Below are 1,153,433 nucleotides of genomic sequence, written 5' to 3'. Positions count from 1 at the left end.
TCAGCTATTCAATACTTTTTCTTTATTCTTAGATGCCAGGAAACTCAGAATTTAGATTTAATACTAGACTGACAACTCACTTCAGGTTTCAAATAACATCTAATTTGCTGTTCCTTCAAATTAAATTGACTGTCTTTTATCATTATGGTATTGTTTTATACCTTAATTAATTTTATGTACATTTAAATGCCTTCTATAGACAGAATGTTGATTAAAAATTATTCAAGTGACTGAAGTACATTGGATAAAGATGTCATATGCTGATTATTGACCTTGAAAAAATATTAATAAGAAAAAGGCAGAGGTCATTGGGATTTAGTTTTGTCTGAAACTGAAAGGAATATAAATCTTATAACAACATAATTAAGTTCCTAATATAGAAACACATAGGATTGTTTTGGTTTAAAAAAAAAAATTTAAATAAAATATAAGATTCTTATGTAGGAGGAGAAAAAAAGGAACTGACAAATTCTGACATATTTTCAACTAATTGTTTGACCCTGGTTTTGCCAGCTATTCTATTGGGGGTCTCAGTTCCCCAACTCCAAAATGAAGGGTTTGGACTAGATGATTACTGATGATTTCTCCACCAGCAAAATTCTCTAACTCCATGACACTACATATTTCTGTAACTCCATGATACAACAAACTTCTATAATTCCAAGACATAGCAAAATTCTGTAACTCCAAGATGTAAAGAAAGTCTATAACTCATGATACAACAAACTAAAACTCCATGACACAACACACTTTTACAATTCCATAATTCAACAAACCCCTCTAACCCCATGATACAAAAAATTCTAAAAGTCCATGCAATAGCCGTACTCTTACATATGGATCCAACCGCAGCAAATTTTAATGGTTCATTCCGGGACAGATCTACTCTTCTCCTCATGAAATGTACAAAGCAAGTTGCTTCCCTACTCACCAGTATTTTGGATAATTTCTGTTCATTGCCTTTTTTCATGTAATGATGAAAAAGAATTTTTCACATAGGGAAAATAAGATATGGTTATTCTCTAGTTTGATCATTATTCAGAAATACTATTTAATTAATTAGATTGTCCAAGATGAAACACTAGGAATAGTTACTAGTCAGCCTGGATTAATTTAGTTTTCTGCTTTTACTTCTGAAAGGTTGTATGTGTCATTCTTTTACAACAGTTGCATAACGATCCTCTCTGTCCGGATGTTGGAAAATGCATTCTTACATGTAATTTACTTAGATTATTTTTAAAGAGCAGAAAGATGAAAAAGGATAAAATAAACACACAAGCCAAAAAAAAAAAGCTGACTATAATAGAAGTCCTTTCAAATATATAAGTTGAACTTTTAAATGGAGATTTAAAGACTCACATTTAAGTTCACCTCTTCATTATATTTTCTCCAGTTTCTCCAACTCATAACTTTTTCTCTTTTGTTTAATGTTTGTTTACCTTAAAATATAATCTACAGTGTTCAGCCTCTAATTACTCTCCAAATGTATCACAGGGGTAGTTCTGGCGCCCCTGTTTTATGCATTCATTTATTTGTCATTTATCATGTACTGATTTAATAAATATTTACTGAATACTTGCTAGAAATTCAGAATATATACGATAACAATGCACATTTTCCATGCTCACAAGTTCATAATTGTGTAGGCTTTGCATCTTAGAAAATACTTAGTTAATATAAACAGCTTTTACTTTTAATTTAAAAACAAGAATACATATATATCACAGTGTCACAAAATGATTTAGCAAATAGATAAAGTGTTGCTTATCCTTGTACAGAAACCTTTGTTCACATCTCTGATTACTTCCATTGAATAAATCCCTAGAAATGGAGATAACTGGGTAAAAGGAGATATTTAAGACTTTTGAGAATATTACCAGTGGTCCTCCAGAAAGATTGAATCACTTGACATTGATACCTGACCTGTATAAGAGGGTCTATGTCTTGCATCTTTGCCAACTCTGGGTATCATCTGTTAATTTTAATCTTTGGTATTTTGATGGATGAAATAGCCTCTTATACTACATTTCTATAGTATATCTATGTACATATTTCTATGTATCTATATACATACATTGTATACTTATATTATTTTGCATCTCTGATTTCTAGTGAGTTTGAAGATGTTTTAAAACACGTAAGCCATTTAAATTTTATTCCTCAGTGAGTACTTTTTTTCTCATTGAGTTGCAAAGGCCCTTACATATTAAGATTGACACTATATCTGCCGTACCTACTAATGGCAACTTTTTTTCCCTGCTTGACAGAAATTCCTGGAGCTCATACTAAGATGAGAAGCAACTGCTCCAAATTAATTACCAAAATTTGGGTTGATTTGATAACAAGAAATTCAACAAATTTTGATCTCCTTCTATGTGCCAAGCGTCACACTGAGTACAGAGTTAGAACACATAGACCCTGTGCTCCAGTCACACTCAAGACACAGGGGGATGCAGGTACATAAACAGTTAATTAAGAAATGGTGCTGAGGCTTGAGACATTTACATGCTGTGTGGTTTCCCTGGGGAAGTGAGAGCAACCGGTATTGTTACTGAATTCCCTTCCAAACCTTATTTTGCTCTGAAGAAAGACTCACATACACACTACACAGACATCACACAGATAGACATAACACACACACACACACACACACCCTCCCTTCATATAGTCTTTTTACAGATGTTTGCAGAAAAGTCAGCGTGGTAGGTGAAGATGGAAACAGAAGACAAGGCAGGTCTGTTAGAATCATAACTTCCCGCATGCAGCCCCTTTGGAATTCGTGTCCCGGAGACGCTGTTCATGCAAATAAAGCTCTTTGCTTCCCAAGTTCTCTCTGGCCCCCCGCCATGCAAATTACAGAGGAACACAGGCCAGGCTCAGCTGTGAGATAATCATTCCACGTCCCACTGACTTCCTTGGAATTTCCAAAGAAGTGAACCAAGGGCACAGCTTGGCTAGTTGGCAGATTAAAAAATAACAATGAAACTTGTTTCAGACAAAATGATAAAATGGAGGCGTCTCTGTCAAAATAAGAGACACTTAAATACTTTCTAGGATTACAATAAAATAACCATTTAGTGTTCGGAAGGTAAGCAACATTTGTCCCTGGAAAAGGGATAGACACCTTCTTTTCTGACATTTTCTGGCCTTTTCAAAGGTACCCTAATTTACACGGGAAATAGACTATATTCATAAAGTGACTTTCATAAGTGACACAGGTAATCAAAAGCGATACTGGAGCTGAATCCAGATGCTAGGGTCCTTGGCCTAGTGCTCGTCTCATGCACAAGGTTGCCTTCCCTTTTAAGTATATGAAATATAGGCTTGATTTGCCCAAGAAAATCCACTTACCCAAGAAAAGGTATATGGGCCATATGGGGGTATATTAGGTAGATGCTGGAAGAAGGTGAGTGAAAGGCAGGGGATTCAGTGTGGCCTGGAGGGGACAGTCCACAGCAGGCCTTGGCAGAGATAGTGATGTCTTAGTTCAGGCAGGCCTTTGTCATCATCATCACCATCATCATCACCACCGTCAGCATTTTCACTATTATCATCATCACCACCACCATCATCACTATCATCATCCCCACCGTCAGCATCATCACTATTATCATCATCCCCACCACCATCATCACCATCATCATCACCACCGTTAGCATCATCACCATCATCATCCCCACCATCAGCACCATCACTATTATCATCATCACCACCACCACCATCATCACCATCATCATCACCACCGTCAGCATCATCACTATTATCATCATCACCACCATCAGCATCATCACTATTATCATCATCGCCACCATCAGCACCATCATTATTATCATCATCACCACCACCATCATCACTATCATCATCCCCACCGTCAGCATCATCACTATTATCATCATTACCGCCACCATCATCACCATCATCATCACCACCGTCAGCATCATCACCATCATCATCCCCACCATCAGCATCATCACTATTATCATCACCACCACCATCAGCATCATCACTATTATCATCATCACCACCATCAGCATCATCACTATTATCATCATCACCACCACCACCATCATCACTGTTATCATCACCACCACCATCATCATCATCATCATCATCATCACCTATACACTGCCACAACCTCCCTACACCTTACTGTTGTGAACTCATTCTCTTCAGATCATCCTCACACAGATGCCAAGGTGACATCTGTAAAACTCTTACTTGACTGGCTCACCCTGTAATTAAAACCTACTACCTATATGATTAAGTTTAAGCTAACTAACATGGCTCCTCTGTGATCTGTCTCTGCCTACTCTCCAGCCCCCTTTTCCATTGCCCCTGGCTTGAACTTGTTGCTCTAGTTTTAGTTCATCCTTTTAGGAGGCCTCCCCTATTCCCTTTAGCTGGGTTAAGTGCCCATCTTTGGAGCCCCTATATATTACTCCAAAACTATACTTAAATTTTATTAATATTTTCTAAAAATCAAAGTCTTATTTTTGTGTTTGACTATAATAGGTGCTGGGACACGTTTGTTAGGAAAATCTACTGAATTTGGTAGTTAAGAGCATCAGACTCTGAAACCACATCTCTGGGTTTGAAACACAGTCCTGACACTTGTTAATTGTATGACTTTGTGCAAGTTACTTAACCTCTTTTTTCCTCAGTTTTTCTGTCTATAAAATGGGTCTAATAAAAGTCTATAGTGTTTGGGGGAGGGTTAAATGAGTTTATATATATATAAAGCACTTAAAAGAGTCACTGGCAAATCCATGCCATATAAGCTATAGAAATATTTGCTATCATGATTGCGATTAAAGGCACATATTACATGTACCTGACCTCAAGGAGCATTAAAAGAACTACTAGAAAGACAAAGAATGTATGTAACAAAAAAGGATAACTAATAATGGTATTCAAACTACATTGGCATTAAACATACAGACTAGTAGATAAGAAATCTTTCTGCATTTCAGAAAAGGGGCAAACCATCTCAGGTCCAAGGCAGTTGGACATCAAAAAATTCATGGAGGTAATAGGGCTGGAGGGATGAGCAAGATTCAGGGTCTGTGCTCTCAGTCGGGCTTGAGGGGCATTTGGCACAGAGCAGTTCTCTGTCCTCTGTTGTGTGCAGCCATCCATACACCATGGCATTGCAAACTGCTAACAACCCCAGCTCCGGGCGCTTATCGCCAGTAGCACCCCCATTGTGACAACCATAAATGCTGTACACATTTCCAAACATCTCCTAGGAGAGTGGTACTGTACCTGGTTTAAAACCTTGCAGGTGGAGAAGAGTAAACATGGACATTCCAGGCAAGAATAGCATGACCAAAAGGATGACTATAAGAATGCTCATAAAGGGTTATGGGTCAGGGTGTAGGGCGAGGTGTAGCAGAGATATCATTCTGATAAAGACACCAGGGACCAGAATGTGAAGAAACTTGATGCTTGATTGAGAAATGAGATTTCTCACGTTCTCTTCTTATGTCTCAGTTGCTGGAACTGAGTGGAAGGAATATAAGCTTTAGAGTCAAAGAACCATAGGTTTGAATTCTACTTCTACCATTTACTTGGTGTATAAGTCATTGCATCTCTCTCATCATCCATAAAAGAAATATATAAATAGATCAATGTGAAGAATTAAGAGGTACATTAGTTAAAGCTCTTAGCAAAGTGTCTGGAACATATGACGTGCACCAAAAATGTGAGTTCGCTTTTTGAAGTTCCTCTCTGTCTGCCACCACTCCAGGTTAATAACTTTCCACTTCATTTTATTTTTAACTTTAACTAAACACACTTAATTATCAAGTTTACAGATTGGGAAAGGATGTATTCTGCTCAGAGTGTCTGCAACAAATTATAGTTTCAAGGCTCAATGGTATTCTTAGGGGACGCTGCTCTTAAGGGGGCCACTTGAGAGCGGTTTATTTAGAACTCTCATAACAAAGCATCACGGAGAGGCAATTATCCTGCACCTTGAATCTGGTAAGAGGAAGGAGACGGTTACTTTGGCAGGCAGAATGAATGTTCTTTTTTATATATGGCCTATCATATTTTTTTTTCAGTTTCACTGAAAAGAAAACCTTTAGAGGCAGATTTTTAAAACCTATTTTGAGGTCTCTTCAACAAGCAGAAATGTACCTATAATTGGCTCTGCGGCTTCTATTTCCTATTTAATATGAAGCCTCCACTTTAACTGCATCTCCCTGCTTACAGTTTGTTCTTTTAGAGGATGCTTTGGGCGCCCACACTGTTTTGTATCAAATGGGTAGTTGAATGATGGGTACAGCTTTTTGCATCTTTGTAAGCAGTGTAGACAATGGAAAGCAATCTGGCTACTGAAAAGAAAAACAAAAAACAACTCTTCATTTGTTTGAATGATACGATTGTATCCAGTAAAACGTCCAAGGTAAGAAGTCTCAGAAACATAACTTTCCAGCCACTGTCGGAAACTCAAGCTTTTGACTGTTTGGAGACTAAGGTGTCTGAATTACTGGCTGGAAATTCCGTGCCTTTCAGCTGCCTGCCTTTAGGGTTTTGCTCTGCTCTTTGTGTTTCCAGGGGAGGACATAAAGAAAAGAGAAACTCAGGGCGTCATTTGCAGGACTGGGCAACAGATTGTTGGGAGAGGTTAAAGTGAAATTTGGGAATTAATAAGGCCTTTCATTTTCCCTTCTATTTAATCCAATTCATTCAATTGAGTTGTTTAAAATTATGGAGATTTGTTAATAAATTTCTGATTGGATTTGTGAATTGTATTCACAAATGCAAAGATTATTTTTAGGACACATTTTTTGTAATTCATGTATTTCATCTATAACCTTATCTAGGAAGCATGAGGTAGGCTGTTATAAGCTGAATTGTGACTCCCTGCAAAAACAAAGGTATGTCAGAATCCTAACCTCTAGTACTTCAGAAGGTGACCTTATTCAGAAATTGAGACTGTCATAGAGCGAAATAAGTCAGAAAGAGAAAAACAAATATCGTATATTAACGCATATATGTGGAATCTAGAAAAATGGTATAGATTACCGTATTTGCAAAACAGAAATAGAGACGCAGACATAGAGAACAAATGTATGGACACCAAGAGGGGAAAGGGAGGCGGTGGGATGAATTGGGAGATTGGGATTGACATATATACACCACTGATACTATGTATAAAATAGATAACTAATGAGAACCTACTGTATAGCTCAGGGAACTCTACTCCGTGCTTTGTGGTGATCTAAATGGGAAGGAAATCCAAAAAAGAGGGGATATATGTATACATATAGCTGATTCACTTTGTTGTACAGTAGAAACTAACACAACATTGTAAAGTAACTCTACTCCACTAAAAATCAATTTAAAAAAAAGAAATTGGGTCACTGTAGATGTAATGAGTTAAGATGAAATCATTAGAGTGGGTCTTAATCCATTATGACTGATATAAAAAGGAAAAATCTAAACAAAGAGACAGATACACATAGAGAATAGAAATTGTGAAGAGGAAAGCCGAGGAAAGAAGCCCAGAGCAGATCTTTCCTTCACAGTCATCACAAGGAACCAACCCTGCTGACACCTTGATTTCCAGGCTCCAGAATCATGAGATGATAACTTTCTATTGTATAAGCCACTCAGTTTCTGGTACTTCGTTAGCAGCAGCCTTAGGAAACTAATACATAGGTTTACACTTTATTTTTTATTTATTTATTTATTTTTTAACATCTTTATTGGAGTATAATTGCTTTACAATGGTGTGTTAGTTTCTGCTTTATAACAAAGTTAATCAGTTATACATATAGGTATATCCCCATATCTCTTCGCTCTTGCGTCTCCCTCCCTCTCACCCTCCCTATCCCACCCCTCTAGGTGGTCACAAAGCATTGAGCTGATCTCCCTGTGCTATGCAGCTGCTTCCCACTAGCTATCTATTTTATGTTTGGTAGTGTATATATGTCCATGCCACTCTCTCACTTTGTCCCAGCTTACCCTTCCCCCTCCCCGTGTCCTCAAGTCCATTCTCTAGTAGGTCTGCGTCTTTATTCCCATCTTGCCCCAAGGTTCTTCATGACCATTTTTTTTTTTTTTTTAGATTCCATACATATGTGTTAGCATACGGTATTTGTTTTTCTCTTTCTGACTTACTTCACTCTGTATGACAGACTCTAGGTCCATCCACCTCACTACAAATAACTCAATTTCATTTCTTTTTATGGCTGAGTAATATTCCATTGTATATATGTGCCACATCTTCTTTATCCATTCATCTGCCGATGGAGACTTAGGTTGCTTCCATGTGCTGGCTATTGTAAATAGAGCTGCAATGAACATTGTGGTACATGACTTTTTGAATTATGGTTTTCTCAGGGTATATGTCCAGTAGTGGGATTGCTGGGTCGTATGGTAGTTCTATTTTTAGTTTTTTAAGGAACCTCCATACTGTTCTCCATAGTGGCTGTATCAATTTACATTTCCACCAACAGTGCAAGAGCGTTCCCTTTTCTCCACACCCTCTCCAGCATTTATTGTAATATTTGCAAATGAAGCAACTGACAAAGGGTTTATCTCCAAAATTTACAAGCAGCTCATGCAGCTCAGAAAAACAAACAACCCAATCCAAAAATGGGCAGGTTTACACTTTAAAATTGCTATTTCTTTCTTTAGACATCATATTGTTTCATTGACATTAACTGTGTTACTCTAGATATTTATTATAAGAACAATTTCAGTTGAAAGATCAGAAAGAAGACACTTATTTTACTTATAGTTTATTTTCAGTGAAGTTTCTAAAAAGCAAAATTATGTGCCAACATCTGTATCTGTCCTTACTGATACCACCCTGTACTATATTCAACCTATTTAAGCATCTTCCTGATGTGGTTTTTTAGTTCCCACCAAGAAGCATTGAACAAATGGGTTCTTGACTTCAGATTTCCTCCTGCTTCTTGGCTGGGACAGCAGTTGTGTCAAACTAAATTTCAGATTTCTGAACACTCCCTGAGACACACCTACATCAACTTACCCATCTCTCTCTTGCCAAATCATACCCCAAAATACCCACCATACCTTGACTAATTGTGGGTAGGCAGAAGTGATGGAGTTTGTCAGGCCTTAAACAAGGAATGAGAACATCCAGTGAGACCTACAAAAGACTGTGGGAATACTTAGAAACTGTGGCCAACACACCCTGCTCTCCAAGCCTCAGTGCAGGGACCTTAACTCTGAAAAGCAGTGAGTAGTACCTGCTTTTTTATGTACCCTTGGTAAATAAATGCCCGAATAAAGGAATGAAAGAGTTACATAGAGATAGACATGAAGCAGCATGAAGAAGTATGGATGTAACTGTTGAGTCTTCTATTCATATCACCCTCCTTTCTTACTGGCTTTAAGATATATAGGAGGGTTAGAGAGAGGTCAGGATGAATAACAAAGAAGAAAGTGGAGAAAGAGGCCAAAGAAGGAGGCACAGTGGGAGGTACCAGCTTTCTGGGCTTTAAACTAGACTAACTTCCCAGGCCCCCAATCAGCTGTGTAGTGCTTCCTGGGGCGTCCTAGGAAGGGACTGAGTTACATATACCATTGCTTCCTATTAGTTGTGTAACCTCAGAAAAATAACGAAATCTCTTTGAACATTCCAGCTTCTTAATCTAAAGTTTGTGAAAAAATAGTCTTGATCTCATAGACTACAATGAGGGTTAAATAAGAATGTAAGGACTTCCCTGGTGGTGCAGCAGTTAAGAATCCACCTGCCAATGCAGGGGACATGGGTTCAAGCCCTGGTCCAGGAAGATCCCACATGCCACGGAGCAACTAAGCCCGTGTGCCACAACTACTGAAGCCTGAGTGCCTAGAGCCCGTGCTCCACAATGAGAAGCCACCGCAATGAGAAGCCCGTGCACCGCAATGAAGAGTAGCCCCTGCTTGCTGCAACTAGAGTAAGCCCATGCACAGCAACGAAGACCCAACGCAGCCAAAAATAAATAAATAAATAAATTTATATATAAAAAATAAGAATGTAAAACATAAAACACAGTGCCTGACACAAAAGCTCAATAAATATCAGTTGTCCATGTGTGCTATCTTTTTCAGGAAGAAAGAAGTTAATAGAGATTATTCCTTTCTAAGACTTTAGGTTTAAGGCTCTTAAGTGCCAGGTATATCCCTCCCACATACCAAAAATAATAATAATAATTTACTTATTCAACAAATATTTTTCAGCATCTTCTAACACTATGCCAAAACTGAAAATGTTGAGTAAACCAGTCTAGCAGGTAAAGAAGATGTGGTACATATATACAATGGAATATTAGGCAGCCATAAAAAGGAACGATATTGGGTCATTTGTAGAGACATGGATGGACCTAGAGACTGTCATACAGAGTGAAGTAAGTCAGAAAGAGAAAAACAAATATGGTATATTAATGCACATATGTGGAATCTAGAAAAACGGTACAGATGAACCATTTGCAAGGCAGAAATAGAGACACAGATGTAGAGAACAAACGTACGGGCACCAAGGGGAGAAAGCGGGTGTGGGGGGGGCGGGTGTGGGGTGGTGGTGGTAGGATGAATTGGGAGATTGGGATTGACATTTATACACTAATATGTATAAAATAGATAACTAATACGAACCTGCTGTATAAAAAAATAAAATTAAATTAAGAAAAAGGTCTATCAGGTAATATGGATTTATGGCAGAGGTTATAAAGGATGAAGACCTCTATGACTCACTCATTTATTCAGTCATTGTCTCTTATGTGTTATTGCTACATAATGTGCATACCTAAGGATAATTTAAAAATCCCTAATCTGTCCAACACACTTATTTAAAAAGTCACAGAAGCTAGCATCTCCACTTAAAACGTCAAAATGTTTGTGGCACTGACGATAAACATCACATAGAAATTTTTTTCCTTAAACAGCTCAGCAGTCGTAAATTGTGCATTTAAGAATTATTAAATCCACAGTGTTACTCAGCCAAACAAATATTGACATGATGTATCATCACAATATGCTCTCAATAACAGCTTTTACATTGCTAACGAGTTTTGCCAGAAAATCACGGATTTATGCCAAAAAACTGGCTCTCAGTGCTTGTCTGCCAACCTTGGCCAGAGTTTTGCATCCAGACAGAATTTCCACAACACCCCCTATATAGCAAAGCAGGTAACAGGGCCATAAACCTACTTTTCCAATGTTCACAATTCTCTTTGTAGTTATAAATGTATATATATTTACTAAAAGAGTCTTAACTGTGTAGATTATTGAGTGTTCAACTTTTCAAAGTGAGATCACAGAAATGGTCAGTAGCAAGCTATGAGGCCCTCCCCAGATGTATCCTTTTCCTTTTTGGAAAATATTGCAATATAATTCTAGCAAAAATCATGGCCAACAAGCCACAACACGCGGTATGGATTTAATAATCCCATTAAAGGTTGACCTAGGAGCCAACCTCATTGTTGTAACTTTGAACACATTAATTTAAATCTTGGCTCCCAGTAAAGAAATGAACATGGCAGTCTGTGACAAGATTAAGGTTTAAATGAGATAATGTAAATTTCCTAGCTGTGCTCTGCCCATTAAAAAATGGTTTGAAGTATATCCTTCCATATAGTTACCTCAGCTGGCAGATTTTGCTGGTTTTGAAATGTATAAATTTTTGAGAGCTCAAGAAAAAGGAATTAATCTTAAACACATTTCATCTCCAGTATTTACCAATATTCATAATACAGTCTGGTGGGAAGAGCAAGTTACTAGGGAACTAATCTTGTAGCTGCATCTGCAAGATACACAAGGTTAAAAAACATAAATTGTCTGATGGGGCTGATGAACGCGGGGCCATAGTCCCACTCCCACCAAGCCACCCTATGGGGTCACACCAGACTCATAATTACCTTTATTTGATTGGTTTTTACTTAATGTCCTACAATCATACCATATTTACACCATTAGTAAGTAATGCCATTCATGATTACACACATATTTGGTACTCTGAAATAAGAATTTAAGCCTGACATATTTCTCTTATATTTTTAAATTTATAATTCAATATAGATCTAGTATATTGTGAAAAAGATACTGAAAAATTCTCCCAGTATGATATGGAGAGTTCCAAAGTCAAACAAGGAGTCAAATTTTAAATCTCAACCTCTTTAAGCCTCTTTCTTCTTCAGTAAAATGGGAATAATTTGGCATTGTTGTGAAGAATGAGACATGTGAAAGTAAATATCAAAATATTTGATGTTCAATACATATTGAAACTGTGTATTCATATTCAATACATATTTGTGCAATACATTTCTTTTAGATGAGTTGCATATGTAAATTGTGTGTATATATATATATACCCACTAATTCCATAGGTAAATACATAAAATAGATATATGTATACATACACATATATATGATTTACATATGTAATATGCAGTTTTATAAATAGCCTTGGGAACACTAATATTTGGTCAGTTAATTTATAAGTGCTCCATTACAGTACATGAATGCTTTCAAGTTACAAATATTTCTAGGTCTTTGGGTAAAGACATGGTGGGTATTTTTAACGTCTTAATTTGGGGACCGGGGAGCTTAAATTGGACTGAGTTTTCTTCCCACTGGCTTTTCTTTTGAATAACTAATCTTAAGAAATAAAATATCCAAAAAACTATTGGACGTGGAACACTTTAAAAGGAAGCTTTACTACCGGTGAGTGAGAGAGACTGTTATAGCATCTCTGCACTTAGCTACCGGAGGAACAAGCAGTGGGATGTACACTCCCAAGATTCTAGAACATATTCTAGTTACTCTGACCCCTTACACTGCATTTTGTTCATCTACGAAGTGAAAAGTTATCATTAATTCTCAAACTGAGTTGCAAAGCAGAAATCATCAGGACTGCTTTTATAAACAGAAATTCTTATACATCATTCCAGATTTAATGAGTAAGAACTTTAGGAGTGGCTTCCAGAAATCTGTATTTATAATTTCCGAGGTGATTCTGATAATCACCCCAGGTTTAGGACCCACCAACCTAAACACTTACTATAGACACTGTAACTTGAATTTTTTTCCAAATGGACTGGCATTTGGAAATATATATTCATTTCTAAGACCTATAGCCATTAATCATTTTTGCCCTTTGTTTTATTTTTTGGCTACATTTGTTATATACTGGCTCAACAGGTGCGCTAACTAAACACTAATAATAAGAGTAGACAATATGGTTTATGGTATAAGAAAATGTATTTTCACAAGAGTACCAATAAAGCATTTAAACTAAATACAACACTTCAAAACATTCTGCACAAAGAAGTTACAGATCACATTTATTTAATAACAAAATGTCTAGTTCTTTAAGAAAATAGTTTTTAAGACCTTACTGCAATACAATTTTCCAACCAAAGAACAAAAATATTAAACAAATTACGGTAGAAGACATCATAAAACTTATTAATGTAACAAATTAGGCAGAATTTTGTGCTAGAAACAGAATGGGGGAAATCTAAATAAAACAGAAAATTCAGAAACTGGGTATTCATAAATTTCTGGTTAACTGAGGCTTAATGTTGTTAAAGACCAGGAGTCTTTAAGCATCAGACTTTGTTTATAAAAATAAAAAATTCCCCAAACATTAGCAACATACTACCTCAGCACAATTTTTTTTCCGCTTACAATTCAGAATCCTGCTGTTCATTTGTCAAATATATGAACAATATCTAGTTACTTCCTTAAACTTAACCAATATTACTTTTCGGATACTGATTCTGTTGCATTATTTTTTTCCCAATGAACCTAGAGCCTATGCACACTTAGATAAAAATTGGTTTTAGAAATACTTTATTCATGAATAATTCTACACATATTCATTGAAGGCCTACATTTCCAGGCCTAGAAAGAGCAAGACAGATACCAGGCCTGCCTCCAGAGCTTACCATCTAGAATACAGCAAGTCAAACACTGGTTCTCAATCACTACGAGCCTTCGTTTCACCTTTCAAGATGTGCATGGATATTGATGTCCTGTATAAGGTCAAACAAAATCTTCCCTTATGCACGTCATTCTTTAGATTCTTTATGGGGAATTGTGAAACCTGTATGTTGACAAGGCCTCTGCTTTGCTTTCTCTGATTGCCTTCTGCTCCTTATAACAATGTCAAGTATTTTATTTTCCTTTCAGTTCTTCCCAACATAGCCGCTGCAGTTTTGTCTATCCAGTTTGGCCTTCTCTGTGACACTCTGTTACAGCTTTCTGCTCCCCTTCATTTTTCTTTCCTTTTTTTTTTTTTAAAATTAATTAATTAATTTATTTATGGCTGTGTTGGGTCTTCGTTTCTGTGCGAGGGCTTTTCTCTAGTTGTGACAAGCGGGGGCCACTCTTCATCGCGGTGCGCGGGCCTCTCACTATCGCGGCCTCTCTTGTTGCGGAGCACAGGCTCCAGACGCGCAGGCTCAGTAGTTGTGGCTCACGGGCCCAGTTGCTCCGCGGCATGTGGGATCTTCCCAGACCAGGGCTCAAACCCATGTCCCCTGCATTGGCAGGCAGATTCTCAGCCACTGCGCCACCAGGGAAGCCCTCTTTCCTTCTTACTAGAAGCCTGGTCATCTGGGCTTCCCCATCTTCCTTTCCTAGCTTCTTATTCACTCCAGTAACTAATCTTAACACTTCCTTAAATGTTGGGTCTTCAGTAAGTAGAATTAGTGATCATTTCAATTAGCATTTCCTTGAGCTCTGTTGTGAATGTCAGATCCTCTTTACAACAATACTTTCTCCCTGAACACTATTTAGAAATATTATCCTCAAAAAGATGGTTTCTTGAAGATTCCTGTTTTAAAGTTTTTTTTAAAAAAGAGATCAATAAAGGAATGCATAATTCAGCAGCTGATGCTTCTACTTTAATCTCAATTAAACTCTTTGGCGTGGGATACCAATGTTACATGTAATGGGCTAGATCGAAAATTCAATTTTTGGATCTTTGATTTTTAAATTAAAATTTATAAGAACTCCAGAAGTCTGAAACTTCAAAACAAGCTAAATGATAAAAAGATAGTTATTCATTGATGTGATCCTTTATCATAAACGATATATAATGAAGAATTCAACTATTTTTGTGTCTGCAGGTCAGATGCTACCAAGCAAACTACCACGTACGGATTGAAAATCTTTTTACATTTTTAACTCAAAGACAAACAGGAAGATTCAGTAAACTTTAATTTTCCAAATGTTCTCAGAAAGAATGATCAGAAGTATCCTCCAGTTATAAGACACAGCTGGATAATCCATTTACCCCCAATGAACTACCTGTGTGTGCTGTGAGGTAGTAATGTGATCTTCCGTGGTGATGACACCCTCAACGCAGAAGCCGCCCCTCTTCACGTGAAGAGCGTGAATAATAAGAAGGGACAGACAGTCACCTTTCATTACTTCATCAACTATTGGTGTCTTCATAGGATTTCAAATGCCTGATTCCAATTTTACAACAATAACAATACCAATATTTATTCTGGAAGGGGATTTTATGTTCCAAGCAGCAGATATTAACAACTTCCGACACGATCTCTAGGAATTATTCGCAGTTCTGAACCGTGCTTTAGAAAAACATTTCCTATACAAACAAAACAAAAAGTTAGGTATTTAAAAAACGACACACTATCTTAACATTTCAACAATTATTATGTAAAAGAAACAAAGGAGCATCAAGTGGGTACAAAGCTCAAAGATCATTAGAACCCGAGTCCAGGCTTAAGTCTTGTTCCTACTCCTCTCACATCTTCACAACAAAACAAATGTTTGAAAATTTTAAATAAGAACACTACCCAAAGAACTACTACCAAAACCAATCATCAAATAAAACATAAGGTAATTTAACCATCAATACTCACTTTAATATACAATAAAATACTGAGGGGCAGGAAAAATAATAAATCTAAATCTACCCCAAGTGACAGAAGTTTAGAAACCCTGACCTACTTTGGGTCTGTGTTGCCTGCTGAGATTTTCTTCACACCTCGTGATACCCACAATTCAATTTTATAGGGTAATCCAACAAGCAACATGTCAGAGTAAGCAGTAATTCAAATTAATATAACTACCAAGCATTTCTAGAGTAGGAAAAGGAAAGCCTTTAAATCTAAGTTTAAAGGCATCTATACAACAAAATGCCTCATGATTCTCAAAAAATAGCCTTTTTAATTTAATAAAATTATATACTTAAAACAACTGATTTATGTAAAAAGAAATTATTTAAAACTCCTCTTCATTTGCTGTATGGCTAAATTTCAAGCCCAGGACCTAGGAGGACAATATAATTTTGTAGAAGTACTTTAGAATAGTTTAAAAATAACTACTTCTCAAGATTGAGGTTACATTATATTAAATCATGATTAATTTCAAAATATTATAATTAGACTATAAGCTAAGGGAGGTACATCTAACACAAATATACACTGTCTGTTAAAAAGTTTACTTTTATCCTTCCTGCTTGTTAGGACATCAATATTTGGCACTGTATAATGTTAACAGCTTGAAACTCTGAGTGTAGACTAGGCCCCATGAAATTTAAATGACTGTACTTCTTTAAAATAATAATAGCCAGCACCTATTGAATGCTTACTATAAATAATGCAAACTTTTAAGCACTTTACATGTACTACCTCACAACTACCTTACGACGTAGTTCAAAATCATTATTCCCGTAAGAGCACAATATTCAGACTTTTTGTTACATGTATTAAAATACCTTTAAAGCTTATTGGTCAGGTTTTCTCTTTCTTGTAGCCAAAAGCATACATAACTGATACATAGAAAGAAACAAATTACTTACACACATAGGTAAAGACTGCTATACAATCCCTAAAAATCAACTATTACCTTTGTTAAATTCTATCAAGTCTAATGAGAATGAATTAAATATTCAGTATCAATTGATAAATATAGCCTCACCACACCTCCATGAATTTCAGATAGATACTCACCAGCAGTCTGTGCAGGATTTATTCCTATTCCATCTAGAAAATAAGTTGTAAAATCATCTAAGTTATTTCTAAAGCTAAAAGGCTTTACTAGTAACAAGAACTATGCCAAAAAAGTGCTGCTGTGTACACAGGCATAAGCCAAACAGTTATACTGAGAACACGAATGACAATCTGTCAGGTGAGTTATCTGTTGAAATCTCTCACTATTATGTATTCACACATATTGCTGTATTAGACAAGAGCATCTGTCAACACAATGATCCTGGTAAGTTTTACAAAGAAGATAGTTTTTATACTATTTTGCCACATCCAGTGAAAAATAAAGCCAAAATACCTTAGGTATGTTATTAATCATTTAATATTGCTCTGAGGCATCAAATCCTAAGGCTGGAGAGCCCACGTAGTAATGTAAGTTCCACTGACACTTGATAAAAGTTTACAAAGCACTTTCCCAATAGCTATTCATTTGTGAATTTAGAACTTTCCAGAAAAGTTAAGGTAGCTTTCATCTAAATACAGACACACTTCAATGTGACAGCATGCAGAATGTTTCAGAATAAGAAATTCTGTCATATCTAAACTAAATCATACTACTTACTGCACATTAAAGCCACCTTCTTGGGCTTCCCTGGTGGTGCAGTGGTTAAGAATCTGCCTGCCAATGCAGGGGACACAGGTTCGAGCCCTGGTCCGGGAAGATCCCACATACCACGGAGCAACTAAGCCCGCGCGCCACAACTACTGAAGCCCGCGCACCTAGAGCCCATGCTCCGCGACAAGAAAAGCCACCACAATGAGAAGCCCACGCACAGCAACTAGAGAAAGCCTGCGTGCAGCAGCGAAGACCCAATGCAGCCAAAAATAAATAAATAAAACATTAAAAAAAAAAGCTACCTTCTTTTAGTCTGTCTTAACTACTAACGAACCACTCACCAGTACCTGTGAATATTACTTTGCATTCTTGAAAGATAATAAGCCTTCCCTCCAATCTTTATTCGTCATCTTGTTTCAGTATTTTCTCATAGGGCTAGTTCCATCAAACTTAATTATTAGTAGTATCCTACGATATTCAGAATTTAATTTATATATCTAACTGGATAAAATCCTCATTATTGCAGTCTATAAGAAATTGTTTTCTATCAGGAAAGCAATAACAAGGTATAGCAAAGGTACATTCCTGCTTAGCTTCCTATATTCTAAAAGCATTTACCAATATAACTTATTAAAAAAAAACCCAAAAAACCCCTTATTAAATAAAATGACAAGTTATTTTAAATAATAATTTGTCATGAAGTTATAAGGACACAAAATATTATAAAGTGCTGTACTATATAACAAAAGCACAAAAAAACTGAAAAGAGACAATTATGAACAATAACTTTGATTTAATATTTACAATTAAGTATATCATTTATCTTGATATAAGTTTTAGCCTTTTATATTTAAGTCAATTTTAACTAATTTGGTTTCTTTTAAACAATTTCTGTAACTCAAAGTTAATACATAGTTTTAAAATGAATTCTTACCATTGGTAATAATTGCACTTGTTGCTGCAGGAACTTTAAACTAAAAGGGAGTAAAAGATAAAAAATACATATATATATAATATTAACTACAAAAGATGGGTAGCAAGGATGGGGTACATATAATCAACTCTATAATTCTAAAATGTGATTTATCTTTAGGATAAGTAACATCATCAAAGAACACTATAACTTGCTTTATCTTTAAAGGACAACACTGTTCTCTAAACACTGCATTTCATTGTATCTAGGACACCATACATTGTAAAATGCATCTTTTTTATGCACTACAAAAAAAAGAAAAACACTGTCAATGAATCTATGACCCAATGTTTACTCTTTCAGACTTAGATATGATTTACTTTTGTCATATATAACGCTCAGGCATAAGCAAAAATAAAAGCAAAGCAACTGCTTAGAATATTCCTCAAATTTCTCTGTGGAAATAGTAAGTTCAAACAAATGCTCTCTTGTGTTTAATGGGAGGCCAACCAAGGCTCATATTCCTTCCTCAAGTTCTCCTTAAATGATCTGCTGACTTAAACCTCATGGGACTGCAACAGTCCAATTATGCCACCAGGAAATAACTCTAAGTACAAGTAGGTGCAGGTGATGTCAGCTAGACAATTACGTAACTGCCAAATGGCCAAGCATGACAGGAAGACTCCACTGAGATGTAAAAAGAAGAGCTTTCTGAATCAATGAAATGTGCTATGGAACTTATCGGTAGCTAAAAGGCAGAACTCTCCTCTTAATGCTCTCGAGACCAGTATTTGTCAAAGTGTGTTCATGTCCTCACAGTTCATTCTTCCAACAAATATTAATTAAGCACTTCTATGCCACGGACTAACTTTATAAATATTATAGTTGAGTTTTGTGATTAAATAAGTTTGGAAAACATTAAGTTAAACTACTAGTCTTTTCAAAATCCTTTAATATGAGGCTAATATAGTTTATTTAACTCCAGGCAAAAAAACAGTCAATAATGTGTTTCCCATACTTTTGGGCCACTGCTCCCAGTTTTTAATAATTTTTTTTTTTTTTTTTTTTGGTGGTTCTGGTGGTCCGGGGAAAACACTCTCTCTGGGAAATGCTGCTCTCGGTATTTATAGTGGTCACGTATCATAGTTGAGAAAAACAACTAAAAGCTTATTTTAATTTATGAATTGAGCAACCAAGTTTTAAAATAAGAACTTAACTATGCATAAGAACAATTACTTGTTACAGGTTTATGTACTTAAAAAACAAATAATTTTACTGTTCATATGGCACATTCTTAAGTGTAAATTGTCCTTTTAAAGTTTTAAAAATTTTAAATAAACCTAATTTAAAGTAACTTCAAAATGCACTTTAATAAATTTAAAAATACTTCAAAAGTTTTTATAGAGGTTGTAATACTTATTAAAATTTTATCAAAAACCTAAATAAAAGAAAAACCTAAATTAATTATAGGCAATTTCAGATTTCTAAAACTTGAATATGACGAAGTTTCTATTTGTTATTCTTAGTTATGTCTATTTTAAGATAAGCTATGCGTTTTCTTAGTGGTAACATATTTTGTGACATTAAAAATCAAAAGCAACTGCAGACATAATTTCTTCCTTTTCCAGCATGTAGCAGCAATGGTTAAACTGACATGTGGGGAAGCATTACCAGTGATGTACATACACTAACTACCACTTTTCTACAGTACTGACACGTTTTTTTCCCAGATGCAAAGTGCATTTTATGTTCCTCAGTTGTCATTCATTTCTATCTCATATCCCATATGTCTTATAATTTAGGATGTTAAGAGGCTCTTTCAGGCTTTGACAACTCGTTCTTTAGTTAAATTAATTCCCAGTCATAGGCTGGGGGATTTTATTTTTTATTAAGAGAATTTTACTGGGGATTTATATCCACAGACTTCTGGTTTCTTAAGTCAAATCTTATTCTTCCTGGAAGAGTCTACAATGTCATCTTGTGAAAGGCCTTCTCACTGCTGCCTTAAAGCTATATCCTTTCTAAGTGTGTATCACTCGTGATTCATTATAATTAAAAGGTACACTAAAACCTTAATCAATACATGTGGTTGCGTGAAGTTTGTTCATTTTCTGTTGCACCTCTGTTAGGATTTTCACAAGCTTTACTAGAAGACCCAGATCACAACAATGCCTTTGCCTTGTAAAAGGACACACTATAAAATAATTACAAAATTTAATAATAAATATTAATTATAGCTTGAAGAGATCTACTTCTTAAATTGGAATCTGTGGAACCTGCTAGGCCACAAACAAGGAGTATTTCAACCAAGTGATCTGTGTAGCAAAAAGTAATGATGCTGTGTTCAGATTTGTTCCCCATCTCTTTTTAGTTATTCTTTCTGCATGAAGGATAGATCAAAATTGACAATAAAGCAAGTAATACCACTTTTCAGTTTAACTCTGAATGAGTGATGAACGATGGCAGTGGACCCTGACAATTGTTTATAAGGAGCCGGAAGCACTAATGGGCTGGCTGATTTTCCATTAATTCCTTAAGTACAGGGCCGGACTATGGATTAAGCCGGTTTCTTATTTATTTAATTACTAAATTTTTTTCTGTGACTGTAAACTTGTAAGATTTCGAATGAAATATTCTGAGTTGGGTTACTCTGTACCTGCACTGCACCTTTAACTTCACAAAATTTTAGTAAATGCTATTATATTTTTACACAAAATCACTTAATCAAGTAGGAAGGGTAGGCATTAACTATTCCCATTTTACACATTAAGAAATTTAAGAAAGAGAGAAATTCGTGGGCTGGCCCCATGTCAAACAGATAATTAATGACACAGTTAAAAGAGGAATGCTAAGTCTCCCGAATCACATTTTCAGGTCACTTCCACCAGACCAAGTTTCTCTTCCAATTGTCAGGTCCAAAGAGTTACTTTACAGATGCTTCTGATAAAAAATTCTGATGAAAAAGTTTTATTTCTTAAAAACAGAAACCCAAACATATCTTTAAAAACACTTTTAAAAACAATAAATTTTACTGACAGTCCACATGCTTTATGGAGAAAATGTGAAAAATAAGATAAATATATAATAAAATTGTACTTCTAGAATCAAAGCTAGTAAAAACACAGGCGTACAGATTACAGTGTTATGTAATGTTTTTTTTAAAAATTGACATATCATCACTATCTTTTCAATTTCAATAAAAATTCTCCTTATAATTTTCAATGGTTACATTAAATAGATGTGTCAATTTGTTTAAGTCATTCTTTTATCGGTGAGTCTCAACTTTCACTCTACTTTTATCTATAAGTGAGGCTTAAGTTTTTGACCGCGTAAACCTAATAATGAACCCATGTGGCAGTGGTGGGTCAAGATGCATGCAGATTTTTGAGACACGTCACTAAACTGCACTCTCTACAGGTTGTTCCAATTTCTATACTTACTTCTTCTGCTGCAAACTTTAAGACTGCTGTAAAAGGTGTACTTTCAGGAACACTGAGTCTGCAAGAATTAAAAAGAATCTTTTAAAAGGCTGAGTTTTTTTTTTCAGGTCCTTTGTTACTTATTTCGGCTATTGACAAAGCTGTCTTTTGAGTCTGAGGTTGGCTATTATGATTGCACACTATGTTCATTAACTCTACGAAAAAAGAAAGCAATTATTAGCCTTATTGCTGAGATGGTGCCCTCAGCTCCACTTGAAAATGAATAACCTACATAGGTGTGGATTTGTACATGCTTCATACTTTGATACAAACAGGTCTAGCGTGTAGGTTGCTTCTTGTTTCTAGAGATGGATTTCAAAAAGTTGAATCTCTCCTCAGTCTTCAGTACACTTTGCCGCGTCCAGTTCATCCCAGGCAAGAATGTGATCATTTTCATTAGAAGAAGAGGCTACCTGGGAAGCATCATCAGATCATAAGTCTTTTCACGAAGCCTTCTGTGAACTTTCAATCATCAAGTCTAAAATAGTAGTCCAAGTTGATGAAAATGAGTATGTTTACTATGGCAAAATGTTAAGTGATTTTCCACCTTTATGTCATTTGAAAATGGGCTCACTCAATACAAACATTTCGGAGAGTGATGTGTGATTCTGTTAACTGACCTGTACAGTGGCAAGTATATTAAACAGCACCAATAAACAGTCAATCCGCATCAATTTTCCAACTTAAACATTAAAAAATAATTGACATTATACCTTAAGAAAGCACTCAAAGACACAGAAATAAGTTAAAAAAATAAGATAAATAAGAATCCTAATGTAAAATAAATTACTATGATTAAAGATAGAAAAACAGATCCTCTTTCAAAGTAGGGAAAGCTAACATTTCTCTTTGAAACTTCTCTATTTGTCACCACTGTATTGTTCTCTAACGACTTAATACCAACTACTACTATGTAACACCCTCAGGTGTATGTACCATCCCCTCACTTAGTCTACAGATGTATTGCTGAATATAAAAATCATTATATCTGACACAGCACATTACAGTGACTTTCAGTAAGGAAAGTGTTAATAGATTTCTCAGCTGCCCTATTCCACTCCCCCCAAATACTGCTAAAGAGTGAAAATTGATGTCATTTTTTTCCCTTTCCTTTTTTATATGGAATAAAAAGAGAGAAAAACAAAATTCTAAAGGATAGCCATTTGATGAAAAAGTATCTAATAAACTGGCAATGTAAAAGTCTACAAAGCTGGGAACAGTACTTTGCAAGTATTTCTGTAGTTTATTTATAGTTTAGAACCTGAGACTCACTGTCCTAAAACTCTAGAGGAGAACTTCTAAAAGTTTGGGGTTTCAATTCACTTTTGGACTAGAGACTGGAAATGTCCTTGTATCGTATAATTAAATGCCATGTTGATATTCATTAACATAAGTTTCTATCTGCATATTAAATTGGTGAGACTGTCCAAAGAAAATCCAATAAAACAGAAAATAAAAACATATTTTAGTGCATGTTCTAATTGGCAGAAAATTGCCCAGGGACTGGGAGTTACTGCAACTCCAGAAACCTTATCTAGGTTTGAAGCTCTTGTGTTTGCCAGTCACATCATTTTGTAAAACTTACGCTTACATTATATTGGTGTTTTGAAAAAATAGGAACTATCCTGCATATTAAAGTGAACTTTTAAAGTAAATTACTGGCAAAATTTGTTTTTTTAATAAATATTTCACATAAACAGAACTATGGCATAACATGACAATCGTTATTATAAAGAATAAAAACAAAGTTTCTATAGGACACTAGGGAAGGGTGAAATGAACTCCCTAGATCATCACAGAAATTGTCTCAGAGGTGAAATTTTGATCATTAAAGGATGTTGTCAGGAAGTGGTAGTCATGAAACTACATTAGAAGCACACAAGAAAACGTGTGCCAGACAGGGAGGATCCAAAAAGACTTGCTTGTCAATCTGGGAACAGGATGGCTGAAACTCTGATTAAGTGGTGGTGGTAGTAAGGAGCCGGGGGTGTGGTGAGGGGGAAGAGGTGGGAAGTAAGACTCGAAAGACTGGAATTAGACTGAAAGAGTCAAAGGTGCTTTTTAACGCATCCTGTATATGAAAGAGAATGTTTGATTTCAACGTTTCTATAACCAAGTAGCAAAACCAACAGGGAATCTATCAACAAACAAAAAAACAAAACAAACAATAAAAACTCGGACATTCCCCCTGAATAAATCCAGGACTGAAACATCTTTTCTAGAATTCAACTATTAGCAACTCAAGGAAAATTTCTCTATCGAAGTGTGTATTTACCTGCCTGACAAGTGAAAAGTGGCCTTAAAAAGTTAAAGCATGTTTTCCCACAAATCTCAGAGTTGCTTTTACTAGTACCCAAATACTAGATACCATTACTTTGAATAGGAAACATAACATAATTACCCTGACACACCCATACATGTGTTATGTCTGTTTTATATACACATACCCGTACACAAATTATACATACATACAACTACACACACACTGAGCTAGAAGTGTGCTGCTAAATTCACTCAGTCAACACATACTGAGTGAACTGGTACCACGTTCCAGGCACTCTTATAGATACCGAGGCTGCTCTACTCCTTCATCTTTCTCCCTCCCTCCTTCTTATTCTTTTTTCCTAGAGCCAACTTACACGTTGATGAAAATAATCCAATGTAAAGGGCGAAATCAAAGATGAGAGAGGGAGTAATCTCTCTACTTCGTGAAGCCCAACTATCGAGTGAGTCACTCTCAACGAGTATCAGGAGGCTCACTGTTCTAGTAATTTCGGAACCTGGACTGGGAAGCTTTCCCTTACTTCCTCTAACAGCTGGTCAAAGTGGTGAAAGGCCTGTCTCATCACGAGCAGACTGAGACTGTTTTAAGGATGCCAGCAAATCACCAGAGCCCCGTCCACACCTCCTCCCGCTCCATCACCCCCCCAAAGAGAGATCGCAAATTACCAGCAACGTTCCCATCACACACACCCGCACAGCCCCGCGCCTGGGCAGGCTGACACTTATAGGATATCTCAGTTCGAGTGGGATGTGGGAAGCTGCGGGGAGAGAGGAAAGGAACGCGGACCGTTGGTGTGGAACCTGCGGGGAAGGCTCACATCGCCCAGCCCAGAGCGACCCCCCTACCCCCCCGCGACCGAGCTACTCACACTTTGTACGGCAGCCGCGGGTCCGACGTCAGTGTGATCTTAAAGGAAACCTTCGACCTGAGGAAGAGAGAGGGAGAGTTAAGGTCGGGCAGCGGGACCGGGGACTGGGGCGGGTGGAAAGCAAACACTTACATGGTGCAGCCGGTCTGGACACAAACCGCACGCCAACTCCGTCCAGCAGGCCCACTCCCTCTGCGGCGTCTAGCCCCACTTAGGCCCACGTCTCCCTCCGCAAGCTGGGGTCCTCGAAGGTTGCTGTTGTCCAAGGCACTGCCTGAAAATCGGGTCCAGATGCTCACGCTGGGCGGAGCCTACAAGTTACAGATAGCTACTGCTTTTGCATGTATATCTCTGAAACAAAATTGCGGATCGTTTGGAAAGAATATTCTTCTAATTGCAGTTATTTTCTTCTGTATTTTCAGTCAGGCACAGGCATAGACAGCAGGACCCCAGGGCCCAGCTTGCAGGTTGGGGCGGAAGTAAGGGTCCTGGGAGGCGGGCGAAGAGCGGGCTGGAGGCGGGCGCTCTCCCAAGTTGCCGAGGCAACCTGAGCGCGGAGAAGCTCGATTGATGCTCTAGAAGTTGGAATCGTCACCTAGCTTTAATATTAGTATTTTATGCCTGTCCAGCAACCTAATCATGTTATGTCTTGTAGATTTCTCGTATTTTTTTTTCTTTTACGTTTTTAATTTCAACAGCTAAGGGACTTATCAAGCTGGTGAGAGAAAGACAAGATCCCTGCACTTGAGGAGTCCAGTTGAGAAGATTAATCCGTGAACAGATTTCAATAGTTTGTTATGTGGGTCTAATAGGATTAAACCAGGGAACTAGGTTGCCTATCACCGGTCACATTTATTCAGCTTAATAAGAAACTTGAATCCTTTCTAAGTGTCAGGCGGCTAAAGCTAAATGCTGGCTATGCCGGGATGAGTAAGGTAGGTAGGTGCCAACCCTCCAGGATCTAATAGTCACAGGTTCTTATATAGTGAGGGAAGACGACTGTATGTCCTCTAAATTTTATTACAAATCTAAGCGTCTGTGTCTAGAAGACAACATTCTCTTACGATGTCTGTGATTCCCTCTTTAAGAAACATTGCAATAAATAGACAAAATGGGAAACACGTAGGCACTAATATAATAGAGAAAAATTGTTAATATTTAGCATATTACGTTAGATTCTTGAGGAGATATCTAAGAGAGGAATAGGGAAGCAACTGTAGTGGGAGTGCTGAAAACCAATTTCATCTTTGCCATAATTTTGTAGCAGACTACTTTTCTATGGTGGTATCTCCCCATGCAGAGAGAGATGATTCTGACTGTGGGAAAGTAAGCCCTCAATATTCTCATGACAGTCATTGTCTTATTCACTCTTAAAAATGTAAGTCTTGCCATATATGTAGAGGGATGGAGGCAAATGTCGATTGATAGATTTGGGGATCAACAGTTATAGCATTAATAGCTGAAACTGTGGGCTTTGTTGGTATGACTAAGATTTTTGAGAATAGCAGTAGGGAGAAAACTACTGATTGTGTCTACCTGGTGTCTGCTAGCCAAACAGCAATGAAGAATTAGAGTACATACATACAGTCTCTATTTCTAAGAATACATGTCATATGATTTTAAACAATATTTGCATCTTGATATTTATAGTTTTGTTTCTGCTCACATATAAAAACATGGGGCAAAATCCTGAAAAGACAAACATATTTTGGTCAGCATTTTTTATTGAATGTGTAAAAATAGTGAAGACAGGATTCAACCTCAGGCAGTGTGACTTCAGTTCACATTTAGCTGCCTCTTCAGAAAATATGTTAATATATTATATCAAAAGTACACTGGAGGGCTTCCCTGGTGGCGCAGTGGTTGAGAATCTGCCTGTCAATACAGGAGACACGGGTTCGAGCCCTGGCCTGGGAAGATCCCACACGCCGCGGAGCAACTGGGCCCGTGAGCCACAACTACTGAGCCTGTGCGTCTGGAGCCTGTGCTCCGCAACAAGAGAGGCCGCGACAGTGAGAGGCCCGCGCACCGCGATGAAGAGTGGCCCCCGCTCGCCGCAACTGGAGAAAGCCCTCGCACAGAAACGAAGACCCAACACAGCCAAAAATAAATAAATAATTTAAAAAAAAAAAGTACACTGGAAAAACATTGTGTTCCCAAAAGACATTGAAAAATACATGTTCCTAAATGTTTAGAATTCTTTCTCACCTCAGTCCTCTAACTCTCCTCCCCCATAAGTTTGTCTCCTTAGAGTCATAGCATAATTTCTGTTTATTTTATGCATAAAAAATGGTAAATGAATCCATGAATACTCAATATTTACTCTTTTTTTAAACGTTGCTAAGACATTTAGCAAAATTTGGCAAATATTTTAACAAAAGAAGGACCTTCTTATTTACTGAAAAGTTAAAGTGTTGAAATATATTTAACGACTGTAAAGAGAAGCAAACTCTGGATGTTAGGAGGTTATTGGCAAATGTAACATTTTAAGACAACAAACAGCATAAGTGGACAATGTGTTTTGCAAGGGGCCCAATTAGTGTCATGTAGAGGCAGAAATGATTGTAGACGTGCACAGTGTGCCCATATTAGAACTCATAAATGTCAGTGAAACATGGCAATATTCTGTTTGCAAAAGCATGTAAAGTTCTCATTATTAGAAAGGAATTGGAGGGAAATTAAATTTACTTAAGGACAAAAGAAATTTGCTAACAGAGTCATAAAATTCTTCTTACCAGTTAGTTTTGTAGCCAGGTTTAAATAAAATAGAAAACATGTCAGATTTATTATTATTATTATTTTATTTTTTAATTTTTATTTATTTATTCATTTATTTATTTTTGGCTGTGTTGGGTCTTCGTTGCTGTGCGAGGGCTTTCTCTAGTTGCGGCAAGCGGGGGCCACTCTTCATCGTGGTGCGCGGGCCTCTCACTATCGCGGCCTCTCTTGTTGCGGAGCACAGGCTCCAGACGCGCAGGCTCAGTAGTTGTGGCTCACGGGCCCAGTTGCTCCGCGGCATGTGGGATCTTCCCAGACCAGGGCCCGAATCTGTGTCCCCTGCATTGGCAGGCAGAGTCTCAACCACTGCGCCACCAGGGAAGCCCTATTTTTTTATTTTTTAATAAATTATCTATTTTATTTATTTACTTTTGGCTGCGTTGGATCTTCGTTGCTGCAGGCAGGCTTTCTCTAGTTGCGGTGGTGAGCAGGGGCTACTCTTCGTTGCGGCGCTCAGGCTTCTCATTGCGGTGGCTTCTCTTGTTGCAGAGCACGGGCTCTAGGCACGCGGGCTTCAGTAGTTGTGGCACGCGGGCTCAGTAGTTGTGGCTCTCAGGCTCTAGAGCGCCGGTTCAGTAGTTGTGGTGCACGGGCTTAGTTGCTCCGCGGCATGTGGGATTTTCCCAGACCAGGGCTCGAACCCATGTTCCCTGCATTGGCAGGCAGATTCTTAACCACTGCACCACCAGGGAAGTCTAACATGTCAGATTTAGAGGCTTTTTTTTTTTTTTTTTTTTTGTCTTTCTTTTTCACCCTAATTTGACTGTATTTATAATTATGACTAAAATCACCTGATAGTCAAAGTTTTTAATCCTGGAAGGTTTACACTGGGATAAATCTTAGGGTCTTCTACTCCAAACACTTTATATTACAGGAAACAAATTGTAGGCTGACCAATTAATAATAAATGGATGTTTTTAGAGAGGTTTAATTTGGTCATTTTTTTCCTATTATTTTTCTTCCCCCTGCAATCCTCTAGCAGACCTTGGTATCATTGGGGCAACGATAATAGTAATAGCTCAAAATTCATCAAGATTTACTGTGTGCTGGGTATTATGTTAAGCATTTAGTATAAGTGGAATCACAAAATATAGACTTTAAACTTTCATAGACCTTGTCTGTAAGTTATAATTCAATGACAAGAAGCCTTATGCAAAGAGGAGAATGATCTGGTAGACAGAAGTATGTGAAAATATGTAAATGCTGTGTTGATCCTAAGGTAACTACTCTAAGGATAGGGAGTGTTTACATCCTTGTACGCCCGAGAACAAAGAAATATAGGTAAGATTAGAGCCCAGCAAGGCTAGGCAATGGTCTTAGAGGTGATACAGCTTAAAATGTGCTGCCTCTGATGATTATGATTACATACCCTTCCCAAATATTTCCTGAAATTTAATGAGAAAAGAAAGGAAAATAAAATGAACAAGGGTTTTCTAGAAAGGTCATTGTTTGACTATAAGCCTTATAGATGTGAGACTTAATCACAAAATTTGCAATATTTTAAATACAGAAATTATAAAATACCTTTATTACAAAAAAGCATTTTAAATTGTATGAAGTAGGAATTTACCAGTCCTGCATAATTAAATTTTCTCTCTAAATACTATATGAATTATTTGTTTAATGGGAATATACTTGTTGGAAAAATTAAAGTCACCTCTCACAGATTTATTCCAACCACAAGGTTGTGTTTCTTCTACATACATATTTACTCATTTTTATCCTTTCAGTAGCTATATGAGGTCAGTACTAGTAATACTGTATTTTCAGGAGAGGAAAGTAGCACAGATAAATTAAATAGCTTATCCTAAGTTTAAGTAAGTGGCTGAAAGGAGATTGAACTCAGATATCTGATATTAAAAACTGGGTTTTAATCACTTCAAGAGGTTAAGGATCTAAGTCATATCCTTAACTAGTGGCAAACAATTCTTTGAGGTAGGAAATATTATTATCCTTATTTCACAAATAAGGAAGTTAAGACACAAAGGCACTAAATAATTTGTTCAAGGTCACACAACTGATTACCATTAAATATTAATATTATTAGTATTATGTTAATTTGATATTGTTGGTCTTAAATATATTTTAAAATTATTTATGACTCTCTTGCCTAAACAGAGCAAGAAATAGTCATTGATAATACTCTCTTATATTTATACAGCATTTTGTTCCTTTGAAATGTTTTACATTCACTGTCTTATTCAATGTCTAAAATAAAATATACAAAGCACTCAGGATGTGTACTATTATCTTTTTTAAAATGAAAAAATGGACAAAAGAGGTTATGAACAGGCCTAAGGTCACACACATGGTTTGTGAGAGGATAGTGACAAAACATAGTTATTGATGTTTCTTTACGAAATTCACCTAATTTGACCCTATACAAGTTTATTTTTAGTAGTTACTGTTTAAAATACAAATAGTTGAATGGTAAATTCATTTGATGAGCTTCTCAAGGAGTTCTTACTCAATTTTTCTGTCCCAGCACCTAGAAGAGTATCTGGCATATAGCAGCTATTCAATCAGTATTTGTTGAATTAATTAATGTTACTTTAAAAATGTTGTAGATTGGTAATGCTTCCTAAATGCAGTAATGTTTTTACATTCCATTAACTGCAGTCATAAATGTTCTTAATGCAGTAGATTATACACTTTGATTCTTGCTTTGTTCTTATTTTAAGGCTTATCTGTTCAAAGGACAGTCTACTCACTCAATTCACTGCTCCTGGTGAAAGCAGAGGTTAGAAAAGGCTAATTAAAGATTCTTATCAAATATTATTTAATTATTAATTATTAAATTAATTATTAATTATTAAATAAAGAAGCCATTTGAATAAAAGATTATGTGAATATCCTCACATGTTTCCACACCATTACTTTATGTGACATGTTTACTCTGAATCAGAGACCCTGTGCTAGAAATCTCATTACTGACTTTTCTAGGACTATATACTTCTTAGAGATGAGGAATTGCTCATTGATATTAAACTTTCTTGTATGGTTGTGGTGGGAAAGCAGAGGTTGTGAGCTGGTAGCAAATGGCCCAGGAGAGTTTGGGGCTTGGTCTGTATAGTACAGCTAAGTGAGTATTAACATTTGGCACAGATAACCTGTCATCCTAACCACACTTTCATGTTTTCTATTGATCCCCTGCAGTCATTTGAGCTTATGACCCTTGGTGTAAATGATATGATTTAGGGAAAGCAACCCAGGTGTCAGGCAACTAGAGACCACCCCTATAGCCCAAAGCACACCAGAATTATTCCAACTAGCCAACCCTACCTAAGCTGTTTACCTGGCCCTGCCTTGCCTTTCCTGCAGAAATTCCAATAAAGGCTCTGACCTAGGCTTTCCCCCGTACTCCTGCTTCTGCCTCTTAACCCAAACCTGGTGATTTCCATTAGGCCCTGCGTGGCTGTTGTGCCCCTTCTCTTGGGAAATGTGAATTGAAAATTTTTTAATGGCATTAACCTCTTTGTGTTATCACTCAGTCACCTCTATAAATGAAAATCCCATGAGTACAATAATTGGTACACTGTGTGATAAATGAGTGAATTTACATTGTCTTTAGTAAAGGAATAACATAATTGATTATCTGGTAAAATTACCAAAATGGATTTCTGGGTTCAGAAAGTATAATGCCAATTATCTCTAATGCAGCCTTTCTAAGATCCCTTTGAAAACACTGATGAAGGCATTAAACAAAACCTGAAAAATGACTGCATAGCAACAGGGATAAACAAACAGCCTCCCAAGAATTTGAAGAATTAGATTAAACAAAAATATCATTTTAACCTTAAAAGAAAACGATGCATTATGAAAAGAGGAAATTTTGAAAAAGAAAAATGATAAATTCTGAAAATAAAAATATAGTGATTAAACTGAAATTTTAAAGGGCATGCAAAATAGAAATAAAATAAGTTGAAATCGTAATGAGTAAGCTACTGGGTGGGCCAAAAAGTGCCTTCAGTTTTTAAAGTAAAAGTAAAAGACACATTTTTCATTTTCACCAAGAACTTTACTGAACAATGTATTCACCCTTTTGTTCCACTACCTTCTGCCATTTTTCAGGCAACTTCATAATTCCATCTTGCCAAAACTTTTTATCTTTTAAGCAAAGAACTTTACCAAGTGCCTTTTACAGTCTTCCAGGGAATTGAAATGTTTTCCATTAAGAGAATTTTGTAAAGACCGAAATAAATGGAAACCAAAGGTGCAATGTATGGTGAATACAGCAGATGAATCAGAACTTCCCAGCCAAGCTGTAACAGTTTTTCCTGGTCATCAAAGAAACATGCGGTCTTGCGTTATCCTGATGGAAGATTATGTGTTTTCTGTTGACTAATTCTGGATGCTTTTCGTGAAGTGCCACTTTCAGTTGGTCTAATTGGGAGCAGTACTTGGAATTAATCGTTTGTTTTTCCAGAAGGAGCTCATAATAGAGGTCTCCCTTCCAATCCCACCATATACACAACATCACCTTCTTTGGATGAAGACCGGCCTTTGGTGTGGTTGTTGGTGGTTCATTTTGCTTGCCTCACGATCTCTTCCATTCCACATTATTGTACAGTATCCACTTTTCATCGCCCATCACAATTTGTTTTAAAAACGGAACGTTTTCATTACGTTTCAGTAGAGAATCTCATGCGGAGCTATGGTCAAGAAGGGTTTTTTTTTTTTTGCTTAACTTATGTGGAACCCAAACATTAAAGTGATTCACATAACCAAGCTGGTGCAAATGATTTTCAACGATTGATTTGGATATTTTGAGTATGTCGGCTATCTCCCACGTGGTATAACGTTGATTGTTCTTAATTATTGTTTCGATTTGATCACTATCAACTTCAACTGGTCTACCCGACCGTGGCACATCGTCCAGCGAGAAACCTCCAGCATGAAACTTCGCAAACCACTTTTGACACATTTGATCAGTCACAGTACCTTCTCTATACACTGCACAAATCTTCTTGTGCATTTCAGTTGCGTTTTTACCTTTCTTGAAATAATAAAGCATGATATGTCGAAAATGTTGCTTTTTTTCTTCCATCTTTAATATTAAAATGGCTACACAAAAGTTTACCAATTTTGATGTCTTTTTTTAAATGCACCCTGATATGACAGCTGTCACATACAATCTAACGAAATTGTTTCGAATGAAGTTAAAGACAACTAAGTGCTACTAGAGCCATCTTATGGAAAAAACCGAATGAACATTTTGGCCCACCAAATAAAACTTCTGAGCATAATAGAACAACAGAAACCAGATCTACTCCCCTGCATTACATGACTAGAAAACGAGATAAAACATATGAGACAACTATCTTCAAATATTAGAAAAACAAACAAGGTGAGTTCTATGAATGCCACAGCTTACTGCTTATGGACCACAGCACAGGAGAGAAACTCAAGCAGAGCCCAGTTGTCTCAATGTGTTCAGGAGACCAGAGATTAGAATTTAAGGAGTCAAAGATGGATAGAATTTACATGGCAGAAATCAGAGAGGAGAGAGCTGAAGATGAAGTCTGTAAGATATTCAGAGGGTCTTTCATTGAGTTTTCATTTGCATATGCATGAGAGGAAATTCCTCAAGGCTAAGGATAGATGCAGAGGGGGTTGGAACTGAAAAGCAGTAAGCCTAATAACTGCCAGTGCTCACAAAGAACTGGAAATAATTTGTTTCTACTCAGCAACTGAAAAGACCTTAATACACAGGCCATTAATTAGAATCTTCTAAAGGGTTAGGGTTAGGGTTATGGTTACTTACTTACTTACTTTAGTAGTAGTAGCAGTAGTTCTAAATTAACTATAGGCTAGATGGTGTACTTTACCCACGCCAACAAGCCTTAAAAGCAAGCCTCAAAAAGTTCAAACTGATTCCAAGTAATGTAATTATGTGTCATAACATCACCCTGTACTATTTAAAGGAGTACAACAAAATCTGCACCCAGAAGGTTTAGCATCCAATAAAAAACTAACAGGCATTCAAAGAAGCTGGAGAAAAATCAGTCATTAAAAACAGACCAAAATGACAGAGATAAACGATTTGGCAGATGATGATCTTAAACAGTTGTTATAATTACCTCTGTAAGTACAAGAAGATAGAGGAAAATTGAACATGATGAGAAGAGACATGGAATATATAAAAAAGACCCAGATGGAACATCTGTGTGAAAATGACACTATCTAAAATGAAAATCTTACCAGTAATGGTTAACTGATTAGACACTGCAGAAAATTTAGCAATAAAAACTATCCAAAATGAAACACAGAAAAAAAAAATGAATGAAACATCAATGACCTATGGGAAAATATCAAATATATTTTATATATTAGAGAAAGGGTGATATCCAGAAGGTTATGGGTACAAAAATGTATTTGAAGAAATCATGGCTAAAAAATGTTCCAAATCTGATGAAAATTTTAAGTACAGCAATTCAAGAAGTTCAACCAACCTAAGTAAAAGAAATATTAAAAACAAAAACAAAAAAAGCAATTTCAATGAGGTACATAAAAATCAAATTGCTGAAAACCACTAATAAAGAAAAAAAATATTAAAAGAAATCAGAGGGAAAAAAGCACATTATTCACATAGGAACAAGAATGAGAAAAACAGTCCATTTTTTTTGCCAAATAGTTTGCAAGCCAGGCCATAATAGAGTGACATCTTTAATGTACTGGAATAAAAAACTGTCAATCTGGAATTCTATAACTATGAAAAATATCTTTCAAAAATGAAGATGAAATAAAGATTTTTCTCAGATAAACAAAAGAGCTTTCATGGCCAACAGTCCTGCATTATAAGAAATACTAAAGGAAGTTCTATGGCAGAAGTAAAAAAATACAAGATACCAGAATGACATTTGGATCTACACAAAAGAACAAAAAGTGCTAGCAATGGTGGTTATGTAGATAAAAATACAAGAGAGTTTGTCTAATTTTTTAAAGCTCTTTAAAAGATAATTGTTCAAAGCAAAAATAATAAAAATGTCTTGTGGTTCAACATATGCAGAAACAGAATATGTGACATCACTAGGACAATGAACTTTAAGTAGGTGGGGAGTAGAAGTGTAACATTGTTAAGTCTCTTTCAATAGAAGTGAATGATAAGTATTATTTGAAAGTAGAATATAAGTAAAAGATGTATATTGCAAACAATCGAGTAGCCACTAAAACATAAAATAATTTTAATAATAAACCAGTAATGGATATAAATAAAATCATAAAAATTCAATCAGTCCCAAAGGAGGCAGGAAAAAAGGAAATAAGAAATAAAGAAGTGACCAATGGAAAACAATAAGATGGTAGATTTACCCATTTTACCATGTTGATAATTACATTGAATGTAAATGTTCTAAACACAACAATAACGATGCAGAGATTAAGATAAACCTCCAAAGAGAATAAAATGGGAACATTTGGGATAACTATACAGAAACCTGCTTAAGAGAGTATATATTTCTTCATGTAATAAATTTCTTCCTTTACATGAAGGAATTTAGCAATTTTAGAAAATTGCTAAATTCATGTGTAAGACTATATAGCCCTAATACAATGACAGTTAGCTCAGGAATATGGTTTAAGCTTTTTTGGGGGGAGGAATTTACACAAACGTTAGAGAATGAGAGATCTGAAAACTTGGAAGGAATGCAATTGTTGTTTTGTTTTGTTGTGATTTTCAGCATCATAATCTGTTAAGAACTGTGTGGTGATCACTTTTACAGTTTTAGATTTTGCCTGTAGCTAAGCAGGAGAAAAAAGAAATAATTCATCTGTTCCATTGTTGGGATACTTTCCAGATATGTTGAATACCCAAGGCAAGGCTGTTGATTGAGAAAAGCTTCTAAAATTGAAATTTTTTGGACTTAGCATTTCTTGACCAGCTGCTTGGTAGCTAATGGGTGATAGATTCAAAAATTTAAAGATTTTCTGAAGGACTTTTTTTTTTGGTAGCAAACAGATTTAAACATTTGGCTTAATAGTATAATTTAGACTGAATATATGTGACACAAAATGAATTTTAATTTATTTTATATTCTAGGAGCTATGGAAGTGTGGTCTAGCAGTCTGAGATTAGGAATGCAAGCCAAAATCACTGAAATTCTTTGGCTATAAACATATTAATTGCCTTCCCTTCTAACACTTTCTTATTTTCTTTTTTTAAATTTTCATCTTTCCTGAATGTTACAAAATTTAATTTCTTCTGCCCTGAAAAATTTTAATGTGGATATAATCACGATTCCAAATTTTCCTTCTCAAAATTTGAATGAAGTTTCTCTCCATTTAGGAATCCTAAAATGACTCACAATTTTCAGAGGAACGAGACTACAGTTCTTGACTTGTTCATAAGCTTTTAACAAGTTGTTTCCTGCTTTTGTAAAGAAGTGCCATATTTACCTTTTAAATATTTTTTTAATCTCCTATCATTGCCAGCCATTATATAGGTATGGGTAATTACATATCAAAGAAGTGTGGTTTTTGCCACAATTGGTATTATACGCCACTAACCCCTTTAAGGCAGTGTAGCACACAGGACACCAGGCAAAATGAGCCTTCCATGTTTTAAAATGCATTTCTTAGAGTCTTATTTTTAAAGTGTAAATTTTACAACTTATTATGCCTTTAACCAAGTTCTTAATTTTAAGAAAATTTACCATGCTTTTATTAATGCTTGGGTTTATTAGAATAAGATCATAATTAGTTAATTATCACAAGGTTTTTGGGTAAAATCAACCTCTATAAAAACATACTATTCAACTTTGGATGAACAACCCAGTTTTCTGCAACAAACACTCTAACACATGTGATTTCCGATAACAATTATTTTTAGTAATAAGTTTCAAGTAGCAGTTTTTGGAATTTTCATTAAAAAGGAAACACTTTGGCTTTCTTGGGAAGCAGACATAGACATATGGACTTGAAACATATTTATATGTGTACATAATATATAGACACACATATTACTTTGTTAAGAGAAAATTTTAAAAAATAATTCTGTAAGTCAGTCTCAGTTTTCATAACCTTGAATAAAAGAAAACTAAAAATGAAATAAAGAGCTTTGATAGCTGATCATCACCTGTACAGTTGCCATATATGAGTAAATTTAAGTACATCTTTTTTCAACACTAAAACTGACAGCTTTCCTTTCTCTGTGAATTCTTTTCATTCAGTGCAAAGTGATAACAAGGTAAGAAGATGACACTTTTATTATTAAAACAGTTTCACTAACTAGGTGTTTTGATATGTAACTTTTTAGTGTTTAAATTTGAACAAACTGTTTGGAATAATAGAACATTAAAAAGGAAACAGTCACAGTTCGTAAAACACGTGTGATTGTTTTCTCTCATATTGCAAATGTTATCACCAGTGTAGTTCTTATTTCATTTTTTGTTCTTCAAGAAAGTATAAGAACTCAGAAAACTTTAAATATTTTAGATGTCTTCTGTGATATTTTTTTCTCTCTCTCTCTTTTGGAAATTTAAATATGGTGTTTCTGATCAATTCAGATTAGAGAAGGAAAAAAAGAAACAGAAGGACCGAAAGCCATCACTGAAGATACAAATTACAAATAGATTTAAGTGCATGGTAACTAACATATAATTATTCACTAAACTTTTTCCTAACTGCTAACAAGTCTTTATGGCTAGTGAGTGTTTGTCTTCTAAAAACACTCTATTTCTTAGTAAATGGGGAATTCTGGCTTGAAGTTTTTGGCTTTTGTTAAATGTCTAGTTACGACTGAATTAAAGAATATAAAGTTGGTAGATTTCGCTTCCATCCTACACCGAGTATGACTGCAGCCTCTGGAACCAGACGACTAGTTTTCAAGGCCTATCTCTAGGGCAGAGGTTTTCAAAACATACTAACAGGCACATGAAACCTATCTAAGAATAATGCTATGAGAATAATGTTCAATACATTTAAATATACATAAGGTAAAGTTCATTTTATTTAATTTGCTGATTCATAACTTACATACGAAATGCACAGATGTTAAGAGTACAATTCAGTTAGTTTTGGTAAATGTACACATTCATGAAAACAGCACCTCATAAAGATATAGAAAATTTCCATCATTCCAGAAACTTCCTTTGTTTTCTTTTCCAGTCAATTCATCTCACCCAGGGTAACCATTAACGTTTTGTGCCCATCATCACAGCTTAGCCTTTGTTGTTGTAAACATCACATAGTTGGAATAATACAGTATATTATCTTTTGTGTCTGGTTTCTTTTATTTGGTATAATGATTAATCCATGTTATCAGCATATTGCTGAGTTGTGTTTCATTGTTTGGATATACATAATTTGTTTATTCTTTTGTTCATTTGGGTTGCTTTCAGTTTTTTGACTATTATAAATAAGGCTGCTGTGAATATTTTTTACAAGTCACTTTGGTTATATATATTTTATATACCCTGAAGAGAAATTGCTGGGTAGCCGTATGTTTAGCTTTAAAATAAATTGCTTAAGAGATTTCTGAAGTGATATTACCATTTACAATTCCGTCAGCTACATGTGAAGTTCCAACTGTTCCTTCCCCCCGTGAGTACTTGGCATTGTCATTAAAGAAAAAATTAGCCACTCTAGTGGTTGCATAGTGGTAACTTATAGTGGTTTGTAATTTGTATTTTCAGGATGACTTATGATGTTGGAATTTTCTCATGTGCATATTTTGCAATTACATATCCACATGAGTGAAATGTCTTTTCAAATCTTTTGCCTATTACTTTGTTGGGCTATTAAAGTCCATTTTTTTCTTATTGTTAGCACTTTATTACCTGGTATAAGAAATCATTGCCTAACCCAAAGTCATGAAGATGTTCTCTTATACTTCCTTCTTTAGAAGCCTAATAATTTTACCTTTTACATTTAGGCCCATAATCAGTCTCAAAGCAGTTTTTGTGAGGGGTTTAAGGTCAGGGTCAATGTTAAATGTTTTTTTCATAGAAGTATAAAATTGCTCTAGCACCATTTGCTGAGAACAAAACAAATGAAAAGAAAAACTAATCAGCCTATCCCCCTCTGTATTACCTTGGCAACATGGCTGAAGATCAGTTGACTGTATATGTGGAGGTCTACTTGTGGACTCTGTCCTGTTCTTTTGTTTTATGCATCTGTCTTTATGTCAGTGCCACACCGTCTTGATTACTATAGCTTTAGAGTAATTCCAAACATCAGATGATGTAAGTATTCCAGCTTTCCTTTTTATTTTTCAAAATTGTGTTGTCTATTCTAAATGCCTTGAATGTAAATTTTTGAATTAGCTTGGACATGTCAACAAATATCCCACTGGGATTTTAATTGGGATTGTGTAGTTGGTAGAGGAATGTAAGGAGGCTAGCATCTTAGTAATATCAAGTCTTCCAATTGATGAATGTGATATATTTCTCCATTTGTTTATGTATTTTTACAGTTTCTCTCAGAAACATTTTATAGCTTGCAGTATAGAGATCTTTCCCACTTTTCTTACCTTTATTCCTAGATATTTTGTTTTGATGTTATTTTATATTTCATTATTTAAATTTAATTTACAGGTGTTTGCTGCCAGCAAATAAAAATACAACTGTTCTTCGTATATTGATCCCATTTACTGTGACTTTGCTAAATTTGCCTATTAGTCCTAGCAGGGTTGTTTTTTTTTTTTTTTTTTTTGTATGTTCCTTGGGATATTTGTATAAACACCATGTTCTTTGTGAATAAATATAGTTTTACTTCTTACTTTATGGTTTCTAATGCCTTTTACTTCTTTGTTTTATTAGCTAGGACTGCCTATAATATGGTAAATAAAAATGCTGTTGGCGGGTAATCTCACCTTTTTCTCAATCTTAGGGGAAAAAAATTCAGTGTTTCACCATTGATTTTGATATCAGCTATAGCACTTTGCAGATATATTTTATCAGTTTGAGATCATTCCTTCTATTCCCATTTAAAAAATAACTCAACTGATGAAGTTTCCTTTTATTCATAGTTTGTTGAGAATTCTTCTTTCCTGAAAGGGTGTTGGTTTTTCTGCCTCCGCTGAGACAATCATATGATTTTTCTCTTTTATTCTATTAATGTGGTGAATTATATTGATTAATTATCTAATTTTGACTTAGTCTCTCATTCCTGGGAAAACCTCTACATGGTTATGAGGTAATACTCATTTTATATTTTGCTTGATTCAACTTGCTAACATTTTGTTGAAGATAACTGCATTCTTGTTCATAAAGTAAACTGGTCAGTAATTTTCTTTTCTTATAATGTTCTTGTTAGGTTTGGCATCAGAGTTATTCTGGCACCCACAAAACAAGTTCAGAAGTGAGGGTGCACATTGAACATTGAGGTAGTTTTGACAAAGCCACATGTATGTCACATTGGACATCCAATTCATTTTGGTTTTGTATTCTGATGGTTACATGTGTTGAAAATCCAAAATTCCAAAGGTATGTTAAGTAAACTCTTGTTTATATTGTGCAATATAATCCAAATACCTTTTTCTCTAGGGTAGAGTAAACAAATATCTTTTTTATAATTAGGAAGTTATGTGTTTTTAAGAATAAGAATATATTCGAAATCTGTCTGAAACATGATGACATCTAAAAACATGCCTTGGACTGCATTTTAATATATAAATTTTCTGAAAATAGTAATATTAGACCAATGAGAACTAGCCAGCGAGAGGATTTATGACAGAGCAGCTTCACGGACTCTGCTGCCACCAGACCCAGCATCCATTTCGGTGTGTGTTCCATTCCGGCACCTTCCCTGACCAAGTGGATTGGGAGCTAGCACTTTAAGTGCTCTAATTCATATAATAAATATGTTATATATCTAGACCTGTCGTCATCCAAAATGGAAGCCTGGGGATCTGAAGATAAATTTAGGATGTTGGTAATAAGGGATGGATATGGCAGATATAGAACAAATACAAAATATATACACACAGCAGAAGTGTAGACATTCTAGAAACAAGCCAGTTTGAATTTTTAAATGGAGGCAGTTAGCATAGTGAGATTTTACATTACTAAGTGATGGAAAATGCCTAGTTGTGTTTTAGTGTACTCTGAATAAACCATACATTGTTCATACAAAGAACCAGAAGTTGAAGTTTTCAATAACCAGGGAAAAGGGAATGAGGGAACTCATGTGACTTAATCATATGCAATCACATTATTCCTTTTTTTTTTCATTGACACAATAAACAATATGTGGACACTTGCTATGCTCAGTTTCTTTGCTGGTATTATTAAAACACATACAAGCACAAATAAAAATGCAACAAAAACTCTATTTTAGGTTCCTGTCAAGGAAGTTCTTGACAAACCCACTATGTAGCTTCCTATACATTTGGAATAAGATGTAATGAAAGAGTTTTATAAGAGATGAGGGTGGGGAGAACAGAAAAAGTTTGATGGAGAAAGAAGCTTATGTACAGAAGCGTTGATGTTTTCATTATTACACTGAATGTAGGGATTTTATTAACTATTCACTTAATATAATTGTATTTGATAGAGTATATATACTGTTACAGTATAGATTCTAGTTGTTCAGATCATGGACCCTAAAAAACATGTTAAAACTATATATGTAAAAGAAATTATTTTTTTACATCTTTATTGGAGTATAATTGCTTTACAATGTTGTGTTAATTTCTGCTGTACAACAAAGTGAATCAGCTATATGCATACATATATCCCCATATCCCCTCCCTCTTAAGCCTCCCTCCCACCCAAAACTATATATTAAACATCTGTTTAATAACATCATTCTGGAATGAAAACCATGAAGTGTTAGATAAAATTCCTGGCCTTAAAAATTACTATTAGTTAGAGATTCAAAGCATACACCTTAAAATATAGAATAGAACGTGTTTTTTTAAATGATGAACTAGTTACCACAGTTTGACATTACAAAGGATCTTTCTCACCTTTTCCCTCTTCCTGAATTGCCTTCTTTCTTTTCTGTTCACATTTACTTGTGAAATTGTTTCCATCAATCAATTTGAGAAAGGTGACTGTCACTCTGAAAACGGTTCTAGTACTTTCTAGCAGAAGTTGCTGCCTCCAAAAAAAGCATTTCTCGACAATATAAATGCAAGTGCATCCGTCTCCCTTTTTTTCTTGCACCTTCAAATCTCATTTTTTTCCAGTCCCTATCCCCAGCCTGCAAATGTTCTCAGATCTCTTTCATTCTTAAACTTTTTTTGTTCCTAAGAGAAACTTTGTTCTTAAAAAAATTCTCAGAACATACTTTTTGCTTGCTTTCTCCTTGCAATTTCTCCTACTTACTGCCCTCAGTCTTTAAGGAGTGCCATATTCTTGCTGCTTTCATTTTTCCTTCCTTCATTAATTCTTCAACAAGCGTGTGAATTTCATTCTAGTGAATTTCATTACTCTGTTGAAACTCTTTTCTTGAAGTACAACAATGATCTCTTTTACTTATGACTTCCTCAGTTACAAGTGAGAGAAACTATACTCATCCTAGACAGAAACTATATTCACTTCAGTTACAAGTGACAACAACTATATTCACCTAACAAAACAAAACGAAACTAAAACTAAAACAAAACCAAAACAACACAAACCTACAAAGCTGAAGCTACCACCAGGGTTAAAATGTGTTCCCTCTCAGAAAAATCTTTCTTTATGCTGTGGCAGGGTGACCCCTGACACATCGCAATTTACAAGACTTTCGCAATTTTTAAATCCCAGAGAATGATGTCTTATTCCTGATAGCTACTGCTATCATGTGCAAGGGAGAATCCCATTGGTTCAGCTCAGGTTGTGTATGTTTCTGAATCAATCCCTGTGGCCAGTGTCATACTTTTAGGGCTGAACTGAGAGATGGAGTAAGTCCTACTTATAACCACATGGATTGACCAGAATTACTGTAGCACATGGGAACTGTGGGTCACCAAAGAAAGAGACACATGGTAGGGGTGGGAATTTATGCCTCATATTCCTACTGAGAGCCCAGGCCAAAAGCTTCCTCTCAGCCTCTCCTTCAATCCAGTGACCAAATTCACCTTCTTGGAAACATTCTCCATTAATTTCTATGACAAGATGATTTTTCATTTTCATCACTACCTCTTTGACTGCCTCTTCCTTTTGTTTTCTTTCTCTTTAACACATAGAAAATATCTAAGGGTTTATTCTTGTACATTCTATATTTTCTTTTTATCTCTATCTAAAGTTATCTGCATCACATTTCTATTATCAACTCAATGTCATTAACTGCCAAGTTTTAACAATTGTGTATTTGCCAAGAGCTTGACCTCTTCATTTGAGCCATTTGGAGAGTCTAGTAGTCTCTCCAAACCCAGAATTATCAAAACAAAATTTGGAATCTTCCTCTTGTCATGTTTGCCTCTTTTCTATATTTTCTTATCTTATTGAGAAGAATTGTCTAAACTTCAGTAAGAAATTTTCAAGCTGTCTTAGGAATACTCCTCCTTTACTTTGAGGTCGTCAACCTTCCCTTACCCATCTGATTGAGGAGGGAAAGATTAATGTTGCCTGACATGGTTACATGAGCTTTTTTATAGAAGGATAAGTCATTTTTAAAACATATAAAAGTCATTTGTGACAAGGAGTCTGGCAAGGTGGAGGATATTCTAGGCAAACTAATCAGCATGAATAAAGATATTGAATTATTCATTATGTTCAGAGAATCACAATTACTTCATAGGACTAAAGCATATGTTGCTTTAGTGGTTGAGGCCAAAAAGGTAGGCATAGAGCTGAACTCTGATAAGCCATGTCTACCACACTAAAGAGGTTGAGCTTTATTCTGCAGACAGTGGAGGAAGAATGTTATAAAAAGGATGCTATTTAGTTTTTGTTTCTTAGGATATCTTATAGCAGAGAATTATTCCCAATTACTCCCTCCCAACCTGTGGGACATTGCTGTAATTCACTTAACCTATCTTTATGCCATAATTACCTAATACATTGTTACTTTTTATTATTACTTTACAGTTATTTTTAAATCAGTGAAGAATAATAAAAATAAAAGATGCTATTTTATTTTTATTTTTGCCTTTTCCAATGTGCTTCTTCTTTTTTTTTTTTTTTTTTTTTCTTTTTGAAAACCTGGAGAAAAGGGGTGGGAAAGGGCAGGAATTGAAGTAGATTTGGGGATCCATGTAGCAGAAACAAGTCAACTGTCTTTGCAGGGCCCCACTGCTGGAATGAGTGAGATTCAAACATTTTTATTCTATCAAGATTTAAAGTCCCGGGAGAGCATGTCTGATTTTCCAAGCTCAGGTCAGCTGCTCACACTTTGTTTGGGGCAAGAGAGGCTCATTGATTTACAGCTCCACCAGGACTAACAGTGCTTCCTTTTTTTATATAGACCTAAGTTTCTGACCAAGTTTTCCTTCTGCCTGAAGGATTTCTTTTAACATTTCTTGTGGAGCAGGTTTGTGGGTAATGAATTCCCTCAGTTTTGCTTTTCCAAGAAAGTCTCTATAACTCCTTCATTTTAGAAGAATAATTTCACTAGGTACAGAATTCTAGGAATTCTGATTTTTTTCCTTCAATGCTTTAAATATTTCATTCAGTTTCTTCTTGTTGGTTTGGTCTCTGACGAGAAGTTGGCTGTAATTTTTAATTCTTGTTCTTCTGTATATAAAGTATTTTTCTCCTCTGGTTTTTTTTCAAAATTTTACCTTGCTTTTGATTTTCTACAATTGGAATATGTATAGGCATATTAAAATTTTTTTTGTTTATTTTGTATTTATCTTGCTTGGTGTTTTCTGAATTTCTTAGATCTGTGGTTTGGTGTTTGCCATTAATTTTGGAAAGTTCTCAGCCATTATTACTCCAACCGTTTCTTCCACATTGTGCTCTCTTTCTTCTCCTCCTGGTGTTCTGGTATTCCAACTACAACTATGGTACGTACACCTTTTGAAAATGTCCCACAGATCTTTAATCTTGGATGGCCTGTTCTGTTTTTGTTTCTGTAATTAAAAAAATTAAATACAGGTACAATAGCAAATGAGGTGTAGTATTATCTCATGGAAAAACATGTAACTATATAAGGTTTATGAGATAATTTTCTACACCATACAGAACCTGGGTCCTATTTTTATTCATTGACCAGCAGATAAAATGTACTAGTAATCAACTTCTACATGGTGGTCTGCTTTTCAGAGGAGAAATTTCCTAATTTGCAAGGTGCCATTCATGTGAGTGGTATTGCATTGAAGAATTGTGGATGAGGTCCTTTACACTTTGATTGTTTAGTCGTATCATAGACTTATAAGAAATAACTACTAACAATTTTAGGTTAAGAAATCATCTCCCGTATGTTTACATTAATTCCTAGATTTTATGTACGAGATAAATAAAACTTGGAGAAATTTGATGACTTGTCAAAGTTTCAGAGGGGATGAGGAAACCTAGATATCTTTTTTAAACAGGTGGATTGACATTTTAATTTTTTTTTGAGATATAATTGTCATATAACATTGTGTAATTTTAAGTGTACACCGGTTGATTAGATACATTTATGTACTGTAGTATGATTACCAAGATAGCATTAGCTCACACCCTATCACTTCACATAATTATTTCTTTTTTTTTTTTGTGGTGAGAACAATTAAGATCTAGTTTCTTAGCACCTTTGAAGTTTTTAATACAGTATTGTTGTATATAATCACTATGTCGTGCATTGGACCTCTAGGAATTATTTATATACTAGATGCAAGTTTTTACCCTTAAACAACATCTCCCCTACACCCTCCCCCCAAACTCCCGCCCCTGGTAACCACCATTCTACTCTCTGTATTTATACATTTGGCTTTTTTCAATATTCCACATATAAGGAATATCACACAGAATTTGTCTTTCTCTGTCTGACTTATGTCACTTAGCATAATGCCTTCAAGCTTCATCCAAGTTGTTGCAAACAGCAAGATTTCCTTCTTTCTCATGGCTGAACAATATTTCATTATACACATATACTGCATCTTTTACATACACTCCCATGTTTACTGTAGCATTATTCACGATAGCTAAGATATGGAAACAACTTTGATGTTTTATCTTTCAGTGCAGAGCTGAGACAGGCAAAAAGCAGCCTGTTATAGCAGAAAAGGCATATTTTGGAGCCAGACGGTATGAATGAAAAATTCCAGTTCTTTCATTTGCTAGCTGTTAGGTCTTGAGTGAGTAAGCTCAATTTTCTCATCTTTAAAATGGTGAAAAATCATATCTAATCTCATGACTTTTGGGAAAGATGGGAGGTGATTCATATTTGACATGTAGAGAGTGTTCAATAAACTGTAGCTATAATTATCAGAATCAAAGAAGTTACATGTAAAACCAGGTTAAATATCTTCCTGGTTGCCTGGAAGGGTGGTTCACTGCTTTAGTCAAGGATTCTTCGCCTTCAAAGAACAGTATCTAGCGAAATTGGCTTAAGAAAAAATAAAATTTTTCTTAAAATTTAGAAGATTCTTGGATGTCTTATGGAATATGATGATTCTGCCAGGGCAAGGATTTTGCTGCTTTGTTCTTTGCTATATCCTCAGTGCCTAGGGCAGTGCTTGCCGTGTACATAGCGGGCCATAGTTACTGTTAACTGCAGGGAAGAGGAGCTATAGCAGAGTTCCTCAACTTTTGTTCATTACCACCCTCCTAAGGAGCCTTTTTAGATATTCTGTTCCAATCATTCTCTTCCCTATAAAATTACATACTAATGAGTAAGATTTTAAAGCCACAGAAACATGAGATAAATAAACCATTGCTGTTTTAAACCACTATCTTTTAGGGTGGTTTGATTTTTCAGCAAAGGCTAACTGATATAACTTCCCTCAGGAGGGCTTCCTAGATTATAGTGCTATTGTTATCCATTTTGATGGCATCTTGGCATACATCATAAATTAGTTCAGTATGTCTTCTAGATGTGGAAGTTCTCCAGGCAACTTAAAACACCATCTTTGTAGAATTTGGAGATTTTGTTGATAGCTGATTTGCCGTTCCCTTGTTATCAGTTTTCTCCTAGGTTCTAGCTGCCTGAATTTTTTCATCCACAAGGTTATCTAATTTATTCTGTTTTCATTTTTAAAAAATGTTTATTGGAGTATAGTGAATTTACAATGTTGTGTTAGTTTCTGCTGTACAGCAAAGTGAATCTGCTATCCATATACATCTATCCACTCTTTTTTAGATTCTTTTCTCATTACAGAGTATTGAGTAGAGTTCCCTGTGCTATACAGTAGGTCCTTATTAGTTATCTGTTTAATATAGAGTAGTGTGTATATGTCAGATAACCAATCAATTCTGTAGTGCCATGCAGAATTGCATCTCGGTAAAGTAACTTCACTCTCTTCATCATTAAGGCCTCACCAGGTTGAGAAAGGTGGGGAGAACAGGTGGTTCTGAGGATGTGGGTTAGAGAGCATTGCTGTGAGATGTCACTTCTAGATTTATTTTAAAACCATGGGGAAGGGACAAGAAGGATCTATGAATAGGATAAAAAAATCTTTGGCAACAAATGCTTACACACAGAAAATAATATATTATTCAAACAAGAACCAAACTATCTTACATCTACATAACCGTTGCCTAAAATAGGCTTTCTGTGTTGGCAGTCACCTGCCTCATGCAATGGATTTATCCGTTTTCATTCTGTTTTCTTCTCCTCTATAGTGACTTCCTAGTAGAGATTTTCCCAGCTTACACTTGTCCTCTGATTTGTAGTAATAGAGTTCTCTCTCCCAGCTCCTAGTCTTTCTAGGTCATAGCTTTGTTTCTGCTCCATATTCATCTCCCATATTGGATTTCAACCATCTCTAAGCCAGTACACTTGAGATAGGTTATGTATCTAATGCCCTGATTAAAACCCAATAAGCGGGCATTTCTTGTTCTAGGTCCAGTATCCTAAATTCCTCTTCTGTGACAAGGAGTCATTCTTCATAAACCTCTCTGTCTAGAGCTTTCTTTATAACTTCTGTTCTGTCTTATGCCTTATGGCCAGAACTGTCCATCAGTTCTCAGAGTGCACTTAAAAATCCTAATGTAATTTCCTCTAGAAATCAGTCCTTTTAGGCGAGTCTAATCCTTATAGTGAGCTCCTTCAAGCTGCTTCCTTGATCACATTACCTCTAGTGGTTGCCAATGTTTATTCTCCCACCTAGATAGATTTTCTGGAATCAGGACAAGGATACTTATTTGACTACAAAATTACTGATTCTGCTTGTATATTCCTGCTGCTGTGACCAAAATTGATCAAATTATGATAAAATTTCCTTAGAAATTGTTATAAACCTAAGACTATTCTTCCACCTTCTCTCCGGTTATTATAATTTGGACAGCCAACACCCCCCTTTACCTTGGCAGTATCCTTGACATGCATCACAGATGAAGGTGGTTGGACTTGAAGTCTAAAGTATGTACATGACTATTTCCATCTGAGACATTGTAACTACTATTAAACTATAGCTTACTTTACTCTCTAGCTTTTGTTTGGTCCGGTTTTATTTTGCATTGCTTGCTACCAAGGCCTATTTTTAATTAGTTTCTATTAATTTCCTATTCAGATTTTATAATTGTACTTCAGCAGACTCTGAGGTGAAATTTGCTTTGTTTGATTCTATGTATTTAACAGGATAAATGTTTTTAAATGCTTTTGTTAATCATTAAGTTAAATGATTAAGTAAAGCCCCTTAGTGGTAGTTATTTAAAGGCTGCTAACATTACTGCTTTTTTTTTTAGTATGTTTTCCTTTTCTTCTTAGGTTAAAACCACCACAAAGGAATAAATAACATGCTTTGGACTCTGTGTCAGCTTAGAAAGTGTAAGAAGAAAGTAAAGATTTTGACAATGAACCCTTCTCTGAACTTCGAGATTGAGGGTTTTTTTCTACATAAGCAGCAACAAAATAACCATTGAAATCTGTCAAAGTAAGAAAACTGATTTTAAAAGAAAATATAATTATTTCTAAATAAAACCCTAAATCTGGATAAACTTAAGAATATACACTTGTTGAAAGAGTCATCTTTTTTTTTGCCTCTCCTGAATCCCCACTGCAGTACTGCATCATGATAAAGTAATTCCACTGTCTGTTTAGTGTTGTATATAATCATAGGCTCACTCCCGAACCCCCTTCACAGTGAAGTAGGTCCCCTGGTCAGATGCTGTATTGTGTAGGATTCTATGCCTGTGTACCAGGCACTCAATAAGACTCTGGATAGTAGTATTTGCTGTTGACAGTCATAGCTGGAATAGGTTTCTCTTCCTGTTTGGATCAACCACTGGCCCTTCCAGTATGAAAGGGACATAATATTGTCAACCTGTCATTAAGTGACTGGTTGGTCTCTTGAGAACAATTGTGTATCAGAGGCTTAGGTACATTCAGAGGCTTAGGTACTAGCACGGGCTTAGAAAGTCTATTCTGTTGGACCATGTTTAGCCTTCAATTATTGCCCATTATACTAATTGTAGCATGGCTGATGATGAAGGCTGGGTTATGTCAACTTACAAAATCACTTTGTCTACCTAGTGGTTTAGTGCCTCTACTATGATAGATGCTTTTTGGCGGGGATTAACATCTGATATAAAAATACTCACACTTTGTGCCCACTTCCATTAATCAAACCACATGCCTCTACTTCACATCTTATCTCTCATCTTCCAGTCATTTTCCTTTTGGGCAACTGACCAGCTACCCCTGTCCATAAGTCCACATGCATTATTACCTGAGGCCACTTTTCCTTCCACACGAAGTGGTCAACACAAAATGGACAAGCTGCATTGCTTGAAGTCCCACCCATTGTGAAGATTTTCCTTCAGTACTCTCTTTCAAGGCCACCCCTTGGTATGATTTTATTGCAGGCACCATCCATTTTCAGCTGTGTCTGCAGACAGACTGATTCACTTATAAATTAAAATTAAAATTAAAATTCACTTATAAATCAAACGATATTATTCCTTATCTTCAAGGAAAAACTTCACTTGTGATTCCTCATATAACCACAGGTATGAGCTTGTGTAACCATGGTGGGTGATATGGAGGTCTGGGCTACCTACTCATACAGCTTAGTTGTGCACCCTGAATCTGCTTGGACTCCATCACATACGTACCATTTCCATCCTATGATGGACCACAGCCAGGTCTGCCCAACTTGACAACTTCATGGTCTAATAGAACTCAGTTCATAATGGGATGTATTATCACCTGGTGCCTCTTAGTTAAATGTTCCATCTGTCCTAGGGCCCCATAACATGTTGGCGTCTGTTTCTTGAATACTGCAAACATTTCTGCTACAGAAGGCATGCCCTTGCTTCAGAACCCTAAGGGTCACATGATGATTCTCCTACTGGGGCTTGCATACTACACACTGCATCTTTTCACCCATATGATCCTTCTAATATTAGAAGTACTGATGGTTTGTCTGGTAAAAGAGGCAGGCAGCTTGGACCACAACTTGACCCTGCTTCTGGGCTGTTTCCTGCTCCAGGTTCCACTGAAAGCTGACAGTCTTCCATACACCTGGTATACGGACCAGAATAAGCCCATATTCCTATCATGGAATGTGTTACCTCTAAAATCCACAAAACCCAGACGGATTTAGCAGCTGTTGGGCTTGCTTCTTTTTTACTTCCTTCTTTTTTAGAGGGTGGGGTGGGGGCAGGTAATGAAAGGTACAAGATGCAACAATTTGCCTTTTACTTTGGGGAATGACGCTGACCACTGGACATCTAAAATCTTTACTTAATGGCAGCTCTTGGAGCCTGCAGAGAGTTTATTTCTCACTCTTTGGTCTCTGACATGCTGTCCTGCCCTGTCAACATGATGCCATTGATGGATGTAATGGATCAGTGTGATGTTCTTTGGGCTGTCTAGACTACCAAGATCTCTCTAGACTGTATTATGACAGAGGACAACACAGTTAACACATGTAGAGCAAATGAATATTGCTGTTAATTTCATGTTAAAGCAAATTATTTCTCTTTCCTGATGGGGATAGAGAAGAACACAACACCAAATCAATAGCTGTGTACCATATGTCTGAGGCCCTAACTAATCTGCAGTCTCCCGTATTAGAATATTATATCAGGTCACTGTATTAGCATAGTCATGTGATCTATCTGATATATCAGCTCAGCAGTTTCAATCAGGGCTACTACTTGTTTGAGCTTCTGATAGTCTACAGTCATTTCTAAGGACCTGTCTAGTTTCTTTAGGGACCATGCTAATAAATTAAATGGAGATATGCAAGAGACCTTTCTTCCTGAAAACATTAGATATTTAAAGGTGACCCTAATCTCTATCATCTTCCCCTAAATGTGATATCTTGGCCTGGATGGGGGAAGAGTGATTCGTTTTCAGAGGTTTCTTCTTGGCCTTCCGCACTATGATAGCTCTTAAAATATAGGCCAAAGACCCAAATGAAGGGGTTACTCTAACTGGATGAGTGGTTCTTCAGACCAAGTAACCTCAGGACCCCATTTATTATATTGCCCTCATTTGTCTCTACTCTAATGATGCTTTGGATCTTTAAGTACCAACTTAGACAATGTTTCCAGTAATCCTTGGAATATCTGGGTTATGAAGTTATGTTCTGGGTTATCAAGTATGTTCTGAGGTCTGTGGAAAAAACTATGCTCATAAAAGATATTATTTGCCTAAAGGTGGGGTGGATATCTGAACACAGGCTACTCTTAGAATGGAATAAGAGAGTAACAGATGCTGAAAAGGTAAACATGAACATATAATCTGCTTTCTGCCCTTTATGTACATGCATAGGAATGAAACTTTTTGGAATTATAGCAATAGCTGTTTCTGGGTAGTAATGTTTAGAATTTTTTTTCCTACATACATTGCAAAATGTTTGAATTTCTTATAATATACTCACACGAAAAAAGTGTCTTATCTGAAGATACTATTAAGAAGAACACTGCTTTTTGTATACCTGAAATTTCAGAAAACATTAAAGACTTATCATGAGACTACCAGTGAAGTAAGCGCTTTTCTGCCCTTTACCTCTAGACCATTTTAACCTCCAAACTCAGAGGACGCAGAAGCCAGCATGGGATTGAGGGCAGAGGAGCTTCATATAAGGAGAATAGAACAAAGCTTACCGTATGCCTCTTCCCAATACAGGTTTTCAACTAAAATAAGATCTGAGGAGAAAGAAGGGATAGTTTCATCTTGATGAAATGTTTAGTGTTACTATCTCATTAGACTAGGTATACAGTTACCAAAATGAGACTCTTATGAGATTAAATGATTGGAATTTTAAGTGAAAGTGGGCTGAATAGTCATGTCATCTACCTGAGACTTCAGCCAAAGGGCTTGGAAAAAATATCAGATTTGATCGGGCCCTGGAGGAAAAAGAAGAGAGTTTATTTGTTTGCCATCACACTATGAAGTCCCACTCTTTTAGCATAATGGTTAGGTTTGTGGAAGAGTAAGAATCACAAATGGGCGTAGATGGGGGTGCAATTTACAAAAATAAAAGACTATAGGGCTTCCCTGGTGGCACAGTTGTTGAGAATCTGCCTGCCAATGCAGGGGACAGGGGTTCGAGCCCTGGTCTGGGAAGATCCCACATGCCGCAGAGCAACTAGGCCCGTGAGCCACAATCACTGAGCCTGCACGTCTGGAGCCTGTGCTCCGCAACAAAAGAGGCCGTGATAGTGAGAGGCCCGTGCACCGCGATGAAGAGTGGCCCCCACTTGCCGCAACTAGAGAAAGCCCTCGCACAGAAACGAAGACCCAGCACAGCCATAAATAAATAAATGAAAATAAATTAAAAAAAAAAAAAGACTATAGAAGAATCAGGTTTGAAGAAGAAAAGATAGGTTACTTCTGAATATGTTAAGTTTGAGATACCTGTAAGACATTTAAGTAAAGGTCTCATATGGGCAAGTAAATGCATGTGTTTAGAGTTCAGAAAAGAGGGAGTGTGGCAGATCTAAATTTGGAAGTTGAGAGGGATAGTATTACAGTCGAGGAGGTGGATAAGTTCCATTAGGACAAGAGCGAAGTTGGAGAGAAGAGGACTTGGAACAAAGCAATGCAACCTCTTACATTTAGAGATCAGAGAGAAGCAGCTGCCTTAAGGTACTGAGCAGAGATATTCAGAGAGGTGGTGGGAGAATGACTAAAGCTGGGTGCCACAGAAGTCAAGATAAAGGCCAGAGATTATTGATAAATATGTCAAATATTGCCAAAATTCAAGAAGAGATTTGTAAATGGTTCACTGGTAGCATGAAGATCATTGGTGAAGCTAACAAGAGGTGTTCAAGTGGAACGGGGGGGTCAGGGCTCATCAGAGCAGGTTAAAGGGCAAGTGAGATGCGAGAAAAGGGAGAAAAAACTGTAACTGTGCAGCCAACTCAAAAAGTGCTCTTGTGAAGGGGAGTAGAAAGGTATGAAAATAGAGCGAAATGGATATAGGCTCATGAGTTTTGTTCGAGGAAGGGAATTATGAGAGCATATTTGAATGATGATGGAAGGGATCAATTAAAGAGCAAGAATTTAAAGAAGAAAGACGAAAATGTGTAGCTCTTCGTGGATTTTGAGAGGGCATGAGAGGATGGAACCAGAGATGCGTGTGGAGAGATGTTCTTTTGATAGAAAGTATACTCGTAAAAATACCATCATTAATTGAACAGAAGTCATCACAGTTTGCAGGGTCCTGTATATTCTTTTTTTTTTTTTTTTTAGAAATTCACGTTCTTTTATTTATTTATTTATTTATTTATTTATTTATTTATTTATGGCTGTGTTGGGTCTTCGTTTCTGTGAGGGCTTTCTCTAGTTGCGGCAAGTGGGGGCCACTCTTCATCGTGGTGCGCGGGCCTCTCACTATCGCGGCCCCTCTTGTTGTGGAGCACAGGCTCCAGACGCGCAGGCTCAGTAATTGTGGCTCACGGGCCCAGTTGCTCCGCGGCATGTGGGATCTTCCCAGACCAGGGCTCGAACCCGTGTCCCCTGCATTGGCAGGCAGATTCTCAACCACTGCGCCACCAGGGAAGCCCATATTCTTTTTTTAAAAAAATTTTTATTGGAGTAGAGTTGCTTTACAATGTTGTGTTAGTTTCTACTGTACAGCAAAGTGAATCAGCTATACGTATACATATATCCCCTCATTGTTTGTATTTCCTTCCCATTTAGGTCACCACAGAGCATTGAGTAGAGTAGAGTTCCCTGTGCTCTACAGTAGGTTCTCATTAGTTATCTATTTTATACATAGTATCAATAGTGTATATATGTCAATCCCAATCTCCCAATTCATCCCACCACCACCCCCCCGCCCCCCCTGGTATCCATATGTTTGTTCTCTACGTCTGTGTCTCTATTTCTACTCTGTTAAGATCATCTATACCGGTTTTTTTCTAGTTTAGAGTTATATTCTTTAAGGAAGGAGGTTGGAGGGTGACTAAATTGTTGTAAGGGATCCGATAAGAGGTAAATGAAAGAGCTGTGCTCCTGAACTAGAAATCAAGAAATTTAAAATGTATTATTACATTGGGACTTCAACATTCTATGTTCAACTTCTTCATCTAAACACCAGGAGTTCTTTAGTATTTTCTGAGCCTCTGCTCTATGCCCAGTCTTGGGTTACGGCTATATTTATTTTGGTTTACTTACAGCTTATGGCAGCCATAATGCAGAGCCATTGATCTCTTTACTTTATGGGTGAATAAAATGAGGTAAAGAGACAATAAGTTACCCAAGGTCATAGGGCTAAAAAAGAGGCTAAGAAGAACTAAAAATGTATGTCTGCAGGATTCTAGTTCCATGTCTACATTACAGGAGTGCTGAAAAATATAAACATATCATAATCAGTTAAAGCGTCTTATACTCTTTTCAGAAGAAAGTCCCATTATGTGTTTAGGATAATTTTTAAAAATATGATAATAGCTCCACTATTATATCTTTCATGTATATCTTGAAAATTTATGTAACTGGAGACAGGAGTAAAAAAAAGTCATCTGCAAATATTCAGTATTTCTTGCACAATTTGCATTGACTCTATTTTCCAGAGCCCTCCCTCCTCCTAGTCACGGCCATCTGGTTTCCTTCCAAATCCTGCTCTCTCAGTAAAGCTAAAGGAACAAACTGAGCTGCCGGGAGCAAATCAATTTCTCATTATCCTTAATGTGTGAAGACGAGACTACTGACAGCGATCGCAGTCTTTGTCTGATTGGTTGAAAACTCGTGTTTACATAACAGAAAATGTTTTCATGTAGAAGAGAAGGAATGGGCATACATGACTGTGGGATGCTGTGTCTTCATATGGGAACTGATTCCTCTCAACATGTAAACTTGGCATTTCTCTGTGTAGAGGGCTAGGGGGCCTCTTTCTGAGAATGTGGAGGGATTTGAAAGACATGTGTACTTATCAGATTCTTCAGAGTGCTTGAGAGAATCTGTCCAGCAGAATTTAGAGGTGGGAAAATAAAAGCAAGGAGGACGAGATGTGCAAAGATAAAGAGCCCCACTCATCCTCCCTTCCTCCCTCCCTCCCTTCCTTCCTTCCTTTCTTTCTTCCTTCCTTCCTTCCACCAGTACTCACTATGTGACACACTGTACAAGATACTGTTGTTGACCAGTGGAAAAAAGAGCTAAGGTTCCTATTCTCATAGAATAAACATTCTAGTGGAGGAAGACATAATACAAACACATTCAAAAAATGAGAAGATGCCAGCGGTAAGTACCATGTGGAGAGGTAAAGTAAGTTCTTGTGATTGAATATGGCTGGGTGACTGCATTATTTTGGTGGTTATGAAAGGCTTCTCTGAGGAGGTGACATTTAAGTGAAGAATGCACTTACAGGAATAACTCAGCTGTGCACAAATTAGGTAGAAAAGTGTTCCAGGCAAAGAACCAGTGTAAAATTCTGAGCAAACTTTGGAGCTGGGAATGACAGAGAAAGTAAGTGAAGGTGCCCATAGCTTGCAGAGAGTGGGTAGATAGAATGAGATGAAATTAGAGAGATTGGCAGGGAACAGATCACATGGGGCTCTGCAGGACACAATAAGATGTCTACATTTTATTCTATTTGTATAACAAACCTATTGGGAAGTTCTAAGTAGAAAAAGAAAGTAATCTGTTTTACTCTAGGAGATACGTGGAGAATGAGTTCTTGGGATGCAGGAATACAAGCAAAAAGAACCTGTAGAAGTCTTACACACTTACCTGTCATCTAGTGGAGTGTATGTAAATTTTTACATAAAAATTTTTGGAAAGGTTACTCTACAAAAGAAAAAATAATGATTAAAAAAATCACAATTCTGGTCTATGTCAGCATTATAAAAATTACAAAAACATTGATCAGTCCACCCAAATTGTCCTGCTGTGCATTCCCATAGGTGTCTAAGTTGTTCCCTGGATCAGATATGTGAACATTTGCTAAGCTGGTCCACAACACTCATACTCTTGTCGTTATTGCTCTGAAAGTCTCCAATTCACTCCATTTCTTAGATGCATTATAAATTTCCATTTGTTCCCTTTCCTGAGGCTGTTAATATTTTAGTGACATAATTTTAAGAATGTCGGTGTGCAGTACACACTGTATAGCCTCAGGAACTTGTGCCCAGCTGTAAGAAGGAGTAGGCTATTATAATTTTTGTAATTCTTAGTGAGACTTTTCCATTTTACAAGAATGCCAACTGAGAAATGTCTTTGTTTAAGACACATGGACACCTGGAGTCTGAAAAAATGTAACAAATCTGAAAACTAGAGCCAGAAAAAATATGTTTTGGATATTGTTAAAGTTATATAATAATTGTAAGAGATGCAAAATATTTTAAGGCTTTTCTTTTATGTTTATCCTTGACAATCAGCAAACATTTAATCACTGCCAACTATAATAATAAGCAAACATTACCGAACGTTCACTATGTACAAGGCGCAGATTTTGTAATCATTATTTTTTAAATTTTTAAATTTCCCAGCATTGTGCTTTTAACCATTTAACTTTTTAAATTTCCCAGCATTGTGCTTTTAACCATTATTCTAATCCCTATGTGCCAGTCATGTGTTGTACGCTTTAGGATATCGAGAATACATGAAGTTGTCAGTTTTAATGAGCTCATACCTGCAAGACAGATAATTACTTTGCGTTCTGTAAATACACTAATAGCTCTCAATAGCAAGGATCTGGGTTTCAGTTTAGTATATTCCATGGCTGGTTCATGAATGTTTGGAAAATTTGGGGAAAACAGAACAAATCTGACAGAAGTTAATATGCATGAGAGGTTTTGGATTTTGACCTAGGGAGGAAAGAAATATTTGTGCGTGGGTGTCTGTAGGAAAGAACAGAGTAGTGAAGTGGGATGACCTGGTGTGTTAGCCTCATGAGTTAGATATGAGCCTTATGGAGAGACATGGCGTAGGCAGAAGGAAAAACCTCTACATTAGCAAAGGACTAAATGAGACACAGGAACCAAGAAGGGAAACTTCGGGGGCCAAACGACAAAGATAGCTGAATACATAAAGGCAATCGGTAGCCCCCATGCTAAAGGCTGCTTCTAAGAACTGAGGGAGACAACCCTTGAAGGACTTAGTTTGAGGCAGTAGAACTATCCCTGTTACACCTTTTTTTCCCCTTCTTTATTAGAAAATTGGTGAAGGCAGGAAGGGAATACTGTGAGTCATCTATTGGCTTTACGGGGAAAGCAGTGTTTGCGGTTAGAAATGGTCAGAAACTTTTTCTTTTCTCCTTGTGGGAAGGGAAAAAGAAAGGGATGCTTTTCTCCATTACAGCAATTCCCCTCCCCCTTCCGAAGCTAAGCGAACACAGGAAGCTTCCAGTTAATCATTCATAGATTCATATGAAAATCTGCAGGTCCACTCTGGGACAGAGGGAGCTTACAGTGGTGACAGCTTATCCAGGCAGAGGGTGGAGGTGAACAAGGAGATCTGTTAAGACTTAACCGGACAATGTGACGCCTAAGCTCACATTTAAACATGAGAAGGGGTCCAGGTGATGAAAGTAAAGGGCATTTCCAGCAGGGAGAACAGTTTGGCTAAAGCAGTGGAATTATCAGGGAAGTTACTTTCCAGGAACATAATGTGGTTCAGAAGAGAAAAGAGGATGAGTGCAAATCAGAGGCTGGAGAACAGAGAGTGTTCACATCATGACAGATCGTACATGCTATGCCAAAGTTTTGAATTTTATCATATAGGATAGGATCACTACAGATTTACGTCTTTGTAATTATTTTGGCAGAAGTTTTGAGAATAGTTTAGTGTAGGAACTATTAACCTATGGTCCAAGAATTGCTTGGAGGATTAAGAATGGGATTCAAGGATATATGATTAATTTACAATTGTAGGCAAAATGTCCTGTGTAAGAGCATATGTACCTTTTTGTAGACAACGTGTTCTTTATTCTCATCTGAGAAAGAGTTCTATGCTTCCAATAAAGGTCAAGACACATTGGATTATGGGAAATACTTTAAGAGTCAAGGAGACAATTTAGGTCACCATAATAGAAGAAATAAATGATCAGAGTCTAAACAAATGAAAAGCACATTTGTTGGGAGAGAGACTTGAGAAGGAATCAGGTAAAGGATACCAGTTTTGACATACTGAATTTGAGATTCCTGGTGAGATCTGCAATTAGAATATTCAGTTAGCACTTGGATATATCCCTTTGGAGTCTTTTAGAGAGAGCTGGATTGGGAAAATATATTTTGGATTCACCAGAGTACACACTACAATTAAGTCCATGAAGTTGGGCATGCAAAAAATAAGTGATAAAAATTTATCTGATATCATATCCTGAGGTGCTTTGTTAACCAAATGTATTGTTTTCTTCTGCTTGCCTCTTAGTTGGTCATAGTCTAAGGCTATTTATTTTCCCATTCTCTCCTTCCCTGCCCTGAAGATTTTTAGTTTTGTTCTAGGTCTAAACTTAAGACTTATTTCCTTTATTGATGTTCCTTTCTCTCAAAGTAGATGGAGCCTGAAGAAAATGAATTTTATTTTCTGGAGTGCTCTGGGATTTATTTATTAACTTCTTACTTTGACAATGGTGTTAAGGTTCTCACTTGCTTTTACAGCTGACATGTGAAACTGAGCATGAACTCCTCTAAATACCCACTCTTTAGAAATGTGGGAGATTGTATGGTTTCCCCAGAGAGCTAATCTTCAGAAAATTGTTTGCTGCATCTATGAATAAGTTTTGTGAGCACACATAATACAGATTTATTATTTATTATTTTTGTTCATTATTGCACACTGAGAACATCAAACTCTTACTGAGGATAAATTTTTAAAAAGGGCATGAGGGGGCTTCCCTGGTGGCGCAGTGGTTGAGAATCTGCCTGCTAATGCAGGGGACACGGGTTCGAGCCCTGGTCTGGGAAGATCCCACATGCCACGGAGTGGCTGGGCCCGTGAGCCACAACTGCTGAGCCTGCGCGTCTGGAGCCTGTGCCCCGCAACGGGAGGGGCCGCGATAGTGAAAGGCCCGCGCACCGCGATGAAGAGCGGTCCCCGCACCGCGATGAAGAGTGGCCCCCGCTTGCCGCAACTGGAGAAAGCCCTCGCACGAACCGAAGACCCAACACAGCCAAAAATAAATAAATAAATAAATAAATAAATAAAACCAGGTGTTCAACTTATAAAAAAAAAAAAAAAAAAAAAGGGCATGAGGAAGAAAGCATGCACATGTTTCCTTAGAATATTAAAACAAGTAATTTTAAGAGGAAATAAATATATAGCTTAGAAATTTGAAAGTAATGACTTAGAAAAACATTTCAAAAATGTAAAACTATTCAATATTTATAAGTGATTTTTACCACCCCTTCATGTCTTGGCAATAAAACTGGGTGGTATATAAAATATTTGGTTGGGGTCATAACTTGAAGCATCAATCTTTAGATCTCACTTTCCTCCCTTGGGATCATTTCCCACCAAGATCACGTAGGACAGACACTAGATTACCAATGTCAGTACTTATTGGAGATCTTCATAAGGGTGATGAAACTTGAGTTAGAAGGTCTACACTGTCTCTTTCTAACCTCAAGCTATTAGAAAAAGTCACTTGTCCTTTTCTTCTTTCTTATATTTCTTATTTGTCCTTTGCTTCGTGTTTTTTATATTTATATACATGAGGGTGGTTCAATATATTTTCCCATGAAAGAGAGTCCCCAGGACAATCCATAATAAAGATAAGTGGTATCTTCACTTTTAATTTCAATCATGCTGAGTGGCAGAACTGATAAATACATGTGGAATTGCTAAGTGTTGGGAATAGCAGAAGAGATATGTCAACATAGCACAGGAGATCAGGAAAGAATATGGATTATCTTCCTGTTTTATTTGACATTTGGGATTTTTGTTGCCTTTTCTTTTGATTTTAGGGATGATGATGAAATGTACATGGGGGATGGATTGATTCATCAGCTCCCCCCAAAGACTATATAATAGGACAATTAAGTCCTCCCATAGAGATTTTGAAGTGGATTGCTGGCTAAGGGTAGGAAGAAGGAGTGTGTTAATCTTCAAATTCAGGAAGCATTGGAGAGTGTGTCCAATTTAGTGCTTGTAGGCCGTGCAATATGTACAGCTATAGAACTAGGAGTTACAAACTTTAGAATGAGTAAGAACACAAGCTACAGTGGAAAATCAAACACAAACCAGTGTGCAACCTCATATTTTGCAGTTACAACCTTTTTTAGTAGACTTTTCTTCCTTCCCAGATGCTGTCACCGTGAAGAACAAATGTAAGACTCTTTCTGTGTTCTTCTGAAGTTATATAGTAAAGGCAAGGAGGGAAAGCCCAGAATGAATTTTTTTAACTGAAGTATAATTGACATATAACATTATATTAGTTTCAGATGTACAACGGAATGATTCAATATTTGCATATATTGCAAAATGATCACCACAAGAAGTCTAGTTAACTTCTGTCCCCATACATAGTTCAAAATTTTTTTCTTGCGATGAGAACTTTTAACTTTAACAGAATATGTATTAGAGTAATTGTTTTTATGGCTCACATTCAATCTGTTCAACCTGACTCATCTTCTCAATTAAAGACACTAATGCTAGAAATAAATTCCTTGAACTCCTCGCCTTCAATTACTGTGCCCTCCTTCACACCGTCTCAGCCATTCACCCCACAGTAATATTCTTGCATGGACCTTGTCATTATAAATAAATTCAACTGCTTCATAGTCTAAAGGGCCATTCACTGATCTTATTATCTTTTCACTCCCTCTCACTTCTTTGATATATTCTTTGCCTTCCTGTCTGACTTAAATCCCACAGTCCATCATTATCATCACTCCATTGCATTAATGCTCAATTCCCTGGTCCTTCCTTCCCTTCATTGGCTTGCTTGTCAAAACCACAACCCTAGCTAAAAGCAAATCTCTGCTTATTTTGCATTTGCGACCGTGAAACTGAATGTGACTGGAGATAACCACACAACCAGAATGACCATTCTCAGTTCAAATTCATCCCTATAAATTTCTAATGGGTTCTTTAAGTCCCAGACAATTATTCCATATTTCCTAATCCATTGACTCTCTTCTTTTCCTAGAGAACTATTTTAAAACCACCCGTCATACATCACCATCTCCCCAGTCTTCACTAAACTGATGATCTTGCTTCTTACTTCACCCAGAAAATCAGAAGAGAACACCCACCTATTAACATTTGCACATATACTCTCTGCCTTCCTGCCTCTTATACTGGAGGTGAAAATATTCATGGTTCTATTTAAAATCAATCCTCACCTTTTGCACTGAGGTCTAGTCCCCTGTTGCATCCAAGGACATCAGTCCAACAATTTTCCCATCTTTCTCCTAGTTTTAATTCTGTAAGGTTGGATTAGTCCCGTTAGTATAAAAACAAGCGATTATCTCTCCATGTTAAAAAGAAGCTTGTCCCGAGCTCACTTCTCATACCAGTTATTGCCTCATAAGCTACAGCCACACAGGTTTTCTGTTCCTCAGACATAACAAGCCCATCTTTAAACTAGGGCTTTTGCACTAACCCTTCTCTCTGCCTTGAATTCTCTTCCCTTACAGTTTAGAATGGTTGCGTCTTATCGTTTAGATATCTAGAAAGCCACTCATTTTGAAGGTTCTATCAGTAGAGAGACCAATCAAACCTTCCAATTTAAAGCACCTTTTCTGTTAATCTATCACAAAACCCTCACTCTGTCCTATTCAGGACATTTTCCACTCTTTCATCTGTTGCTTGTATAGTCATGTGTTGGTCTGCCTTTCCTCTCTACAACATAACCTCTGTTGGAGTAGGTATTTTACCTGTCTGTTCTCTACTATGTGTCTAGTATAACGTCTCTTAACTTTTAAAAAGTTGCACTCCATGTGGCGTCTTTAAAGATATTTTCTTAGTCATCCACACCCTATGAAATTTTAATACTACAATGTATTATGGCCCTTTGGAGGTTTACAAATCACATAGCGCTTAAGTTTCCCCCCTCCTCCAGACCAAATTTGTCTCCTTGGGGGCAATGTTCCCTTCCTTGAGCATGTGTGATCTAGAAGAATGTTTAATATGTGCTTGGTGTACATATATATATATATATATATATATATATATATATATATACACTATATATGTATATATAGTATATACTAACTATATATAGTATATACTTACTAATATATAAACACATATACATATTTACATGTTTTATATATAAAAATATATATGTATTATATATATATAATACATTTTAATTAATTTTTAAAAATACTCCCTTGAGAGAAGAAAACCCTCATTTCCAAAGCAAATGTATAGAGGATTATTCATTAAAGCATTATTGAACATTTATAATGTACAAAGTACTGAGGAGTTGGGCAGGGATGCAAATAGTGAGGTAGAAATTTTGTAGGAGATAAGAGTGCACAAGAAACTGAGTGGAATACACGATAGGATAAAATAAGTGCACAATAGAGGCTGAAACAGTTCCGAGGGACCGAAGGGGAAGAAGTGATTGACTCAGAAGAATAAGGAAATGCCCAATGGAAGGAAGGGTAGATGAGTAGGATTTCAACAGATAAGAAAATGGACTTTGCCTAGACAAGAAAAGGAGTCTTGAGGTCCTTAGATTCAGGCTTGAGAAACTCTGCACCAGCAAATAAATGATCCTGGAAAAGAGAATGGAGGACTTAGAGATGGCAAGGATCTTTTTTTTTAATGTTATTCTGTTGGCACTAGTAAGTCTTTGAAAGTTAAACTACACAGAGATTCAAAAAATATAAGGAGAAATTATCACTCTAGTTTTTATAGCTTCTTTTAGAATGAGAAAATCTGCTGCTGTTTAGCATTTCATATTTAGGCTTCCACATTGCCGCCAGCTTAATTTACCTAAAATGCGCATCCAACCGTGGCAGTTTTCTGTTTAAAAGGATTCAGTGACTTCACAGCACGTGCCAGGCGAAGTGTTAATTCCTGAGTTGAGAAGAGGTTCTTGATCTCCATAATCAGCCTCTTTCTTATCTGTTGAGTCTTCACTCTTATCATTTCATGCCTCAAACTCTATTCACCGGGAAATACTAATTTCTGGTAGTTGGCAAGTTGGAACTTGCTGATTCCCATCTACTTTTCCAGGGATGAGAGCTCTGTTAAAATCTATGGAAAATCAATATTTCCTTCTGGTCAAAACTTTAATACAGTCCTTCTCTAAATAGTAACTTTGGTAGTAAGAAGACCTTTTATAAAGATATCAGAGAATTTGGAATAGCTTCGAAAGGCATTCAAAATTTTCTTTTATATACAAGGAAGATGTGTTTTTTACTTTGAAAATGTATAAAATATGACTATTTTTGTAGAAAATTGTTCACTTTCTTAACATTGTTTCTAACTGTGAAACATACCGTACTTGTGAAAGAGTAAATAGAATTGAGCACTTTAAAAGGACAATTAGAATGCTACCAAAACCACCAGCAAGATTGATAATTGACATAATACTTGTACTTTTGAGCACCCTGAGTCCCTCTCCTTGACCAGTCTTGGATTTTGTAATATTTCATTTAATTTTCTTTAAAATTTTAGTTTCTATGTATGAACATGTAAATATATAGTGTTTAGTTCTGCTGGATTTTGCAATGCATATATGCAATCATGTAATAAGTACTCCCTTATGTTGAGTTCCTCTGTTCAATATTATGTTTTTGAGGTTCATCCTTCTACATGTTCATGTTGTTCCATGTAACTGTGTTTATTCATTCTCAATGCTCTGTAGTATTCCATTGTGTGAATATGCCATAATTTATTTATGAGTCTACTATTGATGGATTTGGGGGTTATTTCTGGTTTTTGGCTATGATAAATAAGTGCGGTAACGGACATTTGTACATGCCTTTGTAATGTAAATATGCATCTTTGCTTGGTACTAATTTTGGAGTGGAATTTTCTGGATGATAGTCATGTACATGCTCAGCCTTAGTAGGTGCTGTCAAACAACTTTCCAAAGCTGTTGAACTAATTCCGGTATTGTACTCCACATGTTCAAATTAGGTACTATTGTCTGCATTTTTAATTTTAGTCACTCTTATCAGTGTGTAGTTGTATCACATTGTGGTTTTAATTGAATTTCACTCAACTAAAGAAGTTGAGGAACTCTTTGTGCTTATGGGCCATTTAGATATCTTCTTTTGTGAAGTTCCAGTTCAAGTCTTTTGCCATTTTTTCATATTGAGTATATCTTATTCTTATTTATTTCCTATATTGTATGCTTGTTCTTATTTTTATTAATTTTCTTTGCTATTCTCTATACTATTTCCTTGTTTTAGATTTCTTTGAGTTGAATTTGCTATGCTTTTACCGTGCTTCTTAAAATGGAAGCTTACATCACTAATTTTCAATATTTCATGTTTATAATATATCCATTTATTTTGGAGTACTCCTTTAGATATGTTGTACAATATTTCCTTTGCTATATTTTTATTATTATACATTTAAAATATTTTCTTATATCTACTGTGATTACTCTGTTGGCCCATTAATTATTTAGAAATGTGCTTTCTATCTTACAAATATTTTGGGATTTTCTAGTTGTATTTCTATTCTTTACTTCTATATTAATTCCATTCTAGTCAAAAATTTCGGTTGTTTGAAATTTATTGAGTCTTGCTTTATTGCCCAACTTGTGGTCTCTCTTGGTATATGCTTCATGCACACTTGAAAATCTGTACACTTGACATTGTTGCTTCTTTAAAGGTAAAGTGTCTTTTTTTCTGTGGTCATAAGTAAGATTTTCTCTTTATTGTTGGTGTTAAGTGTTTTGCTCTAATGAACCTTATTGTTGTGTTCTTTCAATTCACTGACTGTTTGAACCCATTCATAGAAAAATCAGTAGTTCCTGCCTCTCCCACCATGAAAGTTATGCCCTCTGGATATTTTAAGTTAGCTTTTAAGCCACTCATGTGAATTCAAAGTGTGACAAATATCTTGAGGAAGAGAGCTCTGGTGGATTTATTGCTATTCCCTCTGGTGTGAATTTGTCTCAGTTACATGTTCAGACTTTACAGAGGACTTACTGTTTTGGCCATAATACCTGTAATATTTCATGCTGTTAGAGAGATCTGTGGCATATAAAGAAAAAGTATTGAATCTCTGGAAATACTTAAAGGAAAATTACAACATAGACACCTAGAATCCTGCTGAAGGGTCATGCCTCAAGACTGTGGGACATTTGGCCTTACATCTTAGGCTCACACTCCCAGTCTCCTGTGCCACCACAGACTCAGCAAATGTCCTAGTTGATAAAATAGGCAATGTATTTGTGCATCCACTAGATTTCAGCCCAAATGGCCATCGAAATCCCTGTTGGTTTGTCTTCTTTTTAGAGCATTTCTCTGTGTATAAAATGCTTGATCACAGATCATGTCCAAGAATGGCAAATTTGCTCAGGAAATAAAAGGGCCAGCAGTTATCAGCTCATATAGGTAAGTATTTTCCCTATTTGGTATTGGAGGTCATCTAGTGCTTTTTGATTTCACACCTCTTTGATGGCTTTAAAATATGATTTTCAAACGTATACAAGTTTGTTGTTACTAATGGAAAGGCTGCCACTATCAAATACATTCTACCAAGAAGGTGAAATTCTAGACCATTTACATTTTTTAAGTTTTTCATTTAAAATAATTTTAGATTTACAAATAGCTGAAAATGGTGTGCATGGCTGCCTTACCCTTCACCTAGATTTCTCTAATGGTAACATCTTACATGACCACAGTAAAATCATTTAAACCATGGAATTAACATTAACACAATTTTATTAGCTACTCTATAAACTTTCTTTAAATTTTGCAAGTTGTCCTACTAATACATTTTCTTGTCCAGCATTCACACCTTCAAAGTTCATTTAGTTGTCAAATCTCCTAGTCTCCTCAAGTCTGTGGTAATTCTTGAGAGTTTCTCTGACTTTCATGGTCTTTATATTTTGAGGAGTACTGGCCAGTTATTTTGTAGAATACCCATTAATTTGTCATCATGTTTTCTCATGATTAGATTATTTTGTAGAATGCCCATTAATTTGTCATAATGTTTTCTCATGATTAGATTGAGGTAACACATTTGGTAAGAAAGCTACAGATGTGGTGTTGTACCCTTTTTAGAGTATCATACCAAGAAGTGCATGATTTTAAAATAAAGGATTTTTCATTTTGTAGCCAGGTTTATAGAAGTGTAATTCACACAAAGTAAAATTCACTCTCTTTAGCAGTGTACAGTTCTATGAGCCTGGATAAATGTCTACTGTTGGACAACCAGCACCACTACCTAGATATGGAGCAGTTTTATCATCTCTCAAAAATTCTCTGTGTCCCTTTTTCATCAAACACTCTACCTCACTCCCTATTCTCTAGCAAACATTGATATGTTCTCTGTCCCTGTCTTGCGTTTTCTAGAATGTAATATAAACAGAATCATATAGCACGTAGCCTTTTGAGTTTTGCTTCTTTAACTTTGCATATTGTATTGTAGATTCATCCATGTTGTGTGTATCACTAGTTTGTGCCTTTTTATTGTTGAATATTATTCCATTAGGTAGTTGTGCTACAGTGTGTTTATTTGTTGACTAGTTTTTGACTAGTTGAAAACCTTTGGGCTGTTCCAGTTTTTGTTGATTATAAACAAAGCTACTGTAAATTTTTGCATATATCAGATTTAACTTTATTCTTATTTCGAATTATTCTATTGAAGTTATTTGTAGTTTACACAAAGGACATTTTCTCTACAAGACTTAGAGATCTAATTCATGAATGTATAACAGATGATATCCCTCTGTTATACGATCTGTGTAGTCATGCAATTGAAACGAACTTAGAGTATAGTCCGTTAATCATATCCATAACTTGTAAAAAAGTACCCATTAAATGCTTTTGCTAGGATGCAAGACATAGAAAGAAAAATTTTCATGCTTCAAAGTGTGTGATAATATTGTTCTCAGGGACCCCACTGAATATTCTGAGAACCACGGCCTGAGAAAGAAAAGTGAAAAAATAAGACTAAAGTTGATGAACTGAAAATTAGAAATTTAGAGAGCTCTTTATTGGTTCACTGGAACTAGACTGATATCCAGAAGGTGTTGTTTAAATCGTTTTGTGAGTATTCTAGTTAAGAAAAGTGTATGTCTACACTTTTGTAAAGTGGATAAGTATGTCATACTAAATTAAGAAAAATACATTCTTTGGATAATTTACATTTATAAAACATTTGTAAGTGAAGAATGGAAACTAGAATTATGGATGAAAAAGAACACATTGTATCAAATCTCTGAAATAGACACTGTGATTGAAATATACAGGATTTTTGATAAAATTGAGTAAAAAGCATCAGACGAGCGACAGAATACTCATACCTATGATGCTCAAGTTTACACTTGGAATTTGTCACCATTAATGCCATTTTTCTAATTTTAAACTGTGATTTCACATTTTTCTAAATATAAGCTAGTATTTATGACAGATCATCAAAACTATTCTTTTCAAAATATTGCTTATGGAATGAAGTTTTTTTTTCTTTTGTTTATTAAAAACAAAACCAAAAACCTGGCTTCATAGATTCTTGACCTAATCAGCTCATCTACCTCCTCTAGATTTCATTCACCCACCAATATGGTAAAAATAAATATATTTATTACCATCTGAAGGTGTTTCACCTAGAGTATCTCAATCTCTGACCATAATATCTTCAGATTTTTCACTCTCCAGCTCCTTCTTTCTCCTCTTGAAGACTTCTTACTTCTTAGGTTGGCTTTATCACACTCTCTGCCCAGCTGGCATTTTCTGAAATTTCAATTGATTTCAAATGTAACATATGATATAATTAATATTAGTAGGCAATGATTATAGTTCAGTTTGACATTTATTAAAATCTCAGAATTCCTTATTCCCTGATGTTATAATGTACGACACCTGGATTATCTGTCCTCTGCTTTGCCTGCTGTGTTTTCTTAGATAGAAACCCAATCCTGAAGTCAGTGGAGTACCTTGCCCGTGAGATTCAACCCATGTTATCAAACCTAAGGTAAACTCTTAATGAACTTCAATAGTCCTTAAGATCAAATCTTATGATTTGTCCTTTACTTTATTGAACTTATTCCAGATCTCACCCACTGTTCCTGCACCCTCAGTTCTACCTGTGACCTCGTTTTCTCTCAGTACACAACTCCACATAGTCCTGATAAGAACTTCCTCAGTTTCCCTATAACTAATCCTCCATCTTTAATGCTCCTTCTGTTCCTTTATTTCTATCCTTGAGGAAGAAATTTCACTCCTCTTTGGCTAGGCTAACTCTCTTCTTGTTTTAGTTTTCCTCATCCTATTCCATTCTATGTGTCTTGGGACCTTGACCCTTCAATAGTCCAGACCTGTACTCCACATCTTTATATTATCAGTTTCTTCTCTGACATTTCATTGATTTCTGAGGATGTAGTGTTCAGATTCATCAACGGGACATGCCTGCCTTATCACAAAAACACAAAAGATTGAGCAAAAACTTTGGCTCTACTCAGAGCAGAGATACATCTTGTCAGGTAAGATATAATACAAGAAAATGGGCTTTTGTAACTATGAATGTGATTGTACACTCTGACTCTTACTTCCTAAGTACTTGTCAAGTTGCCTAATTTGTAACAATTATGGTATATTTCAGTAAAAAAAAATAAAAATTTTAAGCAAGAAAGGTATTCTGCTTTTCGTAATGAGAGAAACTCAAATTGTACTATCCTTACTGCTGAAAAAATTATCAAAACTGGACAAAATATATTTTTAAAAACAATGGTTTAGGACCTCCCTGGTGGCACAGTGGTTAAGAATCTGCCTGCCAATGCTGGGCATACAGGTTCGAGCCCTGGTCCGGGAAGATCCCACATGTCGCCGAGCAACTAAGCCCGCAAGCCACAACTACTGAGCCTGCATGCCGCAACTGCTGAAGCCTGCACATCTAGAGCCCATGCTCCACCACAAGAGAAGCCACTGCAATGAGAAGCCAGTGCACCGCAACGAAGAGTAGCCCCCTCTCACTGCAACTAGAGAAAGCCCATGCACAGCAACGAAGACCCAACGCAGCCAAAAATAAATAAATAAATAAATAAATAAACAAACAAGCAAACAAACAAACAAACAAACAAAAAACCCACAATGGTTTAAGGGCAATGGAGAGAAAGAAAAAGTAGGATCTGAAGCGATTAGAGTCCTTGAGTGGACAGTGTACCATGTCATTTCCACATCTGTCTTAGCTTTTTCTCCTTAGGGAAATTTCTAGTTTACCCACTGGGGGAAGAAACACCAAGCAGCAATCAGCAACCCTACTTAACTGAGAAGAAAGAGATTGGAGTTTGAGGCTTCCAGACTGATTGAAACTAAAGCAACAGAATTCTGGAGAGAAGGGGATTGCAGAGAAATGAACCCCAAAATCTGTATACAAATTGTTTGTAAGTTAACTGCTGATCCTCAGCTGTGCATGCATGGAGAAAAACCCTAGGAAACCCAGCAAAGAAAAACAGCTGGGAGGCTAAAGATCCGGACCAAAATATTAGCAGCTGTGTGGTCCAACTTTGACCTTAGACCCCAGAGGAGTCTTAAAGTAAGTACCATGGTCTACGAGTGAGTATGACAGCCTATAGGTAAATATAAACCTGATGTATAACAGCTATTATAAAGCCCAAACTGATGCTTGAAAATATCAAGGTGATTCATTGTTTATCTGCCTACCAAGAGAAGATTTTAAGTTCTTTGGAAGTAGATAACATCATCCAGAATCTCATAAATATTGTACACAAAATGTTCATCTTCTTATCCAAAATTACATAGCATGATTAAAGCAAAACAAACACACACGTAGGCTCACTGACTGAAAATGAAGAGAAAAAATGTATTTTATTTACAAGAAGCTGACCAACTAGTGATTGATATTTTGGGTTACCATACAGAGACATTAAAATAATTTTGATTAATACGTACAAGATCATAGAGAAAATTATGGAGGATTTTAGTAGAGACCCAAAACTCATACACACACACAAAGAGTAAAATAGTAAAAGTAAAAAAAAAAAAATTAATAACCAAAGTTAAGAATTCAAAAGTTGTAATGGAAGGTTAAAAACATCAGAAGACAGGATCAGTGATCTGGAAGGTAGGTCAGTAAAAAAGTATCAAGATGATGCCGGGAGAAAAACAAAATATATAAAAGAACATAAAAGACATAAGGTCACGGTGAAAAGTTTTGACATACGAGCAATGAGTCCCAGAAGAGGAAGAAAGAAAAACTGGGTAGAAACCATATTTGAAAATATACCACAAATCATCAACACACATTTAAGAAGATTTCTGATTGTATATTTAGAATATCCAAAAGAATTTACAAGTAAATTATTAGCATTATTAAGTGAATTAAGTAGTTATTGGACCCAAGGCAACACACAAAAATTAACTATATTTCTGGATGTCCTATTAAGGAATAGAATTTATACCTAAATGATTTTCCTAAAGTCCTATTTGACTTTTCCCCTTTCTAACACCTACCTTCCCCTTATTCTCCCTCTTTTCCTCCTTTCTTCTCTTTCCTTCCATGTCTTTCTTCCTTTCCTTCCTTCTTTCTCAACCTTCAGCATTTGAAATAGATTGAAAATGTTGAAGTTCTATTTATCCATTTATTTAGTCGTATAGTATGTAGTGATTGGATAATTGTTAAGATACTGTCTTAATTGAACTCTGATTGTCACCTAACCTTACAGATTATTTTTAAACCGACTTAATTCTTACAAGAGTTAGTTGAAAAAATCTTCTTATATAACTTTAAATAAATTTTATTTATAACAAATTTGTTTAGTAATCCATAAGAATATTGGAGACATGATCCTTTCACTGTTCCTAAATAAGTGAATTCTGGGACTCAAAAAACCCCAGATAAACCGGGTGGCACCAGAGGAAGGCAGTATCAGATCTGCGTATATCCCAAACCACTTTCTTAAACACTAAATTTGGAAATAATAAATCAAATATGAGTTAAATTGTCAGTTGCTGAGAATTGGAGGAGAAAACACTGTCCAGTTTAAAAAAAAAAAAAAACCACTCAGCTACTCAGGAACATTGCTTATTTTCCTAACAAGGTTAAATTATACTTTTCTCTCTTTTGCTCATCTTTCCTTTTCAATTCTCACAGTTCTTCCTGTGTCACAAAAATTCAGACCATCTATAGATTTCTAGTCACTTCATGTACATAAATGTTTTGCATAAGTTGATATTAGGAAAACTGTAGGAATCTGAACAGCAATGGATGTGGGAAAATGCTGCCATATCAGAATTTTACTTTTGCAAATGTTAATGACTTTGCCATTAAAAAATACTGGGAGTGCTAGTCTTGAGTTCCATATGTTGTTAGAAGTTTTCCAGATGTCTGAGAAATATAATACCATTCATTTGAATCTCTCTATAGTTAAGCCATCTGGTACAGTTAAGTACAAGAAGCTTTGCAATCATGATTCTGTTACATAGAATGCCATTTTTGCTATTGGAGAGTAAACTGATACCACAGATACGTAATTAGTAAATCTGAAAAAGTTCCCCCATAATGGAAATAGATGCTGATGTTCCCATTAAGAGGTTGTGTCAATTATTACTGTCCACATTCATCAACACATAGATGTTATAAATCAGATGGTACTTTAAACATCCACAATTTCATTGAGATCTGGATTCCACATATTTTGTAATATGCTCATCATATTGTATTACAACATATACATTTATATCCCTTCATAGAAGTCATGGGTTTGAGTACAACCTGTGGTATTGTTACCAGAAAAAGGTTCAGGAGTTGAGTGAGTCCTCAAAAACTTTTATGGGTTGTTCATTATAATAGTTTCAGCAACTGGGAAGGGACAAGAGTATCAGAAATTCAAGACAGCTGGAATAAATGATAGAAATATAAACTCCATTTTTTAGCATGTCTTCACTGGCAAGGGAGTACCTGCTATTTGATGCTAATTCTTCTTTACCTCTGAAATTATCACAGTCGGTGTAGGATTTAAAATCCATTTATTAAATCTTCATTTAACATGTAAAATGTACCAAGAACTCTTTTAGCCACAGTGAGAGTTATAAAGTCAAACAAAGTGTGATTCCACCTTTAAGGAGTTTGCTTCAGTCTTACTATTGTTCCTGATCACTTCCTTTATCAGCTCTATGGACTTCTGTTTGCTTCAAGCTTGACAGGTGCCTCTGAGGGAATTAATCTCCAGAATCAGGTGATAGAAGTTTCAAACTTCCATATGTTCTTTTTAAAATTTTTTTTATTTTTTATATTATTATTTTATTTTATTTTATTTTTTATTTTTTGGCTGCGTCAGGTCTTAGTTATGGCACGTGGAATCTTCACTGAGGCATGCGAGATCTTTCACTGTGGCGCGTGGGCTTCTCCCTAGTTGTGGTGTGCATGCTTCCTCTTCTCTAGTTGCGGTGCACGGGCTCTCTAGTTGAGGCGCGCGAGCTCAGTAGTTGCAGCATGCGAGCTTAGTTGCACAGCATATGTATGTAGGGTAGATTGAAGGGATGGTTTTGGATGTAGGTGATATAAGTGATATAGTATCTTGATATAAGTATCAGGTAGGAGGTATAAAGACCCAACTAGGGTATTGTCTAGAGAGCAAGAAAGAAGTCTGTGGGAGGGACATTATGGAGCTACAGCAGGATCCCACGCCTGGGCCTTCCCTCCTCTACTTCATCGTTATCCAAAATGCAGAAGTTCTTCAACCTGTCTACTCAGGACCTGCTCTCTGCTTTACTAATGTATTATGATGATATCCAATCAAAATACTTCTTTCAGGGCAAAATTATTGCCTTTAGTAGGAGCTTACAGAAGAAGATTTTTTTTTTTAATCCAAAGGAGTGATAATAATAGTAGAAATGCAAGCCTTGTGGCACGTCTGGGAGCTGATATTGAATTTAGATCACGATGTTTATTTGTTTTTGTGAAGTAAGCTCTGGTGTGGGAATTATTTCACATGAAGGAATGGTATGGCATAAAGAGAATAGCACAATAAATCTCAGAAAGATGACAAATAATACTAGAAAGTACTAATAAATACAAACAATGCATAATGAGTCTCTATAACTTTCCCTTTCCTTTTGACAAAACTAAAGTATTGAAAATAATATATTTTAGTAAGAATTTAATTAAATGAAAAAGTTATGAAAGACTGAATAAAAGTGCCATAAAATTAGCAAGTATGGAAGAAGAAAGAAAAGCAAACACACAACATAATTTTTCATTTTGTTTCAGAATGACTAAGGTGGAAAATAAAAATGTGTGACCCTATCAAAAGAGAAATGTAAGGCTTTGATTAAGCTAAACACAAGGTGTACAATGACTGTCTCGTGCTTAGACACTGCCATGCACCTTCCGGAGGCTTGATAAATATTGTTTGAACTTAACAACCAATCGACATTTTAAAAATGCACTCATTTAATTTTCATAATGAGAAAAAGTTTTTTGTAGCTATGTAGTTTGGTGAAAGTTAACTAGACTTATTGTGGCGAATATTTTGCAATACATACAAATATCAAATCATTGTGTTATAAACTGAAACTAAAATAATGTATACGTCAATTATACTTCAATTAAAAAAATATAGTCATTCTATATGATTATATGATAAAAGTTTAAAATGTGTATATGTATTATGTGGTTGGTAAAAGAGTGCTATAGCACTCACGTAGCCCAATAACTTCATTTCATACTTGAAAAAATGGAGACCCTGAAAGTTTATGTGACTTAACTGAAATCACAAAACTAGTTAGTGAATGATACAGTAGTCTTGGCTCTGCACATGGGCCACTATAAACAATCTCTCACCATATGTTGTCTTACAGTGTTTCCTCAGATTATACTGTTCTGATCCAAACTCTAACATTCAAGCTCAAACTCTATATATCATTTTCTTCAAGAAAGCCTTTCCTGACTGTGGTAGGCAGGGTAATGAACTCCAAAGATGTTCATGTCAAAATCTCCAGAACCTGTGAAAATGTTACTTAACAAGGCAGAAGACACTTTGAAGCTGTGATCTAGTTAAGGATCTAGAGATTAGGCGAGCATCCTGGATTATCTGGCTGGGCCTCATGTACTCACATGAGTCCTTTAAATGTGGAAGAGTGAGGCAGAAGGAGTGTCAGAATGATGTAACATGAGAAAGACTTGACCAGCTATTGTTGTGTTTGAAGGTAGAAGGGGACCATGAACCAAGGACTATGAGAAGCCTCTAGAAGCTGGAAGAGGGAAGGAAATGGATTGAGATCTAAACCTACAGAAGGAATACAGCCCTACCAACACCTTGATTTTCCTTCCATAAAATCATTTTGGACTTCCGACTTCCAGAACTGTAAGATAATAAATTTGCGTTGTTTTAAGATACCAAGTTGTAGTAATTTGTAACAACAAAGATAGGAAACCAATACAGTGACTATTCTAGGACTCTGGTCATCTAATTATACATAAGCTTTTCACTGTCTATTATTAGTTTTTAATTTGAGTATCTTTTTACAAATAGGTAACAAGTCCTTTTGAAGCTGATGCCCTGTCACAGAGACCTGGACACTTAGGCTAATAGGAAAATTAGCAATATGTGCCTATGGGCAAGTTCTGTAATCTTTTGCAGTTTTAATATTATAACTATATAACAATAATTATAAAACTTAATCTTGGGGAATTTTGTGAGGATTAACAATAATAAGTTTATTCCAGGCAACATTTTATCACTGGTGGAATAAAACTATTTATTTAAACACATCCATTAATATAAAACCCATTGTGACTATACTGCTGAACTGAATGAATAAGCATTTTCAGAACTCTAATGGAAAACTGATGAATTCATAAAAGTGCTAACAAAAGATCAAGATGAAAAAAAATTAATTATATGGGACTGAGTGAACTGATGAGAACGACATAATTTTTGTGACTTTCTGTTTGAATAAAAAAAAAAAATCCCACAAGGACTCAGAGGCAAAAAATATACAAATCAATTTTCACTGCAAAGTAAAGGAGCTGTTACAGTGGAGGATTACTGGACTGAATGTCAGTATTATGACATAGTATGAGTGTGTTTCGTGTTTGGTAATTGCAATCATTGTTGCTTTTGTTGTGGTCATCCATTTACAATGCTTGGTGTCAGTCTATTTATCTCCTGTAAAAAAAAAAAAAAAAATCTGTTGTACCATTAAGTAATACACATAACCTTTTCATTACTAAATTAAAAATCATGCTAATCTTTTTATAAAACATAATTGGAATCCTAAAAATACTGTAAATAATATAGTATTAAGCCTTCAGAATAACCATAATATAACCATTATTCTTCTGTTTATTGCCTATAAACTTGATTACAGTTTTATACTACGGACCCATCCCTGAGGTTGGAGACGTTGTTGGAAAAGAGGTCAAAATTAAATGGGATTATGGGAATCAGAAAAAAATGTATGTTACATATATCTTAACATTTATAGAGCTACATATTAGCAGTTACCCTCTGTATCACTATTCCCCAGCTCCTAACAATTATTACTTTATATTGCTACTAATCTTTACATGTGAATCTTCTGTGTCTGTTAGTAGATGTAATACATGTAATATGCATGCTGTGCTTTGCATGCTAACAGACATATGGAAAGAGCTTTAGGTGGGCTACTAAAATAAGCTTTGAATCCTGACTCTTACTGAGTATATAAACTCAGGTCGTTTAATTAACACATAAATTAAAATGAGAACATTTACTGAATATTCAAAATAACTAAGATTCTGTATGTGAAAGCATCTCTGTAGCATAGAGTCTGGTATGCAGAACGTTAGTTTATTTTCTCTCTGAGGTTTATACTTCTTTTGACTCCTCACTGCCCCCTCTTGGGATAAGCCCCTGAGAAACTCTGAGTAAAAATTTGTTGCAGTTGAGAACTATGAAATGTCTAATTAAGGTAATAAAATAAATCAAAGAAACCCACCATGAAATATATTTTAACATTAAGAAAGAAATAGGGGAAAATCTATATTTTGTCAACATTCAATTTTTATACATTCAAGGTCAGAAATATTTTGAAATACTGGTATATTGTACTTTTTCTCAAAATGTATTTCAAGGCAGGGAATTTGATATGGCCTGGGAATACAATGTTTAGAAAAGCTGCTTTTTCATTTAATCTTTAAAAGAAATTGCATAGAATAAATATCTTTAAATATCTTTAAAGAGATGAATAGGCAATTCATTTTTAAATACTATTTATTTATTGAAAAAAATGATTGATGCTCATTTTCTACAGAATAAATTTTGGTGTTTAAGGCATTCAAAATATACAGTCATTCTAGAGTCAGAGGTGTGGTTCTCTTAAGTCTCAGTTACCATTTTGGAAACAATATGACCCTACAAAGACACTTTCCTGGAAATAAACACCATGCTCTAGCAAGACCAGCTTTCTCTGTGTCCCCAAATATAACATATCTGCCATTACCTCAGGTGGAATAGTTTTATCATCACCTTTTCACATTCTGTAGAACTTATTAATCAAAGAGTACATTTTAATTCTTTATCTTGTTCAATTATGATTATATATTCTCATAGATGATGAATTTCTTTTAAGTCTCTGTAAATAACTTATATTCTGATGTTAACTCCTTTAGACTAAATGTGACAAAAAGTAATTACTTAAGTGGGAACAAATGAGGTACTTGGTATTAATTTAAATCACAACTCTTCTTAATAGATGTAAACATTACAATATGCAAGTTACTTAATCTAAGACACAACTTTCTTACCTGTAAAATGATGGTAATACATACCTTTCAGAGTTGCAAGAAGATAAGGGATAATACACGTAACAAGACCGCACTTAATAGGTACTTAATAAATGCTAATTGATGACAATGAGCAAATACTATTAAGTATTTATCATATGGAAACTTTCATTTAATTCTCATGATGTACCATACATTCTGTTATAATTTTATCTTTTCTGTCATTTTACAGATATGGTTTTACAAAAAACTAGTCCATGACATGTTGTCAGCAGTAGAGTAATGAGATGATTCAGGCATTTTGACATCAGAACATACGTCCGATACATTTTATGTATTGTCTTTCCACATCCACATTCCCTGTATTGGAATATTACGCAGGCTTTAAGCATGATATTTTATATTGTATTTATTTATTGATATATAAATGTGATTATAAAACACTGTGCGTATATCTGTATATCTATAAGTCTACCTGTGTATCTACCTATGTTGTATGGTCCATTCAGCTGCTGTAACAAAAATACCGCAAACTGAGAGACTTATAAATGACAAAAATTTATTTCTCACAGCTCTGGAGGCTGGGAAGTACACAATTAAGATGATTAAGGTGCTGGCAGATTCTGTGTCTCATGAGGACCTGCTTCCTAGTTCACAGGCAGTTGTCGTTTCACTGTATCCTCGTATGGTGGAAGGAATAAGGAAGCTGTCTGGGGCCTCCCTTATAAGGGCACTAGTCTGGTTCATGAAGGCTCCATTCTCATAACCTCATATCCTTCCAAAGGCCCCACCTCCCCATCACATTGGGAATTAGTAACAACATATGAATTTTGGGAGGACACAAAATTCAATCTATAACTTATGCCTATATCTGTGTATCTATATTCATTCATACAGATATACACATTTATATCTAAATGAGAAGGAGTAACTATAATCCAAAATATTAGTGGTGCTGTCTCTACATGATGGGGTTAGTCATGATTTTTAAATTTTTTCTTTTGCATATTTTTATTACCTGATTTTTATGTGATGAACATTCATTCTCATGTAATAAAATTATTAAAATAGGCAGTTCTGTTAAAACATGAACTGAAAATTTTGAAATGCCTAAAAAGTATATTTTTGAATTATATCAAAATATTATCAGTGGTAGAAATCTGGTTAATTTCATTTTATGTTTGTCTTTTGATATTTCCATATAGTATAAAATACTGTAGTATGGTGTAATGAAATAATACCTTTAAAATTAGCACATACTCCTAGAAATATAGCATTTATTCAGCATCATTAAAAATACATATATAGCCAAAGAATCAAGGGAAACATGGCAAAATGTTGAAGGAACTCTGTTGTGAATTAAGGATAATTTTCTTAATATGTGTTTTCAAAACTTTCTAAGAATGATTAGATAATATTATTAAAATAAAAATGAGTATTATTCAAGCACAGTAAATTAATATTGACCTGAGTAATATCCCTTTTGTATCATTTTCATTTTGTTTTCCCCACGATATGATAAATGATATGGTAAACTTGTTTTTTAGATGTTTATACCATATAGATATTTTGATTTAAATTCTCCATCAAGCCTTACATTATCTGTACAGTTATATCAGTAAGGGTATTCTGATTTTAGCTAATGCCTTTCAAGTTTCCAAAAGCTGAGTCCATGCCTTTGAATACCTAAATCTCTTAACATTTAGTAAAAATCATCAAATTTATCTTTCGTGAACAAGTTCATAAAACAAATCTTTGGAGACTTTTGGCATAGCTTTTCTAAAATGCCAGTATTCATAGAGCTCTAGAACAATGATCTCATGAATTTCTCTCAGAGCCCTGAGAGGTAAATGGCAAATCTGACCTGTGAGATGGATTAGTGAGTATTTTCATTAAGTTCGCGGCAGACACTGAGGGAGGTGGCCAGCACTTAGCCTGATGGAATTAAAAATTAAAAGACATTTTATAGGAGTGACTAGATGCTACAGAATGGAACTTTAGAGAGATTACTTCTGTGCAGTAACAAGAATAAACATGTACTGCAAATTGGGAACAAAAAACAAAATGAGAACTGGAAGTTGTAAGTGAAAGACAAAAAAGAAAAAGCCATACACACTTTTTTTTTTAAAGTTCCATACACACTTATTTTTTTTAAAGTTAGACAGAGATCAGATTTTCATAAGGCAAAAATTTAGCTTTGCAATATATTTAGTGTTTGATACAGTCCACCGGAAGTGCATTTTCTAGTTTTTCTCCAACCTGAGAGAAACCAGGAAAAGTTCAAACATAGACAAAGAAACCCTGATATAAGAAAAAGATTGAAATACAGGATGTTTTAGAAGTGATTAAAACATTTTGTGCTGATTTTGTATGAGAGTCGATATTTGCAATACACTTTAAGTATGAGAAAGGTTATAAGAAGATGGAGATTATAATTTCATCTTCTACAAAGGTTGGGCAAATGTAAATAATTTTAAAGGGCAACCTCAGTTATTTAAGACGGAAAGGAGAGCTCTTAAATATTACTAAGTGAATGACGCTGGAAAGGCTCAGAAGAGTTGGGGGCAGGGGCTTTTTCGTATTTTTTCTATTGCATTAAAATATCCATAACATTTACCATTTTAACCATTTTTAAGTGAACAATTCTGTAGCGTTAATTATATTCACAATGTTGTATAAACATCACCGCTATCTATTTCCAAACTTTTTCATTACCTTAAGAGAAACTCTGTACCCATTAAGCAATAATTCCCCACTACTTCTCCCCTAAGTCCCTGGTAACATCTACATTCTCTCTCTATGAATTTGCTCATTCTAGGTAATGCATATAAGCAAAATCATACAATATTTATCTTTTATGTCTGGATTATTTCACCTAACATCATGTCTTTAAGGCTCTTTCATGTGATAGCATGTATCAGAACTTCACTCTTTTAATGGCTGAATAATATTCCATTGTATGTATATACCACATATTGTTTATCCATTCATCAGTTCATGGACATTTGGGTTGTTTCCACCTTTTGGCTATTGTGAATAATGCTCTTATTAACACTGGCATACAAGTTTCTGTTTGAGACTTTGTTTTAAATTCCTTTGGATATATAGCTAATAACAGAATTGCTGGATCATATGATAATTCTGTTTAGTCTTTTGAGGAACTGCCAAACTGTTTTCCATAGCAGCTACACCATTTAAATTCCCCCAGCACATGAGTTCCAATTTCAACAAATCCTCACCCACATTTGTGCATGGTATTCCCTTTAACATAGATTAAAAATAATTGCTTGACGCGTTTGTCTTTTAAATCCTGTAGGAAATAAAAAGTGGAGTTATAAACCAAAAATAAAATAACACTGGATTTTATACAGGCTTACCTCTTTTTACTGCACTTTGTTTTATTACGCTTCACAGATACTGTGTTTTTTACAAATTGACGGTTTGTGGCAAGCATGCATTGAGCAATTCTATCAGTACCATTTTTCCAACAGCATTTTCTCACTTCATGTCTCTGTGTCACATTTTGATAATTATCTCAGTATTTCATACATTTTATTGTCACTGTATTTGTTATGGTGATCTGTGATCAGTGATCTTTGAGTTACTGCTATGACTCACTGAAGGCTCAGATGATGGTTAGCATTTGTTACTAATAAATTTTTTAATTATGTGCATTGTTTTTTTCAGACTCAATGCTATCGTACACTTAATACACTATAGTATAGTGTAAATGTAACTTTCATATGCACTGGGGAACAAAAAATTTGTGTGACTTTATTGTGGTTGTCTGGAACTGAACCCATAATATCATTGAGGTATGCTTGTATTTACCTATGCATTTACCTTCACTAGTGTTCTTTATTTCTTCAAATGGCTTCAAGTGACTCTCAAATATCCTTTCACTTCAGCCCAAAGGACTCCATTTAGCCTTTCTTTGAGGGCAGGTCTACTAGAGACAACCTCACTCAATTGTTGTTTATCTGGGAATGTTTTAATTTCTCTTTCATTTTTGAAGGGCAGTTTTTATGGATATATAGTTCTTATGTGACAGTTTTTTCTTTTAACATTTAAATATGTCATCCCAGTGTATTCTGGCCTCCACATTTTTCTTTTGTTTTTTTTTGGCTGCACGGCTTGTGGGATCATAGTTCCCCAACCAGGGATTGAACCTGGGCCCTCGGAAGTGAGAGCACAGAGTCCTAACCCCTGGACCGCCAGGGAATTTCCTTAGCCTCCACATTTTTAATGGGAAATCAGCCATTAATCTTATTAAAGATTCCTTGTGTATTGCAATTTACTTCTCTCTTGCTGCTTGCAAGATTCTTTAGCTTTGGTTTCAGACAGCTTGATTATGAATATGTATTGGTCTAGACATCTTTGAGTTTATCATAATTTGAGTTCTTCAGCTTCTTAGTTTTGTAGATTCATGTATTTCATCAAATTTAGGAAGTTTTTTTGGCTATTATTGCTTCAAGTTTTATTTCTACCTCTTTCTCTTATTTCCTGTTGTGAATCCTATTATGTGTATGTTGGTACAATGTTAGTGTCCCATAGGTCCCTTAGGTTCTCTTCATTTCCTTCAATATTTTTTTCTTTCTACTCTTCCAACAGTATAATTTCAACTGTCCTGTCTTCAGGTTCACTGATTCGTTCTTCTGTTTCCTCAAATCTGCTATTGAATCACTCTGGTAACTTTTTTTTTTTTTTTTTCATTTTGGTTATTGTGCTTTCAGCTTGAGAATTTTTATTTGGTTTCTTGTAACAGTTTTTATGTCTTTATTGATAGTCCCTATTTGTTTATACATTTGTTCTTTTTTCTATGGTTCCCTTTAGTTTTTTGGGTATATTTAAGACAATTTTTTAAAGTCTTTATTTAGTGAGTTCAATGTCTGGATTTCTTCAGTCTTGGATTCTGCCAGGTTTTTTTTCCTCATGAATGGGCCATACCATCTTGTTTCTTTGTGTGCCTTGTAATATTTTGTTAGAAACTGAACATTTTGAATAATATTATGTGGTAACTCTGGAAATCAGGTTCTCCTCTCTACTATGTTTTCCTCTTGTTAATTGTTAAGGACTGCAGTAATCCTTTTGTGTACTGAGTTTTCTAAAAAAGGTTGTGTATTGACTTTTCTAAACTATCTTTGCAAAAATGTATTCCTTGTATTGTGTTGCCACTGAAATCTCTGTTCCATTACTTCAGTAGTCAGTGATCTGACAGATTTCCTTAAACACATAGCCAGAAAGAAAAAAATAATACTTTCTTGGCCTTACATCTTGACTCTGAGCTGAGGCACTTCTTCAATGATCAGCCAGGCTGCCTATAATTCTACCTTAGCCTTCACCTCCTGCTTGCGTGAAGCCCATAGATCCATCAGAAATTCAAGCCTAGGGTCCTATCAGATCTTTCTTGAGCATAGGTCTGACCCTGTGCATGTGCATTTCATTTCACCCCAAATGGGCAAAGCAGAGTTCATTTTCTTTTTCAGTCCCTCAGAGAACTATCAGGTCAAAGCACACAACAACAGTATTTTAAGAACAAGGTCCATATTAGTTTCCTGGCAGCAGCAAGTCATGCCAGAACAGCAAACTGCATGCCAGAACTGCAAGATGAGTTTGGAGCTCCTAATGAAGCTTTTCCCAGAGCATTGTCAGTATTTGACCAGTCTCACAAGTCCTTGGAAAAGCTCCATTTGCAGGATGTTGTTGTTATTTGACCTAATTTTGGAGCTTGTGTTCCCATGATCACAGCCACATTGAGGTGTGGTGGATGTTAGGTAGGTAAGAAAAATGCTAGAGCACTATCTTACCAAAATGTGGCTGACTTTATCTTTATTAAGTACCCCTCCAATTGCTCTTAAGTTTCTGATTAGATTCCAGAGTTCCAAAATAGTTAATTTTATATCAGTTTTTGCCACCTTAGTGGTTGTTTCAGTGGAGGCACAGATTCTTTGAGCACCCTATTCTTCCAGTTTCCCTAAACAACTCTTTCTTTCATTTTCAAAGGATGTTCTTTCCTGGATTTAGAATTCTTGTTCGACAGTTGTTCTTCCTTAGGACTTTGGATATATCATCCCCATGCTTTTTGGTCTCCATTTTTTTCTGATGGAAAGACAGCTTTGAGTCTTATTGAGGCTCTGTTGTACATGAGATGTCATTTTTCTCTTGCTGCTTTGAAGATTATCTTTGGATTTTGACAGTTTGACTATGATGTGTCTAGATGTGGATCAAGACACATTCTTGTTTTGACTTTGTTTTATTTGAGTTTATATTACTCCTTGAATTTATATTACTTGGCATTATTTGAGCTTCTTGAATGTGTAGATTAAATATTTTTAATCAAATTTGGGAAGTTTTCAGCTATACTTTCTTCAAATATTATTTCTGTCTCTTTCACAATCTCCTCTTTTCTTGCACTCATATTATGTATATGTTGGTACACTTGAGAGTGTTCTACATGTCTCTGAGGCCTCTTCACTTTTGTTCATTGTTTTTTTTTTTTTCTTTCTGTTAGGCAGATTGTTCTCATTTGACTTGTCTTCAATTGTTTATTCTGCTAACTCAGATCTGCTGTTGAACCCTGCTTGTGAATTTTCTTTCCAAGTATTGCATTTTTTAACTCCAGAATTGCTACTTGGTTCTTTTTAATATCTATTTATCTTTATTGATATTATCTACTTGGTGAGACATCATTGTTATATTTTTTCTTTAATTTTTTTAGATGTGATTTCCTTTATTTATTTAATAGCTTCTTTAAAGTCTTTATCTTATAAGTCTGGGCTCCCTCAGGGACAATTTCTTTTGACTGCTTTTTTTTTTTTTTATTCATGTGTATGGGCAGCTCTTTCTTTTCCTTTTTCTTTGGCTGTCTCATATTTCTGTTGTTTGTTGAAAACTGGACATTTTAGATAATATTGTGTGGAAATTCTGGCAATCAGATTTCTCTTCATCCTCAGAGTTTTGTTGATGTTGTTTAGTGACTTTCCCAAAATAATTATGTACAGTCTTATATTCCTTGTAGAGTGTGGCTGCTTAAATGCGTGTTCACTTAGGTTAGTGATCATCTATTGATTCGTTAGAGGTTTCATTTAATTCCTTGAAACATTAAGTCTTACATCTTTTGTTGAGGGGCTCTTTGTGTTGGGATACACCTTCTGTTCTTAGACAGTTAAAAACTCTGATGTAGCCTTTTCTTTCAGTTTATGCAGGACCTCAAGGTCAGCTAGCAGTGGTAGATGCAGATCCTCTACTCCTGGCATGTGCATAGCCCTGCATATATATACTGTCCTCTAGATCACCAGGAATATGTCAGTGCTTTTCAAAACTCCCTATGGGTATCTTGTTTCACAGATCTTCCTTGTATGTTTTGGCCAACCTCTTATTTGTTCCAACTCATATTTACAGCCTTAGAGAGTTGTGTGGTAAACTATTGCCTTTGATTTTTTTCAACAAGTTTCCTGGAGATGGGGTTTCTCATGGAACAAGCTCCAAAATTAAGTCAAATAACAACAACATCCTGCAAATGGAGCTTCTCCAAGGACCTGTGAGATTGGTCACTGACAATGCTCTGGGAAAAGCTTCATTAGGAGCTCCAGACTCATCTGCCCCCTCGGGTGTCTGTATAAACTGCTGGTTTATACAGCTTAGTGGTCGCAAGGCTACCAGTTTTCAAGGCAACTCTAAGTTGGGGAGTTGGAGATAGGAATAGGTCAAATTAAAATGACGTAAACTGCCATTCTAACTTAGGTTCAGCAGCTTTTCTTGAATAAATGTTCCTGAGATTGTTGCAAATCATTGGTTAATATTCAGAGTTCCAAAGCATTGGTTTTAACAATTTTTTCTCAGTGTTTTTGTTGCCTTTATTTGCAGAGGTTCCCCACTCTGTCTTTTCTGAAAGTAAATAATGTGTTTTTGACAGCCTTTTAAGGCCCGTTGAAACTCAGTAAACTGCTAAACACATATCCCCATGGCTTGGAGAAGAAAAAAGCATATGAATTTTTTTTCAGTTAGACAGTACAGTTGCAGAATTAGTTTTGCTCAAAATTGTATCTCTTTACCAGTTTAGCATATTTTGAAGTATTATAACAACTGACTCTTTTCCAATAACTAAAGAAAAGAAAAGTCTGATATTTCACATGAAGTCTATTTAAGGTCCCAGGAAACATAACTCCTTGAATATGTGAAAGGCAGCATTTGTAGGTGTCAAGAACATGAATTTTGGATTTCAAGTGTTTAGATTCAAATCTTGGCTCTGTCACTTGCTAGCTGTGTGATCTTAGCTAAAGTGCTTAAATTTCTCTATACCTGAGTCTTATTAATATGTAAAAGTCTGATAACAGTCCTATGTACATTATGGTGTTTTTAGAAGGATTAAATGAGTGAATACTTTCTGTGTGCCTAGGATATTGCCTGGCATATATGAAAACTGCATAGGCATCTTTAAACTAAAACTTAAAGTGGAAAAAATGCTATGCGGGATACATAACTATGCACATGGATCACCATATAGTGTTCCAGGATCAGAAAAGAATCTTTGGTCTACTTCTCATTCTTTTAGCAATCTTGAGAATGTGACCTCACCCTTTTCCAGCTATTCTAGCCTAGTTAATGGCTTGACCTAAATGAAAAATTAGGAGTAGAATCATTTATCTTTTTACTGTGAGACAGAAAGAAGTGACTGAAATCCCTGTTTTGTTTGGCACAATCCTGTAGTCTGAGTTCTCTTTCTGTGCTTAGGGCCAAAACTTTAAAAGAATTATCAAACAACTTTACATAAGCAGGGATCTTGCTGTTTTCTTCATTGCTGTATATCAGCACCTAGAATATTACCTGAAAGATATATTTTTGTCAATGAAAGTATATTTCAAGTGAATGAATAAATTAGTGATTGAGTAAATCAGTTAGTTAAAATAGTTCCCTTTGGCAGTTCAGTGGTTGGGGACCTAGTAGCGTCTGATTTTAGCCATGTTTGACTCATCAGGGCAACAGAGACATGAAGAAGTTTATTACACAATCAAGTTTATAATAAACAATAGAAGAAACCAAAAGTTAATGTAGATGGAATAAAAATCAGGTATTCAAAATTTGATCACAAAATTTTGTAACTTTGGTTTCAAGAAAGTATAATTCCTATAGATTCCTCTGTCATAGTCAAATGTAAAACAGAAAATTTAGTGAAGTGTACAAAATCCTTGAATAACTTCCACTATGTTTATTTTCTTCATTTTTAATTATAGGAATTTTGCAGATGTTAAGCCAGATGGGTCTTGTGTTTTTAATAAATGGTATCTTAGAAAAGTATATAATTAGTTGGTGAGCAGTGTTTTCTCTCAATTACTCTTTTCAGTTACAGAGCAAAAGCTGAGGTTACATTTTTAGTTTTACTGTGTCAAGTATACTCTGTTTTGGAAGAAAGATTTGTTTTCTTACTTATAGACAACTGCCTTATATTTCCCATTACTTTTAAGGAATAGATAAATTTGTCAAAAATATATTAGTATAGAATATAATTTATCTTGGACAAGTTTATATTACCTATTATTTTGAATAGAAATAGTTATTAAACTATTTAAACACACTAGAAACTTTGCATATATAATCCACTCTGTAACAATATCAAAATTATATTTCTAATAAAAATGTTTGAAATACACTATTTTAACAGTAGTAATTAATTTTTGATGCTTTGTGTGAATTTTTAAAGAAAAATTTTAAACAGAATTAGTAAAAAATTCCAAACAACTTATTATTTTGTGACCAAGATCTGTGGAGGTTAAGGAGTCCTCTGACACTATTGGTAGCTTTTTAAACATTTCAGTATTTTCAGAGTAACTCTAATTATTTTTGTCCTTATTATTTCATTTCTCTATTTCTTTTTTTTTCATTTCAAAGGTGAACAATGAATATCAGTTTTATGGATGACCAATACAATAACTTTAACTTTGATTGCTCTTTTGTTGTGGAGACTGGAGAGAGGTCTACATTTAAAAGCATAATTGAATGAAGAAAGAAAAAGTTGATTCGCATCAGTTCTGCATCAGCTTATAGCATTAAAAAAAAAAGTGTTAGAGTGTCTTCGTTTTCCATCATGATGTAGACAATATTCCTTTGTGATCTATGCTTTTAAAATTTGAATCAAGAAAACCTTCCCTAACCATACACAAATTGCCTCATATTTTTCCCGTAAAGGTGTTAAAGATTTGCTTTTAAACCTAATAGCTTTATATATTGGAATGGACTTTTGTTAATAATGTAATCTAAGATATCTATTTTTATATCAATAACAAACCTCCAATAGCGGTAATAACACTTACTTTATGGAACCAATGGGCTGATTAAATATAATTAAAGTTTAAAGAGAATGTAAAGTGTTAAGACTCAGCCTAGAGAGCCTTAGAGATTATTATTAAATAGAAGCTACAATGATAACGTTCATTGATATGATGAAGCTGCCGCTACCCACTGCTGCTGCTGTTGCTTATTAAGTTGTTATTGTCTTGTTATTTTAGAGTCAGTTTCCTGATTTAAGATTCCCAAAGGCATCATCCCAACAGAAAGGAACGTGAAAGATTTAACCTGTTCACCTTCATTCAGTGTTGGTATGAATAAGGTCCGTAGTTCTTTACACTCAATATTTCTCACCTTTCTGCGGCAGTCTAGAGTAAGAAAAATGAATATTTTGGGTAAAGTGGGGACTGCTTTGGGCAGGAGCTCTGTGACAATCATAGTTTCTTGCATTGTGTCTCTGATCCCCTACTATGTGTGACTCTAGGACCTATTCTAAAATCTTTTCTTGCATGAGAATTTGAAAGGGTTATCAACTATTCTGCAAGAGGTGCTAGTGCATAAAGACCCTCATGATAATTTTTATATTCATAAACTGGCAAAGAAATGGTGGGATTTTATAATGTATAGTCTTCCAGAAGGCACAAACTCACTTGGAGTAAGTAAAGAAAAATATAAGTATATAAATAAATAAGATTGTGTGCTTAATGAACACCTGTTTGATATAAACAATAACAATGCATCTAGACACAGGGATTTGTGTTTACAGAACAGATTTAATTCAGCTGAATTGCTAACTGGGGGAAAAACTGCATCTAAACATCACTTAATAAATATCCTTGTTATCTCAATTTCTGTAAGAAGGATTTTAATGAGGTTTGTTTATGACAAGACCTTGTAGCTGAATAGTCTGGGCAGTAAAAGGGAAATGATATATACGTTACAGAAAGAGATCATATCACAATGACCAAACTGGAAACTCTTGATAATTTCTCACTCATCTGCAGCTGTCAGATAGGTCTTCTGGGCCCTGGATGTCTCTAACAAGCTTCCATTCATGGTGGGTGGCTTGTTACAGGCACATGTCCTCTTAGACAACCAAGCAACTCCCTATGAATATTGACATATCTTGTAAGTGCAGCAGACTCTCCTCTGGGTATTGTGGTAATTAGCTAGATGAACATTATTTTTAATTAAATGGTTCTCTCTTTGATTCTCAGTTTGGTAAAAAAATTTCACTCTTTAAAATAATTGTGGCGTTATCTTTGTTGTGACCATATGCCATTACCCTTTCTTGACCAGCTAATTCAACTGTAAGGCGTTGCCAAAAATTCACTCTCATTAAGGTCCTTCTTATGGACATTCAGATACATTATTCCAAAATACAGCTGATTTCCAGAATCATTCGTGCAGCTTTGGAAAATACCAAATCCTGGGCACCACTCCAGACATAACTGAATCAATCTCCTAGAGAGGCTCTCAGGAAAAGATATTTTATTTGTGATGATCAATAGAATTTGTCAATGTGAGCTACAAATGAACCCCCCCTCAGGCTCCTAAAATATTGACTATTTTGTTTCATTGATACTTGAAGGAAAATTTCATTGCTAAGATTTTATTTCTTATCTGAGCGCCAACAATATGCCCTTTTGGAATAATTTAGGGGTAAAAGGGGGAAAAACAAACCTTAAAAATTAAATTTGGGGGCTTCCCTGGTGGCACAGTGGTTAAGAATCTGCCTGCCAATACAGGGGACACGGGTTCGAGCCCTGGTCTGGGAAGATCCCACATGCCACCGAACAACTAAGCCCGTGCGCCACAACTACTGAGCCTGCGCTCTAGAGTCCGCAAGCCACAACTAGTGAGCAGTAGTTTTCAAACTGCTTTCCGAAGATGCCTTTGTTTCTACACAGGTACCTCTACCACAGGTAGCTGTATCAACGGTAAAGAAAGTGCCCAAAAGATGGGGCTTTAAGTCCACAGAGAAGATTTATTCTTACCTTAAAAATGATCAATTTATTTCTTCAATAGTCAGAACACATAGATCTGGAAATCAAGAGACGGAAATGGGAGAGCTTTCTGTCATTCATTTACCTAATCACTCTTTCACAAAATTGTTGGTTTCCATTTTTACAACTTTGAAGTCTGCTGATTTGGAGGTCCTCATTTCCAACGGAGGAATATTTCTGCCAAGGGGCCCAACAATAGTTGAATTGGAAGCTGAATTGGAAGCTGATACTGTCACCTGGCCGTTTTGTTCTCCTCATGACACTGAACCAATATGGAAAGAGAGTTCCTCTCCCTGGTTGGGGTGATGGATTTTGATTACCAATGATAAATTGGGCTGTTGTTAAACAGGGAGACTAGAGGTCCAAAATTTTCTCTCAGGTGGTGCCTTTTGTTACTTTCATGTCCTATGGCAGTCATAAAAGAGCTGTAGTCAGACAATTGAAAACTGAAGGTCTAAGCCATCGCACAAGATAAAGAATCTTGGGGAAATCTGAGGTCCTCAACAAGGTAAAGAAAACATGGAATGGGTAATGCAGATGGAAGTAGGAAGTAGAAATAGAAAGTTACTAGTGTCTGTTATGACCTCATGACCAGTTAGTTACAGGAATGAGAACAGTAGCGGCTATGAATTTTTTTTTTCTATTATTATGTACATATTTTTGTTAATAAAACTAGTATTTCCTTTTTTCTCCTGCTATTTATTATCTTAAATAAGATTGTTGTGATGGTGAACTTTATAATTTAGTGTTTACTTTCAGAACATTCAGGTGAGACTGCTACTGAATTTTGGGAATAACTCACACGTCCCAGGGATGGATGCTGTAACATTACCCAGTAATGAGTGCACTCAGGAGTTTGTGTCTCCCCTTTAGCAGGAGAGGGTGAGAATGTCTTCATTTGTTCAAACTATATTAGTAGGAGAGTTTGTTAGTTGAAAGCATGAAGTTGTTACTATTACGTTGAACCTTAACTAGATTTAGATGGGATACCAGGTAGTGAAAGAAGTGCACTCTATTGGTTATCGAGCTATTGTCACAGCTCCACACCCCCCTTCCCCAGGTTAGAGCCAAGAAAGTGTGGACCAGAGTAGGATGCTGCAGCCTCCAGAACTGCCTCCAGGCTGAAAGGTATCCAATAAAACTTGAATGGAGCCAAAAAAAAAACCCCTAAAACCCCAACAAACAAAACTCTTGCCCAGTCCCATGTAGAGCTTTGGGGTGTATATCGTCCATCAGAATTATCCCACAGTGAGTCAGAGTGGCTCGGTCTTTATACCCTCATGGAGAACGTAAGGTTCTTAGACATGAGTTGCCCAGGAATGGGCTTTCTGTTGAATGAGGCAGCTTTCAGCAGCCAAGGTGAGCTCTGAAGACGCTAACAGACTAAGACTATTGCCAACGCCTCCATCAGCGGGTCTGGTCAGTGCGACCCCGCGTCACCACTCATCACTCTCATACGCTGCTTTGTGGAGCTGGGGTTAGAAAACCAGATACTTTTCTTTTTCCAGATGACTCCCAATTAGTTTCTAATGAAAAAAAAAAGCAGGAGGGGGAGACTGGAGAAAGAACGGTTCCTTTTTATTTTGCTCGCTGTTTCATTCAGCATCGCTCAGCTGAGCTGCCCCAGCAGAGCGAGTTGGATCCAGGAACGGTTGGAACTAAGGTCCATTTTTCCCATACTCCTTTAAACAGCATCTTTGCAGAAATACCAACACCAGCTGGGCAGTGCCTTCGCCTCAAAATCTGAGTCCCAGGACTGGAATCTGCCTGCCAATGCAGGGGACACAGGTTCAATCCCTGGTCTGGGAAGATCCCACGTGCTGCAGAGCAACTAAGCCCATGCGCCACAACTACTGAGCCCGCGTGCCACAACTACTGAAGTCCGCACACCTAGAGCCCGTGCTCTGCAACAAGAGAAGCCACCGCAATGAGAAGCCCAAGCACCGCTGCGAAGAGTAGCCCCCACTAGCTGAAACTAGAGAAAGCCTGCATGCAGCAACGAAGAGCCAACGCAGCCAAAAAAAAAAAAAAAAAAGTATGAGTCCCACAACTGAGTTTTGAGTGGAAATACCAGTAGAAGGAAGACTTCTGCTCATGATGGAGGAACAGGAAATGGATTTACACTCCCACCTTAAAAAATAAAACTAAAAAACTGGACCGAGAATTCAAAACAATGTTTTCCAGACAGTGAAAAACAGGCCACACAAAATTAGTGATTTTTGATAGAGGGAATTGGATGAGTCCTATGAATGCCCCAACTCACTATCTGGAAAGAGTTTGTAAGGCCCATGTAAGGGAGACCATGGGGCAGGCAGAGCTGGTGGTCTGCTTGATTAAGGAAGCCCACCGAGAGTTGGCGGCAGTCAAGGTAGCTTGACTTTTCAGGGCAGAGTACTGGAAAGGAGAGAGCGGCATGGAAAGGAAGGAGTTGCCTGGAGAGAGCTCTGGAAACTTGCAGAGAGCGTTGCTATTAGCACATGTCCGTGAAGAAATAACATTAGGCAAGACTGCTGCTCTGGACCTGCCTAGTAAATGTAAGCAAGTCTTGAGGGGTCCCCAAAACCTCAGAATTAACAACGCCTAGCATCCAATACAAAATTATTTGGCGTGCAAATAAGCAGGAAAATATGGCCCATAATAAGAGAGACATTAATCCTCTAAAAGTCACAGAAATGGCGCGAATGAGAGAATTCGTCAATAATAGCATTGAAAAGAATTGTTCTAGACAATATTAAGAGGAGACGGTTTAAACAATTTAAGAGGAATTTGTTTTACTTAATTATTTTATAAGTATCTACACCTCTTAAACATATGTTACACACCTTGTTTGTTCAAATATTTTCTCCCAATCTGTGACTTGTCTTCTAATTATCTTGATATTGTATTTCACAGAGCAGAAGTTTTTCATTTTAATGAAGCCCAGTTTATCAATGATTCCTTTCATGGATCCTGTCTTTTGTGTTGTATTCAAAAGGCATCACCAGGGCTTCCCTGGTGGCGCAGTGCTTGAGAAGCTGCCTGCCAATGCAAGGGACACGGGTTCGAGCCCTGGTCTGGGAAGATCCCACATGCCGCGGAGCAACTGGGCCCGTGAGCCACAACTACTGAGCCTGCGCGTCTGGAGCCTGTGCTCCGCAACAAGAGAGGCCGCGATAGTGAGAGGCCCGCGCACCGCGATGAAGAGTGGCCCCTGCTCTCCGCAACTGGAGAAAGCCCTCGCACAGAAACGAAGACCTAACAGAGCCATAAATAAATAAAAATAAATAAATAAAAAGGCATCACCATACCCAAGGTCATCTCTGTTAACTTCTAGAAATTTCAGTTTTGTGTTTTACATTTTGTCTCTGATACACTTTGAGTAAATTTTTTGGAGGGTGTAAGTCTGCGTCTAGATTCACTTACCTTTTTGCTTAAATGCAAACACTGCCCGTCTCTTCCTGCACACTCTCCACTTTGTCTATTAGAGCCCTTAGCGTATTGATCATACTTGTTTTAAATTCCCAGTCTTATCATTCCAACATCCCCGCCATGTTTAGTTCTGATGCCGGCTTTTCTTTTTTCTTTAATAGTTATTTATTTTTTATTTTTTGGTATATCTTGTAAATTTTTCTTCATAGCCACATAGGATGTACTGGGTGAAAGGAGCCACAGTAAACAGTATTTCAGTATTTTTGTGATGAGGTGTGAGGGAGGAGAACCATTCTCTAGTCCTATGATTTGGTCTCAGTCTTATCATGAGCCTCTGCCTCTGAGCTGTGAACTTCCATGTATTTCTCAGGATTTTTTTTCCTCTCCCCTTAGGTGGGAAAGACTGGGTAGAGTGGGCTGGAGTTGGGTAGTCCCCTCTCCCAGGTCAGTTAGTCTCTGATAATACCCCAGCTGTTTAGGCTCTGGTTAACTGGTTTCCACTGAGGGCAGGTCTTATTAAAAAGAATTAGAGTGCTCTAGCATATTTTAAAATTGTTCCTTTTCCCCTCCCCCTGTCCCAAGCAGGAGGGGATTTTTCTTCTGTTTTTACTGTGGGAATCTGGTCGAGCTACTGAACATAATTCACAATACTGTGCTCCCCTCCCCTCCGACGCTGGACCTCCTGGTGTTTTGATCTATCAGCGTTGTCCGCACTGAACCTCCAGTAATTCAGCAGTTATGGTTCAGGTTTTTCCTACCCCAGCACTGACTCCCACTGAGGTTTCTATTTGTGAGCCTCTGCTCGGGTAAATTGTTATTCTCTGCATTTCCCTGTTACTGTCACCCACCTTGGAGGTAGTGGTTTGCCCTGTGTCCTCCTGTCTCTTAAGGATCCAAGAGGAGTTGCTGATTTTTCAGACTGTTCAGCTTTTTACTTGTTAGGACAGAGTGGTCACTTCCAACTTCCCTACAGGTGGAACTAGAAACCAGAACTCTCCAATTCTTGACTTTTCAAAGCAAAAAGTAATAAAATGTATTGTGGGGTTAATCGTATGTGTAGAAGTAAAGTGTATGACAAAGTAGCACAACATCTTGGAAAAGGAAAATGGAAGTATACATTTTATGGTTCTTCTATTGTAAGTGAAGTGATATAATATTACTTGAATGTAGACCAAGCAATGATTTTTAAAGATGGCTGCTGTAAACCTAAAGTAATCTCTATAAAAACAAAACAATGAGGCATAGTCCATAAACCGACAAAGGACATAAAATTAAATAGTAAAGAATAGTCAATCCAGAAGAATACAGAATTTTCAAGAAAATTCTCTTCTTGGCAGTAGACTAAACTCAGAGAGTCAAGCTGTGAATTGGTTAAGGCTAATTGCTAGCTTTATGGTATGAAGCTAAGAAATGCAAAATGCAAAAATTTTCAATCTAGCTGCTAGCAATTCTAAAAATGAGATACTTCAGTAAAGACCTATAAAACTATTAGAAGACTTTAATACTAATTATATGCAGAAGAATTATATACAGATCCAAGTTAGTGAATATCCCAAAATAAGATAAATCCTGGGATAAATTAGATCACTGTATTCACTTTTGTTTAAAAGACAGCTATATTATCTTTTCGTAATTTTTTATCTCATTCTGAAATGTTATGAAGCATAATATTAAGTTTATGTGAGGCTTGGGTTAACTTTCTCATAGAAAGCCTAATTAATTTTTTTTGGTGCTGTTGGAATGTAATTGCTTTACAATGTTGTGTTAGTTTCTGCTGTACAACAAAGTGAATCAGCTATATGTATACATATATCCCCTCCCTCTTGGACCTCTCTCCCACCCCCCCATCCCACCCATTAAGGTCATCACAGAGCACCAGACTTCACATATTTTTCGATAGCACTTTGGTGGTCAGATATGTTATTACTTTTAGTAAATGTAACTAATGTGACATTAATTACCTTTAATCTTTCAAAATTAATTAGGAATCTGAGAAATTAATTTTGTTGGCATCAAAGAGCAACACAGTTTAAATTAAATTAATTTGTAATATATGAAAATCATACAACAAAGAAAAGATATATGCTTACTTGCAAAGATAATTAGTAATTACATTGGATTAATTTTATAATTTGTTAATGTATTTCATTATTAACATAACTAATTTATTAATTAATTCTCTGTGGAGATGGGCAAATATCTTTTCTACTAGTACTATTTCAATATTTTATATGCATAAAATAATCAAAATCTATGACATGCTAGGAAGGAGATTTCTATCCATTTCTCTCTCTCTTTTTTTTGGCCCTGCCGTGTGGCTTGTGGCATCTTAGTTCCCTGACTAGGGATTGAACCCAGACCCTCGGCAGTGAGAGCGCAGGGTCCTAACCACTGGACCACCATGAATTCCCTCAATTTCATTATATACTATTTTCTGTGGTACCTTGTTCAGAATATTTGTTGCTCTGTCTCTAATCCTTAAATTAGATCATAATTATGCAAACCAGAATCAATTTTTTGAATGGTGTGGTGCTTCAATTGACCTAATTTCATTGAAAGAATAATATGACAAACCAGAGTTTCCAAATTTATAAAGGAGTGAAATAAAATTCTCAGAATAATTTCACAGTTGAGCTCCATGGTGTTCTGACTTTAAGGTGACCTTCGTTATCCCCACCTTCTTCATATCCTGGCTTTTATGTAATTCCCCCCACTTGTGTGCAGGTTGTACCTATGACTTGTTTAGAATCAACAGATTGTGGCAAAGGTAATAGGCTGTAGGCATTGTGTGTCCATGAACATAGCATAGTGCTTATCTTGCTAAAGCCTCTCTGTGCGTGTTTGTGTCTGTCTGTCTCCCTTGCTGGTTTTGAAGAAGCAAGATCCCATAAATACTATAGCCACAAAGAAATAAATTCTGCCAACAACCTGAGGGAGTTTGGAAGTAGATCTTTCCCCAGTCAAGCCTATGATAAAATCCCAGCCTGGTTGATGTACTGATTCCAGCCTTATTAAATAGTAAGCAGTGCCTGCATTTCCGACCCACAGAAATTATATGAGATAATAAACATGAGTTGTGTTAAGTCAACTAATTTGTTGTACAGCAGAGAAAACAAATACAAGCCCATCCCTACAGAACCCACCGCAATGGAAAGCATTATGTAGGTAATCTTAGTAGATCAACACTTGCAACTTCAGGTAAGCTAATAAAAGCCTCAGGGCAATTTACAGGTAATGGCTCTAGTAACTGAGATTTAGATAAGTACTTTTTGTAATAGGTTAAACTTAGAGAAATCATAACTCCTTTAACAAGTGACTCTAAATTTGAATTTTGCTAACCCTAAAAATATCCATAAATAACTCAAATTTTTAGATAGCCTCACTGGTGCAGTCTATAATTATTATGCAAGAAATCTGAATGGTAACAATTGACTTTTCAAAACACAAAACTACTTGGGATGATGGTAGATATTATATTGAGTGTTTTTCAACATCCCTTTATTTTGCATAGTTTCAATAAGAATCAATCTTCTTTTCTACCAGGATATAAATGGGCAATACAACTATGCAACAAAGGCCTTATTAAGTGTATTATATTTAAAGATACCTCTTCTTTAATTAGGCATAAATGCCTGCTGTTAGGGAGCAGATGTTGTACTTCAAGTGTGGGAACAAAGACTATTATGGTCTGTTAGTAAGTAGCACAATGATAATAGAGTCACCCCTTGGGAGTAGTAAACGATGTCATTTTCTGGGGTGAAATTTGTAGACTTAAAGAAATGAGATATAGCCCACATTACTGTTACAGCAGACAAAACCTTAAAGATACACATTTCCTGTTCTTGTTGACTATCTTCAGATTTTGATGCATGAATAAAGACTGGTAAAGTAAATTTTTGAAATGTTATAAGCCATAGAGAAAGCACCCTGTATTTCTTAAACTTATCTCCAGGTAAGTGTAACATCCCTTGGACTTAGAGACTGTCATACAGAGTGAAATAAGTCAGAAAGAGAAAAACAGATACCATATGCGAACACATATATATGGAATCTAAAAAAAAAAAAAAAAAAAAAAAAACTGGTTCTGAAGAACCTAGGGGCAGGACAGGAATAAAGACGCAGACCTAGATAGATAGATTAAAAAAAAAAGTACACAATAAGTGTCTAATTTCAGAGATTCACAAAAATAGCTGTCATTTAAAGTTATTTGACTTAATATTTTATCAGGAATTTTTTCCGTAGAATTGGAAACTTAGTTATAAGGAATAAAATCAGTGAGTACTTAAATCTTGCATTGAATCCTGTTTGCTATTGTATTGTATAAATAAAGCTGGAGTCTAAATTTCACTGCTGATAAGAATTTTAGTAAGCTTTTTACAAGCAACACATTCCATATATTTCTTAACGTAAAATTGTAATGAAAATGAAAATGACCAAAAATGGGGAATGGAGAAATAAAATGAAGTTACATGTTTGAGAACATTCTGATAGCTACTGGAGAGGTGTCTCTGCTTAGCTGACCTTTTTGTTTTTTGTTTTTTTGATAAATGTCTCTATTAACTGACCTTCCTTTGACACATTTGGCACCTCTGGGCTAATTGGCTGTTTAATAGGCTGTGAAGCCTGGTTTGGTTCTTTTGATTAACATCCAAATTCAACATGCTTATCATGTCCTTCTCAACTGTGTTCCTCATCATTTCTGATTCCTTTCATCTCTATATGTTGGAGATTATTAGGGAGGTATTTTGGTTGTTTTTAATTTTTGCTGGGAAGGGAGATCTGAAATTGAAAGGGATTACCAAGTATTATGAAAAAAATTGCACATGTCATCTGACCTCAACACCAGTGTTTACTCAACCACCATAATCACCTGCATTCTAACGGAGCTGGGGAGAGTTGTCCAACATATTTCATTATTCTGAAGGTGAAAATCAAAAGTCATGCAGCACAATGTTCATTGCAGCTCTATTTACAATAGCCAGGACATGGAAGCAACCTAAGTGTCCATCGACAGATGAATGGATAAAGAAGATGTGGCACACATATACAATGCAACATTACTCAGCCGTAAAAAGAAACGAAATTGAGTTATTTGTAGTGAGGTGGATGGACCGAGAGTCTGTCATACAGAGTGAAGTAAGTCAGAAAGAGAAAAACAAATACCGTACGCTAACACATATATATGGAATCTAAAAAAAAAAGGTTCTGAAGAACCTAGGGGCAGGACACGAATAAAGACGCAGACGTAGAGAATGGACTTGAGCACATGGAGAGGAGGAAGGGTAAGCTGGGACGAAGTGAGAGAGTGGCATGGACATATATACACTATCAATTGTAAAATAGATAGCTAGTGGGAAGCAGCTGCATAGCACAGGGAGATCAGCTTGGTGCTTTGTGACCACCTAGAGGGGTGGGATAGGGAGGGTGGGAGGGAGATGCAAGAGGGAGGGGATATGGGGATATATGTATACATATAGCTGATTCCCTTTGTTGTACAGCAGAAACTAACACAAAAATGTAAAGTAATTATACTCCAATAAAGATGTTTAAAAAAAAAGAAATATATATATATAAATATTGGATTTAGAAAAAAAAAAAGGCAGTTCCCTGTATTGTTGCATAACCAAAAACAATTACTTGCCTTCTTACATATATACACGAAGTTATGTATTCTCCTTAGTGAGGAACAGGCTGGAGAAATATAGTGTTATCATAGCTGAGAAACAGATGGTTCTTGTAGTAGGAAAAATAATACCCTAATCTCCAGAACGTGTAGATATGTTACCTTAGATGGCAAAGGGGAATTTGAAGATGTGATCAAATAAAGGATCCTGAGATGAGGAGATTATCCTGAATTATCCAAGTGGGCCCAATGTGATCAGAAAGGTCCGAATAAGAAGTAGGCAGGAAGGTCAGAATCAGAGAAAGAGAGGTGATGACGGAAGCAGAGGTTGAGTGATGTGGCCAGGAGCCACAGCATGTGCAAAGTTTCTAGAAGCTGGAAAAGGCAAGAAATGAATGGGTTCTCCCCAAGTGCCTCCAAAGAAAACCAGTTCTGCCATCACCTTGATTTCTAGCCCATTGAGACTGAGTTTGTATTTCTCACCTCCAGAAATATAAGAAAATAAACTTATGTTGTTTTAAGCCACTGAGTATGTGGAAATTTTGTTACAGCAGTAATAGAAAATTAACACAGTTCCTTTTTAGCCGGCCAAACACAAGCCTTCTCATGTGTGACTTGCCGGTGTCTGAGAGTATAGTGCAAACAAAACACCATTGACTTTTTATCAACTGGGTTGTAAAATGTATTTCTTCTTCCTGTTTACCCCCTCCCAAGTCTTAGAAGTTTATGAAGTCTTGTTCATAAACTTCTAAGAGCACCTTTCATATCTTTCACGATTTTTTTTCTCCCTGTGTTTAAGAGCTATGTCTGCAGACCATGTTTGTATTGTTTTATCAGCCTGAGAGGTGAAATGAGCATATCAGTGAGCACAGAAACTGTAATGATAAAATGGAAATTAAAACAGATTCTCCCTCATGTTCTAGAGGTCTTGGGAACTCTGTGAAACAGCAAAAATGTGTTCCATGAAGTTCCATTAGGTGTGTTCCATGAAGTCCCCAAAGAATAAGGAAACCCTCATATCTTTTATTGTAACACTGAGATATTTCTCAAAGTGAACAAACACAATGTGCATAATGATGGGATTCTGACTCTTAGTCATCACGAGCCAGAATAATATTGCCTTCTTTCAAACTTCTAGAAAAGTTATATTATGGTTGGTCATTTATTGGCACTGAGGAAGGCCAAATAACATGATGGAGAGCAACTTTGACAAGGAATTATGGGTCCTGAGTTTTAACTTCGGCTCAGAAAAGACTGTATGACTTCAGGCAAACGTCAAACTCCTGAAGAACTCAGTTCATACAAAGAATAAATGAGGCAAGGAGGATTTGATACTTTGAAGGTGTTTCTTCATCTCTTAGGATTCTGAATTCGTATGATTTTTGTAGACTGCTTTATACTATAATTTCCTATCATTTTCTATTTTCCATCTAGTAACATACCATGTTTACTTATAACTGCTTTGCAATTTTGCAAATTTGTTGTGAGACTTAAATAAACATATCTAAAAGTTTGAAACAACTAGCTCAGGGCCTGACATTTGTAGGCACTCCATAAAATGCTATCGATGGGTAGCTAGCTAGCTAGTTAGATAGATGACACAGACATAATGGATAAATCATGCCTAAGTACTTAACAGTAAGAGATAATATCAGAAACTTCTTTAAATTTCTTATAGGTACACTAGCTTCCAGAAGAACACAGGAGGTGCATGGCTCAAAAAAACCTTTTTCTCTTTGTGTCTTTGGCACTGCAGGAACCAGTTGGAGACAGATGTTAAGTGAAAACTGCTAAGCATTAAATGGAAAACAAACTAGATAATTTTTTTAAAACCTGAAAAGGAGTTAGAGCAATTAGATAGTGTATGTGTATTACATATTATAATACAGTATAATATATAGCATATATAGTACGTATAATGTGTGTGAATATTTTACATATACATTTATACGTGTGTGTGTGTATATATATATATATATATATATATATATATATATATATATATGATAATCTCTTTCAAGATGTGAGGTTCTATTCTAGTCTTTCCCATTAATTCTAGACAACTCCTCCCAGAGGATTAGAACATATGTTTGATAAAGCCCTTTTTCAAGCTAATGTAATTTTACAAAGTCCCTAGGGCTTTCAATTTTTCTATGAGAAGAAGGGCTCTGATCTCATTTTCTTTCTTCAGTATCCAGAAAAAAGAGAAAAACACAAAGACCAGGTGTGTGATCCTATCTGATTTATGTAGTAATTACAGCAAAGTACCTCACAAAGCATGAAATGGAAGCATTAATGGAAGAATAACAATAACAAAAAAGCTTTGGGGAAAGAATCAGCAGGCAGTAGGCAAGGGCAGTAAAGAATCTACTGAAGCTGGTCAAAGCTTAATGCAGAAACACCACCCAGATCACCTGTGAGGAGGATGTCAGGCCTGTTCTCTGTTGGGGGTAATTAGTTTAGAACAAAATATTAGGGAGACAGTGTTTATTATTTTTTTAAACAATCTATAATATTTAAAGAAATTTTAGTGTATAAAATTTTCTTGATTGTTTTTGAAACTTGGGGCTTTTATATGCCATTTACAGGATTTAGTGTAGTAATTACCCTTAGGAAGAATGATTTTAAAAGAGAAAAATGTGTACATTATTATGAGTCTGGAAAACACTGCCTAATTTTCAACCTGAAATGATAAGGTTAATATTATATACAAACTTCTTTTTTCTTCTCTATTTCTGGTATTGTACGTGCTTTTACTTTATAATATTAACTTTATCATTTCTGGATTTTTAAAGAGAATTTCTGTATTCAATTAGCATTATGGTTAGGATAACCCCAAATACAACACTTCTTTGTTTAAAATATAACTTCCTTTTACAGAATCAATACTCCAATTTCTGAAAACGTGGTGGCACAGAATATCCTTGCCAACGTAACAATAATATATTATATATCAATAATATTTAACAGCCTTCTTAATGTGGGTTGCCTCAATTCTATAGATCAATTATCTTCATTTTAGAAAAGCTATTTTGGGCAGTGCCCAGGTGGTTCATAAGTGGTAAAACCAGGTCTAAAGCACAACCCTCTTGGATAACTGGATATCGTATCTAACATCTCATTCCCATTTATTCAGCACAGCGTTTTTGTCTCAAGAACATTAGATTCTGGAATCTTAACTACCTGATACTTGAGAATACTATAGCAAGAGGTCAGAGCATGTAAGGGTCACAAGATTAGTTCAGAGCTCTCAGGATCGGAATCAGAAAATCATTGAGATGCAAGAAAGCTTAGGAATTATCCAATTCAACTAGCTAACCCTTTCTTGTACTTAAGAAACACCATTGAGAATCTTATATTTGCTGTTTTGCTAACGTGCAGACAGGTGCACACACACATAATTGTGTACAAACATTATGAATAACAGACTAAAGCCCTCACTATTAATCATCATCATTATGCCATTAACCATAAAGAATTAACTGTTATTTTTCACCTGTCCATATATGTCAGGTTCACTGAGTTTTAAGTCCTTAAAAAAGACAATTATGTTGTGGAATCTGAGAAGCTAGTTTTTTAAAATTGCAGTTATTCCTGTGTGGGTTTTTTGTATTTAAATAATGTTTTAAGATAGTTTTAGGTTTACCAAAATGTAAAGATAATACAGATAATTCCTGTATATTCTGCATCTATTTTCCCCAATTGTTAACATCTTACATTACTATAGTACATTTGTCACAACTGAACAGCAATATTGACTCATTATTATTAACTAAATGCCATACTTTATTAAGATTTCATTAGTTTTCCCTAATGTCCTTTTTTTCTCTTCCAAGATTCCATCCAAGTTACCTGATTACATTTAGTCATTAAGCATCCTTAGGTTACTCTGGTCTCTGGCATAGACTAGGGTTATGGGCTTTCAGGGGAGAAGACCACAAAACTGAAGTATCATTTTCAAGACATCATGTAAAGGGTACATCCTGTCAACAGGCCTTCATGACTTATCACTGATGAGGTTAACCTTGGTCACCAGCTTTCTACAGTGTAAAGTTATTCAACTCCCTCTTTCCATATTGTATTCTTTGGAAGCAAGTCCCTAAGTGCAGCCCAAAATTTAGGAGTGGGGAATTTTGCTCCACCTCCTCGGTGGGGAGATTTACATAATCATTTGGAATTCTTTTGTATAAAATAGTTGTCTATTTTCCACCAGTTCTTTACTTATCTGATAATTTATTTATATCAGTCTGGACTCATGAATATCTATTTTATACATACTCTGGGTTATATTCCAATACTTTGTTATCTATTTTGTTCCTCAATTTTTTTCCAGCTTTGGCCACTAGAAACCCTTTCAATTGGATCCTGTATCCCTTGGAATACCCTCTCACTTTATTTTTTGAATACTTCCTCCTTTGCTAATACTACAGGATGCTCTAGGTTTACTTTGTAGACTTCTTGCTTGTGTCCTAGATTCAGCCATTCCTCCAAGGAGCGCTGATTCTTTTTACTGAAGAATGGTATTAGGAACTAAGATCTGGGCACTGGGTAACTCATTGCTATTGGGGTGTCATTGTGCCAGGCCATCTTAGAAGACAGTGCTAGGAAGTATAAACCACATGTTTACCAGCACGGCTGTTATTATGTCTCTGTCGATCCAACAGTATCTATATTAATTTGAATAAGTTCATCCTGATGTCTCCAGCTCTAATCCAGTTCCATGTGGTTCATTCTAACCTCTCTCTCCCTGCGCATCTCTTACCTCCCACTCCAACAGGGAGGATCAGTCTCATCCACTCACCATCCACTTACTTTTTTATTCAATCCCTGTATATATGTACAGTGGTTTCAGAATAGTCAGCCCTTACCCTCGTGAGAAACGACTTTACCGACTAAAGTGCTTATATCCATTTTTTTTTTTTAATCTTTAGCCTTAGAGCTTCCAGTCATTTCCAAAGTTACTTAGGTCAGCACCTCTCTTTCCTGATCCACTTAAGTGAGATTATGCTATGGCATGTGTTTATAATATAACTAGATTATTTTGTCACAGTTTATCTACATTTTATTCTCATTCTTGATTTTTTGAATATGCACAAGTTTTATTCTTTGTGACTTAAAATTGTTTGGGTTTTTGACACACAGAGAAACTAAGATTTTTAAGCTCCCTATGAAATCTGGAAATAAAAACAGGTAAAGCTTATGTAAGATAGGGTAGGATGCAAGCTCTGCAAGGGAAAATATCTTCCTTCTTCACCTTTGGAGTTCTGCACCTAACATATTTCCTGGCTTATAGTTAAGTGCTACTATAAGATATTTGACTTAAGTATATTTCTTGATGCCAGCAAGTTTTTATATCACTATTGCCCTATATCACTCTTCCTTATCTGGATAATTTGAGGTTGTACAGACAGAGCTATGGTATACACATTGATAAGTATACCTCCTTTCCTTAATCGTGTTCTGTGTTGGAAAATTTAAGCTATTTTTTTAAAGTTTTGCCTTTGCAAAGTATGCCTTACAAGTTTGCAGGTGCCTATCCTTTACCTTTCCCAAATTAAATGCTTAGGTGTTTCTGTTTCCACCTTTACAACTGCCATTGTTTCTCTTGATGTTTTTTACAAATTTTTCCCATTTGATTCAGAATTAGGTTCCTCTAGTCACTTATTCTATTCTTGGAGAGAATAAACTATTACCCCAGGAGTCAAAACCACTTTTAGCTGAAAAAACTGTTAGCAGGAAGCAGGAACCCAGGGAGCTAAAATTTCCCAGTGCTGCTTTATCTTCCCTCTGGGTCTACTATAATTTTCATCATACTCTTATTATAATAACAACCAATGTTGTTAACATTATTCTTTGTAATTTATAAGGCACAGTGCAATTTCATTTGATTATCACCACGAATCTAGAAATAGATCTACAATTCATTTTGTAGTTGAGTTTCAAAAAGGTGAAAGAATTTGTTCATGATCTAAAAGATAAACACAGATTTTTCTGTATCTAAATTTTATGCTCCATTTTATTTTATTTTTATTTTGACGTAATTTGAGACAGAGAAGTTGTAGCCATAATAAAAAAAAATCCTATATATCCGTATGTATGTTTCTCTCTGCAAAAATACAGATTTGTTTTCTTAACAGTTTTAGAGTAATTGCAGACATGTTGCCCCTTTACACTACATACGTCAGTGTGTATTTCCCACAAACACATACCTTCTCTTACATAACTGCAGTACAAAATCAAGGAATTAACACTGATATAATACTATTTTTAAAAAATCTATAGACTGACTGTTAGATTTTGCAACAGTTCTCCTGCTCTTTTGATGACACCCTTTTGATTTTAGTCTTATTCACAGTCTCTCTAGGATGATTTCACTCTTAAGTTCCTGTAATTTCTGGAACTTACATCTCTGTTTTTTGACCAAGAACTCAGTTCTCTTCCTGTCCTTCTTTCTTAACAAGGCTGTTTCTTTGCAATAGGCTCTGTTCCACATTTTAATACATGGTCTAAATTCATCTAAATGCTTTCTAGAGGATAACATGAGCAGCGCGGTGATGGGCTCTCCAGTGTGTGTATTATCCATTCTCTGCTTCTAAGTGTGTGAGTTTCCGGAAGTTGCCTCTCTGTATGCAGTTAGTATCAGGTAATATTGTGTTCTTGCGTGAATCTTTAACCACCTCCTCCATTTTTCTGGCCATGTTAAACTTACTATTTGCATACAGACCGACTAGGATGTTTACCCAGAGTATTTTTCCCCATCTGTCTACAAATTCAGTGTAAACTCCTCATTATCAAGCCGTCTATCTCTGGAATAATACTTTCCCCCTACAAATGACTTAACTTATTGGCAAAGGATAAAATGTATCAACCTGGTATCTTGAGTCATAGTTTGGAAATGCACATTTTTAAGATGCCATTTTCATCCCCAACGTTTTTATTCCCATGTATTTCTTTCTCTTCCAAAGTTCCAACTGCCAGTGTGAACAAAGACTAAAACACCACCTGTGAATATTCATCTTTATTAATTGCCGTAGGGTTCATAATCTGTAAAAAAATTATTTTACCTTATATTTTACTCAAATCATAAGGATGGCAAGCAATTGATGGAATATAAATATCTCAAAAAAGGTTCTCTCTCAGATCTAAACGCCTGTGAAGACAATGTACCTATGGATTGACTATTTGGGGTCTTCATTCATTCATTCACTTACCCATGTGTTCAAGAAATATTTGAATTCTTGAATCCATATATCTGCCTGACATTTTGAAAAGTGCATTACAGAGGTAAATAAGACAAGTGATTCGCCTCATTGAGCTTATATTACAATCAGAGTTTCAGACAGTAAAGAAAGAGGAAAATAAATAAGTAATAAATAAGTTGAAACAGTGCCATCTGTACCAATTGAAATAAACAATAGATAGAAAGTGATTTGTGGGGAGGGTCTCTTTAGGTAGAGTGAGCTGAGTAGACTTTTTCTGAGCTGATGGCAAATACAAGCAAATATCTGGAGAAGAAAGTCAGGTAAAGAGGATTTAAAAGCATGTTTGCTGTTTCCAAATATGAGGCTGTATAGATGTGTAGGTATTGTGATTTGATCAGATAAATAAATGCCTATCTCTTAATAGCAGTATGAAGATGGTAGCGAAGTTATTATGGGTAGACTAAGAAGCATGTAGTCCAACTGGTGACCGGAGAGAGAGGGATGTGAGACTTCGGGACTTAATCTGAAGACAAACTCTTAAGTAAGATCAGTCTGATATTTTTGAATAATTCACCCAACGATATGGGGTTTCCGGATATTTTTCCCCTTTCCATGATACAGTGGTGGTGTGGCGGAGGCACTCTGCTATTTGTTGGACAAAAAGGGACTGACTGTCAAAAGTGAATTGCCTACTGTAAACACATGGCTTTTCCTCCAAATTGCCTAAAGAGTTTTCTTCTTGTCCTACTTGTTTAACAAAGACTGGCATTTCCCTAACTGGAGTCTGGTCTTCATATTCCAAAAGTCTCCAATCATGCCGAGTGTCTCCTCTCTTCCTCTTTTCTCTTATTATTTCTCTTGACTCTGGTTTGCATTCTTCTCCACTACTAATAATCTGTGTAACTATGGGAAAGCTATTCAACTTTTTGTGGTTCAGGTTCCTAAACTGTAAAAACACAATCATAATACTACCTACCATTTGGGCTAAGTCAGGGGTCACTCAGATAATCTTTGTAAAGGAATTAATGCAATCCTATGAACTAAGAAATGCTCGAAATGCATTAGCTATGATTTTTATTATGAGGCTGTTGTACTACTTAGATTTCTTTTTTTCCCCCTAACATTTCGTGCATTATCATTTTAGGTCATATTCTTGGCTTTGATATTCTGGATAACTGAGTGGTTTTATTTAGTCCCTTCAATCCTTCATCTTTTTTATTAATCACATTTTAACTATATCTTGAAGCATACATTCAAAGAGTGCACACATTTTGAGTCAATAGATAAGTTAATTTTCATAAAGGGAAAAGTCATATAAACATGACTTACATCAAGAAATACAATAGAATGTTACCAGTATCTCAGACGTCCCCCTTTTGGCTCTTCTTAGTCACTACCTCCTCACAAAGGTAGCCACTATTCTAACTTTTATAACCACAGGTGAATTTTGCGAGTTCTTGGATTTTATGTAAAAGAAATTTAGCAGTCAGTATATACTCCTTTACTTCTGCCCTTTTGCTCAATATTGTATTCACAAGGTTCTTTAGAGTGTTGCATGGAGTGCTAATTGGTAAATTCTCAGTGCTGTAAAGCAAGGTGAGCCAACTACACCCCATGGGTCAAACCTGGCCCAGTGCCTATTTTTGTAAAATAGTTTTATTTGAGCATAGCCATGCTCATTTGCTTATGTATTGTCTATGACTTTTTTCACACTGCCTTGGTAGAGTTGATTAGTTGTGATAGAGACTGTGACCTGCAAAGCCTGAAATATTTACTTTCTGGCCTTTTTTTGTGAAAAGTTTGCTGACCCGTGCCTTAGTTCAACGTGGGCTCAGCTGCGACTTCCATGTCCTTAAGGCAGGAAGTGTTACTTGGGAGCATTGAACCCAGCCCCTACGAACAGAGGACACAACATCAAGTCAAACTCTGCCACTTAGTGAGTGTGGGGAGGTTACCCAACCTGTGTGAAACTTAATGCTTTTTTGTTGTTGGCGCCAAATAGTGATGATCAGAGTACCTTTCTCATATGGTGTTTTCCGAAGGGTTGTAAGGTTTAAGTGTGATATTGAGAGCTCTTCTCATCTGGTGCATCTCACACTAGCTGGAGACCCAGAGCAGATTTCTTAAACTCATGTCACAACATCCTCATCTGTAAAAAGAAGACAATTACAGTTGTACCTCTAGGAGTTGTTTTGAGGACTGACGAGTTTCTTCTTTAAAAAGCACTGATAAAAGCATTGATAAGAATGCCTGCCAAAGAGCTGGCACTTAGTAAATGCTAGACATTCCTGTCACAATCATTGCCATCAATATTATCATCAAGATTATTACCAATATTTAATTAAATAAAAAATAACTCTAAAAAAAAGTATAAAGAGAATGATTAGAAAATTATGACATAGAATCTCCTAATGAAGAATGGAAAGATTTCTCTTGAGTACCAAATATATCAGAATTATTTGCTTTAATTGGGAGATTGGAATTGACATATATACACTACTATGTATTGATATAAAATAGATAACTAATGAGAACCTACTGTTTAACACAGGGAACTCTACTCAATGATCTCTGGTGACCTAAATGGGAAGGAAATCTAAAGAAGAGTGGATATATGTATGCGTATAACAGATTCACTTTACTGTACAGCAGAAACTAACACAACATTGTAAAGCAACTATACTCAGAAGAAAATTATTTCCTTTATAAATTATCATCTGCTTCCATTGGTGGGCTGAAACTTGAACTGAAAGGTAGACCACAGAGAGCAACTGAAAATGCTGGACCTGCCTTGCCTTGATGTAGAGGAAGAAATTCAAAGACTTAAGGGATCTTTTAGATGCCACATGTAAGTGATATCAGACAATTTTTTACTTTCTCTGACTTACCTCATTTACCATAATGCTTTCAGGGTCCATCCATGTAGTCACAAATGGCAGGATTTCATTATTTTTCATGGCTGACTAGTATTCCATTGTGTGAGATATATATATATATATCCATTCATATGTTGACAGACACTTAGGTTATTTGCATATCTTGGCTATTGTGCATAATGCTGCAGTAAACATGGGAGTGCAGGTATCTCTTCAGTATCCTGTTTTCATTTCCTTTGGGTATATACCTAGAAGTGGGATTGTCGTATCATATGATAGTTCTATTTTTGCTTTTTTGAGAACCTTTGAAAGTTGCTAAGAGAGAAGATCTTAAAGAGCCTCACCACAAGAAAGAAAGGGTAATTATGTGACATGATGTTAGCTAACATTATCATGGTAATCATATTGCAATATATAAGTGTATCAAATCCACACATTGTACATCTTAAACTTAGTAAATTATACCTCATTAAAGCTGGGGAAAACATAAATTCATCCTCTAAGTCTGTGGATAGTTAGGGAGTTTGGGATTAACGTGTACACACTACTATATTTAAAATGGATAATCAACAAGGACCTACTGTATAGCACAGGGAACTCTGCTCAATATTATGTAACAACCTAAACGGCAAAAGAATTTGAAAAAGGATAGATACATGTATATGTATAACTGAATCACTTTGCTGTACACCTGAAACTAACACAACATTGTAAATCAACTATACTCCAACATACGATAAAAAGTTAAAAAGAAAAAAAGCTGGGGAAAACAACGTTAGGGAGATTGGAATGTTAGGGTGGATTTGTCATTTAAAACCTACTCACTCTCCCTGGGCAAGTTCAGAAGACACACATTTCACCAAGACTGTGAGTAATACGGCCATAAAAAAGAATGAAATAATGCCATTTGCAGCAGTATGAATGGACCTAGAGATTGTTATACTGAGTAAAGTAAGTCAGACGGAGAAAGACAAATATTATATATCGCTTATATGTGGAATCTAAAAAAAAGATACAAACAAACTTATCTACCAAACAGAAATAGACTTACAGATGTAGAAAACAATCTTATGGTTACCAGGGGGTAAGGGGGAGGTAGGGATAAATTGGGAGATTGGCATTGAAATATACACACTACTATAAATAAAATAAATAACTAATAAGGACATTCTGTATAGTACAGGGAACTCTACTCAATACTCTATAGTGACCTATATGGAAAATAATCTAATAAAAAAGTGGGTATATGTATATGTACGGTTGATTCACTTTGCTGTACCCCTGAAACTAACACAGCATTGTAAATCAAGCATACTCCAATAAAAATGAATTGAAAAAGATAAAAGACTGTGAGAAATTTGTGAAGGAGTCTCAGCATCCTCTGTGATTGCTTTTCTCTCTAGACCAAACTTTCCAGTGGAAAGCGCATTACTGGATTGGGAAACATTAGTGCAAGGAGAGTAATTGGGTCCTGGAGTGGCTGGGGCTAAGTGGTAGCACTCAACCACTGAAGGTAAGGTGGGTGTGGCTACCGTAAAGAACCATAGAGTTAAAGAAGCAGTCAGAATAATCTGACTCACAGAGACCTGTGGTGTTAGCTCATTGATCATAGTGTTCCTGGAAGTGAAATAGATAGAAAACCTATCAAATTCTTACTGGATCTTTATGGGCAGAAAAGTTCTGGGTCAAGTGAATAAAGTTTAACTTGAAACATAAAAACCCTGTAACATTTATACTGTTAATATTTCTCCCAGCCTTTACCAGGTTTACTGTGTATTGGGGAAAAGGAAGTGGTCAGACCTTTTGGAGATCACTGGGCACCGGTTCTGAACCGACACTGATTCCGGGAGGTCTAAAACGTCACTGTGCTCTACCAGAGTAGTGGTTTATGACGGCCAGACTATCAATGGAATTTTAGTTTAGGTCCTTTGCACAGTGCATCCAGTAGATCCTTGAACCCATTCTGTCATTATTTCCTCAGTTTCAGAGTATATAATTGGAATGACCATGCTCATCACCTGGCAAAATCCCAACATTGGTTCACTGGCCTGTGAGGCGAGGGCTATTACAATGGGAAAGGCCAAATGGAAGCCATCAGAGCTGCCTCTACCTAGGAAAATAGTAAACCAAAAGCAATACTGCATTCCTGGAAGGATTGCAGAGATTAGTGCCACCATCAAGAACTTGAAAGATACAGGGGTGGTAATTCTCACCACATCTCCATTTTCCTTTCTTATTTGGCCTGTGCAGAAGACAGACAGATCTTGGAGAATGACAGTGGATTATCATAAGCTTAGCTAGTTTGTGATTCCAATTGCAACTCCTGTGCCAGATGTGATCTTATTGCTTGAGCAAGTTAACATGTCCCCTGGTACATGGTATACAGCTATTGACTGGGCAAATGCTTTTTTCTCTATCCCTCTAAAGACCACCAGAATGAGTTGGCTTTCAGCTGACACAGCCAGCAATGCATCTTCATTGTCCTATCTCGGGGTATATAACTCTCCAGCTTTATGATATAATTTAGTTCTCAGGGATCTTGATCACCTTTCCTTTCCACAAGATATCAGCCAGGACCATTATATTGATGACATTATGCTGATTGAACCTCATGAGCAAGAAGTAGCAACAACTCTAGATGTGTGTCAGAGGTTGGGAAATAAATCCAACAAAAATCCAGGGACTTTACACCTCAGTGAAATTTCTAGAGGTCCAGGGGTATGGGATATGTTGAGTTATTCCTTCTAAGGTAAAGCATAAGTGGTTGCATCTTACCCCTCTTACAACTGATAAAGAGGTCTTGTGATCTGAGTTTAACACAGATGCTATCAAGAAGTCTTGTCCTGACCCAGCATGCAACCAAATGGGTAACCTTCTCCAGACCCATCTACCGGGCATATGGTAGTCCTCTGGGAAGTGATTCAACTTGTAAGTGTGATGTGAACAACACAACATCTTGAATCTCGGCATAAATCTGGCACAGCCAGTGTTTCGTCTGTGCAGGGTAAGCATCATTATATTATGTAGGGCCAACATTCAACATTACTTGTGGCAAGAACTGATTAAAAATTGCTAGGGGACTGATGAGACATTCCTCTCCTCTTGCTTCACTTTGCTATTGAAAACATGACTGGGGCAAGTAAATACAAAGTGTAAGTGAGCAAGCACCTGTGGTACTCAGACAACTCAATGAAAGAGAAAGATGGATGGCCAGATAGAAATAGATTAGGCTTTTTGTTAAAAAGGAAAAAGAGTTGCTCTTGAAAGCTAAGTGATTCATTGGAAAAATGAAAAAAGGAAAGAAGTATGGTCATATTTGCCCACCAGACTTATTAAGCAGTCCCATTACATAGATTACTACCATAAAACACAAACATGTGAAAGCATCCTTCTGATTTTTTGGTATTGCCCATTTAAAAATGAAATCTATAAACTTTATGGATAAAATAAGATAGCCAGTCCCCTTAAATAAATGTAAATAAATGAACATCCACACACTGAAAGTAACACATATCCAAAGACATCATAAAGATTAAAAGGAATATAGAAAAGTGGTTATATTAATAATTTTTAAAGTAAATATAAACAATCATTCAGTACATGTTAAATGCATTACTTTGTTAGTAATCAAAGGAATTCAATTAAAACAATACTCAGACACCACTTCACACATATCAAGCTGGCTAAGATTTTGTAGATGGTACTCTAGACAGTGAGACAGACATTCCTATCCACTGCTGGTCAAAATGAAAGTTGGCCCAACCTGTAGGGAAAGAAATTTTAAAATGCAAAGACAGATTTTTGACAACTCACCGTCCTTAATCCTAGAATTCCCACGTTAAGAGCATTTCCTAGGGAAATAAATAAGCATTTGTATAGAAAGTTTATACAAACATATGCATTAAATCTGTATCCATAATAGTAAAAATATTTATGAACACAAAGGAAATAATCTAAAACCCCATAAATAGGGATTGGTTGAGTCAAGAATTGTGTAGACATCGCTTGGAAAATTATACAGTACTGAAAGAACTTTTTAAAGCTTAAATATAATACCATATGTAAGCATTATTACCAAATGATAAATGGAGAATATAAAACTGATTACAGAGTGAAAAATTTTGAATCAAAATTTTCAATAAAAAGTTATATTGATCAATAGCCAAGTATTTTTACATATCCATACCATCCACAAATCCATATGCACTTATATGTAAATAGTATATATATCTGATGGTGTACAATCTTATTTTTCTCAACATTTTGCAATTTCCAAATATTTACATTTTCTACATTGAACATATGTGATTTTATCACTCAGAAAAAACAAAGTAAACAAAATGCTACGAAAAGAAATAGCTCGTAACAAATTTACGTTGGTGTTTGCATTAATTACAATAAAAGCTGTCTGTTTTGCTTTTAATTTTTTAACAAATCCTAGGTTTGATAGTCAAAAGCCGTTGCTTTAGTTTCAAAACAGTATCCAGATTAAGTAAATCTAACAGAAACTGACTGCTCTTCTTTGCCAAAAAGTAGAACTCTTGCAAGTGGCAGCTTGTGACACTAAGTTACTTGGTGAGCAGCTATCTTTTCACATAACTCACCAAATGGGCCCAGAGCTTTGCATCTGGGGTTTACGATGCATGAAATGTCACTGCTGGTTTTTGTAAGAGATCCATATTGCAAAATGTTCCTTCTCAGAGTTGGTCATGGGACTCTTGTCCTGCAGTTGTATATCAACTGGATGAGCATAGGCTGAAACAGTAGGAGTACACATTTCCAGTTTTGGGCAGATTCATGAATTTGTCAGCAAGAGAGATAATACCTTCAGCAAAAGCCATGGAGAAGTCATGCTAAGAGGAAACAGTATTCACAGTTCCCTAAGCTGGTTCCCCCTTCATTCCTTGGACGTTTTTGCTTTTATTTCACCTGTTGCTACTTTTTAAAGTAGCCCTAGATGATAGACAAAAAACATAACTGTCACAATTAAATTTGCAATATTACATATATATATATACATATATCACTATATTTAATATGACTATTTAATATATGTGCTTAGTAAAATCCTTTGGGGAAAATACAAAATTAAAATCTCAGACATGGAAGGCATGAAAAGTCATTGTATACACATGTAACCTATGTGTGTGCACACATACAGGTTTAGAGGAAATTACTTAAAGCTGGAAAATTGGTTAGGAGATTTTAATTGGTGACAAATATCACGAAAATGTTCGTTGTCACCTCACAACCAATTAATAGTAAAAAGTATGGGCAACATAAAGACCAGCTAGTGTAAGTCGTTGACCCTTTTATTCTCAACAAAGGCTAACACATGCCTGCCAATTCAGTGATCTCTATGGTGATTTTCATTTAAGGTGACTGGCTCTGTTTTATAATTATCTATCTATCTATCTACAGAACTGCTGTACTTCAGCACATCTCGAATTATTTTGGTGGCAATCTTTTTAAGGGTTTATTTTGCTCCTCAGACAGTTGTCCTATAAATAATAGTGTAATCTATCTTATTGGCAGAATTCTTCATGTTTATGCATTAAGTATCACGAAAAATACATTGCACATTTTCATACTGGAAAAAAATTAACCTTTGACTCTCTTAGGATATAATTTATAAATATAAACATAAATTTTAAAGAAATAGAAGTTTTAAATATAGACAAATATGGAGTCACTAATAGTTCAAATAATAAGTATCAGATGAAATCAGATTTACAGAATTAAAGATATCTGCCCTATTATCTAGTATTTGTGATGAGAAAATGCTTTCTAAAGTTATATAAAGATAATATACATTCTGTCACAGGAACTAAGTTTTGCCTTAACAAGCTTCTTTTTCATGTTTTGACAAAATTTGCCGTTGCTTTAACTTGTTTTCATTAGCACCACAGTCTTTAGACCTATCCTATTTTAATGATAGCTGCTAATACCTTTTTAGTCTTGAATAATAAAAAAATACATATTGAATCCAGTTTTATTGTTTTTGGCTCTTGATTGTATAAATGACAGAAAAAAGCATCAGTAGGTAGGGGAGGTTATTTGACAGTTATTGAATACAGAAAGAAATAATCTGAAAGGTGCTTTAGGTATATGTGTGAGGTGACCTTAGGGGAAATTGTTGAGATGGGCAACTGTTAAGAGGAAATGACAAAATAGCAAAAGCTTAAACAAAGATTTGGCAATGGAATATGAAAGTAAGGGGAATGTAGCAAAAGCAATCGGGTGAAAAGACTTGTGTCCAAAATCTTTTTATTCTCCTTTGTATCCCCTGAACCTAGAACAGTGCTGTCAACTGGGGCTCAACCTATGCTCATTGACAGAAAGGAAACAGTGAATTATCTGTGAGTGACTAAGGAAAAAAGCAGCATTACTCCTGTCTAAGCTACCGAAATCAGGAATGGGATGGCTTTTTAAAACAAGGGTTTTATTCAAATCATTTGGAAAGGAAATGATGGCAGGCTAGTTTAGAGAGGAAATTATTTGAAGAGAATGCCTATGGTTGAAATACAGAAAGCAGTTTTATAAATGTCAGAAAAAGTGGAAAATAAATGATTGCCACATATTCATCTTTTCCCACAAGCACAAACATAGCCCCAAATATTCGACTACCCATTAAACACATATTACACAATGATGAAAAGATGTTTAAAAGGGTATTCTATAGCTTATAAATCACATTCATGCTTCCATGATTTACATTATCTGAAAATTAAGGCAAGATATTTTTAGATGGAGCAGATAGAGGAGGCAGTTTTATTATCATTTTATAGACGAAATACATGAGGATAAGAGAAGATAATTTTAAAACACAGCTGATTAAGAAGCAGAACTATATTCTAAAGGTTCTATCTTTTTCTTTTTTGTCTATATAATTTAAATTATATTTATAACTATAACTATAAATTTATTTATAAACTATAAATATAAATTTTATTTGTATTTATAATTATATTTATATTTATAAATTATATTTATATTTATAATTCTGTAAGATTTCATACAATAGAATTCACTAATTTTAAGAGGGCAATTTGGTGAATTTTGACAAATGTATTAAAGCAGTGTAACCATATCCACAAGTAAGGTGTCGGGGAGGAAGAAAATTTTCCTCCACCCTTCTAGGTTCTTCACTGCAATTTTGTGTTTGTGTGATACATTTGATACAACCTATGAACCAGTACTGATATATTATTATTATTTTTTGATATATTATTATTAAAATAGAAGTTCAACCAGTTTACGGTATGATTTATTTTTTGCGTCTATAGTTCTATGGGCTTTTGACAAATGCATAATGTCATGTATTTGACATTACATTTTCATGCAGAATAGCTTCATTGCCCTAAAAATTCCCTGTGCCACACCTATTCATTCTTCTCTTTCCTACCAACCACTGTCAACCACTGATCTTTTATTTTCTACAGTTTTGCCTTTTCTAAAATGGCATATCGTTAGAATCAGAAAACCTTTTAAGAATGGCTTTTTTCACATAGAAATGTGCATTTATGTTTTATCCATATTTTTTCATGGCCTGATGGCTCATTTCTTCATAGTGTTGAATAATATTCCATTGTCTGGATGCACCACAGTTTATTTATCCATTCAGCTACTACGGAACATTTGGTGCTTACACATTTTCACAACTATGAATAAAGTTGTTGTAAAGATTTGTGTACAGATTTTTGTGTGGATATAATTTTTATTTTCTTTAGGTAAATACCAAAAAGAAGCATGATTATTAAATTGTATGATAAGATTATGTTTATCTTTGTATGAAACTTTGGACTTTAGCCTCCAGGACTGTAAGAAAATAAATTTCTGTTGTTTAAGCACCTTAGTCTGTGGTTCTTTGTTATGGTAGCCTAAGCAGGTTAAAACATTGGGTTTTAGATCTTAGTCATTCCAATAAACAGGTGGTGGTAGCTTATTAATTTTAATTTTCCCTTCTCTCAGAGTTTACAGCCATGTATCATCTTTATTTCAATGTCAGAAAACACTTTTTCATGAATTTTGTCCATGTTTCTTGATGTTTACAGTGAAGAATGTATCCCATGTAATCTTTCATGGGTGGTAGTGGAAGTCCTGTCCATTTGTTTTGAGGCATTCTCAGTGCTGTCAGTTTGTAGGTAGTCACTCAAACCTTTTATTTTGACTTTACTTAGTGTACATTTTTTAATATAGATATCATCTGTGGAATAAATTAAATAACATTGACTCAGCTTCATTCAGAAACAAACAGAAAAATTCAGAAACAAACAGAAAAATTTAAAAAAAGAATTAACTTCCACTTTCTTTCTCCTGACTTTCACATGATTAGAAATCTAAAATATTCTGTGTTTCACACAGGAACGATCAAGATGTAACATTTTAGAGTGGCATGCTTTGGCATGCTGACATATTAAATGGTCAGAAAGGAGGCTCCACCTCAAACTTTCAAGACCAAAATGGCAAGAACAATATTATCCAGACATGACATAAGAACATACAACAAATTACAAAAGGGAATATATACTTACTGCAGTATTTATGGAAAACGGATGAAAAATATTACGGAGATTGAAGGAGAATCTATTAATGATCATTTTCTACACTTAAATTCTGAACCAATTCATAAATATGACTAAAATATAAGGTGCACGGAGAAACAGTCATGTTCGATACTAAAAAAGTGCCAATGGTGACATTTCCTTTATTGGGAGGCAAGTGGGCTTCCTAATATTGAATTCCCAAAAGTACATAGAATTTTTTTCCAAATTACTGGTAGAACTGGATCACCAAAGTTCCCACTACAGGAAGACCGGTCTTTGCAAACACACAGCTTAAAGGAAAGGCCCTAGAGTGTGTTCCTTGCCATACCCACAGGCTCCCTTGAGCAATTAGAGGAAAAGGAGTTTGGCTGCATGTGCAGTTTCTGTCCCAAAGTCTCAATTTACTGCTGAAGGTGGGGGAAAGGCTGGAGAGAGGTCACTGCATTATATTCATGATACAAATGGTGTCACTCAAAATAATGGAAATTTGAGAAGTGTTTGTATTAGATGTTTCATGCTTCCAATCTACAATATGGAGTTCTTTTTCCTTATTCCATGTATCTGCAGATACAGAGGGCCGACTGTACTGTAAGTTATCTACAAGAAGGGTCTGAAGCTGTATTTGGGAGACCTGTAACTGAATATGTAACTGTGGAGGACTTCTTTCACGCAATCTTAAATGAAATTACCTGTTCTAAACCATGTCACCAATTCACTGGCAGGTGAAAGTTCAAAACCTGCCCACAAGATCTCAGCTGTCTCTGTTTGGCATGAGTGGGAAGAGGCTTACCTTCCCTTGCCCTATACTACCTATCAGTTCATTTTATAACTTTTTGTTTTATATAATTTTGAACATTACCTACAATGTTAATATTTAACTCTGAAAATAATGTGGTGCATATCACGTCATTGACAATAACGCCATGGCTCTAATACAGGATATTTTGAACAATTATGACCTTAAGTTGAAAAAGCAGGAGTTAACATCACTATACAATTTTTTTGTTTAAAAATGTATTAAAATACATTTACTTTGTGAGTACACTCCATATACCCATTCTCTCTATGCTTGAGTCTCAATGAAAAATTCCTCAGTTATTGTCAGAGAAAGGAAGAAACCATCAAGAAATCATAAACCGATAGAATAATTTCTTGCTTTAAAGTGAAAATATCACGTTGTTAGTTTGAAAGGAGAGGAGAGCTGGGAGGTATATTTATGGAAGTCTTTCTCTGTTAATCATAATTCAACCCAATTCTGAGTGGATATTGCCATTCAAGTCCCCAACCGTAGTTTTTTGTTTTGCTTTGTTTTTTTGTTTGTTTGTTTTTTAATTTTAGGGAAAAAATATACAACCTTAGAGAAAGAAAAAAGGTAAGGAATTCCACCATAAGAAAAAAGTCTCAAGAGAAGAAAATTAGATAGTATATAAAGAAAACTCTGTGACTTTGGAGGATTCTTTGGTGATTGTACATTTAGAAAAAAGCACTATTCACAATAGCCAAGGTATGAAAACAACTTAAACGTCCATTGACAGATGACTGGATAAAGAAGATGTGGTATAGATACACAATGGAATACTACTCAGCCATAAAAAATAATGAAATAATGCCATCCGCAGCAACATGGATGGACCTAGAGATAATCATACTAAGTGAAGTAAGTCAGAAAGAGAAGGACAAATACCATATGATATCACTTATATGTAGAATCTAAAATATGACACAAAGGAACTATCTACAAAACAGAAATGACTCACAGAAATAGAGAACAACATTTGTGGTTGCCAAGGGAAAGGGGAAAGGGGGGCGGGAGGGACTGGGAATTTGGGATTAGCAGGTGCAAACTATTATATATAGGATGGATAAACAACAAGGTCCTACTGTATAGCACAGAGAACTGAACTCAATATCCTGTGATAAACCATCATGGAAAAGAATATGAAAAAGAATGTATACATATATATGTATAACTGAATCACTTTGCTGTACAGCAGAAATTAACATAACATTGTAAATCAACTATACTTCAAGAAAATAAATTTAACAAAAAAAGAAGCAAAGCAGAGGAGAAGGTGCTTGAACTTAAATACAAATGTAATAGTTGCACAAAACTGTAACAGGAAAGCTAACAGAAAAAATTCTGAGCCTTGCAGCATATGCTGTGGACAATAAAAAACACAATTTTGCTAGGTTCAAAACAGGAAGAGAAACAAGGAAGAGTGAGTTCCAGTCCTTGGAACAGATGGCATAATGTTAACAGAACAACTTCACTGCTGTTTTGCTTTTGTCCTATTCACAAGGAGAATTTGTCTCCCTGAAACTGCTGGAGGAAGATAAGATGCTGTTTACATCGCAATGTAGCTGAGCAGGTAGGGAGGTAGCACACAGCTCCAGCACCTCCAGATGAGAACATCTCCAGGCCAGAACAATTACCAGAGGACAGAAAGAAAGAATTTCCAGAACCAGGTTCAGCAATCATTGTAAAGCAAGGAAAATGAGATACGTGACTCGGGAATAATTCCGTTTTTTTAAAAAGAGGTAAATGACCCATGAGACCTTGACATCAATTATTTAGGTTGCCTCAGTATTGTATACAGAAAGGAATGAAGCAAATACTAGGTTCCAGTAAGAATTTATGAAGAACAAACCATGGTATGAAGTGCAATTTCCTTTTTTCTTGGGAAAATAGGAGAATGCCATTACTTTGGTCTCAATTAACTTTTGTGAAAGACTTCTTTTACTCAGTATCACGTTTAGGAGATTCACCCTTGTTTTTGCATATATCAGTAGCTCATTCCTTTTTACTCCTGAGTAGTATTGCATTGCATGGATATATCACCGTTTATTTTCTGATTCTTCTATTAATAGATACTTGGACAGTTTTAGTTTTTTATTACAAAGAAGAATGCTGCTATGGGTATTCTCATCAAAGACCTTTTTAAAAATAGTCTTTCAGTTTTCTCGATTAAATACCTAGGCATGAAATTCTGGTATATAATTTAATTTATATATATATTAAAATATGATTATGTATTTATTTATCAGACCCCTTTTTCCAAAGTGAAAGGGAATTGCTATATTACATTTCCACTCACATGAGAGTTCCTGAGTCTCCACATTCTTGCCAGTGTTTGATTTTGTCAGTCATTTTAATTTTAGCCAATCATGAGTGTGTGAAGTATTGATTCTAAAAAGTATTGATTCTTAACACATCATTGACAGATAGTGATAGAATAATCTGGAGAATTATAACTAGTGGAATAATCATATCTTAGGAACGACAATCAAAGGATCACCTTTGATTCTCTCAGTCCACCTACTAACTGCATGACCTTGGGCAAGTTACCCATGTCTCTGTTTCTTTTTTTTGTGAAATGGTCTCATCATGGACCCCCTCATAGGTTTGTTATGCAGATTAAATGAAAATATCTGTAAGAGTCTTAAAAGGACTCCTGTCACGTATCACTCACTCAATACATCTTAAATAAAATCATTCCATTTTCCATTTGTAATTTTGGGGCCAATGGCTATGAGGAGACCGAGAGGTCAGGACACACAGGAGGACCAGTCATAAGAACATGAAACCCTAGGTCAATCTGGAAGGGCAAAGAAAGATAATATTTGATGGACATATTTTTAGTACATAGAGAAGAAGGAAAAACTTCAGAAGATGAAGAGGTGACCAGAGCAGGGTCTGCCAGGTGAACTACACACTATAAACAGGGCAGAAGTAAAAGAGACATGTATTTAAAAGAAATTAACAAACAAAGAGAGACTAGATGTAATACGGAATAAGATGGAAGTGGAAGTGTGTTTAAAGCAGATTCCGACTTTGAGGAATATTGCCTTCTTGACTGGAGTCTTGGGGACCCCTGTAGTAGATCTTTGTCCGAGTGGGAGCAGGTTCTTTGGCAGTGGACAGTCAGTAAGTATTTCCCTGGAGACATTTATCTTATGCTACACTAGAATTCCAGAAGGCCCTGTTCTTGACCTTCTATTGATTAGCAATTTTATTATTGCCTGGATGAAAATTGAAGCAATGCTAATCAAATCTCTCAATCTGATAAGAGAGTTAAAATGTTTGGTATCAGAATTTAGCTTCAAAATTTTGAACAGATTGAAACATGTACCATAATCTGATAGGGTATTTTGTTTTAAAGCAAACAAATAAAAATCTACTGCATTTACATGGCCTTGCTGCATTTAAAAAATAAAGGAGAGAAAAATTGGTTGAGTGTAGCATTATGACCCTAACTACCAAAAAAGTAATGATATCTTCAACTATGTTTATAGAATTATATTATTCATATCATAACATAGTATCGTGTTTACTTTGGATAATTATATTTTAAGGAGGATTTTGAAGCAAAGAGTATATTAAAAAATAAATAAGATGCAGACTTCTTTTTATCTGAGAAGCAGTTGATGAGATTTAGGAGGATATGGTGGCATTGGTGTGTCCAATTAGGTCAGAAGAGAAACAAACAAACAAATAACCAACAGGAACAACAAAATTTAAGAACTTGTCATGTAGAAGAGATGTTTGATTTCCTATAGACTAAAATGTATGAGTAGATCCAAAGTATGTACATTTTGGGGAAGGTGATTTAGCTAAAAGTGGTAGAACCTGAACTCCCTTTTCCCTCTCCATCCCATTTTTACTTCTTTCATAGCACTTGTCAAACTCTGTTGTAACGGGTACTTTTCTGTCCGTCTTCCTGAGTGAGTTCTTTGAGGAAAGAGATTATGTTTTGTTGTCTTGTTCAGCCATAACAAACATCAGGCCTGGTACATATGCTTGAGAGATGCGTGTTAAATGGGGAGGTATAGATTATTTAATAAAGACATCCAAAAGCCTGACTAGACACATTTGCAGGTAGAATGCACCCTATTCCTGGCAATCATCCCACAATTGAGAAGGCAAATGATATTGATAGTTTAGAGAGAATTTCTTTTGTATTAACTGGGAGTTAGTTCTAGAAGCTCTCTATGCTAAGTCTCCATGTCAATTCCATGACGAGTCAATGAATGAGATACGGCTGTTTAATTATAAATACTTCATATGTGAATAAATTTTCACAGATTCACAAGAATTCAAAAATGATAACAATAAGATTGAAAAACTAGGAATATCAGTAGTGCCTCCTGCAGTTAGGCCAGAATCTATGACTAACTTGGCACAGAAGCATTTAATATCCTGGAAGTGCTAATAGATTTTGCTGGGGTGTGAATCACTCATTTTGTTTTTCTGGAATGTCAGTTTCTGCTATGTTTTTGAAAACCATATGTCATTATCAAAAGAATCATACCTCAAGTTTCAGGCTCTTTCAGTACTGAACATGATTGATTATTCTGAAATTTTTAAATGACTTAAACCGTAATCATTCATCTCTATTACTTAAAAACATTTTGCCTGACTATGGACAGAGGTATTAAATGAGGCTCATTAAGACCCCCTTTCATACTGGCAGAAGTCAAGTTTGCACTGTGACATTTAGTAGATAAAATGAGGAGAGCCTGGTGTTTCAAAGATAAAAAGGATCCCTAGCTTTTTCACTTTAATTATGATTGTCATCTTTTATCCGCTTTTGTTTTCTACCATCAGTTTTATGAAATATTATATAAATGACTTCATCTAGTACTGAAATCCATGCATCACTTTTCATTGGCTACTTACTTTATAAAAATGCAGTCTCCTTTTTTTTGTTGTTGCTGTTGCTGTTTATGTTTTTCCCTCAGAGTTTTGGACCATTGTCTTAAATATTTAAAGTTTTTAACAAAAACATTCTACAAATAAATTAATCAAGTAATTGAAACTCCAACATCTATTTTTTCACACCTGCACTAAGAATAAAATGAAATGATTTCCAAGATATATTGTAAGTTACTTATAAAAATACAAGCTTTCATTATGGAAGCTGAGACACTGAGTTTGTTGAATGACAGATAATTATTATTTTGCTCTAAAAAGCTGATTTATAAGTAATTTTAAAATCATAGAATAGGAAGAAAAAGTAGATAGAATCAAACAAAATTACTTTAAGTTCAAAAAAATAAAAATGTAAGAAAGAGAAAACAAAACAGTATCTCAAACCAAAATAGAGATTATACCATTAAAATGGAATAAGATCATGTCTTACAAGTATTTCAGGAGCGACAAGACTCTGGGGTCCAGACTGTCTAGCTAGCAGCAGATGGAAAATTTACACCCACTTCAACTGGGGTGTAACTTTTTCTCTACTGTGCATTTTGCAAAATATAAACTTCTATCACTAACTCAAGGGCCTTTCCTCATAACGCTTATTATGCATTTCAAAGTCTTTCTCTTTTGGGACAATGTTGGTATGATAGTCACAATATTTTGTCCTAAACTATAGCATGCATAAAAGTTAGGGAGAACCTATGCCCCAGTTTTTGGGGGAAAGGTCCTGTTTATGCCTTGTGGCCAAGCGCATTTATTAATTTCAACTCCATTTCATTCCCTAATGTGTCCCAGTTGAGTGAAAAATCCATGGTCACCCTACTTATGGATTACCAGTTGAGTTCCAGTTACTCCAGTAACGCATGGCTTGGGGCCTTATTCCTCAAAAAGCAGTCCTTGGACTAACAGCACAGAGCACAATCCCTTGCTAGACTCTCAGGCCCCAGCCCAGATCGCTGAGGCAGAATCTGCATTTTTAACAAGATCCCCAGGTGATACATATGGACAATAAAATTTAAGAAACACTACCCTAGAAAAACAAGCTGATCTGACGTTAGCTTCAGGACAGTTAGTTTTTGTAAAATATTATAAATATCTATATACAAAATACCAAGCAAAACAGAAAGTTGACTAAAACAAAGAAAAAAATGTCAAATATTTTTCCCACCTCTCATTTGCAATTAGATTGCTCTCCTCATTTGCAATTAGATTGGTAATTAACATAGCATTAAAAAACTTCTATTTCTTTACAATCCTACTTTGTTTTCATTTTAATAGCTTAATATATCAAAAACGCAACTGAATCATATGTTTATCTATATAAAATTTTATTAGATTATTATGAACCTAAAATCTATGTTACCTATTCATGGTAAGAAAGAACATAATTAGCATCCATGATGCCCCCCAAATTCTCTGCAAATTTCTCTTGGATGTAACTGCTTTTCTGAATTTGTAAAAATCAAATTCTCATCTTTCTTTATAGTTTCAACAAACGTGTATGGATTCCCAAATTATACAATTAGCCTGGTTTGAAACTTCATATGAATGAAATCACACTGCCTGTATACTTGCTTTTTGCCTCTTTTTCCATTCAACATTAAGTTTCTGAGATTAATACATGATGCTATGGGTGATTATGATGTGTTTATTTCATCCCATATAATTTTCTATTATATAAATATAATTTAATATAATTTAAATATAATTTATAAATTCATTCTATCATTTATGGATTTGTGGTTTGGTTTTTTGTCAGTTCTTGTGTACTAAAAACAATGCTGCCAAAAGTATTTTTATAATTGTATCAAGGTGCAAATATAAAAAAAAATCTATCTCTAAGATATATATCAAGAATTAAAATGTAGCTTTGTAGGATATGTGTATCTTTACTTTTGCTAAATAATGACAATCTATTCTTCAAATTGTTAGTATGAATTTATAGTTCCACCATTAGTGCATTTGTGTTATATTTTCATTCCCATGCTTGCCAATTTTGCTAATGTTAGCGAACCAAACTTGGGTCCACTCACCCATGCACAGTAAAGCCAATCTACTGACACCGGATTGTGGTGAAGAAAAGTGCTGTGTTTATTGTAGGGCGCCATACAAGTATTCCAGGGACAGCTAGTGCTAAAAAAGACTGAACTCCCGATGGGTTTCAGGAAAACATTTTTAAAGGCCGGATGGTGGAGGGGGGTGCAGGGCACAGTTTATGTGACCAGCTTGTACACAATTCTATAATTGGTTGATGGTGAGGTAACAGGGCAGTGTCACAGGGGTTACCATTATCAATCGTTAGGCTCCAATAGGCCTGGGGGCTATGTGCTCATGGTCATCTAATAGTTATTATCTTCCATTTGGTGGGGTTTTCACATCTGCAAAACAACTCAGGAAATGTGCATCAGATACTATTATCTAGATTCTTTAGAGAGGAGCTAAAGCAGAGGATGTGGAGGAAGGGTTTGTTCTGGGAATGCCCCAGAGGGTCCTGCTTGGTTACACTAATTTTTAGACTTTTAACTTTTGCCCATCTATCAGATGTGTTTTTTTTTTTTTCTTTTTTTTTTTCACACACACACACTGTATTTTATTTTTACAAGAGATAAATCGACTGACACCAAGCATTGTACATGGATGACCACAACAAAAGCAACAATGATTGCAATTACGAAAAAAAAATTCCACAAGGACTCAGAGGCAAAGAATATACAAATCAATTTTCACTGCAAAGTAAAGGAGCTGTTACAGTGGAGGATTACTGGACTGAATGTCAATACTATGACATAGTATGAGTGTGTTTCATGTTTCGTAATTGCAATCATTGTTGCTTTTGTTGTGGTCATCCATGTACAATGCTTGGTGTCAGTCGATTTATCTCTTGCAGATGTGTTTTTAATTCTCATATCCGTGAACAATTCAACATGGTTAAGCATGATTTCTTGTGGGTTCAGAACATTTGAATAGTTTTCTTTGTAAACTCTAGTCAAGTTAGTCCATTTCTCTTGTCTTTTTACTCTCTTTATGGTATGTCTTAATGACGAGAAGTCCCTCATTTTTATGTAGTTGCATTTATCAATTTTTTCATTAACATTAGCATTTTCCATATGTTCAAACATCCTTTCATATTTTGAAGTCACGATCTATTTACTTATATTTAATTTGTAAAAAACATTTATAATTTTGACTTCTACATTTAAGTCTTCAAACCACAAGAATTATTTTTCGTGTGGTGTCAGATGTGGATCTTCAAATTTATTGACTTCATTTATTTGGTGTATTTCATTTCAGTTTTCATGTATCAAGTATCCAAATATGAGTAGATCTGTTTTAGAGTACACTATTCCATTCCATCAGATATTTGCCTATCCTACTAGAAATGCCAAGCTGTCTTAATTACTATAAGTATGATATCTTTGTACAGGTATATACAGTTAAGACTGCTTGAGCAGTCTTCCATTTGCTCTTCTTCAATGGTATCTTGGCCATTGCATTTCCATATAAATTTTAGAATCAACTTATCAAGTGCCATAAAAATAAATCTGTCTGTATGTTAACTTGGGATGCCTTAAATACATACATCACTTTTTGTTGTGTTTAAACCATGAGCATGGCCTATCTTTCTATCTATTTATGCGCCTCAGTATTTGTTTATGCAAACTTCATCATTTTTTCTCAGAGGTCTTACACATCTTCTATTAGATTTGTTTCTATGAAGTTCATTTTGGGTGTTACTGTAAATTGAATCTTTTTATTTTACTTTATAACAGAATTTCAGTGATATTTAAAAATATAATTGATTTGTATATGATAATTTTGTATATGGCTATCTAACCCTTTTATTAATTCTAATAATTTAAGGTAGGCTTTTTTGAGATTTTCTGTTCATACAATGATATCATTGGCAATTAGTGACTATTTCCATCCTTTGCAATATTTTTGCATCAAATTTCTTGGTATTTGCCTTTTTTCCTGAAGGACATCACTCAAAACTGTTTAAAAAACATGGTGATGGGGCCATTCTTTTTTTATTCTGGATCTCAAAAGGAAAGATTTCAAGATTTTGTCAGTGTAATCTCAAAGGGAAAGAGTTCAGTGTTTCACGGATATGATACTTCTTGCAGAGTTTCTTGTAAATAACAGGAAATTCTCTTCTGTTATCCATTTTTTAAATTTTCATCATAAATTGATGTATTTCATCTATTGAAATGGTTAATTTCACTTTTTCCCTAATATGAGAGTGAAATAAAAGCTATTAATTCATTTTCTGATGTTAAATGTTTCACTTCTGTAGCAAACCACTTCTTGATCATGATATATTATAATTTTTATATATTTCTGAATTATTTTTGATAATATGTTATCATTTTAAGTATATTTATATGTGACATTGACGTACATATTTCCTTTTTCATAATTTTGTTCTCAGATTTTGGTAACAAGGTTATAAAAACCTCCAAAAATAAATTGGGAAACTCATTTTTGCCTATGTTTCTAACTATTCTTCTGACTGATTGGTGTATGAAGATTTCTTTGTGGGCAGATCTTCTGCTACTGCTTTAATTTCTTTAGTGGATCTAGCATTATATGGGTATTCCATTACTTGAATCATTTTTAGTAATTCTATTTTTTTCTGGGTATTTTCTAATATTCTCAATTTTTAATACTTTGGAATAAAAGTGTTAATTATCTCATATTATTGTAATATTACATCTATTTATGTGCTCCTTTTTTATTCCTATCATTTATTTGAGCCACCTTCTTCCCCTCCTCATTAGTCAGATTAAAGATTTGTCAGTTTTACCTGTCTTTCCAGATTGCCAACTTTGGGATTTTTTTCTCCTGTTTTTTTTAAAGTGTATATTATACAAATATCTAAAGCTCAGGACATGTATTAAAATAACCCTGTATCAACAGCAATTTATGTCTTTGTTGTTCTCAAATTGTCAGGTGTGCTAGTATTTCTTAGTTTGTAAAAATGATATTAGGTAAAAGATAAAAATTTATTAAAAGTTGGAAAGGCAATTAAATTTTCAAATAATGGTATGCTTAAGAAATTAGTCTCTCTCAACCAGCTGCAGGTCCCAGAAATATGTAAAGATCTATAAACCATTTTTTAATCCTTAAAGTATGGATTTTAAAATATTTTTTGTATTGCAGACTTTGAGTCAATTTTATTTAATCCAACTACAATTTATTGACTGTGTAATCTACACTGTGTATATTGTAGCAGCACCATGTAATGAGTTCACCAAAATGTTTTTATTTTGCTTGTATACATATATTTAGGTCACATACCCAAGGCCCCTTTTAATCAAGGGAGACTATTTGACTAGTTCTGGCCAATAGGATGTGTATGTAATTTCTGTATGTTAAATCTATGTTTGGTCTCTAAAGACTCTTAAGAGACTTTCCACACATTTTTTCTTTCTTATTAGTGCAGCTGGATGCAAAGGATCTCAGTATTTTGGAAACACGTGATGGTAGGATCCCAGATTCCTGAGTCATACATTGGAGGAGATCTGGCTTGATGATCTGTTCAAACTGCTTTAACCTGTAATGTGAGACAGATATAAACCTTTACTGAGATAAACCACTGATACTTCAAAATGCAATTGTTACCCTTCTATGTCCCATCATTACCTATATAGTAATCGCTACGTTGAATTGGGACGCTGCTATTGGGAAAAAAGTAAAATACATAGCATTTGTTATAGCCAACATATAAGATAAAATATATGGTATTAGTCACATGGAGGTGGTAAGTAAAAAGATGTAGCAGAACAGATGGCTGGATATTTATTCATCTTATGTTGCTGCAAAACATTTAATAAAACTCTTACCTGCTATAACTTGGAATGTAAATAATGTCCCTGCTCTGTAGCTTAGGGGGAAAATTTGGAAAACAGTGCCATAATAGTGTATAATGCTTTTTGCTAGCTGCTTTTGGCAAGGTATTGAAAGAAAGAGGAAATGAGCTTGGTAAAAAATTAGCTGCTCTGAAATCAGAACCGAAAGGCAATGGAAAATTTCCAGAAAATAAGTGCCTTGCATATTTTGAAATAGATTACTTTTATCCCCAAAAAGGTAAAAAAAAAAAAAAAAAAAAAAAAGGAACTTAAAAAGACCTTGATTCCACATATAAGTGATATATTTGTCTTTCTCTGTCTGACTTCACTTTGCTGCACACCTGAAACTAACACAACATTGTGAATCAACTATACCCCAATAAAACTTAAAACAAAAAGACCCTGAATGTCCAGGGCTAATAAAATTTCTCAATTGTGTAAGTTATTCAGAGTAAATATTAGATCAAGGTGGTGGCCTCCCCAGTTGCTGTTCCAGATCACCTCAAAACAGTCACCCTTAAGTTTAAAGAGTGATCCTTGTGCCAGGAAGCTTAGAAATAAGCCAGATACACTATACTGGTTATTTAATTGGATAATTGATTATCTTCCTGCTTAGTTCAGTAATAAATTCCTGTCTATTAGCACATAGAACTAGTCTTCCCCTTCATTTTCTGGTTCTGACTCCCATGGATACTAATTCATTCCTTCAGTTGACACTTTACTAATCTAATCATAGATTCAATCTAAGATGTCAAACATCAGAAAAATAGCAGCTCTGGGAAGACATTGAATATCAAAATGGTGAAATAATATCGGGAGAGAAGGGAAGGGATTATGTGGCGGGGGATGGGTAGTGTAGAAGTGCTAAATCTTGATCTCAACAATAAGAATTAAGTGGATGATATTTAATATAGAAAACTAGGAAATAAGATTATGAGGAAATTATTTAGAATTACAGAGGTGAAGTCAGGAAAAAATGGAAACATTAGAAAGAGATTTTTGGGGGAAATCAGAAGTATAGTTCGGAACAGTTGATATTTATTATAATACAGGTACAATTTCGTTTTTAAACTATGTACTTTATTTTGAAAACAAATAATAAATAAGTAAATAAATAAAAAACAAAGTGGAAGTATTTTGCATGTGCGCAGGATTTTCAAAAGTTCCGTGAGCGTGGATTACGGTGGATCCATTTTGACACATTGAAGAATGTGTTTGGACTACGTCATGAAGAGCTTAGTGTACGATACTGTGTTTTGATTCTATCTTGAGGGGGATTGGAAATTAATGAAGGATTTCAATTTAAACAAGATTAAATCTGCATTTTTAAAAAGGTCACTGCGTCATCTCATGGACGATCCTTCGGTCACGAGTGCTCTAATAATCTAGTTTTGATAGCTGTTTGGACACGGCTCCTAGACCAGTCCTGCTTGCTTTTGCCTCATTTTGCTGCAGCTCCTTTTCATTTATTCTCCTCGTCACGCTGTAGCCGAAGCCTTGCTAACTTGCCACAAGTACTGGAAAAACCTTGAGTCTGTCTAAATTCAGAGACTTGGCAAACTTACTCTGTAAAAGGTCAGACAGTAAATATTTAAGGATTTGGGAGCCACATATAATCTTTGTCACATACTCTCCCCCAATCCCACCCCGCCCATAATTCTTTAAAATCATTCTTAGCTCACTGGCCCTACAAAAACAAGCCACATGCAACATTTGGCCCTTGGGGTGGAGTTTGCTGACCCCTGATCTAATTCATACTTCACCATACATCTCAAAGCAGATTTAACAGTTATTTAGTTGGTGCTATTGATAAATATATCTTACATTCTATTGTTTTCACATCACATTGCGTTTTGGGGCTTTTCACTGCCTTTTGGGAATTGGGTCTCCCTGTCATTCATCCAGATAGAGCAGAGATTCCTTACTGGAAGCTTCAAAGCACTTTATAAACCAGTTTCCTTACCCCAGTTTCTTACTTTGCCTTTTCCCAATGGTTCCCAAAGCAGCTCCATATACCATAAGCTACCTGCATAGAATCACCTGGAGTGCTTACCACAGTACAGATTCCTAGGCCCAGCTAAACACATGAAAGCAGTTTCAGGCTTATGATTATTTTTAAAAGGCTCCTTAAGTGATTCTAATATACTTCCTGTTTTGAAAGCACTGTATCCTATTAATGCATTTACCTCAATCCAACCTCTGAGTACAATATCCTCCCTGCAGGCGTTCTCTTGGCATTCACAACAGGTCTTCCTAACAAATTTTGTCCCCATTAGTATGGAGCAAGTTATAAATATGCTAAATTGTATCTCATCTCACCATCTGACTCTCTTTTGCATGTATATATTATTGTGTGTGTGTTTTTTATGTAAAGAGAGTTTCAGGCCCATGTGCAGAAATAAGCCTCATTGCAAATTATTCTGTGATTAGGGATGATGGCATCTACCCAAGTATAGAAGAAAACCTGCTTTAAAATAACAGAGTAAAAATAAATTTGTCTGATTCTGGCAAAATGGTAGACCAGGATAGCCAGAATCTTTCCCCATATAAATAACAAAGGATTCTGGAAAAAGCAAATATATGTTTTTCAATAATAGTTCAAGCTCACAATAAAAGAAAGCAAATGTGTAGGGTCCAGAAATGAAGAGGAAACTGAACCACACCGGTAGCAGCAGAGAATGATGGCCCTGGCGGGCCTGGAGGATCATTAGGCCACCAGGAGAAGAGGGGGTAGATGAAGAATGGCATCACATAGCTAAGAATTATAGGCCGCAACCCTAGTGAGAGGGGGCTAATATACTCTATCTTCTTATTCAGAGAGATGACAGTAAATATGCCTCCCCCTAGCACTAGGTGAGAATATTTCTCTCCTATGAAAAACAAAACTCTTAATCTATTTGAGGCCAGAATTTACACAAATTGCACAATATAGGAAAGCTCAAACTGAGAAATGAACATAAATTTGTCAAGGGCTAGAGCCTCTGACAAAAACAAAGGGAAAAAAAATCTATTTGGAAAGAAACTTCAACAACTAATGCTGCATAGGAATTCTGCAATGGAAGAAAGAACCTATGTCAGACATAAGATGGGATCATTTAAAAGTATTGCAAATAAGAGAGGAAACAATCCATTGTAAACAAAGGTAGTAGTTACTGCAAAGAGAAATGTGTTCCACCAAAGCTTGAGATGTTGAAACTTCAATCTCAAGGAGATTAAAACATAATTACCTTTAAAATGATTGGAGAAATACAAGGTAAGGATCCCCTAAGTAAGTAATAAAGCAGTGTGAAAATAAAACAAAGAGACAGATAAGAAACTTGGAGAACATATAGAAATTAAAAAATAATAGTTGAGCAGCAATTGAAAAATCACCCCAAATCAGCACAGAGAGTTAAGGAGATGGGAAAGGAAACATAAAATATAGAAAGACAATCTGTAACTTATCTGTAAAAGAAGTTTCAGAGAAAAAGAATAGAAACAATGGAAGAGAAGCAGTATTTGAAAATATTTTCAGAACTGAGGAAAGATCTTAAAATCTTAAAAGATCTTAAAATATAAAAACACTCCAAATTTTGAGCAGAATAAAAAAATATAGTTGATCACATGATAGTAAAACTGTAGAACACTACAGACAAGTAAATAAGGCTAAAAAGCACCCAGAAAGAAATGAGACTACCTACAAAACAGCAATTAGATTAATGAAAGTCTTGATAGAAACAGGAGAGAACAGAAAAACATGGGGTGCTATTTCCATGTTGTGGGAGAAGGTAACTAAACTATCATTGAAAAGTGACAGTGAACTACATACAATTTTGAGGAATGAAGCAGAGATTTAAAAAGAAAAATTGAATTATATGATTTTCATGAAAAACTTACCAAATATATACTTCAGGAAGAAAGACGTTTGAACCCAGAAATCAGTAAGATGTAAGAAACTATATATATATACACACACACACATACATATATATATATACATACATATACATATACACACATATGTATGCATATATATGGTGTGTATGTGTATATACATATATACTGCCAAGAATGGATTCCAAGATTCAATAAGGCAAATAACACTGATTAATTTGAAGAGTCTTTAAAACTGGTCAATACTAGAAAATAATAACAAGAAACAGTAAGATAATTGTTAGCCTTTAATGCTGATATGATGGTCAAACAATTTAATAACTAGTTTAAAATTTTAACTAATTTAAAAGCAGCAAAATGGGGCTTCCCTGGTGGCTCAGTGGTTAAGAATCCACCTGCCAGTGCAGGGGACACGGGTTCGAGCCCTTTTCCGGGAAGATCCCACATGCCGCGGAGCAACTAAGCCGTTGCGCCACAACTACTGAGCCTGTGCTCTAGAGCCCGCGAGCCACAACTGCTGTGCCCGCGTGCCACAACTACTGAAGCCCATGCGCCTAGAGCCCATGCTCTGCAACAAGAGAAGCCACTGCAACGAGAAGCCAGCGCACCACAACGAAGAGTAGCCCCTGCTCGCCGCAACTAGAGAAAGCCTGCGCGCAGCAACAAAGACCCAACGCAGCCAAAAATAAATAAATAAAATAAATAAATTTAAAAAAAAACCCAGCAAAATGTGAATGTTGATTCCATTCCTGCATGATTTCTTTTAAGGAACAACACTGACCTTTTCAAAGACCCTCCTCTCTGAATTAAATCGATAGTTATTACATGCTAAATAGTTTCAAGAAAAAAAACTTCTCTGAAAATCAATGACATTGTTGATGCCACTGCTTCCTCTCTCTGCTTCTGCTGAACTACAAATACATAAAGATAAATAAAGAAGTCCTAAAAGCACCCAGAAACAAGAGGTTACTTGTAAAAAACAATTAGACTGATGGAAGACTTCATCAGTTTTATAACACTTATAATACTGCCTGAGATCTTTATATTATCACTATCTCTATTTCTGACCAATTCTTGAGAGCCATGGATTGGACTCTTATTTAATTCATCAGGTCAGATGACATGTGGCATAAGAGGAAAACTGAGAATATGGCTCTATTGCTGGGCCGCCAATGACAGCTCTGTCACCCAGTGTGAAATGACTAATCAGAGTTTCAGTTTCTTCACCTTTAAAATGAAGAAGATGATGAACATCATATCCCTCTAACAAGTTAGTATGCATTTTATCACAAGAAGAAAAAAATTGTAACTATATGTGCTGATGGGTGTTAAGTAGACTTACTGTAGTGAGCATTTCTCAGTATATATAAATGTCATATCATTATGCTGTACGTCTTAAACTAGTATAATCTTATGTCAGTTATATCTCAATAAAAAACTAGTAAGTTGAATTCAGTAAAGACTTGTTTTTTATGATACATTTTGACCACATATGATTTTCCCCAGATACAATAGCACAAAATTACTTGACTTTTTAAATAGTAGAACTTAGCAAATATGTGTTATAAATAATTAGAAATAATTTGTACTATGAATAATATTCATATATTGTATAAATAACAAATATGTACCCTAAATTGTGAAAATGATGAATATGTCGTGAATATTCTGATGTATTCATTTTTAAAGACACATATTTCAAGAGTTTTTATACTTTTATAAAACCTCAGAATTCTATAGCTGTATCATATAATTGGGTGGGAGGAATGAATCAAGAATTTAATGTTAAAAATTACATGTGGCCAAGATTTTACGAGTTGGGAAGAGCAGAATAAAAGACATAAGCTGATTGCCACATTAATGCCAAGATAATCAGGAAGGAAAAAGAAAAGGACTTTGTAAGCATCTGGTAGATTTTGTGCTAACCAGAGAAGAAAATATACTTTGGGAATTATTTCTATTATTATGTTCAGAGCTAAACAATTCTAAAATGTAGAATATTAATCCCAGTTGTCTGTGTCTTCTTTAATTTTTAATGGCTTAAATGATAAATGGTAGATTCATAGTGTGAGGGTTTTGAAACTTCTTTGGGTTACAAGCCTATACAAAGATAGTTGACCACTTAGTTCAAACAAGGGGGATTTCAAAACTCCTATAAATTAAAAAGCCACAAAATAAAACAGTTGATAATAAACTAGAGAAAATCTCTGACATTCAAAATTCACAGTCCAATATATAGGAGAGCGGATTTCAGTAAGTAGTTCTATACCATTGAAAGTTGAGAACAAGTCATGGAGGCAGCGACTGAGCCTTGCTTTCAACATTTTGATTTCCACGAGAAGCGAAAATGCCACAGACAGAAGGGTCATCTATTATAGATTTTCACCTTTGATTTTTACCTACAATATCTTCTCTTGCTGTTGAAATGGTCCATTTTTTAAAAGTGGAAATCCATTCAATAACGTTTGAACCCATGTGATCTGAGTTGGATGAGACTGATGTCTCAAAGGAACCATTCCATTCTAACCAGTCTGCTTCTCATACTTTTCATTTTTATCTATGCTAACCATTCAAAAATCTCAGTAGTAAAAAGTTTTAAAAGTTATGTGATCAGATTTGATCGAATGAGCAACACAATTACAGTCCCAATAACACTTGGTTCACACTAAATTTTAAATATATATGTGAAAACTGTATACTTTGGTAAGGATAACACTGTACTGATTGATTAGCTGGTCACCTACCTTATATGAATAACCTTTTACTAGCCCAATACCGACTATTAGAATTATGTAAATACCCACAGTTCTCACTTATATGAACTTGGGAATATTGAAATGCTACAGAGGTATTCATTTCTCTGTGCCCCATGATGTTTTGTCTATAATTCTTTTATTGCTCTTCTTATTATGATAGTTTATTAGTTTACAAATATTCCCTTCTACAATATTGCATGCTCATTGAAGTCACAGAATATGTAATATTCATCTTCGTGTTTCTTGAATTCTTTATGTTCCCAATGCATTCTAAATGCTCAGTCAGTGTTTGCAGGATGAAAATAAAATAGGAAAAATTATACAATAGTTGTAGAATGAATGAAATGTCCTCCTATAGAATAGATAAAATCTCATTACCGGTTTCAACACTTTAGCTTAAATATGAGCTCTTTATGGAGTAGAACCACAGAGCAAGTGGACATAATGATGTTGGTTCCGTAGGCTATTAGTATAGGGCACCCTCCCTTAATGCTAGGAGCACAACAAAAAGAGTACAGGAACGGAATTGAAAGTTGCCAAGAAAAACATATCACTTTGTGTCACAATTTTAACTAGATAGAGCCTGTTGGTTTCTGGAGAAAAAAATGCTTGAAGTTTGCTTTTGCCTTCATGGAATTCACCTCAAGGGAAAGATACTAATTAATATGCACTACATCTAATATCAGTGAATCATTCAGTATTAATCATATACACAGAAAAATCTGTTGTGTCTGAAGGGACTGTCATATTCATTTGATAGCCAGCAATTTTTAGTCATACAAAGGTAGCATTAAATATGAGAAATGACAAGTCAGTGAAATTGGAAGGAAATTAAGCATTTTATGAACAAGAAACTGACTCAATAGTGAGTTATAACCAGTGGAAAGAAAGTTTCATTTTTTAAAAATTTTTCCAAAACAAATCTGGTAAAATGATCCTGCTGTATATGAACTTTTCCTGCATTTTTCCCATTTTATAGTGAGATTCAGCTTCGAAATTTCCAGGCCAGCACCAAATGTTCTCTGAGACACAGGATTTTCTGACAAAGAGTGCTTCTGAATGACTTTGTCATTACTCTTTACTACACAAGAATACCCTTCCCTTCCTATAAAACTTGTCTCAAACTCTTTTATGAAATCTTCCATAATTGATTCCATAATATGTTTTTTTTCATTCATGGGATAACACTGTTATCTTTTTAGTGGTAAATTTTGTACATACTTTTATCTAACTCAGTCATTTGGTACTTATGTATAGGTTTCCCTGTCTGAATTTCCCATTGAACAATAGGGCTTAAAACATATGTTTACTTCAAAGTCAAGATATTAAAATAAAAAAACACAATAACTATCAATATCTTAACACCCTCAACCAACTACCATTACCACGCCCCGTTCTGTGTTTCATCATATCAACATGGGAGAGCCAGTCATTCATCACCTTGTTTAACTTGAGCAGGCTGACCTGCTGTTAAATAATCTTAGTTTTTCCAATAATGAACTTAACGGATGCATAAAAGCAGAAGCAACGGAAATAGGAAATTTCTAGAATCTTCCGGCCTATATCCCATGAGGTTAGTTGGAGCGCAGAATTTGGAGTAAAAAGAAGTAAAAGGTGGCAGGAACCAGCACTGACTAAGCCTTTTATGTGTCAGTTTCTATCACAGGAGCCTGACACCTAGGACATCACTAATCAAGGCAATGATCCAACTAAGGAAGCATGATTTACATTTTGTGCCTGAGGAAGTTGCGAATTCAAAGGGCCAAGTGCCTTGGACAGAATCACTGAGCTAATACCTAGTAGAGCCAGGATTTGCACCCATTATGGTGTGGTTAGATTAAAAACTCATCTCCATTCAAAACATGTGTGCACCTCAGAAAGAGAAATATTTTAATTTGTATTGCAATTGAGAGAATATAATTGAGACTTTGGGAAGAGAATGAATTAAAAATTAAGGTTTTGTTTTTGTTTTTAGTTATAAATATCACTTACAGATTTTTTTCACTAGAAATTTCCCAGCCAAAGTTTTTAGAAATGGTGACAATTGTTTGCTTTACCAAACACATATCAAATTTCTCTAGGCTTGCTCTTGGTTTACATTTTAATGGAAATTTAATTCATTCAAAAACAAACACTGTTGTAAATCTGAATTACAATTAATCACTAATTTTCTTTACAGCCTGTCATACTTTTAGAATTTGGTTTGATTTAGCTGTTCGGGGGCGGTTTTTTTTTTTTTTTGCAAATAACCAGGGAAAAATATAGAAAATGTAATTGAATCAGCGTTGCTTTCATATCTGCCACCTAAACTACCCTACAACTCTTAGAAAAGAGCTCAGCAACAAGATAACATGAGGGATAAACACCCCAGTATTCCATACTGAAGACAAATCTTAGAGCCAACATACAACATTTGTTCTTTCCATAAATACTTGTATTTATCTAAATTTTAGAAAGAAAAATGCAAATTAATGCAATAACTCTTGTCTCTTAGGCAGATATTTTCAAATGTGTTGTTACACTATCATTTATTCAGTGCCATAAATAAACTTCAGTGTTAGCAAGCATAAATTAGACCAAGGTCTCTGACCCAGGATCTAGCTATCAAGTAAAACCATAACAAATCATAAAATGTAATCACATATAAACACTTAATTGTTAGAAACATTCCACACGGAGTAAATAAAGAACAATGTGACTCGTGTTTTTATTAGGTAGAACACTGGGGTAATTTGTGACAATCTTTTAGATAATTTTTTAATAGATAGAATTTCACAACTGAAAGGAAATTGGTCATTTCTTATATATATATAATCCAACATCCTTGTTTCTTTGTGGCTGTTGTTTTTACAGAAGAGAAAGCTGATGTCTGGAGAGGTTTATAATTTGCCTGAGGTTACACAGATTTTTCTGGCAGGGCTGGAACTATAACAGAAGTCAAACTTCTTTCCTTCTTATATGTATATTTTTAAGCATATTACAGAAAATAAAGGTAACTGTATAGATTTTAGTTAAAATATTTTATAACTTTTTTGATTCCTCAGTTTTTAAGTGGTGAGGGAAAATTAAAATAAAACTAAAGTCAATTACTCTGCTCTTTGATGCTGAGCTATTCTTCAGTTGGGGGTGTAATTGTAGGACCAGATAATCAATGAGGTTGGAATTCAATGAGGTCAAATATAGCAAAGAACATTATCTCGAATACTTTGCATATTTCTAAACCAAAGGAAGGGAATACACTATTAAAAAAGGAAACCAAATTGAGTCGTGACTGACATTCGTGACAAAGTGGAGAAGGTGACATAAGAGTGACTCAAAGCTAAACCAAGGTCAAACCATAAGGATAGTAGGAAAAGTGTAGACCTTATGTGGACCCACACTTTCTTCCCTGGTCTTGGATTGAAGAAGAGATATTGGGAGTGATTTATGGGTTGAACTGAGCTGGGCACCTTTACAGTTTTAAGACTTGAATATGCATTTTTTTTTTTTTTTTTGAACACTATTTAGTGAACACTAGCTGTGCTAGGTACTCCTCTGGATGTTTGGGAAACATCAGTAAAACAACACAGACAAACGTCCCTGCCCTCCTGGAGCTGACATTTTAGCAAAGGCAGACAGTACACATGGCAAATGAGTAAGTTATGTGCTAGTACTAAAGATGATTAATACTATGGAGTTAAATAATATAAATTAAATAACTGAATATAAACCAGGTAAGGGGGATGGGGAGGATCAGGGGCAGGAAGCTACTTTCAATGAAAAATAGGGAGGCCAGATTAGACATGATGACAAGTCATATAAAAGCAAAGACCTGAAGGCAGACAGGTCCACAAGAATTAGAGGAGGTGAGAAGTATAGCCACATACATCTCTAGAGAAAGGGGACTTCGGCAGTGGGAACACCCAGTGTGTAGGGTCTAAGGTGGAGGTGTTGTGAGTTGTTGGGAAACAGGTGGGGCTGGAGTGAGTGACAGGTACAGTAGTAGGAGGTGCGGTCAAAGCAGCAGTGACAAGCCGCACAGTGCAGAAACTTGGGGATCATTGTAAGAGCCTTGGTTCCTATTCCCAATAGGATGTGGACACCCGTGCAGGTTTGAGCAGAGATGTGACACGCTATGACATTGAGTTTAAAGGTATTTTTAAAATGTGCAAGAAAGGAAGCAAGGGCATCAGTGAGGAAGTTATTGCAGTCATCTAAGTGAGAGGTAATGATGGCTTGAACCAGGGGTAAAGCAACGGAAGTGAAAAAAGTGGGCAGGTTCATGGTATATTTTGAAGGTAGAAGAGATATTTATTTAATCATTTATTTGATTTCATATATACAGCAAATGTGTGAGTCTAGTAGACAGTTATTAGAACCAGTCTAATTGGCCACCAATAAAGAGTCTTCAACTGCCTTTAAACAAACATCTCATGGGTGCTCACATAAACAATTTAATCTTTAAATTCAAAGGATTGCAGAACATACATGAACTCTAGAAAATCCTTCGACTGCCCAACTTGTGTTGTGATTTTTTTTCTCTGTTGTCTCCTCTGGGCATTGCTCTGTCATTTATCAAATGTCCTTTCTTATATTTCATCTCTCTCTTCTACCATCTCATTAGATTCAAACTTAAAAGCACTTTTCTTTCTTTCCTAATCCACCATTCATTCAAAAATCTGCAAAATACATGTGATATTTGCCCTTCAAAAATAAAAACAGTCAAAACAAAGAAAAAACACTCAACATTGTTTTCCCATTTAATTGTTAGCCGACTAATCTTTCTGTAGTAATTAAACTTCTTGAAACAGTGCTCTATGCTGAATCTTTTTTATTCTTCACGTACTGTTTATTCCTCAAGCCATTTTAATATTGCCACCACAGAGACAGGTCTATCTGGACTTTTCTTAACATAGCGAATGATAATCTACTTTTGCTAAATCAAATAACTCCTTTTATGTTCTCATTATTTATTGCATTTTTTGTCCCTAATTAAACTTTCCAAATTGCAGTTCAAATTAATGTTTGTGAATTCTTCTGAGACCTATTTAATACTCTTCTTTTGTCTCTTTCACTAGCATTGCTTCCTTCTAAGTCATGAAGTACTTTAATGCCAGTCTTCCTCTCCCACCAGGAATCTCTCTTTTCTCCTCTCCTTATCCTCTTCTTTTTTTTTTTCCTCTTCTCTTTGGTGTTTTACTTACAAATACAGACACCTCCAAGAAAACCCAAACCATTCCATTGGCTTCATCTTTGACCTATATGCTGACTAAAACCAAATCCGAGATTGCTCTTAATTAAGACAGATATTTCTTTCTGGACCCAGTTTCTGATTGTCCTGGAGGCAATTCAAATAAAAGTTGTCCAAAATAAAAACCCATTCCCTCCCTCTCAACACACTCATATTAATTAAAACCATGTCAACATTTGTGTTTTCTATCTCAATAAAAGACACCACTCAGTTACACAAGCTGGTAACTTCCCTCTTATTATTTATCCCAATTTCTTCATAATGGTAATAGTATTAAAAATTATATATGTCTAGTAAATCCCTTTCTTACCATATATTTTCAGTGTCACTGTGTTATTTTTGTTCTTCAATATTCTATTGCCTCTATTACCTCAGAAACTCTTGACTTGTATACTTATATCAACCATCCTTTCCTGAAAGCTGTTTTTCTTAGTCTGAGTTAGCTCCCTAAAGGATAACATAGACGTACAGCTCAACATGGCAGATTAAATGGAGGCTTCTATTTTCTCTTCCCCATAAAAATCTCTAAAATCACAGTAAAAAGACATAAAACATAACAGCCCACAAAATGAAAAGAATGAGAGAAGAGAGAACAATGTGTTATTTATTTAAGAATACTCAGGGAGATAAAATTTTGATGAGACAAGTTCATTTCTGTCCCAGAGAGAGTAACAGGGATTACATTCACCCTGCAACCTGAAGCAAGCACAAAACAGACAACATATACGAAATGATGATGTATAAGACATTGGACATCAAAGAAGAAGGCACAGTGATCCCCAGGAAAGAGGAAACAAACCAGGTGAGCCCACGATTGTCCCAGTTTAGTGACTGGAGAGTGTACCCAGACTACAGGTCGGGAGGGAGAACCCAGTCAGAGCCTGATGGATTCGCTGAGTCGAGATGGAGCTAAGAGTCCAGGGGGATGAGGGAAACTAGACCTCAAAGGACGGAATGCCTGAGAAGAGGAAGCTGCCCGAACCTGGAGAGTCACAGCAGTTCCCACTCAAGTACCCAGGCGAGCACTGCTTAGTGCACACGTGTGAGGAAAGTACTTTGGCCAAGGAAAGAACCACCCAGACAAACTGAAGAACCTAATAATCCATGGGTTATTGGGTGGAGTACACAGAGGAGTTTTTCTTACCTCGGTAGTAGAGAATAATTAGGCCTGGAGCAAACACTAGCTCAACTGATTACGACTGCTGCATTCTAGACCCAAAATCAAGAATATTTACGGAAATAAAAAAACAATCTATCACCTGACAAGGTAAAAGTCACTATGTCTGACATCCAATAAAATAATTATAAATAAATTATCAGACATGCAATGAAGCAGAAAATTATGATTTGTAATGAGACGATAAATCAATCAATTGGATACAATCTAGAATTAACACATGTTGGGAGCAGCAAACAAGGATATAAAAACAATTATAACTGTACTCTATGTGTTTAACACAGTAAATGGAGACAGGAGAAGCAGGGGAGAGTGTGAGGGATGGATTAGACAGTGTCATGAGGAATCTTTAAATGGTGATGGATGTGTTCATTATTTTGATTGTGGGGTTGATTTCACAGATGTATATGTTGTCAAAACATTAAATTTTATACTTTATATATGTGCAGTTTATTAAAAGTCAATTACATCTCAGTTAAAATATTGAAGAAATAATTTTTACAAACAAAAAAACAATTGAATGACTTTCTAGGCAATGAGGCAAGATGGAGCTTGTATTATGGGGTGGAGTCATGGTCAAACAGTGGTCAGGCCAGGCCTGGAATCCCCATCTTGGAGTTCCTCCCTACTGGCAACTGGGCAGAAGCATTGTCCACAGACATTTGGAAGGTAGTGTCCCAGTTCAGAGTCTAATGGTATAAAAAATTTGCTCTTCATTATCGTTCCCTACTAGGGAAGTCAGATGTAATTTGTTTTCTATCACAATAGTCAGAAAATAGAAATAATTTCCCAAAGGGAGTCTGCTGTCACATGTAGATCTTCTTTTACATCAGATAACATGGGGAATTCAAGGTCCGCCTTTCCAAATTGTAGACACAGGGATCTCTGCTAAAGATGACTGACTTTTCCTGAGGATTGAGGTGCCACGGGGAATGTTCAGGCAGTGTTGACCACCCTTATTAGCCCTTCTACAGGTGGAGGTTGAGCGCCCATGCAGAGTCTAGAAGAGTGAACACCCAGCATATAGTCACTCCACATGACGGATACCGCTTTCTGGGTTCCCTCTGCCACGTCACATGGGGTGACCTTACCTCAAGAAAGAGTTTCTACTATGTTTGGAACAGGCAAAAAAAGCTATACTTTTCACCTTCTTATGCTTCCCAAAATATTTCCAATGCCATATTTCTCAGTTTGTGATTATGGAAAAAGAAGATTGTGATGGTCCCAAAAAGGGTAAGAGAGACCATGAACAACACTAAATAGAACAATATGTAGCACACCGGACAGGGTCAGCACTGTGAATACTCCCTTCGGCTTCTGCCAGAGGTTCATCAGCAGTGCCAGGGCAAGGAGGAATTAGACCCCGATAGAAGAGACAATAGATAACCTTTAATAATGTGTTTTATTATGGGATACAAATCTCGGAATATAGACTTCATTATTCTAAAAAGTTGATTCTGAAATATGAAACTCCTCTCTGTCTGGTTACATTTTAATGGGAACTTGTACAAATCTCAGTTAGGAGCCTAAATGTTAGCACTTCTATATTTGGGAAGATCTGCTCAAGAAGATACCAATTTTTTTTATATAATCGTAAATATTAATAAAGTTCTCAGTTGACAGATTCTGAAGGATAAAACTATTAAATGCAAAAGTATGGTCAGCTACAAACTCTGGAAAAATTTATGTTCAAAGGGAGTAGGCTAAGGGAACAACTTCTGCAGAACTTTGAAACACTGATGTAAAACATTTTATTCTAAGTGAAGTATCTCATATGATAACTTTATGTGAAAAGTCTCTCTCTTATGAGTGATTTAAGAATTAGTAAACACATTCATGCTCAATCTCCCTTTAAAAGCTTTGGGAGCAGTTAATGAGACCACTTGGTTCACTTTCCAACGCTCTCTCACATCATTGTTAAAATTTGCCAAAACCCGTTAAAGGAAAAATAGGAATTTGCCAATTATTGGAGGCAACATTTACTATTATTCTGTATGGTCCATCATGCATTTTGCATATTTAATTCAGGATGATCTGGTATGAATCTGCACTAGTGAGATCATTCACAAGACTTTTAAAGGCCATCATTTTCATTTCTCTGTTTTTTAAGGACTTCAGGTGATCAGGAGACAGAAACTAACACAGATACCAACTTTTCCTCAACTGTAGGGAACTAGTTTATTATTCAGTAAGATTCAGAGCAAACACTAGTAGACAAAGTGAAAGATTCAAGAGTCACTAGTAGATAAGGTGAAAGGCTGAGGTAGAAAGAGTTTTTGCTTTCCTCCAAAATAGAGATAAATATTACTGCAACTACCACTACGACGAATAGTAGAGGACTAATAATAATATTATCTCAGTGCCAGGCTCTGAGCTTGAGCTCTGCTGAAGAAATATGAAGTTCTAACCATATTTTTTACTGTGGCTGCTTCTATTCCTTTTTCCTAAGAACTGATGATTGGTTTTTTTTTTCCCCCAAGAAAATAAATTTAATAGAAGGATTCTGTTGACTTCGAAGTAAAAAATATGCAGCCATAATAAACAAAAAGAATTATTTCAATAAAAATGTGAAATATACAGCAATGAGAAAGGTGAGTAAAGGGGAAAGATGCTGAAGAGTTTATTTTTAATTTTTAAAAAATTTTAACAACATTTTTAAAGGTTACACTCCATTGACAGTTATTACAAAGTATTGGCCATATTCCCCATGTTGTAGGATACATCCTTGTAGCCTGTCTTATGCCCAACATTTTCTACCTCCCTCTCCCCCACCCCTATATTGCCCCTCCCCCCATGATAGGTTATTTTTATTCTTCAAAAAATTCTGTGGCAGAGAGGCAAAATAGGTGAGGGGGATTAAGAAGTACAAACTACTAGGTAAAAAATAAGTTACAAAGATGTAAAGTACAGCACAGGCAATAGAGTTAATATTTTTCAGTAAATTTGTATGGAGTATAATCTATAAAACTATTGAATCACTGTGTTTTACACCTGAAGCTAATATAACATTGTAAGTCAGTTATAGTTCAATTTTTAAAAAGTCTATTTATTTCCTTTTGCTTTTATACTTTCTCTCCATTTTTTAACAATAACATAGATTTGAGGTGTTACAGATGAGCAATCACACTTAGCTGGAATCTGTGGGCAGAAAAGACTGTGAGAAGGTAAGTTCTTGGGACCTTTGGGCATTTTTGTCCTTCCACAGGGAGTAGAGTTGGGGCTTGTGCCATCTTATCCCTATCTTGTGAATGAAGCAGATTCCCAGGAGAATTTTTTTTGGGGTCTGAAAATAAATCATATTGATGTCAAAGGAGTAACACGAACTGAAGAAGAGATTGACAAGGGTGAAGGAAATTGGAGGATTAGAGCAAGAAGCTTGTTATCGACTTGGTCAAAGGCAAGAATACAATAAAGTTTCAGTAAAACAGTAAGTAAACAACTTTCACAGTTTTCCTGATTTAGTTGAACGAAGAGGCCACCTTCTAAATGACAAGAAACAGTTTCCACAAGGGTATTTGGTAATGTTGTATTACATACTGTCACCCAGTCATTAAAATATGAAGTCAGTAAATATATGAGACCATTGGCCGTCTACCATAAGTAGTAAATTCATCAACTAGAATTTTGTTCCTGTGTCTGTTATAAAGGGAAATCATGTATGTCATGGACTGAATTTTTGTCTTGGTTACAGTTATTAGTGTCTATAGTTAAGTTCAAAAACACTTGGACATCTGGAAATATATTTTAATTAATCATATTTTGCATTTCTCAGTATGAGTTTCATGACTGAGATGAAATATTACTCGAGTTTGCAAGTGAACTAAGTTCTGAATTTAGAAATAATAGTTTATTATGCATGTTTCCAGTACCTGAGGTAGGAATGTGCTATTTTTGACAACTGATGGGTTATTAATCTTCACCTAGACACTATTTATCTTTGTGTCGAATCATAGCTTATCATTGTGTACTTACCTCTTAAATATTTACTATCTATCTCTTGCCCACAGTGTCGCATTTAGATCCCATCAGCGTGAGTAACATGAATTTTGGAAAGCAGACAGAGAAACCGTGCCGGGGCTGTGGTGAGGTGAGGATTTGCCAATAGCTTCCAGGAATTATCCTTTGACCTGAAGCTGAGATGATTGACATTTGTCTCCTGCTATTCCCTTCTCTATTGCATTCTTAGAACCAGCAGAAGCTTTTCCTGGTAATTTCTCCTTTATTCCTTTCAACGATAACGTTGGCCTCCAATTTCCTGCTTAGATTGTCTAGAGTGGTTTATTCTCCTGATCAAACCCATATTGATATAGTCCCTCTTACCTTGGCCCCAGCCATTCAATTCATTCTTTCCCTATTTACATCATCAGTTGAATAACATTTTGCCTGATCTTATATTTCTTTGCAAATGGCATAAAGAAATAACTATTTCTTCTGGGAGACTACTCCAAGTTCTTGCTGGTTTGAATTGCTCTTAGTAGACAAAATAGGGTTTTTTTTTTCCCTCCCCTCAAGGCCTAATACTTGGCTGTTACCTTTTTCCCCCAACCTCAGCAAAACAATTAGCACTATAAACAAAACATATTTTCTATGATCAAATATCTCCTGCAAGATAATAAATTATATTAGTAAAGACACTTTTGACAAATATCTGATGATTTTAACTTGTTAAATACTCAAAGGTAAATCCATTTTTTTCTGTATTTTAATTAAAACTGACAATGGTATTTCTAACCATTTTAAAACAGGTTGTGATGGTATTTGAATCAACTTTTTGTAAAACAAAACAGGTTTTAATAAAGCAGAAAGACATGGGGTTTTGCATTGCTTAATGAACTGTTACTCTTCCTAATTAGACGATTATGTGCTTATGCAGAGGTCAGTCAGAATAATTAAGTTTATATCTACTTACCAAACTGTGATAGTATGAGTCTATGGCAATAGTTGATTGCACACATTCAAAGAACTGTGAAAGATAATTGGAAAAGAATTCACCCTTCTAGTGCAGAAAATGTTCTAAAATATATGATGTAACCTTTTTTTAAAAAAATGAGTAAGCGTATTTCTTAGAAAAATTATAACTATTGAATACTATTGGACCTGGTTATACTTAATATTCTCTCCCTCCTTACATGTTCACCATCTTCTACTGTTCTTCATATATACTTACTTAGTGCCTGGAAATAAAAAATATATATATCATGCAAATTCACATACATGACACAAATAATGGAAGAAAACACAAATCTTAAATAGATTAACTTTTATCTCCAATAGATTTTTTTTGTGTGTAAATGTAACAGCCAGTACCTACTTATAATTATCTTTTTTACAGACTTTATTTAATATAATTATAGAATCTAAAAAAAAGTGACATACTTTACTAGCCTAATTTACCTTCTTTACTTTAATGGCAATAGAAAATGGGTCGTTTTTAAAAATTATTTTATATTGGAATAATTCATACATACAGACAAGTGTATGAATTTATAAGCACTTTTTTCTCAGTAAGAAGGTGTTATTTTTATTTTTTAATTAATTTTTATTGGAGTATAGTTGATTTACAATGTTGTGTCAGTTTCTGCTGTACAGCAAAGTGAATCAGTTATACATCTACATATATCCACTCTTTTTTAGATTCTATTCCCATATAGGTCATTACACAGTATTGAATAGAGTTCCCTGTGCTATACAGTAGGTTCTTATTAGTTATCTATTTTATATATAATAGTGTGTATATGTCAATCCCAATCTCCCAATTTATCCCTCTCTAAAAGCATTTTTCAATTGATTTATACACATACCTGCTAACCAGGTTAAGAAGTAGAATATAACCAGTGCCTTAGAAGCACTTGGACCTTTCCTAATTACATTCCTCTTCCACTCCCAGAGGCAACTAGCAACCTAACATTAATCATTCCTTTGCTTTCCTTTATAATTTATGTCCAACGTAGTTATACCTGCAAAATATGTTGTTTTGTTGTGAAAAGCTGAGTAGCAATCCCAAATTTAGCTTTGTAAGGATAAGCCAAATAGAGTATATGGATCACAGTCTGACTTGAGCTTCCCTGAGACCTTATAAAAGCCCCTTCTGGGAAACTTAATGGTCAATGTCATAGAGGAGTCCTGTGAAACGTTTGCCACGTCACAGTGGAAATATTTATCAGGGCTATAGTGCCAGGAAAATGCTGCACATTCAGCCCTAATAAGTTCAGGCAGGGCGGGCTACGGGCTACTCTCTGTTTTGCTTCTAAGTTTACCATGGTGCACATCAAATCTTAGGAGGAGGTCGAAATAAAAGAGTTCTTTTGGATTAAAGGAATATTTTCAGCTGATCCAGGCTTCGTGGAATGGAAAGACACAAACTTTATTCCCACATTGTCAAGACTAATGTTCCCAGCTTAAAGATGATGCAAGGACCTGGGGCATCAGGTTACGACAGCTCCCAATATGACTTTCCTGAAACATCATTTGCAGACTAAATTGATTATCCTCCTTGGTGTTGATTGTTTCCACTCCACTTATCTTTTCTCTCTTTCAGAAAATGTTCTTTTTCAGACATTGGTTATCTAGATAAGCCCTATATTTTCTTAAACTCTCTCTACAATTAGTTTAAATCTCTTTATATTTTTGCTCCACTTTCTGAAATATATCCTAAAACTTGATCTATCAACACCTCTTTCCATTTTTTGTATTTTTGCTTTTTGGGTTTTCCTTCGAGTTGGCCAAATGAGTTTCCAAAAACTTATTTTCTCCTTCTTTTTTAAAAATGAAATTCTCTTTTTAGTTTCACTTATGTGATAGTTCCTCTCACTTTTCTGTGGATATTAATGCCTTGAAGGATAAAGGTCTATGGGCTTCGTGGGAGCTCCCTGGAGGCAGAGGACCAGAAACCACAGAAATCAAAGCAGAGTCACGCTCTTCACTCCATCTGGTGCCCCAGCCCAGGCAGGGGAGAAGCAGTCTGAATGATTGTGCGTGGGGGAGGGCATCTGTGGAGCTAACTCCTGTCAATCATTTTTTTTTTTTTTTTTTTTTTTTTTTTTTTAATTTTTAATGACTGAAACAAGACAGACCTAAAACCGCAGCTTCTGAAAGAACCATTTGTTCTTGCCGGTCTTGTACCTCTCCTCAAACTTGACCTTGGCCTCTCGTCGGGCCTTGCGTTTGAGAGCAGGGTCTCTGAAGACATCCTTGTTGACAACAGTTTTGTCCAAGGGGATATCCACAGAGTACCTTGTGGGCATGAGGTGATTATAATTATAAACTTTCACGAAAGACTTGATCTTTGACCTCTTGGCAATTTTCTTCTTGCCCATGGCAGCTGTCACTTTGCGGGGATAGCGATCAATTCCAGCCACCAGAGCATGGCTGTAGGGTCGGTCTGAGGTGCCATCATCAATGTTCTTCACGATGACCGCTTTGCGTCCGGAGTAGCGACCGGCCAGGACCAGCACCACCTTCCCGGGTTTCATGAACTTGCCCATTTCTTTCACCCCGGGGAGGGTGACCTCACTTCCTGTCCCGCCCCCTCGGGCTTCTCCCCGCCTCTTGCGTGGCGCTCAGAATCTGTGTTGAGGGCGGAAGAAGCTCTTGACTCCTGTCAATCATTTTTTAAACATTTACATTTATTTCAGACCCAACTTTGGATCCTCCAGTTTTGGATGACTCAAGCTGTTATTTCCTAAGGCTTTGAGAATTCTCTGATCAATTTGGTTTGGTTTTCATTTTTTCCTGATTTCTAGCTTAGGATTTAGCTTTCTCGGGTCTATTAAATAATGTACATTAATACATTAGCTTGCACTCCTGTTTCCAGAATTTTATTCCTATTGTCTGCTCTTCTGTCATCCCCCTCCTTCTGAGTTTACTCTTTAAAAACATTTTTGTTGTTGTAATTTTACAGTGAAGATTTACATTAGATGCCTATGTTTAAAATCCTAATCTGGAAAAACCATAGTGCCTCAATTTTAAAAACTATATTCAATGTCTTGTAATAACCTATAATGGAAAAGAATCTGAAAAAGAACATATATATATATATATATATATATATATATATATATATATATATATGAATCTCTTTGGTATACACCTGAAACTAACACAATATTGTAGATCAACTATAAGTCAGTTTAAAAAATGTATAGGAATGAAAAATTTCTAATCTGTTTATCTCTGTGAAATGTGTTTTCATGGTTGATGTAGATAAGATAGAATTTAATGTACTCTATTAAGACTGATATTTTTTAATTGAAGAAAAGCTTAATAAACTCTAAACATATGCTACTTCTGAGCAGATTCTTAGCAAGAACTGCTTCTCTTTTTTTGTAGTACCTTTAAGAACCTAATAAATACTATGCTAATCTCGCTTAGCAGGTCATTAGTTTCCTCACAAAGTTGTCAATTCCTACAAATAGAATTGTTTCCAGAATAAAACATTCAGTTTCTACAACATCATAAATGGAACACTGGTCAAGGAAAAAGCAAATAGCAGGTTTTCCTTAGGTTAAGAATATTGTACATATTAAACATTACTGGTCTTCAGTATTCCTAAGTCTGGAGCCGTGTAGCTCTGGACACCATCTCTAATACCCTATAAGACAGAGAAACTTGAGAGCATATTTCTGCAATTCGAGAACTGCTAATGTGCTGAAAAAACTGTTGTGAAAAATCAAGATAATGTAATAATAATAATAATACCCTCAACACAAGATAGAAATCATCATCTTGTCAAGAACTGTAAAGTGACTGAGATTTTTAATCTACTTGCAAACTAGCAAGTTAACTAACAAGTTAACCTGCCACAGTTGCATGGATGCTGGCAGAAAAAACACAACTCCTGGGTTAGAAACAAAGGATTTTATTACTCACAGCAAAAGCAGTAGCCAGAATATTAGCGTTTTCTTGTACAAGTTTGCCAAGCCCAATTCTCACAAGGCGGCATGGAGATGGCCAGTTAACACCTGCATATGCAATGGGTTGTATTACAGGAGAGAAATCGTGATCCCAAATATTTGTTTTTAATGGACAGCAAAAAAGACTTGACCTTTCCTCCAAAAGGAGTTATTACATTTATTATCACGGGCAGTAAGTATACTTGCCCTTTGCTCCAGAGGGAGACACTATCTATAGCTCTAAGGCTGTAAACAAACCTGCCCTTTGCTCTGAAACGAGGTGTTATTTCTTTCTTCCAAGATTATTTGCTATACGAATATTCTTGTAATGGGGAGCAACACAACTACTTTCCTTGCTCATAAGATGTGCAGAAATGTGAGAGCGACTGATGGAGAATTTTTCCCCAACATGCCTCAGCACACTTTCCACGGGCTAATCCCATTCTTTCTCTTGGATTTAACCTTAAGTCATCAGATGTAGTTGTCATTCTTAAATAAATTTATTTATTTATTTATTGCATTTTTTTTTTTTTTATATTGGGGCATAGTCGATTAACAATGTTGTGTTAGTTTCAGGTGTACAGCAAACTGATTCAATTATACATATACATGTATCTAGTCTTAATAAATTTAAAGGGAAAATTATTGCTATATATTTTTATACTACATTAGCATATTACTATGGCATCAGGAGAGAATGATTTTATAAAAGAATGAATTTAGACGTCACTTTACATGTTTAAAGCTCATAATCCCTTTTGGGTTAGTGTATTTTTGGTATATTTTGGAATTTATTCCATAAAGAAGATTAATGGTATCTTCGTGTGCTCTTCTGTTCATTGCCTTTTAGAATTACTCCCTAAAGCTGTTATATGAAAATTAATTACATTGGCATAACAAGGCATATTGTATTCATTGCATAAACAGAGCAGTATTTCTGCTATAAAATACAAGATCTTGTTTCATCAAATTCCTGTGATCTTAAAAAATTTCTATGAATTATAATTTTGTTCTCCAAGGTAAATATTTTGGAAAATCAGGTTGGAAAATATCTACATTACAAAAACACTTATCCTTAAGCAAAGATTTTAAGATTTCTCTGCAAACTTAGCAACTCACCAAAGTAATATTTCCTGTAATTGTCACTATTTCTACCTAATTTACCTTGAACAGCCACACACTAATCTTATAGTGAAAATGTCAAAACTGACAAAAATGTATGACAAAATTAATATTAGCCAAATTTACCCTTGAAAGTCATTGTGTTTCCAGCCCTTCATCTCTGCAAAACTTCTGCATTTAATATGCTTTTAGCTCATCTATGCCTAGTGAAATCCTACATATATTGCAAGTTTCAGTTTGAATGCCTCCCCCATGAAGAATTGCCTATTTTACTCTGTTAGAATTAATCTTTTTTTTTTCCTGTTTTTTCCATCATAGAACATGGTTGACATCTCTTAGGTCACATCCATATTTTGCTCTATCGCTTTTTTCTACTTTTATTTTCTTCTCTACCAAAACGTTGTTGGAAAAAAAGTTCTGTCTGGAACATCTTGGTCTCCCTTATATAATATTTATCATGGTAGGTTGTTTGTTTGTTTGAAGCCCTTACGCTCACAGAGAGATTTGCTGGAAACACACAGGTGTGGGGAGTTTGTATGATGGATTTTATAAGGACGCCTGTGGAAACAAGCAGAAAAGGAATCTAATGGGAAGAGCAGGGGCTTCACAGCACATTCACTGGATCTTAGTCTGGAAACTGGCAGTTGGTTCAGGATAAAATCAGTTCTGGATTATAAGCATCCTGTTTGAATTTCTCACCTCCCTCCTTTTAACTGCCCCATTTCATACGGAGAAAAAGCCAAAGTCTATATGGTATTATAGAAAACACTATGTGATCTAGTCTCAGCTTCCTCATGACCTCAAATCCCGTTATTCGGTTCCTCTATCATATTTTCCCAATCACACTGGCCTTTTTAGGGTCTTTACACATGCTGTTCCCCCTCTTGCTGGAATGCTCTTCACACAGAAAGCTCCAGAACTGACTCCTTTACTTTCTTTTTTTTTTTTTTTTAACATCTTTATTGGAGTATAATTGCTTTACAATGGTGTGTTAGTTTCTGCTTTCTTGAATTCATTACTTAGATGCCACCTTCTTTGATATTTTTCCTTCATTTAATATTGCACCCTAACTCTTTGTACCCTTGAACTTATGTCTCTATACTTTTTATGTCTTATTATTAATACTTACCTTGTTTTAACATGCTAATATTTTCTTCATTCATATTACCCCGCTAGAGTGTAATATGTCTCTATGTCTATAGGCATTTTTAAATGAAACTTTTAGTTTTGATACAATTGTAGATTCACGTACAGTTGTAATACAAGACATAATACAGAGGGATCCCATGTACTTTTTATCGGTTTCCACAATGGTAACGTCTTGCAAAATAAGATATTGACGTTGGTAATAGCCAAGATACGGAACATTTCCATCACCAAAAGTAGCTCTCTTGTTGGCCTTTATAGTCCCACCTACTTCTGCCCGCCTCCCCTCTTCATTTTAATAATCAATTGTTTACAATGATAGCATAATAAATAAAAATGATCTATTAAAATGTACTAATATGAAAATATAATACATGACAGGCACTATTCTTCAGAGCTTTACACATATTAATTTACTTAATCCTCACAATAACACTATGAGATTACCCCTACCACTGTCCTCATTTTACAAGTGACAATGTTAAGACAGAAATATGTGGTAATCTGCTGAACTTGCGAGTGGTGAGCCCACTGTACGGGTCTGGGCACTATGCTTTACATTAGTTAGCTTCTACTCTTCGCATTTCAGGGTTATTTCTGCTTTATTGTTCCTGTGTTTATTTTCACTTCTTATATCATTTACAACCTATTACACTCATATATTATAGACATTTTGTTATAATAATTAATTAACAGTGCTGGTACTTTAAAATGGGGAAATTAAAGATGGTTTTGTGTAAACTTTTGTATTCTTCAACATTTTATACCTGGAGAAAAGTGATGCAAACTGAATAAGCAGTAAAATAACACATCACAAATCTCTCTGTGACATATATGTTGAAGAAGGAATTCATTATAGCATCTTTTACATTTCTACCTTTGCCAAATAAAAGCTGTGAGAAACAGGTTCGTGTAGTCTCAGCATTTTTAGACTCCAATGGGAAAAAATAATTTTGCTGATCATTAACTTTTGGCTCCTTTTTTCTGATATCTCTCTAAATGGCTTTTTTTGGTCCATGAAAAGTAACTATTTTACATTTTTACATAATATTTACAGAATATTATATCGCCAGTTTCCAGACTAAGATCCATATATATATAGGTACTATATATACACCGTTTCTGCAGATTTTATTACCTCAAACATATTTGATACTCTTATTAATTTTGATAAATATGATGATGAGGAGGAAGATAATTTTTTAACCAGGCTTTTTTTTTTTTTTGCAAGTCACAGAGGCTCAACTGGCTGAGGAGGAGGAAATGTATTAACTTACAAGGTAAACAGAGGAGTGAAGTAGCAAAGTTATGGGAAGGGTAGGGGTGCAGCTAGGCCTCCACATCGATTAGACAAGAATTTCAGACACCATAGGCTCAATCTCTTCATCTTTCATCCACCTATGTCTTTGCTATTGTTTAGTAATCTATCACTCTGGGTGTTTCTTCCATGTGTTAAGCAACATATATCCAATGACCCTCAGATCTCATACCTCATAGCATTTGCCACCTTGGAAGGGCCATTGTTTCAGTTCTAAAAGATTAAGAAAATTACATGATTATCTTAGCTGGGTCTGGGGTTCAGCTCTGGACAATGAATAGTGCCCATGTAATAGGGTCATATGTTAAAATGAAACAGCCCATGGGAACCAGCGGACTGGGGTGGCATAAGAAACAGTGCCTAAAAATGTGGGACTGCTCATCCGAATATGAGGGCAGGGTCTCTGGCTTAACAAATCAATGGGTATCTATTGTGAAATAGACCTTGATGATCATAATGATGGTGGTGGTACAGCAACATTTAGTTGATTTAGCTACCATTGTTACTGAGAACAATGCCTAGGGAGAATTTGGTAAGTTTTTGTCCTCCAGGTAGTTACAATCTAGTTGAGAGATAAAAATATATTGAAGCATTGAATAAAATAAAAACCTTTAGTGAAAGAATATTATATAAAAAAATAGAATAAAATCCCCAAAGTTAAAATTTAAAAATTATTTTCTGTTAATTGAAAAATGTCTTTCAGTAATTTTACAAATCCTATACCATTATTTCATTTTTATGAAGGTATGATTAATATTTCATTAAAAATATTGTTATGCTAATATCCTGTTCTTCATCAAATGTCTCCTCACCACCCTTAGAATCCATTGATGACTCCCATGTTTATCAACTACTACTATGATGGCTGTCAAGTAGTAATTATATAATTTCTAACATTTTTTTCTTCTTGTATTAGTTGATTTTCCTGAAAAGCTTCTAAACAGGAGTTTTCATACACACACACATTTACACATACATATATATTTAGTTTAATGGATTCTTACTTTATTTAGTGGGTTGTGGTCTGATTTTCTCATTATTTATTTGGTGCTGAAATTGTCCTAAATTTAGCCAGTGGGAGCCCCTTCAAGCTGGGTCTTATGTTCTTTTCATGTGCTCCACTATTCCTTGAATGTTTCCTATTCCTTATTCTTTAATACAATACAATATTCCAGGCTCACCTGGTACTTTTCTGATTTAAGTCCTGTTCCTTTCAATAGAGGATGGTATTTACCCTGGCACCCGATGAACTCAGTGCTTCTAAGCCTTCCCAATAGACAGAGCTAAGAAATAGGTACCAGTATATAAACATATAGATATACAGTTGATCCTCTTTATTCATGGATTTCATTTTTTAAAAATTTGCCTACTCCTTAAAATTTATTTGTAACCCCCAAATCAATACCTGGGTGCTTTTGCTTCATTCATAGAATACACAGAATGGTAAAATATTTGAGTCACCCTACACACACATTCCCAGCTGAGGTCAAATAAGACAATGCTCTGTATTCCTGTTTCAACTCTCATACTCTAAACGAGTGTGTTTGTGTGTGTGTGTGTGTGTGTGTGTGTGTGTGTGTGGTTTACTTAGCACTACGTGTTTGTTGCATTTTGCTTCTGTTGGTGATTTTTGCTATTTACAATAGCCCCCAAGGGTAGTGTTGAAGTGCTGTCTAGTGTTTCTAAGTACAAGAAGCCTGTGATGTGTCTTACAGAGTAAATATATGTGTTAGAATAAGCTTCAGGCATGAGTTACAATGCTGCTGGCCATGAATCAACCATACATATTAACTAAAGTGTCTTTAAACAGAAACACATTTAAAACAAAGTTATGTATTGATCAGTTGACGAAAATATGACCAGAGGCTTGCAGGAACCTAACTGTATTTTCCCTAAGAGCAATGGTTCTGTATTTGCTAATTCCATGTTCACAGCAATTCTATAGATCATAGCTACCAATGATAACAAAAATTGGCTGTATATACACATATACACACACATATTTTTATTTCTATTTGTATATGTATAAATAAAATCCATGAGTTCATACTAATCTTTCCAATACCTCCAATTTCCATCCAATAACTTAGGATTCTTTTCAGCTATTTATTTATTTATTTTTAAATTTTATTTATTTTTTTTGTACAGCAGGTTCTTATTAGTTATCCATATTATACGTATTAGCGTATATATGTCAATCCCAATCTCCAATTCATCACACCACCTTACTGACGAATCCCTTCTTAACCACTCAGAAGCTTGACTTCCACAGTTGCCAATATACTTACTTATCTGCCCAGTTTCTCCCAATTCACAACCATGTGGGCCCTCTGCTCTGCTCTTCCTTCACAGGTCACATCTGTTCCTGGTTCGTCTGCCCTTCTGCTTTGTTAGCTACAGGGCATTACTTCCAAAGCCTCCGTGGCACGCCTTCCTCCTCAGCATCCAGCTCTCCTAGGCCCTGGGACATGGTGCTGAGACTTTGAAGTGATTAACCAACTGGCCCATTGTTCTCCTGTTTTAAGTAGAACTGCTGAGATCTGGAAAGATTTAGAAGTACCACTTGGACTCAGAGGAACTGGTTTAGCGCAGCATCATACAGCAGTTCATTTCAGTTCAATAAACATTTCTCATTAAAAAAAAAAAACAACCCTCTGCTGGGCTTTCAGTCTGACATCATCCCCAGGAGTGAAAGAGAAGATGGGAAGGGAAGAGAGGATGTTAAAAAAAAAGATCGGAAAGGAAAATAGAAAGAAGGGCATGTAGGGAATATTTATGACATATTTACATCCAGAAGAACACCTTGAAATTTTTGTAAAGAGAGCAAATATATTTATCTGTCAATTGTGAAGATATAAATATATATGAAAATATATAGATATTTCATATATAAAATATATGTGAAAATGTGGAAGCAATAAGAGGTAGGATGTGCATTGAAAGGTGAAAAATCATAGAACACCTATAATTGTGCAGCGTAACTGTGCTATTTTAAAGCCCCCTATAAGCCTGAAATACAATGTATATGACCTAGTGACATATGATGTAACCACCAGACCTAAGACCTAATTGTCTACTTCAATGGATCATAATCTCTTAATCAAATATTGGTAATTTTTTTAGTAATGGTTTAAACTATGTATTGTAGTCTCTATAAAGCAAGTAAACTCTTTGTTACTTGTACACTTATTTATGCTTGATTGATATGACTTCTTTGAATTTTCAAGACCTTGGTTAAGCATAAACCAGTATATACATTCATGCCTTTTTATATATACAAAACCACACTCACAGATGACAGTACACTGACTTAAATAAATGAAATCCTAAGCATTTATCTCAAAATGGCATTGAGATTAAGTACACATTCTGTCATAACTAGAATTTTTCAGTTAGCTTATTATAACTTTAACTTTAAAAATAGCATGAAATATTAGCATTCATGTTTTCTCAAAATGTATGAGCTATAATGGAAAATTAAACTCTGCGGTAAGAGAGTGTTTGAAGCAAAAGGAAAATAAATCACCTTCTTGAAAAGATTAATATTCATTTATACAAACCATCTGAGATGTTAGCAATATTCTCAAATAACTCTACTCTCTGCATATGCCAGAAGGAAGTGATTTTATTTTAGGGATGTAAAAAAACCTTTACTTTTCATAGTTAGAACACTTTGAGTTTCTGTTCCCTAGAGAAATTTCTCATACTTAGTGCTTTGGTGGTACTAGAAGCAGTAATAACAGAGAGTATAGGAGTAACTGATATGAACGAGCACTTACTATCTGCCAGGCATTGTTCTGAACCATTTACATTACTACCTCATTTAATCCTCTGGACAACATTACGAAATAGATATTATTTTTGCTCCCATTTTACACATAAGACAATTTGAGGGTTAAATTGACTTGTCCAACTCCACACTGTTTGTAAATGGAAAAAGTCATGTTTCAAACCCATCAAGTAACATTCAGGAGCCAACTCTGCTGTTCTTCTCCTCCTGTATCATTGAAATGTAGGGAAATCGTAGTCCTTTAAAATACACTTAACCCCGCTTTATACCATAAATATTTTTAAAATATTGAATAGTCAATTTTTAAACAGATTCATTGCATTTGTGATGTACCAGGAATTCAGAATAGTCAAATAAAGCAATGATTAAGTCTCTGAAAAGGGTGACTTTTTTCTTTATGATTTATGTTTTGTATTTTTGAGTTGAAATACAGACAATTTGTTTAAAACGAGACACATCAAAGAAAATGATACATATAATGGACTAGTCAGATCATTAATAACTAATACTCAGAGCCCTCACTGTTTTAGAGAAAAATGAAAAGAGTGACACAATTAGCGAGTGTTTTTGACTCGACTTGGGATGCAATAGAATAACAAGCCTTCATTACTGAGGTGATGAGGTTTGGGGCTGTTTCAAATTTTTAAAAAATATTTAAATTTCAAGATATTTTTAATCTTAAAGACCGTATTTCTGACTTGTAAAAATGGGCGGTGAGGACCCAAATTGTTACCTAGCTTCATCCCTGGGTTTTGTTTTTTTTTTTTTTTTAACATAAATTTTATAAGAACCACACAGCTTTTAACAGACAAGCCTTTCCTTGGGAAATATCAATTTTGCCCTGTCATCTTCTCATCTCACTTTGTTCTTCGGGAGAGAAAATGGAGTACCATTTTACTTTGTTCCTGAATCTCCTGTAAATGCTTGCACATTCGTCCATTATTTTGATCGGGAAACAATTTTTAAACGTTCATTTATTTCTGCTTTGGTTACCTTCATTCTGGAACAAGAAGAATCCTAAAAGATGAGTTATATATTTCTATAAGCTTTTTTGTAAGAATTGATAATTGATGGGCACTGGCAAACCATGGACCAGGACCATGAACTGCAGGCACCAGAGCTCCTACTCTGGCTGAACTACTAGAATATCACGTCACCAGCCAACTTTTACTAGTTTGTGTGTGTGTGTGTGTGTGTGTGTGTGTGTGCACACAAAGTTCACTTCTTAATTTCCTTTTTTTTTAAGGAAAGAAAAGCATTGCTACATGAATGCAATGTTACTAGGGCGTCCCAAAGCACCTGTTACTTTAAGTAGCCAGAGGGCTCTGCCAGGATTCTAATTACATGCTGTAGAATGTGCCAATTGTGTTGTCTCTCCTCTCATAGATCTATCTCTCCAGCACACTGGATTACTTTAAAACAAATCCAAAGGAGAAAGACAGGGAACTCCCTGGTGGTCCAGTGGTTAGGGCTCTGCAGCTTCACTGCAGGGGGCAAGGGTTCTATCCCTGGTTGGGGAACTTAAGATCCCTCATGCCATGCCGTGTGGCCAAAAGAAAAAAAAAAAAAGGAGAGAAAGACAAGATAAATACCGAATGATCTCACTTATATGTGCAATCTAAACAAAAAACAAACCATAGACACAGAGAACAGATCAGTGGTTGCCAGAGGTGAGAGATCGGGGGGGCGGGGGGGAAATGTGTGAAGGGGCCAAAATGTACAAACTTGAGTTATAAAATAAACAAATCATGGGAATGTAATGTAGAGCATGGTGATTATGGTTAATAATACTGTATTGTATATTTAAAAGTTGCTAAGAGAGTACATATTAAAAGTTCTCATCACAAAAAACAAGTTTGTAACAATGTATGGTGACATATGTTAACTAGACTTATTGTGGTGACTTACATATACAGAAATATTCATCCACTAATATGAGCATTTGACATTTGCTTCCTTCTTTGAATTATCCTTTGCATATTTATCCTATAATTACAAATTGATTTTCTGCTAGAAGAAGAGCAAAAGAAAGTCCTTTTCCTTGTCTATTTCCAAACTAACATAGAAGGTACTATTTCCTAGAGTTCCCTAGAAATTAATAACACCTACAAATCATATATGTCAAGTTGTAACTAGAACTTCTTATGGATAAGTAAAGAAATACATGGAATAGTCAGTGTGCAAGTTTTCTTTTTTCCTAATTTGCAATGAATATAAAATACACTAGAAGATAAAATTTATTCTCTAATTCATACTTGGGAATCAAAATATCTACCACCTCCTTTAAAAGAAACTACATATTTTTCTTAGTAAGTATTTTTCCACCACAGTTTTTGACTAAAATAGTCCTCAACTAACAATTTTAATTATAATAACAATAGTAATAATAAGTACATTTATTGTGTGCCTAGTATGGCTGGACTTTAAATTTAATAATTATCTCATTTGATATTCACTCAATATACCTGTAAGCTAATTCTAAGAAAATTTGACTCTGCCCAAAATCACCAACTCAAGTGGCAGCCAGAAAAGGCGGTTGGTACCATAAGAACACATCTTCCCTCCTTTTTACACCCAGGCATTTGTTGACTGGCCCAAGTGTGGATTTGAGACTCGACATCGAACCCAAATCGTAGCAAGTCACCAATAATGCCATACTTTGAATAAAATATAAGCAGGTACAGTCACATTTCTTTGTCTTGGAAATTGAAGTAGGGCATATTAAGAGAGAAAGACAGTTCCTTGGGACAAGCAGCTTAAAATCATGAGAAAAACTGGGAAACTTATGTCACATTATACACGATATAAAGTAAGGTAAAAGTTGCAACTACAAGTAAGTAAGAGTTATTTGGTGGAAATAGAATAAATGATAAAACTAATTGGAAATAGAAATGAAAAAGAGAAAATACACAGGAATAATCCAATCCCCAGGTAATGGTCTCACATAAGACTAGCAGTTCATGAAGTCAAGATTGCATTGGATTAACATTAGCTTCTTATTCATCTTCCCCACTGAAGACAAGAGACCCTGCAACTTCCTTCCATGGATTTTGTACCTTTTTCATCCTTTTATTATTAAAGGATTATTTTACAAGACAACCCTGCCCAGACTCAGCCTTAAGGCACACATATTATCATCCTTATTTTACAAAAGAGAAATTGAGATATAAGTATTAACAAAGTTTTCCAAGGTTATGTAATTCATAAGTGGCAGAAATAATTTGAGTTAAAATCCTTCTACCTCTAAATTCTACACACTAAACCACAATTAATTTTTTCCCATTATCAACCCTTCCTACTCTTCTTTGTTGAAACTTTGGTTTAGACCGTTGAAAATGAGTTTGAAAATTAATTCTAGCTTTCCGCAGAATGTTACTGAAATTTAATCGATCCACTGTTGCTTATATACAAAAAAGTATCAAAGCTTATTGAATGCAGAATGTACTAATTTAGCTGAATTGTGAGATTATGAGTTACTGGTTTTTTTTTTCTCTCCTAAGGCATAAGTACATTGACTTGGGGTTCTTATTAATGTCACTCAGTACCGTCAGCCATCACCTCACAACACCCTGATGAGCAAATATAAAATGTATTTCTATTTTGAAAGGAGAAAAGGAAGCTCAAAGAGCTGGTTTGCTTGCGTAAAACATCACACACAGTTAGTGGTGAATAAAATAGTAAAAAACACATTTTAAAAAGTTTCCATTATAGCACTCTTTGCAATATACCACACTGCTAATAGTTAACAAAGTTGTGTACATGCCTGTGTGTGTGAGAAAGAGAAGTGAGGGGCGGGGATCAAGGTGAGGAATTAAAGGTTTATGGTTAACCAGATAACTAGGAAATACTGTCTAAGCAGTAAATTGCCAAAGATTCTCATTAAGCTGGGTTTTATAGGAAATCTTCTTTTGAGTCTTTGGCCCACAATCTAAACAGGAGTTCCAAAAGCTGCTTCAGGGGTCTCCCAGAAGATTTCTACGTAGTTCAAACTAGAGGCTACAATGGTAAGGGGCTAAGGCTTGTTTTCGATGAATGATGTTACCTTCTTAATTTTGAACTAGTTCTTTCATTTTTCTTTATGGTATCGTAAACTTTGTATTTTACCCTTATAACAAGAATAAGTTGAAGAAGATTTTTTGACTCCTATTCTTTCCTCTCCTTGAGGCATTAATGAGCTGAAAAACAACCCAAATTCAGGCAGCAAAAGGATAATCAAGACGTACATTTCACCACCCTTCAAGCTTTCAGTTGCAAATTTTCAGCATGAAAATTATTACATATGCAAGATATTGGTGTGTTTATTAGTATAGTGATGTGGCAGATTTAAATAGCTTTGTTTAAAGCCTGATTTGTAAACAACAGAAGAAGATATTTGGGGGTTGAATTTAAAGTTCTCTTTAATAAATGCATGTCTTCTTCCCCCTTTCCACCACCTGAAATTAGAGATTCTTTTTATAGCAGCCGAGGGCATGAGGCAACATGAAACATATCACTGTATGCACAATTGCATGCACGTTTATTTTTTTCATCCCGTGTTAGTGGGTAGACACATCCTGCTGCTATAGCTCCTGGGGAAGGTGGCTGCGTTTCTTAGTTGGAGGCTTGCAAAATGAAGGGATTTCCGAAGTTCAAAAGTTGGGTTTGCAGCTGCGGCATGCCACCTTTCTATAAAAATGAGAGCATGAGATGCTTTTCATTTCTCTGGAAGGCAAATGCCACCTGTCATCGAATGCTGCAACCCCTGCTCAGATTTTGATAAGTAATTTCCATTTAGGTTTTCTTTTCCTAATGAGAGGTCTAAACTGATTGAAAAGGTTTTTTAGCCAATGTACCTAGGGGAGTAAGGAAAAAGAAAACTTCAATTGTGAGAAACTAAAAAGACTATTTTAGGAAAGTATATTGAATCATCAAACTTTTACAGGCGGAATGGATGTTGGAATATGTCTACTTCTCTCATTTACAGAGAATGAAGCTGAGACTCTTACTAGTTCAACATCGCATATCTACAGAGTGACAAAAACAAAGCTAAGACTCAATTCTTCTAAATTTGTTGATATTGTTCTTTACTTCAAAAACCAAACAAGTTGCAACAGGATCATGTCCCAACTTCTTCTTATTTTGAAAAATAAAAATACTTGATGTCACCTATAAAATATCCTTGAACATTTTGTTCCATTAACCAATTATATTATGTTTAATTTTGGTGAATTCTTAATGAATTTTTCTAATAAGTTAAATAAGCATTCAACAATTATATTCCATAGAAATAGATTAGGAACTGCAAAGAGACAGTCATGCTTACCTTTTAACCTATTATATATCAAAAACATGTCAAAGTGCATAGGACACACTATAAATAAATATATGTTAACTATACAAATATATGTTAACTATGTATATATTTAGTAATTAAATATATTCCACGTTAACTATAAATATATTTAATAATGAAATATATGCTATATTTTGAAGAAACTTACCTGAAACATTAAACCCGACTTTCAGGAACTTATATTTCATTGAGGAAGACAAACATTTAAACAATTAAATATAACACAAAATCCAATAAAACTAATTTATAAACACACCATTTATGTGAAAGTTGCAAAAACACTGAATTGAAGATGGTGATTTTCAGAGCATCTACATGTAATCATAATTATGTTCTTATAAATGAAGCATTATTTAACCATTCCAGCTCCATACAATTACAAAATATATTTTAAATTTTCTCAGTTATTGATGGAAATGCTAAGTTATCTGAAGCTATGACCAATTAGTGAAAAAGTTGCTAGGAAGTATATATAGTTTTCACAATATGGCACAGCTTTGACTTATATGGAACTGATGAATAATCAATGAATAAAAACAAATAGGCCAGCAACCTCTAAGGACCCATATAAAAGTATTCTTTTAGCACACCAAAGGTCATAGCTGGATAGATGACTAAGAAGGAAGTCAGTTAGAGAGATTTTGGCTTAAGTCCTTGGAATTCTACAGATGTTACTGTTTGGGTAGATTTTATGAGGTAAATCTAGAATTCAGCTTGGTCCACAGTGAATAAAACTGAGCGTGAAATGTCCTATAGAGAATGGAATTTTTTGTACTGGACAACCTAGTCACTGAAGATTTTTCTTTTGGGATGAAAATAATTATCTATTGAAGATTTACTCTTTTCCAGGTAGTGGGGTTATCTCAACTAGTCACCATGATAAGTCATCAAGATAAGTATTATTATATCCCCATTTTATAGGTAGTCACACAGCTAACAAATGGTGGAGGTGAGATCTATAGAGAAAAAAATAGGGAAAAAATAAATGGATACTTGCCTAGTTAATTTTTACCTTAAAGATATCCTTAACACTTAGCTCAGGAGCAAGAAAATAATACTGCCTCTTAGCTGTCTGACTGAGGTGCCTATATTGATTTTATATCACTTTTTATATAATAGATCTATTACTAAAGGGTATAAAATATCCATTGTTTAAATCTGGTCATATACCTCATCCTCAATGATCTATCACACTTCTAGAAGGGATCTTGGAAACCATGAAGTTTAATCTACTCATTTTTCATTTGAGTGGACTGATGGAGCAAGAGAGACCTGCAAAGATAAATATAAAGGCAGTTCAAACAGTAAGCGGTGAAGCCAGGATGAAAAAAACAAAGTTTCTCTACCGCAGATGAATGTTGTGGTTTCTAGTCATGATGTTAATCGTATTTAGAGACACAGGATTGACTCAAGAATATAAAGATGTGAATTGAGTCAAATAGCCATGATGATGAGGATAAGTTCCTTGGAAGATTTGTGGTGGTTACTCTTTTTTCTTAAATAACGGTTTTATTGACGAATATTCACATACAGACAGTTTACGCATTTAAAGGGTAATATTTAATAGTTTTTAGGATACATAGCTTTTGTGTATTCAAAAAGCTGTGCAACCATCACCAAAATACATTTTAGGACATTTTCATTACCCCCAAGAAAATCTCATACCCATTAGCAGGGAATCACCACTTACACCCAACCTCTGCCCCTAAACCTACGGAATTACTAATCCACTTCCTCTCTTATATTTGCCTATTCTGGACATTTCATATAAATGCAATCATACAATATGTAGTCTTTTGTCACTAGCTTCTGTCACTTAGCATACTGTTTTCAACGTCCATCTATGCTGTAGCATGCATCAGCATTTAACTTTTTATTGATGAATAATCTTCCACTGTATGGATATACCACATTTTTGATCAGTTGCTCAGTTGATGGACGTTTGGGTTGTTTCCACTTTTTGGCTATTATAAATAATGTGTCTATGAACATTCATGTAAAAGTTTTTGTGTAAACATGTGTTTTCATTCTAATTGGTTATATATCTAAAAGTGGAATTGCTGAGTCATAAGGTAACTCTATGTTTGAACTTTTGAAGACCCGTCGGACTGTTTTTCAAAGGATTGGATCAGTGTGCATTCTCATCAGCACTGTAGGAGAGTTCCCATTTCTCTACTTCATCTACAACATTTGTTAATATCTGTGGGGTTTCTTTTTGGGTGTGGGAGGTGCCCTGTGGCTTGCAGGATCTCAGTTCCCTGAAAGTGCTCGGCCACCAGGGAACTCCCTATCTGTGTGTTTTTAAAAAAAATAGCTATTCTAGTATCAAACTTCAGAATTTAAACTCATACACACATATGTATACATATATATGCAATGTAGGGAGAGAGAGAGAGAATATACTCACAGAGAATGAATTGAGAATTAGCTGACAAAGAGAGGCAAAAGGACTAATAACATATAGCAATGCACCCCATACATCTCTGCTAGAGATATTTTTACTAGGTATCTTAAGACCAACACAACGTATAAACTCAAGAAAGCTATTTACTGCAACTAAAAGTCCACTCATTTTCTTGTTTTCTAGGTTTAGGTGATACCCTCCCTCCTAGCTCTGATATTTGAATGTAGGGACTTCAATACCCAATTTGAAGGAGTGGAAATAAACCGGGGATGAATGAGTGAAAAGAGAGCCTTGATTACCTCTCCTTTTAAGGTACCTCAATTCTCTCAGCTTTATTATTTTGGGTTAGATTCCAAGTAGTCAGACACTATTATCTTGAACAAATTATTTCTCAATATGGGTCAATACTCAGCTCAGAGAAGAATTTTTTTTTTTTAAAAACTGGCATGAAGCATGTGTGGTCCATTACTTTTTCTATAGAATCTATACTTTGATCAATTCTTGTCAACCAAGATGAGGGAATAAAGACTACAATGTATTGGCACCCCATGAGGGTTTTTAAAAAAAAAAAATTTTTTTTTACCGAATTGTATCTTTGATGTATCATGCCTGCACTGAGGGGGCTATAATGAAAAGACCTTTAAGTAATGGTGTGCTGGTGAATATTTGACAACTAGTTCTCCAGGGGACAAAGTCCTGATTTGTAGCATGCACTGATTCCCATGGTTTAAACCCTTCCACAGTGGGTGATTTCAAGATACCCATGTGACCTCACTAGAGTCAGAGTTGAGAAGGGATGTGTATAACTGAATCCCACGACATGATTTGAGCTAGTGTGAGTCAGCCCCTGAACACCATTACCTTCGGAGTAAGCATACTTCTTACCTTATGGATATGGTAAATTACCTACGGGATCAAATGTTAATTCTTGCATTTGTACTGCAAAGTTAACAGCCAAATTAAAAGCTAATTTAAAACAACATATATAGGTCTTCATGGTATACTTTTTGTCATCTCATTTCTGTGTCCATTTGTAATGCAATCTTTGTTTTTCTTTCTTTTACTCCTATTTTTAGTTCATTCCATCTTTAAAAATTCTATTTGTAAGCTGTCTCAGTTAGTTTCTAGAATGAATTATAATAGACTTAAATAAATAAGTGGATAATCCTTATACAACTTCAGGCACAGAGAGGGGGATTAAAGATGAAGTACTGGATAATCCCTGGGATGAAAGTACAAGCAAGAAGATTGCATGCCAACCCCATCTCTATCCAGGCAGGAGCAGTTCTCTTCTCTCTTTAGCTCTCAGAGTCCTTACCTCTGCAACTAGGTATGTCAGGATGAGCTCTAATGTCATAATTATCCATAATTTTCTAACTCTGAAAGCCTCTGGTACACTCTAAAGCTAAATTCTATTGATACTCAACACAGTTTGAATAAACTATGTAATTTTATGTGTATGTTCAAATGATTTTAATATTATACTCAATTTTAGCTTCAGCAGATCACTATTGGCTCGTTGGTGTTGACAGGCAAACTTGTGGGTGCATATTATTAACTTTTTATAAAATGACATTTCATCTGTAGGCAGAGTAACAAATTTTGAATTTTATGCATGAAAAGATTGATAGCTGGCACAATTATTAATTTCTGCAGGCTTCCTGTTGGTGGTATATGATTTGGAAAAGACATTTGCATTTATACTCTAATAAAAGAAGGCTCTATCCTCTCCTTTAATTTTGGGTAGCATAATACTTTAAGCAACTCTAACTTAATAGTCCTAATACCTAGGGATATGTTAGCAATTCATATGAGCAGGTGCCTATAGCATGGTAGAAAATGTTCTGGGTTTGTCAAAACTTGGGTTTGAATTCCAGCTATGTCTTAATAACCACTTGACCTTGGAAAATATGTGATAGCTGTAAGCCTCAGCTTCATGCTGTAAAATGGGCCAATCGATTTACCTCTCAGGGTCGGTTTGAAGATCAAATGAAATAATAAGTTAAATATCCCTAGAGTGGTTCCAATGTGGCAAACGTGAACATTTGTGAAAACCCTCTCTCTGGTCTTTTCATATTTTCTTTAGTGCAAAATGGCTCAGTCGCACTCAAGGGCTTTGTTTAAACCGGATGGCGTGGGAATTTTTTCCTCTCGAATTCCTTAAAGCAGCTATATTTCTTCTCAACTTTTCTCACAAACAACAATTTAGGTAAAATATTTTAGTCACAGGAATCTAGAAGATAAAAAATAAAAATCTGAATCATTGCCCTAAAAGGCAAGGACTTTGTGCTACAGATATTCTAAATTAAAAAGACTCTTAGTTCTACTGTTTTCTACTGCTTAAATATGTGAAAAATCACATTTCTAAGTATCTTACACATGGGAAATATAGCGACCTATTATACATTTGAGAATAATTACATTATACCGTAATTCTATATTATAAGAAGACATAATATAGATGTTCTTAGAAGTTAGATTTAAAGAAAAAAGACTAAAAGAAAATCCTTTAAAAATTCTTCGGGTCTGAACATTCAAAATAAAGCTTACTGTGGAAGATATTGCCATCACCTTATTTTTAAAATGTGTTGAGAAAGGAAAGTGTCAGATAGTGAACTTGTGAAAGTATCATTTAAATGCATTGATAGGGTACAAAATACACCTTATTTTTAAAAAAGTTATCGAATTCTTATTTTCCATTAGAAACTTTTACCTTTAAATCCCAAGTAAACAAGATATGAATGATGCCATATGTATTAGCTAAAAGGCCATAACAAATATGATATTGATGTCTCATTATATGTCTATTTCAAACATACAATATACAAATGTACCATGAACAGATATAGTGGGGCAAACATGCAAAAACTTTCTTGGAACAGAGTGGACTGTGGCATTACAAAACAATAAGGCATCTTTCTAAACATATAAATGAAATTTAGGAATATATAAAGCTAATTGCCCCTTTATCTTATGGCTTAATGTATATAAGCATGTAAAACAGTATTAACATCTGGACTCGATAGCTCACAATTATCATTACTCGTATGCAAACACAGTTATATCCATTAAAATTTTTAATGCATAATATATTATATTGAAATTTTCAATAGATCTCATGTCTATTTACAGACATGATCTGTCATTTTCAACCTGAGTGTTTTAAGCCCCCTTTAATATGTGTAGAGAAAAGAGCAAAATGTCTTCCTTTGCACCCATGTTCTCAGGGTCACTTGAGCCTCTGCCCAGATACCAGTCTAATGTGCTCCAGGCTCTGAGATGCCTGGGATGGGACCTCATTACTATCAACACAGAGTGTGTATAGCTCTGAACCTCCTTTATTCCTAGGAACACAGTCAGAGATGCAAAAACTCTATCTTCCCTTGTGGACTTCTGCATCCTCCCTTTTCCATACTTGAAGCAGAACATGAACTGAGCACTTTTACCCCTGGGATTATTAACTCCCTTGATATTTAATTTGTTATTTTTTTCTACGGCAATTATACCCAGTACTTAGTAGTCTCTCAACAAGTTTTTTTTTTCTTTTTTGAAAGACTGGGGAAGATAGCACCTACCTTTCTTACCTCTGAGATGATGTCTGTGAGGTCAATTCAGTAAGCTATACAAGGGGAAGAGGTATTGTTATTAAAGGTTTATATTATTTAGCCCAAAATTTGTACATGACTTCAAGTAAAAACTTGTTTAATTATCTTATGAGCATGTCTCAGTGCCAGCTGCCACTGAAAGGATGAGGAAAGAGGAAACAGTGGGTAGGAGATGATCAAGGGCTTTCACACTTACAACAACAGTTTCTATCTGCTTTCAGAACAATCTTTCTCAAAGAGAATGTAGAGACTAGAAAATAACTGGCAAAGCTATTCCTGTGAGACCATAATGACCCCCTGATCTTGGACTTCCCAGCCTCCAGAACTGTGAGAGATAACATTTCTGTGGTTTATAATCTCCCTGTTCTGTGGTCTTCTGTTACAGCAGCCAGAATAGACTAAGACAATCACCTGATAGTCTCCAGTCTTTTCCAGAATTCTCACTAGGATGTGGGCTAAAAGTGTGCTTTCCAAGATGACTGAAATGTATAAAATACAGATTTTCCTCATGTTTAGTATTCAATGTTTTGTCTGCTTATGACAAACAAGGACATGACATGAATTATTGCCTACCAATGGTTAATTAATTCAATAGTTAGCTTTCAAAGAAGCAAGATATATTGATTTGGTAGCCACTTTTCTCCAGGCACTGTTCTAGACACTAAAAGATGGTGATGAATAAAACAGACCCACTTTTCTCTCTCTCATGGAGTTAACATTCTAGCGGGATATACAGCTACACAGGTGACTTTTGGATTTGAGATGACTTTTCCAAAGTATGTCATATGCTGAATTTAAGCACCCTTTGCCTTAAAAGTCATTCCAATGAAAACTCTGACATTTCAATATATTGATTGATTTTAAGAGAATAGATTTAATATATTTACTTAATACAGAATTTTAGTGCACAGAGGGTACCTTAAAGTTTATCAAACCAAATCTCTCATATTATATATGATGACACTAATAACCAGAAGCATAAAGTCACACAGGTTTATTCTGTAATCATACTGAATTTTTCTCTGGTCCTCTGCTCAGTATTCTGACTTCAGAGGGATACACTTCATATTCTTACACTCCTGGAACTAAAAATGGGCCATTGTATATCAGCCTCACCAATTTCAAATCACTAAGTCAGTATGGCTTTGAGGAACATAGGCTCTGGAGACTAATTGCCTGGCAATTACCTGGAGGTAAATCTGGCCATTTACCTCCTAGGAAGTGTGTGTTCTTGAGCAAACTACTTAAGCTCAATCTACCTCAGTTTCCCTATCTGCAAAACAGTAATAATGCGAAAATTAAATGAACTAAAACCTGTAAAGTGCAGGGAACAGTATCTGGCACACAACAAAGAGTTTATAAGTGTTAGCTCTTGCTATTATTATTGTAATTACTTTAAAGTATAGTGATTATATTATTTGATCATATATCTCTGTTTATAGAAAATAAGACATATTTTACATGATGTTAGAGAGACCTGGGTTCCCATATTTCATCATCTTATGTAGTCTGACATTCTGAAAATATGGTACTAAAATGTAAAAGCATAGAATCCACCAAGGGGGGAAAGTGGGCGGGGGGGCGTGGTGGTGGTGGGATGAACTGGGAGATTGGGATTGACACGTATACACTAATATGTATAAAATAGATAACTAATAAGAACCTGCTGTATAAAAAAAAAATTAAATTAAAAAAAAAAAGAATCCACCTGAGGCTCATATTTCTTATTATTGGGTAAATAATGGTATAATTCACCAAGCTAGAGAAAACACACTGGTATGAGGAGAGGTTAAACATGATGAGATGGTTTAGGACATATTTATTTTGAGCCACCTAAGGCATTGTAGACAGTTTTAACTGTTGGTATATGGGTCCTGAACTTAGGAGAAAAAGACATTAAGATATAGGAGTAGAAATACCTATTTTAAAATCTTAGCTCCGCCCTTTACCAACTGTTTGACCTGGGACACAGATAACAATTTCGGAATTTTAGTTTTCTAACTCGTTAAAAATAAATGGAAGTGATAATAACAAACTAAGTAATGAATAATAAAATATTGTATGTGAAATTGGCTAGTGCTGCACATTAGGTTTTCATTTTACCCTTTATCTGTCTTTCTTTCCATCCCATTCCTCCCCTTCCTTTCCCCATACAGTACAGTGGAAACATCAGGGGTAATGGAGACAGAACGACCTTGTTTTGAATCCTGATTCTATCACCTTTGATAAGTGACCTTAAACATATTACTTAATCTCTACGAAATTTAGTTTCATAATCATCTGTAAAATGGGCATATAACTATGCATTTAATTCATCATTTAGGTAATATGACAGGAATATAGAAGAGTTGGTAGTGTCAGTTTTCATTATTATTTCTTTTTTGCTTTGTATCATTTCTACTTTCTTCCTATACTCTTTCCTTATTCCTTTTTAATTACCTTGAGAAAATGTAGAATAAATACACTTTAGAAATATACATAAGATCTTGACTTTGGTATTCTATTCCATCCTTTTGCATGGGTTTTCTAATATTGGTCACAGCAAAACTTAAATGATGTCCAAACGCAGTTTTCTATTCACAAATGAAGGCAAAATACAATGTTATGCATGACTTACTTGGTTGACACTTTCTCATTTCTTGAAATAAATAAAACCTTCAGAAAGATTAAAATATTGGTGAGAGTGAAATCTAAGGATTTCTGAATTCCCAATTGATCCTTCTAATCCTTTCTTTAACTGCCTCCAAGCTTTGAGCACCACAAAATGTATTAGAAAGAAATCATGCAGAATAATCATTTTATTTTAATAATGATGGACTAAGATCAAAGAAACCAGAAGAATTAGTCTTTCTTTTCGTTCAACAACTTGCTCATTCTATTGTTAGCCATTTTTCTTCCTTCATCCATAAGGCATAAATAATATCTACCCTTGCTTACATCTTGGGATACTAAAATGAGGAAATGATCTATATGCAATTTTTAAAATTCATAAATTAGTAAGGTATTGATAATAATACCTTAAGGAATATTAATAAACAATAAACACATTAAAAGATAACAAATTATAATGTTGTCTATCTGACAAAAACCTGTTGTTACTAATGAATGTGTACAATCCAGCAGTGATTTCTATACTACTTTTTAACTCCAAAAGTAAAAATTTCAGGGAAGATACCATTTAGATGAGTCTTAGAATGTTAAACATATTGTTGGTAGAAGAAATGTGAATGCTGTTGAAAAATAAGATTTTGGGCAGTTCATTTTCAAATGAAACACATAAAACTAGAGTGTCTACCAGTTGTATAGTACTAAAATAAACCTATCCTTATTTTTCAAAATTTTATCAATAACCTTGCAGCTGTGAACTGCACATGCTAAATTAAATCAACACGTTGAAGAAAAGAAGTTGATGATGGCACTAATCACTGAGTATTTAAATGATGTAAGAGCTGAGAAGGAATAAAAAGAGGAGAGAGGAAAAAATAAATCATAGAGGGCAGACAATTAGTAACTAGGGCAAGTCAGTGGCTTTAATGAACATATTCTGTAAAGTAGAATGAAAAGTGATACTTAAAATATTGTACTGACAGTAATGCTCTTCTTACCTAGAGGATAATATGCTGAATTTGTAATTTTATTGTTCCAAACAATCCGTTTTTGACATGATTCTGACAAATTCCTTTAATGTCTTCATAAGATTTAGTGCTAGATATAATCAAGTGCTATAAAGTGACTGGAGGTACTGCAGGATGGTTCTAAGTGCCATTACTAAGATAGCAAGTGTTTTCAAGAATACTCTTGTTTAAATCCTAAGTTAAATATCTGTCAAGAATAGTTTAAAATTGAAAGTAAATTATCTACATTATTCAACTCAGGAAGCTAAAGAAAGGATTTAAAAGGGACTAAGGAATTTGGCAAGAAAAAATTATAAACTATTTTATAAGTAGTTGAAGTAAACAGTTGAAATAAAAAACCAAAGGAAACCAAAAATTAAACAGAAGGACAGCATCCAACTTTATAGATAATCCCATTAAATTTAATTTAGTCCATTTTACAATTATGGTTGGAGATTTTAGCGCTTCATTCTCAACAGCTGAAAGAAAAATAGGCAAAATAATCATTAAGACATAAATAATATAAACAAGACTACTAACCACCTTGCATCCTAAACCTATAGATCTTTTTTTTAAGAGCACATAATGTACTCACCAAGAAAGTCCGTAATCCTAGCCATAAAACACATATCCTTAAATTTAAAAGACTGGAATCATACAAATTAAATTCTCTGACCACTATGAGATAAAATTAGAAATCAATAATTTTATACTATTTTCAGTTTTAGTATTAAAATCAATACTGCAGTGATATTCTTGCAAATGCCTCCTGATGCCTACTTATATGAGATTCTCTTTGGTACTGTCCTGAGATTGAAAATGCTTGGTCACAAGTATGCATATCTTTTAAATTACCTAGATATTGTCACATTGTTTTCAAAAGTGTTTAGACCAATATACTTCCACAAATGCTGTATATAGAATTCCCATTGCTGTATCTCCTCACCAACATTTCGTACTTTGCAGACTCTGCCTTTTGTAAAAAAAAAAAAAAAAAAAATGGTTATGAAGAACCTAGGGGCAGGATGGCAGTAAAGACACAGACCTACTAGAGAATGGACTTGAGGACACAGGGAGGGTGAAGAGTAAGCTGGGACAAAGTGAGAGAGTGGCATGGACATATATACACTACCAAATGTAAAATAGATAGCTAGTGGGAAGCAGCCACATAGCACAGGGAGATCAGCTCAGTGCATTGTGACCATCTAGAGGGGTGGGATAGGGAGGGTGGGAGGGAGGGAGATGAAAGAGGGAAGAGATAAGGGGATATATTTATATGTATAGCTGGTTCACTTTGTTATAAAGCAGAAACTAACACACCATTGTAAAGCAATTATACTCCAATAAAGATGTTAAAAAAATGAATGTAAAATTATATTTCAGTTGATTAGAATTTCCCAGATTTTAATGAAGATGGCCATTTTTCATGCACTTATTACATTTATATCTCCTCTTCCATGAAATTTTTTTTGTATCTTTCCACACATTGTATTCATGTTTTAAATTTGTCTTGATTGTTCTATGACTTTTTTCCTTCTTCTCTTTTTCTATTGTTTATTCATAGTATTATCCCAGTGTCATTTTCTTTCCTCTTGGTTTATTTTTCTCACTCATTATTGATAGATAGTTTTGAAAATGATTGGATAGGTTTAACAATAGATTGAAAACTAGGAAAAAATCAGTTTATTTGAAGAAAGAAATAGAACCTATCAAAGCTAAATCACAAAGAAAAGAAAAAAGCAAATAAAAATAAATAGTTCCTCAGTGAATAATGGGACAATGCAAAGAGGTTTAACATACATGCAAAAGAGTAAAAAATAAATGGAAAAAGACTTGGACAGAAAACATATTTGACAAAATATTGGTTGAACATTTTCCAAATTAGATGAGAGATAAATACAAAGACCTAAGTAACTCGAAGAACCTTAAGGGGATAAACATAAAAAACAAAACAACACACACACATATGCCAAGACACAACCAAATCAAATTGTTGGAAACCAATGATAAAGAAATACTCTTAAAAGTGACCAGAGAAATAAGACACATTTCTTATCAGAAACAATTCAAACTGGAAGAAAAAGAATAGAGTTTATACTAACACAAGTATCTTGAGTAAAATGAGAAGTCATTAGAAGATTCTGAACAGAGAAGTGATGTAAACTACAGTTGATCCTTGAGCAACCTGGGTTTGAAATGCATGAGTCCTCTAATACGTGGATATTTTTTTCCTTCCAGTTTTATTGAGATATTATCGACATACAGTGGCATATAAGATTAAGGTGTAGAGTATTACTATTTGACTTACATACATCATAAAATAATTACTATAATAAGTTTATGAACATCCATTATCTCATAAAGACACAAAATATAAGAAAAATTAAGAATAAGATAGTTCTGCTGAGTATAAAGTTCTAGTTGGTAGTTTTATTACCTAACATTTTGAATGCGTTATTCCAATACAAGTTAGCTTTCTTTGTGATTTCTTTGCATGTGATCTTTCTTTTCTTTCTTGCTGAATTTAGTATTTTCTCTTAGTGTCCTGCATCCTCAGTGCAATAGGACTAGATGTGGCTTTATAAGGTTAACAGCTGATCTTTCAGCAGAAACTCTGCAAGCCAGAAGGGAGTGGCAGGACATATTTAAAGTGATGAAAGGGAAAAACCTCCAACAAAGATTACTCTACCCAGCAAGGATCTCATTCAGATTCGATGGAGAAATTAAAACCTTTACAGAGAAGGAAAAGCAAAGAAAATTCAGCGCCACCAAACCAGCTTTACAAAAAATGCTAAAGGAACTTCCCTAGGCAGGAAACACAACAGAAGAAAAAGACCCACAAAAATAAATCCAAAACAATTAAGAAAATGGTAATAGGAACATTTATTGTACATACATACAATTAAAGAAGTTCTTTGGTCTTTCTGAAACATCTCTATGACTATTTTTGATAACCTTTTAATCCATGATTCTTTTGTTTCAACTTCATCTTTTATTCAATAATTTTATCCATAACTAATCATTTTCATGTGTTATCTCTGATCACTTCTTCTGAAATTCTTGAGAGTTTTCCCCTTATATTCACTTATATTGTTTTACTTCTTTGTTTTTTAACACTTTACTTTCAGTTCATTTTGCCTAAACATTAGCTTGAGGGTCTTTATATGAAGAGGTTTTCATTCAGAAGATCTGAACTTCACTCTGAGTGTGCCAAGGAATGCTTTAATTTAATTCTTCCTTAGAGATCTTGCAATCATGTACATAATACAAATTTAAATTCTACACCCAAGTGAGGTAGGTCTTCACCACAAAATCTCAGCAGAAATTATTTTAATCTGGAGCTAAAACACTGTTTTCCCTTAGGGTCCTTTTGCTCACAATTGTATCTGAATCCCTTCATTTGCAGTATTTCTCTGAAGGAGTAGCTCTTTACTATCCAATCTATTAAGTTATTTGTGAGAGATTTAACCCTTCTCCTTATGCAGAAAAATTGTTTTATTTTGTCCTAACACTGATTCAACTTCCTATTTCTTTTTGTATTTGATTTTTTCTTGGGGATTTTCATTAATATTTTGTGAGCTTAGCTAGACATTTAAAATTATGTTTGCTAATTTATCCAGAATCAGGATATTTTTAAGCAGAATAGCTAGTCCATGATACTTCTAATGCAGAAAAGTCAATTAGGTAATATTAGTATTATTTGTGATTTTTGCTAATATACCATAATTTGGTGATAAATTATAATTAATATTTGACATGCTTCCTGCCCTAGGGATTTCTAAAGAAAATGGTATAGTCTTATTATAGTCAGCTTTTATGTGAAAATGTCATTATTCATCTCTTCTAACTTTCTTTTTTTTTGTTTTTTTCTTACCACCAGGCATCTCTTGTAACTTTCAACATTCAAGATAAGACTCTCTCCTGGTACCATTCAAAAGCACATCCCTGGGCTTCCCTGGTGGCGCAGTGGTTGAGAATCTGCCTGCTAATGCAGGGGACACGGGTTCGAGCCCTGATCTGGGAAGATCCCACATGCCGCGGAGCAGCTAAGCCCGTGAGCCACAACTACTGAGCCTGCGCGTCTGGAGCCTGTGCTCCGCAACAAGAGAGGCCGCGACAGTGAGAGGCCCGTGCACCGTGATGAAGAGTGGCCCCCACTTGCCACAACTAGAGAAAGCCCTCACACAGAAACGAAGACCCAACACAGCCAAAAATAAATTAATTAATAATAAAAAAAAAAGCACATCCCTGACATTTAGTCCAAAAGATTTAGTCATTTGTTTTACAGGGTGACATTGGGCTTCTCCATGAAATTGAAATGAATGTGAAAAGCAAGGCAAAAATATGCTTCAGATAAGCGAGACTGAGAGAGAAATTATTTTATTTCAAACACTCCCACTTATTGGGGCTCAAGGAAGGCTCTGTAGAAGGCAAGCATGCTGGAGCAGGGCAGGCAGAGGGAAAAACGAGAAGTTTCATTTTATGTGTAACTGACTGAAAATTCGTTTAAAGAGAGAGGTTAGAAACTGTAGCTGGGAAAAACAAAAAAGACCAAGTTTTAGATATGTTCTAAAATTATTTCAATTTCAATCAATTTCAGTAGAAAAGTATTCACATGAAAGGAAAAAATCAACTACTGTCTTAAGAGCCTTCATTTTTATTTCTCTCTGTTGACTTAAAACTAAGAACTAGCTGGGCAGATTGAAACATACGTGATGTCATTTAAAAACAGACACGTCATGCAGGAGCGTGCGTCACACTTTTAAAATTTAAAATTTTACTTCTCCACTTGCCTTTTATCATTTGCTGAGAAAAAAAGACACCCTTTATACTACATACAATCTATAGATGATTTTATCTTGTTACAGGGATAAACCTGAAAGAAATTTTCACTAATATTAACGTTCCCATTTTTTCCTCAAAATTGACTTTGATGGAGGATCGCTTACAAAAGCTATTTAATAATAAATTAAAACTTACTACGTGTTATATTGATCATTGAGAAGAGTTGATCACAATTTTCTTCAAATAAAGAAGTATCTCTCAGTGTACCTAGGTAATTAAAAATTGTTACTAAAGGTAAATTGTATCCACCATATATGATATTGTGAAGGATGAATCTGTATAGTATGTATAATGTATTGGCTATTTGATTCAGTTTGGGAAGAATTACTTACATTTTATCAGATAATCAATAACTTATTTTATAAATTTTGGTAGTATTTACAAGTTTGTTTTTTTAGCAGTTAATAAATATGAAATCCTTTTAGAAAAGACTAAGAGGTTTCCGTGTCTTCTTAAAATAAAATTGCAAAACAGTTTTCTCTTTCTGCATCTATAAAATGAAGAAGTGTGTGCTCTGTTGTTTTTATTTTTTGAGAAACTGATTAATTGTCCACTTGTGGAATTTGCTAGTTCTGTACTTTCCACATAAATGTGTAGCTATGGAATGAGGTTACTAAAAAATTTTACTTTAAGCTTTGTCTTTCCAGCTTAAAATAGGAAAAGCAAAAACTGCCTCAAATCCTAAAATGACTGAAATTAAAGGCAATTACAGGTTATGTGTCTGGTTAGAACATACATTAGCTTGAAATACAATTGAGTTAGCACAGATGGTTAATAACAAAAGTGAAAGAAATTATAAATTATCCCATTTGGCTCAAGGACAAATAGGTGTCTCATGTAACACAAAAGCAAAAACAAAAGCACTGTTTGGCTTGTACATGCACACTTACAAACTTCCTCATTTGCCTTGGTTTGGAACCCTAAAGCGATCAGCCTGATGCAAGAAAAGAACTACAGCTAAACTTACTGCTCACAGACTGTCTAAATAATGATACAAATCGACCCAAATAAAATTTTACAAATCCTGTTCATTGAAAGATATCATAAACTGGAAGCATATGCAAGGGTTGTCCAACAAAGTTGGACAAAGTTGGACAAATTATATTTGTCCCACAAAGTTTTAGCTTGCAGAGTATAAGGAACTCCTAAAAATCAATCTAAATTAAAGTGTGAAACAGCCCAATAGAAAACACGTCAAATAGAAACAGTCCAATAGAAAATAAATAAAACAGCCCAACAGAAAAACAGGCCAAACACAACTGGCAAAAGAAGACACATAAGGCCAGTTACTGTACAAAAACTGCTGAAAATCGATGTTAATTTTAGATAAAAATTAAAACAAAAGTGAGAAACCATTTTATACATTCTAGATTTTCAAAATTAAGTCAAATAATACAACCATGATCTCATATATTTCTAATGTGAATTTGTAAGCAATACAACCATTTTGGAAAATAATCTGGCACCATCTCATAAAGCTAAATATTTACATACCTCTTTCCCATAATTTCATTCATAGACCTGTATCAAAACCTTAGCCTGTTGAACAGTGTACAAAAGCATGTTCTTATCAATACAGTTTGCAATAGGAAAAAAGCCTGGAAACAATCCAAATTTACAAATTGTGGTACATTAACACAACAAAACATTAGACAGCAGAGGAATTAATAGATTGCATGTGCACAAAACAACATGAATGAATTTTGAAAGCATAATGTTGGTAAAAGCAGTATGTTCCACAAGGTTATCTATTGTATGTTATCTTTTATTCACTAATTTAATAAGAAAAACTAAGCAACTTATTGTTTTAATAAATATATATGATAAAATATAGAAGGAGGGAGGGAGACAGAAAGCTGAAGTAGGTAATGCAAGTTCCAGATTATATTCTAATTATTGGATTGGGTAGTAGGTTCATGGTTGTTCGTTATATCATTTTATTTTGTAAGTCATATTAATATTACTTATGTCTATTTGAATTTATTCAATATATTGAAATTTGATAAAGAAAAAATAGAGAAAAAATTAAACAGCTATATACAAATATCGTTGTTTCATACTGAGACAATGTCAGATTGCTTCATCTGATAGTTTATTTCACATGCTGTATGAGACAGAGGAAACTCCACATTATTTTTCTCAGACATTTTTGTATTTTCTTGTGATTTTTTTATTAAGCGATCAAATAAGAAAATTTTCGATTGGGATTGACATATACACGCTACTATATATAAAATAGATAACTAAGAAGAACCTACTATATAGCACAGGAAACTCTACTCAATACTCTGTAATGACCTATATGGGAAAAGAATCTAAAAAAGAGTGGATATATGTAGATGTATAACTGATTCACTTTGCTGTACACCTGAAACTAACACAACATTGTAAATCAACTATTAATTAACAAAAAAGAAAACATTCATTGTAGGATTAGAGTTCATACCATATGGCTTAATACGTTAAATGATATGTTGAAAAATAAACACTTTAATGTTGGACAAAGTAAAAGATAATTCCATTTCCCTTCATAGAGAGTCATGTAGAGCATGGAGGATATGTTTGAGTGCGTGTAGTATCTCAGAGAAGAAAGAAGCATGAAGATGAAGTCTATGTGTACATGGAACTTTTTATAAACCTAATAAATATATTTTTAAAGGTCAAAATTGAAAATTTCTCATATTCATTCAGATCTTTAGACTGCTTTTTATAGTCATGTAAAAGATTAATGAAATATCTGTTTTACGCACTTCAATAAGCCTTCAAATTGACAATGGTTTTCGTGACATTGTTGGTTTCTTCAATCATGTATTCATACCGTTTACAAATAGATTCATTTTTCTTGGGAAATTTTAAGTTGCCACTTTCGTGTAAGAAATATTTAGCATTTCCAAAACAGCCAGATGTATCTTAATTACACCATAGCTTTAACTAATTAAAGAATATCACTCTGCCAGTTTTAGGTGAAGATTAACCATTTGGATGAAAGGCGGTATAAAGGTCCTATCTGTGGCTAATGGAGCTGACATGATTTAAAAAGGACAAAGTCCAGCACTGTACAAAGACACCAATGGTGACCCATATTATAAGACTGCAGCATGAAAATTCGAGTATCTTAGAAATGGAAAGGGTTTAGACGCAATCCATCCAAGCAAGAGATTTTCTTTCTGCAACATCCCATAAATGTTAATTTGTTTATCAAACTAAATTAATATCTTTTGTTTAGTTCAAACCTCTTTTTCTTAAACATAGTACAGTAATTTTGAACCAAGTAACTAAAATTAGAAGCGTATTAAATTAAATACACCCATCAAATATAGCCTCGATTTTCGTGTTATTTACCAGAAGATAAAATCTACTATGGTAGAACATGTACACAGATTGCCCTGATATTCTTACTTTGGAATCACTATGCTGCGTGGCAACTAGTTATTAGTTATAAGTAATGAATTGTTCTGTAACTCATCAAAATAAGCATTGCTGCTATACGATCAAACCAGGTGTTAGTAATTGCCCTCTTCTTGTTTTATTTATTTTCATATGTTTTCACTTCAACTAGATAATTAGATAACAAAGTAAATGTTTATTCTTACTGCTACATTTTTGTTTTTGCAAATAGAAGAGGGAAATTTGGATTTAGAACTCTGAGGAAGAAAAGGAAGGCGTACTTGAATAAGAACAGGAATTGAAAACGATGCTGCTGAACACAAACTTAGCAAATCTGCACCATGAGACAAGTAAACCTGCAGATGGAGCACCTAGTCATACCCTATAGTGTGCTAAACTAGCATTTCCAATTATAAGAAATCTGTGCTGTTACTGTCATAAATTATTTACAATCTACGATTGCAATCTCAAAATCACTTTCCAAGATTGATTCTCAAACTCTGCACCCCTCACTGCTTGGAATAACACAAATAGGAAATGAAAAGCACAAGTGTGTGTGTGTGTGTGTGTGTGTGTGTGTTGTGTGTTGTGTATGCAATTGAAGTAAACGAAGTTAAGCATCCATCAGAGGAGAAATTTTTAAGTAACTTATGCTAAATTTATACATTAGAGTAAAACATATTTATTAAAAATATCTAAATCATATTATACATATTAACTTGATAAAAGGTCTATGATGCATTAAAGGAAAATATAGTATTTCAATGAATCCAATGAAAGTGATTGGATGAAAAGAATGTGTGTGTGTGTGTGTGTGTGTGTGTGTGTGTGAGAGAGAGACAGACAGACAGACAGGCAGAAATTAAATGTAATTACATTTAGAAAAGCAATATAAAAATATTTATGTCCCAAATTTTCATTCAAAAATTTGTCCCACTTTTTGGTTCAAAAAATAAACATATCTAGACTATCCCACAATGTATGTTGCAAGAAGAGTATTAGAATGGGTGTATTGTGATATTCTTCCCTTTACGTTCTAGTTGTAAGAATGTTCTACTAGGTATTCAGCAAAACAGTCTTAAACAATGTAATCTGTACTCCTCAAGTTGCTCATAGTTTAAAATTCACAGTGCTCCAGAGCTGATTAATTACATATAAATTATATTTTCTTTGTGTGCAACTCAATAGATAATTATACTTAATTGCACTGTGAGAGAATAGGAGTCGTGTGTCAGAGAACAGGAACTCCTATTATATGAAATTAAGAATTTTAAAAGTTTTCAAAAATAATTCTAAAACAAATATTTGACTTGTAAAGACTCCTAATTAGCCAGCAAATTTTGCACTGGCTCTGTCCACATTTAATAATAAAGTACATCTGCTCTTTAATTTGATTTCTTCTGAATGTTTTTCATGTTAGAAAAACAGAAGAACCTGCATGATGTAAATGAATTCACATATCTTTTCTCACCCATCCCTACACCCAGAAAATAACCCTGTGCATAGATGGTCTATATTCAGTTTTCTCAATAATTTCTCTTCTAATTTTTTATTTTACTGTAAGTATTCATTTCTTTTAAACCTTTCATGAGTTATTTACTAATATTTTCTAGATCTATAGACAGGTTTCGTTTAGAGCTTTTAAACTTTTTGTGGCATTTTACAGTCAATTTCAGGAAAAATTGAGTTTCTTTCCATTCATGTGAGATAAAGGTTCAGCTTTTCTGCTTCAGTGACAGAACTCTGGGAGACCGAAGTAATCGCTATTTACCATGAAATTGCTCACCTGCAATTTACCTTTAGCTTTAGTTGCAAATATATATGAGCTAATTTGGTGGTGGACTGGTGGGGGTGAAATAGAATGGAAGGTGGGTTTTTTTTGCTGTAAATATATATATATATATAAACACATATTTTGGACCTTGAATTGAACTGTTAATCCTGAATTAGACAGAGGAAGCAACCTCATTATACAATTAATATTTTCTCTCAAATTGCCAGTTCTTATAGCATCTTTCCCATTGAAGCTTTTCACACGCAAGGTTGAACAGGGTAATATCTGTCCCGTTATCCCATTGTCTTTATAAAATATATGCAGCCTGACACCTAGGAAACTTGGGTGTAGGAGGAGCCATTCTGAGCGATTGCACATGGCTCCAGTTGCCAAGGAAACCCGTGCCTTTCTTCCTGTAAATGTGCAGAGCAGTTTCCTTATTAGGAATTGGGTTAACACTTCTCAAAGGAAAAGCTGAGTGAGGAAGGCAGTAGGATTTTTTTTCATACATACGAACTGAATTGTAAACTCTGTATAAGCTGTGATGAATTGTTTTCAGCATGTAGGTTTCAGTGATAAAAGTAAAGTCTTCTGGAGTTTTTATCTGACATAATTAAAAATATTCTAAAGTGCAAAATCTTGCCCTTAAACAAAGCATGGAAGCATACAGAAAAGAGAATTTTTTTTGACTAACAAACAGCAGATATTGACAATATACGATATTCATAGAAATCCTTGCTGTTGAATGTGCATTTTTTGAATGACCTTACAGAAAAATATTTTCCATTAAATACTTTTGTAGGTAGGAATTCTAATTAATTCTTTACGTTTAGCCCTCTTTTGAAAATCACTCTGTTATTATTGTGCTAAAAATTGCATTTATTTTATATTCCACTAAAATTCTATGTTTTAAGTTTTGGGTTAATTAAAATACTTTAAAATATAAAATCCCAAGTCACATATTATAAATATTACATCAGCATGATCTATCACAATCTGTTATTATTTATTAAGCCCTCACCTATCAACTATATAAAACAACTGTAGTCACAATTTCCTAACAATATTCTTCCAAATAACATAAAAAAGCATGTACTATGGGAGAAAAAACAACCCCAAATGTGGGAATCTCTGCATACTTAGCAAGGAGGTCATTTCTTGAAAACGTTAGCCTTGTTTTCTACGTTGAAGTATAATCACTGTGTCCTTAAGCATCCAACCTAAATGCAGACAGAGTTATATGCAAGTATTTTATTGCAAAAATAAGGAGAAAAGTTTAAGTTTCTTCCTCTTGGGAAATAATTCATGAAGAAGGATAATTCTTTGAATATTCTATCGAGCATCCAAGGTGTGTGAAAGTAGGCACCCTCAAATATTCCTGGTGAATTGTATATTGTAACAGCTTGTGTAGAATGCAATTTGGAAAAATGTCTTAAATGCCTTAAAATGTTACAGTTTTCACTGGACTCAGTAATATAATTTTAAAGCAAATTTCTAAAAAACATATGTACAAGGATAATCTTCACAACTTTTTATCTTTTAAAACATTTAAATTCCAACACTTGATCATTGATAAAAATATGGTAATATTCAATAGTATACAATAGATAGTATGTTGATATTAAGCCATCAAAAAAATCACAGTGTGAACACAACATTGTAAGTAAACTGTCCTTCAATAAAAGATAATCATTGTGTGAAAAACACAAAATCACATGAACAGCATTCATTAAAGAATGACAAGTGAAAATAAATGACATGAAAAACATAACATAAGAAAATACTAGAAGTATATACACCCAGGTGTTAAGCCTAGATGCTTTTGGGTGTTACTTTTTCTTTGTGCTTTTCTACTTCTACCAAGTTGCTTAGATTAAACATTCATTACTTCAGTATTTAGAAAATGTTTGAAAATGTTATAAAAGGCAAAGTTTTTGAAGAGTTTAAGTGACATAGAGGGATACTTATGGTATAATGTCAAAAGAAGAAAAGCAGTTTTGCACAATATATAGATACAAATGTCACAGTGACAAAGCCCCGATGTCGACACCCACCTTGGAACAGCTGAGCAGCCTGTGCTCAGCCATTGCCCAGAGATAAGGGGGACCACCTGCAGGACGAGGGCACAACTCAACACCAGCTATTGAGCTGTGGGCAGAAGCAGCTACAAGGAGTAGATATGACAGAAGCACTAGAAGTACAGAACACAGAAAAAAAGTAAAAACCAAAAACCTCTTGTAGCCTCCAGTTGAGAACAAGGTATTATTGAATGAGAAGCACCCATCTGTTACTTAAGAATTTCTATAAAGGGGAATAACTGTGTGGAAAATTCAAATGATAAAAAGGCAGGCTTATGCTTGAGAACTTGGGGAAGTGTGGTGTGATTGGTTTTGATGTCCTGTATATTTTTTTATGCGATTTATGCATAAACAAATGCATTTCACTAAGATCTGAAAACCCAAAATATTTTCTTAATGAAAGCAACATAAAATTGTGGGATGTGGGGATGGCACCAGAGTTCGATAATCTATAGATGGCCACCAGGCTAATTGATACATGAGTCCTAAACAGTCTTATATGGCTTGTAATAGATGAGTCCTAAGTGGTTTCACATACATGCTGCACCTATAAGACATGTATTTGGAATATTAGTTGCTGTGTTTATGAAATATCCCTCTCTCCACCAAGTGTGCTGGCAAAATACATATACCCTTGAATGAAAGCATCTACCAAAAATTATAGTCTAGCTGATAGAACAGATGAAAATAACTTTGAGCAGAAACCCAAAGGAAAGATACTTTCAGGGATACTTTCTATGGCAGATATGGCATAAAATTTCAAATCTTTGTTTTTGAAGTCTGCAGACTTAAATACTAGCATATAATTTTTGAAAATTCAGTAACTCCAAATTCAAATGTGCAGCCCAGTAATGTCAGTAAATGCTGAAAGCGGTGACAAAATCACACCAACATTATTTTTCAGAAGTTCCAAAACAAACAAAATGAGAAAATACAATATTTACTCCATGATATATCTGTGGATCTCTATCTGCCAGAAATACCTGGATAATAAAAGGCACCCAGCAAGGAAGACATAAATACTGTTTAGTATTGGAAAAAATTAGCAGTAACTCCGTGATGGGAGGAACTAAAAAGCAAGTGCTTAATTCACCTTGATTGACCAAGAAATCACAGTGGATCTCATAAACTGGAAGAAATATGTTTCTCCTGTAAAGTAGGAGGACTCAGTTTAAAGCTAATTCTCTCAGCTTGACAATAATGTTCCCAGACACTCTTGCACTGAAACCACTGGGGAAGCTTGTGTAGCCCTTCTGCAAGTCTCTAACAAAACAAGAACAAGTTGGACTCCTAGGAGGATACTAAAGCTAGCAGCTCTCATTCTGGAGGAGGAAGCCCTGCTCTGTAGTACTTGCCAATGTCAGTGGTGTGAATTCTCCCAACACAGCCAGTTATAAGCTATCAATTGGACATCACTGAATGTAAAGGGAAGAACAAATGTGTGCCATCGGCTCTTGCCAAGTGTAAGAGCCAGTGCCGCCCCACTACTGAAAGCCATTTGTCCTTGAAGCTCTTAAAGAAGGCACTAGAAAAAGGCAAAAAACACACACACACACAGAGTAAAATCAACCCAGCTGGATTGCCTCATAGTTTTATGTTAGAAATACTCCTCTTTTAAGCAGTAAAAGAAGATCAAATTGAAAGTCTTTACCTAATTAGGAAGTAAGGAATTTCCTAGACCTTAGTGTTCTCAGATTGCCAGTAACCTGTGATAACACACAGATGATGGCAAAAAGTAACTAATGTCTGCAAATAATTTGAGAAGTATGATAGTCTTAAAAAAATATATCACTATAAATAAGACAAAAAAGTGAGATGATTAAAGCCTCCCAGGAAGAGGTTTCTAATTCTTTTTCATGTATTTTCAGGAGGTGGCAACTCTGAGTGACAGCAGGGCTGGCCAGACAGCCTCATGTGCATTTCAGATTTTAATTTTGTTTAAAGTACTTGTTTGATACTGTTCAAGGTTTACATCTATTCTCCTGAAAATTCAGCTGGATAATCCAATGAGGTTTCTTATGAAGAAAAGGGTCATACAAAATAAAATGAATTATATGATACAGTCAGTTAAAATATTTTATGCATATTAAAAACAAATCCAATGACAAATTTCAAATTTTATCAGAAAGATTGGGACATACTTATATGACATGAAAAAGGCTGCAAGTAGCAATAACTCAAGCTCCAAGAGCTTTCTCTAACTATGGTGCCAGATTTAAGTATCAAAAACAGGAAATCTCTGTGATCTTAAAAACTATAGTGATTTAGTGATAAACTTTGCAGAGATGAAAAGAATTAAAGAAGAAAGGAAAGGAAGAGAGAGATGTATTTGTGACTGTCGCATTGAGAAAAGTAGAAAAGTATAAAACAGTATGAAAACTTTCCAGCTGAAGTCCTTTTAAGCACACATAAAAGTTTCAATACTAGTGCTAATCTGTTTCTAGAATTTACACCAGGTTTACTCAACTATGGCACTATTGATATTTTAAACTTGATAATTCTTTGTTGTGGAGGACTGTCCTGTGCATTTTAGGATGTTTACTAGCATCCCAACACTTCATCCACTCTGTATCAGTAGCTCCTCCCCCCCATCCCTATAAATGACAACAAAAATGTCTCCAGATATTGGTAAATGTCCCTTGATGGGAAAAATTGCCCCTAATTGAGAACCATTGACTTGTGTCTAATTGGAAGGATTTTTGTTCATTTGTGTTTGTCTGAAAATATTATTTATATGGGAATGTAACAGATTAATAGCCATTCGACTTGGCCATAAAGATTTCTCTAGAAATTTTGTTGTGAGTTTTGCCTGAAATAAGCACAATAATAATAAGCTAACATTTACATAGCACTTTCTGTGTGTCAGGCACTACTGTAAGCACTTTACATAAATAAATTTTTTATTCTTCACAATAACCCCATTTGTACATGAAGAAACGAAAGCAGAGAAGTAAATTTTAAGTTGCTCATGATCACACAGTGAGGTTCTAGAGTTCTCAAATTCACACAGTATGCAATAGAAAATTACCATCCATGAAATCAACTGACCTCTGAAATCCATGCTTTCTTATTTTAAAATATTAGAATTATTCAGTTACTCTGAGCCCTGGGTATCTTTTGCCTGGATTGTTTTCATAGTGTCCTAAATGTCTTCCTCCTTCTTTCCCTCTTCTTCCTCCAGACTCTCTTCACAAAAACAGCGACGCAGTCTTTTTAAAACATAAGTTAAATTATGTCACTTCTCAGAATCTTGCTGTGCTGCCCACATCACTCGGAGTACAAGCCCAAATCCTTACCATGACTCTAGAGCACCTCCTGTCTATGTCCTAGAACCCCCTCTCTTGATTTGTTTTGCCACCTCCCAACTATTATTTTAGCATTTTCAGTGCCAGAAAGCATTCTTAGTGCTTACAGTTATTAATTCATTTAAGCATCATAACTATGTAATGAATCAGGTCCTATCATATTCCCCACTTTACAGATGATGAATCTGATGCATGAAAAATGAAATATTTTACCCAAGGTCACCCAACTAATAAGTAGCAGAGCTAAAATTGCCACTTAGAAAATCAGGATCTTAAACTTTGCTTCTTTTCTCTGATTATTCCTTCTGAAATGGGAATCTGAGGGGGAAAATAGACATATGCTATGAATAGTGTTTCAGAAGTTGTTTTTCCAATCTATTTTGAATAAATATATGTTTTCCCCATAATATACTATTGCGTTAGGAGAGAGAGATTTTTATTTTTCAATTCTTGAAATTTTATCTCAGATAAAATAATAATGCACTATAGAATGGGGAAAAGGGCATTTTTTTTTCTGATTCTGCATTTCTAGTCATAAATGAAGGTTACTATTTGAGAGCAGATGGAAGAGTACATCATTAAAATAGATAATATTCACCGCAAACATATATAATTCAGAAGGTTAAAATTCCAGTTAAGATCAGTCTTTAAAATGTAGCCCTTTTAAAAAAATTAATCTAAATAAATTTATGGTGCAAAGAAGCATTAAAATAGCTTCTTGAAACGAAGGAATTCATGCATCAAAGAAAATGACGATAAAGTGCTCAAATGCAAATAAAAAGTATTGATTCGGGGTAGTAGCTTCTGTGTAAGAAGGAAAGAAAAAACATGCTACTCTTCCAGTTTCTATTTTATAAGAAAATTAAGTGTTTCCTAATCAAAGTGTACTGATTAATAAATATTTAACAATTTAGGTAACAACTAGAAAATGATTAAGTATAGGTTGCAGTTTATCATTGAAAATTACAAGCATTAAAAATAGGAGGACAGAATAATTTGCCAAGAGGTATATCTGAATATCTAGATGTTTTATGTCTTAGTCATATTTCTAATCTCTTAGGAAGAAGACAGTTACATGATGAACTTAAACAGATGGAAATGACGGATTTTCTCAGATTTTGGTAGAAAACCTTTCATTTACTTAGAATCTAAACAAGTAGGAAGTAAAAATAATTAGAATATTTTGCTGCACATTCTTTTATGTGAAAAACAAAACAAAAATTAAGCTTTCAGTTATCAAGATTTTCCTTTTTAAGTGCCTACTGTAGGCAAACCATTGGCAAAATAAAGTCAGTATATGAAAGGCTATCTCCGAAATGTATTTAATGGTACAAGACTATCAGAATGACTCTGATACTCTTTTCCAAAGCAGGACAATGTTATGGTTGAATTTTAGCCCCTAAATAAAATTTGTATTAGAGTTGTATATGCAGCTCTTTTGAGATGCTAGCTTCACCTTCTGTACCTAGCCCTTCAGAACTATGCCTAGACTATTTGCTTTTCAGTCAGGAAAGAGGCTTAACTGGATCAACAAACATGCATTGCAGTATGTGACTGACTTGAGTCACCTGCTCTTTCAGATAGTGAAATGAAATCTGTCAATTCCAATGCAACGTTCTGCCCATGGCATCAACATAAGTTAATCATTATTCATATACATTTACTGTTAGGTGTATCTCATTGTGTTGTTCTTGGAAAATTCACAGTTTCATATACTTGAACTTCCAGTCTAGCAAGATAGCCAATGTAAACCATTTCTTGAAACACTCAATGTGTAAGTCGAAACTAGTTTGGAGCAATGATGTGTCTTGAAACGAAAGTCTCCTGGATTTCCTTCAGTCTCTATTTTCTCTGCTCCTTTGCCAGCTCACTGTTCTCTGCCCAGGAGCTAAATGAAGAACATTCTCAGCTCCAGGTCCTAGGCACTTTTATTTTTTAACTCTACATTCCCAACTTAGGAAATATCATCAATAACCATAGTTCCAATTACTGTGTATATGCTAACAAATCCCAAATTCATATATCCACCCAAAAATTCCACTCTGAGCTTCAGACTCTAATATAGAAGTGTCCATTAAACATTTTACTTAGATGTCTCAAAAATATCCACTCTCAGCCTGTCTGGATAAAGTGTGAAAAAATTAATGTAAGCATATTCTGTTCATTCCTCTTTTTCCCTTTTGTAGTTCCTAAAAAAGAATCCGAATCAGCCTGCTTTTATCTTAGGACTTCTTTTAGTCTAATTTAAATAAAGGAAAGAGAACGATAACCAGAAAGAACCAAATTTGGGTTAAGATTATTTTATATTGGGTAACAGAGAATCTAACCAGAGAACATGAACTGATATAGAATTTGGGGTGGTGGAGACATGAGACAAAAGTCAACATACCCATTTTGGGAGAAAATTTTGTTCGGATATCAACAGTGAGTTTGAGAGAGATTTGGGGGTAGTGGCAACTACTTTGGTGAAGGATATTGTGAGTGGCAGAAATCTGGGTATAAGAGACATTTACATGTTTTCCTGGACATTACTAAATCACGCTTCTCCCTAAATTAAAGATTGAATTTTCTTTACATTGTATTGTTTTTGGAAACAATGTTAGCTCTCCAAATCCAGAGCTAAGGTCATTATATTTGAATCATGTGCTTTATTAGTTAGGATTCATTTTAAATTCATATAAAAGAAAACTCAAAGTAGCAATATCTAAAACAGATAAACATTTAATTCTCTGTTATGAAAAACAAATCTAAAGGTACATAGTCCAAAACTGGCGTGGAAACTCTAGATATATCAGGGATCCAGGCTTCTTCTCCCTTGTCTACCTCACTAGCCCTGGCTGGAACTGTACTCACAATGGCCTCATTTAAGACAGCGGGACAGGATAAAGCTGGCTACTTTCAAGTACATACGTAGCCCTACAGAAGTCCAACACTTATAATGTCATCCATCTCATTGGCCAAAATCTAGTCACATGACACCTCTGCCCCAGGTGAAATGAAAGTATCTGGTCTTTCCTCCAAGAGACAAGATGCTCAGCTAAGAACTGGGGTTCAGTTACTAAGGGAAGAAAGAACAGATCTTTAGTAGATAACCACTTGTTTCTACAAACCAGAATCCATTACCTCTCCTACCCTCAAACCAGCTTTTCTGTCAAGGTTCCCTGTCTCAGGAGAACTATTCAGCTGCTCAAGATGGAATTCAAGAGTTATCACTGGCTAAATTTTTTATTACCCATCTCCCTCACCCCTAAACCCAATTAAACTCCATGGCTTACTCAATATCTCTTTCATTTTCTGTCTCCACTACAACCATCCTAGTCTAGGCCATAATTCCTTCTTCTCTCATCGGGATTTTGAATGCAACCTTATAAATGAACTTGTGTTTTGTGGTTTTGCTTTCCTCCCTGAGTCACCTAATTTCTTTCTACAGAGCGCAGACAGCATACCTTTGTCTAAAGTTAAGTCTGATCATTTTACTTCCCAAATAAAATCACTCAAGGACAGACCATTGTTTTAGGATAGTGTTCCATATCTACAAAATATACTACATAGCCATGCATATTATGAAACCCACTGTACTATTGTGCAGTGTAAAAATTATCTTTTAAGATGTTGAAAACTAAGTTTTACAAGAAAATAAATTGACAAAGCATCTTATTACTTTTCTATTTGGGGGAGCTAAGAGGAAAAGAGGGATCATGTTTATAAGTCCATATTTTTAAGCAATTAGGGGGAGAATCTGAGGCCTAAAAATACTTCAGAGTTCTCTCAGAAAAAGCTTAACAATATTTTCACAATTTCTCCATTCATGTATTCAACAGAATGTTGCACAATCACTGCCTCACATCTTAAAGATGGTAGACCGTGAGGGTAATTATCAATAGACAATTAGCCTTAAGTGAACATTTCAAAGTGTATAATTAGTTGAGGGGGCAATTTCCATTCTATTTGGGTGAATTTGGATAGCTGAATCTTGCTGGAAGCAAAAGATTTATTTTTCTAAAAACAACGACTTAACAGCAAGCTTGCCAGTCATTTTTATATGTGCAGCTTACAATCCTTAATGCAAGCTCTGAAAGGAAGCATTCTTACATGGGCAGCAAGTGCACAGCAAGAAAATTCCCATTAAAGGCAAGTGAACATTGTGAAGTGCATTTAGGCATGTATTGAAGGCACATTCTGGAATTCTGAAAGAAGATTCTAAACTTGTCTTTCATAAAGGAACACACTAGTTTAATGTAAGAAGCCAGATCAAAATGCATATGCCCAACCATAAGATGATACATCCATCCCCATAAGCATTATGATAAAACAAGACAGAATTAAAATATATGCCCTCTTCCCATGCAAAGTACATACAAAAGAAGGGAGAGATAAAGAAAACAGGTTTTTCTAACACAGTGTGTTATAGTGACTATTATAGTACTTAAGAATTGCCTCAAGCTGCTGGTAACAAAGATCAGAAACGAGACTGGGTTTTACTTTTCTCTCAATTAAATATAAAAGTACAAAGGTGCACAGTCCAGGGCTGATGTGACAGCGTATGATTTTTATGTTTTTTGCTTCTTATCTTGAGGAATGACTTTCATTCTAAAGTCATCTTGTTGTCCAAGAGAGCATCTGGAGCCCGAACCATATGTATTAGGGAACAAGAAAATGAGGAGAGGGGAGATGGAAAGAGATCTATGTCATTTTTCTTCCCCTTTGTAATGAGCTTCTCCAGAAACCCCATTCCAAAGGCTGGGAAGTTTAGTCTTTGGGCTGGAGCATTCCTTCCTTGATAAAATCTGAATTTTTTGCTTGAAAATAAAAAGGAGACTAGATATTGAATCGACAAACTTCTAATGATAATAACAAAGTGCAACCATCAGTCTCTGTCACAATAGGAACTAGGCAAGTGCAAAATGCTATGTTCCTTCAGTTATTCATTCATTCATTACCGCATCCTTTCCAAAATACATACTAATTCTCAAATATATACCAAGTACTACACTAGAATATACAGAGACAAATTCCTGCAAAGAATGGATAATATAGAGATCAATAAACAGAACACTACAATAAAATGCAGAACCATGTCTGTGAAATAGTTACAAACAAGTAGCTGAATTTATTCATTTATTCATTTCATCATCAAAATATCCAGTAATTGCCTAAAAGAAGTGTCAGGTTTTATTATGTTCTAGTAATATTCCGTAAATAAGTTTGAGTCCTTGCTTTTGTGACTTAAACAAGCTAAGGGTCAAGGTTTTTCTTTTTCTTTTTTCTTCCTTTTTTTCTTATTCTTTATTCTGAATCCTGGTTTGGTTTCATCTCAATCCAAGCCAATTCAAACAGAATCTCTTGAGTGAGATCCACATACAGATTTTATTTAATTACCCAGGAAATTCTAATTAGCACCCAAGATTGAGATCCACTTGTCCAGAGCCGTGATTCCCAATCAAGGGCAGTTTTTCTCCCCAAGGACATTTGGTCATGTCTGGACACATATCTGGATGTCAGAACTGGGGATGAAGGTAAGTGCTGTCAGTATCTAGTACTTAGAGGCTGCTGAATGTCCTACAATGCACAGGTGAGTTCCCTCCCTAACCCCACCCCCCAAGTAAGAATCATCCAGCCCAAAGTGTCAATAGTGCTAGAATTGAAAAAATCACTCGTTTAGAGGGTCCAACTGACAAGTGAACTGGCGATTATAAAACAGGTCATCTACGGAAGTACTAAACGCTGCTGGGCGCTCAGGAGGTACGTCCTCTCAGCAGGCTCTTTGGAGGGAGTAAGATCTAGTTGATAGGCTTCAGTCATGCTAAGGTGGGAGGAGGTGCACAAAGGGAGAGAGATAAGTGTTACAGGCCAGAGACCAGGGTATCTGTAGACCTAAAGGTGGAAGAAAGCAGCAAAGTGCAGTGCCATAGATAAAGAGGCTACTGAATTGGACAGAGGAGGGGTTAACTCATGGGATGGTGGCTTTGGAGGGCAATTAACACCTAGAATTGACAATGTTGCCATACTTTTCTTTAACTTAAAATCCATAAGTCCCTTTGATTTTGTTGATTACTGAGTAAAAAAATGAAATACTATTGAAGCTAAAGTATTGATGTTTTCTTCATCATCAGGATGAAGAAAACATCAATACTTTAGCTTCAATGGAATTTTCACTGGAGTAAAGGTCAACTGGAGTTTCCTTTTAAAAACTCCTCTGGCCATGTCTTTCTTCTTAAAAAATCACATTTTACACCTGCTGGTATTCCGTTTTTTCAAATACCTTTCTTGAGAATTTTCTGCTACTTTGAACATAACTCTAGTAATAATGTCATTGATAATAATAGCTAACATCTTTTGAGTACTTATAATGTACTAAACACTCTACTTGTATAATGTTATTTAACTTTCACTCCGCTCCCCAAAAATAAACAAAAAAAAGCCAACAACAACAACATGATGACTGTTAGGAAGGTTAAATAATTTTGTAAAGTTCCTATAGCTGGTAGGTGATAAAGTCTAAATATGAGCCCTACCTCCAAAGTGTAAACATTTAGGGATTGTGTTGTATTGCCTCCTACTCCATAAAAGCATAAAAGCTTAGGATCGTGTTACTATAAAACAATAAAAAATTCATGGTGCTGAGAAATCTAAGTAGATCCTATTGCCTTTAGAGAAAACTCAAGAAATTCATAGTTAGTTATAAAGCAGAGAAATTGCTGCTCTCCTGGTGCTGTTTTTCATAATTAAACTCATGTGACTCTAATAGCTTTCAGGATTTATGTTCCAAAGAATTGCGTCCAGATAATCTTATTCTCATCAGAGATATATGAATTGTATGTCTTTTCCTCCTGCCAAACTCTTCTATATTCTTATTTTCAATCCTAAACCCACCTTGTTTAATTGATTTATCCACATATAATAGTTTGGATATGATATATCAGACCTAACTTTATGCAACTCATTTTTATTACATCTTTAAAATTTTTTTTTCAGCTTTATTGAGGTTTAATTGACAAACAAAATCGTAAGAGAGTTAAAATGTATATTGTGGTGATTTTTTAATTCAATTTTTAAAGGTTACTTTCCATTTACAGTTATTACAAAATATTGGCTCTATTTCCCATGTTGTGCAATACATCCTTGAGCCTATTCTACACCCAACAGTTTGTAAGGTAAATCTGTTTTTATAGATGCTGTCCATTTCCTTAAATAACTAAAGCAACACTATTATTTAGCCATCTTATTGAAATTATTTTAACGAAAAGCTTATTTTGTCAACATCATAATAAATTAGTTTATTTGAAACAAATTTTGACAACAATTCTAATGCTTTCTATTTTCACTTAAAATAGCTTATTATGGGTGATTATCCTCAATTATCTGGGTGGTCCCAATGTAATCACAAGGGTCCTTATCAGTGCACAGAGAATCAGTGTCCAAATGATGTGCTATGAGCAAGACTGATCAGCTATTGCTGGCTTTGATGCTGTAAGGAGATCATGAGGCAAGAAATGAGGCCAGCTTCTGGAATCTGGAGAAGGCAAGAAAATGAATTATATTTTATCACCTCTGGAAAGGAAAATAATCCTGCCAATACCTTGATTTTAGCCCATTCAGACCCATTTTGGAAGCTTGACCTCTAGAACAATAAGAAAGTAAATGTATGTTGTTTTAAGCTGCCATGTTTATGGTAATTTGTTACAACAGCTACAGGAAATTAATACAGTACACATGTATATTTCCTTGCTTTGACAGCTGAGATGACCTGGGAGCAACCATACTCCACTAGCAATAAGCATACCTAGTCCACAGATCTCGGTTTGAGAAAAACACTATAAAAAGCTTTACTGAAGGACATGTTACCAATTATCTGACCAGTACACTTCAAAGCTGCAAGCTCATAAAAAACAAGATACCACTGAAGAGCCCTAAGAAGACATGGTAACTAGCAGAAGACATGGCATCCTGGATGGGATTCTGGAACAAAAAGAGATGTTAGATAAAAATTAAGAAAATATGCATAAAGTTCAGACATTAGTTAATAATAATGTATTAATAGTGGTTTACTAATTGTGACAAATCTGCTATACTAATGTAAGATTTTAACAATAGGAGAAGCTGGGCGTAAGGTATATGGAAATTCTCTGTACTATCTTAGCAATTTTGTGTAATCCTAAAATCTTTCTAAAACAATAAGAAGTGTAATTAGTAAGTTAGGAAGTGAAGGAGAAAACGGACATTCAAGGCAAAGGTAACACTAATGATTAGTGACGCTGATCATAAAGTGGCCAGAACACACGGTTTTTAGATAACACTGAAAATTTTTGCATGCACACACTGCTATATTTAAAATAGATAACCAACAAGGACCTACTGTATAGCACATGGAACTCTGCTCAGTACTCTGTAATAACCTCAATGGGAAAAGAATTTGAAAAAGAATAGATACATGTGTATGTATAACTGAATGACTTTGCTGGGCACCTGAAACTAACACAACATTGTTAACCAACTCTTCTCCAATATAAAATAAAAATTAAAAAACAAAAACAAACCAAAAAAAACACTGAGAATTTTTGTATGAATAGAATAGAGACTGTTTAAAGATTAGTGTTGAAACATAAGGCTAGGGAGGTAGATTTGCGGCTTGATTTTGAAAAGTATCACATGGTGAGACTTATATTTGAGAAAAAAATGTACATTGGTGGTAATAAAGGATAAAGCCAGAAGGAGCAGTGGGAGAGGAGAGAAAGGAAACAGGATAACTAATCGGGAATATTTCCATTACAGCCTAGGAAAGAGCTGATGAGAGCCCAAGCACATCAATATATAAGGTGAGAGACTGTTAGGGATACAGGGCCTGGAAATTCACCAGTCATATATTTCAAAGTACCTTTTGTCATTATTCATCAAATACAGCTGTGCTTGAAAATATTCGAGCAGCGGTTTCCAATTTTGTGTGTGCATCAGAATCATCTGGGGAACTTGTTCACAGTTCAGAGTCCCAGGTTCTATCTAAACAAAATACCACATGGAATGACAGAGGTAGCGCCATGGTAAAATGAATTTCATATCCTTTACACAATTTAGAACGGAAATTTGGAGAAACAAAGACACCAGGTTGGGAACCATGTCATAAAGTGATGAGAAAAAAATAAGAGTATAACCAATATAAACTCTATTTAAAAAAATTTTTTTATTGAAGTATAGTTGATTTACAATGTTGTGTTAGTTTCTGGTGTACAGCAAAGTGTTTCAGTTATATATATATATTTATATAATATATATAATATGTATGTATTATATATTTATTAAATATTCCTTGCCATTATGGTTTATTACAGGATATTGAATATAGTTCTCTGTGCTATGCAGTAGGACCTTGTTGTTTATTTATTTTATATATAGTAGTTTGTATCTGCTAATCTCAAACTCTTAATTTATCCCTCCCCTGCCCCCTTTCCCCTGTGGTAACCATGTCTATGTCTGTGAATCTTTCTGTTTTGTAAATAAGTTCATTTGTATCGTATTTTAGGTTCCACACATAAGTGATGTCATATGGTATTTGTCTTTCCCTGTCTGACTTACTTCACTTAGTATGATCATCTCTAGGTCCATCCTTGTTGCTGCAAATGGTATTATTTCATTCATTTTTTTATGGCTGAGTAGTATTTCATCATTCATATATGCCACATCTTCTTTATCCATTCATGTGTCGAAGGACATTTAGGTTGCTTCCATGTCTTGTCTATTGTAAATCGTGCTGCCATGAACACTAGGATGCATGAATCTTTTCGAATTAGAGTTTTCTCCGGATATATGCCCAGGAGTGGGATTGCTGGATCATATGGCAACTCTATTTTTAGTTTTCTGAGGAGCCTCCATACTATTTTCCATAGTGGCCGCACCAACTTACCTTCCCACTAACAGTAAATTCTATTTTCAACCCTTGCTTATTTTTAAATTTTTGGTTAAAATGAGAAATATAATTCAAGAAGATCTAAATTAATATTCTGCTATTCAATCCAGAAAAATTAATCAAGTCCATCAACACATAGGTTCTTTTATTCTGATTGTGGCAAAATGCTAAAATGTATGTTAAGTGTTTTTATGTACATTACGTCATGTTTTGTAACATGAAAATGAAATGAAGAGGATATATTCATATTGATTCATACTATAAGCCACAAATCAGACACAATTTCTTGTTTGAAATAATGAATGTATTTGGATTTTGAATATAAATGCATCCTAAGTGGTTTTTAAAAGCTAATGATATGAAATAGTTCATTTGTACTTTGTTAATGTACAACATTAATGATGTCTGCAATTTTAAATGCATTAGACTGTGGTTGACTATTTCCCTGTGTACACATTCCAGCTCTGAAATTTAATTGAAGCTCAATAATGTACTATATTTCTGTCTTTTTTTTTCAGTTATTCTATTATGCAGATCTAATGTGAAGGCAGATCAAAGTTGCATTTGAACAAGATTTCTGCCTTTTAAAAGTAGAATTATATTGGGTTTATAATGGGAGAGATTTTCTAAATGGAATAACATTCAGAAAAAAAATGTAGGTTTCTATTACTAAGAATTAAGCTCTGAGAAAATCTCATAGAAAAGAAAAAAACACTTCACATGTACTATTAGAAGCAAAGCACAAGATGGAATCTTAGAAATCATCCATTCCAAATTGTTCATTTTTCAAATAAGGTTATTACCTTGCAGATAAACTAAGCATCTTTCTAAGATACTGATCCTGTTAGTGATTACATGACAACCGTAATTCATGTCTTCTAAAATCTTGTAAAATAGGCTTATAAAACTTCTAGTTAAGAAGGAGGCAGTTAAAGTGAAGAGAATAAAAAAGTTCAAATATCTACTTTTTTATTTGAAAAAATCTCCTATGCATGTTCACATCTATGGGGGTTTGGACTCTGTCAGATCGGTTAGTCTGGGGCTTTATTTACTGGAATATGCTTCCCTGTAAAGTTCTGGATTGGTGTAGACCATAAGAGACGTGGAGGAGATTAACGAAGCAACAGTCAATATTCTCTGAATGCCATCATGCTTAGATGCAGAGACAGACATGTGTAGAGTTTTGGTAGCTTCTGGTTTGCCTGCACTCTCCTTTGTCCCACATCCAGCTATTTTTGCAGCCCATTAGCCCTGATGACTAACTGTGACCCCAATATCTGGTGAACTGAGAAATAGAGATTGCAGAGCATTTGAGGATCAAATTTATACTCCGGAAGCTTTTGATGGGGCCAGTGTAAGGTGGACTTATGTGTTTAGTTTTGGACTACATGTTTGTCTTCTTTATTGCACATTAATATCTACTTTAGAACAGTTTCTGAATGTTGGCTGTTCACTTGTGTCAAGTGAAGAGAGTCATCCTTCTATTGTGTTCTCAGCCAGAACTATAAGCCAACAGACCACATTTTTTTTGGCCTTCCTAGTGTAAGGATTTACCAGGGCCAAGGGTAGCTTGACTCATCTTCTTGGCCTTTGTATCCTTTCTGATTGCTTTTCTTTCATCAGGTGCTAATTAGTTCTGTCAATTTGGGAGATCCAGTTTGCAATTTTTACCCCTAAAAGTGTGGTGAACTTTATGATCAAACAAAGGGAAATAGGGATGGTTCCAACCTTGGAGGTGGCAGGGATTGCTACTGTCCACTAAAATCCATCCTCTATTTTTTCATAGTAATGAACTCATTCCCCAATATCTCCTGCAATTGATCATGGTCACATGACTAAACTATCTCCAGTGGAATACATGCCATTTCTGGGGCAAGGTAAGAGCATGAGTATTACTACCCTACGTACCCCTCCACTTTCTCCCCTGGATGGGATGATAGCTGCCACAGCATCCTTGAAAGTCACTACTGCGGATAACAAACCCAGCATTTGCATGGGTTCCTGAATGGCAATAAGATGCCCACCTTCCTCAAACACTCAACTCAGAGAATTGGCAACGAACTTCGACATTCTTTGAGCCACTGTTTTTTGAGGACACTGTCTTACAAGTTAAATATATCCTAACTAAATCAAGAGATGTAACCTCCATTTTGGTAGATGGCATAAAGAAAAGTGAATGAAATTATAATGATTCTGAAGGTCCCAAATGTAAATAAAGAAAGCTTAGAGTAATGAACCCTTAATTTGAGGAATTATGCTTGCATAGAAACAGACAAAGGTCTTAAGAAAGAAAAATATCAGGATGCTTTAGATGAGGGGTCAACAAACTATATAGCCTGTAGGCCAATTCAGGCTCACTACTTGTTTTATAAATAAAGTTTTACTGGAATACAGCTACAGTTATTCATTTATGTATTTTTTATGACTACTTTCACACTACTGTGTCGGGCTTGAGTAATTGTAACAGAAACTGGACAACACACAAAGTCCAAAATATTTACTATCTAGATATTTAGAGAAAAAGTTTGCTGCCCACTGCTTTAAATGAACAAAAGAATTTTGGCTTAGAAAAAGTTTTATCTCTGGAAATGAGAGAGACTAAACCATGGAAGTAACAAGGAAGTACTTGAATGTATTTTTCAAAAAGATTCAAGGTTTTCAAGGGTAAGTTTAAAAGTTTATGGAAGAGAAAAAAGAGAAATATGTACCAGGAGCTCATTGATTTGAAGATGATATGAGGGGGACTTCCCTGGTGGTCCAGTGGTTTGTACTTCGCCTTCCAATGCAGGGGGTGAGGGTTTGATCCCTGGTCGGGGAACTAAGATCCCACATGCCTCGCGGCCAAAAAACCAAAAAATAAAACAGAATCAATATTGTAACAAAGCCAATAAAGACTTTTTAAAAAAATGGTCCACATCTAAAAAAATCTTTAAAGATGACATGAGAAAGAGATGAGGCAGTTTAGTGGTTACCAAACTAGGGAAAGTTGTTGGAGCCCAAACCCAGGACAACATAGAAGTATTTTAAGGATAAGAATAAAATTACTTTTCTGGAGGATTTCAAAATCCAGAAAACTTTTGAAAACCTCTCTAAAGATGGAAAAAGACTCCACAGGTAAAAAAATAATAATAATAATAAAAAATGGAGGAAACATAACTGACAACTGAATAAATACATGGAAATATATGTGTGTGTGCGTGTGCATATATAATATGCATATCATCCATCTATCTACCATTTCTAAATGTACTCACTGAGAGGACCTAGAAGCAATGAGAACAACCAGCACACAAATACTTTTTATGTGTACCATTCTTCACTAAATGGAGCCAGGGTTCTTTGGAGAAAATGTTGATTCCAGCGTTGGGGCTGAGGAAATAAATTTAAGATGAACTTGGAAATCTAAGTGTTCTAGAAAGTAACAGATGATCTAAGAATAATGGGGACATGGAAAAATAAAGCTAGTCAGCTTGATGGGGCACTCATTGTCCAAGTATGGGGTGATTTGCATATCAAAATAATTGTAATAAGTTATAACCAGTTGTAAAGAATCCATGAGTTAAAACTCATTTAAATACGTAAGTCTACAATTTTGTTAATAATTAAATGCATATAGGGACTTCCTTGGTGATCCAGTGGTTGAGACTCCATGCTCCCAATGCAGGGCGCTTGGGTTCGATCCCTGGTGGGGGAACTAGATCCCGCATGCATGCCGCAACTAAGAGCCCACATGCCTCAACTAAGGCCCGGCGCAGTCAAATAAATAAATAAATATTTTTTAAAAAACTAATTAAATGCATATATAAATAAATAAGAAAGAAGGAAAAGCTCTTCCTTCACTCATTTACCAGCACTCCCCACCCCAAAATTCTGAAGTTAGAAAGCAATATTAATAATTGATTCAGCAATAATCATCATTGAATGCTAAATCTAGTTGGTGAAAATCTGATGAAAACCAAGATACTTCCTTAGGCTCAAATGATATCTTCACAAGCTATTTATTATTTAAAAAGAGAAAACGGTAACTTTACTCTAGAGAAACTTGTCAGACACCACCTTATCAATGGCTCAAGTTAACATTACAAGTAGTAGAAATCATTATCAAATGCATCCTAAAATGACTCAGTGAGAAGGACATGACCTTGGTAGTGTAGGATCCCTGATAAAAATTCACAACTTGGATCTAACCATGTGGACACATCATACACACCCAAAGCAAAGGACATTATTCAAAATAACTGTCTGGATTCATCAAAAAGTTAAGGTCATAAAAGACAAAGGAAGGCAAGAATCTATTCCACATTAAAGGAGATTGAAAATAAGACACAACAGCAAACTTCAACTTGCAGTATAGATAAAGTAACAGGGCCTAGATTTACTCTCCCTTGAAACAGCTGAATAGGTAGATAAAGTAAAAGAAATAATGGCACTCAAGGTGTTGAACATTAGGCAAAGAAAGGCACTGATCCATGAGAGAAGAGACACAGATGAGGAGAGGCCTATGACTGACAGTTTACTGCCTGGAGAAAATTTCCAAGTTTCAGCATAGAGAGCAAGCAGCCTGGAATAGTTCAGAAATCTCCCTGAAAGGATGAAATGGGACTCTGGGGGAGGTAAGGTCGTGTGAGGTTTTTTGTTTTTTGGGGTTCTTTGGCCACGCCGCACAACATGTGGGATCTTAGTTCCTTGACCAGGGATCGAACCCTCGCCCCCTGCATTGGAAGCGCAGTCTTAACCGCTGAGTTTGTAAGACAGATAACCAGAAAAGAGAGAGCTGACTCTAAAGAGAATTCCAGAGATCTTCAGAGTCCCCCTCGAGTATTCAGATGAGTATTGATCAGCTCATGCTTATGAGGAAAGTACCCAATGATGGAGAAGAACCACCTGAAAGGATTAGTGACCAAGGCCCACAAAGGACTAGGAATAGTATCTGTTCAGTAGGTGCCTTTCACATTCAGTTCAGCAACTCTGATCCTCAGGCTGGATTGTTTGCAGAATGATTCTCAATAATGGCTTAGTATTTGCAACTTTCACCTGCCAGGCATTCCCATCACCAACATTTCTCCTCAGGTGACATGATTTCCTTCTTGGGAAAGTACTCTACCCAGGGCAGAAGTGGGGAGTCTTGATGATATGCTCATCTATGCATGAGTAGCGGGTAGCAATGGAATGAGAAGAGTACAAATGTAATTTGATAAAAGACCCAAAGAATATTCTGAACTGTCCCTCAGTAGAGATATTCCTCCACTTCGATGTTCTTCCCCCAAGCAGATTAGAATTCTGTCAACACCAAGAATGTACATTTATCTCTATTTATCTCTATTGTTACCTTCTCCTGTCACTGTCTTGACTACTCCTTCACTTTCTGAATATCTTCACTCCCAGAAGCAGAAAATACAATCATCTCTTTCCTAGAATCTCTATTCAAATCCTGGTCTCTGCAAGCATAGCGCACATGGTCAGAATTCCAGAGAAGACACTGGGGCCCAAGCTGGGTTAGCATGCGGTGTGCCTTTTATTATTTATTGATTACTGGACCCAAAAGATATATTCAATATACGAGAACATAGAAGTTATAGTAAGAACACAGGAACCAGGATACAGGGAAGAGATGAGGAAAGAGATCCTTACAATTAGATATGCTTGGTGAATTACCTTCACAATTATTATATAAACCTAATAATACTCTACTCTGTGGGTTAAATTAGAGGCAAAAAAAAAACCAAAATGATTAAGGTTTTCACTGGGTGTTTTTTTTGAGAGGATTCTGGTAGGAAGTTTACTGTTAGTAATGGTTGGACCAGCCAGACAATAGCAACTTCGGAGTAGAATTAACTTTTTAGTGAGAATACAAGTTCTTTTATAACTAAGTAGTTGTAGGTGTGTGCAAGACAGTACATCCTAGAGGTAGCACACCTTCTTTGGAATCAGGCACACCTAGTTCAAATCCATACTGTATTATTAATAAGCATGTGTCCTTGAATGAATTGCTCAAGCATCCTGAGCCTCAATTACCACATGTTTAAAATTGGTACCATAAGATTATGGTCTCGGACTTCTCTGGTGATTCAGTGGTTAAGACTCCGTGCTTCCACTGCAGGGGGGGCGTGTTTGATCCCTTGTAGGAGAGGTTCTGCATGCGTGAGTTGTGGCCACCCCCCCCCCCCAAAAAAAAAGAATATGGTCTCATTTCATTTATGACACTATGAAGCAACCTATGAGAGGTGCTTAGCATAGATTTGACATGAGGTAAGAATTCAAGAAAAGCTGCTATCATCAACTTGGAACTATTATATGTGACAAAGAGCTGTGGCTTTTCTCACATAATCATACAGAAATACATGTATCCACTTGCAGCAATGTGGAAAGATTGGATTAATAGATGACAAAGTTTCAAGGTCAATAAGCCTTTATAAACCACTCCATGCCCCTGGTTCCCTCTATTAGAAATGAAATAACTTATGGATAGGAATGAAAAATGTATCAAGCGGCCTGAAAGCAGCAATAATTCAATTAAAAAAAATAAAAAGTAAGACTGAATAGTTTATAATTATCAGTTACTAAGTTAAAACTCATTACATTCAAGGGCCTCAGGGGAAATTTCAGATAAGGAAAGGAACATAAACTCCTGGAGAAAGAATAAAATTAAAGATAAGCAATTACATAAAGGTTTTTCTGTTTTCATTCTTGTGTTTCTGGTCTATGCAATCCTTTTGCATTATTGGATTTCCATTAATCCAATAATTAATGGAAGATATAATTAATTATAATTATAATAATTATAATTAACTATTCCTAAATAAGTCACCCCGAGAAGCTTACTGAATTATTTCTATTGCTAAATGCATAGAGACTTTGAAGTCATATGGTCAAGAAAATCCTCCAATTTTCTTTTAAATGTGACTTAACAATTAGTGATTCCCTCTTAAACACTAAACACTGAAACACAAATAGTATAACTGAAAGTCAGTAAAAATAGACATATGATTTGGGACCATCTTAAAATGATCCATGATCTGAAAGTGAACTAGAAACCTCCAATGTTTGATTTGATTAAAAACAATGGAATGTGTTTGTATTTTTTACTTTTTAAATAAATGAACAAGTTTAATCATACCATAAAAATTTAATTTTAATATGGAAGATTTCCCCACTATCTGTGCTAATGATTGGTGGTTTCCCTAAAACCAAATTCAGCACTTTTACTCAGCACTCAGAAAGTTCCATTGTCAATAAAGAGTTTCAGAATAGAACTGAAACTGACAAAGAATAAAACAAGGCCAGAAAAGCTATTTGACTTATGTTGTAAGTCTCAATGTCAGAATTTTCTAGACCATAATCAGATTAGATTTACACACTTCAATTGTAATGCCTCCGAGTGAAATTGAGAAGGCAGCCTATTGATCTTGAATGTGCATTCCATTATATAACTTGTATTTTATAAATACCTCGTATTTTATGACATGATATAGGAATATGAAAACTGATTTTTACTCTTCCTATTAATTTAAAAAATTCTTAATTACAACTAGGACCTCTTCTAAATACCATTTAAAGTCTTAAAATTTAAAAATAATTATACTTCTTGGAAATCTTTTAAATTCACATTGCTATGAATATGACTTTTATTCTGAGAGTCTTTGGAAAACTCCAGATAAGGACTTAGAGATAAAGTTAAGGGTTAAATATTCTTTTTCATAAGCTTTTATCTTTTAAGCCTAGTGTACTTTGAATGCCTTAGTGTAGATTGTAAAGATTGTGAAAGACTCAGAAAAAATACGTTGAATTAAATAATTCCTAATTATTTTTAAGCTTGAGGTGTTAACAACTAAACTTTATGAGGCCAAAGATATGCATGACTTGTTCACTAGCTTTAGCCTTTGCCTAGAACAGTATCTAACCCAGAGAAAGATCTTCATCACATGTCTGGTGTGAGAATATAAATGAACGGATTCTGCAAGTATGACTTAAAACATGGTTAATCTGATTTATTTTGTTATATTCATAGCCTCCAAAATCAAGCAAATCTCAGTAAATCAGTACAATTAATCCTATATATATCAGTATTCTTTCATCTGTACAGTTCCCAATACCTGAAGTGAAGTATCTATTTTATTGTTGATGCCTAAGATACTTGGACCAAGGCAACTCGGATACATCAGTTCTTCTGTGTTACAGGAGTCCAGGAATATCCAGGGGTTCTCAGAACAGATACTTGCTCCCTTGATTCTACTTTTCTTTCTCCCTATTTCTCTCCCTAGGGAAAAATTATACCTAGACTGTCACACATACTATGCACTCCATATATATTTGATTGTTTGACTGATAGGATAGTTTCCCCATCCACAAATTTCTTCCCATCACTTTCCTAAAATCTCACTAGTCAATTGGTCAATAACAAAATGAATGAACGAATGTTGCACCTGTCATCTAACCAAAAGGTCCTTTTAGATTAGATTGTTAGATAGAATCTGAGTAACCATCTGCTTCATTCCACGTTAAAAACAAAAACAAAACTGAAGCCCAGAGGTAAAATTACTTGTTAAGGTCATTGAGGTAGTACTTAACCACACTATCTAGCACTAGAAGCAGTGTTCTGGAAATTTCTGCTGTAGGTGGGTTTACCCAACATTTTCTCATATTGACATTGATTAGCAGAATAAGTTATCAGGAACTCAAAACGGTTCTAATAACAATGGTATGGCTGGATCCCAGAACTCATTTCAGGGGATATCCTGGTGGTGTCACCCAGGAAGCTAGAGTTCCAGCTTGCAGATGGCTTTAGCAGCCCTGAGTAAACTTTTCTTCTAGTTCCTAGGACTCCTGGTTTTCATGTTCCATGGAACGTGACTTGTAAAGAAGTAGCAGAGACATTCCAAATTGCTATTTAGAATCACTACACAAGGAAAGCATGGATAGCAATGGGATAAAGATGTCCAGCACAGGGTTGGCATATAGTAAATACTCAATTTACATTGTTTTAAGAAATGTGGAAAGAAAAATAAGGCCACAAGGCTTGACTCAGGAGCCTTGTAAACACAAGTTGATCTCACCTCTGACAGGGTACTAACCCAGACACCCCTGAAACAAAAGGGAGTGCCCATTAGAAAGGAAGAGATTTAGAAAAATATTTGTTTTGTAGGTTACAAACATTAAACCTGCTATGATTACGAGAAATCGATACATCTCGACACCTAAAGTTTTTGTCTTCTCTCAACATAGAGTAGATTTTTCAAGGGAAGAAAATTCTGAACATTTAAGAGAAGATTCTAAAAATAACCCCCAAATTTGGGTTGCTTTGCTGCTCAAAGTTTTGCATTTTCACTTTTATTATTAGGTTTCCAAATGTCTCATGCTTTCTTTCTGACACACTAACACTTCTGTAATCAGACCCATGGACACATTCCTCACTTGGTGCCACCACTCAAAGCGGGCAGTGAAGTAAAGCCTGCGTGGAGACCAGAGGGCAGAGCTTCATTGGAGGGGCAAGGAGAGGGAAATGACGAGCTACCTTCGCTGACGGAAGGATAATGCCCTGGATTAAGAGCACCACAGCCCCACCGCCAGATACAAACACACTCAGTTCCACGGCGTCCATGGAAAGGCAGAATTTCCCGGGGGTGATTGCCTTGTGTTTAGTGACTTATACGTATGAAAATTTGGATACACCTCAAAATGCTGACCATAACGGTGGAAAGAAATCTAAGAGGAGACAGTTCGTTGCTTTTGATGTGTAAAGTGCGTAGATTTGATACTTATCAGGGTTCTTGGTGCGCCCCAATCACTGGAAATTGACTAGACGCCAGACAAGAAATTCAGGCGGGGCTTTACTGGGGCCCCTGCGCCCGCTGCAGGAGGGAGCGAGAACAGGTCGCAGGTTCACGAGCTCGCTCCCCACTCCTTACATGGGGTGAGGGCAGGGGTGTGTGCAGGGGTCGGGCCGGAGGCGAGGCTTAGGTGGTTTGCCCACCCCTTTGCGGTGCTGAGTGCACGGGGCATGCGCAGTACCCTGCTTTTTGCTCCCGACGCCCAGTTTTTGCTCCCGCCTTTTCAGAAATGGCTGTTGGGTTTGTTTGTTTCTTTCTTTCTTGATCTTTTGGTGCAGAATTTGCCCGAACTGCACACACAAAGTTATTTTTAGTGCCATGTAGTTTCTTTGTATTTTGTATCTGGAGGAGTGGTGTGTCCATGTGCAAGCTTTGCAGCCCTGCAGGAAAGGGGCCCAAGTCCCAGGCCCGTCTCAGATTTAACATCTGAGAGGCTCCAGAGAAGGACGCGTGCTTGAGGCAAGAACTCACGTAGCGATTACGTTCATTTACGCTGATATTTGCCGTCTGATATACCATGAGGTCTTTGGCCTCAAAGCTCTGTTTATATTTTTCAATGTCTGTGAACTGAAACATGATGCTTTGGAAACACTTAAAATATTTTTTGATCAATTTTCTGAAAAATCAATGTACGTGACCATATAAATCTAAAAGAAGAACTAGCTTCACAAGGGCTGTTGTCTATTAGGCTCAGCATCTGACACATCCAAGGCTATAAATTTTAATAGTTGAGGAAGCTTGGCTGGATTCCTTTTTGTTGTGACCGCCAGAATGGCTAGCCAGGAAATAATCTAACACACTCAAGAACTAACAAGCAGAAAAAGGTTAAATGAAACACACCATTGGCAGAACAAAAAATGGCGAGCAACTTTTATTTTTTTGCCAAAACTGGAAAATATTACTGATGTTCAGGTAAGACAGGGAAGCTGTGTATATGTTCCTTTTAAATTACACATCAAATTTACAACTTTGGTCAAACTGCCGGAGTGCTGTTTTTGAAGCCTTATGAAAATCCTTCCTTTGTATTTAGAATGAAATGACTAAAAAAACCTGTAATGATGTTTATGTTTTAAAAAAGAATGAAATCATAGAAATAGCTGGCATCTAACAATATCTCACTTCTCCAGGAAGTGGAGTTTCTCTCTGTTTCTTCTAGGGACTAATCATTTGCAATCTTTCTCTTTCTTTCTTCTTTCTTTTTTTTTTTTTTTTGATTAGTAACTACCAGAATAATGTAACTGCATCTAGGCAAGTCTTAGTTAAGGCAATGCATTTAATGTAAACATCCATTTCATTCCAAAGTCATGAAAAATAATTAGGGAAGATATTTCCTGCAGTCTCTTAAAGCAGCAGCAGAGGGGATGGGGGTGAGGAGAATAACATTTGCCAACATTCAGCAAAATCCCTAAAAAATCCTCTAAGCATCTATTTTACTCCATCTCCGTCTTCTTTCTCTGAGTTTCCTATAAGAGCACCTGGTCCCTGCCACCACTCTTCCCAATTTCCAGGAATGGGAATTTTTCTAGTGGTTATGCAATAATCTTTTTTCATAAAGATTCGTTCACCCTTCTCTTTTGATTTGTTAAATTCTAAGCCTTGACCCATTCAGAAGCCCAGAAAGCCCAGCAGAACTGAGCAGTAAACAGAGCCTTCTCTTTTGAAGACACGGGCAGGCAAAGGCTATATTTAGACCCCTATCCAACTCCCATCCTACAGAGCTCTGCTTTCTGTCTCCTCACCATACAAGCAAAGGCTTTGAAATCGGTCAAACAAAGCTCTAATCTGTCTGTTGCAATTGCCTGACTTGTTCAACTTAGTCTTTAGATGACTCTGCTTTAATTGGTAAAAGAGGGGGCAACAGATATAAAATTAAACAAATCCTAACATATATAAGTCCCTCAAAGTATGCTTTTTCCTCTTCAGTAACAGAAAGGTAGGCACTCTTCTCATCAATTGGCATTCTGTCATAAAAATGTTAGTTATGGAGAATCTTGAAATAATCCACTTATATGATTAACTACTCTCCATTTAATGACATAAGACAAGCCTGCCTTAACCATCAAAGCATTCTTTGAAATCTACTACATTTGGAAATGTCCACGGACTTTGTGATATAATATGCAGGACTCTTATCTTCCTAAACCTCTATCTTTTCATCTCTCATAGGCTATAAAAGGGAATGGTATTGGCTGGAGAAAGTAAAATTGGTTTCATAAAAACTGGCATGCCCTGAAGTAAAACAATGGAGGAATTGGAAGAACCAGTATTCTCATAATGATTGTTTTAAAACTCTCTCCACTAGGATTCAACGAATGTTTGCTGCATAACAGTCTGTGCTGGGCCATGTGTTACCCGATGATGGTGCAGAGATTCTGTCCCAGCCAGTCATGTGCTGGAGCCAATGGTTAAATATTCAGGAATTTTGTGAGGAGGTTGTTAAACCCTTGGTAACTTGAAACCGGTGGTGTGGAGCGTATTTACACTGATCAAATTGGAATATGGGACAAGTCAAGCTCCCACACTCCAGAACAGATTTACGAGAACACCACTGACTCAGCACTCAAGATTCTCAGCCTTGTTGACGGTCCAACAGACTCAATTCAATTCAATGTCATTTCCATATAACAAGTCCTAAAATAAAGGACCCACTAGAGGAGTTCAGAGATGAGGTAAATGTAAACTTTGTTTTCCATTTTGATATCAATACCAATTTGTACCTCTTAAGTTGACATTCTCTGAAAACCAAATTCTTCTGGAATTTTCTGTTCTTCCATCTTAATCTGTGGTAAACAGATTTGACTTCAAACTAACACAGCAACCCTTAGACAAATTGAGATAAAACTTCCTTTCTCCGTTGACTAGTTTCTCCTTTTGTATGACCTAAAAATAGCTTCCCTTCATATGTTTTTTTTTTTTTTTAATTTTTGGCTGAGCCACATGGCATGTGGGATCTTAGTTCCCTGACCAGGTATGGAACCCGTGCCCCCTGCAGTGGAAGCATGGAGTCTTAGCCACTGGACCGGCAGGGAAGTCCCATATATTTTATTTTAAATAAAAAATCATTTATCATTCTGAATGCTATGTGAGGTGTTACAATAACAAAGCTTATTTTTAGTGTGCACATCTTCATTCTGCCAAATATGGGCAGCTCGGAATTCTCTCCATTTACTCAAAAATGCCTGATCCCACTTGCTATCAGTGGGGATTACCCACACTTCCTCGCACCTGCCATATCCTTCTCTCTCTCTCTCTTTTTTTTTTTTAACATCTTTATCCGAGTATAATTGGTTTACAATGGTGTGTTAGTTTCTGCTTTATAACAAAGTGAATCAGCTATACGTATACATATATCCCCATATCTCCTCCCTCTTGTGTCTCCTTCCCACCCTCCCTATCCCACTCCTCTAGGTGGTCACAGAGCACTGAGCTGATCTCCCTATGCTATGCAGCTGCTTCCCACTAGCTATCTGTTTTACATTTGGTAGTGTATATATGTCCATGCCACTCTCTCACTTCGTCCCAGCTTACCCTTACCCCTCCCCGTGTCCTCAAGTCCACTCTCTACATCTGCGTCTTTATTACTGTCATGCCCCAGGTTCTTCAGAACCTTATTTTTTTCAGGTTCCATATATATATATGTGTTAGCATACGGTATTTGTTTTTCTCTTTCTGACTTACTACACTCTGTATTACAGACTCTAGGTCCATCTACCTCACTACAAATAACTCAATTTTGTTTCTTTTTATGGCTGAGTAATATTCCATTGTATATATGTACCACATCTTCTTTATCCATTCATCTATTGATGGACACTTAGGTTGCTTCCATGTCCTGGCTATTGTAAATAGAGCTGCAATGAACATTGTGGTACATGACTATTTTTGAATTATGATTTTCTCAGGGTATATGCCCAGTAGTGGGATTGCTGGGTCATATGGTAGCTCTATTTTCAGTTTTTAAGGAACTTCCATACTGTTCTCCATAGTGGCTGTATCAATTTACATTCCCCCCAACAGTGCAAGAGGGTTCCCTTTTCTCCACACCTTCTCTAGCATTTATTGTTTGTAGATTTTTTGATGATGGCCATTCTGACCGGTGTGAGGTGACACCTCATTGTAGTTTTGATTTGCAGGTCTCTAATGATTTGCATTTCTCTAATGATTAGTGATGTTGAACATCCTTCATGTGTTTGTTGACAATCTGTATATTTTCTTTGGAGAAATGTCTATTTAGGTCTTCTGCCTATTATTGGATTGGGTTGTTTATTTTTTTGATATTGAGCTGCATGAGCTGCTTGTATATTTTGGAGATTAATCGTTTGTCAGTTGCTTCGTTTGCAAATATTTTCTCCCATTCTGAGGGTTGTCTTTTCATCTTGTTTATGGTTTCCTTTGCTGTGTAAAAGCTTTTAAGTTTCATTAGGTCCCATTTTTTGTTTTTATTTCCATTTCTCTAGGAGGTAGGTCAAAAAGGATCTTGCTGTGATTTATGTCATCGAGTATTCTACCTATGTTTTCCTCTAAGAGTTTTATAGTGTCTGGCGTTACATTTAGGTCTTTAATCCATTTTGAGTTTATTTTTGTGTATGGTGCTAGGGAGTGTTCTAATTTCATTCGTTTACATGTAGCTGTCCAGTTTTCCCAGCACCACTTACTGAAGAGGCTGTCTTTTCTCCATTGTTTATTCTTGCATCCTTTATCAAAGATAAGGTGACCATATGTGCATGGGTTTATTTCTGGGCTTTCTATTCTGTTCCTTTGATCTATTTTCCTGTTTTGGGGCCAGTACCATACTGTCTTGATTACTGTAGCTTTGTAGTATAGTCTGAAGGCAGGGAGCCTGATTCCTCCAGCTCCATTTTTCTTTCTCAAGATTGCTTTGGCTATTCGGGGTCTTTTGTGTCTCCATACAAATTGTGAAATTTTTTGTTCTAGTTCTGTGAAAAATGCCACTGGTAGTTTGATAGGGATTGCATTGAATCTGTAGATTGCTTTGGGTAGTATAGTCATTTTCACAATGTTGATTCTTCCAATCCAAGAACATGGTATATCTCTTCATCTGTTGGTATCTTCTTTAATTTCTTTCATCAGTGTCTTATAGTTTTCTGCATACAGGTTTTTTGTCTCCTTTAGTAGGTTTATTCCTAGGTATTTTATTCTTTTTGTTGCAATGGTAAATGGGAGTGTTTCCTTAATTTCTCTTTCAGATTCTTCATTGTTAGTATATAGGAATGCAAGAGATTTCTGTGCATTAATTTTGTATCCTGCTACTTTATCAGATTCTTTGATTAGCTCTAGTAGTTTTCTGGTAGCATCTTTAGGATTCTCTGTGTAGAGTATCATGTAATCTGCAAATAGTGACAGTTTTAATTCTTCTCTTCCGATTTGGATTCCTTTTATTTCTTTTTCTTCTCTGATTGCTGTGGCTAAAACTTCCAAAACTTTGTTGAATAATAGTGGTGAGAGTGGGCAACCTTGTCTTGTTCCTGATCTTCGAGTTAATGCTTTCAGTTTTTCACCATTGAGAACGATGTTGGCTGTGGGTTTGTCATACATGGCCTTTAATATGTTGAGGTACGTTCTCTCTATGCCTACTTTATGGAGAGTTTTTATCATAAATGTGTGTTGAATTTTGTCAGAAGTTTTTTCTGCATCGATTGAGATGATCATATGGTTTTCCTCCTTCAGTTTGTTAATATGGTGTATCACGTTGATTGATTTGCGTATACTGAAGAATCCTTGCATTCCTGGGATAAACCCCACTTAATCATGGTGTATGATCCTTTTAATGTGCTGTTGGATTCTGTTTGCTAGTATTTTGTTGAGGATTTTTGCATCTATGTTCATCAGTGATATTGGCTTGTAGTTTTCTCTTTTTTTTGACATCTTTGTCTGGTTTTTGGTAACAGGGTGATGATGGCCTTGTAGAATTAGTTTGGGAGTGTTCCTCCCTCTGCTATATTTTGGAAGAGTTTGAGAAGGATACGTGTTAGCTCTTCTCTAAATGTTTGATAGAATTCGCCTGTGAAGCCATCTGGCCCTGGTCTTTTGTTTGTTGGAAGATTTTTAATCACAGTTTCAATTTCAGTGCTTGAGACTGGTCTGTTTATATTTTCTATTTCTTCCTAGTTCAGTCTCGGAAGGTTGTGTTTCCCTAAGAATTTCTCCATTTCTTCCAGATTTTTCATTTTATTTTCATTTATTGCATTTATTTTCATTTTATTTGCATTTATTTGCTTGTAGTAATCTCTCACGATCCTTTGTATTTCTGCAGTGTCAGTTGTTACTTCTTTTTCATTTCTAATTCTGTTGATTTGAGTCTTCTCCCTTTTTTTCTCGATGTGTCTGGCTAATGGTTTCTCAATTTTGTGTATCTTCTCAAAGAACCAGCTTTTAGCTTTATTGATCTTTGCTATCATGTCCTTCATTTCTGTTTCATTTATTTCTGACCTGATCTTTATGATTTCTTTCCTTCTGCTAACTTTGGGGTTTTTTTGTTCTTCTTTCTCTAATTGCTTTAGGTGTAAGGTTAGGTTGTTTATTTGAGATGTTTCTTGTTTCTTGAGGTAGGATTGTATTGCTATAAACTTCCCTCTTAGAACTGCTTTTGGTGCATCCCATAGATTTTGGGTCATCGTGTTTTCATTGTCATTTGTTTCTAGGTATTTTTTGATTTCCTCCTTGATTTCTTCAGTGATCTCTTGGTTATTTAGTAGTGTATTGTTTAGCCTCCATGTGTTTGTGTTTTTTTCCTGTAATTGATATCTAGTCTCATAGCGTTGTGGTCAGAAAAGATACTTGATATGATTTCAATTTTTGTAAATTTACCAAGGATTGATTTGTGACCCAAGATATGATCTATCCTAGAGAATGATGCATGAGCACTTGAGAAGAAAGTGTATTCTGTTGTTTTTGGATGGAATGTCCTATAAATATCAATTATGTCCATCTTCTTTAATGTGTCATTTAAAGCTTGTGTTTCCTTATTTATTTTCATTCTGGATGATCTGTCCATTGGTGAGAGTGGGGTGTTAAAGTCCCCTACTATTATTCTGTTCCTGTCGATTTCCCCTTTTATGGCTGTTAGCATTTGCTTTATGTATTGAGCTGCTCCTATGTTGAGTGCATAAATATTTACAATTGTTATATCTTCTTCTTGGATTGATCCCTTGATCACTTTGTAGTGTCCTTCTTTGTCTCTTGTAATAGTCTCTATTTTAAAGTCTATTTTGATAGACTATATGAGAGTTGCTACTCCAGCTTTCTTTTGATTTCCATTTGCATGGAATATCTTTTCCCATCCCCTCACTTTCAGTCTGTATATGTCCCTAGGACTGAAGTGGGTCTCTTGTAGACAGCATATGTACAGGTCTTGTTTTTGTATCCATTCAGCCAGTCTATGTCTTTTGGTTGGAGCATTTAATCCATTTACATTCAAGGTAATGATTGATATGTATGCTCCTATTACCATTTTCTTAATTGTTTTGCGTTTGTTTTTGTAGGTCTTTTCCTGCTGTTGTGTTTCCTGCCTAGGGAAGTTCCTTTAGCATTTGTTGTAAATCAGGTTTGGTGGTGCTGAATTCTCTTAACTTTTACCTGTCTGTAAAGGTTTTAATTTCTCCATTGAATCTGAATGTGATCCTTGCTGGGCCGAGTAATCTTGGTTGTCAGTTTTTCCCTTTCATCACTTTAAATATGTCCTGCCACACCCTTCTGGCTTGCAGATTTTCTGCTGAACGATCAGCTGTTATCCTTATGGGGATTCCCCTTTATGTTATTTATTGCTTTTCCTTTGCTGCTTTTAATATTTTTTCTTTGTAATTAATTTTTGATAGTTTGATTAATATGTGTCTTGGCATGTTTCTCCTTGGATTTATCCTGTATGGGACTCTGTGCTTCCTGAACTTGATTGACTATTTCCTTTCCCATGTTAGGGAAGTTTTCAACTATAATCTCTTCAAATATTTTCTCAGTCCCTTGCTTTTTCTGTTCTTCTTCTTGGACCCCTATAATTCGAATGTTGGTGTGTTTAATGTTGTCCCACAGGTCTCTGAGACTGTCCTCAATTCTTTTCATTCTTTTTTCTTTATTCTACTCTGCAGTAGTTATTTCCACTATTTTATCTTCCAGGTCACGTATCTGTTCTTCTGCCTCAGTTATTCTGCTATTGATTCCTTCTAGAGAATTTTAAATTTCATTTATTGTGTTGTTCATCATTGTTTGTTTGCTCTTTAGTTCTTCTAGATTCTTGTTAAATGTTTCTTGTATTTTCTCCATTCTGTTTCCAAGATTTTGGATCATCTTTACTATCATTACTCTGAATTCTTTTTCAGGTAGATTGCCTATTTCCTCTTCATTTGTTAGGTCTGGTGGGTTTTTGCCTTGCTCCTTCATCTGCTGCGTTTTTCTCTGTCTTCTCATTTTGCTTAACTTTCTGTGTTTGGGGTCTCCTTTTCGCAGGCTGCAGGTTCGTAGTTTCCGTTGTTTTTGGTGTCTGTCCCCAGGGGCTAAGGTTGGTTCAGTGGGTTTTGTAGGCTTCCTGGTGGAGAGGACTAGTGCCTGTGTTCTGATGGATGAGGCTGGATCTTGTCTTTCTGGTGGGCAGGTCCACGTCTGGTGGTGTGTTTTGGGGTGTCTGTGGCCTTATTATGATTTTAGGCAGCCTCTGTGCTAATGGATGGGGTTGTGTTCCTGTCTTCCTAGTTGTTTGGCATGGGGTGTCCAGCACTGGAGCTTGCTGGTCATTGAGTGGAGCTGGGTCTTAGCGTTGAGATGGAGATCTCTGGGAGACCCCTCGTGATTGATATTATATGGGGTTGGGAGGTTTTGGATGATTCAATGTCCTCAACTCGGCTCTCCCACCTCAGAGGCTCAGGGCTGACACCTGGCCAGAGCACCGAGAACGTGTCAGCCACACAGCAGCAGCTCTGTCCCTCACTGCGCCTCCTGGATCATGGCCTGTTGGCTGCTGCTGAGCCCATCTCCTGCTTCCACCTGTGGTAACTCAACAGGAGCAAGGGCAAACAGACAGTCTCGAGAGGGTCTCCTGCTGAATGGTGGCCAGCCTCGTTCTCATCCCTCAGCCTTGTAGCAATCCAGCAGTTGCAGTCAGGCTTCCTTTCTAACAAGTCCTTCCAATACTAATTTTGCTTTCTTTTGGTGAATCTACCCCCTTGCTTCTCAGTGGAATTAGCTCTTTCTTCCCCTGGTTCCTATGGCCCGCTCTTCATACACAGGGTTACTCTTTGTCCCAATTCAGCCTGCTTTTTTAAGCTGGATTTTCCTTTGGGTCAGGGAATATGCTGGAACTAATAAAGTGCCTGGTACATAGCAGGTCTCAACAACTTTCTTGAGACTTGAATGTCCGGAAAGACTCACGTCTAGCGATGCTGGACCACATCCCTGGAGACCCAGCCTTCTTGCCCACACAGCCTGGGACCACCATTGTTTTAATCAGTGATAACATCACTGTCAGAAGTATATACATCTCTTAAACACAGTTGTTGATTTGACATGAAAGACCCTCTTTCTGGGCCCTGGGGATGTACTGATGAACAAAGCAAACCCCCGGATGTCAAAGAGTTTACATTTTGTTGAGGAACTATTTTAAATAGGGTAGTTGAGGAAGGCCACTTTGAAATGACATTTAGGTAAATACTCAAATGAAATCAATAAAACATCTATCATTCAGTATAATTAAAAATGTCCTAATCCCTATAAGGTAAAATGGACTCTGTGAAAGAGTTTTATAAAACACGTGTTTTGGAGGATATAGTTTTGTTATGATATGTTTATGAAAACCTAATGAACCATTTTATTCCACCAGAAGCAATTTGATTTACTTCAGATAAATGTGTATTCAGTGACAAGGCCACTTTAAAAGCAAAGATTATCTTTAAAAGCCTCTTGAAAAATGAAAAATACAAGTCCTTAGAATTTCAACTATGTTTCTAAGACTAAAATGATAACATAAAAATAGCTCAAGCTCTAAAATTATATTGTATGAAATTATGGATGCACAAGAATCAGTTTCCTCTGAGCTTTGATAATTACATTTTAAATAGAGTACTGACATGCTGTAATTATAATATTAAAATACTAAGATAATCAAAATCTCAAAAGGGGTATTCTGGGCTTCTAAAGATTTCGTAAATGTCATTAAGATTTTTACTGTATTTCAGTTACATCATAGGAAGACTATTATTATTTGTACGTTTCTGTTCACATCTAACTGGCAATCTTTTTTGACAGATAAAATTATTGCCATGGTATCTATCTAATAACATTGATTTTTAAAATTCTTATTTTATGCAATGCCCTCAATTTTTCCTTTTAACAGAAAAATAAATCCCTTTACTTTCGCTATTTCTTCTTTCCACCCATTTCAAAGAGCTACCTTCCTTTTTTTCCGAAACCAATTGAATCCCCTCCCCACCTTCATTCGTATTCCTCTCCTCTCCTACATGCTCTGAGATACTGTTCCATTAAGTGTCTCTTCTCTTGTAGTTTTGGCCTCTTATTTTACATTGGGTAGCTTCTTTTTTTGTTTGTTTTTGTTTTTTGTTTGTTTTTTATTTTATTGAAGTATGGTTGATTTACAATGTTGTGTTAATTGCTGCTGTACAGCAAAGCAATTCAGTTATATCTGTCTATCTATCTATCTATCTATCTATCTATCTACCTATCTATCTATTTATATTCTTCTCCATTACGGTTTATCACAGGATATTGAATATAGTTCCCTGTGCTATATAGTAGAACCTTGTTGTTAATTCATTCTATATATAATAGTTTGCATCTGCTAATTTGGGTATCTTCTTTTAAAGAACATAGTATCCCAGTTCACCTCTGTATTGAAACTAAACTAAGAATACAACATCTTTAAGGATCCTGCAGCTGTTTGAATAATTATTACATCTCTTTTCATCATGCCCTTTTCTTTTTGGAAAGACTGCATCTTCTGCTCATTATTATATTTCTCTTATTCTCTCTTCAGTCTTGATTCTATCCCTTTTATTCTACAAAACAGTTGTCTTATAGGTCACTAGTGCCCTGCATCACTTAGAACTCAAGGGTCTTGTCTCTGGCAATGTACTACTTGACTGTTTTTCATGTTTTGACTTATGTAGCACTTTGTTCTCGAAGTCTCCTTCTATAAGAATTAGCAATTCATTTTCTTGTTTCATTTCCTACCCCATTGCTCCATCTCAATCTTCTTTATGGTTCTCTCTTTATCAATCATAAATTCCATTTCTTCATCCATTTTAATATAGCTTTCCCTGGTGTTCCAGTGTCAGCTTCTCTTCAATCTCTTGCTTACTGATTCCACATACAGTGTTCATTCATTCAGCTATAAAAGTGCTCGTTACTTTAATTAAAGTTATTATTCAATGATAAATATGTCCCTTGCCACCACACTTAGCTAAGTATGTATGGACATGAGGATTAGAGCAGACAAGAATATAATTTATTGTTTGTAATGCTATGCCATAAGTGTATTACTGTGTTCAAGGAATAATATAATGATGGTACCAAGGAGAAATGGCCAAATATCCTTCTGTCAATTAGATTTCCCAAATGAGAATACCATTGATCTGGACCATGAAGAGCAAATAGAACATTTGTCAAAATATATGAAGAAAAGGAAATTATTCTAGGCAGAAGAAATAATATATGTAAACATTTAAACCATGAGTTATATGACAATAATATTGCAATCTACTTTTCTCATCAATATTTCTCTCCTAGACTTCAAAGTTGCCTTTCTGCCTATCTAATGGACTTCCCCACGAGGACAGCTGGGCAGGCTCTCAAAATAAACACTTTTTCTCTCCTTTCTCCCACCTTCACCTCAAATCTGCTTTCTATCTCAGTTAATGATAAACTCATTATCCCAATCATCTACTGATTTCTGGAGATAGTGCAAACTTTATCTCGCCTTCTCTATACAATAAATTACCCAGTATTATGAAATATCCATCTTAATGTTTCTTACATCTGTTCCTTCCTTTCCTTTCAAACTATATGTATCAATTCATTTATTCGGTTTTTTATAAAGTACTTATTGAATGCCTTCAATGGCATTCCCCAAGGTAGCTTCCCAGAGCTATAGCAATGAACCGACCAAAGAAACTCCTACTCTCATGACTTTACATTTCACAATAATCAAGTGAACAAATGCAAATGTAATTTTAGGTATGGACATATTCTGTGCAGAAATATCACTTATTTGGCATGGCTTTGTTAAATAGGTTGGGCAAGGAAAGCAGAAGGGTAAACACAGAAGGAGGAACACTGGTTAAGACCGTGATAGATTCATGGCCATGCAGGCTAGTAAGTATCTTTAAGTACCTATATGTGCACGGCAGCACCATATTAGGGCCTGGGCATGCCATGATGAGAAGGACAGATAGCAATCACAGAGCTATCACAAATAAATATTTAGTATATTACGTCTGCCCATTCTTCTTCTCCAATATTTTCCCACTAGTGTCAGCTTCAAGAACTCTAAAGAAGGGCTGACATTTAAGCAATGCTGAAGGTGTAGAAGGAATTTACACACTCACTTAAATTTTTTTGATAAATGTACGATTCCTTTGATTATCTAGGGATAAAATGCAAGATGAAAATATGTCATTATTTAATGGGAACATTAATATCATGGATGTTATTTACTTGTTTTTTTAATGAGGGATTAAAGATCCCAGAAGACCAGTCTAGCTTGCAAAACCCTGAGAAAATATTTCATTAAATGAATTCTGACAAGTGACTTCCCCAAAACAGCACTGACCTTAAACTTTACAAAACATTTGTTTAGAACTTATTATAAAGGAGCATCTATCTTGGACAATAGAGAAAAGCCTAGATATATTATCCATAGCAAAGAAAACTACTATTTTAAGAGTAATTATAAATTAACAGTTCAACTATCTTCTTCCACACTATTCCTGATTCACAAATTGGGGGGTCACACCACAAGATAATTAACAGGCTTAATAGAGTAAGAACTTTGCTACTGAATGTTTTATTCAGAGGTAAACAAACTGATTTTATGGGTAAGAAAGACTAGTGCTTAGTTTTGTGTTTCTTTGTTTGTTTGTCTCCCTACTTTTATTTCCAGCCTGTAAAAGGCACAGAATTAAATGTTTTTACTAGTAGAATTACATCAGTGTCATAAGGACATTGAATTGTATTTACTGTGATTGTTTAGTTCTGCTACACACTTAATCTGGTATAAATTTTAAAAAATGCAATCTTCTCAGAAACAACGACTTACTTTCAAGACACTATGTTTTCACAATATTTTTTCATGTACAAGTACAATACGATTCAAACTAGTTTTAGTAAAAAATGAAGGGAGATTATTTTAACTATCTATTAGTTAACTCTGAAGGGCAGGAGTGATGTTGGTTTTAAGAAACCTCAGGATCTGGAGACTTAGAAGTGTTTTAGCTTCTAACCAACTACTCTTCATTCCTATCCCTACTACACTCGGTATTGATTATATTCTCTTTTACACAGAGCTTTATACCCTGGGGTTGGAATATGTCTGTAGGGAGCCCTAGGGCTGCATCATCCTAGGTAAGCAACAATGCATGTTCAACTCTATGTGCGGGTATCAGGTGGTGGGTTGTAGAAGATTTTCCATTCCAGTGTCAGTATGGAAAATATAGAGTAAGATCCTGACTGGCCTGGCTTCCATCATAGACTATCCACGGGTCAATTATTGTGGCCAGGGGAATAGAATATTCTTAAGTCACATGGACTAACCTAAATTAGTGGTGGTGATAGAGCATTGTAACTGGCATCCAGAACTACCTGGATTGGGTTGTAGGGATGGATCAGGTTGCTGATGTGAAGCGAAACACCAACTGAAAAATTATATATATCTTACAGATACAATTTTAAATATTATAATGCATATTTTCTAAACTTATTAAATACATCCATATTTGCAGCATTTCATATAAATTCACTGTTTATAAAATTTAAAATTTCTGACGAAAGTATGGGAGAGAGAATCTCTAACATTTTAAAATCCTATCCTAGTCCAACCGTTTTGTACTAGTTTTCATTAAGAGCTACCACATGTGCAGGGCACTTTTTGGCCTCTTGCCCCAAACATAAACCCACTGTTCCTCATGTAATTTAGAGTATAAAAGACAGAAAAAGAAACAATTCACCTTTGACATGTCTAGCGCTGTTTCTAGTCTTGTTATTTCTCTGAGATTTTTGAAGTTGGACCTTTCCTTATCCATTGATATTCCCTTGGTTTTTTTCTGCTTTAGCTACTTTCCTGTATTCTGTCTCTTACAGATATTATTCTCTGGCACCGATATAATCTCTGGAGCCATTTTTTTTCATCAGGATTCAAATTTATTCTTGGTAAAACTATATTATCCATCAGATCACTCTACTAACGCAGACTCCAGAAACTGTTTTCTCCTAAAGAGAATTATTCTCCACCATCCAGTCCTCTCATAACAGAACCTTGGAACATTATTGGTTAGTGCCTCTCCTGGCCTTTTATTTTATTTTTTTAATTAAAAAAAATTAATTAATTTTTTGGCTGCATTGGGTCTTTGTTGCTGTGTGCAGGCTTTCTCTAGTTGCGGTGAGTGGGGGGCTACTCTTCGTTGTGGTGCGTGGGCTTCTCATTGCGGTGTCTTCTCTTGTTGCAGAGCACGGGCTCTAGGTGCACGGGCTTCAGTAGTGTGGCACGCAGGCTCAGAAGTTGTGGCTCACGGGCTTAGTTGCTCCGTGGCATGTGGGATCTTCCCGGACCAGGGATCTAACCTGTGCCCCCTGCATTGGCAGGCGGATTCTTAACAACTGCGCCACCAGGGAAATCCCTCTCCTGGCCTTTTAAATGGAGTCAGCCAGCCAAAGAGAGTAAATGAATAAATGTTTGGGAAAGAGCCCGCATCTGGCATTCAACCTCAACAGCATCCTACTTGCCTAGTCCCACTGCTGGGTCTGCTTTTCGTTTATTTTTTTTTTAATCTCTGGATTCATATTCCAGTTACAAATATCTACCCCAGATCCTTACTCTTGTATTGGTAATGCATATTGCCTCTTTTCTGTGTCTTTTCTGTGTCCCTGATTTTGCTTGGTTCTGTTTCCTCCCCAGACCCAACTTGGGGATTTGTTCACTTTCTCTGTTTTACCTCAACTCTGGCTCCCACTAGATCTAAAAATATTTCACACTCAAGAGATTTTTCTCTAGCCATAGTCTTTCTGTCACAGTTTGGGACAAGATCAATATGAATTTTTGGTGGTGTTAGCACATCATCTTAGGGGTTATAATCTTTCTAAGAGTCTCTGAGGTAAATTTGTGAGAGGATTAATCAGTATGGCTACCAGAATCTTAGAAAAATTACTGACTTCATGATGCCTATCACTGTCATGGAAATAGGAGACACTCTGGTCTCAACGTCCACTTCATTGAGTACATTTTATTGAAAAAAATATATACACACACACTGGATGCAAAGAACATGGTAAAGGAGCTAAGCTCTGGCCATCTAGCCATCCTGTAATCATAAAAAAGGCTTTAAAACATTCATAGGGGGCTTCCCTGGTGGCGCAGTGGTTGAGAATCTGCCTGCCGATGCAGGGGACACGGGTTCGAGCCCTGGTCTCGGAAGATCCCACATGCCGCGGAGCAACTGGGCCCGTGAGCCACAACTACTGAGCCTGCGCGTCTGGAGCCTGTGCTCCGCAACAGGAGAGGCCGCGACAGTGAGAGGCCCGCGCACCGCGATGAAAAGTGGCCCCCGCTTGCCACAACTAGAGAAGGCCCTCGCACAGAAACGAAGACCCAACACAGCCAAAAATAAATAAATAAATAAATAAATTAATTAAAAATAAAAAATAAAAAAATAAAACATTCATAGGGAAATGCAAGTTATCTTTGGAAGGTACTATCTGTGGGAAAAATATACAAAATATTAGAAACTTTCAGAAGATTTAAGGAGTAAAATGCAGAAGGAAGTCAGACTCAGTCAGGTGTGGGATATCCATCAAGTTTAAAGCTTCTGCCTTAAGTAAAAACCAAATACAGCTCATTCCAATTCCAATTAAGCATCCTTCTTTTTAAGTGTTCCCAGCAAGGAGTGTCACTTCTTCATCTGGCCAGTGGCCTTTCCAGGAGGAAAAGCATCAGGACTCGAAAGGAGGCATGCTTCTCATGGCCTGCTCTACTCCCCTTGTGCTCAGATGGTTGCCTCCTGCGCCCAATCCCGTAAAAGGAAGGATGCTTGTGACACTTTGCAGTTCCTGGCATTCCTGGCTGATTCCCTTATACATGAAGTTAAGAAGCCCAGTCCAAATGTATTTCAAAACTACCCTTATCTGAGGATTCCAGATTCCAAATCCATCTGTTTGGAACTGGTAATAAATATTCTTACCTAGACAGCTAGAAGGGCAGTTACCACAGTGGCCAAATATGCAACTAACTTGCTAATCCAGAAACGGTCATTAAAGATTACTTAGCCCAGGTCCTTATTTTATGGGTGAGACGACTGAGTCCCAGAGTAGTAAAATGATTTACTCGAGGCCATTTTGGAATTCAGCTCTTCAGTGTCTGTTGCACTGCGTTGCACTGCGTGCCACATGTTTCTTGTAAACAAACGATCCGAGCAGATTCGTTTTTGAAATAAAACCCTTCCACTGGCTGACATTTTAAGAAACATGAAGACATTTAAATAATAAAACACTGCTAAAGCCCTCAGTGAGGTGGCCTTTACCCAAGAGCAACGGCCGGTAAAGGATAATCCCTTCCTGCTGCACTTTATTCATAACTCTATTAGAGCCTTTATCACACTGTAAAGGATAATCCATCTGCATATCTATTTTCCTACACTTGACTGCTAGTTCATCGAGGGCATGTCTTACGAACTTATAAATCCATAATGCGTAACACTACAACAGGTGCATAGGAGTTCAGTACGCCAGTGATGCACAAGTAAAGGAGTGGATAAATGCATGAACGCATGAAAGGATTGAGAAACAAAGTTGCATATGGAAATGGATCCATGTCATGTGACGCAGTAAAAGCCAGACTAAAGTGCTTGAATTTGATGTCGCAAGACATAGAATAAAGAGACTTGATGAAAATAATGCTTAAGAACAAACCTGGCAGGAATAGGGAGAATAGATTGGGAGGACATAGTATCAGGAAGGTTACATAACTCAAACTCTACTAGAATACATCTAGTCTAAAGAGAGGGATTACCAAGATACAAAAGCAATCAAGTCTAAAAATGCTATTGCTGCATAATCCATGAAAGATGTCCTAAGTGCTAAAAACCATTTTTGACTCACATCTTGAAAAACACAACTCAGATATCACTTCCTCATAGGAGTGATCCATGGTCTCAGGCAGAGCTTCTCCACTGGCGTACAGAAGCCTTCAGGCAGCCTGAAGAGCCAAAGGTGGAGAGAGACCTACGGCCAGTAACCTGTCACTGCAAGAAACCTCGACTCTTTACCCCATATGCTATACAAATCTTCTCATTGCTATGAGTAAATGACATGAAAATCAAGCACTATCAATTTTTACTATGTTATCTTTAACTCCTGATGTAATTAATGATTCAAACAGTACCACTTTAGGCAAAAGATGAAATGGATATTAAAAGATTACCTGCAGGGTATCCAATTCCAATGATCTTCAGTTGTACAAGGCATCGCAGATGGAGCTGGATACAGCCTGATGCTCAACGGCAGCAGAACGAAGGTTCAGTTACCTAGGGGAAGACAATATCATAAGAGGAGATTGAAACTCTGCAACCACAGGAGATAAGCCATAGACTGTCTATTCGATCAGTGATTGAGTGCAGATGTTTGCCAGTTATGGCCAATGATATGAAAGGGACAGTGGCTAAACAGGGTTTTCAGGGAAATAATTTCTTTCTGATTAAGAGAAGAGAAAGAGAGGAAGGGGAGGACCAGAAAGGTAAAGAGGAGGAAGAAATGAGGAAGAAGAAGAGGGAAAAGGAGAAGGAGGAGAAAGAGGATGAGGAAGGAGAGGAGGAAAAGTCCTTGATGCTTTCTGCATGCTCAGGAGGTCACCATCTTAAATTGCTGCAGTTAATCTGCAACCATAAGAGCACAGCATAGACAACAGATACAAACTACTATACACAAAATACATAAGCAACAAAGGTTTACTGTATAGCACAGGGAATTATACCCAATATCTTGTAAAAACCTACAATGGAATGCAATCTGCAAAAAAAAAAAAAAAAAAAAAAAAAGAGTCACTATGCTATACACCTGAAACTAATACAATATTGTAAATCAACTATATTTCAATAAAAAAGAATACAGCCTAGAGGATCCCAGAAGAGCTTGCTGAAAACCCTCAAATCAACCCCAGAAGAGCTATCTTCATAATTTTTTTATGTGAAACATATAAACACCTTTTTAGTTTAATTTAACCTTGCATTTTTTAGCTGCAGCCAATACTAACTTAACAAGTACAACTAAGACTTAAGAGAAATTCCAGAAGTTTTGAAGGGAAAGGAATTGGAATGAGATGGACATGAAACTTCTTGTCAGGATCACAAGATACTTGATGACAATGCAATAATATTCGAGATGTTTTGAGATCAGTGGGTTTGAAACTGGGATTCTGTAGCTTGCTAATCCATCAAGTATGAGGGTATTTAAACCTTTCTATCTCTCCTACTTCTTTATTGATATAATTACATGAGGATATATATCAGCAAAATTAAAAAGGAATCTAAGATATGAAGATATCAAATCTAAGAAAGACTGGGGAGGGGCATGAGAGAGAGAGAGAAAAAACAAATTCCCTGAATGACAGCTATGCACAAGTCATAAAGAACAGCTTGTCTAATACTGACCTTTTATCAAGAAGCTGCATAATCCTAGTTATATAATTTAAAAAAAACAGCATATACTTCTTTCTTCCATGAGATTAAAATGAACAATTAGAAATTCCAAGAATAACAAAAATGTACAAAAAATCATGATCCAATTAGTAAGTGATGTGGCACGATTTCTACTGAGTGATGAAATGTAAGAAAATGGATGTCATTCAGCCTTGGTGCTTTCAAATTTCTTCTTTGAACAACACAGAACCTGCTACCTGGCTCTTCAATGGATTCTCCTGCATGATATTTTAAAAATTATCCCTTGAGGATTTCACTTTTCCAGAATAACCCTAGAGAGCCCATGGTTTCTCAAAGTCTGCACTGTTCACATTTGGGCCAGATAAATTGTTTGCTGTGGGAGGCTGTCCTGTGCATTGTAGGATGTTTGGCAGCGTTCCTGACCTCTACCCACTGGACGCCTTTAACACTCCAGTTGTGACAATCTCACATGTCTCCAGTCACTGCTAAATGTCCCTTCAGATAAGGTGGCAAAATTGCTTCTGAATTTTGAAACACTATTATAGACAAAGCAAGAAAATATTTTTAAATATAAAAAAATTGTATGTGCTATAAATTCTGAATACAAAGTAGGGGTACAGCTGAATGATGGTGTGTAGGGAAGGAAGAGATAGATAGAATTGGATGGACATTGTTTCTTCTTATACAGGAGGAAATTGAGATACTATCTAAAGTTCGTGAACCTATAAAAAAAAAATGTTAAGGTTATTTTTAAATTTACAGACAATAACAGACCCAAACAGCTATTCATATTTAAAAAGATATTGGGAGGAGGGATGACCGCAGGGAATAGGGTGAGTAAATTATTTTCCACACTAGATAATAAATAAGTATACATACAAAGCTATAAATCAAGAATTAATGGCTTATATACATTACTTAGAGTTATTGAGTTTACAATTAGGAGTATTAGAAAAGAAACAGTCAAGGAAGTTTTCTCTCACAATGAAAAGTTCTGACTTTTCATTTTATAGCTCTCTATTATGTTTGCATTTATATATACATACATTACTTTTATTATAATTTGAGATATCTTTTAAACAATGGCTTTTATTTACCTTTAAATATGTCTCAGTATCTACTTTACTCAAATGACCTTTGAGATTATGAGTTTACATGGTGAAGGGGGTTCTAATAGTGAAAAGGGGAATTTTCAGTCACTCTTGGGTAATTTTTCCTTTTTAGAATGATATGGCCAAATTTTTCTATATTGGGTACTCAATAAATATTTATTGAACATTTCAATTCAATTTCTTGCCTGTTTCACCTATAGTTAATGTGGAGACCCCCTTTTTTTTTTTACCCACTTAGCCTGGCTTGACTTCCTGCCACCCATTCTCCAGATGTCAACAAGATAACCAAAGTTCACCGCACATTAGACCTCTTAGAAAACCATGAACACTCATATTTAGACCTCACGTTAGGGGTCAATTCAGCTTAGAGCGGACAGCATCTGAGAGCTCACTGAATGAGACGTAGCAATAATCCTAAAGTGATTATTCTCTAATCTTTGCTGGCAGAGGCTTTAAAGACCGTTCAGAGACTTCATTATGCAAATAGAATTGTCTGGATCTGCTGACGGTAACTGAACTGAACAGACGCTCTGCATAGATATCCGCCTGACATCCTCTTCCATGTGCAAGGAGACACCAGGACAGGCTTTCTCTCATCTGCATGTATTTATACTCGATTAATGAAGGGCAAGAAAGTTCATCTTGAAGATGAGTCACAGATAACTTTAAAACTGAACAGACTCAAAAAGCAGGGAATCTTCTTTATCATAGCTAGTCATTAGTGAATGCAGGAACATTTCTGAGGCTCTGAATATATATTTGTATATATATTGTATTATATATATTACATATTAGAATTATATATTATAAAATATATACAAACACAAACATACAACACTAACACACATGTACACATTGGAACTCATTAAACACTTAATTCATATGTATACATATATTTGTACACATATTTAATATATATGTATTGTGTATATACGTGTGATGTGTATGTGCATATACCTATATATGAATATGTATGTATGAGTATATACACATATATGTATAGATATGCATATTTATGAGAGAGAGAACACATTAGCCAGTACCCAGTAGCTGTGTGCTATGAGCAAGTTACTTACTTATAGATGATGTTTCCTTATCATCTTCCCATTCCTTATCATAAGCCTCAGTTTCCTCATTCTACAATGAACTAAGAAAAATGCCATCCTCAAAGGGTTGGTCCTAATGTTTTTGTAAGGCTCACATTAGATGATTTGTGTATAACGTTAAGTTTATGTGTTGGATTTACCTGAAATACTTTTAAACAATTCATTTCTAAGTTCATTTACTTTGGGCACTACTTTGAGATACTTGATATGTGACCTGATTAAGAAACATAAAATCACTTTACAAGTTTTCAGAATAGAATTCTTGTGTGAACGGAAGCACGTTCAGTTGAGCTCGGTCACCTTCAAAGTCAGGCAGCGTCACCACTGTATGTCAAGTCCATCGCTGGCCCGGCAGCCTTATGTCATAGTCAATAGTGGTTACTGAACATCGCCCACGTACCAAGATAGACTCCATGGGACTCTCTGCAAGGCTGTCTGTGATTGTTCCATTCTTCAAGTTACGTAAATCCAAGAGATAAAGATAAGGATATAAAGCAAACGCCAATTACAACAGGATGATGTTGGGTTTTTTTCGTTGAAATTGGCAAATATGTATTAATCATAAATATGAATACATATATATTTAATAATAATATTTGGCTGACATGGTGAATGAAACTTGTGGCACACATTGTTGGTGTTAGTATAAACTGATCAACCTATCTGGAAAGTGGTATCAAGTTATTGAGAGACATAAATCTTCATTCACTTTGATAGTGCATTGACACTTCTGGGAATTTATCTTAGAGAAATAACTTACGTACAAGATATTTGTGCATCAATATTCATCATAATACTTTAAAAAATTTTCAGTGTAAATGTCCATAATTGTAAAATGTTTAAATAAATAAATCATGGTGTCCATACATATAATATATATTAATATAATATATATAACATATATGTGTATGATGTGGGGAGGTTATATGGTATAGTTTAAGTAAAATGAAAGGGTATAGAAATATTAACTCTCATATCCCCCCAACACATACACACACACACACACACACACACACGCACACACACACAGAGGAAAAAGAACCTGCTTAAAATATTAGCAGTAGATTAATGGTTATTTTTATTTCCTTATTACTTTCCTTTTTTCTGTGTATTACACAATGAACAGATATCATTTTTGCAATCAGAAAAATAACCATTATCTCATAAATAAGAATTTAAAAACTAGTTTCTCATTGTAGTATTTTGTTTGTTTTCCTGTTTGCACATTTCCAACATGCAAAATGCAGAAGAAAGGGAAATGTTTGCTTTGAGCCAAGAATGTAATATGAAAGTAACTGAAAGCCTGTAGTTTTGAATAGCTATTGGCATTATTTTAGCCATTTATCCATCTTATTCTTTTAGCCAGTTTTTTCTTTTTCTTGAGAAGACTCAGCAATTAAATGACCTTTTCTAACTAGACACATGCAGATGTAGTCACAGGTATTATGCAAGCCCAGTGTCTGCTGTAAAACTTCAAACATGCATTCTACCAACTAGCAGTTTTCCCAACCAGCTTTTTATTTTACCGTGCCACCATCCTTTAGAGCCCTAATCATGGAGGTGGCTCTGGAGAAAGAGCTGTGTTCCGTTTGAACCCAGTGGGTAATGAATGTACAGGGACAGAATGTGCTTTTTGCTCTCTGTAGCACAGTGTGCTTTCCCTCTTTTGCAGTCATTTTCTTCAATTCAATGCAAATTCTTGTAATTTCCCCCAGAAATAAATGCTATTAAAGGCCCTATTTCTCTCTCCTATGTCAGAAGCTTTACGCCCTACTATCAGCTGTATATTTGTCAAAATTAAAAAGCTACATTGCAAGCCAGAGAATGACAGACCCTAAATAGCCAAAGTTGTCAGCTAGGAATAAGAGCAATGTGCAGCGTGCAACAGACAATGAGTTGCACAAGCAGACATTTCTGTGTGATGGACATCATGATCCTTCATCTCTCCTGTCATACCTGGCTGTTTAATAGTAGGTCTAAATAAATGGCTTATAAGTCATCACAAAAACAAAACAAAACACAAAAAATCTAATGAAAACTAGTACTATGATTACTTCCTAAATTTTAATCCTGGCTGATTTATGATGGCTTCATTCAAACTCCAGATATACAAGTAGAAAACACAGCTTGGTTGGTAAAGGACTGTTGGTTGGCTGACCTCTGCTTCAGACTGAGTGCAAATTGCACAGTGATTGCTGGAGGCAATTGAAAATGCCTTGGGATATTTTTGAGAGCTATTATTAACACTATATTAGTCTATGTGTTAATTAAGTTAATATGTAGAGAAAGCCAGAGAAGAGCAGATTGAGAAAATGATTCTAAATTTGCAAAAAATTATTTTTATAGTTTTTTTGTCAAAATTCTCATTAATCTTCAAAAATGAATGTATTGTAGAATGGCATAGCTCACCTGGGATTACCCAGGAATACACATAAAACATACAGGTTCAGGTCTGGAATCACCATGTTGGTTGATTTCTCTAGGATAAGACCAACCAATGGATAGTAGATTTCAGAGGAATAATCTGGTTAGGAAGTATAATATCCTGGGCAATAAAACCTTGTCCTATAATAGTACATGTTCTTACTCTTCATTTCAAAGAATATTAAAATGAATAAATTAAGGAAGACTTTTTTTTAGACAAACACTGTTATATGACTACAGCAAGTCCCCCTACATATGAACAAGTTCCGTTCTGAGAGCACACTTGTTAAGTCCAATTTGTTCATTAAGTCCAACAAAGTTAGCCTAGGTACCCAACTAACACAATCGGCTATATAGTACTGTACTGTAATAGGTTTATAATACTTTTCACACAAATAATACATAAAAAACAAACAAAAAAAATAAAGAAAACATTTTTAATCTTACAGTACAGTACCTGGAAAAGTACAGTAGTACAACAGCTGGCATACAGGGGCTGGCATCGAGTGAACAGGCAAGAAGAGTTACTGACTGGAGGAGGGAGAGGAGGTGGGAGATGGTAGAGCTGAAGGATTGTCAGCAATAGGAGACAGAGGGCAAACTGCAATTTCACTCACGCCTGAGGTTGATGGAACGCATCTTTGAAAGTTCGCAACTTGAAGGTTCGTATGTAGGGGACTTGCTGTCCTCTAAATACTTTACAAATGTTAACTCACTTAATTCTCATAACTCTAAATTGCAGATGAGGAAACCAAGACATAGAGAAGTTAAGTAGCCTAAGTGGCCTCAGGCTCAGATTCCAAACCAGACAATCTAACTCCTTAGTCCGTCCTCCTAATTGCTACATCACCTCCCCTCCACTGTACTCCTGAAGGTTCTTACATAGTTTAGGGAACCCAGCAGTTCCTATAAGGCTGACACCTGGGATTCTACCATGGAATATCTGCTTTTTTTTCTCTTTTATATAATGGGGTTCTGTATGAAACTGTATTTTAAAAGGGAGCTGCATACAATGTGTTTTACAAAAGTGACTACCTTTGGAGAGATCTACAACCTCTTCAGGATCTTACAGTACTTTGGAGTCAACATTGCAAGTGTTCAGTTGCACCACAGATAGCTGTTTAGACGTAGGATTAAATAAAGACTTTGATGCTAGGAGAGCAGTGGGGACGGAGAGTAGTGGATGCCTTTGTATGATGTGTTCTTTGTCCTTACAATTGTTTTTGTGATTTTTTATAGTGGGATGGTTGAGATATTTAAAGTCAGGCGAACTGAGGGAAGTTGGAAGACAGTTTTATTTACTGACTCTGAAGCCAAGTGTCAAGCACAAGGCATTGGGCCTGGGCTATGTCTCCCACATGAAGCTGACACGAGTTTCTATGAAGATAAAACAAGGCAAGACACTGTACGCTACCTCCTTTTAGGTCTGCTCTTTGATTGACATTTTTACCCCTTGATTTCTTCTAGGTTTTTGGCATACTTCCCAGGGTTTACTTTCTGGCTGTATATAGAGCGTTCTTAATCCATAGCTTATGTGAATTTGAAGAAAATGTATTTAATATTTGTGATGTATATTGAAATACTTAGATAAAATCTAACTCCAGGCAGTTGTCAGCCTTCCCAGTTAGATTTTACCTCAATATATGACATTTATTTTTTAATCTAACTACCAGGCCTGAAGGTGAATCATTTACTTTGTAATCGTAAATGCTGAGTTGGGCATACTACAGCTTTGTCCAATTGATTCTACAGAGAATGACTGTTAATTTTGCTCAGAAAAAATAAAAGCTGACTTCAAAATAGCCCATTGGGTAATTGCATATAAACAGGACTGTAGACTCACATTTTCACAGATGTAAGATGTTTTCCTGTCATCAGAGTTTCTTAAGTAGATCACTGCTTTAATATACAGTATAAAACCAAATTATTCCTTTCATTTCATTAATGTTTCTCTTGAAGTGCCTAATTTACTATTGGATTGCAAGTTAATTTCTAATCCGATCAAGTTTACAACGCACAAGGATGTTTAGCATTTTGAATCAGTGCCATTTTGTCCAAGTTTGTACTTCTGAAGGGATATTAGTAAAGAGGATCAGGCCAGTTCTTGGAAATATTCCACCATGTCAGATGATAAAGATATATTGTCTTATAATTACAGGTCATGACTGCTTGACAAATTACAAACATGTGAAGAATCAAAGTAATATACAATCAAAATCTCCATTATAGACAAGAATAAAAGTTTACCACAGAAAAGTATAAGTTCAATACGGTGTTTGCAAAATTTGTATTAATAATAAGTTAGGAAATAACACGAGCAAAGATAGTACAAGCAACTGCTCTAAGGGCATGCTTATGAAATGTTGAAAAGGAAAGTAGGTCATCTTCTTTAATTCGAAATATCAATATTTCCCATCAGGTACAGAGGGAACGCATACCATGAAGCAGGTGCATAAATCTATACGCTTTAAACAAAGCACAGCTGCAGCAAAAGTTAAAGCACAAAGATGTGTAGTTTCTCCTTTCATGTTTACTGTCCCTCAGTGAATACAACTTGCCACTGGCAGAGAAAGATCATGCCAGACACATGCTTGTTAAGCTGCAGAACAGCTTTAAAAAAATCTCAAATACAGTGGTTACAATAATCATCTGATTAACACTTTTGTTGACAGTATTCTTAGCCTACATAGCTTATTATGGCAAATGCTACAGTTAAAATTGCATCAAAATGATAGCTAACTATTTGTAGAAACTGTGTAATGATGTTCTAACTGCTGGAAGATGATCACAGCCCTACTGGCTCTTGTCCAAGATAGATCACAGTACATGCTGATAACCCAGTAGAACATTCTTGTTTTTTCTGCATTATGCATTCAGATGCTCAGATAGAGCAAGCAGTCAGCTCTCTGGCACCATGGGCAGGTGAAGTCTTAATCCCAAGAAAATTCTCCAGGTAATCAGTGCATAATTCTTTAAGCCCTGATATTGTCTGCTGTAAAATTATATTCATTTTTATTAAAACCTTTCTACAATTCATTCCATATTTCCAGGACTTTTGTTTGTTATTATACTGTCTCACAATACAGTGAGACCTTTGAAAAGTACTTATTTGGGATAAGGTAAAACAATTTTAGCCAGATTCTGAGGGCTTTTGTGCATTATAATATAATAATTAAAATAGTTGATAATAATGATAACTGAATCATCAAAAAAATATTAAATTACATGATACGTGGTCTTATCAGGAATCATAAGGTATGTAATGCATATTGGAAAAGCAAATGTGTTTTATTTGTCTTTTAGATTTTTTTTTTTCTTTCTTTTGTCTTTCTCTACTGGTAGATATTCAGTGATACCTACTCACTGCTAACTGAATACCAGTACATAATAGGACTGCCCATCATTTCTAATCTTTAGCTTCTACACTTCTGTGGAATAGAAAATAAGATAACTTGAAGTGATAGAATCATCCCTTGGTCTAAGTCTTTCCTATGGGGTAAATTATACAAACCATAGAACATTGTTTGCTTCCACTCTTGGTGGCTTTTTTGTTACTTTTAGGATTTTAGGGATGTTCCAGGGGGCTGAGGTGAGAGAAAACCTGTAACCGTTAGAGCCAAGATCATTAATTCAGGCCATGGCAATGCTTCCACTTCAGATGGGAGGTTATTTATATCATTGAAGAGGCACTGTACAAGGAAATAAAGACATATGCTTGAAAATCCATCTAAAAATATTGATTCTTAGAAGTGGAAATATATAGATTGGCATGCTTATAAGTGAGTTTAAGGGTCAGGATGAGAATCAAAATATCCTTAAAGGGCTGTCTAAGTAATTGAGTAGCCAGACCAAATGTTCCAGGTCCCTTAGATATGAAAGGGCTAAGAATCCTTTTGAGATGGAAGAGAAACCCCTTCTTGCAAAACAAACTATACTATGATTCTGAACACGGATAACCTGTACCAAAGTATTGATATAGCATGCGACAAAACTGTCTAAGCTCAGAAATTTGAAGAGCAGCTCTTTGAGATTCATGTTTTCCAAGACAAGACCGGAGATAAATTCTGAATGGCTCCTGTATTCCAAAGATAAGACCACTTTCTTTCCCCACCCTCCTGCCCCCCTCGAAACTCAGTTTACAAATTCTGACCTTCCATACCTACGCCACACTTAACCAATTTCCACTCTACAAAGACCCTATGACTAAACCCCAGTCTCAAATCTTAGGAGTACCCTTTTCTAAATTCTCCTTTTGAGATGCAGTAAGACTTCATCAAGTGGGTGTTCTTCTTGGTCATAAAGTTTCATAAACTCAGGCTTCTACGATCAACAGATTTCTCTGGGAGCCTCTAGGGCTTTCAATTCTTCATTTATTAATATGTGTCCATTTCTCCAACTGTGTGGCATGAGATAAAAACTGGGAAATAACTCTTGGATTTGGTCATCCAGAGCTCATAAATGACCTTAACAAGCAGTTTCATTGAAGTGGTGGGAAAGTGGTCTAATTGTAATGGGCTCAAGAGAGAAGAGGAGGTGATGAAGTGGAGCAGTGACTATAAATGACTCCCAGAAATTTGGCTATAAAATGAGGCAGAAAAATAGGACAGAAGCTAGAGGGGATGGGATTTACCTCATGTTAGTGTGACAGCAGAAACAATTTAAAAATGAGAAAACAATAGTGCAGGGGAGAAAGGGAAGAATTTCAGGAGTGAAGTACTTGAGTAGTTGAGAGAAAAGGGGGTCAACTCCCCAAATTGAGGCGCTGAACTTACGCAGGAGTGTGAATTGTGATTGCAACGTATGGCTGCAAATATAAATAGGTTGGTTCCTTTGGTGGAAAGATAAGATTCTCTTCCATTTTTTCCCCCTGGCTTGTCAGGTAGAAAAATGTGTGAGTGAGAAAAGGAATAATGGAGGGAAAATAGAAACAGAATGATGTAGTGGAAACCTTGGGGTCCAAAGTTAGAAGTTTAGGTTCGTGTTTCCGCTAACATTCAGTAGCTGCATGACCAGTTCTTCTTTCTTTTTGATTTCTCTCCCATAAAATGGAAATAATATTCATTTCTAGCCTAGCTGCTCTATCACTGAAGTACACTAGACTCTCTGCTTGCACTATTTTGTACATCTTCTATTTTACTTACCACCTGGTTTTCTAGTTGTGTTTGCATCTGTAACTCCCCAAAGACTCTAGATTCTTTGAGAGAAGATGTTATATATGGATCACAACCTTTTTTCTCTGAATCCTGAGCTGTAGCCAACAAGCTCATTGTTGATATCTAATAGCTTTGATTAACTCATATTAGCAAAACTTGTTATACAACTGAAACTAATATAATTTTGTAAATTAACTATACTTCAATTTAAAAAAAACTTATATATAATGCTTACTGTATGTCAGGCACTGTTCAAAACACTTTCCATGTATTAATGCATTCAAGCCTCAAAACAAACGTATTACGTAGAAATTATGAGCATTACTTTAGAAATGAGAAAACTGAGATACAAAGAGTGGCAGAGCTGGAGTTAGAACTGGGGAATCTGGCTCCAAAACCTGAGCTCTTAACATCTACCCCATACTGACTTCTCATAAACTCAATTAATATCTGTGTTATGGATGAAGAAATCCATGCTGTATGACTTTGCATTTTTGTGGCAGACTCTGAGTGGGTCTAGCACAGGATTCAGGATAAATAACATTTGAAACACTGCTTTGGCAAATAGCTTAAAGAGTACACAGAAGATGAACTCAAAGTACATTGTAATTACATAGCAGTCATTTCGAATGGGTCCATTGGCAGAGTTTATTCATAGCCTAAATATTTTTAGTGGCTGAGAAGCAAGAATTTATAATAGTTGATACAATTATTGAGAATTTGCTATGTGGCAGGCACTAAGCTAAGTGGCTAACATATATTATCTCATTCAATTCTCATAAAGACCCTATTGTATTGATTTTTCCCCATTTTAGAATAAGGATAGCTGGTACCTGTAGAGCATGAATTACAACGTAGGTATCTTGGCCCAAATTGTAGGTCCTGCATTTCTGTGTTCTAGTGTGTGGTGGCAGGTCATCTGGAGCTGGCGTAGCAGGTGTGAGGGAAAGTCAAAAAGACAGAGCAAATGTACGACGCTCCAAGGGCATCACACAGGACACTCTTTTTCACCCAGTTTCTTATCATTAAAAATAAAAATAATAGTAGCTCCTACCTCATCAGGTTGTCGTGGGACATAAATGAGTTGAACTGTAGTCATATAAAGTTCAAAGTAAAAATGAAGTTTACTGCTGTTGACATTGTATGTTAGAAGGTGTACATGTATTGTTGTTACTATGATTTTTGTTACTAAGAATATGAGTATTAGAGTTCCTGGGAATTTAGTTTAGGAAAAAGAGAAAAAGTAGAAAAGAGGTGTCTGGATGCATTTCTTCCAAATCAGCTGCACATGAAGTCAAAATCCGAAACCTCATCACTTTCCCAAAGCTATCTGAAACACACAGTTATATCAAGTATTTAGAACTGGATTATTCATATTGAAGAAAAAGTCCTTAAATTATTGTTTTATTACTATAGATATTTTAAATAGATGTTTTAATTTGTAATTATATTTATACTCCTTTATGCCTCTCTGTTTTGCAGAATATCCTAAGGGTAAAGAATAAGGAGATTATTAAATCCTATAGCTTGTCTCATTTTACAAGAATATCTGATGTTGGTATATTATAAGCATTTTTATTCTCATAGTGTTTTATATGTAAAGTATTTTTATATTTATTAGCTATAGAATATTCCCTAGGAACTTCACCAATACACTGCAGTTTAAGGTTTGTGACAGTAATTATAAGAAAATGTAAGACAAGTTGTGAAACTGGACATAAAATGGATCTAAGTACAGAAAGTCAGAGTTCCTTTTGGCAGTCTAACCAACCATCCAAACTGCTAAATAAGCACTCTAGCTGTTATCCAGAGAGACTGTGGAGGTGGGCCTAGTCTTATATGATTAGCATGCCATTTGCTGGCTTTCCTATACTGTTTTAAATGATTTCCCATTCATTTTTAATTTTGGAAAAAATAAGTAGAATTGAAAGCAGGCAATAACTTTGGAAAGTATTTGTTTACAGGGGTTGGAAGGCTCTCATCTCCCTGGTCACTCAGGGACCTTGGCTGATGGAGGTTCCAACTTGATCCATACTTCCAAAATGACCATGGCAGGAAACGTGGACAATTGTGCACAGGCCCTCAGAAATGTAGCATGGCATTTCTGTTCATATTTCATTGGTGAAAACAATCATACCTTAAAAGGAAGTGAGAAAGTGCAAGTCTGTCATACTCCTGGCTGGAGAAGAAGCAGAATATTTGTGTCGCTCTAATGACTATAATGCCAGATTTCTAACCGGCCCCCAAGCTAAGGAGCTGGCGCTCTGCCCCATTTGGACTCAAGACATGTCTTTCCCTGATGCTGCTGACACTAGAAAACCAAGGAAAGGTGACAACGTGTAGCTTTACCCCCCAAACATTATTTTCTTCACTGGAAATATCTTAGGATATGATTCATTTATTTATTACAGCTAATATGTTTTAGGCAGTGTTTTTAAAACTGTGGATTCAGCACTGAATAAGAGTGAATCTCTACCAGCAACAACAAAAAAGAGTGAATCTCTGCCTTGCAAGCTTGGAACCTGGTAGGGAGGACAGAGATTTAACCGAATTTGAAGTCAAATATTACAGGAGATTAGAGCCTGGCCTGTTGGCTATCACTCTCAGTATCTCTCCCCAAAAGCTCTCCAGTTTCCCTCTTCTAATATCTAATTATTCCTAAGCAGCTGTAAGAGGGAAAACACTGTTCTAAATTTTTTGTATTAAATCTACAGTTCGGTAGACTGAGAATGTAAACCTGAGGGCTTCTCCACGCATAAATTAAAATATTCCTTTTTTTCTTACTTTCCGCTACATGGCCAGTTTTATAATGGGCAATGTTTTTAATAAAACCCTTCTAGATAAAAGTGTTACTGTTCTAGTTGAAACTATTTCTATTCATTTATGCTTTGTCTATGGAGAACAAAATTCGATATGAGGCTTATCTAGTTTGTTTGATGTGAATATCCAGTGGAGTTCATTTGAGTCCTAGGACAAAAACATGTCTTTTACCTGCATTTTCCAACTTGATTTTCTGCACCAAACAAATACAATAAACCAGGAAATCTCTTTGGTTTGTGTTAGATGTCTGTGCAGTCAGAACTTCATTTAATTCACCAGCTACTGCAGTCAAAGAATCTATTCCCCAAAAAGAAACAAAGCAAGCACTCTGAAGACATCCTTCAGTCATTGCCTGGCTGATTTGCCTTCTCAGTGAATGTGCTATTTATAGTGAGATGAAATTTTTCAGTGTTGGTGGTCTGCATTCTTTCTTTTCTGAGTTAGAAATGATTTAGTCCTTTTTTGATTCTGTTTGTTTTCTCCCCATACCATCCACATGTGCTGTGTGGTGTAATGTTCTAAGCCTGCTAATGCTTTATTTCAAAAGGCAAATTAGGCTTGGCCTAAAAGATAAAAAAGCAAAAGAACCAGAGGCATGGCAGAGCCTTTGGCATTCTGATTAGGCAACAGTTAGCAAGTCCCAGACTTTCCTATGTTTATCATCTCTAGGCCACCCCTCTTTGCTCCACTGGCTTGTCAGGCTGCACTGTGTCTGTGAACTGCTTCTTCGCAATTTTCTTCACCTTTTGGACCCTAATCTCTCTCACCAGAGGACAGAAAAAAAACAGCCATGAAATAAGTTTCTCTGAAAAACAGATTGTCATGGGCACACAGAGGCATTGGATGAAAATTGACACAATAGCACTCCTACCATTCTCATTTCATAGGGCAAGTTCATCAAACGGACCATGACCACTTTTCAAGCAGTGTCCCTATTAAATGTCTCTGAGTGACCTTGGCCCAATGCCCTGCTCAGGACATTCTAGATGAGTTGTAAATGTTGAATGGAGGTGTTAAATGGAGGTAGGGAATTAGGAAGAGTAGGATGTGGTAGTGAAGAGAGCCCAAGAATGCAACACCCTCGATATTGACCTGCCTGAGCCTATTCCTTGAGTCAGAAGTTCAATAATTCACTTACACAATTGATGGCAATACTAAGTGCTGGGTGTTCAGTATATATACCTTAATCTTCTCCTTTAGCCTGTCATCAACAAACTTCACCATGCTAACTCTCTTCACACCACCAGGAGTAACCTGCTGCTGGCAGTATACTCACAGATTGCAGGAGTGGAAAGAGAACTTTCTCTGCTGAGATTTCAGAAGAAGAAAATTCACTTACTGGTCTACTAAAAGCTTTCTCAGAAACAGAGAAATGGACTGAATAATTATCCTGCATAAATACTTGTGCTGTTATTCGATGATGTTTTAAAAAAATAAACTATGTGGATTCACATACAGTTGGAAAAGAATGCATTGATGATGGATTGACAGCAAGGCGGAGGGTGATGAAAGTGTGAGGAACTCCATTGACTTGTTCTCTGGAAAAGCTGATAAAGGTCATTTTTAAAACAATATTTAAAGGCTCTGGAAATTGTCCTAAGGACAAACAGGAAATGAAGAAATGTCTATTCAAGGCATCCTGTGAAGAGTTGTGTAAGAAAGGCAAGTCTGTGGTATTTGAACCAAGACCCTCCCTCCCCACTCCCAGCTCAGCAAGAGGGACAGTCCACTGGAAATTGCTGCCCCCGAGCACACAGCCTTGCTCTCCCCCCACCTCCGGCCCAGCTCCCGGTCAGAGGGTTATCTTCTGGGGAAGAAAGGGGTTTCAGCGATTCTCATCTTGCCCCCAGCTGTCTGTAGTCCTGGCTAGTGCCGTTAAGAACTGGGGGCTCTTTTCTTCCACTTTGTGAAATGGAGGCGCTGCCTTGGGTGCGGTACACTGAGAACACGGAGCCCCAGATTACTGTTGCCCCAGCTTGTGTGGTTCTACACCAGAAGAGGCAACCCAGAGAATACCGTTTGCTTCTCTTGAGCTTTATGATTGAGAATTTTCATGTTTGTTTTCATTCTTGTTGAGTAATATTATTGAGAACCTAGCCATTATATTTGACGATACCAAATTTTTGAAGCTGTATTTTAAAAATGAGGTTAAGCCCATATATATAACATTTTCCTCTTTTTCTATGTCTAACAACAATATGTCACAGTCACTCCACTTGGCTATCATAAACCTGAACAAATATTCTCGGTCTTCATTTCTCCTCACTTGAGTGAGAAAAAGTATCATTAAGGCGAGTTCACAATTAATCAAATCTCTCCTTTCAGTGGAGTGATCTTTCCAACTGATGTCCAAATTTTTGAAAGACCCAGAGAAGGCTGATATGCTTGTTCTCTGAGTCAGTTATAGTCTGAACCAGGATGCTTCATTCAAAGTTTCCATTTGGTCGAGAGTCCAGAGCACACTTGCATCATGATATTTCTTCCCAAATCCCTTTGCCAATGACTCCTTCCTCTTTCAGTTCTTCTAGATGTTGGAATTCTGACATGGAATCCGAGATTCCATGAATAGGTATTTTTGCCTTAAACGCAGGATTTTTGGAAGCTCGGTGCCTCTCTAGACCTTCCATCTACATATCATCCATTATCTTGTTGCATTGTTCTACCAAGCTGTTGAGAACTTTTCTTATTCCCAAAATCTGAAGTCTTAACTGATTCTAGATACATTCAGATTGTAACCATTCCTTGCCTCAGTCCTGCTACTGCCAGAACCTGGTTTCAAATGATCGTAAAATATGAGAGTTAATAGGACTCAGGAATCACATAATGCAATTGCAGTAGCCCATGGGAATTATGTCCAATGTTTAGAAGGAAACATTCTTGTTACACAAAATCTTAGTAAACTCTTATGCTAAAGCACAAAATCTTATGCTTCCATAATCAGAGAAATTTTCCTGCTTCTCGGTCCAAAGAGATATTGTAAACATGTCTCAGGAAAAGATAAAGAAGAGTGGATTATCCCACAAAAATCGTCCTCTCTTGTTCATCCTAACACCTTGCTTCGACACTTGCTTTACGATGCCAACCACACTGCAGAAGGCAGCTGTCAACTCCAGAAATTTCTTGTAATATGAGGTCCAGCCAAGAGCTGACCTAGCCATCTCCCTCTTTTTTAAGTAGCAGTGGGATAAACTATTATTGCACAATTTTAAACTGAACCGTAAGTCATAACAGATGCCTAGCCTGAGGGGGACTGCTCCCTGACCTGACTTTGACTTTGATGTTTCTTACTTCTCTTTTCCTCATGCATTGTACTCGAGATGCCCTGCTTTCCTTTCTTTCCCTCAAATGTTCCAATATTTTTCCCGGCTCACAGCGTTTATTCTCATTCTTCCTCTTCCTGGAGTGCAATGCCTATTCCCTACTTATTATACAGGCTCAAATTCACCGCCTCAAAGAGGTCTTTTCAGACCACCATCCAAAGCAGTTTTCTACCCGCCTCACTAACCCCCAGTTTCACTTCCTATTGTGATTTTCTCCATAGCACTCATAATTTCAAAAATAATTTAAAGCCTATGTTTATCTTCATATTTCTGTCCATCCCAATAAGAAAGTAAGTTCAATGAAGGCAAGGATCTTACCTGACGTGTTCAACATGCGATGCTGGTGCTAGAATAGTGCCTGATATGAAGTTAAATACTCAATAAGGGCTTCCCTGGTGGCACAGTGGTTAAGAGTCCGTCTGCCAATGCAGGGGACACGGGTTCGAGCCCTGGTCCGGGAAGATCCCACATGCCACGGAGCAGCTAATCCCGTGCGCCACAACTACTGAAGCCTGTGCTCTAGAGCCCGTGAGCCACAACTACTGAGCCTGTGTGCCACAACTACTGAAGCCTGTGCACCTAGAGCCCTTGCTCTGCAACAAGAGAAGCTACTGCAGTGAGAAGCCTGCGCACAGCAAGGAAGAGTAGCCCCCGCTCGCTGCAACTAGAGAAAGCCCGCGGGCAGCAACAAAGACCCAACACAGCCAAAAATCAATCAATCAATCAATTTAAAAAAATTCAATAAATATTCGTAGAAGGAATTTATAGCCACCTGCACACACAGGACCGTGAATAGGTATGAGGTCTTCCATATAACTTTTTTAAATGCTATTAATTTTCCTTCTTGTTGAAGTATAAATCAAGCATATGTTCTTTATAATTTCTTTTATGAAAAAGTACAGATTTCTGTGTGTATTGCCTGTGTATCTTTTTCTTTTTTGTTTACTTTTTATCACTGTTTCTTCCCAGAAATGAGCAAATTTCTTTTGATGATTCTGTCCATGCTTAATCTGTGATATTTCAAGGGCTCACTGTTTAATTGAGGGTTTTCTTCCCCCTAAAACAATAGACTATTTGCTTGATCCAATATCAATAATGTCAGCTGCGACTTCCTTTTTGTTTGAGCTCCTGGATGGATACCAGATGTACGGCAGTAACTTAAATGTTACAGCTAGAGCTCAAATTGTTGATTTAATTGAATTTCCAGGCTATGTGCTGAGAGGCTATGCCTGCAGATGTAATTGTTAGTGTCTCCTGAACTAGGAGGTGGGATTCTAAGGTCCTGTGAACTAGATGTCCTGCAATGAATTGCTAAATGATGATTTGGTCTCAGCTACATTATTAACCTGTTCTTCTGGAGTCTGGGAAAGAGCAGAGTACAGACCAATGAAGATTTCCTAGGCTCAGCAACAAAGACCAGAACTGGTGGCTTGGAATAGAGTGGAATCATTGAGGAAAAAAGGAGCAAACTACTCATTATTCCTTCTCCTAAAAGGGTTTTATTTTCCAGGCTTCATAAATTAAAATCAGTGCTAATTTATTTACTCGTTCTGACCTATGGAACCCATATTTAAACTAAACCATGTAAAGGTACCAAATGGGAGAAAATATACCATATATCTGATAAGGTGTTAATATCCAAAATATATAAAGAACGCATACAACTCAGTAGCAAAAAAAAAAAAAAAAAACAATTAAAAAATAGACAGAGGAGCTTAATAGACATTTTTCCAAAGAAGACATACAGATGGGCAACAATAAAAATGTGCTCAACATCATCTGTTACCAAGGAAATGCAAATCAAAACAACAAGGAGACATCACACCTCTCAGAATGGCTATTATCAAATATTATCAAAAAGATAAGAAACAGCAAATATTGGAGAGGATGTACAGGAAAAGGAACACAATGCACTGTTGGTGGGAATATAAATTGGTGCAGCCACTATGGAAAACAGCATGGACGCTCCTCAAAAAATTAAAAATCGAACAACCTTATGATCAGCAATTCTACTTGTGGACATTTATCTGAAGGAAATGAAAACTTAATCAGAAAAGACATCTGCACCCCCATGGTCACTGCAGCATTATTTACGATAACCAAGACATGGAAGCAACATAAGTGTCCATCATTAGATGAATGGATAAAGAAATTGCAGTATACATTATATAATGGAATATTATTCAGCCATAAAAAGAGAGAAATCTCATCATTTACAACAACATGGATGGGCATTATGCTAGGTGAGATAAGTCAGACAGAGAAAGACAAATACCTTACGATCTCACTTATATGTGGAGTTTAAGAAACAAACAACAAAACAAAAAACCAAACCCTTAAGATAGAGAGAATGGATTGGTGGTTGCCAGAGGCAAGGGACAGGGGATGGGCAAAATGGGTTAAAGGGGCCAGAAGGTACAAATTTCCAGTTATATAATAAATAAGTCATGGTGATGTAATGTACAGCATGGTGACTATAGCTAATAATACTGTATTGAATATTTTAAAGTTGATAAGAGAGTAGATCTTAAATATTCACATCACAAGAAAAAAAATTTGTAACTATGTGTGGTGATGGACGTTAACTGGACTTACTGTGGTGATCATTTAATAACACATACAAATATCAAATCATTATGTTGTACCCCTGGAACTAATACAATGTTATATGCCAATTATATCTAAATTTTTATAAAGGTATATATTTGGATTTAGGCATCCTGTTCTCCCAGAACTTCTTCTTTGATATTAATTTCTACTCAAATGCCCCAATATTATCCCAATACCCTGTTTTTTCCTACACCAAAGCTTGCTTACAGGATGCTTCCATAGGACGTTTATATAGTACAGGTGATAATCAAGAAGGTAAAGTAGAACCCTAATATAAATGATAGATAGTGAATTATTATGTTACCATTTCCATAAAAATGTACATTTTGGCAAGGACATTTAATGTCTTGATCCAAAACATGGATTACCATGGCCATATAAGGCTGGTCATGAAGATACTTTGGAGAAGAATGACAGTCCTTTCCTACTCTTCACGTTACACAATGGTGAGATTACCAGCATCTTACTAAGCTCCTCAGACAGAACAACTATCGTTACTTAATTTAAAATCTTCCAATGCTGACATTGGGTCTAGCACACTATCCCTCTAGGCTTATCTCCCACTATACACTTTATAAGTTGCAGTTTGTAATATCAAAAATATACTTACACCACATTGTTTCAGGGCTTTATGTCTTTGCTCAATGCTTCTTATTTTGCCAGTAAATCCCTCTTACACCCCCTTCCTGAGGCCCTTTCTTTTGGGTGCGCTCATACTTCAAGAATCAGCTTAAAAGTCCTCTCATCCAAGTTTCCTCCTTCTGGTGTCCCGTGGCAAACTGCACAGACATTCACCATAACAATTATCAGATTGATTAAAGTGATATGTTTACATTTCTATATACCTAAGAAGACTGGAAACTATCACTGTAGGGCAGTGTCCTTACTTTATCCATCTTCATAGCCTTTATACCGTAAGGAGGATTTGGCATGTATACTTCATAGATATTAATGGAATTACTTTGGGTTTATCTTGTTTGGGATTTGCTCAACTTCTTGAGTGTTTAGTTTATTTCTTTGGCCAAATTTGGGAAATTTTTAGCTGTTATACTTTCAAGTGAACTCAAAACCCCACCCTCTTCCTTTTCTCCTGCTGGGACTCAGACAACACAAATGTTAGATCTTTATGTATCTCACAGGTCCCTGATACTGTTCATTTTTGCTCTATATTTTCTCTGTTGTTCAGATGGGATCATTTCTATTTTTCTACTGAGAGCAAGTTTACCAATTCTTTCCTCTGGCCCTTACGTTCTGCTGGTGAAGTCAACCTTTTAAGATGCAGCTACTGCATTTTTCAGTTCTAAAATTTCCATTTGTCCCTATTTTATATCTTCTTTTTTTTTGACGAGTCTTTCTATTTTCTCATGCAGGGTGTCAGCATCCGGAGTAATTTTCTGGTCCCACATAAGCAGATGCAAAGTGAGAACTGCCTGTGTATATTGCTTAGACATAATTTGTCTGAAATCAATCAATCGAATTATTTGCATCCATGTTAGCTTCTTACACACTTTTCATTTGCACAGTAATAAAAATTTTAAAATACTTTTGGAGAAAATTATCCATCCTTGAGCTAAGCAATGCAAAAGTCAAATTATTTGATTCTGGTGTGATTTTTTAAATAATCCCTTATAATGTTGAAATCTTATTTCTCAAATTTCCTACGTTTTCTCTCAGAGTCTTGCAAGCAATCTTTTACTCAGAAACAATTATTTAGATGACAAAAACCTGTGATTGTTGGATAGAAATCAATTTACATGCCTTACATTTCATAAGATGCTTTAGACAGAGTAGAAATGCTAAATATGAATTGCTGGAGCTATTCTTTAAGATGACAGTTTCTGATTAAGACATTTTATCAACACGTAATATATTAAATATTATTGAAACTTTATTTTCTTATTCAATAGAATTCCTACTCTAATGGCTTCTTCCCGTAGCTCAGTGGATCAACTTGCACACCTCTCTGCCACACACCACAGTTTGGAACAGAGCTTTATGTTATAAGCATACCCTTTTTATTTCATTCACCTTGATCACTACTAAATGGTAATCTACATTGATTTTTTTTTTTAATCTTTATTGAAGTATAATTGCCTTACAATGGTGTGTTAGCTTCTGCTACATTGATTTTTAAGATAGAAAAAATGACTAACTGAATGATCAATTGTATCAGTATAAGAGATGGGCTATAATAAGTATTATTAATATTTATTTAAGCTATTCTATGTACCAGAGACGATTTCAAGCACTCGTTCATTTATCAATCCACTAAATTCTCTCAAGAACGCGATGAGGTAGCTACCGCAGATGCATTTTGCAAATGAATTGCAAACGAGGAAACCTAGTCACACCAAGGTTAAGTAAATTGCTAAAAAGCACTTATCTAGCAAGCAGAGCGACTCGGATTCAAACACAAGCACATCTCAATGACAGCCCTGTGCTTGACTGCCTCTCGAATTTTCTATGTTAAATTACATCTCTCTAATATCTTCTCTGTTATTATGTCTCAAATTTGCCAGGTAACCATATGATCACTTGAGACAAAAATTATCTCTTAATCATAAGAAAACTCATTGAATACTCACAACAACCCTATGAGAAAGACACCGTTATAATCCCCATTTTGCAGATGAGGAAGGGTAGGCACAGAGAGCTTCAACAGCTGAGGCGGTAACAGAGCAGGCATCTAAACCCAGGCTATCTAACTCCAGGGTTCATGCTCCCAACTCTCACATTAACCTTATGTGTCACCAAAGTATGTGTTGTTCTTCAGCTGATCAGATGTTATAACAATTTTCTACCAAATAAATATAAGGAATCATTTGAACATGGTAATCTCAAAATAGTTCAACATTCTGAATTTTTGAAATTCTGTGCTTTATAGCTCTTAGAACTTTATTATATTCCTCCACATGTCACAGATTTTGTTTCAATTTTGTACAAAATTGATGAAGGCCTTCAGTTAATTGGAGAAAAATTATATAACAATTCCACTGCTGTCTTAATTCTATCCGAAATGTTTGTTCTTACATTCAATGCTAATTTCATCTAGAAGGTGAATTTTTAAAGGAATAAATGTGTTTTCTAGACCTAATAAAGAGTAACCTCATTGTGTGAAAGTCACCTAATTAGATGAAAAACTCATTCACGTGGAAACACCATGGTCCGCCTCCTTAAAATGGGTTGAGGAGAGATGGCTCTCTCTCCAGGATGCTACCATCCGCCCTGCTCCTCTTTAAGAAGAGCGTGACCAGATTGTAACTCTCACTAAGTGTCCTGAAGATCCCCAAACACCCACTTCCTCCCTGGGTACCAGGGGATTTGCATTGTGAGCCTTATCTCCCTGGGTTGTTTCCTGGTGGGAGTTATTTCATCATTTCTGTGCAAACTCTAGTCAAAAACATGCTTAGCAGTTAGTGCATTTCTCTGATTCTGAGCATGAAATGGCCACTCCTAAAGAAGTTAGTATACTCAGTATCGCCCAACTGATGTCAGGAAAGATATAGAGACATATTTACAGGTTCCTGCTGAAATCCTCTGAAAGGCTTTTAAAAAAATAATTTTTCTAAAGCAAGACCCTAAAATTGATCATCAGATAATTTCACTGTTTTTTGAAATTCCTCAGTTTGCTTCATCTCATGATAAGAAGTGAATCAGCACTAGATTCACTGCACTGAGAATTATTTGCAAGTCCACATTCCTACAAAATTTACTGAGTGATCTATCTGTTGTCTACTCATTATAGAAAATTATTGCCATCACCTAAAATATTCATTATAGTATATGCATGTAAAAGAGTATAAGATTGATTGGCAGTGAATTTTGGGCACTTGTTAGCTGATACGTATATTGAGAATTTTGTTCTATTAAGATAAAACAGATTCTCATGATTTGGTTAAACTTATTTCTTAGGTTGAGAATGGGTGATCCACTCGTAGATTCAAAGACCAAAAAGTATATAAAGAGAAATAAACTCTTCCTCCCATCTTTGACCCCATGGTTCAAGTTCCCACATTGCCCACAACTCATATACATATAAAAACTGCTCTTGGCTCTTCTGTGTTCTCGGAGAGTTTATCATGCAGTCTTTCAGCGTTTCTTTATGCATATTTCAAAAAGTACTTATGTAGCTTCTCATTTTTCCCTCTTTAATATCTTTATTTTCTTCTGAAAGGTTTTCCTAATTCATTTTTAGTTTTATCCCTAGATATTTCATCCTTGTTGTTAGTATTCCAAACGGGGTCTTATCTTTCACTGTATGTTCTACACAGATGTTATTTCATATATGAAAGCTATTAATTACTGCATATCAATTGTGTACCTTACTGATTCACTGAATTCTCTCTTTTTTAAAGTTATTTTGTTATCTTCTGGTTGTCCCTTGTACAACATTCACATCCTATGCAAGCTAAAACGTGTTCCCTTCTCATTTTTACTTTTTATACCTTTAATTTTTTCTCACATATAATAATATCTATTATAAAATGGAATAAATTTACATACATATTCTCAACTGGCATATAGGCACTATATAAGAGACTGCTGTTATTTTTTCCGTGTCACTTCTATGTTATCAGCTAGTCATCTTCTGTATCATCCATACCAAGTGTTGCCCTTTTTTTAAATCAGGACTTTATTTGTAGAAAATTCTCAGTATCTCCTTAGAATTATTTATTTAGTCCCTAGTATGTACTAGTTACTATGATAAATTCTTGGGATATATGTTGTGGTGAACAAGAATGGCCTGAATGAAGTGTGCAATTTGTCAAAGGTTGCAGAGAGGTATGCAGATAATTATTTTATTAAAACATCTTCATCAACTATGTATATAGCTTTGGCTATCCATGTTCTTAATTGGATACTGGACAAATCAAAGTATTTCTGGAAATCTAGGGATTTCTGTCTCTTTTAAGTACAAATTTCTTGCTGCCATAGTTTACAACCCAGGTATACCCCCCTTATTTCTGTGCAGTGGAGGCGAAGTTACATAAACAGCCCTTTGTTCTGGAGAAGTATAACTTCCAAGTTAAGTCATATATGAAAGTCTTTCTGCCTCTGCAGAAATGGTTACTTTGCTTGCTACCCCTTGAGGTGTAGCAGAATGGGGTTTTATTATTTAACTATACAATGTTCATGCGGTGTCACATGTTATTAGCACATGGAGTATTCAGTGGTACAACTTGGATTTTTGTCTTAATGGACTCCCTTATGTGACTTGATAATGGCACACTAGGCTCTCTAAAAAACTTAAGATTGAATAATCTTATAAAATTCTCTCCCTCTGCCCACAGTGGGTGGTTGCATTATTCTGCTTTCCACTTTATTTTTTAACCCCACTAGGACATGGCTAGATTTCTTTCTTTTCATTAAATTACTCAAAAGAATAAAATAAAACTGGTTTAAAATAACATTTAGATCAATTGGAATATGGTAGCCCTTATTTCTTATGGGAAAAAACATCTGACAGCTTTTCACACACCATCTAGAAGTAGGGCAAAGAAAGTAGGTTGATGATCATTTCTGCAGTCCAACTGCAAGTTTCTAAACCTAAACAATGTCTTACTTCTCTTTCAGTGATTCATGGGAAATTAAATTTTGGAACTGAGGCAGAGAAAAGCATGTCCTTGCTGCTGTTGTTAAGGAGATAGCAATTTTTCCAGCAGAGAAACAGAAGAGGACGACTACAGTGGAGACATAATTACCGTAATCAGTGAAGTCAAGGGTGCCATCACAGGGAATTAACTAGAATGACCCCACCCCTGCCCATGCATGCTCTAGGAGCATGTTTCTAGGATGTGTCTGTAGGGAAGAAAACATGGCCCAGGGGCGGGTTGGGGGGGGCGCTAAAAATATGAGGCAGTGAGGTTAAGAAGTCCATGCAAAATAGTGAGGATGAATAGTGAGGATTCTACAAAAGGAAATTGAGCATCGTGTAAACTACTGGACAAGAGCATCAAAGACTGTGTTTATCTCTAACTTTTATGATGGATTCATTTGTAGGTTCATTGTTTGATATTAGCAAGGGAAATTTCAGTGAGAGTTTCACTTGGGAATATGAAATTATAGATCAAAGGAGGGACAGTGGCAAGAAAGAGGTGTTGAAGCACAGATTTGGGAGACATCTGCTTGGTGGAGATAAATGAAGCATATTATTCTCCCAAGAGTAAGAGAGCACTAAGCATTCAGAAACTGCAGGGGCCATTGAGAAGGCAAAGTAAAGACAAAAGCAGAAATCAGGGAAGGACCAGAACTATACGTGTTTAAATTATTTCTTAGTTTCTACTCTAAACATAGAATGTGCATGGATAATTTATACTTCTCTTCTTAAATAAGTATTTTTATCATTTATCGTATGATCTTTCTCTAATATATACCCATCAGTGTCTTGAATCGTCTAGTACAATATAATTATATGAAATAACTACCTAGAAAAAGGTTGGTGTTTTTTACTGTTTAATAAACCTGGGTAGAACTCTCAAGGAATGTGCTGAACAAAATACAATTTACTTAGCATTACTTTGTATAGAGTTATGTTTTCAATCAAGAATTAATCAACTTTTATGATTGGAAAGAGATTTGAGTTAAATGTATTTTTCAGAGCTTTATATAGAGCTATATACTCTGGAAGGCCTCTATGATCTATTATTCTCTGTAGCGTATAGGAAAAGCTCATTGGCTCCTACGTTAATTTAGCAGTATAAATTATAAGGTGGAAGATTAAAAAAGGCTCAGATGAGTGACTACCCCAGGGCTTCTTGTAAGTGTACATTAGTGCACAATAAATCCTTGCTATTTAAATCTTCTAATGTTTTTATTCAAAATAAATAGTTTGCCATATATTTCCAGTTATGAAGCTTACTTATGGTGATTTAGATAATCTCAAGACAATTATATTGGTGACATTACTGCAGTGCATGTTCCTTTTGAATTGCTATTTAGAGACATGGAGATCAGATATGGCCCGCTGCTTTGGATGACAAGGATTATTAGTTCATTATCCGTCAAAAATATGTCACCTTATTTCCTATGGACTTTGCCTAGGATTGTTATTTACACAAAACCACCCCTATTTTTTTTTAGTGTAAATGTAATTATTTTGCTATATAAAATACATGAAGTATCCTTATGTCCATTTAATTCAGCTAAAAACCCAGATCTATAAAGTAGATGGGAAGATAATTCTGAAAATTCTCAGAATAAATGACATAGTCTACTAAATGGAGCAGTTAAGTAGGGCATTTAGATAGCACCTGTCTAGAAAGCTTTTTCACAATGGAAATATTATTTAAGCTCTTGGTTTTGGAAAATAATGACTATTTTTTCCCTCCACCTCATAGAATTTTACCGATTATTTTAAGTAAGAAAATGAGTGATATTCTATTAAATAGAGAGGCAAAAACGACTTGAACGTATTTGTCTTTCAAGTACTATGGGTATCCTTTGTGCGACATGCCATAATAGGCAGAGTTAAATAAAGCAATCCTTGCCATTGGATTGCAATGCCCTGGGGCTCAGTTTGGGTCAGAGAGAAAGTGAAATACTGATCCATTAGCCCAGGACAGACCTGGCTTATTTTTGTTGTCCCTGTTTTTTATTAATAGCCCTCTCATTGCACTCTCTAATGTGCCCTGATTTGGATGATAAATCATAGGCCACCCTAAGAGCTCTACGGCAGTGAGAAATTGCTCTTATGGCTCTTTCCCCTTCATGAACAAATGCTTCTCCTGTTTATCTTCTAGAACAAAGGTTCACACACCTGGGTGCACACCTGTCGGGGTTTTGTGCCCAGACTTCACCAACAGAGATTCCAATTTAATCAGTTGTAGGTGGGGTCTTCTCAGGAGTCCTTTTTTTTTTACACACCTCAAGTGATTCTAAGATGTGGACAGAGTTGAGATTCACGCTTCTCTATGGAAGCAGCTCAGAGGAACGGAGCTTTGAGATCAGAAAATCTGCATTAGGCACTGAGTGGTTCCACTGGGCTGCTCTGTGACCCCAAACTGTCCCCTAGGTTCTCTGAGCCTCTGTTGTCCTGTCTGCAAAGTGGGAATGGAAATATTAATCCTGCAGGGCTAGTGTTAGTTTAAAATATTGGTAGATAATATGTATACAATATGTGCAAAATAGTAAACATTGATAAATCCCACTGAGCCTTCTATATAAGAGCAGGGCCTTATACTGGGAAGGGCTGAAGCCATTTAGTTGAGAAAGCTTTCCCAGAAGTGTAACTCACATGTTTCTAATCTGAAATAAATATCATTTTTATAAAAATGACTTTTCTTAATATTCTAGAACTGGAATGTGTTTGCATAAATCCGACTACCTAGATTATTCAGCAAGTCACAGGAGAGGGAGGTATTTTTTTCCTCCAGCTATAAAGACCATGGAAATTAGCATTGTTTATCAATAATTTTCAAGTATAAGCACATGATTAGATATTAAGAACCCATATTTTATTACAAACAAGTTATGTGATTTTGAGACACTTAACTCTTCTCTATGTTTTAGTTTCCTCATCAAAATTATTCATATTTTTTTGTTCTCCTTGAGCTCTATTTAAGTTTTTCTATGTATTCAGTGCTTGATACTAAGGGAGAAAAATAGGAAATAATACTCTCTAAGACAAGAAACTTAAAACTAAGGTAATCTAACTAGTTATACTATTAGGTAAATCATCATCACTGAAATATACTATATAAGAATTAGCAATATAAAGATTGTATTTAAAGCATACGGAAAACAAATCCATACTCACTTGCTATTGATAGATTTCCAGTTTTAGCTATTGAATATAAGCTACAAACACACATTTCAACATTTTATTGTGACTTTTGGGGCACATTTTTTTGCCTATGGAAATCTTTCCTTAGCCAGTATTTTATTCAACAAGTAACTCACTTTGGAGTATAGAAAATTCATTTGCTATTACCCAAATGCAGACATTTTCTGATTCACCAAAATTCTGCCTTTCTGGCTTTTAGAGGTTTCTTGCTTTTCTGATTAAGTTCTCCTTCTGTAAGGGCTTCACAAACAAGTAGCAGTTGAGAAAGTGATGCGATGTGAAATAATCCCATCAGAACTCATCTAGAATGTTTCATTTTAGAAATGCAATCTGAGGGTCATCTTAGCATGCCTCCTTATTAATCACATCTTGTTTTACATTGTACCTATTGATGTTGTACCTCAGGACTTACATAGGGTGCTAAAAAGGAAATGCTGAAAAGAGGAAAAACAATTAAATCTGATGGAGGTATAGCCATTAGCAACCTTGTTCCACCCCCCTTCTTCTACTCCTCTTGCTGTTCCCACACAATCGGACTAAAAAAGCAAAATCATCACCTCTACTCCAAAGTGTTAGAGCAGATGAACAGGAAGGATAGCCAAGCTGAGGCACAGGCAACCTGGAGGAAACAGTGTGATCACCCAGCATTCTGCTTTATTGCCGTCATTAAACCATTAACGATGAAATAATACGACAGGTGAAATGCCATTCGTATGTGTCACTGGCATCACTTTCTCTAGGTTCATAAAATAGAGTAATATTTGGTTTATTGCTTATATCCAGAAACACATGGCAAACATCCACCCACTTCATTTACTTTGGGTATTGAGCCTTCTAGAAACATTAGGAACAGTAACCAAGTAAAAGCCCTTTCTAAATAAAATAGAAGAAATTTTTTATATTCTACGTTAAATGTCACCAAATGGTATGGATCAAAATACAAAGCAAAATGAAAGGAAAAGTCACCCTTTCTTAAGAGCCTTAAAATGGATTTCAAGTGCTCATTTTCTTAAAGAACATAAAGAGCCACAAAGCCTGCAAAAAAACAATAAAGTTATTGAAAAGAGGACACCCCCGTTTTGTTGATTTAAAAGGCTGGAAAGGATTAAGGGGAAAAAGAAGAGTATAGGATAATTCGAGAGGAAACAGGCTCCATTTCTGTAGGAAACTTGCAGAAATAGTTACTCTGGGCAAGAGGGCTTCCTGTTACAAAGCATATCCATTCCCAAAAGTGACAATGACACCATGTCAGGAAGCATCTTCACTGAGGTAGCCAGCAGCACCTCACAATCGAGCCACTCTTTCTTTGCTCTCTACTGCACCTCCTTTTCCAGCTCAGTTTTCTGACATACAGATCTGGGTAGACTTTTCAGTTCAGTTTAGAATGATTAGATAGTCCCTTTCTCTTTCAAATCACTTTTGATTTTCCCAGAAAGTCTATGAGACAAAGTGTAGTATCTCCATTTTACTAATAAATGGATGACATTAAGAGAGATAGATTTTCCCACATATCACAGTGAAAAAGTGGTGGAACTGATATTCTAATGGGTTTTCAAGTCCTTACACTCTTTCTATTGCTACACCTTTGTCCTTTGGTTAATCAGGACTTTACTTTTTTAAGTGACAGGACCCCAACTCAAACTGGTTTAACAGAAAACAAAACTCAGGTAAATCAACCAGTAAAAGGGAAATGCACTGAATCACCTAAAAAGGATGGGGACATATAGAGCTCCTCTCAGGCTAAACTGGATCCAGAAACTCAATTGCTGCCTCTAGATCTCTTTTTCTCTGTATTCATCTTTCTCTCTGTCGTTATACATCTTCCTCTTTCTCTATCTCTTCTCTGTAATGCTGTCCTCAATCTCTTCTACTGAGATTATGGAGACCAGGCTGAAGAGTCATTGTTTTCTCCACAAAGTGGGAGGTATGGCTCTCAGCGCCTCTAAACTTAAATGATCTTATCCCAGAAGCTTCAGAAGACAGGAAGGGTTTCACTTTTTGTTACATGTAAATTCCAGGAAATAATTTGCCCATCCTGGGTCAAGAGCCCATCCCTTTGTTCAACCATTAAGGCCAGGGGATACATGCCCTTCTCTGTGTCATTAGTGGTGGGTTTCGTGTGAGTTTATAAAGCTTGAGAGAGGGAAGAGTACCTTGCACTGTAAAAAGAGATAACAAGTTTAGAAAGCAGAAACGGACAGCTGCCTTTAACCCTAAATTTTAATTCAATCACCAGAGCTGAAGACAGAATTTCTGTTCTTTAAAAATGATTATTAGTTATGGCTTCCTAAGCCCAACAAACACTGTTCTTGTTTTTCACTGAACCAAATTTATAACAATTATCTAGAAAATACAGTAAAAGAAATGTATTGAATAGTATCCTACTCTAGGAAAAAAACTATTTTGCTGAAACTAAATGAGAAAATCTTTTCAGCACTGGGTCTAGCTTTTCCTTTACATTCTAAAACCTGTGTCCAGAATGTAAAAGTTATTTGCCACAGGTAGAAATTCCACCTTTAAAAAGAGAGCATTTGGTTAATTGCAGTATGTGCAAGAGTAAGAGTGGGTGAATGGGAAAAACCTATGCCTTTCCATTTAAAAAGGTTTTCATAATGATTGTACTAGCCATTTCTCTTCACCATTTATGTCACCAGTCCCATTGTAACCTCTGTCCTTTTCCCTCTCTCTGGATACACTGTTTTCTGCTTGCCAAGTGTCAATCTACCCTTTTCTTCCTACTGTGACATCTGAAGTCCTTCAAGATCTTGTGATTTATTCTGGCTAAGAAATAATTAACACATAGTCTGTGCCATTATGGATGATATGACAGACATTTCTCAAAAGGTAAATGCAGATTCCAAGAGAAATCTTTATAATTATCTGACTTCTTAGAGGAAACAAAACTTTATGTTAAAGAAGCTAGAAAGAACACTGTTTTGCTATGTTTTATCATTTGATACCTTTCATGCTAAAAAGGGCTCATTTAAAAGAAGGAAAAAAACATGGAACAAAGTGTTTTTGGAAAACAATAAAAGTGTACAGATTGTATAAGGAAAGCAAGGCTACTATTTTCTTAAAGTGAATAGAACAGCAGTTCCTGCTTTAGGATAAGCTCATACACTTACTATGAATCACCAGGCTGATACAGAAGTCAGACAGATCATACTTAGCATACATGGGAATCAGCAAATTAATCAGAGAAAATGTAATTTTGCAAAGAAGCAAATTCATATCATTGAATTGTTTGCTGCTTGCATGCATTACTCTATAAAGTCAGTATGTCTCTGTTAAAACATTTGTAACAGTGATTTGACGGTGGTGGGAGAAGCAGGGGTGGAAGGAGCAGCTTGCAATTGTCCCAGTAAGCATACTAGACTCCTTTCGGTTTTATTGTTCTTAGTTAAAATAAATTTTGTGGATATGATCAGGGGAATATGACCTGGGCTGTGGAAAGTTTCTTTGCATCTCGGCAATATCCACATTTCTCTTTTATTAATTCTATTTTGTGGTCTAGTATTTTACACCATAACTAACCAACTTACCCTGTTTTCTGCTACTTTTGCTCACATATGCCTTTCCACTCATAATGTGCCAGCTGCTTTTGTCTCTGTTTTAGAGCATTGGCATCTGGGCTAACTAGTTTTATTATATGATCTTGAGGGACTTATTTCTTCTCATTCCTTCCCCTGTAACACCTAGAAATGGAGTTAAGTATCCTAGGGCTTTTTCTAGCTGATCACTTTAAAAGTCAATCATTTGTATCACATTTTTTGTGTCCATATGGAAAAGTGGTGTCTGGACACAGAGGTGTGAAACATAAATTTCCTCCTCAGCACCATCTAGAGGCCTATTGCATCAATTCTCATGTCATCCAGCCACTGCTCACTTTCACTGTTAATTATAAGAAACAGTTTTTGTTTGCCATTAACATTTTTTTCATATTCAACTTTGAAAATTAATGATGAATTGATCTCACTAATAATGACCTGGACTGAACTTTTCAAATTATAAAGCTGAGCGCTATTACTCAAGAACTGTCTTGCAAGGAAGCCAGCTAGGACACACAAAATGTGTGTCCTCCGAAGAGTGTCCCTTTATAAACCATGTCAAAGAATTTTAAAATAAAATTGTGTATTGCTTGAATCAAAATGACTTTAATTCTTAACACTGAATTCACTTTCTCTTGACCAGTTTTTTGCCTTTTGGAGTATGACTTGTGCTAAATGATTAAACAGTTCTCTCTCTTTTCCTGGTATTACTTTCAATTTATAAGGCTGTTCGTTACCAGTTTCTACTTGCAAGAACATTTCAACATTTAGTGTGAAAATAAAAAGATTTTTATGTCTGTACTCCATAGTGAACTTAGTAACTTTCCAGTAGAAATTATTTTGCTTGACTGATATCATACATATACATATATTTCCAAAGAACTCCTTAAAACTTGCAATTCTAGTGGGAGAAAAGACAATTGAAAGCATTATGTATGACATCTTAACAACTTCTAAATATCAAATGCATTTTGATAGTATTTATTTCTTTATTTTAATTTTATTTGCAGAAAGGCGGTTCAGAGTTGAGAAACGAAGACGTTTTAGATCACACTGGGAAGAGGCACTGAAAGTCATCAAAACAGAAGAAAGGAATTCTGGAATTTGGTTCAGAGTACGAGTTACGTGCCCCGTGCACAGTCATTAATAACCCAGAGATCACACAGCACAGCTGGTATGCTTGACACTAATGTCACATTTACACATGGTTGTGCTAGTTGGAGCTGCTCAGGTAGGTGTGCTGCTTTTAGTCTTCCAGACTACCAATTTAGCCTCAACTTTTCTTACTGCAGTCTGTGGCCCAAGGAAGCACATATGATTTCCACATGAGAAACAGGAAGGCTCCAGATAACAGGTGCTTATTATCTTCTCTTTATTTCACAGCTCTGTTGCGTTGAGCGCTACATAAACTATTATTATTTTAATCATCCACTCCCTTCCATCCCAGAATTCATTAAATTGTTCTTTCTAAATCTTTATTTACCATAGATCCTTGAATACAAATCATCTGCTTCCTCTTTCTTTCATGAATAAGATTTAAATAGCAACACTGTAAAAGTAAAAGGTACTCCATCTAAAAATCAAGCTTTTTCCTATACATAGAATTTTATTATAAAAGCCTCTGAAACTAGTTCTACTACATATGGTTAATAATCTTGAAATAACATTTGGAACAGTAAATAAAAAAATTCATGTGCCTAAATAAGTTGTAAAATTATTTCATTGTAGGGTAGATGGGTAATTGTGATATTGTTCTACATATTTTGTAAGAATGTTTCACTTACGTAATCAAAATTTGGTGAGATTATCATGCAAGATACTATTACTTCCAAGTTGCAGATGAGAAACCTGAGGTTTGTCAAATTTAGCAAACATGGCCAAGACCACACAGGTTTACCATATGTGGCATAAACCAAACTTTGCCCATGCCAATTGACTTTATAGAAATAAGGTCATATTATCTTTACAAATATATTTCTGTAGTTCTCTAATAAGTACTTATATTCTTTAGAAAATCAACAATTTTCCTGAAATGTAAAACATTTCAACAATAAAAATAATCATAACATGCTAATGCATAAGTAGTGGAGAGGATTAAGTCCATCTTGAGAAGGACCCAGCCTCTCCTTTTGAAGAACAACTCTTTTGGCTATTCAAACACACACTCCAAACAGAACCAGCAAAACTCTCATAAATGGAAAAGATACTCCAAAAGAAACAAGCAAAAAAACAACAACATAATATTTCTTTCTCTAGAGAAGCTGAGGTGCTTTGTTATATTCCACTATATCAAACACTTATATCACGACCACAGGCACTTCACTGCTGGCTTCAGGCTGTGACACGAGACATGGCAGAGGCCACACTTACAGCAGCTAATTTGAATTTAACTCAAAGGACCTCTGGCAGAAAAGTGACACCACTGATCTGAAACCATCATTGCATGGTGATAGAATAATAAAATGCATCCATCCGTGAAAATGGGAGTATATTTGTTTTTTTATTTATTACATTCTTAAAGAACATCAGAGAGCTTGACACACTAGGGATAAATGAACTATTTCTAGGATATCTATAGACCAGGTCTTTTCCTCCCTCTCACTCTCCCCCCACCCTTTGTCTTCTCTCCCTCTCTCCATCTTTAAGTATTTTGTCCTTAGCAGCAACTAATAACTACTTTACCTTCTCCCAAATGAAATATGAAGATGGGTGCAATAAGAATAACCAAGACTACCCCCAGAAAACAGCTACCTTGGCATTTAACACAGCTGTCAGCACAACTGCGTGTATCATGTAGTCCAATTGAATCTTTGTTTTATTTCCATTTGTATACTTCAATTAATAACCCAGAAAAGAAACAATAACCTTCTCAGAGTCCTTAAGTAGCTTTTCATGTTATGCAGTGGTGGGATTGGGAGTCATGATTTCATTCTGATGAATGAAATAAAAAGTAATATCTAGGAGATGCAAACTAATCTGAAAGAACCTCAGTCAAAGCCAGTCATGGATGCTTAGAGCTCACTCGTGAAAGAGTCACCGTTAAAAAAAGAAGTCAAAAAAATACAATACATGTGTGGTAATTATTTCTAGGAATATGTGCTCATAATTTGTGTTCAATAATATTGTAAATTAGCCTTATGTTATTAAAAGCATTACATGTTTTTATTTGTCTGTTTGGTGGAGATCAGCAGTACACGTATAAGAGATGAAAAAAAAATTTTCTAATGTTATGTGAATGGATTCTTGAGGCATAAGATAAAGCTTCCCGTGACAACATCACGCACAGAGCGCATGATGCATTTAAAAAGGGCAGCATATCTCCAAGTGTTTAAATGGAAATGAAAATAAGGTTTTCTATAAAACTGTTAAATATCTTGAATAATGGTTCTAATGGTGACTAGGAAATTTATTTTGAAGTTGCAGGTGAAGAATCTGAATTAAATTGTTTCATCAAATATGAGAACAGAGAAAAGCAATATTTCTAAGTATCTTTATTTCCTATAACATAATTTTTAATGTATTGATAGATAAATTCATAAATTAAATATGAGTAGATATTTTTCAACATTATCTGCATGTTTTATATTCTAATGGACCAAATCAATGTTTTCAAACTTGTTATAGAGAAAAATAGGGTTTTACTTTGTATTTAGATTTACCATATATTTGATTCTATATATTATTTTGGTCTTATAATAATTTTGAAAACTTTTTTTTTCCTCAATTGAGTTTGTAGACTGAGAAACATACCTGGTACAATAGATGTTGATAAGAAAACTTCATATTTAAAGAACAGTTAATTAAAACTCTCAACCTGATACAGCCAGCAGTATTTGAATTCAGGTATACTGGCTTCAATGCACATGTATGATTCATATATATGGTGTTGCTTCCTCAAGAAACTAAAATTTACTGAGGTAGTAAAACCCTTTACATATGACAAAATGTAAACTCTGGAAGTACCAAATGAATGTAACATGCTAAACATATTACATAAAAATTTAGAAGCAAAAGAATTTATTCTAGGTTGGGATTGTCAACAAAGAAGTATGTTGCCCAACTGTCCTGACTGGCCTAGGGCTGAGGAGTTTCCGTGGGTGCAAGACTTTCAGTGCTAAAATCAAGAATGTCTTGGGAAAACTAGGATGAGCTGATTACTCTACAAAGGGGTGAAATCATACAGGGTCATGAGTAACTCAGCAAAAGAAATTTGAGCTCCTTCAAGAATGAAAAAACAGAGAAGTTTGTGCCATGATTGGTATGTTAAGAAAAGGATGTACTTTTTTGATGGCATATATAATTGTTAACAAGGAATGCCGTTGCTTTGGGATCAGAAAGAATAAAACAAATTGGAATTCCCAGATTCCATTAGGGAAGCAGGGTTGATACAGAAATTACCAACAAGATACCGATGTTGGCTTTAATGACAAATCTCTGGTGACTGCTTTTGAGCACTGTGAACAATTAAATTCCATATCTTTATCTTATGCTACAGAGAAATATTTGTGTCCATTTCATAAGTAGAGCTGATTACACTTTCATAGGTTTTCTTCCGTTAAAAATAATTTGTGCTCACATAAAAACTATAGTTTTAGTGTTTACATATTGTGTTCTGTGTATTGTTCTTCTTAGAAGCTCTTAAAACAAGTTTCAGGAATTGAAAAGAAGGAATCAAATTTACTACATTTATTGAAGTCTTACTTTGCGCTTTATAAATGCCACCACATTTAATGATCATAACAACCACAGAAAGCAAATAATCTTATGTTCATTTGCCAAATAAGGAACTGGAGTCGCAGAATGGTTAAGTTATTCTTGCCTAAGGTCACTTTGTTAGACAGGGGTAAAGGCAGGATTTGAACTCAGATATTCTGACTCTATAAGCCCATGTGCTCAGACACCATACAATATCCAATACATGAAAAGAACATGAAGTAATTTAAAACTTTGCATCATAAAGAACTCATTAAAGATAAGATACCCGGGCTTCCCTGGTGGCGCAGTGGTTGAGAATCTGCCTGCCAATGCAGGCGACACGGGTTCGAGCCCTGATCTGGGAAGAACCCACATGCCGCGGAGCAACTAGGCCCGTGAGCCACAACTACTGAGCCTGCGCGTCTGGAGCCTGTGCTCCACAACAGGAGAGGCCGCGATAGTGAGAGGCCCGCGCACCGCGATGAAGAGTGGCCCCTGCTTGCCACAACTAGAGAAAGCCCTCGCACAGAAACGAAGACCCAACACAGCCAAAAATAAATCAAAATTAAAAAAAAAAAAGATAAGATACCCAAGTTTCCTACTTTTGAGGACAAATGTATACCTGTGTACTGAAACCTCAACGCTATTTTTTGAGTTAGGAACTCAGAATTTATTCTATGACATAATTTCCCCTGGTTTGGTCCTATTTCCTACACAGCAGGACCCAGCTTTTCCAGCATAGTTGGAAGGATAGACAATCCAGACAATCCAGAACGAATTGCTCTTGCACCTCTGAGGTCCTTGAATTTGCTCTTTTCTCTGCTTGAATTCACTGATGAATTGCAAACCTCTACGCTACTTTGTTCTGCACTGATACATTGCAAGAATTCCATCAAAATAAGTCTTAACTTTCTTGAATAGACCACATTTTTATTAACACTTTAGGAAATAGCTTCACCATCTGTGAAAAGTCAGAATACGAAGATAGTTCTATGTAAACTAAAAAATAAAGCAACATACAACACTTACAATGGTAGGTACTAGAAGCAATTTACATTCATTATTTTACATTTGTTTACACAGATTTCTATACCAGTCCTACAGCGGAGGTAATATTATATTTCCCACTTTAGGAACAAAACACTGAGGCAGAGAGGTTAGGTGGTATGCCCAAAGCCATACAAAGATTACGTGGCAAAGCTCAAATTCAAACCTAGGCAGTCTGGTTGTAGAATATGTGTTCTTGTCCACTTAATTGGCCATTTCACCTACTTTTCAAAGTAATTTGATCAGTTCATGTATTCTTTTTTTTTTAATTTATTTATTTTTGGCTGCGTTGGGTCTTCGTTGCTGCATGCGGGCTTTCTCTAGTTGCGGCGAGCAGGGTCTCCTCTTCGTTGTGGTGCGTGGGCTTCTCATTGTGGTGGCTTCTCTTGTTGTGGAGCACGGGATCTAGGCACGTGGGCTTCAGTAGTTGTGGCTCACGGGCTCAGTAGTTGTGGCACAAGGCTTAGTTGCTCCACGGCATGTGGGATCTTCCAGGACAAGGGATCGAATCCATATCCCCTGCATTGGCAGGCAGATTCTTAACCACTGTGCCACCAGGGTAGTCCCCAGTTTATGTATTTTTAATCAATTATCTAGAAACTAAAGGCTGACACTCAGCAGTAATTGGGTTCCTGCTATGAGTTAGGCATAACCCATAACCTAAATATTACTTCCTGACATATTATTTCATTTGATACTGTAAGAAAGATAAGAGCCATTCCATTTAACATTCAGTTATTTTCTCAGAAACTTATGATCCTTATAAAAAACCGTAAAGACTCAAATAAATCAAGACATACAATGGTAAGGAGAAGGGTCTTTAACCAAAAACAGGATGCTATTTTTTCTTTTTCATAAATGGTCTGATTTAAAAGACTAGGTAAGGGAAGACCTTCAGTATGGCAGAGGAGTAAGACGTGGAGATCACCTTCCTCCCCACAAATACATCAGAAATACATCTACATGTGGAACAACTCCTACAGAACACCTACTGAATGCTGGCAGAAGACCTCAGACTTCCCAAAAGGCAAGAAACTCCCCATGTACCTGGGTAGGGCAAAAGAAAAAAGAAATAACAGAGACAAAAGAATAGGGACAGTACCTGCACCTCTGGGAGGGAGCTGTGAAGGAGGAAAGGTTTCCACTCACTGGAAGCCCCTTCGCGGGCGGAGACTGCGGGTGGCAGAGGGGGGAAGCTTCGGAGCCACGGAGGAGAGCGCAGCCACAGGGGTGCGGAGGGCAAAGCGGAGAGATTCCCGCACGGAGGCTCGGTGCCGACCAGCACTCACCAGCCCGAGAGGCTTGTCTGCTCCCCCGCCGGGGCGGGCGGGGCTGGGAGCTGAGGCTCGGGCTTCGGTCAGATCGCATGGAGAGGACTGGGGTTGGCGGCGTGAACACAGCCTGAAGGGGTTAGCGCACCACAGCTGGCCAGGAGGGAGTCCGGGAAAAAGTCTGCAGCTGCCGAAGAGGCAAGAGACTTTTTCTTGCCTCTTTGTTTCCTGGTGCAGGAGGAGAGGGGATTCAGAGCACCGCCTAAACGAGCTCCAGAGACGGGCACGAGCCGCGGCTCTCAGCGCGGACCCCAGAGACGGACATGAGACGCTAAGGCTGCTGCTGCCGCCTCCAAGAAGCCTGTGTGCGAGCACAGGTCACTCTCCACACCGCCCCTCCCGGGAGCCCGTGCAGCCCGCCACTGCCAGGGTCCCGTGATCCAGGGACAACATCCCCCGGGAGAACGCACTGCGCGCCTCAGGCTGCTGCAACGTCACGACGCCTCTGCCGCCGCAGGCTCGCCCCGCCTCCTCCGTACCCCTCCCTCCCCCCGGCCTGAGTGAGCCAGAGCCCCCGAAGCAGCGGCTCCTTTAACCCTGTCCTGTCTGGGCGGGGAACAGACGCCCTCAGGCGACCTACACGCAGAGGAGGGGCCAAATCCAAAACTGAACCCAGGGAGCTGTGTGAAAAAGAAGAGAAAGGGAAATTTCTCCCAGCAGCCTCTGAAGCAGCGGATTAAAGCTCCACAAACAACTTGATGTACCTGCATCTGTGGAGTACCTGAATAGACAACGAATCATCCCAAATTGAGGAGGTGGACTTTGGGAGCAACTGTAGACTTGGGATCTGCTCTCTGCATCTAAGTTGTTTCTGGTCTTATGTGTATCTTAGTTTAGTATTTAGAGTTTATTATCATTGGTAGGTTTGTTTATTGACTTGGTTGCTCTCTTCCTTTTTTTTAAATATATATAGGTATATATATATATTTCCTTTTTCTCTTTTTATGAGTGTGTATGTGTATGCTTCTTTGTGTGATTTTTGTCTGTAAAGCTTGGCTTTTACCATTTGTCCTAGGGCTCTGTCAGTCCATCTTTTTTTTTTTTTTTTTTTTTGCATAGTTTTTAGCACTTGTTATCATTGGTAGGTTTGTTTTTTGGTTTGTTTGCTCTCTTCTTTCTTTATTTCTTTTTTAAAATTACTTTTCAATTTTTTTATTTTTAATAATTAAAAAATTTTTTTTATCTTAATAACTTTTAATTTTAATTTATCTATTTATTTTCTTTCTTTCTTTCTTTTTTTCTCCCTTTTCTTCTGAGCCGTGTGGCTGACAGGGTCTTTGTGCTCCGGCTGGGTGTCAGGCCTGTGCCTCAGGTGGGAGAGCCGAGTCCAGGATATTGGTCCACCAGAGACCTCCCGGCTCCATGTAATATCAAATGGTGAAAGCTCTCCCAGAGATCTCCATCTCAATGTTAAGACCAAGCTCCACCCAACAACCAGCAAGCTACAGTGCTGGACACCCCATGCCAAACAACTAGCAAGACAGGAACACAGCCCCACCCATTAGCAGAGAGGCTGCCTAAAATCATAATAAGGTCACAGGCACCCCAAAACACACCACCAGACACGGTCTTGCCCAACAGAAAGACAAGATCCAGCCTCATCCACCAGAACACAGGCACCAGTCCCCTCCACCAGGGAGCCTACACAACCCACCAAACCAACCTTAGCCCCTGGGGGCAGACACCAAAAACAACGGAAAGTACAAACCTGCAGCCTGCAAAAAGGAGACCCCAAACACAGTAAGTAAAGCAAAATGAGAAGACAGAGAAACACACAGCAGATGAAGGAGCAAGGTAAAAACCCACCAGATCAAACAAATGAAAAAGAAATAGGCAGTCTACTTGAAAAAGAATTCAGAGTAATGATAGTAAAGATGATCCAAAATCATGGAAATAAAATGGAGAAAATACAAGAAATGTTTAACAAGGACCTAGAAGAACTGCAGAACAAACGAACAATGACGAACAACACAGTAAATGAAATTAAAAATTCTCTAGAAGGAATCAATAGCAGAATAACTGAGGCAGAAGAACGGATAAGTGATCTGGAAGATAAAATATTGGAAATAACTACCACAGAGCAGAATAAAGAAAAAAGAATGATTGAGGACAGTCTCAGAGACATCTGGGACAAAATTAAATGCACCAACATTCGAATTATAGGGGTCCCAGAAGAAGAAGAGAAAAAGAAAGGGACTGAGAAAATATTTGAAGAGTTTATAGTTGAAAACTTCCCTACTATGGGAAAGAAAATAGTCAATCAAGTCCAGGAAGCACAGAGAGTCCCATACAGGATAAATCCAAAGAGAAACACGCCAAGACACATATTAATCAAACAATCAAAAATTAAACACAAAGAAAAAATATTAAAAGCAGCAAGGGAAAAACAACAAATAACTTACAAGGGAATCCCCATAAGGTTAACAGCTGATCTTTCAGCAGAAACTCTGCAAGCCAGAAGGGAGTGGCAGGACATATTTAAAGTGATGAAAGGAAAAACTAACAACCAAGATTACTCTACCCAGCAAGGATCTCATTCAGGTTCGATGGAGAAATTAAAACATTTACAGACAAGCAAAGCTAAGAGAATTCAGCACCACCAACCAGCCTTACAACAAATGCTAATGGAACTTCTCTAGGCAGGAAACACAAGAGAAGGAAAAGACCTACAATAACAAACCCAAAACAATTAAGAAAATGGTAATAGGAACTTACATATCGATAACTACCTTAAATGTAAATGGATTAAATGCTCAAACCAAAAGACACAGATTGCCTGAATGGATACAAAAACAAGACCTGTATATATGCTGTCTACAAGAGACCCCCTTCAGAACTAGGGACACATACAGACTGAAAGTGAGGGGATGGAAAAAGATATTCCATGCAAATGGAAATCAAAAGAAAGCTGGAGTAGCAACTCCCATATAGTCTATCAAAATAGACTTTAAAATAGAGACTATTACAAGAGACAAAGAAGGACACTACATAATGATCAAGGGATCAATCCAAGAAGAAGATATCACAATTGTAAATATTTATGCACCCAACATAGGAGCACCTCAATACATAAGGCAAATGCTAACAGCCATAAAAGGGGAAATCGACAGGAACACAATCATAGTAGGGGACTTTAACAACCTAATTTCACCAGTGGACAGATCATCCGAAATGAAAATAAATAAGGAAACAGAAGCTTTAAATGTTACATAAAACAAGATGGACTTAACTGATATTTATAGGACATTCCATCCAGAAACAATAGAAAACACTTTCTTCTCAAGTGCTCATGGAACATTCTCCAGGAGAGAACATATCTTGGGTCACAAATCAAGCCTTGGTAAATGTAAGAAAATTGAAATGGTATCAAGTATCTTTTCTGGCCACAATGCTATGAGACTAGATATCAATTACAGGAAAAAATCGGTAAAAAATACAATTACATGGAGGCTAAACAGTACACTACTAAATAACCAAGAGATCACTGAAGAAATCAAAGAGGAAATCAAAAAATACCTAGAAACAAATGACAAGGAAAACACGATGACCCAAAACCTATGGGATGCAGCAAAAGCAGTTCTAAGAGGGAAGCTTATAGCAATACAATCCTACCTCAAGAAACAAGAAACATTTCAAATAAACAACCTAATCTTACACCTAAAGCAATTAGAGAAAGAAGAACAAAAAACCCGAAAGTTAGCAGAAGGAAAGATATCATAAAGATCAGACCAGAAATAAATGAAAAAGAAATGAAGGAAATGATAGCAAAGATCAATGAAACAAAAAGCTGGTTCTTTGAGAAGATAAACAAAATTGATAAACCATTAGCCAGACTCATCAAGAAATAAAGGGAGAAGATCAAATCAATAGAATTAGAAATGAAAAAGAAGTAACAACTGACACTGCAGAAATACAAAGGATCGTGAGAGATTACTATAAGCAACTATATGCCAATAAAATGGACAACCTGGAAGAAATGGACAAATTCTTAGAAAAGCACAACCTTCTGAGACTGAACCAGGAAAAAATAGAAAATATAAACAGACCAATCACCAGCACTGAAATTGAGACTGTGATTAAAAATCTTCCAACAAACAAAAGCCCAGGACCAGATGGCTTCACAGGCAAATTCTATCAAACATTTAGAGAAGAGCTAACACCTAACCTTCTCAAACCCTTCCAAAATATAGCAGAGGGAGGAACACTCCCAAACTCATTCTACAAGGCCATCATCACCCTGTTACCAAAAACCAGACAAAGATGTCACAAAGAAAGAAAACTACAGGCCAATATCACTGATAAACATAGATGCAAACATCCTCAAAAAAATACTAGCAAACACTATCCAACAGCAAGTAAAAAGATCATACACCATGATCAAGTGGGGTTTATCCCAGGAATGCAAGATTCTTCCATATACACAAATCAATCAATGTGATAAAACATATTAACAAATTGAAGGAGAAAAACCATATGATCATCTCAATAGATGCAGAGAAAGCTTTCGACAAAATTCAACACCCATTTATGATAAAAACTCTCCAGAAAGTAGGTATAGAGGCAACTTACCTCAACATAATAAAGACCATATATGACAAACCCACAGCCAACATCGTTCTCAATGGTGAAAAACTGAAACCATTTCCTCTAAGATCAGGAACAAGACAAGGTAGTCCACTCTCACCACTATTATTCAACATAGTTTTGGAAGTTTTAGCCAGAGCAATCAGAGAAGAAAAAGAAATAAAAGGAATCCAAATCGGAAAAGAAGAACTAAACCTGTCACTGTTTGCAGATGACATGATACTATACATAGAAAATCCTAAAGTTGCTACCAGAAAACTACTAGAGCTAATTAATGAATTTGGTAAAGTAGCAGGATACAAAATTAATGCACAGAAGTCTCTTGCATTCCTATACACTAATGATGAAAAATCTGAAAGAGAAATTAAGGAAACACTCCCATTTACCATTGCAACAAAAAGAATAAAATACCTAGGAATAAACCTACCTAAGGAGACAAAAGACCTGTATGCAGAAAATTATAAGACACTGATGAAAGATATTAAAGATGATACAAACCAATGGAGAGATATACCATGTTCTTGAATTGGAAGAATCAACATTGTGAAAATGACTATACTACCCAAAGCAATCTACAGATTCAATGCAATCCCTATCAAACTACCAATGGCATTTTTCACAGACGTAGAACAAAAAATTTCACAATTTGTATGGAAACACAAAAGACCCCAAATAGCCAAAGCAATCTTGAGGAAGAAAAATGGAGCTGGAGGAATCAGGCTCCCAGACTTCAGACTATACTACAAACCTGCAGTAATCAAGACAGTATGGTACTGGCACAAAAACAGAAATTTCGACCAATGGAACAGGAAAGCCCAGAGATAAACCCACACACATGTGGTCACCTTATCTTTGATAAAGGAGGCAAGAATATACAATGGAGAAAAGACAGCCTATTCAATAAATGGTGCTGGAAAAACTGGACAGCTACATGTAAAAGAATGAAATTAGAACACTCCCTAACACCATACACAAAAATAAACTCAAAATGGATTAAAGACCTAAATGTAAGGCCAGACACTATCAAACTCTTAGGGGAAAACATAGGCAGAACACTCCATGACATAAATCACAGCAAGATCCTTTTTGACCCACTTTCTAGAGAAATGGAAATAAAAACAAGAGTAAACAAATGGGACCTAATGAAACTTAAAAGCTTTTGCACAGCAAAGGAAACCATAAACAAGACGAAAAGACAGTCCTCAGAATGGGAGAAAATATTTGCAAATGAAGCAACTGACAAAGGATTAATCTCCAAAATTTACAAGCAGCTCATGCAGCTCAATATTAGAAAAACAAACAACCCAATCCAAAAATGGGCAGAAGACCTAAATAGACATTTATCCAAAGAAGATATACAGATTGCCAACAAACACATGAAAGGATGTTCAACAACACTAATCATGCAAATCAAAACTACAATGAGGTATCACCTCACACCAGTCAGAATGGCCATCATAAAAATACTACAAACAATAAATGCTGGAGAGGGTGTGGAGAAAAGGGAACCCTCTTGCACTGTTGGTGGGAATGTAAATTGATACAGCCACTATGGAGAACAGTATGGAAGTTCCTTAAAAAGCTAAAAATAGAACCATACAACCCAGTAATCCCACTAATGGGCATACACGCTGAGAAAACCATAATTCAAAATGAGGCATGTACCACAATGTTCATTGCAGCTCTATTTACAATAGCCAGGACATGGAAGCAACCTAAGTGTCCATCAGCAGATGAATGGATAAAGAAGATGTGACACATATATACAATGGAATATTACTCAGCCATAAAAAGAAACAAAATTGAATTATTTGTAGTGAGGAGGATGAACCTAGAGTCTGTCACGCAGAGTGAAGTCAGAAAGAGAAAAACAAATACCGTATGCTAACATATATATGGAATCTAAAAAAAATAAGTGGTTTTGAAGAACCCAGGGGCAGGACAGGAATAAAGACTCAGACGCAGAGAATGGACTTGAGGACACCAGGAGGGGAAAGGGTAAGCTGGGACGAAGTGAGAGAGTGACATGGGCATATATACACCTCCAAATGTAAAATAGATAGCTAGTGGGAAGCAACTGCATAGCACAGGGAGATCAGCTCTGTGCTTTGTGACCACCTAGAGGGGTGGGAGAGGGAGCATGGGAGGGAGACGCAAGAAGGAGGAGATATGGGGCTATGTGTATATGTATAGCTGATTCACATTGTTATACAGCAGAACTAACACACCACTGTGAAGCAATTATACTCCAATAAAGATGTTAAAAAATAAAAATAAAAATAAAATAAAAGACCAGGTAAAATGTTCAGACTTGAAATAACATCTGCTAGCAGCTCTTTTACAACTTCCATTAACTTTCCCAAAATTCATGTATCAGAGAAGAGATTTCATAACAATGTTGATCTTATGTAGGACTAACTGTTGCTCTGTCACCAGAATGTGGAAGGATTTCTGCTAAATTAAAAAATTATGGAACAGAACATGAATTGTACAAGAAAATTGATGTTGCACCAGTGCTTTGCTTTAGGAATTGTGCAAAGCTATCCTGCTGAAATCAGGAGGAAGGTCCTTCAGCCAGGTCTCATTATCTCCTTCCTTTTTGAAAATTAGTATGCGTTATGTGTATTGGTGTGCTTTAGTAACCATTAGGAAAGTGAGATTCTGCAAGTCTACTCCTTCTGTTTCTTGAGGCAGCTAAAATATCTCTCTCAGGTTCCCCAATGGTATATACTTCTGTTCTAGATCTAGGAAAAGACTTCAACCTCCAGAACATGACTAAGCAAGAATTTGTGGAAGAGAGTGTTACCGAGTCCAAGCACGTACTGCTCAAAGCTCAACAGGTCAATAAATCAAGAGACGAGGTGTTGGGGCAAGGAATAACGAGTGACTTTATTCAAAAAGCCAGCAGACTGAGAAGATGGTGGACTGGTGTCCCAAAGAACCATCTTACTCGAGTTAGAATTCAAGCTTCTTTTATACTAAAAGGGAGGGAATGTGGCTGGCTGCTGCAAACTTCCTGGTGCTGGAATCCTTTGTTCCTGCAGCTGTCACAACGTTCCTGTAAACCTCTAACAAGACACAGATTATTTTCTGTTATGCAATGTTCATCTCTATATGAATGGGAAGGTGTTATAACTTTAAAGATCAAGACTGGGAGGCAGAGCCTTGAGAATGGGCTCTCATGTATATTTCAGGCTATGGGCAACATTCTTTCACAAAGGTGCAGAGCCAGCATGACTGAGACAGGCAACAGAGCACAAGGATTAGAGCTAAAGGAATAGATCCAATATGGAGTCAGGTTTGTTCTTCTCTGTTACAAGAGTAGTTAATGAAGGTGAACTGTACGCCGTGAAAATGTTTCCAGGTTAGGGTGGAGAACACAGAAGTTCTGGGATAAGTAGTGCACTTGGGATAGGAGTCTGCTACGTACCATATGTGATGGAGTGCTAGGCTGAGGGTAGGAGGGTAAACAATTATCCATCTTAAGGGCAGCAGAGCCTCATTCGTTGATGGGTACTGATAATGCTGACATCAGTTAACAATTATTGAGCCTGTATATGTGCTCATCCCTGCTACTATCATTTTACAGGTATTAGTTCGTGTCATCCGGACAATTATGGCTTTCACTGGCCGTACCCATCTAGACATTGGGAACTGATGGGGGAGCTAGCCAACACCATCCTTCCAGCTGTGGTATTTAGTAACTGACCAACTCCAAAAAGGATAGGGAATGAGAAAAAAGGAAATTTGGGACTAATTCATAAAAATGGAGGTATCAGTAGAAGAGTAGATAGCTCAGAAAGAGGCATTGGCAAAAGAATCTGGTTTATAATAAAGGTGACATTATCAACCAGTGTGGAAAGAAAGAAGTTGTTCATGAATTGCCAGTTATAGTAAATAGTTCTGGTTCCCTATTTTGTCAGAGAGAAACATTAGATCTTCACTAAATAATGCATGCTAAAATAATTCCCATATATGTTAGAATTCAATGTAATGAAATGAATAGGCAAAATCTACATATTGTATACGCTGTGTTGATAATTGCCATAAGTGCTTTACATATAAAAATGCTTTGGTCCTCATAACAAGTTCCTATGAGGTAGGAACAATGATTTCACTCTTTCACAGGTAAGAAAACCAGCGTGGAGAGAGGTTAAGTAACACTGTCCAAGGTCACACAGCTTATCTGTTCCAATAGCCATCTCAGACTTAACATGTCCACAAGCAAATTCCTAATCTTCTTTCTAAAAAAATAACATATACCATCCTCTATCATCTCCATCTCACAACATTATTTACTTAGAGTCATCTAGTTACTCAAGTCAAAAATCTCATAGCCATCCTTAACTCTTCTTACAACTCGCACACAAGCATTTTGGAAAATGCGAGTGGATCTAAGTTGGTCCACACCCTATTTCCTAGCTTATTTCATCTCCTAAGTGGTCTCCCTGCTCCCACCCTTGTTTTTCCACAGTCTATTCTCACTGAAGCAGCCAGAATAATCCCTTAAAACGTAAATCAGATCAGGTTACTCCTCTACCTGAAGATTGCTCCCCAGTGAATCCCCATAGCCAGCTCTCCAATCTTCAAGTCTTTGCTCAAATGTCTCCATAATAATGAAGGCTATCCTGACAATGTGTCTAAAATTGTGACCCACCATCACCATCTGTCCCCACCAGCACTTCTAATCCCCATATTTCACTCTTTCAATCCCTCTCTGATATCACTATAATTTATTTAATATACTTACTATTTTTTGTTTGTCTTCCCTAAAGTATAAGTTCTGCACGGGCATGATCTTATCTGTTTCATTCACAGATGTATGCTAAGCACCTAGCACAGTGCTTCACCCTTAATACAGACTCCATAAATATTTGTTGAATGAATGTTGGGACTAGGACTTCAAACGTAGGCAGCATGAGTCTGGAGTCCATAAAATTAATGACTAAGCAGCTCCAGAAAAATAAAATTATTTTTTAAAATGTTCAAAAAATCGGTGAACATGGGAAGGGAAAAGGCTTTAGGAATATTAAAGTACTAAAAGAAATTATTCAGGAAAAAATGTGACAGTTAAAAGTATATAAGAATTAAACCGTTTTAAAAATATAACGTTATCCAAGATGTTAGCAATAAGTAAAAACGAGAAATATCTACTATACATGTGGTAATCTATTACAAATCAAATGGGGAAAAAACCTTCAAACCCCTATAAGTATTAAAAAGATATATAAACTCACAAGAAAAGAAACAAATAGAAAAGCATAATATATAGAAATTCACATTGTCTAATAATACAACTCATTACACTGAGGTGTCACTTTTAAAAAATAGGAAGTCAGCAAAAATACAGAAAGAAAAGAGGGGAAAAAAGACTACGTATACCCTGTGTTGATGAGGGCTCAATAAATCATATATAACATCTATCATGAGCTTTAAGATATTCCTGCATTTTGATACAGTGGCTCTATTTCTAAAAATCTACTCTGAGGACGTAATCGGATGTGTAGAGAAAAGTATGCGTACAAAGGCTTTCATCAAAGTCTCAGAATAAGGAATAATACTGTAAAAACAAACCATACTTTCCAGACTTGAGAAATACTTAAGTATTTCATGCAAATGTATAGTAATCCATTAAAATGAATGTTTTTGAAGAAAACTTGGAAACATAGAAAATAACTTTTTTTTAAAGGCGGGTAAACAGTTATGATGATAGCATGGTCTATGATGGTTGGATCAAAGCCTAGTTACAACTGGAGGATGCAAAAACCTAGAGCAGGGGTTACAGTCTATTAGGCAAGCTGATCAGACCCTTCAGTGAAGGGCCTTGGGTGAGCCTAGTGCCAAATCATGGAGACTCCTGGTCACATAGGCAGAAAGGTCACTTGGGCTTCAAAGACAATGCTAACTTATTTCCCAGATTTCCCTAAGGTAAGTAAAGGCAATTATCATGTAATGATGATGATGATGGCATCATTATATATATGTAAAATCACATATATATGTATATCACATAAAATCCTGATAGTGACACATGTAAAAAAATAAATTTTCCAAATACCTTTTCCGATAACCTCTCTTTGTGATTGCCTTTAAGTCCGAGATACAGCAGCTTTGGAAGAAAGTTCTTCACATGTTACTAATCAACTCCAAAGTGGAAGAATAATTTTTAGAAAGAAGTTGAAAGTTCCTGAAACAATTGTAATTCCAATTCCATGATACATTTTAGCTATGAATAAATAGGCATTGCAGAGAATAATTTCACCTCTATCATTTCTGGGGTCACTCAATTATCTCTTGCTAATTTCAAAATGAGCACTTTCTTGTTTTTCTGACTAAGATACTAAAAAGAAATTTCAAGTAACCATTTGACCTTTTATTGTAAATTTCTGTGACTTCAGTGAATTGCATTTTAAGTGGAATGCCAGTTTGTGGAATGATGTCACGTTTGTATTTTAAAATTTATACAAAAGCAAATTGTCCTTCTATTGCTAATGACTGTAGAATACACAGTTCAGTGTTGTTTAAATAGAGATTTCAAATAACTTTCTTGTAATCGTTAATCATTTTAGCAGGTGGCATGAGGTCAGCAATCAATAAGCACGTGAAAGTGTTGCAAATGAGGCTCAGGGATCAATAGAACATTCCTCTTCCCATGGAAACACAGCCTACTCAGATGGTTGTCCTCGCTGTTCCTTTCTGTTTTGTATTTATGGTAGATTCACAAGCACATTTTTTATGGAAAAACTGCCAAATTAGGGAAATTGACAAAATGCGTCTCACCAACATCATGACAGAGATGGCATTTGTTATAAAGAACATATCCTGAGAGAGGCCGGAGCAGGCATATAATTTGGTACAGAGGCTAAGGTTGCAAAGGAAAGTTCTCAGCCTTTAATGGGGATGTGTCGTCACTGATCCACTTTCTTTTGCATGTATTTTTAAATGTATTACAAAGGCATACACTCATCTTAGTATGTGGAATTCTGTTACGGGTTTATTTTAAAAGACACACACTTAAATATGTAGGCTTTTGTTTATCAGGCTGAGACAAAATATTACCTTAATAAACTACAGCTTCACTTTTGTTTCTTAGGCATTAAAACATTTTAATTACTGATAATTAATGGGAATATGAGTTGTTTCATGAAAAAATACAAAAATATTTACTGCTCCATTGCATAAAATAGATTTTCATATATACTGTCCTCCCCCTCCCTTGTTAGGCAGAAAGTAGATTTGTATTTATTATAAAGTTCATTACCGTGTCTACAGATACATGTGTTCCTGCATATTTCATAAATGTCATTGTTTAACATAAAACATTTTACAAACTGTTTAAAAATGTTAAAGTACTTTTGTGGTAAAGAAGTAAAAAGAGAGAGATTCGAGGAATGAAAGGAATCCCTTTGTTGTTTGCGCCTTTAATTATTTTCTGGAGAGATATTATAGGAACCACATTTGCTTCTGTGTACCTCAGTATCTGTAGGAGATGACCTAGAAATTTACAACAGGGGTCAAGCCTGGGCTTGAGATAAACCCATGAGAAGAGCCGTAAGCTAGAGAGAAAGAAAAGTTTAGAAATAAGAAAAGTGATTTTTTAAAAAAAGCAGCATGCACATCGCCCCAGGGGGTGATCTCTAGCAATATCCTCTTTACTCATGTAAGTACTCAAAAAGAAAAAGAAAACAAACAAGCAAAAAACCCCCTCAACTCTTGTGAACTTAGGAGGAAAATATAAAAGACAGCCAAGAAGGAAATTCTCTAATGTTGCACTTTGGAGTCTGCGTAGGGGTCCCGCCTATCCTTGACTCCCTTGGGGGAATATTTCCTGGGCAGAAACTGGTCCTCCCCGCAGTCGCCAGAGCACTGATTCCCAGAAGGTGTAACGACGCGTGTGGCTGGGACAGGGAGAAAGGGTTGCCACTCATCTGTTGCACAAGCGCGAAGCTGGAGCAGGCATCTGCTGGGACGCAACGGGCGACGAGCAGCACACCCCAGGGCTTTTGGAAGATAGTAGGAATCAAGTAGAACCCGAGGGTGTCAAGTCGGGTAATCGCTAATCGCTAGCTAAGATTCCGCGTGGACGCCACTCTCTGTTTTACAAATGGACTCTCCAGTCCCTGGGTCGTGACCAACCAAGCCTCCGTGAGTGACAAGCTGGGAACCACCGCGTCGCAGTGGCAAGCAAGTAAGTTATTGCCAACTTTGCCGATATATATCATTTTCCTCTAAACACTTTGATTTTATTCTCAGGTGTGACCATTAAAGTGATTGCCAAAAGATAACTTTTATCCTGAAATCTCAGTACGCTGATGGGAGCATCTCTCTCTCTCTGTCTCTGTCTCTGTCTCTGTCTCTCAATACATCCCACCTGAAGCCACCGAACTTCGCGCTCCTAGGCTGGTGCGCGTTTGGGGTTTTAGTTAATATTTGGAAACTTACTGATTTCCTATGCCTGTTGCAAAGCCAGAGCTGGATGAGGGTAGGTGGAATGCTGCCTCGTCATTTATTCATTGCGACTGTCTCCATTGTTGACACTAGTAGCAAGCCGCAGACGCCTGCTCTTGCAGGGGAAGTCTGACACCTTGAGGACGGGAGAGCGGGTGCCGGGACCCCAGAAGAGCCAGAGTGGGAGAAGCGTTGAGAGTTACGGGGTGAGGGTGGCAGTTACTTTTTCAAGTCAGGCGACCTGCCGCCCGGGGGCTTGTTTACTAGGGTGGGAGCAGGGTGCGCAGAAGCCGGGTCCTGACGCCAACTGGAGTCGCGCAGCCTGCAGAGCTCGCCCGGAGCCTGGAGGTGTGTCTGGCTCGCCTCCAGGATCACTGGGTGGGTTCTGGCCACCGACCGGGCTGGATGACCGCTGGTTCGTGGTGAGCTCGCCTGTCCCCAAACACTTGGCTCACCCCAAACATTTGGCCCCGGGAGGCGGAGGGTATTCCTGGGCAGCCGAGCCGGGGTCCCGCCCTCGCGCGGGTCCCATCCACCGCCAGGCAGAGCGGTGCGTGGGACGCGCATCTTCGCGAGCGGTCCCCTCCGAACCCGGTCTGTGCGGACCTCGAGTCAGGAAGCCGGCGGAGATGGAGGGAGGGGTGCCTTCCTCTGGGTTCATCGGCTGACAGCCGTGGGAACGCTAACTTTATCCGGAGGGGTCCGTAAGGGCGGGGGTGGGCGAGGTTCTCCTCCCCCGGAGCTCACCTCCCCCGCCAGGGCCTCCCCTCCCCCGCCTCCCATGGCATCACTCTCGTAGCATCCTCACTCCGCCCAGTTCGGTGCCAGCTGCGTGGGCTCCAGCTTCGTGCGTTTTCCTTGGAATGCTCCAAAACTCGGCGGAGACTAAGGAAATCCCGCTGGAATTTGCCGGGCGTGCTCTCACCCGGCAAAAGCACCCGCGCCGCCGACCTTGACTCGATCCCCCTTCAGCCAGAAGATTGCAACTTTGCAGGTAAAGAGGGTGTCGCCTCAGAGCTCCATTTGCCCCGAGCTATACCTCGCCTGCTGTCTGGGATCTCGGTTAAGTTTCTCAAGCTGCCTGGGAAGCCGGCTCTCTCTTGGAAGGCAGACATCCCTGGGGGGTTACGAGTTCAAGAGGCTCCGGCTGCACGGTTTCTCTTTAAGGCTTGGGACTGGGTCCGTGAAGCTTTCTGTGGTGGACCCGGGCTGAGCTGGAGTTCTCAGCCTTTCACCGCAGCCGGCTTTAAAGCAGGGGAGAGGGCAAACGTGAACCCCCAGTGTGACTTATATGGTACTCAAAGCAGCAGCAGCCACGACATGGAGCTGGGAAAGAAGGCTGTTTTTAGCCTTTTATGCATTTAGGGAAAATGGAGATCTTGGTGGCCCCTGGGCGTATATAAGTGAGCCCTTAGATTCTGGTACCTAAACTGGGGTAGTGAAGAAAGGATAGTTATCAATATTCTGTCGATCAATTATACTCTGCGTCATTTTCATTCTCCATCAAAAAACAGAAACACTTATCCGTGTCGCTGGACCCAGGCTAGGGATTCCTAGTTTGCTTGGCAACTGAAATTCCAACTAAGGCAATGACCCTGTTTGCTACTTGGCTGAATCACTGACGTTTGCTGCACAACTTGTTGTTCTAGCTGAGAACTCAGCTGCCTTTTGTGATGAGGTAACTAGAGAATACTGGAAGGGGATGGACGGTTGGGAGAGATTGAGACAAGGGAGCTCCCGTGTCTTGTCTGTATTCACTATGCTGTATCCACTACGGTGTAATCCTGTTCACATGGTTTCTTAGGGTGGCCCTTCGCGGTTAATATCCACAGGGGAAAAATGCAGCAGGTCGCTTACTCTGAGTAAGCACCAAGCCAAGGGAGCAGGAAGAGACAGAAGCAAGTTTTACTTGTTTTATTAAAAGGAAATTTAAAACAGACTTGTAACACTGAAAAAAAAAATTCCATTCTCATATACTTTCTGGATTTCCTATTACGGTAATTACTGCACAAAACGTATTACAAATTCTTTAAGAGAAAAGGTTAGCTAGAGTTTGTTGTGTTTGTTTTGTTTTTTTTAAATTCTGAATTAGGGAGAGTAAGAGTGGGTGGATATGTTAAAACATTGAAATCGTCATCACTGTGTTATGGTTGGCTATTTAAACTTAGATTTGTAATACCTACTTCTGTTTACCCGGACAGTAGACCAAGAAACACCTCTCTTTTAAGTATGGAAGGCAAAGAATCAATAAGATAAAGGGATAACTAGCAGTTCTAATATTAGAATCAAAATTTAGTAAGATATTGCTAAAGAAGCACTTTAAAAACTATATTTATAAATTAATGCAGTTAATGCAAATCAGTATGTTGGTAGAAGTTAAATTGGCTTTATCAAAGTATTTTATGCAAATGTCTTGAATTAATGGATGGTTAGTACAGGTAGAAAGAAAGCAAGCACTTTCATTGTTCATGAATGAGACCACAGAGCTGGAGACCCTTTCAGTAGAGCTGATCAGAGCTCAGCTACCCTGCTAAGCTTGCCGTTGTGGAGTGAAGTGCCAAGAAATTTACACACAAGGAGAAGTACTAACAGGTTAATGAAATTGATACATAAGATGTACTTAATATTCATTGAGTGAATGAATATATAGTTAGGTAGGCAGACAGTTTAAGGCATAGCAAGAAGATTTTTAATTGCAAATTTAGAAAAGTTCTTCCACTTAGGTAAGAGCTTAAAGGAACATGGGCATTCATCAAAGCATAATCTATCTCAGCTTAACAGATAAAAGAAACATGTCTCTTTAGTAAATCCTGTCAAATATTAACTCTGAAGATCTTGGGTTTTGAAAAGTAAGTTTCAATTTACTTGCTTAATGGTCATTCTCACAGATATAAGAGGTGGAATAAATTTTCCATTACTTATAAGCTTTAACATTTTGTAATTTTTACATTATTTATTTTTCTGTGGCAGTTATTCCTGTAAAGTCAAGTTCAAAATGCAAAGAGAAAACCTTGAGAAAATTAAAGTTCTATATGAATTTTATGGCCACTTTGATTATTAAAATGGTAAGACATCAAATAACTTTCCACATAAGATAACTTTTATTAACTCATACTTTATATAAGTAGGAAACACCAGACATTGCTTTTATTCTTTCTGATTAGGGGAATTTGAATATCGTGTTCAGTACATACATTTCAAACTTTTAAACTTAAACCCTATTATAAATGTGATAAATTACTATTGAAGTATAATAATAACCTCTAGAGATGCACTGATTAACCCCACTGAATTGAAAATAGTTTCACAAATATATTGTAGAAAATATTGTCATAGTTTTATGCCTGTGTGTTTAATTGCCAGGATAATTTATGGCAATTCAGATTATCCACATTATATTTAGCAACTGAAAACTGACAATCTGCCTTTTCTAATTAATTCATATATTGGAACAAAAATAAAGACATGCATACTTTTGTTCAGTAGTTAATATTGTGAATATCAGTGCTCCAAGAGATAAAGGATTTTGTAAATAAAGATATAGAAGAAATGCTAAACACTAGCTAGGAAAGTAAAACTGTGGACTGAATATTTTCTTATGAAAATGTGCCTGGTTTATTTTTAAAAACAAGCTAGATGAAGGGAAATATAATAAACTATTAACTTTTCTTTTTTCAAAATCATAATTGCTGAACATTTTATGAGATCAGATTCTAATGTGCATCTTTTCCTCCCACGTTGTACTGTCTGGGCCAAACTGAAACTAGTTTACTCACCTCTTTAATATCTATGGAAAACCCACCATAAGCATTTTGGTTCTTATTAAAAATGATGAAGAGACAGCTCAGAACAAAAACCTTGTCTTTTCACCTAATTTATGCTTCATCATGCCTCACAACACATACTCATACCAAATAAACATTAAAACTTGTTAATTCAACCCACCTTAAATTGGACATTTGCTTCTATCTAGTTGTGATGAAAAACTGCTTTAGAACTATCTTTCTTCTCCTTATGTTTTCTAGTTCTAATCCTCCAAGATGCATTGAGACCTTAATATTTTAAGAGATTTGAGAATATTTTGATCAGGGATGTAATATCATAGCTGTATCTTTTTAATCAGTACAAATATAGACCTGATCTCTGAGAACATTAGTACTACCAAAATACGCTAGGATGAAAAAATACATATAGGAGAAGAAGCTCTTCATTTGTGAAACTGAAAATTAAAGACACATGCATTGAAAATGTATCAATTTAAAACTACATTGTTCCATGAACTATTCAGTAAATGTACTGACATACTTAAATTTTTAAAAAATCTCAGTGATCCCTCTGAAAGTTCAGTTTCACTTAAACAGGTTATAAAAGAGAGACAATAGTTTCAGTACTTGATCTTTTCTTTTAACTGATATCCCATTAATATTAGTGTATGTTTTGTCAATCCTTATAAAAATGTTTCCTTTGAAACACAGCAGTGTCACTGAGTAACGGCTTCTTGAGAAGCAACAGACGACACATGGGCACAGTTTTATTCATAAAATTAGAAATGTTAAGTAAAACGTTAATTTAAAAACGTGGCTTGATGGCTTTATCTAGCACACTGCATTCTTTTTCAGAAATGGCAAGTGAAATGTAATGAATCAGATGTGCATTCGTTACACTCTGCCTGTAGTTTGCTATGTTTTTGAAATCTGTTGAAAAAGTTACCATAAGTCATTCCTTGAACAAATATTATCAAGAGTAAATTTTACTTAAGACCGGAAAACAGGAACTATTATGAAAAAGGAAAGGAGGAAAAAGAGAGAGGGGGCCATTATTTATGGGTACTTAAGGTATGCCAGGAGCTATGCTAGAAACTTAGAAAAAAATTTTTTTTCTCACGTTTATCTTCACATCTAGCCTAACACTAAGGTATTATTACTACCTTTTAAAGAATCTGAAAAGACTAAATTACTAAAAAAAAAAAAAAAAAAAAAATCACAAAGTTGCTTTATGGTAGAGTCAGGATTTGAACCCATGTCTACTTGAGTCTAAAGCCAATACTCTTTTTTTTTTTTTTTAATGTTATCGATTAACTTTTTTTTTTTTTTAAGTTTAATTTTTATTTATTTATTTATTTATGGCTGTGTTGGGTCTTCGTTTCTGTGCGAGGGCTTTCTCTAGTTGCGGCAAGCGGGGGCCACTCTTCATCGCGGTGCGCGGGCCTCTCACTATCGCGGCCTCTCTTGTTGCGGAGCACAGGCTCCGGACGCGCAGGCTCAGTAATTGTGGCTCACGGGCCCAGTTGCTCCGCGGCATGTGGGATCTTCCCAGACCAGGGCTCGAACCCGTGTCCCCTGCATTGGCAGGCAGACTCTCAACCACTGCGCCACCAGGGAAGCCCCTGAAACAATACTCTTAAGTAAAGCTCCATGGGTTTGGAAGCAGAGGCAGGAGATGAGCTACTCAGCTCAGGCTAGTTTCTTAAAATTATTTCCTTTCTTACTCTCGAATCTAAATGTAACATACACGTGGAAAGAAAAAAAGGCTTATTTTCATGGATAGCACTCAAGGTAATACATTTTAAAATAGTCATGAGATTATAATTTCTAAATAAAAAAATTGTCATTCAGAACTTTAGAACATCTGCAGGCTGTTGATAAAATGTCATTGTACAAAACACAGTCATGTTAAGACAGGTTTATATTGCACCTTATCAGTGTTATATGAAATTTCTAGACAAGTGTTTGTTTTGTTTTCATTTTAATTTCTTAATTATTTTGCATGTCCCTTGGTACTTAATGAGGGGAACGCTCTTTCATGCATCCCAGAAGATATCTGTCAGCTGGTGGCACATTTTAACAAACTTGCCATGGGTTTTGTTTTTTAAACCTACACCTGAATTTAAAGCCAATGTGCTTAAATCCAAAAACCTATTGATGTCAAAATTGAGGAAATAACTTTTTTGAATATATGTCATACCATTACAAAAATTAGCACTGAAGTGATATCCATTCAGTAGATATTGTTTGAATATTAGTAAATGAATAATTGAATAAACAGATGAGTGACTCACAAATGAGACCTTCATCTTCGCATTTGCTGGCAAAGCTCCGTCTGTACAGAATAACTTTTCCCGTATTGCTTCCTGTCAAAATGTCTCCAGGTACCAAAACCTAGCTCAATATCACTGTCTCCTTGAAAGTTTCCTTTATGTCTCCAGGTGTCGCGCATATAAACACAAGCAAAACCCTTGTTATAGTCTGCCTTGCAGATGGGTAGAGGTATATCTCCTGAACTAGACAGTAAACTCCTTTAAGAAACCCAGAGAATGCTCAGAAAATGTGTGAGTTTTTAAGTGACTTAGACTGACAAAAATATTATGCTTTTGCAATTAAGCATACTTAATTTATTTCAGTTTTATAATTCCATTGCTGAATTGTGAGCATATTTATTTAACTAATGAAGCCATTATAATGATAACTTTGCACTTATGTGATATAGTGAGTACCATATTACTTCCTATGTTATAAACATAACCCGCCATTATTCAATGGACATAACTTTAAGTCAACTAGTGACTCTATAATGCTCATTTTCACAGGATTTATATAACCAATTATATTATTAATGTGCTTTAGTTTAAGTGGTGCTGTGCTGAAATTCTTAGGAGGGAGTTTTAGTTCTATTACACCATGAGAAGTGTGATTAGAGTTGAAAGAGGACAAAACAAGTATTTCTCAGGAATACCTACTGAACGAAAGAAAGTCAGAGACTTCTTTGGTGTGATTAGATTTGGTAAATTAAGCTAAAAATTCATGTCAAAACCTTGACAGTATATGATGTCCAACTGTGGGTGGCATGAGCTTTTATTTTTTGGAGGGTGGTTGGTGTATCTTTAGTCTTTTTATTCTACTTCATTAAGAGTAAAATTCTTACAAACGAAAGTTTATGAACAGTGTTCAGGTACTCTGCTACACTTTTAATATATTTTACCTCTAAATGATAGTGGAGAAACAACACAATTGTGTAAGCTAGTGCCCTGTGCATACCAGGATAATAGTTCATAGCTCATTGGATCATAATTTTCATTTTCACAGAATTAGGATAATCAGTGTTCAACATATGCTTTTTGAATGGGTGAATGGAATAAATGAATGCACGGGTGATTGTTGTCAGTTGCTATGCTCAACCTCTGTATTTTAATATGCTGTTCTTTCAAGGAGCTGGTCACATACCAATATGAATCCCCCCAAATATGATGGAAGGATGAAAGGACAGGCGTGATGCATAGTGTACACTGAGTGAGGATGGAGAATCCATCATGCTTTATATATAATCATCCCTACTGTTTGTGAAGCATGGGTATCATTTTATGTAAAGATCTCTTTGCCTAAAATCTTTAAGCTGTATACCCTGAAGATCACATTGACGGCTACACTTTAAATGAATTCTCTTCTGTGATAGTTGTAGTTTGACAAGCAATGTTGGGATTCGTTTAACTGTGTGGAAATATACATATATATATATATATTTGCATTTAAACATATACCAGCCCTTAAAACCTGCATTTAAATTCATTAATTAAGCATAAATTATATATATCTCCATCTGTATGTACTGTATATGTATATATGTAAACCTGTACATATAGCTATATATAATGCTATATAAATAGTACAGAATGATAAAGAGTGGGAGATTGCTCCTGGGGGTGAGTTCTTAAGATGATGCTTACAGAGTAATTATCAGAGACAGGGAGATACAAATTGTTAGCAAAGAGGGTAAAGTAGCCTATAAAAGACAACAGAAGTTTTTTGCCAATGTATTAGTGTCCCTGTAGAAATGTTAGATATGTAATGAATGACTTGGAAGTTCATCTAATTCAGAAGTCTTTTTTTAAGCAAATGCTCAAATCCTACCAAATGATTTTTTAAAATACTATATACATATATGATACATATACACACATATAGAATGCTTCATGAAGGACTTATTTAATGCATGGCAATCACTCTACTAGATGCTGAGCATACAGAGAGGCACATATTACCTTTTTGTTTAAGATTTCCAAAGAGGATTCTCATAAGCCTCTTAACTTGTTCTAGTGTCCCCTGTTATCTTGTAGATGTTTTGCTGTTGTATTGTCACCTGATCTCTTCTCATAGAAATAGAAAACTTATTAAGAAAATAACAAGTCATGCTAAAATAAATATAGTCTATATTTGGAATTAAAAAAAAATAACATCAGGTCATGTTGGAAGAAATCCAAATGCATCTTCCTTGCCTCCAATTATTGTTTTCTATAAGAGTAAGGCTTAGAGTTTCCAACCAGAAATTTATGTTAAATTTAAATAGTATTATTGACACTGTTAAAGATGGTGCTTTCCTTTTATATATAGATATTACTGAATTACCATTCAAAGGTGATGTATTTTAGGAGATAAATTGTTTTCCAAAGTCTTGGTGGATTTATGGTGATACAGCCACATGTTGCCCAATGGCCCTTTGAACCAATGAAGCAAACCTAAGAGAAGAAGCCAGTTTTAGAGCTAGGGATATCTTGACCTGGATCCTCACCCCCTATCCCTTTGCCTTGGTACATAAAAAACTTTGGCTCAAGATATTCTTAGATGGGTGAACCCATCCTAGAATCATCTAAGAGTTCTCAGTATCCACTGTTAGTGTTTCTAGGAAGCTCTTCTGTCTAGAGCTGAGCATGTATTGAAGGCCTCGAAATAGGCCATCTACCTCATGGTCTTAAATATTGGGAACAAAAAGGGGAGTACACTGAACTACATTCATGTTTTTAGAATCATGTTTGGGGGAGTACATCCCTAGGACTATCCACTCTACCAGAAGTTTTTATTGTCTGAGAGTTATCATGTGAAATAATCAGAGTGCCTGTCTCTAAGCCTCTAATAGCCTCTACAATTAGAGAGAAAAAAATATTTTTAAAGAACACTCAAATATTCGGGTTATTATTGCTCTGTAGGATATTAAATAGCTTTGTATCTATAAAAAATAAAAAGATGTGTCTCTCTGTATGTGCTGTATAAAAAGAAAATGTTGGCAGAAGGAAAAGACTTACTTGCTTATCTGGTTCATTTTAACCTCACAGCTTAACATTCTGATTTGTAACGTGCAAACTACTTAGAGAACTGAACCGTGTATTTTCATTTAGCACTCCAGCATATTCGTGGAACAGAGTGAACCAGCAAGTGATTTTGCCCTTTCGTGAATAAAAGAAGCCTTAATGAGAAAACATTTCATTATAATAGTGCTTATGATAAAGAATTTTTCCCAACATATAAAATATCAAAAAATTTAACCTGAAGAACAATAACTGCTTTTGTCAGTTGTACTTAACAGTGAATCACTAAAACCAGATCTTAAAACCTAACTTTCTAATCTTAAATATTTTCTTACTAGTTATTACATTGTTATAATTGAAATATTGGGAACAATTAAATATTAAAATTACCACTATTTTTCCAACAAATTGAGTATTTGAAATGATCCACTGTTGAATAACTTAGGTATATTTGAACCATATAACCTTGATTCGTTTCAGTTTATTTAAAGAGAGTTATTTGAAAACTGAACTACTATCTTATGAGTCAAGATCTTCTCATATATAAAAATATATAAGGATTACATGTCAATTATTTAATGTGATTAAAGATAACCTCTGCTCATAGAATGCATCGGTATTCAATAGCTTCTAGGAGTGTTTCAGAGTCTGCCAGAATTTATTTTGATTTGAATCATAATGAAATGGATATACAGGTATAACAAAGACAGTGACAGCTCAAAGGGTTTCATATACCCTTCGGTTCACTTCCAGTGCAGCATTCAGTAATATCTACTGTTTGCACTCCATCCGTCCTCATATCTACAGATGAGCATCTTCAATTGTCTAATTGGTCCTGTGTTTAAGGCTGCTCCCTCATAGACGGGAGGCAGATGACAGAGAAATGGCCGTATAGGAACCAACATTCCCTGCTGCCTCTACCAGATAAGGGTACTTCCATATGTAGATGGCAAGTATGATGAACATTTATTTCTCTGAACATTTATAAAGTTGTGGTAAGGTTCTGCATTCATGGTGAAACTTAATTGCAACCTCTAATGAATCATGACTTCTGATAAAATACTCTTGTTAGTTTCCTTTCTTTAGGTTAGAGATAAAAGTTTCTTTCTAATATATTTAAGAAAATTTCATATCAAGAAGGACTTAAGCAAAGGATTTTAAGAAAGGAAATTTCACATTGTTACATTCTTTCTTGGTATACAAGGGGCACGTTTAAACTATTGTGTTTAAGAAAAATGGTCAGTTGTATGCTCTGCTCCATTATGAGGGGAAAGTCATTACATGATGGTGCTGGGATTTCTGGCCATTTTTGTGTTTTACACTAAAATAAATGCTGACCATAATCATAAGGATAAATATTATATGAATTCACTATAAAGATCTATATGAATATTTTAAATGTCTCATCTGAAATAACAAAATACTTAAGATATACTACTGATTTATTAATCATAACTACTCATTCATTTTAAAAAGAGTTTAACCCTTTAATTTTAATTCATACAGCAAATACTTTCAGTTTATTTTCTTAAAATTCACAGCAGTACTTTGAAAGTGTTTGCCAATTATTTGACATAATGTGTAAGACCAACCAATGCAAAACATTTACCTGACTATTGATGATCTATAGTCATCTTTCTTTCTTATCACAGAAGAAAGTGGAAATAAACTTGAGGGACAGTATATTGATCTTTTAAAAAATAAAATTTTATACACGCTGACGTACATGCATTTGGTGGAAGGGTGGGCTGAGCTGGATAGATTTAATTTTTTAATTTTTTTCAAGAACAATTATAAATCTGTTTTATTTTTAAATTTTGGTTTTCTTTTTTATTTTTATAATTGCAGATTATAATGCCTTTAGATGCCCTCTGTTCCTTGTAGCACCGCCATGCCTCTGTGGGCAACCAAGAGTTCTCTTCAGCATGTTTAGTGTCAGTATGTTGGCAAAAATTTTTCTCAGTTTTTGTTTGATTAAAAATGTTTTTATTTGATCTCACTTTTAAAGCTATTTCCATTGGTTATAGTATTCTAGATTAGAAATTATTTTCTTCCAGTACCTTATGCCACTCAATTGACTTTTGACTTCTATCATTTCTGCTGAAACGTCAGCCGTCAGTCTGATTGTGGCTCTTTTGAGGGCAATGTGTTCTTTGTTTTTGGTTGCTTTTATGTTTTCTTTTAGTCTTTTGTTTTCAGTAGCTTTACAATCATGTACCGAAGTGATCTCTTTGGATTTCTGCTGCTTGGCGTTTGGAACATTTCTTAAATATGGCTTGATATCAGTTTTGGAAAATTCTTGGTCATTATCTCTTCATAGGTAGTTTTGCACCTACCTTTTTTCCCCCTTAACACCTCCAGTTACACATTTTTTTTTTCCTTTTTAGTCTGTGCCATATTTCTAGTATTCTTTTAATTCTTCTTTTAATGTATTTCCATACATTTTTGCTCTCTGTGCTGTAATCTGGATATTTTTAATAGCTTTATCTATCCTCTGGCAGGCAGATAAAATGGGAGTAAACATTTTACTCCAACCAGAACCTAAGCTGATGAGAGGCTAATTTCAGACTTTACAAGCCCATAAACCCCTGGTTGACCCCGTTGTTATAAGACCCCAGGGTCTGAGAACCTTGGCTATTTAATAGATCACTTCTCCTTGAAGGTTCCTGAATATGACTTTTTCCTCTGCATTTTTGCGAGATTGATGAATACTCTAAATTTCAGCAGCTTTCTGTTAAGTGTCTTACTTATTTTCCTGCAAAGCTTAAGATTTTAACAAATGCTTTGAGAAAATTGCTGCTGAGTGTGAGACTCACTTCCATCTGTCTCCCTTCTTACCAGGACATGAGAAATTTGTATTTGCCTTGGCAGATGCATTGAGGGGAAATGTGGTTTTTAGAAGGTCAGGTCATCTCTCTGTGGTTTCTCCCTAACTGAGATATTGGCTCCTCAAATCCTAGTCAGCTCTGCAACTCTTTTTTTTTTTAAGTTGATTTTTTTTAAAAAAATTATTTTATATTGGAGTACAGTTGATTTACAATGCTGTGTTAGTTTCAGGTAAACAGCAAAGTGATTCAGTTATACATATACATATATCCATTCTTTTTAAGATTCTTTTCCAATATAAGTTATTACAGAGTACTGAGTAGAGTTCCTTGTGCTATTCACTAGGTCCTTATTGATTATCTATCTTATATGTAGCAGTGTGTATATGTTAATCTCAACCTCCTAATTTATCCATCCCTGCCACCTTTCCCCTTTGGTAACCATAAGTTCGTTTTCTAAGTCTGTGAGTCTGTTTCTGTTTTGTAAATAAGTTCATTTGTATCATTTCTTTAGAGTCCACATATAAGTAATATCATATGATATTTGTCTTTCTCTGACTTGCTTTACTTAGTATGATAATTGGAACTCTTCTTTAGACAGAGATTTGTTTATTTGCTTGTTTGTTTATATTTACCCAGCTTTTCTAAACGTTGTCAGAAGGAATGTTAGTCCACTACATGCCATTCTATCATAGTCAGAAACACAAGTACTTCTTTTATATTTTGAATTTAATGCCAAAAAATTGAGTCAAAATGTTTAAAAGAAAGAAATTATACTTATATGGTATAGTATAGATACATAATTATACCCACAGAGAGATGAATATAGCAACTGCAAAGGAATTTCGGAATGTTTAAGCTGCTTTTTTTTATTAGCTCAGTAGTAACATTATTCTTACAAAATGACCAAGTCTGTGACATTAGAACAACCATTTTAAACAATCATTTTAAAGCTATTTTGTATAAAATAATAAATTCTAAATAAAACCGTATTAATGTGGCTCAAATCAATTGTAATTAAGTTCCAACTATTAGCTCTTTCGTATTGAATAACAAACACACTATTAACTGAACAAAAAGTAGAGGCAATATAATGCGGCAGCAATTTGACCCCTTTGTCACTGAGGTGAGATTTTTTTTTTCAGGCCTGTGGTTTTCTGAGTAATCTTCATTTCTCCATTCGAAATCCATTATACAAGGATGGGAAAGTGTCATCGCTCACTGCTGTTTGTGTTAGTTATAACTGTTATTGCTAAAATTGCCTAAGGCCTGAAATTTTTCCTTAATGGTGTTCTGCAGATGCGCCCAACACTATAGTAACCAGTTCATATAACTTAAGACGTCACCCGAACCTACCTATGAGATATTATCTCTGAATTTTTCATCAGTATCATTCAGCATTTGATTAATATATCTGCTAATTGTGTTCATATGATCCGAATCAGACCTTGTTTACCCTGAGATGTGCACTACTGTCTTTTTTGAAAAAATATACATTGTAGTTTTATTCTGTGCAAAAGGGATTCAGAAGTGGATGAGGAAGATGCCATCTTCCCAATATAGACTGTACAGACCCATCATTAAGTCCAAACACAGCGTGGTCTCAGCTCCAGACGGACAAGTGAGTGCTAGATTGTCAGTACAAACCTTCCAGGCATGGAGAACCTTAAGTTTTCTCCACAGCCCCTTCCAGGTTAATAAATGGCTTTAAGTATGATGAGGCCTTAGAGGAGGGTCTGGCTAAAGGACCATTGTGTTTGCTCAGAAGAGAGTGAGGAGTTAGATTAAATTCTATTTAATCTGGTTGGTCCTGTCCCAGAAGTGAGATGCATATTTCGTTTTTGATCTGACATTCCTAACCTGTCCCTCAGCCCACAGTCTGATGCCATGGCTGTAACCATGGTCCTGAACACCACATCTACCACCATGGAAAGGAGTTCATCTCAAGGTCAACAACAAGTACACCATCTCTGAGCTTCAGGAGAACCCACCCTAAAGCTGGACTTTCCTTCCAGTGGAACCTCTTGGCTACCAACCCTAGATTCATCCAAGTAGTTGTGTTTATCAATAGCTTGTTCCTTTTCACTCCTTAGTAGTATTTCATGGTATGGATGAAACACAGTTTTCATATTGGCTGGGACAACAAATGGACAAGCTGGAGGACCGCTGAGCTCCCTTGCCCACAGGGCTACCTTCCTATCCAGGACCTGAGCCTCCATAGTTGCACACCCAATCCTCTGCCCAGGAAGCCCATAGATTTCATCTGACTGTGGGAATCCAGGCCCATGCAGTGGGCTGTGATGGGACTTCAGTCAGTTTCCTGATATATCTGGAGGGAGGTAATCAGCCTTCCCCAAAAGCTGTGGGGTGTCATCTGGAGGACTTTGGGGTTATAACCTTTATCTAAGACAGTCCTTGAGGAAAGAGCAGATGTTTGGGATCTCTCAAACCCAACCCAGAGGACCACTTCATTTCTACTCCACAGACCTGTAAAAAAGCAGATACTTTAGACCTGAATTCTTCGTGACCTGAGTACTACTTTCTTTTTCTCCACATACCATGTAGATTTGCCAGAAAGCCATCATGCCTCTTTTCTCTTATTAGTACTAATGACCAAGAGCACCTGCTCACAGACGTGAAGGCTTTCTTGAATAAGGACTTCAAGATCAGTTGTCTCCTAACTGGATCTGCATTTACATAGATTATGGAATGGGAGGTGGGTGTAAAATTGGAGGGGTCTACCGTGCTCTACTTCTGGTCTTCTTGGTGAAGACCTCAAGGCCCATCCATCTCTGTATGTTTTGACATGCCCTGTAGTAAGACCAAGTGCTTTTACAAACAAGAATGGTGTGGACAAAGGCAGAATTCAGGAACCTGAATACCTCTCCCTTTCATATATTCCTGTCTACCCCAGCCTCCTTTTCTGCTATCTCTGTCTGCCATTATGCTCCATGGATGCTGCCATGATTGCAGTTTGTATATTAAAGATTTTTCTATTGAAGTTTTTTGATGGCCAAAAAAATTTATACTGTGAATATATATATTTTTTATAAATATCAATTTTGAGACACAATTCTGTAACTGCATAATTACAAACTCTCAGGACTGAAATCCTCTTGGAGCCATGAAGTCGCTCAGACTTTAACCGTACGGGTTCAACTTTCTTAAGTGTTTTGTGAAGAGCGACATGCCTAATACAATTTTTCTTGAAATCTTCTAGTCTCTTGCTTTGTGGTATCGCATTGGAGCTTAAAGTCACACTGCAGTTCCCCAAATACACAATTATCATGCTAAATAACTAGATGGCTTTTAATGATCCTGGGACCAGCTAAGAGTACGGGAAGTTTAAGGTGCTCTGATATTGGCTAGAATGAAGTTTTCCAACTTTTTTTCTGAAAGTAGTAGCAAAGTAACATGAGTTCACATTTAGTGAGTGATTAGGCTATGGCAGGCCCTAGGCTGATTGGTTTGCCTGCCTTATATTATTAGCCTCAGGACAACTATCATCATCCCCATTTTACAGATGAGGAAAATAAAGGCTTAGGTTGATTAAACAGCTTTCCCAGATCACACAATTATTATGTGGTATGGCCCTGAATTAAACCCAAACCTGACAAATTCCACAACATAGTTTCTTAGCAATTATGCTATAATATAATGCAAGTTTGAAATCTGAAACATTTTCTCAGTGTACCCACATGAATTACTGAACAGTCTCTAGTTTTCTGTTTATCAGTCTTAGCATGTATGACATCACGTTTCCAAGCCTTTTCAGGTTTTATAACACTTGCTAAAGTATTAACTTTTTAGGGACTGGATTTAAATCCAATTGTACAATGTCTGGGAAAACAGTGTCCTTATTCCTTCCTTTTTAGTTCTAATCCATGTTTATCAATCTCAATTTTAGGAAGACTCACCAAATCTTTATCTTTTTTTCCTTTTCAAGTCTATTTTAAACAGGACTGTTCCAAGGTCTGCCTCTTGATTTATATTTTAACTTGTGTGTGTCTGTGTGTTTTTTTGATAGACACCATCTCTAACCACTAGAAACCATTCATTTGTTTTGTCATTCTGAGAATGTAAGATAACTGAAATCATACAGTATTTGACCTTTGGAAATTGGCTTCTTTCACTCAGTATTAATGCTCTTGAGATGCATTGTATTGTGTGTAGCAATAGTTTTTTCCTTTTTATTGATGAGTAGTAGCCCATAGTGTGGATAAACCACACTCTACTTAACATCTGGATTATTTTCAGATTGTTACCATAACCAACAACACTGCTATAAACATTTGTGTACAGTTTTTTGTGTGAACATAAGTCTTCATTTATCTGGGATACATGCCCAGAGTGTAATTGTTGAGTCATATGCTAGTTGCACGTTTATTTTTTTAAGAAACTGCTAAACTATCTTTCTGAGTGACTGTACCATTTTGCACACTTAGCAGCAATGTATGAATGATCCAGTTTCTCCACATCCTTAACCGCAAAAGGATGTGGGAACGTAGGATAAGGTGACATCTGTACTTCAATGCCATTGCTATTTTTTTATCCTAAAATTCAGCCATTCTTCTAGTAGTGATATCTCATTGTGGCATTAATTTGCATTCCTCCAATGGCTAATATCAGACATAATTATATGTGCTTATTTGCATCTGTATATAATCTTCCATGGAATGTCTCTTTATGTCTTTTGTGCATTTGTTTTTGTTCTTGTTTTGTTTTTCAAGGTTGAGATTTGAGAGTACTTTAAATGTCTATGTACTAGTCATTTATCTGATGTGGTTTGCAAGTATTTTCTTCACGTCTGTGGCTTGTCATTTCATCTCTTAAACAAATCATTTGCAGAGTGAAAGTTTTAAGTTTGATGAAATCCAGTGTATCATTTTTTTTCTTTTATAGCACCTTTCTTTTTAAAAAGGAAAAAAATAAAGCATAGAGAAAACAAGTGATTTACTCAAATCCTCACAGCAAAGAAAACCAGCTTATTGCGTCTTTTCTTGCTTCTAGTTGTAGTGTCGTGTAAATGGGTATCTCAGTCATACTGTCCCCAGCTGTTTGCTCACTCCTAGGCCATTCTTATTTCTGTTGACATACAGGTGTAGCATAATATAAAATTTTTCTTGTATATTTTTGATTAAATGCACATGTGCTTATTAACGATCATCTGTAAATCACCTGTCCTTATATACAATTAAGCTCAATTTGAACTATTTTTCATTTTATTTTGCATCATTCCAGAAGTATTTGCAATGCATCATCTCGAGCCACTGATATAAAATTTTTGCTTTTATGGTGATTAGAATTAAGTGAGTCTGTCTTGAATTCCAGATTCAAGATGAATTAATTACTTGAGTAGCAAAAAACAAACAAACAAAAAAAATAGATTCCCTGATCAATACTCAACTCTGTAATGAATGATATTCATATAGCTATTATAATGCAAATGAATCTTAATGGTTTTCAACCGTAGAATCAAACTTTAGACAAAAGATGGAGGACCAACTTTGGTGACAGAACCTACTGGAAATGTTACAAAGTTGAAAATGTATAATTAAATTTATAGCTCACTGAAGTCAGGAGGTGAAAGTTAAAATGAAAACAGAACATTAAATATAAATTTATAAATATTATTTCTAAAATATAAAATAGCTAGACCATATGAAACTGCCTATACGTGATGATTTTTTTCTACAAAATGACTACTTCTTATGATTCAACCTAATACTAAAATAATTATCAACATTGGGGGAAGATACGGAAGGACGGGAAGGGATGGTATATGTGAAGGAGGTCCTTATCATTCTCAGCAGGACATCAATAGAAAAGTATCTAAAGAATCACATTAAAATATTTTTCTTACAAAGTTAATCCTTGCAATTATTAACTTTCAGATACCAATCAAATTCATACTTGCAACTGTCTAAATATTTTTTCAGCTTTGTTGAGGTACAACTGACAAAACTGTAAGATATTTAAAATGTACGTTGTGGTGATTTGATACATGTATACGTTGTGGAAGGATTCCCCCATGTAGTTAACAATCCACCACCTCACATATTTATCTTCTTTTTCTCTTTTTAGTGAGAACTTTTAAGTTCTACTCTCTTAGCAAATTTCATCTAGACAATACAGTTTTATCAACTATCGTCACCATGTTATACATTAGATCTTCAGATCTTATTCATCTCATAGCTGAAAGTTTGTACCCTTTAAACAACCTCTCACTATTTTCCCTACCCACACATCTCAGCCCTTATCAACCACTTTTCTTCTTTCTATTTCTATGACTTTGACTTTTTTTAAGATTCCACATATAAGTGAGACCATACAGTATTTGTCTTTCTCTGTCTGGCTTATTTCACTTAGCCTAATCCCCTCAAGGCACATCCATGTTGTCACAAATGGCAGGATTTCCTTTTTCATGGCTGAATAGTATTCTAGTGTGTGTGTGTGTGTGTGTGTGTGTGTGTGTGTGTGTGTCTTCTTTATCCATTCATGCATTGATGGATACTTGGGTTGTTTCCATGTCTTTGCTATTGTGGATAATGCTGCAATGAACATGGGCATGTGGACATGTCTCTGATATCCTCTTTTCATTTCCTTGGAATATATACCCACAAGTGGGAATGCTGGATCATATGGTAGTTCCATTTTTTTGAGGAAACACAGAAATATTTTAAAATAAACATTTGTCTTCTTTGAATAATGTTTGCATTAGAGATTTCTCATGTTTAATAATCCCCTTCGATTGCAGCATTGCCTCTTTCTAAGGCCCATTGCCTGAAATGGCTGGAAATATTTTTTCCTGTAGTGCCAGACACCTGACAACAGTAACAATGAAAAGGCAGAATTAAATAACTGATGTGGCTCCTTCTGGGATCAACCTCTCTTTGATTTGATTTGATTTATCTTCCTGGTACTTTCACTGACACAACCTGTCAACAAAGTTGTAGAGTAAAACAAAAACATCAAAACACAAGGAAATGCATATTACTTTCTGTTTGCAAAACTTCTGCTTTAGGTAAAATTTGTGTCTGAAAATTGATTGTTGATGAGCTGACTAACAAAAAGATCATATTTCAGGCTCAAATCTGATTGTTTTTACAGTAAATTACCCAAGGCAGATGCAATCTTCTAGTTGATGGAACGTTATGGTTAAAAGCATTTGAGAAAAATATTAGAGTGATGACACACTTTCACAGTGTGTGCTGTTTGAATTTTGCTAAGCCACCCCAGTTGCTTGGGAAGAGGTGATTAAAAGCCTCAGATTTGATGTTATATAGACCCCAGTTTAAGTCCTGACCCTCACATTCACTAGCTGGATAACCTTGTAGAAATTACTTAGTATTTTTAATCCTCAGGCTTCTCATCTACAAACTGAGGATAAAAATACCTAGCTAACAGTGCAGTTGGTAAGATATATAAAATAAATATATCACAGTGCCAGGAGCATAATAATCTTTCACTAAGTGGCAGGATCACAGCTAGTAATTTATTACTGAAAGTTAATTATGAAAATAGCATTGAAGCTCACAGGTTGTTTCTAAGTCGAGTGATAGCAACTTTTTCATTGAAATTGTGCTCTCTCTAATAGTTAGAGATGCCCTGGATATGCCTGCATTATAAAACAAATAATGCCATTGACCCTAATGATATTATTTAAGTTTAAAAGAGAGAGATGTGATTATAGTTTTAGAGGCCAGGAAATAATGGCTTCTGCTGTATTCTTTTCCATCGTTTTGTAGTGGGGCAAGGACTTCCCTGAATGGGGAAAGCAGAGGAAAAGAAAGTATGTAATAGCTCCAGGAGGAGGTATGCAGAGCTATAGTGTATCAAGGCAACCAGTTAGTGGAAATCCCGGGGACTTCTTCATGTGGGCCTAGGAGTAATAACAATGATACTACTAGTGGTTAAAGATATCAAAATCTTTCTGCATATTACCTTATTTAATTTATGAGATAAGTTCTATTAGGGTCATAACAGACAGTGGCTACGAGCATGGTATCACACTTACCAGGTTTCCATTTCAGCTCTGTCACTATCTGTGTCACTTTGGATATGTTATTTGTTGAATTTAAGCCTCTGTTTCTTCTTCCGTAGAGAGTATTTTTATAATTATAATCATGGATGAGGGCATTCAGGCTTTAAGTCTCAGGGCCTTCTAGCAAGTATGTGCAAGTCTAGAATATGAATATTGGTGTGTATATTGTTAATTTTCCCTCAGTGCTTCTGTCTCCATAAGAATAAAGATATACTTAAAATGTCTACACATAGAAAAGTAGATATTGCCTATTGTCTATATACTGATTTGCGTTGGGGCAAAGAAAAGGTCAATTGAATACAACCGAATGTTTGCTACTTTCTCTTTTCAAGTAGATGAAAATTCGAAAATGTTGGTTACAAGAAAAAAAGAAGTAATGAATCATCTGAGTTATGTCATTCAACTGACATATATTTGATTAATGACTGCATGCAAGGCAGTATTTATCTAGACCGTGCCACCCAAGATCACTTAGTTAGGAAAAAGATATTCTAGGCCCAACTTTAACCCTGCCACCGTGACTTTGCAATTCAGTGGTTTCTTTAAAAATATTGTTCTAGCATCTAGATCAGTGGTTGTCAAACTTTAGGGTACGTCAGATTGCCGCCTTATGTTCCGGACTTTCTGGTTCAGTGTGTTTGGGGTACAGCGTGAGATTTGCATCTCTAACAAGTTCCCAGGTGACATCTCTGCTGCTGGTCACACACTGAGAACCACTGGTCTGGATCAGTGGTTCTCATCTCAGCGTTGTACGTAGCATTCCTATGTGATCAATACCAAGTTTGGTGCAAATAATTCATTATTGAATATAAAGTAGCAGTGTTTGAGAAAGATATAATTAAACATTGGAGGATATTTATATTTACCCTAATAATATCACTCCTGTGTACAAATTAATGTCCTGGGAATTACGCATAGGAATACGCTGCACATCTGAATGCCATCCGTCTCGTGTGTTGATTCGAAAAACAAGTTTGCAAGTAGGCTACAAACATTTAAGTTATCTTCCACTTGTTTTTGGCTTCCTTGTCACTGTCTGTCAAACTGTCCAGTGAATTCTGCTGCAGTCACTGGCTGCATACCATCATCCTTGCTATGTAACCCCTGCCAGTATCAATATCTAGTAAGAGGTAGAGGAAAGAGGAGGAACAGAGTTTGCAAGAATAAGAAACCCATCGTGTTTGCACACCATCACAAAGATGCAGGGGTAAATACTGTAACAGAATTTTGGACAAGAACACAAGTGAAGCGTTTTGCATTTAACAGAGAGGAACATCCCAAGCCTCTAATACTAGGGAGAGGCATGGCTATGGATGGAGGACATGGGACAGTCATAGACCGTATTTTACAGTGAAATAGAAGGCACAGCTGCTTCCTGAGAAGGAAAAAGCAATAATTTATAGGAGGCATGAGGGAAAATTGAAAGCTTCCAAGAGTCACCAAAGAGAGTAGAAGTCAGCCGACTGAAACAAAAGTGTTAACTAACAACTTTGAGAAGGTAACAGTCATTAGAAAATGGATTTCATGGTGATCGACATTCCCATGTATTTTTTATTTATTTATTTATTTTTAAAAAATTATTTATTTATTTTTGGCTGTGTTGGGTCTTCGTTTCTGTGCGAGGGCTTTCTCTAGTTGCGGCAAGCGGGGGCCACTCTTCATTGCGGTGCGTGGGCCTCTCACTGTCGCGGCCTCTCTTGTTGCGGAGCACAGGCTCCAGACGCGCAGGCTCAGTAGTTGTGGCTCACGGGTCTAGTTGCTCCGCGGCATGTGGGATCTTCCCAGACCAGGGCTCGAACCCGTGTCCCCTGCATTGGCAGGCAGATTCTCAACCACTGCGCCACTAGGGAAACCCCCCATGTATTTTTTGGTTTTGCTTTGTTTTTATTCCAGCAGCAATAAATAGATAGGACATATAAGAAAAAAAAAATCAGAGAGTAGGATTTACCCAGGATTCATCCAGATGTGGTGGAGAAATAAATGTGTATCCCCAGTCACTGTGTACTCATCTAAAGATGCTATGATAGGAACTATGTCAAAGAGAGGGCTCAGAGGCAAAAACCTTAACACAAGAAATATGATGAGAACACATTCTTACACATCCTAGAATTTAATTAGGAACTGATGAGAAAAATAATCTATTTCAGTGTGACAGTGTTTAGGGTTAGGGTTTATAGAAAAGGATTTCCTTAAAATGGCTTGATAATTTTTGACCCACTATCTGTAACATACTTCATCTTCACAGGCAAACTCAATGGGCAAAGTTTTGATTTTTTAAGTAGCAGCTTTCCTTACATAAAAACATATAAAATAGTCAAAACCAATTAAGAGCAAATCTGACTTAAAGTATTCAAAACAACAGATAATTTAGCTTTAAAAACTTTAAAAAAAAAAAAACCCCACAGAAACAAAACCAAGGAACCCTCTAGAAGACATTATCTTTTTGAGAGTCTTATTGCTATGATGTGTGAACCCCATCTAGCCTGGATGGCTGTGGCAGGCTGAGTTCTCTGTTACACATACTCTGAAATGGAAGTTAGGGCCTACTAGATGGTTATTACAGAGTGGAAGGGAAGGAAAGGAAACAGGACTGACAAAAGCATCAAGTTGAGTTGTGGTGCAAACTCAAGGGTAACCTCAGCTGATCCCATAGGGTGCTCAGGGGCTAACCTCCAGATTTACCTGACCCAGACACAGTGACTGGACTTTCTACTCCTGCATCCATTAATCATTTGCTGTGATGCCACCCCAGCAGGTGTGACCTTGGGTGAGGTGAAGGGGCTGGCGGCTGAAAGCTGTCTCCTGTCCACATTGGCAACAGTTGATTCAATAAAGCCTTAACTGAAGAGGGATCTGGGTGGTACATCACAGTGCCACCAAAATGTTTTCCCCAAACTCTTAGTTACAATCATAATGAGTTGTCTAGAGTTATGTAACTGTTAATGTGGGACATCCCTCTTTTTTTTATGTTAGCCATTATACTAGGTACCATCTCCCCCCCCCACAAAGACTCAAAAAAGTAATTTTCTGAGACAGGCTGCCAACGTTTTCATTTCCATTCTAGTTTCATTGAAGACATTTTAAAGGGTCATGGACCTTAGGTGTTTCAGTGAACCTCTAAAACATAACACTGAGATAATAATTGGGAAGCATAGCTTTGAACTCATAGAATGTTATTTCCTTCCTAGTTATATTCATTTCTTCCTTTGTATTATTAAAAAAGAGAGCAGAATCTTAGAAATGTTCTTCTAAATGAGTAGTAGAAGAAGAAAAGAAATAGATGTGAGAGGAACAAGACCTTTTAGCACCTGTCAGACTGAAAGGAGTCTGTAATCAGAGGATCAGACACCTCCTATGACCAAAAGGGTGTCAGTTTTCTTTTGAAAATAAGTAAAAATTGCATTGGCAGATCAACAATTTGCAAACCTAAATTTATATCATTAAATTGAAGATCTCAAATTATTATTTCAAAGGGCTTTTTACGCCTTTCATTAGTCACCGTAGGCTAGGTGGTTTTTTCTCCTTTAAAACTGATTGTCATTTATTTCAGAAACAGAATTGACACAAATGAGAGCAATAGTGCTCATGACTCGATTTGGAAGGATGAAAAGAGTTTTCTGTTTGTTTCTCTTTGGAGGTGGCATTGCAGTGGACATCTGTTGGGTTAGCATAAGTTAATTTAGTCCCTTTATACTTTATAGTTGGTCCAGAACAGAGCCTTTTCCATGAATGGGTGTGACAGAGGGGGAAGAACCGAAGTATCCTCAATTAGTTTGCAATGTTTCACATTGTTTTATATTGCCTATTTGTTTTTCTTAAAAAGGATACTAGAATTTAAGACTATGATTATTACTCAGGTATATTAGATGGAATTCTTGATTTCAACTAATTAAACAACAATACTACTATCACCACCGTCATCATTATCATCATTATTCTTATTTTGCTGACAGAGGCTAAAAAGTGAGTGTGACACTTTTAAGCATCCATATTTTAGGGAACTGTTTGTTTTTGATCAGTTTCCAGTCTGAATGCTCAAACGGAATGTTTCCTAAGAATCAGTAGCTCTTCTGTGCATATAGAGATTATAAGAGCTTTAATGGCAATCAGGAAGGAAGGGTTTGAGGTGAGAAGAATTATTGTAGCAATTTGACAAATTCTGTATATAAAGGGGAGATGGAGGGAGAGAGGGAGTGTTTGACTCAGTTTGAAGTCTTCATCAAGTATGAAGAAAGGGCAGAGAAAGAAGTTGGCACATATAATAACTGCAATTTTTTCATAGAGCATCTGAATGTATAAGGTGCCCCAGAAATCATTTTTTCTGTAAACTGATTTAAGCAGTTTTCTGCAGTTCCTTTCATGGACATTACTATGGTTGGAGTGTTGATTAGACAGTTCTTTGGGAATAGAAACTTCCAATTCCAGTGCTCTTGAAGAATAAGAATAGTGCATTGGTAAGTTCCAGTGCTCCAGAGTCGGGAGAGGTTCCCAGGGTGCAATGCGAGGGTCCATGGGCCACGGGGCCAGAGCCTGCTGGTGTGAAAGGAAGACACAAGGGTTTATGCTTAGACGCAATACTGGTAAGAGGACATATTCTTTCCTCCCCATCTCCCTTGTTAATCAGGTACAACTGGGAAGAGCAACGGTTATAATCATTCTGCTGACCTCTCACTTTGGTTCTAAAGACCACACAGGAAAAGTTTTCATAGGTCATGTGTATTGGCTTGAGAAGTTAGTAGAAACAGAGGGAAGAATTTTTCAGCTACGCGGATGTCATTGCAGTTGTCCAAGGAATTATTCATTATTTGTATCCTAAATGCCCAGTGTATATGCTTGCAGCTGTGTATCTGAGCTTCTCTGGTATCCATAAAGGTTTGATGAGATACCAGTAGATGCCTGGGGAATAATAACAGTAACAAACCCCCCCAGACTTAACTTGTTTTTTCTTTTGTCTTTAATTAAACTCAATAATCACCTTGTTCTGTATAGTAATATCAAGAGGCCATCTTTTGATTTGTATTAAAATTGAAATTAGCATATGGAGATCATACTGCCCATATTCCTACCGACAGCAATGCAATGTATCAAAGAGGAAGGTGGAGGGAAAGGACACTTGACACCTCTGAGTTGCAATATTCTTAATTGTTTGAAATTCTTATATACTAGCAACATTGTATGGTGGACTTCTCTGGTACCTACTCCAGAATCTTTCCATATTTTCCTATTTAGAAAGTCTTTTGTCCAGATAAATGTCCTCTAGGCTTATAACTGAACTTGTCAAACTCAATCAAGGCCTCATTCTTTCTATCAAACTTCCCTTCCATTTTCCCAATGTTATGCTATGAATTTACTCTTTCTCTGGTTTATCATCTTCTTATTCTACCCTTGTTTCTGTGACACTTCTGATTCTTTTCAGTTTTACTTAAGGATGCATTTACCTTGATCTCAAGAAAAAATGTTTTTATTTCTCAGTGAGACAGTGTTTAGAGAATGGAATTTCTCTCCATGAAGGACATCAAGAAGAGCTCTACTCACCGGGACTTACTGAAAGATTTCATTCTTAGGGCATTTTGGTTGACATTGGGTTGGCTCTTCTGACTTATCACGATAATCGTTGTAAAATATAAAATGCAAGTCTCATGACAGCAAATTTTAAGTCTTAGGTTTCAGAATCTGGGATGTATTTGGTAATACCAGACTACTTTACTATTATCAAGAATCTCAGCTTTAAAAAAAAGGCGTAACCTTCCAAAATGGTGCAAAACATACCTTACAAAAGAACAAAACCTAAGGGTCACATACTATTGAGAGAAGAATCTCTCTCCAGCCAGGCCCTAGAACCGTGTGTCTATTGGAGGCATTCTACACATAGACATCCTTATGGCAGATGGAAATGAACATCATGGATTTATGTTTGAGGGAAGAGAAGTTACTAACTCAAGAATCCTCCAGTGAAGGCTTTACTTCTCAGTAAAGAAAAAGTGTATATACAAAAAGTGTATATACAACATGGTAGCAGCAGTAAAGATATGTTTACTTTATTGTATGAGTGGACATGTAATTTGCCATCGATGGAAATGGGTTGCCTATAGCATATTTGCGTTGCAAGAATTCATAATAATAAGTTATATACAACCGAGAGACAATGCTTCCTGCTTATAGAACAAGAAGTACTCATCAGTAGTATTCATTACCTCATATAATAAAAATAGTACGAACCATTTTCAGTAGGAACTGTAGGAGGAATCTGAATTCTTTCACAGATGGAATAATCTAAGGGGGTTGGAGAAGAAGACCAATGTGTTACCTTGCAGATTTGAAATGCTGTGATCTTTTAATGGTATATTTATAGTAACCTATGCCATGTAAAAGTAAAATACCAACAGTTTGAGACTGTCAAAACAGTTTTTGAAAGAATCATATATCTATAATTTCTCATCTATAGTTTATTAATACAGTTCTTAGTTGTTAAGACATGTCCTTGTGGAAATATTTTCATTATCTTTTATGTGTCTTTTTGTGTGAAATCACTTGGACACATTACTCCCACACCTGTTTCCTCACCTCTAAAATACACTTCCTCCTGGGATTGTTAGGAAGATTCATATAGGTGAAAACACTTTGAAAGAGTAAAGCATTATGTCTTATACTAGAATTCTATCTGCAATTGTTACTCACTTTGCCTATTATAGTTCTTTTCAAATTATCAAGTGTAATCTTGATAATTTTTTATTTACTTTTTAAAATACTCAAACATTTTATTGCTATTATAGATTCACAAAGTGAAATTTGAAGAGATGTAAAAATCTTTCAACCTATAAATTTCAATATAAATCTTTTTAGTTAAAATTATTTCTCAATAAAAGTAATGACCCTTTATAAATCAGTCATAACTTCTTTTTTCTTTTGATAAGAACTGATATCCACTCTTTATAGTTCTTTGCAATTTGTATTGAAATGCCAGCACAGTGCAGGGATAAAGAGTGTGTGATCTGCAGCCAGACTGCTTGGGTTTATACCTCAATTCTGCCACTTACTCGTTGTATGATCATGATGCCGAACGCTCAGCTTCTCTGTACACTGGTGCCAAATTGAATCTCAGAGACAGAGTTTTGAGTGAAGTAGAAAAGGAGAGCTTTATTACTTTGCCAGGCAAAGGGAGCCACGGTGGAATCCTGCCTCGAAAAGCTTTGTTTCCCAACTTGGAGGGGCTAGTGAGAAGTTTTACAGGAATCGTTCAAAGAGGGCTTGATCAGCACATTCCTCTGACGGGTTGCTGGCGAGGTAAGCAGGAGTCAGAATCATCAGCCTTCAGGTTCCAACTGGTCTGGGGTCTACATGCTTGTGGGCAGCATACCATCGTTAATCGTTAACTTCTCCCACCTGGAGGGGGTTTCAGTATCTGCAAAACAGCTCAAAGATGTTGTGTGTATTGGTTGATGGGGAAGCAGGACCTTGTCCCAGGGCTGCATTATTGTTTCTCTTGACTGTTTTTTTCCTCCCTGATCTAACATCCCCTCTGTTCCCTAATTAACAACTGCTTGAATCTGTCCGTTGGAACTCAGGGAAAGTCATGGAGGCTGAATGAAAGCTATTTCCTGTGATCAAAGAAACGGGGGACACAGAAAGGCTTTGTGCCCAGGAGCCCCACAGGGCCCTGCTCAGTATCAATCATAGGGAAATATCTTAATCTCTCAGAGTTTCAGTTTCATCATCTATAAAGTGCATATAATAAAGTTTCTTCCTCTTGGAGTTGTAAGAAATAAATGAGATAGTGTATATAAAGCACGTGGCAGAGTACCTAGAACATACTAAGCACCCAGTGAGTGTCACCTGTCTTTACTGTGGTCTTTCTCTAGAAGTTTCTAATCCATTCCCTCATCCAGTATAATTCCTACTTCCTAATACAAAAAGGGTTTCTTAAACATCTGGACCATCAACAATCTTACTATCTAGATTTCACCTTCCAGACAGTTCTGCATTTGCACGTGGTTTTGTGGCCTCTACATTGTAGTCCTCAGGAGCCATACTCAATTAGCTAGGAGATCTTGAAGTCCAATATTACTAAGAGGTATATCTTGATGGCCTTTGTAATGACCTCTGCATTCATTTCACATCTTTCTTCCAGTGCTCCAGAGTGAACAAACCAACTTTCTTCTAGCCTTATAGCCTTGGCCCCCTCTTCCTTCTTCTGCTGATGTTGTCATTTTCTTCAGTCTTCCCAAGCTCACTCCTTTTGTCATTCAGATTCCAACAAACTTCCGCTAACGCAGTAATGGAACTAAAGTAGCCACATGGGTCCTAGGTATCACATCACCAATTTTATTTGTCTACACTTCCTGATACTTTGTTAAATTTGTTTCTATCTCCCCATCATGAAATGCAAGTTCCATGAAAACTGTGGCCATATCTGACTTACTCACTTACTGCGGTTTTCTCAGCATATTATACGTGTCACCTACTAACTATACGATACATATTTATTGAACGCATAAATGCAAGAGAATCATTTACTTCAAATAAAATGGCAGAGCAATTTTCATATATCTAGAATATTTTCCCCACATTTCTTATTTGTCAAAATGGCACTCATTCCTATTCTATGAAGTTTTTTAAGCTTCACACAGGAAAAAATTAGTCTCTGTCCTATGTGCTCCTATAATATGCAGTTTCCTTAGATGCAAAGGCCTTTGTTAGATATGATTTAAGAGAAACTACTTGTGCATTTGGTCCATACTGGGCTGCAACAATTTTCTAATAGGGCTCACACTATATAGCTTGAAGGAGATTCCTTTGCTTTTTTAAAAGATGTTTTTAAAGGTGAGTTGAGAATCATTATGTTCATAACGTGGAAAAGAAATGCACGGGTTTATTATATAGCTAACAAGCATATATTATACACAAAAACTTATAAAAACATAGAGTATGTCCTGGTTTTTACCATTCAATTACCTTTAACTAAAAACTCAGGGGAAGCCTTTGATAAATGTGACAAAATGCAATGTTTCTGGTAAAGTGTAGATTCTGCTTTTGACAGCCTGTTTATCATCATTTGTTTACCCGCTTTAGTGTTGCACGCAGTCCTGATTTGGAGCAGTCTCTTCTTTGTCTAGAGGTTGCTAACAAAAATTCTAAGCGTACTTAATCTCCATCTGCTCTTGTAAATAGCTCAAGCGCACAATCTTCATTCATTCACTTATTTGACAAAACAAAACTGATTATTATAGGGTAAGTAGTGAGAATACAGGGAACAGCAAAACAGCCTTTGCTGTTAAGGAGGGACTATAATATTAAAAGTCCCTTAATGTATAGATGGAGCTAGGGTGGGAGACAAAAATAGAAAACCAGTGAATACAGTGGAGATTTTAAATGCTCAGAGAATCTTAAACTTGCTTAAAGTTTGAGACTCTAGCTGTAGGGAATGGAAATAAAAAACCGACCTGAACCTGCCGTTGCTGGCAGGGAGGAGGGTCAGGAAATTCTTTCAAGAGTAGGTGGTGCTTGAGTTGAGTCTTGAAATTCAGGTGGAGATAAACAAGTTGAGCGATTGTGTTCTCATAGCCCTGGCTGTAGAACAAAAGAGTGCAATGCTGGAGCTGCCAATACATTTTCTACAAGACACTGACTTTCTATTTTCTCAGGTCCTCTTTCTCTTTATTTTATGTGCAAACATTGTGAGCAGTCTCTTCCTTTGAGCTTTGTTTCAATGTTGAGAATATTTTAATGTTTCTTATCTTTGGCAGGAAGACAACAATTTCCAAATATTTTAATAGAATCCACCCTGAAAACAGAACTCCATTACCTGAAAGCTGTTGACACTTGAAAGTCTCACACACTTAAAAGTCTCTCTAGGCTGTAAGAGTTTACAAATGTATTGATTAATTCCCCTGAGACCACTGGATGAGACCTCACAGCCACTTCCTTTTGTGCATATCCCTAGAACACCACCGACTCACATATAGATATTTCTTTTGAGGAAGGACCATGCCTTACCCACCTTAAACTTTACTAGCCCATTGTCAAATACATATTAAAATCTCAGCAATATTCTTTGAGTGAACAAATATTTTATTATTTTACCAAATGCCAATTTCATGATATTTTATGATAAATATTAATTGGCTTTCATGTACCAGGACACTCATTAATATTTACATGTTATGATTTGGGTTAGGGGGTCTTTCTTCATCATTATTAATGCAAGCAAGAGCTCTTCACTTCACTTTAGGAGATCTAGCATAAGCTTTACATCTTTTGTTCCACACAGTAATTTGTTAATGATCAATCTCCCTTGGACTGTAAACATTAAAAAACAATGGAATGGTGGGGAGGAAAGGACATGATCTAAATAACATTGGAAATTAACATTTGGTCTAGATACTACAAGGCTGAGACACAAAGAACTGTACATAGACACTGTGCTCTAGTTGGTAAATCTGTTTCTCACAGGGATGTGGTCTAGTTATTCGGAAACTATATTATGTGTACACTAAGGTTCAACAAATAGGTTTATTGAGTGAAAAAAATGCACAACCTAAAAGTTGAGAATTACGTTTTATTTGGCAGACAAAATGAGGACTTAAGCCTGGAACGTAGCCTCTCAGTTAGCTCTGAGGGACGGCTCCAAAGAGGTCAGGGAGGAGCCAGGATAATATAGGAGTTGTTGCAACAAAGACCAGGTATTGGGAACTTCAAACGATTACTGTTAATTAAAGAAAACGAGACATCTCAAGTTAATGAATTTAGTGCTTTTCTGTGTATGGGAAGATGGGCTCACTGAAATCATTCCTTTGATATGCATCTCAGCTCTCTGGGGCCAGAATCCTGTGTTTTCCCATCCTGAGTCTCCTCGGGGTGCACTGTTGGGGGGTGGCTGTAGTGGCTGGTGGCTTGATGGTGGGCATCCTGTTTCTATCCTGAGTTCCCTCAGGGGTCACCTTCGGGGCAGTTGTAATGTGATGGCTTGATGGCTGCAACATCCTATGTTTACTGATATGGCAGGCAACATTTTTTCACTCACAGGTTAATATGTTGTAAATATATGAGAGCCAGGCTTCTTATTGTCAGAATAAAAGTTACAAGTAAGCAAAGGGAAGTACTAGAATGAACATCAGTGACACCCCGCTAGCAGTAAGCACAGCTAGCACCTAGATATTAATTTCTAAATAACATGCTCCAATAAAAGGAACTGGGCTCCTTTGAAAAACTGTTACTTCTAGAGTGGGGCAAGGGAAATATAAGATGAGCCTAGAGCATCTTGTATTGTCAGAAAGTAACAAAGTGCTCAATAAATAAATAAAAAGTGTAAGAGCATCACAAAAGAATACCTGTGCCAATCTGAAAGACCTCTCAATGGGCAAAGCTGAAACAATTTGAACAACAAAAGAAATAATAGTATTATAACTCAAAAATAAAATAAATATCTACAAATCCATAATGATATAAATAAATAATTGGATAGATAAATAAATAGGAGTTGAAAGGACATATTTTCCTTAAAGTAGAATTTCAAGTAATAAGTGTAGGAATGGGAGAAATAGAAAAATCACCGTTAGAGCACTGTGGTAATAATTGCTTCAGGGAAGAGCCTCAAATGGATGCTGAAATAAATCAGTAGGCAAACTTCAAGGAGAGAAAGAATATTTACATTACCTCAAACTATCTCTCCAAGATATTTGTAGATTTTTTTTTAAACATCTTTATTGGAATATAATTGCTTTACAATGGTGTGTTAGTTTCTGCTTTATAACAAAGTGAATCAGTTATACATATACATATGTCCCCATATCTCTTCCCTCTTGCATCTCCCTCCCTCCCACCCTCCCCATCCCACCCCTCTAGGTGGTCACAAAGCACCGAGCTGATCTCCCTGTGCTATGCAGCTGCTTCCCACTAGCTATCTGTTTTACGTTTGGTAGTGTATATATGTCCATGCCACTCTCTCACTTTGTTGCAGCTTACCCTTCCCCCTCCACGTATCCTCAAGTCCATTCTCTAGTAGGTCTGTGTCTTTATTCCTGTTTTGCCCCTAGGTTCTTCATGACCATTTTTTTTTTTTTTTTTAGATTCCATATATATGTGTTAGCATACGGTCTTTGTTTTTCTCTTTCTGACTTACTTCACTCTGTATGACAGACTCTGGGTCCATCCACCTCACTACAGATAACTCAATTTCGTTTCTTTTTATGGCTGAGTAATATTCCATTGTATATATGTGCCACATCTTCCTTATCCATTCATCTCTTGATGGACACTTAAGATGCTTCCATGTCCTAGCTATTGTAAATAGAGCTGCAATGAATATTTTGGTACATGACTCTTTCTGAATTATTGTTTTCTCAGGATATATGCCCAGGAGTGGGATTGCTGGGTCATATGGTAGTTCTATTTTTAGTTCTTTAAGGAACCTCCATACTGTTCTCCATAGTGTCTGTATCAATTTACATTCCCACCAACAGTGCAAGAGGGTTCCCTTTTCTCCACACCCTCTCCAGCATTTATTGTTTGTAGATTTTTTGATGATGACCATTCTGACCGGTGTGAGATGATATCTCATTGTAGTTTTGATTTGCATTTCTCAGAATTCAAGCACCATTCAAGCTTATTATATTTTATCTTGGCCCTTTAACACAGGATTCTGAGAGAGTCAGTATTATCTTGATTTTACACATGAGAAAACATAACTCTGAGTTAAGTAGTTATGTGTAGACCACACTGGTTGAAGGCATCTGCATTGGTGTACAAACTAGCTCTTGCTGAGTGCAAATCTTATGTTCTTTAAAAATGCAAAATGCAGACACTCAAGAGGAGTTCTAAAATTTGACAAAAGAAGAGGCAGCAGAAGATGCAAGGTATTAGGGCTCCCCAGAGAAACAGAACCAATAGGAGATATAGAGATGGATGGATGGATAGATAGATAGATACATAGATAGATAGATAGATAAATAATAGATAAGATAGATACATAGATAGATAGATGATAGATAGATAGATAGATAGATAGATGATAGATAGATAGAAGATAGATGATAGATAGATGGATAGATAGATAAGTAGATACAAATGATATTTATCATAAGGAATTGGTTCACACAATTATGGAGGCTGAGAAGTACCACTATCTGTCATCTGTAAGCTCAAGACCCAAGGGATCTGGTGGCATAAATTCCAGTCTGAGTCCGAAGGTCTAAGAATCAGGAACACAGTCCCACTCCAAGATCAGGAGAAGACCCATGTCTCAGCTCAACAGTCAGGCAGAGAGCGAATTCAATCTTCCTCTGCCTGTTTGTTCTATTCAGGCTGTCAGCGGACTGGGTACTGCCCACCCACATTAGGGAGGGCAATCTGCTTCACTCAGTCTATCAATACAAATGCTAATCTCTTCTGGAAACATCCTCATAGAAATACCCAGAAATGTTTAACCAGATATTTGGGCATCCCAGCCAAGTTGACACATAAAATTAACCGTTGTATACAGAAAATTTAAAAAAATATATCAACTAGAGAAATCAGATTATTTTCACAGAAATTTAGCCAAGGGCAAGTTAAGCTTTACAGCTTTGCTAAATCCCAAAAATACAGCATTGGTTAGGTATCGATGCTAAAGTTTACCTCCATTTAAGATGGTCTTTCACTATGTTCATTCATTATATAACATTTAAAGAGGAGATCTAAAATAGTTATTAACTAAAATATATTTCTAGTATAATATATCTTCAGTAAAATGTATATAGAAAATGTCACAGAATTTGCATAATAATGATTATTTTACTTCCAAACACTAACAATGTTGGTTTCAGTGGCAGAAGGCTATAATTACAATGTGTCAAACATCTGGTTTAAGAAAAATAAATATTTATACATATTCTAATTTCTGATACTTTATAGACAAAATATTTGATTAATAGATTTTTATTTAGCTTTTCTTCTAGATGTTCCATCAGTGCATACAGAGCGCCTGTGAGGTTTTTAATATCATGGCATTTTGGGATTGTAATTTTGAATGGTAAACTGACAACTAAAATATTAACTCCCAGCTTCAATTTCATGGTAATTTTAATAAATCAGCAATGTTTACAAAACTAACAAACTGTTTTACCTGAGGTGGTGTGGAATCATATCTATTAGAATTAGAGTAGATCTTGGTAGTCTAATTCCTCAATTTCCTTAAGGCAGCTGGGTCCCCAGGAAACAGAGAAAATTAGCAGAGATCTAAGAGCTGTTTTAATGGAGCCAGAGTCAGAATGGAGAATTCTATGAAATAAACCATAGCTCTTTCTCATTTCTGAAATCAATGCTTTAAATTAGTTTAGGCCAACTCTTAGAATAACAGGAGAACACTGACTTAAAGAAAATTAGCTTCATTTAGTTAGAGTTTAAATGAAGACTTGATGGAAAATAAACTATACCACTTATATAAGTAATCCTATCATATCTGTTAAATTTCCAAAGACATAGAGCTAATTGAATTTGGAAGAAAATGCTAACATGCCTGCTGACAAAAGCTGTTTTAAGTGTGATCTTAAATCTTTCAATGCCAATATACTAAGAAGATAAACTTCTAGGATGAGTATTTAAACATCATAATATAGCTTTATATCGTTAAAAAATGATCACAATGTCATAGGGCAAATGACAGTACAGAATAACAAAATTCTCTGGAAGGCAAATCTATCATAAATTTGGACGATAACCAAATAACCTGTAAAAAAACCTGCTTTGCCAAATAAATGTAATCTTTTAAGTTGCTATGGTAATTACTATACTTGTTGGAGGTATTTAAGAAATTCTGAATCCCTTGTGCATAATGAACTTTTATGAAGAGTATTCTAAGCAGTCAAGTTTTAAAAAAACGAATTTGTTTTTGATTTGCATAATTGATGTTTGAGTTCAGCATAGAAATAAACTCAGTTGGTAAATTGAAAGGACATGAAAAGATTGAGTGAAAGATTTTAAAGTTCAAGACAAAAGGAAGAGATTGCCTTCTATGATATTTATGCCTACTACTTCTCTGTTAATTGTATAAGTGCCTTTAGGTTGTTATTCAGTCTGAATTACTATCCAGAAACAGCAAAGAAAGTGAGAGTCGCCTTGCAGCACAGTTCTACTGAGCTTTAACATTCTGGGTTTAATTTAATATTGGGAGTGAAACCCACACTTAATTATTTACTAATTGCTACATCTCACATGAGCAAAGGACTAAATTATGTTCTCTTTTTCTAGCTGCATTCATAGTGAATTGAACCAGATTATTTGAGATGCTGTGACTGGAGAATGGGAAGGAGGAGATGAGGTGACTATGACTTGCCAGGGGTCTTTTTAGCAGGCATCTGTGAGCCTGGAAATAGTCTCCAAACAGGAGAAGAGCCAACGGGGGGAGTGACAAATAGGCCTCCGTTATCTTGAGTATAGGTTAATATGGCTGCCAAGGCTCAGTTTGCAAAGAAGCCTAAGATCTGAGGGACCGATGTTTAGGGGAGGTCCAACAGTGCTGGTCAGGACTCAGAAGGACTTTCTGAGAGCCAGTGATGAGGAATCTGAGGTTCAGAATTAGGAGACCAACTACACAGGTTAAGGCATCACTGGAAAATTAGGGAACATGATAAAAACCCAGTCACTGGGAAAGTGAATGGCCATTTCATTAACAGAGAGAAAAGCAAAATGTGTAATATGGGATGAAGAAAATTGGACATAGCGTAGGGAACACATTTCTCAAGCCCTTGTGACTTTGTCAAGTTAGGCATCTCACTATCCATCCCAAGGGTCACTGATCAACTGTGCTTAATCCAGGCAGGTTTCCTGAGGATTGAGTTCATGCATGTAAAATTTAGGACAGTGCCTGGCATGGATTAAGTGCTCTGTAAGTGTTGTTGTTTTGGTTGTAACAGTGTTTTTGTTGTTACAAGGGATTGAGTTTTAAAGTAGACTCAGTCTTTGGAGATCTACGCAGTAAGGCAAGAACAAAATTCCTAGGGACATGGCGGGGCCAGCCTCATTAAGGAACAGCCCTAATCTAATAGAACTCTCACTCCCACCTGCCTAGACCAAAAATCGGTTGGGAATGTGGAATAGAATTTATCCTGAAGGTGTTTACCATGCCTGACTCTGACTACTTGCTGAAACCATCAGCATTTTGCTTGCTCGCCATTTTGCAACATCTTCTGGATGCAACACTAAGTGGCTGCATGTCCTTGCAGAAGTTTACATTTTTTTTCTGAGCCACAGAAATGTATCTTTTCCTGTGACTTTGTATAGTTCTTTCAAATTCCCAAATTTATACAATCACTAAAAAGTTCAGTATTTGGTAGGGAATAATAAAGGTCACTAAGTAATTTAGAACAAAATTGGGGTAACCAAAATTCTAAAAGGCATAATAGGAGAGCCATTGTGTAAAAGTCTGGATGCTTATGAACAATAAGAGTTATTCTAGGAAGAGAAACTAGCATAGAATGGGGGAGCTCTTTCTCATCCCCATTCCTTTAAAAAACTGCTTCCTCCTCCTGGAACTCCTTGCTTCCAATAGTCACTGGGGAAACACCTACTCATAGTTAAATACTTACTTACATAGAGCTCCATTAACAAGCATTTCTTGCTCCACAGGTACAACTAACTGCTTTCTCTTTGGAATCTCCAAGAAACAGTTTATAAATCTGTCCTGGAGAACTTGCCACGTGGTGTTTATTATTTATTGATTATCAACAAAACTCCTCTACTAGATAGTGTCTTCCCTGAGGTCAGGGATTTCTTGCTGTTGTTTTAACAGCTATATTGAGATATAATTATGTGCCATAAAATTCACCCAATGGGATTGTGTTTTATTTGACTTTTTATCTTCAGCTCTCAAAATAGTCCTGGTATGATATAGAATTAGCCTCAATAAATCTTTTTTTGAATAATGGAACCCACATATGAAGGAGTAAGGATTTCCAGTGGACACCAAGCAGATGTGAAACTGATGTACCCCGGTTAACTAGTTTGTCTACAGGATCAAGTTGGTAGATCAGGTCACCCTCTGCCACCCGCACTCACTCCGTATACTTTCCTTTAAAGGTTGTGCCTTCAGGGACTTCCCTGGTGGTCCAGTGGTTAAGACTTTGCCTCCAAGTGCGGGGGCCGGGGGATGTGTGTGTGGGTTCGATCCCTGGTCCGGAAGCTAAGATCTCACGTGCCTCGCGGCCAAAAAACCAAAACATAAAACAGAAACAATATTGTAACAAATTCAATAAAGACTTTAAAAATGGTCCACATCAAAAAAAAAAAAAAAAAAAAATTAAAAAACAAAAAGAATGCGCCTTCAGATAGAGGAGGGGACATTGCTTCACCAAAAGTGACCCCTTGCCTGAAATTGCAGTGGACTAACATAAATAAATCAGCTTCAGGATTTACAACTTGGGACCTTAATAATAGGCTCGCCATGCTGTCTTCAGTAACTGAAAATGGGGAAGCAAAACAAAACAACCTATCTTTTCCTTTTTGTATCAGGACAGGTTGTTTTAGGAATACAGAGAACAATGGATTGGGAAACATCCATGGATTAAACCTCTAAACATAAAAAAACTTTAGAAACCATATATCCGTGGTTGCAGGGAGTCTAGTTGTGTCCCCCCAAATGCTAAGCGCTCTCTTGGTAATGCTAAATAAAGCAAATTATACAATCAATAAGTACAGGGAACACTGTTTCCTACTTTTATATTTCCTCCAAATGCCTCAGGTAAAGGCTATATGAGAAATGAATGTCATATAAAACCTATCATTTAGAAGAAAAAAACTAATGTAGACTGTCGTATTTACAGGTATAACAAATAAAGATACATGTGTGAGTTTTAAAAATTATACCCCTAATAAAAACATTCTGTCTAACCCCAGCATGACGGTAAGCCTGTATATCTTCACTATCCAAACACAAAATACATTTTAGTTTTAGTAATAAAATAGTACTTTTTAGAAATAAAAATAACCAAATTAACTTCATAATAAATATTTATAATGAAGACTACGATGGAAAATTCTAAAAACTGTGTTATCTTCAAAAAGCTAATTTCTCTTTGTAGTTATAAAATAAGTAGATTTGAAATGACTTCATACAGTTGTGTTTATCTAAACAACTAATAAGTTTGAAAACAGTTTCCTTGGAAAACTCATTTGTATAAAACGAGGAGATACCCAGTCTATAACCAAGAGCAAAAAGTCATGTATCAAAGCAGAATACAAATAACCTTGTATTTATAAAAATTAAGTCAAAAATTATAGAGCTTTATGAAAACATGAAGATGAATAGAAAGAATGACAAAGTTAGTAATGTGTCTAAAGTCACATGGCTTATGGGCAGAGACAATGACAAAAGCAGAGACTAATAGGGTCAGAGTGTAATCACTATAGTCATTATAGATTATCCACTTTAAGTCATCTGTCTAGTTCTTGAATTCTCTCTCCAGTATATTTTCCCTTTTGAATTGTCTCTTGCATGCTTGAATACTGTCAGCAACAGGGAATTTACTAACCTCTGAGAAACACATTTAATCTTTGACAACAAATATTACCATTAATAGATCACTCTTTAGTTGAGAAGAAAGCTTTTTCATTATAATCTCTACCTATTAGTCTTTGTTCTAGTATTTGCAGTCATGAAAAACAAGTCAGATACCTTTTAAACATGATAGTTCTGCTAATTATCAAGGACAGCTGATTGTTCCTTTTATAAAGTAAACTTTTACTTTGTGATTAAGAGGTTTTTTTGTTTTGTTTTGTTTTGGTTTTAGTAACATATACTGTGTTCTCCTTATCAAAACTTAGAAAATTTAGGCAAGAACAGAAATCACCAATTACCCATAGGTAACCTTTCTTAATTATAAGCGTAGTTACCTCCTTCTTACAGGTTTTATCATTGTTGTAGACATTAATTTTACTGTGTTCAAAATTTTATCCATGATTAGCACGTATCATAATATGATTATTCTGCATAATATTAACTTTTAATACATATTATAATAGTGGTACACTTTTTAATTAAATAGAAATTTAGCTCTTAATTGACTAGCTTACAATTATTGTTTTTTAAGTCTCTCCAGTTTTTTCTGACAATATGTTAAGAGTTATTTTTCCTATATAAGAGTTATTTTTCCTTTTGTGTATACATCATTGCCTGCTTTATGAAATACAGCTCCAGGGTTGATTCCTGGGAGAGATGTTCGTGGGGTAACGGGCTTGAACCTTTCAAAAGGGTGATACACATATTTCTAATTCCTTTTCACTTTAAACTATCACCAACAATTAACAAGAGAATCGTTTTCACTGCATCTTTTCTGGTACTGCTTATTCTTTTGTATGTAATGTGATCACATTTGACGTGCAATGTCTTTTATCGTACTGGTAGACTTCACAGTTTTAGAGGTCAGTAAAGTAGAATGCATCTTCAAATGATATTTTCCAGTTATATTTCCTTTTCTCCCAGGAGGCTGTTCTTTTTATTCTTTGAATCTTAGTGATTTTTCTTTTCTATTTAATAACCTCTTCTCAGTCATATTTATTTTGAATAATTTTCCTAGTTGTTTTGGCTCTTAATTTTGTACATTGTTTTCATACTAAGATTTTTTGCATTCTGTATATACATAGTATGATTCTTCCTCATGGTCATCTCTCCATTGTATTTTGTTTGGAAAACTTTTCCCCATCGAAAGGATTGATTAATATTTACTGACATTTTCCCGTCACTTTGCTTCAATATTTAACTTTTAAATATACTTTGAATCACTCTTATGGTGTTACTAAATAATTATTTCCAAAACTTCTAACCAACTGTCTCAACATTGTTTATTGTTATTGCTTTCCTGCTCTGATTTTTCATGCTTCTTGGTTGATATGCTACTATGAAATATGTGTTCCATTACTTCTCCCTCTCTCTCTCTCTCTCTCACACACACACACACACACACCACCACCACCACCACCATGACCAACAGCAATAACATCTAACATGGTATCCTTACCTCTGCAATAATCTAATGGGTATTTTTTTTTAATTTTGGGGTCATATATTTATCAAAAATTCTATATGTGCATACAAATTTATGCATTTTTATATTACTTTTGCTATCACTACAAGATTTGTTCCTTTTTGTTTTGCTCAAAAGACTCACCATTACCATAGTTACCATTCATACATACACACACGTGCCCACACACAGTGTCAGAAACTAAAGGTCAGCTATGGACTGCAGGATCTGGTTGTTCTGGGCAACTTTTGAATAAATTTTGCTGTTGAATATTTCATTTTTGAAACTAGGTTATTTCGTCTTTCTTTTGTTTAATCTTGTAAACTACTTATTTGCAACATGTATTACTTTCCCCCCACATTTCTTCTTAATATTGCTTCCTTTATGACAACTTATGCTTTCACTGTCCACAAGTAGTGACATCTTTGACACAATGAAAGAAGTAAAAGTGTTTCTGATGTAGTAATAGCAATATGTGTACACACATTCTTGTTATAAAATGATATATGTATTCCTTAAAATCTTCACATTCTATGAAGGTATGAAAAAATAGGGATATGGGAAAGGATTAGAATGAGAGTACTTGAAATATATTCAATCAGAGCACTAATAAAATACTAATAAACTCAATAAAATATGAGCAGACATTTAAATCTCCACAAACATACCACCATCAGAGTCTGGGTTTTGCATTCTTAATACTAAGGGTTAATGCTTCCTCCTTCATGATATAAACTCTTGATGTCATTCACTTGGTTTATTGGCAGATGGTGTTAGTTTTTACTCTTACGCATTTCCAAATCAATCAGCAACCTAAATGACCATTAAAAACAGAAATTGGAGGGACTTCCCTGGCGGTCCAGTGGTTAGGACTGCACACTTCCACTGCAGGGGGCCCGTGTTCCATCCCTGGTCAGGGAACTAAGGTCCCACATGCTGCACAGTGCGGCCAAAAAAAAACACCCAAAACAAAAAAACAAACAAAGACAAACAGAAATTGGATTATGTACGTCCCCAGCTCAAAGCCCTTCAAGAATTGCTTATTATGTTTTGAATACATTCCCAGATCCTTGCACTTCATTTCCTGGCTACAGAACCCATTTCTTCCACTCTCTCCTCTGCTCACAATACTCCAGACTTGCCGTCCCTGTTTTACATCCTAGAATGCATCCTTCTCCTCCTGCCTCACTGTTTTCTCACTTTCAGATCGTTTTAACATCATGGTCTTCTCTGCACTTTTAAATTTCACTTAGCTGGCTTTTTGTCATCTTTCACGTCATAGAGAGGTAACCCCTGAGCCCCCTACCTAAGGTAGATCTCCATCTCCTCCCCCTCCTGCCATCTTTCTTCACCCCCTCTCATCATTTGTTTCCATTGTAGCCCTTAAAAACTGTAATTTTGCTGTTGGTTCCTTTGCTTTTTTAATTTTTTGTGGGTCCCGTCCAATGGACCATAAGCTCCGTGAGTGAAAGGATCCTGGCTTCAGGGTATTGCCAATGTTTAATATACACATTTGACATACAGATGTTCAGCAGATACTTTATTCATTCAGTAAATATTTATTGTGTACTTTTTACATACTAGACCCTTTTCTAAGCCTCGTACATAGATCAGTGAGCAAAACAGACAAAAACTCAGCTATTTAAACCATAGAAATCTTTCTCTTTATATCTATACTTTACATATATCGTAGTGTCATCCTATGATCAAATATGGTCTTCATGTGAGCAATCTTCTGAGGCTGTATGCATGAGACTAATTTTATTCCTCCCTGCATTTAAATAATTTTAATAAATATGAAATTCTAGCTTCAAAATTCTGTTTGGGGGGTTTATCCTTTTCTACTTTTTGGTAAAAACCTCATTACATTCTAACCTCCAAATTTGTTGTTAAGAGGTCTGATGTTAATCTGTTTCTTTATTCTTTTTATGTATCAGACTCCCAAAATATTATCATACAGTTTTCCAGTAAAGCAAGGATAAGTTCTTTATAACTCCCAGCAGTAGGGAGAACATCACATTGATATAGCTGTGTAGTGCCACCAAAGGGGCCAGTTGGGGAGAATATCTGTAGGGTTTTCTGCCCTGGGTACAAGGAGTTTAAGGTGGCTATTTCAAGGTAGGAGAATGATTGAGATTGGGCAATATTTGTGACATACTAATTTAGGATTGGTAGATTTGGCCAAGTGAGGGTTCTGGAGAGAGTCTTGACAAGTAAAGTGTTTGATAAGGAAGCTATTTGCCCAGGTGAGCAGGATGTTATCTCAGATAAACTTACACGCAGGAATTTCTTGATGGGGATAGTGAAATCCTGAGTTATTTATTGGTTTACAGTCTTATCTTCCCTGGGCAAAGTTTTTCTAGAACAAAAACTAATGTTGTCACAGCTATTCCTTATGATGTATGTGGTAGGGGATATTTTTTTCTCCTCCTTTATAATTTTTTTTAATCTGTGAAGGAGTTATTCTTATATATCTTATGTGGTACTATGGATTCTTTCCATGGGAGGTCTTACATCTTTTATAATTATGAAAATTCTTGGTCATTAATACTAAAAATATGTCCTGCACTCCATTATTTTATTTTCTCTTCATTCAATTGCTATTTTATAGATTTGGGCTCTTATACATCCATTCTCTCTTTCTCTTCACTTTTACTTTTTCCTAACTGGGAGAATTTCATGATCTGAACTTTCAGTTTACTGATTCATTCCATGGTCATTCTGCCAGTATCTCCAATTACTTATTCTTGATGATCTCTTATTCCACAGATTTTCTCATATTCTCTTTATAATTTTGTAGATATTTATACACGTATTTTAGTCTCCTGTTAATGGGTATATTAACTCTGTTTCTCCCATTATAAGATATTCAATTTGCTAGCCTTGGCTGTCTTGTACTTTTTTCCTCTGTGCTCACATTTCCCTGGAAATATCAGCCAACTGACCAAAATCTAATGCCTTTCTGATGATTTAGGTAGTAGTGATAGGAAGTGTTTTCCAGAGCTGAGAGCTACAGATGTGTTGATTTACACATTACAGTTATAATTCTTTGGGTGAAAAAATCTTGGGGGCAAGATAGTTAGAGGAGAAAAATAGGTAAAAAATGAAAGCATTTTTCCCAGGGTATTCAGTAGCTTCGTGACTGTTGACTGGATGTCCGGTTATGCATTGTTGCCTTCAACGGGCCTACAAGTGCTAAATCAGTTTTTGGCACGTGATTGAAGCAATTTTACCCTATTAATTTTATTCCTTTACCCAAAATGACAGAGGAATAACTCTGAGAGTATAGTCATTAATTCATTGATTCATCAACAAATTTGGGGCACTAACTACCTGCTTAGCATTGGGGATGCAATACTGTATAAGTCACAATCTTTTATACAGTAAAAAAAAAATGTTCTAAAGCTAAGAGGTCCACAGGGTTTATGAAGATGTATAAAAAAGGCCATTAACTCTGCCTTAAGAGGAAGAGAAGAAAAATCCTCAGAGGCTATGATACTTCACAGAAGGTTTTAAAACTTGGCAAGAATTGCCAGAGACTCAGGGGAGGAACAGTTTTCCTCTTGTAAAGAACAGTGTGAGAAAATGCTTAAAACTGTAGTGGCCAAGTGGTTTGGGATTCTTGTCAGTGTAAAATAAGGTTTTCCAGGGACTGCCTTGGTAGATATGTCAAAGAAGGCATTTAGAAGCAAGGTCATGGAGGTCCCGTATTCCATAATAGGTTAGTGTTTTTCCTGTGAATGGTTGTCAGTCATTTAAGGATTAAAAGTGAGAGAGTGATTGAATCAGCTTTACATTTTAGAAATATTAGGCACATGGCATTGTGGGACTAAACAGGGAGGATGCAAGGATAACATCGGTGAGATTATTAGAAGGATATTGGTGTAGCCACGTGAAAGATGATGAGGAAAAAGGCCTGGAGTTAGGAATGATAGCAAAAATGAGAGCATTATGCTTTTATGTGGAGTATGCATTATATCAAAGATTATTGAGATAATATACTATACCAATAGCAAGAAAAAAATCCGAATTGGATTGAGTGTGAATAAGTTATCTGGGAAATTGTTATTTTATATCAGATTTCAAAAAAAAATACACATACAACTTAGATATGTGCCATAGTATCCTAACAAAAAATGAGAGTCTTTATTTCTCACTGTGTCATAAGGTCACACGTGTATGAAATGTATCTTTTGGCAGTTAGGGAATAAAAAGCAAAAAAGAAAAAACAACGTTGTTTGGGAAAATTTTATTTTACTTTTAATAATGTATACTCAAGAGTGGAGATTTCTGTCTATTTTCTTTCCTTTGTGTTCTTCAGAATTCAAGTTCACTGTTCTTTGCACCACACAGCTAAATTTATCCTTTAGGGAATATGCCTTCAGACCCTATAAATATCTGGAACTTCTGTTTTCCTGCATATCTTCATGTTGTTTAGATGATTGTGGTTTTCATATCTAGGGACAATTTTTTAAAATTTCTCTTGGGATTGATATCAAGGTGAAGCTCTCCCACAGTTTTGTTTCTTAAGTCCCAAACATATTTAGGAAAAATAAATGTTGGGTTCATTAAGAATTCACATCGCGGGATTTGAGTTTTTCTTCATCACATCCCATATCTCTTCCAAGTCTTTGAAACATAACTTGATGAAGCAGCCATTTTACTTCCGGCTTATGTGTCATAAAGGGGGCATTGAAATCAAAGGATCTGTTGAACTCTGTAATTTATGGGGAAAAAACATCTTTTTCCTCCAGAAAGTTTATTCTGAAAGTGCAGGATCAGAAACAGGCTTTTATTTCTACATTTGAGGTCAAGATATTTGCTTCAGGGAGATCCCTGGTGTTTTACAGACTTTCTATCCAGTAGCAATTCCGTTGTTGCTGATAAGAGTGTCAGCTCAGGAGCCGTCAGCCTTATCAGCGGCTTCTCCTTGCAATTACATTCGTGTATCACAGTTTTCAAATGTTAAACTTGATTTTTGTCCTTCTGTTAGTATCACTGCATCAAGTAATCCAGAAGGACAAGTGGATGTACTGAAAAATTATATACTCTTCCTGACTTTCTTAAGTTTTTAGCCATCAATCAGAGTTGCTCCACCTTCCTTCTTTCTCTTCCCCTCTCTCTCTCTTTCTCTATGTTTTACTATTCCATTGTAAATATTTAAATTTTATTTACTTTATGTGTTTACATTTTAAGTATATTTCAAATCCATGTAGCCTTCCAAACATGAATTCTTGTTTTGTTTTGTTTTGTTTTGTTTTTTTATCAAATTCAAGATGTTAAAAGAGGACAGCAGATAAAAGGTCTTTCTCAGCACTAACTCTTTGATTTTCCTCACCCATTCCTTCATCGTTGTTGTTTCTCCTCACTTTATAGATGGAGAGACAGGTTATCTAATGGAAAGTCTCATGCCCAATTCACATCTTAAACACAACGTTGAGTAGAATATATCTTTCTCTCAATGTCATATTACTCTTTTTGAAACTTACATAGTTTACATTTATGGTAGTTATCTGGATTAAATGAAATAGATTTTAGTAAGTCTAACTTCTCATTATGTGACCCCTCCTCTCGCACAAATTCTCCAGTATCTGCTATGTTGTCCTCCAATCCCTTCGTTGTCACCAACATCTTATACTCTGAAAATGAGAAGTCAAATGCTGTTTACTGTCTAATATTTTATATGATACCATCATTAATAAAACAAAGTAAATGAAATAAAATGAAATACAGTTTTTCCATCCTCTAAGCTGATTCCTAATCCTGACTGAGCCATAATTCACATGAATTTCTGATACTGTGTATGTGTATGTATGTTCACACTTTCATTTTAACCTGTATTTTGGGGTAAGCTACAATGAAACACTAGTCTTAAGCAAAAATATTCTTGGTGGGAAACCTTGGATTCAACTCTAGAAAATGAAAATTAACGTATTTTTCCAAGAGCCATGGGTAAGGACAAAGTGAGGTAATAGAGAATGTATACTGCTGAAATAGAATATAAATGGCGGTTATTATCATTATGAAGACTTACACTATAGTCTGGATAAAATTGCCATGTGAAAACCACAACTTTGATCCCGCACACTTTCATGGATGCTGACATAGATAGAAAAGTTGTGCTGGGGAAGTGGGCGACAGTTGCCTTCCGAAGGCAAATATTTTAATGTTACCACTGATGCATATATGGGGCAGTTGGGATCAGAAAATTAAAAAAAGATATGTAACATAATAATGATGTTGATTTTTGAAGTTTTGGTTATACTGGAGGACTATTAAATTGTCTTTGTTGTCTGATAATATAATTTTGTTCCCGTTATTCTAGTCAGTTAATGCATTGTCTAAATACTGAAATTATAATCAAGCTTCAAGTAAGCAATTTGCATGTCTAAAATTAATATATTTGAACACCAGTATTAATTTTTATGTTCCTCTAAAAAGGTAATATTGCTATTTAAAGAACTCACAACACACTTTGTCTGCAATTATAAAAATAAATTTATATCATGCTGTATATTTGGTCATTATAAGTTTAAAACACCAAGACTAACAAAATGTGAAATATTTGAGAAAAATATTCTGGATTATAGGATTACCACTTTTTGCTTAGTCTATGAAGAGGCCTTAATAAAGTCCTGAATCTAATATGCCAGAAAGGAAGAAATTATGGAATTGCAGTTTTGTGTATTAGATCCTGAACCTAGATATTTGAGAAATCATGATGCATAATCTGGACATCAAAAAATACAACTTAACTATTTGATAACTGAAATTACTGTTAAATTGAGGTAGCATGCAAACAATGCATACTTTCCCAAGTGGAGAACATTACACTAAATATAATCACGTTTGTTAATGCAATGCATGTTCAAGCTACAGTTAAAGCATTATTCAAATCTGGTTAAGTTACTTATAAAATGATTAGATCTAAAAAGATCAATTAAGATGAATATGCATGTTCAGGTACTTAGAATGCCCCATTCATTTTAATTTGATGTAGTGAATGTATGTAAGTAAACATGTGGGTTGAATATAAATGACATAGAATAATAAAATAGTTCAGACCATAAGTCTGAAATCAGGACCTAACGGCAGTAAAGAAATTATATTCAAAACAGAATACATTTTTCAGTAAGTTTGTATCGCTAAGATGATAACCAAATCAGTATAACTTCTAGCGACATCGGACTTTTTTATTAATCTATTTTAAGACGATAATCTCTTATTTACTTGAAATAATTTCCTCATGTCTAAAGTTAATTAGATTTTAAATTAGATAAATAAATTAATAATTTCCTCATGTCTAAAATTAACTGTATATTTACTGTAACTTCAAAATAATATTACATTTTACAGTAAATGTATTCATGCCTTGTGGTTTATTGTTTCATGATATGGAGGTAAGAGAATTAAGAAAATAGCATTTTCATAATAACCATATATTTTCATAATAAACCATATATTTCATAATAAACCATATATTTAATCCTTTTCTAAATGCTTCCGCTGGAAATTTAATTGCCTAGACTCATCTTGATAACTAATATCATTGGTACACATTCTTTCTTCCTCAACGAATTTACTTACAAGAGGAAAAAAATAAAATTATGCTCATCGGGCTCAGTATGATATTTTATTGACATTAATATTATTAACTCACAGTAACTGTAACGTCAGTTCTTACAAACATTAAAAATAGAAATGAAAGTGAAAAACATTTTGCCCAGATATTGATATTCTGTAATCTCAACAGCATCTCCACGATGAGCAAAACTGACAGTGCCTGACATTCTTGAAAATCCCTGGTCCAGTTTCGGGACCCCAGAGATACAGCCTTTGCCTTTCAAGGTTCTCTGTTAAAAACAGTATATATTTATGATAAATTTATAAATAATTTTTAAAAATTACAGGTGCAACCTCTGACAGACGTTACTTTTAAAGTAACTTTTATAAGTAACTTGCCAAATACTGGCCTCTCTTTCTTCTTAAATAAGAAATTTGAAACCTGTGTTTCTAGATAACTGAATAATTATTGCCTATTTCCATTGTTTAAAGGGAACATAACTTCTCACTTAATAATTACGGTTTCATCGTTGTTATTGGCCTCATTGTGAGTTGTTAAATGCGATGCATAATCATTCAAAAGTGTGCTAATGCTAATCCTTGTGTGTGTTGGTTTTTGTTTGCACTTTCAGAGACCAAGAAATAGCATGGCATGAAACATGGCTCAGTTCTATTACAAAAGAAATGTTAATGCCCCCTACAGAGACCGCATCCCTCTCAGGATAGTCCGAGCAGAATCAGAGCTCTCACCGTCCGAGAAAGCCTACTTGAACGCCGTGGAAAAGGGAGATTATGCAAGTGTCAAGAAATCCCTAGAGGAAGCTGAAATTTATTTTAAAATCAATATTAATTGCGTCGATCCACTTGGAAGAACTGCTCTCCTCATTGCAATCGAAAATGAGAACTTGGAGCTCATCGAACTACTCTTAAGCTGTAACATCTATGTTGGAGATGCTCTATTACACGCCATCAGGAAAGAAGTTGTCGGAGCTGTAGAGCTGTTACTGAACCACAAGAAGCCCAGTGGAGAAAAACAGGTACGTGCAAAAATACTGGCTTTAGTTTATTTTACTTGCAGAAGGTTTCTATGGATGGTCATATTCTCCCCAAATTTTAAGAAATGTTAGCCTTGAAATCAGAACTATTATGACACAAAACCACTGCTAAGTACACATTTTATACTCTCCAAAAGTCACCGCCACCTGCACCTCCTACCCTGGCTAATCAGACTTTAGTGAGAACCAAAGCAAAACAAAGTAGCCTATGGTGGCTTCCCATACATTGGAAACATTTCTATCTAATGGTCAATAATGTTTTCGGGGGGGCTACTGAGTACGTGTGGGTGTTTCTCCTCTTGTGCTTCATTTTCTGACGTTCTACAGTGACAGGCTGAATTCTTTTGCTAGTTTCCCTTTTAACCTGCTTGCCTCTTCTGGAATTCTGCATGTTATTGCAGAAGTGAGTTGTACATATAATTCTGATATTGTTCTTTAGCAAACTCCAATAGATTCTTTTAAATTGAGACTTAAATTTTTAAAAAGCAGGAAAAAAAAAAGATAACTAAAAAGTAAGTGAACTCCGACTGTAGGCTTAACTATATCAAATTTACTAATGGCAAAATGTAGCTGTATCTTAACGTCACAGGTAGAAAATAAACCAAAATGGCACACAATTATAAATACAATGTGGTTTTATTCCTATTTTTTTTTTTTTAAATTATTTATTTATGGCTGTGTTGGGTCTTCGTTTCTGTGCGAGGGCTTTCTCTAGTTGTGGCAAGCGGGTGTCACTCTTCATCGCGGTGCGCGGGCCTCTCACTATCGCGGCCTCTCTTGTTGCGGAGCACAGGCTCCAGACGCGCAGGCCCAGCAATTGTGGCTCACCGGCCCAACCGTTCCGCGGCATGTGGGATCTTCCCAGACCAGGGCCCGAACCCGCGTCCCCTGCATTGGCAGGCAGACCCTCAACCACTGCGCCACCAGGGAAGCCCTATTCCTATTTTTTGTTCTTAGCTCCCTATTTTTTTACCACTAAGGAAGTGGAGAAATCGTTGACAGAAACGAATAAGGAATCTATTTTTTCCTTATTTTCTATTTTTCCCATTTGTCTGTCTGGATCCTTCCCTTTGTTACTGCCCTGTATCTGAATCGTCTATCTGATCCTTTATCCTTTCACGCTGAACTCTTCACTTCCCTGCATCAAGTCTCACTGACTAATTGCAGAGACATTGCATGTACTTCAGTGGCTCAAATCTGTCCTTTAAAGTAAAATCTTATAAAAATGTGTGTTATTACAGCTCTAGCAATTTCTGTTCTGTTTGATAAGGCACAAACATTTTCTGCAAATGATGGACTCTTAGAGACATTACATTACTTTAAAGTAAGCTTTCCTGTAGCTACTATTATCTTTGCTTTACTGGAGGACTTTGATCAGAATCCCCACCACGATTAGGAGAAGAACTTCATGGCTGGGTGTCTCCTGAAAAAGTCTCCCCAGAAGTTCGTGTTCTATGGCCCATTCTTATGTCTCACCACCATGCACCCCTTTCCCTTACCTGAGCCCAAACTTTGATAAAACAACACTCCGCAATGACAATAGTTCTTTGCTTGTTGCTTTACTAGCTTTTTGTTCTTTGTTTCATATCCAGTTGTTTGGGATACCTTCCCATCATATTGGTAAAACTTTCCTGATAGAAGGATTTGCTTCTTTCATGTATCCTTTCAAACTTGTAGTAACCTTGACAGAGGTGGTTAGGTAATGGTAATCTCTGAAGGCATATGTTATGTTATATCGCAGTTTTCCACCACTAGAGGAACACAGGATATGTAGACAGGAATGAGTAAGAGTGTGTTTTTATCTGTGTAAGTTCAGGCTCTACTTTCCCAGGCACCTCGTGATTTTGAAACTCCTTCCACAATCAAACCCCTAAAGTATCTGCATTTCCTAATAACATTGATCTTATATCGTACACGCTGTTGTTTCATATCTATAAGGGCAACCATAAGACAGATGTTGGGACTGTGGGCCTAGATCATCTGAGGTTGCAACAAGTCTATAGAACAAAATTGCGATTGTGTTTTCCCTGTTTATTACTGTATAACCTTCTTAATTCTATTGTCTAGAGAACAGTGACCAAACATTTCAGTGTCTCTTTAGTCAATGACATTTGTGCTGGCCAAAGTAATTTGGTGTCTGGAGAAGATATCAGCTATTATGAGATTGTTTGCTGGAAGATGTTCAACTTCTGAGCTAAACTCTTGTCTGACAAGTGGGTCCTGGCTTCTTAGAGGCACTTGATCTGAACCCTGATTATTAATAAATGGCAGTAAAGGTTTGCAATCCGCCAGGAGTCTGAAATATCCCAGGCCATGTGTTTCTGGAAGATTTCTCTTGTATCAGTTTGTAAGCCAAGAATTTTCCTTTTCTATTTGCACATTCTAGAATTCCTCTTCAGCGAAGGCACTGAGAATCAACAAAACATTGCATCTTTTGGTTTGAACTTTCTAATTTGGAAAGAGCAACTCCAGTCTACCTCAGAGTGCCTGGTATCTTGTACAATAAAAGTGAGGTTGTTACATCATGAAATGTATACAGTATAGCACATAAAAGAAGTCCTCAGGGCTTGCTGGGGGGAGGAAAGGCAGACAAACCCCATGAGAGCTTGGCTGCTTATCTGTGACCTACTTAGATAATGCATCTCCTAAGTATGGCCAACCTTGTTTGGAATAACAATTTCCATAAGCCAGTGTCTGATAGGTAACAATAAACTCTTGACAGGAATTTTTTCTCTCATAAATTGTAATTCCTTAGATGATTCTTGTGATAATTGAAAGCCATTTTGTGTTTACTATTTTTGCCTAATTTCCAGTCTCATGGGCTTCGCCCAAAGACCCTGGAACACATTACCATTAATTTTGTTGAGGTCACTGAAGCCGAGTGTTAAAACCTGAGAACACTAATATCCAAGAGGACAAGATAAACATAACTTGTCTTAAGATGAGTCAAGGAAGAGGATCTAATATAAAAAAACATACAAATCTGATGATTAGAACACTTACTTAGAACTTAAAATGTGACAGACGTGGATCAGGAAGTACAGTCTTCTTTTACAAATTTGTCACAAATTGATTTCTTTCTCCTGAAAAAAGATGCAATGTGTGATGGCCTCCTGAAATCATGGGGGCTTGAGAATTCAGATTAATCTGTTTACTCTTCCAGTACATTCACCAGGGAACAGTTTACAATTTGCATATGCTTATTGTGTCAGGCCTTAGCCCGGGCACTGGGGAGAAGACATTATTCCTGTTTTCTAGAGTCTAGTTGTGAAGAGAAACAGGAAAAGTATCATGGGAATATGAATAAAGGTGATCACAATGGAAAAGATGAAAGAGAAATAAATCCTTGGGTAATTATTAAATTAAATTGACTGGACTTGGTAAATACAAAATATTATGTTTTAAGGTTTATAACTGGAGAAAGTTAATTCCATTAACTGAGATAGAGATTATAAGTAGGGTTTATGAGACCTGCTTGGATATACTCAGTTTTCAATTTATTGACATTAACATCTAGGCGATAATTAGAAATTTTGGACTTAAGAAAGGGGTCTGGGATTGATATACAGATGATAGGGAAGACATTGAAACACATAAAATCACCTGTCTTCCTATCACCCTGACATTGATTGTCTATCCTTTCCATCATATCTTGTTTAAATGATTATGATTGTTAGTATGTTAAAAACTTTTCTCAGCGCAGCATCTAATGAAGATATTTAGGTTTCGCCAGATAAATAGGTGGGCATAGATCATTAAGTATTTCCTTCCCTATTTAATGTACTTCTTCATAAACCAGGGTTTTGAGTTCTTAGTGTTTTATTTTCATCTTTACTATAAAAAATAGAAAGAGTAATACTTTACTTCTTTCATGTAGTAGACAGCACGGAGAACCTGTAGTTCTCCACACTAGGCAGGAAGATGGAACATTATGTATTCTTACTGGGGCTGCTCTCTTGCTAGAATCATTACTCTGATACTCTCTGATGATTTTATTAAACTTTTCTTTAACCTTCTTAGTATCTTATTTCTCTACAGGGAATAACCGACAGTGGCTTCTTAGCCCCTTTTCTTAGTCAGTTGATTGGTTACTTGACTTCTAATTATTTCTAGCAGACCTTTCTCTTTGATATCTTCTAAGGCCAGATTCAATTTCAGTTTTAGCTGCTTCGGTAAATGTTTAGCAGAAACAGAACTTTCTTTTTCACTCTTCACTCAGACCATAGTACTAAGTCTTCAGTATTATCAAAATTTCTGCGAGGGCTTGTTAAAACATAGTTTGCTGGATCCCACCCCAAGAGTCTCTGATACAGTGGGTCTGGAATGGGTCACTGGAACTTGTGTTTCTGACAAGTACCCAGGTGATATTCAATACTAATGCTTCTGGTCTAGAGACAACACTTTATGAACCAGTGACTTAGAAGATGTTGACAGTTACAGAATACCTATAGTTGTCTACCTTGTGTTAGGTGTGCTGGACTCTACCATGCTAACCTTACTTTAAGGAGATTTCAAATAATTAGATTAAATATGAATGATTAAGTGATATTTAATGTATGAGAATTTCCCAACTTCACTAATATATTTATTATATTTTCCCTTCTTTGGGAAAAATACTTTGCTAAACATTACTTATCAGTTCAACAGTTAAGATCCTAGAGTATTTCAACTGAAGAAATTTTTGGTTTGAAAGCTCTGCTAAAAAGAGTACCAGATTTTAAAATTTTGAGGGATCTTGGAAATCTTGGAGACCATCTAATCCAGCCACTTCATTTTACAAAAGAGGGCAAGGAACCATGGACCCAATGGCCTTTAGGGTTTAACCTAACCAAAAGAATCTATAAATTAATAGCTAGCAACCAACCTGGAGATAGTCTGAATGATGAACGTTCATTGAGCTTGTCACCATGCCAATAATTGTGGTAAGAATTTTGTTTGCATTATCTCATTTAATCTTCACATTATCCTGTGAAGGTTGGTGCTTTAGTTCTCCCCATTTATAGATGGGGAAATGAAGGCACAAAAAGGTGTAAGTGACACGTCTCCAATCACAAAACCAGGAAATACCATTGCTGGAACTCAAGAGTCAGAAGATAACTACCACATTGTCTGGCTCTAGCTGATTAGTTAATAATGCTACTTTAAGATATGGGTTATATAAATTTAAAAGAGCCTCTAGAGGTACATATTTAGGCTGTGTCTCTGTCTTGAACATTATGATGCCATTTATAATTTAGTGGCTCAATAGATACTGAGTCATTAGAAGTCATTAGAAGCTATGAAATGCCAGGGAAGAGCAGAGCTGAGTAACAGAAATGCTGACTTCTAGTCCTGTTCAACACTTGCTAACAGGACAAGCCTCTGAAAATCATTCTGAGCCTTGGTTTTCTTGGCTATTAATTGGAATCATAGAATTAATTTACTTGCTTCTTAATGTCTGGTGGTGTTAAAATTCTGTGAAAGTGTTTTATAAGGTGACATGTAATAACATAATATACTGTTATTACTGTTTTATGCCATATTCTCTGCCTTCCTATTGACAAACAAATATATGAATAATACAATATACACTGAAAAGAAGTTCAGCACTGGCAATTTACCTTCTTGAGTGCATGACTTCATTTTCATTTGAAAAAATGCACTTACTGGAAATAGAAACCCTGTTCAGGGAGAGCAAAGGAGAATTTAACTGTTTACCCTTTCTCTTTCCATCTCAGTGCACATAGGGGATTTAAAAAATAATTTCTGTAGATGTTCTAATGCAATTTGTGACTTTAGAAACAGTACCTATTATGTGATCAGGAAATCAAAGGGTGAAATAGGAGATTGGCATTAGCAGGTTAATGCAAATATATATCCAAATCAAAATATACCCTGCTGACTAAAAATAAAGGGCATTTTTTAGTTGATATGAGTGCTAATAAATATATCCCTGGCTAGTGGGCAGAGATAAAGTTTACTTTTATCTCTTACATTCATCTGATTTTCCTCACTGGACTTCAGAACAAGTAATTTACCTTCTGCAGTCCCATGAACTTCATATGGTCCCTATTAAATGTTGTATATGCTAAGACAGCCTATCTGTTCTAGTCTTTAGAGCTGCCCCTTGCAGAATGAAAACATTTCAGCTTCCTCAGTAGTTAAACACTTGAGGTTACCCCTTTCTATTTGCTTTTGTTACATCCTGGATATTGACAGTAAGTGAAACTAAATAAATGTATAATAACCATAATCTTGGTTACTATCAAAATTCAGAGAGTATGAGAGTAAAAGCAAGAGCAAGAGAGAATTATAGTAAAGTATTAAAAATGTTCTCCCCCCAAAATACTTATCCTATTGTGAGACATAGCTAGATAAATCATCAGTTATACTTTCTTTATATCTGGATGTAAAATATCAATAGGAAAGATGTTTATAATATTGTCTAAATCCACCATTAATATGAAAAAGCTGAAAATTATCCCCAAATATGATCTTTATAATGTAAAGTAGAAATCAATATAAAGTAATTTTTATTAAAAAGTACTTTGAAAGTCTAAAAATTAAATTGAGTCTTATTATTCCACAGCAGGGAATTTAAATGCTATTACAACACAGAGCCTAGATTGCCTTTAGTCAACTGGCAATTGGCAATCATAAGAAATCTGAATAATTCTGCCCTAAATGGAAGAATTTTTAAAAGACGGACTATGTTACACTGTTAATATGATGAAGTGGATTAAGATAACAGGCCATTCTGACTCATAAAATAATACACACTGACATTTTCTTCTTCTTGAAGACCAGCAAATTATAGACAAGTAATTCTCCTGAACCATGTTCTCTGTTCTTTCCTCTCAGCATATCACACTTATTATGAAAGTAAAAGTAATCATCATCATCATTAAATATGTTTGGAACCCACAAGAGCAAAAAGCTTTTAGCTCCTTTTGAAACTCAAATGAAAAAAAGTACAAAAAACAATCTCAAGCATTAGAGCTCCATGCAGTGAGGCATTTCCACACCACAATAAGAAAATACAAGACAGGGCCCTTATTCTCTGTTTGTAGACAGGGAAGGAGTGAGATATAGTGAAAAGAGTCGAGAGAGAGAAAGATGTGTCTATAAATCCTATTTTATAATCTCAGGCAAATTATTTGAGCCTTTTGAGTCTCAACTTTCTCAGAAATAAGAGGGGGATGAGAGTCCCTGCTTGCCAAGTTGTTGTAAAGATTGGATAGTTAACACACTAATGTCACTGGCATCAAAAGAGCTCAGTACATGCAAATCCCTCCACCTTGATGTCATTTGAGTATTCTACACGTATTCAGTTCAATTTAATTAAAAATACATATGTGCATTGAAGAGGCTAAAAATTCCTCAAAGCAAATGCATTGTGAAGTGTTACTGCTGGTGTGAAGAGTGAGTTTATGTTAGAATAAGAGAGACGGAAACTAGCCTTTCAAATGTGAGCTTTGGTGAAAAGATTTTTGGGGGTCATTTTTATTAAATACCCCCCAATCCATTATAAATGTTGTGATTAAATCTAAAAATAATAACTTGATGTCTTAGTAAGCAGTATATCAATTGAACTTCATTAATTGTAATAATTTAAAAATTAATCATTGAGGAAAAATGATGTCATTCAACAATTGTAATTCATTGAATAGATAAGGTTTTAATATAATTAGGAATTTAAAAAATATATATTATGATTAGAATGTCTCAAAACTGTTTTTAAAATGTCCTTTCAACCTATTATATTTACTTCTGCTCTGATTAGATATAAAGTGAGTAAAGTTTTTATTGCTTTAATATCTGAAACACAAGAAAGTGAGGATTGAAGTAATGTAGAATTTTAAATGGTCTTTTCAAGAACCAATTTTCAAGCATTTAGAAAGAAAAAATATTGTCATTTTTATTACCACAATTTATTCTTTATGCAATAATTTTCTGGTTCAAGTAATGTCTAGATATATCAGTATTCCAAGTCTCTAATGTTTGAATCAGGTATTAGAAACACTTGACAGTAATTCCAAACTGTGAGTTTTGAGCATGTAAGAGCTGATTTATAGAATCTAGCCTTCTCAGAGAATGCTCAAACCCACCCAGAAAGAGTGGGTAGTTTTGGGAGAGTAAGAGAAATTCATAATTACAAATTTACCAAATGGATGCATAACCTCTCCTCCCATAAATGAGATGATGATGGAGGAGTAGGGTGGGTTTAAGTCTGAACAATCTTCAACCCTGTCACATGTGTAACCTAATTGCAACATTTCTTTTCAGTTTCTGGACTCTCCCAGGGAAAAGTATATAGATTTGTTTGATTTGGAGATACAGGCTTAATTTTTAAGCACTACTGGTACCGTCAGGTAAAAATGTGAATTTTTAGTACAATAATATCTTGATGAATAAAGTATAAATTAGAAATAATTATGCATTTATTCAGACCTTATACTATGTCTATTTCCCACTGTCCAAAATATCAGAGAATCCTCAACTAGTAGTATATTGTAATTTTCCTCAAAAACAATACATAATTTGAAAAAGTAAATAGGTTGAGGTGTATTGTAAATTTCTATTAGATGTTACCATGGTGGTGGTAGGTCAAGGGATACTAATAAAAATTGTTTATAATAATTGAGCATTATAGTGTGCCAGGCATTCTCTTAAGACCATTCTACATTGTTATCTCATTTAAACCTCATAACAATCTTTGTAATAAGTTCTTTATTATAGCCATTAAAAAAATAAAAAGTTAACTTACCCAAAGTCACCATCACTAACTAAGGATTTAAACTGTTTTCTCCCCTCCAGCAACCAATGTGGACTCTACAATTGCAGACTGCATACTTGCTGACTTTAAAACCAGCTTTAGAATCTTCAACAATAGTTGAAGCAGTCGTTATTAAATCATAGGGTTTAAATGAGGAGTAATGCATGAGTACATGAGTAGGGGATACAACAAACCTGGTTTTTTTTGACCGCCCGGTATGTATTTTCACATTTATTTAATGGATTCCTCCCAGTACACTGATAAGGAAATTGAAGCTCAGAAAAGTTGAATAACTTGCCCAAGGGAGATTTGAGTGTAGGCTTCTCTGTTTTCATGGACTTTACTCTTCCTTTGTCAAACTGCCTGGTTACTTTGGCCATGAGATGTCTGGCACTCTCAGCCCTTCAGAACATGCTGCCTCCTAGGAGCAAAACTTGGTCCTGGAGCAGCATAGAAAGATCTCTCCAGGTCCTTGACTCCTCGGGATCATCCTGAAATTCCTTCAGCCAGAGGCTCCTGACCAAATCTTCTAGTACTTTTTTTTTTTTTTCAGATATGTAAAACTTTATTTATTTATTTTTATTTAACATCTTTATTGGAGTATAATTGCTTTACAATGGTGTGTCAGTTTCTGCTTTATAACAAAGTGAATCAGTTATACATATACATATGTTCCCATATCTCTTCCCTCTTGCATCTCCCTCCCTCCCACCCTCCCTATCCCACCCCTCTAGGTGGTCACAAAGCACCGAGCTGATCTCCCCGTGCTATGCGGCTGCTTCCCACTAGCTATCTATTTTACATTTGGTAGTGTATATATGTCAATGCTACTCTGACACATTTAACAAAACTGGTTATCTGATTCCCTCGATTTCTCCTAGATTCTTGTAGGAAACAACTGGCAGTGATAAGGACACGCTGGTGGCACATTGAGAAAATGCTAGGAAGAGGGAGGTGATTACAGGTCAAGCCATGTGCATTTCAATATTGTCCTGTGGTTGGGTCTGACACAGAGGTTGAGGAACTCAGAGAGGACCTGACGGCTGAGACTCTGCAGAGATAGACCCACCCTCCCAGACTGGAGGAGGCTATTTTGCAGACAACACAAATCCTTTTCCTATTTATGTGTGAGATCAATTATGAAGCCCTGATCGAATTAAACATCTCTCTTTGCTACCATCATATCCTGTACACCTCTTCACACCTCTTAGAATATTATGTTGAAAGTATGTAAATAGTATTACTTTCCCCTACTTTGTGAACCTCACAATACCAACGTGTATGTGTGTGTGTGTGTGTGTGTGTGTCTGTGTGTACACCCTCCATACCTGTGGGTTCTGCATCATCCTTGGATTCATCCAATGGCAGAGGGAAAATATTCCCCCGCACAAATTCCAGAAAGTTCCCAAAGGCAAAACTTAAATTGGCCTTGCGCTGGCAACTATTTACATAGAATTTACATTGTATTTACAACTATTTACATAGCATTTACATTATATTAGGTATTAGAAGTCATCTAGATATGATTTAAAGTATATAGGAGGATGTGCATAGGTTACATGCAAATACTATGCCATTTTATATAATGGACTTGAGCATCCTCGGATTTTGGAATCCAGGGCAGGGGTCCTGGAACCAATCCCCTACAGACACCGAGGGACACACATACGCATATACACACACAGATACACACAAATATGTCTACACCCACACGTATGCACGCACACAGGTTTGTGCAAGCACACACCCCCCTTCATAATAAAAATAATGGAAAATGAAACTGCTTTTCTTAAAATCATAGGTAGTTTCTTAGGTTTGGAAGAGATTCTAAAGGTTATCTGGGACAAACACACATACAGTGTTTACTATCTGTGCCAAGCACGAGCAATATCGAATCACTATATTATTCTTTTTTTTTCACTTTCAAATGATCTTAATGCTCACACAGATCAGCCTGATTCAGTATGGAAGGGCATGAATACCAGGAGGTGAAGGTCATTAGATGCCATTGGAGACCTGTCACAAATACATGGTAAAATATTACCATTAGTGATCTGGATATTGGGATAAAGTGCATGCTTTTCTTTTTTGTGCTTTTCTGTCTTTTCTAAAATCTCTACAATGAACATATATTATTTTTAAATCAGAGAAGAATACGTGTCTCTATCTATATACATATCTGTATGTATATTTAGGGACAGGTGCATTTATCTTGGAGAAACTGGTTATTTATGTCATCATCCACACTGACAGACCCAGCAAATGTAGAATCACTATATTATTCTTAGTATAGAATCACTGGCTTCTGCTCCTTCAAGTCCACTGGAGCAGAGCAGCAAGGAGAACAACTCAAGATGAAGAGACAGAAGTCTCCGACAGAATGGTTTGGGTGAACAAATCGTCAGTAAAGGAATCATGTGTTTTCTCATTTCTTCTCTTTATTCTACTATCTTTAACATTTCCTTGGTTGCCTACTGTGACCAAGATATTGTTAAAATATGATCACATAGTAGACCTTGACTTCAAGGAATCTAATCTAGCAATCAATTGCAACTTCAAGATAAATAAAAGTAACAGTATATAAAATGTATACTCATCCATTTTGTTTTGTATACAAGATTGATTTTCCATTTGTATTTACATAAATATTTTTGTGGGAATAGGGAACTAGTGCTTAATGTCTCAGAATTATCCATATTAGATTATACAAGACACAAAAATTGAAGAAACTTAACATCAGTAAAAGAAGAAAGAGACCAGTACCATCATATTTCTGTGAAATGATAGAAGTGTATAAAAAACATTCAGTAGATTTGGGAAAGTGTAATATGTTGACATATTAGAAGAATTTTTATACAGAATAATAATACATATAAAGCATACACTTCACCCTAAATGGAATCAGTATGAAATATATTTGCTTTGCATACATATAACTATTAGCTTTATCAATGAAATGCTTAAAATTAAAAAAATTTTATTTTGTAAATTAAATATATATTAAATGTTGCTAAACATACTTCTCTTGCATACGAGTATCAGAGCCCATTAATCTTTTTTATCATCTGAGGAGGCTTTGATTCTTTTGGTCGAGCCTTAAATTACCAGCTTTAGGAAAGACATTTCAAGTATATTCTATTTAGTGCTTTTCAGCCTAAACTTAATGTTTGACTTGCAGGTAGTGTTCATTAAATCATATGTTCTAGCACCTATTTTGGATGACTTTTACTTTACTATACCATGTTCTCCTTAACCCAAGTCTACACTGCCTGGTTCTCTCAACTAAAAAGCAAAAACTCAAGTTTAACTTTGTGAAATCAGAGAGCAGTTTATCTTACTAACCCTACATCCCTCTCCCCCTTCCCCCATCCTCCTGCTTCCCTACCACACAGACACACACACACACACACACACACACACACACACACACACACACAGACTCCTGGAACCATTACCTTAGAGATACGAAGAAAGTGAAATTTAGAGAAGTTCAGGAAACTTGCCAAAGATTACTGAGATTATTCATTCTTGAGCCAAGATTAAAATTCACTTTTTTTGTCTAGAATCAAATAGAAATATTTACCATAAACATTACTTTAATTCCAGCCTTAAACATTTTGTAGAACAAGGAAAGAATACAGATATAAATAAATGTTTCAAGGTTTAGTTTTGGGTAACAGGAAATGTTTCCTGGTGGAAAAAGATCAGGTTTGGAATCAGACAGATAGGAATCCAAGTCTTAGCTCCACCCCTTACTATTTGCGTGACCCAGTGGTGATTATTTAACTCAAAACGGAAAACGGTAATGGCTATTTCTCACAGTTCTGATGAGAATTAAAAATTTGAAATACTTCATGTAAAGTGAATGCCTAGTGTATTTACATTTGATTTCGTGTTGTTGTTATTATTATCATCATTCATTCATTTCAGAACCAACTATGCTAATTTGATCAATGTCTAAAGATTGACATTTGCATCATGATTCTAAGTTGTCATGATTAGATTTCAAATACACTGATGTAGACCACAGGAGGCAAACTTGCTGAATTCTGGTGATGAAATCTCGAAGGCAAGGCATCCCAAATATCTACATAATGGTCAGGAGGATTGTGAATCGATGAGAGGTTGGATGGAGCCAGGAAGCTTGACTGTGACCTCAGAGATGTGGAGAAGTTAGGAGAGTGGAAATTGACCAGGCTTCTAAGACTACAGTGAAGTCTAAATACATATAATCTAAACATGCTGTTAATCATCTGATACAATGTAGTTTCATTCTGAATATAGAGAAAGAAAAAGAAAAATCATGATAAAAGAAAATGATCAGAGATGATCTCAAGGAAGAATAAACAGGTTCCCTTAAGGATAATTTAGGGAGTATGTGTTCAGAAGAGACAGGTCATTTAAATGCAATATTATGAGAATAAAAGCAAAACATCTCCTGCCATAAGTCACATTTCTTTTAATAAAGATGAGGTAAAGCAGATCATTTGTTTTGACCACAATTAAGGAAAAGACTGCCACCTGGTGAATATTTGAGGCCTTTTAAAATACATTAGTATTAGTTTAAACATCTGGCATGAACTCAAAAATAATAGTCATCCACTTTATATTATTTTCCTTTAATTTCATTAGATTACAGTTTTGCACACCACCATATTAGCAGAGGTTTTGTAAGGCACCATAAACATCACAAGTTTCCATGAAATTTATCCATTTTTACCTGGTACAAATGCATCTTTTACAGGTCACCTAATTCAGATGAAATATTACCAAGAAAAAGTAAACAAAAATTTATGAACCACCATGATATACTTCTTTGGATTTCTTCTTTACTTAATTCTATAGCAAAATGACAAAAATAATATCTTGGGATCACTATAATGCTGATACATTCCATTCTTTACAAATCTGATCCAAAAAGTCAAGAGCCGGGGAAAGTCATTTTTCATTCTATAACTAGTGCTGTAGTCAGAGTCTGTTTTGATTTTCCCCGGGACTTAGCTTTTTCAGTATATTTTATCTGAGGCATGAAAGATAAGGAATTAATCCCCAAAGTTTTCTTCTTCTAGTAGCATGTTGCCACTCCACCTATCCTGGTAAGTATTTTTGACACACTAAAGTGGAGATTAAGAAGTCTCTTAGCTGGTTGCTACAGAACTTGTAAATTGCTGAAGTCTTTCATTGTTGTATCTCGAGATTCAAGATTCAAACTAAAGAAACTCAATGGAAGAAAGAAAAAAAACCATGATTCTTTCCCTTCACATGTGTATTTCTCAGCCCCCAGTCAAAAATCTAGGTAATATTTTCTTTATCAGTGGATGGAGGAAAGCCATCATTCCATTCAGAGGACTAAGTGCCTATCACTTTACTTTTGCCGAGAAAGTCCAGCTCTGGGGCTGACATGACTTAGCACCTGTCTCTTTTCATTAGATTCACGCTGTCATATCCTCGAATTTTTCCAAGCATTAGTTCAGTTATTTTTATGCAATCTCAGAAGAGAAGTTTTGTGAAACAAGTTATTTCCGCAGCACTCCTTAGTTTTAGAGCTATGTTTTTATCCTGAAAGACTGTTTTTGTGTCCTTGCCTTTCCTTGATACTTACCAACATAACACATTGTATGACAGTGATGGATCATACTGTTAACCTCATTTGCGTTAACTTGCTAATTCTTCTTTTTCTTCTTTTTTTTAAATTTTTATTTTATATTGGAGTATAGTTGATAAACAGTGTTGTGTTAGTTTCAGGTGTATAGCAAAGTGATTCAGTTATACAAATATGTGTATCTATTCTTTTTCAAATTCTTTTCCCACTTAGGTTATTACAGAATATTGAGTAGAGGTCCCTGTGCTACACAGTACGTCCTTGTTGGTTATCTATTTTAAATATAGCAGTGTGTACATGTCAATCCCAAACTCCCAATCTATCCCTCTTCCTACCTTCCCCCCCAGTATTCATTAAGTAAGTTCTCTAAGTCTGTGAGTCTGTTTGTGTTTTGTAAATGAGTTCATTTGTATCATTTTTTTAAGATTCTGCATATAAGCGATATCATATGATATTTGTCTTTCTCTGTCTGACTTACTTCACTTAATATGATAATCTCCAAGTCCATCCATGTTGCTGCAAATGGCATTATTTCATTCTTCTTAATGAAGCCTTTTTACCTTTAATTTTTCCCTCATGTGATTACTAATATATAAATATAAAAACTTTAATTAGCCGTGTTTGTTGTATTTTGGGTCTTTAAAAAACAAAATCTTTTTCACCCTGTTATACTGTGATGGTCTTTGTAATTCATTTTCTTCTCAAACTTATGAATACCAGCCTATTCCTTAGGCAGATTTTACTCTTCAAACCAAATAAAATTTTAGTCCTGTTTTCTTCTCCTGACTACATAATACTACGCACATTCTAGGTATTAAGTAACAGTTTGCTGAATAGATGGATGAACATGACAGATTAAAAACCCCCATCATCACTCATGAAAATAAAGCAGGCAAAGAACAAACTGGCAAGATAAAATCAAACATCAAGGAGCTTATAGGCATTAGTGAAGGTAGCACTTCTGATTTAGATCATATTCAGAATGAAAACAAAATTATTAATACCTTCATCATAAAATTTTCTGGGAATATATATTTTTTGAAATTGGGCCTCTAGTTCACCACGATGCTGTGTTATGATTGTAAGTGAAGTATTGCGTTCTGAGAAGCCTCACCTCATCTTAAAAAGTTAAAGTTCCATGTGGAGCATGCAGACTTCCTTGAAGTAACTGCAGTATTTCCATAAAAACCTGCAACTGGTAAAAAAATATAAAGCACACTACCAATTTTGTAGATATTGAGAGAGAAAGAGAGAAAGAGAAAGCATGTATATCTGGGTGAGAGAAAGACAATGTATATCTCTGGGTAGTGGGATTTAGGGGGAATTTTGCTTTTCCTTTTGTACTTTTGATATTTTAAAAATCTTTAGGCAATAAGGGTATATAGCTTTTGTAATAGGAAAAAGTCAATGCTTGTCTCAAAGATCATAATGCTCCAGCACATCACAACAGAAAAAGGCAGTGAATGAGAAAGAAGTTACTAAATATATGGGCAGGTTAGGCATAAATACAGAGTTGTTACCATTATAGTAATCAATGAAAGGGATATAAAATTTAGCAATCTTATACCCATTCAACAGGCCCATTCTTTTAGGGTTCATAAATGAAATCTAAAATTTTATTTAGTATTCTTAAATTGGATTTCCCATTATTAATAGAAAAATAAAAACCACAATTGTAATAATCGTGTTTTCATTTTTAATATCATAAAAGTAAAGGGTACTTTCTCCTCCTTACATTTATGAATCACGCCAACTCTGTCAAAGTTCTTTCATCATATTAAGGTGACTTGATCCTGTGGGTAGACAGGCAATGCTGTTATCGCTAAAAGTGAAGCTGGTGAATGATGTGCTGGAGGCCACACTGATAGTTAGTGGATGAGCCAAGGTCACCTGACAACTCAGCTTTATCTCCTCTGCTCCTTTCAAGGTAACCGATCCAACCTCACACCCACTTCATAATAGCTAGACATTCAGAATTCTACCCAGCACAGCCTAACTGACTTGTAGCCTCTAATATCTTCTTAACCTCAACTGCTGGTTCCATATTTTCAATTTGCATCTCCTCATTCATGGTGTTTTGGATCAGCATGCTTTTCCATTAGGATACACTATCAATGTAATTCTGCTGCATGTCTCACTGCCAGAAAAGCATTCATATGAAATTCTTATTATATCGTCTCTGTTTAATAGGTGCTTTGACAGATAAAAGCTCTTAGAAGGAGTTTTCCACTTGAAGCATATATGTTTTAAAGAAATTGAAGTACTAACAACAACATGCAATGGAATTTTGCTGTACTGGATTGATGAGACCTTGTTCCTATACTTCCACATTCCCCATATTTTGAGTGTTCTTCAATCAGAGTGGATTAAGATGTGAGGATTCATGTCATTTGTCCCTACATTCCTGCCAAACATGTTCCATTCAGTTTGGCAGACAAAAGCTAGTGCTATATTTCCCATCGTCCTAAGAGTCTCAGGGCACTTGAAAATTACAGGCAAGCTTGATAATATTTGTTTAAATTTAACATAAAATAAGATCTCTTACTCCATGGAGCCTTGATTGGAACCTCAAATCACAGGACTTGACATAATTATATCAACTTTTATTCATTCATGTAAATCTACATTAATCATGTGCAGCACAGTTTAAACAAATCTATGAAGAAAAATATAAAACAGAAAAAAATGAAGGTTTACCTTGATGTGATTTTTAACCTCTGAAAGATTTGTTTTATTTCAAAATTATCTCTATAATAATTTAACAGTATGTGTTCCTTTGTGTGTTTAAAATAAAATCATAAAATCAAACATTGAGACAGGAATTCATAAAACATAAGACAAAAATTAATAAAAATAATTCTATTTAATGCTGACTAATAAGTCAACAAAGGACAATAAGGCAATTATGCAATCTTCTGAATTTTATGCTCCATCTATATAGTGAAACTAACACCCTTTATTTTTGTTGGAACTAAATCCTTTTGGAAAAGCAACTTAGTGACGTTTAGCAAAAGCAAAACCAAAGAAAAGGGTATTCATATTTAACCACTCTTTCATGTATTCAAAATGGAGGTGATTAAGTAAATTACAGTGTATTTTTAATTGAAATATTGCACAATCATCACAATAATATTTTAAAGTTTTAAAATCTATCACGGGAAAAATAAATATCAAATAACAACTGAATTCCATATGGATTAAATAAATAACGTTATAATTAATGTAAATATGATGCAAATACTAAATCTCTTTAGCAAGGGTTAGGGGTTTTCACGTGGACAAGACTTTCTCAGCTTAAAAGTAAAGCAGATATTTAGCCTATACAAAACCCTATACACATGGCTTTCATTCTCAAAGATTGGTGACCTATTTTCATGGATAAATGTCTGGGCTACACAGAGCAATATTAGGGGAAAAGGGCTTCCCTGGTGGCGCAGTGGTTGAGAATCTGCCTGCCAATGCAGGGGACACGGGTTCGAGCCCTTGTCTGGGAAGATCCCACATGCCGCGGAGCAACTAGGCCCGTGAGCCACAGTTGCTGAGCCTGCGCGTCTGGAGCCTGTGCTCCGCAACAAGAGAGGCCGCGATAGTGAGAGGCCTGCGCACCGTGATGAAGAGTGGTCCCCACTTGCCGCAACTAGAGAAAGCCCTCGCACAGAAACGAAGACTCAACACAGCCATAAATAAATAAATAAAATTTAAAAAAAAACAAAAAACAAAAAACTTAATATTAGGGGAAAAAAAGACTGATAAATTTGTTGAGATGAAAATAACATTAACAATCTTCATAATAAACATTTGCATAAAACCTAAAACATGGAAAATATTTGAAATAAATATGATTGATTAAAAAAAGGTAAATAAATATATTTTTTAAATAACAATGAAGAAAAACAGGTGAGATCTACCATTCAAGGAACATATTATTCTAATCTTTCACAAACATTTCTAATTTTATGAAACTGATACAGCCTTGGCATCAAAATCAGAAGAGGACAGTGTGAGAAAGGAAAATTATGGTCCATCAAAAATTAAATGCAAAATCTAAAGCAATTATTAGAAAAATCTATTAATGTAATTCGCTACTTTGACAGGTAAAGAAGAAGGAAATGTATGATTATCTCACTAGATGCCAAAAAAATAAAGCATTTGATAAAATGTTTATCCTTGCATGTTAAGAAAAAAAAAAAACCAACTAAGCAAACCAAGAACGAAATAGACAAAAAACTTTCCTTAACTTGATTGAGTCTACCCAAAACCTACATCTTATATTATTCTGAATAGTGAAATATTAAAAACATTCATGTTACTATCAATAACAAAATTAAGATTCTCAATATTGTTCTTCCATACAACACTCTACTGGAGGTTCTATTTTGAATAATCAAAAAAGAAGTAAAAATAAAAGATATAAAGACTGGAAGAAATAAAAAGCATATTCAGATAATTTGTCTACATAAAACCAAAATGTAATCTACATATTATTATAATTAATTAGAAAGTTTATGCAAGTCATGGCATGAAACATTAATCTAGAAAACTGTCCTTCCATTAAATTGGCCAAATACTCTAATCATACTCATGCTTCAGGATCTTCGCACTTGCTGTTCTCTCTTCCAGGAATGCTCTGCCCTTAGATGTAAGCTTAGCTTGCTCTCTGAATTTCCTCAGCCTTCTATTCAAATGTCATCATAGCAGTAAGACTTCCCTGTCACCCTACATAGGGCAGCAGCCTCTCCTTGCCTCTGACACTCTTTATTTCCTCTTACTACACTGTACTTTTCTCCATGGCCTTTACCGTTTGAGATTTCTTCATTCATTGATTTATGCATCCACTTGTTCATTCATTTTGTGTCTTTCCCTCCCCTCTCTTTCTAGAATGCAATTAGAATAAAGGCCAGGATTTTGTCTGTTCTGTACTGCTGTATTCCCCAAACTTTGAAGAGTGACTGGCATAAAATGGGTGCCCCAAAGTATTATTGAATGGCTGGAGGCTGGAAGAATAAAAATTGGCCCATATAGACTATAATTAACATGAGAACAGCCAACCTTCAGGGAGTACAATATGCCGAATGGGAAGAACACTGGGCTTAAGTTTGATCCCTAAAGAAACAGTGTTCAAGGGATGAATAGGAGAAGGGTCCCCAGTGAGTGAGACTGAGAAAAAGCAACCAGAGAAAATGATGATAATAGTGATGATGATAATTATAGTTATTACACTAGATTTTGTTTTATCAAACATTATGTACTGATACAAAACACTTTCATATTAATTATTATTCTGTATTACTTTTCGAATCCTTAAAAAAACCCTATGAGGTGAAGACTATAATAATCTCCATTTTATAGATGAGAAAATTGAAGTTTAGGGGGTTAAATAATGTTTCCAAAGCTACAAACCATTAGTGGGACAGCCAGGATTTGAGCCATTGCACTACCCAGTTATGGAAGTCAAAGAACTGGTGACTTTCAAAAAAAAGAGACAGTGATAAACACTGTCAAGTGAAATTAAAATTAGAATATCTGATCAGAATTTGTGTAATTCTTATAAAATTAAGTATACACTTGGCCCGTTGAGCTACGTTCTCTACCAATAAAAGGTTTCACTTGGATATCATTTAATAGATTCTCCTTCAATGTAACAGATATAAAGAGAGAGAGAGTTTTAAAAATAAAAGTGATGTCTGTGAACTCAACGATCTGGGAGTCAGTGATAGCAATCTTCTCATTATTTTAGTGATTAAACCTAGCCAAAGCTGGTGGTGATTTAAAGTTACTATTTGTTTGATGTCGCCCTAGGAGTCGAAATAGATTTCTCCAGTTCTTTATCCAAGATGCAAATGATATTTAATAGCTATTATTTATGGTATATCTATAGCAGTATACAACAGAGTCTATGCCATTTTAGGAGATACACAGTTTAAATTTTCAGTCATGGAAAGTACACGTTCCAAGCTTTGACATCTACACTGACGAAACTGGCCCACCAGGAAATAATTGTTCTACTTTTCAGATGAATCAAGCACTATAATTGGGATTGTGTTTATGTGAGGAGAAACAAATCAGTCTGGCAAAACTGAACAAGACTGTTTTATGCTCTTTCTCCTAACAATCTTAGGCTTGTCACATAACACAAGTCCCTGTTATTTAGTGATTTGTAGATACCACATGCTTTCATGTTGCCCTGAAACATGAAATTTTCACTGCAGCCCTATTAGTATTAACTTTGAGAAGCCTTTGATATATATTTCTCCAGTTCTTATTCCACAAGGAGAAATATCTTGAATAAATGTCCAGATTTCAAAATGGGAAACTGGAAATGTGGAGAAGTTAACTGGCTTTGTCATTCTCACACAACTGAAAATGGTTGAGGCAGGATGTAATGCTCACTCTTGATGCCTGAGCTATTTCCAGGACCTCACAGCTGCCTTACTTACAAGACATACAGTTTACTGACGAAGGATTTAGACCCAGGAGTCAAGCTGCATGGATTTCTGTGTGACCATGGGCAAACTATTGCACTTCTCAAAGGCCTATTCTATTTGTCAAAAGAGGATTACAGTAACACCTAATTCCAAAAATGATTTTGAAGATTAACTAAGATGTGGCATGAAAAGCTCCTAGCATGGGGCATGGCACATGATAAGTGCTTCATACATGTTAGTTGTTAGTTGTGTCACTGTAATCAGACTCCAAGCATATTTGTTATTAACAGTATCACCGAGTTGAAATGATTTTTGCCAGATCCTTGTTCATTTGGTTCAAGTGTGCTTCACAGTTCTAAAATAAATCTGTTATCCAAGTTATTGTAGAAGTATATTCACTATGTGTGTCCTACACCTACTCAAATCAATACAAACTATATCTATTTGCTGGTATTTTGAATTCAAAGTAGACTTGAAATAGGCTTACCATAAAAATGTATAACCAATGCAATTTAAAATGAATATTAACTTTAAAAAAGTAGAAATAGTTATTAATGTTACATTATTTATATTTATATACTGGATGTATCACTGACCAAAGCCTGGGTAAAGTTATTATAAATAGTTTGTATGAGAGCACTTAAAGGATATAAGAGAATCATAAATTGCATAATCTGCACTCTCATTCTTCACCTTTCCCACAAACTCCTCTTTTTATTTTATTTTATTTTTTACAAACTCCTCTTTTAAAAAATTGATATTTATCTCTTCTTGTAAAAAGCCAATAACAATACCTTCCCTTTCCCCTGCCTCCATTTAAAGAAAAAAAATGCCAGGTTAATGACAGTTCAGTTTTACTAAAGGGCATCATAGAAATCATAAGGTTTGAGTTGGGTCTTGAAGGTTTGGTAGAATTTGATAAGTGGGAGGGAATAGGCAGAAGTCAACAAGAAAACTATGAATGGAAAGTTTGACACTGAAATGATTGGGCCATGGGATGCCTGTCAGGGTGGAGTACAATTTAGGTTTGAATACACAGGGTGGGACATGATTATAGAGGTCTTTGTTTATCAAATAAAGTAGTTAATAAATAATTAGGTAATACCAAGGACAGTCTCTGATATAAAGTTAACTAATGTTTAAAGAACCTAAAATAAGGAGCCTTTATGTAAATAACTATGCTACAACTCTCCAACAGGGCAAAATGAGACCTCAGGGGCAGCCCTCCAAATTGATACATACAGCATGCATTCAAGTTCAAATATTCAATAGCATCATAATATTTCATGTAGAGATATTCCACAGTTTGTTCAACCTTTCTCTCTCGAAAAACATTCAGGTGATACCCAAGTTTCTATCACGACAAACAATGATGAAATAAATACATAGTCTCCAGGTGCCTGATTTTCTGTAGGAAGGGTTCCCTAACTAAGACTATGGTGCTTAGAATTTATGTAAGTGCCAGAAACCTTCCAGCAAGGCTGTTATAATTTGCATTCCTCTTGCTTTTGATGAATGTGGGTGCATCAGCTCCTTAAATTTGGCAAAATAATTGTAGTTCATTATTATTTTATATTTCCTTTCCCTGTCTATTAAAGAGAAAGATCATTCATGTTTCTGACCTTTTTTTTCCTTCCAGTTTTATTGAGATAAAATTGACATACAGCACCATATACGTTTATGATAACGTTTAGCATAATTATTTGACTTACATAATCGTGAAATGATGATCACAATCCATCATCTCATACAGACACAAAATAAAAGAAGAAAATATTCTTCCTTGTGATGACAGTTCTTAGGATTTACTCTCTTAACAACTTTCATATATAACATGCAACAGTGACAATTATATTTACCATGTCATACATTACATCGCTAGTACTTATTTATCTTGTAACTGGAAGGTTGTACCTTTTGACTGCCTTCATCTATTTCCCCCTCCCCCTAACCCCTACCTCTGGTAACAAGAAATCTGATCTCTTTTTCCATAGGTTTGTTGTTGGTTTTTGTTTGTTTTTAAGTATAATTGACCTACAGCCGTATGTTAGTTCTTGGTTCACAACATAGTGACTGGATGTTTCTAACATTATAAAATGATGACCATGATAAGTCTAGTTACCATCTGTCACCATACAAAGCTATTACATTATTATTGACTGTATTCCCTATGCTGTACATTTCACCCCCGTGATTCATTTATTTCATAATTTATATTACATTTGTGCCTCTCAATTTCCCTCACCAATTTCACTCACCCCCGACCCCCTTGCCTCTGGCAACCACTTGTTCATATTTTCGGTGTCTGTGACTCTGTTTCTGTTTTGTTATGTTTGTTCATTCATTTCGTTTTGATTTTCTTCTGTGAAAATCTTGGGTCATTCTACTTGAGAACTGTAAAACCAAATATGTAGTTTTCCATATTCTGTGTTTCCAATCTTGCTTTAAGAGTTCTCCCCAACCCTTGGGCTATACAACTATTTTTTAAAATTCTTTTTCTAAACTTGTGTTGCTTTTTGTTTTTACATTTAAATATTTACTCCGTCTCAAATTCATTGTTATGAAATGAGATACACACTAATTTTGCTTGTTTGGGGTAGAAAATTGTTTCAATAAATGAACCACTTTTTCCAATTGAATAGAAATTTTACTTTTTCACATATCAAGTTCCCATATAAAATAAGAAGTAATTCTGGGGACTTCCCTCGTGGCGCAGTGGTTAAGAATCCGCCTGCCAATGCAGGGGACATGGGTTCGAGCCCTGGTCGGGTAAGATCCCACATGCCGCGGAGCAACTAAGCCTGTGCGCCACAACTACTGAGCCTGTGCTCTAGAACCTGTGCTCCACAACAAGAGAAGCCACTGCAATGAGAAGCCCGCGCACCACAACGAAGAGTAGCCCCTGCTTGCTGCAACTAGAGAAAGCCCGCGTGCAGCAACGAAGACCCAATGCAGCCAAAAATAAATAAATAAATTGATTTAAAAAAAAAAAAAAAAAGAAGTAATTCTGGTCAAAATTCTATTCAACTGATCCCGTATTTCTTGCTATATTTTCTTGGATCATAGCCTTCATGTCATAATTTTTGAAACTCTTGGTTATCTATTCTTCCATATTAACTAATAAAATAGTTTTATCAAGTTATAAACAAAACAACATAAGTAAAAAAGATTCGGAATAAAATGCACATATTTATTGTGAGACAATCGACATAATTAAGATATTAGGTCTTCCTATTCAGAACATAATATTGTATTTTCCCCATATTTTGGATTTTTGTGCAAGTTCATGTATGGGTATATATGTATGTGTATGTACGTGCATGATTATGAAAATTTCAAGTTCTAAATAACTGATGTTAAATTAATTTTTAAATATAACTCTAAGTTGAAACTCCCTTATGTTGGTTTGAATTAGAAGGTAGTCTGGGTGATTGAGAGAGGTAAATTTGATATTCATAAACCTGAGTTTCAAAAAATGTAGGTTTCAATACATTATATAAAAACATTAAAGTTAAAAAGCAAGATGAAACTAAAGATTTTAACAAATTTTTATTGAAGTACTTGAAAAAAAATTCTCATAAATTTTCAATTACTGTGCTATCAACTGGAGTATAAAAATAGTTTTTGAGTCATAGAAATTTCATGTTACAGGGGATAACCTCTTTCATATAACAGAAATATTAAGGGACTTTCACAAGATAATATAACTAATTGAGTACAGCCAGATTAGCATATGGATCTATTTAGTCTTAATAATTTAGGATACATCAAATAATATTATATAAGTAAATTTCTTTTATGCAGTTTATACAACCCAGTTTAATAAATGCTGAATGCAAGGGAATGAATTCTTTTAAATTGGTTGAATGTCACTCCAGGATGAATTTCTCTCCTAGAAATGTATACTTCAGCATTAATAGTTCAAAAATGTATATGTTAGTCACAAAGAGACATTTCTATGTTTGGGTGAAATGTCACATATGCCTCAGACTGGTGCCGAGTCATTTCAAGGTAAAGCATTTGGCTGAATTTGAGAAAAGCTATCAGTTTATGGGTTAAGAGTTAATCACTTAAACTGATTAATGGGTGTTAATTAGCTTATGTGTAGGTCAGTCATTCTGAATGCTATGTGACAGGAAAGCGATTCAGTTAATAATGTAACTAATGTTATGATAAGGTTGAGAAAAAAGACGTTGAACAAATACTCATTCATAAATCTTAGACAGAAGAAAAGCCAGAGCAAACTTCCAGCTATGCAACATAAGAAACAGGGACATGAATTTGGTTTCCAGATCCTCTTTTAACTGCCTCTTCTACTTAGCTGTAGATTACTGGGTCAACTGTATAATTCAATCAGTTGGAATTTGTTAAATGGTGAAGTGTGTTGTTTGTTTACGAGTAATGTGAGTATATATTTTCATGCATGTATGTTTGCCTGGGTGTAGTGTTTTTATGTCTGTAGAGTTTACTTCAGCTAAAATAAGTCAAGCATAGTGTGGTTTTTATCTACAGGTTTATCCTCATGATCTTCATATCTGTCCTTAAATATGCCAAATGGCAAATTTGAAAAATTTGGAAAAATACAATATTTCTATCAAAACCATTTTTAGGTAATAGCTACCAAGCACTTCTAGTCACCTATTTATTTATTTTAATGTTAGAAAAATATGCTTTTCACTTGTAACGTTGGCACCACAAAAGGAAAGAGGGAGAGTTGCATATTGAAGATATTGAATAAAGCGTAGCACAGGATGTAGACAGAAAATAGACTGGTGAATGAAGCTTGAAAAAGAGGGAGCAAGCCCATTTTCTGCATTTTCTAAATGTTTCTGAGATCAAATGCCTTATATTTTAGACTCCTTTAAATTTCTGAGTATTTAGTAGATAGCAAAGTGGCTACTCAACGGATAAATTTCTCAGCTGCGGGAGCTCAGCAAACAGCAGTCTCTCAGCTTGCTGCCCTCTTCCTGTCTTCAATATCACCATCTTCCAAGGCAACAGGCACTCTCATCTTTCCAATGAAGTCAGTAAGAAGTGGCCTTTTATCAATTGTTATTCATAGCCAGCTAACAGACAGAAGAGAGGGGAAAGGTCATTGGCACTTATTTGATTTAGGACTTCTCTGAAAGTCCCCTTTCAGGGCAAGATTTTGCAAATGTGCCATTAGCACATTACCATTCTGTAATGGAACTTGAAATTGTTTAGTTCTGTTGACCAGCTTTCCCTCCCAGAAAAGTAGACATTAAAGAAAGTGAAATCTGAACTGGAAGGTAACTCAGGGCACCTGGCCTAGTCCCCTCTTGTTTTCTGATATCTTTGCTTCGAATTGTTCTATGCCACGCTTGCTCTCCCTCACACCCCCAGCACCGCTTGATGGGTCATATGCACAGCCTCTCCTTTTCCATTGCTACAACCCTAGTTCAGACTGCACTCGTTACCAGGCTCCGTTATCTGCCTCTACCCATCTACTTCTCAATTCAACAATCAAAATATGCTAGCGTGATGTTAATACTTCGGAATTACTCCATCACTCTCCTGGTTCAATTCTTCTATGACTCCACCAATGTCTACAAAATAATGCGATTCAAAACCTTCCCTCATCTTGCCCTGATCTACACTGAAGCATTTTATGATTATTTATCTCTATATGATTTTTCCCATACTCTAAAGAAAGTATTTGCTATGAATCTATCTTTCTTATTTTCTTCTTGTTGTTGTCATTTTCCTGTAACTTTTCTACATTGCTAGTTCCAACCAATCTTAAATTTAAATTCCTCCTAAAATCCTTTTCTAATTCTACCAAGTAAAAATAATGTCTTCTCTAAATTCATTTCCCTTTTGCTTTATTCATACTCTCCTTAGGGAATTTACTAATTTTGTATGCTAAAACCATTTGCATAGTATTATACTGTGTGTGTGTGTATGCAGCTGTGTGGGTTTGTGTGCACACGCACCATATTTTTAGGACTAAGGAGAATAATTATGATTATCCTCAGAGAAGCATAAAAGGCCTTAGACAAATTCAATACCCAGCCCTGATAATAATAAATAATCCAATTCAAAATGATTGCTTAACAAGTTGAATGGTGTAATTAATAGATGGATAGATAGATTGATAGATAAATAACTGGGAATACCAAGTATAATTTGTGGTGGGCATGAAAATTGGTATCACTGCTTAAGAAAATTGTTTGACCCAGAAATTCCATTGCTAGATACAAGACCAACAGACATGGACAAAAATGTGCATAGGAGCAATATTCTGAATAGCCACAAACTGGAAACCACAAAAATATCATCAAAAATAGAATGGTAAATAAATTGTGCTGTATTCATAAATCAAAATATGCAGAACTGAAGAAACAAAAACGATTGCTACTAACAATATGAATATATTTCAAAGAGCTAATGTGGAACGGAGAAAGCTAGACATAAAAAGTACATACTTTAATTTGTTTATATAAAGTTAAAAAGTATGTGAAAGTAATCTGTGGTGATAGCAGTTAGATTTGTGATTACAAAATGGAATGACTGGGAGGTGACAAGAGGGAGGTCCCTGGGGTGCAGGCACTCTTCTAGATTTTTTTTTTATGAATTTATTTATTTTATTTTTGGCTGCACTGGGTCTTCGTTGCTGCGCGTGGTCTTTCTCTAGTTGCAGCGAGCGGAGCTACCCTTCGTTGCGGTGCATGGGCTTCCTCTCATTGCGGTGGCTTCTCTTGTTGTGGAGCACCAGCTCTAAGCACACAGGCCTCAGTAGTTGTGGCTCATGGGCTCTAGAGCACAGGCTCAGTAGTTGAGGCGCACGGGCTTAGTTGTTCTGCGGCATGTGGGATCTTCCCGGACCAGGGCTCAAACCTGTGCCCCCTGCATTGGCAGGCAGATTCTTAACCACTGCACCACCAGGGTAGCCCTCATCTAGATTTTTGTCTGTGTCTTGTCACACAGGTGTGTTCACATTTTAAAAAAGGTTTCTAGCTGTACACTGATCTCTGTGCATTTTACTGTATGTATGTTTGCTATACCTCAATAACAAGTTCAAAATGAATAATTATTGCAATGAATCAAAATATATTGAATAAAATAAAGGAAGAATCCATGGGTTCATGAGTAATACTCAATAATTAAGAGGAGAAGAGAGCAAATTGTACATACAGAAGAATGCCGATTACTAAACTTAGAAGTGATGGAAGAATAAGAAAACCCCCAATTTTCAGACTCCATGTAATAATTGATTCAGGTGTGTAATTAGCACTAAATAACAGGCAATTGTTTAAGTGTTTTTGTTTTATTGTTATTTTTCAATGCAATGCTTACCCTCTGGGACCTGGATAAACAATAACGTGTGCCTGCTGGTCTGATCTGCCAGAGTCCCAGCAGACTACTCTTTGTTAAGTATATATAGTTTGTGTGTTTTGTTTGAATATAACTGGTGAAAGTGATGGGCTTTTTTAAAAAGCAGTAGTGATTTGGGGCTTTTTTGAGTTTTGTTTTGCTATTTCATTCCATTCTTGACCAAAGCTTCCTTTAAGTCATTTATTATGGAAAGCTGTCACACTAACTTAAAGGAAGGGGTGGGGGAAATTCGTAAATTGTCTTCTAAAAAATTAAATAAAATATTAAATATGTTAAAAATATGTATATATATATATATATATATATATAGTGTGTCTTATGAAATAAATGGATATTCAAAATGGCCAGATGAACTAAAAGCATGTGAGTTTAATTATTCTCATATAAAGATTACACCTCTACTTAAAAGTAGTGCTACTGAAGTTTCATATGACCTTCGTTTTTCTCTACATAGTTGTTTTCTTTTGATCCTTTTGTGGTTTTAATCATATTTAACCAGCAGCATATTTTAATGTGACATGTCATCACTTTTTCTGCCATGCCTGTTTAACTTGTCCTTATGTAACATTTATTTTCATAGAGGCCTCTATGACTTTGCACCAGCAGGAAGAAATACTAAACCAAAAATTGTAAAGCAGCAGGGTGTAGTGCAGTACGTACAGGCCTGGGTGTCAGACAGGTGGACCTAGGTTCAAATAGCAGGATTCCCACTTACTCACCAAGATACCATGTCTATAAAATGTAAATAATGAATAGTGAGGGTGGATGTGCTTTAGGCCTACTAAATAGTGCTTATTAAATTATTTTTGTCATTACCATTCCTAGAGTATAACCCAAAGGAAATTGTTCATAAGTGCATTGGTGACCTGATTTCATTGGGAAGCATTTCTTTCTTATTTTTTTCTTTTTTAATAGCTTTATTGTGATATAATTCACATACCATAACATTCACCCACTTAAAGTATACTATTCGGTGATTTTTAGTATATTCACAGGGTTGTGCAACCATAACTACAATATTAGAACATTTTTCTCACTCTCAAAAGAAACTTTGTATCCTTTAGCAGTCACCTTCCATCCCTTCCACTGCCCCCAAGCCTAGGCAATCACTACTTTCTCCATATACAGATTTGCCTATTGTGGATATTTTATAAAAATGGAATCATACAATATGTGATCTTTTGTGACTGGCTTCTTTCACTTAGCATGATGTTTTTAAGGTTCTTCCACAGGAAGCATTTATTTCTAATAACAGCGATGTTAGAATGGGGCACCTCTTGTCATCTGGAAAATATTCCATAAAGGAATGGATGAAAACGGAAAGCAGAGAGGCTAGCACTCCTGCGTTCTGCTGCCACCTGTAATCGCAGGGTGGGTCTTAGGACTGCAGAAGATAAAACACAAACAAACAAGCAAAAAACCTGACTGAAGAATTTAAAACCTTCTATTGCAGAGGAAGATCTTGGGTTTAAAACAAATCATTAACTATTTTGTAGCGTCTTTCTTATTATTTAGGGAGCCCATATCACTGGGAAAGAAAAGCAAAGATTGCCAGCCAGAAAATAAGTTGGGAGCAAGAAAGTCTTTTATCAAGAGTTTCCATAGGCAATGAGTTTAAGATATCATGAAATGTCACAATTCGGATTAAACAAAGAATAATGTGTCATTCTATTGCAGAGGTACTTTTTGTTTAATTTCCTATTGTCTTTTGAGGAGAAAAAAGCCCTATCTCTCCTGCAAAAAAAAAAAAGCCTGGCAAAAGACTTACGAATCTTGTTCAACACTGCTATAGCGCGTTGTTTAAATTCACTTGAGCAAATGCGTTACTACTCACGACCTCTGCTTTCTTCTTTCTAGGTGCCTCCCATACTCCTTGATAAGCAGTTCTCTGAATTCACTCCGGACATTACACCCATCATTTTGGCAGCGCACACAAATAATTACGAGATAATAAAACTTTTGGTTCAGAAAGGCGTCTCGGTGCCCAGACCCCATGAGGTCCGCTGCAACTGCGTCGAATGCGTGTCCAGCTCGGATGTGGACAGTCTCCGCCACTCCCGCTCCAGACTCAACATCTACAAGGCCCTGGCCAGCCCCTCTCTCATCGCCCTGTCCAGTGAAGACCCTTTTCTCACGGCCTTTCAGTTAAGTTGGGAGCTCCAGGAACTGAGTAAGGTGGAAAATGAATTCAAGTCAGAGTACGAGGAGCTGTCACGACAGTGCAAACAATTTGCTAAGGACCTACTGGATCAGACAAGAAGTTCCCGCGAGCTGGAAATCATTCTTAATTACCGCGATGACAACAGTCTCCTAGAAGAACAAAGTGGAAATGATCTCGCGAGACTCAAATTGGCCATTAAGTACCGTCAGAAAGAGGTGAGTTTTGCCAGACTTTATCCATCAAAATGCCACAGAATTTAAATGGCAGTGAGGGAAATTGGTACTCCAAAATTAGGTTGGGGGTTTAAAGCATTTTCTGTTTAACTGTAAGTGGATGATATTTATTGTTTGCCAGATTACTGATGATGAAACACATTGAAGAGTGGCGGTAAGTAGGTTAATAATTAGTGATGGTTTTTGACATCTGTGTTAAAATGTACACATTTAATGGTGTGTGATGGTAAAACTAATGAATTTTAGAATCTCTGCACTAAGAGGTCTAGTTCTGCCATTTATAAGTTTTGCTACTTTAGAGGGTCACACAGATCTCTTTGAGTTTTGGTTTTCTCATCTGCTTAATGGACTTAATATTTATATTTGATTATATATATATAGTTCTTTATACATATAAAATATCTTACTCACAGATTTGTAGGGAGTGTAAAATGAGTGGATGTGTGTGAAGGCTCTTAGTAAATTATAAGGTACGATCCTAATAAAATACATTATTAGAAGTTATTAATAAAGGAAAGCCTTTAGTCCAACAGCAGATGAAAATACTAAAACTTCCTTCATGTCTGGCTTAGTTTCTTTATTTGTCAGGAATGAGAAGTTAAGAAGTCAATTGCAAATTGCACAAGAGTAATAAATTTTTCATTAGCGTTCCATGGATTTGAATATTAAATAAGGAAAATTCAGGTCTATTACACTTATCACCTAGTGTAATTGTTTTTTGCTGCCATCACTGATTTTGAGTAAGTTCTCAAAAATCTATTTACTTCTACCTCCAGAAAATATTGGTTTTCTTTTCATTGGTGAATTATAGTAATTGTTCTAGAACAAAAGTTGGAAAAAACTATGTATGTAATATAAGATGAAAAAGAAAGAGAAAAAGAAACTTCTGGAAAAAATGTATTCTTTTTTTTTTTTAACTTGGCCCTAAATATTCTACATTAGCACTGGCTGCTTTATCTATTGCTACTTACTAAATACTTAAGATTGAAGATACCTGAATTTGCTTCTTTGAGTTTTTCCTGTAGTTCTTTGGCCAGTTGTCATAGGAGCCTAAAAGTAATTAACAATCTTTTCCCTGAACAACAAAGGAAACAGCTTCTTTCCTGTGCATTCCCACTGATTCTGAAATCACATGTACTAGTATCAACTCACTTTTTTAGGGTATCGTGTTTAGAACTCAGGGCTCTTTTTTTTTTAAGGGACTAGAATAATTTTAATATGAAACTAGAAGAAATTGATGAAAAATTTCACTTGATTAAAGATTGTAAAACACTAAATGTGAAACTTACAAATACACCAGATAGATTGAATTGATATTTATAGGACATTCCATCCAAAAACAGCAGATTACACTTTCTTATCAAGTGCACACAGAACATTCTCCAGGATAGATCACATCTTGGGTCACAAATCAAATCTCAGTAAATTTAAGAAAATTGAAATCATATCAAGCATCTTTTTTGACCACAACACTATGAGATTAGAAATGAATTACAGGGGAAAAAATGTAAAAAACACAAACATATGGAGGCTAAACAATACGTTACTAAATAACCAAGAGATCACTGAAGAAATCAAAGAGGAAATCAAAAAATACCTAGAGACAAATGACAATGAAAACACGACAATCCAAAACCTATGGGATGCAGCAAAAGCAGTTCTAAGAGGGAAGTTTATAGCTATACAAGCCTACCTCAAGAAACAAGAAAAATCTCAAATAAACAATCTAACCTTACACCTGAAAGAACTAGAGAAAGAAGAACAAACAAAACCCAAAGTTAGCAGAAGGAAAGAAATCATAAAGATCAGAGAAGAAATAAATGAAATAGAAACAAAGAAAACAATAGCAAAGATCAATAAAACTAAAAGCTGGTTCTTTGAGAAGATAAACAAAATGGATAAACCATTAGCCAGACTCATCAAGAAAAAGAGGGATAGGACTCAAATCAATAAAGTTAGAAATGAAAAAGGAGAAGTTACAACAGACACCGCAGAAATACAAAGCATCCTAAGAGACCACTACAAGTAACACTATGCCAATAAAATGGACAACCTGGAAGAAATGGACAGATTCTTAGAAAGGTATAACCTTCCAAGACTGAACCAGGAAGAAATAGAAGATATGAACAGACCAATCACAAGTAATGAAGTTGAAACTGTGATTAAAAATCTTCCAAGAAACAAAAGTCCAGGACCAGATGGCTTCACAGGTGAATTCCATCAAACATTTAGAGAAGAGCTAGCACCCATCCTTCTCAAACTCTTCCAAAAAATTGCAGAGGAAGGAACATTCCCAAACTCATTCTATGAGGCCACCATCACCCTGATACCAAAACCAGACAAAGATATTACAAAAAAAGAAAATTACAGACCAATATCACTGATGAATATAGATGCAAAAATCCTCAACAAAATACTAGCAAACAGAATCCAGCAACACATTAAAAGGATCATACACACACACACACACACACACACACACACACAGAAAAAAGCATTAGAACTGATAAAACATTACATATACATTGTTCTCTGTTTTGTTCTTGAGCCACTAAAAATGTTCATTCCTACTGAACATATTTTTCTTTGCTTAGGGTCTTTTGTATATTTTAGGAATATACAAAGTGAACTCAACTTCAAAGCCTATTGAACAAAAACCACAAATTTAGTCCCTAGCTAGATATGTCAGAAGCAAAGCAATAGAAAGCATTTGATAATTTCTAACACTTCTTTCAAGATGCTTATACTTTTTGCTCATATGAAGTTTTGGAATTGGAAGGTGATAGAACCTAGCATTGCAGCAGGGTGAAGGAAGGCTAAAAATATATAACATGTAATAAGAAAATAAGAATTAGTAATGTCTTTGAAAAGATACATTTTTAAAAGACCCTGCCTTTGCATTTTCTATTTTAATCTTTTGCGATTACATTGGAGAAAAAAATTAAAATTCTTACAGAGTTGTTCTGGAGTATCTTTCATTCAATATTAAAGAGCATATTTCCCTGGAGTTGACAGTTTTTCCAGAGCAAAGTAATGTTGGATGGCTAAGAGCATTATAAAATCGAGAGTAAGGTTTTACTTTCATATAAATTCTTTGAAATCATAGGTTGTGTTTTATGAAACATATTCCTGAATTATTCAGAAATTATTGATTTCAAAATATTTAAGATCTTCTAGTAGGATAATGTGTCTTAAATGAAACTCTGCTTTAACATAAATGTCTTGCCTTGTTACCATTTAACCACAAGTTTTCCTTATTTCAGTCTACAAAAGATTGAGGTTTGTCTTTGGTCCATCTCTTACATTTTTGGAATACCTTCCCATTAATCTTCACATGGCTGAGCCCTACTCAGTCTTTAAAGTTCATCTCAGGTCTCTGCTCCCCCAGGGAGATTCCATGAAGCAATCCCCCTCCATACAGTCTCTGGGATAAATGCCTTCATTATGCACATTCTAGATCGCATTGTACTGCTATATTTCACTTGCCTTCTCTAGGCTGTGAATGTCAGGAACACATCTGTCTCATTCACCAGTCCTACCTCAGTACTTGATAGAGAAAAGATGCTCCATGTGAATTGGTCTCAATATGCTCAATATGAATGCACTTGAATGAAGTTACAGAATTTCTTAGTTCTGGAAGGCTCCCTGCATGTTTCTTTGCCTGATTAATTTGCAGTGTTTAGGTTAATAATGGAAAGCAATGAAATACATTATTTTTTGTGAAAAGACTGTAGTTCACTCCCCGTATAGCTCTTCAAATTAAAGTGAAAAAAATAATCTCTACATAGTAAACAGTATATGTTCTTTTAAATTTACTTTTCCCTTTCATGAAGGTATGTCAACCGTTTTGCAACATTAACTTTAAACTTTGGTACTAATCTGGGTTCTCTCTTAGAAATTAAGGAAGTTGTTAAGGAAGAAGTAGATAAATCAACATTTGGAGAGCCCTGTACTCATACCTTTTTATCCCATCCTGGAGCAATGAGAGAAATATGAAGAGATTCATGTCAATCAGATGCCTTCAATAGCATGATGCATTGTATTGATTCCAAATATTCCATAACACAGCTCTTTAAAGCTCTCAAGATTTGTGGTTTTATGTTTCTTGATTTATTCAAAACTCCTTGTTGTGGAATCAAGAAACAAACCTCCTGTCAGAAAGGATACATAGGGGGTAGAATTCAGGGTCAGTAGAATCACAGAGGATAAAAAACTCTAATACAACCAGGGGGTCACCTGGATAGGAGAGAAGGGGAGGTAAAGGGCAAGGCACCAGAAGAGTGCTGGGTAATGGGAGAGCAGTGATATAATGAATGGGGCAGAAGCAAAAGAAATTTGTTTTCTTAAAACTTCATAGGGCTGAACTTTTTGGTATTTCATAAGCTTTGTTTTGTTATGTTATAAACTCTTTATTGATAAGTTTATCATGCCAAATGTTTTTAATTCAAATTTCATTAGAAAAGAGTCAATAAATGGCAGTATAAATTCAAACTTGCTACTGGCTGAATTTCATATTAAAAACAAGTAAAAAATACCACTCATGTTCCATATGTACCTGAAATCTACATGGGACTCTCCTTCTGGAGATCTGTAGTCAGATGCCATTTGGTGCTTCTGGTAGTGGTTGAGGAAAAATAGCATCTATATGTACACATATATTTTAATTTGCAGCTACCAACCCTCAAGGATGTACCATTGCCCATCTCCACCAAAAAGAAAAAATATATCACAGAGAAATCAATAATAATGTTGCTTCCTAGCTGTTATGTCAGAACCTTGGGATTGTGTTGGCAAACAATGGCTCTCTCCTCTTAAATCCATTGGATTCTGGTGGCAGCCATGTAAGAGCTTTGCATTTGCTACAAATGGGGCACGAAGAGCTGACCTTTGTTAACCATTGGTTGTCTTTGAATCTTTTGTTTTCTTCCTTTTCCACTCTTATTCAAGTCTAGGATGTCTAAGATATACCTTTCATATTTTCTTGTGTCTGTTAAATTCCACATAAGAGTATGGATAATTTGGAGGGAAAAAATGTCTCATACTATGGAGATATTGTCTCATGGACATCAAATAACTATAATAGAAGAATAGCAAAGAGAGCACTTCTGGGGAGAAAAATGAGAAAAGGTACTGCATACAGTGTTCCCCTCCATAACTGAGATTTTTCTGCTGAAATAACTTCGAGAGTCATTCATATAAGTAAATATGGTGATGCCTTTGCCTTAGTTTACTTTACTTAACACATACTGGGTTATTTGAATTCGATTTGATATTATTTACCATGTTCCTCACTTTTTTCTCTCTTCTCTGTTTTGAACTGTTTTGAAAGCATTCATGTTTTTCAGATCTCTTCTTAAATACTACTTTCTCTGGGAAGCCTTCCCTTTGAGTTCCTAACTCAAAATTAATCATTAGTTTCTCTTGCTATGACAGTAACACTGCTTTATTGCAAGTGCTGTTTTGTTTCCTATTTGTTCTCACGTTTTGTTTCTCCAGTTGAACACCTTGCCCTTAGTCTTACCTCCTTCAATCCATTGCCTACCACACCACTAAAGGGTCTTTGTTTTGTTTTGTGTTTTAGGAAAAGTAAATCTAGGGGTAAGTTTTCCAGGCATAGCACTGAAAGTCCACAGTCTTGGAGAACCCCTCGCTTTGGTTATCATAAATGTGAGCATATGAGCTCTGTGTAAAAGCATTGCAGTGTTTCTCTCACTCTCTCATGTAAAGTACAAGTGTCACCGCTGCTTTATATGAAGTCTGCCTAAATCATCAATTTCATCTTTCACCATCACTGCTTATAGTTCACATTTCAGCCAAATGGAAACACTCATAATACAATTGTACTCTTTTACCCCATTGGGCCTTTCCACGCAGGAGCCTCTTAACATAAAAAGACCGCTGCCCTGTTTTACATTGCTTGCCTATTGTCATGGGTTTCATCCGGACCACAGTAGAATCACCTGGGAGGTTTTTTATTTTTTTTATTTTTTATTTATTTATTTATTTATTTATTTATTTATTTATTTATTTATGGCTGTGTTGGGTCTTCGTTTCTATGCGAGGGCTTTCTCTAGTTGCGGCAAGTGGGGGCCACTCTTCATCGCAGTGCGCGGGCCTCTCACTATCGCGGCCTCTCTTGTTGTGGAGCACAGGCTCCAGACGCGCAGGCTCAGCAGTTGTGGCTCACGGGCCTAGTTGCTCCGCGGCACGTGGGATCTTCCCAGACCAGGGCTCGAACCCGTGTCCCCTGCATTGGCAGGCAGATTCTCAACCACTGCGCCACCAGGGAAGCCCTGGGAGGTTTTTTAAACACTGCACTGCTGCTTCTATCCCAACACTCAGGACAGTTACACCAGAACCCCTGGAAGTGTGGTGGCATTTTTTTTAAAACTACCCAGATGATTCTCATGTGCAGTTAAGGTTGAGTGAGTATTCCTTGAAATTATCTATCAAAGTTTAACTCATGAATTAAAACTTCTTTAGATTTCCTTGACTTTCTCAAGTAGAGAAGACAGTGGTCACCAAATGTGACTGATCATCAGAAGCACCTGGGCAGCTTTTAGAAACAAGTGTCTCAGCCCCACATGCAGAAATTCACTTTCAGTAAGCCCTTGCATTTGTGGCACAGCACAGAGGTCCTGTCAAGTTCTTCCCATCTCTCCACCCCACCTATTATGGTTGCCCGGACCCCGATGCCCTCCCCTCTTCTTAAGGTGTATCTTGCTGGTAACAGGATTCTTAGGGCTTTCATTTCTTTATTTCCTCTATCTGCAAAGTAAGACTCAAGATTTAGGTAGGAAAAAAATCCTACTTAGAAAGGTGAAGTAGACCTAAGGAAATGAAAAGATGGAGAAGAAGGGGTCATACATTAATATTCCCCTGTCATGTGATAGAGAAATAAAAACTTTCCATCTGAGTGTGCATACTGTAGCCACACCTTCTTTCAGGTAAATTTCTGGCCATCTGAGAACTATTGGAAAGATGTCTTTTTGTTGGTATCGAGTAACTCATCTCTGTATCATTGAAATAAAATATCGTATGAAACACATGAAGCCTGTGAAATGGATATAATCCTCTTTTCTGCTCCTAATCAGGTATGTGGTGTTAGACCAATTATCCTTTAAGTTTTTGTTTTCTCACCTTTAAAATAGGAAAATACTGCCTACTTCATAGGTCAGTAGTGAAGATGAAGCATGACAATACAAGTTCAGATCTAGGCATACTTCCTGGCATATTTGTCCATTGAAGAGGAGCTATCTATTATATTTAGTTATTACTGTTAGTATCATTGTTTTTGCTTATACCCTCTTGGACCCTCAGTATAAAAAGCTAAGTGCATTTGCTGTGAAGCAAATGCGGCTTCATTATTAAATGTTTTAATATTTGTACTGAATATTTATCTAGGCCTCGTGGGTTGAATTGCACTTTTGAATTGGGAGTTTGGGATTGACACATACACACTGCTAAAAATAAATAAATTAATTAATTAATAGGAAAAATTTTAAGTTTATCCTCTTACAGTCTATTGTTATAATCAGTATGCTAAACTGTTTATATCAAAAAGACATTCTCATCAAAAATGTATAATGTATAAACTTTATCTCAGACCCTAGGGTTGTCCATGCTCTAATTCTTCCATTATCAGCTTTCAAAAGTAACTTAGATTATATACTACACACTTGATTTTAATTTGTCCTTCTGCCTTGCATTTTTAAAGTATATGTTAGGTGGTTGATTATGTATGCCCTTTGAACCTGTCTGCTACATGCTACACCTCAGAATCAGGAACTGTTATCATAGCAGAGCTCATCAAAAATGCCAGACATATGATAGGGTTTTAATACATGAGGCTACACTGAGTGACGTAAATAATTAAGAGACTTGTAAAAGGGATAAAAAACAGCATTTCTTTAGCTTACTTTCCTCTTCCTCTGTTCTCCGGAGCACACTCATTGACCAGTTTCTGGGCCCTGCCTCTCTGTCCTCCAAGCAAGTGCCCACACCGGCTGTTGCTAGGCAAAGGCAAAACACAATCAATGCTCCCAAGGCCTCAGCCCAGCCCCCTCCTGGGGACCAAACATTTCAGCACCTGCCACTGGATAATGGATGAAGCAAATGCCTGTTCAGGACTTGTCAGCCCGGCTGACAGAACTATGACAGGTCATTAGGCATTTAATTTAACACTAGGATTTTAGAGCTCGGAATTCAACCCCCATGAGTTTCTTTACAGCTAATTAATGACATGAAACCACTTTTCCTAATTCATATCTGAAAGTGATTGTTTCTGTTTCTTCCACAATTAAATATGAAATTGTATATGTCCACAACATTGTATAACTTCAGCCTTTTAAACTGCACTGATTAGAGTGTGATAAATGTATATCTTCCAAAACATAAAATAGCAATTTTTAACTTTAAGTTAGATATAAAACATAGCTTGTACTTGATACTGCTTTAATAAATACAAAAAGGAAACTATTCAGGAATTTATTTTTAAAGAGGTATATTCTTCTGTCCACCTAATAAAAATGCGTTGCGTCAGCAGGATAAACAACTCTTTCCAATGTAGCCTTCATTTGCCGCAGACATAAACTAAAGACATTAGGTTAGTTTGGGATTGACATGTATACACTACTATATTTAAAATAGATAACCAACAAGGACCTACTGTATAGCAAAGGGAACTCTGCTCAATACTCTGTAATAACCTGAATGGGAAAAGAATTTGAAAAGAATAGATGTATGTATATGTATAACTGAATCACTTTGCTATACACCTGAAACTAGCACAACATTGTAAATCAACTATAGTCCAGTGTAATATAAAATTTTAAAAAAACATTAGGTTAATGATAGTATCTTTGAAAAATTTCACGGTGAATTAGAAACCTTCTCTTGGTCCTCCAGTGAATTACTTTTCTGTATAAAACTGGTGCTTCTGACTCCATGATGATTGACAAACAAGGGTAGCAATAATATCAGCTCTTTTTCTTTATTCAGGTCTGATCATTTCACTTGTCAGTGATGAAGAACAATTTCGTTTGTTCCTTTTGCAAAAAATTCACATTTTGGGGGGGCCATGCATCTTGCAGGATCTTAGTTCCAAGACCAGGGATCGAACCCGTGCCCCCTGCAGTGGAAGCGTGGAGTCCTAACCACTGGACCGCCAGGGAATTTCCCCAAATTCACATTTAAATTTGAGGGTTATTTTCATTTGGGTCATTATTTAATGTTTCATATCTTCTCTGTCACTCATCACGAAACAAAATTAAGAATCACCACTTTTTGAAATTATGGATTTAACAGCTTATCCCAACCCACACATTTCCTGGAAAATACAAAAACCCAATAGGTTGTCTTCTAGAACTTTATGGAACAGAAACATAAAGTCCTGCTCAAGATCCCTTATAAATTATGGGAATAAGAGGGAGCTTTTAAACTTCTCCTTACCCTCATTTTCCTTCGACCATATGAGGCATATTTACATTTTTTCTCAATAAAGGTGGGTTGTTTTTTGTCTCAATTCTTGGAAACAGAAACATACAGTAAAACCCTCTAGGATGTATGATACCTGTGCTATAATTTGGTGATTCGTGATTCTGAAGCTGAATTCTAAAGCTGTGTGTTTACAGATTGCTTCTAGGTAATAGAGAACTGGGAAAGCAATCCCATAAGGTCATATTTTTATTCTTTGAGTCACACTCTGTTCCCTTTTCCCCTTCAGCTTTAGGGAACACTCAGTGGCATGCCCTCTGCTGCCACAGAAAAATACTAAAATACTAAGACCTGTTTCCTTTATGGTTTTTACCTTCATCTGCCCCGTTGCCAGCTCCCTGCATGTTGTAAGAAGGCCTGCTTTTCCTCATTCCAAAACACGACTTCAGTTCTAAATGTGGGGCACTATTGCTGTTTTTCTCCATGGCATTCTCTGGGCTCAGTGATTTCCCCCAGGTGGCTCTGAAACACGCAGCCCAGAACCACTTTTCATCCTTTGCCACATTCTCCTCTAATATCAGGGCATGGGGGGAGCTGGAAATCTTGTTGGCAGCTGCTGTTAAGTAAACATGTGAGGAACCTAGTGGATGGGCTTAGGGAGCTCTGGCCAAGACCTGCTCTTTCTCTTTCCAAGTGCAAGTCCACATGTTCGTGCAGGGTGTCTGTTCTACGCCAGAGACAGAGGACAGCAAAATGAGAAGACAGCAAGCCCTAGACCAGGTTTGGATTTCTTCCAGAAGTGTCCTAGAGCCTAGAATTTTATTCTCGCTTAGGTAATACAATGAAGTCCGTGTGTGTGCGTGTGTGTGTGTGTGTTCTGCAGTACTTAATCAAGCAGAAAATGCTGGCTATAAGCTAAAAATACCTTTGTACCTAGATTGCACTAACGTTTTACATGCTACCTTCCTCATTTATGATGTTTTCCTCATTTTCTTTCCTCCTTCCCTCCCTGTCCTCCTTCCTTATTAGCCCCTTCACTCACTTATTTAAGAGAACCTTTACTATTTGCTACTTGCTGGTGATGCTGAAATCAAAGACAAATGCCTTGCCCTCAAACAACTACCAGATTATTAGGGATGGAAGAAAGGTTAACACAACTGTCACAGTGTGGGTTACAGAGGCTGTGGCAGAGCTGCCTTCCTGGAGCCCAGGAAAATGCCTCCTAATTTGGTCTGAAGGTTTTAGGGGAGGCTTCCTGAAGAAGAAAGTGGCTTAATTGAGTTTCCATGGAAAACCAGGAGTCATCCAGGCAGAGAAGTTACAAAAAGTCATTACGGGAAGAAACACCATGTACAGATGCAGGAGGCAAAAAAGAGGATGGAGGATGGAGAATCCCTTCATTGCTATTTTTTTAAATTAAGGTCCATCTGATTCATTTTTAAAAATTGGAGTATAGTTGACTTACAATGTTGTGTTAGTTTCAGGGGTACAGCAAAGTGATTCTGTTATACATATATATTCTTTTATATATGTATTCTTTATATATTCTTTTTCAGATTCTTTTCCATTATAGGTTATTACAAGATATTAAATATAGTTTCCTGTGCTATACGGTAGGTTCTTGTTGTTTATTTTATAGATAGTAGTGTGAATCTGCTAATCCCAGACTCCTGATTTATACCTTCCCCCTTCCCCTTTAGTAACCATAAATTTGTTTTTTATGTCTGTGGGTCTGTTTCTGTTTTGTAAATAAGTTCATTTGTATCACGTTTTATGGTTCCACACTAAGTGATATCACATGATATTTGTCTTTCTCGGTCTGACTTACTTCAGTCAGTATGATCATCGCTAGGTCCATCCATGTTGCTGCAAATGGCATGATTTCATTCTTTTTTATGGCTGAGTAGTATTCCATTGTATATATGTACCACACCTTCTTATCAATTCCTTTGCCAATGGACACTTAGGTTGCTTCCATGTCCTGGCTACTGTAAATAGTGCTGTCATGAACATTGGGGTGTGTGTATCTTTTCAAATTATAGTTTTGTCTGATATATGCCCAGGAGTGTGATTGCTGAATCATATGGTAAGTCTATTTTCAGTTTTTTGAGGAACCTCTGTACTGTTCCCCATAGTGGCTTCACCAATTTGCATTCCCACCAACAGTGCAAGAGGGTTCCCTTTCTCTCCACACCCTCTCCAGCATTTATTGTTGTGGATTTGTTGATGATGGCCATTCTGACCGGTGTGAGGTGATACCTCATCGTAGTTTTGATTTGCATTTCTCCAATAATTAGCGACGTTGAGCATCTCTTCATGTGCCTCTTGGTCATCTGTATGTCTTCTTTGGAGAAATATCTATTTAGGTCTTCTGCCCATTTTTGATTGGGTTGTTTTTTTTTTTGGTTTTTTTGACACTGACCTGTTATGAGCTGTTTGTATATTTTGGAAATAAGCCCTTGTCGGTCACATCGTTTGCAAATATTTTCTCGCATTCTGTAGATTGTCTTTTTGTTTTGTTTATGGTTTCCTTTGCTGTGCAAAAGCTTTTAAGTTTAATTAGATCCCATTTGTTTATTTTTGCTTTTATTTCCATTACTCTAGGAGATGGATCCAAAAAAATATTGCTGTGATTTATGGCAAAGAGTGTTCTGCCTATGTTTTCCTCTAGGAGTTTTAAAGAATCCCTTCATTCTTTCTGCCCTCATTCCCACCCTGTGGCCTCTGCTTTAGCCTTTCACTCTGCCTGGCACTCATGGATGGCTTCTGTACCAGGTCTCAGTTCATATTATCACCTTCCCAGCAAAGATCCTGAATACCCACCTAATCACTGCCCTCTTCCTTCACCCTTTATTCTCAGGCATTCCCTTTACATCACAATGTTGTTATCATGGCCTTTATCACACCCGAAAATATTCTGTTTATTTGTGTGTTTAATTATTTTTATCTGTCTTTCTTCCCCCAGATCTGTTATCTTGTCTGACTTCATTATCAGTGAAAGTCTAGTGCTTGAAATAGTGCTTAGGACATAGGAGTGCTAAATAAATGATCATAAATTAGAGGAGTGGCAGGAGTTGAGATTAGAGAAAATGACAAAGAATAGGTTGTAAAGGGATCAGCAATCCTCAGGATCATGGCTTTCCTAAAATCTGTGAAATTTAATCATGGTTTAAATGTATAAATCCATATAATCTTTATTATTTTCTCAAACTGCTGTTGCCCAGAGATGAACTCATTATCTTCCCCTTTAAGCCTGGCTCTTCTTCTGTCGTCTCTGTTCGAGTATAAGGCCTTCCCAGTTACTCATGCTAGAAATCTGAGACTCCTCCTTGATTATTTTATATGCATCACCTCCCAAAGTTTGATGTGGTAGATTAAAGATGGCTTCAGTTGAGAGATGCCCTCTAATTACCCTTCTCCTCGATCAGATCCTGCCTTGGCTACCTGCCTGAACCAATAGAATGCAAGAGAAGTGACTTTCTGTAACATCCCAGGCTTGGTTGTAAGAAGCCTTGCAGCTTCCACTTATGCTCTCTGGCAGCCCTGAGCCCATCTTATTGCCCATTATATTCCCTAATATTCCCCAAATTATTTCCTCCCTTCCAGCCTTACTCCTCCTGCCCTCTTTAATGAAGTTTTAGACTAGTGTGTCTCACCCAGTTTCCCTGCTCCATGGCTCCAATCTCGTTCCATCCAAAATCACACCACACTTCAGAATTTTTAATATGTAAACATTCCCCACAGTAAAATTTTTAATTTTTTAAGTATATTTATATTGTGGTATAACCATCACCACCATCCATCTCCAAAACTTTTTCATCTTCCCAAACTGAAACTCTTTACCCATTAAACAGTAAGTCCACATTCACCCCTCTCCCCTGCACCTGGCAACAACCATCCTGCTTTCTGTCTCTACGAGTTTGACTAACCTAGATTCCTTATATAAGTGGAATCATATACTCTCTGTCCTTTTGTGTCTGGCTTATTTCACTTGCATAGTATCTTCAAGTTTACCCATGCTGTGCATGTATCAAAATCTCATCCCTGCATGCATTTCACTGTATGTATATACACTGTATATACATTGTCTGAATAATATTTCACTGTATGTATATACCACGTTCTGTTTATCTATTAATCTATTGATGGACATTTGGGCAGTTTCCACCTCTTGGCTACTGTGAATAATGCTGCTCTATTATGTTATTTTAAAACTGTAACCTGGTTTCCTATCCCTTACTTTGTACATCCCATAAAATAAAACCCAGTCTCCTCAACAGGATAGATGATATCTGGGTGCTGACTTCCTGCCCAGACTCATCTCTCACCCCTTCCTGACTTTTGCTGTATGCTCAGCAATTCCAGATTGCTGTTATTTCCTCTCCTGTGCTGTGATCTGTGAACATTACCCCTGTAAACTTTCTTGTTATTTTATTACCTTGAAATACAACCATTACCTCTGGCTGGATCCTACTCCCTGTTCAAGATGTTAAGCCTCGGCTTCAGAAAGGTCCCACATTTGCTCTCTCAGGCTGGGTTTGCACTCCCTCTTCTATGTCTGGAGCATGCACATTTACCACTTTATAATTTCCTTTTTACATTTCTTTCCCCTTCATAAGACTGTGAGCTCCTGAAGCCAAGAACTGTGCTTTTTTTTTTTTTTTTTTTTGCTATAGTCAGCATCTGTGATGGCACCGGCATGTGGTATATGAGCTCAACAAATGTTTTTTCTGCCAGTCGATGCATTTTTATAATACCTTGTTAGTAGTCCTTCTAAAGGATTTTGTGTGGCACAATAAGTTGATCATTGGTGAGAAGAAAGTAACAAAGCTTTGTGTGTAATTTCTGTTGATTGCCCCCCTATGTTAATGACACTGGTAAATTCTACAAGGAGAGACAAAAACAGTAGACAGCTCCCTTGGGAGTAGGGAAGGGGAGATACTACTTAAATAATATTTAGGCAAACATATCAAAAATACAATTGTTTTGTATGAGTTTGCTTTGAATTATTTTAAGTAAAGAATGAATTTTTAATAAAATAAAATGCTTTTAATAATATTGATAAATTTCCATCTTTATTCCTTATACAGATTGACTTTTATCTGTTCAAACAAGCATTGTTGTAAATATTACACACATAGCATTGATCGTGTGATTACAGTTTAGGTGCCAGGAAGCTGTAACAGCTATTAATATATAACTGAGATGTTGTATTGAACCTTTTTATTTTTTGTCCTTCCTATGTACCTTCTCATCTTTTCCATTCTGTTTTTGCTTACTGTTTTATCATTTCTTCATGGACCACCAGTTGCTAATACAACTCTGGCTGGGTCTTTGGCTCCAGAGGCAGAGTTTTGAGTTTTGCAGCTTTTTCTGTTAAGGAAAAATAATCAGTATCCCAGGACACATAAGCAGCCTTGGCTTTGAGATAAGGCCAGTAATCTAGCTTCTGTGTGGTGACTGTGTGGATTGGGTGTCTGAAAATCTTGGCAACCCATTTCAGAAAGGGCAATGAGTGAATATGAAAGCAAGTCTGTTATCCAAGTCTACTGGAGAATGGAGAGATATAAAAATAATGCTAATAACATTCCATACAGTTGAATTTTAAGTGGCAACATTTTTTTGTTTAAAATGTCATCAGTTCATATGAGAATCATTGGCTGAAAATGTACAATGTTATCTCTTTTTTAAACAAAATTCACAGAGCATAACATTTTCTTTATAATTCAGAGCTTTGGAATGAACCTCAGTTACTGTACTCTATGATCTAGTTGTAAGTTTAGGATTTTTTAAAATGCTGATATTAATAGCTATTTAGGCCTATATAAAAGTATAGCAGAAATCTGTCCTTTACATAGTTTTGAAGTCTCTCTCCTCAGGATCAGACTTTCAGCTATCAGTTCTGGAGAGTGCTGATTCAGCTGCCTTTTTATATTTATTTATTTTAATCAATTTCATACTAAGCAACCCAATAACCACTCCAGGTAGAAGTGTTGGAAAACATAGTCAAAACTGTCTCAGGGCTTGAGGACGCCTCCATAAATATGATGCATAAGATTTAATGCCTTAATACTGTGATATTATTCAACTTCTTTGAGAAGAAGAAAATAACAGCCTTATTGCTCAGCTTGTCAAGCCCAAAGCCAAGAACAGAATCAGCTTTCTCTCTACCAGGAATGGCTCGTATCTGGAATCCTCTTTCCTCCTAAGATCCATGGTAGATATTTGCATTGGGTTTTAGTGGCTGCTTTAAGAATTGCAAGATATACCTTTATTAGTTTTCTCTTGCTGCTTTATTAGTTTTCTCTTGCTGCTTGTATAGTAGCTCAAAACACCACAGATGTATCATTTGCAGTTCTATATGTCAAATCTGACACAGGTCTCATGGGCTAATACTGAGTATTGGCAAGCCTCATTCATTCTGGAAGCTACAGTTGAGACTCAAGTTTCCTTGCCTTTTCCAGCTTCTAGAGGCTTTCCACATTCCTTGGCTCATGAAAGTCTTTTTCTATCTCTAAGGTCAGCAATAGCAAAAGCTTTAGTCCTTCCCATGAGCATCACTCTGGCCTCCTCTTCTACCACCATTTTTCATCTTTTAAAGACCCTCTGACTACATTGGGCCCCCCTGGATAATCCCGGATAATTTCCCAATTTTAAGGTTAGCTGATTAGCAATCTTAATACCATCTGCCACCTAATTCATCCTTGCCATGGAACATAACATATTTACAAGTTCTGGGACTTAGGATGTGGACATCTTTGGGGGGCCATTCTTATGTCTACTACAATGCCTTTAATTTTTCACAATCTATTTAGAGTTCATATTGTATAGTTTCATGTAAAATGTAGAAGCTTTGCCCCAGAACAGGCTCATTTACCCCATACAACTGACCTTTATGCTCTAGTTACAGGAACATTCCATACATTACAAACCTCACAAGACAGTGTTTTAATTTTTGCCTTAAATATTGGCATGTACATTTTTTAAATCATAAGAAAAAAAATTTTTTTTTATCTATTTGCATTTTATGTTTTTCATTCCTTCCTGATGATCTGAGTTTTCCTGTGGAATCATTTCCTTTCAACCAGAAGAATTCTTAGCATATTTACCAACTGATATTCTTAGTTTTCTTTTATCTGAAAATGTCTTTGTTTCTCCTTCATCCTTGAAGAAGGTTTTTGCCGATTATAGACTTCTGCATTGACAGTTTTTGCCTTTCTCTTTCAGGCTTTTTATTGGCCTCCATAATTTCTGATGAAAAGGCAGCAATAATTTTAATTTGCTGTTTCCCTCTATGTAATGTGCCTTTTTTTTCAGGTAACTTTTAAGATTGCCTTATTATTCTTTACTTTTTAGAAATTTGAATATTATGTACCCTAACGTGGTTTTCTTCATTTTTATCCTGTTTGAGGTTTTCTGAGCTTCTTAAATCTGTAAATTGATTTCCTTCACCAATTTGGGGGAAATGTAGGCTGTTATCTTCAAATATCCTTTTGCTGACTCATTCTCTTTCTCTTATTCTTCTGAGGCTTCAATGATACCTTTTGATATTGTTCCACAGATTCTTGAGGTTGTATTCATTTATTTCATTTTTTTTCTTTTTTTTCTTCAGATGGGATAATTTCTATTGATCTTTAATCACATTGACTTACTCTTTCCTCTGTCATCTCCATTTTACTGTAATGTCCATTCAGTAATATTTTTAAATTTTAGGTATTTTATTTCTCAGCTCTAAGCTTTCCACTTGGCTTTTATATAGTTTCTCTTTCTCTGCTGAGATTTCTTATGTTTTTATTTATTTTGACGATATATTTCTTTGCCTTCTGGAGCAGGGTAATAATAGGTGCTCTAAAGTCCTTGTCTGCTAGTTTGCCATGTGAATCATCCAGGGGTCAGCCTTCACTGATTGTCTTTTAGTAATAATAATAATGAACCAATAGTATTTAAAATATATATTTAAATACTTTGTAAAACAGCAGTAGTACTCTGTTCTAAAACTATTTTCTGATACTTTCATCTATTAGCTGTTCATTTTTTGTGAAAGACTCCAGTATAAACTATCTTAAATCTCTAAATTATGGTAATTCACTGATGAGGAGGAAATTCTATTAACAATTTTGAAAATTGTTCTTGAACCTATGTCTCTCTCTCATAGCTCCCTGTAAAACATGGTGAATGTGAAATATTGTCATAGAAATAAGCTTTTATCTACTGGGCAGCCTAGTACTGATTTTTTTCCCACCCATATGTATTATTTTACCATTACCCTACATCACCATGTCAGAGTTAAAGTGTACATCTGTGTATAAACGTATATTCAGTCTATATTTTACCATTCTCTCTTACTGTAGTCTTCTATATGAACCCCAAAATAAAATAAAAACCCACAAAACTTAGATGTACCCAAGAGAAACAGCTATGAGGAAAATAAACTCACAGAGGACAATTTAAAAATAAATTTTTTTCCAGCTTCCTAGTTTAAAAATAGCATGCTTGTTGAGATGTGTAACAATTAGAAATAGCTCTTAAGTAGAGAGACTGTGTTTTTTTAAGATGTTTATCTGACTTTTCATGTCAAAAATATTTAAGAATCAAAGTTTATATTTCACCAGTAATGTCTTTAAAATCCTCAGGGTAAACCCCACACACACGCCCCACCACATACGCATAGTATTAACTACTTCCTGGATATGCTAGATAGATTCAGAGTTCATATCAATCACTTTTTAAATATACTATATAAGTTCAGAGTTCAACTTTATTTTGAAAAAGAATAAATCAGTTTTGAAATTTTCTTATATAAAACTTGGCTAGAAACTCAAAGCCAGTGAACTATAAGCATAGTTCACGAACCATCCCTTGTAGGCAAGTATATGGTAAAGAAATCTGTGCTTGAAGGATGCTGGTATGAAATAGAAGTGTACATTTAAATGAATAGCCTGAGGAGAATGGATTTGTAATTTTAGGATTCAAAGTTTAATTGAAAATTTAGTTGAAATTGAGTAACTTAGAGGCTTTACTAGGAATTTTTAGTAGTAAGATAGAAATGTATCTCTACACTCCTTAGGAAAACTACTAATATAATCAAATACATTCACCAATTTAACTTTTTTCCAGTTCTTTTTCTCCTATATCAGGAAGCACCCACTCTTTAATGAACTTGTTCATCTTCCTACTTGTAATTCTTATATTTGTTTAATATGTAAAATCTCCGTAGACCTTTAGGGTAAAGTGATAGCCCAAGCAATTACCTCATCGAGGAGACTATACAAGAAGTCACAGCAAGCACAGAAGGTACTTTCTCTTGGAAAAAAATTAAAATTTGTTTTTAATAGTATTTGTTCTCTGCTTTTGATTTGCAGCTAAAAGAGAAAAAATGTTTCATGTTCTTCTTAATCTTAAAAATACACACAAACACATAAAAACAATATGTTTAATTCCAGCAAAGGTTTATCAAGTCTAGAAGCTCTTAAGAACATACCATAAGCCTACGTGTAAAAAATTAATAGGAAGCCTAAGGCTTGACCTTGGCTCCTGAGAAGGATCGGGACGCCGAGGCACATTCCCACAGTTCCTCTGAGTCATTTGCTGTGTCATTCAAAGGTTGGCAAGGATAGTTCCTAGTCAGCATTTCAATTCCGGCCACAGTCAAACCTCCATATACAGTTATAGGAGAAGAAAGATAGACAGTTTCTCATATTTGCCAATTCTGAATAATTACCAAGATCACATTTCAATCAGCAAATTTCTCAGGAGTTTTGTGTGTCGAAACTGCCTATGATGTTATGATCCAGTGAATAATAATTTATTATAAGGTCAAATGCAATGCCTGGAGTAAGTAACACATGATCCAATTTAGTAAACCCACTTCTCTCTTTGCAGAGTTGGGAGTGAATACAGAAATACTTGCAAATTGCTTTGAGCTGTGTAATGCCTCAATGCAGACATGTGCATAGGTAAGGGAAGGCAAGAGAAAGGAAAGAAGTAATAATATTTTTGCACCTGGTACTATGATAAGCACTTCATAGACTCTGTTTCATTTTATTCTTCAAAAAACATGGCCACTATTTTTATAATCTTCATTTTAAAGACAGGTCTTTTTTCTGGTTCTGGAGCCTACACACTTAATATAGTACCACATTATTATTATCTATGAAACGAAAGATTTCTGTATTCATTTGCTCCTTATTCAACCCTAGCTAAAAGGATTTACCTTGTTGGTTTCCTTATAGGTCTATATATTGGCACAGGTGATATGCATGTCTAGCCTGCAAATGGCATGTCTCTCTCAGCTTTGACATCAGGTGGCTCATACTATACCATCCAGCCATATTCAGGTGTAGGTCCCAGGAAAAGGGTGGACAAATCTGAAAGTTAAGCATAGACAAGAGCTTCCACGTTCAGGCTGTGAGAGTTCTGTAAATTCATTTGGACACTGAGAACTATTTTAGGGGAGGAGAGATAAGAATCACATTGCTTTCATTCATGTATTTATGCATGTATACATGTAGTTATTTATCATTCACTAAACAAATATTATTGGTGCACCTACACAGGCCAGGAATTGTTAGGCATCGGAAATGCAGAGGTGAGTATGACAAGTATAGTTCTGGCCCTTATATACCCAGTAGTCTAGTGGAAGAGAATAATATAAAAAAAGAATTACCCAAATAAGTGTATGAGGGCAGTCTTTGAAAAGTATAATGAAGGAGTATATTGGCGGGTATATAACCATGCCAGCAGGCAGTCTGAACTAGTCTAGATGTTCCAGACAGACTGAATGAGAAATGGGAGATAAAGAGGTACAGGCGTGGGGTGGGCAGGGGTTGGGGGTATGGATAGCATTGCAGACTAAGCGAGCATCATCTGGGACACATTCTGTGGGGATGGAGACACCAGAGGGACCGGAGCACAGAGAACCATAGGGCGAGTGGTTTGCAAAACCCTGTGGAGTGGTGGGGCCGGAACCAGATCAGCCATATCCTCATTAAGAACGTGTTTTCATCTTCAAAGCTGCAAGAAGTTTTTAAAAGGCTTTAAGCAGGGAAGTGGCATGATTAAATGCGTGATTTGAAAAGATCTCTTTAGGTGCCGTGTTTAGAATAGAGTGGGGAAAATAACTGAAGTGTTTCAGATAAGACATGATGGTAGCTTGGGCTAAGTGGTAAGAGGAGAGAGTGAGAAATAGAAATGTAGGGGAAAAAATCGTACTTCTCAGTGATTGCTTGAATCCTTGGAGCTAGGGAAAAGGATGCATAAGGATGAACCTGGACACTTCCTATATAAGTGTTGAAATTGAAGTGAGGGATGCACAGATTCTTATTAAATGTGGTCACTGCTTGGTTACTGCATTCATCTTCTCATCTTCCTGAGCACATCTCTCGTTTAGCAGAGAAAATTACCCCTTTTACCCTTAGGATCAATAAGTGATTCCTCTCCTTGACCTTCTAGAACTTCTGCCCTGTCTGGAAAGTTTGAGAAAAGCTAAACTACAAAACAAAGCACCCAAGGATTTTTTTTTTCTTCTGTCTGGCTTCTCTTCTTTTTTTCCCCCTGATTATATACATCCAAACTACTACATCTCCTCCCACATAAAATGACTCTTCTCCCTCAATCCTTTAACTCTGAGAAATTCTTTTAGTTCCATTTAGAAAACATCAAGTAAGATTTAAGAGGCTAGGCAGTGGAAATACTCATTTCTCTTTGGAGGGATTATTTTTTTTCTTTCAAGGTTATTAGTTATCTAGAGCATGAGAAACAGCATCTGCAACAATCCCAGGGACTCAGAAGATCAAGAAAAAGAAACGAAAAGCCCTCTTGACCGCAAAGCCGGTACTTTGGAACCGAATGCTTAGTTTTATTTCATTCAATTTTTAGAACTTGCTTAAACCAGTATTACTGACTTGGTATCTTTCATTATCTACATAAAAGAATGCAAAATGGCAGAAGGTGATGGTAGATCGCTACCATCTCACTGCCACTATCCAAAGTCTATAACTACTGAGCTGGGATTATAGATCTGCAACTTTGACTTCATTCGGGGGTTGACTTGCATCCTGAGCTCCTGCCCCTCACCCTGCATTCCAGTCAGCGCCACACCTGATAGGGAACTACCTTTGTCTCTGCCGTTAACTAGTTCTGTGGCTCTGGAAAATTCATCTGACCTTCCTGGACCTCAGTTTCTTGGTTGTAAAGCCAAGAGGTGAGGCTTGATGATTTTTGAAGTACCTTCCACTCTAACTTTCTAAGAAAGACAAATCTTGGTATGTCTGACACAGAGTGTGTGTATGTGAACCGGTGTTTTTGCTTTTCATCCAGCTTTTTCAATCTTGTGCCTCATAAATGTTACAAAACAAACCTCACATATTTCTTTCTCCTTTGAGAAATAAAAGCAGATAAATAATAAGCCAGGCATTTACAGTTTTAAGATCCCAGACATTTGAGATGTTTGTTAATTTGCCCCCATCTTATCCATTTTGGCCTGTCACCCATCTCTAGACTTACCTCCTCCAGGGCCCTTAGGGTCTCCAAATGTCCCTTTGGCAGGACCTCTCCCAGGCCAACCCAGTGAGGAAGTGCTCCCAAATCAAAACTGAGCAGCCCACCCGTGCTCGTAAAGATAATCTTAGCAAGGAGGAAAGTAATCTGATTTGCTGATAAAAAATGTTACATTTCAAAGATGGCACTGATTGATAGGCTGGACTACCCCAGTGTTATTTACATGTTCAAATAGGAACAACTAACACCAGTGGATTGCTTATTGATCGGGTGCCCATGAGAAATGAGTGGGAGCCGTCAGGCCATCTCATTGCCTAGGCGGGGTTGTCTGCCTCCAAAGTATATCCTCGGAACAGAGATCTGTGACTGGATGCTGCACTCTGAAATCTTACTGAGCCGCATTATTCAATCTCTTTTTAGCACTGCAAGGAACAGACACTATACAGAGGAGAGAGGAGTGCAAATGCTCTGCACCACGTAGCACTGGGGGATGGGGGAGAAGACGTGCAGAAATCATTACATCCAGTTGACTACCTGCTTGTCACCCTTTGGAGAGAAGGTCTGCCAGGGAAGTAGGTACAGTCACTCTCTTCTAGAATAGACTTTTTATTAAGAGCTGCTGGCTCTCTGCATTCAGTGCTCAGTGATCCTCTTAGAGTTTTTTTTTTAATTTCAAAAGATATCTGTTAGTCTATAATTTGAAAAAACTAGACCTGTGTTGTCAGTACATAGCCACTAGCTACATGAGGCAGTTAAGCACTTGAAATGTAGTTTGTCCAAACTGAAGTAGGATCCAAGTGTCAAATACATCCCAGATTTCAAGCCCTATAAAGAAGGCTACTCATCAGCTGAAGATTTTTCTAACAGGAGAAGGGACAAATAACATGATTGATAAGCAGACTGTATACATTGAATAGTATACTTTGCTAGGAAATAATCATCTGGTATTTATATTTCTAAGCGTATCCTTCTCTTTGATGCGAAAACAAATAACTTTCACACCAAAGCTATCAAACGAATTCTACTATAGTTGAAAAATAAGAAGGAGAAAATTTTATAAACTACTTTTTTCTTGGTGGTAGGGGTAGTACTTATCTTCTCAAAATCTGAAAAACATAAATAAGAAGCTCCTTCTAAAACTCAAACCAGCAGCCAAAAAAAAAAAAGTTTTGTGCATTTTTTCATTAACTTTATTCTTCAAGCATTGCCTATTAAAATACAGTCACAATCAACACTTAGGCACAAGTCTTATGCATGAGCCGGGGATCAGTGTCTTATCTCAATGTTTACATAAACCAGGAGAGTAGAAATCTCATAATCCAGCAAGAGTCAGAAATCGGTAATTAGTTTGTAACAGAATTAAAGTAAGTAGTTCCTTTTCCATATATCATGATCATGTTTATTTACTGAGAAAATAATTTTCTTCCTAATTCTTAGGACAGAGTAGAAAAGCCAGTTGCATACTGTGCTATAGACCTTTGACTTCCTTTAGAAGGAATGTTGTATTGTTTGCCCTTTTCTCTTTAGCCTTCAGCCATATGTTTAGGTTCAGCCTCTCCTTCCATGCTACAGAGCAGCATGAAAGCCGTAAAATAACCTAGACACAATTTTGAAAGCAGTGGATAAAGTCAGTCTTTCTACTGTTGCCATTCATATATTTACTCATTCATTCTAAAACTATGTCTCAAGAATCATCTTGGTACCAGAAAGTCTGCAAAGCATTATAGATACAGAAATAAATAGTATCAAGTTGGTATGGAGGTATACAGAGATAAATATACCAATTTCTATTGGATGTAAAGAGTTAACTATAATATTATATATTATAGTTGATGCTGATATAAAAATATATATAGAAAGCCCACCACTATGAAGGGTGATCCTGGACTGCTTTCTCAGAATGAATCCCGGCCAGAGAAGAAGAAGAAGACGGGGTGGTGACTGAAGTGGTTGAATGAGGATGTTGCGTTTGGGACAGAGGATTTCTGGAGCTTGAGTATGTATGTGAAAGGAGGAAAAGTGAGTGATGAAAGAGGATGTAATTTTTCATTCTTTAGTTGCTTCACATACAAAGTTTTGCCTTTGTCACTTATATAGTAATTCTACAGTGATTATTATCAATAATATTGTTAAATATTAATTCCATACTCTTCACAAGGATAAGACTATCTTTTTTTGGGGGGGGGTTTATTTATTTATTCTTTGTACTTGACATCTCTCTAATGTAATTGGCAGATCCTTGTGATGTTCTCAATTCCTTTCAAATCTGGGTTTTGGGCAGTGTCTGGACACTGACATTTAGTACCAGAAGATATTATCACCTCTTAGATAATGAGTGAATGTTCCAGATCTCCAACTCAAAAATATTCTCGATCTTTAAACATCTAGCCACCTTTTGAGGCCAAGACTGCAGTGACACTGGAAAACTGTCTCAAAAGAGACTCCCCATGATTCCCTGCCCGGTGTTTTCTGCCTCCACAATGTCCTGGGGTGGAAAATTTTGCCTTGGACTTCGCTCCAGTTGGAGGAGGACATTTCCTTCTCTGGGCAGACTCATAAATTGTACAGACACAACAGAAGATTATCATGCTGAAGATGAAAGAGCGAGACTATGTCAATCCCAAGAAATTAGGTCATAAAAGTTTTTCTAGTGCTTTGCTAAATAAGAAACCTATCTTCAGTGTACTGAGAAGGCCAAGATTACTTGGATGCCATTTATTTATATGGAGAGAGAAAAATGAAGTTTCTTTGCCACTTTTGGGGACTTTAACTTTCAACTAACTAAATAAATGATGTACTGAAAATTAGGTCTTCTTATTTAAATATTATGTTTTGTAGACCCTTACTCACTGTTCTTAAATTCTGGGAATAGATATGAAAATCTTCCCTTCTTGAATTCCTATTGTGATTTTGAATTCTTTTGGGATTAGGGAATGAGGTGCCTACAGAAATGTCCAGAATATGTATCGTGGTCTTAATTTAGTAAATTTAGTAAAAGGAAAAAGAATTCAAACCATCTTCAGCTTTTAACAATGTTTTAGGTAAAGTAAAATTATCCTGACAGAAATGTAAGTAAACATTTTGACTACCTTCCTCATATGCATGATGCACCAGAAATTGCATTATAAATGTTTGGAGGTGGTTAAATAGTTACTCAGAGTTGGCAATAATATGTCTAGATGATATGAAGCAGATAGGTTCTGCTTGCCATCAAATGGACTTTCCACCTCTAGGGAAGAATTTAGCAAGAAATTCTTGAGCATCTGTAAACCTCCTCATAGCTTTCATTTCTTTTGACTGAAAGTCTAGGTACCAAAAAAAAAAAAAAAGAGGCATTCTGTGTAATTATCATTATCTTTATTTTTGCTGAGATTGTAACTCTATTTACTAACAAGTATGGAAGCTTCTCATTTGTTTGAATCAAGAAATCTAATCCCTACTGTAGGATAGAGGGGGCGCCAGCATTGAAGGTTGAAGACATGCCGACTGCTTGCCCTTCCTCGCCAGGGTCAGTTAGATCAGAAGACTCAGACCAAAGACACGTGGTGGGAAGAACCCAGGGCAGAAAGGCAAGGTTCCTTCAGTTCTGGGACCTAAATTTCTGTCATTCACTATCTTTTATTATTTCTTAAATGCAAATGAAAGATTAAGGTGAATGCAATTCGCTGTCATTTTGTATGAATTCTTTTCATCTCATAATCAGACCCTTTCTAGTTAAGTATAGCTATGAATATATAAATAAAAATAGAACTAGAGGGACAGTCTTGGTTCTGCTGCTAGGAAAGGGGGTACGCAATTTTGGGCATCCCAGGTTAGCAGGAGGACCAAGAGTTATTGGATGACCATCCGTAGGACCACCTGAATCGCATTGTGGTAGCATGGGTGGTGGGATGGGGCAGTGGGGGAAGGTTGGAATGGATACTGGTGCTGGCGTAGGAAATGTTCACATCTTGTCATATTTAAAGATAACTACTGAAAATCTTTTAGAGGCAATCCCTAATTTACAAACAGATTGTATTACAGAAGCTTAACAACTTGATGAAATGAAGTTTGGGGATATAATTACCTTTCGGAACAGAATGATAGTGGGTATGGAGAATTCCAAGTCAAAATACACAACTTGCTTTAACCTATCCATAGATGTTGTCTGATATATGTTCATGACATAGGAGAATAAAACTTTAAATCTACTTTTAAAGTGTTTCAATTCTCTATGAATAGTGAACAGTAAATATCCTCCATATAGAGGCTAAAAATGAATTTTAAAAATTTGTAGTTTGTATGTATGCATTTTTAACATCAGCGTTTTTTTTTGCATAAAAGTCCAGACCAATGGTTTTGTAGTCAAGGAAATGAGTTCCTTGAGGTTGGTTTATCTTTTTTTTCTTACATTTTTCATCAGACACATCAGACATGCATACCTCTGATTGCACAAAAGAGAAAGGTAGAGAAAAGAATATCATTATTATCTTTTTAAAAACACTGTTACGAGGATCACAGAGTCCTGAAGACCATGTTCGCCACTTCAAGTTCTCGTCCCTCTTTCATTGATTCTCATGGAATTGAACTACATTTCTCTGAAATATATTTCCTTGGAAACTTCTTGAAATACTCTGCCTCTGGATTCCTTGTAAAGATGTATTTTCCAAGAACAACTTGATTTTCAATAGCTTCTAAGAACTGGCCTCTAACCTAGACTGAGGCAGCCTTCTCATCCTATACTCAAGCAACACCATGGATCTCCTAGGAAGCTGCCTGGACTAATTAACATTATATTCAGAAGAAAGAGAGGCAGCTAACTTTGTATTTTCTGGAAATAAGCGCAAGAATATAAAGTGCCCTTCTTATTGTTGAGGCTAATGATTTCAACCAGGCTTTTCCGTGGAACTTACAGGAGCGGTTAGTGCCTAATTAAATGGATTCATAAACCCTGAGCTATGTTCAGCAGTTAATTCAATTGACAAAACATCCATTGACATCTCAGGGCCAGGCACTGGTGGGAAGGATCAAGTGATGAAAAATGACAGACCCTTGTCAAATAGCTCACTCCAACCCATGATTAAGATGCAGGAGATAAGAGGAAGAAGTGCAATTGTAGGTGTATGTTCAAGGAACAATATCAGTACCGAGAAAAAGAACAGTTGACTATAAGCGTGATCAGATGAATAGAAGCTGAGTTGGAAGACTCAGGAATTTACTCTGAGAAAATAGGAGATGGATGATTCCAGGCAAAAGTATCAGCACATGCAACCGTACAACAGTAAGAAAGGTCCAGACATGGTCAGAGCACTCTGAAGGGTTTGTGCGCCTGCAGTATAAATATGCAAGGATGGAGGAAAGGAGTCTTATGGTAAAGGAGCTCAGGGCCTGGTACGCCTTACATAAACTGGGGACTTTTTCCTGGAGACTATGAAATGACAGTACAGACTTTTAGTTGAGAAAGAGACACAGTTAAATTTGCATTTTGCAAGGCCCTTCATCTCAGCGGTATGGTACATAGGTTAGTTGGAGAAAGAACTCAGAGGCTAATAGGCTTTGGCAGAAAGTAGACCTTTTTTTTTCCTCCTAGTTTAAGTCTGAAATAATGATATCTGATGTTATGATAATATCTCATGGTAGTGGAATTGAAATTAAAATGAGACGAATCCAAGAGAAAGAAGCCAACTTGGTAAGACTGGTAACAGATTGGAGGTAGATCATTCTGAATGTGCTTTCTGGCACCAGCAAAATAGGGGCAGCCATTTTTGAACAACTTTATTGAGGTAACATTGACACACAGTAAGTTGCACGTAGTTAAAGTGAATACTGTGGTAAGCTGTTTATAATATGTGTACACCTGTGAAAACATCACCGCAATTAAAATAGTAAACGTGTCTGTCACCCCCATAAGTTTTCTTTTGCCCTTCTATGATCTTTCTCTGCACGCCCCCCAACCCCTTCTCAGGCAATTGCTGATCTGCTTTCTGTCACTGGAATCATACAGCATATTCTCTTTTGGCCTCCAGCTTCTTTCATTCAGCATAATTATTTTGAGATTCAACCATGTGTGAACATCAGTAGTTCCTTCCTTCTCATTGCTGAGTAATCCTCCATAGCATGGATATACCACATTTTTTTCTTCCAGTTTTATTGAGATATAATTGACATACAGCACTGTATACATTTAAGGTGCATAGCATAATAATTTGACTTACGTACGTCATGAAATGATGATCACAATACGTTTAGCGAACATCCATCATCTCCTATTAATATCAAATTAAAGAGATAGAAAAAAGATTTTTGTGATGAGAACTCTTAGGATTTACTCTCTTAACAATGTTCATATATAACATGCAGCCATGTGAATTATATTTATCATGTTGTACGTTATTACATCCTGGATATACCACATTTTGTTTATCCATTCACTGGTGGATGGAAATTTGAATTATTCTTCTTTTTAGCTATTAAAAACAAAGCTACTATGACACTTGTATGAGAGTATTTGTATGGCAATATGCCTTCTTTTCTTTTGGAGAAATGCCTGGAATTGGAATAAGCCCATCATATGGTAAGTGTAAGTTTAATTTTTTTTTTTAAATCCTGCAAACTGTTTTCCAAAGTGGTTGACCATTTACATTTATTTATTTATTTATTTATTTATTTATTTATTTATTTATGGCTGCATTGGGTCTTCGTTGCAGCGTGCAGGCTTTTCTCTAGTTGTGGTGCGCGAGGGCTACTCTTCATTGCAGTGTGTGGGCTTCTCATTGTGGTGGCTTCTCTTGCTGTGGAGCACAGGCTCTAGGCTCGTGGGCTTCAGGAGTTGTGGCACGCCAGCTCAGTAGTTGTGGCTCACGGGCTTAGTTGCTCCACTGCATGTGGGATCTTCCCTGACCAGGGCTCGAACCCATGTCCCCTGCATTGGCAGGCGGATTCTTTTTTTTTTTTTAATTTTTATTTATTTATTTATTATTTTTGGCTGTGTTGGGTCTTCGTTTCTGTGCGAGGGCTTTCTCTAGTTGCGGCAAGCGGGGGCCACTCTTCATTGCGGTGCGTGGGCCTCTCACTGTCGTGGCCTCTCTTGTTGCGGAGCACAGGCTCCAGACGCGCAGGCTCAGTAGTTGTGGCTCACGGGTCTAGTTGCTCCGCAGCATGTGGGATCTTCCCAGACCAGGGCTCGAACCCGTGTCCCCTGCATTGGCAGGCAGATTCTCAACCACTGCGCCACCATGGAAGCCCCGTCAGGTGGATTCTTAACCACTGTGCCACCAGGGAAGTCCAACCATTTACGTTTTGATGGCCGATGTATGAGAGTTCCATTTTCTCCAAATTCTTATTCACACATACCATGGTTAGTCTCTTTTTAAAATTTTCTCAGAAATAGTTGGTCTTGAAATTATGTGAAAAGGGATAGAAAAGGGGAAAGATGAGTGACTGTATCCTTTCATCTCAAAAGAGCAACTAGAATTCATTCCTGTAGTGCCTCTTTTTGCCTCTTAGATACTTGTCCTCATGGCAGATAATAGAGCAGAGTTTAGTCCTCAGTAGGCTTTCCTCCAAGAGACTAAGAGGGGACCACGCTTTCTGAACTGCCACTCTTCTTGCAGAAACTGTCATCAGAGACTGGAAAACCAGCCCATTGAGGGCTGGCCAGAACCAGGAACAAGCTGTCCTCTGTTTTCCATCTACCATTCTCACCTATTACTCACCTACATGATTCAACAGTCAAATGGTGGTTCCTTCAAAAGAGAATGGACTTGAGGACACAGGGAGGGGGAAGGGTAAGCTGGGACGAAGTGAGAGAGTAGCATTGGCATATATACACTACCAAATGTAAAATAGATAGCTAGTGGGAAGCAGCCGCATAGCACAGGGAGATCAGCTCGGTGCTTTGTGACCACCTAGAGGGGTGGGATAGGGAGGGTGGATGCAAGAGAGAGGGGATATGGGGATGTATGTATATGTATGGCTGATTCACTTTGTTATAAAGCAGAGACTAACACAACAATGTAAAGCAATTATACTCCAATAAAGATTTTAAAAAAAAACAACTGTATAATTGTCTGCCTCCACATCTCTCTTCATTTTTAAGAAAGCATCTAGGTAGCCACTTAGAAATGACTGGTGGTTTTTCATCTCTTTTCCATGATAGTTTAAAACAACTCTTCATGTGCACCCTGAAGAGGGTTATTGGTGAAGAGACGTGGAATTTCTACCAACTGCTGCCCTTTGTGATTTTCAAAGAACTAACAATATCTATTGACTCTGCCTTCCCACTACCAAAGTCTCATTTTGTTTGTTTGCCAAGTTCAATAGTTTAATGTATTCAATGTTGGGTTTATCACCTCCCACCATATTTCCTTTGTCTCTGCATTTTCTGCTTCCCGTTATTGCCCACTCATCATCCTAGCTCAGTTGCCAAACCAATTTTGAATTTAGGCCCAGAAGTGATTTAAGAAGTTGAATCCTGCCCCCGCCTCACCAGCACTGTCAAATGGAGTTTAGTTGTCATCTTCCCTTCTGGATATGTAGACATCAGAAGTGGTGCCCTAGTGATATGCTTTGAGTTATTCCTTGAATTCCAATCTGCAAATCTGAATTTGACATGCCTGTCCAAGGAAAATAATCATGTGATTTGATGACTGGATAGGAGATTCTTTGACTTGACAGAGCCAGGGGAGTTGTAGGCCAATATCCTGCGGAGGAAAGAACCTAAAGTTTATCAATCAGTCTTCTTGACTAATCTCAGGCTTCTTAGCCAATGTCATCTCAGATATGATTAAATCTTCATTAATTTTTTTACCTTTTAAAGACACTGATAAAAACTCAGTCAACTAGTTATTTTATTGGATTCCATATGCCTGAATTATTATTATCTTCTCAGTGTAAGTTTCTTATAGAAATCTTTTTAAACTAATCTCCCATCTTGTGACATTATATTCATTAAAATTAGGTTATAAAATATGTAAATATATTAAAGTTGGCATAAGTGCAATACTCTGTAATTCAATGAAAGTGAATAAATTTTATATATTTGTGTATAAGACTATAAGTGATTGTACAGTTGTCTCTCGGTATTGCCAGCCTTGGCCTCCACTGAGCAGCAAGGACTTAGACTTGAGAAATTGCCTCAATAAACATTTTTATCTGTATCCTGATATATGGCCCCAGTATCCCTTTATACTACATCTCTAGCATATTCACCATTGAATGTAACATTCTAGAACAAGGGATTGCTCATCTGAACTTGCTTATCTCCATCCTCAAGTTTTTAACATGATAGTCTCTAAATCTGAATTAAAACACATCCACCTACCAAGCTGTGCCTGTCAAAATTCTACTTGTTATCTCAGGCTTAACTAGCAAATTCTGCTTCCTTTCTTCAATCTTCCCTGATTATTTCATATTGGGCATAATTCCTCCTACACGTTCTACCTCTTTTCTAACAAGTCACGTAATGCTCTGTATTTAAGTTACCCAGTCACGTTATCAGTACGCAACAGATTTTGAGATCCTAAAAGACAGATATATCTGGTTCTTACAGATCTCGGTCCTCTCCCCACTTATCTAGCCAATGCCCCACTCATAGATGATGCACAGTACTGTTGGCTTAATCAAACTAGGGAGCACCAGATGAAAATGATGCTTTGAATAATGAAGTAGGTGAGTGATTAGTTATGCAGTATGACCATGCTCAAGGAGACTGGAGAATTGTTTTAATTAGGAACACAACTAGAGCTATCTCTAGGAAACAGAGAAAGGCCCAGACAGTTAAAGGCCATTGGCAGCTATGAAGGGAGTTAAGGGCAGAAGTAGAAGAAAAAAAGGTTTTCAGTTATGGACAAAGTAATTCCCTGAAGCTCTTCTGCCTACAAATCATTCTTAAGCCTTGTTATCCACATTACAAAATGAGTTGTCGAAAAACATTCTTGGGCAGAGGAAATAAAACCCCAAAGGATATAGATTATTTCTGAAATTCTAAGAAGTAAATAGTAAGACCCAGAGGAAACTGGCATGTATATGAATCTGCAGTCCTTTTTAAGCCCTTACCTAAATCACTTTAATTCATTCAACCCAAAAGTTTCAACTTTCTTTATAATCGTCCAACAGCCAATAGAAACTCCCATGTAACTATCTGACTTAGTCAAGATGCACTAAGGTGCCAGGTCGGTTGTTTCCAGAATCTAGATTTTGCTCATTTAGAGAATATGGCCACAGCCTGAACTTTGGATATAAAATTTCAAACTAGAAAAATATATTGAAAAACTAAAAAGATGAAGAAAAAAACAAATAGGAAATCTAATCCATAGTTATTTTAATTATCAGAGCTCCATTAATTTTTGAATTCTCTTCATCTTATTTTGTCCATATCCAATTAATATTTTAATTCCTCGCCACATAGCAGTGAGGTTTCTCGGTTGTTTGGGTTTGTTTTTTGTTTGTTTTCACTTTTCAGCTTTATCTCCTTTCTCTTCATCATTTTTTATTTGTTTTCTTTAGGTTTGGGGTGTTTTAGTACTTTGAGTAGTTGTTTTTCAATCATTGGTACTGGAATTCACTTTATTTGTAAAAATGAGATTAGATTCAGTAATCGTCACAGTTTCTTCAATATTTAAAATTCCATGACTCAACAGTTTTATAAATAATCATGAAATTAGGTTTTTAAAAAATTTTTAAAGGTTATTGAAAGAGAGGAAATCTTTCTTTTTTTAGAGTGTCCTTTCTAGTTTCATGGCACAAATGTTAATTTGAATGTTTATATTGTTTTAATATGAATTTTAATGTGATGGCAGGAATTGTTTAGGAATCGGCCAACGACTGCAGAGAGAGAAGGGCCTGTAACACGATGTGTTTAAAAGAAACCCCACCTCCCGCAGTCCTGGGATGGTAAAGAAGATGGTGGTTCCCGTGACTCACCGTGCAATAGAAAGATGGGGCAGAGGAGGAGCGACTCTAGGCTCCCCAGCAGGCAATGTGAGGGCCCACCTGAAGAGGGCTTTGCTGGAATGGACCAGTGGCAAGTGTCACAGAGATAGGGTGGTCCCCCTCTGAGGGGGTCCTTCAAAGGGGGTTGGCATACAGCTGAGTAGTCTCTAAATAATCCAAGGAAACCAAGAGATGAGGAGGCGGGGAGAAAGAGAGAAAAAAAGGCAGGAAGAGGGGAGACAAAGGAAAAACAAAGTACAGAGAAGGAAGCATCTAGGAAGGAAGCAAAGAACAGAAGGAAAGAAGGATGGAAGGGACACATGAGAGAAATGAAGTGCTTTAATCTACTTTAACAGTTAAACGCTGTGAAAATTTTTGTAATATAAAGTTTTAATTTTTTTAATCTTTAACTTGGTAACTGTTTTTATCATGGAAATATTTATTAATGAATGGGCTACAATTTGGAGAATGCTGGTGTAGACATGCAGCAAACAGGTGTAGAAGAAGAAGGATGTAAAACCATTGTGAGAATATTTAGATCTATAGCGATTCTTAGGAATACTTTTGCAGTTGTTTCAATCTTAAGATTAGAACAAATTTGTAGCCAAATATCTACATTTTGGGAAACTTGTGTATTAAACACACCCACTCCTGCTCTTCTTATATTATCCTGCCTCTATTCTTTACCTGTATGTAAACCTCACTGTGTCTGTGTTTGGTAAAAAATTCTGTACACTGTTCATTTACTAAGCACAGATATATACTTTCCAATAATTAAAGAAAAAGATCTTTTAAGAAAAAGCGTTAGTAAAAATTAAGGCTAACCGAGTGCTTGGCAATGGCAGGTGTTCTATGAGGATTAAATGATTTGCTTCTTCTAGGTAATTTAACACGGTCTATATTTGTGTATTAGGCAACGGAAATATTTTTCCAAGCAAATCTTAAGTGCTCCCAATAAAGTTATTTGCTCAATTGCCCTGGGGTGTCTCATGCTCTAATGAGATTTGGGCTAAGAAGGGCAGAGTATGTTAGTCCTAGAATTCACCCAGACCGTGTTGAACAAAGTACATCCCTTTCTTTTACTTTTTGTTGCACGTGTCAGATGTGTTGTTCGCGCTTAGTCCCTTATAGTGCTTCTTCAATCTGTGAGAATTACTGAGATTATAGCAACTGTTCATTATATCTTGCATTTTTCATAAGTTTCATTAATTCCCTTCTATTATGGTCTTCATGCTAAATTCTAATGAAGAAAACTGCAGAACATATTTTATATGAGAAAATAGCAAAAAGATGGTAGACTATGCTTTGTGTATAAAATGATGACGTGAAGGATTATGTGTGTGTGTTGGGCGGGGGTGAGGGAAACTAACTAAGAGAACAGAACTTGTTAATGACCAGTACTCCACAGATATATCAGCAAAAGCTCTATTGTGACTTTCAAACACTTGACTCTGACCAAAATAATAGGCAAGGAATGTGTTAAGAAAAGCTCTTCTTTGGATTATAAAATTTAACTTTACTAACTATGGAGCTTGAAGCTTACTTTCATAAATTACTTACAAAATAGTGAGGCGAGCCCCATCATCCCAGTCTTGAAGAAATGCAGTTTTATCTTGTTTTAGCTGTACTTGCTGAACCTATTATTATACATTTAATTCCATTTATACATGTGGCTTTGCCCACTATATCTTTTGATGAACACAATATCTAAGACAAAATGAAGAGAAACAGTTGCATGAGAACTCATTTGACATCCAGCCCATATGATTGCACATCTCAGCTATTGAACTGCTCTTTTAATCAATCACCCGTCTCTCCTTTCACTTTCAAACAGCTTTTTGTTTATGATCATCAAGCCACTTTCTGTGTACCCATCAGAAAGAGTAAGGGTCAAGTAAGGGTCTCCTAAAGGAGATCCATAAAGTCTAAGACTGAAGAAGAAAAATAGGAAATATTGGGGCAGGGAGAGTCCCATGAAAGGGCCAGGTGTTCAGTTTGCTTCTAGGGTGGGTCTATTTTTGATGCCAACAGAACTTTCTTGAGTCCCTTAACAAGGGCCTAAAGTTTCTACTACAGTCCAAAGTGTCCATAGGGCATCCCTTAACCACACTCTACACTTTCTCACCTGCGTGCCTTGCCTTCCCTTCTCTTCTCTGCTTATACAAATCTCCCCTTTCAGAGCGCAGACCCACTGGGAAGCATTTTTGGACCATTCCATCTGGAAGAGAAAACTCCCTCTGAATTTATATAATGCTTAGCTGTCAGTGTCAATGAGAAAGATCATGTACAGAAAAAAAAGAATCTTGGACCAGATAGCCATACATTTCATCATTTACTAGATATGTAATCTTCTTGAATAAATTTATAGCCCTCATATAAGCCCCCCATCTTCATCCTTAAAATAGAGTAAGATCTATGCTACATCTCAAACATGTTGGCAGGATAAAAATGATGTCATGTTTGTGAAATGTTTTGTATGTGGTAATTGATTATACTTAGGCAGGGTATTTGCTTTATTTCCACCAAATTCAGCTATGATGATTTACATCCTGGTAATGTAATATGCTTTCAGTTATGATTTTCTTATTGCCTCAACCCAATTAAAAATATATTTACTTTTTCTGATGTGTTTATTGTAGAAAATATTAAAAATACACCCAGTATAAAAATGGGAAAAAAGTATAATGTCTTAACCAGAAAATAACCACTAAACCAAGAAATAACCACTAGTACCATTTTTTACTTCATGTCATATACCTATATATATATCACAATTCTTATATATGCACATATATGTGTATATCTTTGTACACAGCTCTGTTCAGTTATCAATACATCCTATGGATATTCTTAGTCCTCAGCTCTATCTTTGCTTCCTAAGGTACAGCCATAGTATTTTGACCCCTGTTGTGTCTGGCTAAGCACTCAGCACTTTGCCGTGGGTATAAAATGTTCAATAAATGAGCTTTGTTCACAGAACGGCTTAAAGCACTTTATGATGGTGTAAACATAAAATTATTTTATGTTTTGAACAGAACTTGTGACTTGAACGATAACACTGTGTTCCTGTTGATGAGCTGGAGCCCCTGCGTGTAACCCTGACTCTCACTTTTCCTTTCCTTTCCCTGTAGTTTGTTGCTCAGCCCAACTGTCAACAACTGCTGGCATCTCGCTGGTACGATGAGTTTCCCGGCTGGAGGAGAAGACACTGGGCCGTGAAGATGGTGACGTGTTTCATAATAGGACTTCTCTTTCCCGTCTTCTCTGTGTGCTACCTTATAGCTCCCAAAAGCCCCCTCGGACTGTTCATCCGAAAGCCATTTATCAAGTTCATCTGCCACACAGCATCTTATTTGACTTTTTTGTTCCTGCTGCTGCTTGCCTCTCAGCACATCGACAGGTCAGACTTGAACAGGCAAGGTCCACCACCAACCATCGTCGAGTGGATGATATTACCATGGGTCCTGGGTAAATGTGATACTATAGAAAATATAATCCGAACGTGTTACTGCCATGGAATTTTGTTGCTCAGAAAAGAATATTCATTAAACTTGGGGACATAGGAATGTTTAAAACAGGTTCTGACCGTTGTAGCTCCAAGTCCTAATCCTCAAAGCTAAATAAACACTTTACAAACTGCGGTGGAGCTGCCCCCAAATGCAGCCTACAAGACGTAACTTTAGGTTTTAGAATTCCAGATTTTCATGACTTCAGGTCCCGTGAATGATTCTCTGGGTTCTGGGGTTTTTTTTTTAGTATGTTTGTCTTCTGAAGCCTTTCAACATGTCTCATTAGCCATATGTAAATAATCTTTTTAATTTTCTTAACAGATACACCTTCTAAAAGTACAAATTACTCTGCAGAATTGGTGATTCTGCACATAAAATAACTGTAACCATTTTTTAAAATCAATTCATTTAAGTTTATCTTTGAAATTATAAAGCAAAATAATAGGAAATTAAACAGTAGGACATCGTCCATCTCTCTCTGTTCTTTTCATAGAAAGAAATTTTGTTTTAGATCTGCAGCAAATCATGGTAAGGTAGAAAACCTCAAAGTAGCTGGTAAAAACCTTGTTTTCCTTTCCTCTTGTTATTGAAGTCATAGTTAAAATTTAAATTTTAAGTATTCTTCCTTCTATCCTACTGTGGTTTGCTGAGAAATCACATTTTTCTCAATTTAGCTCATCATTTTAAACCTCTCTGATATTATATCCATCTCAGCACTTAGTAATTAGCAAATATGTGACAAATTTAATGATTCACAGTCTCAGAAGATCAGTTTGGGTTAACTGTCAAAACGGCTGGAGAGACTGTAAAATGAGGAAAAGGCAGGGAAAAAAAAAGACAGTATCTGAGTCTGAGATAGATACACTTTTTAAAGATTACAAATACTGTTAAGTACTGACAACAAGAAAAGTTCTTAGGAACAAGATTTGATGTTTTACAAATATTTCTAATAATAAAAAAATAACCCTTCTCAAGTGAACTTTAAAATAAAATACATTCTCAATCTGAAGTAAAGTGTGATCTTGGGAAGGTTTATATAGTCTGTAAATGTCTTTTTGAATAAAACAATTGTGACATAGCAATTGATATTAAATATAAAATTATCCTACCTGTATCCATTTAAATTAAATATCTCACAGTAGGAATCTGTTCTTTATTAAGTTTTCTTCATTGAAAATTTCTTGGGAACAATTCATAAGGAAGATTTTGGAAGTCAAATTTCCCATTGTGTGTAACTTATATTGAACGTCTAAAAATCCTGGTGTCCCAAGTGAAACACAGAACATTTCACTTTGAAAAATGGTATAGATATAATGCAGCATAAGTAGATATAATATTTCTAGTCTTTTCTTTATGCAGTCAATGAAAATATGTAGGGTACTTTCTATGGATTAAGGGCAGTACAGGGCAATAGTGAAACAAAAATTAAAGAAAGAAGAAAGAAAGAAAAAAAGAAGAAAGAAAGAAAGAAAAAGACAGAAAGAAAAAGAAAGAAAGAAAGAAAAGAAAGAGAGAAAAGAAAGAAAGAAAGAAAGAAAGAAAGAAAGAAAGAAAGAAAGAAGGAAAGAAAAAAAAGAAAGGAAGGAAGGAAGGAAAGGAAAAGAAAAAAGAAAAGATCTCTTCTCCTTATGAAGGTTAAATTTTACTGGAAGAAATGGATAATAAACAAACAATGAGATATGTGATATAATATCAGAAATGGTAAATAATATGAAAGTTAGAAGCTCCAAACTTTGAATAATTCATCCAAGTAAAACAGTCATTGGCTGCCTCCTACATGCAAAACTTGTAACATAATTTTCCATGAAAATTGGCTAGAAGAAACCATATCCAAATCTCAGCTGAATGGTTAAATAAGGTATAAATTTAATTATGAGAACTACAGTTCCAGCCAAAAGAAGTAGCTGCTAAAGGCAACCTTTTCTGAAGATATCCTGCTGCAGCGAGTTCATTTATATGGGAATTTTTAGGATGAAAAGAGATGTTCTAGAATTAAAAAAATACCCATGAATGATCATCTTGCTTAAATAACAGAGCATGAGAAAAAGAATGTTTCTATATCAAATAGATCTGTCAAAACAGATTATTCATCAAGCCTGGTGAATTCTGAGTGCCTCATATCTAAGACTGAGTTCTAAGTGCTTTGCTAGAGTCATGATTATAAGGGGTATTCTCCATGTTATTTGGCTGTAGAAGAAAACTGGATTTGAATACATGTCCAAGTTCTACCACTGAGAGGCTATTAAATTATGGATGGACACAATCTCTCAGGATTTTCTGTGTTTTCATCAATAAGATGAAAGATTCAGAGTGATAACTTCTTCAGTCCCACTGTGTCCTATTATCCTGTCCTGGGGACCTATCATTATTGGCGCAGAGAAAATTGATCTTTTCGTTGGTGGGGAGAGGGGATGGGTGGAGGGAAGAGGGCTAAAGACAACAGGGTAGGAATCCTTTAACCTCTTACCAGAAGTGTGATAGATGCAAAAAAAGCATGGTCTCATTTGATGACTATATTAATGAACCTTCTATATTGCCTCACTCAGTCCTGCTGTTTGGTAAAGTGAGTGACTGTACATTTCATGGTCCCTGCATTGTAAGGCTCTAGGCTTATAATAACAAGACTTCACGACTTATGGAGAAGAGTGTGGCTTGTGTTTCCCTCATCATGTTAATTTTCCCAGTGACTGAATGAAGCTGTGTGCATGGGTTTTTCTCAAGTCTTCTTGAACCGACTTAGGTTTTCAACTCATGTCACCTCTGTGAGCTGCTTGCTTTGTAAAGAAATATTTTTTCATTTTACTAAACTTCCTTTCCTTCCATTTTCAGATGTTTCCCAGACCTATGATACTGTAGCTTAAGGGAAATGATTACTTTGATACCTCTCATTTTGTTTATCCTGGCAAAAAGACTTTTGCTTTACTTGTTTTATATATTTATATCATAAATTTTCAACTTTTCTGAATAGAAAATTTTTCTAACTTTAAAGCTTATCCTCTCAAATCAATCCCTTTATCTGAAGAAGTATGGTTTTTGCTTGGGAATTTCCATGTTATATACTTTGCTGTGTTTCAACAATAAGAACTTATACAACATTACAGATCCAGATACCTTGTGATTTAGTACAGTGGAGAAAAATGTTTCTGTGTCATTTTCACTCTTTCCTGTTGAAGTTCAACATCTTTTTGACTATATAAATTGAAGTCTATTGAGTTTGATATCTTTAGAAGAGAATCTACAGTGGTCCTTATATCCTTTCGCTGTAGTGTCATTGATAAATTGTAGCTCATCTCCTGCAAAGCTTTTCGAATTATTTTTCCTTCAGACTGAAGGTTATCAACTCTTCTTTTCTCCCATCAAATAACCTCTAGAGATCTTCTTACCTATGTTTGCTGTCAGGATGAACTTTAGCATATAAGCAAAGAAATTTAAAAGCCTGATACAGGGATAAAACTTATGATTCTGGCCGTCTTGAGAGATACAGTTTTAAGCAACAAAGAAAACTAATCACAGATAATTCCGTTAGAACTCTGTCAGTAGAAAGGTAGATTCTAGACAGATAGACACCAGTATATTTCTCAGATTGTCAAATTACCCATTTGAACTAGAGTAAAAAGTAAAACAACAGTTTCATCCTGCATGCATATGGCCTGATAACAGAGCTATGCTTTTCAATTGTTTAGAGAGAAAGTATCACCAGGAAGACTGTGATGGATTAAAAGAAGCCTGGGGTCAGATTAGAGACATGGCTACTTCTATTTTCTGTTGTGTCATGACCCCAAGGCTCTTAATTTATTAAGGGTTTGATTTTAACAATATAATACTAAGGATGTGAAATGAATATAATATTCATATGAGAAACTCATTTTTATATAGAATTTAAATGCAAACTAAATATAGCATGTTATATGTAGAATGCGTATTATGAGAATTCATCTAAATTACAGCAGAAGTTTTAACTCCAGTAGATGTCATTTGTTTCTGGAGATAATGTGGAGTAAAATGAGAAAAAAAATTTTTTGAATGCTAATTTTTAAAGCCTTCCCAAAACTAGATTGGATTTTTCCACAGAATCCATTATAACTCAACTGTAACAATCAAATTTGTGTCATAGCTTATTCTCCTGCAAAAAAAGAAAAGCGTGCATATATATGAAACATCCAGATGTAGACTTATGTTATCACTTAGCAAAAAGAATATGAAATTGATAACATTTTCCACAAAAGAAGTAGAATGTTAATGAAAGCTATCCTATTAATACAGCAGGAAATACCTTGTTCCCAATAAGAATACTGCCGAATGGCTGCCGAAGTGACTTGATATTATGTGTGTGCTTAAGAATATGCCATAATTATATAGCTTATAAATCTGTGCATGCCGAGCATGATGAGAATGGTGAACTGAGGAAAAGATATATCAGAGGAAGAGATATATGAGCTCTGTTAAAAATAGCTTCTAGTGAATTTCTAGGCATAAATTAAGAATTGCTCATAAGATCCAGATTCTATGTCTTGCCTATAATAGATACTTATTTAACAATTTTTCTGCAACAAAATTGGCCTCTCATTTTCATAATTTATTTTATATTTTTATCTTTTAAAGGGTTGATATTAACAAATCTGAAAATTTCAACAAGGCCTGCCAAATTGAAAATGGAAAATGAAAAATGGTGATCATGTTCACATCTAGATAAAGACTCAGGGACAAACAATCCTATATATATTCTTTCTTTCCTATGACCATTTCTTCATCTTTTGTCTAATAGGCATTAAGATCACATGGCTTCAGGTACTCGTATTTTCAGCCTCACCCTTCAATTATCCATCTTCCCCCAAATTAAGAATTATAAGGAACAAGTCTATAGATTTCCCCACTCTCTCCCTTGGCAAGGTGTTCTAACCACCTCAGCAAACTAGCTGCAGACACATATGGACAACTCAAACACAGCTGCAGAACATCTGTTTATTAATTTAAAGGGATATTTTAATTTTCCAGAAAACCAGATAATCATTGCAGCATGACATAGAATTCTCATTTTCCTGTTTTTCTGTGAGGAAGAAATTTTAAAGTCATCTTTACCAAGATTTATCAAGACTAACACAGTAAAATCTCAAACAATAAAATATTTATATAGTTGTAAATTGTTCAGTGTGCACATACTATTGCTGACCAAATGACTTCTTTTTCTATTTTTTAATACTTTTTATTGGAGTATAGTTGATTTACAATGTTGTGTTAGTTTCAGGTGTACAGCAAAGTGAATCAGTTATACGTATACATATATCCACTCTTTTTTAGATTCTTTTCCCAGATAAGCCATTACAGAGTATTGACTTCTTTACTGGAGAGAAAATTAAGTCTTTTAGGTCATACATGCGATACAAATTTGGTGCACCAACAAGTGAAATCTACAGGCCTTGGGAGAATGTTTGACGACTGTGGTTCTGATGGTTCAAGGGAAGAGGAGAAAAGATAGGAAAAGAGGAGTGCATAGGAAATGAGGGAGGGTCAGAGTAAAAGATTGGAGGTAAGATGGAAGTGGTTTCTGTTAGTTCAGAATAACAATAATAGTAATAGTAGTGATGGTGGTAATAACAATAGAAACTAAGAAAGTTGGCACTGTGCTAAGTGATTCAAATGTGTGTTCTTATTTGAACTTCATAGTCAACTCCACTTTACTCATAATAAATGATGTTAGTATCTCATTTAATAGAGAGGAAATAGGCTTAGAAAAGTGAGATCACTTTCCCAGGTTCAAGGAGCTAACAAATGGTAGATACTAGATTCAAACTCCAGTTAGTCTAACTCCAGAGCTAGAGACTTCATCCTCCATAAGTACTGCCCTTGGAGTGTGAGAAATGGAATTTAAAGGGGCAAAAACAGCCCAAGAACTCAAGTTTCCATACATTGACTTCTTTCTTATTTTCTCTGCCTCTGTTTACGAACTTAAGTCTTTACACAGGTCAAATTTGAGTGGACCACGTTTCTGATTTATTAAAGATGCAATGCTCTTTGAGATACACACTTGATATAATTTCCTATTGAATGTGATGCTTGTTAACATAGCGAACTTATCATTGCCATCAGCATCACATCAGCAGGACCCTCCATCTTCATCTCCACCACCCATCTCTGTTCTAAAACACATGCATTATAAGTGGTTCCCTAATACTGACAGAAGCAATTTCTATTCTAAGAAAGAAAGAATAAAGTCTTTTGCCATGACCTTGAGATGCTTCCTTTTTAGTTTCCATGTTCACTTGCTAGGACCTAAAGCTAAATCTTCTTGCTTCCAGGGATATCATTAATTTTTAATCTTTCATTGGTGTGTATATGTATGTGTGTGTGTAGGGGGTCTTCAGGAAATATAAAGAGATAATTATATTTCTTTTGCACATAATTGTTTTAAAAATAGAAGTTTATAGTAGGTGGAAAGTGGTAATCTTCATAGTGAAAAATTAATAATCACTCATTCAAAAATATTTATTAAGCAACTACTGCCACTCATTGAAAAGGTGACTTGAGAAAAGACTTGAGGAATATTTATTCATTGTTTTTCCACCTACATAAATATATAATGCCTTAGTTCTCATGAAAATTTTTAAATTAAACAGAAATCCTATAAAAAGTCTAATACTGCATTGACAGAAACATTTTACTTGATTTTTAAGTTACTACATTTATGTCGTAAGCAATCAGATGAGCTAGAATTCTAAGGTTCTATATTTTTTACATCTTAATCGAAAACTAGCATTGTATCATTCCTTGGCACAGTTTCAAACATGTACTTCCTTAATTGTATATTCCTAATATTTTTTCCTCTAAATGTTAAACTGATGCTATCAAAACTGTAGTAATTTAAGGGTTTTTAGATGTCTTCAAACTAAACATATTTGACTATGCACTGTCCCTTTAAGTCAGCGTTTCTTGAAGAGTGGTGTGCTGACTATAATCATAATCACTGTGAATTTTTTATGAAAAATTTAGATTTTGAATTCTCCCCTTGGTTCACTGATTCAGAAATTTCAGAGGTCTTTAAACACTAAAGATTAAGAAACAATTCTAGAAACCAAATTTTATGCAGGTTTCATATTTAGTTCCGATTTCAGCTTTATTGAGGAATTGAGACTCATTAGAATCTAAACATGAAATGGTTTAACCTTTTTCAATCACTCTTCCCAACCACCCTACACCAAATATCCTTTCCCTTCACTATCTGTCTAGTAGATATCATCAATTTCCTGAAATTTTGAGTTATTAAAAAGTAGTCCCAGTTCAGTTTAAAACACAAAGCTTACCATCAGTTTAAAGCTCTCCTCTTCCCCACAAAGCCCTGACACATGTATCAAAGGACCCAGAAATATTCATTTTTTGATCATCCTTCAACCCCAACACTGGAATGGAAGGAGGGACACAGACTTTTTCTGTTCTCCCCATTGCTTGGTTTCTGCAGGCAAGCAGGATGTCAGGAAAAGTTAAAAGTCTTCTTTACCTCCTTGGTACCCTGGTCACAGCTCTTCCCATGTTGGTTGTCTGCATCTCTGGCTAATACTGAGTGGCCTATGTGACAGGTCTTGACCCTCTGACTCTCCTGATGGGTCCATGAGTGTTCTTTAGAGGGTCCTGTGTACCTGCACACTACCTAGTTCTCCGAATCCGAGTTTCAGCTCTGCCTGACATCTTCCAGTCTGGGAACTCTCATAACCAGCAGTTGGCCCCTTTATGGATCCTGTGACCCTAGCAAGGGCAGAGGAACAAGATGGCTAAAGCCCGGCTTCTTCCTGTGATAAGCCCTCGCTCCCCCAAGAGATCACAAAACCTTGCTACCTCAGATGGCAAGGGGTCAGGCTGCTGCCAGCTGCCCAGCTGAGACCCACTGTTTGTCTGCTTTCCCTGAAGTGCAAGCCAAGTGAGAGATGAGCAGGCCAAGTGCTTGGGAAGATGCCCTGGCAGGGGTTAAGAGCCAGCTTCTCCCTGCAGAAATCCCCCATCTTTCTGAGGCGTTTTCGTGGAGGCTCCTACACTTGACCTAGGGAGGTGGCGGTGCTGGTGAGGTCGCTAGCACCCGACCTGCAGTGCCCTGAGCTCACGGCTGTCTGGTCCCCTCTTCCCAGCGTTCTCTCTGTATAACCCAAGGGTTACAGTGTGGCAGGAGGTTGGTAGCAGATATGGTTCTCATCCCTCTTAGGAAGCCCCGGTGGGAAGGGCTACAGTTTTCTGTACGCTGTCTTCAGAAAGTGGATACTTGAGGCTCTTTACCTTTGTCTGGGTTTTAAGAATAACACTGAGACCATAGCAGCTGCCCCTTAACTTAGTGCCTCTTATGGGTCCGGCATAATGTGAGTCTCTACTGAGTAAAATAACTGCATTTAGACTTCTTTTTGAACAAAAGCAGAATTTTGACAAGAAACTGCCTTTTTGTTTCCTGACTTGGGGAGGGAAAGAAACCCTCCAGCGAAGAAGAGTTCTTTTTTGTTGCCTTTATCTTCATTGATTTGGTGCCACAGCATGGATTTCAGTGTTCTGTCAAGGGACTTCCAAGGCCGGATCCCTCGACTAGCTCTGGGGCTGCTGTAAAAAGCCCTCAGAGGTGTCGTAGGTGAAAAGCTGACTTGCCCTTTGCTTGGGGTTATTTACTCTTCGTGTTAATACTGACAGCAAGAAAGGAGAGGCAAGAGGTCTGTGTGCAGAATTACACACTTCTCACATGAAATCGAGGCTGCTAAATGCAGCATCGGAGGTCTGCCTCCCCACAGCCAGCTTCACGTGCTGGGATATAACAGAATACTCAAATGGCCCTGGTGAAAACTGTTATGGGAAAGGTAGAAAAAAGTAGTCAAAACTTCCAGGCATCCACAAATATTTTTAAAAGGAAGTTCTCTGACTCATTTGCACTGAGATCTTTCCGTGGTTGGTCCCTGCAGTCTTACATCAATGCTTGTAATTAGACTTCCACCACCACGCTGAGAAATCATGTCATCTGTTTATAAACAGCAGAGAATAACTTTGAAATGTTCCCATTGTGGGAACGGCACAAACATTTTCTGACAGAAGCTCCCTCAAGCTTTGTTTGCTTCAGTCTTTTTTTAGTTACCATGAATAGTTTACTATCTGGATGCATTTTTCAGCCAGTTAATAGCACCTTCTAGTTTTTCTAAAGGCTTGTTTCTTCTAAAATTTCAGTGAATATTGCCAGAATAGAGGAAACTCGGTATTTCACTAAAGTGCTCATAACAAATAGAAATCAATGTCAATAAACAAGTATGTGGTGATACAGGAAGTGATCCAAACAGCTATAGGACGTGATCCTACAATCTGGTGCTTTGAAAACAAAAGATCCCAAACCCCATTAGCCAACCAGCACTGACTGACAGTCTTATTTACAGTTCAGGTTAAAAAAACAGTGGGCTAAGTCCTCAATTTCATCAGGATCTCTGTTTTTTCCATACAGTTGTGCCTTTCCGAAGTCAGAAGTAATATAATTTTTGTATAATTCAGAAAGTTAGATTTTATGTCTATTCTTTGAACTCCAAAGGAACTGTAATATATCCAAATTGTGAGTTTTTGTTTTGACTCTTCTTCAGAAACATTAGAGGTCATCTATTCAAGTGTCATGTCCTTGAACCTGTCTAATAGGAACAGAGTCTGCTCAGATATTAAGGAGCTCCAGGTTAAAATGGTGCTTTCTACTGAGCTCCTATCTGCTTCTTCGTAACTCCTTCCCCTCTAAAGCAGTTAATTTTGGTGTCTTTACTCTTTTACATAATTACCCACAAAATATTTGAAGTTCCGTATTTTCGTGACTGTTAATAATCTCATTTGGCTTTCCAGTTGGGTAGAAGCAAAAAAAGAGATACAATTTATCTATAAAGGGAAATAAAATATAAACCCTCTTGTTGGTTAGTAGGTATTTTAAAATATATTTCATTTTAAAATACATACAAAATTTGAAAACACCAGAATCACAAATTCATAAAGTTGGAATGACCTTTAGAGGTCCAATGGAACAGGTAGGTCTCCACTCATTGCTAGAATTTCTCTGGAATATGACTGATCAAAGACATTCCAGGCTCTGGATTGGAATCTTAACCCCAAAGGGTGATCCATTCCAGTTTTGGGACAACTTTGACAGAGAATCCCCCTTACATTGTGCAAGAAGTTTCCGTTCTATAACTTTCATATCATAGATCCAATTTCTGCTTTCTGGGGCAGATCAAAGCTGGTGTGTGCCCTCTGGTACAGAACAGTTTTTAATCTCTCATGTCAGCTATTGTGATGACTGATTTTCATAGAATATTGATAATTCAAACAGGAAGAATCAGTGTCTGGCTTATTTATACCATTAAGGTAGAATTATACTTCTTGTATGATTCTATATATAGAATTCTGTGATAATCCAAACCTTTCTTTTTTTGAAGTGAGATAACTGAAACCTAGAAGGACGAGACTACTGGCTAAGATTACAAAGCTGATTACTAGTTGAGCTGAGCCTGGCACTTCACTCACCTGGCATTATCACTATGCCTTCTGATGAAAGTGAACTTGAATGCATTTGTTCAATCAACGATTGCAATGCTCACATCGCCTCATCCCTGGGAATTGGCAAAGTTTCAAGCAAAACAAAACAAATAAGCTCCATTGTGAAATCTCAGGAGTAAGAAAATATTGTCTAAGAGCACTGCCTAAGGAGACTGGTATCCTGTTCTGGTTTCTCCATTAACTGGCTTTAGTCACACGGCCTTTGGTGGCCTTAGATTTCTTATGTAGGTTGTGGCTGCGTGCTGGATTCTGAGACTGTACCCAGGCTCAGTAGGAAAAAGCACCACGAATGTGGGAGAGGAGAGTAGTTCCATGAGTACTGAGCATTTTTCCTCATTGGATAATATAAATTGTAAGTTTCCCACAAGCTATAAAATCAGTGCGTGTATCACATGTTATTCAGATCTTATATATTCCTTTCTTCAATAAGGAGTCAGTGATCATTATCACCTCCTCAAATATGCCCAATTTTATCTGAGTTCTCAAGAGAGATTTATTTATGAAAGAAACTTCAAAGGGGAAGCTGGATATAAACAACAAATCTAGAATAAAACTGTGGTCTACAGCAGACTTTAAAATGCACTCTATATTTAATTCAACTGAAATCAGTCCTCATCTGGGTTCTTAATTTAAATGTGACAAAATTTGAAAATAAAACTTTATTAATAATATTAAATAACTATTGCTAGTTCTCACTAAATAATTATGGACTAATATACTTTTATTTCTTCCAAAGTTTTATCGTGCAAATTTTCAAACACATCTATCAGCAATATATCACAATTGATACTTTATTATATTTATTTTTAATCTATCCCTATTTCCATTGTCCGACATCAATCTCTCATAATTTTTGCTGCCTTAACATTAAGTTGTACCACTACTTTTTAATTTTTTTTTTCTAGGGCACAGGTATATAAAATGTTGACAAACACATACAATCATATAGTACCACCACAATCAAGATATAGGACAAACCATGGCCCAGCAGGCCAAATCTGGCCCTTTGACAGTTTTTATAAATAGTTTCATTATAACAAAGCCACACTCATTCATTAATTGCAAAGCCTAAGTTATTTATTTTCTGGCCCTTTACAAAATAAGTATGATGGTAGTTTAGATTTTTATAGATGTCCTTTATCAAATCAAGACATTTTCCTTCTAGTCATACTTTGCTGAAAGTTTTTGTTGTGAATGAATGTTGAATTTGGTCAAATGAATTTATTGTATCTATTGAAAAGATTTCTTGCATTTAATGAAAAGATTTTTTTCCCCAAAAATCTGTTGATGTGACAAATTACATTGATTGATTCTTAAATTTTCAAACAATCTTGCATTTCTGGGAAAAATAGCATTTGGTCAGGATTTATTGTTAAGTTTATATATTACTGTATTTAATTTGCTAATATTTGTTGAGGATTTTATGCATATTCAAAGGGTTATTAGTGTGTAGTTTTCTTTGTATTGTTTTTGTATGACTTTTTATCAGAATAATACATACGTTTCAAACATTTTTTCTTGTAATTTTGTAAGTGTTTGATTAGCACTGGCATTATTTTTTCCTTAAATGTTTGGTAGAATCACCATGAAGGAAGTGGACCTGAATTTTTCTTTGCTGGAAGGTTTTTAACTATGAATTCATTTTCTTTAATGAATATAGGACAATTCAGGTTATTCTATGTCCTCTTATGTGAGTTAGGAAGGTTATGTCTTTCAGGGAAAATGTCCAATTCATTTAAGTTGTGAAATTTATGAGTATCAAGTTCATTTTATCACTTATCCTTATGAAGTCTGTAAGATCTGTATTTATGCCCCTTCTTTCATTTCAGATATGGATCATTTATATCTTCTCTCTTTTTTTTCTTGACCATTCTAGCTAGAGTTTTATCAATTTTAGTGACCATTTCAGAGAACTAGATTCTGTTTTCATTGACTTTTCTCAAGTTTTATATTTTAAAATTTATTGATTTCTGCTTTAAAATTTTCTTTCTTCTGTTTGTTTTGGGTTTAATTTGCTCTTCTTTTCAGTGTCACAGTTGAAGCTGAGATCACTGATTTGAGACCTTTATTGTTTTCTAATTAAGCATTCTACTCTAAGTACTGTGTTAACTGCATCACAGAACTCTTAGTTGTATTTTCATTTGTAATCATTTCAAAATATTATCTAATTATTCTGTTAATTTCTCTTTGACCAAAAGTTATCAGAAGCATATTATTTAATTGCAAAATATTTGGGGATTTTGAGATACATTTTATAATTGATTTGTTGTTTACTATGTTGTCATGGTAAACATTTAAACATTTCAACGTGTATAAATACGTTGAAGTTATGTAGCCTATCTTAGTGAATGTTCCATGTGCACTTGAAAAACATGTCTTCTGCTATTTTCAGACTTTTGATAGTGCTGTTCAGAACTTCTATATTCTTACTAAACTTCTGCCTACTGATTCATTTACTTATAGAGAGGAATAGTAAAGTCTCTAACTAATTGTACCTTTCTCTATTTATATTTAAATTCTATGGCATCTTGCATTATCAGATTATTTTGTTAGCTGCATTCATATTTAGGATTGTTCTGTCTTCAGAGTGATTTGACCTTTTTATCCTTGTTATATCCCTGTACATACCCAGTAACACTTCTTCTGAAATATATCTAGTCTTACATTAATATAACCATCTAAGTTTTTTTCAATTAGTATTTCATGGTATCATTGTTATTCATTTATGTTTAACCTATCGATGAATTGTCATATAGTTATGTTTTGCATCTTTATTCTATGTGAACATCTCTGTCTTTTAGTGTGTTTAGACCTTACCTTTCATTCAATGTAATTTTTGATATTGACAGATTTAAAATCTACCCTATTGTTTTTCCTATTGCCCCATGTATTGCTGTATTTTTCCCTTTTTTTTCTGCCTGTTCTTGGATCGTTTATTATAACTCCATGTTTATTTACATTTGTGGCTATTTATGCATTTAAAAATATTTTGAGAGAAAGCCCTAGGATTTACAACATAAAATTTAATTTATCACAGTCTAACTTCAAATAATATTTTGCTTTACATGTGTATAAGAACCTTATGATAGTATGTCTCTAATTCCTCTTTCTCATCTTCTGTGCTAATGTTGTCATATGTTTTACCTTTACATATGTTATACATGTTATAAACCACAATACATTTTTGCTATATGCTATTTTTGCTTTATGCAGTCAGTGATCTGTTAGAGCAATTCGAAATAAGAAAAAAATATTTTATATTTATTTTCATTTTAACAGTTCCTGAATAGAGATTTTTATTTCTTTTTGTAAACCTAAATTTCTGTTTAATATCATATATGTTCTGCCTAAAAAATATCCCTTTAGCATTTCTTGTAGCATGGGTCTCTGTCTGAATTTTTGATTGTCTGAAAAAAGTTTTTCATTACCCTTCATTTATTAGAGATATTTGTGCTGTGTATAGAATTCTGGATTGATTTTTTTTTCTTTTCAGCACTTTAATGATGTCAGTCTGTCCTGCGTGGTTTCAGACAATCAGTTTGATACCAGTCCTATATTTCTTCCTTTGTATGCAACGTGTCTTTTATTTCCACCCATCCCCTCCCTGTGATGCCTTCAATAATTTTTCTTTTATCTTTTTTTGAACAGTTTGAGTATGATGTAACATGGTGCTCATGTGCTTGTATGCGTGTATTTTGTGAGGGTATTTATTCTGCCTATGCAGAAGGCTAGACAGAAGTGTATAGCATTTATGCTTGAAAATGGACATATCTCTTCTGCTAGAACATTAGTGCAGGAATTTGAGGCAATATAATCAGGAGCTGAGCTGGGTTTGGGTTTCATTGTTGCTACAATCAGTTTCAGCCTACCATACACTTCTGCTTAGAGTGGTGTTATGGGCTGCAAGTCTTTGTCCCCCCCAAAAGTCACACACTGAAATCTTAACTCACAATGTGATGGTTTTTGGAGGTGGAGCCTTTGGGAGGCAATTGGGTCATGAGTGTGGAGCCCTCACGAATGGGATTAGTGCTCTTATAAGAACAGACCAGAGAGCTAGCTCGCTTTCTTTCTGCCAAGTGAGGATCCAAAGAGAGGTCAGCAGTCTGCAACATGAAAGAGGGCCCTCACCAGAGGCTGACCCTGATACCCTGATCTTAGACTTGTAGCCTCCAGATCTATGAAAACTAAATTTCTGTTGTTTATAACAACTCATCTATGATGCTTTGTTATAGCAGCCTGAACAGACTAAGACAAGTGGGGAAGAGGATTATTATCAGAATTCCTGCTCCACCCACAGCTTTTGGCCTTCCTTGAGCACCTCTGCCTCTGAGGGACTTTCTATCCATATGTTTGCCACTCCTCCAGTGGTTGTCAGCTTCTGCTTCTTACTCAGTGTTTGTCAGCCTGGTGATGTGAGGTTGTCTGTTGTCCAGGTCTAGGGTCAGACTTAGGTAAAACCACACCTGGGCATCAGGGGTGGAGCTTCTCAATGATCCAAATCTTCCTTCTCAAGGCAGTAAAACTGTGCAGGTCATGTGCCAAAGAGAGTTTCCTGACCTTCCTCCTGTGGTAGGAAGCCTCTAAGGATATTAGTATAAACTCTAGGCCCTGGACTGTTTTCTGCTTCTCCCATAGGGCTAACATGTTCTGCTTCGTAGGGGAGAGGAGCTTGGGTAGGGCTTTGTGCCTTCCCCCCAGAACCAGCCTCTTGAGCAGTGGTGAGGTCTATGGAGATGAGCTTACTAGTGAGTGGATGCCCCACTGTGTCTGTGTCCCAGGGGTTCTGTCCTCTCACACTAGCTCACACTCAGCCTTTAGAAGTTTGTTTAAGAAGGTTTTCTGAAATTGTCCTTCTCTCTTGTATGATGCCAGTGTGTCTTACCCTGCACTCTGCCGCAGGGGAGCTAATGCTCACCTCGTCACTCTCTTTACAGGAACCTGTTTGTCTTTGAGGTATAGGCTCCTTGGTTTCTCACCCCTCTGATGGATTCATGAAAAGTCATAATTCTATAGTTATATGACTTTTTCTTGCTTTTAGTGTAGGACAGATATGAAACTCTGTGCTACCCACATTCGATGTTTCAAACTATCATTACCTTAAAAGTCTTGTTGTTTTCTTGCTTTAATATAGCTTAAAATCATATTTATCCTTTTAATATTTCCTGATTCTAGATATTTTGATATCTTTCTTTCTCATCATTAGGCTGTAAAAATAGATTTATAAAAATTTAATGAGATTATGGAAATAGAATAATGATATACAGTGATATTTTATAAGTGCTTTCTAATATTTGAAAATAAAATATTTCCTATTAAAAACATGACCATAATAAAGGAAAGTGATTTTTGTTTTCTCTGGATATAGCTTTAAAGCTACTGCTAGATATAAGGTCTTTTATTGAAGTATGAATGTTATAATCGTCTTCTGTCCAGAACTGAAATCAGATCTCTGAAGGTGTTAATTGCTTACAAAAACAACACAAAGTACCCTGCTTAAAGGCATTAAGCCAGTTATGTTCACTAGATACACTGTTTTTTCATAAATCTTTGAGTCATTTTGATTTGGGAGGAAAAATATCTTCAAGTATCTGTTTACAAATAAACGTTATGATATTTTCCAGAGAAAGATATATAGGTATAGAGGAATTATAGTTTGATTCAAAATTGCACAACCTTATCAATTTATCAAATGGATAAAAGAAAGTGAAGCTGCCCCAAGAGAATTCTCTACAAATTAGCTAAATGTCCTGAAAGTTTTAAAATCTGACTGGGATTCAATTATTACTACCTATAAAAATAGGTGTTGCATTTAGAGTAACTATGTAGTCTCTTGAAGCTCCAAGATTCTCTATTTCCTAATTATGGATCTCTGTTTTTAGTGATTTGATTGAAAAATCACACTTATGTGAATCTTTCTATAATTGCAGGTTTTATATGGGGAGAAATTAAACAAATGTGGGATGGTGGACTTCAAGATTACATCCACGATTGGTGGAATCTAATGGATTTTGTGATGAACTCCTTATATCTAGCAACAATCTCCTTGAAAATCGTTGCATTTGTAAAGGTAACTATTGTTTATGTTATTGGTAAAGCATAAGTTCTGATAAGTATCGATGCACCTTTCACTGCTATTATTTTTATTAATAATGTTACCTAGAGCATTATCTGTATGTGAAATTCATCATCTCATGACTTTATTGAGAGATAGGAATAAAAGACATAGATAATACACAGTTTATAGTCATAAAACAAATTTTAATAGATTTCTAAATAGAAGTTGTCACCCAATTTTCTTGCATCTAAATTGAATGATGCCTCAAAATGATTCACAATAGCTGCTCTCGTTTCTAATCCTTTCCATTTCTAATGAAATTCTACCTCAAACGCTGTTCAAATTTCGGCAACCAAAATCTATTTTTATCAGTTACAACTAACCGATGAAATTACATAGACAGATCAAAATATTACTCTTTCAAAGCATTGAAATTATTATTTCAGTTTAAACTAATATAGTTTGATATAATTAGAGCAGAATATAATTTTTTTCTTCTCACCCCATTCAATATGACAGTGCTGAAATCTCACACACCCATTACTCCCCCGCATTTCTTACAACATCAATCTTATCCCAAACCACATAATTTACATAAAATGTTTTTGTTCTGCAATGACAATTGGGATTATTTTGTACTTTGGGGGATGTTTTTCAAACCAAAGTATTATATTATTGCCTCCTCCTTCCTGCCTTTCTTTTTCCCTCTTTCCTTTTCCTTTTTAAAAAAATTTGTGTCAAAATGATGAGTGAATTATTAAAAAATAGACAGTGTTTAATTGAGCTGTACATGAATAATTCATGCCATCTAATGAGCTGAGCTAGGAAATGCTAACATGTAAGTGAACTCTTATTCATTTAGTCTTGTCCTAAGTCGACTCCTGCAATTTTCAGCTATAACAGGGTCAAAATTGCCCAAAGTTGTTTCCTGAATTGTTCAATTAAAATGTTTCCAGCGCTCATATAAACATTAAGAAAAAGCATTTTCTACCACTTCCATGGAAAGCAAGCTGTGTTTTAAGAATGGAAACATGATTTGATAATTTTTCCTATCTGCATTAAGGTGAATGGCCTTGAGACCTTCTGAAGATGACAGAAGGTATTGTGTTAACCAAGGAGGTTTTGCATCTGTGTAGGAGATGGACATCTGTTTTGGAGTGAATATCCTTCCAATTCTTCTTTCTTCTGTAATGATCTTTAAGTATATCTATAAAGTTGGTTTGGACATCTCTCTACTAAAAAGTAATACATCTGTTTTTTGTGGTCCTGTGCACTTATAAAATTCTGATATTACATGACTATAGCAGTTCTTCTCAAATTTTCAGGTGCTAAGAATCACTTGGAAAGCATGCTAAAACAGATTCCTTTTCTCCATTCCCAGGAATCAGGAGTATTAAGGAGGGGCCTAAATTTGCATTTCTTGCAAATTCATTAGGTGATATTGATGTAACTGGTCTAAGGAAGACACTTTGAATAGGCCTGGACTGTAAAATCCTATTCAGCAGCTCAGAGAAGCATGGGATTGATGCCAAAAGGATCCTCTCTCATACAATATTTATACTAAGAAACATAATATTTTTACAGGTCTTATTTATATGGTGTTTACTTATAAAACATATATTTTATATATATGTGTATGTGTATATATATAACCTCTGGTATATACTGGGTACAGTTACATGAATTAATGGATACTTGTGGATTTTTGGCCTAATGGTTTAAATACTGTATTTGAATTTTCTTAAAATGTTGTAAATTTTTCACCTGTATTGTTCTTTATACTATACGAAGGGAAAATTTATGTTATAAATTCAACTCACCCACCCCAAGTGATGAAGAAGAAAGGAAAGAGGGGAGGAAAAGGGAGATAGAAAAGTAGACAGAAATTACCTCTGATGACAATGATGTAAATACTATGGACTCTTCGGGAAATACATAGTTTGTTTATGTGCTTTGGCCATAGGAGTTCAGTTAGGATTGTAAATATAGATGATGAAATGTTCTTTCTGAATGATTAGTTTGTGTGACAAAAACTTGAGTTGCGTGGCTAGTGTTTGAATGGCTGTACTTTATTTTTATTTTAAATAAAGTTATTTATGTATTTATTTATTATTTTTGGCTGTGTTGGGTCTTCCTTGTGGTGTGTGGGCTTTCTCTAGTTGTGGTGGCCTCTCTTGTTGCGGAGCATGGGCTCTAGGCGCATGGGCTTCAGTAGTTGTGGCTCACAGGCTCTAGAGCACAGGCTCAGTAGTTGTGGCACACGGGCTTAGTTGCTCTGGGGCATGTGGGATCTTCCTGGACCAGGCCTCGAACCCGTGTCCCCTGCATTGGCAGGCGGATTCTTAACCACTGCGCCACCAGGGAAGTCCTGAATGGCTGCACTTTAGACTTGGGTTTCCTGGGCTCAGTTTTCTTTTATCACTTACTAGTTATGTGAACTTGGGTCTGTTTCTTCAACTCTCTGTGCCTCACCTATAAAATAAGGAGAATAACAATTTCTGCCTTATGTGGTTAGTATGAGAAGTAAATGAGTGCATACATTTAAAGTGCTGGTTACAGAGTAAACATGCATGATTAGATTTTCTCCTTTCTCTTCTACTGCTGTTTCCTCCTTCTTCATATATTACTGGTCCACTGGACTTGCCTTTTGTAATGTCTTTATTGTGTCTTTTCATTTGCTTTTTTTTTTTTTTTTAGTTGAAAAGGAGTCTAGCTCTGGATTAGGACTGCCTTTACCACTTGCAACCTGTCTGACTTGGGGCAAGTTATTTAATGTGGGCCTCAACTGTATCATCTGTTAAATGATGATAATAGTCAAAAGAGCACTTACTTTGGGAGTCTGTGATGTCATGCTGATTTGTCGATTCACCCTTCTTCATCTTCTTTTGTTCTATCATTCAATTTTTATGCTAATTTTTAATAACTTACAACTTGCTATTTCAGGAAAAGGTGCTTTATTTGTGTACAAAAATAGACCGCTATAAACAAGCCAAACAGCCATTGTGTGAATCAAGCAATAAGAATTTATGGGGTCACACTAAGAAATCAGCTTTCCATCTGTTTGCTGAGAATGCAGAGATGCCTGAGATATAGCCCCTGCCTCCAAGCAGTTCAGTAAGGAAAGAGAAATACACATGAAGACCTTACAGTGTGATAAAGTCTACAACAGGGGCCATGCTGGCATCAAGGAAGGAACGAAATTTTGCTGGCAGTGTCCTGAAACTATTTAGAGGACAGAGTGAGTGGGCATCTATCGTGTCCATGAGCATGCATGAGCATTCCAGGGAGAAGAGACAAAACGTGCAAAAGTCTGAGAGGGTAAAGGAGGTCAGATCTCAGAGGGATGATCCAGGGAGATGGGGGCGGGAAGAGCATGGGAAGAACTTTCCAAATCGTGCTATAGAATTTGGACCCTATAAATAAAGAGGAACCATTAATGAGGTTTAAAAAACAGAGGATGAGTCAAATGATGATGAATGCCTGAAGTAGAGCAGTGGGCACAGGAGAAGCTTTAGATTTTAATTAGGAGGTAAGATCCACAAGGTAGTTGATTTGTTATTATGAAAGATGAGGTAGATGGAATCATCTTGATGCTTCTCCCCGGCAAATAGCTCACTTCTCATGGATCAGGCAAGATGACCAAGGAGTTATAACTGGGATCTCAACTGAAATTGCCCAGGTTCTATCTTCTGCCTGCAGGTGCATAAATGGTAGCAAAAATCTAACCCTCGGTGATTTTGGCCAAGCCATGGATCCAGACCAAAAGAACTGTCAGCCCACAAAGAGGGAAACCCTTCCATAATTGGTCTTCAGGGGGAAAACCTCTTAGATTAGGTCTGGCAGAAGGGCAGTTCTTCCTTATTTGGTTCATCCTTTTGTAATTCATCCACCTGGAGGAGATTTTTTTTTTAACATACAAAAGGGTCGTTCTAGCCAAAGCCATGGTCTGGGCTATGATCCATACTTGATATGACTACTGCCTGTACCACTTCCTACCAGTGTGATGTGGAGTAAGTTACTTAATCGATGCCCCAACTTTCTTACCTGTAAAATGACAGGAATAATCAAGTCCCAGAGAATGTTTGTGAAGATTACATTTAAAAACACATAGAATAGAGCTTAATAAAAGCACTCAGTTTTTAATTTTTATTAAAATGCAACAGCATCGGGCTTCCCTGGTGGCGCAGTGGTTGAGAGTCTGCCTGCCAATGCAGGGGACACGGGTTCGAGCCCTAGTTTGGGAAGAACCCACATGCCGCGGAGCAACTGGGCCCGTGAGCCACAGCTACTGAGCCTGCGCGTCTGGAGCCTGTGCTCCTCAACAAGAGAGGCCGCGATAGTGAGAGGCCCGTGCACCGCGATGAAGAGTGGCCCCCGCTCGCCGCAACTAGAGAAAGCCCTCGCACAGAAACGAAGACCCAACATAGACATAAATAAATAAATAAATAAATAAATAAATATATTAAAAAAAAAATGCAACAGCATTATATTGTACAAAGACAGCACAGAAGTTCATGAGATTTCAGTACTGTCCTCCTTCTGTGCAAGGCTTTGTGGCGCTGCCTTAAATGCCTCAATTCATTAGCATTTCACAGCTCAGAGATTGTAGCTTTTTTTTTTTTTAATTTGCTCTTAATTTTTTGAAGGAAAAGGTTTGTCAACCATTTCCTCTTCTCACCATGTATAAAATGTTAGTTAATTCAGAGCTTTTTGATGTCTGGGCACGCTTAGAAAATGTTACTTTATCTGCATTAGGACTGGTTTTCTCCTAAATTTACCCAGTCCCTGTCCCTATGTACAACTTGTCTCATATTTATCTTCAGCCATTTGGCAGAAATGATTAAATTCCTATGCCTCGACCACTGTGTAATATAAATAATATTTTCAAAAATCACAGTGATTAGGAATAAGATCATTTATTTTAACAGTCTTGCTGGAGTTTTTCATAGCACCATTTGTCTAAATAGTGCTAAGTATTTATCTCACCGATCCCTCTTTTTATCAGTTAGAAAGAAGGCAAATGTTTCCATTTCACAGATGCTGTAACTGTAGGGAACTCTCCAAATTATGAACTTTTCTTTTTTTTTTTAACTTTTCTAAACATTCTTTAGTTTTATGACAGAGAGCTGTAGATATTTAAATCCAAGTTATTTAATCTAGTATCATCCACCACAGGAGAAAATCATATGCCTTCCTATTGTCTTTCACTACTTAATTATCTAACCAACTTATAGAAAGGGAAAGGTTTTCACCTTATAAATCAGACATTAAAACCAGCATACATTTTCTATTTAATTTTGCATGACAAATGTTTTCATTTTGCATTAAATTATTACCCATTTTGATTGATTACTAGATTTTTATAAGTGTGCATTGGACTATAGAGAATATAAAGGTGAACTTTTCCTATATTCAAGGAGCTTGTGACCCAATATTATGCTGCAATCCATCTTCCTCTCCTAACACTTCTGCTAAGGTGTTCATGACCTGGTTTCATCTTTCTTTTAGAGTTATCACTATTCCCAAACCCTCTGTATTCCAACTATATTAAGATACTCACATTTCCACAAATCATCCAACTTTTCTAACAACCATGCTTTTGAATGTGGCTGTGATTCTTCACCCTAGAATGCTTTTTGAGCTTCTATCATATATAAAACACTATACTAGATGTCGAGTACCAAAAATGCATTAGACAAAGCTCCCTGCATGGAAATCTGACAAGTGACTCAATGGTAAATATTCTATTTCATAGGTCTGCATAGGACCAAGTCTCTTAAAAAGAATCTAAATAGAAATGAAGGCTTAAGACAAAGCCGAACTATGGTAGGTTTATACTAGAAAGCAAATTTTTGACAGAAAGAAGAAAGCAGGAACTGCTGGTCCTCGAAGGGCTATAGGTGTGTACATAGCTCTTGATCTCTGTCTAACATGGAACTACCAGCTTTGGTCAGCAGGATCCTAGCGTCTATACATCTGTGGTCTGAGAGTACTTCTCAAGGGAAAGAGTAGCATTAAGTATTTAATGTCTGTCTTCTTCACTATATTGTAAGCCTGCATGGCATGAATTATGTCTTGTTTGATTACCACTGTGAACCCTGAAGTTAGCTCCTGACACAGAGTGGGCACTCAATACATATTTGATAACTGAATAATAGCCAAAGAATCAAAATAATTAGAATTTAAATCCACTCTAAACAAAGGGTCCAGTATTCATAGAAAGGTATTTTGATGAGAATGTGAGGGTAATTTGGGGAATTGCCAGCACTAAAGGTTTGAGCCAGAGTAGTAAATACCTAATTGGGTATAAGTGGCAGGTCAGTCTCAAAAGAAAGTCACGACCGAGATTCCAGAGGCTTCATGTGACGGATTGGAAAATCGGAATTTCATCCCGAGGACATTGCAGTCATTGAAGAACATTAAGCAAGATGTGAGATGATCTGATTGACCCTTTTAAAAGATGATTCTAGAGGAAAGTAGGGACAAGGTTCAAGGCAGGGAGAAGAGTTGGGAGGCTATTATAATAATTTCTGTGGGAAATAGAGGAACTTTTTTCACAATGAGAATACCAATGTAGAGGAGTAAGCAGCACATCTAAGATTTCAGTTTTAGAGGCTGCAAGTTTGGAAGGGAAGACTATCAGATCAACATCAAATGCTGCCTTGGGTGATTTGCTGCCATTCACTGAGATGAGAAAGCATAAACTGAGAAGGAGCTTGAGGATGAAAACATGATGCATTTCAATTCTGGCCTGTGAGTTTGAGACACCTGTGAGATTTCTAAGAGGAGAAGTCAAGAGGCAGGAGAATATAGACTATGATTGTAAGGTGCGATTTCTGGGCTGGAGATGTGGAATCGGGAGTCACCAGCATATAAATGACAGTTGAAATCACAGGCAACATCCAGGGAGAATAGACAGAATGAGAAGAGAAGGGGTTTGAAAAGCAAAGTCAACGTTTAAGGGGAAAGTGAGGAAGAAGAGCCTGCAAAGGTTACTGACAAGAGTCATCACTATGGCTTGAGGCAAACATGGAAAGATGAAACATGCATATAGATTTTGCGAATAATTTTTAGAAAATAGAGCCAAAGAAAACTTTAAAATTAGAGTTAATCTTTTCATTTCTAATGATAGGTGTGGGAAATACATTTAATCACTGAAGAATTACCATTTTTCTCTACAAATTCACAGAACAGTATGGTTTGTAAGAATTTTTAGAATTGCTTTTGTAAAATAATGCCTATATTTAAAAACCTAAGCAAATATACATAGATGAGAATGGTAGAAGAAAAATTAAAAAGTAAAGTTAAAAGAATGTAATCAAGAGATAATCCCTAAAGGTTCATATCTCCATTTACTAACAGGAAACAAGGTTTCTGGGTCAGAGAACAGACAAATTATTTACTTACGTAAGAATCTTGGCATTGGTTCCCTGTGCTCCAAGCCTCCACAGGGCGACCGATGAGAGCCAGATGTGCCCTTCACATCCATGAGTTTGTACCACAGGAGAGGAACTGGGAAATGATGCATCTCAGAGCTTATATAGTGCAGCTGTGCCCGCTGCCCATCTTCCCCCTGGAGAAGAAAAGAGAAAGACCTTAACTTTCTAAAGAAAACAAATTCTCTCTGGGGAGGCAAAGGTCCCTTAGAATTATTATCCTTAGACGGTAAACAGATGGCTCCAGGGGAGATATTTCTAAATCTCTCAGGAGGTCTCTATCTTTAATTTCCAAGACTCATTTGCCATTCAAACATCCTTTAACCCCAATACAATATATTTCTCAGCAAGCCCGGCCATGCATAGGTGTGAACATATTCACGTAGCGTTGTTTCCCAACAATTACCAGAAGTGCTGGACTCTGAAACGGTCTTGGGTAATTATACTGAGGCAGAAACTAGCATCTCTGATTTGTAAAATGGGAAACGTTCCTCTTATGATTTTGCAAGTCCCAGCTGAGAGCAGTTGCTAAGAAGGGTTCTAAAGCTTAGTAAGTCAAAAATAGAGCTGGGGTCAGTGACCACGTGACGATGGATTCTACATCCAACTGCCACAAACTGGCTGTGAGAAGTAGAACAGGAACAGCATCTCCACCAGACTCAATAACATCGAGGGACCCTTAGAGCTTGAACAACATGTAATCTCTATTCATTGCTGGCCCCATCAGCCGCAGACAGACTGTATCACTTTCTCTTCTCTATTCTCACAGCAGTTTGTGTTAATCTCTTAGAGCATTTTTATTATAATTAGCTGCCCCTGTCATCCTCACTGGACTATGCATGAATACTTGATGGGATAAAATGTCTCTTGAGCACCTGTTACACGCAGGACATTGTGTTAAATGTGGCGAGAAATTCCAAGAAAACGATTACATCCTTAAGAATGCTTACTGTTTAGTGTTTTGTACATTTTGAGATATGGTTCTAAGCCATATTAAGTAAGAAAAAGAGAGAGAGACAGCGAGAGAGAGGAGAAATATGTAATTAACCATCAACAGAAGGGTAGATACTCTCTACTAAAATACATGTGTCTTTCAAGAGAAGTGAAAAAAGGAAGGTGAATGTTATCGTAGTCTTTGAAGGAAAAGGTGGCATAATATACCAGGGGAGGGGAGTGGAGAGATTTAGGTGGTGTTTGATACCGCAAACTGTCACTCCGATACTCATTATAATGAATAAAAATCTTAAATTAAAAATTTTTTCTGTATCCTCAATCATTAGCTATTTTATGCTGAAGCCATGCATGGGAATGTTCAAGAACGGTTATGAGGATTCAAAAATAGAAAATAATTTCCTTCTAGTTCAAACTTGATTGTTTTAAATTGTCACTCAAGCAGGAGTCTGAGTGTTGAACAAAATCAAGAGCTTGTGATGTATTTTCTCCCCAAGGAGATTTTAAAAATACCATCTATTAGCTTCAAGAGAATTAATTAACATTTGTAAAGGTCTTTAGTATACAATGCAATATAAAAAGAATGGAAATATTCTGAGAGACTCATACAGAAGTAAATTTCTTTTCCCTACATGATCATTAGGAAAAAGTTGCAATTGTCTAGACGTATTTTTAGTGATGTATATGAAGAAGAGAATTTAACTTGTTCAGTTCTTATACAGGTGTAATAATAGATGTTCACAATGTAATATTTCAAAGAGTGTATTTGACCTTTTTTCTTGTAGGGGTACAGATTTACCTCAAGACTACAAGGGATAAATTTCACTGTGCTCTTTATATAGCCCAGTATCAAGATAGTTCAAAGCTGACGTTTTAATTAAATCATACTTTTAAAATAATTGCTGGTCAAAGTTTAATGTAACAAATATTTTTCTCAAATCACATATTTTATGTAATTAGGGAATGTTCAGACAAATATCACACGTTCTACACATGAAATATTAAAAATTAGCAATTCATTGACTGCTAGGATGATTTCCAGTTTAGGTTTTATGTACATTTAGGATATAACAGATACAAAATATTAATCGTCATACCTACGTTAGTCATTACTATATCCAAGACAACAGACCACTATTTCCATTCATTTATATGTAATTTGTATCCAGCATGCATTCCTCTAGAATAGGCAAGTGTGTTGAACATAGTAAGCAAAGCCATTGATTTTGTTCAACATGCAGCAGTTTTCCTTTAAAATGTAGTTTTCTTTGTTATTATGATATTGCCATTTTTTCCCTATATAAAACAGACTATCTTTTCCCACGTAACATTTTCCTTTTCTTTTTTAAAAGTCCCACTGGAAAGATCAAGGACAGATGTAATTCACAGGTTAGCAAATACTACAAATGACAAGGACAGACCCGGGAGGTCACTTTGATTGAAACTCAACAATTATAAATTCCTTTAGGAAATTCTTATTTTTCTGTAGATTAGAATTGCTGCCACCATCACGGAAAACATCAGCTTCCTGCCAGTAGGCTGCCGTGGTGCTGAAGCTGCCTGAAAAATCATCCTGTTCTGAGATTGACATATTTATATGTATGTGTTTGTTTCATATTTTATTTCCCCTTTGTCTCTCTCTTTTCTCCAGTACAGTGCTCTTAATCCACGAGAATCTTGGGACATGTGGCATCCCACACTGGTGGCTGAAGCTTTATTTGCTATTGCAAATATATTCAGTTCCCTGCGACTGATCTCACTGTTTACTGCAAATTCTCACCTGGGGCCTCTGCAAATATCTCTGGGAAGAATGCTCCTGGACATTTTGAAGTTTCTATTCATCTACTGCCTTGTGTTGCTAGCATTTGCCAATGGCCTAAATCAATTGTACTTCTATTACGAAGAAACAAAAGGGTTAAGCTGTAAAGGCATACGATGTGAAAAGCAGAATAATGCATTTTCAACGTAAGTCTCGCAGACTTTTTTTTCTATTGGGAACGTTGGGCAGAATACAGAGTGTATTACATTTTGAATTTGAACCGTGACAAGTGGTTGCAAAGAAAAATTGTGCTTAGTGTGGAAAACAGAAATATCCAGTACATTTATTTTAAGTTTTAGTAAAATGGTCTTTTCTTTTAAATGACCTCCTATAAAAGACAGTTATGTATACTGTTTTAAAATGTGGAATAGAAAGAAACTTGTGCCTAGTGATAGCTTACAAGCACAGTAAGAGATAGAATATATGGAAAACCAATCATGGAAGAAAATCCAAATGCTTTTCAATCTTTGCTTAGGTGTTTTCCAGATACTGAAGTTCCTTCACATGTCTCTTTGATTCTCAGGTTCCCCATCCAAAAATCTAAGCATGGAGAAATAGTCCAAAATAGAGACCTCAGGCTAACCTAAGCCATGATTATGACACACATATAACCCTCTGTGCCCTTACAGCTGAGGAGCGTCAGGTCTTGCTCGGTGTCAAGCTCCGGTAATTCTCACAATCAGGCTTGCTGACAGCACAGGTTCACGGCCACGGTGTTTCATGCTCACACAGTTCTGATAGAAAACCCCTCTACTTGCCTGTGTCCATTTCCTTCCCACTATGATAAACAGTGAATTGGCAGATGGATTAAGAAGTGAGGTGATTTTCCTCTGCACAGTAACCACATGGGAACACATGGTGATTTTGTAGATGACTTTGAAAGTCAGCTGGCCATTCATCGGCCCTTCTAGAATTTTATGTAATCTCAGAGAGTACAGTAGTTTCTCCAGTGGGAGGAAATCAATAACGTCCTGTAAACTAAGTCACTTTTGGTTAAAATAATCTTGTTGGCTCAATTCTGTATCTGTTTTACCTTTGATCCCAGTATTTAAAACCCCATTTAAATTCATTAACGTCTGATTATTTGCACATAAGTTTTCATCGCAGCCTTAGCTGCCTCAGATCCTTTCAGAAATCGATTTGACACAAACCATGAATCATAAAGAAAACAAAAAGTCATCCCAGCTTCTCCTTGTCACTTTATCCCTTGCTCCAGCCTCTTTATTCTCCTGGACTTAAGCAGTTCTCCAGCCCGACCAGTTTACCCAGCCTTGTCATCTTCCTCACACTCTTTTCTCACCTAGTTCAGGAGGGATTCAGTGAAATCCCTTTGCAGCAATAGCCTGGTGAGGAATAGCCTTGGATTGTGTCTCAGTGTTGATATCAGAACTTGTCCTTCCCCACTCGCTCGTGATCCTTGACTTGGCAATTTGCTCCTGGCAACGGGGACTAGGGATTCACAGTAGTAGATCCCACCAACCTCCCCCTTCTTAGACTCAAATTCTGCCTCTAACCAAGTTCCTGGATAGTGCCTGTCTGCTGACTGGCCTCCTGGATTTCTGATGGACAGCCATTTTGCATGCTCCATCTTTCACAACTCCCTTGTTACTTTGCACTATGTGCCCTGGTGCGACTACTTGCCAAGACCACCCTGTTGACATTTGTGGTCACATACTTCTGATCATGCTTTGTCTTCCAGAAAGAACTTCCACACAGCCCATAGAACTGAGTTCCCTCTTCAGGTCTTCTTTAATTCAGGGAACAGCTCAGGTTCCAAGACCCAACCCCTTCTCAGACATATGATTCATCTGTAGTTAACAAGGTTCTATCTAACCCCATCCTAATTTATGATCCGTGAGATTCTCAGGAATCCCCTTGCCCTGTTACTGGTTTTGTGGTAAATGCTGACATATTGTGAGCTAATTTTAATATCTGTCTCAGAAGAATATGGCTAGAGAATCTGATGCAAAATATTTAATATAAATTTTATTCTAAAACAAACATGTTGAATTGCTTGGATTATGTATTCTTTTAGTGTATCCTTACCAATGGTTTTCTCTATTACCATGAAAAGCAACAGATAAACTGCATATCACTCCAATATTATAGGTCTAAATCATTCAATGCAAATAAACCAGGTGTTCTACTTGAATTCTTTTCCAGATAATGGAATGTAAACCTGCAAGCAACAAATTATTTTTGTTCAAAGTTACTCACAAAGAGTAACTGCTGTATGACTTGTTGCTTGCAGTTATAACTATATCTTCTTCTTTTTATAACTCTGCAACTTCCACAAATTTCAACCTTTTCTTTTTATTACCCCATCTCATGTCTTCCCTATGAAAATTTAAAAAAAGTTAATGTAAATTACCTAATACAGTGCTTGTCATATAATGTGATAAAAAATGTTATCCACTCCACTGCTTTTTATTAGTAGTAGTATCTAGTGTTTCCTTAGCTGTATTCACATGGTTCCTCTCTATAACCCCTTCCAGTCAGGGCACAAATGTATGCTGAAACTCTGAACTCTGTTTCTCATTGGCTGCTACTCCTGTCTCTCTCCTTCCTCTCATCCAAGCAACCCTGAAAAGAAGCCTAAACAAGATACCTTGTTCTTGCTCTAGAAAATAGCTGGAGGCTCCATATCACTACTATCAATGGACATTTATCTCTTTGTATCCTATTTAAACTGTGTCATTTGACCCTGTTTAACAGCTTCATTTTTAAAATCTTGCCCTCCTTTACTTTTAATATTACTATGTTTTAATACTTTATCTATTACTTTTCTAATCTTTCTCATGGTCCTCTAATAATTATATTTCAGTGATTGCTTTTAAATAGTGATCTGCCTTAGTAACTATCCTCTGACCCTGTTCCAATATCTCTGTGAAAACTCATCTGATGGATTTGGCCCTATATGTCTAAGAGATGACTCCTATATTCAATTTATATCACTAGCATGGGCCTCTCTCCCCAAGATCTGTAAGTCCAACTGTCTTTCGAATGCCTCTCCATGCAAATCTCCTAAACATTTAAACCCAATCAGAGAAAACTCATCAGAGTCTCTCTCACAACTTTTTAATTCCTCCTCCTCAAATCCCTTTCTTAGTCAATGCTACCACAACCCATTTCAGATACTTAAATCAAAAACTTGTGTTTTATACTAGATCCCTCTTTCTGCTCCCCCCCCCCCACATGCAGTCAGTCAATAAATGTCTACTCTTTATTGTCTCGGGGCCATCTTCCCTCGCTCGTTGACCCTGCCTAAATCTAAGTCCCTCTGCCCCTGGTCCCTGCCTTCCTTGATACGTCTTACATCCTGTTGCCTGAATGATCTTTCTAAGCCAAAATCTTGACACTCCTCTATTTAAAATACCTAAATGGTTTCTCATTCCTTATTGGATACAGTCAAATTTCTTAACTTGACATACCAGGTCCTTCAATGATCTGCCCCTTGCTTGCTTTTTTAGCTTCATCTTTCTCCATTCCCAAATAACACTTTATTCTTCAACATTTTCTAATGGGTTATCAATGCCTAAATATGTCCTATTCTTCTCTCATCCCAGAAGGCTCTTGTTCTGCCCTCTCACTTGGCAAAGTTCTATTTTGTGTTCCAAAACTTATCTCAGATGTACCTTTTCCAAGATGCCTTCCTGACTGTGAGCTCCCAGTGGGAATAGGCTGTGATCTGTCTTCTGTGTCTCTCTGTGCATTTTCCCACCAGCAAGTGGACACTTCTTCCTGCCCCTTGAATGCTTCCAGGTTGTTTTCTCTTTGACATGGGAAGAACTACATGTTACTAAAAGAAACCAAATATTTAATCACTGAAATTATTCTGCATAGAATTTTAAACCAATAGTCTCTGGGTAAGGGGCTCTCTTATGAATACAGAGGCATGGACCTTGTGACAGATATTTTCTCATTAAGAAAATGCCTTTTATGTTGATTGGAGCTGTATTTCTGATAATTGAAAGTGGCCAACTGAAGTCGTACTTTGTTTTAATATTACTTAATTCCTTATAAACTAAGAATAAAACAGTCAGATGTCTTGTATTAACTTATGTTTCCTCATCGATTTCATCTCAAAGATAGAGGGAAATGCAACTGTGAAATACATGACCTTTTTACCTGTTCTCTTTCTCTAGTTGTAAGTATTTAACTGGGGAATAAGCTCATTTTTAAAAGTAGAAATTGAAAAATAGCCTCAAGAAACAAGAGACATCTTTAGGATGGCAATGCTATAGAAGTTGCCAGGTCTTAGTCTTTAACCAAGATTCTATGCAAAGTGTGATTTAATTAAGGGTGCCATTATCCTGGAAAGCTTTCTGTCCTTATCTTTCCATAGAATTAGGAAAATAGTTGCCACATAAAGGCAACCTAAAATGTGATGCAGCTAACGCTAATGGCCCTTCAATCTATGGGCAATGTTTTTATCAATAATTATGAAAACAATTTTAGAACAATGGCTTTGAAATATTAACTTAGATTGATTTTTTAATCCATGTAATAAAAGAATAATTAGCTAAGAAACACCAGTGTCTTGATAACAGGGTCTTGATTCATCTAAAACTAAATATATTTTGGTTAAGTGGAACTATTCTGCAAATCTTACTTCTGATTCATTCAACTGAAAAAATGAAAAGAAAATAAAAATAAGAATGAAATTCAGAGTTAATCTCAAAATGTCATCTTGTTTTGAATTTTCTTATTTTCAAATTTTAATTAAATATGCAAATAAATGTTTTGCCAAAGGGTCTGCTAATATCCTAATGATGAATAGTTCTTATTTAGGTAGAAGAAGATCAGAATTATTCAACAATAACAATCCATTTACTCTACATCACTTTTTTATTTGAACATTTAGAAAAGTAACTGTTACGGGATTTATGTGGCAACATTTTATATAATTTATTATATCACTCATGTAACTTCTACTCTCTCTCTGAACTGCTATTGAGGTCAGGGAAAAACCAGTTGAATTATATTTGTATATTCACAGTGAGAATATGCACTGTTTAGAAAGGAAGAACAAAATCATTTCACATTGAATCCAATGACACTGTCATTAATCTTAGAAATTCTCCCTAAAGCTACTGAAAATAAAGAACTCATGGCCTTGGGTCAAATTTACTTTTTTTCTGAGAAAGTTTTCAAAGAATACCTTCTAGTGGCCTTTGTCTGAGGCCAATGAATCATATTAAACTTTCCCTGATATTGTTAGAATCTGACATCTGGTTGTCCTTTAAGAATATATGGTGAACTCTTCACAAAGTACATCCCTGCCAGCAAGTCAAGGTCTGATTGAGGTTGATCACATTGAAACCTTTATGATAATTTGCCCCATTGAGAGTTGAACAGCCCTAGCAAAATAATTCAGTGAAGAAACCATTACATTTCATATCCTATAGTTAAAATTTTATTATACAATTAAAAATATGAAATGGCTTACTTAAAAAAAAAACCAATTAATTTAAGAAAAGAAATCCTGAACACCAGTTAAGGCATCCTTAGTTAGATTCTCCTTGTCATACTGATCAGAAATTCATGGATTGTTTCAAGTAACAGGAGTTTGGTACAAGAATCCAGCCCTTTGATTCTCTGAGCAAGGGTTGATCTTAGCAAGGGCAGAGCCTAGAGCAAGACCTGGCTTCAAGAAGAGCAGGAGTTGATGTAGAGCTGGACCATGGGATTTTTTTTCCTCTGAGAACCGATATTAACATGACTTAGCTACTCCACGTGTATTCTCTTCAGGGTTTACTTATTATCTGGCTTATTTATTCTCAATTCTCTGTTTCTTAGTTTGTGCTGTCTCAAACCTTTGGCTTCTCATAATTCCAGTGATCCTAATTCTACATCATAACTCCTGTCATTTCAGTACTTTTTAATGACTACCTCAGTCTCTTGATATTTCTAAGGTAAACTTTCACAGAGAGGAAATCTGATAGTTTAAGCTCATCTTTTCACATCAGGCCATACCACTGTCCCCTGGCCTCGTATGAATTTGCTCTCCTTGGGGCATTTGACCACTGAAATCCCACATCCTTAGTCATCATGCCACATATAAGATAATTGTGCTTTTGTTTTCACAACATAACTTAAATACAGTCTTTTTTTAACCATTTCTCAAAGAATATAAGAGTTCCATTGTCTTTTTATTACATTAAGGTGTCATAATGGTCCTACTGAAACAATTCTTCATTTGGGTTCAGACACTCTTCATCTTATTCCATTTTTGGAGTAAGTTAAGTAATGAAGAAAATGTTCCCTGAAATATGAAAATTAGCAAATCTTATTATCTGACCATTCTGAGACATTTTGTCATCATACAGGATTCACTCTGTGCAATTTTAATTGTAAATGTGGAAATCCATAATGATAACATTATTTTTAATCCTTCTATAATCAAAAAGGAAAATCAGGTAAAAGAACTTACATTTTTTAAAGACTAAGCCTGCAGATTTATTATTTATTAACTGTCAGTGCCCTGGGACACAGGTTTGTAAACTTGTTATGAAAAGGACAGGTAGTAAATATTTTAGGCTTTGTGGGCCGTATGTTCTGTGTTGCAACTACTCACGGCTGTCATTGTAACACAAAAGAAACCATAGACAGTGTATAAATGAATTGGCATGGTTGTGTTTCAATAAAACTTTATGTGCGTTGAAATATGAATTTATATAATTTTCACATGTCACAAAATATCACTCTTCTTTTGATTTTTTTTTTCCAACCCTTTGAAAAAGTAGAAACCATTCTTAACTCAATGACTATACAAAAACATGCTGCGGGTCCGATTTGTCATCGCTGGCCAGGAAACTAAATAGTTTTCAAAGCTCTTGAGAAAATTAAGTACACATTTGTGCTAGTATAAGGGAACAATTTTCTTTAATTCTTTTTATTAAGTTTATTTTTAAATTAATCAACTATAACCTCATAGTAATCATGTTCTATCATTCTATCTTATTGTATAATGGTTCTATTAATGTAGCTATTAATGTCATTTTATCTTTATTCCAGGTTATTTGAGACACTCCAGTCCCTGTTTTGGTCAATATTTGGGCTCATCAACTTATATGTGACCAATGTCAAAGCGCAGCATGAATTCACCGAGTTTGTTGGTGCCACCATGTTTGGGACATACAACATCATCTCTCTGGTTGTCCTACTTAACATGTTAATAGCTATGATGAATAATTCTTACCAACTTATTGCTGTAAGTTGAATAACTTCCCCCCTAGAATGTGTCGTTCCTAGCTATACTCCATCCTATTATCATAGGAAATACAATCTATAATTGCTATTGATGAGATGAATCAGAATTGTAATATAAATGGTTAATTTGATATTTCTAAGCACTATTACCCTACTTGGCTACATACTATTTTAGTTTTTTCATATTACAGGTGATTATACTAAATCTATCCTACCAGGCAGTCATTGGCTATGGCAAACAGTAGGTGAGGTACGGATTATGAACAGGCAACTCATCTCTATGCAGTGCCCTTTGGGTTTTGCATTGTCTCTGACCATCTAATCTACAATCTTGATATAAGCAAACTCATGCTAGCTTGGCAAGATACAAGAGCTAGCCCAGAGAGGAGTCGGAGTGAAAAAGCACAGGATTTTCAGTTTCTTAAAGCCCAGGAAAAAGTCAGAGAGGAGTAACCCTGAATGCTGTAGCAGAATATACAATACCATATGTGTTTATTTGAAACTCTAGAATCCAAACAACTTAGCTTATTTATTCATTCATTCAATAAATTCTTATTAAGTGCTTACTCTGTTGCCAGGTACCGTCCTAAGAACTAGAAATACGGCAATGAACAAGAATGGCAAAGTCCTTTATCCCCTTCAACTTGCATACTAGTGATCTGTGTCTATGGCCATTAGCAATAGTGACAAAGCAAACCCATACTGGAGTGAAATATATTTCTTAAGTCTTTCATATGTATATTTTAGGCAAGCAGCCTTTTATAAGAATAATTACAGGCTGCCCATTTACTCCATAAATAACTGCAATTATATTGCATCTTTGAATCTATTGCTAATCCTCTGGGGTGTTATTATTGTTATTTTGAGAAGCAGCACTCCTAATTTTAATTATACTGTCTTTATGGAAGCAAGACACCTGTCACAGATGAAAAACTGCATAAAACATAAAAATAAATGATTTTTATTTACTGATTCTAAGACTAGAGTATTCCCACTGAATATACTTAGGTCCTAGGAGTTGTGGGTGAATATCTGAATTTGTGGAACTTCACTTAAGCATCTCACAAATCTTAAACTTTTTAGATAGTCCATAAATATATATGTATATTTGTTTCAGAAGCTCTGTGTTCCTCTAGTCAACACATTTGCCAAATGTGGATTCTATTTTCCAGACCACCCTTCCAAAAATATTAGAAAGCCTCTAATTATCAAGCTATATACAGAGAAATTGTATATACAATTTGGATCCTATAAAACATTAAATGTATCAATTTCATCAAGAAGAGAACATTATTCAGGAACCGTGTAATATTTTCTTTTTGCTCCTGTGTGGGGTGTGTCTTTCTAGGTGACTTGTAGAGATGAGAACGATCTTCAAATTTCTATTCTTGTTTAGCCCAAACTCTAAAGCTACTTGAGAGGAGAGCAGGCACTGAGAACCTGAGACAGGTGTACCCCCAACATCCTGCGTGTGATGCCTCCTTGGAGCATGAACATGCCAAGTATTTGATTTTCACCGGTGCCACAATAGCAGAATTTACCCTGAGGTCTTTCTCTTTTTGTCCTGCTACCCTTAATTCAGAGCTCTAGGATAAAGCATGAAAGAAGAAGAAAATGTAACAGTTGAAATGCAAAAGCGATCATGCAGACCATGTCTAAAGCCTGCTTCTCACTCACTCTTTTGTTCATAGATCAAATATTTATTGTGCACCTAGTATATGCCAGACATATGCTTGATTTTAGGGATACCCAGAATAACGAAGTCCCTGTCCTTGAGAAAAAAGTAATACAGGATGGACAAAAAAATTCAATAAATAATTTCAATATTGAGAAAAGGAATTGGAGAATGTGATAAAGGTACAGAAAAGAGGACTGTAACGAGGGCTGGGGAGAGGAGACAGCTGAGATAGATGAGAGTCGGGGCTGCCTCCTAGGAGAGGAAATACCTAAGCTAAGCTTTAAACATTAACTAAGAGTTAGAAGATGGGTAGCAGTGGTGATTGTAGTCATCACCAGCCTGGAACTTCTCACCTTCAATTTTTCTAACCACTGTAGATGTTGTTATAGAAGGAAGAGTCTGCTTTGTGACAGCAGTAAGAGAACATAGTGAGGTCAGGATAATCCTCAACTTGTGACTCCCTGAGAATGAGAAGGAGCAGAGCTACTCACAGGCCGACACTTCACCTGCGGGGCTGACTTTTTATTACCTGAAGCCAATTTTACTCAGTCCCAGTCTCCGTGGTGGCAGCAAACAACATCTACTTTCCTTCATTAATGCAGAATCTATAAGCTTGTTTAGGAAGAAAGATAGGGAAGAAAGTAGAAATGGGAGAGGAGAGACAAGGGGAAGCTGTAGCTTCTGTACATTGATCTATCGATCGTTTGCTAAGCAAAAATGAAGACCATGCATTTTCTAGATACGGTGACTTCTGTTGAAAGCACGAGCTGTCCAGTGTCTAGACTAAAATCCATATTATTCAGAGTAGAATGTATAAACAACATATGCATTCATCAGCACACAGCAATTTAGGAAGATTAGAATGAAGTATACTCTGATTTCTCCTACTCTAAAACTTGAGGGTTTTTTATAATATTAATGGGTTAAAATGAACTATTTTGAATTTGTATGTACGCCTAGTTTCTACCACCTCCTACTTCCCAGATTTTCTGCTTAAATAAGATTTGTGGCTAACTTAAGAGGAGACTGGCTGCCCCATATCTAATTGCCACAAATGTTCCTAAGTTCTTCCAGGAGATTAACAAAGCAGAATCATTAATAAATAATTAGGGGGACGCCTCAGGCTTGTGGGCAAGCCCTAGCCATACTCTCACCTGGTACCATTTGGCCAAGGTTACGTCAGGGTTCAATGCTGTGTCAGAGACCCTACTGTACATCTGTTAGAGGAACTTCTCTCTGAGTTTATGCCTGTTGCCTAAAGGTGTACAAGGTTTATTCAAATGGAAACATACCAAGTTAAGACTCTTACTGGAAACACCAGAAGTATGAGCCATGGGCACCTACCTAGGCAGGGTTTCAAGGCCTTGGGTAAGACCTAAAGCCCTGCTTGTGGCCAGAATCTAATGAAACTGAGCTAATGTAAGCCTACAGTGCAGTAAATGAAGATTCATCTTCAAGTCATAACTAATCACTGCAGTCTCTTTAGCATGGATTTATTGTAAATGTCTGTTTCCTGCAAGTGGGAAAGATGAAAAGTGACAAGAGAGCTGTGACTCCTTTCCAGGCTAAGCCACTCTCTGAATTTAGATGAACATCTCTGGGAGTCAGCGTTGTTTTTACAGGCAATTTAATTAATGTTCCAATGGCCACTCAAAGTCAGGTTACAGGCTCTCTGTGAGGTTTATCTCACCTTATTAATTAAGAAACCTGTCAGCACTTGTCATGTTTTCCTGTTCAGGACCATGCAGATATAGAATGGAAATTTGCTCGGACAAAGCTTTGGATGAGTTATTTTGAAGAAGGAGGTACCCTGCCTACTCCCTTCAATGTCATCCCAAGCCCCAAGTCTCTCTGGTACCTGATCAAATGGATATGGACACACCTGTGCAAGAAAAAGATGAGAAGAAAGCCAGAAAGTTTTGGAACAATAGGGGTAAGGACACAGCGTGTTGGTATTACTGTTTGTTTGGTTTTTTTTCAAATGTGTGCTTGAGTATGTTTGTATTCCTTATTGAATACGTTTGCATTTTATTCTTTTTGTTCTCACTGAGTGCAATTCGGTGCACATTTATTGCACAGCTACTGTGTCTAAGAAACTGCCTGCTTAACTATGGTTAACTATGGTTTCACAAACCCATTTCCTCCACTGAGGGCAGTCACTGTTATATTAATAGGAACCACACTGTACATAGGCCTCCCCAAACCCACCAGTCAAGGCTTGGAGAACTAGTACATTCTCTCTTAGAACCTTAATTTCTAGCTCTATTCAGAATTATAACCTCAGGTTACCTGTGGCATGACTGACTCATTGTCTGTTTCTCTCTCTGGATTGTAAGGGAAAGGATCTGTTTCAGATACCTCACATTCTTAGCGCCTAACCTAGGCCCCCGCACAGAGCGGAGAATGCTTGATAAAAAGTTCTCAGTTCAGTGATTGAACAAATATTATAACTTGAAAATGCTGTGCCATATTCAAGTGCAGTGATTTCAGAATATGTTCGATTGTCAACATTTTGCTTCTAACTCCCAATTATATTAAATGCCAAGAAGTTGTGTTTGTAAAAACTATTAGGACTGTTCAGATCCATGCCCCTGTTATACTAGAAGATTATACTTCCCTGGGACATTTCTTTCATATTGGAAAGCAAGAGTTCAAGCAACTCCAACAGAAAAGGCGTGGATTTAAGGCTTTGTTCCAGCCAAACCACTGACATGTCATTCTTGATTTCTTTCTCACTCAATTTCCTAATTTTCAAAGTTCTCATGCTTTAGAAATTAATACCTTAACATTCATTAGTCACTTGGACCTTCTCAGAGAAATTGCTTTGGAAGTATTCTAATATGCCTTTATATTAGAATCAAGTAATATCAGTTATTTAATTAAAAATTAATTCATTTTTAATTTTATTTAACTTAGTTTATGACTGCTAGCTATGCCCTTAGTGATTCTTCTTTTTCGTTAATTTCATTGCCCACCAGGCATCATTATCAGCATCAGATGGGGCTTTCTCTCCTGAAAGTGGCATTGATTGTCCTGTCATCTCTGTAACAATTCTAATTCTAAAGAGAAATTGACTGGCAAGGGAGTATAGCAAACAGAGGGTGGTTAGGAGAGGCAGTTATATTCTTTCCTAGAGACCGTCACTCCGTGAACTTGGAAACTGGGTGTCTATCTGATCTTAGAAATGGAAGTCAGATTATGGTGAAGCCTTACCTTGCAATTCTCATACTAATTTACAGAGTTTATCACTGACCTACGGCAAAATTATTGTACTCCAAGTGTTTTATTTTCCTCTTAAAAAATAAGTTCAATTTATTAAAAAAATATGTTCATTAAATAAATATAATGATTTGGGTTTAATAAGCAATTACTGTACATTTTCCACGTGCCAGGAGCTGAGCTAGGAATTAGAGGTGGGAGGAGATATACGAAGGCATGGTTTCCATCGTTGAGGGCATTGTTTTTAACGTGGGGGACACAGATATGAGAACATCTTACTATAATACATGTTGCATGACATATTTAACATTACTGTATAGTTATATGCAAGAGACCATGAGAACAGTGTGAGAAGTAATTCATGTTTTCCTTGAGATAAACGGGAAAAGATTTCAGAGATGCCGAACTCTGGCTTACTCCCTTCCATATCACAATATACTTGTCCTTTTTCTCATCTTATTCTTAAATTCATAAGAAATTTATTTTATCAATCCTTGAAGAGATATTAATTATTAGTACTATCTTATTATGCTTTCTCTCGTAGGAGTATTTCAATTGAAAAAGACTTTCTGGGCCCCCAAATAGAAGCCACACGCAAAAGAAATTTGTCTTTCATATTTTAACTTTAGGCAATAGCAGAAGGAATCTTGGGTTTTAAGATGCCATGGAACTTGTAAAAAAAATATAGGGCCCTGCTCTAATATTTTAAGAGCGCCATCTGTGCTGCCACCAAAATAATGGAGGACCACTCTAAGAATTTGACTTCCAACTCTCTCTCCCGTCCCCCAGAATCCTCCCACTGTTGACATATTTTTAGGAGTATATTACCATCATTTCTTAGATGCAAAGAGGAGCTTAACATTGACTTGGGCTTTCCTATGAAAACAGTGATTCAAAGGGTAAATGGTATAAGTTAAAGAGCTTCTTTTCTATACATTCCTGGTCAGAAAAACAAATTTCTTTTTAATGTCTCTGTGTCTAAATTTGAATATTTTGATCCAAGCTGGTGCACAGAAAGATAATTCACAATTAATTGGGACCTCAAGTCACTCCTTCTTCCTTAGCCATATAAATTTTACTAACCTTTGGTAATGGATATTTTTATGCTTTGGGAATTTATGACAAACTAAATCAATATTGTGAGTCACCTCTCTCTTCTCCATTCTCTTCCTACTCTCAGTCCTGCCTCTTCTCTGCCAAGCGGAGGCTTGGGTAAAGCACCAACCTAATCAAACTCAGTGTTATACATTTACCTTTTACCTAGACTGCATTTCCAGAATGAGAAGGATGTATTGTGGTATGCATACTCTTAGTTGAGTTTTATACATTTAGGTTTTAGATGGAAATAAATAAATAATATGCAAATAATATTATTTGCAAAGAAAAATGTAAGATAAATAAAAAGTAAATTAAGGAGAAGTTTGTAATATTAATGGAGGAGTTAAATGAGAAAACAATTCCAAAAGTGAGTGCTGTGAATTCATTTCAATTTGGTTAATCCACCTGATAGTTCATCGTGTAGACAGATGAAGACAAGGAGATAGACACACATCCATTAACTGAAAGGTGACTTTGAAGTACCACTGGCAGTCACTTTGTATAACGAAGGCACGGCTTAGAAGACCCCATGACACTTCAAAGGGACCTTAGAAATCATTTAGCTCAACTATTTCCTTTAAAAAAGAGCTCGTTTACCTTGTGCAGTGTTTTAGGTGACAGAGCTGGGGGAAAACTCGGGTCTTTTGTTTCCCCATCCCATGTGCGTTTTATTGCCCTCTCTTGTTTCCCTGAAAACTCTTGATGACCTTGCAACAATACCCTCCATGCTGTGTGTCCACCTTTTGATTTTTCGCAACAGCTTTTGCCGATCCCACCACTGTTTTCCGCGGCCTCTTAGATTCCTGTGTCCCAAAGCCCGTGTTTAACAGGCTGGCCTACCTTCCGCTCTCATTCCAACTTGCTTCACATTTGTGAAGAAGAAAATTAAAGCTGACCTGGAGGTAGAGTTTATACATTCTTGGAGGCATTTTCTCTAAACCTTCCCACTTGTGCTTCACATACTCTTGTCACCAGCAGCTGCCTGAATGTTACCCTGTTGATCCCTCCCTGCAAGCCTGAAGCCAGTGCTCTCAGGGTTACTGATTGGCCACAGTCTGGGAGCCCAACATTGGTGATCTTATCTTGCGATTTATGGGTAATAACTGATACAACTAGCTCTGAAAACTCATTAACTTTTTTTTTTTTTTTTAAACTTTGGACTTCCTTTTATGGGTGACTGGGAACTCCAAGTAAATTAAGTTTTCCTTTGGAATGCTTTATGGGAGAAAGCAGAAATGAAGCAGAAATGCTTTATTGAACAACACTTTTATTGTGGGAGCAAGCCCATGATGGAGAGATGTGTGGTTTCTGCGAAATCATGAAAATCCCACCAAAGAGGCAGCATATTGAAAGTACAATCATAAAATAAGCAACATTTTATAGCCTTCTGGTTTTTTATATTACTTGTCGAATTTTAACACATTTTATCAGCAAATACCCTTCACGGTATTAAAACAGTGGTTCTCAAACTTTAGTGTGTCTTAGAATCATCAGGAATTTCCATTTTAACAAGCACTTCCAGCCTGTAACTTTAATTAGAAATTCCTGTTAAAAAAAGCATTGATTGGTATCTAGCTCAGCTTTTTAAACTAAAAGCCAATGTTTGTACTTGTCCAAGAGATCTAGATAATTTAAAGTAAAAAGATGTTAATGCAATAATATCCTGCCAGTGTTTAATTAATATGAATCATTTTTAATGCCATAGACCAGGTTTCCAAATAGAATGCTAAAGTTAATGGACAATATACTGAACCAAAAAACTACTAGGTTTTTTAACAAAATCATTAAAAAATGGTTTTAACCTCTAGTTTTATGTTTCCCACTTTCTCTGGAGCACATAGTGAGGGGAACACGAAACACCGTCTCTGTTAGGGCCCCTTAGCATCACTCAACTCTGGGGTCACAGATGGGATACTCATGCCTGAACAGTTGCCACAGAAATACATTCAGTTAAGTCACTGCAAGAGAATTAGGAGCAGTGAATGGATTAACATCACCTAGCATTACTAAAGAAAAAATGCTAATAGTACTTGCCTTTCAGACTTCATGTTTTATAATTATCAAAATGTGTCATCCCTTAATCTTCATGACTTTTCACAGGCATACCAACAAATCTTACAGATATGACTGTGTTCATCCATGGGTACCTCTCAATCCCTAATTTATTGCTGTAAGATTTGCTGATGGGACCTTTCAATTAAATTTTCTTTCCTAAGTGGAAATCTAGAGGAACAAATTTCTTCTTGGTATTTCAAGAGTGAGATCCTGAATACTTGCTTTGACAAGGCAACCTTCAGCTTTTTATATCATTTATTTTTATATGCTTAGAAAGTATGTTTATAGAGAACAATATGTATAGATCCATCTATAAATGAGCCAAACTACAGTCTTTACAGAGGGACCACATCCTGAAATGGCCCCTTGCCTTTTTACTTGTTTTTTTTAAAAGAAGAGCACAGCAAGCTGCCCCCCTTCAGGGATTCACTGAGCAAAGCAGAGAATAAAAGGCATAATTCATGGGCTTAAAATCAGTGATAGACCAAAACCAGAGTGGAAATGAGAGAAAGCGGCACTGACAATTGACAGCAGGGAACCAGCTACGTGGAGTGAGCCTGACATTCCACATATTGGACCCGGGAAAACGAGAGATAAAGAGTGACAAAATGTCACCATGGATTCCCCAGAGCCCTTTCTTTCATAGCTGCAAAACCCTTCCTGCTCTAAAGCAACCTGACACTTCTATTGAAATGAGAAGTTACCTCTGGGCAGCAAGGCTTCTCACTAGTTGGTCGTTTCCATTATCATTAGTTCTGTGATCCAAATACTGCCATTGTCTTGTCCTAACAAATCAGGAGGAACCTGCAAAGAGAGAGACCTGCTAATGTGGTGGGCAGGTGTGCCCTGGGCACCTGCGTTCAAAGCCACCCTGACAAAGAACCGTGCCAGACTTCCGATATAATTCGTGGAGAAAACTGCCATCTTAAAGTGCACGTCTTCCTCCAAAATATTTTTCCTAGACATCAAGTTAGGGAAGGAAGGTCCCTGATCAGTCATGTGGCCCATTTTTCTTAAACATAACAGAAAATCAACCCAAGTTATTTTAGAAAAAGCTGCCAAATGCAACTCCACAAATTTCTCAGTAACGCTGTAAGCATGAACTTATCCACAGAAAATTCTTTATTCCTAACCCAGGTTTACCATGCTATAATTCTACCTTGTTCATTACTTTTTAGTAAAAATAGAGAACCCCTAGTCATTGCAGATCACTTATCAATCAAAGTTTAACATGTGAATGGCTTGAAAAAATTAAATACCTCTTACCCACTTAGGTATTTTTTAATGAACTGTCCTTCATTATATTACTTTTATAAACACACATTGGTCCATTCTGTTCTTAGTCACTTCCAGCGAGAGTTATAAGATGTAATGTTTCCCTTATGAGAGTAAATCCTTTTGAAGTGCAGCTGATCTTTACCCAACCAAGAGGTTGCAAACGTACGAGGTATTGTTGGTGGCAGCTCTATTATAAATATTTAATGATGTCACTGGTTGCCAAAAATGATCATTATGTTTATGGCAAAGAGTGCATATATTATGGATTGAATCGTGTCTCCCCCCAAAAAGATACTTTGAACTCAAAATCCCCAGCACCTCAGAATATGACCTTATTTGGATACAGGGTCTTTGCAGATGTGATTTGTTAAGATGAGCTCCTATTGGAGGAGAGACCTCATAAGAACATGAACATTTGAAGACCTGGGAACACAGGAAGCACGTCTTGTGGTGATGGAGTAGATATTGGAATTGTGCAGGCAGAAGCCAAGGAGCACCAGAGATTGACAGATATCACTAGAAGCTAGGAAGAGGAAAGGCAGGATTCTACTGTGAGTCTCGGAGGGAACATGGAACTGCCAACATCTTGATTCGAGACTTCTGCCTCCAGAAGTGTGAGATAATAAATTTCTGTTGTTTTAAGCCACCCACTTTGTGGTACTTTGCATGGTAGCCCTAGGAAACTAGTACAACATATGCCGTGCATTTTGTGGTTAATTTTTATTCAAATAAATGAGGATCCAGTCTGGAAAGGATGCTGATCCACAAACTAAGATGTGTTGGGAGAAAGAGGCAAAGTCATAGGATGCAGAGCAGATGTTCTCACATGTCTCTTAGTGTCTACTTGATCGAAAAAGCAAGGAGGAAAGAGTAAATTCTAGCCCGGGATTCTAGAACTGGCACTGCCTTTAGAACATTGTAGTATTTTCGTTATTCACTCAACAGTGTGGACCTTGGTTTCCTTGCTTATAAATGAGGCAATGAGACTGGACCAGCTCTTCGGTTCTAATAAGTAACATGTCTGTTCTTAATGCCTACATGTCAGTCGTCATGTATTGAAATTTGAAATCCGATCTTGTGTTCCTTGACCTTTGGTAGATTCTGAGAATTTAGATAATTAAATTAATTTTAGTATTAGCCTTAGAAAGCTAATTTAAAAAGAAAGGAATATTTTATGCATTCCTAATAGATATATTCACAATTTATTGAAGATTTTATTGTTCATGATAGTTTCCCTTTAGCAATGCCAAGAAATGTGGACTTGTGATTGTATCCACTCTTGCACCTATGCATATAATCCTCAAATCTTTTTCTTTAGTCCTAACCTTCCCCCAAAATATAAAATAGACAGTGGCATCTCCACCTTAATGTCCCTTGTCAGCATATCCCAAATTGAATTTTTCATTATTTTTCTAATAGCACCAACATCGCAGCAGCCAGGCTAGAAATCTTAGTCATCATGCGCCCACCCCAGCACCAGGCCTTCAGCTCTGTTTCCCCTCAACATTCCCTGTCCCCCTGGGACTCTTACTGTCCCCTCCTTTCCATTCAGAACCCATAGAATGTACAACACAAAGGGTGAACATAATGTAACTATGGACTTTGGGTGATAGTGATGTGTCATTGGAGGTTCATCAGTTGTAACAAAGGCACCCCTCTGGTTGGGGATGTCGATAGTGGCGGAAGCTAAGAGTGTGTGGCGACAGGGGTTTAAGGGAAATCTCTGTTCCATCCCCTACAATTCGCTGTGAATCTTGCATTGCTCTAAACAATAATAAAGTCTTAATAAAACGAAAATAACTGCCTACAGAATTTGTGTTACATCTATCCATATTTACCAGGACCATCCCTTCACCCTATCACTTAAATATGAATTTCTTATTTCCAAATCTGTATTGCCTAGGCTAAAGCATCCAACTCTCTAGCTAAAGAAAATGTTCTTCTCAAGCATGAAATGCCATGCAAATCACACAAAGAACAATAATTACCCCTAAGTACATTCTTTTACTTTTCCAGAGGCAATCCCAATATGTGTTAAACTATCCACAGGTTTTGTGATTCAAGAATATTTTTTTAAAACATATTGTTTAGGTATGTAAAATCATAATATTAATCACAAAGGGAAAACAATGGAGAAAGGACAGGAACTAACATTCGTTAGTAATAGAAGCCTTAAATCTCTTATCTCATTTAATCTTCAAAATCATTCAGTGAGTTTATCTTTACCTTGCAAAATAAAACATGTGGAAGGGAGAGGGTCTCAGAGATAAATTCCTCATTCCGGCTTAGTCACCTTCAGTCCCAGGTGTTCTTAACATCACACCACATTACCTCCCTGAAAGTAAGAAAATAGACACAGGTAGCCCTGATAGTAATGGTCAATAAGAATTGGTGAATTCATTGCATTCATTTTTGCTTTCAGTACTCAGAAGATGGTTAACTGCATCATTCTTATTTTCTTCCCAGGATAGCGAAGTTCAGTTGGCTGATATAATCTCACAGGACTAAAAACTGTTTTGTAGTATGACCATCTAGTTGTGGAAACAAATTCGTTGTCAAAAACAATTAACTATATTAACTTAGCCTTAAACCCGGGCTATGGATATTGAATAAATTTTTACTGTTATCATAGTAAACTTTTTCTATGTTCTTTCCTTCTGCCAGACTATCTTGCTTAAAAAAATTTTTTTCCTAGAAAAATAAACCTGGAATTACTTTTTAAAGTGTGATCTTTGATCTTTTTATATTTGCATTACAATTTTAAAATTCATGTATGAGTAAGGTTCTACTGAAGGGAAGACAGTTTGTGCTCATTTTAATACTAAAATGCATCATGATAATTTTCACTTATTACTCATAATTTTCTGATTTTGTCATCCCTAGTTTTAGTTTTGCATTAAGGAAATTTAAAGTTAACTCATGATTTCAAACTGCTCTCTGCTGACTAGTTTTTATTGGCTTTTTACAGACTAAACTAGCAAAATGCTATAGAACCCCAAGATAATAAAAATTGAGTCGACTAAATTCTATATTAAATTCAGAGTTTCTATTTACTTAAACCATGGAATACGATCTCCTGTACAATATTTACACTGAGAGTGCTAAAGAAGTTAGCCTACAGATTGCTTTTGTATTTGTGTTCACTTAAAAAATAGTGAAGGAGACCTGGAAGGCTTGTTTCCTTCCAGAAGGGCTTTTGTCTCTGGTTTCAGCTGATCTGTGTCTCAACAGGAGTCACATACCTCCATCTTGTGGCCCAGTCATAAAATTCCCATGCTCTACTTCTTTCAAGATGTTCTAGTTTTGTATGAGTTTCAAATTTCCCAGTCTTTTAATTAATACCATAATCATTTGAAAATTTGTTTCTTAAGATTCATGTAATATTGAATGGTATTCCAATCATTAGTGGCCTTTAGAAAGTTAAGCACGGTCTCATCTGTTTCTAAAAGTCACTAATAGTCATGAAACACAAATCCCTTCTCATGGCCAGTGAAAATGCCAATTTCCCCTACTGCCCTAAAGAGAAAAAAAGAGTTTCTTTTGAATTGTTTGATTTTTTGTCTAATATCATTTCACAGTGATACATGCACAGCCCTTTTCAAAATTCCATTTTAGCAGCCTATGATTAAGTATTTAGTAAGGAACAAGATCAAAAGGCTTAATTAAACCCAAGATATGTTATCTCTTTTGCTTTCTCACAATTTACCAAATTCATTACCTTGTAACAGAAGTATTTTTATTTTACATTACTTTGGCTAGCTTTCTTCCTTAAGAATCAATACTGATATTTATTTGACATGCATAAAATTGGGATTATGATAGCTTTTTTTCTAGTATCTTTAGAATACTAGTGAAATCTGCAAATATATAATTTGTCATTTATTATTTAACTCAATTTATAATGGACATTTTTTAGTCATTAAACATCTTTCTCCATTTTACACTCCATAATCATTGCTGTGTGCTAACACCAGCTCTGCTCCCAAACCATTCTGATCTCTTCAAAATGATAGCTCAGAGTCACATTTATTTTTTTTAAATCTAATGAACCCTATCTTTGAACAGAACCTTTTATTTTATTTTGTTAAATTCAACCATCTAATTAAAACAGCAATCTCCTCTTAATGTACATCTGCTTGAAATTAAGTGTTGGGGAGTTCACTGTCTAACAGTGTTTCTGATTACATGTTTTATATCATGGTTAAATTCTTAATGTTGCTATGTTGATATTGATGAAGATCTTCATATTGTTATAATGCTAGATTTTTATCCAACAAATTTTTATTTTTATTTGACATTTATTTTGTATTTGATATGTCCCATCTGTATCTCTTAGGATCATTTAAAATGATTTGGGATACATACTAAGTATGATTACTTAAATCTTCATCACTTATATTAAAAGAACAATCTTGCCATCATCATTAACTTATTCTATATATTAAATGCCATAGGAATTATAACCTTGCCCTTTGTTGTTTTGGTTCATTCATTCTTTTGATTCATGTGAAGCACTCTCTCTAGCTATTTATTGTCCGTTGTCCAGCAAAATTCCCACTTTGCAGAAATGAGGAAAATAATATTCTTGATTAAAAGAACCAGGCATTATTTTATAGAATGGTACAATATCACTATAACCAAAAAGTAAATGTCCCTTCCCTTTTCAGAGGCGAGCTGCTGATAATTTAAGAAGACATCACCAATATCAAGTAAGTTATTCTTATATCTTGACACTTACATTAAAATAAAGCACAATCTCCTCTTTGGAACTGACTCAAGAGAGAATTCACATTTATGCACTGAATATCAATTCTCTTGTTTTCAAATGCCTCAGGAAGTTATGAGGAACCTGGTAAAGCGATACGTGGCTGCAATGATTAGAGACGCCAAAACTGAAGAAGGTCTGACTGAGGAGAACTTTAAGGTAACCACTTTCATCTTTGTCGCCAAAAGGCAGATTCCGCAGAGCGTGGAACCAGGTGCAGCACGTTTAACACCAGAGCTGGAAACTGGACCACGTGTTCTGAGCAAGCCTGTCTGTCTTCTGATTTTTAAATTCAAGCCCTATTGATTTATATACAAAAAAAAAAAAAAAGTGGTAAAATTTCTTTTCAAAGTACATTGCTTTCAAACAGACTTAATCTGAAAGATCGAGGGGACTTATTCGGAAGCAGAGAAAATCCTAGTGCCTTGTGGCATTCTGATTGCCGATCCCAGCCACACTCTGAGTGAGCTTTACTTTTGGAAGTGTCAGTCTGATTTCTAAACCTGAAACACTTAGTAACCAACGTTCTGAAAACAATGACAACAAAAACCTTCTTTGTGTTCCTCATGGCTTTGGTAAAAGAAAATTTAAGGTTTGAGCTTAACTGTAGCTTATAAATGTAGTTTTTTCTCCCTGAGTTTTTTTTTTTCAATTCTATCACAGAAGAAAGGTAGAATACATGAAGTATATATTTGCTCATATCATGTGTATAAAATGCCTTTGTTAGCCTGCATGAGTTGCTAGAGATTTTGGAAGACTGACTAAAGTCAGTAAGATCTCATAGGCAAAAACAAACAAATAAAAAACCCTACAGGAGACCTTTGACAAAGAAAAACAGCAGGCTTAACAGAGAATAAATATAAGCAGCCAGTTAGGTAAGAAGAGAGAGAAATTGCAAAACTTAAAGCACAGATTGAAAGTTGGCTAGGATCCAAAACGTTCTTTGCTGTCACACCTCTGAATCTTGGAGTTAAACGACTCCTGATGCTTTGGGAGACGGACTGGAGGCAGGAGGCCACCACAAGGCTACCAGCAGGTTAGGACTGAGAATTCAGCTGCCCCAAAAGATAAAGGGATGAATCTAGGAAGTGCTGTGTGTTCTGAATCAATTCCCAGGATTTAGTGGCTGATTTTTTATCCCCAGAGGTTGGGATAAAATCAACTCCAAGGTAATAAACAATTGAAACTAACTGCCAACTCTTGGGAGGGTAGACTCCACTTTAATTATTTTGTTTTAGATATCCCCTTGGACAGCAAAATGTCCCTGAGAGAATGTAAGATGACTTGAAAGCAGATGAATATTTTGGAGAGAAAGAATTTGAAACTGTAGTTCCAAAGAAACCCAACATACTCCACCACAGAGTGGTGGGAAAGACAACTCTTCCTGTTTCTTTTTACATCAACCTTAGGAAGTCTCCAATTACTACAGAACTCCCATGGGGAAATTAGGAGATAACAAATAGATACAAGTGCCCCTGGGAAAACTAACAATTCTAAACAGAACCACCACAGAGTGGACGCCTAGCTCTCAAAAATGAATGAAGACATGTCAGATCCATATGTGAAACAAGCAGATGATGTTTCCTAACGTTTATTTGTTTAGGTCACAGACTAATTTCGTCGTTTTCCATTTCACTTAGGAACTAAAGCAAGACATTTCTAGCTTCCGCTTTGAAGTCCTGGGGTTACTAAGAGGAAGCAAACTCTCTACGGTCCAATCTGCTCAGGGCACGAAGGATTCTTCTAACTCCGCAGACTCGGATGAAAAGAGTGATAACGAAGGTAGTAGCAAGGACAAGAAAAAGAACTTTAGCCTCTTCGACTTAACCACCCTGATTCACCCACGATCAGCAGCGATCGCCTCCGAAAGACACACCATCAGCAACGGCTCCGCCCTGGTGGTGCAGGAGCCACCGAGGGAGAAGCAGAGAAAAGTGAATTTTGTGACCGATATCAAAAACTTCGGGTTATTTCATAGACGATCAAAACAACACGCTGCCGAGCAAAATGCAAACCAAATCTTCTCCGTTTCAGAAGAGGTGGCTCGTCAACAAGCTGAAGCACCACTAGAGACAAACATCCAACTGGAATCTCGAGGGTTAGCTTCCCGGGGTGACTTGAACATCCCTGGTCTCAGCGAACAGTGTATATTAGTAGATCATCGAGAAAGAAATACGGATTCCCTGGGTTTACAGGTGGGCAAGAGAGTGTGTTCGTTCAAGTCAGAGAAGGTGGTGGTGGAGGACACGGTTCCAATCATACCAAAGGAGAAACACTCAAAGGAAGAGGACTGCAGTGTAGACTACGAGGCAAACCTCACAGACATGGTCACCCACGAAGATTACGTGACCACAAGATTGTGATACTTGACGGAGGAAGCATTTCTCATCCATAACACACATTTTCCATAGTGCACTGGGTGGGGGATGTTTAAAGGTGAATGAGCCAATGCTAACGTACACTTTATAGCATTTATCAACTGGGGCGTATTGACGTGTCATGTTTAAATAAGGCAAAGGCTATCAAACACCCTTGTTTTGTAGCCCGCTTTTGCTTTCACAATTTGTTTTACAATTTGTTGTTGTTGTTAATAAATAGATGCACATTGTATTCTTGTACTGTTGCAATAACTTACAGGAAATTTTTAGCTCTCTTTTTCAATTAAAACAAATGTGACTCAATATATGTGCTAGTTGACTCCTATAATAGATATTTTTATATGCAAAAAACAATGTAGCTGAAATATTAGAGCTTTTCACAATTTTTTAGGGTCTCTAGAGATGGTTACTCAGCAAGGACTTTTCACTCAGCCCTACAGTTTGGCTTTAAAACACAAATATTATCCAATTTTTTTTTAAGAACATGTAAAACATTATCATACACAGTTTAAGCAAACAAGCCTCCTTCTCACAGAGTCAAGCTCAGACTTTTAAAATGAAAGTCAGGTATAATTTCTAGAGTTTTAGGTTGCCCAGTTTTTCCTTGCAGTAAGTAAAGGAAATGTTCGTCTTAATAAATGTTGATGACTGATGATTTTTAATGGCATTTTGTCAGAAAATAATTTTTATTTCAATGTTGTTTTTTTTAATGACCTTTTTCAGATTCACTTACCAATCAGTATAAATATGAGGCTTTGTGAATAAGGGAATTTCAAAAATGTGCCAAAGTTCTAGAAAAGAATAACAATAAATTGGAACAATTTAAGCACCTTAAACAAAGCGAGATGACTGCATGTTCATAACATCCAGATGAAAATGAATTCATTCTAATAATCTAAATCTAAGCAAAGCTAAATCCTATTTTCCATCAGTGCAACATTTTTGTAATTCAAAAGAAGTACAGAAACCTAGTAGTTTCTTCTTCTTTACCCCAGTGACTGGTATTTCTTTAGAATTAAAATCACCCAAAAATCATTATTAATTTTAACAGCAGGTATAGATATACAGTTTTCCCCATGGGGACAAATCTTCATTGCTTGTTTCTTCTCTTGTTTATAAGGTAATTTACCTTATATTATACTCATTCACGGGAAAGGAAGTGTTTTCACCTAATATCAAAAAAGGTGCTGGCAACTACTTAAAATTTAAATTCTATAACTTGTATCTATTTAAGCCACCATGGAAATAGAATTTTCCTCACCACATGCAATAGCATTTATTTCAAATCAACAGAAACATGCTGAGTTTGTTTCGTCAAATATTACCTCCATGGACTAGACAAATCACATATGATTTAGCATTGACCAAAAACTGCGTAGTATTACAAAACCCAGTTTCTGATTACCGTACGTCAAAAATAAGGACTAACAGCGATAGCAATGCCAGCCACTGTCTTATGTGCTATGCGTGTACTAACACACATGTACTGCTCGTGACAACCCTCTGAAGTAGCTACTATTCTTATCCCCACTTCTTTGGATGAGGAAATCGAGGCAAGCACTAACTAAGCTGAGGTGCACAGCTAGTGATGAAGCCATGATGAGTCCTTCAAGGCCACGCCCTTGACTGCTTTATTGTACTGCCTCTCAGAACGGAGACCAAGCAAAACAGTGTGTACACATAGACGTTACTGTTGCCACTTCTGAAATGCTACAGTTTGAGAGAATGAGTTTGGTAAACTCCATAAATTTGTGTCCCTTCTTGTAAAGCAAAAGGAATATGCAAAATTAAAGAGGTAATGTATTTGACTCTTTAGACAATTACATTATAGAAGTTAATAGAGTTTTTAAAATGGATTTGATATGGGATATCAGAATTCAACTTGAAATATTAGATTTTAGTTTTCAGGAAAGCCAAAGGCACTGACATGCTGCTCATTCCTAAATCTGGATTTTGTCCTAGGGATTTAGGAATGGGCCAGGGAGGTTTAGAGAAACACAATAAGCCTAATGAATGTTCTGACTGCTTCAGGAACACCTTTATCTCAAATATGTTAGGACTCAGAATAAGCCCTGGGAGACAGTGAAATACTCGAGTTGTTCTAAGTCAGACATATAGTAGTAGGGGAATTGTAGTCATACTCTCAATACGTGCGGTATTTTCCAATGATTCCTTTTTTGCTGCCTCTGTTGTGTGTGTATATTTTCCCCCCAACGGTAAACATCATATATATCACCATGATACATACTTTACCAGAAATTTAATTCCAAATTTCCTCTGTTCCTTCCAATAACACCAACAACAATAAAAGCAACCAAAAATTTTTTCCCAGTAGCTTATTTATATCAGGTTAGGGTGCTGATGTTTTACAGGTAAACATGGTGATAGCAGAAGGATTTCTTCGGAGCAGGTTAACACCCTGCTTTTCAGTGTTCCAGAAATGATGGTTTCTAACAATCCTCGGATGTCACTGACAGAGGTATTTATGAGTTTAAACAAAATATTGGATATTGCTTGTACTGGATATCCTAGAATTGGATATTATTCTAAATATGTAGTGATATTAGGTAGTGTTAATGAAGAGGAACAGCAGGGAAAGAATAAGAAAACATAAAACAACAGCAGAATTGCAAAGTAAAGGGATGATGTGTTTTTAAGTTTTTTAAGTGAGTAATTTGAGGCTGCTTCTGATTTCTATTCATATTTCTATCAACAGAAATTCCTAAACACCAGAGAGAGATTTGACATCATGCTTCGATTTGTGTAAATAATGTATCTTGTCTTCATGCCCTCTTGATCTTCTTGTTGCTCACCTTTATTTATTTACTTATTTATTGCCAGGGTTGGGTGGAAAAAGATCTAGAAAATTCACTATAACTTTAGTAGAATTAGGTGCAGTTCATAGCACTTCACTTAACCATTGATATGTTTTGGAAAATCCATTTACAAGAAAGAATGCTATAAAGATGCACTCCACTGTTTGTGATGAATGTATTCCTGAAAATATCTGTGTAAATAAATCTATATTAACTTCAGTAGGGAACTAGCTCTGTAAAAAAAGAAATAATGGTGGTGAATTATTTTGTAAAATGATGAATTATTTTTCAAAGTGATAATCCTCCTCAAAATGTAACTGTTTCATAAGTTGGATATTTGTATATCAAAATTTCTTAAATTAGATATTTTATTTACGGGCTGGCAATTAAAATACTGTGAAAGCATATTCACTTTCTTGCCTTGACCTGGATAGCAACTTGACATATTTCAGTCATCAAGCACACAAACCCAAACAATGAAATTTCCTGGGTAACTGTTGGAGTATAAAGAAAAATTTGATGAAGAGTTAAGGGTAGTAAATTTATCATATTATTCTCAAAGAAGCAGTCAATTTTTCAGCCAATGTGGAAGGAATATAGATAACCAGTGGCATAAAAATGCACTCTTCTACTGTTCAATAACCCTTCATAATTCTGTGATTTGATTGAGTGAATGATTGTCCAGTCCCATGACTATCTGTTGAAGACCAGACATCAAGCACTGAAATCTGTTCATTCTCACTTATTTGCGCATTGTGTTTGCAGCAGAATTTCTACAGTTTAGACATCTGTCAGTTTCAACAGTTTAGGTAGTAACCCAAAAAATCAGCCTAGCAAAAACCATCCATGTGTCTCTGTAAGTATGACACATGGATGGTTTTACAATGACTCAAATTTTTTAAAAGCCAAGTTTATGACTCTATTTCCCCATTTTGAAAATTATTTCTTCAGTTTAGCCTTATTGTATCTTTTTCTTGTCCTATAGTCTCCAAAATTCAGACTGTCCAGTAACTGTAGAATTTAGAAATTTAAAATAGGTGGTAGTCTCCATAAATTCAACTTCAAAAATTTTATTCTAATTATTTCAGAATATATTACAAGGCATTTTGTTTATATAGTGTTATCACGTGACTTTTGTAAAATTTGAAAACCATATTAAATATTAGTTCTCCATATATAACTGGAGAAACTAAGGCTCAGGGCATTTATGGCAATTTTCAAATTTACCCAGCTACTCAGTGGTTGAGTGGGAGCTTAAAGAAAAAACTCTTCATCTAGATATTCTGATAAGACACCAGGTCATAAAAGTCTTGGCTAATGAATTTTTATTTTTGTGGAATTATTTCTTCTTTGCCCTCTCCTTCAGTAGAAAATATTTATAGTCGTTCAAATTTTCAATGGCTAAAATTTTGAGTTAATATCATATTACCATTTTTCCCCTACAAAACTGTGTTCACAGATTTTTTTTTAAAGCTGGTTTCTTACTGTTTTCTAAAAATACACTGTTCAGTACTTTCACTTCAACCTGTAGATTTTGTGACAATTCTATGTGCACACTGGTAATAATAAAATGTATTGACTAATATTAAACCTTCTTAACTGATACAGGATAGAGCTGGAAAATATGAAGCAGAACCAAGACTGAGACCATGGGACCAGGGCTAGATATGGCCATGCCTTCACTGAGCTGACAAACAGTGTGGCTGTCGCTTCACTGCCAGAGAAATTCACCAGTAGCAAAACCATCAGTTTCCATTAGAGCTGCCCTGTCCAACATCATAGCTACTATCTACATATGGTTACTAAGCACTTGAAATGTGGTTGTAAATGTAAAGCACATACCAGATTTCAAAGACTTAGTGTGAAAACAATGTAAAATATTAATATTTATATTGGTTACATGTTGAAATGAGAATATTTTGGATGCATTGGGTTAAAATATACTAATGAAATTAGTTCCACATTTCTTTTTTTTAATGGAGCTACCACAAGATTTAAAAATACCTTTGTGACTTGCATGTGTAATTTGCAGTACATTTCTCTTGGACAGTGGTGCTATTTGTTTCACTCAATTCATGTATTTCCTTCATTTGAATTTCATGGGTAAAGCTTATACATTCAACTGCTCAGAAAACGTTGATGTGGCTGGGCTAAAATTTGTCGTCTCTCATTGATTCCCAATTTCCTTATGGAATCACTGCTAATACTTTTCTGTTTTTCATATGTTTTTCTTCACCTTTGCAAATATATTAATATATGAATACATACAGGTTATGGGTTTTTGTTGTTTTTATCAAGAATGGGATTATACTATATGTATAACTTAGCTACTTGTTTGTTTTTCATCAAGCAGGGTATCATGGAAGCCTTTTGTAGAGCCATTTAATATAGCAGAGACATTTTAATCCATTCAAAGAAAGTCCTTCACTAGCTATTTTACCTTTCGAAACACATTCATAGGCTATTCTAAAAGCTCTTTGGAAGAGCTACTTATTGGGTCAAACGCGAGATTTTGAGGAGTACTTGAGAAACGACGACGATGAGGTATTTTGAAAGGCAAATATGCTCACTTTTCTCTCTGTTCAGTCTTGCAGAGCTCTCTATTTCCCTTGTGTTTAAGTGCAGATTCCACAGCAGGACCTGAATAAAGTGGCCCCACTTGATGGTACCAGCATCATTTCTCAGCATCATTCTTTCGTACACTTTAAGCTTCAGCCATGCTGGACTTCTTTTCGCTATTTAAGACAATATTTCTCTTTCCCCAACATTTGCAAATACTGTTCTTCCAGGCTTGGATCATAATTGGATTAAAAATTTATAACTTTAAAGAATTTTCTTTAATATAGGATTTTAATTAATTCTAATCTATTGTTTTTATGGTTGCCTTTAGGTCTAATTGTTTTACCAAACGTCTTTTTCCTTAAAGATTATCTTTTCCTGAGCCTGAAGATAATGATCTAGGCTTCCCCACTCTGGGAGTAAGAGTTTATCTGCACTGACTTCCTTTCAGACCGTCAACTACTTAGAGAGGTTTAATTTACTCTCAGGAAATAACTCACCGTGTTGCTTCAGCATTCACAATGCAAAATGCCCTGTGGCCTGGAAGAAGGCAGGAAGCTGGCATGTTTTCATAGCTGCTGTGGAGTGACCACAAATTGGGTAGTTCACTCATTCAGACTTCATCTGCTGATATTTGAAATTTCTGGATGAAAATGTCCCATCGATCTCTAAAATACTGAACAATGCTAAGTCATCTTTCTAAAGTTCTAAGTACCAAATAAATAGGAAAGTGGAAATGTGGGCGAAAATAGACACCATAAAATATTCAGTGAATGCTTATTTCTTCTGTTTTATTTTTAATTAAACTTAAAATTTTTTTCAGACCTTTATAGATTCATATGAAGTTGTAAGAAATAATACAGAGAAATTTCACGTACAATTTACCCATTTTCCCCTCAACAGAAACATCTTTCAAATCTATAGTACAATACTGCATAATACTGATGTAGGTATAATCCACCAATCTTATTCAGATTTCTGCAGTTTTACTTGTACTTACGTAGCTGGGCTTGTGTGTGTATTTAGTTCTGTACAATTTTATCACATGTATAGGTTTTTGTATCCACAGCCATAGTCAAGATACAGAACATTTCCATGGCTACCAGGATACCTGGTATTGCCTTTTGTTTAACCACATCCATTTCCTAACCACCCCACCTCAATTCCAAACCCCTGAGAATCTAACTTGTTCTCCATTTTTGTAATTGTGTCATTTCAAGATTGTTATATATGTGGAATCATATGGTATGCAACCTTTGGGGATTAGTGGTTTTCACTCAACATAATTCTCTGAGGATTCATCCAAGGTGTTACACTATTAGTAGTTTGTTCCTTTTTTACTGCTAAGTCTTATTCCATGGTGTGGATGTACCACGATTTGTTTAGCATTTCACCCATTGAAGGACATCTGGGCTGTTTCCAGTTTTTGTCTATTACAAATAAAGCTGCAATGAATATTCATAAACAGGTTTTGGCGTGACCAGAACAGTAATTGCTGGGTAGTATGGTAGTTGCATACTTAGTTTTATAAGAAACAGCCATAGTATCCTGGCATGGCTGTACCATTTTACATACTCACCAGCAATGTATGAGTGAGTCAGTTTCTCTGCATTTTTGCTAGCATTTGGTGCTGTCACCAATTTTTATTTTATGTATTCTGATAGTTGTGCAATGATGTCTCATTGTGGTTTTAATTTGCATTCCCCTGATGCCTAATGTGTTGAACAACTTTTCTTGTGCTTATTTGTCATCTGTATGTCATCATGGTGAAATATATGTATATGTCTTTTGTACACTTTCTAATCACATTATTTATGTGCTTTTTTCTTAATGCTTAGTTTTTTGAGAGTTCTTTTTATATTCTAGATGCCATTCTTTTGTCAGATACGTGTTTTGCAAATATTTTCTCCCAATCTGTAACTCATCTTTTTAGCTTCTTAATGGGGTTTTTTGCAGAGCAAAATTTTAATTAAGTGCAAATGTTCAGTCTTATGTTTTACGGCAATTCTAAGAAGCCTTTGTCCAGGCTAGATCATGAAGATCTTCTCCAGTTCTTTTTTTCTAAAATCTTTATAATGTTACATTTTGTACTATGTTTTATATCTAACAATATTATTTTTTCTATTTTTTCCAAGTACTTTATGTAGATTTATGGAAAAAAAGTCATCTTGAGGAGTGAGATCACATACATAGAGAGATAATGAAGAAAAGGATTGTGGACAGGTAAACATGCAGGTAGTAGTGAAACTGAGGTGACAAAAAGAAAGTTTAGTAAATCATTTTTATGACATAACAACTGACTTAGTTACTCAGAAATTATAGCCAGACTTTTCTGAAGTTTGAAAAAAAACTCAAACTATTTCAATTCCATTGCATTTCTCCCAACTTCCTGAATCAGATGGAAAAGCAATATAGAATGAGAAAAACTGCTGTGATGAGACTGAAAACCAGAAACACAAAAAATTTTCAAATGCACCCATTCATGAAATCCAATTGCTGTTTGAAAAAGCCTGGGATTGCTGAAATATGATCTAACCCTCTACTTTCTGAAGAACAATCACTAAATTTGAAGCTAGTATGTATGCACCATTAAAATTACCAATCATTTGTTTAAAATGCTTCTTTTTGGCTTTAACAGTGAACACCACCAACAACAAATGAATAATTTGGATATAAAAAACGTAATGTATCATTAATGTAAACTTAGTAAAACTAGAATAATGAAATTAAAACTACATGAGAATGTACATGACACATTAAACAAAGAAATTTAGTGCACACAAAAAAATAATGATTAGATGATAAACAGTGTGGCATAAAATTCCCATGTTAATTAAAATCATTTCTCAGGCTTGCATTAGAAAGAAAAATTATCACTAATAACTAAAATAAAAAATAGGGACTAGAATTTTGGCTGAATCATTATGATTTATATAATACCCCAATATTTTGATTCTCTAATGGAAATATGGCAAGTAACTGAATTGCTTAAGCAATGGAAACAGTTGGAATTCTTTTCCAATAAAATTCAAAGTTGCCACTTTACAAAGCACAAATTTGGAAATTGTAACTCAATTCATAAGGTGATGTAGATCGTTAATTTTGCTTTTACTTTCTATCATTTCCTATTGCCCTCCACACAGTTAGAGATTCAGCCCTGTGGCAGACAACAGGGATAGAAAGATGTAGTATACCTTCTAGAGGAGCTCACAAAGTCAAGTCTGGAAAATCTCACTTAATGTTTCACAGTGTAAGACATTAGAAACAGTATTGTTCTCCAGACAGCTGGTGCTTAGCAGTCAGGGTTTATAGGCTGGATTTCTTTCTCTTCATCATCCAGCAAGCCATGTGAAAAGACACTATTTTGTTAAATGAGGTATGTATTTTAGTTTTCTTTGTGGTAGAAATGTAATAAGAAATACAGAATAGATGTAGTTTTTAATTTCATGCCTAGAAAAAATTATTTAATTGGTGATAAGTTGATCAAATAGCATCTTCGTATTTTTACCCAGTCACCGAGTAAACTGCCTTTTGCAAAAATTATTCCTTCACTCGCAAACATTGATTAAGCACACGTTTTGTGACAGGCATTGCAATACATGCTGAGAATTAAAAAATAAACCAAAGAGTCACTGAACTAAAAAAACGTTAATCTTCTGGAAATAACAATGCAGTCTGATGAGCATGATGTTGTCTCTGGGGAGCATCTGGGGGAGCACCCAACCCAGCATGGGTAAAGAGAACAAGAGTTGTCTACGTCAGTTCCTAAAGATGAGTAATAGTTATGAAGAAGTTGGTTTTTATCCTGGGTACAATTGGAAGTCATTAAAGAATTTCATGTAGGAGTTTGTCATGACAAAATTCTCTTGAAGTAGAGATGGAAAGAGATGCGGAAATCATCACATTTGCACTACAGAATTAAAGAGAAGTGAGTCCTTTCAATTCTGAAAAAGAGGATTTTTTTTTTTTTTTTTTTTTTTTAGAATTTCGCTTAATGGTTTTAAATAGCCTAACCTCCAATCTGCAGGAGATAAATGGGTCATTTTTCCTCAAGTTTTCTAAAGCCAAACAAGTCAATGAAATTCTAATTAGTTTTACATTTTATCTTTCAAAAAGCTTTATATTTAATCATAATAAATTTTCAGGTTACTTCATCATCTGAAGAGTAATTATCTCTTTTAATAGTTTTATTGAGATATAATCCACATACCATATAATTCATTCATTTAAAGTGCAAAATTCAATGGTTTTTAGTATATTCACAGATATGTGCAATCGTCACCACAGCCGATTTTAGAAAATTTTCATCACCTCGAAAAGAAACTCTGTACCCTTTATCTATCACCGACCTATCTTCCCACCCCACTCCTCTCCAACCCTAAGCAACCACTAATTTCCTTTCTGTCACTATAGATTTCCTAGTCTGGAATTTCATATGAATTTGATCACATATTCGATGTTTTGTGACTGACTTCTTTCACTTGGTATAATGTTTCCCAGGCTCATCCATGTTGTAAAATGCATCAGTACTTCATTTCTTTGTATGGCTAAGTAACATTCCATTCTATATATATACATTTTGTTTTTATCCATTTGTTTGCTGATGAGCATTGAGTTGTTTCCACCTTTTGGCTATTATAAATAATGCTGCTATAAACTTTTGTATTTAAGGTTTGTGTAGACATATGTTTTCATTTCCTTTAAGTAGGTATCTAGGTGTGGGATTCCTAGGCCATACGGTAACTTTACATGTAATTGTTTGACGAACTGCCAAGACGGTTTTCAACAGTGGCTGCACCATTTATATTCCCACCAACAGTGTATGAGAATTCTGATTTCTTCACTTCCTCATCAACATTCTTTCTCTAAAGTTTTTTATTCTAGCCATCCTAGTGGGTGTGAAGTGGTATCTTATGTGGTTTTGATTTGCATTTCCCTGATAACTTATGGTGTTGAGCATCTCTTCATGTGCTTCCTGGCCATTGATATAACTTCCTTGGAGAAATATCAATTCAGATTCTTTGCCCATTCTTAATTGGGTTATTTGTCTTTTATTATTGAATCTTAAGAGTTCTTAATACATTGTACATACAAATCCCTTATCATATATATGACTTGCAAATATTTTCAACCTCTCTATGGGTTATATTTTCACTTTACTGGTGGTATCTTGTGAAGCACAAAAAATTTTAATTTTGATGAAGTCCAATTTATCTATTTTTCTTTTGTGGCATATGCTTTTGGTGTCATATCTAAGAATCTAGTGAAAATGTCATGAATACTTAGCCAAATGTTTTCTTGTAAAATTTTTATAGTTTTAGCTATCATGTTTAGGTCATTGATCCATCTGGGGTTAATTTTTAAATATGCAGTGAGATAAGGGTCCAACTTTATTCTGGTTAGTAAGATGTTAACCAGTTACCTCTGTACCTCTGCATAGTTTGTTGAAAATACTATTCTTTCCTCATCAAAATGTCATGGTACTCTTGTCAAAAATCAGTTGACCACACATGTATGTGTGGAATTATTTCTTGACTCTCAACTCTATTTCATTGAGATATATGTTTATCCTTGTACTGTTACCAAACCATTTTGATTATTGTTACTTTATAGTAGTTTAGAAATCTCTTACATGATTCTTCTTTTTTTAATTGATTTATTAATTTATTTATTCATGTAAGAACACTTAACATGATATCTACCCTCTTTTTTTTTAACATCTTTATTGGAGTATAATTGCTTTACAATGTGTGTGGTAGTTTCTGCTTTATAACAAAGTGAATCAGTTATACATATACATATGTCCCCATATCTCTTCCCTGTTGCATCTCCCTCCTTCCCACCCTCCCTATCCCACCCCTCTAGGTGGTCACAAAGCACCGAGCTGATCTCCCTGTGCTATGCGGCTGCTTCCCACTAGCTATCTATTTTACGTTTGGTAGTGTATATATGTCCATGCCACTCTCCCACTTTGTCCCAGCTTACCCTTCCCCCTCCCCGTATCCTCAAGTTTATTCTCTAGTAGGTCTGCATCTTTATTCCTGTCTTGCCCCTAGGTTCTTGATGACCTTTTTTTTTTTTCTTTTTTAGATTCCATACATATGTGTTAGCATACGGATTTGTTTTTCTCTTTCTGATTTACTTCACTCTGTATGACAGACTCTAGGCCCATCCACCTCACTACAAATAATTCAATTTCATTTATTTTTATGGCTGAGTAATATTCCATTGTCTGTATGTGCCACATCTTCTTTATCCATTCATCTGTCAGTGAGCACTTAGGTTGCTTCCATGACAATGTTATGAGACTAGATATCAATTACAGGAAAAAAACTGTAAAAAATACAAACACACAGAGGCTAAACAATACGCTACCAAATAACCAAGAGATCACTGAAGAAATCAAAGGGGAAATCAAAAAATACCTAGAAACAAATGACAATGAAAACACGATGGCCCAAAACCAATGGGATGCAGCAAAAGAAGTTCTAAGAGGGAAGTTTATAGCAATACAATCCTACCTCAAGAAACAAGGAAAATCTCAAAAAAAACCCTAACCTTACACTTAAAGCAATTAGAGAAAGAAGAACAAAAAAAGCCCAAAGTTAACAGAAGGAAAGAAGTCATAAAGACCAGATCAGAAATAAATGAAAAAGAAATGAAGGCAACAATAGCAAAGATCAATAAAACTAAAAGCTGATTCTTTGGTAAGATAAACAAAATTGATAAACCATTAGCCAGACTCATCAAGAAAAGAAGGGAGAATACTCAAATCAACAGAATAAGAAATGAAAAAGGAGAAGTAACAACTGACACTGCAGAAATACAAAGGATCATGAGAGATTACTACAAGCAACTGTATGCCAATAAAATGGACAACCTGGAAGAAATGGACAGATTCTAGAAAAACACAACCTTCCAAGACTGAACCAGGAAGAAAAAGAAAATATAAACAGACCAATCACAAGCACTGAAATTGAAACGGTGATTAAAAATCTTCCAACAAACAAAAGACCAGGGCCAGATGGCTTCACAGGCGAATTCTATCAAACATTTAGAGAAGAGCTAACACCTATCCTTCTCAAACTCTTCCAAAATATAGCAGAGGGAGGAACACTCCCAAACTCATTCTACAAGGCCATCATCACCCTGTTACCAAAACCAGACAAAGATGTCAAAAGAAAAAAGAAAACTACAGGCCAATATCACTGATGAACATAGATGCAAAAATCCTCAACAAAATACTAGCAAACAGAATCCAGCAGCACATTAAAGGATCATACACCATGATCAAGTCAGGTTTATCCCAGGAATGCAAGGATTCTTCAATATACTAAAATCAATCAATGTGATACACCATATTAACAAATTGTAGGAGAAAAAACATATGATCAACTCAATAGATGCAGAAAAAGCTTTTGACAAAATTCAACACCCATTTATGATAAAAACTCTCCAGAAACTAGGCATAGAGGGAACTTACCTCAACATAATAAAGGCCATATATGACAAACCCACAGCCAATATCTTTCTAAATGGTGAAATATTGAAACCATTTCCACTAAGATCAGAACAAGACAAGGCTGCCCACTCTCACCACTATTATTCAACACAGTTTTGGAAGCTTTAGCCACAGCAATCAGAGATGAAAAAGAAATAAAAGGAATCCAAATTGGAAAAGAAGAAGTAAAACTGTGACTGTTTGCAGATGACATGATACTATACATTGAGAATCCTAAAGATGCTACCAAAAACTACTAGAGCTAATCAATGAATTTGGTAAAGTAGCAGAATACAAAATTAATGCACAGAAATCTCTTGCATTCCTATACACTAATGCTGAAAAATCTGAAAGAAAAATTAAGGAAACACCCTATTTACCACTGCAACAAAAAGAATAAAATACCTAGGAATAAACCTACTTAAGGAGACAAAAGACCTGTATGCAGAAAACTATAAGACACGGATGAAAGAAATTAAAGATGACACAAAGAGATGGAAAGATATACCATGTTCTTGGATTGGAAGAATCAACATTGTGAAAATGACTATACTACCCAAAGCAATTGACAGATTCAATGCAATCCCTATGGAACTACCAATGGCATTTTTCACAGAACTAGAACAAAAAAATTCACAATTTGTATGGAGACACAAAAGACCCTGAACAGCCAAAGCACTCTTGAGAAAGAAAAACGGAGCTGGAGGAATCAGGCTCATGGACTTCAGACTATACTACAAAGCTACAGTAATTAAGACAGTATGGTACTGACACAAAAACAGAAATATAGATCAATGGAACAGGATAGAAAACCCAGAGATAAACCCACACACATATGGTCACCTTATCTTTGATAAAGGAGGCAAGAGTATACAATAGAGAAAAGACAGCCTCTTCAATAAGTGGTGATGGGAAAACTGCACAGCTACATGTAAAAGAATGAAATTAGTACACTTCCTAACACCATACACAAAAATAAACTCAAAATCAATTAAAGACCTAAATATAAGGCCAGACACTATAAAATGCTTAGAGGAAAATGTAGGCAGAACATTCTATGACATAAATCACACCAAGATCCTTTTTGACCCACCTCCTAGAAAAAGGGAAATAAAAACAAAAATAAACAAATGGGACCGAATGAAACTTAAAAGCTTTTGCACAGCAAAGGAAACCATAAACAAGACGAAAAGACAACCCTCAGAATGGGAGAAAATATTTGCCAATGAAGCAATTGACAAAGGATTAATCTACAAAATATACAAGCAGCTCATGCAGCTCAATATCAGAAAAACAAACAACCCAATCCAAAAATGGGCAGAAGACCTAAATAGACATTTCTCCAAAGAAGGAATAAAGATTGCCAACAAACACATGAAAGGATGCTCAACATCACTAATCATTAGAGAACTGCAAATCAAAACTGCAATGAGTGTCAGCTCACCCCGGTCAGAATGGCCATCATCAAAAAAATCTACAAACAATAAATGCTGGAGAGGGTGTGGAGAAAAGGGAACCCTCTTGCACTGTTGGTGGCAATGTAAATTGATACAGCTACTATGGAGAACAGTGTGGAGGTTCCTTAAAAAACTAAAAATAGAACTACCATATGACCCAGCAATCCCACTACTGGGCATATACCCTGAGAAAACCATAATTCAAAAAGAGTCATGTACCACAATGTCCATTGCAGCACTATTTACAATAGCCAGGTCATGGAAGCAACCTAAGTGTCCATCAACAGATGAATGGATAAAGAAGATGTGGCACATATATACAATGGAATATTACTCAGCCATAAAAAGAAACAAAATTGAGTTATTTGTAGTGAGATGGATGGACCTAGAGTCTGTCATACACAGTGAAGTAAGTCAGAAAGAGAAAAACAAATACTGTATGCTAACACAAATATATGGAATCTAAAAAAAAAAAAAAAAGGTTCTGAAAAACCTAGGGGCAGGACAGGAATAAAGTTGCAGATGTAGAGAATGGAGTTGAGGACACAGGGAGGGGGAAGGGTAACCTGGGACGAAGTGAGAGAGTGGCATGGACATATATACACTACCAAATGTAAAATAGATAGCTAGTGGGAAGCAGCCACATAGCACAGGGAGATCAGCTCGGTGCTTTGTGACCACCTAGAGGGGTGGGATAGGGAGGGTGGGAGGGAGATGCAAGAGGGAGGGGATATGGGGATATAGGTATATGTATAGCTGATTCCTTTGTTATACAGCAGAAACTAACACAACAATGTAAAGCAATTATACTCCAATAAACATGTTAAAAAAATAAAAGAACAAAGAAAATAGGGCAGCTCCGGTGTGTTGCACAATTTCCTCAAATAATTGATTTTCCAAGTTCCTGGTGGATTTGGGAAGAGAGTGGAAACATTACTCACATTACTATACCTTCTGGGAAAAATCAGCCTTATCTTTGATTAATTGTGTTTCTGAGAGAAGCTTAGCCCAGGCGCGCAGGCATGTAATAAGTTTTATTAGAGATTAAGAGTCTGTATGTAAAATCGAATTACTTTGCTGTACACTTGAAACTAACACAACACTGTATTAACTAAATTATACTTCAATTAAAAACTTCTTCTAATTAAAAAAATTTTTAAAGAGTCTAACCAGGAGTCCTAGATAATGGTAGATTTATTCATTTGTTGAGTGAAAGCATTAACTGAAATCAGCATTTTTTGGTACCTTAAAAATTGTTGCTGAAAACCAGGAAAGAAAAAAAAAGAGATTGGTTAAGACAGTGACACAGGCTTATTCAAAAGATGTTAATCGATCCAGTGCAATTTTTATGAGGTTATTTTCTAGCTCCCAATTTTTATTATAGTCTTCAAAAATCATTAGACTATCTAAACTTTTTCCTAGCCATTAAATTGTTTATTTGTTCCTTCTCTGTCTATTGTCTGCCTCCTCCTCTCTAAAATACCACTCCATAAGGCAGGGGCTTTATCCATCTGGTTCGCTCCTAATTCTAGTGCCTAGAACAGTGTTTGAGATATTAGGATATGCCTAACAAATATTTTATAATAAAGTTTGAAATGTTCCTTCACACTTCCAAGTTTACTAACCACCCCAATTTCCTCTGTCAATAAATCAAAGAAGTAGGAATCGTAAAATACATATAAATTCAATGTTTTTTAAAATCACAGTTTTTACAGAAATTTTAACAAAGAAATGAAGGAAAGAAAAGAAATCTATTTTCGAACACTTACTTATACCAGGAGACTTTCACACATATTTCATCTAATGTAACTCATAAAGGTTGTTAATAAATAAGTTTGGTAGGTGAAGGAAGAAGAAACTGAAAAAAATTAGCACTGCCCTCTGTCAAATGCCATGTTTGAAGAATAAGATGGATTTTAACATATGCAACTCACTTCCAAGAGAAGGAAGAAGGAAGAGAAGCAGGAGAAGGAAGGAGAGGAGGAGGGAGAGAGGGGAGGAGAAAGAAGATAGAAGAAAAATTAATGCTTCTTGGGATAAACACTTTATCTCATAATTTTCACAAGAATTAGATGTGACAAATTCCATTCCCATGTTATTCAAAATTGATGATCATACAGTTTTTATGATCTTTCCATGTGATTCTTAGCTAAAAGGTAGTGGAGCTGAGATTTGAACTGGGCTATTTTTAATCCCAAAGTCCATGCTCTTCTGATTCTATCATCATCTTTGACAGTAAGAGAAAAGAAAGGCAGAATAGATTTAGTTTCATTAAGAACCCAAACTGATTTTCAGAAAACTGTATTTGGGCTGGTTCTTATAGTCACGGTAAATGAAGGACAAGGTGTTCCTTCTTATTCACAAGTCCCCATGCTTCCATTAGCTGGAGTTACATTGTTTGCATTACATATTAATACTCTACTAGAAATAAAATTCTGAGGAAATTATGTCTAGTGTCCCTCATGCATATACCATCACGGTAGTTGTTTTCTCTCACACTGGAGAACCTGTCAGAGAACGACTCTATAAACACAAACAAAAGGAAAGATTTTTTTCCTTCGCTTTCTGCCTCCACAGAACATAGACTTGTAGAGTCACCATGTGAGCCCAGAGAAATGCCCCCAGAAATTAGCCCCAGGAGTGATCTATGTGATAAAATAATGGAGTGTGGTGTGACATTAAGTGCATATTTCATTAAGGATGCATACGAATTACTGCATTTTCCATTAATGAAGGCAGAGGGATTTTAACGAGCTATGCCTACTCTAACTTTTCACATTTGTTCTGTCTTTCCTGAGCTTTCATGCTGTTTCATGGCTACATGTCATCACCAACAATAATAATTGTAGAGACTGATTATTGGGTAAGTGATTCATATAATAGCAGCAGATGAAAAATCAAAACCTACAGAAGCCAAGATTAGCTCTGTGTGCAAAAAAATAAAAGAGAGAGAGAGAGAAATAAGTGTCTCAACATAGAGTCAAAGGAGAGTCTATTGTCATAACATGATGTCTTACAAAGTGTTATCGTATAAATTCGATCTGAGAGCAAAGTTAACAAATGCTGCTTTTGTTTGCATTTTTTGAAGTGCCATATTTTTAAGATTTCTATCATGAAATTTTTGATACACAGCCTTTGCCTGACTCTAAAATCAAATGATTGTTGTATTCTTGTCATACCCTGTGCAGGGTGATTTCAGCTATTGAAGAGAATTGGTTATTGGCTGGTTGGAAGAGAACAAATAGAGGCACAGATGCCCTTTGTCTATTCCTCTCTGCTCTCATCCTGCAACCTCTCACTTTCTCGGGCTGCTAGTTCTCAGGATAAATGATGGCTTTTTCCTTGTATAAGAAGTCTCTCTTAACCTGACTCAAGTAGAGAAATAATGGCAATTGTCACAGTTGTAACTCTTCTAATACAGGTTATTACACAGGTTATTACAATAGCAACCTATCTATTTCCATACTTTCACTCGCTGTCAAGAAGCAGGGGACATCTCTGAGGGAATTTTTACAGAAGAGACACAATGTGATGTGTCCAGGTCCTAATAAATGCTTTGCCTGTGAGTAGGGGAGGGAAAATTGTGAACTCCAATCAAAAAGAGAGTGGTCCAAGCATGACTTCAAAGTGATTTTGACCTTGGAATGTGTATTTGAGTGTAAGTCTGTACACTGGCGCGTGCGTGTCTGTGTCATAGGCAGGGAGTAACCATAGTCTGGCTCCCAGCTCAGGGGAAATGATCAAAGGTAATTCTTCCCAGTGGGGAAAAGTTTGGCAATGGCAACAAACTCAGGTGATGCATAAGTTTACTGTAATGGTCTTTAAAGAGTTTTCCATTCTCTTTGTTTATCAGTACCATGAAATTCCCTATGAGAGATATTAATACTAAATATAATAACAAAAGCAACAAAATGTGATTCAGATGCTGCAGATCTTTTAAAAATGCTCACTTTAAATATATCCAAATAATATATGTACATATGTAAAGATGATGAAACTGAGGGTTAAAAGGTTAAAAAGTTGCCAATGTCACACAGCCAGGAGAATCCGTGTAATAGCTGCTTGAGTGTTACAGAAGGGCATCACCCATTCTCTACTGTTAGAAACAAACTCTCAGCCGTCTTTCTTTTACATCCTACACGCTTTGAGCTTCTCACTCCTGCTGTCTTTTGTCCATGGTAGCTGATGGGAACCCAGGGCTTAAATTTGGGGATGCTCCAAGTGAAAGGAATCTCAGACATGTACAAAGGAGCAGATGATACTTCTTCACCTGCAGCTTTCATGAAGACACTGACATTTATAAAAATTATTTGTCAAAAACATAGAGAAGCATTGGCGCTTCTGACTTGTAGCAACACGTATGAAGATATAAATTATTGTTTTGAGTTCTTTATTCAGAGGAATATTTAAGAGTTGTTATCTCACTTAAATTAACAATGTACTGTAGCTGTAGAATTTCAAGGTGGAGGGAATCTTTCAAATCATCTTCAACACTCTAATTTCAGCTGAGGTTTTGTGAAGTGAAATTATATTCACAAGGTTACACGGCAAGTTAGAGATGGAAGCAACTCTGGAATCCAAGTTTCCAGATTCCTAAGCCAGCATCTTAAGTCCTATCCACATGACCAGCCTTCAGGAATTATACTGAGTGACACCTAATGCTGATTAAAAGCTATATTTTAGAGCTTCCTGTATAAACATATGAGATCTGACTGGGGTTGCTCAGAACCTGATGTGATCCTGTGGTAAGCTAATACCACATAGGTATAATTAAATCATGCTTAGATCATACTATGTTGTATGACACTCATATCAAGTCAAATTCAGGAAATTTAAGATGAATTTACATTCTGTAATAATTTATAGTATTTCATCTCCTTGTAGAATTTGTTCTGGGTATTACTAAGCACCAGAGATCTAATAAAAAGTTTACTGCCACCTGGGGCCCATTTATCACAATTTGGTCGGTAGTGGCTTATTCTGGCTAACCTAAAGCAGTGTGCAAAGTCAGAAGACTTTAAGTATTACTCCAGAATCCATCATTTAGGTCTTATTCTAACTTACCTTCACCAGGAGCTAGTTGCCTTAGCAATAAAGTGGAGTTAATCATAGCACTTGACTTACTGAATTATGAGAATCAAATGAAGTCAAGCGTTTGAAAGTTCTTTGAGGTATAAAAATGCGGTAAACAAACATAGCCTGGTGGATCTTTTGCCTGAACTCAACTTACAGAGGCCACCGAAGCAAGAGAGAGGTTGAAAGATGCCAGAATCTTTCTCTGTCTCACACACACGTGCACACACACACACACACACACACACACACACACACAAATACACTGATAGATCCCTGGAGAAGAAAACATGTTTAAATTCAAGTGTGGGTTTGGGGGCAGAATGGTAGCCTAGGACATTATAAAAAGTGTGTAGGCTAAAGAAGAGATTTCTAGATGTCTGTCACAAAGGGAATAGATACCTATGATGTCCTATAAGCATAAGATTGAATGTTACGTGTCTGTCAGAAGTAACAAACTAAATCTACATATAGCTACATGGATCGATTTTAAAGCATGGTATTGAGTTGAGTTTAAAATATACATATCTATAGCAAAATACTACTTGTGTAAATTCATAATGTGCACACACACAAAACAAAACAAAACAAAACATTGTACATTTTTCCCACTACACACACATATTAGCAGTTAATTGAGTTTCTATAAGAAAAAGAGGAATGTCATATGTGGTGAGTTTTTTAAAAAAAGAAAACAATAATGAAACAGAACAAGGGAGGAGTCTTAACGTTCCCTATGCGGAGAATGTTTCATGAATATCATTATCTTCAATCCACCAATTCCATGCAGAAAAAGAAAGGAGCAGGAAAATAGGAGTAGGAAAGTGGAGAGCACTGCTTAAAATCAGGCTAAGCTTCACCTGTCTTCGCTGTTGGTACAGAAAAGTATCCTGTGATGTTTTCACAGTAACCATTCCCAATCATACATGTAATCTTTAACAAGTGCAAATTGTCATTGTCTTTTACTGATATTTGTATTCCTGTATATATATATGCATTTGCATACACTGCATTATTTCATCTCATGTCTTTACTATCTTCTTAGATATAAAGATACAATAAAAAGACTATAAATAGTCTGACTCTATTTTTGATGTTTGACTGCGCAGAGCTTTCAAGCCTGCCCCTCCCTTTTCCTTCTTAACTGGCATCTAGATAAGCCAATGAGAAAGACCACAAGTACTCCCAAGGGCTTTTCCACTCTCTCTCCCTCTCTCTCAAGAGCAAACCCAGGGCCGAAGGTAAGACCACTGACCCTGGCCCCATACCCTAACTCCAACAAAAGTCAAAGTCATTTTCCCCTTCCTACTCTCTCAAATCCCTTTTGGACCTTCTTGGGAGCCTGCCCTGCTTTCCAGAGAAAGCTTTATTATGTAAGTAATACATGTCTTTATACCCTCTTTGTGCATGTGTGGAACCATCAGTCTTGACCTCTAGACAAAATTTGAGTAGTGGAATCGAGAGTACTGCCCCCTCTCAAGAAACCACAAATTAAAAAGGAAAACAAAATCTCCACAGGCCCTAATTCCCATTCGCATGATCCTTCTAATGATGATGCTGGCCTGAGGAGCAAACACAGGGTAAAAGAAAGTTGCTAAAAAGAGATATGCATTGATTACCTTTATCCTTTTTAGCTGAAATCACCATTAAGGCTGAAGGCTAAAGAAAAACATTTTTTATCATTTTATCTCTATTTCATTTTGAATAAAATAAAAATAGCACTTAAGGAAAATAAGTCTTTTATAAGCCACAGGGAATATATTACTATGGTAACATGATCCCCAACAGAAATAGCAACAGTGATCTTGACACACTCCTAGGATTAGTTTTCTCTTGATATGACACTGTGGCATATAGATAAGTCCTGCAAAGACCTTAAACAGAACACCTAAGCTACAATGGAAGGCAATGTCATAATAAGGTTATATAAAGCTTGACCCTCAAAGTCATCATGCAAAATAATCAGAAACTCCTTTTTTCAACTGCGCATTTTACATGTTAAAAGGGGATACAAAGGATCGTTGCTTTTTCAGGGCACATTAGCAGAATAGAAACCCTGTCAGGTACTCTTTACTTTTAAGTTAGTGTCAACTATGTATGTCTCCTGGCAGCCAAAAATAAAACATCAAAAACCAAATCACGCATCAACAACAAAATATCTTGTAACTTTTTAGACAAAACACTAAAAAGGGATTTTTAAAACTCAATTTACATTTATTTACAAACAAATATGTAAAGTTATTGTATATCATCCTGATACATTATTGAATAATATTCCTATATGTGTATACATATTTTTTTTCTTTTTAATTTGGATACATTGCATTTTGAAAACTTATCAGTTTAGCATTTCACTGTCATCATGACCTAACTATACAACCATAACAGTGAACTTATTCAGCAAGTACTTTGTCTTTTGTCCATTTGACCTGCCCTTTCTCCTCCACAGCTGGGCTCTCGCTCTCTCCCTGTATCTCCCCAGAGTTGATTATCTGTGTAGGTTGAGTAGGTGCTTCTGTGTATTTTCTTCCCCCCAGAAGTGTCTTAATCCTCTAACTCTAAATGTTCCTTCACCTGCTGTACAGTATAAAAATTGTACAATACACACCCTCCACTTCAAGAAAAATAACTCTGGACATTTCATTGATATTTTTCGTGCTACTGCAGGATAGTTCCTTGAGGTCAATCACCATGCCTGTCAAGACTGAAAAATAGGTATCTCTTACTGCCTTTTGAAGGTCTCACTCGACATAAAAACAGAATTGGCAATTTTGAGTATTATTCACTTCTGTCAACCTCGAAAAGGCACAGGAATTACTCTATTTGGTTATTTACTTTAAAACTCTCTCCTACATTAAAAATAACTCCTGAAACATCTCTGAGGGGTTGAAATGGCAGATATTATTAGCTGATTAGTCAGCTAAGGAAATTGAGGCACAGAGATGTTAAGCAATTTTCCCAGTGATCTCACTACTGAAGACTGGATAATCAAGGGTTCAACCGAGGCCATCTAACCTCCTAGTAGCAGCCTCTTTTAAAAAAAAAAAAAAAAAAATATATATATATATATATATATATGGCACTGTGTCTCTCTTTGTCTCATCTTTAAGTTTTTAATTTCTTTACTCTGTCTTTTTACTTCTATTAATATCCAAACTCCCTTTAAATTTTAACAGTAATGTATAAGTTTCTGTGAAAGAAGAAAGATCCAATGCAAAGGTTATAGAGAGGAATAAAAGAAAAGAAATAAAAAGGAAATAATCTTTGCTAAGGGATCAATATGGTGTCAGTCATAAGTTTACTTACAGTTTTTCCTGATTTTTCTTAGAGTCTGAAATCAAGCAGAACTATCACAAACTCATTTTTCCGAAATAAACAGCTGATCGATTGAAGTTTTACTCCTGCTTCTCAGAGAAGTTGTATCTTAACAGATAAAACTGTGAAAAAAAAAAAAAAAAGACGTTCATGCAGTAGAATTTCAGACTACATCAGACAGTGGAAGACATTAGAAGGATGAAGAATTTAGAAGGGAAGGAAATAGTGTATCTGCTGGTCTCTGAGAACATACGCAGGGTGAATTTTCCTATTCAGTCTTTTATTCTCATCTCTGCTTTAGATTTTGTGGTTTGGGTGACTTCCAGTCTGTAGCCAAACCCCAAACATGATCCATCTCACCTTCACCCCTTTCTACTGTGTGTGTAGTGATATAACACTATCTCAATCAAAAGCAATCCTAAAATTCATCTGATTGCTTTATGTTGAACTAATGTCAAAAAATACCATCTTTGTATTGAGTTCTAAATATTTTATCTCTTCAAGCAATTTTACATGCTAAATCAATTAGAAGCTGAAAGAATTTCTTTAAATAACTTAAAAGGAACAACAAAATTAATTTACTTTGTGTCACAACATCTGAACCAGTGGTTCTCAATCCTGGCTGTTTATTATTGTTTCTTGGGAAAGTATTGATTTATTTATTTTCTGTGGTGGTGATATGGCTATCAGTGTTTTTAAAAGCTCTTCAGGGCATTCTAATGTGCAGTTAGGGTCAACAAGCACTAATCTAGACATTTCATATAATAGTACTTTAGAGCTCAAGTTAGCTGGAAAATGGTCAAAATATTTTTTTCCCTATGTAATTATAAAACCCTCACATTTTTAAAGGTTTAGCACTGAATATATAGTTAAGTTAAAAGTCATTTTTTAGGACTTTAGTTACTATACCAAAAATATTTTCATCTGCTACATCCTGGATCTGTTATTTTGTCAATAAAATCTCAAAGGAATTAGGTTAGTCACGTCTCTGAAGGAAATGCATCTTCCTTACAGTTGCAAAAAGTAGTTGCAACCACTAGAGGTCAGACATTTAAATCTGCAGTATGATGCTCAAATACTAAAGTTATGTAGTTTAGAATTCTGTATCCTGATTTCAAAAATATTCTCTAAATTTTCTTCCATTATTAAAAACCGTGTCCTTTCAAAAAGTTCAAAGCATTTCCTGCCTGTGTGGATAGGTGTTTTACACTCTATTTCATCCAAGCTTCAAAATTCTAAAGAGAAATGTAATCCAGGAGTACAGAAAGTTAAAGCACTATCAGCATGATAATCTTCTGATGCTTTTCTAAAAATAAAATAGAAAATGAAAGTATTAGATATATAGTACTTCCACATAATTATCTAATTTAACTACAGATTAGAGGACTCTGTAGGCATTTCAGGGTCTACCAGAAGTCCCAGGGCCTAAATGCCATTCTCCCATTGCCACAAGTATTTTTATCCTCCTGTCCATGAGGGGTGGAGTCTATGAGCTCTTCTCTTATATTTGGGTTAATTTGTGACACTTTCAATCATTAGCATATGTGGCAGAAGATCACCATGTGCGCTCTGAGTCAGCTCATTAAAAAACATGTATATTCTGTTTGTTAGGTGGATCCCTGAGCTGTCATGTACAAAGTCCAACTACTCTGAGGCCACCAGGCTGAAGAGGCCACGGGGAGATGCTCCAGCTGACAGTGCCAGCTGAGCTCAGCTTTCCAGTCCTCCTTGCTAACGTGCTGGACACGTGCGTGAAGACGCCAACCTGGAGGTGGAGCCTCCTCCAGTACAAAGGGTTCCAGGTGGCAGCCGGTGGCCTTTGGGGTTACCCCAGCCATTCTGGTCTCCCCAGCTGAAGCTGCAGACATCACAGAGCAGCATGGATTATGGGCAAACCCCATTGTGCACTGTCAGAATCCCTGACCCATAGAAACCACGAGTGTAATAAATCAGTTGCTATTTTACGCCCCTAAATTTAGACTGGCATGTTAGGCAGCGCGAGATAACTGGAACTCCCAGAGAAATTAACTGAGCTTCCTCCCTTCAACTGGGCTTTTGTTAAAGCAGAAATGGCCAAAATGTAGGTCATTCTGGGCAAATGATTTGTTTGTTCTTCACAATTACTCTTTGGCTATTAACTTGGTAAGATTGGTGGGGCGTCGGGTGCGGGAGGAAAAAAGCTGGAGAAAAAGCCACTGCTGCATGGCAAAGACATGTACTGATAGATGCTTAAATACAATTGAAGAATTAACATAATCTATTTTAAAACTGAAGTTCCCAAAATTGTCTCTCAGACTGAAGAATTATTAATTTACAGCCTCTATGGTTTTTCACTGCTTGGCTATTCAATTTTCTTATATGTACCAGCACTACCAATGCCCACCCCAAATAACGTTTTCCTCCCACATTTTACTTTGTGTATGAATTCCAAACACTGCTGATGTACATGAATATATCCATTATAATGAATATCTGTTACTGTTATTTTTTAACCAATGTCCGCATGCTCAAGAGTTTATTTTACTTAAACTGAAAATGATTTGCTAAAGGCAAAAATGTACAACTTGTGAGTGTGTTTCTATGAAAATTAAAAGCAGACTTAAAGAATCAAAATTCTTTTCTCATTTAAGGTAAAAGCTTCCATTAACTACTATAGGCCTTTTTTTTTTTTCCTGAATAACAACCATAGAATTAGTCTATATGTCCACTTGAATGATTTTTCTCCCTAGAACTCTTTCTAATAAGGTCACCTTCTTTTTTGTTGTTCATTATATCCTGGGAGGCTATTACGCCCAAACCCCTGTGTAGGTTGTACATGTAGACATAACTTTAGGTCCTACGACTTGTCTAATTCCATTTTTTCCACAAGTACAGGTATCCCTGGGAACAAGAAGAAAAATGAATTTTGGACATTGGTTAAAATAAGAATAGAAGGGCTTTTCCATTTTTGTTCCCCTACAGTGCTAACACAGTACCCCAAGATTAGTTTGTATATAAGAAAATTGTAGTGAATAAAAACCTTCATCAGATGCATGTATTTAGAGAAGAAGTGACATTTTTGAGTAAATTTGAGCAAGGAAAGTGGGAGCTCTCACGATATATGGAGAGAGCAAGAAGAAAGAATCTCCAATAGTAAAATTCATCATATAAGATCAATATCTGGAGAAGTGGAGAAACACAGTTTATTTTAGAGCAGAATATATTCAATGTCTTTGTGGATAGCAGACAGATTATAGTTGAAAAATGAGAAGTAACTCAACTTTGGTTGGCATTTTCCTGGGAAGAAGTACGAGAAACTTCTCAGGTGTGGAGAGAGAGAGAATATAGACCAGTAGTACAAACACTGCAAACAGAAGATGAGGATTTGAGGACATTGTCGACATGGACAAATAAACAGAGAAGATATCAGCAGATAGAGTGCTAAGTATGAGACCTGCGAATATTCCTGTTTCAGAGGGACAGAAGGAGGTGATATATGGATGATTATGAATGATGGTGTTACCGTAATTCAGACCATTCTTTCAGCAGACCAAAAGTGCCAGGTGGGATGTTGAAAGTCTAGTATTTTAAGGGATAGATGTCTACAGAGTTCTTTTAATAGCAGCAATTTATCCATCCCTTTATCTTACAATCTGATCTGAAAGAATACTGTAAGTTATCTGTAAGTGGGAGACAGACGATGACTAGGGTCTTAATTGCCTCTGAAACAGTCATCCAAATCTAAATGAGGGAAAAGATGAAAAGCACATGTCAATATCATCAGGCAGGCCAGAGATGAGAAATACAGGACGTATAAATGCGAGGGCAAACCAATAAGTGAAAATAGACTGTGGAAGTGATTACTTCCAATCATTTACTTGAATTAGAAAAGTCAGTCACGAGTCCTTATTCCTGTCATTAGCCTATGTCAACATAGAACAACAACAACAACTCAGATTAAAAAAATGAAGCAATTCATTCTTCAGCTACATACATACAAAAACGAGGCCAGATTTTTCACTTTTTATCCGGATTTGACAACATTTATTGTGGTGACCACAATAAATCTAATTTGAATTTGATTTGAATCAAATGATTTGAATCTAATCAGCTTTAAAATATTTTATATAAGAGACCATTACTGGAGGAGCTTCAAGATGGAAGAAGAGTAAGATGCGGAGATCACCTTCCTCCACACAAATATATCTACACGTGGAACTGCTCCTACAGAACACCCACTGAACGCTGACAGAAGACCTCAGACCTCCCAAAAGGCAAGAAACTCCCCACATGCCTGGGTAGGGCAAAAGAAAAAAGAAATAACAGAGACAAAAGAATAGGGACGGGACCTGCACCAGTGGGAGGGAGCTGTGAAGGAGGAAAGGTTTCCACGCACTAGGAAGCCCCTTCGCGGGTGGAGACTGTGGGTGGCAGAGGGGGGAAGCTTCAGAGCCACGGAGGAGAGCGCAGCCACAGGGGTGTGGAGGGCAGAGCGGAGAGATTCCCGCACAGAGGATCGGTGCCGAGCAGCACTCACCAGCCCGAGAGGCTTGTCTGCTCAGCCGCTGGGGCGGGTGGAGGCTGGGAGCTGAGGCTCGGGCTTCGGAGGTCGGATCGCAGGGAGAGGACTGGGGTTGGCGGCGTGAACACAGCCTGAAGGGGGCTAGTGCGCCACGGCTAGCCGGGAGGGAGTCCAGGAAAAGGTCTGGAGCTGCCAAACAGGCAAGAGACTTTTTCTTGCCTCTTTGTTTCCTGGTGCGCGAGGAGAGGGGATTCAGAGCGCTGCCTAAACGAGCTCCAGAGACGGGCACGAGCCGCAGCTATCAGCGTGGACCTCAGAGACGGGCATGAGACGCTAAGGCTGCTGCTGCCGCCACCAAGAAGCCTGTATGCGAGCACAGGTCACTCTCCACACCGCCCCTCCCGGGAGCCTGTGCAGCCCGCCACGGCCAGGCTCCCGTGATCCAGGGACAACTTCCCCGGGAGAACGCACTGTGCGCCTCAGGCTGCTGCAACGTCACGACGCCTCTGCCGCCGCAGGCTCGCCCCGCCTCCTCCGTACCGCTCCCTCCCCCGGCCTGAGTGAGCCAGAGCCCCCGAAGCAGCTGCTTCTTTAACCCCGTTCTGTCTGGGCGGGGAACAGACGCCCTCAGGCGACCTACACGCAGAGGCGGGTCCAAATCCAAAGCTGATCCCCAGGAGCTGTGCGAACAAAGAAGAGAAAGGGAAATCTCTCCCAGCAGCCTCAGAAGCAGCAGATTAAATCTCCACAGTCAACTTGATGTACCTGCATCTGTGGAATACCTGAATAGACAACGAATCATCCCAAATTGAGGAGGTGGACTTTGGGAGCAATGATATATATATTTTTTTCCCTTTTTCTCTTTTTGTGAGTGTGTATGTGTATGCTTCTGTGTGTGATTTTGTCTGTGTAGCTTCGCTTTTACCATTTGTCCTAGGGTTCTGTCTGTCCTTTTTTTTTTTTTTTAATTACTTAAAAAATTTTTTTTTCTTATAATTATTTTTATTTCAATAACTTTATTTTATTTTATTTTACTTTATTTTATTATATCTTCTTCTTTCTTTCTTTCTTTTTTTCTGCCTTTTATTCTGAGCCATGTGGAGCACAGGCTCTTGGTGCTCCAGCCAGGCATCACGGCTGTGCCTCTGAGGTGGGAGAGCCAAGTTCAGGACACTGGTCCACAAGAGACTTCCCAGCTCCATGTAATACCAAACAGCGAAAATCTCTCAGAGATCTCCATCTCAACGCCAAGACCCAGCTTCACTCAACAACCAGCACACTACAGTGCAGGACACCCTATGCCAAACAACTAGCAAGTCAGGAACACAATCCAAACCATTAGCAGAGAGGCTGCCTAAAATCATAATAAGGCCACAGACACCCCAAAACACACCACCAGACCTGCCCACCAGAAAGACAAGATCCAGCCTCATCCACCAGAACACAGGCACTATCCCCTCCACCAGGAAGCCTACACAACCCACTGAACCAACCTTAGCCACTGGGGACAGACACAAAACACAACGGGAACTATGAACCTGCAGCCTGTGAAAAGGAGACCCCAAACACAGCAAGTTAAGCAAAATGAGAAGACAGAGAAACACAAAGCAGATGAAGAAGCAAGGCAAAAACCCACCAAACCTAACAAATGAGGAGGAAATAGGCAGTCTACCTGAAAAAGAATTCAGAATAATGATAGTAAAATGATCCAAAATCCTGGAGATATAATGGAGAAAATACAAGAAATGTTTAACAAAGACCTAGAAGAACTAAAGAGCAAACAAACAGTGATGAACAACACAATAAATGAAATTAAAAATTCTCAAGAAGGGATCAATAGCAGAATAACTGAGGCAAAAGAACAGATAAGTAACCTGGAAGATAAAATAGTGGAAATAACTACTGCAGAGCAGGATAAAGAAAAAAGAATTAAAAGAATTGAGGACAGTCTCAGAGACCTCTGGGACAACATTAAACGCACCAACATTCGAATTATATGGGTCCCAGAAGAAGAAGAGAAAAAGAAAGGAACTGAGAAAATATTTGAAGAGATTATAGTTGAAAACTTCCCTAATATGGGAAAGAAAATAGTTAATCAAGTCCAGGGAGCACAGAGAGTCCCATACAGGATAAATCCAAGGAGAAACATGCCAAGACACATATCAATCAAACTATCAAAAATTAAATACAAAGAATAAACATTAAAAGCAGCAAGGGGAAAACAACAAATAACACATAAAGGAATCCCCATAAGGTTAACAGCTGATCTTTCAGCAGAAACTCTGCAAGCCAGAAGGGAGTGGCAGGACATATTTAAAGTGATGAAGGAGAAAAACCTACAAACAAGATTACTCTACCCAGCAAGGATCTCATTCAGATTCAATGGAGAAATTAAAACCTTTACAGACAAGCAAAAGCTAAGAGAATTCAGCACCACCAAACCAGCTTTACAACAAATGCTAAAGGAACTTCTCTAGGCAGGAAACACAAGAGAAGGAAAACACCTACAATAATAAACCCAAAACAATTAAGAAAATGGTAATAGGAACATACATATCGATAATTACCTTAACTGTAAATGGATTAAATGCTCCAACCAAAAGACATAGACTGGCTGAATGGATACAAAAACAAGACCCATATATATGCTGTCTACAAGAGACCCACTTCAGACCTAGGGACACATACAGACTGAAAGTGAGGGGATGGAAAAAGATATTCCATGCAAATGGAAATCAAAAGAAAGCTGCAATAGCCATTCTCATATCAGACAAAATAGACTTTAAAACAAATACTATTGCAAGAGACAAAGAAGGACACTACATAATTATGAAGGGATCAATCCAAGAAGAAGATATCACAATTGTAAATATTTATGCACCCAACATAGGATCATCTCAATACATAAGGCAAATACTAACAGCCATAAAAGGGGAAATCAACAGGAACACAATCATAGTAGGGGATTTTAACACCCCACATTCACCAATGGACAGATCATCCAAAATGAAAATAAATAAGGAAACACAAGCTTTAAATGATACATTAAAGAAGATGGACTTAATTGATATTTATAGGACATTCCATCCAAAAACAACAGAATACACATTCTTCTCAAGTGCTCATGGAACATTCTCCAGGATAGATCATATCTTGGGTCACAAATCAAGCCTTGGTAAATTTAAGAGAATTGAAATCATATCAAGTATCTTTTCCAACCACAACGCTATGAGACTAGATATCAATTACAGGAAAAAGTCTCTAAGAAATACAAACACATGGAGGCTAAACAACACACTACTTACTAACCAAGAGATCACTGAAGAAATCAAAGAGGAAATCAAAAAATACCTAGAAACAAATGACAACGAAAACACGACCACCCAAAACCAATGGGATGCAGCAAAAGCAGTTCTAAGAGGGAAGTTTATAGCAATACAATCCTACCTTAAGAAACAAGAAACATCTCAAATAAACAACTTAACCTTACATCTAAAGCAATTAGAGAAAGAAGAACAAAAAAACCCCAAAGTTAGCAGAAGGAAAGAAATCATAAAGATCAGATCAGAAATAAATGAAAAAGAAATGAAGGAAACGATAGCAAAGATCAATTTTAAAAAAGCTGGTTCTTTGAGAAGATACACAAAATTGATAAACCATTAGCCAGACTTATCAAGAAAAAAAGGGAGAAGAGTCAAATCAACAGAATTAGAAATGAAAAAGGAGAAGTAACAACTGACACTGCAGAAATAAAAAGGATCATGAGAGATTACTACAAGCAACTATATGCCAATAAAATGGACAACCTGGAAGAAATGGACAAATTCTTAGAAATGCACAACCTTCCGAGACTGAACCAGGAAGAAGTAGAAAATATGAACAGACCAATCACAAGCACTAAAATTGAAACTGTGATTAAAAATCTTCCAACAAACAAAAGCCCAGGACCAGATGGCTTCACAGGTGAATTCCATCAAACATTTAGAGAAGAGCTAACACCTATCCTTCTCAAACTCTTCCAAAATATAGTAGAGGGAGGAACACTCCCAAACTCATTCTACAAGGCCACCATCACTCTGATACCAAAACCAAAGATGTCACAAAGAAAGAAAACTACAGGCCAATATCACTGATGAACATAGATGCCAAAAATCTCAACACTATACTAGCAAACAGAATCCAACAGCACATTAAAAGGATCATACACTATGATCAAGTGGGGTTTATCCCAGGAATGCAAGGATTCTTCAATATACGCAAATCAATCAACGTGATACACCATATTAACAAATTGAAGGAGAAAAACCATATGATCATCTCAATAGATGCAGAGAAAGCTTTCGACAAAATTCAACACCCATTTATGATAAAAACCCTCCAGAAAGTAGGCATAGAGGGAACTTTCCTCAACATAATAAAGGCCATATATGACAAACCCACAGCAAACATCGTCCTCAATGGTGAAAAACTGAAACCATTTCCACTAAGATCAGGAACAAGACAAGGTTGCCCACTCTCACCACTATTGTTCAACATACTTTTGGAAGTTTTAGCCACAGCAATCAGAGAAGATAGAGAAATAAAAGGAATCCAGATTGGAAAAGAAGAAGTAAAGCTGTCACTGTTTGCAAATGACATGATACTATACATAGAGAATCCTAAAGATGCTACCAGAAAACTACTAGAGCTAATCAATGAATTTGGTAAAGTAGCTGGAAACAAAATTAATGCACAGAAATCTCTTGCATTCCTATACACTACTGATGAAAAATCTGAAAGAGAAATTAAGAAAACACTCTCATTTATCATTGCAACAAAAAGAATAAAATATCTAGGAATAAACCTACCTAAGGAGACAAAAGACCTGTATGCAGAAAATTATAAGACACTGATGAAAGAAATTAAAGATGATATAAATAGATGGAGAGATAGACCATGTTCTTGGATTGGAAGAATCAACTCTGTGAAAATGACTCTACTACCCAAAGCAATCTATAGATTCAATGCAATCCCTATCAAACTACCACTGGCATTTTTCACTGAACTAGAACAAAGAATTTCACAATTTGTATGGAAACACAAAAGACCCTGAATAGCCAAAACAATCTTGAGAAAGAAAAACGGAGCTGGAGGAATCAGGCTCCCTGACTTCAGACTATACTACAAAGCTACAGTTACAGCATGGTACTGGCACAAAAACAGAAATATAGGTATGGTCACCTTATCTTTGATCAAGGAGGCAAGAATATACAGTGGAGAAAAGACAGTCTCTTCAATAAGTGGTGCTGGGAAAACTGGACAGCTACATGTAAAAGAATGAAATTAGAACACTCCCTAACACCATACACAAAAAGAAACTCAAATGGATAAAGACCTAAGTGTAAGGCCAGACACCATCAAACTCTTAGAAGAAAACATAGGCAGAACACTCTATAACATAAATCACAGCAAGATCCTTTTTGACCCACCTCCTAGAGAAATGGAAATAAAAACAAAAATAAACAAATGGGACCTAATGAAACTTTAAATCTTTTGCACAGCAAAGCAAACCATAAACAAGACGAAAAGACAACCGTCAGAATGGGAGAAAATATTTGCCAATGAAGCAACTGACCAAGGATTAATCTCCAAAACATAAAAGCAGCTCATGCAGCTCAATATCAAAAAAACAGACAACCCAATCCAAAAATGGGCAGAAGACCTAAATAGACATTTCTCAAAAGAAGATATACAGATCACCAACAAACACATGAAAGGATGCTCAACATCACTAATCATTAGACAAATGCAAATCAAAACTACAATGAAGTATCACCTCACAGCAGTCAGAATGGCCATCATCAAAAAATCTACAGACAATAAATCCTGGAGAGGGTGTGGAGAAAAGGGAACCCTCTTGCACTGTTGGTGGGAATGTAAATTGACGCAGCCACTATGGAGAACAGTATGGAGGTTCCTTAAAAAACTAAAAATAGAACTACCATATGACCCAGCAATCCCACTACTGGGCATATACCCTGAGAAAACCATAATTCAAAAAGAATCATGTACCACAATGTTCATTGCAGCTCTATTTACAATAGCCAGGACATGGAAGCAACCTAAGTGTCCATCAACAGATGAATGGATAAAGAAGATGTGGCATATATATACAATGGAATATTACTCAGCCATAAAAAGGAACGAAACTGAGTTATTTGTAGTGAGGTGGATGGACCTAGTGACTGTCATACAGAGTGAAGTAAGTCAGAAAGAGAAAAACAAATACCGTATGCTAACCCATATATATGGAATCTAAAAAAAAAAAAAATGGTTAGAAGAACCGAGGGGCAAGACGGGAATAAAGATGCAGACCTACTAGAGAATGGACTTGAGGATACGGGGAGGGGGAAGGGTAAGCTGGGACAAAGTGAGAGAGTGGCATGGACATATATACACTACCAAACGTAAAATAGATAGCTAGTGGGAAGCAGCCGCATAGCACAGGGAGATCAACTCAGTGCTTTGTGACCACAGAGAAGGGTGGGATGGGGAGGGTGGGAGGGAGGGAGATGCAAGAGGGAAGAGATTTTGGAACATATGTATATGTATAAGTGATTCACTTTGTTATAAAGCAGAAACTAACACACCATTGTAAAGCAATTATACTCTAATAAAGATGTTAAAAAATAAAATAAAATAAAGATGGCTTCACTCAAAAAAAAAAAAAAGAGACCATTATTAATCTTCAGTTGTCTGGCATTTTGAAATGCATGTAGATTATTTAAATTTTTTCATATCAATTTCATATTAATTATTATTTTAATCAAAACATAATAGACTGTATCTATGCTTCTTGAAACATATACTGTACTTTCTCCACTAGATGTCTCCAGAGAAATACAAGTAAATACTGCTAATAAAAAATGCTGCTAATACACACCCAGCTCAACTAAGGACAAATAGTTACATTGTTTAGTTAGTATGAGAGTGAAATCTGTCACTTGATAGGCTTTTAAAGAAAATGAGAGTCTAAATGTATAAAGGAAAGATGGCACACTACCCACGTTTATCACAGAAAGCCCGCTTGCTTCTAAATTAATTAACATTAAAGAGACATCATTTAATGTTTACTTTGGTGTCCAGTTAGTCATCTCTTTCTTTGACTATGATTTCATTATCTTATCTATGCTTGGCCAGAGCATCCCTGAAGATCTAAGGGCGTACAGGAGGAAATCCATTGGGAATACACTGGGGGGATGGCTGGGGAGGTGACACTTCTTATAGGCTTTACAATGTGTCATCCACAAATATCTGAGCCTATATATTGCCTTTCTGACCTCTTTTAAGTTGAGCATTGATGTTCAATTTTATTTTGGCTTTTATGATTGTTTTAATTAGGGAAAAAAAACACAAAATTTAATTTTTGGCTTAATTTGAATTCCTTTTACTGTTGACTGAGTTCAGCATAATCTAACTATTTTAACAAAAGGTTTTCTCTCCCTTGAAGGAAGCGAAGATCTCTGGGTCTTTGCCAGGACTTCAATTTACAAGGCTGCAAACCCAGGTACCAAGGAAGGCTACGCACTTCACTGGCCAAGGTGCTTGGACACTGAGAAGTGTGCCCCCAAGAAAGTGTGGCAGTAACTTCAAAGCCTTATCGTCTTTTAGAAGTAAATTCTATTACCTGTAGTTTCCAAATGGGCCAATAAGAAAGAAAAGTAGTACTTAAGAAATGCCAAGATCCCACAGACCACACATTTAAAAAACAGGGGATTTTAAATTATCTGGGGGAAATAACCACTCTGGATCATTCAAAACCAAGGAAATTCTGTTTTAAAAATCCAATAGTTTGGTATGTAATCATTCCGCAATGTATTCGTGTATCCAATCATCACGTTGTATACCTTAAAGATATACATTTTCGATTTGTCAAGTATGCCTCAATAAAGCTGGGGAAAAAAGTATGGTTCCTAGAAAAAAAAAAATCCACTCTTGGCTTGAGTATCCAGGTTTGTTGAATCCATAGGCCATGTCTAATCCCAGAGATTGTTAGGTAAGTTTAATGTTGGTTACATGCTGGTGATAGTAAGCATGATACTTTAATCACATCAGTCTCCAGAGTCTCCAGAGGCTACGAGGCTGCTACAAAGATCCACTGGATAATTTGCAAACTGCCAGTAAATTAGCATCCTGATAGCTAGAAACAAATGTCACTGTCTTTTGAACACATTATTTTTCCTTGGTTGTGTAATAAACCATTTCTTTTTCATTAATGACTTACAGTTCTGGGTCAGACTTTGCAACCCTGAAAGTCAGACTTAATTGCCAAGGTTTCAAACTTCCTCCAAACTGTTAAGAAAATTACATAGCCAACCCAGGGTCAGGATCCTTTCATGAAGCAGAAGAATAAGGGTCCTGTGTGGAGTGAAAGAGAGAGATTAACCCTTGATGAGTGCTCAGAAAGGAGATAATTGTGTCCCTCTCAAGATGTTTAAACTTTTCTCTACAGCTTAGACAGTATTCCCATTCTCTGGAACTATTTCCTTCCCTCACCCTGCCCCAAGTTGTTGGCTATGGACCAGGGTTCCATATTAGCTTCCCTGAAGTCAGGATCCTGGCTAAAGTAGTTGCTTGGCCTTTCCCCCACTATGTAATATCTTATAATATCACCCTTCTGGGCTGGGCTCAGCATTTTAAGTTGCAGTGCCTTTTTTTTTTTTTTTTTAATATATTTACTCTAAAATTTTCCTTCTCTTGGAATGTTCTCCAACCTCTGAATTTACATGAAATTTATATGTACAATCTGGCCTTCATTTTCAAGATCCTCTTTGATGGCATTACTCACCCTGAATATAAATATTTGTTGAGGGCTAGCATTTGTTGACTTCCAAATATGATGCTCGAGATGGATACATTTAAGCCTCAATTATTTGAAACTCTGAAAAGAAAGATTTAAGAATACTCTTTTTATAGTATGAGCATATACAATGCTTTTTACAAAAAGTAAACCTCTACCTCCTGTCAGGAAGGAGAAGTCATCTTTTGAAATATGAATGCATTTCCATTTTCACGACTTTCCTCATGCAATTATTTGTCCATTTGTACCAAAGAAGGAGTCAGGGTGAATGGAAGCCATTGATTCCAGTGGATAAAACTGTGGTCACAGGAACACAGGTCACAGGTCAAAATTGTTCTTTAAATTAATCGATATATTTTCAATTTATAGGCGCTGTTAAGAAAGTAGGTAACATGACATGATATTAATTCTGCCTTCACCCCTATCTTCAAAGTTAAGTCCATCTGTTATCATTCTGGACCATATTTAAATAACTTTTTCACTCTTGATACATATTTTCCAAGTCTATATCTCTCTCTATACCTCATTCCTTCCTCTCCAATCAAACCCCATTGGATCTGAGCAGATTTCAGCTTCATTACAGAAACGCTTACTAACAGTTACAGCTGTCTAAAATGAAACGGGTTGCATTAATCTTAGAGAGCATCTCAGTAAAGAGTGGATGACTATTTACAGTGATGATGTTGCAGGGATTTCTGTATTTTGAGTTTGATTTGTTTCCTGTAATTCCAAAATTCTATTGTTTTATCTTAGAAGATAAGCAATCTACTTTATAATGTCTCAACAGCCTAGAATTGAAGACTTTTATATAACTGTTATCAATAATGTTCTAATAGCTAATATACTGATATCAGATAGAACTTATTTTCAAAAAACCTCTCCATTCTACTCAATAAGCAATTACTGACCACTTACTATTTGCGCAACATAAGAGTAATAGAAACCTATTGTATAAAGCAAAACAGTGACGTACGAGCAAAGTTAGAGTAATTCCATTCAGAGAAATATAAGTGATAGATTAATTCTCTTCTTCCTGCAAGGGACCAGGGAAAGAATACAATTTATCCCTTACCATCTTTTCTCCAGCTCTCCTTTTGAATTGCTCTTTCATTTTCTATACCTTAATGTCAAGATTTTCAAATTGAAAAGAAGCCTCTAAACATATTTTGGAATTTATTATTTCATTGTATGCTTTCTTACTAAACTAGCAGCAAATTGCAGAATTATTTTAGTGCCCCAAGACAAAATCCTATAGCAAGCTTAATATAACTCTCCTGATACTTGGAATCCTCTCTGGCCTAATCCAGCCTTCCCTAAAAGACCTTCCAATTGGGCAACGTGGAGTTTCAGTCTAAAATTTCTCTATATTGCCAGTGGGGAAACAACTCTGATGGGCCACTACGGCGGGAGCACTTTGCAACAAGACATATTTGAATTACACTTTCACTTTAGGATAGTGTGTAACTTATTTATCCAGGGAAACTCATTGTAGTTATTTAGCTAATTGTTGACGTATCATGTGTGGAGTGGTGAGAGTGGATATCCCCTTGCCTAGGAATTGCACTGTGTAACATTAAGAGACTTTGGTTACTCTTGATAAAACAGAAGAAGAAGGATTCTGGCAATGCCCCTGTTTCTTAATACGTATTGCATTATTCTATTGCAGTTAGATTGGTAATACTTGTTTCCAACAGGGGATGCTTTTGTCCGGTGGTTACCAAGAGATGCGCTGTCAAGAAATGGTCAACATCATGCCCTGTATGTAATGAAAAAACAAAATGACACATGTTTTTCTTTCCTGCTTTGCTTCAAAAGTTAGGGAAACTTACCAGAACCAGATTTATGTTAACTCTATCTATTCCTTGATATCTGAAGAGAAGTGAAATGGGAGGGATCCCCCCAGTTTACACATTGCAAGGAAAATGTGATCCCTCCTACATGTTTCATCAGCAACTTAAAATTCTTGTCCCATACTCTGTGAGAGTTTATGGCCATTCAACATTTGTTTTTAATCAACAGCCATTACTGCCTTGTGATTATCCAACTTACATCTACCTTTGTTATCTGGTGAAAAATAATCTTTCAGTTCTGACGTGAACTGAATATGACAAGATGTGATAAGATCAAGTCATACTGTCACTGAGCACAGGGACATGCACTCTGAAAGGGACGTATTACAGAATGATCCTTAAAATCTAAACAAAATCATTTCCCATAAAAACCCTCTAAATTACAAAAGAATAAAACGGAAATATGAACATGAAATGAGTCAGGTAGTAAAAATAAAGAGAAAGATAAATAATACAAAACTAAAATAAATATCCTTTTGATAATGAGAAGAAAAAGAGGCTCAGTGTGCTCAGGAAACATAGCTGAAAAAGCAGATTCTAGCTGGCGACTTGAAGTTGCTGATGCCTTCTGGAGAGAGTTCAGATTCCCAGGTTGATACAGAGCTCCCTCCCAGAACTCTGCCATGTATATAAACTCTGAGCTCTCCAAAGCCCACTGCCAGTTCTCTTCGTGGACTAACTGCAACGGAGAGACTAGAGATGATTCCTCTCTTACCCACATTTTCTCTGTTCTTGCTCGTTGTGGTTAACCCTGCAAATGCCAATGGTCATTATGACAAGATCTTGGCTCACAGCCGTATCAGGGGCCGGGATCAGGGGTAAGTCAGTGGTTTGATTTTATAAACCTTCTTTTCCCTTAGCTTGTTGTATGTACAATTCTACATATAGTTCCTTATTTATACCTCAGGTTTTGTTTTTTTTTTTCTACTTATTACAATGTAACAAGAAAAAAGGAAAAAATGAGTATTCTGTGGTTGATGTATGTGTCTTAAACTTTAAGGATTACTGTCCAAAAAACTTGTGTATAATTGCTTCTTATGAAACATTGTAAGATTTTAATGTAATTAACAACATTTAACAGGGCATTTCTTTATGATTCAGTTTATTTGTGTTTTTATTTGATTTCAAATTTCTGGAATGAGGTTTTCAAGATGAAAGAATCTATTGTTGGAGACTCTCATTATGTAGACAGCTTTGAAATATCTCACATTATGTTAGGGAAAATTTCATTTATTATGAAAATTAAACAATAGGTAATGTAACCAGTTTCCTGAATTTTTTGAAGCATTTAAGAATGCTTTTAAATTTTGCATTCTGTACAATTTGCAAAAACTTTATTTCTTAGAATAAACTCAACTACAACTTAGCATTTTTAAAGTTATCAGACATAATTTAGTAACTTAACCAACCATTTATTATTAATTTTTGAAATGGATCTTGGCACTACATCCAATGTCTCAGAGAGATGTTCATAATGCTCCAAAGTCCAAAGAAGACTTCCTTCTTTTTAAGGGAGAAAAACACTTAAAATTCTGGCAGAGGATGTCTTAATCTAATTACTTCCAGACAAAGCAATAAATTTTCCTTTGTGCAGCCATGTTATTTAAGTTAATCTTAGCATTCATTTACTTCTGTGATTGCTTACCTAGAAAATTACAGAGTACAGTGTCCTTGGACTTAGTAAAACTTGTCTATTTTGCTGTCTGATCTGTCATTGTTCCAGAGCCCTAAGCCACCCCAAACCCTAAATAAGCACATGTTTGGTTTAAAAGGGTCAGTGAATTACCTACTATTAAAAGTAGTAAGACACATTGTTTAATTCTATTAGGTTAACTTTTGAAACAATGGCATTTTACTCTCAGAGATGTATAATTTCCCCTCTCTCTCTGTTTCTCATAGACTTTAGTTTTTCCAATGATTCAGCAGGATTGGATCAGAAGGAGATTTGTGCTGACTAGAATCACATCTTTTTTTAGAATTGTATCTTTGATAATCGAATCCACATATTAACTTTTTTCTTTTTTCTTTTTTTACTACCTGACATGTAGATATGAAAAACTAGTTGTCATTAGGACATTAACTTTCTTTCCTTCCATCTTCCAGCCCAAATGTCTGCGCCCTTCAACAGATTTTGGGCACCAAAAAGAAATACTTCAGCACTTGTAGGAACTGGTATCAAGGTGCCATCTGTGGAAAGAAAACGTAAGTGTCATTTTTTCCTTAATGTGCCAGTTCCAAAGACAACACCACAATGCCCATGCCTTTCCTTGGACATACACACGATCTTCTCGAAAATACTCTCCAAAATTGTGAGCTTAAAAAAAATGGATCACATATGAATAAAGAAATTTTCCCTGAATTTCCTCCTCTACTAGTGGAACTCATGTTATTCCTGAATCTATGGCAATGGCCATGTGATCTGGTATAGAATCACTGACAGTTTGACTATGTCATTTCTACTCCTGGTTTGGCCTCTTTTATCTTAGGCAAGTCAATTAACCTCTTTGCCTCAGTTTCCTCATTTTATTTAAAAAAATGCCAGAAGAACAAATTGATCTGAAATACCAGGGTTTTCACGTAAAAATTAATGTTTGCCTACAGTCATTTAGAAATTATATAAAGTACACCAGTTTACCCCTGAGTTTTCATCAAAGCTTAAAGTTGGAAAGAACTTAAGTTTCATATCTTCATTTAATCCAGTCATTCCATCCCAAACTGCCAGATCCCCAGGGGTCCCCAAAGGTGATAATGGAAACCCACCACTATATTACTATTTCAATAGCCAAAAAGATGATTACTTTTCAACTTAGTTATATATTTCACTGATTCACCTAGAGTTGGAAAACATTTTTATTACTTGATAGCTTATTGGTTTAATCAATTAATAAATATTGGTAGAAGAAATATAATCCTAGACATATAAAGGTTGATAAGTACTCATGTGGTGCAGATTCTTCATTTTAAGATGAAGGAGCTGAATTATAGATTAAAAAAATTAAAGATGTCATCCTCAGTCAATGAAACAGTAGAAATGGCTCCTGCCTGCCTCTTATTACTTTGGACCGCAACCTCAGTGAAGCACGACTTGAGAACCAGAATATCTGAAGCACATCATCATTAAATTTCAGTTACTCTAAATAGGTGGAAGGATTGGGGGATTGTTAAAAAACATATTCTTAACTTAATAATATTGGTTATAAATACTAACTGTGGAATCACATAACATTTTGGAGTCTTGTTTCTTTGCCTGTGAAATGCAGATTTAATACATGGAGAGTTTCTGAAGGTAAAATGAATGAACTAATGTGAAATTACTAAGTAACTCTAACTCATAACATTAATTGTACTTAAATTTAAACTATTTTAAGCAAATTGGGTATATGCTGGTGTGAAAAGGAGGCGTGTGCAGATCCCTATTTAAAATGCATAGGGTTCTCTTTATTTTACTAAGAATCATGTATTCAAGGCATATAACCTTATCTGGACTGTGCCTCCCCATGGTAACCAAGACTAGGACCCCACAGGACATTGCTGCCCGTTCCCACATGTTGGCTTAACAGAGTTTTAACCGATGTTACTTTTTGACCTGGACGTTATTCTTATTAGTTTGCATAAATCTGCTAGACTTGTGCATCATTCACACAACTACAGTGTAAGTCAGTAGTTACAAGGATCCTGGCCATGAGTTAGGTCAGGCCCCAGTTGGGAACTCCAAAGCTCTGGATATTTTTCGCTTTCTTCTTTGTGTTCTTGGTTACCATGAGGCCTATTTGGAAGGCACACTAACTACATAAGAAAGGACCTGCTCCTTGAAATATTTAGGGAAAATCTTTATTACACACTTCCTGGAAGTTAAGGAAGTCCGATACAATCTTACTTTAACCATCTAAATATGTTAGCGATGCCAATGCTTGTACAAAGCTTATGCCAAGATTCTTTCTTGCTTTCCATTAAAAAAGAAAAAAAAATTCCTGCTTTGAAGTCTGGCTTTTCACCAGAAATATAACAGTGTCTCCTTTGTTTAATTATATTAGCTTATTTCCCTTAACTTCATTTTCACAAACACATTAACATCTGTGCTCTGGAATAAATGTAAATGCTAGTTGCTAGTTTCAAACAACCAAAGGAATCAGTAACATTGACAGGAAGAATGCCTGATTTGCCATCTGTTGCAGCTGCTAAAATTTCCAAAGTCATCTTTAGGACTTTATGTATCAGTTGACAGAAATGTTTATCTTCTGTTTGAATAGCTGCTTTGGGGATTTGGGGGAAGTAACTGGGTCTAATGAAAAACAGGAAGTTTCCTAGGTTTAAGATATTCCCGTCATGGACATATATACACTACCAAATGTAAAATAGATAGCTAGTGGGAAGCAGCCGCTTAGCACAGGGAGATCAGCTCGGTGCTCTGTGACCACCTAGAGGGGTGGGATAGGGAGGGTGGGAGGGAGGGAGATGCAAGAGGGAAGAGATATGGGAACATATATATATATGTATAACTGATTCACTTTGTTATAAAGCAGAAACTAACACACCATTGTAAAGCAATTATACTCCAATAAAGATGTTTAAAAAAAAAAAAAAAAGATATTCCCCACAATATATATTGGCTCAATAATATAGTATTTTGTAGACCTCCTTCAAAAAAATGTCAGTGACATTGTCAGTTGGCATTTCCATGAGATTTTAGATACTATTCAGAAAATGAAGATAAATTTCCCACTTACAGAGATATGCACAGTCATGATTTTTTTTTACTCTTATTTGTCCTACTGACAATATGGGAACTTTGAGTTTTGTGTAGCATAAATTTCCTGGAAAAACTACTTTTTTGTTGTCGTTGCTTTCAAAACATTAACTCAGACAACTGTATTGTTCAAGTATCATCTGAAATTGCAATTGCCTGTTTTGGAATTCTATACCGTATAGTGCATTAACATTAGCATGTGTTATAGAAATTTTTGCAACTTTAGCAATTTCTTCTTCTATTTACTATTTTACATAAAGTATTATTAGTCCCGAACTAAAAATTATGTATCTCATTCTTATTGTTTATGATATATGCTAAAGCTAAAGTATAAGCAATTCTTAATCAATCCCTTGGCATCCAAATGTTCACATTTATTTTTATGGGTATCCATGTAAATAAAATTACTTCAGGGACCATATCTGCATAAGGCTCTCTTACAGTCTGTATATGTTTCCAATACCAACTATTCTTGAAATTATGTTAAAATTAGAGAACAGTTTGAAAATTTAATTTCCCACTTATCTCTATATTCTTATCTTTTAACTATCCTTAAGCCAATATTCCATGCCAGAAATTTTATTCTCATCTATAGTTTCATATTTTACTACCTATAAGTGAGTTAATAAATTTTTCTGATGGTCTTAGTTCCTAATAACCTTATATTAATAAACATTTACAGCTATTTATAGTTTGCAAAATTATTTCCAAAGCATTGTTTTATCTGAGATTCACAACTACCCATGAATAAGTATTTTAGCTACTACATTCATGTTAAATAGTTGGGGAAACTGAGACTCAAATTTATTAAATGATTTGCTCAAGGTCACACATCAACTAAGTAGTGGAACTGGGAACCATACTCCATTCTTCTGGCTCAAGATCCTGGAATTTTTCCACCATGCCATGAGGTTATAGAGAGAAATCAAGCTAATATAAATACCTTGATGTCATAAACAAACAAACAAAAAAAACTGGATTTCTAAATTCTCAATAAATCAAGGCAATAAGTAATATGTTTTGCTAAGTTTATGTCAAAATGTATCCTTTGTAGTTCTCCCATTTTAAAATTAATTTTCTTCCAATGTATAGGACTGTGTTATATGAATGCTGCCCTGGTTATATGAGGATGGAAGGAATGAAAGGCTGCCCAGCAGGTAAAGTTTCAATTACTGAATTAAATGAGGAATTTGTCTTGTTTGAGGAAAAAGAGTTGAAGTAGCTTATAGCGAAGCCAATTGTGTGTGTGTGTGTGTGTGTGTGTGTGTATTTAGCACCATGATAAATCCAAGATATATCCCCCATATCTTGGTGTTAATCATGACTTTATCATGTTGATGAAGTATTAATATATACATCATATACACTAGATGCTGAACAACAGAAGCTTATTCTAAATTTAAATTAGTTCAACTTTCCTTCAAGAACAAAAATCCCCACTACAAAATCCCTTTCTTTGAACTTGTCTAGGAACATGGGCTGACTACTTGGCAAGGCATCATCTTCTCTGATTCAACAGCTCTGATTTTATAATGTTTCTCAGATTGAAAGTTAGTTTCCTGTAACTTGCCAACTAGAGAAAAATTAGTTCATCTATTTCCTCTTTGAAATGACAGCCATTCAGATAGTTAACACAAATCATCACACCCTTCCTCCAGCTACCCTCTCTTCCCCAACAGAATCTTCTCTTCTCTGGGCTCATGGCCCCCAGTTTGAATGTGATATAGACTTTGGAGTCCTTACTGTAATCGACAGCAACCCATGAAAAGCCTCTAATCCAGTCATTTTTTTTCTTCTGATTGTGATCCAAGACTGGTGTCTACTATCTATGTGTGTCCAGGCAACTGAGAAAATATTAAGACAAATACCTCAGTTTGGGGCGGGTGGGCTCCTGAATTTTGGTTAATGTTATTGGTAACCATGTCATATCATTAACTCATGCTGAATTTTTAATTAATTAAAATTGATTACAGATCTTTTTTAAATGAATGCTGTCAAATCAAGTCTTCACTGGGATTTGTTTTTTTTTTTAACTTAGGCGTGGGACTTAAATGGAACCCTGTGACATTTAACTGTTATGTTTGACTCATTTTTCCCATCCTGTAGGGGTGTTTTTAAATCCTGATTTTGTGATTTAATTTACTAATTGTGTACCTAGTCTTGATATATTCACAAAGGTAATAACCATTTCTCCTATGATATGATCCAAATCATATTAAATTTTAAATAAGACAGAGTCATAAAAAATAAGTTGGCTGCACCCAAACTTCAGGTTGACATTCATATATTAATCTTTCTTTTGAAGTTCAGAAGATATATTCTAGAAGTATTAGATATTTTTATATATTTCCTTCCTGAAATTATGATGAAAAGAAGCAGGTCTACATATTTCTTTTAGGGACCCAAATCTATATAACTATACCCCTATACCTAACAGTATTATACTATTTAGGAGCTTTAAGCCAACATGAAAAAAAAAATTACCTTTGCCATTCTCAGTGAGAAGTGAGGAACTTTTGTTGTTTTCAGTGAAATAATCAAAGATACTTACTAATAATTAAAATTGAACCATATTGACATAGCAGATTTGACATGTAAATAGACTAAACATCAAAAAAGGATAATAACTGAAAATTCATTTTCCCTCAAGACCAAGGATATATGGAATGATATTTTTCAGTAGTACTTTATTATTTGACATTCAAAAGGCAAATGTCACATAAAATTGATGATTTATAGAACTGTATTGCTAAAATTATCATTTAATATATTGGGGGGCTTTGTGTAAAGGTTAAATTATTGTAAAATAACATTCTTGAAATTTTTTCATAAGTACTTATTCATCTCTTGATTATTTCAGTTATGCCTATTGATCATGTTTATGGGACCCTGGGCATTGTGGGAGCCACCACCACGCAGCGTTATTCTGATCTCTCAAAACTGAGGGAAGAGATCGAAGGAAAGGGGTCGTTCACTTACTTCGCACCAAGTAACGAGGCTTGGGACAACCTGGATTCTGTAATTCATTATTTTTATTAATATAAATTTTTTTACTGCTACTGGTATACTTTAATTGATTTACTAACTTGGAAATGAATAGAAATTGTATATCTTTCTGTCGTACATATATGAGGATACATAAAAGGATGAGTTAATTGAGGGTAAAGAGGAAATCATTTTAATACATCCATAAATGGAATAACACCCCAGTAGGCTCATGGACTAATAAAGCCAAACTAATAGTGGATTGAACAAGCACTTTATCATTATTCTATTTTACTCCTTTCCTCTTCCCCTTTTGGTTGTGAAGAAATATAGGTAATTTTACATGACATATCTCATAGAAAGGCAAGTTAAGAAGCCTACTGGAATTTAAAATTTTTAATAAGCTATATTATACATATACTTATTATTTTAATTATATGTAAATATATATGGCTGTTCAGAGACTGACAGATTTATAAACGTGTGTGGATATTTAAATTGAAGGGTTGTAAACAATACATTTAATTTTTAGGCTTTTTTTGTGCATAATCTAATTTACAACACACTAAATTATGACAATACACAAATCTGTAAAACTGGTATAGAAATATATTCCTACTTTCTACTTGATATGAAGATGAACTGATAATTACTACTAGAGTCATACAATATTTAGTAAAACTTAGGCAGATTCTTCTAGATTTTCTCTTGCTGCATTAACTGTGAGGTTAATTGCTTGCGTTATAGAACTTTCTCTCTTCTGGTTGTCTTTGACCACATCTCTAACCACCTTTCTGGTCCTTTCTGCAGACTCCTCTTCTTCCTTGCCTTAAGAATAGGTCTTATTAAGGTCTCTTCCAGGAACTATACTCTGCAGTTTAGATGTACTTCTGATGGCTTCAGCTTTCACTTTATGCATAGAGCCATGGAATCTGTGTTTCTTGAATCCCAGGAGAATATTTCTAACATCTATCTTAATATTTCTCCTTGGATACACCATCTATATCTTTAAACATAACGTTATCTAAAACAGATGCCACTTTCTTTCTCCCCATCAGAACAGCTTTTCTGCTGTCTTTTTTCCATAATTGGCAGTACCAGTCTCAGAGTTAAAACTTGAAAATTATAAGTCATCCTTACTTTGCCTCTCTCCAGTTCTTAGAAACTACTGTTAGTCACCCATATCCCATTTTTCATCCTCATAATAGTCTCTTTTCTGCTACGCATTACCACCGGATTAACCTTCCTAAAGCCCAGGCTAATCATTTTATTCCAAGCCCACAAAAGCCTCAATGGCTCCCCATTGCCAGTTTAATTTACTCTTTACTTGGGCATTAAAAGTCTTCTATGTTATGGTCCCATATACTTTTCTAAAATGTCTTTCTTAATATTATCTGAGAAACGTAAAGGCATACAATAACCACACTGGACAACTTCTGCTTTCCCAACGTTCACCCTGTGCCAGCAGCTGGACTTAGAATGATCATCACACCATCCCTACCCTGTCTACCTACCCTGCAAGACCTGTCTCCAAACCTGAACTGCCAGCCATCTTCATTTGACCTGGAAAGCATTTTTTTTCTCCTTCCGTCCTTTATCTTACTGTGTTTATTTTTGCCTGCTGCTATAGAATAAGTACCTCAAAGGTCGAGACTTCACCTTACTTATCATTGTATTTCTCATAACACCAAGTACAGTATGATATAGTGTGGTATTGGATAAATTAAAAGGTACAGGATGGTTGAATTCTTGAATTTGTTATAGAATAAACATAAAACGGTTATTAAAACTCCGATGTTGTATAAAAATATAATGCCATTTTAATTTTGTTTTCCACTCAAAGTACTTTAAATATCTGATAACTTCATATTCCCTAAGCCTTTACAGCAAGATCATCTCTTCATCAATACGTTTATTAAAAATTTTGTTTTGTCTCTAAAAATGTCCAAGTGCTCTATAAGATCTGGAACCCTTTACTGAGTACCTCTACTTACAAAATTTCTTAATCAATTGAAATAGTATAATTTTAAGTTATTTATGTCAATTTGGTTTGACCGTCTGGGTAATTCAATGAGAAAATAACAAGAGAGTAGAAACAGTGTGATTATAAGATTTTTAATAATTAACTATAATAAAATAAACTTCTGTCATTTCAATTTTTCCTAGGATATCCGTAGAGGTTTGGAGAGCAATGTAAATGTTGAATTATTGAATGCTTTACATAGCCACATGGTTAATAAGAGAATGTTGACCAAGGACTTGAAAAACGGCATGATTGTTTCTTCAATGTATAACAATTTGGGGCTCTTCATTAACCATTATGCTAATGGGGTAAGTTTCATTAATAAAAAGTACCTTTCTCAATAACATTGCCCTTAATTTTTTTCTATACCTTTTATATAAGGCTCACAGAAATAATAAAAAGTTAGTGAATATAATGTAAGTGCCATATCATGACTTTTCCCTACATCTACAGCATGTAAATTTCTAATTCAGTGAGTGATTTCTACTAAAGAGTGATTACGAGGAAGAAATTAAATCGATAGTTCATTGATAGTAGACTTAGATGTTCTACAAAAGGAAGTTTTAGTATTTGATGTGTTTGAAAAACTAATAATCAGAAAAAAATAATAAATAAGAATTTGTCAGAGAATTTATCAGAGAAAAATCAGAGAATGAGTATTCTTTTATTCACCCTCTGGCTACTATACTGATTTAGGTTCTTGTGTGTTTTAATAAAGTCTTTGTGGGAAACTTCCAACCAGGGTCATAGAGCTCTTTCAACAGTTAGAGTTCCAGGAAATAAAGGGTCAGTGAGGAGTCAATATTTAGGAAATCACTGAAATAGAACTGATTATATTTATGCAATAATTGTTTGTTTCTGTCTCAGAACTTTTTTTTAAGGACTAATTAGACTTCTTTATGTAACTCATTGACCTACATTAGAAATAGTGTATGACTATCTCTTTGAAAGAAAGAGAGGAATAAAAGCAATAATTTAAACCAAAAAAAATGTATTTGCCTTGCACTTCTAGGTATGTTAAGTGTAACTGGACTTGGGTTCTCAACTGGTTGCATTTTTTCCCGGGTTTTTTTTTTTTTTTTTTTTTGGACATAGTAATATGTAAGTAAGTCTTCACCCTCAGAATTTACATTCAGAATGTCAGTTCTTTCATGTTACATTTACCAGTAATCATGAAAAATAGGAAACGGGGGCTTGCAGTCTCAGTGGTCAACAGATAGCTGTGACTTCTAAAGTTTGATTTTCTCAAATAATTAGGTTGTCACTGTTAACTGTGCTCGAATCATCCATGGGAACCAGATTGCAACAAATGGCGTTGTGCATGTCATTGACCGTGTCCTTACACAAATCGGTACCTCAATTCAGGACTTTATTGAAGCAGAAGATGACCTCTCATCTTTTAGAGTAAGTACAGAAGTAATAGCAGATTGTCTTGGACCATTGAAATTCCTCCTCTTTCCCTCAGAATCTAAAATAATTATAAAAAGCTATTAAATCTGGTAGCCATGTAACCAATATATTTCTTGAAATGAAAAGGTTTTCATTTTACACAGAAGAAATCATCTCCTTATATGAAATAATAATATTTATGTGGACATGATAGATAAAGAATGATTAGTTTCGTGACTGTAGTGTACTTAGTGCATTTAGAATGAATTCATCAATTATTACGTTTACTGCTGTATATTGTTCAGTTACACAAGCATCGGCAGAATTCCCCATCTTATATACAGTTTGAGGAAAGTTTGAAAAGACATGGTTATTTGTGCCAAAAGATAATATTTTAAAGATCTAACAAGAGTTATATCTAACTTCTATAGTTTTCTATATAATCAACTCCCTCATGTCCACCCAGACTGAGTGTATTGTAATTTTCTTCTGGATTTGCAATGTGCCAGCCTCTAAAAAGCACATTTGTGTTTCAGGCAGCTGCCATCACATCTGATGTATTGGAGGCCCTTGGAAGAGATGGTCACTTCACACTCTTTGCTCCCACCAATGAAGCTTTTGAGAGACTTCCACGAGGGGTTCTAGAAAGGATCATGGGAGACAAAGTGGCTTCGGAAGGTACTTAACTGTCTCTCTCTAGGAGAAGCCTCCCAGAATTCCAAGAAAGGAAATGAAAAAGAGATTAAGTTCTGCCAGCATTATCACCTTTGATAAGCAAAGGCAAAGAAAAACTTTTATTCTGAGGTGGACTATAAGAATCTTAAAAAACAAAATCCTTGAAAGAGTAGGCAAAGTAATTCAATAATTAATTTAATAATTAAAGTAATTAAATAATCAGGGTATCCTAAAGATCACATTCTTCTGCACTGCTTTCAAGTAACTAAGTAGCAGATGTTAAAAATAATTAGAAAGTGTTGAAAAGAAATATTAGATCATCAAACTTTAATACTGTATACATATTGTTCAATGCTTTTAATTCTAAATTTACACTAAAGTTGAGTTGAGAAAATTGCATGGTTCTCTTTGGTCATTACCTATTGATACACAGAACTTGGCTTCTTTCCAGTCTCCTTTTTAGTTTCAACTAGATTTTACATTGTGACTAGCACATTTCGCTTACTCAGCCTACCCCAAATTGGCTTAACCAATTTATGATGAGATATTTTGGTGCAAATATAGACAGTTTAGGCACAGATCCCTTCAGAAGTCCTTCAAGAAATCATCTTTATTTTGGATATTTTCTAGATGTTGCCTTTAGGGTTGCCACAAACCTTCAATTTGTAAAAAACAAAAAACAAAAACCAAAAAACATAGTACCTGCAAAGCACAAAATAGTGAAGCTCAATGAAATGAAGTATGCCTGTACAGCTGTTCTGTCATGAGTAGCTGATGTAAGATACTGCTTGGGTGTTTGGAACAGGTATCACTAGCAAATAATTTTATAGGTCTTCTGAAAGGAGGAATTATTCTTGTGTTCCCATCGGAAAGTCCTTTCTTATGATAGAGGGAACTTGATCTAACACATTTTCTAGAACTACACAAATAATTCCATACAGCTGATCTTCTTTTCTTCTTACTTCCTACTGAGCTGAGCTAATTTTATTGTAGAGTTGATGGAAAAAACATTTTGAGAACATAAACAGAATTTTAAAACCTTAGGTCAATACTTAGGTCTTATATATATTATATTTCTTAGGAATACTTAGTTCCACAGTGAAACACGTCTTTTAAGGGTCAAATGCTATTCTCCTTGATCTGAAAGCTTACTCTTTGTACTTTGTCCTCCAGCTCTCTTGAAGTACCACATTTTAAACACCCTCCAGTGTTCCGAGGCTATCATGGGAGGAGCAGTATTTGAGACTCTGGAAGGAAACACAATTGAGATAGGATGTGATGGTGACAGCATAACAGTAAATGGAATCAAAATGGTGAACAAAAAAGATATTGTGACAAATAATGGTGTTATCCATTTGATTGATCAGGTCCTGATTCCTGATTCTGGTGAGCAACAGTTTCATATTGTTCTACCTACTATCGTTTACCAATTAGATGCCTTAAGAGTAGGCCCATGGAAAATAAATGTGCAGTATAAGGAATGCCATGTGAAGCACAAACACAAAATTAACAATGAGCTGAGTACTAAATAGGCAGCTTGTGTAGTCATGGTCATTCCATGCATTGACCTCTGGCTTTCCAGAGTTTCTTTTTTTTTTTTAATGAATTTTTTTGGGGTATAGTTGATTTAAAATGTTGTGTTAGTTTCTGCTGTACAACAAAGTGAACCAGTTATACGTATACATATATCCATTCTTTTTTAGATTCTAATCCCATATAAGTCATTACAGAGTATTGAATAGAGTTCCCTGTGCTATACAGTAGGTTCTTATTAGTTATCTATTTTATATATAGTAGTATGTATATGTCAATCCCAATCTCCCAATTTATCCCTTCCCCCCCTCCCCCTTGGTAACTGTAAGTTTGGTTTCTTCATCTATGACTCTATTTCTGTTTTGTAAATAGGTTCATTTGTACCATTTTTTTAGATTCCACATGTAAGCGATATCATATGATATTTGTCTTTCTCTGTCTGACTTACTTCTAATACCTAATATTGATAAAGATTATCACAGTGCCAGAGTTTTTCTTGAAAACAGAAGGGAAGATATAACCAAATGGTTACTTTTGGATAAATGAAAGACCTATGGCACTCACAAGAGCAGAGAGATAAGAGGCAAGTAATAAAGAATTCAAGAAAACTGCAAAGCAAGAAGTCAGAAAGATATTGTCCTTCTGAAATTCTTTGGTCATCAACCCCAAAAAAGGGAAACTGGAACTCTCTTACTAGGGAAAGGCAGGATGTCACATTGCCAGTACAGCAAATAGCTCATGGAAAATAGCCAAGAACTGATTTACTAATTTCATGATGATGGTAATAACAACGATGACATTGTTTGAATGGTGATGGTTTATTTTACAGCCAAACAAGTTATTGAGCTAGCTGGAAATCAGCAGACCACTTTCACAGACCTTGTGGCCCAATTAGGCTTGGCATCTGCTCTGAGGCCAGATGGAGAATACACTTTGCTGGCACCCGTGAATAATGCATTTTCTGGTATGTACTGGACACTGTCATTCCTGCTCTTTCCTCCTCTACACACATTGTTTCTTCACCATGATTGTTTTCATTAAGAAATAATAGATATTTTGTGAGGTGTTGATTAGTTTCTTTACCAGCTACACATACAATGCATTAGCACTATGTAGTCTCTATTAAAATGTCCTTCATTTCAAAACATTTCATTATAATAGATAATAGCCTACAGGAAGTGAAAGTTTGTGATAAGGAGTCTTCAGTTGTTCTGTGAACCTGATCATATTTCCAGCACACGTAATGGATGTATTAACAGATCTTAAGAAAAATAAATCTGATTTGTTTATTTAAACACCAACATAATAATATTTAGGAATACGTAGGTGCATTTTGCAACTCAGAATTTGAAAGTAAGGTATCAAATTATAAATAAATACAAACAAGAGAATATGATACACTTCCATATTATGATGTGAACTATTATTACAAGTATTTGACCTAATAGCTGCTATTCAAGGACTGTGTTTAGATTAATACAACCTGACACTTTTTGCAGAAAAAAATGACTTCACAAAGACATATTTAAATTGTTAGGCAAAATTTAGCAATTAAAAACTAAATAAGTATCACCTTTTTAATGTTTTTCCAAATACTAGGTTGTGACATAGAAAATTATTAACAAGAAAATTCAAATTCCTAGAAATGCTGTTTTTCCTTTTTGTAATAATAATATCCATACATGTTGACATCAACCCGTCTTTAAGAGGTTACATGCTTCAACTCTCTCTCCATAAATAAAAATAAATTTAGAAATGATTCGTCAGTAGTTTTTCATGTGACTAATGGACATCAGATTCTCAGAGAAAATCTTGGCCAGGCTTAGAGTTTAACTTTTGTCAGTGACCACATAAAACCATGTGGCCCTCAGAGAGATGAAACCCATTTTTTGGATTGCTTGGAATCATGTTGTAGTCATTTGATGAAATAGCTCATGGAATTTCTAATTTGTGCACAGAATTCTTAGTTTTTGGCATATAGTCAACTCATATACTATATAAGTGTAGGATCCATAAGATCTATAGTGGTAGGGATTACCCATTTTCATGATTTTCTCTTACAGGAGAAACTTTATTGCTTTATAAACAAAATAACACTCTTTTGTAATGAATTTACTTATAGATGATACTCTGAGCATGGATCAGCGTCTTCTTAAATTAATTCTTCAGAATCACATATTGAAAGTAAAAGTTGGCCTTAATGAGCTTTACAATGGACAAAAACTTGAGACCATTGGAGGCAAACAGCTCAGAGTCTTTGTGTATCGCACAGTAAGTGAATCTGAATGAGATAAAATATCCACACTGGCCTAAATGTCAAATGACGTGCCCTTGTCAAAGACTGTTCTTTTTTCTTTTTTTTTTTTTAACATCTTTATTAGAGTATAGCTCCTTTACAATGTTGTATTAGTTTCTGCTGTATAACAAAGTGAATAAGCTATACGTATACATATATCGCCATATCTCCTGCCTCTTGCGTCTCCCTCCCACGCTCCCTATCCCACCCCTCTAGGTGGTCACAAAGCACCGAGCTGATCTCCCTGTGCTATGTAGCTGCTTCCCACTAGCTATTTATTTTACATTTGGTAGTGTATATATGTCAGTGCCACTCTCTCACTTCGTCCCAGCTTACCTTTCCCCCTCCCCGTGCCCTCAAGTCCATTCTCTACATCTGCGAAAGACTGTTCTTGTAACAAATGTTCCTTAGAATTTTATTAATGTGGTCTTAATAGTAAATATTCATAGGAAGATCAGGGAATTGAATAGCTTGTTTGAAAAGACTTTGAGGAAAGTATACAAAAAGTGCTGTGTATTAATAATTCTGATAATTTGCACTTGTTTCATTATAAATAACTTTTTCTAAAGCATTATTTCAATTCCATAAATCACTAAAACTCCTTTAAAATAAGCTTTTGCTTTATAGAGTACCATACTTTACTGTTTACAAGGTAATTTTTATATTGAATCCAATGTTTAGGATGATCTTTTAATGTACGACCATCATCCAACCACCGAATCTCTTTTGAATGGCTTTAAGGATAAACTTTTATAGGCACATAAAGATTTCTAGTAAGTGGTTCTAATGTGCTTTATCTGAGGGAAAATTTCTAGAAAATATTGCTTATCAGAATTACAGTGCTACTAGTGGTGCTGCTCAGTTTCTGTCCAGGCAATCTTGCAGCTACAGCTAAAAAGAATTCATAGGAAGTCAAGCATTACCTTGAACTAAACATGACACACAGTGCTGTGCACCATAGTTCCACAAGGCCAAGACACACATTTTAAATGATGCAGAAAATGCACCACATTCTAAATGATACATATATAAATATTATTTGTTCAGAAATGCTATAACTTAATCAGTAATTTGACTTAAAATTGATAGGGTCTTACAGTCAAGATAATATACTAAATATTTGTGAAGATCACAAGAGGCAGTAAAGTCATGAAACTTTATGGTTAAAGAGGGTCTTAAAAAGTTAAAGGGTGAAAGTTTACTAAAGAGGGTCTGTAAGAATGATTAGAACCTAGAGAGGAATGACAGGAAATGTAGAAGTGGAATTATATGGAATTTTTAAATTTACTGACAAAACTACCTGTCCCACACATAGGGTAGCTTGCCTAGTAGTGGAAGACCTAGCTGAATAGGAAAAGTGAGGTCAGATTGTACAAGACCTTAAAAACAGAGGAGAGAAACTGTTTTTTCTTGCATTAGAAGTCAGGTGACCTCTTAGAAGAGCCCATCCAGAAATTCAATTATGTAGCTTCTTCTACATAGGGAATTTCAAGTAAGGAAATGGACAGCTGTATCTTTATTTCTTTGCTAGGCTGTCTGCATTGAAAATTCATGCATGGTGAGAGGAAGCAAGCAAGGAAGAAATGGTGCCATTCACATATTCCGAGAGATCATCAAACCAGCAGAGAAATCCCTCCATGAAAAACTGAAACAAGATAAGCGCTTTAGGTAAGCTTACTAGTTTCACCTCCACAAGAGAATAAGAGCTTTTGGCATAGTTTTGTTTCACAGTAAGTATTCCAAAATCCATTCGGTATTCAGTATTGCTGAGAACAGAATTTAGAATAAAAAGTCTATACAAATGTTTTTAAAATTAATATATGTTCTTAACACTATTTTTCTTCCTGGTACAGCATAATATGATTTGGTGAGTAAAAAACAAACAAACAAACAAACAAAAATCAACCTAATAGACTGAACTACTTCTTGCAAATTTTTTTATAATTAAGTTTTTAAAAAATGATAGTATATTCTAGCAAAGACTATTTTGCAGAATATTAAATAAAGTGTGACCTCGCCAAGTTTTATAGGGGGGAAAACAGAGTTTAGGAAATTTAAGAATCATATGTATATTTAAATAATTTCCTCATGATAAACCTTTAAGAGTAAATTGCATTGGAAACATATGAAAACGTATGAACCATTTTCTCATGCTTCCACGTATAGGGATTCTACTCTATTTCATGCATGGTGGGTAGGCTTACCTAGATTAAATCTAATAAAATAAACATATGTCCATATGTCCTTCCTGCTTAGCACCTTCCTCAGCCTACTTGAAGCTGCAGACTTGAAAGAGCTCCTGACACAGCCTGGAGATTGGACCTTGTTTGTTCCAACCAACGATGCCTTTAAGGGAATGACTAATGAAGAAAAGGAAATTCTTATTCGTGAGTAGACGTGAACACCAGATATATTTGCCCCTTGATTTCAGGATCTCATTTCTTCCTCAAGCGTTCCTGCCCAGATATCAGCCCCCAAAGTGTCCCCTCTTTCTTATTCACAGCTAGCCTTCGTCTCCTTTAATTCCATTTGGAATAATTAGAGGGTCACTCATAAATGTTCTCAATTAACTGCTTACCATAATGTTGTTGGACTAGATGTTCACTTATGTTGTCTCTATTAAAGGCCACACAACTAGGTGACAAAGAAAGAAGTAGTCACAATTTCAAAAATAATTTGACTTTTTTCTCCCAGTAAGTTGGATAATATTTTGATTGAACTTATTGAAGGGACTGCATGTTTTGACATAGCTCTGATATCACATTGAGAGAACAATGACATTATGAGAAATTACAGTGTGGAAAAAATAAAGACAAGGAAATATTTTTCTCCTTCGTCCTCATAATATCAAAATGTCAAAATATATAACATGTTATTAAATAAATATATATTTTTCTCCCTAGGGGACAAAAATGCTCTTCAAAACATCATCCTTTATCACCTGACACCAGGAGTTTTCATTGGAAAGGGATTTGAACCTGGTGTTACTAACATTTTAAAGACCACACAAGGAAGCAAAATCTATCTGAAAGGAGTAAGTTCTCTAGTATGAATCTATGAGAGTGTTAATCTATTATCCAATTATCCTAATGTTCATATTTCATTAAATTTCCCATTGACATTATGCCCTGTTTTAATAGGTGAATGATACACTTCTGGTAAATGAATTGAAATCAAAAGAATCTGACATCATGACAACAAATGGTGTCATTCATGTTGTAGATAAACTCCTCTATCCAGCAGGTTGGTAATTATTGAACTGATTAATGAAAACATAACTCTTTTTCAATAGAAACCTAGATTTTTATTTCATCCATTCTTACAATATTCATTTAATATTCCTCTTCACAGACACACCTGTTGGAAATGATCAGCTGCTGGAAATACTTAATAAACTGATCAAATACATCCAAATTAAGGTACATATGTTATTGCATGTGTTTCTAATGTGTTGAACAGACATTGCAGGTTTAACATAAGAAACTAGAAATGTATACATTAATAAGTAGATGTACACTGGGATTGCATTGCTCTTTGTTGATTATAATGGTACACTGGCATCATTTCTTCATGGTTTTATTTAAGGAGGATTTAATAAAAGCTACTTGGGGCCAAGCAGAATGTTAAGTATTATGAGAAATATTAAGCTGAATCAGATATGGCCCTTTATTCAAAAAGTTTACAGTCCAGCAGGGAAGATAAAACATGTAGATAAAAAACTATAATTTTTCTATTATCAAATATTTTTGCTACAGAATATAAGGGAAAGATAAAATATTTGCTTATAAGAAATTGTCACTAATCACAATAGTTAAAGGTAAAGGAATATTCTAGGATAAATATTGGGTTGAATATTGGTAGGGTTAAAGCACCAGACAATATAGGAAGTATTATTTAATGAACTTTTAATTTGGGATTCGCTATTCTATAATTGTTAAAACTCTGAGTAACAAATCCAACCATTTTATGCCATGTTGCCCAAGAGTAGGAAATTGGAAGATGATTTATATGAAGCCTTCATTTTTACTAAATATAATGATAGCTTCACTGTCTTTACTTCAGTGAAAATTAAAAATCATGGTGCCAAGATTTTGTTAATACAACTACTACATTTCATGTTACTAAATATAATGTTTATTTTCAGTTTGTTCGTGGTAGCACCTTCAAAGAAATCCCCATAACTGTCTACAGTAAGTACATAATGAATATTTGTCACATATAAGTGGCAAGATGTAAAAAAAAAAAAGAAAACCCAATAATTTTCTTTGTGTTTACTGAGATGATTGATAATCTGGTATTTAGAATTCCAAACAATGGCAAATCTCATCTCACTTGAAACAGGGCTTGAGGTCTGCATGAGACCTCTCAGCCTTGACTATACCCTTCAACTCCAATGAACCACTTCCTCACTCATCTGCTAGCTTGATATAGATATAACTGCTAGCGTGGCAAAGACGCAGTGGAAAAAAGACACACAAACATACAAAGAGGAGAGCTAGCTAAAAGGCACTCGAGAGCTATCTGAAAATTCAAATATGTGGACACAGAAATAACATTGCTGAAAGATTTGTAGCTCATTCCACTCTCAAGACCTCAGCCATCTAAGGGCAGGCTGTCAGAGAAGTCTAATATTTATGGGCTGGTGGTTCAAAAACTCTTCCCCATTCAAAATTGGATGAAGGAACAAAAAAATTGTCAGGTGATAAACCTCGAGTTTCTAGATTCCAAGGTTCTTTTATTCCTGACTCTACCAGATTATCAAAATTAAACCTCTACTTCTTAACAATGGCAAAGGTATTTCATTTTCATAAATGTAACTCATAGTATTTCTTTTTCAATGTGGCTTTTTCCTCCTTTGTCTTTTTTCCTCTCTTCCACTGCAGCTTTCAAAACAGAAATTCTTTCCATTTTGTTTTGACTCTATAATTCAACACTCAAAATGCATCAGTAGCTAAAGCATTGCTTCAATTCCCACATTTATCTTGGCAAGAATTATTCTATTTTATACCATGAGCATCCTGTTATTTAATTAAGAAAATTTTCCTTAATATTTACACTAGATATGGAAAAGGAGTAAAGATGATGTAAGGAGCAAAACAAAAGGTCTGCTGTTCTTACTGATTTTAATTATGTAATAATAACATAAACAATCCTAGTATCAGGCCAGCTCAGCACTGTTTCAATGACTTAGTTGGAATACTTATAATTCAACATGGTTTAGATTCCAGTATGGAAGTATACAATCTTATTAAAGATATACTTTATAAAAAATGAAAGAATGCTTATGGGCTCTATTCATCAGAAATGCTATGTCATCTTCCTCCACTAAAAATGTATATCTGCACTACATTTCTTTACCTTTTCTACTTTATCCATGAGAGGTCCACTACCTTTTATATGTCAATGCAATATTTTGCTTACATTGAGCCAAAATATTATAATTCCTTTATTTTCCTCTACTTAAATTGTTCTCACAGAGAACAAGCTACAGTTTATGCAATTATGCAAGTCTAATGAATCTTACCTACTTACTCACAGCTCTTGAAAGAGCTCTGAGATTTACATGCTGATGTGGAATATTTCTTTAACTCTTCTCCGTGTATGCTGTTATTTTGAAGCATAGTTCAAACAGAGGTTGAGACTAATTAAACCAAAGATTCCATTTTCATGTTCCTTTATTGACTTGTCTCTAAAATTTTAATTTTCTTGCTATGTATTATTCTTGTCCCCCAAATACCATACATTTTAAATTGTCAGGGGGGAAAATGCTCTTTAGTATGTGTTGTCAAATATATGACATTTGAGGTGCAGAGGAAGAAAATCAGTATTTAATCCTCAGCCCGTGATCTGTCAAATCTATTTAAGTCTTCAGAAAAGCAAGACTGAAACAAAACTAGGACCCCAATAAACATTCTAAACTTCAAGTTCCTTAACATGAAGTGAAAATTTAAGCTAAAAGTAATTAACCCATTCTGATAGTAGCAGCAGAGACCTCTGTGAATTTGACCTTCATGGCAAGGTTCCTCTGTGGCCAGGCCACCTGTGGAATCAATAATTGGATACAAAGATTTGACATATTTTAGTTTCATAATTTGAGATCTCAATATGTAAAATCTGAAATAACCGAGACACAGTCACAATTAAGCTCTAGAATCCATATTAATTCAAAGAGTTGACACAGATAAACATCTGAGAAACCTGAAGTGAGAATGTGACAGAAATCCAGACTGTGCTAATATCTCACCTCTAATGTTTCAATACAGTCTGTTATGATTGCACAGATAGCTTTAGTGCTTTATCTAATGAATCCATCTTTTAAGGCTCTAATTAGAAATGATAAAGAGCCAGTAGTAGCTCTGGTATCTGGCTCCAGAGGCACACTTCCAGTTAATCTATACAACCAAGAGCCAACCAAATAGTTGGCTGCTATCTGAAATATATTTTGCACACTATTATTATTTCAGTTGGATGGATGACATACATTCAAAATACATAGCTTTCAGTATAAAAATGATGATGATGATGATAAAGCTGAAACTTAAAGCCATTTTAGCCTGTACCTTAAATATTTGAATACATGATCATATCATATTTGTTGCATAGAGCTCATGTCTGGCTGGCTGGAATCCATTTTTACATTTAAGTATTCTGAACTATTTTTGTATTTTCCTTTCTGTATCACTCTTATCAAATGCATGAAAAATATTTTGAGTCTTTTTCTCTCAATGTCTTCTTCTAATTGAGAAAGAATCCAACAATGCAATTTAAGATATTATGAATTGCATGAAATTAATCATGTTTATTTGTCTTTGTTGCTATGCAGCCAATATTTTCAAGAAGTACAAAAGAAGGTAAAGAGCTTTAGTAGTGCAGTTCAAAATGATAGATTTCTAGATAGAATTCCTCACTTAGCAAGTATATATTTCACTGGAACAAATCCAAGTCACTGGACTTCAGAGTTCATCATCTGGACATGAGAAGATACTAGATAATTACCATGAGTATTTCCTGTATCTGACTGCCTGAACATATTACCACATCTGATACCTCAGTACCCAACAAAGACCCAAAAAAAGAGACAATTTCGTTCAGGTTGTTTTTATGTAAACATCATTTATGTTCCACTTTCTATACTTTCAGCAACTAAAATTATAACCAAAGTTGTGGAACCAAAAATTAAAGTGATTGAAGGCAGTCTTCAGCCTATTATCAAAACAGAAGGTAAAAATCAATGTTATACATGGTTCCTTAAAAAATCCATATAATAGACTGATCTCTATGAATGTATCTACATTCTTTTTGAAACTAACATGCTAAATATTTCTATATCAATGGCATGCTCATTTAACAGCAGAATGCGGAATGCAAGTTATTTAGCAGAGTAGATGGTGCATTCCTAATACTTTCAGTACATTTGCTTGTATTTGATTTCATTTGAACTTAATTTACCATTGCATTAGCACTAGTACCCAGATACTCACTATACAAATAAATCCTAAGCTATTTTTCCTGCACCTAGACTCTTTTAGAGAGTATACTCTTTATAGTTTTGTTTCCACTCTCCTCACATAAATCTCTTTTATACTTTTGCGATGTGTTCCAAAAAGTGCAGGCATTTTTGATTCAACAACCTGAGAGCACAAAAGCTGTATATTGAAGAAAGCTTTTAAGATGTACATCCACACATGATATATTTTTTAATTAAACCACCAGAAACAGAGGAAATAAGTAGTTGGTGCAGTTGAGTCAAACCTTAGGATCCTTAATTCCAGCCCTGAATGTGTGTCTATATATAATACACATTACATATTCTTATATGTATACATATATAACACATTAAATAGACATATATACTTACATATATACTTATCTCCTGATGTTTCAGACTAGAGCATTAAATAAAGTTACTTTTCTCTCTCCCCCTACTGTGTATGTTAGCCAACTCCAACATCTCTGATGCCCCCTTCATTTCACATATTTTAATTACTCCTAAAGGATCGGAACTTAAGAATTATTTCCATGTCTAAGAATCTTACTGTGGTGACTGGCCACAGAAGAAAGACCAGGTTTTCTTCATTATTCTGTAAGAAGAATAAAACAGTCTTCCAAAAAAGGAATAGATGATATCCTCAATTGAATCTCAAGAAAACTATTATTGTAATTATCTTTGATTTGGGTATTCTCATTTTACGAATTGAGATGGCAACTTCTTGAATACTTTTGATTCCTCTAAAAGTGAGTCATTACTTAAAACTTAAACATTAGAAGTATGTATGTAAAAGTGTATTTCCTAGCTAGTTAGTTATCTATATTTTTATACATTCTTGAGACTTAAAATTGAGGTATTTGGAATCTGTGCTTTTTTTAAAAAAATACCATACCTATTGTCATTTGAGTATTTGATTGCTCTTATATAGTGATGAAGAGAATTTCATAATTTAAGAAGTTAAATCTCAGAAATTTTTGTTGAGAAAATGTTTCTTGATCATTTTAATGAAAAATGATAAAATGATCCTTGATTTTTAAATTCTTGTACTCTTTTTTAAAAATTAGATTCCCTAAAATTTTGTATAATCACTTGTACACAGCTTCTATAGTAAAAATCATTCACATGTACTATTTTTATTTTCAAAGATTCTTCTCTTTTCTTTCAAGCTTCTTCATTCAACCCATTTATCTTCCCAATCTTTGTGAGCAGGATTCTATTGTATTACTTTTCTTCAATTAGGAACACAATGAAGCATCAGCTCTACTTGAGTTTTTCCTATGAAGGGAACTAAGATGAAAAATGGCTTCAAGTCACCTATGCATTAACAACTCTTCAGTTAAAAAATTTGGAAGTTTTACTTTGTGCAACATAATGAGGGAGACAAATACTTACTTTGGCGGCCATTTACAACTGTCCAGTTCTAGAATTGCTGTTGGCATTTCCTTCTCACTGTTTGAACTTTTGCTGATTCATCGATAACTCTTGAATTCTTACTAAATAAATTAGACCCCAAGACACAATTTTAAGATGTTTCTTATAAACGGTACCTAACCAAATTTTAGAATTAAGAATAAATCAACTTAATACGTATTGAGCACGTATTGTGCTGTGTACTCTTGTAGGTGCCTGCCAGGAATAAATATGAAAAAAAAATTTTTTTGGTAGTAAATCCCTGCCTTCATAGAATTTAAGGATAGACGATGTTTCTGAAATTCCAGTTGAGGCTCTACTAAAGAAATGTCTATTGGGATATTTTATTAACTCATTTCCTGTTCTTAAACTCCTTAGCTGTTCTTTCTTTTTGAAGTTTCCACACCTTGAAAACTTGGACTTACGTTTTGATACTCAGTGTCCCTTAACCACATAGATCAAATATTATGGTGCGAAATACTTACTGTTTGAATAAACTGTACTCTTGTTTTCATTATTTTAGATTGTCCTAGACTATATAATTCTGGGTAATGGTGTACATTGACAATTTCTGAACAAACAAATAAACCCTCTCAAAGACAAGCAAATATAGTTATATTCAACTGTTGAAGGGTGTCACAGTATGAGTTAAATGTACTGAACTTCTCTAAGAAACAGTCTTGATTAACTAATGTAGTAATCTGCTTTCTAACATTCAAAATGATTTTCTCTGGGAGCAAAATCATTTTGCAAGTCAAATGCAACACTTAACTTTTGCATTTGAAGGACTGTTTAACTATTAATCAGTAAATATGTGCATCATTCACAAATAGAAGGTAAGTACTCAAATCTATTTTCTCATAAAACCTGAATTTCATATTTTAAAGGTAGGCATAAAGTTGGGCTTTTTTGATGTTCAGTGTTATGCCCATTAGATAAAAAATGTAAGATATTGACTGATTAAAAATTAAATTAAAAATTTAACAAGAAAAGAAAGTAATAGACAATATCAGTATGGTAAAGTAAGATCTACACTAGTTATCATTAGAGCAACTCAAATTTGTACATACTGTATGATTCACAATGTATAGTCACATATTAATATTTTGCATGATCATACTTTACAACTATGAATAAACGGATCAATTAAACATCAATTTAAATGCTAAAGCAGATGAAAGTTATTTTAGTAGCACACCGATAGACTGAGTCATTTGTTCTCATAAATACTGCTTAATTTGAGGACAATGGGAACTGTTTAAAACTGATTTCATAAAGCCTGAAACCACTTTGAAATTTGAGCAACACCAAATGTTGAAATAAATTTCCTGTTCTGGTAAATTTAAAGGACTACATTAACATGATAATTTGTCTCCTAAAACAATGCCTTAGGACCCACAATAACAAAGGTCAAAATTGAAGGTGAACCTGAATTCAGACTGATTAAAGAAGGTGAAACAGTAACTGAAGTGATCCATGGAGGTGCGTTCTGTGTGTTTCCTGTAGCCTACTGTGAACATTTTCAAACAGTGTTGGCTTAAATATATTGAATATCTGAGGTTTTCTCTTGGACTTTTGTTTTATATAAATTGTGGGAAAACTTTTCTCAGTTACGGATTCTTATTAGCCAATCAATTAAAACATAGTTTACCTTTTAATGGATATAGTTGGAATCGATTTAACCATTAACTCACCAGTTCCAACAAAACTGTCATTACTCTGCATATGCAAGGATGATTATGAAATATAATGAAAACAATCATGTCAATACAAAAGAACATATTGTACTTAGAAGAAAGAGTGGCCATTCTATAAGACTGACTGATAAGTCACTTCTAGGACTTATAAGATTCCCATTCTAATGATGTATAATTCCCTGGATTCTCCCTGAACACTCATTCCGCAGTCAAGAGACAAGTATGACACGGAGTGTTAGCTTGCTAGTTGGCTCTTTCCCTTACCCAAGATTCAGGACATAACCACTACCTTTTAGACCTCTGCTATATGAATTTATTTGAGATACATCCCCAAAATTATTATGATTGAATTCTGAATGGCACTGCTGTGAGAAATACATTTAATCATTAAAACGTCTAGCTTATGGCCATTTAGACGCCATAAGGGGATAAATCAAATGCATTTTCTTCCCCTATTTCAGAGCCAATTATTAAAAAATACACCAAAATCATTGATGGAGTGCCTGTGGAAATAACTGAAAAAGAGACAAGAGAAGAACGAATCATTACAGGTAATTTTTAACTCTGTATATGAACTATGCCTGGATTATAAAGAGCAAACCATATTTAATCCTAAAATATCTCTATAAGAATCATTAAAGAAACTAAGTCATTTTCTTAGTGGTTACTGAAGTTACTTTATTTCTTTTTTGGTAGAAATAATACTAATCCTAAATATGTAATCTATGTTTTCCTCTGAATTGGAAATTTTGAGACAAATCTATAAGCATGTGTTTTTATTATGAATATGCATGTGTATTATATAATACACTATCTTCACTTTGCTATTTATTAATGAGTTACTAAATCCTAGAAGAAAAACCATTCCCTCCTTCGATTTTCCTTTAATCTTAAGGTCTACACATACACATCTACACACCAAAATAATATGCAAGTGTGTATAGAACAACTGATCAATAATTTCAGTAAACCTCTGTATCAGTCTTCCATCAGTGAATTAGCCTAAAATTCTGAATTCAGCTATTTTTTAAGTCTTTGGGAATTCCCTGGTGGTCCATGTTTAAACAAGCAGTCAGCAAATATGGCCCATGACACCTACTTATGGAAATAAAGTTTTATTGGAACACAGTGTGACCATTCATTTACACAGTGTCTATGGCTATTTGCACTCTAAAGGACAAAGTTAAATAGCCGCAACACAGACCACAGACCCCAGACCCATGAAGTCTAAATTACTTACTATGTGACCCTTACAGAGGAAGTTTGACCAGCCTTGTTTCAGAACCTTTTTTTTTTTTTTTTGTCTTTCCTTTAGGTCCTGAAATAAAATACACTAGAATTTCAACTAGTGGTGGAGAAACAGAAGAAACTCTGAAGAAATTGTTGCAAGAAGGTCAGTATGTCTAGAAGAATAAGAATGTGGATTTCTTTAAGCTATCTATATCAAAGTCTAAAATAATCTTTGAAGCCTCTTACACTTTCTACTCTATCTCATTCCTTTGTTCTAGTTCCATACCAACACAAGAAAAAAGTCCAAAGATAGGGAATGAAACTCAAATGACAGTCATATTGATTGTTTTGTTCTATATTTGCTATATAGTGTTCAACAACTTTGTAAGAAAATTGGTTTATCAAAAAGTAACACTAAAAACCAAGAAAGAACCAAGTGTTGGTCTGGAATTCATTGTTGGGCAGATGCCATTATATATCACATCACATCTCCTGCCTTTTTATTACATAAACCAATTTCTGCTATAAACATGTATCCTCTCAGAGGTCACCAAGGTCACCAAATTCATTGAAGGTGGTGATGGTCATTTATTTGAAGATGAAGAAATTAAAAGACTGCTTCAGGGAGGTTAGTAAAAGGGAAACAACTAACCCACTTAACAGGTTCTGATAACTGAGATTTTCAACTTTTTAAAGACTGAGCATTCAGGTTTTGTTTTGTTTTGTTTTAATTAGGTTAAAAAAGACAACATCATGTCTGTCTTAACAGACTGATTGGGTCAACGGTCATTATAGTAAGCGTTATAAAGAAAGAATTACTAGTTTAAACAGTCTTTAAAAAGTTCAATGGGGAGCAGTGAATATTTTTTTGCTTTGATACAGACAACTGTAAAGATATTTTTAGTATGTGAAAGGGGGATACTTTAAAAATTGGTAGTTATTTAAAGAAACCCAAATTGAAATACTTTTTATATTTTAAAAAATGTATTCACTGCGCCATCAATAATAAGAGGCATGTTTATGAATTTTTTAAGTGCATAGATCTAGCAAAAAAAATTGCATTTAGTATTTTTATTTTCCAAAACTACATACTTGGGAATGGGTTATCTGTTTCTTCTAACAGTTTGAGTGATAATCTATACCTGGAGCTGTAAATTATTTTGCATATGAAATTAATTTTAATATTTAAAATATGGAATGTTCTCTGCCTGTGGCGTTAAAAGGACCTACTTTTAAAAGGAAAGAAGAAAAAAAAGAATTCAAAATCTTACACAAACTCTCAATGGTAATTACTCAAAGAAATAGTAAATGTTAATAAAGTATAATTTGGGTAATTGGTATTTGAATAAATTAATTTCTAGTTCATTTTCTTAACAATAAAAGAATTTAAGGTAAGAAATTGTTTTAGAGAAACAAGTATTTAAATTATCTAGAAAAATCAAATATGCTCTTTGAAATATACTGTGAATTGATAAACACTAAATTGAAGTTCAATGTTTATCCAAAGTATGGTCCCAATGGGTTTTATGCTTAAAATTTTAAAAATTGTAGTACTACGTCCAAGAAGTTGTAAATTCTCTTGGGACCGTGTATATTTTTGGCAATTATTGTTTCCTTATTCTTTATTTTTATATAGGTAGAATCTCTTACATAGTATTGATACTGTTCAGTGATAGTAAAAATAAATAATTTTTATTGAACCAATGATTGAATTTCCCCTCAATAGAAAAATTTGTGTCTGAAAAATACAAGATTTCCTTTCAGACTGTAGGGAATATGTGACACTCCCAAAGACACAACAGAACCAGTTTCCTGTGAGATCTAATACAGAATTTACTCATCTACCTCTAAATGCTTAACACTGTACTAGAAAAAGGTAGGGATTTGAGGGAAGACGTGAAGACATGAAAATTAAGCTGAATTCTTTTTTTTTTTTCAGTCCTTGCCATAGTAAGCGGCTTTGTAGAATGGCAGTGCTTTGTAGAGAATGAACCAATTAGTAACTGCACTTGTATATATTGCTTTAATTTATTTAGGCTTAAACTTCGGTAAGTATGTTTTCCTCCCCTTCAATAAGCCCCCATTAACAAGTCCATTATAAATAACGAACTAAGTACTGAAGACTAACTTCAGCCAAGAGAAGATAATACCTGTTACAAGAATAAGATACTCTGATTTTTGCTAATGGAATCTTTCTTTAACTCTGGTTTATGTTCATCCCAAAGGTTGATTCCTTTAGTTCCCAGTATTTGGTTTCTCCACATATTCATAACACGTTGGTTTTGTCAATGTCACAACATAAGTTTTTATCAAAACATTTCCAAGGGTTTTTTTTTTTTTTTCTCATAAGAAAGACAATATAAGCAGTATAGTTACTAATATCTGGACACTAAGTGGACATGCTAGTTTTCTTTCTTCCAGCCCTTTAAAACCACTGGGTCAACCATTGGGTCAACACTGAGTAACAAGTGTCTCTTGTCTAGATCCCAAGAGACACCAATTTACAAAGAAGCTGGTGTAAATAAAGATTATGTCATGCAAGATTGGTTTTTTTTTTTCTTTCAGAGTATTGATAATTGATCTATAGGTAAATGTGATCTTCATCTCAAAGCTTGGAGTTTTCTATCTGAACTGCTCATATTGTGGTACATATAGTACATTTTGATGAACTGAGTGTATTCCTCAATCATTTAGGTCATGCTTATTAAAATGGCTAAGTGGTCAGTTTGGTACTAATATTATGATCTGTCATTGAAACACTTCAGACCACTTAACTAAAAATTTTTCTCATAAAATGTGTGGAGTTTTTCACTCTTGTCTTAGATAGAACTACATTTACTGAAACTACTAAAGTAATTAAGGGAGAACAGCAAAGTCGTAGGCTATGGAGAAAGGAACAACAACAAAAAGTTATCTGGGAAGGTTTTGACAAATCTGCCTGTATAACATGTAAAGATTTATGGCTTCTGTAGAGAACAGAGGATCAGGTTGTTGGTCTGGCTTCCAATCTGGGTTCCAACTTGAACTAACTTGTATTATAAATTGATGCTTTTCTTCCTTGCTTTCTTAATCTGAAAAGTGGGGATAGTAATGTTACCTACATATAAATGAATCAATATATGAAAAGCACTTGGAATAATGTTCAGCGCATATAAACTCTCAGTGATGTTAGCTACTATCAGGATTACGGTCAATTAACGTTAACATGGTCAACAAAGTAATACTTTACACTCTAAATTTCCAAAGTCATAGCCATGTAAAAATGCAAAAATCTTGCAAATAAGTGAGCTGAAGCATTTTGTATGTTTCAGGAAACATGCGGTGGAGAGGAGCATTTTTGTGGGATTGTTCAATGACTGATTTATCTTGCCACATTTCGCTTCTCTAAACACGACCTAATACAAGTGTCATTCAGTTTGAGATGGCAGAGAGCCACTGAGAGCAAATCTGGTTTTCTGCACTTTAATCAAGCTTTTCTTCCAGAGATGTTTGTTTGCCACAATGAACACTGCTTATTTTGATTTTATCATAGCCAAATAGTAATAAATTAACAAGTTAGTTCATTGGATATATATTAATTGGATGCTGCCAAATTTATAGAAGAAAATCTGAGTGTAAGTGCTTGTTTTGAAAAGTAATGTTGAAATCTTGTTTTAAATTGCATAATAAGTGCTCTTTGGAATTTAATAAGTCATTATAAACAATGCTTTTATTCACTGCTTAAAGACTGGATCCATCTTTTCGTGACAATATTTCATAAGCCATTTTTTGTGATCAAGTAAACCTGAAGTTAAGAAAAATATATCAACTGGAGCATATTCCATAATTCAGACTTTTCTATCTCACATAAACTTTCCCTCACTATCCAATCTAATCAGGTTTTCTATAGTTCTGTATTTTATTATAGTATTAATATAGTGTGTTAAATGGTTATGTATCTTATATTCTGGGGGGGGGGGGAAAGACATGTTGGAAATGTGCTATGTAGACAGAAACAGAATTCTTCAAAAAATGCTTAATGTTTCTTTCCCTTTTTTTAAAACTTGATATTATACAGCCCAAAATACTGTTGGTGATAGTCTCATGTCTTATTTTTTATGGGATTTCAGAGCACTGAATAAATATATAAAACAAAAATTTTGACTTTATTGTTGAGTATAGATGATATATAAAAATCAAGAAGTCAAAACTTGGAGAAAAAATAAAGAAGGTAAGCAGAGAAACAAAGCCGCTATAGGGACCACACTTATTCATTGATCTCAAATGTCCAACGACAGAATGAAAATGTGAATTTAGGTTGACCAAGTGGTCTTGTCAATGAGTTAAAAGAAAAATGAGGAATTGGGAAGTATTTTTCAACTATAACAACAAAAAACTGCATTGTTATGAGACACTTAAAATTCTAAAATAAGAAAGCTTTTATTATTTTTAGCTACTTAAATTTTAAATGGTCTTGTAGGATTGGAATTAAATTTGGGAGTATGTTGGCACACACTTCCTGAATTGCTTACTGGTATATTTCTAGAGTTATGATATTTTGTTGTCCTCATGTATTATAAGTTGATCATAAATTAATTTACAATGAGAATTTTACAGAGGCAGAAGTCTGATACATCACAAATAGGAATGACTGGAAAAAATGCGTGGATATCTCTGGGAAGATACTTCTGCTAAACTTTATAGAATGTTAGACATCCTTTCATCATAAAGTGATGCTTTTCATAAAAAGGGTGAAAAAGTCATGTAAGTCACTCCATGCAAATATGGAACATCATCTGGGGTGCTACATGCCCTAATAAAACAATATGTTTTGCAAATAGTAAACATTCATTATGATATATGGAAAACAAATGTCTGTTTGTTGCCAGTGCAAAAGTCTCACTATTCCAAAAGAAATCTACATGTTTACATGATGTTTATTTAAAACTTTATACTCTTCTGCTCAACTATGGTTTCCTGTCTCATATTAGCCATAATTTCAAAGTATTTTTAACTAAAGCTATTTAATTTCAGACACACCTGTGAGGAAGATACAAGCCAACAGAAGAATTCAAGGTAAATATATTGACTATGGTAATTTGCATATATGACAAACCTTTTGTTGTATTAAGACAAACCAAAGAAAAGGAGAGTATTCTAATACATTTTATTTTGAGCAAAGTATTTTGATGATACGAATCAGAAAATAAATCTTTCACTATTAATAAAATATAAGAAAAACAAATGTTAAAAGAAAGGCAATTATACTCATGTAAAGTGCTAGACATACTGAACCACTGGGGTAGACTCAAGTAGAATTAATTTGAAAAGAAACCCTTAAATACCAGAGTCGAGCAAAAATAGGTAGCAGGTAGACCTGAACTCTGTGAAACTATTATTTAAAATGAGGCTACAGTTTGAGACAAAAATAAATTCCAAACTGTATCTACTGTACACATACAGAAAATGATTAATAAAGGTATGTACAAAATTTTGATATAATGTGTAGGTTATATACATGTATATATCACCCATGCACTATGATTTTCTTTATAACTTTATTTATGTGCATTTTCTAATCTTCCACATAGGTTACCTTACATTCTGATGCATTCAAAACTCAAAGATTTCCTTGTGGAACTTAAAACAATTACATGTTTGGAATTTCTAAGATAATTATATACTAATAGTCAAAAGAAGTTGAAGGCTTATAAATGCATTATAGGCATATCTGATTTTAACCCAGTCCAATCTAGACATTTGAAACTAAAGACTCAATTGTACACATAATTATTTTTTATTGGAGTAAAATTGCTTTACAATGTTGTGTTAGTTTCTGCTGTACAATGAAGTAACTCAGCTAAATGTATACCTATATCCCCTCCCTCGTGGACCTCCCTCCCACCCACCCCCCATCCACCCAACTAGGTCATCACAGAGCACCGAGCTGAGCTCCCTGTGCTATAAAGCAGGTTCTCACTAGCTATTTTACAAATGGTAGTGTATTTATGTCAAACTTAATCTCCCAATTAGCCCCTCATTCCCCTTCCCCCCCCGTGTCTACATGTCCGTTCTCTATGTCTACATCTCTATTCCTGCCCTACACATAGGTTCATCTGTAAGATTTTTCTAGATTCCATATATATGCATTAATATACGATATTTGTTTTTCTCTTTTGGGCTTAGTTCACTCTGTATGACAGACTCTAGGTCCATCCACATCTCTACAAATGACCCAATTTTGTTCCTTTTTATGGCTGAGTAATATTCATTGTATATATGTACCACATCTTCTTTATCCATTCATCTAACGCAGGACATTTATGCTGTACACATAATTTTTAACTGAAGGCTTTATCACAGATTTCTTCTAAACATGCAAATTCATCCAAATTTTCTAAGGAACTAAAATCATCACTTTAAATTATTATTTTCATATACCTTTGATCAAAAGAGGACTTGGTTTCATCATCATAACCAGAATATATTATTAAGAAAAGATAATCTAACATTTATTATAAGAAATGATGGTCTTTTATAGATATAGTTATGCATAAAATATCATATTCTTAAACACTATAGTTTCATCACATTTACAATCTATATGCTCTCCCTTCTTCCTAATCAGGATCTAGAAGACGATCAAGGGAAGATCGTCCTCAGTGAAAATCCAGACACCAGACAACAAAGTTTACAAAGCCCTAAATCAACAACCTGATCTTAAAGGAAAAATATGAGAGTTACGCTGACATGACGAAATGAACCACCAACACTAAAAAGCAATCACTGAACAATTCTGAATGCAAATATAGTATTTTTTTTTTCTGAATGAGAAACAGGAGGGAAATTGTGGGTTTAGCCTCCTGTGGGATAGAATCTGAGGGAAACGTAACACCTTACAGGCTTTTACATCTTGACATTAAAATTTCTGGCTAACTCTGGAATCCATGAGAGAAAATCCTTGCCACTGGATTAATTACAGTTCAGATCTCAGAGTGGTGAGCTGTTACCCCTTGAGAAGACTGAACCTTGAATAATGGAGAGATAAAATGCATGCAAGGGGTTACCTCTCAACGGGAAATGGATAAATAAAAATTGGTGCTCAGTATTAAAAAAAAATGTCAAAACCAAAACTTTTACATCAAAAAGCTTTGCACATTTGTAATACAATGTGGGTTTACCAGAAAATTATGTTATTTCTACAACTAATTTTGTACTCTTGAAATGTTTGTCTTATGCTTCTTGCAATACATATTTTTATCTCAAACATTTCAATAAATCCATTTTTCAGGTATAAAAAGAATTACTTCAAATTGGGTAATTCAAAAAACTCAAGGTTTAAGTTAATAAGAGGTTTGGACTTGGGAACAGGACTTTATACCTCTTTTTTTTTTTTTTTATAACAAATACTCATTAAAGGAAATTGAATGAATTTAGTGTTTTTCAAATTTTTAAAACTATTATGATATATAAATAATCATTATACAATGAAGCAATAATTAAACATCAACTGAGTACATAATATAACCCTGGAACTGTGCTAAGTTATGAGGATTCAAAAGATGAATTAGACAACTACTGTCCTCAAAGGGTAAAAAGACAAATCAATAATCCACAATGTACCATGGGCTATAACAGAAGAATAAACAGCACTACAGGAGCACAAATACCTCAATTAATTATTCCTAGGCTTAGGCTAACATAGAAGGAGCCAAAGAGATGCCCTTAACAGAGACTTGAAGTAACATAAGGGTCTACTGCATGAAAAAGGGGGGAAGAAAAATATTTGTTTGCTGAGAATGATAAAGAGATCAGTTTGATCTACTCAGATCTCAACAAATGTCATCCTTATCTTGGACTAGAGATAAGAGCAGACAGGGAATAGAACCCATACTGCTGAGAAACTGACTTGTGATAGTGTGATAAATTATATCATGCATTGAAAGTTGGTCATTGAGAGACTATAAAACTGAGGAAGACCAAACTAAAGATACTTCTTGGATCAGAGGCTCAGCACTAGAGTAATACTAAAGGATCTGAAAAGATTTGAGGTAGCTGAAAAGCATTGGTTCTTTGAGGAGCAATTGAGGTAAGGAAGCGAGATATAAAGTTCTAATGGTGCCACTAACTGCGGAAGTCCTGGATAGCCTGGGTTTTCCAGAATGTTTCCTACTGTGGACAGTGGTGAGATTTATGTCTAGCATTTAGAGCCCTTGCCAAGAGACAAAATGTCCTACCAACTCAGTACTCATGTAGAGAATCTTTGGACTACAATCTAAACTGGACAGAGTGTGGCTGTGATTTAACCAAAATGATTCAAAGGAGGTGGTTACGTAAGATGGTGCTGGTAGACTATATTACATCATCATCAACACAGATGGCTATTCCAGACAGACAGCATGTTGTTAATAATGCTCTGGAAGATCACAGGTTGATTGCATAGAACAAAGAGTATATGGATTCATTCAGTTAGCTCCCTTCAGGGTTTGCATCTGATAATGAACCAGGTGTTGCAAAGTTCGACTTTGAACATGGTCATCGGAGACAGTAGGGATGAAACCGAGGGTTTTTTTTTAAAGACTGTTACCTTTAATTTTAAGGCCCTGATGGGTTTTTTTGTACCATAGGAGAAAAAAAATCAGTATTTGAGAGTATACATACAAAAATCTAGCATATGTCTCTGGGAAAAGACAGCCAAGTGACATAAGCAAATATAAAGATAAAATTTAAAGAGAAATTATTTATAAAATAGAAATAAACAAATACAAATAAAAAGAAAGAAGGTTAAAACATATGAAAATAAACAATAATTTAAAACTGCAAAATAAGAATTTAAAATAGGTAAGTAGATAGATAGATCAATAGATAGATAGGTAGATAGATATCAATCTTCCTGGGACACTTTCTACAAATCGAAGCTGCAGAGTAGTATGTGCTTTTACACACAATATTTTTTCCTTTAAAAATTCTCAAGAGTCTTATTATCTCCAGTTTCATAAGAAAAACATGAGGCTTAATGAATTTACGTAACTTTTCTTATTTTGCACTGTACTGTTAAATCAGGCCATCAATCAGCTTACCACATGCCCATTACCCAGCAAGCATAAACTTGAATAGAGCAAACACATCTGTTTTTGAAATTGTGCTTACTCTGCACTACTTTATTTCAGCTCTTTTTCTAACCATCCTCTGCATAAGTGGCATTAAATTTAAGGCTGAATTTTAAAATAAGCCCTTCTAGTCAGTCCTGATGCACAAGGTCCACCACCCTAACTTTGAGAAATATCGCTTTATAGAGATTTCTGTTGAGACCATAGTATCCAAGCAACCAGTGATCTACTTTCTGTCACTATAGACAACAGCATTTTCTAGACCTTTTATAAACTGAATCACATAGTATGCATGGCTTCTTCTTTGGCTTTCCTTTCTCTTGGATTAATATGTAGGAGTGGAATGGCAGGACCAGACGAAAGGTATAGGATTAAAGCTTTAGGAAACTGCCAAATCATACTCCAAACTCCAAAGGCGTTCTATTGTTTTGCATTCCGTCCAGAAGTGCATGAGAGTTCCTGTTTCTCTTGCCAACACTTGACATGGTCAGTCTTTTTAATGTTAGGTTTTCTAATAGGTGTGTAGTGGTATCTCATTGTGGTTTTAATTTGCATTTCCCTAATGTATGTTTTTCATCTGCTTATTTGACATTTGTATATCTTCTTTGGTGAAGTGTCTGTTCAAATCATTTGCCAATTTTGAGTTGTTTTTTAAAAAATTATTATTATTGAGTTGAGAGTTCCTTATATATCATGGATACAAGTCCTTTATCAGCTATATAAGGTGAAAATATTTTCTCATAGCATGGGACGTAACTGTTCATTCTCTTAGCATTGTTTTTGAAGATACCAAAGCCTATTTTCTTTTTTTTTCCTTTTATGGATTGTACTTTTGGTGTCATATCTAAGAAATCTTTTATTAACCAAAGGTCACAAAAATTTTCTATGTTTTCTTTTAGAAGTCTTTATTAGATTTAGGTTTTACATTGATGCATATGATCCATTTTGAATTACTTTTTGTTTATAGTACAAGGTATGAACCGAGGTTCTTCTTTTTTTCTATAGAAAGCCAATTATTCCAGCACCATTTTCTGAAAAGACTATCCTTTGTCTACTGATTTCCTTTTATACCTTTGTCAAAAATCCATATATTTGTGTATATATTTCTGTTTCTTTCTATTCTCTTCCATTCATCTATTTGTCTATCTTAATTGAAATGTCACAATGACTGGTTTGAAATAAATCAATAAATCTGTTAGAATTAGTACTCCAACTTTGCTCCTATTTTTCAAAGTTGTTTTGGCTATTTTAAGTTTTTACATTTCCAGATGAATTTTTTACTCAGTTTGGCAATTTCTACCAAAAAAAAGAGATATCTGCTGGACTTTGAAATTGTGTTGAATCTATGGATCAATTTGGGGATAATCAAAATCTTCACAATATTGAGTCTCCAAACCATGAACAAAATATATCTCTCTGTTTGTATAGGTATTCCTTAATTACCGTACCAATGTTTCATTATTTTAAGTGTACAAGTCTTGCACATCTTTTGTAGATTTTCCTTAAGTACTTGATATTTTTGATGGTATTATAAATGGCATTTTTTAATTTCAATTGCTGACTGTTTATTTTCTGTGTATTGATCTTGTATTTTGCAAACTTGTTAAACTCATTTATTAGTTCTAGTGACTTTTTGTAGATTCCATCCTGTTTTCTACATTGACAAACATGTTGTCTTCAAATAAAGACAATTTTACTTTTTCCTCTGCCATCTTAATACCTTTAATATTTTCTTGCCTTATTTCATTGGTTGAAATTGAATAGTAGTATAATTTAGAATAGAAATGGCAGGAGTGGGCATTTTTTTGCTTCATGATCTTAGAGGGAAAACATTCATTCATTCTTTTAGCCTTAAGTATGATGTTTAGTTTCATGTTAGCATCACTACTTTTTCATAGTTCTCCATTATCAGGTTGAAGAAAGTGACTTCTATTTCAGGTTTGCTGAGAATTTTTATCAGGAATGAATGTTGAATTTTACCAAATGATTTTTCTGCATCTGTTGGGATGATCATGTGGGTTTTTGTTTTTGTTTTTTGTCAGTTTGACAATATGGTGAATTGAATGGAATTAATTTTGAATGTTTTGGATGTAAATCCTTCATTCCATTCACCTCTTTCATTCTGGGATGAATTCCACTTGGTCATGATATATTCAATTTATGAAAGCTTTAACAGTTTTCACATGTATGTTCACGAGAGATATTGGTCTATACTTTTCTTTTATTGTAATCTCTTTGTCTGAGTTTGGTATCATGGTAATGTAGACCTCACAAGATGAGTTGGGAAGAATTTTGTTCAGTTTTTAGAAAGTGTTTTGTATAGAATTGATAATATTTTCCTCCTTAAATGTTTGATAGAATTCACCAGTGAAATCATCAAGGTTTGCAATTTTCTTTAAAGAAACAACTAAATATCCAATTTCTTTAATAAGTATAAGGTTACTCAGATTATCTATTTTTTCTTGAATGAGATTTGGTAGTTTGTGTCTTTCAAGGAACTTGTCCATTTTACACCATTTTGAAATTTATTGGCACAATGTAGGTCAAAATATTCCATTATTATCCTTTAAATATCTTTAGTGATGTCACCTCATTCATGCCCAGTTCTGGAAATTTGTGTCTTCTCTCTTTTTCTCCTAACCAATCTAGCTAGCCATCAATCAATTTTATTGATTTACTCAAATAAGCTTTTGATTTTGTATGTTTGTCTGTATTGTGTTCCTATCTTCTATTTCACTATTTTCCACTCTTATCTTTATTATTGTCTTTCTTCTGCTTTATCTGGTTTTAATTTGATCTTGATTTTCTAATTTCTTAAGGTAGAAGCTGAAGTCATTGACTTAAAAACTTTCATTTTTCTAATACTATACTTTAGTGGTATAAATTCCCCCACTAAGTATTGCTTAGTGGTCTCTCACAACATTTCACATGTTTTAAAAATTAAATTAAATTAAATTCAAAGTACTTTCTAATTTTCTTTCTAAATATGTTTAAAAGTTCCATTATCTTTTTAAGAAATTGAAATAATAAGAAAAATATCTATTTACACGTGTAGTGATGATTTCTCATGTTCTTTGTTCCTTTGTGTAGATCCATATTTCCATCTGGTATCATTTTCCCCTTCCTAACATTTCTCTTAGTGCAGATCTGCTGGCGATAAATTGAATTTTTCTGTCTAAAAAAATCATTATTTTGTCTCTGTTTTTGAAAAATATTTTTGCAGAATATGCAATTCCAGATTGCCTTTTTAGATTTATAATGCTTTAAAGATGTTATTTCACTGTTTTCTTGCTTGTCTCATTCTTATTTGCTCTGTATTTAATATGTGCTTTTTACCCTCTTTGCCATTGGTTTTGTAAAATTTGATTATGATGTGGATTGGGGTGGTTTATCTTATGTTTTTGTTCCTAGGATGTATTGAGTTTCTTAGATCTGTGATTTTAGGATTTTTATCAAATTTTATTTTCTTCAGTTATCAATGATTTGTTCTGTCCCCTCCTTTCTGGGATTCTAACTACATATATTAGACTACTTTTAAGTTGTTGTATAGCTCACTGTTGCCCCTTTTATTTTCCTCTGTACATTTCTATTTTAGAGAGTTTCTAATTTTATGTCTTCATGTTCACTAGTCCTTTCTTCTGCAATGTGTAACTTGACCCTGAATCCATTCCCTGAATTTTTCATTTTGGACATTATAGTTTTCATCTCTAGAAATTCAATTTGGCTTTTTTTTATATCTTGCATGTCTCTCCATAACTTTTTGAACATATGGAATATAATTATGGTAACTATTTCAAAGTTCTCTGTTATTCTAACAATGTGCCAATTCTGAGTCAGTTAACTGATTGAATTTTGTCCTCATTATTCCCCATATATAACTTTGCATGCTAGTAAACTTTGATTGGTTCCCAGACACTGTAAATTTTTCTTGTTGGATGCTAGATATTTTGCATTCCTACAAATATTCTTGAATATTGTTCTAGGATGTAGTTAAGTTTCTTCGAAACAGTTTAGTCCATTCGGGTCTTGCTCCTAAGATTTGTTAGGCAGTGCCTGATCTGTGTATAGTCTGCGGCTAATTATTCCCTGCTATTTAGGCATGGTCCTTCTGAGTACTTTTCCCAATGCCCAGTGAATTATGAGGTTTTCCAATCTGACTGGTGGGAACACGTGCTATTCTAGGCCTTGTGTGAATGTGAGGTACTGCTTCCTCTAATCTTTTCAGATGTTTTTATCCTCTGTTCTCTATTAGTTTTCTAATATTAATGTGATTAATAATTAATAAATTATTTCTAATAATTTTCTAATATTTCTAATCATGTGCTGATGATTACCCTGCTGAATACTCATGGAAGCCCTCTGCATATCTTTAAAGTTCTCTCTCTGTGCAGCTCTCTTTACACTGGTCCTCTGTCCTGTGAACTCTAGCCTTCTTAGTCTCCCTTTACACCCAGCTCTATCTCATCACTTCCATGAGTCAGCCAGGCTCCCCCTGGATTCTCCCTTCCTGTACTGCAACCTGACAAGTCTTTCAGAACAGAACACTGGGACAATCATAGAGCTCACTTCACCTGTTTCCTGACTCTCAGGCATCACTGTCATTTGTTGCCTGATGCCCAGACACCATTCTTGAATACCATTCTTTGGAAATTTTTCTTTGTTGTTTTTTTTTTTTTAATTGTTTTAGTCAGGAGAGTAAATCTGGTTCCTGCTATTCCACTTTTCCTGCAAGTGCAAGATCTTCTCTAATTTAATTTAGTTATATTAATTCCATTTCATAATCATAAACTGCAACTCTAAATAGGAGCAGCCAACTGGAAAATGTTAATCATAAGAAGAGCCAGATGGAAACATGTTGATGGGATGCACACAGATCTATCATAAGTAACAGAAAAAGAATTCAAGATGAAATATCTTACAGCTACTAACATTGCTATTCAATGTGCACATGCACTCACATATACACAGATAAGAAATTGTCTATGTCTACCTAGAGAGGTGAGATAGGGAGGGTGGGAGGGAGACGCAAGAGGGAGGAGATATGGGGATATATGTATACATATAGCTGATTCACTTTGTTATACGGCAGCAACTAACACAACATTGTAAAGCAATTATACTCCAATAAAGATGTTAAAAAAAAATGCTAGAGAGACAGTTAAAAAAATTGTCTAAAGGAAAATGGTAATTGAATTTTATTTATTGAGATTTCTTTTTATATTCATCTAAACAGTTATTTATTTTTATCTATAAACTCTGAAAATAACATTTCTTAAAGTTTTAAGCACTTAGTTATGTTAATTGAAAATAGCCTCATTGTCTTCACTTCTGAGAGTCTCTGAAAGGTCTTACAAAACATCTTACAAACATTAATGTTTGTAATGTTTTACAAACATTAAATATTCATTGGTGAGATTTCTACACAATATGATGAGAAAAGGCTAGTAATTTTCTAGCCAACCTAGGTTCTAAAAACAACACTTGGAAAACTTAGACCATATGTGAATAAGGCTGTTGGACTTTCATTTTTAGCAATAAAGTCATTAACTAATGAATTTCTTAAACTTTAATGAGGTCTCGCAAAAAAGTTGTGGAAATACAGAAAAAAATCTGAAACATAAAAGGTAATTATGGAACTTCATGAAAGATAAATCAAAAAATTCCATAATTACAACCTTCAAGGGGTTGGTAAGAACAATTAGCTTGAAAATATAAGAAATAATCCATGAGAATTAAAAAAAAAAAAAACTGGACAGAAACAGGGTCAGTAAACAATGTGTAGATTAAGGATCCAGCTCAGTTGAAGGAATTCTAATAAGTCCTTCCTGAATGAATTATTCCTGAAAATTAATCCCAACTTAATTTTGTTAAACTTTAGAAACTATTTATTAGGTTAAGGCTCTATTATAAAAATCAACCTGGATTTTTTTCTTAACATGGCAGAACGATATACCATTTAGTTAAAAAAAAATTGAAATCATTAATTTTCCTGTTCTAGGAGAGCTCAATTAAATTTTTTCTTAAGTTCATTATATATCACCAATACCTGAGTTTCAAATATTTGTGCCACAATTTCTGTTTGCTTCTCCTTTACTACAATAAAATGATCATCTCTCACACACTTTAGATGGATGGGGTCCACGTACGCAGCCATCAGACAAAGACAGCAAAGAACCTGCTGGAACCATACATAACTACTACATTGTTATCTCTGCAGACCCAAAGCTGCTCTCTGGTATTCACTATCTTCTTAGCCCCAATGTAATTACATCTTCAGGAAAATGAGCATAAAAAGAAAATAAAATCCCTAGGTCTTGTTTTACTATGACAGTTTTGCCTAAGCAGTTTTATTGCCAAACATAGGAACTGTATTGGAAAAATTAATGCAAAGAGTAGGAAAAGACTGAAGTAAAAATTAACACAGTTTATGCTACAGTAGTCTTTGATGAGAAATACTTTTATGCATGAATTATTTAGGTAATTTCCTCAGTCCTTTATTATCTTCCTGTTTACAGCCATGCCTTTGCATAGGTCAGAGAAATAGGACAGTTAACCCACTGCATTCCCTTAAATACAAAAGTCATATAATCTTAGCGGTAATTATGAGTTCTACCAAACCCAAAAGAGCTTAATCTAGTTTGAGTGTAAGCCAAAGGATAAGCGAACTATGGACACAACCAGCCCACTACCTGTTTTTGTAAATAAAGTTTTATTGGAACACAGACATGTATGTTCATTTATATACTGTCTGTGTCTTCCTTCATACTATTAGGACTGAGTTGAAGAATTGCAACAGAGACAGATAGATCACAAACCTAAAGTACTTACTACCTGGTCTTTTACAGAAAGAAAAATGCCAACCTTTGGAATAGACTCCTAAAGGAAATATTTCTGTAATTTTACACTAAACACAAATCACATACTTAATTCATATATTTCCACCTGGTTGGAACTAAATAATTTGTAGAAATTAGTCCCTTTAACACAAATGTAATCCCTGCTTTGAAGAGATTTGCTTATTAGTTGATAACTTTGTATCCATTTCTAGTAATTTAGAATTCTCACATGCTTTCAGCACTAGGAAAGGAATGCCAATGTATTAACTAAAGTAACATTAATTCTACATAATTTGCATATAATCAGTAAGACATAAGAAATGATCATTCATTTCTTTTTGGAAACTATTATCAAACACTGGATATGCCAGTGATGGGGGCTGAGAGAACAGTCTTCCTCAGGTACCTGCATCTGTAGAACTATAGCCCAATTTGAAACATCATTTCTAAAGGTGGTATTGTTTATAAGAGGCTTTAAAGCCTTCAATTCAGGTGTCTAAGAAATAGAATTTATTTGTCTTATTGATGACTTAGTCTCTATTTCTAGTCACATTCATTACGATTGGCAGAATACTTAATCTTTGGTCAATTGTAAATATTCTCAAGACATATAGATTTGAGTGCATATGTTTTCCTTCCACTTACTTCTTAGGTATCCAGCACAGTCTCTAGTTCCAGTTGGCATTTGCAGTACAGTAATCTCAAGGTATGGAAGAAAGGTACTGGACTGCCTGTATACACATGGAAATTGGAGACAACTCCTATTTAGATGTAGTTGGATCTGTTTGCTGCTCAGTGCTCATCAGTATACCCAAGGTGTACACATTCCCACCTCATCCTGGCCATTTGGCCCATGCGCCCTCCTTGGGAACAAGGTTCTATATCCATGCTCACAAGTCTCTGTGGCAGCAGGAAACTAACTCAGTGTTTTCTCAGTCCTATTCTGCCAAAAACAAAAACCACAATACAATCATCCCCAAAGGGCCAATATTCAAAACATATTACTAAATTTGGGCAAATCTAAAAATAATACTAAATTTTGATGAAAATGGAAGTACATGGGAGAATTGCTGGCATATTCTTTTTGAAAATTATATCAACACTGATCTAATAATTCCTAAAACTATACTGGTATTTAAGTACGAAGATTTCTGGGTGTGAATGTCTTCATATTTCTTACAATAACAAAAATATTTCTAATGAACTTATTATTTAAATAATTTTAGATTTAGGGGAAAGTTGCAAAGATATCCAGAGAGTTTCTGTTTACTCTTCACCCATTTCCCCCAACATTAACATCGTATATAACCACAAAAAAACATTTTTTAAATAACCTGAATGTTCAGATTAGATTACGACAGCTTTTTAAATGTGTTTAAAGACAGAAAACTTTATACTATACAAAATTTTAAAAGGAAATTGTATCATATAAACCTATTTATACAGTATAATATATATACAGTATAATAATTTACAATATATAAAATATTGCTCATCTTCAAGAATTTGCTCAAATATCTCCTTCTCAAGATTTCCTTCTCTTAGGGTAGACCTCTAACTACCCTTTAGATAGGGTAGTTAGAGATCTACCCTAACTACCCTATCTAAAGTTGCAGACTGATCCAATCCTGGCACTTAAAATCTCTTTTACCCTATGTATTTTTTTTTTATCCCATAGTATTTATCACCCTCAAGCATACTAAAAAATTTATTGATTTATTGATAATATTTGATGTTTATTATGTATTCCCCTCCCCTCACATAAACTCCATGAGGGTAGGGATCTTTATCTGTTTTGTTCACAGCTATATCCCTAATGTCTACAACAGGGCTTTTCACATACTCAGCTTCAGTACTGAATTTGTGAATAAGTCTATTTATAATAACTGCAAAAATTTTGGAAGAATATTACTCAAAATATCAACAAGGTAGTTTTACAGGTATTTTATAATCCTTTCATCATTTTCTGTATGGTATACACTTTCTACCATTGATATTTATAATCAGAAAACATTTTTAAGTGGATATTTGCACATGTTCTATTGAAAAGACATGGCTAATGGGATGTGTATGTAAATGGTAAGGAACATGTAAATGCTTACACATACCAGAGGCTCAACATTTTTTTCAGACTTCTATGGACCTCCTCACTGCCTCATTTATTCATCATTGATTCCAGTCTGCAATGATTTCAGTTATTCTTGCTTTTTCTCTCCACCTTTTTTCCCATCTGTTAGATCTAAAATGTCTTCTCTTTGCATATCCCTCTAATAATTTCTTCATTTTAACACAAGGCTTTTCTTTTGCTTCTCTTCACCTCTTCTGCCTACACTACACGTACCATACATCATATTTTCATGCTCTTACTTCTCTTACACATCCCAGAGCTTGCGTTACATAAAACACTCACATCTCCTTAGCACGAAAGTGATCTATGTTTTGGTCACATGTATACTCCCATTGCCTTATACAAGGGCTGGCATAGACAATACAATTACAAAAAAGCAAAAATTAGGAGTAATAACAAAGTGTCATCTCCTTAATTGGACCTGTATTTTCAAGTAGGAGCCTGTGCAGACCGTAAAGAAGGTAGACATGCCCTTGCACAAGAGATGAACGTCAAAAAGGGGAAATTCAACACCTATCTCGAATTCTTGGACTTGGTTTCCCAAAATGCCCTACATCATCTGCACTGCACAAATCCTTTGTTTCATTCTTCTAGCCTCTCTGGTCATATACTTACTGCCTCTTCCACTGCTAGGTCATCATCCTGTGCCTTTGTTCTAATAAATGTTTCCATTTTTCTTGTTCGCCACTTGGTTATACTTAGTATATATTTTTTCTTAATGAACTCACTCTGGGAAACAGCTTTCCTATGACTTTCCATTTCACACTTATAAGCAACCACCACCCAGGCAATCTGACATTTCTAGTGGAACCCAGAAGTTACACAACAATAAGAATTATTTTAAAAATAAATAACACCTATTTGGCACCTATTATATGACAGAACCTGTTAAGAACTTTGTATGAATCCTCCTGACAATTCTATGAGGTAGGTATAATTTTTATCTCTATTTTAGGGAAGAGGAAATTGGATCACAGAGAGTTTAAATAATTTGCCCAGATTAGTAAGGAGCAGAAATCGAATTTGAATCTATATAGTATGGCTTTATAGTCTGAGCTCTTAATGATATGACAGACTGAATCTCTTTTCTCAGTTTTCCCTGAATCTGGTCTTGAATCCCATTACTACCCTTTGGAGGCTTATGATTTATTTTCTGGACTATAGCAATAGTTTCTCAACTGGGCATCCTACTGCTAGTGTTTCTTGTCTTATCTCATGTTTAAAAGATTAACTAACTTATTTTTATTCCTAAAACTCAACTCTGATGTTGTCACTCCATTGCTTAGCAACTTAGCACTTTCACTTAACTCTGGAAGTTTAAACTTTTATTCAGGCATACACAATGCCCTTCAAATTAACCTAACCTCACACTCAACTTGACAAACACTGGGTATACCAACTGATTGAAGTACTCCTAAATTTTACCACGTTTCATTCCTCCTCATGTTGAAGGCTCAGCTGGAGTCCCATATTGTCCGTGGCACCCCTCTTGATGTGCCCAGCAAACCATCCATTCCTGTTCTGATTTCACATATGGCTACAGTGGAACCCTCTTTTGTCACATGTTATAGCCAACCTCATACTGTATCTCTCCTGCATTAATTCATTCAGCAAACATAAAGCTATATATTTGTGCTATCTTTCCTATAAAACCTCAGATTTTAGAGACAGTGCTACTTTTTTTTTCATTTTGACATCCCTGTGGTTCCTAATTAGGTGTGTTTCACATAGGTTATATTTAATGAATGATGATTGAAATAAATATATTTATTTGCTCAAAATTTTATTGAATACTTTTCAACAATTTCTCCTAAATCAAAGTTACAGTGTTTCCAGTTGTGAATTAGTCCAATTTCTCTCTATCTTTAATAGCCATTTCTAGACAATTAGGCTGTAAACAAGGCATTTGGAGGGAAAAATTGGTGTCAGAATCTTCTCAAGCTGTTGCTCATCTGTACACATCTGTTGGTCATTATTATTCACAGGAAAACATCTAAGAGTTTACAAGTTTTATTTAAGTTCTCCTTCATAGTCTCTTTATATTAGCCAACCATCATCAGATCCTGTGTATACTAGCCCTTCCCATGTACAAGAACTTGGCTTCCTGCTGAATCTTCCTGCTCATTCTTTATGTTTATAAAATGAAAAAGTTCATGATCAATGTCAGATTGAACACAGTTCTGAGAACTCCAGATGGCCTTTTTCTTTCCTTCAGAAAGAAGAACATTTCACACAGAAATACTACTTTGAAATGACCATTTGGGGGTTTTGAAAGATTATTTGACTTTTAATAGAGTGTTGTTAATGAACAACTGAATTTGGCAAAAATGATGGCCCCATTATGAAACATATCTCACTAACACAGACCAAGCATAAATACAAGCTCCTGACAATTCTTAAACTTGTAGAATTTTAGTCTACAAATACTGCAATTGTTATCTATTCATAAGCATGATAATAAATACTTGTCAGGTCTGTGCGCAGAGCACATACAAATGCATGAATACAGAAGTCAGAATGCTACTAAGTTTAACGCAATATGCCATTTCTTTCAATATTATGAATCACTACAAAAAGGAGCTAGGAAAAAAATTAAATGTTATGCTCTCACATTATATAATTGAATATTACATGTTACTTTTTAAACTAAATTTTCTAGTTTATATTTTCATGTGTATATTATTCAAGATTCACTAACTTGTAAACAATGGAAAGACCACTCATAATAAGTCAAGCCAAACAATAAAATTGTTAGTTTATATGCTAGTAAGCATAAACAAATAGCTCCCAAGTTTCAAAAAAAGAGCTGCAGACCAGAGCCTTAGGAACTGGAACAAGAAACTCAATGCAAATAAGCTCTAGCTCTTCCTGGGCTTTTGTTTTTGTTTTTGTCTCTGATTGTACCCATGGTATGGAACATGGGTATTGATAATATTAGTCTATAAGCCCCAGAAGAAAGAATGGTTTTATATTTCAGTGCATGGAAAGGATATCAACTGATCTGCCATGATTTATGTGTTCACTCTTTGGACCAGTCACTGTGGGCTGGAGACTGTGGTAAGAAGAATGCACTTGACTTTATAAAGAGCCAGATCTCTCCCAGGAAAAAGCTCCCACAATGTCCAACAATGTGTAACATGCTGGGGACTTCTGTACTGAAGTCAGCAGAGAAAGGGCAAGGTAACATAGGAGAGTCCATGCTTCACAGAGAGAGTGAAGTTTGGATGAGCAACATGAGAGCTTAATAGTATGGTGCTCTTTTAACTTATATGGTTAGGTAAAATTGAGTTCTGGGATACCAAAGGATTAATGATAGTTCAGAATTCTCTCAAAGCAGGAGATGAAAGGTGCTGGAGTTTTCTGTAGCTCCCGCTCAATCTATTACTGTAGAGGTTGCTCCCATCATATGCACCAACAGCCTCTTTACTTGAGGTCCCTTGTACCTGCCTTCATTGCTTTTTCTAAACAGGTTTCCTTAATCCAGGTAAGGAAATGTCAGCCATGTCTAATTTATGATTCTTACATTTTTTAAAGCAAAATTTAATCTTTTAGAACATAAATCATTCCTCAGAATATAAGAAGCATATGAAGACATACATTAATTATGAAAACTCGTCAAGGCCTTATTCTGTTCTTTTCATACCTAGGGGTTCTTTATTTACACCTTGGTGATCTAAAAAATCACTGTCAACTTCTTTTATCCTTCCAGTTATAAAATATTTTAATAGAGTATATCATATAATTTCAAGAGGAAATGATCTCTCCTAGTTTAGAACATACTTGTTGGAATTTATTTTCAACACTCACCACCAAAAACATGAGATTTAACTTATCGGCCAAAGGCATATTTCCAAGGAACTACCAAACCTATATTAAGTCACAAACTAGACTTATACCAGCTAGTGTCTGCTTAGTAGGATACTATTGTTTCTCATGAGTTTTAGACATTTCCCCCTAATAACTAGCACTGAAATCTGTGACTGTAGTCACCACACACCTAATATAATAGTTAACTTTCTGTTAACTCAGTATTCATATTATAGAAGTTACAAAATATTTTATAATAGTAACTATATTAACATTCTATGCAAGATGTGGTTTTACTTGGTTGTTTTCCCTCACCCTTATCCTGACAGCTCACCTGGGTGCCCTCATACTCTGGAGGTAAAAGCATAAATAGGGCCAGCTTTCCTACGGATCAGTTTGAACTAGAAGCATGCCAATACTCTGGCCCAGTAATTCAGCTTACAATAATTTATTCAAAGGAAATAATCAGAGAACCATACTACACACTTACTAAAATGTTTACTACAGGTTCGTTTATAATATTAATATAAATATATATTATAGTAATATAATAGAAATAACATTCATGTCAGACTTCAAGAGAATGGTTAAATTATGGCTATTAGAATAATATCCAGGCAGAAAATGTTTTGATACATTTTTTTGAAGGACCTGGCAGAATGATCAGAAGAACAATAGAATAATATGTTACACAACAGGTTACTACAAAGAATATACAGCATGGATCCATTTAAGTAAAATATGTATGCATAGGCAAAAATAAAACTTTTGGCAATATCTTAAAAATAATTATCTTTAATTGTAAAATTATACTTCTTATGTTACAAAATTTTTACTATGCATCACTACTAAAATAAAGAGTTATAAAAATTAATGTTTAGTTATTTAATTTCATTCTCTAATATATTTACAGGTACTCCATCCAAGTATGAAAGAATGTATGGTGATGATTATGAAGGCAGAAGTAAAGACAAATAGGGAATATTTCTTCCTACTTACAAAAAGGAAGGTATAAGAGCAGGTATTACTTTTCTGTTTTTGAAGACAAAGACTATCATTTGTTTATAAAAGCAGAAAGTAGGTGCAAAGATTCATTAAGGCTTTTTGTGGATGGAGTAGAGGTAGGAACATCTGGCATACTATCTACTATAAAAGAAAAATGAGGACCAGTTAGAAAGCTACTGAGGCAATTTGGATGAGAAATCCTGGTGGCTTGAACAAAGGTAGTGGCAATGAAGATGAAGAGAAGATGATGGTTTTAAAACATATTTTGAAGGTAGAAATGACAGGTCTTGGCAATGGATTGGGTTTAAGGTGGAAGGAGAGAAAGGAATCAGGATGATCCCCAGGTTCCTGGTTTGAGCAACTGGCTGGGTGATGGTGCCCTTTAATAAAATAGGAAAGCCTGGGAGAAAAAAAAGATCAAGAGATCAGTTTTGGACTTGATAACTCTTGGGACCTCTATAAACATACAAGTGGATATAACAAATAGATTCTTGGACAAAGGAATTTAGAATTCAGAGCAGATACTCTAACTAGAGGAGATACAAATTATACATGTGTTGTCACATTGCTGTTGTTTGAAATTAAAAAATGGATTAGATTAGGAGACAAGTCAGAGAAAAGAAAGAAGAATTTCAGTAGCTGGAGATTCAGTAGCTGGAAGACGGGGAGATAGGAAACAAGATTGAGACAGAGTAGCAACAGAGATGGGAGATACACCAAAATCGTAGTTTCAAGGGAAGAAGGTTGTTTCAAAAACGGAGAGGATGAATGCATTGATCAATGGTAAGACAATGAGAAAGAGAATGGCAGAAGTGTGCTCACTGAATATTCCAAAAAGATATCATTGTCGGCCTTGGCAAGGGCAGTTTTGGGAGCAGAAGCCAAGAATGGATTGACAAAAAGATGAAAAGTAAGAGAACGAAGGCAGCAGAATCATACAACGTTTTTGAAAAATTTGTTTTTGGAGGGAACAGAAAATGAGGCAGTACTTGGAGAGGGCTGAGGAGTCAAGGGAAGTGATTCCTTAAGGAAAAGCTTTTATTTTTATTTTTTTATTGAAATGATTCAGTAACGATTCTGTATTATAGGAAGCAAGACAGTATTACAAGCTGTCAATGAAAGTTTTCTGGGAGGTAGACAGCTTAAAAACGTATCGAAGAAACCTCATTAAAATGTTCTATACATCCAGTTGAAGTAAATATGAATTCAATATTCTATTTTTTCTTCATTACCTCTCTTTGGATATGACTTTTTTCTACTATAGTCTCTCATCCGGATTACTACATTAGCCTCTCACTGCCTCAAGCCTTACTTCTCTGTTATCAGTATCTTTCAAAATCCCAAATACAACCATATCTTACCATAAAAAGTTATCCCTAAGCTTTCAGAATAAATGCTCAACTCCTTATTTTACCTCTTCAAGTCAGCCCTACCTCTTGAACACCTCCTCCCACTTCACTTATTATGCACGGTTTTTCCAAACAACAGTGACATATTAAATATATTCTGACTCTCTGCTCCAGACTTTTGCTTAGATATGCTTAGAATACATATTTGCTTAGAATGTTCTCTGCAATAATCACAATACTCAAATCATATCCATAAATACGTACACTCTTACACATAAAAAATGCTTTTATATCTAGATAATATTTTTCAGCTCTCAACTCAAGTGTCTCTTCTTCTGGTAAGCTTTCCTTAATCCATTTGTTTTGGATTCTGATTCCATAAAGTACATTTTACCAATCATAGCCCTCATCCCACTGTATCATATCATTGGTTTTCTTGTCAAAATTGGAAGAAAATAGAAGGTCCTGGAAGGCAAGAGCAAAGGTTCATGAACCTTGTAGTCCCAGACATAGCACAATGTCTGACAATTGTTCTTAACAAAGAGTATAGCAAAATAGCTAGAAGGAAGCTGGAAGGAGAACTGGGAAGAAAAAAGAAGGTTTTACAATTTATAGACATTCCCCAGCTGAATCTTAAGTCCATTACGCCAACCTATTTGAGAACCACTGAACTGGGGGAATATCCATTCCTGGGAAGCAACAGGAAAAAATTACTTCATTGTTTTCCTTATGGGTCTGAAATCATACCTAATTAAAAGAACACTTTGTTTTTCTTAACATAGCATATACTAAGAATTGCAGATGTCAAATTTTGGCACATTTGCAATAAACTTACCAAACAAAAATTTAAAATTCACTACTTGAACCAGATAGAAGATTGGAGGAAAATAAAATGTAACATTAATGATAACCATATTTTTTTCAAAATAGCCTGCACATTTTTGAAGAACACTGTTATTCCTTATGGTTTGGCTAATCCATGTGAAAGAATCGCTGCATATTTTGATGTGGCATACTTTTTGGTCTTACTACTAAAACAAACAAAAAAAAATGTTTTAAGGTATTTCACCCCTTAAATAATATGGCAAAACGACAACAAAAATATCCTTTGGCACAGTCCTATATATACATTTTCAAAACTGATTAAGCCTTCAAAATATGTGTCCTATTCACCTCTGCTTTCCCGCTCAGGCTATCTCTTCATATCTTGTGTTCTTTTCAAATTTACAACAGGTAACTGAATCATCTACTTGCTACAAATACACTGAGAATTTGTTTCTCACCCTCAGATTGCAAGAAAGGGGTAAAGGAAAAGAAAGAATATGTTCTACTTCTTATTCTGTTATCTTCTGATTAGTTTATTGATCCCAAACTTGTGTTTTCAGAATTATTTATCATCATGATATATGTTTGCTGAGTAGTTGGTTTCTAAAAGGACATGCATCTTGCTATGGGAAAACTTAGAATAAAACCACAGTAAAGTACTTAGAAATTTTAGTTCCTCTTGGGCAATACAATGTTACATGTTAAGGAAAAAAGAATATATATATATATATATATATATATATAATATATATAGACACATATGAATCACTGGGCTATACACTTGAAACTAACATGATATTGTAAATCAACTATACTTCAGTTTTGAAAAATTGAGTAAAAAAATTTTAAAAATAAAGTGAATCAATTTTTATGTCTCCTGGCTTCCCACTTTTGAAACGCCTGGGTGAGTCCATTTCTTATCCTCTCTGCATCCTTGAGGCCTTCTTGTTTATTTGAAATAAAACTAAGAGCTGCATGAGAAACCAGATTAAAAAAAAAAAAGGAGGCCGCAGTGAGGTAGAAAAATAAGGTTCACAAGAGTGAGTGAGTGAGAGAGCAGGAAGAATTAACAATCTGGCATAAATTTGGAGAGCATGTCCAAAATACAAAATAAAAGATAATTCTTTGGAAATATTCAGTTAAGTTGACGCTAATTGACTATATCCTCTTAGAATCTAGAAAGGAGAAAAATAACACCATGAAGTTGAGTTCATTTGTTAAAAACATAGTCTCTACTATATGGAACCAAATGGTCAAAATTAGAATTATGTTAAAATTCAAATAAACACCTTTTCTGATTGTGTTTCACTTTACTGATCTCTTAAATTTTAAATTTTTGTTTAGGTTAGGTAATTTATCTTTTATTGAATCTTCTTTGGGGTATAAATAAATAATTCAGAAATAGTAAATAAAATTTCTAATAAAAATGTCTGATTGTATAAAACAGGAACTCTTACATAGCAGAATACCAAGCATCAAAGACAAATACCAAAGTTTTCACCATGGAATAATCCAGAACAAAGCCTATAAGACATGGAAATACCAACCACTTCTTTGTGTAACATAACGTGTGAAACAATTATAAACTGATTAAGTGATGGAATTATTGACCTTTGTTTACAGGCTCTGACATCAACTGAAACAAAGAACTTATTTTGAGTCCAAAGCATGTTCATTAATTGAGTCCACTGCCTTTTCATATACTTGATTCTATCACCCCTACGACATGAATGATTGGTCACAGACGCTAATTAACATGCATTTGGAAAAGCACTAGGGAAGAAGTCAACAAAATTTTTTCATGAAAGGTTTGTGGTCCTGAGTAGCAATGTGATAAAATGGAGAAAAGACAACTTCAGTGGGAAGCAAGGTTTAAATATTTGAATCAAGGGTTTATAGGTTGGTTTTGCTCTCAGGGTTCTAAGTTCTATAGCACAGAGTATTCTGTGTTCTTTTTTTCAAAGTATGTTTTTGTAGAGGTAATGAACATACATGGCATAAAATACAAAGTACAAATGCCCATATTTTTAGAAAGTAAACCTCCTTCCTAAACTTAGCCATTCTTTCCAAATTTCCTGTGTAGTCTTAAAAAAATATGCTATGCATATATGAGCATGTCTATGTCTATCTATCTACATATCTGTCTACCTATCATCTATCTATTCATCTTATACATCAAAGGTAACATATTAATCTTACTTCCTGTGCCAATCTTTTTTTTTTGAAATGGTAATATATTGTGAACATCTTCCATATTGGTATATATAGGGCTACTTCATTCTTTTTAAAGCCTTTTAAGTTCTGTAGAAGGTTTCTTCTTTGACACAAAGCTGGCCCCATAGTTTATTTGTTGATACTAAATTTTTATTAAAGAAAGAAGTAAAAAGATACACTTGTTTATCTATTGGTGGTTAATATATTCAATCTTCCTATAACCGACTTCCTTTCATGTTTACCATATATAATAATTTAATACATTTTCAAAATTGGCATAATTTATTTTAGTTGTACTTTGTTAATTCAAAGTTTGAGAATCATGATTTTGAATAATGTATGGCTGTCTTCCAGTTTTGAAAATACTCTGCTCTTAGAGGAATTGGGGAAATCCAGAGAAGTAATTATTGGGTTAAAACTGTCCATCCAGAAGGCTAGTTCTCCAGCTGAGAGACTGTTAACATGAATTGCATATCCATTAATTCTGATATCCTTTGCAAATATCATTTACATGTGTGCACAGCCTCACAGGGGTTTGGTCTCTGACTTGACTGCTTTGGGAGGCTGACAAGCACAGACTCTTTAAGAATAGAGCATCCAAGCTAAACTGTAATCCTTCCAGCCTAGTCATCCACTTAGACAAAAATGACCAAATCTTTGGTCACTATGTTGGAACAGGAAAGAGCCATCAAAGAAAGAGCCTTCAGTTGTATTCTGATAGATTCTGGGAACTACATGATCAACCTGAAAATGTGCAAAATAAATATCAGTTAACTAAAAAGATATGAAAGAAAATCACAAGCTAAATCAGTTAATGGTCTTTGCTCATGAGGTCAGAGAAGTATAAAATAATAATCACTAGCATTTGCACTATGTATTTTAGGTTTACAAAGTACATTCGCAAATACTGATTCAATTTAGTAATTGGAACTTGGTGTACTGCACGTGTATGAGTATAACCACAAAGAGAATTCAGAGATTTGTATGTTAACATAATACATATATGTTCACACAGGCCTCTACCTATGACTGACATTAATACCTGTAAATTATTACAAGGTAGTGAATAGAAGGGGGTGGAGGGGGCTGGGCTTCTTCTGAGGTATTTATAGTGTTCTGTCTCTTGATTTGGGTGCTGGGTTTCATTGGCGTACTCAGTGTGTGAAAAGCCACCATGTATGATTTGCATACATTTGTATATCCCAATTTACTTCAATTAAATGGTAAGAAAACTACAGAGTAATACATGTTCTAAGTGTTAAAACAAAAATTTTAAAACATTAACCATAAATTTATCCAAATGTTCATGGTTCACATGTTTTTGATCTATTATATTTCCACAAAATATATAATCATAATGTGGCACTTTTTATAATTCTTTTTTCACTTTATGATGTATTATATACTAACACCTTTCCCTCATAGTAATAATACCCCTAAAGTAGCATTTTAATTATTTTAATTTTTTCTTCTATTTGGTGAGACCATCATTTATTTTTGATTTTTGTCATTTTTCTCTTCATGGGACATTAAAATATATCACAAATGAATTGCTACCTTTACTTGTTATGTTAGCACCCTTGTGCCCTCAAAGTCTATTTTGGTTTCCATTTTTATTCTGAGCCATCTAATCAATAGTCATTAAAATAAAAAAAGTCATTTTCAGTAGGAAAGCCAAGCTGTAAACCAAACATGAAGAGAATTGTCATATTTCATCAATTCTAAGATGCATATATTCTTCACATTTTAACATTTCTGAAATCAAAATGCATAATGTAACTAATGATGGCTTATAGACACTATCACTCAGGCAGCCCTTATGATGAAATTGTCACTGCTTCATGTCTCACATGTGTCAACTTCCTCATAGCTCTTCGAGTCATGTGCTTTGTTTCTACTACATGTTTCATATAATTTCTGTTTAAATATTTTCAAAATGTTACATTTATCATCATTTTGTCTTATTTGAGTCATGGAAGCATCAGGAACAAAACTGATATTGAGACAAATATCACTGTAAGAGAACTAGTGATAATTCAATATTTTTGTAAAACAAAACAAAATACATTAAGGATTGTAAATGAGGAAAATACCCATTAGTTAGAATCTTCACTTCATTTTGATTGCAAACAAAAGCAGGAGAGGTATATTGACTGCAAAATTAACAAAGCTTAAGCTGTAGGGTCTTTTGTTTGTCTACTACATTTCAAATACACTGTTAACCAGAGTGTACAAAAACACGATCCTTAGTCCTGTGAGCTAAACTCCAAAGCTATAGAATTCATCCTTTGGCCTAGATGATAAGGAAGGTGGATGGGATACACTTAAATATCACATTCTCTTGGAACTTTTGTCTGACTCTTAAATTATTCTTGGTTCCCTTGGTAATATTCCCACAGTGAATGCTTTACTATAATTACATATGAACTTGGGTATATTTTGAGGCATTAATCTTTGTTAATTGTTATTATGCATGCATACATACACACAGAACAAACAAAAAGAAATTCTTCCATACCTAGGGAAAGAAAAGGGGTCAAGTATGGTCCTAATCCCTAAAACCTGTGAATATGTTACCTTACATGGCAAAAGGGACGTGGCAAGTGTGATTAAGTTAGGGGTCTTGAGATGGGGAAGTTATCCTAGATAACTATGGTGCATTCAATGTAATCACAAAGATTCTTATAAGAGAAAGCCAAGAAGATCAGTGTGAGAGGCAATACGTGATGTCAGAAACAGGGGTCACAGGAATGTGGAGCCACAAGCCAAGGAATGCAGGCAGTCTCTAGAAGGTGGAAAAGGCAAGGAAAGGATTCACCTAGAGTCTCCAGAAGGAATTCTGATCTCTAGAACTGTAAGAGGATAAATTTGTATTGCTTTAAGCCACTATGTTTGTGATACTTTGTAATAATAGCAGTAAGAATCCAATACACAGACGTTGATAAAATAAAAGGGTAAGTTATAAGGGGAGATAGCAGGTGTAAACCACATGGGCGAAAAAGCCCATTTAAGGGAATGAAATTTAAAAAACTAGGACAAACATTTGGAAAAACAAGATCATGAAGCCTTTTCTTCACAAGAGAAACTTGCGTATGTTCAAAAGGAAGAAGGAAAAGCAGAGAGAGAATTAACAAAGATTATAAAGAGAAACTGTATGTGAAGGGATGAATTTCTCGTGGAAACAGGAAAGAATGCTGTAATAAGCACAGCTACCATGTGCTTGCTCTGTGACAGTCCTTGTCAGTCAGGGTCCTTCCCACTTTACAGAAGCATCTTAACAAGTTCTTAGAGTGCCCCACTTACTGATGGGAAAATTATGGCTGAGGGTGGGTAAATAATTTGTCCAGGCTATACACATTATACATTGTGGAGTAGGACCCGAATCCAAGTCTGCCTGATAACAAAGGTCATGCTCTTAACCCCCTGAAAAGAGAGGAAAGGTTAGCACTGCTGTCAAGCCCTTACTCCCTGTCCTTTGAGATGGGAGGGGACGAAGTGAAAACGGATGAAAAAATTAATGTGCTTTGGATATAAAAGCAGAAGGATGAAAATGTATTTCATAAGTTTAATGTTTTTTCATGAGCCAACTTTTAAAGTATGAGGTCAATATCAAAACATTTTCCATTGAATCACAATATTCAATCAATATGTGATTGTTTTTATGCACAATTTTAACGACTACTATATGGTCAAGAGTTTCAGTTCAACTAAATTGTTATGTTTTCCCTTAAAAGAGAAAAAATAAGTTAGGAATAAAATTAACAAGCCAGAGTGTTCAGGTTGAATCTAAATCAAAATAAATTATATTTCTAGTGTGTTTCAAAAGTAAGAGCTATTTTCCCACATCTCTGAGTTACAGATTTTACTGAGTGAGAAAGTCCAAACTACTTTGCAGAACACAGTGTGAATTGACTTATCCGAATGGTATTTTGTGTTTCTAATTTGGGAAGGTTCTTGGTTTAACAATTTGTCTGCATCCAAAAAAGGAAGAGAGACCACAGTAAGAACTGGGTAAGTACATGGAATCAGTCATTAGTATGCAGATATTCTCACTTAGTATTTTTTTTTAATGTTTAAAATCTGTGCTTTCTTAAAAATCCGGGTATCATTCTAAATTTTAAACAATTAGATGTGATTCATTCAACATTTGATTGGATTTGGGCTAAATTTTGAAGACAATTTAAAACGCAAATTGATGACAAAAGCAATGTAACTTGGGAAAATATTTCAAATGAATGGGCCAGTTTGAACAGTTCATAGAAGTAATAATAAAGATAAATCAATGATTTCAAGGAAACTGTTGTATACCAGAATCAAATATGTACTGAAGTAGAAAGAACAGATTGTCATTTTGAAATAATACAATTGTGATGTAGACAATAAACATAAAATGGTGCACCAGACTTTACAGGAAAAGGAAAAAAGTTTAAAATCATAAATGAGGAATGGGGAACGGAAGTGCAAACTATGAATGGCAATGTTCCTGTAGGAAAACAGAGCAACTGAACCAGACTCAATAATTAACATACAATGAAGAAAACATCCCCGAGTTTAAAAAATAATACCTGAAAAAGACCATTCAAGTGAGACACATCCTGGAAAACAGCCTTTCAAAAAGATTAAAAGTATACCTCCAAGCATCTATGCAGAAATTGAACATGCAAAAAATGTGAGGATCTATTAAAGAACAAAACTCAAGTTCTCCCCCAGACACTCTTCCAAAATTCCAGATAACAATAGAGAAACCTTTAGTGCAAACATAAAGTTTTGAATGCACCTGATTTTGGTCACCCAGCCAATCTAGATTTATTAAAAATAGCAACAGAAAATTTCAGATATTTAAAGACCTGAAAATGTCTCCTCTTTCCCTTCTTGAATAAAATATTACAAAAGATATACTCCAGCCAAATAAGAGTTACATTACCATCTTGTACATCCTTGCATAGTCCTTCTTGAAAGACCATGTGTTTGGGGATAATTTTTCCTCACTCATCATCCATCCTCATACAAGGAGAGCTACATTCATGGAGTTTACTCACAGATTGTACGATAACCATTGACTCAAGATCACTCTCTGCTCACATGCAGTAGAATGTTTGCTCAGATCTATTGGAAGCCATTATATGCCCAGTGTCAGTTGGAGCCCAGTTTATCTGGAGCGCTCTCATTTATTTTGCTTACAATCTGGCTCTCTCCTACTCTGGTCTTATTCTAGCCAAAGGCTGTCTGCTGGTATTTAGTGGCAGGATTGAGTCTGTGTTGGTGATGATGTGGGTTAAAACTCTTCCACTTCAAGCCCTCTGTATGCCTATAGCACCTGTATTCCTCCATCAGAGGATTTATAATAGTGCAGCTGTCTGTTACATGTTTCCTAATTCTCCTACCACATTCATATAATCCTCATAAACCAGTTCCCAGCAGAGTCCTTGAAGTACAGTACATATTTTAAAATTCTGAATAAATGGATGGAAAGGAGCTGCTAGCCAGACATCATTTTAAATTTGATTTTTGGTTGACTGAGACTTCTATAGTTTATGTGTGAAATTATAGAATTTGTGCATGTGTTGCTCCTCATATATTACATATTAAGCAATGTCCTAATTTGTGGGGCCACTTATGGCTACTTTCTTACTACGATTTATTTACACAGAAAGTTTTTTCCCTTTTATTAAAAATATTATATTCCTAATATAATTGGCCCCAGTATATGTCTCTTACATGTAGTATTCAAGTTATGCAGTTAAAATGTTGATAACTTAATCAATTCGGAACATGTTAAATCTTAAGGATGGATGCACAATTAATAGTCCATAATCAGTGAAAACAAGAAAGTAGACAAGGTCAGAGGCATGCTGGTGCTGGCTCATAGCAGCTCGTGAGAACCAATTGTTAAATTTTCAGGAATTTTAAGAGTTGGTTGTTAAAAATAGGCATTAGTAAAAGTAAATTATATAAACCTACAATCAAATAAGTTGCATTAAAAACAATGACAACAAATAACCAAAACTCATCATTTTCTAATTCTTTACTGCATTGTACTATTATCTGTGCCCTTGAGTTTATTTACATTTACTGAACTGTATGGTAGACATAGCATATAATGGTGCACTGCTAAGCATATCTTCCCAGCTCTTCATTGTTGCCCACCCTCATCTTGGTTCACATATTCAGCACTCATATGTTGGATTTCCTCATATTAATTTGAAGTTTTCAATTTTTTAGTTAATGTGATTATTCACAACAAGATCTCAGTTCCCTAGAGAGCAAGGCTGAATCTTCTCTTTACTTAGTATCACTTCCATTGCACAGAACACATAACAAACGCTGTTAGGCTTTCTGCTATACAGGTATCATCGAAGACTAAAACCTTTAGAGTTCCTTTTGAGTAAAGAGGATCAAAATAATAGTTGAAGCTTCTGATTCTTCACCATAGGGATGGCTCAAACCACCATTATTTTCTTGATGTCTGACCCTGCCATGGTCTGAGATTTCCCGGTTAGTCTAAGGATCACAAGAGGAAGACTACAATAAAAAACTGAGAAAAATGAGAAGCAAGGGAACATCACTGGGAGGGATGCAGCAGTAGTATACTAGGTGATTTGAAACAGGAACAGCAAATTAGAGGCTTTAAAGAAAAAAACATAGGGAACTGGGAAAGGAACATACATTTTAAAATCTACACATGCCTCCAGAACAAGTCATTGGCCTTTCCACAAAAGGGAAGAGTGTTGGGTGCATCATTTCTACTTAAGCCACTGCTTTCTTCCTCCCAGGATTAAGCTAGTTACAGGAGGTTGTTCCTTATCTCTTAGTTTTTATGAAATTAAAACACTTCTTGGCTCATATCCTTATTTTTATCTAAAATTTTGCATATCTAACATCTCCTGTGCTTACAAAATTTTTTTCTTCAAGTTTCCCAGGCTTCTCCTCAGACTTTTCTAAGACATCACACAGACCTTTGTGTAATTTAGCAAGAAATCTGAATATCCTTCTCACCCCCTCCTTGCTCATCACCAAATGAATAAAAAATAGAATTTCACTACTTCTTGTAAACTGATTGAGACATTGAAATTAAGAAAAATTGGGTTAAATGAAAAGAATGACATACCACAGATGCATTTATAATTTGTTTATAACTTTAATGTATAATTTGAAAGCAAAAGTTTCTCACAGTAAGAGTGTATGGATTAGTGAGTTATGGGCATCTTTGCATAACATAGATGTGGGGAAGAAGTTTTCTGTATGCATAGACTGAAGCCACTATATGAAATTCTGCCACTGGTCACCCCTTACAGGAATATTTATGTGAACTAAGTCTGAGCTATTGGACTCTTTTCCATGTCAGTGTTATTGGATTTTTCCCTGTCTCCAACTTTTGCTTGCAACAGCCTGTACATAGGATATTTGATTTGCTATGCGAAATGGCATATGCAATATGCTTTAGATCTTGATAAATGGAGAAATCTGCCAAGGTTGTATGTCTTCCATCCTCAATTAAATTTTAATTTACTGAGAACCAACTACACGTTCAGCAGTGGTGGTAGGCATGCCAGGATAATATTGATAAGATACAGTCTTTACTCTCAAGATGATTACATCAGGGAAGAGACAATTGTAGTGCCAAACAGAATCTTTTAGGTGAAATTGAAATATTTGGCAGAGAAAGAAAGTCTTTATGGATCTTAAAACTATAAATTAAGTTTTCCATCACAATACATGGCCAGTGGGAGAGTTGAGGGAGGCAAAAAAAAAAGACATCAGTGATTTGGTCACATAAAGCTATGAGTCCTCTGATCTGCGTGTTAAATGATGTATAAAAGCAAAGAATTGGAAGTAATTCTTCCCAAGTATTTCCCAACTGTGTAGGTGTCCAAAACTGAAAGAGGCACATCAGATAGAAAGGTACACAAGAAATAAGAAACGATGCAAAGCTCTATTTACAATAGCCAGGACATGGAAGCAACCTAAGTGTCCATCGACAGATGAATGGATAAAGAAAATGTGGCACATATATACAATGGAATATTACTCAGCCATAAAAAGAAACAAAATTGAGTTATTTGTAGTGAGGTGGATGGACCTAGAGTCTGTCAGTGAAGTAAGTCAGAAAGAGAAAAACAAATACTGTATGCTAACACATATATATGGAATCTAAAAAAAAAAAAAAAAAAAAAAAATGTTCTGAAGAACCTAGGGGCAGGACAGGAATAAAGACACAGATGTAGAGAATGGACTTGAGGACACAGGGAGGGGGAAAGGTAAGCTGGGACGAAGTGAGAGAGTGGCATGGACTTATATATACACTACCAAATGTAAAATAGACAGCTAGTGGGAAGCAGCCACATAGCACAGGGATATCAGCTCGGTGCTTTGTGTCCACCTAGAGGGGTGGGGTAGGGAGGGTGGGAGGGAGATGCAAGAGGGAGGAAATATGGTGATATATGTATATGTATAGCTGATTCACTTTGTTATAAAGCAGAAACTAACACACCATTGTAAAACAATTATACTCCAATAAAGATGTTAAAAAAAAAAAAAAGAAACAATGCAAAATTTCCATGCTCACTCTATCCTAAGAAGAGTTGAGATTAGGTAAATATGTCTGGAAAACAAGGTGTTTAGAGAAGTATTTCTGTGTTATCAAAGACTACTCTACTTTTCATTACAGTGTTAACAAAAACCAAAACACTTATACACCTCTTCAGATTTGGCCATCCCACCTTAACATAAGAAAAACTCCAGTGGGCTGGAAATCTAATCCTTTCCTTTTCCTCCTCAGAGTTTATGGTTTGTTTAGGGTTGTCTTTAAAGGAAATTTTGCTCCAATCACTTTTCAAAATAGGCGGTACATGTATTAATGAAATAACATCTTAAAGGCTCAGAGCAAACCAGAATCTTGAGCCAACAATATGGTTATATGCTCTTATTATAAAGTTTTATAATAAGCTTAAACTATTGTTAGGCACAGGTAGCTTTAACATAAAGATTTACAAAAGTAGAGTAAAGGATTTGCGGGCCATTGGTTTTATTGACTACTGCCTTTTTATAATTACTCAGATTTCAGAAATCAATTCTCCCTGAAAAAAATGGTATTTTTTAAGATTTTAGAAATTCTTCAGTTTCCTTCATACCAGCTTCAACTGATTATACCTATATTAGTCTGTTTAATCACACTAATTACCATGTATTTTGACTGAGCAAGAAGAAACATATTAGGAAATTTACTCACCAACTGTTTTACTATAGTATAAGTCACCAGAAAGGGAAAAAATGACATTTAGCTAATCATTTAGTTTACACGGAAATAGCAATAATACCAGATACACTTACCAGCTGAGCATTCACTATGAGACAAATACACTGCTTTATTTAATCATGTCCATAACTTTTTGATGAAGGTATTGTTAGTGCATTTACATATAGAAAAATTATAAGTTGCTCAAAGTCATACTTGGTAAATGACAGACAGAACCAAAGTTCTGAACCAGGTCTGTCTGATTTGCTGCTCCCTAATCAATCTATTTAAAGTAAAAATGTTTTTGTCCTTTCTTCTTCTCTTTTCTCATTCTCATGGAATCAAAAAAATATATTTTGATTTATATCTTAAGCTTAAATTTTGTTTATTTCTTTAGAGTAAGAAAACTAAGTCATAAAATTATTGCAATACCAATGTTCCATAATCCATACTCTTGGGTTAATTTTTTTTTTTGGTCAGCCTATCTGACAACACGACAATTTATCAGTGGTTTTCAGGTTTAGCTATATCAACTTTGCACTAATGAACTAAATAAAAAGGTCTCTCCAAGAATTAATTTTGTATTGGGGTTTTTGCAAATTTCATTCTGTCACTTCCAATACAATGTTAGAGAGTTTTGATTTATCAAATTTTAGGGAATCAGAAGAAATTTAAGAAATTTTTAAAGAAATGTTTAATATGTCTACATCATTAGAAATATTTTTATTAAAAATGAAGAGGAAAAACTTGACATTATCACTTATCTATTCCTAAAGAAACCAAGAGAAAACATAAAGTGTTACTACATATAAAATATTACTTTTTTTTTTTTAACTTGGAGCTTCAGTAATGGGCCAGACTTCTGTTGTTTTTTATGTTTCTGAAAAGCCAAGTGTTACTGAGGATTATGTCTGTACTAACATACTCCTAACTTTACTTAGAAGACAATTTGAACTTTGAGAGGGATAACAAGATTCACAATCAGTGGAACTTTCTCTGCATGTTCAATGTCTGACTATAACATCCCAAAGGAGTAAGTGAAAAAGTGAGTAACCCTTAACAGCATTTTTGTTCTTAAAAGATAAAAATAGTATTCTCTACGGAGTGAATTACTTCAGTAAGTCTGTTTTATGCAATTTTCACATGGTGTTTAGTTAGCAAGAAGAAAGCTTGAAGCAGTGAACATTAAAATTTCTACTTTGATTCAGGATATAGGCTCTAAATTATATATGAAGGTCTTTTGTTAGTCATGTCCCTCTCTTAAAGATGTGGGTGGTATTTTGAAACTTAGCTATCAAAATTTTCTGGAAAATGTATGATTCAGAGAGGAATTTTCTTACATACTTTAAAATGAAGAAAACAATATCAGTTTAATAACCTTATTTGGTTTCAAGCTAAACGAAGTTAACGGAAGAGACACTAGAGAAAACAAACGTTAAATACAGCTTGCTTTTCCTAAGTGGTAACCAGAGAAAAGGGAATGCTTTAATAAACAATAAGACAGTAACACAGTTTTCAAATACTGTTCAGATGCTTTGAAAATGTGTGTCAGCCCACAATCGAAAATATAGAGAAAAAAGTCTTATTTTTAAGACTTAAGAAGAATTTTATTTCTTAGATGTAACAGCTATGTCTACATAGTAGAAAATAGAGGTGTAATTGGGCATAACACTATGGAAAGCTAAAACTGATAATTCAGATAAAAAATTAGATATGCAATAATTAGTTATAAATCTAACAAAATGTGTGCAGGACTTGTATACTGAAAACTATTGATGATAGAAAACAAAGGAGATATAAATAGAGAAACATACTGTGTTCATCTTGACACAGTAATGATGTCAATTCACCTCAAATTGATACACAGTTTGATGCAGTTCTTATCAAAATCCCCACAAGATTTTTGTATATGTAAGCAAGATTATTCCAAAATTTATATGGAAAAGCAAAGAAACTAGGATACCTAAATAATTTTGAGAAAGTAGAATAAAGTGAGAGGTATCAATCTACTCAATTTCAAGACATTATATAAGTATGGTAATCAAGAATGTGTTGTATTGGTGAAGAAATTGACACACAGGTCAATGAAGCAAAATAAATAAGCTAGAAATAGATCCACAAAAATATGTACAACTGATTTTTGACAAATGTTCAAAAGGAATTTAGTATAGGAAAGATAACTTCTTCAACAACAAATGGTGCTGGATTAGTTGGACATCCATAGGCAAAAAAGTGAATCTCAACCTAATTCTCATAATTTATACAAAATTAACTCCAAATTGATGATGGAATTAAACATAAAGTGTAAAACTTTTTTCCTCTTCTAGGAAAAAAGAGAAAATCTTCTCGATCTAGGACTAGGCAAAAAGTTCTTAAACTTGACAACAAAAGCATGATCCTTAAGAGGAAACCATGATAAACTGGTCTTCATCAAAATTCAAAACTTCTGCTCTGAGAAAGATCCTCTTAAGAGGATAAAAAGAGAAGCTCCAGAGAGAACATTTTTGCAAACCACATATCTGACAAAGAACAAGTATCTGAAATATATAGAGAAATCTCGGAATTCAATAGTGAAAAGACAAACAAACTGGGAAATAAGCAAAAGACACAAAGAGACTTCAACCAGGAGGATATACAGATGGCAAATAAGCACATGAAGAGCACTGATGGCGACTAGTGTTCTGGATTTCAGGTTGGAGTATACTGGAGTATATCCAAACTGGCATTACCCTGAGAAGTTCGTATAAGAGATAGGACTTTGTCCCCTATATCTACATAGTCTCTACCATACATTCTCCATATATCTGCTCTCCACACTTTGATGGTTATCCCTACCCTCTTTCTTTTCAGATCTTCTTACAGCAATGGTTCCTGTTCTTGCAATCCCTGGGGTACTACCACCCTTGTTGGTTTCCCTAATCTGTCCATATCTTTATAAATGGTGTCTTTTTAAACTCTCCTAAAAGACTTGGTTAGAGTGGTTATCTCTTTCTTATCAGGACGCTGAACAATAAAGCAAACATGGTTTTAGATCTGCAGTCAAATGAGTTTTTTAATACTTCACCCTGAGTTAGAATTACCTACCTGGCCCTGGAACAGCTGGATAAATACAGGCCTCCCCCACAAGGACAAGATGCTTGCTACATGGTGCAGAGCAGATCTGTGCATGTGTCCTGCACTCTTTTTCTCCATGAAAATCCATGAAAAGAGAGACTCAGAAAGGATGGCACAGAGTATGCTTAGATACTTCTATTCTCACTAGTGCGTTAAATCATTCAGAAGAGAGAATAAAGAGTAGGCAAAGAGTGTCAATTCCAGGGACATTTCATCACATTGAAAAATTAGGCCAGAGAGGTGGAGTTCCTCCCCTAATTTGCAGAGTACACCAAGAAATCCTATAAGCAATGAGAAAAAGACAACACAAAACAGAAACTTTCCAAAGGATATGAAAAGGCAATTCACAGAAGAGGAAACTCAAATTGTCAATTAGATCATTCCTACCCTAATGGACATTCAATATACTATTTATTTTTATGAGATCACATTCATTATTAATTAAAATTAGTTTTCTATTTGGTGTCATAGTAACTATTTTGGCATTGAGCAAAGCAATCAGAGGTAACATGTAAGTCAGTTCCAAACTTTAACCTATTCTGTAAAGGCTTAAACTTTTGTGTCTTCTTAGTTCAGAATTGTTCTTCCCCTATCTTGGACTTCAAGGCTGCTGTTAATAATGAAAATAATAATGTCACTTATAAATAGGGCTTGCAATAAGCCAAGCAATGTTCTAAGCACTTCACATGTGACAACTAAGTTAACTTTTACAGCAATCATGAAAAGTACATAGTATTATTATTCTTTTTGATAAATGAGCAAACTGTGTGCCTAAGTTCAGTTGGCATTTGAACTAGGACAGTAGGCCTCAGGATTTGTGGTCTTAACTACCATGTTATGCTGCCTCTAATTTGCAACTCATTCCTGGCTTGAGCAAAATTCAACCTATTTTAATCATGTTTCTCCCCATGATTTGAGTAGCATAAACACTAACTCCTTCAAGTACCAGGAAAAATACAAATTTGCTGACAGAAAATGTAAACTGTGGTCTAATCCAGTGTGAATAGCTTGAAGAAAAATGGTAGGCAGTAGATTAATATATTTAATTGCAAAACAACAGATACAATCATGTAGAGCCAACATTCCCCTCCATCTTTGAGTTTCCCAGTGTTTGGGAAAGATTTAGAAAGACTTAAGGGCAATGGGAGGGGGAATTCCAGTCTGGAAATAGATCTAGGACCTGACAGCCTATTTAAGGAGACAGACGTTGTGGCCTGCACAGGATTTCCTAGGGAGATAAGTAATGCAGACTAAAGAAGGAGCACCAACGCTTGACAGCGGATGCCACTGAACCTGTGAAAGCATTTCAGCAATAAACCAGGACCACAGGAATGCAGCGCTTCTTCCCTGGACAAAAAGATAATTATACTTTAAGCACAAAAAGTCAAAGGTCCTAAATGGTAGTACTTAACTTATAAACCACTTTTCCTTCCCTTTAAAATATTTATAAACTGGATTAAAATTGGCAAAAGTGGAAGAGAAATTAGGGAAAGAGGGAAGAAATACAAAATGTAGATTACAACTACTTTTTAAAGAGATTTGGAAGAATTTTTTTTAGTAAAGATGGAGAAAGCCTCCATTAAAATATATTCCATAAGAGCCTCATTTGTCCTGTTCATTATTCTGTCTTTCTCTCCTCAATGCCTAGAACATTGCCTGGCATAAGGAGATGCTTAAGAAATATTTGTTGAATAATTTAATTAATTAAGTGACCAAAAAGTGAACTAATGTTGGCAAACCAGGAACCAAAAAATATTTTTATTTCTTTTTATACATAAACCGTACCCATTTTTGGCTGAAATCATCAGGACTATGTGAATGAAGATGGTGTTTTGACCCTAATGATCAGTCAGAGCTCAGCCGATTAAAACATTTACAGAGAGACCAGACGTCTGTTTTCTTGCCAAGAGTTCCATTTTTTTTCTTTCTCACCTTATTTTTGCCTCAACCCTTAGGCCTACTTTAGTTTAAACGCGAGAACTGCACCAATAGCATAACCTCTCTCCCTCCCAATCGCACTTGCACTTTCTCTCTCTTTCTCTCTCTCTCTCCCTCCCTTCCTCCCTCCCTCCCCAGCTACTAATTAACTAGGACTGTGCTCTTAATCACTTCAGGGAAAAAATAATCATCAATCCATTCACAGATGCACGTGTTTATTTGTTGAAATCTCTGGGTTCTCCTGCCAGGGCAAACATCTCACTCTACCAAATGCTTCTTTCAGTTCACCCTGATCAGAGACAGAGAAAACATTCAAGAGCAGCCTAAGGAGTCATCCATCTGCCTGTGAATGAGAAACTGAAAGCTTTCAGAGCAGTCAATGAAAACACCTTAAAATCAGCACATAAATACATCTGAGACTACTGTCCTCTCTAAACCCTAAAGCTGCCAGTTAAAAAAGCGTTTGCCTGAAATCAAAGCCGTATGCTAGACCTTGTCTGTAGTTTTAGAGTAAATACTGTGTTGAACGTTCTCACTATCATCTCAGAGGTTTCCTAGGGCCTTGCCAATCATGGTGTGGTAAGCCAAAGGTAAGCACATGGGGTAAGGACTCGTTTCCTTTCTGTTAATGTTGCTTCTAATGAGATAGTAAGGAGCTAATGTGGTCACTAACTGGCACGGTCCCTGCGACAGAGCAGCTGTCCAAGAAAAGTGATTCTCTTTCTCTTCCTCTGTTCCCTTCCCCACTTAACACAACTCAATCTCTTCCCCCAAAATCTCCTGCTTGAATATCTTAAATTAATTATATATGAATTGGAGTTGAAAATCAATGTTCTGGTTCCTTTGGATTTTCTTCTTGGCTTTTTGGGGGCAGATTTCATTAATATAAGTAAATTGATATAGGTTGCTTAAATGTTATCTGGATATTAAGACAAATATTTACTTAATCGTACTGGTCAAATGGAGGAAGGAGAAGGAGATTAATTTGTCATCATTTCTTTCCCATTAACATGCATTAATCTTAAATTGACACTAACACTACAATACCTACTAGCATAGCATCTTCTTTAGTCACATTTGTCTATTTTCCTTCAAACTCTCCATGCCTTTGCTTGGGTCTCTGTCTTGAATGGTTTGAAACCTGACAGCTGTCTCTACCTTTCATGAAAAAATGCATGGAACCTGGGATATAACTGTTCTCTGCTATATTATTAACAATCCTACTTATGTTTTGATAGATTCTTAGGTACTCTATTATCTGTACAATTAATTGTGAGTATGTATTCTTTTGAATCTTTTATTAATTAACCAGTAGTTTATAAATCCCAAAAGCCAGAAACATGACTGAATAAGTCTTTAACTACTGGTCCACTTCTCTAAACCTGGACTTTAGGTCAAAGGTTATGTAAGACTTCAAGGAGGATAGCTGAAGAGTATGGACACTGGATAGAAGAGGCTTCTTCAGTAAGATATTATGAGACAATTTTTGTAAAACTGAGCTGACATGTCCCTGATGTTTTGATCTCAATGTCTGTATACAAAATGTGTAAACCATCACATTCCAAGTCATATTTCCCTGAATAAAAAGATTGCTATGTAACATCTGGAGGCAACCTTGGAAGAGCCTGATAACAAAACTAAAATTCTACAGGGAATATGTTGAAGAACATTAGAAGTTGTTGTCTGCTTCCAAGTTTCTTCCTGTTTCTTCCTGTTTGTGACCTTTGAGGCTGTCTGCACATTAGCACATTATGCATACAGGCTTTAAGTCAAGTTCTTCTCATGGAAATCAGTTTCAATTAAACGCCAGTTAAACAAGAAATCCTGTCAATGTATTGTTTTCTTCCTTCCTTTTCAAGAGAGTGATGGTGGTGAACATCATAGAATGTTATAACAAAAGGTGCTTTAAACTGAATCTAGACCAGCACTTATTTTTAACTCTTATACTTGGAAAACAGTTTCAGATAAAAGTTTGAATTATTTTGCTGTACAGTAGAAATTAACACGACATTGTAAATCAACTATACTTCAATAAAATAATTTTTTTTAAAGTTTACCATATAATAAGTAAAGTCTAGATACAAGTTTTTGATGTCTTATCACTACAGGTAGCCCCACACAGGTAAATTTCTTAAAATGCTCAGGGCTTGGATCCAGGATAATGTTAATGAGTTTGGAGAAGTAGGCTCCAGGTCCCGCTTTTTAAATTAAGTTTTACAACTATCCCCACCTATAGAATTTGAAAAAAAAAGAATATGTAATGTCGTAATGTGAAGGAAGAAACTGTAATAAAATAGAAAAAGAAAACAAAATCCTTTTCAGGAAAAGCCTTGTATTTATTTAGAAGAAAAGTTTCAAAGCCAAATTAAAAAGCCAATTGTGATGGAAAGGATTGCTTGCCTTACAAGAGGCTGTGAGGAAGTTGTTCTGCACAAGAAAGGGTAAAGGATTCGAGGTTCTGAGGAAAAAACCTGGATAACAAAATAAAGGAGCCAATGAGAAGGGACACAAGATCACAAAAGAGAAGATAATGAAGAATACCAGTGGTAGTGTGATGGAAGTGAGTTTGGAGAAAATAAAAATATTTAGTGAAGGAGAGAGTAAATGGTATGCGATGTGTCACCCTCTCTCTCTCTCTGTCCTACAGAATCTTCATTTAAATCTATATTACTCACTTAAGGTTTTGTTTCAGTGAACTTGAAATAAAAAGGCTTGAAAATATCCCTATCCAGCTTTATAAGGAGGGAAAATCCACCCATATCAATGCAGAAACCCAGGGTGGAGATTGAAGCTTTAACCTGGGATACAGTAAAATGAAAATGTATCTGATCAATCATCATAATATCATCTTCCCCTGATAAATTAATTGATCTTTATTATAATCTCTCTATACAATATTTAAACTTTCCATAGGCCACACACATAGCCAAAAAATTAAATCCTGTAATGCTAGATATGTCACCAAGAGTAGTCGTTACATACTATGACCTGTACAGACTGAATCTTTAGAAAGAGAGTTAAGATCATCTAGCAATTTTGGCATTTGCTCACCTAGCACCAAATTTAGTTTAAAAATATCTTGGCGCTCACATGTGTTTAGTTAACCTAAGTTCTGAAAGGACTTTATGTCTTATTATAATACAGGATTTTGTAGTGTGGATCTCAAAGAAGTATGAAATACGTTTCCATTTTATACAGTGCTCTCAATCACAAATTTTTATGAGAAAAATTTACATCTATGGATATTACATTGTCATACAGAAAGTTATTTTTCAACCATACCAATGCAAACCAAGACAAGAAGCTCACTTTTTCCCCTAATATGTGTTTATAAATAAAATGTATCCTTTTCACAACTAAAAATTACTAAAAGCCTTGGAAACATTATTTTTTCTCTTGGAAGAGCATAGAGTCGACATTTCAGATTCAGCAAACAAATGCTCATTAAAAATTGTTCATATTTTCAATGTTTGAATTGATCTTTTTCTAAATATACATTCAGGAAATTAAGTGAAACTTCAAAATTGATGATTTTCCATTAAGAAACAAAAATATTATCACTTTAAATGTTGACTACACATATGCTTTCTAATCATAGTTACTGACAAAAATTAGGTTGTAAATAATAATTAAGGAAAATAACATAATAAAACTCAGTTGCAAGGTAATATTTTCCTCAGAATAGGAATACAGATTATAATACTGCTGCTTCTTAATGGTAAGAACCAGGCACTAGGAGCCCTGCTAGGTAATTTTTATAATTATTTCATTTAATCCTCAAAGCAACCCTGGAAGTTAACTATTCTCATTTTACAGATGAGGTCATTGAGAATCAGAAATGTTGGATAACTTGCCAAGCATCACAAAGTAGTAGGCAGCACTGGGATTCTAAATCAATTCTGCCTCCAAAGCTCACAGTCCTTTCCAATGCACCAGCCTTGTGAGGTTCAGTTTATTGTGCTTTGAAACAATCTAGGTCTAGATTAGGTCTAACAAACTTAAAAAAACATTGCTCCATTCACAACAAAGCATGGATACATTTGCATCACCAAAATGTAGCTTAGATGGAGAAAAACCTGGAACACTGAAAGAGAGAACTGGTCATTTTTTATGAGTGTTCTGGGGCTTAATGAAAAAATACTTGAAGCAAAAGCTATACAAACAAATAAAAACCAAAAAAAATCTCTCCTCCTTTTACTGCAAGTTAATGATTGAGGTACATACAAAATGATGGGCCATTTCTAAGTGTTTGCTGGTATCTCTGTCAATCTCATTTCAGTGACTCATTTTCATTTGTTCTTTCAAAAACCTTTTGTTAATAAAAGTCCTTTGGGAAATTTTTTTTCCCAAAAGCACGTGTCAAGATCAAACTTAAAAAAAATTCCAGGGCTTCCCTGGTGGCGCAGTGGTTGAGAATCTGCCTGCTAATGCAGGGGACACGGGTTCGAGCCCTGGTCTGGGAAGATTCCACGTGCCGCGAAGCGACTAGGCCCGTGAGCCACAACTACTGAGCCTGCGCGTCTGGAGCCTGTGCTCCGCGACAAGAGAGGCCGCGATAGTGAGAGGCCCGCGCACCGCGATGAAGAGTGGCCCCCGCTTGCCGCAACTGGAGAAAGCCCTCGCACAGAAACGAAGCCCCAACATAGCAATCAATCAATCAATCAATAAATCTTTAAAAAAAAAGAAAAAAAAATTCTATTAAATTGGTTTTCCAAAGTTAATTGAATTTAAAATAAAATTAACTCTTTGTTAAGGAGGCCTGCTTTAAGTTAAAAGATGCTGCAGAGACTAACGCACTTGAGCTGCATGTCTGCTTCCGTGTTATCAAGGTGCCCTTTCTTTATGCACACACACATTGTGTGTGTGCATAAAGAAATGTCTTCCCCTTTCATTTTTTACCTTTTCCTTCTTTTAAAACTCAAGAAGATGATGACTAAAACATGGAGGTTAATAATACTATTCAAGCCAAGCATATTTTTTGTGTGAAAACATTGAGATAACTAAGGCAACGTGTGTATATTTCAATTATCTGCATTCTTTCTCAATTTTTCATTTGATCCTGCAAAAAGAGGGAGACAGAAGACATACAGAGACACTTGTAGAATCTCTGGGGTACTGATCTCACCTCTTCTTTATTTCCTGGGGAAACGCTAGCTTTGGAAGTGGCTCCCTTTTCAGGATTAATTGCTTATTTATAATGTACCAATGAGTCTCCTCTTACACTTAATATGGGAAATGATAGAAAATAAGCACTGTGCAAAATATTTAGCAAATAAAGCAAAGAAGCAATTTTGTTGTTGTTGTTTTTTTCTAGTTTCCCAGACAGGAGTTGAATGAAATCGCATTTTTGCACTAATAGTCATTAGTGGAGCTTCAAGGTGAATAAAGATTTAGGAGAGTAATATTTACAAATAAATCTGCTAGCTTTTACATTCACCTAAGAAAACTACTAAATACTAGCTTGGGTTTATAAATAGCATTCTGCCATATAAGTTTTTAATTTTTTAAAACTTTTAACACACAATAAAAATTAAAAACCACAATTTTTAAACATAGCTGTGAAAATATAAAGTCAAAGGAAATAGAAAATACAATTCCTGATAGACTCAAGACAGATCTCAATGAGTAGAAAAGATAGAACCTATCTAACTAAATGAAAGTAGACTTGAAATAAATGTAAAATCATTTAAAAAGAAAGAATAATTATTGAAAATTATGGGAGACATAATTTATTATCAACAAATGTGTCAGACTTGAGAGTTTTAACTGGTGATACTTCTATTAAAAATCAATATGGACCATGATATCAAAAAAAAAAGAAAAAAAGACCACTGAGATCCTCAGGGGCAGTGAAAGAATACAATGTATGAAAAAAAGAAAATTGTCATCCTACTCTATATTGCTCTTACCAGTATGTTTAATTCTCCCTTATGGTAAGACATCTGTGGGCAAATGAGGACATCTTCAAAGACTAGCAACTAAGATGGTATGGGAAACTGTATCACACGAAGAAAAGTTGAAGGAACTGAACACAGAGCCTGGTAAAGAGAAGACTTAGGCAAATGCCAGGGAAAAGAGAGAGTAACTTTCTCTAAGTGTTAGAAACATTGTTATATGAAAGAAGAGCCACACTTATTCTGTGTCCAAAAAACCATCTGGGCTCCACAGAGAAAAACATGCTAAAAGTCAAAACTGTATTGTTATAGGATAAGTTGCCATATTAGTCAAGTCTCCTTTGTTCGCAAGTTGAAAAATGAAAAAGTAAAGATGGGGGTACTTATTGGCCAACACACTTGAGAAAGCCAAGGGTGGAGTAAGCTTTCGGAACAGGACATTCAGAGCTTCAAACAGTGTCATAGTGCTCTCATTTCTGAGCATTCATCTCTTTGTGTTTGGTTTCTTTCTCAGGTGACCTCTTGAATGAGAGCCAAGAGGGCCACTGGAAGTACAGGGGGTACCAGAGCTTGAAATCACAGGGAAAAGAAAGCAGCTCTATCTCTCGTCTTCCATTCATGAGTTATTATTGAGAACCGTGATTGAGTCTGCTTGAGTCCCAAGGTGTCACTTCTTGGACTGATCACCATAGATGGGGGGCTGGATGCTCTGAGAGACTTACCCTAGGGGAGTCATGTGCCTACACTTAAAAGTGCAGCAACCACGACTGACATCAGCTGAATCAATCTGAGTAGAAGAGAGGACAGTAGGGAGCTGTGCAGGCACCAAACCAAACCAAAACAACAACAAAAAATAAATAAAAACGTACACCACAGCTCCTTGGAAAAGTAACGAATTTCTCATCACAAAATGTGTTTAAGCAGAAGTTGAATAACAGCTCGTCAGTGATAAAAGGTCACAGGGGTCAACTGTGGGACCCTGAGAAACTCATTCCTCATTTCCTCATTCAGTCACAGATAATCATTGAGCATGTACAATGTGGCAGGCCATGCAGACACAATGGTACACGATATAGGTGAGGTTCCTGCCCTGGAGGAGTTTACAATCTACAGTCTCTAATCTGTAAAAGAGATTATGTTCGTCACACAATATGAGTGTGATTAAAAGAAAAGTTGTATGTGGAAATTGATAATTATAAAACAATATATGAATGCATGATGTTAAAGAGCATAAGTAGAATAACTAATATTTGTTCTGGGAAAGGTGGAAAGGATTTAAAAGCAAAATTTATCTCTAAAGGAATTTTATCTATACACGCTACATGCATCCTGCCCAACAGGTTTCTGATCTAATCCCAAATGAATTATTTCCTCCAGTAAAGATCAAGGGAAAATAAACTCAGCCTATGATTTAGGGCTAAAGATTTAAGGAACAGATTATCCCATGGGCCATAAACACTGACACTGCTTCTGGGACAGGGGTCTGGGTGAGATTCACAGCAGGCTTGACCTGAGGGCTCTGAGAGCCAGCACAAAGCAGGACAACTTCTCAGAGTAGCTAGAGCGCCTCAGCACCCAGCTTTTTTGGACACAATTGGCACTGGCTTGCTAAGCTAAAGCTTAAAGGACATGAAACAACCTTGGAAAGGTGGGTGGCCCCATCACCAGAGACTCCGATTAAGGAGGTTGGGAGTAGCACTATCTTATCCAGCAATGTGTCTCTAGTGCCCAGGCACAGTGCCAAGTACATCTCTGTGTGAATAGTGCCAACAGTGGAACACACTTTAATTCCAACTATACCACTTTGGGGAAGCTCTTTATGTGAGTCATGGTCATTTCATCTTTCTAAGCCTCAACTTCCTAATCTGAAAAACTAAATAAATTTGCAGAATAAATAATAGAATACTGAGTCCCTTTTACTAATTCTTAAAGGTGGCCTAATACCATAATTTTATCACCTTAAATGAGTGCCAACTTCTCCCACTGCAATCTGTCTATTCAATGAAGACACTCTAAGATATAAGAATTTACTGTTAGCCCATGGGACTCAAACACTTTTGATTCATGTTGAATGAAAAAGAAAAAGGTCAGATAACCTTTTGGGGGTTAGGTGGGGTGGAGTGTGTAAGGTTATTGAGCAATTTGAAAAAAATTAAAAGTTGCTCAGCACTGTCTTAGATTTTACCCTGGTTGTATCACCCATGTTCTTTCCCAGACACACACATGACGTAGGGTGGCAGCCCCTGATGTATGGCAGGACGTAGCAGGATTAAGAGAAGCCTCTAAATCAGTCAGTGCTTACCACAGCCTAGTTTCCAAACCACCTGAGCAGGAAGGTCTGTTTGGTCTAGGATTAGATCTGGCCCACACAGGACCCTTTGCATCTTTAAATCAGCCATGGAAAACCAAATATGGAATTCCCTTTTAGGTCCAAAGTATTGATGTCATATCTTTACCACAAGAATAAACCAAAAATAATCTGAAACAATTTTATTCCATCTGAGGGAGGAAAATAGGATGTAGAAACTCTGCCCAGCTGACTCAAAATGAAAAGTTCAGAAGTAACTGCCAAACATCTACCTCAAAGGGGATATTTATATTGAATGAGGAACCCCATTCCTTGGTAAGAACCAATGCTTTGGGATTGAAACACCAATGAAATAGCAAAGCCTTTTGGTTTTCCCTTTTGAAAGGTGAAGTAGGCTTTTAAGTCAAAGAAATTTTTTCAGATCTTAAATGTTCACTGGGTACTACTGACTAATGGAGCAGGAGGTGAGTTTTATTGTTGGTGTTCTTTTTTTGTTTTTTTTTGTTTTTTTTGTTTTTTTTTGTTTTTTTTAAAATTTGCCACGAATGAGGTCTTGTCTTTTTTTTTGGCTGTGCTGGGTCCTCGGTTCGTGCGAGGGCTTTCTCCAGTTGCGGCAAGCGGGGGCCACTCTTCATCGCGGTGCGGGGACCACTCTTCATCGCGGTGCGCGGGCCTCTCACTATCGCGGCCCCTCCCGCTGCGGGGCACAGGCTCCAGACGCGCAGGCTCAGCAGTTGTGGCTCACGGGCCCAGCTGCTCCGCGGCATGTGGGATCCTCCCAGACCAGGGCTCGAACCCGTGTCCCCTGCATTAGCAGGCAGATTCTCAACCACTGCGCCACCAGGGAAGCCCTCTTTTTTTGTTTTTAATTCCCAAGTTTCCATTATTGCATACTTTAGTCATTTGGCAATGGGAGCAATAGAAGTCTTGTCAAAGGTCTGCTTGTTCCTTTCCTGTTTGTATTAATTTCAACATTTTTTTCTGGTGAGAAGAACAAAGGGGTGTATGTGTATGTGCATGCGCGTGTGTGTGTCTACCTTTCATTTTGTCCTAAAAACAGTACCAAAAAAAACAAAAAGCAAAAAACAGTATCTTGATTTTCTGACAGTCTCGACAGCTCAGACATTTCCATTAAGAGACCCTGCTTCTTTTGAGATAGTCTATTACCTCATGGCTGTGTTTTCCAACATTTTTCCCAACAAGGCACAAAGGGAACAGACAAGGCTGCCTTTGGATGGAGAGGATCAGATGCAGAGGAGCTCCTGTCAGGGTGATCAGAGCAGAGACATCAGCCACTTGGACTTTAGATACTCAACTGTTAAGCAACTCCCTCCAAAGGAGATGAAGTAGGCAATCTTTCTCTGCCATCAATTCTGCTAATAAGATCACCTAACTTGTCTATATCCCCTTGCAGGCCTGCATTCTCTTTCTCATTTAAAATACCTTAATTACCAACATGTTTGGAATGAAGTTCTGTATAATTCAGTATAGCTTTCCACAAATAGAGGTTGCCTGAATTAAGTGGGTCCCCCCGCACATGCAGGCTGGGGTATCTCTCTCTGGCCACACTGTCTCTGATAGGATCCGGTCCTATATATTTTTGCTGCATTATTCTGCAATCAGGGGGCCTTGGTAAATGAGCAGGCAGCTCACAAGTGAAGAACCAATACTTACAGATTCACAGAATTTCTTTCAGAATTCAAGGATCTAGACTTCAAGGGGAAAAGACAGAAGTAGGCAATTTGACCAAAGAAACAGCATTCCAATGTCAAAGACATCTAGGGTTGGGGCACTGTAGTTTAGATATTTGTAACAGAAAAGAACTAGTGTTCGCTGAATACAGCTGGTCTCTGCCTAGCATGTCAGAGGATCCATCCTTACAGAAAAAGCACTTGTGCGCAGAGGTGACCAAGGGCTTTCTGAAGAGTGGGGAGAAGAGAACGGGCATTTGCTGGGCAGCGCTATAGTTGACTCTCACAGGAGAGCTTTCTATTCTTTCTAAGTTTTGGCTTGCATACAACAGTGATTTCAGAGGGCTAAGGAGGAGAAATGGGAGAGAGCCAATCATTAAGCCTGCTAATTCTTTGCTTCTTTTTACTACTTCTCAACAGAGTATTGGGAGTGGCTGATTTAATAAGTCTGAATTTAGAATTCAAAAATCTCTATGCTTAAAGTATGCTAGCTAATATCAAATATTTTTGAGAGAAATATTCTTTTTTTTACCCCTGTAAAAAACTAACCTACAATAATGAGGATGTACTTTCCCAAGGCTTGTTCTTGCTTACTCTCTTACTCTCATTCATTCTCAAATTCTAACCACATAAAACACAAGATTTTGGGCTTCCCTGGTGGCACAGTGGATAAGAATACACCTGCCAGTGCAGGGGACATGGGTTCGAGCCCTGGTCCGGGAAAATCCAACATGCCACGGAGCAACTAAGCCCGTGCGCCACAACTACTGAGCCTGTGCTCTAGAGCTCGTGTGCCACAACTACTGAGCCCACATGTCACAACTACTGAAGCCCACGTGCCTAGAGCCTGTGCTCCACAACAAGAGAAGCCACCACAATGAGAAACCCGTGCACTGCAATGAAGAGTAGCCCCTACTTGCCGCAACTAGAGAAAGCCCGTGCATAGCAATGAAGACCCAACACAGCCAAAAATAAATAAATAAATAAATAAATAAACCTATTAAAAACAAACAAAAAACAAAAAACTCAAGATTACAATTTATTTTACCTATAAATTATATCACACTATCTTGGTTCATTTTTAAGGAGAAACAGACTTAGTTAAATTACGCTTTCAAAGTAGATTCCTATGGTTCAACTGCTTGTGAAAGTTCTCAGCTGAAGGTTTTTCTTTTCATCTTTTTTTGGTTTTTTTCCTTTGTTTTGTTTTTTAAGTGACTTTACCGTTAGTTGGTTTCATTGTTTCCCTAAGGGAAATGAGGTCCTTATATTTTAAAGATACGGGTCAGAAACTTGGAATTGCTCTCTCTTGTTTTTTTTCCAGCTGACTGCTTCCAGAATAGATTGTAATCCACAGTGAACCCACAAACACCTTTAGTTTTTTCAAATTAGACTACTGCTTTAATTAAAAAAAACACAACCCACTTCACCACTACCATAAAATCCTGGCTAAAAAGATATATAAATATTAAAATGCTGATAATAAGTACTCATGCCTTATAGAATTTGAAAAATAAAAATTCTATTACACACATACACATAGGGTTGGAGAGAAATAGAATTGGAATAAGTAGCTTCTGTCATCATTTTTGGGAAAAGAAGAAAATCTTAACTAGAGATTATCTGAAAATCTCATCAGAAAGTATTTACTTAACAGCTGATTTAAAATATACATAACTGGAGACAAAAGCAGCTCTCACCCTAGTTGTTTGGACTTTGAAACTGAAAACTTTTGAGGAGAAAACTCTGCTGGTTTTTTTCAAATGTGACAATAGATTCAAACGTTTCCTACAATTCAAACAAGAAACAGCTCACTAGACAATCTGCCGAGCCAACACTTCTATATATATTCAGCACAGTATGTGTGTGATTACTAAACAATTAGTAAATTTCTCCCTTGTGTGGCATCTGCACATACGTATGCAATGTATACTTATGGTTGTAAGCAGAATGAAAGCCATCTTTGTGTGAGCATAAGTTTCCTTTTTAGTGAATCCAAGTTTAATAAAATGTCATCTGCAGCAAAATATTTGGAATGAGCCATAAAAAAATCAAAAGGTTTTATTTTCTCAGGTGCTTCCATTGGCGAGAAAAAGAGCTCTTTCTGAATGTTCAGAGATATAAAGCATAGTCAAGAAGAACTTAAATAATCCCAAATCTCTGATAATATCATCATGAAATGTAACGCTCTCCTAAAAATGCTGCTGAATGTAATTGCCAAAGGCTGACTACACTCAGAATGAACCGTTGTTCAGAACATGGATATTCTTATTTTCTAAGGTTGAAATAAAAGAACATAAACATATTGTGAAATGTATGGGATGGAATATCACTTTTTCAGTGGGCTCTATCAGGTTGAAGTTTCTGGAGAAACAGTAGTTTTGCCAGCTTTGGACTCCTTAGTGAACCCTTGTATTTCCTCATTTTTATTATTACTGGGGTTTTCAGGGGTTTTTTCCCTACCTAATACTGGCTACTTCTCAACATTTTTATATCATCCGTTTTGCCTCCTAATCATTCTCCACTCTAATCAATATCAACTACCATTGAGATTGCAATTAGTTCATGATTACATCATGAAAAGCCTGTTTTCTTGGCCTATTTGAGGGCATTATTTAAAATTTAAAATACGTCATCAGTTCCCTAATTAGAGCATCAGATTCCCCCACCTGATCCCTTCCCCCGCAATATTCCTGTGTCTAATGGAGCCTGCAAAAGGAAGCATTCGTCAGTCTGAGACATACTGAGCTCTCTCAGCAATGTCTTTCCATTGTGAATACATTTCCTTTACTAAAATGACTGGCTCACCACAGCTAAACACACCCATATGGCCTTCCCCAAAGGCTGCCTTTAATAAATTGGCCAAATGAAACATTGAGAATGTCTGTATAGCAAGAACACTAATGTGTACTTTTTAGAAAATGACTAGAGTGTGGTTTTATCAAAAATTACAGTGTTAAAGAGAGAGAGATACAGAGAGAAACCAGGCCTATTCATGGGTGGCCAGGTTTCCATAAAGACACTCGCTTACCTCATTAATCCATTCCTTCCTTTCACAGTAATAGAATTTTTATCTGGATCACATGACCACTCTGAAGACTAGATTTCTGTTTCTTTGGCAGATAGATGTGGCATGTGACCAAGTTCTGGCTAATAGGATGTCTGAAACTTGAAGTGGAGAGACATGTCATCACATTCTCCCTTCTTCCACCCCAGTACCTGGAGGTGAAGGTGGAAAGGAACCACGGAAAACTGTGAGGATAAGGATACACAGCAGAGATGGTGTAGCCACAGGATGACATCTCCTGGGTCTCTGGAAACCCAGTGGAATTGCTTTCCTCCAACTTTTACATGAGAGAGAAATGAAACACAATTTTGTGTCAGACACTGTTATTTTGGGTCCATGGTATAAGTAGCTGAAGCTATGTGCTAATTCTTTCTGTAAACGGCCTGTTTTTACACACTAGACTTCAGATGTCTTGGGAGTCACATAGTTCTGATAACTTTATGTTTTTATTGTTCTAAGGAAGAACTTACACTTTTCGCTAAACCAGCTAACCTTAATTTTGAAATCTTTAAAATCTTCACTCCAGTGCTAACTTCTAGGGTCTTTTATCGATGTACACAGGAAACAAGGGGATGGAAATAGGCCTGGGGCAGAGTATGCGTGCTGGATCAGAGTCAGTTCACAGACATAATCAACAGAACCAGGATTAGACATTTTAACAAGTTTTACTAGGGACAAAAGTCAAGGTCTCTTGACTCTTGGCCTGGTACAGGGATCATTGTCTTGCTATTTTGCCTTTTTTTTTTTTTTTTTAATTTTTATTTATTTATTTCTTTATGGCTGTGTTGGGTCTTCGTTTCTGTGCGAGGGCTTTCTCTAGTTGCGGCAAGTGGGGGCCACTCTTCATCGCGGTGCGCGGGCCTCTCACTATCACAGCCTCTCTTGTTGCAGAGCACAGGCTCCAGACGCGCAGGCTCAGTAGTTGTGGCTCACGGGCCCAGTTGCTCCGTGGCATGTGGGATCCTCCCAGACCAGGGCTCGAACCCGCGTCCCCTGCATTGGCAGGCGGATTCTCAACCACTGCGCCACCAGGGAATCCCTATTTTGCCTTTTATATGTATAAAAAACTATCAGAAACTAAATCAATTGTACACACCTGAGCAATTTTTTCTAGCTTTTCCCTTTTCTTACTTTCCAGCTACATATTTCCCCTGTCCGCTCTTTGTTTACTAAACCAACAAGTGAGCATCTCTTCCACTGAAAAACCAGTCCCATGACTCACAAGCAACCCTTGCTGGGTCTGTGCCTTCTCTCACTTCATGTTTTGGGGAATGAGGCAGATAGTGGTTGCCACTTTATTCTTAATTTCTTGAACCTATGCCTATCTCTACCACTGGTTCATGAAGGGGTTAGTGTTTCATTGTCAATAGTGGTCTATTTATTTGTCATACCCCTGGGTGACTTTTAAGTTGATTCTTCATGAGGCATTCAAGTGAGAGAGAGTTTCATAGAATTACAACATCTTACTGTTTAAACTGTCATCTAGTCTAACCTCACAACTAGAACAAAAGACTTACAGCTAGTTGCTAGCTGTGTATTTGAGCAAATTACTTAACCTCCCTTAACTTCAGTTTCTCACTTATAGGTACAAATAAATATCTATATTATACTGTTAGCATTGCTTCAATAATAGTAGTAATGTCAGCCAATGATATTAGTGTTTGATATAGTTGTTGCTTATAAAGTTTAGTCTTCTCTTGATATCTTACAACAAAACCTCCTTCACATCCTTCAAGAGGTTAAAATAGTTTAGTTACTCTCAGTGTTAAAATGAAAGCTCATTCTCTGTAATTTTATCCATCTGCCCTAGACCTTCCCACAGGGCTTGGAGAATGAATCTACTCTGCTCCGTCCACATGATATGCTTCTTCCCAGCAAAACTTTTCATTTCCAGGCTGAACATTTCCAGTGACTCTAATATTCTCAGATATAGTAGAGATTCTAGTCTCTTTTGCAAAGCTGGTCTTTCTCCTACGAATGATCCCTCTACTTAAAGTAGAGTACACAGATCCACAGCACACAGTTCAAGCACAGTGACCTGACTTGCACTTTTGATGGAGGGTAGTAAGCAAATGCCAGCATGCTCTCAAAAAAAAAGCCTAATCCAGAGGCAAATTTTATTCATGATAGGAATGCCTTTGTCCAAGCTTTCTTCCTCAAATTTTGCTGCCTGCTTCTATTTCATCTGGTTTTAACCACTTTGGTATGATTCAGAGAAGAGGATTATCAAACCGTCCAAGGATCTGTGTTTGTTTCTAGGTTCAGTGATTTACATGTTGGGTGAACTTGGGCAATGCCTCGTTTTCCTCACTTGCAAAATTTCTGCCCTGCCAATCCCACTTGATTAATCCAAGATTCAAATGAAAATATGAATGACAAAGCAGCATATAAATCTTGTATGTTACTGATAATAGTAAGAAAATTGTCCTTTCCTCATTATTTTTCATCTTTTCTGAGTTCCTTTGTTTACAAAATGGAAATTAAAATATAGAACTATTTGAGGATCAATTGATTATCTCCTGAAGTGCCCAGATACTCAACAAACATCTGATAAATGACTGAGGTACTCCTTGGATGAATGAATAAACAAATGAGGAAAAGTAGTTTGAAATGGGCACTTGAGGATATTTTGAGCTGACGGTCTAGCTTTCATTGATTTAATATGTGGGCAATAGCATAACACAGTTCCTGGCACACATCGGTTAATAAATGTTAATTCTGTAACATACAGTTGATGAATTCTGGCTCTCAAAATGACAAGGCCATTGTACCCATTGCATGAATGCAAGTCATTTTGCAGTCATCCCCTTGTGGTGTTCTTAAGAAGGTAAGACACTAAATCTGAAAATAGGTCACCCAGAAACTACTCACCTGCATGACAGATGAGCTAGATTCACCAACTTATTTCCTTGAAATGAATGACCAAAGTAGTCTCCTCCTTCCTCTGTCCATTAACAACCACTGTTCCTTTAAGCATCACTCATACACGAATCCAATAAGGGAAATCAATTGAAATCTATTGTCCTTAGGTAGAAATAGTGAGACACAACTTAACAAATAACACCTTGATTCTCCAGAAGAGATAATCCATCTCCCCTGTTCAAAGAACTTGTTCTTCTAACGATGATAATTTAAGCCAGTCCATTGCCTAACCTGACTCAACAGCTTACTGTAATCTCCTGACCCCTTTTTAGGTACAGAGAGAGCAGACAGCCATATAAATTCACTGTGTCCAGTTAGGTATCCAATGTCTATTTGATGATCATGAGTCTTTTTTTATGGTATCAATTATATCCTTGGGTCTCTGGCTACATTCCCCTATGCTATCCATTTGCAGTTATTTTAATCTTTAAAATGTCTATTTTTCTGGTATGGTGAAAACAGCTTTTTTAATTAAGCCTGCAGGATTCTTCCATCATGCACTGCCTCAAATTCTGAGCTTAACAGAAAACTGCTGTTAGAAAAAGTTTACAAACCAAATTGACCTGCACTTTCAGTTTCCAACTCTTCCCTAACCACATTGGAAAGCAACATTTACTGTTTTTCCTTTATTAAATATAACATGACCACGAGCTACAACTGTTCTTAAAAATGTTCAAGTGTCACCTAAAACTCCATTCTCCATTCCCATTCTTCTCTGCCAATGGTAACGATCTCGTAACTGCTTTAGAGGGAGAAGCAAGACCATCAGGTCAAAATATCCTCAAGTGCCCATTTCAAACTACTTTTCCTCATTTGTTTATTCATTCATCCAAGGAGTACCTCAGTCATATATCAGATATTTGTTGAGTATCTGGGCACTTCAGAAGATAACAAAAGAAGTATTTCACAATCTAAACACAAAATAAAGGAACCTTAAATCTATTTTCAAGGAACTGTGGTCTTCCAGAGGGCCCTTAGGTACACAAGCAGTTAATATACAATCCAGAGAGTAATGAGTGTCGTGACGAAAAATACAGTTAAAGCTGCTAAAGAGGAGCAGAGAATTCAAAGCTCATAGCCAGCCTTGGCTGGACCTTATGTGATCTGGGCCCCAACTGTAGTGATGATTAGGGCAACAAAACATGGGAAGGGGGAGATTTTCCAGGGGAAAATTAGAACGTGAACAAAGAAATAGAGGTAGAAAATTACACAAAATGTAGAGAGATATTATAATTAGTATAATTAACCTGACTTGACTAATTCAGAGGAAATCTAAAGAAGAGTGAGAGGAAAAATTAAAAAGACAGATTTGAGTCTTTGTCAGGCTGGGTTGTATACATTTTTTTTTTTAAATTTGGAAATAGTGAGCCGTTGATGGTTTTTTCAGTAGGGCAGAGATATTCAGGAACATTAATCTGACAGGTGTATCTAGAATGAATTGGAAGGGGAAAAATTGAAGTGAGAGATAGTTTGGATATTCAATGACCTAAACAATAAACAAAAGGACCCTGAAAGAGGCGATAGGAATAGGGTAGAGGAGTGAGATGGAGACAAGTGAAATGTAGAAGATGCAGGACTTGGCAACTAACTGGATACGGCAAACAAGAGAGTGAGAGGGAGAGAGAGAAAGAGTATTCCCATTCTAAACCAAAGTTATCTTTTTAAATTTATTTCATGGATAAAATTGACGTTCATTTGTACTCTATTCTAATTTATATATGGAAAGGGAAGTTGTTGAAATTCTGCAAAGAATTAGTAAAGAGAAATATGATTCAAAAATAATACAGAAATTAATTAAGCCAATCTAATGTGACAAAGTCATGATAAAAATATGATGCAGATAGTTTTCTAACTTAGGGTAGAATAAGACCTCTGGAAAAAAAATGCTTTGTTTACTGTATGAATAAAAATTAAAAGAAGAAACATATGAGACAATGAGCCTGAAATAAATATTCAACGTGTATGTGACTGAGTCAAACCAATGATGCAGAATTGATTCTAGGCCTAGTTTTCACCTTTTATACTCAGAAGCCAAATACTAAAATAAGTAAAACATAGATATAAATGAAATAAAACATAATAAAAATTAAAACATCATATTATTTGTTTAAAACAATACAAAATTAAAGCATTCTGTTCTTTACAAACACTACACTTTCATGATTTCAATTCTCTTGATCTTTTATTTTCATTGACATATACACACTACTATATATAAATTAGACAACTAATAAGAATCTACTGTATAGCACAGGGAACTCTACTCAATACTCTGTAATGGCCTATATGGGAAAAGAATCTAAGAAAAGAGTGGATACATGTATATGTATAGCTGATTCACTTTGCTGTACACCTGAAACTAACACAACATTGTAAATCAACTATACCCCAATAAAAATTAAAAAATAAAAATAAAAAGGGTTTAGCAGATAAAAACAAGGTCCTACTGTATAGCACAGGGAACTATATTCAATATTCTGTGATAAACCATAATGGAAAAGAATATGAAAAGGTATGTATATATATGTATAACTGAATCACTTTGCTGTACAGCAGAAATTAACACAATGTTGTAAATCAACTATACTTGAATAAAATAAATTTAAAAAATAATGTAAGAATTTTCTGTTCATTTAACTGTGAACACTGAAAAGTCCATATTCAGCCTCATTTGTGTGTTAAATTTATACTTAAATCTTTCCTCAATCATACTTCAAGAGATAAAGAACAGCAACCTCCCAGGTATTCATTGAAGGCTTAACAAAGTGAACTTCATTGGCGAGTCCCTTCCAGAAAGAGGGCAGTAAGATAGAACTTGCTGGCTACAGTGATCTCTAATGCCAGGAATGACAAGCAAAGCTTGTTCTGTATTTGGAGAGATTCAGAAATGGAAGATTCAGACAAGAAACTGGGGACGAAACAGAAGTAGAGTGAGAAAAAATAATATGTAAAAAAAATGGGGCTCAGATTCTGAATTTATACACCTTATCAAATGAACACACAAGTTTTTTTAATGCAGATTTGAACATAAATTATTATAGTTACATATTTGGAGAATTATAAAAATTCAACATCAGAAGTGACCTTATAGGCACTCTATCATAACTCTTTATGGACAAGAAAGTTGTTGCTGAGGAAGGGGAAAATTTCAATCTTTTTTCCCACTCTGGTTTTCTTGTTAATAATATCAGCATCATTAAAGTCTACGTTATTTCTAAATTGCAACAGTCTCTATTTTAATAGAAAGAGCAAACACGATTTGAATATGAAATAATCCTCTGAGATGTGGAGATCAAGCCCATTTCATTATTATATTCATTGTGGGTGTCCCTAATGACTCAACAGCTAGCCTCTCTCTTGGCTTCTCTGCATTTTCCATGGCTCTGAGTCTCTCTTTTCCTCGCTCCACCTGTGCATTGCTCACATGACATGTAATCTGGGCCTGAAGAGCTGGCAGATTTTGAGCAAGGGCCTTTGCCACAGCTTATGAGTATGTAAGTTGTTAATTTACTAGATCAAAGAATGGAAAAGGCTACAGGCCATACCCCTAATGTTCCTCATTAAAAGCAAGTACATAAGAATGGAGTATGATGATTAATAAACAGCACTAACTGCACTCATTTCGTTAAAGAATTATGAACTGACAAAAGAGATTAACTGGAGAATTCTTTCCAAAGATAAAAAGGATCCAGGGGAGTACAAATACCTAAGATAGAAAGAAATATAAATATTCATTTAGAACTAGGATAGGCACTTTAAAAAAAAATATATGGTAAGTCCTAGATGCATTTGTCTAAAAGTAGGTGAAAATGACTTTCGGTTATTTATCACTTATCATTAGTTAAATGTCAAATAGCTGTGTTCTTAATCACTAAAACTCTGTGATAATAAAATATTTTTAGAAATGACATGCTTTTCTATTATTTACAATTCAGGACATCATTAAGAATAGCATATTTGGACAATGACAACTGTGTCTGGTTATGATATTTCTGCCAAACTAGGTGACACCACAATATAAATTAGACTTGACATGTGATTATTCTGAAGTTCTTTTCTTTTCCCACACTTTATTTCTGTTTAAAAAACTGTGGAAGGGTAAAATAAAAACGTGTAAACAATTTATTCTAGAACACTTGTAGGAAATCTTTCTTAATGTTGGCTGCATTTTTCTGTTCATTTGTCCCATGAAATGCAATAGTACTTTTGGATAAAGAACCACATGTGTTAGTACTATTTTAGCCATTATGCCTGTAGATGTAAATAGATTTTCTTGTTTGAAATCCATGTTATAATGTGTGTTCGTGGCATGGCACTCCTGTGAGCAATCATCACTGAATGTCTACAATAGGCTTATAATGAGACACATGTTTATGTTAGCACAATAATTTTTTTTTTTCCAATTGAGGTCACAGTCTCCTTTTTCAGACCTCTAGGTTGAAAAAAATTCATGCTTTCTCCAAACATCCTGGATAATCCTATAACACATCCCCATATGTTAATAGCAGATTTTTTGGATAAAGGCAGATCTTATAAGTATTCATAAATAATCAGTGTATATCATGAATAAGTGTGAATGGGAGACTGCCTAGATTGTTTTAAAAAAAGTAATAAAAGGTGAAATATATCCAGAATATATCCAGAAATTTCCATCATAATTAGATGAGTAAACAAAACTGGTGCTTTTTGAAGTTCAAAAGATTTAAGATATAAATAGCAAAACACAAACAATTTAATTAAAAAACAGAGGATCTGAATAGACATTTTTCTAAAGAAGACATAGAGATGGCCAACAGACACAAAAAAAAGATGCTCAACATCACTAATCATCAGGGAAATGTAAACTAGAACACAATCAACTGAGAAAATATATGCAAAGCATACATCTGATAAAGGACGATTATCCAAAATATACAAAGACCTCTTAAAACTCAACAATATGAAAAAAAATCTGATTTTAAAATGTGCCAAAGACTTTAACAGACATTTCATCAAAAGAGATATACAAATGTCAAATAAGCATATGAAAAGATTCTCCACATTATATATCATCAGGGATATGTAAATCAAAACAACAATAAGATATCACTATACCCCAATTAGAATGGTTGAAATCCAGAACAATGACAACACTAAATGCTGGTGAGGATGTGGAGCAACAGGAACTCTCATACATTGCTATTGGGAATGGAAAATGGTACAGCCATGATGGAAGACAGTTTGGCAGTTTCTTACAAAACTAAACATACTCTTACCATAAAATATAGCAGTCACACTCTTTGGCATTTTACCCAAAGGAACTGAAAACTTATGTCCACATAAAAACCTGCACTATGATGTTTATAGCAGCTTTATTCATAATTGCCAAAACTTGGAAGCAACCAAGATGTCCTATAATATATGAATGGATAGTAAACTGTGGTACAACCAGACAATGGGAATATTATTCAGCACTACAAAGAAATGAGCTATCAAGCCATGAAAAGACATGGAGGAACATTAAATGCATATTCGAAAATGAAAGAAATCTACCTGAAAAGGCTACATACTGTATGATTCCAACTATATGACATTTGAGAAAAGGTAAACTATGGCGAGAGTAAAAAGATCAGTGGTTGCCAAGGTTTGGGGAAGGAAAAGGAATGAATAGGTAGAGCACAGAGGACTTTGAGGACAGTGAAAATACTTCATTTGATACTATAATGGTAGAATCATGTCATTATAGATTTGTTCAAACCCATAGAATGTACATCAAGAGTGAACTGTAAAGTAAACTATGGACGTAGAATGATTATGTTTTGTCAACGTAGTTTCATCAGTTGTAATAAATGTCCCACTCTGTTGGGGGATGTTGATAATGGTGGAGACTATGCATATCTAGGGTCAAGAGTTATTTGGGAAATCTTGTAATGTCTTCTCAATTTTGCTGTGAACCTAAAAGTGCTCTAAAAAAATAAAGCTTAAGAAAAAAAAGAAAGAGAAGGCAGACAGCAGAAGCAAGAAGAACTACAATCCTGCCGCCTGTGGAACAAAAACCACATTCACAGAAAGAGACACAAAATGAAAAGGCAGAGGGCTATGTACCAGATGAAGGAACAAGATAAAACCCCAGAAAAACAATTAAATGAAGTGGAGACAGGCAACCTTCCAGAAAAAGAATTCAGAATAATGATAGTGAAGATGATCCAAGACCTCGGAAAAAGAATGGAGGCAAAGATTGAGAAGATGCAAGAAATGTTTAACAAAGACCTAGAAGAATTAAAGAACAAACAAACACAGGTGAACAATACAATAACTGAAATGAAAACTACACTAGAAGGAATCAATAGCAGAATAACTGAGGCAGAAGAACAGATAAGTGACCTGAAAGACAGAATGGTGGAATTCACTGCCATGGAACAGAATAAAGAAAAAAGAAAGGAAAGAAATGAAGACAGCCTAAGGGACCTCTGGGACAATATTAAACGCAAGAACATTTGCATTATAGGGGTCCCAGAAGGAGAAGAGAGAAAAAAAGGACCCGAGAAAATATTTGAAGAGATTATAGTTGAAAACTTCCCTAACATGGGAAAGGAAATAGCCACCCAAGTCCAGGAAGTGCAGAGAGTCCCAGGCAGGGTAAACCCAAGGAGAAACATGCCGAGACAGATAGTAATCAAATTGACAAAAATCAAAGACAAAGAAAAATTATTGAAAGCAACAAGGGAAAAATGACAAATAATATACAAGGGAAATCCCGTAAGGTTAACAGCTGATTTCTCAGCAGAAACTCTACAAGCCAGGAGGGAGTGGCAGACATAATGAAAGTGATGAAAGGGAAGAACCTACAACCAATATTACTCTACCCGGCAAGGATCTCATTCAGATTCCATGGAGAAATCAAAAGCTTTACAGACAAGCAAAAGCTAAGAGTATTCAGCACCACCAAACCGGTTCTACAACAAATGCTAAAGGAACTTCTCTAAGTGGGAAACACAGGAGAAGAAAAGGACCTACAAAAACAAACCCAAAACAATTAAGAAAATGGTCATAGGAACATACATAATCGATAATTACCTTAAATGTGAATGGAATAATGCTCCAACCAAAAAACACAGACTTGCAGAATGGATATAAAAACAAGACCCATATATATGCTGTCTACAAGAGACCCACCTCAGACCTAGGGACACATTCAGACTGAAAGTGAGGGGATGGAAAAAGATATTCCATGCAAATGAAAATCAAAAGAAAGCTGGAGTAGCAATACTCATATCAGATAAAATAGACTTTAAAATAAAGAATGTTACAAGAGACAAGGAAGGACACTACATAATGATACAGGGATCAATCCAAGAAGAAGATATAACAATTATATATGCACCCAACATAGGAGCACCTCAATACATAAGGCAACTGCTAACAGCTATAAAAGAGGAAATTGACAGTAACAAAATAATAGTGGGGAACTTTAACACCTCAGTTACACCAATGGACAGATCATCCAAAATGAAAATAAATAAGGAAACAGAAGCTTTAAATGACACAATAGACCAGATAGATTTAATTGATATTTATAGGGCATCCCATGCAAAAACAGGAGATTACACTTTCTTCTCAAGTGTGCGTGGAACATTCTCCAGGATAGATCACAACTTGGGTCACAAATCAAGCCTCAGTAAATTCAAGAAAAATGAAATCATATCAAGCCTCTTTTATGACCACAACACTATGAGATTAGAAATGAAGTACAGGGGAAAAAAACATAAAAAACACAAACACATGGAGGCTTAACAATACGTTACTAAATAACCAAGAGATCACTGAAGAAATCAAAGAGGAAATCAAAAAATACCTAGAGACAAATGACAATGAAAACACGACAATCCAAAACCTATGGGATGAAGCAAAAGCAGTTCTAAGAGGGAAGTTTATAGCTATATAAGCCTACCTAAAGAAAAAAGAAAAATCTCAAATAAACAATCTAACATTACACCTAAAGGAACTAGAGGAAGAAGAACAAACAAAACCCAAAGTTAGTAGAAGGAAAGAAATCATAAAGATCAGAGTGGAAATAAATGAAATAAAAACAAAGAAAACAATAGCAAAGATCAATAAAACTAAAAGCTGGTTCTTTGAGAAGATAAACAAAATTGATAAACCATTAGCCAGACTCATCAAGAAAAAGAGGGAGAGGACTCAAATCAATAAAATCAGAAATGAAAAAGGAGAATTTACAACAGACACTGCAGAAATACAAAGCATCCTAAGAGACTACTACAAGCAACTCTATGCCAATAAAATGGACAACCTGGAAGAAATGGACAAATTCTTAGAAAGGTATAACCTTCCAAGACTGAACCAGGAAGAAATAGAAAATATAAACAGACCAATTACAAGTAATAAAATGAAACTGTGATTAAAATCTTCCAACAAGCAAAAGTCCAGAAACAGATGGCTTCACAGGTGAATTCTACCAAACATTTAGAGAAGAGCTAACACTCATCCTTCTCAAACTCTTCCAAACAATTGCAGAGGAAGGAACACTCCCAAACTCATTCTATGAGGCCACCATCACCCTGATACCAAAACCAGCCAAAGATACTACAAAAAAAGAAAATTACAGACCAATATCCCTGATGAATATAGATGCAAAAATCCTCAACAAAATACTAGCAAACAGAATTCAGCAATACATTAAATGGATCATACACCATGATCAAGTGGGATGTGTCCCAGGGATGCAAGGATACTTCAATATATGCAAATCAATCAATGTGATACACCATATTAACAAATTGAAGAATAAAAACCATATGATCATCTCAATAGATGCAGAAAAAGCTTTTGAAAAAATTCAACACCCATTTATGATAAAAACTCTCCAGAAAGTGGGCATAGAGGGAACCTACCTCAACATAATAAAGGCCACATACGACACACCCACAGCAAACATCATTCTCAATGGTGAAAAACTGAAAGCATTTCCTCTCAGATCAGGAACAAGACAAGGATGTCCACTTTCGCTACTATAATTCAACGTAGTTTTGGAAGTCCTAGCCATAGCAATCAGAGAAGAAAAAGAAATAAAAGGAATATAAGTTGGAAAAGAAGAAGAAAAACTGTCCCTGTTTGCAGATGACATGATACTATACATAGAGAGTCCTAAAGATGCCACCAGAAAACTACTAGAGCTAATCAATGAATTTGGTAAAGTTGCAGGATACAAAATTAATGCACAGAAATCTCTTGCATTCCTATACACTAAAAACGAAAGACCAGAGAGAGAAGTTGAGGAAACAGTCCCATTCACCATTGCAACAAAAAGAATAAAATACCAGGAATAAACCTACCTAAGGAGGTGAGAACCTGTACTCAGAAAACTATAAGACACTGATGAAAGAAATTAAACATGACACAAACAGATGGAGAGATATACCATGTTCTTGGGTTGGAAGAATCAATATTGTGAAAATGACAATACTACCCAAAGCAATCTACAGATTCAATGCAATCCCTATCAAATTACCAATGGCATATTTTTTACAGAACTAGAACAAAAAATTTCACAATTTGTATGGAAACACAAAAGACCCCAAATAGCCAAAGCAATCTTGAGAAAGAAAAACAGAGCTGGAGGAATCAGACTCCCTGACTTCAGACTATACTACAAAGCTACACTAATCAAGACAATACGGTACTGGCACAAAAACAGAAACATAGATCAATGGAACAAGATAGAAAGCCCAGAGATAAACCCATGCACATATGGTCAACTAATCTATGACAAAGGAGGCAAGGATATACAATGGAGAAAAGACAGTCTCTTCAATAAGTGGTGCTGGGAAAACTGGACAGCTACATGTAAAAGAATGAAATTAGAACACTCCCTAACACCATACACAAAAATAAACTCCAAATGGATTAGAGACCTAAATGTAAGACTGAACACTATAAAACTCTTAGAGGAAAACATAGGAAGAACACTCTTTGACATAAATCACAGCAAGATCTTTTTTGATCCACCTCCTAGAGTAATGGAAATAAAAACAAAAATAAACAAATGGGACCTAATGAAACTTCAAAGCTTTTGCACAGCAAAGGAAACCATAAACAAGACGAAGAGACAACCCTCAGAATGGGAGAAAATATTTGCAAACGAATCAATGGACAAAGGATTATTCTCCAACATATATAAACAGCTCATGCAGCTCAATAGTAAAAAAACAAACAACCCAATCCAAAAATGTGCAGAAGACCTAAATAGACATTTCTCCAAAGAAGACATACAGATGGCCAAGAAGCACAAGAAAAGCTGCTCAACATCACTAATTATTAGAGAAATGCAAATCAAAACTACAATTGAGGTATCACCTTACACCAGTTAGAATGGGCATCATCAGAAAATCTACCATCAACAAATGCTGGAGAGGGTGTGGAGAAAAGGGAACCCTCTTGCACTGTTGGTGGGAATGTAAATTGATACAGCCACTATGGAGAACAGTATGGAGGTTCCTTGAAAAACTAAAAATAGAATTACCATATGACCCAGCAATCCCACTACTGGGCATATACCCAGAGAAAACCATAATTCAAAAAGACACATGCACCCCAATGTTCATTGCAGCACTATTTACAATAGCCAGGTCATGGAAGTAACCTAAATGCCCATCGACAGACGAATGGATAAAGAAGAAGTGGTACATATATACAATGGAATATTACTCAGCCATAAAAAGGAATGAAATCGGGTCATTTGTTGAAACGTGGATGGATCTAGAGACTGTCATACAGAGTGAAGTAAGTCAGAAAGAGAAAAACAAATATCGTATATTAATGCATATATGTGGAACCTAGAAAAATGGTACAGCTGAGCCAGTTTGCAGGGCAGAAATTGAGACACAGACGTAGAGAACAAATGTATGGACACCAAGCGGGAAAAGCAGCAGGGTTCTGGGGGTGGTGGTGTGATGAATTGGTCGATTGGGATTGACATGTATACACTGATGTGTATAAAACTGATGACTAATAAGAACCTGCTGTATAAAAAAGTAAATAAAATAAAATTTAAAAATTAAAAACAGAAAAAAGATACATATATATGGCTCCTGCCTCCTAGTCTCTGTGGGAGAGAAGTAGTCTAACTTCAGTAAGCACCAGTTAACAAACACAGATGGCCTGATCACATAGACCAGCTACCACCCCTCCCACCCGAAAATCCTCTAGTACTTTTTTAGTAGCTTGCACCAGTGCTTAAAAACTCTCCTTCCATTTAGAAATAGAGACACAGACATAGAGAACAAACGTATGGACACCAAGCAGGGAAAGCAGGGTGGGGGGTGGTGGTGGTGGTGGGATGAATTGGGAGTTTGGGATTGACATCTCTACACTAATATGTATAAAATAGATAAGTAATAAGAATGTGCTGTATAAAAAAATTAACTTAAAAAAAAACCTCTCCTGCGTTTTAAATATCATAGATTACTGATGCTGACTCTTTCAAATATAACTAGAATGATTTTGGAAATACCAGAAATTTTTACAGCATATTAGATAAAACATGTAGACAAAGTTTTGTTTAATTTCTTTCAAAATTTATGTGTGTAAATTCTGTGTAAGCTATAAGGTAGCTAAGAAATATTTTATTAATCATGTGATAAAATATTAATACAAATTTAGTCAATTCTCATTTTAAGTTATCCCATAAGATATTTAACATTTTCTAATTTTTATGAACAAAACTTAAAATTTAAGCTACTTGCCACATTGTTTAGTTTTTAGCTACACATACCTTTCTCTTCAGTAAATAAAAAAGCAATATTTGTTCTTGATTAAAAAAAAAAACTCTCCTGCCTTTTGTTTCAGTGGAGTTGAGTTCAATCTCTCTCTCCTTTTGCAGTAGTCTTGAATAACATCCTCCTTGCCTGTTTAACTTGTCCAGTGCAATTTTACATTGACAACTCTCATAGAATTATCCCTCCATGGTTAAGGGTAACACTTGCTAAGTACTGGTCCAGGATCTGACATCAATCCAATCTTGAATATGATATAAGGAAATTAAGAAATACTAGTTCAATAACTCACATGAGTTATAGGCTTACTTCGACCACACAATTTTTGTAAACGGGGCTTCTACCTTGCATTTGCAATAACACCCCACTTCGTTTCCATCCCATGGACTATATCTCCTGGCCTCTCTAATTAAGATTTCTTACCCTACAACCTTCCCATTACTCCATTCCTCCAAGATCTTGCCATCTTCTAATCCCACCAGGAACTAGATCCCAGATCATATACCCTACATGTGCTATATGACCATATCTATAGGGACCATTACTTGTGTGCCTGACACCAAGAGCCTCAGCACCATTTTCTGCTGTTCTGCCTACTTAGAAATATCATCCTGCTTCCTGGGTTGTTCCATAACATACATTGTCATATGCTCTGTAGTTGTTATCTGTCCTGCTAAACTGCACTATTGTTCATCCCTTAGAATTTTTTAGGTAGGCGCCTAAGTCCCTGCCTTACCTCATGAGTGTGCCTAGATTTCCAGGATGTACCGTCTGCTGGTCAAGCCTATCCCAAGGCACCTCTCAGGTGACAACTCAAGGCCATATTCTATGCTGAGACAAAATGTTTTCCTAACTGCTAACACTGGGAATGGAGAGTTAGGCTCAGGTGGTATCTGTGTTTTGTTCCAAGCAACAGACTGTGCAAATCGTGCTTTAATATGTTTTGTTTTGTTTAAAAAATCAACTTAGGCATATCATTTCAGAATGAGTTGTGTTTTATGGTTTTATATTCAATTTAGGCATTTTATTTTTTATTATTTTTTGGCACATCAATTTAGAATGATATTATGTCTTGGAATGCCTATAAATGCATAGGATTCTTTGGGGGATAAAATGAAATTCCATGAAAAGCTTCCCAAATATTAAAAAATATTTAATTTCCAAAGAAAATAGCAAATATAGGAGAGATTAGAGAGGCCTCTGGGGCTCCCAGAAATCAAGTCATGATATTGGACACAAATCTCTTCCAGCTGGTAGGTACGCTAGGGCATAGAGATAGGAACACATCGAAAATAATAAAGGAAATAAAATCTTGCTATTTTCTTGAAATTTCCCCTTCAGTTAGGTCTGCCCTTAATGGAAGAAACAATTTCTTTTTAGTAACTCTCAGGCTGCATAAATTTCCCAAGGAAAGTTTGCATTTCCTCAGAGAATCATCTACGGATGTGCTCTTGAGTATCAACTTATAACACTACCAAAACCATTCCTTCTGTTCTGCACAGAGTGAGCACTGAATTTATTGAACTATGTTAATAAACAACTTGGTCAAAGCACAACAGTGCTTGTGGAGGACTCTTTTCTATAAAAGTGTAGATAGGCTTTTCTAAATAATCACCTCCCATCTCTACTCAACTCAGTAAGAATATATATTCAAAATAAAGGTGGAAATGGGCTTTCATTATTTGCAGAATTCATTACAGGGAGATCAGACCTTAAACTCAAATAGTATTCAGACATGTTAGGTATGTCTAGCAAATCTAGGCTAAATCACTGGTTCTTACCCAGCAATTTTACTTCCCAGGGGACATTTTTCAATGTCTGGAGACTTTTCACTATTACAAAGGTGGGGGGGGGGTGGTTGTTACTGGCATCTAGTGGGTAGAAGCTAGGGATGTGGCTAAATATCATCCAACCCTCAGGAGAGTGCACTCAAAAAATAATTATCTAGTCCAAAATCTCAATAGTGCTGAGGTTGTGAAACCTTGCTCCAGGCAAATAGAAGTCTTATTGCTCTCATGCAATTCTTGGAAAGAATTCACTCCAAGAAAGAACCAGAGGGGACAGGGGTAAAACTGAGTACAGTATAACATGCTGTATTTGTTTCCAACATAGCCTCCTTGAAAGCATCCCTGGGTCCTGGAGAAAGCAGAAACTGGAAGTAACAACGCCAGAGTCTCTCATGAAAATATCAATAGATCAGCATGATTTGGAAACATCTCCCCCAACATGAACCACAGAAAAGGGAATGAGATAACCTTCCAATTTCCTCAACAGTAGAAGTTGGGAAACTTCCATTTCTGTCATGGAAAAGTCTGACAGCCTAAGGACCTCAGAATTTGAAGAAAAACAAGAGGTGAGAGGGTTCCCTAAGTTTCCTTGCTGTCTCCCAGTCAAAGTGCCGTAGAAGCCTCCAACACAGAACAGGCAACACACAGATAAAATAAGCTCCAAGAAAAGCCTGTTTCCCCTAGACAAGAAACGGAGGAAAGGGCAACCTAACAATTTCAGCAATACTTGCTTTACTCCAGCAGTTTCAGCGGGCCAGGTGGGGAGTTCATCCACACTCCAAATACATGGAAGCTGTGTCCATTCCCCCGCCTAAAGAGGGAGGTAATCTTCCATCAGCTGCCTGGCAGAAGCAGCTGGTGCTCCAATTTCCCTGTTGGGATAGTATCAGAGGGGCTGAGTGGGAAGTTGATTTTGTTATTGTTCTCTCCTTTTTTCCCTGTTGCCCTTTCTTCTAGGTTTTCAGTGCAATTTGTATCTTATTTTTCAATTTATTTATATTCTTATAACTATATCTGAGGTAAAAAATAATCTCCTAAATTCTGCTTGCTACATTCCATAAATATCTCATTTTTTAAACATCTTTATTGGAGTATAGTTGCTTTACAGTGGTGTGTTAGTTTCTGCTTTATAACAAAGTGAATCAGCTATACATATACATATATCCTCATATCTCTTCCCTCTTGCGTCTCCCTCCCACCCTCGCTATCCCAGCCCTCTAGGTGGACACAAAGCACTGAGCTGATCTCCCTGTGCTATGTGGCTGCTTCCCACTAGCCATCTATTTTACATTTGGTAGTGTATAAGTTCCTATTCTACTGAAAGATTATTTAATAGTTTATTTGATTTCCAAACGTGAGGAATTTTTGTTTTATTGTTTGGTTCGTTTGTTTTTTTAACTATTCTTTTGTTACTGACTTCAATTTCTATTTCACTGAGGTCAGAAAACATGGTCTGTTTGGTACTGATTCCTTAGAATATATTGAAGATTTTTTAAAAGCATAACACAAAAATGTACAATGTTTGTAAATATTCTATGCATGCTCAAAAAGAACATGGATTCTATTTTTGGATGTAATATTATATATAAAACACAGGCCTGTAATCTCTTATTTGCAATTCTATAACCTGAAAGGGTCTAAAATTAATATTTTTAAAACTCATTTGGTGGGGAAGTCTGAGCTGACCTGAATGCGTTCAGTGACAAAAACCTATCCTGAACTGATAAGCAGCTACGTATGTCTTTATTTAGTTTTTATTTATTTAGCTGAAGAAATATTAATTTTTGATTATGGAATCCTGTGCTAGATCCCACCAGGGATGTCATATAATATATAGCATATGTATTATATAATTTTACCTTATTACCAAAAATATCTAAATTCTGAAATTCATCTGGTCTTGTGAGTTTTAGATAAAAGACTGTGACCTAAATATATATACTAGTTTATTGATTATATTTAAAACTGCTATAACTTTGGTTATCTTTTCAAATTTTTTGTTCATTTTATGAAAAAAATGTTAAAACTTTTCACATCAATTTTTGATTTATCTATTCTCCCCATATTTCTCAGGTATTACATTATATATTTAGGGGCCAAAATGTTTGCTGCATATATGTTCAACTTTTATATGTTCAATTCTTGTGTTAGTTACCTACTGCTGCATTACAAATTATCACATACTTATTGGCTTAAAATGATACATATTTATTATGTGGCTCAGGAGTCTAATTATAACTTAACTGGATTCTCTGCTCAGGGTCTCACAGGACTGAAACCAAGGTGTTGGCCAGGCTGCATTCTAATATGAAGGTTCTAGTAGAGAAAAATCTGCTTCCAAAGATGGCTTAGGATGTTAGCAAAATTCATTTTCTTGTAGCTGTAGAATTCATAGCAACTTGTTTCTTCAAAGCCAGCAAAAGAAAAAAGAGAAACTGTTCTACAAATATTGTGGCCAGGCTGAAGGTGAGTCCTTGAGCCAGAATCAGAGGAGCTCCCTGTCTCCCAGGAACAGATATACCTTAGTATCTCTGCTATGTCATTATTGGTTGGGAGTAGCCCCAGGAAAAAATTGAGAGAGAACCTAAAGAATACAATGTCATGAAAACCAAGTAAGGAAATATTTTCAAGAAGGAGAGCTCATCAAATATATCAACATATCAGGTACTGCAATGTATGTTTGCGGGTATATGTGTATTAAACATGGACACAAAATCCACTATAAACCTGATTGTTCAGGGACCAAAAAAAGAATATCACCCCATAAAATCTTGTTTTCATATTAAATAAAAAATTCTAAAATGCTAAGAATACATCAGGCACTTAATTATAATAAAACATTTGTCCAGCACCTACTACATATAAGGCATTGCTATGGAAGATAAATAATTCCTTATAAATATCCAGTATTTTACAATTTATAAACCATTGCTCCTGCCTTCTAGGGATTAATGATCTTATCAGAGATTAGAAACACAATTGGCATCAGAAATATTTTTGTTAATCACAACATGATATATGAGTTTATCCTGATGTTAAAATTATATTATTAATTATTTTTAAAAATCATTACTATTATTTGTTTACTGTTGTCTTATTTTCTTCACAATCCTGGCAGAAAAGAAAGTGTCTATTTGCAATGAACATTTAAATTCTACATAGATTTTGCCTTTAATGGTTTACTGAGAAGGAATAACTCAATTATGTCTTTCTCTCCCTCCTTTACACACACACACATAGTCACACTCACAGTTTGAGCCTAGGATTAAAGGATTTGAAATGTCATCTGTTTTTATCATTTCTTCACTACAAGCAGGGATTTTACTTAGAGTAACATATTCATTTTGTCATACCTAAGACCATTAATCATCTTTGTATGTTGTCCAAATATAACACGACTCAAATATGATAAAACATGGTGGTTTCTTTATAAAGGTTTCCAGACTGTTTTTCATTTCAAAGAGTTCTATCTGGGGACTTCCCTGGGGGTCCAGTGGTTAAGACTCCACATTTCCACTGCAGGGGGCACAGGTTTAATCCCTGGTGGGGGAACTAAGATCCCACATGCCACATGTCATGGCAAAAAAATTAAAAAAATAAAAAATAAAAAAATAAACAAAGAGTTCTACCTGTATTCTCCTGTTATACTCCTTATAAAGAGAGAGCTGATACAACACGGACCTTACTCCTTCCTACATGTTAGTGTTTGTAGGTATTATGATATAAAAAAATAGAACAAAAAAATCTAAATTTCTTACTAAGTCTTTCAAGGCTCCATACAATATGGTCCCTGGTTATTCCTCCAGAACTTCCAAATCAGGGATAAACACTTGGAATAGAATGAGAATAGGATTTGTGCTGGGAGAAGGCTACAAGTGGAGCATGAAGTGACTAAAGGGCAAATTAGATACACAAGAGACTAGAAAAGAAACCTGGGAAGCAAGGTCCCACAAATGGACTACGAAGCATTGTCCTTCATAGATGAAGTCATTTTAGGACTCTTTACAGAGACAGCAGAGTTCAAACAACAGCACAGAAATCACATGGAAATCACATCAGTGGTTACGGGTGTTGTTGATGGCAAGAACTTTGGAGAGAAACTGGCAATCTGTGAATATGATGGCTTAGGTCCAGATAAAGTCAGTCACCATAGGATAAGAAGAGGCAGACTGAGACAAGGTTGAGAAAGCACAAGATAAAATATCCACCAAAATTGTTTACAAAATAGCACAGTTTTCTGAGGTTCCAGATGGTATGTTATCATTTACCTGATCATACACCCCTGGAACATATTCTTTATTAAGCATCACCTTGGTGTTGGTCTTTTGCTTATTTTTCAACATTTGCATTAATATCTTTCTCTTATGATATTATGTTTCATTCATGTAGTCTGCTTCTCAAGAAAAATTAGAGAGAATTTTTTAAAAGCACGATCCTAATGTAATGGAAACTACTATATGTCACCCAGTCTCCCCCCATGATGTTGCTTCAAAATACACAGGCAAACATACTTAACTGTAAAAGTGTTGATATTTGAGTTGGTATTTTGAAAAGCTCAGCAATACTGACAAAACCTTAGCTAGACTAACCAAGGAAGAAAAAAAGGCTCAACTAACAAATTTCAGAAATGAAAGAGGAGACATTACAATTGATGCCACAGAAATAAAAAGGATCATAAGAGACTACTATAAATAATTATACCCTAACAAATTGGATAACCTAGAAGAAACGGTTAAATTCCTAGAAACATACAACCTGTCAAAACTGAATCATGAAGAGTAAAATAAAAAATCTGTACAGATCTAAAAGTAATAAAGAGATTGAATCAGTAATCAAAAACCTCGCAACAAAGAAAAACCCAATACCAGATGGCTTCACTTGTGAATTCTACCAAATATTTAGAGAAGAATTAAAGGCAATCCTTCTCAAACTTTTCCAAAATATTGCAGAGGAGGAAACACTCCCAAACTTGTTATATGAAGACAGCATTACCCTGATACCAAAACCTAATACTCCAAGAAGAGAAAATACTATCAAACTGAATTCAACAGCTCATTAAAGGGATCATACACCATGACCAAGTAGGATTTATTCCTGGAATACTAAGGAATCCACATTTGCAAATCAATGTAATACACTGCATTAAGAATGAAGTACAAAAATCACATGATCATCTCAACTCATGCAGAAAAAGCATTTGACAAAACTCAACAGCCTTTCATGATGGACGCATTCAACAGACTAGGAATGGGAGGAAATTACCTCAACATAATAAAGGCCATATATGAAAAGTTCACGGCTGACATAATACTCAACAATGAAAAACTGAAAGCTTTTCCTCTAAAAACAGGAACAAGGCAAGGATGCCCACTCTTACCACTTCTTTTTAACATAGTACTGAAAATCGTAGCCAGAGAAATTAGGCAAGAAAAATAAATTAAAAGGCATTCAATTTGGAAAACAAGAAGGAAAATTTTCTCTGTTCACATATGACATGATCTTACATGTGGAAAACTCTAAAAGCAACAACAACAACAAAAATTGTTAGAACCAGTAAGTGAATTAAGCAAAGAGGCAAGATAAAATATCAATATAAAAAATCCATGGTATTTCTATACACAAACAATGAATAATCCAATAGGAAGTTATGGGATTGAAAACAATCCCATTTACAATAGCATCAAATGAATTAAATTCCTAGGAGTAAGCTTAACCAAGGAAACAAAAGACTTGCACACTGAAACCTATGAAACATTGATTTAAAAAAAAAAAAGATACAAATAAATGGAAAGACGACCCATGTTCATAGATTGGAAGACTTAATATGTTAAAATGTCCATACTACTCCAATCAATATACAAATTCAATGCAATTGCTATCAAAATCCCAATGGCATTTTTTGCAGAAATAGAAAAAAAATCCTAAAATTCATATGGAATCTCAAAGGACCCCAAATAGCCAAAACAGACTTGAGAAAAAATAACAAAGCTAGAGGTCTCACTCTTCCTTATTTCAAAGCATATTACAAAACAACAGTAATCAAAACAGCATGGGAGACTTCCTTGGTGGCACAGAGGTTAAGAATCCATCTGGCAATGCAGGGGACACAGGTTCAAGCCCTGGTCCGGGAAGATCCCACATGCCGCAGAGCAACTAAGCCCATGCGCCACAACTACTGAGCCCGCACGCCACAACTACTGAAGGCTGCGCACCTAGAGCCTGTGCTCCACAAGAGAAGCCACTGCAATGAGAAGCCCGCACACCACAATGAAGAGTAGCCTCCACTCGCCACAACAAGAGAAAGCCTGCATGCAGCAACGAAGACCCAATGCAGCCAAAAATAAATTAAAAAAACAAAAACAAAAACAAAAAAAACAGCATGGTACTGGCGTAAAGACAGACATATAGGCCAATGGAACAGAATAAATAGCTCAGAAATAAACCCTTTAGTATATGGCCAAATAATCTTCAACAAGGGTGCCAAGACTACACAGTGGGGAAGGACAGTCTCTTCAACAAATGGTGTTAAGAAAACTGTATATCTATATGCAAAGAAAGGAAGTTGGACCCTTACTTTATGCCATATAACTCAAAAATTAACTCAAAAATGGATTAAATACCTAATTTTAAGATCTGAAACTATTAAAAGCCTAGAAGAAAACACAGATGAAAAGCTTCATAACATTGGATCTGGCAATGATTTCTTGGAACCAAAAGCACAGGCAGCAAATGCAAAAATAGACAAATGGGACTACACCAAACTTAAAAATTTCTCTGTAGCAAGGGAAACAATCAAAGAGTGAAACAGCAACCTATGGAATGGGGAAAAAAAATTTGTAAAGCGCTTATCTAATAAGGGGTTAATATTTAGAATCTAAAAAGAACTAAAGGGAACCTATTGTATAGCACAGGGAACTCTACTCAGTGCTCTGTGGTGACCTAAATGAGAATGAAATCCAAAAAAGAGGGGATATATGTATACAGATAGCTGATGCACTTTGCTGTACAGTATAAACTAACACAATATTGTAAAGCAACTATACTCCAATAAAAAGAAAGATTAAAAAATAAAATTAAAAAAAAGAACTAAAACGTCCACTTCTTGGTATGTATCCGAAAGAATTGAAAAGAGGATCTCAAAGAAATATTTGCACACACATGTACATTGCACCATTATTCACAATAGCCAAGGGGTGGAAGTGACCTAGATGTTCCCTAAAGGATGAATGGATAAAGGAATTGTGGTATACACATACAGTGGAATGTTTTTCAGTGGAAAGAAAGAAAGGAAGGAAGAAAGAAGAAAAGGAAGAAAATCCTGTCATATGCTGCAACACGGGTAAGCCTTGAGGACATTATGCTAAGTAAAATAAACTAGCCAGAAAAACACAAATAGTACATGATTCCACTTAAGAGAGGTATCTAAGTAGTCAAACTCTTAAAAATAGAAAGTTGAATGGTGGTTGCTAGGGGCTGGGAATAGGGGAAAAATAAGAATTGTTGTTCAAAGGGTGTAGTTTCAGTTTTGCCAGATGAAAAAGTTCTAGCAATCAATTGCACAACAATATGGATATAGTTAACACTACTACAATTTACACCTAAAAAGTTTAAGATGGTAAATTTTATGTTATGTGTTTTTTACCACGACAGAAAAAGTATTGAATTTGAAGGCTCTAACTGGAAATATTTTGCATAATTCGAGCATCAAAAATAATAAAGGTTATAGATAATAACCTAGGGACGCCGTAAGTAAATAGAGATAGGTGAAAGGAGAGAGAGAGAGAGACATCTAATCTACGTAGAAAGACTGAAATAACTTTTTAAAGATGGATTTTAGAGCCTCCAATATAATAATCAACTCATCAAGGATATAAAACTATTGGGTGAAAATTTGTTGAAGACAGAATTTTTACATGGACTCAAGGTACTGCCCAATAAATTGCTTACAACTAGAAAGGGGAGATCTAGCATTCAACAACTTACCCAAGTGATAGTTGGACATCAGGTCATTATGTGATACAATAAAAATTACATCACATCATCTAGAATTCTTGCCAAGAAGGTTTAACCTTAATCTAATCATAAAGAAAATGATCAGATAATCCCAGAATGTGAGACATTACACATGACAAGTGCCCTGAATGTCTCAAAAAGTTAATGTCAGAAAAAACATAGTTGCTGTGGGCAGGGGAATATTCTAGGTGAAAATATACTGTAGCGGTATAACAATTTAAATGCAAGATATGAATCTTGATTGGATCTTGGCTTTTAAAAACAACTAGCTATAAAAGCAACTTGGGGGGACCATTGAAGAAATTTGGTTATGAGATGTATATCATTTGATATTTTTGAATTATTGTTAATTTTCTTATGTGTAATAATGGTTACATAGGAGAATCATTATTCTTAGAAGTTAAGTATGGTTAAGTATTTGGAGTTGAGGTGAAATGATTTCTTCAATGTACATTCAAATGATTCACCAAACAAAATGTGTGTGTGGAGAGGGCCACATGTGGCAAAATCATAGAAACCAGTGTATCTATATAAAGGGTACACAGTGTTCAATTGTTTTAATTTTCAAAATGAAAAACCAGGGAAAATAAAGAAGCACAGATTTCTACGAAAATTGTTTTGAGGAAATAGAGGAGGGAAATACTGGGTTGGCCAAAAAATTCCTTTGGGTTTTTCTGTAACATGTTAGGGAAAAACCCAAATGAACTTTTTGGCCAACCCAATATATTGTGCATGAGCAATCTTCTCAAATATCTCCTTTATACACCCTTGCTCTTTTACCCAGTGTCCACTCCCTACTGCAGCTACCACTTTCTCCTCATTCTCTCTCCTGCTCTCTCCCTCCCTCCTTCATTCACTCCATCAAGTACTCACAGACACACACAGAGACACACCTACACGCACATCCATAAACACACATCCCTTGTAAAATTCATCCAGATTGCTCACTGCCCTCTACAAAACAAAAGCTAGGTAATCTGCCCAGCATTATAACAAGGTACTGCATATTTTTTGAAAGAAATTAGGTTAGCAATGTGAAGAAGATGCTGAATTCATTTCTATCAACAAAGACAGTGACATGAATCCACGGGCAACATGAGGTTCCTGCTTTCTCAGTCCATCACATGCAGCCCCAAAGCCTCTGGCCACTCAATGGGAGAATGTGAAAACTATTTGGGGTCAGTTGGAGGTTGAGAAGGTTGACCTTCAAATGCTGCCAAGTCCCTGGCCAACTGAGTTAGAAACAGTTGCAGTCTAAAATTTTGGCCCAGTAGCAAAGCAAACAAAGAAGGGCTTAAAGAACATAAGAGACTCAGGAAACTCAAAACACACAAAATGAAACCCCCAAGTAGTACAGACATGGCTAAAGTCACCTCTGTGCTAAAAGAGCAAAATGATAAATGCTCTTACACACTACAGCCCTTGAATAATGTCTAGATTGGGAAAGGGAAAAGCAACTTCATTGTGGGCAGAACATAATGATTAGGAAGGAATACTTGGTCTAAAGATGTTTGGTTAACAAAATACTAGCCCTTAGAGTCAGAACCCTTAGTGATAAAATTTACCACAAGCCTAGTTTGCTATGCTCTTTCTTCCTTAACAATAGTCCATAGTACTAACGCATAAAAGACCAAGAGTTTTATATATTTGTTTTTATTGGCTTTGAAACATCCATATTTACAGACATGAGACCCACAGGGTCATGGCAGAGAGTTGGAAATTATTTTCTGTCCTTGCTGGCTTTCTTTCACTATGTGGGAGGCAATGCCAGACTTCTTTTAAAGCTACCTCACTCAGCTAGAAAATAATGGGGTGATGAATAGTAATTTTCCTTCAGTAAACCCAACTCTGCTGACTTCATGAGCCAAAGCCTTCATATGAAGTACAAAGTATTCAAAGCTATGGGCGTCTCCTAATATTTCCAGTACAAAAATTTCTCACAAAGTACTATTACAACACAATGGAAAAGGTTATGTCTTAAAGGAGTAAACCCTGATTGATTTAAGGACTGATTATTATTGCTCAGTGTCTATGTGGTCATGTTTACCTGTTTATTCTGTCCTAAAGTTGTATCTTTGTGGCTGAAGAAACACTTGTAGAGCAGTCCATTCAGTTGCCATACCATCAGTATAGGGCAATGGAGCAAATTAGCAATAAATTCAAGCAGATAGAATATAACAGATAGCTCATATACACATACAACAACCAAACCAAAAACACTGAAAATAAGACAGAAAAATGTAACTGTGTAAAATGAGTGCAAAATAAAATGATCACCAATTAAGTCTAAGGAGAACTGGATGACTTCTAAGATGCTGATTAGGGGAAATGTCCTCTTGTTGAAAATAAAAGGAAATGTTCCCAAGAAAATAACTTGATGCTTATCAGAATTATGATGGGCAAAAACTAACAAGAGATTGGTGCTACCCTGAAGAAAGGAAAACTTGACATTTGAGTTCCTCCCAATAATACGCTTATTTTAAAGCAGTGTTTATAAAAGAAAATTCGGTGGAGAACTGCAATTATTAGGCTAATGTGTTCACCCCAAATTATTTCAATTATTTAATTTATTTACAGAGATAAATTGAGACAAGCCACTCTTTAAGTAAAAGTCATTGTGTTTTTGGAGATCCAAAAATGTAATTCTGTGCTTTAGCACACAGCCTGCCACATTGGAAATCATGTTTGTCAAGATGTCTCTAAAGCAGCAGTTAGCAAAAAGTGCTTGGGGAAATGCAAAAGCATTACAGGTTATTACAAAGAGTGTTAGTTTTTTCCAAATTCTTAAAACAATGTTAATTTAAAACATATTTATGACATCATCTGGTTTGTAATAGGAGGTTTTTTTAATCAAATGACAATAAATTTGAAAGGCTGCAGTTCATTTCACTAGAGCTGCATATCTCCAGAACAAAAGTCTCAAGACATGTTATAATGAAAAATGTTCTTTAGTCAGTTATGGGAGGAATTCTGGCCTCGTGGTTGCAGGATTACTGGGAGACAATTTTTTACAATGTGTTGCAGAGCTCCAGATATGTAGCCATAATGCACTTCTCCATGGAGCCTCTCCAGGGACCAGTGTTCAGAGGCACACACTTTGGAAATCTCCTCCCTGGAAAACGGTAGGCTTGTAATGGCAGTTGAAATCCTCGATGTGGATAAGATGTGCATTAGTTTGCTAGGGCTGCTGTAACAAAGTAACGAAGTACTGCAAACTGAGTACCTATAACCACAGAAATTGAATGTCTCAGTCCTGGAGGCTAGAAGTCTGAGATCAAGGTGTCAGCAGGGACAGCTCCCTCCGAAGGCTCTAAGGCTCTGTTCCAGGCTTCTATCCTGGCTTCTGGTAGTTCTTTGGCTTGTGGCTGCATACCTCCAATCTTCACATGGAGTTCTCCCCATAGGCCTGTCTCTGTCCAAGTTTCTCCTTCACATTTTACTCATCACAAGCAGTTCTATTGTTAACTCACACTTCAATTTAGCCTTTTCAAATTTTGTAGTGGAAAAGAAACCACTGTCACACAAAAGTAGTGTCAGCAGTATTTCTTTGTGGTGGTCTTAATATATTCTAGTGAACAGGAAGCTAGAGATCCTGATACATATTTTGTTACATGTCCAAGGAAAACAAGTCTCTCCCTTTATCTGACCAACAATAGAATTCTCTGGGCCATATATTTTATCATTTAAAACAATTCAATTTAGCCTTATATTATACATATATAATATATATATATACTGTATATATATATATATATACTGCCTTGTGCTATTTCAACAAGATTATAAGTCCCTGGAGAGCAACAGTATATTTCAAATCAATTCTATATCCTCAGTATTGCTTATCTCAGAGCTCAATGCAAAGTACATGCTCAATAGAAACTTATTCAAGAAATTGAATTATTGCCTACTCTCCAAAGAGAAACATCACATAATCATAACTAGCAAAGTCATCCAGAATTCTACACTGAAGAAAACAAGGCTGAATCTTCTCCCCAACCCTTCTCTAACTATAAAGCATGTATAAAAGTTATGACTTTTGATCGTTGAAATTTTTGTCACCCCTTGGCTCCTGCCTCGGTATCTGCCTGCTTTGCTCCCATACTTTCTGATGACTGTTTGTTGGCTTCCTCAACCAATTCATATTACTGCCCCCTTACATGCTGGCATTCTCTGATGTCCTATGCTTGGCCTGATTCACATTTCTAAGTTATTTCCCTGGACAATATTCACATAGTTCAGCTGTCAACTCTGGAGTAAATTATGCTTAAGTATACCTCTCCAGCTCTGATCTCTTTTCCCAAGCCCAGAGACAAATGTTCAATTTTCACTGAACCCCACTTAAACTCATTTTTGTCCCTGATCCTTTCTTCTGTAACCTGTATTTTGGGGAAAGGAAAGAGTATACACCAGTCATCTTTGTTCTGTTCCTCTCTTTCCCCTCCTACATGCAAACTATTGTTAAGTCTTGGTAAGTTTATCTCCATATACCATCTATCCTGTCCTTCCTGTCTCTTCCATTGTTACTAATGCTGCTCTGTGTCAGACTCACGATCTTTGCCTGGACTACTACAATAATTTCTTTCATTTCCTTGACTGCCCTCCTCATTCTCTTGCCATCCCAAACTACTTTTCAAATTGGAGCTCTGCTGACTCTCCCATTTGTCACTTCAAATCTACTCTTCACCCTTCTCCACATTGATCTGTCCCCCTGGAAGCTGAAGTATGTGGAATACATCAACGAGAGTTCTTGTCCTTTAGCTTTCTGTTGGTTTTGACCAATGGGAAATGCTGGTAGGAGTTCAGAGTAGGTGGAGAGTGAACCCAGATTTTGTATTGGCCTGATGTCTTTGATTCCACCAGGTGGCCCTCTCTATACACCTCTCTCTCTCCAGATTGTATCATTTAGAGCTGTGGAGGGTAAAACCCTGACCTTAACCCCAGTTTCAAGTCCTAGAGGCTGTATTTCTTTTGATTTTCATAAATTCTGCCAACATCTTTTACAGAATCTCTGTATTAAACTTTTCTTCAATTACCTGATTTGAATGTGTCACCTGTTTTCGGCAAAGTTATTTACCAAAAACAAAAAAGTTGTCACTCTCTGTTAACAAAATCTTAAAGATTTTTTCCATTGTCTAAGTTTCAAACTCTGTAGCATGGCATTCAAAATCTTCCACAGAGATTTTGCTCTGGCCTTCCTCTCCCATTATAACCATACCACTCTCTATCACTGATGTATGCTCAGGCTCTCTGTAGTGTCCCCAATTCCCTAAAACATCATATATCTTTATGCACTATGTCCAGAAGTTTCTTCTACTTCTTCTCTTTCTGGTAAAATGCTATTTTTTTTTCAATGCCCCGTTAAAAATCCTATCTTTCAATGAAGACTTCTCAATTGAAATCATCTCTTGTTTCTTTGTTCTTCTAAAATACATTGCTTTACTAATGATGTTTTGGCTTAAACTATTTTATTAGTACTATTTTAAGTGATGGGCTATGTAGTAATATTTGTGTGTGTTCAGAAGAAAATGTTCTCTTTTTTTGATATGTGTATTAATTGCATCAAAAGAATAGCTCTCTGTGCTGGCCAAAGTTCTAGGAGGAAATGCAGCTTGAGCTGGATGTTACACAGAACTGTAGTTCTGCCACTCATGCAAAAACCACTGTATCCTCAGTCAAATAGTAATTTGTATGCAATTGGGCATTATCAGAAACTGACGATATTGAGAGGAAAATACAGATGGCACAACCAAAAAAGAGGGCTTATGCGTAGTTCTTGGTGAGAGAAAAATAATCTGCAACAAACATAATTCTTAGAATGACATCTTAATTTCAGTGGAGAGAAAGCTGGGAACATAGGCAAGGGCCACAGATGGAGCCAAGTTAGAATATTCTTTTATGCTTTGACTCATAACTCTGTGAACTGGGAAAGGAAGTTGAGAAATTCCCCCAAGAGAACAAAGGGATTTCTTCCCTGATTATGCTGTGCTGAGAATGTTGAATGAATGCTACCCTCAAATTTTCCCATTACTAACATCCAAATTTATCTGACTCTCTTGATCCACAATCAAATTTGAGGCATAGATATCAACAACTGCAAAAGATACTAGCCCTTGAGAACCTGGTTTCTATCTTAGGCTAGAGTTAAATGCAAGTCACGTTAAGCAAATAGAATAGGTCTAAAATTTTTAATTTTTTTTTACAAGCAATATTTACAAGTGCTTACATTACTTGGATGGGAATGGTGAAGTTGGAGAGTATCTATTCTACACTGAATGATGAAAGTAAAGACTTAAGAGGCAATAGTGAGTTTAAAATTACATATATTGAATTACTCCAAACCATATGAAAGGACAGGGAGCAAATACAGCCCACCATGCAGGTATTTGGTCTACAAATGAACTACAATTAGATATCTGAAAACGATAAAAGTATTGCCAAAACTTCTCATTTTTTGTCAAATTGTTAAATGTCTTTAAACACCAAGTTGAAAAGGCACTACCTAAAACCAGCCCTGAACAAAGTAGCATCCTCAGCCACACACATTTGGTGTCTTGTTGGACATCTCGCTTCTCAACCACACCTACATGCAGAGGAAATACTCAACATGAAGGGAAGGACAGTAGGACAAAAAGTATCAGCCATGTACTCAGAACATCAAAGCTCATCTAGAATTTCCCTTGAATCAGGATTTTTCTTAAAGTGAGGGCCAGGCATCCAACGCCGTGTGGGAATGATGAGAGTGCAAAGCCCAGACCAAGGCACGGTGGAAGAAAACACACATGCCAGGAGAGATCTCCCATTTTACCAACTCATGTCATTGCCAGCTCTAATTTTGTGGAACTCTTTCTTGCCTTTCTGTGCATTTATCTTCCCACAATCTCCATAGTCCCCACAACCCACAGCCCTTCCTCACTCCCCACCCAACCCACTGCAGGCAGAACACATGATTAGCTTGAAAGCAAACTCAGATGCTGAAGTTAGAGGCGGCCCGTCACAGAAGTGACCCCATTTGTTTCCATTCTTTGATAAATTTTTAAACTAGAGGTGAATACTTCTTTTGGAGATAACAACCAACAAAAGATGCCCAGAAATCTAGGTCATTTCTTTGCACTTAGTGGGAGCTCAGTCAATTGTTAATTGGTAGTCATACTCATTTCTGTAAATTGGATTTAAAAATCGCATTATTCAGAAACCTGGATTGTATTTCCTCCTTGTAAATACATAATTATAGCTTCAACTTGGAGGCGAAGCCTTTGTTTTATAGAAAGAAATGAAAGTGTGCTTTGATTTGAAAGTATATTAAAAACTCAGTTTTATAAACATCTGCTGTATTTATCAAATATTTTTCTTAAAAGCTATTTTTATACCACATTTTATATCCACACGTGATTGATCCAAACAGTCCCCTTCCTCTTGGTTTCTTTAGAGTTTGATTCACTGTACAACTAACCTCAACATGGTGTTTGTTAGTACCTTCACTGGAGCAGGAAGTCACTGAATGTTTAAATTAAAAGAATATAATAGCCAGAGACACAAACTGTTTTGTTACTTCTTTTCCCACTAATCCAAAAAAGTGGCTTTGTTTTATCAGAAAGGAATTCTGTATTCAATTCTGTGGTCAATTATCTTTGTCTTTGTTTCCCTTAAAGTATCATTACTTGGATATTGTGGTTATAAACAAACTAAAAGACATGTCCTTTTTTTCCCCTCAAGATTACCATTAAAATATAAAAAGCATTATAGTATCTTTAGAAGAAAATGTATATTCTAAGAGCAGTAACTTTGTGTTAATTGCCAAACGAAAACTGAATGATTGTCTCATCATATTTAAAGTATATATGAATTTTCTACTTTAACTATTCAGTATATTACTATATTAGATAATTAGAAAGGCCAGTTTGAATTTCTTCTGTCACTTAACCTTGATTCCTTTGTCTATAAATGAGAAACTCATTCAGAGTATTTCTGATTTCAGTCTACATCAACCATTATATGATTTAAGTCCTTCTCATATTGCTTGAACATAAAAAGGAAGAAGCTTATCACCATCTAAGCTGATCAACACAGCCAGACTATATAACCACTGCATTAAATGTCAATTTTAGGCTTGGCTTGATGGAACTACCAAACATAGCACAACTTTGTTAAATTGGACAGAATTTACTGATATAAAAGTTACAAAACAAAGAGAGCACCAGCAGGGTACAGGGCAGAGAGATCAGTCACACTGTCCAAGATAGAGAAGAGAATAAGCTTCTGAACCCCCAAATCCACACCAGGATTATACAGATGGAAATGAAGTGTTTGAAATAATAAGGTCTTTACCTGGAAGTCCAGCTTCTAGTATATAAGTCGCAGCTTCATAAACACATATCTTTTTTTACACAGGGTGAAATTATTCAACACATAGGCAACTGTAAATATGTACAAGACACCACTTCCTCTGGTCTTGGTCTTAGTGCACCCCATATTATCAGAATTTTGCAATAAAACTTCTGACTGCAGTGTGGTACAATATCCTTCGGCATCAACACAGTTCTCTTTGATGACATTCACCCTCCCCTGACTAACCCAGACCGGCCCAAGTGTACACTGGAAATCACTGGTATGGTACAAGAACAGAAGTTAGTTCTTTCTAAGACTCCTGCTAGCAGGAGAGGAAAATAAACAAGGAAGACAACAATGTCAAGTTCTTACACTGAGAAGAAGATAAACAAAGAAAGAAAGACAACTATCTCCACATTATTTACTCTGGCCTCATATACTAGGTACATGTCCCTCATTCATTCATCTTAGTAAATTTTGAGTACTTGCTTTATGCCTGATCCTATTCCAGGAGCTGAAGAATGAATGGTGTACAGAAGAAAGTTCCTGCTCACATGGAGTTCACATTCTACTAGGTTTATATTCTGTGTGACACTGAATAATATTGCTTGGAGAAAGACCTTACCTGTGAGCTATTCCAGGCACAGTCTCTGTTTACTCAAAGTTAATGAGAAGTGGTAGAAAGGGACAGACTGCTTGAAAAACTGTCAAAGTTTTGAGGAGTGAACATATGGGTGATGAGAAAGTGTTCTGGTACAAAATTTGGGCCTTTCCCATGGATCCATTTGCTAACTTGTGCTAAATTTCAAAATAATGATACATAAAACGTCATGGAAAGGCAAGAGGTTATTAGCAACTCACTTAAGGTAACAGAAAGTATCATGTTTATTTATATAGGATGATACCCATTCTTAAAATAATTATTAGTTAATTATGATCTTTAAGAGTCCCTAGAGTCCCTCTTTAATGGAGTCATAGGTCATAAGTAATATGTGTGAATGAAGCAAAAGACAGCAAGGAGTGAATTGTGGAAGCATGCTTCCTCTAAAGCCATTCAAACTTATTTTTAAGAACACTATGCAGGCTAAATTTGGCCCAAAGGCTGCCAAATTACAACCTCTGCCATAGTAGTACGAAAAACTAAACTCTTTAAATTATAAAAGTAATCATCATCATTATTGTTATAGGAGTATTATTGTTGCGCCCCTCGTATTTTTGACACCTAGAATCTAGTCACTCTTCCCTTCGTAATCAAAACCCATTTTTCCTTCAGGGCAACCAATCTGTCCTCTATTTTCTGACCAGGCGTTGTGAATGAGTTCCCCCCTACCAGGAAGAGATGCAACACTTGACCTGGCATAAGGCAATCAAAGCATTACAATCCCCCAGAAAGTGATTGGTTTTGTAATAAGCACATGAACCAATCAGGCCTGATACAATGCAATAAAATCCTCCTGTTATTTGTGGAAAACAGATTTTTGTTTCTCATGTTAGATATGAAAATGAGATATTGTAAGGTCTGGAGCATGGTTCTGTCATCATGGTATCAGGAGGGTAGAGCCTGTCTGACAGCAAAACCAAATAAGAGTACCTTGAACATAGTGAGTGGACGCTTAATATTTATTGAACAAATGAATGAATAGTATCAGAATTTGCAGATCTGGGTTGCCATGGCAACTTAACATCTCTGTGGCACAGTTTCCTAAACTCTAAAGTAAAAGGGATAGTCTAGATTGGTGACTCTTACACTATCAACAGAGAAGAATAAATACAGTAGGCCCTCTCTATCCACGGGTTCCATATCCTTGGAGTCAATCAACCCCAGATCAAAAATATTTGGGCAAAAAAATTCCAGAAAGTTCCATAAAGCAAAATTTGAATTTGCTGTGTGCCTGCAGTTATTTAAATAGCGTTTATGTTGTATTTACAACTATTCACACAGAATTTACATTGTGTTAAGTAGTATAAGAAATCTAGAGATGATTTAAAGTATACAGGAAGGTGTGTGTAAGTTATATGCAAACACTACACCATTTTATATAAGGGACTTGAGCATCAATGGATCTTGGTGTTCATGGGGGTCCTGGAAGCAACCCCCCCACAGATACCCAGGTATGGCTGGACTGTAATGACCCTCAGGTGAGGGGGTGTAACCAGAAAGGCCTCTCATTAGTGGAAATTTTATTCAATTTTTTGTTTTACTTTAAATATAGACACTTTCATTTTCATAACGTTTATTTTAATAAACAAGTAAAAACTGATGTTCTGGGGAAATGGGCATGTTTATTCTCTATCTTCAAAAAATCCTTGGAACATCACCCCTGACCTAGAGGTGCTGAGAAACATGGGACCATACTGTTCATACAGAAAAGTCTATCATTAAAATCTGTTACTTTGCATTTCTGAACACTTGACCTTCAAGACATTCTCTTAACAATTTACAAGTATAAGAGCAATATTATTGAGCTTTCCTATAATCCAAGTTAAGAAAACATTACCAGGGCTTCCCTGGTGGCGCAGTGGTTGAGAATCCGCCTGCCAATGCAGGGGACACGGGTTCGAGCCCTGGTCTGGGAGGATCCCACATGCCACGGAGCAACTAGGCCCGTGAGCCACAACTACTGAGCCTGCGCGTCTGGAGCCTGTGCTCCGCAACAAGAGAGGCCGCGATAGTGAGAGGCCCGCGCACCGCGATGAAGAGTGGCCCCCGCTTGCCACAACTAGAGAAAGCCCTCGCACAGAAACGAAGACCCAACACAGCCAAAAATAAATAAATAAATTTATAAAAAAAAAAAAAAAAAAAAAGAAAACATTACCAAATAAGTAGTACTTGAGAATTCAACTAGGCTCCCTTCTTCCCTCCTTCTACTTCTCCTCATTACCACCATTCACAAGCTACCACTTGCCTTCCCCTGTTTTGAGCATTGAGATTATAATAAGAATTTAAAGATTGCTACTGAGCCAGTGAAAATAAGCAGCCCTCCCTTTCCTCACTCAAGATGTAAATACATGTGTCAAGTGCTTTATAAAAACAAAAATTTGAAATAAAGATCAACATCTTAGGCTTTACAAGTCAATAGACTGATTTTCCCACCTCATTTCAACCAAAAAAGAGGAGAGAATGTCAAACAAGTTCTTAGAACTTGATTTCAATGTGCCCAGTTCTACGGATGCAGTGTGAATCCTGTGAGGAAAAGTGCCTCCCCAAATCCTGAGGACATTCTGCGAACTTGAGGTGTACTTATGGAAACAGCATGTTACGGAGACACTAAAAATGAATCCTGGATTTTCCAGTGTAATGTACGTTTGCTGGAACACTCAACTCTTCCCCAGGCAGAAGTCAGAATGTTTATAGCTTTCAGCCTCACTGTTTGTAAATGGAAAGCTGGGCTTAGGATTCATAATCGCTGATTAAGCTGCTGTTTTTTACCCAAAACTGGGGGGAAAAAACAGTGGGTTCTCTCATACTGAACCATAAACACATGTTATGTTATATGTAATAAATTCCCTAACATTGCACTTCTTTTGTAGGGAAGGATGAGGGATGTAATAGACTATTTTGAGCTGAAAACTAAGAGTCTGTCTGGTTAGCATATCAAGTTAAAAATGAAAAGAAATCCCTATAAATACTGCACCATATGTATTTCATAATTTTATTTTTGTGTTAGCATTAACATATGGAATGCTGAAGCTAGCAGGACCTCACAGCTCACCTAATCCAATACCTTCTTTATAAAAGAGAAAACTGAAAGCCACTGAAGCAAAGTGACTTACTCAGAGTCATATGGTGTCAACGTAGAGAATAGACTGTATTCCCCCCAATTTCTAATGTAGCATTACTTTCCTGAATAAAGGATTGTATAGAACATACACCAATTCTGTATGTTAACTACTAACCAGTGCCACAGATCATACAGATTGTGACACACCATTTTGAATACATCTGAATTCTACTTCTCACTGTCTTCATCACTGTAGACATAAGTGTTTAGCCATTATGCTGGTCTGGGACCTTGCTCACTGGAACTACTTTCCCCACTTCCTCCTGCCCATTAATATATGCCTTTCACTAAGCCAGAAAGCTCAAAAAATAGGTCAAGAAGGTTAAGAATTGGCCTTGCAATGCAGGGGATGCCAGTTTGATCCCTGGTCGGGGAACTAAGATCCCATATTCCGTGGGGCAACTAAGCCCGTGCACGGCAACTAGAGAGCCTGCATGCCACAACTACAGAGCCCACGCGCTCTGGAACTCTAGCGTCACAAGTACAGAGCCCTTGCGCTCTGGAGCCCACTTGCCACAACTAATGAGCCCGTGCACCACAACTAGAGAGAAGCCCGTGCACCACAACGAACAGCCTGAGTGTCACAATGAAAGATCCCATGTGCCGCAACTAAGACCCAATGCAGCCAAAAGATAAATAAATAAATAAATAAATAAATAAATAAATGTTTAAAAAATTAAAATAAAAAATAAAGGGGGAAGGATAAAAAGATCTATTATGAGCTAGGAGGAAAAGCAGTGGGTCAGAGTGTAATAACCACACTTTCTAGTTTCTGTATTTGATGCTTTGACATCTTGGGGTTTTGCAGACCTTGTAGGGACTGTCCCTCCCTTTAGCCAACTCTTAAAATAGTAAAGGAATGGCCTGAAAGTCCACCTTTCTTGTGCAAACCAATGTATCCAGAACTCACACCCCAACCACCTCCTTTATAGGGCTCTCACACCCTGGGCCATAATTCCTCTGTGCTAATTACCCTAGGGCCAGGTACCAGACAACTAGAGAGAGCCCTGACACCCCAGAGCCCACTGAAATTATTCAAACTAGCCAAACCTAAATCTGCTTGTCCTGTCTTTCCTGTGGAAACCACAGTAAAGGCTCTTTTTTGGGGGGGCTACACCATGCAGCATGTGGGATCATAGTTCCCCGACCAGGGATGGAACCCATGCCCCCTTGCATTAGGAGCATGGAGTCTTAACCACTGAACTGCCAGGGAAGTCCCTCACAGTAAAGGCTCTTGCCCACATTTTCCCCTCACTCTCTCTGCCTCCTAACTAACTCTGGTGCTTCCTGCATGGTGTGATGTGCTCCCTTCACTTGGATACCATGAGTAACAAAATCTTTTCAATGGCAATCCTTTCCTTATCTGTTGACCTCACCATATCTGAATAATAGTAATACCTACATTTTACAACACACAGGTCAAAGGCCAGAAAAACTAAAGGTGCCAAAGTCAGAGACAGATTTGAAGCAAACCAGAGAAAACAAGAGGTAAGTCACAAGCAGGGAAAATATGGCAAAGGTATGGCTCAGGTAGAGCTCTTGCAGACCCAGAATTCTGATTGTGTTTTCACTTTGGTGCCCTCCTGCTAATATGGGAGGGTTGCCTTAAAATGGCACAATAACGACTTCCTATTGAACACACTGCTTAATAAATGATACGTGAGGACTTCAACATTCCTAGACACAGACTCACTATGTATTCCCGCGACCAGTGCCCTAGATCTTGTCCACAGCAGAACATTAAAATAGCCTCTTAGTCATCTCCCTGCTTTTTTTTCATCTTTCTTCCTTCTTTAATTCATCTATTCCACTCTTTCTAAGCCACAGCTTGTATATTCGTAAAAATACTCCATAGTTCCTCCTTTCTTTCTCAGTTAAGTATTGAATCATCACTGTTACACTGAAAGCTCTCCAAATAGTGTCTCCAGCCTACCCTCCAGTCTTGACTTCCACGCGTCCCCTATATTCACTATGATCTGGTTAAATTAAACCATCCACTGTTCCCAGCACATTTTCCCGTGTACTGAACCACTCCATTGTTAGTAGCACCGTAGAGTGTATTGTACAATATTGGCTTTAGAGATAAGCATACCTGGGTTTGAATTCTTAGGTCCTCCAACAAATCGTTGTGTGATCTTGGAAGTTTAAGGCTCCTTTTTCTCATTCTAAAATGGAATTAATAATACCATATTACAGGATTCTTATACAGGTTAAATGAGATAATATGTGTATAAATCTCAGGACAAATTAGGCGTGAATTAATACTAGTTAATACCAGCTATTATATTACTATTAAGCTTAAAACAGAGTTTTCAAAGTATATCATGTACTTTGTCATACTCAAGAAACTGACACATTATAAATGTTGCCATTTTTTCAAATGAATAAATTCAGACTTAAGAGAAGTAACTTGCTCAAGCTCATACAATCAGATAAGAATTACAAAAGTTTCTTGCCACTTACTTTCACTCTTTTCTTCTCCATAGTACATCTGACCTGCCATATAAGTCATTTAGTGGAGAGAATGTGACTCATGTAACTTTTATTGTCACAGTACTTAAGAATTTAAAAAAAATTTTTAAACTAATGTTATTGAGTACTTGCTATGTATCCAACACTATTTTAAGAGATTTATATAAATTGTATCATTTAAATGTGACAGTACTGTGAGTTATATATATTATACCCATTTTCAGGTGAGGAAATGGAGAATTCCAGAGATTAACTTGCTCATATCACACAGGGGTAACTGACAACACTATAGCCATCTAAGGCATAAGCTAATGCACTTACACACTAGTTTAACTTGTGATTCAAAAGAGGTATGCAATTGGTTGTTACTGAATCAAATTTTAATTGGCTTCTGGAAAATACATCTTCTTCCCTGTGCTAAAGAGTTCAAAATGATGAGGTTTTATGAAAACTCATGTGTGTGTGTGTGTGTGTGTGTGTGTGTGTGTGTGTAGTGCCTGACTGTGCTATGTATATTTTAATAAGCTTTCTAACTTTCTGCCAACAATAATAGAAATTCTCAGTTAAAGCTGAACACACGGCTACTTGGGGAGCAGAAGGGCAGGGAGAGGGGCGGGGAGTTGATAACATTTCCAGCCTTCTTTGCAGCTAGCTGTGACCCTGTGGAAAGTTCTGATCAATAGGATGTTAGGGAAATGATGTAAGTAAGTTCCAACACATACCTTAAAGGCAAGTGCAGGCCACTTCTGCCTTTCCTCCACCCTGCTTAAAACATGGATGTGGTGGCTGGAGGTACCACTGAGACCACAAGATTGAAGATTATTCCCTAGGAATGACGTTGTGGAAATCTCAAAGTAGCCTGAGTTCCAGACAGCAAATGATCCACCTTGCCAGTCCTGAACTCTAAATCCTAACTTCCACGTGAGAAAAAATTTATTTCTATCCACTTAAAGCACTGTTACTTTGGTTCTCTATTACATACAGCAAAATTTCATGATATTTATTTCTTAAATATTTACTGATGAGTAGGGGAAAGCTAAGGAAGAAAGAGGAAACAATTGAAATATATTTTGAGGGATTTGTGGGTTAAGTATCAAGCCATAGAATTATGGAACCTCGGGGCTGGGAGGGATCTAACAGTTATCTAATCTATCCACAGAGGCCACACTCAATACCCCCTCCAAACTTAGCAAAGTCAAGTCACAGGAAAACTATGAAAAAATATGCTGAATTAGACGTACCTAAAACAAAGTGTGAAGCTTTGATACTTGTCAGAGCCACATCTATGAATTAAGTATGCATTACTTGGGTGGTGTATGTACAAGGCACTGATATAAACCTAAAATATGCTGGCTTTTTATGAGATGATGCAGGAGGGACAGAACTGCCAGAGTCACGGCCGAGGCCCAAAGGGGGATATTAATCAAAAGAAGATTTTCAGGGGCTCACATAGATTTACCACTTGGTGCTACATCCAAAGACTTTATTTAGTTCATGGAATTCAGAATACTTTGCCTCAATTCTTAGGGACTTGGAGACGCATTTTCTCCCACACATCCCTCACTGCATATCTCCAGTGATTTGCTTCATGGGAAGCAGGTCCAGATCACATAAGACTCATTATGGTTTTTCAAATATGTATATTATAAGAGTTGCATTTACATGGTTATGCAGACAAGTCGAGAGTGAGGTCATTGTTGCTGCACAAAGTGACATTGTGGCTTATTCTCATGTTTATGCCAACTGTTCAGAAGGAAAACAGAAAATCAAAGATGCTGACTCCTTGATAATGCCGTAGGCAGCAGAAAGTTCAATACCATGCTCCTAATGGGTGCTACACAGCATCTGCCCAGAGGCCTGAGAAATGGTGATACCCAGGCATTAGGCAGAGAGATTCCAGGAATTATGGTAAAACATGTTACTCCCTTCTGTTCCTCAAAGGGCAAGGATGTGTGAGAGGAGAACAAGCTGCCCTGGGAGCAAACAGGATCTTCATGCTTGACTCCTGGATTGGCCCAGCCCCCAGAGTACCAAGACTTGCCCCAGCCCCACGGCACCAAAGCAAGGCATCCCCTCCATCTTCCTGAAAAATAGTCTCAAAACCTGATTGTAAAAGGCCAACTTAAAAGATGCTCTAAAATCCGCAGAGGATTCAATTCTCTTCATCTAACACAATTGCCTTTCCAAGCAATTGACTTTTTTTTCCTCTTTCTTTTAAGACATGATTTGTATGTTCCATTGAAGTAGAAATAAACTGTTACAAGATGTATTTTTGTAAAAAGCAGAACTACTTGGAAGGTCTTGTTTGATTTTCACTCTCTACTGGTCACATGCCCAGAGCAATGCTGTTATGACCCATCAAATGTATTTTACTCCTTCAGAAGGGCCAAACTTAACTTACAGTGGATATGTCACAACTTACCAAAAACACAGGGATTAAACTGCACAGCCCTACATCAATTGTATTTGCCACTTGCCATTATTTTTGTGTTGTAAGGACAGTAATATTGGCCTTTTAGCAAAATAAAATCTACTCACTTAATAAACACTCTAAATCTAATTATTTCGTTGGAGTTAAAGGCCAGGTATTTTATGATTTTCTTCCTGATAATAATATTTGCTTATTATAAAATATGTATAAAGAAAAAATTTTGTAACTATGTGTGATGATGATTATCAATCAGTCTTATCATGGTGATAACTTCTCAATATATGTCAATTATATCTCAGTTTTTTAAAAGTTTAAAAAATGCATAAAATACAAGTAAGTGTAAAGAAGAAATAAAACTCACTGTAATGCCATCATAGAAATGTAAAGAAATATTCTGGTAATTTTATATTTTAATATAGCCCATATTTTATATTTAAAATTATATCACAGCAGTTATCCATGTTTTAGGACCTCATCTGTTTTCCTTGATATTTTCTTTGCATTCTCTTTTGCTACATGGACTATATTTTACTGAGTTTTAACTCTTTAAATTTTTTTGGAAAAAATCTTCTAGCAGTAATGGCTAATGTTTCTTCTAAAATTATTTCATTATAGTGCTGCTCTAACTGTCAAAATAAAGAATAAATGGATATCATTTAAGTCACCCCCTTTTATCAAACACACACACAAAAGAAAATTTAGGCTTCCTCTGTCCCTTCTTATCATGGCACCTCCATAAAGTGCTATTCAGCATTATCTGTGAGTATTACAGAAACAGTGGTTAAAACACCTGGCACAAATCATGGGAAATAGTTCATGAGTTGATCTCTGTATAATTTGTAAGCTGAGTATAATCTGTCTGAATCTTTATTTGTGTGTTATTTGTAAACAAATTATGTGAAATAATTCCAAAGAACAAGATGTATTTTGTCCACTACTAGAGGTATTTTTATCCAAATTCCTGCTCTAGTTTAAAAACATAATTACTATTAAGTGACAGTTTACTAAATGAATTTGCCTGCTTGTCACCTCATATTTCTTTTCTTACTAGTCCCCTCCAATTCATTCTATATAGATAAAACTAATTCTCTTATCTCTTTACTATTTTAAGGTTAACTGAGTTTTTTGCTTGTTTTCTTCCATTTTTTCCTTCTAGCAGACTTACAACTTGTTCTTTTTCTTCTCTCTTTTTTTTAAAAGTGGTAACGCTTGACTTTTACCATGCATTTTTATTACTTAATGATTTCTGAAGTTAAAATTTTAATCTCACTCGTGAACAACAGAAGCACCTTAGGTCCATGTTAACTTATTAGAGGAGGGATTGATTAGGCTTAAACACAGACGAAACCATGTTCGTATGCCTTCATGACTTTTTATTTCCTGGAGATAACAAGCTTGATCAAAAACTTTACTCAGCATGACCACTGATAACAGAGAAAGTCTTAATAAGCTTCAAATCACAATTCATATGTTTTCTATGTATATGTCTCCACTTTTGATATTAATTAGTATCCTGGTCTCTGCCCATAATTAATTCATCCAAGCAGCCTAAGTACAATGACTTTAGTTTGAGAGAAGCAGGATTAAGCCTTTTAAGAATTACTCTATCAAATTAAATCTGTGTCATAAAGAGTTCTATGCATCTAGGAAGCAAAGGAGGGGAAGATGACCTAAGTCTGGCTGAGCTAAAGGAGCCATGGTAAGTCTTATGTTTATTCATATTATATTTTGAAAGGAAAATGAGAACTATTACATGCTGTCTTAAAACATCAACTGCCTTATTGCCTTGTAATTTTATTTAACATTTGTATTGGTATGCTGCTTTCATGTTCAAAGTCTTTTCAAGCTCCCCCAGAGTAGAAATCATGGGCTGCGGAGGTCTGCATTCTCTCAGGCAGCCAGCATAGCACACAGTGGTCACTCGGTAAATTTGTGATCATTGTGTCCAGGAGCAAATGAATACATGAGTTAGTAAATGAAGGAAGATACAGGAGAATAACTAATTGCAATGACCTGTTATTTTTTACCTAGGCTTTTTTGCAATTTTCTCACTATTATTTCATTTTAAAAATATTATTTACATTTATTTAAAATGACTTGAATATATTATTCTGTTTAAACAAGAACATGTGTCTTTTGTTTGCTTAACTCTTTTTGTGTGCTTGTATATTTGACAAATTTCTGAACTTCCCATTTTTGGATAGTGAGAGCTTTATAACATGCTAGCTTCTAGGGTGAAGCTCTCAGTTAAATCTCAGTTCAAATATAGAGCTTGCTTGCCACCACCATATTTTTCTTTGATTATTTTAAATAGCTTCATATTTGTCAGATAATTTTTTATTGATTTTTATTGATTTTCATTCTAATCCAGTTCCATAATGGTCCCTGAAGTGTCCCTGTCTGCTGAGGTACAAAGTTGACCACTATCTGCTTGTGATCTTGGGTCTCACACAGCCATTTAGTACCTACACCCATCCCAGCTTTGCTCAACATCTTGTATAACTACTCTGTAGCAAGCCCTGCTGAGTAGCTAAAGCAAAAGACTTATTCCAGTATCTAGTTTCCAACCCTGAACACTGGTCTTTTTCTGACTAATCACTTTTGCCTTTGTGGGTTATTGGCCCATTTCCTTTTCCCTTTTTTGTATCAAAAATCCTTGAGAATTTGTCTGTATTCAGTGTCTCCAACTCCTCACCACCTATTTTCTCTGAATCCCACCCTACCCACCACTCTCCTATGACAATTTTCAAGGTTGCTGATGACTTACCAGTTATTAACTATAATAGCTAATTCTCAAGTTTCATCTTTCTGCAATAGCACTCAGCTCAGGTGCTCATCCCCTCTTTCTGCATGAGCCTCTCAGCGACACCTCTCCTACCTCACCCATTGCTCCTACTGTCTCCTTGGTTAGCTCCTCTTCTCCCACTGCTAATGGCTGAGTCTCCCAGGGCTTAGTCTTGGACCCCTTCTCCATCTTCCCTCCCTCCTTTGATGATCTCATCCAGACTCGAGACTTTAAATGCCAGCTGTATTCCAATGACTGTCTACTTGACAGAGCCATTGGACATAAACTACTCCACCCAGCTCAACTGAGGGCAATTTTATACTTAAATTTCCTCAGGCCTGAAACTCTTAAAGTCATTCTTATGTCCTCTTTCTCTGACAGCTTATATCCAATCTCTCTGAAAATGCAATTGGCTCTAACATCAGAATGCACCCAGATCCACCACCTCCCACACCTCCACAGATCTCACCTTGATAGAGGCCACCATCCTATCTCACTTGGATTACCACAATAGTTCCTAACTGATCTCCTACTTCTATCCTTTTCCTACTGCAGTCTATTCTCAACAAAACAATCAGATGATTTTAAATATAAGTAAGGCGACACATCTTAAGTCTCCAGAGACTACCAATTTCACTAGAGATATAGCCAAATTTCTTACGATGGTGTACCATTACTTCTCTGATCTCACTGCCTTGCTCAATTTATACTGACCTCTTGCTGTTTCTCCAACACATTAAGCATATGCCCAACTCAGGGCCTTTGCACTTGCTCTTTCCTTTGCTTGGAATGATTTAATCTCTTTTTTCTTTCATGTATTTGCTCGATCCCTCCTTTGCAATGAAAGTTACTCTGATGATATATTTTAAAATTATAATCTGCTCTCCACACTTTTACCTCCTCTGCATTTCCCTTTCTCCTTTCTCTACTTTACTTTTAAATTTTTTTCCTATAGTTTAACACTTTCTAACATACTACCTAATTTACTTATTACATTTATTGTCAATTGCTGTCTTACTTGGCACATACTAGGGACTCAATAAATATTTGCTAAGTAAACATGGCAAGAGTATATTAATCAGCATTCTTAGAAACAACAGAATCCACTTTAGCTAATTTGAGGGAAATTATTAGATAGTTCCCTTTATCTTTGGTACGACTGAAGTAAAAGTATAGAGAATCACTTTTTAGTAAGTCCCAGAATCACATGGTAACATTTTCTAGGTAAAGAAGCAGCCACTGCCATTACCCCAACCTATGATCAGGAAGCAACCAAATAAGGAAACTGTTGCCACTATTTGAACCCAAGAAGAATCAGATTCTGTTGTCACCATTCTTGCCAGAATATCCCATCTCTTCACTCATGACTGCCACCATGGAATTGCCCACCTGGCTAAAACCTAGGTCATAGGTACAACCATAGCTGAAGGGCAATCTGATAAATATAGCTTTTCTCTTTCCAGTCTTTTGCCTTTGATTTCTCCAGGAAGATGTGCTGCAAGGGAGTGTGAGTGGGTGTGTATTAAGCCAGTTGCATTATGTATCACACCCCACCCTTGCGGCTACTCTACATCATAGAGTCACTAATCCGACACTTAAACTTCCAAATAACAATAGCAATATTTTTGCTAACCATAATGCAACTTCCCTCACATAAATGAAAAGGTACAGACCTTTTCCTCAAAAGAGGAGATTCAAAATGCCATCAAACATTACAACCATTTCTGGATGATCAGCTCTCCTCAAAGGTCCCTAAAGGATACATATACATACATATTATAAAATTTAAAATGTTTATATATAATAGTCAACTCTATTATCAGACTGGTTGTAAATATGTTTTCAGTTTTTTCTTCTCCCTCTTTTGACTTTTTACTTCTAAGATTTAAATTATTTATGTAATCATATGTGACAGTCCCCCTTTGGTTCCTTTTATACATCTTTTATACAACATTTTTATATCCAGCATCTTTTAATAATATAGTTTTTCTTAATGGTACCATTTTAAAATATTTTAATCTATCTGGAATGTATTTGGGGATCTGGTCATGCTCGAACCTTATATATTCTATGTATAGTCCAACACATGTACTATATCTATTGGGCTAATATCACAGTGCTAAAGGTTTTGATTTTTATTTGTTCATTCATTCAATACATTTTAGACAAGGTAGTTACAGTGCTAGGTGAAAACGACAGTGAGAGATATCTTTATCATTACATTCTAGGGATGGAAATAGTTAATAAATAGCAAGTAAAATAACTTCAGAAGGTAGAACAGTGTATCAGAGGAAACAAATGGGATGCAGGGATTTAAAAAATAATAATACAAGAACACCCTTTTAATAGCAAGTTAGGAGAGAGCTCTTTGCGAATGGGACATTTAAGCTGAGAGCCAAAGAATGAGAAGGCAACCAAGATGAAGGAGTTGGGCAGATGACAGCCTGTTCTGTGTGTCCTAAGAGGGAAAGACCAGCCACAAATTCAGTGTGATGAGAGCACCATGAGGGAGGCAGGAGTGGCTAGAGATTAGGTTGGAAGGATAGAGAAAGAAAGTCAAAAATTCTGTTTGAGACAAGTTAAGTTTGAAACTACTATATAGAGCTGTCAGATCAGCAGCTGAATGTGTGAATTTGGATCTAGGATCAGACGTGATAGTGGCATTTATAAAATTTTGGACATGTCTGAATATACATGATAGTCAAAGCTATGGACATGAATGGGATAGTCCAGAAGGAGGTTAGAAAGACACCCAGAGCCAAGTCTTTAGGAACTCCAGCATTTAGCATTTGATAGAGGAGGAGGTGCCGGCAAAGGAGATTATGAAGCAGAGACTGATGATTAGAAAATAAATACCAGAAAACTGTGTGTACCTGAAGGTAAGAGAGGAGATTTTTTTCAAAAAGAAAGGCACAATCAATTGCATTGAATGATGTTGGGAAGTCAAGTAAGATAAGGACTGAAGAGCATTCACTGGGCAAGTCACTGCTAACCTTCACAAAAGCATTTTTCATGGAGTAACGGGCAAGGAGGCCAGCCTGGGTGAAGAGTGAGTGAATGACTAGGAAGGAAGTAGAGACCAGAGGAATGAAGGAAAGTAAGGGAGCAGATAGAGGGTAAGTTCATAGAGGAGGCTGTGAGGAAAGAAATGAGTTTTATTGTGGCTCATATTGTAGTTTTAATGGGAAATTAAAGTACATTATTTATTTTTAAGTATATTAGTGTGATGATGGAAAGGATCTAATCAAGAGAGACTGATATTTTGATATCTAGGAATGTAAGTATCCCCTCAATTGTTTTTCATTTTTTATTTTTTTTCATAGAAAATATACTACCTATGTTTGTTATAATTATTGTAATGACATCATGAAAACAGTATTTTTGCCATCTGAGCTACATGTACAGGAAGGACACTGAGTGAAAATTACCTTGCCAATCCTAGTCAACACAAACAGCTGTGAGATATAATCATAAATGTTGTCTTATGTCACTAAATTTTGGATTGACTTGTTTTACAGCAAAATGGTAACTGAAGCAATGTTTAACATTCATAACAGAAAATGAAAACAAACAAACAAACAAAAAACCCACATCCCTGGTCAATCTTGCTGCATGTAGTAAAATATTCCCTCATTTATTCTTTTTTTTTTTTTTCATGTATCTATTCTTTTTTGGATTCTCTTTTTTTTAAATTTAATTTAATTTTATTTTATTTCTTTTTTTGCCTTTTTTTAACATCTTTATTACAGTATAATTGCTTTACAATGGTGTGTCAGTTTCTGCTTTATAACAAAGTGAATCAGTTATACATATACATATGTCCCCATATCTCTTCCTTCTTGCATCTCCCTCCCTCCCACCCTCCCTATCCCACCCCTCTAGGTAGTCACAAAGCACCAAGCTGATCTCCCTGTGCTATGCGGCTGCTTCCCACTAGCTATCTATTTTACTTTTGGTAGTGTATATATGTCCATGCCACTCTCTCACTTTGTCCCAGCTTACCCTTCCCCCTCCCCGTATCCTCAAGTCCATTCTCTAGTAGGTCTGCATCTTTATTCCCGTCTTGGCCCTAGGTTCTTCTGACCATTTTCTTTTTTTTTTTTAGATTCCATATATATGTTAGCATATGGTATTTGTTTTTCTCTTTCTGACTTACTTCACTCTGTATGACAGTCTCTAGGTCCATAAATCTCACTACAAATAACAGTTTCATTCCTTTTTATGGCGGAGTAATATTCCATTGTATATATGTGTCAAATCTTCTTTATCCATTCATCTGTTGATGGACACTTAGGTTGCTTCCATATCCTGGCTATTGTAAATAGAGCTGCAGTGAACATTGTGGTACATGATTCTTTTTGAATTATGGTTTTCTCAGGGTATATGCCCAGTAGTGGGATTGCTGGGTCATATGGTAATTCTATTTTTAGTTTTTTAAGGAACTTCCATACTGTTCTCCATAGTGGACGTATCAATTTACATTCCCACCAACAGTGCAAGAGGGTTCCCTTTTCTCCACACCCTCTCCAGCATTTATCGTTTGTAGATTTTTTGATGATGGCAATTCTGACTTGTGTGAGATGATATCTCATTGTAGTTTTGATTTGCATTTCTCTAATGATTAATGATGTTGAGCACTCTTTCACGTGTTTGTTGGCAATCTGTATATCGTCTTGGAGAAATGTCTATTTAGGTCTTCTGCCCATTTTTGGATTGGGTTGTTTGTTTTTTTGATATTGAGCTGCATGAGTTGCTTGTATGTTTTGGAGATCAATCCTACGTCAGTTGTTTCATTTGCAAATATCTTCTCCCACTCTGAGGGTTGTCTTTTCATCTTGTTTATGGTTTCCTTTGCTGTGCAAAAGCTTTGAAGTTTCTTTAGGTCCCATTTGTTTATTTTTGTTTTTATTTCCCTTCCTTTAGGAGGTGGGTCAAAAAGGATCTTGCTGTGATTTATGTCAAAGAGTGTTCTGCCTATGATTTCCTCTAAGAGTTTGATGGTGTCTGGTCTTACATTTAGGTCTTTAATCCATTTTGAGATTATTTTTGTGTATGGTGTTAGGGAGTGTTCTAATTTCATTCTTTTACATGTAGCTGTCCAGTTTTCCCAGCACCACTTATTGAAGAGGCTGTCTTTTCTCCACTGTATATTCTTGCCTCCTTGATAAAAGATAAGGTGACCATAAGCGCGTGGGTTTATCTCTGGGCTTTCTATCCTGTTCCATTGATCTACATTACTGTTTTTGTGCCAGTACGATACTGTCTTGATTACTGTAGCTTTGTAGTATAGTCTGAAGTCAGGGAGCCTGATTCCTCCAGCTCCATTTTTCTTTCTCAAGATTGCTTGGGCTATTCGGAGTCTTTTGTGTTTCCATACAAATTGTGAAATTTTTTGCTCTAGTTCTGTGAAAAATGCCAGTGGCCGTTTGATAGGGATTGCATTGAATCTGCAAATTGCTTTGGGTAGTAGAGTCATTTTCACAATGTTGATTCTTCCAATCCAAGAACATGGTATATCTCTCCATCTATTTGTATCATCTTTAATTTCTTTCATCAGTGTCTTATAATTTTCTGCATACAGGTCTTTTGTCTCCTTAGGTAGGTTTATTCCTAGATATTTTATTCTTTTTGTTGCAATGGTAAATGAGAGTGTTTTCTTAATTTCTCTTTCAGATTTTTCATCATTAGTGTATAGGAATGCAAGAGATTTCTGTGCATTAATTTTGTATCCTGCTACTTTACCAAATTCACTGATTAGCTCTAATAGTTTTCTGGTAGCATCCTTAGGATTCTCTATGTATAGTACCATGTCATCCGCAAACAGTGACAGCTTTACTTCTTCTTTTCCAATCTGGATTCCTTTTATTTCTTTTTCTTCTCTTGTTGCTGTGGCTAAAACTTCCAAAACTATGTTAAATAATAGTGGTGAGAGTGGGCAGCCTTGTCTTGTTCCTGATCTTAGTGGAAATGGTTTCAGTTTTTCACCATTGAGGACGATGTTGGCTGTGGGTTTGTCATATATGGCCTTTATTATGTTGAGGAAAGTTCCCTCTATGCCTACTTTCTGGAGTGTTTTTATCATAAATGAGTGTTGAATTTTGTCGAAAGCTTTCTCTGCATCTATTGTGATGATCATATGGTTTTTCTCCTTCAATTTGTTAATATGGTGTATCACGTTGATTGATTTGCGTATATTGAAGAATCCTTGCATTCCTGGGATAAACCCCACTTGATCATAGTGTATGATCCTTTTAATGTGCTGTTGGATTCTGTTTGCTAGTATTTTGTTGAGGATTTTTGCATCTATGTTCATCAGTGATATTGGCCTGTAGTTTTCTTTCTTTGTGACATCTTTGTCTGGTTTTGGTATCAGAGTGATGGTGGCCTTGTAGAATGAGTTTGGGAGTGTTCCTCCCTCTGCTATATTTTGGAAGAGTTTGAGAAGGATAGGTGTTAACTCTTCTTCAAATGTTTGATAGAATTCACCTGTGAAGCCATCTGGTCCTGGGCTTTTGTTTGTTGGAAGATTTTTAATCACAGTTTCAATTTCAGTGCTTGTGAGTGGTCTGTTCATATTTTCTGTTTCTTACTGGTTCAGTCTTGGAAGGTTGTGCATGTCTAAGAATTTGTCCATTTCTTCCAGGTTGTCCATTTTATTGGCATTTAGTTGCTTGTAGTAATCTCTCATGATCCTTTGTATTTCTGAAGTGTCAGTTGTTACTTCTCCTTTTTCATTTCTAATTCTATTGACTTGAGTCTTCTCCCTTTTTTTCTTCATAAATCTGGCCAATGGTTTATCAATTTTGTTTATCTTCTCAAAGAACCAGCTTTTAGTTTTATTGATCTTTGCTATCATTGCCTTCATTTCTTTTTCATTTATTTCTGATCTGATCTTTATGATTTCCTTCCTTCTGCTAACTTTGGGTGTTTTTTGTTCTTCTTTCTCTAATTGCTTTAGGTGTAAGGCTACGTTGTTTATTTGAGATGTTTCTTCTTTCTTGAGGTAGGATTGTATTGCTATAAACGTCCCTCTTAGAACTGCTTTTGCTGCATCCTGTAGGTTTTGGATCATCGTGTTTTCATTGTCATTTGTCACTAGGTATTTCTTGATTTCCTCTTTGATTTCTTCAGTGATCTCTTGGTTATTAAGTAGTGTGTTGTTTAGCCTTCACGTGTTTGTATTTCTTACAGATTTTTTACTGTAATTGATATCTAGTCTCATAGCGTTGTGGTCAGAAAAGATACTTGATACGATTTCAATTTTGTTAAATTTACCAAGGCTTGATTTGTGAGCCAAGCTATGATCTATCCTGGAGAATGTTCCATGAGCACTTGAGAAGAATGTGTATTCTGTTGTTTTTGGATGGAATGTCCTATAAATATCAATTAAGTCCATCTTCTTTAATGTATCATTTAAAACTTGTGTTTCCTTATTTATTTTCCTTTTGGATGATCTGTCCATTGGTGAAAGTGGGGTGTTAAAGTCCCCTACTATGATTGTGTTCTTGTCAATTTCCCCTTTTATGGCTGTTAGTATTTGCCTTATATATTGAGGTGCTCCTATGTTGGGTGCATAAATATTTACAATTGTTATATCTTCTTCTTGGATTGATCCCTTGATTATTATGTAGTGTCCTTCTTTGCCGCTTGTAATAGTCTTTGTTTTAAAGTCTATTTTGTCTGATATGAGAATTGCTATTGCAGCTTTCTTTTGATTTCCATTTGCATGGAATATCTTTTTCCATCCCCTCACTTTCAGTCTGTATGTGTCCCTAGGTCTGAAGTGGGTCTCTCGTAGACAGCATATATACGGGTTTTGGTTTTGTATCCATTCAGCCAGTCTATGTCTTTTGGTTGGAGCATTTAGTCCATTTACAGTTAAGGTAATTATCAATATGTATGTTCCTATTACCATTTTCTTAATTGTTTTGGGGTTATTATTGTAGGTCTTTTCCTTCTCTTGTGTTTCCCACTTAGAGAAGTTCCTTTAGCATTTGTTGTAAAGCTGGTTTGGTGGTGCTGAATTCTCTTAGCTTTTGATTGTCTGTAAAGCTTTTAATTTCTCCATCAAATCTGAATGAGATCCTTGCTGGGTAGAGTAATCTTGGTTGTAGGTTTTTCTCTTTCATCACTTTAAATATGTCCTGCCACTCCTTTCTGGCTTGCAGAGTTTCTGCTGAAAGGTCAGCTGTTAACCTTATGGGGATTCCCTTATGTGTTACTTGTTGTTTTTCCCTTGCTGCTTTTAATATTTGTTCTTTGTATTTAATTTTTGATAGTTTGATTAATATGTGTCTTGGCATGTTTCTCCTTGGATTTATCCTGTATGGGACTCTCTGTGCTTCCTGGACTTGATTAACTATTTCCTTTCCCATATCAGGGAAGTTTTCAACTATAATCTCTTCAAATATTTTCTCAGTCCCTTTCTTTTTCTCTTCTTCTTCTGGGACCCCTATAATTCGAATGTTGGTGCATTTAGTATTGTCCCAGAGGTCTCTGAGGCTGTCCTCAATTCTTTTCATTCTTTTTTCTTTATTCTGCTCTGCAGTAGTTATTTCCACTATTTTATCTTCCAGGTCACTTATCCGTTCTTCTGCCTCAGTTATTCTGCTATTGATTCCTTCTGGTGTAGTTTTCATTTCAGCTATTGTATTGTTCATCTCTGTTTGTTCTTTAATTCTTCGAGGTCTTTGTTAAACATTTCTTGCATCTTCTTGATCTTTGCCTCCATTCTTTTTCCGAGGTCCTGGATTATCTTCACTATCATTACTCTGAATTCTTTTTCTGGAAGGTTGCCTATGTCCACTTCATTTCTTTGTTTTTCTGGGGTTTTATCTTATTCCTTCATCTGGTACATAGTCCTCTGCCTTTTCATTTTGTCTGTCTTTCTATGAATGTCGTTTTCCTTCCACAGGCTGCAGAATTGTAATTCTTCTTGCTTCTGCTGTCTGCCCTCTGTTGAATGAGGCTATCTAAGAGGCTTGTGCAAGCTTCCTGATGGGAGGGACTGGTGGTGGGTAGAGCTGGGTGTTACTCTGGTGGGCAGAGCTCAGTAAAACTTTAATCTGCTTGTCTGCTGATGGGTGGGGCTGGGTTCACTCCCTGTTGGTTCTTTGGTCTGAGGTGACCCAGCACTGGAGCCTGCCCAGCTCTTTGGTGGGGCTAATGGAGGACTCTGTGAGGGCTCACACTAAGGTAAACTTCTGCTGCCAGTGTCCTTGTCCCCACGGTGAGCCACAGCCACCCCTGCCTCTGCAGGAGACCCTGCAATACTAGCAGGTAGGTCTGGTTCAGTCTTCTATGGGGTCACTGCTCCTTCCTCTGCGTATTGATGTGTACACTACTTTGTGTGTGCCCTCCAAGAGTGGAGTCTCTGTTTCCCCCAGTCCTGTTGAAGTCCTGCAATCAAATGCCACTAGCCTTCAAAGTCTGATTCTCTCGGAATTCCTCCTCCCATTGCCAGAACCCAGGCTGGGAAGCCTGACGTGGGGCTCAGAACCTTCACTCCAGTGGGTGGACTTCTGGGGTATAATTGTTCTCCAGTTTGTGAGTCACCCACCCAGAGGTTATGGGATTTGATTTTACTGTGATTGTGCCCCTCCTCCCATCTCATTGTGGCTTCTCCTTTGTCTTTGGATGTTGGGTATATCTTTTTTGGTGAGTTCTAGTATCTTCCTGTCAATGATTGTTCAGCAGTTAGTTGTGATTCTGGTGCTCCCACAAGAGGGAGTGAGCGCATGTCCTTCTACTCCACCATCTTCCATTTGTGGGTTTTATTTTTACCTCTGTTAATTATATTTTTGGCAAACCATGGCTAAGTCCCAATCTTCCTTTGTATTTTAAATAAATGAATGCTCTCCGAATTGTTTAAAATATTTGGTCATACACTTAAATTGCCTTTTTTGTTTTTCCTGTCAGTAGGCTTATCCAAGACACAGAATTATGTGAAACTTTTCTGTTTTCTTCCTAAACTTTCAGTAAATTACAGTAAAGGAAAAAACTTATTAGCTGTGATTTTTTATAATAATTTGAAAGCGAAATCAAAAGCATAAACAAAAACTCTCTCAATGTTTAAAAACATTTTAATGTCAAAGCAAATTATGTTCAAATTTCATTAAAAATATACTCGTATGTATATATATATATATCTTCACACTGATCTATACATGTGTGTGTGTTTGTGTGTGTGCGGGCACATGCATATCTTTAGTTCCATGAGTGAAATAGACAGGTCTGTTATGTAGTAGAAAAAGAATATTATTCTGAATGGGGAGCCAGCCTAACTCAATTGATAATTGCAAACAAATGAAAATAAATAAGTTTTTAAACTTCTAATTCCAGGAAAAGAAATGATCAAAATTGTCTTAATGAATGATTATAATTTTCACTTTTAAAAGCATTCTAGTTAATCGTAAAAAATACTTTTGAATAAATTTTTTTTCTATATTACTATTTGTCAGATCTAACAGTAAATTTTATTGCACTTTTATTTTCAACACTTCTTTTATATTTCCAAAATAGGAATTCAAATGGTAACCATATTTTCTGAATTAGATTCAGTAGTTTATTTTCATAAATAGTTGGTAGGAAAATAGAGGAATTGAACTTTGCCTTGTTTTAATATTCATTTTAATATGGAAAATCTCAGGAATGTATACTAAGGAAACTGTGAATATTTCATATATGAAAATAAATTGCTTTTACTGTACTAAACCTCTAGAATTTATGGTATATTAACAGAATATATGGCATTTATATCATTAGAACTTTTCTGTTATGGTAGTGATGTTAAATTTTATGATGTTCATTTGCCCAATTTGCTAATTCTAGGAATGTATGTACTTTATACACTTAAGATAGGGATGCCATCTCCAATTCTGATTACAAAGTTAACCTCCATAAAAGAATTAGGCTCAGGAATCAATAACCTGAAAAACCTGAGTAACAAAAACAAGCATGTGAGAAAATGTATATAGAAAATTAAAGACCAGTCATAGAATTCTCAAGGAAACATAGAGCCCTTACATAAGTGTTCAGATGGATGCTCGGAGGGATTAGTTTTCCCTGCCCCTAATTTTGCCCATTGATTACCTGGCATGGAATTCAAAAACACAGACCTTAAGTCCTGGGTCTATTCCTAGCTCTTCTGATAACTTGCTTTTGCACTTGTTTTATGCTTTTTGTTTTTTAATTAATTTTTATTGGAGTATAGTTTCTTTACAGTGTTGTGTTAGTTTCTTCTGTACAGCAAAATGAATCAGCCATACATATACATAAATCCCCTCCCTTTTGGACTTCCTTCCCATTCAGGTCACCACAGCGCATTAAATAGAGTTATCTGTGCTATACAGTATGTTCTCATTAGTTATCTATTTTATACATAGTAAGTACATATATACAATGGAATATTACTCAGCCATAAAAAGAAAGAAAATTGGGTCATTTGTAGAGACGTGGATGGACCTAGAGACTGTCATACTGAGTGAAGTAAGTCAGAAAGAGAAAAACAAATATCATATATTAATGCATATATGTGGAATCTAGAAAAAATGGTACAGATGAACCTATTTGCAAAGCAGATATAGAGACACAGATGTAGAGAACAAATGTACGGATACCAAGCCGGTGAGGGGGAACTGGGAGATTAGGATTGACACATATACACTATTGATAACTTGCTTTTGTACCTTCTAAGTCCTTGACCTGTCTGTGCTTTAGATTTCCCCCATATATTAGTCAGGAGATGGTTGAATGCAAATAACTTAAATACACCTAAAAAATACATTTATTGGAAGACTAAATAGGTACCTCATAGAACCCCAAGAAGTGAAATGCATCAAAAACTGAGGAACTAGAACCAGGAAATAAAACTGTTGGGAATCAAGGCATTTACTTTCCACTTTTCTCTCTCTGTAGCCAAATGACTCATTTGGACTTCTTTTCTGTCTGATTTTTCTTCTTTTTCCCTCCATCTTGGCTCCACAGGTTTATTTACCAGCACATGGCCCAAATATGACCATCCTCACTCATACATCCTTACAAACTGCATACCCACAACTAAATGAGCAAGTCTTTCCAAACTCCAAGTTCCTGGAGGAAAAAATATAATTGCCTAACTTAGATCATGTTTCTCCATTGGTCCCCAGTTGTAAGCAAAGAACAGGAAGAGATGGAGTCATGAGGAATAGAGTATATTCAGCCAGCACTGGGGAGAAGGGTCTCTGAGACAGTTTTTGCTAAGAAAGTAACATGGGCTGGAAAGGAATTGATTTGTGGGAGAAAAGGTTTGCCTCTCTAAGACTCTTCTCTGAAACTCTTTAAGATGATGTAGGTGTAAATGGAGATCACAGATGCAACAGTGATTTGAAAATATATTTAAGTACTTTAAAATGCTGGATGTCAGTATCAATATGATTTCTTCTGTGGCTTGTTTGGATTGCTCTTGCACTAAATTTAACATTTTGGATTAGTTAACATAAACTTCCTAACATATAGCGACTACACTTTAACAACTGCTCAATTTACATCTTTTTGCCAAAACAGTACTGGGAATGATACACTACTTTTTGGTCAGTGACTTCTTGTTTTTCAGTACCATGACTTTACCCCAAAGTACATTAACTAAATAGACATAAGAAGTGATATTTCAACACTGGGTAAAGATTAACCAGTTTGCTCAACAAAAGTATCAAGTTAGTAAAGATCTTAATGGGAAAAAAAAAAAACTGACTCACATATCATGTTTGGATAAGCCCTAAGTATTTGCCTTGCATACATCCACCAAGTGAGAGGGGGCACAAAGTTGTATCTTTGACTCTTCAGTCTGTTGTGGTATTACATATATTTCAGAGAATGTTCATGTTAGTCTTTATTATTATCCTAAATGTGTTTTTCTATCCTAGAATTTTATTTTTAAGAGAGATCTGTGTGCAAGATAACCATGAGTGTAGTAAGCTGAATAACGGCTCCCCAAAGATGTCCACGTCCTAATCCCTGGAACCTGTGAGTTTGTTACCTTACAAGATAACAGAGGTTTTGAAGATACAATTAAGTAAATGGTGTGGATTGGGAAGAAGACACAGTCAGTTCTGATTTGGATAGTCTCAATTATTTGTCTCTTCTATAAATGAGTGCTATTATTGCCCCAATTTACTAATGATCTCACTCAGGCTCTGAGAAGGTAAATAATTTATTCAAGTTTATGCACTGATATGAATGAGAATTTTTTTTATTTTGCCAGGCTAGGATGTACAAAACAAACATTAAAACAAGAAGGAAGAAGAAAGAAAAAAGAAGAAGGAGGAGGAGAAAGAAACTAGACACAAAACACCCTAGCATCCGCTATGACTCTTATTTCATAAAAGAAACCATACATTTTACCACCAATTAAAAAGATCATAATCCCAGTACAAACGATGGTTCTTAACATTAATTAATTTCTCCACAGAGGATACTCGTTTTTTTTCACCTGGGACCTTAAACACTTTGTGAGGAACCTCTTTCGGCACCAAATGGAAGAGGCGCTCTGACTCCCTGACTCCCGTTTACATCCTTCCCCCCAAACAAGGGGTTTGCCTGGAAGCCGGGTCTCCCCACTGCTGGCACCCAAGAAGGAAGCATTTCACCACATCTTACACAAAGGTTCCTCTTCCTTGCTAAGGTAAGAAAGAATCACTTACTACTTTCCCTCACTACTTTTTTAAGTTCAATTCAATCTTTAGTTACATACTCTGTTTCAAGTTGAAATTGTTTTTTTGATCAAAATGAAATACCTTATCCGCTATATTACTGGAATGCACCAAAGGAAAGAATTTGTCTCGCACACTTATGATAAATATAACTTAGGCATTGACTTGAGAAAATTAAAAGATTCACTTTATGACCCGAACCTCATCCATGCTGAACTGGTGAGTGTGTTCCTTGGGCCCTTAAAAACACAATTTGTGGATTTGTTCTTTTTCATGTTTCAGAATTTACATAAACTCCTATATTGTTACATGACAATAGAAAAGTCTTTTGTTACTAATCATAGGGCTTAGAGGAAGAGAAATGTGTGTTACGAATCACCACACATGTTGAGAATAGATTCATAAAGTTTTATTTTGAAGACAGACAGCACTGATTGACTTAACAGAAAGTTATCATTGGCATGCTTTGCTATAAGTATTAGTTTGTAAAACATAAAGCATATTAGCCAAGATTATTATCCTCTCTGAAAACGGATCTTGAGGAACAAACATTTAGCAATAGCTTAAGCTTATTGAATATTGATAGCAGATAATTCCTGCAGAATTCTCTCACTTCTAGAAACTTGAACACATTTACAAACTACTGTTTGTTTATCTTTAACAACAACAATAACAAAATGGTATAACCACTCTACTGTATCAGTGATACACTGTACTGGCCCCTAAGGCTCTGAGTGGAAGAATTCTCTGTAGTCAAGTCCTGACACCTATCAGGTAAGAAGTAACACCTGAGGTTATTTCTGGACCAAGTAAACACATTTATGTAAATACAACTATATGTGATATGGAAGACAAACTGTCATAGGTTAAAGAGTATTAGAAGAGTTTTAAATGGGATTCTAATATATTGCCTCATTTAGTTCCAAAAAATACCTATCGACAATTTTTAAATGGTAGTAATGAATTCATTTTTTAATTTCCACATGCCAAGCGGTATACAAAAACTCATTAAAAACTACTTCTAGAAAAAAGTATTACCAAAAACATAATTAAAGGAAATATTAAGTGTTGACTGTTCTTCAGATTTAGAATGAAGGTCATAAATTGCATCTGTTACACTGGAATTTAAAACTTTAGTTTTATTCCTTGCTATTTACAAGTGTCATTGTACAGGGTAACAAAAGCAATTAAGATCGAAAGATTTTCCTTAAAATAATTGTTAGATTTTTCCTTTACTTTGGGCAGATGTTGACATATATTTTGAAAAGACACTCAAAGTGCTCACAGTTTAGAGAAACAGACAAATATACAAATAGATGTCAATAAAACAATGTGGTGAGTGTACTAAAATGCACAAGAAGGGGGCAACCAATATTGCCTAGGTGAGACAGGGCAGATATTACAGAGAAAACAGAATGATTGCATCGTTTTAAAGAATAAATAAAGATTTGCAAGGTAAAGAATGGGGAATGGGGGTGGGGAGTAGAGAGGAAGAATATTTCAGGCAGACTCTGGAAATATTTACCACAGTAACATTGCATCCCTATTTGTCCCCTCTTAGATGGTTTGATTTTTCTAGTTTATATGATTCCACTCTCCTCCCTCAAGAAAAATCAGAACTAAGAAGTGGTTTGTAACTGACATGGTGATACAATCCAGAGCACTTTTTCAAGTGCAAGGGAAATATTTACTGGAGCCAAAACTCTGGGTGAAGGAAAACAGTTGGAAACATAATGATAAAGTATTGTTTTGAAATGGTGTCTATATATTGTTCTTTGGGAAGAAAAGACAAGCAATAGTATCATTTGACATAATATGACTATATGCAAATATTTTAATACAGTAAGGGTATTAAGAAGAAAAATCATTACTGCAATTTTTATTGCTTAAACACAGAGTTTAAAAATCACCATAGTAAAAAAAAATAAAATATCTACAGCAACAATTAAATGTGTACTGATGTAAAACATTATGAACTCTTATGGAAAATTCTTTCTTCTTTCAAACACATTTTATGGCAATAATCATAATTAGGCACATATGTTAATGTGAATGAAAGTAGCACCTGTTTTCCATATTGTCTCATATCACCAGGGGGTTTTAAATTTTCTAGGTCAAATGCAAATTTCAGATGAATCAATACATGAGTGCTATTTTCTCAGATGCAGAAAATTATACATTTCTATTCACTTATCACCATGTGATATTTACTTCACATGGTTGATGTAACCATTTCAATTACATGACATATTAACATTTATTCACATCTATCATTACTCATGAATGTTAATCATGTAATGTCTATTTCTTGGTGAAGTAATCAGAGTTACAAATTCTCTCTCTCTCAAACAAGTCCAGACATCCTTCAGGCGGCCAAAATTCCATGGACAATTTCCAGTCCGTCTGTGATCTGAACTCTGTGGCATTTGCCTTTAATTGATCATTGCTCCTTTTTGAAATATTCCACTATTGGCTTCTGCAACAGCACTCGATTCTGAGCTTCTCCTTACCTCTCACATCCTTCCTTCCCAGCCTCATTTGTGGACTCCTGATCTTCTTCTGCAGGTGTCTTAAATCCTAGCATTTCTTAGGTGTCTGTCTTCAGTGCCCTTAACATCTCACTCTGCCACTCTTCTGAGAAGATTCATCCTCTCCATGATTCAACTCCTTTCTTCCTATGAAAACTGCCTGACCCTAAGCTGGACTGATCATCCTTCTTACATCTGCTCTTTCTCTCACTGGCTTTTCCAGGGTTAATGACAGCACCAGTTTTTAGATCCCCAAGCCAGAAATCTTAGAGTCACTTTGATTCTTCGTTCTCTTTTACCTACCCACCCCCAAACTCTGGTTGGCCACCAAATCCTACATACCGTTTCTTCTTAGTTCTGGTCTTTAACATCGTTTTTCTTGATTATGACATCAGTATCTCTGCCTCTATTCCTGCCCCCTTACACCCATCCTCCTCACTACAGCCAGAGAGAACTTCCTAAGATATAAAAGGGCACATGTCCTCTCTTGCTTGCAATCTTTATAGAATATATCTTAACATCTCCAGCTAACTTCTGTTTCCTCTCCAACCTTACCTTTAGAGGTAAGGATGTTAGAAGGATTTGGGAGCTGATCAAGAAAAAAAGATATGACCATGAGAGGCAGTAACCCACAGCAAGCTTTATTGAGCGATGCTTGAACAGGTTTGCATGTGGGGGAAATCCCTCACAGTAAAGTCTGTCCAGAGGCTATGGTGCAGGGGTCCCCTTGCAGTAGGAGAGGAGGACAAAGGAACTCCTGAGGGAGAAAGAGATTAGAGAGGGACCTTAGGTCTAGGTGATACATGCTCACAAGGTGGGAGTCTCTGGATTAGAGAGTTCCAGAGGGCAGCAGCAGTTCTGGTCTTTATGTCCTGGGGCTTATCTATTGCTAGCAACTGTGTGTGGCAAGATTTTGCAGGGTGGGCAAAACAGGCAGACTCTAAATGGTTAAAAATCTGCTCATAGGGCAATTGTTTAAATAATTGGATGTGGAAAAGTTTGAGTTTGGCACCAGTGGGCTTTTGAGTTAACAGGTCTCAGCCCACAGGGAAGAAATAAACAACCGAGGGGCCAATACACAGAGGCCAACTTTGCCTCGTTTATGTAACACTTCTCAACACCTTCTAACAGAAAACCTCCTTAATCCTGCCTGCTGAAACTTGGCTGTCTCCAAATTAGTAATTTATTTTTATATTTCTGTGCTGGTGCCCAAGATGCTCTTATGGGACCTACCATTTAGCAGGGGGGGAAAAGGTTGAATAACAGAGTTGGGGGCCAGTACTGGAAGAAATAAACCCATTTCATGCTTTTATACCCAAAGAGTATAATGAAAACCTTCAATAAGCCAGTAACATTAAATGTATTAATTATAGTATTAATTCACTTTCACATAAACTGCTCTACTTCTTCCTCTGCAAACCGAGACCTCTATTCCTTCAAAATTGTGTCTAATTATTCCAGTCTAACTTTGTAAATTATATTCTATATTCCTATTTCTATGTCATCTAAATATTTTATAAGCATGTCTTCATTTAAGTCATTGGTAAAAATACTGAACAGGTTAGGCCCAAATCTGAGTTCCCAGAACACCGCTAGAGACCACACTCTAGGTTAGCATGAAGACAAATACTTATTAGACATCTTGTACATGTGCACTAAAAGTGATGAGCTCGCACTATATGTTATCTTATTTCATTCTCACATTAGTCATGGTAGTAGCTAGCTATTATAAACCTCCTTTAGACAGGTGAAGAAATTGGAGTTCAATGTAGCAAAGTAACCTTGCTAAAATTAGAAATGGCAGTGTTGAAATCCAAACCCAGATCTGTCCAACAACAAGGTTTTGTTCTTTCTACCAAAACACACTGACCTTCAAATAGTACTTCTTTCAACCTATTTTATTCCTTTTCATCAATGAGATTTCCCTGCCAAATTCCTAGAAATTCCAGATATGCTATGCTAATGATAATTTTATAGTGCCATAGCTCAGACACAGGTGTTCTGAAATCTTAGAAGCATGAAGCAGAGAATAAAGGGAGGGAGTAGAGAATAAACTTTCCAAGAATAGATGTTGGGGACAAGCTGAACTCAGATGCGGTTTGTATATTATTAATATGAATGGGATCTAATCCAGTCAAGGGGGTCCTAGAGGTTCCATATGCAAGTCTCAACACAGGGAACAGGGAGGGCCTTAGTTCCAAGCAGTCAGTAAGGTTGTGAAGGACACGAGTCCAATAACAGTGGTAATGGTATAAGGCAAGGCTCATTGGAAAGTTAGGATACTGGTTAAGTACTACAGAATATGAAACAATTTGTTCCATGAAAGTACTTTCCATGTCCATTTTCTTGAAAAGCATCTCCAAAAACATTAATCTTTTAAGAGAGACCTTTTTTTTTAATGTTGGCAATTTGTTAGAAACTAATTAGATTTTTTAAAATATTTCTTTTGTCTTAACTCCAATCATGAGGCAAGGATAATGTATTCCCTTATGAGGAGGCTGTTTCTGTCTGGCTCAATTTGTTAGAGAATCATGAGGCCAGCTGCAATCCCCTTGTGGACCAGTTAGCTTTGTTCATGCTGTTCTGAGACAATCTACTACAGCCTTAACCAGAGCCAAACATCATGAAGATGAACACATGAACAGGTGAGAGGGAAATAATTCTAGCAAGAGAACTAGTTGCTATTGTGATTTTGCCCACCTGTGAGTTTTATTGCATTGTACTCTAATACCATCATCCCACAGAGATTTAAAAGAAAGAAAGATCACTAAGGAGAACAGTATGGAGGTTCCTTAAGAAACTAAAAATAGAGCTACCATATGATTCTGCAATCTCACTCATGGACATATATCTGGAAAAAACTATAATGCAAAAATATATATGCACCCCGATGTTCATTGCAGCACAATTTACAATAGCCAAGACATGGAAGCAACCTAAATGTCCATCGACAGATGAATGGATAAAGAAGATGTGGTATATATATATACAATGGACTATTACTCAGCCATAAAAAAGAATGAAATAATACCATTTGCTGCAACATGGATGGACCTAGAGATTATCATACTAAGTAAGCCAGAGAAAGACAAATATACGATATCATTTATATGTGGAATCTAAAAAAAAAAGACAGAAATGAACTATCTTTCAAAAGATAGAGACAAAACAGAAAGAGACTTGCAGACATAGAAAACAAACTTATGGTTACCAAAGGGGAAAGGGTGGGGGGAAGGATAAATTGGGTGGTTGGGATAAACATATATACACTACTATATATAAAATAGATAAACAACAAGGACCTACTGTATAGCACAGGGAACTACACTCAATATTTTCTAATAACCTATAAGGGAAAAGAATCTGAAAAAGAATATAGATACATATATATATGTACATATATATAATTTAATCACTGTGCTGTACCTGAAACTAACACAATATTGTAAATCAACTATACTTCAATAAAAAAAAAAATGTTTAAAAAAAAATAAAGAAAGAAAGGCACTGGAGTCTCCCAGAACAGAAGGCATTTCTCATGTGATTCAATGAAGAAGAAGCAGATCCATAGATAAAACATCAGAACTTCAGAGGCAGACTTTAAGTAAGTGGGAGAGGGGCATCCCATCTCTTCTAGGGCCTCCCCAAACTTGACTTTGGACTTTATGAAATCTAGACTCATGTTGAAATACCCCTGGACAATGGATGTTAAATGTAACATTTCATGTTTTCTCAGAGTTTCAGATGAGGACTCAATAAGAAAGAAGTAAAAAAAACAAAAAACAAAACAAAACAAAAAAACAACTACCTTTATATCATAAAGCAAAGAATTGGGTCACCTATGCAGGGAGATCTATGAAATTTTAAAGCAGATTCCTCTAGCCTCAGCCATCACCCACCTCCAGGCTAAATGAATAAAGAAGATGAATTTATTTGAGAAGTTTTAAAGAGTTTGAGTATGGTGGTAGTGAGGATTCCTTTACAGAGATTGTCAGGGTGTAGTGCATTTTTTTTTCATCTTCCAGGGGAGAGGAAATGGAATGCCTCAGTCTCCTCTTAAGCCATGGAACAGAACAACTTTGGATAACTTGTGTTATGTTCCCTGAAGTTTGACAGGCGAGGGGGCTAAAATTAGTCTCATTCCTGAAAAGAAAGGCATTAGGTTAACCAATTGTCCTGGGATATAAGAGCAAGGAAAGATGGCAGAGATGGGAATGGCCTGTATGTTCAAGGCTGTGTGAGCTATCTTAGGGCCAGATGTGGACTCCCCAGAAAGAAGCTGGGCTGAGTTATCCTGAGTGGGACTGCTAAAGAGGAAGGCCCGGAGGCATGGGAGGAACCAGCAGAATCCAGAGGTCTTGGAGGAAGATGGCAAGCAATTAACAACAGGAAGTATCTACTATGTCAAAGGAACTGAGACGGGGACCTCCAAAGAATCAGAAAAGACTCCATAACAACAACAACATCAGCGACAACAAAAATCATCATTTTGAATTAGCAACATCCAGAGGGCATGAACACCGGATTCACTTCAGGTAAGACTTTCCACTTTTATGTCTCTTCCCTCTCGTGCTCTGAACCCAGAAGAGCCGCGTGCCATACAGAATGATGGAGAATGAGTAGACAAGATGAAAGAACAGAAAAAACACTGACCTTAGTAACTCCCTTCGACTGCAGTCTCCTAAGCCTGAAACGTGCCTGAGCTGGGGCAGTATTAAAACTTGAACCCAAATTAGAGAGTGGGATAAAATGATTACACTGAAATGGGCCTTTTATTGTTTAACAATAACCAGAAACATCACGGCACTTGGCCAAGTCCCAGGCACAGTGAAAGAGCTATTTGACAAAGCAGGTTTAGTAGAGAGTGGTGAAAACAAACAATGTTGTTGTCTTTTCGCACCTAGAATTCAACTTGTTCAATAAACTGGTGGCATTAAGGCACCCTCTGCCCTACAGGGTCAGGCGACTGACTGAGAGAGGGTCATCACTGCAGGAATTACAAGTGAGGATGAACAGAATCTGTCTGGTAAAACATCTTCTCTAGGTGTATGCTGCTCTCTGGTTATTTCCCTTTTGTTTGCACTAAGCAGTTAATAATGTCTTATTTTAATGTTCCAGCCTGCTCTCACCTGCTAGTATCTAGTTAGTCCAGAGCTTTAAAACTCATGTCCCTTACAGTCATAATGGCATTAATTAGGATGAAATCCCCAAAGAAGGTCCCTCACATCAGAGTAAGAATAGGAACTATAAGGTCCTACTGTCCAACCATAGATAGATAGATTCCCCATTGCCAAACTAGGAAGATGATATTGATGATTGTCTTAAGGTGAGAAATTTTCTTCAAAACTACTATAAAAACATGTGAACGCACACATCTTAGAGCTAGCTAGTCAGTTATATTAGAGTAATTCAAGGGTATTCCTTGCTCATGAGCAAAAGTACTTGATGTATTGACTTCAGACAGTACACACCCAGTGTTCTGACAACAGGGATGTCACAGCGTATTCTATGCTGAGGCTCAAGTATTCTAGGAACTGGCGGTTGCTGGGGAGATAACAGTCCCACCCACCCCAGCTTGAGCAGCAGAACTTTGGATTTATTTTGGTCCCATGTTGTGGACAGTTTTTGGAAAAGTGTTACTTCCAGTGTAACTGCTAAACAATGAAAGAAAGGCATATACTACATCAAAGCAAATGTAAAGGAATAGAGCCAGAATTAGGCCATAGCTCAGTAAGGCATTGGTGCATCCAGAATTCATACTCCTCTCCCTCCAAAGCCTGTGTGTTTTCTAGATTCCCCCTTTTACTCCTAAAACCAGTCTTCTGCTCCTGAAACCACACTCTTAAGAGACCAGTGTCAATGACCTAACTGCCAAAGCCAAGGGCCCTCTTAATGTTTTCACTGTGTGCCCTTGTTTTCACTTTGCAATTAATCATTTGCGTGACTGTTTGATGCTTGCCTTGCCACAGTAGATTATAAGGTCCCATGAGGACATGTCTCTCTAGTTCATTGCTCTATATCCAGCTCTAAGCACGATGCCTAGTGTGTAGCAGTGACTTTAAAAACATTGTTAAATAAATAAAAGGTACTTGGGGGCCACCTTGTAAGGTGGTTTTGAATGCCAGGCTATAAAGTATAAATTCATTGCATGAGCAATGGGGAGGCAGTAAAGATGTCTTAGCTTGTGCCTCTTAGGTTTGACAACATTCTGGGATCATCTGGGTGGGAGAAAGGCTGGAGACCTATTTGCCACCACAGGGCCCACAGGGGCAGACGTGTAACCTCTTGCAGCAGATAGGTGAACTTAAACAAATGTCCAAGCAAATAAATCAAATAAACCAAAATCAAATAAATCAAATCTTAACCAGTTTTGTTTTGTGTATTTGTGTGTGTGCTGTGTTTCTTTCCCCTCACTGACATGACTGGTTAGCTGTCTGAACTGATTAAAAATCACCAATAATTAGGGATATAAGGCCTATAGCCAAAATCAGATGGAAGTGGTTTCTGATCTATTTAGTAGGACCTTTTGCTGGAGAAGCCTTAACTGGACTTCAGTTTTATAAATATCTGAAAATGGTCAGAGCATCTGTCCAATTTCTCTTTCCAGTAATTTTATATCCTTTCACATGAAGAGTCATTAATGTTTCACTTTCTGGATGGGAGTGGATGGCAGCCTCTCTTGAGCCAGGAAAAAATAGTCTGGCTGGAGAGACTCTGGCCTAAGCTTGGGTATCCCTTGGGAAACAACCTCAGTTATAAGAGAAAAAGATCAGGCTATGGGTCAACGTCAATCAGACTATGGCAGGTTTTTATAGCGGAAGTAAGCATTGTCGTTCACATTTTCTTCATGTTAACCTCCTGCTCTATCTTCGACTCCATCTCTTCTAGAAACTCATGTTTACTCAGCCCAGTGGATTTACTAAATAGTACCTTGTCTCATGAGTCATGAAACCATACTTTATAAACTATATGGAAAATGTGCAGTTAACTTATTTTCAGACACTCCTGGCCTATACTACAATGAATTCATTTTCCCCCGAATTTTATTTCGGTAAAGACAGCCAGAAATTCCAAACTCAGCATTCTGTATCTGGGAGACCAAAAGAAGTATATGCTATTATCTAAGATTTGAAAGTATCAAGATTATTTTTTAAAAAAACTAAACTCCCCTCAGAGCTTTAAAATTTGAATTTTCAAAATCTTATTTCCACTCAGATTATTAGGACTACATCCATTATATAACTAAAGAAAGCATTTATAACTATATATCCAATAATTCTAACAATATGGTATTTATCATTATTCTTTAGGGACAAATATGAAAATAAGAAGAGATAGGTATTAAAGGTAAAAATATCTATTAAAAGGTAGTCATTGGTATCATAACGGTCTTGGTACACTGGAGTACACTAGAGATGGGTTTTATAGTATAGAATTGTCCAAGCAAGTATGTCACTGTTTTTCCTCACTGTGTCCCTGGTACCTGGTACAGTGCCTGACTGAGCACTAAATATATATTTGTTAAATAAATGTTAGTGGATGAATAGATAAATGAACGAGGATGAATGAATCCTTGATTTGATATAAATAACTTAATGATAGTGTGAGATTGTGTTCTCCCCACACTTTTTCACTCATAATCTATTGCATCTGAAGGTCATGCAAATTCACTCTCTCGGTCTCTGAGTGGCCTAATGTAGTCCCATGGCCTTAGATACCACCTATATGCTAACAACTCCCACTCCACCTGGACCTCTTCCCTGAATTTCAGACTTATCTACCCAACTATCTATCCAAACACTTCTACTTCAGCGTGCGTATGTGCATGTGCACACGAGTGTGAGCAAACTTAATGTATCCAAAACTGAACTCTGGATTTCTAATCATGCCCCCACAGCTGGCCTCTTTTTAGTCTTCTTCATATCAGCAAATGATAACTCCACACCTCAGACTAAAGCCTTGGGGTCGTCCTTGACTCCTCTCTTTCTCTGCATCCTAAACCCAACTCATCAGCAAATCATTCTGCTCTATCCTCAGAATACATTCTGAGTCCAACCACTTCTTCCCACTCCAGCACTAATCCTTCTAGTCAAGGTAAAGTAAGTTCTCTAAAGGGGCAGTTAAAGTAATAGGACCAGATGAGATGCCACAGGACTAAGTTGGAGAGCCCATCTTGGCCTTGCTTGTACCTGTAGATAGCTTAGAATCAAGGCCTATTCTAAACCTTAGCTCTGAAAGAACAACACCCTCCCTTGCCAGGATATGTCAGATGGCCTGGATGTATGTCTTGGACAAAGTTATGCTCTCAGTTTGTCTTCAGTCTGACCACAGTTACGATAGGTTAATGATTTCTCCAGAGCAGTCTGAGTTTTCAGAGTCTAGTTTGCTAGCATCCTCCTGACCATGGCTGAAGAGTGATTATTCACAGGAAAAATATCCTGTCTTGACAAAAAACAGGGGAAAGTTTTAGTTACTTTACACTGCCTACTAGTTTCCTTCATCTGAATCTCATGCTGCATTCATCTCACTGAGATCACCTCAAAACACATAAAATTGGTCATTTATAACATTCATTTGAAATAAGAATTGTATTTTTAAAAAACATAAGACGCTGTCAAATTTTCAAGGTACACATGCCTGTGTAGCACCAGTCCCTTTCTTCTCTTTTCATGCTCAGTTACATTCCCTTACCAACAATTCCTAAAGCCTTAGCAAGACTTTCATTTTGAAAAAGTTTACACAAGAGAAGCATCAACAACAGGAGTAATAATAATGGAAATTATTCTCCCCCCTTGAAAAAATTTTAGGTTCTCCTGCTATCTAAAAATTAAATGTCAATGGAAAAATAAGTTTCTGTGAAAATATCTGTATAATGACTCTCTTTGAAATTTATTTTGCTTTGTTGTAATTAATGATCCACAGAGTAACATTTTCTTCCTATAAATTGGAGTAGGATTACCTCTCAGGAGAATTTTTGAGTTTTAATTTTTCCTGTGGTGATCTCATCCCAAAGCACATTTGCTGGAAGAGGCATCTTATTTTCTCTAAAAATTCACTTGAGCAATGAGCTACGACTGGAATTAAATAGTCATTTTTATAACAAATCAATTATTATCTTTAGACACTTTGTGAGAGTTAACCATTACCACTAAAACATGTCAAAACTATTGCTTAAAGAGTCAGTGGAGCTCCAAATGTTATCTTCAGCCTTAATTTTACATACACTTTTCCGAAAACCTTTTGATGTGTGCATAGCCCACCAGGAGGAACCCCCAACCTGACCCAGGCCTGACCAATCACAGTATCCTATGACCCTAAATGCAGTGAGGGGTCCAGAAATAGGCCTGTAACCCAAGCAGGTCAGTTGGAGCCCTTTCCTTGAAGTGATTTTTTCAGACATTAAAAGAGAAACACTCTGTCCAGGAGTGCTCAGCTGAAAGGGGCCACTTGACCAGGCTGCGCGAGCCGGAGAAGGTATAAGCAGCTGAACATCCAGGTGTTGATAGGGTGCCACCTTCGCAACTTGAAACAATCCTAGAAATTCTCATTTCCACTTATCAGAGCACAATGCCAAAGCCAACTGGAAATAAGCAGTAAATTTCAACTGAAGCACACTTAAGTGACTTGCCTTCATCCTTTCAACATTTCCCCAGCACAGATGTGTGGGGCAAGCTCTTTGACAGTAGTGTTTTTTATTTGCGATTTTGTTTTCCCTTTCAGGTTCGGAGCTTAGCTTTTATATTCCAAACAGGGAAACTCAGGCAGGCAACTGCAGTTCAGCTCTCTCTGCTGTCATTAGTGCCTGGAGCTATGGATAAATCAGGAACTATTAGGGAACATATATGGAAGCAAGATGAGATGAGATGAGAAAGAAGGGTGTGTATGGTCCCTGGGTGGGCATGTAAGAATGAGAGCAGCCCTTCAACTACAGATGAGGCTCCTGAGAGAACAGAGGGCTCTCAAGCAAGGTCTCACGTTGCTAATGGCAACTCAGCCTCCAGCCCCCTTATCAACTGCCTTTCATGGAGGAGGCCCATGTGTAGTTGCAAAGAACTAGGCTGACTCACGGAGGAAAATGCAGCTGAGAAAAAGGCTGGAGAGGGAGGAGAGCGAGCGGGAATGAGAGTGAGAGAAAATACTCATGACTCTGAATGAATTTGTGCTTGTTTTCAGTTCTACCCCTGCCCTCCCCAGGCACAGGTGCTCCCAAACTCTCTTTTATTGGTTAAAGTTAATTTGGATTAGGTTTGTACTGCCCCATATATGCTGATTTTAGGCAACTTTAACTCTCTGAGCCTCTTCTGTGCCTCTATAAAGTGAATACAATAATATACCTTCTCAATGTCCTATGAATAATTAAAGTTTATTAAGAGCTAGTGTAATTGATGGAGGGTACTTATATTTAATAAATGTTACTTGCCTCTTTCATTTACTGAGCCTCATGGTAGGTGTGGAAATTAAAAACGGTACTTCTAACAGAACTGTTCTTTCTAGAAAAGAATAGATGGGGATGGTTTTCTGTGTTGTACCCTACCGCTAAAGACTAACAAAAGCCCAGCCAGGATATCCTTCAAAATGTGCCCATAACTCTAGAACCCAGAGAATAAAATGGCCTCCAAACACAAAATGCACCCACAAAAATGCTGATTTTCTGCCTGGAAATAGTTTTTGTTATTATTATACAGATGAGTACCAAAAAAAGTTCACCCCAACATATGAGTCAGGGACTGCAAGTAGATACAGACACTGCCTGAGGTGGCAAAGGGGTTTTGAAGCCATCTGGAAAGACAAGAGTACCCTTTTCACATTTCTCACAGTATCTGAGTGAAGCCAGCAATGCCTTGAGAGTCTGAGCTCTGGCCGCCATGTCATCCAATTGTGGGCAGACTTCCCTCCAGCCAGGAGTGAGAAAATCTCTCTGCTCTTCCTTAACAATAGCTTTCAAGCCATGAGGGAAAGAACTCACCAGGTGCGTGTCCTCGGCAAAGTTTGCTAAACATAGGTATTCATTATTTTACCAAGTGCTTTTTTTAGTCAACATTTGTTTTAGTTGGGATTGGATAATACAAGCAAGCAATTTGGAGAATATATATATTCATACTCAAAAAAAGTCTTCATGAAAATCATTGATCTAATTCAAATTAGATGGCAAAACTGGTTACTGCTGACATTGTTTGTGGATTCTGCCAACCTGAGGGAAGTGGACGTTAGTCAATGAATGAATGTTTACTCAAACCTTGCCAGGGCCATGGGACAAATGATGTCTTAGGGAAGGTTTGCATCTGAAAGGCAGATCTGAAGTTTGGCCTTTTATAGGTTGAGGGAAAAGCCACCTGTTTAAACTGTCATTTATTTAAGATATACAGAAGAATAAATAGAATCTTGTATCCAAATCTTACAGAATAAAGAAAACATGTATGCCTATTACGCACTGACCTAAATAGCTATTCATGGATAGAAATAAGAATAAACTGATAGAGCCTATGTGTCTTGTCACCTTGAGGACAGAGATTAGGTCTCTTTTGCTTGAGGAAGAGTGTAGTTCTGTGCTTAGAAACCAGGCTCCTGGGTTCAAATCCAGTGCTGCCCATTACTAGTGGTGTGATGTTGAACAAGTCCCTTAACCTCATTATAGCTGTTTCCTCAAGTATAAGAAAGATAATGCTAGAACCTTCCTCCTCATAGACTCACTGCAAAGAAGAAATTAGGTATAATATGTAAATCATTCAGAATAGTACCTGGCACAAAATCTTTACTATATATATGTTAAGTACTACTACCACTATCATCATCATCATTCGAATCTCGTCAAAGCATATGCAGTAGTGTCTATCGCAAAATAAATGCTCATTAAGTAGGAAAATGAAAAATGAGTAGAAATTCCAAATCAAAGACACAGTCCCTATCTTGCATTTTCTGTACGAGGGGTGATTGGCTACGATGGTATATAAAAAGAATCTGAACTTAGGTGCTGGATGACTTGGATTCAAACCTCGTCAACTCTATGCCCATATAAAAATCACTTGATCTCCCTTAGCCTCTGTTTCCACAGATGGTGACAATTAGCTAACACATATGTAAGGGTCCAGTGTAGTGCTTCATGACAGATGCTAGATAGATGTTTGTTTTCCCTCTGCCACCCTCCCTCTCAAATGCTGGTTATCAATTTAGTGGCAGGAACAGTAAGTTTTCCAGTATTTAGAAAAGAAGGGAATCAGGAAAAATGAATCATCCTGGACTGGAAATCTGGGAGGGTTTCCTGGAAGAGGTTACCCGATCCCAAATGCTGGGAGGATGTCAACACCCTGGAAGGGAGGGGAGGGACAGCATCCTGAGAGCAAAGCACAGAGCAGGAACTGGAGCAGCTGACCACTGAGGCAGGAGCAGGGGGCTATGTGAGAATCATTAAAGGGAAGATAGGTACAAATGATAACATTAGTGAACTTGAAATCTGAAAGTTTTCTTCAAGAAATAGGAAGAACCCAGGGTCCTTGGGCTCATGTAGCTGCGAATTGGTGCTCGGGAAGATTGGTCTGCTGGATGTGGGTGCCAAATAAGACAAGATTGGCAGAGGGCAATCGCATTAGATGATGAGACTTTTCGTATTGTGGAGTGAGGGAAAGCACAGGAAGAAGATGCACCTTCTCTCATCAGGCTCAGGTTGCCTGGTATAAGGGGAAGGGGAGGAGCAGGAAAAAACCATCCTACTGGTTTGAGTCTAGGTAAAGGGCAGGCAGGTAAATGGCAGAAATGAAGACCTTAAGAGGTGACTCAAACTCTACTTTGAGACAGAAAATAAGAATTTTCCATGTCTGTCACTGAGACTTGTAAACTATGAAACCATGGAGTTATCATTCATCTCACAGGGCAGGCTTCCAATATCTGAATCAGGCAAAACAATAACTAATAACTATAGTTATGAAAATACATATTTCTTGGTTTTAAGGAACAAAGTTCATCCTAAGTAAGTCAGATTTACTCAGTGTATTATCTGCAGCTATGTAAAGAAAATAATTTTCCTATTATCAAGAGGAAAATTGCATTAGGAGAAAGCATTTTTGAAAAGATTATAAATTACACTAGAAAGTATTTATGTCTTTTTTTTAATGTATACAGTTTAATGAGTTTAGAGATAGCATACACCCAAGAAATTTCAATTTAACAACTTCCCATTTCCCCTTCTCCATAGACCTTGGCAACCACTAAATGACAAAATTTCATTCTTTTTAACGTCCAAACAGTATTCTAATACGTATATATATATATCACATCTTCTTTATTCCTTCATCTGTTGATGGACACTTAGGTTGCTTCCATATCTTGGCTATTATTAATAGTGCTGCTATGAACATTGGGGTACACGTATCTTTTTGAACTCGTATTTTCATTTACTTTGGATATATACACAGGGGTGGAATTGATGGACCATATGGTAGTTCTATTTCGAGTTTTTTGAGGAATCTTCATATTGTTTTCCACAGTGGCTGCACCAACTTACATTCCCACCAACAGCATGCTTGTGTTCCCTTTTCTCCACATCCGTGACAACTTATGTCATTTGTGGTCTTTTTGATCATAGGCATTCTTACGGGTGTGAGGTGACATCTCATTTTGGTTTTGATTTGCATTTCTCTGATGATTAGTAATGTTGAGCATCTTTTCAACTGCCTGTTGGTCATTTTTATGTATCCTTTTAAAAATTCCTATTCAGGTCTTCTGCCCATATTTAATTGGGTTGTTTGCCTTTTTGATACTGAATCATATGAGCTATTTGTATAATTTGGATGTTAACCACTTATTGATCATATCGTTTGTAAATATTTTCTCCCATTCAGTAGGTTATCTTTTCGTTTTGTCGATGGTTTCCTTAAAAGCTGTGAAAATCTTTTAAGCTTAATTACGTTCCACTTGTTTATTTTTGCTTTCCTTTGCCTGAGGAGACAGATCCAAAATATATTGCTGCAATATATGTCAAAGACTGTTCAGCCTATGCTTTCTTCTAGGAGATTTATGGTTTCCAGTCTTACATTTAGGTCTTTAATCCATTGAGTTTATTTTTTTATGTGATGTGAAAAATGTTCTAATTTCATTCTTTTTTTCCTTTAATTTTAGAATTTTATTTATTTTTTATACAGCAGATTCTTATTAGTTATCCATTTTATACATATTAGTGTATACATGTCAATCCCAATCTCCCAATTCATCACACCACCCCAGCCCACCCTCCGCCACTTTTCCCCCTTGGTGTCCATATGTTTCTTCTCTACATCTCTGTCTCAATTTCTGCCCTGCAAAACGGTTCATCTGTACCATTTTTCTAGGTTCCACATATATGCGTTAATATATGATATTTGTTTTTCTCTTTCTGATTTACTTCACTCTGTATGACAGTCTCTAGATTCATCCACGTCTCTACAAATGACCCAATTTTGTTCCCTTTTATGGCTGAGTAATATTCCATTGTATATATATACCACATCTTCTTTATCCATTCATCTGTTGATGGGCATTTAGGTTGCTTCAATGACCTGGCTATTGTAAATAGTGCTGCAATGAACATTGGGGTGCATGTGTCTTTTTGAATTATGGTTTTCTCAGGGTATATGCCCAGTAGTGGGATTGCTGGGTCATATGGAAATTCTATTTTTAGTCTTTTCAGGAACCTCCATACTGTTCTCCATAGTGGCTGTATCAATTTACATTCCCACCAACAGTGCAAGAGGGTTCCCTTTTCTCCACACCCTCTCCAGCATTTGTTGTTTGCAGATTTTCTGATGATGCCCATTCTAACTGGCGTGAGGTGATACCTCATTGTAGTTCTGATTTGCATTTCTCTCATAATTAGTGATGTTGAGCAGCTTTTCATGTGCTTCTTGGCCATCTGTATGTCTTCTTTGGAGAAATGTCTATTTAAGTCTTCTGCCCATTTTTGGATTGGGTTGTTTGTTTCTTTAATATTGAGCTGCATGAGCTGTTTATATATGTTGGAGATTAATCCTTTGTCCGTTGATTCGTTTGCAAATATTTTCTCCCATTCTGAGGGTTGTCTTTTCGTCTTGTTTATGGTTTCCTTTGCTGTGCAAAAGCTTTTAAGTTTCATTAGGTCCCATTTGTTTATTTTTTATTTTGTTTCCATTACTCTAGGAGGTAGATCAAAAAGGATCCTGCTGTGATTTATGTCAAAGAGTGTTCTTCCTATGTTTTCCTCTAAGAGTTTTGTAGTGTCCCATCTTACATTTAGCTCTCTAATCCATTTTGAGTTTATTTTTGTGTATGGCATTGGGAGTGTTCTAATTTCATTCTTTTACATGTAGTTGTCCAGTTTTCTCAGCACCACTTATTGAAGAGACTGTCTTTTCTCCATTGTATATCCTTGCCTCCTTTGTCATAGATTAGTTGACCATAGATGTGTGGGTTTCTCTCTGGGCTTTGTATCCTGTTCCATTGATCTATATTTCTGTTTTTGTGGCAGTACCATATTGTCTTGATTACTGTAGCTTTGTAGTATAGTCTGAAGTCAGGGAGTCTGATTCCTCCAGCTCCGTTTTTATCTCTCAAGACTGCTTTGGCTATTCGCGGTCTTTTGTATCTCCATGCAAATTTTAAGATTTTTTGTTCTACTTCTGTAAAAAATGCCATTGGTAATTTTATAGGGATTGCATTGAATCTGTAGATTGCTTTGGGTAGTATAGTCATTTTCACAATATTGATTCTTCCAATCCAAGAACATGGTATATCTCTGCATCTGTTTGTATCATATTTAATTGCTTTCATCAGTGTCTTACAGATTTCTGCATACAGGTCTTTTGTCTCCCTAGGTAGGGTTATACCTAAGTATTTTATTCTTTTTGTTGCAGTGGTAAATGGGAGTGTTTCCTTAATTTCTCTTTCAGATTTTTCATCATTAATGTATAGGAATGCAAGAGATTTCTGTGTTTTAATTTTGTATCCTGCAACTTTACCAAATTCATTGATTAGCTCTAGTAGTTTTTTGGTGGCATCTTTAGGATTCTCTATGTATAGTATCATGTCATCTGCAAACAGGGACAGTTTTACTTCTTTTCCAATTTGTATTCCTTTTCTTTCTTTTTCTTCTCTGATTGCCATGGCTAGGACTTCCAAAACTATGTTGAATTATAGTGGCAAGAGTGGACATCCTTGTCTTCTTCCTGATCTTAGAGGAAATGCTTTCAGTTTTTCACCATTGAGAATGATGTTTGCTGTGGGTTTGCCATATATGGCCTTTATTATGTTCAAGTAGGTTCCCTCTATGCCCACTTTCTGGAGAGTTTTTATCATAAATGAGTGTTGAATTTCGTCGAAAGCTTTTTCTGCATCTATTGATATGATCATATGGTTTTTCTTCTTCAATTTGTTAATATGTTGTATCACATTGATTGATTTGCATATATTAAAGAATCCTTGCATCCCTGGGATAAATCCCACTTCATTGTGGTGTATGATCCATTTAATGTATTGTTGAATTCTGTTTGCTAGTATTTTGTTGAGGAGTTTTGCACCTATATTCATCAGTGATATTGGTCTGTAATTTTCTTTTTTTGTAGTATCTTTGGCTGGTTTTGGTATCAGGGTGATGGTGGCCTCATAGAATGAGTTTGGGAGTGTTCCTTCCTCTGCAATTTTTTGGAAGAGTTTGAGAAGGATAGGTGTTAGCTCTTCTCTAAATATTTGATAGAATTCACCTGTGAAGCCATCTGGTCCTGGACTTTTGTTTCTTGGAAGATTTTTAATCACAGTTTCAATTTCATTACTTGTGATTGGTCTGTTCATATTTTCTATTTCTTCCTGGTTCAGTCTTGGAATGTTATACCTTTCTAAGAATCTATCCATTTCTTCCAGGTTGTCCATTTTATTGGCATAGAGTTGCTTGTAGTAGTCTCTTATGATGCTTTTTATTTCTGCAGTGTCTGTTGTAACTTCTTTTTTTTCATTTCTAATTTTACTCATTTGAGTCCTCTCCCTCTTTTCCTTGATGAATTTGGCTAATGGTTTATCCATTTTGTTTATCTTCTCAAAGAACCAGCCTTTAGTTTTATTGATCTTTGCTATTGTTTTCTTTGTTTCTATTTCATTTATTTCTGCTCTGATCTCTATGATTTCTTTCCTTCTACTAACTTTGGGTTTTGTTTGTTCTTCTTTCTATAGTTCCTTTAGGTGTAAGGTTAGATTGTTATTTGAGATTTTTCTTGTTTCTTGAGGTAGAATTGCATTGTTATAAACTTCCCTCTTAGAACTGCTTTTGCTGCATCCCATTGGGTTTGGATCGTCGTGTTTTTGTTGTCATTTCTCTCTAGGTATTTTTTGATTTCCTCTTTGATTTCTTCAGTAATCTCTTGGTTATCAAGTAGTGTATTGTTTAGCCTCCATGTGTTTGAGTTTTTACGGGTTTTTTTGTAATTGATTTCTAATATCAGAGCATTGTGGTCAGAATAGATGCTTGATAAGATTTCAATTTTCTTAAATTTACCAGGGCTTGATTTGTGACCCAAGATGTGATCTATCCTGGAGAATGTTGTGTGTGTACTTGAGAAGAAAGTGTAATCTGCCCTTTTCGGTGGAATGTCCTATAAATATCAATTAAATCTATCTGGCCTATTGTGTCATTTAAAGCTTGTGTTTCCTTATTAATTTTCTGTCTAGATGATCTGTCCATTGTTGTAAGTGAGGTGTTAAAGTCCCCCACTATTATTATTGTTTCTGTCAATTTCCTCTTTTATAGCTGTTAGCAGTTGCCTTATGTATTGAGGTGCTCCTATGTTGGGTGCATATATAATTGTTGTATCTTCTTCTTAGATTGATCCCTTGATCATTATGTAGTGTCCTTCCTTGTCTCTTGTAACATTCTTTACTTTAAAGTCTATTTTATCTGATATGAGTATTGCTACTCCAGCTTTCTTTTGATTTTCATTTGCATGGAATATCTTATTCCATCCCCTCACTTTCAGTCTGTATGTGTCCCTAGGTCTGAAGTGGGTCTCTTGTAGACAGCATATATATGGGTCTTGTTTTTGTATCCATTCAGTGAGCCTGTGTCTTTTGGTTGGAGCATTTAACCCATTCATGTTTAAGGTAATTATTGATATGTATGTTCCTATTATCATTTTCTTAATTGTTTTGGGTTTGTTTTTGTAGGTCCTTTTCTTCTCCTGTGTTTCCCACTTAGAGAAGTTCCTTTAGCATTTGTTGTAGAGTTGATTTGGTGGTGCTGAATTCTCTTAGCTTTTGCTTGTCTGTAAAGCTTTTGATTTCTCCGTCGAATCTGAATGACATCCTTGTCAGGTAGAGTAATCTTGGTTGCAGGTTCTTCCCTTTCATCACTTTCAATATGTCTGCCACTCCCTCCTGGCTTGTAGAGTTTCTGCTGAGAAATCAGGTGTTAACCTTATGGGAGTTCCCTTGTATGTTATTTGTCATTTATCCCTTGTTGCTTTCAATAATTTTTCTTTGTCTTTGATTTTTGTGAAGTTGATTACTATCTGTCTCGGGGTGTTTCTCCTTGGGTTTACCCTGACTGGGACTCTCTGCGCTTCCTGGACTTGGGTGGCTATTTCCTTTCCCATGTTAGGGAAGTTTTCAACTATAATCTCTTCAAATATTTTCTCGGTTCCTTTCTTTCTCTCTTCTCCTTCTGGGACCCCTATAATGCAAATGTTCTTGCGTTTAATATTGTCCCAGAGGTCCCTTAGGCTGTCTTCATTTCTTTCCTTTCTTTTTTGTTTATTCTGTTCCATGGCAGTGAATTCCACCATTCTGTCTTCCAGGTCACTTATCCATTCTTCTGCCTCAGTTATTCTGCTATTGATTTCTTCTAGTGTATTTTTCATTTCTGTTATTGTATTGTTCATCTCTGTTTGTTCATTCTTTAATTCTTTTAGGCCTTTTTCTTTAATTTTTCTAGGTCTTTTTTAAACATCTTGCATCTTCTCGATCTTTTCCTCCATTCTTTTTCCAAGGTCCTGGATCATCTTCACTATCATTATTCTGAATTTTTTTTCTGGAAGGTTGCCTATCTCCACTTCATTTAGTTGTTTTTCTTGGGTTTTTATCTTGTTTCTTCATCTGGTACATAGTCCTCTGCCTTTTCATCTTGTCTATGTTTCTGTAAAGGTGGTTTTTGTTCCACAGGCTGGAGGATTGTAGTTCTTCTTGCTTCTGCTGTCTGCTCTCTGGTGGATGAGGCTATCTAAGAGGCTCGTGCAAGTTTCCTGATGGGAGCGACTGGTGTTGGGTAGAGCTGGGTGTGGCTCTGGTGGGCAGAGCTCAGTAAAACTTTAATCCACTTATCTGCTGACGGGTGTGGCTAGGTTCCCTCCCTGTTGGTTGTTTGGCCTGAGGCAACCCAACACTGGAGCCTGCCCAGCTCTTTGGTGGGGCTAATGGTGGACTCTGGGAGGGCTCACACCAAGGAGCACTTCCCAGAACTTCTGCTGCCAGTGTCCTTGTCCTCATGGTGAGCCACAGCCACCCACCTGCCTCTGCAGGAGACCCTGCAACACTAGCAGGTAGGTCTGGTTCAGTCTCCTATGGGGTCACTGTTCCTTCCCTTGGGTCCCGATGCACACACTACTTTGTTTGTGCCCTCCAAGAGTGGAGTCTCTTTTTCCCCCAGTCCTGTTTAAGTCCTGCAGTCAAATCCTACTAGCCTTCAAAGTCTGAATCTCTAGGAATTCCTCCTCCCACTGCCAGACCCCCAGGGTGGGAAGCCTGACGGGGTCAGAACCTTCACTCCAGTGGGTGGACTTCTGTGGTATAAGTGTTCTCCAGTTTGTGAGTCTCCCACCCAGCAGTTATGGGAATTGATTTTATTATGATTGTGCCCCTCCACTGTCTCATTGTGGCTTCTCCTTTGTCTTTGGATGTGGGATATCTTTTTTGGTGAGTTCCAGTGTCTTCCTCTCGATGATTTTTCAGCAGTTAGTTGTGATTCCAGTGCTCCTGCAAGAGGGAGTGAGCACATGTCCTTCTACTCCACCATCTTGAACCAATCCTATTTATGTCTTAATTGCAATAAAAATTTGTATAGATAAGCACTATCTACCAAAATACAATCATTTTGCAACCATTTCTTTATTAGATTAATAGTCAATTTCCTGAGAAATGCTGGAGGGATTTGCTTGTCACATAAATCAGACAGATGGTAAGTATGTATCCTAATCTCTGTTTGTCCCAAATTATCTCAAGCTCTTTTACCAAAGCATTGCTTTAATTAATTTTCTTAGAAAATCTAGACCTCACTTTACAATTGATTCAACCAACACTAGATGGCTGGCACTTAATGGGAGGTAGCAGCCCCAGGTGTATGGACAGACTTCCACCTTCCAAGGGTTTCTGACTCAAATCATAAACAGGAAGTTAGTTGTTTAATGGAGGCTCTTCACCACAAGGAAAGTAACGTGAAAATAACAAGTACTTTCCTGATTTGCAGAGGCAAATGGCACCATTTGCTTCTTAAATGCCACTAAAGTAGCTAAGACAATTTGGGAACTTGAACAAGCCAAGTTGATTTTATTTTCAAGGGTAGTTATTTCACTCTTCCCCTTCCCTTTACCTCTTTAAATTAAACCTGTTAACTAAGTAAGTGTAATTCTGTAAAGGATAATTATTCATTTAACTCTACATATGATTTCTTTACACTTTTAACTTCCTAAAACGTTTAACTTCCTTTATACTAACAAAGGAAATGATGTATGCTACTTAATGAATATCGAATTCTTAGAGGAATGAATATTAAAAATTTATAAATAATAGCTCGGATTTGGCTCTTTATTATAAGGATTAAAGTATGAAAAAATTGATTTTGGTATGTTTTACCATGTATCACCTTTCTCATTTGTGAATCATTCACTATTACCATTCTAAGTCAATTCTATATCTTGGGAGACCAGAAAATGTAATGACATACGGCTCTCACAAATTTGAAAACAGTCTACAATGCTAATATATTAATTTAGATCATTGTCATCACTACTATCATCATTTATAGAACTAATATGTTCCAGTTACTACATGCTTAACATGCAAAATCTCATTTATTTCTCATGAAAATGCTGGGAGGTACAAAATATTATTATCTCCATTTTGCAGATGAGGAAACTGAGTCTGGCCAATATCAAGTAACTTGCTCACTGTGATACAGCTTATCAAAGGCAGAGCTGGGATTCAGTCTTAGGCTGACTCCAAAGGCCTTGAGCCACAGATATGCTGTCTCTGTGATATCATTTCTAAAATTCCTTTAATCAGAAAACATAACCAAGATAAGATAGAGCACTTGACTCTAACTGCGGGGAGGAAAGGATTCTGATTTCTCCTAGGAGCTATGTATAAGGGTAAAATTTTGGAGAATTCCAGATTGAACTACCTACAAATCATCTAACTCAGTGAGCAGAGCTATAGTAGGAAGATTCCGTAAACAAACCTTTCAGCAAAACACAAGTTTCCTGGTTAAGTCCACGTTTGTCTGACACACAAGTTTTCACAGTCATCTCCACTGGCCTTGGCTTTCAAACCCACTGTTTGCCTTCCCACCACATAATGGAAACATGTGTAAAATATGTACACGCTCTTGGTAGAACTTTTGCAAAAATATTCTTGTGAAACTTTTTGGAAAAAATGGTAACTTGTATATTTTTCAAAGTATTTCATGCAAAAAAATGCTTCCAGTTAAAATAGGCACCTCTTTCCACCTAAAATCTTATATATTTGTGAGTTTTAAAGCTTGTTCTGGTTTCTGGATTTATTTGCTTTTATAAAATTACCATTACATTCAATGTTTGGATGAGATAAAGACAGTTTATTTGCAGCCCTAGAACCCAGATCTATACCAAGCTCTCCAAGTTTAGTTGCAGCCCCAGACCACTGAGCTCCTTTTCAAGAACAGTAAACCATGCCACCAAATACACAAAGCGATGCCAAAAGTTTGGAAAGAAAAGTCAAAAAGCTTAAAGGATTTTACATTCACTAACAGCCTGTATGCTACACAAAGCGTTGCATCCAAAAATAAATGCTGACCTTTGAGAATAATGGCTTAGTATTTATCAGAAATGTAGTCCTAGCAAAACCACCAGCAAGCCTCATGGACTCAGAATCCACACTGAAAAATGGGAAGGAATGTAGCTTATTTCTCTGATTCCATGTTCTTATAAGATTTAAATAGCTAGACAACTACACATCCAAACTATTTTTTAAGACTATAGCTCATAAAGAAGGAACTGCTACATAGTTGCTATTTGTTGGTGTTGATTTAGGCAACTGGAAGGGTAATTTAGACTTCTGGTCTCCTTAAACTGAAGATAAGTGCTATCATCTCATTGCTGCTTTCCTGATCAGAATAATTACACCTCAAACAGGGTTGACTTGTGCACCAGCAGATGGATCAGGGGCTGGCTTGGACAACACCAGGAAGGGGAAACTGGTTTTCATCTTCCTGGTTCCTGGTTTTCCACCATTACCAATAGCTTTTTAAAAAAAAAAAATTGCCCTTCCCATTCTATCCTCTTTTAATGTGCAAATATTTTTGAAAGCACAAAAAAATTACTATAACACTTCCTTGAGGATCAGTGGATTTCTCTTTGCCTTAACAAGAGAAATTTAGGCTTGACGAGGAGCGATGTGCTCCTGAGAAAGGACCCTGAGATGGAAGCCAGTGGTAGAGGGAGGTAAAATGCGTGCCGGATTCAATAATTTTGCAAATTCTGTCTATAATTTTTACAGAAGCCCTGAAAAGTGCGTTTTATTTGCATTTTACAGAAGAGGTTCCAAACCAAAATCTGTCTTCCTCCAAAACCCATTTTCTTTCTCCTGCCATGGTAAGCTACTATTAGGTGATCAGTATGCAGAGTGATGGGAATGATGACCTAAATAACTAATGATGTCTTTCTCTATAAAACAACATGCTTTTTTTATTTGTCTAAGGTCACATAGGCAACATATCATGAGTATTAACTTGAATACTTGATTACTATTAAAATTCTTGAAAGCTCCAGGAGATAGAAATAGGAAAAAATACACTAGAAAAAAAAATGTGGTGGTTAAAATCTCAGATTCTCATTGTGTAACTTTAGCATATTAATCTCTTTGAGCCTCAGTTTCCCTGAGAATAATCTTATAAAAGAATTTTTTAATTAACTTAATTTTACTATATTTGAAAACCTGAAAGTCCACTCAAAATTTATAATTCCAAAATCTTTGTCACACCAAAGATTCGACAGGCAATATCAAACAATTTGAAGAAATATCTAAATGAATGACCTTTTAAAAAATGTTTCTGGCAGGAGAGTTAGGTGACTTGTGCAAGGTTGTATAATTATTTGACTACATAATACATATCAACTGTTCATATATTTTCCACTGTGATACATAAAAAATATGAATATACAAAGTTTTCATATATACATTTATAGTCAAGACTAGATTTCAAATGCTACTGGACAAAAACCATGGCATAAAAAAATCCAGTATAGTATTACTATATTGTAATTTGTCATTACATTCCATTGTAATTTGGAATGTCCTTTTGTACTTACCTTTGTGTGTGTGTTTGACATTTTGTAATTTGCACTATTTTGAAAACAGTAATGAAATCACACTATGAAAATGACTAAAATAGATTAAGAAAAGTTACATAGCTTCCCATTCTCATTCAAAGAGATAATCTTATACTGATGCAAAATGCAGCCTAAAATAAATTACAATAATCTAGCATTTATTTTAGCTATCTTTCCTGGATTTAAAAAAGTAATCAGAAGTTTATTCCATAGACTTACCTAAAGGATTCAAAGCTTCCCGTAAAGATAAACTAAGATGGAGACAATAAGGCTAACAGTAATATTGTGGGTGAGCAGTTAGTCCCCACAGACTTGTTATGTCATGTTCTACTGGGGAACTCAGAGCAGGGGCAGTAATGGACCTGTACTCTTTGGGCCTTAGAACCAGACACAGTGGGTGGAAGAGAAAGGACTGGAATTCAATATGTACAATACTCACAACATTCCATGTTTAGTAGTGAATTTGTCAATTAAATAGTAGAAGATTGAGAATTTAATAATGAATGTTCCAATTTATTAAATACATCCTACTTAGAAACACATTGCACTGAATTTTTATTGGGACTATATATTATTGGTTTATGCTGTAATCACCTGCAGATTATCTACATAAGGTGTGTCCTTGAATGTCAGATGTGTTCACCCACAGCTCACTGGGTCAGGCCGCAGACCACCTGCCCAGAGGCAGGCCACAGCCCTTCCTGCAGCGGCCCCCATGCCCTCTTCTAGTCTCTGGACAGCTCCGCCAATGAGAACAAAGCCCACTATGTCTGAAAGTAACACAACAATTTTCATCAAAATGAAGTTCATTAGTTTTAAAACATCTGCTCTCTCTTTCGACACTGGAAACACTGTTATTATTTTATTTTATTGGTTCTCTCATTTCCCAGATACATTTATCCAGATGTCTGGATTGTTTTCTCTATCATCCACCCTTGCTCACTAACCAGACTTCACTTTGTCCAACTTTTGTCAGTTCACCAGGTCCTCTCTAGAGACAGTTGAATCAAGAGCTCCTCAGAACTAGAAATAAACTTTTTCTTCCCAGTAAGGAAATTGTTTTCCTGATAATCATTTATATTTAATGACTAGAGTTATTTTTCCAAGGAATTTTAAATGAATAACATTTAAATCCACACTTAGTATGAAATTTCTCATCCTATCATCTTCTAATCTGAGTCATGACAGAAAAAAATATAGTTCCTCCATCAATATGTGTAGACAATTCCTTCAGAATGAGCATGACCTAGATTTCAGTTGGTAAAGTAACTAATTTATTGGAGAAGAAAATCAAATATATAATTGTTAAACTACTCTGTTTTCATCAAACTGCCTTTGTAACATAACCAATTTTGAATAAGACGTCTCAAAACGTTTGAATAGTTAAGATAATAATCAATCAGAAACCCACCAGATATCAAATACAGATCCCAAATTATTCCCTTTTAAAAGGCACAATAACCAAATATGGAATGCCAACTTCATTTAGTGCTAATGCTCAGAAACTCTAAACATCAGATGGTGATATAATCCCATATTTGTGCAATATAGTAACAACTGAAAATAATGATAGAATCATTTAAAATAAAGGTCTAACAGGAAAGTTTACACAGGTGCAAAAAAGCATTTGTATTACATATAGTATATTTTAATTATACTTAATCTCAAATAAATATTCTACAAAGTGCTGGAAAGGCTTTGTTAGCCCAGACATTGAAACTGTTTTAAGTCCTCTGAGAGCGTGGAACGTCTCTTACTTCTATGTGCTCCACCAGACTAGCACAGTGCCTGCCTCACAGACTGAGGCATACCACCTGCCCTGGTGTCAGGTAGTGTGTTCAAGCGCTTCACAGGCTTCACTCCTCATGCTCCAAAACAAAAACTTTCAGGTGGACTATGGAAACCCACACGTTTATGTTCCCTAGGTGTGTCTCATGCACAGTGAAGTCTGATAACTACTAACATAAAAAGTTACTCAGTAAATGTCTGGTGACTTTGGAACACCGATGCATAGAAATGCAGAAGAACTACATTCAAATTTGCCATTGGAAAAATATTATCTGGACACGCAGCCCAGTATTCTCTCTCAAAGAGACTGATGACACTAAACTGCCATACTTTTCATTATTTTCATCAGTTAATATCAAAAACTCCAATCACACCTGCTCTACCTTTCAAACCCTGTCACTGGGCCATCAGGAATTACCTTTGTATAATCAGAAAATTCCTCTGAGTACTCGCTCTCTTTTTCTAGCTTCCCCCTCGCCATCTTGGCCTTAACTTGTCAATTACCCATTTGACAAGGTACCCATTTCTCTGTGACGCTCTCAAGTGATGGCTCACACCGAGTACCTCAGGGTGCACAGGGCATGTTGATACAATGGACTGAATGTTTACATCCCCGAAAATTCACATGTTGAAGCCCAATGCCATGGTATTTGGAGGCAGAGCTTTTGGGGAGTAATTAGGTCATGAGGATGAAGCCCTCCTGAATGGAATTAGTGCCCTTATAAATAGAGATATGAGAGAGCTTTCGTCTGCCGTGTGAAGTTAAAGCAAGAAGGTGGCCATCTGCAAGCCAGGAAGAGGGCTCTCACCAGGAACCAAATTGGCCAGTACCTTGATCTTGACTTCTCAGCCTTCAGAACTGGGAGGAAAAATTTTTGTTATTTAAGACACCTAGCCTGACTAAGACAGGTTGGTATCCGACTGGTTCTCCACTGTCACTTCCAGAACAATTAGGAGGCTGATGCTGTAAGCCAGGTTGGAGATGATGGCAAATTTAGACTAAAATTTGTAGCACTGGGAATAGTGAGAAATGCTTAGCCTTGAGATTCAGTGCTCTTCAATGCTAAGTTATCAGTGCCAAGTTCTCTTTGTCCCTTCTCCTTAGGCAAGCTCATCTGTGTCCGTAACTTCAATTACCATCTACACATGGGTGACTCGCATATACATGCATATTTCTTTGAAATTCAGACCCTTATAACCAATTGATTACTTGGCATCTCCACTCAATTTTCTCAAAATCAACACTTCAAAGTTTTTTCTTCCCCAAAGTTTAACACAGCCCTAACCTGCACACCAACGTGGTCCTTCTCCAGAGTTTCCCATCTCAGAAGTGGCGCCACCGCCCATCCTTATACAGTGGTCATGAATTTCTCCATTCCTTTATCATCTCATATATATTTATCAGTGAGTCTGTTTATTTTACCTCCTAAATATTAGATCAATAGACACTTCTGCACCTCTATCTCCATTCCCCTGGTCCAAGCCACCATTTTCTCTTACTAGCTAGTTTCCTTGCAAATCACTTTTATTTCTCCTCTAAGTCTCTTTTCCTCAGTGCAACAAGAGCAATCCTAACAAATGTCAATGGTTTCTCATTGTTTTTATGATGAAAACCAACATTTTGGATGTGATTATGATAAGGTCTTACATAATTCTCCAGTCATATTTTCTATCAGTACTATCCTTAGAGCTAGGAGAGGGACCTCTGTTGGGCCCCTCACTTTGGATGTTTTCCCATACTACACACACACACACACACACATACGTGTACACATACAAAACACATTAAGAAACACATGAGAGCTTCTGTCACTAGAATAGGCATTTCACCCTAACACAGTACACCTCATTTCCCTAAACATGTACTCCTTGATAGACACTCAAAGGCCATGAGGGAACATTTCTCCACGTCTCTTCCAATATGCCCTCAAAACAGAAGGTGCTGGCCTCCAAATGCCATGAAGGTTTACAGATGCTTATACCCCTGCTAACAGCAGGAGGACAGTGCTGCTTCAGAATGCAGAGAGGGTTTAAGCAACATAAACTCTGAGATTAGAGTTTAGTAAATTGATTAATTTGTCAAATCCTTCTTCTCCGATAGCATGAATGTAATAGATTCTTGTATAATTTTACAGTATGTGCACGTTCCACAAATATTTTCTCCTGATAGACTATAACCTATATGAGGGCCAGGACTGTGAGGGTTTCTTGTCCACCCTGGTGTTTAGCATAGCCACATAATGAATAATGAATATTTGTTGATTAAATAAATAAATGTAGAATCAGACAGAAGTGGTGGAGTCACTCAGGCAATTCATTTAACCTCTCTGAAATTTAGTTTGTCACCTAAAATGAGGATAAATACACCTACCTCACAGGGTTGCTTATGACTGTAACAACATAATGCCATGAAGACCACACAGACCCTGTAATTACAATTTATAGTAATTCAGTAAATTATAAAAGATGATGTCAATCTTCATCATCATCAGGATTTCCCAGATCCTACCATACTGATTAATGTTATGCTTATTTTTCCAAGTTTTCAGAACAAATTGCCTGGAAACTAAATCATAGTGTGCAATTATACTGGAAAACCAAATCCAATGCTTTTTTCTTTTGTTGCCAGTTGTTTTCACAAGATGAGAACTGTAATGAACCAGTACAGCTGAATTTTAACTACAGAGGAGACATTAAGTGACTCTATTGTGCTGACATAAAAATTGATCCTGCACCATACTGCCTCCCTTGAGCCTCCATTTGTAACTTAACACTCTTTAATTCTCTTCTAGTTATCTGCAGATGGCATTTGAAGAGCATATCAGAAAATCACATCTGAAATTATATTCTGTATCAGAGAGCATTTACTATTAACTGCCATTATTTTATCATACAGATCTTGTAACATGAGTCTAATTATATTTGTGTGAATACAGATGTCCTTCCAACACTCTGGCTCTCTGTATCTTGACCCTCTTCTCCCTCGATGACATCATCCTTCATGCTACCTCAACCACTCACCCTCATTGTCATAGCATTGGATTTGATATTACCGATGTTTGCAGACCCACCAAATCTCAATTTCCAGCCATTCCACGCCTTTCTCCTCAAACTTCCAACATCTTGTGGCCTCTCTTCACACCCACTGATGACCTTGCTTCCTTCCCCACCCCCAAAATAGAAGCACTCCTCTATTCTCTTTTTCAATACAGCAGCCAGATTTATCCTGATAGAGTGTAAATCAAATCATGCCATTCCTCTGATGAGAAACCACCCTTCCATGAGTTATTATCATGCTCAGCATAGAAGCCGAGCCCTACAATGGCCTCACAGCAGAGTAAAAAAGAGGCACTACTGATAACTATATCAGGACAAGAGGCATAAATTGGGAATCTTCTATGCAAACTGAGAAGTATATTTCCCCTACATAGATCTGGTTTCCATGAGCTCTCTGACCTTATCCACTACTGGTTTCCCCTTGCTCACTCTGCTATAGAGTGTGAGGAACTTTCTCTTCCTCAAACACACTAGGCATGTTTCAGTCTAGGGCTTTTTCTCTACTATTGTCTTTGCCTTAAACATTCTCCAAGATATCCTCTGCATTTACGCCCTCTCCTCCTTCAAGTCTTCACCTTCCTCAGTGAGGAAAGACCTTCCCTTGACCCATGATCTAAAACTATCACATACCCACCTCAATCCTCTTTCCCCTGCTTTAGTTTTCTCTTTAGCCATTATCCCCATCTACTATACTATCTAGTTTACTTATTTGTTTTGTTGTTGTATGTGTTCTGATACACAAACACACAAGTATGTAAGCTCTCTTTGGGCAGGAATACAGGAGAGGGCCTTTTTTTGTTTTTGTTCCCAAACTGGAAGAATACAAAAGACCCTCAATAAACATTTACCTTTAAATCTGACTTAGAGCGACTCAAGTTCTTATTCAGTTCAGGTAGCCTCATCCATCTAACATGGTCCATTCTCACAAGAAATGAGACTTTCAGCATCTTAAATGTAGACTGGATGGGTAAAAAGAAAAATCATGTGAAACATTAAGAGAATAAGAATTATGCTCATGACCAGAGCAAAGGAAGGTAAGAAAAGATGAGGGTTTTATGGGCTGGAGTAGGAGAAAGGAAGTGACCCATAAGCTTGGCCTTGAAGAAAATGGAACTGGAAGGTAAGAAGAAGAAAGGGAGCTTTCTGAGCAGGAAGAAAAAAGTTGGCAAAGCAGGAAGACAGAAATGAGAATGATGTCTTAGTTCAGATTCTTCCACAAGCAGACCCTGAGCGGGAGGTAGTTTGAGTGTGATGTCTGGAAGCACGTGTGAGGAAGGAGAGAAAGTGACACAGAGAATGGACAGAAGCCAATGAAGTGTAGCCAACTGTAGCTTAATTCTCCTAGAGAATTCTGAGACACCGTACTAGCTTCCTATCACTGCTATAACAAATTTACCACAAACTTGGTGGCTTAAAACAAATTTATCATCTTACAATTCTGGAGGTCAGAGGTACAAAAATGGGTCCTATAGGGTTAAAGCCAAGGTGGCAACAGAGTTGTATCCCTTCCAGAGGCTGTATGAGAAATCCTTGACTTTACCAGATTTTAGAGGCTGCCCATATTCCCTGGCTTAGGGCCCCCTTCAGGCAATGGCATCATTCTACTTCCATTACCACATCTCTTTCTCTGAATCTCCTGCCTCCCTCTTTTTCCTGATAAGAACACTTATAATTACATTGAGACCACCTAGATAATTCAGGATAATCTCCCCATCCTAAAATTCTTAATTTAATCACATCAGCAAAGTCTCTTTTACCATGTAAAGTAGCATATTCATAGGTTCTAGAGATTAGGATGTGGATATCTTTGGCAAGGTGGTGGGGTTGGGATGGAGGGGGGTCGAGTTGGGGGGTGCATTGTTCTGCCTATACAGATACCATGTGGAAAAACTTCAGAATCATTCACTCCAACACCAAGGATGGGGAACCTGGGACATATTGCACTGATTTCTAGCCCTGACCATTGTTTGAAAGTTGCATTGGGTTGTACCTGCCTGCAGCTGAGCAAATTCTCCGATGCCAGGAGGAAGCCATCAAGCAGAGATAAAGGTGCTGGAGATGGGATGCTGCCAGTGGGCAGAGATTGTTCTGAGGACAGGGCATCATTGTATGTGATAACCAAGGAGGACAATTAGGAGTGTGTGTGTGGGGAAACCACAGGATATAGTACTTGAACAGATAAGACTGGCACAGATTATGCAGTGGTCCAAAGGCTAAATCGTTGACTTTAGGAAAACATGAATTTTTAAGAGAAGAGATGAAAGCAATATTTTAGGGATATTTATCTCACAGAAAAGTACTGGGAGCCCAGTCCTCTAATAATCCAGAGGTAAGATGATGGAATGCCACTACTAAAGTTTAGACCTGAGAACTGAGAGGAAGCAGTAAGGGCAGAAGGAAAATTAAGGCCTAAGTACTAAAAATAGGAATCAAGGGAAGGAAAGAAAAAAATCAAAGATATCATAAGATTTCTATCTTAAAAGGCTGAAATGATAGTGATTATAAGGAGTTGAGAATGAAAATTCATTTGAAAGAATGGATAGGTTCAAGTTCAGTCTCATTAAATTTTAGATAAGATGATGGTGGTATATATCTAAATGAGCTGTCAAGTCATAAAAGTTCCTCTAAATTATCCCTTATCTACACATTTCCAATTAAGTTGGAAATCTTATTCAAAACAATTAAGATAATTATCATTTCATTTTGTGTGTAGTAGAGCAAATACTTTGACATTTTTCATCAGTTCAGTTCCATTAGTATATTTCCAAGCTCATCTATATCAGTTTTATAGCATACTTAATATGAAAGTAGACTTTCTTGGAACCAGAGTTTTACACTAGAAGTTATGTAATAAGTCACAGCATTATGAATATACTTGCCAACTACAGACAAACCAGAAAGGCAGAATTGTATATTGAAAATCACATTGGTCTCAGAGTCCATGCATCTGGCTCAGAGTTCTGCCCAGCCCTTATACTACCTAACTGTGCAAACTTGGGAGAGTCACTTAAATGCTTTGAGTCTGTATCATTATTGATACCAAGGGAGGTGGAGTAGGTTCTCTCTAATGTTCCTCCTAGCTACAGAAGCCTCAGCTCTCAGCAGACAAACTGCTAAGTTTATAAGCAGTGTAGTCAAATTCTAATCACTCCAATATAGTGCACATTTTATCTGAGTATATTATTGAATTGACTGCTTTTTAAAGCCAAAGTGAAAAAATACGAGTGGTAAGCAGTATGTCATTAATGCATAAATCAATTCACATGTTGTGAACTCGAACTACCATGGCACAACCTACATTAGAATTATTAATGATATCTTATACTTGGTAGCATTTTAGAGTTCTTTTAAACATTCTTCACTTAATCTTAAAAACTACTTCATACATGTCTTAATATTTATTTCATTTTATAATTGAGGAAACTGAGATTCAGCTGGGCAACTGCCCAAGGTTAAACAAACAGTTAATGACAGAGTCTAGATTCAAACTCACCTCTAGCACCAAGTCCAACAGTTTTTTATAACACTAAGATATTTCTCATTATGCCAGGCATGGAATGTCTAAATGTAACTTGAGGTATTAGAATAAATTTGGACTTATTTAAATAGAATTTGACAATTACATAAGCATTATCTTTTGTAATGATTACTTGCTCTGTTGTAGAATATATAATATTGTAAGTGTTTATATTGTTTACTTATCTATCTGGGAAAGGAGATTCTCAAGGGTGGAGAATATGTCTGTTATCTGTATCTACCATGTGACCTGGCACAAAGTAAGTTCTAAAAATGGTTTGATGTATGAATGAATATAGTGACTTTAACTGGCATATCCATAGAGTATTTCATCACTGTTTAATACTTGTAATTACTGACTCTTGTCTTTATTGTGTGAAAGATGTTAAAAGCTGCCATACATTTTCACAGGGTAGTTATCTCAACTGTCATACAAAAAGAAAAAAAAAAGCTGTAAGCCAGGGAATAGACAAATTCACAATAATAGTTGAAGTCTTTAAAAATACTCTCAGTAATTTATTGAACAATGAGATATTTAAAAAGGCAAAGATAAAAGAGACCTGTATCTACCATTTTATATAATGACACATTTATACCTTCAACAACTACAGAATACACATTCTTTTCAAGTGTACATGGAATATTCACCAAGACAGAATGTGTTGGGCTACAAAGTAATTCTTAATAAATTTAAAAGATCGAAATTTTACAGAGCACGTTTTCTGATCACAACAGAATTTAACAAGAAATTTTTGGAAATAGGAATAAATGTAATTATATTCCTATATACCAAACCATAGAATGCTTTTATATGTACATGATTTTTTTGCCCACCACATAATAGGTGTTCAGTATGTATTTATAAAGGATGGATGAATAAAACCACTTTCTTATGATTATAAAAGCTCTTTGTAAGTTAGGGGGAAAAAAACTGTGAAACAGTGAAGGTTTTATTAAAAATTAGAAATCCAGTCTTTATAATTCAGACCACATTTTTCAGTCCTCAGATAATCATATCATAATATACACCAGGCAAATATTTTTACCTGTTTGGATGAAATTGAGCACAAAGATGAACGAGTCAAGTTATCCCCCAAATCATTTTACCTCTTCCCCGAGGAGATTTAATGTTAAGTCAAAAGGCTAAAACAGGCAGTCGCTTTCCACTTCAACCTGAGCGCAACAAATTAGCTCTTAACTCTTTCACTCTCACAGGTTGTGCAGCTTTTCTTTTGTGTTAAATATTTAATGTCTCAAAAAGGTTTAAGGATGACTTTTAGAATAATCTAACATTACATATTCTCTGTTTCCTGTATGATGATCCCTTCATTTTACTCCTTGATGCAGCATGTAACTGAATTCCTAAGAAACCCAGTTCACAATCACACCATCCAAACCTTTGGGCCAGGGTACATGTTTGTCTTCATGAGTGTTTGGAAATCATTAATGAATATCTCAATATTTGAATAACAAAAATATCATTTTTATTACCATTTTTAAGACTATTTCACAAACTCTAGGACAAGTTCATTAAAATCAGCTTACTTATATTTTGAAAGAATTACAGAAAAACAAACATATTATTTCTTGAGGAAGCATTGTTCCAATATCCTAAAGCTACCAAGAATTTTATAAATAATCTGCTTGCCTATTGCTATCATAATCAAGGCAGTTTTTATTGTAAAGAACATCTGAGAATTTAACAAGCATTAAAACAATGAAAACTCTGGATAAGGAAGGGGTGAACGTATCCAACAGGAGCTAATTATGCCTAAGCTGAGCTGTGAAGACTCAGTAAGATCTACCTAGGTAAAAGGAAGTTGAGGGGGAGGTAGTTCTGGAAAAGGCAACAGCAAACGTGAAGGCAAAGAAGCAGAGAAAGACGTGGGTGTTTGGGAAACTGCCAAGAGTTTGATAAGCTTGAGGCAAAAGTTGACCAGGAGAGTGTGATGAAAAATGAGACTGAACAGTTTGTCAGGGACCTGATTATAAGCTGCCTAGGACACTGTGGCAAGATAGCAAGGATTTTGGATTATATCCAAGCAACTATGGAAAACCAACTGGGAAATTTTAACTGAGTGGTGACATGATCATATTTATAAAAGAACACCTATTCTGGTGGGTAATATTAAGTGCATTCAGGATAGTCATAAATATAAATGTATATACTTTGAAGGCCTGACCTAAGTTGATGACTGAGGAGAATAATATGGGAGTACACTATTTTTCCTTCTCTCCACATTTCCCACCAATAACCCATAAAATTAAAACACCACAACAAAAAAAGAAAATATTGGACTGTGACTTCCAGGTGGTGACACCGAAAAAAAAGAAGTGAGCTTTGGGGACAAACCCACACATCAGAGAGATCATTGTCCTCCTCCCAACTGAGTCCATACAGTAAGCAAACCATATCTGAGCCCTGGGTCTGCCTTTTTAAAATTATTTTATTTAATTATTGATATATTTTATAAGTTTAAGGTATATACTGTATTCATTTGATACACTTATTCATTGCAATATGATTACCACCTAAGTAGCTTTAGCTAAAATCTCTATCACATTACATATCTATCATTTCTTTTTTGTGGTGAGAACATTTAAGATTTAGTCTCTAGGCAACTCTGAAGTATTGGGTTGGCCAAAAAGTTCGTTCGGGTTTTTCCATTACCTCTTATGGAAAAACCCAAATAAACTTTTTGGCTAACCCAATATATAATACTGTATTGTTAACGATACTCATATGTTGTGCATTAGCTCTCCAGAACTTGTTCATCTTCTAGTTGCAATTTTGTACTCTTTAATATCTCCCCAATTCTACCAGCCCCTGGTAACCAACATTCTACTCTCTGTTTCTATAAGTTTGGCTTTTTTTAGATTCCACATATAAGTGAGATCATACAGAATTTGTCTTTCTCTGTCTGGCTTATCTCACTTGGCACAATGCCTTCAAAGTCCATCATGTTGTCGCAAATGGCAGGACTTCCTTCCTTTTTGAGGTAGGCCATCAGGCCCATCTCTTTATATACCCCTGTTCCCAGGTTTTATTTCAGGGGTTTCAGCAGGCTGTATGACATGCAGTGGTTTCCCCAGGTAAGCCCTGAGATCTAGACCTGGGGTGAAGTATCAGGAAGTCTCATTCTGATCACAGATTCAAGCTTCACTTTCCAATCCAGCTTTAGTAATAATAAAGCTAATATTCTAATCTTTATCTGAAGGCCATGTCTATTGCCGATTGATTCTCAGAGAGAAAAATCGATTTCATAGGACTGGATGACTAAAGGTGGAGAAAAAGAGGGGAAGGGGAGTCAAAGGCAATCCCTACATACAAGCCTTTCTCAACAGCTTCTCCACCACAGTCACCAAGAACTGCAATTCAGTGAAAAGGTCAATGATTAATCCAGCTTGGAAAAGAAATTTCTCCCTAACATGGCATCTTTGGTCTCAGTGGATTCAGGCAGAAATGCTCTGGCAGAACATTCAAGGAAAGAAGCAGTGCCAGAATATACATCCTCAGCCCACTGTACAAGCAGAATGCAAGCAGCCCTCCATCGGCTCACTACCCATCACTTTTCCACAGTCAGTCAAAGGCACAGCCAAGGGAAACAGCTTTATTAACACCACATGGCTATTGACTTCCCTGCAGGTAGGCTGAGGACTGGAACTCCCTCAAATTAGGGACCCACCCAGAGATGATTCACATTTCTGAGAAAAGCACTGGTAAGACATCAAATGGCATGCAAAAGGTATTTGTTATTTAAAGTAAAATTAAGTTTCGCCGACATCTCACATGAAGACTATATATGAACTGTGTCCCATTCTTCCTTTTTTCACTATTAGGACCTGAAATCCACATAGGGCCAAAATCCAATACTCCATCATCTGTTGGCCCTCATCTTTTCTAGCTCCCTCTGGGCCTATGTTCTCATGTTGTGAAATTCAAAACTATTCAAAGAAATTGTGTGTTGTGGATTGCAAACTTCTCAGTTAACTTGCTGAATTCATTCGTTTTTTGTTCATAATGATATTGAGAATTAGGACCAATGTCATAATATATGAACTGAAATCAATAAAGCATTTCAGTAGTGTACAGGACTTCATGTCATCTTAATATATCCTGAAGCATAAAGCCTTTCAAAAATATATTAGTGCTTAAAGAAATGGGTAAAAACAATAAATGCATGTCCTTGATATATTTCATATCAATAAACAATACCACACACAAAACTTTGATTGCAATCTTGACTGAAGGACATTGATGTATTATACATTCTATTGTTTTTATATCTGGGATGTCATTAATTGAAGAAGAGTTAATATGAACTACTTCTTGCTGCTCCTAATATAAAATGAAGAAATTTTTCACATAGTCAATTTCTTCACTATTTTTCACATAAGTGAACCCTTTGTGTTTTCTCCTCCCCAGGAGAGTAGGCATTGAAAGTGATTTCTTTCAACTTGGCTGTTTTTCTTCAAAGAAATCACTAAATTTCAAAGAAAGCATTGGGTAACCTGGCACACAGCCATCAATCAATTTACTGAATGAATTGATAAATGATCACATATGATCCTGACTCATCAATGCATAGAGGAGGAAAGGTAATTTGGGTAAAAGAGATAAAAGAATAACTTCCTTCTAATGAGCAAGAATCCTATTTTTAAAAAGAGAAAGGAAACAGTAGAAAACCAGGAGAAGATAATCACCCAAGAGCTATTTTTTTATTCAGCTACATATACAAATGCACACACAAACTAATCCCATCTCTATCACACCTCAAGTAAAGCTAAAGTTGTATTACAAGGAAATCTATTAGTAGAAAAAGCAGGATTTTTACCAATGCCTTTTTTTTTGTATCCCAGAATATATTAACTTAGTTATTGCTCTTTATTTCAAAGAAAAACAATGGTCAGCCAAGAGCCTCTGGTATTCAGGAAAGAGGTATATGGAGAACACATTCATGCAGTATCGACATCTATATAGTAACCACATGTTTCTTAGAGTAAAACATAAGTTGGGAGTCTAGAAAACACACATATTCTAAGTTTTTAATAATATATTTATATTGAAACTTATTTGCATGTTAAAAATACTATTACCCAATTGACTCACCTAAGGAGTAGAGACTACTTCATCAGGTTTATAACTTGGATAAATAATAAGCTATGCGTATCATATTCACATGAACTAGATATCACAGATGCTTCAGAAAGTCTCCCACATTTAGAATGATAGATTAAAAGGTTATGCTTGCTCTTAAGTTTAGCTGTTTTACAACTCATAATGAAATCCCATATTAGGTTTGGTTAACACTATGTTCTATCCTAAAAAATTTTTAAAAGATAAAAAATATCTCTGATGCATTATAAGGCCAATAATCTCATAAATAAATTATCAGTGATATTCTAGTTACCTGCCACATTTGCAGCATTTTAAGTTTGTCCTTAAAGAATGAAATTGACATTCAAAAGTAAAACAGCTAGGAAAAAATTAATAAATACTGTATAATCATGTATATATCTTGATGAAAGTTGGTTTATGAGTAGAAAAAGTTCTGAAAAGATATATACTAAATTTTGTTAGTTATTTTCTTTTTCACTTATCTGTATTTTTTGAAAACACTTTGATAATACAAAAAATCCTTGAAATTATATTCATGTCCAAGATTTATAGTAATCACTTTGCTACTTGAAAATACAAAATTCAAGTCACTTTCATTTTAATTTCAAGAAGACAGGCTCATGATTGCGTGCTCCTTTATCTATTACAAGAAGTCTGAGTTCTGGAAAGCCTTACATTCCCTCATTTGCTACCAATTTAGCAGCTGCTTCTTTTGTTCATTTGGACAGCTCTTTATTCCCTGAAGGCCAGAGATGAAGCTCAGCTATGTGAATCATCACTACTCACCACATGTTATTAATTTGACCTTACTTGGTATTTCTCAGCTGTGGGTCTCATTCAACTTTTAATTTTCTGTGATTGGCAGAAATAGCACCTCACTGAGGATGTGTAGCTCCAGCCTTTCTGCTAGTGACTTGCCTCCCCTTTTGGAAAATCCTGGGCTGCTCAGGAAAACAGCAACTTGACAATTTGATTAAATGTGCTTGTGCATCTAACCTAGAAGAGACTTCAGGCCTAAACTCTAGATTATAGTTATGTGGTGGTAATCATAGCAGTTTTTGTGCTTACAGCAGGAGGACACAATTTTTTTAACTAGTAATTTAAAACAATGTTTGTGCATTGGGTTCAGTGGCTGCCTCAAACTCTATACCAGAATGTTGAAGAGAGAAGATCAGTTTCCTCTTGCTCCTTTCTTCTCCTCCTCTGTGTAACACAATAACTACCCAAAGTATTTAGACCTGTGCTACTCCAGGAAGTCTTCCAAGTTGATATAACCATACTTTTCACAACTGGATAGAGCTTGCCATTTAGGTAACAAATTTATATTTGCCGGTCTCTTTTTATTCCCATACAGACAACAACATTTTTCTACGGATGTGAGTCTGTGATGGGATTTCCAGATCACCTCCGTGAAGTGAAAAAAGGATGAGAGAAACTGAGGCCCAGGAAAATGAAGCAACTTGGCAAGCTGTCTCGGGTTGATTCTCTTCAGCCCTGGCCATCCCCACGGGGGCTGACAGCTGAGAGCTCTCTCTCTGCGGCGCTGCCAGCAGCGGGTAGTGTAAATCCTGCAATTCTGAGTGCCACAACACAAGGACATAAAAAAGATGGTAGAGCCAGAATTAACTTGGCTACTAACTTCACACCACTTCCTTGCATTTCATTGGCAGAGTGCTAAACAAGTATCAGCAAATAATTGACTACCACATAAACTCAGGGGCACGATGGCCAGAGACAAAGACAAATCAGAATAAAAACTCAGAGTTTAACCACACCCTCTTTTATTATAGTTTTAAATGTATTTGCGTTTTTATCAAGATAATTCATGCATCTAGTTTTAAAGGTAATGCTACAACATTACAAAGGTAATACTGAAATGAAAAAAAGGAGTCTCTAGAATACCCATTCAGACCTCCCCAGGCTGTCTCCAAAGGAAACTAATTTCAGTCCTCTTCAGCTGTTTTTTTTTGGTATTTTTTTTGGTATTTGTCTCCATATTTTTAAATGACAGGCTTACATATCTTTTACTTGACGTGACGGTTTCAGGTATTATCTATCAGCTCCCTGTTATGAAAGATGAGGATTTAGCTGCTTTATATTCCTGTAATCGCAATCTTTCTCTCTCTTACTCTGTTACTACCTCTCCCAATATCACCCCTTCTAATACCACAAATATTATATCAATTGTCATAGCTCATATTAATGTGACTTAAATATTATCCACAGCTGATCCACATCATGAGCTAAAATTTTGTTTCTCCTGGAATTAATTGCTATTTTTTTAATTTGTCTTGTTTTTTATACATCTATCACTAATTATTTCCCAAATTCTTTGACTGAACTATAAAGCTCCTCCCAATATAATCAAACACACTTCCTAATCCATCAGTTCCATTTCATTTTTGTCGAGTGCTTTGCTCCAGGAGCACTCTCTCCTCTTCTCCAGCCTAGGCCATTGTCACACTATGCCTGCTGCTCAGCTGTTGCCATAGCATTTCCCTTTACCATCATTCTGAGATTTCCAAAGCCTGTGCACTCACTGTTTTCTGGATCCCAACTTTTCCTCTTTCATCTTCCTCTCTGTCCTTTCACTGTAGAGATCATCTGTTCCCTTCGTGAGAAAGAATACTTGGAAGATATAGTTTTTAGAACTTCCATATCTCAAATGGTCATATTCTGGCTCTATGTGTAATGTACAGTTTAACTGGATATTGAATTCTAGGTTGAAAAGTTACTGTCCAAGACAGACTTGATACTTTGTCCACTAGTTACCATTGTTGTTTAAAAATCTGAGTCATTCTGATTCCTGTTCCTTTGAATATGTATTCTGTTTTATTTCTCTCTGGAAGTTTTTAGGATCTTCAATTTCTCCTTAGTATTTTGGACTTTCACAATGAAGAGGCTCAGCATGAGTCTTTCTCATTGACTGTGCTGAATACTTACTAGGACTTTTCAATCTAGAAAAGCATGACTTTGGTTATGTGAAATTTCCTTGTATTATGTCTCTATTTTGCTTCTCTCCATAATCTCTAGCCTCTTTTTGAAAGGGCAATTGGTTGTATACTAGAACTCTTAGCTTGACCATCTACTTCTTCTATCCTTTATTCTTTTTTTAAAAGTTTTTATTGGAGTATAGTTGATTTACCATGTTGTGTTAGTTTCAGCAAAGTGAATCAGCTATACATATACATATATCCACTCTTTTTTTAGATTCTTTTCCCATATAGGCCTTTACAGAGTATTGAGTAGAGTTCCCTGTGCTATACAGTAGGTCCTTATTAGTCATCTATTTCATATATAGTAGTGTGTATATATCAACCTCAATCTCCCAATTTATCCCTCCTCCCCCCATCCCCTGGTAACCATAAGTTTGTTTTCTACATCTCTGACTCTGCTTCTGTTTTGTAACTAAGTTCATTTGTACTCTTTTTTTAGATTCTACATATAAGCGATATCATATGATATTTGTCTTTCTGTGTCTGACTTACTTCACTCAGTATGACAATCTCTAGGTCCATCCATGTTGCTGCAAATGGCATTATTTTGTTCTTTTTTATGGTTGAGTAATATTCCATTGTATATATGTACCACATCTTCTTTATCCATTCCTCTGCTGATGGACATTTAGATTGCTTCCACGTCCTGGCTATTGTAAATAGTGCTTCAATGAACATTGGGGTGCATATATCTTTTAGAAAATGGATTAAAGACCTAAATGTAAGGCCAAACACTATAAAACTCTTAGAGGAAAACATAGGCAGAACACTCTTTGACATAAATTGCAGCAAGATCTTTTTCGATCCACCTCCTAGAGTGATGAAAATAAAAAGAAAAATAAACAAATGGGATCTAATTAAACTTAAAAGCTTTTGCACAGCAAAGGAAACCATAAACAAAATAAAAAGACAACCCTTAGAATGAGAAAATATATCTGCAAACAAAGCAACTGACAAGAGATTAATCTCCAAAATATATAAACAGCTCATGCAGCTCAATATTAAAAAAACAAATAACCCAATCCAAAAATGGCCAGAAGATCTAAATAAACATTTCTCCAAAGAAGACATACAGATGGCCAAAAAAGCACATGAAAAGATGCTCAACATCACTAATTATTAGAGAAATGCAGATCAGATCTACAGTGAGGTATCACCTCACACTGGTCAGAATGGCCATTATCAAAAAATCTATAATCAGTAAATGCTGGTGAGGGTGTGGAGAAAAGGGAACCCTCCTACACTGTTCGTGGGAATGTAAATTGATACAGCCACTATGGAGGTTCCTTAAAAAACTAAAAATAGGGCTACTATATGACCCAGCAATCCACTCCTAGGCATATACCTAGATATCCTTTATTCTTTCTCTAATACTCTATCTTTTATACTTTTTGTTTTAGTTATTAGAAAATTTCATTAACATCTTCCAATTTTTACTAAATTTTTCATTCCTGCTCTAAGTTTTTAATTTCCGGAAGCTCCTTCTTCTTTTCTGTACTACTTTACTTCTACTTTTAACGTATTCTAGGTTATTTCCTGAGAATATCAATTTTGTTTTGAGTTTTTAAAAACTTTTTTTCTACTAACTGCATTTTTTCCCTTTTACTCAAAGTTTTCAAAGGCTTTAAAACCTACAGTTAAATAGGCTCGCAGAAAAATAAGTGATCATATAGCCAAGAGGTGGGTTATTAAATATTTTGTACTGAAGATTATTCTGATAATTTAGTATCAAAATAACCTTTCATTTATGCCCTGATCAAAGACAAATATGAATAAGTGGTAGCACAGAAAATCAAAAGGCCTTGACCTAATCATTTGATTTACGGTTATTTGCTCCAGGTCAGACATAAATGAGTGAGAGCATCACACTGGCCACTCCTCATTCAGAGGAAAAAAGAGTCTCTAACACTGTAAATGAGATCCCTTTCTTTACAATTAGCCTTCTCATAAACAAGCAAACACTGACTCTATTTACATAACCTTGAATAACCTCAAGAAAACCCAAAATGTGGGTGATAAAGTAGGATTTTTTTCCTTATACATCGAAAGGTTAGAGAGTGTGGAACAGCTTTTTTCCAAAGAAGAGGAAACAAATCATGTTAATAAATTCTCAGGAATTCAGGGACTATGTAGGGTATCTTCCAATAAATATCCTGAACATATTTCCACTTATAAAATATCTCTATCTGGCAGTTTCCCTGCCAGCTAAAGGGGATGTAATAGTTCATTTTTCTGTTACCAAGAACATTTTTTGCACATCATTTTGGCATAGAGTGGAGGATGAATTCTCCTCAGTAACAACTCTACTTTTTCAGGGGATGTAATCTCTCTTCACTAAGAATAGTTATATTTCAAGAAAAAAAAAATTTTCGCACAACAAACAACAAACTAAATAAAAGATAAAATGTAAGGCACAAAATAGAGCATATTTTCTTTCTTTTTCTTTAGTTTCTTTACTAGATCATTTCTATTTAAACACGTGAATATAATCAGCAACATTTCATTTCTACAAACATGATCCTATACTTAACTTATCTTGTGTCTTAGAGTGCCTCAGTTTTATTATTATGTAGTCTAAGGAAAAATTTTGAGAACATTATACTATTCATCTGAGTCAAAACGCTTAACACCAAATGAAAATAAAAATTTCTTAAAACATAAAAAAGCAAAAGAATTGGAAAAGTAAACGACTAATTGTTCAATCCTATGATGTCTACTTGTAGGAAACAGTGTAAAAGAATTGTTGGCCAAAACTGTAATTAAAAATGTCATATCAGGGTATTTCTCTATTCTGTAGTCAATGATTTAAGAATCAACAGTAAATTCTAAATTTGTACCTATAATATTTTCATGAAAATGTGGGTTTTTAAAAATAGTATATAGCATAAAATTTCTAGTTGTAGATTATTTGTCACAGTAATCTTTGCTATTTCAAATTATCAGTTTTATTTACATTTTTACTGTTTGGATTGCCCCATGAGAATATAAACTCCATGAGATCAGGAACTTTGTAATCTTTTTCACTGCAGTATCCCCAGCACAAAGTGACTCAATGAATATCTGTTGAATAAAGTAATTAACAAAACTTTTACACTTTTACACTAACATGACCCCATGTTTTTATTTAATCCTCACAAATACTCTGTGCTGTGGTATTTTTATCTCATTTACTGCTAAAGAATGAAAACTTTAGATTTGAATAGAACTTACTGACTTCTCCAATACTTCTATTCATAAAGAAATCAAATATAATCTAATATTTATAAACAGTTCATTAATCCAATCCTGTTGCTTCTGTGGGATTACTGAATTTAACTTGATTTCAATTCAAAAATGAATTGTGTGACAGATACTTATGATAGGTAGTAATAACAAGTAAATTTCAAAGAAAGAGCAACTCCATTTTTAATTTTTATGATTACTTGTGCATTTTAAAGTATATAATTTGAAATGTTTTAGAAATTCTACTGATTCACTTTACCAGAAGTACACCAGTTTTCTTTTAATTCTGGTGAATTTTTTGTCATCAATTTATTCAACAACTATGTCAACAAATATATTCATGTATTCAACATATACACTTATATATCTGTTGATTAATATTAGTACATTTATATTCATTCATAAAGAGAATTCTGACTATTTTAAAGGCACCATGCTGAGTCCTAGGCCCATGCAGCCATAAAAAATAGAAGTCAAATGACTCTCATTAAGCAAATTCATATTGATGTTTTTCAAACCTCCATCTTTACTTTAGAACATGAAAGTCATCCACTCTATACTTTATAAAATGATGTGCTCATCATATTTCTGAAAAATGCAGACAATAAGGCACAGTAAATATGTACCATCCTTGTTTTCTCTAATCATCTTTCCTAAAATTCATCCGCCCAATGAAATTGTCTAATTAGACTCTCAAAACAGTAAATTTCTTTTGATCTATAATTAATTGCATAAGTTAGTTACAAATACAACAGAATTTAAGGAAGTCCTGCTTTATGTCATTCAATGACCTTGATAAGTAAATAACAGTTACATGTTTCCAAAAAATATTAAACACCCACCCCTCACTACACAACTATCCTTTTTTAAAATAATTACATGGTGAAAAATTGCTATAAATCAGTTATTGGACATGTTCCAAGTCCCCTGACATATAGCTACATAAAGTTAAAACTTTTTAAATGTCTTGTTTATATAATAGGCGGCGGTGGGGGGGGGGGAATGCTTGTATCCAGCAATATAACTTAGGCTTGTTTTATATGGTAAAATTCAGACAGCGGCAGTGGAAGAGTTAGACTTCTTTCTCAACTGTAACTGGATGCTACCATTCTGGAAACTGTCACCAGCTAGGAATCAAAGAACAAGATATTTGGCTGTTTGCTCCTGCTCAGTGTAGTCATTTCATTTCTGTTAAATTCTGTATTCTCAGCTAAGATAAACTGGGAATTTACAGCAGCTGTGTATTCCAGCCTTTCCCCATTAATCCATATCTTAACTCCAACAATACAAACACCTAGCTATTATACAGAAATTGGATTGGGGTGGGCAAGATTGTAAGTGAAGAGACCAGTTAAAGTAATTTTATTAGTCTAGGTCTGAGAGGCAGCTTGGACTGGAGCAGAGTAATTGAGAGGAATAGAGGTGGCAATTAAAAGTTTACTAGTGACCTTATTAAGAGCCATATCTTTGGACGGTGACAGCAAAATCTGGATATCTAGGAGACGAGAAATGGGAAATAGAGAAAAAAAAGTGAGTATAGAACACTTTTTCAATAAGTTTGGTGTTTAAAGGAAGGGAAGAACCAGTCAGCATGTAAGGAACATGGGAGCCATCACTCCCATTCTCACAACAATAAAAATGCCCAACAAATGGCAAACCAACAGCTCTGCTTGAATATGAAGCAAAGAAGTGAGGTCACAGGGCAAACCGCTGCCCGCCAAATTGGAGAGGCAAACAGGAAGATACAGGGAATCAAAACTTATCAAAATAGAAACCCAGAAGCAGAAATCTCTGTAGGAACTATTACTAAGGTAGGAAAATTTAAACTGCAATTAATGAATTGCTGTAAGTTCAATGTGGACAAGTCTGAGAGTTAAAAATTCCAGGAGTGCCCAGATGGGAGGGGTGGGGCCTCACAATTTAGTGAATTTTACCTTCAAGAGGCCAACTAGATACTCTCAGTGAATATCAGAGAAAAATTCCCTCATGCTTCGAGCAGGAGAACAAAAAATAACCATTCTGAAATAAGCCCAGACTATTCTATTCTTCTTAGGCAAAGCTATTTTACCAGGGCCAAACAGACTGGGATTTAAACAGGGCTTAACAGACCTAGAGGAAGGGAAATACTCAACACCAATCCTCTTTAGCCTTCCTGCCCCACTTAAGGGTGGACAAAACACTAAGAAGCATTTGTGAAAGTCACAGCCTAGGGGCACAGGCTCACTAAAATTTTGAGACCTAATCATAGGTCTAAAGAATGCCTACTCTCCCCTCACACTTCACTACCACATCTTAGAGCTCCTGTTTATAATAACAGGGGATTACAACGGAAAGAACAGGACCTTATTGAAGAAAGGGAACCCAAAGGTAATAGTGACGACAACAACAAAGTCATTAGAGGAAGTTTTAGCTCCTGACACCTACAGCTACAGATAAACATAACACTTTATGCTAAAGTCCTATTTACCTAAGTTACTTTTACCCAGTACATTGTGTCCAGCTTTCACAAAAATTACAAGGCATTCTAAAGTACAAAAAGTTTGAAGAGACAGAGAAAGCATCAGAATCAGACTCAGATATGATAGTGATGTTGGAATTATTTGATCGAAAATTTAAAACAACTATGATTAATATGCTAAGGACTCCAACATAAAAAGTAGACAACATACAAGAACAGATGGATAATGTAGGCAGAAAGATGAAAACTCTAAGAATTTAAAGGACATGCTAGAAATCAAAAACACTACAGTACAATGAAGAATGACTCTGATGGGCTCATGAATAAACTACATACAACCAAGGAAAGAATCAGTGAACATGAAGAAATGTTAATAGCAACTTCTAAAACTGAAAAGTGAAGAGAAAAAAGAATTTTAAAAATTGGAACAGAATATCCAAGAACTGTGGCACAACTACAAAAGGCATAACATGTACATAATTGGAATACCAGAAAGAGAAACAAGAGAGAACAGAAGAAAGTATTTGAAGTAATAATGGCTGAGAATTTTCAACAATTAATGATGAACACCAAAGCAGATCCAGGAAGCTCAGAGAAAACCAAGCAGGATAAATACAAAAAAAAAAAAAAAAAAAAAGCCTATACCTAGGTATATCATATTCAAACTGTATAAAGTCAAAGACATAGAGAAAATCTTGAAATAAGCCAGTGGGGAGAAAACCACCTTACTTATATAGAGAAGCAAGGATGCAAATTATATCACACCTCTCTTTATGCAAACAAGAAGAGAGTGATGTAAAATATTTAAAGTATTGGAAGTTAAAAAAAAACTGCCAACAAAAAAATTTTCTATCCAGTGAAATTATCCTTCAAAAGTAAAGGAGAAATACTTTCTCAGGAAAACAAACATTTTTCATCAGTAAATGTGCCTTGCAAGAGATGTTAAAAGAAGCTCCTCAGAGAAAAGGAAAATGATACAGGTCAGAAACTTGGATCTACATTTAAAAAGGAAGAATGTTAGAGTAGGAATAAATAAAGGCAAAGTAAAATATTTTCGTATTCTTGAGTGATCTGATAACGTTTTTTCAAAATAATAATATATTCAGTGATTATAAGTTTTGGATAAGTTAAATCAGTGACAACTATGTTATAAGGGATGGAAAGGAGAAACTGAGAATATTCTGTTATAAGTACCTGCGAAGCAGTGTAGTATTATTTGAAAGTGAAATTGGATTAGTAGTAATTTATACTGAAAATTTGAGGGCAACCACTAAAAAAAAATTTAAGTAAACTTGATATGCTAAGAGAAGAGAGAAAAAAAATCACATAAAATGTTCAATTAAAACCATAGAAGGTAGAAAAAGAGTAGAAGTTAAAAAAGAAAAAAGAAAGAAAAAGTGCAATGAATAGAAAACAGTAAAAATATGACAGAAATTAATCCAACTGTGTCAATAATCACTTTAAATGTCAGTGATATAGATACACCAATTAAAAGACAGAGATTTTCAGAGTGAATTTTTGAAAAAAGACCCAATTATATGTTGTCTACAAGAAACCAATTTTAAATAGGAAACAACAGATACATTAAATGTAAAGGGATAGGAAAAGACATACGACGCTAACACTAATCAGAAGAAAGCTAGAGCAGCTGTATAAATTGCAAACAAAGAAGAGTTCAGATCAAGAAAAATGATCAGAGATAAAGAGGATAATTACATAATGAGAAAGTAGTCAATTCTCTAAGAAAATTTTATAATTCTTAATGTGTATGCATCTAACAACAAAGCATCAACAAAAACTGATAAAACTTCAAGGAGAAAGGTTAGACTACACTATAGTTGGAGATTTCAACATCCTCTTTTAGTAACTGATGGAGCCAGTAGGCAAAAAAATTTTTAAACATAGTTGAACTAAACAGCATGATCAATAACTGGATCTAACTGACATCTATAAAATGCTTCACCCAACAATAGCAGAATAAACATTCTCTTCAAGCTCTCAGGGAACAAAGATAAGCCACATTCTGGGTCATACACGCACCATAACAAATTTAAAAGAATATAAATTATTCAAAGTATGCTTTCAGACCACAATGGAATTAAACCAGAAATTAATAATGAAAAAAATAGCTGAAAAATTCAAAAATATTTGGAGATTAAAAAATACATTTCTAAATAAAACATGGGTCAGAGAAGAAGACTCAAGAGATAGTACACAATATTTTGAACTAAATGAAAATGAAAAGATAATTTATCAAAATTTGTAGGATGCAGCAAAGGCAGAGTTTAGAGAGAAATTTATAGCATTGAATGCATATATTAGAAAGAAGAAAGATCTAAAATCAAAAATCTAAACCTTTACCTTATGAAAAGAGAAAAAGAAGAGAAAATTAAATATAAAGTAACCAGAAGAAAATAAATAATAAAATTTCGAACAGAAATCAATGAAGTTGAATTTAGGAAATAAATAGAGAAAGTCAACAAAACCAAAAGCAACTTCTTTGGAAAGATTAATAAAATTGATAAACCTCTAGCCAGATTAACAAAAAAAGAAGACACAAATTACTAATATCAGAAAGCGGAGAAATAACTAAAGATCTCATGGACATTAAAAGAATAATAAAGGAAAATAATGGACAACTTTACACCCACAAGTCTAATAACCTAAATGAAATGGACTAATTCCTTGAAAGATGCAATCTATCAAAACTTACACAGGATGAATTAGACAATCTGAATAGGCCCATGTCTATTAAAGAAACTGAATCAATAATTAATAACCTTCCAAAACAGAAAGCACCACATCATGATGGGTTTACAGGTGAATTCTATCAAACATTCAAGGAAGAAATTATACAAATTGTCTGCAATCTCTTCCAGAAAATAGAAGCAGAGGGAAAACTTCCTAACTCATTCATTCTATGTGACCAGCACTACCCTAATACGAAGAGTGAAGACATTACAAGAAAGGTAAACTATAAACCAACATTTCTCATTAACATAAATGTAGGAAGCCTCAACAAAATAATAGCAAATCAAATCCAACAATATATAAAAAGAATTACTGATATATACCACGACCAAGAGGGATTTATTTCAAGTATTTGAAAATCAATTGATGTAAACTATCACATCAACAGGCTAAAGAAGAAAAATGATATGATTATATCAATACATGCAGAAAAATCATCTGACAAAATCCAACACTCATTCATGATAAAAAACTCTCAGCAGACCAGAAATAGAGGGCATTTCCTCAACTTCATAAAGAACATCTACAAATACCCTACAGCTGACATCATATTTAATGGTGAGAAATTAGTGTTTTCCTGCCTATGATCAGGAACAAGGCAAGGATGTCTGCTCTCACCACTCTTATTCAACATTATACTGGAAATCCTAGCTAATGCAACAACGCAAGAAAAGTAAATAAAATGTATAATGGATTCGAAGAAGGAAATAAAAGAAAGCAAGATATAGCTAGATTGAAGGTAAAGAAGGGCAGGAAGAACAGAGTAGGATTTGGACATATGGAGTTTGGAGTTTTGGAAGAGAGTACTTTATTCCTATGATGTGGGAGGAAGAAGTTATAGAAACAAAAATGTTTAACAAAGACAATAATCCATAAAGCAATGTCCCTAAGAAATAGACGGGGACAGGATTCAGAGTATAGGTAAAGGAAGATACAACAATTTATGCTAAAGTTAAATATCACCAGAATTGTCTTCACTCAGTCATTGACAGGGCAATGGAAAAGCAACAACTGAGTTAATGACTCTCCAGGATTCTTGGGTCTTCTCCCTTTAGAAAAAAATCTACCCTAGACTACCTATTTTCACATTCTAAAGAAACTATTTTTATTTTTATTTTTTTGCTAAGCCTCTGTAGAAGTAGCTATTCCAGTGAAAATTTCCAATCTTCCTCCCCATTCTACCTCTCTTTCCACCCCCAACCCACAGAACTGTTGCAATGTTTCAACAATATGCAGTTTTACAAAATTTTATATCCAATTATTAATTGTTCTGGACTTTACCAAAATGAACTTTCTAACAGAAATTTTCACTTATCCAAAGTCAACTGGAAGAAAATGTCATTAAGGAAAATAAATAATGGCAGGGAATAAGGATAATGGTAATTTCTACTTACTGAGCACTATTCTGTATCAGGAAAAATGTATCTGCTCTGATGCATCATTTCACCCTAGCTGAAAATTGAGTGCCAGTGCATGTTTGACCACTAGGCAATTTTTAAAATGCAAAGCTTGTTTCTAAACTACTCTTAAAGTAGTTTATAACATGAGGTAAATTTATTAGGTCTGGTTAAATGGAGGAGTGGTAATTTAAATATACATTATGCTTTTAAAATGTTACCAATAAAATACTACATAGGCTAAAGAAAAATTGGCTCACTGATCATAGTAACTCATTAGAATTTAGACAGTGGAACAGTTTCCTGGCAAGGTTTCCTTCTGAAAACTAGAAGAAACAATTTTAGTTGAAGCCAAGGTAAAAAATAACTCCAGTATGCCATATTTGAGAGTGTCAAGTAAGCATAACTCTATTTGGACTAAACCTGTTTTCATTAGTATAAGTACCAGACTACTTTATCATCATCATCATCATCATTAATACTGAAATTAAACTTTGCTTTGATTTGGTATACAGTCTGTTAATAAAGTTTTTCTCACACAGTTAGGTGTGATTTCAGTATCTTTCTAATGATTAAGTAATCCTTTTTCATAATTTTCATTATTTAATTGCTAAAACTTGATGTAGAGAGTAATTCTGATAATATTTTATTATTCAAATCTCAAAGATAAGGATGATTGGTTTTGTGGAACCATTTTTCAATAGCGATTATTTACTAGTTATATTTATAAAAACCGTAAATTTCTAACTAACCGTATATAAGTAACAATTAAGAAACCATATTTCTGTTAATTTAGATTTCTTAATACTTTTTTCTTTTGGAAAATTTCTGCATCTTGGGGACTTAGGTTGTGACAATGGCTAGGTTCAAAGCTTGTATATAAGAAAGAAAAGAAAAGTAAGATGCAAACCTAAACCTTGCATCCAGGTCCAAAATGCAGTTCAACAGATGAGCTAGCATAAGTATTCAGAAACCCAAGAAAGAATAAGCTAGGAAGCCGGAGGCACAAGGAAAGAAGCCAGAATCATTCAGAGAAAATCTTCAGGTAATAGAGGAGAGATAGCAAATTTAGAACATTTGCAGATTCTAAGTTGCAGAATAAGACTTCCCTGGTGGTCCAGTGGTTAAGACTCCATGCTTCCACTGTAGTAGGCATGGGTTCAATCCCTGGTCAGGGAACTAAGATCCCACATGCCACATGGCAGGGCCATAGGAAAAAAAAATTGCTGAATATTTACTTCAATAGAATTGCTCAATGGTCCAAAGTGTCTCACTGTCCCTGAGTCAGGACATTCTGGAGTCATTAAAAGGGGTTGATGTGGTCTAGAAAAAAATAATGGTAGATATTAGTGCTTTAATTCTATAGAAATATTCTTTTTTTCCCATCAACAAGTTATTACTTACCGTCATTGGAGATAGTTAAACTACAAAGTCAGAAAAATAGACATTGTTCAGATAATATTTCTTAACTTCTCTGAGATTCTTGGATAAAAGGTATATCAAATGAAATATAGCAATTTGCTCCCTAGAGGTTATTTTTCAGATACTAATAGTACTATGGAACACAGATAAGAGACAGAAATAAAATTAAAAGGGCCTCTGGGAATTCAAAACAGATTTATTCATTCATTTACTCCTTTGTTCATTCATCAGATACTTGAGCAATTATTCCATGTACAAGACACAGTGCTTGGCACTACAAATGAAGTGGGGAAAAAGCAACCCCTGCTGCATGGGATTTATAATCTTGTAGAAAAGATATTGATATACCATGAGTACATACAATGTATCCAGAGATACATAGCAGGGACTACAATTCCCATCACTCCCTGAATAAGATGGCAGGGTAGGGATGGAGGAGGAAAGCTAGCCAGATGATAAAACCAAACTAATATTTAGGTGATTATGTTTTTAGGCAAAGGTGGGAAAGGTTGTGAGAGAAAAGCAGAGAAAGATGTTTTAGGCAAAGAGAAATAAATGAGATGAGCCCAGTGCATGTGAGGAATCAAAAAGAAATGCATACATTCATTTATTCAACAAGTATTTACTGAACACTTAGATAACTGGGTATAGGGGCATGGGCCAGACACACAAGGCCTCTGCTCTTCCATTTCTTACATTTGGTGGGTTAAAGTAAATTTGAAGCAGAGGAAACAGTAAAAAATGACAAAGCCTTGATGTGTTTGAGGAGCCAAGAATGAGCCAGAGGAATGTATTGACCAAAAAGAAGAGAGACCTGACACGTAGTCGGGAATCAAATTCTATCAGGCTACATTAGCCAGAGTAAAGAGTTTTTATTCTATTTCCTACCAGACAATTTTAAGCAAAAGGGATATATAGTGATTTATGTTTTTCAAAGATTACTCTGGCTATTATGTAGGGAATGGATTATAGGGAGGAAACAATGAAAACAGGAAATCAGAAGCTATTACAGTCAGTGAAGACAGAGATAAGGTTGGCTTGAATGGAAGCAGTGGAGAAGATAAAAAGTGAGTGAACTTTGGATATAGTTTTGGAGATAGAGTTGATAGCACTCATCAATGAACTCAGTAGGTGTGAGGAGTAAGAAAGGAAAATATCAAGGTTAATATGGAGTTCTGTGCAGCTGGAATTTAAAGGAAATAATAAGGCTTGTGAAAGATGAGGCTGAAAAAAAAAAAGAACCAGTTTATGAGGAATATGTATGCCTTGTTAGAGTCTAAATAATAACACCAAAGTTAATCCACAGACGGATTTAGGGAGCTATCTTGCTTTAAGCAGATATACATTTTTGAAGGATCAGTCTGGTGGAAAAATTATTCTTCAAAATAGCCTCAAGAACTAAGATACTCAGTAAAGATTCTAAAAATATTATAAAAACATATAGAAAAAATATAAAGCATTACTAGAGGAGATAAAAGACCTATTAAAATGGAGAGATATGCCACATTCATGGATTAGAAGATTAGTGTTGGGAGATCTTCAAGATGGCGGAGGAGTAAGATGTGGAGATCACCTTCCTCCCCACAAATACATCAGAAATACAACTACATGAGGAACAACTCCTACAGAACACCTACTGAACACTGGCAGAAGACCTCAGACTTCCCAAAAGAGCCATGTGACTGACAGGGTCTTCATCCTCCAGCTGGGTGTCAGGCCTGTGCCTCTGAGGTGGGAGAGCCGAGTTCAGGACATTGGTCCATAAGAGACCTCCCAGCTCCATATACTATCAAACGGTAAAAGCTCTCCCAGAGATCTCCATCTCAATGCTAAGACCCACCTCCACTCAACGACCAGCAAGCTACAGTGTTGGACACCCTATGCCAAAAAAATAGCAAGACAGGAACACAACCCCACTCATTAGCAGAGAGGCTTCCTAAAATCATAATAAGGTCACAGACACCCCAAAACACACCATCGGATACGGTCCTGCCCACCAGAAAGACAAGATCCAGCCTCCTCCACCAGAACACAGGCACTAGTTCCCTCCACCAGGAAGCCTACACAACCCACTGAACCAACCTTAGCCACTGGGAGCAGACACCAAAAACAACGGGAACTATGAACCTGTAGCCTGCAAAAATGAGACCCCAAATACAGTAAGTTAAGCAAAATGAGAAGACAGAGAAACACACAGCAGATGAAGGAGCAAGGTAAAAACCCACCAGACCAAACAATGAAGAGGAAATAGGCAGTCTACCTGAAAAAGAATTCAGACTAATGATAGTAAAGGTGATCCAAAATCTTGGAAATAGAATGGAGAAAATAAAAGAAATGCTTAACAAGGACCTAGAAGAACTAAAGAGCAAAAACACAATGATGAGCAACACAATAAATGAAATTAAAAATTCTCTAGAAGGAATCAAAAGCAGAATAACTGAGGCAGAAGAATGGATAAGTGACGTGGAAGATACAGTAGTGGAAATAACTATTGCCGAGCAGATTAAAGAAAAAAGGATGAAAAGAATTGAGGACAGTCTTAGAGACCTCTGGGACAACATTAAACACACCAATATTCGAATTATAGAGGTCCCAGAAGAAGAAAAGAAAAAGAAAAGGACTGAGAAAATATTTGAAGAGATTATAGTTGAAAACTTCCCTAATATGGGAAAGGAAATAATCAATCAAGTCCAGGAAGTGCAGACAGTCCTATACAGGATAAATCCAAGGAGAAACACGCCAAGACACATATTAATCAAACTATCAAAAATTAAAGAAAAAATATTAAAAGCAGCAAGGGAAAAACAACAAATAACACATAAGGGAATCCCCATAAGGCTAACAGCTAACTTTCAGCAGAAACGCTGCAAGCCAGAAGGGAGTGGCAGGACATATTTAAAGTGATGAAGGAGAAAAACCTACAAACAAGATTACTCTACCCAGCAAGGATCTCATTCAGATTCAACGGAGAAATTAAAGCCTTTACAGACAAGCAAAAGGTAAGAGAATTCAGCATCACCAAACCAACTTTACAGCAAATCCTTAAGGAACTTCTCTAGGCAGGAAACACAAGAGAAGGAAAAGACCTACAATAACAAACCCAAAACAATTAAGAAAATGGTAATAGGAACTTACATATCGATAATTACCTTAAATGTAAATGGATTAAATGCTCCAACCAAAAGACATAGACTGGCTGAATGGATACAAAAACAAGACCCATACATATGCTGTCTACAAGAGACCCACTTCAGACCTAGGGACACATACAGACTGAAAGTGAGGGGATGGAAAAAGATATTCCATGCAAATGGAAATCAAAAGAAAGCTGGAGTAGCAATTCTCATATCATACAAAATAGACTTTAAAATAAAGACTATTACAAGAGACAAAGAAGGACACTACATAATGATACAGGGATCAATCCAAGAAGAAGATATCACAATTGTAAATATTTATGCACCCAACATAGGAGAACCTCAATACATAAGGCAAATGCTAACAGCCATAAAAGGGGAAATCGACATTAACACAATCATACTAGGGGACTTTAACACCTCACTTTCACCAACGGACAGATCACCCAAAATGAAAATAAATAAGGAAATACAAGCTTTAAATGATACATTAAACAAGATGAACTTAATTGATATTTATAGGACATCCCATCCAAAAACAGAATACACTTTCTCTTCAAGTGATCGTGGAACATTCTCCAGGATAGATCATAGCTTGTCTCACAAATCAAGCCTTGGTAAATTTAACAAAATTGAAATCGTATCAAGTATCTTTTCCAACCACAATGCTATGAGACTAGATATCAATTACAGGAAAATATGTGTAAAAAATACAAACACATAGAGGCTAAACAATACACTACTTAATAACCAAGAGATCACTGAAGAAATCAAAGAGGAAATCAGAAAATATCTAGAAACAAATGACAATGAAAACATGACGACCCAAAACCTATGGGATGCAGCAAAAGCATTTCTAAGAGGGAAGTTTATAGCAAAACAATCCTACCTCAAGAAACAAGAAACATCTCAAATAAACAACCTAACCTTACACCTAAAGCAATTAGAGAAAGAAGAACAAAAATACCCCAAAGTTAGCAGAAGGAAAGAAATCATAAAGATCAGATCAGAAATAAATGAAAAAGAAATGAAGAAAACAATAGCAAAGATCAATAAAACTAAAAGCTGGTTCTTTGAGAAGATAAATAAAATTGATTAACCATTAGCCAGATTCATCAAGAAAAAAAGGGAGAAGACTCAGATCAATAGAATGAGAAATGAAAAAGAAGAAGTAACAGCTGACACTGCAGAAATACAGAGGATCATGAAAGATTACTACAAGCAACTATATGCCAATACAATGGACAACCTGGAAGATATGGACAAATTTTTGGAAAAGCACAACCTTCTGAGACTGAACCAGGAAGAAATAGAAAATATAAACAGACCAAACCCAAGCACTGAAATTGAGACTGTGATTAAAAATCTTCCAACAAACAAAAGCCCAGGACCAGATGGCTTCACAGGTGAATTCTATCAAACGTTTAGAGAAGAGCTAACACCTATCCTTCTCACACTATTCCAAAATATAGCAGAGGGAAGAACTCCCAAATTCATTTTACAATGCCACCATCACCCTGATACTAAAGCCAGACAAAGATGTCACAAAGAAAGAAAACTACAGGCCAATATCACTGATGAACATAGATGCAAAAATTCTCAACAAAATACTAGCAAATAGAATCCAACAGCACATTAAAAGGATCATATACCATGATCAAGTGGGGTTTATCCCAGGAATGCAAGGATTCTTTGATATATGCAAATCAATCAATGTGATAAACCATATTAAGAAATTGAAGGAGAAAAACCATATGATCATCACAATAGATGCAGAAAAAGTTTTTGACAAAATTCAACACCATTTATGATAAAAACCCTCCAGAAAGTAGGCATAGAGGGAACTTACCTCAACATAATAAAGGCTATATATGACAAACCCACAGCCAACATCATTCTCAATGGTGAAAAACTGAAAGCATTTCCACTAAGATCGGGAACAAGACAAGGTTGTCCACTCTCACCACTATTATTCAACATAGTTTTGGAAGTTTTAGCCACAGCAACAAGAGAAGAAAAGGAAATAAAAGGAATCCAAATCGGAAAAGAAGAAGTAAAGTTGTCACTGCTTGCAGATGACATGATACTATACATAGAGAATCCTAAAGATGCTACCAGAAAACTACTAGAGCTAATCAATGAATTTGGTAAAGTAGCAGGATACAAAATTAATGCACAGAAATCTCTTGCATCCCTATACACTAATGATAAAAATCTGAAAGAGAAATTAAGGAAACACTCCCATTTACCATTGCAACAAAAAGAATAAAATACCTAGGAATAAACCTACCTAAGGAGACAAAAGAGCTGTATGTAGAAAACTATAAGACACTGATGAAAGAAATTAAAGATGATACAAACAGATGGAGAGATATACCATGTTCTTGGATTGGAAGAATCAACATTGTGAAAATGACTTTACTATCCAAAGCAATCTACAGATTCAATGCAATCCCTATCAAACTACCAATGGCTTTTTTCACAGAACTAGAACAAAAAATTTCACAATTTGTATGGAAACACAAAAGATCCCAAATAGCCAAAGCAATCTTGAGAAAGAAAAATGGAGCTGGAGGAATCAGGTTCCCAGACTTCAGACAATAATACAAACCTGCAGTAATCAAGACAGTATGGTACTGGCACAAAAACAGAAATATAGACCAATGGAACAGGAAAGCCCAGAGATAAACACACACACATGTGGTCAACTTATCTTTGATAAAGGAGGCAAGAATATACAATGGAGAAAAGACAGCCTCTTCAATAAGTGGTGCTGGGAAAACTGGACAGCTACATGTAAAAGAATGAAGTTAGAACACTCCCTAACACCATACACAAAAATAAACTCAAAATGGATTAAAGATGTAAATGTAAGGCCAGACACTATAAAACTGTTAGAGGAAAACATAGGAAGAACACTCTATGACATAAATCACAGCAAGATTCTTTTTGACCCACCTCCTAGAGAAATAGAAATAAAAACAAAAATAAACAAATGGGACCTAATGAAACTTCAAAGCTTTTGCACAGCAAAGGAACCATAAACAAGACAAAAAGACAACCCTCAGAGTGGGAGAAAATATTTGCAAATGAAGCAACTGACAAAGGGTTAAACTCCAAAATTTACAAGCAGCTCCTGCAACTCAATATCAAAAAAACAAATTACCCAATCCAAAAATGGACAGAAAATCTAAATAGACATTTCTCTAAAGAAGATATACAGGTTGCCAACAAACACATGAAAGAGTGCTCAAGATTACTAATCATTAGAGAAATGCAAATCAAAACTACAATGAGGTATCACCTCCCACCGGTCAGAATGGCCATCATCAAAAAATCTACAAACGATAAATGCTGGAGAGGGTGTGGAGAAAAGGGAACCCTCTTGCACTGTTGGTGGGAATGTAAATTGATACAGCCACTATGGAGAACAGTATGGAGGTTCCTTAAAAAACTAAAAATAGAACTACCATACAATCCAGCAATCCCACTACTGGGCATATACCCTGAGAAAACCATAATTCAAAAAGAGTCATGTACCACAATGTTCATTGCAGCTCTATTTACAACAGCCAGGATATGGAAGCAACCTAAGTGTCCACTGACAGATGAATGGATAAAGAAGATGTGGCACATATATACAATGGAATATTATTCAGCCATAAAAAGAAACAAAATTGAATTATTTGTAGTGAGGTAGATGGACTTAGAGTCTGTTATACAGAGTGAAGTAAGTCAGAAAGAGAAAAACAAATACTGTATGCTAACACATATATAGGGAATCTTAAAAAAAAAAAAAGAAGGTTCTGAAGAACCTAGGGGCAGGACAGGAATAAAGACGCAGAGAATGGACTTGAGGACATGGGGAGGGGGTAAGGGTAAGCTGAGACAAAGTGAGAGAGTTGCATGGACATATATACACTACCAAATGTGAAATAGATAGCTAGTGGGAAGCAGCTGCATAGCACAGGGAGATCAGCTTGGTGTTCTGTGACCACCTAAAGGGGTGGGATAGGGAGGGTGGGAGGGAAGCGCAAGAGGGAGGAGATATGGGGATATATGTATATATATAGCTGATTCACTCTGTTATAAAGCAGAAACTAATACACTATTGTAAAGCAATTACACTTCAATAAAGATGTTAAAAAAAAAAAACCTGGGGGACATTGGTAATGTCACTTGCCATTTAACTTTTTAGAACTTCTTCATTTGTTAAATGTGGGGGTGGGAGGAGAGTAGTGGCTAGATCATCTAAAGTTTTCCTTTAGTGCTATTATTCTATAGCATTTCCGAAGAATTCTTTATTTAGAACCAATTCATAATTGGAGGCACCATCTGGTGTTATGAAAGGGAATTTCAGGGAAAGTTTTATTTAATTGCCTTTGCAGCAACAACATGTGTCATTAGTTTAAGGGGAAAAAAAGAATGTATCAGAATGTGTCATGTATTATCTTAACAAATATTCCTTCGGTGATATTCAGGACACCACCATGCAAGCATGTCTGACATGTTACCTGTTACTATTTTCCACATCACAAGTGTAGCCTTTTGATTATTTTACCTAATTTTCTATGCTTTGTTTTAATATTATTATTCTAATATCAGTTTGGGAACTGACCTGAGCTGACCTTTTAGTTTGGAGAAGTACTCAAATAAAATATGAATGGATTAAAAATTTTTTTAAATTAGTGTTATAAAGATTTCAGCTCTCTCCCTAGTTAATATATAAACTATATATTATTGAGTTTATATTCAGTGCTATTCCAATCAAAATCCCTAAAAGTTATTTTCATGTAACTTGACAACATTGTTCTAACCCTGATAATGATAAGACCATTTTGCAAAAAGGAACAGTGTGGGAGCTCTTACCCTTCCAGATATCAAGACTTACAAAGAAAAAAAAAAAAGGTGTAGTAATTAAACTATGTGATAATTAATAGGGTGAGAGAAAAATAGACTAATTAACCAGATAAAGAACTCATAAACAGACCTGGCATAAAAGGAAAAATTATTGAAATGACATTTTTAAAAGTATGAGGAAAATGACTTAATACATGGTACTGTTTCCTTATAATTATTTATTCATATTTAATGAATACATTATTTATTTTTAAGTAAATAATAATTTACTCATGTGGGAAATTAATATAAAATTAGATCCTAACCTTACAACACAAACACTAACCAAAGGGGGAAAGGGAACAAAGGGTGCAAATGCTGATATATTTCAGGGTTGGTGGTAGAAAGTTAAGGATGCCCTCACCTGACATCTTCTTTTCTTCTGTGGATTAAAACCACCCATTGAATGTGAGAGCAAAAGTAAGCGAAAAACATGTTTGAAAAGGGGGAGGATTTTGAAAGCCTTGAAGAATAAGATAAAAATTGTCTAGGAAGATATAGAAGAAATTCTGCATAGTATTAAAATAACAAATAAGTTTGGAGACTTTGAATATAAGGCAGTACCCATTGGAAAGAGCTATCCAACTTTCCAAAAACTTTCTGGTGGAGACTTAAAGGACACAGCTGGATTAACTGAGAGTTGCTTATCATGACAAAGAAAGGAAAATGGGTTTAGGGAGTTGGGGACAATTGTCAAGAGAGTGGTCAAAGGGATGGAGCGTGAACTATAGGAACTGGGAATCCAGGGTTTGAATCCATCATCAGTGTGGATGATAAAGTAACCCGGGATGAACAGAGAACTTAGAGTGAAGCAGAAAACGGGGACCCAAGTGCCAAAATCTTCCAAAATCCATGGAATCAAATTTATCCGCTTTGTTCATAGCACTTATTGGCTTTATTTTGGAGATAATTAATTAGAACCCGTTTCCCAGTCCAAATCGGGCACATTCACAGTCCTAGAAAGTTACTGCTGTTGGGTTGACAGCAGAGAAAAATGTAATAAAAACCATAAATAACAAAGACAACAACCATAAAAGCATAACAGTCTAGGATCATTTACCACGGGAAAAGAAATAGCCTTCAACACATCAGAGACCCTGGAAGACATACCAGAGTAAAATCCCGAGAGTCAGCAAAGTTTAAGTTCTAGTTCCTTTTCTCCCTTGGAAAATTCTCTGAAATTCAGTTTCCACAGCTGTCTAGTAAAGAGATTAGACTAGATCATCTCTAAATTTTTTCTAGCTCGAAGTATCTATGTCCATAATGATTACCTTAACTTACCAGGGGAAGATTTTTATTTAGGAAGAGATTATGTTACATGTTTTATAAAAACTATCAAAATAATTTAAATTAAAATATCAAGAAGGTAAATTTCAATTATTTGAAAAATTTACCTATATTGTATATCAACAATGGAGATAAATCAATAAAAGGAAATCTCAGTAGAGACCTAATTGAATTCCCATATTCCAGAATTCCTTTGGTCCACAATTTAACACTATCTTGTAGAGTTCAAGTTTTGCTTAAGCTGTGTTAATATTGCTCCCCAAGTAGATTGTGAGTTCCTTCAAGACACCTTTAGTCATTATTTCACTTTTCTTCGCCAAGACTGTGCTCACAGCTCAGGGTATAAACTAGACACAGTATTTCCAGTGTCTAAAATGAATAAAGGCCAGATCTAGAAAGTATTGTCTAAAAGTTTCAGAAGAAAAAGGACACACTTATACCCGCACAGAGAATAATTCAAGAACTAGAGTCCAGAGCCTGTTGTCTTATCTATTTCAACAGAAAAACATTTAGTGAGACACCCAATATCCTACATCAAAGAGTTGTGGTTTTTTTTTATGTAATGTTAAAATGGATTTTTGCACATCAAACAAACCTATCCCTAGCCTTACCCATTTCTGGCTCATATATCATGTACTGCAAATGTTTTCGACACATTATTTGCTCCTGATCTGCTTTCCAATTAAGTAAAAAAAAAAAAAAAAAATTTAAAAAGCACATATCAAACAGAAAACACCTATAGATTTACAACTGTGCCCAAAGACCTGGAATTCAGATTACTATTATTTTCCCCAGTGTTTTCCAACACAGATCATAGTCATAAAAATGATTGTAAAAGCGGTTAAGAAAAGAACAGTTTATATTTTAAAGAATACAAAATGAGGTACTAGCTAAAATGACAGTAATTCTTTACTCTGGACTTAACGTTTCAGTGAACAGATGAACTCCGGGCCCCACTTCCCAGCAACTAAATAAAGTTTCAAGAGTCTTTTGCAAAGAATGACAAGCAGCACTAGCATCCTGAAGCACGTATGCCACATTCCTCTTATTAACTTTGCTTGTCCTGGCTTGTCTCTCCATAGAGCACCAAAGTTCTTTCCAAGAAACTTCAGAAGACCCCTGAACAGCAAAAATAAAACACATGTCAAGAGAGTCGAGCTGTTGGTGGGACAAAATTTACAACATTCTCTACCACAGCAGTTGAACATCTACTCTATGAGGGTTCTCTGGCATTAAAAGAAAAAGTAAAATTCCTTATTCATCTTTTTGTACTGAAAAACCTGAAGCAATTTTAACAGATTATCCACATGTGGACATAAGCCAAATTTGGACATGTGTTCCTTTTTCATTCAATCAATATGATTCATAATCATAAGACACTAAAGATAGAGAAGCATAAGAAAGAAATCATATAAACAGAGGACTGGAGTTTGTCAATGGGCAAACACATAGTTAATGACAGAGCAGGGGCTAAAACCCAGGATTCCTAATTGGGAGTCTAATGTTCTTTCCACTACATCAAGATGCTGATTGTGTCAAATTTCGTGTTAACATGCCCCCAATTAATGAAAACATCTCTTTTAGGCAAAGGCATTTTCCTTTTACAGAATTAGTCTGATCCATTCTTTGTAAAGTATAATAGCAGTAAGAGATTCATATTTTTGTGTCACATTCTGACACGTTATTTTAAATCACTAAGAATACTATAATTAATCATAGATTAACTAACACTGATTAAGTTAACTATAACTGATATCACATGTTTACACAACTAGAGAGCTATAGTAGATGGAACCAAAAGCTATTGATGTTGAAGAGCACGCATAACAGACTCTCAATCCTTCTTTTCTCCTCTATAATTCTCGAATACAAAGTAGTAAGCTAAAATGTCACTGAATTCAATCCTTAGGAGAATGGTAGAAGTCACCTCCCAAAACACGCATGCTGCCATTGGTCATAGACAGGGACTGAATAGTTTTAGAGATCACCAGAAATATATATTCCTAGAATCCTCCTTATTGAGATTAAAAGGGTACCACATGTTTAATCTAAATATAGTGTCAAACATAAATAATTTCAGTGGAACTCGAGATGTATAAACAGATTTATCCAGACAGAAAAAAAATCTGTAGTAAATTCATAATATATTATAAATTATATACCAATTTATTAGTATATTACAAATTATGTGCCAGAGGGTATAAAAAGGCACCCTAAGAGGTTTGACATCTCCTGCATCTGGTCAGGAGAATTCAACTTCCATTGCATTATTAAAAACTGATGTCTGTCATCATCCATACAGGGACCATCTCATAGGACAAGAGAAATGACAGTTGGTACCACAAACATGATCTGAATTGGCCCCAGGAGATATCTCATTATTTGAGATTATACAGAGCTAGTACTACGAGCTAGAACTATGGCTGCATTTTTCATATACCCCTGCACCTACCCTAGAGCTAGAAACAATGCTAAAGTTAACTCCTTCATTTCCAAAGTCAACTCGCAAAGGTAGGTTCAATCATCTGTTATATTTTTCAAGATCAAGAGGATTTTGTATATATGTATTTTTTAAAGCTATACTATAGAGATTGGTTTAAGATGGCGGAGTAGAAGGATATACTCTCACTCCCTCTTGCAAGAGCACCAGAATCAAAACTAACTGCTAAACAATCATTGAAAGGAAGACACTGGAACTCACCAAAAAAAGATACCCCACATCCAAAGACAAAGGAGAATCCACAATGAGACGGTAAGAGGGGTGCAATCACAATAAACTCAAATCCCATAAACGCTGGGTGGGTGACTCACAAACTGGAGAACACTTACACCACAGAAGTCCACCCACTGGAGTGAAAGTCCTAAGTCCGATGTCAGGCTTCCCAACATGTGAGTCTGGCAACGGGAGGAGGAATCCCTAGAGAATCAGACTTTGAAGGCTAGTGGGATTTGATTACAGGACTTCGACAGGACTGGGGGAAACAGAGACTCCACTCTTGGAGGGCACACAGAAAGTAGTGTGTGCATCAGGACTCATGGGAAGGAGCAGTGACCCCATAGGAGACTGAACCAGACCTACCTGCTAGTGTGGGAGGGTCCGTGCAGTGGCAGGGGGTGGCTGTGGCTCATCATGAGGACAAGGAAAATGGCAGCAGAAATTCTGGGAAGTGTTCCTTGGCATGAGCCTTCCCAGAGTCCGCCATTAGCCCCACAAAAGAGCCTGGGTAGGCTCCAGGGTTGGGTCGTCTCAGGCCAAACAACCAACAGGGAGGGAACCCAACCTCACCCATCAGCAGACAAGCGGATTAAAGTTTTACTGAGCTCTGCCCACCAGAGTAACACCCAGCTCTACCCACCACCAGTCCCTCCCATCAGGAAGCTTGCACAAGCCTCTTAGATAGCCTCATCCACCAGAGGGCAGACAGAAGAAGCAAGAAGAACTATAATTCTGCAGCCTGTGGAAGGAAAACCACATTCACAGAAAGACAGACAAAATGAAAAGGCAGAGGACTATGTACCAGATGAAGGAACAAGATAAAACCCCAGAAAATCAACTAAATGAAGTGGAGATAGGCAACCTTCCAGAAAAAGAATTCAGAGTAATGTTAGTGGAGATGATCCAGGAGCTCAGAAAAAGAATGGAGGCGAAGATCAAGAAGATGTAAGCAATGTTTAACAAAGACCTGAAAGAATTAAAGAACAAACAAACAGAGATGAACAATAAAATAACTGAAATGAAAACTACACCAGAAAGAATCAATAGCAGAATAACTGAGGCAGAGGAACGGATAAGTGACCTGGAAGACAGAATGGTGGAATTCACTGCTGCGAAAGAGAATAAAGAAAAAAGAATGAAAAGAAATGAAGACAGCCTAAGAGACTTCTGGGACAACATTAAATGCAACAACATTCTCATTATAGGGGTCCGAGAAGGAGAAGAGAGAGAGAAAAGACCCGAGAAAACATTTGAAGAGATTATAGTTGAAAACTTCCCTAACATGGGAAAGGAAATAGCCACCCAACTCCAGGAATCACAGAGAGTCCAGGCAGGATAAATACAAGGAGAAACATACCAAGACACATAGTAATCAAATTGACAAAAATTAAAGAAATTAAAGAAAAATTATTGAAAGCAACAAGGGAAAAATGACAAATAACATACAAGGGAACTCCAATAAGGTTAACAGCTGATTTCTCAGCAGAAACTCTACAAGCCAGGAGGGAGTGGCATGATATATTTAAAGGGATGAAAGGGAACAACCTACAACCAAGATTATTCTACCTGGCAAGGATCTCACTCAGATTCAATGGAGAAATCAAAAGCTCCACAGACAAGCAAAAGCTAAGAGAATTCAGCACCACCAAACCAGCTCTACAACAGATGCTAAAGGAACTTCCCTAGGCAGGAAACACAAGAGAAGGAAAAGGACCTACAAAAACAAATGCAAAACAATTAAGAAAATGGTAATAGGAACATACATATTGATAACTACCTTAAACGTGAATGGATTAAATGCTCCAACCAAAAGACACAGGCTCGCTGAATGGATACAAAAACAAGACCCATATATATGCTGTCTACAAGATACCCACTTCAGACATAGGGACACATAGACTGAAAGTTAGGGGATGGAAAAAGATATTCCATGCAAATGGAAATCAAAAGAAAGCTGGAGTAGCAATACTCATATCAGATAAAATAGACTTTAAAATAAAGAATGTTACAAGAGACAAGAAAAGACATTACATAATGATCAAGGGATCAATCCAAGAAGAAGATAGAACAATTATAAATATATATGCACCCAACACAGGAGCACCTCAATACATAAGGCAAATGCTAACAGCAATAAAAGAGCAAACCGACAGGAACACAATAATAGTGGGGGACTTTAACACCTCACTTACAACAATGGACAGATCATCCAGACAGAAAATTAATAAGGAAACACAAGCTTTAAATGACACAATAGGCCAGATAGATGTAATTGATATTTATAGAACATTCCACCAAAAAGGGCAGATTACACTTTCTTCTCAAGTGCACACAGAACATTCTCCAGGATAGATCACATCTTGGGTCATAAATCAAGCCACAGTAAATTTAAGAAAATTGAAATCATATCAAGCATCTTTTCTGACCACAATGCTATGAGATTAGAAATCAATTACAGGAAAAAAAACATAAAAAACACAGACACATGGAGGCTAAGCAATACGTTACAAAATAACCAAGAGATCACTGAAGAAATCAAAGAGGAAATCAAAAAATACCTAGAGACAAATGACAACAAAAACACGACGATCCAAAAACCAATGGGATGCAGCAAAAGCAGTCCTAAGAAGGAAGTTTATAGCAATACAATCCTACCTCAAGAAACAAGAAAAATCTCAAATAAACAATCTAATCTTACACCTAAAGGAACTAGAGAAAGAAGAACAAATAAAACCCAAAGTTAGTAGAAGGAAAGAAATCATAGAGATCAGAGCAGAAATAAATGAAATAGAAACAAAGAAAACAATACCAAAGATCAATAAAACTAAAAGTTGGTTTTTGAGAAGATAAACAAAGTTGATAAACCTTTAGCCAGATTCATCAAGAAAAAGAGGGAGAGGACTCAAATCAATAAAATTAGAAATGAAAAAGGAGAAGTTACAATGGACACTGCAGAAATAAAAAGCATCATAAGAGACTACTACAAGCAATTCTATGCCAATAAAATGGACAACCTGGAAGAAATGGATAGATTCTTAGAAAGATATAACCTTCCAAGACTGAACCAGGAAGAAATAGAAAATATGAACAGACCAGTCACAAGAAATGAAATTGAAAGTGTGATTAAAAATCTTCCAACAAACAAAAGTCCAGGACCAGATGGCTTCACAGGAGAATTCTATCAAACATTTAGAGAAGAGCTAACACCCATCCTTCTCAAACTCTTCCAAACAATTGCAGAGGAAGGAACACTCCCAAACTCATTCTATGAGGCCACCATCACCCTGATACCAAAACCAGCCAAAGATAGTACAAAAAAAGAAAATTACAGACCAATATCACTGATGAATATAGATGCAAAAATCCTCAACAAACTACTACCAAAGAGAATCCAACAACACATTAAAAGGATCATACACCATGATCAAGTGGGATTTATCCCAGGGATGCAGGGATTCTTCAATATATACAAATCAAGCAATGTGATACAACATATTAACAAATTGAAGAATAAAAACCATATGATCGTCCCAATAGATGCAGAAAAAGCTTTTGACAAAATTCAATACCAATTTATGATAAAAACTCTACAGAAAGTGGGCATAGAGGGAACCTCTCTCAACATAATAAAAGCCATATACGACAAACCCACAGCAAACATCATTCTCAATGGTGAAAAACTGAAAGCATTTCCTCTCAGATCAGGAACAAGAAAAGGATGTCCACTCTCACCACTATTATTCAACATAGTTTTGGAAGTCTAGCCATGGCAGTCAGAGAAGAAAAAGAAAGAAAAGGAATATAAATTGGAAAAGAAGAAATAAAGCTGTCACTGTTTGCAGATGACATGATACTATACATAGAGAATTCTAAAGGTGCTACCAGAAAACTACTAGAGTTAATCAATGAATTTGGTAAAGTTGCAGGATACAAAATCAATGCACAGAAATCTCTTGCATTCTTATACACTAATGATGAAAAATCTGAAAGAGAAATTAAGGAAACACTCCCATTTACCACTGCAACAAAAAGAATAAAATACCTAGGAATAAATCTACCTAGGGAGACAAAAGACCTGTATGCAGAAAACTATAAGACACTGATGAAAGAAATTAAAGATGATACAAACAGATGGAGAGATATACCATGTTCTTGGATTGGAAGAATCAATATTGTGAAAATGACTATACTACCCAAAATAATCTACAGATTCCATGCAATCCCTATCAAATTACCAGTGGGATTTTTTACAGAACTAGAACAAAAAGTGTTAAAATTTGTATGGAGACACAAAAGACCCCAAATAGCCAAAGCAATCTTGAGGGAAAAAAATGGAGCTGGAGCAATCAGACTCCCTAACTTCAGACTATACTACAAAGCTACAGTAATCAAGACAATATGGTACTGCCACAAAAACAGAAATATAGATCAATGGAACAGGATACAAAGCCCAGAGATAAACCCACGCACCTATGGTCAACTAATCTATGACAAAGGGGGCAAGGATATACAATGGAGAAAAGACAGTCTCTTCAATAAGTGGTGCTGGGAAAACTGGACAGCTACATGTAAAAGAATGAAATTAGAACACTCCTAATGCCATACACAAAAATAAACTCAAAATGGATTAGAGAGCTAAATGTAAGATGGGACACTATAAAACTCTTAGAGGAAAACATAGGAAGAACACTCTTTGACATAAATCACAGCAGGATCTTTTTTGATCCACCTCCTACAGTAATGGAAATAAAAACAAAAATAAACAAATGGGACCTAATGAAACTTAAAAGCTTTTGCACAGCGAAGGAAACCATAAACAAGACAAAAAGACAACCCTCAGAATGGGAGAAAATATTTGCAAACGAATCAACGAACAAAGGTTTAATCTCCAAAATATATAAACAGCCCATGCAGCTCAATATTAAAAACACAAACAACCCAATCCAATACTGGGCAGAAGACCTAAATAGACACTTCTCCAAAGAAGACATACAGATGGCTAAGAAGCACATGAAAAGCTGCTCAACATCACTAATTATGAGAGAAATGCAAATCAAAACTACAATGAGGTATCACCTCACATCAATTAGAATGGGCATCATCAGAAAATCTACAAACAATAAATGCTAGAGAGGGTGTGGAGAAAGGGGAACCCCCTTGCACTGTTGGTGGGAATTGATACAGCCACTATGGAGAACAGTATGGAGGTTCCTTAAAAGACTAAACATAGAATTACCATATGATCCAGCAATCCCACTACTGGGCATATACCCAGAGAAAACCATAATTCAAAAAGACACATGCACCCCAATGTTCACTGCAGCACTATTTACAATAGCCAGGTCATGGAAGCAACCTAAATGCCCATTGACAGATGAATGGATAAAGAAGATGTGGTACATATATACAATGGAATATTACTCAGCCATAAAAAGGAACGATATTGGGTCATTTGTTGAGATGTGGATGGATGCAGACACTGTCATCCAGAAGTAAATCAGAAAGAGAAAAGCAAATATTGTATATTAACTCATATATGTGGAACCTAGAAAAATGGTACAGATGAACCGGTTTGCAGCACAGCAATTGAGACACAGATGCAGAGAACAAACGTATGGACACCAAGGGGAGAAAGTGGTGGGGGGGTGGTGGTGGTGGTGTGATGAATTGGGCGATTGGGATTGACATGTATACACTGATGTGTATTAAATTGATGACTAATAAGAATCTGCTGTATAAAAAAATAAAATAAAATTCAGAAATTAAAAAAAAAAGAAAAAATTTCTTGTCATCATGGAGATTACATTCCAGTTGAGGGATGGGGACGTGACAATAAACAAAATAAATAAGTAAAATATATAATATATTAGATGATGGTAAATTCTGTGGTAACATAATGCAGAGGAAGATAGTATTTATGTGAGCATTAAAAACGTGAATACAGTCCAGTGAAATAAACGCTCTCTACAACAAACTTTGTGATCTCTCATGTACATGTATTGGGCCTCATGTGATAAGCACAATACAATATCTCACACCTCAGATTAGCCCAAAGAGATTAAAAATCATCCATTATTCTAAAGTCCTTAGAGCTTCTCCAGATGATTCATTCAATGTATAAATTATGCCCAATGTCAGAAAAGTCTTCTTTCTAGTAAATAACAAACTTATTCTCTCTGTCTTCTGTGGAAAAGATCATTGGCTACAAGTACATAGTCTATCCCAGGAATGTCATAGTAATGTGAGTTCAGAGGTCATAGACAAAGCTGTTAAACCAGCATTTCCAGTAATGCATTCCATGACCCGATGATTCTGATAATTATTAATACGTGATATAGAAAGAAACAAATGATAGTTAACTTTCATGATCAAATGCAATTGCCAAATGCTGTGTTAAACAGAATTAGATAATTTTTTTTTCATAAACCTTCTCAGAGTCTTTTCTATCCTAAGGTGAATTTTGAATTTCCAACGAAGGGATAAATAATCTTTCCCAAACATATGACCATGGAGTCCTCTTTAAGAAAATTTCTTAGGACTTAGTTTCCCTGGACAGTCTTTTAGAAACTCTGGTTTCAACTACTCTTCCCTATTCTGCAGCTCATAAAAAAGCCCCCAAAAGTGTTTGGCTACACTTATTAACACGGGGTCACTCTGGAAAGAAGAAACTTTAGAGCTTTATGAGTGTGTCACACCTTGGTGTACAACTGAGTACAGATTTTGATGCTGGCGGCTACCCAGAAAATAGGAGGGAATTGATTTGTTGACATGCGTGGAAGGAGAGCAAGGAGGTCTAAAGGGAAGGGAAAGGCAATAGGTTATTTCCCTAGAAGCAAATGTCTCACAATTTTGCCAAGGGCCAACCTTAAACAGGCTAATTCCATAGATTTAATAAAATGTTGGTTAAATCTTCCCTCAAGGTTTCCTTCATGTTTAAAAATGTCAAATCCCTTGAAGGTACTTGCCAATCATTTAATAACGTTAATAGTTTTCTTGCGGCTCAGTAAAAAACTAAAGTGCAAGCTGGGCATCTGCAATTTATAACCTATCAGGTTAGCTCCTTTACACAGAAAGGAAAAAGACATTAAATCAGAATTGAGTTGCCTACGGGTACAACATATGGAGAGAGAAAAACTGGAGCTGATTCTGTCTGCCTCTTCTAAATATTTTTGGCATAATGACTCTTCACATATAGGGAATTTAGGTACATTAATTCCACCTAAGTGAACTACAAAGCACATGATCTATTCTAAATTATCCATTCTAATACCTGTGTATGTTTACACATGCAATCCAGTTAATAGATGTTTTTCCGTATAATACCTGAAGGAACTATGAATCTGTTCATATGCTCCTGTGGAAAATATGTGTTAGCAAAAGGGAAGGAAACAGGGATCTATACCAATCAGATTAGTCTGTGTTTTCATTAGCTACAAAGCTGCGGAAATTTGGCAGGAGGAACTTTCAGGGCTATTTCAACTGCAGCCAGCCACTTCCCCACCACCTCCCCTAATCTTAAGGTTTTATAGATGCACACAATTTGTACAGACTTGTAGGAAATTATGCACTGAAAAAAAGTTGCTGATTTATAAACTAGGTTAAAATCCCCTACCTACATCCTCCACTGAAAATTTCTTTTTGTCATGGAATAGAACAGCTTTGGAACTCTACCTACAATAATACAATAAAAACAATGTATTCTGCATAATTCATTTAGAAATATTTTTGAAGATTAAATGTATACCAGAAAACTCCTCAACCAAAGGAAAAGTATGACAAGAATTGCTTCATGAGTAAATGATGGTTTAAGAAATCTCCCAGAGTAGATCTTAAATGTTCTCACCATAAAAAGAAATGGTAATTATGTGCAATGATGAAGGTGTTAGCTAATTGCTATGGTGATAATTGTTTTAAAATATATAAGTTTAAAACCATAATTCAAAAAGAGTCATGTACCACAATGTTAATTGCAGTTCTATTTACAATAGCCAGGACATGGAAGCAACCTAAGTGTCCATCGACAGATGAATGGATAAAGAAGATGTGGCACATATATACAATGGAATATTACTCAGCCATAAAAAGAAATGAAATTGAGTTATTTGTAGTGAGGTGAGTGGACCTAGAGACTGTCATACAGAGTGAAGTAAGTCAGAAAAAGAAAGATAAATACCGTATGCTAACACATATATATGGAATCTAAAAAAAAGAAAAATGGTTCTGAAGAACCTAGGGTCAGGACAGGAATAAAGACGTAGATGTAGAGAATGGACTTGAGGTCACAGGAAGGGGGAAGGGTAAGCTGGGACGAAGTGAGAAAGTGGCATGGACTTATATATACTACCAAATGTAAAATAGATAGCTAATGGGAAGAAGCTGCACAGCACAGGGAGATCAGCTTGATGCTTTGTGACCACCTAGAGGGGTGGGATAGGGAGGGTGGGAGGGAGACGCAAGAGGGAGGAGAAATGGGGGTATATGTATATGTATAGCTGATTCACTTTGTTATAAAGCAGAAACTAACACACCATCGTAAAGCAATTATACTCCAGTAAAGGTGTTAAAAAAATATATTATGTTTATCAAATCAAATCAACACCTTGTACAACTTAAATTTACACAATATTATATGTTAATTATACCTCAGTAAAGCTGAGGGAAAACATCTCTCCCAGTCAAGACCTTTCCTCCATCCTTTGAACCCTATCCAATGTTTTATTCCACAGTATAATTCCTCTCCAAATTTCACTTCTAATAAAGACTTAGTTAATTTCCATTCATGACTCCACTCTTCCTAATACTACTACTCCTAATAATAATAACAATAATTATAATGTTTAACATTATATATTACATGTACAACAAAATATATAGCATATTTTGCCAACAAGACCTGCCTCCCATATTCTAGGGATATTAGGGCTTATCTAGCAATGCTACATCTCAGCTCAAAAAAACTAAGTTTTCCTAAACCTTGTCATGTAATGTTCTATCTGAAAAATTATAAACTTCATGTTCCTAAATAAAGGGGATTCTGAAGTACAAGAACTATGAATATTTTCATTAGAATTTAGAAATTTATGCTCTGAAACACACAAAAACTATTTCACTACTTGGGGGAGGGATTGCAATAAGGATTTTATGAATAATTTCCTTTATTTTCACATTTTGGGGCTTTCTTTCTTCATATTTTCTATCAAAGTCAAGTTAGAAGACTTTATTGAAGGTTAGTCATGTTGTTGAATGGAATATTTCACAGAACTGGGGTAAGTTTCCATACATTCCCAGTCAAAGAGCCAGCATTACTGATTACTTAATGCATACTTTAACTTATTTTTTTAGGAAATGTTTATGCTGAAATTGCCCATAGTGTTGCCTAGGCACCCACATACAACCACATCCTACAGAAATTATCTAGATAGGCAAGGTTTCAGACTGTGGTGCAGTTACTGCAAAACAATGAAACAATTGCATATACGTATCAAAGAAGACTTGAGATCTCTTTTAGCAGACATAGGAGCAGGACTATTAAATTAGCAACACCCATGAAATATAGGAATCTTGTTGAATTTCATTAACAAACGCAGCTTAAAAATATTTAACATTATTGCTACCCTATATTTTTATATTGTTTTCAAACTTGTTTACAAAACTTAAACAGAGATTAGAAAGGTATGCTGAATTGCCTATTGTTTTCATTTCTGATACTGTCCCAGATGTTCACTATGTAACTTCTGATAGCTTCTTGTGTTGCTTCTTATTTTTCCAATATATCCTTTATTTCCAGCTGCATATCAAAGGACATGCCCTCCATACTCTTTCAAGTACCAGTGACTAAATGTACGCCTCCCAAGTGGGAGTTCAAGTTAGAAGGAATGCTAATCTTAAGAAAGTCACTCCAAGAACATGGCACATCTCTCCATCTGTTTGTATCATCTTTGATTTCTTTCATCAGTGTCTTGTAGTTTTCTGCATGCAGGTCTTTTGTCTCCTTAGGTAGGTTTATTCCTAGGTATTTTATTCTTTTTGTTGCAGTGGTAAATGGGAGTGTTTCCTTAATTTCTCTTTCAGATTTTTCATCATTAGTGTATAGGAATGCAAGAGATTTCTGTGCATTAATTTTGTATCCTGCTACTCTACCAAATTCGTTGATTAGCTCTAGTAGTTTTCTGGTAGCACCTTTAGGATTCTCTACGTATAGTATCATGTCATCTGCAAACAGTGACAGCTTTACTTCTTCTTTTCTGATTTGGATTCCTTTTATTTCTTTTTCTTCTCTGATTGTTCTGGCTAAGACTTCCAAAACTATGTTGAATAATAGTGGTGAGAGTGGACAACCTTGTCTTGTTCCTGATCTTAGAGGAAATGGTTTCATTTTTTCACCATTGAGAACGATGTTGGCTATGGGGGAAAAAAAATGCAGCTGTATTTTATATATAAGAGTTGTTAAGAGAGTAAACCCTGAGTTCTCATCACAAGGGAAAAACCTTTTTTTCTTTGCCTTTTGTATCTTATATGAGATGAAGGATGTTCACTAAACTTATTGTGATAATCATTTCATGATGTATGTAAGTCAAATCATTATGCTGTACACCTTAAACTGATATAGTGCTGTATGTCAATTATATCTCAATAAAACTGGAAGAAAAATCAAAACAAGCAAAAAAATGAATAAACACAAATATTTTTTAAAACTCTAAAAAAAAAAAAGGTCACTATTCTCCCCTATGTCATAATATGGGGAACAATTGTGACAGTACACCTATAAATAAGGCCCAGCTTAGTTTCAAGAATATCATACCTTCTTATTGACTCTGGTTCTACTGTTTGTAGTTGGTCTTGGTATGCTACCAATAATTCAATGAAGGTCATGCCCCATTTTTTCTTATCATAATGCAAAAAAGTATGTATTACTTATTGTAACAGTTTTCATGCTAGTTATATTCATGCCTTTCTTCTTTCACTTTCCTGTACTTCTTATACAGATTGACCTGTGACCTTCCTGTGTTTTTATGCTCAGATATTTTCAATTAAAATACTTATTATTTTATTATAAATTAGTGTTCTTCTACTTCTCTTTATATTAAAGTTAGACTCAGAGAATTATATTCATAAATGTTTAAATTATGTTGTAGGCAGTTTACCTTAACTATGAATTTTATTTCAGTATGATAAAAGGAAAATTACAAATAACATTTTACAGAGGGTATTGGCTAATGTACATTGAGAAAACCTGTTTTATAGGACAAGAAGTTTCAAACAAAAGAGCTAAAATAGACCTTTTCATATCAAGATTTATGCATCAAATGGCATTGGAAAAGAGATAAGGTAAACAACGAGATTATTTTAGAAAGAAATCTATGAGGATATACATCATGACAAATTCCTATTATATGTTCATAAAAGTATATGAAGAAACTGAAATACATACCATATGATTCGAACTATATGACTTTCTAGAAAAAGCAAAAACCACGGTGACAATAAAAAGATCAGTGGTTACCATGGAGGAAAGGAAGGGAGCACAGAGGATTTTTAGGGCAGTAAAAATATTCTATATGATAGTATAGTGATGAATATATGTTCTTACACATTTGTCCAAACTCATAGAATGTACAACACCAAGAGTGAACCCTAAAGGAAGCTACAGACTTCAGGTGATTATGATGTGTTAATTGTTATGATGTGGGCTCATCAATTACAATGAATGTACCAATCCAGTGGGGGATGTTGATAACGGGGAAGGTTATACCTATGTGAGGGCAGGCGCTATATGGGAAATTTTACCTTCCTCAGAATTTTGCTGTGAACCCAAAACTGTTCGAAAAATAAGTTTTTAAAAATAATAATAATTTGCGGGTGATGGTAAGTGCTAAGGACAAAAAGTCTAGAAAGGATACAGAGAATGCCCATTTATACAGATCATCGGGGAAAAAAGGAGAGTGAAACAGACAGTAGCAATGCAATAAGCAACATTTTCCTGCATTAGTTTTACATTTACAGAGTTTAAATCCCAAATTTTAGGGTTTTAAAATTATATTTATTTTAATTATAGAAATAATTTCAACAATTTTTTTTACAAAATAAACATAATATTTTATAAAAAATAGTTGCCTTCAAATGCAAAGAAAGCAACAATGACCATATATTTGTATAACCTTCAGGTCTTTTTTTAATATACAAATGTGTTACTTTAAAACACCATAAAATTTTATAAGTTATATTTTTCTTTGTTATCATTATTCTGCTATTATTCCACAACATTCGTAATCATCACTTTTGTCATTATATGATATATTACTGAAGATATAAATTATAATTAACTTAAACATTGCTCTACTATTAAATCTTTATATTGTTTCAAGTATTTTACAGTTTTAAGTAACAGTGCCATAAATATATTTAATCATTTGTATTTTCTCCATATTTCAGATGACTATATTAGACTAGCATATAAGAAGAAGTGAGATTATGGGTCGGTGAGATTTAAAGGAAACCTTTACACCTCTTGGCAAATATTGCCCAAATAGGTTGTACCAATATAAATGCATAATCAATACAATTACTGTCTCAGCACTGTTTTCTAACATTGGAAGCTCATTGTTTTAACTGAAATATCCTACAAAAATTAATAGGATATAGCATTTTCCCTTAAGAATTCACAACATAATAGGAGAAATAAATGCATAAATAATCATAATACTTTGGGATACAGAGTCTAATGGAAGTTATTGATTTACACCAAGATTAATGCATACATACGTGTATGTAGGTATTTTCTCCTCTATTCCCTATTATCTATTTAAGGATATGGCTTTCTAGATCTTTTTAAGTATTACAAACAACGTTTGCCTTCCAAGTAGTGGGATTTCAAGCTAAGGTGTATGTCATTTGAGAAAGTGTCTACCAATGACAATCACTTTCCTGTTTTGATTCTAAAATTCCCATATAATATAGGCAATAGTGAAACATACTAAATTTAGCAAAAGTAGATTTATTTGTTCATTTATTCATGAAGCATTGGCACTTATCTTCCAAAATCAGCATGGCCAAAGGGCAAAGAACCTTATGAAATTGCCAATATTTGATTTTATAAAGACCTACAAAAATACAATTTCATTAGTTCAACATAATATATATATACATATATAAATGAGTGTGTGTGTGATTTTTTTGTTTTGTTTTGAAGTTTAATGTTAGATATACTTTCCGTCAGAAGGGAGTGAGAATTCAGTGTCAGAGAAAATTGTTTGTGCTGATCTCTAAGAGATGTGCAGCGGTTCAGCAAATAGAGAGTCCAGCTTCCACAAAAGGAATTTAGAATAAACAAACCCATGAAAGCATGAAAGGACATGGCATGGCCAGGAAATGTGTCCAGCTTGTCTAGCACTTAGTTCTTGTATGGAGGAAGGGAAGGTGCCTAGAACAGCATTCTTTTGGCCCTAAAAACTCTAGCTATTCTTTTGGCCCTAAAAACTCACAGCAATGTCCTAATAATTACCAGTTCTCACCTAAGCATAAATTAACATTCTGTTCTAAAAGGGGATGCATCAAAGTTTTAGATATACAGATATGCTCTCTTTCACTTCATAGCCCAAACATTCTAGACTTTTATAGTTCTTCTGTTAACTTACATGAATTTTTTTCTCCCCTCACTAACAAACCTTATCATTTCGACCTCTAAAAGTTTTTCTACTACATCACACAACCCTCATTTCTCATGTCTAAAGCAAGTTCATTTATATAACCTCTGAATGAGAGCCTCTAGAATAAAAATGTAAGGTTTAGTACTGGGATTTTGCAAATACAATTTTGACTTCTTAGTGGCCATTTTTGCTTAGTTTATATTTAGGATTGGGTTCTACAGTTGAGACAGCCAAGAGGCTAAACTGACAATCTGGAGTATGATATTCACCTACTGTACTGAGTGGTTCAAAATTAATGAACCTAATCTCCCAAAGTCCAATATAATAACCTATCAACTATATAAACTATTTCGATTCTGGGCACTGAAGTCTGTGATTGGTACAATGAGTGCTATTGCCCACCCAGATGTAAACATATAAAAATGGGAAGGTATCTCGTCAAGAGAACAACCACAGGAGACTGAATGTCTGGCATTGCCATTCAAAAGAAAACTTTTCTATTTTCCTACTTCTTCTTTGCCTTTTACCCTTTGACCAGGCTAAGTTTGGAACAAGAACACATCTAATAAATAAATCTAATTCCACTGAGCTAAACTTGATATCATTTACCAATATCTATGGTACATGAGAATTTCAGAATTAAAACAGAATTACTATCATTGGTAGCTTTTCCTAAAAGGAATACTAAAAAAAGGCAAATTTACTGACACAAAGTTAATGTATTTTGAACTGGCCAAGTTCTTCAAACTTGGTAAAATCTGATCCTACAACTGTGAAAGCAAATCTAAGTGAATTGGGAAGTCTGTATTGTTTTGCTATGCTGATTACATTACTTTTTAATTTTTTTATTTAGAATTCTTCTTAACATCTTTATTGAAGTGTAATTGCTTTACAATGGTGTATTAGTTTCTGCTTTATAACAAAGTGAATCAGCTATACATATACATATATCCCCATATCTCCTACCTCTTGCATCTCCCTCCCACCCTCCCTATCCCACCCCTCTAGGTGGTCACAAAACACTGAGCTGATCTCCCTGTGCTATGTGGCTGCTTCCCACTAGCTATCTGTTTTACATTTGGTAGTGTATATATGTCCATGCCACTCTCTCACTTCATCCCAGCCTACCCTTCCCCCTCCCCGTGTCCTCAAGTCCATTCTCTATGTCTGCGTCTTTATTCCTGTCCTGCCCCTAGGTTCTTCAGAACCATTTTGTTGTTGTTTTTTTAATATTCCATATATATGTGTTAGCATACGATATTTGTTTTTCTCTTTCTGACTTACTTCACGCTGTATGACAGACTCTAGGTCCATCCACCTCACTACAAATAACTCAATTTTGTTTCTTGTTATGGCTGAGTAATATTCCATTGTATGTATGTGCCACATCTTCTTTATCCATTCATCTGTTGATGGACACTTAGGTTGCTTCCATGTCCTGGCTATTGTAAATAGAGCTGCAATGAACATTGTGGTACATGACTCTTTTTGAATTATGGTTTTCTCAGGGTATATGCCCAGTAGTGGGATTGCTGGGTTGTATGGTAGTTCTATTTTTAGTTTTTTAAGGAACCTCCATACTGTTCTCCATAGTGGCTGTATCAATTTACATTCCCACCAACAGTGCAAGAGGGTTCCCTTTTCTCCACACCCTCTCCAGCATTTATTGTTTGTAGATTTTTTGATGATGGCCATTCTGACTGGTGTGAGGTGATACTTCACTGTAGTTTTGATTTGCATTTGTCTAATGATTAGTGATGTTGAGCATCCTTTCATGTGTTTGTTGGCGATCTGTATATCTTCTTTGGAGAAATGTCTATTTAGGTCTTCTGCCCATTTTTGGATTGGGTTGTTTGTTTTTTTGATATTGAGCTGCATGAGCTGCTTGTAAATTTTGGAGATTAATCCTTGGTCAGTTGTTTCATTTGCAAATATTTTCTCCCATTCTGAGGGTTGTCTTTTCGTCTTGTTTATGGTACATTACTTTTTTTTAACTTGCTCTTTGCAGTTCAATAGACTTATACAGAGAGATGCAGAAGAATCATGAGCAAGTAATGCCAGAACCAGAAAACATTCTTCCATGCTAAATCAACTATGGTACATGCCAAAACTGATCTTTAGAGCTCTCAAATATGCAGCCTTTGGGAGTGGTTTAATATATGACATATTCCATTGATTTCCTTTGGTAAGAACAGTGGAGTTTTCCAGCTGCACATTTTGTTAAACCTAATAAATAAGGGTTAACTTTTTAATGCTTGAAGGCAGCCTCATAAGATTTTCTTCAACTGCTATTATAATTTAACCATTATTAAGATCCCACTGAGAAGTAGGTGTTATTCAGTCCATTTGCCAAGTGATCAAATCCTTATGATGTTGAAAGTTTTTGTCTTTATGGCAAATATGTGTCAAGAGTATTTTTCTCTAGTATCAACAGAAATTAAGCAGAGTAACCACTATACTTAGCCTTTTCTTCCACAAACGTAAATTAAAAAAAAAAAAGTAACAATAACAGCTAACACATTTAGTCCTTACAGTTTACATGTATTGCTGTATTTAATCTCCTAAACATTCCTATGAGGTAGGTGCTATTATATTCACATTACACCTAGTATTTAGAAATATAAAGGGCAGAGAAAAAGTTCAAAATAATTGCCCTTTCAGAGCAAGCCTATGTCATACGAAGTAGTACAGAAGGAGGATTCTGATTTGTGTTGATTTGTATCATATAGTGGTATTTGATTTTTTTTACCAAATATGTACGTTTTTACCAAAAGTGTTGTTCTTGTTTCTCACCTATAGTAATGTAAGTAACCTAAGTAAAAGGACAGGTCTTTACTCTAGATTTAATTTCACCATTTGCTAATCTTATGTAACATGGTATTCTGTGTCTCAGATCTCTTTCACAATAGTACTTATTTCTTTGTTATAAATTTATTCTCAACCAGCCAGAGTTCAGTTCTTGATCTTCTCACCTCTTGCCATCTTTATATATACTCACTACCTACATGATCTCATTGGTCCTACTGCTAAACACTCGCTGTACCCTGTTGACTTCCACACATATTTCTAGGCTTACTCTTCCCATTAAATTCTAGATTTTTATATCCAAGGTGACCACTCACCCCTGGGACAGTTCAAGTTTATGCCCATTGTCTTAGATTCCCAGCAGTTAGTAGTCCCTGTCACTCTCAAAGTGTCGTGGTTGAAATGATCAATTACATGCTCACCCTTATTGTACCCAGTTTACTAGTTAATGGATTTCTGAAATTTAAATGATCAAAAGAGAACTTCTGGTTTCCTCTGAAAAAAATCCCATCTGCTTTGTGTTCTTCATCTCAGAAAACGCAATATCATTCACTCTAGTACTCAAATTATAAAAGTTTGGAGGCATCCTTGGCTCCTCCCATACCTCATAATAAATCAGTTATAACTTCAAAGTCTGTATAGAATCTGACCCCTCCTTCACTATGATCTTTGACTAAGTCACTATCATAACTCACCTAAGAAATTAATGAATAAGGATTCTATGAAAATGTTTCTGTGAGTTAAAATATAAGGTAATAGCAATTCTTGAGTACCCACATCGTAATAAGCACTTTATTGATAATAATGGTGAGCATTTATTGCACGTTTATAACACATTAGTCACTGTTTTAAGTGCTCTATTTTCATTAGCCCAGTAAATCTCACAATAACTCCTAGAGGCAATAGTTTTCCATTTTTAGACAGGCTCTAAAAAGTAAGTGCCAGAGCAGACTACAAAGCAAGGTAAGTTATATCAGGGATAAAGAAGGACATTACATAATGATAAAAGGGTCAATTCTCCAAGAAGACATAACAATCTTTAATATGGTTGAGTCCAAAAACAGAGCAGGAAACTACATGAGGCAAAAACTAATAGAACTACAAGGAGAAGTAGATGAATCCACTATAATAAATGGAGATTTCAACACATCTCTATCAGAAATGGACAGATCCAGAAGGCAGAAAATGCGTAAGGACATAGTTGAACACAACAAACCATCAATCAAATGGATATAATTAACATCTATAGATTACTTCATTGAACAACAGCAGAAAGCACATTCTTCTCAAGTTCACATGGAACATTCACCAAGATAGACTACATTCTGGGCCATAAGCCACACCTTAACAAATTAACAAAATAGAAATCATACACTGTGTACTCATAGATAGTAATGGTATTAAATTAGAAATCAATAACAGAAAGATGAGCAGAAAAACCCGAAATACATGCAGAATAAACAGTGCACTTTTAAATAACATATGGGTCAAGGAAGAAATCATAAGAGAAATTTAAAATATTTTTAACTAAATGAAAGTACGACTTTTCAAAATTTGTGGTTTGCAGCAAAAGAAAGTGCTCAGTGGGAAGTTACAGCATTGAATTCCTATATTAGAAATGAAGAAAGATATAAAATCAATATTCTAAGCTTTTACTTAAAGAAACTGGAAAAAGAAGAGCTGATTAAATTAAAATAAGCAGGGAAAGGAAACAATAAGAATTAGAGCAGAATCAAATTGAAAAACGGAAATCAATAGAGAAAATCTACAATACCAAATGCTGGCGTTTTTTTGTTTGTTTGTTTTTTTATCAACAAAATTGATAAGCCGCTAACCAGGCTAACTTAGACAAAAAAAAAAAAAAAAAAGAGAGGAGGAAAACTACTAATATCAGAAATCAAAGAGGGGACATCACTACAGATTCCATGCACATTAAAAGGATAATAAAGGAGTACAGTGAAGAACACTATGCCCACAAATTTGATAACCTAGATGAAATGGACAAGTTCTTTAAAAGACACAAGCTGCCCAAATTCACACAAAAAAGAAATAAACAATATGAATAGGTCAATATCTGTGAAATAAGTTGAATCAGTAATTAATAACTTTCCAAAACAGAAAGCACCAGAATGAGATGGGTTCACTGGTGAATTCTTCCAAATATTTAAAAGAGAAATTATATCAATTATCTACAGTCTCTTTCAGAGAATGGAAGCATAAGGAATACTTCTGAACTCATTCTACAATTCCAGCATTACGCTAGTACCAAAACCAGCCAAAGACATTACAAGAAAATAAAACTATAGATCAATAACTCTCATGAATATAGCTGCAAAAAACCTCAACAAAACATTAGCAAATCAAATCCAACAATGGATAAAAAGAACTATACACCACATTAACTGGGAGTTGTTTCAGGTATGCAAGGTTGGTTCAACATTTGAAAATAAATTAATTTAATTAGATGCAAAAAAAAAAAAAAAGCATTTGACAAAATCTAACATTCATTTGTGTTAAAAAAAAAAACTCTCAGTAAACTAGGAATAGAAGGAAATTTTCACCAATCCTTTTTAACATTGTACTGGAAGTTATAGCTAATGCAATAAGACCAGAAAAAGAAGTAAAACGTGTACACCTTGGGAAGGAAAATATAAAACTGTATTTGTTAGCAGGCACCATGATCATCTGTCTAGAAAACCCAAAAGGATCAACTGAAACTCCCGGAAGTAATAAGCGATTATAGCAAGATTGCAGGATACAAGATTAATATACTGAAGTCTATCACTTTCCTACATATTAGGAATAAACAAGTGGAATTTGAAATTTAAAAATCCCATTTACATTAGCACCCCCAGAAGTGAAATACTTATGCATAAATCTAACAAAATATGTACATGATATATATGTAGAAAACTACAAAAGTCTGATGAATGTAATTCAAAGAAGAACTAAATAAATGGAGAAATATTCCACATTCATGAATAAGAAGACTCAATATTGTCAAGATGTCAATTCTTCCAAACTTGATCTATAGATTCCATGCAATCCCAATCAAATTCCCAGCAAGTTATTTTGTGGATATCAACAAATTGATCTAACATTTATATGGAGAGGCAAAAGACCCAAAATATCCAGTACAATATTGAAGAAGGAGAATAAAGTTGAGTAATAACACTTTCTGACTTCAAGACATATTATAAAGCTACTATAATCAAGACAGTATGGTATTGGTGAAAGAATAGACAAATAGATCAATGGAACAGAGTAGAGAGCCCAGAAATAGACCTGCATTAATACAGTCAACTGATGTTTGACAAAGGAGCAAAGGCAATACAGTGAAGCAAAGATAGGTTCTTCAACAAATGGCACAGGAACAACTGGACATCCACATGCAAAAAATGAATCTAGACACAGGCCTTATATCCTTCACAAAAATTAGCTCAAAATAGATCATAGAATGTAATGGAAGGTAATGGAGGTTATAGTCTAGCAAGAAAGTCAGATCTTACGTAAGCAATAACAATGAAGTGTGATGAGCATTGTTAGATGATAAATAAGTTAGGACTCTTTCAGCAGCCAGTGAAGAAAACATACACACTCAAAAACAACCTGGCTTAAACAATAAAAGGAATGTATTGGCTCATATAACTGGAAATGTCAGGCATACACTTACCTTCAAGTAATTTTTGATTCAGGGGTTTAAATAATGTCACCGCAAACTGGTTTCTTTCTCTCCATCTTTTGCCTTGCCTTCTCTAGGGTGGCTGCATTATCCAACTCACCTTGTGGAGACAAGATAGCCATAGCAATCATCATCTCACATCTTCATAGAAAAAGCAGAAAAAGGGAGCCACTTTTCCAATAGGTCCCAGAAAGCTCTAGATTCACTCTGATTGTACCAACTTTGATCATATACTCACTAGGAGCCAATGATCACAGTCTGGGAAATGTGATATACTGATTGTGAAGGCCAATATTTATGGCTACCATCTCATGGAAACAACTACCGTATTATGTCAAATTCAGTCAATGCACCACAACTATTTTTGTTAGACCTAGGCATAGAAATCAGTGTGTCCATGCCGTTATTGAGCACTGTGAAAAGGTATGAATACCTTCCTGAACCTTTCTTCTTTCCTAAGTAACACTGATGCACCTTAACAGAAATTTATTGACAACGACTGCATTTTCCCCTCTTCCTCACCTTTGAACCTCAAACCACAGGAATCTAAATAAAGCATTCTACTGTCAAAATGTTGTAATCTAAGAATTGGGTTCTTCACCAAAGCAGATATTATTTAATATAAAGTATTGTCTATTTAATTATCTTAAGCTTGTTATATTTTGTGGTATTACATATTTTTAGAACATTATGCCTGCCATGTACCCTGTAACTGGGCAAGTATTAAAGCCACCATGTAACCCAAAGACATGACATTTATTTTTTAATATCTGAGAGGAAGGAAATGGTGATGTCAAAGAAGACTGAAAGGGAAGCTCCTTCAGGCCAGGAGAAAACTGGCAGTGCCCTGAGTCTCAAATCATTTAAGGATCCCCAACGTACATGATCAGTTCCAGATCCAGTAGGTACTGAATGTCAAAAGATACCTGTAGAATAGAACTTGAAATTCCCTATGGGTCACAGATTTTTCCAAAAATTTCTGTTATGTTTGGAAAGAGAGAAGACAGAGATAAGGAGAAAGGGAAAGAATTCATAAAAATAAGAGGGAAAAAATTCAATTAGAAGCATCTTATGTCAAACACCTTCTGTCAAACACTTGATAGCAGTTAACAAACTTTAGTGAGTATTGAATCACCTGGGAAATTATTTAAAATGCAGATTCTTGAGCCTTACTTCCAGACATTCTGATTCCAGAAGTTTTGAGTGGTCCCTAAGATCCTACCTTTTTAATCTGCACCTTTGGTGATTCTGATGCTAGTGGCCCAAAATCTACACTAAGAGAAAATTACTTTGTGGCTAAGTCAAAAACTGCTATATCTAATAAAACCAAAATGTTTTAAACTACCATGCATTGAAATAATAGAGAGAGTGGACATATCAGCCCTATCTCTCATTCATGAGTAAATCCCACCAACTGGATCAGTTCTGTTTCATAAATGCAGGCCTACATAAAACAGAAAATGTGGATAAAGACCAGGCCTTAGAGGCTTACAGACGGTAGATTTTAAGATAGTGACGCCCCTGAGAGAAAACCCTAACATCTTGGAGATCACAGTACCTTTCTGAAGCGAGGACAGTGAGCAGCTCTGTAAGACAAAGGGCTTCAACCCACAAGGTTACTTGGAGGTCAGGAGCAGAAGTCTGGAACAGGCCTCAGATCAGCACTATATGCTCTATTCGTAAGCATTTTAGCAAACTTCCCTAACAAATCTGAAGTTCTGGTTGATTTCCAGAATGATTCCAGGAAACGTTGGAATATCTCATCCGTAGAAGCAGTGACTAGCAGGGAACTGTGGTCACCCACATCTCCCCATACAGATCCAATTTCTGATTCACCCGGTTACATCATGTAATGTGACCAGAGAAGAGAGTGAAGTATAATAAGCAGTCAAACTACTGCTCATGCCAATACCTGTTCATTTTCGAATCCACTAGTAATCCAAGGAGTCTGCAGTGGCTTTATATTCTCCACTAATTTTTCCACCCAGTCTATCCCCATAAAGCTGATTTCTGCTGGACTTGCAGAAATTTTCTGTACTGTATATTTTCACAAAGCCCAAAAATCCATGGGTAATAACTGAAGTTCTCAAAGTTTTCATCTCTGAAACTTATAAATCTTGCCTTATAAACATATCCAAAAGCCAGCTTTAACAATAATTCAAATGCCCATAAAAATAATATTTTATACTGCCATGAGACATAATGTGTTTGTACATGTATGTGTGTGTGGTGTGTGTATGTAGGCAGTAGGGTAATGTTTCAAGTAAAAATATATATTTATCTTTAATGGAAAACTCTATGTCTCTTTTTTTAACCAATGTTTATTTTAGGAGAAGAGGACAGAAGATTAAAATCAATATAGCATAGTGATTAAAAACACAGATTTTGAGTTGAATTTGAATCCGAACTCAGCTACCTCTTTTGAGATTTGGGGTAGGTTTCTTAAATCTCTGGACATAAGTATTCACATCTCTAACAAGGACACAAAAATACCTTCCTTACAGGATTGTTGAAAGTAGTAAAAGTTATAATGTGTATAAAGTGCTTAACACAGTAACTATAACATAGCAGGTAATTATAATTATGACAGTGGTCAAATATCCACCTTAAAGAAACCAATTAGGAAGAAAATAAAAAGCATATTCCTTCATTAGTTTCTCATGGAATCTTAGGAGAATCAACTCCAGTGCTTTCAGAGAATATATGAAAATTTGTTAAGTGACCTGAAAGCATCCTGGACGTCCTGCATATCACAAAATTGGGAAGCCAGAGTGGCAGAGAACAACTTTTTACTTACCCTTAACTGTAACTCATGGTGAAGATATTGATTCCAAAAGAGCTACTATCTTAGGCTGTGTTGAAAATCAAGGCATGTAAATTTCCACTGTATTCAGCCTAGATTACTGTGTTCATTAGTTGGACTATAGGCAATTAAAACTTAAATTCACCTATAAAAGGGCAACCAGAATACTTATGAGTCTAGAAACCCTACATGTTTGAGAATGCTAATTGTTTTCCAAAAATTATTCTGGTCTTTTCCCACAGTAATAGAGCACATTTTAACTGGGCATTTGACTACCTGAAATAAATATTCCCGTACATGACCTGATTCTTCAGGTCAATAATATATAATGCAGTTTCTTGAGGTACTTTCTAAAAACTTTCCTTAAAACGCAGCTGGTGCATGGTCTTCTCTCATTTCTTCTCCATCCTTCTCTCTTACCTGCTAGCTAGAACATGAACATGATGGCTAAAGGGGGAAAAGCCATTTGGGACCATGAGGCAAACTTGGGAATGGAGGCTATCACAGAAAAACAATAAGCTAGAAAACTTGAGTCCTAAATCTTTGTGAAGCAAAGCAATCCATAACATGACTTAACCAACTTTTACATGGGAGGGAAATCACTTCCTAACTTATTATGTTACTCTTATTTTGATACTCACTGTTGAATCTTACCATAACTGTACTAAATGAAAAAAAAAAATTTAGGAGAATGAGATTAACCTAAATTCACATGAGCTGAATTCAAAACTTAAAATGATTCCCCATGACAGTTAAAATTATTCTGGAGAATGTCATAACAGAAGTTGTGTAATGGATAAAATAATATGGAGACATATCTCACTTCAATTTATGGAATATAGTTCAAAATACAAGCGCTCTCAGAAAATTGAATAATGTGAAAGTTTTCAAAGAGAATGAGATGGCCATCTGGCAAGTTATAAAACCCTACCTTAGTTTGACAGACTTAACTACGGTACTTCTAAGTTACCTCAAACTTAAAGAATCTGGGATTTTATGTCATACCGCTCCAGTCATCACTAATATGCCAACACTATCCATTGGGCTAAATTAATTAAGTGATTATATGAGTAAAGGATGAAGTCATTGAAGGTTGATACTTGTTAACCAAAGAAGGCAGAAGAAAGAGAAGAAAAGAAGCTGTATATCCAAGTACAGAAAAGCAATACTAAATGCCTGCACTTCCTGGCCACTTTCTTTAGCCTGCAGCAATTAATACAAATGCACATCCTTGACATCCCAAATTTTATGATGAATAATTATGGTACTACACACCACATACATAAGCTAAGCTCCCATTGATAACTCAGAAATGCCCTTTATGATGAACTGAAGGGATGAGAACAAGGTAGAGATTATGAACTCTGGAAGAAAACCAAAATACTAGGTAGAGGGTTTAAGAGAAGTGCTGTGACATGAGAGAACCAAACTACAGGATGAAAGGCTGGAAGAGAAGCCTGGAATGGGTCTCTTGCTAAAGAGAGAAACAAGCTAGTATGTGTGCTCTATGCCAAGGAGAGAAAAGAGGAAAAAGGTAAAAGGGCAAAACAGTGTAATTTTTATCTCATTAACACCTCTCTTGATCTCTAAATAATATCTTCCTACATATTCCTTATTAAACCCAGAAATAAAATCATGATGCTAACAGAGGGAGAGCAAGAGGGAGTGGAGTAAGTTTGTAACGGTGAAGAGCACAGTATAATCTTCAGAGAATTTTAGACTGTAAGGAATTTTTTTCTCTTCCTATTGGTAGGCATTCCAAGAGTTATGTGTCCCTGACAAATGATTACTCACATTTCTGAGCCCTTACATTAAAATCTAGTGTGAACATGAAGAATAGAAATTTCAAATGTTTCAGTCTGTGCTGTTAAATATCTTAAATATATAGTTTATAAATGAAAATAAGCAGATCACCAAATCATAAGAATTATTAAGCATATAGGAAAAATTGTTTTATTAATAAAGTATTCCAAATAAAGTAGAATAGCTAAAGTCAATACTAGAGTGTATTCTAAAGACAGCAGAAAGTTAATAAATTTAATTCACTTTATATTAATTCCAAAATTGACCATGAAAAATACATATCACCTGGCAAATCCCGTTACACTTAAAAGATTTAAAGCGATGACTAAAAAACAAGAATGTCAATTCTACCAATGGAACTAAACGACTAGTAAAATGAAATAACTGAAAACTGCCTTTGTTCTAAGTAATTATGATGACTGAGTTTTTTTTAATTGCTTGCTCCCTTCCTCCCTCTCCATTATTCTGTAACGCTTGAACTTGTCTCATGCAGCGCTCTGGGAAAAAATTACAAAAGCTATGTTGAAAAAAAATGTGTGTTTGTCGGTAAATTTCATTAAAGTGAAATTCCAAAGCTTCCTTTTGACATATAATCATTTGCAAAATTTACACTAATGTTCAGATACAGAATAAAGGAAACTTAAAAGACTTAACAACTCCTCAGTATGGTTTTCTGTTCCTCTTCACTGCCCTAATCTGCTATTGACGATCACTTGATTTAATGAAAGGCCAGTGTTATACCACCTTAAGCAGACCAACGCTGACTATTCTCTTACAACCCATGCTCCTGAAATGCCTAGACTTTATAACCAGCAATATCATGAAGATATGCATTACCCTGTTTGGAGCACACAAAAAAACCTTTTTCCAGTTGCAACACCCAAATTATGTGTCCAGTAACTTTATCTGTTAAGTTGCCAGTTATCCTCAGGATATTATTAATCTCTGTAATTCTGAAACAGAGATGTCCCTCACTCTCTCTCCTCTCTTCTCATAATTAATCCAATAAAAACAAAGCACATCACAATCTTCATTTTTCCAATTTTGAATTTCTGTGAAAATGAACTTCTCTGTCACCTCCATCTGGCTAACTGGTTCTTAATTCTTCCCTATGAAACCCATGATTTTCCTCCCTATAAACAGTTCAGATATTACAAACATTATTCTTTCATATATTCTGTTCTTTTTTTATCCAAAAAATAACCTCCGTGATTTTCTAGACTTTGAGGACATCCACTTAGCATTTATTCTTCCCAACTAAAGAAGCCTAATGTTTTAGTCTGTCCTTATAGACTTTATGCCATTTAATACTTTTAGGGTTCTTCTTTGGTACTTTCAACATTGTGTATATATTTCTTGAGTATGGTAAAATTTTCCTGTGAAAAATTAAGAAACAAGAGAACACAGAATATGAAAGAAACACATTGTTGAACCAAATTCTCATGCTTATTTTAAAACATCTTTTCCTACAGATAATTATATATACCTAGGGTGAAAGAAAACTTTCAAATAAGAATTCATTCCCTTCCTCTCAGTGTTGCTGTGATGAGGGCAATGAGACAGTAAACTGAATCATACATCTCTCCCTCCTTCTCCTTCATTATCAGGACCAGGAACTGGAGAATTCAAAGTGGAGAGTAAAACCATGTAACATATTTTGTTAAGGCCACATGCTATCACAATCACTCTCCGAGTTCTTCTACTTGCTAGCTCTATAACCTTGGGAAAGTAACAACCTTTTTCTGCCCCAGTTTCCTCTAAAAATTGGGATAACAATAGTGTCTTTGAATTGGGTTATTATGGAGATTAAATGAGGCAATCTATTAAAATAATAATCATGGTATCTGTCATATCAAGCATGCAATAAACAGATCTCCTTACTTTTTAATCACAATGATTCTGTCCTCCTCTCATGAGGCCATGGTGGCAAATATGAATGACACTGATGGAGTACTGGGACACTTGTTCATACACATAGCGCTCTGAATGCTGCCTACTGAAAACCACTACACATCAAAATCTACTGCACATCAAAAATATACACATCCAAAAATTTTTTTTAATTTAAAAAATATGCATTGCAATACACATTATTTGAATCCTTCAAGCTTAGAATATAGTATTTTAATTTTAATTACTTTAAAGAAGGAATTATCAATGTCACCAAGGTGTTTAGCATTGCTTGGGATACCTTGAAGAATGTAGCAGAAATACAACAGGGCCTGTCTTCTAGAGCTTACCTTATGCTAAGATGACAAATACATCGCCCAGCTTATAACATCAAACATACTATTAAGACAATATAACACTAAGGGATAAATTGTAGAATAGGTTCCAAATGTTTTACAGAGGGGGAAAAAGATAAAAGAGAATTCAAGTTATAAAGAAAGAGTCTATATATTAAATATGTTGGAATTAATCTAAGCATTAAAGAATTTTTGACTAAGTCTTAGCTATCTCATTAGATGAAAAATATCCCCTGAATATGGGCCTGATTTATGCTTCTCCTGCACATTTTCATTCACTGAAAAAATTTGTAAGCACCTTCATGTATCAGGTATTGAGGAAGGTGTTGGGAATACAACAATAAACCTAGTACATTCCTCTCACTGAAAAAACCTCTGGAATTTCCTGCTCCTGACGTTGGTGGAGTGGCTTGTTGAAGAGCAGTATTTTCACAGGGTTAGTCTGAAACAATTTTAAAAGTTGCTGAGAATAAGAAATGGATGTGTTTAAAGATAGAATAATTTAAGTATTCAAGATATTGGGGAGAAGTGGAAGTACACTGTGGTGCTTTTCCCTTCAAGATATTTGTTAGGCTATAAAAAGGGCAGGATTAAGAGGTTGAGAAAAAAAGCAGAAAACAGTGGCCAAAACACTGAGAATCTGAGTTGAGTTTTGAACAATCTAATGAGACTGGGGAGACAAAAATTGGAGTTCAGAGGCCCTCAAAGAAGATGGCACGGATAAACACCCCAGACCTCCAGAAAAGACTTTGAAATGACCAGACTTTAGGATTAAGGGGCAGAGCTCACATAAAAATCCAGCATTGATCCAGCTCAGTTCAAGACCTGGTAAAGGTGATCTGTTCCTGCTCTAAGTAAATTAATATTAAATCCTCTCTGGACAAAGATAAAATCAAGCAGAACTTCACAAATTATCTCTGTAATTTTTCATGCCAATATCTGGTATTTAATTTTTTTAATTCTTAGGCATGCCAAGAGAGAGTTAAATGCTCAGAAATTGAGAAAAAATTAAAAAAAAAAAAAGAAACAGACTTCAGATGATGCAGACTTTGGAGTTCTTATACAAGGATGTTAAAATAACTGTGATTAATGTTTTCAGAAAATAGATGGGAAGATGGACAAATTGACCAGAAACTGAAATTCATTAAAAATTCTAGATTGAAAAAAACAATTAGTAAAATTAAGAAATGTATAGACAGATTAAATAGGAGACAAGAGTTTTAGAATGGGAAGTTAGGTCAATTGAAAGCACCCAGACTAAAGAACAGAAGGGGAAAATGATGGAAAAAAAGTTATATAAAAGACCTAGCAGATGAGTTATTGAAGACCTAGAAGGAGAGGAGATAGTGAGACAAAATGAGTATCTTACATGATATTGACTGAGGATATTACAAAAACAATAATGACATTAATCCACAAATCCAAGAAGCTCTATGAAGCCCAAGCAGGCTAAATAAAAGTCATAGTAATACTGCTGAAAGACAAAGACGAAAAGAAAAATTTTTTAAGGTGCTAGAGAAGAAAGATTCAGTACCTTCAAAGAATAGGGCTGACTTTCAATAGGAACAATGAAAACCATAAGACAATAGAATGCCATGTTTGAAGGGCTGAAAAGTATCTGCTGACCTAAAATTCTACACCTGAGGAAAACAATTTTCAAAAAGGAAAATAAAGTAAAGGTAAAAATCTACTAAAAAGAATTCTTCAGGCAGAAGAAAAAATATCCCAGATAAAAGCATGGAAATTGAGAGACAAATGAATAACAATAGAAAAAATAAATATATGGATAAATCTAAATGATTATTTACTTATAAAACAATGACATGAATTTCTTGGGGTTTAAAATATGTGTCCTCAAAGCACAAAAGAAAGGCTAGAGATGCATGGTCCTGACATGGTGATAAAAACACTACTTTATAGTAGATTTACTTTGTCAAGGATATATGTAATCTCTATAGCAACCACTAAAACAATAGCAGAAATACTGTTGTATTTACTAATATTTATTTCCTTCTATTCTATTTAGATTAAATTTTCTATTTCTAATTTGTTGAGATGGATGTTTAGATCATTAATGTTGGCCTTTCGTAGTGTAAGCCCTGAAAATTGTGGTTTTTTGTTTTTGTTTGTTTGTTTTTTGTAATGCAAGTGCCTGACTTAAACTTAGATTGCAGATGCATCCACTTCAAAAAGGCATTCACTTCAAAGACCGCTATCTCAAATAAACACATTGCCAGGCACACACTAGATAGAGCCAGGATGTCTCCCCACATGGAGCTGTCTTTGTTTTAGAGATCTTGGTTGATTTCTACTTGGTTTTTTCTCTTCCAGCTCTTAAAATTTCGGCTCTTATGTTTTAAATTCACCAATAAAGAGTGAGTCCGTGAAACCCTTAGGCCCCCATCCTTAATCCCAATGAAAGTAGAACCCCAGGCCCCTGTAGTCTCTCTCTCTATGCATGACCTTGCTGTGTGGACCCAGATGTGCAGTGTAATTTCCAGGTCTTGTAAGTAATAAACCTTTATTTTTACAAAGTTTCCTGATGGTTATCGCTGGCGGGAATCTTGCAATTATAACAAGAACTGCAAGAGCGGGTTCAACCACACATTTATTACTGATAGGCTGAAACCGGCCCACAACACCCTTCTTTCTAATGTATGCAATTGGGGCTATAAATTTGCCTCTTTAGCTTTGTCCCACATGTTTTAATGCGTCTTATTTTTATTAGCATACACTTCAAAATATCTTCTAACTTTCATCTTGACTTCTTAATTGATCCATATGTTATCAGTAAGTGTATTCCTTAACTTCCAGACACTTAGGAATGTTTTTAATGATGTCTAGATTAATTTAACTGTGACCAGAGAACACACTTTGTATGATTTCAATCCTTTGAAATGTACTGACAATAAGTGGCTCAGTGTACAGTCAATTTTTATAAATATTTCTTAGCACTTGAAATAAATAATAGAAAAAAACAAGAAGAATCCACATAAAAACTTGTTATTAGCATAAACAAGTAAATTTAGCAGGGTTGCTAGGTACAAAGAATATATTTAAAAATCAATTGTATTTTGATTGTATATACAATCAACAATTCAAAAATGAAAAAAATTTTAATGGTACTATTTATTAAAAACAGTGTGGTAAACGGGATGCAAGCCATTAGGACCCCTCTTAATGAAAATCTTATTAAACCAGCCACCAGCAGTACTGTCAGAAGATGAGAGCTTCCTATCCCAGCCTCTCGAGAATTTTCCTTGTTGACAAGGAGCCATCTTGCTCAAGAGCACGCCTTTCCTGAGGCAATCCATATCCAATAATTGATCACCACCCAGGGGCAACTGTGATGAGATGTATTTACTCACAGGTCCCTTTGGGTTTGGCCAAGGCTTTGTCAGAGCTATGTTAAAGTTTGACTTCTCCCTCTACCCAATCGTGCTTCCTCTCCCTCTCTTCCACAGTTGTTCACCACTAATAAATAACCTATATGCATCTGCTAATCCCAAATAGCAGACGCAAGCTCTTATATATAGGATGGATAAACAAGGTCCTACTGTATAGCATAGGGAACAATATTCAATATCCTGTGATAAACCACAATGGAAAAGAATATGAAAAAGAACGTATTAGTATAACTGAGTCATTTTGCAATACAGCAGAAATTAATACATCATTGTAAATCAACTGTACTTCAAAAAAAAAGGAAAAAAAAACCTATATGCCAAACTCCATCTTGGCATCCACTCATACCAACCTGCAACAATTGGTACCAGGAAAGTCCTAGAAAGTAGGCAATAAGATGAGGTGTTAGTGCTGAATCACCTGCTGCTCAACAGGTATTGAGGACCCCATGACTGGAAGTAGCAAAAGCTTCCATTGACATAGGTGCTGGTCCAACTGTTAAAACTATAACAGGTGATCACTGGGGTAGTGTGCCAGTGGAGAAGAATGCACTACCTAATGCAAACATCAGGGTTTTGAGAAGTAACAAATGAAATAGTACCTATAAGGGCAATGGGATTAGATGGCTATTGCTGCATGTCATTGACACCCTAAAAAATAATAATAATGAAAACATCCAAGGGATGAACAGGCAACTGAAAGGTAAGTGTGAAAAACACCAGACCTCCTTGGTAGCTCAAAAAGAATGTCTCATCTTCTGCAGGCAAAGGGCAAAGAAAGATCAGGACCAGGACCAGGATTTAGGAGTTAGAGCAGCCAAATTCCAGAGAAAATTAAATACCCAAACATGTTAGGTCTGTTATGCCAAGATCAGTGCTCTTACTATGGGCAGGGGGAGGAGCGAATGAGACCAGGACACTTGGGATAAGGATCTGGGCCTTCCAGAGCAGTAAAGTTTTTGAATTCAGAGATTAGAGGCATGTCAGGAAGTCCCCTCCAAAGTAAAAGACAAATTATTGCATCTTGTGTCTCTCATCACAAAGAAGAAAGCACAATTCCTGATAACCTTTCCTGGTTCCCGAAGGAGCATATTCCACACCTGGTGACACTACTTTGACTATACTAGGTGACATGTAATGTTTCAAGCTTTGAGAGGGACCCAGAGCACCAAAGGCTCTGCAGCAGGTCTAAGCTGGGGTGCAAGCAGTTCTGCCCCTTGAACCATATGATTCAGTAGATGCTATGGTATTAGAAATACCAATGTTGGGAAAAGATGCCACGTGAAACATGGAGCTTATAGCAAGCCCCAGAATGTAGTCCTCTGATTTTCTGGAGCAAATCCATACCATCTTCAGTAGAATTATACACCATTGTGGGGCGGGGGGAATCCTAGAATTTTATTGATCTCTGGTAGAGACTAAATGCCTGATCATGGAATACTAAGTGACCATGGATCTGGAAATGCACATCATGAGCTGGGCTCTGTCAGACCTGGTAAGTCATAAGGACAGGCAGACTCAGAAATAGTCCATCACAAGATGGAAATGGTATATCCTGGATCCAGCACTAGCAGAACCAGATTGCATAAGGAAGTTACAGAAAGAGCCCAGATCCCAGCGTCACTCACCAATATTGTTCCTGTGCACCTCCTTTAGCTCAGACCTATGATCACATAGAGGACTTCTTATTACCATCTGAAAGAGAAAGAAAAGACACAAGCAAGCTTTATAGCTGAATCAGCTCAGTATGTAATGCAAGGCAAACATGAACAATAGTTTCACTAGTCTTATTCAGAAGCATCCTTAAACGACAGTGCAAGGAAAAATCCTCTCAATCGTTGGATATCTGGGCAGAGCAACTAGCCATCCTCTTTGTGTGAAGAAATAGTCCCAGGTTAGAATGTATATAAACTCATGGATGGAGAATAGCCTGTCCAACTGGGGCCTAAACGCAGAAAGATTGGAAGATAGAGACAAGGAGGTCTGGGGTAGAGACATGTGGATGCACGTATGGGAGCGAGCACAAAGTGTGAAGACCTTTGTGTCACATGTTAAAGCATATCAAAGAGCATCCACTGCAGGAGAGGCACGAAACAGCCAACTACAAAAAATGACCTAGTCTGGTGACACCAGCCAGTGTCAGTGATGTCACCACAAAGCCACAACAGGCACATGAATGGAGTGGCTGAGACGAAAGATATGGAGGCCCAACTGTGTGAGCTCCCACTGACTGGGGCTGACTTAGCTACTGCTGCCACTGAATGCCCAACCTCAGAGCAGCAGAGGCCAAGGTTAAGCCCCAGTAGGGCATTATTCCTCAAGGAGTTCTGCCAAGTTCCACCGTATGGGGCCAAGTTTACTAAATGGGCTTCTTACTTCCTAAAAAGGCCAATGACTTGATTTCAGAGAAATACATACATATTCTAGGTATGGGTTTGTTTTTCCTGCACTTCAAGCCTCAGCTAGCACCACTATGTAAACGCTTATAGAGTATTTGCTCCACCACATGGGACCTACATAATATTGCATGAGAACAAATGACCCGTTTTGACATCAAAGGCGGTACAAGAGTGGACCCTGACAACAGAAAGTTAGGATTACATATTACACCACCAAAAAAACTCTTGTTGCTGCTGAAAGTCACAGTCAATGTGCCAGTTTAGAGGCAATCCACCATGAGGACAGAATTCCCTCCTCTGTGAAGCAGTGTATATACTGAACTAAAGAACTGTTGGTGGTAACGTGCACCTAATAGGAAGAATACATGAGCATGGGAACCAGGGCATGTGATGGTCTGCTTATCATCACTCTCCATGACCCACTGAAGGACTTTGGAATTCCCATCCCCAAAGCTCAGAGCTCTGTAGGGTTAGAGGTCCTGATCTCTAAAGAGAGCACACTTTCACCACAGAACAAAACAATAGTTCCTTTCAACTCCAAGCTATAGCACCACCAGGGACTAGCAGACAAGAAGAATCACCACCTTAACAGGAATAATTGGCCCTGAGCATAAGAAAGAGGTAGCATTGCTATTTTACAGTTATGGCGACATGGGTACTTTTGGTCATCTCTGGGATTCTCTTGCCTAGTTGTGACAAGTATAAAGACTTCAGCCTGACAAGAGCATGGAGACTAGGAACTCAGCCTCCTCAGGATAATTCATTAAGATGAGCTGGGGTAGTACTAAGTTTGAGGGAAATCTAAGATGGATAATGGAAGAGGGAGACAATGAGAATCAGTTGCAGCCCCACACAATCTGCAGTGATGGGGGCTATAGGTCTTCCTATGAGCCTTCCTCTTCTAAGTTTCTCCAGGGAGACGGGTCATCAGATTCTGGTGGAGCTGCTGCCAGAATGTACTTGAAGAAGTGGATCTGAGCAACATAAGAAGTAGTCTGTGATGGACACACCACAGGGAGTAGACTGAGATGGACACAGAGATGTACCACCCAGATCCTGCTCCAAAGAAGGGTTTATTATTCCAGATTCTTGAAGTTCTGTGGGCTCCTTCAAGGGTGCCTCAGCTGCAAAGAGCTACCTCACACAAGAGTACCCCTTTCTGGGGTAGTCCACATCCAATGACTGATTGCTGCCAGGGTATAAAGGTCTGACAATTTCTGCCCCTCCAGAGATATCTGTGATGGGCTGTATCTGCTCCCCGCACCTTGTGGGGTTAACCAAGGCTTTTCCAGGCTTGCATTGCAGTTTGACTTCTTTCTCTGCCCACTTTTGCTTCCTTTTCCTCCCTTCCACAGGGATTGATCCCTTATAAATAGTCTGTACACTAAACTTTTTCTCATCTGCTTCTGAAAGACCCAATCTATGACAATCATCAAAAAACAACAAATACCCAGGAATAAATCTAACAAAATATGTGTGACTTTGTAGAAAAATGAAAAAAAATGTTATTAAGAGAAAGTAAAGAAGATCAAATAAGTGAAGGAATAATTCATGTTCATGGATTGAAAGTCAATTTTGTACAGATGTCCATTCTTTCCAAATTGATCTAAATGTAATGAAATCCAAAAAAATATCTCAGCAAGTTTTATTTGTGAAAACTGGCAAGCTGGTTCTAACATACATATGAAAATTCAAAAGGACAAAAACAGCTCATGCAAAATGAGGTAGAACAAATTTAGAGAACTACAATTTAGGAAATCATAAATTCTAAAACTACAGTAATTAAAAGAATGAAGTAATGGCAAAAAAAGATGGACTAATAGATGAATGGAATAGAATCAAGAATTCAAAAATGCATATATAGACATTTGATTTATGACAAGGTAATGCTGAAGAGCAGTGTAGGAAAGGATGTCATCTCAACATATGGTTTTGAATCAATTGGTTTCCATATGGAAAAAAATTATCTTAACATCTATCTCACTTCATGTTCAAAAATCAATTCTAGATGGACTGTAGATATAAATATAAAAGAGAGAAGAGTAAAGCTTCTAGAATATAATATAGAAGAATATATTCATAACCTTGGAATAGACAAGGATTTCCTATACAGTATGCAAACACACACACACACACACACACACACACACACACACAGTCATTTCTACATCAAAAGACACAATTATGATAGTAGGAATGCACAGAGTGGAAGAAAATATAATCAACAAAGGAAATGATTCCAAATAACCAAAGAACACCTATAAATCAATAAGAAAAAGATTAAGCCCATAGAAAACTTGAAAAATCATTAAAAAGAGGATGGGGCACATACAAATGACCATTAAACATATGAAAAATCATACATCCATATTAGTCATTAGAGAAATACAACAGTATACCACTTCACAACTATGAATAGCTAAAATTAGGAAGATTGACAATAGTAGAGAAACTGGAATTCTCATGCATTGATGATTAGCACAAAGTGACACCACCACTTTGGAAAACTTTCAGTAATGTCTTCTACAACTGAAAAACACATATCATATGGCTCAACAATTCTACTTTTACTTTGATAGCTAACAGAAATGCACACCTATGTTCATTAAAAAACTATACAGACATGATCACAGTGGCACTATAATAGCTCAAAACTGGAAACAACCCAAAATCTATTTAGGGTTGAGTGGACCAAAAAATTTGCTATATTCATACAATGGAAGGTTATCTATGATGAAAAATGACAAAATACTGCTACTTACAATAAAATGGGTGCATTCCAGAAACTTAATTTTGAACAAAACCAGACCCCCAAAAATCATCATACTGCATGATTCCATTTATATAAACCTCAAGAGGATGAATGGAAATAACTTATGGAGAGGAAGAGTGGGTAGTGACTGTGAGAGTCACAAGAGGGGTTCCTGGGGTACCAACAATTGTTCTATTTCTTGACATGGGTGGTAGTGATATGAGTGTGTTCACTCTGTGAAAATTTATTGATCTGTACACATAGGATCTGTGTACTTCCTTTGGACCATAATAGGTTACATGCCCAGTACAATGTCAGATAGAAGGAAACAGATATCTGTTAGTTTAACTTGTGGACTTCATTTGCCATACACACAACTGCATCAAAAGAATGAGAGATCTGGGCACAGGGATGAAATATAAAAAGCAATCCATCCTCACAGGTGCGAAGGAGGGCTGAGGGGTGAGACAGGCCCTTACGCTGGTGCCAAGATCACTACGCCCTTGGCACAGCTGTGTGTACCCATGTGTCAGGCTCATTTTATAGAAGAACATGTTGCTAACTCTGTAAGGCTATAGACCTAAACACACAATCTGTTTCTAAGTTCACATCTTGTACCATACCTTATGTTTTACTTTGGCCGCTGAACTGGAATAGTCATTGCCTCCATTATTTCTAAGTGAAGGGGTTTTTAGTACTACATTTATGAGTTTCTCATTTTTTAAGTGGGTAAACCTGGCCCACAGCACAACCTTAAATACTTTTACTAGTAAAAACACCATCCACTGCAGACATGTTCTTCGCAGGGAAAAAAATCTGGCTTCTGGATACTTCGGTCTGGCCAACAGACATCCCACCAGGTTTATAGTGAAAGATCAGAGTTCTCCCACAACAGCATGAGGAATATTTCCCATCCCGGGATGACTGACTTCTGAGAGGAGTTTGCAGGACTGGCAAGACAACGCGTGGACCAGGCCAAACCAAACATCGAGTGGAAAAGTCCACTCAGACAGTGTTCCACGGGCTCAGGCCTCCTGAGGCCAGCCCACATGTGCCGCTGACTTCAGTTAGCGATGAAGCAGCAGCCAAACAGCACTGCACATACTGTACAGAGTGTGCCTCAGCCAGGTAGAGGAAAGGATGACAGGGCCACCGGGACACCATCCCAGGTCTAATCAGAAGAATACGCTCTGAGTTTTCCAGGACCTCATAATGCCAGAGATATTTTGAACATGGCTTTGAGCAAATATTTTGAGCATAAATGGCTCTTGGGACCCATGTGTCTAAATATTTTCCCTTTTATGCTAGGAGAGAAGAAACCTTCTTTTCACATCTCTACAAAGTGAAAAAACTTTTTAAAGAAAACTTTATTTAAACCACAAATGTATCCTACCAGATTTTGCCATCTCCCTTCAACGTTGTTATTCCTCAATTGCAAATTCACTAGTTAGGAACAGTGCTTCTATACATCCTACATCCTGACAAGTACACTATTCATACCCCAAAGTATCGAATATTTATTCACATGATCGTTACATCTACTTTGTTAATTTATTCTAAAAACTTTAAAAGGTGCTATGGAAGCACCTCTGAAATTATGCCTCCAATAAGAAAACTTTCATGAAGAAAGAAAACAAATAATTGAAAGTTGTTTGCATATTTACTTTAAAATATGTGACATTTATCCATTTGGTCTAAAACTGGAAGGCATGATGATGCATATATGTGACAAATGCAGAACAAGACATTCTCTCCCCAAAAGATGAAAAATCGCTTTACTTACAGCATAGTAGATTTCACAGAGCAGTTGAAGATGTCAGAAGATTTCTAAATGTGAAAAGAAAGATTTATTTTTAAAATTCTGTGAATTTCAAAGAATTGTGCAGATATATAAATCAGATTAATTATATTACACGCACTAATATTTCTATGACTAACAATGGCTGTTAACACCCAATTTCCAAAAGGATAAATATTTCCTGACACATAAATTCTTACAACTAGAACAACATAGTTTTTCCAAATAAATCTTTTCACATCCATTTAAATAAAATCACATCTTATTGGGCAAAGAATAAAGAAAGAATCAAAAATTAGTGTAAGCTGTTAACTCTTAACAAACGTCAGTTGTCTTCTGCTGTGCTTCCTCATGCTTCCTCAGAACTCCACATCACCCCACTTTGCAACTTACTTTTTCAGTCACCTCAGTAAAAATTTAAAGATTCTGACCCTTCTTCAAAGAAGGGTGAAAGACTGAAGCCCAGGTCAATTCACTCACCAAGGAGATAAGATTTCCCCCACTATCCATTTTCCAATGCCAAAATATTTATGAGGGAAAAGAGATGGGTTATTTTGTCCAATCCAGAAAATGTTTTGACTAAAATATTTATCTTTTTCTTTTAAGATAATATCTAAATTTTTATAGCTACTTACAGTTTACAAAGTGCTACCCACTATTTTTTTTAATCCTCACCAGAGCAGAGCTCGGATCACTACTTTGTAGACGTAGAAACTGAAGCCAAAACCTGAATCTAAGCCCTCGAGCCCCAGCACAAGCTTTTGCCTCTTAACCATATCTGAGAGAAAGAGATGAGGCTGCTTAGGACTCCCTTTTGTTGGGTGAGATGCAAAAAAAAGATACAGAATTTAAAAGGAAAAGAGATGCTAATGGAGCCTGAAAAGATGCTTGGCGATTCTGACTAGAATTGTGAGAAATTTTTTGATAAAGGAGAACTGAGACAGGAAAGTGATCATTTCAACCTTTAAGGAATTCACTAAAAAATGAGAACAACTTTAGTGTTAGCTCTCTCAGAACCACGCTAAAGCAGGGGTTTTGACTGGCACTACAGAAAAAAAAAAATCTGAGACAAAACACCACATATGCAGTTGTAGTAAGGATGGCTCTAAGTTAAAGCTGCTTGTAACTCACAGCCCCACAACTTGTGGGAGTGTTAAAGGTTCCCACGATCCCCTTCTGCCTTCATCTTCTATCTGCTTCCACATGCACTGTCTCGGTGTCTCACTGTGTCAACCAAATTGTGAACTCATACACTTCACTGGTTTCAAAAGAATTAAAACAAATATTACCTTCTTTTAAAAAATCATACACAGGTAAGTGTGAGCAATGGAGGTTTTATTAAAGATTTCAGAAGACTAGAAGGGTGTGGCATAGCTCCAATTTTACAATTCATCTTTCAGATATACTTTTTCAAAATTTCTCTGACAAGAATGGGATTTAGGGGTCCTATCTTGGTCCCTTCTCTAGCTGGCACCTCATCTATTCTCCCAGCCTCTCATCTTCCCACTAACTGCCCGTGCTTCTCACTGACTTTCTCTTCCTTCTCATTTTCCTTCCCATCCACCTCAAGAAATGTAAAATGTTCATTCCTGGCTCAAGTTTAACAATTTAGTGGTTGTCTTGTGTTGTTGAGCTGTTCCTAAGATCTCACCATCCAACCCCAAGAGATTACCCAAGTATATCCCCCCCACCCCCCGCAGAGACTAAAGGAATGGGCAATAGTCATAAATGACCAAATGACCTTGGCTGGCCACTGATTTTTTCCAAAAATGTACATTTAAAACTAATTTAGATAATGTAGGATTTGTCCTATGCATTTCATATTCGTAGTTGTTTTAGAAGTAAACTGCTTGTGTGTATCCAGGTCACATGAATTTGAAGGATCAGCAACTAAAACCCTTCATACAGAGTCCTGAGCAGTAAGTAAGGACATGGTCTCTGGAGGTAGACAGCGGAGTTGAAATTCTGTCTCCTCCACTGCCTTAGGCAAATTACTCAACCTCTCTGGCCTCAATTTCTTCAGGTGCAAAATGGAATGATAGGAATTACTTCCACCTCATAGGGTTATCATATGAATAAAATGAGTTAACACATGTGAAGTCCTTAGAACATTGCCTGGCACATGGTAAGTACTGAGTAATGGTGGATATTATTAGAATTATCTTAACTCACTACAGAAGGCAGTGGTATCTTTTTTCCTTATATCTCCTCTTAAGCATTTGCTATTTTTTCTATTTTTTTGTCAATTACTAATGTGCTACTTTGAAATAACTCTTATACATCTATAGTATAATAGAATACAACCTATATGCTTATCTTTATTCAAAGGTTTATAAACGACTGTTCTAGATTATGACCTTACAGACATTGACTGCGTTTTAACATCTTTCTGTCTACCATAGTGCTCAGTAAAATAGCTTGCTCATAACAGGGGCTTAATTAATATTTACTAGTTCAAACACCAGCTGTAATAAAACCAATTGTGTGTTGATATACTTTTAACTTGGTTTGTGATACCTTACTGGAGAATCCCTCAAAATCTATTTATCAACTTGTGTTTGCCCTTTCCTCCCTCTCAATTACTGGAGATATTCTGACTTCCATTTCCATAAGCTTTTCACTGTCCCTACTGAAATGCCAGGCCAAAAAAAAGTGTGAGAGAGAAAGAGAAGGAGAGAGAGGGAGAGAGAAGGCTAAATAAATACTTATCCATGGTAAAGAACATATTTCTGCACCTTATTTTGTTTTCCAGCAACTGCATTTTCCATCATATTTCCAATGTAAAATATGCAAATAATTGCAGAATACTTTTAGTCGTCATTTTAAAATCTATTGGAAAATGTGGGTATACTTTAGGATGAGATTTTTTTCTCTTGTGTTTTTAATTTTACTTGAAAACTACTTTATTTGTATGTAGCCAATAGTTGGGGAAGGGCTAATCTATAATAGTCATTTTAACTATTTTTCATGCCAATGAGAAACTCAAGGATTAGAAATTACTTTCCAGACATTTAGGTCACGCTGTCTCTTCATTGCTCTGCTCATGTCTCTCATTCTCACTCCTGGGTGCATACACACCCCACCTTAAAGCAAGTTCTCAGACTCACAAGAAACCAATTTCATGAATTAAAGGAAGTCTGTCAAAGGGAAAAAAGGGGGGCAATTTTAGGTCTCTGATCCTTTTTGGATTGCAAAACCTGAGGCTTGGGATGCCTCCAGACACCTGCACCTAACCAGGAGAGCAAGAATGTGTTTTGTGGCTCTCTACTTACCTATTAATGGAACGAATATTATTATTTTTACAGAATAATTTTGACCAAAATTCACTTGGCTAAGAAATGGTAAATATAGAAAATCAAACTACTGACATATTGTGCCTCTTTGTATACATTTTAAAAAATATATATCAGGTTATAGAGATACAGACATATACAACTTGTCTTCAAAAATAGTAGCAGACATCCAATAGTGTTTAGTGGGAACACTGGAAAGAAGTAACAAGTAAAATACGTAATCTATGGTTTAACATAGGCTAAATTGGAGTTCATGTGTTGTATCATTCATCAACCCTCACTCTAACACCCACACCCAAGGTACATATATGCAGTAAGTGATATACGTAGGCGCTTCTGATTTGTAAGTAGAAGATGAGAAGGGAGCTTGTGGTTCGAGTCTAATACTAAGAAAGGAGAAGGTGGCAGGGGTACTATGATGTCTGTTCCCAGTAGAACTCTTGTTTTATGTTTAAGACCCTACGATTAGTGAAGTGGGGTTCAAAAATGATTAAACTCTTTGACATGAAAGATTCTGTAAGATATCGGACCCAAGAAGAGGTTCTCTGGGACTTAAATTTTTCAAAAGTTGAGGCATGGAATTGAGGAAGAAGCCATTCTTCCCACTGCTGCCTGGAATCCTATGACATGTTGGCAACTCAAGGACTGCAGCTTGAGACACATCTGAAGATATTTTTCCTGGAGTAAACTAGTGTCCTCATAACATAAAGTGGCAATAATGAGCCTTCTCAGGGAGCAATTCTATATACATAGGAGCTAGAACATAAGAATACAAAGACTGGGTACCAAGTGACAGCTACATCTAGAGTATGGACGTTTTGAGGCAACGTCTTGGAAATATATGGAAATAACAGAGATAGATTGAGGGTGATAGTCTGAAATCCACCATTATACATATAGAGGCTAGCACATGGGCAGATATGTGATTAAATGTATACTGGGGTTTTAGAAAGCTAATAAATGAAATCATCTTTTCCTCTTCCAACTTCAGAAATAATTGAGAGATAGAAGCAGGACTTAGGCAGGAGGAAAAAAAATACCCATTTCATTATTAATGGTTAGGGAATGTGGCTTAGGTGTTCAGTAATCATGAGCTTCCTAATACTGGATTCCCAAATTAAACAGTCACAGGCAGTGCTGAAGGCGGTAAACCTCCTCAACAGGGGTAGAGTCTGGAATGGAAGTGCATGACAGAATGTGTGCTCTCTGTAGGAAAATCCATAGAAAAGGACATAATTAGGCTATATATGCAAAATTCCTCTTTCCAAAGTCACCAGTCACTTTGGGAGCACTGCGGGAGAGGATGGGATAAAACACCCAGGGATATCTCACTAGAGGGTGCAATAAAACACCGGTTTTACTGTCATAGAAATTCTCCCACATGGAAAGCTGGGGCTTGTAGAAAGAATGTTCCTCCCCCATCGGCAATGTACAAGGAGCCTGAAGCTGAGCCAGTCATAAGCAGAATATTTATGGAACAATCTACCATGGTCTGGTCTAGGCATGTGCCAACAATATGAGTTAGATGCCAATAAATATCTGTCTTCTTAACTCCCAAAACTTAGTATAGGTTGGATATATGCGCATTTCTACTCTTCTTACTTTTTCAAAGGGCTGGAGGAAGAAGTGTGCTTCCTAAACAAAATTGGTGGTAAATAAGGCCATTTAATAATCCTGCTATTACAAAGATGATTTAGAAAAAGATTTCCACTTGCCATTTAGATAGTCCATGGAGATGAGGAGGGAAGAGTGATAGAGATTAGATTCAGATTCAAAATAACTTTTATAAAGTGCCCACTGTATGTCAAGAACTAAACTAATACTAATACTTTCATTTAATATAATTTAGTCCTTAAAACAGACACATTAAAAGAAGAGAAATTAAGATTCAGAAGGTTAAATAACTTGTTCAAAGAGTCATGGTAAAGAAGAAATAGAATGATATTTTCAACCAAGTGTGACCCAGACTCATTTCATTCTGCTACACAGCAGACAGTATCAGTACATAGATATCAAAACAATTATAGCTTTTTAAATCTATATTTTTGGGACAAAACTAAAAAACCTATGCAATTTTGAATAATACTATTAGGTAAATTAATCTACCTGATATCTTAACAGTTCTTCTAAAAGCAATTTTAAATGATTTTTTAAAATATTAAAAGCATCTTTTCTGGGAAAAATTTAAAGGATCAACAGCCACATGACTAGTATATTGGTAAATGGTCTTCATTCCCCCTTCAAATCATTGTTCATATATCCTTCATCAAACCCAAGCCTTGGAACTTTTACTACAGTTAGGGAAATTTCCCCTTGACAATGCACAGATACACAATAACCCAGTGATAACCACTCTCTTGCAGCTTTTGCACATGAGGCATTTTAAATGCTGGTGGAGATAAGCTATCTCCAAACCAACATAAAATCTGAAGTGGAAGAAAACAGGCCCCCTCATTTGTTAAGTGATAGCTCAGAGAAGGAGTACAGAGTGTCCTGAAGGTATATCAGAAACTATGCAGCTTAGCCTGCTTTGATTGTTCCCAGAGTCTCCCTTGGTTGTTCTGGCACACTTCCTCTCAGATTTATTTTCCACTACACCACTTCCCAGACTGATTAGAAACAAATACCAATGCCAAATAAGTCTAAATATGCCTGAGGTCCTCTCAAACAGCTTGGCACCTCCTGCTGCTTTCATTGGCAATTCCATGATGGGGTTTTCTAGAGAAGTTTTCATTTAAACTCAGCTAACGCAATAATTTCAAATTTTGATTGATTCATTTTCAAAAGTATTTCTACTTTTCTATTTGGAAAGACCAAGTTATACCCTTGGTTAAGAGAGAGAGAGATTTTACATAGACTTAGCCTTAAACATAAGTGGAATAAGCAATGATCTGAATAATTTGAGAGATACCGCAGAAATCTAAATTATCTCAATATTTTTTGCCCCACTTACTTTTCTTGGCACTTCCTACCTTTTTATCTACCTTACTTGATATATTCACTTTTCAAGTCCCTCGTTTGAGCTGGAAAACTAAAGCAATTATCTCTGGAAGGCTGGTAAATACATATTACCTAGGAAGAGGAAATGGGGGAAGGTTGTATTGGAAGGGGGGGTCCATCTCTCATTGAAGAATAAAGGAGAACTGCTTTATGGGGCTGGCCATTTTTCATCTTTAGTAGCAGAGATTGATGAGAAGCTATGCATGTTGCACAGAAATAGTGAAAAATTATCTCATGTCTGTTACTTTGTGACCAAGGGCAGATCAATTTTAATATCTCAAATTCAATGTATGTTATCATAAAGTTCAGAGTAATTCCTGGAAATGGTTAATTCAACAGTATGTAAACAATATGTAAACTGAAAAAAAAAGCCATATTGTTTTCCTTATATCAATTTAATCATCTGAAAGATGTGATAGCTCTAAAAATAACACATCCAGACTATTAAAAAAAAAAAAAAAAAAAGTCTGGTGAAGAGCACTTCCCAAATGACAGAGTAAGGATCTCAAAAAATCTGCTCTTCTAGAAAAGTAATAAGAACATTGTCAACATTTTTTAAAATCAACATTTTCAGAACTCTGGAAATTAACTGAAAGCTTGCAACAATACGAGAAGAATTTATTCAAGGAAAAACACTGAATATCAGGAGGAACAGTAGGCTTTTTAGCATTTTAACTCACACTATTCCCATTCTCCTCTCCCCATTTTCACAGTAGCCATAAAAACCAACAGACTCACAATTATAGTAGCTGTGAAAACCATAAACCTAGCAGGCACTGGAGGGGGAAAAATAGGTTTGGATCTTCTTTTAAAAATCCCTATTCCTAGAGATTTGTTACTATTTGACCTGGCTATTAGCTCCCTAGAAGCCCTCACTTGCGGGACTCATCTTTATTTGGTATAACTCAGAGCTTACTGACTGTAAATAGGCTTTCCCCAGGGCATTTATTGACAACAATCAGCAGCAATTGTTTAATATCACGGTTGACTAAGGTAGGGAAAATAGGGCAAATGAGGGGCTGACCAAAAAAATTAAAAGAAAAAAATGGGGAATAAGATATCTATAGTAGGCTGTGAAAAGGTCTGACATTATCTGGGAATTTAGAAGGCCACATGAATATGCAGGTGTATTTTTTATATTTTTAATTTTCTGTATATTATGATGTTTTGACATTGTAAGAATCTTTCTGTCTGGGGAGAGACTGCTCCTCCTGGGACTAGCCAATTCTTGGATATAGTAAAGGATTGGGAGGGAGCATGCCTTTGATGTGCAAACTAACCAGTCCAGACCTATATATCCTCTATCTGGCATGTGCAGCTCAAGGAGGCCTTAATCATCCCAGGGCCAGGTACTGGTAGCAAGAGACCATCTCTATAGGCCAAAATTCACTGGAGTTATTTAAACTACTCAATCCTAGGCTATTTACCCTGGCCTGTCTTGCCTTTCCATAGAAAACCCCAATAAAGGCTCTGACCTAGACTTTCCCCTCACTTCTGAATTCTGTCTCCTGACCAAAACCTGGTATTCCTCACATGATCCTGTGTGGCGTTCCATGCTTCCTGTTTATAGAACTTGTGAGTACAATAAATTTTGTTTTCCTGAGACTTTCCTGTGTCCCCATTATGGCCACACTTGACTGACCATCACGTAAAAGAAGAGAGAACAGCAGAGCTGTGAGCATGGCCAGGAAATATCTGAAAACTCTCACCCCAGGTTGACCTTGAGTCTCTGCACAAGCAGGAAATAAAAGCTAAGACAAGGTTGTAAACTACTGGAACACTGAAGGCATGCCCCCAACTTGCACACAAAGCCTTTCAACAAAGGAGAGGAGATGTACTGTTTCAGGGCATTTAAGGATATCTCTATCCAATCATAACTGACTACAAAGCTAACCGAGTAGAGGCCTCAGTGGCCATGCATGACAAAGAATAGAGACTTCATAGAATTTGTTCAGGAAAGTCACTAAACAAGTAAACAGGCAGCAGCAACAGCTACAACAATAAATATTAATAACAACAAACCCTAAAGGGGGGATGTGAGCTCTAGAGTTATGTCATTATGTTATTTAAAATGTTCAGTTTTCAGCAAAAAAGAATTATGAGACATGCAATAAATAGCTAAATATGACACATACACAGGAAAAACAGTCAGTAGAAACCATCTCTTAGGAAGCCCAGGTTTTAGATTTACCAGACAAAAACTTTAAATCAACTATTACAGATAAATAAAGGAAATTATGCCTAAAGAGTTAAGTGAAAGTATGAGAAATAATATCTCACTAAATATATAATAACAATAAAAATATATAAAATATTAAAGAACTGCAGAGAAATTCTGGAATTGAAAAGTACAATATTGAACTGAAAAATTCACTAGAAGAGCACAAAAATGGATTTGAGTTGGCAGAAGAATCAATGAACATGAAGACAGGCCAACTGATTTATCCACTGTAAGGAGCAGAAATTATAAAAAATGAAGAATAATGAAAAGATCTCAGAAGCTACTGGAATACCATCAAACATACCAACTATGCGTAACAAGAGTTCCAAAGGGAGAAAAAAGGAAAAAAAAAAAAAGGAACAGAAAGAATATTTGAAGAAATAATGGCTGAAATTTCTCAAATTTGATGACAAACCTGCACATCTAAAATTAACCTGCATATCTAAGTACCTCAACAAACTACAAGTAGGATAAACTCAAAGAAAACCATAGTAGATACATCATAATCAAGCTATCAAAAGACAAAGACAAAGAGAGAACTTTCAAAGCAGCAAGAGTGGTGACTCATCACTTACAAGAAATATTTAATAAGAATTACAGCTGATTGCTCATCAGAAATGATGGAAGCTAGGTGGCAGTGAGATGGCATTTTCAAAGTGCTGAAAGAAAAACACTTCTAACCAAGAATGTAATATCCAGCAAAATGATCCTTTCAAAACAAAGAAAAGCTTAAGACAGTCCCACACTAACAAAATCTGAGAGAATTTGTAGTCCTATAAGAAACAGTAAAGGAAGTCCTTCTGGTTGAGATGAAAGGACACTAGAAACAGGAATCTACACAAAAAAGTAAAAAAATCTAGCAAATGGGATGAAGTGAGAGAGTGGCATTGACATATATACACTACCAAATGTAAAATAGATAGCTAGTGGGAAGCAGCCTCATAGCACAGGGAGATCAGCTCGGTGTTTTGTGGCCACCTAGAGGGGTGGGATAGGGTGGGTGGGAGGGAGAAGTAAGAGGGAGGGGATATGGGGATATATATATATATATATATATATATATATATATATGTATAGCTGATTCACCTTGTTATACAGCAGAAACTAACACAACAATATAAAGCAATTACACTCCAATAAAGATGTTAAAAAAAAAGAACCCTAGCAAATTTAACTACATAAGTAAATATAAAATACAGTATAAATGTATTTTTCATTTGCAGTTCTTTTCTTCTCCTATATTTAAAAGACAACTGCATAGAGCAATAAAAAAACTGTATTAATGGACATGTAATGTTTAGAGATGTGATTTTATGATAATAACACAAAGAAGTGGGGGAGAAAATGGAGCTATACAAGATCAAAGTTTTTGTATACTATTGAAATTAAGTTAGTATTACTCCAAACTAGATAGATATAAATTAAGATGTTAATTGTCATCCCTGGGGGCAAGAAGTAATAGCAGAAAAAATGATAAGAAAATTAAAATGATACAATAGAAAATATCTATATAATACAAAAGAAGACATTAATGGAGGAATAAAGAAACAAAGACATAGACATATAAAAAAACCAAATGGCAAAATAGCTGGTGTAAACCTTATCAGTAATTGCATTAAATGTAAATGGCTTAAACACTCAAATCAAAAGCAGAGACTGACAAATGAATAAAAATGCATGATCCAACTATATGCAGGCCATAAGAGACATAATTTAAAGACACAAACACATTGAGAGTAAAAGGATAGGAAAAGTAAACCATGTGACAGTAACCAAAACAGAAAAGGAATGGCTATACTCACAAAGTCCATAAAATGGACTTTAAGACAAAAATTGTTATTCATGGTAAAGGATGTTTTCTAATAACATTAAAAAAATCAATCCATCAGAAAGACATACACATATATGTGTCTAACAATACAGCCCTTCAAATACACAATGGAATTAAAGGGAAAAAATAGATAATTCAACAATAATAGCTGGAGACCTCAATGCACAACTTCAATAATGGATAGAATTAGAGAGAAGATCAATAAGGAAATAGTATCCTTAAATAACACTATAAGCCAATTAGACCTAACAAACATCTACAGAACACTCCATCCAAAAACTAAGGAATACATATTCTTCTCAAGTGCACACAAAACATTCTCTAGGATATTCCTTATTCTAGGACATACAAGAGTCTTAATAAGTTTAAAAGGATTAAAATTATACAAAGTATGTTCTCCAGTCACAACAGAATGGAATTAGAAATCAATAATAGGAAGAAATTTGGGAAATTTACAAATATGTAGAAATTAAGCAACATACTGCTAATTAATCAATGGGTTAAAGAAGAAATTACAAGAAAAAGAATCACAAAGAAAAATAAAAACTCTGATTTAAAATTAGAAGATAATTTAAGATAAATGAAAACAAAAACACAATGTACCAAACTTATGGGATGCAGCTAAAACAGTATATAAAGAGAAATGTATAGCTTTAAAAATATTATATTTAAAAATAAAGATCTCATTATAATAAATTTAAAAGATCTTACATCAATAGCTTAACTTTTTGCCTCAGGAAACTATAAAAAGCAGAGCAAACTAAATTCAAAGCAAGCAGAAGGAAGGAAATAATAAAGACAAGAGTGGAAATACATGAAATTGGGAGTGGAAAAACAATAGATAAAATCAGCAAATCCAAGGACAGGTTGTGCAAACCTTTTCTAATAGGGTGACCTGGACAGTGGGAATAACCACCCAGAGGGTACACAGAAACAGAGAGTCAGTAATACTACCTGCCAATGCCCCTGAGTAATGGTGGGGATAAGTGTAGAGGAGGAGAAAGGCATCATCATCATGGCCAAAATAGCCCTAACAGTGGATCCTGCACCCCCTCTTACAGATGTCCCAGTCGCCTCCATCTTTGACAGGAGCAAGTTGACATTTAGGGAAGCATTTCACGCTTGCTGTGTCAGAGTCTAATTATAGCAATGCATCAGGTCTAGATTAACAGTTGGGTACTTGAGGTATCAGAATGTTCCACAGATAGAGAAAGGTCCATTTGTTGTACTGAGTAGCACAGCAATCAGATGTTTATCTGTAAGATTGAGTGGTAGGTAACATATCCAAGGGTTCATCAAATTCAGAACAGCAGCAACTGCCTGTGACAGACATATCAGTGAATCTGGTGAAGCAGGAGCCACACAATCTCCCCTGTGAGAGACAGCAAAGACAGGTGACATACCTATCCCCTTCCCCTCCCTCTACCATATCTGGGATATCTTGGATCCCAAGAAGTGCAAGTCCTACCAGTTGGGGGGACTCCTCGCCATTAACTGTGATGTTGGCAATCTGTCCAGTACCATAGACAAGGATAGCACCCTTAATCCAACCACCAGGGTAGTGAACCCAAATCTTCTGTCTTGGATTTCCTTGTGGTTCAGTAAAAATTTCTATTTTATATAAGATATCCATCTCATTGGGCTATGCAGAGCAAAAAGCAAAGGTACATTAAAGAAAATGTTGAACTCAACACCTCAAATTGATGGTCATTATTTTTTAAGTACTTATTGGAAAAAGCAAAAACCAAACAACATTCTCTGCACCTGTAGAGTAAACGAAGAAGGAGGTCACTGCCTTCCATCCCTTGCTGCTTAATAGCCAACGTGATCCCTTCAGGAAAGAGATGAACAGGGTGAAAGGCCTTTATAGGGTCCCCCATAGAGAGTGAGGTGTCAAATTACAAAACAAAGGTACACAATTGAAGGAAATGGGTGGTCAAACAGGCAATGCAAATGAGAAGTACCTTTTATAGAAATCACAACACTGAGACCCCAGACTGCTTGCCTGAAATGTGTGATCCAGGCAGGGGTTATCTTGTCCCCACCCACCAGCCATTTAAGCCCATCCTTTAATTATGCATTAAAATGTTCCACCATGTGGCTTGGGAATTTTATGGAGCATGGAGAGTCAATCACATGCCCCATGATTGGGCCATTGATGTGTAGCTTGGGCGGAAAATCCAGAGCAAATGCAATGTGCTTAAGGAACCTAAACAGAAAATAAATATGGTCTTGTAGGGTCTGGAATATGTAGCCTGAATCATATGGGGATGGCTAGGTCAAACACCTAAAAAGTTTCAAATGCAGTCAGGATCCATCAGAACCCTCTGAACTGGACAAGAGGCCTGATGTGACCTAGGAAACTGCCATCAAAATCTGTGGGGTGGACCAGAGGGCAGACAGCAGAAGCAAAAAGAACTACAATCCTGCAGCCTGTGGAACGAAAACCACATTCACAGAAAGGGAGACAAAATGAAAAGGCAGAGGACTATGTACCAGAATAAGGAACAAGATAAAACCCCAGGAAAACAATTAAATGAAGTGGAGATAGGCAACCTTCCAGAAAAAGAATTCGGAATAATGCTAGTGAAGATGATTCAGGACCTCGGAAAAAGAATGGAGGCAAAGGTCGAGGAGATGCAAGAAATGTTTAACAAACACCTAGAAGAATTAAAAAACAAACAGAGATGAACAATACAATAGCTGAAATGAAAAATACACTAGAAGGAATCAATAGCAGAATAACTGAGGTAGAAGAACAGTTAAGTGACCTGGAAGACAGAATGGTGCAATTCACTGCTGTGACAGAGAATAAACAAAAAAGAATGAGAAGAAATGAAGACAGCCTAAGAGACCTCTGGGAAAACAATAAACGCACCAACATTCACCTCATAGGGGTCCCACAAGGAGAAGAGAGAGAGAAAGGACGTGAGAAAATATTTGAAGAGATTATAGTCGAAAACTTCCCCTAACATGGGAAAGAAAATAGCCACCCAAGTCGAGGAATCACAGAGCGTCCAAGGCAGGGTAAACCCAAGGAGAAACACGCTGAGACAGACAGTAATCAAATTGACAAAAATTAAAAACAAAGAAAAATTATCAAAAGCAACAAGGGAAAAATGACAAACATACAAGGGAACTCCCAAAAGGTTAACAGTTGATTTCTCAGCAGAAACTCTACAAGCCAGAAGGGAGTGGCACGATGTATTTAAAGTGATAAAAGGGAAGAACCTACAACCAAGATTACACTACCTAGCAAGGATCTCATTCAGATTCGACGGAGAAATCAAAAGCTTCACAGATAAGCAAAAGCTAAGAGAATTCAGCACCACCAAACCAGCTCTACAACAAATGCTGAAGGAACTTCTCTAAGTGGGAAACACAAGAGAAGAAAAGGACCTACAAAAACACACCCAAAACAATTAAGAAAATGGTAATAGGAACATACATATCGATAACTACCTTAAGTGTGAAAGGATTAAATGTTCTAAACAAAAGACCCAGGCTCGATGAATAGATACTAAAACAAGACCCATCTATATGCTGTCTACAAGAGACCCACTTCAGACCTAGGGACACATACAGACTGAAAGTGAGGGGATGAAAAAGATATTCCATGCAAATGGAAATCGAAAGAAAGCTGGAGTAGCAATACTCATATCAGATAAAATAGACTTTATAATAAAGACTGTTACAAGAGACAAGGAAGGACACTACATAATGATCAAGGGATTAATCCAAGAAGAAGATATAAAAATTATTTTAAAAAGGAGCTATAAAACAGGAAATCGACAGGAACACAATAATAGTGGGGAACTTTAACACCTCACTTACACCAATGGACAGATCATCCAGACAGAAAATTAATATGGAAACACAAGCTTTAAATGACACAATAGACCAGAGAGATTTAATTGATATTTATAGGACATTTCATCCAAAAACAGCAGATTACACTTTCTTCTCAAGTGCACACAGAACATTCACCAGGATAGATAACATCTTGAGTCAAAAATCAAGCTTTGGTAAATTTAAGAAAATTGAAATCATATCAAGCATCTTTTCTGACCACAATGTTATGAGATTAGAAATCAATTACAGGAAAAAAAACATAAAAAACACAAACACATGGAGGCTAAGCAATACGTTACAAAATAACCAAGAGATCACTGAAGAAATCAAAGAGGAAATCAAAAAATACCTAGAGACAAATGACAACAAAAACACGACGATCCAAAACCAATGGGATGCAGCAAAAGCAGTGCTAAGAAGGAAGTTTATAGCAATACAATCCTACCTCAAGAAACAAGAAAAATCTCAAATAAACAATCTAACCTTACACCTAAAGGAACTAGAGAAAGAGGAACAAACAAAACCCAAAGTTAGTAGAAGGAAAGAAATCATAGAGATCAGAGAAGAAATAAATGAAATACAAACAAAGAAAACAATACCAAAGATCAATAAAACTAAAAGCTGCTTCTTTGAAAAGATAAAAAAAGTTGATAAACCTTTAGCCAGATTCATCAAGAAAAAGAGGGAGAGGACTCAAATCAATAAAATTAGAAATGAAAAAGGAGAAGTTACAATGGACCCTGCAGAAATAAAAAGCATCCTAAGAGACTACTACAAGCAACTCTATGCCAATAAAATGGACAACCAGGAAGAAAGGACAAGTTTTTAGAAAGGTATAACCTTCCAAGACTGAACCGGGAAGAAACAGACAATATGAACAGACCAATCACAAGTAATGAAATTGAAACTGTGATTAAAAAATCTTCCAACAAACAAAAGTCCAGGACCAGATGGCTTCACAGGTGAATTCTACCATTCTTCAATTCTACAATTCTTCTCTATTTAGAGAAGAGCTACACCCATCCTTCTCAAACTCTTTCAAAAAAGTTCAGAGTAAGAAACACTCCCAAACTCATTCTACGAGGCCACCATCACCCTGATACCAAAACCAGACAAAGATGCTACAAAAAAAGAAAATTACAGACCAATATCACTGATGAATACAGATGCAAATATCCTCAACAAAATACTAGCAAACAGAATTCAACAACACGTTAAAAGGATCATACACCATGATCAAGTGGGATTTATCCTAGGGATGCAAAAATTCTTCAGTATATGCAAATCAATCATTGTGATACACCAAATCAACAAACTGAAGAATAAAAACCATATGGTCATCTCAATAGATGCAGAAAAATCTTTCGACAAAATTCAATACCCATTTATGATAAAAACTCTCCAGAGAGTGGGCAGAGAGGGAACCGATGTCAACATAACAAAGGCCATACACGACAAACCTACAGCAAACCTCATTCTCAATGGTGAAGAACTGAAAGCATTTCCTCTAAGATCAGGAATGAGACAAAGATGTCCACTCTCACCACTATTATTCAACATAGGTTTGGAAGTCCTAGCCATGGCAATCAGAGAAGAAAAAGAAATAAAAGGAATATAAATTGGAAAAGAAAAAGTAAAACTGTCACTGTTTGCAGATGACATGATACTATACATAGAGAATCCTAAAGATGCCACCAGAAAACTACTAGAGCTAATCAATGAATTTGGCAAAGTTGCAGGATACAAAATTAATGCACAGAAATCTCTTGCATTCCTATACACTAACAACAAAAGATCAGAAAGAGAAATTAAGGAAACACTCCCATTTACCATTACAACAAAAAGAATAAAATACCTAGGAATAAACTTACCTAGGGAGACAAAAGACCTGTATATAAGACATGATGAAAGAAATCAAAGATGACCCAAACAGATGGAGAGATATACCATGTTCTTGGATTGGAAGAATCAATATTGTGAAAATGACTATACTACCCAAAGCAATCTACAAATTCAATGCAATCACTATCAAAATACCAATGGCATTTTTTACCGAACTAGAACAAAAAATCTTAAATTTTGTATGAAGACACAAAAGACCCCGAATAGCCAATTGAGGGAAAAAAACGGAGCTGGAGGAATCAGACTCCCTGACTTCAGACTATACCACAAAGCTACAGTAATCAAGACAATATGGTACTGGCACAAAAACAGAAATATAGATCAATGGAACAGGATACAAAGCCCAGAGATAAACCCATGCACCTATGGTCAACTAATCGAAGACAAAGGAGGCAAGGATATACAATGGAGAAAAGACAGTCTCTTCAATAAGTGGTGCTGGGAAAACTGGACAGCTACATGTAAAAGAATGAAATTAGAACACTCCCTAACACCACACACAAAAATAAACTCAAAATGGATTAAAAACCTAAATGTAAGACTGGACAGTATAAACCTCTTAGAGGAAAACATAGGAAGAACACTCTTTGACATAAATCACAGCAAGATCTTTTCTGATCCACCTACTAGAGCAATGGAAATAAAAACAAAAATAAACAAATGGGACCTAAGGTAACTTCAAAGCTTTTGCACAGCAAAGGAGACCATAAACAAGATGAAAAGACCACCCTCAGAATGGGAGAAAATATTTGCAAACGAATCAACGGACAAAGGATTAATCTCCAAAATGTATAAACAGCTCATGCAGCTCAATATTAAAAAAACAAACAACCCAATCCAAAAATGGGCAGAAGACCTAAATAGACATTTCTCTAAAGAAGACATACAGATGGCCAAGAAGCACATGAAAAGCTGCTCAACATCACTAATTATTAGAGAAATGCAAATCAAAACTACAATGTGGTATCACCTCACACCAGTTAGAATGGTCATCTTCAGAAAATATACAAACAACAAATGCTGGAGAGGGTGTGGAGAAAAGGGTACCCTCTTGCACTGTTGGTGGGAATGTAAATTGATACAGACACTATGGAAAACAGTATGGAGGTTCCTTAAAAAACTAAAAATAAAATTACCATATGACCCAGCAATCCCACTACTAGGCATATACCCAGAGAAAACCATAATTCAAAAAACACATGCACCCCAATGTTCATTGCAGCACTATTTATAATAGCCAGGTCATGGAAGCAACCTAAATGCCCATTGACAGATGAATGGATAAAGATGTGGTACATATATACAATGGAATATTACTCAGTCATAAAAAGAAACGAAATTGGGTCATTTGTTGAGACGTGGATGAATCTAGAGACTGTCATACAGAGTGAAGTAAGTCAGAAAGAGAAAAACAAATATCGTATATTAACGCATATATGTGGAATTTAGAAAAATGGTACAGATGAACCGGTTTGCAAGGCAGAAATAGAGACACAGATGTAGAGAACAAACGTATGGACACCAAGGGGGGAAAGCGGTGGCGGGGGGTGTTGGGATGAATTGGGAGATTGGGATTGACATATATACACTAATATGTATAAAATAGATAACTAATAAGAAACTGCTGTATTAAAAAAAAAAAATCTGTGGCGTGTGTGAGAACTTCAGTAGCCAAATAGGCCCTTCAATTATTGAGTTTTATTTTGGGGGGAGAGAGGGCCAAAAGCTTTGTAATTATCTCCTCTGGAATGAGATATTGTGCCCCTTCCCAGATTATACCCAGGAATATCACTTGTGGGCTATGTCCTCCTATTTTGTCTGTATTAATGGTTCAGCTGTGTTGCTGCATATGGGTCAACAGGGTGTCCAGCCCCTATTGGGCAGTGCCCTTGTCTGGGCCCACCAGAAAGCCAATATAGTAGAAGGCCAATGCTCCCTCAGGGAATAGGACTTTTTCTAGATCATAGCACAGGTAGCCAACGAGTTTGTGTAGCCTTATGTGAGGACATTAAAGGCCTATTCCAACCATATAAAGGCAAATTGATCCTGATCATCTGGATGGAAAGTGATGGTTTAAAAATGCATTTGACATATAAACTGCCACATACCAACGTCCCTTGGCTTGGCCAATAGTCTCTGTGACAGTCACAATGTCAGTTCCACCAGCACAAAGGGCAGCACCAAGGCCTTGAACACAGGTCAGACAGAACTATTAAATGGAAAAATAGTTTCCCTTTGGCTCCCTTAAGTTTGGCAATGAAGGCCATTATTTCTTTTTCACCCCCAGGAAGCAACCAATACTGTTTTGAGGAGAAAATGACACCAGGCAATGATAGTCAGGTAGGCTCAGGATCTTCTACTTACCCCACTAAGGTGGCCCTAACTACAGCAATTCCAGTCAGGAGCTGGGGGTGAAGCTGGGCCAGAGTGCACATAGACAATACATCTATACTAATAATATACTTAGCAGTGGAGGTCACGACAGTGGAGTTTGTAGGGACCCAAAAAGTACCCATGCTAGCGAAGGCTAGGCAAGGGTCTCAGTGATGGTGGTCTCAGACTGAAAACCAAAGAGCAATATCTGTTTCCCCCTCATCCTTGTGGTAAGAGTTGTGGGGATCACGGTCATCTATGAACCAATATCTGAGAGACCCAAGAAATACAATTTTCCTCCCACCTCCCCATTGAACTCTGACCTTGGCATAGGAACTCAGGTCTTCTCTAGGGACAGAGGGACCCCAGTCTTATCCCTGCTTCTGGTTATTTTTAAAGCTAAGAGTTCTGAGTAAAGGTTGGTGGGGCTCTCCAATTCATCTCAAGACTCACTGGGAAGGGAGGAAGGAATGGCACTTGTGTCAGTCACAGAGAAGTCACAGTCATCATGTGGACCCTAGCAGAGCTGCCCATCAGGACCTTCTAGGTACCTGGTCCAGTGCCTGGTCACAAGCTCCTTGGAAGGGAGCTCATCAATCTCCTCCTTTGAGTCTCATTATCAAGGAACAAAATCCAGAGATTTAGGGAAAGGCCCTTGTCCAAGTCACCCAGGAGAGGATGCCCATTTATCACTCCTACACTGCTCTTCTGTGGTCACATGCAGACAGTAACAAAACAAGATAGAGACCCTGGCAAAGGCAGTCAGGAAAAGAGCAGGAAGAACAATCAAGTAGAAAGAAAGGTAGAGACAGAGAAACTTATAAGAGAGATCATGGTTGCCCTTTTCTGAGGATCTCATTATGGAGTTGCTGTTGAGTGAAGTGGGCTGTTCTGGGATGACAGTCCTTGCACCTTGAGAGGCTGGCTGAAAGACTGTGAGACTTCTCGTACTTCCCCACACATCCTCACCATAAAACCTACCAATGAAAGAAACCAAGGATGTTTCTCTTCCTCACAACGAACACAATGAAACACAAATACTTTGACAGTATCAAGTTTGGGGGACGATGTGGTATGAGAGAAGGTTAGTTCCTGCAGAGTTTTCTGTGCAAAGCTAACCAACTGGAACTTGACCCTGCTGGAGACAAGAAGTCACTGAACACCTTTAAGCCAGAGAGTGACATAAACAGATTAATACTTAGAAAAATCACTTTGTAAACTGTAAAGACTGTATTGGAGGGGCTAAAACTTAAGTGGAGGGAGAGAACATTCGAACATAGGAATTTTTAATACTTGGTATCCCTGTGTGACCTTATCTTTTTCTGCTCATTCCTCACTGAGTTTGTAGCTGTAAAAAGGAAACTAGGTAGTAACAGTTATAGAAGAAACATGAGCCGCTACAATCAAGTTGATCAATCCAAATAAGAAATCTGTTTAATCCTCATCTGTAGGGCTTTTCCTATCACTTCTTTATTTCACTTGACCTAAATATAGTCAGACTATGCATAAATTGAATTTATAGAGGTGACAAGCATTTAAATTAAGATAAAAAGTTAAACCAAAGCAGTTTGAATAATTTAAAAGTTTCATCTATGGCATAAGAATAACTCTGGAAACAACATTCCCAGTGATACAGTAACAACTATTATTCATTTGCTTGTCCCCTCAGTGTCCTGGAATGCAGGGATGTGTCATTAGTACAACGATCCCCAAGGACAAGTATATCTAGTTTCCTAAGCCTATGTAAAGGCAGGGTTTAATACATTGTAAGATCTTTATTTTAGCTGTTTTTAAGGTTTACCTTTCATTCCCACTAACGTTTTTAGTTTATAAGTTCATACCCTTTGGGTTGCAAATCTTTAGTGGAAGCTTTGAGAAAGATGTTTAAATGTTCAACCTAAACAGTCATGCCCCAGGAAGAAGCCAAATGAAATAAACCGGGGAATTTTCTGATTAAAAAACTTCAAAGACATTGCCACCAGCTGTTCTCCTTCCACCATCCGTTTATTTTCTCTGAACATTGAACAAGAGGAAACAGGCTGTGGGAGAAAAGATTGATTTAGACATGTATCAGGACTCCCTGATAGTAGGACTTGGTAGAATAGTCAACTGAAAGGCAGAGAGTGAGAGAGAGAAAACTAACATTTGTAAAGCACTTTTGAGAACTGGTCACTTAGAAATATATTGACTGTCTTCTAGAATTTGAGACTCGATAAATTTTCCTGGTGAGAGATCAGAATCAATTAAAAAGCAGTTAAGCCAGAAGAAGTTTGAAATATCACCTTCATTACTGATGAGTGTTTAGCGACAGAATATGGCTAGAAGTGTTGAGCCCTGGCATTAGTCCGATTTACCCACCACTCGTGGGGGGCTAGGAGGGCAAGGAGAGAACGGCTTGAATTGAGCAGGCCCAGTTCCTCTCCCTGATCCACCCATCGGTAAGCCACTCCTCCCCCGGAGCGATGCTGGGGGCCAGGGAGGCCATATGCTAATAAAGCCCCTTTCACATGGAAGGATTTATCTCCAAAATTCGAGACCACCTGATCATAATCAGTGATATAAGCAGAGACTCAGAAAACATTGCTACTTATTCAAGAGCAACAAATACCAAGGGGTAGAATCAAGATTTGAATTCCAATCCGTCTGACTCTATACTCCTTTCCTCTACCCAGGATTGTTCCACTGTGAGGGAGGAAAAATTTCTTCTTTACCTTCTTAGGGTCTTCAGCTGAGCCTAAGAACTAAACTGACATAAGACATTAACAGGAGAAAAACATACAAATTTTATTTAGTAATTTTCACATGTACATGGGAGTCTTCACAAGAAAAATGAAGACCCAAAGAAGTGGCTATGTAACAGAGAAGAACAAACCTGACTCCATTTTGGATCTATTTCTTTAGCTCTAACCTTTGTGCTCTGTTGCCTGTGCTTAGTCATGCTGTCTCTGCCGACAACATTCTGCTATAGAATGTTGTCTATAGCCTGAAATATACATGATAGGCCATTCTCAAAGCTCTGACCTTTAAAGGTATAACAATTTTCCATTCATACAGAGATAAAAAGTTGCAGAACAGAAAATAACAATTGTCTTGTTGGAGGTTTATAGGAACATCCTGACCAGACCTACATGGAGGGCTACAAGAACAAAGGATTCCTGCACCAAGAAGTTTGCGACAACCAGCCACACCCCTTTTAGTATAAAAGAAGCCTGAGTTTTAGCTCAAGTAAGATGGCTCTTTGGGACACAAGTTCACCATCTTCTTGGTCTGCTGGCTTTCCAAATAAAGTCACTATTCCTTGTCCCAGCACTTTGTTGGCATGTGGCAAGCAGTATGAGCTGGCTCAGTAACAGCTAGGTCTAAGTGCTTATATACCAGATTAAAAAATAATAGCAGTTGTAGAAAAGTAACTAAAATATATGGGTAGACAAAAGGAAGATAAGAGTTATTTTGACAAGGTCTGTTTGTACAGATTTCTCGACTCCACATCTCTGGTGATAAGAATGCTTCTTTCCTCCTGGTATAGGGAGGGCATCTCTTAAATGGGAGTTTCATCTTCTGCTTTCAGGAAGAAAAGGGGAGGTCAGAGTGCCCTTCTTTTACCTGCTGATTTCCAAGTGCCTTTAACTCAAAGTAGTCAAGATGCCAAAGCAGCATATTTGGGGATGGTATGTCCTGAACTCCTTCACAATCTGTTTCTGAGAGTATGGCAAAATAGGGACTGTTTGAACTGCTCTAACTGTATCCTATTTAGAGATTTATAAGGGAATTTATGATTCTTTATAACTTTCTATCAACCCAGTGTAACAAAACAAATATTTAAGGGGATAACCTTCCCCTCAATGGAATTTGAAATTTTTCCCACAGATCCAGGGGATAAGAACAAGACACTGTATTTCTAAAGAGGAATCCTCTCTACCTAAAGGGAGGGAAAGTTGGGTTTTCTACTGGAATTGTTTTTGGAAGCAATTTTAAATGAGAGATCACATACCTTCTAGATCAGATATCAAGGTCAGTGTCAAGAGAGAAAAGAATAAGACTAGGGAAATAAAGCCAGGGAGAAAACAGAAGTGGGGGAGCTTAGGAAGGAATGGAAGGAAGGCAGACGGAGAGAGGAATCTGATTGCCAAGGGCCACCAAGCTAAGAGCGTTCCAAGAATGGGGTGTTGCCTTAGCAATTGCTGCCATGGCCATGGTTCAAATGTCTAATGGCTTTGTTGTCACAGTCCTAGCCAGCTAACCAAGCTGTCATCATCTGAGTAGGAACTCTTCCTACCTTCACAAAGTACTCACCCAGTTATTGAGGGAGGAGAGCCACAGAACTTGAAAGCCAAAATACATACACCTAGCACCCCATGAGATGGAGTGGATACAGCTAGCCCCTGATGGGGCCAGGTGGGCGTGAGTACTAAGATGCTACCCACCAGGAGCCAACAGCACTGAGATAGGAGGCTTTGGACACAAACTTGCCTAGGTTCTATCCTAGTCTCCCACTTGCTAGCTGCGTGACCACGAGTAAATTGCATAATCTCTTTATAACTCAGTTCCAAAACCTGTACAATTGGAGATTAAAAAATAGTGCCAACTTCACAGGCACTGTATCAGAATTTAAAGAGTTAATATATTCAAAGAATTTAGAACCATGCCTGTCATATAAGAAACATTCAGTAAATGATAATGATGACATCTAGTTTTTTAGATTACAGTTGAGAATCATCACCAAATATTCCAAAACTGTTAGCAATATTCCAGAACCCAAGTCTAATAATGTTTACGAAAACCAGAGAACTATATCATCCACTGAATATGGGACTAGTTGTCTCTAAAGACTCAGCACCTAAGATGTTGAAGGTTGTTACAATTCTTTTCTGAAATATTTTTACGGTCCAGGAGAAAGTGCACAGGCTTTGGAGCGAGGCAGACTCCCCAGAGCATCCAGCAGCCTGTCTGCTGCCAAAGTTACTGTCACAGGCATTTGTAGAGATGACCCTGTCTTAGCCTGGAAGCCAGCAACCACTAATTGACTAAGCCTGTCATTATCTACCCACCCAAGACCTAAAGAGGTGGCAAAGGGCAGTGATTCCCACCCTGAGTTCTAAACCTGTCCATGGGACCCTGGTTATTGCCTCTCTTTCGGGTTCTCTTTTCCCCCACTTAGTGGTACTAACCTGGCTACTGGGATGCCGTCTGTCACTTCTATCTCTGCTATCCTACAGGTCTGAGCCTTTGGTAACCGACCCTGGCTGATTTCAGATTTTGAACCATTCCTTAATCACTTCAGTTTAATTTGACACACAAGGAAAGATTCTACTTCCTCTTCCTGCATAGTTGCTGACTAAGTCTCGCACTACAGGTACAGAATTCAAACTCACTCATTGATGGGTTTGATTCTACTGGCATCTACCAACGGCCAAAGGAAATATTTTGGCTCTTGGATATCTTACAACTGGCAACATTATAGAGTGAGGAAACTGTGTCTGGTGGAATTTAGCAGAGGCCAGTGGTGGGGAAGGTGGAGAAAGGAGATCCTCAGGGAACAGAGCTGCTATGGTCTGAATGTTCTTGTTTCCCCCCAACCCCCAATGAAGAAATTCAAATGTTGAAACCTAATCCCATTGTGATGGCATTCGAAGGTGGGGCCTTTGGGAAGTGATTAGGTCATGAGAGCAGAAGGCTCATGAATGGGATTAGTGCCCCTAGAAAAGAGGCCAGGGCTTCCCTGGTGGCGCAGTGGTTAAAAATCCTCCTGCCAATGCAGGGGACACGGGTTCGAGCCCTGGTCCAGGAAGATCCCACGTGCCGCGGAGCAACTAAGCCCTGCACCACAACTACTGAAGCCCGCACGCCTAGAGCCTGTGCTCAGCAACAAGAGAAGCCACCACAATGAGAAGCCCGCGCACCGCAATGAGAAGTCCGCGCACCCCAACAAAGAGTAGCTCCCATTCGCCACAACTAGAGAAAGCCCGCGTGCAGCATCGAAGACCCAACACAGCCAAAAATAAATAAGTAAATAAAATAAATTAAAAAAAGAAAAAGAGGTCCAATAGAGCCTGCCATGTGAAAATACAATGAGAAGTCTGTGACCCATGAGAGTCTTCACTCAACCATGCTGGCACCCTGATTTTGGACTTTCAGCATCCAGAACTGTAAAAAATAAATTGCTATTGTTTATAAGCTACCAGTTCATGGTATTTTGTTAAAGGAGTCCAAAAAGGCTAAGATAATTGCATAGCAACATATGCATAAAGAATCACTCAGAAAAAGAGTGTCAGCGTGGCAAGCATTCTGAGGCTTCTCTAAAGGAGTCGGAGTGACTGCAGGTCATCTTTTGTGACCTGTTCTAGTAACCCCAAAGCATGTATATAACAATATATACACGCTTCTGCTTTATGTAGGGTTTGGCCTTTCCAGTCTTGGAACTTCTGCTTCTTTGTAAGGCTACGTCCCCAGTAAAGGGCACCCCTATCAGTTCATACAGCCTCCAACACAGGGATATTTCCAAACAGATTTTCCTCATCCTTACAATTGCCACTTTATATTACCTCCTTGGGCCATTGCTACTTCAAGCTCTGAATGATCTCTTTAAATCAGGATTTCTCAACCACAGTACTACTCTGACACTTGCAGACAGATAATTCTTTGTTGTGATGGGCTCTCCTGTGCATTGTGGGACATTTAGCACATCCTGTTCTCTACCCACTAGATAGTAGCCAGTAAGAACACTCTACACCACCCTCTCTCCCGTTTATAACAACTGAAATTGTCTCCAGATATTGTCAAATGTTCCTGGAGAATAGGGGAGTGAAGGAAGGGAAAAGAATCCTAGATATCTTTTTTTTTTAAATCATTCTTCAGTGGAGTTTATTTTTTAAATTTTTTAATTTTATTATATATTTATTTATTTATTTATTTAGGCTGCACCAGGTCCCAGTTGAGGCATGCGGGATCCTTGTGGCATGAGGGATCTTTAGTCTCAGCATGCAGGCTCTTAGTTGCAGCATGTGAACACCCAGTTGTGGCATGCATGCGGGATCCATTTCCCCTACCAGGGATCAAACCCAGGCCCTCTGAATTGGGAGTGTGGAGTCTCACCCACTGGACCACCAGGGAAGTACCTGGAGTTTATTTTGATTACCCTCTATATACTGCTTATTTGTATCCTTGCCCACTTTTCTAGAATATTGGTATCCCCACCTGCAATATCCTGAAAATTTGAACCTTAAATCTATACTTTAAAATATATGAATGAGCCAAAACAGCTGCTCCTCTTAGCAAATATTTAAGAAGACACCCACCAGAATCCTTGTCATCCTACAGCTCTGTGGCCTCTCCAGCTAGTTTCTTCATCTACAAAATGAGTAGAAGGACCAGATCATAATTCATAGATTAAGTGAATAGAAAGAGAAGTGTATAAAGCAGGCCATATGGGAGACAGCTCTTTAGGATGGGAAGTTGTCTGTGATGAATAAAGGAAACAGTGGACAGAAATGACCTTTCACAAAAAAGCTCACAGGTCAAAATGCAAAGTATCAATTACAAAGCTAACAGAAGGGAATATCTTTGGAATATTAGCGTGAGAAGAGATTTCCTAACAAACTACAATAATAAAATATATAAATTCCTTGTCTCTAAATATATTTCTTCTTCTTTGATCATTATTCTGGTTAATCATTATCCTGTAGCCAAGACATCTGAATCACTTAAAGGAATTTTCAATTCAGATTCTTTCAAAACCAACCATCCATCTGTCACCAAGTTCTCTAGGTCATCCTATACAATGTGTCTGAAAACTGCCTCTTCCTATTCATTCTAATGGCCACTGCCTTGGTACAAAGTCACTTCCTCACTGCCTGAATTATGTCAAAAGCTTTCCATCTAGGCTCTGTTCCACCTTTTATATACCTTTCTAATTCACCACCTGTTGCCAGAATGTCTACATAATGATAACTCCAATTTTACAGAAACTTAGTTTCCAGAGCACCTACAAATATATCTCTTGGAACACATCTGATCATGCTATTTCTCTCTGTAATACCTTTGATGGCTAACATTTGCTTTAGTTGATCTTTTTTTTCCCTCCATGTGACTCGTGCCTGCAGAGTAAAATATAATGTCCTTAGAATGGCATTCAAGGACCTTAAGACTTTGATCCTGCATATCTTTCTTACACTGCAGCACCAGAACACTACCTATAGCCATCTGTATTCATTTTTTAGAGCTGCTGTAACAAAGTACCACAAACTGAGTGGATTAAAGCAACAGAAATTTATTGTCTCACAGATCTGGAGGCCAAAAGTCTGAGATCAAGGTGTCAGCAGGGACATGCCCCTCTGAAGCTACTTGGGAAGGATCCTCTCTTCCCTCTTCTAGCTTTTGGTGTTCTCAGATGTTCCATGGCTGATGGCAGCATAATTTCAGTTTCTGCCTCTGTCTTCACATGATATACTCCCTGTGTCTCTTCATATCATCTCCCCTCTATGTGTGTCTGTCTCTGTGTCCAAATCCCCTGTTTTTATAAGGCTGCCAGTCATATTAGATTAGGGCCCGCCCCAAGGACCACATTTTAACTTGACTATCTCTGTAAAGACCCTACTTCCAAATAAGGTCATATTCTAAAGCACTGGGCATTAGAATTCCAACATATCTTTTCTGGGGGAACATAATTCAACTCATATCCGAACAAGACAAACTCTTACATCTCCTGGCCTTTATTCATGCCATTTTCCTGACCTGAATGTCCATCTTTCCTACTTGACCTCCTCAAATGTTGCTCTCTCTCCTGTACCATCACTCCCCCTGAATCTTCTCTTCCTACCCCTGAGTAAAGTAATCATGCTGTCATTCTGTGGTCAGGGAGTCCATAGTCTCATGACCTGTGTTTCTGCTCCCTCAAATCACTGAGCATCTGCATGGTTCCCTACATGGAGCAGAGGCCATCGGAGGGAGCAGAATGGCCAATACAGAACATGGATGTGTGGATAAAGGATGATGCCCTGAAATGTGACGGGAGTAGAAGCAGAAGCCAAGAAAATTATACGTAGTGTGTGGTGTGGAGTGTCGGTGTGGTGTGGCATGTGTGTGTGCATACACACATAGGATGATTAAATGGCACAAGGTATTCAGGGAATACTGTGAATATTGATCATGGTAATAGAAGCTAGAGAAGTCACAAGTTAAGATTAAAGTAAAAATACTTTGACATTATGAGAGTAACAGAAATTACAGTCGCTTTTATGAACTGCTTACCATTTATTCCAAATTACCATACAGTACAGTGCTATCAAATTTGTCATTAAACATACTAAGCTATTTTTGTCAGAAGTTTTTTTTTTTCTGGTTTTCAAGATTAAAATCTATATCTATGGTTAGCATTAATATCTCTTGCTCATGTAAGATGGTTGTCAGCTCAAAAAAAAATTAAAAGAATTAGAAGAATCATTGCTTCAAGAAAGGGAGCCAGGGATAAGATAAACTACCCGTCAGTACCTCTTTTTTTCTTTTTTCTTCTCCCTGTCATCCTTTAACACTTGGTACCTCTCACTCCCTTCTTCACTTTGGACCAGTCCTGTTCGGGTTGTTGAGAACCAAGTTTGCTCCAGAGAAAACTAAGCTAAGTTGTAGGAAAGAAGTTCTCCAAACAGTCAGACTCCTGGTGGAGACCACGTGGTGCTGGTCTGTCTCAGTCTGTGGGATTCACAGAGGGTAGGGCGTCTGTTGCCTGCCTAACCTGAGATGAAGCGAAGCAGAGTCCCTGCAGGGTTCAGAAATGCCCCAACATTTCCACCTTCAGGAAACAGTCTAATTAGAAGGCGGGAGCACAGTCCAACACAAAGGCTACTTTTAAGACTCTTGTTAAGCTTTTGTTTATCCTTCCACTTTTAGAGCTGCAGGCTTAAAACTGTGCTATTTGAAAGAAGAAATGTATATAAGTACAATTGGTGTTAATATAAGCCAGGGAAAAATGGAAATCACACCAGGCAAAAAAGTTGGCTGCCATTTAGGAGGCTTGATTTGTCTTTGTTTGTGAATTCCATTTCTACCAGTAGCCCTGAGATATTAAGGAAATTTGCAACTGCTGAAAATAAAAGCTTTGGCATTTTAAAGAATGCTTGAGTGCTACATTCTATTCCATTATTTTCTTTCATTTCATTATAGATTTAATGACTTGGGACATGGTGTGAGCCTTAAAAAAAAATCTGATGAAGGTGAAAGAGTGATTTAGGTAAACACAGAACTAAAATTAGCACACTGTTCATCTGCAATGAAGAATAGTATAAAGCTTGTACTCATTCATTTTCTTTCTTCATGTCTTCAATAAATCTTTGAAATATTTAGAGGGTTTTGTAAAGTATAAAGGCACGCAAAAATTTCAAAAAATTCCCTTCCTTTTCTCAAAATTTTGAGATTCATTTCTCCTTTTTAAATGGGACTTTACAAATAGAAACAAATGAAACTAAACTATATCAAAATAATTTTTTAAAAAACCACATACAACAGTTTTAAATATTGTGACTACAGAAAATTATAAAGAAGAAAATAGTTATAACGGCAGAGATCATTGTTTTACTATGCTAATACATTTCCTTACAGTTTTTTTTTTCATACATAAACAGTACTTTTTGCAATTTGAGATGCTGTACGCCTTTTCTTAACATTTGCTTTTGTGAAATATTTGGCATATAGGAAGATGTTTAAAAGAGTTGTGCAGCTAATCAATAGATTAGAAGGGAAACCTTCATAACCACCTCCCTGTTCGAGCACTGCTGGGACCACAGAAGCCCACAATTAATATCCCTTCATGCTGAGTCCTTCTTAACAAGTACCTTTTGCTTATAATTTTATTACCCAGGTTGCCTGACCACAGGGAGAAAAGAGCAGTGGTGCCCGTACAAGCATTCCATCCCCCCTGAGATTTTTTTTCTTTTCTCATTGTAAATTGTCAAGTTACTGTTTTGGCTTTAGATGTCAGTGTTTTGAACTTGGTTTCTGGGCATCTCCTCCCATGAAATGGATCTGATCTTGGTGCTGCCGAGATCACATTTCCAAGTCCGGAAGATAAATGCCAGAAATTGGCATGCGATAAAATCACCAAGGTAATTATGAGGCTGATAGAACATGAGCTTGCTGGCATTCCCAAGGGCAACACGTGCTCTACCATACCATTGGCTTAGTACACACATGCTTTTCCCACAAACATTTTGCTATTTTAATTTTGGAGCAGACAGTTTGTCTAAAAATTAAACTAAAGTTGCAAAAAAACAGCTCGGGGGAAAATATGGTTGCCCAGCACTCTGCTCACCTTAATTTCAAAAGTATTGTTGAAGCTGTGTTCCAAACCTGAGATTGGAAGTTTGCTGCAGAGCCTATGTAGGGACTCAGACAGCTACAGAAGACACATACTAGATCCATAAACAGCCTCTTCCTCCTTCCCCTGCCCTTTCTTTGGGAAAGCTGGCCTCTTGTTACGATATCGAATCACCCAGATATACCCACTGGGTTTCCTACATGCTCAAAACAACACAACTGAACAGAGGTTATCATTTCCCCTCTCCATAGATACAGGATCAGATCTGCACAGTCTCCTTACTGAGGCTTTGGCCAAATGGAGAAGAGTGGAGGGAGGACAGAAAAGTTACTAAGAGATAAGTGACAATCATTATATTACATTGAACAACAACAACATGGGATACAATCAAAGCTCAACGTTCTTGGTTTTCCATTTTAATGGGGGAAATATTTCTCCTGCCACTGGATAAAAACTCACCAGACTTCATGATTTTCTTTTCACTTTACATGTAAAATATTTCTATGGTCACTTGAATATATTACCGAAATGTAATCTGTTTAATCCAAGACAGTAATGAACTGTCTTTAATGTTTATTGGAAGGTAGGCTGCTCTCCTGGCCACCTAAGGCATGTATTGGCAGGGTGTCTGATTGAGACAAAGGCGATGATAGCTGGTTTCTCTTCTCTTTCTCGGCTCACCTCTTCCTAGGTCTTTGGCAGTAGTTTCCACTCAGCCAGTGAAAGGAAAGATAGGCAAGGGAGTAGGATAGAAAAGTTCCTACTTCATGAGTGGGTGGTCCTAGGACTACCCTGGACTCCCTGAGCCTGTCATGTGTCAAAAATTCACTCTCTCTCCCATGGGTTCCTCTGCGAGCTTTTGTGGGCCCTCATGGTGGGCCCATCTGACCACACTTCCCCTGACATGGGCGGTGCTTCTCTTCCCCCTGGCCATTTTCCCTGTAACTGCTCTCAAGTGTGGAGTCTCCTCATCACCCTCCTAGGTGGTCTTCTGGGGCAGGTTGCCTGCTCTTTTGGCCTGCTGTTGATAATACTGTAGTTACATCCACTCTCTAACTCTGCTCTTTTATATTCTCCAAATGAGCGAGGGAGTTCAAGGATCATAGAACTGGTCCTTGAATAATTCACTTTGAAGATTCTTTAGAACAGTGTGGCTCACATTCACTTTGGTATCTGTTTGGTAGCTTCAGTTTTAACACTTTGTTACTGTTCATTCAATCTCTCAATAGTTAATTAACAAACATGTCTCCTGTTCTGGGAAATCTTTTTCTGTTCATTCTTAGTCTGATTTTTATGCTCTTGTCAACCTAAAAATACAGCAACCAAAAAAGCAAAACAACAACAACAACAAAAAGAGTTCCAGTTCAAGAGGCAAAGCATTTATTCTGGATCAAAGAGTTGCAATTCAAGGTACACATATTTAGGTAGAAACCCAAATAGTGTCCCAATTACAGGAGATGGGCTCAGCGTTTTTATGGGAAAAGAGAAGGAGATGAGGTAAGTTGTTTTTAAGAAGGGTTTATTGGTGCCAGATGAGGTAATCGATCAGGTAAAGTGTTCATTAGTGAAAGAGGTAAAGCTAGATTTGTACTTCACTGATCACTCAGGTGAAGTGGTCACTAGGTAAAAGCTCACTTTTATTGGTCCTTTCAACAGGATATTCTTATTCTTGATGCCTCCTTGGAATGGTGGCGGTTTGGCCCAGTTCATTGGTTCAGAAAACAGGATGTACCAGGCAGTTCCTCTGGAATGGCTGCTCCAGCTCTATTTTAAATGTCTCCACTCATGTCATCTTTCACAGTCTTATCTTTGAGGTTAACTTGTTAAGTTCATATTTCCTGTAAATTCTTTAATAATTAGATGCTTTCACAAAGAAGTTTCTTCTTTTCCTGGGTGCTGTCTACTTTTAAAATAATTTTTCAAATGTATTTTGTCTTCAATGATTTTTTTTTCTTTTCCCCCCACTTTTCCCCTAATATATTTACTGCAATTTATTTACGTAGACCCCAGGCTATGTAAATAGACATACTACTTTTTGTTTCATTTGTATGTTGCTTATGCAAGAAGTGTGACTGAGCAACTGAGTCAACATTTGCTGTTTGAGCTGATGGAATCTGAATGAACTGTTCGTGAATACCTTTCTACACTATACTTTCATAGTTCTATTTACTGTAGCCTCAGGCCTTATTACTTGGCGTTGGAGAAAAGTAAGTTTCAGCTGGGACTGGGAGCAATCTTTATAAGCAAGACTGGGCTCTTCTGTGTTTTCAGGGATTTTGCTAAATATCTAACTAATCTTAAATTTATCTTAATCCAGTGTGGATAATTTGAAATTCAAACAATTCCTCCAATTCAGTGTGAGTCCCTAAAGGCAGCTCCATCAAGGTCAGCCTGAGTTTTTCCCTAACCACATTTCACCTTTCCTTTGCCACCACCCACTTATATTCACCAAAAGAAGAGAGAAAAGTGGTTTTATTACGTTTCTGTTTTGTTTTGGTTTTTGGCCCCTGTGTTAAAAGAGTCCACAGTGTGCTGAAGGGAACTTTACCAGATGCCCTTAGCCCATCTCTTTCCCCATCTCCCTCATAAGATCTAGTCTTAGATTTCCCCTTCTGCCTGCTGTTTCACCTAATTTCTGTTTGCTCCTGTATTAATGGCTTTTTAGTATTTTTAGGAACCTTTTGTTTTCTTGCTTCCTCTTTTGTCTCAACAGCAGTCTCCAAATATGGTAAACTCATTTTCTCTGACAAACCAGAAAGGCAGGAAAGAGGTTTTTAATTTCAAGTGCATTTCCATGTCTTCTCCCATGTCTGCCCACATCATCTCTCTGACTCTACTTCTGCCACTGCTACATGGTGCATTTGATATTTCAGGATTGTGTTTATCCACAGCCCTTTTCTCACTTCCATCTCCACTCTGACATTCACTGTCAGTGCTTTCTATAGGAAAGTTAGTAGCTGATCTGAGCTGCTTCAATCAATGCCATGGTAACTCTTGGAAATTTTGCTTGCTCTTTTTTTAATTTATTTATTTTTATTTATTTTTGGCTGCTTTGGGTCTTCATTGCTGTGCGGGCTTTTCTCTAGTTGCAGCGAGTGGTGGCTACTCTTCATTGCGGTGCATGTGCTTCTCATTGCAGTGGCTTCTCTTGTTGTGGAGCATGGGCTCTAGGCGTGCGGGCTTCAGTAGTTGTGGTGCACGGGCTTCAGTAGGTGGATTGGATTACTTGGATTACTTTTAAAATGCTTTTTGTGTTTGTATTTAAACTTAGCATATATTCCAAAAATGTATTTTGATTACCTTGCCTCAAAAAGACAGAGTTGCTGGCTTTTTCGATCTGAATTTGAGTTACCTCCCCACTGCAATACACTATATATTTGTAATTAATCTCTCCCTTACTAACACTTTCTAGGATTAGAAATTCTGGTTTGTACTTTTACTTCCAAAAGACTTTCCCTACTGAGACTTGATTTCATTCCATTCAGTTCAATAAACACCTATTATTTCCTGCTGTGTGCCAGCCATTGTATTAGTCACTGAAGGGCCATCCCATCTCAAGAAGCACATGGTCCAGTAGGATTCAAGTTAAAAACAGGAACGTGAGAGACAGAGGTTGACAAATAAAATACCAAACGATTTTACAAATGGTATCAATAAACTTTTTTTTTAAACATCTTTATTGGAGTATAATTGCTTTACAATGGTGTGTTAGTTTCTGCTTTACAACAAAGTGAATCAGCTATACATATACATATATCCCCATATCCCCTCCCTCTTGCATCTCCCTCCCACCCTCCCTATCCCACCTCTCTAGGTGGTCACAAAGCACTGAGCTGATCTCCCTGGGCTACACGGCTGCTTCCCACTAGCTACCTATTTTACACAAATGGTATCAATAAACTTTAAGACAAGATTTTACATGAATGAGTCATATTCAGACATATTTTCAGTCACCAATCCTATTTCCTCTGCTTGCAACACTGTTACTTACTGCCCTATAAATCTCGCTTATCCTTTAAACCTCAATCCAGATATCACCTCCTCCAAGTAATCATGGCCTCCACTTCCCACCCAGGCTGGGTGGCTCATAACATTCTCTGTCTTACTGCTTAGACACTGAATTGTATTCATTTCTTTACTTGTCTCTGTCTTAAACTGGACAGTGAGTTCATTGATAACTGGGGCAAAGTCTTTATCTCTGACTTCCAGGCACCTCACCTCTAGGAACGCAATAAATATAGGCTGAAGGAATAAACGAATAGATGACTACATACAATAATAATACTAGCTAGTATTTATTGACTAATTTATCTGGCCCACCCACTAGGCTAAGTGTTTTTACATGTGTTATTTTACTTAATCTAATTATTATTCCTGATTTACATATGAGAAAAACAGAAGCTGTGAGAAGTTAAGAAACTTGTCTAGATGAAGTAACTATTAAATGGTAGAGCTGGAATTTAAACATTAGCAGTCTGACTTTGAAGCCTGCTCTCTTAACCCCATCATGAATGAATAATGTAATTTTAAAATTGGTATTACACAATTCAGAATGAGACTATTTTCATAAAGCAGGTGGAACAAATTTCTGCTCGGTCTAGTTAATTTAGCAAAGGTTCCATCATGGGAGTAAAAATGTCAAAAGTTTAAATTGCCCCACAGATATAGACAAATGCTAAATATCCCACTGGAACTAGTTAAGTATAGAGTTACCCAAAGGCAGGAATAGCCTTTCCAGGAATCCTTGCAACCTGAGGACATCACAACTATATATTTTCAAGGTATACATCCAGCTTTCAAATATCATTGACATAATTCAGCAATTATGCTTGATTTATTAATAACTATAGTCCTAGTTCCTTTTAAAATGAAATTTTTATTTCTAATTCAATTTCATAAGCCTAATAATTCAGTTTGTCATGTATATAGTAAATTTTTGTACTGAGTAATGAGGTTATTAAATGTGTACTCAGACTCTTATTATAATTAAAAGCCCTCACCTTTAACTCAGATTGAAGAAGTACAGGTATATTCCCATTCTGCCTGAATTCTACACTCATGGAAAGTCTGATTGTTTTGAGCCAAACCACTCAATAATCTTATACTTAGAGCATCATTGAATAAGGCAAGAATTCGATCCAGCTTTAAGAGTAGACAGTAAGACTGTACTTCAAAAAACTATAGAAAAGAAAGACAAAAGCTAGTTGGCTATGCAAAAGTAACAATTTCCCTCATTTCATGGTTTTATTCATGAGTTATCGATTCCAGAAGACTAAGTTCTGTCTCTGATCATGTCAACTTCATGTCATCCTGATTGCACAATGGGGCCCAACTTCCCCTTTGGTTAGTTTCCACAGTTTCTCTGTCTTCTGAATGATGCCCTGTGCCTCACCTAGCTGGAACACACAGGATCAGGGTGCCCTTATCACCCTCATTCTATGGGACAGGGCTTTTCCATCCAGCTACATAATAAGATTCTCAAGCATATTAGAGCCTGCTTCTTGAAGAGCAGTCCCAGCTCAGTAATTGAAGAGTAGTCCCAGTTCTCCCTTTGACATAAAGGGAGAGCTCATAGGGAACAAAACTGGGTTAAAAACTTTCTTTTGAATGGATTTGTTAGTATTACTATTAATGTGCAATTCTTCAAAACAATGCTACAAATTTTCATAAATATCTTTTAACATAAAAGTAAATTTGATTGGTTTATACACCTCTTAATTAAACGGGTAAAGGTATTTTTTGTTTCCCAATTAGTTACTGTATCCAGATAGAATATTAATAATTGCTAGAATGAGATAATGCTCAGCATCAGTTCTATTTTCCACTTTTATAGGGATGAAGAGCTAAGAAACTTTAGTCACATAAACAGATGATAATGAAAGGAATTTTGTTTGTTTGTTTAGCAAATGTCATTCAGTTCTTTGTACTCCTTCACCAAAACCACACAGTGATCTAAAATTAAAAATTATTTTTCATGATCAATCAGCTGGAAACTCAATGAGGTCCTTACCCAATACTGTTGAAAACAATGAATCAGAAACCGACTGATTGCAAAAGGATTTACCACACAATCAGTAGAGTCACTCATATTGTCATTTTCTGAGTATTATCACATTAATATTAATTTTCCCCATTATTCTTTTACTTAGAGGCACCTGGTTAACTCTACATGTGCAAACGAGTTAGACAATCAAGATATTATTAGTTCCAATGTATTTTACCATTATAGTTATCTTACTATATGCTTTAAATCATTCATCAAAATGCCAAAACTGTAAGTTTAGTTCATTCAATTACTATTGTATGATTTTATTATAGATTTTGCATCTCTAATCATAAATGAAATTGACCTATAATTTTCCTTTCTTTTTCTGTCTTTGAGATTTTGGTATCTGGAATCTAAGTTATACTGGCCTTGTAAAAAGTATCAAACAATTTTTTGCCTTTTTTACTAATTTCTTGGACAACCTAAAATAAGGTGGTATTGGCTACATGTTATTTGAAAGTTGGGTAGAACTAGCCCAAAAAATCATCTAGCCTAGTGTTTTTATAGAGGAGATTGTTTTGATTACCATTTCAATTTATTTTATTTTATTTTCAATTTCAAGTTTTCTGTTTCTTTCCTATTTCTATTTCTGTTTGACTAAGAACTAACTTCAGCATTTTGTTTTTTCCAGAAATGTAGCCACATCAGTTCTGGTTTTAAATTAATATATGATTGTTCATAATATTTGCTTTATATTTTTTAATTATTTATACTTATGTATATAATTATTTACCTTTTGGTTCCTATTTTGTTTTTCTTTCTTCTCCATTTTCTCAGTAAGCTTTTCCATAGGTTTATCTAGCTCATCAATCTTTTCAAGAAACATATTTCAGTTCTCATAATTGAATGTATGAGGTAATTAGATGAAAGAAATACATTCATGAGAAACAATTAAAAACATAAAATGCCTGTGAATAATTATTTTAGAATGTATATGACTCATAAAAGAAATTATAAATCTTTATTGCTACAGAAATTAGAATATAGTCCTGTTTCTTTGTTGAAAGATTAATATCATAAAAATATCAGTTCTTCCTAAATTACTTTACAGCTTTAATTTGATTCCAATAAGAATGCCAAAATGTTTTAGAGAATTTTAATGTCCCAAAAAGAATTTTGAGCTTTATCTGGAAGAATAATCAGACAAAAACAGCAAAGACCCATTTTTCAGGAAGTAGGAATTCACACATAGCAGTTACTAAAATTTGGTATGAGAATATAATAATTTTTAAAAATGCAGTGCCAACATGAGAATAATTAAGCAAGTCAACCTATTTTTTAAAAAATATTTGCAAAGAGCCATGAAGGCAACAGAGACATTACTGTTTACTGAATGCCCATGGTCTCCCCTATGGTAGAGCCATGTGACTAGTTCCAGCCAATGAACAGAAAGTGATAGGCATCAAGGCACACAAAGGTGGGTGGGAGTTCTCCACTTACTCTCATCCCCTGCTCTGCCATGAGGAGTATACAAATTCAGAGGCAAACACCCAAAATGGGAATAAGCTGAATCAATCATCATGTAGAGGATAAAAGATGAAGCTTCCCTAGAGAGTTATCCAATTCTCATCGAATGCTGTGTGAGCTAGAAATAAACCTTGGTTGTGTTTATCCACTGAGATTTGGGGGTTGATTTTTTTATCACAGCATACATAGCCTAACTTGACTAATAAAATAAATGAGGCATTATATTGGTGTCTTTCAATTTAAAAAAACCTACCTGAGTTGAGTTGAGTACTATGAAACAGTGAAGAGGGCAATTATGATCAGCCCCCTGAAACCTTGGAAATAGAGGAAGTGAAGTTGCCTTCGAAAGCTAGCCTAAAGAATTGACACTTAATGGATCTGAGAAAAGACTCCTGAGTCAGAGATGTAAGTCATATTTACTCATGGAAACTGAGCTTTATGGTTGTGTCTTTCCCCCTGGTCCTCAAATCCCACAAGGATGATGCAGAGTAGGCCAGGTAGACACCACACACACAGCGGACCAGTTTCGCAGCTGAGGAAGGCTGAGTTTAGGTAACCCAAAGATTCTATAACAGGCATTAAGCAAACCTGCCTGATCTTTGCTCTGGAAGGAGACATTATTGTACTGAAAAATAAGCACATCTGTGGTCTGCTAGAGAGAAGGACAATATCTTTATCTTTCAAAGATATTCTCTACACGAATATCCTTGAAAAGAATAGTGTGAAACAAAAGGGCATTTAGTGTCTTTGCTTACAAGATGTGCAGACAAAGGAGAGCTACATAGAGAATTGTCTCCCAACAGTCATAAAAGTAAATAACCAATCCAATAAATCTACCATACCTAGTTTGTGTGGGTCTATAACAATCTACTTAGCTCTATCCCCAATTTACTTATAAAGAAAATTTGGAGGTTTCGTCTCCATGAAGAAATGCCTTGGAATTTGGTCACCTTTTTTTCAGTCAGCTTCTGTAATAATGGGATTACAGGAGAGAAGGAGAAATTAAGTTCAAATTTAAGCTTTATCACTACCCAAATGGCATTTTGATGGACTTTTTATTAACCTCTATGTCTAAAGATTCTCATATTTTATAGATATATCAACAATTTTGGCAAATTTCTATATGCAGTATTTCCCTCTTTCCCTAGGGTAAGATTTCCCTTCAGTTGATTTAACTGGGATAGGAGGGCTTTTTTCCATACTCATAAAATTGTAAGAAGTGAGACTACATGCAAACTCCAGCCAATGGCAAAGTGAGTTATCGAGTCACTGGCAAAATAATTAAACGAGAACACCAGCTGTCAGACTGGGCTCAGCAAACACCTATGTATTCAGTAAGAACTTGGCAAACCACTCAAAGCGCTGTGCCTGGGTAGAACCAGAAGCTTGTGAGATGGACTCAAGTACAATGGAATAAATGCAGTAATGGTCTATGTACAGAAAACCAAATGTGTGTGTCATCTATGATAATGGAAAATCTGAGGATTAGATGGTTACATGATACACTGACTAATTTGTCAGTATTTCAGCGTATTAAAGGCTTTAAGACTATCTATGGAATAAAGTCTCAGCCACCAGGCAGTCTTTGGTGTTATATAGTTCTGAAGAGCACTGTAATTTAGGCATATTACTTCTCAAAGAGAAATATTTTTACTTTCTAAAAAAGTCTGTATTAAATTTTATTTTATAGGTATTTTAAAAGGTTAAACTTCTCTTTGCTTTTGTGCTATAGAAAGAAAAGTTATCATAGTTATATGGAAAATTAACAATAAAACATGGAATTTATAAAGACGAATGAGACTCAGAAATATCAGTGTTGCTATTGCCTAGTACCTTTTACAGTTCCAACACCAACTCGAAACAGGCAGGAAATCCCATGGGTAATGAGAGTAGCCTAAATGCCTGAACCATGTGTCTAAATATGAAGCCTAAAACATTTTCTTTCTGAAGCTTAAATGGTACAGTATGGTTTGTTCTACAAGCCATTTACTAAAAATTTTATAGATTTATGGGTTCATATATCGATATTAAAAGTTCTAGACCAGTTATTTTCTTCTGTCTCTCCATAGGAACCTTGAAATAAAAATTCATTTTAAATGCTTCAAGGCTGTTATTTTGAAAAATGATTGAAAACAAGAGTTTTAAACATCACTGGAAAAACCTGGAAAAAGAAAGGAATTGTTCATTCTTGGCTGATACTGGATAAGAAGTGTAGAGAATTTATCTATTCCAGGTAAAACCTAGAGATGTGAACCTAGCAGTCACCTACAAAAATATGGGGTAGAAATTTTAAGAAGAATGTAATAATGTTTACCAAAAAAATAAGAAAGAGTTGAAAAAAAAAACTGAGACCTTCTCAGAGATATGCAGGAAATAGATTTTTTTTAACGCTACCAAAGTAGTACTGCAACTAGAGGAAAGGGAACCTGTTCCATGGTGGTTCCCAAAGTTCTACAAAGCAGTATCACAAGATTCCACTCGTTATGATGCTGAAGGAGCTTCATGGTTTAGGAAATAATAGGACTGAAGGACTTCTTGGCCCTTTAACATGGTAATGTGTGTTATGAATTTCAAACAGGAAGATACAGAATGCAGCATTTCCTAAACTGGTTTGAACATAGATCTTTCTAGACAGTGTATCTGGCAGAGCAGTGTTCCATGAAACTCTGCAGCAAAGACTGTAGGTTTCAAGTCCTAGACAGCAGAGGGATGGACAGCAAAAAAGAAGGTAGGAATTAAGGAGAGAGAATAGTTATAAAATAGAAAGAAATGTTGCCAGAAAAAGGCCTCCTATTGTAGTGGGTTGAACGATGGCCCTCCCAAAAGATATGTTTACTTAGAAGCTGTGAGTGTGACCTTATTTGGAAAAAGAGTCTTTGCAGCTATAATTAAGAATCTCAAGATGAGATCATCCTGGATTAGGGCATATCCTAAATCCAAAGACAAGTGTTCTTACAAGAAAAGAGAGGGGAGAACACACAGAGGAGAAGGTGATTGAAGATAAGGAAGACAGAGACTGGAGTAACGCTCTACACGCTGAGGAACACCAAGGATTTCTGCAGCCTCCAGAAGCAAGCAGAGAGGCACAGAACAAATTCTCCTTCAGAGCCTCCAGAAGGAACCAACCCTGCAGGCACCTTTCTTTCAGACTCTGATTTCCAGAACTGTGACAGAATACATTGATGTTGTTTTAAGCCACCCAGTGTATGGTAATTTGTTACACAGCCTTAGGAAACAAACACCTATATTAAGACAAAGATCCAGAAAGAAAGGTGGGGGGGGCGGGGACGGGTAGAAAAAGAAAATATAAGAGGGAGGGAGAGAAAGAAATTGATATTGAGACAGAGTTAGATTAAAAGAAAAAGAAGATGGAAATTAATTGGCAGGGAGCAAAAAGAAATGAGGATAAGAGAGTCCATTAGGCATTATCAGAATATCTTTGAAGAAATCAGCCAAGAGGAAACAAGAAGGAGTAACAGTTGACCTCTCCCCTTTTTCTCTTCCCATGCTCCTTAGTATTATCTAGGAGGGTAATACTTGTTTTCTTAACAAACTTTCTTAATGAGTCTAACGTCTTCTGCTCTTCTGAAGCTCACACCAACTACTTACCCTGCGTGGTAACTTAGCATTTAGATAACAAGAGAAAAAAAAGGAAGTTTTTTTCTCTTTCTTTCCATCCCTCGTTCCTGCATTAGGCCTTCAGGAAGCAAAAGAAAATCTCAATCATGTGGTTTTCACCTGAGTAACATACAAGGTTGAGATTGGCTATTCATGGATCTGCTTCTCCAAAAATACTCTATTATTAAAATAGCCAAATACAATAAGTGTAATTACAATGCATTTAAAAATTATTTTCAAAGCACATAAAAGAAATAAACTTTCATGTACTTAACTGCTTAATTATTCCCACCATGACCAATTTATACATATATTTTTATGTACATATCATATATACTGGGTTTTCTTTTTTTTTTTTTTTTTTTTAACCGTAGGGGTTGGGTATTTATTTCACCATCCCACCTACTGTAAGAATTTCCTCCTATGTTATATTTATTTATTTATTTATTTATTTATTTATGGCTGTGTTGGGTCTTCGTTTCTGTGCGAGGGCTTTCTCTAGTTGTGGCAAGCGGGGGCCATCTCTTCATCGCGGTGCGCGGGCCTCTCACTATCGTGGCCTCTCTTGCTGCGGAGCACAGGCTCCAGACGCGCAGGCTCAGTAATTGTGGCTCACGGGCCCAGTCGCTCCACGGTATGCGGGATCTTCCCAGACCAGGGCTCGAACCCGTGTCCCCTGCATTGGCAGGCAGATTCCCAACCACTGCGCCACCAGGGAAGCCCTATACTGGGTTTTCTTAATTACAAAAAATGCCATGTTCATTATAGTCACTTTGAAAACACATTGAACTGTAAAGAAGAAAATATTAAAAATCATTCTTCTTCCGAAAACTTTTATATATATAAATAAAAGTTAAAAAGAAATAAAATAAATATAAATGTTTCTGGGGCTTTCAAATTTCACGACTCCCAAAATAGTTTCTCTACTCTTCTTATTCTCTACAAAGAGAGACTGGAACACATCAATGTCTCCAGCTGATTGTCAAACATTTTACATTTGCTCACATAACTGGCAACATAAAGAAACATTTTTAAAAACATGTTTATGATTACTTTTATATTATAAAAGTTAAATGCACTCACTGCAAAAAAAAATTATAAGAAACATAAAAGTAGGGAGAAAGAAATCACCCATCATTACCATTAGATTGTCACTCGACATTTTGATATATTTCTGTCCTTCTACTCATATTATTGGAAATATAATTGAGAATGATAAGTAGCATGATATTATAAACATTTCCCAAGCATTAAGAACTCTTTAATAAATAGCTACTTAACAGTCCATCTCATGGCTAATACACAGTGCCCTCAAGCATATCTATACTGTTAAACATTCAGATTCTCTCTGATAATATTATCACAACTTCATTCCACAGCTGAGGCTCCTTGCAGTAGAACATGCATGTGACATGATGCAAAGCAGGTAAGTCCAGTCCTCACCCCTGCCCTCTCATCTGACCCTTTTCCATTTCCTCCTCCAAATTCTTTCTCCATTCTGCTTTCTAGCCCCAAGAAGCTGACCTCTATGGATGACATCAACAGGTTTCCATGTCCTCTGGCTTCTTATTAGATTTAGCCAATGAACAGCCCAATCAGGCAAGAAAGAGGGAGAAAGGTAAGTCAGGGTATTTATCCCCCTGGCTGTATCCTCCCAGGTCACTGTACCTCTCAAGACTGCCTTGTTTACACAACCCTCTTCTTGTGTATTCCTCCCTTAGTCCTTCTCAAGTAGGAGTAAATAAAGCTCCCCTACCATTCCTACTCCAAGTTATGAATTATTCCTGTGATTCTCCTACACTCTGTCCAAACTTTTGAAAACAATCCCTTTGTAAATAAAACCTCCTTAATTTATTCTCATTTGACTCTGTGCTGCCCTATCAAGTTGGGACCTTTCTGCTCCATCTCCTAATGTGGATATTAAATAACGGGAACAATAATGAACTACCTTCTAAAACCAAAATAAGCTTCTTATTTGAGATTTCATTTTAACTACTGAGGTCAATACCTTTAACTTCAAAATCATTAGGCTTCTCTCACCCCTTTCAAACCATGGGTAACCGGCAGCAGACCCTAAACATCATCCTTCTTTAGATGAGTATCTCATGAAATTGGCTTTAATATGGAGTTTCTCTTAAGATAGAAAATGTAGAGTTTGGTGTAAGCTCTATATAGACCAGCAGAGGCCAACAGAATTACTTCCGTTTGATAAGGAGTACTATAATGAATGTGTACCCAAAATTGAAAATGTGAGTTCATGGTGACAATCAGAAACAATTACAAGCTTTATATATTACTAAAGGGAAAGTTGTTATTTATTTATGGCTGCCAATGGTTATCCAGAAATTTGCCCAGATGCTCAATATTAGGAGCGTAATATGAGATTTCTTTTAATTAAAGTTATTTTTAACATAAATTTGTGTTTGACCCATATTTTCTGTTGCTTAAATTTTTTAACATAACTGTGCATTTATCCCATGTTTTAGATATCCTAAATACTGCTAGGAAATGGGGTACATACCACTAGCAATGTCCCATGAAACATTATTTAGGAAAACTCATGAAAAATTTCAGATAGATGTACCACAATTTCAAGTATGCTTGCCACCCATACCTCTTTGTAAAGATAAATGGCCCTCCACCAGTCAAGAATCCAGATTAAACTCGTCAAATAATGCAAGAGTGACAAATGTGTCTACCAGAAGTCCACTGCCAGCCACTCATAACAGATTGCCATCAGCTAGGTCCTCATTAGAATTCATTCTCTAGCTATAGGTTATTGAGAAATCAGCTGAGACATATATTGAAATATCATTGAGAGATATTCATTTAAAAATTTTCAAAATCATGCTAAGCTAATCCCATTCTATAACTTACTTTTCATTCATTCAATCATTAACCAATATTTACTGAGTGCCTATCTTATGCAAGGCAGTATACTAGGCATGAAGTGAGAATGAGTGAAAGGCCAAAGAAACAGAATTTCTAGGGGATTTTTTCCTCCTGTTTTTAACCTATGATTTTTCCAGATGGACTTCAGAAATATTTTGGTACTGGTGTAAGAATAGACAAACAGCCTTTTTAATATATCAGAAGTAGCTCAGAAACAGATTATTTTATATGTAAAGATTTTGCAAATGACAAGGATGTCCAGAAATTCACAGAGAGGAAAAATTATAGAGCAAATGGCATTGGAATAATTGGTTAGTAATTAAATGGAAAAAACATATATCCCTTCAACTCAACACCATGCAGTAAAATAGAGAGTACATTCCAAAATCAAATATAGAAAAATCAAAAGACAGCACAATGGTAGTTAACTCTCCCTAAGGAGTTTTCATAAAGTTGATGGGAAAAAAATTAACTAGAAAAAAGAAAATGAGTTAGAAAATTTGACTAGATAGAAAGGTAAACATTTTTCTGACAAAATAAAAAAATACTACCAAAATAATAAGATAAACAACATATTAGGAAATGTATTTGTAGCCAGTGTTTAACAGTTTAATCACATAAATGACCTACAAATTGATGAGAGAAATACTAAGACACTAAAAGTTCAACTGTCAAAGGACATGAACAAATAACTTGCAAAAGAGAAAATGAACTATATACATTAGCTTAGAAAATACTATCATGTAGAAACTAATTTGGCAACATGCATCAAAATTATAAAATACCCGCTAATTTATAAATCTATCTCAGTGAAATAATGTTAATATCAGAAAAGGTTTATGTACATTATATGTAGAAATTTGAAGACTGTCTAAATGATCAGTGATACAGAAATAGTTAAGTAAACTATGGAACCTGCACTCAATGACTACCCAACTATTTTACAGGGTGGCTTCAAAAGTCTACCTAATGACATGAAAAGCAATTATGACTAGTTAACAGAAGCTGTTTGGCACTTATGTAACATGATTGCAATCATATAAAGAAATTATATATACAAGAAAATGACTAAAATTTGAATAAAGATATTCAAGTCATAATCATTTATTTGGCCAGGACCAGTGTATGATTGATATATAGCTTTTCCTAATTTCTAATTTTTTTCTAAGCACTTAATATTTGAATTATGAAACATTTCAAATAAATACATCAAATAGACATTTGGCAGCCTTGCCCATCTAAATTCTTCTGGGAACAATAAGTCTACAAAAATGTACTACTATCTTCAGACTGAACTATCAAGGCATAAAATTATATAAATTAATTGCTGTGTAGTAGTCAACATTACATTCCATCATAATTCATAAATGCTGCAGTCCTTCTGGTTTTATCATTTTAATACCTCATAAATACTTTTAAAAATCTTTTCCTCTTGAAAATTGTGATTCAACACTAAAGTTTAAAGATATTTGTGGGAAAAGCACAAATGTGTTTTTTAATTTTTCTCTTTAAATGATATTACCATGAACAGCCTTTTAATATTAGAGAACCTAATGTACACACCTACTCATAGCATTACAAAGTCAAGATTTAAACAGGAAATCCTGCTGCCGATATTTAAAACACACACACAATTCATGAATGAAGTGCAAGTTTTCAGATTGTGGCTATAGATTTTCTGAACCTTGCTAAGACTTCTTGGTCTGTTGGTCTATAACTCCTTCTTTCCAGAGCTTAGCAGATAGTGGTGCTCAATAAATATTTACTGAGTGAATATGTGAACTAATAAGCATTCATTTACTCCCATTATCGACATGCGTCTGCTCCTAAAGACATACTGAGAGACTTCATTTTTCCAATAGCATAAAATTCATCACATGTACAAATATCATTGAGTATCACAGTAGACACTAAACAATATTCAGAATAGGAAAAACTAGAATTAGGATAAATACTATCTACTCAAGAAGATTCATTAATAAGAAGAATTAAGAAGAATTACTAAGAAGATTCTTCTTCACTATTTTCATTAATAGTGTTTCTCAAAAAAAAAAAAAAAAAAGGGTTCTGTATATTTCCCTAACTGGATCATAAAAACAGTAAACACATGTCATTAGGGTACATCGGTTGGGGTTACTCAACAGTATTTGGCATTTTGTGTTGGCAGCAGTGTTTTTTGCAGCTTTGATGAGAAATAATTTATATATCATGTAATTTACCCAGTTTAAGTGCACGATTCAGTAATTTTTAGTAAGTTTGTTTAGTAAATCTGGGGAGTTGTACAACCAATACTGCAATCCAGTTTTAGAACATTTTCATCACTCAAAAAATTATCTCAAGAACATTTACAGTTAATCTGTGCTCCTATCCCAGCCCCAGGCAACCACTGATCTGCTTTCTATGACTACACATTTTCTTTTCCTGCTATAAATAGAGTCAAACAATATGCAGTATTTTGCACTTCCCCTCCTCTTAGCACAATGTTTTTGAGGTTTATCCATGTTGTAGCATGTATCAGTATTTCGTTCCTTTTAATTGATAAATAGCATTCTGTTGTGCGGATAAAGCACATTTTGTTTATCCAGTCACTAGTTGATGGACATTTGGATTATGTCAGTTTTTCTCCTTTATGACTAATGCTCCTATGAACATTTGTGTACAAGCCTTTGTGTGGATAGAGGTTTTCATTTCTCTTGAGTAAAGAAATGAAGTAGAATTGCTAGGTCACATGGTAAATGTATGTTCAACTAAGAAACTGCCAAACTTTTCCAAAGGGACTATACCATTTTACATTTCCACCAACAACATACGAGGCTTCCAGTTTCTCTACATGGTCCCCAGTGCTTGGTATAATCTTTTCTTTTTTTTTAAAATGGCCAATCCATTGGGTGCGTAGTGGTACCTCACTGTGGCCTTAATTTGCATTTCCCTAGCAACTAATGATATTGAGTACATTTTCATGTGCTTCTCAGCTATCCATATGTATTCTTTACTGAAATGACAATTCAAATCTTTGCCTATTTTTAAATTGGGTTGTTAGTCTTCTTATTCTTGACTTTTAAGAGTTTATATATATATATATATATATCCTTTATCAGATGTTTTCTTGCAAATATTAGATATAAACTTGCAAATATTTTCTCCCAGTCTTTGGCTTTTTCTCCATTTTCTCAACGGTATATTTTTTTTTAATTAATTCATTTATTTATTTATTTATGGCTGTGTTGGGTCTTCGTTTCTGTGCGAGGACTTTCTCTAGTTGCGGCAAGTGGGGGCCACTCTTCATCGCGGTGCGCGGGCCTCTCACTGTCGCGGCCTCTCTTGTTGCGGAGCACAGGCTCCAGACGCGCAGGCTCAGTAGTTGTGGCTCACGGGCCCAGTTGCTCCGCGGCATGTGGGATCTTCCCAGACCAGGGCGCGAACCCGCGTCCCCTGCATTGGCAGGCGGATTCTCAACCACTGCGCCACCAGGGAAGCCCTCAATGGTATATTTTGAAGCACAAAAGTTTTAATTTTGATGAAATCCAATTTATCATTTTTTATTTTTATGACTCAAGTTTTTAGTCTTGTATCTAAGAAATCTTTGCCTAATCCAAGGACACAAAGATTTGCTCCTATGTTTTCTTCTAAAAGTTCATTCTATGTCCTCATGTTCAGCATAAGTGTTTGAAATTATTATAGCAGGAGAAAGAAAAGATGTAGTTCCTTGGTGGTTTGTGTTTCTTAGAATGTCGTCTTCTTTGTGTTTTTGAAGCAAGTTCCGGTTCAAATGGAAAGCATATCTCCTCAGGGCTGTCAGCACCCCTGCATACGGGGTCCTGGATGTAACAAAATACATTTATCTTGTACTTGCTTTGACTCTCACTGAACTACCTGCCACCCACTGTGAGTCCACAAGAATTCTATGTTCATGGAAGCATCGCACAAGTTATATGTATTTAGGGCAGCCAGAAAAATTGGACATGCATATTGAACAAGATCTGCTCACATATATGTTCCATTGTCCCATTAGACTTAACGTACAATATACACAGGCTCAAAGCTAAAATTATTAAGAATTTCAGGTAGATGGCTTCAGAGCCCTGCTAAACACGGGACTCTGTGTGACTGTATAGGTCCAAGCCCCTAAAACTGGCTCTGACAATACATTTTTTCATAAATACCATTAACAGACTGAGGATATTTCCTTCTATACCTAGATTTTTAGTGGGTATTTTGTTTGTTTGGCAGGGGGTTTTTTTGTTTGTTTGTTTTTTATCATAAAAGGGATATTGGATTTTGTGAAATGGTTTTTCTGGTGTCCACTGAGATGATCATGTAGGGGTTTTTTTTCCTTAATTGATGTTCAAATATTAAGCCACTCTTTCGTTCACAGGATAGACCCTGGAATAAAACCCAGGTATATAATTAGTTTATATGCTGGTTGGTTGGTTAGTATCTTCTTAAGGATTTTTGTGTCTATGTCTATGAAAGATATTGGCAGTGTTTTTAACTCAGGACTTTATAACAACCACAAAAGGGTTCATTCAATAAGAACTTAACCTGAATTGTAAAGTTACTTGTAAGTAGTTCATTAGCAATTAATTTAAGCATGACTGTAACTACAGTGTGTGCATGACTTTATTTTACATTTACAAATTCCTCTTCTATAATGGATTGATATGGAGTAACTGTTAAAACATGAATTCTAGATTCAGAATGCCTGGATTTTCACTCCAACTCTACCACTCCTAACCTTGAAATAACAATGAAAAGTTTACTTCACTATAAAATAGGACTGACAAAAACAGTGTCTAAAAGTTTAAAGCGAAGATTAAATGAAATCGTATGTCTAAAGCATTTGGCACAATGCCTGGTATGTAGTAAACACCCACTATAGATTATAAAGCCCTTGGTCATGAATAATTTGGATCATATTACTGCCCTGGTCCTGATCTTGCTCTCCTTATGTCATCCCAGCAGTCTCCAGCCTGCATCTACTTTTTGGTTTTTTGGAGGCTTGCTTTCCCCATGCCAGTTCCCACTGGGCAGGTCATTTTCCTGATACAAATGCTGATATATCAATGAAAGAAAGAAAGAGGGAGGGAGGAATGAAGAAAGGAAGGGGGGAAGAAAGAAAGAAAGAAGAAAGAAAGAAAGAAAGAAAGAAAGAAAGAAAGAAAGAAAGAAAGAAAGAAAGAAAGAAAGAAAAAGAAAAAGAAGAAAGAGGGAAGGAAAGAGAGGGAAAGGAAGGAAGGGAGGGAGGGAGGGAGGAAGGAAGTATTGTCTGCAATTGCGCAAAGCTCAGTTACCAAAGTATGGATCTACTGCCTCATCTATATGTAGTTCATTGAGTATATTTCTATCACTTGTATGCTAGTATTTCTTTTCTCTCTTTCTGGATACTTTTGCACCAATCTGCATAACCCAGGAACTATGGAAGTTAGGGCGTTCCAATACAAACTGTTTGAATGTTTGTGAATGTTTTCTGTGCTATACAGCTGCAGAGGGAGTGACTCTTAGGTGAATATACTCTTGTCTATACTAAGGGATTTCTCTGAGACTCTCCTGCATTCTTTTGTTCCACAAAGCTCATTCGTTTTTCGTTATTTCCTCCCTCTTAATACAAATATTTATATGATTCGGGATCCATTTTCTCTTGGAGCTGAGCCTAGTTTAACACAGGGCTTTTCTATTTAACTGTTTCACATTTAGTACATGTGTGTTTACTTATATTTGTTAGAAAAATTCAACCACTTACCATATTCCTGGGTAATGGAGTGAAAAAAGTAAAGCACGGGTAGTCCAAATTTAAAACCTAATTACTTGGAAGTATTTATCCATCGTTTCTCTCATAGAATCTATGCAAATTGAAATAAGTAAATGTCTTCTATGTGTCCTTGTGGAGTTTATAATCCAACAAACCTATTATGCTCCTAATAGGTTATATTTTTTGAGTGCTTATATACCCCAGGCATTATTCAAAGTACTTCGTATATATTATCTTGTTTAAACTTACAACAACCCTGACTTTGGTACCATTATTATACCAATTTCACAAATGAGAGAATTATAACTCAGTGAAATGAAATATATTTCCCAATGGCACAATTAGGAAGAGATCAAACAAGTTTGACCCCAGAGCCCTGCCATCCGCTACTCCATTTTGTAATAATGGTCAACAATTGCAGAGTACTTACTATCTCTTCTCAGTACTATAGAGCTACTCTTCTCAGTATCACATAGGTATGACTCCTTTCATCCTAACCACAATCCTACAAAGTCGTAATATTATAATCCCCACTTTAGAGAGGGGGAAAATGAGGACAGAAAAATTAAGTAATCCTATAAGGCCACATGATAGGAATTGCTGGACCCAGGGTTATAAACAACGCATATTATTAAATCCAGTAGTACAGAAGCACCTCACAGCACCTGATTCTTGTAAGCAGTGTGCTTAGATAAGGGAAATCCCAGAGAAGTTTTCAGATTTTTTTCTCCTACCCTTTTGCCGGACTGTCTCTCAGGATGATGGGAAGGGAACTGAATAGAGTTTTTTTTTAACTATGTTTTTATAAAAATGGAAATTATTTTGGTCAATTAAATTATTTATGCATTTATTCATAAATACTTAATGTTACCAAAAGGACATTAATTACTGAGTGAGAGTATCAAATCAAAACACAAATCTAGCCAAAAACAAAACATCAAAAACTGTCTCTGCAAGGATTTGAAAATGTACTAGAAGAAAAGTACTACCACCGATAATCTAATTATGTTGCTGTCTTCCAGTAAAATTTACCAGGAGTAACAATGTACTGTGTTAGAGTCTGAAGATTCCAATGCTTCTTTCTAAAATTGAATTCTTCAGCTTTATCATTTAAAACTGTAGAGTATAACGATATGCTATATAATAGTGTGCAAGTTTTAAAGAAATTTTTTTTCTTTTTCCCTAGTAGAACTGATACTGCGAAATTTTGCAGGCTACCTATGACCAATTTCAGCATTATTCAGGAAAAAAAAGTCATTAAGTTTTACTTGTATGCATTAATATTAATTTAAAAATAAGTAAATATAAATGGAATTAGATAGCAAAAAATACAACTCATTCATAATACAACCATAAAATATTAAACATTATATCTATATCAGCTGAAGTTTTACAGATTTAGAACAATATCCTAAGTAGCCTTGGAAAAGTGCTCAAGAATAAATGAAACTTTACATTTTATAAGAAAGAGTTTTAAGAGCTAATACTGGCTACCAGTCACATGTATAAATCTTCCCAAAAATCTAAAAATAGGAATGTGTTAAACAGAATGCGCAAAGACATAGAGAAGGCTCGTCAAGCTTTCCAGCTAGGAAAATGTGGCTTTGCCATACATCATTCAATAAAAAACAGATGGGGAAAACTGGTTGCCAGAAAGAAAGAAAAGATATACAGCATGTTATAATTATGAGATTCGAATAAACAAAGAGAGGGAGAAGAATATTTCAAAGCAAAAAGGCAAAGTTTCTTCCATGAAAGCTATCTCTCCTGAGCAGGGCAAACTAAGGATAAAATGACATCCTCTCAGAAATATTAAGTGCCCCTGGAATGGACGTTTTTTAATCATCTAGAAACCACCCCCCTTCTTTGGTTATAACACCCTAAATGCTTTGCCACCCCTGGTACTTGTGGTTCAGAGGTCCCATCCAGGCTCTGGGGATGGACTGTGTGATTCATGTTGGTTCAGCCCCTCTAGCCTCATGATCAAATCAGGCCACATCAGGGATGGGCATGTCCCTCAAATTGGTCCAATTTAGAGTAAATCCTAGAGTTTGTGCAGAAACTCTGAGGAAGCTATGCTCTTTTTCGCTGGAGTTGAACATAGGAGGCTGTAGGTCTAGAGCTACTGACAGCCATGCTGACACCACATGAAAGTAGAATGAAACCACCATGCAGGAGAGCAGGCTGGAGAGACATGCAGCGAGTGTCAATGACAGCATTTCAGCCCCTTGATCAAACTACTAAAACAGATGCTCCTCTGAAATTTTGAGTCATGTGGGCCAATAAACTCCCCTGTTACCTTATGCCAATTTGGGTTGGATTTTCTATCTAGTGATCTAGATAAGTCCTTAATAATCAGACTTTGTTCTCAGCAAAAATATTGAATAACAAAAACTAGAGTCACTGCAGTTTACATAGCACCTTTTCCACCCTTGTCATAACAACTCTGCGAAGTAAGTGTTGCTACAATTCCCATTTTACAGATGAGGTTAAATGGAGTCTTAGTCTGTTGGGGCTACTATAAGAATATACCAATTTCTGCTGTAAGAAATACCACTGGATGGCTTATAACAACAGGAACTTATTTCTCACAGTTCTGGAGGCTGGAAGTCCAAGATCAGGGTGCCAGCATGATGGAGTAAGAGCCCTCTTCCGGGTTGCAAACTTCTTGTTGAATCTTCACATGAGGGAAGGGGAGTAGCAAGCTCTCTGATGCCTCTTTTATAAGGTGACTAATCCCATTCATGAGAGCAAAGCCCCCATGACCTAGTTACTTCCCAAAGGCCCTATTTCATACCATCATATCAGGCATCAGGATTTCAACCTATGAATTTTGGAAGGACACAAACATTCAGACCACAGCAAATGACTTGCCCAAGATTACACAGCTGGTAATTAGCAGCACCCAGGTCTTCTGAATTCAAATCCCATGCTTTTGCACTTGTGCTTTTTAATCTCAGGTTAAAAAAAAAAAAATGGAATTTTCAGTGCGATGTCAGGTGGTACAAAGAGACATAGTTTAAGTGTAACTTATCTTTCTAGAACTTCAGTTATATTCAAATATCTGAGGGAAAGGATATGCTATGTAATATAATTTATAAATAGTTCTATATAGTATTGATATTATTGTATTTTAAATCTTAATATAGAACAACACATACATTTTTAGAATTCAAATATGAAATCACAATAAAATGTCAGGCTTGCAACTGGCCACTTGGGCATTTACCCCCAGACCAAAAAAGGTAAGAATTCAATCCTTTTGCCATTAGGAAGCACATAAAATGCAGCTTCATTTTGAAGCTTAAATGAAAGGACAAAATTGGTTGTTTATAAATGAGGTTCTACTAGTAAAATCTATCATTTTGTCTTACATTTAGACACAAAAAGACTATACGATATAATGACTAAACAAACCCAGAATATTTTGAACAAAGAACTGAAGCCTGTGTAAGTACAAAATATTCCAAACAGACTAGAATTTCTATTGCCACTTAGATGGTCCAGAAATTAAGGTCACAATAATTGTCCAGAGGGACTTCCAAAATATTTTGGCAGTACACTTCAAGCAAATGTTCCACTTTCTAATTCCCAGAACCTGTGAATATGTCACCTTAAATAGCAAAAGGGACTTTGTAGATGTGATTAAGTTAAGCATCTTGAGATGGGGAGATTATCCTGAATTATCTGAATGGGCCTAGTGTAATCACAGAATCTTTTTAAGAGATAGGAGGGTGAGTGTCAGAGAAGAAAATGTGATAACAGAATGAGAGGTCAGAGTGACGTGGGACCACAAGCCAAGGAATGCAAATGGCCTACTGAAGGTTAAAGAAGCCCGGAAACAGATTGTCCCCTAGAGCCTCCATAAGGAACACAAACCTACCAACCAATTTTAGACTCTGGACACCAGAACTATAAGATTGTATTGTTTGAAGTCACTAAGTTTGTAGTAATTTGTTACAGTGAAAATAGGAAACTAATACAGGAGAGCTGTGTTTTCTTATAAAAACATAAAAATATAAATACTGAAATATTGAGTGAAGCAGGAGGACTCTCCCTTGTGTAGGATTCCTGCAAGACAAATTCCAATTGCCTAGTATCTGTTCTGCATCATCTAGTTCACTTTTTGCTAGGCTACTATTTCCCAGTCAACATTCAAAAACCTATTTTATTCTATAGGACATGGAAAACTTCAAGTCAGAAAATAAAATTTTTAAACATACTTTTACAATAGCATCTAAAAGATGTAACACCAGGAATAAATCCAGTAAAATATGTGCAAGACTCTGCACATGAAACCTTAAAACAATATTGAAAGAGATTAAAGAAGACCTATATAAATATACAAATCATAACTGTAGATTAGAATACTAATATTATAATGATATCATTTATCCCCAAATTGATCTAATGCAATCCACATAAAAGTACCAGGGAAATTTACAAGATAATTTTTAAATTTATATGGAAATGCAAAGGGCCGAGAATAGCTAAGACAATCCTAAAGTAGAAGAAAAAGGTAGGATGACTACTCTACTGAAAATCAAGACTTACATATAGAACAATGGACTAAATAGAGACCTAGACACAGACCCATACAATATGGACCTTTGATTTATGACAATGGCAACTTTTCAGAGGCTATCTTCAATAAAAAGGACTAGGACAGCTGGTTAGCCATAAGGAAAAAAATTTAACTCGACCCCTGCCTCATGCCAAACACATAAATCAAAGAAAGATAGGTTTATGTGCTAAAGTAAAAAAAAATAAAATAAAATAGAGGCTTTAGAAAACAATTCAGTATACTATTTTCATGATATTGTACTGGGAAAATGTTTCATTCATAAAAATCATTTAATATAAAAGAAATGATCAATAAATAGGGCTAATTACAAATAAGAATTACTGTTCATCAAATGACACCACTAAGAAAGTGAAAAGATAGATCAGAGTGGGACAATTTGCAACATATATAAACAAAAAATGGTTTACTCAAAACATATAAAGCTTAGCTGTGTGTCTTTAAGCAAGTTACTTTATCTCTCTGAGCCCCACTTTCCTCTCTGTAAGTAGGACCAGAAAAAAAAAAAACAAAAACGTATAAAGAATTCCTTCTTAAAATAACTAAGTCATGGGGATGTAATGTACAACATGGGAACTATAGTTAATAATACTGTATTGCATATTTGGAAGTTGCTAAGAGAGAGATCTTAAAAGTCCTATCACAAGAAAAAAAAATGTAACTATGTATGGTGACAGATGTTAACTAGACTTATTGTGGTGATCATTTCACAAAACACTTGATCCTTGAACAACATGGGTTTGAACTGTGTATGTCCACTTATTCGTGGATTTTTTTTTAATAAATATACAGTTGGCCCTCTGAATCCACAGGTTCCATACCCATGGATCCAACCGACTGAGGATTGTATACCATGTTTACAATCTGTCGTTGGTTGAATCCGCGGATGCAGACGAATATGGAGGGCCAATTACAGGACTTGAGCATCTGTGGATTATGGTATCTGAGGCAGACCCTAGAACCAAACCCTTGCAGATATCGAGAGGTGACTGTATACAAATATCAAACCATTATGTTGTACACTTGAAATGAATATGTTATATATCAATTATGCCTCGATCAAAAACAGTAGTTTTTCCAGATTAAAATGTGAAGGAGAAATAGTCCAAATAAAAATGGACAAAAGTTGAGCAGGCACTTCACAAAAGAGAAAATTGAAGACCAATAAACATAGGAAAAGGTACTCAACTTTATTATTATTTAGGAGAGTCAAACTAAACCATTTCACACCCACTAAACTAGCAAACATTAAAAGACTGACAATACAAAATATTGGCAAAGATGTAGAGTAACAAGAATTTACATACAATGCTGGTGGAAGCATAAATGGATACAACCAATTTGGAAAATAGTTTATCGTTAAAGATACACACATTCTAGGGGCTTTCCTGGTGGCACAGTGGTTAAGAACCCGCCTGCCGATGCAGCGGACACGGGTTCGAGCCCTGGTCTGGGAAGATCCCACATGCCGTGGAGCAACTAAGCCTATGCACCACAACTACTGAGCCTGTGCTTGAGAGCCCGCGAGCCACAGCTACTGAAGCCCACACACCTAGAGCCCGTGCTCTGCAACAAGAGAAGCCATTGCAATGAGAAGCCTGCACACCGCAACGAAGAGTAGCCCTCGCTCGCCCCAACTGGAGAAAGCCTGTGCAGAGCAACAAAGACCCAATGCAGCCAAAAATAAAGAAAGAAAAAATAAAGAAAGAAAAAAAAAGATACACATATTCTATATCCAGTAATTCCACTCCTACATATATGGCCCATATAAATATGCATATATATGTATTGAGACATATAAAAGATGTTCCTAATAACATTATTCACAGTAGTCAAAACTAAGAAACAACCTAAATGTCCACTGACAATAAAGTGAGTGAAGAAACTGAAATATATTCATGCAATAAAATAATATGTTTCAGTAAAAATTAACAAATGGCAGCTATACAAAACAACATGGATGAACCTCACAATCATAATGTTGAGCAAAAGAAGCCAGACAAAGAATAAATAAATATATTTCCATTCACATAACATTCAAAAACAGGCAAGATGAGACTTAGGTTTATGAATGCACATTAGGTGACAAAATTATAAAGCAAAGTAGAGAATTGATTATTATTATCAATATAATGGTTATTTTTAAGAATAAGAATGAAAAATGTGAGTAGGTATGGTAATGACAATATTCTATCTTGACCTGGCTGATTGTTACATAAATGTTTGTTTAAACTTCACACTTGTATGCACTTTTTCATTTGTGTGACATTTTTTCCAAAATTAAATAATTTTTTTAAAGTTCTGCAGAAAGGGAAATAATTATATTTTACCATGTGGCTTAAATCTGAATAGTATACATAGATTATAACATATAATAATGCAATATGATATAATGTTACTAATATATTAATCTAAGAAAAATTACAATGTAATTCTATGAAGAGGATGGGGTCTGGGAATGCATATTTATGTGTTCAGGGAAGGGGATTAAAGAAAGGTAAATCCTCATCTTCTTTAGTGGAAAATCAACAGATAATGCTTAAAACTGAGCAAACAAGAAGTATCAATACAAGCATGTTATTTAGAGATATGGAGATAAATAGAAAAGAATATTCCAGAAAAATAAAAAATTACTACCTCTGGAAAAGAAGAAATTAGGAGCCAGAGACAACTGTTGTAGACCTAATTGATTCTTTAAACTAGGTTCATATATGTATCAGGCAGAAAAGCCTAGGTGATGATGTGATAACAAGCAATCTCCAACCTTGGACATAGAGCAAAAGCAAGAAGTAAACATTTTTTTGGTTAGGTTTACTGACTTATACAAATTTAGGATTATTGACTTATACAAATATCTCTAAACTTAATTACATTGTATTTTCCAAGATGGCCACAACAAGATCTCTCATTTCACAAGTTCTTCTTTTAATGTGATATTACCACTCCTTCCACAGAAGAGGTAAGTCTGTGTTCCTTTCCGTTGATTCTGGGTGAGCTGATAACTACAGCCCATAACAACTGGCCAAAACTCACCCAAGAAGAAATAAACAATCTACATAGGTCTGTATATATTAAAGAAATTGAATCAATAATTAATAACCTTCAAAACAGAAAGTACCATGCACAGATGGGTACACTGGTGAATTCAATAAAATATGTAAGGAAGAAATAACCAATTCTCTACAATCTCTTTCAGGATAGAAGCAAAGGGAATACTTCCTAACTTATTTTATGAGACCAGCATTATCCTTATACCAAAGCCACACAAAGACATTACAAGAAAAGAAAACTATAGACCAATATTTCTTGGAAGCAACCAAGATGTCCTTCAGTAGGTGAAGGGATAAATAAACTGTGGTACATCCAGACAATGAAATATTATGCAGCACTAAAAGGAAGTAACCTATCAAGCCATGAAAAGACATGGACAGGAAGTTTAAATGCACATTAGTAAGTGAAAGAAGACAATCTGAAAAGGCTACATACTGTATGATTCCAACTACATGACATTCTGAAAAAGCCTATGGGACAGTAAAAGTTCAGTGGTTGCCAGTAATTGGTGGAAAGGGGTGAGGTGAATAACCGGACCACAGAGTATTTTTAGGGCAATAAAAATAGTCTGTATGATGCTATAATGATGGAATCAGGTCATTATACATTTGCCCAAACCCACAGAATGTACAACACCAAGAGTTAATTGTAATGTAAACTATGGACTTTGGGTGATTATGATATGTCGTGTAGGTCCATCAGCTGTAAAAATGTACAACTCTCGTGGGGATGTTGATAATGGGGAGGCTTTGTATGTGGATAGGCTGAGGCTATATGGGAAATCTCTGTACCTTCCTCTTAATTTTGCTGTGAACCTAAAAATGCTCTAAAATAAAGTCTTTAAAAAAGCAAACTCAAATATGTCATAAAATGTGATTAATTTTAAAGTAATAAATTCATTTATTAAAATACAGATCCTCTCTCATGATATTTTAAAATACCTAGTTATAAGAAATCATTCTAAAACATGTTGACACTTCTGCCACTCAGTGGTCCTTCTTTAGGTGATAATGCAAACATTATATTCTGAGAGTTAATCTTGATCATCCTACTTATAGTTACCCATTAGCTTTTTTTTCTTAACATCTTTATTGGAGTATAATTGCTTTCCAATGGTGTGTTAGTTTCTGCTTTCTAACAAAGTGAATCAGCTATACATATACATATATCCCCATATCTCCTCCCTCTTGCATAGATCAGACAAAGTTTTAAACAAGGTAGGATTAAGAGTTAAAATGGGGAAGACCAGATTGGTTTAGGCAAGATAGAGGAGACTCATTTCTTTACGTATCTAAATTGTAGTAGGAGTGAATTTTGTGACTTTGCAACATTTTGGTAATGCAGAATATCTCTAAATATATCCATATTAGGAGGCTGTACAGGGAAAAAGAAGCAGTGAGATAATCTGAGGATATATCCAACAAATTTTTACATTAAAGACATATGAGTCCTTCCTCACTCTCTAAATCAAGTTTATTTTTAATATTTGAAATAAATTTGAAAGCCCATTCTCCCAAACCTTGGCATCACAAGTGTGTACTACAGACTTTATTAAAACATGGGTTATACTTTTACACATTTGGATATACTACACATCCAGTTATGTTCCTTAAATATAAAATATATCCAGTGAAAGTTTGAGAGCTATGCACTTTGCTAGAGAGTGAGCCATGAGTTATTTTCTGGGTTTTTATTATGATGAATCTAAATTTTTATTTATTTTTTAATTTATTTATTAAAAAAATTTTTTTTATTAGTCATCCCTTTTATACACATCAGTGTATACCTGTCAATCCCAATCTCCCGATTCATCACACCATCACCTCCACCCCCCCGTCGCTTTCCCCCTTGGTGTCCATACGTTTGTTCTCTACATCTCTGTCTCTATTTCTGCCCAGCAAACTGGTTCATCTGTACCATTTTTCTAGCTTCCACATATATGCATTAATATACGATATTTGGTTTTCTCTTTCTGACTTACTTCACTCTGTATGACACTCTCTAGATCCATCCACATCTCTACAAATGACTCAATTTCGTTCCTTTTTATGGCTGAGTAATATTCCATTGTATATATGTACCACATCTTCTTTACCCATTCGTCTGTCGATGGGCATTTAGGTTGCTTCCATAACCTGGCTATTGTAAATAGCGCTACAGTGAACACTGGGGTGCATGTGTCTTTTTGAATTATGGTTTTCTCAGGGTATATGCCCAGTAGTGGGATTGCTGGGTCATATGGTAATTCTATTTTTAGTTTTCTAAGGAACCTCCATACTGTTCTCCATAGTGGCTGTATGAATTTACATTCCCACCAACAGTGCAAGAGGGTTCCCTTTTCTCCACACCCTCTCCAGCATTTGTTGATGGTAGATTTTCTGATGATGCCCATTCTAACTGTTATGAGGTGATACCCCATTGTAGTTTTGATTTGCATTTCTCTAATAATTAGTGATGTTGGGCAGCTTTTCATGTGCCTCTTGGTCATCTGTATGTCTTCTTTGGAGAAATGTCTATTTAAGTTTCAATTTTGGATTGGGTTATTTGTTTTTAATATTGAGCTGCATGAGCTCTTTATATATTTTGGAGATTAATCCTTTGTCTGTTGCTTCATTTGCAAATATTTCCTCCCATTCTGAGGGGTGTCTTTTTGTCTTGTTTATGGTTTCTTTTGCTGTGCAAAAGCTTTTAAATGTCATTAGGTCCCATTTGTTTATTTTTGTTTTTATTTCCATTACTCTAGGAGGTGGATCAAAAAAGATCCTGCTGTGATTTATGTCAAAGAGTGTTCTTCCTATGCTTTCCTCTAAGAGTTTTATAGTGTCTGGTCTTACATTTAGGTCTCTAATCCATTTTGAGTTTATTTTTGTGTATGGTGTTAGGGAGCGTTCTAATTTCATTCTTTTACATGTAGCTGTCCAGTTTTCCCAGCACTAACTGAAGAGACTGTCTTTCCTACATTGTATATCCTTAACTCCTTTGTCATACATTAGTTGACCATAGGTGCATGGGTTTATCTCTGGGCTTTGTATCCTGTTCCATTGATCTATATTTCTGTTTTTGTGCCAGTACCATATTGTCTTGATTAGTGTAGCTTTGTAGTAGAGTCTGAAGTCAGGGAGTCTGATTCCTCCAGCTCCATTTTTTTCCCTCAAGACTGCTTTGGCTATTCGGGGTCTTTTGTGTCTTCATACAAATTATAAGATTTTTTGTTCTAGTTCGGTAAAAAACGCCATTGGTATTTTGATAGTGATTGCATTGAATCTGTAGATTGCTTTGGGTAGTATAGTCATTTTCACAATATTGATTCTTCCAATCCAAGAATATGGTATATCTCTCCATCTGTTTGTGTCATCTTTGATTTCTTTCATCACTGTCTTACAGTTTTCTGCATACAGGTCTTTTGTCGCCCTAGGTAGGTTTATTCCTGGTTATTTTATCCTTTTTGTTAAGGAGTGTTTCCTTAATTTCTCTTTCAGATTTTTCATCATTAGTATATAGGAATGCAAGAGATTTCTGTGCATTAATTTTGTATCCTGCAACTTTACCAAATTCATTGATTAGCTCTAGTAGTTTTCTGGTGGCATCTTTAGGATTCTCTATGTATAGTATCATGTCATCTGCAAACAGTGACAGTTTTACTTCTTCTTTTCCAATTTGTATTCTTTTTATTTCTTTTTCTTCTCTGATTGCCATGGCTAGGACTTCCAAAACTATGTTGAATAATAGTGGTGAGAGTGGACATCCTTCTCTTGTTCCTGATCTTAGAGGAAATGCTTTCAGTTTTTCACCATTGAGAATGATGTTTGCTGTGGGTTTGCCACATATGGCCTTTATTCTGTTCAAGTAGGTTCCCTCTATGCCCACTTTCTGGAGAGTTTTTATCATAAATGGGTGTTGAATTTTGTCAAAAGCTTTTTCTGCATCTATTGAGATGATCATATGGTTTTTACTCTTCAATTTGTTAATATGGTGTATCACATTGATTGATTTGCATATATTGAAGAATCCTTGCATCCCTGGGATAAAACCCACTTGATCATGGTGTATGATCCTTTTAATGTGTTGTTGGATTCTCTTTGCTAGTATTTTGTTGAGGATTTTTGCATCTATATTCATCAGTGATATTGGTCTGTAATTTTCTTTTTTTGTACTATCTTTCGCTGTTCTTGGTATCAGGGCGATGGTGGCCTCATAGAATGAGTTTGGGAGTGTTCCTTCCTCTGCAATTGTTTGGAAGAGTTTGAGAAGGATGGGTGTTAGCTCTTCTCTAAATGTTTGATAGAATTCTCCTGTGAAGCCATCTGGTCCTGGGCTTTTGTTTGTTGGAAGATTTTTAATCACAGTTTCAATTTCATTACTTGTGATTGGTCTGTTCATATTTTCTATTTCTTACTGGTTCAGTCTTGGAAGGTTATACCTTTCTAAGAATCTGTCCATTTCTTGCAGGTTGTCCATTTTATTGGCATAGAGTTGCTTGTAGTAGTCTCTTAGGATGCTTTGTATTTCTGCAGTGTCTGTTGTAACTTCTCCTTTTTCATTTCTTATTTTATTCATTTGAGTCCTCTCCCTCTTTTTCTTGATGAGTTTGGCTAATGGTTTATCAATTTTGTTTATCTTCTCAAAGAAGCAGCTTTTAGTTTTATTGATCCTTGCTATTGTTTTCTGTATTTCTATTTCATTTATTTTTGCTCTGATCTTTATAATTTCTTTCCTTCTACTAACTTTGGGTTTTGTTTGTTCTTCTTTCTATAGTTCCTTTAGGTGTAAGGTTAGATTGTTATTTGAGATTTTTCTTGTTTCTTGAGGTAGGCTTGTATAGCTATAAACTTCCCTCTTAGAACCGCTTTTGCTGCATCCCATAGGTTTTATCATCATGATTTTGTTGTCATTTCTCTGTAGGTATTTTTTTATTTCCTCTTTGACTTCTTCAGTGATCTCTTGATTATTAAGTAGTGTATTGTTTTGCCTCTATATGTTTGAGTTTTTACGTTTTTTTCCTGTAATTGATTTCTAATCTCAGAGTGTTGTGGTCAGAATAGATGCTTGATATGATTTCAGTTTTCTTAAATTTACCAGGGCTTGATTTGTGACCCAAGATGTGATCTATCCTGGAGAATGTTCCGTGCACACTTGAGAAGAAAGTGCAATCTGCTGTTTTTGGATGGAAAGTCCTATAAATATCAATTAAATCTGTGTGGTCTATTGTGTCATTTAAAGCTTGTGTTTCCTTATTAATTTTCTGTTTGGATGATCTGTTCATTGGTGTAAGTGAGGTGTTAAAATCCCCCACTATTATTGTGTTACTGTTGATTTTCTCTTTTATAGCTGTTAGCAGTTGCCTTATGTATTGAGGTGCTCCTATGTTGGGTGCATATATATTTACAATTATTATATCTTCTTCTTAGATTGATTCCTTGATCATTATGTAGTGTCCTTCCTTGTCTCTTGTAACATTATCTTAAAGTCTATTTTATCTGATATGAGTATTGCTACACCAGCTTTCTTTTGATTTCCATTTGCATGGAATATCTTTTTCCATCCCCTCACTTTCAGTCTGTATGTGTCCCTAGGTCTGCAGTGGGTCTCTTGTAGACAGCATATATATATGGGTCTTGTTTTTGTATCCATTCAGCAAGCTTGTGTCTTTTGGTTGGAGCATTTAATCCATTCACGTTTAAGGTAATTATCGATATGTATGTTCCTATTACCATTTTCTTAACTGTTTTGGGTTTGTTTTTGTAGGTCCTTTTCTTCTCTTGTGTTTCCCACTTAGAGAAGTTCCTTTAGCATTCGTTGTAGAGCTGGTTTGGTGGTGCTGAATTCTCTTAGCTTTTGCTTGTCTGTAAAGTTTTTGATTTCTGCATCGAATCTGAATGAGATCCTTGCTGGGTAGAGTAATCTTGGTTGTAGGTTCTTCCCTTTCATCACTTTAAGTCTATCATGCCACCCCCCTTCTGTCTTGTAGAGTTTCTGCTGAGAAATCAGCTGTTAACGTTATGGGAGTTCCCTTGTATGTTATTTGTCATTTTTCCCTTGCTGCTTTCAATAATTTTTCTTTGTCTTTAATTTTTGCCAATTTGATTACTATGTGTCTCAGCGTGTTTCTCCTTGGGTTTATCCTGCCTGGGACTCTTTGCACTTCCTGGACTTGGGTGGCTATTTCCTTTCCCATGTTAGGGAAGTTTTTGACTATAATCTCTTCAAATATTTTCTCGGGTCCTTTCTCTCTCTCTTCTCCTTCTGGGACCCCTATAGTACAAATGTTGTTGCGTTCAATGTTGTCCCAGAGGTCTCTTAGGCTGTCTTCATTTCTTTTCATTCTTTATTCTGTTCTGCAGCAGTGAATTCCACTATTCTGTCTTCCAGGTCACTTATCCGTTCTTCTGTCTCAGTTATTCTGCTATTGATTCCTTCTAGTGTAGTTTTCATTTCAGCTCTTGTATTGTTCATCTCTGTTTGTTTGTTCTTTAATTCTTCTAGGTCTTTGTTAAACGTTTCTTGCATCTTCTCGATCTTTGCCTCCATTCTTTTTCTGAGGTCCTGGATCATCTTCACTATCATTATTCTGAATTCTTTTTCTGGAAGGTTTTCTATCTCCATTTCATTTACTTGTTTTTCTGGGGTTTTATCTTTTTCCTTCATCTGGTACATAGCCCTCTGCCTTTTCATCTTGTCTATCTTTCTGTGAATGTGGTTTTTGTTCCCCAGGCTGCAGGATTGTAGTTTTTCTTGCTTCTGCTGTCTGCCCTCTGGTGGATGAGGCTATCCTCCATTAGCTTTTATAACTGGACATGACAATACACTTTAGTGACTCTGAAGATCTCCTGAGTTTCAGGTATATTCCTAGTAGCCCTCATGAAGAAGGCATTCCTAAATCACCTTGAAAATCAGGGCCAATCACTACAGCCAACATTCTAATACCCTTTTTACCTCTTCATCCATGTCACAAGCATCAGAATCATTAGAGCTTTGTTTCTCAGAAACAACCTCCAGAATCACATCACAAAATTGGCCTGCTAAGAGAGCTGCTGTTACTTCTGTGGAAATAGTAAATCCATTCAAAAAAAAAAAAACTTTACTGGCTTTTCCCTGTCAAATTCTCTCAGATCTCTGAGTCACAGGCAACTATCTCCCGACATTAATGAAACCTAAGAGAGCTTTATTTGAAATTCCAAACATTAGAGTGAAAAACTTTATCAAGAGAACTAAACTGTGAAAATAAGTAAATCAGTCAATAAAGAGAAAAAGTACATCTGGTTTTTAAGGACCAATAGCTACCAGCTAGGGCATTTACTCAATATTCAAATATTCTACATAGAAAACAGGCAAATAAGTAATTGCAATCTGAGTAATTTCACTAAAGAATCTATTCTATACTCACATGTATGTTAAGTCAAATGTCTTACTGATTAACACACTATATAAATTTGGCAAATCTGTGTTGTCTACTCAGTTCACATCAAGAGATTACAAATTTTATTAAAAATGTATTTAGCAAGCCACTTCAGGACTTAATGAGATAAGGTGGATAATACTTAAGAAAAGTTGATACAACAAGCAATGCATCCTATATTTTTATATGTCTGGAAACTTTTAATCATATACACAGAAAAATGGTTTTTAAAAATCACATTTAAGTTTATGAATCACATGAACTAACAGTTATTATAATTGAAATGGTATTTAGAAATGTGAGTTCTTGCAATAACCCTAATGGATCAAAAATATATTCTTTCTTTCTCTACTAAATAAGGAATAACCACCCCCCCCAAAAAAAAACCCTACTAATCAGCCTAAGAAGCATTCATTTTTCTTAAGTTAACAGAGTCTTAGGGAAATTCAAGACTTTTTCTTACTTTTTTCCCTTCTCATATTCTCCCCCTAAAATGAAAATCTATTGTAGTAAGTGTTTAAAAACCCTGGAAAACAATCCTGACCATAGAATTTGATAGATTAAGTGTGAACTATTACTTAAGCTTCCAGTTGTAAAAATAAAATCCCTGCTACAAATTTATCTAGGCTTTTTTTATTACGTGTTTCTCCCACTGCAGGCATAAATATCATTTGGGTCTTCCTGCGTGTGTGTCCTTCTTAGATAGATGGCTTAGTACCAGAACCCTTTTTATTCTTTCAGAGTAAGCACAATTTCCAAATCCTATGTAGTCTGATAAATATGCTATGAAAGATCAGTCAGCACTGATGTAGACAGCCAAGTTCTCCAATGGCAAGAAAGAAAATAAGGTGCTGGAGAAAGCATGTGTCCTCTCTCTCTACCTGGAAACACTAGATATTGTAGATACTAGGGGCCATGAGCAGCAACTTACAATTTGAAAATTACTCGCACCAAGAGAATATTGGTGATGCAGAAAACACATTTCCTTTGGCTCAGGATTCACTTTTTACTACTGTCCATTTCCTGATTCCTGTAGAGGAGTGGGAGCAGTATATGAATATACGTAAATATATGAATCTGAGCCCTACCCCATTCAATTATACTTTAACAGTGAGTGGTTGTCAGCTTGGTGCTTTGTGACCACCTAAAGGGGTGGGATAGGGAGGGTGGGAGGGAGACCCAAGAGGAAGGAGATATGGGGATATATGTATATGTATAGCTGATTCACTTTGTTATAAAGCAGAAACTAACACACCATTGTAAAGCAAGTATACTCCAATAAAGATGTTTAAAAACAAAACAAAACAAAAAAACAGTGAGTGGTTGGTTTCCATATGCAATGAATAAAGAGTAGATTAGTGATTCTCATCAGTACAATTCATCTCCTCCATTTATACAAATTCAACCCTCTAGGTGGAGTCCTGAAGCACCACCAGGACCCTCTATTCATGCAAAGGTAAGGTTGTGAGTACCTGATAAATTTCACCCTTAAAAATCTTTACAAATGCTTTTTGCTCAGCCTTCCTCTCTGCACTCGGTATTCTCTCACCCCAGTCTGATTCTTCTGTTTCCTTCCCATTCCCTCTTACTTAGACTCTCCACTTGGAGTGATGACCTAGTTGTTTATCTTACCTGGACTGGATTTCACTCCCGCCTCCTAGATGCAGCTTTTTTAACCACTGACCTTGATTTCCAGAGCCCCTGTTGCCACACTAAATCCAGCTCCTATAACTCTGACCCCCAACACAAACCTCATGAAGAGTTGCTATATTTCTTGGAAGAAAGTGCAGGGTACAAGGAGATAGAAGCAGTCTGTTTCCCTAGGTCAAAAGCACCACTGATTTAATAATAAAGAAAAGTGGAGGGAGATGCTTTACACATAACCTTCAACTGTAATACATACGTAGTCTCAGAAATATAAGACAGCAAAGAAAACAAAGACACATTTGAATGAAGGGAAAGTAATACGAAGTACACTTCCAGTTAACCATTGCTCTCACCAGAGCAACCCTACATTGGTCCCTTCAGAGAAAATGCTCAAAAATTAATCTCTTTAATTAAACTTTTAAAATAAATCTATTTAAAGAGATGAGTTAAAATTTTAAATGTCAGATTACAGTTTAAGTAATGTAGTAGAGTTCAGTGAACTAAAACAACAACCATGTAACAGCTTCAAAGGGTTGAACTGGAATTCTACTATCTACATCACACCCGAACCTACAGGGGAGATTTAAAATATAGATTCCTAAGTTGCATTCCAACCTGCCAAATCAGAATCTCCATGGGTCAGGATAAAAAGTATTTTTAATAAGTGGTACTAGTAGTCTCTGAAGGAATCTTTGTCAATCCCTGCTCTAAGAGTGGTGCTTTAGTTCTCCATTTTATCTTGTGTGCCTTTCCTCAAAATTGCCATGAAAACAGGTAATCGAAATGCCAACTCTAAGGCAAATAAGAAGTGGAAATCAAAACAAAAGACTTAATATAAATCTACTGATTGTTACTGACTCTGATCGATCAAAATGTTTTTGATATCTACTTCCCATCTTACAACCTCAGTGTAGTGTGGTACTTAAGAACATAAAATTGGGAGACAGGTGCCCTGGTTCCAATCCAAGCTCAGTCACACACTAGCTCTATGACACCGAGAAATTTCCTCTGTTCTTGATTTTCCTCAGCTGAAAAATCCAGAAATAATATTAGTATCAACTTCACAGAGTCATTGTCAAGATTAAGTTACTAAATACATGCAAATTGCTATGAACAACTCCTAACATACAGAAAGCACTCAAGAATCTGAGTTATAATTAATATTATTTTCATTATAGCATTGGAGTGGGTGTTAAAGAGTTGGAAAGCTATTTGGTTCAACTTATATAAATCAGGCTATAAAATATTGCAAATTACTATCTCTTTTCATAGATATTAAAATGTCCTTCTAGTTTATTAGAAACAAAAATGTTCACATGCAAAATAACTGAGTAATAACAATAATAAAGTATAGCATATACGTGTATACACGTCCTATATACACGAATACTTCCAAGACTAGTAAAACTGAGCACATAATTTTTAAAAAGTAAAGCAAGCCTTTGGTGGATTTATTCTCAAGTTGTTTGGGTCTAGAGAGTCTTAATTTCTCAAAAGAATCCTTGCCCAAGTAAATATGTCCCATGACACATGAATGATAAATGCATTGCATACTGTGGAAGGTTTTCTTTCCAGAAAACAGTTATCAACTGCTTAAATAAATTCCCAAAAAGCAGAAGAACACCATACATGTGGTCAAGTCCTGAGTTTCTTGTTTCTGTCATTTAATTGCTCTGTATTTGTATCTGGCTTTACCACAGGAAAGTTTGATGCATGGAATTTGCCTCAAAGCTGAGAATAATAGACTCTCTTCTTTAAGATTTATTCTATACAGCATAATTTTCTGGGGGGAAAAAAGTGTGTAAAAGTGCTCTGTGGCAACATATGTGGAATCGCGGGTAAAATGGCAAAAAGAAAACATTGTCCAAAGGAAACTTCAGTGACTGGGGTGAAACCCTCTGTCAGATAAATTTAACTTTATTTAAACCCACATGTCAATTATTATTTATAATTTTTCAGGGTCTAAAGGTGAGTAGGAAACAAAAAGTCAATTCATTAAGTAGGAATATTTTAAATTCATGTACACATGTCAAAAATTTATTGTGTTAAGAATTGAGGAAACATACTCCCTCTCACCCCTCCAAAAAATGCAGGCTACCTGCTATTCTTTTAAATTTTAGACCAATTTTGTGTTTGTCTCCTCTGCCCCTTTAACCACGTATAAGTTTTAAAACTAAAGATATAGCATTACAGAAATCTTTCAATCTTAGAATGGAAAAATAAGTAGGAGGACTAAAATGGGCTTGTTTCTCAATCCCCAAAGAATTAACATGGAATACTGATTGCTGCTAATTTAAATCTACTTTAAGAGTTCCTATCATGCCAAAGTACCTCCCTAAGTTTTCTAAATAACTCTCTCTTTCTCAAAGCTAAAGGACAGGTCGGCACTTGCAAAGGTGTCTTGAAGGACCTCATCCAAGAAAGGTGATGCCAAACAGGGAAATCCACCGTAAAATAGGGCTCAGTGCAAAAAGGCATTACAATAAATTCGCTATAAACTACACTGCCTGCATTAGGGACTGGGAGAGTGTGGAGGTTGGGGGTCAAAATGAGAGCGTCTAAGAAGAACCTTCTAATATATCACACTGAGGAGACAGCATCTGGACTCCTGCAATTAAGGAAGGCTGGATGTTCAGCCAGTGTGAGCCAAAGGAGAAAACGCCCCGGCTAAGTAAAAGGTGTTATCCTTTTTCCTCTAACCCCCATTCTCTTTGCTTAGACCCTCAACCAACCAAAAGGGGGAGTGGTAGGATGAGGCATATGAAGGAAAAATTACTACTAGTGAAATCGTGCAACTCAGATTGGGACTTCAACCCAGCCAAAACACAGATTGGGACTCGAACCCACAGTCTTTTAACTGAGATCACACACCCGGTCTCGGGCCTTAATGAAGCTCAGGTTCTTGATGTCTCCTCGCAGAAAGAATTCAGTGAGAGACAAAGTGATAGGTAAGAAGTAGATTTGTTTAGAGAGAAACACACTCCACAGACAGAGTGTGGGCCGTCTCAGAAGGTGAGCGTGGCCCCAGGGTATGGGGTTGTCAATTTTTATAGGGGTGGGTAATTTCATAGGCTAATGAGTGGGAGGAGTATTCCAGCTATTTTGGGGAAGGGGTGGGGATTTCCAGAAATTAGGCCACTGCCTACTTTTTGACCTTTATGGTCAGACTTGGAACTCTCATGGCACCTGTGGGTGTGTCATTTAGCTTGCTGGTGTGTTACAATGAGCATATCCTTAAGGTCTAGTGGAAGTCAACTGGTCCGCCATCTTGGACCTATTTGGTTCTAATCAGTTAATAGTTCTCGGGCTATATCATTCTTTTAAAGGTTGTGCCCTGTTTCACTAGTCCTTGAGCCCCAGATCTAGCTGGGCAAGAGTGGGAGTAGAGGCTGTGTGAGGAGAGGGAGAAACTTTAAATTGGGTATGAGATTAAAACTTCAATGGTGTCTGGGCCGGATATATTTTTAGTATATTACTTAGTATATATATTCTTAGTATATTACTTGAAAATAAGGAAATCATCAAAGCTGCAATTTACTAAAGGTTATAGGATCTTGCAGAGCTGTCCTCCAGGGGCAGGGAGACGTGGTAGAGCATTTTTGAAGCTGGGGGGAGGGGGGAGGAGTTTGGGGGATAGTCATTTCCTACTTGTACACCTCTAAGTCCAGGTCATTTAGTAAACAGGTTACATTTAGAATAAACCTCCATTCACTAATGTAAACTGTTTCTCTGTTCTCTGAAAGAGCCCAAACAAAAGAGCTTTGGTATTTTCATTTAGTCTGTCTATTGTGTAGATAACTTCTTAGATAAATGAGGAGGTATATCGTGTTATAGTTTTATCTTCCTTTTTTATAATTCAAACTCTAATCTAAATCAATGAAAGATTATCTACTATTATTTTCACCAGCTTTTTTGGAGGTGGGGCAGACAAAAAAAATTCCAAGTTTAATTTTTAAATGACAGAAAGCAGTAAGTATAAAAACTACAGGTATGCTTAGAGTGCATACATTACTTCTATAGAAGCTTGTCAGAGGATAGGCTTTACAGTGTTTTCTGTAAGCATTTACTTCACAGTAAGCAAATGCTTTTGCGTTCACTTATCCAGATGAAAATGTGACTAGGCAAAAAAATAATAATAATAAAGTTTTTGCTAGTAAAATTCATGTTTAATAAAATCACACATATTTTCAGTAACTTGAACTGAATTTTTAGTTCTTGTCTACCACAGCCAAAGGAAAAAATTATTTCCTGCACCAGCATTAGACTATGTCTCACCATGTATTATCAAAGGGGTGAAATCTACAGTCTCTATATATACTCAGATACGCAAAAATATGATTTTCTGTATTTTAAATTACTTAACTCATCTTGGTTCTCAAGCTGCCTTTCCAACTTTGCCAACTAAATGTATCCTGGTGGTTTTATTGGAAAATAGTCTATTTAGAGTAATTACTTATTTCCAGATCTGTGCTTTCCCTGGAAGAAATTTCTAGATTTCTTCCCAACGTGGCCCCTAGGTATGAGATAAACTTTCCAATCAGCAAAGGGTAGGAAGTGTCTGGTCCTTATGATTTTCTCTGATTGCCCAACTCATCCTATTTAGTCAGAGCATTGACCTCTGTTCTCACTGTGCCTGTTAAGATGTACCCTGGCCTGTCTGGTCACTGCATACCCTAACGTAGCTTCCACAGAGATGTGGTTGCTCCTACTTGGTCTATTTAGAATTAGGCTCATATGTGCTGCTGAAAATCATGGAACTTTGCTTTGCCTCCAGTCCTGAAATGCTCACACACTGTGTGGCCTCATTATCCCAACCTCAGTCTTCTTATGAGTGAGTCTCTCAACACTTTCTTTTCCCATCCCTGACCTCTATTACAATAGTCAAGGTTCTTTGTTGTAAGCAACAGAAGTAGACTCTTCGAGAAGTGGGCGGTAGGGGTGGGGAAGAAGAACTGTAAGAAAATTTTGCATGTCTTGAAGAAACACTGTGATGGTTATAAACCAGAATTGAATCTGGGCTTCTAGAAACATAATCCAAAGCTATGCAATAGGACTTCTACTTCTGAGTAGAATATAGTAGGTGGCAGCAGGTCAACATTTCTGCTGCAGCAGCTAGAAAAAAAATAGATGAATTACAAGAATTATATTCTTAAAATCATTACTGAGCTATGAAAACAAAGAAGACTAGAGGGACTAAAATTCTAGTCTTCCCAAGTGAGCTGATAATCTTTTTGTCTCTGGAGGGGAATATGCTGATTTTTAAGAGCAGTCCTGAGGATCCAGGTTGGACTAGGTAGAGGTATTTTACTGAGGAAAAGGAATAAGTGAAGCCTTTGGAGTTCACATGGACTAGAATGATATATTAGAAACTAGAGTAACTCTGAAATCATGATCTGTTTTCCCTCAAAGGATATTTCTTGAGTTCTGAAGTAGCACAAGAACCTGATGTTCTAAGCTGGAAATAAAGTAAAATTCAAGTCCACTACAGTGAGAAAGGCTGCCTCAAACACTCTGATGGTCTCTCCCTCAAGATCTTTGCCTTATTTTGGAACTACTTGTTATAGGAAACCAATGAATTACGCTCAAGAAATCTGAAAGGCACAACTGAATCTCCCAGTTTCTCAGGGCTGAAAATATGGTGATTTTTCAGATTCTCAGTCACAAAACTGGGAGAGCAATGCCCAAGGAATACGGTCAAAACACTAATTCCTAGGTCTTCCAAAAATCACAACCCCAAACCAAGCCAGGTCAATCCTGGGTTGGATTGAGGTGATAGTTCCTCCTATTATCTGTCTAACAGAGTAAAGGCGATACCATCTCTGGCAGAAATAACATCATCGAATGCACATTCTGGATCTGAAAAATATAATATCTGAAATTAAGATCTAGTGAGAGATGCTTAACAGCAAAGTGGACACAGAAAAAGGCAAGATTGCTGAACTCTAAGATAGGCCAATAGAAAATACGCAATTTGAGGCACAGAGTGAGAGAGAGAGACCAAAAAAGAAAAACAAACCAACCTACAGGGCATAAGAAACATCTAAGACACAGTCAAAAGCTCTAATGTACATGTAAAATGAAGTCCAAAAGTAGAGGAATGGAAGAAATTGAGGCAGAAGTAATATTTACAGAGATAATAGCCAAGACTTTTCCAAAACTAATAAAAGATAGCCACACAAAGATTCAAGAAACCCAGCAAGCCTATAGCAAAATAAACACAAACACATCATGGCTCATAACAAACTGCTGAAATTCCAAGAGAGAAAAACAGCGTAAAAGCAATCAGAGAAAAGAAAGACACTGTTTCCAGGAGAGCAACAGCAAGACTAGCAGCTAACTATCTAATGACACTATGGAATCTAGAAGATAATGAAATGGCATTTTTTAAATGCTGAAACAAACAACAAAAAAACGCTGCTAATCTAGAATTCACTATCCAGCAGAAATATCTGCCAAAAATGAAAGCCAAAATACAGATTTTTTTTTCTATTAAAAAAATAAGCTAAGAGGATTTGTCACCAAAAGACCCGCACTAAAAAACATACTATTATTCAAAGAACTTTTTTTTTTTTCACTTTGCAGTTTGCTAGGAAATCATTACATTTTTGAAATTTATGTTACAAAAGCAGGATCTGAGTTTTATGTTGCCATCAAATAGTCTATAGTTTCTTTCTAGGGGGAAAAAAGAAAAAAAGAATCACACAAGCTAATTCCCCTTCTTGGGTCACTATCATGGCTTTCTACAGACAAAAGTATTGAGTAATTGCTACTTTTTAAAAATTTTGATATAATGACAGCAATTAATTTTGTACTTTGTGCACTAGACATGCAATAAATAAATACAGAAATGTATATGAATTTTTTGGTTTTCAGTCCAGAGGCATTGAAACAGAAATTAAAGAAAATGCTAACATCTATCTTTAATAGCTTTTTAGAGTTTAAAAAGAATTTTTGCATACATGATGTTATTTAATACTTACAAACTTCTAGATAAATTAATGGTATTCAAATTTTATATATAAGAAATGCATCTCCAATGAGTTAAGCAACATAGTGTATCTTTTCTCAAGTTAGGTGGCAGAAAAGTTTGGGAAGAACAAAATAAAGCTAAGCCTCAAAGAGATTAAGTACCCAGCTTTCTTTACGCAGAATGATCAGTTCTGTCTACTATCTAAAGCAAACAAACAACATATGTATGTATGTGTGGTATGTATATCTGTATATTTATTTTTATACATAAAAAATGTAAATATTTATATTCTAAAATCACCATATATTTAATAAATGTGATCTTTCAAGCAGAGAACAGATGAAAGCAAAACCATCAGAATAACTTTTTAACTGTCTAGCAATAGATGGCCTTTATCAGCTCGGTGCTTTGTGACCACCTAGAGGGGTGGGATGGGGAGGGTGGGAGGGAGGGAGATGCAAGAGGGAAGAGAAATGGGAACATATTGTATATGTATAACTGATTCACTTTGTTATAAAGCAGAAGCTAACACACCATTGTAAGGCAATTATACTTCAATAAAAATGTTTAAAAAAAAAAAAAAAGATTTCTGAAAACAAAACAAAACAAAAAAAAACAATAATGAGGTTAACACCTCTCCATCATTTTAAAGTACCTGAAGCAGATTTTTCTTTAATTTTGAATTTGAGATATTTTAAATAGAAGAGTAATATAACAGACATCTGTGTACCCACAATCAAGCGTAAACAGATGTTCATACTTTATCACTTTTCTTGTTTTTTTTATTTTTAAAGAAAAAATAATTCCCCCCATGAGTCCCCTCATTTCCTCCCCCAAATTAGCCAATATTCTGAAGTTGGTATGTTTTATGCATGGACTGTATATACATGTACCTATGAACAACTAATCCTAGTGTTTTTAAACTTTATGTAAAAAATATGTTTTGTGACATACTTAAAAAACAATATGTTGGGTACTCATCCATGTTGAGGACATGTAGACCTTGTTCATTCATTTCATTTTTTTGTGTATGGTTCCACCATAATGGTAAACCAGAGTTTACTTATTAGTTCTTAGACTGATGGACAATTAGATTATTTCCCATTTTTTGCTATTGCAAAAGCATTGTAATGAATATTTTGGCATGTCTCTTTCTGCCACATTGGAGAGCTCTCTAGCGTAGATAACCTGGGACAGTTGCTCTTGCTGAATGGAAGGTGTGTTCATCTTCAACTTTATTAGATATTGGTTAACGGCACTCCAATTGTGCTATACCAATTCATACTCTCAGTTGTAATTTTTAACTGAGCCCCTTTCCTACATCCTCACCAACTCCTAGGGTTACCTGACATTATATAATATTTACCATTCTAGAGGATGTGAAAGATAATCTCATTATTGTTACAATTTTAATAGGCTTATTTGCCATTTGGGTCTCCTCATCTGTAAATTGTCTATATATACTCTTTGACCATTTTTCTTCTAGGTTGTTGGTCTTTTCCTTTTTGATATGTAGAAGTTCTTCTACAGAATTAGTCCAAAATTAATCTAGAGAATAATCCTTTGTTATGTGTATTACAAATATTTTCTCCCAATCAAAATAAATAAATATGCCACAGCACTGGACTGATGAGAAAAACTTTACCTTCCAGTAAGCACTAGATATTACAATTTTCACTGCTCTAACTTCTCTGCCAGGAGCACGAGTTGTTAATACCACCAGCATTGATGCTCATCCTACATTAGAAATTTGACCTTATAACCATTCCTAATGTCACTTCCAAGAGTAAGAGTTCCCTATCACTTCTCTCTTTGCCCTCTATGTCCTCAAAGTCTTTCACGGCTGTGTGTGATGATGGAGGTACAAGAGAGAGTGAATATCTAGCATTTTCAGGTTTTGTAAGAGAGATCATCTCTATCCCACTCAAGAAGAGGAGGCTCTCCCAAGTAGAAAATAGTTTAGATGTTGTGTGGACTAAACAAGTAAAAAATGTCCACTTCATTGCCCTTTATTAGCATTAATATTTAAAAGCATCTACAAGCAAGTGAAACTGATTCTCACCCTGCTTTCTTGGAGCTTTTGATCTAGAATCATTTTTCTTTTAATTGCAGCAAATGAGATAATTTTTCTATGGTTACAATGATTCTTCCAAAGAGAAGAAGAGATAAGGTCCTCATATTCCATCAAGATGAACTACAGATCATCTGTAAACTTATAACTAAACTAAATTTCTCAAAGTACACTGAGAACCAAACACAGCATAGAGTTCACAAATTCTTTTCATAAATAAGACGCATTAACAGAGTCCTTCTTAGCATCGACCATTTGCTAATCAGATCCTTGCCTTTCTGACTCACAAAGCCCAATAAAGAGGGCTTCCCTGGTGGCACAATGGTTGATAATCTGCCTGCCAGTGCAGGGGACGCGGGTTCGAGCCCTGGTCTGTGAAGATCCCACATACTGCGAAGCAACTAAGACTGTGCACTACAACTACTGAGCCTGTGCTCTAGAGCCCATGAACCACAACTACTGAGCCTGCGAGCCACAACTACTGAGCCCGTGAGCAACAACTACTAAGCCCACATGCCACAACTATTGAAGCCCATGCACCTGGAGCCTGTGCTCCACAACAAGACAAGCCACCGCAATGAGAAGCCCGTGCACCGCAGTGAAGTGTAGCCCCCACTCGCCACAACTAGAGATAGCCTGCGTGGAGCAATGATGACCTAATGCAGCCAAAAATAAATAAATAAATAAATAAATTTTTAAAAGCCCAATAAAGAAGAAAATAGAACTTCTAAAAATAAAAGAGACTTTGGTTAAACACAAACCTGGGTTTAAATCTTACTTTAGTTTTTATTGGCTTTGACCTTGGGAAAAATCCTTTAATTGCTCCAATCTTTCATTTTTTACATTAAAATAAGACTGAATATTTACCTTGCAGTGTATTATAATGATTCAAGACTACATATACTAAAATGCCAATTACATTAAAAAAAAAAACTTTTAAAATGCAACATTAAGGAGACAAAATATCTTCAATGAGATTTAGAAAGCTACATTTTTTCCTTGGCGAATGGAAGAAAATACAGGTTAATAAATTCTGCCATGGAATTATGAGTACCTAGGAATAAGTACAAAGAGAAGTTTCTCTGCTCTCAGTGTTTCCACAGACAATTTGAAAACAAGGAAGAATCTGATGGATTCAATTTTTTAGAAAAAGAAACTAAGCAAAAGGAAAATAAGTGACTTATTGGATTTCTTATCATTAGATAAGAAAGACTAAAACTTTTAAAATATTTCTTTCATGTTTATATAAAACATATTTGGGCTTCATTAAAAATATTTCTTCAAGTATGTTCTAGAATCATCAGAGTCTACTCTCAAAACCATATTTTCTAGGAAAAAGTAGACTGGTTAAGAGTAATTATTTTTAATGTGAAAACATCTTTCATGTCCCTATTTCTGTCAGGCACTTCCCAATTGAAGACGATTAGATTTGAATCTCACCTGTGAGATTATAACATGTAGGCAACCCAAAACATTTTAAGAAACTGACTTCACCAGAAAGTCATGATTTGTAAATGCAAAGTTAAGTGTGAGAAATTGGTACGTCTGACTACATTATGTGTTCACTCAGATGCCAAAACATCACTTCAATTTCTTATTTAAGCATCAAGAAGCAAGAGTAAAATGTGTCTTTCTTTCATGTGAGATAACATTATGAGGCATTTGGTCAGTAAAAAATGAGAAAAACATTTTCAAAAAGCAAAAGTGGAAAAGTATGCAAAAGCAAAATTTCAAAGTACCTCAACTTTCTACCTTCTACATTTGTATGGGTATATACTTTATAAACTATACTAGCAAGAAAATAGGGAGCAGCAGTTGAAGGACTTGAGGAACTCTTGTTTTCTAAAACACATTTTTTTGCTTCAGCAATATAGGTCACATTCAAGTGTTTCCTTAAAGCCCTAGAAAAAGGAAATTCTTCTACAGTAACAATTAAACTTTTTATAATATTAAAAAGTTATAAGAAGTATTTTTCATGCACATTGAAACTTCCTTAACATAGAAAACATTCTGAAAACTCTCGAAAAAAATTTTCCCACTTTTATAACGAAGGTGATTGTATCCAAAAATTGAGTAAAACAAAACTAAAAAAATTAATTTTTCTCTCTAGTTTATGGAGTATTCAGCCACCACAAATCCAGAAAGATTGAAATTGGTTACTTAAGTTATTAAGGAACATTCTTCATCTATCTTCTAATTAATCAAAGGGAAAACTAAGGGACTGAGTGACTTGATCAGGACTGAGTGGCAGAAATGAATCAAGGTTAGAAACTGATGGCCTCCTGGCTGGCAGGCTGATGCTTCTACATCTATATAACACTCCCTCCCAGTGGTTGGAAAAGTGGCAGGGAATAGCTACATAACTGCATATACCATGATGATCTCAAATCATCAATGGAATGATACACTAGATTTTCATAATAAGTTTCACATTCATTTATTCAAACATATGTTTCAATATCTTCCCTATGCAAGGTACTATGGTAGTCTTTGATTATATATTAACATGAGCCATGCTCTCATAAAGCTTAATGTCCAGTATGGGTGAAAATTTTTAAACCAATAACCCCACAGTGTATCATTATAAATGGTGAAAGTGTTGTGATAGAATAATAAGAAGGATTTACTTTAGATTTGGTAGTCTCTATGTGAAGTGATAGTTAAACCAAAATGAAAATTACTAATATAATTTATCCAGTTTAATAAAGAGAAAGAGAGCATTTCAGACAGAAGTAACAAATTCAGGGCCAAAGGTGAAGAAAGAACTCAGCATATTTACAACTTGGAAAAGCAGCTTGTATGGCAGGAGCATATTTAATGAACAGAAATGGCACAAGATAAAGTTCAAAAGCAAGTCAAGGGTCATATTATCTGTGATCTTGTTAGCTTAGATAAAAGGCTTTTATTTTATCATAATTAAATATAAAACTGTTAATGTTTGTAAGCAGGAAATGACGTGATCTTATTTTCATTTTTAGAAGACTATTCTGGACACTGCATGAAGAATGGACTAGAAGGCAATAAGAGTAGAAATTAAGAGGCAAGTAAAAATGCTACTGCAAGTTAGGCTGACCAAGATAAAAGAGAAGACTCAAATTCCTGAAATTAGGAATGAAAGAGAAGGAATAACTACAAACCTAACAGAAATTTTAAAAAGGATTATATGAGAACACTATTAAGAACAAAATACCAACAAATTAGGTAACTTAAACAAAAGGGGGAAATTCTAGAAAGTCACAAACTACCAAATCTGACTCAAAAAGAAATAGCTAATTAATAAACCTATAACAATTAGAAAGATGAATTAGTAATTTAAAAGTTTCCTGATGGCTTCCCAAGTAAATTCTATCAAATATTTACAGAAGAATTAATCCCAGTTCTTCACAAACTCCTCAAAGAAAGAGAAGAGGAGAGAGAAGAAAAGGTCTCTGTGAGACTAGTATTACCATGATACCAAAACCAAACACATCACAAGAAAAGAAAATACATTTCTTATTAACATAGATATAAAAATCCTCAACCAGTATTAGCAAACTGGATCCAGGAATACAGTCAGCCTTCCATATCCACAGTTCCACATCCATGAATTCAACCAACCATGAATCAAAACTATTCTAAAACAAAATTCCAAAAAGTTTCAAAAAGCAACATATGAATTTGCCTTACACTGGCAACTATTTACAGGGCATTTACATTGTATTAGGTATTATAAGTAAACTAGAGATGATTTAAAGTATACAAGAGAATGTGCATAGGTTATATGCAAATACTATGCCACTTCATATAAGGGACTTGAGCATCTGTGGATTTTGGTATCCACAGGGTGTCCTTGAATCAATCCCCTTCAGATCATCAAGGGACGAATGTACATAAAAAAGGATTACACACCATGACAAGGTGGGATTTACTTTGAAAATTCAAGGTTGGTTTAACATCCAAACATCTATTAATATAAGACACCATATTAATAAAATAAAGAACATGATCACCTCAATAGACACAGAAAAATATTTGAAAACATCCAACACCCTTTCACAATAACAAAAACACTCAAAAAACAAGGAGTAGAAGGGAAATTCCTCAACTCAATAAAGAACATTTACAAAAAACATCTAGCTTCATAGTTAAAGGTAAAAGACAGAATGCTTTGTCCCTTAAGATTAGGAACAAGACAAGGGTGTGAACTTTCACCACTTCTATTCAAAATTGTACAGGAACTTTTAGCAGAATACTTAGGCAGCAAAAATAAATGAAATACATTCAGACGGTAAAGGAGGAAGTTAAACTATCTCTATTTGCAGTTGCCATAATTTGTACATAAAAGTACTAACATGCACTAAAATAACCAGTAGAACTAATAAATGAGTTCAGCAAGGTTGCAGCATACAAGATCAATATAAAAAATCAACTTTATTTCTACTAATAAACAGTCCAAAATTTAAATTAATAAAGAAAAACTTATAATAGCATCAAAAAGAATAAAATATTTAGGAGTAAAGTGCAAAACTTAGGAAGTACAAGAAATACACTAAAATATACAAAATATTGTTGAAAAATTAAAGAAGATCCAAATAAATGAAAATATACCCCATATTCATGAATCAGAAAACTTAATATTGTTAATACAGCAATATTCCCCAAATCAATCTACAGATTAACACAATTTGTATCAAAATCCTTGCTGCCTTTTTTTGCAGAAATTGACACACCTGTTCTAAAATTCATATGGAAATTCAAGGGACACAAATTAGACAAAATAATTTTGGGAAACAAAAGCAAATTTGAAGTACACGTCTCAATCTCAAATCTTACTGCAAAACTACAATAATGAAGACAGTGTGGTACTGGCGTTAAGGATAGACATATAGAGTAATGGAATAGAATTGAGAGTTCAGAAACAAATCCATGCATTTACAGTGAGTTGATTTTTGACAAGGATGCCAAGACGATTTCAATAGGAAAAGAATAATCTTTTCAACAAATAGGGCTGGGATAAATCAATATCCACAAGCAAAAGAAAGATATTGGACCTCTGTTTTAAATTAAAACAAAAATTAACTCAAAATGGATCACAGACCTAAAGATAAGAACTAAAACTATAAAACTTTTAGAAGAAAACATGGGGTAAATATTCATGACCTTGGGTTAGGTCTTACATACAACACCAAAAGCACAAGTGACAAAAGAAAATTAGATAAATTGAAATACGTCAAAATTTTAAAATTTCTGTGCTGCAAATGATACCATCAAAAAAGTGAAAAGACAATCCACAGAATGGGGGAAAATATTTGTAAATCATTCATCTGATAAGGAACTTGTATCCATGATATATAAAGAACCCTTACAACTCAATAATAATAATAATAATAAAAGCTAATAGTAAGAACACTTACAACTGGATAATTTTTTAAAAACCTAATAATCCAATTAAAAATAGACATTTCTCCAAAAAAGATATGCAAATAGTAATTAAGCACATGAAAAGATGCCCAGCCCACATCATTAATCATTAGGAAAATGTAAATCAAGACAACAATGAGATTTTATCTTTACAATTCATCTCCACTAGCCTTCAATAGTTATAAAAAAAAATTAACAAGTCTTGGTAAAAACATAAAGAAATTGGAAGTTTCATTCATTGCTGCTAGGAATGTAAAGCTAGTGTGGCCATTTTGGAACAGAATTTGGCAGTTTCTCAAAAATGTTAAACGTAGAATTACCACATGACTCAACAACTCCTCTCTAAAATATATATCCAAGAGAAATGAAAATAAATGTTCATGCAAAGATGTGCACACAAATATTCATAGCAGCGTTATTCATAAGAGTCAAAAAGTGGGAATAGCCCAAATGTCCATCAAATGATGAATGAATATGCAAAATGTGTTTTATCCATACAATGGAATATTATTCAGCCATACAAAGTGATGAAGTACTGATACATTGTAGAACATGAATGAACCTTAAAACCTTATACTAAGTGAAAAAATTCAGTCACAAATGACCACATATTCTAGGGTTCCATTTACATGAAATGTCCACAATAGGCAAAAGCAGAAAAACAGAAGGTAGATTAGGGGTTGCTTGGGGATGGGAAGGGGTAGGAAGGGATATGGGGAGTGACTGCTAATGCATTCGGCATTTCTTTTTAGGTGACGAAAATGTTCTAAACTGAGATTTTGGTTATGATTGCACAATGCTGTGAATATAATACAAACCACTGGATTGTACAACTTTAAAGGTGTGAATTTAATGGTATGGGTGTTATATCTCAATAAAGATGTTTTTTAAAAAAGAGAAGATAAAGAATGCACTGCACTGAAGAGACAGTGGAGTTGTGAACCAGAACAGTGGTAGTGGGTATGGAAAGAAATGTATATAAGTGATAGATTTGATATAGAGGAGAAGGAGAGAGGGGCATGAGAGAGGGCTTCCTCTTTCTGGCGTGATCAACCTGGTGTATCAGAGTGTCATGGGCTGAGATAGGAAGATCTGGGAGAAGAGCCACTGGGAATATGGAGGGAGAAATGATCACAAGTTCTGTTCGCTATACCTTAGTTTTCAGGAACCTAGAAGACAAGCCAGTGAAAATAACAAGTAGGTGGCATGAATTTGGTAGTGTCCAGCAGATAAATGGCACATAAAGGTTATGGAAGTAAATGAGATCAAGCAAGGCAAGACTGTAGACATAGAAATGAAAATGGCTCAGGACAGAGCCTTGAAGAGTTCCAAAATGTACAAGTTAATTAAGTGTGATAATGACTCCTTAATGCCTATAATGGGGCATTTCAGCATTCCTGATAGCCTATGTTGTGTATATACACTGGATTCTTTCCTTTGAACCAGATGGAACATCTTGCAAATTTCTTCATTAATTAGTGAGTTAAATAATACCTTTGACATGTGTTTATTTTATATTTGTATGAAAATCATAGTTTTACCTTTTTAAACAATTATCCTGCAAACAGACAACAAATGAACTTATTTACAAAACAGAAACAGACTCAGAGACTTGGAGAATGAACTTGTGGTTACCGGGGGAAGGGATAGTTAGGGAGTTTGGGATTGACATGTACACACTGCTATATTTGAAATGGATAACCAACAAGGACCTACTGTATAGCACAGGGAACTCTACTTAATATTATGTAACAACCTAAATGAGAAAAGAATTTGAAAAAGAATAGATACATGTATATGTATAACTGAATCACTTTGCTGTACACCTGAAACTAACACAACATTGTTAATCAACTATACTCCAATATAAAATAAAAAGTTAAAACAAACAAAAAAATCCTCCCATGATTTCACATTGTCCTTCAAATAAGAAACCAAAATCCTTAAATGAGCAGTAGTGTGCTGCATGATCTACTCATCTCACCTGCCTCACTGCTTTTGCTTCTCCAATTATTTCTGGTCTTTAGTTCTTCCATTCCCCATGCCCTTTCCCACTTAGATTCTTCACCAGGTCCTCTGCCTGGAGTTCCTTGCTTTCTCTGCCTTTCATCTCTTTACTAAGTATCTCCTAGCAATCATCTGTATGGTGTTTTGTAACCATTTCTGTCCAAGCCAGGGTCCTTCATTCTCACACAGAAAACATTTAATATTTGTTGAATAAATAGATGAGTGAATGAATGTTGCATAATCCCAGCTCCGATTGGTCTGATTTGTTGGTTGTATTCTTGAAATTCAAGGAAAGTATGCAAGGGCATCTGCTTTTAAGTTAATGATTTAACGGAGCCAAATGTAAGATTTGAAATAAACTTTTTTCCTCTGAATTCAATTGTCCCTGTAAATGGGCAAAGCAAACTTCACCCACAGCATAGCAGTACGTAGCTGCAGAGCCAGATTTCCACTGCCTGTTTCTCACTGTCACTCAGTCCCTCAGAAATTGGATGTGTTTTTCTCTGTCTGAGGAAAAAAAAAAAAAATGGCAAGAGCAATGTGATCCATGTCTCCACGCCTTTTAGGATTCAGTCAGCCCCCAGGGTTTCTCCTAGGAAGGAGGTTCCCCACAAATGATTTGTGTTCCTGACCGGGGTTGGGGAAGGGAGCTACCTCTGCAGGTCAAGAAGGTAGTTCTGACACCTTCTGTCATTAGTCACGCCACTAGGCATCCATGGACGGTGTATTAAAAGGCAAATCCAGAATCACGGCACAAAAAGTTTCTGCCATTTGAAAAGTACTTTTTTCAAACTAAAGCATCTGTGGTTTTGCTGATGAATCAGAGCACACCTCCCTGCAAGTGGTTCATCTTTTGTACCCTCTCAACTCCCATGTTGGGATGGGAGTGTGGAAGTGGCGGATCAACTCAGTCAGCAAACAGCAAATACATCATATATAAGGGACTTAAAAATATGACTAAAGATTGATTTTCTCCTGTGCTTTTATTGGGTATAAATATCTGTTGACCTATGCATTCACTTTTAATTTAATAATATTGTCATTTTTCTATATTCTGAGGCTTCGCTTGTCACAAAAGGAGGAGGCGCCATAATATGGTGCCGGTCCCCCCATCGTAAAGGCAGATTGGATCTACCAACGTATTTTTCAGGGAGATTGCCAAGTCATTTCCCAAACATTGTCATCACACTATTGTTTACTTACATTTGATATAAATAGAAGTTAACTGTAATAGTTGACTTAATGGTCTGTGGTCTCCCCTAATGTGTCCCTGACTTGATGAAGCAGTAGTGCCTCCTTCCCCAATCTTGGGTTGTCCCTGAGGTTTCCTCCCACTCCCAGTCGCTTTGCTTTTTATAAGTTGAAAGAGACTGTATTTGGGAAGTATGAGAGTTTGGAGTCCATAGTACCTATAAACACCTGATATGTGAGCCAGATTTGGGGGTCATGGGGAACTGCATTCAGTTCTGAAATTCAAGTCTCAGTTTCAATTCAAGGGGTCCTGTTGAGACCTAACAGACATCAGATGATCAGAGTCAAAATGTATCTGCTTTTACCCACCCCTCCTGCCCTAGCATCCCCAAAACATCTAGCAGTAGACCCAGTCATAAGTCAAGAAGAGTACAATAGAAGTTAGAACTATTTTCTCCTTGTGCATTCTTTACAAGCTGACAGAAAGTTAAGAGTTTGCATTAATTCACCTTTCCTAATTCCCACATTTCTCCCATGCAACATTATTCCCTCCTTCTTGTAGGTTCTTAGAGCTCTTTAACTTCATTATACTATTGATCATATCCTAGTGAGGCTGGATGTATATGATTTCTGTCTCTCGTTCTCTCTAGACTATGATTCTTTTAAAGATAGGAAATAGGTATTATTTTTCTTAGTATTCTTAAGGCAAAGCCCAGGACTTAGCATGTAGTAAATAGACAGTGGATGGTTTTAGAATGGATGAAGAAATTAAACTCTTTCAGCCCAGGAGCAATTTAGTAAATTGCTAAAGCCAACGCATTCATTCTGGACCAGAGAGCTGACATCAGACATCATTTTAGTTTCTCCCTTGACTCCACTATATGTGCAAGTCAGCTAGATCTCTGGTCTGATATTTAGGTATCCATGAGATATCAGAGTTCTAATCAATCAAAGAGGCATTCTTTATATTAAAGTAGTTACAAATGCCTACTTGATTTTCAATGCTGGTGAGACAGGCTGGACTGTATAGAAATCTCAAGGCTAACTCTCCTACACTCTCTTACAACCTAGGGTAAATCCAGGCCTTAGGAGACATATTTATTTAATGCAGCAAATATCTATGGCGAGTCTTCTAAGTAGAAGATGCTCTATTAGATATCAGCCCCATCCTGCTCCTTTCCCTAAGCCCTCAACCTGGAGTCCTTCGGCTCTCTGAAGATGAAGGCCTTTCTCAAGCAAAGACATTCCTGGCCCCAAAGTTTACCCTCAGAAAAAGAAATAAAAAATAAGTAAGGGAGTAATCTCTGCTCCCAGTTTTGTAACCATTTACTCCTACCTCTAAGGTCCCACTGCTGGGCTTGGGAATTATTATAATTATTTCTCTTTGACATGACCTTCTCCTGCCTGGGGTGGAATGAAGGACCAAGAGCACAGTCCAAACAAAATCAGAAACAAATACCATAGTGATGTTTTAGAAATGAACTAAAGATTTTAAATATCTATTTTATAATGATATTACTTATAATGATACTTTTATTCCCATAAACTTTCCTTGTATTTTTTAGGAATATTGAACACCTACTACAGGTCTGGCACTGTTCAAAGGATGGGGTTTACAATAATGAACAAGAGCCTACTGATTTTGAGTCTACAGTCTAGCAGGAAGTGACAGAAAAGATCACCAGATTTTGTAAGAAAAGATACTTTATAAAATGTCACTAATTATTGTGGACTCTGAGGTGGGAATTTAAAACAATACATCAGTCATTTAACTGAACTTTGCAGCTTGGCCACACCACACTGTGCTAGGAGCTCTTAGAAGAAATGTCTGTATTACTTTAGGTTCATGTGGTCAAATAAAAGGCTTAGTTTCAATGTTTTAGTTATAGGAAAGCCTGGAATCACAGGTTGGAATGAATTTCTACTTCTAGCTCATTATTCCAGTAAAAACATATGGTTTTATACAAAAGAAGAAGAAGATCCCCGCTGTTTGAAGACTAATTGATGACAGGATTATAAAAAGTTTTGTCTGAGAATGGTTTTCAGTAATTTAACAAGGAATTTCCTGTACAGTCTGGAGTGGAAAGACTAGGATGATGTCCTGGTCTTCACAGGCAAGGAATCCTTTTGTTATTACTAAAAAATACGTCTGCTTTATATAGAAAGTATATAATATTCCTATTATATTATATTCTACATATTATATATACAAGTGTTTATATAGATAACCATTAACATTTTAATGGTTAATCTATATAAATGGGAATTAGTAGCTAGGTATGTGAGGTATAGAGTTATACCAGTGTGTCAATGAGTCGTTGTATTGTCAGCCCAACATCTACACTCTAAACACAGCAATCCCTCTCACAACCCCAATTAACATATCCATAGAGTGATCTCCCATGAGTCATGCTTGTACAATGGGACCATTCCATTGACCACTGTTGGTTGGAGCAGGCTTGTGCACCTGACCCAATCAGTGACAATTAGTTAAGATTGGGGCTGAAAGAAAGAAGTTAGTCCTTCTTGATGTAGCTGGACCATGTACAAGAGAATCTTGGGTACTATGGGTTGGCATCTTCTCCAACAAAGCCGAGAAGCCATTCTTCAAAGAGAGAAAGAAGAATGTTGCAGATATTCAGAGTCTATAAGTAAGGATCTTCCTGGGTTTTTAGTAACTAGATCCAGCCCCTTCTCATCTTTGAGTTCTAGAAAACACCCCTGTACTTTCATAGTAAATTCCTTTTTTCTCTTTCAGTTAGCTACAGTCAGATGAATATTAATCAGAGTTCAAGAAGAGAAGCCACAGGTGAAGACGTGGGGTAGGCCAGAACTAGATAAGAGAACTAGGTAGGAGAAAATAAGAAATGAGGGTCAATAGCAAGGTGATCCATGATAAAATAAAGTAGAATTATATGTGGCAAATAATCAAATCAAAAATTGATTCTAGACTGTTGCTCATACACTGTCACATTCCTTCTGTGTGGTCTGAACCAACCTATAGCTAACAAGTGACCAAATAGAGATTCATGATGTCTCTTTCCTCTGTATCTTCTGATCATTCTCTCTCCAAGGGCTTTTTGTCCCAATCTTAGCAACAACAAACTTATCATTCCTCCTTTCTCAAACAAATAAAAAAATAGACTTAACTCCTTCCTCTTCTTGCCCTTACTCAGTCAAGTGCCCTTTTTCCTCTCCCTTCTATCAAGAATGCTTTCTCAAACATTCCTTGGTTCCTCAGGCTCCCTCATTACTCTATGACTTTGTTCCTAGACAATTCTACCTAAACAAGTCTCTCCAATCTATTCCCTCCTCTTTAATTTCCTCTCCAATAGCCCTAGTTGAGGTCCTCATCCTCTCTTACTGAGGCTAATATAACGGCCTCCTGATTGGTCTCCCTGTTTCCAGCCCCTTCCTCTTTCTAATCCATCCCTTATAATATCACTAGAATTGTCTCCTAAAAACACAAATATGACTGGGTCCACTATCATTTAAAGACCTTCTAAGTCTTCACGTTGCCTTAGATTGAATCTAAATGTGGCTGTCAAACCACTTTCATTTTTATCCCAACTTATTTTTTTCACAATTTTATCTTCCACAAACCCCTACTCATGTACTATTTGGGACTGTAATGCCATAATCCCAAACACACATATTTTATGCTTTTGTGCTTTTTTTAAATGTTGTTTCCTTTGTCTAAATTGCCTTTTCCCCCCATACATACCATTTCCCCATTCTATGCCTCATGAATTTTAAGTTCTCCTTCGCGAAAGTTTACTTATATTTTTAGCTGCTACTACAGCTCATAACAGATATATTTCCTTGTGACACCAATAGAGCACTTGCCTCACTGTACAGTGTGGTTTGTACAATCCTCCTACTGGGCTATAAGCCACTAGCAGACAAAGAAAATCCATTATTAATGTTCAGATCTCTAATGCCTACAAATGTCTCTTTAAATACTAAATAAATGCTTATTAAATCAAATTAAATTATTAAATAGTCAAGCTGCAGGTAAAAAAATTGTTATTTCTATTTCCTAAGATTTATACATTGACATGGAAATATTTCTATTTTTAAAATAAAAAGCCAACAGTCACTTATTCATTCATTCATTCAATAATTGATTCATTATATTTCCTAAATACATATTATTTTGTAGTCCAATTGTGCAGAAGTACCTTCAAAGTCCTTAATATAAAAATTTTTATTTAAATAGTGAACAAAAGTTCCAGAGTTGGCAGTGGTCAGTAGTCCTAGCTAAGTATTCCTATTCAAATGGATATTGCAGTACAATATTAAGATGCAGTACAATAAGCAAAATAACAACTCTGGTATTTTTTAAATACTTGTATTTGATTTTAAACTACACAGATTTCATAAACAAACCAGAAATTAAATGTTCAATAAATTTCAAACCAAAATAGTATAAGCTTATTCTAAAACATAAATTGCAAACATAAACCTATTTTAAAATATACATTTATTAGCAGATAAAATTAATTCTTACTCAAAATATAATAAACACTACATTAAGATAAAGTAAAATTTATCATAAAATTACTCTAAAATATCAAAATATTCAGGTTAGAAAAAAAATTAGCCAGAATATTCTAGAAAAAAATCAAAACTTAGTGAAAAAGGCTAACTCTGAAATAATTCTCTTTTCCAAAGTATTAAGAGAGGGGTGCAAGAATGAGGGGAACAACCTAAGATAACAGATTTTATACCTAAATGATTTTCCACTTTGAGAAATTTCCCCTACTCCAATTTAGTGGTTTGTTGAGTTCTTCCAATTGCTTCCTATGTCCAAGTTGTCTGGAATAATATTCTGAATGTTAGCACTTGTATGACGTTAGTATAGCTTTAATGTTTCTGCCAAATGTCATTACCTCATTTCTCAAACTGAACTATGAAAATAACTGGAATCTTCTTATACAGACCTTTGATGACCTCAAATGAAGAAATGAGAAAAGCAAAGACATAATAGCTAGTGAAACTCTCCTGTGCTTTATGATTCAAATTACATCACTATGACTTACCAAATCTACCAACATTTGCTTAATTTGAGATGTGAGGCTATACTATGGACAAGTAAATGATTAGATGTTTATATGACCCAGATTTTGTTGCTCTACTAGCCAATGATTGCTTCATTTTGATCCACAAAAAGTCAACCAGCCATATAGACACAGTCAGAACATAAGCCAGAGATCTAAAAATGACCAAAGAATCTCACCAGCATCCAATTTAGGAAAGGGTGAAAAAAGTTCAGAGACTATGTCTGGTACCCTACTGATACCCTCCTTCCCCCCATTCTGCCCCTCCAAAAACTGCATATGATTGTGTGTGACTGTGTGCATTTATATTCTCATATAGTCAATCCTCACTATTCGCAGGTCCAATAATTGTGAATTCACCTACTTTCTAAAAGTTATTTATAACCCCCAAATCAGTATCACTAAAAAAATCACTTTTGTGATAATTCATGAGCATGCTCAGAGTAGAAAAAAATTTGAGTTGTCCAAAAGCACTAGTTCCCAGTTGAGGTCAAACAAGGTGGTGCTCTGCTTTCCTGTTTCACTCTAACAGAGATGACCAGAGGATGGAGATGGTAGGAACAGTGGTGAAGCTCCAGCTCTGTGGCCAGTTGGATGGATTTGTATCCCAACTTTGGCACCTGTTAGTGGGGCAGCCCCAGGCAAGTCACTTAACATTTTTGAACCGTATTTTCTCTTTTGTAAGATAAAGATAATAGAATATACTAGAGTGTGCTTCTTTTAGGATTAAACATTATACACTATGTGACCAGTCTCTCCCATCAGGAAGCTTGCACAAGTCTCTTAGTTAGCCTCATCCACCAGATGGCAGACAGCAGAAGCAAGAAGAACTACAATCCTGTAGCCTGTGAAATGAAAACCACATTCACAGAACGAAAGACAAAATGTAAAGGCAGAGGACTATGTACCAGATGAAGGAACAAGATAAAACCCCAGAAAAACAATTAAATGAAGCGTAGATAGGCAACCTTCCAGAAAATGAACTCAGAATAATGATAGTGAAGATGATCCAGGACCTCGGAAAAAGAATGGAGGCAAAGATCAACAAGATGCAAGAAATGTTTAACAAAGACCTAGAAGAATTAAAGAACAAACAAACAGAGATGAACAATACAATAGCTGAAATGAAAACTACACTCAAAGGAATCAATAGCAGAATACCTGAGGCAGAAGAACGGATAAGTGACCTGGAAGACAGAATGGTGCAATTCACTGCCATGGAATAGAATAAAGAAAAAAGAGTGAAAAGAAATGAAGGCAGCCTAAGAGACTTCTAGGACAACATTAAATGCACTAACTTTCGCATTATAGGGGTGCCAGAAGGAGAAGAGAGAGAGAAAGGACCCGAGAAAATATTTGAAGAGGTTATAGTTGAAAACTTCCCTAACATGGGAAAAAAAATAGCCACCCAAGTCCAGGAAGCGCAGATAGTCCCAGGCAGGATAAACACAAGGAGAAACAAGCTGAGATACATAGTAACCAAATTGACAAAAATAGACAAACAAAAATTATTAAAAGCAACAAGGGAAAAACAACAAACAACATACAAGGGAACTCACATAAGGTTAATAGCTGATTTCTCAGCAGAAACTCTACAAGCCAGAAGGGAGTGGCACAATATATTTAAAGTGATGAAAGGGAAGAACCTAAAACCAAGATTACTCTACCCAGCAAGGATCTCATTCAGTTTCGACAGAGAAATCAAAAGCTTTACAGACAAGGAAAACCTAAGAGAATTCAGCACCACCAAACCAGCTCTATAACAAATGCTAAAAGAACTTCTCTAGGCAGGAAACACAAGAGAAGAAAAGGACCTACAAAAACAAACCCAAAACAATTAAGAAAATGGTAATAGGAACATACATATCGATAATTACCTTAAATGTGAATGGATTAAATGCTCCAACCAAAAGACACAGACTCACTGAATGGCTACAAAAACAAGACCCATATATATGCTGTCTACAAGAGACCCACTTCCGACCTAGGAACACATATAGACTGAAAGTGAGGGGATAGAAAAAGATATTCCATGCAAATGGAAATCAAAAGAAAGCTGGAGTAGCAATACTCATATCAGATAAAATAGACGTTAAAATAATGAATGTTACAAGAGACAAGGAAGGACACTACATAATGATCAAGGGATCAATACAAGAAGAAGATATAACAATTATAAATTGTTATTTATAACCCAACATAGGAGCACCTCAATACATAAGGCAAATGCTAACAGCTATAAAAGAGGAAATTGACAGGAACACAATAATAGTGGGGAACTTTAAAACCTCACTTACACCAATGAACATATTATCCAGACAGAAAATTAATAAGGAAACACAAACTTTAAATGACACAATAGACCAGTTAGATTTAATTGATATTTATAGGGTATTCCATCCAAAAACCGCAGATTACACTTTCTTCTCAAGTGCACACAGAACATTCTCCAGGATAGCTCACATCTTGGGTCACAAATCAAGCCTCAGTAAGTTTAAGAAAATTGAAATCAGATCAAGCATCTTTTCCGACCACAACTCTATGAGGATAGAAATAAATTACAGGGAAAAAACCATAAAAAACACAAACACATGGATGCTAAACAACACATTACAAAATAATCAAGAGATCACTGAAGAAATCAAAGAGGAAATTAAAAAATACCTAGAGACAAATAACAACAAAAACACGATGATCCTAAACCTATGAGATGCAGCAAAAGCAGTTCTAAGTTTATAGCAATACAATCTTACCTCAAGAAACAAGAAAAATCTCAAATAAACAATCTAACCTTACACCTAAAGGAATTACCAAAAGAAGAACAAACAAAACCCAAAGTTAGTAGAAGGAAAGAAATCATAAAGATCAGAGCAGAAATAAATGAAATAGAAACAAATAAAACAATACAAAGATCAATAAAACTAAAAGCTGGTTCTTTGAAAAGATAAACAAAACTGATAAAACTTTAGCCAGACTCACCAAGAAAAAGAGGGAGAGGACTCAAATCAATAAAATTAGAAATGAAAAAGGAGAAGTTACAATGGACACTGCAGAAATACAAAGCATCCTAAGAAACTACTACAAGCAACTCTATGCCAATAAAATGGACAACCTGGAAAAAATGGACAAATTCTTAGAAAGGTATAACCTTCCAAGACTGAACCAGGAAGAAACAGAAAATATGAGCAGACCAATCAATCACAAGTAATGAAATTGAAACTGTGATTAAAAATGTTCCAAGAGGGCTTCCCTGGTGGCACAGTGGTTATGAATCGGCCTGCCAATGCAGAGGACACAGGTTCGAGCACTGGTCCGGAAAGATCCCACATGCCGCGGAGCAACTAAGCCTCTGCGCCACAACTACTGAGCCTAAGCTCTAGGGTCAGTGAGCCACAACGCCTGCCACAACTACTGAAACCTGCACACCTACAGCCGATGCTCTGCAAAAAGAGAAGCCGCCACAATGAGAAGCCTGCATACCGCAACGAAGAGTACCCCCTGCTCACCGCAACTAAGGAAAGCCCACACACAGCAATGAAGACCCAAATGCAGCCAAAATTTAATCAATTAATTAATTTTAAAAACTTAAAACAAAAATCTTCCAACAAACAAAAGTCCAGGGTCAGATGGCTTCACGGGTGAATTCTATCAAATATTTAGAGAAGAGCTAACACCCACTCTCAAAACTCTTCCAAAAAATTGCAGAGGAAGGAACACTCCCAAACTCATTCTACATCACCCTGATACTAAAACCAGACAAAGATACTACAAAAAAAGAAAATTATAGACCAATATCACTGATGAATATAGACGCAAAAATCCTCAACAAAATACTAGCAAAGAGAATCCAACAACACTTTAAAAGGATCATACACCATGATCAAGTGGGTTTTATCCCAGGGATGCAAGGATTCTTCAATATACGCAAATCAATCAATGTGATACACCATATTAACAAACTGAAGAATAAAAACCACATGGTCATCTCAATAGATGCAGAAAAATCTTTTGACAAAATTCAATACCAATTTATGATAAAAACTCTCCAGAAAGTGGGCATAGAGGGAACCTACCTCAACATAATAAAGGCCATATACGACAAACCTACAGCAAACATCACTCTCAATGGTAAAAAACTGAAAGCATTTCCTCGAAGATCAGGAACAAGACAAGAATTCCACTCTCGCCACTATTATTCAACATAGTTTTGGAAGTCCTAGCCATGGCAATAAGAGAAAAAAAAGAAACAAAAGGAATACAAATTGGAAAAGAAGAAGTAAAACTGTCACTGTTTGCAGATGACATGATACTATACATAGAGAATCCTAAAGATGCCACCAGAAAACTACTAGAGCTAATCAATGAATTTGGTAAAGTTGCAGGATACAAAATTAATGCACAGAAATCTCTTGCATTCCTATACACTAACAATGAAAGATCAGAGAGAGAAGTTAAGGAAACAATCCCATTCACCACTGCAACAAAAAGAATAAAATACCAGGAATAAACCTACCTAAGGAGGTGAGAACTTGTACTCAGAAAACTATAAGACACTGATGAAAGAAATTAAAGATGACACAAACAGATGGAGAGATATACCATGTTTGTGGATTAGAAGACTCAATATTGTGAAAATGACTATACTACCCAAAGCAATCTACAGATTCAATGCAATCCCTATCAAATTACCAATAGCATTTTTTACAGAACTAGAACAAAAAATCTTAAAATTTATATGGAGACACAAAAGACCCCGAATAGCCAAAGCAGTCTTGAGGGAAAAAAACAGAGCTGGAGCAATCAGACTCCCTGACTTCAGACTATACTACAAAGCTACAGTAATCAAGACAACATGGTACTGGCACAAAAACAGAAATATAGATCAATGGAACAGGATACAAAGCCCAGAGATAAACCCATACGCCTATGGTCAACTAATCGATGACAAAGAGGCAAGGATATACAATGGAGAAAAGACAGTCTCTTCAATAAGTGGTGCTGGGAAGACTGGACAGCTACATATAAAAGAATGAAATTAGAACACTCCCTAACACCATACACAAAAATAAACTCAAAATGGATTAAAGACCTAAATGTAAGACCGGACACTATAAAACTCTTAGAGGAAAACATAGGAAGAACACTCTTTGACATAAATCACAGCAAGATCTTTTTTGACCCACCTCCTAGAGTAACGGAAATAAAAAGAAAAATAAGCAAATGGGACCTAATGAAATTTAAAAGCTTTTGCATAGCAAAAGAAACCATAAACAAGATGAGAAGACAATCCTCAGAATGGGAGAGAATATTTGCAAATGAATCAACAAAGGATTAATCTCCATAATATATAAACAGCTCATGCAGCTCAGTATTAAAAAAACAAACAACCAAATCCAAAAATGGACAGAAGACCTAAGTAGACATTTCTACAAAGACATACAGATGGCCAAGAGGCACATGAAAAGCTGTTCAACATCACTAATTATTACAGAAATGCAAATCAAAACTACAATGAGATATCACCTCACACTGGTTAGAATGGGAATCATCAGAAAATCTACAAACAGCAGATGCTGGAGAGGGTGTGGAGAAAAGGGAACCCTCTTGCACTGTTGGTGAGAATGTAAATTGATACAGCCACTATGGAGAACAGTATGGAGGTTCCTTAAAATACTAAAAATAGAATTACCATATGACCCAGCAATCCCACTACTGGGCATATACCCAGAGAAAACCATAATTCAAAAAGACACATGCACCCCAATGTTCATTGCAGTACTATTTACAATAGCCAAGTCATGGAAGCAACCTAAATGCCCATCGACAGACGAATGGATAAAGAAGATGTGGTACTTATAAACAATGGAATATTACTCAGCCATAGAAAGGAACGAAATTGAGTCATTTGTAGAGATGTGGATGGACCTAGAGACTGTCAAACAGAGTAGAGTAAGTCAGAAAGAGAAATACAAATATCATATATTAACACATATAAGTGGCATCTAGAATAATGGTACATATGAACCGGTTTGCAAGGCAAAAATAGACACAGCTGTAGAGAACAAACGTATGGACACCAAGGGGGGAAAGCGGGGGGATGGGGGGAGGTGTGGGTGATCGTGGTGGGATGAATTGGGAGATTGGGATTGACATATATACACTAATATGTGTTAAATAGATAACTAATAAGAACATGCTGTATAAAAAATATAAAATTCAAAAAAAATATTATATACTATGAGAGATATATGGACCCTTAGGAGCTAATTCAATGCTTGGCAACTTTACAGAACATAGCTACTATGAGTATAAGAATTCACTGTATCTCAACATTGGTAATGAGATTCTGAAGCATCACAGTGGCTTATGCTTGCTCTCTGAAAGGACTCGGAGAGATTATTCTTACTCCAGGTCTTATATGCCCTTATTTTTACATACACTTCAGTATTATTACACTGCTCAATTTAACCAATTTAACTACAGGAATTTATGTGCTATCTAGCATTCTACAATCAATCCAGTTCCCTTTAGTTGTTATACAAGATTGTTTATTGAATCGTTCAAAGCATATGGAAGAGTTGGCTTGTGTAAGTTACTCATTGATGTGTTTCTTTTATAATTCTACTACACAATATTTATGACAGGTTCAAATCTTCTGAAAAAGGAATAGACAATTATCAAGAAGCAGTTTACAGCAGTTTCTTGCCTCATGACATGATTTTCCACCTGGCTAACTGCTGTACTTGACTTAGATATAAACAAAAGTACAGGAACTGTTGAATTAAATCAGGGGTTTGTCAATCTTAATTGAACAGAAAAACAGCACTTTTAAATTAGAAAAATATTATGTATTGCTGACATATAAATAACTCTTGTAACTTATAATAAGATAATTAAATATTCTGTCTACTTAAATATATTTTAAATGGACAAAGGATTAGAATAGACCACTTAAAAAAGGTAATAAGAGCCAATAAGCACATGAAAAGATGCTCAAAATGATTAGACGTCAGAGAAATGCAGAATAAATCACCATGAGATATCATTACACAATCACTAGACTGACTAAAATTTTAAAAGATTTATAATACCAAGAAAAACTGGGACTCTCATACATTGCTAATGGGAATGTAAAATGCACAACTACTTTGGAAAACAGTGTGTCAGTTTCTTATAAAGTTAAATATACACTTACCATATGCCCAACAAATCAACCCCTAGGTTAATTACTTAAGAAAAATGAAAACGTATGTCCACACAAAGACTTTAACACAAATGTTCAGAGTAGTTTTGTTCATAGTACCCCAAAACTTTAAACAACTCAAATGTGAACAGGTGAATGAATAAACAAATCGTTGTATATTCATGCAATTGAATACTAATCAATAATGGAAAGGAATGAACTGCTGAAACACAAAACAATTGAATGAATTTTAAAACCATGATACTGAGTGATATAAGCACTCACAAAAGAGTACACATTGTATGATTCCATTTACATGAAATTCTAGAAAGACAAAGTAAATCTATGACAACAGAAAGCAGATCAGTGTTTGCCAGGGGCAGAGTGGGTGAGGAAGAAGAATGTCAAAAAGGATCATGAGGGAACTTTGGGGGTTATGGAAATGTCCTCCACCTTGACTGTGGCAGTGGTTACATGGCCATAGACATTTGTCAGAACTCACTGAACTGCACACTTAAAATGGGTGTATGTCCTCTCCTGGGTATATATACGAAGAAAACGAAAACACTAATTAGAAAAGACACATGCACCCCACTGTTCACAGCAGCATTATTTACAACAGCCAAGATATGGAGGCAACCTAAGTGTCCATCAAGTGATGAATGGATAAAGAAGATATGGTATATATATACAGTGGAATACTACTCAGCCATAAAAAAGAATTAAATTTTGCCATTTGCAACAACATGGATAGACTTGGAGGGTATTATGCTTGGTGAAATAAGTCAGATGGAGAAAGATAAATACTGTAGGATATCACTTATATGTGGAATCTAAAAAATCAAACAAACTAATAAATATAACAAAAAAGAAACATACAGATATAGAGAACAAACTAGTGATTATCAGTGGGTAAAGGGAAGGGGGGAGGGGCAGGATAGGAGTAGGGGATTGAGAGGTACAAACTACTAGGTATAAAATAAATAAGCTATAAGGATATATTGTACAGCACAGGGAATATAGCCAATTTTTATAATAACTATAAGTGGAGTATAACATTTAAAAATTGTGAATCACTATGTTATACACCTAAAACTTATATACTATACATCAACTATACCTCAGTAAAGAAAAAAATTTTAAAGAGCTGTAAATGAATGAACCCATCCCCCATGTCTGTAAACCAGACCAATCCAAGAAGAAGCCATGTGGTCGGTACCCAATAGAAACAACCTCAGACTCATCGGCTCAGTCCACAGACTTACACTGAACTCCTCAACTTGACCCCACCTTCTATTCCATTTCTAACCTCCTGGATTCTCAACCTTTTGCTCAGTCTTCTGTTCTGGACCACAGTACTGCCCCTCTAATTTAATCATGAATATAGCTCGTTTAGTCACCTCTCTTGAACAAACTTTGTCCCCAAACTCTGTCCTCTCTTACTCTTTGCAGTGCTTGAGGTCCCTACGATAAGCCCTGGTGGTCACTTTCCCCTAACAGAGCTGCATCCCCTAGCCTTGAGGGAGCTAAGGACAGCTAGGTGACTGTAACTAGAAAACCTTTTAAATTAGAAGATGTCAATCTTTGGAAACACTTACACAATGCCTTTATTTTCGACGGTCACTGTATTTTAACTAGTAAGTTATTGTGTCTCTAAGTATTTAAAGGGAGTTCTGCACGTACCTCATTTGTAAGACGTTTATTTCATCTGAGTTTAATTTAAATCTGCTGTATAAAAAAATAAAATAAAATTTAAAAATTCAAAAAAAAATCAGAGACTAAATTTTATGATACTTTGAACTGTCTAGAATAATATCAACTTAGATTTGTGGCAAAAAATACACACAAGAGAGGCATTTTGCAGGTTTTCATAGTCAGTGTACTGTAGACTTATGGAGTTTGAAGAGTTGTTGAAGGGGTTTTTTGTTTTTGTTTTGTTATTCTGTTTCTTTGTTTTTGTTTTTTGCTTTCAATCCTTTTCAGAGTATGCTCCCAAGGAGAGTGTTATTTTTAAGCTGGTAGATGACAGAAAACATGTTCTATTGACCAATGGCTAATACCTAAAGCAGTTTTGTGAGATGTGTAGATCTATGTGCTTAAATTTGGCCTGAAATATCTTCCTAGAAGGTATTATGCTGATTATCCTTTCAGTTTACAAAATACCTAGTTTTATCACTGACCTGTAACTTCAGAGTACACTATCAGCCCACATCTTTCTTCCTCCTATGTTTGATTCATTTATAGAGGCTTCTTTAACCTCCATCTCCACCAAAAGTTCATCTTTCCATCCTCTGAAACCTTCCAAACCCTTTATTTGTACCTTTCTTTTCACATTATTCCTTCCAACCTAGGACCTTTGATAGAATATCAAAATGGAAAAAAGCATGCAGAAAAATTCAGAACTCAGGAAAAAGCAACTAGAATGGGACACAACATCTGAATTAGCTAAACACTAGAATAGAATCTCTTGAACCCCATGTATAGGAAGAGGGATTGCTCCCATTCCCCTCTGACAATGTGTTCTTCCACAGATCAGTGTTACAGACAGTATGCTTCTTAAAATGGCAGCACTAACAAACATTTACTGAAATCTACAAGGTGCCTGTGATGCCATACAAACCGTAAAATGCAGAAGTTCTCCATTTTGCTTATTCTACATCAAAAGTGGGAGAAGAGCTAAGAAACTCCATTCAAGAATGCACCTAGTAGATACAGGACAAATGCTTGGCTTGGTATTAAAAACACTGGTAAGTATCAGCAAATTTAGACTTTCACAAGCTTAGTAGCTCTTGCTATCATTTTGAATTTAATTTGAGGAAATTTGTGGCCCTCATAAAACCTGCAAACAATATGAATTTTCAAAGAGCCTCTGATAATGAGGGTTTAGTTTGACTAGCCTCAAGCTTAGTTGGGAAAAACTGAGTCAAAATTTATTTTGCCAAAGCTGTATCCTCCAACTAGACCACTTTTCCAAGGGCAAGAGCAACTTGCCTTTGGAGTCACTAAAGGAGGGAAATACAGCCCTGCATCATTTTAGCTTGGTGCTTCTTCATCATCCTGCTGTGCGTATGTATCCCTGCAATGACAACATCCCACAAATCTGACAGCTCTATTTGTCAAGGAGGTCTTGTTGTAATAGCTTTTAGTCTCGTAACATTTGGTTTCCATCCATTCTGTGTGTGGTTTTAGAACTAATATTCTAGAGTTCCAACTAGTTAGGTAATAGGAAATGGTGACCACACTTGAAATGATTTAGCAAGAGGTACAAAAAAGCTAAAGCGCTGGGACAAGAGGTTTCACAAGACCAGATTTTCAAGCCAGATTTCTGGTACTGTACTCCCTGTTTATTCCAAATCAGAATTACTAGAAAACTCTCCATTCTTGTAGCAGTACTTGAGATTCAATAGCAGCTAAAAACCAGAAACTATGTTTTCCTCTAAGAGTTTTATAGTGTCTGGCCTTACATTTAGGTCTTTTATCGATTTTGAGTTTATTTTTGTGTATGGTGTTAGGGAGTGTTCTAATTTCATTCTTTTACATGTAGCTGTCCAGTTTTCCCAGCACCACTTATTGAAGAGGCTGTCTTTTCTCCACTGTATATTCTTGCTTCCTTTATCAAAATTAACGTGACCATAGGTGCATGGGTTTACCTCTGGGCTTTCTATCCTGTTCCATTGATCTATATTTCTGTTTTTGTGCCAGTACCGTACTGTCTTGATTACTGTAGCTTTTGTAGTATAGTCTGAAGTCTGGGAGCCTGATTCCTCCAGCTCCATTTTTCTTTCTCAAGATTGCTTTGGCTATACAGGGTCTTTTGTGTCTCCATACAAATTGTGAAATTTTTTGTTTTAGTTCTGAGAAAAATGCCATTGGTAGTTTGATAGGGATTGCATTGAATCTGAGATTGCTTTGGGTAGTATAGTCATTTTCACAATGTTGACTCTTTCAATACAAGAACATGGTATATCTCTCCATCTGTTTGTATCATCTATGACATAAATCACAGCAAGATCCTTTTTGACCCACCTCCTAGAGAAATGGAAATAAGAACAAAAATAAACAAATGGGACCTAATGAAACTTAAAAGCTTTTGCACAGCAAATGAAACCATAAACAAGACGAAAAGACAACCCTCAGAATGGGAGAAAATATTTGCAAATGAAGCAACTGACCAAGGATTAATCTCCAAAATTTACAAGCAGCTCATGCAGCTCAATATCAAAAAAACAAGCAACCCAATCCAAAAATGGGCAGAAGACCTAAATAGACATTTCTCCAAAGAAGATATACAGATTGCCAACAAACACATGAAAGGATGCTCAACATCACTAATCATTAGACAAATGCAAATCAAAACTACAATGAGGTATCACCTCACACCAGTCAGAATTGGCCATCATCAAAAAATCTACAAACAATAAATTCTGGAGAGAGTGTGGGGAAAAGGGAACCTTCTTACACTGCTGGTGGGAATGTAAATTGATACAGCCACTATGGAAAACAATATGGAGGTTCCTTAAAAAACTAAAAATAGAACTACCATACAATCCAGCAATCCCATTACTGGGCATATACCCTGAGAAAACCATAATTCAAAAAGAGTCATGTACCACAATGTTCATTGCAGCTCTAGTTACAATAGCCTAGCAACCTAAGTGTCCATCAACAGATGGATGGATAAAGAAGATGTGGCACATATATACAATGGAATATTACTCAGCCATAAAAGGAAACGAAATTGAGTTATTTGTAGTGAGGTGGATGGACTTAGAGTCTCTCATACAGAGTGATGTAAGTCAGGAAGAGAAAAACAAATATTGTATGCTAACATATATATACGGAATCTAAAAACAAAAATGATTATGAAGAACCTAGGGGCAGGACAGGAATAAAGATGCCAACGTAGAGAATGGACTTGAGGACACAGGGAGGGGGAAGGGTAAGCTGGGATGAAGTGAGAGAGTGGCATGGACTTATATATACTTCCAAATGTAAAATAGATAGCTAGTGGGAAGCAGCCGCATAGCACAGGGAGATCAGCTTGGTGCTTTGTGACCATGTAGAGGGGTGGGATAGGGAGGGTGGGAGGGAGACGCAAGAGGGAGGAGATATGGGGATATATGTATATGTATAGCTGATCCACTTTGTTATAAAGCAGAAACTAACACACCGTTGTAAAGCAATTATACTCCAATAAAGATGTTAAAAAATAATAATAATAAATAAAGGATATTCTAAAGACTTTAAAAAATAATAATAATAATAAATAAACAAAAACCAGAAACTGTGACATAATCTGAGATCATGTGGGGTTTGGGGGAAAGCTACTGTTTCTTTCCCTTTCTTCAACTGAATTTTTAGACTTTTAAAAATAATAATCAGAAAATATATCTGACCCATTTCAATTATTTTACAGCTATTTAATATAACTCTAAAACATGCATAAAGTATAGTCTAGTAGAGGAGATAATACATAAACCTCAATGTTCAAAAAACCACCCAACATATGATATGTGAAATATAAGTAACCGAATACGTCGTAATTACAGATGTATTTAAAATAAGTATAATTGGTAGCAAAGGACAACAGTCACTCCTGAGTGAGGTAGACTCTATAGTGCTTAAGTAAGTGTTGAAAGATAACCAGATGTTTTATACTGAAGACTTTCGGTTTGGTGGGGAGGAGGGGAAGCCTGGTGGGGTTAAAGAAAATAATGTAAATAGGACCGTGCAGACCAAAAATCCAATGTATACATATGAGAATTACGAATAAGACAGATGAGCCATTAAACTGGTTTTATGTTAGCTATTTCTAGAAGTTAAAAGAAGCTGAAGGTCAGAGAGTTGAAAGCCAAGTTAGTGAGTGTGAGCTTGACTCAGTCACTTAACAGAAGGAATTACAGTGTAGTGGTTAAGAGCCCAGGCATTGCTCCCTCTCACCCGCGCACTCACGTGCACATCCAGGGTTTGACTCCTGATCTTCTGTCTTGCAAGTTACGCGATCTTCAGCGAGTTGCTGAACTTTCTGAGGCTCAGTGTTCTCCACCGTTAAATGATAATACTAATAGTTATCTCAAAGGATTCTTGTGAAGTTTAATTAAGTCTATCCATATAAACTGCTTAGAACTGTGCCTAACACACAGTAAGCTCTCCAATATTGCTATTAGAATTGAGCTTAAAATAATATAAACCAAAGATTTAGAAAAGTGTCCAAATGCATTGGAGAAGGGTGACTGTAAGAAATGAGACCAATAAAGAGAATACCACCAATTTCTTAAATATGTAGTGATTAAGGGCAAATAAGGTAGTAGCAGGGGGGAAATACAGAAAGGAAAAGATGTCAGAAATATTCCAAAGGTGAATTTGTCAGGATTTGGGGATTGATTATCTCTGGGAGACACTAAAAAGGAATCAATCAAGGAGGTGCCAAGATTTCATTACTCCTCTTTTATAAAAATTAGGAAATAAATTAGGAGAGTGAGAGATAATTTGAATGAAAAGATCATGAATTCAGTCTTAAGCATGATGAGTTTGAGGTGTTTATAAGACATCCAGGTGGATATGTCCACCAGACCCCGTATCACACAGAACTGGAGCTTTTGAAAGAGAGGGATAGAGAGAGGTGGAAAACATCAGCTTAAAGGTAATAGGATAGAATTTGGTTGGAAAGGAAAAGAGAGGGACAGGGATATGACTTTGGAGAACACCAATCTTTGACAGGGAGGAAAAAGAGTAACTAACACTTTTAAAGAAGAAACAACCTGGGGTAAGAAGAATGAAATCTTCCAGAGGCCAAAGAATAAAAGTTTCCAAGAAGTACACATTAGTTATCAAGGTGTAATGCTAAGGAAGTAAAAGAAGATTATTATGAATAAAAAGGTGTTACATTTATCCCCTGGAAGCTCATTGGTGATTCTTGAGAACAGATTCAAAAAATGGAGAAGGGGGAAGGCAGATTGCAAGGACGAAAGGAATAAGTCATGGAGGCATCAAATATAGTCCATACGTTTAAGACCAACTCTTTTGTGGTTGATCGCAAAAGAGATTGGACGGTAGTCTTAAATAAACAGAAGGTTCGAGAGGTGATTAGTTTTTGTATGAATTCTTTTTGATTGTATGTTTTAAAGCAGAGGTGAGGAGGTGATCTGCTCAGGCGCCTCCCAGTGAGAACAGAAGCTCGACCAATCAGAGGAGATGCCTGCTGGCAGGTCACACCAGTGCAGAAAAGCTGAATGAGACCTGTTCTATAGAAAGAAGAGAAAGAGGCAGAGAGATGTTAACATCAGATAGAGAGGAGATCATTTACTGAAGAATTTTATGGAAAGGGTTAAAAAATCGTGGTCTAGATAGCACAAGTGACAATTTAGTCATAGAAAAAGTAGAAACATATTTTTCCCCTACAATAGAGGTGAAGATACAGAGGATTCAGATTATCAGGAAAGAGTGGCAATAGAGACATCTGAGGACAAGGTGGGGAAAGTTGCCGGAGTTCATGTTAGATTACATGTACAAGAGGAGCAAGGGTCATCTCTTAGAGTGAGGGAGAGGTCATAGGATTGGAAGTTGAAATGTGTAGAAAATCGAAAACAGCTGCCATGAGGAATGAAATAAGAATTTAACAAGCAAAGAATAAAGAATGTTGCATTCTTTATTGACAAGAAGCATTAAGAGCCTGAATGAGGTTACATAGCATGAATTTGCAGTGGACCAAGTCTGCACAGTTTCATGACTTTCTGTAACACCAAGCAGGTTACATCATCTTACTGCCTCATCAATTGTTCCACAATGAATACTTTCCTTTTCATTTTTTTCCAATATACTTTTAAATGAATCCAGAAATGAGTTAAAAATCCACAATATGTGATGAAAATCTACATACCATAATACAAGAAAGATAGTTATAGTTACCCAATATAGCACGTTCAATTTTGCCTTTAACTACAATTCTTATCCTCAGAATATTATGATAGTGAATGATTAAATGTTCTTGTCTTAGGTAATATTACACAAATATGCTCATGTAATTACCACAATAAATAAAAAAATAAGATCCAATTGTCTAATGTAACTGATACTCATATTTTATCCCAGGGATTGGCAAACTATAGCCTGAAAGCTAAATCCAGCCCACCATCTGTTTTTGTACATCATATGAGCTAAGAATTATTTTTACATTAATAAATGGTTGAAAAAATTTAAAAAGAGTATTTCATGACATGAAAAACTATGATATTAAAATTTCAGTGTCCATGAATAATTTTATTGGAACACATCCATCCTCACTATTCATATATTGTCTGTGGCTGCTTCTGCACCACAAGAGCAGCACGGAGTAGTTGCGACAGACTCCACATGGCCCACAAAGTCTAAGCTATTCACTACGTGGCCCTTTGCAGAAGTTTGAGGATCCCGGCTGTATTCATATATTTAACCACTATTTATTGAGTACCTATTGTGTATTAGGTGCTAAGTATTAAGATGAAAAAGGAACACAGTTCCTACCCTCAGATTCCAATCTCTCCATGGTGATGAATTAATGCCACTTTAATGGTGTTTGAAGGTTATCAAATCTGATTAATGTTGCATGCAACGGACTTCCACAGCACTGCATCACCCCTACGTATTTTTCAGAAGAGAAAACTAGAATTTCACGTGTGTAAATGGTCTCATAAGTAATAAAGTGGAAGCTAGAACCCAAGCCTTCTGATGCTGGCCCACTGTACCACCTCACATCCCTCATATCAGTAAAATGGGAATGATTATTGAATCATATGGTCTATGTGAGAAGTGATAAAGACAACGTAAATAGATTTTTAAATACGTAAACTTTCAAAGCTATCAAAACTATGCAAATGCCAGAAAGTATTACCACTACAGAGTAATTAGGAAAAAGTATATCTGAACAATGAATAAAAGACAGATTGTGAAAAGTGTCACAAAAGAGTACAAATAAATTGTTACAGTGGTTCATTTCAGGAAATATCACAGTTCATGAGGGTATCAAGGACAACTTCAGGAAGAGGACAGCGCTTGTACTCCGCCCAGAGGGATGAGTTAGCAAGCCTTCAATAGGAACAAAGGAAATGATCGATATTGTGCTTATGATTTCACTTAGCAAAATACTGAAGTTATTCACTCCTCAAAATCATTCCCACTGTTTGGTTGCAGTTTATCTAAGAATCATATCAAAATTAAAATCTGTGCACCTGTATGTCATCTCTGTTAGTATCCAGGGGCCAGACGAGACAGGCTGCCACTCTGTCCCCTGACACACGGTGGGCACTAATCACTTGATTCCTGCACTTTTTCCTACCAGCCTGGAAATCATTCTCCCCACAGCTCTTCAGTCAGTACCACATAAGTTCAAACCTGTCTGAGAGCTCTGGACATTTAAGAAATTAAGTGGTTAACACCGTATTGTAATTCAGAAGAATTCGCCAAAAACAAAAGAAACTGTATATTATTGAGTTCAGTATCTCTAGGGATGTACCAATTTGGTTTACTTTGGTCTATTTATAAGAGGTGAAATTATTTCCAACTGAATACACATACTCCTCCTAAGAAATGAAATTTATAATTACTCAGAGTTGAGATACCCTGAGGCAGTATCTGGTAGCAACTTCATGTATATTCAGGCTTGGAATGTATTACATGATTTAGCTACTCTGTATCTGAAGATAAATTTAGGGAACTGCTTATCATTATTCTCTGAGACCATCTTTGGACTTATTACTCTTTGCCATGTCTTCATCAGTCATCAGTATTTTTAATACTAATCAGGACATTTTGACTCTTTTTGACTTGGATCTTGTTGAAGTAGCACATTCCTTGCTTTTCTAATCCACTCTAAGTAGAGTAGGAGAGAGAGTCCAGATTTAGGAATGATTCATTATTCCTAACCTAATAAAAGTGAGACTGATGCTATGATCTAAAATCTTAATAAGTTCAAATATTCCATAAACTCTTTTTCCTTAACTCCTGTAAGGAAGTAACTTCTAGTGACAGATTATACCTTCTTCAGCAACATCAAATATTTAATAAGATAACTGAAATGAAGATTCAAGTTCAATACAAGTATATCCCTGTATTATCAATTTATAATCTCATTCAAGATCACTGGTACTGAGTATTGGAGTAGTTACTTGATTGCTGAAGAAAATGCCAATCTTCTCCATACTCACCTTGCCTTGCACACACCTCATGTGCAGTAAACGTTTTTTGAATGAGTGAGTGAAGGCATGATTGTTCACTATATAAAATCTACACTTTTGCAGATAATAAAGAGAAGTCTGTTTTCTGTCAAATCCCAAAATTTATATATTACCAACAAACATTAAAATCCTTTGGGTAAGTTATTATAATAACTATTCTGTTATCTGGAATGCTCACCACATATCTATTCAAGTTTATTTAATAAATGAATAAGCCTACAGCAATATTTCCTTCCTTTTAACTTGTTCTCTTTATGTGCTGTGCTCTTTTGGAATCAAAGAAGTGCGTGAGATCTCTATTGGATTGCCTTATAGTATCACCTGGCTTTTTTATGGTTTAGCTCTGCATGTATTAGTAACTCACCTCTCCCCACCAAAAAAATTGGGAGCTCTTCTTTATTATTTTAAGAATAATTTCACTATGAAATGTTACAAATATGCAGATAATTACAGGGAATCATAGAATGAACACTAAACTCCATGAAGTCTTAACATTTTTGCCATATTTGATTCATATTTTTAAGTAATTAAATATTACTAATAGAATTGCAGCCCTCTGCAATCCTGTTCTCTCTCTCCCTTCCCAGAGGTAATTTTTGTTCAAATTTGGGTTTGTCTTTTTCAGACATTTTTATATGACTGCAACATATGTGTCCCTAGACATTGTATAGTATTGCTGTTCATCCTTTAAAAGAGTTGGGAAAAAAAGCAAAAATGTTAGATGTATATTCAACTTAGAATATAGATGCAGATTTTTCTGAGCACTGCCCTCCCTAGATGCCATTTAAGAAAACTAAAAACACACTTATGACACTACACATCTTGTAAGAAGCTAAGAACATATATAAAATATGGAATGGAACTGAGGATTTGAGATGAAGAGTAAAAGAATGGAAGGAAAGAGAAGAGAAAAAATAAATGGTAAGTGCAAAGCATAAAATACAATGAGGAAAAAGGAAAATAGATAAAGGAGTGTAAATGTATAATATAAAAGTTTGAATGCCTGCATCAATCAATAATAATAATGAGCTGAGATCCTAAGGAGAATTGTTTCTTTAAAAAGGAAACAGAGGCACTCAGACCACCTTAAGAAAAATGGAGCTTATCATAAGGATATATAAGGTCTAGAACTACAACTGTTAACTGACAAGCAGTCAGGAACTGATAAATCTCTAGGAACCAATCTCTCTGTCTCTCAGATTGTCCTCTGGCTTTCAGTTTGCTGAGTTCTCTCCTACTATACCAATGGCTTATCCTTTCCTTCATTCTGTATTCTTTTTACTACTTCATAGTTTCATCTTTTTCATCACCACTGTCATTTTGATATCTTTATTCTTCAATTGCCCTGTATCTATGTATGGATAGATGATGATGATGATGATGACGATGATGGTAAAGAAGGAGGAGGAAGGGGAGGGGGCCGATGAAGAGGAGGAGGAGGGAAAGGAAGAGGAGGGAAATGAGAGAAGAAGAAGGAGAAGAAGAAGAAAGATAGGGAGGTAGGTAAATAGGTAGATGATAGGTAGATAGACAGATATCACAGATCTTAATCTATTTAGATATTTTCTATATCCTTCAATTGAATTTTCAGATTTTTCTCTTGTCCATTCTTTATTAGGTTAATTCCTATATAACATAGAATTGTTTTCTTTTTGCAAATGTCATTCTATTCTATTGTATTTTCTTGTTGGTTTTTGTTAGTATAGAAAGAAAATATTGACTTTTATAAGTTGAAGTGAATTCTTATTTCTGAGTTAATCCTTATTCTGTTCCCCTGGATAATTCCTCTTATAAGATATATTCTCTGTCTCTATTTTGTTTTGTTTTGTTCCATTGCTATTTCAGTCTTTATGCTGGTTCATTTTATGTTATCATTCATCTTTGAACGTGGTCAGCCATTTAGTGAAAAAAAAAACCAAATATGCTATATCCTTAGCCCTAAATTTTTGATATTAAAACGGTTGATGTGACTCACAGGATTGTCATTAAGTCCCAACTCTGTGTGCTGTGATCCTTGTTTCATTGCATCCCCACCCTCTCTTTCCTCATTTGACCTCTGGCAATCTCACTCAACTAGAAAACAATGTTGTAGATAATTTAAATGTCATGTCATTGAACTTCCAGGCAAAATGGTAACCTAAACAGATACAGTCTCCCTCCCACCATCATCTCTGACAACTATAAATCCTGGGTCAATGTGCTTTAATTCAAATTACATGTGTGTTTTTTAACATAGTATTCTGATTTTACATCATGAGTGTGATCCTGTCTAAGAACAAAAACAGTGCCAAGAAATCAAACTTTTTCTCATTAGGTTTATTGTTAGCAACACTGGTATTATAGTTTGTAACTACTCTATGTATATTGATAAAGTGAAATATAAGTATATATATAAGGTTTTAGGAACTGTCTTATCTAAAATTCTCCCAGAAGCAGGTCTTGAGACAGGAATTCAAGTAAGAGTAGTTGGAAAACACAAATAACACTGGTAAGGAATGGGAAATCAATACAGGGTAAAGAAGGCATCCCCTAAGGGCTGTGCTACTACACCAACTACCACATTAAGCCGTTAAAGATTAATCCCATAAGAAAACTCCGAGAATGCATGCAAAATATATACCTCAGAATTGTCCAACACCTGCTTATGAGAGTCACTGATTGAGGGCTGCCCTCCAGGGATTGTGAGTTCATTGGCATTTCCAGTCTGTCATGTGTACAGGCAGCTCTCCACAGGAGCAGGAAAAAGAGCCTTAGTCACAGATACAGATACTAGCAGTTGTAAATGAGCAAGATTTCCCACAGATGTGAATGGAAAACTATCCATATCTGCAAGCGTCCATCCCTTGCACCAATCAGATGTACTCTGTCCCCATACGAATTTCTTTCTTTTTTTTAACTGAGGTATAATTGACGTATAACATTATATTCATTTCAAGTGTACAACGTAATGATTCAATATTTGTATATATTGCGAAATGATCATCCCAGAAAGTCTAGTTAACAGCCATCACCCTACATAGTTACAAAAAACTTTTTTATGTTAATTTCACTTCATCTAGTTACTGTTTCTTCAAAGTGGTAACCAGTCAATTTTGATTAAAAAAGATAACAAATTACAACAGGCTTAATCTTGGTGTAATTACTTAATTGTAACTACTTAATATTAGTGTACAATTACGCTGGTAAATGGCCGTCTCTTCAGGAAAAGGTTGGGGAAATTACTACTGTCTGTGCTTGCTGAGGCACTGCAAAGTTCATCAGGAAGGCCCATCTTTCCCTTGAATCAATTCTGGGTCTGAGAACTGCTTCAGATCTGGAAACTGGATAAGGCATCAGGATTTTTGTTGTTGTTATTGGCAGCTGACATCAACACCTATCCTTGATCTTTTTGCTTAAAGATGTACAACAAAACTCTCATTGGGTGTCCCTCTACCTCTCTATCTTGTCTTTAGTAAAAACACTGAGAATTGAAGTGTTTTATTTCTTTGTTTAAAAAAACCCTATCAAGAGTATTTGAACAGTACTTGCCTTCTTCTTTCTGTCTATAACTTATGATATAAATCAAGGATCTTTTCATGCCTTGGCAAATTGTCATACTACTTTCTAAGTTTGAATCCACTTCCAGCATTTTATCCTTCCCACTTTCAATGTGATGAAATATCTCTGCGAATTCCATGAATGAGAAGTTTTTCACTGGCAATCCTTTCTCTGAGATATCTTCATCCTTTCTGTCATGACCACTTTTCTCATTTATATTGTTAAGGCTGCCTTCACTAAGTTCCTCTGATTGCACATTGGAGTCTCTTAAATAGAGGTGATGTCATATTTCCATGGTTAGCTATTTCTTCTTTAACCCCATTTACATTTGATTAAAATTTCACTTCTAGTATTATAACTTGTTTTTTTTTTCTTTTCTGTGCTTGATTTTTGATGGCCAATTCCCTCTTTCAATTATCCATTTTGGTAAAATGTTACATAGCTTTATCACTGGGAGAGAAAGAGACAACACAACTCTACTTTTGTCATCTGTGTGCGAACTAACAGATGTGCCATGACCAATTACCTATAGACTCTGAAAAAAGTGATATAACTGGTCACTGATCATAATGTGCATCTGTTATTTGCATAGTGATTTGTGCATTGAAGAGCTAGCAGCAAAGTCTGTGCTTTATGCAATTGCTAACAGTTAATATATCTTGATAACTGAAATTTGAACTATGCTATTGGAGCACTGGTAGTTTTAAACTGAACTGCAGTAACTGAAATTCATGCATATCAGAACCATGCAAAGCAAGGACTGCAAATCCATTTTAACATGCCCACCTCTCTGAGCCTTTTGACTCATCCTTCAGTTCTCTGCCATGGCAGTTTCAGCATCCCCACCATCCAAGCAGAATATTTTAATTGACTCCTGGTGTCCTTGCCAGGATATTAAGTCCTGAGTCATGTAAGAATACTCATATCAGTAAACTCTCCTTTATCCAGCCTTATTTTGTAACTTCTGGTACAGCACTCTACAGATTTATTTCTAGGCACATTTTCCTGATTCCTGAAAATATATTTTAGCCAGGTCCTGCAACTCATCTGGTGAATAATCCCTTTCCTCACAAATCAGAGATAGTACTTCCCCTGTGAGGCTATGCTGAGGTTGACCCCAGTTATTGGCCTTGCTACCGCAGGGGCAGCTGGAGCAAATCTTGAGGTAAGATACTTGCAAGCATATTATCTTGTAAAACATCTGCCTCAGGTAAGGACTCTGCATGATGTCCAGGCAAAGCAGGATTGAGAGTGGTAAAAGGAGTTAGCAACTTCTGCAGGCCCAGGAGTTTAAGGAAGTCTTGGAGAAATTCAGTAGGACACCTATGTAAGTCCAAGAGTTCATGGAGCTCTTGGAGGAGTTCAAGATTCTCAAGTCAATCCATTCTAGATATCAGGGTCCCACTCTTTTCAGATCCCTAATTTTAGAAAGAAACTTGCCAGAGCTGTTATTCAGCCTTCTTTGTAATTCTACTACTCTCACAGGCAGATAACTGGGCCTAATTCTCAACACAATCTGTCCTCTAGCTTTAGAAGGTTAGAGCTTCCTTAAATACTCCCAAAGAGATTTTCTGGCTTTCACACAATTCCCATGGTTCATGACTGGCTAGTTTGAGTGTGTGGTTTTCTTTCTTTCTTCATATGACATGCCAATGTCATTTAACAGCAATTGATCAAATCCATAGTCCTGATAATCACCAATGTCACCATCTCTCAAATTCCAGAGATATTGCATAAGACAGTGCATGCCCTTCCACCTCATCCCATCCCAATTCATCACAATAAGAATCTTAGTGATTATAAAGCTACAATACGCCAGAGCTTATCACCACCCCACTTATCACTAGCAATGGGGTCTTTGCTGCAACCTGGGTGTCAAGTGATTCTGTTCTAGAATCCATCTTGAAGATCTGCTTTCTAGAACAACTTCCTGTCTCACTTGCCTTAGTTAAGGATTCCCACCCCCCACAAGCAGACCCAGAGAAAACACTTAAATGAAAATATTCATTTGCAGTTGCAATAAACTACGGAGGGAAGGAGGATATGAGATAGGAAAGAGAAGACACTCAATAAAGAGTACATTATCAAACTAAATATCTCAGTGGGTAACTGGAATTTAATCCCTTAGTGTGATATCTGGGAAATATAGATACAAATTATCCTACCTGAGGGCCAAAAAAACCCGGAATATTTAAATACCAATTTCTCTCAGTCATTGGTTGTGAACAGCTCCCAAGAGTTGTTAATTCTTCAGCATGTCCAACCTGCCATGCTCATGAAGAAAAAAGCTTTCTACAGCATGGAGAACCTCATGCAATACTAGTAGCTGAAGTCAGCCAGAAAAGACAGTCCTGGAAAGGCCTCAGGAATCTGGGTAGGGGAGCACAGCACCTGCTATACCAATCATCCCTGATCCTCAGGAAAAAAAAAAAAACTGTATATCTTGAACCTTGGTGCTGAGTGGAGCTGAAAAATAGTCTCCTGGTGAATCTGGATCAAGAGAATTCTCTGGGTTCCCAGATCACCAAAGAAGGAGAAGCATTAGGCTGGTGTTAAGGCCTGAATTGTGTCCCCCCAAAATTATATGTTGAAGCCCTAACCTCCAGTCCGTCAGAATGTGACTGTATTTGGAAGTCGGGCCTTTAAAGAGGTGATTAAGTTAGAATAAGGCCATTAGGGTGAGCTCTAATCCAATCTGACTGGTGTCCTTATAAGAAGAGGAAATTTGGACACACAGAGAGACACCAGGGGTGTGGACACACAGAGGAAAGACAATGTGAGTACATACCATGAAGGTAGCCATCTGAAAGCCAAGGAGCCTTGAAAGAAACCAAACCTGCCAATACCTTGATCTTGGAATTCTAGCCTCCAAGACTATGAGAAAAATACATTTTTATTATTTAAGGCACTCAATTTGTGGTACTTTGTTTTGGCAGCTCTAGCAAACTAATATAGCTGGTATGGCTCAGTGATCCAGGAACATAATCCCCATGAGAGCAGAGCTACAGGAAAAGGATCCTTCCACCAGATCAATCTATCCTGATCAAGCAATTCCTCCACAAGTGCATTGCAGAACTTCTCCTGATGCTCCCTGGCTTGCCAGAATCTCAGGATCAACAGAACTTGTGAGTTTTACTATGCCTTCTTTTGATAACCCAAAAGTCCATCTTCAGGAATGGAATCCAGTAGAAATGACACCACAGATAATCAGTCATTTAACTATGCTTGATTCACTGCTCCTACCAGAACAGGACACAGCTGGCCCAGACTCTGGACCTCCACTGCATTCTTCAGTCAGAGGTCAGATGCTGCAGAGGATGTCAGGGGACAATGTCTGAGAAGAGAACCTCCTGTCCCTCTTTTTCCCCTAGAAAGCTAGTATGGACATTCCCAAGAACTGTCTCCACCAAGTGATTTTCCTACCCCAGCGCACCCTCAAATGGCAACGATAAAGGTCTCTCCACCAAGCACTGGATTTTGTCTTCTGTCCTGCAACCTGAAAACAGAAGTGTGTCACTTTCAGAGTTGACCCAGCCTTCCAATAAGCAGACTTCTGAAGATTCCAGGACCACAGGAATACATTCTTTTGAGTTTCATCTAAAGTATTTTTTTTCTTTTAATTTTATCACCATTCATTAAGTGAATATAAAATGGCCCAAATGGAAATTTGATAGAATTATAATTCTTAAGATAGTGATTATTGTAATGTAAATCTTTTGTCACTTCCATTTTATTTAATTATAAATAGTGTAACTACAGTAAATTTGCTGTTTTTAACAAGTCCAATAAAACACAGCAGGAATTTTTTGCCCTTCTAAAATAATTTTTATTTTTTAATCTTTTCATTCTACTCCTCTTAGTTAAGTGTCTATATAATAGCTCAAATATAAACTTGATAGATTTACAATTCTCAACATAGTGCTTTAAAAATATACATTGTGTAAATGTAAATCTTATTAATAAATTGCTTCCATTTTATGAGTTTAATTGAAATCTAATTTCAAACATCTATCTTTAAGGCTTAGATAATGTTAATTTAGTATTTTGTTATTGCTATTTAACAAGTCTTTCTTATTAATCCAGAAACAAATCTTCTAGTTTCAGTGCTATAGTCAGGTAATTATACAGATGTTCAAATAGAAGCTCACTAGAGTAATAATTCTTGGGATATTGTTTTATAACAATAAAAGTTGTACGTGTTGCTTATTTAAGAATGAAATTTGTGAGTCAACTGCTTCATTCTCTTCTATTTCTAGATAATGGAAGTATGGTATTTTGGCGTTGGTGTTTGAATTAGTTTCCTGCAGCTGCAGTTACAAATTACCACTGTGAAAGGAAAATCAAAATGGAGTCAGTATTACTAAGAGAGTTCTCTAAAATGGAGCTGGGAAACGACTGAGGAAGTGTGACTTAGGAATTCCTAAGAACCGCCCACCCCGCTCCCCACCACCAAATAAACTCTTTTCTTATTTGGAGCCTTCTGCGTTTCTTGGTTGAGACTCCATACTAGTAGCTTAAAATGACAGATTTATTCTCTCACAGTTCTGGAGGCCAGAGTTCAAATCAAAATGTCATCAGAGTTGCACTCCCTCTAGAGACCCTAGGGGAGAATCTTTCCTTGCCTTTTCCACCTTCTGGTGGCGCCCAGCATCCCTTGGCTTTCTTGGCTTGTGGCCACAGTACTCCATTCTCCACCCCCATCTTCACTTTGCCTTCTCCCCTGTGTACACCTTCCCCTCTGGATGTCTATCTTATAAAGATTCCTTTCATTTGATTTAAAGCCCACAAAGGTAGTCCAGGATGATCACCTCATCTCAAGATCCTTAGATTAATTACACTTGCAAAGCCCCTTTTTTCAAAAAAGGTGACATTCACAGGTTCCAGGACTTAGACCATGGACAAACCCTTTGGTGAGGGGCAGGGCACCATTTAACCCACTACAGTATTTTACAAGTTGCCCATAACATAAAGTGTAATGAGAGTTTTACTTGAGTAGTCTAGCAAGAAGAGACTTTTGAAACTCGAAGTCAATTTCTGTACACCAAGGGCTATATTTACTCTGGTTGGTAGACTAATATGTTTACCTAAAAGATAGTAATTATTCTTTTTGAAAAAAACTGATTAGACTAATATTTATAAAATGAAAAGATAGTAGAATCTGGAGTCAAAGTATATTTATTTTTTAAAATGTGTGCCCATGTTAAGGACTGAAAAGATACACAACTAAAATGTAAACAGTGGTGATGGGAGGAGAATGGGAAGTGGAGGGTAGGGGTATAAAGGGGGAATTTCGTATTCTTTCTCTGTATGTACTTGCATTAAAATGCACACACTAGTGCACATATCTGGCATCCAGGTTTTTGTGGCTGCTACCCAGAGGAAACATTCCTTGATACTTTGGCTCTAATGGCCAGCAGGGTTTGTGTTCACAGGCTCAATGGGATGGTAGCAAACAAAGAAACACTCTTAACTGATTCACGCCAGAGTTCAGTTCAGAGAGAACAGAATGAAATGCCTCTCTCCTTGCCTTCCCTTGAAAGAGGTATATTTGCACACTTTAAAAACTACTGCCTGAGGGTTCAGTTTCCAATCAGCCTGCATCTAGATGCTGACTAAGATCCTCCCCTTTGGGACACTGACAGGTCTTGGCACACTCTCAACTACTGGGAGCAATTAAGAACAAAGCAGGCTGCCTGGACAAACAAAAAGGTTTGAGAGACAACCAAGAGGTAGGAAAGAGTTGAATGATAAGATTTGTCTCCTGTATGAGGTCACTCCAAAAAGACTAGGAGAGGTGGTCCTTTTCTCTAACACATACAAACCAAAAGAGAGAGCCAAGGAAAACAAAGAAACGAGGAATATGTTCTGAATGAAAGATCAAGAAGAAAAGAGCATTTGAGATGCTCATGCATTTGGGAAGGCTCAAAATTACTAAGTTCAAGAATAAAAGTGGATGGAAGTCCTAGCCAGAGCAATTAGTCAAGAAACAGAAATGAAAGGCATCTAAATTGGAAAGGAAGAAGTAAAATTGTCACTATTTGCAAATAACATGATATTATATATAGAAAACCCTGAATACTCCACCACAAAAAAAAAACCTGTTAGAACTAATAATCAAATTCAGTAAAGTTTCAGGGTACAAAAATCAATATACAAAAATCTGTTGCATTTTTATACGCTAACAAGCAGGAGAAATTAAGAAAATAATCCCATTTACAATTTCATCAAAAAGAATAAAATACCTAGGAATAAATTCAACCAAAAACATGAAAGACCTGTACACTAAAAACCATAAGACACTGATGAAAGAATTTGAAGAAGATACAAATAAATGAAAGATATTCCAAGCTCATGGATTGGCAGAATTAATATTGTTAAAATGTCTACACTATGCAAAGCTATTTGCAGATTCAATGCAATCCCTAACAAAATTCCAATGATATTTTTCAAAGAAATAGAAGAAACATTCCTAAAATATGTATAGGACCACAAAGGACCCCGAATAGCCAATGCCATCTTGAGAAAGAAGAGCAAAGCTGGAGCCATCACAATACCTGATTTCAGACTGTATTACAAAGCTATGGTAATCAAAACATTATAGTATTAGCATAAAAACAGACACAGAGATCAATGGAACAGAATAGAGAGCCCAGAAATAAACCCATGTATATATGGTCAATTAATTTACAATAAAGGAGCCAAGACTATACAATGGGGAAAGGACAGTCTCACCAATAAATGGAGTTCGGAAAACTGGACAGCCACATACAAAGGAATGAAACTGGGTCACTGTCTTATACCATACACAAAAATTAACTCAAAATGAATTAAAAACTTGAATGGAAGACTTGAAACCATAAAACCCCAAGAAGAAAACATGGACAATAAGTCCCTTGACATCAATCTTGGCAATGATTTTTAAAAATTTGAGACCAAAAGCTAAGACAACAAATGCAAAACTAAACAAGTGGGATACCATCAAACTAAGAAGTTTCTGCTCAGCCAAGGAAACTATCAACAAAATGGAATGGCAACCTACTGAAAAGAAGAAAATATTTGCAAACCTTATATCTGATAAGGGGTTAATATCCAAAACTATATATAAAGAACTCATACAACTCAATAACAAAAAATCAGACAATCTGATTAAAAAATGGGCAGAGGAACTAAATAGACATTTTTCAAAGAAGACATACAGATGGCCAACAGGTACCTGAAAAGATGCTCAACATCACTAATCATCAGGGAGATGCAAATCGGAGACTTGCAAAGAGATATTACCTCACACCTGTTAGAATGGCTATTATCAAAAAGACAAGAAATAACAAGTGTTGGCAAGGATGTGGAGAAAAGGGAATCTTTGTGCATTGTTGGTGAGGATGTAAATTGGTGCAGCCACTATGGAAAACAGTACAGAGTTTCCTCAAATAATTAAAAATAGAACTACCGTATCATCCAGCAATTCTTCTTCTGGATATTTATGAGGAGAAAACAAAATCACCACCTTGAAGACATATCTGCACTCCCATGTTTATTGCAGCATTATTTACAATAGCCAAAACATGGAAACAACCGAAGTGTCCATCAATGGATGAAAGTTTATCCTCACTATGTGAGAGATAGATAGATAGACAGATAGATAGTTAGATAGATAGATAGATAGAGAATATTGTTCAGCCATAAAAAGGAAGGAAATCCTGCCATTTGCAACAATATGGATGGACCTGGAGGGTATCATGCTAAGTGAAATAAATCAGACAGAGAAAGTCAAATACCATATGATCTCACTTTTATGTGGAATCTTAAAAAAAAAAAAAGACTCATAGATACAGAGAATAAAATGGTGGTTGCCAGAAGCAGGGGGTGAGGTTTGGGTAAAGGATGAAGGTAGTCAAAAGTACAAACTTCCAGTTATAAGATAAATAAGTCCTGCGGTTGTAATGTACAGCATGGTGACTATTGTTAATAATACTGTATTATATACTTGAAAGTTGCTGAGAGAGTAGATCTCAAAAGTTCTCATCACAAGAAAGAAATTTATGTTTGTATACCTGAAACTAATATAATGTTATTTCTCGATTATATCTAATTAAAAAATAAAATAAAATTTTAAAAATAAAATGCATGCGCTAAGAAATTAACACACAATAAAGGGAGAGAGAGAGAAATACAAAATGGCAGAGAGAGAAAATAAGTATAGGAAGTCGACAGTTGGTTCAAAAACCACTCTCCAAGCTACAAATACCCCCCGGACAGTTCTCTTCTGGTGGCCCAGCATGTTTTCCCCAGCCAGAGGCAGAACTTCAAAGAGTAAAGCCCCTACAGATGGAGATGGAATCTCAGTGAAGATGAACTTCACCTACTTCATATCTTGTCCCAGGACTTGTGTTAAACTATGGGTACATTCTAATTTTCACGAATTCTGTTATTGTAGGCCTTAAAGATAAACACTTAGAATTGGATTCCAAATTAAACTCATAAAGTGCAAAAAGACCGGTTTTACACATGCAAGTTATACACACATACACGTACACACACACACACACACACAGCATACATATGTATGGACTAAGGACTACCATATCAATCATCATTATATGTGCAGGCAATAGTTTTAAGAAAACAAAATCCTGGCCAGGACTATGAGTTACGATCATTTAGATCGTAAAAAATAGAGTGATTTTTTTCCATAGCACTTCTATGTTCTTTCAAAATATTTGAAGCATTATCTAAGCACAAATATGAAATGTCTCATGGAAAAAATATCCTTTGACTATTTAAAGTGCCTTCTGGATCACAGATTGATTCTCTTCTGATGCATCAAAGTTTGAAACAGATGAACCTGGTGATGTTAGTTTTTCTTGTATTCCAATAATATCCTTCATGGTTACATATGTTTTCCCAACTTGTGCTCTAAGCAAACATTCCTTTTCACGGTTACTCTTCCAAAAACAATCCATTAGAAGCTTTTACATGATAAAGATCCAGTCTACATCTTAACCTTATAAATCATATTCTCATGAATACACATGGTAAATTTTATCAACAGATAAATTATGATGGCAAAGGAAGAAATGTCATTATTTGGGAGGAAACTTTAAAACTGAGGCTGTCTATGTCTCATATGGACATCAAGGGTCCCTGATGGGTTTTTTTTAAATAATAGATGTTTATCCTTGTTTCCGTTCATTGCCAGAATTTTTTGCAACTAACCAGTAAACTAGGGGTCAGCTTATTTCCCCAGAGATATGATTACATTAGTCACTCAGTAAATCTTGAATTAATTTTGTTCCAAAGTTTTCTGAGGAACTCATTAGATAATCTCTGGATCTAGGGAAATTAGTCACAGGGCCTAAAGGAATCACCTTCGCTGAACCAAAAGGGAAAAAAAAATTCAGTAGCAGCAAATATGCTGAAGAAATCTTAACCAAAAGGTTCCCCAAGTCTTAACAAATACAAATTCATAATACACTGAATATTTCTACTGTAAAGTAAATAACCAAAACCTATATTTATAGCATCTTATGCTAGATGGGCTGTAAATGTCAAGATCTGGTGTAAACCAGTGATTTACTTGGAGCAGCAGAGTTCTATGTCTAGCAGCCATTGGGGTGGTTCTTCAAAAAAGAACCGTTTAATAAATGCACAGACTTGAACTAATGCTCTAAGGTGTCACTGACAAATATCTATGCTGCTGGAAATTAACGTCTTTCAAGTACTGGATGAAATTGTAGTTCTCCTCTCACCAACAACCTGCATTCACCTTTCTCTCACATCACATCTGAATCACATTGAGGAGATAAGCAGAGCCACGTTGTTGAATATTCATTAGCTTCATCCCTGCTAGCCCTCTCAGTGGCACACTCTCTCTAGGTTACTTGTTCCAGAGACCACACAGACAGGAAAGGCATACAAGCTACAATTGTTAGTCTCCAACCCCACAGAAATACGCCATCCCCACCCCACAACCAGTACTAGAAAATCCATCTAGCATCATACACTGAGTAGGATTAGAATCAGTTCACCCACTGCATTCCCAGATTGCTTTTCTATCACATACTTTTTTTTCATAAAATTTCAAAATGGCCTTCGAAGAAGGTACTAATTACTTCTTTCCTTTAACTGCCTAGAAATGAACTCCAAACATAATAAAAACAAAACTTTGTTTCATAAATAAACAAGACTGGTCGTGTCCATAGTTTGTATATTTATCCGCAGCAAGTTTAGAACAAAAAGGTTCCATGGGAAATTAGAGTGATATTAAAAGCAAGTCAAAGCAAGTATCAAGCGCACTCAAATAAGTCATGCTACTAATTAGCAGTAAAGAGTCAATGGAATTCAGAAAATCCTTGTAACTTTGAGCTTTCTTTTCATCAATGTGCTATGGAAGAGAAAGGTTTCTTTTCACCGAGCTATGTCCTCACTAGAATTTGTTTAATTTCTTTCTAGCAGTGGTAAATAACAATCAAAATCTAAACCCTGCCTCTGAGGCCTCTTAACAGCCAGTTTTCACTGGAATATAAAAATCTAATGAAATAAAGTGTATTACAGTGAATAAAGTGTATTCCAGCTGGCCTTAGTTGCCTTAAAAACCAGAAAAGCTGTGTGAACCCCTTCATAAATTTGCCCCTTTCAGTGAAAGGAGAGGTTACAGACTACAATAAACAATACAGGAGGGCTGGTGTGGCCAAGGAATTCTGCTCCATGCAGAAAACACGAAGGCCCAGATGTCCAGTTGCCCATAACCCATCACCGCTCACCTCTTTCACGTAGTTTTTATAAAGACTTTGCTGGAACAGTCTATATTCATCCTGAAAGCAGATACACAGAAAAGAAAGGATAAGGGGAAGAAGGAGAGGGGCGGGAGGAGAAGGAGAAGGAGAAGGATCTTTTCAAGACTGATCCTTTTCAAGATCTGAGAGTTTGATAACTCAGGGCAATTTGCCCTCAAAGAGCAAAAATATCTTAATATTTATGTTATGGAATAACATATTTAGATAATTAGGGAATGAGTAAAATGCTAGGACCATAAAGTTTTTTCCATGGAGAAATATAAAGTCTGTTTTTATAGCCCAAGTGTTGCCCTTTCTCATATCTTTTCAAGTATTTTGCTTACAATGAATTTTCCCCGAAGTATTACTTATCTGAGCAAACCATCTGAGTTCCATTAGCAAGGCCAGCTGCAACAAAGGTCAGTTCTGATATCAGCTAGTTGCTATGAAGCAAAGGGAATAAAATTCACTGTGACCCAAAGGATCATAATATACATCCATTATATATTGTTTAAATTGAGCACTAAAAAAGAAGCTTAAAGAGTAACATTTTATGTGAAATATAGTCTATTAGTCCAGTTTTTAATCTTTTCAAGTGTATATATTACAGGAGATTTAACAGAGAAATAAATGCCTGACAAAACTTCCATTCCTGGTGTTTGTAGATCTATAAATTCAAATTGGTTATCAAAAGGTTCTTTTTCAACCTGTGTGGAATTTATCTGTCTGATAATTTATGAACACTTGTTACTCAGATTTAGAGCTCTTTCTGCAACAACAGCAGATTCACACCAACCAAATGCCTCCGTGAACCCTTTTCTCTCAATACTCTATACAACCCCTCCCAGCCCGCTTTTGTAAATAAAGTTTTGCTGGAACACAGCCATGCCCGTTCATTTACAAATTTTCTATGGCTGCTTTTGAGCAGAGTTTAAAAGTTGCAACAGAGAGCCTATATGGTCCAGAAACCCTGAACTATTTACTACCTGGCATTTTAACAAAAAGTTTGCTGAACAGTATTCTATACCCCATCTACCTACCTTTACTTTCCCAATTTTACTCTCATTTCCTACTGAAATACACATTTCTAATGCCTAATTTATTATAAACCTTAATGATCATTCCTTATACTTTCAGTATTTGGCTTGAAAAAGACTTTTAGTAAATTTTAATTCTTTCCAAGGAAATATGAATTGCTGTTACATTTCATAACATAAACCTTACTCTTTATCCTCTGCTTGTTCTACATTTACTGGAGTCACACTTCCCAGTCAGGCCACATACAGTCGTGCAGGTTGCTCACTGCACAAAATGGCCCAGCAAAGGGGATGAGCTGAGGCTGGATGCAGCCCACACATCCCTTTTGTAGTCATAAACCTTGACACAATGCTATCACCTTCCACAGGAAAGGCCACCTTCACTCAAAATTGCATGAAGGTCTCTTCTCCTCATTAAGCTTTGCACCCACATGGTTGATTATGCCATTGTGCACAAAGGTATCATCTGATCCAGCAGAACCCTATGTTCTCTTGTTCTTTTTCAGCAGATCTCCGATAGGATCCTAGAAAATGCAGGTAAAATTCTTAAGTAACATTCTGAACGTCCCAACTTTTGCACAATCTAGCCCTGGTATTACGCACAGGTATTCAGCAATTTATAGTGATGAAGTAAGAGCTAGAAGTTGAGAGAGAAGATAAAGGTAGGCTGATTAAACTGGATGTATTCATCATTTATGTTGAGGATGTGAGAAGGTTCTTAATAAGAGAGGAAAATAAGGAAAGAGGTTTACTTGTATAAATCAGTTACATCCTGGCCCAATCTCTGTGTGGAATTTATACATTTCTAGAGTTAAGTAACTATTTAGCAAAAGGAAAAACAGAGAAGAGGAAAGAAATTAATTTCTGGGGGGTGGGAGGGCAGTAGTGATGGAAAGAAATGGTCTATGAGAATAGGTAGGTAAAATAATGGTTAAAAGGAGGAAGCTAGGAAAAGCTCATGGAAAATTAGGGTGAGGAAAGGTCAAGGATGAGAATTAAAGGGAAAAAGATGATTGGACATGAAGCGAAGGGTCTGAGTATGGAGTGTGAGAGGAGGTTTTGAGATAAGGGATCTTGAGTCATAGGCAGAAGAAAAAGGAGAAGAATAACCACAGCTGCAGCTCTAACCTTCTAGCTAACAAGTAATTAAAGATCGTTGATCTATTCTGTCTTAATACAATATGCAATTATTCTAAATATATAATGCATGATAGCAGAGCTGAAAGACTTTGTATAGAGATCAGTGTCAGAATTTCAAGGAATTAAATATTTAAACGTTTTATAATAGGGAAAGAAGATAAAGAATAATGTACAGGAGACTTCCCGGGTGGTCCAGTGGGTGAGACTCCACGCTCCCAATGCAGGGGGCCCGGGTTTTATCCCTGGTCAGGCAACTAGATCCCACATGGATGCTGCAACTAAGAAGCCCGCGTGCTGCAACTAAGAAGCCCGCATGCTGCAACTAAGAAGCCCGCATGCTGCAACTAAGAAGTCCGCATGCCACAACTAAAGATCCCAAATGCCACAACTAAAAAGATCCTGCATGCCGCAACAAAGATCTTGTGTGCCACAACTAAGACCCGATGCAGCCAAAATAAATAAATAAATAAATAAATAAATAAATAAATAAATATTTTTTTAAAAAAGAATAATGTATAAAGTTAGATTTGCATTTTACGTTTTTCTCAAGGAGTCTCTAACTTTCCACATTTGGATCATTTATTCAGCCTCTCTTGAAATAAATATAATTCTGATTATTCAAACTATTATACTGAACTTATGAAAAGGTTTTGAAGATGATTTATGGCTTACCAGTTAGAAAGTGAATTATTTTACAAAAAAAAAAAAAGAATTAGCCCTCAGCAGCTCTAAACTGAACATTACAAAGTGATTATGTGAGTCACATACTTGAGTTTGAAGTATTATCAAGTCTTGAACTAACTAATAAATTAGCTGACTATTCTAAACCCCATGTTCATAGAAGTATTAATGATAAAAAAAATAGTGACCCAAATAGTGACCCACACATTCAGAAAATTTATGGGGAAAATACCCTTTTTTAACTTGTTCCTCGATTTTACAAGGTTTGAAGTGGGCCTCTCCTAAAGGAACCACCCTTCCATTATGGGAGGCCCACCTCCAGCTATGTCACCTCACCAATGAGATCATACCTTATTGTACATGACCTGAATAGAACGATGGAACCACAAGACCAATTTCAGCACAATATCACATCCAAAAGAAATAAAATTTGGATATTGTTTTGTTTTCCTTTTTGTCTTAACTTTCTTTTGTTACACAACAAATTACCACAAATTTAGCAGCTTAATACAACAACTCTTAATTCACTCACAATTCCGTAGTTCTGACGTCCAGCATGGTGTGACTGGGTCCTCTACTAAGTGAACCACAAAGCAGAAATAAAGGGGTCAGCTGAGCTGAGTTTTCATCTGGAGGCTCTGAAAAAAGAAAATCCATTTCCAAGCTCACTGTATTGTTGGCAGAAGTTAGTTCCTGGAGGTTTTATGACTGAGGTCCCTGTTTTCTTGTTGGCTGTAAACCAGGGCATCTGTAACTTATAGAGGCCTCCCACTGTTCCCTGACAAGTGGCCCTTTCCGTAACACGGCATTTGTTTCTTTAAGGCCAACAGGAGTATGTCTCTGCTGCCTTGAAACTCTGACTTCTGGAACCAGCCGGAGAAAACTCTCCACTCTTAAAGGGCTTCCCTGGTTAGTCCAGGCCCACCCAAGATAATCTTCCTTTTGCTGTATAGTGTAATATAATCATCTCATCATATTCACAGGTGCCACCCACACCCCCAGGGAAGAGTATTATATAAGGGTGAGGGTCATTGGGAACTATCTTAGAAATCTACTTGCCAGTTTTGTTTCAATTTTATTCATACTATAGAGTTGGTGATACTGCCATGAAATGTGCACTCTCATATGGCCAGAAACTACCCTCTCAGCAACTTCTCAACATAATAATCCTCCATCAACCATGGCAGTTATCCTCCTGAAAAGCACAGTAGTTGGCAAGACAGTAGTCGGTAAAATCAGGATCTTACAAAGGAAATGATATTGGGGGAGCAATGAAAAAGTCATTAAATATGCATTAGGGTCTGTATATTCTTTACTAAGGCATTTGCTTCCTAAATAAACTATGTTAGTTGGTCAACGTTAAATTGTTTGAATAAACAATTGTCCTGACTCATCTTTGATTATTCAGGGAACAGGTCTGCAGACATCATGATTTGCTAAGATTTGTAAACTTTCACTTGTCTAATTTGCTAGTAAAATTTTACTCTTTTATAAAGCTTCTTGGATCAGCTCTTGCAAGCTTATAAATCTAATATCTTTTGCACTTACAGTTTCCTTTATTCTTTTTCACAAGTTACCACAACATGTTTGTGTGGCTCCCTAGCTTAACATGTTATTTTCTGGATCTGATCTATTATCCATATCACTGCACTAGCCTCAGTGCCTATATCTTCAATAAATACTTGTTGAAAGACTGACTGATTGACTGAATGAATGAATGATTGAATATTGAGAGGGTACAGCACAAAGAGATGTCTCTACTCTTTCCTAAATCTAAGTGAAAGGGGAAAAAATAATTATCACACTCTGTTTTAAAGGAGTTGGACTGAACTATATATACATAAAAAGATCATGAATTTTTAATTTGGGGCATATTGATTAAAATTTTTTTGTTTATTTCAGAACAGCATCTAGCAGTGGTGGAACTTCTCAGGTATAAATGAAGAAAGGGAAGTGTGATGTGAATTTTATGTGTCTACTTGGCTGGACCACAGTGCCCAGATACTTGGTCAAGGGTGTTTCTGATGAGATTAACATTTACATCAGTGGACTGTGAGTAAAGCAGACTGCCCCACATAATGTGGAAGGGTTTCATCCAATCAGATAAAGATCTGACTAGAACAAAATCTGACCTCCCCTGAGCAAGAGGGGATTCTGCCAGCTTGATGGCCCACCCTGCAGATTTTAGACTTGCCGGCCTCCGTAATCACATGGGCCAATTCCTTCAAATAAATCTCTCTCTGTCTCCATTTCTCTTTCTCTCTGTCTCTCTCTACACACACACACACACACACACACACACACACACACACACACACACACACTACTGGGGTTTGGTTTCTCCATAGAACCCTGGCTATTACAGGAAGTCTCAAGGAGGCACATCCACACTCTCAAAGTGGGAGCCTGTTCTACTGGGAACCCTATCTCCCTCACAGCAGCTGAGGCTTTGCTGTTGAGCCAGGGTCACCATCTGGGCTGGACTGTCCCTTGGTCAACTTGACATCATTGTCACCCTCTCCAAAGGTCTCTTATGAATCACAGAACACAAACCGGGAACTCCGTTTCCAGAATCCACTTCCTTGTATGATTATAAGTTAGAGTCTACCAATGAGAGGCATTTGCGTGAGATCTAGAAGGCAGAAGAGATGGAGAGGCTGTTACCCTCTGGAGGCAGGTGCAGGCAGTTGCAGATAGACATGTGAGCTGACATGAGGATCAAAGTAACTTGAGCTTCTTTCAGAATCATGGAAATCACTGCTGTGGGATGAGATCATCAGTGCGGCTTTCCTGCCCTTTGCTCCTGCGGTGCTTTCAACAGTTGCATAAGCCTCGATTTCCCTGTCTTGAAACGCTTCCTATTCAGAATGCACACAATGCCTCTGTGTTCTGACCAGACCCAGACTACACCACTGATACATTCTTTTGGATGAAAGGGAGAGGAAGCTCTTCATTCTTTCCATTATCCTAATCTATCAGATGGGGTATAATAACTTGGAACTCTAAGAGGGATCATAATCCTCTTCCACCCAGAAATGCCCATGACTCCTATGAAAGTGGGTCTACTCTTCACCCTCCTGTCTAAATCCATAGGCCTGAGATCACTGGGGAGAAGCAGCAAGACTCTCTATAGAGCAGGAATGAGGTGTTTCCCCTGGCAAAAATATCTCCCATTACACTTCCCTTGGAAGAGCAGGTTCCAGCCTGTCTTATACAATCGTGATTAAGACACTAAAACAGTTCTTCCCAGAACCAAGAAGATAAATTGATAGTTTCATCTTTAAAAATCAAATTGCTGACAATATTAGAACAACAGTTTATCCTTCTTAAATATCTGTGTGCATTGTGTCTGTTTTCTTTAGTTCCATCTCAGGTATCCTCTTACAATAGGATAAACCTTACAACTCTTAACTAGGACAACCTGGTCCATGTGGCCTCTGCATAACATCTCAGACTCACTTCACTCACTCTGAATTCAGGCCTCATTAGCCTCTTTATGATATGAGTCAACCCTGCTCCTTTGGGTCTTACGGCCTTTGCACATCCCATTCTCTCTGCCTGAAAACACTCCTGTGGATTCTGACTCTACCTTCATACCCTTTGTCCCAATAATTTCTACTCACTCTCCAGCTCTCCTTTTAAACATCACTTCCACAGGCAGGTTACTTCATCCTGTTATTCACACTTATATTATTGCACTTTGCAGTGCTTATTACAACTACAATTTACTAATTTTCAAAATATCTTTCTTCCCTTCTAGACGATAGCTTCCTGGTGTTACATTTTCACCACTGTATCCCTGGTACCTGGCGTGTTAAGCAAATAGACCTTAAATATGTATTGAATAAAAGAAAAAAAAGAGAGGGAGGGAAAAAGGAAGGAAGAAACGAACGAACAAAGGAACAAAGGAAAGGGAGGAGGAGATGTGGTGGTTAAAATTAAATTCACCATAAATCAGTGATGTTTCAGGCAGCACTATAGAAAAAGGAATCTATGGATTGACTGGAGAGAAAAAAAGACCTTCACAGAAGGCTAGAGAAGTGTTCTTTCTGTCTGGCAAAAAATTAATACAGTGCTGGATCACTAAAAGAAACCATGTTTTTTTAAGATGGTGATGATGACAGAAACTGGAGAGGGCTCTGTATTTCATCTGCAGTTTGGGGAAGGTAAATAGGTTTTTAAATAAGGTAGGCGGACACTGGTGGGCCAGCAGAAACCGCACTGCCTCCATTTTGGGAAGAATTTGGCTGCCACTATTCCCAACGGACCTCCGAGGACTATGTCAGCGCACAATGGCTCCAGCCTTTTCTGGTTCTTGGCAATATAGAATAGCCTGAATCAAAGGACAGGAAACAAAACAGACATGGACTCTTCTCCCCAGTGCGCAAAAGTAGCCACTTGCCACATGAAAAGGAAAGAAGTGAATCTATTATGTCGCCTACTCAGAATATGTTTAATGAGAGTAGCTCGTCGTTTGAATCAATTTTTTTTTTTTTTTTTTTTATAAATTTATTTATTTATTTATGGCTGTGTTGGGTCTTCGTTTCTGTGCGAGGGCTTTCTCCAGTTGCGGCGAGCGGGGGCCACTCCTCATCGCGGTGCGCGGGCCTCTCACTATCGCGGCCTCCCGTTGCGGGGCACAGGCTCCAGACGCGCAGGCTCAGCAGTTGTGGCTCACGGGCCCAGTTGCTCCGCGGCATGTGGGATCTTCCCAGACCAGGGCTCGAACCCGCGTCCCCTGCATTGGCAGGCAGATTCTCAACCACTGCGCCACCAGGGAAGCCCCGTTTGAATCAATTTGTTCTGCAATATCTACTCGATTCCTGTCATTACTCTCCAACTTCTTCATTCTACCTTTATAACTACCCCCTAAAAGTCAACGTCTCCCAGGGATTTGTGTGTATGTGTGTGTGGTGGGTCACAAGCAGAAGGAACTTGGCACCACAATCACAATTAGATAAGTCAAGCCAGGTCAAAGAGAAAGGTCGGGTCAAGAGGAAATGGTAGATACACAGTGAAGGGTACATTTCTTTAGAACTAGATATATGGAAACTTGCCAGTGCTACACAACTGCTTATTGTGTGGAAGAATGCCAAAATGTGACAGCAAGAAATTTCCACAAGTAAAAAAATAAAACAGTCTTTCTATGAGGGCTTAATGCACTGAAAATAAAAACCAATGCAATTTTATGACTTTAAATTATAGGAAAGACAACTGAGTGAAAAAGAGAAATATAGCTTAAAAATTATGTGTACTGAAGAAAAAGCATACACACTATATAGAACAAAGGTGCTACATCCAAGACAGGTAATATTCTAAAGTGCAAAGTATTTAAATCTTTCCAGTTCTCTGAGGGAATGAAAGAATCAAGCGTACGTATATGATACACAAATACACATTGATGTTATAAGGAAAATAAGGGGAAACATCTTCATAAGGATTTTGATGAGAATTCTTGGCCATGAGACTACACTTTAGCTCTCAGAGTTTGTATTCTCATATTGATTGTTCTTTCCTACTTTTCTTACATGACTCTGTTATTCAGGGCATCACCTGAGTCTTGATCACTTTCTTTCCTAAATCTGCACAATCTTCCAAGATATTTTCTGTGCTATGAACCATTTTCATTTATTCATAGTAATTGCCAATATCTAATCTATTTCTTTAAATGTTTCAGTTCCTTAAATTTCCTCCAAGCCATGATAAGTCATCCTTCAGAAAGACAAGGGAAAAAAAACGCTAAAAAATTTCTTTAAATATCTATTTCTTCCATGTTACCTATATGTCATTTGGAAATTTTGTCTAAAAGTCCCACTTATAGTAATTATTCTTTTTTTTTCTCAAAGCATGAAGTCTGGCTTTGTATGTAGTTCAGTTTGCTATTGCCTCTGATGCAATATTGTGCAGATTGATTATGCAGAATGATTGATTCTCTCCAAATTTTCACCCATTGTAATAAAGCACTTTCAATTTCAGTCAGTGGGCTACTGGAAATACATGGAGGAAATATAACTGCACATTTTTTCTTCTATAGATCACAGCTTTTCCCATTTGTTGGTAACAGATAATTTTGAAAAACCGACACTGAAACACAGTGCTCCCAATCACTATTGCAACTATGTACTCTTAAAAAAAAAAAAAAAAAAATCCCTGGAGGAATTCTCTGAAGAATTAATGCATCACTGTTATGTTAATAGCATATGCTCAATAAATATAGATAAAAATGTCATGAATGGATTAATAAGTTAAGATAGATTAGAGAGAGAGTGTGTATATGCGTGTGTCTTCATCTGTTTGGCTGCTGTAACAACATACTATAAGCTGGGTAGCTTATAAACAACAAACACTTATTTCTTATGGTTCTGGAGACTGAAAAGCCAAAATCATGATGCCAGCATACCTGGCATTTGGTGAGAGCTAACTTCCTAGATGGCCATCTTTTCACTGTAAACTTGCATGGTGGAAAAGGGAAGTTTTATCAGGCCTCTTTTATTAAGAGCACTAATTCCATTCTTGAGGGCTCTGCCCTCATGACTGAATCACCTCCCAAAAGCCCCTACCTCCCAATACCATCACCTTGGGGGGTTAGGATTTCAACGCATGAATTTGGGGGAGACACAAACATTCAATCTAAGGTAGACAGATTAGATAGATAGACAAACAGATAATAGAGGATAGGAAGATAGATGATAGATAGATAAATAGATAGAGACAGATAGGTAGGATTTGTTGAAAATGAACATGCATGGAACAAACTTATGGAAATAATGATTCAGCAGGTGAACCTGAGAATCCACTGATTCTGATGACCCTTCTGGTCAAAGATAGATATAGGGAGGGAATCTCTATCTCTGGCCCAGCCTCTGAACACACACATCTGACTCTAAGGGCAAAAGAACCATAAGCGGTAAGAAAAAGCTGCTTCCCTCAGAATATGGTGGGGCCTAAGACAATCTGCTCTGTGAGCCCTCCAACAGATCTTAACACAAAAGGAGAGAGAGTCCTTCAGTCCCATTCTCCCATTCCAGCATAAATCATCACACCCTGAGGGCTTTGGGCCATGGTCTATGGAAAACACTAGACTCTGAAGCACCTTCTTCCTGGAGTGAGACAAATCAGCAGCAAGCCAGTAGGTTTGGGCAGCACCCCCAGCAGCTACCACATGATGCCAAGAGCAGACTGAAGTACCCAGTGGAGTGGCACGAGGTTGTAAAATATTGCCCAGCACCTGGAAACACTCCCTGGGGAGTCACAGGGACACTTAAGAGAACTGTCCTGGGGTTGAGAGCCTCCTTTGAGCAGATGGAGGATAGAGCCAGGCGGTTAAATGATATCTGTGCCCAAGAAAAGAATCTGCGAAATGTTTCTGTGGAGAAAATCCTTGCTTTTATTCCTATCCCATATATAAGAAAATAACAGTTTTTAGAAGTAGTATATCTGGGTCAGATAGAGAATCCATCTTTGCATTAGGATCATGCAAAAATACCTCCTCTCCTTTTTGTCAAAGACACTTTATCTGGATAATAAGTGAGACAAATTACAAGACTTCTCCTTTCAAGTGATAAATAAAGTAGCATGCCAGACAAGATTTTCTTAGTTAAAAGCAAAATGAACACATAAATCATTGGTCTGAATAATTCAAGAAGAAAATTCTCTTATATTTACCTCCTTTTCAATTTGAGCTGTACAATTTGACATAAGTTGCCCACAAGCCAACTATTTTGGTTATGTTTGTTTTTTTTTTTTTTTAAATGTTTTCTTATTTATTTATTTAGTTTATTTATTTTTGGCTGCACTGGGTCTTTGTTGCTGTGTGCAGGCTTTCTCTAGTTGCGGAGAGCCAGGGCTACTCTTCGTTGTGGTGCGCAGGCTTCTCATTGCGGTGGCTTCTCTTGTTGCAGAGCATGGGCTTTAGGTGTGCAGGCTTCAGTAATTGTGGCACATGGGCTCAGCAGCTGTCGCTTGCAGGCTCTAGAGCACGGGCTCAGTAGTTGTGGCACACGGGCTTAGTTGCTCCGTGGCATGTGGGATCTTCCTGGCCCAGGGCTCGAACCCGTGTCCCCTGCATTGGCAGGCGGATTCTTAACCACTGCACCACCAGGGAAGCCCGGTTATGTTTGTTTTTAATAAAGTGCTAACACTCATTTTTCATTTCTCTAATGTTTCAGAATATAGTTTAAACCACTTAAAATTGAAAGAGGATTTTTAAAGCATTGATGTATGAGGGATATTTCTAGTTCTCTTCCTCCAACTATCCTTCCCAGGCCCACCTCTTTAACCCCCATTTCAATACAACCTTACTTCACTCCAGCTAATCCCTATCCGTGTCCTCACTTTCAAAGCTACCCTTCTCGAAAGCAGTGTGCACATTATTTCCTTCATTGCCTCACCCCTCATTCACTCCTCGACCCGCTCTAGTCTGGCTTCTACTCTCACCAAAACCACCCTCCCTCAGATCATCAATTATCTCCATCTCCAATGGGCATGATTTCTCTGAAGAATTTTAGAATGCTGACCACTTCTCTCTCTCCTTACTTCTATGACTCTACCTTTTTACCTCTCCAGCCACTACTTTTCTAGCTCAGCTCCAGACTTCTCCTCATCTACCAGCCTTTAAATGTTGGATTTCCTCAAGTCTCCAGTCATGGGTCCCCTTCTCCTCCCACCCTACAACCGTGACTGCACTCCCAGTGCCTCAGGAGCTAGGCAGGTAACCTAATCCAGTGAAACAGACCAGGAAAAGCCCTCCAATGAAGGAAAAATCTACCATCTCAAAGGGAAACCCAGCCCCAGTTCATTATTGACTTGCAGGAATGTGATGGAAATGTTGCTTTCTAGCTTCAATGACTATATAAACATCAACTCTCAATTACTTATCTCGAGTGTAGACTTCCTTTCAAAACTCCAGATATATACATTCAAACACCTACCGAATATTTTCACTTGGATGTCTCAAAAGAGTTTCATACCCAACACACCCAAAACAGAATTCCTGATCTTCCAACCTGGTCCTCCTGGAGAGCAGACTCATTTTATTGTCTACAATAAATGGCATCATTACGGTTACTAAATCTAGCTGTTGAGTAGAGTGGCACATCATTCACCCAGTTGTTAACAACATACTCTCAGAGCACTCAAAGTACATGTTTTCAGAATATATGTGTATATGATATATGTACATGAATATGTGTATAAATATAAATTTGAGATGTGTGTATAACATACATTATATATAATTTATATATGTCACTTATGTATATGTGAAATATATATGTATATATGTGTATGTATCAGTAGTATAGCACTAGTGCTTCCAGAATATAGTAAAGAATTATGTTAGAAAATATTGGTAAGACTTGGAATTGACTCAGAATAGAGTAACTTACATGACAGGCACAGCGAGGAAGGCTCCCACTCAATATAAGGCAGAATGTTTTATCTACAAGGCTGGTCTGATAAGTGCAGTGATGCCCAGGTTCCCCTTGAAGAAGGAAAGATTTATTCCGCTAGTTGCAGGAGAAGAAAACCTTCAGTTTTTAACCCTTTTTGAGGATTGCCTCAGCTGACCCAGGATCCAATGATTAGTCAATAAGATGGCATAACTGTCTAGCCTTCTACCTCAAACTCATGACAACTCTGACAGGTCACTGCAGACCTGAGCTTGCCGTGGGTTCATTTGAAGCTTCCATTGGGACTGCACGACGGCTTGACTTCTCCCTCTGCCCAATCCTGCCTCCTTCCCTCCCTTCCCCAGGTGATGATCTGATAAATGACCTGCACCCTAATTCCTCCTCTGAGTTTGTTTCAAAAGGAAACTGACTTGGGACACTTGCCAAATATAGAATGGCCTGCATCCGAAAGAATATGGGACCATTGCCAGAAATGTCCAAAGATGGGACAAGTACTTTGAAATGTTACAGAAAAGATGCATCTATTGGATGTCGTCTATATATGATTTTATGCATTTAAGTTTTGAACATTAGAAATCATACTTAATATACTTTATGTGTAGAGTACTTTATAGCTTTCACATATTATCTCATTCAAGCACAAAAAACAGATGAAGGGGCTTCCCTGGTGGCACAGTGGTTGAGAGTCTGCCTGCCAGTGCAGGGTAAATGGGTTCGAGCCCTGGTCTGGGAAGATCCCACATGCCGTGGAGCGAGTAGGCCCGTGAGCCACAATTGCTGAGCCTGCGCGTCTGGAGCCTGTGCTCCACAACGAGAGAGGCCGCGGTAGTGAGAAGCCCGCGCACCGCGATGAAGAGTGGCCCCCACTTGCCGCAACTAGAGAAAGCCCTCGCACAGAAACGAAGACCCAACACAGCCACAAATAAATAAATAAATAAATAAAAATTAAAAAAAAAAAAACAGATGAAGTAGAGAGAGTATCAGCCCCATTTACAGAAGAAGAAACTGAGGTTCAGAAATATTATTTGGCCCAAGGTCACATATTCACTAAATTAACAGTCTAGTGCTTGATTTAAGTTTTTCCTCAGTTCTCAGCTTACAACCGAGGCTTCTTTCACTGTGTCAATTATGAGAAATGACTATGGGTTTTCATAAAAGTATTGTCTAACCAAAAATTATATTAACTTTTTAATTTGCTCTGCCATTGCCAGTATTTTAATGGGTATTTTTTAAAAAATCATTGAAAACACAGCTGTGTTTCCATTTGCCAGGTGTAAGTAATTCCATCCAAGAATTTTGATGGGACCTTTGAGACTTATAAGACTCCTTTATTATTTCATTTGGTTCCACATGACAGCCTGCCTTTCTGCTCAGTTGTATAGGCATGTCCTATGACATACCTGGCAGCACACATTTCACAGACTCCAGACTGCCAGGACCAAAGCCAGAGGTCTTGGAGTAAAATTCTGGATATTCATAAGAACATTACAATAGCAGATGAGGGAAGCTTTGTACAAAATATTTCTGAAATTAAAAGTTAGCAATATAGACTCTATCCTAGCATCCACCATGCTGGACAAAGCAAAGACTAGCCCTTTGGGTTGTTGGAACTTGAGACCTTGTGGTAGACAGACACTTGAACAAAGGCCTGCAAAGGCCACAATCATCTTGAGAGTTACATTAGGGTCTCAGAATGGTTAAAGCACTTGCCTACACTCTGAAGAGAGGCAATAACATCTTTCTCTAGCTCCAGATTATGTCCTTTGAAACAACAGTATAATCCAAATTAATCTGACAAGAGCATAACTGAGACAGAAGTTTACATGGAACCTGACCAGACTCCATTTAGCCTTTTAATCAATGAAGACTAGGCCTTTCAATAACATGTTTTTTGTCAGACAGAATTTCCATCCCAGAAGGAGAAATGACAGTTTCAAACTTGATTATATGGAACTCCCTTGGAGGATGCCACAAGAAGGAAAGCAGGTACCCATGTTAAGAGGGTGGCAAGGATATACCCACTCCTACTTCAATTTCATATTGTCCTTTCTCATAAACTTTCACTAAAACATGGTACACACATTTAGAGGGGGAAAGTTTGAAACCACTCCAATAAGTGACACAAAGCTGGGGTTTCAAGGCTGGTGTGCCTACCAGATGCCTCCTTTCCAGGAGGTGTTAGGGTCTGGCTTTGAGACTGGGTCCTGTCACTTCCCAGCTGTGTGAGACAGGGCAACTTACCTGAGCCTCAGCTTTTCATCTGGAACTTGTGGCTAATAATACCACCCTCATGGGGTAGTTATAAAGACCTCATGAGCTATTATGTGCAGATGTGGTAGCATCTTCTGACTCTGCAGCTCCGCAGTTGCTGGTGCCCCTGATGACACTGCAGCGGCTCCATCTGCCCTCTTCAGTCCCCAGAGCCACCCGGGCTACCATCAGAACCGCCAGCTTCTCAGACATCCGTCAGCACTGACAGAGGCTTTAGTCATTTTCATCACCACCATCATTGTTACTAATCACGCTATCTGCTATTTATGTGTACAATGATGAACACAGTTGTCTTCCTGAAAATGAAGAGTATGAAATCTGGGAGGCAATAGAACACTTCATATGTGGGTTCTGGAGTCAGACTGCCTTGATTTGAATCCTAACTCCACAACCTATTAGCTGCGTGATCACAGGCAAGATATTTAATATTTCTAAACCTCACTTTTCTTTTCTATAAAATGGGCACAAAAATGGTACCCACTCCCTAGTGTCATGATAAAAATTAGACAATCCATGTAAACTTCATGGAACATAATAAGTACTCAATATATGCTAGCTAGCTATTATCACTGTAGCACCTTACTAGAGTAACCCTGTTTTTAAATGTCATGTTTCAGGCAGTAGAGTCTTATGAATTAATATAAAACGAGTAAGAAATATTAAGTGAAAATTCAAGAATGTGCACATTACATATGATCTTTGCGTTTAAAAAGAGAGAAATATCTCTAGATACTTATCTGCAGGAAAACAAACCTCAGGGATTTCCTCTGAGAAGGGAAACCTGGAAACTAAAGAAAAGGAGTAGAAAAGAGACATGTTTTACTGTAGACTATTTTTACTCTGTGAGTTGTTTAATATGTGTGGGAACTACCTAGTCCAATAAATATAACATTAAAAATGAATCTTTTCTTCTAGTTTCACTACAGATAGTTTTTGGAAAGTGTCGTCAAGATACTGTTGCTTTCCAGGGACCTATTATAATAACCACAAAGGTACTGATTGGAAGAGCTTTGATTGCAATGATATCCCACAAAATTGTTCCATTTTACTGATTTTCATTGATTAAATCAGTTACCTCTTTGACAGGGAAGCATATGAATTTCAATTCAGATATCAGAAAGTTAATACATAAAAATTATGCTACATTTTATTTAGGGAGCATTAACCAAAACTTTCAATTAATGAGAATATAATTCTGCACCTGATATTCAGTAAGTCGCCACATATTCCCGCCCACTCTCTACCACTGTGCCCCATTATTTCCAAACTGATTCCAGAAAACTGAGTTAATGTGTAAGGAAGACATTTTAAAAACTGTCCTGGACTTCCCTGGTGGTACAGTAGTTAAGAATCCACCTGCCAATGCAGGGGACACGGGTTCGATCCCTGGTCCGGGAAGATCCCACATGCTGTGGAGCAACTAAGCCCGTGCGCCACAGCTACCGAGCCTGCACTCTAGAGCCTGCGAGCCACGACTACTGAGCCTGCGTGCCTAGAGCCCGTGCTCTGCAATGAGAGAAGCCACCACAATGAGAAGTCCACACACCACAACGAAGAGTAGCCCCTGCTCGCCACAACTAGAGAAAGCCTGCACACAGCAGCGAAGACCCAACACAGCCAAAAATAAAAATAAATTAATTTTTAAAAAAAAGAAACTGTCCTTACTATGTTTTCTATTTCTCCTATGAAATCTCCTCCAGCCCTCATAGATGGCCTGCTCTCCTATAGGAATGTTATCTACAATTTACTGATTGATTTCAATATGTCAGACACTGTTTTGAACACATTCTATGCATTTTCACTTACACTGCTCTCAAGGACGAAAGACTATTTTTAAAACTCAGTAACAGAGTATAATAACAGCAAAACCACACACCAAATAAATGACTAAATGTAAGATAAGACTATGAGGTTGTAAACCTGTGCTTTTCATCATTCAAAAAAAAAAAAATACTACCCACAGTTATTGCCTGTACCTCTCATTGAACACTTAACATGTGCTACTTTGAATGATTTCTTTTGTTTTGTTTTTGTTTAACTTTTGCCCATGTTCAGTCATCCTAGCTCAATTTTATAGTCCTTACAGGAAAGAACCTTGTCTTTTGACCCCTTTGTATTCCTAGCAGTTAGTACTGGACCAAAAGAATAACATGGGGATGATAGGGTTATGGTGGTGATGGTGGTGATGGTTAGAATGACATAATGACAAAGCCCACTGGGTGGGACTTGGGGCAGGCACTCTAGGCTGAAGTGTACTTATTCATTCAACATGTATTGTCTCAATATCCACTCTAGGCCAAGCTAGTGCTGTCTCTGGACATAAGGGTAACAAGGTACTGTAAATCTATGATAAAAAAAAAAAAAACACTTTATGGAGTGCTTTTGGGGTACAGAGGGTGACTAGTATATCCAGAGAGGAGAAAAAGACTCTGTAATCCAGGTATACATTTATAGTCAAAGTCTACATTGCTACAATCTAAGCCAAGTTAAGGGCTTTGTATGCATTATTTCAATTAATCGTAGCTAAAACTTTGTCTGTTTGGTATTATTACCTCCTCTACGCAAATGAAAAAATGTGAAGCTCACTTTTCCTAGGATTTTAAGTGTTAGAGTTAGAATTTGAGATTCTAGCCCCAGAATCTGAGCTCTTAACTGATGTTTGACCTGTCTTTTCTAAGACCTATACTATAAAATGAAAAACATTCCATTTGAAGTCATCTGAAAGTTCCACAAATTGTACAAAAACCAACTTGTCAAGTATGTTAACATTGAGCAAAACCCATCTAGTACAGCAGAGATAACTCTAGCTGAAAAGAATTTGGGGGATTCTTACAACTCTACTGTGTACATGGCAACCTGTGCTATAGAGAAGAAGAGGAATATTGTCTGAAACTCTACTCTGGAGTGGGCTTGCCTACTAAGAAGTCAAAGGAGATTACCTACTTCATCTATGATTTTGAGTTTTCTTGAAGAGCCAATTAGAGTGATAGTTTAAAGGGCCAAGACACAACATGGTAAAGAAGTTACGGGAATAATCAAAATGCAGTTTCTAAGCATACCAGAATACAGATGCCTAGGAAAGAAGCAAGTCAAACATTAGTAACCAAAATTATTCTATATTCGTTTAATGCAAACAATTTGTCAAATAAAGTGAAAATAGTCTAGCTATGCATAGCTTACAACCTCTTGAGGAAACCAGGCAGAAAAAGCCAGGAAGACTTTCCCAGAAATAAATCAAAGCTTTAGCAATGATATTCACTACTGAAATATGGGACAGAAGTACAAGGCCAAAGAAGAGGCAGAACTATTAAATGGTTTCTGTCAGGAGCCAGAGTTATTGTAAATAGATTTGAAATGGGGAATTAAGAGACTATTACAGAAACATATGGCTTAAAATACCACAGTCTATTCGAGGGACCTAAATTTTTTAAAAAAAGCAGTTAAATGTTCTGTGCAGCATAAAATATTTCTGTACGTGGAGTAAAAGAATGAGGTATGATCATACTACTAATTCCTTCCAGTTCCATAAGCCACCTCACCTCTGTTGCAAACCACAGGGCAGAGGTTACAGTAATTACAACTGCTTGTCAGTGAGCAACCTACCCCTAGAGTCACTGAAAACCATGACATGATTAGAAATACAATTAAAAAGCAGTACTGATATATGAGAGAAAACGTGGTGAACAAAAGACTAGCCCAGATCATTAGAACAGTGAAACTACTCTGTATGATACTATCATGGTATATACATGTCATTATACATTCGTCAAAACCCATACAATGTACAACACTAAGAGTGACCCCTAATCTAAACTATGGACTTTGCGTGATAATGATGCGTCAGTGTAGGTTCACCGATTATAACAAGTGAACCAGTCTAACGGAGGATGTCCCTAGTGCGGAAGGCTGTGCATGTAGGGGCAGGGGTTATATATGGGAACTTTCTATCCTTGCCACTCAACTTTTCTGCAGCGAACCTGAAACTGCTCCAAAAATTAGTCTTAAAAAAAAAAAAGAAGAAGAAGAAGACTAGCTCACTGGTCACTGATGGACCCACAGAGACCGTAGACAACATCTTAAAGAAATAGAGGATGAACAAACCAAACTCTGCAGCTCCACCCTACTGCATTCTAGTTGTTTGCTCCATTATGCAAAATAATGGAATACCTCCACCTGCCTACTCCTCCTACTCTTCATGCTGTTTGCACTGAGTTGTCTACTTATGAAAACATATTATGAGTGTGTCCATTTCAAAAGGAAATATTTATTGAATGACAAGTTAGTAAAATCCATTATTGAAAACATTTAATTTCAAATTTAAAACTTGTTAGTATTTACCCTACCAAAATGAGTCTATAATTATTTCCCAAAATTAGTCTATAATTAGTCTATAATTACTAAAAATTAGCAGTGAAAATTAGCATGACAAGCAGTAATTTTAGCATTCATAGAAAAAGCTCAAAGCTGTGTGATGGGTACATACATGAAGGATCATAATATTATTATCTACTTTTGTATCTGTTTGAAAGTCTCCTTAATATAAAGGTTTTTTTAAAGGCTCAGCTAGGAAGTTAAAGTATATACCTGCTTAATGTACCAATAACTCTACATAAGGTCATTTGATTGCTATCAGATTGTGTTATTTTAGTCATAGAAAAATATTTTATATTTTTTAGCACCAGCATTTGAAAATTTAGCCTAGTATTTAAGAATATGAATTCAGAACCTAGATGGTCTCAAGTTGCATTCCACCTACTCCGCCGCTTAGCTGTTGTAACCTTGGAAAAGTAATTTATGCTGCATAAACTCCAATCTCCCCAACCAGAAATGGGGATAATATTACCATGGGTGATCGTAGAATTAAATGACATAAAAAGTACAAAGTCAGCACAGCATTGGGCTAATGATAGGTGCTCAATAAATACTAGCATTATTAACATTCCAAAGTTCTCTATTGATATTATTGATCTAAAACTAAAGGAAGCAGTAAAGGTAATTAAGAATCCTATTTTGTAGGTGGGGAAGAGATTTCAGAGATCGACAATTCAAAGATTAAAAGACTCTTCCTATTCTAGTGTATTTCTAGGTTAAATATTTAGAAATTAAAGAATTTACAAAAATAGAAGAAATTACATAATCCTGTCTTGGCCTTTAACCCTAATTAAATAACTTAAAGAAAGTTTTGCCATTGAATTAACCAATCGGTTTTCAAGACTGCCCTGGCTTTTACTTCCCACCAGGCCTTCTAGCATCAACTCTGCACAGGAGTACGGTCTCATGCTTAGCCAGGGATATGTTGATCTGGGGGGCCTTCTCCAGTTTCTCCTGAGTGGATATATGGAGAATGTATCAAAGCCCTCTGTGGCTGCATCATTTCCCAGATCTCCCTGTTAAATTTCAGGCTAGTCCGCTAGTCCCCTGCTTGCCGCAGCCAGGACTACAACCTTAGTGTACCTGAGCCATTGGTCCTCCCATTCATTTGCCACCGAAATTTGTGCTTTACTGACAACACTGCTGGATATGAGGTTTTCCATACTCTGCTCCAAACCAAGTGAGCCCTCTCTGGCAAGGAAGCTTCTTGTTTTCTTGTTCTGCAGAGCCCTGTTCAGTTCTGCTCAGATCTACCTTGGGGGTGGGTGTGGATGAGAGAAGTCCCAAGCAAGAATGCCAGAGGCTCCCACCATTCATATCTGACATTCAGTATTTTTTCATGAATAAATTGCTTCTCAATTTGTTGTATGCCTTTGGTCGTTTTCAAGAGCCCCGAAATAGTGGTTTTTGATAATTTTGTCCAGTTTTATTGCTGTATAACGCTTTATCGGAAAACATAATCAGAACCTATTATACCACGTTTTATCACAAAAAGTAAATAGTGGGCTGTGTTCTAAATTGTCTAACTTGTAGCCATCATTATTAGCATTTTTTTTTTATTGGCGTATAATTGCTTTACAATGTTGTGTTAGTTTCTGCTGTACAGCATTTTGTTTTGAGGATCACAATAAATACATGCAAAGTAAAATGTTCATCTAAACTCAATAAAATATTGGCCCTTTTCTATACAATGTTTATACGTTTTCTATAGAAAGTTTATATGGGGGCCGTTGTCTATAAAACATTTCTATATAATATTTCTATATAGTGCTTATATTTTTATGCTATGTGTTCCCATATAATCTTTTTTTTAGAATTATTTTGTAGATTTTTTTTTCATTTTTTAAATTGTATTATTTATTTATTTTTGGCTGTGTTGGGTCTTCATTGCTGTGCGCGAACTTTCTCTAGCTGTGGCGAGTGGGGGCTATTCTTCGCTGTGGTACGTGGGGTTTCTCATTGCAGTAGCTTCTCTTGTTGCGGAGCATGGGCTCTAGGCGCACGGGCTTCAGTAGCTGTGGCACACGGCCTCAGTAGTTGTGGCGCACGGGCTTAGTTGCTCCGCAGCATGTGGGATCTTCCTGGACCAGGGCTCGAACCCATGTCCCCTGCATTGGCAGGCGGATTCCTAATCACTGTGGCACCAGGGAAGTCCCCCATAGAATCTTTTTATGATTCTATATAATGTTAAATGTTCATCTAATCTCAATAAAATATTAGCCCTTTCTTATATAATGTTTATATTCCCTAATTGTTAAATTATTCAAGCTCCTCAAGAAGCAAGGATTCTGAAAGCTGGCAATGAACAATAATCCATTTTTCTGAAATTCTCTTTCATCTAAAAACAAGTCCTTTCTAAAGGATGATTAGAATTTTCTTTTTTAAGCAAGATTTTAGAAATGTACTTTTAGTGAGAGTAAATGATGGTTGGATAAGATAAAAAGTCTCCATTAACATACTTATATAATTATATTATAATAACCAGGTTAAGACTCCAAAAACAGGTATATTTGACTACAGGACCCATAATTATCAAAGATATTTGTGGTTCTCTGGAGACACTCTCTCTTAGACAATAATGTTAAAAAGGAACTCACTGGGATTAAGTGGAAACCCACGTCTATCCATTCAGGGTACATTGAACTGTAGCTCGACCAGTACTTTTATTTTCTGTGCCATTACCCTTCCTGACCATAGTCAAACTAATAACAAGATGAGCCCATAGAATAATTAAGGCAGGCTTAATTAATGGGTCACCTGTACTCAACCCCATTCCTTTTGAACATCTGAGATAGCTATAACCTACAGCTTTTTTTTTTTTTTTCTTATAGGAGATAACTTTGTTAGAACTTGAGCACAATTAACTGAAAGGCAACTGGAAGATTAATAAGCGTGATATTATACTATGAACTACTGCCATGTAATTTTTCTCATCTTTGAATAAAGTAAAATAATTTGCATGAATGTGCTTTCATAATAATCTGCCAACAAATTGGATGGTCTTAATAAAGAGAGTAACAGCCTGAAAGAAAAAGCAAAAGAGAGTATATAATTCCTTACTGCTGTGGAAGGAAGTGAAGAAAGATATCAAAATTTCAACATCTTCCAGGAATGAAGAGAAAACATAATGGTTTTTAAGGCTTAAATTGTACCCTACATTCCCAATATAGTAAAATTGGTATTTAAAACAATTTTTTTTCACATAAATATACTGCAAGCTTCAAAATGAGACAACAGATGAAGAGCAATGGAGAGAAAAAGTTCTTTCATGAAGAAAGAAAAATCTAGCATATTGCAATGAGGCCCTCTGCTGCCATTTTTAAATACTACACCAAAAACCTAATTTCCAGTGGTGTCTCATTGTCTTTGCGGGAGCCAATACTTCAACAAAGCTTAAAGGAAAAAAATGGCTTAAATTCTTCAAAAAAACTTAGTCATTTCCAAGATTTTTAAAAATGGAATGAATTGATTCTAGGTGATACTATTCTGAACATAGTGTCTGAGTCACATAAACCTCAGTTAAATCCCTTAGTGACAGCATTATTTATTTAAGAACCGATTTTCATTATTTATTTTGTATCCTATTTAAGTATTTCCAAAAAAAATTATATTCATGCCAAATAGCTTCTATGAAGACGACAGTCCAACCAGTGCCATGGCCAAAAAAAATTTTTTTTTAATTATAAATAAATCCTTGTATTGCAAAAGGCTATTCCTATTAAAATATCTCCATTTCTTGGGGAAAGGTACCAAGAAGTCCAAAAATTAACTCAAAGACTCATATGAGACTAAAACCAGTGCCATGTGGTCATCATTTTTGAATTGCCAGGACCAGAGGTAGACCTACCAGGAAATGAATAAAGCCTCATGTGTAGGGCTGCCATAAGTGCTAGGAGTGGCCAGGAGTTGTGAAGCATCCTGGGTGGGGAGGAGAAGCCAGGTGGCCAGGTGGCAATAAGGAAGCATGTCTATGTAAGCATATCTGGTACACTGTCTCAGCTTAGAAAAAAAGAAGTTGAACCTCTAACACTCATGTAAATTATCATGATTTCTTTTCCTACACTAAATATGTCAGGCTTATTTTTATATTTATACTTTTATCTTCTTTTTCTTAAGGAGGGCCAAAAAAATTGTGTAAGCTCAGGACACACAAAACCTGAATCTATCCCTGGGGAATACAATTTAATCAATGCAGTCCACCCAGAAAATATTATTTCACTTTTAGTGGGATCATCTTGGATTCACAGGGGAAAAAAATGGTTTCAATGGCAATTTTTAAACTAAGACTAAATAGGAGCCTAAAAAGGCATTGGTGCAATACTTCATACAATTTTTTTAAGGGAAAGAAAGAAAATTAATATCTGCCCAACAGTGAAGCCACCTAGCATTCAAGAATCTCTAGCTCTTGATATCTATGTAGTAGTTAAGAGTACTGGCTGTGGACTCAGGCAGTTCTGGATTTCAGTCCTGAATCTGTCACTCTATAGCTATGTCACCTTCGGCAAGTCAATTGTGCCTTGCAGTGAAAGGCATTGAATAATTATTTGTTGAAGAAATAAAAACATACATCAGCTCCACACACTGCCCAGAAAACTTTCAAGTTAGCAAATATAGCAATTTTTTAAAACTATTTTTTGCACATCTCTTAGAGGAACGGTATTGGGCAAAAGAGTAAGAAGCGATACTGGAGTTTAAGCAAAGCATTGTTTGGGTTTTTTACTAAGATTTATATTTGTATTTGATGAGATTGGAAAAGTCTGCCTGGTGCAGAAAGCGTTTAAGGATGGAGCCTGAAAGATTATTAGGATTAGACCTGGGTGACGGAGAAGGTGGAGAAGGCTGGAAGCATTTCAGGCTGAGGCAACAATACACTAAGTTAAGGCCCAGAGACCAGAAAATGGAGAAATCTAAGGATTCTGGGAAAAGTCAGCAGCCCTGTTGGCTTGAGGTTTAGAGAACTCATGCAAGACTGGAAACAATTCAGGGTCATATCGCCACTTTAGTTAATAATGCGCCTCATTCTGGAGGTCCTTGCGAAAAATTCCTTATCACTAAATGTCCACACAACCACCACAATAAATTACATTTGGTTTTAATTGATGCAAAGAAATATGAGACTTAGGACAAATTTTTACTAAACTACAATTAAGTTAATCTAGTTCCAGTGTTGAAAAGGGATTTTATTTTTTAATTCAATCTTTCATCCAAGAGTGGACTATGTGTAACTTTTTAAATACTTCTCTCATACAGAAATCATTTGCATTTCAAGGTTTATGTTAAAGCCATTTACTGGAGGACTGAAAGGGAAGGAAGCATAATGTACATTAGGTTAACTACATAAATTTTCTAGGAAGTCATTAGGAGGAAAACTGTTCTCAAGGCAAATGGTAACAAAGATGGATGGACAGATGAAGTTGCCATTCTTATTGGTATAATACAAAAGTAATGGCCTTGGGTCAGAACGTGAGATTCCAAGTTGGCCTCTGCCACTTGTCAGTAGTTTTAACTTGGGCAATTTAACTTCTCTATGCTTTGGTTTCCATTTCTGTAAAATGAGAAGCACGATCACAATAATAAAACTTGCCAGTGGTATATTGTATTACTATCTGCCTGAGAGAGGAATACACATTTTCACCCCACCGTCTTTGGACCTGACATGTGACATGTTTTGTCCATTGAAATGTGACATTTGTCCCATCTCTTTGCTATTAGAATGGTATGCGTGTAAGGATGCTCTTTCAGCCCGGATTCTAAAGTGAAGAGGACATGGGAAGCAGAGATGCAGCTCATCTACAGCCTACATTAAATGTAAATGACAAACAAGCTTTGTTGTTTGAAGCCACAGAGATTTGGGGGTCGCTGCAAGGCCAAGTGATACACTATGCTACCCACTTCACACACTTGTTATAAAAGCTGAATAAACTATTTTAAAGCACCTTATAACGTTCTATGCCCACTCATACCTCAAACTATCTGCTTCTCTCCCCCCATGTTGTTGCAGATCAGAAACTTGTGATGTGAGAGCGTAAGGAAGAATGGGAATACCAGCTGTCAAAGCCGCACCTCGCTCTCCTGCCATTGCCTCCCCACATTCAGTGCTACTGCCCTGTTGGCAGTATACTCAGTTCCTGTCCCATCACCTTACCATACCTCATAAAACAAAATAATCTTGGGTTTTTTGTTATCTTTGACGTGAATTCCCTTGAAAATAAAAAGGGGGAAATACCTTTCAAATGATACAGCTTTTCATGCTAGCTCTTGACCCAATTTTTCTGAGAAAATGCTCAGAACCACTTAAGTCTGGTTTCCCTTTGTACTTTAGTTAAATCTTACTTGAATCCTTTGTTTAGCCAGTTTTACCAGAACTTCTATGTGGAACCTTATTCCCTGTTTAACTTAAAGGATTCCATGAAAACTAAATTTTTTTTTAAAGGACAGCTTTAAAAAAAAAAAAAAAGACATTTCATTTTAACCAGCAGTTAAAAAAAAACAAAAACCAAAAAACCTTTGACTAAATTTGATAAGGCAGTAACCAAAGAGATGGCAGAGGAAAAGCCCAAGAGATGGAACCATGATTCTCAATAAATCAGGAAGAGATGAGGGCTAGGGAAGCAAGTGAGTCAACGACTGGGCCAGGAAACAAGAAAATCTTTATTTTTCAAGCTCCTGGAACTCCCATTTCTGCCTGATGAAGTTGAAAGAACATGAGCTTGAGAGTTATACAAGCCTAGGAGCTTTGAATACGAGCTTAACCACAATTTCTGCACAACTTTAGGCCAGTTATGCAATTTGACATTTACTTTCCTTACCCAGTAAGGGAAATAACAGCTACCTGATAAGATTGCTGTGAAGTATTAAATGGATCAAGGTGAGTGGAGCACCTAACATAGTACTTGTACAATAACAGCTTCTCAAAAAATTCCCATTCTTGGCTCTTTGTCATTGACTCATCTCTCCATACCCTGAATCAATCTTCAACAATCAACATGAAAATGCTTTTGTTCCCAGGTTGGGAATCTCTTCTAGAGTAACAAAAGTGACTGCAATCCACCACATAGAGACAGACAACAATAAAACATTTTATGTTTTAGAGCTCACAGTATTTTTAAAGTATGCACACATTTATATGTAGATATTTTTCTAAATATATTGATAGCTTTATACTGGTCACCAAAAAAGTACACAACTGAAATATGCAGAAATAAAATTACACATTTTCCAAACAAAGTCACATCATCAGTTCTGTATTTATTCAACTTTCAACTTTGAAATCCCCAGGAACTGGCAACGAGAGAGAGGGAGCCCCCACCCATCAAGGGTCATGTTAGTGATTCCAGGGAATGCTGGAAAACCTGTACTGAATCCAAGTTTTTAACTGCCAGGTTTTTAACTCCTGGCTACAGTTCCCATGTATGATATAATTTAGAAACTTAGTTTAGGCACAAGAGAATAATGGGATTTAAAACAGTGCCCCTCAACATGTAAAATTTTAATGAAAAACCCAGAAAAGTCATAAATTATCATAAAGAAACTAAAAAACAAACAAAAAATTTGCAAAATGGCAGGGAGACCTTTTTAAACCAAAAAGGGGGGAAAAAGGAAGGATGGTCATTTTATTAATGTGTAAGTTGAATAGAACCTTCCTAGGTCCCTTACGCTCTTCCCCTTCTACAGGCATCTTCTGCACCAATGATTGTCTAGGGCCATTATGCCACCTACTATGAAGATGGAGCAGCCAAGTATGGTGCTACATTTCCAACCCAAATTGATCACAGAAGTTTAAAAATACACATTTTTCACCCCAATCCTGCAGTACCAGCACAACTACCCACAACACTTGCACACATAAGGATTTGTTCATATAAACCTTGAAAAAAACTACCAGAGGCTTCCTGCTGCATTTCTTTGAAACCATTTGTTGATTCTTAGTCTGAGAATTGACTCAAAAATTCTAGATAAAGTTGATTTTTACCTGTAAGTCTCATATTTACCTCTAAAATCCCTCATGGTCAATCTCAGTTATCCCTGTCACAGAAAGAAAGGAGTAATGCAGACAGAAGAACTTATCAATTCATATAAAATGATTTTCCTTTGCCCCTACTAACATTTAAGTTCAGATGTGTTCTGATACATAAACACCTATCTGGGCATGGCTGTTGTTCTCCGTGCTCAGGGCAATAGTTCCAGAATTAAACAATGGAGGGAAGAAGCCACAGTCATGTTTAAGCACAGTTCATTCACATCTTTGTTTATCCATTCAATATTCATTTATTGAGTACCTACTACATGCCAAATAATGTTCTGATTGCTGGGGTTCTATCAGTGAACAAATAGAAGAAAATCCCTACTGTCATGGAATCTATACTCTAGTGGAGGCAAATAAATAAAAGAAACAAGTAAATTAAATTACTTTAGATAATTGTGGTGAAAAATAACAGTGGAGGGGATAAGGAGTATTGTACACAGTTACAAATATAAACAGAATAGTCAGGGATCCCTCACTTAGAATATTCCATTTGAGCAACGACATGGAGTTAAAGGAACATTTCAACAAGTGCTAAAGTTCTGAAGCAGGCACACACTAATAGTATTTGAGAAACGGCAAGAGGGCTAGTGATGCTGGAGGATAGAGCAATAGGAGATGAGGTCAGAGAACTGGAAGTAGAGGAGAGGAGACTTAAATTTTATTGTTAATGAGATGAAGAACGGTTACAGGGTTTAAGGCAGAGGAGTGGCATGACCTGATGAAGGTTTAATGGAATCCCTCTGACTGCTGTGTGGAAAAGAGCTTGAAGGAAGGATGAGACGGTTGGAAGCAGAAAGCACACATAGACTCTACCACAATAATCTAGGTACTCAGGTGATCATAGCTCGGATCAGGCTGAGAAAGAATAAGAAGTTATGGATTCTGGATACACTTGAAAGGTAGAGCCAACGGTGTTCTTTTTCTATATGGAAAAAACCCCCGACAAAGATGACTTCTTGATGTTTGGACTGAGTAACTAGGAGGAGAAAGTTATCGTAAACTGAGATGGAGAAGACCTTGGCGGGGTCTGTCTGGGGCAGGGAAAGATCAGGAATTCAGTTTTGTATGTGTTATGTTTGAGACGCCTGTGAGATGTACACGCCTAATGGCGGGTGTCTACTGGGAATACCTATGGGGATACCTAAGAGGCATCAGTCAATACGGTTGATTCTTCCTCTATAGCTATGTAGCTTTATCTACCTCCAAGGGGTCCTTTGATGGTCTCTCGAAATACTTTTCCTTTTGCTCACTTAGGGGACTGAGATAGCACAGAATTTTCCATTGCTGATTCCATCTATGCGTCAAGATTTCCTCCATGCTTTGCTTAGGTAGCTATGCAGCAATACTGTGAAAGATAAACCATGTAAGGGGCAAGCAGGAAAATCTTAAAGAGACTGAATTATCCTGGAAATAATTTGGAATTTTAACATCACATGCAAAAAAAAAATCTCTTGAAGTACATTGGGAAACCAGCTGCGGCTGAAACATTACGACCATTAGGACCACAATTCAGTCTGAGATATTTGCATAATTGTTACTTTATAAGATCAAACTTTCCCCTGTATTTATTATTAAACTAATGCATTTCAGCTGCTGTATACTGTGGTTTACAAATCATCAGGAGCTTGTAACATTCACGGTCATGTGAAGAGCCAAAAAATATGTGATTTCTCAAATTAAAAACTGATCTTATTAGGAACAAACATAAATATGAGCAAAGAAGCAAACCACAAACCCAGGTTTGCCTGTAGATCTGTAAAGTTTCCACTAGGGCCAAGTTCCAACAAGGAATGATGTTATAAATTAGATGACAATTCTAACATTTGAGTGGCTAAAGATTTGTTCTAACATTGAGTATTTAAAGACACAGTGTGGATCCTGCCTGCCAGTAGTGTACATTCTAAATCTGAGGAGTAAAGATATGTATATGTTGATGGAATTCTTGAGCACTGTCATTCCATCTCAAGATAAGCAAAAGGCTACTTTCCCACACCTATTAACACTCCTTGTTAAATGATACAGAGCTACTTCCTTTCAGGTTTCAACTAGATTCCTTCCACTTCTTTGCTCCTTTATTTGAAGAAACTCCCATCTGAACAAGATTACCCACTCTTTCCATTATGCAGTTATACTACTTAAGGCAGAACTAATTACAGGATAACGCAAGCAGTTGTGTTTTTTTTAACATCTTTATTGGACTATAATTGCTTTACAGTGGTGTGTTAGTTTCTGCTTTATAACAAAGTGAATCAGCTATACATATACATATATCCCCATATCTCCTCCCTCTTGTATCTCCCTCCCACCCTCCCTATCCCACCCCTCTAGGTGGTCACAAAGCACCGAGCTGATTTCCCTGTGCTATGCAGCTGCTTCCCACTAGCTATCTGTTTTACATTTGGTAGTGTATATATGTCCATGCCACTCTCTCACGTCGTCCCAGCTTACCCTTCCCCCTCCCCGTGTCCTCAAGTCCATTCTCTAGGTCTGCATCTTTATTTCTGTCCTGCACCTAGGCTCTTCAGAACAAATTTTTTTTTCTTTTTTTTAGATTCCATATATATGTGTTAGCATACAGTATTTGTTTTTCTCTTTGACTTACTTCACTCTGTATGACAGACTCTAGGGCCATCCACCTCACTACAAATAACTCAATTTTGTCTCTTTTTATGGCTGAGTAATATTCCATTGTATATATGTGCCACATCTTCTTTATCCATTCATCTGTCGATGGACACTTAGGTTGCTTCCATGTCCTGGTTATTGTAAATAGAGCTGCAATGAACATTGTGGTACATGACTTTTTTTGAATTATGGTTTTCTCAGGGTATATGTCCAGTAGTGGGATTGCTGGGTCATATGGTAGTTTAGTCTCAGGTCTGAGAAGGCAAATCTTGGAGTCTGAACAATTTGTTGCAGATTCCCAGACGATTATTTTCTCCAGACAACCTCACTACTTGTGGTTAATGAGTCTGTTTTATTCCCTTCAAAATAAATGAGAATCACAATTGCCATTTTCATAGCCCTATAGAAGCTAAGAGTTCAATCTCTGAGGCAGTAGCTCCATTCCAGGCCCAGCTCTGACTCTTCTGAGCTAGGAGACCTTTGACAAAGTTTCTTAACATCTGTGTCCCAGTTTCATTGTGTGTAAACTGAGGTCAGCAATAGGACCTACCAATTGGCTATTGTGTGGATCATATGATAAATGCCACTTGGCATTGTGACTGGCAAATAATGAATGCTCAATAAAAAGGCCCACCCCTAATATCTGTGGAGTCTGGAGGGGAATATAAATGAAGATTCTTAAACCATCAAAGAGATCTGAAGCCAAACACTGGTGAAAGTGGTAAAGCAGGATTTTATTCAGAAACTATTGCAATCGAGGAAAAGGAGACTTCAGTATAGTATAAGAAGGATAAGCAGGAATTTATAGCCAAAGAATAGGATGAGAATGTCAGTGGATGGAAAATTACTAAGAGGAAAGAGACATTAAGAGTAGAGAGATTCTTGCTAAAGCAACTTAACAGGATTCTTGCTGAAGGCAGGCCAGGGTGACTGGATATCAAAGGTGGGGAGATTTTCTGTAAACTCACTTAGCAAGATTCTTGGTAAAATTGGGCCCAGCAAGAGGAGGGGGCCCAAGATGGAGGCCAAGTCAAGAAGAAGGCTAAGAGGAACTTGACTAAAGTTGATCAAGGAGAGAGTCTTTGTCAAAAGCAGAGTTCTAAACATTTAAGAGGTATAAAATTCAGTCAATAAACTGTTGAGTTACTTATTATTTTATCTATCATATATATTCTCTATGTATATAGTCTCATAATGACCTAGGACTCCTCCCAGTTTGACACCAGAATATGCCAGTCAGGGGAGAGCCAGCGTCCTTCTCCATAGGCAACAACTGCCCTCAGCTACCCATTGGGCCATGGGTGTGCATACCAATGGGGCAGACCACACTCAGGAAGATGGAGACTGGGACGAGGCCAGAATAAGCCCCAGAGGCAGGCTCAGGAACACTTGCAGAGGAAATTCCAGGGACTCAGTTACCCACGTATCCTCTTGGCCTTATGGACTCCTTACCCCATGGGAAGGAGGGCTAGAGCAGGTTGCAAAAGCATGGTGTCCAGAGAAGGAACGCATGACAGTTTTATGTGTTTTAATAACAACACTGCTATGACTTCTACAGACAAGTGTTACAGAAGATACGAGCTCAGATAAGGCACTAAAGAAAACTTTGCAAGGGAAGGGAAAAGAAGAGTTAAGGAAAGCCTATAAGAGTGAGGATATTCTAAGCAGAGAGAAGAGCAAGTGTTAAGATAATGTGGTGTATAAAACAATATGATCTCCATGCTCACAGTCTTTGAATATAGTAAGTATTGGACAACGTAATGGAAGTGAAACTGGAAGAGATATTGGGAAGGCTTTATCACCGAGGAGCACATGCGTCATTCTAAGGAATTTAGATTTTATCCTGGAAGATCTGCTGCAAACTGGCCAAAGCCAGTTTGGCCCCTTGAGAAATACAGCTTCTTTTTTATTTTTTTCATGTTACTGAGGTATAATTGACCAACAAAATTGTACTATATTTGAAGCGTACAATGTGATGACTTGCTATATCTATACATTGTGAAGGGATTATCCCCATCAAATTAACACACCTATCACATATATACCTTTCTTTTTTTGTGCGTGGTGAGAACACTTAAGTTCTACTCTATTAGTAAGTTCAAATTATACAAAATAGTATTATCAATTATAGTCACCATTTTATATATCAGATCCTCAGAACTTATTCATCTTATAACTGAAAGTTTTTATACTTTTACCAAACTCTCCTCATCTCCCACCCCCTGGCAGCCACGATTCTCATCCTTGTTTCTATGAGTTTGATTATTTTTTTTAAGATTCCACATATAAGTGATACCATGCAGGACTTGTTTTTCTCTGCCTAGTTTATTTCACTTAGCATACTGCCTCTCAGATTCAAGCATATTATCCCAAATGGCAGGATTTCCTTCTTTTTCAAAGTTGAATAATATTCCATTGTGTATATATATCACATTTTCTTTATCCATTCATTCATCAATGGGCACTTAGGCTGTTTCCATGTCTTTGCTATCGTGAATAAGGCTGCAATGCACATGGGAAATGCAGATATCTCTTTGAGACAGTGATTTTTTTTCCTTTGGATACATATCCAGAAGTGGAATTGCTGGATCATATGGTACTTCTATTTTTAATATTTTGAGGAACGTCCATACTGTTTTCCAAAATCACTGTTTACATTCTCACCTCCAGTGTACAAGGGCTCCCTTTCTCCACATTCTCACCGGCATTTGTTATCTCTTGTCTTTTTGATAATAGCCATTCTAATAGGTGTGAGGTAACATCTCATTGGGGTTTTGATCTGCATTTCCCTGATGATTAGTGATGTTGAGCACCTTTGCATGTACTTATCGGTCATTTGTATGTCTTCTTCAGAAAAATGTCTATTCAGCTATTTTGCCCATTTTTTAATTGGGTTATTTGGGGTTTTGCTCTTGAGTTATATGAGTTCCTTATATATTTTAGGTATTAACCTCTTATCAGATTTGTGGTTTGCAAATATCAAATCCCATTCCATAGGTTGCCTTTTCATTGTGTTGATGGCTTCCCTTGCTGTGCAGAAGCTTTTTAGTTTATTGTAGTCCCACTTGTATATTTTTTTCTTTTACTGCCTTTGATTTTGGTGTAAAATCCAAAAAGTCATCACCAAGACCAATGTAGAGCTTACCTCTGGTGTTTCCTTCTAGGAATTTTATAGTTTCAGGTCTGATGTTCAAATCTTTAATTCATTTTGAGTTGACTTTTATGTATGGTATAAGACAGGGATCCAGTTTCATTTTTTGCATGTGGATATCAGTTTTTCCAACAATATTTGTTGAAGAGATTATCCTTTCCTATTATATTCTTGCTGCCTTCTTGAAAATTGACCATATGTACATGGGTTTATCCCTGGGCTCTCTATTCATGTCCATCTATGTGTCTTTTTTTTAATGCCAATAGCATACTGTTTTGATTACTATAGCTTTGTAATACAGTTTGAAATCAGGACCTGTGATGCTTTCAGTTTTTTTGTTTTTCTTTCTCAAGATTGCTTTAATTATTGAGGGTCTTTTGTGGTTCTATACAAATTCTGGCTTTTTTTCTATTTCTGTGAAAAATGCCATTGGAATTTTGATAGGAGTTGCATTGAATCTGTAGATTGCTTTGGGTAGTATGGACATTTTAACAATATTAATTCTTCCATTCCATGAGTATGGACTATCCTTGCATTTATTTGTGTCTTCTTTAAATTCTTTTATCAACATCTTATAGTTTTCAGTGTACAGGTTTTTCACCTCCTTGGTTAAATTTATTCCTCAGTATTTTATTCTTTTTGATGCAATAGTAAATGTGACTATTTTCTTAATTTCCCTTTCAGATGGTTGATTGTCAGTGTATAGAAACTGATTTTTGCATGTTTATTTTGCATCCTGCAACTTTACTGAATTTTAATTAGTTCTAAGAGTTTTTTGGTGGAGTCTTTAGAATTTTCTACATATACCATGTCATCTGTAAATACAGACAATTTTACTTCTTCCTTTCTGACTCAGATGCCTTTTATTTCTTTTTCTTACCTAACTGCTCTGGTCAGGACTTCCAGTACTACACTGAATAAAAGTGGTGAGAGTGGGCATCCTTGTCTTGTTCCTGATCTTAGAAGAAGCTTTCAGCTTTTCACCACTGAGTATGATGTTATCTGTGGGCTTGTCATATATGGCCCTTATTATGTTGATGTACGTTCCCTTTCTCCCCATTGGGTTGAGAGTTTTATCTTAAATGGATGTGAAATTTTGTGAAATGCTTTTTCATATTTGTTGAGGTTATTGTATAGTTTTTACCCTTCATTTTGTTAATGTGGTATTTATCACACTGATTGATATACAGATGTTGAACCATTCCTGCATCCCAGGAATAAATCCCACTTGATCGTGGTGTATGACCCTTTTAATGCAATGTTGAATTCGATTTGCTAATATTTTGTTGAGGATGTTTGCATCTGTGTTCATCAATGATATTAACCTGTAATTTTCTTTTCTTGTAGTGTCCTTTTCTGGCTTTGGTACTAGGGTAATGTTGGCCTCATAAAGTGAGTTTAGAAGTGTGCCCTCCTCTTCTGTTCTTTAGAAGAGTTACGGAAGTACTGGTATTAATTCTTCTTTAAATGTTTGGTAGAACTCAACAGTGAAGCCATCTTGTCATGGACTTTTGTCTGTCGGGAGGCTTTTGATTACTGATTCAATTTCCTTACTAGTTTTTGGTCTGTTCAGGTTTTCTATTTCTTCATGATTCAGTCTTGGTAGGTTGTGTGTCTCTAGGAGTTTATCTATTTCTTCCAGGTTGTCCAATTTGTTGGTGTATAATTATGCATAGTAGTTTCTTATGATCCTTAGTATTTGTGTTAGCAGTTGTAAAGTCTCCTCTTTCATTTCTAATTTTCTTTGAGTCTTCTTTTTTCTTATTTAGTCTAACTAAAGGCTTATCAACTTTATCTTTGCAAAAAAAACCCCACCTCTTTGTTTCATCAGTCTTTTCTATTGTCTTTTTAGTCTCTATTTCATTTACTTCCATTCTAATCTTTGTTATTTTCTTCCTTCTGCTAATTTTTGGCTTAGTTTGTTCTTCTTCTTCTAGTCCCTTAAGATGTGAAGTTAGATTGTTTTTGAGTTCTTTTTGGTTAATGTAGGCATTCACCTCTATAAACTTCCCTCTTAGGACTGCTTATACTGTATCCCACATGTTTCGGTATATTGTGTTTTCATTTTCATTTGTCTCAAGATGTTTTTTTAATTTCCCCTTTGATTTCTTCTTTGACCCATTGGGTACTCTGGAGCATGTTGTTTACTATTTGTGAATTTTTCAGTTTTCCTCTTGTAATTGTATAGGTTTATTTTGCAGTTACTATGACACTTACATTAAATATCCTATCATTATAACAGTCTATTTTAAGCTGATAACAACTTAACTTTGGATGCATACAAAAGCCCTACATTTTTACACTCTTCCCCCACCCAACATTTTTGTTTTTAATGTCACAATTTATGTATTTTTACCTTGTGTATCCATTATCAAATTATGGTAGTTAAATATTTATTTTTAATACTTTTGTCTTTTAACTTTCACACTAGATTTAAGTGGTTTGCCCACCATCATTACATTAGAGTCCTGAATTTAACTATATATTTCCTTTACCAATAAGTTTTATACTGTCATATTTCCAATGTTACCAATAGTGTCCTTCAGTTCAGCTTGAAGAAATCCCTTTAACATTTCTGGTAATGTCAGTCCAGTGGCGATGAACTCCTTCAGCCTATGTTGGTCTGCTTAATGGTGTCCGATAAGACCCTTAAGCTATCTTCACTCTTTCTCATTCTTTTTTACTTTTCCTCCTCTAAATGGATGAATTCCACTGCCCTGTATTTGAGTCTGCATATCCTTTCTTCACTTGATCCAGTGTGCTATTGAACCCCTCCATTGAATTCTTCATTTCAGTTATTGTATTCTTCAGCTCTATGATTTGTTTAGTACTTTTTTATATTTCTCTCTCTGTTGAAATTCTTGTTTTGTTCATACATTGCTCTCCTGACCTCACTGAGCATCTCTGTGACCATTAATCTGAACTCTCTATTGGGTAAATCACTTATTTCCATTTCATTAAGATTGGTTTCTGGAGATTTATTTATGTTATTTTTCTGTTGTTGTTGCTTTAAACATAATTCCCTGTTTCTTCATTTTGCTTGACTCTCTGTGTTAGTTTCTGAGCATTAGATATAACACCTATTAGATATAACAGCCACCTCTCCCTGTTTTGACTTTCTGGCCTTGTATAGGAGATAAACTTTGGCAATCAGCCCAGACTGAGCTCCTGTTGCCTCTCAAACCTTTGTGATTGTCCAAGCTTCCTCTTTGTTCTTAGTGATTGTCAGTGGTGGAGGGTGTTGCAAGACCTGTGAGTGTCCCCAAAGCATGGGAAATGCCCATATGCCTATTCAGGCTCCCAGAGGACTACTAACTGCCTACATCTTCAGCTCCCCAAAAGAGGTTAATTGGAATCTTGACCCTCAGGCAGCAGCTGGGAAAGTGAGAACATTAGATATGCAGTCTAGCCCCTATCAGAAATAAATCAGGAGTAGGTGTTTTTGCTTACTCTGTGCTGAGCCAGAGGGAATAGTTGCTGGGAGTATCTGTGTAGCCATATAGAACCACCACTTTGCTTTTTGCAGTCCTGGAGGATTCATGAATGCCAAGCCCCATCAGCTCCCAGATGTACGTGATTTGGGAGCCAGTCCCCTGAGGCAGCCGTAACAGTTGGGGAAACAAGCTCCTTCCAGAGAGCCGTTGACAACTTGGTTTTACTGAAGGAGTGAGCCAAAGGGAGAAGGTGGGGAAAGTGCCCTCCAGCTCTTTCAGGCTTCAGGAAGGATCACAGTCAGCATGTAGATGTGAGCTAAACAGAAGCTGGTAAAGTATGCAGTTAAACCCCTCAAACAGCAGCTGGTAAAGTATGCAGTTAAACCCCTTCCAGGAAAAACTGGGAGATGGGCATTTTTGTCTACTTCCTCTGCACTGAGCCCAGAGGGATAGCCATTGGGAGTGCTTGCATGCCTGTTAACAAGTGTTTCCTTGTTTCTAATAGTCCTTTGGGACTTGTGAATGCAAGAGCCATTGGCTCTCAGAGCTAGGTGATCTGGGGACCTGTCCCTTGGGTGGCAGACTTAGGGACAGGTTGGGGTGCTATATGTGTGGTTCACACCTTTAGCTCCTCAGCAAGAAGCTAGGTTTGGATATTGGGGGTTCCCTCCTGATTATAACATGCTGTGCCAGGGGTGGGGTTTATGGTGAGAATGTGTCTCAGCCTTTCCTACCCATTTTGATGTTGGTATTTTTTCAGTTGCCTGATGTGTAGGAGTCACTCAAGTAGCTCTGTATTCCTCTCAGAGAGAAATAATCCATGTGTAGCTGTATATTCAGTGTGTCTGCAGGAGAAGGAAAATTCAGAATCCTCCTATGTTACCATCTTGGTGATGTCTTTTCTAAAATGTTGGTAGTTGCCCATGTTAGAATTAAGTGGGGCTATTCATCCCCTCCTCTTCAACCTTACTACCAAGTGGCATGTTACAATGAAAAGAAGTCCCCGAGTGAATTTAACTTATTCCAGGGATTTAAAAAGACCAGTTTATCATATCCATCCTCTCCAGATTCAAAATTGATCAATAAATATGAAAAAAAGATAGAAATCAAAATACACTCATTATTATTGGGAAAACTAGATTGGGACTCATGTGGTACTGTGTAAGAATGAGATTTGGCATTTTATTTTAACTACACAACAAGCAAGAAGAAGTATCTAGACAGAGTCTGAAATAGTTTCCTATCTAAAGGGAATTTACAAAGTTTAAATATGGATGAGGCAAAGTTTAAATATGGATAAGGTCAACTTTAGTAAAATCAATGAGGTCATAGTCAGTGGGTTAATTATCACACAGCTGGTGAGCAAATTCAATTTCCTAGGACAAATACAGTTTATAACTTCAGTGATCCAACACAATTTCCTATAGCAAACAATTGAATAAGCCTTGAGGTTAACATAGTCTTAATATTGTAGGTTATAACATAAGATTACAAATAAAACTCTGTCCTTCCTTAATCTTTCTTATCTGAGATGAAATGGTAAATACCATAATCTTACACTTTGAATTCTTAAAGCATTTATGTCAACAATGTTTAATCTGACTCTATATTTCTTTAACGTTAAACAATATTGAACGTATCTGCTCAATTCAGACAATTCCAGGCTTGCCTGATATGCTTACTTTCAAGAAGAGAATACCAGAGAAGACCTGGAGACGGAAGGTGAAGAGTGAGAGGAAGGGGTAGGAAGGAAGAGAGAGAGAACTCTAGCACACCAAAAGCTAGGGTTATACACAGAGCCCCTTTTCCCAATTTCACCAAAAAGTGAAGTCACTCCCACTGCTGGGCATAAGAGTCGGTCAGAGGTATGGAGAAGATGAAAGCTTGCTCCCAAATGAGTGCTTCTAAATGTGTGAAAGTGTTGGTGGAGGTTCCTATTTATGACCAGAAGGAACTTTAGAAAAAGAAAGAATAGTTTCCTTGGAGATAATATTGCTCAGGAAGAGTATGGCAAATGGGAAGAGGAAACCAATGTGGAATCTTGGGGAAAACAAACGATAAAGAAGCAGCAAAGGTAAGGGGTAGCCAGAAAGATACAACGAGAAATGAGGGTGGTGTCTTAGAAACATAAATCAGATAAATACTGACTGGAAAAAGTTTCAACAAGGAGAAAAAATTGTTCAAGCTACCAGTAAAGACCATGTGTTATGAGTCCCTATGAGTCAGGCACAGTGCTACATGTGCACCTCAGCCAATCCTCTAAATAAGAGGTAGTCTTACTTCACAGAGAAGAAAACTAAGGTTAAGACAACTTAAGTAACTTATAACAAAGTTGGGCTTTGAACTTCTTTCTGACCATAGAGTTTATTATGTTTTCACCATGCTGTAAAGCCTCTGAGAATGGGGAATTTGGCAAATATTTCATATATATCTTATACACCTCCCTGGGGGTCTCTTGAGGCCATCACTAGACTCTCAACTGCTTGCTCTTTCTCAGCTATCCTGCGGCTGCTCCTTTTATGACATGGTTTATCAACTCCACTGGGGTTCCCAATAGTCCCAATGCCTGGGATTGATGTGTTGCTTGCCCAGCATACTAGGTATTTATTGCTGCATAGATAGTACCTTTTAATTTCATAGTCTCTGTGGATCAGGAATCTGGGCTTTCTCTGGCTTCAGACCACTCTAAAGGCTGCAATAAATGTGTCAGTTGGGGCTGCAGTCATCACAGGCTCGACTGAGGAAGCACCCAAGCTCACTCATGTGATTGTTGATAGTATTCAGTTCCTCATGAGCTGCTAGCCAGAGGCTTGCCTTTGTTCCTTGCTATGTGGGCCTCTCCACTGGACAGCTCACAACATGACAGCTGGCTTCATCAGGGAAGGCAAAAGAGTATACGTTACAGCAAGATGGAAGTCAGAGTTTTTAATAACCTAATCTCAGAATTGATATCCCATCACTTTAGCAGTATTCTATTCATTAGAAAAACATCACTAGGACCAGCCCACACTACTGTGAGTCCCAAAATGACTTAAGAGTATTGTTCCTTTTGCATTCCCCACTCCACACACCTTCAGGTCTACAGCTTTATGGTAAAATCCCAGTCCTCTGATTTATAAAACTAGAATGAGAAGGAATCTTCAAAAGCACTCTGTTAAATTTCATGTTGAAAAGCCTTGAAAGGTGTTGGGAACTTCAGGATGTCAGTCAGAAAATAAGCTCCACAATTTTCCCTACTGTCTTGGTATTTAATGAAATGGGTGTTGTCATGTGACAGAAGGGACAAAACTGGAAGGAGTCTGGACAAGATATGTAATATAAGAACTTACAATATCTTTGTAAAACTTCTCCATTTTCTAGTCAGACTTGGGCCATTCGGCCCATACATCTCCTAAGAGTCAGTGAGAAATGAATGTCTTCATCTTCCCCGTGGCCATGGACCTTAGAGCAACTTAGGCTTGCCTGGCATTGTAAAAAATTCATTCCCACCCCCCTGCTCAGAAACCCCAACTCAGTAAGTGGTTTGGGGAAGGGGCCTAGAATTTGTGTAATTGCTGACCAAGTGGAGAAATTCTGGCAGTAGGAAACCTACAGAAAGGTGGGAAGCAAACTGCCTCTGCCTTAGTGTCGGATCCACCCAAGATGTCTTTAGCCCCATTCTTACTCTTTCTCTGACTTCCCAAACCCATAGTACCTGTGTGATTCTGCAAGTCTTTTCCTCACCCTCTAGAACTTAACTTCATCTCTATTAGACTTATATCATCCGCTGTGTCACTATCACATGATAAAGTTCTGTTCCATTCAACACAGACCTGCCTGCTGCTACCCACATGTACGAAAGACAAAGTCTTACTCCTAGGTTGGCCAGATGTTTGTTTCTCAGAGTCAGGCCTAAGTCTTTTAGCCGCAGATCAAAACTGTCAATAACTTCACAGTCATTCTGAACTGCTAATCTATCCAGAGATCCCTGGTACTGTCCAGAGAAATTATCTAACTAGACTTTTGCTTTCCTCAAGCTTCAGCTCAGTCCTTAATCATTCTGAGTTTTTCCTAAATCCCTCTGTAATTGATGAGCATTGACTGGGTTTCTCTACTTCCGCATCTACCAGATACCAATACTATTTTTATTTTTGCTTTGAATGTTTCCATACTACCAATAGCCTTAAGCTCACTTGAGGATGCTTTCAGCCTCACATCCTCTCCTCTCAGGAGCCCCATTTCCTCCATTCCATGTGATTCCAGTGGGGGCTGCCAATCATCAGACTTCACCTTTCTCATCTCAGGAACAGGCACAAGACCAAGACTTGCCAATCAGAGTCTCCTGTTCCCCAGGACACAATGGTTGGTGTACTTACTCCAGGGAAGGTTACTTGGGGTCTCCTTTTTTTTTTTTTAAGGGACTGATATGGATGCAAAAAGAGTAGAATACACTAGAGTTATAAGGGCTATTTTGATCCAAATATACTTGGGGCCATCTTTCCTATCATTTGAAAGAGAACCTGGCATAGAAACAAAGCCAACAGCAAAGAAAACAGAGTCAAGAGATAGAAAAAAGAAACAGATGCCTGACAACATCATTTAAATAACTGGGGACTGTCATGTCTGAAGCAGTGAATCCCTGAACTTTTCAGTTATATGAGCCAATAAATTCTCTTCTTTTGCCTAAGATGGTACAAGTTAGACTTCTGTCTCTTGTAAGAAAAGGAACTTAACCAATTTATCTCCACACAGCACACAGCACAGCGATGCCATAGTCACTTTTAGGGAAGGGAAAATATTTCACCACCATTATATACTTCACAGTGTCACAGAAATTATGTTCTTTCTTTTTTAACCTCAACCAGCTAAATAACAGTGATGAGGTTCCCAATTAGTCAACACTTAATGGGCCTATTTTATTTTTAAACACTACAATGCCTTCAGGTATCTGTGGAGAGGTGTGTGTCAAGTGACTGGCTTGTTCCCAATACAGAGGTAAGGCCAAATTGTATTTGTCAACATGGCCATTCTTATTCTTTCATGGATAGGCCACGACATACACACAAAACCTGTGTATTAGTGGTCTGAAACTTACAGGAAAACTTAGCATATCACTAATCTCAACTAGTAATTATCCCTTCCCAATTTCCCCATTTCTACCAAAGCTTCCCTTTCTCCTTTGCCAACTACATTTGACCCATTGTTATGGTCTGTTGCTTCTTTTTTAATAAGGTCTCTTAGGTCTGATGCTGTCTTTCTATTTTCAGAGTCACACCCTTTATAGGGTCTGGTTAAAAGCACCCTCAGTCACCCTTCATCACATGGCTCCTGGTAACATGTTAAAAGGTGTTCCCAAATCCATTGCCACTGTATTCAATCCAGGCTCCTCACCATTCAGCACTTCGTCCTCCTCCTCTCAACTACCATTTCCAATCTCTCCTCCATTTTCTCTTTTGATCCTCTTTTAAGTTGTTTTTTAAAAGTCCATTTAAGTTACTATCCTATGTGGGGTCCACCCTGTCAGAGCCTGTTTTTCAATATTTCAAAAAAATCATGTTTGGAAAAAGATTTTGTATAATAGCACAATTCCTAGGAACAATTTTATGGTAAGAGTGAAAAGGAAAAAACTGTGTGGTTTGATATTTTAACTTGATAAAAATGTTTTCTAGGATTCATTGTTCCAATTTATTAGTTAAATAATACAATAAATGCTTCCATATGACAATGACCTCATTTCTGTGAACAAATAAACTGACCTAAATACATGCCAAGAGAGATTGCTCAACTAAATCCATGAATGTGGGATTAGAAAATATAATGAACTCTAGCCAAGAAGAGTAGATGCTGAGAATATAAAATACCGTATATAGTTCAGGTATATAGAAGTGCAGTTTATTTAGAAATTAAATCCTCTTTAAACACTTAAAAAATAAAAAATATGAGTGTGATCCTGAGAGAGTCAATCAACTAAGAGGTTTTTTCCCACATTTTGAAGTTTATTGTCTTTTAAGCTCATTCTGTCTAAACAAGTAGTTGTTTTGAACAGGGAGCCTTAAAAACTTTTGCCAGAATTCTCACCCCAAAATAACAGAACAGTTGTCTGCTGAATATTGAGATCCTGATTTATAGTCTTTTTGTGATATTTATATTAAAATGGCATCTCCCCATTGAAATTAAAAGGAATACTAAGTAAACTACAAAGGCTAAACTTCAGATTATGAACAATTTACAAGGTCAACAACATGACTTGCAGGTTAATCACCAAGCAAATAATTTGACTTCACAGTCTATGCAATTCAGATTATCAAGGCTCATTTTATTAACTCAAACCTGATCTGAACTAGCATGAGGATATTTACAGTCTTTGATGTTTTTATTTACCCACTTATTGTGAAATATTAATAGGAAGTGCTACTTCAGTGAAAAGGAAAAATTCTAAATTCCAAAACAATCTGGCCCCAAGTGTTCTGGAAGACGGATGTGGACTTGTCCCTTTGTTTTATAATATCGAAATGTTGATCCTGTTTCTCCATTGTGTGCAGATTTTAGAAACTAGATTTAACATTAGTGTCTTCAACAGAAAGTTCCGTAAGTGATCAGATTAGCCATTTTCTCACCTCCCTTATTACCAAGTATTATTTATTACTGACCAGCTACTCTGAATAGAGCACTGTGCCAGGTCCTGGGGTAACAAAGAGGGAAAAGGCATGATCCCTGATGCTCAAAAACTAGTTGAGGAGTCATGGGGCATGCATTTTTTAAAAATTTATCAAACCTATAAATAAATTCTTTAGAATTTCCAAGGAAAGAATGGTCACTCAAGACTTTAATCTCCTGGGGGCTCTATGAAAGAAGTGAGACTCGTGCTGGACCTGGAAGGATACATAAGAATTAATCAAATGGATAAGAGGAAAGTGCATTCCAAAATAAGGGAAATGACATAAACACAAGAAATTGGAATGGGCAGAGCCAGTTCCTAGACAATGAAATGACCAATTTAGGTAGAATGGAAGAGGTAAGGGATTTATTTAATACTGATTATCTATTTTTTGCAGGCACTCAACTGGAAACTTGAAATACAACTGATAAATAAGAGAGTATCTGCTCTATAAGAACTATAATCTAGTAAAATCTACATAAAGAATTGTCCTAAAATTTTATAGGAGCTGTGATAGTATGACATGAGGATACAAAGGAAGAAATAATCAAACCTTTGTGGATAGCTAAGGAAAGGCTTCTTAGTGAAAGTACTGATTGAATTGGGTCATAGAAAGTACATTAGGATAACCACATGCACAAAGTCAGAGGTTGTTCTAAAAACACTGTTAACTTAAATGGATCTACATTGTAAGGTTTAAAGCTCTTACAACATGAAAATTCTACAACCTCTTTTGATAACCCATTCCAGCATTCAACAGCTTTATAACGTTCTCTCTTACAAAGTCCCTTTTACTCACCATCTTGACACCTCTCTTATAAAACTCAACATGGAGTATTTTATAACTTCTAGTTAACGTTTATCACACTCATATTAACCTTTTCTGTATGGGACGATTAAAGGGGAAAGACATGTTGCTTAAATTCCAATACAGACAACTTTAACTCTGTAACTCTGATTCAGAGGAATACCTGATTTAGCCTCTGTGCTGGCAATCTATCTTTGTTTAGTTTCCTTGGGTTGCTATACAAATACGGAGAACATTACTGCCTTGGGAAATAGGATTAACTAAAATCCAGGTGCTTAAAATATTTCCCAATGCAAATATAAACAACACTGGAGTGTTTATCCATCAATCATTCCAAGTACTCATCACGGGCTATTTTACTTCCCTCTTTAGTTTACTCTTTGTAATCCCTTCTCTTCAACATACTCAGGCACCCTATTAAACAATAACAAAGATTTTCTCTTTCTGGTATGGGAATCTCTCTCTTGCCATTGATAGAATACAAACATACACAAATCCCTTTAAATTTTAAGATAATCTTATTGCTTAAGAGTCAAGCTCCCCCAACCTTCTTCTTAATGGACTTGGTGTACTTTTTTTTAATACATGACCCATGAGCCCCCAATTTTCTTACAGTAATCACATTCCTGGTTTTCATGTACTTAGAGAAAGGACTTTCCCATATTTTCCAAAGAAAATGTCTTCTTTTTTGTTCACATTACCATATGAACAGATACATTCTACCATATATATAGAATTATATCATAGTTGATCCTTCAAAACAGAAGCCCCCCTTTTCATACTTATGCCTACAATACAACTTCTGGTACATAACAGTGCTGTCTAAATAGTTGGTTGAATGAATTATAGAAATAAAATTAGTGGACTTACACTGTAATATGTAATACTATTTTAAACCAATGATGCATATATTAAAATTAAAAGCTCAATATTTTATAAATTTCATATAGTCATTAATGAGATAAAATACCTCTAGAATTTTGAGTTTTGTGAAATAGTTACTTGAAAGAGAAAATCTCAATTTAGTTTTAGTTTGGGGGAACTAGGAACCCTGCAGAAATGCAGAAAAAACAGTCTTATCATATTTGTGCACATTGAGTGATTTGGTATCTCCCTACCTTCAGTGTTCCAGAAGCTGTTTTTATTTTAAAACAAAATAAACTTTTCAACAAAATTAAAACTATTAGCTCATCTGTCAGTAGTCAAAATATGCCAAGGCGTATGGAGAAGGTATTTTTGGGCAGAGCTGCTTTCCCAAGTTAAGAGATCCAGCAACCTGGATCCCTCCCGCTCCAGAAATCAGAATTTTTAAAGGAGCCTCAGGGCAGCATTCTGCCTTGCCTAATCCTTCCTATCTCTAGCAGCCAACCTTAGAAATGTTATTTTCTTCCCAGCCTTTACGACTCCTGTACTGGCCCCACAGTTCCTGACTCAGGCTCATTTCATTATTTTCCTAGGGGTTAGGTAGACTCAGTGACTTTGGTCCTAGGTTTCTGCCACCCAGATTACTGCCTATGACTAGTTATTTATAGCTAACCCCCTGGTCCTAATCTGGTGGAGCCATAGACCTTGCGATGGTTGAGACTCCACTATGGAAGTAGAATGTAAGTTTAGGTTAGAGAAGAGAACTCTTAGTATGACAGATTCCTTCCAGAACCAACAATAGAACTAAACTAGAACCAACTAAATAGAACCAACTAAATAGAACCAACTAAAAATAGAATTACCATATGATCCAGCAATCCCACTCCTGGGCATATACCCAGAGAAAACCATAATTCAAAAGGACACATGCACCCCAATGTTCACTGCAGCACTATTTACAATAGACAGGTCATGGAAGCAGCCTAAATGCCCATCGACAGACAAATGGGTAAAGAAGATGTGGTACATATATACAATGGAATATTACTCAGACATTAAAAGGAACAAAATTGGGTCATTTGTTGAGATGTGGATGGATCTAGAGACTGTCATCCAGAGTGAAGTAAGTCAGAAAGAGAAAAACAAATATTGTATATTAACGCATATATGTGGAACCTAGAAAAATGGTACAGATGAACTGGTTTGCAGGGCAGAAATTGAGATACAGATGTAGAGAACAAACGTATGGACACCAAGGGGGAAAGCGGCGGGGGGGTGGGGGTGGGGTGTGCTGAATTGGGCAATTGGGATTGACATGTATACACTGATGTGCATAAAATTGATGACTAATAAGAACCTGCTGTATAAAAAAATAAATTAAATAAAATTCAAAAAAAATTTAAAACTCATCACGTTTTATTATCCTTGCTTTTGACATTATTTACTTCTATTGTATCTATATGATATAAATACTGTATAATGATGTGCTACTGTGAATTTCTTCCCAACTCTGATTTGTTCAGGTGAGAAATCATTTAACAGTAGGTCACATATCAGATTTAATGATATTAAATTTATTGGGAAAGAGTTAACAGATTGAGATGAAATTCAATTTATCAAATTATGGTTGAATTTCTACTATAGGTTAGTCATGGATACAAGAACTTGGCAAAAATTAATGAAAGCATTCTGTGATAATCTATTGGTATGTGAAATTTTGATACAAAGTACTGTATATTTTATTATTACTTGTAAATTGCCTAGTACACTTCCTTTTAAAAAGTAAAATTTATAATAATTTATATACACAAAGATATGCATGCACTTTTTTTTTCAGAAAGCCAGTTGTTAAACATTTACCTACACCAGGGGAGTGCACAGGGGGGAAAAATTCTTCTAAATATGAAGATCTTATCAATAGTTTCCAAGGAAAAAATTAGAGAAACTAGTAAAACTCTTAGAAGAAAAGTCAGGCAAAAATTTTTGTGATCTTACATTAGGCAATGGTTTCTTAGATCTGACACCAAAAGCCCAAGGAATAAAAGAAAAAAATAGATTAATTGAATGTCATGAAAATTAATGTGTTTCACATTACTCTACCAAGAAAGTAAAAAGGCAACCCACAAAAAGGATGGAAATATTTACATACCATATCTGATAAAGGAATAGTATCCAGAATATATAAATTATTCTTACAACTCAACTATAAAAAGAAAAATAACCCAATTAAAAGATGGGCAAAAGATCTGGATAAACATTTCTCCAAAGAAGATATACAAATGACTGATAAGCACACAACAAGATGCTCAACATCATCAGCCATTAAGGAAATGCAAACCAAAACCACAATGAGGTATCACTGCTCATTTACTAGGATGGCTGTAATCAGAAAGACAGACAATAACAAATGTTGGCAAGGACTTGGAGAAATTGGAGCCCCCTCATACACTGCTGGTGGGAATGTAAAATTGTATACCCAGTTTGGAAAATAGTCTGGCACTTCCTAAAAAGGTTAAATACAGAGTTACCATATGACTTAATAATAATTCCATCCCTGGATAAATACCCAAGAGAAGAAAAATATATATGTGCACACTAAAACTTATACATGAGTATTTATAACAACATTAATCAAAATAACCAAAAAGTAGAAATAAACCAAATGACCCTGAATTGATGAATAAATAAATAAAATGTGATCTATCCATATGATGGAATATTCAGCAATAAAAAGAAATGAGGTTGGGACTGTGCAAAGATCCAGTAAGGGAAACTAAATAGCAGCAATGAATGAGATAAGAAGAAAACCCAACCCTTGCAACCACCCTGGCAGCTCTAGGTCTCACTGGTCCCACTTTACATACAGGTAAACAGAAGCTCAAAGTGGTCATGTTACAAGACGCCATAGTAAAGCAGTGCCAGAATCTAAACCCTGGGTTCTCTGGGTTAGTCCACGTTTTTCCACCCCTATAGGATGATTCTAAAAATGTATATATTATTGTTATTATCATACTCATCTATTGTTTTGGCATGAGGTTTTTGGCCAGTAATTTACCATAACAGTTACATCACTGAGTTAAATTTCTCCCACTTGTGAAGAACACAAACGACACATAGCAACATCCCCAATCAAAATTCTTAAATGATTAAATTGAAGAACTTCTTTGGACTCACAAGGCTACCCATAGCAAGGCATGTTTCTTACAAAGTTCTGGAGATAGCACTGGGGAATGGGCCTGAGAACAGCCCCAGAGAGGAAGCAGTTTCAGGTTTCCACTGTAGCCACGGATATGTAAATTTACTTCCTCCTCTCCTTTGCTGCTCAGCGCTTTTTACTCCATGTTTGGTTTCACCAGTATTCTTCCTTCTGTCCTATCTTCCTGTTTCTCCACTTTAACCAGAGTACTATATACAGTTAAAGCAGCATATAAAGTGACTTGAACTTCTGGAGTACAGGAGTATTTAAATCTGGGAAACATAATTTTAGCATAGTGATAATGATTTAAAAATAGAAAGATTATATTGCAAAAAACATATTTAAACTTTTAAAGCAGCAAACATTTATATTTGAGTCAAAAAATTTTTATCCAGAAATTCCTAAAATTGACACATCATTAATTTAGATTTTTTTCACTCTTTTACAAAACTTAACCCTAGATCCTTCATGAAGTGCTTTTTTTTTAATTAAAAAAAAATTTTATGTGAGCACTGCATTTTTTTTTAATGAAGTGCTTGTTTTTAAAATAAAGTCCTGACCCCTAGTGGCTACATTGAATTAATTCAATACCTAAATCTACTGAAGTCTTAACATCACAAAAAGGAGCCAGCCAGACATTATAACCTCTCATCAATGTAATACAATAGGCAAAATACAAACACATCTATGAAATATTTGTGAAAAAAAATCAAACTTGGATCTGTCTAGCCTCCAGGTCTAATCTAATAACCTGGTTAGAGGAAATAAAAAGGAGATAAACATGTTAAACAATATCAATCTAGAATGTCAGAAATTCTACCCCACAAAATGTCCAATCTTTTTTTTTTTAAACAAACAAAGGATGTGAAAAAATGGAGACAGAACTTCATAAATTAAAAGTATCTTAGGGACTTCCCTGGTGGTCCAGTGGTTAAGACTCCGCACTTCCACTGCAAGGGGCATGAGTTCAATCCCTGGTCAGGGAACTAAGATCCCACATGCCGCAGGGCATGGCCAAAAAAGTAAATAAATAATTTTTTTTTTTTAAGTATCTTAAGAGACATATTAAGCAAATGCAATCGTGGACCCTGTTTGGATCCTGATTTGAACAAACAATTTTTTTTTTAATTGTGAAAACTATGAAAATGTAAACACTGTGTATCAGACGATATTATGGAATTATAGTTTACTTTTATAGTGTGATGTTGATATTATGATTACTTATTAAATGATCTCTTAGAAATACATAGTATTTACAATTGGAATTTTTTAATTTTAAAGAAGAGAATTACAAGTAGAAGAAACTACAAATGCAAAGGCCTGGAGGCAGAAATGTGTTAAGATGAGATCAAAAAGGTCATGGAGGTGTGAGAAATAAAGGGTTTTGTAGGATTTTTAATGACTTTGGCTATGTGAAGTCATCAGAACATTTCTAGCAGAGGAGTGATATAATCAGATTTAGATGTTTAAAAAAGGTCATTCTGTATGGAAAGCAGATGTCAACAGGCAACCAGTTAAGAAGCTATTACCATAATATAGAATAAAGAAAGTGGTGGCTTGGACAGCATGGTAAGAAGTGGTCACATTCTGGTTATATTTCAAAAGCAGAGCTGACAGGATTTACTGATGGCTAAATATGAGTGTGAGAAAATGAGAGAAGTTAAAGACAGCCATAGTTTCCTAGCCTGAGCTATTGGAAAGATGGAGTTGCCATTTACTGATATGGGAAAGATGGCAGGAGAAGACTTGGTGAATTTGAAGTTCAATTTTTACCATGTTTTTCCCCCAGTTTTATTGAGATATAATTGACATATAATATTGTGTTAGTTTCAGGTGTACAACATAATTTGATATATTTTGAAATGATCACAATAAGTCTAATTAATATCCATCACCTCACACAGTTACATATATATATACATTTATGGAGGGAGGGGGAGAGAGAAAGTGAAAGGGAGGGAGGGAGAGGGAGAGAGACACCCCCCACAACTTCTTTATCCATTCATCTGTGGATGGATGCTGAGGTTGGTCCCATGTCTTGGCTATTGTAAATAATACTGCAGTAAACATGGGGGTGCAGATGTATCTTCAAAATAGTGGTTTTGTTTCCTTCAGATATATACCCAGAGTGGAATTGCTATATCATACAGAACTATTTTTAATTTTTTCAGGAAACTTCATACTGTTTTCCATAGTGGCTGCACCAATTTACATTCCCACCAACAGCACATGACGGTTCTCTTTTCTCCATATCCTCACCAACACTTGTTATCTGTTGTCTTTTTGATGATAGCCATTCGAACAAGTGTGAGGTGATATCTCATTGTGGTTTTGATTTGCATTTCCCTGATGGTTAGTGATGATAAGCACCTTTGCAGGTACCTGTTGGCCATTTGTATGTCTTCTTGGAAAAATGTCTATTCTATTCTTCTGCTGGTTTTTTAATAAGGTTGTTTTTTGCTACTGAGTTATATGAGTTGTTTATATATTTTGGATATTAACTCTTTAACAGATATATGACTTTCAAATATTTTCTCCCATTCCATAGGTTGTCTTTTCATTTTGTTGACGATTTTCTTTGCTATGCATAAGCTTCATAATTTGATGGAGCCCTACTTGTTTGTTTTTGCTTTTGTTGCCTTTGGTTTTAGTGTCAAACCCAAAAATTCATTGTCAATCCCACTATAAAGGAGCTCACCTCATGTTTTCTTCTAAGGCTTTTATGGTTTTGGGTCTTACATTCAAGTCTTTAATCCACTTTGAGTTAATTTTTGTGTATGGTGTAAGATAGTGGTCCAGTTTCATTCTTTCACGTGTGGCTACCCAGTTTTCCCAACACAATTTATTGAAGAGACTGTCCTTTGCCTATTGTATATTCTTGGCTCCTTTGTTGTAAATTAATTGACCACATATGCATAGGTTTATTTCTGGATCTCTATTCTGTTCCATTGATCTATGTGTCTTTTTTTATGCCAATACCATACTGTTTTGATTACTGTAGCTTTGTAATATTGATTGAAATCAGGAAGTGTGATAACTCCAGTTTTGTTCTTCTTTCTCTAGATTGCTTTGGCCATTTGGGGTCTTTTGTGGTTCCAAACATATTTTAGGAGTTTCTTTTATTTCTGTGAAAAATGCCATTGGAATTTTGATAGGGATTGTAATAAATCTGTAGATCATTTTGGGTAGTGTAGATACTTTAACAATACTAATTCTTCCAATCCACGAGCACAGAATATCTTTCCATTTATTTATGTCTTCAGTTTACTTCATCAATGTCTTGTAGTTTTCAGTGTACAGATTTTCGCCTCCTTGGTTAGATTTATTCCTAGGTATTTCATTCTTTTTGATGCAATTCTAAATAAGAGTTATTTTCTCCATTTCTCTTCCTAATAGTCATTAGTGTATACAAATGCATTGATATTTGTATATTGGTTTTGTATCTCGCAAATTTACTGAATTTGATTATTAGTCCTAACGGTTTTTTGGTGACATCTTTAGGTCTTCTACATATAATACCATGTCATCTGCAAATAGAGACAGTTTTAAGTCTTCCTTTCCAATTTGGATACCTTTTATTTATTTTCTTGTCTAGTTGCTCTATCTAGGACTTCCAGTACTATATTGAACAAAAGTGTCATGGGTATCCTTGTGTTGTTCCTGATCTTAGAGGAAAAGCTTTCAACTCTTCATCATTGATTATGATGTTAGCTGTGGGCTTGTCATATATGGCCCATATTACATCAAGGTATGTTCCATCTACACCCAGTCTGTTGAGAGTTTTTATCATGAACGAATGTTGAATTTTGCAAAATAATTTTTCTGCATTTATTGAGATGATCATATAGTTTTTATCCTTCATTTTGTCAATATGATCGATTGATTTGCAGATGTTGATCCATCCTGCATCCTAGGAATAAATCCTACTTGATCATGGTGTAAGATCCTTTTAATGTAATGTTGAATTGGTTTGCTAATATTAGGTTGAGGATTTTTGCATCTATGTTTATCAGTGAAAATTGACCTGTAATTTTCTTCTATCATAGTGTCCTTGTCTGGCTTTGGTATTAGGATAGTGCTGACCTCATAAAATGAGTTTGAAAATGTCCTCTCCTCTTCTGTTTTTTGAAAGAATTTGAGAATATTAGATATTAATTCTTTAATTGGTTAGTAGAATTCTGTGAAGCCATCTGGTGCTGAACTTTCATTTGTTGGGAGGGTTTTGATTACTAATTCAATAACCTTACTAGCAATTGGTCTGTTCAGATTTTCTATTTCCTCATGATTTAGTCTTAGTAGGTTGTATGTTTCTAGGAATTTATCCATTTCTTTTAGGTTGTCTAACTTGTTGGTATATAATTGTTCATAGTAATCTCTTATGATCCTTTGTATTTCTATGGTAACAGTTGCAATGTATCCTCTTTCATTTCTTATTTATTTGAGTCTCTTTTTTTCTTGGTGAGTCTAGCTAAAGGTTTGTCAACTGTGTTTATCTTTAAAAAAAAAAAAAGCAGCTCTTAGTTTCATTGATCTTTTCTATTGTCTTTTTTAGTCTCTATTTCTACTCTTTTAAATTTATTTCCTTCCTTCTACTAAATTTGGGCTTAGATTTTTTTCCTAGTCCTTTGAGGTATACAGTAAGTTTTTTTAATCTGAGATCTTTCTTGCATCTTAATGTAGGTGTTTATTCCTATAAACTTACCACTTACAACTGCTTGTGCTGTATCCCATAAGTTTTGGTATGTTGCTTTTCCATTTTCATTTGTCTCAAAATATTTTTTGACTGCCCTTTTGATTTCTTTGACCCATTGGTTATTCAGAAGCATGTTGTTTAATCTCCACGTAAATTCTCCAGTTTTCTAATAATTGATTTCTGATTTCATAAAAGATGCTTGATATGAGTTCAATCTCTTAAATGTATTAAGACTTATTTTGTGGCCAAACATGTGATCTATCCTAGAGAATATTCCATGTGTGCTTGAGAAGAATATGTATTCTGCTTCTTTGGGATGGATTGGTCTGTATATGTCTGTTAAGTTCATATTTCTGTATATGTTTGTTAAGTTCATCTGATATAACATGTAGTTTAGGACCAATGTTTCCATACTGATTTGCTACCTACAAGATCTATCCATTGTTGAAAGTGGGGTATTGAAGTTCTCTACTATTACTGTATGGCTATCTATTTCTCTCTTCATGTCTGTTAATATTTGCTATATATAATTAGGTGCTCCCATGTTGGGTATATAGTTACAAATGTTATATTGTCTTGGAATGACCCCTTTTTCATTATATAATGACCTTCTTTGCCTGTTATTAGACTCTGGCTTAAACTCTATTTTGTCTGTTTGTCTGATATAAATATAACTAAGCCTGCTTTTTTTTTTTTTTTTTTTGGTGTCTATTTGCATGGAATATCTTTTTTTCATCCCTTCACTTTCAGTCTGTACACATTCTTAAAGCTAAAGTGAAAGAGCATATACTTTTTAAAAATTCATTTAGCCATTCTATGTCTTTTGATTGGACCAGTTTTTACCATGTTAAATTTGAAGCTTACTAGATAGATGTTCGAGAGGAGATGTGGATGAGTATGGAGTCCAGGGGAGTAACCTAGGCTGGAGACGTAAGTATAGGAGTTGTGAAACTCTACCACTAACTCTCCTTTGCCTTTCTTAACTTCTCCAATTTCCTCACCTTTTAGGTAGGACCAAATGTAACTGCCATTTTTGTAGGTTAAAAATGGTAAAATATAGCAATTTCATATGGTTCAACCACATATAAATGGAAAGATTCCTACCCTATTTCTTAAGGCAGTTAAAATGTTCAATGAGATTAACGTGTGAAAATTTACACAGTAAATGTTTAAAGTATTGTTATGAGAGAGCTTGTCTAGTTACAAATTAGAAGAAGCATTTTCATAACTCAGAATTCATTCTCATGCAACACACATTTTAAGATGATTTCAGGTTCTCTATGTGGAATCTGTTTAGGGAGGTCCCATGACTGGAGTTAAAGCATTTAGCAAATGTTTGAATGCTCTGTGTCAGCACAAAGCTCATCACCTGTTTGAGAAACTGCTCTTAGACAATGCTGGAGAGATAAAGTCTGCCTAAACCTGCTTTTTAAAATAATCCGGTCTAGATTTACCCAATCCTGGATCAATACCCCTAATTAGCATACCAAAAAGTGGTCCAGTCTTGACCCAGGACCTGCTAAAGTCAGTTTGAACTCCACTCAGTGCTGGATAAACTGGTTAGGCACTCTGTATCTAGCAGCAATACCTTAGTTTGGGTCATTTCTCTTATCTTTGTTAACTAACCATTTAGTCCCATGGTTTCCTTACAGTTCCTGGAATGTGTCAAGAATTTCCCCTCTCCCCTCTATTCATTTCCCCACCTTTCACTTGTGGGTTCACCCTCCTCACCTTCTTCAGATCTTTGCACACATGTTAATTACTCATGGAGTCTTTTGTTGACTATCCTTTTGTAAATCAAAACCACTCCACCTAGCACCATCCAGAACTCCCTATCTCTTCTCCCTGATTTATTTTTTTTCTTCAGGGCACTTACCATCTGAGAAAGCAAAAATCCCTGAAATCTGGAAATTGGCCTGATATTCACAGCTAGGCCATGGTGTTCTCCTGTTGGCCATAAACAATCTCACAGAATGTCAACAACAGGCAAGGACACAATTATAAAATTGTCCCTGCTTTCTGACAACATGCAATCCAAAGAAAATCTCTACTTATTAGAACCTCCCCAAGGTTATCCAGCCAAGGCCTAAATCCTATGATAGGTTCCTTTTTAACACCCTCTTACTGAGCTCCCCCATAGTTCCCTGTGGTGATAGTTCTCCCTCACTGCAACAATAAACCCAAGTTGTTCAACTACAGGTGTGTTCCTGGTGATATTTGCCTGGAGGACACTGATACAGCTAACATACTATCTGTTCTTCTTACTCATTTTTTGATTGTCTGTCTTTTCCCACTAGGATGTATTTCTATGAGAACATGGATTTTTGGCTATTTGGTCAGTATTAACATTGCCAGCAGCTAGAACCATGCCTGGTATATTATAGGCGCTCAATAAATAGTTCTTGAATGAATGAATGAACAGTAAGCACTCAGATTTCAGTAGGCATTAGAGATGCAAGCACGAACCAGAACCAGAGCAAGTCCTTGAGATCTTCAGAGTTTGACTAGTACTGGTTCAATAAGTTTGCCTGAGGAAAGGAAGAAAGCGGCAGAGACAGAAAGTCAAATTCTGCACTGGGGCCTGCTGTGTAACTCTGTTTTCCATTCCTGCTTTCTGTTCCATTGCTTTCTTTCTTTATCAGGATCATCCTTGGGAGAAAGTCAGACACACTCTCCTGAAACCAGTGCCAGCTAAAAGAAACCAGATATTTCTGATCTTCTGAGGCACAGGCTAGTAAAACTACTCCCTCTTGGGAGGAAAGTACTTGTCCATATTAGGTAAATTATCCATCTCTCCAAGGGAGCCAAATAATAATGATTTTCAAAGGCCAAGTAATAATTCAGTGATGAGTAAAATTTTTCCACAGCAAGTAAGAGTTTAGAGGATTTATACATTCCCCCAAGCCTTTCAATTAGAAATATAGCAAATGGCCCAATAATTTGTTATTTCTAAACCTAAATGCATTTACCCAACATGTAGCTGGTTATTAGCATTCATAGCAATATTTATGACATGCGTGTTGGCTCTGTAGGTGTACAACACATAGAGTCTTGATGACATCATTTAAAACTTTAAAATGTAGTATATTAGGATATGAACTTCTCAGTATTATACACACACACACACACACACACACACACACACACACACACACAGAGTAACAGTTGAATAATTGCACGTCACACACATCTATTCCCTGTTAAGGGTACAGCTAAAAATCAGTCAGAAATGTTGCCACTTGTCATAAAATATTTTCCTTTGTTTTCTATCATGGAACTAGCCACAGTGGATGCTAAGGTAGGTGATAAGAGAAGTATATTTGTTTTCAGTGTTTTCTCCAGCTTCTTCTTAGGAGAATTTATCATTGGATGAATCTCATTTGCAGGCCTTCCAAATAAATTGACAGATCTCTATAGGGTTGATGGACAATTATGTCCATGGGCAGTGGGTACTTCAAATGGTGGCAAGCAGTGTGTTTTCTCTGTCAAGATATATTTAGTTCCAGTGCAGTCAATAAAAAAGAAAACATGGCTGAGTCTTCAGTAAAACCTAAGAGGCTTCCTTCAATGTTACACTGATTGAACTATGAAGATTTGAACCCAAAACAGCTAAATATATAGGAGAGGAAAAAATATATATATAGGAGAGAAAATAGTCCATGTTCTCAAGTAATGAATAACATACCAATCTATCACATACTATATTCTTCGTTTGACTTCCAATTTTTATAAAAGCAGAAATAAAGTGCAGATATCTTTCAAGGCAACTTGAGAAACTATTACAAACTCATCTTAGGCACTGGCCCTGCCATCACCTTCATCTTATTCTCTCATTCTCTCCAAACAGCCTTCTCTTGTGTTTCAAAAAAATCCCTTACGTAGCTTATTAGCTCTCATAATTCAAAAAGCCCTTGAAATAATCTCTTTCTTGATAAAATGACACAAATGATGATCCAGAAGAATAAGCTTATAGGAATCACCAAAAAATCGTTTAACAGTTTATTAATAAAGGATATTGTAAAGGATACAGATGAACAACCAGATGAAGAGGTACACAGGATGAAGTATGGAAGAGTCCCAGGAGCAGGAGCTTCTGTCCCCAAGGAACTGGGGTGGCCCTACCTTCCTGGCATGTGGATGCTTTCACCAAACCAGAAGCTCCTCCTCTGCCCATTTTTCAATCGAGTTGTTTTTTGTTGTTGTTGTCAGGTCATAGGAGTTCTTAATATATTCTAGATATTAACACCTTACCAGATATATGATTTGCAAATATTTTCTCCCAGTCCATGAGATGCCTTTTCACTCTGTTGATTGTGTCCTTTGAAGCAAAGAATTTTATAGTAGGAAAGGTTTTAAGAGCTGGGGTGAGGACATTGTAGACCACCTGTGTTAACTGGCCTTACCCAAAGGAAAAGTAAACTTTCTCTTATCTTCATGACAGGGGGGGGTACTTTTACAACCTGGAGCTAGGCACCCACGGTGGTTAGGCTCCTACTCTCCCAGCAGACAATGAGCGATGGGAGCATATCTTCCTTGATTATTACATTTCAAAGGGATGGCTATGGGAGAGAGGAGGTTAAAGGCTTTTTTTTTTTTTTAATTTACATCTCTGGAGGTTCCTTAAAAAACTAAAAGTAGAGTTACCATATGATCCACCAATCCCACTTCTGAGCATATATTTGGAAAAGACAAAAACTCTAATTCGAAAGATACATGTACCCCAATGTTCATAGCAGCACCATTTATAATAGCCAAGACATGGAAGCAACCTAAATGTCTGTTGACAGATGAATGGATAAAGAAGGTATGGTAAATATATACAGTGGAGTATCACTCAGCCATAAAAAATAATGAAATAATGCTATTTGCAGCAACATGGATGAACCTAGAGATTATTATACTAATTGAAGTAAATCAGAGACAGACAAATATCATATGATATCAATTATATGTGGAATAAAAATTGATACACAAATGAACTTATTTATGAAGCAGAAATAGACACACAGACATAGAAAACAAACTTATGGTTACTAAAAAGGAAGGGGAGGGAGGGATAAATTAGGAGTTTGGGATTAATAGATACACACTAATATATATAAAATAGATAAACAACAAGGACCTACTGTATAACACAGGGAACTATATTTAATATCTTGCAATAACCTATAATGGAATAGAATCTGAAAAAGAATAGATACCTATGTGTGTACCTAATATATATACATATACATACATATATATATATATATATCTGAATCACTTTTCTGTACATTTGAAACTAACACAACATTGTAAATAAACTATACTTCAATTTTTTTAAAGCCATTAAAAAAATCAATTCTAAAAAAAATAAATTACACATCAAAGGGGCAGAGAAAGAATTTACAAGTTGTCAGAAGTAAATGCTCTAAGAAAAGGGAAGTCATGAGCCTAGAGGGAAGAAGCCTGTCTAAAGTTTAGTTAAGCTGAGTGAACTGTAAGGCCATGTTGATGAAAATAAAGCATTTGGGGACATGAGAGATCAGAAAAACTAATTCCAACTGAGGAATCCCAGAAAGTGTCAGAAGTGATAACATTATGTAGCCTAGAAAGCAATATAAGATTCAGCAGAAAAGTTACTGAGGAGGAAAATGCAAAGTAAAATAACATCACTAGAGAGAAACAGAAAGAAAGAAATGATATTTCATCACGAGATAGCTAATAAGACACCAGTGTGTCAAAGGAGTTATTGTGGAAGACTCAGTCTGGAAACATGGGTGGAATCAGACTGCTGAGGGCTTTACTATCATATTAAGGATGCAGAATTTATTTTGTGGACCCTGGGGGCTCGATGAAAAAATTTAACAGTGGGGATATGACATGATCTGTGTTTTGAAAGTATGGAAAGTAGCTAAGCAAGGAGGAGACAGGCAGTAGAGAGAGCCCTGCCTGTTGGGCCTTCCTGTTGCCACTGTGTGGCCCACACAGCTGGTAGGTGTTTCCAAAAAATGTACAAAAGTACAAAAAAAGGGTATAATGGCCTCCCATTCACCAGTTTCAACAATGACTAATTCATGGCTAATGTTGATTTACCTAAACCCACACCCATTTCCCCCACTCCTGTCCCCATGAATTATTTGGAAGCAAATCTGAAACATATAATTTCATCTATAGGCATTTCAGTATTTATCCTTGCAAGATATATCTTTAAAGAATAAAGATTCTTTTAAAAAAACAAGCCACAGTACCATTATCACACCTAAAAAAATAGCAATAATTCCTTAATATTTTTGGATATGTAATCAGTGTTCAAATTTCTATATTATTTCAAATTTTTATAGTTTGCTTTCAACAATTTCTTTGTTGGTTCTCCCACTCCTCTCTCTTTTCCTTTTGATATACTTGTGAGGAAACACTGTTATGTGTCCTGCAGAGTTTCCTATATTCCGGATCTGGCTGACTGTATCCCTTTAATGTCATTTAACATGTTCCTTTGTCTTCTTTATTTTTTGTAAATAACTAGTTAGCTACAAAAAGGCATGACTGGATTTTTTGCTTTTTTGCAAGACTCCTTTCTAGTTTCTCTTTTTGTGATGTTAGCAACCAATCAATGACTAGGTAAATTATTTCATTTGGAGTTTCAAAATGGTGAAAATCTGATCCTATCAATTCTGCATTTATTAGCCTTTATTCTTCTTTAAAAAGAAATTTCCACTCATGAGTTAACTGAATCCCTTGAGGTACAGTGATTTATAAAAACAGGATAAATGTTTAATTCTATCTCTTTATTTACCAGTTTCCATTAGTATTAGTAACAGGAGATATAAGTATTTATATATATCTATTATATTGTATACCATGTTAAAATAGCAGAATAAAGCAAAAACCTAAAATATAATGGTTACCAATTGAGGGAGGGAGGAACGGGATGAAGGAACTGGAATAGAAACTAAAATTTCTGAGTTTAATCTTATTTTATAGATTTTACTTGTAACTATACAATTATTTTAAATACTTATTAAAATAAATTACAAAATAATTCCTAAGAACTAAAAAAAGTTTCAATTCCTAAAAACAGAAGCAAAAACAAGTATTTCTGTGTATCAAGTTGTTGACATAGCCAACCAGAAAGAAATTATTTTAAACGACTTAAAAAACTCATAATTTGTATATGCATTTCCAGTAGTATATAGTCTAAGGACAAAAAAAACCTTCAATAAAAATCTTTAAATGTTCCAGTGATTATACTGTCGATGGTAGCATTAGTGTTGTTATTCTGAGATGGTTGCAAATGTTATGTGGGACAAAACAATCACCATTTTGATGCAGTTGGGGACCAACATTTTCAGTGTGGGAGAAAGGCTATCAGATGTAGGATAAAGAGGTTAAATAAAAATCTTATAGTACTGAATTTTTTTTATATGACAAATCTTGTTTTCTTACCTCCCAACCTTATTAAAGTTTTTATTTAATTAAGCCTAAAAGACTAATAAAAAAATTTTAAGGCACTGTTCTAGACAACCGTTTATCCACCAAAGCTTAAACTTCGAAATACATTTTTTGGACATATTAAACATTTATTACAGGTTTGAAGGTGCCTCCTTTTTTTTCAAGGAATATAAAATATACAGGTAATTGAGTTTGTGTATAAAATTATACTTGGCATATTAATTTAAATAGGATTTAAAATCCTAACAGAATTTTGTTTATTTTTTCTTTTTCTTTTATTTACTTGTAAATGCTATATTTTGCATCTCTAATACACAAAGTCCATTTTTCTTATTCTCATAACTAAAAAAAATCACTATTCCACCTAATGTTATTGTATTAGTTTGCCAGGGCTGCCATAACAACATACCGCAGACTAGGGGATTTAAACAACAGAAATTAATTTTCTCTGAGTCTGGAGGCTGAAATCCAAGATCAAAGTGAAAGCAGGGTTGGTTTTCTCTGAGGCCTCTCTCCTTGGCTTGCAAATAGCCCCTTCTCGCTGTACCCTCACAAGGTCTTTTCTCTGTGTGCTGGCATCCCTAGTGTCTCTCTCTCAATCTGTGTCCTAATCTCTTCTTTTAAGGATACCAGTCATATTGAATTAGGGCCCACCCTAACAGCCTCATTTAACTTAATCACCTCTTTAAAGGTCTTATCTTCAAATACAATCACATTTTGAGGTACTAGACATTACCGCTTCTACATATTAATTTGGGGCGGCGGCGGTGGGGGGGGCAGCACAATTCAGCCTGTAACAGTTAATAGTAATTCCTTAATATCACATAGCCAATTCACATTCAGTTTTCTTACGGTTTACTACACTATGTATTGGGCAGATTGTATTATCATGTTGTCACTTTAACAAGTTACTCTGTGCCTCTTTATTCAAGTAAACTGGTAGTTAGACCTAGGGGCTTGATTCAATTCAGATTCTATTTCTGTTTTTATGAACATAATTCATAAATAGTAATAATATGAAATACACTACATCAGGAGGCATATAATACTTGATCAGCTCACGTTTTGTATTGTTAAGATTGACCAGGTGTTTTCAGGCTGATCCATTCCTTATAAAGTTCCCTTTCACTCTTCCACCTAATGGTTGGTTATTTGGCAACCATTAGTTATTATTTCCTCAGCCGTGTCCAGTCTATTAATAGGTCCATCAAAGGAATGCTTCATTTCTGTTGCATTTTTTTTTTATCTACACCATTTCTTTTCAGTTTTCTTAGGATTTTCATCTCTCTTAGATTGCCCATCTGTTCTTGCATGCTGTCTATCCATTAGAGCTCTTAGCATATTAATCATAGTTTTATTTCTTTATTTAAGTATAGTTGATATACATTATGTTAAAGGTGTACAATATAGTGATTCACAATTTTTAAAGGTTATACTTCATTTATAATTATTATAAAATGTTGTCTATATTTCCCGTGTTGTACAATATATTCTTGTAGCTTATTTTATACGTAACCGTTTGTACCTCATTAACCATAGTTTTAAATTGCCAGTCTGATAATTCCAACATCCATGCTATGTCTGGTTGTGATGCTTGTTCTATCTCTTTAAACTGTATTTTTGGCCTTTTAGTATGCCTTGTAATTTTTTCTTGATAGCTAGACATGATGTACTGGATAAAAGGAACTGCTGTAAATAGGCCTTTAGTTATGTGGTGGTAAGGTTTGGGAAGGGGAAGCAGTCTACAGCCCTTGGCTTAGGTCTCAGTCTTTTAGTGAGCCTGTGTGCCCGAACTGTGAACCTCACAAGTGTTTCTCAGATTCCCCCACCCACAGGTGAGACACATGGCTACAGTGGGCTGGAATTGGGTATCTCCTTTCCCCCAGGTCAGCTAGGCCCTAATAAAACCAGCAGATTAGGCTCTGGTTTACTAGTTTCCCCTGAGGGCAGGCGTTGTTAAAACTACAAAGTGCTCTGGTGTTTTCATCCTACCAGCCTGCCCTATGGATGACACCTGCCAGCCTCTACAACTGCATGAGCCAATTCCTTAAAATGAAGGAATGACTCTACCCAGAGCAATTAGGCAAGGAAAGGAAATGAAAGGCATCCCAACTGTAAGGAATAAGTAAAACTTCCTCAATTTACAGATGACACGATCCTATATAAAGAAACCTTAAAGAACACACACACGCACACCACACACAAGTATTAGCACTAATAAACAAATTTGGCAAGTTTTCAGAGTGCAAGATCAACACTCAAAAATCAGTTCTTTTTTAATACATCAACAATGAATAATCCAAAAAGGAAATTAAGTAAAAATTCCATTTATAATTGCATTTACTATGGACTAAATTGTGTTCCCCCAAAATTCATGTTAAAGCCCTATGCCCCAATGTGATTGTTTTTGGAAAGAGGGCCTAGTATCTTTATAATAAGAGACACCAGAGCTGCCTTTCTCTCCCTCACCACCACATGAGGACACCCGGAGAAGGCAGTTCTCTACAAGCCAGGAAGACAACTCTCACCAGAAACCAAATCTGTCAGCACCTTGATCTTGGACTTCCCAGACTCCAGAACTGTGAGAAAGAAATTTCTGTTGTTTAAGGCACCCAGTCTGTGGGATTTTGTTATAGCAGCCCCGAACAGACTAAGATAGCATTCAGAAAAAAAAATGAAATAGATGGAAATAAATTAACTAAGGAGATGAAAGACTTGTACACTGGAAACTACAAATATTGCGAAAAAACATTAAAGAAGACTTAAATAAATGGAAAGACATCATGTTCACGGATTGGAGGACTTAATATTTTAAGATAACAATACTTGTCAAAGAGATCTATTAATTCAATGCAATCCCTATCAAAATCCCAGTTGCCTTTTTTGCAAAAATGAAAAAGCTGATCCTCAAACTCATATAAAATTGCAAGGGGTCTGAAGAGCCAAAACAATATTGGAAAAGAACAAAACTGGAGGACTTACACTTCTCAATTTCAAAACTTAGTACAAAGCTACAGTGTGGTGCTGGCACAGGACAGACATATAGATGGACAGAGTAGAAGTAATACTCCAGAAACAAACCCATACATCTATGGCAAATTGATTTTTGACAAGGTTGTCAAGTCCATTCATTGTGGATAAGAATATTCTCTTCAACAAATGATTCTGGGACAACATGCAAAAGAATGAAATGGAATGCCTACCACAGAATGTATATAAAAATAAACTCAAAATGGGTTAATGACTTAATATAAGAGCTAAAACCATAAAACTCTTAGAAGAATATAGGGGTGAATTCTGTAGAACCAAAACTAAAATGGAGTCACTTATATTGGGAACAAAATGGAGTTGGACAACACAGGTGCACTAAAGAAAAACGAAACTTTACCTTACCTAATGTAAGTTGCAGGAATTTACAGCCCTCCTCAGAAATCAGCAGAGGATGCCAGCCAATCCCCAAAGACCAAGTCTGCTCATGCTATCTTTGGACTTCCTTGTTTCCCTGACACAACTACCCTGATCCAAATAAGGATCAGCTGAAAAAGCCAAATTACTTCTGCATTTACCCTATACACACTCTTTAGTCTGTGAGCAACTCAGAACTCGTCGCTCCCATAGCCTTGAGTTTCTTGGCTTGCAGGTTGAAATCCTTGTGATAAACTCACTTTCTGCTTTGTGTAAAACGAAGTGCAGACATGGTTTTCAACAATCCTTATGACCTTGGATTTGGCAATGGATTCTTAAATATGACACCAAAATCACAATCCACAACAGAAAAAAATAGATAAATTAGACTTCACCAAAAATTTAAGTTTGAAAATCAAAAAACATTAGCAAGAAAGTGAAGACAACCTACCGAATGTGAGAAAATATTTGTAAATCATATCTCTGATAAGGGTCTAGTATCCAAAATATATAAAGAACTCATAACTTAACAAAAAAACAAACAACCCAATTTAAAAATGGGCAAAGGACTTGAATAGACATTTCTCCAAAGAATATATACAAATGGCCAATAAGAACATGAAAAGATTCTCAATTAATATCATTAGCCATCAGGGAACTGCAAATCAAAACCACAATGAGATACCATTTTATACCCGCTAGAATGGCTATGATCAAAAACAAAACAAGACAAAAGTTTTGGTGAGGATGTGGAGAAACTGGAACTGCCATACATTGCTATCAGTATGTAAAATGTCTCAGCCACTATGGAAAACAGTTTATTGACTCCACAAATATTTAAGCACAGAATTACCATATGACCCAGCAGTTCCATTCCTGGGTACTGACAAAGACTCTCTCCTTGACTAAACTTTAGTCAGGCTCCTCTAAGCCCTCTTAGCCTCTACTTTAGTATCGGTCTTGTGGGATCTGCATCAACCAGTTGTAGTAAGAATCCAGCTAGGTCAGTTTAGAGAGAACCCCTACCGGGGTATCTGATCACCCTCAATATCTGATCGGATTCTTCATCCCCCCACCGTTAATAGCTGATCATCCTGGTCTGCCTTCAGTTAAGAATCCTTTCAAGTCGGTTTGGCCAGAATTTAGCCCTTACACCTGATATTTCCTTTTAGGCAATTTCCACCCAGTTTCCCCGCCCCACCTTGGCTATAAATCCTTACTTGTCTATGCTGTTTTTGTAATTGAACCCAGTTCTATACTAAGGTCTCTTCTCTCTACTGCAATAGTTCCTGAATAAAACCTGTTTTTTTTACCGCTTGAATTACTGTCAGATTCCAGGTTTCTTTAACAGTATATACCGGAAAGAGTTGAAAACAGGGACTCAAAACAATACTTCGACACAAATATTCATAGCAGCACTATTCACAATAACTCAAAGGTGTAAACAACCCAAATGTCCATCGCTGGATGTATGAATTAATTGGGGTATATACATACAAATAAGATGCAATATTAGCCATAAAAAGAATGAAGTCCTGATACTTGCTATAAGGTGGATGAACCTGGAAAACATTATGTTATGTGAATGCAGACAGATGCAAAAAGGTCACATATTCCATTTACGTGAAATACCCAGATTAGGTAGATACTTAAAGTCTGAAAGCAATTGGGGTCTGCTAGGGTCTGGGAGAGGGAAGCATAACGTGTAATTTCTTAACAGGGGTGAGGAAAATGTTTTGGAACCAGTATGGTTGGTGGTTGCACGACACTGTGAATGTACTGAAGGCTACTGAATTGTGTACTTAAAAATGTTTCATTTCACATTCTGTGAGCTTCACTTCAATAATCATTTTTTAAAAGTTTATAACCAAACAACCAAAGTTGTTTAAAGGTGCAGAATTACAATCAGACATTGCAATGTGCTCTGGTTATTCCGTTCCTGAATCTTTACAACTCTTCAGTGAGGTGTTTTGTTTTATGGCATTAAATTCATTGGCACTTGATTGATAAGACTATCGTAGGCTGCAAGGCCTGCACTAGTAAATACAGAAATGGTGTCTCTCCCTTTCATGAGGATGGGCTGAGCAAGGAAAACTTGTTCCAAGTTTCTTTCACTGTAGAAATTCAACAGGGCTCCCTACCTCACAAAGAGCCATACGCTACCTCTCGTTTTACGGACCTGGATGCCGGGCCACCGAAAGCGCTCGTGGGCCTCGCCCCACCACCGGGCCTTAGTCAGGAAAGGCATCGCGGGGACCAGCCCCAGGCGGGAGCATCCTGGCGTCGAGCCTCCTGGCGGCGGCCCCGCCTTCCCACCTCTACCACTTCCGCCCGCGGTCGCCCGCCCAGTGCGCCAATCGGAAGCGCGGGCGCCGTAACAGGCGGTCGGCGGGGCTGTGGCGCCGTGCGGGCAAGGGGGCGTGCGGAGCGAGCGGCGGGCGGGCGCGCAGTCGGCAGCGCGGCGCCGAGGTCAGCGCGTCGCGTTCTGGCCGAGCCAGCGGCGATATCCTGAGGCGGCGGCCCGCACAGGTGGGCTGCGGCTCGCCTGCGGGGGACGGGGTAGCCGCGCGAGATTCGGGGCGGGGTCAGAGGTGAGCGAGCGGCTTCCCGAGTGGCTTTTCGCCGCTTCCGGCGTCCGGAGCCCGCGGGAGGAAGGTGGTGTCCCCGGAGACGCGGTGGGCTGGGTCGAGCCAGCCGCCCTCCCGGCGGTCCCTCCATTGCCTCTCGCGGTGCTGCCAAGCCACGCTTTTCATCTTAGTTTTGACTCTTGGGTTCCAGTTACAGGTATTTCCGGAAACTCGTAAGAATTGCGCGTAGCGCTTCTTTGGGGGCGGGGTTCTCGGTGTCCATATTGAATAAAGGCTGTTCGCTGCGCTGTGGCGTTGGGGCGTTTTTCAGGTAAAGTCTGAGTTGTAAACAAATGCTTGAGCAGTTGGAGGAGACTCACGTCGATCGGGGAAATCAGTGGGATTGATGGAGACGTTTAGGATTGATTACTGGTCCTCGCCGTGGTTCTCGGGATTTCAGAAATAAGCTTGGCGAATAGCTGCCCCTGGAAGCCATCTCCGATAACCACCTCCAGGGAGGGGCTGCGTACAATGAAGTCCCTGGTAGGACTCCCAATAGAAAGTGATTAGCGCGATTTTCGGAGTCAGATTGAGTACCGTGTACGATGGGTGATAACCATGATGTAAAAATAGGTCAAAATTAAGAAAAAAATTTGTATTAGTCTGAGCAGAATCGAGGCCTTACTTTAAATGTTTTGCTTTCAAAAATCTAAAAATGGGTGTTGGATTGAGTGGTCTGGAAGGTTGTAAGATTTAGGAGAAAGAATCTTAATATTAAAAAGAGAGGTCTGGGTTCCAGTCTAGTTGTGTGATCATGGGAAAGTCACTAGTTCTGAGAGCCTTATTCTGTAAAATGAAGACGATAACTACAGTGGTTTTCTCTCAGGGTTCTAGTAAATTCTGTATACAGTCAGAATGTTTGGTTTGTAAGTGGTTATTGGGTTTTTTAGCACTTAGTTTAAATTCACTAAGCCTTCCTCTCCACCATCCCCCTTAATTTAGTGACAAGAGATAGTCATCATCACATTTTGCCTATACCTAGTGTATCTTCATCTTTAGATTCAATGGTCAGAAAATTTTCACCGTAAATTCATCTTAAATCTTTCATGAGCTCTTCTAGAGTAGGATTACTGTCTTATTCGTTTTTTGAATGATTATTCCTGGAACCTGTATGGTGCTTGTCTTTTTTGGTGGTTTGTGGGTTTTTTCCTGTTTTTTTCACCCCCTCCCCTCCTTTTTTTTTTTCAAACCTGAACTGGCAAAACTTAAGCTTTGGGTTCACCCAGAGCGAACCAAAACAATTTAACACGGAAAATAGTGTTTTCTGTCGCTTAAAGATGTGCTCAGCTGTGTGTAGACACACAGGGGTGGTTACAAGGAGTTAGGTAAAGAATTAGATTAAAAATAAGCTTTATTTAGCATCACTCTCAGAGCAAACATACCATTTCTGTGGGAGGCAGAGAGGATATAGCAGTCGAGTTCAAATGGCAGCCCCTTTGAATCACCTAGGGAGTTCCAAAAATGGAGATCCCTGGACCCTACTCCAGACCAATTAATGAGAATCTCTGGAGGGTGGAGCATGGGTATCCCACTTTTTAAAGGTTCCCAAGGTTACTCTCTTGTGCAGCCAGGATGAGAGCTTGTGTGTTAGAGGAATGAGGTTCTTCAGGAGTGTATCTTGTTTGCTTGAAGAGGTGAGAGGCTGGAAGAATTAGAGCTGCATTGGAAAATGTAGCCTGGGGCATTTGGGGGAATATCATTAGAGGACTTTTATCAGCAGGTATGATGAAATGTATGATTTGTAAAGTGAACTGTGCAGTGACCAAGGCCAGAGGGCAGGCTGTTAAAATAATCCAGAGTAACAATGAAAGCAGCAACTGTGATGATAGAAGAAATTAAAAAACATTCTCTCCTGGGTGTTAAACATTTTTAAGAAACTGAGTAATGATTTTAACTTGCAAACTGTATTTTGCCTTACCTAGTTACAGCTTTTCAACAATGAGTGTACAGATTGTCATATAATGAATTTTATTGTTACTAATTATTTTTAAAGGGTCTTAGAAATATATATGCCTCAAATAATTTTCCTTGTTAATTAAGTAATCTCATATCTCTTGAGAGCTTTATGTTAATATAGGGGTTGTGTTATTTTTGCTTTTTCAGTACTCTAAGACTGATTTCTAAAGGTACGGTTTTCACCCCACTTCATCAACGCACATAAGTTTTCTCCTTTTTGGACCTCTATTTTATACCACAATGGTAAGCTACAGCTCAGTATGTTAATATTCTTAGAATGTTCTCTTCCTTCATCTCCATAAAGGTATCTGTATGAAACAGAAATATTCTCGTAAGCTGCCCAAGTTACCCTAACTGGGAAATTACTTAGCAATCACATGCAAAATCTTCTCTACAAAATAGGGGGCTCATCTCTCAACTCAGTGTTATAATCATATCCAGATTACACAGATAATCTATCTGTCCTTATTTTTGGGAAGTATTAAAAAATAATTACTTCTGTCTACTTTACTGTAGTCCAAATCATTGGCAAGAAGGATAGGTATAAATACAAATAGTTTTGGGGGCATAGGTTTCTCATAGTTTAAAGTTCCTCTTAATTTAGATTTAAAAAATAATTTTAACAACAAATGTAACCTGCTTACTGCAAATAACATTTAAGCAGCATTAGTTTTAACCTTCTAATGGCAGATTTCTGCTTACCACTTAGAGTCAGTAAACATACTTAGTGTTGGGCATTTAACTCTTGCCATTAAAGAATTAAAGACAAAGGAGAAAAAAATCACTTTCTGTTCTAAAGAAACAGCAGCATTTGACAGAGAATAAATGAACACTAACCACCATGTTGGATAAACCTCAGAAAACATATATCTTCTCTTCTTGGGATCTTGCATGTATACGCTTGCCCTGTTAGAGAAAAGCTGTCACAGTGGGGTTCTGACCTTGCCTTATATTTTGCATTCGTATTCGCCAATCACTTCCCTCTTAAGTATTTGAACGCAATAGTGAATAAACGATACTAGTGTTTACATATGCAAGTATATCTCACTGGAGCTTTTAAAGTTTTGATATCAGAAGATTAAATATTTACTTGAGAAGACTGGCTATTTGAAATTGTCCTAGAGTATACATTTGATTGTGTTTATTATAATTTTTTGATCTAAACTTACTTGAAGCTTTTATGGCCAAAATAATTAAAATAACCTTGTGTTTTTGTCAAGAGTATATATTCAAAGTTACGTTTTTATGTTGGAAAATAGTTTATTCTCAAGAATCTCATCTTGAATCCTGGGAGACAGTTTCATTGAAATCTGCCCATAAGATATTTTAACAAATTAAATTGGTATAAATTTATTTTAACAATCTTTTGAAATACTGGCATATTTTAGACTTTTTTACTTACTTCATTTAGATGCTTGGTATGTAGGGGTTCTGTTGCTGTTTAAAAAGCCTAGCTAAGGACTTCCCTGGCAGTGCAGTGGTTAAGACTTCACCTTCCAGTGCAGGGGATGCAGGTTCGATCCCTGGTCGGGGAGCTAGGAATCCCACATGCTTCGGGACCAAAAAATCAAAACATAAAACAGAAGCAGTACTGTAACAAATTCAATAAAGACTTTAAAAGTGGTCCACATCAAAAAAAAAAAAAGAGAGACAGGTACCACAGTGTTCATTGCAGCACTGTTTACAATAGCCAGGACATGGAAGCAACCTAAGTGTCCATCGACAGATGAATGGATAAAGATGTGGCACATATATACAATGGAATATTACTCAGCCATAAAAAGAAACGAAATTGAGTCATTTGTAGTGAGGCGGATGGACCTAGAGTCTGTCATACAGAGTGAAGTAAGTCAGAAAGAGAGAAGCAAATAAAATATGCTAACACGTATCTATGGAATCTTAAAAAAAAAAAGGTACTGATGAGCCTAGTGGCAGGGCAGGAATAAAGACGCAGACGTAGAGAATGGACATGAGGACACGGGGTGGGGGGGAGGGGGAGAGGGAAGCTGGGGCGAAGTGAGAGTAGCATCGACTTATATACACACTGAATGTAAAATAGTTAGCTAGTGGGAAGCAGCAGCATAGCACAGGGAGATCAGCCCAGTGCTTTGCGATGACCTAAAGACGTGGGATAGGGAGGGTGGAAGGGAGGCTCAAGAGGGAGGGGATATGGGGATATATGTATGCATATGACTGATTCACTTTGCTGTACAACAAAAACTAACACAGTATTGTGAAGCAATTATACTCCAATAAAGATCTATTAAATAAAAAAAAGGCCAGCTATTTTTGTAATCATGTATTCTCTGTCCTTAGGACTAGGAGGACAGGGTCACTTCAACCTTTTCATGATTTCCAAAGTCTGGCAATATTTATTCTTCTCCCTGCCCTCTTGGGATTTTGGTGGGTGCTAGGAGCTTTTATTCCATGCAACTTAGTAGATTGAAGTATTGGAGTCTGCAAAATAAAACAGAAAAGTGTAGGTTTTTGTAAATAAAAAATAAAAGTTCTTTGCCTCTCAATGAAATTAAAAATGACTGTCATTGTGAATGAAAAATGCTGTAACTCTGTGTGATACCCAAACCATAAAACTAGAAAGAAATCATTGGTGGTGTATTTGCTTAATTTTTTTTTAAATCTAGTACTTTTTATTCTTGGGTATCATTACAGAAGAATGCTATACAAATGAGGAAGACAGTTAACCTTCTTATTTCTCCCTCTTGCCTTACAATAAGGGTCTCTAAGAAATCAATGAAGGATGGGGATCTACTAGTAAATCTCAAATTGTACATGTAATAATAATACTATATTTTCATCGTTTCTAAGATGCATTTGTTTTTACGTTTTCATTACTGAAGTGATAATGTGTCTACAATCAGTGACATCTTACAGTTATAATTGGCAGCACGTTTTTCTTAATGTTAAATAATAATTCAGGCATATAACTGATGGTATCTTAAATTCATTAAAACATGCTAAGCATAGCCTTCATTTATTCTATTTCTGGTAGGCACTGACCTAGAAACATTGTATTATAGTTTCTCTGCATAATATTAGGAATTTCTAAGTTGATATTAGGTACCAACATAACAACCCCCTTGGTTTTCAGGATTCCTAGCAGCTTAAGGGATTTTAGTCTTTGCTTCACTTTAATTGCATACCTGATGGCCAGTATATTTTCCTGAATGGTGCTCTTAAAATGTTGATGTTTATAAAATGGTAGTGGTTACCATATCGAACCCTCAGCCCTGTATCAGCTGCACAAGCATGGCCAGAGAAAATCATGGTAGCATTTCTTAACTACTTTGTGGTCATAATCAGGTGCCTGAGACTGCATATAATTTCTTTGTGCTATATCTTGAGTATACAATGGGGTGGGTGGAGGAGAGAAAGAAAAATGTTAGACCTGTTTTAGAAAATAAAACACATTTAAACACTTAATTAGAAAATGTTATATGTATATTAAAGTATGTTTGTGTGAAAATAACTAATATTACCAAATACACTATTTACTTTTTACAGCAACAAGCTTTAGAACTAGCTTTGGATCGTGCGGAGGTGAGGCGTGACTAAGTTACATATTGAAATAGTGTTGTCTTTAATCGACAGGACTCAGTTTTAAGAGATTTTCGTATGTGACTGTCAAAGGAGTACGTTAATATTAGGACAAGTATGCAAATTTTTCTGTAAATACATAAAAACTACCAGATGATGTTTGGATCGTCTGATACTTGGAATGCTCAGATAGTAATGCTGTGGAATAGAAATTGAATAATACAGTGGAATAAACATTTGAACAAGGACATAGAGTTTCTAAAATTATGTTTTCTGTTTTAACAGATATTCTAACTGCTCAATTAAAGGGGAAAATAGCTCAAATATATAGAGTCCTTGTAATTGGGTATGCTATGCATATTCTGAACAACCATAAAACATTGAAAATATTGCTAACCTGTGAAATCACAGTGGTGAAACTATATGATTTTGCTTATAATATAGCAAGTAAATATTGTGCTAAATTTTAGTACAGTTTAAATTTCACTTGTTTGTAACATATATTTAGAAAAAGTAGGTTTCCCTAAAAGGTATGATTTAATATGCATCAGAGACTTGAGTGACTGAACAGCCTTTTTAGCCTTACATGATTTATTAATACAGTTGTTCATGTAGTATGCAAAAGACAAGCTGTTTTCTTAAACTTCTCTTTTTTAGTATGTCATTGAAAGTGCCCGACAGAGACCTCCTAAAAGGAAATACCTATCTAGTGGAAGGTATGAATGCTTAATTAATTGATATCTTAGGCTCACAGAAGTATGATGATTGCCATCATTTATTTCATTCTTCCTAGACACTGAGCTAGAAATGTTATATTCTGGGTACTTTGCATATACAGTTGACCCTTGAACAATGTGGGTTTGAACTGTGCAGGTCCACTTACTTGCAGATGCTTTTCAGTAGTAAACACTACTGTACTTCATGGTCAGTGGTTAGTTGAACCTGTCGATGCAGAGGAACCCCGGATACAGAGGGCCGACTACAAGTTATACGAGGATTAACCCCTGTGTTGTGCAAGGGTCAACTGTATTAGAAATTTCTAGGTTGATGTTAGCTACCATATCCAGCCCCACTTCACCCCCAGTTTTTGGGAAATTGGAGGAAAAATTACAGGAAAATTCAAAATGTTTATTTTATGATTATTATATTAACATTACTTTGTATACTGCCTTTGTTTATTAAATTTTAGAAAATCTATATTTCAAAAACTTTATGATTTATATATTGAAGAATGCGAAAAAGAGCCTGAGGTTAAGGTAAGTATAAATTTTTTATGTTATTACAACTTTTTAAATGTAGTGGAAGAAGGAAATTTGAAGGAATTAGATTTGAATGATTTATATTTTTGTTAGTGAACAGATATCTTTTCTAACCAGACTAGCCAGTTCTGCAGCTAAACCAGAGCTCTGGCTAATCTCGCACCAGGCAGGGATCACCTACTTAGGTAGCAGAGGGGAACCATGTTTGCTGAGTAACAGACTATCTCATTGGGAAGTTAGAAGAAGCAAAGCCACCATGTGTATTATCTTTTGCATCTTTTTCTTCCTGAGAAGTTATTTGTAGACTGAAGACAGGAGAAAATTAACCTATTTCTTCGTGGTGAGTTGCACTGGAAAGTTAAAACTATTACAAGATATGTAGGAAATTTAGATGTGATAATAAAAGGTGAATTTGGTCAGAAAAATTAGTTTATGCCCAGGTTAACTTAATTCATTTTTATTTAGCATGAAAGTGTGGGCAGTAGAAATGTAATAGAAATTGATTTTTTGATATCTTTCGGACCCTCAGGTCGTAAGGGCCTTAAAGGGCTCTACTGAGCTTCTGTTGTCTGTCTTTAAAAATGAATACCTCTTAGGCAAAAAATCAGTGGAATTCCAGTAGTATCTAACCTTTAAAATCTTTAGGAGAAAAATGATTGTGAAACCATGAGTAAATCTTATGGTATGGTTTCCATAAATTCTATTGAGGTATAGTTGACATAGAATAAGTTGAGTATGTTTGAAGTATACATTTTGTAAGTTTTGATGTGTATTAAAAAAAAATTTGAATAAATTTGAAGATCTAATTGGCTTTATTAAACGATTCATGAATTGGGCAACATCTCATCTGGCAGAGATACTCTGAGGAGTTGCACAACATGGAAGGCTTTTATTGTAAGGAGGGCAGGACAAGGAAAGAAAATCATCAGCAAGGAAAAAATGAGAGTTCACTGGAGGAAAGTAAAAGTGCCAGAAATGACGGCTTTTTGTTGGCTGAGCTGCAGGTGTTTTCCATTGGCTGGCCTGCAGTCCTTTCCCATTCACTGAACTTGTTGCTGGGAAGAAGAAAGTCTCCCTTCCCCTAGTTGGGGAAGTAAAGTAGTTGCATTTCCTGTTTGGGAGTTCAAGGTAGTTCTCTTCCTGGTGGGATCAGTAACTGATGTCTTCCTGTTTGGGGTAATTGACGATGAGTGGTGGGGCAGGAGAGCTCCCTCTGCAGTCCTTCCCCGCTCCAGTTTTAGTTGAGGTTTCCTTTTATTAATTTTCACAGTATACACCCATAAACTGTCACCACAGTCAGTATAATGAGCATATCCATTGCCTCAGAGACAGAACTAAGATAGGAGAGATACATAAATGAAGATTCTAAATTGGGGTTGACAGCCATTGTCCACTGGCCAGATCTGGCCCAAACATGTTTTTGTAAATGACCTTTTATTGGAATACAGCAGCACCCCTTGATTTATGTCTTGTATGTGGTTGATTTTGAGGTAAATAGCAGAGTTGAGTAGTTGCAACACAGACCGTATGGCCCACAAGACTAAAGTACTGTCTGGTCCTTTAAGAAAGACATTTTCTGACTTCCCATCAATGTGGTTAAAAGTTGCTTTGCTTTGCTTTTTAAAAATTTATTTTCAAAATGCAGTTTTTTGATTCTATGGTGACTATAGATCAAGAATTTATAATTTCTTTCTGCATATGACTATATATATATATATACATGTTAAATATACTCAAAATGGATTTGTTTTTTGATAATGAAAAATATTCTATTGACTGATATCTTTCACAAATAAGATTTGATGAAAGGATTTATTATATCTATAAGTGGGTTTCATTTTAAATCATATACATTTCTAAAATAATAGATTTTGATGTATGTGTATTAGGTTCCCTGATAGTTTTTTGTTTTTTTTAGCGAAGTGGTTTCTAAGGAGCTGTTAAATTGAATTTACAGAAAATTACTTAAATTACTTATGTCCTTTTAACCAGTTAGATATTTTTGGGTTTAACATTTCAGCTGATTAGAGCTGTTGAACTTGTTTGGATCTAGTTTAGGCCATAAAATATTTAAGAAATGTGCTCTGTAACAGTACAACCAAAGAAAATGCCCCAAATTATTTATGTAGATTTATACTTAATAGAAACTAATTATACATTATAGCATCTTTCTAAAAAATATTTACATTTAATGGTTTTCCTTTTTAAATATTTTTAGTATTTGCTACTTGTGTACTCAGGTACATATTTTGTATTTAAGTGTGTTTATTTTATATATAGATCACTAGTTTTTCTTTGTGATATTAATTCATTTGCCTAAAACATAGTAATAGATCAAAATTAAGTTTACACAGATGTGGAAGGAGCATCAAAGATTAACCCAGGTCTGATTTTATTAAATGATTGCATTCTTTGTTATGCTGGATTATTTTCATGACCTCTGCCTCTTTTTAAAGCAGAAATTAAGAAGAAATGTGAACTTGTTAGAGAAGCTTGTTATGCAGGAGACATTGTCATGTTTAGTGGTCAACCTATACCCAGGAAATGAGGGATATTCTCTGATGCTCAGGGGAAAAAATGGATCAGGTAAGAACTTCCAGAGGGCAGCAGCCACGAAAATCCCTCTGCTAGGCGGGATGTGCTGTCTTTTAGAAGTAGCTTCTTAACCTTCAGATCAGTGATGACTTGATAAAAGAAGACTTTGATTCCAAATTGTTCTCTTTATGGTGTTTTGTTAGAATATTAGAAGTTACCTCTAGTATGATTAGCCTTCCGGAATTTGAGAAGTATTCTGACTGAGGTCTTTGAAGTTAAATTATAAAAGACATAATTTTAAAATACTTGTCAAAATTTCCTTTCGTTCTGTTGCTATTTATATATTTAAGATAGCATCAGGTGTTTTAAGGTATGTTTTTCTTCTGTGCTTTGAATATACTTTGAGTCTGAAGCTTTCAAAGTTAAGCAGATTCACTGCCTTTTGAATAGTTTTCAACATTTTATTCCTATTAATGTGAATATGAAAATAGAGTTTTAAAATATAAATACTCTTAGATTTCACTAAAGAGGCATTTAAATTTTGATACAGTGATGATACTATGAGTTCTACAAGGAACTTACCTAGTTAAGAATTTTTTCTTGTGTTGGTTGTTAATTGTATAACACCAAGAGAATTTTGTTCTATAAGTAGTCATTTTTCGGAAGTGATACCAGATTATCACTCTGACTTCCAGATTAGATTAAGCAATCTTCAAGGAACTTTTTAGTTAACAGATGTTGGAATTTTATCGTATTCTGCTTACTATACTGCTGGCTGTGATTTGTACTGTGATTGTTGTGCCAGACGTTTTTCCATAGTATATTAGGTGTTTTCTCCTTTCTGCTCTGAAACTGTGTATAGTTTATCAAGTTTTTTAGCAATATATAAGGTGATTTATTTTTGAGACTTAAATAAAGAAGGGCTTTAGGAGAGCTTTTGGCTTTATTCTTTTTATTTTTTATCAGAAGTTACTTAAATTATTACCTAGGCTTTTTGGTGAGGCTGATCACTTTCTGAAACTTTATGTTTTAAAATTAAGATTCTGAGACCATTCGACTGCCTTATGAAGAAGGGGAATTACTTGAATACTTGGATGCAGAAGAATTACCTCCTATTTTGGTTGATCTCCTAGAAAAATCTCAGGTACAAAATTTTTCTCTTTAAAATGTCCTTAGATTTGCCAGATATATGTTGTTTTGTGATGAAGGGTATTTAGTTGTATTCTCACTAGTGCATGGAACATGAAATGAGACATTGCACATAGCTATATGAAAATTGGTTTATTGTGGAATATTTATTCTTTAGGCTGTACTGAAATGTATAGATTTAGTTGATTCTTCTAAAATTGCTATAACAATTAACTCATCCACTGGAAATCTCCCTATAGCTACAATCAAGAAATTTTGGAAAAAACTGCTTACTTTCTTGGCTTTCCAGCCATACTATGGTAGTTTACTGAGGAAAAAGAAGCCATCAGATGGGAACTCCCATTTCCTCCCAGCATCCCCACATCTCCACATCTCTGTCCACATTTTCTGCCTGCCTTCCTGTTAAAATGGATGAAATAAGCTGTTCCTAAGGCATCTTCTCCACTTTATGTTCTGGATCCTTCTCCTCCTTCTCAAGGTCTTGCAGCTTTAACCTGCCTCTCTTCTATTATCTGTTTTCCTCTCTCTAGTAAAGAATATAAGCATATTGTACCATCTCTCAACTTCTAAGAAAATCCTTTCCTGTTCTCACCTTAGTTGGTCTCTTAGCAAAGTTCAGTGTAAATAACTACTTCCTCCTTGAAACACCCTTCTTTCAGCTTCTGAGACATCACCTTCCTGGTTTTTCTCTTCCCTCTAGTCTTTCAGTCTTTTTTGCTGTCATCTCTGTTCCCCCATAAATATGTTCAGGGTTCAGTCCTAGGGATTCTGTTCTTTAGTAACACCCTCTCCCTGGATGATCTCAAACAGCTTAATGAGTTTAAAAAAATGACAGTTAATCCCTTGCTTATCTCTCTTACAATGACCATCCCACCAAGCTCCAAACATACATATTTACTGGGATATAGATTAGGTTCTTCAGACTTACCATGACAAAACGGAGCTTTTTATTTTTACCTCCCAAACCAGTTCTATTACCAGTCTTTCCAATCTGACAGATAACTATACTCTCACCTTTCACATTCAGTCCACCAGCAAGTGTCAGCTGTACCTTCAAAATACATGGTCATGACCTTCTATAGTTACCTTTCTGAACTTCCTGTTTTCATTCTAGAACCCTAGAAATCAGTTTTCCACAGACAACCAGATTAAGCTTACAAAACAAAAACAGAAAACAACAACAACACAGTTCCCTGTTTGAAGTTCTCCAGTGTCCTCTCAGTGTACAAAACCCCTGCCTTTCTGTTTGTCTTCACCTCCTGGTTCTCATCCCCACTCACTACACTCGAGCCATCTGTGGCTTCTTGCCATATTAAAACACACCAAGCTTATACCTATCTTATTCATCTGCTCATCTGTCCCAGATGTCTGACCCTTTATTGTGATTCAGGTCTCAGCTGAAAATTACTCCCTCAGAGAGTTCTGTCTGAGCACACAGTCTAAATTAAGCCCCTCCCTATTTTATTTCCTCTGTAGCATTCACTGTCTCAAGTTACCTTTTTTATTTGTTTACATGTTTATTGCCTGTCTTACCACACTGAGAGCAAGTATCTCACCACTCTTATCTATGAAGCTTCTTGGATAGTGCGTGACACACAGTTCACATTGTAGTGGCTCAGTAAATGTTGGTTAAAAAGCATGAGCATAATAATGACTGACAACATGGAGGTCACAGTACCCACTAAGAGTTAAGAATGGTGAAAACACAATACCATAAGCGACTGTGGCAAGTGATAATTAGCAAGACTTGAGTGACAGAGATTCTTACCTTTGGACTTAGAAAAAGGACAAAAGAACAGTATCTTTAACAGAGATTATTATTTGAATTAATGTTAGCTTCCTTCCTCTTATTAGTAAAGCCTATCTTCTGGAAATTTTAGCAGAGCAAATATAGCAGTTGTATCTGTAAGCTGAAACTCTGGCATGGTTATTGACAATTTATAACAATGACAAGGTTAGCAGAGTACAACAGTGAGCCAGTGAGTGTCAAGAAGAAGAGCAGGGACTTCCGTCCTGGCGGTCCAGTGGTTGAGACTCCACACTCCCAGTGCAGGGGATGCGGGTTCGATCTCTGGTCAGGGGACTAAGATCCCGCAAGCCTCATGGCACGGCCAAAAAAAGAAAAAAAAGAACAGCGATACCAGTGGTCTGTAACATTAACAGTATACAAATGCCAGATGTCATTCTATTACTAGGAAACAGTTAAACAGTGTTAAACTGCTTCTTGAGTCATGATGAACATAAACAGTTGCTTTTAAAGGGTTTATATGGTGGTAAATCCACCAAGGAATTCCATTTAAGAGTATGTGAGTGGTCAGAAACATTACATAAGAATGTAAAGAACCTGAAACATTCAATATAAACCCACTTATTTAGGCTTTTGAAAAATGACATCTACTTATATGTTTTCACTCAAAACAGGTTAATATTTTTCACTGTGGATGTGTCATAGCAGAAATACGTGACTACAGGCAGTCCAGTAACATGAAATCTCCTGGTTACCAAAGTAGGCACATTCTCTTACGTCCAACAATGCAGGTAAGGAATGTTTAATTAAGAAGTATTATTTCAGATTTTATTTGGAGTTTTACTTATTAAATGTCTTCATGTTTGTATGCCTATATACATTAATATGTTTTTTTAACTTTTATTTATTCTAGACTTTAATCTGTGATGTACATTCAATAACAAGTGATAACCATAAATGGACCCAGGTTAGTTCTGTTTTTTAATCCCAAACAGTAATATATAGGATGAAACAATATTTACTAAGTTAAGCAAAAGATATTTTCTGCTCGTAATTTTATTTATGAGTAAAGTTTGGGATTGATTTATGAGCTTTAGAAGTTAAGGGTCTCTACAAAGATGCAGTAATCCTTCAAGGAACTAAAACAGTTCAGTCCCAGTTGCTTTTAGGGCATCGTATAATAGGGTGAGGCTGACCTCTCCCAATGTGAAACATAGTTTTGTATCCCCTCTCACACAGAATGTTTTGTTGTGGATACAAATAGATGCTGATTTTCTGTCATCTAGGGCTCTAAAGCAGACCTAGCTGTCGTTTTGCCATCGTACTGGTTGTAGCCCTAGGGGACCTCTCTTACTTGGGGAATAGCCAGTTAGTCCTCCAGTGCTGGCTCAGGATATGTGAGGTGCCCGCTCACAAGAGTGTTCACTTATTTTTCTGTTACTGTAAAGAGGTGTAGTTAAACTAAAGAAAATATTAATGAGAATTATTCTAGCTGTGAAATATGATTATAAAATAAGATTCAGTTCATCAGTAACTATCAAGTGTTGTGTTGTAGTTTGGGCTGTAATCTTTTTGTTTACAAGAAGGTTAAAAGCTATTAAAAGAACATTCAAAAACAAACTCACTGGTCATCATTGGAGGTTCTTAGGGCATTGATTTCTTACTCTGAAGATTGGTAAATAATGGGAGAGACCAAAGCCTTTATTCTGCCTTTTCAAGGAAAATTCCTTAGAAAAATTTCAGCTAACAAGTGTAAAAGAAATGATAGACTTTTTAAAATGTCATCAACTTGGAAGTCTTAATGAATTAATGAATCTAGATGGCTGTATTTCTTAGATGTGAAAAACCTATAGTCTGACTAAACCCTCTGGTGTAAAAGTGGGACAGTCAATCCTTGTGTGCCTCCTTGCGTGGCGGACGAGAAAGTATACAGTAGTACTGTTGAAGAGCTCTTGTTTAAAAAATAGAACCTTAATTTAAATCAAGCCTCTACATCTAACCAACAGTTTAAAAGTAATTTATGGAGTAAGAGAAACCATTAAATGACATGGATGAGGAAGCAACCAGCCAGACCCAGTTAAATGATACCCTGAGGAAGCAGTTGCTCAAATCCCAACAAATCAGTTGCATGAGAAAAGAAAAAAAGATGGGGGAAGAGATGATCGTTACAGAATATTTTTTTAAAAATGTTTGAGAGATAAAAACCGAATGCAATGTGTAGGCCTTGTTTGAGTTCAAATTCAAACAAACCAACTAAGAATACACTTTTGAGATAATGGGAATTTATCTAGACTGGATATTAGAGGTCCTTAGCAGTTAGCAGCGTGTCCTGAAGGATTTTTCAGTTGAAATAATACAACGTCGAAAATGTATTTAAAATTACTCCAGGAAAACAAAGAAAAACAAAAAAAAAGAGGGGCAGTTGTTAAATAAAATTGGGTGTTGGTACGTGGGTGTCATTATATTTCTGTTTTGGTATTTTTGAAAATTTCCATAATAAGTTGAATAGACCTAGTGAAAGAAGCAATGTTTCTTTTTTGCAAAATTTTTTATTCAGCAGTAATTGATTCATTTGACTTTTTAAAAATTTAGTTAATAGCCATTAAAATATTTCAGAGTTTAAGCAAAAAAAAAAAAAGAAAAAATAGGATTCAGTAAAGTAAGTTAAATGATACTGGTAAAAAGCCTGTATAAACTTTGGAATTGGTGTATATAGTTTATACAGTATTAGTGGAGTCATTTTTATTCTTGTAATGAAGTTAAGCTGAGTATAGAATGGGACTGTTATCTCAATTAGTGAAAGTGCTATCATCTATCTTGGTCCTGTAAGCTTTGTGGGGACAGAGGATTTTATCTGTTTTCTTCATGATTTATTCCCCCCATCTAGAACAGTGTCTTACACATTGTAGGTGCTTAGTAAATATTTGTTGGGCTAATGGATAGGCATTCTTATAATTTGACCACCTTGTACCAATTACTGAATTTCCATTAGTAGTTTCATTATGCTGTCAGGTTTCTAAAGTTTACACACTTAGGTTGGAACTTGAAATACTGTATTTTACTGTACTCCTTAGCAGAAATATTCCAAGGAATATCTCTAGATTAAGTGATAACGTATGATTTGAAAATCTTAAATCTGTTATTGATATATGATCTTACATATTTCAGGAAGACAAACTTTTGCTTGAGAGCCAACTGATTCTAGCTACAGCTGAACCACTGTGTCTTGATCCTTCTGTAGCTGTAACCTGCACTGCGAACAGGCTGCTCTATAACAAGCAAAAGATGAACACGCGCCCAATGAAACGGTAATTACCTTTTTGGAAGAATAAACCAAAAGAGAGCTAGAGCGGTACCTCTAAATTTTGCCATTTATGGTATCTTTTCCCTTTAAAGAGTAAAAGTGCTCTGATTTTTTTTTTTTTTAAACATTTATTTGTTTATTTATTTGGTTGTGCTGGGTCTTAGTTGTGGCTCGCCAGCTCCTTGGTTGTGGCTCACCAGCTGCTTAGTTGCACCACGCGGGCTCCTTAGTTGTGGCATGCACACTCTTGGTTGCAGCATGCATGTGGGATGTAGTTTCCTGACCAGGGATCAAACCTGGGCCCCCTGCATTGGGAGTGTGGAGTCTTAACCACTGTGCCACCAGGGAAGTCCTTGATTTTTTAAAATTGGATTTTTAATTGTCTTTAAATACCTTTATTGTGTAAGAATTAGGATTTTTTTAATATGTACTCTGCTTTATATTGAAGTGATGCATTTTCTGCATTCTTTTGAAGAACAAACTACCTATAAATTCAGAGTTTGTTCACCAAAAAGATAGAAATTCTGAGAAGAGACAGGTATGAGCAGAAAGAATAATTTATCACTTGCTAATACCAGTTGAATTTTTGTTAATATTACCTTTAAAGATACAACTTATAACTTCTTTTAGAGATCTGGGAAAATGATCACAGTTTGAGAAGTCAGTTTCTAACTAAATGCCTTTTTATAACATGGTAATTTGTCTTAGAATGTTTTAGCTATCTCTTCTAGTTAATAAAGTAAAAGAATGCATATTAATTTGGTCTGCAGTTATAGTAGGCTCATCATTAAGTTATCTTCGCATAATTGTTTGAGTTGCCCACTTTGGATCTTCTTCAAGTTTGATGGGGCTGAAATAACCTACCCATTTTCTAAATTCCCTGCTTTACTACTGAAATAATATATTCTGGGGAAAAGGTGCGGCCTTGGAAATAGTGAAATAAGTCCATATAGTATCTATTAGCAGTCCTATAAAGTCTCCTAGTATCTCTGTCCACATCTCTCCACGCCCACTGCCAGTGCCTTAAGCCAAGCCACCATCATCTTCATCTTAACTTCTGCAATAAAATCCTTCCTAACTGGTCTTCCTACTTCACCTTCGCTCGCTTCTGGTCTGTTCGCCATGTAAGCAAACCACAGTAATGTTTTGAAAACCTCAAAGCCGACCATGCCACCACTTGATTAAATTCCTCTAAAACCATCCCATTGTACTTCACATTCAGTCTAAACGCATTATCATTCATCTGCAAGGCCCCTGCCTTGCTCTTTGACCTCATCTCCCATTGTGTGGACCCTGATGCTCTAGTCCTACCTACATTTTTCTGTTTTAAAAATAAGCCAACTTTGTTCCTGCCTCAGCACCTTTTAAAATTCTCTCTCTCTGCTTCAACTGTTCCTTCCCTGATCTTTCCACAGCTTGTTCCTTCTTGTCATGTCTCAGCTCACACATCATTTCTTCAGAGTCCTTCCCTTCCCTAATGTTGCCCTCTCTATCACGTATTCACCACAGTACCCTGGTTTTTCTCCTACTGCTTATTGTTATCTGGAATGATCTGACCTGTTTACTTGTTTATGTATGTCTTCACTTCTGGACTGTCAGCTCCGTGGTAGCAGGAATTTTGTTAGTCTTGTCCATTTTTATTTCACCAGTGCCTAGAACATTCCTTGGCAAGTGACAGTGTTCTACAGATATTTGTGATTTAATTACACATTTAACACCTACTAATTTAAACCATGTTTATTCTGGGTTTCTTGTATTAGCTTTGTGTAGTTCTAATCTCTTAATATTTCAGGTGTTTCAAGAGATATTCCAGGTCCTCTCTGAATCGGCAGCAGGATCTGTCTCATTGTCCACCTCCTCCTCAGCTAAAATTACTTGATTTCTTACAAAAGAGAAAGGAAAGAAAAGCAGGTCAGCATTATGACCTCAAAATTTCTAAAGCAGGAAACGTAAGTATATATTTCTAAATATATATATATATATATATATATATATACACACACATATATATATATATATATATATATATATATATATAATGCCAAATGCCTTGCCTTATTTTCAGTGTTCAGTGTATTTATTTATACTCTTTTTAATTTTTTAGTGTGTAGATATGTGGAAACGGAGTCCCTGTAATTTGGCCATACCTTCTGAAGTGGATGTAAGTCAGTGCATGAATTGCACGTCCTTTCATGTAAGGTTCCTAAGTTTGACTAATGGTAGCTTAAACTTCGGGAAAACAAAGACTCTTACTACTTCTTTTTTTATTTTATTTATTTATTTTATTGAATGAAAGATTCTTTAAATTATGTAGTGCTTTACAGTTTTCAAAAGTTTCACACAGGTGATTTTATATAATCCCATAATAACCCTTTTTTTCCCCATTAGCCCTATATTGCCCCTCCCCCCTTCCTTTTCCCCACTGGTAACCACTGGTTCATTCTCTCTATTTGTGCTAAGACTCTTCTTAAGTCAATTGATCATTTTCAGAAGCTATTCTTCTTTCACATTAACTTGTCTAAAAATGTAACTCCTTAATATATGTCTGTGTTTAGAGCAGGGATAATAACCAAAGTATTTCAAAATGTGTAAAAAGATGGTACATGTTACATAATATGCATAAAATGACTCTGATTTTTTTCATAATATTTCATCATAATTTCCTGATAATGCTTCTTTTCTCACTGGCTGAATTTAAAAATTAATAATATTGGAGCAGTAGCCAAGATTAGGAACCTTGGGTGGTATTCTTTGCTGGCCCATGAAACACATGAAGTATAAATGAGCAAAGACAGGAAAGAGATTTTTTTTTTTTTTTTTTTTTATTTATTTATGGCTGTACTGGGTCTTCATTTCTGTGCTAGGGCTTTCTCCAGTTGCGGCAAGCGGGGGCCACTCTTCATCGCGGTGTGCGGGCCTCTCACTATCGCGGCCTGTCTTGTTGCGGAGCACAGGCTCCAGACGCGCAGGCTCAGTAGTTGTGGCTCACGGGCCTAGTTGCTCCACGGCATGTGGGATCTTCCCAGACCAGGGCTCGAATCCGTGTCCCCTGCATCGGCAGGCAGATTCTCAACCGCTGCGCCACCAGGGAAGCCCAGGAAAGAGATCTTTTGATGGGAGGTCCCATATTTCTTTTGTTTCCCCATTTCTCCTATTTTTATTATTCACTCAATTCTTTAGAATTGCTCAGTTATTTTTACAGATGTTTGCTCTGTGCATCCTTCCCAGGCTAGCACATGTATAATTCTTACTACCTTTGATTTTTAAAAAACTGTCAGAAGCATCAGAACTACACTGTATATGCGGCTCAAGAGAGTAAGCCACATCATCTTTCAGTAACTTATGCGCCCCTCAAGGAACGTGGCCTGAGAAGAGATGTTTAGTGTAAATACCAAAGTGTGGAATTTAGCTTCGGAGGGCAGTCTGGATATTTAAGCAGGGCTTCCCAAACCTTAATGTACGTAAGAATCACATGGGTTGCTTGTTAAAATGCAGGTTCCAGTTCAACAAGTCTGGGCTAGGGCCTGAGATCCTATAATACTGAAAAGCTCCTAGGTTGGTGGCACTGGAGTCCACAGACCATGCCTTGAGTTAGCAAAGCCCTAATAAAAAGTTTCTCAGCCTAACTCGATCAGTTGAAGCATCTAGGATACCAGTTAAACATACACATTTAAACCCTCACTTCAGACCTGCTTACTGAATCAGGTCTCCAGGGGAGGGATATGGGAATCTGAATTTTTACCAGATGCCCAAGTGAATCTGTTACTCTTAGAATCATGGTTACCAGGAGGATGAGAACTTTTGGTTCACACAGACTGCTAGGAGATACATGGAATATACGGTTCAAGTCTGACTAGAAAATGGAAAAGATTTACAAAAATTTTTACCAATTTTAATGTAACTTCCCTAGTCTCTTCCTAGTTTTGTCCACACTGTTACATGACAATTCCTCTTCCATTAAAGACCCAGCCAAAGGAAATGATCCAGATCCTGGTCCTAATCACCTCTCTGACATCCCAGTTTTCCTAAAAGTCAAATGTGATATCACCTTACGGAGCATAAAGAAGAGGCACTGTCCAAAACAGCAGCTGTGTTTATTACATTTATTTAATGGCAAAAGAGATTCTCATTTCCTTTTGTTTGTAAAAACCAGTTGGTCTAATTGAATATATACCAGGAGAATTTTAAACTACTTAAGCATAAGTAGTTGGTGTTATTAGCGATTCAGGAATTCTTGTGCTAAAAAGTATAGTAACCGAAAGTGGGGTCCGGCTGCTCACCACTCAAAAGCCAGTAAAGAGGCCAGGTTGGTGGAAAGGAAAGTTTGCTTTATTTTGGATGCCAGCAGCTGTGGGGGTGACCAGACGCCTGTCCAAATGCCGACTCCCCCTCCTGACAATCAGGGAGCAAGAGCTTCTGTACACGGAGGGAGGGGGGGCTACCTGCAGAAACAGTACAGTCAGCTCTGACAGTCGTCTTGAAATAGGTCATCAGTGGTCTGACCAGCATCATCTCGATTGTTGTAGGGACAGTTAATCTTCACTTCTAGGATCAGTTTGTTCCCAGTTCTTTGAGGTCAGTTCTCGGAATCGTGGCAGCTTATGTCATGGCTACAGCCTGGTCGTCATGTAGTTAACTTCTTCTGCCTGGTGGGGTTACAGTATCTACAAGACAGCTCACAGGATAGGGCTCAGAGTATTATCTGTAGCCCTTGAGGAGGAACTAAAGGTCCTTGACTTTGTTCCATGACTAAACTATTATTATTTGGTCTCCTTGACTGTTTTCCTTTGTTTCTGCATTTTCTCAATTCTCTGATTAAACTTATTCTTTGGCTAAAGGTTTTCCACAGACAAAAGCAGGGGGGCGGCGGGGGGGGGGGGGGTTGGGGAAGGGTCCTGCCCCATTTCAGTGTATTGTGTTGTTACTTAGGTTTTTCTCTTTGGTCATAGTACTGATTTCATGATATCTGATGTCTCTTGATTTGATTGCTTAGGTGGAAAAATATGCCAAAGTGGAAAAATCTATCAAATCTGATGACTCACAACCAACAGTCTGGCCAGCCCATGTAAGCAACCATTGCAGTCTCCATTTCTAATGATGCTGTTTCTAATCTGGGATCTGAATTTATTAGACATAAAGTACAGTAGCCTTGATTTTGGAATCTTCTTTTGTTTGTTTTTTTTAAGAACTTTCTGGGAGTTCAGTGAATTAAAAAAAGGAACAACGATTTAGTTTTGTTTTTCATAAAATACGGTTTCCATTTCTAAGGACAATTTTAATGCATAACTGCATTTTTACTTTTGTTTTGGTCCCCTATTGGTAGTTCTGATTTGTTTTCTGTTTCAAATTAATAATTAGTAAGTTATTCTAGGGATATCTTTACAGAGAAATGTTTTGTGTATGTTTCTCTAATTGCAGTGACTTCTTAAAGGCATATTTAATTATGTGGCATAATTAATAGGCATAATTAATTATGTGAATCTAGGAGTGAAATGAGAGTTGTTTGTTTTTTTTTTTTAATTTCTTTTTGGCTGTGTCGGGTCTTAGTTGGCAACACGCGGGGTCTTCGTTGTGGCATGCAGGATCTTTCGTTGCAGCACACGGGCTTCTCTCTAGTTGCGGCGTGCGGGTTTTCTCGCTCTAGTTGTGGTGCGTGGGTTCTGTAGTTAGAGCGCGTGGGCTCTGTAGTTTGTAGCATGCGGGCTCAGTAGTTGTGGTGCATGGGCTTAGTTGCCCCGTAACATGTAGGATCTTAGTTCCCCAACCAGGGATCAAACCCGCATTCCCTGCATTGGAAGGCGGATTCTTTACCACAGGACCACGAGGGAAGTCCCATGAGAGACATTTGGTATGTGCAGTAGCAAAAAGACTAATGACAAATAGAAACAGGTTTGCTTTTGAAAGTTTTATCCTTTTAGTATTTAATATTTGCATTCATATGTTCAGTATATGAAATTCTGACATTTCACTAGGGCTTCGTTAACTTAATATCCCATTGAAACTCTTGTTCCTAAAGTACCATGTTGAAAAAAGAATCCTGGGCTTCTTTCCCTTAGGCTTTTTTCTTTTAAATAGGTCTAAGGACTATGTTCCATGTGTCTTTTTATTGCAAGCTGCAAGTTAGTGTGTTATTTACTCCTGATTTGTGTTAATTTTGACTATGTATTTACTGGAGAAGGTTTTTACTTGGGATGCTCGGTCTTTTTCAGGATGTAAAAGATGACTATATATTTGAATGTGAAGCTGGTAATCCATATCAGAAAACAAAGCTGACCATTTTGCAGTCACTTGGTGATCCACTTTACTATGGTAAAATACAGCCATGTAAAGAAGATGAAGAGAATGACAGTCAGATGTCTCCATCCCAGTGAGTTCTGTTAAATACAGGCAGTTGACAAAATAAGCTGATGAACTATTAGTGAATAAAAGTTTCCCTGTTTTGTTAGTTAAATACTCCAGTTAGATTTGGCAGCAGACCTAAGTAAACTTAAATTGTAGTTACCATGCTGTCCAAGAGTTCTTTAAAATAATAATTTCTTTAAAAAAAAAAAAACTGTGCTGTAAATTATTCCTATATTTGCTTTGAAAGATATGCCTGTGATATCCCTCTTGGTATATTTATGTGTTGCCACTTATGACTTTAACCTCTCTGTGAGCATGAAGTGCTTCCAGGCAATAATTTGTTTAAATGGGAAGCAAGTTTACTGTAAATTAAATGTAAAAGCTGTTAAAAATGCTTGATATTTCAGCACTGCCTGTAAGGACACAGACTCAGTGCTTAACGTAGTTACTGGCTCTAGAAATACATATATAGTTGTCCCTTGGTATCCACAGGGGATTGGTTCCAGGACCCCCTTGGATACCAAAATCTGCAGATGCTCAAGTCTCTTATATCAAAATGGTGTCGTGTTTGCAACCTCTGTACATCCCTCCCATGTACTTTATCTGGGTTACTTATAATACCTAATACAGTGTAAATGCTATGTAAATAAGTAATAAATACAATTTAAATGTTACGTAAATAGTTGCCAGCTCGTGGCAAATTCAAGTTTTGCTTTTTGGGACTTCTCTGGAATGTTTTCCCCCCAAGTATTTTCAATCCATGGTGGTTGAATCTGGGGATGCAGAATCCGCAGATATAGAGGGCCAACTGAAGTTGATATTCCTAAACTTACGGGCTACATGTATTTACTACAAGGTACCAGTATTTAGTTTTGTTTCCTTGTTAGTTTTATTATTAGTTCTGCTTTTTAATCAAGTCGATGCTGTTTTGAAAAGAAGGAAAAATAAAGAGAACCTCAGCAGAAAAAAGCAGGGGCCAGCCAGCTCTATGTTAAATCCTTACAAAATACTAATTGAAACTACGGCAGAAAAATGGATTTTAAAGAGTAACCTCACCAATACCTAAGTAAAAGTCAATGGGAGGAAACAGCAGTCAGGGAATCCTCAGCTAATTTTTTCACATTAGCAGTTTTTATTTTTGTATGCTAAGTAGAAAAATCAGATATTTTGATTAGCTGTATTTTGTAGTCTTCCGTTTAAAGATACACATTGGTCATTTTAAATAGTTATTAACTTTTCTCAAACACAAGGGCATATGTTCTCTCATTAAAAAAAAAAAATTGTTCAAAAAGCCAACTGATTAGATTTGTTTGACAAGAAGAGAATTGAATTTTTTGCCTTTTACATCAGGACGTTGCTGCAGAAATGCTGCATGGTTTATTACCTTCTAGTCCTTCTCCCATATTCATAAATTACTTGATTTAATAGCTATGAAGTCAAAGTTTGAGCTGCATTAACCAAGTTTTTTCTTTTTTTTTTACATTTTATATTTCAGCTTCTCCACAGATGATCATTCAAATTGGTAATTAAAAAATAAACAAACTCACTATTTTAATATGTTAAGAAATCATATAAATGTCAGACTCTTTTAAGACTTGATAAAGACTTTTTATTTAAATTGGCGATAAACCATCTTCCTTGTCTAAAATATATTCTAAGGTCCTGCTATGTAGACATAAATAATGTCTTCCAAAATCAAAGGTTAAAGTGAGAGGAAGACCAAAGGCCTTGTACACGGTAGTTCAGTGAATATTGCTGTAGGACAGACACTTGTAAGGGTGTATAGCACTTGGTAGCTTTCAGCCCAGATTTTGTTTTGAAACATAGGTTTTCTGCCAAAGTAAATCTCCTTTCAATTAAATCAGCCAACTTATTCACAGAATTATTTTGTAATGCATGCAAAACTTGGTCATTGCTTCCTATTTTTTAATGTATTTTAAAATTTTTGTTTTCATGATATCTTGGTAGATTTTAATTCAATTTATAAAATTACTGTCACTAAAATATGGAAGTCTTCAAAAGTAATCTCAGGGCTTCTTAAAACAAGTCTATCTAACACTTTTCTCTTCTTTTTTAAAAAACAATTTAGGTTCATTATTGGATCAAAGACTGATGCTGAGAGGTAAAAATATTTGCATCTTTATTTGTGATCTGGATGGATATGATAAACTTCACTCTTGTAGGGTAGAGACTACTCCATTCGAAGTCAAAGCTTTGATTTTAATTATGCCTAGGTATTACTAGGATTTTTAAATAGAATTAGGAAAATAACAATTAAAAGGATAATGTTTAAAATGTAGCTTTATTTTAAATAAGAGAAGTTAGATATATCTACAGTAGCTAAGGAAAATGATTTCTAGGTAACAGTTTAATCAGAATATAAGTGAGAGTCAATGGGTAGTTCTTTTGGCTACTTATTGGTGAAATAATCCCTGTAATTTCTGTATTAGAGACAAGATACTGAAAGTATCTTTAGATTGTTAATTAGCAAAATGTTTTCAGCATTAGCTTGTCATTGAAAATATTAGAAGAATGTGCTTTTATCAAAGATAAATTGTCTAATTTTAATTTTTGTGTTATTTTTGATAGAACTTGTTTCATTAACAGTTACTATTCATTTCCTATGTAGTAAATTTATGTTTAAAATAGAGTTAGCTAATCATTACCTGTTTTCCCCCTAATATTTCAGAGTAGTCAGTCAGTACCAGGAACTGGTCCAGAACGAAGCCAAATGTCCAGTGAAGATGTCGCATAGCTCCAGTGGCTCAGCGAGCTTGAGTCAGCCTTCGCCAGGGAAGGAAACAGAAGTGTGTTTGCTTAGCTTTTTTTGTACTGTTACTTTTTTCTGCCTAATTGTTCTCAAGGAATCAGAGAAATGTTAAGGGCTGTTTTATGAGGGATAGGGGTATTGTTTAGTTTTGGTTTTACTTTTAATTTTCTTTTTATTACTTAACTTTTTATGATTGAAACTTTCAAATGTACACAGAGGTAGAGCAAAAAGTGTAATGAACATCTGTGTATACTGATCACCCACCTGGCGTCAACAGTTACTGTTTTTCTGGAGACGATTTAAGGGTGAAGCTTTGCTGTCATCTTACTCTGCTCTTCTGCCTCAAACTTTCTCCCCACCTTATTACTCAGAAATCTTTCCTTCATCCTGTGTACACTGTAAGTTATCTCATGGATCTCCTTATGTGAAATTACATTTTTTTGAAACACCTGTAATACCCAATCTATAACCATTGAAAGTACATTGCAGTTTTTTAAACCGTGTTTTCATCCAGGAGTTATAATAGTGTTACTAATTTGTGAATTTCTGATTTGACCTTAATTTTAATGAGTATGCTTAATGTCACTGTCTTAGCAGCCTGAGACCCTGTCAGTTCAGTCTTCAGTACTGGGGAAGGGAGTAAAACATCGACCTCCACCCATCAAACTTCCCTCAAGCTCAGGAAATAGTTCCTCAGGTATCACATTCCTTAGTTTTTTGTAATCTAGAGTAAGAAACAACAGATGATCATAATCCAGTTACTCATATTTTGATTTACTCAGAATTTTAAATTGTAAATCTAGGAAACAACTTCTGTATTTTTCTTCTAGGTAACTATTTTACACCACAACAGGTCAGCAGCTTTCTTAAATCTCCAACTCCTCCTCCTGCTTCTAAGCCACCAAGTCTTTCTCGGAAGTCATCCATGGATCTCAGTCAAGTTAGCATGCTTTCTCCAGCTGCCCTGTCACCTGCCAGTTCATCACAAAGTGAGTCATAACCTAAATTCTTCATTAACTCTTCATAAGCTTTTGCATTAGTGTTTCTTAAGATGGCTCTTTTTGACCAGTGAAATAGTGAAATCTGAATGTACTGTCTACCCAAAATGTATAAGTTTTGAGAAGCTTCATGCCAATCTCTTGTTGACCGTATGTATTACATGTTTTGTAATTGTATTTGTTTTTCTGTATTTATGTATGCACCTCGTGTATACCTTTCTTATAGACTTGCAACCTACACATCTCCTGAAAAAAATAATCTGGTAGTTAAATGTGGCAATAAGATTGCAAATTATTTTTTATTCCAGTGTACCCTTGGGCATTTTACATTTTATGTAAACTATGCAGCTGATACGGAAAAAAAGTCATAAGAGTTGTTGCTGCAGTCTTACCTTTGTAAATGTAAGAAGCCAACTAGTTCCAAGGTGGTGATACAGTAAACTGAAAGCCGATTTTTCAATAACACTCTTACACTCTTATAAATTGTTGTCAGTTACTAAAATGTGGGATGATCATAAAGCATCTGAAGATATTAAAATGTAATTTTTACTACTGAATACTTTTTTTTTTTTTAACATCAAGAAGAGTTATTCGAGAATTCTAGCGTTAGTTTTGGAGAATTTCTTCAGATTAGTAAATATCTGAGATATTTAGGTACCAACTTGCAAAAAAGCATTCCAGTTTTTTAGATTTTTTTAATAAATAACTAATGTGTGCTGAAAGTTTTAGTACACTGCACAGTGACAGGGTGGTCTTTGCATTAGATGTAAACATCTTCATCTTGATAGCTCAAAAGGTGTAATTTTTCTGCCTTCTTGTTTTGCACAAAGAAAAATTTATAAATTTCCTGAAAGTCTTATTCACACTTCTTATGTTGTGGGTATGGATTATGTTAATCTACTGCACACAGTTGTTACTTTAAGTAAGGGTTGAGTGACAGCTTCTGGACATTCACATTTCTTTCCTTTCTTTCTGCAGGACATGAAAGCTAAAAAAGAAAACACCTCAAGAGCTTTTGGTTTTATTTTTTTGGTTTTTGTTTTTTGTTTTTGTTTTTTTTTAAAAAAGTTGATAAACTGTGCATACTTCATTCACAACAGATTTTCTATACATTCTACATTTAAACAGAAGTACACAGTTACTGTTAAAGATGCAGTATTATCTCTCAAATATTTACTTTATTACTGTGTTTTGTAAAATTTGTTTGTTAGGATAAACTTGATGTGTTAGGATTTAAATATGTATATCTAGGTGCCAAATATGATTGTTAATCATATGTAATTTATTAAATATGTTCAGAGTTTATCTCAGACTGTTAACAGAAAATAAGCAATATTTCTAAGTGAAGTCCTAAATTAGTGAAATCGTAAATAACAAAAATTAATTTGAAGTCCTTTTAAACTTTATAAGCCAAAGGTAGCATGTAGGAAACTAACTTTTAAATGGGTGTTGTGGTAGAATACAAATGTATATTTTTACTGTTACTGTAATAGCATCTCTGATGGGATTTGTAGGTGATATACTGCATCCTTAATTGTAATTGAGTGTAGCAACACTCATGTATCATGTGTAGAAATTAACACTTGCAGTTAACTGCTTTAAAAAAAAAAACTGGAACAAATTGTCAGTGCTAAATAAGATTCCATTAACCTTATTTTAAAAAGGACTGGCCATTTATAACAAACTAGCAATTTTTATTTTTCTCAATGAGCAGGATCTGGAACTCCTAAGCCATCTACTCCTACACCAACCCCTTCATCGACCCCACACCCTCCTGATGCTCAGAGCTCAACTCCTATTACCCCTTCAGCTACCCCTACTCCCCAAGATTCAGGCTTCACCCCTCAGCCCACTTTGTTAACTCAGTTTGCTCAGCAGCAAAGGTCTCTGAGCCAGGCAATGCCTGTAACAACCATTCCTCTTTCCACCATGGTAACATCTATAACTACAGGAACCACGGCCACCCAAGTCATGGCAAACTCTGCTGGACTTAACTTCATCAATGTAGTGGGCTCTGTTTGGTAAGTTTGCATTGATGCCCTGATTTTTTTTTTAAGATACTGTAAGCAATCTAAAGAAATTCTTATTTGTGAAATTAAGAACAAATAGCATATTACTGAAATTGAAAGAAAATAGTTTGTATTTGGATAGAAGCTATCTCAACAAGTATGTTTTAATTTTAGGTGATCAATCTATTACATGCACTAAGATGATGCTACTACACATTGACAGCGGCTTAGATTTTCCTGTTTATCCTCTGTTTTACCATCTTTTAAACCATTGATTAGGACATTACTCTTCCAAATTATATTTTAAATATACAGTACTTGATAAATATACAGTAAATATACAGTACTTGATAAATATACAGTACTTACTTGATAAATATACAGTACTTAATTTTAGCCAACCTTGCTGTCACTTTCTAGCAAAAAAATGAAACTAAGCCTCCAAACTGACATTTAAGACAGAAATATCTGTGTTTGTTTAGTGGTTTGTTTTTTAATCCAAGGAATTATGTGGCTGATTTTCCCTTTTATAGTGCTAGTTTAATGCTTTGTCTTATTCCCCTGCAGTGGAGCTCAAGCTTTGATGAGTGGTTCAAACCCTATGCTGGGCTGTAACACTGGTGCCATAACTCCTGCAGGAATAAACTTGAGTGGCCTTCTACCCTCAGGAGGTCTGCTACCAAATGCATTGCCCAGTGCAATGCAGGCAGCTTCTCAAGCAGGTCAGAATATTAGAAATAATAACCTCTAATAAAATTAAAGTCCATGCTTATGTAAAAATGCCACTTTAATGATATTATTTAAACATTTAACATCCTTATTTTATGAAGTATTATGTCGGAAATATTTCCTTTCAAAAGCTTTAAGAGTTCTGGTATTTGAATTAAAAACCCATCTAGCTATGAACTTCTCTGTGAGGAAACTTGGTAAGCCTGTAAGTCTCTGCAAATTTTATCTTTACCTTCCAAAGATTATTATAAAAGTAACTTTTATAATTGTCAGTGTAGTCCTGTCCCAGGTAAAAGAAATGTATTTTGAAAACGTATGTGAGCAAGAAAAGCAACACAGCATGGCATTTAAAAGCCTCAGTTCTGGAGCCAGAATGCCTGATTTGAATCCTGCTTGTGCAGCTTACTCTAACTGTGTAATCATGACAAAGTTACCTTTGTGCCTCACTTTCTTCATAAATGTGGATAATAATAATACTTTATCTCATAGTTGTGAGGATTGAATGAACAAATACAGATGAGGTGCTTAAACTATGCCTGAGATGTGATAAACATTCAAAAATATTTGCTGTTATCATCATTAGTAGTAGTTTTCTTGCAGTAGTAGTAATAATTATAATTACGTATACTGGAAAAGAGTTTTAACAACTTGTGCTTTTTTTTTTAATTTACTAATTATTTGGTTGCATCAGGTCTTAGTTGCAGCAGGCGGGCCCCTTAGTTCTGGCATGCGAACTCTTAGTTGCAGCGTGCGTGTGGGATCTAGTTCCCCGACCAGGGATTGAACCCGGGCGCGGAGTCTTAACCACTGCGCCACCAGGGAAGTCCTGACTTGTGCCATTTTTTAATGCTCTTTAAGAGAATGTATTATATCTCAGAACAGTTCGATTTCTTACTACTGAGAAAAAAATTAACAGGAAAAGTAAACTCACCATAGTAAGAAAAACTTGTCCGAAACTTTCTATGAGTTAAGAGAAAGAGAACCCAAAGAATATAATTTAAACATGTTAATATATTGCTGTGATTTTCTAATTCTACCTCATATTCTTATTTTAATATGTATAAATATGCTGTAGTGACAGAAGCCCTGGAAATGGAATCAGTGTTGAATTTAGGATTTTATATTTACATATAATTCTACCAGTTACTTGTGGCTCCAAATGCTAACTGTGGGGTCTGAAAGCAGTCACTTAATTTTTCCCCCTTAGCCTCAGTTTCATCTGTTCTAAAATGGGAGTAAAAATTTCTAAATTCATTTGGTACTTATGAGAAATAAATGAAGTGATATGAAAGTGGCTTTAGAAAGCTATAAAGCATTATACATATGTCACCCACCTTTAAAGGGAGTTATGTCTTTTTTTTTTTTTTTTTTTTAATGAGAATCCTGGAGGGAATATCAGTATTGTCACATTTTTATCTGATTATGCATTTTCCATTTCTTATACAAGACTTTCATACTGTCATCTGTGCATTATTTGCCCTGTATCTTTTTTAATACAATTATCTGCTTAGAGGACTAGAAACATTTTTAACTAGTGTTCGAATTGGTATATTTAGTGAGGAAAATATATACAATACATACTTTGAGACTGGGATCAGCAAACTATAACCCACATCTAAGCTAAGAATAGTTTTACATTTTTTAAAGTTTGTTTTTTTAAAAAAAGACAAGGGAAAGAGTATATGAGAGTCTCTGTGTGGCCCACAAAGCCTACTGGAAGAGTTTGCCAACCCCTGCTTTATGATGTGCTCCATGTTGTGTCACAGATTTTGGGGAATAAGTTCAGAATTAACAGCGCATCGTTTCCTGACTTTCAGCTTGATCCTTACACACAAAATTCAGCAACATTCTTTAGCATTATTAATATTAGCATTTGTACTTTAAAAAACGGCACAGAGCACACTGTGTGTGTTCTCAGAGATAGGGTTATTATCATATGCTGTTTAGCACTGAGGAATATAAATAGATGCCAGTCCCTGAAATGTATTTGCACAACAGTGATAGTTTTATTATATTTATGGTGTTTGCATAGTGCTAGATTACTTTTCCAGCCAACAGTCAAAATAGTTATAAAGAAGTCTCAGTTTCTGAAATACAGATTATAGTGTACATCTGGTGCTCACATCTTTGGTATTGATGAAAATAGGGGGTTTTTTGCTTATAAGAAATTTTTAAAGTATAGAAAATAAGCACATCTGTGCAGGAAGTAAAGTATTATATTTTTATATCCTAAAGTATAAAATACTTACAAGTATAATAAAGTTTTAATTCCCTGTTTTAACCATGAGTTTTATTTAATAGGTGTTCCATTTGGTTTAAAAAATACTTCAAGTCTCAGGCCCTTAAATCTACTCCAGGTAAACCTGAAACACTGCTTTTTATTAAAGTTTTTATAGTTTTTGTTTGTTTGTTTTTAACCATGTAAGTTTGTACATATCAGCATTTGAAGTCTTGAGGTTGTCCAGAATCTTCTAAGGGTGTGGTTACCTTTGCATGTTCAAGTAGATAAGGGGAAAGAATTGGTATCCTATGTACTGCACTTTCATCGGCTCTGGCACCACTGCCGAATCAAGAACTAGTTCCAGAGGGGAGAGTTGACAACTGCCAAGGAAAATAACTTGCCTACAATAGTAGCAGCAGGTATACTTAGAAATAATTTCTCTCTTAACAGACTTTTATGTATGCATGTAGGTATTGCTGTTTGCTTATAGTAGATTTTCTGTGTGAATAGAAAGTTTTAAAATTAGGTATGTGTGTTCTTTTCCTGAGGAGAATATGACTTCGTGGCACAGTGCCAGGCACCTAGTAGTCAGTCAATAAATGTTTGTTAGATTACAGTTTGTGTCTAGTAGTGAGACTTTTCTTAACACATTTTGTCAATGTTAACATATAAAGAGATTGTAGGTAAAGAATTTAGTACATGTTGTGAACTTACAATATTCTGAGTGTTATGCTAAGTCCTTTAAGGATGGAGTTCAGTATTAAGCTAGTAGGTTGGAAAATGGATGGGATTATCTACAGAGAATTTTTAGAAAAGGTAGACATAAATATAAAGATTTGGAGACAAAGAATGGCAGAGTTATGAATTATTGGGAAATAACAATAACAAACAGATCAACCCAACCTGATACTCAGAAGTAATAAATCAGGAAATACATTTAGAACTAAATCTTAAAACTTATTTCCTGTACACAATATGCAAACAGTGTCAGTATTTACAGACTAATTGAAGAATAATCTAACTGTGATATGGACATATTGGTTTATTTAGCCAACTTTTCTGCACTTTGCTGTCGGAATTTCTACAAGGATCAGTCTCAGTGTTAAGAGGAGTGGGATTCCTTAATAGCACTGATAATAAGGATTAAGGGCAAAGCCACCTTATAAATTATATTTTGCAACATTTATTACTATCTAACTAATTGAGGAAGAAACACTTGACCTGTGCTTTGTCCAGGTTTACCTAACAGTGAGCTGTGCTGAGTGTAGAGCTTCTGACCTGAGACACCTTTTTTGACTATATAGACCTAAGAGTTCTGTATTTGATATTTGCTTGGACTTTCCCACAAAACTTCAAAGTGCTTTTAACTTAAACTCCTGTAGAATAACATGGAAAAACCATTTGTTTCCTGATGCATTTGGAATGCATAGTTTTAGTTTTTAGTGTGGAGTTTCTGGATGCTTCTTTTTTTTAAGTTTGTTTGTTTTTTTTTTTTTAATTAATTTAGATTCAGAATGACAGAGCAAGTAATGTCTCCAAACTAAATAAGGACATCTAATGCATTTCCTTTTCAGCTTTGGAATTCCTAGCTATGTTATATAAAAATCCATGCATTTCTGGTTTAGGGCAAAGCTAGACCAAATTTAGGAGACGAGTTTTCTTAATATATATCTCTGATTATCACTAGCTTCTTGTTTATACTTCCAAATGCATTTAATGCTGTTTTGTGTTGATGTATAAAAGGACTTAAATAAAAGCAGTATGTATATTTGGATAGCTAACTATTAACTTGAAGCAGAAAGACTTACATTGGAGATTACTAACATATTTGAGAGCCAAAGTAACAGCACTTAAAAATTGTGTTTAAAGCGATTTGTTCCTTTTTTTTAAGGGCAGGAATCTTGTTTTGTTTCCATTTTTGTTCACCTGTTTCCTCAGTCCCTGGAAGAATGCCTGACACATAGTGAATGCTCCAGAAATGTTTGTAGAATAAAGAAATTTAATCTGAAATCGGCTAATTAATTCTTGCTTAAATACTTAATAGCTTCCAGGTGGCTCGCTCATTTTTAACACACTGCAGCAGCAGCAGCAGCTTTCTCAGTTTACACCACAGCAACCTCAGCAACCCACAACTTCTAGTCCTCAACAGCCAGGGGAGCAGGTACGTCCTTTCTTCCATATGCTTTGTATCATAGAATTATAACCTTTTTTGGTATATGCCAAGCATATTTCAAGTGTTTTTATTTAGATTGTTTGAACCAACTTTTCATATGCGGTTTTTCTTTATTAACAATAGCAGCTATCAGTTATTGGGTGCCTATTTCTAATTCTCACAACAGCCATACTTGAATAGGTGATGTCACTTCCATCTTGAATAGTCTGAAATAGATTCAGGTGACTAACTTGCTCACAACCATACATCGAGTGGCTGAGCAGGGATTCAAGTCCAGGTCTTTCTTTCTCTATAGGCCATGTATTTTCGACCCCTTCATCATCCTGCTTTTGACAGTATTTTGTCTCTTATTAGAAAAGAGATGTTCTTTTTATCTTGAAGCATAGAACAGAGCGAAGATAGACAAAAACAAATACTTTGTATATTGCCAAACAAAATGAAATTGAACAAGAACTACAGTAAATTAAAGTAGTAGAAGGACCTTCAGGTTTTTCTGAACCTTTGCTGCACTTCGGAATCATCTGGGAAACTAAAAATTACTGATTGCTGAGTCCCACCCTCATCGTTTCTCTTAGTTCACAATTAAATATATATAATGTTCACTATCAGTCCTTCCACCAAAGATTCCCCAGTCAAATCTTTATTGGATAATGCTCATCCTCTATTAGATTTCTCAGGAAGGGCACATTTAAAACTATTTTTCTTTATTAACACATGAAGGATTACTTGGCTGGATATAAAATTCTTGATTTGCACTTTCTTTACAAAATTGTAAAATACTGTACCATAAAATTTACCATCTTAAGCATTTCTAAATATGCAGTTTAGTAGCATTAAGTATATTCATATTGTTGTGCAGCCAATCTCCAGAACTTTTTCATCTTGCAAAAGTGAAACTCTATACCCATTAAACAACTCCTTATTTCCCCCTCCTTCTAGCCAACTTTCTGTTTCTGTGAGTTTGACTACTCCAGGCACCTCATATAAGTGAAATTATACAGTATTTGTCTATTTGTGACTGACCTGTTTAATTTAGCATAATACCCGAAAGGTTCATCCATGTTGTAGCATGTGTCAGAAATTCCTTTTTAAGGCTGAATAGTATTTCACTGTATTTATATATCACATTTTGTTTATCCATTTATCCATCGATGGACATTTGGATTGCTTCCATCTTTTGATGGAAGTCTGAGGGTTTTTTTTTTGTTTTTTTTTTTTTAATGAATTGTGCTTTAGGTATTATGTCTGAGAACTCCTCACCTAGCCCTAGGCCCAAAAGTTTTTTTTTTATAGTTTCCATTTAAATCTATGATCCATTTTCAGTTGATTTTTATAAAAGGTGTGAGACTTTGGTCCAGGTTCATTTTATGGGGTGATATGGATGTCCATTTGCTCCAGCACCATTTGTTAGAAAAGCCATCCCCCTCAACTGAATTACTTTTGCACCTTTGTCAAAGGTCAGTTGGCTGTGTTTGTGTGGCTCTATTTCTGTATTCTCTACTCTGTTTCACCCATCTATGTATTAATATCTGTCACTCTGTTAGTACCATACTGTTGTGATCACTGTAGACTATGTATATATATACACACACACATACATATATATATACATACATACACATATATATATATATATACACACACATACACATACATATAGTAAGTCTTAAAATCAGACACAGTGATTCCTCCCATGTTATCCTTCTTTTTCAAAATTCTTTAGCTGTTCTAGATCCTTTGCCTTTCCTTATGAATTTTAAAATCATCTATATCTACAGAAGACTTTGCTGGGATTTTTAAAGGAATTGAGTTAAACCTAAAGGTCATTTTGGGAAAGGCTTACCATGTTTACTATGTGAGTTTTCTAGTCCATGAACACAGTATGTCTCTATCTAGGCTAAAATCAGCTAGTTTTCAGCATACAAAACCTATATGTTTCATAGATTTACACCTAAGTTTCTTTCCTTCTTTCTTTCTCTTTCTTTCCCTTCCTTCCTTCATTTCTTTCTCCCTCCCTCCCTCCCTTCCTTTTTTTTCCCGTTCTTGGGAAATTGTTAATGGTATTGTTTTTAATTTTGTTTTCTACATGTTCATTGCTAGTATACAGAATTGGTTTTTGTATGTTGATCTTGTGTTCTGCAATCTTACTGACCTCACTTATTCTAGAAGTTTTTTTGTAGATTCATTAGGGTGTTTTTTCCTAGTCAGTGCCATTTGCAAATAAGGGCAGGTATTTTTTCTTTTTACTCTATATGTGTTTTTGTTTCCTTTTCTTGAATGTGCTCACTAGAAGTTCTAGTACTATGTTGCAAACAGTGTTTTAAGCTTTAAAAACATGTTCTGATGAAGCTTTATAGAAGCAATATTGAAAAAACAAACACCCCTATCAAAAAATGGGCAGGCCTAAATAGATGAAAAGGGAGTCCTCTTGCACTGCTGGTGGAAATGTAAATTGGTGCAGCCACTATGGAGAACAGTATGGAGGTTCCTTTAAAAACTAAAACCCAAGCTGCCACACGATCCAGCACTCCCATTCCTGGGTATATATCCAGAAAAGATGAAAACTAATTTGAAAAAGATACATGCCACCCCCATGTTCATAGCAGCACTGTTTATAATAGCCAAGACAGAAACAACCCAACTGCCATCAACAGATGATTGGCTTAAGAAGATGTGGTATATATATACAGTGGAATATTAGCCATAGAAAGAATGAAATATTGCCATTTACAGCAATGTGGATGGACCTAGAGAATATCAAACTAAGCGAACTAAGTCAGACAGAGCAAGACTAATGTTATATGATATCACTTATACGTTGAATCTAAAAAATAATACAAGTGAATCTATATACCAAACAGAAACAGACCCACAAAGACATAGAAAACAAACGTATGGTTACCATGTTGCAGGGGCGCTTAAATTAGGAGTATGGGATTAACAGATACAGACTATTATAGAGAAAACCGATAAGCAACAAGGATTTAACATATAGCACAGGGAACTACCTTCAATATCTTGTAATAACCTATAAGGGAAAATAATTGAAAAATATGTGTGTGTATATATATACAACTGAATTACTTTGCTCTGTACCTGAAACTAACACGATATTGCAAATCAACTATACTTCAATAAAAAAAAAAGTTCCGATGAAGCTTTATAGAAGCCTTAGTAATTATTTTTAATACAGAATCAGTTCTGAAAATTAGGTTTTATTTTCTTGCTTTCAAAATACCATAAGCTTATTCTTGCTAATTCTAAATACCTTTGACGTCTTTTCCACCAATCCAAAATTGTTTTTATTTTTGTACAAGTCACGTATTATTTTTTTATTCAGGGTTCTGAACAAAGTTGCACCAGTCAGGAACAGGCCTTATCTGCTCAGCACACTGCAGTTATTAACCTTGCTGGAGTAGGAAGTTACATGCAGTCACAGGCAGCTGGTTGGTATCTTCATAACTAAATATGTTGAATTTATTTAAAGTATCTAATCTATTTGGGATCTCACCATTTTAACTATTTCTTTTCCTTGTGCAGTTACAAGGAAAAAGTTTAGTTGTATTTAATGTGTGAACTATTAAATTGATTGACGGCACTCAGATTTTTTTCATTATTTTGATAATTGATTAAAGTGCTTTGACCTACATATATTAACAGGAGTTAATGTTTTCCTCATGTTAAATTTTGTTGGGAAAATTTTACAGTTACCCAGCTTACTAGGAAGCTTCTAAAGCTGTTAGCTCTTTATTTTTCCTGGGTTATTGAGACTGCATTTTTCTAGATTGCACAATCTTTTGTCTCATTCCAGTGGCTTGTAGTTGTATGAATTAGGACTTAATAGTCAAGTAGCTTAGCTTCTGTAAGACACTTGTAAAAAAATGCGATTGTACTAAATGATTGCTCACCACTTCTAGTAATAAATGGTGCACCAAAGATACACCTTTAATGAAGATTATTTCATCAATTGAAGATAGCAATTATAACTACATTTAATTAAAATCAAGAAGCCACATGTATAAGAAAACTGAGATACTGTTTGAGGATTAATGAGTGAACATGTTAACATTTTGAATTATCACTGGGCTTACTATGATGCCTTTAGAATCCGGTATAATTCCCAGTGTCCGAATTTGGAATAATTTATGTAAAGTTCTAATTTAGAGGCAGTGAATTTCCACATGGAAATTTATTAGTATAAACTTTTACCCCACAAGCTATTTTTTCCTAAAATAGCTGTAGTATAATTTAGTGGAAAGAACTGTAGGCTGAAAAATGAGAATGTTCCTAGCTCCAGACGTGCCACTAATTACCTTTAAGTGAGTCACTCAAACGATCCAGGTCTGAAATGTCCTCAACTGAGCAGTGAGAGAGTTGAACTTATCCCTCATCTCACTCAGCTCTAAAAGGGTTCACCACCTTTGTTGCTAATAGTGTAGTCTGACATTCATTGTAACATCTTTTAGCACTTGTCTACCAGTTTTGTCCTTATGGTAATTTGGATTTCTCCCACTCCATTTCCTACTTGATTGGTTATATTTTAAAACAGCATACTGTATTCAACATTTTGCTAGAAAGCCTTCTCAACAAAATAGCACTAGTATCAAGTTTCATTGAGATGTAAGAAAAGAGAGGGATACAGTGCTTTGGCCGACATGCTCTCCCTTCTCTTCCATGTCCAGGAAGTTCTATCATCAATGGTACCCTCAACTAACAGGAGTCTGTACTAAATTTATTCTGAAATGTCTGTGATTTGATAACTTAAGATTAATCATACTGATACTTTTCTATTATTTCATTTTCTGTGTTGTCCTTTTCTAACCCTGGTAGCTTTCAAACTTTTTGACTGGCCTGCTTTCCCCTTCTCCTCTCTGTAGTGTTGTCTCAGCTTGGCTCTGCCGAGAACAGACCTGAGCAAAGCCTTCCTCAGCAGAGATTCCAGCTCTCCTCTGCCTTTCAACAGCAGCAGCAACAGATCCAAGTAATCCAGCAACTTCACTCTGGTTACATTTTTAAAGATACTCTGCTCCAAAAGTACTTCAAAATACCTTACTTTAGTTTTATGTTACTGTCTTTTAAGACTATACAGTAATTGGTAAATAATTTAGCAAATTTTATTTAAAAGTCTGACAACTTTAGCCAGTGAACTTGGAGCACTGAATATTTTGTACATTTAAGTCATACTCTTTTCCTAATTTAAAATCTTTCCTGAAGTGCTGGTGGCACATTAACATACATTTTTATAAGTTTCAGTACATTTTGAAATAGTTAGTTGTAAGTGCCAATGGTTAACTTTTTAATACTGTACTGCAGACAAAGGCAAGTATACCAGTGTTCCTATTTGTAAATGTCATACCTGTTTTAGAAGAATGTTGTTCCATTATTCTAGAAGTCAGCATATTATAGTTGACTTTCTTTAATTTGCAGGGTGGTTTTATATTGCTATAAACTATCATACAACAAAATGGTAACTGAAGTTGCTGAGTTACTGCAATATAGACTGGCCAGGCAAAGTAAAAGAAATACTTTTGAAGTTTACCAAGAGCCATTTTTAAAGCCCGCAGCAGGCTTCTGTGCCACTGGTGCTGTTTGACTGTGCATTGTCCTGATGTGGTATAGTCCTTTTTTGTTACCTTGGTGCTTTCTCCCTTTCAGTTTTGTTGTTTTCATCACTCTCAGGAAAAGCATCTTTCCACACCTGCCTACCTTGAACCTAACTTGGTTTCTCCCCTCTGCTTTGCAGCAGCTGCGGTTCTTGCAGCATCAGATGGCTATGGCGGCGGCGGCAGCAGCACAGACAGCTCAGCTACATCGGCATCGGCATACAGGCAGCCAGTCAAGAAGTAAAACGAAGAGAGGCACGCCAACCACTCCAAAATTCTGAGTCTTGCATTATTTTCTTTCTTTTTAAAAACGTAAGAGCATTGAATCAAAAGGATTCTGAGTTTCTACTTCGTTTTTGTTTTTTAACATGTGTCAGTATTTTACATTGCTAGATATACAAACTTTATACAGAAGCACAACCCTATGATTTTTAAATAAAAACAGGGAAATGGTTTAACGAACCATTAGGGTGGGTTTACCTAAGTCATTGCTTTTTAAAAACGGTTTCACTGTACATAATACAGAAGTGACCTAAGAAATACTAGAAACATCTTTCAGAAGAATGTAGTTTGATATTTATTTAGTATAAAAGGTTTGTGCACAGTGTAACAAATACAGTTTTTACAAATCTGTTTTGAAAATGTGGTGGTTGTTTATTTGGGTTTCATACTCTTAAATACTTCATCCATCAGTTTTTTTACTTCTTTGTGTCTTGTAACTGCTCGGCTCATACAATCTTGAAGTTTAGCTCCAGTCAGTCCACTTCCACCTGAAAAATTATTGTGCCAACACTTTTTACATGATCTACATCATGTCAAGTTATTGACATAAAACAAAAAAAGTGAATATAAACCAGTGGTGTGGTCTCAAGATTTGCAGGTTATGTTTTAACAAGACCTCCTGAAGTTTAAGAATCACTGACAGGGCTTCCCTGGTGGCGCAGTGGTTGAGAATCTGCCTGCCAATGCAGAGGACACGGGTTCGAGCCCTGGTCTGGGAAGATCCCATATGCCGCGGAGCAACTAGGTCCGTGAGCCACAATTACTGAGCCTGCGCGTCTGGAGCCTGTGCTCCGCAACAAGAGAGGCCGCGACAGTGAGAGGCCCGTGCACCGCGATGAAGAGTGGCCCCCACTTGCTGCAACTAGAGAAAGCCCTCGCACAGAAACGAAGACCAAACACAGCCATGAATAGATAAATAAAAAAAAAAAAAATTAAAAAAAAAAATCACTGACATACAATATAAAAATGCAAGGCATCTGAAGTAACAAAGAAACCATAGTAAATTTACATTACGTAAACCAGTAAAACATCCCACATTCCATTTGGCCCTCCCTAATATAAAGAAGCTCATGCTGAGTTTTCATCTACATGTTTAGTACTGCAATGGAAGGAAAGTGCGTGCCTGGTTTGTGAAGACAACATAGCTTGCCTTCCTCGTCCATTACTACTGTTAAGGTTCCAGTTGCCAGGTTTTCCTCCTCTTCAGTAGGGTCAACTATAAGCAGAGTGCTATTTTAAAAATAAAATAAAAAAAATAAATTATCAACCCATGGGACAAATTTTATTTTAGAAAAAAGTACAAATGAAACTCACTACCTGCATTTTAGCTTAAGTAAGGAGCTAGACAGAACTAGTAGAAACCAGAAAAGTTAATAGCAACCTGAAATTCTACTACTTGTAAGAATCTTTGTCCTCCCTTCAATTAAATATACAACCTTTTAATACATCTGATTAACTTACTCATCAAACACAGCAAAGGAAGTTGCAACTGGATGAGTTCTAATATTCAAATAACTTTTCTTCTTTAAATTAACTTCTGCTAAAGCAGTTTCTTCATTTATAGTTACTTCAGGCAACTGTACTAGAAAAAGGCGAATATGTAAAGTCAGTCTCTCACTCTAGTGAAAAACAAAAAGGCATTCTGTGCTTCATTAATTCACTTTTCCCTCTATTTAACTTGTCCAGTATTATTTTTTAAAAAATATATCTTAGGACAATTAAGGCAAACACAGTAGATACAAACATGTTTTTCTTTAATTTAGAAACACATGAATGATAGGTAAGTCTTAACAAAAACCTTTAAAAATTTATTGAGAAATTTTACCAAAATGGAACATTCTAACACATAAGTAGGAACACTCCCTTTTACTAAGGTTGCTTACCATTTTTCAAAGCTGCTAACAAAGCAAAGGTGCAAGCATCCAAAATGTTTCCATCATGGTTGAGGCAAATGAGATCACAGTATAGAACCCAAGCAAGCTAAAATAGAGTTTACACAAAGTGGAAATTAAAGCCTTCTGATTGCTATAACGTGGTATTTGTTTCTACTTACAAAACACACCCTTGGCTAGACAATCAAGATAACCTTCAAGGCTCAGAAACTTTAAAAAAAAAAAAAAATTAAATTTCCCCCACAAAAAAACATTTCAGAATTAATAAAAGTTCATAGCTTCTTTATTCCTCTTACCTTTCCTGGAGAGATACATAAGTCCTCTTTCTGAATTACCTGTGAACTTGATTTGAAGACATAGAACACAGTAAATGAAAGTTCAAAAACTCTCTAAAATGAATGGTATTCACATTTTATCATGATGATCTTACTTTTCAATGACATCTGCAATGAACTGGCTAGCCACCTGGGCCTCTTCTCCAGGAGGTCCAGACCGAAATCTCCAGGAACACAGAGGTGATAGATCCACATTAGGAACTGAAAGAAACTGCAGCTATGAACCAAATTTCACCTCTCGTTTAGTTTTAAAGATAATTATCAATCCACGGCAAAGACAACTGTAGGCATAGATAGGCTTTCCAAGTGGAAAGCATTGTAACACATCAATCATATTCTTTTTCATCTTTGTGAGAATCTTATGCTTAGATAAAATTTATTTTTTCCCACACAAATAACCGCCCAGCCAAAAAAAAAACGTGTGTTTAAGAAACAGCCTCAATCCTAAATTATTCATGAAAGTTTCCAGGTTTCTTTCAAAATACCCCAATCTGTAACAGTAGATAGCCCCTCCAGTCATACCAACTGTTCTGCATTTTTAAAATGTTGGTTCCTACCATAAAGAAAAGATGGTCCAAGTTAAGAAAAAAAACCACATAGTGGTATAAAGGAAAATTCTTTATGGAAACAGAAAAGTTTGCAATTACAGCCCTTTGCCTAAGAGAATCTATTTTCTTGGTTGATGACATCTGTATAAACCAAAAGTGATCAAACAAGTTTGATAAAAGGTATTTACAAAATTCTGTATCTTGCTATTATGCTATCTTCTAACATAAACATACACAAAACTTTTCAGGGACGTCTGAAGCTTATGAATAATTTTCTTCAACTCACCTACTAAGATTTAACTATAATAATAGTATTAACTGTCTTAAAGTATTTGTATTAAATTTATGAAGCCATTTAACTTACCAATATATCCTTTATCAGGGGCATCTGTTGGTGGTGCTCCAAATTCCTACAGAAGCAGACAAATGTTTCCTATGAAAGAAGCTACTAAAAAATTGTGAAGAAGTCAGTTATGGAAGGCTCTACCAAAGACCATCTTAGCTAGTTAACTACATCATGAGCATCTACTGTGAAGATGAACTTGGGAACGTATGTCAGGGGCTCTAGGAACACTGGACCACTCCTCACTAGCTCTGCAAGGCAAGAAGGCAGCTGATGGTAGTGCTACTCATCAAAATTACTTGGGGCTCTTTAGATTTCTGTCCCACCCTCTCTTTCATTTATTCAGTAGCCAAGAATCTGAATTTAAACCCCAGGTGATACTGACACAGTCCGATTTAGGAATTGATGGTATAATGGTCAAGAGCAAAAGCCCTGGAATTACCGACCTGGTTCAAAAGTCAGACCCACACCTTTTGGCTGAGAGACTTTGGGCCAGTTATTGAAAGAACTTAGGTTAAGTAACTCAGAGTTCAGTGTAGTCAAAAAAGCAGAGGCTTTGGAGTCAGTTATGTCTAAGTTCTATTTATGAGCCTTATGTTCCTGGACAAGTTACTGAACGTCATGTAAAATAGGAAATGAAGAGAGAAATACTTCAAATGATTATTCTGAGGATTAAACTGGATAATTCTGTATAACACCTAACATAAGGTACCTGGAACATAGCAAATACTCAGTAAATAGTAGCTATTATTCCCTCAAGCTTTTCTTTTGAGCAATTTCTACACATTTGCACAGATTAAATGGCATCACTAGATAAAAATATGTCACCAAAAATCTCTCAATTTCTCAAATTACAACCAAATTCTTTAAAAAGTAAAGGTGGTGAGGATTTTTTTAAATTGTTCCATTTCAGCACATTTGAGAATGTTCATAAATTGTAATTAAGAGCCATTAAACTTGGGTTGTATTATCTAAAACTCAAAGGTGAAAACTTCGGAAATGAAAACAAATACTAAAAAACTGACACCTGATTGCCTAATCAACAGCAGAACTATAGGTGTATATTACAATCTAATAAATATATGAAGCTAATTTAGTAACTCAAATCTTAGTAATATATACAGTAAACCTACCGCTTTAATTCCACAAATTACTGTAGTATTTCCCAGCTTCACTAAAGAAGAACCATCTGCAGTACCAATTGAACCTGAAAAGGTAAGTATTTAAACAAAATGAAAATGTGTTTTCGTCTTCTACATGATTTTATCTTGCTACAAATCTAAGTTGTTTATGAAAATTTATTCCTTGCTTGAGTCTTTTTAAAATTACAGTTGACCCCTGAGCAACATGGGTTTGAAATGCACCCATCCACCTATATACAAGGATTATTTCCAATAAATATTACCACAGTATTACACGATCCACAGTTGGTTGAGTCTGAGGATGCAGAGCCTCGGTTACGGAGCACCGATCCATAACTGTAAAATTACGCTCGGATTTCTGACTGTGCGAGGGCCGGCGCCCCAACCCCCTCATCGTTCAAGGGACAGCCGCACCAGTCTAAGGATTGTTCATTGTCCCTGAAGTGAGTTAATCATTTGTTGTTCAATCACAGGGCTGTTACAAAGATTTAAATCTCTTGACACAAAAATCACTGTAATCCCTTAGACACGGTAGAATTTGTCTGAAATACTGTTTAAATGGCTCAGAGGCTACAACTTGGGAATGTCATATAGGTAAAATTGGGAAATTCCATGTTTGCAACAGAAGGTTTAATAAATGTAAGATATATAAGAAAACCATGTCTTAGAAGTTCTGAACAGAGGAAGGCAGGAAAACACTTTACAGTTACTTTAAAATTTAACATGAGCATAACAACTGAGAGGACAGTGAGTTTAAAAAAACTTTACAAAGAAAAATTTACTTTAAAAAAAAACTTATATTTTCAGAACTGAAGCAACTTCAACATTCTATTTTAGAACTCAAAATACCCTCACCTATGTTGACAGTTGTGGTTCTGAATTCACCAAGTTCTCTTCCATCAGGACGGCAATTCTCTTTCTAAATAAATATATTAAAGTAGATTACATCTACAAGTATATTTTACACACACCAGTGAAAATACACTAAACCTCGTTAATTCAAATTAATTTGAATTACTTGAAAATTGTCTTCTAAAAACAGGTATAACTGTCGTATGACATATTAGTTTAGGTGTGCAATGTAATGATTAATATTTGTATTTATGGAAAAAGCACATGATATCATTATCAAAAGGCAAAAAATGTACATAACCACCTTTACTTACCAAAAATCTCCTGTAATACTCCAGAGGTTCCACAGTTCTGAAACACATGTTAAAGATGAGATAAATTAGTAAATCAATATAAATCCAGAAACTGGTAAAAGTCTTAATAGTGTGGTGATGGAGCAGAAATCTCCAAAATTTGTAACTAAGTTTCTTTCAGGAATTCTAACGTTTATGTTGCCACGTGTTGCTAATTATAAAAATTAGATACCTTTGCAATAACCATACTCAAAGGCTGTCCTTAATTTTGCTGTAAACAAGTATAGGTTTGGAGCCCAAAACCCTAGGGCATCTTTAGAAGAGGATTAATACAGGTGTGAAAATAACATCACTCTCACTCTGAAGCAGGGATTCTTGGTGGGCAGGAAAAAAAGTTAACATATTTGTTTTCACTATCCAGTGACTGAAATTTAGCATACTCTTCAATTATGACCGTTGGCAATAAACCATTATAATATTAGCCGTACCTGCGACTTTAACAACCACAGAGAGTAAATGTTTTCGTTTTTACTTTAGAGTTGTCGAAGGTACCTGTAAGAATCCTCGTTACTTCGAAATTCCAGGAGTTAGTTACTAGGCTCCCCAGGAGATCTTAATTAAGAAAGTTAATTCTAAAATAGATGTATATCTCATTATATCATAAACTTGGAATTTATACAAACAGATAACTGTTTCAGTACAATTGGTTTCCTTTGGAATCTTATTTGTTTTATTTATTTAAAACTGGCTCAGAACGAAAATCTACAGGCTTCTCCAAAGCGGCAGCAAAAACGCTTAAGTAAAACCTTCCGAACGAGGAACAACGTTTTTAGAAATAAGTTTCAAGGGAGAGGGAGAGCAGTGTCGCAGGTGGTTCTAACAGAACACTTTCACGAAGTTACAACTGCTCCCCTGGGGCTGCAGGTCCACTACACACCAAGCCACAGCGCTCGCAGCGGGTACCGAGCTCAACACAGCCCGGTACACAACCCTCCCCGGCGGGAAGACGCCCCCTTTCCTTTCACTACGACCACCTCCAGTCCTCCCGCCCGCCGCCCGCTTCCGTGGTGGAAAGAAGTGGGAACCAGGTAGGGGGGTCTCCCGGTGAGAAAATTCCGGGTAACGAGAGCCGCCAACCGGCACGGTACGAACTCGAGCCCGCCAGCCTCCCCCACTCACTTGAACCCCGCAGCCATCTTCCGCCCGCGGGTCTGCGTCTGGGCGTCTGCGTCTGGGCGTCTGCGCGTCTGCGTCTGCGTCTTACGTCTGCGCCTGCGCCTGCGCGCGCGCCGCCGCCGCCTGGGTAGCACCGCCCCTTCCGCCGGCTCTGCGGCGCCGCTTCGCACTTTCAGTACTGACACCTGCGCCCTTCTCCCGCTGCCGGATAGCTAGAAGGCAGGGTGGAGTGGGCGGAGCGGGCGGCGTGGGGACGGTTTCCAGCCTGCCTTTGCTTAGACTTCCCCTAGCCAGATGCCCCTCGAGGTTTCCTAGACTTTGACGCGTATTGACGAATCGGCTATTACAGAAGTGATGAGTGCCTGTTTAGAGACGGGTGGTTGAAGAGTTTCAGAGAAAACCGACCTTATATAAAGCAAAGAATCAAGTGTTGAATGTGGAGCATAATTCCAATGTTTCAGGGTCCCGCCTCCTTCTTATTCTGGGCCCTGGGCTTGCCTTCTCCCAGGTAAAAGCCTCCCTGCTCCAGCACCGAAGAATTACGTAAATTTTCTGTGCCCTCGTTTTCCGCATCAGGTTACCTTTACAGGTGCCGGGAGCGGGCTCCAAAGGAGCAGCTTTTGTTGTAGCCTGTGTCGTGGCTCAAGACCTCCATCTCCCTCGTGTAAAATACAGGGCATCCAATTCAGTTTGAATGTCAGATAAACAAAGAGTATACCCAAAATAGTTCGTGTTATTGTTACCAGAAGCTGGGGGAGAACTGGGAAAGTTTTAGAAATAGATGGTGGTGATGGTTGCAGGAAATTGTGAATGCAGTTTCTGCCACTGTAGTGTACACATAAAGTGGTTAAAATGGGAAATTTTATGTTTTATCACAGTTTTAAAAAATTAATGTAATATACCAAAAACAAATGGGTGGGTTATATGGTGTGTTTTATTTTAATAATGCTGTTAAAAAACGATTCGTTGCCTATGTGAAATTCAACTTATGTGGACATCCTGAATTTGTACTTGCCAATTCTGGCAACCTTAACTACGGTGGAACAGAGCGCCTGCCCCCCGCCCTCCCCAAAACGGACTGAGCGCCTCCCATACAACTACATATTCTTCGTCTCGCCGCGCGGAGGCGCTGTGGGCGGCGCGGGCTCCCGGGTCGTGGCCGAGTCTGGCCGCGCGGCGGCGCTGTGGGCGGCGGGCGCCCGGCCGGCCGGGTCTCTCTGCGGGTGGGAGGCGGGGCTGCGCGGCCGCACTTCCGCATGTGTGTAGGCGCGGGATAGGGCGGGCGGCGGCGGCGGCGCCGGCATGGAGGATGGTTCCGCTCCTGCTGCAGCTGGCGGTGCTCGGCGCGGCGCTGGCGGCCGTAGCCCTGATTCTGGTGAGGAGAGGGGTTGGGGACCGACGCGGGCCTGGGCTCACTGCTCTCCGGGAGACTCGGCCCCCAGGCATCCTCTCCTCCGCGCTGCCGGCTCTTGGGCGTGTCCCTTACACCATTCTTCCATCTGAGCCTTGACCCCAGAATTTCCTCTGTTAGAATTTCACACCCCCTTTCTTCCGTTCTTTATGTTTACTTTAGAGCTTTATATCCCTGCGTGCCCAGAGCCTAGTACTTGTGTTTACTGGGACATGCCCACCCTGTCTTATGTCACCCCCTGGTCCCCGGACTCTGCCCACCCGCCCTCTCAGCCTCGACCTCTCCAGGATTTCCTCCCGGGTCTGCAATCGCTGTAGTTCTGGCCCCATCGGGGAGGTCTTGAGCCCCCAGAAAGTGCTTTCTAGACACTCCCTTTCCTGGTGTAGTTAAGCAAATAGAAAGTGTTGATAGCACTGACAAGAGCCATCTGTTACAGATTGGATAAATCAGCGGATCAGGAAGACCCACTAGGGACATAGGAAGACCAAGATAGACAAGGCCTGGTGTTACCGTATGCCTGGGGGTCGTTATGTCCTAGAATTCAACACCCTAAGCTTGCTGCCTCTAAAAGAGACAGTACAGGGGAATTCAAACTCCGATTTTCTTTGCCGTTACTGTGGAAACGCGGAAACATTGTAACACTTGCTGATCCATAGGTAATAGGAAATTTGCCAAGTGAATTTTCTCCCATATAGTTGGAATGGGCCTGCCTCTAGTTAGTAAATGGAGCGTTTTCCGCTTCCTTGACGTTAAGGTTAGCAGCCTAGATAGCATTGCCAGGAAGGCCACTTTGCCATCTGGCCAGAATTTATGGCTTAGAAGTAGTGTAGATAGAGAAAAAGTGGTGTATCCTGACTTCTTTACGGTTTGTGTCTGGGTGAGAGAGGAGTCCTCTCTTTCCCTTAGTAGTATATGGAGATTTGGGGGGGGGGGTTCAGGTTTTGGGTGGGACAGAGCTTGACAGAATCCTAGACTGAATCTGCCTTGTCTTGACTGTGTTGCACAGATTTAAATGTGTACGTTATGAGATTGTACTGGAAGTATTTGATCCTATTAGCTGGAAGTGGTTATAAGAGCTCTTGTTTATTGAGTACTTACAGTATGTTGGGTATTGTATTCAGCATTCAACAGGGATTATCTCATTTGATCTTTAAAACAGTGCTGACAGAAATGTTATCATTAGCTTCCTTTGGTGAGGAAGCTGATGAGCTGGTATGCAAATGTTACCCAACTAGTGGAACTTTTTTTTAAATTAATATATATGTATATGTGTGTATATATACACACATACACACACACACACATACATGTATCTCCCCACTGTCTCCTCACCCCACTTCCTTTCTGAATTACTTTTGAAGCAAATTCAAGGCATAACATTTTATCTGTAAATCCTAAACATTTATCTCCGAAGATAGGACCCCCTTTTTAAAATAACCACAATAAGGTTATTGCAGATTTTTTTTTAACATTGTTCAGTGATTTCAAATACCCCATCAGTTCAAATGCCTCATGTATGTGTTAGTAAATTGGTTTGTTCCATTCAGTATTCACACACACGTAGCACTTGGTTGGTATGTCTCAAGTCTCTTAAACTATAACAATTTCTCCTCCCTTTTTTTTTTTCCTTTTCTTTAATAAGCGGTCATTTGTCCTGTAGAATTTCTCACAATCTGGATTTTACTAATTGCATCCCTTAAGTGACTTTTAACATCTTACTCTGTTCCCTGAATTTCCTGTAAACTGCTAGTTACATCTAGAGATTTGATGAAATGCATGTTTGAGTGTTTTAATCAAAAGAAGTGTGTGAGTGATGCTGATTACTTCCTTTTGTGTCGTATCAGGAGGTGTGTAATCTCTGATTTTCTCTGGTATTAAGAGGGATTCTTGGGTTCAGGAGTTGTTAGCTTGACCCACCGATCATAAAGTTTGTCATTAACCCAATGGTTTAGCAGTCATTGATGATCACTGCCTAAATCCAGTATTTCACTGTGGGTTGCAAAGTGGAATATTCTGACTGTATCATTCCTTCTTCATGTACTACCTGGAATTTTATAATGAAAAAAATTTCATCCTCAGCTATTCGATAACGCTGAAATATCTTTCATATATAAAAGGTAAGATAAAAGGCAAGTTTTCAAAATAATGAGATGGTTCCCTGGCATCTTACAAAGGTGACTAATATTTTATATTTAGTATCATTATGAATCTGTGATATAAAATTTTTCATGTGTTTTAATACATTGCATTAATTATTCTTTTTGCTGCTTAAAATTTCCCCCTCACAGGCCAGTGGGAGCCTGTCAGTTGGCTACTTTGTCATGATTGTTGGTAGCCTCCTTGCTTTCCCGTCTCTGACCACCATTGTACATTTCCTGGCCTGGACCTGAATCAGCCATTCCTCTTAGGAGCATTGGTTACTTTTAGTAGGAAATTGAATTTAGAAACCACCATCTGGACACTAGGGGTGCAGAGCAGGAACTCTTTAACCACTAGTCTGGATACTGCCTTCATATTCATACTAATCAGAAGCATATTCAATTTCAGTATGTACCCAATAGAATATTATAAATGGCCACTGAAGTACAAATGAGTAGCATTCCAAAAGTTGGTAGGTTGATTGTTTTGAAAGCAGAAAGTATACCAATGGAAACAATGTTACAAAGAATGGTTATTTCCAGGGCTAGGTCCCCACTGAATATGGAAGGGGGTTATATAATGTTAGCAGTGGGATGGTGCCTACAGCCTACAAGTTTGATACCTGACTCCAAAAAATAGTGTATTCTGAATTCAAATCTGGGATAAGTATCAAGAATATATTCTTAAGCATTACTGATCCCTACTCTGGGGGTTGGGGGACTCTTCCCTTCCTACCCTGGGTCAACCTGGTCTCAGATGGGAGGTCTGCCCTCACCTACAAGCTCTACCTGCAGTGTGTCCTCGATCACATAGGCTCCAAGTGGGTTGGGGCCTCGCTGTGTGTGTACCAGGGATTGGGAGTTCAGGGCATCTCAGAGTAGATGACACTTCTGTAATGACTGTTCCCTTTTAGATCTGGGGTGACAGAGGCTGGGGAATGACAGGTGAAAGGAGACAAAGAGCCTCCTAGAGCATTAGGGAAAATGCTTAGTTAGGGAAAAAAGGGCAATAATAATCAGTTCACAAATAGGGGACTGACCGGTTTGAATTTTGAAGTCACCTCCAGACCATTGTTAATGGACTAAAACAGTGAATATTTCACCCCAGGGTGAAAAAATCATGCAAATGATGTATTCTAATGTAGCAAATGTTTAAAAAGGTCAACATAACACAATTTCTTATTAACATATCCGCTTTTAGATTTCCTTTGTTGCATTTATAACTGCTACAGAGATGCCACACCTTCATCGACAAGAAGATGAGAAGTTCTTCTTAAATGCCAGAGGCCAGAGGGAAGCCTTACCCAGCATCTGGGACTCGCCTACCAAGCAGCTTTCTGTGGTCGTGCCTTCATACAATGAAGAAAAACGGTGTAAGCCCTACTCGATTTTTTTGGTAAGGGGTAATTTGGGAAGAAAAGGAAATTTAAAGTATGGACTTGGCCAGAGCGTTGATACATGTGGGCTGTGGAGAGTGCGCGGCTGGCAGTTGTAGCTCAGAAGAGGAAGAATGAGTGTCAGCAGCCACGTCAAGTCTAGGGCTGAAGTGTTCTAGAGAAGTGATGAGCAAGAGGGAACAGACGACAGACATTCCAGGTGGAAGTGGCCGCTGGGGGACAGTCCAGGAGGGACTTGTTAGGTTATTCAGGCATTTTCCGTATGTAAACTGTGTTCTGGGACTGGGCAAGTCGTTTTCAAAAGCAATTTTTAATATATATTTTTTTCTTTAAGTGCCTGTAATGATGGATGAAGCTCTGGGCTATCTAGAGGAGAGACAGGTATTGTGTTTTCTCGTCCAGTATGGGGTCTAATTAAAACTAGAGCAGGTCATCAAGCTGTGGACCCCAGGCTAGATCCACTGTGAGAGGCAGTGCCGGCCGTTCTCGGGCCATCGTGGTCCTGGCCTCTGCGCTCAGCATGTTGCCAGCCGTCAGGCATTTGCAGGCAAGCCCGACAGCTCACTCCCTCCAGAGCAAACAGGAGAGCTGATGTTCCTCTTACGGACTCTGCCTCCCCCCTTTGATCCTTTCTTGCCTGATGATATACTTAAAATTGAGTGATAGTGTGTCTGCAGACTTTGTATGACAGCACAATGCTGTTTCTGCTTTTGTGACTTTTTAAGTAAGATGTTTATTTGAAAAAGACCTATAACTAGAGTGAAATCATTTTGTATGTCTTTATTATTCTGTAGAGTCCCCCCCTCATTTATTTTCCTCTGCTTTCTCTGCATAAAGAGAAGAAAAGTAGCATGTGCCCCTCTTTTGTATCCGCTGCCATTGGAATCTCTTGGGAGAGTTTAAGAAAATAAGTAAGATTTATGGCTGTTTCTTTTTTTTTAGAAAACTCCTTGTTTTGATTTACTTTGTTTTAGGTTTTTTTGGGTAAAGGGAAAAGAGAAGATTCATCGAAAGAGGAAAAAAAAGAGGAAGAGGACTGAGCCCTTATTATATTTGAGCTTCTGCCTCTTCTGTTATGTGTAATCTGCACACCAGCCATGTGGACTAGGTTGTGGGTTTTTTTGTGAGAAAATAGGCCCAAAATGCTAACTTGCCCGAGGTCATAAAGCTAAGAAGTGGCACAGCCACGTGGAACCTGCACCCCTGACTTCAGACCTCATGGCTTTGCCTTGTATACCTCATAGCCTCTGAGTGGCGCTCAGGAGGGCAGCCAGGGGAGCGCGAGAGGCCCACGGAGACTTGGTCCGTGTTCACCCTCAACTCCCACCCAGTCTCTGGTCTCCTTTCTGTCCTTGGCCTTTTTCCTTTATGTGCTTTGTGCACTTGTATTTATGTTCATATTTATACATATCAACACTAAAACAATTGTTTCTTTTTTTTAAATTTTTTTTTTATTGAAGTAGAGTTGATTTACAATGCTGTGCCAATCTCCGCTGTACAGCAAAGTGACTCAGTTATACACATGTATACATTCTTTTTTTTAATATTCTTTTTGGTTATGGTTTATCACAGGATACTGAATATAGTTCCCTGTGCTGTACATTGGGACCTTGGTGTTTATCCATTCTAAATGTAATAGTTTGCATCTACTACCCCAAACTCCCAGTCCATCCCTCTCCACCCCCCACCACCTTTGGCAAGCACAAGTCTGTTCTCTATGTCTATGAGTCTGTTTCTGTTCTGTAGATAGGTTCATTTGTGCCATATTTTAGATTCCACATATAATTGATGTCATATGGTATTTGTCTTTCTCTTTCTGACTTACTTCACTTAGTATGATAATCTCTAGTTGCATTCATGTTGCTGCAGATGGCATTATTTCATTCTTTTTTATGACTTGAGTAATATTCCATTGTGTATATGTACCACATCTTCTTTATCCATTCATCTGTTGATGGACATTTAGGTTGTTTCCATGTTTTGGCTATTGTGAACAGTGCTGCTGTGAACATAGGGGTGCATATATCTTTTTGAATTATAGTTTTGTCCGGGTATATTCCCAGGAGTGGGATTGCTGGATCATATGGTAATTCTATTTTTAGTTTTCTGAGGAACCTTCTTACTGTTTTCCATAGTGGCTGTATGAACTGACATTCCCACCAACAGTGTAGGAGGGTTCCCTCTTCTCCACACCCTCTCCAGCATTTATTTGTAGACTTCATAATGATGGCCATTCTGACTGGTATGAGGTGGTACCTCATTGTAGTTTTGATTTGCATTTCTCTAATAATTAGTGATGTTCAGCATCTTTTCATGTGCCCACTGACCATCTGTATGTCAACTTTGGAGAAAGTCTATTAAGGTCTTCTGCGCATTTTTCAATTGGGTTATTTGTAAAACAGTTGTTTCTTAACTTCTTTACAACGTTATTAGAAATCTTGATGGCAGTCATGCCAAATTGTGGTATTTTATTTTTGCTTCTTGCAGAAACAAGATCCTACGTTCAGTTATGAAGTAATAGTAGTTGATGATGGCAGCAAAGACGAGACTTCAAAGGTAAGTAAACTTGCTTTTAGAATTGCCAACAGATGGAATAATTTGCAAACGTAAAATCATATTTCCGCTCGTCAGAGAACCCTAAAGGTGTGCCAGATACTCTCCATTTAACATAAGTGGGTAGTAGAAAAAGCAGAGCGATTTCATATATGGGAAGCTGGAAAACATACCTGCCTTTCCACTGCTCCTTGAGACCAGGGAAGCTTGGAAGGTCACCAAATAGGGAGAGAGTACACATAACAACAGTTCACCTTGGCCTCTGGGGAACCCTCTTTGCCCACCAATTTATGGTTCCTTTTATTCTAAGCATAATTCTTTTCTGTATGCTCCACCTTAACTTATGGTTTCTAAAGTAGTCATGCAAATAGGAAGACACCTTCATATCTGCCCCTGGGGATTGGGTATGTCCTTTGGCCTACCCCACAGTCCCTTCTAGATTGACCCACGGGGTGACAGTATCTTAGGGTTTATCCTCTCTCCTTCCTGCATTCCTAGACCTGTAACTGCTGGGCCCTGGTGCATTAATCCTGCAGTAGTACATGTATTAAATCTTGTCAGTGATCCTGATAAATTACTCTCCAACATCAAAGTATTTTTGTTATTACAGCTGCTTCACATTTTGTTTTTTTGACACTCATGTTTCTATAATAGAAGATTCACTTACGGTGCTATTAATATTCCTGTTAAATGGCAACATAATAGATCTTAAAATAAATATACAGGGAAATATCTGTTCACCTGAATATTCATCAGTTATGATTTTGGTCAACTCCAGCTGTGCAGGAAGTGCTGGACACTGGCTGGACCCCACAGGTGCACGCGCCACCTGCCCCCTGGTATAAGGAGCCCCCAGGACAGTCAGGCAGCACGGCTCCAATTTCTGTAATGCAGGTAAAAATGGAGCCAAAGAGAAAGATGCTGAAAAGAATTTGAGAGAAAGAGAAGTGACTTTTGAACTAAACCCCTAAGGGTGATGATGACTAGGAACACGGAGGATGGTACATTCAAATTGGAAACAAATAACGTGAACAAAGGCATAGAGGCCTGAAAGTACTGGTGGATCTGTGTTAGGAAGAGTAGGTGCTGCACTTGGAATAGTATGACATGAAAGATGAACACCAACTGTCCAACAGTTTATTAGTATATGAAGGGAGCGGTGTAGAAAGTCAGCATCGGGCATCTACTGCTGAGATGACAGAGCAGCCTCAGCCCAGCTGAGAAGAAGCAGCTTTTCCTGAAGAGTATTTCCTTCAAGGCCTTTTGCCATGTGAGTCTCAGGCTGCTCTCTGGAAGGAATCAAGAGGGAGAGGTTCGCACTTGTTCCCAAGGTTGGGAGAAACAGAAAACTTGAAATCATAGTTTGTAAAAGTTTTTTTTAAAAAAAAGAAAAAGAAACTCTTTTCCCCTAAGTTGAGTATTTATTGTCTTCCTGTAACACGTTTCACTCTCCGAGGGGTCTGGGAAAAAATTTAGGTATAGTTCTTGTTCTTAAGGAATTTTAAACTAAGGGGTAAAATTTATGCCAAAGTACAGAATAAGAGAGTATTGCATTTGTACAGAGATATTTATTACCCTCAAATAACATACGATGCCAGAAAGGTAAGCACTCCACGTGAGCTGAATTCACAGATGGTGAGCAAGTGCCAGCTGCTGCCATGTTCTGCAGGGCTCACTGTGACGTGTCAGTGTCTGTGTAGGCCAAGCAGGTGGGCCTCAGTGGTGTTTGCTTCCTTCAAAGCCAGATCACGTCCCCTTTAGGAAGAGCCCTCATCCTCGCCTGGTCAAGTGTCTTTCAGTGCACTCAGCTACATGCCCAGTGACTTCATCTTCCTGGTTTGGGTCTTATGATGACTATCATGCTTTCTGCCACCCCAGAACAAACATCAGCAACTCAAGTAAATGTTCTCTGAATAGACATTTCTTGAGCCATTAACATGAGTCAAGGAGTAGGACTGGTGCTAAAATACAAAGATGGAGCCGTGCCTCTGCCTTCAAGGGCTTCACATCTAATACTGGAGACACGCTCCAGATAAATAGAGCACAATGTGTTCGATATTTTCTTCAGAAAGTGTCTCATGAGGGGAGCTTATGTAATAGAAGGTGTTTGATTATCTCATACGCCAGAAGGTCTGGACATTGTTGTTTCAGCATTAGGACAGTGTCAAATGGCTGGATCCGCGTCTTTTCAGTTACCACACACTCCCTCATCATCAAATGGGCACAGCTCCAAACATCACTGATCCTGAGGCAGTTGAGACAGTCAGGACATTAAGAATACTCTTGTGTGCCTCTCTCCTTTTATAACCAGGAATAAAAATCTTTACAAGAAGCTCCCACCCTCCAGCAGACCTCCCCTAGAGTCCATGAGCCAGAACTTTGGTGACATGGCCACCCTTGTCTGCAAGAGGGGCTGGGAAAGTATAAATACATGGTAAAAAGGATTTGGACCAATCATGATTCATCTCCTAGGACTGCACACACTGTCACTATGCAGACTGGGGCCAAAAGAGCAAGGAAGGAGGTGTTGTTTGTTGGGTAAGCAGCTAACAGTGCCACCACAGTCCTGTAATAAGAGTATGTACAAAGGACCGTGGCTACCCTTGTTCACTGAGATTAATCAATTCCAGGCTGTGTGTCAGGCACTAAAATATTAATCCTTGGGACTTCCCTGGTGGCACAGTGGTTAAGAATCCACCTGTCAATGCAGGGGACACAGAGATCGCCCTGGTCCAGGAAGATCCCACATGCCGCGGAGCAACTAAGCCCGTGAGCCACAACTATTGAGCCCGCACGCTCTAGGGCCCGCATGCCACAACTACTGAGCCCACACGCCTAGAGCCTATGCTCTGCAACAAGAGAAGCCACCGCAGTGAGAAGCCTGCACACTGCAACAAGAGTAGCCCCTGCTCGCCACAACTAGAGAAAGCCTGCAGGCAGCAACCAAGATCCAAAGCAGCCCAAAAAAAAAAAAAATATATATATATATATACACACACACACACACACATATATATATATTAATCCTTGGCTTTAAGTAGCTCATAGCCAGGTGGGGAGGGGCTACAGTTCATTAATGAATGAGTGGTGCAGAGTGATTTATAGCAAATATAGATCACGGTTCCATGACTTTGATTATTAATGATAATGAAGTCAGGAAAGTTTCAGGCATCCCGGAGTCTTGAGCCTGTGCCTAGTGGGAAGATCTACAGATGAGAGAAGTAACAGTTGAATGGGAAAATGCATTAGGAATACTTATTAGAATTATACTTTTTCCCTGGGGAAGGTGACAATGGGCGTGGAAGCTAGGAAGAAGAAATGGTGTTTGAGCTGAGTCTGAAGACAGGAGTGCAAACACCAGATAAGAATAGCTTCACGGGGGTTTCCCTGGTGGCGCAGTGGTTAAGAATCCACCTGCCAATGCATGGGACACAGGTTCGAGCCCTGGTCCGGGAAGATCCCACATGCCACGGAACAACTAAGCCCATGCACCACAACTACTGAGCCTGTGCTTTAGAGCCCGCGAGCCACAACTACTAAAGCCCGCATGCCTAGAGCCCGTGCTCTGCAACAAGAGAGCCCACTGCAATGAGAAGCCCACGCACCGCAACGAAGAGTAGCCCCCGCTCACCACAACTAGAGAAAGGCCGCACGCAGCAATGGAGACCCAACGCAGCCAAAAATAAATAAAAATTAAAAAAAAATAACTTCACGACTGCCTATGGAAATGAGCGTCAGAAGACAAGGGTGCCGTTGATGAGGAGGTTCTGCGGAGGGTGATGTGGAAAAGCAAAGGGCATGAGCCACACCCCAATGGCTTGAAGCCTAAATGAGGGACAAAGAGATGTTGATAGCAAATACAGATCACCATTTCTTGACTTTGATACTAGATCAAAGAGTAATGGCAGTCGCTTAAGATAATAGTGAAGTCAAAGGAAAATGTTTAAGATGCTGGAGTTTTGAGCATGTTAGAGGCTGAGGACCCAGCAAAGAGGAAGAGATTGAAGATTCAGAAGAGGACAGATCATGGATGATTATCTGCTGAGAGCCAGGAATTCGAGTGAGAAGATTTGGGGAAAATGGTCTAGGATACGAACAGCTTCTCTGGGGAATAAGGTCAGTTGCTGACAAGTAAACAGGTCATTAGGCAGTATTGGGAGCCCAATCATAAATGTGTACCAGTCAATTAGAGCGTGGGTTTTATTTTTATTTTTTCTAGCAGCTTGGTAGCCTAGGCAAAAAAGTCAAGAGAATAAGAGATGGCCACTACCTGTTCTGGTGTTTCCTCTGCAGGAAAGTGAATTGTGACTTCGACCTAGTAGTCAGGTCAGAACACCTGTTCTGGTGTTTCCTCTGCAGGAAAGTGAATTGTGACTTCGACCTAGTAGGTCAGTGTCGGATCTTGGCACCAGGAATTCAACAACTCCTCTCGGCCACCAAAATGTGCGGTGGGTATAATCTAGTCACAAGGAGAGGGCAATTAGAATAGCAGTGTTTAAGCCAAAATCAGAGACCCAGTTTATATTGCTGTCTTGGAATTCAAATTGATTTTATTCTGACTTTTATATAATTTGACAGGTAGCTTTTAAATATTGCCAGAAATATGGAAGTGACAAAGTACGAGTGATAACGCTGGTGAAGAATCGTGGGAAAGGCGGAGCTATTAGGATGGTAATACCTAATTTCAATATTTTTATTTGAAATATAAAGGTATTTTGAATAACATCTTTTGCGGATTACAGTACGTGTATGTGCTACAGCCCGCTAGTTAAATACTAGTCTTTCAAATTAGTGGTAAATTGCTTTTAATAATAACTTCATGCATATATGTATATATAATATGATCAAATTAAAAAATATCATGCCATATCTATAACATACTGGGTGACTCACGAAAATGTTTATCTTATTCAAAGTTGAAAACATTGCCCTCTGTCTCTTATGTCTTTGACATAGTTACCAGATAAGATTACATGATTTTTTGCAGTTTACAAAATGCTTTCGTGTATTGAGTTTTAACCTCTATGAAGATGCTATGCAAAACATGGTAGTGTGAATTAAGATAAATCTGGTACTTCCCTGGTGGTCCAGTGGTTAGGACTCCGTGCTTCCACTGCAGGGGTTTGGGAACTAGGATCCCCAAAAACTGCACAGTGCAACCGAAAAAGAAAAGATAAATCTGATATGGTCACTCCTGATGTAATTTACAGTCTAATACAAAAAGTGATTGTACTTATGAGAGAGGCACAGATGAGGTACAGTAGAAGTTCCAGGAAAGAAGAGGTTACTTTCAGCAGAGGCATATCAGGTAGGAATCAAGATACACTGAAAGAAAGATCTAAAAGCAAGATATGTGAAAGAAAATCCAAACAACAGTGCCTTAAATGACATAGAGGTTAATTTATTTATTTTGTGCCTCCAAAAGAAGTCTAGATGTAGGCAGTCCAAGGCTCATTCAACAACTCCGTGTCCTCAGGAACCCAGCTTCCTGCCTTTTCACTCCCTCTTCCTCCTGCCCACCTGCACACAAGGTGACTGCGGGAGCACCAGCCATTACCTCCTCATTCCAGACAGGAAGGGCGGAGGGCAAAAGACGCACACCAGTTAGTTCGCCCCTTCTAAGGAACTTTCCCAGAAGCTCCACCAGAACAGTGTCACAGGGCCACCCCTGTTTCCAAGGAAGGCTGAGAGATGTTTTTTCTGACATTTTCATTCTCGGCCAAATCAGGGTTCCATTTGTAAGGAAGAAGAAAAGAATAGGTATTAGGTAGGTAACTAGCAACCTTGGGCACATGAGGAAAATAGCAAACTTCACAAAAGATATGTCCCTGAAGCCAGGCCTCCAACGATGGTGAACACTGGCTTCCACTTGCTGACTGATTATTTTGAGCTAGACAGCAAAAATTTACCACTTCAACATAATTATCACATTTAAACCTCCTCACATCATCTCAGTGAGTTAGGTCCTATTATTTTGATTATATAGATTAGGAAATTGAGGCATAGATAGGTAAAGTGACTTACTCAAGGTCACATAGATAGTAAGGCAAGATTTGGTTTGGGTTAATTTAACCATGAAATCGTGCTCTTCACCTCCCTGATCTCGTATGAAGAAAGATTTGAGAGAAGAACGTGCCAGTCAGCAGAGCAAGAAAAGACAGAAAAGTAGGTTCTCTTGGGATATGTACTAGAAGCAGTGAGTTTGCTCTGACAGGGTCACAGGATATGCAGAAGGGAGAAAAAGAAAATAAGATTGATGCAATATCATCATGGGCTTTAAATGCACCCATTCATTTATTTATTCAGCCCACATCTGAGTGCTCACTAAGTGCCAGGTACTTCATTAGAGACGCCGAGATGAAAGATACCTGTCCTGTCCTTAAGGTATCATAGTTCACTAGTGTTACAAATGCTTCAGTATAAATGCTCTGGGAGGAGCAGCAAAGACTTCCCACAGGAGATAAATTCTGGATGAACTTTTGAAGGAGGATTAGGAATTCTCTAGGCAAAAGTCGAGGCAGGGAGCTTGCAGAGGAGAACATGAACAAAGACACAACAAAGGAGCTTCTAGTGGTACATGAGGCCTGACTTTAGAGATATGCTGGAGGGTTATGTGGGTGTAGATCACAGACTTCAGGCTAGGGGCTGTTAGACTTTCACCCTAGACAGAGGGACAGAGCCAGCGCAGTGGTGTAGGCAAGGTACCATGAATATTTGGGTTATGATGGTGACACAACAGAGCAAGAGGAAAAGACGAATATGAGAGGTAGAATTGTGTCAGGTGATTGGAGAGAGCAGTGAGCTACCAGTAAGTAGCCTTGGGTACCTGAGAGGAGGAGGATGTCGTGAGAGAAGAGGTGAAACACTGGGAGAGGAGCTGGTTTAAGAGACAGTGTGTTTAGTTGAGTTTGAGCCACACTAAGTTTGAGATGCCAAGTAGTGGTATCCAGAATAGCCTGGTGGAGAGGGTGTGAGAGTCATCCACATGTATCAGCTGAGAGTTGAAGCCATTAAATTGGCAAGGAAGAGGGTATAGAAGAAAAGGAGAGCCAAGAACCAAGCCTTGGGGCAAAGAGGCACATGAGGAAGAAGAAAAATCAGAAAGAACAGTCAGAGGGGAGAGGGTGTGACTGAGTGGACAGTAATGGGAGCAGCTGACTTAGACTCTTTCCAAGAAGTCTAGCAGTGAAGTGGAGGCCATCCAGATAGGATGTGAGAGTAGCAGGCATTCAGAAGTCCCCTTTAAAAAAACTAGATGAGGTGGCTGAAACAAGTTTGAGGGCAAAGGCAATTTTCCATTAATATTGCATGACAACCTACAGTTCAGCCTTATCATGTATCATTGAAATAGTTAGTCCTTTATTGTTTTTATTTATTTCAAACTTATAGCTACAGATTTTGTGCCTTGCAATGTTTACTCTTTTCCAAAACTTAATATGTGATGTTTATAGATTAAATATAACATTTTTATTTCTGCTTTTTTTACCCATATTCTAACAGATATGATAAAAAAATTACAGATACTAATTAGTAGCCTTATACTATACAATAATTGATCAAATTTCTGTCTAGATTTGTATACGTACATCTTATCTATAGTCACACTGCTGAGTGACATCAAAGCTGTATTCTGTATCAAACCATAAATATATTTACACTTAAGACACACTGTATTCACTCAAATGCACCATGAAATTAAGAGTTGATGCATAAATCACTTTTTGGCCTTTTGGCTAAGATCAAGTGAAGAGTTGATGCATAGTTTATTTCTGGGTGAAATATACACTCGTAGAGCCATATTCTGCCCAAAAGACCAATCAATTCAAAATTGAATGGCATAATTTTGCTAAGTGTCAGATGCCTCAAATAACAAAATAACATTTGAATATATCCATACTTTCTAAATTTTAGTGACATTCCACATTTCTTTATTCAACAATTAATTTAAAATACTTTAGATTCCATAATAAAAAATACTGAAGATCTAAAATGTTATGATGTATTTCATAACAAAGCTATCTATGTTTCGTTCTTCATATGCTGCTGTAAGGAACCCCTGATCCCTTTTATGCACCATAATACATATACAATACAGATATAATATTTATGATAGGTATTTTACATTTTTATTCTTACTGATGCAGCATATCTTTAACTTATCCAAATCTATTTTCTTATCTTGATATTTTCCAAGGTATTAATAGTATGACTTCACAAAGTTTTTAAAATCATGAAATAGACATTAGCTACTTTTGGAAAGATCTTATCAATGTAATCTGCGTTCAGTGAACTTCGGCCTCTTTCTGCCATTTCATACCTAATATTTAATTCTTGGATATTTTAAGTACAAACTGATATGTCACCAAATTTAACAAACTGATATGTCACCGAATTTAACCTTGATTTTAAGCAACTTTCTTTTCGTTGAAATTTTTAAAATCCAGGGTGTATTCAGTTCTCGAGGAAAAAAGATCCTTATGGCAGATGCTGATGGAGCCACAAAGTTTCCAGATATTGAGAAATTAGAAAAAGGACTGAATGATCTACAGCCTTGGCCTGTGAGTATAAGAATATAGTTTAAACAATATTCATTAAAGAATAGAGGGGGTCTAAAGTAAAATTAAAATGATGTTTACCTATAAGTTAAACAATTGGGAGATTTTTTTTTTGGTGTGAAATTCCTGTATACAGTTCCACAGAAGAGCTAATATTTTATTATAAACATTTGCTGATTTTCTGAGATTCACTTGACAATTACTTATTTAATATTCTGTCCATCTCTCTCAATTTTAAATTGCTTTACTTCTACCAGAGTTTTAATATTTATCATGCATATTTAGCTAAGTTCTCTCCAGAGAATCTACAGAGACTTGATGTTTCTCCCGCATTATTTCTCTACCTTGGGGACCCAAGAGTGGGAGGGAGAGTGGAAGGTGTCAGATTGTTAGCTGCCTTTATGTCATTCTGAGGTGGGGCAAAGAAAAATTAAATGATTCAGCCAAAGTTAGGGGGTGAACCAAACCATACACTGGAAAAAAAATCTGAACCTTCCTCTTGTAAATCCAGGCCCTCTGAAAAGGAAAGGAGTTCTGATGTCATCTTTTTTTTCCTAATCGTAACCCAATTTACTGCATTGTTACTATAAATGTTGAGTTTTAAAGAACTAAAGCATATGATTATGTTTAAGCTGTTAATTCACAGCCTGTTCTACAGCACCTCAGGGTATGCCTGGTTATTTAAAAATATCACGACCCATTTAAATTAGTTTGAACTCCATTTATTAAGAATTGTTATCAATATGCATCATATAACACTTTTTGGAGGTGGTGGAAAGCAGGTAAATGATAGGTGGTTAAAGTTCCAGTCAACCCAGTGAGCATTATTTTTGAATTGGGACTCCTATCTACTACTGATTCTAACAAAGCTTATAAACAGTCAGTTGCTCTCAGAAAGCTTATACTCTGAGCCTAACTTGCATAGTGGAATTAGGAGTCTTTTTAATTATTGAATTAAGTGTTGGTAAACTTTTTCTATAAAGGGCCATATAGTAAATATTTTCAGCTTTAAAGCCATACAGTCTCTGCTGTAACTACTCAGCTCTGTACATAAATGAATGACTGTGCCTGTGTTCCAATAAAACTTTATTTACAAAAACAAGCAGTCCAGATTTGGCCATGGGCTGTAGTTTGCACCCAGCACCTTTGATCTAATTCGTTTATTTATCCAATATTGGAAAATTTTCATAACTAACAAGTGAACTTTCAGTCTCTGCTGGTGTAGCTCTAGTGATGCCCAAGCAGCGCATCCATCTCAACTCAGTTGTGAAGCTCCTCTGGACGTTAAATGCAAATCTGCCTCCTTTTGATCAGCCCCTTTGGTTGGTTCTGTTTTTTGTAGCTGCACAAAACAGTCTATTTCTACTCTTAGTGACAACCCTTCAGAGAGTTAAAGCTGTTTTCCATGTGTCTTCTCTAGTTTGGGCTGTCAGTAGTTATTCCAGTTTTTAAATAGCAGGTTTCTTTTTCTTATCATCCTGGTCATTTTCCACCGAAGCTGGTGAAGATCTGGTTACAACGTGACATTGTTGCCTCATACGACCAGTTTTTTCATAGGAGTTGCCGTTGAACCTTGTCTCCCATCCTTATACTGGTACAGTTGTTATTTCTGTTTCTGTGTTTCTTTTGCTTTGTTTTGTTTAGGAATGGAAGTGTGGCTCTTAATTTATCCATATTATACATCAGCATGTTTAATTTCAGTTTCTCAAGGTATAGGTTCTTATTCTACCTTTAATGCAATTGGTATTCCCTTCTCAACTCATTTAAGCCACAAATTCCATAAGCACTGCCTCACGTATATTCCCTTAAACCCTAATAAAAATTGACTAGAATAGTTCTGAAAATAATGAAACAGAAACATGGGTTTCAAAGTAGTCAAGTCCTATCGTGGATACACGACTGACTCACTAGATGGCAGAAGTTAACTTAAATGTCTTTTACAGCATTGGTTTGACAGGCTCCCCAGCTTGTTCTTCAGTGGCTTCTGCTGTTTTCTTTCTTCTCAGCTGATTTTATTTTTAATTGCAACAATACGAAATTTGCTGCTACAGCTGACCCTTGAACAACAAGGGGGGTTAGGGGTGCCGACCCCCGGCCTCCCTACACAGGCCCAGTTCAACCCTGTGTTGTTCAGGGGTCAGCTGTACTTCTTACTTGTAAATCCTCTTAGAGTAACCAGGTCACATATTCTAGTCTGATTATTCTTACATGGTGAACTTAAAAAATTTAAAAAGTTCCCTGCACTTCCTCCTCTGAAGGTAATTGTTCTTTTAAGGTTTGGAACTATTGTAAATGTGTATAATTTAAGTAGAGCTTTGTATGACAAACAAATGAAATAGGGATTTACATTTAGTTCCAAGTATTTTATTCGTATCTTTTTTAAGTGCAAAACTTTTCTCCTAGCTTTTCAATGTCCTAACATGTAGTTATTCTACCTCTTAATAAAAATATGCTTGATTTTATGTAATTTTTTAAGCAAAGTATATAATGATCACTTGTTTACTGGCTTAACTATTCGAAATAGAATTTAAAAAACCCATGAAGGGGCAAATAGATGACAAGATGTCTTATTCCATAATCATAGAGTAAGTCCTTAGGCCATGACTTGGATCTTAAATTCTCATTTAGACATAGTTTCAAAAAGCTTGGCTTTTAGGTTTTTAAGGCCATAAATAATTAAAGGTAATGGATATGAAAGAGATAAGGAGTAAAATTACATTAAGAAAAACTATAGGAAACAGATATTAACCACGCACAACTCAATCTGGAGTGATTGCTAACTAATGACCCTGTGTGTTCCCTTGTCCTAAGTATGGTAAGTAAGTTCCCTTGGCCAAGTGAGGTTTGGTACACCGACATTTTCATATGTGTATTCATGGCTTGGTTGTTCCTGAAACAAAAGAATGTGATGATTACTGCTTCCCTTTTTTGTGGACCAGGTGGTCAGGTCTAAGAGCCTCGTATATTTGTTTCACCCTCTCAATATGTGGGAAGATGACCAGGCTTCCAAAAGAGATCCCTTCATTTCCCACATCATTCATTTTATAGACCAGGCAGTTACACAGGCATTTTTCTGAGATCTTTGTGAAAATCAAACAAAGGAGAATAAGAAAATTTAAAAGGTAGTCTTGAAACCATAAAAAGAGGTAGATTGTATGTAATAAAATTTCACAACAGTCTTTCTCAGCAGATCACGAAGTATGTTCCCAAACCTTTGAAGGGCAAGGGCTGCCTATTAGAGCAAGTGTTTGTTTAATGCCAGTGAACCTAGTTTGAAAGTGTGTATCTATCTCTTAGGGAACAGCAAACTCTTTCTGTAAAGGGCTAGAGTGTACAGGCATACCTCGTTTTATTGCATTTTTGCATTATTGCACTTCTCAGATACTGCCTTAATTAAGGATGTATATTTTTTAAGACATAATGCTATTGCACACTTAATAGACTACAGTATAAACATAACTTTTATATGCACTGGGAAACCAAAACATTTGTGTGACTCACTTTATTGCGGTGGTCTGAACTAAACCCGGAATATCTCTGTGGTCTGCCTGTAAATATTTTAGGTTCTGTGGACCATGTATGGTCTCTTTTGCAACATTTTTTTTTTTTAACAACCCTTTAAAAACCATTTTTGGCTCACAGGTCATTCAGAAACAGGCAGCAGGCTGACTTTGGCCCATGGGCTGTAGTTTCCCACCCCTGAAGATTGAAACCTTGATCTTAACAACCACAATTTTTCCTAACCACAGAAATTTTCATAAATTTAATATCCTCATGATTGTCAGGAGAAGATACTCCTAATTTATTTTTTTATTTAACTTTTTTTAAAGATTTTTTTGACGTGGCCAAATTTTAAAGTCTTTATTGAATTTGTTACAATATTGCTTTTTTTTTTTTTTAATGTTTTGGTTTTTTGGCCACGAGCCATGTGGGATCTTAGCTCCTCAACCAGGGATCAAACCTGCACCCACTGCATTGGAAGGGGAAATCTTAACCACTGGACCGCCAGGGAAGTCTGAAAATACTCTTAATTTAAAAGGCAGGAAAGTAACAAGGCACCTTTCATCAAATAAAAGGGAGAAAAAGAATGAATGTTGCCAAATTTATCTGTTGAGACTGTGGAGAATGATACATATTTCTTAGAACAAGTTGGAAATATGAATCAAAAGCTTTAAATAATTTAACATCCATTGACCCAGACTTTGAGAAATTTATCTTAGGAAAATTAAGAATGTGTATAAAAATAAATTGCCAAGGGTTTTTGCTTTTTTTTTTTAAATACAGCAGTGTTTTTTAATAAGAGGAAAAAAACTAGAAATAATATGAAATGTCCAGTATTAAGTTACAGTGGTTAAATTCATTATTATATAGGATGGCTATTCATTATACATGATTAAGTGAAAAAAGCAAATTTTAAACATCCTATATATGGAACTATCTATAAAGTAGTACGGTAACATCAGTTGTCTCTGGATGGAGGAACTATGGATATCTATTCAATTTTTTAGATTAATTTTATTTTTTTTTAACAGTGAACCTATATTGCTTTTGAGGGAAAAGAGGGGGGGAATAGTTTTAATCAAAACTTTTTTTTTAAATAAATAAAATTTTTTCTTAACTCACTAGTTTACTTCATGTATCAACTTTTTCGTTTCTGTTCGTATTGGGTGAATATGACTAATCTTACTATCTGACTTTGACTAATTTCTAAATTGTTTCAACGTTGTTTCTATATCTCAACCTCATTTGGAATCAGTTTTGTCTTTCGGACAAATGCCTGTGCCCTTTTCCATTTCCGTTTCCGTTATGTTTCTTAATTTTGGATGTGGAGTTCAAGTAGACCTAGATTCAAATTCCATGTGAACTTGGGCAACTTAATCCATCCACCTCACTTTCCTCATCTATGACATAAGGACAGTGTGCCCAAATTCATAATCCTGAGGTAATGATTAAAATTTTTTAAATGTATGTCGAGTGTTTAGCATGTGTTCAGCACTTAACAACCATTACCTCTAATTGTTAACATTTTGTGCTTTATTTTCAGAACTAATTCTGATGTTACTGTTTATAATTGTTAATGTAAATTGGATTTACCTAATTCTTCTAGTCTATTTCTTCTGTCCAGTGAATTTGTGAGAAAACACTTAACTGTGAAAGTAATAGGAGAGAGAGATTCTGATGAAGCATTTCTCTCTAGAATACAATACAGTACCATCTTTTACCACTTTTAAAAGCCAGCTATCATAGTAAATAAAATTAAAAAAAAAAAAAAACGTAAGAAATTCAGCCAAACTCTGAAAGAGGCTTAAAGGAAAGAGACTCCATGTCTACATACATTTTCTAATATGGGAAGTTTTAAAAACAAGAATATCCTTCATTCCTGAAGAATAGCTAACTACTCTGAAAGCTGCTTAGATGAATTCCACCTGATAAATCGTTATCAGGGATTCAGTTCTTATTTGGAATGACAGATACACAAAACTCTCTTAAAAGCTTTTAGAGACTTACCCTGAAAGAAAAGGAGATTTTAAATGAAAGCTTTTGTTTTTTATTTGTTTTTAGTTTAAGTGACATTTTAACTCTACTTAGTCCCTGAAAGGTGGGAGGATGTTCTTTTTTACCGGTTGCTCAGTAATGTTACTGCTCTTTTTGGATTCAGAGTTAAAGCTCATTTGCCATATACTGTTGAACTTTCAATGTGGTTCTTCCTTAAGAAAAACCATTCTCTCCCTTCCCGAGCAAAATACCTCTGCCAGAAAAAGAAGGGAAGAAATTATTCCCACTGTTAAATAGTAAGCAAAGTATATAACAGATAATTTCCAAAAGAAAATATAGGTGGCTAATAAAAGCTCTCCAAATGTTTACCTTTTATTAAAAAAAAAGGAAATTAGATTATATGTGGTAATATTTTCCCCTTATCATGTTCACAAATTTAAAATGAAAATAATTAGAACTGACAAGAACTACTGATGAAATAGTCAATATCATACTCAGTGGGAAGGTAATTCAAAGAATAATTTGGCCCATTTACATTAAAAACACTCATACTTTTAACTTAGTGTTCTAGTTCTATGACTTTCTCAAAGGAAGAAATCCAGAATACAATGAGAGTTTTACATTCAAAGACGTTCTTTTAGACACCTTTCTAATAACATGAAATTAGGTGAATTCACCTACCAACATGTAGGTGAATAGTGAAACCATGGTTAATCTATATGGTGAAATACTATATTGCCCTTACAGTTGACACAAAAAAAGAAAGACATACAACACTACTGTAAGTTCTTGAAAAATAAACCTGAATCTTATCAAGCCTCTAACTCTAACAGCCAGTTTATAGGAAATAACAGAGGAACATGTTAAATGTCACCAGGGGGGTGCAGTCAGCTAAATTTAGAATCTAGGACACTGTACAGGACAAATTACATGGTTTCTTCAACAAATAAATTATAAGAAAAAAATTTAAAAGAGGTAGGAGGAACCCAGGGATAAAAGAAATGCCAACCAAATTGTATGAATTTTGTTTGGCTCTTGATTTAAAAAAACTGAAAACATTTATGAGATAACTGAGCAAATTTGAAAACTGTATATCTGATGGTGTTAAGGAATTCTTAATGTTTTCAGTATGATAGTGGTATTGTGATTGAAATATATATTAATTTATAGTATATGATGCCTAGCATTTGTTTCAAAATAATCCCCAGTTGGGTAGGGTGGTAGTAAAGGGCTTCAGAGAAGGCAAGATTGACAGTTGGCTATGTGTTGGTAATTGTTGAAGCCAGGTGGTGGGTACATGGGGCTTCATTTTCTTATTCTCTCTACTTTTGTGTATGTTTGAAAATACCCATAACAAAAAGCTCAAAAACAATGAACCTGAATGTAAGAACTTTTTAGGTTACTTTATATGAAGAAAAGCATGGTATACATGAGTAAATTTCAGCTATGGTTTTTTAAATACAGAGGGGGAAAAAAGAACACAAGGAAATACACTGCCTCCTGGACCTTTGTAGGTCCTTTACCTTCTTTTCTACCTAGGATTTGTCACTTCAGAGAGTTTTCAAATCCTGACTCCTAAAGGTGATGTTTTTTAAGCTCTGTCCCTACAGATAGCGCCTATATGCCTCTTCCCAGCAACATTACTGGGACTAGCATACAGGGAGTGATTTCCTAAGCCAGTTTTTTTCTAGACTGGGGCAAATAGAACTTGAGAAAGGCAAAAAAAAAATAAAACACAAGGAAATATACAAAATGTTATCAGTGGCTGCTTTTAGGTAGTGAGATTATGCATGACTTTTTATAATAATTTTTTCATATACATGTAAATTTATATGCTTGCCAATTTCTTTACAATGAACACTTTTTAATTTTATTTATTTTGATTAATGGTTCAAAATTCAAGTGGTATAAGAAGTTATCCAGTGAACCTAGCTCTGCCCCTCATTTCTCAGTCACCAAGTTACTCCCAGAAGTTAACAGTGTCATCCATTTCTTGTATATCCACCTAGAAGATGTATATATGTATCCTTTATTTTTTAAACACAAATTGTAACACACTATCCACTGTTCTCTTGTTTCCATTTAATACCATATCTAGGAGATTGAGCCATATGCGTACATCGAAGTGCTTCCTCATTCTTTCACAGCTTCATAGCTAGTCCCTTTGGGTGGACGTACAGGTTTGCTGCTTGAGACAATACTGAAGTGATCAACCTTACATGAATGTCATTTTACACAATGCAAGTTTATTACGGGAAGAATTCCTAGTTGTAAAATTGCTGGGTCGAATTATGTGTATATTTGTAACTGTGATAACGGTTTTCAAATTGCTGTCTATGTAGAGTGTGTATGCACGATATGGCAAAAATTGATAGGTGTTCTTTGCATTTTTCTTAGTATTGATATAAGTATGATTGAGGTGAGGATCTTTTCAGTTGTTCTTTTTGTGAATTCTCATTCATAACCTTCACCTCTTCCCAACTGAGTTGTTGAGTATTTTTCTTTATAATTTGTAGGAGCACTTTATGTATTTTGGAAATTAGCCTTTTGTCTGTAGTATAAAGTACCAGTATTTTCCCCCAACTTATTTGTCTTTTAATTTCTAATATGGTTGTATTTTTCTTGTTTTGCCGCACAACAATTTTTAAAATTTTATTGTCAAGTTGATCTAATCTTCTGGGTTTTGTATATTTGTGCCTTCCTTGGGATCATATAAAAAACGATTTCTGATTTACACTTAAATCTTTGATGTATCTGGAATATGTCCTAGTCAGTATGTGGCTCAGGTCCAATTTAATTTGGTTTCCAAATGGCTACCAGAATGCCCCACAGCATCTTTTTTCCACTGATTTAAAATGTCATCTTTATCATACTCTTAAGTACCCATATGTTTTGTGTGTGTGTTTCTGGCCTTTCGATTCTGATCCATAGGTTTCTCTATTTACATTCTAGTACCTTAGTTTTAATTATTTTACCTTTATGATGTATTTTTAAATCCTCTGGAGCTAGTCCTTCGTCACTCTTAGAATTTTCTTGGCTCTTCTTGGTTCTTTATTTTTCAGTATTAACTTCCAAATCAGTTTGTCTCAATCAATGAAAAATTATTTTTATGTTTTCGTTGGTATGGCATTAAATTTAAAGATTAGCTTAATGAGCATTGCCTTTTCAGTGCTGTCAGTGCATCCTCTCATCCATGGTCATGGTATGCCCTCTGTGGTTGGATTTTTTTGTTTCCTTTGGTTGCATTTATATCTTTCCTTTATTTAGATCTTGCCACGTTTCTTGTAAAGTTTATAGGTTTTTCTTATTGATGTTATAAATACTGTCTTTTCTTCCATTATATCTTCTGATCGCTGTTTGTACATATGAAGGCTAAAATATTATATATATATTTATTTTGTGCCCACTCTTTTTACATTCTCTTATTGTTTGTAGTAGGTTTTCAGTTGGTATTCTTGGGTTTTCCATAATGTAATGATTATATATAAAATCATACCATCTACAGATAACCCTTTTCTTTCTAATACTACTAATTTTTCTTATAATTATATTGATACAGTATTTTCAATTAGAAAAATCACTTAAATATATGAATTTTGAAATAATGCATGCCTCTTATATTTAGCCCTGAATAGTGTCATCCTGGTAAATACAATTAGACTTGTTTAAGTTGTACATACTCTGAATTCCTCAGTAAACCTTTAAAGATATTTAATGTTACTTTTTAAAAAAATAGTTTCTAAAAAATGAGATATTCACATTGGAAATAAATATTTTTATTAATGATACTTATTTCATTGCTTTTTTCCTCAGGATCAAATGGCTATTGCATGTGGATCTCGAGCTCATTTGGAAAAAGAATCAGTTGCTCAGGTGAGGCTTTCATCATGGATCAGTTTTTTCCTTTTTTACATACACATTAGCATGAGATAAGCTTTCATACTTAATCTCATAAAAATGAGGTTCCTTTCAGAAGAAAGGATTAACATATTTAGGAATGGATTTTTTTTTTTTTTTCATGAGTATACAGGGAGGATGTAGACTTCACTTTGATTTTGGATACAAGCAGCTCTTTTTTTAAGACACAAAGAGAGTCCCCATTCAGTTATTATATAAGGCAAATTTCTCCAAATGATGCATTTTTGAACCTATCAACTTGCCTTTAGTTTTTCTCATGTCAGCACACTTAAGTACTATATTTTAAGTTTTATTCAAAGTTTAAATTTTTTTTAACTGTTCCTCTTAGAAAAGCATTATACCTTCAGATTTGTAAAGTTGTACTGCCCTTTTTAGTATATTCAAAAAAATCACTGAAGACATTAACTTCTTCAGGTTGTAATTTACAGATTAGGCTAAGAAGCTGGAGTAACTTTGAGGAAAAAAATATAATAAGGAACTACTCTATGCAGTATTTTTTATTTTAATTATTTTTTCACTTAAAAACATAGACCTAATGTATCAAGCTCCATAATTGTCCATTATATTCTTAATGGTTCATCTACTAGATTGGTCAAGTAGATCAAGAATAAAGCCATATTTTTCAGTGCAAGGTCAAAATTATCTGGGGTGTTTTGTTTGTTTGTTTGTTTTTTCCTTTAATGCATGTTCCTAGGCCAATCCCAGACACTAAATCAGACTCTAGCCACGGGACCAGGAATCTGCCTTTTTAACAGTTTCCCAGGTCACCCTATGCATACCAGAGTTTGAGAACCAGTGGAATAAAAGATTGAACCTTTCCCTTAGTGATTCTGAAATAGGACATGAAAAAATTCTAATTTTTTTCCCAAGATATACTGATGGCAGAGTCATAAAATCCCTTAAGGATTTTGTTCAAATGTGGAAACCTGAACTTTCCTTTTTTTAAGAAATAAATTATTTTAACATCTTCAGCATCTAGTCCAAATGTAACTCTATAACCCTATGGACTGTTATTGGTGTTTCAAAAAGGTTAATCTGTTAACCATAGAGAATATCAAACTCCTAGAAATTTAACACTGAAAGAGAGTTTAGAGATTAGCTAGTCCAACTTCATCACTTTACTGATACACAAGAGATAAGAAAAAGTGTATGTGCAAAATGTTCAGCACATTATTTATCACTGTGAAATACTAGAAACTATAAAATACTAAATCCCAACACTAGAAAGTGTACATATTTCCCCTGGACGAAACGTCATGCAGTGATAAAATAGATGATAATGGAGACTGTATAATCATGTTGGGAAATACTAAAATATTAGGTTGTATGGAGAAAAAACAGTATGATATTGTAAATACAGTATAATTGTTTGTGTAAAAAACACTTAATGAAAATAGACTGATGTTAATTTAAGGGTTTTGTGAGTAAATTTGGTCCTTTTTAAAAATATATATATAGATAGGGGAAAAGAGGATTATCTACTTGGAAAGGAAAAAGGGTTGGAGAAATAGGAGGCAGTAATTAGGAAGCAGTTGAAGTAATCTAGGCAAGAAATAATTGGGACCTGTATCGTTGGTGGCAGTAGAAAAGAACTGTGGTTTTTGATTTTGTTTTTAACGGTGCAAATTCTTTTCACTTAGAACTTCCATTGGTTGAAAACTCTTTGAATTTTTTTCCAGAATAGTAAGATGAGGCTGTGCTGTGGTCTGAACCTTCTTTTACCTAGTGATGCTTTAACCAGTCATCAAGGGATCTATTCCAGGATCTATGCGTTTATAATTTATCTTGTCATCTATCCATCCATTCCTCCATCTGTAAAACTTAGTTACTGACATAGTGCTTTTGGACCCTACAGAATTGGCTGCTACTCTAGAAAGAAAGGGTAAACTGGTCCACTGACTAGAGATCAGCAGTTGTCCTCTGCAGACGCTACGTATAACTCCTGCTGAGTAGGCTTGTAGTTCAAGTCCAGTGATTCTCACAGAACTATACCTGTCTTATAGAAGGTCATCTCCAAGGGGCAACACAACCATCTGCCACATGTCCAAGAAACTACGGCGTGGCCTTCCACTTCTCAGCCACTCGGGTGTTCTCTTAATGTGCTATAGGTAATATAAATCCTGCATGGTGATCGATCTGTGGACAGTGAGAAAATTATAAAAGTATTAATTAACCAAGATAGTAAACAGCAACTTCAGTAGCTTAACTGTGTAGTTTTCAGTCTTATCTGTCCTAAATACCTTTACACATATTCTCAGTTAATCCTACCGTCTGTCCTGTTGCTCTCTTGGAAGACAAACATGCATGATACCGCACCATTGGAGTCTTTCAGGCATCCTTAAGAGTGTTCATATGCCCATGTGTTCTGGATAACAGTTAAAACAGTCATGTTTATATTGTCTGGGTATTCTCAAATTTATCATTTTTAAAGAATTCAAAATAGAATCCATTACTGTTTGATCTCTTTAGATTTTTTTTGAAGGGTCTGCTTAAGTCTTAGGACTTCTTTAACTTCTCTTTTTAAGATAATAAAATTACCAGTCACCTTTAAATTTCACCTGAATTCCTTGTTTACATTTCATAAACATTAGAGATGATTGTTAATATTAAAGCAGTGAATGTTTTTAAATATCTACTTCAGAAGTTCATGTAATGCTATTCTATGACTTTGTTACCTTCATTTAACTAAATAAGTCTATCCTGTAGTATGTTTTTAGATGTCTTCTAAATTCTAAGATATTTTGCCAAGTGTTAAAAATTAAAGAAAGTTCCAGTTGTTTGTAGATTATATTGTTATGCTTTTCAATATGTTAGAAATCAAATAAGTTAAAGTCCTCATGTGAACTCAACATGTTTCTGTTTTTTTAAAAAATAGCCATTATCCTAAAACAAACAAAAATCTTCTATTAACATCCAAGCAAAAGCAGTCATGAATATTTTTATTTGGTTACTAGTAAGCTCATCTAAATCATTCAAGGAGAATAGTTTATAGGTATTATTTTTCTACCTTTTAATTTTTATTTTTCTATCTTTCGATTTCTATACGTTCCTTTCCTAAGCATAAATGCTCTTTTGGAGGTTTAATCAGTCAACCAGTATTTATTGGAAATATTTTAAATGGAAGGCACTGAGCAAGCTGTTGTGAGATTCCCAAAGTATTTTAAGATGAGGTTTCTGCCCTATCTGCTTAGAGAGGTAAGACATACTTACATCAAAACATAACTAACGATTCTAGGTGATCAGTGAGAAGTGCTAGAGCTTTTCAAAGAGTTTGTTTTACGTACCCTATAGATAAGTATTTTATTCTTCCTTCCCTTCTTGCCCTATTTAATACACAAGTGAAACTGTGGTCAGGAGGTTAAAGTGAGCTTTCAAGCTCTAGGCACGTGGGCTCCAGTAGTTGTGTCACGCAGGCTCAGTAGTTGTGGCTCACGGGTTCTAGAGCGCAGGCTCAGTAGTTGTGGCACACGGCCTTAGTTGCTCTGCGGTATGTGGGATCTTCCCGGACCAGGGCTCAAACCCACGTCCCCTGCATTGGCAGGCGGATTCTCAGCCACTGCGCCACCAGGGAAGCCCACAGCCTGCTAATTATTAATGGACCCAGGATTCAAATATAGGCCTGCTCAGTTCCATGGCTTTTCTCCTGTCATTTTTTCACTGTTGAGTCATGATTTTGTTCCATGGTGATAGAAAAAGACATGTGAATGAAGAACAATACTAAAGATTACAATTATGAAAAAAAAGCCAGAAGGAGGAAAGGACTTTTATTTAGTAGGATGAGATATTAAATAGTCTGCATAGACTCTTACTGGTTTGCTTATGTGCATATGTAATATATCATTCCATGGGTCTATTACCATAATTATAGAAAACTTTAAGAGATCTTATCTTTTTTAGTCCTAAATATGAAAGTCTTGAATTCAGTGATAATTAATGATTTTTTTTAAAGTTTGCATTGTTTAATGAATAATAGAATATCTGTCATGTTACTACTAATAATAAAATTAACGACTAATGACAATAGTGAATTCTCAGATAGGATTAGACTACTTAAGTTTAATATCCAAAGTATTAAAGAACTTACCTGTTAAAATATATTTAATCAGAAATATCTGTCATAGTTAGAGACACTGGGTTTTTGTTTCAAACTCCTTTCTAGTCTGTGACACTCTGCTGTACCTCTTCTATCGTATTCTCATTAGCTAGGTATCATACTTCAGGTTGAAATCTTAGTGTTTCATTTTTCCAAGATATTCTGGTAACTCAGCTTTTTTTGAAACTGAAATGTATTTGGGGCACAAAATATAAGGTGAATGAGATGTTCTCCTGGCTCAGCGCAGCCCTCCAACTGCTGTGGTATATTTCTGGCGCACTGAAGCCCTGACTCTCACAGGCACTGTGATTCTTCTGGTCTGACTCCACCTCCCGGAAGTGAGTAACTACTTTTCTAGCCTCTGTCCAGCTCCAAGCATTAGGCGTCCTCACAGTTTCTAGAATAGACTTTGCCCGTGCAGCTAATGGAACAATGGCGTTCATGTGTGAGATCTACCCAGTCAATTAAATATTAAGTTGCAGTTGTCTACAGCCAGGTGTTTTCAATGTCTCCTTTATAGATAAATAGAAAAGTCATTTATATTTTGTCTTTGTTTCAGCGTTCTTACTTCCGTACTCTTCTCATGTATGGGTTCCACTTTCTGGTGTGGTTCCTTTGTGTCAAAGGAATCAGGGACACACAGTGTGGGTTCAAATTATTAACTCGAGAAGCAGCGTCACGGACGTTTTCATCTCTCCACATTGAACGATGGTAGGTTCCTAACCGGAATGTGTCTGGTGTATCTTATACACAAGTTTCTCCAGGTAATGGGCAGCAGCCCTGTATTCCCATAATGAACATCCAGGTTTAAACAAAATTGGCACTTATATATGTAAACTTAATCTGTACCTTTACTGGTTTGGTTCTTATTTATCTCAAACCAAACATAGGGTATAAAGTTATATATTTACCTTAATTGTAGACAGTATAAATTGAGAGGCCTGAGAACATCCTGTTTCCTTAAGCTTCCTTTTTTTCCTTCAAAGAAAAAAGAAAAAGCTCAGACATATCAAAGCAGAAGAGGGTACCCACTTTCTCTTCTTTCCTTTCTTTTGCAGGAGTAAGTTCCCTCTCCTGCCTAAGACCAATCCTTGGACCTCTGCATCCCCTTCCACCTTCTGACAACCCAATCCTGTTCACTTATCTTCTCTCCTGTGTATTTAGCCTTTTCTCTCAACCACATCTTGCCCATCAGTTTTTTCAAGTTTAAATTTCTCTTGCCATTAGAAAAACACCCTCTCCATTGACCCCTGCCCCCAGCACCCCTCCAACTCTAGCCCTCTTTCCTTTCACAGTGAACCTTTTCTTGGAAAAGTGGTCCATATTCACTGTCCCCATCTTCTCGCTTCCCACTCACTCCTCACCCATCCTCCCATCTAAACATCTAGTTACCCTCCTATCATTAAATCCAGTGGTCATGTTTAATATGACCACTTACCGTCTCAATGAACCTATCAGCAGCATTCGGCCTCTCTTTGTCCCAGACCTCGCCTCAGCTCCCAGCCTGTTTAGGGAATAACAGTCACATAGAAGCCTGAAACCTTGGAGTCATTACAGCCTTCCCCACAGCCCCTCCGTATATCCAGCCCATGACCGAGGCCTGTTGTGTTGAGCTTTTATGTCCCTTCATTTCTCTTCATCTTCATCACGATCCAGGACAATTCCTATGCTGCAGTCCAAGGGGACCCTTCAGAAATTAGAAGTGATCAATCAGATGCACGTATTCTGCTTCCCATTGCCTTTCGGTGCCTTCCAGGGCCTTGAGAGGGATACCAATAGGCAGTATCAGTATTGATATTACGGTCTGGCCCACCTGAGTCTCCATGTGCGGATTCTTCCTTCTCACCACCCACTGCCCCTCGGTCAGGGTCTCCTCATCCTTCAGATCTTCGTTAGGACAACCTGCCCTCACTCTCTGTACTAGATCAGATGCCCCTGATTGTATGCCGTTGCAGTGACATAAGCCATTCTCGTAGCACCTGTTGCATCTGTAGTGTTTTATTTGTGTAATGTTTCTTTTTCTCTATTAAAACGTAAGCTCTACAAGAGCAAGAATCCCATCTGATTTTGCTTATTGTATAGCAAAGAGAGTGCCTGGCACATCATAGGTACTCAATAAATACTGTTGAAAGAATACTTACTGTTAGTACTGGGTTCTGTGTGAATTCTGTTCATGGTGGGAGTCTGCATAATTATTCCAGTAGATGTTCATTTTTATAGTCTCTATAACTTTCATGTGTCGATTTGCAAAGATCTGTTATCTCCATAGAAATAGATGTCATATAATCTTCCCAAATAACTTTAAAGAAACTGTAGTTTCAGAATTAAAATTATCAAACATGTTTTAAAATCTTTTTTTCTAGATTAAAAATTTTTAAGTAATGTATATTTGGTTTTAAAATTTAGACGCCTGTTTCTATTATGTTAAAGAATAAAATATATTGATAGTTAATGGACTACAAAATCAGAGAATCTTATTTATTAAGAAGCCACTCTAGAAATAAAGCCCTCCCTCTGCATTAGATATTTTTCAGTCAGATGTTATGTCTCCATCTATGGTCAAAGGACTAGGTTCTTTGTAGTTCATAAGGAAGGATTTAAACATGGAGAACATTAGGGTTAGGGTTGATGACTTAAAAATCATGAAGTTTCCTTGTCAGGACTGTTATAAGTCAGGATTGTTGTAAGGCAGCATTGTCCAACAGAAATATAATATGAGACACAAATGCAAGCCATATATGTAATTTTAAATTTTCTAGTAGCCACATTAAAAAGTAGAAAGGTGACATTTATTTTAATACTACATTGAACACAATATAAACATAGGCATTTCAGCATGCACTCAGTATGAAAAAAATACTGAGCTATTTTACGTGCTTTCCTTTGTACCGTGTCTTCAGAGTACAGTGCGTCTCAATTCAGACTAGCCACATTCAGTTGCCCAGGAGCCAGCCACGTGTGGCTAGTGTATTGGCCAGCACTGTTCCAAGGTTTTATGGGTTTTTTAAGTTAAAGAACATGTTTTTATTTTTTTCTTCTTTAAATTTTATGTTCATGTGCATGCCTTTTTAATGATTTATTTGCAATTTGATTGGCATAATATTGACCTGACTTAAAATTTTAGCCTCTCGCATCTCTCTTTAGGGTCCAGTTATGTTTATGTTGTGCCCATACAGGAGAACCACCAAATACACATTATCAACCTGATTAGCAGTATACCCTTCACCACAGTAACGTTTCATTGTCTTTATTTAAACATCTCTGTTCCTTCACTTCGATCAAGAAAGACTAAAGAGCAGATATTTTTTTTCTTATGCAGCGTAAGTTTTAGAAACCAAATTGTGCACCTACTCATTTCCATATAAGTGTCTCCTTAGACGGTTTTTTTAAGAGGACTTGTTCTAAAGATTCACTGAAATTTTTCTTGTAACTTTCAGGGAATCCAAGTCAAGTAGTTTCTAGGTATTGCAAAACTTCAAGGTATACGCTGTACTGCTGAAGTTAAAAGACTACAGGCATCTCTTTGATTCCGAATTACTTGAGTATGGGTAACGTTAAATGTTAAATATAAATATGTATATAAAATCTCCATCCTCTGAACTCTACCTCACCTAAATTCTTTCCATTTAATGTTAAGGTATAATTTGACCCAATTTATGAATAATTTTTTAAATGGATTCTTTGAAATGTACTTTCTTCTAGTGAATTTTTTTTATTTTTAATCAATGTATTCATGTTTATAATTTAAAGTCATTCCATCAGGCTTATAACAAGAAAACAGTTGTCCTTTGCCCCATCTCTGTCCATCCCCCATTCCTGCTCCCTCATTCTAGTCACTTTCATCTCTTTACTGCTTGTTTGTGGTGTTTGCGTTCACATTGAAAACAATGGGTCTGCATAGCTATGTCTCAGTTTTTCAGTTTTAGATATTAAGTTCCACAATAGGAAATCAATGGACAAGTATTTTGTTCTCTTAAACTCCTCCACAGTTATGCTCCTAATACAGTTTTAAAATAATATTTGCTTAGCTCAGCATTGATCATTATAGCTGGGTAAAGAGAATTCAGATTTGAGCTGTAGCATGCAATGGGATTATACGACCCACATAGTTGTAGTACTTTTTGTTTTTCTAAAGGTAATAACTGGAGTTTTTTGCTGGCATTACTTGACTGTGGATCTAACACTTCCTTGTCCTCACTCTCTGACAGGAGCATAAGTTCCCAGACACATCAGATTATGCCTCAATTCCATCTTTTTCTTGGAGATGGAAAGCCTTTCTCGTCGGCTCTTCCTTTCTAGTTGTGTCCTGGCCTGCTGCAGCTCCTGTCCTAGATCTTGTTTTCCTTGGTTTCCATCCTAATTTAGTAGAGCACACCTCTCTTACACCTCCTAAAAAATATGAGAAAGACACTGCGAGACCCCGCATGTAGAGACGTGCCTTGATTCTACCCTCACACTTGTTTACCAGTTAGCTGGAGAAAGAGTTATAGGTTGGAAATCCTTTTTCCTCTGGATTTGGAAAGCATTGCTCTGTTGTCTTTGGCATCAGTGTTTCTGTGGAAAAGTCCAATTCTGTCAATAATCTAATCTTGATTCCTTGTCTATGGCATGTTGTTTCCACCCCACTTTGGAAGCCTTTTATTCAGAGTGTTTTGAAATGTCATGATTCAGCGACTTAATGTGGCTCTTTTTCATGCGTTTTGTTGAGTACTCAGGAGGCTAAGTCTGGAAACCCATGTCCTTTAGTTCTGAGAAATGTCCTTTATTCATTTCTTCGATGATCTCCTCTGTCTTTTCTCTCTTCTCTCTTATAAAACAGATATAGAGCTTCCCTATTGATCCTTTAATTTTATTTTCTCTCCCTCTTCCTATTTTTCTTGAAATTTCCTCAATTTTATCATCTAACCCTCCTTTTAAATTTTTATTTCTGCTATCAAAACCTCAATTTCCTGCAACTCTTGTATTCTGGTATTCATTTTTCTAAATCTGTTCTTGTTTCATGACTACAGTAGCTTCCACTAACACTTTGACATTTTCTTCTTTCCTTGCGTTGTTTCTGTTGCTCCAGTTTTTTTCTTTATGTTTGTTTTTATCATTAAAGTTTATCCTTAGATATCTTTAGTATGGTGCTAAAAATTTTAGCTCATCAGCAGCTGGATGCGTGGTCAGAGAACTCTGACTGACTGACAGATTTCACTACAAATTAAACTAGTGGGGCCATTTTGTGTGGGTAACTCCCAGCTGTCACTATGTTTTGGGCTGGTCATTTTCACTAAAGTGGGATCCTTCAATCTGCTGCCTAAGAGATATGATCCTGGCTGCCAGCATTCACAGAACCAGCTGGAAGAAAGGAGACTCTCATACAGATTTTCAGCGAGCCCTCCGGTCTGCAGCCCACCTGCACCTCCACTTACAGAGGTCACTTGGGCCCTTGATGCCTGAGCCTCGGGGGCTCTGTGGTGCCCATTAACCTGCTCTGGGCTTCTCCCTCTGCCGTTGTCTACTTTCTAGTTACCACTTGTCTAGCTACTTTGCAACGTTCACATTTTTTTTTTTTGTTACTCTCATCTTCTCCTTTTTGTTCTCGTATGGTTATCCCATCATTGTCGTTTTAATTTTAGTGGGATTTCAGAAGGGAGCAGTAGGGTGTGTGTGTGCGTCATGTTTAGTAGAGTCTCAACACACTCTTTGTTCTTCAGAAATACATCTGTTCCTGAGGTAACAGCTATATCAGGAACTGAATAACAAAAGAAAACGTGGTGACTCTGCCCTCCCCACATTTACAAAAACTCAAGAAGTCATTTCAGTTGGAGAATAACCCTTATGCTGCTTCTCTTTATTGGCATAAGGTTCCATCCAGAAGTACTTGGTATTTTAATTATGTTTGCTTTGGTAACAGATTGGTCTCTTATTTGTAATATGGTGATACGAACTGCAGTTTGTTGTTTTGTTTTGTGGTTTTTTGCTGTTGTTTTTTGGGGTTTTTTTTTTAATAAACATCTCATGTCTTCTAAAATGTTTAAGGGGAGAAGGGTATAATAAAAATAATAGTTTATAAGATGAATAGCCCTTTCAGTTTTTTTTAATACAAAAAAAATTTAATTTGTATTTCAGTTAATCAGTGGTTTTTTACCCCACTCCTTTTCATTCATCATTTTTATGTTGTTTTGTGTCTTTGATAAGTCACTAATTCTACATGATATCTTTGGAGAAATACTTAATAATCTTGATCAGATTATTAAATAGCATTACTCAGCAGCCCATTAGGTAATTTTTTGGTTTTATGTTAAAGGAAAGTTTTAAGGGTTAATATTCAAATTATTTCCTTCTTTCATGAGTGTCACAATTCTACTTAACGGAAGTTTTACTTAGTCCTTTTAGAAACACAAAGAACACCTTTGTAGATGGTTTTATCATCTTAAGTAAATATTTTATTAGGATAAGGGAAAGCATTAAGTGTTTAAAAAAAAATAGTTTTCATATTGAATTATCCAAACACTTGGGATTTAAACTATTTGCATAATGGATGGTGGTGGTATTGTAGCCAAGAAAACAAAACTCCCAAATTCAGATTGTCTGGAATCAGGGAAATCAGACAGAAGTGGATTTTAGGCGTTTTCTTGTTTGTGCTCATATTTTAAAACCAAGCCTGGGAAGTTTGAAGTGTGTTCCATGCAGTCTAGAAAGTGGGGCGTTTCATGTCTCGAATGAAAGCAAAACAGTGAAAGACTTTAGTGCTTTTCAAGACAAGTAAAAGCATGAAGTGCAGCACAGGCAGTGGTGCTTCTCTTTTTGAGTTTAATGCCAGTGAAAGGACGCAACTGGTTGAGAGAATTTTGTAAAAATCCAGGAAAACTTCTAAGTCAGGATTCAAAAATGTTAAGGAAAGCAGATTCAACCTAAACGAAAGGGCAGATTGAAGAGGAGCTTTTTAAGAAAGAGTCTTTCCTAGGTAGAAGGCAGGCTGAGCTGGGAATTCAGACTAGAGATGATTTTAAGTGTATGTTAAAATGAGACAACGTATCTAATTCCTATGTATATATGTAGTTATACCCACAAGGCCTTTCAGGCCAGTGTAAACTGGCTTTTCACTTTCACCAGCTGCCAGGACTGTACTGTCCAGGACAGCATTGGGGAGGGGAAGAGGGAAGGCAGGCCACAGGGACCCCGTACTTAGAAAAGAAACCTTGCTTCTTTGGTGGTAGAAGAATGTAATCAAGCAGCTCTAAAGTGATTGAGAACATTCTCTCCTAGTGCTTCTCAAGGTTCTGTTTTACCAGCTCTCTGAATCCGTTGAAAATGCTATCAGTTCTTGAGCTAGTTAAGGTTGGGATTTGAAAACCATCAATCTTGAAAATTTCCAGGATTAAATTTTCTCTTGGAGCCCAGGAGGCCGTTTTTACCTCTGGGAGTTTCTGAGTTGTGACAGAGACACCATATTTCTCATTTATATGTTATGCAGTGACACGCAATGTTATATCATTTGCCTTGAAGCTCCTGAACTACTTTGCTTTTATTTGACCTTATGTTTATCTGGCCTTCACTTTTACAATATAAGCTTTTATATCTGCTGTGTAAGCTTCTTTAAAACATGCCAAGGTAGAGATTTAATTACACTCTATTTGTCTTTTTAAAAATAAATAGCAATGTATTTTCTGTTTCAGGGCATTTGATGTAGAACTGCTTTACATAGCACAGTTCTTTAAAATCCCAATAGCAGAAATTGCTGTCAACTGGACTGAAATTGAAGGTGAGTATATTGTTTACATTACAGCTGATCTTAAGTGGGGGAAGACGTCAGACCATACAGTTGTCCAGTGAAGTCAGCTGGCTTTACTATCACCCCAGCTTAGCTGTCCTAACTGAGAGAGGCAGTTTCATAGACAGTACTGCCTACTAATCCTTGCCACCCTCCTCCAGCTGGCTTACTGCCTTCTGTATTTTTTTAGTCTCTTCTTAGGGTCTTCATTAGGCCTACTGGTTTGCCTAAGAAATTCAGTAAAAACTTGTACAGTAGACAGGATCATGGTGATTTCAGGCTAGAAGCAAGGTGAATAGTCTTCAGATAAACTTTATTGTTTGTAATACCAATTTTTTTTTTTAGTATTACTTCATTACTCAGTGAGTTTTGAGCACCTACAAACCACTGTGCAAAGCTAAATGAGGAATTAGTTGTTTTTACTCCAAATGTCCATAATCCATTCACAGCCGATTTTTAACTGGCATCTGTACATATATCCAAAAATGTAAAGATTTCTAAGATTTAAAATGTGAAATCTATCATACTTCCGAATAATTTCTATTCAGAAAAGCTTAGACGTCTCTCACTGTTTAGAATTTAAAATATATTCTAGTGTTCTCCTTTGCTTACCTTAGAATGATCCTAAATTAATTCACAGTGTAGGAGCAGTTAACTGGAGACTTTTTCAAAGTCACCTCTCCCCCAGGTAAGCATGGCCTCCTCTTGAAAAGTCACTGTTGAAGTTAGCAACCTCAGATGTTTAGGGACAGAAAAAGGTTAAGAACCGGTCTGGAAATCATACAAGCTATGTAGACCTCTTGGAGTCTTGCTGAATCATATTGAGTTTACAGCAGTTTGACTCATCTCCACAGTAGCGGCCTAGATCAAAGGGGATGGGAAGCAGGTGAAAGGATGCCTCAGACTCGTCAGGATCAGCTCGGTCGACATGTCTGTGTTGATCTGTGCCCAGCATAGACTATGGGAAGCTGAAGTGGGGAAAAGTAAAAATATGTTTCATTTTCTATCAGTTGCTCTCTTGCATTTCTCAGAGAGTTGAGTATTAAATCTCGTTAACCAGCACTTAGTGAGCAGTTTTTCTGTTAATCATCCCCAAACCCTCAGCCATATACAATTGGTCCCTCCGCACTAGAGCAGGGCCATCTGAAATTCTCACAGTTTAGATCCTCCCAAGTTTTATTTCACTTCAAAGTGTTTTGTTTCTGTTGTTTTTAGAGAAACCACTCACTTTGGCTTTGAAGATATTTTAAATCTCTTATCCATGATTTAAATTAATTATGGTGGATGTGTAAACTTCATTGTGGTAATCATTTCACAGTGTATATGGCTATCAAATCATCACGTTGTACACTTTAAATACATTTCAATTTTATTTGCCAATTACACCTCAGTAAAGCTTGTGCGGGGGGGCGGGGCAGGGGGGAAGAAAGGAACAGAGAAAGAAGCTAGAGCGTTTGGGCTTCAATCTGGAAATTGTCAGTGATCGTCCTGTGGTCTTTACCACATCACTCTACCACCCAGCATGCCAGTTACCTGAAATTGGAGGGCAGGGCAGGTCTGCTTCTCACTTACCAAAGAAACAATTCCAAGGGGTAAACTCAAGGAATATAAGCTTTTAAGACATGCTCAAGGAGGCAAATCTCATGCAGTCAACTGCACTTGGCATGTTGCCATTTGACAACCACTGGACAAGAAGGTGGCCTAGCTAAGATGTATTTATTTTATCTGATTGAGAGTCTTTGGTAGAATTAGAATAAAAGTTGGGTTTTTGTCTTGGCTTTCTTATCTCAGATTATTAATCTGTACTTGTATTATGTATAGAGGTGTATCTGATTCTCTGTAGTACATGAGATTGAAAAGCAGTGTGTAAAACATGAAGATTTGCCCCCGAAAATCATTTTTAAATGTACAAAGGAATTGTTTAACAGACACACATATATAATATAAATAATGTAAGTTAAATTAAGGTGACTAGAAGCTAACAAAGGTCGTGACTTCTAAAATACAATTTTAAACTGTTATGTTTCCTGAAAATATATTTATTTTTAATTATTTTTAAATCGCAGGTTCTAAATTAGTTCCATTTTGGAGCTGGCTACAGATGGGCAAGGACCTACTTTTTATACGACTTCGATATTTGACTGGTGCCTGGAGGCTTGAACAAACCAGGAAAGTGAATTAGGTTATTTGCCGTCTTTGGTTGTATTTGTATCCATCAGTGTCACATTATTTCATTTGAAATTAAAATTTTAAATAAAGCTGGAATAAACCTATTCCATTGTCTGCCTTTTGATAATTTTAAAGAATTTACTGCCAGCAGTAAAAATCTTTATACCTCTTTTGGACACAAAAATTTTTAAGGTGTTTGTAACAAAAGTCAGATTTGCTTTTGCTTTAGCAATTTTATTCATTTAGATTAATTATCATTATGATTCTGAGAAATACAATTTTTAAACAGAAGACAAAAGCGATTATTCTTACTCTAAAGTGCCTTATTCTCATGAACTTAAATATAAACCACAATCATATAAGTGTTCAGGGATTTAAAAATAAATGTTTAAATATATATAAACTTATCAATATTAAACCCATAATTCATTCTATAAAAGTCTAGGAAATTATGTTAAAGAAAGGATATAGGCTTGCTCACAAAGGTATCCACTTTCTCATACAGTCTTATTTATCTCCCTCCAAATTTTTCTTACCTCCTGGCAACCCTTCCCTCTTGAGTTCAATGTTAATAAAAATTGGAAATTCTTTATTAAAAAGAGAAAGTTTTGCGATATTAATAAATGTTAATAACATCAGAAGCCTGTGTTTTTGAGAAACTAAAGACTAAAAAATAGCAGTTATAAAACAATGAACTCCTAAAAATAAGAATTAGATTGTTTCTGATGTTTTAGAGAAAATAATAATACCTAACATTTACTGAGTGTTGACTGTCTGCCCACCACCGTTCTAAGCACTTAGTATATAATGACTCACCTAACTTTTACAACAGGAGAGGAAACTTAAGGCACAAAGCAGTCACTTGCCCAAGGTCACAGAGGTAGGAAACAGTAGAGTTGTGACCCTAGCCCACAGAGTCCGGATCCAGGGCCTACACTCTTTAATGAGTATGCTACTTCAGTTTCTGACAGTATGATAACTGAGGACATGTAAGTAGAAAGTTTCAGAAGCACATGAAATACAACATTTTAAAGACAAGACTTACATGGAAAAGTAAATAAGCTAAAGATGACTCCTCTCCAGTAGTTTCAACAACAGTGACGCTGTCACATCTGCATTAGACAACAAGCTCCTTGAAAACAGGAACCATTTCTTACTCAAATTAGTATTCCCAGTACAGTGCTTAGCATAAACACTTAATATCGATCAAGTAAATAAACAAACTTCATTCACTACCAGATTTTGAGAGCCTTTAAGTCACTTAAATGAACAGAACAAAACAAGGCTTATGCAAGTAGAAATGAGAGAAAACAAATAGTAAAATGACCGTGAGCATTAACAAGAATTTAAAGTTACAAGCCTTGAGCCAAAAATAAGATCCTTAATGAAACTATAATAAGACAATAAAATAATTTATTGTTCTTTGTAAGCTAGTGATAAAAATGTATGTTTGAAGCATGAGAGGAATTTTCAGGAAAAGGGTCAATAGTTTTTTATGTAGTTCACCCATGAGCCCTATTAAGAAAGGTTTCTGATATCCTTGATGCCAGTTTATCTTCCTAGGCACAGGTTCACCTAAGCTAACAGCGTAGTTCAGACTCGGGGGCACTCTGTAAGAGAAAACGTAGTTTAACTTGTTGACATTATAGAGCCTGCTAACAAACAGAGCAAGCAGCCATAGCAAAAGCAAAAATATCAGCTGCTATCATTTTACTGTGTGCAAGGAGCTGTGATAAGCATTTCATGTGCATTATTTAGCTTAATCTGATCAAACAACTCTATCATACAGGTATGATTACCCACATTTCAGAAACGAAGAAGTAGTGTTAGACAAGAGATTTGCCCAAGATCACACCAGTAGCCACTGTCATGCTTCTACTGAAATAAAAGCAGGAAATAGGATCATGGGCCATGATTAAAACTGAGGGTACAATCTCATTACAATCAGACAACATGACCATTTACAGTACTTTCTACCTTCTGACTTGTTCTTTTTTTTTTTTTTAATTTTTATTTATTTATGGCTGTGTTGGGTCCTCGTTTCTGTGCGAGGGCCTTCTCCAGTCGCGGCAAGAGGGGGCCACTCCCCATCGCGGGGCACGGGCCTCTATCACGGCCCCTCCTCCTGCGGAGCACAGCCTCCAGACGCGCAGGCTCAGCAATTGTGGCTCACGGGCCCGTTGCTCCGTGGCATGTGGGATCCTCCCAGACCAGGGCTCGAACCCGTGTCCCCTGCACTGGCAGGCAGACCCCCAACCACTGCGCCACCAGGGAAGCCCCTGACTTGTTCTTATAAAATATGTATACATGGAGTTTATTTGACTCAAGATTATGTCTGGACGATGACATGTTTCTTGACATCTGTAATTCTATGTCTCTATGTAGTTGTGTATTTCCACGATTCACAGTTGATTCTCTAGTTCTGTTTTCCACTTTTTTTATTGTTATAATTTACTCAAGAGCAGAAACCTTGCCTTTTATTTGTGTCTCCATAGCATCCTAAATTGTGATTGTTCAATAAAGGTTTCCCAAATGGTTAGATAATGCCAGCATTACAATTCATTTGTCCAAGAAAAAAATCACATGAATGAGGTTATCCATTTTATCGACAGCTAAATCTCCTGAAGAAGCAGTCTAATGGGTTGCTTTGTTTTTGTGCAAACTCAAAGGCACCAAATCTACAAACTAATGATTTTATTATGTCCATCCAATATAGGACTCATTTGGAATTCACTGATTTTGAAGTAAAACTCATTAGTATTTTGATGGTCACAAAAAGCAGTACCTTCCCAGATTTGATCCTCTAGACAATAACTGCCCTTCTACAACCAAACACTACAGGAAAGAATGGTGACCTCACACCTGCTGACAAGAGCCAAGGCTGAGTGGGGAGCCAAGATGCACACCCTCACAAGGCTGGAATCAGGTACCTGGACATCCTTACCTGGGTGATGTCAGAGAAGGCCCAGGAGGGAGCAGGACTTTCAGCCCCCGAAGCCAATCCTGAGTCCGCACCAGGAGAAGCTGGCCTTGCACTCCCCTCTGCAGTAACAGCAGCCCCACCCCCTCCCAGGGATGGCGTCAGAGGAGGCACTTCCTCTGGTGGCCCCGCAGTGATGAGGCCACCCCGCTGCGCTGCGGTGACAATGAAGACCATGTAGTGAGCCAGAACTCCTACCCTTGCCCAAGTATAATAAATAGTCCCCCTTCCATTGGGTGTCAATGGGGGCCAAGGGGAGAACCTGTACTTACACCTCCCCTAGCAATATAACAAGACGGTGCTCCCCCTTCTCGACCAGAGGAGTGTCAGCTAAAACAAGAGTTGTGAATAAGATCCAGAGTCTCAGAACATAATAAAAAAATGTCCAGGTTTCACAAGAAAATCACTCGTTAAAGCAAGAACCAGAAAAACCTCAACTTGAATGAAAAAAGACAATCGAGATGCCAACACTGAGATCACAGAGGTGTTAGGATTATCTGACAAGGATTTTAAAGCAGCCATAACAAAAATGCTTCCACAGAATTACAAACATGCTTGAAATTAATGAAAAAAGTAGAAAGCCTCAGCAAAGAAAGTCTCAGCAAAGAAAAAGACAATGTCAAGAAGAACCAAATGGAAATTTTATTTATTTATTATTATCTTTAATTTTTTTTATTTTGGCCACGCCATGCGGCATGCGGGATCTTAGTTCCCTGACCAGGGATAGAACCTGTGCCCCCCCAGCAGTGGAAGTGTGGAGTCCTAACCACTGGACCACCAGGGAAGTCCCCCAAATGGAAATTTTAGAACTGAAAAATACAATAACTAAATTAAAAGCTTGGTGGATAAGCTCAACAGCAGAATGGGGGTGGCAAAGGAAAGAATCAGTAAACTCAAAGATAGCACAATAGAAATTACTCAATCTGATCAAGAGAGAAAAAACAGAAGAAAAAAAAAAAGGCTCAGTGAAACTATAAAAAGATCTAACAGTATCATCAGAGTCCCTGGAAGGGTGGAAAACACACTTGAAGAAATACTGGCTGAAAACTCCTCAAACTTGGCAAGAGGCATAAATCTACAGAATCAGATTCCGTATAGGATAAACCCTAAGAAATCCATACCAAGACACATCACAATTAAACTTCTGAAAACTAAAGACAGAAAAAATCTTGAAAGCCACCAAAAAAAAACCAAACTGACACCTTACCTATAGTGGAGAAACAATCAGAATTACTAAATTTACCATCAGAAACTATGCCAGTCAGAAGGATGTGGCACAATATTTTTTAAATACTAAAAGTAAGGAACTGTCAACACAGAATCTCATACTCAGCAAAAAACAAATCTTCAAGTATGAAGGGGAAATAAAGACAATCTCAGATGAAGGAAAGCTTAGAGAACTGGACACCCACAGACCTACCCTAAAACGATGGCTAAACAAAATTCTCTAAACAGAAAGAAAACATCAAAAGAAGGAAACTTGGAACCTTAGGAAGGAAGAAAATACATGGTAAGCAGAATATTGACAAATACAAAAGACTTTATCTTCAAGAGTTTTATATTATGTTTGATGGTGGAAGCAAATACTAAAACAGTCTGATGTGGTTCTAAATATATGTAGTGGAATATATGACAATTTATTACAAATGAGGGAGGGAAAAGGGGCAAAACAGAGGTAACAGGCCTTGCAATCCCCTAGGCAATCTTCTGGCATCGCAGTTGGGGAGCTGTGACCCACAGTTGGAGAATCAATAAGTTAAGTATGCAACTAGTGCCCAATCTGTCTTTTTTAAGATAAAAGAAGTATTAGCAGAATCTGCCAAAAGCAAGCCCTATTCAGAAGGTGACAGATTCTCATACTAAAGTAGGTGGGGTAAGAGTTTGACCCATTAATGTTTCCAACTATGATTACTTTTCTCTTTCCACAGGCCAATTATTTAAAGAGAAATAAATTGAGATTTCAAAATTTAAAATCCTCAGTTTAGTCAATCCCATACAGTTTTTTGAATTTCTCGAATACCTGTACATTCACCATTTCTGATGATTAATCAGTGCATGACAGCTGAGTTTTAGCTGCAATTTTATCACACTCACTTTTCAAAAATAATCATTTCAGAAAAAAATACTTCCAACAAGAATAGAACCTTATTTATATTTCTTTTCTTTTTTCTTAAATTTTTTTTAACATCTTTATTGGAGTATAATTGCGTTACGGTGGTGTGTTAGTTTCTGCTTTATAACTAAGTCAATCAGCTATACATATACATATATCCCCATATCCCCTCCCTCTTGCGTCTCCCTCCCACCCTCCCTATCCCACCCCTCTAGGTGGTCACGAAGCACCGAGCTGATCTCCCTGTGCTATGCAGCTGCTTCCCACTAGCTATCAGTTTTACATTCGGTAGTGTATATATATCTATGCCACTCTCTCACTTCGTCCCAGCTTACCCTTCCCCCTCCCCGTGTCCTCAAGTCCATTCTCTACGTCTGCATCTTTATTTCTGTCCTGCCCCTAGGTAGAACCTTATTTATATTTCTTATAGGAAATATATGTTAGAAATTTAAATTTCGGGCTTCCCTGGGGGTCCAGTGGTTAAGACTCCGTGCTTCCACTGCAGGGGACACAGGTTCCATCCCTGGTCCGGGAAGATCCCACATGCCGCGGAGCAAGTAAGCCCATGCGCCACAACTGCTGAAGCCCGCGCACCTTGAGCCTGTGTTCCTCAACAAGAGAAGCCCCTGCTCGCTACAACTAGAGAAAGCCCGGGCGCAGCAACGAAGACCCAACACAGCCAAAAATAAATACAATTAAAAAAAGAAAGTCAGTCTCACCTAGTCCCTAAACAGCATGCTACTAAGCACCAATTTGAATGAATTCCAATATTAACATAAATTCAGTTAAAATAATAAAGGCGTATCTCAAAACTTTGTAAAAATGAGGATCAAGAAAACTCACTGAATTATTGAAATGTCATTGTTGACCTCTAAGAATGTTGGAACAGCACTGAAATCAAATAGTTTGACAATTCTCTAGAAAAACTGAGGTTTTCATACTCAAAACCTCATGGAATTCGGCACACTCTAGGCATTTTGGGCTGTCATTATGATCGTGCAAGTTGTGTCTGCATCCAAGTATCTGGCCAAGGCGGCTGGATGAAATCCAGGCTGCACTCTGCCTCAAAGCCAGCACCCACTGGGCTGCATCCACCGAGGGGGGCGGGCGCGCGGCGTGGTTCTCTGGCTCTCTGGCTGGTAGGCATTCATACTTATTTCTCAAGGTGTAGCTGAATTTCACCTCTGTGGAGACCTCCCTGACACCTTCCGTGTCCGTGGCCCTAAGCGACACATGAAGTTGTATGACAATCACTGGCATGTGGGTCTCTCTAGTGAGACCGAGTTTACTGAGGGCCTCTGTTCTGTGTCCATATGGTTAGTCCAGGCACCTGGTACTCAGGAAAGTGTTCAATGATGGTTATGGAGTTAAGATGGCTCTTGAAGGAAAATTCAAGGGGGAGGCAGGAAAAGTGGAGAGCTACAGATGAAATGTAGGAAGGAGACTAGAAGTGGGAGAGGTGAACAGGCAGCAACTCCAATGGCTCTGAGTGGAACCATTATAATGCTGGATCAAACATAAGGTACAACAGATGTACAAAGCAGGATCTTTGCATCTATGGATTACTGTAGACTTTCTCACAACCTTGTCCTATGTTGGGCACATGACAAGTGAAAAGAACCAACCTTCTCATGGGTAAGGAGGCTGCCCTTCCTACCACCTCTTTATGGGCTGCAGGAGCTCATGTTCAGCCAAGTTCTTGTAATTCAGAAAAGGGGGAGTTCTTGTAATTCAGAAAATTCAGCTTCATTTTGCCATGGTTTTCAGGTCTTAAACCAAAATTTTACTGGTGTTTCTACCAAATCACAACCCGTGACTGAGTCTCAGCTCTCACATGATTCCCATTATGTACTTTTTTGGTGGAAGTTCTAACAAGCAATAAAACTGCAGCCGATCAAGAAATCAAGAGGGAAAAATAAAGCAAAGAGTCTGGATTTCCTATTCCAAGGATATTCAGCTTCTGAAAAATGGAGTGTCAGCTCTGAGCCTTCCTTCCCAGAGTGGGTATTTTCTCCTTGGAACTCAGATCTTACTGTTCTTGGGTATAAAGGATTAACCTGCTATACTAGGTTTGAGGGATAAGTGATAGGCATTGTATAAGTGACAGGCTAACTTCTCGATGCCAAAATTTCATGGTATGTAAATGAGAATGTACAGAAAAAGCAGACTACACACAAAAAATCTGAATATCCAAGTCCTGCCAAGAACCCAGAGAATTCTGTGAACTTAAAAAGACTGTGCCAGAAGCACATGCCAGTACTGCAGAGGTTATAATTTCTTGCTCTGCGTTGTGTCCTCTGCATTGTCTAATGCACGTAAGCAAAGGAAACAGACAGTGGCTGGGCCATTTCTTTTCTTAATAACATTAAAAAAAAGAAAAAGTAAGCCACATATTATCAATTGTGTGACCTCATTAGTTTACCTGCAATAAAGTGCACAGGAAGTGCAACCTGTAGTTCTTAGCAGTCCAAAGGTTTCCTGGAGTTTCACACCCAGAACAATCTCCAACTTAACACCTAGCCTGGAGCAGAGGAAAATGGGCCAGGTGTAGAAAGATGATTTAAATTCTACCACAAATGCTGTTTTACACAAGGTCACTGCTCAACTGACAACACTATGATAATGCAAACATGGCATCTGCCACAGGAAGAAAGCTCAGTGCTCTGAGAACGAGAAAAAGCAGTTAAATTCACGGCTTTGCATTTCAGGGGTATCAGGACCTTCTGGAGGACTCATTTTTCTACACATAAGAGCAAACTGAATACTGTCCCGTGTGGCTTTCTTCTACTTTCATCTCTACAGTAAATGCCTTTGCTATGAAGAGCTGCTGGCTGCTGGGGAATCAGAGGCCATCAGTATGTTGGTGGCATTTCCTAAACAAATTCCGAGTGAGTTGGAGGAGGCCACAGTGACCTCCAGAGGCAGGCTATCCAGGGGGAGGAGACAGGCCATGAGCAAGGAAGGCTGTCCATTAACGTTGTTCACGGCCCATAAGGTTGTATCTTTATTAGATTAGACAAGAGTATATATTATATATGCTAGGCTGTTAAGCAAATAAATACGGGTAAGGAAATGACAACCCACAAAATTATATGGCTTGTTTTAACCACCACTCACCACTCAGAGTGAGTAGCTTTTCTTCTGCTTATGCAAGGGCAAACCAGCTACTCTGGCGCTCTCGGTGGGAGTAATGATCCCCTTTACTCTGCAAAGCAAGTAAGAAACAAACAGCAAATAACAGCAACCCTCAGGGCCCAGAGACAGGTCAGAAAGAGTCACTCAGGGGCGGGGGGGGGGGGGGGGGGGGGCGGTGGTCCAAACCGATTTGTTGGTCCCGTATCTCTAGTTCTGGTAACGGCCCTCCGGCCTCGGGCTCCAGGTGGAGGCAGGAAGTCTCAGCGCGGCGGGGAAGAGACGCGAGCTGCCCCGCGCTGGCGGGAGCCTCCCCGCCGAGGGAGCTTAATCGCGGACCGAGGGGAGTCCGGGGTCTCGCGGGAGGACGCAGACGCAGCCCGGGGCTGGGAGCCCCCTCGCGCGGGCCTCCCCGAGGCGCCCCCGCCGCGGGTTTCCGCGCACGTGGCCGCGGGCCGCGCCGCGCTCCCCCTCCTCGTGGGCTCCCGGAGCGGCCCGGGCGCTCGGCGGCGGCGGCGGGCGGCGGGCGGCGGGCGGCGGGCGGCGGGCGGCGGGCGGCGGGTGGGGGCGGGCCTGCGAGCAGGGCTTCTGGCGGCTTTCCAGGTCGGCGCACTAATACGGGCGATGAGGCTTCGCGGCTCCAGTCTGACTGACGCCGACTGGGGCCGCCGCTGCCGCCGCCGCCGCTACAGCCGCTGTCTCGGTCGCCGCCGCCGCCGCCGCGGCCGCCGCCGCCGGGCCCTGCAGGCGCTGGGCGCGCTCAGCCAGGCGGTGAGTGTGCGGCTTTCGGAGCGGGCGGCCGGGGCACCCACCGCGGGGGAGGGGACGCGGCCAGACCTGGGTTGGGGGGGGGAGGGATGAGCGGCACCGCGGGGAACAGGTAAGAGCTGCCCTCCCCGGCGCGCGCTGGGCGTGTGCGTGTGTGGATGCGTGTGCGGCGAAGTTTTTCTTCCACAGGGAGGTCTTGGAGGCTCTTTGGTGTGTGGCTTGGCTCTTTGTACTCTCCATCCCTGTATTTCTTGGTGGGGCCTGTTTGGGGTGGGTCGGGGTGGGCGAGAGGCCAGAGGGGGCAGCTCCGGGGAGACGGCCGCGCGCCTTCCTCTCGGCTGCGGCCGCGGGGGCCGCCGGCACCTGGGACCTGTCAGAGGACGCTTGGCCCGCGGCGGGGGGCAGGGATGGGGGCTCGCCGTCAGCCCGCGGTTTGGGTACCGCGAGGGGCCGAGCACCGAGGACAGGCGCCATGGAGACCCCGATTTGCCGCTGAGTAACTGTTTGCTGTGGCCGGAGGGAGAGGACAGTGGAGAAACCGGGGTGCGGGGTAGTATATGTGACTCCGCTGGCCTCCCAGGCCTTGTATCTCGTAGGGTTTTTTTACTCTGCTTACCTTTGAGACACGCGAAGTGAGCAAAAAGAAAAGTTAGGAATGTTGTTCAAGTGTCTCTGCGCTAGCGCTTGGATTGTGTTGGGAGCTGGGGTGTTTGTCTTTTCCTTCGTCTGCTGTTCGGTGCCAACTCTCCGCAGAGGGGAGGGGGGCGAGGTGGGGAACAGATACAGGAGACTTACTGACGCCAGCATTGTGATCGGAAGGAGGAGCGCGGGGCGGCGGCGGGGGGACGGGACACATTTTTATGGATGGCTAATCGCTGACAAGTCTTCCCGTTACTATGCCTTCCTCTTCCCACTCTTGACAGTGGAAATTTGAAATGATAGTTTAGAAATACTCCGTTGACTTGTTTCTGGGCTGGAACTGGTACGCGTGAGAAATAACCTACAAATGATGTAAATCGACTTTGGGAATAAAACTGCGCGTAAATCCTTTGCCCAGTAATTCACAGTCGGATACACACCCACAGGACACTGTGGATTGCTTTTAATGGATCCAATTTACAAGTACCGTTTCAGTGGCTTGCCAGATTTCTCGGATAATCTTTTGGAAGCGTTGTTGAACAGGAATAATAGAGAATAGCTGTAAAGTCATAAGGCATTTAATAATGCTACCTCCTTGGCCATAATTGAGCCAAGCATTTGGGCATCCTTCTGGGTGAGTGACATGTTAATCCTACAGACATATCTTCTGCCTTGGGATTCCTGTCGGTGTCAGAGAATGCCATTGGATGTTTACATTTTAGAAATAGTGATCTATATTTAAAAAGGAAGTAAAAGTAAAATCCAAACACATTTTCCTGACTCTAAATAGACAATTCAATAAGTAAGTGTCCCTATATTTGTAGGAAACCATGAGCAGGATTTTGGACCGCTCTCAAGTTTGTGGTTATCCAAGAAGGATACTGCAGATAAGAAAATGATGTAATCATTTATAAATAAGGAGCATTTAAAATACATTATGATAGAAGCTTCAAATAATATATCAGAAAAATAACTTTTAGTGGCAATGATCACCTTCATTGATGGCAAGACTGCTGTCTTTAGCAGACAGCCTTCAGCTTGTTAATCTATTCTGACACAACCAACTCCCATTTTTATGCTTGACTGGCTATCTTTGCCAGAGCTGTTTTTTGCTTGAACCCTGTGGTTTCAAGCTATGTTTAAGAGAATGCCAACGTATTCTTGATCTGAGCAAACTCATTTTTATCACTACAGTGTTTGCTAAAAATCAAAGACATAAACAAATCTTAGGGTAAACCTCTAAGTACTTTGCACGTCTCACGTCTTTGTCATCAGTCTTATAAAGTCAGCATGAGCTATTTGACTTTTCTCCTTTTAAAATCTTTTTCTTTTTCTTATATATCCCCAGTTAATGAGTAATCAGAAAATATTCACAGACGTCAACTACTATATCTCTGATTGCCCAAGACCATGGAATGAGAAAGAAGAGGGGTTTTTGTTGTTAATGAAACATTGCTAAGGATTCTAGAAGTAATAAACAACTGGTAAATTTGTTTATCCTTTCTAATCACGTGGTCAGTTGGAGGAGAAAAAAAATCTGTCAAGAAATTATTTCATAAAGATTAAAATATTCAATTTCAATTTTACAAATAGTTTAATTCTTTTTAATGAGAGTTCAATTTCCTTTGCCACATTTGGAGAGTTGGTGTTTAATAAGTGGTCACTATAGAACTTAGACAACTAACTAGTTTATATCTGACATTCCCTCTGCAATAAATAAAAGAGCAATTTCATCATGTTTGGCTTTAATATGTTGGAAATAATACTTATCCACAAAATATACTCTGATACAAGGCAAGCTAAAAGTTATGAAAATGAAGAAGTTTTTTTTTAATTCACAAAACATACTACCTTGAATTTTAAAGTTCTAACGAAGCTTAGTGCAGATTTTCTGCTTATCACTTCTAACATTTAATGAGGAATTCAGAAACACGGAATAGTCCAGAATAAAACAGTAAATGTAGCAGTACATTGAAAGCATGAATCTCTTCAAATAGTTGTAATTCTAGGCTGCTGGATTTATATTTCCTTGGTTACTGTTGCCAGTGAGTTGAAAAGTTATTCTAAAGGGGAAAAAAAAAGCAAACAGTAAATTCGTAAGTAGTTATAACAGTATGAGCACCTCAGAATTTTTTTTTTTCTGTTAACCTAGTAAATGTTCATGTCATGAGTAGGGGCATAACAAAAAATAAACAAATATCCCTTGGCCATAAACTAACATTTTAAAATAAATATTCCGATAAATGATGTCTCTTAAGAAACGTGAGCTAACTAAAGTTAAGATTTTAAGATGTTTGTTAGCGTTAGAAGCCATCAGACCCATGGAAGCTGGATGTTCTTCTTGCCAGTGGACCTCAGCCTGACACTTCCTACCCCAAACCATCCTGAACACCACCCACTACTCTCTTTTTGCATCAGCCTTGAGCTGACCCTAGACCACTTTTCCAGGCTTATCTTCCCACTTCTTCCATATTTTATGCTGCAATTAAAATAAAGAATTGTGATTTCCCCTGCATACCCTGGCTTTCCTCTCCTCTGCACGTTTCTTCATGCTAAGGCCTAGAATGCCTTCCCCTGCTTCCCGACCTCTCACCAAACCCACAGACCTACCAGCATCTTCCTCATCTTTAATGGCCCTGTCCAGGTGTGTCCTCCTCTGATGCCCCTGGTCTCAGGTGTGTCCTCCTTTGAGCACCTGTGGCTCTTGACATTTTGCACTCTTGCCCATCTTGTCTGCTGTTGAATTACTCATATGCTAATTTATTTCTTATCCTCAGACAATCCTTTCAAGATCTGTGAAGGAACGGACTGTGTTTTTATCTATCGTTTTCATTCCCTTCATGCCCACCACAGTGCCCTGCTTAGTGCTCAGTCAATAAATATTAATTAATTGACACGTCTTTCACTGAACCCATGGTCTCGTCTGGAATAAAATCTGCAAAGGAGTTTCCCCTAAGCGATAGGTCTTAACGGTCCATCTTTCAAGAAGCCAGTGTTGAACTTGAGCTGAGGACGTGTTAAGAGGCTGTGGAGAATAAGCCCTCACCCCAGCCCAGTTGAGCCTCTTTCTCCTGAATATTATGGCTGAGCATTACAGTCAGGAAAGCTTATATGATACTCTTATTGCATTAGCAATTTTCCATATCAGATTCACTAAATACACAATGGAAACCATTTAGCAAAAAAAAAAAGACCAGATTTTTAATGTGATATGGCTACCACAATGAAACTCTAATTGGATTCCACAGAAAATTGCTAACACGATATGCTGACCCCCTTCCCCCAGCAATAGCCACAGAAAAATTGATACTGTTTTTAGTGTACATGTTTCAAACTATGCTCACAAAAGAAAAAGCCGACTGCTGCTGAGATGAGCTTCTGCTCTGGTCAGATTAGGATGTATAAAGAATCTTGTTATCAATCTTGTCAGAGAGCTGAATCTCCCTTCCGTGCCTTGCTCATTACATTACCAAACCATACTATATCCCATATTAACGTGCATCGTATTCTGTTCAGTGGTTCAGAATGAATAGAGTTAATATAATGCAAAAAATATAATTTGTGTATAAATATCATGCCTATATAATATAGTCCATTATACAGTTTTAGTTGGGAAATCTAATCAACTCAAACCAGTTTTTTAAGAACCAGAGAGACTATGACATAAACTTTAAATGCAAAACTTAAAATGAAAATGCATAAATATTAAGAGACAAATTATAAATGTGTGTATACAAAGCTGTATCACTTCAGAAGTCCTAAACACTGATGAAATGTTGGTTCTCCCCCTTCATTCCCTAAACCATATTTAATTCAAAGACAAAAATTTAACCCATGAAATCAGTGTAAAGGAGTCCTACAAAGTTCTGATTTTTCCAAGAAGACAGTTTTGATTTTCTTTTTCAGGGGGAAATACTAAATATCAAAGTCCCTCTCTTTCTTTCTCTCTCTCTCTCTCTCTGCGTCTCTCCTGATTATCTGATATCACTGGTGGGGATTATTTTTATATATGAATTTTCCCTTAGGGAAATTTAATATTTCATATCTGACCACTTCCTTTCCCCTTTTTCACATTTAACTTTGAGGGACTGTACATAGGAAACGTGTATTCCTCAATCATGAAATGGGTTTAGGGCTGCGGTAGTGCAAAGCTGTCTTTGTTTACAGACACTGGGATTATCAGGGGTGGCCATCCAGTTCTCTAGCCACTGGACAGATAATCTGCAGAGTTCACATGTTCTCTGGGGGCCACCCAGATGTGTTAATGGCCTTGGGGATTCGTTCTGAAACAGCTTAGGGTTTGGAAGCGGTGGAGGTGTGAACATTCTGTGAGGGAGCAGCAGTTTCACCCGGCCGATTCCGAGAGCACATCCCCAGATAGAGGGGGCCACGTGTCTTCACAAACCCTTCTTAACCCATGGGGCATCTTCTTCCATGTGGCCTAATATTTTTCTTTTTTAATCTGTTAAACTGCTTAGAAACTGATCAAATGTAGATTTGCTTTAGTTACTGTGTGTGTGAGTCAGTTTGTTTTTACAAAATGCAGTTCATTGTGAAATAGGTAGATGAGGCAGTTTATCAAAAGCCTTTGAAGGATTTTGTCCCGAGCCCTTATGGGCTTTGGAAGGCTTAGAGCAGATTTGCAGATTTTTTTTTTTTTAAGGAGCGTTTGATGGATGGTAGAGTTCATCTGAAGTGCTACGAGTTGCTTTCTGAGTACTTGTATGTAATTTAATTGACTTGGTGGTAACGCATTTCAGAAAATAACTCAGAAAAAATGACAGATTCCATCAGGGTTCTCCATCTCTTGGTAGAATATTTGATATCTCCTATTATTCGCACTTGATTACAAATCTATTCATTCATCTTGCTTTTTTTCTTTGCTAAGAATCACACATGAGAGAATTAGAGTTTGGTAGGAGGAGAAAGGAGAAAGAGTAGGTCATTTAAAAGTTGGTGCATTAGGACAGTTGTGAGGATTGGAGGTGCCTGAGCTTGGGCAAAGGGTGCAGCAGAAAGCAGGTCGGCAGATACCGAAGGTGGATGTCACCTATTTGGGCTGGTTTTAGCAGTATTAGAGGCTACGTGTACTGGGAGTGGAGAGGGTCCTTCCTGGTGGGCTGGCCAGGGAATTTATCAGCACTTGCAACATTGTTTCTGCGGGAAAATGAATTCCAGTTTCCCAATGACCACACTGAAATGCACACGACTTGTTCATAAAGTGGGACCACCAGGGATTAATGACATGAGTGATTATTATTAATGATATGAGTGATTATTAGAAGCCAATGAATGTGAAAAATGAGAAAATGTTATAAACTAAAAAGATTTTAGGTCCCAAGTGCTTTTCTTTCACTTGTTGATGCCTTTATATCATTCTTGCCTGATATCCTAGGAGTAGTAGGATTTCATTTTTAGGAGCAGAAGTTGGATCAGATGTTTGTCAGAGACAAACCCTTGTGTACATAAATGCTTCCCTTAGGATTTATTAGTTATTATGTGTTTACACAAAGCAGTCGTTAGGTGTTGGATGTTTGCAAACAATGGCAAGTTGGTGTCTGGGTGTTATTTCAAAGGATGACACCTTTGTGTTATCATTGATCTAAATTGATTGCAAATATTCATTTTAAAAAGTTTTTAAAAATACTGTATTGATTATGTTTGGGGGTCATAAAATGTGATTTTGTGGATGTAGTAGTTGCTCTAGAAAGTGGAACTGATACACTTGGTCATTCATTCAACATTATTTACTCTGTGCCTTTTGTACCTACACTGCCTATGAGACCCCAAACCAGGCGGTCTGGACCATATAAAAAGGTAACCATGGGCTTCCCTGGCGGCGCAGTGGTTAAGAATCCGCCTGCCAATGCAGGGGACATGTGTTCGAGCCCTGGTCCAGGAAGATCCCACATGCCGTAGAGCAACTAAGCCCATGCGCCACAGCTACTGAAGCCTGCACTCTAGAGCCCGCGAGCCACAACTACTGGGCCCACATGCCACAACTACTGAAGCCCGCGAGCCAAGAGCCCATGCTCTGCAACAAGAGAAGCCACCGCAATGAGAAGCCCGCGTAACGCAAAACAAAGAGTAGTCCCCACTCGCCGCAACTAGAGAAAGCCCGGGCGCAACAACGAAGACCCAAAGCAGCCAAAAATAAATAAATAAATAAAATTTAGTTAAATAAAAGGTAACCACATAAAGTAGCATAACAAAATAAAATCCCGGTATCCAGGATTTCTTAGCCTAATTAAAGAGAGAGAGAGGTCAGGAAAGCAGATATCAAATTGTTTACCCAATAGTAAGTTTTTTTATACAAAAAATTGACCTATTTGGATTTCTCTAATTTTTCCTGGTTAGAATTACATTTTAACTGTGTGTGAATTTTGAGTCACTCTTGACAAGGATAATTAGGATGGTATTATATGGGGCTCAGCACTCTAACCAGAGGTGAAATAGAAGGCATAATGGGAATAGAGATTCTGGTAGTAAGTCCCTGTGAGAACTTAAAGATGCTGAGGGCATCCCTGGGCCTGGAATTTAAGGATGCTGAGGGCATCCCTGGGCCTTTACCGCTCTGATTTTCCCAGTTATTCTCTACCGGCTGAGGAAGTTTGCATGGCCCCTCCTACCGGAAACCTTCCCCAGCCCTTTTAATAACAGTTATAATAATGCACCTGTCACCTGTCTGGTAATAATGTGTTTAGATTTCTGTTTCCTCCTGTAGACTGTAATATCTTACAGGAAAGGGACCATATTTTATCTTGAAATACCCAGTGCCTAGCACCATGCCTGGTTCATCATTGCTACTTGATAAATTTAGTTCTTCCTTCAACCATGTCCTTTTCTCTTCCCCTAAGATAGGTTGGTGTTTCATAGGGTAAGGAGGAAGGAAGGAGAAGACATTTGGATTTTAATCTGTAGGCACAGGAGAGTGATTCCATTTTGTCCTGTGGTCAAAAAAGAAATACTAAAGGGTTTGAACAGGCAAATCACATAATCAAAGGGGCGTTTGAAGGGAGGTGAAGACCAGTTGAAGTGGTACAGTGCATCTGAGTGCCCACATTCGCATCCGGCGAAGCTGGTGAGATGGTTGATACACCATGAATGCCTTTGGCCAGTAAAAATCTGCACTTATCTGAACAGCAATGCATTACACAGCTCATTAGTGATTATCCTCCATCGGTTTTTAATCTCATCCTTCAGGCAGCCTGTGGCCAGGAAACTCAACCTCCCACAATACATGCACATCAATAAAACATTTTAAATTGCCCACATCATTTTTAAAAACATTTAAAATTTTCTTCACAGGCATTGAACACTTTACAGGTATTCAAGTACAGGTTGGTGTTCTCTGTAACATCACCTTCAGTAGATAGACTGTTACATGCACAGGAAGGAGGGAACACATTATGTAATTCTGCCCTTCAGAAGAATTTATTGTATCACATCAGCAAAGTAATGGGTTTCAGGTCAGCAGTTAGACTGATTACATAGGGCTTGATAATAAAATAGTTCATGTTACTGATAAAACTGGATTTTACCTGTATTCATGCAACATTTGTTGTAGTCCAGACCTGGTGTTAGGCTGTACTGACCACCCTGTGGCACAGCCTGTGCCCTTTAGAAGGAGCTTGACATCTCTGGGGAAAACAAGTAACAAATATAAGGAGTCAGGAGTGATGGTGCTACTGTGAAGGTCTGTGCCAGGTGCTGGGGAAGCCCAGAGGAGCCGTGGAGGCCGATTCATGCTGCTATCTGGGGCCGCAGGGAAGCTTTCCAGGAAGTCGCCTTCCAGCTTGGTCCTGAAGGCGGAGCTGGAGGTGGCTGCACACAGGCCTCCTGGGCAGAGGGGAGGGAGTCAAGGGCAAAGGGAGCGAGAACTAGTGAGGCCGGGAATGTAGTTGGGGAGGCCAGGTTGTGAAGAGCCTGGTTTGAAGTTGAACGCCAAAAGCATCAAATCATACCCCACCCCGCAATGATATTTACTGTTGTTGTTTTATATAAAATACGCAAATACATACCCAGAGTAGAACTTTGGATAAAAATATTTTAAAGCACAAACAAAGCACGTTTAATCCCCACCCCTGGAAACAGATACTGTCCATTCGGCTGCAGACTCACAGCAAGGTGTCACTGAGGACTCGGAATGACATCGCATGAGGGCCCAACAGGGAGGGTGCTTTCTGGGGGGTGGGCTGCTGAGGGGGGAGGCACGGTTGAAGACAGCTGCCTGGAGTGATCCAGACTCACTGAGGACATCCAGGGTGGGACATGGCTAAGAAGTGTGTGGCAGGGCCCATCGCAGGATTCGGTGACCTGTGGGGTATGGGATGGAGGGAGAGGAAGGAATAGAATTTCCGTGGGATTGTTCTGGGTCAAGCGTAGCTCCTGCATTCTAGCTTGGACTAGTGGTTAGAGGGTGGTGCTACCAGCACGTGGGGAGCACAGGGAGAAAAATGGTGCTTTAAGAGGCATAACAGGATCTATTTCTTTCTCTTTTATTTATTTATTTATTTTTATATTTATTTCTGGCTGTGTTGGGTCTTCGTTTCTGTGCGAGGGCTTTCTCTAGTTGTGGCAAGTGGGGGCCACTCTTCATCGCAGTGCGCGGGCCTCTCACTATCGCGGCCTCTCTTGTTGCGGAGCACAGGCTCCAGACGCGCAGGCTCAGTAGTTGTGGCTCACGGGCCCAGTTGCTCCGCGGCATGTGGGATCCTCCCAGACCAGGGCTCGAACCCATGTCCCCTGCATTGGCAGGCGGATTCTCAACCGCTGCACCACCAGGGAAGCCCTCTTTCTCTTTTTTTAAATTAGTAAACTTTATTTTTTAGAGCAGTTTTAGGTTCACAGCAAAATTGAGTGAAAAGTATGAGAGATTTCCTGTATACCTTCTGACCCCACACGTGCACAGCCTCCCCTGCTACTGAGAGCCTGTACCAGAGCGTAGGGCTTACCCTGTCACCCCAAGACCATAGTTTACAGTAGGGTTCACTCTTAGTGTTGTGTGTCCTGTGGGTTTGCACAAGGTTATAATGACCTGTCTCCACCACTGTACTATCTTGCTGAATGGTTTCACTGCCCTAAAAATCCTCTGTGTTCTGCCTCTTCATCACTCCCTCTCCCCAACGCCTGGAATAGATTCCATTTCTACATTCGGATATACTGCTTTGAAGGATTCTGGAGTTAGTAGTAGTCAAATAATTTAAAAATCATTTTAACCAGCAGACCCTTTCATCGAGGAAGCCTCAGGAAGTAAAGCCGAGTGAAGCAGGGCTACTCTGGTGGAAGGTGGTATCCACAGGGAGACAGAGTCCTGGGCCCCCCCTTCCCCTGGTGTCCGTCTCCTCCCGCCATCCCTTGTTGCTCTGCCCAAGGCTCCCTCCAATCTCCAGAATCCTGAGGAGCCGCCTTTGGAAACTGCACACAAGCAGCTCTGGAGCTCAGAGGAGGGGATGGTAGTTACCAGATGCAATGACCTCAAACTCTTGGGCTTTTGGAGATTTGGTGACTGTTTCTTAATAGATTTTTTTTTGATTTCCGCTTGTTTGTTTGCTTGTTTGTTTTGGTCCCCTTCCTTGGCATCAAGCTGCCAGCTTTGATTTCACTTTGCTGTCCTACCTGCTAGTAGCACCTCCTCTTCCCTCTCCGTTTGCTGCTCTGATTTGCTGTAAGCTTGGGAATCCTAGAAACATGCTTGTTGTTTAAACTGAGTCGAAAATAATTGCAAATAGATCCTGTGTGATCTTTTTTGTACAGGCTTTATAACACATTTGTTTTGGCAGGTAGAACTCTTTTTTGTTTTGTTGCTTGTTCTCAATTATCAGCAATTGTACAGAGACAATTGCTGGATAGTCAAGTTTTGTGCAGTTTTCATTCCATCTCTTTCAGGGTCCATCTATCTTCTCACCTTCCCTCTCTTTCTGTCTGATCCTGGAATTCTGGACTTATATAGAAAGTGTATATTATGGGCTCAGGAATTTCTTTTTTTTTAAATAGGTGTAGCATGGAACTTTATTTATTTATTTATTTGGCCGCACGGTGCAGCACGCAGGATCTTAGTTCCCTGACCAGGGATTGAACCTGGGCCCCTCAGTGGGAGCAGGGAGTCTTAATCACTGGGCCACAGGGAAGTCCCTGGGCTCAGAAATTTCTATCCATCAGCTCTACTGGGTGAATAGTAGCAGTTGAAGCTGATCAGGAAGAAAAATATGTCATATTTTTAATTCCTAATGAAATGCTGATACGTTGAGATAGTTGAGACACTGTTTTTTTCCTTTGATGTGAACATTTATCCTCCCCTCCCTTTTTTCTCTTTCTTTGCCTCTGATCCATTATAAGATTGTTTTTCTTTCTTTTTTTCCCCTTTTTTTGGGGGGGGATGCATTTTATTTGTACAGTGAGGTATGCGTAAGGAATAAGCAGAAGTATAACTGTTAATAATAAAAAAAGAGTGTCCTTACATAGTTTACAGTTTTCAAATTGTTTTTGTACACATCCTCTCAGTATGAAAGGTAATGATTATTGTTTCAGTTTTACAGAGGAGAAAACAGGATTGAAGTGGTTAATTTGAAGGTCTCAGTTAATTAGCAATGGAGCTAACATTCAGACTCAAGTCTTCTTCCTCCAGTTCCTGTGTTTTCAATCCATTACATTATGTAGTCTCTTGTTCATGGAATCAATAGTTAAACTGTGGGCCCTTCCAAACTTGAATAATAAAATATCACACTTGTGGGGTGATATATACAGTATAATACAGTATTTCCAAGCATTTGCTGACAGTGTAAAGGATATAGGTTGGAATGCTAGAAGCTTATGCGGTAATCTTCCCAAGGTAGTGTTGACATTCTCTTATAAGTGTTATGAATTGCTTACTCTTACACAATGTTTAATCTTGCTCTTAATATTCAGAAAACTACATGGAAAAAATATGTAGCATTCTAAGTCTACCTTAAAAGTGACCCACACGATTAGGTGTGTTCTTTAGATTCCCTCTGTCAACCTTTAAAACAAAACGTAAGTGGTTTAGCCAGCAAAGTCAAATTTATTTGGGAATAGCAGAAGAATTGCAGTTAAGGACATGCAAACTATGGAAAACTGTAGGCAAGTCTGGAGAACAAAAGAGAGGAGCATTCTTTTATAGTGGAAATGAGGAAGTTGGGAAGGGCTGTTTTGAACGAAAGTTCACTGGAGGAGAGTGAGAGTTTGGGGTGGTTGTGACTTCTCATTGGCTGAGTTGCAGCAGTTTTTCATTGGCTGCTTTGTTGCTGGGCAAGGAGAAAATCTTCCTTCATCCTGCTGGGATATGTCTTTCTTCTTTATGGGGTCTATAAAGTAAGCTGCTATGAGAGCTGTCAGTTCAGGGCTTCCTGACTCCATTGTGAATGAGGTTTTCCTTTATTCATTTTCACACCTCTTTGCTGCTCTAATGCCTATTCTACTTCTCTTTTACAACATTTGGCATAAATAAAATACCAAATAGGCAATGGAATAATAATTCTGTCTCCAAAAGAAATGGTAATGAGCAATAATAAAAAATGTTTCTTGTCTCTCTATTTTAAGAAATAATTCTAAATCTCCAATAATTCTAATTCCAGAATAATTCTGAATCTGAAATTTAATAAATGATGTCTAACCAACATTGACATTCTAGCTGAAAAATCAAACTATATGAATGCCAAGAGAACTGTGTCTCAGGGATTTAAGTGAACATAGATTAAGACTTCTCACAGGCTTATTAAGCATAAGTTCCAATGACATCAGCTTACTTTAGCACTTCATATCATGAACACAAGGCTGCCTAGTATAACCATGTCTTGGTTTAGGCATAATATATCACTTGTAGTTAGGGCCTTTATTTTATGTGAAATTCAGTATTAATATAAAAAGAAACCAATCTGCTGTTGCAGGAGTTCTGTTTTAAAGTGAGATTGAGTGTGTGTCTTATGCATTATGAAGGTTTTGATATATCTCTGAGCTTTTATCAGATGAGAATCAAGTGATCATATGTCACTTCCTCTGGGCCACAGTATACCCAAATCCAGGAGTGATGATAAAAAATATATTTAGAAATTAACTTCAAATATTCTTGTACTTAGTTGTGTAGTATAAGGTAAAGTTGTTTAACCCAATAATATTCCCATGCAGTAGATTCTATTATAGTCCTATTCCAGGAAGGATTATAAAGTCAATTTTATGGAAGAATGAATTTCAAATTGTGTGGACCTTCCAATAGATTTGAAGTCATAGAGATTCTGGAATATTAGTAGGTTTTAACACAACTTTAAATATCGGATGTGATAGTGCATGAAAAGGAATTTATATTTCTGCTTTCTTTCAAAATGCTCACAGCTGATGAATCTGTGGATGTTTGTTTAATTTAGTTATTTGTTTTGTATGAGAATAAGTGATTCCAAGAAAATAAAGCTCAATAATATCAATTAGCGGTATATAAACTTGCTCTTGGTTGGTTCTGAGATAGAAAGTAGATCTCATTTTTAAAAATAATCTCTCTAGAGATTGTTCCATATTTTCCCCTTTTTCTTCATGTAGAAGGAAATGTTATTTTTAAAACAGTACTCCCCTCTTCCCCAGCTGCCCCAAACTACCACTGTCAGAGAAAATTGATATGTTTACATGATTCGGCATTAAGTGGAAGAAAGGATCTGAAAGGCAGGCAGAATGCCCGGACTGCACAAAACTATGACGGTCCTGCAGTGAGTGTGGGCCATTGAAAGGTGAGTAACCTACATAATTGGGCCTGGGCTGTGTGCGAAGATTTCCCAGCATTTTATGTTATTAGGGATTTTAGTTTCTTTCAAGGCTTCCATGTACCAATGGCACATTATTTTCCAACTCAAAATTAGAGTTTTAAAAAACCCTCTAATTTTGGCAGAAGGAGACTTTATTTGTAAAATCCCTTGAAGGTAGTGATGAAGCAAATTATCATAACATTTGGAATAAGATTTTTCTTGTGGTAAAATATACGTAAAAGTTACCATTTTTAAGTGTACAGTTCAATGGCATTAAGTATATTCATGTTGTTGTGCTTCCGCCACCACTATCCATCTCCAGAACTTTTCCATCCTCTCACTTGTAACTCTGTACCCATTAAACAAAAATGCCCCCTTCCCTTTCCTCTCAGTCCTGGTAGCTTCTATTCTACTTTCTGTTGCTATGAATTTGCCTGTTTTATTTACTTCATGTAAGTGGAATCATACTTTTGCGTCTAGCTCATTTCATTAGCATAACGTCTTCAAGTTTCATCCGTGTTGTAGTATGTGTCAGAATTCCCTTCCTTTTTAAGGTTGAATAATAGTCCATTATATGTATGCCCCATTTTGTTTATCCATTCTTCTGTTGATGGACATGTAGGTTGTTTCCACCTTTTGGGTATTGTGAATAATGCTGCTGTGAGCATTGGTATGACTACCAATCAGTGTCTGTGTACCTGTTTTCAATTCCTTTGTGTATATACCTAGGAGTGCAATTACTGGGTCATATGGAAATTCTACATTTAATTTTTGAGGAGCTGCCAAACTGTTTTCCACAGCTGCTGAGCCATTTTACCTTCCTACCAACAGTGCACAAAGGTTCAGATTTTTCCACATTCTTGTCAATGCTTGTTAGTTTCTGTTTTGTTGATAACAGCCATTTTAAAGGGTATGAAGTGTTATCCCATTGTGGTTTTGATTTGAATTTCCCCAAAGACTAATGAGGTTGAGCACCTTATCACAGGCTTATTGGCCACTTATATATCTTCTCTGGAGAAATGTCTATTCAAGTGCTTTGCCCACTTTTCAACTGAGTTGTTTGGGTTTTTTTCTGTTGTTGTTGAGTTCTTTATATATTCTGGATATGAATCCCTTATCAGATATATGATTTGCGTGGAATGTGATTTTTAATGGAAAGAGTCTAAAAAACTACTATATATATATGTATTTTCCACTTATTTGTGTATATTACTTTTCACATTTAAGAATTCTGTGGAGTTTCATAACATACAGTCATATAAGTAAAAAAAAGCAGATATTTTAAAAAATTCTTTGTTTTTAAAACCCCACCGATCTTAAGTCACATTAATTTTAAACAAATCATGGTTAGATTAGAGGATATCTAGCCAGCAAAAGAGATGACAGTCCAGTGTGTGATATAACATTCGGTGACACAGCAGTTGTGCTGCAAATGAAATTAGAAGGGCCATGTGGTCTTTGTAGCTCTAGAAATGTGGATCACTGAAGAAAAATCAGCTGCCGTCCCCTAGAGTCTGTTTTGTGCGCCTCAGTGTCCTCATTTAAAAGCTTTCGTTTGAGTAAAGAGAGCTGTAATGCAGGTAGATTAGAAATAAGAATTTTTAAAACTTGGTTCTAGTTCTGCTTTTGACATATTAATACGGTGATAGTATTATTGAAAATCCAGCAGCAACTCTTAACTGAAAAACGAAGATATTTTAAAAAGTGTAAGACCTTTTGAACAGGATAAGGACAGTAAATATTTTTAGTCTCATTTATATGTGGTATCAAAAAAAAAACAAAAAACAAAAACTTTAAGCCAACCTCATAGATACACAAAACAGATTGGTGGTTGCCAGAGGTGGGGGGTGGGGGAGGGGGCAGAATAGGTGAAGGGGGTCAAAAGGTATAATTTATAACATAAATGAGTCCTGGGAATGTGATGTACAGCATGGTGACACGTGATCATACTGTATAGTGCTGCATATTTGAAAGTTGCTGAGAGAGTAGATCTTAGAAGTTCTCATCACAAGAAAAAAATTTATATAACTAGGTATGATGACAGATGGTAACTAGGCTTACTGTGTTGATTATTTTGCAATATGGACAAATATCAAATCATTGTCTTGCACACCTGAAACTAATATGTTATATGTCAATTATACCTCAATTAGAAGAAAGGATTTTTCAGAAGAATAGATTAGAGGAGAGAAAGAGTAGGAATAGAGTAGAATGACCAGGAGTCAATTTGAAGAAATGAAAGCCTAGGTCAGCATTTCTCAGCCTTGACTCTACTGGTGTTCGGGGTTGGGTAATTGTGGGGTGCTGTCCTCTGAGTTGTAGGATGTTTAGCATTTTCCCTGGCCTCTACCTGCTAGATACCAGTGGCACACACTCCCTCCAGCCCAGTTGTGGCAACCAAAAATGCCTCCAGACTTGCCAAGTGACCCAAGGGGGGTAAAATTACCCCTCCTCCCTCCTTGAAAACCACTGGTCTAGGATGGTAAGAGCCTGAGTTGAGTTCCAACAGCAAGATGTCAAAAAAGAGGAAAACAAGTGCAATTTTGAGTAAAGAAAATTTCCGGTAATTAATACTTATTAAGCAGCTACCATTTCCCAGCCACCAGCACTAGGTGACATAGTGCTGTCACACAAATAATCATAAATATTTATTAAATGCAGATTTTATGGGAGGGATTGGAGCTACAGAGATGAATAAGACAGTTTCTGTCCTTAAAGACTGTCGTTTAATAGAGGAGAGACAGATGAACAAATAAATTACGATCCAAAGTGAAAATAGTAATGTGTATAAGCTACTGACTGAGAAGAGACTTCATCTGGGGAAGTCGCGTGAGCTGAATTTGAGGGATGAACAGCAGTGTTGCCTCCCGGAGTGGGTTTTGCAGATGAGGTGGTGAATTCTCCATGGTCTTTTAGTCGCTGAGTTGAAGACCAAGTTGAGGCAAAGCTCTCTCCAGACTGTCACCTCTGTCCAGGGAATAAAACTCCCAGAATATAATTAAACCTGGGATGACTGCCCTGGGGAAATTGTACATTTTCCCTGAGGGTTTGAGTGGAGCGATTAGCACCTGGCAAATCCCAGAGCTGTGCCATTTTAGTGGCAGCTTATATACTTCACATATTGTTTTAAATCATTATCAGATGAGGAGATGCATATCTCACTCCCTTAATAAATCAGACTCTCTGCTAAATTATACCAACAACACCTTGTTGATTTTGAAAATGTTAAATAAGAGGCCTATTTGCATCCTCTGGTTAACAGGTTCTTTATTAGCAAGTAGGTGTGCTGTCTTGGAACCTAGAAACGGATGGGGCCATATGGCTTAATTTGTGGAGTGGCAATAGATTGCTTCATCTCACAGCAGCAGTGTTTGCTGTTATGTAGGAAAAATGCAATTATTCAGTGGCAGTTTACAGAATATATATTCAACAGTAGTGGTGCTCTTCATACGTCCTTAATTATTTACATTTTAAAAATTTTACATGGAAAAAGAAAGCAATGAGCATCAAAGAAAATTGCCAAAGCATTTATCTTGAACTGCACCACATATTCTAGCGCTGCTTTTTCTTCACTGGCTTCTGTCCCATTAGTAACAATAGTGTTCAGGCTTGCTGATGTCACTGCTCACTCATTTAATTTAACTAAATGTGATAAATGTGTTTAATGAAGATTTCGTTTGGAATTTTTTTAGAAGGTCAGTATGGTACTTTTGCATTGCAGGGTATGTTTTCTGATATGATTGTAAAACTACATAAACTTATCAAAAATAATTATTTATGTATCCTAAAAGCTATGGAGACACTTGAGATAAGATGCAAAAGCTCTTTTCCCTCTCAGTTCAGAGAAGACAATTTATGGTTATTCTGCTTCATCTCATCTGATGGTTTGTTTTTGGAAAATGTAAAATGTTCAATGTGATAGTAACAAAATGATTTTTAGCTTTAGTACATGTGAATTACTAAACACTGACACACACCAGAATGGCTCCAGCTGCTCCTGCCCCACTGACAATATGGCTTTGAAAGGGTCCCTTGGCACCAGAGCCCAAGCCTAAACCACCTGCCTTCCTGCCATTTCAACTCTTCTCTGACAGGAATTTCTCAACCATGGTATTAATCTTCCTCTCTTTTCCTTTTTCCTCTCACCCCCACCATTTTCTCCGAGCTGTGGACAATTCTGTCTTCTCAGGACCTCATTCATTCATTTAGCAAATATAAGCACCTACTATATGCTAAACCCTATTCTAGGAGCCTGGGGTACAGTGGTGAACAAAATGGACAAAAATCCACGTCCTAATAGAGCCTATGTCATGGTGGGAGAAAAGAGACAATAAACCATAAAAATAAATAAAATACAAAACAATCTTGAAAAAGGAGAACAAAGTTGGAAGGCTCACACTGCCTGGTTTCAAACTTACTACAAAGCTACAGAAATCAAAAGAGTGTGGTATTGGCGTAAGGCTAATTAGATCAATGGAATAGAATTGAAAGCCCAGAAATAAAACCAACCATCTGTGGACCTGTGGCTGATTGAGTTTTGACAAAGGTGTTAAGAACACTCCATGGGGAAAGAATAATCTCTTCAATAAATGGTGCTGGGATAACTGGGTATCCACATGCAAAAAAATGAAGTGAGACTCCTATCTCACACTACACACAGAATTAACTGAAAATGATCAAAGACCTAAATAAAAGTGCTAAAACCATAAAACTCTTAGAAAAAGACATAGGGGTAAATAATTATGACCTTGAATTTGGCAATGAGTTCTTAGATAGGACTCCAGAAGCACAAGTGACAAAAGAAAAAGTAAATGAACATCATCAAAATTAAAAACTTCTGTGCATCAAAGAGCATTATCATGAAAGTAAAAAGACAACATATAGAAAGGGGGAAATATTTGCAAATCATGTATCTCAGAATCTCTATATCCAGAATATATGAAGAACTCTTACAGTGCAACACAAAAAGACTAACAATGCAGCTTTAAAATGGGCAGAGGACTTGAGCAGACTTTTCTCCAAAGAAGATATACAAATCGCCAACAAGCATGTGAAAAGATGCTCAGCATCATTAATCATTAGGGAAATGCCAATCAAACTACAGTGAGATACCATTTCACATCCTCTCAAGATACCCCACATTCTTTAAGTTGATGCCAGTTTTCAAGCAGGTAAACATGAATATATTTTATCAGTAGATTTCCCACTCTGGTAGATTCCTTTGAGTGGCAGGTTGGGCTTAAGCAGAAAAGGGGTTTGTCATAATATGGAATACTATATGCAGCATTTTAAAAGAATGAAGTATATTTATATAATACTAACATAGAAAATACCCTCAGGCAAGTTGCAGAATGATTAACTATTTTTAAAAATTCAAACTAATACTATATTTTTTTGGTGAGGACCTATCTACATGTGAATATGAAGAGGAAAATATCTAAAAATAAGCCCAAAGAGGTAATAGTAGTTATACCAGGAAGGACATGAGGATTTGGGAACTGTGGTTGATGATCAAATGAAATTTAATCTTATCTGTGTTTTAACTTTTGTAAGAATAATAGCTTAATGAGCAACTTATATAATTAGAATTGTAAAATGCCTTGACTGATTTAGATATGACTAGAGGCAAAATGCCTCTGGGTTTATTTTGGTTTTGTTTTAGCAATTACTCTGAAACTGTTGACAACCAACTGTAAAATCTGTACAGGGAGTGCTCAAAATCTGTTTGTTTTTTTTAAATTATGGCACAAGAAAGTATTGTAAGTGAAATAAAAATGCAACTTAGAGTTAAAATTGAAAGCTGAATATTACTCTGGCTACCACAAAACCTTAAAAACAAAATACTAACGTGAAAATGCTTACAATATTTCATTCATTGAAATAGGCAGAATATAAGGCATATCTTTGAACTAACCCTATTTTACAATATTTTTATTTAGAAGAAAGAGTTTTAAATTCATAAAAATGTTAACAATGATTAGCACTTCTGTGTGAATGAACAGTCGTTTTGGGACTTTCTTTTTAAGAAATTTTCCATATTTTTCTAGGTTTTTTTTTTTTTTTTTTTTTCGTGAACACAAAATGCTTTTAAAATCAAGGGGAGAAAATGCCCTCATTACCTTAATTAAAGAAAAAAGGAAGGGAGAGAGAAAGGAGGAGACTGGGCAGGGCAAGGCAGGAAAGATGGGGAATTCTTGTGCCTCTCCTCTGCCTCAAGTATTAATAGCTTGAATTTTGTGTTTTCATTGCTTTGATCTTTAAAATATAATTTGATAACATGTATGTATCTCTGAGATATTTAATTTTTGTTTATCTGTTTTTAAACCTTATAAAAATGATTTCATACTCTGTGTAGTCTTCTAGGCTCTACTTTGTTTTTCATTTAACATTTTATCTCTAAGATCAACCCTCAGTATAGTTAATATATTTTTATTACTGTATGATATTTCACTGTGAGATTATTCCATCATTTATCTGTTCATTCTCTAGTTGATGGATGGGTTATTTCCAAATTTGTGCTATTTTGAATAATGCTGCTATATAAGTATTACCGTATATGCAGTAGTGTCATTTAGGGCAGTGCCTTTCACTTGGTTTTAACTATAACCCAACAGGACATATACACAAATCACTCTCTCTCTCTGTGTATCTGTGTATCTATCTATAACTTCAAAAACTTCAAGATATAGTACTTTTCCCTACTCTGAGCAATGACTCTGATAAAACCCAGTCTATTTTTTAAAATACTGATAGAGATCCAATAAATTGGATTTTATTAACCATTTCTACCTGAGGTTTGAAAACTAGTCTAGGACATACATCAGGTTGTGGAGTTGCTAGGTCTAAAGATATGCAAATTTCAACTTAAGCAAATTCAAATTTGCTTAAGTTGAAATCATTCAAGATAATAGCAAATTGTTTGCAAAGTGCCGATCCACCTATGCCTATCAATTTTTGTTAATCACGTTCTTATCAACACTTGGTATTTCAGACAAAGTTAGGTTTTCAACAAGAAGTCTGTTAACTTAATAAATCAAGCGAGGACATGTTAATGATTTTTACTTACATTCTACTTTTACAACTAAAAGTTTCTAGCCAAATAAAGTGCCAGGATTTCCAGAAGACTGGAGAACACTGAGTTGTTCTGTATTCTGTTTGAGATCTTGCTTGGCAAATGTCTTCACATATTCTTTGTTTGAAACTACATCTCACTTATTACTCTGTTTGCTTTGCTGCTCAAGTATGCAAATAGTGATCTACCTCAGTTGTGGCTTCATGCTTGATTTTAAAGTTAAGCATCACTGAGATATTATCTGCTAAGTAACAGTTTAACCAGCTGAGAAAACAGGTACGTTGTCCCTGATGTAGCATGACACGGGTCATTCTAAAAAGACTGGAATTTTTATGGGCAGTGGTGATGTCAATTTTAAAGCTCAAAGGATCAGTTAAGTATAAGCAGGCTGTTTGATGAAAAGTTTTGGTTGATTTTGTCAAAATGTGTCCTTTTGTAGAACCAGCCTGACATCTAAGGCGTCATAGTAAGAACTTAGTTTAGTTTGTGGGTCTTGTCATCATTTGTAAGGTTGAGAATGTCTTTCCTGCTGTTTTTACACTTGCCAGGGGGAGAGGAGTGCCTCCGTATGCTGGGGCACTTCCTCTTGGCTCTTGCCGTGTTTCATGACTCCTTAGCACATAAAAATCTACTTGTTAGTCTAGATTCAGTGACTAAATCTACAATGGAAGAATTTTTGCTCTGCACAATGATTGATTTCATTATTCACAGCTATCCTCTTGGTTAATGGGCCATCAGCCATAATCTTATAAGGCTCCTTCCTTATGTCTGTCTGGCCTGGGTGACTCCAATAGGAGGTGAACTTCCCTCCAGCTTAATCTTTCAAGTCAATGGTACAATTAAGCCTAGTCACCCAATAATGCCATGTTGTGTATATTTCAATGATATTATCATCATAATTGACAAAAATTTTCCCAACACCGCCTTGCACCCTTTCGTTCTTCTGGATGTGAGTTTTTCTAGCTTGAAAATGTACAGAGCTCATTACAATGGGTGAGCTCACTTTGACTCCAGCACAGATTCCGTTTTTCGTTTTGTTTTGTTTTTAGTTTCTGGAATTCTTTTTCAAGGGCGAGAATCCTAACCGTAGGTCTAAAGAAGCACTTGCTTGCACGGTGGGACAGTAGCAGTTGACAGATGCCCAATGGAGCAGCAGAAGTAGATAAATTTACAGCACAGAAATGTTAGGACTCTAAATGGTGTCGTTTCCTCAGTTATATCGCATCTACGTTTTCAGAGATTCTACCTGGAGAAAAACCTAACAAGTTGCAGCAGCTAAAGTTCATGTCTCACGGTCCATCCACAGGTCTAGGGAACAGGGAAACTGTCCTGTGGGGTGCCAGTTACAGATTGTGGGTCTCACTGGGCCTGGCACAGTGAAGAAAATAGATTGCTTCTGGGCTGGCCCAGAGTTTTAGACTCTCTATGATGAAATCACTTGTTGCCACCTATGTTTAAAATAAAAATAAAAGAAAACAAAGCAACACTTCCCCATAAACCATTTGGCAAAGCCAAAAATATCCCCCCAAATATCCCTCATTGCATTTTTAAGACTCTAAATATTTTGAAGCAGTTTAATGGCCTTGTGTCCTGACTTAGATGCTTTTAATTCCTTAGGTAATGAAGACTTTGAATCTGGGAAGCTGTTGTATAGTTTTAGCACACAGCACAGCACCTAACGCATGGTAGACACTCAAAGGTTTGTGGACTGAATCAAAGAATGAATGAAAATGCACAAACTACCAGTCATAAAATAAATCACAGGGATGTAATGTACAGCACAGGGAATATAGTCGATGATATTATAACAACTTAGTATGGTGTGTAATCTATAAAAATGTTGAATCACTATGTTGCACACCTGGAACTAATAAGTCACTTGTACCTCATAGAAAGAAAGAAAAAAGGAAGGGAGGGTGGGAGGGAGAGGAAGAAGGAAGGAAGGAAAAGAAAGAAAGAAAGAAAGAAAGAGAGAAAGAAAGAAAAGAAAAGAAAAAATGTTGAGAATTACTTCAGGATGGCTTTGCAGGATAGTTTAGAGGGCTCTTTAGAAATAACCCCTACTCCTAGCAGTGCACCTAAGCACCAGGGAAGGTAGCAAGATGTTTTTGGTCATACCAGGCAAATGGCCATTCATTCTTCTGTAGATACGCATTTCTCAGAGGAACAAAGTGGAAAGAGGAAAAGTGAAAGATCACCTGTGTTTACCATAATTACAGGCTGGAGTTACGGAAATAAATTAAAAATTCTTTTTTTGAGTAAGCCCCCTGCGCATTACTTTTGTGTTGATATATGAGAAGTTCTGAATGAAAAATAGGGAGTTTTGAAAAAACATGTTTCTGTCCTCTGCGTGGTGTGGTTGTCATGCACTGTTCTGCTGTGTCACCACAGCACATTCCCCATATTTGGGCTGAACCACATTTATTGAGAAACGGGGATGGGGGGAGGGGAGACAGAGAGAGAAGGAGGATGGACGTGTTGGAGGGGAACTCACTTCTATTGTTCCTAAACACTCATCAGGGTTAAAAAATGACATCCAAGGTGTCCTGGGGTGACTTTATAACAACGAGAAGGTGGAAATATACCTCCTTACCTACAAAAACAATTTCAAAACATCTATTTAGAAAAAGGGAAATATCCCTTTTCTGAATTTGAGCTAAGCTATTCTACATGGATATCATCTGATATTTAGAATAATACAGTTTTCTGAAGGACACACTGGGAGCATTTTTTAAAAGTGGTTTATTGACTACATCAGTAAAGTAATACCATATTGCTTACAAAAAAGCTGGCAGGTTTGTAAAATTCTTAAAGTTTTAAGGATGTTTGGTGTTTTGATGGGCAAAGAGTTTAGAAGATAAAGCGTCCCCAAAGCTAATTTGATTTGCTCTGCAGTTTGCTAACAATGGGGTTCTTTAGTGCCTAACGAAAATATTTAGATGATAAGGTGGCCAGAATACATTTTTTTTTTTCAAAGTGTACAGAATACATTTTTAAAGTTAGACTTGTATTTTAGAAGTAGCCATATAATGTGAACTCTCTTAATTCTACTAAGGAGTCTAGATTGTTTCTATTAGATATACCTTTAGAAGCAAAATATGTAAAGTTTAACAGTTAACCAGAGGAACTGCAACCTAGACAACTTGGTAAATATTTATTGAATGAAAGGGTATTTATTCCTGAAGAAGCTGAATCAGATTTTTGTAAATTGCAGCATACTTTTACATTTATAATGAGTCATTTTGTAAGACAAATAATCTCTCCCAAATTTATATTTGTGGCAAAGCCAGATTTTCATAGATCAGAATTGCTTGGAGTAAGGGCACCTTTAAGATGCCTTGTGTTGTATCTTTTTGAGGTTGCTAAGGTACAGAAAGTTTGGTTTTTTTTAAGGGCAACAGTTATTCAGTTTATAAACAATTCAGTAAAAATAGATTTCTGAGGATCTTCAATTTGTAATTGATAAATCATCCATGCTGAAATAGTTGGCCTTGATTCTATTTTCCTTGAGAATGTGGAATGTTTTATAAACACACTAAGAGTTACAAATATAGGAGGGAGGAAAGAAAGAATTGCACTGTCTAATGTGATGATATACATTTGTGCATACATGAAATTTCAATCAAAACATTCTAATACAAACAGTAAAGCATGTTAGAATTTGGTCTAAATTAAGAAAAGGCTCTAAGTAACACATAATCTACTTTGTTGCAACCCTATTTGGGTCCTACTGTGAGTTAAAGACCTATTTTTTTTCTGTTATCTTGTCTCTCTGCTGAGTTCTGGTGATATAATTCAAGTTTTAAGACAAGTAAGAGCTCCTGATGAATGGGTTGTCTCTTTGTAAGATGTTTACTACCTATTGTCTAACTGGGAATGCAAGACTTATCTTGGGAGTAAAAAAACATGGAGCCACATTTTAGAGTAAATAGCACACTACTTTTTGAATGGATACTGGAAATCCAGTCTTCTTGTCATTTTAACAAGAGCTGAACCAAGATCTGTAGGTATCTCAGAGAGAGTAATCATATGGCTCTGCTTCAAAATCTGTTGAGGAAAGGTGGGGGAAAAATCAATCTTTGTTAATGAAAGGTTTATACAGAAAGAAATTGAAGTATGAAGCAGAATCAATGCTTGGAAAAATAATGGGCAAAACATTTCCTAATTTTTGCAGTTCTTCTCTTCTAGGTTTTTTATTGGGATTTTTCTGACTCTGGAGGTGTTTTTCAGTTGATACAGAATTCAAAAAGTACAGAAGTAACATGTCTTTCACCCTTCTCCCCAGCCACCATTTTCTTTCCAGAAGCATCTAATGTCATCAGTTTCTTGTGCATCCTTTCAGAGTAATGAAAGTATTTATCTTCAGTCCCTGCCTCGAAACTATTATATTAAAGGTTCAAAAGGCAATCAAGTAAATCACTCCTTTCTGTAAGGAACATGTATCCTCTGTACTACCACTTCAGAATTTCCTCTGACTTCCTAATTTCCAGGTGCTGGGTGGCATGATCATCACAAGAAAATATTTAAAAGTGTTATTTTTTCACACTTGAGGGCACTGCCTACTTTAGTAGGAATGTGACCAATTTATATTTTGAGAGTGTGTTGTGATAATTTTTGTGATTCATATAGATAAGTACCCAAGTACCGTCTTGGCTACCCTGCTTCTTTATCCAGCTCTGATCACCTCCTTGTATCATAAAGGGAAAAGAGCCCACTGGTAGAGGACCCAGGTTTCAGTCTGAGCAATGAGGAATGCTTCTTTTCCGAGAGTAGGTTGACTTTTTCTGAAGCTCCTTGGAGTGGGACCCTGCAACGGCTTTGTTGTCTGTCAGCCATGCTGGCCCCTGTAGGAGCTTGCCTTTTGTTTTGTATCTGTATTTCAGAGCACACTCCTGTTTTCCCACCCTCTCCCTACTTCCCACCTTTTCCTTGCTCCTGAAGTCTCTCATCCCTCCTCCTCCCAGTCTTAACTCAAGCTTCAATCAAGACGTTAGACTTTTTCAGAGGTAATGCTCCCATTCTTCCAGTGACCAGATGGACAAACCTAACTGAATCTGCCCTCATTCTCCCCTCTTCCCTTCTGTGGCCCCACTTCCTCTATCTTTTGCAACATGAATCTCTCCTTTTTTTACTGATTAATTTCTCTCAATGCGTAAGATGGTCTCTAGAAGCCCCATCTTAAAAACACAAAACAACACTCCACTGATCCCACCTTCCTCAACAGCTACCGCCCTGTTAGGTCTCCCACGGTCTCTCACCTGTACTGTAGTGTGTTCTAGTTGGTCTCCCTGCTTTCTTACCATCCTGTTTTTCTCCACATAAGCAGCCAGTGTGATCATTTAAAAATGCATCAGGTAGTTTAACTTCTTTGTTTTTTAAACCCATTCAAAGGCTCCCCTTTGCACTTAAAATAAAATCCATTTTCCACACATTGCCTTCAAAGTCCAACATGAGCTGCCTCCAGCCCACCCCTCCCACTTCACCTCCTTGCCCACTCCTCCTTGGCCACACAGGCTTTCCTTCAGCTACCCAAACTCACCAAATTCTCCCCACCCTTACGCAACCCTCTTAGAACTTTTGCCTGGAATTCTCATTCCACAGCTTCTGGAGAAGCTGGCACTATCACCTCTCTGTTTGTTACCAAACCAGACTTCGGTCCACTCACCCAATGTGCAGCAAAGCCAATCTACTGACACTAGGTTATGGTGAAGGAAAGTACAGTGTTTCTTGCAGGGCCAAGCAAAGAGAATGGGTAGCTCATGCTCAAAAGACCCGAATTTCAGGGTCCCTTGAGATTCTATATGAATTTTAAAATGAATTTTTCTATTCTGCCAAAAAATTGGGATTTTTTTGGGTAGTATTGACATCTTAACAGTATTAAGTCTTTCAATCCATGAACATGGGATGTGTTTCCATTTACTTATGTCTTCTTTCATTTCTTTCAGCAGTGTTTTATAGTTTTCATTATACAAGTCTTTCACCACTTTGGTTAATTCCTGAGTATTTTATTTGTTTTGATGCTATTGTAAATGGGATTGTTTTGTAATTTCTTTTTCAGATTGTTCATTGTTAGTGTATAGAAATGCAACTGACTTTTACATGTTGACTTTGTATCCTTCTGCTTTGCTGAATTTGGTTATTAGTTCTAACAGATTTTGTGTGTGTGGACTCAGGGTTTTCTACATATAAGATCATATCATCTGCAAACAGAGATAAATTTACTTCTTCCTTTCCAATTTGAATGCCTTTTATTTCTCTTTCTTGCCTAATTGTTCTGGGTAGAACTTCCAGTATTATGTTGAATAGAAGTGACAAAAGCGGGCATCCTTGCCTTGTTCCTTATTTTAGAGGAAAAGCTTTCAGCCTTTCACCATTGAGTATGGTGTTTGCTGTGGGTTTTTTAATATATGGTTTTTATTATGTTGACATAGTGTCCTTCTATTTGTAGTTTGTTGGCATTTTCTCATGAATGGATGTTAAATGTTTTCAAATGCCTTTTCTGCATCAGTTGAGATGACATGTGTTTTTTTTCCCTTCCTTCTGTTAATATGGTATATTAAATTGATTTTTATATGTCTAACCATCCTTGCATTCCAGGAATAAATCCCACTTGGTCATGGTATATAATCCTTTTAATATGCTGCTGAATTCAGTTTGTTGGTATTTTGCTGAGGATATTTGCATTGATGTTCATAAGGGGCATTGGTATAATTTTCTTTTCTTGTAGTGCCTTTGTTGGCATTGGTTTCAGGATAATTCTGGCCTCATGGAATGAGTTAGGAAATGTTCCCTGTTCTTCAATTTTTTGGAAAAGTTTGAGAAGGATTGGTATTAGTTCTTTAAATGTTTGGTAGAATTCCCCAGTGAATTAGCAGGTCCCAGACTCTTTGTCAGGAGATTTTTTGATTACTTGTTCAATCTCCTTCTAGTGATAGATCTGTTCAGATTTTCTGTTTCTTCTCCAGTTCATCTATGTTATCTAATTTGTTGGATTACAGTTGTTCATAGTACTCTTTTATAACATATTTATTTCTGTAGAATCAGTAGTTTGGTTTCACTGATTTTTTTCTATTGGTTTTCTCTTCTCTGTTTCATTTATCTCTGCTCTAATCTTTATTATTGTCTTTCTTCTGCTAGCTTGGGGTTTAGCTTGTTCTTCATTCTCTAGTTCCTTAAGTTGTCCTAGTCTTTAATGTCTGGCTTCCAAAAGGAGAAAAAGAGAAACTTAAAAGGGGGTGAGGTGGAGAAAAAGTGTCAGCCCTTTAAATCTCCTGGAAGTCACTTCAGCCAGAGGGGAAGGGGCTTGCACCAGTGGGAGGTGCAAGGTCAACGGCTGCCCTCCGGTTTGTCTGCATCTCTGTGATTGGATCAGCAGTCGGTGATCAGAGCACAGGTACCTGATGTTTGGAGGGCCCGGTCCTTTTTGCCTACCTTAGCTCCCTGTGGAAGCCGTGCAGGCTGCTGCCAAGGGATATGGACTAGGTAACTTCTTCTTGTGCTAAGGACTGAAATTGGCCCATATTAGCCACAATTTACCATCCAAGACTTCCCCTGAAGTTGCCTGCCTTCAAATGACTCCAGAGTTCCAAAATAGTTACATTAGATTCTACTAGTGTAATAATTGTCCAGGTGGGAAGACAGATTCCTGGTGCTTCATACTCTGCCATCTTCTTAGAATTCTCTTCCTAGTCTTTTTAAAGACCCTTCCCCAGCACCCAATTTAGTTAGAATAGTCAGCTATTCTCTTCAGCCTCTTCAGCTTCTTCCCCTTCTCTCTCATACTTTCTCCTTTTCCTCTTCTAATTCAGTGGGTCTTTTTTTTCTTTCTTTTTTTCTTTTTTTTAAATCTTTTGGTGGTCACAAGTTCTTTTAAGAATTTGAAGAAAAATACCTATGAATTATCTCCCTAGAAAAATCTATATATGCACAATCACCCAAAATGAGCAGACAGTTCAGAGGTCCATAGGTGCTCTGAAATTCCATCATGGGGGTCCCTATTGTAAGGACGCATGTCTGTCGTCTTCCTTTGACACTGTGGGCAGGAAGTATTCTACTCCTGCAACAAGACGCTCACTAGGAGATTGGTGAATGCGAACTGCCCTCTCACAGATTTGTAGGAAGTCTCTGATTACAGCTAGAAAAGCCTCTTTCCTGGCATATGAAATCATGACGCCATTTCCATGTTTATCCACCAACTGGCATGTTTATCCAATGACATTAAACTGGTATGTGTATGAGGTAATTACTTATACCTTGCAGTACAAACTTGTGATTGCCACTCATTTGGAACAGGTAGAGATGACAGGCTAGTTTAAGTGAGGACAAATTTGAATTAATCAAATATACGTCTGTGTATTTGTGTGTGTGTGTGTGTGTGTGTGTTTAATTTATTTATTTATTTTATTTATTTTTGGCTGCGTTGGGTGTTCATTGCTGCACACGGGCTTTCTCTAGTTGTGGCAAGTAGGGGCTACTCTTCGTTGGGGTGCTGGCTTCTCATTGTGGTGGCTTCTCTTGTTGCGGAGCACAGACTCTAGGTGCACAGGCTTCAGTAGTTGTGGCACGCAGCTCGGTAGTTGTGGCTCGCGGGCTCTAGAGTGCAGGCTCAGTAGTTGTGGCACACAGGCTTAGTTGCTCCACGGCACGTGGGATCTTCCTGGACCAGGGCTCGAACCCGTTTTCCCCTTCATTAGCAGGAGGATTCTTAACCACTGTGCCACCAGGGAAGTCCCTGTGTGTGTGTTTTAAGCCTGGTTTCTCTTCAAGTGTGTACAGTAATAAGACATGATATACATGTGCCAACAGTGATAATAATAGCCAGCTATTTTCTAGATAGCATTCTTTTGGGTCTCTTTTTACACTTGAAAAGCCATATCAATTACTGGTGTACAAGAAGTGCTGTAGAAGTAGTCAAGGAAACAGTCTCTTCTTTTAAGGAGGTTAAATGTTCTTTTGGCAGGGATTCCCTGGCAGTTCAGTGGTTGGGTTCGATCCCTGGTCGGGGAACTAGGATCCTGCAGACCACGTGGCGCAGCCACAAAAAAAAAAAAAAAAGTTCTTTTGGCAAGTGTGTTCAAATTGTAAATTTCCGTAGTAAACTGTTTTATGGAGGGGATACCGAGATATACTTAATGCTGGCCGTGGATTAGAGGGTCAAAATTGATAAGGTTGAAAAATTTAAAAACAAAACAAATAATGAAATAACAGTGTTCTGTCATGAATGTTTCTGGAGTGGCCCTTGCAACCCATGGACACCCCGGGCTGACTGGGGTACACTGCCTGGTAGGTGATGTAGATTTTTCTTGGCCACATTGACCAAGAAGCAGTGCCCATGAGGGGTTGTTCAGTGGTTCCATATCCTGAGCAGACAACCAATGTATGCATCTTAAACAGTAATTTTTGAATTATGTTTTCTTCAGGATTGAATTCACCAGTTGAATCTTCCAGTGAGGCCAAGTAAGTGGAAATAAGATTGAGTAACTGCTAACAAGAGTTGGATTTAAATGGACAACTTAAAAAATAAAAGGCTCATATCTCCCAGACTTTTATCCAGCCTGGCAAATTGGATTTTAGTGTGGAATGATGCACAGTTAAATCGTGGAGTGTGCAAGTGGCCAGTGCTGCTTTCTTTTAAGTGGTCCTGTTTATTTAAAAAACTTGAAAATGAGAAGTTGTTTTGCTCACTCAGTTAGGGTTTATTGTAAAACTCAGATGCCAGAAAAAGAGAGTACAGTATTGTTTTTGTGCTGTGAGAGCGTGAAGTGGACCACGAGTGAACCGGAGAAGGCATGGTCGTGGTGCTTTCTTCCTTCTGCCCAAAGAAGGAAAGCTCTAATGGTCAACAGATGGCGTTTGTGGATGTCTGGCGTTAACACTTGTGGATGTCTGGCCGCATCAAGGCCTTGATGAAGGCGCTGAAAGTGGTGGCAGACACAGTCACGCCAAGTGTACGTTTTCACTCTTATTCCCCAGGGGTGATAAAAATAATGCTAGAAAGAAACAAAAAGGTGGAGAGAAAAGTGGGCCCTGTGCTGTGTTGGTAGATGGCATTTGTCATGAAAGGGCCAGTTTGATAGCCTCGGAAAGAAGAAGGTGTTCTGCCTGGCCCCATGCGGTGTAGCTTCATGGGTGAAGGTGTTACTTTCGGTCTCCTCAGGGGTAGCAACGTAGCGCCAACAGCTGAGGGAATACAGCTATTTTCCTTTTCCATTCTTGTGTTCCCCTAAAATAGAGGTCGAACAAATATTTTAAAGGTGCAAAATGCTATCAGAAAATACTATTTGAAATGAACATTACAGGAATATCTTGGCATAATGGCTGCAAAACACATTATCGCTTGGCAGGAAAAGAGGTATAGAGGAAAGTAGCACATTAGCATTGAGGACTGCTTGTTTCGCCCAGTAAAAGCAAGCGCAGCTTACAAAGAAGTGTATCCTGAATGTGTTATTTGCATTCATTTAGCACAAATAAATCATTTGGTTTCACTTCGAAGTGGAAAAAGAAAATCCCATGTGTGGGATGACACCTGGTTGTTGTGTAATCCCATGTGACACGACAGACACGGAGTCATGGACCCATCGCCCAGACAGACCCTCCCAGTGAGACCGAGCCCCTTCTTGATCCGCAGAGGAGGAAATGAGAGGACCCGGAGAGAGCACAGGACTCGCCCGAGATCACACAGTTGATCCATGACAGCGATACGCAATTTTCTTACAAAAGTGAGAATTTAACCACAAAAAACTTTAGAAAATTACCCTTATCTGCCAAGTGAGTTTATCTTTTAACTGTGACTTACATCCTTCTAAGTGCAGCTCAATGATCATCTTTGGAACCCTTCCAGAACCCCCCAGGTTGGACCAAGGGCTCTTCTTGCTATACCACCTCCTGCCTCTCTCCTCCGTAGCTCTTGTTATATTTTGTAGAAATCATCTGGTTGTGTTTTCGTGTATGAATTCTCCTTGTACATTCATCTTTATAGTTCATTTTGTTTCATTCTTCTTTGTGCTTTATAGGAATGGAGTAGTGACCAGCATGAGTAACACCACCCCCCTTCCTATTTTTGTGAGTTTTACAGTGACCCCCCCCGGGGGGTGCTTGTGCTAATTATTACGGTGAGCCTGGCCGGTGGTGTTTTCAGGACGTCGTGCTAGGTTAGAGCACATAGTCTACGGGAACCTAAATTATCTGAGGATGGAAAGCCGTTCCGAACCAGGTGGACACGACTGAACAAACTTGGGCAAGGTGGGGGCCCTACACTGTCGCTGTCAGTGTGACAACCGGCTGGCGATAAACAGGGACCCTTTGTTCTACTAGTGGCTAAAACATTATAGGAATGTTCGATACTATGTATAAAATAGACAACTGATGGGAACATACCGTATAGCACAGAGAACTCTACCTAATGCACTGTGGTGACCTAAATGGGAGGGAAGTCCAAAAGGGAGGGGATATCTGTATCTGTATGGCTGATTCATTTTGTTGTGCAGTGGAGGCTAACACAACGTTGTAAAGCAACCATGCGCCAATAAAAATTAATAATAATAATAATAAGCATTATAGTAATGAGAATGGGAGGATAACCTTTGTGAACCTTAAACCGCACCCCTGGACAAATAAGAACTATTAACATTGACAAGAACCGGAAGCCTTAGTGTCAGTGAGATTCCAAGTTTGATTCTTTTTTTTTTTTTTACATTTAGTTTTTCTATTAAAAAATATATCAAGCAAGTGTAGAGAATCATATTTTGAACATCTGTGGACCCAATCAGCTTTACTAAACCTTAACTTTTTTTTACAGGACCTAAATATATACATTTGTAATTTACTTTGTGTTTTTATTAAAATTTTTTATTAAAGTATAGTTGATTTACAATATTGTGTTAGTTTCAGGTATACAGCAAAGTGATTCACTTATACATATACATATATATATGCACACTATATATATTATTTTATATGTACTATGTATATTTTCCAGATTCTTTTCCATTATAGGTTTTAACAAGATATTAAATTTAATTCCTTAAGACTGTAACTTTTTAATATTTTGTATTCTTTTCCTTCCCTATCCAGTGGTCACTATTACAAATTTGACTTATTACTCTGAGTTTCTAAATTTGACTCTCTGGGGCCTCCCCCAACGCAAGAGCTCTGTGTTATGGGACAGGAGCTGTCTTGTAGCAGTAAAATCATAGTTTTGGAGCCACAGTGAGGCTCATAAAGATTTGAAATGTGGCAGAGAGATCAAACTGCAGAGCCAGGGTTCCCAGATCCTAGATTCTTGACTAGTTAAGATTTCCCCAGGGGACGAGGAGGGACATTGGCCCCGAAAGTCACTCATCAGGGTGAACCTCACACAGACATGGTTTGAGGAAATGTATGGTTTAGGGGTAATGCTTTTCAGACATTTTTTGACTGTAACCCACAACAACAAACAAACTTTGCTTGGTGACCCTCGACACATGCACATGTACACACACAAAAACACACTCACACACACACACACACACAGAACACCTACCTCTGAATGAAACATTTAAATGGAATAATGCCTTTTCTTTCTTTGTTAGCTGCCCTGCAATATGGTCTACTTTGTTGTTTTTACAAAAGCTATGTGTTCAATACGTTGATTTCCCAGGCCGTTAATAGATAGGAACCCACAGTTAAAACGACAACAGCAGCAGCAAACTCTGGTTTAGAGAACTGTGATTTGTTTCATGGAGCAAAAGTTTTTTAAAGGGTATATTTAGTTTAACTCTGCTGAACATCTTTATAAATAGCTGTTTTCTACTGCTGGCCTGAGCTTAAAGATTTATGCCACAATTTACTAATAACAAATCCTATGTAAAACTAAGCAGAATTCAAAGCTCTTTGGGGGTTCAGATTATTCTGTGTCGTGTTACTTCTCCTCTTTAGAGCTCCTGACCCTCTTCAACCATTGCTTTAATGCAGCCTGTCTCGATTAAGTAAACAGAGCTCGAACACAGTGTCTTAACTATATTTTATAAATTCATGATTGTTAAGCCACAAAATCAACCTTTCCAAATAAAACTGAGTGTAAGTCAAACTGCCAAGAGAAAAAGAACAGCTATCGAGCCCTTAACGTCTCCTTTTCACCCTAGTTTACCTTTCTCTATACAGTGCTAACTAAAGTCTATACAAGGAATAAAGCGATGCATGTGTTGCTTCGTATTTATTGAATGCCACCAATTTTTGTGTAACCACCATCCTCTTCGCAGAGCTGCCTGATGGTTATCACAAGAGCAGGCGTTGTGATAGCACCTTTGTTCAAGATGTGCATGTAATTGTACTGAGAAAGGTGCAGCTTTCCCCCCAGGGAAGCAAAGGAGAAAATTATGTTTAATTCATATTAAATGAGCTATTGTTGGAGATTATGAGCTAGATTGATGCCAAGATGCTAAAATGAGTCATCTTTCTCCAAAATATTACCAGCAACTACTTTAAACATTAACAAGGGAGCTGGTTTCTAAAATCTGGAAGAAGGAGAGAGTTTTGTTTAAGCCAGCTATTTCACAGAAGAGGAAATGCAGTTCTACCTCAGGAAATTTAAATGGGACTGTTGAATAACTGGGAAAGAATGTCTCCTTTGGATGAGAGGGCAAAGAAGAATTCAGCTGATTTTCAGGGAGAATAACAAATGTGACAGCAGTACTTTTTTGTGTACGTGTTTATGTATGTGACTGTGTAACTTCTAGAACTTTTTGGTCTTATGACCCCTTTCTATTTTTTTAAAAAAAGATTTATTTATTTAGGCTGTGCTGGGTCTTTGTTGTGAAACGAGGGATCTTAGTTGCGGCATGCATGTGGGATCTAGTTCCCCTACCAGGGATCAAACCTGGGCCCCTTGCATTGGGAGTGCAGAGTCTTACCCACTGGACCATAAGGGAAGTCCCATAACCCTTTCTACTTTTAAGAATTATTGAGAACTCCAAAGAACCTTTGCTGATGTGGCTCATATCTTTTTTTTTTTTTTTTACCATTTTAGTAATTAAAACTGAGAAGTTTATCAAATTTACTGACTCATTAAAGACAACAGTAAACTTATTATATAGTAATATAAACTTTTTTTTGAAAAAACTAGATTTTACCCCCAAATAGTGAAAAGAGTGTTATTGTTTTATATTTCTGCACATCTGTTTAATGCCTGGTTTACTATATGACACTTGGATTCTCACATCTGCTCCTGAATACAATCTGTTGTGATCTGTTGTTTGGGTCAAGTACATGGGGAAAATCTAGTGCACACAGATGTGTAGTTGAAAAAGAGAGGGCCTAACAGCCCACTGAAAGGGACTCTGGGACTCCCAGGGGTCCTTGGGTCACATTTTGAGAACCACTATACTATAAAGTAGTTTGGAAGAATATATGAGTGGTGAGATGATTAGAGATCCTAATTTTTTTCTTTTTCATTTATATATATTTTGTACAGTGAAGATGGATCACTTGTGCAAACTATAAATTAGAAAGGAAGAGGCATGAGCATGTTGAGAAAAGACCCTAGAAACCCAAGCAGAGACATTTATACTTGGGAAACCATGGAGCCACTGTAATTTCTCAAGTAGGAAAACGGCATGTTAAAAATTGTATTTGGTAGTACATGGATTAGAATTGGGAGAGAGGAGCTCCTTCAAAGGTGCTGCAGTGATCAAGGGGGGTGGTGACATGGGGCAGGGCTCAGATATGTGGAAATGGAGAGAAACCTTCAAAATCTGAAAGACATTTCAAAGGCAGAATTACCAAGACTTGGATATAGGGAATAAAGGAGAGGGAAGAGTCAAAGGTGACTGAGAGTTTTCAAGTCTAGAACATTTGAAGAATATTTTCCCTCTTACATCCAACCTTTAACCTTTTCTGAAAATTATCCTGATTAAGTTCACTGAAGTCTTATTTTTTGTTTTCAGAGTTGGCCAGCCCATCCCAGGGCTTAGGAGAAAGTCAACCCACTTTCCAGCCTGCACTGGTCACAGTTACTTCCAGAAGAAAGGGAAGACCTATGACGTCCCTGGAGAGTTGGTACCTATGACATCCCGGGAGGCGTCCTTGCTCACTTCACTTGGGCCCTGCAGGCAGTGAAGGGCCTTGGGTCCAGCTCCTGTTTGTACTGGACGCCTGTGGTCCCTCTCTTATGCACTCCAGCACCCCCATCAGCTCCCTCTTCTCCTTCACCAGCCCAGCAGTGAAGAGACTGCTTGGCTGGAAGCAAGGAGATGAAGAGGAAAAGTGGGCAGAGAAGGCAGTGGACTCATTAGTGAAGAAGCTAAAGAAGAAGAAAGGAGCCATGGATGAGCTGGAGAGGGCGCTCAGCTGCCCAGGGCAACCCAGCAAGTGTGTGACGATTCCCCGCTCCCTGGATGGGCGGCTGCAGGTGTCCCACCGCAAGGGTTTGCCCCACGTCATTTACTGCCGAGTGTGGCGTTGGCCTGATCTCCAGTCTCACCATGAGTTGAAGCCACTGGAGTGCTGTGAGTTCCCATTTGGCTCCAAGCAGAAAGAGGTGTGCATTAACCCCTACCACTACCGCCGTGTGGAGACGCCAGGTGGGTTTCCTTCATGGTTCATTGTAAAAGGTAAGAGGGTGTGTCCCAGTTGGTGGAGAACATGGGGCTCTGGCAGGAGAAGGACACCCTTACCGCAAGAGAGGGAGAGAAGAGAGGGAGGTTCGATTTGAAGGAACTGATCCAAATTTTGTAGTCAGAACAATCTAGACAGAAGATATTTTCATTTCAGTGTACCTGTAAGCTTTGTGTGATTTTGAAAAACGCAGTTTTATTTTGATGCATTTTGGAGTCATCATCCAGTTCTTGAAAGCTCTTAATACGGCCTCGACATGATCAACTGTAAAAAAATAAGCCTCCTCCTCCCCATCCCCCTTTCCTGCACTCAGCTGTGCTGAGCTAAACCGGCTGCACTTTCCCCAAGCTCAAGTAAGTGGAGATATCTCCTACCTGGGTCTGAAAACAGCCAGTGAGAGAGTTGCTGGAAATCCTTCCAAGACTGAAAACAGTGGCGGTTAGGGGAGATTGGTGGCTGTTCTTAAATATGGCTTTAAATATAGGAAGGTGTTGTTCCTAAAACTCTTCACACACGTGTGTGTGTGTGTGTCTGTGTACCTATATTTCACACACACACACACACACACACACACACACACACACACACCCTTTTGGAGAAGTCTGGTGTTCATCTTCGTTCCTTCACACTGGCTGTAACAATTTGACTACCTTTCTCTTTGGATGGAGTGTTCCTGTGGCTCGATGGATGCAGTTTTTGTGGGAGCTTCCTCTCCCTGACTGGCCATCTGCCCCATTCCAGGAGACCAAAGGGCTGGCACATGCACTCTGGGAACTGGCCCATGTCCATTACGAGGCGGTTCTAGGTAGAAAGGCAGGTGGTGGGGGGAGTCCAGCCTGCCTCCTGGCCCCCTCCCAGGTTCAGTTAACCTTGCAGCCGTCCTGGCTAAGTCATGCCCAGCCTATAGCAGTCTTAGTGAGGTGACCTTTCAGGCTCCCAAATGCCACTATCATGCTGTTAAACTGTTGTCAAGGAAGTCACCTGCCTGAGCGTGGATGCTTCTCATGGTCACATCACCCCGGATACAGGGGGAGACTGTGATGAGAAAGGCCCACATTCCTGGTGAATCTGATGTGCTTTCCCCTAGATCACGTAGGTCTTTGCTTTCTCCTCTTCTTTCCTGCTTCTCTCTGAGCTTTCTTTGCCTACTTTAAAAAAATGTCGTCAATGAGTTTATGACAGAAATGACTTGATTTCTCTTTTGTTTCTAAGATTTGAATTATATTAAGCATTCAGAATACATCCCATGAAAAATGTTTATCAAGGAATCATTTTTCTCTTCCTGCATAATGTAGTTATAAAATGTATCTTGTAAGAAGTATCTTGTAAAATGTATCTGGCTTTCCTTTTGAACACTTGAAACCCTAATTTTAAAGGATTATTTGATGTTTTCGTTTTTCATATTATGTGAGGTTCTTTCAGGAATCATAGTGTGAATGTTTTTACATATGGCAGGTAGATTTCATATCATCATATTTTAGGTTTGAGTTTCCAAAATGAAAGATGGGCAAAGATTGTATTGATTTTAAGGTAATGTTTAAGCTATACCTTTTTTTTTTTATTCCTAACTTTGATCTTTTAATAGAAAAAGGCAGATTTTACATCTAGCTTTCTGGCCGTGCTTAAAGTCAGTATTTTGAGAACAATGAAGATGCTAATGTGCACCAAGTTTGCTGGGTCCCTAATTATCATAAAGCTGAAGTTTTGCCTTTGAAATCTCTCATCTTTCGACCACCCGTTTTAGGAACCTTGAAGGCTGAATTCTGATTTTCTTTACACTCACACAACCACTTAAATAATCAATTTTAGTGCTTTTCAAACTATCTGTAGTGAAGGACCAGTTTTTTAAAAAATTTCCAATCCCTCAAATATCAGTATTTTTACAATACAAATGAATTACTAGGCAGATGAAACTTTTAAGAGACTTACAAAATACAAGCTCAATATTTTTTACTATTCATTTCAACAGATATAAAATTACTCTGTCAAGTGGCTATTAAAGTTTCTAAACACAAACTCTCAGTTTCAGTACTTGTATTCCCACGGACTGGTACCCAGCAGCTGGTAAAGTCTCACCAGTCCTCAGACCTCACTTTGTGTGGCTTGCGTCTGGTAGAAGCCGTGCAAAAACGTTTTCAGGGCTCATAATGATTTTTCTTCATGCAACCGGAGGTTATTCCAGGAGTATAATTTCTCCTCCGTGTAAAATGCCCACACTCTATCAGAACCACATGACTTTTGAAATAGATACAAAAGCTTTTCTCAGCTTTGCTCTGCAGTTCTTTATACGCAGTAACTCCTTCCATTATCTGCCCCCAGGGTAATGCTTAGATTGTGTGGTATTTAAAAGGTGGCATCACATTGAGTGTCTGTAAGCTCACTAGGTCATATTTGCAAGCAGCAGTTGTGATACAGAAATAGAATTGAGTAATTAGAAATAGCTATTACTATAGATTGAATGTCTGTGTCCCCCCAAAATTCATATGTTGAGAACCTCATGCCCAAGGTGATAGTATTAAGAGGCGGGGCCTTTAGATGACTAGGTCATGGGGCTAGACCCCCATGAGTGGGATTAGTGTCCTTATAAAAGAGGCCCCAGAGAGACCCCATTCCCTTCCTACCGTGTGAGGACATAGTGAGAAGAAGCCAGCCTGCAACCCAGAAGAGGGCTCTCGCCAGAACCTGACCAGGCTGTACCCCTATCTTGGACTGCCCAGCCTCTGGAACTGTGAGAAATAAATTTCTGTTGTTTATAAGCTTCCCAGTCTATGGTATACCTGCTATAGCAGCCCTAAGGGGCTAAGACAGCTGTGTTTTGAGTGAAAGTATTTACAAATATGATCAGTGCAAACCTAAAGTAAACTGAGCTTGTCAGGCTGAATTACGAGAACCCAGTAATTGAACAAATTCTATTTAATGACATCTTTGTAGTATAGGTGATCTCTAATGCTGACAACAGATTTCTTAGAAATGCTGCTCTATTTAACTAACATTTTGTTCAGTTTTGCCTCCAGTGGAAGCAGAAAAGGTTTTTTCAGCTGTTAAATCCTGAAAATCAATATAATTTATTTATGTTAAAAAAAATCACTCAATTGATATATTTTTTGAACCTTTTAAGTACTGATTTTCTTTTTATCAAGTAGAAAAAATATGTATTTGCCCTAAATCCTTAAAATACAAATGCTATAAAAATTCAAAAAAAAAATACAACCAGGATGATATCATCAGTTTTCCTTACAAATCTTCACTGCCTTTGGTTTTACCCAGATGATAGAAATACATTATCAAGATATTTGCCTCAATAAAGAAAAATGCATCCTTTCTTTTCTTTTGGTGCCTCAGATCTGCAGGCCACGGTGGAGTGAAAGTCTCTGCATTCAGATATGAGGGAGGCTGTTTATCAGTGTTAAGAATACACTGTAGATACCTTACATTAGAACTGAAGTCACGAAGAGTATCTGAATTCTTCATCCAAAAAACAAAAATGAGTGTTTATTTGATCTTTGTTAACACTGTGATCAAGAAGCATCACTGGAAAAGAAGTCATATGTCATTTACTATGTCAGCCCCTCACTTTCAGAGTATTCATGAGGCAAGGCATTTTTGTATGCCTGTATATTCATGGATTACATAAAAGGAAATTGAATGGCTTATCATCCAGGTCATTTTTGCACAGTGATGTTGAGTATTTGTTGTATCATGTCATAAGGCATATACAAATGCTGGCTTTTGAAGGAGGAAGAAGTCATTGTTTCTCTGCCACCCTCATCTCTGTAGTGGTTTAGCTTAAAACTTTTCATCTTACCTGTTGGAGTTTATATTCTACCTATAGAACTGAAAATTATTGCTTGTTAAGAAGAGGTAAATGTATGATAGTGGGTAAATGGTGGACTTCGTGATGGATGTTATTGTTATTGTATTGTAACTGTTGTCTGTTTACTCCAAAACATTTACTTTCTATGAAAGTTTTTATTGATACTTGCATGTGATAACAAATCCATAGTGTGATTTGAAACAAGTGCTACCTCAGCCATTTCCAGAAGCAACCTCTTTTAATCATTCTTGCTTGGTTCTTTTGCTAGTTCTCTCCATTATTACTAAAAAAATATGAAGATAACTCTAGATAATATGCTTATACATCTGTTTTCAAATGTATCACTTTTAGCTAATTTCATTGACTCTAACATAAAAGATGAAGATTTAGCTAATTTATATTACCTTTTCCTTTCTTCCTCTTCTCAATCTATATTTTGGTTTCTGTTTTATTATACAAGTTAATATAATATTAATTATATTATTCTTTTGGCTATTCTATTAGTTTCCATTGTGGGATTTGGGGGTAAGAATTATTCCCCCTTAGAAGAGCATTGGTCCATTGCCTTCCACTGTCCAGCATCGGTGATGGGAAGTAATAAATCAGTTTCTCATGTCCTTGTAGGTGACTTTGAGGTGATCTTCTGGGAGCTTTTAGAATATTCAGTTTGTCCTTAGATGTTTGAAATGCAAGATGGTATGACTAGGTCTGGATCTTTTTTCATTAATTAGACTGTATACTCTGTGGCTCTTTTCAATCTGATGACATAGATCCTTCTTTAGCTCTGAGACATTTTCACCTATTATTTCTTTGATCACTTCATCCCTCTGTATTCCCTGCTTCTCTTTCTGGAACTTATGTTGGTACCAGGTCACCCCTCAACAATACTTCATGGAATAGCTTCTTTCTGCCAAGCCTTGGGACACTTTAGAAGTCAGTAGGAGCTAGGAATGCCTGGACAATGCTTGCCCTTGAGAATTGCATCTGTTCCTGTTTTTGTATAGAATCAGGAGGGAAATGTTCTTTTTAAAGTATGGAACCCAGAAGGAAACATACTAAAATGAACAGACTTTATTATAAGTTCTCTGTTACTGCTTATCTTCTACTTATTCACTTTTGTTACTACTCACTGTTTATCTTTTACTTTATAACTTTTAGTTACCTTTAAATCTTTCTGCTAAAGGCAAGTAGAATGTTTTTACTTAACCAGCAGTAGGAGCCTAAAAATTTAGGCTGGTCATCTAAGTAATTCGCCATGGTTTCTGAAGTAAAAATATTCTGGGCATGACTTGGGGTTTCATTGTGAGCGATAGAAAGCGATTTTGCATTTAAAAAAAACACTTTATTGGCAGAATCAAAGGAAGCAGTGAACAGTCAGGCCTCCAGAAGGCCAGGTAATAGGGCAGCTCTGGTCATTTCTGCGATGGGAACGAGTAGGCAATTTTTAGAGCGCTGACATAAGAACGATTCTCTGCTAAACTTTTCGTTAATTGGCTGCGAGGAGAGAAACCATTGCTTCAGCTTGATTCCCAAGCTCTCTTTTGAGGAGGAGGTGGGACCTTCGTGGACAGTGTCACGATGAGCACACAGAATGGTGGGCAAGTGGTTCCCAAAGGAAAAACAGGAGTTTATCACCCAGAAATGGACAGACGAAAAGCAGCCCGCGCCCACTCTCGTTTGGGCGGATGAGCCGAGGTTCTAACGCACCGGTTGCTTCCTCCCCCCAGTTCTGCCTCCCGTGCTCGTGCCCAGACACAGCGAGTACAACCCGCAGCTGAGCCTCCTGGCCAAGTTCCGCAGCGCGTCCCTGCACAGCGAGCCGCTCATGCCGCACAACGCCACCTACCCCGACTCCTTCCAGCAGCCTCCGTGCCCGGCCTTCCCTCCGTCGCCCGGGCCCCCGTTCCCGCAGTCCCCGTGCACGGCCGGCTACCCTCACTCCCCAGGAAGCCCTTCCGAGCCGGAGAGCCCCTTCCAGCACTCAGGTCAGTGAAAGCCGCGGTCTCCCGGGATACGAGTACCCAACACGGTTGTGTAGGCGGGGCCATCGTATAAACGTCAAATAGACAGCTAGTGGGAAGCAACCGCATAGCACAGGGAGATCAGCTCTGTGCTTTGTGACCACCTAGAGGGGTGGGATAGGGAGGGTGGGAGGGAGGGAGATGCAAGAGGGAAGAGAGATGGGAACATATGTATATGTATAACTGATTCACTTTGTTTTAAAGCAGAAACTAACACACCATTGTAAAGCAATTATACTCCAATAAAGACGTTAAAAACAAAACAAAGAATAATAAGATTTGATGTTTGGACTTTAAAAAAAAAAAAACTAGCGCTGCCACTTGCAGTTCGCACAGCAGTTTCCTGCGGGCCGTTGGACCCTGCCCACGCTCTAACCTGATCAGGACTCTACCCATTTTGGAGCAGTTATCAATTTCTTTTTTTTTTTTTAATTTTTATTGCAGTATAATTGATTTACAATGTTGTGTTAGTTTCAGGTGTACAGCAAAGTGAATCAGTTATACATGTACATACATCCACTCTTTTTTTAGATTCTTTTCCCATATAGGCCATTACAGAGTACAGAGTAGCATTCCCTGTGCTATACAGGAGGCCCCTATTAGTTACCTATTTTATATGTAGTAGTGTGTATATGTCAATCCCAGTCTTCCAATTTACCCCTGTACAATCCAGTGGCATTAAGTACATTCACACTGTTGTGCAACCATCACCACGATCTATTTCCAAAATTTTTTCATCACCCCAAACAGAAACTCTGTGCCTGTTAAGCAGTAGGTCCCCATTACCTCTTCCTCTAGCCCCTGGTAAGCTTTTATCTACTTTCTGCCTCTATGGATTTGCCTATTCTAGGTACCTTATATAAATGGAACCATACAATATTTGTGGAGTTTTTTGTGTCTGACTTATTTCACTTAGCACGGTGTTTTTCACAGTCCATCCACATTGTAGCAGTATCAGTTACTCCATTTTTGTAACTGAACAATAGTCCGTTGTATGGATATACCACATTTTTAAAAAATCCATTCATTGGTTGATGGATATTTGGGTTGTTTCTACCTTTGGCTCTTGTGAGTAATGTTGCTATGAACATTGATGTTCAAGTATTTGTTCGAGTCCTTGCTTTTACTTCCTTTGGGTACATACCTAGGAATGGAACTGATGGGTCATATGAACTCTACGTTCAGCCCCTTAATTTTGTAGATAGATCGACTCAAGGACCTACAAAAGGGCCCCCTTTATAACTTTTGCACTAGGATCATAGTTCATTTTCTCTTAGGGAAATGCCTTATCACTGGCACTGCGGTGTGGTCCGTGGACCACGTGCATTAGAATCATCAGCAATGCCTGTTAAAACCTGCATGACTGCATCCAGCCACTGATCTATTGACTCACAATTTCGGGGGGGTGGGCCCAGGAATCTGCATTTTAACAGGGTCCACTGGCGATTTTTATGCCCACTTAAGTGTGAGAACTACTTGGATGGACGATTCAGTTCAACAAAGGCAGTGGAGTTAATGCCGTTGAACTCCACTGCTAACATAACAAGACCATTCTGAACTGACATTAGGAATGTAGACAGAAGGAATCATTTGTTCTGAGGTCCTCGATAAAGAGTTTTCTCTCTGCCTCAGGAGTTTTTACTGTTTTGAATTAATTTCTCATAACATGTTATCTACTGAACGCATACCTTTTGCCTAATTATGATCGTCTGATCATAAAACTGATATTTGGGGAGAAGAGCCCTTCTCAGCATGCCTTGGGCACAAGCTTATAATCAGCTTTCAGCCATTCTGTGTTTTGGGGGCCATATTTTGAACTGTGTTGAGTCAGAGTTTCCCTTTGGCCATTGTACAATCCATGGCACCAGAGGGACTGAAAATTAAATTAACTTCAAAGGAGGTTTAACGTTCTCTGTTTTGAAAGCCAGATAACAGACTATAGAGAAAAGCTAGGAGAATAGCTCCTAGATTTGAAGATCTCATCATGAAGTCATTTGAACCCAATAATAACTCATAAGTCAGAGGGACAGCGAATCAACCCTCTAGTGAGGGGCTCAGGACAACCAGTTTCTCCTGGAGGACTGTCCCAGTGTCACCGTAGAATGGCCCCCTTACATTAGTGGTCTCTCTGTAGCAGTGACACTCTCCACCAAAGCCAGGAGTTTAGCGGCAGAAAGGGTTGACTCAAGCTGTCCTTGTGTAGTCTATCAGTTTGATGTTCCTTTGTTTTACTGCTTTCTTTTAGTTGACACACCACCCCCGCCTTATCATGCCGCCAAAGCCCCAGGGACCCAGAATGCCTGACCTGTAGATGCCACAGCTGAGAGTCACTTAGTACTGTCCGTGCCTAACAGAGGTCACTTGGCAGATGAACAGCCAAATGTAGCTGTCTTCCAAGAGTACTTCCTATTACCACCTCCCTTCTGGAAAACAAAGAAAAGAGCAAAAGAAAACAAAACGTGCCAGCCTGCTGTTTCATAAGTGTTTTCAGGGGCAGATAGCGTGGTTTCGCATTTTGACTTTGGCATTCCTCAGTCCCATAGAGTGAATGTTTTGTGTGTTATCCTGGTTAGTAGAACAAGTAAATTTTAAATTTTAACCGAACATTTAGAAGCCTGTAGTTCTGGATGTTTTAGTATGGAATTAGGTATTTAAGAAGTTAGTGATTTTGTCCCATTTGTGTTTCTTTACTGTAATAGGTTTATAGTAATGTCTTTCATTTGGCTTAGAGGAGTGCTCTTCAAAATATGTATATAGTTTTTACATAATTTTATTTGTGTCCTGTAATAGGCTAGATAAATATTGCTCAACTTCAGTGTTCATACAGACCACATGGCGATCTTGCATAAATGCAGATTTTGATTCCCTAGATCTGGGGTGCTTTTCAAGAATCTGCATTCCTAACAAGCTCCCAGGTGATGCAGTGGCTGCAGTCCCAGGAACCACACCGAGCAGGGAAGGTCAAAGGGCTTTACTATCTAAAGTATCTCAGAGGGAATGCTTTCATAAGTGAAGGACCATTTGGAAATCACATAATAACCCCCTAATTTATCTGTTTTGTAAGTTCATATTTTAGTGCATATAGGAACACACTCTAGACACAAGAATTACTAGAATATTCAAAGAAAAGAAAGATACTATAATCAATAGAAAGGCAGAGAAAGATTGTGAGTGGCGAAGAAAAAAAAACCTCCAAATTTGGGTTAGTGGCAACTTAACTTTGAAAAGTTTGGGGTGAAAACATAACATTCATGGATTTCCTAATGAAATAGACCTCTCCCTTTAAAATACTTTTATGCCATAATTATCCCATAGGTACCCAAAGGAGAATGTGAGTCTATGTGGACATTGTTTTTTCTTTCTTAAATAAAATCCTATGCAGTGTTTTTGGTTTGATTTTACATATTGGAACAAATTTTTTTCAGCTTTAGGTCGTTAGAAAAGGATACTCTTTGCCACGGGGATTCAGTTTGGCACTGCAACAGTAAGATGCTGTCATCTGTAAAGATGAGGTGACCTGGCAGCTTCCTTTTAGCTGTGTTTCCTTTAGGGGGGATGAAGTTTACATGGATCCACTCATATCGCTGTTGCCTGGCCCCTCAATTCTAGTAAACATGTTTACAAAGCCTCCAACCATGGGGGAATCACGAGGACGGTGGCCCCTGTGCACAGGTACGTGGACCAGATGAGCTACCTGCCAACAGCTTCCGTGAAAGAGGCGGGTTTGTAAAGATCACACAGCAGCCTGCTGGGTCTTGCAGCCAACTTTCTGGTGAACAGCGATAACCGCAGTTTCCTGGTGGAGTCGTGAGCTGGGAGGCACGAGCGTGGCGGTAGTGATGTCCTGTCTGGTCCGTTTTCTTTCAGATTTTCGGCCGGTTTGCTACGAGGAGCCACAGCACTGGTGCTCAGTCGCCTACTATGAACTGAACAACCGTGTTGGGGAGACGTTCCAGGCTTCCTCCCGAAGTGTGCTTATTGATGGATTCACAGACCCTTCGAATAACAGGAACAGATTCTGTCTCGGACTTCTTTCTAATGTAAACAGAAACTCAACGATAGAAAATACCAGAAGACACATAGGAAAGGGTAAAAGCAATATGTAGTTCCTTCCTATATTCTTCTGAGCTAAAACGTGAAAATAGAAATAAGCCATGGATTGGCTGCATGGCCTAGTGGGATGATCCCAGGGCTGGGATCTGGGACACTGTTCTGGGGATATTGTTGGGAAAAGCATGGGAGGTTTTGTAACCTTAGTGTCTCTACCTCTGAGGTCGGCACAGCATCTTCTGGGGGGTGGCGTAGGGTGGGTATTAGGAAGACGAACAAGATGATAAATATGAAAACAGGATGAAATTATTATTTTTATTCATTTATTTATGTGGCTGCGTCGGGTCTTAGTTGTGGTGTGCTGACTTCTCTCTAGCTGTGGTATGCGGGTTTTTTTCTCTCTAATTGTGGTATGCAGGCTCCAGGGCACGTGGGCTCTGTAGTTGTGGCACGCAGGCTTAGTTGCCCCACGGCATGTGGGATCTTAGTTCCCCGACCAGGGATCGAACCTGCATCCCCTGCATTGGAAGGCAAATTCTTTACCACTGGACCACCAGGGAAGTCCCAGGATGATATTATTGAAGAGAAGTATTATGAATTATTTTTGAATTGCCTGAAATGCTAAATAGGATAACTTCTGAAGAAGAGGAGTTCTGGCTGGATGATTATTTATATCAGGTGAAGTTACTTTTAGAGACTGAGAAGCTAGGCAGTTTAAAAAATCGTTGACTTATTAATGTCAGGAAGCCTTTGGTAGGTGATTGGGGTTCTCCTGTGTCCAGGCATTGTTACGACAGCCGAATAAGCACAGGCCTCACTGGGGTCTGGCTGTGATGCTTTTGGAGCCTGTCTCATTGGCATGATCAATCCCAGCTGAGCATGAGGCCTCGTTGAGGATTTGAAGTTCTTTTCTTTTCTATTCGAATAGTTGGCAGTGTCTGAATGGTGCCTGGTTGTCCACTATTCTACTCTGGAATCACAGGTATAAAGAACCTTCAGAGTCATTTGATCTTTTCTCTCCCCGTCTAGCACTTATACCACCTTGGGGAGTAGCCACGAGCCTTTTATTTCAAATTTCCAGGGGAGATTCATTATTTCACTTATGATGCTTCCTGTATTCTTCCTAACATACCTCCTAAATGTCTCCTGTTGTAAACCTACAGACCATTGACTAAGAGACAGGCTGAGTTCCTTCACTGATGTTGACTCTTAATGGCAAAAGTTACTTTCTGTTTATTTTATCCTGTATCTTTCCATAGTAGCTTTGAGGTGGCTTACAAGAAACCTTTACAGTGAAATGATAAATGAAAAATAGAAAATCAGGAGCTGGGGGTGAGTGGGAGAGAAGAATACACGTATGTCATCTCCCAAGAGTTACCATTGTAATTGTAACCATTGTGATTGTGATTAAACTTTTCCTCTGGAGGTCAGAAAAAGGAAACTTAATCTGTAATGTAACTTTTATCCCAAAGGAGGAAACATAGTCATTCCTCAAAGGAAGTAATATTTTGACTGAAATCTTAAATATCTCAGGTATGGTTTTACTTTTAAATGATTTTTATAAGAATCTTCAGGTGAAATCTAAAGGTAGAACGTTAAAACGTAATGTTGTAGAGCTGTTTGCTAAAGGGCTTTACAGATTGGTCTGCATATTAGACTTCTACTTATGCCACTTGATCTAAAAATAGAATTAAAATATGCAAGGACTGTTAAATACCTTCTGGGAAACTTTCTGCAAGTAGTTTGTTCAGGGTGCTGCTGATGTGGATGGACGGATGTGGAGGGTTGGTGTCATGTTAGTAACTGAGAGATAGTACACAGGGTTAAAAAAAAAACATAGGAGCAAGAGCCAGGACTGATGACCTGTTACAAAAACCAGCAAGCCTAGGAAATGCTCACCTGGATGGAAGGGCACTCCACCCTCAACATGGTCCCCAAGGCACAATTTTCTCAGAAAGCTGCTTTGGAATTGTCCTAATGTGAAAAGATAATTTTTTTAAGGGGCTACAAGCCATGCCATAAAGCATGGCATGGAATATTTCAAAGCAAGAGCTATTGGTTTTCTGTGAGGTCAGGGGGCTCTCTCTCAGGGGCCCCCGTGGATTATCTGGTTCTGAGCTACGTGGCTTCCTGGAGCACCAGCCTGAGTAAGTTTGCAGCCAAATGCACCTTGAGGTTAGTGAACAAGTTAACGTGTTCTGTGGAGTTAGTTACTAGAGACACTCAGACTTCACAGCTATGCATTCATCTCGCAAATATTTATTGAGCATTTAATCTTAGCCAGATGGTTCTGCCACTAGGGATGCAGCAATGGGAAACAAACAAGACAAAACAAAAATCCCTGGCTTCGTGGATTACCTACAACTAAGGAAAGACAAACAAGAAATAATACACGCGTGCACGCGCACACACACACACACACACACACACACACACGCACACACACACACGCACACACACACACACGTCAAATGATAATTGTCCAGAGAAAAACAAAGGAGGGAAAGGGAATGGGGAGGGTAGCCAGGGCAGGCTTCCTAAGGAGGTGACATCTGAGCCGAGAGCTAAAGAGGGAATCGACAGTGTGGGTACCAGTGGGGAAAGCTTTCCAAGCAAAGGGAAACAGCAGGTACAAAGGCCCTGAAGCCTGCCTGGCATAGTGAGGAATAGCAGGGACGCCAAAGTGAACGGAACAGAGTGAGCAAGGGAGTGAGGAAGTCATAGAAGAAGCGGGGACAGGACCCGGTCTCAGGGCCTAGAAGCCATGTAGAGTGCTTTAACTTTGCCTGTGTGACATAGGAAGATGGAGTTAAGTTGGAGTTTATAGATCTGAGTTTTCACTTCAGAAGGATCCCCTGGCTGTTATATCGAGATGAGACTGTAGGGGGGTGGGGGGTGGGGCAAGGGTGGAAGGTATCTACAAAAAAAAGCTTTTTATTATGGTTAATGATGGGCCATTTCTCCCCTCAGTAGTTATCAGTTGCTTTGAGGTCACTTCCGGTTTGTGTTCCTTGCCACTGAAGTTAGGGAAGATGGCTGGTCCTCTAAAGGAAGTTCATGCCACCACCGGTCAGCAGGGCATGTACTTTGAGTTGTTTTGTGTGGCGGTGATGGTTTATGCTGACTCACCCGTGCTCTTTCATCCTGCTTTCCATCTAATGCAATGCACTGTGAGGCAGCAGGCTTGGTACCAAGCCTTTATTTGTATCCTTAAAACAGTAACAAACCTATTGCTTTGACCTCTCTAGCCAAGTGCTTTAAAAAGCCGTAGGCTAGTTAGCACTAGAATAGCCAGGAGCTGCTGCTTCAGTATCAGAGGCAGGACTTCAAAGAACCTGGAAGAGTGCATTCTACATGAAGTCTGTCCATATTCTTCCTTGAAAACCAGGCAGACCACTTGAACTCTTTCAAATGACTGATAGCTGCCCCCACTGATTTTCCCTAATGTGTGTGAGGCACCCTGGCAGACTCTTACTCATGTTATTTTTATTGTCACCCTACAAGTTAGGATTTCTTAGTTCCATTTTATGGATGAGGCAATGGAAGCTCAGCGAATTCAGCGGTATACCCCTGGTCCCACGAGTGATGTGGGTTTGCACCCATGGCTCTGTCTGTAAGGCCCAGTCGCTCCCTTCTGCTGGAGGGGAGGGGCCCTCCTGCTTTTTCATCTCGGCACCCCTCTTAGTTCAGCGCTTGAGGAATTGAGTCTTTCGATATGGAATGAAAATACTTATATGCTGCAGGCACGATATGTCAGAATCACCTCTGAGATCTTGAAATAAGGCCCTCATAGTACTAAAGTGATGAAATTTTACAATGATTTACTTTAAAAATGTAAATCAGAGAAGATTTTGTGTTTTCCCCACGAGAATATTCTAGAAAAGGAGTACCTCACTGAGTTACACAGAGCTCCATCGGAGGATTATAAGGATCTTTGCAGAAAAAAAGATGAAGAACTGCTGACATATCATACCTATCTGTGACTGCGCAAAATAAAGTGAAGGTTATTTCCTGATGTTTTGGGAGTGATGTAATAGCCAACTTGGATCACTGGAGTATAAAACGTGCCTGCTTTTTTAGAGTGGCTTTTAGGATGAGGAAATAATGAGGAAAACCGCAGTTTTGAACGGACTGCATGGACATACGTGTGCTGCTCTTAAGGTCATTGCGGTTGGATTATATTTCTTAGAAATGCACAACTTAATATAATCCTAATCAATAGCACTGTCATTTCTGAGCACCTACTATTTGTGCTGTAACTGAAGTCAGAGCCATTGACCCTCGTAATGAGCCTGTGCTGGGTTCTTGGTGTGAAAGGACACTTGGAGCAGGACGGGCAGGTTTCTCCTTTGTAGCTGCAGACATGCTGCGTGTGTCCTGGCTGCTGGCTGTTCTTCCTCTCATGGGAGAAGGAGTGGGTAATTATGATAATTCCTGAGGCATTAGCCCCAGGGATTGAACTTACCGAGGCAAACCGAGACCTTCCCTGAACATAATTATCATAGATTCCAAATCACTGAATTGCTTTTGGAATTAGTTTTTCACCTTTTAATGAATCTTTATTTTCTTGCACATCTCAGCTTGTTCTGTAGAATCCTAGTAATGCTTCCATGTTTTATGAAAGGAATTATCCTGAGGCAAGGGTTTGGTTTGTCAGTTCCTTAGAAGGAGGGTCTGCACCTCAGGGTGATTTTTTTTTTTTTTTATAAATTTATTTATTTTTGGCTGCGTTGGGTCTTCCTTGCTGTGCGTGGGCTTTCTCTAGTTGCGGCGAGCGGGGGCTACTCTACGTTGTGGTGCACGGGCTTCTCATTGTGGTGGTTTCTCTTTCTTGCCAAGCATGGGCTCTAAGCGCGCGGGCTTCAGTAGTTGTGGCTCACGGGCTCTAGAGCGCAGGCTCAGTAGTTGTGGCACACGGGCTTAGTTGCTCCACGGCATGTGGGATCTTCCCAGACCAGGGCTCGAACCCGTGTCCCCTGCATTGGCAGGCGGATTCTTAAGCACTGCGCCACCAGGGAAGTCCTCAGGGTGATTTTTGGATTGCTTCTTTCTCAATGGATTTAGTTTCCCAGTCTCAAAATGTCCTTTCCATTCTGCCTTTGAATGTGTATAAGGTTTCTCATCCCTGAAAAAGCAAATCCTAAAAAATTTTAACACAGAATGTCATACTGTTGCAGTTATTACACAGGGCATTGCAGAATACTTCATATCATGAGGAAAATGTTCACACTATTTTAATACGTGAAAAAAGGTTATAAAAGATCCTGTAGAGGATGATCCTAATTTTGTTTAAAATGTGCACATAAAAGACTGAAAGGTATATGACACATATTAGCTTTGAATATTTCTGGGCTGTGGATTTGTGGCCGATCTTTATTCTTTGCATCTCTGTATTTTATAAATTTCCTCTAGTGGGTCTTGTTGCTCCTGTGAAGATGGGGTGGGACCGGGCATGTCCAGGCATGCTGGGGTCACTGAAGTAGTGGTGAGAGAGAAAGCATCACGGTTCACCCACCCTGGCAGAGTCGCCGAGTGTGCGAGTGCACAGTGGGCATTCAGCGTAGGTCAGTTGGGACCAAAGCTGCTTGTTCATCATATTGTCCGGAGAGACTTAAAGTCTTCAAGTATAGCTTTAGGGGACTGATTTTGCTACCAGCCCAGAAGTGGCTTTGTGTGAACTGGAAGGAACCCATTTCTCAAGAGAAGTTTCTGCCATCTGCTGGAGGAGTCTTCTAATAACTGTACAAATCTCAGAAGACTGAGGCACACCCTGGGTTTGTGCAGTGCACAGCTGCAGGCACTGTCCTGGGCGGGCCCACCTCCATCCTCTGGACCAAAGCCCCGGTGTAGATCTGGAAATCTTTACTTTTATGTTATTTTTTGATCATACATTAAAAATTTTTTTTTTATTTTGGAAAATTTCAAGCTTACACAAAAGTAGAGTCATGTAATAAATTTTCATATGACCATCTCCAGCTTCAATAGTGAGTCACTTTCTGTACCATTCTTTTCCCCAGTCCCATCACAGTATTTTTACAAGAGTATTTTAAAGCAAATCTCAGACCTCGTATCCTTTCTCCCATATATTTAAGTATATGTCTAACTACATAAGGAATTTCTGAAAGTATCATCATTATTTACCCTCAGAATATGCACTTTCTTTAAGCTCCAGAGGATCCTGACAGTCAGCCAGATTTTAGAATAGTTGTGCATCTTTGATGGGGAGTAAAGACTGGTGAGGCCCTTTGCCTTTGGGTTTCTCTGAAATCTTGATCTTACTCTAGATGGCCTGGACTCAAAAGAATGTCACCCTGCATTTCATAGAGTTTCTAAGTCAGTACGATTAACACTTCTTCACAGCGATTAGTTGGATAGTTCACTTGTATTTCAATAAATAGTGCATTTTTTAATGGGAAAAAAATAAAATAGTTGTGCAGAAGAGAAGGCAGCAAAGCCAAGGGGAATATCAATTACCAACTCCAGGGAAGGTGTTGAGTTTGTGCTCATAAGTTCAGGGTGTTTTCCAAGCAGAGTGGAGAGGCATCAGGGTTCTCTGAGCTGGGCTGTGGGGTGATGAGATCTACTTTCCGCAGGGATATCCTTTCCCCACCCCGACTCCCACTCCGGAGGGGATCCTTGCATATTCCTTCCACTTCGGGACGTCCCCCTCTGGCTGTTAATAGGTCCCACAGCATTGGAACCCACTCACCAGCCTAACTAAGCTGCTGTCCTCCCCGCCTCCCCTCCATCACCTCTGTCACTCAAGGCTGCAGAAGATGCCAGAAGGGACCTACCTGCAGCCTGACTCAGCAGATCCAAATCAAGCCCAAAGAGTCCTAATTAACCACCACACAGGACTCCAGACTCCCTAATCTCCTAAAGGGTGGGTGCAGGCACACACAGATGGAAAACTCAGATGAAGAAAGATGCAGCCCGAGAAGAGAGGTAGTCCGAGGTGTGGGTACAACTTGCCTGAGGACTCCGTTGCCTGGCTTCTCTCTCGTCTCAGGTAGCACCTTCTTCGGGCGTTTATCCTTACTGCTCACTGTTCTCTGTGGCGATCTAGCATCTCACACATGTGGTTTGAAGCCACTCTTCTGGCCTGTCAAATGGATGCAAATAAAATCCCTTGCTTACTTGACTCCTTCGATGTCGCGGTCTCTAGCCCAAATCCAGCCTCCTTCGCAGTGGGGTTGAATTCCCCCCGGTCCCGGTACTGAGGGCTGCTGGCTCGGGCTTCTGTGGGTGCATCCCGTTGGCTCTGCCCCCTCTTCTCACTCAGGATGCTAAATTACTGCCTCCTTGTTCAGTCTTTTCTCTGCTTTCCATGCTCTGCCAGCATGTCTGTGGCTGCGGATGAGACTTCAACAGGACTGAAAATCCTCCCCTAAATAAACACCAGAGTCAGATAACAAAAATCTGTTCTCCTTAATAGGTTCTGGGAGGATTATATATTTGAAGGTCATTCAATTCAAAGACATACTAAACACTTAGCAGCCTCATGTTCTGGCTCTTCTACCACCTGCTCGCTCTCACTTTGAAAAAACTCACAGCTACCCCAGAGGCAGGCCTTCCCCCTGGGAGTTTTTAAAGGAAGTCTGCTTGGATTTGCCCCTGCCTAACCTCCAACATGTCGCTGCAGCCAAGTAACTATGTCCCAGCTAATTAGGACAGTCCTTCTGCCTTCTCCTCACGGCCAGGGCCACGGGTGTCAGACCCCGGGCCGTTTAGGGGAAAGAATGATGGAGATGAGGAAGAAAAGGGAGAGGAAGGCTGAGCAGAGGAAGGGGAGCTGGTCTGATCTAGGTGCTGAAAGGGGAACCTTGGCCTGAATATCAAGAGCTGTGCTTTATCATTGTGACCCTGGGTCCATTTCTTCAGACTGCGTTGGAGTCTGTGGTTGGGATACCTAATACTGAAAACCACTCTTCTCTAAAATTGTATTAAGGGAAAGGAGATCGGAAAAGGAAGCCATAAAGCTGGCGGGAAGTATAATGCAGAAGTGCCTCCATTGCTGCGGCTGTGTCCGAAATGTTTCCTAAATGCGGAGTTACGCACACCAGGGTCTGAGAACCCCTGGAGGTCTTCAGTTTTATTACTTTTAAACGTTTTATTTTTATTTTTAAAAGATCCAAAATCTATCAATGTAAGTACATTCAGGATCATTTCTACAAACCCCTTTTGCCACTGCCCAGCGATTGTACTTACAGTCATGTTGACACTTAGTGCTGGAGCACTTTGTTCCTGCTAAAAGATTGGGGAACAATCGTTCTGGTGCTTAATACTCACTAGACTAGAACATCTCCATCTCACCTAACCCCAGTCCCTTGTTATAAATTTATGTGGAATCTTAAACCCAGACATTGGGAGGGAAAGCAACAACTGAAATTTACTCTGAGCAGCAGCGTTCTCAGGACGCTTTGCCTTTCAGCTCTAAGAATGTGAGATAAAGTAGCATAAACTACATTTTGATTGTGAGTTTTTATATTTTATCTGAAAACGTGGCACAAATTTCACTGTTTGTAGGTAAAAAGAGGCATTATTTCTATGACCTATAACTGTAGGTGATAAGTTTTAAAATAAAATGGGTCTCTTTGAGGTATTTATTAAGAGAAATGGATTTATAATTGTTGGTGAAATAAAATTTAAACTTCATTTATTGTTCCCTCTGAAGTAGGTTTAGTGTATGCACCTAAGTATTACCATGGTACTATCTGTGTCCAGTTCTTTTTTTTTTTTTTTTTTTTTGATGTGTTCTGCTTTATGTATTTATTTTGCATCTAATATTATGAGATCTTCCTTTTAGAAGGAACAAGCGTGAGATTGAGCAAGTGATGGGAGTAGTGCACGAGAGCCTACTTCTGTGTTCTTGGTGCTGATCGTAAACCTGGGTTGCAATCCACTTTTAAATGGACTCATGGAAAAAATATAGATGATAATTAAAGCAAGTCAGCCTTTGGGGCACGTGTGGTACTAATCAATGATTGGTGATATTAAAATTAACCTCACAGTTGCTAGTCACATCTCTTGAGGTTACAGAGGTAGATGAGAAGGGAAGGGTGATACATCCAAGCGAAAAGTCGGTGCTGGTGTCGGAAGACTGTGTTTGCCTCGTAGGCGTGCACCTGTACTACGTCGGGGGAGAGGTCTACGCCGAGTGCGTGAGTGACAGCAGCATCTTTGTGCAGAGCCGGAACTGCAACTATCAGCACGGCTTTCACCCGGCCACCGTCTGCAAGATCCCCAGCGGCTGCAGCCTCAAGGTCTTCAACAACCAGCTGTTTGCTCAGCTGCTTGCCCAGTCCGTCCACCACGGATTTGAAGTTGTTTATGAGTTGACTAAGATGTGCACCATCCGGATGAGTTTTGTCAAGGTAAGGAGTGCTTGCTTCCCGATGGTAAGATGGAAAATGAAAAATAAAACCAAAAGCACTCTTTGGTGGACGTGGCAGTTAGACAGCCAGGGCAAGTAGACAGCAGTTTGCCAGGGGGTGGGGGTGGGGGTGCTCTATTTAATTGTTTTTTTTTTTTTAAAGTAAATACGAATTTAATTTAAATTTTTATTATAAATTTTACAGTAAAAGTAAAACGAACAGTATCCTAGAAGTCAAAATTCTACCTACAGGTAATGGCAAGAGTAGGGAAACTGCAGAGTCCAAATTTTACCAAACAATGTACAGCTTTCCTGATCAGCAGCTTAGCTGGGAAAAGCATGAGCTTTGTAAGCGAACAGATTTCAAATCAAATCCCTGCTCCCCTAACAACTGATCAAACAAGGTAGCTATGCTCTCTTTTTTTTTTTTTTTAACATCTTTATTGGAGTATAATTGCTTTACAATGGTGTGTTAGTTTCTGCTGTACAACAAAGTGAATCAGCTATATGTATACATATATCCCCATATCCCCTCCCTCTTGCGTCTCCCTCCCACCCTCCCTATCCCACCCCTCTAGGTGGTCACAAAGCACCAAGCTGATCTCCCTGTGCTATGCGGCTGCTTCCTACTAGCTATCTATTTTACATTTGATAGTGTACATATGTCAATTGTTTTTTGGAAGAGCTCCTCCATGAGTATGAAATCTCTTGTTTAGCAATTTTAAGAAAATTCTTAAGCGTATTACTTTTGGAGGAAAACCGAGTTAAGATAGTTATCTGATTTTTTTTTTAACGCATAAGATAAAGTGACAATGATAATTGTATAGGACTTAATGCTACAGAGATTCTTCCATCCCTCAAATTGCTGAGCACCTATGGTCACTCAGTAAATGTTGGTGAATTTACCTGAATCAAATAAGACACTCTCCTTACTCTTACAAAGCATACAGGCAAATGGAGCACTCATATTTACAAATAAGCTACAAAACAGAACTGACTCTAATACCAGATAGTATGAATTAAGTGCTGTTTATAAAGGTATAAACAAATTGGGATAGAAACATTATGGGGGTTGTGATTAATTCTGAGACAGCAGTAGATGTTCTGTTTATGAATATTTGTTGAATTTATCAAATTAGATCTTATTAAAATTGATGTGAAGGTTGGAGAACGGAGGAAAAGTTACTTAGCGGGAAGGAAAAAAACTGGATTTGCACGTTGAAGCTGAAGACCTCAGTTTCATCGTCTGCTGTTTCATCCCTCGCAAAGCACTTGCAAATAATTCTAATATTTCCAAATCTGAGCTTGTTTATCAAACTGAGTATATGTACACAGTTTTCCCATTGTCATATAGGAATCAGTATGGCTTGTTCCAGGTTTTTTCAAAGTAAAATTTATTTATTAATCCTTCAAAATTATCTTTAAAAATGTGTCCTGTTTTTCTATACTTTTTTAAAAAATTTTATTTTATTTATTTATTTTTGGCTGCGTTGGGTCTTTGTTGCTGCGTGCAGGCTTTCTCTAGTTGCGGCGAGCAGGGCTACTCTTAGTTGTGGTGCGTGGGCTTCTCATTGCGGTGGCTTCTCTTGTTGCAGAGCACGGGCTCTAGGCACGCGAGCTTCAGTAATTGTGGCACGCGGGCTGTAGAGCGCAGGCTTCAGTAGTTGTGGCTCGCGGGCTGTAGAGCGCAGGCTCAGTAGTTGTGGTGCACGGGCTTAGTTGCTCCGCATCATGTGGGATCTTCCCAGACCAGGGCTCGAACCCGTGGTGTCCCCTGCATTGGCAGGCAGATTCTTAACCACTGCACCACCAGGGAAGTCCATTATGTCTTTATTGTATATATAATTTTAGTAATTATTTTAAAAATAAGAGTCGAGAATAGAGTTTCCAATTGAAAAAATGACTTCTTGAATCCATTTCTTTCATGGTGACAAAGCAGTTTTATTCAAATTTACTGTTAAGCTTTAAAAGTATTTTCACACTGTCAGGCAATTAAATACCTGAAAATCTTTTCAAACGTTCTGATGCTTCAGAGACAGCAGAGGGCGTTAAATTGCCATTAACGAACAACCATTTGACTTGCGGTTACTTTTTTCTAGGCCTGTGTTTTTCAAATTAGGATAAAAGGCCAATATCTCAGACGTAATTATTTCACTGTAACATAAGCTTGCATAGAAATCTTATTTTCCTAAGATCAGCAAGATGTATTTCTCAGATATGCAACCTTTAAATTCATAAAACTACACAATTCACAGAAAATAAACTGTTATTATATTGCAGGGACTTTTAAAAACATAAATCCCTAGCAAATATAAGTACAGATGATCAGTGTAAAAGAAATGTACAAGTTCTCATCACAAGAAAAAATTGCATCCATGTGAGGTGGTGGATGTTGACTGAACTTACTGTCTTTATTTTTACTGTCTCTCCTATGGATGGTCACAAATGGCAAATTGCCAGAAGTGAGCCAGCGGGGGAGAGGAGAAACAAGCTTTGTTCATCAATCCTGAATAACCAAGAGCGCCCTCAGCCCTCGCTTTACAACGTTCAGATCCAGTCACTGGTCTGTAGTGAGCAACCACTTTGTACAGAACACGGGTCTTCAGCGTTAAGGGGGTGAACATGAGTTCAAGCTCCTTTCCCTGTGGAAGAGGAAGTGATTTGCCAGGGTCTCCGGCATGGCTAGAACCCAGGCCCTCTCTAGGTCCATGAATTTAGTTGTGAACCCAGGAGGAAACCATGGATGGGGACTCAGGGTATCTGGTTGATGCAAAAGTCGTCCTGTACTTGCAGGAACGTCGAGTTCACGTTCTCAGGCCCCAGGAGCTGCCCGGGTTGGGTGGGCTTTGTCCACCGGGCCTGCTGGGGCCTCTGAAGGCTGCCTGTAAAGTCTGGCACAATCACTCTGCTCCGTTTTTGCTTTTCAGGGCTGGGGAGCCGAGTATCATCGCCAGGATGTCACGAGCACACCCTGCTGGATTGAGATTCACCTTCATGGACCACTGCAGTGGTTGGACAAAGTTCTGACTCAAATGGGCTCTCCACACAACCCGATTTCTTCAGTGTCTTAACAGTCCTGTCTTAATCCACATTTCTATAGGATAGATGCTATTGCAGGCAGTGGCTTATATCATTTCAGATTTGCAACTAACTGAAGTTTCTAAGTACATGTGTAAATACATATAATATGTACTATTCACATTTTGTATCACCATTTGTTTTGTGCTTTCTAGTTAACCTGATGCCAGTACAGTGCAATTAGAAAAGCAGGTTTTTGTGCCTACGCTGTAATAAGCAGCAGCTTCTTTTGTGGGAGAGAACAAATGAGAGGCAACTGTAGGAACAGTATTTGAAGGGTGTTGGTAGAATAAAGGCAGCTTTAGTCCACCATGTCATGTAAGGCATGTTGTGTGGCCAATCTGGAAAAATGTTAAAACTGTTTACGTAGCAAAAATCAGGTACTAGCAGCACTAGAGCAAATAACACTTTAGGACAAAACAAAGCTGTCAAACCCGTAAAATTTAACCTCACTGTTAGTGCTACTGGCCAAAAAAAAAAAAAAAAAAAAAAATCAAGCTTGTAAAATCAGTTACGTTAAGGTAAGTCACATAAACTTTATTTCTGAAGTTGAAATACCTATAGCTGGACTATTGTGCTGATATGAACGGTACATTTTAAACAAATTAAACTGTGATGGGAAAAGAAAGAAACTGTGAAGCTGAGAGTCATGTTGCCTCATTATCTACCACTGTAAAAAAAAAAGAATGAGTCTAATATGGGAAGATAAATATGAAAATAGCATGAAAGGAGCTATATCCCCCCAGTTGCAAAATAAGACCAGAACTTAGTCTGAGAATCACCCACGGAGATGCCTGCTTTCCACATAGGAAATCTCAGGTTCCTGTTTTCCTGGTGATTCATGTCAGGCAGCTCTGCAGATTTCTCAGTCTGCACAGTGAGCTCTACGGCCATGTATGTCAGTCAGTCCTGTGTGCGGAAGCAGTAAAATAAGAGCATTGGACAAAAGCACCCTGTTTACTTATACCTTCTCACATTCCCACGTTCAAAGTCTCTAGGTGAGGGCATGCCTTTTGCCACATTTTCCTCACATGCTGGCAAATATTAACTATTCACAGATGACTAAAACAGTGGTGAAGCCTTTGAGAAAATCTAGACACACTGCTGGGATCAAATTTGAGTTATTTAACTTAGTGTTTCTATTGATTAAATGATCTGCTGGTCATATGTGGTAGCCTCTTCTAAAACTAAAGCTTCATACCTGGAAATAACTTCCCAAGTAAGATAATAATTTCACAATCCCTACCATTTCTGAGGAACAGTGGTCCTGAATAACAGGACATTTAAAAAAATGTATCCACAACATCAAAACCTGTTCTTATTTACCCTTGGATGATAAAGAGAGGAAAATTTCCCAAATTCCTAGGTACTTTCATATATATATAATAATTCCCACCCACTAAACACTGCATTGCTTGGAAAAATATTTCACACCCTTTTTAAAATGTGTAATTTAAGAAGGTAATTATGCTTGTAACAGACGGTACTTCAGTGATCCAGGTTTCTTCATTTATACATTCTGTCTCAACTCTTTCTAGCATTAGTGCATAGTAGTTGTTTCTCATTAAATTGTATTCAAGGTAGGAATGATCATGTGAAAAAGATATATGTGTGAGCTACTGCTGTCACCTCTTGTAATGACTAGTGTCACCTAATAGAGGCTTCCCCATATACAGTAGAAAATATTACATTGTACATTAAAGCTAGGTGGGCCATTTAGTGTTTAGCAAACTCCGTAGTATATTGGTGCGTCAACTATGTATGTGCCTGGCACAGTGTTAGGTACTGTGGAATCGAATGTAAACAAGAGACCCGTCCCAGCCCTCTGGAGCTGAAAGTCTTAAGAGTAAATCTGTTTGTAGAATCATCTTCATGTTTCAAGAACTTTTAAAACAAACCATGCAATCTTTCTTATGCTTGAAAAAAAGTATAATTGACTTCTTAATTATCCTATGTTGAAGCTGATTTCCCTTCTCTTCTGAGCAATCAAGTAATGGTTGAAGACTTCCTTGGATAAATGCTACTTTTCTTCTGTGTCTCAAAATTGGGTTTTTCTCCTTTTGCTTCCCTATTTTCCAATAATTCCCCATCTCCCCTTTTCTTGGAAAAGGCATTAATATGGTGAAGTCATCCTCATACAAGTACTGTTGCATGAAAGAGCATTAGGTACACGTGGTTTGGGCTCCAGAGAGCATACATAGCTTTCTGATTCTCTCCATCAGTGGTCAAACTCCTCCTCTGGTAGTCTTATACCTTTACGGGATTAATCGGTACTAGTTGCTTATAAATGACATGAAAAAATACATTGAATTTTCATGCAGCTTTGGGAAACCAAGACAAGATATTCCAGTGAATCCAAATTATTTCTTCAAAAAATAAATGATTAAAGTGGTACGTATGCGTCATTACCAGTCCTATCTCACCAAAAGCCTTTATTAAGATACTGTGAAGTTCAGAGAATTTAGAATTGATGAGAAGTTAATCCTTCAGTCACTGTAAGAGTCACATTTTAAATCAGCCTTTTAACATTTTTGCTGGCAAGAATTGTTAAAAATTGTAATGCAGTATTTGATTTCAAACTTCTAGATGTGCTCATTTAGCATTCATTCCTTGAGATAGACAATCCAAAAAATGTCATAGCATTCTTTTATAGGATAGTGAGCAAAGTGGACATGCTAAGCCATTAATTGCATCAGCCAAACATGTTTAAGGTTGCCATAGACAAGGATTGTGCAATAGAGAATAACAACATCTGGCCTGCTCACAAGACCCAGAACATTTATGGTGTTGTTCAAGCCTGTTTTTTTATTAAAAATTTGAGATGTGAAAAGTTTGTTTTAGTTAGATGATATTTTAATACCTGCCAGTGCTTTGGAACTATTAAGATGTCACTTCTCAATACATTTATGTTTTGTTATTCTTTTCTTTTTTTTACACTCAGTATAAATCAGGAGAAGTTGTACAACAACCTAGCATTTAGAATTTCCTTTTCATTGTCTTCCTAGGAACTGAATACCCCCATCACAGCAACAAAAGCATTTTATAAGTACCACTTGCTAGACTTTAAGCACCTGCTTAACTTTGAGTATGTCCTGAATATTTGGTATATATAGTCAACAAATAAAGCAAAATATAACATGCATTCCAAATTTCATCTTTTTCTATTAAGGATTTAACAGCTGAACTATATGACAAGATTAGGTGATCCTGGCATATGTTAAGTTCAAATTAATGTAAAACAAACCAACAAAAAAGAAACTATTTCTATTTAAGTAATGTTTTTGATTATTGTAGCTAGGCTTCAATTATCCTTCAAATGCACACTTAACACTGTTACCTGATTGTTTATAATAAAGAATACTGTGCCTATGTGTCTTTTGGCTCATTTTTCCCTGCAAACGTCATAGAAGGATTTGTTGCGTATGAGTCCTTAAGATGATCTTAAACCATCCTATTTTGAAAATAGGATGTTTTTGAAATCCAACATCCTATAGAGAAATTAGGTAACAGTTTTGAATTAAACACCTCAGAATAACTGGCATTAAATATAGAACCTTGCAGGGAGGGATAAATTAGGAGGTTGGAATTAACATATACACATTTATATATAAAATAGAAAATATATATATTCATATATAAAATAGAAAAGAATATAGAACTTTGAAGATACTTTGCAGTAATTTTAGAAAGGATATGCATAGAAGCTTTTTTTCTGGATATTAGCAAATATTAAGTGATATTACAGTATATAGGAGAGAATGAACAATTTTATTACTGCATACATCTGTACATTGCTATATATTACCTATTAGAAAGGTGCTAAAGAAGGCAACTGAGGAAAAACTAAGATGAAATCCAGGAGGAATATGAACATATCTAAAAATGTAAATGTTCTATTCCCTCCATTTAAATTTCCTTCCAGTCTATAAATGGAGGGGGTTAAATACATAAATATTTTGAGAAAACTTAGCTGCCTTAACTTAATCAAAGTTTTCCTTTTTTTATTTTTAAAGAAATGGAGCCCTTTAGTCAAAAGAAATATTTTGTGGAGTTCCAAAGTGTAAACAGATGAAAGACAAGCTATTCTGGTTCGATACAGGTGAGGATTATGAAGCTGTAAGTTTATGGAAAGCAGTGTTTGTGCCTTGCTTGTCTTTGCATCTCCCATGGTTCCTGACCCTGTTCTTGCAACCAAAATTTGGTATTGGCACTTCAACCACTAACTAGTACAGATTTTTAAATATATCACTGTATAGACATAAAATATTGTCTTTAAACATTAGCCCATCTAAGAGAAGGAATATTTTCATCATCCTAGGAACTTCCACGTATTCGTTTATTAGACGATTCTTGTGCATCAGCTACTACCAGGCAGGCGCCATAGATGGCGATGACAACACAGTTTCTGCCTTAAAGAAGCTTATCATCTGTGGAGGAAATGAACAAGTAAACCAATAAAGGTCAGTGTGCTATCAGTTGTGACAGGCTGCCAGGGGACCAAGCAGTGACACCTCTATCAGGCCCTGGGTGGGTACCCAGGAAAGCTTCTGGGCTGATCCACCTTGCCTTCCTTCCCATCAGTTCCCTTAGCAAGTCTCCCAGACATTTCTAAACCAGCCTAGGTGCCTGATCTCTGTGCTGCCATCATAATTCGTGCTCATCGACGGTCAGTTATCAATTCCTGCACCATATTGTTTTCTTGTCCATCCGTCTCTATGAAGCTGGGAGCTTTTTAAGGGCAAGGATTGTATCTATTCATGTTCAGCATTTTCCAGCTGTTGTTTGTTTAGAAAGGCATTTGGGGTTCACATTATAAAGGCAGAAATGGTATTTGTCTCATTCTCCTTTTTTAAAATCAGCAATTATTTAATTTCTTCTCTTCAAAATAAAAATAATTGCAAGCCTTCAATTACATGTCCAGTGACCATGCTGCAGCTGGTGGGGATGAGAGAAACATGCTTATGATTTAGTTTGCAAAGTTTCAGCTGCACAGCAGTAGCAAGGGAAGATATCTTTGACAGTTAAACTGTTAAAACTGTTTTTATTCTAAGCACTTATTTTCAAAATGTGAATTTGAGCAAAGACAAGATGCATAGGAATTCTGATGTAACAAGTTAACAAGGAGTATAAAAAAGGTAACAGTTCTGAAAGTTTATCTCTGTATGATCACTGATGATTCCATTATTTGCATGCATCTGATAAAAATGTTATATGTATGGCCTCAGATTTACTCCAGTAATCTGAAAGATGATGTTAAATGGAGTGAATATAATGAAAATTATATTCAGGGTTTTTTTTTTAAGCCAGAAATCACTCACACCTGCAGTATGTTATTTGGAGATAATGTTTGCAAGTGACAGGCTAAATTTTCTCTAACCTCATCATTTAGAAAGAAGAAAACGAAACATTCTAAAAATAACCCACTGATGTTTAATGAAGATGCCTGTGGAGAGAGGCTCAGGAGTAGGGGTAAGAAGACTTTTTCTATCAAGGGGCAGACAGTAAATATTTTCAGCTTTGCCGGCCATGTGGCCTTTGTGACTGTTATAACTACTCAACTCTGCCATTGCAGTGCAAAAGCCACCCTAAACAATGTGTAAGTGGATGGGCATGGCTGTGTTCCAATGAAACCTTATAGACACTGAAATTTGAATTTCATATAATTTTCACATCATGAGATGATTTTCTTTTGATTTGTTTTCAACCATTTAAAACTGTAAAAACTATTCTTAGCCTGCGGCAGTACAGAAATGAGCTGCGGGTTGGATCTGGCCTGGGGTGGGGGGGTGTCCCAGTTTGCTAAGCCCTGCTCTGGAGGATGAGAAGCTGTCTTGAATGTGCCAACCACAGCCATACGCCCATCTGAATGCAGCCTCAGGAGACACCCCAAGCCCGACCACCAGAACCCCTCAGCTAAGCTCAGCCAACCCTTAACATTGTGGGCTGGGCAGGAAGGTGATTATGGTAAGCCACTCTGCTTTGGGGTGGTGTGTTAGATAACTAGTCATAAACATGTGGAATGTTGATGAAACTTTTTCTTTGCTTCATCCAGAAGCCTCAGGTGGGAGTAGCTTCTCATCACAAAGCACAGGCATGCCTGTTTGGAAGCACCTACAATTTTTTTTTTTTTTAAACATCTTTATTGGAGTATAGTTGCTTTACAATGGTTAGTTTCTGCTGTATAACAAAGTGAGTCAGCTATACATATACATATATTCCCATATCCCCTCCCTCTTGCGTCTCCCTCCCACCCTCCCTATCCCACCCCTCTAGGTGGACACAAAGCACCAAGCTGATCTCCCTGTGCTATTAGGCTGCTTCCCACTAGCTAGCTATTTTACATCCGGTAGTATACATAAGTCCATGCCACTCTCTCACTTCTTCCCAGCTTATCCTTCCCCCTTCCCATGTCCTCAAGTCCATTGTCTATGTCTGTGTCTTTATTCCTGTCCTGCCCCTAGGTTCTTCAGAACCATTTTTTTTTAGATTCCATATATATGTGTTAGCATATGGTATTTGTTTTTCTCTTTTGACTTACTTCACTCTGTATGACAGTCTCTAGATCCATCCACCTCACTACAAATAACTCAATTTCATTTCTTTTTATGGCTGAGTAATAGTCCATTGTATATATGTACCACATCTTCTTTATCCATTCATCTGTCGATGGACACTTAGGTTGATTCCATGTCCTGGCTATTGTAAATAGTGCTGCAATGAACGTTGGGGTGCATGTCTTTTTTTTTTTTTTTTTTTTTTTGGGTGAAGTAGAAAAGAATAGCTTTATTGCTTTGCCAGGCAAAGGGGGACACAGGGGGTTCGTGCCCTGAAAAACCGTGTCCCTGCATGTCTTTTTGAATTATGGTTTTCTCTGGGTATATGCCCAGGAGTGGGATTGCTGGGTCGTATGGTAGTTCTATTTTCAGTTTTTTAAGGAACCTCCATACTGTTCTCTAGTGGCTGTATCAATTTACATTCCCACCAACAGTGCAAGAGGGTTCCCTTTTCTCCACACCCTCTCCAGCCATTTATTGTTTGTAGATTTTTTGATGATGGCCATCCTGACCAGTGGAAGCACCTACAATTTATGATATGGTTGCCACTCTGGTTCTGAACAGTACCCCGGCTCCATTTGCTCTGCCAGTGAAACCGCTGTTTAAGAGATCTCTGTTCAAAACACTTCTCTTTCCCAGACCACGTGGGAAGACTTGTCAGTCTGGTTGCTACAGGTAAAGCATTCAATTGCCACCTCCTACTAACACCAGAGGCGAGCTATGACATTTCCCAGCGAGGTACGGTGCAGGCAGTAAGGCAGCACTGGCCTCTGAGGATACTGCTGTTCCCACCACCGCTGTGGTGATCCCAGCCTCTGACCTTCATCTTGTGGCCAGAGAAGAGCCCAGACAGCCTAGAGCTCTGCTGGTCAGAAAGCACCCCGCCTTCCTCTCCAAACTGGGTACCTGAGAATTACTCTGTGCATCTCTGTTTTAAATTCTCATTGCCCTTCGGAATGGGCGGTGCCTGGCCTGGGCAGAGGATGTGGTCATTTTCCAATTGCTAACAAAGCAGGAAGTGTTCAAGAAAGTGAAGTCCTGGATGGACTTTAAACCCCATTTAAAGGTAGCAAATGTCTGGGACTAGGAAGCAAAGGGCAATGTTGATTGTTGCTGGCACTGGAGAGGTGAATAAGAAATAGAAGAGACACAGGAAACACGGTAACAGAGCATTTGAACGTAAGAAGAGAGACAGGTACCTGGATAAGAGAGGAACGCTTGGCTGTCTTGGACAGGCAGATCCCAGGCCACAAGGGTCCACGCACTGACACAAAAGGCAAGGTGTCCCGGTCCTGAAGGCTATTTTAGAAAGAAAAGGCCAGCTCTGCAAATATGACAGGAGCCTGAAAACAGGGTCTCTGAGCACGACACTGCTTGAGTTTCCATACTGACAGACAACTTTTGGTGATCTTAGAAAAATACTGATTTCTGTAAGCCTCGGGGTCCCTCATTTTCTGAAAAGAAAATATGCTGTCACAATCACCCGTCACCCCCGCAGATGGTTCTAATCAACATGATGGTGACGTACAGGTGCGTATGTGTATTTTAATATGATATATTACCATAATAAATAGTAATAAATTTTTGTGCAAATATTTGATGTTAGTATATCCTGCTCCTTATTAGATTTTCAAAGGCAACCGGTGTAAAATCTTATTAGTGGACAGTGGTCTCCAACTGAGGACAGTATGTGACCCAAGTTGCAATTATATATAAGAGAGGAAAACAAACAGAAAATCTCACTAGTCATAACTATCTTTTCTGGTTGTTTTCCTTAGCTCTCTGTTTTTGTTTTCCTGCTGCATATACTCCTGGGCCCTTTTAAGCCCAAACTACAAATAGCTCATGAAAATCAGTATCTGTGCTCAGTGAATACACCTTAAGAAAGGCTACATGCATTTCAATATTACTAGGGTAAAGCTACGAAGAGAAAAGATCTATTTAGTTTGCTGCAGTATATAATAATAAAAAAAAAGCTTATCTCTGATGCATTAGAATAGTACAAACGATTATTTAGAGGGTGGAGTAATACATGTTAAGGATAATAGGGAAAGTAGCCCATGTCCTGATTAGAAGATGAGATCAACTCATCTAATTAGTAAACATGTCAAGTATTCTCACTAAAATGTTTTGCAAATATTAACTGTAAACTCAATAAAGGCAGTATTTTGATCAGTTTTTTTTTCCTATAGTGAGGCAAGTCTGCTAAACAAATGACAGTTCAGCCTATCTCCAAATAAACTGCTATCTGAATACAGGTCCTATGTATGTACCATTCAACAGCATCTGTAGTCATGATTATAACACTCATTTTCATAGTTAAAGAAAGCTAGAAACTGAGGGAGCGATGATGATAAGGACACTAAAATTTCCATGTCGATTAGTTACACAAAGGAAATCAGGACTACTTGCCAATATCCGTATTAATTATATTTTCCAATTCTAGAAAAAGAAACAGGAAGTTGTAAATCAACAATCATTTGAAAGATCGCAAATTGAGACCTTTTAAACCAAGACTGAGAACCTAGAAGCCATAAAAGAAGTGTCAGATATGTTCAAATATTCAAAAATTGAAAGCTTGCATGGCAAGAAATACCATAAAAAGGTAAATAGACCAATTTTAGAAGTGGAAAAAAATAAATAAATACGACATACGGTTAATTTTTATAATAGTCACCAGACTTTTGCACACTGAGTAGAAAAAAGGAGCCTAATAGAAAAATAGACAAAAGACACGAGGAGGCAATTCACAGAAGAGCAAATCTAAGTAGCCAACAAGCATATGAAAAGGTGCTCAAATTTACCAGCATTCAGGGAAACACTAATAAGTGTTAACAATTAGCAGTACATAGCTATCAGAAAGGCAAGAGTTAAAAAAGAACAGTAACTCCTACTGTTGGCAAAAATGTGAGGAAAAGAAATTGTCCCTTGTTGCTGATGGGCGTGTGAAGTGATACAGCCTTTTGAGGGGAAACGAATATAACAGTATCTATTTAAAGGAAACAGGTATCTATGGATCTCCCTCCACCCAACAATCCCATTCCTGAGAATCCACCCCAAGGCCAGAGAACCAGCAGTAAACACCACTACACAGGGACACACCACAAGGATGTTTGCTGCAGCTTTGCTCACAGTGGCAGGAAACCAGACACCAACAGTGGAATGATTGAATATGATGGTACATTCACATCATGAGCTGCTCTGCAGCCACTGAAGCAATGAGTTCGAGCTACGCAAGTGACTCAGGGACCTTCTACACGGTACTGGTGTGTAAAAAAGCAGTATACTGACATGTGTATAATACACCCACATTTTTATGTAACAGTGACAGTTGCAAGATGTGTATATATGTGTATCTATAGAAAATTATACAAACATAAAAAAAAGAAGGATCCCTGCTGGGTTGTTGACATACATGGAAGACGGGTGGGGGAACCACAAAAAGGAACAAAAGGGGAAAGCCAAAAAAAAAACCACCCCTCCATATATACGATATGATTACACTCCTGTATTTATATAAAATTATATACGTGTGCATACATTAAGTTTTTTAAAAATTTAGCCTTTACTGAAGTGCCTACTGGGTGCGAAACTAGGTACTTAAAAGTGATAGCTGCTGATTTAGCAACAACATTCTACTGCGGCAAAAGCATCATTTTCGGAGGCAGAAGATTTAGCTTCAAATCTTAACTCTGCCTCTAATAGTAAGACCTGTTATTTATGTCACTTCTCTCTTTCTTTCCTCATCCAAAAACAGGGACAATACTTGCCATGCCATGTTTTGAGGTTCAAAGGAATTAGCACATAGGAAAGTACCTTCTAAATTGTGTTCTAAAGTAACACAATAAGGGTTGGTTTAAATAAAATCTGTCATTTAACACATTCTAAAACTCAAGGCTTAATATACAAAGGCTTTATTCTCATGGCCCAGTGACAGTGCATCCACTGGTAAACGTAAAGTTCACGTTCAAACTGCACTGGCCTCATCATGATCATGTACATGGATCACACTGCTTACTAGATTTAAGTCCAAGAGCTGTGTGATCTTGAGCAAGCAGCTTAACCTCTGCAAGCCTGCTTCTGCATCTATAAAATAATACTGTTACAGAGTAGTGTAATAAAGATCGGGGCAGTTGCTCATTCATTGTAATGAATACTGCTAGTTTCCTGGCTGAAGTACCTCGTGCTCTCTGATTCTTCCTACACTTGTTTTGCAATGTCATAGAAAACTACATTCCCTGTTGGCCTCATTTCTTCTCTGTTCAGCGAGAACTCTAGCTTCTATTCCTGAGAGTAAAGCATCCTAACTTCCGCCACTTATTCCTCTAAATGAATCTGAGCTCAAGCTTGCAATTTATCTTTCCTCCTCTATGGCTGGTGGAGCCCTGAGATATATTGTCACCTGACTGCAGACTGCCATTTCAGGCTCCTGGCTTCCAGGCCAAACCTTTAATGCCCAACTCATCAATCCCTTTACACACAGTATTATTGAGGATATAGACCTGGCTGGATATAACAGAGACACCTTACTAGCCATGGCAGACACAAGAAATTCCATCTCTCTTTGATGTAGTAGTCCAAAAACAGGAGGTCCCTAGTCCAAAACAGGTTAGGATAGTAGCTCTGCTCCCCAAGGCCATCCAAGGACACAGGTTCTTTTTCTCTTGTTCTGGCTTTCCCAATGAATTACCTTCATTTGGTCTACAGATGATGTGCTGCTCTGTCCACATTCCACGCAGCAGGATGGAGGAGGGGAAATGGGCTGCCTGTCTCCTGTTTCAGGGCACCACCTGGAAGTTGCACACATCTTCTCTGTTCATAGCCCATTGGCCATAACTTACACGGCCACACCCAACTGCAAGGGCAGCTGAAAAACAGTCTTAAAATTTTTTTAAACTGAAATAAAAAATATATACTGAAAAGTACAAAAGTCATACATGCATAGCTTGCTGACCTTTCATTAACAGAACATACATGCATAACCAGCATCCAGGACAAAACGAGAGCATCACCAGAACCCCTGAAGCCTCCTCATGCCTCCTTCTAGGCTCTATCCCCACCCAAAGGGAAACCACTCTTCTGTGTTCTAACAATAATAGTTTCACCTGCTTCTGTACTTTATACAAATTGAATCATCCACACATCATTTGTGTCCGGATTCTTTCGCATGACATTCCATGAGAATCAGCTGTATTGTTAGGTGGGTACATTCCCAACCAAAACTTCTATTATTATGAAAGAAGGAAAAAAAGTTATCAGGGGACTATTAGCAGGCTACTAGCTACTAACCATCTTTCTCACAGACTTCAATGTCTTTCTAATTTTTCCTTTTCCTACAGCCTCTTATCAACTCCCCCACTCCCTTTTAGCAGATGACACCTCTCTGCTCCTTTCCCCAAGTCTACAATAGCAGATGACTTTGCTGGAACATGCAAGCTGTGAATGCCTTTACGTTATTACTGCAAACGTACCATATCTACACTTACTATATCTCCTTTCCTCTAGACTCAAATCAACTAGGATAACATCACTTTGCCATGTGGTTAGAGCAGTCTCAGGGCCTACTCAAACTCAAGGGGGCAGAAAAATAAAATCTAGTTCTTAATGGGCCACATCACATAAGAGCATGTGGGATAGGAGATTTTGTTGTGGCCATCTTTGGAAAGTGCAGTCTACCACACCTACCTTGAAAGCTTTTGCAGAGTTATTTAAAGCCATAGTAATCATATACAGAACTGTGAGAAATAATAATAAAAAACTGTTTTTCAGCCACTAAATTTTGGGGTGATTTGTTACACAGCAACAACTACACAGTTAGGTGTATCAGTTACCTACTGTTTCAAGAATGCTGCATAACAAACCATCCCACAACTCTGTGGCTTACAATCATAAGTATTGTTGCCCACAAGTCTACAGGTCAGCTGGGTGGTTCTGCCAGTCTGGACCAGATCAAATGCACCTGCAGTCAGCCGGCAGGCTGGCTGGGGCACAGCTAGTCTAGCACAGCCTCACTCACATATCTGGCTGTTTACTGGCTATTGGCTGGTACAACAGAGGTGACTGGGCCATGTATCTCCTTATCCTGCAGGTTGTGCTGGTCTGGGTTTGTTACCATGGCAGCTGGGTAGCATTCTAAAAGGACTAGCCGAAGTGTTCAAAACCTTTGGAGGTCTGTCTACTCAGAGCTGCCATGTTATTATTTCCTCTGTATTCTACTGGCCAGAACAAGTCACAGGGCCAGTCCTCCAGATTTAAGGGGTAAATAAACTCAACCTCTCGGTGGGAGGAACAGCAAAGTCATATGACAAGAGTTATAAATATATGCAGGGATAAAAAAGTTGGGGACACATTGCAATAAATCTACCCTAAATATGTAAAAACCTTATTGTTTTCTATAATATATATTATATATATATATAAATTCAATTCCTTTTCTTTTAATTCAGCTCTCACTGGCCTATTACTTTCCCTCCTTTCCTAATCCTCGTGTTCCATTTGAAGAAGGATAAGCTGGGTTTTTTGGTTTTCTTTTTACTACAAAAGTTAACTTATACTCTAGGGATTCAATAAAGCTCCCAACACCATAAGTAAGAAAACAAGCTAACAGTTAATAACAAATGGAAATGAATTCCTCTGTATCCGGTGCGGAGCAACTAAAGAATAGAATAAGTGACTCGGACAACTCAAAGGTCAGTAACTGGACTTTAATGAATAATTCTGGTAAAAGCATTTTTGCACAGATATGCAGGTATAAAACACATATAAAAATGAACATAAAGATTCCTTCTGTCCTTAAGTACATCTTAGAACAGCCATGACTAAGTTTAACTTGATATATATTTCAGAGCTTAAAACCCAAGAAACTAACAAATTTTTGCACAGTTTAACTTGAGGCACATGCATTTATTGTCCTAACACTGGAAATACTTTCTTGACATTTGACTTGATACTCTTATTGGTAAGCTTTGCCTTTTAAAAGTTTTCCTAGGAGAAAATACAAGAAAAAAGTATCTATCCAGATTACCCATCACTCTTTGAACATTACTTAGGAATAACACAATCTTAAAATAGCTCAATTTTGAAAAACACTGACAAAATGCTGGAGTGTTATTCTTATATTCAGGATCTCTTTTTTTTAAAAAAAATGAGTATAAAAAAGTAATTTTGTCCTGACATTGGTGGGATGAGATACATTTGTACTGTCCACAAGTTCAACACACAAGAGTGTCTGTTTTAAATGAGATCAATACTAATAGGTAACAAGAAATAGAGAAGCCAACTTTAGGAGATGCACTCATTCCAGGGTACTTGGTTAATCTCTCTCGGGTTTTACCAGCACATCTCTGAAAGGAGATGCACATCCTAATCTCAGAGCTATTTAACAATGATCACTTTCCTTATACACAGAAAATATGCTTACCTCTTTGACAGCTCCAGTCTTAACTGCAAAGAAAAGGTTATTACGAGAACCCAGTTCTAGGTGCCCCAACTACATTTTATCATCACAAGTAGCTCTCAGTGTTTCTTAACGGGGATTATTGGCATTGCGTGTAACATAATTCTTAGTTGTGGAGGACCATTCCAGACACCTAGCATTCCTGTCCCATTCACTAAAACCCAGCAGTTTTCAAGGTCGCCGTGACAAGCAAAAACATACCCATATGTTTCCAACTGCCCCTTGATGAGAATCACTGAGTTAGATGATTCAAGATTAATATCTATTAACTTCGTGACTTCCACAGAAAGCAACTGCTTCATTACCTTCAGTAACAATGACTGAAGAGAAACATTTTGTTTAAAAAAACATTGTAATTAAATATTACTTTGGAAAGATAAGCTGATTTCTTCAAATCCACAGTGATCTGAAAGGATTAGATGCACAACGTGCAATACTTATTTGTCCCCAAATGCACACATACATTCACAGGAAAATGACTGTTTACCTTCTACTGGCAAATCTTACCCCATTTATCTTTAGTATAAAAATATGTCCATCCACTACAATAAGATAAAAAACGTGTAGGACTTCTTGATAAATTCGCTCACACTGATGTTCCTGGAAACTGCTGTTGTCTTTGCTCCAAAACTTGCTGATTTAATAGCTGTTGCTGTTTCTGTAAAAACTGCACCACTTCTGGACTTCTTAGTAATGACTTAAAAAGGAAAAATAAAAAATATATTTATTAATAGCATTATTTTTATGGGATTAGATCATATTCATGCTATAAAATTACTCTGCTATATCCTTACACAAGATACAATATGCTTACGAAACGAAACATGCCTAAATTGAATTCACTTCTGCATCTGATGTACTGCAATTAAACTGCAAACTAATAATAGTAAAATTTGATGTCATACATCAAATACTAAAACCTAAAACTCACAGGTGAAGCCTGATCTTATTGGTGATTTTGCACACAAAGGAAATGCTTTTATGATATGCCAGCATGTATACCCTTTACGAAACATAAGAGCCAAGAACAGCACTGGATTACAGCAAGAAAAAAAAGGAAATGAAAAGGCACACCATGTGAAGATGGTTAAATGCCAGTTTAGAAACACATACATGTATGACTAGTACTGGAACTCAAGTTCCTCCCACTAGCTTACTAAGTCTTTCTGAGAAATTAAAAATGGTATGTGTCTGTGTGTATAGGTATGTGTGTGTATATATAGGTATACATGTATAATAAAAGTAATATTAGCACATTACCAAAATTTCAGAAGAGAAATACAACTGCTCTGAAACAACCAACACAGTTTTATACACTCACCATTTTTAAATATAGTTATACTCATATGACAAATATAATAGACTATGGCTAATATGTTTTTATTAAAATAAAATACTTATATAAATTGATGAAGGTAAAAAAACCTTGAACCTAATAAAGTGAACAAGATAAACCAAATAAGGTGGAAACATTATCATTAAATACTGATTTTTAAAATTTAATATTACAGCATAGTATATTTCCTATTTATTACTTTTCTTTAAAATTTATTTGTAAAGACTGCCCAACCTTTATTAAGTAAATGTACTAAAGTCTACTTAGCTGTTATGAGACAGTTGGACATTGAGGTTGTTTAAACTACCATTTTACTGTTTGTGATAAAAACATTTCTGGCAAATATCCTTATGCTTAATTTATCCATATTTAGGATTTGTTTCCTGAGAATGTCTTCACAGTAAGTATGATTTCTGAGTGAAGGGATGACCATTTTAAGGACTCCTGATACAGACCGCCCAGCTGCTTTCTAAACTGCTGTCCTAATACAAGATGCCATCAGCAGAATGAGTCCCTTTCATGTAACCCTCAACATCACTGAGTGTTATCATTTAAATAGTTTTCACTTATTGTACTGTTTATTGTATGATTTTTACTGATATGAAATATCTTTCCATATCATATAAGGGAAGCATTCTGCTTTTTTCTGTTTATATTTTTTGCAATGTATTGAGGCCAAAATTTTTTCCTCACCTGTGTGATAAAAATGTCAACCATACCCACCACAGTCTTTTACATATTTGTTGCAAATGTTTTTCCTATATGTTATTTTCAAGTTTGCATTTTTATTTTTACCACCATTTTTAACTACAATATTCATTTTTATGTAGTGAAATTATATTTTTTTTGTAATTTTGTCTTTATGAGATTCCAACGTGTACTGGCAGAGGCACAATTCTATTCTTTTTTTTTTTTTTTTTTTTTTTTGAAATTTATTTATTTATTTATTTTTGGCTGTGTTGGGTCTTCGTTTCTGTGCGAGGGCTTTCTCTAGTTGTGGCAAGTGGGGGCCACTCTTCATCGCGGTGCGCGGGCCTCTCACTATCGCGGCCTCTCTTGTTGCGGAGCACAGGCTCCAGACGCGCAGGCTCAGTAATTGTGGCTCACGGGCCTAGTTGCTCCGCGGCATGTGGGATCTTCCCAGACCAGGCCTCGAACCCGTGTCCCCTGCATTGGCAGGCGGATTCTCAACCACTGCGCCACCAGGGAAGCCCCCACAATTCTATTCTGATGACCAGTTTAACAAATTTTAAGATCTCAGAAGCTAAATAGTTCCATTTATAACAAACAACTTCTGTTAGATTTGTAACTACTTTACAAACAGATATTTACCAGTCTTTTCTGATTTAACACTTGTTCTAAAAGAGTAGGTCTTGCAGGTCGATCCCCAAAAGATCCTGTTCTCTGTTTAACAATGGAGAGTATATTATCTGCACTTTCCTGGGATAAAAGATAAAAATGCAAATAGGATTAAATGTTGATATAATAATCCATGATTAGAGGCATTTCGATGATGTAATGAACAGGTCTTTGCTTCTCTTCCTTCTTGCCCAGTTCCTGGGAGCCTTTGAGAAAGTCCCTCTTTAAGTCATTAGGCAAAGTGTTGGCAGTTAACTTTATATAACGTGCCTCACTCCCTCTCCCTCCAGGACTTCCAACCTGGGATCTTCAGTCTCCAGAAGGTCTCAAAAATCAATAGTAGGGTAGGGTAGGGGAAGGGGACCTATTTTAACATTTGTGAGCGATTTTCAATATTACAAAAAAGTGCCAAGTGGAAACTGAACATTCTCTTCAGATAAAGCTATCCAGGTCAAACCAAAGCTGGCCTGCCTTTGGATGGAATATATGAACTCAAAGGCCATTTATGTAGTGCTAATGCAACACTCTTGATAGTTTTTTGCCCAACAAAACAACAACAAACAAATTAACAACAGCAGAAGGGGAGGGGGAGTAAAATATTACTCAAAGAAGCAATTGATACACAAAGATTTCAAAATTTGGAAGTCACCAGGAGAAAAATGACAAACTGGCTTTGAAAAGACTGGAAAGCACTGGTATTAGTAATCTCCTGCCACTGGTGTAGACAAAACAGGCAAGTCCTAAAATGACACCATACTCTTTGAGACATCCTTCCTCAAACAAAATCAGCAGCGCTTACTACCAACTATGTATCCCCACTGACCTGATAAAATCTTATTTTCCTGGCTAACAAAATGTTAGTTCACTGAAACATTCTGACTCTTATAAAACCATGATACAATACTGACCACATCCAAAACTTCTGACTAAATATAAAGTCACATAAGCCATGGCACGTATGAATTCACTCTTATTCTGCTCTTCATTTTGGTTATTATTGAAGCTGTTTTTTTCTCTTGACCTTCTTTCTAATGTCCTCTGAGTTGTCTATTAGAATACTCCCTTTATCTCTTTCACTATGAGAACTTTATCAATCTGATGTTTAAAAAAATGTTCAATCCCTTAACATTTTAAGCCTCACAATATAAAAAAGTGTAAAAAGAGGAATCTAATACCCAGAGAAAACAAAAATAATTTTTTCCTTCCTCTCTCCCCATAGGATTAACTACTTATGGGACTATGCTTCATTTTTATTGCACAAGAAATGGGATGCCAAAATTGATGGTGGAGTACCCTACATTCTCACAACCTCACACACAGCACTGTGTACATTCTGAATGTTAATAACACAAAATCACAGAAGCTTGTAGTGAAAATAAACTTGAGTCATCTAGTTCAAACTTCTACAAGTGTTGGAATTCCCTTTTCAAAAATTTTCAACACTTTTTGTCCTAAGGAGTTACCAACTTTTGAAGCATCCTATTTGGTTTTGAATATCTAACATGTAGGGAGCGTTTACTTAGGTTGAGCTGAAACACATAACCCCTCTGATTTTCACCTAAGAGTCCTGGTTACTCCAGAACTATGCAAAATAAGTCTACTGCTTCTTCCAAATGATAGCCTTTTAGATATCTAATGATAATGATCAATCCCACAGGTCAGTTCTTTCATCTCTGGTTCCTTCATGTGTCTCTCACACAGCATAATTTTTAGATACATCGACTAAATATTATATACATTTGTTTCTCATTTAACCTTGATTTGTGTAAGAAATACTGATTTTTAAATACCTTAATTTCTAATCTTGCTGCTCACACTGTGGCAGAAGACCCCATCACCACCTACCAGTCCTACTATAATCATCTCCTAAAACATCTCTAAATCTATAGGCTCTTGACTTTAATCCACCCCATCAGAGTAGGAGCCCCTGTTACTTCCTAACTAGGAACTTTCTTTTGAAGACTCCGAATTCAAAATCCATTGCCTGGCATTCAACATCATACAAAAATTGGCTTCAAACTCTTAAATTTATCTTTTGTGAATTTTCCACATAAATATTCTGCTTTAGCTAGAATGGTCCCCTTGCTGCCTTCCCAAAAGTGCCTTCTGTATTCCCACTTCCCTTCCTTTATTAAAATGTATTCTCTTTCTTTTCATCACCAAAATTCTAGGGACGCAGTATAGTGTGGGGATAAGAGTGAAGGCTCTAGAACCAGATTGCTTGGGTTTGAGTACTTGCTGGCTGCATGACCTAGGCCAAGTCACTTAACCTCTCTGTGCCTCGGTTCCACGTATGTAAAATATAGTACTTATCTCATTGCTGAAGGGTGTGAGGCTCCATTTACAGTTTAGCACAGTGCCTGGCACATTAAGAAACTTAGCTGATTAAGCACATACTATTAGCCGTCCTTTCTGGCTTATAGTATGAGTTGTATTTTCTTTGCAAAGCCTTTCTAGAATATCTTAGCCTACAATGATCTGTCCTCTCCACTACTAAAGCACCACTGTACACAGTTGGCCCTTAATGTATCCTGCCTGTCCCTGTTAGTTATTTTCTTTACACTCAGTTCAACAAAGACTTACAGCTCTTGATTCCTCAGAACTGGTAAAGTGTCCCATACTGTAAGATAAATGGCTATTATTTGTTGCTTATAGCAATTAATTCTCTTCCCTAAAAAAATCATGCAAATTATTTTAGAATAGGAAAATTATTAAGGTTCTTTTTGTTGGGGGGGGTGGAGGGAGAGATTCGAATTCAGTATATATTTGCCTTTTGTACATTTTCCTCAAACTGTAGATGTAAATGCTGGGCAATTAAAAAAAAAAAAAGTTGCTACAGGTAAAATACTTCCTTCTTGAAAAGAAGTATATTATCTCCTCTCTCTGTAAAGAATTCTGAAGTGAATGGGTACGTTTGGGACAAACAGAGGGACAAATGACTATTTTATTCTGTAATAAGTGGCTTATTTACTGAGAATTGGGATACTAAGACTATATCAACTGAGAACAGGACACTGAGAACACAGTAGTACTAAGCACAGAGTACTAAAAACAGAGAACTGAGAATAGGTTTAACTGAGAAAATAACACTAAGAACACTAAAAGAGTACTCTAAATAGGGGTACTGAGAACAGGGTACTAAGCATAGGTATACTAAGAAAAGGATACCGAGAATACGGTAGTGAAAACAGGAAGAGATTATCTTCTCCAAAGTACCAATTTCACGCAGGTTCCTAAGTCTGCTCCTCTAGTGATGAATCAGGTCAATCATTTACTATCTGCCCTTCCAGCCCATATCCCAGATCTTTGAAACGACAGCTTTGCTGACATGTCACATCATTTTCATTGAGATTTATTCATCTCTCACAAAGATGCACCAGAACCGTTCAGGCTTTGCATATGTTTGTATAAACTGTACTTGAGGGCAAGTACTCATTAACTCTCAGCCACAAGTCCAGCCACAGCAACCTGGCGCATCTGGGAGGCGGTAGGCGGACAGAGTGGGGTTTCTTTTTCCACCTCCCACTCCCCCAGACCCCAGCTGATACCTCAAGTTTGACGTTTCCTGCGCTGCCAGCCTGGGCGGCCCCACCGCAGTTCAGGGCCTGGTCGCTTTTCTTCTTCTTGTACTTATCCTTGTACATCTTGTTGCGGTGTTTCTTGCACATCCACGGCTTGCGCTGCTTGGCCACCTGGCTCGTGGTCTCGCTGCAGCCCTCGTAGGTGCAGGTCTTGCTCATGCTGCCCCCGCCGCTGCCCCGTCTCCGGGCTCCACCGCTGCCGCCCTCTCCCCCAGAGTGGGTCTCCTCGTCCTCCAGATCCTCCAAACTAGCCGTGCTCTCGCCTCCCCCCGGGGGGTCCGAAGTGTCCAGCAGGTCTGTCTCGTCTTCCCCCACCTCCTCCTCGCCATCCCCAGCCACTTCGCACAGGTACCGAACGGGCTTGCCCGCCCCGGCGCTGCCCCCCAGGGCCGGAGCCTGCCGCAGGACGCCCTCGGCCACAGCCTCGTCCGGCCCTCCACAGGGGCGCATCACCAGCAGGGTGAACTGCGAGGCCGCGGCTGGGACGGGGGCTGGAGCCCGGGCCTGGCCGGGGGCAGGGGCGGGGGCCCCGGGGCGGAGCGCGCCGCTAGCGGCGCCCGGCCCCGCGCCCTCGGCGACAGCCTGCACCTCCGTGCTGCTGAGACCTGGCGGGGGTCCACGACCCCAACCCTTCAGCACCTGCCGGGCCCAACTGCACTTAGCAAACCAACGACCCAGTACCCGCGAAAGGAAAACTGGTTGGCTCCGCGATGGCGCCCCGACTGCGCCTGCGCGGCTGCAGCCCGCGCTTGAGCGTCTCCACGCTCTGTGCCTTTCAGGGAACCCGGCGTCTCCGAGGGGCGGAGCTGAGCGGCCGCCGGGGGGGTCTGACTGCGCATGTGCTGTGGGCACTGGCGGGAGAAGCTGCGCCGCGCGGGCACCGCCGGCGTCCGCCGGTTTGGTGAGCGCACTTGAGGTCTTGAGGTGCTGGGCGGGACAGCGCTTTTTGCCTGGAACCTTCTCTGCCTAAAACGTTTCAAAGCACTTTGTAGTGGAACTCCACAATGTAAATTCAGATTGTTCCTGAGCAATCTTATGTGGCGTCAGGACGCTCATTAAAATATTTCTGACTGAAAAGCTGACTGAAAAGGGAGATGTGATGCTGGGATGTGGCAGTGTCACAACCGGGCCCCAGTAATTAGCAGTCAAGGAAGGCAGAGGCGGCCGATTTGAAAATGGTACCGTGGAGAAGGAGTGGACCAGACCGGGGGCCAAGGAGTATTTGTGTGGAGAACTAAATGATTTACTCCTGAAACCTTTTTCTCTCTTGGAAACTTATTTGATTTTTAATACTTGGCCTTTGCTGTGACCTCTAAGGTAAGTCTTAAATAACGTTTTCAGTAACTATAGTGAAAATGTGTGAAAAGGAATACTGAATGACAAATGTTAAAAAAAAAAAAACCACACAATGGTCTATCATTTCTACCAGTTGTCACACGATTGCTGGTTGCTGAATCTTGACCCAGCCAAGTCTCGGGAAGGGTCGGATCCTGCCATGTCCTGAGCAAAACTGTCGGGTAGATGTGCTCTTTCCTTTTATTTCTTCCCCCTTGCCCTGGTCAGAGTTCCCATTCCACCTATTGGAAAGGAAAGCAATGGTTATCCAACAAATGACCAATCCATTGACGTTAGTGTTTGGGTGTTGATGTGTGGGTCGGTCACCAGCTACATTTGAAGGAGAGGCACGGTGGAAGGGAGAAGGTTTGCAATTAGACCGACCTGGCTGGCACTGTGCTGTGTGACCAGGGCTAGTTAGTGACTGCCTCTCTGAGCTTCCGTTTTCTCACTGGTAAAACGGGCAGTCGGTTGGTTGTATGCTACAGCCAGTTGATGAGTGCCCACTGTTAAAATTTCACGAATTCATTTAAAAATTAAATTCCATAAATTTACAGTTAAATTATGTTAGAAACAAAGGCTAAAAAACTTGAAACTCATCTCTTTCTAATTGTTTTACTCTTAGCTCTGCTGGTAAGATTATTTATGTCTATTGTATGTGTATGTGGAAATACTGGTTAGTGGTATGATACTGCATATTTCTTCCCAACTCTGCATTCAGTGGTATGTTGGTAGCTTGAAACCAGCCATGGTGGGAATATTTACACCATGGAAATTGTCAAATGCTACAAAGCAGGGCTTGAATTATTGTTGGCTGTCTCCAGACTTAAGAAAGTAATAGTAAAAATGTTAACGAAGATTAAACTTAAAATGTTTCATGTCTGGGGCTGTCACATTGTCAATACCCCCTCCCCCCAACTGAGGAAATATTCTTTCATTTTTTGACAACTCTCATTATTTCAGCAAAAAAGTCGCTTACATCATTGAAAAACAAGCGAAGTTTTGGCATACATCTTCATTGTTTCACTTTTGTCCTTAATGTAAACAAAATCTCCGCCAACATTCATGTCAGAACTATACTCTTGGTCAATAACGTGAGCAACTTCCTTGCTGTATTAGAGAGAAATCAAGCATTTATTTATTGTTTGAATTTGTGACACTATTGTTGGTGAAATAATTATAAAAACTGAGTGGATTTTGCAAAAAATAGCAAGTCATACTGAAGTATAATAAATAGTCTTATGTATTGTATCATTAATTGTAAATTGTGTGCTAAACAGTCTTTATATTAGTTAACTTGTTTTAAAAAAATTTATGAGCATATCACTGAGGGTAGTACTGTTTAAATCCTAGTACAAATTCCTGTTATATAGTATTTAATAAATGACAGCAGGTTGTTTTTTTTTTTTTTTTTTTGGCTGTGTTGCGTCTTAGTTTCTGTGCGAGGACTTTCTCTAGTTGCGGCAAGCGGGGGCCACTCGTCATCGCGGTGCGCGGGCCTCTCACTATCGCGGCCTCTCTTGTTGCGGAGCACAGGCTCCAGACGCGCAGGCTCAGTAGTTGTGGCTCACGGGCCTAGTTGTTCCGCGGCATGTGGGATCTTCCCAGACCAGGGCTCGAACCCGTGTCCCCTGCACTGGCAGGCAGATTCTCAACCACTGCACCGCCAGGGAAGCCCCAGGTTTTTGTGTTTTTTTTTTAAGTTTTATTGAGATAATTTACAGGCCATAAAACTACCCATTGTAAGTGAACAACTTAATGATTTTTAGTGAATTTTTTGAGTTGTGCAACCATCACCACAATCCAGTTTTAGAACATTTTCATCACCCTGTATAAGATCCTTCCTGTCCATTCTCAGCCAACCCCTGCTCCTATTCCAAGCCCCAGGAAACCACTAATCTACTTTCTGTCACTGCAGATTTGCCTTTTGTGGGCATTTTATATAAATGTAATCATATAAACATGGTCTTTTGCACCTGGCTTCTTTCACGTAGCAGAGTGTTTTTAAGATTCGTCTGCTTTGTCGATTGTATCAGTAGTTTATTTCTTTTTATTGTAGAATATTATTTCATTGTATTGTTTATCTGCTCACCAGTTGGTGGACATTTGGATTCTTTCCAGCAATGTTCCATAATGGCAGCAGGTGTTATTATCTAGGGCTTAACACATAATGGGCTCTCAAAATATTTCCTGAATGAATATATTAACAAACGAATGAGTCAGGGTGAAGGAAGGAGCGTGGATGGACACAGACTTTTAGGTTCTAGGCCTGGCTCAGTCCCTAAGTGTCAGTGCAACTGACCAGGTGGGGACCAGGAGTCTCTGGGCTTTAGTTTCTCTGTTATAAAATGATAGAGTTGGTCTAAATGATCTGTAAGCTCTTTCCTAAATTTAGAATATAATATACTGTAATGATCTTTTACTGTGCTTAGGCCCTACTCCTTGGGATTCTGATTCCATTGGTCTGGCTTGGGCCTGGGCATGCATATTTTTAGAAAGCTCTCTAGGTAATTCTAATATGTAATCAGGGTTGAGAACCATTGATTTATCTGTTATAGCTAAAATGTAATCTAGTAGACTTATATATACAAACAGATAACCTAGCTTTGGGATTCATTAATATAGTGTATTTGTCACCAACCAATAAGATTTTGCATATATAGTATTTTTTAAATGGTTGAAACTCAGATTATAGTCAAAGCAAAATTTTAACTTGATTTCTATGGTCAGTATTTCATGTAGATTCTATCTATTTAAATCTTCTTTGAAGACTTACTACTAAAGACAAGGCATTGTGTAAATTCTGGGTGGGCTTTTTCATTTCCTCTATTTATCTCTTTACTGTTTCTCCGTAACCATGCACATTCTTTCTTCTGTGTTTTTGAAAACAATGCTTATCTGATATCAAAAGAGTCCCTTTAAATGGGAAACAGTGAGATGAAGAATTGCATGTCTTCTTCCGTGGTGTTTGGTTTATATGGGCTTTTTGGTTGTCTGTTAAAGGGGACTCATGCTCTGGGGGGAAGACACTGCCTTTTAGGAAGCTCTGCTATGACACGTAAGCAGAGGGTAGTGAATACGAGGATTCCAAGAGGAGAGCTGAGCATATGAAGTTGGATTGGAGACACAGCTAGAACAAATTAAACTGGGAACAGGGACCTTCTGCCTAAAAATAATGGACTCCATATGGAGGCAGACATGACCAAAGGGAAGTTTGAAGTGTAATATTCAGAAGGCTCCCAGGAGATCTGAGCATGAGAGGATGATACTGTATAGACTAAAGTGATTGAAGAACAACTACAGAAATGTGTCAGGGAGCTGGGAACAAACAAGTGATGACTGGAGAGAGGGCAGTATGTCATAATCATTACTCTGGAAGACAGAGCAGTGCTGAATCAAGTCATTGAGAGAAATGCCTTTGTGGAGAGTGAGCTTAAAGAGGAGAATCTCCTGGAATCCATCCAGCACCTAAAAGGAATTGGTCCTGCAACACCCCAGCCGAAAGGATGGACACTGAGCATGCCATCCGTGGACCTGGTTTCAGTCTAAATACAGCCCGCACGGTGAGGTATGGGAAACCCCTTTATCCTGTGGACCAAAGAGCCTGCCTTCAAAATTATAGGCTGTGAAAAGTAGGGTTCTGGAAACCAAACTTGTGTTCTTTTGAAAATTTGTGTAGGGTCAGCCTTCAAGCTAAACAAGTGTCACAGCCTCCTAGTGGGGGAGCAAGGCAGAGATGACAGAGACAGACAGTCAACAGCATGTTTTGGGGTGATGAATTTGGGAAACTCCATTTAAATATTTGCTAACAATTGCTGATGATCCTGGTCATCTGAGAGTAGTCAAGATGTTGCTTGTTTGCATCATTCTCCCTTTCCTCTTTTTATACTAGTCTTTTAAAATTGCTTTGTGGGAAGCAGCCACATAGCACAGGGAGATCAGCTCGGTGCTTTGTGACCACCTAGAGGGGTGGGAGGGAGGGAGATGCAAGAGGGAAGAGATATGGGGATATATGTATATGTATAACTGATTTACTTTGTTGTAAAGCAGAAACTAACACACCATTGTAAAGCAATTATACTCCAATAAAGATGTTAAAAAAAAAAAACCCAAAAAGCTGTTTACACCTAGAACATAAAAAAAAAAAAAAAATTGCTTTGAGCAAAACAGCAGTCACCCACATTAGTTGTGTGATTTGAGGACCAAGGCAATGATTGGTGGGCATCCCCAGCAGTCTTTGGTGTTCGTCCTCTCAAAGCATATTTTAGCACCCCTAAATCTCACTGCTGTGATGGGTGAGCCCATGAGCCAACTATTTAGCGTTGGAATGGCTCAATCATGTGGCCAGAATCTGGATCATCCCGGGAGCCTTGACAGACTCTGAGAGGCTCTTTGATGTCCAGCGTCTCCTTACCTGTGCCCTCAGCCCATCTTACCGGCTGACTTTGTTCTTTAAAGTGCTCAGAATGCAGTAAACAGGAAACAGTAGTTCATTTCTTCTAGAACAGAATCTCCAGTGCTTTATGGACACTTTACAGATCGGTATGCTTAATTCATTTCTAAAACTTTAGTGTACAACTTCTGAATAAACTTTTTCTTAAATCATGGAATAGTACCTCTATTACTAGCCAAAAAAGGTTTGACCTGCTTCTCCACATGAGGTTATTTTAGATTTGCAAGTCTGAGCCTGGTTGACATTTAGGGAGGATTTCATGTCGACCAGGGTCAGTGAAAGTCTGCTTATTCTATATGTCTGTTTACTCCTCTCCTGTGTGGTTTACTTCAGCTTCTGTCTCAGGAGGACCATCTAGCCCCGTTGTAATGCAGCCTGAGGGAACAGGACTTTCTTAAAAACATGTTGAATCAATCAAGGAGTCATGCAAATAAAGTTAAAAAAACAAGGAGAATTGTTGTTAGAAGTGCTTTTTCAAATAAGGTAAACAAAAAAGAAAAAAAGAACCTAGGTTTCACACCATCTGTATTATGTATACTCACCACTGCTTTTTATGAACTGTTGTCTCACATTGTCAGACAAGGAGGTAAAGAATATACTAAATTCAAGGCTCTGGAAGAGCAAGAAAAATACTTTTGAGTTGAGAATATACTTTAAGTGCTACTGAAATTCAGCAGAAGAATTAAGTCAAAGTGCCAGGTTTATTAACCAATTATTAATAACAGAAATACTTAATTTTTCCAAAAGGAAAAAAAAGGGGGGAAAGTAATTGTCAAGTAACTTCTAGCTTGACAGTAACTCTAAGGTGATGTTTAATGTTCAACACTATACATTCGTACATCTGTATTTTCTCAATATGATAAAAAACTATCTTGGATTTTTCTTTTCTTTAACAAAGTAAATAAATATGAAAATTTGACTCTACAAACTAGTATACATAAAATAGATAAGCAACAAGAATTTACTGTATAGCACAGGGAACTGTATTCAATATCTTGTAATAACCTATGAGGGAAAAAAATCTGAAAAAAAAATATAACTAGATCACTTTGCTGTATACCTGAAACTAACACAATACTGTGCTTCAATTTAAAAAACTGAACAATGTTTAAAATCTTTATCCATTCCAGTAGTCTTTCTAGAAATATATTTAGGATGGATAAGGGTATACTAATGGTATGTCAAAATGGCAAAGGACCAAGCTGGAAAGGCACCAAGCCTTCTGGAACAATGTCGAGCTGGGCATGGGGTGCAATAGTATTTGTGTCAAACCACTGTTGCCCATTGCCTTCTAAGGGCCAGATGTTAGACTCTGGGAAAGGAATCCAACTGAGACCCTTAGGCTATGGAGCTTTAAACTGCAAGCATAGGATAGCATCAGCCCCTCCCCTGGCATAGTGAGGAATTAAGATCCAAGGTAGTGTGACTCTGCAGAACCTTGGCTGCAGCCCTAATCTGCCAGCTCAGCTAGGGAAGCACCAGCTCCTTCCCAGGTGAGATCAGGTGCCAGGATCCAATCCTTGAGACTGACCAGGGTTTATTTCTTATGTAGTTGGCTGAAACGGGTTTCTATGAAGCTCTGCCTGCAAGGGATCCACCCTGGACAAGTTATCCCTTACCTCTTAGGTATCATTTGTTGTTTAATTGAGCTTAATGTAAGTTACCAGTATAGGAAAAAACAAGTCAATATTTCCCTTCTCTTGAATTTACACTATGCTGCTGAGTTGGTGTATTGAATAAAGTTTGTTCTGATGGTTAAAATAAAATAGTAATTTATATTTTGCTTTGGATATAAAATGTATTTGTATGTCTGATATTCTAAGAATACCTAGAATTTCAAATGAAAGTGCAAAATCATAATTGGCTGAACATTTGATAAAGTCCTATGATTTGTCAAGGATGGGGACTATGAGTTTAAGATTTATTCAATCAATCAGTCATTCTTTTTTAAAAAACCTTATTGGGATATTTCTATATCATAAAGTTCACCCACTTAAAGGATACAATTCCGTGTTTTTAAATATATTTATGGAGTTGGGCAACCATCACCATTATCTAATTTTAGAGCATATTCATACAAAAGGCTATGGAGAGATTGTGCTAGGCCTCTGGGGACTCTGAGTATCAGAATTAAACAGGAAAAAAAAAAAAAGTAACCAAAAAATAAATACATAGTTTCAAATGTAAATTTCATAACATAATATCTTATCATACTACTTAGAAATTTTTAGATTATATAAAAATATGAAATATTTGAAAACAGTACCTTTCTTTAAAATTCAAGGACATGTCTGTGTTTCCGATGTCTGTTTTAATATTTTGTACTGTCTATTAACGTTCGTTTAAAATGTCCTGTAGACTTTTATAGTAAGTGCACGGACTGAAACCATTCTCAACTATATAGGTAGTAGAAAATGCTGCCATAACTTAGCTTCTTTTTAGACAAGTGGGTGTGAAAGTCTTAGCTGGATCCCAAACCTTTTAAATTAGACTGATTAAATCATGCTTTGTCCTCAAAGTCTTGAAGCTCAATTAATTTTTCTTGAAAATTCTGGCTAACATGTTCCACATCTGCTTAAAACCACCCCATCTGGTGTTATAAAATGTTAACTGATCTTTAAATCTAATCATCATAGCATCCACATGAGAGCAATCTGTTTCTGAGTCAGTATCCTTTCATCTATCCTCATGTTAGATAGATTATGCTGCAAAGCTGGAAAGTATAAAAATCATCAGTGAACAAGGTTATATTAAAATATTCGATTTGTCGAAAAAGCCAAGATAATTCCCTGCACTGTAATGAGATTGATCCCCTTTCCTTTAAGTTTAAGAGGGACCTCATTTACACTGTAAATGTGCATTTACATTGGAGAGATCTGACTGCCCCTTCTAACCCAGGTAATTGCATTAGTAATAGGGATAGAGTCGACCTCTCCGATCTCCTATGTGAGCAAATAGGAAGTATCAGCATCACATAGGATGTATTCTGGCCAAAAATGTTTAACATGAATTGAATGAAACCTACAATTTCCTGTTTATAGAGGAGGGAGGGAGGAATAAGTTAAACCACACAATGAGGAGACAATCAGAAACATCTACAATGTGGAAATTCTAAAAGATGACTGGTCTGGTGGAAAGAAGTCAATGTAAAAAAAAATTTTTTTTAAAGATAGGGTCGACAAATATTTTGGATTAAAAGAGACTGAATACAACAAACAAATGCAATATGTGAAACTTGATTAGAGTCCCCCTTAAAAACAATAACAAAAAACAATAATAAAAGGTATCTAGGGGACAATTGGAGGCATTTGAAAATGGACTGAGTATTAGGTTACATTAGATAATTATTCCAAAATTTTTTTGATGTGGTAATGACATAGTGGTTATGTAAGAGAATACCTTATGTTTAGGAGATTTATGCTTGAGAATACAGGGATGAAGTGGCATGATATGTATATTTTATTTTGAAATGTTTTAGCTAAAATATACGTATAGGAAGAAATTATGGCAAAATAAATTTTTGAATCTAGGTAGTGAGGATAAGTATGGTTATTGTCCTAGTCTTTCAATTTTTCTGTATATTAAAAAATATGCATATTATATACAAAATATAAATTTAAATATTTATAAATTGAATAAAGAGAAAGACCTTTGCAAATATAGCTTAAAAGATATACCTCATTGTTTTGCAGTATTTCAAATTTAATATTTATTTTTTTCATTGATTACATCAAAAATTCCACATAAGTCCATAATGTGAGCCAAATCTTTAAAAAAAAAAATTTCTTGGAAAGCCATCTTATTTGGACAAGACATTCAAACTCTTCACTGACATTTGATAAATTATGGGTAATCTGTCATTGAAGGGATTACTTTTAAACATTCATTGATCTGTGGCCTCTTTCTCTAAGATTCTTGGTAATTAAGTATTGCTAATGAATAATGAAATGACTTTGTAAAAACATTTGGTGGTTCTTTTTTAAATTGGCTCTGAACTAACATTACTGACTCTCCATCTGTTAAATAAGTAATGATGTTGGAAAAGTTTTATTTTCTTTTAAGTAATTTTGAGGGTTTCAAATATTGACAATTCTTTTGTATTCATTGTCAGTCATTTTGAAAATGACATTTTTGCTACAATTTTTTCAGGCCTTGGAAACTTTACATATGCAAATGGTAAAGCTTGTTTATCATAAAGGATGCTTTCATCTACTCGTTTACATCATGCAGCTGATTTCAGTGTCTTTTGTAACCCTCTTAAAGCAGCATTGCAGTGGAATAGAGGAAATGATTTAATATGATCTTTTCTTCCTCTTTGTAGTTATCTTTTATACAGCTAAGATTAATTTTTCTTGAATATTGTGTGGCATGCCATATTTTGTGATCATTTACGTTGTTCTGTAGAAAACAATGAGACCTGTCTCCTTCTGCATAGAACATTGTCAAACGTTCCAGGGACAGTATTGCAGTTTTTAGTATTCTTTAAATATAGAAATATATATCTCTTCCAATTTAATCAACATGTTGCTTTGTAAAATGCTCGCTTAATCTTGATGTGTTTGTCAGCTTAATGAGAAAAAGCACGCTGGCAGAGTAGGCACGTTGGTGACTGTTCATTTGTACAAAAAACTGTAAAACCCAGCTTCTAATATTTAACTGAATACTTGTCCATATTTAAAATCTATATTTGACATTTTGAAAGAAGAGCTAAATGAGGAAATTTGTACATTTGCTTTGAATCACCATGATTCTATAGCTACAAACGCAGACCAATGCAGTTGTGTTGTTTTGGTGACTCAAATATCACCCATGCTGCTACTCTTGGTGACCTGGCTTTCTGTAATGGGAACAACTCTTGGTAAAGTTCTGAACAAAAACCAAATGCATTCTTTCCTCAATTTATATGGTAGTTACATTCCTGTGAGTTCAATATACATTAATACCATGAATTCATACTTTTGGTTATATATAAACCAGAATTTGAATCTCAACTCAGACAATTAATAAGTTTTTCACCTACATGGAAGCCCAGAAGAACATTCAGAAGTTGGACATGATGCCTACAGTTCCTTTTTGGTACCGGCCTGTCTGCATATTGCAGGCATCTCGCATCCCTGGCCCTACACACTGAACATTTGTAGAGTTCTCCAAAGCTCCAATCTTGTGACAACCAAAAATGCTCCTTGCATTTGCAAAATGCCTTCTAGGGGCCTACATCACATCGTTTGAGAACCACTCACTTAGAATTTAATAAGCACTGACAAAATATTAAGAAAAATAAAATGTTATAGGTGCTATGAATGCATGGGTAATTCTACCTGGAAGACTTAAGAGCTTCAGAGAAGAAGTGATAAGATACCTTAAGTTGAGCCATGCAAGATCTACATGGACTAAGATAAAAGGGCATGACAGACAGAAGAAACATATGATAAAGTTTATAAAGCTCAGAGGCCTACAACTGGAAGGTACAACTGGCACCCAGGATGCAGAGGTACCTGCATGGTATCAAGAAACCATTCAGGGAAGTACATAGAAACCAGGTTTTGGAAAGGCTTGTCTTCCCTGCTAAGGAGTTTGCATGCTGGGAAGTCCAAGATCAAGGTGCCAATAAGATAGATTTTCTTCTGAGGCCTTTTCTCTTGGCTTATAGGTGGCTGCCATCTCACTGTGTGCTCATATGGCCTCCTCTTTGTGCTAGTGGAGAGAGAGAGAGAGCGCAAGAGCACAGGCCTTTTCCTGTCTCTTCTTATAAGGGTACTAATTCGTATTGGATCAAGTCCCCACCCACCCTTATGACCTCATTTAACCTTAATTACTTCCGTAGAGGCCCCATCTCTGAATATAGCCACACTGGAGGTTAAGGCTTCAACCTTTATATATAAATTTTGGAGGGACACAAATATTCAGCCTATAACAGGCTGCCATGACAAAATACCATGGACTGGGTAGCTTAAACAATAGGCATTTATTTTCTCATCATTCTGGAGGCTGACAAGTCCAAGATCAAGGTATTGGCAGATTTGGTTTTTCCTGAGGCCTCTCTCCTTGCTTGCAAATGTCTGTCTTCTTGCTGTGTCCTCACATGGGCTTTTCTCTGTGCACATGGAGCTAGAAGGATCCCTGGTGTCTTTTCATCTTCTTATATGGACACCAGGACTATTGGATTAGGGCCTCACCCTTAGGACCTCATTTAGCCTTAATTACCTCTTTAAAGACCTCTCTAAGTACAGTCACATTGGAGGGTAGATCTTCAACATGTAAATTGTAGGGGGACACAATTCAGTACATAACAGATTTTGGCAGGATAATTTTGAAACTTTTTGATTTACTGTTTCTAATCTAGTAACAACCAAATATATTCCCTCTATCTAAAACCTTCTTTAATACCAGTTAGAACCTTAGTGTGTTTTTCTTTTCCTTTTATATCTAAAGGTCTTTGAGGTCTCATTTTAGTTTAATTTCTGTTTAATATATCTTCTAAGATTTTAACCTTACTCCTAAGAAATATTCTTCCAGCTTAATCTGTCTCTTCCTTTCTTTTATTTTAGTTTTCCCTGTGCTTATGTTCTGATATGAAGACTGACATTTTTCACTCCAGTTTTTCTGTGAGATTTTGAGCAATCATGTCCCCCTAGAGACAGTATTTTAAAATGGTCAGCATTTTTATTTGTCTTTGGGTCAGCAATAATTTATTTCAGTTATTTCTCTAGTATAATCTAAGAAGATGGCATTTTTTTTTTCAATACAGATGCCCATTTGTTCTTATTGTAAATATACCATCCTTTTATGGTTGAGCCTATGATTTCAGTCTGAAATCTAAAGCCTTGGCTTGAACTCATGAAATTAACAAATTTGGGCCATCTTGAGTTTGCATAGTTGGGGGTGACTCAAGACTGTTGACAAGTAACATAAATTTAAGACTAATTCCTCTGGCTCTGAGTGTAAAATAGAATTTGGGCAGTAAGATCTGGTACTACCTATCTGAGCTTAATGTTAACAATTTAAAGCTAGAATCTCATATGCTATTGCTCAGTGACCCATGTGGAACTTACCTATCTTTACCGACCTGGCTGAAAACCACAGGTGGACACAAACAACATTGTAAATCAACTATACTTCAGTTAAAAAAAAACAATTAAAATTAAAAAACCACAGCAGAAGCAGGAAAATATGCTGCTGAAACTCTGCCTCTTTCAAGGCAAGAAAGACTTCACTGGGACTCAAAGGCTGTCTCCTGATGGTTAAATCCCTATATCAGCCCTATCTTCAGGCATAGACCTACCTGGGCATGTATTGTTCAAGGTCGTCTGCAGCTACCCACAGAGTAAATTCTACCTCAACCCAGGTTTGCTTGCTAAGGCCTGTGTGGCTAATGTTCTAGATCACCTGAAGTGGTCAGTGCCTGCAGCCCAGGCAATATAGAGAGAGCCCTTGCCTGTATACAAAGCCAGCAGATCAAAATCTTTAGGCAGCCGAGGCTTAAACTCATTCACACTGGCTGAAGCAGCTAAGAGCCAACTTCATGAAAAATCAAGCACGAAGTATTAGCTGTGAAAAACTGTGAAAAGATTAAAAATCCCTGCATGGCTTGAGCTTGGTATAGTCCTCACAAAACTGAAATTATACCAATCAATTCCTCCGGCCTCCAGAAGGCTCAATTTTCATATGTTTTAGTCTTGGTCTTCAAATTCATTCAAGTGTGTGGCAACAATGGAATTCCTGATGCCAAACCTCAGAACTGGATTGGGGCTTGTCCATCCTGAATAATCCCAGCACTCCTCTCGTCCCTTCCCCTCCCAGGGGCAAGGCCTCTCTACAGCAAGCTTATGTCAAGTCTAAGAGAGGCCCAGAGTGCATGTTCTCAGCAGGCAGGCACACCCAGGAGAGGGAGGAACCATTGAGCTACAGCTCCCACATCTGCCACTAGCATTATTCACTCTTCCTCCCCCTCCATGAGTGAGAGGCCAGGGGTATCTGGGACCTGGAAAGAAACATGAAGCAAAGAAAAGTAGATACCCCCCCCCCCACCTCACCCACATGTGCACTCAGTTTAGGAGATTCTAAAAGTGTTTGTAGCTTTTTTTATAGTAAAATATACTAAGAGGAAATCTTTAAAGCCAGAATGAAGGGTTTGAACTTAATTTATTAGCTCTGGTGCATCATCAGAGTTTTAAAACAGAAAAGTAAAAATAATCAGAATTTAATATGGGAATGATGCATAGTCAGAAGGTGTGAAGAAACTGGCTAAGAGGCTAATGGAATTTTTAAGCAAGAAGAAAAGATTAAACTCATAGCAAGTAGGAATGAAAAGGAGGGGACTGATTTAAAAATTTCTTCACATGCAGACAATCTGATTGTGAGCAACAAAGGAAAGGCAGGGGGAAGAGTCACTGCTAGTTGATGAGGTCTGAAAGCTAGTTATGGGGGAATGGATGGCACCATTAGTAAGTGAGGAAGACAGGAAAGTGTTTTTTTCTTTTTTTTTTTTCCACATCTTTATTGGAGTATAATTGCTTCACAATGCTCGTGTCAGTTTCTGCTGTACAACAAAGTGAATCAGCTATACGTATACATATATCCCCATATCTCCTCCCTCTTGAGCCTCCCTCCCACCCTCCCTATCCCATCCCTCTAGGTCATCACAAAGCATCGAGTTGATCTCCCTGTGCTATGCAGCAGCTTCCCACTAGCCATCCACTTTACGTTTGGTAGTGTACATGTGTCAATGCTACTCTCTTACTTCATCCCAGCTTCCCCTTCCACCACCTGTGTCCTCAAGTCCATTCTCTATGTCTGTGTCTTTATTCCTGCCCTGCCACTAGGTTCATCAGTACTGCTTTTTTAGTTTCCATATATATGCATTAGAGTACGGTATTTGTTTTTCTCTTTCTGACTTACTTCACAGTATGACAGACTCTAGATCCATCCACCTCACTACAAATAACTCAGTTTCATTCCTTTTTATGGCTGAGTAATATTCCATTGTATATATGTGCCACATCTTCTTTATGCATTCATCTGTTGATGGACATTTAGGTTGCTTTCATGTCCTGGCTATTGTAAGTAGTGCTGCAATGAACATTGTGGTACATGTCTCTTTTTGAATTATGGTTTTCTCAGGGTATATGCCCAGTAGTGGGATTGCTGGGTCATATGGTAGTGCTACTTTTAGTTTTTTAAGGAGCCTCCATACTGTTCTCCATAGTGGCTGTATCAATTTACATTCCCACCAACAGTGTAGGAGGGTTCCCTTTTCTCCACACTCTTTCCAGCATTTATTGTTTCTAGATTTTTTGATGATGACCATTCTGACTGGTGTGAGGTGATACCTCATTGTGGTTTTGATTTGCATTGCTCTAATGATTAGTGAAGTTGAGCATCTTTCCATGTATTTGTTGGCCATCTGAATGTCTTCCTTGGTGAAATGTCTATTTAGGTCTTCCACCCATTTTTGGATTGGGTTGTTTGTTTTTTTTATATTGAGCTGCATGAGCTGCTTGTATATTTTGGAGATTAATCCTTTGTCAGTTGCTTCGTTTGCAAATATTTTCTCCCATCTGAGGGTTGTCTTTTCATCTTGTTTATGGTTTCCTTTGCTGTGCAAAAGCTTTTAAGTTTCATTAGGTCCCATTTGTTTATTTTTGTTTTCATTTTCATTACTCTAGGAGGTGGGTCAAAAAGGATCTTGCTGTGATTTAGGTCATAGAGTGGGGAAAATGGTTTTGACTGAGGATATGGGACTGATGAGTTGTTTGGTTATTTTGTCATTTTAAGGTATTTTAGACACCTTACCAAAAAAGGATATACACAGCATAACAATAAAATAAGTATAGATGGTAAAAGTCAGGATCAAGGAAAAGAAAACCACAAATGACAAGAGTCCATATTATTGCTATGAATGAGATTTAAATTTGGCTCTGAGCCAAATGACCAGTTCCCTCGTTCTTATGAGTGGATAGCGTAGAGCATATCAATTATTTGGAGGGGTAGGGAACACAGTTTTTCAGCATAAAATTTTTTTTCACTATTCTGATACTTTGGCTCTCTTGGCTGGTCCCCAGAGTCAGTTACCAAAATCCACTGATCTTAAGTTTATTTCCTCTCTTGAGCCCTCATGTGCTCCTCCACCACTCAGAGATGTTACTTTGGTTTGGGCCATTCCTGTTATACAGGGATCTCTGCAACTGTCTCCAATTAGTCTCCCTCCAATTCTGTCTCCACATTGCAGTGTCAAAGATGAACAAAACCAGACACTAGGTAAAGATGGATTTTATTGGAATAAAGGAGAGACCCCAGGGTATCCCAAGTTCAACTCTGACCTGTGCCTAGGTGACTGGGTGTTTTAAAGGGAGAGTGAGGGAGTAGGGAGAGGGAGTGAGTGGGGGCTGGAGCAGAGTCAGGGATGTGAAGAAATTACAAAAAGCAGGTAAGTGGTTCCTGTCTGGGTGATTCGGCCATCAGTGCCTGCTAACACATTTGCTGAAGTTAGTATACCCTCCCACAGAGGGTGGGAGACAGGCCCTGTCCTTAGGACAGGAACAGCTTAGAGGTCCTTAAAGACACTCTTGGGCTATGGGAGGTACAGGCAGAATTTTCTGTAGGACATAAGAAGGATTTACAATTGAAGCTTTTAAAATAAATAGTCTCAGAAAAGGGAGGTCAGGGGCCTCTCTCAGCTGTTGGCTGGAACAAAGGGTAAGTTCTTTTGGTAACCTGGAGCTTTTCCAGGCAAAAACTCATCGCTGTTCCAAACATGCGACCTTAGGCTGCTGGAAGCCACACCAGTTTGGTGCACAGGTTTGCATGTTTTCAGCAGCCAGAGCCGTCTTTCTAAAATCTAAATGGAATCTGTTACTCTCCTGCTCCAAACCTTTCATTTATTTCCCATTTTCATCTGGAAAATGGACACACTTCTCAGCATGACTTACAAGGCCCTTTGTGGTCTGGCTTCCACTCCCCTCACCAGCCCAGGTCGCGTCATCCCCGAGGGAGGGAACAGTTACTGTTTTGGAAGCGCTTACCCCCACCCTCTTCCTGTTGAGTCTTCGGTTTCCTGAACCCCTTCTGGCTGGTGCGCTGTCTCTGTGGGGCCATCAGGGAAAGTCCTGTCTTCCTCCAGCCAGCAGCGGGCGGCTTCAACCAGGCTCTCTCCTTGGGGACCTCGAGTCCAGGGCAGAAGGACACAAGGGCAGACACCTGGTTAGGGCGCCTGCATCCCGGGGCAGTGCTCTGATACCAGTGCAGATGACCTTGGTGACCAGCCCCCAGCGTTGCCTGTTTCTCTTTCTGAATCTGGAACTTCTGCCCTTTCCCTGCTTCTATGAAATCCTGATATCCTTCCCATAAACTGCTGTTTACCTCAGCCAGAGTGGATGGGCTTCTGCTGTGGCCACCAGAAAACCCACCATTCTTCTGGCCAACTCCTGCTTTTCTTTCAGGCCTTGGTGTAGATGTCGGCATTTTTTTCCTTCCTCATGCAAGAGGCAATTTCATCTGCTTTTATTTCCATCCTTTTTTTCTCCTAATTCCCGGGCTTTGTATCATTAATCAGAGGGGTGGATCCCTCTTACTTAACTCATTCTCTAACCCTGTTTCTTTATTTTCAATAGTTTTGTTTTTATAATGAATTTTGTGATCATATTTACAGCAGTTATTTATGCCTGAGTCCCGTACTTAACTGATTTTGGTTTTCCTATTCTTTTGTTCTTAATTTTGAATCTCCTCAGTCAGCAGGGTATCCACAAGGTGTTTAATTTCTAGATCTTTGTCTTTGCATAAGAACACACTTGGGCTGGGAATAGAATTCTTAATTACATTTCCTCCCTCTAAATCTTTACAAATTTGCCATTATCTTTAGGAACTCAGTGTTTCAGGGAAGTCTGGGAAAAGCATCTTAATTCTGGTCCTTTTAAGGAAAGCTGCTTTTCCTGCTCTCTACTTGGATATTTGTAGGATTTTTAATTTTTTTTTTTTTTTTTTGATAAGGCATGTCTAGGTATGGGCATTTAGAATTAATTTAGAACTTGCTTGGGCTATAATGAAGCAATTTTCCATATTGACTGTTTTTTTTTGTTGTTGTTAGCATTTAAAGTTTATACTATTCTATCTCCTGTATCAGTCAGGGTAGGACCAGAGAGGCAAAACCAGGGGGGATAGTATTTCTTTTGGGGAATTGACTATACAGTAACCAGGCTTCAAGATAGCTCACCCAGTGATCGCTGGTATTTGTGCCTTTGTGTAGACCCCTCCCACAATGTATTAGTCTTGGTCTGTATGACCAACAGAACATAACGGAAGTGATAATGTGTGACTTATGAGGCCATAAGGACATTGCTGCTTCTGTCTGTTCTCTTGGATCGCTCACTGGGGGAAACCGGCCACTGTGTTTTGGGGACACTTGAGCAGGAGAGATGAGGGACTATCTCCTGCTAATAGCCAGCATCAAATTGCCGAGTGAGCCATTTTAGGAACAGATGCCCCCACCACAGTTAAACCTTTAGATCGGGGATTGGCAGATTGACTCACCACGCCAACCAGCCTGCTGCCTATTTTTGTAAATAAAGTTCTGTTGGGGCACAGCTGCAAACATTTGTAAATGTATTATCCATGGTTGCTTTTGCCCCTTCACAGCAGAGTTGAGTAGTTGCAACAGAGACTGTATCGCCCACAAAATCGACAGAATTTGTTATCTGGCCTTCAGAGAAAAAGTTTGCAGACCACTGCTGGCATCTTTTTTTTTTTTTTTTTTTAATTTATTTTTGGCTGCGTTGGATCTTCATTGCTGTGCGCGGGCTTTCTCTAGTTGAGGCGAGCGGGGGCTACTCTTTGTTGTGGTGCACGGGGCTTCTCATTGCGGTGGCTTCTCTTCTTGAGGAGCACCGGCTCTAGGCATATGGGCTTCAGTAGTTGTGGAGTGCGGGCTTTAGAGCACAGGCTCAGTAGTTGTGGTGCACGGGCTTAGCTGCTCCGCGGCATGTGGGATCTTCCCAGACCAGGGCTTGAACCCTGCATTGGCAGGCGGATTCTTAACCACTGTGCCACCAGGGAACTCCCTGATGCTGGCATCTTGACTGCAACCTCATAGGACAGAAGTACCCACTAAACCACTTCCAGATTGCTGACCCACAAAAAGTGTGTGAAACAGTAAATATTTCTATTGTTTTGAGGTAATTTGTTGTGCAGCCATAGGTAACAAACACATTGACCTTATATCATTGTGGGAGTTGATTAGAAAGTCTCTGTGAGCCGGTATTGTTTCTGTATCTGGTGCTGGGGCCTGACATGCTTGGGGCAGATGGTTGGGAAAGGAAGATGGATGTGAACTGGAACTTGCAAGGCTGAACTGAAGCACCCGGGAAGGACTAGAATGCACATTGGTCACTTAGCCTCCGCCCGTGATGATGAGGCTGTCCTGTAGGAGGTGCTGGCGCCCTTTGTCCGGGAGGTAAACGTGCACCTGACTTGGAAGTTGGAGAAGCTAAGGAAGGATCCTGTAGGAGCTGAACAGTTGTGGGCCCCCCTACCGCCCCCATCAGCCGAGTGAGATGATGTGCCTGAGTGCCTTGTGCCCTGCCCCAAACTTTTGAGCATAAAAAGATGGCCCCTACTTCACTTCTGCCTTGTGAATCTCTAGCAAAATGTCTCTGGTTGCCTATGCTAACACAAAACAAGGCATGAAAGAGAATCTAGGAAATAACAGCTCCAGCGTACCTATCCACTGTACTTTCTTATCCTCAAAGGGTCAAACACTTTTATTTAATTAACATCATTATTAGGTGATATATCTTTCCACCCTCTCCATTCCTAATTACAAGTGGTTTGAGAAATTGCTCTCAAGAGGTCTGACCCAGTCTGCAGATTATTACAGGCTTCAGAAAACACACAGTCCCTCTATGCAGTGGCTCTGGCATAACTATGTGAGGGCCTACTGTGTAGAGAGATTGAAATGTTTTCAATATTGCTAGGCTGTCTCTACCTTTACAGAATGAAGGATAGAATGCTAGAGGCAGCTGTGTGCCAAGATCTTTGGTCCAAATCCTGCAGAACCCCAGGCATCTGAGCCAACATCATAGGATCTATGTTGCGCAAGGTAGTAGAATGCTGCAGCAGTGACCCTCAGATTGCTCACAGTTCCCTTTGTCCACACCTTTGGGTTGTTTCCTCCCACACTGACTCTCACCTTGGCTGTGCAGCTTGCTATCCCCAGTGAGACAATAGCAAACATGACACAATCATAGACTTGAAAAGTGCTTGTGAACTAGCTTTTTATACTGCTGAGAAAATACTGCCAGGTTATAAGTTAAGCAAACAAGGCAAAGCAAAGACGAGTATGTGTAGAAGGTTACTAATTGCGTAACAAGGAGGGCAAATACCGTACTAATTCATTTACAAAAATGCACAAGTAAATTTAAAAACTCAAATGTTTCTCAAACCATTTATTCTTGCATCTCATATTCTCTCTTTTTGAAGTTTACCCTTTATAAGTTTTTTAGTGAGAGTAGTTTGAAAACCTTCTTGGTTGCTGTTTGTCTGAAATGTCCTTGTTTCATTCTCATTCTTAAGGTATGATTTAGTTGGGTATATGTTTTAGATTGGCAATTATTTTCCGTCAGAACTTTGAGGGTATTATTCCACTGTTTTCTGGATTCTGTTATTGCTGTTGAGAAGTCAGTTGTCAACCTAGCTATTGTGTTTTTGTAAGTAATTTGTCTTCTCTCTCCAGCTGCTTTTAAAACTTTTTCCTTGCCCTTGGTGTTCTTCAGTTTCCCTATGAAATGTCTGGGTGTATATTTCCTTGATTTGTCTTGCTTGAGGATCATTGTGCTTCCCAAACCTAAGGATTCATATCTTTCATCAACTGTGGAAAAGTCTCAGTCATAATCCTTCAAATACATGCTTATCTCTCATAATGTATGCTCAGTTAATAACCTGAAAAATTCTACCACTTTTTAGACAATTACTCCTTTTTTTTCTAGCTTAATGTCTTTTTTTTTTTACCCAGTAACACACTAAATAAATATATTGCAGTTGTTGTTTTAAATTTCCATTTCAGGCAAAAACATACTCAGCAATTGACTTGACACACAGTTCCTAGTCAGAGAATATCAAAGGAACAAGTGTGAATTGCACAATTTTGCTGAATCCAGACCGTTCTCTGTAAGAGAATTGAGGTGGAAGGATCTTGCTTTACATGTGCAGTATTTTCACATTTTGAAGCACTACTATGTTTACCCATAATTTTGCACTAATGATATTTTCCTGTGCTATATTCAGTGCAAGATAATCACAAACTCTCTGAAAGGTGAAGAGAATGATGCAGAAAGAGTAATGCACCATCCAAAGTGTGCCTTTCATGCACCCCTCTGCCATCAACTACCACCTCCTCAAAAGTCTTCTCCCATTAGCAAATATAAATACAAATAGTTTATGAGCAGACTGTTTTTGTTTCTTCTTAAATTACAGTTTATCATGTATATATAGATGCCAGGTAAGAGCAGCTTGTGTCTTTTCCTCTGAAATCTCTGCCTCTAAGTACTATGTAAGCGGAGAGTAGGTGGTGAGCATTCTTGGTGCATGAGAAAAGCCTGTCTGAGGGTGAAGCTACACACAGAGGAAAGCAGGGCTGAGGAAGGAGAGACAGAGTCCAGATAACATTGTTTGAACTCCTGAATCCACCCTGCCAAATGTGCCTCTTGACTTTTCATTTTTGTGAGCCAATAAAGTCGATTTTTTAAAAAATAAATTTATTTATTTATTTTTGACTGTGTTGGGTCTTGCTGCGAGCAGACTTTCTCTAGTTGCAGCAAGCAGGAGCTACTCTTCGTTGCGGTGAGCAGGCTTCTCATTGCAGTGGCGTCTCTTGTTGCGGAGCACGGGCTCTAGGCGCATGGGCTTCAGTAGTTGTGGCACACGGGCTCAGTAGTTGTGGCTCACGGGCTCTAGAGCACAGGCTCAGTAATTGTGGTGCATGGGCTTAGTTGCTCTGTGGCATGTGGGATCTTCCCAGACCAGGGCTTGAACCCATGTCCTCTGCATTGGCAGGCGGATTCTTAACCACTGCGCCACCAGGGAAGGCCATAAAGTCGATTTTTGTTTAAGCTAGTTTGTTAGGTTAAATCCAATGGAGTCCTAACTAGTACTTAACCTGACTTCTTTCCTGATGTCAGTCATGTGTTTTAGTGAAGGTCCACGGTGTGCACACAGAGGGCTGGGAATTGGGAATATAGTTGATAGGGGCTTTTCCACTTCTTCAACAATTTCGTAAGATTTCTCATAGTTTCCAAGCCCAAACTATGTGACAGCAATACCTGTCCATAAGAGGAAGGCCATCTTCACTCTTTAGACAAACTCTCCATGCTAATATTTATATCATTTTAACTAGATCTTTTTTAAAAATTACCCTTTCAAAAAAAAGTTAATGGGCCAAATGTTGACCGTATCAAAATATAAATAACAAAATATAAAATATATATTTTTAATCCTTTATTTATATATAAATATAAAATATTTTAAAATATGGGTTTGCACTACAGGAAGCAAATCACCACCATCATTTCAGGCATTTAAATGTTCCAAATATGAAATAACTAGAAACAATCAGGAAGTTGCTGTATGACAGCTTTATTTTTTTGAGGGGTGGAGATGCTTCTAGTTTCCTGACAATTCATTTTATTTCCTAGGTTGATTGGTCCTTCCAAGAGAACATCTCTTAGAGGAGAAATAGGATGGTACTTTCAAGGTTCTGAGGGCCTCCTTGTAACCTCAGTCAGGTGTGCATGGCCGCTGTGGGAGCTGCGATAGAAATTCCAGAGCTGAGCAAAGCGAGTGCGGGTGGGAGGGCTGAAATGTGCTGAGCACAGTTCCTACTCAGCCCAGGCGCTAAAGTTCCAGAGCAGCGACCTATTGTAGGGAAAGAGCATGCTTGAAATTTCAGGCTGTTCGTTGTAGTGATAATCTTTCTCCAAGATGTACAACACCAGAAAACACGAGAACATTAAGCATTCAGCGCTGTTTGATGATGCCCATCAATAAAAAGATGGTGTAAGTGGAGGACGACGTGGGCTCCCACATCGTGTTAGGGGTTCATCCCCTATGAGTCATAGGGCTTTGTGTGTACCATTCTCATTTTTAGCAGGTTTTAATTCATCTAGAATATGATCCACATGTGACTGAGAAGAAAAGGCTAAAACTAAATGAAACTGTCCAGAAGAGAACTGCCTGATTGAAAATGTGATTTATAACTATGGCAGCATGAATAGTCCTGTTTTTATTGTGTTTTCTGATCGCCTTCTCCAGAGGCAGAAGCATCCATATTAATGGCCAGATCATCAGACTTTTGCACTTTTATAATAGCAGAGTAAGGACGCAGTCTCTCAACAACTTTTGTGTATATGTGCTTATTCTAGAACACAACAAGATTGTTCTTCCTTCTGTAGAGCATTCAGGTACATCAAATTTAGGAGATTTATACTCTCAGCATACTGAGAAGCCTCCATGTGCTCTAAGGGAGTTCTTACTTTTGAAAGCCAGATATTTTGCTGAATATTAAAAAATAAGACATATTAAAAATGACAGAACTAGAAAATCACCATGCTCTAATTACTACTGTCGTAATTGATTCAGGCAAGAATCATCATTGGAGGCTAAAACTACTGGGAGAAAAGTTGTTGGAAAACAAGATATTCAGTCTCAAACTATCATCCCACAAATTGCTTTAAAAAAAAAAACGAATGAGGTCTGACTGACATACAAAAAGCTGTACATGTTTGAGATATACAACTTGATGAGTTTGGAGATAAGTATACACTCATGAAACCACCACTACAATCTATGCCATAAACATATCCATCACCTCCAAAAGCTTCCTCCCACCCCTTTGTTTATTATTACTATTATTATTTTAATGTATATATGATAAGAACACTTAACATAAGATCTGCCCTCTCAGCACATTTTTCAGTATACCATACACTATGGTTAACTATAGGCTCTACAGTAGATCTCTAGGATTTACTGATTTTTCATAATTGGAACTTCATGCCCTTTGACTAATACCTCCCAGTACCTTCCTCCTCCTCCCAGCCTCTGGCAACCACCATTCTACTCTCTGCTTCTAGGAGTTTGACAATTTTGTATTTACCAATTCTGAGGTAATTTTTTAACTTAATGTGTTACTGTTACAAAGATGTGCAGATCTTTAATCACTCACTATGTTAATACTGTAATATCAAAATACTGTTGCATTCTTTAAACATTTCGAATTAGATACATTAAAAGGAAGTTCTTTTTAAAAAATGGTACAGTTGCTGTGGAAAACAGGTTGGTGGTGCCTCAAACCCATAGGGTTGTTGTGAGGATTAAGTGAATTAATAAGGGTATAGTGGCAACCACTGTACTTACTACAAAGCAAATATTCAATACATGTTAGCAATTGTTTGCCTCATTTAAATAAATGCAAATCCTTCATAAGTTGCTTTAAGAGTAATGTCTGCTTATGCTGTTATCTATGCAATTCATTTTACTTCATACCTCACCATCTTATGTTAATGATTTCTCACATAAAGGTGTTTTTAAAGACATTCACATTTTCTGACAGATTTTGTGTCTGTGTTTTTGCGCCCATGATTCACAAGTATGAATAAAGAGTGCCTAAGCAATTCAGATAAAATGCCTTTCTTGGACTGGAATCAGCATTCCTTTTCAAAAAATTGAAACAAAAGTTCAGATTATAAAATAGTAATGGAGTTGGCTTTTACTCACAAGTGTGAAAACTTGCTGCAATTCAAAAATTATTCATGCATTCAGATTTGGGGGTTGGAAGGAACTTTAGAATGGTATAAGGGGTTTTAAGATAGCAGTACATGAAAAAAAGTTCAACTTTCACTCACAGTGACATTTATGTTGTCACCATCAGAAGTTCTTCGAGGCTAAAGATATACAAGATTTTCCTATCTCTATGGGAAGTTTCTGTTTATCTATCCCATGATTCAATACATAAAATTATTTATTTGAATCTTGCCTAATTTAAGCCATTTACTAGGAAAAAAGAATAATTACTTGTGACTTACAATTTTAGCTTACAAAATACCACTGAACAGACTGTTGGCCTACTTGACCTGAGAAGAAATTCTGAGACTGTTTACGTGGAGCTGTGATTTGTATCTTGTAAATAGTAAAAGCATAAGGAAAGTATCAGCAGTCATGTGTGGTGGGGGTGTGTTCTCTCCTGTGAATATTATCCAAACCACTCTATTGGGACCTTTCTCGCTCCACTTACCATATTCCATCCTATGGGGTTTTATAATTTCAGAAGTACTTTGACATATTTTATTTAATTGTCATAAAATTTTTCTGAAGTATGTATTACTATCTCCATTGGATAGGTAATCAGGTTAGGTATCTTTTCCGAAATCATAAAATTACTAATGGAGTGGCTAGGGCTCACACCCAGGCCTTCTTAGTCCATCTCCAGGGCTCTCTCTCCCTGTTGCCTCTCAGCTGTCATTGTCCCTTTACACTAAGGACATCTTGATATACTCCCTTCAGCGTCAAACTCAGGGCTTTGCCCAAGCAAATATACTCAATGAACATGAAGGAGTGCATGAAGGAAGGGAGATAGTGGAGGAGACTTTTGAGGGTTCTGGAAGAAGGGGAACTTGATGAGAAAGAGGAAACGGGACGCTAAGAGTAGTGAGAATTCATTCTTGACCCTTGTTGCACTGTTGCAAATTTGAAAAAAATGGAATGAAGGAAAAAAGCAAGCACCTCCTCTATTGATGACTTCTCCCCATCTAGGCCGCCCTCTTAGGCATTCACTGACCTCCCTTTTTCTCCCTCTCCACCCCTATCAGTTACTGTTCCTTGGCTTCTGGGCATCAAAATGGGATAGTCGATCTATCTTCAAAGAAGCCAAGTTGGCAAAGGAAAACCAGCTTTATAAAAAGGTGCCATGATAGTGATTCACGGGGAAAAAAGTAACCCTGAGGGGATAGAAAGGATGTGCAAATGCTGAGATGGACTGCTGGTATCTGTTTATAGCATTCTTCACTTAACCATCTGTTGACTTAAAAAAAACTCACTGTGAGTTAAGTTTACTCAGTGTCTTACTGAGGACTGTAGCCAGGGAGACAGCCTCTCAGAGAGCTCTGGGGAACTCTTCCAGCAGGTAAGGGGGGAGGTCAGTATACATATATCTATATGATTTTGGCGAAGGGGGTATATGTAACCAAGCACACATCTTGGTAGACAGTTGCTGCTTAGTTACCAAGAAACAGTAATCTTAGTTAATGGTTTTAGTGCTTTTCTAAGAATGGGAAGATCAAAAATACAGGTTCATAAAAAATTTCTACTGAAAATATATAACTATCTGAAGGCCTGTTCTGCCAGTTTTCCCAGAGCACAGAGTATCTTATCCTGATCTTCACCCTGACCTCCTTTCAGGGTGTATTAAAGGTCAGCAGCTACAGTGGCTTATGACTCAATCCTTGTAGAGCAGGATGGCAAGCAACATTTTTTCGTTGTCACATTCTAAGGACAAAACTCTCTCAATTGCCAAATCTCATTTCTCCTCCTAACCATTTTCTCTGAGGAAGCAAAGAAACTCAGCCAGGAAACTAGGAGGTGCAACCCATCCCTCCCACCTCAGCGAGGTCCATGTGGAATGCCAGGTCCATTCAGACACCCAAACAACCTGTGCCTGAGTCTGGGTATTGAGGTCAACCAGTTCCATCCCTGCTTCCTCCTCATCTCATTCCCATCACCTCCCATCTCTTCCATGTGTACCCTCTACTCTTCAGCTCAGTGCCCTTCCCTCTGACTCTCACACTTTATTGGCCCACAGTCCTTATGACTAGGTATTTGGGAATCATATTCTATTTTAAGGAACCCCCTCTTTTGCTTTAACACCTTCACAGAACATTCACTTCACCCTTCCTTCCTACAAGATGCCATATCTTTTTCAGCTCTTTCCGACAGGAAGGACTTGTTCTCTGACACCTGATATTTCAGGCCTGCTGCTGGTGGTGGAGAGTGGGGTTATTCAGTATCAACCAGGCTCCTGTTTGCTGATTCCCATTATTTTACCCATCCCCTCATGGCAGTACCTGTCCTCGTTTAATGCTTAGAAACTGTGACCACACCACCCTCTCTCCCCCCCTCCTAACTCTTTTAATTGGTGGGCCAGCTATCTGCACATTCCCCGGGAGATTTTGGTACTTCATTCAGTGATTCCCAGCTACACAAAGAGCCATCCTGGGATATTTCAACCACACATCTGGTTTTATGTTCTGTGACCTTAACTCTATTGATCTTTACTTTCTGTTTTAACGCCCTACTCCTTAGGCATGCCCCTCTCCCCACTGGATTTTATCATCATTGGAATTTTCCATTTCAAATATCTTAAACTCTAACTTGCCACACACTCTATCAATCTGCCCTCAGTTAGTTTCCCAATGACTTCTTAATTGCTAAATTCAAAGGATTCTTTTCAGTCCTTTGCTTATCAGTCCTCTCTGTGGAATGTGAATTTCTTCTAGAAATTCTGTTTTCCCTCAGACAACTTAGTTAGTTTTTCTAATATCTTTGGCCTCCTTTACCACTGCTGTTGTGGGCCTTTCCATGGTATTCCCCAGAATTCCATTCATGACCTTCCTCTCCTCTCAGGTCCATACTCTCTGGTTGCTGTCTTCTGCTCTCCTAGGTCTAATAATATACACCCGGATTCTGGTGACTCCAAATACCTTCAGCTCAGACCTTTTTTTTTTTTTTTTTTTAATTAATTTTTATTGGAGTATAGTTGATTTACAATGTTGTATTAGTTTCTGCTGTACAGCAAAGTGAATCAGTTATATGTATACATATATCCACTCTTTTTAAAATTCTTTTCCCATATAGGTCATTACAGAGTATTGAGTAGAGTTCCCTGTGCTATACAGTAGGTCCTTGTTAGTTATCTATTTTATATATAGTAGTGTTTATATGTCAATTCCAATCTCCCAATTTATCCCTCCCTTCCCCTTCCCCCCGTTGGTAACCATAAGTTTGTTTTCTACATCTGTGACTCTATTTCTGTTTTGTAAATAAGTTCATTTGTACCATTTTTTTAGATTCCACATATAAGCAATATCATGTGATATTTGTCTTTCTGTGTCTGACTTACCTCACTCAGTATGAGTCTCTAGGTCCATCCATGTTGCTGAAAATGACATTATTTCATTCTTTTTTAATGGCTGACTAATATTCCATTGTATATATGTACCATATCTTCTTTATCCATTCATCTGTCGATGGACATTTAGGTTGCTTCCATGTCCTGGCTATTGTAAATAGTGCCGTAATGAACATTGGAGGAGACCTTTCCTTCAGATATCAGTCTCATACACCCTACTGTCAGATCTACATCCCTCCATGGATATCCCACAGCCACTCAAGCATATTCCAAACTAAATTCTTTATCTTACCCTACGAACTCACTTTTGCTCTTTATTCTGTATCTCAGTTGTTAGCAAATACCTCATCCATTGAACTAAAAACCTGGAAATCATCATTCTGTTCCCTTTTCCTTCCTTCTCACTCCCATAAACAATAAATCATAAAGCCATACTTTTCATCAATTCTCTACACTGTGCCTCCTATACCTCTATCCCCCCAACCCCAGACTAAATGTTCCCTGCACTTTCCCTCTTTTCCTTAGCCCATAGTGCAGTTTTTGGTCCATAGCTGCCTACTATCTGCTTCGTCTGCTCTGTCCAGGAAAGAGAGCTTAGCTCTTGCTCGTGATCTAGCCCATTACTTCAGCACCCACTTCCTCAGAGACCAGGACCTGCCCTGACTCCTTGGATTTGTTTCACCTCATCTTGTTCATTCCTATGAAGCTCAGAAATGATACCAAGCAAGGGGTCTAGCTTTTAATCTGGGCTCTTATTAAGAAACTTGGAGACGCTAGACATAGAAGCAGGGACTTTGGGGAGGGGGAGGAGGTAAGTGACCACAAACTACTTTATCACAACGGACAATTATTTACTGATGGTGGGTGATTTGGTCTTGATAATGATGTACTAGAATGATACAGACACACCTCTAGATTAATAGTCCATCCTCCTTTGAACATACCTCTTCTTCAAAGCTTAATTGGTAGCCCTTGCAATCTAATCAGAGATATACTAAGGATCCCTTTTGGGATAGGGAGCTCAGGCTAGACATCAGTATATTCAAAAGGAGTGACAAGACACCAAAGAATTGGAACTGAACAAATGAACCATGTGAGCATTTCAATAGAGATTAAAGAAATAGAAATGTCCTCCTCCTCATACTGCATCATTTAGAGTATGGGAAGATACTCATCATTGTCTCCAAGCTTTGTGGTGGGAGGTGTAAAATCAACGTACAAACAGACAGCTAGAAATTCTGAATAGGATAGAACAAAAGAATGCATTATAACGAACATGTTGGTGGGATGATGTATCAGACAACATAATACTTTTTTATATCAAATTTCTAGTCTTCATTATGTGTGCTTATATTTTCTGTTCCTTTAGCTCAGGAGTTGGCAGATCTATTTTGTCTTAAAAAATATGACATGTGCAATCACAACTTTCCATCAAGTGTGTTGTGCTAAACATCCCACAGGACAGACTCAGAATATTCAAATCAATAACAAATCTTTCCACTTAGTAAGACCCCTAAATTTATGGCTCATTCTTTCCTCAGATTTTTCATACTGAGAAATAACTTTGTTAGTGGTCAAAGTCTTGAAATTTTCAGCCCAAGTTTGATACTAAGGAGTTTAAAAAATCATACCAGAAATTGGTCACATATTTTCCCTTCAAATGTAAATTTCAATGCTTTTCCCCTGACCCGTGACCTTGACCCTGGCAGGATGACTTTTTACTAGTAATAATTTGCTTTTCGAGGCAATGATGCCTCTGAGGGCCCAATCCTTGCCTCTTACTGCACCCTTATATTTCATACTATGGCCAGCCTTGTTCCTTATATATAGTAGATAAAAATTGTAAGTGTTGGACATGACCATGTAGTCATCGTTTCATCCAACCCTTTCAATTTGGAGAAACAGGTCCCCAAAAGGTGCCTTCACTTATGAAGAGCTAATTTGGTGAAGAGCTACATCTAGAATCCAGGACTCCTGTGTCAGGACCTCCAGTCTAGTGCTCCGTCCACCAGTATGATAGATATCTGCTCAATGAAGCACTAAAACTGCCCTTGCAGAGGTCACAAAGGACCTTCCAATCACCAAACCCAATGGCATTTTTTCATTTCTCATATGCTTCAGTCTACATCCCTGGGAAACAGAGAGAAGAAATATTCCAGCTGGAGCCACTTCAACTTCCTAATTTCTGGTTGATAAAGTTATTTTCCCCATCCTTGCTGCCTTCTCAACCTGCCCAAGATCAACCATTTTACCTGGGCTCAGTCTCATCCCCTCCAGCTCCTTCAGGAGCTTTTCACTGTCAAGTGTATTCCTTCATCCACAGTTACAATTATTTGCATCTTTAAACTCTCCCCTGGGCTGGCTATTTACCTGTAAAGTGTAAACACACTCAAGTCTCACAGTTCACAAAGTGCCTCTGATCCTTGGTCCCCTCCCCTTCCACTATCTTTCTCTCATTACCATCGATGATAACCTTAAAAGAACAGTTTATTCTTTCTGTGCCTGGCTCCTTTCTTCCCATTCACACCTCCCCTCCCTGTGGCTGGCCTTTTCATGTCAGTCCTGGCACTGATCTTGCCAGCAGTTCCCGTGATTTCTAATGACCAAATCCAGTGGATACCTTTCAGTCTTTATTTCACTTTTCTTTGACATTTGACATCGTTGACCTGTTGTGGACATTTATCATCTGTTTTGGTGGCCCAGCATTGAAACCCATTTCCTTTGAGGAAATTTTCAACCTCATGGGGCAGATTGAGGCATTTGTCTGTCTCCCAAATGCTGGATACCTGTTCCCTCTGTGTCTTTTCTTCACCACCCTCTTCTGCAATGTAGATATTCTACAAGAATCTGATTTTAGCCACTTGAATATCTATATCAGTGATTCTCAACCTTTTTTTATATCCTAGCACACACAGAAAAATGATATTATGGCACACTGGGGATAAACAAGAGGGAATTTTAGGATGACTATGTCGACTGAAAAAAATGCAAAACCTAAAAGTTGAGAATTATGTTTTATTTGGCAGACAAAACTGAAAACTTAAGCCCAGACACAGCCTCTCAGATAGCTCTGAGGGACAGCTCCAAAGAGGTAATGGAGGAGCCAGGATACATAGGAGTTTTTGCAACAGAGACCAGGTAGTCAAAAGGTTACTGTTAATTAAAGAAAACTAGGTATCTCAAGTTAAGGAATTTAGCACTTTTCTATGTATGGGAAGATGCAAGAGTCTGGGCTCACTGAAATCATTCCTCTGATATGCACCTCAGCTATCTGGAGCCAGGATCCTGTGCTTTCTCATTCCGAGTCTCCTCAGGGTGCACCTTTGGGGGTGGCTGCAGCAGTTGACTGCTTGATGGCAGGCTTCCTGTTTCTATCCTGAGTTCCCTCGGGGCTCACTGTGGGGTGGCTGTAATGTGATGGCTTGATGGCTGCAGCATCCTTTGTTTACTGATATGGCAGGCAACATTTTTTTCACTGACAAGTACATGGGAGGTTTGGTAGAAAAAACTTGTTATAGTTTCTTTATATTATATAAGTCTGATAAGAGAAATAGAATGAAAACCTCCAAAAATATTTTTTAAAAAACTTTTCGTTGAGAAACTGGAGTTTGTTTCTGTGAATATAACTTCTTTTTAACAGGTTTTATGCTTGAATGACTTGCATTCAATTCTTTTTTTTTTTTAACATCTTTTTTTTTTTTTTTTTTTTTTTTATAGCTACTTTATTTATTTTATTTTATTTTTGGCTGTGTTGGGTCTTCGGTTCATGCGAGGGCTTTCTCTAGTTGAGGCAAGTGGGGGCCACTCTTCATCGCGGTGCGGGGACCGCTCTTCATCGCGGTGCGCGGGCCTCTCACTATCGCGGCCCCTCCCGCCGCGGGGCACAGGCTCCAGACGCGCAGGCTCAGTAGTTGTGGCTCACGGGCCCAGCTGCTCCGTGGCATGTGGGATCTTCCCAGACCAGGGCTCGAACCCGTGTCCCCTGCATTAGCAGGCAGATTCTCAACCACTGCGCCACCAGGGAAGCCCTTTTTTAACATCTTTATTGGAGTATAATTGCTTTACAATGGTGTGTTAGTTTCTGCTTTATAACAAAGTGAATCAGTTATACATATACATATGTTCCCATATCTCTTCCCTCTTGCTTGCATTCAATTCTTAACCAAGACTTTTGAAATGATGATCTCTTCAAGTTCTTGATGGCCACCATGGAACAGTATGGGTTCCACAGGGAACTTCATCAGATCCCACTCTGCTTTAGCCACTCTTCAAGGAACTTCACATTGAAGCTGCTCATGGCTGGAGGTGACTGAGGAACTCTGACCCCTCAAGAACTTACCAGCAGTACTGAAGCTTGCAGGATCAGTTTCTTGTAGCAGACCTGCAGCCCACTGAAGGCACAGTGCTGTGGGAATGCTGGGTGGGAAGCTGGGTCTATACCATTTCCTCTCAGCCTTGTTTCTCCTCAACACACCTGAGGGCCGCATTAGTGACATGGTGACTCACAAGGGCATATCTTTGAAAAATCCTTCTGAGTAATTCTGTAATAGTCCCCAAGGACTATCATTTATGAACCTGTGTTATTGCCCTTCCTAGTCTATAATTTCTTTGGGGGAAAACTACACCACAGGTTTCTGTGGCTGCTATAACAAATGACCACAAACTTGGTGGCTTAAAACAACAGAAATTTATTCTCTCACAGTTCTGGAGGCTAGAGGTCTGAAATCAAAGTGTTGGCAAGGCCACGCTCCCTCTGGAGACTCTAGGGAAGAACACTATCATGCCTCTTCTGGCTTCTGGTGGCAGCCAGCATTCCTTGGCTCATGGCTGCATCACTCCAGTCTCTGCTCCATCTTTACATTACTTTTTCCTCCTTGTGTCTGTCTCTAATCTCTCTCTTATAAGGATACATTTAAAGCATTTAAGGTATCTTAATGGAATGTGATGGCATTTAGTGCCCAACTGTATAGTCCAGGATAACCTTCCCATCTCAAAGTCCTTAACTTAATCATACTTTTTTTTTTCCTAAATAAGGTAACATTCATAAATTCCAGGGATTAAGACTTGGATCTCTCTTAGGAAGCCATTTTTCAACCTACCACAACATCTTTGAGTAAGTGTTCTCAGGAGCCATGAGTGATGTTTTCAATTAGAAATATTTTGCTTTGCCTCAGGATGGGTAATACAGAAAGAGAGAACTAGTGTTAAATCAGTGTATATAAAGCAAAGATCATACCTGAGTCAGTGTTCTGTTCACTAACTTGTATAGAGATATGGTGTCAGACAAACCAGGCCAGACACTGCCTGTATGTTGAGAGCAGAATCAAACCCAACCTGCTTCTTTGAGCGCAATTTGTTTGCATTATCCCAGGATCAGGACACATTCATCCCATTACTCTGGGGGCCATCTTTCTAAGCCACAGTGAATCAAAATTTCTGACACATTTAACACCAATTAATTCTATCTTTTGCAGAACAAATGTTCTGATTTTTGCTTCATTTTTTTTTTTAAATTAAGTTCTTGTCAGTGTCAAGAATATTGATTTATTCAATTCACCAAATATTTATGAAGTGCTTAGCACTATGATAGATTAAATGGGCAGACAAAAATGAATTATGTATATATATATATATTGTTTATATATATATATATATATAATTCAAACCACTTCTATCACTAAACAAAACTGTGAAGTGAACTCTTTAGGGATACAGTTTTATTTTTCCAAACAATTTGACCCTTTAGGTATCTAGTGCCTTCAGACTTGGGTGAATATATATGAGTCAAATGTTATTTTAATATAAAGCATTATATTACATAAGGCCACACCTGACAGACTTCTCCAAGAAGACAGGTCTTATCTTAGACTCCAGCTCTCAATTTTTCAGGCTTTCAGAATAGGTGGGAGTGGTATTATTTTTGAGAAGGGAAGCACACCCTATAGGTGGTCACAACAAATAGATGATTACTTTATGCATAAATGCAGCCGTGATTACCATAATCCATATAAATAGTAAGTTAAGACATGTCTTAAATTTGACTTTGAAACTATATTACACTGGAGAGGGAAAGAAAACAGGATGAGGAAGTAGAAAGTAAACCTCCCAGTTTATGATTTCAGAAAATTATTGCACTTTTTTTTCTTCCCTCTTACTAATTGGAAGTTTTAGCACAGAGTCTTTCCATTGTACTCGAGCAGAGAAGCGGGAAAATGCATTAGCAGTTTGATAGTGGTGTTAGCAGGCCGTTGAGAGCGCAACTCTGGGGACTGCCCAAGTGCATGGGTGGAGCCGTGGAGTTATGGAGTCACGGATGGTTGGTGATATTAGCTCATTTGCAGAGCAATATCCCAGTTCCTAAATCCTGAACCCCGAATACCCAATCAGATCTGTATGTCCAGCTTCATAAGGCATAAATGTACCACTCTGCAGTGGTTTGATATTTATTTGGAATCATTATTTTTCCTTCCCCCAAAAAAAACAATACTGAAAAAAAAAATCAGCTTCTTGCTAATTAGTCCTCAAGTGTCAAGAAAGGGAATCTAGTAGTAATGGAAAAGTAGAATCGTTAGAAGGGTGACTCACCCGTGGGTGGAAGAATATATGTGTGTAGATATTACGCTGTAGGATGTTTATATGTCTAATATAGTTAAAAATAAAACTGAAATTTTCTCTTTACTGTAAATGGTTAGGGTTTTGGCCAGTTCCGTGGTGATTCAAAGAGGCTGCATACAATATATCACATGGAAAACCAGGAGTTGAATAGCAGTGTTCTTTAGCATCCTGTTGACATTAAACTCCTCCCTTCCCCCTCCCCATCACTTCTGTTAGGTGAAAACTCATCACTCATCCATCCCTTTCTTCAACAAATATTTATAGGGCACCTGTGATGCAGAAGGCCTGTGAGAGACAAAAGTGAACAGTCGGGAGAACGGAGGCATCAAAGCACAGGCATCAGAAACGCAGACCCCAGGGTGGGCAGAGAAGCCTTTCCCAGGGTGGCCGGCAGTTCTGCAGCAGGGGCATAACTGCAAAGGCCCAGAGAGAGCAGAGCACCTTCTAGGGGCTGAACTGGGGAGAAGTAAGGGAAGAAGCTGCAGATTTAGGCAGGAGCCATATTTACAGGCCCAAATCAGAATTTGGTGTTAAAATACCCTGAAGTATTTTAACTTGCTGACAGATTTTGAATAGGGAAGTAATACGAGAATTGATTTCCACTACGGAGTTAGAGGTAAGAAGGGCTTGGGCTGCCTTTTCTGACACAAATGGAGAGGGAAGCTTTGAGGAAAAAAGCTGCCAAAAATTTTGGAAAACACTGCTTTTTAGATCCCCTTCTTGAAGATTCTCTATTCATATTAGCATATTAAGGGAGTCTGAAAAACTGGGAGCAAAGAAACCATTCTAATTTTCTTTCAGCCAGGGTCTTTCACACATTTTGATTACAGATTTTGTTTTGCTTGTAGGATCTATTAACATTCTTTGTAATTCTCAAGAGATAGACTTTGGAAAGGATTGGCCAGTATAACAGTCTCTGCTGTATAGAAATAGATTCCGAACACAATACCCCAGGTGAGGAAAATATCAGCATGCATTTGCTGAGTATATGTTGGAAGAAGGGCACCCCGTCTTATATTGAATAGGCTACAAGGCACTTATTTCCTTGAGAACAGCTCTCATTTTCACTTTCAACTCTCCCCACCCCCATAAAGATTACTGTGAAAACTAAATACTTGCCGGGGAAGGGGAAGGGTAAGCTGGGACAAAGTGAGAGAGTGGCATGGACATATATACACTACCAAATGTAAAATAGATAGCTAGTGGGAAGCAGCCGCATAGCACAGGGATATCAGCTCTGTGCTTTGTGACCACCTAGAGGGGTGGTATAGGGAGGGTGGGAGGGTGGGAGGGAGGGAGATGCAAGAGGGAAGAGATATGGGAACATATGTATATGTATAACTGATTCACTTTGTCATAAAGCAGAAACTAACACACCATTGTAAAGCAATTATAATCCAATAAAGATGTATAAAAAAATCTATTGATATATATTCTTGACATTAAACTACCTTTTCATTCATAAAAACAAAACAAAACAAAACAAAAACTAAATACTTGCAACATAAAAGAGGGAAATACCATTGTATTCTTCCCTGATACCTGAACTCTATGCTTATTTTCATGACTGAATTAGCAAATCCTGCAGATGGGTTTGACTAATCTGCTGCTGATAAATCTCAACATTGGCTCTACTAAAACTGAAGAAATGGCAGAAGAACAGACATTGCTTTTCTACCATATACACTGACCAGTGCTTTCTAACTAGATCATCACTTTTTATAACACATTTAAAAACAAATACAATGTTCCTCTTTTCTGGATCTAAATATTATTTGTGTTTTACAGTTTTTTTCCCTCTCTTACATGTTTTTGAGCAAACATGGAAAGTTATTTAATTTTTTTTCGGTAACATAAAAGTTGTTTAGTCTTTTTAAAAAGTCTTGGAATGTAACTACGTATTACCCAAAAAACTGTAGTTGGAAAAACAATCCTAATTTTATGAAACATTGTTTTTGTCTTGGTGTATAGCAGTGCATCTCCTTTAAGCTCAGTAGTATGGTATACATTCGGTGTAGAAAAGAAATATTTAAGATTGTATTCAGTTCTTTGGTATTGAAAGTTAGTACTGAAAAGGACCCTAGAGAACATTAATTCAGAGTGGATGAATTGAATTGTGAAAACGGTGGTGAATCCTCAGATCAGGTAAGGATGAGTCCTCCTGTATCCCCCTCTTCTTCTTCCTTGCTTTTTCAGCATCTGCTCCCACTTCTGTTGAAGTTTTCCCTCTTCCATTCTTCCTAGTGGGTGAGGAGATCTGGGGCCCCCATCCTCCACTTTCCTATTTCCTACTTTAGCTGTTGGGCAATGGCTAGAGAAAGCTTGATATCATAGTATAAAGGGTCAGGCTCCGCTCGGCTCTCTAAGCTTAAGTGATTTTAGCACAAATTTCAGGGGAGAGGAATGAAAAGACTAGTCTACCTTTAGACTCTGCCGCTAACTAGTCATGTTCCAAGCATGTCATTCTAGTGAGATGGAGTTTCAGTTCTGTAAGTAAACAAATTTGTGGCCTATTTTGGTAATTTTCCTTTGAAATACAGTTAATAGATGCCTAACTTTGTTCTTTTATTTATACATTTAACAAATATTTACAAAATACCTACCGCGAGTGCCAGGCATTGTTGAAAGGTTCTGAGGATATAGAAATGAGCGAAAATGATGTGGTCCCTGCCATATGCTCTTCTAATGAGGAGACTTTAAAATAATGGTAAAACAAGGATTCTTCAACCCCATATTCCCATGACATTTTATTTCCTCCCTATGCGTTTTTTTAAAAATATTTTCATATCTTTTATTCCTAATGGTTGATTATGTGTATTTTCTTTTTATTTATTTATTTATTTATTTATTTATTTATCTATTTATGGCTGTGTTGGGTCTTCGTTTCTGTGCAAGGGCTTTCTCTAGTTGTGGCAAGTGGGGGCCACTCTTCATCGCGGTGCGCGGGCCTCTCACTATCGCGGCCTCTCTTGTTGCGGAGCACAGGCTCCAGACGCGCAGGCTCAGTAGTTGTGGCTCACGGGCCTAGTTGCTCCGCGGCATGTGGGATCTTCCCAGACCAGGGCTCGAACCCGTGTCCCCTGCATTAGCAGGCAGATTCTCAACCACTGCTCATATGGGAAGCCCCATATGCGTTTAAATCTTGTATCCTAGCTAGCAGAGTTGCTGACGTCATTTTTTTTTTTTTTTTTGGTAAAAGAAAATGCATTAATATTTATATAAGAATGTACTGTCAGAATATCATTTTTTTTAAAGGAAGAATTCCACTAACTTCTGTATCTGAAGATTAGCACTGGTTTTTCAGTGTTTAAACATTGGGATACCACAGATTCTAACAGCAGCCTTTTGATATTTCTTTTTCTTTGTAGATTTATCATTACACATACTAAATATTATCTATCTTCCAAGTGATCTTTAATAAAAGGAGACTGTTGCCTTTGACACTTGCCCTAGGCATAGAATGAAATTTTAAGCTGAAAGTATTATAGGGTTTTAAATTTCATTATCTTTTAGAAGAATTACCCCATATTGTCTGTCATACTGTTAATAGCATTTAATTCCAAAGATTTCAATTAAAATAAGGTCCCAAACATAGACTTTGGAGGAAGAAAACTGAGCAGGCAAAGTTGGTGTATGGTAATTCATCATAACTAGGCTCCGGATCTTGGATCTGCATACTTACTTCACTGAACCTGACAGTCATTCCTGCGTGGTATTAGGCACATGGATAGACTTTTCTTCTGCATGTAAGTTCCATGGGAGACTTTTGCCTGAATGTAGCTCCTTTTGCGTGCTTAGGAACCAGGGCACAGAGTTCTCCTACCACATTCACTGCAGCGTGGCTTATCAGTTATCAGAAGTTCCACTTAGCATTTGCAAATCTGACAGCTGCTGTGAAGTTTAAAACACTGTGAGAACAGAATTTGGAAAGGAGGAGAAGGACAGGATAGATGTTGAGAAAAGTCTCTATATACTAAGAGAATATATTGCTGGTATCACTCAAGGTGCCCAATAGTTGTTTCCTTCAAAGAGATACACAGGAAATAAGCCTCCATGCCTTATTTCCAAGACAAACTTCTTTCCTCCCTTTCTTCCTTCCACAAGAATTAATTGAACATGTGTTGTGCTGAGGATAAAGAAGCCTCCATCATCTACCCTTACTGCCTATCATTCAGATATACATACATTTTGATCATGGACTCTTTTTTTATTTTTGTATTGTGGTAAAATATACATAACATAAAAGTTATCATTTTAAGTGTACAGTTCAGTGACTTTAAGAACATTCATATTGTGGTGCAGCCAACTCTTCCCAAACTGAAACTTTGTCCCCATTAAACAATAACTTCCCATTCTCCCCTTCTCCAGCTCCTGGCAACCACCATTCTACTTTCTGTCTCTATGAATTTGACTGTTCTAGGTACCTCAAATAAGTGGACTCTTACAATATTTGTCCTTCTGTGTCTGGCTTATTTCATTTTGCATAATGCCTTCAAGTTTCATTCATATTGCAGCATGTCTCAGAATATCCTTCCATGTTAAGCCTGAATAATATTCCATTGTATGTATATATCATGTTTGTTTATCTGTTCATCTGTCAGTGGACATTTGGGTTATTTCTACCTTTTGGCTTATTGTGAATAATGCTGCTGTGAACATTGGTGTACAGGTATTGTTCAAGTCCCTGCTTTCAATTTCTTTGGGTATATACCTCGAAATGAAATTGGTGGATCATATGATAATTCTATATTTAACTTTCTGAGGAACTGCCATACTGTTTTCCACAGTGGTTGCACCATTTTACATTCCCATCAGCAATATATGAGGGTTCTAATTTCTCCACATTCTCACCAACACCTGTTATTTTCTTTCTTTTTTTTTAAATAAGTCATCTTAATGGATATGAAGTAGTATCTCATTGTGGTTTTGATTTACATTTCCCTAATGACTAGTGATGTTGAGCATCTTTTCATGTGCTTATTGACCATTTGTATATCTTCTTTGGAGAAATGTTTATCCAAGTACTTGGCCCATTTTTAAATTGAGTTGTTTGTTTTTTGTTGTTGAGTTGCAGCAGTTTTAAAAAATATATTCTGGCTATTAATCCCTTATCAGATTTGCAAATATTCTTTCCCATTCTATATAGGTTGCCTTTTCACTCTTTTGATATTGTCTTTTTTTTTTTTTTTTTTGGCTGTGCTGCACAGCTTGAGGGATCTTAGCTCCCTGGCCAGGAATTGAACCCTGGGCCCACAGCAGTGAAAGCGCCGAGTCCTAATCACTGGACCACCAGGGAACTCCCTTGATATTGTCTTTTGATGGACAAAAGTTTGTTATTTTGGGGAAGTCCAATTTATCTATTTTTCTTTTGTTCCCTGTGCTCTTGGTGTCATATCCAAGAAATCGTTGCCAAGTAGTCATGTATTTTTATTTATTATATACATGAATTATGTATCAAACAGAAAAAAAAATGAAATTCTTAAAGGATGAGACAACGATGAAATAAGCAATTATATTAAAAAATTTTCAGTGCATATCCCTGTGATTGAATATGCTACATTGTTTTTGAAAAACATGATTTTAACTTCTATAATAATTATTCTATAGTAAGTTCAGTTTCTTTCCATAGTTGGATCTAATGGTGGCCCTAGTGAAAAAGATACCTCACAAAGATATGTATATCCAAATTGGAGATGTTCATGGTTGGTTGTGCCTGCTGGGTCGTGATGCTGGTTTTTCAATCCCATTCACTGATTATGCAAAGATTTTAGTTGAAAATTGCCCACCAGATGTCCATCTTCCCTGATATCAGTCAACTGTTTGTTCAAAGTCATCAAAAGGTCCTGAATTTTTTGTATTTTTGTAAGTGGATATAGTTTCACTGAAATCTCACATGTGGATGATTTAAAAATAGGTTTGAAATATTTATTTTCAACTTCTTAAAAGTGAGCACATAAGAGAGTTGTTACAGACAGCACACATTGTTTTCAGTTGTCTCATCAGGTAATTATGGAAATAATTTCAAACATTTATTTTTCAAAATACTCTCCCCAGAGTATGTTTCTTTCAAGAAGCAGTTATTTTCTCAACTCATTATTGAAATCAAAATTATCAAAACGGCAGCTCTACCTTGAAGGAAGTGATTAAGGGTGTTTATGTCTTTGAAAATATCTTCCAAACAGCATATCCTGACAGCCACTTGTCATCCCAGAGAAAGAGAGCAAATTTGTAGCATGGTGTTTGTATAATAGAGATGTATAATACCTTGATAGTCAACAAGGCTTTTATGTATTTTGCCACAAATAACCCCCCAGAATCCTCTGTGTCATTCAAAAGATTATCATGGTTATTCCCCACATCATTACAAAGTATTGTGAAAGAGTCTACTCTATTTTAAAGGTCTTGTCTTCATAGAAAGTAACTATATTTTTGACATCTCTAGCACTTGATGCACTTCTGGCTTCAACTTCTTTGCTGTAACATCTTGACTATGAATGAAGCAGTGCAGGGTTTCATATGTGGAAATGTCTTTTTGACTTTATTCCAGAATATTTTTATTCCACTTAAAGTAGCTATTCCATTAAGCATATTTTTCCATAAAGCTTGTTTTTATTAAAGAAGTTACTGTTGAGAATACATCTTCTTTGGTACATGTTTTCCTTTAGTTGTCCATAAGAAAATGAATTATTTTTGTATTTCTTTTTTGAACCCGACTAGAAATCTCATACACTGACTTGTTAGGAATATCTTTACTCTTTTCTATATATACAGAAAACCTGCTATAATTTACAATTTAACATTTATCTCTTTACATTTTAAGCAGTGTTTGCTGAGAATCTTTCAGTGATATTTGCTGATAAATGAATGTGTTTTGGATTGTCTCCATATTTGTTTCCTTGTACTTCAAGTATTTTTACCATAATAGGAAGAGTTAGTGTTTATCCAATCATGTGTAGCTTTTTGTCTTTTTAATCTTTCAGTATTAAGGTAAGGAGACTCAAAAGAGGCTTCTAAATAGTCTCATTCATTTTAATGATATTTTGTGAAGTACTGGATTGACTATTGTCCAACTTGATTCATGGCATGGTTGGAAGTTCACAGAGGGAGTGGCTAGGGGAGCACTGTCCAGGCAGAAGAAAGAGCAGTTGCAGATGCTGTGAAAAAGGGGGCAGCTCAGAAACCTGTCAGTTAGTCTGCTTGGTTTACCAAAGGATGAGATCCGGGGACCATCACGTGATGAGACTGGAAATGTCAGCGAGCCGTAGCTGAGGATTTCTTTAGGTAGAGTAAGCAGTGAAATGAGACTTCGCCCAGGTTCTTCACCAAACAGAACCCGAGGCAAGGATTAAATGCTAATGCTGTCCTGGGAAGGGTAATGTCAGGGAGTGTGATAGAGGGAAAGTGAAATGAGTCATGGACGGATGGGAGCTAACACAATGTCTTACGTTATGGAGCTGGCTGTTGCTTCATGAAGAAACAGCCAGTTTCTCAGCCACATGAAACACCCCCAAATAGGCTGTACAGAAAAACTGTGTCTCAGAGCTGTCCGTCAGAGGGTGTATGGAGAGGGAGTTCATCTGCTAGCACCCTCCCTTCTCTTGTCTCCCATCGAAGAGAGTTCACCTGCAGAATGTTAACTCCCTGGACTTCTGGCTTGCATCATCCGGCACCTTCTGGAGAGCCAGGTTCCGTGCCTCATAGTGTGGTGCTTCATCTGAGTCTAGGAATAGGAAGAGGGACCAGAGACTCCAGGTGTCTGCCTTAACAGCAGGACTGCGTGAGCCCACATGGAACTGGTCATTGTGGCAGAACAAATGGCCGATATAGGATGTGCCCTATATAGATGACCTCTTGTGCTCCTCAGATCTGCTTGTGACCTTCCATTGTATGTGGCTCCCTCATACACTACAGGGCTTCCATTGTTGTGAGAACAGGCTGCGCTCACTGCTTCCCCAAGTCAAACAGTCACAGAGCCGCCTTCAAGATGGTGACTAGTTGTGATTTGCAGAAACACTTAAGGCAAGTGGGTTGGTGGAATAAGCTACAATTTCTGTACTGGGGCTGGTCCTGAGGCTCTAATTGACATTTATCATCTCTCTCCTCTATCAGACATTCTGTATTTCCCTACCTGCGGCCAACTGTCAGCTGGTCTAAGTTGCTTTCCTGCTGGAGTGACCCAGAACTTTAAGTGGACTGACCTTTATTTGTCCTGTACTTTTTGGGTCATGGTTGCTGTATTTTCCATTAACCATTATCAGTGGGCATGGCAGTGCTGAGAGAGACCTAGTGAATCCCTTGGGTTTCAGATATTATCCTCTATGACCCCATTTTGTGGAGGGTCAACACCAACTCCTTAATTACATCAATCAGACAGTAAATCATTTCCTTGCCTGTTGAACTATTGGCATGAAAGCCCCAAGTGGTCAGGTAGTCGTTAACTTTAAGTTCAAAGAAACTCATTATTCACACAGGCAGAAATGCTCCTTCCCTGGGAACTAGGACCTCTAATTGTGCAGGACCTTAGATTATAGGGAATAAAAGCACAAATATTTCAAATGGACCCCTGTGTGGTGAGGAGGCTACTTCTACTTCACTTGGTTCTTAGACCCATATATTCTTACTGTTGGAGGCATAATGCTATATATCAGCTATTGATTTGGCTAGTATGTCACTTCCTAGAAGACAGCAACCAAACCCTGCAAGATACTAGACCCATAGCTAAGCCTTCAACAGGCTGCTTATCATTCTGTTGGTCTGGCTGCTTTTAGATGGTGGGATACCTGGTATTATCAGTGAGTCCCCTGGTGACAAGCCCATTTCTGCACCTCCTTTGCTCTAGAAAAGGTCCCGTGTTGGAGTGAACATTGTGTGGAAAACACGTTGAGAGATGAAGTGTTCTGTAAGCGCTTTGGTGGTGATGATGATAAAGGAAAGGCAACCCCACATCCAGAATTTGTATCAGTGTTGGTATGGAGTAATAATTACTCTCTCCTCCAATGTGGAAAAGCTCTGATGTCATTGACTTGCCACTAGGTAGGCTGTAGGATGACACCTCAAAGGATGGTGATGTGTTGAGGGCGCAGCTTCAGTCTCTGTTGCTGGCACACTGACCACTCAAAAGTGGCTATAACCAGATTGGCCATAAGATAGGAAGCCCTTGTTATTAGACCCATGCATGGTCTTCATCCCTGCTACCCTGGTCACCCCTGATCTGGTCATGGGCCTATTGCACAAGCACTGGCTGGACAAGGTCAGTCATCCACATCAGACCATCTTTCAGGGTTACTGACAATTGGGGCTATCATGTGACAACTGTCCATTTCCAGCTACACCAACACAGCATTCTGATACATCTGTGAGCCAGTCCTGTCTTTTCTTCCTCTGAGAGTTGGTCAGTGGAAATCCATGGGTTGAAGGAGAGGCATTGATACGGTAGAAGTAGGTAGCATGGCAGCCTGGACCAGAAGTTACTGGTAATTTACTCATAGTTTTGGACCTGCTCCAGCCCCATCCCAAATGTGCCACTTCCATCATACATTGGGTTGCTGCCACGTCTGTCCAACAGTACTGCTTGGTGGGTCTGAAAATATGCTGTGCTGTACAGAGGCCACACTTCCTTCTCTGCCCCAGTGATTGATCATAGCAGAAATATTAAGACAGATCTATTCCTAGGAGACAGGGGACTCCTCTCACAGGAGATTTAGCTTGAGGACTTCCCAGTGGCCCTGCCAAAATTTCCTTAGAACTGTGCTGCAGTCTAGGACACTTCCATCCACACTTCCATCCTTCTCTCCTTCTGTCAGGATCAGGTCTGCATTGCATGTCTATTCGCATCTTGGCATTTGCTTCTCAGAGGACCTGGACTAACACGTGGTGCTTCCTCTGAGTCTGGAAGTGGTGGAGGGGAGTTAGAAGCTCCAGGCCCTGGGTTCAGGAAGAAGATCTCCACAGGCATGTGCTGAGGGGTTGGAAGTGGCCATGGTTGAGGAGACAGGGAGGCTGAAAGATCTGGGAGGGTGCATAAGTTTATGTCCAGTAGAGAGGGTTTCAACAACAGATTGAAGCTTGCAACTTTAGCAGATCACCCTGGTGGGAGTAAAGTGAATGGGCTGGAAGGGAGCAAATATAAAGACAGGAAGACTGGTTAGGAGGCAGTATTCCAGCCAGGGGATAACGAGTGTGTGAACTACAGCGGTGCCATTGAGAATGGAGAGAGGGGACAGGTAAGACGGAGGGACGTCCACGGGACTCAGTGATATTGAGGCTAGACTTTGGGGAAGAGAGAGGAGACAAAGCTGATCTCTTGGTTACTGTTTAGAGTAACTGAGAGGATAAGAAATACAGAAGGAAACCCTTTTTGTTTTTCTTTTTTCTTTTTTTTTTTTAATAAAGCCTTTCTGGTCACATTGAATATGAGGTGTCTGTGGAACATCTATGTGAGGATGGATGAAGAAGGAGTTTGAACAGCACATAACAGATTTTGGGATTCTCAGCCTTGTGGGGAGGCTGTGGGTGTGAAGAGAAGGGGCCCCATAATGAAGTCTGGGGCTCACCAATGTTTAATGGGAGGATCAATGAAGAGGAGATGGGGGCAGAAGGTGGAAGTGAGATGCAACAGGAGAAGTGGGGTCCTAGAGGCCAAGGGAGTACAGAAACTCCAGAAGAGAGGGAGTTATCAGTGGAGCTGGGTGCACTGGAGACGGCCAACTAGGTGAGGACTAAGACATTGCCACCTTGCTGCTGTTGGTGATTTTACCAAGAGGAATTTCACAGCCGAATCCAGGCAGAAGCCAGGCTAGAACGGGTTTGAGAATGAAAGGGAGGATATGGAAATGCACCACTCTTTCAGAGAGTTGAGTGTGAAGGGAGAGAGTGAGAAACTTGTTGCCAAGTGGGTAGGCAGAATTCAAAGAGGACTTCCTTTGTTTTCTGTTAATTCCTTTTTTGAGATGGGAGACACATGTGTGCAGATTTAGGCTCATGGGAAAGAGCCAGCTGAAAGGGAGAGGTGGAAGTTACAGGAGAGAGAGGGAGTGAGGCAGGGGAAGGCTCAGGTCGCAATAGTTTCTGCCTGTTTTATGAGGGTTTCTGGGTGGAGAGAGAGAGAGAAAAAAGGGATTTCTTCAGAAAGAGCTCCTCGATGTAATAAACTGATAAAATGACGTCAGGTACTAGTCCTCAGCTCCCTCTGGATCCCGCACTCCTACGCAGATAATGGCGATGGCTGACAGATAGATTTTTACAGCCTCCACTGAGCTTTCATGAACTAGTCAGGTTGGATCTGCATAACTCATCCATACAAAACTCCTGCAACAATCTGATCCTGTTGCCATCCCAGTCTCAGTGCAAGCATCTCAAACAATTGAACATTTTATTAGTCGGAGGAAGAGTTTATCCAAGATCTCACTGTACAGAAAGCTTTTGTCTAATCTCCCTCGTGTCACATTTCATTATGACAAACGTGTCTGATTCCAGGTTCTTATTTACATAGCAGGCAGACATATTGTCATTACAGATAATTAGTCTTAAAAGCACCAGGTTTTAAAACACTCAAGTCTTAAGTTTCCCATTCATCCATCAGCATGGTAAGGAAAAATATGCCTCTTCCCCCATGAGGTTCTGTGTCTGATTTTATTTCTGCTCAAGCTTTTTATCCTTCTCTTGCTTGCCAGTGGAGGGGAAGCACGGAGGGGCCCAGACGAGGCTATTGTTCCAGTATTCCCAAACTGCTGACATTTTTTTCTGTGAAGATAACTGAATCACCAAATTTGATGAAAGGTCCCTGAACTATCAGAAAACGGCTTTTCCGTGGAGTCTATGAATATAACTATTAATTTTACAGTCAAAGATCTTGGATTATTTCAGCTCGGCTGTTTCTTCACTGAGAAGCATTTAAAAAATAAATTATTGCATATTGACAAAAAATATAACATGGGGATCTTTTTGTCGAAGAAACACATTGCAATATGAAAATCTAAGTAATATAACTTGTCGAACATTTTCTAAGAGATTTTACTTAACAAATACACACTGGAGGATCTCAGTCATTCTGATTCAGTTGGTCTAGGCTGGGGTCTGAGATCTACATTTCTAACAAGCTCCACGGACCACCCTTTGGGGGACTCTGTTGATTAGTGAGAGAGCTGACTTCTCAACATCAACAACGGAGATGGAGAACAATATTTTCAAAATGCTGAAAAAAAAAAAAGAATTGTCTATCTGGTAATATATATCTAGTTAAAATTGCATTCAAGAATGAGGGCAAAATAAAGACATTTTCAGCAAACGAATTTGGAGTTTATTACCAACTGATCCTCATTAAAGCTTCTAAACAACTTACTTTAGGAAGAAGAAAAGAGAAACTAAAGGTGTGTCTGAGATGCAAGAAGAAATGATGAGCAAAGGTTAACATATGGTTAAATCTAAAATGTTGAGTCTATGACAAAAATATTTAATTTTGCAGGTAAAAAAATTAAGTTCGAAATGGAAATGGGGTAAGAGTATCTGGCAAGCAAGTGGTTTTAGTTAAAACTTTCTAAGATCTTTTATTTGTTAGAGGAAGGTGGAGATATTAACTTTAATTTTAAGTTATATATAAATATGAAGTTAAGGGTTAAATAAAATAAAAATATAGTGAATAACTTTCAACATTTCAGAAGGAAATTAGGTAACTTTAAAAAATGGAATCAAAAGGAAAAAAGGAAGGGAGAGAAAAAGCATCAAAATAGCAGGACAAATAGAAAACACAAAATAGAACAATAGAAATATTTTCAAGGATATTGCAATAAAAACAGATGTAAATGGTCCAAACTGGCCAGTTAAAAGCGAATGTCAAATTAGATTAGAAAATAAATCAGGATTCTCAATAAGGGATCAACTCTGCGGGGCTGGGGAGCAGCGGCCATGCTGGGGAGAGCTGCCCCCACTCCCAGTGGCTATGCAGGAACTTCACCCAAGGGACTTGTCACTGGGGGTCCAAGCTGCCACTTTACACATACAGGGAGGTTCCTCAGGTCTGCACATACTTCCCGCAAGGCTCTGCTTTCATGAAGCAGGACCTGCAGCCCCTAGTCGCCTGGAGTGAGGCAGCTGCCATTCAGACCCACATGTCGCCCTGCCAGGGCTCTGGCTGGAGCCAACCCACAGAAGCTCTGGGCTCACCTCCCTGCCCTCTGTGGCATCAGGAATTGTGTCCTATTCAGTAATTTGTAATTCTCAGACATTAAAATAATGAAGTAATTATTCTGAGAAGTTTCAAGTATATTATTCCAATTGAGTTTGTGCATGTATGGTAAAAAATAGTGGAAAAAAAACAAACTATCCAATGCTTTGGACACAATCCTTCTATTATATTTTACAAAAATCATTTGGAAAGATAGCCATACCTCTGTATGCCACTCAAAGCTATCTGAAAAAAAAACGTTAATATAAATACAACAGTTGACATAGATAGAGTGTTTAAGATTACCAAACAGATTGAACACATGCACAGATGTGCAACCAAACACTCTTTAGAGCCAGCCTACCTGGAGTCCACAAGAGCATCATCAAACCCCCCAACTCTCCCACATATAACCTTTAATAATAGGCTGTTTTGATTATCTTTAGACTTTTTGTAAGTATTAAAGACTTACCTATGCAGATTGATGTCTTTAAATACTTTAGTTTCTTCATTAAACAGAGTTTAGGGAATAGAGGTTGTATTAAAAATTAAACTCCTTCAACTGATAATGAGCAATTAGTGGTTTTGGTTTTCGTTTGTTTGACTCTTGCTAAGCTGTTCTCCAGTCATCTCAAGTAGAACTTAAACTTTTATGAAGGTGACAAGTGAGATAATTAATCAATTTAGTTCGGTATGAATGCTGTGGATTGTCGTTGGAAATGTCAACGTTATTAGTCTAGAAAAAAAAAGAGAGCTTTATTTTCGTCTTGTGGTCCTCTCCTGATAGTTTCCATGAGATTTTGAGATTTTCTTGGAGAGGATGGTTCAGGTGTTTGGGGGTTCTCTCACAGGAGTTGGGTGCCTCTCTCCTGTTGTTAGGGCTGACCTAAAAGCCACGATGGTGTTGAATGTATTTGAGTGCCACGCCATGAGAGTGGATAAAGGCATCCTTGTTTGCGGTTAGTTATATCTTTGGTCCTCTTGTAGAACAGTCTGTCCTGGAGACCTACAGCAGCCCCTTATGACCAGCAGTTCCTTGCCAGCTTAAGGATGTTGAGAGGCAGATGGGTTTTGAAGACACAGCAACCTTAAAACTGGCATAGTGACCTTGCCTGCCTGGGATTCTCCCAGGAAGAGGCCATGGTGGGGAGGAAATGGGCAGAGGGGCTTGGCCAGTTTCTCCTGCTCAACACATCCTTGCTCTTTTTTCCCTCTTTCTCAGCCTCCACTGCAACATGAACTTTTGAATTGCTTTTCATTCCTGTTTATCTTACAGAGCCAAAATAACATAGCTTACATTTCCTTTACCCAAAATCTGAGACTATTTGGAAAGCAGATAAATAGTTTGAGTAGCCTGTGTGGCAATGTGAATAAAATTTAGTGCCTGAGAGATTCCTTTAAATGGAAGTGGAAAATTGTTATTCACTCCTGATCAGTTTTCATTTTCATTTTTTCATTCTCACTTTAATTACTGAGCTTCCTTTCTCTGAAATCAAGTCTCTAAAACAGACCTTAATTATCCATTTTTAACTGCGGGAAGATTTATTATTCAAAGAACAGCTAGCAATCCAGAATAGATGTTATTCTGTTCATATTATAAAGGGTTAGGCAAATATTTCTTCTAATGGAAACATTTTGTACCAAAAGCCTCTAGACGAAAAGGTAGATAGCCGAAGAGATAAAAGATTTAAAGTAAATCTGTAACAGAGGAAGATGACTAAATCTTTTGAAATCTTTAAGGCATGATCCCCCTGGAGTAAATGAATTAAATTAACATAATTAGAGTGAAACAATCTTTGCACTCATACAGCATCTTATTTTTCCAAGATCTCTTTTTGCCTTATATCTTACATAAATAATCCCTCTAAGGTAAGTACTCTTAAGCCTATCTTGTCTTTTAAAGAATCTATCTAAATCTCTTTATGTGTTTCCCTAAAAGGGATTTTCCTTATAAAATTAGCCTTTTTTTTAATCTATAGCCTTAAAATACAGAACTCTATCTACCTTAAGATTTAAAAGGATCATCATTTTCCTTCAGTTCTCTGAAGCCTGGTTTATAAAGTTTGTTTGCCAAAGAAGCTTAGGAAATTATCATTTTTGGAAGCCTTTAAAAGTAGCAGAGCTGGGCTTCCCTGGTGGCGCAGTGGTTGAGAGTCTGCCTGCCAATGCAGGGGACACGGGTTCTAGCCCTGGTCTGGGAGGATCCCACATGCCGCGGAGCAACTAGGCCCGTGAGCCACAATTGCTGAGCCTGCGTGTCTGGAGCCTGTGCTCCGCAACAAGAGAGGCCGCGATAGTGAGAGGCCCGCGCACCGCGATGAAGAGTGGCCCCCCACTTGCCGCAACTAGAGAAAGCCCTCGCACAGAAACGAAGACCCAACGCAGCCAAAATTAAATAATAAATAAATTAAAAAAAAAAAAAAGTAGCAGAGCTCTTTATCTCTTGGTCATGGTTTCAGTGTGCTTCTTCTGGAAGGGAAATGTAAGACATAGACACACAGGTGTCTTTGGAAAAGAGATAATGAAAATTAGTTGTAGAGATGTTGTACCAAGTGTTGGTGGTATCCATAAGTGGAAGCATCCCATAGGCAGACAGAAGTCAGAACCAGAGCTTGGTAGAGAGGTCAAGACTTACATATGGGACTAATCCATACAGGAATCATAGCTAAAATTGTGAAAGTAAAACATCTGTTAAAGAGATGAGAATCCAGGGTATATCTAGGGTGAAGGAGGAAGAGGAGGGAGGAATCCAAGTGAGAGTCTGAAGGGTGTGCTTGAAAACATAGGAGAAAACAGGGGTGTTGTGGTGTCCTGAAAGAAGACGATGGGGAGGAGAGCATTTCAAGAGCTGGGATAGATCATCTATGTCAAATAGAAATTAAAGTAAGGCCTTTGCATTTGGTATCTCAATTTTTTTTTTTTTTTTTTTTTTTTTTGGTTAGATGACCTTGAGGGAACTGGGATAACAGTGGAAAGCATAGGATAAAAAAACAAACAAAAACAAAAACAAACAAACAAAAAAACAGTGGAAAGCGTGAAGGAGGAAGCTGAAAGGGGCTGTGGAGAAACGCCTTAATAACAAAACAGAGGACATACCAGTCAGTATATTGCCCACCGGAACTGTTGGGTGAGAAAGTTTAGAAATACTGATGTTAGCTAGAAGGGAACTAAGGTCAAGTGACTCAGGGTGGGGGCATCTGTGCATAATTGTAGATAGACTGGAAGACCCCAATAAAGAGGGAAAGATGAATATAATATTATAAGGACTCAGAGAAGAGGCTGGAAGGAATGGAATCCTTCTAAGTAAACCTTAGAAATGAGAACCTTAGAAGTGAAGAAACTTCATTTCTTTGTTAGAACCTTAGGAATGAAAGAACTCACAAGTGATGGATTGGCTCTCTCGTTATAGTAGAGGAGGAAATAATTCTAGCAGGAAGATATTTTATTAGGAGGTGGGGAATGGGGATAGGGAAAACAATGAAGAAGAGGTGACATTTGGGTCATGCCTCTTCAGTAACATCATATGTCTAGCTATTTCACAACCAATAATCATCAGTGATTTGCTTATCAGTGAGTAATAATATACTGCTAACTCTTCATTATCAAGACCTTTCTCCACAGCCCTTTCTGACTTCCTTCTTTGACACTCTGTTACATTAATTACCTCAAGATCTGCTGTCATCTATCAGGTAGCCAAAGATCATAGAAAGAGCATTCAAGGAAAGGAAATAGTGTTCACTAAAACAGAGTTGTTAGAATGCAGCAAATAGGTCAATATGGCTGAAGTATAGGATATTGGGTTGGATGAATGGTTAGAAGTGAGCACAGAAAAGTAATCTGAGAGCTCAATTAGGAAGAGAAAGGCCATACTAAAGAGCTTGGATGTGATTCTCAGAGGGGAACTCATGTAGATTTCCCTCCTCTGAGTACAGTGTATCATATTGATTGTGCTAATGGTACCCGACAAGGTAGTGTTCCTCAGGTGCTTGGAATGGGAATTGTGTGGGGGATGGGAGTTTCTCACTGTGGTGGGGGCTAGAGGTGAGGCAAGGACTTCTCAGCAGCTGAGAACCTCTCTCTACCTCAAGGCTAATAGGCTTGTTTTCCAGGGAAACCTTACTCCTTGGAACCACGTGGACCATGAGGTCTATCACATGGTTGCTGTAGCCAAATTCATACCAACAAATAAGCTTAACAAAAGGGTCACTGAGGGCAATGCCAGGCCCTGCATCAAGGTGGAGAAGTGAGTGACTCTGTTAAAGTCACAGGAGAGCGTCTAGTCCTCAGTGTTGCCCAGGATGCTCTTCAGGGGCCCCCTGATACCTGCTCCACCACATTTTTGATGTTGTCGAATTTAGCAGCTTTCTCTAGATGGCAGGTCAGATCCAGAACACACTCTTGGCAGTGCCTTTGGTTGCAAGGATGATGCTCTGGACAGCACCATGACCCTCATACCGTGGTTTGCCAGAGGGGCCACCATCAGTCTCTGGGTAGCGTTGATGGCATGGACTGTGATGGCGAGTCCTCCGCGATGTGAAAGTTTCATGGAAAATCTTGGGCAGGAGAGCCATTGTGGTTGGTGGTTCAGATGGCATTCGTGACGATCCTGAGGGCGCTCTCAGGTTTCTCATGGTTCACTCCCATCGCATGCACATGGGGAATCAGCAGAAGGGGCAAAGATGAAGACTTAACCTTCAAGTAAACCTCAGCCTTCTCAAAGACACAAGGGAACTCCACACCAACATCACCCCATTTGATGCTGGTGGGAATGAGGCCTAAAAGAGATTTTAATTTAGTATGCATGGCACATAACTAACGTGTTCCATGAAGTTACTCACAGTGATGAGGTGACGGATGAGGTGGAGAGTTTGCCTAGAGGAGGAGGTGTAGAGTTGGGCTGAGGCATAGGAGTCCAGAGTTATCACTTGGGAAGCATTCTTGCATAGTTCAAGGGCCTAATAGGAAGCTCAAGTTCACATCAGGATAGTCCTGTGGAAACTCTGAGAGCACCAGCCAGGACCAGGTCACCATTCCAACTCTACAGACATGCAGCCCCTTCTTCTGTCTGGTTCCATTCCTCACCAAACCTGCCCAGCCCCGACCAAAATGTCTGACTTGATACTAACGGGGTCAACTGCCTCCCTCTTTTTTTTTCTTTCTTTTTTTGTAGAGACCTGGGCTGGTTATCTCTGCAAATTCCTTCCATTTAATTCAGTTCCATGCACTAAAAATCCACAAGAGTTTAAGGGAACAGTTGGAAGAACAACTTGCTTGTGCCTTATGCATTTGGAATTGTAGCTATATGCCTTGATCTTTCCTGGTTACTGCTTAGCTGAGAAGGAACAATTCTCAATAGTGACCTGATTATTATTTAGCTAAGTCCAGTGATATTCTTGAGAATTTAAAGGAGCATAAATGATGGAGGTGACAGCCCTCTCTATGGGCTCTCTTACAATATAGAGATCACTTATAATGAAATTCTAACCAGTAGATTATAGTTCCTCCTATAGGGGATGAAGAAATAAAGATTTATGCCTAACCTTTAACATTATCACTTTGAGTTTCCATACTATCCTTCTGTTTTAAGTTTTAAAAACTTAATATGACATTTTCTTAGTTTTGAAATCAGACTCTGATTCTCAAGGAGCTTTGTTTGTTGCAAAAAGATTTATACTTTATATCCTAAATTGGGTGAGAAGTGATGCAGAAAGAAAACATTCCCCCATCTAGTCATTAAAATATTTAATCTTGGGCTTAATCCTTGTAAACAAGTTTCCCAGGACAACACTTAAATGCTACCCGAAGCTTAGATAAAACAAAATATGATTTTGAGTAAGTGTAATACATTAGCAAAATGTCGGTTTGTGATATTTTTAAATGAGATAGGAAATGCATGATGGCTGATAAATTGCCTCTCATTAAAAGAAAACAATAGAACTAAGTTTTTTCTAAGTATTTATTTCTGAATTTGTATACGTTTGATATACTTGTCAACTTAAAAAAAATGCACAATGTAAAAGCTGTGAGTAGAGTTTATTCAGTGTCTTACTGAGGACTATAGCCCAGGAGATAGCCTCTCAGATAGCTCTGAGAAATTGTTCCAAGAGGTAAGAGGGGAGGTCAGTATATACGTGAGTTTGGCAAAGAGGGTGCAAGCAACTAAGCACACATCCCAGTAGAAGTTTGTTGCTAGTCATGAAGAACCGACACCTTAGTTAATGGTTTTAGGGCTTTTCTAAGTATGGGAAGATGCATGAGTTTGGGTTCATAAAACTTTCTCCTGAAAATATCACACTGTCTAAAGGCCTGTTCTGTCAGTTTTCCCAGACCACAGAGTGTCTCATTCCGGATGTCCACCCTGAACTCCTTTCAAGGTGTATTAAAGGTCAGCAACTTCAGTGGTTAATGAATCAATCCTTGTAGAGCTGGATGGCTAGAGACATTCTTCAGTTGGCACACTTATCAGCCATACTTACGTTTTTTGATTTATTAAATTGGAAAGTTAAGCAGCTTCATAGAATGAAACAAACTATAAACCAATTAAGCTTCACTAATAGGCAAAATTCCCTTTTGCATTTTTCTAATAGCCCTTCTTTGGGTTTCATGGCCATGTGGCTCTACCATTCTCCCCATCCCACCAGTCTTCATTTATTGAAGATTTTGGCACCTGACTCACAGGAGTCGTGACTTCCAGAGCTCCTGCCGTAGTTATAGACAGCATTCACATCTGGTGAGCAATCCATCAAGCTTCAACTTCACCTCCTTAACCTGCAAAACCTGGACTTCCATTCTCCATGAGCAACCCATCCTCAACCTCATTCTCACCAAGAACAGCTTCATTTCTGAAGCTGGAAGCTCCAATACAAAAATAATCTCTGCCCACAGCTCCTTAGTGGTCCAACTTTCACCCACCGTGCCCCACTGAGTTCTTCAGTCCCTCAGGCTCCTCTTCGCCTCATCGCTTCCCTCCCTTCCCTGACTACAAGTCTCTTTCCAACTATTTCCTCCAATGGTATCAGCCTTCCAAGTCCTGACCTCGGCTAAACGTAGAATTGGTCTTTTCTGCCCGTATCCCTAGCTACTGAATGTTACTGGAGGAAAACACAGATTGTTGTTACTATATGTTTTTGGTCCCCAAATCTCAGTGAGACCCTCAAAGCAATCCTTTCGTGCTTCTCTAGGGAGCAGTCTCTTGCTTTCCTCCCAGGGATTATTCACTTTTCCTTAAGTCCCAAGCTCCCTGCTGCCATCTTCATTCTCAGCGGGTGACATTGCACCATGTTTCACAGTGAAAAGTTGAAGCTTTCAGGCATGAACATCTCCACTCTTGTTCCTCAAGGTCCATGTTTTTCCCCACTACACCTCTTGGCTGACACATACAGTAAGATCTCAACTAGACGTAAGGGGATTATGCTAAACTGAAGCAGAACCAGGATCATTATGTCAGGATATTGGCAAACACCATTTAACGGTTACTCTTGTTTAATTTTATAGCAACAAGCCTTCCATCTCACAGATAATGAGAAATAGCCCTGTACTAAGCACAATAAACCCAATATATTATCAAAATATCTGATTTATGTTTCATAGGTGCTCATTGAATGAGTGAATTAGGTAAACGAATGAATAAATGTGGTAAGCAATCCCTGGAGTGAATTAATAAATGAAGAAGTACAAGAAGTTTAGGAAAAGTTTTCAGCCCAGGAACTTATAATCTAGTTTAGAAACATCTGAACAAGATGTTATATAATAAAGTTTTGGACTGTGTGGAATAGGAAATTAGAGATAAGCTAAAATATAAGAAGGTGTTAATTACTTAGGCAGGGTAGTTCAGACAAAATGTTTTTGATTTGTTTCCTGTTTTCATTTTTTAAGACAAGAGAGATCACAATGTCCCCAGCATTGGATATTCTAGGTTCTCAATATATCTCAGGAAAGAAAGGTGGAATAATTTTTCTTCATATTGCTAGAAGTTAGGAGTGTTAGACCATGAGTTTAAGGCAATATAGAAAAGAAAAAGAAAAAGGGCCTATAGAAGTAGGCCCTACTGCCTACTTCTAGGCAGTAGGGCCAAAGGAAAACCATAAATAAAGGCAAAGGGGGAGGGACAGTGAAAATTGTGTCTGGGGAATGACAAGAAGACCGCTTTAACTGGAACATTAAATGTGATATGTAGGGTGTGTGTGTGTGTGTGTGTGTGTGTGTATGTGTGTGTGTGTGTGTGTGTGTGTAGGGTGTGGTGTTTGCAAAAGCTGGGCACAGAAATTTCAACTTAGGGACTAGTTTGTTAGAAATTTATTAGTACTATTGGGAACCACTTTAAAGTAAACCCTATATTGGTGCACTCATATTGGAAAAAAAACCCTTTTGCTTATGATTTCATGCCAGGAGCTTGCAAGAATGTCATTCAGTCTTGTTCAATTGTCACTGAAGAGTCAGTGTCTTTAATAATTATTCAACAGACTTGCAGATTGTCTCCCAGATGCAAGCTAATGCTCTAGATGTTTGGGGAGATATAAAGATGTATTTTAAAATCTCATGGTGGAGGAGTGAAGGAATGCATAAGCAGTTTGTAATGAGTGAACACCTGGTTTATGAATATTTCATGCTTATATGTGATCACCACCAGGGGGCGAATTCCCTCCCGCTTGTAAAACTAGCTGTCAGAGGGAAGGAAAAAGTGCTTCCACCAGAGCCCATGAAAAGAAAAATCCCTGATCTGTCTTCCAGAGTCACAGAAGGTAGTAAAAGTCTCTCTTTTTGCCAGTGGTAGGTTTAAATAGGTTTCTAACATTAATTGTATTGCCCCATGGAAATAGTGCCATGAATAATGGTTAGGTTTTGCAGGGTGATTCCAAAGACATGTTTAAACTAATATTTCGTGTAGTTAGAAAAAAACAAGGCCAATATATGTAATAAATATTATTTATATTTTTTATGGAAAAAATTTCCCAAGTACAGACTTTCAGAACTCAATCCATTTACATCAGTGACTGCCTGTTACTTCAAGGCATAATGCCAAATGAATAGACGTATGTATTCACCCTTGATACTTTCCTATCTTCTGAAATGTAGAACTACTTATTAAAGAAACAATAAGGATTTACCAATACAGTTCAAGACAACCGACTTTCCCTTTTATGAAAGAACAAATGTTCAGCTTTATTTTTGCAGGTGGATAAAAAGAGACCAGCCTCTCCTTTACCACAAGCCCCAAGCATTTGATCACCATTGTCTGGGAATAAATTATAGAAGTTTCAAGTCAGGTTAAAAATGAGCTGTGCTGTGCTTATCAAACAGCTTCAGGCTCTGCAAATAGCCTCTGTGCTGCCAACACAAAGGCACGTTTATTGCACATTAATTTTTTCAGCCTGATTTGCTCCAAAGCTATCACAGGTAGAAATTCCTGTCATTAACACTATTCTCAAATGGCAGAGACAGACGCTACAAGCAAGGTCCTTTACTCGTTTTGTAGCAAAACTCTGACGTTACAGCCAAATGTGACCAAGGTCCGTGGCCCTCTGTCCCCAAGACCCAGCCTGTTTTAGATTTCAGGATCAGTTCCGTGACTGCTACTTCCTCTGCTAAAAGGCAGTTGAGGTTATAAGCCACTAATGAGCATTTTGTTCCCAGTTAAGCCAATAGAAGAAACACAGTTCTCAACTAGCAAACATTTAAGACAAAATTTTTCCTTCAGTGTATATTAGTAGGAAGCATTATCCATGCAAAACCCTATTCCTATAAAGGGGGACTAATTTACTACCAAGAATGACTCATCATCCAATTTGGGTTTCTAGATGAGGGATTATAAATTTGAAGGCAGGCAGGACCCTCAAGGGGTCGAATGGCCTCCTGAAGTTATATCAGTGTTGTATTAAAGTTCATTTTTGTGGAAGAGGGACCAGAGTTTCCTCAGATTCTCAGGTTGGTGACTCCAAAAAACTTAACAATCACTGATCTAGATCCCCTGTTTCTCTTCTTTTTGTTTTTCTTATTGATTTTACATCTGATTAAGTGTATCGACCCTAGGATTAGAAACTTAGGAACTGAAAGCCTGATTTTTTTTTTTTTAACCACTTAAGGTTACGTGATTGTGGCAAGTTTCTTCATTTCTTTATCACACAGCTTCTTCACTTGTTCAGTGGGGTGACAACTAATTGCACACAGAGCAGGCAGATGTTACATGAGATATCAAAGTGGTTCTAAAATCAAGAGTGTGTCAGAATCACCTGGGAGGGCTTATTAAAACAGAGATTACTGGGTCCCACTCTCAAAGTTTCTGATTCAGTAGGTCAAGGATGGGACCTGAGGATTTGCATGTCTAACAGGTTCCAAGTTGATGCTGATGCTGTTGGTCAAAGGACCACAATTTGAGAACTAGAGCTTCCATCCTGAAACACCCATGGAAACCTGGGCCTCGTGGTTTATTTGCCTGTTTCTTTGCCCATCACCTTGCTTACCAGGGTAACTCCTGTTGCTTTGTTGTTTGTGTGACCCTTCATCTCAGCATCTAGAATCTAAATTTCCAGCTCAGCCTTTCAAAGCTGGCATGCCTGCTGGGTTCCGTCCGACTCTAGTAGTTAGGAAAGGGTTGGGTTTTCACAATTTTAATGGAACACTGTCTAGTAAGAATGTAATGCATGACACATATAAAATTGTAATTTTCTAGTAGCCACATTAAAAAAAAGAAACAGGTAAAACCAATTTTAGCAGTGTTTTTCATTTGATCTAATATATCATCATATGATAGGATATTATCATATTAACAAGTAATCAATGTAAGAAATTATTAATGAGATGTTTTACATTTTTTTGGTACTAAGTCTTAGAAATCTGGTATGTATTGTACATTTCCAGCACATCTCAATTCAGACCAGCCCATTTCAGGGGCTTGTGGCCGCTCCACTATACGGCACAGTTTTAGAGTATTTGTGAGGGGGAGAGAACTGGAGAGTCCTTCGTGTGTTCTCAGAATGAAAAACTCCCCAGAGAGTACTGGGTTCTTTATGCTACAGATTCTTCTGTCACAAGAGCAACACAACCTTTCAAAAGGCCAGGTGTCCTTGTGTGAGAAAATGGAAGGCTTGGGTCTGGGATATTTTTATAGAAAGTCGCACGTTTCACCAGGAAGAAAGAAACATCCTTAGATATATGTTACGGCGCCCCTAAAATATTCGCATTTCCAAAATTAGGCTCTTCTCCCTTGAAAGAGCATGTCCATTGATTCTGGTATTCCGGTCAAGTCCAGGAGTGGTGAATTAGCTGCTTTTAATTCGTCCTGGAAGGGAAGCTGGGAGACCATTTGGAATAGAAACCTCCAGGCAAATTATCACATGAGTAAATTAGAGTCACCGGCTTCCAATTCAGCTTCCCCCCAGATGGCGATGGCAGCCTGTAGCAGTCAAACCTAGGAAGTCAGTGCCTGGCGTGAGAAAGCCCACCCACCCCAGAGAATTTCCACAGTGGACGTGGGTGAGTACTTCACTAATGAAAGTGCTCAGTCGAAATTCACGTTTTCTATTCAGACAACACTGAAACTCCTTCAGCCAATTATTCTCATTTCTGCTCAAGTGGTCCTTAACCCACAAAACATTACCTTTCTAAACATCTCGGGTTGAAGATCATTTTCATTTTGTCTCTGCACAGCCAAGTTTTTAAGATTCATAACAGAATAGTTGTACTTTCAAAGTTTTTCAGTCTTGCTGAAATATTTTTTTTATAATGTGACTTATTTCAGATATATAATTCAGGGATGATATTGACTATATTTCAATGTTTTGGATTTGCTATGGAATCACTGAAGTTGTGCTGTTAGTTGAGAATAAGACATGACGTGTGATGTGTCTCTGACCTAGCACGCTACCCTGAGTACACAGATGGTGATGAATTTGGTGTGGTACCTTTAATAAATGTGCCTAGATAGGAACCTACAACATGGAATATTCATGACTTATTTTCCTCAGTAGCTGAGTCTCACCTACTCTGATCTGCTTTGTTTTCTTGACACTTCAAGCCATCATCCTCGCTGCCCATCAGTGCCCTTGTCTTGCCCTTTCACTCCATTACCCCATCCTGTCTCTTCTGAATTCCAATCTTGCTTCCCTCCTGAATATAATTTTGTCTTTTTCCTTGACTCTGCATTCACAGATAACTCATGGGATAAAACTCAATCTAATTCTACCTTGTTTGCTTAATATTATCAATTCTCTTTTGGTAAATTATCTTTAAGCTAATTGTATTTTTCATTGTTTTATTTTCCATTTTGCTTTTTAAGCAGAAAGAAGAGGCAATAATAGTTGCAGGAACTTCCAAAAGTATAATTTATGTCATAAACTAAGATGAGGGATGGGGGCAATAACTCTTCATGTTAACATCAGCTTTTGAGGATGGGCTGAGAGTCTTTTTAAAATCCCTAAGCCTATCTTCTTACGGTTTAGAAAAAGCCCGTGCTCAAATTCTCAGCTTTAACTTCAGGATAGCAGTGAGCCGAGTCCCAGTGACAACTCAGGAGAATTGCCAGAGCGTTAATATCACCGTGTAGAATGAATCAGGTACAAAACGAGGAACATTACTCTGTGGTTTTGAACCTATAAAACAACCTGGCTTTCTACAAGTTGTATAAACCGTGCATAATACAGAAGGAGAAAAATGTGGGTGGAAAGGTCTGCCTCGGAAAGGGCTTCTTAGCATAAAAACATAAAATTTAACCCAAGAAAATCCTTAAAAATTATTGACCATGAAACCCACAGAGGAAGGTTCAACCAAGAATCCATAACTGTCATTAGAATTTGAAATATGCCAGATGGGCTTCATAAAGGCTAAAAATTGACTAATTTCCACAAAGCAGGACTTTGATTCATTTAGCTTAGTATGTAAGTCTTTGTAATAAAAAATATTTATTTTCCCCTTACTGGATGCCAACCATGGAGCTGAGCTCTGTATATACAAAGGTGCATAAGACATAGTCCTGAGATGGAGGAAGACAGACACAGGAGCAACCGATGACACTTACAGGGTGATGAGGGCCTTGAGAAGCGTAGGAAGGAGCAACAGATTTTACTTGGGGTCAAAGAGGAAGTGACATTTAAGCGAAATTTTGGAAGATACAACAGTTCCTCAGGTATACAAAGTAGATGAGCACTGTTCCAAGCAAAGAGAACAGAGACACAGAAACACAAAAGAGCTCCTTAAAGAACTGCAGTAGTCTGGAAGTGGCAAGAGTGCAGAGTACATGTGGAGTAGGGTGGAAGCAGAGTAGAAGGGGAGGATGGAAAGGAACCAGGTCATGAAGGGCCTTGTTCTTGCAGAGGAATCTAAACTCAATCCCTCAGATAGTGGGATTCACCAATCAGGGGAGGGATACTCCTAGACACATTTTAGCAGTGTCACTAAGAGTAGGCTGGATTGGAGAAGAGCAAGACCGAAGGCATGGGAACTAATAGTCCAGGATAGAGATAACAGGGGCATGAATTAAGTAGTAGAAGTGGCAGGAAAAAAAGAAAATATTAGGAAGGTTTTTTAAGAAGTGAACTGACCACTTGGTGATTGATTAGGTGTAGAATATGAGAAAGAAGGAATCTAGAATTGCATTTTCATCTACTTCCTTGATGTAATTCTGCATCCCTGTTTCTTCCAGTCCTTTGTTAGTTTATTTAATTAACATGTATTGAGGGCCTATTATGTGCCAGGTGTCATAGAAAACACTGAAGATACAAATTCTATTATTTGACAAATATTTCATAGACACCTGCTCTCTGTCAGGCATTGTTCTAGACTCTCCGAATCCAGCAGTGGAGGAAACAGACAAGACATGTTGAAATAAGCAGAAAATCCACACAAACAAAAAACAAATAGAGGAATAAAAGCTTTCTCTTTATTAACTTGATGGGCAGCAAGGAAGACAACCTCTAAAGCAGCTGCTTCAAAGTGATGAAGAAAAGGAGTCAGTCTGAGAGCAGGTAATAGAAATTCTGGCAACAGAAACCAGAGCAGTTTCAAGCATTCTGGCCTTCAACTTTTAGCAAAACAGAATATTGGTGATATGGGTAGTCACAAGCAAGAACAAAAGGACCCCAGCAGTTTCCCTGGGAAAGGTGCGAGTGGTTATTTCTTGGGGACTCAACATTAGAGCCAGGTAGAATGGAAATTATGAGACCAGGGAAACTGAAGACAGTTCAGAAAAATATGGGCTTTCAAATTCTTGCCCTCCTGCAGTTTACCTCTAGTGGAGAAATAGGTGGTAAACAAAATAAGTTAGTAAATTATATAGTATATTAGAAAGTGATAGATGTTATGGAGAGAAATATAAAGCAGGGAATGGGACCAGGGAAAATTTGTGTGTGTGTGTGTGTTCACAGACAAATGTGTGTGTTCTTTGAAGTGGGATGGCCAGGGAAGGACCCACTGAGGCAGTGACAGATGCAAATAAGGAGGGCCAGTCTGCAAGGAGTTCAGTGTCCTGGCGGAGTCAGACAGGTGCAACACCACGTGAGACGTTCTGAGCTGGAGGGATGGGTGGTGTGGCAGCTCATGCACTGGGTACCTAACCCAGCCAGGCAGCAGGCAGTGGTCAAGGAAAGCATCTCCAATGAGGTGCCTCTTTAGCTATAACCTGAAAGTTGGGTTATTGATGCAGTGGGTTTTGTTCCAGGAAGAAGGACCATCGTAGGCCAAGGCATCAAGTTATGATAGTTTGGAAATTTCAGAGAACTTCCAGTAGCTTAGAGCTACTGAGAGCAGGGTGTGCATGGAGGGGTCATGGTGACAAGAAAGGAAGGGCTGGATCATGGATGGACTTGAACATCACAAAAAGGGATCTGGATTTCAGACTGAAGGCCTTATGTGTGTGCATGTGCGTATTGTGTGCCCATGCACGCGTGAATGCCTGTGTGTGCGTGTGTGACTGCAAGATTTTAAGTACTAAAAGGATTTTAAGCAAACGAATATTGGATTAGTTTTTAGAAAGATTCGGCCCATAGTCATGTTGGATTACAGGAGACTAGGGAGTAATAGAATCCTATACTAGAGTTAAGGAGACCAGTTTAAAGCTCATTAGTAAATTCAGGCAAGACAGGAGGAAGGCCCGAAGAAGTCAGAGGCAGTGGTAATTGAAAGGCGATAGAAGGCAAATTCAGGAGCTATTTAGATGGTTTCTGTTGATGGCGCAAACTCTCAGGCCTTCAACTCCATTTCCCCATCCATTCCCTTCATTGCTGGTGGCCAGGAGCCCAAACAGACTCTTCCACTTCGAAACCTCAGCCCAGATGAATTGATCCATCCATCTTTGATGTTACTCGAGCAGCTTCTCTGGAACCAGTGCCTCCTGTAGTTTATGGTGTAAATCATTCCACAGAGCCGTGCTAGGCATCGTGCAGGTGGGTACGAAAGTGAGTGAAACGTACTACTACTCACCCTGTGCAGGTCGAGTGAGAGGAGATGGACTGACAGACTCCAGAAGTGCATTATGGCAAGAGCATAAGGGACTGAGTAATGGAAAGCAGGTGCTCAATAAATATTTGGAATATGAAGAAGAGAGGCCCAACTCTGCCTGGGGGAGCTAGAGGAGATTTCACTGAAAGACATTTGAATTGGGTCTTGAAGGAGGAATATGTGGTTTCCAGGGAGCACAGGGCCAGCATTCAACAAAGACAGACTGGTAATGGCAATGGAGACAAACATAGTCAGCTGTGAAATTCTTTTTCTGTTTTGAAATCTCGCTTAGGTCCACAGCTACACTCTGTTACCTAAATTCAGCCTTCTGATGAGGCAGGAAGGAAATGATTTCATTCTGAAGGCAGAGACATAAATAATCACAGAAAACCAAAAATATGACGCTATTTATTTCTGGTTTTTCTGTTAATGTATCATTAACATTTAGAATAAAAATCCAGGGGGAAGCTAATTCTAATATTTGAAATGATTGAAGAAACAGACTGAGGAGAGTCTAGGAAAGGCCTGGATCTTCTGTAAGCATCTGAGGAAGGAAGATGTTTAAAGTTAAACCAAGAGTCCAGAGTTCCATTTCTTTCCACATCAGTCGTGTCTCTCCTCAAGGAGTCAAAAGTATTAAACAGACACTAAATGGGGTCATGGAAAGACTTTCAGGCAACATGAATACATGAATTTAGGAGTTGGGGTTGACCGAAACTTAAAGTTCCACAGCCATAAACTCCCCCATCATTTCTTCTCATTAGCTTTTTATCACCTTTAAAATAGAGCACGGATTCCAATCCAACTGCACATAAATGAGAAAACAGTGAAACTTGCCAGAGGCAAACATTACATTTTGGTTAACACTGAATGAAGTTACAGAAGTTTCTCTGACTCAACCAGTTATAGATTTGCATTTGCTAAAGATGTAATGTGACAATTGGGTTTGTAGTAAGAATGTTAGTAACCGGTTCTCCAGCTGCTGACATTCAACCAGAGATAAAGTTCTGTGGCCTCAGAGCTAAAGGACAGGTACACACTATACAATCAAGAACTCAGCAAGTGTTTACATCTACTACTTGCCTTGCCCTTCCCTAGGTTATATAGGAGACACAGAAAGAAATTTAAGACCTATTTCCAAATGGGCCCTCCAAACAAAGCACAATTAAGTACCCTCCCCCTCCCAAATATTACCTAGTTTTGACTTTGCCTGCCCCTGGCAGGAAGAGTGCTCAACAGGCACTGGAAGAGTTGGGCAACCCTGTGGAAGGCGTAGCATTTAACTTGGCCCTGGAGGGATGTAGGAGGAGTTGGGAGGGGGTTGGAGGGGGGAGGAAGACATATCAACTGGTAGGGGAGTGGAGATAGGACAGGCTAGGCATCAGGGCCCTGCAGAAAGGAGATGGTTCTGTCCATGAGGAGGGGGCCTGGGAGGGCAGGAGTATAAATAAGTAGCAATGGAGCCAAATTCTGAGGGTCTTAAAAGCTGCACAAAGGAATTAAAGACTTGATGTGGAAGGCAGTGGGAGCCATTGTAGGTTCTTGAGCAGGGCTTTGAAATGGTGAATAATGTATATGTTTGGAAGATTTCTCTGGCAGTGTGGTACAGACTGGATCAGACGTGGGAGAAAACAGTCTGGAAATTGTAGTAGTTTTCCAAGTTATTGCAGTTATTCAGTTCTGGTTGACCGTGTAGGGACAATGGGAATGGAAGGAAAAGAAATTCTTTTATCATCCCTTATTATCCAAATATTGGGTGGGGGTGGGGCTGGGAGAAAATTGGTGTTTGATTAGGAATCTGGGAAAATAGCTAAACAAGTTTATTCACTGAACAATTTGGGACGATGTCACGATTCTCCAGTGTTCCCTAACCTGTAGGAACAGTCACTTCATTTGAAAATGACTGGCTTTGCATTCCTGTTAGTGCAATCCTGGTCAGGGAACAAAGTGATATTTCAGCTGGAATATAGAAGCCAGTGTCTGTGGAAATGCAGACTTTCCAAGTCAGAGAAGAAAACTCAAATCCAGAGGGAAATGTGATGGCTGGCATTTCTGTGACAGAGAGCTGTGTGGTGCAGAATCTGCTCTTATCTGGGGGCCAGGGTTACCCAGTTGCCTTGGATGGCACTTGGAGGACACAAATGGAAAAGGTAAACCCTCCTAAGGGATTTCTAAATTCTCTACAGAATTTATATTTCTTAAATATACAGAATTTATATTTCTTTTTTCTCAGTCACAGGATTCTTTTATTTTCAAAAGAGTTTCTTAACAATCTCTCTCTTTTCTTCCTGTGGTCTCTATCCTCATCCTTTGTATTAACACCAAGTTAGAAGAGCAAATTTCCACATTTCATTCTTATATTTATGCATTCATCTTTATTTATGCATGAATATATCCTGCATTATAGCAACATGAGAATCTTCATCGTATTTGAAAATAACCTAATTTCTACAATGCTCAATAATCAGTTTCCTTTTTCAGGCATAACATTTAAACCATCAACGGAGAAAGGCTTCTGCTATTCATGGTGAAAAATCAAGAGAAGGCTGTCTTAGCATGTCTACTGCAAAACCATTGTTGATGACCAAAGTTCAATTTAGTTTACTAGACTTATTATTTTTTTAAATAGAATTTTCTAACTATGAAATTAAGGAACACTGATGAGATGAGCTATGTTTTGATAACACCCTACATATAATTTCATTCATTTAATCCACAAACATTTGAGTGTCTCTTCTGTTTTAGCAACATTCTCAGTGCTAGTGATTCCAGTTTCAAAGGGAGAGATGACCCTCCTCTTGACCAGGGCTGATCTCAACCATCTGCACTCTGAATCTCATTTCCTCCCATCTTCTCTGGGATCTTTTAAGTATTAATTATTTAAATCGTTCATTCATTCATTCAACAAACATTTCTGAAATGCTATACACAGCCCTTTGCTAGGTCTGGAAGTGAAGGGGTGAAAAGACAAACCTGGGCCTGCCATGTTAGATGGATCTTGCCATCCAGGGAGAGAAGACTGTCCCCTTTCTGGTCCATCTTCTGCCTCTCCACTCCATCAGACTCCTTCTCAGCCTATAACACAGCCAAGCTCTTTCAAACTGAAAGTCAAAGTTGATGCATCCCTCTTTGGACACCTGCTTCTACTCTGCAGTTTATATTCCATGACACCGTGTTCTCCCACTCCTTGCATTTCACACAACTCCTGCTTCATCTTATTGCTGGATTCCTCTCCTTTCATGTGCCTTTTTTTTTTTTAAAGCTTTATTATAGAAGTAGTATTTATTGGGTCATGCACTGCGTTGAGCAATTTTAGTATGATATTTAATTTTTTGGAAATCCTATGAAGTAGGTATCATATACTGCTCCAAAAGGTTGAGTAGATTATTACATCTAGGGTTAAAATCTAGTCTGATTCCAGGAGTTCTTTTACTCATAATTAATTCAATACATTTCCTCCCACTAGATTATTACAAAACAAAAGGGATTTTTACCACAATTTAAAAAAGAAAGAAAAGGGGAAAAATCTACCACAGAATAATAATTCCAAACAAAAGGAATAAATGTAAGTTTATATACTTCAACCATTAATTGGCTTGTATTTAATAACTCCACTTTGAGAATAAACTCATTATATTAGCTAGGTATGTGTTTTATATAGTTCATTTTAAGGTATAAATCAGAAAGCTATATCATTGAGCTAAAAATTCTAATGGTTATTCACTGAAATGACTTTATGGCCAAGTTGAAGATATAGTTCACTTTTTACAAAGAGATCAGACCTCATTTCTAACAGTTTTCTGTCTAAAATTGAGTCATACTCCCTTATAAAGTATTGAGGATTTTACTCTCTGCACTGGAATAGATATAAAGCTACTTCTTAAGAAAAATCTTGGCTGTGTTTTTCAGTGTTCCTCCAACCGACTCCTCAAACAGAAGCCCATCTCCACACTGAGATGAACTTAAGTTTGTTTCTTTCACAAGACCAAAGCACAGGGGTATGTCTTTAAACTGCAAATGAAATGACTATGTTCATACTTACCAAGAACATCTCAAATGTATGGTTATCAAAAGAAGACTTCACTACGCATTTACTGTTCTACCCAGAATTACTTTCTGAGTAACTCATACAACCACATATATTTATACCCTGGCATAATTTCTTTGGCTTTCCCATAGAATTACCTTTATGAAAGCCAGTGATACTATTGCTCTAAAGATTCAGGATTGGTGAAAAATCTTTTAGAAAAAAAAAAAAAGGTTATCAAATTTGTAGGCATATAGTTGTTCATAATACTCCTTTATTATCCTCTTAATGTCCATGGGATCATTAAAAGGATAATAAGGATCAGGAGGGATGGCTCCTCTTTCATTTTTAATGTTAGTAATTTGTGTCTTCTGTCTATTTTTTTAAGTCAGCCTGGCTAGAGGTGTATCAGTTTTATTTTATTTTATGTGTGTTTTAACCCCAAAGTTCAGTCATTAGCCTCTTCTCTTCTGGATTTGTACAGAACACCTAGGGAATCTCATTCATGTCTTCAGCCTGACATTCCTGTCAACTCCAGACCCGTATTTCCAGCTGTCTAAAGGACCTCGTCAACAGAGACATCAAAATTGGGACCTCCAAATTCATTATGTCCAACCTTGCAGACCTCCTTCCCACCTTTCTATTTCTTATCCCACTTGATGATATCATCACCACTCAGTTACGTGGGCCTGCCTCCTTCTCCTGCTCCTACAGCTCTTATCACATTGCTTTGCAGCAAGTTACCACCAGGATAATCTTAGGGAACAGATCTCTCTGAGCCTCTCCTTCTTTCTCTGACAGAGCTAATGATTGCAACCACATGGAGTCATCGTGAGGATGAAGTGAAATTATATATAACATCTTACATAGTGCCTGTCCTGCAGCAGACACTTAGCTTGTGTTTGTTTCTTCCTTTTCCTTTTTCCTTCCCCTCCTCCCCACCTCCACCAGACCGTGAGCTACCTGAGGACAGGGTCTGCATCCGTGAGGAGTAATTATTTAGTGAATCACAGAACCTATATAACAGGGACCTAAAATATTCAGACCTTCTAAATCTGTATTTAAAAATCTTTGAGGCTACCAATCTTTCAGCTTTCTGTATTCCTACTGTCGGGAAGTACAAAGAGGCACAAATTTAGGATAAACTCTGTACAGTGATTGCAGTAAATATTAAGGGTTTTACATAGGGTGTATTTTCACACGTATTAGGAACAGACCACCTATAAAACCTATAGTAATGCATTCAGAACACAACCTGTAGCCCACATTTCTAAAATCCACCAAAGTTCTCAATCTGCACATTGTATGAACCAGAGGCTTTCTTGTCCTTGCTTTTAATGGAGTCTTTTATTTTCATCAAATTTGCATTTCACTGGATGCCAAGGTATAGATTATTTTTGGTAAAACAGCATCTTTATCCTGCGAGAAAGAAATCAGAGTAGCACACTTCCTTCATGAGGAATTCTTTGTTGCAGTTGAGCATTCACTATGACAACGTGGCCAAGCGTGGCTGAATTGCCATCTAACCCTGAAAAAACATTATGATTCTAGCTATGTGCAGCTTATAAGCAGATATTTTCTAATTATACAGAGATCTATTCAGTGTTTTTCTAACTTGATTGTTGTGTGGTATGTAGTGGTTAATTGTGTTTGCTTGAGCAAAAAGTCTACTTGTTTAAGAAGGCAGATTGTAAGCTGCTGAGTCACAGAGCTTCCTTTGGCAAAGAGAAAGTGGACCCAAAAGAGAATCAGTGAAGCTGGGGGCACACAGTCCATAGGGAGGGCGTAGGATGGAGTGTGAATATTCTCCTCTGGCCTGTAGAAGCTGAAAGGAACAGGTCCAAAGCCTTGGGCAGCCTGCAGATTGGGAAGTGCAAACACTGGAAGAGGCTACTCTGAGCTTTATGCAGTTAAATGAGTTGGGAAAACCATTTAAACTAAGATTTTTTTTCCTGTTTTCACTCGTTTTATGAGGTATTGTGTAGCTTATAAACAAATATTTTTAAATGAATTTTATTTTGTTTGTTACTCTAAATGAATTCTGTATGGAATTACTAATGAGCCTGAGGGAAATTTAATTCTGTGTTTCTTAGATGACACTCAATCATTTGTGGGCTCTTTATGGAGGGAAGCTCATGTGCTGGGCCTTGGCCTGTGAGGATAACTTGCAAACTTAGAGTATCATGTGCCCGGGAGACAGATGAATCAACACAGTGATGTGTGCTGTGTATTTACCAACAGGGAGCGGTATGAAACTCATAAGGAATACCTGAACTGGCCTGAGAGGGTCACAGAAGACCCACAGAGGAACTGACATCTAAGTGATAAGCTAAAGGATGTGTATGATCTAGCCAGGCCTTAGGGAAGGGGAGAGGTATTAGTGTTTACAGGCACAGGAAGCTGCTTGTGCAAAGATGGGAGGGGAGTGGGGGGTTGGGGGGGTATTGCAGGTCCTTCCTTACCTGTTGGGGTGGGTGGAGCATGTGCGCAGGACTGACTGCGAAGAGAAGGCTGGGGGAGCTGTAAGAAGTAAAGAACAGAGGGGCATTGCCTGAAGGCTTTACAACCAACCACTGGAGAGATTTTATTTTTATTTTAATGGAAAGCCGCTGAAGGATGGTAAATGATGGATCAGATCTGAATTTTCTTAACATTACTTTA

At 36.7% G+C, this 1,153,433-nt stretch overlaps 9 protein-coding genes, 3 long non-coding RNA genes and 1 pseudogene across 36 annotated transcripts; 5 read left to right on the top strand and 8 right to left on the bottom strand.

Moving 5' to 3' along the window:
• Positions 1-15,165: 15,165 nt before the first annotated feature.
• On the bottom strand, positions 15,166-25,302 carry UFM1 (ubiquitin fold modifier 1). The gene is made up of 6 exons (XM_059903138.1): positions 25,215-25,302; positions 25,083-25,139; positions 21,892-21,949; positions 18,473-18,512; positions 16,947-16,979; positions 15,166-15,577 (listed from the first exon to the last, which is right to left on the bottom strand). Coding segments are annotated over exons 1-6 (258 nt in total). The 5' UTR covers positions 25,217-25,302; the 3' UTR covers positions 15,166-15,509.
• Positions 25,303-148,640: 123,338 nt separating this feature from the next.
• LOC132352337 (large ribosomal subunit protein eL27) lies at positions 148,641-149,119 on the bottom strand. Its single transcript, XM_059902784.1, has one exon. It carries the CDS (start codon positions 149,088-149,090, stop codon positions 148,680-148,682), a length of 411 nt encoding a protein of 136 aa, XP_059758767.1. The 5' UTR covers positions 149,091-149,119; the 3' UTR covers positions 148,641-148,679.
• A 128,258-nt stretch (positions 149,120-277,377) lies between these two features.
• Positions 277,378-443,858, top strand: TRPC4 (transient receptor potential cation channel subfamily C member 4). Its single transcript, XM_059903117.1, has 11 exons — positions 277,378-277,546; positions 325,938-326,342; positions 356,356-356,874; positions 392,868-393,204; positions 409,712-409,851; positions 419,878-420,191; positions 427,063-427,258; positions 430,674-430,868; positions 441,253-441,294; positions 441,420-441,509; positions 442,991-443,858. Exons 2-11 carry the CDS (start codon positions 325,965-325,967, stop codon positions 443,711-443,713), a joined length of 2,934 nt encoding a protein of 977 aa, XP_059759100.1. The 5' UTR covers positions 277,378-277,546; positions 325,938-325,964; the 3' UTR covers positions 443,714-443,858.
• Positions 376,663-910,983, bottom strand: LOC132352565 (uncharacterized). 8 transcript variants are annotated; one of them, XR_009498784.1, is made up of 10 exons: positions 910,771-910,983; positions 848,802-848,907; positions 724,770-724,813; positions 719,464-719,530; positions 602,306-602,378; positions 466,441-466,571; positions 438,812-438,920; positions 436,012-436,111; positions 417,247-417,412; positions 376,663-376,694 (listed from the first exon to the last, which is right to left on the bottom strand). It is a non-coding gene; the product is annotated as an uncharacterized LOC132352565 (long non-coding RNA). The 8 variants fall into 8 exon arrangements; XR_009498781.1 differs by lacking the exon at positions 376,663-376,694 and adding an exon at positions 384,993-385,070; XR_009498782.1 differs by lacking the exon at positions 376,663-376,694 and adding an exon at positions 387,081-387,506 and having other exon boundaries at positions 910,755-910,983.
• On the top strand, positions 482,302-516,459 carry POSTN (periostin). 4 transcript variants are annotated; one of them, XM_059903119.1, is made up of 23 exons: positions 482,302-482,457; positions 483,743-483,841; positions 487,479-487,543; positions 489,247-489,404; positions 491,538-491,702; positions 492,652-492,798; positions 493,320-493,461; positions 494,632-494,844; positions 495,821-495,955; positions 497,114-497,262; positions 498,819-498,955; positions 499,544-499,674; positions 500,191-500,321; positions 500,428-500,530; positions 500,639-500,706; positions 501,432-501,477; positions 504,428-504,508; positions 507,579-507,668; positions 508,345-508,434; positions 509,199-509,276; positions 509,658-509,741; positions 514,127-514,168; positions 515,721-516,459. In XM_059903119.1, the coding sequence occupies exons 1-23, from the start codon at positions 482,339-482,341 to the stop codon at positions 515,756-515,758; spliced, it is 2,511 nt and encodes an 836-aa protein (XP_059759102.1). In that variant the 5' UTR covers positions 482,302-482,338; the 3' UTR covers positions 515,759-516,459. The 4 variants fall into 4 exon arrangements, with proteins under 4 accessions (XP_059759102.1, XP_059759103.1, XP_059759104.1 ...); XM_059903120.1 differs by lacking the exon at positions 504,428-504,508; XM_059903121.1 differs by lacking the exon at positions 509,658-509,741.
• Positions 910,984-910,992: 9 nt separating the features above from the next.
• On the top strand, positions 910,993-950,210 carry SUPT20H (SPT20 homolog, SAGA complex component). Of its 12 annotated transcripts, none has more exons than XM_059903124.1 (26): positions 910,993-911,120; positions 913,322-913,417; positions 916,697-916,732; positions 917,387-917,445; positions 917,919-917,985; positions 920,445-920,574; positions 921,564-921,667; positions 924,094-924,210; positions 924,333-924,386; positions 926,588-926,727; positions 928,516-928,672; positions 928,828-928,884; positions 931,717-931,788; positions 932,933-933,090; positions 934,561-934,587; positions 935,155-935,187; positions 935,755-935,872; positions 936,430-936,532; positions 936,666-936,824; positions 938,785-938,854; positions 939,410-939,564; positions 941,873-941,928; positions 943,837-943,953; positions 947,306-947,411; positions 948,843-948,946; positions 949,709-950,210. In XM_059903124.1, the coding sequence occupies exons 2-26, from the start codon at positions 913,415-913,417 to the stop codon at positions 949,847-949,849; spliced, it is 2,343 nt and encodes a 780-aa protein (XP_059759107.1). In that variant the 5' UTR covers positions 910,993-911,120; positions 913,322-913,414; the 3' UTR covers positions 949,850-950,210. The 12 variants fall into 12 exon arrangements, with proteins under 12 accessions (XP_059759107.1, XP_059759109.1, XP_059759110.1 ...); XM_059903126.1 differs by lacking the exon at positions 910,993-911,120 and adding an exon at positions 911,158-911,182; XM_059903127.1 differs by lacking the exon at positions 910,993-911,120 and adding an exon at positions 911,228-911,375 and having other exon boundaries at positions 920,448-920,574.
• Positions 950,122-956,505, bottom strand: EXOSC8 (exosome component 8). Its single transcript, XM_059903136.1, has 11 exons — positions 956,435-956,505; positions 955,277-955,313; positions 954,966-955,029; positions 954,102-954,175; positions 952,990-953,035; positions 952,173-952,278; positions 952,039-952,084; positions 951,734-951,830; positions 951,312-951,432; positions 950,974-951,080; positions 950,122-950,338 (listed from the first exon to the last, which is right to left on the bottom strand). Exons 1-11 carry the CDS (start codon positions 956,449-956,451, stop codon positions 950,223-950,225), a joined length of 831 nt encoding a protein of 276 aa, XP_059759119.1. The 5' UTR covers positions 956,452-956,505; the 3' UTR covers positions 950,122-950,222.
• Positions 956,506-956,699: 194 nt separating this feature from the next.
• ALG5 (ALG5 dolichyl-phosphate beta-glucosyltransferase) lies at positions 956,700-996,024 on the top strand. Of its 3 annotated transcripts, none has more exons than XM_059902827.1 (10): positions 956,700-956,939; positions 961,182-961,353; positions 961,712-961,758; positions 963,865-963,933; positions 968,509-968,601; positions 972,375-972,488; positions 981,795-981,854; positions 986,552-986,703; positions 993,657-993,742; positions 995,818-996,024. In XM_059902827.1, exons 2-10 carry the CDS (start codon positions 961,215-961,217, stop codon positions 995,931-995,933), a joined length of 876 nt encoding a protein of 291 aa, XP_059758810.1. In that variant the 5' UTR covers positions 956,700-956,939; positions 961,182-961,214; the 3' UTR covers positions 995,934-996,024. The 3 variants fall into 3 exon arrangements, with proteins under 3 accessions (XP_059758810.1, XP_059758811.1, XP_059758809.1); XM_059902828.1 differs by lacking the exon at positions 956,700-956,939 and adding an exon at positions 957,077-957,095 and having other exon boundaries at positions 961,213-961,353; XM_059902826.1 differs by lacking the exon at positions 956,700-956,939 and adding an exon at positions 957,672-957,806.
• On the bottom strand, positions 983,605-987,810 carry LOC132352374 (uncharacterized). The gene is made up of 3 exons (XR_009498700.1): positions 987,431-987,810; positions 986,904-986,970; positions 983,605-984,035 (listed from the first exon to the last, which is right to left on the bottom strand). It is a non-coding gene; the product is annotated as an uncharacterized LOC132352374 (long non-coding RNA).
• Positions 996,025-997,285: 1,261 nt separating the features above from the next.
• On the bottom strand, positions 997,286-1,004,318 carry LOC132352481 (uncharacterized). The gene is made up of 3 exons (XR_009498737.1): positions 1,004,131-1,004,318; positions 1,003,436-1,003,534; positions 997,286-997,530 (listed from the first exon to the last, which is right to left on the bottom strand). It is a non-coding gene; the product is annotated as an uncharacterized LOC132352481 (long non-coding RNA).
• On the top strand, positions 1,004,203-1,066,669 carry SMAD9 (SMAD family member 9). Of its 2 annotated transcripts, none has more exons than XM_059902969.1 (6): positions 1,004,203-1,004,229; positions 1,040,295-1,040,930; positions 1,046,506-1,046,763; positions 1,050,667-1,050,888; positions 1,059,967-1,060,223; positions 1,063,150-1,066,669. In XM_059902969.1, the coding sequence occupies exons 2-6, from the start codon at positions 1,040,519-1,040,521 to the stop codon at positions 1,063,291-1,063,293; spliced, it is 1,293 nt and encodes a 430-aa protein (XP_059758952.1). In that variant the 5' UTR covers positions 1,004,203-1,004,229; positions 1,040,295-1,040,518; the 3' UTR covers positions 1,063,294-1,066,669. The 2 variants fall into 2 exon arrangements, with proteins under 2 accessions (XP_059758952.1, XP_059758951.1); XM_059902968.1 differs by lacking the exon at positions 1,004,203-1,004,229 and adding an exon at positions 1,004,856-1,004,916.
• Positions 1,066,670-1,076,544: 9,875 nt separating this feature from the next.
• On the bottom strand, positions 1,076,545-1,100,834 carry RFXAP (regulatory factor X associated protein). The gene is made up of 5 exons (XM_059903408.1): positions 1,100,396-1,100,834; positions 1,090,589-1,090,686; positions 1,083,554-1,084,552; positions 1,079,979-1,080,086; positions 1,076,545-1,078,007 (listed from the first exon to the last, which is right to left on the bottom strand). The coding sequence occupies exons 1-5, from the start codon at positions 1,100,832-1,100,834 to the stop codon at positions 1,077,897-1,077,899; spliced, it is 1,755 nt and encodes a 584-aa protein (XP_059759391.1). The 3' UTR covers positions 1,076,545-1,077,896.
• A 34,432-nt stretch (positions 1,100,835-1,135,266) lies between these two features.
• Positions 1,135,267-1,138,059, bottom strand: LOC132352725 (glyceraldehyde-3-phosphate dehydrogenase-like; annotated as a pseudogene).
• Between the last annotated feature and the right edge of the window lie 15,374 nt (positions 1,138,060-1,153,433).

The sequence above is a fragment of the Balaenoptera ricei genome, chromosome 18 (assembly GCF_028023285.1).
Source record: "Balaenoptera ricei isolate mBalRic1 chromosome 18, mBalRic1.hap2, whole genome shotgun sequence".
Classification (NCBI taxonomy): Eukaryota; Metazoa; Chordata; class Mammalia; order Artiodactyla; family Balaenopteridae; genus Balaenoptera; species Balaenoptera ricei.
This window is presented reverse-complemented; position numbering and strand designations above follow the sequence as displayed.

Bases quoted from the DNA above. Each gene is read 5' to 3' on its own strand.
- UFM1 (XM_059903138.1), bottom strand. The intron at 18,513-21,891 runs GTAAGTATAGAA...ACTCCCTTTTAG, and splicing joins TAAAGTTTGCAGCAGAAGAA to TTTAAAGTTCCTGCAGCAAC. The intron at 15,578-16,946 runs GTGAGTATCTAT...TTGTTTGTATAG, and splicing joins AAATCCTGCACAGACTGCTG to GAAATGTTTTTCTAAAGCAC.
- LOC132352337 (XM_059902784.1), bottom strand. From the start codon at position 149,090: ATGGGCAAGTTCATGAAACCCGGGAAGGTGGTGCTGGTCCTGGCCGGT.
- TRPC4 (XM_059903117.1), top strand. From the start codon at position 325,965: ATGGCTCAGTTCTATTACAAAAGAAATGTTAATGCCCCCTACAGAGAC. The intron at 427,259-430,673 runs GTAAGTTGAATA...TTTCCTGTTCAG, and splicing joins ATTCTTACCAACTTATTGCT to GACCATGCAGATATAGAATG. The intron at 441,295-441,419 runs GTAAGTTATTCT...CAAATGCCTCAG, and splicing joins GAAGACATCACCAATATCAA to GAAGTTATGAGGAACCTGGT.
- POSTN (XM_059903119.1), top strand. From the start codon at position 482,339: ATGATTCCTCTCTTACCCACATTTTCTCTGTTCTTGCTCGTTGTGGTT. The intron at 495,956-497,113 runs GTATGTACTGGA...ATTTACTTATAG, and splicing joins CGTGAATAATGCATTTTCTG to ATGATACTCTGAGCATGGAT. The intron at 509,277-509,657 runs GTCAGTATGTCT...GTATCCTCTCAG, and splicing joins GAAGAAATTGTTGCAAGAAG to AGGTCACCAAGGTCACCAAA.
- SUPT20H (XM_059903135.1), top strand. The intron at 921,668-924,093 runs GTACAAAATTTT...CACTCAAAACAG, and splicing joins ATCTCCTAGAAAAATCTCAG to GTTAATATTTTTCACTGTGG. The intron at 938,855-939,409 runs GTAAGTTTGCAT...ATTCCCCTGCAG, and splicing joins AATGTAGTGGGCTCTGTTTG to TGGAGCTCAAGCTTTGATGA.
- EXOSC8 (XM_059903136.1), bottom strand. The intron at 951,831-952,038 runs GTAAGAGGAATA...ACTCTATTTTAG, and splicing joins TATGTATCTCTCCAGGAAAG to CTTGCTTGGGTTCTATACTG. The intron at 951,433-951,733 runs GTAAGCAACCTT...GCCTTTTTCTAG, and splicing joins GTTAGCAGCTTTGAAAAATG to TACAGTTGCCTGAAGTAACT.
- ALG5 (XM_059902826.1), top strand. From the start codon at position 957,741: ATGGTTCCGCTCCTGCTGCAGCTGGCGGTGCTCGGCGCGGCGCTGGCG. The intron at 961,759-963,864 runs GTATTGTGTTTT...TGCTTCTTGCAG, and splicing joins GCTATCTAGAGGAGAGACAG to AAACAAGATCCTACGTTCAG. The intron at 986,704-993,656 runs GTAGGTTCCTAA...TTTCTGTTTCAG, and splicing joins TCTCTCCACATTGAACGATG to GGCATTTGATGTAGAACTGC.
- SMAD9 (XM_059902969.1), top strand. From the start codon at position 1,040,519: ATGCACTCCAGCACCCCCATCAGCTCCCTCTTCTCCTTCACCAGCCCA. The intron at 1,040,931-1,046,505 runs GTGGGTTTCCTT...TCCTCCCCCCAG, and splicing joins CCGCCGTGTGGAGACGCCAG to TTCTGCCTCCCGTGCTCGTG. The intron at 1,050,889-1,059,966 runs GTAAAAGCAATA...TTTGCCTCGTAG, and splicing joins CAGAAGACACATAGGAAAGG to GCGTGCACCTGTACTACGTC.
- RFXAP (XM_059903408.1), bottom strand. From the start codon at position 1,100,834: ATGCCGACATCTACACCAAGGCCTGAAAGAAAAGCAGGAGTTGGCCAG. The intron at 1,090,687-1,100,395 runs GTAAGCGCTTCC...TTCCTTTCCCAG, and splicing joins TCAACAGGAAGAGGGTGGGG to AGTCTAACATCTGGCCCTTA. The intron at 1,084,553-1,090,588 runs GTGCCTTTCCAG...GAAACGTTTTAG, and splicing joins ACATTGTTCCAGAAGGCTTG to GCAGAGAAGGTTCCAGGCAA.